This window comes from Camarhynchus parvulus, chromosome 24 (assembly GCF_901933205.1).
Source record: "Camarhynchus parvulus chromosome 24, STF_HiC, whole genome shotgun sequence".
Lineage (NCBI taxonomy): Eukaryota > Metazoa > Chordata > Aves > Passeriformes > Thraupidae > Camarhynchus > Camarhynchus parvulus.
This window is the reverse complement of record NC_044594.1, coordinates 5,280,924-6,413,701: the sequence shown is the minus strand read 5'-3', so window position 1 is coordinate 6,413,701 and position 1,132,778 is coordinate 5,280,924. Positions and strand designations below refer to the sequence as shown.

The 1,132,778-nt window shown below is 49.9% G+C and overlaps 33 protein-coding genes across 59 annotated transcripts; 16 read left to right on the top strand and 17 right to left on the bottom strand.

Annotated features, from left to right (window-relative positions):
• Positions 1 to 85,707: 85,707 nt before the first annotated feature.
• Positions 85,708 to 100,328, bottom strand: ADAMTS15 (ADAM metallopeptidase with thrombospondin type 1 motif 15). The gene is made up of 8 exons (XM_030965038.1): positions 99,435 to 100,328; positions 94,765 to 94,897; positions 93,659 to 93,826; positions 92,974 to 93,257; positions 91,098 to 91,275; positions 90,821 to 91,002; positions 90,078 to 90,253; positions 85,708 to 88,683 (listed from the first exon to the last, which is right to left on the bottom strand). Exons 1-8 carry the CDS (start codon positions 100,326 to 100,328, stop codon positions 87,903 to 87,905), a joined length of 2,796 nt encoding a protein of 931 aa, XP_030820898.1. The 3' UTR covers positions 85,708 to 87,902.
• A 10,545-nt stretch (positions 100,329 to 110,873) lies between these two features.
• Positions 110,874 to 131,852, top strand: ADAMTS8 (ADAM metallopeptidase with thrombospondin type 1 motif 8). Its single transcript, XM_030965039.1, is given in 11 exon segments — positions 110,874 to 111,078; positions 111,081 to 111,352; positions 111,355 to 111,477; positions 118,910 to 119,149; positions 120,047 to 120,179; positions 121,024 to 121,191; positions 122,196 to 122,494; positions 124,963 to 125,146; positions 125,495 to 125,667; positions 125,954 to 126,129; positions 128,178 to 131,852. Coding segments are annotated over 11 exon segments (2,706 nt in total). The 3' UTR covers positions 128,911 to 131,852.
• A 9,498-nt stretch (positions 131,853 to 141,350) lies between these two features.
• ZBTB44 (zinc finger and BTB domain containing 44) lies at positions 141,351 to 179,880 on the top strand. 2 transcript variants are annotated; one of them, XM_030965040.1, is made up of 6 exons: positions 141,351 to 141,465; positions 158,857 to 159,926; positions 163,880 to 163,964; positions 168,800 to 168,963; positions 172,326 to 172,626; positions 174,656 to 179,880. In XM_030965040.1, exons 2-6 carry the CDS (start codon positions 158,909 to 158,911, stop codon positions 174,936 to 174,938), a joined length of 1,851 nt encoding a protein of 616 aa, XP_030820900.1. In that variant the 5' UTR covers positions 141,351 to 141,465; positions 158,857 to 158,908; the 3' UTR covers positions 174,939 to 179,880. The 2 variants fall into 2 exon arrangements, with proteins under 2 accessions (XP_030820900.1, XP_030820901.1); XM_030965041.1 differs by having other exon boundaries at positions 172,326 to 172,409; positions 174,656 to 174,794.
• Positions 179,881 to 231,231: 51,351 nt separating this feature from the next.
• On the top strand, positions 231,232 to 246,697 carry FEZ1 (fasciculation and elongation protein zeta 1). The gene is made up of 10 exons (XM_030965059.1): positions 231,232 to 231,297; positions 235,471 to 235,784; positions 238,906 to 239,002; positions 239,862 to 239,963; positions 240,831 to 241,047; positions 242,428 to 242,699; positions 243,433 to 243,513; positions 243,901 to 243,976; positions 244,474 to 244,539; positions 246,535 to 246,697. The coding sequence occupies exons 2-10, from the start codon at positions 235,510 to 235,512 to the stop codon at positions 246,549 to 246,551; spliced, it is 1,203 nt and encodes a 400-aa protein (XP_030820919.1). The 5' UTR covers positions 231,232 to 231,297; positions 235,471 to 235,509; the 3' UTR covers positions 246,552 to 246,697.
• Positions 246,698 to 247,768: 1,071 nt separating this feature from the next.
• On the bottom strand, positions 247,769 to 345,693 carry PKNOX2 (PBX/knotted 1 homeobox 2). 5 transcript variants are annotated; one of them, XM_030964955.1, is made up of 15 exons: positions 345,603 to 345,693; positions 297,040 to 297,105; positions 295,587 to 295,671; positions 287,305 to 287,456; positions 286,916 to 286,991; positions 276,498 to 276,606; positions 270,352 to 270,491; positions 265,677 to 265,848; positions 262,318 to 262,506; positions 255,544 to 255,676; positions 255,371 to 255,468; positions 253,374 to 253,493; positions 251,556 to 251,632; positions 250,103 to 250,281; positions 247,769 to 249,317 (listed from the first exon to the last, which is right to left on the bottom strand). In XM_030964955.1, the coding sequence occupies exons 6-15, from the start codon at positions 276,579 to 276,581 to the stop codon at positions 249,070 to 249,072; spliced, it is 1,440 nt and encodes a 479-aa protein (XP_030820815.1). In that variant the 5' UTR covers positions 276,582 to 276,606; positions 286,916 to 286,991; positions 287,305 to 287,456; positions 295,587 to 295,671; positions 297,040 to 297,105; positions 345,603 to 345,693; the 3' UTR covers positions 247,769 to 249,069. The 5 variants fall into 5 exon arrangements, with proteins under 5 accessions (XP_030820815.1, XP_030820813.1, XP_030820814.1 ...); XM_030964953.1 differs by lacking the exon at positions 295,587 to 295,671; XM_030964954.1 differs by lacking the exons at positions 295,587 to 295,671; positions 345,603 to 345,693 and adding an exon at positions 307,033 to 307,127.
• Positions 345,694 to 359,138: 13,445 nt separating this feature from the next.
• On the top strand, positions 359,139 to 362,564 carry TMEM218 (transmembrane protein 218). The gene is made up of 3 exons (XM_030964950.1): positions 359,139 to 359,242; positions 359,733 to 359,835; positions 362,042 to 362,564. Exons 1-3 carry the CDS (start codon positions 359,139 to 359,141, stop codon positions 362,174 to 362,176), a joined length of 342 nt encoding a protein of 113 aa, XP_030820810.1. The 3' UTR covers positions 362,177 to 362,564.
• Positions 362,565 to 368,617: 6,053 nt separating this feature from the next.
• On the bottom strand, positions 368,618 to 379,593 carry SLC37A2 (solute carrier family 37 member 2). 2 transcript variants are annotated; one of them, XM_030964895.1, is made up of 18 exons: positions 379,497 to 379,593; positions 377,264 to 377,345; positions 377,068 to 377,155; positions 376,628 to 376,706; positions 376,300 to 376,435; positions 375,186 to 375,262; positions 374,925 to 375,091; positions 374,505 to 374,542; positions 374,116 to 374,295; positions 373,903 to 373,993; positions 373,763 to 373,825; positions 373,170 to 373,255; positions 372,323 to 372,371; positions 371,962 to 372,035; positions 371,413 to 371,491; positions 371,236 to 371,333; positions 370,180 to 370,244; positions 368,618 to 368,852 (listed from the first exon to the last, which is right to left on the bottom strand). In XM_030964895.1, the coding sequence occupies exons 1-18, from the start codon at positions 379,553 to 379,555 to the stop codon at positions 368,837 to 368,839; spliced, it is 1,527 nt and encodes a 508-aa protein (XP_030820755.1). In that variant the 5' UTR covers positions 379,556 to 379,593; the 3' UTR covers positions 368,618 to 368,836. The 2 variants fall into 2 exon arrangements, with proteins under 2 accessions (XP_030820755.1, XP_030820754.1); XM_030964894.1 differs by lacking the exon at positions 368,618 to 368,852 and having other exon boundaries at positions 369,832 to 370,244.
• Positions 379,594 to 380,968: 1,375 nt separating this feature from the next.
• CCDC15 (coiled-coil domain containing 15) lies at positions 380,969 to 395,597 on the bottom strand. The gene is made up of 11 exons (XM_030964941.1): positions 395,553 to 395,597; positions 394,956 to 395,111; positions 392,641 to 392,790; positions 391,677 to 391,838; positions 390,856 to 390,942; positions 387,530 to 387,691; positions 386,361 to 386,471; positions 384,219 to 384,322; positions 382,194 to 382,364; positions 381,975 to 382,123; positions 380,969 to 381,321 (listed from the first exon to the last, which is right to left on the bottom strand). The coding sequence occupies exons 2-11, from the start codon at positions 395,085 to 395,087 to the stop codon at positions 381,215 to 381,217; spliced, it is 1,335 nt and encodes a 444-aa protein (XP_030820801.1). The 5' UTR covers positions 395,088 to 395,111; positions 395,553 to 395,597; the 3' UTR covers positions 380,969 to 381,214.
• Positions 395,598 to 396,904: 1,307 nt separating this feature from the next.
• Positions 396,905 to 403,313, top strand: HEPACAM (hepatic and glial cell adhesion molecule). The gene is made up of 7 exons (XM_030964939.1): positions 396,905 to 397,030; positions 399,596 to 399,937; positions 400,519 to 400,800; positions 400,907 to 401,000; positions 401,302 to 401,375; positions 401,460 to 401,530; positions 401,641 to 403,313. The coding sequence occupies exons 1-7, from the start codon at positions 396,946 to 396,948 to the stop codon at positions 401,926 to 401,928; spliced, it is 1,236 nt and encodes a 411-aa protein (XP_030820799.1). The 5' UTR covers positions 396,905 to 396,945; the 3' UTR covers positions 401,929 to 403,313.
• Positions 403,314 to 403,795: 482 nt separating this feature from the next.
• On the top strand, positions 403,796 to 412,207 carry ROBO4 (roundabout guidance receptor 4). Its single transcript, XM_030964887.1, is given in 22 exon segments — positions 403,796 to 403,879; positions 403,999 to 404,043; positions 404,133 to 404,219; positions 404,222 to 404,410; positions 404,488 to 404,626; positions 404,701 to 404,828; positions 405,531 to 405,643; positions 405,732 to 405,951; positions 406,039 to 406,160; positions 406,708 to 406,879; positions 406,959 to 407,109; positions 407,192 to 407,322; positions 407,712 to 407,888; positions 407,969 to 408,260; positions 408,345 to 408,869; positions 408,960 to 409,109; positions 409,188 to 409,340; positions 409,431 to 409,550; positions 409,631 to 409,971; positions 410,676 to 410,813; positions 410,901 to 411,012; positions 411,014 to 412,207. Coding segments are annotated over 22 exon segments (3,600 nt in total). The 5' UTR covers positions 403,796 to 403,815; the 3' UTR covers positions 411,045 to 412,207.
• Positions 412,208 to 414,360: 2,153 nt separating this feature from the next.
• On the bottom strand, positions 414,361 to 425,893 carry ROBO3 (roundabout guidance receptor 3). The gene is made up of 22 exons (XM_030964879.1): positions 425,033 to 425,893; positions 421,548 to 421,874; positions 420,696 to 420,853; positions 419,977 to 420,097; positions 419,764 to 419,902; positions 418,995 to 419,122; positions 418,790 to 418,914; positions 418,185 to 418,356; positions 417,883 to 418,094; positions 417,453 to 417,534; positions 417,201 to 417,369; positions 416,948 to 417,114; positions 416,594 to 416,715; positions 416,294 to 416,513; positions 416,101 to 416,213; positions 415,789 to 415,960; positions 415,488 to 415,673; positions 415,282 to 415,408; positions 415,101 to 415,204; positions 414,897 to 415,023; positions 414,568 to 414,724; positions 414,361 to 414,499 (listed from the first exon to the last, which is right to left on the bottom strand). Exons 1-21 carry the CDS (start codon positions 425,181 to 425,183, stop codon positions 414,640 to 414,642), a joined length of 3,207 nt encoding a protein of 1,068 aa, XP_030820739.1. The 5' UTR covers positions 425,184 to 425,893; the 3' UTR covers positions 414,361 to 414,499; positions 414,568 to 414,639.
• An 8,175-nt stretch (positions 425,894 to 434,068) lies between these two features.
• Positions 434,069 to 456,872, top strand: MSANTD2 (Myb/SANT DNA binding domain containing 2). 3 transcript variants are annotated; one of them, XM_030965084.1, is made up of 5 exons: positions 445,194 to 445,222; positions 445,852 to 445,894; positions 446,480 to 446,738; positions 448,766 to 448,826; positions 455,414 to 456,872. In XM_030965084.1, exons 2-5 carry the CDS (start codon positions 445,883 to 445,885, stop codon positions 456,264 to 456,266), a joined length of 1,185 nt encoding a protein of 394 aa, XP_030820944.1. In that variant the 5' UTR covers positions 445,194 to 445,222; positions 445,852 to 445,882; the 3' UTR covers positions 456,267 to 456,872. The 3 variants fall into 3 exon arrangements, with proteins under 3 accessions (XP_030820943.1, XP_030820944.1, XP_030820945.1); XM_030965083.1 differs by lacking the exons at positions 445,194 to 445,222; positions 445,852 to 445,894 and adding an exon at positions 434,069 to 434,562; XM_030965085.1 differs by lacking the exon at positions 445,194 to 445,222 and having other exon boundaries at positions 445,470 to 445,894.
• A 1,678-nt stretch (positions 456,873 to 458,550) lies between these two features.
• On the top strand, positions 458,551 to 467,055 carry LOC115913078 (endothelial cell-selective adhesion molecule-like). The gene is given in 8 exon segments (XM_030964949.1): positions 458,551 to 458,605; positions 463,849 to 464,003; positions 465,230 to 465,443; positions 465,520 to 465,675; positions 465,835 to 465,957; positions 466,055 to 466,193; positions 466,568 to 466,823; positions 466,825 to 467,055. Coding segments are annotated over 8 exon segments (1,185 nt in total). The 5' UTR covers positions 458,551 to 458,559; the 3' UTR covers positions 466,921 to 467,055.
• A 1,335-nt stretch (positions 467,056 to 468,390) lies between these two features.
• Positions 468,391 to 474,099, bottom strand: NRGN (neurogranin). Its single transcript, XM_030964854.1, has 3 exons — positions 473,988 to 474,099; positions 471,423 to 471,629; positions 468,391 to 468,592 (listed from the first exon to the last, which is right to left on the bottom strand). The coding sequence occupies exons 1-2, from the start codon at positions 474,000 to 474,002 to the stop codon at positions 471,423 to 471,425; spliced, it is 222 nt and encodes a 73-aa protein (XP_030820714.1). The 5' UTR covers positions 474,003 to 474,099; the 3' UTR covers positions 468,391 to 468,592.
• Positions 474,100 to 477,121: 3,022 nt separating this feature from the next.
• Positions 477,122 to 478,369, bottom strand: SPA17 (sperm autoantigenic protein 17). Its single transcript, XM_030964853.1, has 3 exons — positions 478,072 to 478,369; positions 477,560 to 477,630; positions 477,122 to 477,453 (listed from the first exon to the last, which is right to left on the bottom strand). Exons 1-3 carry the CDS (start codon positions 478,223 to 478,225, stop codon positions 477,421 to 477,423), a joined length of 258 nt encoding a protein of 85 aa, XP_030820713.1. The 5' UTR covers positions 478,226 to 478,369; the 3' UTR covers positions 477,122 to 477,420.
• A 323-nt stretch (positions 478,370 to 478,692) lies between these two features.
• On the top strand, positions 478,693 to 484,298 carry SIAE (sialic acid acetylesterase). Of its 2 annotated transcripts, XM_030964843.1 has the most exons (10): positions 478,693 to 478,848; positions 480,388 to 480,552; positions 481,587 to 481,750; positions 481,834 to 481,972; positions 482,058 to 482,241; positions 482,529 to 482,638; positions 482,721 to 482,854; positions 483,015 to 483,169; positions 483,248 to 483,443; positions 483,519 to 484,298. In XM_030964843.1, exons 1-10 carry the CDS (start codon positions 478,797 to 478,799, stop codon positions 483,798 to 483,800), a joined length of 1,581 nt encoding a protein of 526 aa, XP_030820703.1. In that variant the 5' UTR covers positions 478,693 to 478,796; the 3' UTR covers positions 483,801 to 484,298. The 2 variants fall into 2 exon arrangements, with proteins under 2 accessions (XP_030820703.1, XP_030820702.1); XM_030964842.1 differs by having other exon boundaries at positions 483,248 to 484,298.
• A 315-nt stretch (positions 484,299 to 484,613) lies between these two features.
• On the bottom strand, positions 484,614 to 487,610 carry PANX3 (pannexin 3). Its single transcript, XM_030964849.1, has 5 exons — positions 487,430 to 487,610; positions 486,623 to 486,765; positions 486,308 to 486,522; positions 485,517 to 486,181; positions 484,614 to 484,693 (listed from the first exon to the last, which is right to left on the bottom strand). Exons 1-5 carry the CDS (start codon positions 487,608 to 487,610, stop codon positions 484,632 to 484,634), a joined length of 1,266 nt encoding a protein of 421 aa, XP_030820709.1. The 3' UTR covers positions 484,614 to 484,631.
• A 1,098-nt stretch (positions 487,611 to 488,708) lies between these two features.
• RPUSD4 (RNA pseudouridine synthase D4) lies at positions 488,709 to 492,620 on the bottom strand. 2 transcript variants are annotated; one of them, XM_030964850.1, is made up of 7 exons: positions 492,299 to 492,620; positions 491,149 to 491,314; positions 490,741 to 490,942; positions 490,443 to 490,536; positions 490,200 to 490,350; positions 489,314 to 489,411; positions 488,709 to 489,170 (listed from the first exon to the last, which is right to left on the bottom strand). In XM_030964850.1, exons 1-7 carry the CDS (start codon positions 492,455 to 492,457, stop codon positions 488,985 to 488,987), a joined length of 1,056 nt encoding a protein of 351 aa, XP_030820710.1. In that variant the 5' UTR covers positions 492,458 to 492,620; the 3' UTR covers positions 488,709 to 488,984. The 2 variants fall into 2 exon arrangements, with proteins under 2 accessions (XP_030820710.1, XP_030820711.1); XM_030964851.1 differs by having other exon boundaries at positions 490,200 to 490,333.
• On the top strand, positions 492,597 to 497,942 carry HYLS1 (HYLS1 centriolar and ciliogenesis associated). Its single transcript, XM_030964852.1, has 2 exons — positions 492,597 to 492,657; positions 497,013 to 497,942. Exon 2 carries the CDS (start codon positions 497,037 to 497,039, stop codon positions 497,814 to 497,816), a length of 780 nt encoding a protein of 259 aa, XP_030820712.1. The 5' UTR covers positions 492,597 to 492,657; positions 497,013 to 497,036; the 3' UTR covers positions 497,817 to 497,942.
• Positions 492,767 to 499,177, bottom strand: PUS3 (pseudouridine synthase 3). Of its 3 annotated transcripts, XM_030964846.1 has the most exons (6): positions 499,033 to 499,177; positions 495,658 to 496,091; positions 494,580 to 494,615; positions 494,065 to 494,549; positions 493,554 to 493,744; positions 492,767 to 493,185 (listed from the first exon to the last, which is right to left on the bottom strand). In XM_030964846.1, the coding sequence occupies exons 2-6, from the start codon at positions 496,042 to 496,044 to the stop codon at positions 492,902 to 492,904; spliced, it is 1,383 nt and encodes a 460-aa protein (XP_030820706.1). In that variant the 5' UTR covers positions 496,045 to 496,091; positions 499,033 to 499,177; the 3' UTR covers positions 492,767 to 492,901. The 3 variants fall into 3 exon arrangements, with proteins under 3 accessions (XP_030820706.1, XP_030820705.1, XP_030820704.1); XM_030964844.1 differs by having other exon boundaries at positions 492,902 to 493,185; positions 494,065 to 494,615; XM_030964845.1 differs by lacking the exon at positions 499,033 to 499,177 and having other exon boundaries at positions 494,065 to 494,615; positions 495,658 to 496,044.
• A 166-nt stretch (positions 499,178 to 499,343) lies between these two features.
• DDX25 (DEAD-box helicase 25) lies at positions 499,344 to 505,330 on the top strand. 2 transcript variants are annotated; one of them, XR_004061369.1, is made up of 11 exons: positions 499,344 to 499,447; positions 499,977 to 500,112; positions 500,196 to 500,288; positions 500,376 to 500,478; positions 501,081 to 501,195; positions 501,552 to 501,729; positions 502,364 to 502,601; positions 502,822 to 502,984; positions 503,114 to 503,302; positions 503,808 to 504,306; positions 504,666 to 505,330. XR_004061369.1 is itself a non-coding variant. In XM_030964848.1 (10 exons), exons 2-10 carry the CDS (start codon positions 500,000 to 500,002, stop codon positions 504,728 to 504,730), a joined length of 1,257 nt encoding a protein of 418 aa, XP_030820708.1. In that variant the 5' UTR covers positions 499,344 to 499,447; positions 499,977 to 499,999; the 3' UTR covers positions 504,731 to 505,323. The 2 variants fall into 2 exon arrangements, 1 of the variants encoding a protein (XP_030820708.1); XM_030964848.1 differs by lacking the exon at positions 503,808 to 504,306 and having other exon boundaries at positions 504,666 to 505,323.
• A 739-nt stretch (positions 505,331 to 506,069) lies between these two features.
• Positions 506,070 to 511,063, top strand: VSIG10L2 (V-set and immunoglobulin domain containing 10 like 2). Its single transcript, XM_030964792.1, has 12 exons — positions 506,070 to 506,142; positions 506,218 to 506,571; positions 507,351 to 507,635; positions 508,143 to 508,418; positions 508,553 to 508,834; positions 509,121 to 509,381; positions 509,469 to 509,762; positions 509,854 to 510,156; positions 510,354 to 510,476; positions 510,550 to 510,574; positions 510,659 to 510,831; positions 510,990 to 511,063. The coding sequence occupies exons 1-12, from the start codon at positions 506,070 to 506,072 to the stop codon at positions 511,061 to 511,063; spliced, it is 2,523 nt and encodes an 840-aa protein (XP_030820652.1).
• Positions 511,064 to 512,430: 1,367 nt separating this feature from the next.
• CDON (cell adhesion associated, oncogene regulated) lies at positions 512,431 to 571,256 on the bottom strand. 3 transcript variants are annotated; one of them, XM_030964810.1, is made up of 20 exons: positions 571,194 to 571,256; positions 550,669 to 550,802; positions 548,369 to 548,641; positions 546,742 to 546,888; positions 546,309 to 546,452; positions 545,293 to 545,580; positions 544,204 to 544,473; positions 542,942 to 543,280; positions 538,197 to 538,489; positions 534,606 to 534,783; positions 532,281 to 532,412; positions 530,778 to 530,984; positions 529,964 to 530,145; positions 528,052 to 528,157; positions 524,789 to 524,911; positions 523,131 to 523,358; positions 521,807 to 522,081; positions 519,422 to 519,501; positions 514,745 to 515,004; positions 512,431 to 513,844 (listed from the first exon to the last, which is right to left on the bottom strand). In XM_030964810.1, exons 2-20 carry the CDS (start codon positions 550,739 to 550,741, stop codon positions 513,678 to 513,680), a joined length of 3,765 nt encoding a protein of 1,254 aa, XP_030820670.1. In that variant the 5' UTR covers positions 550,742 to 550,802; positions 571,194 to 571,256; the 3' UTR covers positions 512,431 to 513,677. The 3 variants fall into 3 exon arrangements, with proteins under 3 accessions (XP_030820670.1, XP_030820669.1, XP_030820671.1); XM_030964809.1 differs by lacking the exon at positions 571,194 to 571,256 and adding an exon at positions 570,311 to 570,493; XM_030964811.1 differs by lacking the exon at positions 571,194 to 571,256 and adding an exon at positions 569,213 to 570,219.
• Positions 571,257 to 585,227: 13,971 nt separating this feature from the next.
• CHEK1 (checkpoint kinase 1) lies at positions 585,228 to 592,268 on the bottom strand. Its single transcript, XM_030964935.1, has 12 exons — positions 592,119 to 592,268; positions 591,304 to 591,527; positions 591,135 to 591,199; positions 590,753 to 590,822; positions 589,957 to 590,145; positions 588,585 to 588,689; positions 588,371 to 588,466; positions 588,191 to 588,299; positions 587,814 to 587,991; positions 585,820 to 585,951; positions 585,632 to 585,733; positions 585,228 to 585,472 (listed from the first exon to the last, which is right to left on the bottom strand). The coding sequence occupies exons 1-12, from the start codon at positions 592,181 to 592,183 to the stop codon at positions 585,377 to 585,379; spliced, it is 1,431 nt and encodes a 476-aa protein (XP_030820795.1). The 5' UTR covers positions 592,184 to 592,268; the 3' UTR covers positions 585,228 to 585,376.
• Positions 592,269 to 592,463: 195 nt separating this feature from the next.
• Positions 592,464 to 601,528, bottom strand: STT3A (STT3 oligosaccharyltransferase complex catalytic subunit A). 8 transcript variants are annotated; one of them, XM_030964988.1, is made up of 19 exons: positions 601,395 to 601,511; positions 600,296 to 600,476; positions 600,044 to 600,169; positions 599,886 to 599,946; positions 599,276 to 599,397; positions 598,961 to 599,106; positions 598,630 to 598,720; positions 597,544 to 597,650; positions 597,012 to 597,176; positions 596,287 to 596,467; positions 595,667 to 595,822; positions 595,429 to 595,520; positions 594,648 to 594,803; positions 594,354 to 594,542; positions 593,776 to 593,892; positions 593,592 to 593,694; positions 593,094 to 593,282; positions 592,866 to 592,981; positions 592,464 to 592,778 (listed from the first exon to the last, which is right to left on the bottom strand). In XM_030964988.1, exons 3-19 carry the CDS (start codon positions 600,129 to 600,131, stop codon positions 592,740 to 592,742), a joined length of 2,118 nt encoding a protein of 705 aa, XP_030820848.1. In that variant the 5' UTR covers positions 600,132 to 600,169; positions 600,296 to 600,476; positions 601,395 to 601,511; the 3' UTR covers positions 592,464 to 592,739. The 8 variants fall into 8 exon arrangements, with proteins under 8 accessions (XP_030820848.1, XP_030820853.1, XP_030820849.1 ...); XM_030964993.1 differs by having other exon boundaries at positions 592,740 to 592,778; positions 600,044 to 600,196; positions 600,296 to 600,393; positions 601,474 to 601,528; XM_030964989.1 differs by having other exon boundaries at positions 592,740 to 592,778; positions 600,296 to 600,393; positions 601,474 to 601,528.
• A 341-nt stretch (positions 601,529 to 601,869) lies between these two features.
• EI24 (EI24 autophagy associated transmembrane protein) lies at positions 601,870 to 610,350 on the bottom strand. Its single transcript, XM_030964857.1, has 11 exons — positions 610,291 to 610,350; positions 608,941 to 609,087; positions 607,195 to 607,340; positions 605,942 to 606,002; positions 604,841 to 604,907; positions 604,314 to 604,438; positions 603,963 to 604,082; positions 603,773 to 603,884; positions 602,902 to 603,013; positions 602,725 to 602,799; positions 601,870 to 602,597 (listed from the first exon to the last, which is right to left on the bottom strand). Exons 2-11 carry the CDS (start codon positions 608,980 to 608,982, stop codon positions 602,426 to 602,428), a joined length of 1,032 nt encoding a protein of 343 aa, XP_030820717.1. The 5' UTR covers positions 608,983 to 609,087; positions 610,291 to 610,350; the 3' UTR covers positions 601,870 to 602,425.
• Positions 610,351 to 611,361: 1,011 nt separating this feature from the next.
• FOXRED1 (FAD dependent oxidoreductase domain containing 1) lies at positions 611,362 to 615,829 on the bottom strand. The gene is given in 11 exon segments (XM_030964936.1): positions 611,362 to 612,137; positions 612,140 to 612,374; positions 612,450 to 612,579; positions 613,286 to 613,434; positions 613,515 to 613,582; positions 613,660 to 613,761; positions 613,930 to 614,024; positions 614,111 to 614,229; positions 614,306 to 614,416; positions 614,499 to 614,740; positions 615,705 to 615,829. Coding segments are annotated over 10 exon segments (1,350 nt in total). The 5' UTR covers positions 614,718 to 614,740; positions 615,705 to 615,829; the 3' UTR covers positions 611,362 to 612,015.
• Positions 615,830 to 615,962: 133 nt separating this feature from the next.
• On the top strand, positions 615,963 to 622,192 carry SRPRA (SRP receptor subunit alpha). The gene is made up of 14 exons (XM_030964975.1): positions 615,963 to 616,147; positions 616,840 to 616,923; positions 617,726 to 617,889; positions 617,986 to 618,146; positions 618,267 to 618,420; positions 618,870 to 619,020; positions 619,183 to 619,289; positions 619,480 to 619,598; positions 619,884 to 619,970; positions 620,061 to 620,233; positions 620,313 to 620,526; positions 620,603 to 620,766; positions 620,892 to 620,990; positions 621,190 to 622,192. Exons 1-14 carry the CDS (start codon positions 616,028 to 616,030, stop codon positions 621,316 to 621,318), a joined length of 1,926 nt encoding a protein of 641 aa, XP_030820835.1. The 5' UTR covers positions 615,963 to 616,027; the 3' UTR covers positions 621,319 to 622,192.
• Positions 622,193 to 622,309: 117 nt separating this feature from the next.
• On the bottom strand, positions 622,310 to 633,063 carry FAM118B (family with sequence similarity 118 member B). Of its 4 annotated transcripts, none has more exons than XM_030964977.1 (9): positions 633,017 to 633,063; positions 632,638 to 632,724; positions 628,810 to 628,887; positions 626,613 to 626,865; positions 625,592 to 625,819; positions 624,301 to 624,429; positions 623,367 to 623,652; positions 622,825 to 622,884; positions 622,310 to 622,736 (listed from the first exon to the last, which is right to left on the bottom strand). In XM_030964977.1, the coding sequence occupies exons 3-9, from the start codon at positions 628,878 to 628,880 to the stop codon at positions 622,723 to 622,725; spliced, it is 1,041 nt and encodes a 346-aa protein (XP_030820837.1). In that variant the 5' UTR covers positions 628,881 to 628,887; positions 632,638 to 632,724; positions 633,017 to 633,063; the 3' UTR covers positions 622,310 to 622,722. The 4 variants fall into 4 exon arrangements, with proteins under 4 accessions (XP_030820837.1, XP_030820838.1, XP_030820839.1 ...); XM_030964978.1 differs by having other exon boundaries at positions 632,638 to 632,669; positions 633,017 to 633,049; XM_030964979.1 differs by lacking the exon at positions 632,638 to 632,724 and having other exon boundaries at positions 633,017 to 633,043.
• A 109-nt stretch (positions 633,064 to 633,172) lies between these two features.
• On the top strand, positions 633,173 to 638,424 carry TIRAP (TIR domain containing adaptor protein). Its single transcript, XM_030964985.1, is given in 7 exon segments — positions 633,173 to 633,413; positions 636,390 to 636,473; positions 636,946 to 637,046; positions 637,211 to 637,265; positions 637,538 to 637,723; positions 637,726 to 638,145; positions 638,286 to 638,424. Coding segments are annotated over 4 exon segments (657 nt in total). The 5' UTR covers positions 633,173 to 633,413; positions 636,390 to 636,473; positions 636,946 to 637,046; positions 637,211 to 637,258; the 3' UTR covers positions 638,330 to 638,424.
• Positions 638,425 to 638,846: 422 nt separating this feature from the next.
• DCPS (decapping enzyme, scavenger) lies at positions 638,847 to 658,993 on the top strand. The gene is made up of 6 exons (XM_030964984.1): positions 638,847 to 639,078; positions 641,706 to 641,874; positions 650,642 to 650,787; positions 653,308 to 653,421; positions 657,628 to 657,738; positions 658,547 to 658,993. The coding sequence occupies exons 1-6, from the start codon at positions 638,854 to 638,856 to the stop codon at positions 658,811 to 658,813; spliced, it is 1,032 nt and encodes a 343-aa protein (XP_030820844.1). The 5' UTR covers positions 638,847 to 638,853; the 3' UTR covers positions 658,814 to 658,993.
• Positions 658,994 to 663,479: 4,486 nt separating this feature from the next.
• ST3GAL4 (ST3 beta-galactoside alpha-2,3-sialyltransferase 4) lies at positions 663,480 to 682,412 on the top strand. Of its 2 annotated transcripts, none has more exons than XM_030964889.1 (13): positions 663,480 to 663,521; positions 671,841 to 671,910; positions 677,447 to 677,576; positions 678,004 to 678,076; positions 678,577 to 678,646; positions 679,180 to 679,263; positions 679,369 to 679,466; positions 679,825 to 679,885; positions 680,128 to 680,223; positions 680,296 to 680,485; positions 680,583 to 680,726; positions 680,823 to 680,966; positions 681,386 to 682,412. In XM_030964889.1, the coding sequence occupies exons 3-13, from the start codon at positions 677,544 to 677,546 to the stop codon at positions 681,470 to 681,472; spliced, it is 1,080 nt and encodes a 359-aa protein (XP_030820749.1). In that variant the 5' UTR covers positions 663,480 to 663,521; positions 671,841 to 671,910; positions 677,447 to 677,543; the 3' UTR covers positions 681,473 to 682,412. The 2 variants fall into 2 exon arrangements, with proteins under 2 accessions (XP_030820749.1, XP_030820748.1); XM_030964888.1 differs by having other exon boundaries at positions 678,577 to 678,658.
• A 317-nt stretch (positions 682,413 to 682,729) lies between these two features.
• Positions 682,730 to 1,088,972, bottom strand: KIRREL3 (kirre like nephrin family adhesion molecule 3). Its single transcript, XM_030964890.1, has 17 exons — positions 1,088,797 to 1,088,972; positions 827,124 to 827,201; positions 796,322 to 796,471; positions 791,879 to 792,028; positions 746,845 to 747,002; positions 741,326 to 741,476; positions 734,635 to 734,740; positions 711,014 to 711,162; positions 710,710 to 710,837; positions 706,517 to 706,643; positions 700,225 to 700,325; positions 699,949 to 700,147; positions 698,645 to 698,680; positions 697,037 to 697,131; positions 691,254 to 691,478; positions 684,549 to 684,635; positions 682,730 to 683,635 (listed from the first exon to the last, which is right to left on the bottom strand). The coding sequence occupies exons 1-17, from the start codon at positions 1,088,855 to 1,088,857 to the stop codon at positions 683,192 to 683,194; spliced, it is 2,445 nt and encodes an 814-aa protein (XP_030820750.1). The 5' UTR covers positions 1,088,858 to 1,088,972; the 3' UTR covers positions 682,730 to 683,191.
• Positions 1,088,973 to 1,132,778: the final 43,806 nt, after the last annotated feature.

Here is a 1,132,778-nt window from a genome sequence, read left to right as displayed (position 1 = left end):
TTATAGTTGTTTGGTTGGGGTTTTGTTGGTTTTTTTAATGCTTGGTGTGATGCCTGAGACTGCACCTTCCACCCTGTGCTTCCTCTGCCTCTGGCATCTGCAGAGTGTGTATTTTAGAAGGTAATGAAATTGGAAGTATTTTCTGTCATGCCTCTAAAATAGACTTCAAATCTCCACTTAGGTTTAGACTTCTCAAATTTGGGAGTAAGGAGTTGAAGGAATCAGAACTACACCTCTTGGGTTTGGTACAAAATCCCAGTTTTCTTGTTTTTCAACAGCAGATGTGCTTTGAGGTTTGGTTTGCTGAAGGGAAAGTATTTTCCATTTTTAAAACATCTTTGTGCTTTCTTTTCCACATAGAGGAAATCAGGAGAAAGCAGGAGGAAAAAACAGTTTAAACTTGTGGACAGGACTATTTCTGTAGGGGAGAAAAAAACCACAGGCTTGTGCCCAAAGGGAGAATTCCCTTCAGAAACCTCCACCATGGCAGTGGTGCCACTCTGCCCAGGTGGCAGCTCCTGTGTCATCTCTCTGATCCTTTCTTTGCCAACATCTGGTCCACAGCCTCTGAAGTCAGCAGGAATTTTGCCCTTCATTCCCCAGGCTTTCAGATAATGTTTTGTACTCATGCAAACGAACGTGAGCATTAAATATCCTCTTAAGTCTGCTTGGCTTTTTCCATCAAACGTGTCATTTAAATAACCTAATTAAATGAAGTCCTTCCATTTTAGATGATGTTTAGATGATGCATATAATTGCCCTGAGAGTGCAGCCAACCAGTTGGCAGGGAGGTTATAGAAGATGTAAAACATTTTAATAAAAACAAGACCCTCCTTGGGTTTGGGCTCTGTAAAGCTGATGCCTCAGCTTTAGCTTTTTATTTTTCATATTCTGTGCGGCTTTAGTGTGTGGGTCTGGGTTCACATGAGGGGATGGTGAGCTCTGTGCACAGAGCAGGGAGACAAAACAATTCCTGCTCCAGCTGGGCACCAAGGACAAATGATCCAAATCTCAGCCCAAGAGCCAAACACCGTGGGCTGGAGAGAGAAAAACAAGCAGGATGGGGCTGCATGGGCTAAAGCTGGAATGGGACAATGAACTGCAAGATGCAAATGGAGCAGAACTGATCAAAGTGAGAGACCTCGTGAGTGGCATTTTGTGACCAGTTTGGTTCATTTGTGACCATTTTGGTTCATCTTGGGTGCAGCCCTGGCTGGGCTCTTGTGCTGCCCAAGGTGCATCCATGGAGGCCTTTTAATAAATCCCTGCTTTATTCTTTAGCTCTGTCCAGCCTCTGTTCTAGGTCAGCATTCCCAAGGCATCAAAGGGATGGAAGGTTCATGCATTGCAAGGCTTTGAAAACAGCGCCAGGCACCAGGGAGCTGTCAGGGCTCTGAGTGCAGAAATCATCTCACCTTTCCTGTCTTGAATGTTACCTTGAATTCGTGGGATGTTCATGGAGTCAGAATATCCTGAGTTGGGAAAGACCACAGGGATCATCCAGCCCAGCTCCTGGCCCTGCACAGACACCCCAACAATCCCACCCTGTCCCTGAGAGTGTTATCCAAAGGCTACTAGAGCTCTGGCAACCTCCAGGCCATGCCCATTCTCTGGGGAGCCTTCAGTGCCCAGCACCCAACCTTTCCCTGCTCTCCAACCTCACCCTCTCCTGATTCCTGAAAGTTAAGGGATTTTACCTCTTGTTTGGCACCTCAGTGCAGCCCAGCTTGGGAAGGGATGTCCTTTTACACCTCGTGCCTAAAGGATGGTGGAGGTGAAGTCTAAAAGGTCTTATGAGGTGTCTTTGTACCAAATTGTGTGAGAAACTTCTGGTTTTTTTGCCTTTTTAAGCAGACAAAGAATGAATTAGTTACTCCGTCAAGAGGGCACATTCATACCAGGCCCAGCCCTGTGCTCCTGGGCTCCTGCTGCCATTCCCTGTGCTCTTCCTGCCCAGGAGGTGACAGATCCCTGACTTGCTTGGATTACATTATAAATGGATAATGAGATGATTTGCGCTCACAATTAAAAGATAACTACTGTGTGAATATTAAGAAAAGCTTTAGTGATGTACAGTTATGTTATTGTGGTTTAGATGTCCTCTGTTCTCCCCACAGTTCCCTTTCCCCCTGTATTGTTGCCATCACACAGCCTGGGCTGTCCAGGACAGGTACAAAGGAGCTGCACAGGTGTCCCTTGCATGGGGCAGGTGGGAATGGAAAAGCTTGGGGGTGCTCAGGGGGTGGGCATGGCAATGCCTGAGCTCCAATGCAGTCACAAGAAAGCAGTCTGCACTGATAAATGGCAAAGAAGAGCTGCCTGACAGACTTTGGGAAGGGCCAGGGCTGGTGATGCAACCCCCAGGGGTATAAAAGTCTGAGCATCCACCTTGAAGAGGAACCAGCCACGTGGTGTGCACGAGGGGCAGTTCCCAGTGCTGCAGCTTCTTCCTTGTGTGGTCCTTTGTTGTGTTTTTGTTAAGGTTTACTAAACCTTTTTAAATTTTCAAAGTGAGCAGTTGTCTCTCACAGATCAGCTGGAGTTCCTTCTCCCAGGCATGCAGAGAACGCACATCTGCTCAGCAGGGACACGCTTTTCCAGGAGCCTCTTTCCTGCACTGTGATCCCATCCCAGCCAGAGCTGGGAATCCTCTGAGCCTCGCTGCGCTGACACATCCATCCTCACCACAACAGAGCAAACCCTGCTCGCTGGGGCCTTTTAATCCTGCTCCAAGCTACAAAGTGCTCAGGGTTTCCCTTTCCAAAGGATTTGGGCCACATCAGGTTCTGCAGGGACAGGGGGTTTGCATTCCAAGGGCCTTGGGGAGGGCTGCTAGCAGGATGGGCTCCTTCTCAGCTGAAATAAGTGAGATCCCACCCAGTTAACTCTGTGCTTCCATGACGAAGCATCTCCCACCTCGCATGGGACTCCCCTTTCCTGCTCCCTCCCAGGATCAGAAGTGCCCACCAAGGCTTGCTCCGTGTGTAGACCTCAACCTTGTCAGCTCAAGCAATAGCTGAACCTCCACAGCCCACAAATTTCAGGAAAACAATCCCAGCACAACCTCTCCATGCTGTCACTTCCACTTGCAGACCGTGGGGGTGATGTTGCTGGGGTGATTTTTAGCCACACTGTGGTCTGGGGCACCTGGCTCTGGAGGAGGAACCTTTCTCCATCCACAAAATCCTGCTGGAGCCCTCCAGGAAAGGACAGCCAAGGCAATGCTGATGCTTCCCCGCTGCCTCTTTGCAGCCTGGGTTGTTTTATTTTTCCTCTTGCCCCCTCTCTCCTGCAGCACAAAAGGACATTCTTGTACCCAAGTATTTTTTTTCTGCATATTTGCAGCATGAGCAAAGCAGGAGGGGTGAGGGCAAGGAAGGGGATTGAAAGGTTTGGGGAAAAAAAAATCTCACACAGGGCTTAGTTTACAAGGGACAGCTGAGTGTATAAACCCTGTCTCCAAAGAGGGTTGTTAGGAGCTTTTCTGGCAGGGTTTCCCCTCCTGCCCCCAGCTTCTGGCTAAGCTGCTCGGAGGGAAAACAAGGAATGAGAAGGAGGGGGAGAGTTTTTGAATGTTCCAAAAGTCAGAGCTAAAAAATCCCCCTCTGTAAGACCCAGAGAGACTCCTGAAGCTGAGCAAACAAACCTGGGCGAGTGGCTTGGGTGGGTCAAGTGCTGCAGGTGGGGGCTGATGGTTTGTGCATCTGAACCATCATTTGATAGTGGAAATGATCCCAAAGAGGGACAAGCATCCCTGTCACACAATGAACTGGTGACTGGGGTGAGGGGGATCCCAAAGCATCCCAGGCACAGAGTGCTCTGTAAATTCCCTGTGGATCCCCATCCCAGACAGTTCTCTTGGGGGCTGATTTCCCTGTGATGGCTCAGGACACAGCAGAGGGGGGTGCAGGGTAAGATGCCTTTCCTGACAGATCCCTGGTAACCCTGTCTTCCCTCTTCTTCTCCCTGCACTTCAGTCTTAGGTTGGAAGATGTGTTCAGGGTGTGTGTTCTATCACCATCTTTTAACACCTGGGCAGGGTAATTGAGCTCTGGGCATGTTTGCAAGGGGAGCTGGGTTAGTGAATTAACTCTTGCAGCAGCTCAGGGTCACCTCTTCTCTTTTCCTAAAGGTCACATTTCCCATGGCCTTTCCAGATTTCCAAGAAATATTCCTGCTCCAGGGCCTGTAATGGATCTTTTCCTGTGCCATGGGGTGACCCTGGCTCCAGGGGATTGTCTGAAGTTACAAGATGTGCCTGGGCTGTGTGTTCTATCCCCATCTGTCAGAGCTGGGGCAGTTATCCTCTGTTCATGGGGCAGTTTTCTTTATCTCTCCCACAGCCAATCCTCCCTCCAGCAGATCTCTGCTGTCCATGGGCCATTAAGTATTAATTATCTTCTGTCCATGGCCAGTGAGTGTCCCTGCATGGCTGATCCAATTCCAGCATCCCATGGGGAGATGCTCCGCCCAGGGGAGGAGCCAAGCATTCCTACCTGGATCCAATCTGAGCTTTGGGACACCCCAGCAGCCTTTGCCCACTGCATTGCCAGAGGAGCAGCTTTCTGCTGCCCTGCATTGCCAGAGGGAGCCCAGGCCCATCTGCAGCAGCCCTGGAGCTGCAGAGGAAAACTCCCCCCTTGTGCAGGATCCCTGCTCCAGCAGCAGCACAGCTGGCACTGCAGGAGGGCTGAGCCCCCATGGGATGGGGCTGTGCCACCCCCTGACACACAGGGGGGCAGCTCAGGTTCTGACTCTGGCAGGGTTGTTTTGTATTACTGCATTTGTATTTTATTATTTTTTCCTAATAGAGAACTGTTATTCCTGCTGCCATATCTTTGCTTGAGAGCCTCTTAATTTCAAAATTACAATAATTCAGAGGGAGGGGGTTCACATTTTCCATTTCAGGGAGGCTCCTGCCTTCCTTAGCAGACACCTGGCTTTCAAACCAAGACAACTTCCTTATCTGCAGTGTGACTAAGACTCTTGATATTTCAATTGTTGGGATCACAGCACCCCAATCAGGGGGCTCCAGTCCATAGACATGGAACTGAAAATGCAGTTTCTGGGATGCAGAAAGCTCAAGTCCTGTTCATAAAACTGAGCCATGCCAGCTTGCCTCACACCAATATAAGATTATTTCTTATGAGAAGCAAAAAGCCTGATGCTTGCACAGGGCTTTTTTTCTGGTATTGAAATTATCTCTGGATCTCAGCAAGTCTGTCAGCCTCATGAGAAAATTAATTTTCAGGCCTGTGGTTCCAGTGTTTGATCTGGGGGTAATGCTGGGCAGCAGGGAGAATGCAGGAGGGTCTGGATGCTGCCCACCACCCCCACTAAATATCTTTAAAACTGTTACAAATGAATATAATCCTGATTTTTTTGCTGTTGTTAGGTGTTGCACTATAATATGTTTTCATCCTGTCCCAAAGCAATGCTAATGCTGTGAAAACCCAGCTCCTAAATCTGCATTTCATTTGCATCTGGTGTGGGTGCACCCACAGGTATGTGCACAGCACCTCAGCTGAGACAAGTGCTTATTAGGAACACATTTGCTGGGAATTCCCAGCCCTGTCCACATGGATCCCTCATTAAACACCCGGGCTGGAGGCAGGGAGGGAGGGAGGGATTACTGCCTCGGGCTCTCTGCGAGATCTCTCAGCACCACATGCAATAAATATGGTTTTAATAAGCAGTCATTAATGAGTGGACAATAACAGCTTTATTAAGCTTAAATTAAAGGCATGCTTGGGAACCTTAGGCTGAGATTATATGGTGTAATGGAATATACTGGAATTTGGCATTTTTAAGGCTCCTTGCAAGCCAGTGGGGGTGGGGGGAAGATGCATTCCCGAAGGCTGCTCCTGCCCTGGGATCTGTTGTGTCTGGAGCTGATTTCGGTGCTGGAGCACCCTGGGGAGGAGGGAGGCAGTGGGAGCACAGGAGGTGCGTGGTGCAGGGAGACAAAACTGCCTCAGGGTGCTGCAGTGTTGCACAATGGCTTGCAGCAGGAGCTTGGGAGGAGGGAGAGGTTTCAGCCCTGCTGTCCTGCCCATGGAGGGGAGCAGTGCCTGATCCCCTCAGCCCCCCAGGAAGGGAGGGTCCTTCCCTCCTCCAGCCTGGCAGTGTTGGGTCCCGAGCTCGATGTGTCTCTGTGGGTGGGCGCTGCCTTTTCCTGGTGGGAGCTGCAGCCCCTCGAGTGCTCAGATAAACCACTGTCCTTGGTGTGTCTGCAGCTGCTTAACCCCTGCCTCCCAAAACCATGGGAGTGGATTCCATGCCCAGGGCTGAGTGTGTGTGGAATTGAGTTAGAAGGCTGGGATCAGGTGCCTCTGGTGTTGTCCTTGCATTTAGAGAGCAGTGAGTCTGGAAAACAATCTAAGGGCCAGGCATTGCTTTGGGACCCAAATCAGCAGGCAGGAGTGAGGGATGCCAAAAAGGAATCCCACTCTCTATTAGATGATGAAAAAACCATGGTAAAATAACAATAACACCTAGGCACAAATATCCAGAGTACATTAAGCACAGGGGTTTGGCTGGAAAAATCACGGGATAACCTACAACAAACTCCCAAGCCATTGGAAAGCAATTTACTGCATCTGTCCCACTGCAGGTTAACCAGCCCTGCATCCTTCCAGCCACCCAGTGACTGCTCAGCTCTGCAGTCTGCTTTCTTAGGTGGGTTACTTCCCATTTTGTGCTGCCTTCCTGGCACAGCTTGCTCTTGCAAAGTGGTTTTCAAGTCTGTAACCATCAGACCCAGGAATAGGGGGAGAGTCCTCCCCAGGAATATCCAGCCCCAGGTGAATGCACCTCCCTGGCTGGGCACAGTGTTTGGGTTGTGTCTCTTCGGGCACAGGTCAGTGCAGGTGAACTCAGGCTCCTCCTGGGTGCAGGCTGTGCCCAGTGTCCCTGCACAGGAAGGCAGGCCAGCACTGCTTCAGCCTGCTCTCCCAAACCCTCAGGGTAACCTGGGACATGACCCAGCCTTGGTGTGAATCAGACCTTCCCCAAGCCCAGAGCCTGGGGCTTGCATCAGCTCTGTTCCCTTAAATCCACTCAGTGTCCCTCTGACCTGGACTCCCTGAACTCCCTCTGCTCCTGTCCTGTCCCAGCTGTATCCCTGGCCAGCCCTGCTGCCCTCTTCCAGCCTCCCTTACCATCTGCACTTTGTTGCTTCATTTACTCTCCCGCTATTTTTTTTTTCCACTTTCTTTTGAGAATTCACATCATTCCCAGTTCCCTCCGCTTACTATAATTGGATGACTGTGCGTCCCCAGTGTTTTAAATACAAACTGTACTTAGGAACAGGATTGTTAAGTTGAGCTGAGCCAGCCCAACATGTGTCACACACACGTGTCCCCACTCAGGTCTGACTCTGATCCCTCTGCCAGCTCAGAGGACACTCTGAAATGCTGTGAGATGAGTTTTGGGCAGTGAGGGGGCTCTGTCTGTTCCTTCTGACATCTGTCAGGACAAAATGAACCACATTCCTCCCTGAATTTGTCACCTCCTTGCCAGGGATGAACAATCCAGCAATAAGGATTTGTTGAATTGGTTCCCTGAATATTCCACTTTATGGAGAAACTGGTTGTGTATGTTTTAGTACCAAGTGTTGCTCTGAATTGGCTGGAATAGATAAGATTTTTCTGCACAATATTTCAGTGTTTGATGGGAAGGACAAGGAGTAATGAGTTCAAACTGAAAGAGGGAATATTTAGGTTAAATATCAGGAAGAAATTCTTCTCTGCGAGGGTGGTAAAACAGTGGCACAGCCTGCCCAGAGAAGCTTAGGTTGTCCCATCCCTGGAAATGTTCAGGTTGGACAGGGCTTGGAGCAACCTGTGTCCCTGGCTTTGTTTATGTGGGTTCCTATGCTTGACATTGGGCTGTTTTCCTGCACTCTAAAATGTGGTGGATCTCTATGTTTTTACCTTTTCAGTGCCAGCTAAAATGTGTGTGTTAAATCCAGCACCACCTGCTTCTTCTTGTGGACTTCCCTGCACACAAAACAGGCAAGAGGCACTTACTTCAGAACCTATTCAGCAAGAAAAACTACCTCCTAAACAGGCAAAAGGTACTTTATTTCAGAGCCTATTCAGCAAGAAAAACTACCTCCCACCTCTGCATTTTACAAGTTTCTTACTCCAGATATGATAAATATTTGGCTCCAGAGAAAAGCCTGAGTAGGGAATGACATCCCCAAAGAGCTTTGCCATGTAGACATGACATTAGGCTGAGCTTTGGAGCCATCCACAAAAGCAAGGAGATAACAAAATCAATTTTATCTACAAAAACCTCCTAGTGGCTGGGGCTTTCCCCCTTCTGATTGTATTCTGGATCAATGGGAGCTCAGTGAGGCTCTGAAGCAGCAGCTGGAGGCTTCAAAGACATCAAAGCCCTGCCAGGGTGCTGTGCAAATACCACAAAATCCTTCTTGATCTGAGAGGGAGCAGGTAGGAGAAAAGGGGATTTACAGCCACTTTCTTGTTTCACCCTGAGCCTGGAACCCTGGTTTGGTGTCAGGAGGTGACTGGGTCTGTAGGAAGAGTTGTGCTGCCCTGCTGATAGGCTTGAAAGGGTGCCAGGGCAGGGGCTGGCTGTGTGAGCAAGTCTTACAGTGAGAAAACACTCCCAGAGTGGCACCTGAGGTGTCCCCAAGAGGAATGAAGGGAAGGGAGGATGCCTGGTTCATGAGTGGCTCTTTCTGAGCATTCTCATGCCTTCAGGGCCATGCTAACTGCAGGAAGAGCTGCTCCAGCCTTCTGCATTCCCTTGGAATTTGTTAGCACAGCTGTGAGCAGGATTTCATTCCCAGCCCAGAAAGGGCAGGGCATGTCCAAGGGTTTCCTGGCACAGTGGGCTTCACTGAGTAAGGCTGAGCTGGAGAAGTTACTCAAAGTCCTTCCTCATGCAGTCACTTTGCCCTGACAGCTTCCAGAAGCGTTCTCCTCAGCATTAATCACTCCATTTCTCCTGGTGGTGTTGTGCAAGCCCCTGGGTCAGCACATGGAGCAAGGGACACAGGGATCAGGACCTGCAGAAATGTTCAATCAGCACCTCCTCCCCTGCAAACATCCTGCAGCACTTTGCAGAATCCAGACCTGTGGCATTCACATTCTCTGAAAAATCCCTTTGCCCAGGGTTTTCCTCCTGGGAAGCTGAGAAGCCTCAGAGAAAAAGGAAAACAATTCTTATCTCATTTGCTTCTCCTGTGCTTTGCTGATGTGGAATGTGTTTGGAGATTGTTTACCCACAGGTGATTGTTCCGTTGGATTCTGCTGTGAGTTGTTTTTACTCTTTGGCCAATCAGGGCCAAGCTGTGTCAGGACTCTGAAGAGAGTCACGAGTTTTCATTATTATCTGTTTAGCATTCTTTTCTGTATTCTGTATTTAGTATCCTTTCTGTATTCTTTAGTATAGTATAGTTTAGTATTCTTTAATATAATACAGTATCATAAAATAATAAATTAGCCTTCCGAGAACATGGAGTCAGATTCATCATTCCTTCCTTCATCCAGCAAATCCAATCCAGACCTGGAGAATAAGGCTGAGCATAGGATGGAGGTTGTGGACCTCAAAAGGTGTAGGAAAACATAATTTAGGGCCAGGCTGCAGTTTTCTGCCTCTCTGATCCCTCTGAGGAAACATGTCCCCAGAACAGAGCTGGGGTTTAAATCTCTGCTCTGGAGGGAACTTCCTAAAGCAAAACAACCTTGTGAATGCTGGTGGGACTCAAACCTTTGGCTCCAGTGTGTCTAGGGACTGGAAAGCTGATGATTAGATAACTGTAAACCATCCCTATTTTACAGCTCAGGCTGGCTTTGCTCACAGAGGGAATGAAGCACAGCAGGCTCCTGGAGTGGAGGGCAGAAAGGGGGTCGTGGTTAAATGAAGCCTCACATTATTGAAGCTGAAGCACCTGAACTTGCTGCAGGGTTTGGGCAAGTCTGACTCCCTCAGTGCCTCAGTTTCCCCAGTGCCTCCCACTGCAGAGCTGCTTCCCAGCCCAGGAAGGAGCTGGAGCTGCTGCAGAGAGTCCAGAGGAGGCTCCAGGATGAGCAGAGGGATGGAGCAGCTCTGCTGGGAGGAAAGGCTGGGAGAATTTGGATTATTCAGACTGGAGAGCAGAAGCTTCAGAGTGATCAAACTGCGGCCTTCCAGTGCCTGAAGGAGCCAACAAGGAACAGAGAGATGATTTACCAGGGGCTAGAGTGAAAGGGCAAGGAGGAATGGAACCAAGTTTAGAGAGAGTGGGTTAGGGGGATATTAGGAAGAAATTCCTCCCTGTGAGGGTGAGGAGGTCCTGGCATGGACTGACCAGAGCAGCTGTGGTTGCCCCATCCCTGGAAGTGTTCAAGGCCAGGTTGGACAGGGCTTGGAGCACCCTGGGACAGTGGAAGGTGTCCCTGCCATGGCAGGGGTGGAACTGGGTGAGCTTTCATTCCCTTCCATCCCAAACCACTCCAGGATTCTATGGGAGTGTAACTTGAGCATCTCATTCACACCTTGCTCTGGGGGGAGGCAGCAGGGACTGGGGCATCATCAGGTGTGCCAGGTGGGTTTTGGAGCTGATGGGTCTCTCACTGGTGAAATGTGATGGTCCTGCACCTGCAGACCCTGCTCCAGCCCCCAGCTCCAGCACAGCTTCGTGCACAAACCAGACACTACCACAGCAACCCTCCCCACATTTCTCTGGGGCTGTTTTTCCTTTGGAATAGGGGAAAGAAAGGGACAATAAAAATCTTTAGTTGCTTTTCTATCAATACCCCGGGCCAGTGATCAGAATTTTCTGCATGTTGACTCTCAACTGAAAAATTTCTTCAAATTGAGGCTTTTTTCTGCTCATGCTGCCCTTGAAATACATTGACTGAAGGTGTTAGTCTTACCCTGCAGCAGGCAAGCCCAGTGAGGGGAAAGAGGGGATAAACAAAAGGAAGAAGAAGGAAAAAAATACGAATGAAAGAGAAAAATAGGGTTTAACCAAGTCTGATGAGGCTTGTCAGGGTGGGAGTGAAATCCCAAAGCACTGCAGCCCCAGCCCCCTGCCAGCCTCTGATCTCTCCTGGTGCTGATGTCCTTATCTCTAGGAAAGATATTCCTGTTTCCTGCCTTGTTAAGTACTTGGAAAGTCCACCCCAGTCTGAAGTGGTCTCCAGCTTGGGCTGCTGTGTTTTGCCTGGTTGCTAAGCTTGTCTCATGCATGGTTAATGCCTGATGAGATCATGGTGCCATTTAGCATTTCATGGATAATTCAGGATTATTCATTAGAAAAATCAAGAACAAGCAGGTGTATTCATAGCCTGCCCTCATGGAAAAAAAGAAAAACAACAATCTTGGGAAAGGCCATGAATTATTCAGTGGAGACCAAAGGGCTGCTTGAGTTGGGGGAGCATGGGGAGATGGAAATTGCTTTTCAGAACAGCTAAATCTAAAGCTTTTTAGACCATTAACCCTGCAAATGTGGGTGGTGGAGTCAATCTTAGTGAAGAGAGGCTCCTGTCTCCCAAGAGAAGCTAGGAAAGGATTTGGAGAAAGGTTTTGTGTTTATGTTCTGTGATGGGTGAGTGGAGGTGACAGCAAAGGAGCTGGAGGCACTGAGGTCTTGTCCTGCCTCCTTTGCAGGGAACTGAGCTGGATCTGTCCAATCTGCAGGCAGAAGGTGTGGGATAAACCCAGGGAAGATGGAAAGAAGCTGTAAAGAGCTGCCTGCCCTGCAGGATGTCAACCCTCTCTCACTGCCTCCAACTTCTGGAATGTTCCATGGGGACAAACTGAACCTGGGACACTCTGGTGGTCTCATGGACACAAGAACTGCTCAAGAACTGCACTTGGATCCTTGGCCAGGCAGGTGGAAAACACAATTTTGAGGGTCTCTGCTTTTACAGAAATGCCTGAATGTTGGACCTTGGTTATTGAGAATTTCAGACTTTCTGTGCTGACAGGCACTGACCCCCAGGAGAACACTGCATTGACCTGAGGCCCTGGAGAAGCTTCCAACATGGAATGACAGAACTGGGATTGTGGGTGTGGGGTATGGATAGAAGTGTGTGATATCACAGGGTGGGAAACTTAGAGTTTAAGGGTTTGGAATATGGTCATATATATAAAGCAAGATGGAGGCTTTAGGGCTGAGGCCGGTTCTTCTTCTCCACCTTCTTCTCCTTCTCCTCCTCCTTCTTCTCCTCCTTCTTCTTCTTCACCTTCTTCTTCTTCTCCTCCTTCTCCTCCTCCTTTTACTCCATGGGTTTGGGTGGTTTTGTGTAGTTGGATACAAAAGTCCCCATTGCAGGCCATGGCTGGTTGGTTATTGGGTTAAAAGTGAAAATAATTGAGGTGTCATTTCTAATTAGACAGTTTATCCTTAAAAGGCCTTGTAGAGGGAGAGACAGGGCTCCATTTTTAGTTTGTCAAAGTGAAGTGCTGTAGAACTCAGGGTTTGTGAGACTGTAACAGAGATAAGAACTAATGAACATCTGAGTCCCAGCAAGAAATTACCATCTCACACATTTAATCCTAACCTCAGCAAAAAAAGAAGCAAAGAATCCACACCTGAATGCAAAGTGAAAGTGCTGCTTGTCCAGGAAAAATATTCATTTGTGGTGTGTCCAGGGAAGAAAGGGAAGCGTTAACACTTGTTGGGTAATAAAAATAAAGGATTTGTGACCAAAACTTTATTATCATTCACTGCTCCAAGTGGTATTTCTCAATTTTCAGGTTTTGGATCATTTTATTTCCCAATAAAAGAAGTGAAACACTTTCAAGGAAATCAGATGCTTTTTGGTGCGCTTTTTCCAGTTAAATGAGAGCACAATCTTCCCTTGGAAAAATGCAAAATGGACATTTTTCAAGCTATTCAGCAGGGATTTTTGCAGTTCAGTAGGGAGGAAGTGCAAAAGGGAGGAAGTTCTGTAGGACCATGGACCAAAGCAGGGAACTCCAGAGGCAGGAACTCCAACTCTTGCATTTAATGGTGAATTGTCCCAGTGTTGTTTTGTTCTGGAGTGCTCAGACTGTAAATCCCAGGGGCAAATCCCAGCCTGGGGAGCTGGAGCTTTGCCCTGTCTGCAGGGTGGGTTGTTCCTGGGGGATGAGGGGGAGCACAGGAATGATGTGGGGTGGGTGGATGGGTGCACAGGGAATGGGGAGGGAGCAGGAAGGGCCATTTTCCACGGGATGTGGGGCTGCAGCTCTCCCTGCACAGCAGCATGGGCTGATCTCATCCTCTGCAGCTGCCCAGAGCCATTTGGAGATGACAAGCATAAAAACTTGGCCTTTATCAATTCTAGAAACTGGAGATACTTAAATTTTCCACGCTGATAGCTGGGCCTTAGTTGTTGTTGTTTTCATCACTATTTTTTCCTCTTTCGGAAGCAAAAGCTTCAGGAATCCCCTTTGGCTGCAGTGGGAGGGACCAAGGTGTGGTGCTTGGCCTCTCACCTAGAAGAACTTGTCATTTATTTCTTTAATTTAAATATGTTTACTTTTTGTGAGAAATGCTACTCACTTCCAAAAATTGAAGAGGTTTATGAAAACCTTATCAAAAATACAGCAGAAGACTGAATAGAGAAAATATTACAGTGCCAGGAGCAGAGGATTTTCCCCACCATGTGCTCACCCACACAATGGAGGTTTCATCTTTTAACCCTTTAGCTCCTCCCAAAGGTCTGTCCATCTTCTTCTCTGTCCAGTGGCGGAGATCACTGCCTTAAATCATGATTGGAGGTCAGCTGTTGCCATGGTAACAATCCCACCCTCCCAAATATCCCAAATCCAGGGCACCCCCTGATAACAGCACAAGGGGGTAAAACATAACTATAAATCTATATAAATATATCTAGTTATAATTATATATATAATCTATATCGTTATTATATATAATAGTTGTAATATATATAGTTATAATATATAACAGTTATAATATATATAGTTATAATATATATAGTCTAGTTATATAAATAATCCATATAACTATATAGCTATAAACCTATAAAACTTCTCTTAACATATATCCATGATATTTGCCTTTTAATTGTGAGAGTCAAGCATGGCATTCCTCATCTATCACCTTTCTTTAATTTACATAATTGGAAAGTTTCATCGCAGAATCCCAGACTGGTTGGGGTTGGAAGGGAACTGAAAGATCATCTCCTCCCAAGTCCATGGGAGGGGACTTCCCACTAAATCCAATTTCACCTTGGACACTTCCAAGGATGGGGCAACCCCATCTTCTCTGTGCTGAAATCTTGAAAAGCATTTGCAGGAGGAGAAGGCTTCCCTAAAACAGAACAGCCTTTTGGGGCAGTGTAAAAGAGAAGAGGAAAAACATGGATGAAGATCCTGCTCATGCTTGGATCAGAGATGCCAGCACTTCCAGTGGTTTTTCTCCTGAACAATCCCACTCACTGTGCCACTGCTCTGAATTTTAAATAAACCTAAAAGCCTATTTGGTGAAATATATTACTTAAATTACTTTTCTCCACGGGCTGGCTTGCAGCTCCCCAGGTCTTGAGGGGGAAATATGTGTGGGAAGGGAGAAGGGGGGTGACTGTGTCTGGATTTTATCTGTGTGCCTCTATTTTACACCCAATTTGTGCAGGGACAGATGCTGAAATAAATGCACAGTAAATGGAAGATCTTTCCAGTCCCTTTCTTTCTTCATGAGTTTGTTTATGTGAACCCAACATATACGTGCTCTCATTAGAGTAAGGTTTAACTTCTCTTTTTTCTTTCTGACAAATAGTAAATTCACTAAAAAATGTGGTGGAGAAATGACTCACAAATTCCAGTCTCATTTGGCAAGTACATTTTAGCCAGAAAGAGGTTTGGGGTTTGGGGTTTTTGGTTTTTTTCCTTTTTGATGTAGAAATGTTTTGCTTTGACATTTTTCAAAATAAACCCTTTTGACCCTTCTTTTTGTATGGAGGATTTTCATGAAGTGTCCAAATTAAGAGAATAAAATGTTCTACTAAATTAAAAGAATAAACTACCAAATGAAAAGAATGAATCAAAGTGAAACAGAATGTTGTTTTAAATCAGTGAAAATATTAAGTTGACCCAGTTTTATTTATATTTGGATTTTTTTCCTGAAAACTCTCCCAAGAGCCAATTACTTTTGACCCAAACTCCAAGCTTCTCCTGCTTTATTTTTTTTTCCTTCCTCTGCTTACAACCACCAAGGTCACAAACCTATTATGTTCAGCAAAAAAGCTCCTCTCAAATTATAGTCATGAACTCTTTGCTTTCTGAGCTCTCCAAGGGAAGCCAGCTTGCTCACACCTACGTATTTTAACTTCTTTTCTGACTGACTTTGAAGGCAATAATGATTAAAAAAATGATAATAATTAAAAATTATTCCTGGTGAGTGGTGCTGCCTTTAAATTAGTGGAGTTCTGGATGTTTCTGGAATATTTTGGATGAGGCTTGCAGCAGCCTGATGGAGTGGAAGGTGTCCCACTGGTGACAGGAGGTTGGACTAGAAAGGTCTTTTCTACCCCAAACCCTCCAGAGATTCAAAGATTTTTCTCCCTGGCTCCCTGCTTGCCCCAGGGCTGCTTTGGAGGCTGTTACAGCATCTCCCCCCCAACCTCCAGTGTGGAATTTTGGGCAGGTTTCCTCCAGGCTGGAGCCCCCAAAATTCCCCCCAAGCCCACCCAACCCCACACCTGCTTTAAATCCGCCCAGCCCATGGAAGGGGGGTGATGCCAGCCCTGCAGAGCCTCCTGTCACCCCAGATTTCCCCTCTAAACCTGATGCCTTTTGGGCTACCTAAAAACAGAGGCCAGACAAAATTAAGAGAATAAAAAACAGTTCTATTTATCGGAAGGCCTTCAGGTACATTTAGGGCAGACAAAGCCCCCCAAGGGCAATGCACAAAAATGGACAATGGGTTTTTACACTTTTATAAGTTTGGTCCATTTGCATATTGGGGGTGAATCTTCCAATTACAGCTTCAGCTAATGAAGTCATGTACCCCAAGTTTGCTCCCCCCAAGTCCCTTTTGTTTCCATCTCTGGGGCCTTAGGCAATGACGTGTCCTTGATTGCCAGGCCTGGAGAGGAATTGTTGTGTCTGCCCCAAATGGCTAAAGGGTTAAAAGGCCAAACCTCCATCGTGTGGGTGAGCACATGGTGGGGAAAATGCTCTGCTCCCAGCACTGTAATATTTTCTCTATTCAGTCTGCTGTTGTATTTTTGATAATAGACCTTCTTAAAATTTTGGAAGTGAGCTGCATTTCTCACAACCCTTCAGCCCCTCCCAAAATTCTGTCCATTGACTCCTTCTTCAGTGTCCAAGGGTGGACATCACTGCCTTAAACCTTGAATGGAGGTCAGGGGCTGCCATGGTAACAACCCCACCCTCCCAAATGTCCCAAACCCTGAGCACCCCCTGATAACAACACAAGGGGAGTAAAACATGACTATAAACCAATATAACTAGTTATAGTTATATAAATAATCTATATTTATCTATATCTATATAGGGAGAGATATATAGATATATAGATATATAGATATAGAAAAATATAGATTATATTTATATAGAGATATATAGATATAGATAGATATAGAAATATATAAATATAGATTATTTCTATAACTATAACTAGTTATACAGGTTTAGAGTTATGTTTTACTCCCTTGTGTTGTTATCAGGGGGTGCCCAGGGTTTGGGACATTTGGGAGGGTGGGGTTGTTACCATGGCAAACAACAACAAAAATATATCTCTATATATCTATATGTATAGATATATATAGATATATTTTATAGATATATAATATATACAATTTTTATATAATATAGATTATATATATTACATATATTATATATGATAATATAATATATTATAACTATAATATATATAGTTATAAATATATTATATATATTTTAACTATATATTATAACTATATATATTATAGCTATAACATATATAATATATATCATGTAGATATTATAGTTATAATATATATAGTTATAATAGTTATAAAATATATAGACTAGTTATATACATAACTATATAACTATAAATCCATAAATCTTCTCTTAACATATCCATAATATCTGCCTTTTAATTGTGAGATCCAACCATCTCATTACTCATCTATCACACAAACCTTACATGAAAACAGCTCAAAGTATGCTCCATAACCTGGAGCTGCTGCTGTCATCTCATGAAACATCAACCCCTGCTCAGAGCCAGCTCCAGGCCAACCCCCCCAGCATCTGCAGCTCTTTGAGGGAGGTTTAAGCTCTTTCCCCAAGTGCAAGGGCCCATCAGAAAACCTGGGCTTGCCATAATTTCCAGGAAGTCTTAAATTCTGCCCTCTGCAGAGGTTTCCCAGGTCAGCTACACAAAGCCTGACCTGTGTGAATAGTGGTTTCTGTGGTTTACAAGCAGCTCCTAAAAGTTTAATAATTAAGAAAGTGCTTGTGGCTCAGTCCAAATAATTCTGTTGATTTTTCTCAGCTAGTAAAAAATCTGAAGTGTTTCTTATCAAATCAAGACTTGTTTTGGTCTGTAGGGAATTTTTTTTTCCGTTTCTATTCCCATTCTTTCAACTAAATTTAAAAGGCAAAAATTTAGAAGTGGCAATCAACTTGGAACTGGAAAATCATAGGCATGGGAGGAACCAGCCCAGTGCCTAGGTTGGTGAAAAAGTTCAAGGGGCCTATTTTTACTCTCTCAAAATCGTTTCCTTTTGGAACAATTTGCAAAACCAGCCTGAACTTGTGCTATTTATGAATCTTCCAGAATGTTTCAGGGAAAAATGGCTTGTAGGTCTAGGCAAGGTAAGTCCAGGTTGCCTTTATTTCTCTTTTCAGTCTCTAGGTTTCAGCAAACCCAGTGTGGAACGGTGTCTGTCACTGCTGTGACACCCATTTTTTGGGTGAATTTTCTGGCCTTTCCTGTTTGTCTGGCTAGGTTGGCAGGAGAAGAGCCTTCTGCTGGGGCTGGGAAGATGAAAACAAGGGAAACTTTTACTGGTGGCTCGAGGCATCCAAAAAAAATCATTTGTGTCGTGATTTGGAGCCCGGAGGTGCGTTTAATAACAGGCAGCTCAAAGGGTGCATTCATCTGGGAGCCCAAAGCCCTGGGCAGGGGAGGATTCTGGCACTCTCACAGGGAGGTGGAGGTGGCACAGTCAAGGAAGTGCCCTGGTCTCACTCCTGCTTTGGGGTGAGAGCAGGGCACTTAATAATATTACTTAAATTACTTTTCTCTGAGTTTAAGGTCCCTTGGAGCAGCCTGGGAGGAGGGAAATTGAGCCCGACCCTGCCAGGTACCCAGGGAGAGAGCACAGGAATCCCTGGGCTGTGCAAGGAAAGCAAATTAGGGTTAAATCTGGGTTAAATCTAAAAATAGATTAAATCTAAATCTAAATATAAATCTATATTTATAATACTTATAATTTATAAATCTAAAAATGAAAATCTGGGTTAAATCCAGATCAGCTGTGAACCAGAGGAGCTGTTTTACCTCTCTGCTTGTGTGGAGATGTGCCAGGCTGCCTTGTGCCATCCACAGGCATTGCTGCAGGTTGGAAATGTACAGGAAAAGTGGGCAGCCACATGGACATTTGGTCATCTTTCCTGAAAATTCATGTTTGTAACTCTTGCTGTAGGGTTCCTTTTGCAAGGGGTGGAGGGACAGGACACAGGGAATGGCTCCCACTGCCAGAGGGCAGGGCTGGATGGGATATTGGGAATTAGGAATTGTTCCCTGTGAGGGTGGGCAGGCCCTGGCACAGGGTGCCCAGAGCAGCTGTGGCTGCCCCTGGATCCCTGGCAGTGCCCAAGGCCAGGCTGGATGGGGCTTGGTCTTGTATTTGCTGAGACCTTTGGATGAGGGAAGGAATGATGAATCTGACTCCATGGTCTCAGAAGGCTAATTTATTCTTTTATGATACTATATTATATTAAAGAATGCTATACTAAACTATACAAAGGAATACAGAAAGGATCCTTACAGAAGGATAAAAGATATTAATGAAAACTCCTGGCTCTTTCCAGAGTCTGACACAGCTTGGCCCTCATAGGCCAAAGAGTGAAAACAATTCACAGAAAACCAGTAAAACAATCACCTGTGGATAAACAATTCCAAACACATTCCAAAGGAGCAAAACACAGGAGAAGCAAATGACATAATTATTGTTTTCCTTTTTCTCTCAGGCTTCTCATCTTCCCAGGAGAAAAATCCTGGGCAAAGGGATTTTTCCAGAAAATATGACCTGCCACAGCTTGGAGCACCCTGGGACAGTGGAAGGTGTCCCTGCCATGGCAGGGGGGTGGGATGAGTTTAAGGTCCCTCCAACCCAAACCAGTCCGTGATAATAAGGGCAGGATTTGAATTTGAGCTCCATAGGACACTAGAGATGGAACACCTGGTTGTTAGGAGCCAGCTGGAGAGAAGTCCTGCACAGAGCAGCCTCCAGGTGAGATTATCTGCGAGGCAGTCTTCCCCCTGGAGTCAGGTGAAGGGAGAGCTGGATCCCTCCAACCACCTGAGAGGAGCACTGGCTTCATTTCAGCTGAATTTAAGCTGAATTATCATCAGCCCCGTGTTAACCTCACTCAGAACATGTTCTGTCTGTTCTGACCCTACCCTAGAATGTGCCAGCTTTGATTTATAATCTGTCTTTTTACCAGCCTACAAATAAAAGAGGGAGGTGACCTGGGGAAGCACCAGGTGCCTTTGGCACTGAAGGGAACCATGGAAGATTTGCAGTGGGATTTTCCTTTAGACCCACTGGGTTCTGCAGCTCAGCTAAAGCTGCAGCTGCAGGCATGAAGGGATTCATCTGGAGATGGGAACAATTTGCCATTCAAGCATTCAAGGGAGGGGGAAGACAAGATGAGAGGGATCCTGAGGGGAGAGGGGGGGAGAAATTATTTTCAAATGGAAGTTTTCTGTTAGAAATGTCCAAACTGGATATTTCTCCTCTTGCAAGGTTCTGGCATATCCTTTTCAAAAAGAAACATGAAACCTTTTAAAGAGAAATATCAAAGGAAACACTTCTTTTCTTTCAGTGACATTTTTCACAAAACTGAAATATATTCCTTGACAGACCACAGAGCGATCCAGATCCTCCATCCAAATGCAAATGGACGTTTAGGAGCACTTACCAACATATCAAAGAGCTCCAGGCCAGGCCTTTCTTTTTACTTCCACTGCAGCTGCTGCCATTCCTGTCAGGAAATGTGAAAATAGAGCAGGGAAAATGACTCCTGGAGTGGTTTTTTTGGTGCTAATGCTTTGGAAGAGCTGCTCTACCTTCCCTTTTCTGAGTTTATTTGCTAGCTAAAATAGCTGGCCTCAAGAAAGGCTCTGGCTTTTTCTTTTGGGAAATTTTCCCTGAGGGTGTTGAGGAGGATGGGGTGGGAAGCCCTGTTGGGTTCACATTGCACCACTGCCAATCCCATATCCCAGTGAGAGGAACACTGGATTTGTCTTTACAATACAAGCTGTGGATCTGCTGATAGATAAAACCAGCACTGAGAGATAAAAGAAACAATGGGAAGGATTCCACTGATTGATGAATGCAAAAAAAGAGATTTGCTTTTACAAATAAACTGTAGGTTGGCTGATAGATGAAATTGGATATTGAAAGATGAAAGAAACAGTGGGGGAGAAAAACCCTTAAATTCCATAAGAATTAAAAATTAAAAGGGAGGGTTATACATTAGAGGGGAATCTTTGGTGTCAGGTGTTCCGGGAAGTCTGAACCTCTCAAGTACCTCAGAAATGGGGGAAGAGAGAGAGAAATTGGGATAAAAAGGAGGCTGCATCCTCCAAAAATTGGAGATACCCCAGGGGAATGCCCCATGGTCTCTCCCTTTATTGGAATAAAGTAAAAGGACTGCTCTGTCTCCTTTTTGGACATAAACCTCTGGTGTTTGTGGATTAATTTTCCTAACACCAGCAAAACCAAGACCACAGCAGGATGGAGAAGGACAAGCAAAGTGACAGCAGAATGTCCCAATGGTGCCAAATTTCTGGAAGGGGGTTCAGGAATGCTGTCCTGGAGGAGGAGATGGAGGAGACCCACCCAGGCTGCCAGTGCCATCCACAGGCATTGCTGCAGGTTGGAAATGTGCAGGAAAAATGGGCAGCAACGTGAATATTTGGTCATCTTTCCTGAAAATTCATGGAGATGCTGTGCTCTTGGATAATTTTTCCCCACTTAACTCCCAGTATTTGTCAGAGGGATACTGGGACTTGGAAATAAATGAAGCAGGAGCTTAAAGAGTTTATTCTGAGCGACTCCAAGTGCACCTGAGGCTGTAACAGGGAAGGTTTGTGCTGAACTGGAATGGGAGCAGCCTAAATCCTCTCTCAGCACACCTGTAGGGAAACATCATCAATAAAATATCCTTTTTTCCTTCCCAGGGATTGTCTTCTGCAACTCCTTATCAGCCACATTTGTCCCATTCTGAGCTCAAGCTGATGCTGAATTATCTTTGCTGTGTTTGATAAGGATTAAGCAGAGGTTGTCCTGAAAATCATAGAGATTGTCATTCCAGAGCACCCATTTCTTGCTATTTTACCTTTTCACACAAATGAGATTAGAAAGACCAGAAAATGGTACTCTTTTAGGGGAGAAAAATCCAGCCAGGAATTTGTGTCAAGTCTTATTTGCTATAATTTCCCTGACCTTGTGCCTGATGTTTTTATCAAGTCCCAGAAGGGGAGCTGGGTTTACTGAGGACTTTTTCCAGAGTGTGGAATCTCCTTTGTTTCATGTTTCTGTGTCCATATATAAATATATATGTGTGTGTTTGTATATATATATTTTATATTATTGAGTGTGTTGCAGGACATCAAACCCACATCACTTTTCCCCCTCCTAATGCCATAACTCTGGAGTCCTGATTTTTTGAGCTATTCCAAGAATGCTGTTGATGTCTGTGCTGTGGATGGATGGAAAACTCCTGTCAATGGCCTTTGCAGCTCCTTGGTGGTGGCTGTAACATTTATATATGTTTATATATAATAATTTTATATATATACACGCATGAAAATATCACATATAAATACATAAAATATATACATAACATATTACAAATCTAAATATATATGTATATACATACATATGTAATATATATATGTATATATACATAAATATATTACATACATATATTTATATATATACATACATAAATATGTAAATACACATAAAAATATATATACATAAAAATATTACATATATAAAATACTTTTATGCATATATACATAAAAATATTATCTATTATTTTATATATAAATAAATATGTTTACACAATAATATTATATATTTTAGATATGATATATAATACATAAATGCATATTTATAAATATATAAAAATATATTTTATATATTTAATTTACTGCTATGTATAGATATATTATAAATGTATTTTATATGTTTATAAATATATTTAATATATATATAAACATATAACTATATTATATATTTATATTTTTCAATATATATTATATAGAGAGTATATTTTATATATATTTATATCATATATGTTTATATGTAATATTTATATAATATGAGCCCTTAGCAGCTGACATCAAAGAAGGTTGGGAGCATCCAAGGAAAGACCCAATCCTCACCTGGGTGTGTCCACGTAGAATAATTCTTGCAGGAGAGGAGAAGGAGATGCTGGGCTGTAGTCCTTAAATCCACACCAGCTCCCAAAGCCTTGCTCAATATGTGAGAATCATTCCTGGGACAAGTTTCCAAATTGTTTAAGAATCTAAGCCCTAAATCCCGTCAGGATTAAAGGCTCTGAGGCATTTGGGAAAATGTTCCCCTTTGGGAGCCAAAAGGAGCCATGATTTCAGGCTGCATCCTCCACCCTTAACAAAGGATTCCCTCTGCCATCACTGCAGCCAAATGGCTGCTCTGAGCACTGAAATCCTTTGCCTTTTCCATTCCTCTCTATCTAAAGTTTTATTTCCCCAGCAATGATCCATTACGTGGGAATTCTTTTCCCAGGAGGGGTTCTGATGCCAGAAAACAGAATATTTCTGCCTTTTCTCTGTTCACTTTTTCAACAAAGGTCTGAAAAACTTGACAGAAGGGGGGAAAATGTTAAACTTTGCCACGGGACATAATTTCCTGGGTGGGCTGGGGGTGTTGGATGGATCCAGAGCCAGGGTTAACCTTTCCCACTTTTCCAGGGGTTTGGGACTCAGGGCACTGCCTGTACACATGAGAAACCTGGGATGGTGGAAGGTGTCCCTGCCTGGGGCAGGGCTGGGTGCTGGAGGATCTGTAAGATCCCTTCCAGAACCCCAAAACATTCTCAGGTCCTGGGACTTTGGGATTCTGGGGTTCTGTACTCTGAGATTTGGGGTTCTGGGACTCTGGGATTCTGGGACACAGATTCTGGGATTCTGGGATTCTGGGGTTGTCAGATTCTGGAACTCTGGGGTTCTGGGACTCTGGGATTCTTGGACTCTGGGGTTCTGGGACACAGATTCGGGGTTCTGGGATTCTGGGACACAGATTTGGGGTTCTGGGACTCTGGGATTCTGAGATTCTGGGGTTCTGGAACACAGATTCTGAGATTCTGAGACTGAGGTTCTGGGATTCTGGAGTTCTGGGGTTCTGGGATTCTGGAGTTCTGGGGTTCTGGGATTCTGGGACTCAGATTCTGGGACTCTGGTATTCTGGAACTCTGGGATTGTAGGATTCTGGAACTCTGGGGTTCTGGAACTTGGGTTTTGGAATTCTGGGACTCTGGGTTTCTGGGACTGGGACTCTGGGACTCGGATTCTGGTACTCTGGGATTTTGGGATTCTGGGACTCTGTGGAATTATTTTGATGTGAAGATCAGGTCATCACAGCTGCTTGGTTCTCAGGTTTTGGGTTGGGACAGCAGGAGCAGCTCATATGCCCCAGAGAGCCACCCAGGACATCCCAACCCCTGATGTCCCCTCATGGAAGGGCCAGGAGATGCTCCTGCCCCAAAAACCCACCCAGGAGATACTGGGACATGACCAGAAGCCTGGAAAGCCTCTTTTCCCAGCTCCACCAAGCTCTGATGGTAAAGAGGATCAGCTTTTATCTCTGGGGGTATTAACACCACTATAAACTCCCTAACCCTGGAGTTCCCATAAAAACTGAGAGGTGGGACTCCCAAGAAATGGACACTTCCCAGCTCTGGAAAGAGTGCAGAGGGGGTTTTGTAACAGCTACAACTGTAATTTAAAGAGAGAAAGAGTGGTATTCCAACTATTTTGTCTTTAAAAGGAAATAGTGAATAACTTATGGATAAGACATTAACCCAGGCCTCGACCACGGCTTGTTAAAGAGCCCTCGGCACTGTTTGCAAGAGGGAAGGTGGAGGGTGTTAGTCTTGGATTCCTGCCTAAATTCCAGCTTAAGGAAATGCATCCCAACTACCTAAAGTCCCACCTGCATTTTTACTGGGTCTATATTCCCAACCACTGATCAATAGGTCTGAATTTCTCTGCCCTTCACCAGTGAGAAGATAGCTAAAGCTGCAGCATGAGGCTGGCTCAGCAGGGAATCTGGCATTCCTCCTGCAAAACGCTTGCTTTTGGGGCAGGATTTATGGTTTTTGTCCCAAACCTTTATCTTTAGACTTGTTCACAGGTGGAACAGGTCTGGTGGTGGAAACCTGGGATGATTAATTACAAGAAATAGAGGGGGGAAGGGACCAGCAGGGCTGGGAGGATTCAGCATCCCCACTCCATCACATCCCAAGAATGGTTCCTCATGCAGAAAATTCTCTTGGACCTTCACATCTAGACAAGACTGGCCTTGCTGCCAAATCAGTTTTTAATTCTCCTTCCAGAGGTTGTTATCACTAACATCTCGCCATTTTAATGGGATAAATATCCATCCTGCTGCAGGACCCAGCGTGGCACAGCCACTGCTGCATTCCAGCCCAAAGGTGGCCACACTGCACCCACAGAATAAAGTGATCCTCGTAAAACAAGTCTAAAACAGTCCTTCTGGATGGAAAATGGGGATATTTGAAGACATTTATTTTATCTTTCTTTGGTTTTAAAGATCACATGTTACCAGCGTGTGAAAAGGCATCATTTTTCTTCCCTGGAGTTATTTATGATCCTAATCCTGCTCCACCCTGCATGTTACAGATTGTGACGCTTTTCAGTGAAACCATTATTGCTTTAAAAAGCAGATCAAATCCCATTTTCCCACCCTTTTTTTCCACCTCATCTTCTCTGCACCAGGGCACGGGCACATTTTAATGGCAGGAATCAGTTTACCTTCACAGCCATTCCCACAAATACAGCTCAGGTTCCAGAGCGTGCAGGGAACTGTAAATTCGAGGGACACTTTGTATTTGGATATAAATATTTTTCACACCTTGGCAAAGCGTGTTTCACCTTGTTTTTGTGAGTAATGACGTGCTGTCCTTTGCTATCCCAGTTTTGCATTTCAAAGCCACTCCCCATGTTCCCAAATGCTCAGGGGGGTGGTGCTGCTGCTCTCCTGGCTTTGCAAATGGCAATCCCAATGTGAAATGTGGTTAGGATGGAGCTGGTTATGCCCCTGGCACAGGGAACAGTGGGGTTAACAGGAATATTTGTTATTTGATGGGGAAAATTAACTGAAATATTTAGATATTTCAGTTATATAACTGAAATATGTCATGTATATTCGGTTATATAACTGGAATATTTATTATTTGATGGGGCAAATTAACTGAAATATTTATATATATTATATATATTATATATATATATATTTATATATTATATATATATTATATATATTATATATTATATATATATATATAATATATATATAATAAATAATATTAACTGAAATATTTATATATTTCAGTTATATATAACTGAAATATATAATGTATATTCAGTTATATAACTGGAATATTTAGTATTTGATGGGGCAAATTAACTGAAATATTTATATATTTCAGTTATATAACTGAAATATGTAATATATATTCAGTTATATAACTGGAATATCTATTATTTGATGGGGCAAATTAACTGAAATATTTATATATTTCAGTTATATAACTGAAATATAACTGAAATATATAATATATATTCAGTTATATAACTGGAATATCTATTATTTGATGGGGCAAATTAACCTCAGCGTGCTGAGGCCCTCATACAGGGTGCCCAGAGGAGCTGTGGCTGCCCCATCCCTGAAAGTGTCCAAGGTCAGGTTGGATGGAGCTTGGAGCAACCTGGGATAGTGGAAGGTGTTCCATGGGATGATCTTTAAGGTTCCTCCAGCCCAAACCATTCTGAGAATCTCTGAAATATCAGAGGAGGGACTTTATTGAATCAAATGCTGGTGGGACTGGAAGCAAGGGGCGTTTTCTTGGCTGTTCAGACCTGTGGCATAGCCTGTGCTGCTTTTGAGAAAGCTGTAATTTAGTTTTAAGGTTTTTATGGCATCTCAGGCAAAGGACTTGGTGGCTGAGCTGAAGGAATGGCTCCCCAAGAGCCTCCAGTCTTGGTTTGTGCTCAGCTGTAGTAGGGTAGGCAGGAAATTTAATTCTTGTTGCTCCATCATGGGGGCAGCCCCCGAACCCATGTCCCTGACCTGTCCAGCTTCCACCTCAGCTTCAGTGGGAAGGTGTTTCCCATCCTCCCGAAGCCCTGCAGAAGGATATCCCCAGCTCATGAGCTGTTTACAGCTGGACACCACCAGGTAGTGGACACTGCACTGAATTCCTGCTGGATTAGTGCTGTTCAGCTGGAAAATAAAAGAAATAGGACCCATGGACCCAGGCCTGGCTGGCAGGCTGGGGAAGGCTGTAAATGTCTGGAGAGAAGCCACTTGTATCCGTGACACACACAAGTGCCCCTTTCCTCCTGGTGTTTTCCTTGTTTTGGAGCCATCCTGTTATTTGTAAGTTGTCCGTGTTTCAGTCAATCAGGACTCCTGCCCACTGAGGGGACACGTGGAGCAGATGGTGTGGGAGTGATGGGATGGTCAGGATGGACAGAGATGAGAGATCTCTGAAGCCAGGGCTTGGAATTTGTGGTTTATTGCAAAGGGCCTGGGTGGAGCTGCCAGCCACAGCTCGGAGCAGCCCCAAAGGAGCCCCAGAGAGGTGGGAAGTTCCCCTTACAATACAATAAATCTTCTGAGCTGAATATTGTGAGAGACAACTGCTCACTTTGAAAATTTAAAGTGGTTTATTAAACCTTAACAAAAATACAACAAAGGACCACACAAGGAAGAAGCTGCAGCACTGGGAACTGCCCCTCGTGCACACCACGTGGCTGGTTCATCTTCAAGGTGGATGCTCAGACTTTTATACCCCTGGGGTTGCATCACCAGCCCTGGCCCTTCCCAGAGTCTGTCAGGCAGCTCTTCTTTGCCATTTATCGGTGCAGACTGCTTTCTTGTGACTGCATTGGAGCTCAGGTGTTGCCATGCCCACCCCCTGAGCACCCCCAAGCTTTTCCATTCCCACCTGCCCCAAGCAAGGGACACCTGTGCAGCTCCTTTGTACCTGTCCTGGACAGCCCAGGCTGTGTGATGGCAACAATACAGGGGGAAAGGGAACTGTGGGGAGAACAGAGGACATCTAAACCACAATAACATAACTGTACATCACTAAAGCTTTTCTTAATATTCACACAGTAGTTATCTTTTAATTGTGAGAGCCAATCATCTCATTATCCATCTAGAACAATATTCCAATTCTCACTAAGCAATCTAGTCCAGGATACAAATCCTATAGCATTTACATACAGCCTATAAGAATCATTACATTACCATCCTGTGTTACATTTTAAACCCTAAAAACTCCTCTTTGGGCCCCTTCTGCCAAGCTGTAAGGTCTGCTCTGACCCTTGGAGCTGCCTGCAAGCAGAGGGTGTTGTTCCATCAAAAGGGGATTACCTTCAGCCAGCCACACCATTGTTTTCCAGTTGTTCAGTAACTGAGGGATCTCAAAGCTTGCTTTCATTTCAATCTCACCTATAGTTTCCATATTCTCAAAATCTTTTGCCAGACAATCATATTGATAAGGCTTTCCTGTTTCATCTTCCCCAACAGGTGGGAAATGTCCGAGTTCAGGAGTTCTGTGACAGCCACAGCTCACAGCAAAGCTCGTAGGGCAGCACAGACTGTGCTGGGCTGAACTGGGACAGTTGTGTTTTACATCCTGTCCTTTTGCAGCCATGGCATCACAGGGAGTCTGTGCAACCCTGGGGACCAGGCAGGTCCTACAGGTGTGGGGTTGGAGAGGGGAAAACGCTGCTGATGCAGATGGAACTCCCAGGATCAGGATTAATGGCACAGGGAGACAGGGGAATAACCCAGAGAGGGGCTGTGCAGGCAGGGGTGCTGCTGCTGGAGATCTGGGCACATCCCTGTGCTACTGCAGGGCAGCCTCGTCCCAGCTGTGTGCAGAGGGCTCCAGGGGCTGAAAGGGCTCCAGGGGCTGGAAAGGGCACAAGGGGTGCCAGGGCACCAGGGCTGCAAAGGGCTCCAGGGCTGAAAGTGCATCAGGGATGAAAGGGTACCAGGGCTGAAAGATGTCAGGGGCTACAAAGGACTCCAGGGGCTGCCAAGGGCTCCAGGGCTGCAAATGGCTCCAGAGGCTGCAAAGGGCACCAGGGGCTGCAAAGGCACCAGGGATGAAAGGTACCAGGAGCTGCAAAGGGCACCAGGGGCTGCCAAGGGCATCAGGGGCTGCAAAGGGCACCAGGGGTTGAAAGGGCTCCAGGGGCTGTAAAGGGCACCTCAGAGTGTAAAGAGCACCAGGGGCTGCAAAGGGATCCAGGGATGAAAGAGCACCAAGGGCTGAAAGGGTTCCAGGGCTGGAAAGGGCACCAGGGCTGGAAAGGGCACCAGGGCTGGAAAGGGCTCCAGGGATGAAAGGGCTCCAGGGCTGCGCAGGGTGATTCTCCACAGAGCAGCAGGAATTCTGAGCAGCATTCAATGATGGTATGACACCCCACACAATGGAGATTCTCTACTTGGAGGTCCTGGTGTCCTGCTCCTTATTTTTCATGCACACAGCAGCCCTGGGATGCAGGAACTTTCCAAAGACCACAGATGGCACCTGTGGATGGTATCCCTGCCCGTCTGAGGGAAGTTCTGGCCCAGACTAGAGTGGAAGCATGTTTACTTCTTAAACTGGACCTCACACCTGACCCTGGGCTCCTGGAGGATGGAGGAATCAGACAGTTGGTGTGTTCAAGACAGAAAACACCTTTGGACAAAGCACATTTTTGGTGAAACTGCAAGTCTTGAGCATCCCATGGGTTGACAGACCTGGTACTATGAGAGGAGGGGGATTTATCTGCACCTGGGAGCTGGAGGTGGCATGTTTAAGGGCAGGCTGAGCTGTGAGTGTGTCTGGCACAAGCTGACATAGCTCTCAGACTAGAATAGGTTTCCATTTTCCACCTTCCAGGCAATCACAGAGGAAAGAGATTGTCTCATTTTCTCGTGTACATATATCTGGTCTCCCAGTTGCCGAGGCAACACTGTATATGTTTGCAGCCTGGAAGGATCTGGGGATGGAAAATGAAGCCAGGGAGTGGACTGAGGAGAGAAGTCCAGCAGGAATTTTCCCCATGACTTTTGTGGCCGATTGGCTAGCACTAATTTAAACCTCTCTCCGGGGATTAGTCATCAAACCTGAGATTTTCATTTTTATGATTTTAAATCAACCGCAGTGGCTCCTGGGAGGCTGTTTTTTCACGTTGAAATGAACCTCGTGGAGATGGAGGGGCTGCAGGATGGGAGCCAGCAGGGAGGGGAATTCCATAGAAACACAAACAAGGTACAACATCCTTGCTCCAGCCTGTGGAAAGCTGAGCCCCCGGGGAGCAGCAGCTGCCTGGCAGTGCAGCCTGCTGGATACCTGCATTTTCCCCTGCAGGATGGACACTGCATTTCAGTGCATCATTGTGGTGTGTCTGCAGCCCCAGGGCTTGGTTTTTAGGATGCCTCAGGCACAGGGAGAAGCTGCTGGAAAAACCCTGCACGTAGCTCCTCGTGCCAAGGAAACTCCTGGTGGCACCTTTGAGAGTCTTGTGGCACAACTGAAGGTTCTTAGGAGTTTCTTTTTCTCCCAGGTCTGGGGTCATCCTTTCCTGACAGATCTTGCTGCCTTGAGTTTCCACTCAAGGTGGGCACTGCCCCAGATTTGGAGCATCCCTTGGGCAGGGAAAGGGAGTGAACTCTGGGGGGTGTGGGAGCAGTTTTGTGGATGCCTTGAACAGCTGAAGAAGGACATTGTTGAGAATAATTAGTTTATTTATGTTCAGTCCTGCTGCACTGCTCAAAAAGTCACAGAAGGTTCCTGCCTGCTCCAGAGAGGTTTTTGGGGATTGTGCCTTTTAAATTCTTACTGACTTGAAGGTTTATTTGTATTTCTGTATTTCTGTGAGGGTGCTGAGGCCCTGGCACAGGGTGCCCAGAGCAGCTGTGGCTGCCCCATCTCTGGAAGTGTCCAAGGCCGGTCTGGACAGGACTTGGAGCAACCTGGGATAGTGGAAGGTGTTTGTGCCATAGGGGGTGGGACTGGATGGGCTTTAAAGTCCCTTCAAACCCAAATTAATGCCAAAATACCTCAGGGTTTTCTAATTTTCAGATCCTGTGCAGCTTTATTCTGCAGGTCTGGGCTTCACATCATGGCATGGTGAGCTCTGTGCACAGAGCAGGGAGACAAAACAATTCCTGCTCCAGCTGGGCACCAAGGACAAATGATCCAAATCTCAGCCCAAGAGCACAAACACCGTGGGCTGGAGAGAGAAAAACAAGCAGGGTGGGACTGCAGGGGCTAAAGCTGGAATGGGACAATGAACTGCAAGGTGCAAATGGAGCAGAACTGATCAAAGGGAGAGACCCCGGGAGCGCTCGTGCATTTTGGGGCCATTTTGGTTCATCTTGGGTGCAGCCCTGGCTGGGCTGTTGTGCTGCCCAAGATGCATCCATGGAGGCCTTTTAATAAATCTCCAGTTTATTCTGTAACTCTGTCCAGCCTCTGATCTAGATCAGCCTTCACAAGGCATCAATCTGGGATTCTACCCTGCAGCCTGAATTGCCCTGGCAGGGCCAGAACCAGACCCACACAGGCACCTCCATCCTTCCCATCACTCTTTCCCCCATTCTACCTGGCACTTTGACCCTCCATGGATTGTGTGTGTGATGAAAAAGCCCCTTCAGCTCTTCAAAGCATTTTGGGGGTTTCCTGCAGCAGAAGTGACCTTTTCTCTACCTCTACCTCTGCCTGTAAATGGTGATTTGTGCTGCGACTTCAAAACTCCTGGCACAAGGTTGGTGTTTCTGCTGGGCAGCTTCCCCTGGCTTTTTTCATCTCAAGCAAATAAATAAGGCAAGAACTTCACAAGGAAAAGGGAAGCAGAGGAGGTGGCAGTGCCATTCCTGTTGGAAAGCTGGCATTCCGCACCTCTGCTAAATGAGGTTCAGAGAGGACATTTGGGATGTGGATTTTTGATCTCATCCTTTGATTTCACTGCATTAGGGCTGGTTTTTGCATTCTTTTTTGTTAATCACTTGAGAACAGACTTATAAATAGACAAATTGCCCAGGAACTGGTGTTCAAAAATCCTCCTTGCATGCAATGTAGGATTCAGTAAGTGTGGGGGTAGAGAGATGCTGGTGCTGAAGTTGATGCCTTGTGCAGGCTGGCCGAGAACAGAGGCTGGACAGAGTTACAGAATAAAGCAGGGATTTGTTAAAAGGCCTCCATGGATGCACCTTGGGCAGCACAAGAGCCCAGCCAGGGCTGCACCCAAGATGAACAAAAATGGTCACAAAATGAACCCAAGATGAACCAAACTGGTTACAAAATGAACCCAAGATGAACCAAAATGGTCCCAAAATGCACGACCGCTCCCGGGGTCTCTCCCTGGGATCAGTTCTGCTCCATTTGCACCTTGCAGTTCATTGTCCCATTCCAGCTTTAGCCCATCCAGTCCTATCCTGCTTGTTTTTCTCTCTCCAGCCCACGGTGTTTGTGCTCTTGGGCTGAGATTTGGATCATTTGTCCTTGGTGCCCAGCTGGAGCAGGAATTGTTTTGTCTCCCTGCTCTGTGCACAGAGCTCACCATCCCCTGATGTGAAGCCCAGACCCACACACTAAAGCAGCACAGAACCTGAAAAATAGAAAAACTAAACCTGAGGCATCGAAGTCCCCCTGGGATATTTCTCCAACCTCTCCCCTCCACTCTCTGGTCTCTGGGCCCTTCCCTGCAGGTGACACTTGGCCTTGGGGCAGCTGCAAGGGGCACAGAGGGGTCTGTCTGTCTGTCTGTCCTTAGGGAGACCAGGCTGAGCGGGGTGTGGATGTCTTGGAGCAGCATATGGAGGGTGCTTACAGCCAGAGTGTTTTCAGCTGTTGGGAAAAGGGCTGTAAAACGTGATTCCCACCATTCCAGACCTCTGGGTTCGGACTACATCAAATTGGGTATTTTGCCTCTGGCACAAACCAAAACCTGATGTGCCAGAGGATGGTAAAACCCTCACTTAATCCCTTTAATTGCTTAATACCACAGCCAGCAAGGAAATGTGTTCTGATCCCGTTAATCTTTGCTGTGAAAGAAAAGCTTTTGTAATTGTATCCGTAGCTCAAAACCCCCTGTTCCACCCAGAGCCCAAAATCACACCCTTCCCTCTCCATCACCAGCAGCAGCACCTTCAGCAGGGTAATGGGAGAGGCAGAAAATGCTGGTTTCACTCTTAAAACTCTTAAAAAATAAAAAAGAGGTGAAGCACAAGGTCCAGCTGAGCAGGATGGGCAAGGCAAAGGGGCTCCCCCAATTCAGGGGATGCTTCAGGGAGCTGCCTGGATCCCTGCCAAGGTTTATAGCCCCTCCAGTTTCCAAAGCAGCACACTTCATCCAAAGAGGAAGAGAGGAAAAGCTGGGAGGGAGGAAGGGAGGGTGTTTTTGGTATTGAGCAGCAGTGCAGGGCTATTTCTCTCAGCAGCTGACAGTGTAAATGCATTTCCTGGCAGGCAGCTCGCTCTGTATTAAAATTCTTGATGAAGATTATTAAAGTGTGTTTATGAAAAGCCTGCGAGCGCTTGTTGGACTGCGAGCTGCCTTTTCACAATGACATGTTTGGGTGAGTGCTCAGAGGTTATTAAAACCAGGCTGGCCAAACCCACCCCATCCACTGGCTCCAGGTGGGATCTGCAGCAAACTGGACGGTCCCAGTTGGGTCAGAAGGGAATCAGTGTGGGGTGACTGTGGCTGCTGCAACCCCTGAACGATTCCCCAAAGCCCTCAGTGTGTTCCATGATTGTGGGATGGATGGATTGGATGGATGGATGGATGGATGGATGGATGGATGGATGGATGGATGGATGGATGGATGGATGGATGGATGGATGGATGGATGGATGGATGGATGGATGGATGGATGGATGGATGGATGGATGGATGATGGATGGATGGATGGATGATGGATGGATGATGGATGGATGGATGGATGGATGGATGCATGATGGAGGGATGGATGGATGGATGGATGGATGATGGATGGATGGATGGATGGATGGATGGATGATGGATGGATGGATGATGGATGGATGGATGGATGATGGATGGATGATGGATGGATGGATGGATGGATGGATGGATGGATGGATGGATGGATGGATGGATGGATGGATGGATGGATGGATGGATGGATGGATGGATGGATGGATGGATGCATGATGGAGGGATGGATGATGGATGACCCCCAGGTGGGTCAGGGCTGCAGTGAGGTGCCCAGGGATGCTGAGGAGCCACGGGGCTGTGGTCACTCCATGTTCTCCCCTGACAGGGCCTATGGGGGCAGCTGCAGTCACCACCCCTGCGCTGGTGCCAGCAAAGCTTTTGGGAGATGTTCCCTGCTGGAGACAGCCATCAAATTCTAGACACAGACAAATGTCCCTGTGGCAATGCCACCTCCTCTGCTGGCACCTGGAGGTGCTGTCACCCTGTCATCCTGGGCTGCAACTCCCTTTTCTCTATGCTCTTCCCTTCCCAGCCTGATGTAGGGTTTTTTTAATGTGAGAGATCAGGTTGTATATCTAAATATATGTCCTTACAAAAAAAAAAGTTTCCAAGAACAATGGTGGAAAGAGCCCAAAAATGTGCTAAGAAGGATGAATGCATTAGGCTTGGAGTCCAAGGAAAATATCAGAAGGGTGAATCAGAGAGAAAGAGAGGAAGAGGAAAGAAATAGAAACGTATGGAGTTCTTAAAAAGCCATTTTTTCCTTTTAATGTTCATGGCAGCTTTTCAATTTGAGCTTTGAGTGCTGGAGAAATGTGTCCACTGCTGCTGCCCGGAGCTGTGCTCTGAGGGGATGCAAAGGCATTGTAGCAGTGACACGTTCAATCTGGTTTCAATCCAGCCCCATTCAGAAATACAGAACAGTTTGGTCAGAAGGGACCTTTGGAGATCACATTCTTAGAGGAACATGCCTTAATTCTTTGGGGTCTTTCTCTGGGGTTTCCCTCCTGGCTCCTGGTGCCTCTGGTTCGTCTCTGTAAAACTTCACGTGTGCTGCAGAGTACCCAGCACATCCTCCTAACCCTGGGGGGGTCAGAGACAGCGTGTCCTGGGCAAACCTGGGACTGTTCTCCTCCTCCAGCAAGTCTAAAGCTCTTCCCCTTGAAATGTGAATCCCATGTGATGCCAGTGATTTTTGTAATTGTATCCCTAGCTCAAAACCCTCTGTTCTTCCCAGAGCCCAAAATCACACCTTCCCTCACCATCACCACCAGCAGCACCTTCAGCACAGTAATGGGAGAGGTAGAAAATGCTGGTTTCAGTCTTAAACCTCCCAAAAAAACCAAAAAAGGGGTGAATCACAAGGTCCAGCTGAGCAGGAGGTGGGAGCAGGATGGCACTGGGCCATGGCAGGATGGTCCTGGTGCCAGCCAGGCCATCCCAGGGGTGCCAGGACAAGGGGGAATGGGTTAAAATTGCCACAGAACAGGGTTAGGAGGGATATTGGGAATATATTCTTCCCTGTGAGGGTGAGCAGGCCCTGGCACAGGGTGCCCAGAGCAGCTGTGGCTGCCCCTGGATCCCTGGCAGTGCCCAAGGCCAGGCTGGACATTGGGGCTGGGAGCAGCCTGGGACAGTGGAAGGTGTCCCTGCCATGGCAGGGGTGGCACTGGATGAGCTTTAATTCCCTTCCCAACCATTCTGGGATTCTGAGTGCTCATTGAGCAGCCCAGCAGGATGAAATCTGTGGGGGATGCTGAAGGTGTGGGACCTGGAGCAGGGCCAGCCCTGTGTCCTCTGCAGGTGGCACCACCCTGGGCTTAGGCTGGTTCTCTGGGTCTGCTGGTGGTGTCTGCAAACCCAAGCATCAGCCTGGGTGTCCTGGCAGATCTCTGTCCCTTTTTGTGCTTTGGGTAGGCTAAACCCAAGTTGTCCCTCATCTCCCCCTTTTATTGCTGGATCTGTCCCTTCACTCCTCCTGCAGCTCAGACCCCTTCCCACACTATCAGAGGTCCCGGCCTCAGGAGTGCTGATTGCTGAGGGCAGATGAAGGGGCCAGAAAACAAATATTGTGATAAAATCTTGATTTTGGTAGCATGAAACAGGAAGAATGAGGGTCAGCGAGGATGGAGTGGTGGCTGCAGGCAGAGGTGGGAGCAGAGGTGGGACACCAAGCCCAAATTCATACCCTGGTGACTGTGACATCCATCAGGGTTAAAGACAATCTGTGTCTCATTAATCATCTGATATAAACAGAGGGAGACTCACTGGAACAGAGTGGTGTCACTGGATGAATGGCCTGCAGTTGGAAAATAAACATTTCAAGCTCTGTCTCTGCGTTTATTTTTGCTAAATGCCTTCTCTGCACCCGGGTGTTCTGCCCACAGTGGGGAACCACTGCCCCAAATCCATCCCCAGGAGCAATGCTGGAGCAGGGACCTGGGCTGCTGGGGGAGAGATGCACCAAACAGAGTGCAGGAAAAATCCTGGAGCAGCCACAGTGGGAAACCACTGCCCAAATCCATCCCCAGGCTGTGGGGAGCATCCCCAGGCTGCCGTGTGGAGCAGCCAGAGCAGGCTGCCCTGTTGGGGAAGATGAAACAGGAAATCTTTATCAATATGATTGTCTGGCAAAAGATTTTGAGACTATAGAAACCATAAGCGAGATTGAAATGAAAGCAAGCTTTGAGATCCCTCAGTTACTGAACAACTGGAAAACAATGGTGTGGCTGGCTGAAGGTGATCCCCTTTTGATGGAACAACACCCTCTGCTTGCAGACAGGTCCAAGGCTCAGAGCAGACCCTACAGCTTGGCAGAAGGGCCCAAAGAGGAGTTTTTAGGGTTTAAAATGTAACACAGTATGGTAATGTAATGATTCTTATAGGCTGTATGTAAATACTATAGGATTTGTATATTGTACTAGATTGGTCAGTGAGAATTAGAATATTCAACGCAGAAGAAGATTTATTGTATTGTAACGGGAACCTCGCTCTCTTACACTCTTACCCTTTTACGCTCTTACCCTCTCATCCTCTCTCCCCCTCTCTTCTCTCAGGCCTGCTCTGAGCTGTGGCTGGCAGCTCCCAGCAGGGCCCTGCACCCAGACCCTTTGCAATAACCCACAAGTTCCAGACCTGGCTGCAGAGATCTCTCGTCTCTGTCTGTCCCTACCATCCCACCCCCCTGATGCTCCTGCACTGCCCTGGGTGGTTTCATGCTTTAGCTGTGAGCTAGAGGGTTTTTCTCTTGGTATCCCCTGGGTTTTAGCAGGTGGGAGGTGCAGCATGGTTGGGCTTGGGCAGGGTGGCATCCCTGGAATCCCAGCCTGTGGTCAGCTCTGACCCAGGGAAGTGGCACTTGTGTCTCCACAGGTGCTCTCCACATCCACTGCTGCATTTCCATAAACCACAGTTGTTTTTTCTTCAAACCTCTCATTGCTGTTGGGGTTTTTTCCCTACCCACTTCCCATTGCACAAACCCACCAGGTGCAGTCTGGAATTACCCCAATATGTCTTCATTCTGATTTATTAACCTGGTTATTGTGTAGATGATTAGAGACATGTTTGGGGAGATTTTACCACCTCAGAGCAGACATGTAGCTGTTACAGGGCAGTTAATCTTTTACAAATATGGTTTTAATCATGCCACATTTCACACACAAGAACTGTCCTATTCCCTGTAATGGATAGCTGGCAACCTCAGTATAAAGAATTTAATTTCAAGCTACTTTTCTTCCCACAGGCTCATTAACTTCTGCTGCTCAGGAGATATTAACAAAACCACAAGTACACAGCTCAGCTCCAATATCCAACCATTCCACATCCCACCAGGATCCCAGCTGGTGCATTTGCTGTACAAGGACCTCCACAGGGAGAGGGATTTGCTGAGCCCTGAGCAGGTGAGTGGATTTTGCTGCATCAATGGACCTGTTACCTGATTATTATTTTTACCACATCTCAGTGCACCTTGTTCCACCTTTGCTGTGCTGCCTGTTGGGGTTGCAAGAAGCTGGAAATACAACATATCCCCCACTGCTGTGACATCAGGAATAATAAATTCCATTAGAAATAGCATTTTGGGCTTTAGGTTTCCGCTGGTGAGAAGAAAGCTACACTTGTTAGGAAAATAAATGACATAAACTCTTGCTTTTCCTGTGCCTGCTGACTTGCCATGCCATCCTGCCTGGTTCCCATCCAGCCACTCCCCAGGATGGGCCAGTTACAGGAGAAGACAGGTTGAGAAAAGAAAGAATTTCCACTGAATTAAATTATTCGAGCTGGAAAAATAAACTCTTGGCACAGCCTGAAGCCAGTGCCTGCCTGCTGCCCCCCCAGCTCAGCAGGAGATGCTGCCATGCAGCAGCAGGAGAGCTCCCTGCCACCCCAGCTGAGCCAGGGAAATGCAGATGTGGGGGAGCCCCCAGTGTCACCGGCCAGGGGGTTCTGTACAGACCATGAACGGGACAGGGCTGCTGTGGAACGTGCCTTGAGCTGTTTTATTTTCCAGCATCAGTCTCATTCCATGGTTATGACAATGGGAAGATGCCAGCAGCTCACATCCCAGGCAGCAGACACAGAACTTCATGTTACAACTCACTTTATAAGCTTCTTGACCAATCACACAAAGCAAAAGCACATTGACAGTAGTTCTATCCAACCACTATAAGCACAAGCACCTTTAGTTAAAATAAAGCTTGCTTATTTTGAATACAATACCTGCTTGTAACCCTTAAAACACAATGCACAGAGCTCCATTATTAAGCTTTAACCTTCCTAATATCTCGCTAGATAAACTTTCTGTAGCTTAGAGAGCTATTCAGACAAGCGTTAATACACAGACTATTGTTCTATTTGTCTTTGCTTTTCTACAGTTTAAATAATTTTTCTGCTGACCTATCTCATGGCTGCTGCTTAGCTCTAATCACAGTTCTGCTGTCTCTGAGGCCTGCCTTCTGCAGCTTTCCCAAAACCCTCTGATTTTGTGGATTCCCACACCCAGCACCCCTTGGCCCTGTCCCCAGAGTGCCACTGCCTCCAGTGTCCCAGGGCTGGCTGGCAGGGAGGGGACAGCAGCCCCCTTTGCCCTGGCACGGAGCAGGGACCCCAGCACTGCTGGGAGCCCTGGCTGCCCCCCTGTGTGGCTCTGTTGTGTCTGGGGCTCCACACTGGGGGGTTTTGTCCCCAGCACTGCCCTGCCCTGCTGCCCCAGCCCCCAGGCAGGGAGGACAAGGGGACATTCTTTGGAGAACAGTGGGGGATCTCACAGCAGGGCAGGCAGCCCACGCTGCCCTCCACACCTGGGTCACGCTGGGCACTGGCATTTTTGGGGACTGTCTGGGCACCACAATGAGCTGAGGAGGGTGAGGAGATGAGGTTAGGGCTCGGGACAGCCAGGGAGAAGGGACATCCCACAGACCCTGCAAGCCTGGAGCAGCCCAGGCAGTGAAGGCTGAGGGCCTGAGCCATTCCCTGCTGGCTTTGCAGTGTCCCCCTGGCACCCCATGTCGGTGGGAGCCCCCCAGCCCTATGTGCTGTTTGGTTTGGAATGAGGGAGGCTCTGTCTGCAGAGTTTTCCACAGTTCACCTCCTAAACTTCCCCATTTCTGGCCTTCAGCACACCCAGCAGCTCCCAGCAGGTCAAATATTCTGGTGGCCAGGTGCTGCTTCCATGCCTGGAAGGGTGCTGGTGGGTGGGTGGGTGGGATGCTGGGTGAGATCTCCCTTTCCTGCCCCTCTGCCCAGGATCCCTTCCAGCATGGCTGTTTCCTCTCTCCCTTTCCATGAGATCCTGCCCTGCCTTGCTTCCTGCACCTTCTGCAGGAGATGAGCTCTGAAAGGCTCCCAGTGGCCATGGCACGGGGTGTGGAGGGCACCAGGAGCCCGGGGAGGATGCAGGGGGCTGCAGGGTGAGTGAGGATGCCCAGGAGTTGCTGTGGAAATGGGGAAAGAAAAGGGGCAAAAAGCCACTAAGCCCAGCCAAGGATGGAGTGCTCTCCATCCACGCAGACCTTTCCTTCTTGAGGTGACACCTTTGCTGGTAAAAAGGTAAAATGTGCATTTTGCACAGCTCAAATCCCAGCAAGAACAAGGTCTGGGGAAGGGGGGGAATCTCAGTGAAGCAGAGCTGGGTGGGTTGATGTCCCCCTGGCTGCCTGGGGCTATCAAACCCTGGCTTTGGGCGAGGGCTGGGCTCTGTGTAGGGCAGAGGGTGAGACCCCATCTGTGGCAGGACCAAGACCTGACCTGGGTCGGGCTCAGGAGAGCCAAGAGCAGCCACTGTGCAAAACCTCAGGGATTTTTTCCCTTTTTTCCTGTTACAAAAACCTAATCTCGGGAGTTTTTCCCACCAGCCTTCCTCGGCACAAGCAGGAACTTCCCTGAGGGTGGCTGAATTTCCACCACGGTTTTCCAGGGGATTCCTCCCCCTTTCCTCCTCAGCTCTCTCCCTGCCTGTGCAGCTGTGGAGCAGGGATGGTGCAGGGCCAGCTCTCCCCGGGGATTTGCAATAAAGCTGTCGGCAGCGGCGGGGCCGGGCGGGCTGGGGCTGGGGATGCGATTTGGGAGGCAGAGCTTCCCCTCCATCCCTCCATCACCGCCTGCCGGGGGCCAGGGACAGAGCTGGCACTGCTCCCACCTGAGGAGCGGCCAGAGCGAGCCAAGATGTCTGGTGAGGAGGAAGAGGCTGTCTGTGAGCACAGAGGGGAGCCCTCCACAGACCCTCACCGCTCCATCCAGCTTCCCAAAGGCATTCCCAAAGCCAGGAGTGGGCAGACACGTGTCTGGATCTCCATCAGAAAGACAAACCCTAACCGTAACCTTAATCATAATACAAAACCTGACCTTAACCCTAAACCAAAGCCTAACCCTAACCATAAACCTAATCCCACAGCTAGAAGCATGCAGAAAATTCTCTGGACCTCCATCAGAAAGGGAAATCCTAATCCTAAACCTACACCTAACACTTCTAATAATGCTAATCCTAACCCTAACTCTAATCATAAACCTAAACCTAAAGCTAGTACAAACCCTAAACAGAAACCTAATCCTAAATTAACCCCTAACCGTCATCCTAACAAAAACCCTAATCCTATCCTAACAAAACCCCTGATCCTAATCCTAACTCTAACCACAACCCTAAACCAAATCCTCACCCCTAACCCTAACCCTAACCCTAACCCTAACCCCTAACCCTCCATCACCGCCTGCCGGGGGCCAGGGACAGAGCTGGCGCTGCTCCCACCTGAGGAGCGGCCAGAGCGAGCCAAGATGTCTGGTGAGGAGGAAGAGGCTGTCTGTGAGCACCGAGGAGAGCCCTCCACAGACCCTCACCGCTCCATCCAGCTTCCCAAAGGCATTCCCAAAGCCAGGAGCAGGCAGAGAGGTGTCTGGATCGGCAGAAAAAGAGAAACCCTAACCCAAAATTTAGCCATAATCCTAATCCTGACCATAAACCTAACCTAAAGCCTAACCCTAACCCTAGCACTAAACCTAATCCCACAGCTAGGAGAATGTAGAAAATTCTCTGGACCACCATTAGAAAGAGAAATCCTAATCCTAAACCTACGCTGAACCTTACTCATAATCCTAATATACAACCTAACCCTAACCCTAATCTTAACCCTAAAACTTAAATTAGGACTAACCCTAACTCTAAGCATAATTCTAAACCTAATCCTAATCCTAACTCAAACCACAAACCTAAACAAAATCCTAAATGTAAACCTAAACATAATCCTAATCCTAAAACTAATCCTAAACCTCACCCTAACCCTAAACCTACCCTAACCCTAACCCTAACCTTAAACCTATACCTAATCCTGACCCTAATCCTCATGCTAAATTTAACACCAATCCCAATCCTAATCCTGAGCCTAACCCTAACCCTAACTACAACCCTAACGTAAACCTATACCTAATCCTGACCCAAATCCTAATGCTAACCTAACACTAATCCTAATGCTAACTCTAACCCTAATACTAATCTTAATCCTGACCTCAACCCAAACTCCAACCCAAATCCTAACCCCAATCCTAATCCTGACCCAAACCCTAATCCTAACCCTAACCCTAACCCTAACCCTAAGGACCATCAGCCCTGCACGTGCCAGGGACATTTTTGCCCCTTCCCAACGTATCCTTGCACTGTGCATGGGGAAACTGAGGCAGAGGGGATGCTCTACAACCCCTCAATCTCAGCAGCAGAACCCCTCAGTCCCACAGAAGGTGCTAAAGAAATAAGGAATTTCCATCCTGCCAAAAATTCAAACATTTCAGACTGTGTGTGTGTCATCTTTAAGTAGAGAAGTTTGGAATTTCACCTACAGAGGAGAATTTCCTCTTGTCTTTACAAGTCAGGCTGAATGCAGGAGAGGAATAAGGCACAGCACAAGGGCTGACCCTCCCCAAACACAACACTCTCAGAACCCTGCAGAAGTGTTCTCTGAAGAGGTTTTCATCAAACCCAAATGTGCCTGCAAAATGCTGTCTGCTAAAACTCTGTTCAGCTGGAAAAACACCGTCTAGCTTTTCCCCTTGAAGTTATCTCCCTAGACCTCATACAAAGTCTTATTTTTTCACTCCTTTCTGAGATGGGCTCCACTTCTCCATCTCAAGGTGCCCACAAATCATTATTTTCTTCTCTTTTTTTAAATTTCCTAAATTTCCTTCCTTTACAAAAAAAAACTTTAATTTCCTTCACTTTTAAATTTCATTTCAATTGCCTCTGTTCCTGCTGTGGGTTTGATTCACTCTCAGGTGTCTCAGTGAGTTTCAGAAGCAGCAATGTGTTTTCAGAAATGTGTTTTCAGAAATGTGTTTTCAGAAATGTGTTTTCAGAAATGTGTTTTCTTATTTGGCACTGCAGATGCTGCTGAAATTATTCAGCACGTGAAATAAAGCAGCCATCAGGTATCTCTGAAAATTCAAAGAGAGGGAAAACTGGGATGATGGGATGGGATGGATGGGATGGGATGGGATGGGATGGGATGGGATGGGATGGGATGGGATGGGAATGTGTGGAGATTTCAGTCATTGGTTTTTCTGGGTCTGGATTGAAGGCATTTGAGAGAGTAATTCATGTTTGGACTCAGGTGTTTATTGTTTCTTACCAGTAAAACAGTCTCACAACCATGAGATCTGCAGCCTTTCATTAGAAGGCACAGAATGGCCAACAATCTCTTGTTACAGGATCTTTTAAGACTAAACTATCCAATTAGGAACTGACACCTGGATTATTTTCCCTCTTAACCCAATAACTGATCCCACAGACCCCACAATGGGACTTTTCTGCCCAATTACAAAATGCCACCCAAACCCAAGAAGAAGAAGGAGGAAGAAGAAGAAACCCAGGGCAACACCCTGTGCCCTTCATCCTGCTTCCATCCACAACATACTAAAAACCCCAAAACCTCAATTTCTCACCAAGTGATACACCTACACTGCTCTCTACAATCTATTTCACACTTTTGTGGATTCCAGTCTATCTTGAAGTCTGGGAAACTTTCTCCATGAATGAGGGTCAAAGTCAGTGCTCTCCTGGGGGTCAGGGCACCCCAGAGCAGACACAGAAATATTCCCAGCCCCCTGGGTTCTACGGGACGGGACGGGACGGGACGGGACGGGACGGGACGGGATGGGATGGGATGGGATGGTTGGTGATGTTCTCAGCCCACAGCACTCCTGGGAAGCTGTAAAGGCCTGAAGACAGTTGTGTGCATGGAAGCAGCTCCTGCCTCATGTCCTGACATGTCCTGGGACATTAGGGTGTTAATTTGGACCTTTCTGCTTCTTGTCTCTCAGGCACATGGTGGGATTTTTGGAGTTGTCCTGTGCAGGGCCAGGGTTTGAGCTGGATGATCCTTGTGGGTCCCTCCCAGCTGAGCATATTCTGCAGTTCTAATCTGTGTTTCCTGTGTTATTTCTGTTCATCCTGGCACCCAGGGAATGCTGGGGTCAGGAGGAGCTCTGGCCCTTTCCAGGGGCCTTGGCGAGGGATGGAGAGGTATTTCTGTATCAGCTGGGGTCACTGGGAGCTCCAGGCTGACTTTCTCATGGGAAGAGCAGCCTTGGTCAGTCTGAGTGACCCCTCCTGTGTGGATTTGTGCATTTGGGGCTGGGTGGGCTCCTATTTCCTTGGTGCATTCACCTCTCTCCCTCTTTCACAAATGTAAATCCTGTGTGAGACCCAGCAGTGGATGTTTTATCAAAGCAAGAAGAAGAGCCACCAAAAGAACAAAAATTAATAGTTAAAGGGATGAGGATGGGGTCCAAATCATCATTTTGGTGATCCTGACATCTCTGCCCCCATGGCAAACACTGGCCCTGGGGAGGAAGGGAAGGGGAAGGAAAGGAAAGGGGAGGGAAAGGGAAAGATCTGGTGATTTCACATTTTCCCTGGAGGCTCAGGATGCTCATAGGGCTGACGAGCCCAGTGAATCCCAGAGCCCCCAGTGCAGCTGATGGCTCGGCTGGGAACAGACACAGCCCCATCCTGCCCTGGTGTTGTTGTTGGCAGGCAGGCCTGGAGGCCTCCAGGTTGCATTTGTCAAGAGCACAAGCTCAGGAAAATTGTTCTCATCTGAACAAACAGCATCAGTTGCTGCCAGCTGTTCCAGTGCCCCAGCAGAGGGTTCACAGGGCTGGGCCTCTTCCTGGGCTACTGGTTTGACTGGCAGGCCAGGAGGACTTGTCTCAGTCTAGGGGATGTTTTCAGGGGGTGTTTTGTTGCTCATCCCTCTCCAGCTTCCATCCAGGTGAAGGAATGGTGTCAGTGTGGACACCTGTTGGAACCCAGGAAATTCCTCTGGCTGCCCTGGAGGGCTCGAGGCCCTGCCCAGGGGGCACAGAGACCTTGGCACAGAGCCCCAGACCCCTGTGCCTTTGATTTAGCCCTTGGAAAAAACAATTACCAACTTTATATGAAGAATTACAAGCCACGAAAGTTTAAATAGAATGATAGTGAATTTATCACAGGGTGAAAAATAGATTTTTGGGGTTTTTAGAATGGGGGTTCAGGAGGCAAGATGGAGGGAACTGGGCATGTCCAGCCTTTCTCTTTCTTCTTCTTCTTGGCCTCCAACTCCTGCTGTGATGGTGGCACTTTTGGATTGGTTTAGAGTAGAAGCTCACTGTCTAACATAGGTGATAGGTATTGGGAAGTAATTGTAAACATTGTACACGTAGTTTTTAGTATAAAGACATAACACTGCCCTGGGGCAGGCAGAGTGTCTGGAACTGTCCTGCTGGATGGACCTCAGCAGGGCAGGAGGAAGAATTTTATAGATAAGATACAATAAACAACTTTGAGAACAAGAAATGGAGAGTTCTGACTCCTTCTTCAGCTGCTGGGCTGGGAAAAGAGACTTGTACTCATCTTGGGGCCACTCAACATTAGAAGTCCCAAAAGACACCCTGGGCACTGCCCTTCTGCCCTGCTCCCCTGGAACACACAGGGAAGGGTTCTGTGGCTGGGCTGCACTGCCCAGAGGGTGGGAGGATGGCAGGAGGGTTGGAGTGAAAGCTCTGCAATCAGCACCAGCTTTGCCTCATGGATGCATTTGTTTGTGCTGGTTTCACACAGGAATGATCAGTGTGTGTGTGCAGGCTCATGTGTGACTGCTAAGGGGCAGAGCCACACCAGGGAATGCCCTCTGACATCTGCCTCTCTCCAAACACACTCACTTTTAGCCCTTCTCTAGGTTTTTTCCCCCAAAATCCAGCTCCTGTCCTGCCTTTGGGACCTGCCCTGCAGAGTGTCAGGCGGGGGTGGCAGCACAGCTCGTGTCACTTTCACAGCTGCACGAAAGCACCAGGGAAAGTCTCTCACACAGACAAACCCATGGGTTCCTGCCCTCCCTCATGTTGTGTTGTGATTTCATGGTTCATCCCAGAACCCTGGGTCCCTCCCCTGAAGATTCCTTCCCAGGTGTGTCAGTCCCCTCTCCTTTCCCCTCCCTGACCCCTCCTCAGTCCTGGCATTCCAGAAGGGCACTGAGTGATTGGCAGATCCAAAGGATGCCCTCTACCCCTGGGGGGCATTGGGCCATCCAGGTGTCCTTTGTCCCTTTGTCCCTCCCTCCTGTCCCTGGCTGGTGGCTCCGACCCCTTCCCTGCCCCTCTCCCTGGGGTTCAAAGGAGCAGCAGCCACGGGCTCAGGGAGTTCTGTTGGAGCTGGTGCTGCATTCAGAGGCCTGTGGGCCCGAATAAAGCTCTGGATCCAAACCCTCCATCAGAACCGACTCCTTTCCTTCACCATCGCCTTAAAGCTTCTCCACAGAGGGAAACCTGAGGAGCAGCCCCTGTTATGGGGGAAGCTCCATCCCAGCACCACCAGAGCTCCTGCAGGCCTGGACTTGTCCCCACGGGCCCAGCTGCAGCACCCAGCCAGCCCAAAGTGTCTGTGGGGTAAAACCACACCAGCCCAAAGTGTCTGTGGGGTGAAACACCACACACCAGCCAGCCCAAAGGTCTGGGGGTGAAACACCACACACCACCAGCCAAAAGTGTCTGTGGGGTGAAACACCACACACCAGCCAGCCAAAAGTGTCTGTGGGGTGAAACACCACAGTGCTGCTGTTTGGTTCAGCAGCAGGGCCAGACAAGCTCAGGCACACCCTGTCTGCAATATTGGTGATATTCCAATACCCTCAGCCCTCTCCCTGCAAGGAGGACATGGTTTCCCAGGGCTCAGAGCGTGGCTGTGCTGTGAGCAGGGCCATGCTGGCAGATGTGCTGTCCCCGTGTCCCCCAGCCAACCCAAACAGCACCGAGTGACCCAGTAACATATTTTATATTGCATTAAAATGTCATCTGCTCTTCAAAGTGCTGCCTGCTGGGTGTGTGCTGCACAGGAATTTCTGTGCCCTGAGAAGAGGGTGCCTCTGGGCCCCAGGAGATCTGAAAATTTCTTCTCTGTGTCTTGGCCAGCTCACAGAGCAGAGCTGTGCTGATTGGTGTGCAGTGGGAACATCACCAGTGTGCGATGGGATGCCTCCATCTCTGTTCTCTGGTCAGGTTTGTTGCATGCTGGGTGTTTTAATGGGAAACCTTCCCCAAAAACCCCTCCTGGCTGCAGCTCAACCCAGCCCTTACTCCCTGCTCTCGTATAGCTTCGATCTGTTCCTAATTGCCAGAAAAAAAAGCCAAACCCCACCTGCTTCCTACCACCCACAGGCAGCCCACCAGGCCCACTCTCCAGGTTTAAACACACCTCTTATTGCTGCTACTCTCTCTGTAAGACATTTCCAAAGTGTCTGACAAAAATAAAATACTCAAAAACTCCCTGAAGAGGAAACCTGCAGTTCTCAGGACATGGAGGATGTCCATGGCTTCAGAGCATCTCTACCTCTCTGGGTACCTCCTGGCACTATGGCATGGAGGGGGCAAGAAAGGCCCCAGAATGACTTAAAATGTGAGTAATTTTTCCTCCTTTAAACCCCACCGTGGGTCTCTCATCAGTGCAAGGAAATGCATCTGCGTTCCTCTTTTATTTGGTGATTAAAAAATGGGGCAGCTGGGGCCACTCAGTCCTGACCTGGAGGGAAGCAGGAGGCTTATAAAAACCCTGAGTACTGCAAGAATTATGAGGTAATTAAAAAAAAATCAGGCCAGAGCTGGGACCACGTCAATAAAAGCAGGAGGAACTGATGTCAGCCCCATGCAGGATGTGGGGACTGAGGCTCTGCTCTCTGCTCCTGGTGCTGAGCTCCTCCTGGTTCCCCTGACAGAGATTTGGGAATTCAGGTCACAGAACAGATTCTGGGGCTGGGTGGGCTCTTATTTCTTTGGTGCATTCACCTCTCTCCCTCTCTCACAAATGTAAATCCTGTGTGACACCCAGCTGTGGATGTTTTATCAAAGCAAGATGAAGACCCACCAAAAAAGCAAAAATGAATAGTTAAAGGGATGAGGATGGGTTCCAAATCACCATTTTGGGGTTAAGAGGCCTGGTTTTAAGGGGCAAGCATATTTTGCTGGCCACAGATTAAACCAGGGAGAAAAATGGAAGGTATAGGTTGGATATTGGGAAAAAATTTTTACTGAAAGAATAATAAAGCACTGGAATGCTCTTCCCAGGGAGGTGGTGGAATCACCATCTCTGGATGTGTTTAAAAAAAGACTGGACGTGGCACTTGGTGCTATAATATGGTTGAGGTGTTAGGGCATAGGTTGGACTCGATGATCTTAGAGGTCTCTTCCAACCTCGTGATTCTGTGATATGGGTTCTGTTTCTCTAGAATTTATCTAACCCAATTTGACCCAAGACTCAGCTTGCCTCCTCCAGGAGCAGCACATGGGAGGTTTTTGGGAGCAGCCTCCTGCCACCCACAGCTGTCCCCACCCTCTCAGTCCTGCAGGACACAGATTTTGGGTGTTCAGTGCCAGCAGTGCTCAGCTGTTCTCCCAGTGTGGCCCTGGCAGGAATTAAAGCCCTGTCTCTTCCACCAGGCAGCACTGACAGAACCAGAGGACACAGTCTCAAACTACGTCAGGGAAGGAATAGGTTGGATATTAGGAAAAAAATTTTCACTGAAAGAATAAAAAAGTACTGGGATGCTCTTCCCAGGGAGGTGGCAGAATCACCATCTCTGGATGTGTTTAAAAAAGACTGGACATGGCACTTGGTGCTACAGTCTGGTTGAGGTGTTGGGGCATAGGTTGGACTGGATGATCTTAGAGGTCTCTTCCAACCTCGTGATTCTGTGATATGGGTTCTGTTTCTCTAGAATTTATCTAACCCAATTTGACCCAAGACTCAGCTTGCCTCCTCAAGGAGCAGCACATGGGAGGTTTTTGGGAGCCACCCACAGCTGTCCCCACCCTCAGTCCTGCAGGACACAGATTTTGGGCGTTCAGTGCCAGCAGTGCTCAGCTGCTTTCCCAGTGTGGCCCTGGCAGGAATTAAATCCCTGCCTTTAACACCTCCCAAACACATTCCCATCCCCACAGAACACTCACTTGTCCCTCCAAGCCCTGCCCAGCAAAACCCTTCTGGGGCAGTCAAGGGAAGGTTTCCCCTGTCAACTCTCCCCTAATAATTTCTATCTTCATTAATACATTTTCCCTGTTTGGGACCCAAGCTGTGACTTCACCCTTGAGAGAATCTCAGGTTTTTGCCTCTTTTCAAGGTCTTTATTCAAATATAAGGCCTTAATGAGAATGATATGGGGAAGAAATCCAGCCTCACTGCTTTGTTTCCTGAATATTTCCATCCCAGCTGATGGTATCAGGTTGGTGGGTGTGGGTTTTTTCCCCTTTTATGAATGAACATAATAGTTTTGCAGAAAGGGAGGTGTGAGCTTGGATGTTTTCATCCTTGGATTTTAGTGATCATTAATAAAGCCTGCAGTGCTTTCTGTAAGCACGAGCCAAATATTTGGGATGTTACAGCTTCCTAGTGGAAAAAGGGATTTTTTTCCAAACTATCAGGTTTTGCAAAGATGACACCTTGATCCTGATAAATTCTTTTCACTTTATTTCCAGCTTTCTGTCTTCCTCATGTAAAAAAAACTTGCCAGGTATATATTTAGATGTATATTTATCATAGAGATGCCTGCTTTAAACAAATTGTTAATTAATTAAATGAAATGTTTCTGCCTGGTTAAGAGAGAAAAAGTGCAGCTATTTGTCACTGAAAGGGATTTTGCTGTGAGCTCCTCTTGAAGCCAGGCTGTGCCCAAATCAGGTGAGCACATGAGATTCGCCACATCCCCCTGGTCACCCCAGCCTGGGCAGGGCAGGGGATGGGGGCACCCAGGGAGGGGGCAGGAGGCAGATCCTTGTGATGAATCCCAGCTGAGTTTCCAGCCTGAGCTGTCCAGCTACTCCTGTTGGATTATAAACTGGAACTTTTACAGGCTGACTGTGGGGTTTGTGGCTTCCTTTCCCTCTCTCTGTCTCCAAAGTCCATGATTCTTAATAAATCATCCTCTAGCCTGAGCTGAGTCTTGCTGTTTTAAGTTTAACTAGATTATTTTTTTGCTGATAAGCCAGACTTTGAATTCTACCCAAGATCACGGGTTGGGGCCCATAATATCATGGAGGAGAGACTGTTCTGGTGATCCATCACATGCAGGGGGAGCAGCAGCAAGCTCTCAGCTTTCCCTTAGATCAGCACTTAAAGGCAGAGCACTGATGGAGCTGGTGGGAGGGAAGAGTCAGGGCTCCCACCAGATCCGTGGAAAATGGACTGGGATGACAGGAAAATGTTGTGTTATACATCTATTTATTGCGCTGCATCAGTGCCAACAACTTCCTGAGGCTTTGATCCTGACTTCACTCCAAATGCCTCCTCTTCCGTCCAAACAGACCCAAATCCTCCCAAGGGTGGGATTGACGTGGAGCAAAGCATTGAGAGAACCTGCTACACCCTCTTGTTGTTTCCCTCATTCTTCTTTGCCACCACCCTAACACCACAAAAATTTATTTTCCTGGACAGCTCCAGGCAGATGTGTCACGTTTTCAGATCCATCATGATCCCATCCTTGTTCTCCCAGCCAGTGCCTGAGCTCCTCTCCCAGTTCTGCTGTTGACTTTGGCCTCCTCCTCCTCAGAGCTCAGCCCGGCTCCCATCACATCCCACAGAGGTGTCCAAGTCTGTTCCTGTAGAATGAACCCTGTAGGATGAACCCTGTGGGATTAACCCTGTAGGATGAGCCCTGTAGGATTGGCATAGGTCACCCTTGTGACTGTGACCAAGCAAAGAAGAATGAGGGAATGGGCCTTCTAATGAAAGGCTGAAGATCTCATGGTTGTGAGACTGTTTTACTGATAAGAAATAACAAACACCTGAGTCTGAACATGAACCACTGCCTCAAGTGCCTTCAATCCACACCCAGAGAAACCAATGGCTCCCCAGCCTGACTCATTCTCCCAGTTTAGCTACACAAACCCCATCCCTGCAGTCCCAGCACCTCCCTGGATGGGGATGGCACATTTTTTATCTCACTTGGCCCAGCAGGCCACACATTCCTGCAGTGCAGGGGTCGGGAGGCAGCTCCCAGTGTCACACACATCAGTCAGATTGCTGTGTTGGGAAATCTGTGCTGCTGCCCAGCTGGGGGCTGGAGACCAGCCAGGGGCTCTGTGGGAAGGCAAGATGGAAGACACGGTGAAGCTCTGTCTTCATGGGAATTTGTCTTGCTTTTTTTTTTTTTTGGGGGGGGGGGAAGTTTTCATGCACCACGATGCCATTTTTGGTTTTGTGCAGCTCAGGGAGGTCAGGGGCTGTGAGCTGAAGGCATCTGTGCTGTCCATGCTGCCTTCCTGATGCAGCACCAGCCCCTTCCCCTTGGAGAGTTCTGCAGGAGATCAGTTTGGCTGGGCCCAGCTCAGGTGTGGGCTGTGCTCCTCTCCTTTGAATCACCTTGCAGGGACACTGACAGATCCCCTGTGGGATCTGGGGGGTCCTGGATCCCCTCCCAGCTCTCCTCACTGCAGCCATCACTCTGTGCTTGAATTCCCAAGGTGAATCCCTCAAGGAGGGGGAGAGCTGCACCACGTATCTGCTGATGGATGTGTGTTTTCCTTGGCCTCCTCTGCCTCGTGGCTGCTGGATAGTTATCTGAGTGATGAATTCATCTGCACAGGGACCCCTGAATCGTGGGGCAGAGGGAAAGCATCTGTTAGAGCAGCCTGGCGTGAGGGAGAAGGAATAACAGAGAGGAGAGGGGTGGTGGTTGCACATTAAAGCCATGTCTCTGTTTTCCAAGCCCATATTTCTCCTAGCCTATCTCCTGGATTCCATCTGGCTGTGCTGAAAGCAGGCACAAGCCAGGGGTCTGGTGTGTTCCAGGCAGAGCTTTTGAATTCCAGCTCTGCTGGGCATGCAGCTTTCCTCATTGCCTGCCCTGCCAGGGGTGGTTTCTCCATGGCAATGCTGCAGCTCCAAGGCGCTGCCACAGGGAGATGTGACAGGAAATTCCTCTGACTGCCCTGGAGGCTCAGAGACCTTGACACAGAGTCAAAGACACCTGTGCCTTCGATTTTAACCCATAGAAACAATTACCAACTTTGTGTGAAGAGTTACAAGCCACAAGAGTTTGAATAGAACGATAGTGAATTTATCACCAGGTGAAAATGTAGAATTTTGGTGTTTTTAGAATGGGGGTTCAGGAGGCAAGATGGAGGAATCTGGGCATGTTCTGTCCTTCCTCCTGCTTCTTCTTGTCCTCCATCTTCTGCTGGGATGGTGGCACTTTTGGATTGGTTTAGAGTAGAGACAGACTGTCTAACATAGGTGATAGGTATTGGAAAGTAATTGTAAATAAAGTACACATAGTTTTTAGTATAAAAAGCTAATACCATCCTGAGGGTGGTCAGTGTGCCATGAACCGACCTGCTGGACAGATCTCAGCAGGTTGGAGAAAGAATTTTACAGGTAAGAGAAAATAACCAACCTTGAGAATGAGAGCCAAGGAACTCTGTCTTCTTCTTCAGTCTTGAGGCTGGGAAAAAGAGATTTTCCAACCCCTCTGGGTCATCTCGACACCAGAGACCCTGTCAGGAGGGACATTGGTGTCCCAGCTTGGGTCACACACAGAGCCCTGCTGTGGAACCCCAGGCTGCTCCTTTAGAGCCAGCAGCTTGCTGAGCTCAGATTCCAGCAGCAGGAGAGACCTGAGCCCTGAGCCCCCATCCCTGGCCCTCCTGTGCCTGTGCATGCAGAGGTGTGGGGTGCTCTTGCACAGGTGAGGATCCTTCTTCCCCTGAAGCACCTGGGACACGCTGCCTGCTTGGATCTGGAGCCTGAGTGGCCCAGCAGGAGCCTGAAGTTCACAGAGTGGGACCATGGGCTTGACATCCCCTTTAAGGAGATGCAGGCAGGGATCTCTGTGACTGCTGAAACCCAAATGCCCCTCAGGAACAGCAGGATGGCTTGGACTTGGATTTAAAAGGGAAAATAATCCAATTATAATCCAATGGAAAATAATCCAATTATCAGGAAATTGATAACATGTCTCTGATGGAGAGAGGGATGGAACAAATCCAGGACAGGGATGCAGAGCCAAGCACTCCTGGGATGTGAGAAAGGTCCAGGTAGGTATGGAGAGTTGTCTGGAAAGAGATCTGGACCCTGTTTCTGTGCTGCACTGCCCTGAAAACAAACCCCTTTCTTTTCTTCCCAAATCCAGGGCCTGAAAGTGAAACCACCATCCCAAGTGGTCTGACAGGAGCTGTGGGGAGCAGCCTTGGTCTCTCTGAGCTGTGTCCCAGGGCAGGCTGTGTGACAGCCAGGCCTATCAGAGACAGCAAACCCTCATCACCTCACCCTTTGGGCTGCCAGCAGAAAGCTCAGCAGATCCCCCTGGACCTCCTGGAGGTCATCTGGGTGGCACAGCAGTAGGGAAAAAGCAGGCAAATGGGTTAAATTTCCTCTTCCCCGCAATCTCCAAGCATTCACGACGGGACCTTTTGCCAGCATTGTGCAATGCTGGCTCACGTTTTGCTTGAACTTTAGTCCTGCTTTAATGCATGCCACAGTAACCTCCAGGGAAAGGAATGTTGCTGATTCCTGACTTAAACTGTGATCAAAACCTTTCAGCTCCCTCCCAGGCCATTGTTGTGTGTCCTGTCAGCAGTGTCCCCAGGGCAAGGGCAGCTGTGTACCTGGATCAGGAGTGTTCCTCCAGCCCTGGAAAGTGATCCTGCAGATGCCTTGGAAAATCAGCATTGTCCCCGTGGCTTCCAGTGCCCCAGAACAACAGTGAAGTCTCAGATGTTTGTTTGTTTGCTTGTTTTGGCAAGAGGAAAAAGGGCCAAATGGAAGTTTAGGGAAGTGCATCATGCATCCTTCATCTGGCGCTGCGGCTCTGGGAATGCCGCTCCCCACTTCCTTCCCTTATCAATTAATGAGGTGGTTAATGAGGGAAAGGACAGCAAAAAGCACCAGCCACGGATCAGGCATTACTGCTGCAGCTCTTCAGAGCCTGATTCCGGGGCCAGCCAGCTCCAGGAACCCTGAGTTTTAGGAGGATCTGTTGGGGAAGATGAAACAGGAAAGCTTTATAAATATGATCGTCTATCGCTCCTACAAGGATCCCTGTACTGACCCAGCTCATCCAGGTGGGAGGTGCAAGGGCTGGTTTGGGGGATTCTTCCAGATAATTTGGTCCCTGACTCCATTCCCTTGAGGCAGGAGCTGGAGGACAGTGTGAGCCCACAGGCACCAGAACAGGCAGGGTTGGAAGCTTTCTGCTTTGTTTGGAAGACTGGGAGCAGGAGAGGAGGAAGCCAAGGGGCTCACACAGGCAAGGAGGGTGCACATGTGCTGCCCAGATTTCAGCCATCCAGATCCCCTTTCCAGGACAGGCCAGCCCTCCCCCAGCCTTCCAAGGACACTTGTAGCTGGCAGTGATGACAAACTGCATGTGACAATCTCAGCTGGCTCTCTCCTGGAAGAGGCCTTTGCTGTCCCGCCCTCCCACCACTCCAGAACATTCTCCAAGGACATCTCCAGCCCTGCCAGTTCTCCCAGGGCCTCTCAAGATCATCTGTTTCTCATGAGCCCAGTTCCCTGCAGTCCAGTGTCCATCCCAGCTGGAGATGGAGAATTTGGCAGGGGGGAAAGCGATGCCAGGGGTTGGAATTGGGCTCTGCTTGGAGTTTTTTTCTCCCTTAGTCATTTGGGGGTCTTGTTCAAATCCAGTTTATGAATATCACAGGGTCAAGCCAATCTCCATGTGCTCATGGGCAGCAAAGTTGGGTTTGCAAGGGGATGAGGAAGACAAATGCTGTATTAAGGACCTTAATTTAACTGCCAGAATAGCTCTGGGTGTGGATCCAGGATCCCTGCTCCAAACCCTAAGGGGTGAAAACATTTATATCTTCATCTCCAAACTCACCATTTTTAAGCCCTTTTAAGGCTTTTGCAGGTGAGGCAAAGTAATTTAAATTATGTAGATTATCTAAATACCCTTCCTAAACTTTTCTGCAGTTGGAGAAACCATTATTTATATGGTCTTGGATCCTACAGGTGTCCTTCAAAAAACAGAAAGAAGAGAGGAGAGGAGAGGAGAGGAGAGGAGAGGAGAGGAGAGGAGAGGAGAGGAGAGGAGGGAGGAGAGGAGAGGAGGAGGAGAGGAGAGGAGAGGAGGAGAGGAGAGGAGAGGAGAGGAGAGGAGAGGAGAGGAGAGGAGAGGAGAGGAGAGGAGAGGAGAGGAGAGGAGAGGAGAGGAGAGGAGAGGAGAGGAGAGGAGAGGAGAGGAGAGGAGAGGAGAGGAGAGGAGAGGAGAGGAGAGGAGAGGAGAGGAGGAGGAGAGGAGAGGAGAGAGAGGAGAGGAGAGGAGAGGAGGAATTTGCTCTAATAAATCCCCAAAGACTGAGTTTTGGTGGATTTACTCGTTCAAATCCTGCGTTTGTGTGCTGCAGGTTAAACCAGGGTGTCCATGTTCTGCAGAGTTGCAGAAAAGTGGGAATTCAGCCTGGAGGAAAGAACCAACACAAATAAAAGCAGCAAACACCCAGTTCCTACAACCCCTCTGTATATATCTGAATTGAGGCGTGCATCCCCTTCCTCCCTGGCCCAGGAAGGACCACACTGTGTCCCTTGTTTGTCACCCTCCAGAGCGTGGCACCACCGTCCTGCCCGAGGCTGGGCATGGCCATTGTGATCCACACAATGGGGATGGAGAATGAATGGAAAATGATCTCCTGTGTTGAGCTGACAACCAGCTCTCTGTTCCCCAGGCAAGCTCCCAGCTCCTGGGTGAAGGGAGCTTTCCCACCCCAGGAAATCCCTGCTTTGATCTTCCTAGAGCTGCATTGCTGCTTCTTACAGCTCCTGGATAATTCAGGACTTTAAAATATAGAGAGGAGAAGGAAAATATTCTTTTACAGCATTATTTACTGGTGGTTCTTGAGGAGTCTCCCACAAAATCTACTTGTAGGAGCATGGCAAGGGAACAGAGAGGAGGGAGAGCCTTCTGGAACAGCCAGGCTGTTGGATGATACTCACAGGAGCTTTGTCTTTTCCTTAAAGCATCTCAGCCACTTCTTAGAATGGTGAGGGCACAAATCCACCCAGGATTTTTGGAGGGCACAAATCCATCCAGGACACTGTAGAGGACACTGGGGTTTAGCATTTTCCATGCCACATTTTGCACATTCCAGAATCAAAGAACCCCAGAATGATTTGGGTTGGAAAGAACCTCAACACTCATCCCATTCCTACCAAGGGCAGGGACACCTTTTCCTAGACCAGTGTCCTGGTTTGAACAGACAGGTGGCTGCTAAGGAAGGCAGGAGCCTCCCTGAAATGGAAAATGTAAACCCCCTCCCTCCAAGTTATTACAATTTTGAAATTAAGGGGTGCTCCGGGAAAGATATGGGAGCAGGAATAACAGTTCTTTATTAGGAAAAGAATTGAAAAAATAAAGATAAAAATAAGAATGCAGTAATACAAACCAACCCTGCCATAGTCAGACCATGCCCTGCCCCCTGTGTGTCAGGGGGTGGCACAGCCCCATCCCATGGGGGCTCAGCCCTCCTGCAGTGCCAGCTGTGCTGCTGCTGGAGCAGGGATCCTGCACAAGGGGGGAGTTTTCCTCTGCAGCTCAGGGCTGCTGCAGATGGGCCTGGGCTCCCTCTGGCAATGCAGGGCAGCAGAAAGCTGCTCCTCTGGCAATGCAGTGGGCAAAGGCTGCTGGGGTGTCCCAGGCTCAGATTGGATCCAGGTAGGAATGCTTGGCTCCTCCCCTGGGCAGAGCATCTCCCCATGGGATGATGGAATTGGATCAGCCATGCAGGGACACTCAGTGGCCATGGACAGAAGAAAATTAATAATTAATGGACCATGAACAGAAGATAATTAATAATTAATGGCCCGTGAACAGCAGAGATCTCCGGAGGGAGGATTGGCTGTGGGAGAGATAAAGAAAACTGCCCAATGAACAGCAGAGAACTGCCCCAGCTCTGACAGATGGGGACAGAACGCACACCCCAGACACATCTTCCAACCTAAGACAACCAGGTGGCTCCAAGCCCTGTCCAACCTGGCCTTGAACACTCCAGGAAATGGGATAGTAGCTGAGTAATAAAAGGGATCTGGGGACTGTGTATGACCATGGGATGAGGTTTTTCCTTGCTGATGCTATCCCAGAATTGTTACAGATTCCATCCCCTCCCTGCCCAGCCTGCAAACCCTGTCTGCCTGTGATGCATCCCATGGTAACATGGAACAGGGAGCAACTATGGGAAAGGAGCTGTAAAGAAAATAATCTGGCCTGTTTCTCTGCAGAAGTGCCAGGAGGAAGGGGCTGGGATGAAGGAGATCTGAGTCCTCTTCCACCCAGCCCCTCCAAGGGTTTCATGGCCTCTCCAACCAAATTCCAATTTGCACACTGGTCCAGTCTGACTGACTGGGGGTGGCTCTGGTTTGGGGAAAGTGAAGGCAGGACAGGATTTTTGCACAACAACTTTATGTCAACTGCCAAGCCCATTTTCTCAAGTTTTCTATTTATTTTTTAACGTACTTTTGAGGGATGGCCAAACTTAAAAAACTTTAGCCCAAAAGGAATTGCATCCAAAGAATTTATGAGCAACTTAAAAAGAGAAGGCAGTGAGAAGAAACTGAAAGCCAGATGTAACTGCAGTTTTAGATGGCTTTTAGTTTAGTTTCAGATTTTTTAGGGGCTCTGACAGGGAACTGTTGGATTTTTGCAACGGGTCTGTAATCGGGTATTGAGGCAACTGTGAACTTTTGATCACTTATTTCTTGGTCTTCTGCCCACATCCAAAAGGGAGTATCTGACCATCTCGTTGACCTCTTGCTTTTAGATGCTGAGATGAGGAAGAGAACAGCAGGAATCAGCAGAAATGCTGTGAAGACAAGGATTCAGGAGCTGTGAGACACCCCGAGCAGCACAGAGACCTGCTCTGCTTGGATGCACATCCCGGGGAAGGAGCTGCAGAGAAAGCAATTATTCCAATTAAACAGTCAGCAAGGCCTGGTGTGTTATTTACCTCATTGCACTCACACCCTGAATGAAGTGGTCTGGGAGCTGCAGCAAAGCTTGGCTCTGCTGAGGGAGGAGCAGCAGAGGGGTGAGCTGAGGAGGGAAGGTCCCCTGCTCACAAAAGGGACAAGTGGCTTTGGATGGGGACAAAGCAACCCCCAGGAACTGGAGTGAGCTCCTGCAACACCAGCAACTGCTCCTTCAGCAAGGACATCTTGGTTGAACCCCTGTGCACCAGGGTGGGGAAAGGGATGAGGCTGAGAGATGCTCAAGGCTCAGGATGTCCCCGTTACAAAGAGGGGCTCGGATCTTCTTAAACTGGCACCATTTTTCAGGGAGAAATCAGTAACAGCACCACAACAGGGTCCAAGGATTAAATAGAAAATCTCAACTAAACCAGGAGAGAGGAGACTTGCACAGCTTCCATGGAAAATGATAAGGGATAATTAGGATTGGGCAAGGACATCAGCATCCTCTGCTGCTCCTTTTCCTCTTCTTTGAAGACAGAATTACAGAATCACAGGATGGTTTGATTTAAAAAGGACCTCAAACTCACCCAGCCCCTGCCGTGGCAGGGACTCCTTCCACTGTCCCAGGCTGCTCCAAGCCCCATCCAGCCTGGCCTTGAGCACTGCCAGGGATCCAGGGGCAGCCACAGCTGCTCTGGGCACCCTGTGCCAGGGCCTGCTCACCCTCACAGCCAAGAATTCCTTCCCAATATCCCATCTAACCCTGCCCTCTGGCAAAACCCATCAGTCCATGCTGACCTGACACTTTGGCAGCACCACGGGCTAATGTGGAGGTGTTGGTGCCTAAGCTGGGCAGAGCAACCTCCTCCTCCCTCCTCCTCCTCCCTCCCCTGCCCTGTGCCCTGTCAGCAGCAGGGCCTGGTGCTCTCCAGTGTGTTCAGCTCCACGCTGTGTTCTGCCAGAGGCTGTTATTAAGAAATGAGGCTCTGCCTTTTCATCATTCCTGCGAGCGTCTGTCTGATGTCATTCTGTCTGGCAACCAAGCCATCAAAAAAAGGCTCTCCTGGGAGAAATTTCTCAAACAAACAGCCAGCAAGGAAAAAAATAATAACCCATTAAACATCATAAAATGCAAAACCCCACAGCATCTTCCTGATAGACATGAAGGCAGCGTAGCCCTGACTCCAAGCACAGAAAGGTGCCCAGGGCAGGGAGGTGCTCTGTGCTTACCTGGCTGATTATCCTTAATTGAATTGAATATCCTTAATTGAATTGAATATCCTTAATTGAAGCTGTTGCAGAGGCTGAGATCATGAGGTTCAAGCCCAGGAACAAATTTGGGCCAGCAACACCTGCTGCCATCAGTCCCACCTGCAGAGCCTTCCTGTGTTCCACCAGCACAAGGGGACCTGCAGATCGAGCAGATTTGGCTCTTCATGGTTTTTAGCAGTTGAGTTGGGTTTTTTTTTCCATTGTATGAGGCATTTGTGTGCCTGCAGAGCAAATCTTGGCTCTGCTCCTCATATCCATTAATTCCTGCAGGTTGCAGGGTGACAAACACCCAGCTGTGAGCCCCTGGGATGTGTGTAGACTTCTAGTTTTGGCAGCTCTGACCTTGATCCAGAGACCTGATCTCTGAAATAGGTAAGACTGAAGGAAGTTCATGCAACCCCATGCAAAACTTCAGCCTCCAAACTGGGGAAGGAGTCCCCAGTGAAAAATAAATGCCTTATTTTCAAAATAAAACCAACTAAACAGTGATTGATTCTGAATTTGGATAAAAAAGTTAGGAAGAATGGAGTTTAATCATAGAATCGTGGAATCACAGAAGGGTGTGGGTTGGAAGGGATCTCAAAGACCATCAAGTGCAGCCTCTGCCATGGGCAGGGACACCTCAATCCATGGGAGCAGGGTTGGAAGAGGGGCTGCCATGGAAGGGAGTGTGTTGCACTGATGAAAAGCCGCCCATTTGAGCTGGATCCCAGCTGGATAATCTTGGATCCATTCCTCACACATCTGTAGCTGTGATTCTCCTTTCCAAGCTGCTTCTCCTCAGAGCACTTCACAGAGGTCATTCCTCTTTGCAAGCCTCGTTCCCTCTTGCCTTGCAAACGTCTCTGCCATTTTCTTCCCTCCTGCTGGGAGGTTTCAGGGCCTTCAGCAGAGCCCCTCTTCATTGTTCTGGGGGAAACCACCTGCTCCTCACTCAGCTTTCCTGGGAAACTTCCCACCAGCAGCTCCCTTGTATAAAACAGGTCCATTTTCATCACCAGGACTCAGAGCTGAGAGTGGAATTTGCTCCTGCTGACAGCCCAAGGCTGGGACGAGCAGCCCACAGCCCCCAAATGAGGTGTTGGTGGTTTCTTTGTGGTTTCACAGGGTCAGTGCTGCAAGGCTGAAATGAAATCCAGTGCTGGAGCTTCCCAAGGAGCAGGTCCAACAAATCTGGGAGAGGGTGTTGAGAAGTTCATCCACCCTGATGAAATGCAGCAGGATTGTACCCTGCTCCCTGCAGGATCTCACCCTGGGGCTGCTGGGGTCTCATGGGTTTGGGTAGAGCACAATCCCAGTGCTCACATTCACTGCTTCCAGTTCTTCCCAGGGTGGGGAAACTTTTGGAAATTCCTAGGAAATGTCTCTTTTCTCCTGCTGCTTGAGGCCAGTCTCCTTCCTTGCAGACTGCAATAAAAGCGGCAATGTGCCAGTTAGAGCAGCACAGCCTCCCCAGCTCTCCCAGCTGCTCCCCTCCTTCCCAGGGCAGTGCCCTGTGTTCCCTGACACCATCTCCTTCCTTTGCAGCAAGAGGGGAAACTGAGGCACAAATCTGCCCTTCTCCAAACCTCTGCGTGGTCTGAAGAGATGGGGCAAACACCCCTGTTTGCCAGGCAGGGATTTGCCTGCACTTCCATGCTTCAGCTTCCCCTTGAATAGAGATTTTCTCTACTCTGGGATCCTACACAAATCTCCCTTTCCAGTTTGTGGTATTTTCTGGGGTCTTCATCGTTGGAAGGAATGATGAATCTGACTCCATGTTCTTAGAAGGCTAATTTATTATTTTATGATATGATATTATATTATATTAAAGAATGTTATACTAAAAGTATACTATAGAATAGAGAAAGGATAATTACAGAGGGCTAAAAAGATAATAATGAAAACTTGTGATTCCTTCAAGTCCCAACACAGCCTGACTGTGATTGGTCATTAAGTTAAAACAATTCACATGAAACCAATCAAACACCCACCTGTTGGGTAAACAATCCCCAAACCACATTCCAAAGCAGCAAAACACAGGAGAAGCAAATGAGATAATATTGTTTTCCTTTTTTTCTCTGAGGCTTCTCAGCTTCCCAGGAGAAGAATCCTGGGCAAGGGGATTTTTCAGAAAATATGATGGTTACACCAGCTCTCTTAGGTCTGATCCTCACTCTCAAGCCCCCCAAAACCCCCATAAAACCCCTTTTTTGGATTTCAGAGGGGCTGCTATCTCTCACACTTGGCTCAGGGGAGCTGTAAGGATTTCCAATCATCTCAACAATAGGAAAGCAACTTTTGTTCCCTCTCTGCCTCTTGGCAGGGAAGGTGGAACGTGGGTCATGGAGAGGTGCAGCCACCTCAGGCCAGCAGCTTTTGGGACTGGGTTGGATAAAGGTGCACGATTTCCAGCCAGCCCCAGCCATCCCAGCCAGGGGATTCACTGGAGCAGGGCTGCAGGGAATGGCTCACCTGGATAACCCTGGATTCATTCTGGGATGGATGATGGATGGATGGATGGATGGATGGATGGATGGATGGATGGATGGATGGATGGATGGATGGATGGATGGATGGATGGATGGATGGATGGATGGATGGATGGATGGATAAATAGATGGATGGAGGATGGATGGATGGATGGATGGATGGATGGATGGATGGATGGATGGATGGATGGATGGATGGATGGATGGATGGATGGATGGATGGATGGATGGATGGATGGACGGATGGATGGATGGATGGATGGGGGATGGACAGACTGTGCTTCCTACCAGGACCTCCTCCAAGTGACTCTCCAGCCATAAGCCATGTCACTGGAGCACCTCTGCCACCATCAAGGTCTTCCTGCTTACTGGGAAGACAACATCACACATTGAGAGAACCCGTGGGAAGTTTGGATTTCTTCTTCCTCTCACTCCCTCCTCCCTCCAGCCACTCCTTTCCTGCTTCTCCACCCAGAGCAGTGGGAAAGGAAAGCACACTCTGAATTTCCATCTGAGCGCACCACAAGGCAGCCCCGGGAGTGGCCCAGCACCCTCTGATCTCTCACTCTCCAAAATCAAAGCAAGACAAAAGCTCTGTCTCCTTTTTCCCTCTTGCCAAAGGCTAGAAATCCCATCAAGATCCAAAGCATATCATTCCAGTGGGAGATTTAGACTGGGGGAAGGGGCAGAAGTGGTTATTTGATGATTGTGTTGGGGTTGTTTTTAAAGTCCTTAATATCTCCCTTCCTTATTTCACTGTAGAGCACAAATCCCCTTTCCAACACATGCACAAGAGCAGAGCAGAGCCGTTCACACAGAAAACAGGTGATAAATCACAGGGCCATTGATTCAAACCATTCCAGGGAATGGGAAACACATGGACGGCCTTTCTAATTAACTGTTTGATATGGCTGCGGTGAGTTTGGGTGTAGTTTCCAATGTTTTGCCTTTGGCTTGCCTCAGCCCTCTCCATGGTAACTGCAGTTTACCAAAAAGTGAGAAAATCCTGTGTTTGAGGGGGCTGAAGTGACTTGGTACAGCTCAGCTCAGTCACATGAGAAAAGCAACACAAAAATAATTAAATACCATGTTCAGTCCATGGGAATGTTCCCTTCTCTTTCTCTTTCCAGATGGAAAAACAAAACAAACTGAACGGTTTCCTTTAGTTCCCTTCTTTATCTGTAAATCTGCCCTTTCTGGGGGTTGTGGAGCACTCAGACCATCCCCTCTCACACAGGTGAGGAGCCTGACCCACCCTCCACGGCCCCCTGCCAGCTCTCCCACCCCCACAGGCACCCAAACACCCCCTGTATCTGCCCTTCCACCCAAACCGCTCACCAAAAACCCCAAGAAGTGTCAGGATGTGGGTGTGCCAAGACCCCTTTCCACCCACAGAGCTCAGCAGATCTGTCTGTCTGTCTGCCTCGGGCAGCACACATTTATGGGTTTGTTTTTATTGCCAGGGTGGCTCCTGGCTCTGGGTGTCACTGTTTGCATCTGGGGTGCTGCCCCAGCAGGGTGGAAGGGCTCTCCTAAGAGGGGAGAAACCAGGAATGGCAGGATTTAACCCTCATTTATACTGCCAAAGTAACCAAATCTCTTAATTAACAGATAATTAGCAGTGATAAACTCTGCTGAGGACTCCAAATGCTCCAAGAGGTTTTTTGGAAGGGGAGCAAGCCAGGCCTTTCAAGATGTGTTTCTCCAATGGGAAACAGGAGCTGAGCATGGGGCAAAGGAGCTGCTCCTGTGACCCCTCAGCTCTGAAACTGGGGTGGAGGTGACCCAGAGCAGCCAGAGGTGATGCAGACACGAGGATGGGGTTGGAAATAACAGCAGGATGGGGGAGGGTGGGCTGGGGGCACAGAGATCCACCCAAGTCACACAGAATCACAGAATGACCAGCTTGGAAGAGACCTCCAAGATCATCGAGTCCAACCCAGCCCCAACACCTCAACTCAACCCTGGCACCCAGTGCCACATCCAGGCTTTGTTAAACACACCCAGGGATGGGGACTCCACCACCTCCCTGGGCAGAACATTCCAGAACGTTATTACCCTTTCTGTGAAAAGCTTTTTCCTGATATCTAAGTCACCAAGATTGGGTTCAGCAGGTTCCCTGGGGACACTCACCCCAAACCTGCTCAGGCCCAGCCAGTCCCACCAACACCTCCAGAGTAGCCAGTGCATTAAAATGTAATTTAAAAGGGAATAAAGGTTTAATCCATCTGGTTTAAGAACAGCCTTTTCCCATATCCTGCTTTTGGCACGTCCTCCCAGCTGGGCCATTGCAGCTCGCTCTGTGACATGGGCACAGCTGCTGGAGGCACTGAGCAGCAAACGAGCTGGGGATGTTAATATTTTATTTTTATTAGATTTTTTTTTCCCTTTCCCCTCCATTTTCCCCTTTCTTCACCACATCTCCCATGGGGCCCCAGTGGAACACCTGGCCAAGCCACTTCTGGTTCCATTTATTGGCAGGTAATTTATCTGGGGATCAGCAGGGAAAAGTGACCCAACAATTTACTGGATGTCTATCAGCTGACCCTTTGGTGATGTTTGAACATGCGTTCATTTGGTGTTTGGGGCCTGATCCACACTTCCAAGGGAGTCAGATCTCTCCTTAGATGTCAGTTCAAAAACACTGGGGGAAATTAGCCAAATAAATACTCTGGGAATATAATTACATATTATTCACTCTCTGGGAATATTTGAAAGCATTATTCACTCCTTGTGCATATTATTAGAGCAGCTCCCACTCAAAGAAGGATATTAAATTGTAAAAATCAGTGGGTTTCTTGATCCTTTTATCTTTTATACTTTTTTTTCCTGCCATTGCTTTCTTCCAACCTTTATTTTTTGATAAGGATAAGGGAGAAGCACCCCAGATCCCAGAAAAAAAAACTTGCCTGCCATCCTCCCCAGTGGGTTTTGGTGTTGTAACAGGAAGTTCAGCTCATTGCATCAGAAAGGTGTCAACAGGCTAATGCTCCCTTGTCAGCAGACTCTTCCAAGCCCTCTAAAGCCCTTCCCATGGCCATGGACCCTGTTCAGATTCTGTTCCCCATGTTTAGCTAAAATTATCCACCTTTCAAAGATATAAATTATTTTTTTAATTTTTTTTTTACTTGCACAATCAAAAGCGTGGGCTTATTTTCCCTTTGAATGAAAACACGGAGGTGTTTTCCAAGGAGACATTTTGGGAAAAAAAAAAAAAAGAATGAAAATTCTGCAAATTTTGCAGCCAAAAGCAATTGACCCTTCACCCCAGGGAAGGGTTTCATTTACTTCTGGCATTGCCACACATACCAGTGCTCAACCCCGTCATGCACAGGGCTGATCACAGCAAGAAAAATGAAACAGGATTCTGTGCGTGGGCTTTTGGGAATGGCCAGAGGCTGGGCTGTGCAGGGAACATGTCAGGGAACCACCAGCAACAAATCCTGCTGCTTTCCTCCTGCCCCTAGAGCAGCAAGACCCAGGAGCTGGCAGATGATCCCATCCTGTTGGCTGAGAAATTTCCAAAACGCTGTAAAAAAAAGCAGTTTTCCTGTTCCTGGGTAGCACCTGGGGACAGATGTGTGTTTTTACAGACTCTGCCTGTGTGCCAGCCCCCCCTGTACCTATTTAACAGTTTTGTTGGACTGTTAACACCCTTCCCTGCCCTCAGGAATGGTTACTGCAGGAGCAAGAGCAGCATCCTCTGCTGAATCTGTGATGGAAATGCTTTTTCCAAACAGACCCCATGCAGGTGGGACTGTGGTAGGGACACAAATCTCCTCCCAGGAGCACATTCATGGCCTAAAGAAACAGTCTTGGTTTGAACAGCCAGGTGGCTGCTAAGGAAGGCAGGAGCCTCCCTGAAATGGAAAATGCAAACCCCCTCCCTCTGAATTGTTATAATTTTGAAATTAAGGGGTGCTCTGGGAAAGATATGGGGGTAGGAAGAACAGTTCTTTACTAGGAAAACTAAAAAATAAAAATGTACTAGTACAAAAAATTAAAAAGCCAACCCTGCCAGAGCCAGACCATGCCCTGCCCCCCTGTGTGTCAGGGGGTGGCACAGCCCCATCCCATGGGGGCTCAGCCCTCCTGCAGTGCCAGCTGTGCTGCTGCTGGAGCAGGGATCCTGCACAAGGGGGGAGTTTTCCTCTGCAGCTCCAGGGCTGCTGCAGATGGGCCTGGGCTCCCTCTGGCAATGCAGGGCAGCAGAAAGCTGCTCCTCTGGCAATGCAGGGGCAAAGGCTGCTGGGCTGTCCCAAAGCTCAGATTGGATCCAGGTAGGAATGCTTGGCTCCTCCCCTGGGCGGAGCATCTCCCCATGGGATGCTGGAATTTGATCAGCCATGCAGGGACACTCACTGGCCATGGACAGAAGATAATTAATAATTAACGGCCCATGAACAGCAGAGATCTCCTGGAGGGAGGATTGGCTGTGGGAGAGATAAAGAAAAGTGCCCCATGAACAGCAGAGAACTGCCCCAGCTCTGACAGATGGGAATAACACACAGAGCCCCATTTCCAGCCTAAGACAAACACACAGATGGATTCAATGCACCTGCATAGGTGGGAAGGACTTTGGTTGTGCCAGGAGTGCTGGAGGTCAGCAGGAACTGCCCAGCATTTGAGGCTCCTGCAGGAGATTTCCTTTCCACCTGCCTGCCATCAGATCTCACAGTGGATTTTCAGCTGTAACAAAAGCAGCTTTTCCTGCTTATGACCAAATCCAAACAACTGGGAAAAAAAAAAAAAAAAAGAGAGAGGAAAAGAAGAAATCCAAGCCAGCAATGAAATCACCTCAGACTCTCATATCTTGGTAGGGCTGCAGGGTGGGTTTCAACCCTGCTGTCCTTTGCCTTTTATTTCCAACTGGGGAGGATGCAGTGGGGCTGTGGGCTGAGGAGACTGTTTATAGAAACAAACTTACCCATCAGACATCTCCTCCTCCTGATGGATATTTGTTTGGAAAGACAGTGAGCTCTCGTGATGGTGGATGTTCACTTCTGCAATTCCTTCAAACTTTCTGGTTTACTGACCCTGTTAAGGGCTTATCCACTGATGGTGAAACAGTTGGGAACTTCAAGAGGAGAGTCCCCTCTAATCCCAAGGGGTGAGTGGTGCTGCTCTCCTCTCCAGCAGGGACCTGCTCTCTGCCCCTGGCTGTGTCCCATGTCTCCTCTGTGTCCCTGTGGTGCTCATGGATGTGCTGCCCAGCCTGGGGAAAACCAAGGATTGGTGTTTTTAAGACAGTAGCTGCAGGGATGTTTTTGTCACAGGCTGTCTCTGTGTTCCTGCGTTTCTAAATCCTGAGCCTTTTCAGTTTCTTGGGAAAGCATCTGGTTTCCAGCACTGGGTCTCTCCAATCTGTCATTTCACATAAATATACAAACATCCCTTTTTTGGATGATGGATTGGGGCTGCGCTCTGGCTTGGATCACACAGCCCAGACTGCAAGAGGGGCTTTGAAGCATGAAAATTTCACATTCTCCTACTGCCAGCAGAACAGTGCACAGGAGAGACATCCTTGCTGGGAATCACAACACTGGCTCATTTACACTGCTCCAGCATCACCCCCTGTAACATCACACTTAATCCACCTAAGAGGCATCACTGCCCTCTGTTTCCTCTACAACAAGAGGGAGCAAGCTGGGTCTCACGTGGATTTGCACAGGAGAAGGAGCTCCTGGCTTTGATGGAGCCATTGAGCCCCCACTCCCACAGACCCCAGCAGCAGAGTGCTGCAGTGGCAGCTCAGGGCAGGCACAAGCTGCCTTCCCAGCAGTCAGATCCCTTTCCCAGTATCTCCATCTCTCCACAGCACAGGGATTTGGGTTGGACGCTCCTTGGCAGGGGGAGCAGGGCCTGCAGGACTCAGCACTGAGAAAAGCCTGTAGTCTGTCTCCCAAGATAAGCACGAGGGCTGCTGTGCTGGGCCCCAGGACCTTTCACCTTCCCTGTGAGAAGGCTCCACTTGGACAAATATCAGCCCCCATGGTGATGATTTTTCTGCTGATTTCCTCACTGAAGCCGTAAATCAGCATTGCCAGGGGCTGGAGCTACCTGGCTGTTCCAGGGGCTGATGGAGCCAGCTGCCAGCAGGAATTACCAAGAAGCAAGCTAGAGTCTGAAATCATTGCTCTGAGCAAGCTCAAATATTCGGGTGATTTATACAGGAGGAAGAGCTTTATGTCCTTTGCACTGGAGTCCTGAACACTACCAACAGACCTGCAAACCCTCCTGCTTTCAGTCTCATGCTCACTAAGAACAGCACCAATGTCATGAATTTATGTTCTGAATTCACCTTTTGGTCAGGTTTATGGATGAACTCCTGCCCTCAGTGGCAGATTTTGCCTAAATCTCCTACAGAGCAACTTTTTACCCGCCATGTGCTGCCCATCCTTTTTTAATCCCAGTTTTAACATTTATTTTAGATATGGTCTATCGCTAGCTAAGGTCTCTGTACAAATCACAAACAGGACAGGACTGCTGGGAACGTGCCTTGAGCTGTTTTATTTTCCAGCATCAGTCTCATTACATGATTATGACAATGGGAAGATGCCAGCAGCTCACATCCCAGGCAGCAGACCAAGAACTCAATGTTACAACCTACTTTAAAATTTTTTTGACCAATCACACAAAGCAAAAGCACGTTGACAGTAATTCCATCCAACCACTATAAGCACACACACCTTTGGTTAAAACAATGCTTGCTTATTTTGATTAAAAGACCTGCTTCTAAGCCTTAAAACACAATGTACAGAGCTCCATTATTAAGCTTAGAACTCCCTAATATCTTGCTAGATAAACTTTTCTGCAGCTTAGGGAGTTAGTCTAGGCAAGTGTTAATACATAGACCATTGTTCTATTTGTCCTTACTTTTCTACTTTTTAAATAATTTTTCTGCTGACCTATGTCATGGCTGCTGCTTAGCTCCAATCACAGTTCTGCTGCCTCTGAGGCCTGCTTTCTGCAGCTTTCCCAAAACCCTCTGATTTTGTGGATTCCCACAATGGTTCTTGTGTAACACCCACAGAAATCCTCCCCAGACCATGGATGAGGAGCAAGACCAGATGGAGAGGGCTTGTTTGGCTGTTCAGCAAAGCAGAACTGGCTCCATTAGCAAAAGGACATCGCGTGTCGCATGCAAATAAACAGAGTTCATAAATCAGGTGCCAGCAGATGGTGCTCAATAATTTGCAGCATCCTGGCTGGGATGAGCTGGTCCATTCCCAGCAAAAGGAGGATTAAAAAGCATTTGTTGCACCAAAAGAGCCACAGCAAGCTGAGGCACAGTTTATTGCTTCGTGCTGACTTTATTTCAAACACATTTTGGTATTAACCAGAAAAGCACCTTTTTATTGACCCCACTTCTTGTTTGCATCCCCAAGGTTTTGTTTGGTCAGAAAACATTTGGAGGAGGAAAAATAACATGAAGAAAGGACATTGCAGCTCAGTTGCAAAAGAACCCCTCAGTGGCCTGGGGAGATAAAACTCCCAGTGGTGCCATTGGCTTTATCTGCCCTGGATGTGCCACTTCCAGCTGCTGCAGAGGAGGCTTTGGCTTTTCTCATGAGCAAATGGAAAAGGATGAAGCACAATGGTTCAGATGAGCGAGTGGCCTTGAGGCAGGAGGGGAAGGTTTTCCTTGCTTCTCTTTCCATGGCTTACAAGCTGGTGCTTTCCTTTTCAAGGCCAGCTTGGATGTTCTTGGAGCAACAAGTCTAGTGGAAGGTGTGGGGGGCTAGAATGAGATGAGTGATAAGATCCCTTCCAGCCCAAACTATTCTGGGATTCCTGGATATCCCATTGTCTGGGACACCTGCATGCCTGCCCTGTCCCTGCTCCCATGACCTCCTCCTGGAATGCCCAAGGTCACACAGGAGGTGCCTGTCTTGTTCTTCTCTGTTCCAGACTCAGATATTGCAGGGAGAGAATGTCACTAACAAATCCTCCTCCTAAATATCCCAAACTTCCCCTGGGATGGTTCTGGGCACAGGGATCAGGTAGTGGCAGGGTGGGCACCCATTCCTCCAAAGGATGCTCCAGCCTGCAGAGCCCCACAGGATAAAAAGCTGCAAACAGCTTGGAGCAGAAATTCACTTTTTGGACACGGCTGGTGCCCCACCTGCCAGGAAAAACAGTGTTATCCCAGGGGAGCAGTGCCATGAGCTCATTTCCCATCAGCACAAGGAGCAGCCAGTCGCAGTGCCGGTGAGCTCAGGCAGCTTGGGGCACCCTGTGGGCACCCCATCCCCTGCAGGGCCCAGCACCCTGGCTGGAGGCACTGCACGGGCAGCAGGTGCAGGCGTGGAGGCAGGAAATGTTTATAAGGCTTAGGAAAAGCTGAGGTTTCTGGCAGGTTCCCGAGACAGTCAGCTTGGCCCAGAGCTCTCTGCTGTATAAATTGTGGAATTAGAGTCAAATATGAAACTGGAGCAACAGGCCAAAGGCAGAGCTGGCAGCTGGGAGGTCGGGTTGAGCTTCATGTGAGCGTGATCCAGCCAGGCTTTCCAAGGAGAGAAAGGTGGGGAGGGGAAAAACAAAAGAGGGGGAAAGTGCAGGGAACTGGGGCTGGAAAAACCCCCAAAGGGAGAGGGACAGGGAAGCAAGGGAACAGAGAATTTGGTTCACAGACTGGGAAGTGGCAAAAGCAAAAGCTTTGCCTGCAAAGCAAAGCGAAAGGGAGATGGGGAAGGCAACACCTTGCAGGGAACTGTGTCCCAGCTGCGGGCCACCAGAGCCAGCCCTGCTCCTTGGCAACACTGGGAGCACTGGGGGCACTGGGGGCACTGAATGGCACTGGGTGACACTGGGTGACACTGGGTGGCACTGGGGGCACTGGGTGACACTGGGTGGCACTGGGGGCACTAGGGGCACTGGATGGCACAGGGTGGCACTGGGGGCTCCCTGGCTCTGCTGCCCTGCCAAGGGGAGGCTGTTTCTCCATCCCTGTCCTGTCCCTGGCTTTGCTCAAGATGCAGCTCTGCTTTTCAGGATCAGGACCGTGCACTGGGTTGACCCCCAGCGTTTCCCTGACGTGTGGTTTGGATTAGCTGACTCGTTGTTTATGGCCAGGCTTCAGGGCTGCTTGGTGGGGCCAAGATGCACAAAAAATATCATTTGTGTTGGGCACAGAGGGTGATTTTGTCTGCAGAGCATCTGTGCAGTGTGAGATAGGCAGGAGAGCAGGTTTTTCGTGGGAGTCTTGAAGAAACCTGTGATTTTTCATAGAAAATGTCTTAGATGCTGCAGGTAACCCCTGGGAGCAGGGAGATGAACAGATTTCCAGCATCAGAAACCTTCTCTCCATCCTCCCAACTCTTGTTTCATCTTTCCAGCCATCCAGACGTGCTGGGTATAGAAGTCAGATGTGGTCTGAGTAGACACAAGGAATTCAAGTGGGGAAAACTGCACCAGGTGGATGAAGTGGGGATCTGGGAACAAAGACATTGATGGTCTCTTCTCCTCATCAGCAGTAACTACTGAGGAGCCCCTCATCAGAAACCAAGTGAGCTCAGCTGTGAGGGCCCAGGGGGGTCTCATCAACCTCAGCAAGCCAGGATTTCTCCTTTTGGAGGCCACACAGAGCACCAAGTAATTTTTCTTCTTGGTGGGACGTGCCAGCAGCTGTGCCACAGCAGCAGATGCTGTCCTGGTGCCACTGATTCCAGGCAGGGATTTGCTGAACAAACTCACTCCTGTCTGCAGCATCAAAGGATGTTTGGGGCCTGTTCCTCGTGGAATATGTGACCTCAGAGGCAGCTCAGGGCTGTGGAAGGAGTCAGGGCCAGGTGTCCATGGGGCCTGTGGGTGTTTGGATTGCAGATTCCTTCCGGCCCCAGCCCTGTTCCCATTGGAACTCTCAGGAGGTTTCTGTTGACTTCACCATGATCCAAACACTAAAAATTCAACAAATGCAGCTGCTGTCACTGATTATCCCCAAACCTGCTGGTACAAGGCTCCTACATAGCCAGGGGACTGTCACCCCTGGAACTGCCGTACCCTGAGCAGGGCCCTGCCCTCACTGCTCTCCTTGATGCACACAGGCATCGCCAACCCCAAGCATGGCTAGTGAGCAAATGCTGATGGCCTCAGGCCTAATTTGGGTTCAGCCCATAACTGAAACAAAGGCAAAGTCACAAAATTTGGATCAGACCATATTTGGGCTCAGAACTCCAATGCAGGGCTGTTGCCAGTATTTTGCCTTCCTGCAGACCATCCCTGAGCCCTGGTGCAGGGCCTGGCAGTGCTCCCAGAGCCCTTGAGCACCACGCTGTGTGTCTCATCCTGCTTCTCCTTCCCTGATGGAGCAGCAGTGGGAGCTCCCTGTGGCCCTGCTGCCACTGGCCATCCCAGAGAGATCCAGTCCTGCTCCGGAAGGTTCCTCCTGTACCCTGAGCTCCTTGTTTGGTCTTGTCAGGCTTTAACATGGAATATTGGTGCTCAAATCTACGAGGTGTGCTGGAATGGGAGCAAGACTGAGCATTAAAAAGCTGTCTCAGGTGGGAAGGTGTAGCTGGGGTGTTTGTTCTATTCCTATCTGTCAGAGCTGGGGCAGTTCTCTGCTGTTCATTGGGTCAGTTTTCTTTATCTCTCCCACAGCCAATCCTCCCTGCAGGGGATCTCTGCTGTTCATGGGCCATTAATTATTAATTATCTTCTGTTAACGGGCTATTAATTATTCATTATCTTCTGTCCATGGCCACTGAGTGTCCCTGCAGGGGCTGATCCAATTCCAGCATCCCATGGGAGATGCTGTGCCCAGGGGAGGAGCCAAGCATTCCTACCTGGATCCAATCTGAGCTTTGGGACACCACAGCAGCCTTTGCCCCCTGCATTGCCAGAGGAGCAGCTTTCTGCTGCCCTGCATTGCCAGAGGGAGCCCAGGCCCATCTGCAGCAGCCCTGGAGCTGCAGAGGAAAACTCCCCCCTTGTGCAGGATCCCTGCTCCAGCAGCAGCACAGCTGGCACTGCAGGAGGGCTGAGCCCCCATGGGATGGGGCTGTGCCACCCCCTGACACACAACTCCTGTTCTCACTCTGACAGTGGTTTTTTTGTACAATTGCATTTGTATTTTTTATTTTCCTAATAAAGAACTGTTATTCCTGCTCCCATATCTTTGCCTGAAAGCCCCTTAATTTCAAAATTGTAATAATTCAGAAGGTTGGGGTTTACATTTTCCATTCCAAGGGGGGCTCCTGCCTTCCTTAGCAGCCACCTGTCTGTTCAAACCAAGACAAAGCACAAGTGAAAGACTTTGCTGTCGACTTTATGCCCTTGACTCCTGTGCCACCACTGCTCCATGCCACCCAGAGCTCCTGCAGACAATGCCCCATTGACTCCAGGCAGTGGAGAGGGCTGTGTGACCTTCTGCAGTGCCCCAGGGCCCCGAGCCACCCTTGGAAATGGCTCACACAATGCTCAGCCTGTGCCCCAGTGCCCCGGCACACGCGGGGCCAGCAGCACACAAAAAGGGGTTTATGGTGCTGGGGCACAGCCCTCCCTTTCTCAGCATGGTGGACGTCACCAGCTCCTCACTGGAAAAAAATGCCCTTTAAAAATAACCCCCAAGAGCTGAACTGGCCGTGCTGGGGCCTGGATGCTGCCTGTCCCCCCTGGCGTGGCCTTTCCAGGGGCTGCCCTGCCCCAGCTGATAACCCCAGCTCACGCCCTGGGGAGAAGGGAATTAGCACTTCATATTTCTAACGTGCCAGGAGGGAGCAGAGGCCCTGACACACTGCATCCAGGCTGCCAAAATTCCTCCTGCTCCTCACCAGCAGCCCCAGTTGGGTTTTGTCTGAGCCCTTTTTCAGCATCACCCTCAAATCTCCCTCCTCCTGGGACTGCTGGTAGCAGAATTTGAGAGGTTGGGGCCAGGTAAAATGCTGAGGAAACCTCACATTAAGCATAAACCCTCCTGGCCATGAAATTTGGGCAAAGTTTCCAAAGGACTGGGCTCCTGCTGGGGTCTTCACCCCCCAGTATCATCCTCGGGGTCATGTAGGGGCCTTGTCCTGGGCTCTTGTTTGGTTGTGCTTGTTTTTTTGTTCTTTAATACCACATTATTTTTATAGAAGCCTCTTTCCCAAACATGCCCTATAAAATCTTCAAGCAATGTCCCCTCTCCCTGCCCCTTCTTCCCCAAGTAAATATTTTTAGCTCTCATAAACACAAGCCATTAAGCACTCAAGAGAGAAAAGCAGAGTTCTGGGGAGGCACCACTGTAGGGTCCCCTTGTTAAAGCACAAACCAAAACCCCCTTTTTGAGGGGGTCCCTGCACTTCCAGGGGTTCCACACCTCCAGAGGTTCAGCACTTCTGCCTGGATCCCCTGGGGTGTGTTTAGGAGCCACCAAATTCTCAACCCAATTCCTGCTCCCCTTTTTTGGGAGATAGGAGGAAGCCAAGCAGGTGCTAAACTGGGATTTATTCAAAGGAAAACAAAAAGGATGAGGCAGACAGAGCTTAGGGGGTTGCAGTGATCCCCAAAATGTCAGAGAGCTTGGAAAATTCTCATTCCTAGCTTAAATTCTCCCAAGACTTTGCTGGACACCATGCAGGAGATGCTGTTTGCAAAGATGCTTTGCTGTCTCTTGATCCTGGATTGCGTGATTTGATCACAGAATATCTGTGAGATCAATTCCAATAAATTTCCTAAATTTAATGGAGTATTCACCCTTCTTTTCCACCTCCTGAAATCAAAATGTTGAAATTTGGGGAAATCCGAGCAGCCTCGTAATTTCTGAGTGTTCTGATGGAGGCCAGCACCCCTGACTTCATAAAAATTGCACAAGGGACCACAAAGGGGATGAATAAATTCCCTGCAAGGATCACTCAGAGCAATGCAGAGAGAAATTCTGTCCAGGTCTTGGCATTGAACCCGGGTTGTGCAATGAGCAGGAGGGCTGGGATTGCACTGATGAGTGCAAGATGTCCCCAGGGAAGGGACATCCAGAAAAGGCTGGAGCAAGGCAGCAGTGCCAGGAAAGGGCAGTGGGAAAGCTTTTGATGGCAGCAGAGGTGACTCTGATGGGTGCAAGAAGAAGGAAAGGGGTGAGGATGTGGGTTTGGGACAAAAGTGGATGTTTGGGGTCTGGAGTGTGGGGCTCAGGAGCTGGACCCACCAAGGCAAGGTTTAGGGACAAGGGCTGGGAAGGGTTTAGTGGCATGGCTTAAACTGAGCAGGATCAGAGCTGGGCTCCCATCCAAGGTTCAGGGCAAGGCACAACTCTGAAGTTTCCCAAGCTGCCCAAGCCTCCTGGGTCTGCAGCTTTGCAGCCTCCCAAGATCAGATTCCCATGATGGATTCTTAGTGGCAGGAACACAAAGCTTCCCCAAAGGGCCCAAATCCCATCTGCTGTGCAGCCTCCTCGGGCTATTTGTGATATTTAGATTTCTGAAGAAATCGGCGAACAAGGAGGAATTTCTCCCTGCTTTGATGCTCCTGCTTCCCTCCTCCCTGGGGAATGTCCCCTCCCCTGCTCCCATGGAAGTCCAAGGTCAACCCATCCAAGTTCCCACAACCCATTGCCCAAAAAAGCCTCCTGCTGGGAAACCATCCTGCTGCCATCAGGTGCAGTCAGACCTGCTTTCCTTCTCCGTCAGGCATTTATGGGATTTGTTAAAATGGGATTTCCACAATTTAGGAAAATAAGGGGTTTTTGAGCTCTCCTAATCTCTGAGCAGGAGCATCCCAGTTTTTGCAAGTCTAGAAAGTTTTGATAATTGTTCCTTTTCCTTCTGCTTCTTTCTCACACCTTCACTGCCACCTTTATGGGGGAATTGCGTCGTTGCTGAGCTTTTGTGGGCTTTGCTTTCCAAAGGGAAAGGATGCTGAGCACCTTTTCTAACCCAACAGCCAAGCCCTCAAGCATCATTTTCCATCTCATGCAGCCCTGAAACGGGAGAGGTCTCATCACCAATTGGTGTAAAAGGGGATGAAATTGACTGGGAATGATCTTCCTTTCCCTCTTTCACACTAAAACCCATCCATCCTGCTGCACTGCTCCTTTTCCTCTCACCTCTCCCTGTTTCCTGAGCCATGGATCCAAACCCAAACTGTGGATTGGGTTTGCTGTTCCTGCACCAAGGCAGCGTTGAGCTCAGGATAGGGGGAATGTCAGCTTGTCCTGAGTCACGAAAAAAACACACACATCCATTTTCCTGTCAAGTGGGCTTTAAACAAGCCCAATGTGAGTAAACAAGGGAGCACAGAGTGCTGAGGCTGTACAAACACTGCTGCACACCAGGTTATCCTGCAGATGTGAGTGGTCAGAGGCAGGGATGGGCCTGGGGGTAAAGGGAGAGGTGCTGGGGCCTCTGGGGCTGCTCCTTCCCCATGGGTGGGGTGCAGGAGGCAGCAGCTCAGAGTGATGTCTGTTTGGGCTGAGACAAAATTAAGAGAATGAAAAGCAATTATGTTTATTGAAGGGCCTTCAGGTACATTTAGGGCAGACAAAACTCACCCAAAAATGGACAATGGGTCACGGGTTTCACACTTTTATAAGTTTGGTCCATTTGCATTTTGGGGGTGAATCTTCCAATTACAGCTTCAGCTAATGAAGTCATTGACCCCAAGTTTGCTGCCCCCAACTCCCTTTTGTTTCCATCTCTGGGGCCTGAGGCAGTGAGGTGTCCTTGATTGCCAGGCCTGGAGAGGAATTGTTGTGTCTGCCCAGAATGGGGAAGCAGCAGCTCCCACTGCATGTGGAGTTTGGAGTTCTACGCTAAAGAACAGCAGGGTTACAAATAGATGGAAAATAAAAAGCTTTATTTATACACTGAAGAACTGCAGGATTACAATTTCATAATTGTTCCTTTCCCTTCTCCTTCTGTCTCACACATTCCCTTCCACCTTCATGGGGGAATTGTGTCATTGCTGAGGCTTTGTGGGCTTTGCTTCCCAGAGGGAAAGGGATGGTGAGCGCCTTTTCTAACCCAACAGCCAAGCCCTCAAACACTATTTTCCATCTTATGCAGCCCTGAAACATATGAAAAATAGAAAAGCTAAAATCCTAAGGCATCAAGAGCATCCCCAAACCCACTCCCATGTGCCTCATTTGGCTCTGACTCAGCCCAGATCCCCCAGGGGGTAGAGATCACCTTGGTGGGGCAGGCTCTGGGCAGGCTTCGCTGGTTGTGGGTGTTTATTATCCACAGGGGCTGGGCAGAGGCACGTGCAGGAGAGCAACCACCATCCTGGAATAATGTTATCTTAGCAAATGGCTTTGTTACGGTTGTCGGCCTCCTCAAGGAGCCTTTCTTAATCTGGAAAAGCAGTGGGCCCAATGCAGAGGGAAGTTTTTCATTATCGGCTCCGAGGAGTTCAGAGATGAGAGATTAAGGGGAAAGGCACAAATCTGCTGTTCCAGGAAAGAAAAATACAGGATTGCTCTCTGCAAGATGTGAAAATGCCTTGGAAGTACTGGCTGCACCCAGAGCAAGATATTGGCTCTATTGGATTGTATTGTTATATATTATTACGTATTGTATATGCTATGCATTGTATATTGCAAATATAATATAATATAATATAATATAATATAATATAATATAATATAATATAATATAATATAATATAATATAATATAATATAATATAATATAATATAATATAATATAATATAATATAATATAATATAATATAATATAATATAATATAATATAATATAATATAATATAATATAATATTTGTTATTATTATTATAGCAAACAGGAGTTGAACTCGATGATCCTTGTGGGTCATCATTTCCAACTCAGAAAATTCTTTACTTCTGTGATCATTCTGTGTTGCATTATTAGAGATGATGATGATGATGATGATGATGATGATGATGATGATGATGATGATGATGATGTATCTATAATGTTGCATTTCCAGCCTGCACACCACAGGCACACCCAGGACCTGCAGCCTGGCTGGGAATCAGGAATTTCTCAACATCACGGGACTGCACCCACCAACTTGATATTTTTTTCCCATTTGGGAAAAATAACTGGGGATGGGGAATTTGGGGTTTTTGTGGGGTTTTTTTGGGTTGTTTTTTTTGTTTGTTTGGGGTTTTTTTTTGTGCTGCAAGACCTCTTTTTTTTTAAGAGGCACCTGCAGAAACTGAAGGTGATGGGTCAAGAGAGGAGTTTTGTTCATCCCCTGCAGCTGGATGGCCTCTGATCCAGCAAAGCAATGTGATTCTTGTAAATACAAGTTTTTCTAGTGAAAAAATCCTTATATGTCTTTTGCTCATCGTCCAAACTTGAGCCCTAGCACAACTGCAATGGGTTTGGAATCTGTCCAGCAGGAGCAGCCATGTCTTGAGCAGGGATTGAGCCTCTGCAGCCTGGATTTGAGCAGGAGCTCAGGTTTAAATGTGCCTTCAGAGGTTGTTTGGCCCAACACCGTACAGTCAGGGGAGAAGAGGTGTATATCTATATAAACAGATAAATTAGATATAAATATAGATTGTATAGATATAGATATCGATATAGATATACAGATAGATATCGATATAGATATAGATATAGATAGATATATAGTATAATATAGATATGTAGAGATGATAGAGATAGAGATAGAGATAGAGATAGAGATAGAGATAGAGATAGAGATAGAGATAGAGATAGAGATAGATAGAGATGATAGAGATAGATCTAGATAGATAGATATAGATATAGATATAGATATAGATATAGATATAGATATAGATATAGATATAGATATAGATATAGATATATAATATAGATATGTAGATAGAGATAGAGATAGAGATAGAGATAGAGATGATAGAGATAGATCTAGATAGATAGATAGATAGATAGATATGGATATAGTTATAGATATATATATATACAGATAGATAGATATAGAGATAGAGATATAGATTATATAGATTAGATATAGATATAGATAGATAATATAGATATGTAGAGATAGAGATAGAGATAGAGATAGAGATAGAGATAGAGATAGAGATAGAGATAGAGATAGAGATAGATAGATAGATATAGAGATATATATAGATAGGTATAGATAGATATAGATAAGATATAGATTGGATATAGAGATAGATAGCTATAAATATATACATAGACATAGGTATACAGATATAGATATAGATATAGATGATATAGATATAGATATAGATATAGATACAGATACAGATATAGATATAGATGATATAGATATGAACCAATTTCGGGGACAAAAAGTACCACGAGGAACACTAAAAGGAGAGTGAAAGGGTTGGAAACAGCAGCACACAGGATGCAGAATGTCCCATCCCAAGTGGGTTTCACCTTAATACAAGCAAATCTCACTGCTGCTCCAGGAAGGATTTATCCCCAAATGTTTGGGCTCAGAAAAGGAGGATTTAAGGCCTTTTCCCAGACATCTGGGCTCGTATCTCTCCCAGCACACTGCTGGCATCCATCAGGGGAGCTCCACGTCCCCTCCCGTCTGTCCCACATTTTCAGCCTCTCCACACCACAAGGGGAATGTTGTCAGGATTTTTTATTTAATCTCCTTCCCGCTGCAGTTTGATCAATTTGTTATTTATTTGGGTTTATTGCCTTCCTTGTCATTTTGTTGTTCCGTTTACTCAGTCCCCCAGGCTGCTGAAAGAGGCAGCTAAAAAGAAAATATAGGACAAATAATTATTATTTGCATGTTCTCTGGAACAAGCCAAGATTCTCTGGGGAGAGGGTGGGATTTGCCTCTGTTTGTTTCCTCAGAGGCAATATTAAATGGAAAAACGTGGCTGGAAGAGTTAACCCTTCCCAGAGCCACGTCTCTGCACCATGGAGAGGGGCTGAGATCCTCCAGCAGCAGGATGGAGACAGAGCAGGAACCAGAAACAGCTTCCCTGGTGCTCTTGGCTTCCCACCAAGCAGAAACAATGGAAAAAACAAAAGGCAAGAGGAATCCTTGGCAGGGAGCAGAACAAAGCCCTGCGGTCTGGGCAGAGCCAAGGGCAGGGTTATTCCTTTCCCATATAAACACACACTTCCCCATCCCAAAGAAAATAAATATTTACACCCCCAAAGGCATTGCTAGGAGTGAATCCCAGCTGGATGTGGGGAGGGATTGGCAGCCCTGGCTGGGGAGGTGGTGGCACGTGCCAGGCGGAGTGCCCAGCTCTGCTCAGCACCCCCCAGGGACCAGGACCAACACAGGGGAATATTTGGATTTTCCTCACTTTGTACCCTCACTTTGCAGGGCTTTGATTTTTCTTTACTAGGAGGAAGCAAACCATTGATGCCTCCGGCTCGTGTGATGCACTAATTCTGGGAAATTTGGGGTTTTCAGACCCAAATAGGACCTGAAACATCAGCCAGGATTGGAAAAACAACACTTCAGCAATCCTTTGGATGCATTAAAAATGGGAAAGGGAAGGGAAGGGAAGGGAAGGGAAGGGAAGGGAAGGGAAGGGAAGGGAAGGGAAGGGAAGGGAAGGGAAGGGAAGGGAAGGGGAAGGGAAGGGAAGGGAAGGGAAGGGAAGGGAAGGGAAGGGAAGGGAAGGGAAGGGAAGGGAAGGGAAGGAAGGGAAGGGAAGGGAAGGGAAGGGAAGGGAAGGGAAGGGAAGGGAAGGGAAGGGAAGGGAAGGGAAGGGAAGGGAAGGGAAGGAAAGGAAAGGAAAAGAAAGGAAAAGAAAGGAAAAGAAAGGAAAAGAAAGGAAAAGAAAGGAAAAGAAAGGAAAAGAAAGGAAAAGAAAGGAATTGTGGAGACTTGCTTATGCTGGAGACCTAATTTCTATAATAAAGAGCAGATTAATTGCTTTAAAATTCTGTGCTTCCCATTTTCTTCAAGATGCCAGGTCCTTGCTCCTGAGGACATGGTCTAAGGACTGAAAGGAGATGCACCATCAGATGTGTCATCACTTTTCACTTCCCTTCTCTTCCTCAAAAGCAGAAAAAAATTGAAATGAAAAATTAAATTAAATTAAAAATAAAATTTTAATTAAATTAAAAATAAATTTTTATCTTAAATTAAAAATATTTTTTAATTTATTCCTTTTCAAAAACCTACACACACTTCAGTCAGTTTGATGCGCCCAGAAAAGCTCACTGTGAACAGCAGAACAGGGATTTTCCTTTCTTCTCCCATCTCCTGTCAGCCCCTCCAGGGATGGAACAGAGCAGGCACCAACTCCCAGAGGGGCTCTGGCTGCCCTGGGCTGCTCCAGGGGTTGGAGCAGCCAAACCCACCAGGATTCAGGTGGGATAGCATCTGCTTTGCATTAGCATCTCCCTCTTGAGGTTTCTCGTGTTTTTATTCTTTCTCCTCATTTCCTTTTCTCTCTGCTCACTCCTTTTCTCTTTCCTTTGGTAGAAAGCAGCTCAGCCCAGGTTCTCCCTGTCTTTCAGTGTCCCTTTTTCCCCGTGTTTGTTTTTCCAGCTAATATATCCTCACCTCCACAGGAAGCCCAGGGGTTAATGGGCAGCTTGGGACAGCTGTGATCAAGGCCATTCCTTGCCTTGGTGACCCTGCATGACCCCAAGTACAACCCCAAACCCCAGACCTCACCTCCTGAATCCTGGGGGTGTCTGAAGATGGATGGAGAAGTGGCCTTTCATCTCCCGAATTTCACAAAACATCCAGCACTGGGATGTTGGGGTTTTATGCCCAAATTCCCTGAGATTCCTTTAAGATGCCCAGATAGGCCATGCTTTGATAGACTCAGCCTGCTCCTCCCCATCCTGCTGCTTCTATCCCTCCATCCCTGGGCCAGATGTCCTTCCCTGCATCTCCTGCCTGGCTTTCCACAGCTGGGGCAGCACTTGGAGAGCACAGAGATCCTTAATCAGCTCTGTCAGGATGATTCTCTGCAGTGAGCACCATTTGGGGATGTGTTTATACTCTCCAGAGCCTGGGTGCTGCCCTTTGGAAACATTCTCAGTGACAGAGCTGCAGAAAAGGCCCCCAGCTCACAATTTGTGTGCTGGGAGGGACATATTTTGGGTTATTTTCTCCTCTCTGAACACCCCAAAGGCTTTGGTTCAGCCTCAGTGGAAGCTTCCAGCTTTGCTTGGAGGCTGTATTGAGCAGGGAGATGCTGAGGTCCCTGCTCAACATTAAGACTGTGCTTAAGTACTGAAAAAATGTGCAGTTTTTAAAGTGAAAATAGCAATTAAATACTGAAATGTGGCCCTGAGTGCCTCAGCAGCTTGGGGACAGTGTGTTTAGCCAGCTCTGACTGTGCCCAATGCTTCAGTCACCTGAAAATGTCTCAGATGCTCTGACAAATCCCTGTGGTCTCTATTTTTTAATTTAGAGCAAAATGCAGCTGTTACTGCAAATAATTACCTTTACATCTTGGTTGCACACAGTGTTGTTCCCTTCACAACTCCAAAACATTGTTCCTTGAGGACTTATATTTCCAGGGCTGTCAATCCAACACCTTTCACCAGCACTAAATTCATTTACAAGTGGGGGGAAAATAAAGAAACCTTTAAAAAATAATCATAGCGCATTAAAAAACCATTTGGGAGCCCATCCACCTCCCAGGATTGCTTGGCTGAACTTGATATTAATTAGGCTAAATCCAAAGGCAGCACCTTCCCCAGGAGTTGGCTGGAAAGCTCTCACCACTCACCCCATGGCTGCAATTTCCAAGGGTTTTTACCTAGTTAGGGATTATAATCTTTAACAGCTGCCTGATTTACTCAGCTCATTCCCTCAGAGATGCTGACGCCGTCTCGCTCCTCCTGCCATCACTTCTCTGAGAATTCTGCATTTATAGCAGTGAAAGTATGTGATGGAGACCTCCAAAAAGATAAAATCCTCTGGTCAATGAGAGGTGGGGGTTTGCTTGCCATAAACCCACGAGCTCTGCCTGCCAGATTAGTGTTGGACAGACAAACTTGGCGCTGACCGTGTTGGATAATTAGAAAAAAAAATATTAAAAAAAAAAAGAAAAGAAGTAAACCCAAAGCAGCAGAAATGCTTGTGGGAACGTGTCAGTTTGCTGGCTGGGAGGAGAGCAGGGGAAGTTTAGTCTGCTGCAAGGGCCGGGGGGTCGGCACTGCCGGGGCTTTGGCATCCCTTCCAGCTGGTCCCACCCGAGCTGGGGCTCGTCTCCATCCCAGGCACAGCAGCTCTCCAGGCTTCCTCTGCCTGCCTGACCAGCATTCAGACCATTCTCAGAGGTTCCACAGCGGGGAGAAGCCTTTCCTGCCTGAGGAGCAGCGTTTGTGCCAGGCTCAGGAGGAACCAGCCATGGCTGTGTTATTACCGAGGAGTCGGTGCTGGGGGAGCTCATGGAGGGAATGCTGGGGTCCCACATCCTGGCCCCACTCAGCATTCTGCTTCACATCCCCGAGCTCAAGTGAACATTCCCCTTTTCCCAGGCACAGCAGAGCCCTTCCCAGTTTCTCTCTTCTCCCAGGAGACGCTTTCTGCAGGACATGTGTTATCAATTAGCTCCGTTCGTTCAACGTACGTCTGGTTTTGCTTTTGTCTCCTGGCAAAGCCCAGTAATTATAATTATTATTAATAGTGATGGCAGTGATATATATTTATGTGTGTGTGTGTGTGTGTATGTGGGGATGTAAAAATAGCAAGGCAGCATCCCAGCCCCAGGGAGCTGATCCACAGCCACGTTGAAGCCCTGGACAAAACACCAGAGGAGGCAGGAGCATTTCCCTCCCCCTCTGTAGTTTCTCTCTCTTACACTCCAGGTAATTCCTTTTTTAAAAAATTTTTAAGCTTTTTGGGTTTCAGCATAGGACAAATGTAAACCAGCAGATTTGCAGGCAGTCCCAGAGGCAGGAGTGAGTTTTACCTCCCTAAAGGCATTTGGGGTGCTCTGCCCAAGCCATCTTCAGCTCTGCAGCTCAGCCAGGGATGGATTTGGACCAAAGTGGGGATTCCTGGACAGGATTCCTTGGCCTGAGGGGATGGGTCTCATGCCTCTTGCTCTGTCAGATCATCCTGACCTTGCCTTCCCTGCAGGTGAAGGCACAGCAGTGTCCCCTGAAGGGAAAAGCAGCCAGGTCAGTCTTTTACTGGATACTGGAGAATCCAAACACCACAAATTCACAGTGAAGGGAAGAAACAATAAAACCTCTTAGTGCTGGAAAATGAGGAATCCAGAGAAACATCGAATGCAGCGTCTCATGACAGTGGGAAAAGCCAGCCCTTCTTCTCAGACAGAAAATCTGATGCTCCACATCATTCCTCCTGCAGCAGGAGCCTGTTCTTGTGCCTTGAGGCTTGATAAAGATGCAGGACATCACCTGGGTCACCCACTAAGACAGCACCAGCTTTCCCTGCCTAAACACCCCCCTTCCCTTCCACAGGGTGATTCTGGCCTTGATGGGTTTATTTCTTCCTCACCAGCTAAATATATATATATATATATATGTATGTATGTATGTATATGTATGTATGTATATGTATATATGTATATATATTATTTATTTATTTTATAATAGAAATTCATAAATAAATATTATGTATTCAAATATATATTCTATATTCTATATTCTACATTCTACATTAAAATATATTAATAATACTATATTATTAGTTATTATTAATGATATAGTATTCTTTATATATTATATATTTATATGTATTTATATATGTATAATTTTATATATACATATATATATAGATATATATTTACCTGGTACATATATATATATACACACCAAGTATATATATATACACACACCAGGTAAATTTATTTATTTATTTATTTATTTATTTATATGTATGTATGTTAAATACTTGGGGATTGTGTGGGGTTTTTGCCTCCCCTGATGATCTTTAAGGGCACCTGGGTAAAAGTGTGCAGCTGTCCCCTGGAGGAGCAAGGTGATAGTTTTAACTTAATTTTCTGCTCCTGAACAGATACTTGAGGCAAAAGTTATGGCTGTAACAGGTGGGAATTTCCCTCCTTGCTCCCAATAAAGCCATTTGCAGCTGTTGCCTTTGCAGTGTGGGATTTATTTGGGGTGAAAGTGAACTTTATTGTGAAGGGAGGCTCCCTGTAGGTGCTGCTGAGGGGGAAGGTTTTCAGCTGTGTCTCTTTCTTTAGGATTAAACATTAGGGAGAAATTGTTCCCTGTGAGGGTGGGAAGGGCCTGGCACAGAGCAGCTGTGGCTGTCCCATCCCTGGAAGTGCCCAAGGCCAGGCTTGGAGCACCCTGGGACAGTGGAAGGTCCCTGTTTGTGGCAGAAGGGGATGGAAGGAGATGATCTCCATGGTCTCTTCCAACGCTGACTGTTCTGGGATTCTGTGATGATGAAAAGCAAACTGAGCTTTCCCCCAGTAAAACACATGAAGTTTGCCAAATCATTACAACATAATGGGAGAATAAATTGCATTTGCTGGGGGAAAATAAAATCCTCGGCAGCCTGCTGAGAGCTGGGGGTGACATCAGGCATCCCTGAGCTGACACGGCCCAGGAGCAGGAAGGGCTTTATCTCAGCATTGGCCCCAGCACAACAGGGCAGAGGGAGGGCTCTGACTCAGGGAGGGTGTGCTGAGAATTTTAGGAGGAGCACACAGACAGGGTTGTTCAGGATGTGAGAGTGCTGTTCCAGTTTACATCAATCATTTCAACTCTATATTCCTGTCAGCCTGACAAAAGAACATCCTGAGTCAAGCCTAAGGCAAACCAGCCTCCTTCACTGAGCATCCCCAGTTCCCCTGGAGCTCACAGGAACTGATTCACCACAGGGCTCCTTCAGCTTGGGTTTCCTTTTTACCAGTAACCAGTCCTGTAGCAGAACCAAATCAGAATAAACCTGTTGGGCTTATAAAGCTGTTGGCTTTGATGCCTTAGGATTTTAGCTTTTCTATTTTTCATACGTTTCAGGGCTGCATGAGATGGAAAATGATGCTTGAGGGCTTGGCTGTTGGGTTAGATAAGGTGCTCACCATCCCTTTCCCTCTGGGAAGCAAAGCCCTCAAAGCCTCAGCAATGACACAATTCCCCCGTAAAGGTGGCAGTGAAGGTGTAAGAAAGAAGCAGAAGGAAAAGGAACAATTATGAAATTGTAATCCTGCAGTTCTTCAGTGTATAAATAAAGCTTTTATGTTTTTCATCAATTTGTAACCCTGCTGTTCTTTAGTGTAGAACTCTAAACTCCACACTCAGTGGGAGCTGCTGCTTCCCCATTTTGGGCAGACACTATTCCTCTCCAGGCCTGGCAATCAAGGACACCTCACTGCCTCAGGCCCCAGAGATGGAAACAAAAGGGAGTTGGGGGCAGCAAACTTGGGGTCAATGACTTCATTAGCTGAAGCTGTAACTGGCAGATTCATCCCCAAAATGCAGATGGACCAAACTTATAAACGTGTGAAACCCGTGAGTCCATTTTTGGGTGAGTTTTGTCTGCCCTAAATGTACCAGAAGGCCCTTCAATAAACATAACTGCTTTTTATTCCCTTAATTTTGTCTGGCCTCTGTTTTTAGGAAAGCCCCAAAAGGATCAGTTTTGTTCTTTAGGTGATGAGCTGACACTGTAAAGGGGTCAGGCTCACAATAACACAAAGAATACCCCGCAGCCACCAACAAAACAACCCTTGCAGGAGCGTGTCCCCCCAGGGGTAACTTTAAATACAGATTTATTTCAGGTTTGCTACTGACGCACAAACAGCAGAGATCGATGTTCAGTATACATGGTATACACAAAGCAGCCAGAACCGTCGGCATCTCCGTCCTCCTGCTGCACCCTCAGCAGAAGAACCACACACGAGCAATCCCTCCCCTCCTCAGCAACCAGGCTGACAATTTCTCGGTGGCTTAGAAAGCAGCTGTGGGATGGCAGGACACCAAAGGGCAGCTCCTCGGAGCTCTGTCCCCAGAGGGAAGCGCAGCGGGCTCAGATATGCAGGAAAACCCCCAGAAAATGGGTGGTATGTTCATGGGGATGGAGACCTGGAAGGGATTTCCTAAGAACATTAACTCCCATTCCCTGCTCTGCAGAGCAACCACAACATCTGCTCCTGGCTCTGTGGAGCAGCGTGGAGACCTAAAACATGATTGTGTTGAAAGAGGCATTAGATGGATCCTCTAGGAGGATCCCCAGGGAGGATGAGCCCACAAATATTGTCACAAGGAGTTTGTGAGCTGCTGCAAAGATCTAAGAAGGGAACTCTCGTGCCACCTGTCCCATTTCTTGTCATTCTCACCTGTCCCATTTCTTGTCATTCTCACCTTGCCCACAGCTGGGGACCTTCTGGAGCCACCCAAGGGGCAACGGAGTTTCCTTGTTGGACCTCCAACAAGCACAGCAGGCTCCAAGCCTTTATTTGCTGAGATGGCATCTTCTATCCACCCAAAATCTGTGTCTCACCCCTACAATACCTTTCTGCTGATCCCAGTAACTGCACAGCTTGACCCAGAAGCTTTGGTTTGCTCACAGTCACAGCTCGTTAAGAGGCACCTGCATCAGTGACAAAGCAAAAAATTCAATGGTGCCTTGATGATTTATCTGAGCAAGAGACCTCAATGATAAATGGGGTTTGGGAGAGGTAAAACAGCCTCTGACCACAGTGGGCACGATGCTACAAAACCATCAGAGGCGCAGAAAAACCCCAGAGGCACAGAACAAGCCCAGAATAACCAGAAGGGGAATCTGGTTATAGATGCTTTGCAGCAGCAAGAGGGTTGACAGTCCCTCATTCCCTGCATGCCTGAACCCCGCTGAGCCCCTTTTTCCTCAAGAAAGCCAAAGACCCAAATTAATCTCCCTCTCCCTCAGCTCCAAAGGGATGCCAGGGAAGTGACCCCAGCTCTGATAGAGCTCAGGATATCTCAGGGAGGCTTTACACAGAGGAAAAATACCCCAGCCTGGTTAAAGGCTGGAGGCTATGGGAAGTCTGGGCATGACATCCTGGTTCCATTGAGCATTGAGCACCATTTCCAGAGCAAAGTCTCAGTGGCTGGGGGGGCTGTGTCTGACCCTGTGGAACTACAGCACAGCTGCTTGCTGCTTTTTTGGAATGACAGCTCAAATCTCAGGTCCACTGTGATCCCTTTTAGCCCTGAAAAGCTTCAGGTGGACCAGGGTGTAAAGGAGCATCCAGATGTTCACACAGCCCCATCCCAAAGCACCATAGGAAACCTCAGGCTGGTGAGATCCCCTGGGAATAACACCAGCCCTGCTATGCAAGGTTTACATCCATCAGGAGGGGAGGAAGGAGGTTAAAAAAAATACAGAGTTAAGCACCATAAAATTTACACTGGTCAGGTCATAAACACGAGGAGAGAATGAAAATAAAGCCACCACCTTCCAGCCTGGCCCAGGGATGCTGCTGGGACAACAAAGTCCCCACCAGCAAGCCCTGGAGGCATCAGTCCCAGTGCCTCATCGCACCGGTGGTCGTTGCATTGGTAAATCCTTTTGGTCCTGTTTAGCATGAGTGTTGGGGGAGTCCAGGGAGAAGGGAGGTAGGGTTGGTCCTGGGAAGGTGGGGGGAGGCTTCATCTGTGCAATTTAGGGGCATCTCCCTGCCTGAACCACCGATCCATCACAGGCAGGGATGATCCTCCTCGCTTCCATCTGTCCCCCCAGTTCCCAGCCTCCACCGGTGGTTTCCGTGTCGTCCAGTGGCTTCGAGGTAGATGTTCATTCCCGCTCTGTCTCCAAGCGACCTGGTTGGTAAAAGCCCTCTCTCCCAGGTGCATGGGGCTGTCCCCACACCGAGGTCCCTTTTTATTCCCACTTTTTTCTTATTTTTACCCCCTTTTGCTATGTGCTATGGACATCTCCCCCACTCCCAACCTCTGGCACACACCCTTCCTCGCAGGCATCCCTTGACCTGCTCAGCACGGCCTCAAGGTGCAGAAATCCAGCTCCTGCGGCTTCCTCCGAAAATTGCAACTCTCCCGGGGCAGCAGGCGCCCGCTGGGCACCACGCACTTCAACGCCCGTCTCTTGAAACCCCGACCACAGCTCTTGGAGCAGGAAGACCAAGGCCCGGCTTCCCATGCCGGGCAGGGCTCCCCACAGAGCCGGACGTCGGCGGGGCGCTGCGCGGCGTCGCACTCAGCGGCCGGCTGGCCGTAGGAGTCGCGGCAAGCCACGGAGCGCTTCTGCAAGCCATCGCCACATGTGACGGAGCACGCCTCCCAGCCACCCACCGCCCACTTGTATGAGGGCCGCTTGTAGCTCGGCCTCCCACCATCCAGGCGGTTGGACAGGCTGAGCACGCTGTTGTTGAGGTCCGGCGGGGTCTTGCCCTCCTTCTTGTAGGAGGACTTGTCCTCCTTGCTCTCCTTGGGGAGGTAGAAGGAGTAGCGCACGCGGGGAGGCGTCATCTTTCCCACGGAGAGCACCTCCAGGGTCAGGGGCTCCTGGATGGGCTTGAAGGCCTGGAGGCTCTCGACGGCGGTGCCGGTGCCGCTGTAGCGCAGGACGCTGCCCTTGACCATCAGGTCCCTCTCGACGGCCGAGACGATGAAGTGGCCGTTGAGCAGGTACTTGCCCTGCGCGTTCTTCAGCGCCAGGTAGTTGTCGTCGCTGACGAGGCCTTTGTAGCCCCGCTGCCGGATGTCGATGTTGGAGGCGCCCGCGGGGATGACCACCACGAAGTTGTAGCCATGCCTGAAAGAGAAGAGTGGGCAGGGCAGTGTAGCAGGCCCCATAGAATTGTCTAAGACCCTGTGGAGGGCTGAGACATAACAGAAGGAATTGCTGAGTCATGATGAGGTAGCAAAATAAGCTCCTGTCTTCCGCCGCTCAGACCCCAGTTTATCTCTGTAACCCCACAGGTCACTTTCCCCTAACCCCTACTATTGGATAAGTTTGGATCCCTCTGTACCCTGTAAAAAGGGGCTGTTTTAGCCCATTCGGGAGAAGAAGAGCCGTCACTGAAACCCTTCACAGACCCCTCAATAAACCCATCGCTCTGGAACCACCAGGACCTCTCCTTCTCCTCTCTCTCCTCTGCTTCTCCCCCTAGCCCTCCGGTGCCTTAGCAAGCAAGCAAAGAGCTGAAATCATAAGAGAGCTGATAATCACTAAAGAGCTGAAATCCACTAAGTTTGCTTAAGGTAGCCACAGCTAAGAGCAGCCTGGGTATTCGGACACTCTGTCTCCAAGAGGGATTGAGCTATCCAGATAGGACTGCCTTGCTCGGGGCTAAGCCTGCTCTGCGGGCTGGGGCAGGGGGGAGACTTTAGGGCAGGACATCAGGCACAGGACACAATGCACAGACCATGCTCCAGATGCAGAAGATATGGACACATAAAAGAAAAACTGTCCAGAACCAGCAAAAAGTGAGAAAGCGCCAAACTTTTGCTCAAGATGCAAGAAAAAGAAAAAGCTATGCAAATCAATGTTATTCCAAATACGATATAGATAGAAATCTTCTGTTGTGAAAAATGCTTCCCAGGGAGGGAAACCACCATGCAAAGAAACCACCACACTATGCAAATATGTGGTGGTTTCTATGGTTTGGCACTATGTTATTCCAAATACGATATAGATAGAAATCTTCTATTGTGAAAAATGCTTCCCAGGGAGGGAAACTGCCATGTAAAGATAAAAGCATTAGTAATTATTCAATTACCCAAAATGTCTCTGAAGACAGAACATTTGGGAAATGTCAGTCAGATCCTATCTGTGACATGGCGCATGGTGCATTACTTCAGCCCTGAGATCCTCCCACCCCTACATTTGTCTTCTTCCTGTGAAGATTATTTTGCATTTCCTCGCTGCATTGAGTTTTGTCTAGGCTGACGTCACCCAGTTACAGGAAGATGCTTCAGCCCCTCTGGCTCAACAGCACTCCATCAGCAGAAGTCAACAGGACATTAAATGTGTCCTGCTGCTCCTTCAGAGCCAGCCCAGGTGTCTGTGCAGTGATGTGCACGAGCACCAGCAGATTTGGCTCTGGATGGATTTATCCCGTCACCATCTCCACAACCTCCCTGCTTCCCCCACACCAAAACACAGAGCTGGAGTAAGAGAAGCACATATGATAACCAAACACTCACATGGGTTTGGTGAACAAGCCTGAGACCTTCTTGCAGCTCTTGTTGTCTCCTCCGCAGACGCTGCATTTGTCAAACTTCTTCTTGGAGCCCAGCTTCCCATCACAGCCTGCCTTGATGCATTTGCCCTGGACACAGATCGAGGTGGAGTCCGGAGAGCAAGGGGTGCCATCCACAACCTAAACCAGGTGAGAAAAACAAGCTGCTGCATTTCCCTCTGACATCTCCCAAGGCATCCCAGCAGTGTCCATCCCAACCCAATCCATCTGATGGGTCCTGAGGAGATGCCAGCAGGCACCATGTCGCTCTTTGCTCACGTTCTGCTTTGCAGACAGGATTTTGGGGTCTCTGAGAAGAGATAGATGGGACTACATCCCTCTTCTCCCATCCACAGAATTTCCTGCCCTTTCCATTGCAGGGAACAAGCTGCACAGGGGACACTGCTAACACCATCCCACTCAGTCCCATGTCTGGATGTCCACCCTGCCCTGCCCGTTGCTTCCCCAGTACCCAAACTATCATTCTCTATCCCAGGATCACAGGAATATGCCAGAGGCACCTTTACAAGAGGAAAAAATTACATCTTCCACAGGAAGACCCTCCACGGACCAGCTCCAGCCCCAAGCTGATTCATCTCACACTCATCTAACACCATCCACCCACCAGACAAGGGAAATCTATTCATCTCCAGGGGCACTGGAGCCATCCCACAGTCCAAGCACTGACCCTGGGGGTCTCTCACCAACCTTGGGTGCCAGCACATAGAAGTAGCCGGTGCCATTGGCCCGGCAGATGAGCTTGCACTTATCCCGGGGCGACACACCGGAGTATTTGGGAACCCAGGAGACGGAGGCAGTCAGGCGGTTCGTGCTGTGACTGTAGCCATTGAAAGCCTCGCACTGCTCCTCACGGAAGCTCTTCCCTGGCACTGGAAACAATAGGGGGGTGGTGTTGGGCACCAGCCTGCACCTCCAGCTTTGGTTTTCTGGGGTGGTTACAGCTGAGCCAAGCCCCAGCCCTTACCTGCAGCAGCGCAGGGCTCCAGGTTGCAGGAGCGGTACTTGATGCGGATGCCCTCGCAGTAGGAGCCCCCGTTGGCCGGCACGGGGTCGCTGCACTCCCGCCTGGCCAGCTGCACCCCGCCACCACAGCTCCGGGAGCACGGCCCGTACGGCGCCCACCTGGCCCAGCCGCCGTCCACCTGCAGGGAGGGACAGCCTGAGGGGCTGCACAGCCATCATCCCCACACCTGGAGCCATCCCTTCTCAAGGAAAACCTCCAATTGCTGCACAGCCATCATCCCCACACGTGAGCCATTTTAAAAAAAAAAATGCACAGCATCATCCCCACACGTGAGCCATTCCTTCTCAAGGAAAACCTCCAATTGCTGCACAGCCATCATCCCCACACATGAGCCATTCCTTCTCAAGGAAAACCTCCAATTGCTGCACAGCCATCATCCCCACACGTGAGCCATCCCTTCTCAAGGAAAACCTCCAATCGCTGCATACCCATCACCCCATCATCCCCACACCTGGAGTCATCCCTTCTGAAGGAAAACCTCCAATTGCTGCACACCCATCATCCCCACATCTGGAGCCATCCCTTCTGAAGGAAAACCTCCAACCACTGCACACCCATCATACCTCGACCCATTCCTTCTCAAGGAAAACCTCCAACTACCCACAAACAGAATCACAGAATAATGAGGTTGGAAGAGACCTCTAAAATCATCAAGTCCGACCTATGCCCTAACACCTCAACTAGAGCATAACACCAAATGCCATGTCCAGTCTTTTTTAAACACATCCAGAGATGGTGATTCTACCACCTCCCTGGCAAGAGCATTCCAGTACTTTATTATTCTTTTGGTGAAAATTTTTTTCCTAATATCCAACCTATTCCTTCCCTGACGTAGCTTGAGACTGTGTCCTCTGGTTCTGTCAGAGCTGCTCTGTCAGAGTAGTGGAAGAGACCAACCCCACCTGTCTACAACCTCCCTTCAGGAAGGTGTAGAGAGATAAGGTCACCTTCTTGGTGAGGAGACCTTCCTGGTGAGGGGATCTAAGGGGTGCATGCTGATCTCTTCTCTGTGGTGAGTGAGAGGACCCAAGGGAGTGGTCTGAAGTCATGTCAGGGGAGGGTTAGGCTGGATATCAGGAAAAGGTTCTTCCCCCAGAGGGTGCTGGGGCACCGAACAGGCTCCCAGGGAAGTGGTCACAGCCCCAAGCCTGACAGAGCTCAAGAAGCATTTGGACAATCCTCTCAGGTGTGTGGTGTGACTCCTGGGAATGGTTCTGAGCAGGGCCAGTAGTTGGACTCAGTGATCCTTGTGGGTCCCTTCCAACACAGCAAATTCTGTGAGACTTGCCCAGGGCTGGGTGGAGCAGAGCAGCAGCCTCACTCCCTGAGAAATGCATGATCCCCAAGGGATCTCCTGCTCTTTCCACATCAGTGTCCCCATGCCGGGTCTCCACCAGCAGGAGATGGGGGATATGTCTGCCAGCACCTGCTCAAAGTGACTCTGTGGGGTGTTTTGGGGGGCTCCCAGCACAGGTACCCATCCTGTACTCACTGAGTGACCCTGTGGGGTGTTTTTCCGGTTCCCAGTACAGGCACTCAACCCAGTACACCCTGAGTGACCCTGATTTTGGGGTTCCCAGCACCCAGTACCCATCCTGTACTCACTGAGTGGCCTGTTTTGGGGTGTTTTTGGGTTCCCAGCACAGGCACTCACCCTGCACTCACTGAGTGACCTGGTTTTGGGGTGTTTGGGGGTTCCCAGCAGAGGCACTCACCCTGTACACACTGAATGACCCTGGTTTTGGGGTTCCCAGCCCAGGTACCCATCCTGTACTCCCTGAGTGACCTGTTTTTCATTCCCAGCATTGGCACTCACCCTGTACTTGCTGACGTTGTGCCTCTCCACGCAGGCTCCCTTGAGGCAGAAGCGCCCGTCGCCGCAGGCGGTGCCGTCGGCCCAGGGGAAGTGCCGGGTCTGGCACACAATCTGCCCCCGGGCCTTGCCCGTGCACCACAGCTTGGCACAGTACTGCATGTAGGGGCAGGGCTTGGAGCCCACCCCGAAGGCCAGCTCGCACTGCTGGTTCAGGCTGTAGCTGGTGCCCGGCAGGTCCTCGGGCAGAGGGATGGCTTTGGCAGGCTGGTCCAGCAGGCAGTCCCCTGCAGGAGTGGGAGAGGGTCTGTCAGCTCCTGGGGGTTGTAGGGAGCAGGGTGGGGAGGGAAAGCACTGCTGCAGGGACATGAGGGAGAGATTGGGCCAAAGCTAGCCCAGGGATGCCCTCAATCTTGGCTGTATCTCAGACACTGATGATTCCATCTCCTGGTGATGCCTTGAGCTGTGCCAGCAGCCTGAGTGCAGATGTCACTGCTGGGGACACCCAGGAGGTCTGGACACTACAGAAATGCTGCCAACCTCCCATTTCCTTCTAATTTGTTCACAGAGCCAGGAGAGGAAGAGCTCTACAGCCAACCATCTTTTCCCAGTAAGGACCAGCAGGGCTGGACCCAGTTCCCAGGGGACAGGGACATGGGCAGGGGGTGAGGGGCACAGCAGGGCTCACCGTGGCCACTGTCCAGGAAGTCAGTGATGATGGCAGCGCTGCAGGCTGACCAGGGGTTGGCACGGTCAATCTGGATGAGGGTGGGGGACATCATGTGGTTGGTCTTCAGCCGGCCAAAGACCTCCTCACAGGCCTTCACGTTGTCGTGGGGCATGTTGAACACGTGGCCTGAGGGTGGGATGAGGGAGGCAGCGTGAATAACCCAGCACAGCAGGAGAGCAGGAACCCCCCCAACTTCTTTCAGGGGAGACTGAGACATGGAGTGGGGCAGACCCACAAGGACTGCAGCTGTGGACAGCCCAGAAGAGTCAGCAAACACTCCAGCTCTCTCCCAGATACCTCATGCATGTGGAAAGCACACAGAAAAGGAAGGACAAGGGAAATTGTGAAGAGAAGGTGACGGGTGACTTCAGCACTTGCCCCGCTGTCTCCTCCATCCCAGAGGTAGGTGTGCCCTCTGCCTGTTATTTCAGAACTCCTGAATCCTGGAAACCCAGCTGTGGGAGCAACCATGGGAGCAAAGCTCCCTCAGCTCCCTCAGCAGCCCTTTCCCACCTGGCTCAGGGAGAAAGGCAGAGTTTCCCTATCACCAATGTTTTGTGGAGATCAACAAAACTCCACAACTTTTGTGGAAGTTGTAAAGCTGGTGTGTTTATCACAGCGCTGGATGCATGTGGGAATCGTTTTCTTAAAATAACATGGTACTTCTGGGAACTTCAGGTCTCTTTTCAAATACATTACATATTCATTTTTACAAATTTTGCATGACATTTGCTGCTAGTTCTTCTTTATCAGAAAGAATTTCTAGCTCAAGTTGACTTGCTTTCACAGCAGTCTCTGTCTCTATCACTCTCTGTCTCTTTCCCTTTTATCTGTCTTTCACTGAAGCAGTTTCATTGAGCCTAAGCTTTTGCAGTCAGACCACACAGCAAGCTACATACTTAAAGATGTACATTCTACTTAAATCAAAATAGATTTCTACTCTAGAAAATTTCTACTCTGCCTCACCAGACACCACCTGTTGTCTCATCTCCCAGAGGCCGAAACCAGGGCAGTTCTGAACCCTGGCACTGCTGCCGAGAGGAAGAGGAGGGCTGGAGCCTTACCCAGCTCGTGGGCGGTGGTGAAGGCCGAGGGCAGCCCGTCGTCCTCGATGACGGAGCAGCTGCGCTTGGGGTCACACATGGTGCCCACATCTGCCATCCCCAGCGTGTCACAGGTGGTGGCACCACACAGGTCCTGCCAGGCACAGAGGGAAGGGGTTAGTCCTGGGGACAGCACGGGTGTCACCATTCCCCTTTCCCACCTCATCCCTGGCCCCCCACGGGGAGCTCCTGATGGGAAGAAAGCCCAAAGGGGTGGGAACCACACTGGGACAGGAGGCAGGAAACCTCAGTCCTGACCCAGCCCAGGCTGCAGCCCTGTGTTTGCACTTAACCCCAGCACCAGGGATGTGTGTAGATCCTGCCCTGCCTTCAGCAACAGCTTTCCTACCCAAACAGCTCCTCTGGCCAGGGTGGAGCTGGTTTTGTCACAGACGAGCCAGTCTGGTTCTCTTCATCTTAAGAGTGAGCTCAAGGTGGGTGGATGGTGACACAGGTGGGTGGATGGGAATACATCTGGCCTTGGACTCAGGGCTGAGCCACTTCTCAATCTCATTTCTCAGCTTCTTCCGAGGAAAAAGAAAGCCCTGGACCAGGTCCAGAGGTTTCCAAGGCTAAAGAAAGTGCTTCTGCCTCTCTAAGACACTCTGCAGCCATCCTTCTAGGAGCAACCAAGCCCAGCTGATCAAAGGAGGAACCAGCCCAGGAATGGGATGCTGGGGTTGGAACAGGATTGTGTGGGATTGAATGGGATGCTGAGGATGGGACAGGATGGAATAAAGGGTGGGGTGGGGTGGGATGGGATGGGATGGGATGGGATGGGATGGGATGGGATGGGATGGGATGGGATGGGATGGGATGGGATGGGATGGGATGGGATGGGATGGGGTGAGGTGAGATAGGATGGGATAAGGGGTGGGATGGGACAGGATGGGATGGGAGTGGAATGAGGTGGGATGGGGGAGTGGGACAGGATAGGATTGGGGTGTTGGAGGAACCAGCCCAGGCTTCCACCCCCAGATTGAAGACAGCCACATCCTACATAGATGTTGCCAGGAGAGAGGCTGGGAAGGATCTCATCATGGGCAGATCTGCCCTTCCCCAGGTGCTCTTGCTAAAAAAGTCCATTTAAGAGACGCCAGTGCTGCAGCCTGGCAGTAACCTTGTCCCAGGTGCTCCCTTCCCCTGCTGGGTGTGGTTTGGGTTTGGGAGGGCTGGAGCATCCTCCCCTCCCTTGGTGCTGCCCCAGAGCTGCCAGGGAGGCCATGCAGCGGGCACGGAGCTGCTTTCCACATGAAAAGAAAAGTAAGGGACTCTCTGGGCGCTCCCATGCTATAAATAAGTGTGATTCATGCTCAGCACTCGCCCAGCCAAAGCGCCTGGGTTGCTCAGAATCCTGCAGGAGCTGCTCTGCCAATATTTCCAGCAAGGTTTCCAAGCTGCAGGCATTCCCGCACAGGCAGGTTCAGCCGTGGGTAAATCACAGCCCTGATGACTTCAGAGAGCCCCAGCCAGGGCTGAGATGGCTTTAACAGGAGACCTGGGGCCATGAGTGTGGAGGCACAGGCAGGACCGGCACCTCCAGAGAGGTGACGTGAAGAAACGTCTGGGTCTGCTCTGGTGGTGGAAAACCCCAGCACACAGCTGAGTTCAGCGCTTTGCTCTGCAATTTTCCTGCCCAGCTGGGGCCCTGCTGCATCCTTGATCCCAGGAGAAGAGGTGGCAGCCCCAGGTTGCACTGGCAGTGCCACCACTGATATGGGCACAGGTTGGTTAATGGTGCTGGCAAGCCCAGGGGCAGAGGCCCAGTCCCAAAACAGCACCGAGACCCAGTGGCATCACCACCCTGAGCCAACCCAGGGGTGCAGCTTGCCCAGGAGCCTCTGCCAGCTCTGATTTTGAATGGTGTCCCTGCTGCTGAGGGGAGTTCCTCACCTGTCCCTAATCCAAAAACATCTGGGCAGGGATAGTGGAAGGAGAAAATGCAAAATGCTCTGGCCAGCACTGGGGGTTTGGGGGCGAGGATGGGGCATGGGGAGGAATGTCCCAGCCTCACAGCTCACAGCTCCCTGCTCAGTGCTCTTTGAAGAGCTCTCAGTGCTCTTTGAGGAGTTCTTTCCTCGCCAGCACAGCGAGCTTTGGCTCCCAGCCCAACACCTGCACTGACACACTGACCCACTTCTCACTCTGAGCCTTGCTGGGATTCACCACCAGCAGCTCTCTGGGGGCTTTTCCCTTTCCCTCTCCTCACCACGGCCTCCTCAGGACAGCCTGGCCGTGCCAGGCAGCATCTCTGAGCTTTAATGACAGGTCCTGATCCCCCACCTGAACACCTCCTTCAGCCTGGCCAGCGTTGAGGCTGCTCAGGAGGGGAGCACAGAGAAATGGAAGAGGTTTAGGGTGGGAAAGCACCGTGCAAGGAGCCAGCTCTGCCTTTGCTCTCTGTCACTGGTGTCCCCCCTGCTGGCACAGGTACAGGGAGGATGCTTGGTCCCCCAAGGGCTGCAGGCAACCTGCTCAGTGCATCAGCACTCTCTGCCAGCCTGACCTTCCTGCATGGCACCTCCCAAGGCTTCTCATCATCCCTTGTGAGCTTCTCAAGACGTTCTGCAGGTCAGTCAGGGGGATCCTTGTGCATTTATTCACCTACTCAGAGTCATAAGCACTGTCCCTGCCACAGAGGCTTCCTGTGTGCATCCAAAGCAGCTCCAAAAAGCTGAGGCTGAAGCTGCAGTTTCCAAATTCCCCCACGTGCTAGGCTGCAGCCAGATCTTCCTTCATGCAACTTCCCTTTGGTTTTACAGCAAAGCAAAGATGTGCAGCCAGTGTGAGGTCCAGGAGGGGTGGGAAGGATGGACAAGCCCCTCGCCATGGTGTGCAGGGATATTTCCAGGAGGGCAGCTGAAGGCTGGATGCTCTGCAGGACCCTCCAACAAGCAGTGGCTCAGGTAGGAAGGGAATCTGCACCCACCAGCTGATCAGGACTGAGCTTCCCAAAGGCAAATCCATCATTCAGTGTTGGAAGGGAGCAAATCCAAGCAGTAAAAGAGAGCCCCATTCGTCAGCAGCTCATCAGCACAGTGAAAACTGCCTATCAACCAGCCTGGAGGTGAAATTTAAGTCGGGGGCTTATGTAACAGCTTTTTGGCAGGAAGATAAGCTTCGGGATGTCAGGGGACCACAGATGGATGCACTCAAGGAAGGCAGATGTCTCCCTGACCGTGTGCCTTTGCATTGAGCTTGCTTTGGGATTTCAGGAATGGATGGTTTAGCAATGTGTAAAAAATGCAGCCCAGACGTGATCCACATCTTTTGAATGGCTGGGACCGACCCTGTCCCACGTGCAGCTCCAGTGACCTCACGGGGCTTCCACCAGAGGTGGAGCTGCCTCGTCCCTGCAGAGGTGTCAGCAGTGTCCTCCTCTGTGAGCTGCTCCAGCAGCCTGGCCTTCCACCCTGTCTGTGCTCCCAGAGGATTTACAGCTGGCCCGGGGTGGGGAGGACAAGAAAACACACAGGACAAGATTCTACACGTCCTGCACAGCTCAGTCCTGCTCCAGCCCTTACTGAGCCCAGGCTAGGGACAGCTGAACTGAGCCAGATGCTATATCCTTCCCACCCACCACAAGTGCTTGACCTGGAAAAATATTTTGGGAATGGTCTCCCTGCTGCTGAGGGGAGTTCCTCACCTGTCCCTAATCCAAAAACATCTGGGCAGGGATAGTGGAAGGAGAAAATGCAAGGAGCCTTTTCTGCCAAAGCCTGCTGCAGCCAAGATAAGACGTGACTGACTCCTCCAAGCTGGGCTCATCCTCCTCCCATGCCATCAGGGATTTTGGGATGCAGGCACTGGACTGATGTCCACACTGAGACAGGACTACAGGGAGGGAGGAACAATGGGGAGAGGCTGTGGGAGCTTCGGTGTCATCCAGTTTGTGGGGGTGGGAGGATGCAGAGCTTGTCCCACACGCCACATCACCACGGAGCCACGCCAAAGGCAGCTCCAAGCCTCTCTCCCACCACAGGGATGCAGCCAGCCCTCAGCAGTGGGGGCAGTGGCTCTCTGCTCTCCCCCACTCGAGGGCTGTAGTGCTGGCTGAGCTCTGCTGCTTCACTTCCAGCCCTGAACCAGGTCCATGCAGCGCAGCCAGTGCTGAGGAGAGGTCCAGGTTCTCAGGAGAACCTCAGGCATGAGTCAGAGGAAGCAGGGAGAGGTTTTTTCTTGGCAGGTGGCACTGTGAGCTCTTCCCAGCTGGGGAGGGGGAACAGGACCATGCTCCTCCTCTTCTGGGCTCAGACCTCTCATTTCAGGGCGCACTCAGAGCCGCAGGGCACTCGCTGCCAAGCTCCTGCATGGAGGCAGGAGATAGAGCAGCAGGTTTGTGCCCGTGGGGCACCCTGCCTGTGGACACCTCCCGGGCTCACTCACCCCATGGCAGGGATTTTTCCAGGCTGCTAGCCAAAACCTGCCCAGGGGACAGCAAGGGCTGGCCCAAGTCTGCTTGCTCCATGCCTCTGGTCCCCCCCTCCAGCGTCTGAGAGTGGAGTTCCCTGGGACAGAGGGACAGGCTCAGGCACAACCTCCCCCATCACGCACACAGGTGCAGAACACCTCAGCCCAGTGCAGGGCTCCGTGCCAGGGGGACCAGCTCCTCGGGCCCCCCCTGCACCCACCTGCTTGGTGAAGAGGATGGCGGTGTCCCAGTACTCGGGGTGCTTGTCGCTGACCTTGTTCCACTTCTTCTGCCAGGCGCAGAAGTTGCGGAGGGTGAGGGCGGCGTTGCTGGTGACTTTGGGCCCCTTGTCATCCTGCCCGATGAGCAGGAACTTGACCACGGAGATCTGGATGGGGTTACGGATGCTGGGGTGCTTGTAGAGGCGGGCGGCCGTGGCCATCAGCGTGAGCAGGTAGTGCTGCAGGTCATCCCCGTGGAACTTCACCATCGACTCGTCGGCCACCACCAAGGTCTCCACGTAGCGCGGGACCGAGGCGAAGCGCTTGGCGCGGCCGCCTTTCCCCCCCGCACGCCCCCGGTACTTGTCGAGCGCCTGCAGCACGCCGGGGGTGAGCCCGGAGCCCACGGCGCACCGGGATGCTCCGGCCCCGACGGGGCGGCCGGGGCTGCGGCGCTGCAGGCGGTGCAGCCCCCCGGGCGCGCCCCCGGGCACCGGGCTGATCAGGTACTCGGCTCCCCGGTAGCCGAAAGCCCCCCGGAGCCCCCCGCACAGGCTGAGGGCGGCGAAGGACTCGCGGTCGGCGTTGACATCCCCCGAGTAGAAGCAGTGGCGGAGAGCGGGCAGCGGGCGGGCGGCCGCCCCCAGGTAGTGCGCGGCGAAGGCGGGCGCAATGAAGCGGGCGTCGGGGGAGAGGTGGAGGTAGAAATCCTCCCCGAAAGCCGAGAGCTGGATCACCACCGCCTGCCCCCCGCGCGGGGGCTCGGCAGGGCCCCCCCTGAAGTAAGCGGGCCCGTTGATGTCGGGGTCCAGGCGCAGCGGGGTGACCAGCGCCGAGTCGGGCTCCGGGGCAGCCCCCGCGCTCAGCAGCAGCAGCGGCAGCAGCGCCAGCATCGTCCCGGCTGCTCAGGCCGGCCGCATCGGGGTTCGGGGGAGGCGCGGGGGGGAGAAAGCAGCACCCGGCCCCCCCCTTCCTCCCTCCTCCTCCTCCTCCCTCCTCCTGGACCCGCGGAGGCTGGAGGAGCGGAGCGGCCCCGCCGGTACCTGCTTTGCGGGGCGCACCGCGCTCTTATAGCGGCGGAGCGGGGCGCGGCTTGGCCCCGCCGCAGCCACTCCGGGGCGGGGGCCGGGGCCGAGCGGGGCCGGCGGAGGAGCCGAGCGGAGCCGGGAGAGAACCGCGCTCCGCCCGGGGCTGCCGCCGCCTCCCCGGGGCGGAGCGGGGCGGGGGCGCGGCACCGGAGGGAGGACGGGGAGGGCATGGAACGGTGGGGTGGGATGGGGTGGGATGGAGTGAGATGTGGGTTTGAGATGGGGTGGGATGCGTGGGATGGAGTGGGATGAGGGTTTGAGATAGGGTGGTATAGAGGGTGGGATGAGATGCGGTGAGATGGACGGCATTTAGGAGTGCGATAGGATTGTGTGAGATGGAATGGGATGCTGGGGTTGGAACAGGATCGTGTGGGGTGGAATGGGATGCTGGGGTTGGAACAGGATTGCGTGGGGTGGAATGGGATGCTGGGGTTGGAACAGAATCGTGTGGGGTGGAATGGGATGCTGGGGTTGGAACAGGATTGTGTGGGGTGGAATGGGATGCTGGGGTTGGGACAGGATGGAATAAATGGTGGGGTGGAATGGGACAGAGTGAGGTGAGATGGGATGGGATAACGGGTGGGACAGGACAGGATGGGATGGAATGGAATGAGGTGGGATGGAGGGTGGGACAGGATAAGATTGGGATGTTGGATGGGATGGAGTGGGAGGAGACCCTCTTCACTTTTATTCCAGCAGCAAAGAGGGAAACTCTGCAGCCCCCAGGGATGCTCCCACCTGCCAAGCTCCCTCCTGCCACTCTCCAGTTTTTCTGGACCCTGCTCTAAGTGAAGGGATGGAGCTCTGTGACCCCACAGGGATGGGGCCTCTGGCTACAGCAGGGCTGTGCAGGGAAGATAAAAGGTCATAGAATCATTGAGTCATGGAACAGTTTGGGTTGGAAAGGACCTTTAAAGGTCAGCTATTCCAGCCCTCCATCCTCTGCTCTGTGCTGGTATTTGGGACAGTTCAGTGGAGTAGGGAACCTGCTATTTGACAGCTGAGGGCTTCGTTCCCAGATTTATTAGGAAGATAAAAGTTTTCCACAGCCCAGAGGTGTCTAGCACTGAGATCTGGGCTGTGTCCCTCTGTGCACCTCCAGGCCTGCCCCCCCAATTGTCACATTGCCCCAACAATTCCTGCATTCACACCCAGGGATCCCTTCCAGGGCACCCCTCTCCACCCACCCCACCCTCATCCAGCTGGGGGGCAAAGGCGATTTCACTTCTGAGCTCAGCCTCCCTTCATCCCTGAGCACCCAGGCGCACTCCATAAGTGTTAACATCTGCAATACCCCCTCCTCTGAGACTGCAGGACGGCCTGTGTGGGGTATATGGGATTGCCCACACCCACCAAGTGCAGGGGTCAGCAGAACAGTGTGTGCTGGGGCAGTTAATGCTCCTGGGAGGTGGGAAAATTTCGCTGTGGATGGGATTTTTGGAGAGCAGAGGAGAGTCCTCAGCAACAACCTGTAGCTGACAGACAGATTTATCAGCACCATAAGCACCACAGTTTGGTTTAGTGATGAAATTAAAGCCTCTCCTGGACAAACTGGCTTTGATGTGATTTCAGCAAAGGCTGAAACCCTTTGAAATGCAAGCACAGCTGAAGAATGTGTGCATGTATGAAACAGAATCCAAAGTTATTGCCTAAGCCACAGGGCCCAGAGCCCACAGCCCACAGCCCACAGCCCAGCTCGTTTTGCTGTCAGTGCATCCTCGTGCTGTGGTTTGCTCAGTCGTGTGCCTTGCAGCTGAACTTGTGACACAAAAAAGCCATCTGACTGCGCTGGGCTGAGGCAATCAGGGATTTTGTCTGCTGGCCAAAGTGCAAATGTGCCCAGGGGTGTTGGTAATGGGCAGCCCAGGGAGGGGAGGAGCAAGGGAAGAGGGGCAGAGTCTTGAGCATCTTGAGGTGCCAGGAGGGAATTTCTCCTTCCCACAGCCTTGCTCTGCTCAGCAGGATGGTTTCTCCGAAGACCACAGCAGCATCCACAATGGCACAGGCTCCCAGAGCTGCCACCAGACTAGAGGTGATCAGAGCTGCCTCTGAGCTCCAGCCCCACCATCTGGGAGCTCTCATCAGGAGGATGAGTCAAACCAAGCTGGCAGGAGCTTTATCTCCAGCCTGGAGAATATCTGATCGCCTCCTGATGGGGAAAGGCAGGCAGAAAATGTGAGTGGTTTGGCTGTGCCTGGGCTGAGACCTGCTGGAAGCTCCAGGCACAGAGCTGGCTGTGTCCTGTGATGCTGGGGGTGTGCCATGGGCTGGAACACAGGGCTGGATCAGCTGGAACTCCATCCCAGCCCCCCAGCCCTCACTCTGAGCAGCTGGGAATCACCGGCCCCAAGGCTTTGCAAACCAAACCATCACTTCCCTGCAGCAGCACTTCCCTAACCCAAACCCAAAACCAAACCCTAACCTTAACCCAGACGCAAAACAAAAACAGAAACCAAACTCAAACCCAGACCCAAATCCTAAACCTAACCCTAGCCCTAACCCTAACCTAACCCTAAACCAAATCCAAACCCTAACCCAGAATCAAACCCAAACCCAAACTCAAACACTAAACAAAACCCAAACCCAAACCCTAACCCTAAACCAAACCCAAACCCTAACCCAGACCCAATCCCAAACCCAGACCCAAACCCTAACCCAGACCCAAACCCTAACCCTACCCCTAACCCTACTCCTAACCCAAACCCTGACTCTAACCCAAACCATCACTTCCCTGCAGCAGCACTTGCCTAACCCTAAGCCTAAACCTAAACCTAAGCCTAAGCCTAACGCCTAACCCTAACCCTAACCCTAACCTACCCCAAACCCAAACCATCATTCCCTGCCCAGGTGAGCAGAGAAGCTGTGGAGCACAGGAGCACACACTGCTCAACCTTTCCAAACAGGAATGTTCCAGAGCACTCCATAAAAGAAGGAGGCACATTTTTATTTCAGTTTTCCTCTTGCTCAAGGACACGATGTGATTTGTGATTTTTCTCTCCAGGGACAAGCCTGAAGCCCACCCCTGAAGGCAGGAGCTGGTCCAGGTGACACCTTGGGGTCACTCCCTGCCTTTCCAGGCTGGCTGCTCCTCACCCCTGCAGTCCAGCTGGGCTGGATGGAAATGGGATGAATGTGTGTGCCTTGAAGGAGAGCACAGAGAAAGCAGGGAATGGAGGTGGAAGATGCCTTTGGAACATTGGAGGAGCTGCAGATAACAAAATCTATCAAGGGATGTAAGGTGGATTTCTGCTTCTACTTTGATTTTTGTCTAGAAACCACTTTAAGGTAAAGCCTATCTCACTCAGGCTTAAGCCATTGCTCACTCTGATCTTGAACAATCAGTGTGAGTTAGTCTGCAGTGTGGATTTTCTTCCTCCCACCTTCCTCTTCCTTCATCCCAACCATCTCCAGGAAGCACCAAGTTATTTTGTTTCATTAATCCATCACCCTGATGTAAATTTATTCATTTTAAAACACAAAAAGAGCAAAAAATAACCACCTTAAACCTCACACGTCTCTCGGATGTTCCAGTTCACCAAAGAAATTGCTTTAAATACAGCATCTGAGAATTTTAGGCCAAAGATAGAGCAGAAAGGTGGTTCAGGCAGGGCAAACTGCCACTCAAGCTGTCGATTTTGGCTGAAATCTTGGTATATCAGAGGCTTCTCACCCAAAAGTTCAGGCTGTGCTCTCCCAACTCCCCATCACCTGGGCAGGAAGGAAGATCCTCTCCAGGGCCTGAGGATGAATCAGAGTGCATTGTTAGTCAGCTTTCCAGGAAATAAAACTTAATAAAATTTTCTTGGAGAAAAAAACTAGCTGGGTCTAGGGTAGGGTCATTGAGGGTGAGATACGGAGAAACCTGAGCATGTGGAGGACTCAGTAACCTAAAACCTGCCCCACCCATGGAGCAGGGAGATGCTGGGTTTAATTAGGTTTATTCTGCGTGGCTGATAGGACAGGAGGTGGGCAGGGTGCTCCTCCTGGGATGCTGGGAGAAGAGGATCTGTGCTCTTCCAGCACCATCTCTGTGTCCCACAGCACAAACCAAATCAGCCTCCAGCTCCCCCTGAGCACAGGAGACACAGGAGAGGGATCCCTGAGCCTTGTTCACCCCTCTGCCCTCTCACAATGTCCTGACACAAAATGTCACCGCTGCAGTCTGGGAGGGTTCCCAATGGGGACATCATGGTACATTGGATATGTTGGAATAAAACCAATGTCATTCCTGATTTTAGGCAATTTCCAGCTGGTACTGCAGGTCCTGGGATTGCTGATAGTCTATTCCCTCTGAAAGCATCTAAAACCCCCGTTCTCCCCACTCCTCTTAGCATTTAAGGCTTTCTCCTGTTTGAGGCAGAGAGGCACAGGTTTTTCCACAGTGTTTTCAAACAGCACATGGGAATTCAGAAGAGGCAGATGCCAGTGCCACCCATCCCAAACCCAGCATCAGGAGTTCCTGCTCACCTGCAGAGATTGGTGGCCCAGGACTCAGCACTGCACTGTTCCCACCTGGGCAGCTCCATCCATCCATGGATTCTCCATCTGGAATGCTGTTCCCAGCTGGGCAGCTCCATCCTGAAGGGACTCCCCTCTCTGGGATGCTGTTCCCACCTGGGCAGCTCCATCCATCCATGGATTCCCTCTCTGGGATGCTGTTCCCACCTGGGCAGCTCCATCCTGTTCCCAGGATGGGATGGAGGAGGCTGTGTCCTCCAAAAATTTGAGAAACCCCAGGGAATGCCCCATGGCCTCTCCCTTTATTTGAATAAAGTTAAAAAGGACTCCTCTGTCTCCTTTTTGGACATTTTGGATTCCCTCTCTGGGATGCTGCTGTCAGGGACAGGGACACCAGAGGTGCACAAAGGCACTGAGCTGTCCAGGTGAGGCTGCAGGGCTGGGTAAGGCTGAGGGGTCACAAAAACGATCCACACCTGGAATAAACCTGGGGGGACAGAGATTCCACAAGGCAGCTCTCACTCAGCAAAACCATTACAAAGTTCAGCCACTTTCATCAACCCACGAACCATGTGAGACTGGAATAGAGAGGAGGGGATATTATATTATTTATTATTATTATTATTATTATTATTATTATTATTATTATTATTATTATTATTATTATTATTATTATTATTATTATTATTATTATTATTATAAAAGAGTATTTTCATTCTAACATGCCATATTTCTTTACAGAATTTATGGGCTGCTCCATAGGAAAAGCACCCCTACAGCAGGCTTGGAGGGTTTTAGAGGGTTTTGACCCCAGAGCAGACACAACTTTGGGGTCTCAGGAAGGACCAGACTGGGTTGCTTTGCTGTCACCTCCTTGCTTTTGTTCACATCCAAATTTGCAGCTCCAGGCTGAGTTTTAATTATTCCTTTTTACCCCCAGGACAGAGCAAACACCTGGGACAATTATTTGAGCTGCCAATGAAGCAGCTCCAATCCCCAAAAGGATTTTCTCACTGATCTTCTCACTGATGTGCTGCTCTCAGGACACCTTGGAAGCCCCAAGACCCAGACAGAAAATAGAGAAGCAGCTCCCCAGGGAGGAGGCTGCAATGCTGGAAACAGGATTTAACCCTTGATTTTGGAAAGCCATAAACCTGTTCCCTTACCTGGACACAACTGGAGCTCCAAACCCTCCCTGAGGCAAGGCTGACCTCTAGTGCCACATCCTTGCTCTGGAAATCCAAGTATGAAATGGAATGAAGGCAATGGATGATGGCATTGCAAATCAAAATGCAAATAAAAATAGAGAATAAATACGGAAAACAGAGAAAATTATATGGGGAAAAAAATCTAAAGATGGATTAGAAATTAGAAATTGAATTCGTCCAAATTGTATCAAATCACAGCCATGGCTCTTGATGTGCCCAATACCAAGGGCATCAAATCTCAGAGGCAGCAGCATCAGCTGATGAACCAAGGCCCATCCTGGATGTCCCTGCCCTTTCCTGACTCCTAAAAATCTTCTTTTCCCACATTTAGGGGATCCAGGAGAGTTAGCATTCGCCCAGCATCACTCTCACAGCAGCCAACCCTAATAAACCATTAGATGATAAATCATCTCCAGGGATGAGCTGCTGCATTCAAATACAGCTCCAAGGGGAAGGAAAACCCTTTTTCAATGGGGTATTCAGGGCTTTGAGGCACCAAACCCTAAATCTCCACCACTTTTAAGGCAGGAGGGCCCTCTCGTGGCTGTGGCCATGGTGGGAGGGGAAGGAGGCAGCGACCACAGATTCAGAGTGGCACATTTCACTTCTTCATTCACTCCCTGGCTCCAAATCAGCCCAAATCTCCCCTTTTTTCACAGGAACAACCATTTCCCCGACTCCCCTCACCAACCTCCACAGCCAGGATGTTTCACTGAAGGTGACTTGGCAGGACACTGGCCAGGACTCTGATTTAAAGCCCAGCTGCTTTTCTGGTAGACATTTCCACCCACCTGATTATTTTAAATAAAAACTATTGGAAATGTTATTTTCGCTGTGGGATGGGGTTTGAGCTGCAGGGCCCCTTCGCTCCCGCTTCCCCAGCAAATTCCCAGGGGTGGATTTAGGGTTGCTGCATTTAGGATTTCCCAACGCAGCGTAGGGCAGCACTGACATCTAGCGGCCTCAATTTTGGGCATTGGAGCTGCTTCATTAGCAGCTCAAATAATTATCCTAAGTGTTTTCTCTGCGCTGAGGGCAAAAAGGAATAACTAAAACCCAGCCTGGAGCTGCAAATTTGGATGTGAACTCGTTTGCAGAGCAAGAAGGGGACAGCAAAGCATCACAAACTCCCCCAAAAAGCCAAGAGGAATGAGAGATTTGCCTTTCCAAACAAGCTGTGGGTCTGCTGGTAGATAAAACCAGCACTTGGATACTCCTGTTCACCAAAGAAATTGCTTTAAATAGAGCATCTGAGAATTTTAGGCCAAAGATAGAGCAGAAAGGTGGTTCAGGCAGGGCAAACTGCCACTCAAGCTGTCGATTTTGGCTGAAATCTTGGCATATCAGAGGCTTCTCACCCAAAAGTTCAGGCTGTGCTCTCCCAACTCCCCATCACCTGGGCAGGAAGGAAGATCCTCTCCAGGGCCTGAGGATGAATCAGAGTGCATTGTTAGTCAGCTTTCCAGGAAATAAAATTAAATAAAATTTTCTTGGAGGAAGAAACCCAGCTGGGTCTAGGTAGGGTCACTGGAGATTGGGGTTGGAGGAGATAAAAGAAACAATGGGAAGGATTCCACTGATTGATGAACGGAAAAAGATATTTGCCTTTACAAATAAACTTTAGGTTTGCTGATAGATGAAATTGGATATTGAAAGATGAAAGAAACAATGAAGGGGAAAAAAAACCCTAAATTCTGTAAGAATTAAAAATTAAAAGGGAGGGTTATACATTAGAGGGGAATCTTTGGTATCAGGAGTTTTGGGAAGTCTGAACCTCTCAAATACCCCAGAAATGGGGAAAGAGAGAAAGGAAAATGCAGCTGGGAAATTGGGAAAAAAGGAGGCTGCATCCTCCAAAAACTGGAGAGATCCCAGGGGAATGCCCCATGGCCTCTCCCTTTATTGGAATAAAGTAAAAACACTGCTCTGTCTCCTTTTTGGGCATAAACCTCTGGTGTTTGTAAATTGATTTTCCTGACAGCGGCAATTTTGCTGCTGCAGAGCGGGAACAGCAAACGCAGCACGGGGCTCATCCTGGGAGCCAGAAACGCCTCCCAAAATCCTGGGAGCTGTGTGCTGGGCAGGAGCAGCCCCGGGAAGGGACAGGAGGGACCCTGCAGGGCTGGGGGGGAGTGGGGCAGAGCTTTCCAGGCTGTTTGATCAAAAGGGTCTCTAAATCCCAGAGGCTGAGCAGTTAATGGCTTTCACATGCCCGGGCAGCCCCTGGAAACGCGAGCGGAGGGCGAGCTTTGGTGAGGGGTTAAGAAGCAGGAACCCCAAAAAAGTCTTGAGGCTCCTCATGCTTTGCTAGGAAGAGATGCTATGGGCAGCCAGGTGAGGTTTTGCTCTTTCCCAGCTCTTTCTTTTTTTGGGCTGGTTCGTAAGGAGCCCGGCGAGGCTACAAGAAATTCCAGCTACTGTTTGCAGGGCGAGCCGCTAATGAAAAGCAGCGGTGCCTCGGAGCTAAGATGCAAGCGTGTCCTCCCAGATCAAAGATGCAGCTCCGGGAGCGGAAAGCCGGCAATAAATGACATCCTGTTGCCTGCAGCCTTACCTGCCCCAGTTCAGAGCAGGGGCAGAGCCTCCTCTCCCGCGGGAAGGGAGAGCCCTGGAGGTGTTGGCACCTTCCGTGGGGTTTGGGGGTGGAGGAGGCACAGCCAGGGCTCACTTTTGGCTTCTGGTCCTGGCTCTGCGCTTTCCTGCTGGTGTTAAAACACAAACTGTGCCCAGCTCGGTGAAGCTGGAGAGGGAGGAAAACCCACCCGAGTCAGTGGAAAGAAGCAGCTGCAGCTGCAGGCTGAGCTCCCTGCCAGGAGAGGAGGGGGCTGCTGAGACCAGCCAAGGCTCTGGCTTTGGAAGGAGCCCATTAGGTATGGAGACATGTCCCAGCCCAAACTCCACTGGACCCGGGCTTGCTTTCCTTCCTTCTTGCAGTTTTCGGGCCACCCAACATCTGCATTTTTAAGTGTTCCCTTCCACACCTGTGTCACTATCCACCACAAGCATCCAAAATTGGATTTAATTATTATTTCCCCCTCTGCTAGGCTCGCAAACCCCACGCTTTAAAAAGGAGTGAGCAGAGCCGTGGCCCCAGGGCAGCTGCTGTTTGAGCCAGGGCTCTGTGTTTACTAAAGGTAGGGATGTGGCTTTTAAGAGATAATAACAGAGAGGGGGATGTAAATACATCCTGGAGTAAAGGGAGAGCAGCCTTTAACCCCACTCCTCATTACTCAGCACAGGCCAGACTCTGGTTTCCCAGGAATCCTGAGGTGCCAAACGCTGCTTGGCTCTTTTGATTCTTTTTCAGATGAGGCAGAGGGGGGAAAAAAGCAAATGTGGAGGAGCTGATCCCTGGGCTGGCACACCCAGCAAGGCTGAAGGAGCACAGGATGATCCACCACCCCCAAACCGCTGCAAGGACGTCCCAGGATGTTCCAGTGCCGCACAAAGGGCTCTCCAGAGGCCAGGAATTTCATGAACTAATGGAGAAGGAGGGCTTAAGAGGAAAGAAGGAGTAATATATCCGTAGTGATTTCCCTTCCTCCGTGACAGCCGGTTGTTCCCTGTTTCTGAGTGGGTTCCCAGCCAGGGACAGAATGTTTCTGCCCATCTCCTGGTGCTTGCCACGCTGAGCACACAGCAGCTACCTGGATTTACAGCCTGAGACTTTTATATTGCTGCGGGGTTTTTCCTCGCTGCAAGCGAATCCGGTTGGGAATTCCAGCTCAGTCTGAAATGGGGTGAATGAAGGGTTTGTAAATGAAGTCACACAACACACACAGAGTGAAACAAACAAAGAGCAACAGGAGGAGCTGGCTGCATTGTATTATTCTCATAGGTATTTTCCACAAGTCTGATTTAGCCGGTTGTCTTATTCCAGCTGGAGGAAACCCCATGTGGATCCAGCTGTTGGTTCAGAGCATGGAAACTCCTTGTACGTGTGTCCTGTTGGAGTTTTCCCTGGGGCCCAAAGCCCTCTCTGTCCCTGGCTAAGGGAAGGACATGGGAACCTCCCGAGGCACCTTCTGAAACGAGATGCTCTCCAGCTGGCATGGGGCCGGTGCTTTCCAGCTGGGAGGGGATGCTGAGAATCAGCCCTCTGGAGTAAACCCTTCCGTGCTGGTGGAGGGGGAACTGTGCCAGCGCCTCCCCCGGGGGCTGCACCCCCAGAGCCTGGGCAGGATCAGACCCGTGCGGGCAGCGCTGGGGCTGAAGAAGGGGTTAATACTGGGAGAGCAACAGGCTGGAGTTGACACTTGCAGGCAGGCGGGGCTGCCGGCGCCTGATTGGCCTCAAATCGTATCCAAAAGTGGGTTGGGGTTGTTTTTTTTTTTTTTTTTTTCCCCTTTTTTTTTTTTTTTCCTTCTCTGCTTCTTCTTCTTTTTCTTTTTTTTTTTTTTTTTTTTTTTTTCTTTCCCTGGTTTGGGGGGATATTTTTGATTTTTTTATCCTTTTTTTTTTTTCGGTCGCGTTTTTTTTTTTTTCCTCTCTCTCTCTCTTTCACTTCTCCTCCTCCCCCAGGCTCCGGCTGGCAGGGGAGGGGAGTGGGGAGAACAGCGAGAGATCAAAAATAAACCTCTTATGTCAAAGCCGGGGGGAGAAAGTATAAATACAGCGGGCTCGGCGGCCGGCGCGGAGGCTGCGGGGGAAGAGCCCGGGGGGTGCGGGGCCGTGCCGTGCCGGGATGGGGCGGCGGGCGCTGCTGGCCGGCCGGGCCCCGCTCCACCTGCTGCTGCTGTGCCACGCCTGGGCGCTGCCGCCGCCGCCCCCGCGGGACACACAGCCCGTGCTGCCCGCCCGCCTGCCCGCGCCCCCGGGGCAGCTGGCCCTGCGCCTGGCCGCCTTCGGCCGCGCCGTGGTCCTGCGCCTCCGCCCCGACACCACGTTCCTGGCCCCCGCCTCCGCCTCCAGCGCCTGGGCGGCCGCCGCCCGCCAACGCCGCCGACGCCGCCGCGCCGCGGCTGCTTCTACGCGGGCGCCGTCGAGGGCAGCCCCGACGCGCCCGCCGTGCTCAGCAGCTGCGGCGGCGGCGGGCTGCGAGCCGCCTTCCTGCTGGACGGGGCGGCCTACGAGCTGCAGCCGCTGCGGCCGGCCGCGCCCGGGCCGCCCTGGGGCCGCCTGCACCGCCTGAGGCGCCGCGCGGCCCCGCCGGGAGCGCGCCCCGCCGGCCCGGGCCCGAGCCCGGGCCGCGCCGCAGGGCCCCGCGCTTCGTGTCGCAGGCCCGCTATGTGGAGACGCTGCTGGTGGCTGACGCGTCCATGGTGCGATTCTACGGCGAGGACGTGGAGGTAAGGGCTGGTGCCCGCCGTCCCCCTGCCCGCAGCCTTCTGTCCGCGCTTGTGCCGCTCCTGTCCCTCCACCCTCCCGTCCCGGCTGCCGCTCCGCCTCCTCCCAGCTGCGCTGCCTGTCTGTAGCCTTCATCCCTCCGTCCTCCCTACACACGCATCCCTTCATCCCGCTCTGCCCTGTCCCCATCCCCGCTGCCTCTCCTCCTCCTCCTCCAGCCCTTCTGCCTCCCCGTCCCCTCCTGTCCTGCCCGCTGCCGGGTCCCCCAGCCCCGGGACACCGGGGACAGCTTCGGCTGAGCGAGGAACCTCGGTCCCACCTTCCCTGGCTGTGTGGGGGCTGCCAATCCCCGGGGCAGAGCTGCGGTGCCGATCAGTGGGGCTCACTCAGTGTTTGGGAGCCTTTCCCAGCCCCATGAGCCTGGCTCTGCACACACCGGGCACTGATGTCCCTGCAGCCCGGTGCCTTTCCCAGCCCCATGAGCCTGGCTCTGCACACACCGGGCACTGATGTCCCTGCAGCCCCAAAGGTGTCCCCAAAGGTGCGGGACAGGGCGGGTCAGTGCCGTTCTGCTGCGAGGGAAGAGCCGCAGGAATGGCTTTAACTCCCTTCCGAGTGGAGCCGGGGCCGGTATTAAATGCAGCAGGGGCTGAGTAATGAACAATCCCGCTCCAGAGCCACCTGTTAGCGCTGAGCAGATGGATGAGCAGCCCTTTCCCTCTGCCACCAGCGACTCTCACTCTCCCCGAACACTCTCTGCAGAGAGCCTGCCCCGACCAGGCTTTTGGGGAGACCCCAGGAGCAGAGACCGAGGTGCCTCAGCCCTCCACACCATCTCCAGGTCTGTCCATGTTCATCCATTCAGGGCTGCCTCGTTCATCAGCGTTGGGTCATTTTTCAAAGCCAGCTCCCCACCCATGCCCTGCAGGGATGGATGGTTCAGCTCCAAATTCAGGTTTGCCCCATTGGAAATGCTCTGAGGTCTTTGCAAGGGATGATTGTGCATTGAAGTTGCTCCTTCTCGGGTTGTTTGGGCTGGGAGAAGAGTCCTTGAAGCTGCAGCTCAGCAGGGAGCGCTTGGGAAGCTGAAACCAGGGGCTGCACTTTGCATCCTGGCTTTGCCACTTCTACCGGCTTTATCCTTCCCCTAGGGGCTTCTCTGCTCCTAACAAAGCAGTGCTTTAATTCCAGCCCTGCTCAGGCCAGGCTGGACCTTGGCAAATGCTAAACCTTGGGGCTTCAGATGATTTCAGCTGCTCAGCATCACTCTGGTTTTGCCCTTTGCTTGGTTTTGCCGCCCAGCCAGGCTGGCAGGATCAGGTAGCAGAGGGTCAGTGAGTGACGAGTGATGCACTTGGAGGCACCCCGAGTGCTCACAGGGCTCAGAAAAGAGTTTGAAGTGGAGTAAGCTGAATTTTTAAGCAACAGACGTATAAATGGTGGTGGGAATTACTCTCCCCACAGTGTGAAGTAGGTCTCTGATTCCCCAAGAGGGCAGAAAAAATAATACAGGGAACCTTTTGCACCCAGCTGGGCACCTGATGGCTTGAAAGCAACACCCAAGGGTGTCTACATTGCTAGAAATAAAGTGATTTATTTGGACTGGGGGAAATCCTGATGATGGCCAGCTTGAGCTGGGGAAAAAGCAGCAGCCCCCTGGGTAAATCTGTGCAGGCAGCAGGAGGGGAAATGGCACCTACCCATGAGCAAGGGGCTGGAACTCGGGCACCCTGCCCTGGTTTGGCTGCCCCAGCCCTGGGCTGGGTGATGCTGCCTGCTTGGCTCCCATTTCACCATCATTTCCTCAGCCCCTAGAGCAACATCTTCACATCAGCTCTCAGGGAGGGGAAGGAAACCTTCAAAGATCTTGCTCTGGATGAATAGAGTAATAGCAAATTGAAATATTTGGGAGAAAACTTCCACCAGCTCTGGTGTAGCAGCTAAAAAAACAACAACCAAAGAACCACCTGCTGTGTTTCTGTGTCTTTTGTTCTCTGGAACAAGAATGCAGGGAGCAGCACAGCAATCTTGCTTCTGCCTAAATACCTTTCTTGTGGGGTGAAAAAAGCAGGGCAAGTGCTGGTGAGATCTAGGAGAGATGCCCAAGGAGTAGAATTGTTGAGTCAGAACAAACCATATTTATATAATGACTTTTCTTCCCGTAACCACACTTTAATTACCAAATATTTAGTAAAGGTCACCAGCATTGTTTGTATTCCCAGTTATTTTCTTGCATAAGTTGTAACAGCTCGAGCAGAAGAGTCACCCCAAGATGCACTCAAGCATCAAGAGTTATAATCAATGCCATGCTTGTGGTGGGAAAATGCTGTTCATGATTTATTTCCCATCAATTTCAGCTTTATAACTCAGCTGTTAACCTAATTTAGACAATAAGAGCTTATTCTACCTTCATCAGTGCTTTTATGTAAACCAGGAGGGAATGGTGAAGTGAGAGCAGAACTAGACCTGAAATTTGGGGTTTTAATCATTGTTTGGACTTGATGGTTGGGGTAATTGGGGGGGCATCAGCAGCAGTAAATCATGGAGGATGTGGCAGGGTTCAACCTGCAGGGACTGGGAAGAGCCCTCTGATGTAGGGATGTCCAGGCTGGACACTTCTGCATTTTTCTTGCAAAGTGCTTGAAAACAAAGGGAGTGTGAGCATCACTCACAGAGTGGAGTGGGGTTTTGAGCAGGGAAACTGAGGCAGGGCGCAGGGCTAACCCTGCCTGTGTGCAGGAGGGCTGAGCACCTGCAGCTGGGCTGCACTTGTGAGGCTGCTCTGCATGGCTGGGAACGTTTGCCAGGACACCTAAAGCACCAGGCAGCTCCAAAACCCAGCTGCAGCCTCCCCAGCCAGTTGGCAGCCAAAGGGGATTCCTGTGGTGGGATTTCTCCAGTCTCTCGGGTGCAGATGAGACACATTTCCAAGCTTTCCTCTGCAAGCACAATGGCTGTGATCCCCTTTGCCTCCTCCTCTCTGAGTGAGGAATCTGCCCTTCCTGACTCCCAGGGCTGGGAATCTGAGGACCACAGCAGAATCAGATCAGTTCTGGAAAAGCTGGGATTCCTTGCTGACTTGTGTGGTTTTTCCAGGCAGATTGATGAGGTTTTAGGAGTGCTCTTACAAACCCTTCCCTTTCAGACCGGACAGGAGTGCAGGGCATGGGGCATTGCCAGGGTCCTGCTGCCAGCTCTCCCCACACCCGCATGGATTGGGGGTAAATCCACAGCCAGGGCTCTCCCACATGGACTGGGGGTAAATCCAAAGCCAGGGCTCTTCCCACACCCTCATGGATTGGGGGTAAATCCACAGCCAGGGCTCTCCCCACACCCTCATGGATTGGGGGTAAATCCACAGCCAGGCGCTCTCCCACATGGACTGGGGGTAAATCCACAGCCAGGGCTCTCCCCGCTCCCTCATGGACTCAAGGTAAATCCAAAGCCACGGCTCTCCCCACTCCCTCATGGACTGGAGGTGAATCCAAATCCACCCTGGAGCCCCAGGTCCCCTCGTGTCTGGCTCTTAGCCTTGCTTTAGGGTATTTTGCAGTGTGAGTGGGTAAATTCACTTAATCCCTTGAGAAAAGAAGCCAGCTCCTCCTAAGCCCATCCCGAAGACAACTGGAGTGGGATTAAAGGGGATGCAGCTGATGCTGCCACCCAGCAGCTTTTCTTCTGAGATTTGTCCTCTGAGGGTGACCCAGAGGCTGCATCCTCTGTGGGGCAGGGGCTGGAGGAGCAGGCAGCCCCCCAAATTTCCTCTGGCTGGGGCACTCGCTTCACACCAGGATATTCAACAGCTGCTGCATTTCAGGGCTGCACAATGAAATGTGCTGGCTCCCACTGAAGCAGCTCCATGCTGGCTCCCAAAGTGGAGCACTCCTGCTCTGGGATGCTCTCAGGATGGGGTTTTACTCCATCTCTGCCTCTGTGGAGGTGAGGACAGTCTGGATGTGCCTCAGTTTCCCCTGCTTTGAACAGGGGTAATTGCTGCTTTTGTGGTACAGCCCCAAATATCCAGCAAAGAGGGGAAGAGACGGGGGGAAAATCATGTGGCAAACAGAGCAGGGATGGGCAGAGAGCTGGGCAGGCAGGAGGGCAGCCAGGCACAGCAGCGGGCTGGCAAGGAGTGCCCCTCTCCCCTGGCTTGCCCCCTTTTCCCTTGGGGGAAAATTCCCTTTTGTGAGGGAATTCTTGGCCCAGAGGAGGCTGCAGGGCAGCCAGCAGCCCCTGGGCACCCCAGCCAGGCAGGGAGCTCCCACATGGAGCCCTGGGGGAAAGGACAACCTGAGATGGTTTTACCAGCAGATTTTTAAAAGCTGGGCAGCCTTTCCATCCCTGGATTTGCTCCCTTCCGTCTGCCTGGGCTCCAGAATCTCAGCTTTTCTTTCTTCTGCAGAAGTGCTGGTTTTTAGGGAGAAAACAGCAAAAAAATCCAACCAACAGACAATCCTGCAGCCCCAGGCTGGGCTGAACACTGCTCCCCACACCTTGGGGGAGCCAGGTTGTGCTGGGCTGTTCTGTGGGTGCTCCCTGCTGTCCCTCTGTCCTGGGTGGGTCCAGCAGCATTAAATCATTCTGTGCATACCACAATAATAGTGTCTGTGTTAAGAGCAGTTTCACCCATCAAAATAATAATAATCATTAAAAATAAATGCCAGGCTTCAGCTTCTGAGTGGTTCCCATGAAAGGGAATGCAAGCAGAGACTTTGCAAGAGCCTGCATCAGAAAACTCAGTCCTTCAATGGGGGTAAATCAACCACTTCAGGTCCCCTTGCTCTGATTTGTAGTTTTTTTCTGTCCCTCTGTCTGTGCTGTTTGCTGCCGGAGGGCAGTGCCTGGCTCAGGGCAGAGCTCTCCCAGACACTGTGATGCTGTGGCAGGAGGATCTCAGAGCTACTGTGTGGCAGACCAAAGTCATCCCTCCTCATTTTCAGGGGGAATTGGATGTTGAGAGCAGAGGGAGCCCAGGATTGCAGCTGGGGCGAAGAGGGGTAAGAGGTTTGTGGGATTTCACCTGCACAGTGCCTTCAGTGGCAGTGAAGGGATGCTCCACAACCCTCTCTGGTTCACGCTGGTGTCCTCTCCCCCAGAGCAGTAAGAGGCTGATTTTCCAGCTGTGTTTAGCAGACATCCTGCCAGATCTCCCAGGATGCTGATTGGAAATGGCAGGGAAGCTCCTTGTGCCTGCAGGGCTGCAGTGCCTGGTAAGAAGGCACAAACCAGTGTGTTTGCAGCCCTGGGCTCTTCAAACCCAGCCCAAAACACTGCCCAGTGTGTTTGCAGCCCTGGACTCCTCAAACCCAGCCCAAAAACACTGCCCAGTGTGTTTGCAGCCCTGGACTCCTCAAACCCAGCCCAAAAACACTGCCCAGTGTGTTTGCAGCCCTGGGCTCCTCAAACCCAGCCCAAAACTCTGTCCAGTGTGTTTGCAGCCTTGGACTCCTCAAACCCAGCCCAAAACACTGCCCTGCACCTGATCCCAATCCCCACATCCTCAGCCTGGGTGCTGGGAAGGAAGCCCTGGAGAAGACAGCGTTCTCTCCTGAGTGGATGGTCGAGCCAGAGCTGGTTTGCAAAGGCAGAGGGAGGATGGGACCAGCAGTTCAGCCCTTCCCCAGCCTGTTTTTGGCCAAAAGCACTCAGCTGGCCTCTCCTGAGCCCTGAAGATCCATAATTTGCTTTTGGCCATGGCTTCAAGCCCTTGGCTAAGCCAAGGCAGTGCAGGTGGATTGCTGCTCTCCCCAGAGCAGTCAGGGTCCATCTGAAACCCAACCCATTCCTGCATGGGCCAGGGATGGGTATAAATAGACACCAGATGGTGGAACAAGTGGATTTGACCTTTTAATCTTCACTAAATAGCTGTTTGTTGGGTTTGCTTTCCATCTTCCCTTTCCAGACACAGGGAAGGTGGACAGATGTTTTCCAAGTCCCTCTGTTCCTGCTGCTGAAAGAGGTTTTTGGCTGGATGTAGCCCTGAGGATGTGAGGGCTGGTGTCCTGGGGGATTTGTGGTATGAACTGAGATCTCCCAGGTCAAATCTACTGCTATGGACAGAAACCTCTAATGGGTTAGAAAAGGACACAGATTTAGTCCCTTGGAAATGATGGATGATCCCAGGATGAGCAGCTCCAACACAGAGCATCCTTCTAGATCTTCAAGGGCCTAACCTAATTTTAAGAAGGCTTTGTGATATTTTTAGCAAAGTTCCCAATGGACTTACCCCACAGGGTGAACAATTCCCCCAAGTCTCGTGGAGCAGCCCCTTGTGGGGATGTCTCCTCAATTTCTTGCCTCTGCAGTGACTTCTCTGTGACATGAGTTGCATGGATGTGAGTCATGGCGTGGAGATCTGGCCAGTCTAAATAAACCAGTCTATTCCCTGTTCCCAGCAGCCTTGCTGGGGCCTGCCCTTGGATAATGAGCTGGGGAGGACTTGGGATATGTCTTGTTGAAACAAAACATCTGTTTACGTGGAGCTGCCAGTGGCGGGATAAAATGTGGCAGAATAATTTAAAATAGCCACAAGTGCCCTGGGCAAGTGGCTCTTGGTGCAGCAAATATGCTGTATCTTACTCAATATCTCCCTCATTTGCTAAGAAAACAGCATTTTGTGTCTGAGAAAATGGCATTGTCCTGGCAGTACCATGATGGATGAGCACACAGAGTCAGCTTTGCTGAGGAAATGCATTTTGGGTGAAACTTGGCTATCAGAGAGGGCTCCTGCCGAGTCCTTCCACTTTAATTAGGCTCTGAATTGAGACTGCAGGGTGTAATTTGTCTGGGGAGGAGAGAAGCCACTTTCTCTTTCCCAATACCATGTTGTGTAATAGCTGCATTTTTTACTCCTGACTCGGGGCTGTGAGTGGTGCCAAGCAGAGGAGGAATTTTGATGCTCTGATAAGATGTTTACATCAGCCTCAACATCGCTGGCGCTTTTGACATATTATGTAATCCCTGGTCATCACCAGGCAGGAGATGCTGCTGGGCAAAGTCTTGGCTGTCAAAGTGTTTTAGTCCCAGTTTGTTGCTGGGTTCAAACCCTGTGAGCAGCACAGGCAGAAGTGTTACTGGGTGGTTTTGCTCCAGCAAGGTGTGTGTGAGTTGGTCCCTGCCCTGGGGCAGCGAGGGCAGGGTTAATGCTTTGGGAGTATGCAGAGAACTCTCCAGAATGCTGAGGTTTTCCTCAAGGAATTTCTTCCGGAGGGATTTAGGTGCAAAGGGTTCATGGGAGAAGAGATGCATCGTTAGGAGGAGGGGATGCAGGGCTTGTCCACCAACACAAGGTGTAAAGCATCATATACGGGAAAGGCAGCACTGAGTCCATCAGCCCCTCCATAAATGAGGCTGATTCTTTCTTTTCAAACAAAAACAATTGCCCTGTAGCAGAGTTTTTACCCAGGCTCTGCCTGCCCATCTCTTCCCCCACAGAACCACATCCTGACCCTGATGTCCATGGCAGCTCACATCTACAAGCATCCCAGCCTGAGGAACTCCATCAGCCTGGTGGTGGTGAAGGTGCTGGTGGTGGAGGAGGCAGCAGCAGGGCCCGAGGTGTCTGACAATGGTGGGCTCACCCTGCGCAACTTCTGCAGCTGGCAGCAAAGGTTCAACCCCCCGAGCGACCGGCACCCGGAGCATTACGACACTGCCATCCTCCTCACCAGACAGGTCAGCAGCCCAGGGTGCTGCAGAAGGGCTCAAGGCATCCCTGGACGGGGGAGAAGGGGGTTGATCGTGGAGGTGGGTGCTCCACAGTGCAAAGAATGCAGCAGAGCAGTTGGGGTGGTGCCATTTGGGGTGCACACCTGTTGCAGGACGAGCTGAGTTGTACTGAACATTCATTCAGCTGTGGATAAGGAATCCAGCCCAGCTCCATAAACCAGCCTCTGGGCTGACTGACAGAGGTTTCACTCAATAACAACTCTCCTAAAATACAAGCATTTGACTGGTTCAGAGTGTAGGAGTGTGGAGATTAGACCAAAGGCTGTTTAGAGCCGGGAGCTTTGAATTGCCTATAAGAGCAAGCCCAAACAATAAATCAGGCTGTTGTTTGGCTGATGACCAGCTGAGGTCTGTCCTGTGTTCCATATCACAGACCTGTGACCGTGTTCGCAGGGGTCCCAGGATGAGGGAAGAGATGAGGATCTGACTCCATGTTTCAGAAGGCTTGATTGATTATTTTATGATATATATTATATTAAAACTATACTAAAAGAATAGAAGAAAGGATTTCATCAGAAAGCTAGCTGAGAATAAAAAAAGAAGGAATGATAACAAAGGCTTGTGGCTTGGACAGAGTCCGAGCCAGCTGACTGTGATTGGCCATTAATTAGAAACAACTAACATGGGCAATCACAGATGCACCTGTTGCATTCCACAGCAGCAGATAATCATTGTTTACATTTTGTTCCTGAGGCCTCTCAGCTTCTCAGGAGAAAAAATCCTAAAGAAAAGATTTTTCATAAAAGATGTCTGGGACACAGACCAGCAGTGGGTTCCTCACAGAGATGTTGAACATGGGGCTCCCTTCCCCTGCTGACCTCTCCCCCTGCCTGGCACTAACAGGATTTCTGTGGCCACCAAAGCTGTGACACGCTGGGCGTGGCGGACATCGGCACCATGTGCGACCGCAACAAGAGCTGCTCCGTGATCGAGGACGAGGGCCTGCAGGCAGCCTACACCCTGGCTCATGAACTGGGTAACACTGGGTCCCTTCCCAAGGGAGGTCTGCTTCTTCCTGTCCTGCTGCTGGGAGGGGTCGTGGCACAGCCCAGCACCAGCATCTCCTGGCTGGAGATCACCCACTGAGCCTTGGGGGCCTTCTGGCACTGACAAAAGGTGGTTTGCACCAGCAGAAATGCTAGGAAGTGCCAAAATTGATGCAAATTGGTGCATTTGCACCAGTTCAGGAAGCATTTCTTCACTAGAAGGGTTGTTGAGCATTGCAAGGGGCTGCCCAGGGAGGTGGTGGAGTCCCCATCCCTGGAGTTGTTCAAGAAATGCTTGGACCTGGCACTCAGTGCTCTGGGCTGAGTGACAAGGTGGGGATCAGTCACAGGTTGGACTTGAGGATCCTGGAGTTTTTTTCCAACCCCAGTGATTGTATGATTTACCTGTTGTGATGAGCTCAGGCATGAGATCAAGCACGTCTCTGCCTTGGTTTGCCATTCCTGCACTGACTAATTTTTGCCCAGAGAAGCTGTGGCTGCCCCATCCCTGGGAACATTCAAAGTCAGGTTGGACGAGGCATGGAGCAGCCTGGTCTAGTGGAAGGTGTCCCTGTAAATGACGGGATGAAATGAGCTGAGCCTTAATTCCTTCCATCCCAAACCATTCTGAGTTTCTAAAAATTTGGGCTGCTTTGCCCTGCACACCTGTACCACTGAGATAGACCAAGCAGGTTTTTATTCCTTCTGATTTATGGAAGCAAATAGCTTTGGCAGACGCGGGAGCTGCTTGATACCTTACAGATGGTCCCCCACACCATCTGCTGGGGAGCAGGGGCTGGGGAGCTCAGCCGTGCCATGCCCTCTGCTCCGCAGGCCACGTGCTCAGCATGCCCCACGACGACTCCAAGAACTGCGAGCGGCTCTTCGGGCCCCTGGGCGAGCACCACGTGATGGCCCCGCTCTTCATCCACCTGAACAAGAGCCAGCCCTGGTCCCCGTGCAGTGCCATGTACCTCACTGAGTTCCTGGATGGGGGGCATGGTAAGGCTCCAGTCCGTTGTGTTTGTGGGGTTCTCAGATGAAGGAAGGAATGATGAATCTCACTCCATGTTCTTAGAAGGCTAATTTATTATTTTATGATACTGTATTATATTAAAGAATAAATATTAAAGAATTTCTACACCATACAGGGGTAGCTTCTGGCACTATACTATACTTCTACGCTATACTGAAGAATACAGAAAGGATACTTACAGAAGGCTAAAAGATAATAATGAAAAGATAATAATGAAATAATAATATTATTATTAATAATAATAATAATACAGGGGTAGCTTCTGGCATTATACTATACTTCTACGCTATACTAAAGAATATAGAAAGAATACTTACAGAAGGCTAAAAGATATTAATGAAAACTTGTGACTCTTTCCAGAGTCCCAACACAGCTTGGTTGTAATTGGCCAAAGAGTGAAAACATTCACAGCAGGAACTAATGAAACAATCACCTGTGGGTAAACAATCTCCAAACCACATTCCAAAACAGCAAAACACAGGAGAAGCAAATGAGATGATATTGTTTTCCTTTTTCTCTGAGGCTTCTCAGCTTCCCAGGAGAAGAATCCTGGGCAAAGGGATTTTTCCAGAAAATATGACTGTGACGCTAGTCAGCTACAGCATCTCTCCAAACAGCCTTTTCTTGGCTCAGGTTCTTTCAATAACAACTCTCCTGAAATACAAGTATTTGACTAGTTCAGAGGCTAGGGGGTGTAGAGATTAGACCAATGGCTGTTTAAAACTGGGAGCTTTGAATTGCCTAAAAGAGCAAGCCCCAGATAATAAACCCGGCTGTTTGGCTGATGAGCAGCCAAGGTGTGCCCTATGTTATGTCTCAGACACGTGAACATCACAGACCTGGGGGGGCGTGGGGTGAAGGGGGAGTCAAACCACGCCATGGACAGAGGTGTGGGGTGCCCTGCTTGGTGCAGTCAGTGGCACCAAGCCCTGGGAGCTCCATCTCCAGCCTAACTCTGAGCCTTGCCCAGGTGACTGCCTGCTGGATGCCCCGGCCGAGCCCGTGTCCCTGCCTGCCGAGCTGCCTGGCCAGAGAGCCCTGTACAGCCTGGACCAGCAATGCCAGCAGATCTTTGGCAAGGACTTCCAGCACTGCCCCAACACCACGGAGGAGGACATTTGTGCGCAGCTGTGGTGCAGGACGGGCAGTGGGGAGCCCCTGTGCCACACCAAGAACGGCAGCTTGCCGTGGGCTGATGGAACCCCCTGCAAAGCCGAGGGGCTGTGCTGGGATGGGCGCTGTGTGCAGCAGGATGCCGTGAAACCCCAGGTACGGGGACACCGGGGAATGGTGGTGTCCAGGTGCACTCCAGGCACCCACCAAATCCTCCCTCTCACTCCCCTCCACAGCTGGACAGGGAAGGTTCGTGAGTTGAGATAAAGACTGTGAGAAATTACTCACCAATCACCATCACAGGCAAAACAGGCTCAAGTTAGAGATCTGAATTGAATTTATTAGTAGCAAAATGATCACAATGAGAAGTAAAATAAGACCTTTAGACTTTTCTCCCTTAATTCCCAGTTCTTCCTTCTCTCTCCAGTGGTGCAGGGAGGCAGGGAATGGGGGTTGTGGTCAGCTCATCCACAGGGGTTGTTCTTGCTGCTGCTCAGGGAGAGGAGTCAGAGTCCTTCCCCTGCTCCAGCATGGGGTCCCTCCCATGGGAGACAATTTTCCATTAATTTATCCAGGAGTCCTTCCCATGGACACATTCTCCACAAACTGCTGCAACGTGGGTCACTCTTCCACAGGGTCAATCCTTCAGGACACAGAAGGAGCAGTCCTTCCTGCTCCACTCTGGGTCTTCCACAGGCTCCCAAGTCCTTCCAGCATAGGTTCCTCTCTCCACAGGTCCTGCACCAGCTCAGGTTTCCCACAGGGTCACAGCCTCTTTCAGGCATCCCCCTGCTCAGGCCTGGGTTCCTCCATGGGCTGAGTTGGATCTCTGCACCCCCATGCCCTCCATGAGCTGCAGGGGCAAAACTGCCTCACCGTGGTCTTCCTCACAGAATTTTGGGGGAAACTCAGCTCCAGTACCTGGAGGAATCCTTGCCTTTCCTCCTGCACAGCTCTGGGTGTCTGCAGAGCTGTTCCTCTTACATTCTCACTCCTCTCTTCTCTGCCTAATTACATTTGCCTAATAACATTATTTTCTTCTTCTTAAATACATTATCCCCAAGGTCAACACCACATCTGCTGGGCTCAGCCTTGGCCAGTGGTGGGTCCATCCTGGAGATGGCATTGGCTCTGCTGGACACGAGGGGAGCTTCTGGCAGCTGCTCACAGAAGCCACCCCTGTATCCCCCTCCACAAACTCCATACAGCTGGGCTGGGGCTTGACCCTTTGGGATTTCCAAATCTCTGACCCCACCCCTGCTGTCTCTTTGACTGGTTTAGGATTGAGCTGATTTATTTCTGGATGTCTCTCCTTCGTTAGTATTTATTACTGGCGAGTCCAGCTCATGGACAAAAGTCTGCTACTGAGCCATGGGCTGGTCTGAACCAAAACAAGCAGTGTGGATCTGCAATTAAATCATGCCTTTTTGCCCTGCTGGGGAAATTAGCAGCAGTTTCAGAGTCAGTCAGCAAAGAACTCAAAGCCCAGCTTAACTTGAAGCATGTGAACAGACCAGTGGAAGTCAGTACTGACTTTGTGTGATGTACGTGCCAAAGCGCTTTTCTGGATCGGGGCTGGGGGAGATTTTAGCATTGCTCCAGCCCTGAGCTCACCCTGGGAGGGAGCAGCTGGGCATGGACAGGCTCAGGGCTGGGCTCACAGCTTCTTCTGTATTGGAATAATACCAGTATAGCCAGACAGGATGTGCTTGGGCTTGTCTGGCTCTTGCTGCTTGACCAAAAGGCAGCACTGTGGTGTTTCACCCCACAGACACTTTTGGCTGGCTGGTGTGTGGTGTTTCACCCCCCAGACACTTTTGGCTGGCTGGGTGTGTGGTGTTTCACCCCACAGACACTTTTGGCCGGCTGGGTGTGTGGTGTTTCACCCCACAGACACTTTGGGCCGGCTGGTGTGTGGTGTTTCACCCCACAGACACTTTGGGCTGGCTGGTGTGTGGTGTTTCACCCCACAGACACTTTGGGCTGGCTGGGTGTGTGGTGTTTCACCCCACAGACACTTTTGGCTGGCTGGTGTGTGGTGTTTCACCCCACAGACACTTTTGGCTGGTTGGGTGCTGCAGCTGGGCCCGTGGGGACAAGTCCAGGCCTGCAGGAGCTCTGGTGGTGCTGGGATGGAGCTTCCCCCATGGAGGGGCCGCTCCTCAGGTTTCCCTCTACTGGAGAAGCTTTAAGGCGATGGTGAAGAAAAAGGAGTCGGTTCTGATGGAGGGTTTGGATCCAGAGCTTCATTCTGGCCCACAGGCCTCTGAATGCAGCACCAGCTCCAACAGAACTCCCTGAGCCCGTGGCTGCTGCTCCTTTGAACCCCGGGGAGAGGGGCAGGGAAGGGGTCGGGAGCCACCAACCAGGTACAGGAGAGGAGGGACAAAGGGACAAAGGACACCTGGATGGCCCAATGCCCCCCGGGGGTAGAGGCATCCTTTGGATCTGCCAATCACTCAGTGCCCTTCTGGAATGCCAGGACTGACAGACAGTGCTGGGAGGGGTCAGGGTGGGGGAAAGGAGACGTGGCTGACTCACCTGGGGATGAAATCTTCCGGGAGAAACCCGAGGTACCTGAGGCAAACCATGGCATCTCACCACAACACTGGTGCCTCTTGCAGGCGGCGCTGGACGGCGGCTGGGGCCCCTGGAGCGCATGGGGCGCGTGCTCGAGGAGCTGCGGGGGAGGGATCCAGTTCTCCCACCGCCACTGCGACAGCCCCCGGCCCCGGCACGGCGGCAGCTACTGCCAGGGCCAGCGAGCCAAGTACCAGTCCTGCCACACCCAGGAGTGCCCGCCCGATGGTAAGGATGGCCATGCCCCAGTGCTCCCACCCCTGCTGCTCCAGAGTGCCTTACAGGGATTGCTCTGCTCTCCCTTGGATATTCATATCTGGGGGAGCAACAGCTTCCTGCTGGGGGCTGTGACCTTCTGTGAATGATGGAAGGAGTGTGGGATCCCTCCTTCCTGACATTCCTCCTTCCTGACATTCCTCCTCTGCTTTCCTCCTTCGTGACATTCCTCCTCTGCTTACACCCTCACTGCGTGCTCTCCCTATCCTTAGCTCACTCCCACATCTCTGTGATGGCCAGGGACAGGAGTTCCTGCCAGCTTCCCATGGATTTTGGGCCATGTTTCACCTTTCCTTTCAGGGAAAAGCTTTCGGGAGCAGCAGTGTGAGAAGTACAACAGCTACAACTTCACTGACCTGGAAGGGAATCACTTGGAGTGGGTTCCTAAGTACGCCGGAGTGTCCCCCCGAGACAGATGCAAACTCTTCTGCCGAGCCCGAGGGAGGAGCGAATTCAAAGTCTTTGAGGCCAAAGTAAGATTCCTGGAGATGGGAATCTCCAAAGTAAGATTCTTGGAGATGGGAATCTCCAAAGATAGATTCCTGGTGATGGGAATCTGCAAAGATTCCTGGTGATGAGAATCACCAAAGTAAGATTGCGTGAGATGGGAATCTCCAGAGATGGATTCCTGGAGACTGGAATCTCCAAAGACTCCTGGTTATGGGAATCTCCAAAGATAGATTCCTGGAGATGGGAATCACTCCTGTTCCCCATGTTGGAGCTCATGCCCTGGTTCCTCCTCTGCATCCCATTTTCCAGGTGATCGATGGGACGCTGTGTGGCCCAGAGACCCTCTCCATCTGTGTCCACGGGCAGTGCATCAAGGCTGGCTGTGACCACGTCATTGGCTCCTCCAAGAAGCTGGACAAGTGTGGGGTGTGCGGTGGCAATGGCTCCACGTGCAGGAAAATATCCGGCTCGCTCAACAGATCCAGGTGAGGCACCAGGAAGAGGGTTCTGCAGGGATGGGCTGTGGGAGAAACACTAGCATCCTCTCTCATTCCCCTTTTTCTATCACTAAACTTATAGGCTAGGAATATATTAGGATCCAAGCCAGCATCCTCAGCTGGTTGGCATTGCAAGAGCCTGGGCTCCTCCCCGGACTCCGGGACTTAAGCTCAGTTTATTTTGGGGCAGAATTATTCAAGACAAGTAGAGCTTATTTCCTAAAATAATACCTGATGTGATGAGCTCAGTACACCACTGCAAATAAATCTGCTGCCCCAACGAGTTTACAAAACACATTTCACACCAGTGCACTGAGTTGGACACATATTCAAGGGCTGATTGTGATATAAATGTTCAATAACCTTTTCCTGGGCTTGGGGTGAATTTGAATCCTGGGACAAGGACACTGGGGCAGTCACTTCCCTCACCCAACAGATTTGGGAATTCTGCTTTGCCAGAGAGCAGAATTTAAGGGTTTTGTTGGAAAACCATAACAAAAGCCCAACCGTCCAGTTCCATGCAGCGAGGTGACTCACACAGTCAAATTAGATTTCCTAAATGGTTTCCTTCCAGGGAACAGCTGAAACGGGGCTTCCACTCTCCTGTGAGTTGTTTGTGGTTGACTAAATGGAGATTAGCACAGGAGCTACAGCCAAGAAGAGATCCCATTAAGATCAGGGTGAGGGAGGCCAGGGTGACGGAGAGCAGAGTTTGACTCAAAGGCTTTTTTCCAAAATACTCTGAACCTAATTACTGACCGCAGCATCCACCATGGGGATCCGTGGAAAATGATCCTGTGCTGGCCCCACAGTGTGAGTCACAGTGCTGAGGGCTCAATGAAACCTTCCACGTGCTGTCCTGGGAGCCGTGGTGCTCCGGGGATGGGCTTTGGCTGGCTCTGCAGGAAAATGTTTCCCTGGCATGGGAATGTCCTCTGTATCCTTCAGTGGGATTGCTTCTGCACTGTAGTGGTGGCTGCAAAACCCTTCAAAAAGTGAACTGAGAGTGCAGAAACTCCCTCCTATTGTGTTGTTCTACATCTATATCTGTATCTGTACCTACATCTATATTATCTCTGTCAATAGGTGATGTCACCCTTCAGCATCACCAGTGACAGGCTTTCAGTCCCAAACACTTCACCATTTCCAAATATAGGGAGCAAGGAGAATTTCCCATCTAGGCTGGTAATCACAGAGCTGTCCATTTGATTGCATCACTCATTTTCATACATAGTTCAGAGAAACCTTCCAGCTGAGCTCCCATCTAGAACATCTGCAATATTTCTAACTCTTGAGTGCTCGGGGTTACACAGGGATGGCTTCAGCTTCAGGATCCTGAGTGTTGGGGAAGATGAAACAGGAAAGCCATACAAATATGATAGTCTGGCAAAAGATTTTGAGAATATAGAAACTATAAGTGAGATTGAAATGAAAGCAAGCTTTGAGATACCTCAGTTACTGAACAACTGGAAAACAATGGTGTGGCTGGCTGAAGGTGATCCCCTTTTGATGGAACAACACCCTCTGCTTGCAGACAGCTCCAAGGGTCAGAGCAGACCCTACAGCTTGGCAGAGGGGGCCCAAAGAGGAGTTTTTAGGGTTTAAAATGTAACACAGGATGGTAATGTAATGATTCTTATAGGCTGTATGTAAATGCTATAGGATTTGTATCTTGTACTAGATTGGTTAGTGAAAATTAGAATATTCAACACAGAAGAAGATGTATTGTAACGAGAACCTCGCTCTCTTACCCTTTTTACACTCTTACCTTTTTTACTCCCTTATGCTCTTACCCTCTCATCCTCTCTCCCCCTCTCTTCTCTCAGTCCTGCTCTGAGCTGTGGCTGGCAGCGGCCCTGCACCCAGGCCCTTTGCAATAAACCCCAAATTCCAAGCTCTGGCTTCAGAGATCTCTCGTCTCCATCCATCCCCACCCTCCTACCTCCCACAACGCTCCTACACCTGAGTTCTGTTCCTTACATGAATGTGCTTTTAGTAAATCTTGCAGAATAACCGTGTCCCTTTGCCCCGTGCAGGTACGGCTACAATGACATTGTCACCATCCCCGCCGGAGCCACCAACATCGACATCAAACAGCGCAGCCACCGCGGGCTCCGGCACGACGGGAATTACCTGGCCCTGAAGACCCTTGAGGGCAAGTACCTGCTCAATGGAGACTTTGCCATCTCAGCCATGGAGCAGGACATCCTCATTAAGGGCACCATCCTGAAGTACAGCGGCTCCATGACCACTCTGGAGAGGCTGCAGAGCTTCCGACAGCTCCCAGAGCCCCTGACCGTGCAGCTGCTGACCATTGCCAGCGAGATCTTCCCACCTAAAGTCAAATACACCTTCTTCATCCCCAAGGACGTCCCTTTCAGCAAGCAGAAGGGCAAAGAGAAGAAGTCAGTCAACGTCATCCGACCGATGCTGACCTCTCAGTGGGTGCTGGGGGACTGGTCCGAGTGCTCCAAGACGTGTGGCTCCGGCTGGCAGCGGCGGACGGTGGACTGCCGGGATGTGGAGGGTCAAACCTCCTCTGCCTGCAACAGATCCCTCAAGCCTGAGGACATCAAGCCCTGTGGAGACGTGCCCTGTCCTCTCTGGCGCCTGGGTCCCTGGTCCCCCTGCTCCCAGACGTGCGGCGAGGGTGTGCGGACGCGCAGCGCCTCCTGCATCGACTACGCCGGGAAAATCACCGCCCCCGAGAAATGCAGCTCACCGGGACCGCCCCCGGCCACCGCCGCCTGCCTGCTGCGGCAGTGCTGAGCCACGGCGGGCTGCAGGAGCCCAGGGTGCCACACAGCACTGGGGCAGGACAGCCAGGGTGCCATGGGCTCCTCCACACTGGGGCAGGACAACTAGGGTGCCACACAGCACTGGAGCAGGACAGCCAGGGTGCCCCGGGCTCCACCACACTGGGGCAGGACAGCAAAGGGGCCACGGGCTCCTCCACACTGGGGCAGGACAGCCAGGGTGTCACGGGCTCCTCCACACTGGGGCAGGACAGCCAGGGTGCCCCGGGCTCCACCACACTGGGGCAGGACAGCCAGGGTGCCATGGGCTCGCTCTCCAGTGCTTCATCCCCACCACATCGATGTCTACCTCAGTGGAGAGAATAACAGCAGCAAAACAGGGAGGAATCACTTCTTTTCCTTTCTTTCTTTCTTTTCTTTTCCTTTCTTTCTTCCTTTTCTTTCTGGCTGGCTGCTCGCAGGCAAGTTGTAACTTAAAGGGAAAAATAAGCAGGTCTGTAGGGTGTTTCCAAAGAGCTGGATGTGGTTGCAAATTGCTTTTGTAAGGTTTGCTGGGGTTTGGCACTGGAGAAAATGGGGAGCCTGGTTTTGCTGTCACCCCATCCCAGCTGCAGGTCAAGGAGGTCCAGGGTGGATGTCTTTGCTGATAAAACTGGGATCTCTTCACAAAAGGCATGGAATGGGTTGCCGTCCCCTCCCTGCAGCAGTGTGGGTGTCCTGGAGCATGAGGAGTGTTTTATCAGCTGTGGGTTTCACTTGGGAGATAAATTGCTTGTGTGAATGGGAGAAGGAGTAAGCTGAGAGCCAGATCCTAGCATGAATCAGGCAGGAGGACAGGTGAGAGGTGGTTTCTGCTGGATTTATAATCTACAAGGTGACAAACCTCTGTCTCCAAATACCCCCAGCATCTCTGGTTATTCCTAGAGCTGTTACCCCACACCTCTGTTTCCCCAGCTATAAAACCAGGGCTTAATTACACCTGATCTGTCTTACAGGGCCACTGTTAGGATTAATTAATTCTTAATTCTGCAGTGCTCTGACTTTGAAATGCCTATTGTGATGCCCTCTGGAGCAGGCACTCTGGTGTGCCAGCGTTTCCTTTCCCACCCTTGTCCTTCAGTCCCCTGTGGGCTCATTTTTTCAGCTCTGCTGTAATTTTGGAGATAATTCACTAGCCTGGTTTGCAGCAGGGATGAGCCCAGGATCTGTAGATGGTGCCAGAGGTGACCAGTGCTGCTCTTCACCTCTGCTTTCCTGGGATATCTGAGAATGCTCAGATCTGGTGCCAGCTCCAGCCTTGCTTGAGCAGTTCTCGGTGCAGAGCCAAGCCTGGCAAGGCTGGAGCTGCTCTTTCCCAGTGGGAAGCAGCCCCAGCCCTCTCCCCAGCCCAGCTGCTGCCTGGCCCCAGCACAGATGGCTGTTCAGACCCTGAACTTTGCCCTTTCCACAGCAATCACTGGCCATGTGCTGGCAGCAGCCTGTGCCTGGGGAGCAGGGATGGAACTTGGAAAGATTTTGCTATTGCTGGATGAGCAATTCAGTATCTCCAGGCTCCTCTCATACCCTGCCTTGGCTTCCTTTTTGGCAGCAAAATGTTGAATTTCCAGTGGGATCTGCCTTTTTCTCATAGGAAGGGGAGGAGGGCTGGAATTTTTGATGTGTCAGATTCCCCATTCACATTTATGGAGCAAATCCTTTTCCTTGTCCCTTTTGCCTGAGCGAGCCAAGCTCGTGTGAGACCCTTTCCAGGCTGTCCAGACAGGTTTGGAATGGGATGGTGGGATGAGCTCTGAAGACAGAAACCTCACTATTCACCTCAAAACATGAAATATTCCTGTTTTATCTTCCATACATCATGATTTCTATCAAAACCACAGGAGCTACAGCCCAGGACTGAGGGTTTGAGTGCTTGATTCCTTTGGTTTTTTTAGGAAAGGAAGAAAAACCTGAAGGCCAGCTGCAGAGTTTGGATGCAGAGCTGTTTGTGCTGTGGTACAGACCTACCTTTGGGCAGTGTTCTACATCTGCTAATTAATCTCCAGGAATTTAAGTTCTAACAAATAGCTGGATGCTAAAGTCATGTAGCCTTGCAGGGTTATTTTCTTTTTTTCCCCTCTGAGTCTGCAAGGGTTTTAAACTCAAAGCCAGCATGTGTTTCCTCTCCAGTGTCAGCACCAGCATTTAGGATGGGTCAGGAACATCAATCTGAGGCAGTGCCAAGGAAAATGTCTGTATTTATCACCCAGGATAATGTGTGCATGCCAAGGGGCTTTTCCAGGTTTTTATAATCACTGCGTGGCTGCTTCACTGGATGTAAAAATTCCTTGTTTAGGGCAAATCCTGCTGCTTTTCCAGCGAGGGGGAAGGTGGGGATCCCCCAGGAGGGGGGACCAGAGGCAGTGATGCTCTGCTGAGGTGTGGGTGATGCTAAGTGGAATTCCTGCCCCAGGTTTCTGTAAAAACAAGTAGCCTTTACTCTGATTTAAGTCAAAGAGGTTTTATATATTAGGCTATATATATATATATATATATATATATGTTTCCCTTCAGTGAAGGATTGTAGCAATGTACTGAGCCTCTTGTGTTAGGTATTTATTACAAATTTCTGTTTGGTTTTGTACAGTAGCTGTCTGGAAAGGAGAAAAAAAAAGAAGAAGGAAAAAAGAGATTTAAAAGACTGTGTTTTAACATGCTGCTCCCACATCCCCTCTCTGGAAGCTGCAGGGAGCTCAGAGAAGGGATGTCTTTGCTCATTGTTTATCCACTCTGGTATCTGACTGGTGTTTCCCTCCTCCCTGGTGTACCCACCAAGCTGTGTAAGCATAACAAACCCAACCAAAATTAAGCTTTGGAATTCATTTTAAGGAGAGGGGGGAAAATACAATTTTCTGATTTTTATCCTATTGTCTGTATTTGTTTTAAATTTTGAAAACAGTCTGTTTGTGGCTCTGCCTTTACCCCTCAATAAAGGACTTCCTGCCTTTTATCTCTTTGCATTTGTCTTTATTTGCACTTTTCTCAGGACTGTTATTATCTCCATCCCAGAGAGATTTTAAATCTTTCTTTTCCACATCTTATTGATAATAAATGGTTCATTCAGTTTTAAGATGCTGAACCAAAATATTACATGAGAGAATAGACAAAACCCATGGAGCCAGATTTATTCTGCAGAAATTTGGAAGCAATTCTGTTTTGCAGATGCCTTATGAGCACCTACGTCTTTTCTATAGATATACAGTATATCTTTCTGTATATACTACATAATATATTATTATATATAATATAATATAATATAATATAATATAATATAATATAATATAATATAATATAATATAATATAATATAATATAATATAATATAATATAATATAATATAATATAATATAATATAATATAATATAATATAATATTAGATTATATATTATACTATACTATATTTTACATAGTATACTATATTATACTATAGTATAGAAAATATACAATATTATATCATATAGTATAGATAATATACTATATATTACTATGATAATACAAAGCCATATAATATGAACCATATATAATATATATAATATATATAAACCGTTATAGAACCATATAATATATTGTGTATATGATATATATACATAATATATATTATATATGCATAATATACATATTAGACACATAGTATCACAGAACTCTATTATGTATCTGTATATACATCATCTATTAGATATATACATGTTATATATCTACATAGAATTCTGTTATATATATTAATATATTCTATCTATATATTCGACATAGAATCCTATTAACCCATTATATTTATTATATTATATATATATGTCATATGTTACATTATACATTATGTCACATATATTATATATACATCTATACATAATATATACATACATACTATAATCGAATTTTATAACTATTGCAATATGTAATAGATAATTATAATTAATAATTCTATTCTAGATAATATATATTTATATACATGATGGGTAGATATTATATATACATAATATATATTGTATACACACAATATAGACATAATACAGACACAATATATCTATACATAGATAAAGAATATAAATCTGTTCCTGTATGTAGATAATTCTGCTCTTTACTAGGACAGACAGCCTGAACAGGACTTAACCAGAGGGGATTCTGACTCCACTTAACTGTGGGATAACCACAGGCAGTGGAATTTGCTGCTCTCTGGATGTGTAGCTCTCTGAAACACTGCAGGGCTACATTTGGTTTATGCTAATGGGAATTTTGGAGCCACCTCATTGGAATAAGGCTGGACTCATTGCAGGGGAATCTTGGATACCTGCCAGCTGTCCTGGGTGAAAGCCCACCCTGATGTCTGCTTTATTTATATTATATTAATTATATTATATTATATTATATTATATTATATTATATTATATTATATTATATTATATTATATTATATTATATTATATTATATTATATTATATTATATTATATTATATTATATTATATTATATTATATTATTATCGTATAGTATATTATAGTATATTTATATTATATTATTATATCATTTATATTTTATATTTATATTATATTCACAATTACTATTATTTCTATTATAACCATTATATTATACCATTATTATAATATGCAATACATATACATTACACATTATTACAATATATTATACATTATATAATATACATTCTAATATATTATACATCATATAATATATATTATATATAATTTTACATTGTTAAAATATACAATATATATACAAAATTTTACATACATATATACATATATATACATATACATTTATATATATTTATTTATATTTATATATTTTTTTATATATATATATATATATATATATATATATATATAATTTATTATTCTAACATTCCACATTGTATTATTATTGTCTATATACTGGGGCTTTCCCTGCACTGCTGCAGCCAGAAAATGCTGCTGCAGAGGCTGCCTGTGTTCACCCCACCACGGGTTAAGCCAGCACAGGACATGTCCCCACGTTCATGGGCACTGCCCCTGCTGCCACCCTGTTTACAGCCAGGTGTGACTTTCATTCCAGGCGACTTCCCTGGCCCAGGGACAGGCCCTGCCCTGCAGCTCATTAAAGTGACAGCAGCTCATTAAGGTGACAGCCTGCCCTGGCTTTTCCCCACGTTTTTACGTCCTTGTTTTGTTGCCATTGCTGGGTTTGAGTTGAATAATTTCAAACAATGCCAAGGCATTGGGATATTGGATAATATCCCAAGGCTTTGAGATATTACCAGGTAGGGGAAAAGTCCTTAATTAAGGATATCAGTGTAACCATCATAATTAACTTTTTTAAAAAATAGTGGGATAAGGAAATGAACCATGGGGTAAGAAATGAACCTTAGGGAACATTTCTTACACTGTTTCCACAATGGTACCATAGAGACAATGGGGACCAGCAGGCACAGATGGATCTCTGCAGTCCCACCAGGGGAAATCATTGGGGTCAACCCATGGCTGAACCTCCCCAGCCTCTGCTGCCCATAATGCTGCTCCTCCATCAGGGGAATTATGTTTTATGGGCATATTTCTTCTTGAAAGGCACTTCCAGAGGATGTAGATGCCACAGGCTTCTCTCCTGGGCATGAACATTACCAGCTCTGTGTTGAAATGGTGCTTTGCTCCTTGATCCCAAGAGCTTCTCCCTCCAAGGACTGGGCTCTCCTGATCTCCAACCCCAGCCACTGCTGGATAGTTGCTCCTCCTTATCCTTGTGCTAAAACTTCTTTATTTCAATGATTTTCCTCTCTCCTGGGTCCATCTCTCCCTCCCCATGTCTGTGGACAGCAGTCAGACCTCTTCCAGCCTTGCTTTGCTAAACTCTGCAAGGCTTACATCATAAATCACCCTCCTCAGCTCTGGGCTGAATTTATTGTCCCTGGACAGAAGGATCACAGTGTCCCAGCAAGGTCACACCAGCACCTGCTGCTTCAGCCACAAATCCATCCTTATTCCTGATGGAATCCATCCTTCCTGCCTGTCCTAGAACTGTAACATCCCTTTTCTGTCCTTATCCCCTGCTCAGTTCATCTATCTTGCTCTTACAACCCCTCTGCTCTGCTAGATCCCTCCTTCCCCACACAGATACCTGATAAATCCATCCTCAGATGCCCAGGAACTTTCTGGTTCCTTGGCAATGGCATTTCTGAGGGGCTGTTACAATTCAGAGCTTTTTAGAAAGGTTTCTCTCCTGAATTCCTGCTTCAGCCTCCTCTCCTGCCAATTAGGATGCTTTAACCCCCAGCACCACACACTTGCCTAGGAAAAGGAAAAGCAATTCCAGGTCTGGGGAGGACACAGACCCCAAATCCTCCCCATGTCAGGAGAAAATCAGGAGCTTCCAAAGAGAGAAGTCAGCAGGATGGAGTTAAAGCAGATTAAGTGAGCCCTGGAGACCACAACAGGCAGGAGGGTGGAGAGGAAACAGCTCCTGCACCCCCATGGTAAATTCAGGAGTAGGCAACAAGTCCCTGAGGGTGGGAGCAAAGCTGTTTTTCCTTCAGGAGCTGCTGGGTCAGGGAGGGGAGAGCAAGGCTGTGCAGGGAAGGTGTCACTTGCCGTGGCTGTTAATGAGGAATCCTGCCAGGAGCAGGCTGCTGGCAGTGCAGTGTCTGCTCCAAGAGCTGCTGAAGCACAGGAAAACACATCCCACAGGCTGCAAAACGAGGGTGAAGCAGCTTCCAGACAGAAATGGCACATTCTGGGCGCTTGAATTAGGGAAGCAAGGGAGAGATTCAAGGATTAAAGAAAGGGGCAGATCCCAGGGATGGATGGGAGACACACCTGGGTGTTTTCTGAATGTATGGGAAAACAGAATTTCTGTTTAGATGGACAAAGGAGGCTTTAAGGGCCTGACACAACCTCCAGGCACACCCCTCATGCTGCAGACAGGAATCTCATGGAAAGCTGTTTTATACCCATCAAATTCCAGGAGGTTCAGCCCAGGAACTCCTGAGATCCCTCTATGTCCCTATAAGAGAGCAGAAGATGCACAGAGCAGTTTTACCACGGAATCACTCAGGGTTTATGTTGGTGCTGCTCCATCTACGTCCACAAATCAATCCCAGAATATTGTAAAATGCATGCAAGAGCAAATCCCATCACTGGGCAAATACCAGGAATCAGGATTTGGCATTTCTCAGCCTCTCACTGGGAAACTACTACTCGGTGGAAAAAGTTGGGACCAAGGACATCCCTCTGGCTGCCCTGGATGGCTCCAGCCCCTGCCAGGGGGCTCACAGACCCTGGCACAGAGCCCAAGCCCCCTGTGCCTTTGATTTCGACCCATGGAAAAAATTACCAACCTTATATGAAGATCTGCAAGCCCTGAAAGTTTAAGTAGAATGATAGTTAAGTTTGTCACAGGGTGAAAAGTAAAATTTTGGGGTTTTTAGAATGGGGGCTTGGGGTCCCAAGATGGAGGAATTTGGGTGTGCCTTGTCCTTTTTCCTTCTTCTTGGCCTCCATCTTCTGGGTGATGCTGGCACTTTTAGATTGGTTTAGAGTAGAAGCTCACTGTCTAACACAGGTGATAGGTATTGGGAAGTGATTGTAAATGAAGTACACATAGTTTTTAGTATAAAAAGGCAACACCACGCTGAAGGTGGTCAGTGCCACTGACTGACCTGCTGAATGGGCCTCAGCAGGCCAGGGAAAGAATGTTAGAGATAACAGAAAAATAAACAACCTTGAAAACCAGAGCAGAGGAATCCTGACTCCTTCTTCGCTTGCCGGGCTGGGAAAAGAGACTCTGACACATCTCGGGGTCAGCCAGGACCACAGAGAGCCCCGAGAAAGCAGAGTAATGAAGGACAACCCAGTCACTGAGGAAACCTGAGCAGGTGTGATGAACACAGCTCCTCCTCTGGTTTTTCACCTCCCTGGCTCTGGGAATCACTGGAGATCCTCTGCAGGTATCCAGGGCTGATAAAATGTTGTTGATGAGGGGGAAGAAGCTGAGGGCTGAGGCAGTGCACAGTGATGATGTGTGCAGGGCTCTTTTCTTTTTCAGTCAAGTCAGATCATCTTGTATACACAGCACCTGAGACTGAAATCCCCAAATTTCATAGTGCTTTTATAAAAGCTATCAATAAAAGGACTGAAGCAGTTCTCTTCCTACCTATATCACTTTTACCAGGTTTTAAGATGGCATAAAGGAGAGAGTCTTTTATAAACACGGTGTTCTGGAAACTGGTACTGTCTCAGAAAAACTATTTGGTTTATTTTCCAGTAGCATCCTCAGATCCCCAAGTTTATGTGCAACATGTAGGAGAGGTTTCATGAATAAAACTTACCAGTTGAATGCTATTAGTGTCTATTCTTAGCTTCCTGCACACAGGAATGACTAGTTAATTACTGAATTAGTTCTTTCAAAAGAAAGTCAAGGCAGTTCTTTATTTTGGAATTTTATGGCTTATTTCCAGGTCACATGGAGCAGGTTTAAAGACTGTTGGTTTTGACAGTGAGGACACAGACCATGCTTAATTTTACTTTTACTTAATTTTACTTAATTTTATTTTAATTTTACTGTCTTCCTGCCACAAATTTGTGCAGTTTAGACCCATTTCCCATCCTGTGCAAAGCCCATCCCCTGTTCAGAGCAAGTTTCAAGCTGGATACGAGCACATGTGACAACTCACAGCACTGAGAGTCTCTGCTGGGCTCACCTGACTCTTTATTCGTGAAATTGTTGCAAATCAGCATTTTAAGGCAATTTTAAAGTTGCAACAACACATCTAGGGAAGTCAGCAAGGAAAGGCACATCAGATGCTGCATCTGCAGGAAACAGCACTGGCTCTTAGTTGACTAAAATCACTCATTCTACAATTTCACCATCAAAAAGCCCCTGATAGAGACTTTTCAGAGCTTTTTGAAGCTAAGGGATGGCAGCCTGAGGTTTTTTCCATAATCCTCTGTGATTGAGGAGTTACCATGGGTAGCCAGCAGCAGATTTCCTTGCAAGTCGTCTCATTAAAGTGGAAACAGCACCTGCAGACATGTAATGAGCTGAAATTGGTGCTACTTTACTCCTGCTTTACACAGGAGTAGATTGCAAGGGGAGGCTGCATGTGTCAGGATTGCAAGAGAGATCCCTGGGAGCACAAAACCAATGTAAGGGGAAGAGAAATGAGAATTAAGCAGAGTCCAAATCTCTGCTCTGGTTCTCCCCCCAGCTGTGTAAGGAAGCCTCTAAAAGGATCCCTGAGTTTTCACAACAGCACAAGGGGAGTTTGGCCCCTTCTCTTTTTGCTGATGGAGCAGCGTGGCTTTTCCAGGGATAGGTTTTAAATTTTTTACTGCTGATTAACACTTTTGGACTGTGGCCTTCAATCTGTTTCCTGCTTCAATTTACTGAGTCTCATCACCAAAAACAAACCCAAACCAACAAAAAGCCATGCCATAAAACAATCCACAGAGGAAATGGTTCTGTTCATCCTGTTTTAAAGATGTGTTTACCCGAATTAGTGCAGATTCAGACCAAATTATCAGGGTGGATTAATTAGAGACTCATTAAAATTGATTGGCTGCAAACTGGTGGGTGGTTTGTGAGGCTTTGGGAGCTGGGTACCCCATGTCTGGGGAGGGCAGAATGCTCTGACATCCCGTGGCTGGAGGATGCAGGAGCAGAGCATCCCAGTGCCCCGGTGCTGGGGAAGATGAAACAGGAAAGCCTTATCAATATGATTGTCTGGCAAAAGATTTTGAGAATATGGAAACTATAAGTGAGATTGAAATGAAAGCAAGCTTTGAGATACCTCAGTTACTGAACAACTGGAAAACAATGGTGTGGCCACTGAAGGTAATCCCCTTTTGATGGAACAACACCCTCTGCTTGCAGACAGCTCCAAGGGTCAGAGCAGACCCTGCAGCTTGGCAGAAGGGGCCCAAAGAGGAGTTTTTAGGGTTTAAAATGTAACACAGTATGGTAATGTAATGATTCTTATAGGCTGTATGTAAATGCTGTAGGATTTGTATACTGGACTAGATTGGTCAGTGAGAATTAGAATATTCAGCACAGAAAAAGATTTATTGTATTGTAACGAGAACCTCGCTCTCTTACCCCTTTTGCTCTCTTACCCTCTCATCCTCTCTCCCCCTCTCTTCTCTCAGGCCTGCTCTGAGCTGTGCCTGGCAGCTCCCAGCAGGGCCCTGCACCCAGGCCCTTTGCAATAAACCCCAAATTCCAGACCTGGCTGCAGAGATCTCTCATCTCCATCCATCCCCACCGTCCTACCCCTGACACTCCTACACCCCGGGGGATTCACGGCTGGAGCATCCCGGTGCCCGGGGGATGGTGTGAAAAACACATTAACCCTCTTGTGAAAGTGTAAAAAGTTTAATAAAGGATATCAGGAGGCAAGGACTATAGTGTAAAGGTAATTACAGATGGGTGCATCTTGGCACTCAGCTAAGACTGCACTATCACTTTTGGGGATACTCTTTAAATATTTTTTTGCTTTATATCAGCCTGTTGCATATTCATAGACCTTATGCATAGTAAACTTTTTCCTCAAACTAGTTTACATATTCTAAGAACTGTTTAGCATGGCTCCTCCTTGGGTTCACCTTTTTAGAGCATGCATATTCCTTGGCTGTGGTTTTCAGTCCTTTTTATTACTTCTAGTTTTTGGGTTTTGGTCCATACTGTCTCCACATGGTGAGTGCTGATAGTTGGCAGATCTGTAGTAGGTGTCTTCTCCCTGTTGTGGTGCAGCAGAACCCCGTTTCCCCCTGTTGGGATACAGCAGGACCCCACTGGGGTTCACTGGGACTCCATTTCTCCCTGTTGGGGCTCACTAGAACCCAGTTTGTCCCCATTGGGGTTCACCAGAACCCCATTTCCCTGTGCTGGGTGCAGCAGGACCCTGTTTTCCCCCGCTGGGGTTCACTAGGATCCTGTTTCTCCCCATTGCAGTGCACCAGAAACAACCGTGTTTCCCCCCATTGGCATACAGCAGGACCCCAATGGGGTTCAGCAGGACCCCATTTCTCCCTGTTGGGGTACAGCAGGACCCCGTTTGTCCCTGCTGGGGTTCACTAGGACCCCGTTTCCCTGCGCTGGGTGCAGCAGGACCCTGTTTCCCCCTGCTGGGATGGAGCAAGACCCCGTTGGGGCTCACTAAGACCCGTTCCCCTCACTGGGATACAGCAGGACCCCACTGGGCTTCACCAGGGCCCGTCTCCCTGCACTGGGTTCACTAGGACCCTGTTTCTCCCCATTGCAGTGCAGCAGAACCCCGTTTCCTCCCACTGGGTGCAGCAGGACCCCGTTGGGGCTCACTAGGACTCCGTTTCCCTGTGATGGGTGCAGCAGGACCCCGTTCCCCCTCGTTGGGACGCAGCAGAACCCCACTGGGATGCATAAAGACCCCGTTTCCCCACTCCGGGGTTCACCAGGGCCCCGTTTCCCGGTGCTGGGCTTCCCTGTTTCCCGGTTCCCGGTTCCCCTGCTCCCAGTGCGCTCTCTCCCCGCTGGGTTTCCCCATTCCCCGTTTACCCCTTCCCCGTTCCCCCGCTGGTTCCCCGTCCCGTTCTCTTCTTCTCTCCCCCGTTGTTTCCCTCTCTCTCTCTCCCCCGTTCCGTTTCCTCCTCTCTCCCGCTGGTTCCCCGTTCCCCGTTGTTTCCCCGTTCCCGTTTCTCTCTCTTTCCCCGTTGTTTCCCCGTTTCTCTCTCTTTCCCCGCTGGTTCCCCGTTTCTCTCCCCCCGCTGTTTCCCCGTTTCTCTCTCTTTCCCCGCTGTTTCCCCGTTTCTCTCTCTCTCCCCCTGGTCCTGGTTCCCCGTTCCCGTTCCTTCTCTCTCTTTCCCCGTTGTTTCCCCGTTCCCCGTTTCTCTCTCTTTCCCCGCTGGTTCCCCGTTCCCCGTTTTTTCCCCGTTGTTTCCCGTTTCTCTCTCTTTCCCCGCTGGTTCCCCGTTCCCCGTTGTTTCCCCCCGTTTCTCTCTCTTTCCCCGTTGGTTCCCCGTTTCCCGCTCTTTCCCCGCTGTTTCTCTCTTTCCCCGCTGTTTCCCCGTTTCTCTCTCTTTCCCCGCTGGTTCCCCGTTTCTCTCTCTCTCCCCGCTGGTTCCCCGTTCCCCGTTGTTTCCCCGTTCCCGTTCCTCTCTCTCTCTCTCCCCGCGGGGTGCCGGCTCCGCCGTTGCCGCCGCCGGGCTCTCAGTGCGCAGGCGCGGGGCCCCGCCCCCGCCGCCGCTCGCGGTGCATTGTGGGACACAAACAAAGTGCCCGGGCGGCGCGCGCGGGAGCTCGGACGGAGGCGCGCGCGCTGCCCCCTCCCCCCCCGCGCCCCCCCCTTCCCCCGCGTGCACGCGCAGGCGCGCGCCCCTCACGCCCCCTCGCGCGGGGGTCGCGCGCCCCCGCTCTTCCCCCCGCCCCCCTCCCCGGGTTTCCCGCGCGCCGCCTGAGGGGAGGCGGCGGCCTCCCGCCCCCCGACAACATCCCGCTCGTCCCGGTCATCCCGCTCGTCCCGCCGCCTCCCGGCCCCGCCGTCATGGCCCCCAGATAGCGGCCCGGCCTCACCGACCGCCCGCAGGTAACCGGGGAGCGCGGCCGGGCCTGGAGCGGGAGGGGGTCGGTCGGTGGCGCGGCGGCCGCTGGTGCCCCTTGGGGGCGGGGGGCGGGAGGGATCCGGCTCCGGCCCCTCTCCCTCCCTTTCAGACCCTTCCCGGCCCGTCCCTTCCCCCGTGTTTGCCGTGCGTGCCCCGGGGCTGCGCTCACCCCCCCGGGGGATCCCATTGCGCGGTGCACAGCCGCTGTGTCCCCCTCCCGCGGGGCCGTGTCAGCCCCGCGCCTCACCGAGGGTTCCCGGCCGGGGGTGTCTCCCGTGCCGCTGTTTGACGGTGTCACCTTTCTCCGGGGGTGTCCCCTGTCCCTTGTGCCGGTGCTTGGGGGTGCCACCTCCCCCTGGGATGCCCCTGCCCCGCGTTCCGTTGTTCGGGGGTGTCCCGTGCCTCGTGTCCCGGTGTCCGGGGTGTCCGTGTGCCGAGCTCTCCCCTCCGGGGGTGTCCCCGGCCCCGGGGAGCCGCAGTGGCTGCCGGAGCCTGCGGGTGCACGCGCGAACCTGGACTTCCGAGGGCTGGGGGGGGAACTTGTGTTGTTTCCTGCATCCCAACGGGATACCTGCTGCCTCCAGTGCCGGCTTACGGGAGGAAATAGAGGGATTCCCACTAGCTGTGAGGCAGAGCTGCTGTCCCTTTGTTGTTGTTTGTTTTTTCCCTACAACAGCCCCTTCTGCACATTCCTCAGTGTCCATCTGCCAGGGTCTGCTGCTCTGCCTCTGTGTCCACGCACCGTGAGGGTGTCACAGTGCTCATCTGCCAGGAACTGCTTCGTGTTTTTCTGCTCTCCTTCCATCTCTCCAGAGTCATTTTCCTATATAAACACAATCAGCAAATTCTGGGAGGTTATCATCTGTTTCTTGCTTGCCAAAAGCCTGTTGTCTCCTTTAACACACCCAGGGTACTGGTGCCTCCCAAACTCTGCTGTTCCCGTTTCCATGGGGTCAAGCACAGCCTGTTAAATCCCACACCTCAGGGGGCTCCTGCCTGGCTGCAGAAGCTGCTGAGGTTTTTCCCACCCACAAAGACACATCCTCCTCCAGAGCCTGAGGGATGAGTCCTCCAGCCCATTTCATGCTGTGGAGCCTGTTGTGCCCACTGCTGAGGGCTGTGTGTCCCCTCCTCCACACTCACCACTGATTTCCTGCCAAGGGCCTGCATCCTGTCCTGGCTGTGTGTGCACCCCCAGGGCAGGTGCAGGCCTTGCTGCAGGGCAGGTGCAGCCTTGCTGCAGGCAGCCATTCCTCATGCATGTGGAAATTTCCACCCTGAGTCCTCTCACATCTTGGATGTTCCCACAGATGCCTAGTGCCAGCTGTTCCCATGCTTGCTCCCATCACCTCCTGCACGTGCCAGAGAGGTCAGTCCTGTTCCCATCTCTGCTCTCTTCTTGGCTGCCTGTTACATCTTCCATGGCTGCAGCTTCTCCCTTTTCCTTCCTGGGCCCTGCTGATCCTGCAGTGGGAGACTCTCAGCTTAAGCCTGGTTTTTGCTTTGACTTTGGGCTTTCCTTTGCTGAGCAGTCCAGCAGAGTAAAATCAAGTAGTGTGTGTACTTCCTAGGTATCAGCACATCCCATCACTCTAAAATACCATCACTTTCTCTTTTTCTGGTCATATAAATAATTTGTCCACTCCAAGCCCTTCCAGTGCCTGAAGAGTTTCCAGGCAAGCAGGAGAGTGACTTTTGACAAGGCCATGGAGTGCCAGGACCAGGGGGAATGGCTTCAAATGACAGAGGGCAGGGTTAGATGGGATATTGGGAGGGAATTGTTCCCTGTGATGGTGGGCAGGCCCTGCACAGGATGCCCATGGAAGCTGTGGCTCCTCCATCCCTGGGACCATTCTGGGCCAGGTTGGACGGGGCTTGGAGCAGCCTGGGACAGTGGAAGGTGTCCCTGCCCATGGCAGGGGAGTTGGATGTGATCTTTAAGGTCTCTTCCAACCCAAACCATTTTGTGATGTTTCTAGAATCATTGTTGTCCCCACCTGATACTCTGGGTTTGCCATACCCCCGGGGGGAGTTTCTCAGTTTTCCTAGTCACACGTTTCCCCCTGATTTCTTTCTGTGCTTCTGCCTGATAGGAAGCTTTTCCTTTCTCTTTTTAAAATTTTTATTTTATTTATTCTTGGGGTGTACCCACCAGGTATCCACATGGCAGCTCTTGCTGAGGTAGAGGTCACCCAGTTCACCCCTGAGCTGGTCCCTGGCTCTGAGCTGGACGTTTCCATAGATGAGGTGGTGGTTGTTTGTCACACGTGGCACTGCTCTGTGGACCCTGCAGGGTGATGCTGAGTGGCAATGAGTCCTGTCACAGACCAGCACCCAGGAGTCTCTCAGGGAATTGGGAGTGCAATGTGCTTCTCTTCTGCCCTCGAGTCTCCTGCTGCAGCTTGGTGTCTGCACGTGGTGCAGATCCAAGGTGTGACGAGCCTGGAGACCTTGCCTGGGTTTAGTGCAGCTGTTCAGGGAGGTGGAGCTGAGCCTGGGAGCTCAGACACAGCTCTCTCAGTGTAAATGCCTCCATTGATGTCCAGCTGTTTACTCCAGGAACCAGTTACAATGCTCTAAGTGCCTCTCCCTTGGGACTACTTCTATTTAAACAGCTGGTTTTAATCCAAAGCTTTAATTGGTGCTGACACTCCAAGCAGTCTCTTTCCATGGGAAGGGAATTTCCAGCCCCTCTTCAGTCTCCCCAGGTGGATGCTGCATGGATGCTGAGGGAGGATCGTGCTTGGGAGGTTTTGCCCTGGTTTTGTTTACAGGGAGAGGGAATTCCTGCCTCTCTGGCTGTAAAGTTTGGAGGGGAGACACTGTCCTTACATATTCCTTCTGCAGTACGTAAGAGGAGTAGTCAGAGGGTGAAACTGAATCCTTGCCATGTTTGTTGCAACAGGAGGTTAATCATAAACTCTGGAACTTTCCAAAGGGGTGCTCTCATTCTGCAGTGTTGGTGGAGAATTGTGCTGCTCCGAGGGTCTGCTCAGCTGTTTGCCAAGAGGATCTAAAGCAAAACAGCTTCCCCTGTCTGAGGCTGAGCAACCACCCAGATGTTGGGTTTGGTTGTATCCCACCACTTGCTGGAAGGAGATTTTGTGTCTTTATGTCCTTTCTGTGGGTGGATGTGTGGTGCTTGTGCCTGGTGAGAGGGGTTTGTGTGGCCAGCAGCAAGTCTTGGATCCTTCACACTTGAGTGGGGTATTTCACATCAGTGTTTCACTGGCCTCACCCATTCTATCTGCTAAACTTGTTTTTCAGTGAGCTTTGAGAACATCTGAGTGTATTCCTAGGAGAACATCTGGTGATATATGTAGCTTCACTCCTTTTAGGGATTGTAATCCACTAGTTTAAAAAAAAAAATCAACCTGTGACAAGGCAGTGGTGCTTTTGTTGGCATGTGACGAGGAAGGAGATGTCCCCTGACGTAGAAGGGATTGTCTGTTGACATTCTTCTCCCTCTCCCAGTTATAAGTAGGTTATCCCTGCTCAAATTATGCAACTGTGCAGACAGCCAGACTTCAGGAATTCCAAATACTTCAATGTGTCAAGTGCTGACTTCTAAATTAAATGCCACGGTTGCAGAGCGTGTTCACAGTCTGTCGCTTGAAATACGACATCAATCTTGGAATCGCGTGTGGCTGAGAAGGGGCAGCAACTTAATTGCTTGTTTCTTCCAAGAAGTGTTGTGTGAGGGTGCAGGAGCCAAACTGGGTGGGAGATCTGCCTCTACCTGCGACACTGTTTCCATATGGAAGTCAGCAGTTACAAGCAGGAAAAAAACCTCCTGAAAACATTGATTTTTGTAACAAATTGAAATGCTTCATTCTCGGGCCGTGGTGTTGCCTCAAAGATGCAGTTTTCAGCCTCTAGATCTAATTAAAGTGTTGTGTGCTTATTGCTAAGTAAACATAGGAGTCTATCACTTGCCTTGCAGAGCAAATTGATTCTTCTAATGGTTTCACTGGATGAAAGCAGGTGTCTAGGACTGCTTTGTGCAAGGTGCTGAAATGAAATGGTGGTGGTAGGAAATGAGCTGCAAACCTGATAAAATGGGGTGACAGGAAATGTAAACGCTCAGCATTTCATTCAGTTCTTACATTCCATTTAATCAAGTGAAGGAAGTGACTTAAACTGTGCATTATTTGTAAATAGCATGTTCTTAATGCCTTCCACTTCAGAGCTGGGGAAATCATTATTTCACATGAGCACATTTAGCAGAGGATGTGAACAATGGGATAATAAGTGCTGCAGAAAGTGTGTTGGGCTCAGCATGTGGTCTGTGACAGTGGCCAGGAGGAAATCATTAGGGGAGAGTGGAGCAGCAGCCCCAGGCAGCTCAGGCATCAGCCCCAGCTCCAGGTTTTGAGGTGGCCTGAGCCCGGGGTGTGAGCTGGCACTGCCTGTTGGACCTGTCCTTGAGGCAATTGCCTAAACATTTCCAACAGTTTGTACCTGGAGCTTCCCCAGAATAGCCTGTGAATACCCTCAACTTGGACAAAAATAATACCTGGCTTCTGAGGGTTTTTTGCTTCTTTTTAAACTGTAATCTCATTTAATCCCTCGTACTTTTTGTAATCTTTTTTACATCAGCACCTCATTTGTACTTTTACAGGTCTCAGTGTTCTCAGCTTTCTCTCTTTGGGTTCTTTTCCTTTTCCAAGCTGCATTGTCCCAGTCTGTTTAGTACAGAGGCAGCTCTTCATCACTTGAGGTTTTTTTTTCTCTGCTGTTGTTTTGAGGTGATTTGGCCACAACATTTGTTTGCTCGCTTTACTCAAGAAGACTGAATTAAGAGAGATGTGCTTTCTAATAAAGGGATACTTTGTAGCTCCTCTGTGATAATATTATAAACATTTACTATGTGTAATGTTTTATATTCCAAGTGCAAATGAACACAGTAATCATAGTGAGAGATATTGTAGTGGAAATACAGATAGTGAAGAGGATCTTGGTTTATAAATACAGTACAGATGGCCGTTGATAAGGCATTTTGTATTTGGATATTACCAAGAGAGCAGTATGGAAAAAACTACAGTTGTGGTGGATACTTGCCAGAGTTAAGTTGGAAGGCACTGGAAGCATGAAGATGCCATGTCCTGTGGAGATCTAAGAGTCCCAGAGATTTCTCATGGGTTTGGGGATAACTGGTGGGTTAAGGGACGCACTGCTCCTTTATTAGGGACAGGTATTGACAGTGTTGAAGCTCTGTGGTTTGACAGTTCCTGCAGTTTTCTTTCAATGTCTTGTTTTGGTTTTTTTAAGTGGATAAATACCCCTGTTTTGAAATCCCTACTGTGAGAAGTTTCTGTAAATGTTAGTAAAGATGCTGGAGATTAAAAAAAACCCCACAAAACTCTCCTTATGCCCAGCACAAACCATGGATATGGTTCTGCCAGGCCAGCTTTGGCCATACAAGGGCAGACAGCTCCAGCCTGTGGAGTTGCTGCTCACCTGATAAGGTGATTTGTGGATAAATACAAGCACTTTTAGGTTTTGGAGCCAAGAAGAACTCCTTTTAGGCATTTATCTGCATAAATGAGTCATTAGGAAAATAAAGGTACACGTAGTGCTGAAAGGGTGATGACACAACCACATTCCTGCCTTGCTTGAACTTGTTGAGGATTCTTTTCTAGCTGCTTCCGTTGGAAGGTGGCTGTTGTTGATGTGTCTGTGACACCCTGCTGCTGGCAGCAGGCCATGCTGGCTGGGTCAGCAGTGCCTGTTCTCCTCCTTGGATCACACAGCATCTGAGACTTTGCCTTGATCTCTCCCTTCTGCTCTTTACTGAGCTTTTTCTTCAGTGTTGCTTCCAGCACTGGGGGTGTTTATGGGGCTGCTGTGCTTCAGGGAGAGTTCAGATATGCATTGCCTTTCAGAAAAAAAATCATTTATTATAGTTAATGTGGATTTCATTAGGGTGTAATGCTTCCTGGAATAAAAGTGAGAGAGAAAAGCTGTCATTTTGTGTAATAAACCTGAATATTTCAAACAACCAGTCAGTTGACAGGTAAGCTTTGTGCTCAACTAGTAAAAACTAGCACTTAGCCAAATTTGGTTGTGACAAACCTGCTGTTTGTGCTGTGCCCTCCAGTCTCTTATTTCTGTCAGATGAGGAGACAAGGGAGTGGTTTCCAGGGACAGGAGGGAGAACAGTGAGTGGGAGACATGATTTGGGGGGTAGTGGAGAGGAGGCACTCTGCACTGTGGCTGCTTTTGTGTAATGCACCCTGATTTTGCCTTGGAGGGAAGGAAAAATAATGTGTGGGGACCAACAGATGGGAGAGTTTTGTTATTTTTGTCTTTTTGACTCTTTCAGGGATCCAGAGGAGTAGTGCTACCAAAACAATCTTGAGCCATGCTGCTTTGCTGTGCCATTTTTCCTGATATTTCTTCCACATGCCATAACCAGAAAGGGCTGGGAGATTCTTGTTTTTGTGACTAATTTGGGAGGCTGGCTTGAGTAGTCTTCTTCATGTATGTTTTTCCTGACTTCTTGTTGATATGCTTGCAGAGCTTCTGAAAATGAAGGCTCAAATGCTGTGGGTAGCCATGGTAAAACAAGAAAAAATAGCTTCTGGAATTAGTTTAAATTAGCAGGTTGCTGCAGTTGCTGCCACGTGCAAATGAAAGTAATATATGGACATTTTTTGGCAATTTGCAGTACTTAGAAAATTTAATATTCAGTTGGGGGTTTTGTACTGTTGTTAAAAACCAAGGACTATAAAACTGCAGCCTTGCTTTTTATTACACGGAGTGGGAAATGGTCATCTTACAGCTTCTCTACACTAAGAAATTTGGGAAAAACTTAACCTGAATTTGCATGGAGCAAAAGGATAAAAAAGTTACTGAGATCCCATAAAAATTATGCATGAACAGTGCCATGGAAAGCGTGGTTAAATTTGAATGTGTGCCTTAGGGCTGTAACACATCAGCCCATTCACTGTAAGCTGATTTCATTCTGAGGCACTTCCCTGCATAAGGATATGATGAGGACTCAATTCACTTGTTGCTTTTATGCTACAAAAAAAACCCCAAAAAACAAAAAAGTAGAGGTTTGTTTCATATGTTGATAGCACATTTAGTAGTTTGATCATGTGATTTTTGGGGAATTGATGAAAATCAAAAGTATAGGGTAGTAAATATACTGTGAGATATCCCAAAACACTCTGTCTAGTGAAGTTCACACATTAATTTTTATGATGAGAATGAAGGTAATTCAGTGTGGAACAAGACCTTTTCACAGTTCCTGCTCATGTTGTTAAACAAGCCTCAGTTTTAAGTGCTGTCAGAAAATTGCTTTTATGTGCTGTAAGGAATGCTAACGTGAGATTCCTACAATGCAGATTTGAAAGCACCAGAGGCTGGGGAAGGTGGCATTTGTCTGGTTTGCTTATTCAACCATGTGAAAGCTATATTAGGCACATAAACTTTCTGCACTACACTGCAGCTTCAAAAAAGCAACAAGTTAAATCTGGGTCCTTTGAAGTAGTGAATAGTAACATTCTGTTCTCCAGAAGTGATGACTTCAAATGATCACACCAAAACTCAAAAAGCTGTCATGGCTGAGGAAAACAAGACAATTCTCCCCAGATAAATCTTATTTCAATGTATCACTGTTGCATGAAACGTGGGTTTTGTTGGAGCCAGCAAACTTCAGTTATGTAGAAAGGCAGAGAGTCTTAAAAAAGGACATAGATCTTCTTTGTCTATCTGGAAATGATCTCAGGAAACATCTTACTGTTGCAGAAAAGCAGTCTGTGGTGTCAGATCAGTTTCCATGCAGCAGGAACTACTGTCCTGCCCTGATTATTGTAATCTCTGTTTTTAATTAGATGCTGAGATAAGAGCTGTTGTGCTGCTCAGTGCCCTCGATGTGTTCCCTGTCAGTTCTGCCTGCCCCAGTGTCCTGGTAAAGGAAGATGCTCTGAGAAGATCTAAGCACAGTTTGCTTTGCAGACGCGTTAAGGGACAACTGCAGAGAAGAAAAATACACCAAAACCCCTTCTTGAGACTCTTTCAGGGGGTTAAAATAGATATTGACAAATACCTGGCAAGAAATCAGGCATTGCAGCAGGCTGCTGTTCTGTGTGCCTTTTACTTAGCTGTTAATTTAATGTAACAGTATGGAGATCTTACTCCAAAGTCACTTTTAACTCATTAGCTTCCAGTTCACAGCTCCCTAATGTATCATGTCAAATATTAAATTCATTCTGTTGGATTTCCCATTAATTTCATTCTGTTCCTGGGAGACTGCAGTTCTCAGTCATTTGTTTTTGTGTGTTGTGCTGATGATACACCGTAACCTTTTGACCAGCAGTTTCTGAGCCAGTGTCTTGGAGATCTTTGCTGAAATGAGTTCTTATGGCACTCCATAGGTGAATTCTTCAATCTGTTATCCAGGTACATGAATTTCTTTCAGCTGGCTCTTTACCTTCAGTTTGTCTGTTCATCTGTGTGTTTGCACTAACAGCTCTATTTGTCATGTTAGTCAAACATTTAATGAAGTTCTCATCATAGCTGTTGTTTCCTCTTTCTCTGAAAAATACATTTTCAATTCAGCTTGAGACACTTTAACTTCAGTGAACACAGGTGGTATCCCAATTTCTGTTTGTTTTCTTATTCTTCATTCTTTTTTTCTTCAGTTTGTTTTCATTTGGCTGGATTTGTGCCCTTGTATACAAACACCTGCAATCATGTATCTTTGAGAGACGAAAACATCTCTATATTTTTTAATAATCAGACCTTGTACACTAAATATTTGAGAGATGAAATTACCATAGTGCTAATGTTGCCAAGCTTATTTGCAGGTGTGCACCACAAAATGAGACAGTCTTTGAACAGTCCTGCCTCTTCTCCTGCTACACTGACACCTTTTCCCTGGGAAATAAAGTATCACTGGTTAATCACAGCACTGTCTGATGGAAACACTTTTAGACTGGCTTCTAATGAAAGGAGTGCTAACATGTTTTACACACCTACAACATGACATTTAATCTGCAGGTTTTATCTGTGCCAGGAGTTGTAGCTATGCTTTAATCTTGCTGCATTAATCCAGCACACTCAGTGCCTGCTTTCAGAGCTCCAGGTCGGCTCTCAGGGATTCCCAAGCGTTTGCATTACAAACTGTTGCCAGCTCCCAGCTTTTCCCATCAGTCAGGAGGGTCTGTGCTCAGCCATGGCCATTTTCAGAGCTGTGCAGATAAATTTCCATTGCCCTGAAGCCAACAGGAGCATTTAGCAGTTGAAACTTCACTGTGGACAACTTAACTTCCAGCCCTGTGACATTTCTGTGACGGTTCATAATGTCCCCATTTATCTGTGTATTGGTTTGCACTCAGGACCTGCTTCATGGCAGCTGTGAGTCCATCAGCTGCAGAGACCACAACTCTCATTTGCCTGTGACATAACTGATGTGCAATTCCTGCCATAAAAATTAAAAAGAGAGAATTGAAGTAGAATTGAACTCTCCTGCCAATTTGAGATCAGACAGGAGAAAGTCTTGCAGGCCCCTTGCTGTAGGCCATACATAAGGGTTGATAAGGGACAAGAATAAATGTGGAAGTGTCACTTTCATGAGGAAATGACAAGCCAGAGCTGCATGAGAATCTGCTGCAAGTATGTGGCTGCTGGTGAAGTTAATGAATGTGGCCTTGGAATCTGTAATTATTATAGTCAGGCAGATGAGTGCTTAATTCTGCCAGATGGGAGAGCTCCACTCTGAGTTCCAGGACATGCCCGGGGGTTTCAAACAGATACACTCTGCAGAAACACTCTGGGAGCTGCATCAACCCAGATAGGTAAGTTCTGTTCTTGTTCTGTTCCATCACTGGGAAGTTTCTGGAGGTTTGTGGATCCCTTTGACCAGCAGGTTTGGCTTGCTTTGCATGCACACATCCCCATCCTGGGCTCTCCTCTGCAGGCTGGAATTCTGCTCCTATCAGCCCACACAGGCTCTCTTCAATATCTCCTCTCACACTGTCAGAGCACAACTGCTGAATTTTTACATCCAACTTCTTAATTCCCATGCAAATGACTGGTCAGGAAAACAAACAAAAATCCCTAGGACACCTTGTGCTTCACCTTAAATGTAGAAACAGCAACTTCTGAAAAATGGTGATGCTTTAACTAATGGTTTTCAGCTTTTTCTTTGCTGTGACCTCACAGTACAGGAGTAACAGCTCTGTGATATGTTTGTGTTGGTTTTAATATTCTAAAATAAAAGTAGTAGACACATATATACCTCTTTTTATCACAATAGATGTTTTGGGGTTTTTTTTGACTTTCACATGCTCAGGCAGTCTGGTGACATGAGGAAGACTTTGGTCATCTCGCCTTGGAAACTGCAAGCCTTTTCTTGGAGGTCTATAGTTTTGAATGAGGACAACTGAGATATTTGGAATTAAGCAAATATTTCTGATTTGTTCTTAGTCCATATTGCTTTAACAGCAGCCATTGTGCTTAATATCCACGGTGTAAAAATAAAAAAAAATCTGCAAAATCATAGAGGAACAGGAAGTACACCTTACACAAGTAAGGTGTTGGTTGTCCATCTTTTGGCAAGGGAAGTTAAAATCAAGTGCCAGGAAGGTGTAGAAGTGGATTAAAAGGATGGTGCAGTGTCTGACCATACCTCACCCCTTGCTGCTGGTAAGAATTAAAACAGAATGCCAAAGCAGAAGGTTTTTTTGCTCTCTCTTTTATGGGAATATACATAGAGAAGTTAATTAGATCAACTTTTTTTTTCAAAAAGCTAACAGTGATTAAGGCATTGTTGCCAAAAGCAGAGGCTGGTTTTGAGTGATAAATTGCAGGGGTGATAAGTGGCTTGGCACCTCCAAGAGGAGGGGTGTCAGCTCCTGGATCCAACACCCAGCTAAAGTTCCACTCATGCAAACCAGCCTAAGATAATCTGTGCTCCTCTGCTTGGGGAAAGTCTGTTGGTACTGTTCCCTTAAAATGTGTATGTAAATGTTTTCTAATTTTATCCTTTCAGAAGTGTTCTGTTGCAGCTGACATCCCATCTCCACTTTACAATAAAACCATTTTGTAGAGCAAATTGATGGGTTTGGCACCCCACTACTTGTCTCAATGCCTTCACCAGCCCTGAGAATTAAAATGCACCTCCTAGATTTGCATCATGCAAATGCTTTTTTCCATGATCTGAGTCAGTTTTTTCCTATCCCCATGAAAGATTAATGTTTTTGATAGCAGTGACAGTGTGAGTCAGAGCTGGAGCTGTGAGCTGGGGCTTTGCCATGGCTGCACACATCTGCTTTCTCCTTGTGCCATGGTACAGTCAAAGCTTTTGTTTTCTGTTATTGCAGGGTTTAATTTGGGGGAAACTGCAGAGATCTGTTAGGAATACAAGACATGTATTTCATGGACACTCTGGGCCTGCCTTTTTCCTGAGTAATTATTTTGGAGGAGGAGCTGTTGGATGCTTTTCACCTTGTCCTTTGCAGATAAACACTGTTCCTGGTCTGTTGGAGGACTTAGAGTAAAGAAATATTGCATGCTTTTGCCCTTACCTCTTTCCTGCCCTGAAGAGGTTTACCTTGGTTGCTGCCAAAAATGATGGTGGACCCTGTCACAGCTCAGGATTTCCAGATGTGCAAATCTTCTCAGCAATTTTTCGTGAAGAGTTGCAGCCTTGCTGTGTTGACTTTGTAAAGCTCAGCTCTTAAAGCACTCAGGAGAAACTTACCTAAATGTTTACAAATCCATTTAAAATTGGGGAATGAGAATAGCTTATTGTCAGTTTCTGGGAGTGATAAACATTCAGAGCCTCTGATAATTGTGTAGGTTATTTACATTGACCTGGATGAGTTTGAACCGTGGCTGCTTCCTGGTAGTGTTTTAGTCTCCCTCCATGGAGCTGGTTCTGGAGTAGTGCCTGCCACCCTTCAGTAGCAGCTTCTGCTGGGTTATACCTAAAATTTAGGAAGATCTAAATCCTAGAATTTGGAAAGCCTCTTTGCAAGGAGTTTTTCAGAGGAAGAGGTGGCTGCTTATGGACCAATTTGCCACCTTGGAAAGTAAAAATAAAAAAAAATTAAGTGTGGAACAAAGGAAGAGGCTGGGGGCTGAGTACAGAGCACCCAACAAATGTTCACTGTGAGCAACACTAATGGTCATGAAGTCAGTGGCCTCAACAGCTCTGGCACATGAACTTGTCAACAGTGGTGTGCCAAATCCCCAATCTTTTCAAAATGTGTGGGCTTGTGAGGTGCAGTATTTTTGGAGTACATTGGGAAAGCACAACACACTCTTGATACGCCTTCTGCTGTGAAGGGGAGTATTAGCTGCTCACAATAAATAGGTGGGTGGTAGTATTTCAGCTTTCATTTGTTAGGTGAAATTGCTCTTCCATTCCAGCTCCCAGGTGGAGTTCTCTGAGTTCCTTACCTGTCATCAGCCACTCTTGGTGGGCAGACAGAGATCCTCCCAGGGAGGTGAGTGTTCAATGTGCAGCTCAAGCCCTGGCCAAGAACAAAACACCTCCAAACTCTTTAAAATAGAAAGTGCCTGAACATTCTTCTGAGAAGCTGGGAGGAGAGGGACACAGGGGCCGTGTCAGTGTCCTGGGATATTTCAGTGAAATGGTTGGGACAGTCAGAGTCTCAGAGAGCAAGGACTGAGCCAGGCCCAGCACTGAGTGCTCCCTCCCAGTTGTTTGCAGGCTGTGGCATCACCTCACCCTAGTTCAGGCTGGAGCTTGGCATCTCTCTCAGGTTGAACACAACGGGGTTTATGCAGCAGCTCCTGAACACTGGCTCCTTTGTGCACTCACAGTTTGGAATCTGCTGTCCTGGAGGAAATTGAACTTCTCAAGCCCAGCATACTTCCCAGAATGGGTCATTTCCCTGGTCCACTCATCCTCTGCAGCCAAAGGTTACAGGTTTGCATTCCAGGGATTCCAGAGCTCCAAAGTGAATGCTCCACACTGATGTCATTCTGAGCACAGAAACCTCTGTTTGCCTCTTTTACATGAATTCTGTCAGGTTTGGCAGTGCTGGCTTGAGGTCAAACTAGGTTCACTAACCTGAGTTAAAACATGATTTAAAATAAAGTTTAGAAAGTGCTGTTGATTGATTTGAAACTAGGATGGTGTGGTAGCTCTGGCCTGCAGTTTTGTGAAGTGAAGCAGGACAAGATTTATAATGGTGATAGTACCTTTTATTAGGCCAGCTGCTGTTGGGGAAACAGATGTGTGTTTAGATAGAGATAGAACTAGAAATAGCAGACTCGTAGTTCATTCTGATTGAAGCAGTTGTTCTGACTCAATTATGAACTTAATTATACTTAATTATACTAACCAGTTAATTTGAGGGAGTGAGGGGTGCTGGTACCTGTGTACTGCAGTGAGATGACAGAGATAAAATGCTCCAGGTCACATGTTTATCCCCGTGGAAGATTTATCTGTGTCTGGACTGCTGCTGCTGATGGAATGCTGCTCTAACCAGTGCCCAAGGAGTGATCAGCATTAAAAATAAATAATAATATAAAAACCAACCAATGATCTGATTTACACCATGGGCTCACATCACAGTTTGATGAATGTATCTGAGGGCTTGGTGAGCACCAGGGTGGGAATTTCCTAATCGTTTTGAGGACTTATGTGGCTATAAAGTGATATAAAGTCTGTTGGTTTCTGTGTTCAGAAAAAGCTGGTGTTTTCATGCTGTGAATTGCCACAGATCAGGATGGGGAGATTAAAGGTAGGGTGGTGGTTTTGTGGTGCTAAAGATTACTTTTGTTTTGAAATGATGTGACTAAGTGAGAAACTGAATGCAAACAGCTCCCTGAGTTTGATTCACTCTTTTGAGTTTGACTCTTCTGAAATATTATTGTAGATACCATGTTTCAAACCCAATCACATTAGGCAGCAGGTGAATAAGGAGCAAAATTCTGTGTACATGGAAGTAAATAGGTCGCATAAGTAATATTTTTGAATTCCAATATAGTTTCTTTTACATTCACAGTTTCATTACATTATAACATTACACTAACAGTGTACAGTTTCATCTTTACTGTTTCTAAGCTCGGAAACTTGACACCTGCTGAATCCCAGAACAGTTGCTAAAACTTGCATTTCAGTAGCCTTGAAACAGTGAGAATAAGCTGAGTTACTCCAAACTACTTAAAGGTCAGGTCTTCATCTGTGCCCCTAGGTGTTAAAAAAAAAAACAACTAATTTTCAAATGAATTGTACAAAACATTTGGTACAGTAGCACTTCAATTCAGTCTGCTTTTGGCTAATAGTGGACAAAATTGTCCTTGCTCTGGAAGCTCTGAAGTGCTCACATTTGAATTCTCACCTTGTTAAGGGATGAATGCTGTGATGGTGATTCCTCACATGTTTCCAGGGCAGCAATGCTGGAAAAACCATTCTCTCCAACTGTAAATGTCTGTGTCAAAGTTAAATATGGACTGAAGTGTCCCACTGTGAATATTTTTAAAACCTGTGAAAGTGCCTTGAATTTTGCTGTGTTTCTCTGGAGGTTTGAAATGTGTTGTGGGCCAGGGTGTGAGTGTGTGCCTGGGGAGTGGGAGGAGGAGCCCCACTCTGTGATACCATCCCTGGTCGCTGCCTAGAGAATGGTTTGTGGCTCCAAAATTAACAGCTTTTCCAGCTCCAGCCCACTTACCACTTAGTTGAGGTGTGCACCTTGCTGTCCCCACCCCAGCACTCCCAAGGGCGTGGGTATATTTAGTTCTTGGATGTGGCATCCAAGAGCTGCTGTCAGGGACTCAGACTGGGAAATAAGACCTGCCAAAGTGCTATTTTGAAATGGTGATAATACACAGATGATGGACTTGGGCTGAAGCTGTAATGTTGCAGCCCTTTACCCTCTCAGGTCACTGGGAATTGAGTGCAGCTATAAAAGTGCCTTGTGCCACTGAAAGATTGGAAAGAGGTTGAACCATTGGATAACCTGGCTGTGCTTTAGCACGCTCATCTTTTCATGTGGAAAATGCTTTTATACTGTTTAAATTACCTTCTAAAAATATTTGATGTTTTTACTACATCATTAACTGTAAGGAACTGATATCTTCCCCCCTCCCTCAACCTGGCCCTTTGGATTTTTCTGAAAATAGCATTTTTGCATGCTCCTTGTTCACACTGAGGCCTGGGTGGGAGCCACTTGTTTGAATGGAGGTGTCAGTGCAGTTAGGGTGAAAGTCATTTTACAGAAGTGATTTAACAGAGCAATATCCCACATTCGTGGCAGGAACACTACTCCTGTAATAAATTTAAATCAATTTATTGCACATCACTGACTTCTGCTATTTTATTTTAAATTCTGTAACCAGATCAAGGTCAAGGAAGCAAAAGATGAAAGGAGAAGGGGAAAGGAAGCCAGAAGAGGGGAGGGGCAGCAGGACAAGGAATGGTTTGGAGCAGGGCAGCAGAATCGAGCTCTGACTTTGGGGCTGGAGGGCTGAGGATTCCCTGTTCAGAAGAACAGAGAGGAAAATGGCCTTGTCTTTTGGGCCTGCAGGGACTGGGAGGGTTGCTCTGAGATCTTTCTCCTTGTTTATAATGATATATTGGTACTATTTCTAAATACCAAAATATTCCATGGCTAGTCCTTGTGAATGTGTTGTTCTTGTACTTCTGCTGAACAGAAGTACTTGTGAACTTCTGATGTGCCAAGGAACAGCTGCAGCAACCAGGATTTCAGAAGGAAGGGGATCCAAAGGCCATTTCTGAATATGCTGTTACAAGATTTTGCTGTAGTGTGTTGGTCTGAGATCAATGAAATATGTTTTTCATTTGATTCATGCTGGAGAACAAAGAGTCTGGGTGTTCAGATGCCTCTTGAGGTCGATCTGTTTTCTTTCAGTGAAGGGAATGTTTTGCTTGTGCTTAACTTCTTCCTCTGCACCAGTGTGAAATTTCATTTTAAACCCAAATGGCCCTTAGAGTTTCCACCAGACTTTATATATATTATCAGGTGTTAGTTAATCTGTTCTCTTGAACAGTTAGGGTTCCTCTGTCTGCAAGGGTTTGAGTATCAAAAGTGAAAACCCGGGAACAAGAAGCAGCCAAATGTCAATGTCTGTAGAACCAGGTGGGCTGTGACAGCTGCTGTTTCCATGTGTCACATTTGGGGTAAGTTGTTCCACACTTGCAGTTGCTCTGTGAAGCTCCACGTGAGCCATTTGCAAGCATGGAATGTTTTTTTTTTTCATGTGGAAGGGAAAGAAGGATGATGTGCAGAAGCTGGCTGACTCCAGGAATGAATCAAACACAATAATGCTGTTGATGTTTAACCAGTGAGATAATTCTGTCTCGTGTTAATTGTATGAGGCATGTGCAACACAGAGAGCTTCCATGGAGGCTTGGAAGGGGTTTAGGCAGGTGAAACACTGTGGTTTATGTTCCCTTCACAGTGAAATGTTTCTGACATTTTTGGGGAAATCCAGGGGTCAAGCATTCTCATCAAGACCATGCACAAAACACGTGCATTTGCTGCCACATGGAGAGAACTGGTCCCCAAGAAGGCAGGTTTGTGTTTTTCAGGAGAAAGAAGTTGCCCTCCTTGTTTTATTTATCACATACATAAAATCAGTTTATGTCTATTTGATTTAACCTTAAACTTCCCTTTGAGGTTTATATTGCATTGTGTTTGTGAAGGAATTTTCAATAACTTCTGATCCTAGTTTAAAACTATTAAAAGCAGCTTTAGGTAATCAATACCTGCACTACAGCAGGAAATCAGACCTATTGGCAACTGTTGTTTTATGTTTACTAGTTTGAACTCTGGCCTCTGAAAATTCATGCTGTAGTTTCTCTGAAGCTTTTCTGGTATTAAATACCTTCCCTGGGAGATTTGCTTACCCCTGCACCCTTGTTGTTGACTCAGCCTGACTTTTCTGTTTAAAAGAAACCTTCAATAGTCTGTCAGTTTAACAACTATGCACAATGGTTTTCTGGGCCCAGAAAACAAAAATACAGGTTTCTACATAGTTTTTAAAATGCTTTGCTTTTAGTATTACAAACATTTTTTGAACTGTGTTGGGAATTTGGGTTTGAGTGGGCATGGCAGGAATGTGGAGAGAGAGAGGGAGAAATACCCCTCTAGGTATAGGGAGATATAGATACATAGATGTATGGAAGATGGTAGGGAGAGGTTGCAGATAATTTGATCTGTGATTATGAAAATTACAAGTAATTGCATTTCTGTAGAGTTAGTCCCTTGCACAGTCTGGATCCTAGAGGAGGAACCTAGGATCCAGAGGATCTAAGAGGAATCCTTAGAGGATTCAGATTAATTTTCTTTGTACAGAGTCTTATAATCACGAATCCACTTGGCTTTGGCTTTCAAAGATGGAAATGACAGTTTTCCTCTTTATTTCAGGATACCTTTGATCTGTCATATGTGGGAAGAACGCTAAGAGAGCCATCTAAAAATGGGTGTTAAAACATTCACTCATAACTCCCCTGCTCACAGTCAGGAGATGCTGGGGAAGCTGAACATGCTCCGGAACGACGGCCACTTCTGCGACATCACCATCCGCGTCCAGGACAAGATCTTCAGGGCACACAAGGTGGTTCTGGCAGCCTGCAGCGACTTCTTCCGCTCCAAACTTGTTGGCCAAGCAGAGGACGAGAGCAAGAGCGTGTTGGACCTGCACCACGTGACGGTGACGGGCTTCATCCCCCTGCTGGAGTACGCGTACACGGCCACGCTGTCCATCAACACCGAGAACATCATCGACGTGCTGGCCGCCGCCAGCTACATGCAGATGTTCAGCGTGGCCAGCACCTGCTCGGAATTCATGAAATCCAGCATTTTATGGAATACACCCAACAGCCAGCAGGAGAAGGTGCTGGATGCAGGACAGGAGAGCGGTGCAAACTGCAATTTCACCTCCCGGGACGGCAGCCTGTCTCCGGTGTCCTCCGAGTGCAGCGTGGTGGAAAGAACCATCCCCGTTTGCCGGGAGTCCCGGAGGAAGCGCAAAAGCTACATCGTCATGTCTCCTGAGAGCCCCCTCAAGTGTAACACACAAACCAGCTCCCCCCAAGTGCTCAATCCTTCCACTTCCTACCCAGAGTCCAGAAATCAGCCCGTGGACTCGTCCTTAGCCTTTCCCTGGACTTTTCCTTTTGGAATTGATCGAAGACTTCAGTCAGAAAAGGTGAAGCAGGCGGAGAACTCTAGGACTTTGGAAATGCCTGGGCCCTCCGAGTCCAGCAGGAGGATGGCAGATTATGTGACTTGTGAGAGCACCAAGGGCAGCTCTCCCCTGGTGATCGAGGAGGACGTGCGAGTCAAGGTGGAAAGGCTGAGTGATGAGGAGGTTCACGAGGAGGTGTCGCAGCCCGTGAGCGCATCCCAGAGCTCCCTGAGCGACCAGCAGACGGTCCCAGGGAGCGAGCAAGTGCAGGAAGATCTCCTGATCAGCCCTCAGTCTTCATCTATAGGTATGGCCATTTCTGCAGTTACATATCCCACCTGGCACCTGAGCACTGGGGATTTCATTGAAGGAAATCTGCCTTGTGGGTGTTCATGCCACTCCCTTTTTTCTCCCTGATTTTTGAAATATTACACATAAACTTGGAGTTCTTTGCAGGAGGCAGCCCTCAGTATTCATCTATAGGTATGACCATTTTCTGCAGTTACATATCCCACCTGAGCACTGGGGATTTCATTGGAGGAAATCTGCCTCATGGGTTTTCATGCTTTAATTTGGTGAAACTCCCTTTTTTCTCCCTGATTTTTGAAATGTTACACATAAATTTGGAGTTCTTTAAATAATTTTGCAGAAGGCAGCCCTTAGTCTTCATCTATAGGTATGGCCATTTCTGCAGTTAATATCCCACCTGGCACCTGAGCACTGGGGATTTCTTTGGAGGAAATCTGCCTTTGTGAAACTCCCTTTTTTTCCTCTGGTTTTTGAAATGTTACACATAAACTTGGAGTTCTTTAAATAACTTTGCAGAAGGCACCTGAGAATGGTGAGCCTGTGGTAACCCTCTTTATTCAGCAAGAGGTTGATAACTCCTTTTTACCTCTAGTTGCCTGACTGGGGAAACTTAATTCTGCTTTCATTAGTGCCAAAAGCCACGATCTCAGCTGAGCTGCAGCATCAGATTTGAAAAGCTTCTGCCTGCAGCCACAAAGGGTTAGAATAGTGCTTTGCATCAGACATCAAATCTCATATAATCGTGACAGAGAGCCTTTGTAAGAGGATTTGCAAAATAAGTGGTGAAACACTGTCATCTTAATGCCCCAGACAAAAATAAAACCACACAGTCATAATATTGAGAATCTTTCCAGTTCTGTGGGATTTGATTCTCAAGTTGCTACTTCAAATGCTGCTGGTTGCTGAGAGAAATCTTTTTTCCATGAAAGACAATTTGAAACCAGTTTTGGGATCTTATAGCAGGCTGTTCTTTATTAAGTACTAATACTTAAAGATTACTGGAACAATCCCTTTTTTCCTCTGCACAGAATGTATTGAATGGCTTTTAGTAAATCAGAAGATAGAGCTTTTGCAATATTTCTAATTTAATTATCAAAATCTTGCCCAAGTCAGCTCTTTTACTCTCAAATGGCTTGAGCTGCGCTCAGCAGAGTTTGTTTACTGAAAGATTTTTAATAACTCCTCTTCTGTTTGAAGACTGCAAGAATGGCAAATGCACTGCTCTGCTTCATTCAAATAATGTGTATGTGAAAGGCTGCCCCCATTAAGGGATTAAATAAACTACAACACAGTAAAGATTTGTAGCCTTGTAATCTGCATTATTTGTTTGCTTTGGTCAATGCAACACTGTGACATCCCTGGAGAAAGTGAGATCAGGCTGACCCTCCAGAACTGCAACACACATTCATTGCCAAACTATTCACTAAAAAGAAATTAAAATATTTCCCATCTATGCCATCCCTTGCTGTTGGATTGTTCTCCAGTTTGGATAGCTCACATGTTGATATTTTAGATTGTAATGCTTTTTCCAAATGAAAATGTTTTCTTTATTGGAGACAAGGATGTTTACCTTTGCTGAGGAACAGACTTAATGTCTTCTAGTTTAACTCTAAATCTTTAAATGTAGTTTGCCAAAATATTGCACAAATTAAAAACTAAAAGAAGCTATTTGTTTGCTGGGGAGTCACCAGGAATAGAGGTCCTTGTTCAAAACCAGGTTTTGTTTGATTCAGTTTTAACTCATTGCAGTCAGAACTGAAAGACTTTGCCAGGACCATGTGATAAGACATGCAAATTATTTCATCAAAGTAATTATATCATCACAGACAAATAGAACAAGAAGCAGTAATGATTAGGGAATGTTAAAAATAGCATATCAAGTGATATATATCATAAATATATAAATGAATATCACACCAAGGCAGCTTAAAGAACAAACTGGGTGTAAACTCCAGGCCCCAGATGAGTTTTGTGTGCATGAGGTAGAAAATCTCAGGCTTTAGTGATTATAATTTTTAAACTCAGATATCTGTCATTGCTGTTAGTACAGTATGTCCTGCCTTAAAACAGCTGCAGAGAGAAGAAAAATGTTCCAGGGCAAAATCTTTAAAGTACAAATCTGCTCTTTGTCTTTGAATATGTTTGAATTAATATTTAGTGGTTTTGGCATAACAACCATCCTCAGAATGGTTTTTACTCATGTTTTGCTATAAAGGGAAACAGTGTTCTTGCTTTTTAGCCCAGTTATGATACAGCACACTTTGTAGCTAGAAAGCACTTTTATACCTCCCAAAAATGCATTACTTTATGCAGTAATGTAAGAATAGCAAATGGAGGCAGCAAGATATGTTAAAGTACAGCTTTTTCTCCCCTGAACATATTTTCCTCATATAATTGCATATATTTATCTCAGTGTTTTATAGTGCATTTACAAAAGCATTCTTGCTTCTCTCTGATATTGCAAAAAGCTCTTATTCACTCTTTGGGAAATTTAAGAATTGTTCATTTGCAATTTATTACATTTGGAAGCACTTTATAATACGGAAGGAGACGTGGAGCAGGGACTTGATAAATAAATCATTATGGTTACAAAACAGCTGTGTCTGAGAAGATACTCTCATAACTCATTAGCACTTCTGGCATTTGAGAGGTGAAGGCATGAAATTAAACCTAAGAGCAGTTGGGCTTATTTTTCAGTGGGCTGTCACTTAAGTATTTCATGAGAAAGAAAGATAAATCAAAATGGGATTAACTTTTGTACTTTATAGATTGCTTAGCTGATGAATTTCCCAAGTGGAGCTTGTCACCTCTTAACAAAATCAAAAATTTTTATTTTACTAATTGTGAAGCTGCCAGAGATGCAATTTTCCTCTTGTCACTGGCCTCATAACATGGCATCACATTAAGACAAAAATCTCTCACTTCAGGAAAGATCTCTCATTCTTTTTGACAGAATATGCACATTTTCTGCTTCACCTTTCCCATCTTTGTTCGTTCTCTTTGCTTTTCCATTTTCTCTGACATTTGCCAGTGTACACCTAATTCTGCTTGATTTTCCTGGTGACCTTTATGGTCCCCAAGTTCAGGTTGCTCCTGTAGCCCTCTCTTAGAAAGCAGAATTATTATCCCAGCAGCAAGAGGAGCTTGTAGCACTGTCCTGCATTTTGCTTCTCCTCGAGGTGGAGATGTAGGGAGAGAAATCTCCTTCCCCACCTCATGTCCCATGGATTTAGTGGGGACATCCAGGGGCTGCTTGACCAAACTCTGGAGCTTATGAGAGATGAGCAGCAGCCCCATCAGTGAATGAAGGTGTGGATTTGCTTTAGTGCTCCATGTCCTTGCATTCTGTTCCTCAAGCTCCTTGAGCTACATTTGCCCCAGTGCTGGTGAACTGAGCAGAGCTCTGGAGTGGTTTTGTTTGTTTGTACATTTCTCTAACAAGCAGATGCTTGATCTCTTTTGTGTTGTATTTCTGATTTCCCAGAGGGCTCTTCCTGCTGCTTATCAATAAATGAAGACATTATCAGTTAATATATTTATGGAAGATTTGGACCACAAAAGCCATTTAGAACTCCTTATTGCTCAGGAAATCTTGAAAAATTGACAAAATAGTCCCTTTAGGTGAATGTAACATTTCTGCTTTTCAGTGCTAGTACTGGATGTGTTTTGAAAACTGGCTGTATTTAACATTTCCATTTTCTAGGTGTACCAAATATGTGCCCTTATTGAATTGTCAATTTACTGGGTAATCTGTGCAGAGAGAAGCTGATTTGGAACAGGTTGCTTCTGGGTGTTCTAAATGGCTTTCCCAAGGCACTTCTATTATCTTATCACCCAGGTATCAGTGTCTGTCAGAGATTTGAGAAAGCAAGCTTGATGTGTATTTATCTGCCCCCCCCAACCCTTTTTGAACAGTTATTTGCATTAAATTGCCCTTTTTTCTTTGCCTAGGCTCAATAGATGAGGGGGTTACAGAGGGACTGCCCACACTCCAGAGCACCTCTGGCACTAACGCGCACGCGGACGATGATGATCGGTATGTACCAACCTGGTGTGCAAAGTGTTCTGCACCAAGTGTGTGCTGTAATTAACCTCCCCAGCCTTAATCCCACAATGTTTAGTTGTTCCTACATCAATTTCTCTGTGTTGATCAAAGTACAATCAGTGCCTGGAGGGGCAGATGCTTTAGAAGCATGTAGGTGATGAAAGTCACAATCTGCTTACTCGTTGCTTTTTGTTTCCTATTTATTTCCAGGCAGCAGTGGTGAAGAAAGATAGTTCTGTTCTTGCTGTTTCTTCATCATTGCTCTGTATTAATAAATTTTAATTAAACCTCTATGTGAAACAACTGAAAACAAGGCCTAGCCCTGACTTCAACAGACCTCAATACTGCAAGCCACAGGAGAGGCAGAGCAGCCTTAAATCTCTTCCCCCAAACTTTCTGCCTGTAGTTCTTACCAAGATGCTGCGTGGCACTTGCTGTAAATATTTAGCAGGCTTTTGCTGTGCTGAGCTAAGTGATTTATTAAGGGAATCCCTTATAAGGGAAAGTTGGCAGAGAAAACCAAACTAAACTGGGTCTGTTTGGTCAAAGAGACATCATGGTTCTGTTAGAGCCAAGTGAGGTACCCACCATGGCACACAGGGCTGCTCTCAGCTCCTCTGACTTCCAGTTCTGAGCTCTCCCCTCTCTCAGCACATTTTTCCAAACTGGTTTTTGCAGGGGTTTGTAAGACAAGTGGGTCTAAGGAAGAAGTGTGAACCTTTGGAAGTTGTTGTAGAAATTGTGTCAAGAGAAGCTCCCTATAGGGATAATAACCAAAAGCTGCATTTTCATAGCTCATAAAATCTTTCCTGTCATTTCCATCTAAAATCTGTCCCACTTCCCTTAAAAAGGGAAAATAACTGCTTAGATAAGACTTTTTGGATGACATGGAAGATTTTATCTATCTGCTAACAAACCTGAGTATAAAAATAACACCCAGCACTTAAGGGTTGAATTAATAGTAGGAGCACATGTTGCACTTGAACTAATCCAGGCTTTGAAACCTGTAATTCTGAAGTCAAGTGGCATATATATTTTCAGCAGTGGATTATTTCAGAAATTTCCTATAAAACTGCAGAGCTCCAGCACAAATTGCGTAGAAAATTCAAAAGATAAAAAATTCTTTAAACACACTGAAAATTCCCACTAAAAGATCTCCTACCTTAGTTTATGCCCCAGTTTGAAAATAATTAGTCTCAAAGTGACAGAAGTATCAGGAAAATGAACTTGAATTTGCTCCTTGTTTCAATAGCTACAAGTGAACTGAGAGTCATGGGGATTTTAGACTGCAGAACTACCAACTGATTTATTTTATAAATTCAAATGAAAGTGTCAAGAATGTTCTGATTCCAAGAACTAGTTAAATGTTTAAAATGGTGCTTCCAAGATCTGAGCAGTTTCCTTTCAGGGATTTGTATTTGTCTTGTCAGTGCTTTCAAATACACTGGGACAGCCCTTCAAGCATGGCTTAAATTCCCATTTCAAGCATGGGATGAACACAGCAGCCAATAAATATAGATTGTTGTGCAGCAATTTGGGCACACAGTTTTGGGTGCATAAGAATTCTGAATAAAGTAAAACATGTTTCTCTAGCTGAATCAGAAAAAAAAACAATCAATACATTGTACAGATGGAGAAAATTTCCTTCCCAAACTGTTTGAATGTTTCATACACCTTTAACTCCATTTGTACATTTCTTTATCACTAAAAATTCTCAAAATGTCAAAATCAGTTGTGTGTGCCCAGTGCAAATTAATATTGAAAAATGTATATTGTAATAAGCATTTACTATATGTATAAATGTAATATATTACATTTCTATTTCTAAAACAAAGCAAAAGACCAGTCCCTCTAAAGGTCTCTCAATATTTCATCCATGTCACTGTGGAAGAATCATAAACATTTCAAAAACTAAGATGTCTTATCTCTTGAGTTTCTGTCTTAAATAATTAACACCATTAATTTGGCCTCCTGCATAATCAGTGTTTCATAAACAGTAGGTCACATGTAATTGTTGTCAGCTTAATAGGCACTCAGGAGTCTGTTAAGTATTAAAATTACTGTTCCAGTGAAGTCTGATCTATCCCTTCTCTGGTATTTCACTTTTGGATTGTTACACACTTTCTAACTTTGCCTGTTTAACAGTTGGTCTCTGTATCAGTTTGTGGCTGCACTTTAAAAGGAATTGCTCAGTTATAAAGTTATAAAAGGTCTCTCTCATCCAATAGAATGAGAACCTCCACTTCTCTAAAATAATAGTTTTTTGCAAATGAACATTTGATATATAATATAATGAACATTTCCAGGTTCACTAGCATTTTGGAATTCATGTTTGTCAGAGTTTAGTTCTGCATAGTTAAATATGTAAATAATCTCAGGGTGAAAAGAAGAAAAAGTGCAAGTAGGATATTTCAGTGACAACATTTGAAACCTCTGTCTCTATGTAGCTGGTACAGAAGTTCTTGGAGATGTCAGACAAATCTCAGCTGTTAAATGCCATATTGATCGCAAATTGCAAGTCGTGAAAAATTAAGTAAATGTGGGGGGGAAAGGAAGCAGGGGAGAGAAAATCTAATAATGTTTCAAATATAATCTCTTCATGGTGCTAAGTTATGTCACCAAATAGGTATTTCACCCTGCTGGCAGTGTGAGCATGGGAAAAGACAAGCCAGGCACTGATAGCTGGGGAGCCTCTGATTCCCCCTGGATCTGCTTTAATCAGCCCTCCTCACCATGAAAGATGGATGAATTAAAAAACCAGCCTTTATTTTCAATTTCTTCTGTGGAGCTGTGCCCATAGCACTTCTCCAGTGCAGGAGGTGGCACCAGCACAGGCTTGGAGGGTGAGTGAGCCCAAGAGAGCTGGAAACAAAAGGAGAGCTCTGGCTCCTGAGCTGGAAACAAAAGGAGAGCTCTGCTGCCCTACTTTGGGTGTCTCCTGAGAAAGCTCCAGCAGCACAACATGCCTGTGCCTCCTCACAGTCCCCTAACACAGCAGTGAGGGAGGCAGCACCTAAGGAACTTGTCAGAAGATGAAATTCTTTGTTGTCACAAAACCCAAATGTTATTCTTATTTGAGCACACGACATGTATAAAAAAGGAAGTGGAGTGCCAGGGTTGGTCAGGAATTTGGTTAGAAAAATCAGAACCTATGTTTAAAATGCTCTCACTTATTTCAAAAAGCCTCAGTGGATGTTTTTTAGACCCCAAAATGGCAAAGAACTCCATTCTGCCAGGCCCAGGACAGGAGCTAGTGACTTTGCTCTTGCAAATATTCCCTTTATCACAGATCAACAAGTCTGTCACATCTCTGTTTTCCACAGCTCTGGGACCCTACTGTGTATAAAAAGTCAAGGACAAGAAAATGTCTTCTTTAGTGCAAATCTTCCTCCAGTGCCATGTGAGGTCAGAAATCCTTAGGGTTTTACAGACTGAGTGATACTAAACTCTACAGGAAACCCTTTAATCTTGTGTGTATCAAGAGATACCTGGTGCTCTCTCTCCAGATAAATTTTACAACTGGAACTTTGGCTGCTGAGAATTCTGTGCTCAGAATTCAGATACCCCCTGTCCTCACAGTTGTAGTGCCATCCTTTTCCAGAGTAAAGACAGTTTAAGTGTTGATTTTAAAGAGATGATTCTGGTTCTTCTCCTCCTGTGCTGAACTGCTTTGTGAATTTTTGTATGATGCCTAGGAAAATGTCTTTGTGCAAAGTGCATGTTTCATTTGTGTGAGTGCTAGAAATCCAGCATTACCCTGATGCCAGGCCTCTGGGCTTGAGGGGGAGGCAGAGCAGCAGAAGGATTTCCTCAGTTAGGAAAACTTTCTGACTGTGAGGAGACACCATTGCATCTTTTCTCAGGACATTTCAGACCTTTCAGTTTAGTAAAGCTGAAGTTGCAATGTGTGCAATGTGCTGGCCATGGAATGAACAGTCAGGCTCAGAGCAGTTCCCTGCTGCCAGTGATGGCTGATCTTTCAGCAGGCTGGGAGCAGCTGAAATGGCAATTTCACCAAAAATACAGACCTTAGTGCTCAGGGAAGGGAACCCCCAGTGTAAGTACAAACGCTGTTTGTACCAGCAGATTTGTTCCTGTTTCACTGTGCCCTTTAGCAAGTTCCTTGCCAGAGGACTTGGATTAGAGCACTATAGTTCCCTTAAACAGTTTGCAGCTGGAGGCTATGGGGGAGCAGTTAGTCAGTTTTAAATAAATTACTTTGAAAGTTAAATTGTTCCTCATTGCAGTTCATACGCTGTTCTTTAAACACAGCACTGGAGCTATTTGAATCAGACAAGGAGCAAGTATTGCTTCATTAGATTAATATTTTAAACTTAGAAATACGCAATTGTAGATACTAGTGTTTGTTGATGGAGCTTGGATTGAGATGAAAAATTAATTGGCTTTAATTTCATTTGTAAATATCACTGAAGCTGCAAAATACTCCTTTGCTTTTCATTTGCTCAGCTCTATAAACGCTTCCTCAGGGACTGTTTAGTGATTGCAAGTCATCAATGTGCTGGAGAAAATGCCCACGCCTGGAAAATAACATTCAGTTCTGTTTGCAGTTGTGCTCAGGCCCAAAGAAACAGAATTCTGAGCTTATTCCCTGGGTGTGCTCAGATGTGCAGAGTCAGTGACTGTAAGATTTCAGGTGCAGATCAGACACATTGCTACAGACCCAGAGATTGCCAGAATAAATGAGATTTCAGCAGAAATGTGACGTGCCAATCTCTTCCTTCTCACACAAAAGCCCTCAAGTTTCAGATTGTTGCAGAGGAGGCTTCTTGGCTTGTTGTGTAAATGAGTGCCTTTTTTCTTTGTAGTCTGGAGAACGTTCAGTATCCCTACCAACTCTACATTGCTCCTTCCACCAGCAGCACAGAGAGGCCCAGCCCCAACGGTCCCGACAGACCCTTCCAGTGTCCCACGTGCGGGGTGCGCTTCACCCGCATCCAGAACCTGAAACAACACATGCTCATCCACTCAGGTGAGAAACAGCCCTGCTCCCCCAATTCCTGACTCACAGCCTTGTAATAATGCAGCTTTTCCACTCACCTGCCAAGTGCTTGAGAGTTGATTTCAGAAAGATTGGGTAGAGGTTTGTCATTGAATGCTTGTTTTGATCCCTGGAGTCTGACTGATAGTTGTGCTCGTGGATAATCAGCATTTGTGTGGACTGAAAAAAAAAACCTGATTGCCTGCAACTCATCAGAATAAGTAATTTTCCTGAAAAAGATCTGAGATGAAATAGAGTATACTTGGCCCTTTTATTGCACTAAAGAAGTAGATTGAAACTCTCCCTCTGCCATATTGCAGTTCTCTGCTGTGTTTCAGAGGAGACTTGCAGCCATAAGGAAATATTATCTATTTGTGTCCTTGCATTTTAGGAGATTGTATGCCTTTGGATCTCAGACTTTTTGGAAGGATTGCAGGACAAATGAATTGGTTTGATTATCAATTTAGCTCTTGCAGGTAACACAGGCAGCCAAAGGTTTATGGGAAGGCCTCCTCTGGGCCTTGGTCCCCAAATTCATTTTGATTTCTAACCAAGCATGGACTCCCCAATGTCTTTGCTATTGGTGTTTTCAAGACTTGTCAGCATTATGTGGCAACAACATTGACATTTGAGGGAATAAGGGGAATATTGAAGGGTTATTGCACTTGGGCACTAAGTCTCATGGTTTAGCATCTCCTGGTTTGAGTCTGACTCTTGCTGGCACACAGAGGCTGAACCATTCAGGGACAGGGCAGCCACAACTGACAAGGTGTAATTTTTTTCCCTGGTCAACAATTATTTGTGAAATCCTTTTAAGCAAAATAGCCAGATATGTGTTTAATACTCAAAAAAGCAAGTTCTGTGGGCATATCAGGTGCAAAATTATCCCAAGCCTGTTGTTAAAATCTGACAGCAAAGCATCTCTGGTCCACCTGACAACCCCTGGGTAAAGTTGGGAGACTTTGAATAGCTAGAATAATTAACATGCAAAAGAACTCTCAAAGCTTGTAAATGTTGAAAGTGTTTTCACATGAGTAAAATGGCTAAAGAGATTTCCTTCAAACTACCAGAGGAAATAGGTGCCCTTGGACACTAGGAAAGCATGAAAAGTTTGAGCTCCACCAGACCATATTCCAGTTTATTAACTTGTTTTCACATGCTTAACAGGCCATTTCAGTGTAACCTTAACTACAGCTTTCTCTGTCTAAAAGCCCTCAATTAAAAGTTCACCTCCTGCTTTGAAAGTAAGGAAAGCAGAGTGAAAGACTGGGGGAATTAACAGCCTGGGCTGATGCACATTCAGCCTTTTGAGAAAATCTTTTTTTATTCCTTGACAGCCCTATTATGAATAGAGCTCCATATTGCAGATTCTTAACCTCATGTTTGGATTTTCCCACTTTCTGCAGTTCACACTTTTTATTAAATCCTAAGGTTTTGGTGACTCAGACTTTTATCTTGTAATAGTTCTGTTTGTGTGATTACACACTCAGGCACTCCAACATGTTGCAGAGCTCGCATGTTTTAGTGTAAGAAATGAAAAATGAGCTAGGAACTGAATTTCTAGAATTAATACAAGAAAAAAATTCTAAATTAATACAAGAAAAAAGTGAGAGGCATGAAGCTCAACTGTCTTAGAGAGCTGTCTGTCATGCAAAGTTGCCGAAACTTCTTGTGCAGCAAGGTTCCCACGCAATATAAAGGCTCCTACTGCCCCTTTTATCACCATTCCTGCTGCATTACAGGGGCGTCCCTGTGCACAGTCCCCTTGCCAGAACACTTCTCTGAGGCCAAAGGCAGCCAGAAAAAAACATTGCAATTAAGGGTAGGCTGATAATTGCATTGTTGGGAACCAGTCTGGCACAAGAATCTGCCGAGATCAAAGGAGTTCAAAGGCACAGGAGATGGCTGCAGCATCAGGGCCTTGTGGCTGTGCCTGGGTGTTGCTGGTTGGGGGCTCTGTACAAATCACAAATGGGACAGGACTGGTGAGGAACTTGCTCTGAGCTGTTTTATTTTTTAGCATCAGTCTCATTACATGGTTATGACAATGGGAAGATGCTATCAGCTCTAATCTCAGTTCTGCTGTCTCTGAAGCCTGCCTTTTGCACCTTTCCCAAAACCCTCTGATTTTATCAATTCCCACCCCTGAGGATCTTTAATCCTTGGGGGCTTGAGCTCATTTAAACTGTGAGGAAGGAGCCTCAGGACAGGTCACAGCTATGAGTGTTGGGAAGGATGAAAGTTTGACAAGAAAGTCTCACAGATATGTGTGCTTAGCAGAAAGATTTTTAAATGTAGAGTCTGATGAAGGAATAGAGATAGAAGCAATTTTGATATAAAAGAAAAGAATTGCTGAGCCAGTCTCACTGGATAACCAAGGAGGCAAAGGGTGTGTTAGTTAGAAGGGGTTTTTATGGCTTAGAGCAAAGGATAAACCCACCCCAAACAAGAAGATGTTTTTATCAAGCAGGAAGAGAGCACAGGCAAACAAGGCAGCCAATGTGGCAAGTACAAGAAAGGTCTCAGAATTTTCCACTGCAAGAAAACTAAAAAACAACTTGTAGCTTAAACTGTAATGTACTGACTTTTAGTGATTGGAGAACAGTAACATGAATATGGTAATTATAGCAGTTATGATAGGTTATAGGTAAAAGTTAAGGTATAGATTGGTTCTACTGTATTAAGATGCTCAGCAAAGTATATAATGTAATGTAACCAAAAGAAAAGTATTTAATGCATTGTAACCAAAACCAAAGGGCTCCAGGCCTGCCAGCAGCTGGAGCTGACAGCTGTAGGCACAGCTCTGTCACCCACCACCCTGGACTGCTGTAATGTCTTGGATGGAATAAACTGCATTTTGGACACAATAAACTGTATTTTGAATACAATAAGCTGCATTTTGAATGCAATAAACTGCATTTTGGAGAGCCCCTGGAATCCCACATCCCTCATTTCGGCTGTTAGAGTGGCACCCAACGCGCAGTGCCATTAGTAAGAGCCTGAATGAGGGATGTAGGTTTCCAGGCCTGCCTGCAGCTGGAGCTGACAGCTGTAGGCACAGGCTCTGTCACCCACCACCCTGGACTGCTGTAATGTCTTGGATGGAATAAACTGCATTTTGGATACAATAAACTGCATTTTGGAGAACCCCTGCAGTCCCACATCCCTCATTTTGGCTCTTACACATGAGATTTCCTGGAGGTTGTTCCTGAGGGAGTGCAGCTCTGCTGTAATTGTTAACAGAGAATCTCTTCCTCAAGCAGGGCTTTGCTGTGAGCACCTGGAGCTGCTGTCTGTGGGGAGGGTTCTGCCCTGTGTTCCGCAGGTGAACGTGTTTGTGCTCTCTCCCACAGGCATTAAACCCTTTCAGTGTGACCGCTGTGGGAAAAAGTTCACCCGAGCTTACTCGCTCAAGATGCATCGCCTGAAGCACGAAGGTAAACGCTGTTTCCGGTGCCAGATATGTAGTGCCACTTTCACTTCCTTCGGGGAATATAAACACCACATGCGGGTTTCCCGGCACATTATCCGCAAGCCTCGGATTTACGAGTGCAAAACATGCGGCGCCATGTTCACCAACTCTGGAAATTTAATCGTTCACCTGAGGAGCTTGAACCATGAAGCGTCAGAGCTAGCAAACTACTTCCAGAGCAGGTGAGGTGCACAGCAAAAACCTAACAGGGAAACTTGCTTTTTTCTTTTTTTTTTTTTTTTTTTTTTTTTTTTTTCCTTAGATCATCATTTCCTGCTTTCAGGGCAGCCTGCTGTGCCTCTCATCAGGTTGCCAGCTAATTCCAGTCAGATTGATTCCTGCTCCACTCTCTGTTGTATCTGATCTGTCTTACAGCATGGGAGCTATATAGGAGGCTACTGAAGAATCCAGTGATATGCAGAGGCTGGTTCTGGGTTATTTAATTTCTCTTTTCAGTAGTACCTATGGCCAGGCCAATGGTGTGAAGCCACAGTGTTCTGTCCTACAGTATCTGTGATTTTATATTGATTTGCTTTTCAAAATCTTGTACATAGTCTGTTCACTTTCATAGGGCACAGACTTCCAACTTCATTCTAAGTGCTTGCTTAACACTGTGGAAAGATTGCATGACTGCAGACCTTCTCCTTTCTCATTTTCTAGATAACATTACTAAATGATTAGACTAATAGGTTTGGAAATAGTAAGGGCCACTTGGACATTTTTATCAGGGCACAAAAGACTTGGCATATCTCACAAATGCACTGCTAAAGACTATTAAAAGAGTTCTGAGGTATCAGACAAGCACTGTGTTCTCTCATTGATATAAATGTAATTGTTGGAATTTGAGATAGAAAATACAAAAGTTGGATGAGAGAAATTGAAGACAGGAAGATCTTCCAGCTCTTAAATCTTAGAGAGAGTGCAGCTTGGTGTGTGTAAGTCATCTGCCTTCAGCAATGCAAAAAATGCAGTGTTCTGAATGTTACAGCATCACAATCCCACCCCTCCTGATTTCCAGACATTATTCTTCTTCCCATAAAAAACATTTGAGTATTTTGTTCTATTTGATTAACTCAGAAGTGACGTAGGACGAAAAAGATTGAAAAACAAAGCAGGAAAGCCAGTTGCTGTTCTTTCAGCAGAATATTGTTTAAAAGTACAAGTGCTTCATATCTGCGGGCTTACACAGTTCTTGTTCTTGGCTCTTGTGCCAAAACTGGAGCAAACACTCTGCAGGGTGATGCCCTGGTTGTGGTAAGCACTGCATTGTTGTCAGCAAATTAAAGTCATATTAAAGAGTGTGATTTTAGTTGCCTGTAGCCCTTCCTTCAGTCTGATTTGAGGTTTAGCAGAGCTGGCTTTGAGTTTGGGTTGGAGCAGTGAATGCTTCTGTCATTTAAGGATTTCTTTTAACTGAGGCATTGCCAGGTGAACCAAAGCATACAAACGTGCGTATATGTGATACATGTATATACTTGTCTCAAGTACAAACTTCATGTCTGGTGCTGAAAACTTGCAAAGGAATTTATTTCCATTATGTCCTCATGCTCTGAAAGTACAACTGGAGCATCTGTAGGTTTTCTTTGGATCCACTCAGCCCTCAGCTGTTAAGAGTGCATAGCACAAGAGTTGTCCAGGAAGGATTAAAAGGGGAAGGAAATGCAATTCCATACTTTTATCAGGAGCGTGATACATGTCAGGATCACACCCCCAGTGCAGCTGGCAGCTCCCTCTGCCTTCAGCTGCCTCACCTGTGCCCCTGGTTCCAGCCTGCCCACTCAGAGGGAAGTCCTGCTGCTGCTCTGGGGGATGCCGTACCTCAGACATGCAAAGGGCCACATTTTGCCAGTGCTGAACTCATTTTTGTTTCTATTTTTAAAGCCTGAGTGCTCCCTTTTTTTCAATGAGGTTTTCAGTGCCAAATGTGTTCCAGACATTAACTTTCATTCTCATCAAGGTGATACAATCTAATAATAAGAAGGTGCTGTGTAGGAAATACGGATGTGAAATAGATGCCATTGAATAAATTCTGTGCGTGTGGAAATGAGAAGCAGGTTATGGTGCTTAGTGGAGTATGTCAGTGCCATGGTCTTGGCCAATGTGAAATGAGTGCCTTTGTTCTCTGTCAATGCAGTGTTTAGCTTGTGTGATGGAGCTGATATCATGGTGTGAGAAATGACATTTCTCTTCTGTCCTTTACCCCTCTTCCAGTGACTTCCTAGTACCGGACTACTTAAACCAGGAACAAGAGGAGACCCTCGGGCAGTATGAGCTAGGGGAGCATGGCTTTGAAAGCAACTCTTCTGTCCAAATGCCTGTCATTTCACAGGTGTCGTCTACTCAGAATTGTGAAAGCACTTTCCCCTTGGGGTCTCTGGGTGGGTTGGCAGAGAAGGAAGAAGATGTGCCAGAGCAGCCAAAGACTAACACCACTGCTGAGGCAGCCGCGGGTGACCCTCCCAAACCGGAGCTGTCATCTATTACTATCGAATAATTCATGGTTTGGTTTCATTTTTGTTCTTTGGAAAGTGCCTGTGTTTGGTCCTGTACATTTTAATTTAATTTTTTTAAACGAAAAGTGGGGAGATTTTCCCCTTTTTACTTTGTAAGCTACGCTTTAAACTGAAAACTGCGACAGATGTTACATTATTTTTCATGACTGAATGATCACTTCTGTGAAAATATTTAAGACTGATTGCACAAAAAAAGATCTTGTCAGAACATCATGGAAGCTGTGATATACTTCTAAAGAAGAACAACTGATTCAAATCACTTTAACTATTCCTTCTTCCACAGTTAGAGCAGCTCATTAAGTGTCTCTTGCTTCTGCAGGCCCTCTGGTTAAGGGAAAGAAATCAGAGGAAACCTTTTTCAAATGATAAACAAAAGGATGCATTGGAAACCATGATTGAACAGTTTTGACTAGTTTTGAGTGGATGCTTTAATCTTCGGCATAAAGAAGTGACACTTCCTATATGTGCCTGCTGTTTTTCAAAGCCCTTACTGTGCCCTGTGCTTGGAAATGGTGAGTGGTTTTGAAAGGAACAGTCACACACTTCTTCAAAACACACCATCCCTGTCCAGCCCAGATGAATGCCAGGTATTCCTACTTCTTCTGTTCCAATTCTTTTAGAAACTGCTTGATCAAATAGCCTAAACAGATCAGCCTAACTGAGGCTAGGCATGGAAAGTCTAAAGGTGCACCAGGAATTGGGAACGATGGAGAGGTGTTCAGCCATGCAAGCCTGACAAATATCTCCTGACTGTACCTGTCTGTAGGTGGGGAACCACAAAGGAAAATGAAGGTTTTCCCAAACTGAAATTCTTAAACCATGGCCAGATTATTTGCTGTTCTGATCATTTTGCCCCCTCACATACACACTGTGTTTTTACTAATCTGAGATTTAGCTAGAGGGAGTTTACAGATTGGAAAAAATAAGCTCTTTTGTGCATGGTTGCACTTTTTTTTTTTTGTTTATACATATGTATGTATAGTTTCAGAGATTTTTACTAGCCTGTTTTGGATAAAACAAGCAATTTATTCTCTCTAAGGACAACTTTCTAACCAACAGGGGGTTGTTTACAAAAAGCCTATAGAGCAATGATGAATTGTTCCTGTTTCAAAACACTTTAAATCCTTGCCAACTTGGTTTATTAAAGGCCATTACTCCAGCTACACACACAGCTCAAGCAAGCAATAAACTGAAATATTTGCAATTTCATTTTTCCATATTTAGAAAAAGCTACAAATGGAGGGTGTGGGATTTTCAGAGCAGAGAGTCTTGTTTGGTCGAGGCTGTTTGGCTCGAGTACTGCTTTGAAACCTAAATTAGGAAGTACATTAGGAGATTTGTGATTTTTCTTACAGCTTCTGAAGTTAACTCAGTGTTTGATGCCAAATGCCCACGGCCTACAGATGATGTGCTGAGTGAGTAGGTATTGCTTGATCTCAGTATTCCAAAGGCATGATTTACTCCCTTAGTTTTCAGTCTTGTTTTTGTAAATTGCTATTTTCTGTTATTTTCCGGATTTGTTTTATGCAAACATGAGGAGGAAATGAAACCAATAGAGAAAGGTTGCTCCTGAAGAAACAGAAGACACAAAAGTCGTATTATATTGCACATCAATTTGTATTCAGTCAGCCTAGGCAGCTCTGATACTCTCTGAGACTGAATTCTTTCTATTAATAGCCAGCTTTTGTAAGGAAAAAAGTTTATTGACCTTTGGAAAGTGTTTAAAGGGTTTCAGTGACTTCAACAATTTTTCTCTTTTTCAGTTAAACCCACATATTTTAGTTAAATAGAGTGAAAACAGTTGGGATTTAAGTACTTTCCAGGTTGCTGGAATGAGGTTTCTCCACCAGATCCAAAGGGTGTTTTAGAAACATGCTGCAAAGAACTTCTGTGCTGCAATTCAGTCTTGATTATATCTACCTTTGTGAGGCTTCTTAAAAGGGCTTGAAGGAGAAATGCTTTTTCTGGGCTGCTGTACTGTGCAATATCCCAGTGCCTGCTGATGAGCTGAATTTAGAGACCATTTCCCTTCCACTTGTGATTTCTCTGAGAAGCCAGTGAGACAAGACAATGCCTTTTGCTGAGCTTTATTCTGACCTAGAGGGCTACAACACTGAGCTCAAATCCAGCGTTTTGTCTTTTTCCGGACATGTTCCACAGGTAAATGAGAGTCCTTTGTGAGTCATGTTCTGAACAGCGCTTCACCCAAACTGCATTTCCTGACTGCAGAGATGTAATAATCAAAGGTGGTCAGGTATGAGGTGGAGGACATAATCTGATCATTAAAGTTTGATCATTTTCATCCCTGAAGTATTTTACTAAAGAGTTCATTGGTGAGAAGGTACAAATACGCCACAGACATACCTGGATATTGGATTTTTAAGACTTAAAATTTTGAGTCAGAAGGCAAATTGCTTTCAGAATACCAAAGAGAAAGGGGAAAGTTACAAAGACTTTATAGCTCTGATCTGTTCTTCCTTGAAAAGAAATAAGGATCGTTAACACCGAGGTACAAGGCAAGGCCTGGGGGTCATTATTCATTGCACTGTGTGTTACACATTATCTTTTCAGCCTCCTAATCTCTGGGTAACATCTTCATTTAGTTCTCACTTTTCAATCTGGTTCAACTGGAGGAAGGATAGAGTTCTTGGAGGATTTTGTTTGGTTGGTTTAGGGTTGGGTTTACTTGTTAATTTTCCTGTCTGTAATTGTTTCTTGTTAATATCTCTTTTCTCCATAGAAATGAATACAGTTTAAATGCAAACACCTTTTTATTTCACCTCTCTAACTTGTTGGAAGTGTCCAGTTCTTTGAAATGCTGGTGTTCTTCACAAGAGAGATGTAGAAACACAGGACATCTTAAATCAATTTATGTTGCTCATGTGCTTGGATTCCAAACAGAGCAAGAGAGATAACTAAAATAGAAAAAAACTTGCCTTAAACTACACTTGGGATTAAACCTAAAACATCAATTTCTTTCAGTACATTATCAGAGGGTTTTGAATTCTGGGATGCATTTTCTTATTTCTTCTTAGCTTTTTTTCCCCTCCCTCCCCAAAAAAAATCCATTATTTAGTATGCATTTCTATGTCTGCTAGACAAGGGTCAGGGTTGATGTGGTTCAGCCCTCCTGCTGCAAGCAGAGTGAGCCCAAGTGCTGTTCCCACAGCTGGAGTTCAGTTGTCAGGCTCGCAGAGACCACGGCCAAGTCTCTCATACTGAGAGATCAGTAGACTCGGGTATTGAAAATGGTTCTGGGTTCACATGGATTCTGAGTCTCAAAGATGTGAATTTAAACTTTTTAAAAAAGTAATAGCTGCCAATGCAGTCAGATATATTTTATAAGACTATGATCCCTATATGTCCCCTGTGGGATGGAGTTTTATTGTTTTTAAGCTATGGTTTAAGGTTTTTTATGAGGGCTTCAGGCACTTCTTGGTCGCTGGTTCCACCCTGCAGCCCCGGGTTGGGAGGGCTGAGGTGAGTGCTGGTCTCTCTCAGAGACAAACCAGGAAGCATTTTATATGCAAATCCAGCAGGAGCTTTGTGCACCCTGCAGGGATGAGAGAATTCAGATGGAGGAGCACCTGCTGCTCCTACATCCATTGCAACTTCCACACCATCAGAATATGGAAAATAGCTGATTTTCATTCAGGCCGCTCACGTTCCAGTTTTGCTCACAAGGTGAAATCCTGTTTTGGAGGGTTCTCATCTGCAACTGTAGACATAATAAATCCCATAGCATCGTGATGATGGCAGGTAAGAGGGTTCAAGACAGTACCTCACCACATCAGAGGTACCTGGTAAATAGAGTGGGTTCCAAGTATTTGAGGAAATGTACCATAAAAGAAACAAATGTGAATTTTTTTAGTGCAACAGTACTTACTGCTCTGGATTTTTGTTCACTCCGTGTGCTAGCACAGTAACTCCGTGCCCCACAGCTCTCAGCTACAAATCTGGTTGCACTAAAAAAAATAGTGGAATCTGGTGCTGCCAGCCTGTGTGGCAACTGTACCTACAGTCTTCCTGAGGGTTGCTGAAGTCCCCAGAAGAGTGATTTTGTTTCACCATTCGTTTAGCTGATGCATGCTTTTGATATTCTGACCTGTAACCCTGGCTACACCGAGTCCTTGGACAGCTTCCTTGCTCTGTTCTGCAGTGCCTTCACTCGAGGTGCTGCCCCATGGTGAAACCCCAAAGAGGGAAAAGTGGAAGCTGGAGGGAAAAAAAAATGTGAATTAAATTATTGTTGGGCTTCTTTGTGCATTTTAGTAACAGTGAAACCCCCTTAACTGTGCCAGTCTCCAGTCACCAGCCGTATATCCAGTCATCATCTCATCCACAGTACAGCTTCTCTTGTTGATGCTGGCCACAGCTAGATTACTTGGCATGTTTATTGACCTAACAGAATTGGTTTTGGGTTTTGGTTTTGTTTTTTAATGTATACGATGTTTAAATACACTTCACATTTTATATAATACTATCTGGCTATTAGTATTTTTCAGGAACCATAGTTCTTGGTGGCTATATATATTTTTGTGACTTTTTTTGTAAACTAAGTGCCGTTTCAACGTTACAATCATTTTTAGAGTTATTGTAATCAATGTGAATATCATGTTTTTTCAAATCTGTTCTGAGCCTGTAGTGTTTGCTTTGTGATCATATGTGTAATGTATATATTCTGTATAGTTACATTGTATTGAAATACTAGCTTGTTTGATATAAGAAAAGTATGTATTGGGTACCTTTTTGCTAGCCTGGTTGTTTAATCTTTAAAAAAAAAGTTCCAAAATACAAAAAAAATCTCCAAACTGGTCCCATTATAGGTCAAAATTAAGGGGGGAGAAAAACTAGTTTTGAGTGTCTTTGGATAGAAATATGAAGCTAAGATTTTTCATTAAAATATTAATGTTTTATGGAGTATATCTTTGCTTTGTGTGGTTATTTAACTCTGGCAGTGTTTGCCTTGCAGCACAACTGAGTAACCTGGACCTTCAGTGAGAAGGTGCAGCCCTGTCCCTTGAGCTGCATTCTCTCATAGCTTAGTTTTTAACCAGTCCCAAAAGAGCTGATATGAGGAGAACTCACTGGTGCTGAAGCTGTCACTGGGACAAAGGTAGTTTAAAACAAAATTAACATTAATAGATGGTTGGAGAAGCTACATGAGTAAAGAGTATTAAGAATAAAGTACACATTTCTGTTTCATTTTCCTTGGTATACTAGATTGCCTTCTGTTCATGTTCTCTGTAGACCTCATTCTGCAGAAGTGCTGGGGCCAACTTTCCATGGGGTGATGTTGATGGAAGGCCAAGGGGGAGCCTCATCAAATTAGCCAGAGCAGAAGGTGTTTAAAAGTACAGTAGGCAGTCACTGTAGTGGCAGCTGTGAGCTTCAGAGGAGTCCTGAACAGCCCAGAGTGTGGGACTTAAAATCCATCTCTGCTGTTTCTACAACCCCTGCAATTAGAATCACTTTCCTCCTACAGCCCCACCTGTGTGAGTGAGCTGCAATCCTGGATCAACACATAACTTGGCAAAATGGCAGGTTGGGAAGTGCTTGCCTGAAGAGCTAACTCTGCCCTACAGCAGCTCAGTACAAGCAGGCTGGGGTGATTTATACACCAGCTGCCAAACTGCTCAGTGTCTGACACAGGAGTGAGACACAAAATGGAAAAGCTCTCCCTGGTGCAGAGCAGCTGGAGCCACGATGAACATGGGTAGGGCTGCAGAGTTTTAAATCCCAAGTTCTCCTTTGACTGAGGAACATGAATAGGGACAGGTCTCTGAACCAGAGCATAACTGGAAAAGGGAGTTCATCTGGCGAGGGCCCTGGACAGGATGCAGTGTGACACACAGAGGCTTGAGTCTCCCATGAAAGAAAAAAATTTATTTCGTTGAAGCCAGGTCCCATTTGGAGTCTGCAGTAAATTCTGGCTGACTGCAAAGGCACACACAGCACCCAGAGCTGGGCAGGACCCCTGGGTGGATGGTGGAGGTGTAAATTCACACAGCACCCAGAGCTGGGCAGGACCCCTGGGTGGATGGTGGAGGTGTAAATTCACACAGCACCCAGAGCTGGGCAGGACCCCTGGGTGGATGGCAAGGCCTGGGCTGGTGACTGGAGCAGGTTTTTCCAAAGCACCACCACATGTTTTGTGTGAAACATCTTTTAGGCACCCTTAACAAAGCAAGTGCACACTAGTGAAGCTTTTTGTGTGGCTTCCTTGGAGCATTCAGCACTTTATTCCTGACAGTAATGAAGGATTATTTCTTTTGCTTAGAGGAGAGTGTCTGAGCTAAGACCAAACTCAGCTACTGAGAATGTGGCAGAGCAGGGACAGGAGTTCTCCCAGGGCTCATTGCACCATTCCTACCCAGTGATATCCCCAGGAAAATGAAGCTGCTGAGAGAAACCTGGCTTGGGTTATGCATGAATACAGTTTAAATGCAAACACCTTTTTATTTCTCCTCTCTAACTCGTTGGAAGTGTCCAGTTCTTTGAAATGCTGGTGTTCTTCACAAGAGAGATGTAAAAACACAGGACATCTTAAAACAATTTATGTTGCTCATGTGCTTGGATTCCAAACAGAGCAAGAGATAACTAAAATAGAAGAACTTGCCTTAAACTACTCTTGGGATTAAACTTAAAACATCAATTTCTTTCAGTACATTATCAGAGGGTTTTGAATTCTGGGATGCATTTTCTTATTTCTTCTTAGCTTTCCACAAGCTGCATCTCCACAGTAGTGAGATAACATCACCCCTGTGAGAGTTGAAGTTGCTCTGAGACTCTGAGCATGCAAAGCAGGGGAGGTGTGTCCATGGCAGAGCCTTTCTTACAGCCCCGAGCTTGCGGTGCAGTCCTGGTGGAGTTTGGGGTCTGTTGGCAGCTTTTCAGAGCACACAAACATGCTGGGATAGCAGAGTCACTGCCACGAGCCTTGATTTCCTTTGCTGCCTTTCAGAAATCCTTGAGAAATAGGCCACAAACACCCAGAGCGAGATCTGTGTGTTTGAAAACCACTCTAAGGGCTTGAGTTAATTGCCTTTGAGCATGAGCTGCCTTTGTCTCAGTCACAAGGTCTCAGGTGAAGATAAGGGAGCAACTCACAGGGCATCTATTTGTGTATCTCACTTGAACCTTTACCTCCCTGTTGAAGTTTGATCTCTTCTCTCCAAATTATGAAATTAATGAATTAAATGTGTGTTGAGTGGCTGTGCCCTGGCTTTGACACACACCCCTCTCATTTCAAACACCACTGGATTCCTGTGGGAGTGTCTTTAGGAATGCATGCACTGCATCTGGCTAAACTGCATTCCCAGGCTCCTCATGCCTCCCTAGGTGCTTCAAATCTGTGGTTTGCCAAGCTCCCAGCACTCAGAAGGTGACAGTTTTTTCTCACAGAGTGCTGCCTGCTGCCCTGAAGGTGCACACACAATCCAGAAGGAATTTTGAACAATGACCATGTGAAAACATCAGTTGACCAACTCCTTCCTTGCTGCTTCCCCTCGGGAGCAGCTGCTACTGATGTCTCCTGGGAAATGATGAAATAAATGGGTTACAAGCCCAGATCACCAGCACAAACCTTGTTTTGCTCTGGTTTAGCCCTTACAAGCTTCTCTTGATTTTGGAGTGGAAATGAGAGATGTGGTTTCCTGCCATCCCATGCCCATCTCTAGACAAGCTTCTCCTCCCCAGAGATGCAGGACTTACTGACAAGACACTGTAAGAAGCAGATATATTTTCTGGTCTTGAAGGGTTTTTTTCTTTTTTTGAAGAGGCAGTGAGCATTGATACTTCATTATATTGGTACTTCAGTATATTTTTCTCTTTCATTTTTCCCCTTGCAGAATCTGACATTGTCTAGACTATTTTAAAGAAAAAAACAATGTCAGCTACAAACAGATTGCTTCTAAGTATGAAGGAACATAACTGGAGTAAATATTGGGTACAATTACTGATGTCAAAATAATGTCCTTCATTATTTGTTGGCTTGAAGCATTTCTGTTTGCAGTGCTGAATGCCTTTCAGAATACCTTGGGCACAAGGAGATCTGTGAGCATGGCCCTGGCATTTGTGCCTCCAGCAGGACAGAAAATGAGTGGTAAAATGGATCATTCAAATTCTCTGGGGGCAGGAGAAGCCTCCCTGCTAGGTGAGCACACCCCTGCGTCAAAGGGGATGATCAGGAGTGCTCAGGAGGAGCAAGGACACCAAGAGGAGTTTGAAGGAGCTGACTCTCAATTCCAGGAGCAATTCTGTGTGTTTGGGTGAAGAGACACAAGGAGAAAGGATCCCATGGGGCCTGATACTCCATCATTGCATGGAAACAGCCCACTGGTTCTGGAAGAACAAGGTAAATCACAATTCCAGCCACTGGAGCATTTAAATAGTCTGCCTTGCCAGAACTTGAAATTGCTCCTTAAGAGCAAACCCATTTTGTGAACTTTACTTTTGCCAGTAGCTTCTCTGACTCAGCAGAGTTTATTTTATAGCCTGTGTATTAGTGGGGTGCACAGAACTTTTTGGAGAGTTTCTGTGCATAAACAGACCCTTGCACTGTGTAAAACAAAACTGGAGAGAAAAGACACCAAAGCACAAGACTAATAGACAACAGAGCTTAGAAAACCAAAACACCTCTCCAGGGTAGGACTTCATCTTCCCACAATTTAAACGAGAAAAATAACAAAAATCTTAACAACACCTTTTATATAACTTCAGTGTTGCAGTGATCAGTTTCAGGGTTGATGTGACAGCAATTACAAACAACAGTTATGCAACTGCCTCGTTGATGGAATTGAAATTAATACAGAGTCAGACAAAAAGAAATGGCTTTGGGTTGGATTGTTGTGCTTGAAAGAAATAAAAAAATGCCCTGGTCAGCCTCTTTTGAAAAAGTGAGCATAAGCCCAGGCTGGAAAAGCTCCTTGAAGAACAGAGTGAATTGCTCTTAAAAATTCTCTTTGTGTTAGAAGCAAAATTGTGTTTCTCTTCTAAGGTTTACAGCTTGTGGTTTTTTAATCTGACTAGTTCAGTATTTTTATTTTGCTCACGTTCCTTTAAGTGTCCTTTTTTAAAAGCATTTAGCAGAGCATCACTGGCTGTTGTGATTGTGGCTGATTCACAGCAGCGGAGGAGAAGCCCACGCTCACGTGTGCACCCACATCATCCCCTCCACTCTCCATCTGCATCTTGGAGTGGAGCTAGAGGCAGCATTTGGCATCCCAGGCAGGAATGAATCCTGTGGGTGAATACTGTTTGAGAGGGCTTGGATTCATGGAAAGAAAATCTGGGAAAATCCTGAGTCTAACTGGAAAATCCTGAGTCAGAGCCCGGCCTGCATTGACAGGAGCTGTTCCTGGCTCATTCCCTGAGATGTCTCTGGGGAGGCAGGGTGCAGTTACTGCTCATACAGCAATGGTTTGTGCAGATGTCTTGGTTTGAAAAGCCAGGTGTCTGCTGAGGAAGGCAGGAGCCTCCCCTGAAATGGAAAATGCAAACCCCCAACCCCCCCGCCTTTTTCTGAATTGCTATAAATATGGGAGCAGGGAATATCAGTTCTTTAATAGGGAAGAAAATAAAAAGATAAACAATGCAGTGAACTAAAACACTGCCAGAGTCAGAACACAACTGACACCCTGTGGGTCAGGGTGCTGGCAGCAGTCCCATTGGAATTGTGGCTCAGCCCTCCTGCAGTGTCAGGGGTGGTTCTGCTGGAGCAGGGATCCTGGAGAAAGGTGCAGTCTCTGCCTCTGAAGATCCAGGGGAAGTGGCAGCTGCTGTTCCTCTGGGAAATCCAGTGCAGAAGCCGTGATGGTGTTCCAGAATCTCCAAATTATATCCAGGTAGGAATGCTTGGCTGGTGTTCCAGAATCTCCAGATTATATCCAGGTAGGAATGCTTGGCTGGTGTTCCAGAATCTCCAGATTATATCCAGGCAGGAATGCTTGGCTCCTCCCTCTGGGCTCACATCTCCCAATGGGATGCTGTACTTCTTATCAGCCATGAAGTGACATTCAATGGCTGTTATCAGCAGATGTCTCCCCAGCTGTGGAGGAGATAAGGAAAGCTGCCCCCTGAACAGAAGACAATTGCCCTACAGATGGTAAATAGAATACAATTTGCTTGACAACCCAGGACAGCAGACATGAGCCAAACCCCTGGAATTCATTTGCCATTCAGAGCAGGTGTATCAAGCCATGCCAGGGTGGGTCTCTTATTGAAGAAACATTGTGGATTTTCTGTTTCTCTAGAACTGGTCCAGGGCAAGGTTTCCTGCCCAGGGCAGGGTGTTGGAACCAGATGATCTCAAAGGTCTCTTCCAACCCAAGCACTCTGTGATTCTCTGAATTTTTCCTGTTGATTCAGGGAATAAAGCACCAAAGGAAACACAGGGAATAGGAATTAAACCTGTCGTTTCTTTGCTCCTCCTCGCCTTTTTCACCCCAAGTAGCAGGAAGCAGAAGATTCCTCAGCTTTTTGCTTCCAGAGGGAGAGGAGGAGCAGATTTTGGAGGACGCTACAGGAGATGGGTTTGCTGCACATCCACTGCCATGTGCTGGTTAGTGTGAGTCACCCTGGGAATTCACAGGGTTCAGTCAGGATGAAAACACTGCAGGATGGAAAACACTGACTATCCATCCATCCATCCATGCCAGGAGCTTTTGTGCTGATTCCCCACCAGCCCTGCCACAGGTAGGTGTTGGACATGTGGCTTCAGCCCCAGCAGCCTCCTGGCTCAGGAGAAAAGCTGATCTCCAGGAAAGCCTTGGCTGCTGAGTTCCCAAAGGCCACTTGTTCACACCTGTGTTTGTGTGTGGGCCAGGAACTGAGCATTGCATGTGGCCTTGGCTCCTCAGTGGCATCAAATGTCCAGTTTCTGTTGTTCTCCTGTTGGAACCCCTGAGAATTTTAAACTTTCTGTGCTGAAAGGTACAGACCCACAAGAGAATACTGCATTTGACCTTAGGCTGTGGGGAAGGCTTCCAAAATTGATTGATAGCACTGGGATTATGGGTGTGGAGTTGGTTAGAGGTGTGTAATATCACAGAGTGGAAAACCTAGAGTTTGGGATATTAGAAATAAATATGAAGCAAGATGGAGGTTTTATGATGGAGGCTGGTTGTTCTTCTTTACCTTCTTCTTCCTTCTTTACCTTCTTCCTTCTTCTCCATGGGTTTGGGTGGCATTTTGTAATTGGGCAGAAAAGTCCACGTTGGGACTCTGTGGGATCAGTTATTGGGTTAAAAGGGAAAATAATCCAGGTGTCATTTCTTAATTGGATAGTTAAGTCTTAAAAGACCTTGTAACAAGAGATTGTTAGCCATTTTGTGCCTTCTAATGAAAGGCTGATGAAAGAACTCATGGTTGTGAGGCTTTTACTGATAAGAAATAACAAACACCTAAGTCTGAACATGAACTACTGCCTCAAGTGCCTTCAGTCCAGACCCAAAGAAACCAATATTCTCCCTTGCCTTTCCTGCTTTCCTCCTCCTGCCTGTTGCTGTGGGTTCTAAGGGAACAACGAAAAAGTGAAAGCTTGCATGGCCTTTGACATCCTCCAGCCAGAAATAAAGCCCTGGAGGTTACATCTGATGATTTTCCTGCCCTTCCCCTCTGGGACATGGCAAGGTTAGAGGAGTTTGATCTATGGTGTGGCTGGGCAGCTGTGATGGGTGCTTTGTCACAGTCCAGAGCAATCAGGCTAACACAAACCAGAGCCTTCCCTGGAGCTTTATGGAACCCTTTAAAAAGTGATGGATGCTCTGCAGCAGGAGAGGAAGGGGAATCAGTAGGTTAGGTCAAACTGCAGAACACGATAACCAGGGCAATTAATACCACTTAATGGGAAACTGCAAGCTCTTGGCTCCTCAGATGTTTGAGTTTATAATCCAGGCCAGATTGCCTTTCAAGTATGGCTCTCATCAAGGGAGGCTGGGGAGCCTTGCTGCAATAAAACCATTCCATGGAGATGATCCTTGTCCCTGTCTGCCATGGCTTCAGCAGCTTTTGGCCACTGGTTTTGGCCCCTTTGCCTCAGCACTGTGGCAGCTTTGGGGAGGGAATGGGATCCCTTTCCCTGGAGAGCTGAGCTCAGTGGGGCCTTTCCCCGTGAGCTGCTGCTTATGCAAATTCCCTGAATCAGCTGCAGAGTGTAACTGGGCACGAAGGGGTTTTGTCTTTGTTGCTGAGATGGTGGCAGAGCCTGCAGCCTGAATTCCCACCCCAGAGTGGCTTTGCAGGACCCTGTTCTGAGAAAGTCTCCCTCTGTGTGCTGCCAGCACAGAGCTCTGAGGTGGATGTTGGGAGGGACAAAGGCTGCAGCAGCACTCACCAGGGCACATCTTCCTCTCCTGCAGCACCTTGGATGCTTTGATCCCTTAATTAACCTGAGACATTCCATTTTCTAGGCACTGCTGGTAGCTCAGGCAGCTGCTGTTCTTCTTGCCTAAAGCCAGGGAGGGAGGAATGAAACCTCTGCAGGAAGAGGGAAGAATCAAACCACAGCAGGAGAAACCCAGGAGAAAGAGGCAATTCCTGCTGAACAAGAATCACTGGGATATAAACCCAGCCTCCTCCTGTCCTTGCCCTCTAGATGTGTGCAGGGCCGTGGGTTTAAATCTGGGTTTCCTCACCTTCTTGCCTTGTGCTGTTCTGGTTTTCTCTGACAGAGTGCAGCCGCACCATTCCAGGGTTTCCTGTGTTCTGAAATTGGCACACAGGAGGAGGAACTCGGGTCCTCGTGCCCCTGATATTTTTATACAGCTGCATAAAATTCATTACTGTGTTGGTTTTGGTTTCTTTTATCAGGGGTGTCAAGCACAATCACTTTGCTCATTAAAACTAAATTCCTGAAGGGAGACAGAGGGAAGGAAGAAGTGGAGTTTTCGTTTTCTGAAAGTGTCTTGGAAAAGAAATTACTGGATTGTTGTAATTATCCCCAAAGCAAGAATATGCAAAATTGGAAACTAATTTTCACTGCAACTTTTTTAATTTAGAAAGTGGCTTTCATTCAGGTTCATTCTGAAAAGATGGAGGTGGTGGTTGTGTACAAAAGTGATTTTGAGCAGGAAAATGTCTCTCTTTTATTTTTTTAACATGATATATCTTGTTCTGAAAGGTACAGCCTCTGAAAGGTTTTCTTCTTGACTTGGAAGACAATTTCAGATCATTGAAATCTCTCACAAAGAGGACTCTGGCTTGGCCTTTGGGCAGGCTCAGGAGGGCAACTCTGCCCTTCTTGCATTCAAGTCATGTTTGGTAGTTTGGCTTTGGGACAGAGGTGCTTTTGTCACGGTTTTGAGGACTGAGAAACAAACCCTTAATTACCCTTGAGAAAACCAAAAGGACTGTACTGAGAGTCACCAAAGGTTCATGGAAAAGGGCAGGTATTGGCAGCCCTCTTTCAGCTCAGCCATGTGTAGTTCCCAGCAATAACCATGGAGCAAAAAGCCTATTTATAGAAAACAAATAGAATGGCACTAGGGCAGGAGAGAGGCTGGACTCAGAAAATTGCATTAGCATATTGGCAGAGTGGGTTCCTGGCCTGGAAGAGTGTCCACAACACAACAGGCTGCTTAATCACCCCGAGGTCCAGCAGCCCTGAGTGACAAAAAGCAGATTTTGCAAAGCAAACTCAGCCCTGCTCTTACCTCCCCATGCTCAAACAAAGCAGTTCCATCTCTGCATAACCTTGTGGTGAATGAACCCCAAGTCTCTGCAGCCAAGTCTGAATTTAGCTGGTGGTTTTTTATCTCCAGAGGTGTTTCATTAGCTCAATTACAAGTGACATGTTCCACTATGTGCTGCTGACTGAAAAAACTCAGCCAACCTAAATCCCTCTCCAAATATAATCCAATTAACCTCTTACTCCCCCTTCCTTTAATCCCCTGTGCCTCATGACTCATTCACAGCCACACCTTTTAAAGAAGACCAAATGAACTCCCTGAGATCACTATGAAGGGCTGAGCTGTTTGTTGGGTTTGTTTGTGTATTGCAATGCTCTGATGGCCCCGACAAGGGGAGAGAATGCTGAGGATGACTCCAGTGATCTCAGAAGGCTAATTAATTACTTTATCATACTCTATTATTCTGTACATCTAAAACTGAATCTGCCAAGCACTCAGCTGCACACCACTGCCCTGAATCTGTGACTGTCACCCAACAGTCCTGACACACACACACACACACCTGGCCCTGACAGGCCAAGGAAACAAAACCCCATCACTTTGGGTAAACAATCTCTATATTGCATTCTACTTTGGCACAAACACGGGCACAGCAAGTGATAAGAATTGTGTTTTCTTTCTCCGAGGTTCAGAGAACGGGAATCTCAGTCCTGGGTGCTGCTGCGAGCCCATCCAGGTGCTGGGAGTTGCTGTGAACAGTTTGAGGTGTTGGGTGTTGCTGTGAGAAGTTTGAGGTCCTGGGTGTTGCTCCAGCTGCCAGCTCAGGGCTGGGGCTGCCCCAGGCCCATGAATGTCCTGGCAGCAGAGCTGCCCCACAGCTCTCAGGGCAGTTGGATGCTGAAGTCATCAGTGAGGTTCAGAACCCAGAATGGAGGGTTTGGGTCAGTGCCCTGCTCCACCAGATGAGCCTTGCACAAGCCTGACTGTTCTAGATGGATAATGAGCTGATTGGCTCTCACAATTAAAAGATAACTACTGTGTGAATATTAAGAAAAGCTTTAGTGATGTACAGTTATGTTATTGTGGTTTAGATGTCCTCTGTTCTCCCCACAGTTCCCTTTCCCCCTGTATTGTTGCCATCACACAGCCTGGGCTGTCCAGGACAGGTACAAAGGAGCTGCACAGGTGTCCCTTGCTTGGGGCAGGTGGGAATGGAAAAGCTTGGGGGTGCTCAGGGGGTGGGCATGGCAACACCTGAGCTCCAATGCAGTCACAAGAAAGCAGTCTGCACTGATAAATGGCAAAGAAGAGCTGCCTGACAGACTCTGGGAAGGGCCAGGGCTGGTGATGCAACCCCAGGGGTATAAAAGCCTGAGCATCCACCTTGAAGATGAACCAGCCACGTGGTGTGCATGAGGGGCAGTTCCCAGTGCTGCAGCTTCTTCCTTGTGTGGTCCTTTGTTGTGTTTTTGTTAAGGTTTAATAAACCTCTTTACATTTTCAAAGTGAGCAGTTGTCTCTCACACTGACCTTCTGCCCAGGACCCACCCTGAGCCCTCAGCAGCACAGGCCATGGCAGAGCATCCCCTGCTCTGGTCTGTGCTGGAGCCCTGAGGCAGCCACTCTGTCAGCTGGGGCCAGGGCTGGGATTTGGAAACCCTGAGTGCTCAATTTGGCCACAGCCTCGCTTTGCAAATACACACAAACATCTCATTTTCTCCTTTTTTTTTTGCCATCATATCCATGGTCTGTGTCCTGGTGAACTTGTACCCCTGTGGTAGGATTATTACTGGAATTTTGTCTGCTTGCAGGCTAAGAAGCTCTTGATTTGAGACTGAGGCTGTTGCAGTTGTTGTGTTTGGTTTTGTTAGCAGACAGTTATTTTTTAAAATAGTTTTTGTCTTGTATTTTCCTCCAAATATAACTACAACAAATAAGCAGTAAAACTCAGAGTGGCAAAAGTGTGCTGTTGGGGAGGAACAGGCCCTTGGGAGTGCTCAGAACACGTTACAGCAGAGCTGTGGGGTTACAAGCACAGGAATACAGCATAAGACATACAGGAAAACTCCATCTCTTCCAATACTGATGTTCTGTGTGTCTCATGGACCCTGGATCAGCACAACCCAGCTCTCTGTTTTCCAGCCAAAGCTACAAACAGCACCATAAAGTTCCATATCTGTGTTGGGTTTCACTTTTAATTCTGGTAGGTTTGAATGTCCTGACAAGGATGTTTTAAAAAAAAATTAAAAAAATAAAATTGTGTTGTGTGAGCTGAGCCCAGGAGTGCTGCAGTGCTGTCCAAATGAGTCCGTGTGCTCTGGGGTAGCAGAGCCTGTCTGGGGAAGGCTGATGGTTGGGATCTGTGTGACACAGAGAGAATCCCAGATTGGTCTGGGTGAAAGGGACCTCAAAGCCCCTCCAGTGCCACCCCTGCCATGGCAGGGACACCTTCCCCTGTCCCAGGGTGCTCCCAGCCCTGCCCAGCCTGGCCTTGGGCACTGCCAGGGATTCAGGGGCAGCCCCAGCTGCTCTGGGCACCCTGTGCCAGGGCCTGCCCACCCTGCCAGGGAACAATTCCATCTCTGCATGACCCTGTGGGTGTTGGTGGGCAGGGTCCCCCCGATGTGAGCCCGGGAGGGTCCCAGTTCTGTGGGGCTGTCCTGGGCTGCAGGGCCAGCACAGACAGAACCGGCCTGCCCAGCCTCTCCTCAGACAATTATCTATTGATTCTCTTCGGATGACATCCCTCTAAATCCTTTGCTGGATTTTCTGCTTTTAATTCTCCTTTTCCTCCCCGAAGCAGAACATCCATCCTTCCTGTCTTCTGCTGGCTGCAGCCCATCCTCCTCCTCCTCCTCCTCCTCCTCCTGCTGCTCCCGCTGCTCCTGCCCGGCCCCGGGCAGCTCAGGACTGGCTGCCAGCCGATTTCTGTGCTCTGAGCCCGGCTCACCCGGCCGGGTTTAACCGCGGGCTGATCTCAGCCTGCCCAGAACCGCTTTCCCCATTCCCCACCAGGCTGGGATGTTCTCAGGTGCCTCATCCCGAGGGGCTCGGGGCTCTCTGAAAGAGAGCTCATTTACTGCTTATTTACTCTCTTTACTGCTTATTTGTTGTAGTTATATTTGGAGGAAAATGTAAGATTTGCTGTGGCTTTGGCCTTGTGATAGATGAGGAATGCCGTGGCTGAGTCTCACAATTAAAAGGCAAATATTATCTATATGTGCTAAGAGAAGTTTTATAGGTTTATAGTCATGTTTTACCCCCTTGTGTTGTTATCAGGGTTTGGGACATTTGGGAGGGTGGGATTGTTACCATGGCAGCACCTGACCTCCAATCAAGGTGTCAGGCAGTGATCTCCACCCCTGGACAGACAAGAAGGAGTTGATGGACAGAACTTTGGGAGGAGCTAAAGGGTTAAAAGGCCAAACCTCCATTATCTGGGTGAGCACATGGTGGGGAAAAAAAAAAATCCTTGCTCCCAGCGCTGTAATATTTTCTCTGTTCAGTCTTCTGCTGCATTTTGGATAAGATTTTAATAAACCTTTTAGAGTTTTTGAAAGTGAGCAGCATTTCTCACAGCCTTTCTTGGTCTGCTGCTCTCTGTTCTTGGAGATGTTTTGTTTGTGCCCTTCCCCTTAAGGGGTCAAGTGCTTCCACGGGAGGTTGGCCTGTAGTTTTCCATGGATCCACACAGCTCCAGGCAGGAGTGGATTTGTTCTGTGATAATACAGCCGAGCAGGCAAAACCGCAAGTAAATCAGCCTGGGGTTTTTTCCCCCTTTTAATAACAGTTTACTATTCTGTAAGTGCATGTAAAGCACATGCCCTGTTCTCCCAGCCAAGGAGCTCGACAGCTTGTCAGCAAGAACTACCACAGGTCTGGAGTGACTGATTTACACAAGTAAAAGCACGTGCCAAGACCTGGCAACAGCCTCCTCCTTTTTCTTTTTTTTTTTCTTTTATTGCAATGACTTGGCAACCCTCTGTCTTCTCCTTCATCCAAACTTTTGCCTTTTATAGTCTTTGAATAACACCTTTTTTTAAAATATGTGTAGCAGCTTCCCTCCCTTCTCTTTCAGCCACTTGCTCTCCTTATCTGAATTGGCCATGGGACAGGAGATCTTGGCTTCGCAGCGAGCAGCTCCTGACTGAGCAGGCACAACCCCAAACCAGACTGCACGTGGACCTGTGTTTTTGTGGGCTGGGATGGGTGTGCTAAGGATTTTTGACACTTTTTTACCTGTGTTCTGACATCTCCAGGCTCATATGTTCTATCTGTTTGTGCTACAACTCACCTCCCTTCATAGAAATGTGCACATATCTGAGCCCACACTGGTGCTGGGACTGGGATGGGGATGTGTTACACGATTTTGTGGACTGGGATGGGTGTGTTAAGGATTTTTGACGCTTTTTTACCTGTGTTCTGATATCTCCAGGCTCACATGTTGTCCCTGTCTGTACTAAAACTCACCTCCCTTCATAAAGAGGTGCACATATCTGAGCTCACACTGGTGCTGGGACTGGGATGGGGATTTGCTACATGATTTTGTGGACTGGGATGGGTGTGCCAGGGATGTGTTACACTTTTTTACCTGTGTAAAAAGTGCAACAAATCCTTACACTGACATCTGCAGGCTCATATGTTGTACCTGTTTGTGCTAAAACTCCCCTCCCTTCATAGAGAGGTGCACATATCTGAGCCCACACTGGTGCAATCAGTGTTTATTAGCATTATTCTGATGCCTTCAGTGTAATCAAGTGTTTATTAGCATTATTCTGATGCCTTCAGTGCGGGATGGAGAGGAACTCATCTAAGGAATCACACAAATTCCTTTGTATCCACGCAGGAACTCTCACATTCATTCACACACACAGAGAAGCCACCTTGTGTAATCAGCTGGCCTCCAAGAGAGCTCCAGGCTGGATTATGCCAGGGTTCCTGCCTTTGCTGTGCTCAGGTGCAGGCTCACACACAGCTGTGCAGACACCAGCATTCCCAGGCACAGACAGTCTCTCACACATAAGCTTATAGATTTATGGTTTGTTGTGAGAGTGGAAAACAGCTGCTGCAGGCTAATCAAATACAGCAGAAGATTTAATGCAAAATATTGAAAAACACTGTCTGGTAGGAGGGTGAAACTCTGAAAAACATGCTGGTCTCATGGCGCTGGGCCAGTGCAAGAAGATTTGCACCTGGCCATGATAAACGTCAGCAGCGGGGCTGGAGGAGGTGCCTCACCCTCCCAGGCTGCCAGACACAGGCTGGAATCACGTTGGGTTTGGCCTGGGAGCAGCTCCATCAGGCTGGGGCTGTGGTTTTCCAGGGCCATGCTCAGGGGGAGCAGCTGGGAGGAGGAGCAGCCCAAGCCTCCCTGGCAGAGCAGGCTGAGGCTGCTGCTGCTGCCTCCCTCCTGCCCATCCCTCCTTCTTCAGGGCTGTCAGCTCAGCACCTTTCCCCAGTTCTGCTCAGGCTGCAAAGGCTTGGAAATCATTAACTGCAAATGAAAGAATTTCATCTCAGGGCTCTTCTGCCTGACGACACAGGCGATTTATGATGCCATGAGAGCTCAGGCTGGGATTATTTCTGTGTAACGCCCAAGGCTGCTGCTTGGCAGCTCATTGGTTGTTGGAAGGGACAGAACTAGATTAATGCCTTGTGGATTTCATCTATAAACTTTCATGGGTTGGGAGTTAGAGGGCTCAGCTTAGCTGAGCACAGACTAAAGCTGTGGCACTTTGCAACATCCTCATCTCCCTTTCCTGGTGCTGTAGGTGGGACTTGTCAGCACAGCTCTTCCCTTTCTCACCTGGCAGGTATGATCTCACTCATCCAGCTCCAAGAGTCAGACCATGAAAGGCTGGGCTGTGAAAATAGCACAGGATCTGTCTTCAAAGTGTCCTTCCCACAGAGCTCGGCTTGGCAGCCTCAGAGTGCCAGAGCAGAGGCAGCTGCTCCTGCTTCCCTGGGTGCTCAGCAGAGACACAGGATCCCTGATCCAGGCACGCCCAGGCTGAGGCTGAAGCACGGGTGTCTTCTGTTCCCGTCCATCCCTGGTCTGCCACAGGACACAAGAGGCTTCTGCTTCAGCAGGGGCTGCTAAAAGGGGTTGATGGTGGTGGGCTCAGTCCCTGTTACCCACCTGCAAAAGGAGTCAGGTTTCCTGGCTGGAAACTCCCCAGGCTGAGCCAGCAGGTCAGTTCTGCTGCACACCTGCCCTGGGCTGGGACAAGGTTTTCTGAGAGGAGCCCTGGGGCACTCGGGCTGAGCTCTCTGATTGTGCAGTGCCCGAGTGCCCCGTCCTCACCTGTGCCCTCAGCCTCCTCCAGTGCCAGGGATAACAGGATGGAGCCTCCCAGCTCTCCAGCAGGGAGAAGGGTTGGCAGGAGTCAGTGCAGAGTGAATTCACAACCCAGCCTTGTCTGTGCCCAGCAAACGCCTTCCCCCAGCAAGGGCAGGGCTGCAGCATCCTTGGTTTGTGGCTCAGCATCTCCTGAGCTGAGGACAACTGGGCTGGAACCCCCTGTACCAAACTCAGCACTGAGCCCAGACTCCCACTGCATCTCTCACCTCCAGGACTCTGCTGTCCTGCCCATCTCCCCCATGCCCTACTCCCAGTAATTCCTGGTCTCTCCTACCCACACGTGCCATGAGCACCTCCCTGTCTGTCTGTGTGCTGTGGGACCCTCAGCTGCCTGGGGCTCTCAGTGTGCTCTGTGCAGTGAGGCACCAGCTGCACCAGCGGCTCTGACTCACAGCTCTGCTGTGCCAAGGAGCCCAGATTCCCCCTCTCCAGGGGCAGACAGCCCCGGGTGCCATCGAGTCCACGCCGAATTGCACCATCCAGGGATATGAGAAGCATCTGTTCCCTGCAGATGTTCAGCCATCTCATTGTTTGTTAGGTTTCAGGACAGGAGCCCTCCTCAGTTCTGTGAGACACTCACTGTTCTCAGATGTCTGGGAGAGGCTGTGGGGTGGGGGAGAAATGTCTCTGTGTGACGCCAGCAAGGAGCAGAGACAGAGCTTTCGTGCTCGCTGGAAAACACTTGAAAGGCCTTTGAGCTCTGGCTAATCTCCATTATCCTGTGTTTTCCAGCAGCAGGCTGAGGGAGGAAGAGCAGGGCTGAGAAGTACAACTGGACATCATTCCCGGGCTCAGGAGAGCTTGGCAGAGCCCATTGTGGCAAATGGAGCTGGATGCAGCAGAATCCAGGCTTAAGCTTGGCTCAGATCTTAGGCCCAGCAGAGCCTCCTCAGATCTGCAGGAGCTGTGTCAGTAGCTGAAGGCATTTCAGCCTCACTGAACCCGACACAAGTGCAGCTGTTGGATTCCCTGGGCACAGGGCAGAGGGGAGGTTGCCCCACATTTGAGGCCTTTTTGTCCACAGGCATTTTATGTCTTTCTTTATGTGTTTTTTCTACAGATTTATTTTCTTCTTTCTCTGTAGATCAGCTTTTAGGATGCCTGATGCACTGCAGGCTGTGACCCATTAGTGCAGGACACCTGAGGCACAGAGCTGCACAGCAGCACCTGCAGTGATGCCAGGGAGGGTTTAGCAGAGCTGTGATGTACCTGAATTCCAGGTTAGACCTCGGATCCCCTCCTCTCCCAGCTCGGTGCATTTCTGCCATTTGCAGGGTGACTTTTGGTCTGAGTTACTGTGCCCAAGCTGACAGGTGGGTTTGAGCTACAGGGTCCCCCCGGTTCCATTTCTGATGGAGACATTTCTAAACCAGACAGGATTTGAGGAACAGAGGCAGAGTGGCTCTCCATTTTCCTGTATGGGTTCAACCAGGTACAGACAGAGCAAGGCCAGAGTAGAAACCTGACACTGATGGAAGCGATGCCAGGAAGAAATGTCCCTTCAGTGTATCCCTCCCACTTCTCACAGAAGGAAAACTCCATGCAGCCCCCAAACTTTCCCAACCAACACTTGTTCCCTTTCCTCTGCACCAGCAGAAAAGCTTTGTTAAAAAGAATCATTTCGGGATTTTGAATGTTTTGTTCCTGCCAGTGAGTCAATGGTTTTTCCAGTCCCTCCCCCACAATAAGTGAGTGGAGGCTGAGTGTGGTCCAGAGGAAAATGTGAGTTACACGTGTCCTGGCCACATGCTGCTCTGATACCAATGATAACCAGATGGAGCCTTCCAGATCCAGCCTCCAGCAAGGAGAAGTGTTAGCAGAGTGAATACATAACCCAGCCTTGTCTGTGCCCAGCTAACACCTTCCCCCAGCAGGGGCAGGGCTGCAGGACCTTGGTTTGTGGCTCAGCATCTCCTGAGCTGAGGAGGACTGGGCTGGAACCCCCTGTACCAAACTCAGCGCTGAGCCCGTGTGACTGCGTCCACAGGGGTCCGAGGATGAGGGAAGGGACGAGGATCTGACTCCATGTTTCAGAAGGCTTGATTTATTATTTTATGATATATATTATATTAAAACTATACTAAAAGAATAGAAGAAAGGATTTCATCAGAAGGCTCGCTAAGAATAGAAATAGAAGGAATGATAACAAAGGCTTGTGGCTCAGGCAGGGAGTCCGAGCCAGCTGACTGTGATTGGCCATTAATTAGAAACAACCACATGAGACCAATCACAGATGCACCTGTTGCATTCCACAGCAGCAGATAACCATTGTTTACATTTTGTTCCTGAGGCCTCTCAGCTTCTCAGGAGAAAAAATCCTAAGGAAAGGATTTTCCATAAAAGATGTCTGGGACAAGCCCAGACTCCCACTGCACCTCTCACCTCCAGGACTTTGCTGTGCTGCTCATCTCATCTCCACTGTTCATCTCTACTCCTCTGCTCATCTCCACTCCTCTGCATGCCCAGTCCTCACCCCTGCCTTCACCCTCTCCAGTACCAGTGATAACAGGATGGAGGTTTCCAGATCCCAGCTCTCCAGCAAGGAGAAGGGTTGGCAGGAGTCAGTGCAGAGCAGATATATAACCCAGCCTTGTCTGTGCCCAGCAAACACCTTCCCACCTTCTCCACTCCTCTGCTCATCTCCACTTCTCTTTCATTTTCTCTTCTGGGAGAGGGAATTAGAGGGACTGGACAACAGCAGAAACAGGCCTTGGGATAATTCTGAGGTTTCAAATGCAGCTGGTACCTTATCCTTTTGGCATCTTACCCATGTAGGATGCAAATACTGCCAGCCATCTGTAGCTGGAACAGCCCATCCATTGCTTGGCAGATCTGAGGACAGTCACAGAAGGAACTCTGTCCCAAAGGCAGTGCAGGAACCACAGTGTGCAGCAGGCCCTGGTGCATGTCAGACCCCTTTGCCCTTGCATGGTGCTGCTTGCACACAAAAAAAATGCCTGCAGAGCTCTCAGCTCCTCCAAAGTTATCACCATCACCATCACCATCACCATCATCATCATTTCCTGCAGAGTGATAGGAAAGCCAAAGCCCAGGTATCCAGAAGATGATATTCCTGTAACAACCTCAATACCTGGGAAGACTGGGACATGGAAGAAAGCCCTCTCACTCTGAGGTTGGTGTCACAGTTTCTCTTTCTCTGCCTGCCCTGGTCTTTGCTCCCACAGGGGTGAGATTTCCCATTCCTCTGTGGAAACAGCGAGTTCCTGCACAACCAGACCTCACCTCCCTCTGTTCTACTTCCTATTCTGAGCCACTAAGGGAGGGAACAGGAAGAAATCCATTGATGGTTTTTAGGGTAAATCTCAGGTAGGTTACCTTTAATAAAGATAAGCTAAGTACACAGAAAACATAAGCTTTACTCAGGCAGCAGTTCACAGGAACTTGGCAGAGGCCTGCCTGCATTTCAGAATCCTTCTCCTTTTTCTAGATGAAAGCCCTGCAGAAGGATTTGTTTTTCAGACAGAAGGCAAGCCAAGTTGGTGATTTCATCCTAAGGCAGGCTGTGTCAAGCTGGTCCTATTCAAACATGCAGGAAATCAACCCTGGAGCTCGTTCAGAAATGAGGATGGAGAGTGGGGGGAGAGAGAGGGGCCCTGAGGAGGACAAGAGCCTGGATTCTGAAAGCAGGCTCAGGACAAGCACAGGAGGTACCTGCGGTCAGAACCCATCCCTCACCCCTGGGGGGATTCACTGGCACAGTTTCAAGGAACATTTCTTAATTTCCAGCTCTTCCAAGCAGCTCTCCCATCTCTGTCCTCACACATGGCTGAGAGGGACACCCAGGGCAGTGCTCTGGTAAGGGCCAGGTGGTACCAGAGGGCAAGGACATCCCCAGAGCTCCTCATGGCAGCCTGCTTTTGTGTGGTGAAAATAATGACAGGAGAGGAGAGGAGAGGAGAGGAGAGGAGAGGAGAGGAGAGGAGAGGAGAGGAGAGGAGGAGAGGAGGAGGAGAGGAGAGGAGAGGAGAGGAGAGGAGAGGAGAGGAGAGGAGAGAGGAGAGGAGAGGAGAGGAGAGGAGAGGAGAGGGGAGGAGGAGAGGAGAGGAGAGGAGAGGAGAGGAGAGGAGAGGAGAGGAGAGGAGAGGAGAGGAGAGGAGAGGAGAGGAGAGGAGAGGAGAGGAGAGGAGATTGCTCTGGACATGGGAGCAGGGAAAAGGGAGAGGGGAATGGAAAAGGGACTGTGAAGATGTTCTTTACAAACTGTCACAATGCTCTCCACTTAAACATTTGTAGAGCAGCTATGGAACACCAGTGATAGAGGGGAGGCAACAGATGGTGGAATTCAGAACATTTGTTCTTGGGTCTGCTTCAAAATCTCTGAGCTCTTTGGACAGTCCATTCCCAAGCAGCAAGGGAAGGACTGTGGAGAAAAAAAAACCGCCCTAATTTTCTCTTCTGCATTTTTGCAGCTGCCAGCTTGCCTGTTGTTTAGTGAAGACATCACTCCAAGGAGCTCCATGGCCCTGCAGCAGGCTGGGCCAGCACATCACAAGGGAAAGCCATGAGAAAAACCTGCTTGGGATCTGTGTGTGAGTGTGTATAATCCTTCATCCTAAAGAACATCTGCAGGGGCTTCTGAGCAAGGCAGGCAGCGTTTGCTGTCACTGCTGGACAAAGCTCAGACCTGCCCCTTTGCACTCCCTCTGTCTGCAGAAAATCTGCAAGGGCTCCACTCCTTCCTTTCTAGCAACTGCTTTCACGAATCCAGATTTTAGTGGTTTGGGGTTTATTTAAATCAAGCACTTTCTGATGTGAATAATACCAGCAAAACTTTTGTAACTTGGCCTGGAAGATGGGAAAAATGCAGACACCAAAAGCCAAGGCAGGCTCTTAAATGTCAATACTCATTAGGCCCTTTGTAACATTAGTGCCTGGTGCTGGAATCTGCCCATGCAGGCTGGAGGATGAGGAAATATTATTTGAACACATCTGCTCCAAGAGATACTGTCAGACTTGGGGAGCATCTTGTGGTAATTAGGGGAACTCATTTCATTATTTACTCCAGCAGCATTTTGGGGTTTTTTCCTTAACTTTTTCCCCCTTTGTTTTTTCCTTTTTCTTTTCTTTTTTATGGGAGGATCCATTAAAATTTTATTTTCTGCATCTTTTATCAACTGGAAAGCTCCCTGGCAATATTAAGACCCTGTGTTCTCATAGCACCTCCCCCCTTGCTGCAGAGCACCTGGGTAAGAAGCATTTTGGAAGGCAAGGAAGAGAACCTCGCAACCAAATACTGTATTTTGAATTTTTTTGGCTGGAAAGAAAAAGCAGCTGTAGACCAAATTTGCTTTTCCCCTTTCCTCTGCCATATCTTCTCCCTCCTCATTTCCCAATCCACACATGTGCATCTCTCTCCAGACAGAGCCCCCACGAGCCCCCTGTGCTGTGGTTGAAGCAAACCTTTGACTCTCTGTCCAAAGCACTGCCCCGAGCCCTCCCAGTCACTGCTTTGGAGTGTTCCATCCTTAGTGTGAAAGGAAGGGGTTGAACTGGATCATCCAGATTATGTCCCAGCCAGAAACATCTTCTTCTTCTCTTTGCAGCTGCTCTTGCCAAAGGCAGGGTGGTACCTGTGCTCCCCAAATCAAAACTCTTCCTTCTGCAACTTCCATCTCCTGAGAAGAACCACTTTAAAATCTATTAAAGAAAATAACAGCTTTAAGCCCTTCCTTTTTTTTTATTTTTTCCTTTTTTTTTTTTCCCCTGGAAAAGGGGCCTCTAATATTGTTTAATTAAAAGCTCACTCTGCAGGGCTCATTTGATGTCAGCTTTGAACTCCTGTGCTTTTTGTTTCCATTCTCCTTCCTTTTTGTGTGTTGAATCCAGCACATTTCCAACCAGGGTTTCTGTGTGCTCCCTCCTTGAAGCTCAGTGCTTTGTGTGGCACTGAGCAGTGACAGAGTTATGTCAACCTCTCTGCTTCACTGGGCACATTTGTTCTCTCAAAATCAACACAGCAGCTGGAGACACTGACATCTGAAACACTCCTGGCTCCCTTTGCAGCACAGAGCTCCTCTCTGGGCTGCGTGGAGTGCACAGAGCACCTTGCACTGAACTCAGGCCAGAAAAGCAGGTGCTCAAGGATAATGAAACCTAAATGAATGATAATTAAGCCAAAAAATTAAAATAAAATCCTTGGCAAGGAAAATGCAGGTCCATGGGCTGGCTTTGTGACTCCCAGTTTGGCTCCATGGGGTTGTTTTATTGGCATGGAGCAGCTCTGTGGGGTGGATGCTGATTGGGGTGGGTTTGCTTAAGGTCAGACTTGGGTTGGGGCCAGCTCGACCCAAATCTTACAGTTAAGATAAAAAAACCACAAAAAAACCCACAAAAAACGACCAAAAACCCACAAAAAATGCAAGGAAGTGGCTGAGCTTTAATCCTGCCCCTGGAGCTTCTCCAGCCCTTCCTGGGAAGGTGAAATGTTGGAGGAAAGGCAAGGATCTTATACAGGGGAATTTGATGGAAAAGTTAAAGGTTTTATCCTGGAAAATGTGAAGGAAAAGGCAAAGATCTTATACTGGGGAATTTGATGGAAAAGGCCAAGATCTGACTGGGGAATGTGATGGAAAAGGCAAAGATCTTATACTGGAAAAGTGATGGAAAAAGTAAATATCTTATACTGGAGAAGTGATGGAAAAGATAAGGAAATTATACTGGAAAATGCAAAGGAAAAGACAAAGATCTTAGTGGGGAATGTGATGGAAAAGGCAGAGATCTTATACTGGAAAGGTGATGGGAAAGGTAAAGATCTTATACTGGAAAATGCAAAGGAAAAAGCGAAGATCTTATACTGGGGAATGTGATGGAAAAGGCAAAGATACTGGAAAGACCTTATACTAGAGAATGTGAAGGAAAAGGCAAGGATCTTACTGGGGAATGCAAAGGAAAAGGCAAAGACCTTATACTGGAAAATGTGGTTTTGAAGAGATGGATGCTGGAGAGCTCGACCAAAAATCCTTCTCAGGAGATTCAGGAGCCTGAGCTGGGCAGCTGTGAGGATGCAGCACGCTGGAAAAGCAAGGTGGGGTGTAAGAGGTACAACATAAAGCTTGAGCAGAAATGCTGTGTGAGTTGGGGTGGGGGTAGAACTGCAGTGATTGCATTTCTGTCTGATCTCTCTCTGGGGAGTGGAGAGCTTGGCAATGCTGCTGGGAGAGTAGGCAAGGTGTTTCAGCTTTTTTTAAAAACTCATTGAGACAGCAAAGGTTATCCAGAAAAAAACCAAAACATTGATACCAAGCTCTAAGAAACTTGCAAAAGTAATGCAGGGTCTCACCCTCCTCCTCCTCAGTTTCCATTTTCAGCACACCTGGCTGCTAGATCCCATCCTGGGGTGGCCAGGGATCTAGAAGCCTGTTTCTCACCCACAGCAGGGGCAGAAAACAACCACAAATGTCTGTCTGGAAGAACTAAAACTTTTATGGGAGCAGCTCTGTTCTGTGCCTGGATGGGCACTTTGAGAGGACAACACGACCAGAAGGTCCTCAAAGTGCTGGGAAGATGCAGAGGAAGGCAGTGAATGGTGGGATCTCGGGGTCTCTGCTGCTCACAGTGACCCTGAGATGTGTCAGAAAGTCTCTTTTCCCAGCCCAGGGGTCGAAGAAGGAGTCAGAGCTCTTCAGTTCTCGGTCTCAAGGTTGTTTATTGTTTCTTATCTATAAAATTCTTTCTCCTGTCCAGCCAAGGTCTGTTCAGCAGGACAGTTCGAGGCACTCTGCCTGCCCCAGGGCAGTGTTATGTCTTTATACTAAAAACTACATGTACAATGTTTACAATTACTTCCCAATACCTATCACCTCTGTCAGACAGTGAGCTTCTACTCTAAACCAATCCCTAAGTGCCAACATCACAGCAGAAGATGGAGGCCAAGAAGAAGAAGAAGAAGGAGAAAGGCTGGACACGCCCAAATTCCTCCATCTTGTCCCCTGAACCCCCATTCTAAAAACCCCAAAAAATCTATTTTTCACCCTGTGATAAATTCAGTATCATTCTACTTAAACTGTCGTGGCTTGTAATTCTTCATATAAGGTTGGTAATTTTTTTTCCAAGGGCTAAATCAAAGGCACAGGGGTCTTGGGGCTCTGTGCCAGGGTCTCTGAGCCCCCTGACAGGGTCACAAGGAATTTCCTGGGTTCCAACAGTGGGAGGCAGAACTGGTGTGTGGGTCCCTTCCAACCCAGAATGTTCTGGGATTCTGTTCAGATTCAGGGAGGTGGGCTGGCAGGGTGAGGGGGCCGCTCAGCTCAGTGCCTTTTGCCTGAAGCATTAACGTGCTAAGCTCTGAACCATTTAAATTTTACTCCTGGCTTTATGTGTGTGCACAGCTCATAAAATCAGTGATGTGGGTGCCCAGTGGAGATGAAAGCTTCCCACCTGATGTGTACAGTGAATAACAATGATAATAGTGCACTTGCACATTTTAGAATTGTTCTGCTGTTCTAGAAAGATGAAGCTCTGCCATGAAATGGTGGATTTCCTTCAGCTTTGCCTGTTTCTTAGCACCCATGGTAATTTTCATACGGCTTTTCCATTTGTTTTTCTCAGATTTTTGGAAGCAAAGTGCTTGGAGGTGCCTGCCTGGCCTCTCTCTCAGTGGTGAAACAGTGAAGATTGGGACCTAGGAGTAGGAAATTGGGCAGGTTTCCCGTGCCTGTGCTGAGCAGAGGAGTGAAATGGGGATCTCTGAATTAGGGGGAGCCTGTGGTACATTCCCAGGGTCCTTCTGTCCTCCCAGCCAGGTGGAAGCAGAGGTGTGGCCATGGGGCCTGTGGCTCCAGGAGTCATTTTTGTCTGATTCTAAGAAATGAGTGGTTGTCATGGTTACCTGCCTCCCTTTCCTGATCTTGCCAGATGTCTCCTCTGGAGCCTTGGGCTTGGAGCAGGATTCAGCATTTCCCTCCTGTTGAGATCACGCTCTGCTCCCAGCACCTTCCATTTCAGATGTGCTGCTCGGTCACACTGGGTGACATTTGTGTGCTTGGGCATCTTGGGAGCCCTTGGTGCTGCTGTCTCCTTGCTGATCCCTCAGGACAGGAAAGGAGTGATTGAAATGAAGGTTTCTGTGGGCTCATTTAGGGCTGCAGCCCCTGAGTTTGCAGTGCTGGGGGGTGTCTGGGTGGGGTCTCTCTTCACCAGGCCACTGTACTCCCATAGAAAATCCCCCAGCTCTATCTTTCCCCTCAGTCTTGTTTTTCAATATCAAACTGGTGTGACAAGTCATGGAGGTCAGTCTCCACAAACCTTTTGGACTGAATCTTTTTCCCTCCTTTAAGTGCCTTTTCTCCTTTGCCAGAAGAGGAAGTTTGAGTGAGAGGGGAGCAGGTTAACACAGAGTCTCTTTAGGGCTTTTTTTTGTGCTGCCTCTGGTTGGCATTGCTTTGGAGAGGAAACTGAGCTCTGAAAAGATCTCACGCAAGAGTCCCACGCAGCAAGGGGATGGCAGGGAATGCAGCAGTCATGCTGCAGGAATTCTTGGAGGAGGAAGGTGAAGAGTCTCAAAGGAAGCAAAAGGTCATTTCCCTTTTTACAGAGCACATTTCAGAGATGCTTTAACAATTGATCAGTATCTAAATGTGCAGTAGGGCTGGGTGATGGGTTATTTTACAGACTAACAACTGGGAGCCACGTTAGCAGGCTGAACCCCTGAGCTGCAGGGAAGGTGACTGTCCCATGGGGAAGGAGAACTTGCTCCTCCAGGGCTCTTTTGAAATGAGGTCAATTATATTCACCATTTAAGGAAGATAAATCCAATTAAAATTGTGAGGGTGCAAGGAATCCACTGTTGCCTTCTTTCTGTTCAACTTTTATAGTAATAATCACTACCAAAACCCCAGGAATGAGGGGCAGGGGAATCTCTGTGCATGGACAGCCAAGTGTTACAACACAGCTCTGGCTCGGGCTGCTGAGGCTCCGTGGAGCCTGGGCTGGAACATCTGCTCCATCTCCTGCTGCAAGGTCAGCCTGAGCAGCCAGGCACAGGAATCTGGTCCTGAGGGCTGCACGAGTGTAAGAGCCGAAATGAGGGACACAGGACTCCAGGGGCTCTCCAAAATGCAGTTTATTGTATCCAAAATGCAGTTTATTGTGTCCAAAATGCAGTTTATTGTATCCAAAATGCAGTTTATTGCATCCAAGACACTACAGCAGTCCAGGGTGGTGGGTGACAGAGCTGTGCCTACAGCTGTCAGCTCCAGCTGCAGGCAGGCCTGGAGACCCTTTGGTTTTGGTTACAATGCATTATAGACTTTTCTTTTGGTCACAATGCATTATTTACTTTTCTTTGCTGAGCATCTTAATACAGTAGAACCAATCTATACCTTAACTTTTATCTACAGCCTATCATAACTATTGTAATTACCATATTCATGTTACTGTTCTCCAATCACTAAAAGTCAGTACATTACAGTTTAAGCTACAAGTTGTTTTTCAGTGGAAAATTCTGAGACTTTTTTCTACTTGCCACATTTGCTGCCTTGTTTGCCTGTGCTCTCTTTCTGCTTGGTAAAAACATCTTCTTGTTTGGGGTGGGTTTATCCTTTGCTCTAAGCCATAAAAACCCCTTCTAACTAACACACCCTTTGCCTCCTTGGTTATCCAGTGAGACTGGCTCAGCAATTCTTTTCTTCTATATCAAAACTTGCTTCCATCTCTGTTCCTTCATCAGACTCTACATTTAAAAATCTTTCTGCCGAGCACACATGTCTGTGAGACTTTCTTGTCAAACTTTCATCCTTCCCAACACACGAGGGCCTGGGCTCTGGGGCTGGGCAGCTGTGTCTGGAGCTGGGTCTGGGTGTTTGAGGTGCTCCTGAGGAAACAGATCAGCCTGTGAGGTCGTGCAGGCAGGGATCCAGGCTGCTCCATTCCCTTCTGGCTCCTGCATGGCTGCAGTGGCTCCCAGCAGAGTACTGGGCTTCCCCAGGCTCCCAGCAGGGTCCTGGTGAGGTGTTCTTGGCAGGATGGGAGGGGAAGGAGGTGTTGTGTCAGGGCAGCAATCCCTTCCTGCTTCATTGGCTCTGTGCTGGGAAGTGTCCAGGACCTGCAGCTCTGCCCTGCTTGCCTGGGAAAACCAGGATTAACTAACCTGCCCAGCATTTTCCAGGAGCACATCAGGTTTGCACACACCCCTTCAATCTCCTGAAATCCACTTCTCCAACACCTCTCTGGGATCTTATCTGGAGCAGTGGGCAGTGAGCAGCTCTGGCTGTCCCATGAAGTGACCTGGGCCCCTGGAGATGGGGAGGGAATTGGTGCTCTGGGCCTTGGGGTGACCAGTGCCACAGGAGTGGGAAGGCATTCATCTTTTAATTAGCATTAATAGGGCAAGTATTATCTTAATGAAAAGACTGGTAGTGACACTGAAGTTGTATTTGAGGTTTAACTGCTGCAGGACCCTGACTGAACTGTGTGTTTGTTAATCCTCAGTGAGGGAGTTCTATTTCACTGAGTGATGTTTATTTAACATACAATAAGTGTCTTAATGAATCTCTATTAAAGGCATATGTGGAAACCTTAATTTGAAGCATTACAGAAGAGAGTGAGATCTTCAATTCATAAAATCCTTTTTAAATACTGTGAGCTCCAAAATCTGGCCAGTGCCAAAGCAAACTGTATCCTGCAAACTCTGCCAGATGTCTCATGTGGGGTGTGCTTAAGGCCCAAAGAAAATAAGGTCTGAAGGGAACAGCTTGGCCACTGACTCCCTAATCCAGCCTGTATAAAGGAGTTCCCATTCCATTCAGGAAATAACCTCTCCTGGATGGATCCTGTTCAAAATGTGTCTGCTGAACAATCCTCAGCAGCGCCTACCCCTGTGAGCAGCAAGAGGATCTCGTGGGAAGCTTTGGGAAGAATCTGGAACCTCTTGAATTTGAGAAGGAAGAGGCAGTAAACAGGTTAGAGGTGTCTCTGGGTGTTTGGTGATGCACTGAGCACTGCCTGGCCTGATGCTGAGTACAGAGAATATTCTGATATTTCTGGGTGTGATGTGAGATGGAACTTCAGCCAATCTGAGTCTCTTGTGTGAAACTTGCTACTGTCCCATGTTCTGCTCTGGGCAGGGCACTCCAGGATATTGGGAGCCAATAACTCCAAACTTAACGTTTAGGATTAAACATAACCATAACCCTATCCCTAAAACTAATCCTAACCCTAAACATTAGGTCAACCCCAGCACAAATTCTAATGCTAACTATAACCAAACTCTAACCCTGAAGGTAACCTAACCCTAAATGCTAATTTAACCAAAAAACCTAAATACTAACACTAACACTAGGTACTTCTAAAGGCCACGAGCCCTAACCCTAAAACAATAAACCCCAGATATAAACCCCACCCCTAAGCACCATTAACAGCCACCAGCCCTAACGCTAACATCACCCCTACCGCCACAGCCAAAATCTAAGCATTAAGGTTTAGATTTACTTAAGGTTTACTAAACCTGAACCTTAACCTAACCTTTACAAAACCCTGCCTCGAACCCTAATTCTAATTAACCCTAACTCCTAGCCCTAAGTTTAACCCTAACCCTACCACCCAAAGCCTAACTCTAAATATAACCCTTACCTTGCCCTAACCATAACCTCTTAATCCCAAACCTTAACCCTTGCCTTGCCTTGCCTGTTCCTCTGACCTGCCCTGCCCTGCCAGCCCAGCCTTGCATTGCCTTACAGACACATCTGTGTCCCTCCCCTGCCCTTCCTGCCCCTCCCTTGCCTTGCACTGCCTCTCATACCCATCCCCTGCCTTGACCTGCCAATTCTTTCTCCCCAGTCCTTCCCTTCCTCTCCTTTGCCCTGCCTTGCCTGTCCAACCCCTCTGTGTTCTTGCCTGGCATTGCCTTGTTTAACTGCCACAGACGTATTTTATGAAAAATCTTTTCCTTAGGATTTTTTCTCCTGAGAAGCTGAGAGGCCTCAGGAGCAAAATGTAAACAATGGTTATCTGCTGCTGTGGAATGCAACAGGTGCATCTGTGATTGGTCTCATGTGGTTGTTTCTAATTAATGGCCAATCACAGTCCAGCTGTCTTGGACTCTGGTCAGTCACAAGATTTTATCATTTCCATTCCTTTCTATTTCTTGCTAGCCTTCTGATGAAATCCTTTCTTTTACTCTTTTAGTATAGTTTTAATATATCTTTTTCTTTTAATATAATATATATAATAAAATAATAAATCAGCCTTCTGAAACATGGGAGTCAAGATTCTCATCTCTTCCCTCATGCTGGGACCCCTGTGAACACCACCTCAGGGTGGCAATGCTTTTCCAAGGGAAGGAAAACACATAGCCCCAGTGTTTGAGGTGCAGATAAGAAGATGCCTAGTGGAGGTTGAGGGCAGCAGCAACTTTCTGTCCTGGCATATTTGGTGTGGGAGCATTCCCCCAGCTTGTACAGTTATGGGGTTGGTATCCATATTTTGAAGGTGGTGTCACGAAAGATTCAGTTTGGCAAATCATTTCCACCTTTCAGAGGTGGTGATCTGAAATTCCTGGCAGTGCCTTTATTTTCAGCAAGGTAAGCAGCTCAGACTTGGGTGAAGCTGGTACAGTGCCCAGGGCGGGTAACAGCCAGCAACAGCTCTGGCATTTTTATGGGATCAGTCCCTGGATGCTTGCTGGCTTGGAGGAGGGGATCCCATCTCTTCTGAGATGGGGTCATAGTTCCTCTCTTTGGCGAAGAAACCAGTCTTGGATTCACACACTGGGTGGTTTTAGTGAATTTAATTGCTCTTTCTAGTATACATTTCTGTCTGTTAGAGCTGTTGAACTGTTACAGGGGAATGCAGAAGCCAGGCTGGTGAGAATTTTGTCCTTTAGCATGTGGGCAGTCGCTGCTGCTGCTCAGTTTGGTCCCTGACTCTGCCAGGCACAAGGATAACGATGGTGCCCAGAGCTGAGAGGGAAGGTGCAGACACCAGGGGGTGTGGTGCAGTTCAGGTTATGGGCAGCAACAGTTTTCTCAGCTGGCACTTTTGTGAGCTCTGCTTTCACTGGGTGTTTTTGGGGTTGTAGCTGAACTCTTTGATAGTGACAAAAGTTATTAGCACAAATGATTTCCTATTGCCGTTTGAGTGTGGTGCAAACAAGATTTTGTACTGGGAAGGAGAAGGTGCGTGAAGGTCCTGACAGAGTCTGTCTGAGAGCAGTGACGTTTTCAGCTCGGATCTGCCCTTTGGTGGTTTGGAGACAGGCAAGGACCATCGGCTTCTTTTGCAAGTCCACAGCGCCATTGTGTGGCGGTTTTATGAGCGCTGACCTTCGCCAGGTGAAAGCCAAAAGAGGTTTTGTACCCTGGCAGTGTCGGTGTGGGAACAGTGAGGGTCATGTCGGGGTTCTCTGTGGGTCCTGGCTCTTGGAGACTCACAGAGTGTGATGCTGCACATTCCCGGGAAGGAAGATGAATTCTCTCATCTTTGTGCAGTTTATTGGCTGCAAAAGAAAAGTGAATTCCAGCACTGCCTCTTTCTTCCAGAACCTTTTCTGTGCTGAATGTTTTCAGCTCCTGAATGTCCTTAGCTTTGGAACCGGACCCTGTGAAGGTCCCTGAGGGTCCATTGAGCCGAGCACACAGAGCTGGGTGTGCTGCTCTTTGGAAGATGCAAGGGGAAAGGGAAGGCCAGCCCTTACTTTGTGTTCTAGGATCTCTAGTGTGGGAGCAGTTGCTGGACATACTAAGTTCTGCAGCTGGGCTCTGCAAGAGTGGAAGAATGGACCAACAGCTGAACAGGGAAGTGCCAAACTCCAGAACGTGTGTTGCTTCTCCCAGGATGCAAGTTAAATGTGGAGACAGCAACAGCTTGCTGAGCTGGAACCTTTTGTCACCAATATTTACATTTGATACAGTTAGTTTAGTTTCAGCAGCTCTGCAAGGTTGAAAGAATGTGATAGGACATTGGGTTTGAAAGGGAAGCTCATAGCCTTGGTTTGTTGCTATCCTTTGAAGTCAATGTGAAACCCAGCAATTGTTTCCCCCTCTTTTGTTTCCAGATTAAAATTCTGGAGCTGGATTCAGTGAGAGAGCACAAATGTAAAGGTGCACACAGCACCTGGCCTAAGCACCACCATTTTGGTGTTATCTCCAACTTGCTGAGGGTGCCCTCTGCCCCAGCTTCCAGAGCATTAGTTAAGGAAAATGTTAAACAGGAGAGGTCCCAGTGCTGATTCCTGGGAGACACTGCTTGTTCCTGGCTCCATACTAGACTTGGTGCTGCTGAGCAGCAACCCTGGGGCCCAGCCCTTTTCAGTCCTGGTCACTGTTGGCTCATGCAGCCCATGTGCCTTTGAGTGACTTGAGCTTCATATTTAAAAAAATGAAATTGCCAGGTGGGCACACGCAAGCTTTCAAAATCCCATCACACCCACATCCCTCACTGCGTGTTCCCACCAATTGCCCCAAAACCTAAACAAAGGAAACACCCTGTAAAATATTCATGAAAGGCCAAGTACGGGGTTTTAATTATTAGCTTTGGCTCTTATGCTTGTAGGTTCCAAATGAGTGTTTCCTCCTTTTACTTTCTGACGGGTGGTACTCCCTGAGCTTCACAAACCGTCTGCTGAACTCGTAGCCCTGCTGTGAGGTTCTGCTCTGCCGTCTCTCTCTTGGCGGGGGTTGTTCCCCAGTAGCCCTGTGTTCTGGAGAAGGCTGGAAGCTCCTCTTGGAGGGCCCTGGAGCTGTGGCATCCTTGTCAGTGTTGTCATGATCTGGAGGACTCGTTCTCTTCCTCCTCCTCACTGCTGAGTTGTTGTGGCTGGTGGTGTTCATGAAACTTTTGCGGCGCTCGTTGCCGCACTGTGGGGATCTGCTCCTGGCACTGTTCCTCGGGCAGTTTGTCACCCTAATCTTACAAGGCACAGCCTGTGGTCCTGCAGAACCTGCCTGGCTGCTGGTCTCCCCCTGACTGAGGACGGAAGGGAACGATGAAGAAGAAGATGCCATTTCCTCCATTTGTGAATTGGAGCACCTGAAGAACAAAAGAGGGATCTCTGTTTAGGGCATTTCTTGCAGATTTATCTGGGATTCAGTCATTTTTTTGGAGTGGTTTCTATGACAGAGAACCAAGGTCACCAATGGGAAATTCAGACAGCTGGGGCCCTCTTACAGGTCTGTCCCTGTCCTAGGAAGTCCTTGTCTTTATAGCCCCTACAGCCTGCATTTCACAGAATCACAGGGTTGGCTTGGAAGGGACCTTAAAGCTCATCCCATTCCAACCCCCCTGCCATGCACAGGGACACCTTCCACTGTCCCAGGTTGCTCCAAGCCCCATCCAACCTCACCTTGGACACTTCCAGGGATCCAGGGGCAGCCACAGCTGCTCTGGGCAACCTGAGCCACGGCCTCACCACCCTCCCTTTCTTTCTTGTATCTAATCTAAATCTTTCCTCTTTCACTTTGAAATTGTTACCCCTTGTCCTGTCACAACAGTCCCTGATGAAGAGCCCTCCCCATCTTTCCTGGAGGCCCTTTTGAGTCCTCTTCTCTGCATTAGCCAGCTTCAGAGAGCAGACAAGGAGCAGTTTACACAGGACAGCAGCCTAAAGCCCAGCACGGGAAGAGAAGAACTGGTGTGGGACAGTTCAGAACTGACAGCACTGAAGGATGCAGGGAGGAATTGTGGCAGAAACACTCGGGAGGATGAGACACAAACAGCAAAGCCAGGAGAAGGAAACAAATAGTGAACAGGTCACCTGGTATTACCTGGCATAGAACAGCAAATAGGCTTGCTGGCCCAGAACTGTGTGGATGGCACAGCTATCCACGGACACATCGTTCATCTTGTACCACTGCCCATTGCTGGCCTGCAAAGGAAGACATCCATCTCTGCAGGGGAAGGGCAGTGTTCCTGCCCAGAAAACTGCCACACCAAGAGCACACCAGAACAAGTCCAATCCAGCCCCAAAGCAGGAACTCCCCCAAAGCCTTGGCTGCCGGTAACACTGCCAGGATAGTCTGACTTCCCAGCACACATTCTTCCCTGCCAGGAGGGAAGGCACTCTTCACCTTTGTGTAGCAGAAGAAGTGTCCACCCAGACAGGTGTGACCAGTGTGCACCACAACAGCATATAAGGAGTAGAGGATGGGTTCTCCAGCTGGGTCAGATGTGAATGGCCGAAGATCCAAGTACTCAGGATACTCCACAACCTATGGAGAAACCCAGATGGCTCAGGAATGTTCCTGAGCTACCACATGAAACAGCCTTTGAGGTGCAATGGTTGGGTGGGAGGAAACTGTTCTCTGCCACAGCAGAGTCCAGGCTGGGCTTCCCACAGGAAGTCTCCTCTCCCTGGGAGGGAACATGAAAAGGCCAACATGAGAAGCTTGTGACAGAGCCTTGGGGAATCTTCTCTCCAAAGAGGAAGCTGCTCTGGTGGGATACAGACCTGGCTGAGCTTCCTGCTGCTCCGATGATCAGCCCTTCCCAGGCACACCGTGAGGACCCTGGGTGCGTGATGGACTGTGACCACCTTGGAGGCTGCAACCTTCTTCTTGCACCTTGAACCCAAGCACAGAGCTGAGTGCTGAAATGAAGCCAGCCTTACCTCAAGAGTGCCAGACAACCTTTCCTTTCTCACACCTTGGCACTAACTTTAAGGCTATTCCAGGCTGTGAGGCCATAATAAAAAAAGCTGCATCCCATTATTCTACATTAAACCTGAGAAACTGATTCTGCTTAATTTCACACAGCCCCCCCTGCAGAATCTGATGTTAATGCATTGTAGGAAATCAGCTTACTTGCTACATTTGAAGTACTTTTTCCCATCCACCTCCTTGGGTTTCACAAAGTCCTCCAGAGCTGTGGTGAGGGATGAAGCTCCCTGGAGGAGTGAGAAAGGAGCTGCTGAGCTGTGGGAAATGCCCTCACCCAAACATTTCCTCAGAGCTGACAGGAAGGCCCAGGCAGCTGATGCTGAGGAGACCCACCATGACCCTGCAGGCAGTGTTTGTAAGGAGACAGAAAGAGGGTGTGATACTGAACATTTCCCTGTGTTCCAGGGGTTCCTGGGGCCACCTAGAGCTCCCTCTCTGTGCCACTGCTCAGTTCAGCTACTGATGGCGTGCAGGGGCATCAGAGTTGAAAACTGATCCAACCCATCAGCCTGCTCCTTGTATGCCTGCCTCTTTTCCCAAGCATTCTTTGTTTTTGGCAGCAGCTACAAGCACCAACAAAACACTTCTGACAGCTGAAGGTGCTTTTGGGTAACATCTGGGGTTTTTAAATCATTTTATTGAGCTATAAATATTTCCTTCCCCAACAGTGATCTTTCTGGAGGAGGTCCTGATATCCTTTGTCAGACGGTGTTGAGGGAGGGCAGGGGAAGAGGGAGGAGGGTACATCAAGGTGCAGAGGGGATAATGCTACTTAAACCATAGAGAGACCAGTGCCACAGCCTCTGCAGGAGGACACTGGCCATTCCACTTCCCACACACCACCAAGACCCCTTGTGCTCACAAAAGAGGTTTTTTAGACAAATGCTTTGGTTCTGGAAAGGGGCCTTGGGACCTCTTGAAGCACAGTGGCAAACCTCTTACCTTGATTTTCAGAAGGACATCCAGGAAGACCTTGAAGAAATCAAAAACTGTTTTGCAGCTCAGGCATGTGACTGGAAGGAAAATCAAAATGCTGAGGGAAGTTAATTGATGTCAGTTTATGCTCACAGGTACTCCTAGGCCAGTCCTCACAGGACCAGCTGCATGTCACAGGCACATAAGGGCACAGAAAATGCCAAGAAGGGCAGTAGCTGTGGAAGCATACCTCTGGATCTCAGAAAGCCCCCAAATATTTCATGGATGATGGAAGTTTCTTGGGAAGAGCTGTCCAAGCTGGAAATAAATGGCAAGGCAGAGAGTTACCTCCTCCAAGAGTTTAGCATTGAAAGCCCTGGGTGTAGGTTTTCCTTGATGGGAGCACTCCAAGGAGTCCAACAGATTCAGGAACATTAAAAGGGAATTTTCCTGTGCTTACTCGTTGCTTCCACTCAGACAAGCTGTGTGCATGGCATTGAGAGTACAGCGTAAGAACTCGTAGGCGTCTCCCGGGATGTCAGGCTTAAATTCTCCTATGACTAAGAAAGAAGTTAGTAGTTCTCCCTTCACAGAAGGAAAGAAAACCAGTTGAAGCACCTGAAATTGCTTACATTTGAGGTCCCTGATGACAGCCCTCGGCCGGATGGCAGTGGCTGAGGAATACAGGACCTTCCGAACATGATCTTCCATGATGCACATCATGCAGAAACCCTGCTGACTACCTGAGGGAGGAGAGAAGCTTCTCAGCTTAGCAAAACAATCCCCAGGTGGAAAACCTAATGGAGATCTTGAAGTTGTAAAGACTCTCTACTCCTCTTCTCCCAAGGTGTCAATGTCCTGACAAACCTGGGACATTTTAGTGCATAAAAAATGTTCTTCATAGAGAGGCTAAACTGGCAGAAGTTTTCTGTGCAATAAGCCAAGAGAGTTCAACTCCAAGGGACAGAGACCCAGGGCTAGGAAGAGATGAAGATGAATGCACCTTGACAGGACAAGTGGCTTTTAGTTTGGGTGTTTGAGGAACATAAGCTCCCAGGGCTAACAAAGAAGGGCTGCTGTTCTCCTAAACCCACCTGCAGCTTCTGGGAATCCTTGGGATGAGCCCAAAAGATTTAAAAGGAGGTATTTCTGAAAGTACTCACAGAACCGGCTGTGCTGACGAGAGAGCAGGTAATTAGCCAGAGGGGGAGTGTATGTCAGGCACTGCAGGATGACGTTGAGGTAGCAAGTACTACCAAGGTTATAAAGTCCTGCCCCAGGTCTCCGTTTTTGCCGCCAGTCCATGGAAATCTTCTCCGGGGGAAAAAGGGTCTTTTGTGGTGGAGTCATTCCCTTGCCAGTGACTGTGGGCAAGCAACATTTGAAAAGAGATCAGACAATAGGTGAGGGGGACACTGAGCTGGGGTCAGGGGCAGCAGGGGAAAATGGGGGATAGTGGGGGACAATGGGGGAGAGGTGCACTTTTCCCTGGGTAATGGCCAGGCAGGGCCCAGAGAGTGCTGGTGAATGGTGCTGCACCCAGCTGGAATCTGGGCACTAGGAGTGTCCCCCAGGGATTAGTGCTGGGCCCAGCTCCTGGTAATTATCTTTACTGATGATTTGGATGAGTTGATCAAGTGTAGCCTCAGTACATTCACAGATCACACCAATTTGGTGTGTTGATTTGCTGGAGGGCAGGAAGGCTCTGCAGAGGGCTCTGGGCAGGCTGGATCGATGGAACAAGACCAGCAGTACAAGGTTCAACAAGACCCAGTGCCAGGTTCTACACTTCAGTCACCCCACAGAGCACTCCAGGCTGGGGCAGAGTGCTTGGAAATGGCCCAGGAGAGAAGGACCCTGGGGTGCTGGTCAGCAGTGGCTGGACATGAGCCAGCGGTGTGCCCCGGTGGCCAACAAGGCCCAAGGCATCCTGGCTTGCATCAGGAATGGTGTGGGCAGCAGGAGTAAGGAAGTGATTGTCCCTCTGTACTCAGCACTGCTGAGGCCACACCTCGAGTGCTGTGTCCAGGGTTCCTCAGCTCAGGAAAGACATCGATGTGCTGGAGCATGTCCAGAGAAGGGCAATGAAGCTGGGGAAGGGTCTGGAGGGTAAATCCTATGAGCAACAGCTGAGGGAACTGGGACATTTTATCCTGAAGAAAAGGAGGCTCGGGAGTGACTTTATGACTTTCTGTGACTACCTGAAAGGAGGTTGTAGCCACGTTGGTCTCTTTTCCCAGGCAACAACCAAGAGGACAAGAGGATACAGAGTATGAGCTCTCCCAGGGGAGGTTCAGCTTGGACACCAGGAGGAATTTCTTCACAGAAAGAGTGATTAGATATTGGAATGGGCTGCCCAGGGAGGTGATGGAGTCACCATCCCTGAGGTATTTAAGAAAAGACTGACATGGAGCTTAGTCCTACGGTCTGGTTGACACAGCGGTGTTTGGTCAGAGGTTGGACTCAATGCCTTAGAGGTCTTTTCCAACCTAATTGACTCTGTGATTCTGTATGTGAATATTTAAATGCTGAGTTCACTCTATGACACCAAGGAGGACAGCTCTAACCCCCAACCCAAAAACATCCAGGGAAGCCTAACACCCTACTGACATCCACTGATAGGGAAGCACTTCTGGCAAACAGGCTTTTCTCCTGCCTAATCTGCCAAAAATCCAACAAATCCTCACTGATTTCTGGGCCTCAGGCTGCCTTCCTTTCCCTCTAGGGCCTCCAATTATCAGATTGTCACTTTTTCTGGTTGTAATGTGATGAAAACAAGCAACACCTGCTCTCAGGGAATGCCCCAGAATTCACTCCAGGCTGTCAGCACATCAACACTTAGGGATGCAGCAGTGGCCATGTCCGTGGTCTGTGGGCATTCAGGAAGTCCAAACCACCTGGTGAAAATGTTACTCAAAGAAGTCATTCCCTGTTGTAGCCATTGCTCCTCTCAGGTACAGAGTGAAAAACTATGGATGACAAAGGATATCAGGACCTCCTCCAGAAAGATCACCTGTTGGGAAAGGAAATATTTATAGCTCAATAAACTGACTTTTAAAACCCCAGATGTTACCCAAAAAGCACCTTCAGCTGTCAGAAGCGTTTTGTTGGTGCTTGTGGCTGCTGCCAAAGTCAAAGAATACTTGGGAAAAGGCAGACATACAAATAGCAGGGGAAAGAGCCAAGTTATCCCAATGGCCAGCGCAGTGCAAAAGGGCTTTTGCTAGCCCACTCCTCAGGATACCAAGCATTGGACAGGTGAGCTCACAATCACCAGTCACAGGTTCCACATCTCTGACACTTTTGTGACACAGAGCAGCACACATTGCTGGCCCTGTGGCCACCTCATCCTGACAGCTGGAAGTCCCTGGAGCACCCAGGGGCTGATGCTGAAGGGCTGATCACGGGCCAGCAGAGCTCCTGCTGCTGCCAGGACCTGCAGCAGCCAGAGCAGTCAAAGCCTGCTAAGGGCTGTGATTGACCTTTGAATGAAAGCTTCAAGCAGTAAAAGATGGCTTTGGGCCCTCCAAAGGAAGACTTGGGTCTTAAACCTTGTGTCTGCCAGCTCTCAACTCTCCAAGCCCCCTGGACTGTGGGTCATTGGCAGGTGTGTCCTTGCTGTCCCCAGCCCTGGATGGACACACCCAGATACGGCTGCAGTGCTGAGTCCTGGCCCCTCCACGCTGCCCTGGTGGGTCCTGGCTACATTCCTGTGGTATCTGTGCCTGCCTGCATATCCTGGGGTGGTGCTGGGCATCAGGAAGGTGGGATCCATCCTGTTCCAGAAGTCTTGGCTTGCCTCACGCTGGTGGGTTGCCCCTCACTGGCTACAGCTGCGACAGCCTGCCCTGCTTCTGGCCAGGACGGGATAATTTTTGTTGTATGCAGAGGTTATCTGGGTTTGTTAACCCAGAGGTTATTTATTGCACTTTTCCCTGGGCAATGGCCAGGCAGGGCCCAGAGAGTGCTGGTGAATGGTGCTGCACCCAGCTGGCATCTGGGCACTAGGAGTGTCCCCCAGGGATCAGTGCTGGGCCCAGTTCCTGGTAATTATCTTTACTGATGATTTGGATGAGTTGATCAAGTGTAGCCTCAGTACATTCATAGACCACACCAATTTGGTGTGTTGATTTGCTGGAGGGCAGGAAGGCTCTGCAGAAGGCTCTGGGCAGGCTGGATCGATGGAACAAGACCAGCAGTACAAGGTTCAACAAGACCCAGTGCCAGGTCCTACACTTCAGTCACCCCACAGAGCACTCCAGGCTGGGGCAGAGTGCTTGGAAATGGCCCAGGAGAGAAGGACCCTGGGGTGCTGGTCAGCAGTGGCTGGACATCACTGCTGGGGCAGGGATGAAGGGAATCTCTTCCAGGGACAAGGGGTTCCTTCTGGTCAGGAAAAAATATTGGGGTAGCTGGTATTGATTACTGTGACAGGCTTTCCATGCAAATCCTTCTTTTCTCATACCTTTTGCTATTAATAGTGTTGCTGTTACTGTTAGTTTTGTTATCTCATTGCTGTTTCCAGTGAATTGTTCTTTTCTCAACCCATGATCTTTGCCTTTTGTGCCTCCAGCTGGAGGTAGAGGAGGAAGGGAAGCGGCACGTGGTTTTGGCAGAAATATTAAATTGGAGAACCCTAAACCATGATGCAGCTGTGCTGCAGAACATTAAAACCTGCAGCTCTGTGTCTCAAGGCTCCCAGCTGGGAGGTGGAAATACATCAGTTCACCCTAAAAGCTGTTGAAGTGGAGCCACAGAGCTGGACTGATGGGGCTGCTGTGCTTCCCAGTGTAACACAGGAACCTGTGATGCCATTTTAGGTTTTGCCTTTTTTTCTTTTCTATGTTCTCTGTATTCTTCGCATATTTGGAGCTCTGTCACCTAGCCAGTTTTCCCAGTACTTTTCCATGGCCTTTCCCTAGGCACAAAGACAAAATCCAGAGCTCCAAACCCCAGGGGTACAAGGCCCCTGTGCTATCTTGGTTCTTCCAGACTACCAAAGTTGAGAACAACTCTTTGAGATGCATTTCATGGACAGTGCAAGGGGGAGACTCCAAAGGAAAAACTTCCCTGTGGGGGAACTTCATCACCACTTGTCCTCCTAACTGGTGTGTTTTACCGATTATGCTAATTTCCTAAAGCCTTTAAAAATGTCCTCACCCCCATGGGGACGGGCTTTTGTGGACATCTTTCTATGACTGCCCCTGAAGGCCTTCAAATAAAGATCCACTTCTATATTACCTCCTTACTAAAATGACCCTGAGTTGCATTTCCAGGTTAAAAGAAAAGCAACACCCACAACATCAGAGAGGAGGAAGGATGAGCACTCTCACTCTCACCATAGCATACTGGGACCTTCTTGTGATGAAATGATGGGGAATGGAGAGATTTTGGTGGTGGTGAATGGAGAGATTTTGGTTCTCTAGAAGCCATCTATTCCTGCTGCTGCTGAAAATACAAGAGCCATCCACGTGCCATGGATCAGGGACATGCCATGCTTGAGCTCTGGTGTTTGCACAGAGCAGAGCTGTCTGTTTGTGAGCTCAACCTCTGATCCCAAGCCAGACTGTGCTTGTCTGTCCCTCTCAGTGCCATTGGCTGCTCTTCCATGTCCATTTCTGTGACAACACCATAAATAACTTCTGTGGAGCAGAGAGAACTGTTCTGGAGGGGTCTGTGACACTTGGTTCACAAAGAAATGCATCCCTGTGGGCATCACCTCAGTGTGGCCTCAATTCTGTAAAAATAAATGCTTCAAAACAAGTCAATGAACTCAGCAAGAAAGAATTTGTGCTGGATTTCTTGATATCTCTAGTGTTGGTCCCTTGTGCTGAGTGTGAGCTCTGGCAGCAGAGATGAATGCCCACAGTGCCAGCTGCCAGCTGCCATCAGCTGGGCAAGGACAACGGAGGGAATGACCTCTCCAGGAGCAGATGGCAGCGGGATTGAGATGGGCTGATGAGCAAAAGGGGGTTAAATTGTTCATTTTTCTTCCCCAGCCTTTCTTCTCCTATCCATGCCCCCATCCCACTTCTGGTCCCTGAGATGCCCACAGAGGGCAAAGCTGAAGAGGGGCTGGCAGAGCTCTAAATTAAAGGACGGGTTCTGCCTTTATTTCACTTCAAAGTTTACAGCCATAGGCTTCTATAAAAAATCCCCATTTCCACCCCCACCGCCCCAAGGGCTTTAACAGAGCCCAGGGAGGGACCTACCCCCTGCCCAAGGGGGCTGAGAGCAGGCAGGGAGGCTAAGGGCTGGGGAGGAAGGTCGAGGAACAGCACAGAGCTGGAGCAGCCCCAGGCAGGCTGTGGAGGGAGATCTTTGTCCCTGGAGATGCCCAGGGGCTGGGAAAGGTGAGAGCTCCCATGTCCTGGAGCTGGGTGTATCAGCAGGGCTGGGCTGGGGAGATCTCCCCTGCTCCAGGGCAGAGGCTCAGCAGAGCCCAGCAGTGCTGGAGTGAAACAAGAAGGCAAAAGAGGTTTGTTCTCCGTTTCTTTTTCCTTTTAATATTTTCTTTTTCTTTCTCTTTTTCCTTTTTTGTAATTTCCCTACAACCTTTGCATGAGAAAGTTAAAACTGCACAAGTAATTCCATAGTTCTTCAACATCATTCCCAAAACAGCAAAATGGAACAAAAGCAACAAGTAGAAAGAAACATCATCAATATAAACATCTACACTGACGCCCCTTTGCTTTTCTTCCCCTTCCATTTTTCCTGCTTCCTGCTCCCTTCCTCATCCCCATTTCCCTTTTGTTCTACCCATTCCCTTTTCTCCCTCCTTTTATTGTTTTTTTCTGCCTTTCCCTTCCCATGTTCAGAACTGTGGAATATCCCAAATCTACCTGGGGTTACCTCAGATAGGTTGAGATGGGCCCAAATCCTTCAAATCAATGGCATCAAAGACTGCAAATAAATCTGGGGACAAGAATCGGGGCAGGATTTGTTCAAAACACTCCAGCAGGCTCAAAATTTCTGAATATTTATTGCAATTAATTAATTAAACAAAACTGTAATGCATTATATGTATATGAAGCATGTATTTATATGTATGGATATGGATTTAATGGTGGTAATTAATCAGCTGCACTAAGGTGGTTTCTCCAAGGATGTTTCCCTGTGGATCCCAGTGTGTTTCCCACTGCTCCAGTGACCAGGTTTTAGTTTAACAAGGTGTGAAGTTTATCAATCAGTGGAATCCTTCCCATTGTTTCTTTTATCTCCCAGTGCTGGTTTTATCTACCAGCAGACCCACAGTTTGCTTGTAAAGAGAAATCTGTCATTCCTCTCAACCTGATCCAAAATATTCTTTGGGTTAGAAGGGGGTGAGAAAGCCATTTGAGGCAGCATTTCATCACTCCATGGGGTGGTGTTGTTGTCTTTTGGTTTCCACAGAATCACAGAATGACCAGCTTGGAAGAGACCTTCAAGATCATCGGGTCCAACCCAGCCCCAACACCTCAGCTAAACCCTGGCACCCAGTGCCACATCCAGGCTTTGTTAAACACACCCAGGGATGGGGACTCCACCACCTCCCCGGGCAGAACATTCCAGAACTTTATCACCCTTTCTGTGAAAAACTTCTTCCTGATATCCAATCTCTATTTCCCTTGGTGCAGCTCAAGGCTGTGTGTTCTGGTTATGTCAGCACTGCCTGGAGAAAGAGCCCAGCCCCAGCTGAGCACAGGCACCTTTCAGGAGCTGTAGAGAGTGATAAGGTCACACCTGAGTTTCCTTTTCTCCAGGCTAAAAGGAGACTGTTTTGCTCTGCCTTGACAACATGGAAAACACATCAAATCTCTTATTCTTCCACTTCTGATTGACTCTGAAGCTGTTTTATTGGCAATTCCCCTGCTCACAGCTGGGGCACACAGCATCACTGCTGCTCCTCGCCCATGGCAACGGAACCTGGTCCCCAAACGTGACGGAGTGGCCACAAGGGAACGTTGACCTCAGCCCTGGGATGGTTGCCAACCACAGAACGTGGCCCTCAGACCTGCTGATGCAGCCCTATGACATAACCAGGTGGCCCTTGGAAATGACCACGTAGCCAGCGAGGGAATTTTGCCCTCAGCCATGGCCAGGTGCCGCCCATGGAGTTTCCTTTTTTCCCTGAACCCCCCAGATCAAAGTAAGCACTTTGATTTAAGGAATACCAGGTATTTATATTTACAGGGAGAACTCTGACCCCTGCAAGGGCTTATTTAATGGTTATTTTCAAGGTTATTTTGAGGCCCTGGTGTTCACTCCTGCACCTTAATTCATGAGAACTGTGCTCCTTTGGAATCAGTGAAAATAATAGGGAATATCTGGGGTCTAATTTAAGGGTATTTCGCCCTCATGCTGCCCAAAGTGATTTCTGAGCCCCCATGGAGCAGCCCTGAGGTCAGAGGCTGCCATCCCTCATGGCTGTGATCACTGGCTTTAATTCACTCAACTCCTTTCACAGAGATCGAGGTAGCTGCAAAACACTTTAATGCACATATCCCCCGCACTGGGGAATGACAAGGGAGGAAATCTTCATAAATATCATTTTGGGGGATGATAGCAGTTATCTGTAGAGTTTATTGTTGCAATGGATGTTTGCTTTCTTGTTTTCTGCAATTTTTATTAGCAGTTTCATATTGCTCCACTTCCAAATTCAGCTCAGATATGAGGAAAAGAGAGAAAACCTCAAAACCAGAGTTTCTCAGATCAGCTCATCAAAAGGGGTTTAGGAGGAGATGGCCTGGTGCTGATTCCAGGTTATCATCAGAAAATCCTCAAATCCTTCCAAATCCATTTTGCCACAGTTGAATTTTAGGGATAAAGGTGCATACATTTAGTGATATTAAAGGTGAGTTTTTCCCAGCATCCAGCTCCAGGTGCTCCCAGTGTTTAGGATCCCAAGACCATCCCATACCAGGCACAGCCAGCAAGGCACCAGAGCCCTTTGGCGAGCTGAAAATGAGCCAAAAACCTGCTGGTTTGGGTTTCAGAGTGAAATGTGAACTCCTGCTGGGAGAACTCAGAGTGAAATCAGTGGACAGATGAGGAATCACCCTGGAACTTCTCCAGGTTCCTGGTTGTGGGTTGATGCCCTTGGGAGTAGTGGAGCCTCCTCTTGATGTGTCTGCTGGTCTGGTCACCATCATCATCACCACCACCAGCCCCCTGCTCTCCTGACACACATTCTCTCTCTGTTCTTTGCAGTTGACAGAGGTGCCAACGACAGCTGGGGCGTGCCAGATGTATTTTAGTAAGTCCCGCAAGTTTGGGGTGGGAAAGGGGATTCCACCACCCTCATCTCCATCAGGGCTTCCCTCCTGCTCGGCTGGGTCTCCCAGAACCAAAACCCCCCTGAGATGTCCTCCAAAAGGGCTGAAAAGTCCTGAAATGGGTGGAAAACATCCTCCAAAGGCCTGGAAACACCCCAATAGTACAGCCAATAATGATGGGATGGGAATAAACCCTATTTTTCAGTTCTTTTACCCAAAGCTATAGCATTTAGGGTTCTATTTGCTGCCCAAACAATATTTTGACAAATGGTTAATTTCTTGTTCTGATCTTGAAACTATCAATAGCTGTTGATTTATACCATTAGGGAGGAAAGGGAAAAAAGGTGTAAGTGATACAGGAAGCAAAAACTGGCCTCTGAGAACCCACTTGATCATTTAAATTGGTCATAAAACATAATTCTTGGACCATAAATGTGTGTCCATCATTAGTAGTAGCATTTATTGACATTAACTTTTAAATTACATAATGGCACTGCCTCCTTAAACCCTTTTCTGTTTTTTCAGCGATCCTCAGGCCTTGGTGGATTTTTTGCCTGGGTCCAGAAAGGTGAGTGACAACTCAGCTCCCTCCCCAAACCCACACAACTTTCGTAACACAAGCATTTTCTTTAAAGAAAAACTGGATTTTTATATCAAACTTCCCAAAAGGTCATGATTTTTTTAGGTCTCAGTTCCTGCTGCTGCTTTTTTTTTTTCCATGAAAAGGGAATGAAATTCCCTTGGTTTGTTTTTCCTCAATTTCCTCACATTTTGTCCTCAGTTCCCTCGGTGTGTTTTTCCTCAAGTTTTGTCCTCAATTCCCTTGGTGTGTTTTCCTTCAATTTCCTCAGTTTTTGGCCTCAGTTCCCTCGGTGTATTTTTCTTCAGTTTTTCTCAATTCCCTTGCTGTGTTTTTCCTCAATTTTTGTCCTCAATTCTTGTCCTCTATTCCCTCGGTGTGCTTTTCCTCAATTCCCTTGGTGTCTTTTTCCTCAGTTTTTCTCCTCATCTCCCTCAGTGTGTTTTTCCTCAATTTCCTCAATGTTTCTCCTCAGTTCCCTTGCTGTGTTTTTCCTCAGTTTTTGTCCTCAGTTTCCTCTGTGTGTTTTTCCTCAGTCCCCTCGCTGCCTTTTTCCTCAATTTCCTCAATGTTTCTCCTCAGTTCCCTCGCTGTGTTTTTCCTCAATTTCCTCATTTTTTCTCCTCAACTCCCTCAGTGTGTTTTTCCTCAATTTCCTCAATGATTCTCCTCAGTCCCCTCGCTGTGTTTCCCTCAATTTCCTCAATGTTTTTCCTCATTTCCCTCGATGTGTTTTCCCTCAATTTCCTCAATATTTCCCCTCAGTCCCCTCCCTGTGTTTCCCTCAATGTTTCCCCTCAGTCCCCTCGCTGTGTTTCCCTCGATGTTTCCCCTCAATCGCCTCGCTGTTTCCCGCAATGTTTCCCCTCAGTCCCCTCGCTGTGTTTCCCTCAATTTCCTCAATGTTTTCCCTCAGTTCCCTCGATGTGTTTTCCCTCAATTTCCTCAATATTTCCCCTCAGTCCCCTCGCTGTGTTTCCCTCAATGTCTCCCCTCATTTCCCTCGATGTGTTTTCCCTCAATTTCCTCAATATTTCCCCTCAGTCCCCTCCCTGTGTTTCCCTCAATGTTTTCCCTCAGTCCCCTCGCTGTGTTTCCCTCAATGTCTCCCCTCATTTCCCTCGCAGTTTCCCTCAATGTTTCCCCTCAGCCCCCTCGCTGTTTCCCGCAATGTTTCCCCTCAATCGCCTCGCTGTTTCCCGCCATGTTTCCCCTCAGTCCCCTCGCAGTTTCCCTCAATGTTTCCCCTCAGTCCCCTCACAGTGTTTCCCGCCATGTTTCCCCTCAGCCCCCTCGCTGTTTCCCGCAATGTTTCCCCTCAGTCCCCTCGCTGTTTCCCTCCGTTTCCCAGGTCCGGGAGCCCTCCCCACGCTCGGAGCTGGCCGGGCGGGCGGCGCGGGTGCCTGAGGGGCCGGCCGGGCTGCCCGCGGGGCGGCGGGGCTGCGGCGGCGGGCGCGGCGCGGGACCTGCTGCAGCAGTGCCTGTGGGCCGCGGGCATCACCGAGCAGCTGCTGGAGGCCGAGGCCATGCGGGACCCGGGCAGCTTCCAGCCCGCAGTGCCTTCCCTCAGCGCCCCGCAGATCGGCCCCAGCGGCGCCCAGCCGGCCCTGGGCCCGCAGCCGCTCCTGCAGCCCTTCGTGCAGCACCTCGGGCCCTTCCCCGGCCTGCAGCTGGGGCTGGCGCCCGCTCAGCCGCGGGGACGGCAGGTGACGGCCACGGCCCTGCCAGCGCCGCAGGTCGTGCTCCTGCAGCAGGCAAGTGCAGCCCCTCGGTGTGACCCGCACCAGGGCCACTTCCATCCCCTCCGGGGCCACTTCCATCCTCTCCAAAGCCACTTCCATCCTCTCTGAGACCACTTCCATCCTCTCTAAGGCCACTTCACCCTCTCCAGGGCCACTTCCATCCACTCCGGGGTCACTTCCACTCTCTCCCAGGCCACTTCCATCCTCTCCAAAGCCACTTCCACCCTCTCCGAGGCCATTTCCATCCTGTCCAAGGCCACTTCCATATTTTCCAAATCCACTTCCATCTCCTCCTAGACCACTTCCACCCTCTTCAAGGCTACTTCACCCTCTTCAAGGCCAATTCCATCCTCTCCAAGGCCACTTCCACCCTCTCCAGGGTCTCTTCCATCCTCTCCCAACACACTTTTGTACTTCTGTGGTTTGAAGTTCTGGTTTACAGGGGTTTTTTTTAGTTCGTTTAGTACCGTTTCCGTTTTTTTTTTAATTCCTCTGAATTTTAATTTTGCTAATTCTTTTAATCTCATATCTTTTATTCTTATTTCTTTTAGTCCTATTATTTTAGTCCTGTTTCTTTAGCTCTTTCTTCTGGGAAGGGGGAAGAAGAATGGGGACAAAGATCCCAATACTTGAGCTTTTATTTGGCTCAATCTTCACTTTCCTCCATAGATCCCCAGTTTGTGGGTTTGGGGATCTGTGGAGGAAACCATTGCTGGGATTCAGACCCTTAGAGGGGCAGCTCTGCAGCACATTCTTCAGATCCTGAAATCCTTAAGTTTGGAAAACCCTCGAAGATCCTCAAATCTGACCCTTCTCGTCCTTCCTCGTGCCGTCTGGTGGGAGGGACAGAAGAATCCCTTTCTCCTCATGCAGTCACACCAACCTCAAGCAGTTTGTGGGTTAAAAAGCACCAAATTTAGGGTGTTTCTTTTTTTTTTTGTGTGTGTGTTATTTTTCCTCTCTAGGTGCCGCAGAGGATCATCCTGCAGGTGAAGCAGCCGGGCCCCACCACACTGGCCCTGCTGCCCAGCCCAGCCTCCTGTGTCCTGGGGAGCGGCCAGGGGCCAGGGCCACCAGCCCACAGAGCCCCTGGCCCCCCGCACTGTGCCACCCTGTCACCCTATGGGCACCAGCTCCCTGCAGCAGCAGCACCCCAGCACAGCAGCATCCCCACGCCCAAGGCTGTGGGAATTGAGCTGTGGCACGGGGAAAGCTTCTGGGGGCTGCAGCCAAAATGCGGGAAACTGGACTCCTTTGTTTCCTATTTTTAATAAAACCCCTGATGGAAAGTGCCATGAGAATCCACAGTGAGATTATTTAGTGTCACTCTAGGACATGAAACAGAAAGATGCAGACACTGGATTTTCCAAGGCAAAGAAAGAGAGCTTTTAATTTCTGACTCCAACATTTATAGATTTCCAAACTGACAGTGGATTGGAGGGTGACAGTGCCACCTCTCCAATGACATTGGACAAACCAACAGTCCATCAAACTTCTCCTCCTCCAGAAAAGAATGCAAAACAATGAGTGATTTACAGAAAGTGTGTGAGAAAATTCGATACAAGAATGTAAATATCAGAAGGCTTAGAAAAACTTAAAAACTCAGGGCGACAATTTAGTGTTAAGGCTTGAGTTTAAACACATCCTTGAGTTTAAAAACATCCAAAACTTGTTTCATGTTTGCAAGATATCATCACCCTGCTCCCTGAGGAGAGGAAAACCTTCTCCAGAGTTTCTGGCCCCATTTCTGCTGGGAAGCTGGGGGTCCTCATGCCATCCAGCAGCCCCTGCAGGTGAGGAGCTAGCTTTCCTGGCAATGTTCTTTGTTTCCAAGTTTTTCCACTTTCTTCCCAAGGTTTTCTACTTTATTTTCCCTATGAAGTTTGTTGTCCAGTTTTCTCCTCCTTCCCAGTTTTGTACTTCATTTTCCATTTTTTTCTCCTCTAATTCCCATTTCCCCCTTTATTTCCAAATTTTACACCTTCTTCCCCAGCTTTATCCCTTATTTTCTAGTGTTCTACTTTCTTAGCTTTCCCCTTTTTATTTCCAAGTCCTCCACTTTATTTCCAACATCTCCCACTTTTGTCTCCAAGTTTCCTTTCATTTCCATTTTTTCTCTTTCAAGTTTTCCCCTTCATTTCCACATTTCTCCACTTTGTCTCTAACTTTTCTGCCCCCTTTCCAAGATTTTCCCTTTTATTTCCACAAATTTTCAAGTTTTTTTCCACATGAAAGCCCAGGAGAGGCACTGGGACTTCTCTTTGCACAGGCAACGGTTACAGGTGCTGGAGCAGAGGAGGAGGAATTTAAAGAGAGAGAGAGGATACAGGATAAAGATGGTGAAAGAAATACCCTTGTGGCATGCTACAGGTCCAGAAGGAACAGCTGGATCAACAGTGACAAGATACCAGAAAGAGAGACAGCAGAAATACCACGGGGCTACAGGGAAGAATGCAAAAATGGTATCTGAGAACTGGACAGAAAAACAGAGAGCTGGCAAATGAGAAAATAGCCACGGGCAGAGACGGAGGGGACCGAAAAGATGGGGACAAGGTCAGGGCGAAATGGAAAAAGCAGGTACAGGGGAGAAAAATGAAAATGCAGTGATGGGGAAAGGGGATGGAAAAGGCAGCAGCGCCCCGCGGGCCTGTCACTGCCCGCAGCTCTCGGTTTCGGCGCTTAACGAGTCCAGGCGCTCCCTTCTCCCGGCGCTCGGCGGTCCCGGTGCCCCGAGCACACGCGGGTGTCCCACGGGGGGCGGACAAAGCCTCCCGGGCACGGAGCGCGGCCAGGACAGCCCAGGGGAGCTCTGGCGAGATGGGGAAGCGCTCACCGCCAGCCCCGGGGAGTGTCCGCCTCCCCCAGCCCCGCCTGGGCCGGGAGCCACGGCGGGTGGGCTGCGGCTGCGGCCCCGCGGACACCCCGCACCGCCGAGGGGCCGCTCCTCTCACCGGCACCGCGACCCGCAGCCGCCGGGACCGCCGCCGCATGGAGCTCCCGGAGCTCCGCCAGGCTGTTCCCGGTTCTTGGCCAGGCTGTTCATGGTGCTCGGCCGGGGTGTCCCGGGTACTCCGCCGGGCCGGTCCCGGGGCTCGGCCGGGGTGTCCCGGGTACTCCGCCGGGCCGGTCCCGGGGCTCGGCCGCTGCTGCCGGCGCCGCCGGCGGGAGCACCGCGGGAGCACCGAGCTGCAGTTCCGCGCTTTGGCCGCTCGGTGGCAGCCGCGAGCGTGGGAACTGCCCGGAGCTCGGGGGAAGGGCGGGGACGCAACGGGGACATGGGGGGGACACAGAGGGGATATAGCGGGGATACAGCGGGGACACGGGGGATACACAGCGGGGACACGGGTGGGGGACAGACAGACACAGGAGGAACACGGGGGATACAGAGGGGACACGGGGGGGATATAGCGGGGACACAGAGGGGATACAGCAGGGACACAGAGGGGATACAGTGGGGACACAACGGGGACACGGGGGGGACACAGCGGGGAAACAGGGGAACACAGAGTGACACGAGGGGCAGGAGCATTCCTTGCCAGCTGCAGGAGCAGGTGAGTCTCGGGGGAGCATTCCCCCCAGGGGCTCAGTGAGCTGCTGCTGGGCACATTCCCCAGCTGACTGGGGCCATCCAGCCCCCTTGGCACGTTCACTTGGCTGTATCCATCCCATTTGGAGCAGATCCTTTGTGCCCTTCCTGCTGTGAATGAGTGTCAGATTAAGCCCTTTGCTGACCTAGAGATGGGGCAACTGGGAGGTGTTTTAAAAACTTTACTTCTGTTTTCACTCTCATGAGAAGGCTGAGACAATACCGATGCTATAATTCACACCATCACAATCAGAAGCCAACCATCTCCTAATTACAATACACTATCAGCATTTCTTGGCCCATCAGCTTTAGCCACAATTTTCTACCGATCCATTTCCCACACTGGAGCAGAGTGAGCGGGGCAGAGGCACAGGCAGTGCACCCCAGCTGTGGCTGTGTGTGACACTGGGGTGCAGCTGTGGCAGCTCCCCCAGGGCTGGGACAAGCTCCAGGAGCTCCCTGGTGCCCAGGCAGGCAGTGGGCAAGGTGGAGAGGCGGCTGCTGGGGAGGAGCTGGGCAGGGAGATGAGTTGCAGAATCCTCCCAAAGCCCCAGCTGCAGCATTGGCTGAGTTTGAGAGTGATACAGGGCAGAGACTCCAAAATGAGCTACATCCCCTTCAGTTTTATCCATTCCACTTCCACCAATAAGGAGAGATGAACGTGAGAATATAAGTGAAAAATAACAGAACAGGTGTGAGTGGTGCTGTGTGCCCCTGCAGGTGGGGTGCTTGGTCCTAGAGAGCAGCAAGTTAAACAGCTGGTGCTTAATTATTCTTCTGACATGAGTTCCACACTGGGAATCCTCTTCTCTTCTTTCTCTTCTCTTCTCTTCTCTTCTCTTCTCTTCTCTTCTCTTCTCTTCTCTTCTCTTCTCTTCTCTTCTCTTCTCTTCTCTTCTCTTCTCTTCTCTTCTCTTCTCTTCTCTTCTCTTCTCTTCTCTTCTCTTTCTCTTCTCTTCTCTTCTCTTCTCTTCTCTTCTCTTCTCTTCTTCTCTTCTCTTCTCTCTCCTCTCCTCTCTTCTCTTCTCTTTCTTTTTTTTCTCTCCTCTCCTCCTCCTCTCCTCTCCTCTCCTCTCCTCTCCTCTCCTCTCCTCTCCTCTCCTCTCCTCTCTCCTCCTCTCCTCCTCTCCTCTCCTCTCCTCTCCTCTCCTCTCCTCTCCTCTCCTCTCCTCTCCTCTCCTCTTTCCCCCTCTTTCCCTTCTTTTTCCTTTTCCTCTTCTTCTGTACCAGCTGGCCCCATTTTCCATCCTCCCAATCATCAGGTACCCAAAAATGCACCCTCCTGCCTTGGTCCTTGCCATGTTGAGTCAGGAATGTGAATACTGGGCAGTGTCATTCATTGTTTGCCCAAGCATTTCCTCCTCTGGTCCCCTGAGCAGGATTTTGTCATTATTTCATCCCCTGAGCAGAACTTTGTCGTTATTTTGTCAGTCTGTAGTTTCAGGTGTGAGAAGGACTGATCCTGCCTCTTTGGCTAACATGACATGCACCCCCCAAGGGACCTGGGACAAGGGCCTGGAGGGACAGGACCAAGGGAATGACAGGGCAGGGCTGGATGGGATTTTGGGAAGAATTCCACCCTGTGAGGGTGGGCAGGCCTGGCACCTGTATCCCACAGAAGCTTCTCCATCCCTTGAAGTGTTCAGGGCCAGGTTTGATGGCGCTTGGAGCAACTTGGTCCAAGCCTGAGAACAAAATGAGCTTTAGGGTCCTTCCCAGCCCAAACCTCTCCGGCATTCGAGGATTTCTTCGGCACCGAGCCAAAGCACGCGGTGCTCCAGCCAGGGCTTGGCAAAATGTCATTAAACTTAACAACAACCATTCCACAGACTCTTTTCAGGTTTTTTTCCTTAATATTAATAACTTGAAGCCACGTGCCAGAGGAGAAACCTTTCTCCTGTCCTGCTGCATGGAAAACCAGCATGGAGAGGGAGCAGGCAGCTGCAGGCAGCAGAGATCTGGGAAACTGAGCTTAAAGTCAGATATTCCACTTGGCTGTGAACTAAACCCGGCTTGAAAAACAAAACAAAACAAAACCAAAAACAAAAACAAAACAAAATAACCCCCCCGCAAAAAAAAACAAAAAACGGCAGCAAAACAACAAAACCCCTCCAGCATACATGACAACATTCATCTAAAGCACTTTTTCAAATGGGTAATAAATTTTAAAAATTAAAGCTGAATATAATTTTTTTATAAAAAGCTGCTTATTTCTTGTGATTGCTATTTCATTTTTTGAGAGGAAAAATACTTTTTTCTTTTCTAATTCCCTTTATTTTTTATTTTATAATTTTTAATTGTTTTATTTGAGAAAAGATCTTCGGATATATGACTCGACCTTTATGTAATCTTTTTTTTATATTTCCTATCTATAAATTCCCATTGTCATTTCCATGGTTTCAAGGATTTTTTTCCCTGTTTCTCTCGGTGTTACGGACCCGCGCAGACCCGCGTGTACAAATGGACGGATGGGCAGGGCGGGGGTTCAAAGGGATTTTTGGGGCTCGGTGAAAGGACGGAGCCCCCCCGGGATGAGCGATGACGTCACGGCTCCCTTGACCACCATCCGCATCCCCCTTCGCGGTGACGTCACCGGTCCTCCCCCGCGCCTGCGCAGTGCGGGCGCAGCACCCCCCGGCACGGCGCGGAGGATGCGGGGCTGCAGGTGGGTGCGGGGCCGGGGGGCCCGGGGGGGCTGTGCGGGATCCAGGGGGGCTGTGGGGGCTGCATATGGGTGTGGGGCTGTGGGGGCTGGGAACACCGCGGGGCGGCGAGGGGTGCGGGGCTGCCGGTGGGTGCGGGGCTGGGGGGGCGATGAAGGGTGCGGGGTTCGGGGGGAGCAGGGGCGATGCTGTTCTTGCTGGGGGCGATGCTGTCCTTGCGGGGGGGCGATGCTATCTTTGCCGGGGGGTGATGCTGTCCTTGCGGGGGTCGCACGGGGGTGCGGGTGTTGCGGGGGTGCCGGGTTGGGGGCGCACCGCGGGCTGACGCTGCGGGCAGGGCCGGGGGGCAGCGGGGCCGTGCGGGGCCGTGCGGGGAGCGGGGTGCGCTCGCACACTGCGGGGGCGGCCTGGGGGTCCGGGGGACGCGGGGGGTGCGCCTGCGGGGCGGCGCAGGGAGGGGCGGCGAGCGCAGCGAGGGCGGGTCTGTGTGCGTGTGCTCGTGTGCGTGTGCGCGCAGCGCTCAGCGAGCGTGCGAGGGGTGTGTGTGCGTGCAAGGGATGTGCGTGTGCGTGTCCAGATGTGTGCGTGAGGGATGTGTATGCGTGCAAGGGCTGAGCGTGTGTGCGAGGGATGTGCGTGTCCAGATGTGTGTGCAAGGGGTGTGTGCGTGTGCAAGTGCAGATGTGTGTGCAGGGCTGCGTGTCTGTGCAGATGTGTGTGTGTGCATATCCAGGTGTGGGTGCAGGGCTGCACGTGTGTGCAGATGTGTGTGCATGCAGGGGGGTGTGTGCATGTGAAGGTGTGCGTGTGCAGCTGCAGGGGCACACGTGCAGGCACGTGGATGTGCAGGTGTGTGTGCAGGTGTGTGTGCACGCAGTGTGGTGCAGGTGTGTGGGGCCTGGAGCTGGCTGCTTTGGGGTCTGTGGTGCATCTGTGGGAATGCACAAGTGCACAGCAGTGCATAATGCATGTGAGGGGATGCAGGCATGCACTGGGGTGCACAGCATTGCACGTGGGGATGCATGAGTGCATGGTGTGCATGCTGGCACATGCGGGGGTGTGAGTGCATGATGTGCATGCGCACATGTGGGGATGCATGAATGCAAAGACTTGCATGGGACAGAGTGTGCATGCGCTGGGGCACGTGGGGGTGAATGTGTGTGCAGCCCAGCGCATGTGCACTGCTGCAGCATGCATGCACCTGTCTGCAGACACTGTGCATACATGCAGTGCTCTGTGTGTGTGCTTTGCATCTCTCTGTGCATGGCGTGCATGTTCACAGGGAGCGCTGGGCCCTGTTGTGTGTGTCTGTCTGTGTGTCTGTGTGTCTGTGTGTGTGTCTGTGTGTGTCTGTGTGTGTCTGTGTGTGTCTGTGTGTCTGTCTGTGTGTCTGTGTGTCTGTGTGTGTGTCTGTGTGTGTCTGTGTGTGTCTGTGTGTCTGTCTGTGTGTCTGTGTGTCTGTGTGTGTGTCTGTGTGTGTCTGTGTGTGTCTGTGTGTGTCTGTGTGTCTGTGTGTCTGTGTGTGCTGCAGGTGTGTGCAGGGCTGGGCTCGCTGCAGGTGCACACGTGCAGTGTGTGCATGCACAGGCCCTGTGCTGCAGGGCTCGGGGCACCAGTGGGGCACACGTGCATGGGGTGGTGTGACTGAAAACCCTTTCAGGGCAGTTTTTGCCCAAAGCTGTGATGTTTGTGCTGCCCTCCCCAGGGAAGCATGGCCAGGGCTGGGCAGTGAGCTGGGGTGCTGACGCCTGTACTGGGCTGCTCCTGGCTTACTACTGAGTTACTGATTGCTTGCTCTGGGGCTACTGTGAGGATGCTACTGGGATATTCTCAGTAATCTCCTGAGGGAGTAGTGAAATACTACCAAGGCACAGCTGAGATGCCTCAGGGTGCTGCTGGGATGCCCTGAGTTTATGAGGATGTGGACAGGCTGCTCTGCACACAGCAGTAAGGCACTTGCAGAGTGGCACTAAGCTACTCTCAGGATACTCTGTGGATGCTACTGGGATGCTGTAAAAGCTCCACTATCAGGCTGCTACTAAGATACTGAGGTACTCGTATGAAGGTACCACTGGAGCAGCTCACACAAGGTTCCTCTCAAGATACGTTCAGGTTGCTTCAGGGCAGTAGGAAAATACCTGGATAACAGCACAGTGCCAGCTGGATCCCATTACACTACTACTAGGATCCTATCAGCACACTCCTTATCTACTACTGTGATACTATCAAGGCACCAGGGTGCTCTTGGGATGCTCCTGACAGAATCAGGATATTTCTGCCTGTGCTAGTACAACATCAGGATAATGCTGAGCTACTCAATGCTGAGCTGCTACTAGGATACTCTCAGTGTAGCACAAAGGTACTACCAGGATGTTGCTAAGAGGTTATCAGGATAACACTCCGAAGTATCCCTTGGCTAATTGTAAATGTATTGCTAATGCTAATGAGTGTTACTAATGAGGCACTACTAAGATACTACAGGGTCATTTCTAGAATACAACATTTCTGCTACTACTCTGATAGTACCAGGATATTATCACAGAGCTCCCGAGGTGCTGTCAGGACAGGGCTCAGTTTGCAGTGGGATGCTCCAGGACAGGGCTCTGTTTGCAGTGGGATGCTCCAGGATGGGTCAGTTTGGAGTAGGATGCTCCAGGAGGGGTCAGTTTGCAGTGGGATGCTCTCAGGAAGGGCTCAGTTTGCAGTAGGATGCTCTCAGGATGGGTCAGTTTGGAGTAGGATGCTCCAGGATGGGTCAGTTTGCAGTGGGATGCTCCCAGGATGGGTCAGTTTGCAGTAGGATGCTCCAGGATGGGTCAGTTTGCAGTAGGATGCTATGGTATTTTGTGCTCAGATGGGTGTTTGCAGTAGGATGCTCTCAGGACAGGGCTCAGTTTGGAGTAGGATGCTCTCAGGATGGGTCAGTTTGCAGTGGGATGCTCCAGGATGGGTCAGTTTGCAGTGGGATGCTCCCAGGATGGGTCAGTTTGCAGTGGGATGCTCCAGGATGGGTCAGTTTGCAGTAGGATGCTCTCAGGAGGGGTCAGTTTGGAGTAGGATGCTCTCAGGATTACAGTGCAGTTATCTGTAGGATACTCCCAAGATGCTACAAGGGCACTAGGAAAGGTTGTGGTAAGATAACTCTGGGATGCCATCAGGGCAGCGCTCACATTTTTGGGGTACTGGCAGCACACTGCTGATACTTTCAGGCCACTTGCTTAGCAGTGATAAAGTGTCAGATTAAAGTCTTTTCTGCCTCAGAGATGGGGCAACAGAGGTGGTTAAAGCTGATAGGCCAAGAAACTCTTGTTATCTTTTGTAATTAGGAAATTATTGTAATTAGTTGGCTTCTGATTGTGGTGGTGTGAATTATAACGTCTGTATTGTCTCACCCTTCACCTGAGACTGAAAATGGAATAAAAGTTTTTAAAACACCTCTCAGTTACCCCATCTCTGGGTCAGAAAAGGCCATATTCTGATAATATAGTATAAGGATACAACTAGGATACTCCCACTCCAGGGAAATGGATAGTGGCATGAGATTTTTTACAAACTATCAGGGTAGCACTAAGCTGCTTGGAACGCTATCAGCACTTTGGTACAACTAGTAAATTACCTCTAGGATAGTGCCACAGTGTAAGAATATTTCTTCTGAAGGTAATACATCCTCTTAGGATACTACCAGGATACTACAGAGATACTGTTGGTTGTGTAGCAGCCCTGGCAGCACAAAGGGAATGGGGAGCTGGGTGTTGTAACCTGTTAGTAGCCTGGTGAGGGAACAGGGAGCTGGGCGTTGTAACCTGTTAGTAGCCACGTGAGGGAACGGGCTGGATGTTGTAGCTGTTAGTAGCCTGGTGAGGGAATGGGGGGCTGGGTGTTGTAACTTGAGAGAATGGATTGCTGGGTGCTGTAAGCTGTTAGAAGCCTGGTGAGGGAATGGGTTACTGGGTGTTGTAAGCTGTTAGTAGCCTGGTTCCTGATAGGCAGCTGGGTGTTGTAAGCTCTTAGTAGCCTGGTTCCGGACGGGTTGCTGGGTGTTGTAAGCTGTTAGTAGCCTGGTGCCTGACAGGTAGCTGGGTGTTGTGACCTGTTAGTAGCCTGGTTCCTGACGGGTTGCTGGGTGTTGTAACCTGTTAGTAGCCTGGTTCCTGACGGGTGCCGTGTCCCTGCAGCTAAGGCAGCAGCAGCAGCAGCAGCAGCCGTGTTGAGGGATGGAGGCGCCGCTGGTCAGCCTGGAGGAGGAGTTCGAGGAGGGGCCCGGGGACGATGGGGGGTCCCCGCCGCGCCCCACAGACCCCGCGCTGGCCGAGCTGGAGAGCTTCTCTGCCGAGATGATGAGCTTCAAGTCCATGGAGGACCTGGTGCAGGAGTTTGACGAGAAGCTCACCGTGTGCTTCCGCAACTACGACGCCGCCACCGAGGGCCTGGCGCCCGTGCGGGGCCGGCTGCAGGCGCAGGAGGAGGAGGAGTGCCTGCAGGACGAGGAGTGAGTAAAGCCCCTGCTCCTGGGGCCTCTTCGCACCCTGAACCCCCCCACAGGGCAGGCTCCCTCCCAGCACTGCAGCACGGCCGTGCTCCGCGCCATACTCCCTGTAGTATCCTGTGAGTAAGGGTCTGCGTGCCGCCTTGCAAGGTACAGCCCACGTGCAGCTCGGCCCCTTGCATCACAGCACAGTCGTGCAGCAGCGTGGAATAGCTGTGTAGCATCTTTTGAGTAGATGTGTAGTATCCTGTAAGTAGCTGTATAGTATCCTATAAGTAGCTGTAGTAAGCTGTAGTATCCTATAAGTAGGCCACCCTCGAGCCTGCATGCATCCTGTCACGGTCATGAAACACTCCCCTTTCCCAGAGCATGCACACAGCCTGGCTGTGAAGCACTTCAGAGTAGTGGTGTAGTATCTTATGAGTAACACCTCCCCACGGCCTGTTGGACCTCCTTGTGCTCTTCTATGAGCCCATCACATGCAAATCAGCCCCTGGCCTGTGCTGTGATCATACAGCACCTTGGAGTAGCTGTGTAGGATCCTTGGAGTAGCTGTGTGAGGTCCCTGGAGTAGCAGCCTATGAGGAGGAGGAGCAGCGTGTCCCATGCCGCATTGCTGGGGGCCACAGCTCTGCCTGTGCAAGGAAAGCCCCAGGGGTTGAGCATAAACCTTGAGTAAGGTGTGAGTAGACCCCCTCTGCACCATGCTAGGGGATGGCCAAGTTCCCTTGGGTGAAATTCCCCCCCAGGCGCCCCAATTATTCTTGTGCCTTTTGTGTTCAATCCTACAGTTTCATTAAAAACCTTGTTTTGTTACAAAATGCCATTTTTTCCTGCAAATCCTTGGCCTTTTTCCTCCTGATGATTCACACTATCACATTTTTAGCGGATTTTTTGCCTGTTTAATTGGGATTATTCCAAAACCACTAACCCTCATTCTCACTGAGCAAAGGGGTTACATTCAACCCAAAAAGCCCCAAATCTGTTGGTTTGTGTTTGGGTTTTTCCCCCCCAAACCCACTGATGCTGCAATGATTTTTGCAATTGTTTGAATTCGTGGTTTTTGAGAGCAAAATGCAGCTTGGCTGCGTGCCGGGGCTGCCGCGCTGTCACCGCTTTGTGCCACTTATTGTGTCTTTTTTGGGTCACTTTGGGCAAAACAGGGCTTTTTTTTTTAGTCTTCTTTCAATGAGCCCTGTGTGCAGGCTGGGGGAGGAGCCATGGCCTCACAGGCACTGCATTTCCAGAGTTTTTAACCATTTCTTGCCATAATTAACTCAGAAATCACTGCTGGTCTTGGCCTGCCTCTGTGGGGCGCTGGCCCTTTAAGAGCAGAGAAAAAAAAAAAGGAAAAAAAAGCAAATTTGGGGAGATAATTACTAATTTGCTGCGCTTTGTTTAAAAAAATAAGTATTTAAGATTTGACATTTGCATTTTTTGTATGTTAATTTGTGAAATCTGTAATTCCAAGGGGAATTCAGCCCTGGTGAGAAGGGAAATATAAAAAATCCCCAAAATGAGCAGTTTGGGGGCTGGAAAAGGGCAAATGGTTTTGGGGTGACTTTCAGGATTAGGATGTGGCACCAACTGGACTGAACCCCCCATTTCTGGTGGGAAAATGGGGGGGCTTGCCTGAGATGGGGAGAGAATTTCTAATCTCTTCCTGTGCCTTTCCCCCCATTTTTGGCCTTTTCTCCCATTTTTGGCCTTTCTCTCAATGTTGCCACTTTTCAGCTATTTTTTATTTTCTGTCTTTCTCCTCCATTTCTTCCCTTTCTCTACTTTCCCTGCCCTTTTCTCCATTTTCCCCCGTCATTCTCCCTTTTTTCTTACATTTTCTCCTTTCCCCCATTTCCCTTTTCGCCTGATTTTTCCTTTTCCCCTCTTTTGGCCCTTTTCCTCATTCTCCTATTCCCTATTATCTCCTCTTTCCCTTTCTTCCCTTTTGTTCCTCTTTCTCCATTACCCACCATTTTTCTTCTTTTCCCTCCTTCTCATTTTTCTTCCATTTCTCCCCTTTTACCCAGATTTTCCTTCCTCCACTTCTTCTTTCCCCATTTTTTGCCTTTTTTTCCATCTTCTCCTTTACCCCTTTTTTTCCTCTTATCTCCTGTTTCCCCCCTTTCCTTTTTTCCCTCTTTTCCTTCTCTATTTTCTCCTCTTTTGGTCACTATTTCAGGAAAACATTTTAGGGTATTTCTAGGTGTTGAAAAGTGCCATTTTGGGATTTCTGGGGTATTTCAGTGAGGGGGTTGGAACATGACAGGGTGGCATTTTGGGGGTGTTTCAGAAGAGCATTTGGGGACAGTCTGGAATATTCCAGGGCAGCATTTTGAGGTGTTTTGGGGCCTTTCAGAGAATCCTGGGGCTTTGGGGCTGCTTTGAGATAATGTTTTGTGCCACTTCAGGGCATCGTGGTGATTTTTGAGTGGCATTTGGGGACATTTAGAGACATTTTGGGACATTGCTGTGGCCTTTGGGAGTGTTTTGATAGCAGCATTTCAAAAGGACATTTAGGGGGTATCTCAGGTGCTGGGGCAGCATTTTTGGGTACTTTGGGGTATTTCAAGGCAGGATTTCGTGATGCTGTTTTGAGAGGCTTTGGGGTCTTCTAGGACAGCATTTGGGGTTTTCTAGGATATCATTTGGGGTGTTTTGGGATGTTTCAGGCATCTCAGTGGTGTTTGGGGATTTTTGGAGGTCATTTTGGGATGTTTCTAAGCTGTATTTTGGGATGTTCCTGGGCTCCATTTTGGGATGTTTCTGGGCTGTATTTTGGGAAATTTCTGGGCTGAATTTTGGGATATTTCTGGGCTGCATTTCAGGATGTTTCTGGGCTGCATTTTGGGATATTTCTGGGCTGCATTTTGGGGTGTTTCTGAGCTGCATTTTGGGAAATTTCTGGGCTGTATTTTGGGATGTTTCTGGGCTGTATTTTGGGATGTTTCTGGGCTGCATTTTGGGACATTTCTGGGCTGCATTTCAGGATGTTTCTGGGCTGCATTTTGGGATGTTTCTGGGCTGCATTTCGGGATGTTTTGCAGCATCTTGGCGTGCCATTTCTGGGCTGTGTGTCTGAGATGCAGCATTTTGGGCTCAGCACTGACCACCCACCTCCCTGCAGGGTCTGGGATGCTCTGACCGATGGCTTTGCCCCCCGGGGCTCCCCCCGGCCGTGGCAGCTCCCTGGGACCGAGGCCCTCGATGGCACCGACCCCCAGGTACGGCTGTGACATCCCCGCAGGGTCCCCTGGGTGTGATTGACAGCTGTCAGTCAGCCCCGAGGCTCAGCAGCCATCATGGCACTGTAAACCACCCACGAAGGGTTGGTTTAGCACCTGGCCTGTGCCAGTTTGCCCCCATGCCACATTGGGGTGGGTGGTTTTGGGGTAGAAAATGGGTTTTCATTTGTAGTGAGTATGTGCTGTCAATGGCTGCTTTTTGGGGTTGTACAAATGTCCCAATATCCATGGAATTGAACCCATTTGGATGTGTTGCTGAAGGGGGAAGAGAAGATAACTTCCTTGGGTTGTTTTCTGCTCAAAAGGTGAAAAAAGATGGTGAAGGTGGGGAAAAAGAAGATGTCCCCTCACCCAACATCTCCATCAATCTGTTCCCTGGTGGTGTCCCCTCTGCCATGTCCCCACCTGGTGTCCCCACCCTGTGTCTCCATCAGACCTCTCCCATTCAGCCCCACCAGCCCTCATCTCCAGCATCCCCTGTGTCTCCACCGAGCGTGTCCAACCCCACTCTCCATCCAGCACCTCTGGACTTCTCCCTGACTTCTTCCTACTCCCTGGCTCCATTCTGCAATCTCCATCCAGCACTCCCTGTCCAACATCTCCATCCATCTCCTGCAGCACCTCCACCTCCAGTGCTGTCCAGTGTCCCTGCCCAAAGCCCCATCCAACATCCCCATCCAGCATCTCCATGCAATACCCTCAATCCAGCATGTCCCATTCGATGTCCCCATGCCACCCGCCATGTCCCCATGCCACGGCTCTGTCCCTGCTGGGGCCATGCCCACACCAGGCTGGGCCTGTGGTGCCACCCAGGCTGCCCAGCCTGTGTCTCCTGCAGCTCGGTGGGAAGGAGGAGGAGGAGGAAGAGGAGGAGGAGCTGACTGAGAGGAGTGAGCAGGACTCTGGGATCAACGAGGAGCCGCTGCTGACAGCTGAGCAGGTACCCAGGGGCACCTGGAGCCCTGCATGGCCTCCAAAAGCCAGGCTTGGCCACCTCAGCCCATGGCCACGAGCTGAAAGCACAAGAAAAAGGCAAATCCCAACATTTATGGGGTGGGGCATGCAGGACCTGGAATGTGGATGTAGGCAGAAGTGTGGGCTGTGGGGCTGGTGGGGGATTTGGGTGCACGTGGGAAGGTGGGCTGTGGGTGCTGCTGTACAAAATGGGGGGAGAAGGATAAAACTGTGGGGGGCAGAGGTGGGAGGCAGCTGCAGGTGCTGGTGTGGAGACAGGATGCAGATGTGGGCTGCAGGATGCAGGTGCCAAATGCAGGGTGCAGATGTGGGGTGCAGATGTGGGCTGCAGGATGTGCAGGGTGCAGGGTCCATATGTGGGGTGCCAGATGCAGGGTACAGATGTGGGGAGGGGGATGTGAAGGCAGCAGCAGGGTGTGGATGCAGGATAGAGAATGTAGATGCAGGTGCAAGTACAGGAGATGCAGGAGGAGGAGGTGGGTGCAGAGAGCAGGATGCAGCCAGGTGCAGGATGCAGATTTAGATGTGGGTGCAGGTCCTCAGTGTCCATGGAATGTGGGATTTGGATGGAGGCGGGAGTGTGGGATGCAGATGCAAGAGCCAGGGTACAGATGGGTGTAAATGCAGGAGCAGAATGCAGATGCAAGATGAAGGGGAGGATGCAGAATGCTGATAAGGATGGGGGATGGAGGGAGCAGGCTGCAGATGGAGGATGGAGGTGGAGGATGCAGGTGCAGGATGAAGGGAGCAGTTGCAGGTGTGGGTGCAGGATGTTTGGGGTGCAGGGTGCAGGTTGGATGCAGGTGCACAGGGAGGTCACTGATGCCCACAGGTCATCGAGGAGCTGGAGGAGCTCATGCAGAGTTCACCTGACCCCGAGGCTGACCCCGAGGGTGAAGAGGAAGAGGAGGAGGAGGAGGATGAGGAGGAGGAGGAAGAAACCAAGGCTGATGCTGAAGGCAAAGGTGGTGGTGGGGGCACGGAGCCCATCCTGCTGCGGGAGCTGCATGCTTTCTCCCCTGCCTTCAACAACAACTGCTCCCACGAAGGTACGGCCAGCAAAGCCCAGGCCAGTCACTTTTTGGGGACAATTCCAACCAATTTGGACAACTGAGTCTCTCCGGGCCTCAGTGCTGGCTTGTTCTGGGACTTGGCCAGAAGGGCTCTTGGCAAAAACTGTGAAGAGCACAGGGATGTGGCTTCTGGTGTGGAAAGGCACGTGGGGGTCACCAGGAGCCTTTGTGTTCTGCATGGGGCGTTCCACGCACGTGAGATTTGTCACTGCTGGCCAGGGCTGTGTCACCAGCAAGCCCAGGCACTTCACTCATTGCTCTGCTCTTTATCTCACTGTGCAGGTTACCAATCCCACCATGCCACTAATTGCACTGTGCATGTCACTAATTGCACCATGCATGTCCATGATCACACCGTACGTGTCACCAGTTGCACGATGCATGTCAATAATTGCACCATACATGTCACTAATTGCACCATACGTGTCACTAATTGCACCACACATGTCACTAATCACAGCCTGCCTGTCACTAATTGCACTGTGAATATCACTGAGTGCACCTTGCATGTCACTAATGGTGCCAGAAGTCCCTTAATTGCTCTGGGCACATCGTTTATGGCTCTGAGCATATCAGTGATTGCACTGTGGGTTTATCTTCTGCTGTCTCAGAAAATGCAGAGCCCATCTCGCTCAGCACGAGATGCATTTTAATGGCTGCAGTGTGTGTTTCACTGACTGCACTGGGGTGTTCCTGACTGCACCAGGCATTTCCTCCTTTCCCCATGCATGGCACTGCCTGCAGCGAGTCCAGAGGAGGCCACGGAGATGCCCCAAAGGCTGCAGCACCTCTGCTGGGGTGACAGGCTGGGAGAGCTGGGGAAGAGAAGGCTCTGGGGAGAGCTCAGAGCCCTTCCAGGGCCTGAAGGGGCTCCAGGAGAGCTGGAGAGGGACTGGGGACAAGGGATGGAGGGACAGGACACAGGGAATGGCTCCCACTGCCAGAGGGCAGGGATGGATGGGATATTGGGAAGAAACTTCCCTATGGGGGCAGTGAGACCCAGGCACAGGATGCCCAGAGCAGCTGTGGCTGCCCCTGGATCCCTGGCAGTGCCCAAGGCCAGGCTGGATGGGGCTTGAAGCAGCCTGGGACAGTGGAAGGTGTCCCTGGAAGGTGGAACGAGGCGGGCTGTAAGTCCATCCAGCCCCTCTTGGGGATGTCCCGGGACACCAGGGGTCTGTGCCCGGGCAGGGCTGGGGCGGATGTTGGGGATGTCCCGGGACAGCAGGGGTCTGTGCCCGGGCAGGGCTGGGGCGGCTGTTGGCGATGTCCCGGGACACCAGGGGTCTGTGCCCGGGCAGGGCTGGGGCGGCTGTTGGGGATGTCCCGGGACACCAGGGGTCTGTGCCCGGGCAGGGCTGGGGCGGCTGTCGGCGCGGGAGCTGCTGGCGGCCGCGGGCCGGGCGGAGGCGGCGAGCCGGGCGCTCTCGGCGGAGCTGGTGGCGCAGCTGGCGCGGCGGGACGAGCTGGCCTTCGAGAAGGAGGTGAAGACGGCGTTCATCGGGGCGCTGCTGGCCGTGCAGGGCGAGCAGCGGGAGCAGCGAGAGGCCGCCCGGCGCCGCCGCAGGGACAAGGGGCTGAGCCTGCAAGGGGCGCGCTCCGAGCGCGGCGGCAGCATGCCCCGAAAGGTGGGCACCGGGTGGGCACCGACAGGAATGGGGGGACACGGGGACCAGGGGGGACGTGGGGACAGGGTGAGGCAAGGGGGTGAGGGCTGGGATGGGGTGGGATAATGGGATAGGATGGGATAATGGGATGGGAATAGTGACAGGGTGGGGCAGGGGGATATGGGGGTAAGACAATGGGATGGGATGGGATGGGATGGGATGGGATGGGATGGGATGGGATGGGATGGGATGGGATGGGATGGGATGGGATGGGATGGAAGGGGATGGAAGGGGATGGAAGGGGATGGAAGGGGATGGGATAATGGGATGGGAATAGTGACAGGGTGGGGCAGAGGGACATGAGGGTGAGGCGATGAGGGATGGGATGGGATGGGATGGGATGGGATGGGATGGGATGGGATGGGATGGGATGGGATGGGATGGGATGGGATGGGATGGGACGGGATGGGATAATGGGATAATGGGATAATGGGATAATGGGATAATGGGAATAGCAACAGTATGGGGCAGAGTGGCATGGGAAGGACACAGGAGAGGGGGAATGCAGGGACAGGGGCACTTGGAGCAGGGACACAAAGGCATATGGGATGGGGTATGGAGCAGGGTGCAGGGATCTGGGCAGGGTGTGGATGTGGGAGGCAGGGCGTTGTGGGGATGCTGGTGGCAGGGGAGGTGCCACGGGTGATGTCGCTGTCCTGGGAGGTGACAGGGTGACACCTGGTTGTCCCCCCAGCGCTTCAGCATGGAGGGCATCTCCAGCATCCTGCACTCCGGCCTGCGCCAGACCTTTGGCCCTACCACCAACGAGAAGCAGGTGCCCTTCCCCCCCACCAAAAATTGCCCAAATCTGTTTGTTTTCACTCCTCCTCCCTGCATTCCCCATTCCCCTGCATCCCCCAACCCCCTGTTAAAACCTTTCTTCATTTTACAACACTGCCCCATCCCCTACACCCTGCTAATCCCTCTTGAAAAAAATTACCTGTTTTCACCCCAAAAAGTCCTCCCTGAGGAGGGATGGATTTGAGTGGAGTTTGCAGCACCCAGTTAGTTCAGCACTCCCCAAAATACCTGCAAATTAAATGCAATTGCAGGAATTTTGCAGAAATACTCTATTTTTGCACAAATTTGTCTCAAGAGGATGCAAAACCCGGGTAGTTTTGTGCCATTGGGGTGTTTTTTGGGGTGGCTTTTGTTTTTGCAGTACCTGAACACGGTGATTCCCTATGAGAAGAAGGGCTCACCACCCTCCGTTGAGGACCTGCAGATGCTCACCAACAGTGAGTATTCATTCAAGCTGCTGGTTTGGGTCACCATCACATGTTTTGGGGACACAAAGGCACATTTTTCTTTGCTTCAGTGGCTGCAATTTGGGCTATCATTGCAGCACAACCAGTTTGGGGGATTTTTTGCAGCATTGCAGCCTGGGCAGTTTAAGGTGCTACCACCCAGGCTGCATCGTTATTGCAACAAATCCACTTGGTGGGGAAAACCTCTGGTTTGCATCACTACAGCACAGCTGGTTGGCAGCCAACACCTCCTCCAGTTTCTTCTCCCTATACCAGTGTTAGTTTGGGGTAAATCACCCATTCTGCACTGCCACAGATTGGCTAATTGGGGGTGGAAGTCCTTTTTGGGCCTTTTTGTGTGGGTGTTCCCAGACCTGATGCATAAACTGTATGGGGAAATTGTATGGCAACTGTGGGGCTGGTTTGGGGGGGAAAGGGGCATTTGGGGGGCAGCAGGGCCAGGCTCACAGCTTTGTTCTCCCCCACAGTCCTGTTTGCCATGAAGGAGGGGAATGAGAAGGTGCCCACTCTGCTCACGGATTACATCCTCAAAGGTACCTGCTCCTGCCCCAGGCAGCCTCGTGCATCCTTCACTCAGCTCCTCTGCAGCTCTGTGCCTCCACCACAGATCCCTTCTGCATCCTCCTGCCTCCCACTGCATCCCTTGCCCGTCCCTCTTGCAACCTCATTTGTCCCTTTTGCATCTTCCATGCATCCTTGGAGAATCCCAGATAAATCCTGTGCCATTCTTCCTGCATCCCTCCTGCATCTCTGCTGCATCCTCCACACATCCTTCAGGGATCCTGAGTGCATCTCCTGCACATCCCTCAGGCATTCTTTGTACAGCTCTCCTGTCCTCAGACAGCTGTCTGTCTCTGGAGGTGCCTGTGCAGCTTCCTGCCCCATCCTGGGCCCATCTGCTTCATCCACACAGCCTCATCACCCTCTGTGCACCCTCCCTCACCCCCACCACCCCATCAGGCACCCTCCTCTGCCTCCCTTGGGCATCCCCATCCATCTTCCTGCATCTCCTGGGCATCCTTGTGCATCCCTGTGCATCTCCCACATGCCTCTTGTGCATCTCTTGTTCATCCTCCTGAGTCCTCGTGTGTCCTTCATGTTCCTGCTGTGCACTGCTGTGTGTGTGCATCGCTTGTGCATCCCTCTCATGTTCCTCCTGCATCCCATGTGCAGCCTCCTGCAGCATTTCTGCATCCTCATGTGCCCAAGTGCCTCGTTCACACTTGTGCAGCCTTTCTGCTCCTGACCCCCTGTGCATGTGGGGCACACTCGTGTGTCCCTGTGCCCTCCTGCCTGTCCCTGTGTGTGTCCCTGTGCCCTCCTGCCTGTCCCTGTGTGTGTCCCTGTGCTCACTCCTCTGTCCTCGTGCAACCCCTGGCACCCTTGGGCACCACTGTCCATGCACGTGCAGCCCAGTGCAGCCCTGTGTGTCACTGTGCACCCTCGTGCAGCATTGCCCTGTGCATTCTTGTGCATCCCCCTGCACACCTGTGCATCCTCCTGCATCCTTCTACATGCCTGTGCATCCTCCTGGATCACAGTGCATCCTCCTGCATTCCAATGCATCCTCCTGCATCCTTGTGCATCCTCCTGCATCTTTGTGCATGCCTGTGCTTGCTCATGGATCACAGCACCTTCTCATGCAGCCCTGTGCATCCTCCTGCATTCCAATGCATCCTCCTGCACCCCTGTGCATCCTCCTGCATTCCAATGTATCCCCATGCACACTTCTGTATTCTCCTGCATCCTTGTGCATCCCTGTGCATCCTCCTGCATTCCAGTGCATCCTCATGGATCCCTGTGCATCCTCCTGCATCCTCCTGCATTCCAGTGCATCCTCCTGCATCCTTGTGCATCTCTGTGCATCCTCCTGCATTCCAGTGCATCCTCATGGATCCCTGTGCATCCTCCTGCATTCCAGTGCATCCTCCTGCATTCCAATGCCTCGTCCTGCATCCCTGTGCATTCCTGTGCTTGCTTATGCATTCCAGTGCATCCTCCTGCATCCCTGTGCATCCTCTTGCATCCCTGTGCACACTTGTGTATCCTCCTGCATCTCTGTGCATCCTCCTCCATCCCAATGCATCCTCCTTAATTCCAATGCATCCCTGTGCATCCTTGTGCATTCCAATGCATCATCCCGCATTCCAGTGCATCCTCCTGCATCCTTGGGCATCCCTGTGCATCCTCCTGCATCCCTGTGCATCCTCCTGCATTCCAATGCCTCGTCCTGCATCCCTGTGCATTCCTGTGCTTGCTTATGCATTCCAGTGCATCCTCCTGCATCCCTGTGCATCCTCTTGCATTCCAATGCACCTCCATGCTTCCCCCCCCCCCTCCATGCACCCCATGCCTTGTCCTCACCTTCCCCTGTGCATCCTCCCTGTGCATCCTCCTGCATTCCAGTGCATCCTCCTGCATCCTTGTGCATCCCTGTGCATCCTCCTGCCTCACTGCACCCTCGGTGCCCCCGTGCAGTGCCCCAGCCCCCCAGCCCTCTCTCTCTCTCTCTCTCTCTCTCTCTGCAGTGCTCTGCCCGACCTGACGCGGTGCTGCCCCCACACTCCCACCCCGGCGCCTCCAAAACGGGGCCAAACCCCAGGAAAAAGGGTCACCCCCCCGTGGCTGCCCCACCCTGCACTTCCCCCTTTGCACAGCTGGGAATAAAGAATTCCTTACATTAATTGGGCAGCTGGTGTCCGGTGTCTGTGTCTCCCCTTGCTCCTGGCGCTGCTTTGCAACTTTTGGATAGGAAAATGATGGTTTTAAGCAAAAAAAAAAAAAATCCCAACATAGACTTTGCTCACGAATATTCTGGAATCTCTAAAAAACACACAAACTTCTGGCTAACGAGCTGCTGGGTGCAGCTGCCACCATTGGAGGGGCAAAATTCAGATTAAATTCCATTCTTGGGGATTTTTCACATTTTTTTCATAGTTCTGTGGCCCAATTTTCTGCTAAAAATTGTGCAAACATCACCCAGAAAATCAATTCATTATTAAGGAATGGCTCATTAAGGGACAGGGAGGCTTCCATCGCTTCCATTTGGGGAAGATTTGCTCTGTTTTGGGGTTTGTCACTCATTCTGGGGAAGAGTGCCTAATTTGGGGGTTGTTGTTCGTTTTTGGAGGGTTGTCCATTTTGGGGCAAATTCAGTCATTTTGGGGGAAGTCACTCATTTCCAGAAGGACCAGTTTGGGACAGCATCCTCTGGGGCCATGTCACTCATTTTGAGGGAGAATTTTTTGAGAATACAACTCCTTTTGGAGTGAGCACCATTTTGGGGGAGAATCACTCATTTCAGAGAGACATTAGCCCCTTTTGGGTCATCATTTGATTCTGAGGAGCATCCCTCATTTTTGGAGACCGTCACTCATTTTGGGGTTGTCTGGAACACTTTGGGGGAGCTTCTGGGGGAGAATCACTCATTTTTGGAGAGAACAGCTCATTTTGGGGTGTGCATCATTCACTAGTGGGCAAAATTTCATTGGAGCTAATTTGAGGGGGAAAATTTTCATTTTTGGTTTTTGACCATCAGTTTTGGAAGTATAAATCTAATTTTCTCTATATCACTCAATTACCAATTTGGGTCCATCCACCCATTTTGGGGATAAATTAGTTTTATGAGGGGAGTTTTGCGCATTTTGGGGGGTTATTCCTGCATTTTGGGTCTTCTCCACTCAAAGGAAGAAGCTGCCAAGAAAATACAGGTGCGACCCCTCATCTTGTAGCACTTTATAATAAATGGCCAGGAATTAATACTAAATTACAATGAAATCCTTTATGAAATTACAGATTACATTCACGCCAGATCAGTATCCAAAAATAGGCATTTCTGCCCATTGCATCACTTGTTTTTTTAATCCCAGCTCTTGTTCAGGTTCTTTTGTCAACTCTTCAAGAGCCAGGAAAAAAAAAGGACAATATGGGCAAAAAGCCTCCAAGAAAATGATCCTTCTCCTAGAATCTCACATTTAGAGCAGGAACCTGCAGAAGACAATTCCTTTATTTTTGCCCTGGTTTGCTTTTGCATTTCCTCCCATGCCACATTTTAAGGTGAATCCACCCTTTTGCTAGCATTCAAAATTAAAAAACCCAAAATACAGGGTTTTTGGCAGTTGCCCTCCCCCACGGGGCTAAAGCTCCACCATTTTGCCATGTGGAGGGACAATACCAGGGAGAAATCATCTTTTAAGCAACATTACTTAGTTTCCTTCCACCCAGGCGAGTCTCGTGCATCGCCATTCAATTTTGGGTGAAATCTTGAGTTTTTTTAAACCAATTTTTTCCCCATTTTTAACTAGCTCTGTGCCAAAATGCCTTTGGAAAAGTTTTACTTCCGGCAGCCTTTGCCCCAACTCTGCCTCCAATCTCGGCCCTTAAGGACAAGAATGAGGTGAGTTCGATTTTCCCAGATTCAGCAGAGGTTTTAGCACATAAATTAAAGGATTTGGAGGAATTTCCTCCCTTTTCCAAAAGTTGTGTCCAGAGTCACCAAGCAGCCTCAGCACTGGGGCCAAAGTTGGGAGGTTTGGGCAATCCCATGAGTCGAGCACCAAACCCTCCTTGGATATAGCAGAATTTGCACTCGCTGATTATTTTTTTCCCCCTCCATGCCAGTATTTATGCCTGTGAATGACTTTTCTGGGGGAAAAATCCAAAAAGCATCAAGTCCTGGGGTTGGTTTGGCTTTTCTTTGCACCAAGAAATCCAAGGGATGGACGCAGTGGCCCACCCACCACTGCCCAACAGCATCCGAGCGTCACGTGGGGAAAACAACTTTCCCTAAAAATGCTTTTGCTTACCAAAAAATGAAGGGAAAAAGGAAAACAAAACCTGAAATAAAAGATTAATCTGGCCACAATATGTGCCTTGTAAACGTGTGTCCACTGCCGTGCGCTGCCATGGTGGTCCCTGTGCTCCTGGGGCAGCCAGGGCCTCTGCCAGCGCTGCCAGTTTGCTTTTTTCTCACTAATTTCTTCTTCTTGCCTTTATTTTTTTTTGCATTTTGGGGGGAGTTTTGTATCTGGTGCTGTCAATGATTTGGGAGGGTGCAGGAGGAGCTATTCCAGTGAGTCACTGTGGTCCAAACCAAGGTCAGCACCAGGTGCTGCTGGGAGGCCACCAGGCTCTTCCTCCAGCTCTTCCTCCTCTTCCTCCTCCTCCTCCATCTCGTCCTCGTCCTCCTCATCCTCCTCCTCCTCTTCAGTGCCATCCAGGGAGTCGTCGTGGGCTGCCAGCATTGCCTGCTGCATGGCCATGGTGGCAGTGGCTGATGAGAGGGGCTGGAGGTTGTCCATGCTGAGTGAGCCTGGAATTAAAAGCACAGAAATAAGGACTCCCCAGCTAACACAGAAAGGACAAAAGAAGTGCAAAAAACAGGAGTAACTCAAGTGAAAAGCTTGGAAAGTTTCACCCATAGGGTGTCCCACCTACCCCTGTCACTCCCTAAGGTCCAATCCTTAATTTTTTTAACTAATGGATCATTAAATAACACGAATCCTTAGTTCTGAGCAAGTAGATGCCCAAATTGGTTGGGCAGATCTTCTCTTCATCTTCTCTCTAGTCCTAGCTTTCCTTCTCTTCATCTCGTCTGGTGTACGTTCATTTCTGCTCTCTTCACCTTCTCCTCATCTTCTCCCTTCATTTTCCTCATCTGTTCTTGGTTCATTATCTCTCTTCATCATCATCACCTTCTCTATTCTTCTTTTCCTTTTCATCATCTGTTTTCTCTTCATCTTCTCTCTTCATTTTCCTCATCTGTTCTTGGTTCATCATCTCTCTTCATCATCATCATCACCTCTATTCTTCTCTTCATTTTCATCTATTTTCTCTTCATCTTCTCCCCATTTTGTCTCAATCTGTCTTCTCATCTCCACCTTTTCACGTCTCCCCTCCCTCCCTTCCCCAGCTCCTCAGGAGATGACCCAGGCCATGCCCCTCAGTGGGTGATCATCATCCTGGTGGCCAGCTGGAAGGACCTTCTTGTAAGAACCTCTTGTGTTTCCCCACAGCTCAATAAAGACCCTCTAGAAATTACCAATTAATAATTAATGCATGGCCTAGAAGGGCAGGGGCACTGGGGCTTGTCCTTACCATCAGGGTTTGTCCCTGCGTTGCCCCCCTGCTGCTGCAGGACGCCGGCAGCGATGGAGTTGGGCCAGAACCTCTGCGTGGGCCGGTGCTGGGATTTGATTTTCTTGGCTTTGGGGGCTGGGTCCGGGTTGCTGGCGTCCAGCATGGGCTGCAAGATGCGCCGCCGGGCGTTTATGAACCTTCCGTGGGAAAGAGAGAGCGCTGCAGTGAGTGAGAGCTGTTACACCAACACCGAGTCAAAACAACGCTATGGCAAATCAATGGGTTGCAATACAATAATAATAATAATAATAATAATAATAATAATAATAATAATAATAATAATAATAATAATAATAATAATAATAATTTTAAAAAACAGCTTCATGGTTCAAAAAGCTGGGGGTTTGTTTATTTGCCTGTGCCACTGTCCCAGATTGCAAGGCAAGATGTATTCCATCACCATCTGTATGGCGCTTGTCTTTTGTCAAGTGGGCAGTTTTCCTTATCTCTTCCACACCCAATCCTTCCCCTCCTTCCACATCCACACCCACTCCAAATGTCTCTTCCACATCCAGGGAGACATCTGCTGATAACAGCCATTGAATGTCACTGCATGGCTGATAAGAACTACAGCATCCCATTGGGACACATGAGCCCAGAGGGAGGAGCCAAGCATTCCTACCTGGATATAATCTGAGATTCTGGAACACCAGCCTGGCTTCTCCACTGGATTTCCCAGAGGAACAGCAACTGCCTCTTCTTCCCCTGGATCTTCAGAGGCAGAGACTGCACCTTTCTCCAGGATCCCTGCTCCAGCAGAACCACCCCTGACACTGCAGGAGGGCTGAGCCACAATTCCAATGGGACTGCTGCCCGCACCCTGACCCACAGGGTGTCAGCTTGGGTTCTGACTCTGGCAGTGTTGGTTTAGTTACTGCATTGTTTATTTTATCCTTTTATTTTCTTCCCTATTAAAGAACTGTTATTTCCCGCTCCCATATTTTTTGCTTGACAGCCCCTTAATTTCAATTTTATAGAAATTCAGAGGAGTGGGGAGGGTTTACATTCTCCATTTCAGGGGAGGCTCCTGCCTTCCTTAGCAGACTCCTGTCTTTCCAAACCAAGACAGCTACATTATAGCTCTGCATTAATTTTTCCTGCTGAGCTGGGAGAATGCTGCACGTTGGATTTGCCAGGAGAGGGCACTGAGACCTTGCAAACCAGTGCTGGCACTAAACACCACTGAGCTCATCTCCCAGAAATCCCAGAGTCACAAAATCACAGAATAGGCTGAGTTGGAAGGACTCATCAGGATCATTGAGTCCAGCTCCTGGCCCCGTGCAGGACACCCCAAGAATCAGCCTTAACCATCCAAGTTACTCCACAAAAAAACATCATACAGCACCAAAACAGGGTGGAAAAGGTCCTAAAGCCAGCAAAATGACTGAGTGGGACACCAGTATCTGCTCACCAGTTGTTGACTTGCAAGAGGGTCAGGTTGGTTTGGGCAGCAATTTGCCTCTTCTCATCCTCTGTGGGGTAGGGGTGCTGGAAAAAAAAGGGAGATGGGGCAGCAAGATTGCATCCCTGCATGCAAAATGTCATCCCTGAGTGAAAAATAATGAAAACCTGCTTTTCCCACCTCCCCCCACAAATTTGGTGGCTTCTTGCATTTGCTGAATTCAAGATTGAAGAGTGGCATTCAAGAGCATCAAGATTTCCTTAGGGCTTAGGGCACTTAGGGTTTTTCCAAGGCTCTCCATCAAATGCTTTCCTTGAAGGAAAATGTTCTTGGGGTTTTTTTACTCTAGCAATTTTCCAGTGATGGTTGTTGGTAAACATTAGATTTGTGCTTCAAAAGCAGTTTTTTGCTCTTTTTGCTGCTTTATTGTCAGAGACATCAATGAAACACCCTGAAAATCTGCACTGGGAGGCAGCAGTACTGAAAGCTTCAGCAACCTCCTTCCAGCTGTGCTAAAATGCTCTTTCCCAGCCCCAGAAATTAAATTATCATCAAAGCAGCCCCTCATGCCATGTTTTGGAGCCCCAAAACAGTGACAATTACCATGACTTGTTTTTCAGCTGTTAGCCCCAAAATTGTGATTTCCTTGACACCACCCAAAGTCAATGCACACTGAAGATTCACTTCCCGCTGGGGCCTCAGTGGTTAAAGAATCACAATTTTTGGGCAGAAAGATCCCTTTTTTGGTGTATTATTTCCAGCATTCTTTCCTCCTGCTGGTGCTCCAAAACTTCCAGTAAGATGATGAGAATTTTTGGTTAAAAACCACATAATCTCTGACATCAGATGGAGAAATCTCATGGGGAAGCCCAAATTTCTTCTGACCACAAGGACTGGGCTGTTAGCAAAGATCCAACCATCCAGCAGAAGAATTTTTTTCAGTTATTCAATTCCCTTTTGTAAATCTTAAACTATGGGGTTCTCCTAGCACTTGGCAGAAAATTGCTCTGCAGTTTCTGATCTTTAAAGTCCTTTTTGTGCCTGCAAATCTGCAGTTCTGCCCTCCAGAAATACAGGAGATGCACAAGACAGCAACATTCTTGTCCTCATTGCAATAAATCCAGAATTTTCCATTAAAAAAAAAGGCTGGGAAGTTCCCAACCTGCTGCTGCTTCATGTCCTGGCTGATTTTTCCACAAGTTGCTCCTTGGAGCTGTTGCCTTCTGCATTACTGGTGCCTTGGGGATCTCCCACCACTCTCTTTCCAGTGAGCCAGTCTTTGCAACCAGTTTCAGTTTCCAAGTGATTTCTTGGCTGAATTATGCAGGAAGAAATATGGGATTTTTGGCTTTTTGCCCTTCTCCCAGCCCTGCTGATGAGAGAGAACTCTTCATGCACAAAAATATCCAGTTTGCGTCTAAGCTCCCTCCATCTTCCATCTCCAATCCCCCAAATCAGGGTGACTTTGCAATTCTGTGTTTTGACTGGCGGCTGATGTGCTAAACCCTACCTGAGAGCAGCTCTCACATTCCAGCTTGCTAGAAATGGATATTATGGAGCTGTTCACTGCAAAAAACTGCTCAATTATCCATCTTCAAAAAGTCCCAGGAGTCCCCTTCTAGATTTGTGTGCTTCTTCTTGCCTTAAGGGAATATTTTTTTCCCACCTGCATTGACAATGGTAATTCCCAAAATACTCCCAAAATACAAACCACTTTGCACCTCCAAACACAAATTCAGACAAACCACCACCTGCGTTTGAGAATTTCTGGACGTTTTGTCCTTTTTTCCCCACGTTTCAGGGTGTTTTGGTGGCTGAGGTGCTCACCATGAGATGCTGGAAGAGCCATGAGCGCATGATGTTGGTGGCGTGTTTGGGCAGGACCCCCCGCTTGTTCTTGGACTTCTTGTCCTCACCATCAAGGAGGGAGGTGAGATCCAGGTTCACCTGTCAGGGCAAAAGGAATGGGGAGAGAATTGCTTGAACATGGTGATGGGCAACCCAAAAAAATGAGCAAAATGGGAATGGGATGAGTGATAAAAACCTGGCACTCATAGGAGCATCCAAAACCCTTTTCCTGCTCCACCAAATCTGCATAAATGCAGATTTTCTCCCAGGATCTGTATTTTTTATCTTTTTTTTTTTTTTGTCAAGGGTTTGCAAGGGGTAATGGCACTGTTGGGGAGTGTACTGATGACACCATGGCCAATTTCAATGTGTGCTTTAGGAGGAAAACACTTTTACCTGAAAAAATATATTAAGAATACCCCAAAACTCACAAAAATATTATTTTCTCAAATGAAAGTCAAAAAAAGCCCTGCCACTCACTAACCCCTTGCAAACCCATGTTCCTCACCCAGCTGATTTCCACCACAAGGAGAGACATGCCCATTGAGCCAAAATTTGCTTTTTTTGCCCCCCAGAAATGAAAAAGAAGCTCTTGCTGCAAGAGGAGTTTTAATGAGGATTCAGGAACCAAACTGAAATCTAAGCACTTGAGTTAAAAAGGGATTTTTTTTCCCCAAGTCTTCATCAAAACACTTCTCCTGGATGAATTAAACATCAGGCCAGCAGGTCCCTGTGATTCCCCTGGGCTGCAGCTGAATAAATCATGCCAGTGGCACAGGAAGAGCATCCAAAGGTGCTTGTCCAGGCTCTCTCCCTGCCCCAATATTCCCTGTGCACATGTTTTTCCCACCACAGAGGGTTTTGCTGCAAGATTTAAACCTGCAATGGAGAGATATTATAGAAAGAGAATTTTAAAGCATTGCACAGGCAAAAAAAAAAACCTGCCAGGGAGGTGCCACCTCTTTTCAAAATGCTGTTTATTGATTGTTTGATAAGAGGCTCCTGCAATTAAAATGGGGCATTTCAGGAATAATGGGGGTGAATTTCTGCTGCTCTGCCCCCAGGAAGCAGTGTTACAGAAATTGAAGTTTTTTTTTTTCCAAATTCCTGGGGTTGGGAAGAGCTCATGGACAAGCTGTGCTAATAATTTCAGCTCTGCTCCAAATCATTGTCTCACTGCAAGAATGCAGGGATCATTGCATAACTCATTGCAATGTCAGGGAAAAAAAAAAAGGAATAAAATCAGAGCAAATGGCTGAAAAATATCCCCAAATTCAGAAAGAAAGACTTAAAAATGGGCTTTTCCCACAAGTGCCATGATTGCTGTGCTGGACAGGCAATGCCAGTGGTCCCAGTGTATAATATATCAGCAATAATATCTATTTTTATATATATCTATATATCTATATATTTATATAGAGATATAGATATATAGATATATGGATAGATATCAGCAATAATATCAGCAATATCAGCCATAATATCTATCTATCTATCTATCTATCTATCTATCTATCTATCTATCTATCTATCTATCTATCTATCTATCATCTATCTTATCCCATATTTAATTATTAATATAGAGTATAGAATATGCAATATGTACAATGCACAGTATATAATAAAGCATACAGAATAAAATACCATGTTCTATCACACATTACAAGTAACAGATATTGTTACATATATATATGTATATAAATGTATATTGTACATATATTGTTATATATTGCACTAAACAATATTATGTACATTATTATTATATGCTGTAATATTTTATAACAATAATATAAGCACTATTATAACTTCTTAGGTCATTGCTATAATTTGTTACGCACCCCAAAGGCACCAGGCAGATGGGTTTAATCAACGTTTCTTGCTAATTAAAAATTTAAGACACTCCAAGGATGGAATTAATGGAGAAATGGGGGGGTTCTGCCTGCTGCAGTGCCAGACTGGAGCTGGCAAGGCCTTACCTGGGCATTGGGGATCTGCAGGGCACCAGGGGTGATGGCCTGGGCGAGCACCTGGCCCTGCGACGTCACCATCGTCACGGGCTGGTACAAGGCTCCACCTATGGCAAAAAACACGTGTGGGGGTACCCAAACCCCCAGGGTGCCCCTGCCCACACCTCCCCTGTTCTGCCTACCTGGCACGGCGGGCGAGCTGCTGCCAGTGCCCATGGCCAGGTTGCCAGGGGGCAGAGAGGCCGCGGGCACCACGATGCCCGCAGGGGGGTTGGAGGCCGGCGGCAGCGCTGCTGGAGAGCTCTGCAGCATCTCCTGCACAAAACAAAACACCAAACACGTCCATTGCAGCATGAAAGTTTTAGTTTTTGTCCCTCCCTAATTTTTTTTTTATTTATTTTGGTGGTTCAATGGGAAAAATGGCAGAAAAGTGTTTTCTGCAGCATCTCCTGCACAAAGCAAAACACCAAACACGTCAATTGCAGTATGAAAGTTTCATTTTTTGTCCTACCTTAATTTTTTTTTAATTTATTTTGGTGGTTCGATGGGGAAAAATGGGAGGAAATGGGATTTTTCAGTTTGTTGCAAGTACAAAATAAAACATGGAAAAATAAGGGTTTATGCTCTGCAAAGCCCCCAGTTAGCATCTTCACCAAGCTTTTGTGTAGTTACTCTTTTTCTTTGTGCAGTTTTCTTTGTGCACTCTTTTCCACAAAAAAAAATATGAAAGGAAAAAAACAGATCACGAGGGACCAAAAGGAATTTATTTTATCTTTTTCTTTCCAAACATTTCTCTTTTTTTGGTGCTTTAACTAGGACTGGATGATGCAACCTTTGCTAAAATTCAGGGTGAGCACCGCAGTCTACCTTAGAGTAAAATAATAAAGTAAATAATAATAGAACCCCATTGATATCACTCCTTGAAACTTTAAGCTAATTTCTTGCAAAAATGGGCAAGTTTTTGAGCCAAAAGCTGTAATTTTACTTTAAGGCCCATCTCTGGAGCAACACCAAAAGACCCCAAATGGGATGATTATTTATTTATTTTAATATTTAAATGACTATTTGAGTATTTAATGTGACATTTGGGAAGGGAGGAGTCCCACAATTGAGGCTGCAGAGGGAATATGGGGCAATGTACTCCAAGCTTCCACATGGGCAGGATTTTGCAAATAATATTGGTAATATTGATAAAATGATCATTTTAAAATAAACCAAAGATAACTACATCTCTCTAACTCACCCAACTGGAATAGAAATAAAACAGCACTTTTTTTTTTGTCCCTTTTCCACTGACTTTCCCATTCTGCACCACTTCCCTGGTGTCCAGCTGGTTCTCAAGTGTTGAACATAATGTCAACAAAGGGGATTTTTTCCACCTTTTAATTAAATTTTCCTATGTTTTGATGCATTTCTTCAAGAACCCTATCATTTGGGTTAAGGAAAGAGAACCTCTCTGGATTAGTGATGTGCAATGACACTGGAAAAGCCAACTAAGGAAATGTGATCAGGGTGGGGAAAGCTGCATCTCCCTTTCTCCAGGTGATGGAACTCCAGAGATGGACTCTGAATGCACCAATGTCACATCAGACCTGGCTGTGCTGTCCCCTGGGGAGCTGGGGTGCTCTTTGTCCCCTTCAATGCATTTCCCATTGCTGGGGGGGAAAACCTGAGATCTGTTTCTTTTCTCCCCTTCTCCCCATCACATTCATGTAACTTTTCCCCTACCAATCACCACTGCTTTGCCTGTGCCATCCTTCTCAATAAATGTCAGGCTTTTGCTTTTAAAACCCCCTCATGGCACTTTCCCCTCCTGTGATGCCAATTCCAAAATGTTGGACCCAATGCCTCTGCCACAAGTTACTTCTCTTATTTTCCTTATCTGGAATTTTTGCTGCAATTGCTGTGAATTTTTCATTCGATTCCCAGACATTCCTTTCCACTGCTGAATTAATTTTAAAAATGCAAATATGACTGTCAAATACTTGTACTTTTTTTTAGTATTCCTTCTCCACCTCCAGTCTTCTGGGGGATGTAGTTTCCAGTTTGAGAAATTAATATCTCTCAGGATATAGAGAACAAAATTCAGTCTCTTCTGCATACTCTTGGATTTGGCCCTGGTAAAGGATTCAGCGGATAAACACGGTGCAAATATTCATAAAAAGCCAAATGTGGCCCAGGAGAACAGCAGAAAGCAGCTGGATATGGCCAGGTGCAACCAGAAGTTTGGAGCAGCTTGAAGACCTCTAGCTTTCCTCCCCTGCCTTGTTTTTCCACGATTTTTCCTAAAGAAGGGCACCCAGAACATCATTTTTGGAACTGCATTGGGAAGAAGCAATTTGGAATACCAGAAAATGGGAACAAGAAACTGCTGTTTCCAGATACAGTGGTCAAAGCCATTTTCAACTGTATTTTGTGATGAAAAAAATGGCCTTTGTTTTTGTGGTGTAGAGGAAAATTCTCCCAAAACACCATCTCACTGGTGTCCAAAAAGGCAGAATATTGGTAATTATTAGAAAGAGCTATTAAAGGAATTAATGGTCTTTCTGCAACAAAACTTTGGTGAAACCAAAGTGACTCAATGGAAGTGGAGGCTCCACCTTCAAATAAATATAGATATCTCCAAGAAGATCTTAAATATATATATTTTGCATACCAATTGCCTCAGATTGCAAATGTCAGCCAAATTCTGTTAGGCTGTTCTGTTCTGCAGTGGAAAATATTTTATATATTTTATATTTTGAGACTCAAGGAAATTCACAGAATCACAGAATGGTTTGGGTTGGAAGGGACCTTAAAGCTCATCTTGTTCCACCCCCTGCCATGGCAGGGATACCTTCCACTGTCCCAGGGTGCTCCAAGCCCTGCCCAGCCTGGCCTTGGACATTCCAGGGATCCAGGGGCAGCCCCAGCTGCTCTGGGCACCCTGTGCTGGTGCTGCACCACCCTCAAGCTGAAATGCTTTTGGCAATTTTGAAATCTGAGTGTGGAAACAAATGCATCACTAGGTGTCTCTGCAGACCCACATCTCAGCACTGATCAACAGCAAAACAAGATTTCTCCCAATTAAAAGTCACTTCAATGAAGAAAAAGATCTGGGACATGACACCAAAAAAAGCCCTTTTCTTACAATAAGGAAAATGTCCAAGTGCCAAATTGTAAGAAAGTGCTAAAATTCAGAGCTACTTGAGCTGCTGTCCTTGCCCTTGTGCTTTGTGACACAGACATTCAGTTTTGGGTGGTACAGCACATGTAAAATCTCTGTCTCATCCTAACTCTGAAAATTACTTGTGCTGGGGGAAATTGGGATTAGTTGGAGGAAAAAAAAAGAAACCCATGGGTTTGCCAAGAAAGAGCTGGCCAAACTCAAAGCCATGTAGGATAATTCATAAAGCTCCTTTGTGAATGGATGGGTGCATGGAGATGAGGGAAAGGTTGGCTTGAAATAAAGAGAAATGCAGGGCTGCTCACAGGGCAAACTTGGATAAATTAAGTTTATAAAGAGAAGAACTGCACTGAGTCCCACCAAACCAACTGTCCACCAGCAGCTTGGGCCAGTGGAAGGTGTTCCTGCCCTTGGCAGGGTGTTGGAACAAGGTGGGTGTTAAGGTCCCTTCCAACCCACACCATTCTGTGATTCTGTGGAGAACTAATCTGAGAAGAAGAAATGCTGTCCTGGAAATGCCCATTCAGACACTGCCAATCTGAAACAAGAGCTGAAAAAACCAAAATTTGATTCCATTTAAATGTCCCTGGCAGCACTGTGCTTCCCAATGTGATTGGTTCTGCACACGTTTTTTTCTTGCAAGTGGAGAACAATGAGGACCCCTTTGATGTCAAAGGAAAGTTGAAATTAAACATTGATTTAAATTGGTTTCCTCCCTCTTCCATGAAAGAAGGACGTCCCCTCTCCCATCCTGTTCAGAAACAGCTCAAAAATGCTCTTTAAATAAAGGGAAGGGGCTAAAAAGGGCCCAATGAGGACTTGAGGTAGAAGGATGAAGCCAAGTGAAAAGCAACCAACAAAAATAGAAGAGGAATTGATTGCTTGGTGGACTTGCAGGACAAAGAGTGTCTTGGTTTAGAGCAAAATTTTGGGAGATAAAAAATTTGGGGATAAAAGCATAATATAGTCAACCCAGGACATTGAGGAAACAACTCAATCACAAGACAAAGCAAGGCACAAAATGAGGAAGCAATGGAGAAAAGAGGGAACAAAAATCTTTGGTAATGAAAGTTCAGGGAAGACTCATCACATGGGAAAGCCCCAGACTTGTCACCCAAACTTGGCCAACACCAGGGATCATCTCTGGATGTGGCAACGTGAGATTTCAGCAACAGTCAAAACACCTTGTCTGGGTGTTCTCTCATCTTCCCATCATCTCAGACATTTTGCATCTCAAAAAATTCTTGCATTTTCCATCTTAGAAAGCAGAAATAGCAGCAAGAGAAGGACCATCCTTTTTGGATACACCAGGGAAATCCAACAGATTGTCCTGAGATAACATTTTGACAGGTCCAGATATTGTTTTCCCAGTTTTGGTTGATATCCTTGTTATTGTGTGTCCGTAATTTTTTTAACATGTCCTGTGGTAAAAAAACTTAACCAAAACCTAAAATATTTCACTTTCATTACAAACTTGGTGTATCTCAACACAAAATGATTGATGCTCTTTCCAAACCCTAAGAAAACCTATTTGCTGAGGCACCTCCTTCATTGATACTAATTATATTTCATTATTTAGATTTTTTTAAATCCTGAATTAATGGTCTATGCATGTCCCCTCAGCATGAAACCAACAGGCTGAAAATTAGAGAAATGATCCCACTTGCTATTTTTTAAACACCAATCCCATGACTTTTCAGCTCTCTGGAGCATCCTTAGCCTCTAAAACTCAACTAATGGATATGGAGCATTTCCACTCTTTTTTATCCATGCAAACTCAAGTAGACTCAATGAGTTTAAGCACTCAAGCACTTGGCATGGTGTAGTTGGAAAATATTTGCCTTTGTGTTGTCACTGGTCTGTCATCCTTATCCATGACCAGATGAGATGGTGACTCTTTTGTGAACCATCTCTGTGAATATTTCAGCTCCACCTGCTGAAAATCCCTCAGGGGCTGAGCCAACATTTCCCTTCCAGTTGGGTCTTTCCTGGGTGTGTTCCCATTTATTTCACAGCTGCCTCCAAATCCTCACTTGAATTCCTCAACTTTCAAGTCTGGCCCAGAAGGGAAATGGCAGCAGCTCTGGGTTTCCAGGAATCAGAAGCTCTTGGTACCTCTCCATGGGCCTGATTATTTTCCAAAGACTTGTGCTAATTTTCTGATATGATCCCCACCTCTTTGTGAGACACTAAATCCTCATTACTTTTCCTGACCGATGCATTCTAATTAGATCAACACTTTGGAAAAAAAAAAAAAAAGGAAGAAGGGGGGAAAAATTCACAATAGCCACAGGACGGCTTTCCATCTCATTAACTCCCTCACTTATTATTTTCATGAAAATTACTGATAAAAAACGTGCATCTCCATTTGCTGGGACCGGGAGCTTTGTCGGCTCATATCTAACATCTCTCTCATCACCCGGGATGTGAGCTGTTGCCATGGCAATGCACAATAATAGAAACTAATAAATTACAAACGAGATGCTCGTTGAGCAATTATTGTTCTCTTTTATGCAAGTGTCTTGCTAATTTTGATCATAAGGAATGCTTCCATAAAGCAGCGAAGGGATAATAAGTCTATTTCTAGAGATTATTAGAATATAGAGTGAGGATGGGGTTTCTTAGATCAATGATTAAGTGGTTTGGTGCTTTCAGGGAACCTAAATAAGAAACTGAACTTTTCTGGGGGGCTTTTCCCTCATCGTGTTGGGAGCTTCAAACTCTGCAGCACCTGGAGCTGAGCTGCTAAAAATGATATGTTCTTCCTTTCCACCACCTTAAAAGTGCCCCAAAATCCTGGAGAAGGCCCCAGCACCTGCCTCCTTTTTAGAGAGAGCTCCAGGAGCTGCCTAGGTTATTTTGGGTTCACTGCAGTTATTTCTGGTGGGATTGTGCAACCCTAAATTCTATTTTTCTACCCCAAAAACCAAGCGCCTGAGAGAGGGAAATGCCCTAGGAAAACACAATCTAGCATCAAGTTTTTTGGGATGCAAGCAGCCAAGATTTATTCCCTGCACTGCAGATGCACATGAAAACCCCAACCCATGGGCAGCTTCTTTTCTGAATATTGAGTTACAGTCCCTTATTTTGGCCCAAAAGCCACCAAGGTTCAACTTCTTTTGGCTGCTTCAGGTGATATTTCTGCAGTTCTCAGGCATTTCCTTGTACTCTTCCACTATCCTTGAGACACCAATTGTATTTTTCTCCCAGCTAAAATCCAAATTGTGCAAAAGAAGAAGCAATGGGAGTGTTGATCATGCTGGGGGAGAACTGCAAGATCAGCTGAGACACAAAAAGGAGCAGTGAAGCCAGAAAGGGTAACCTGAGACCCAAAAATCCTTTGAGCTGCCTTAAAACAAAAAGTGAGAGAGAAAGAGTAGAGAAAATCCTGATGTTTCTCTCCTTCCTGCCAACAACTAGCATTTTTTTCATTAAAAAATGCAACTGTCTTGTTTATATTCCCACACACTTGCACAGCTCCCTTGCTCTCACATTTAATTGCTGCAACATTAGAGTTTAGGAGCCTCTTGCAGAGCCACAAACACTGGGGCTGCAGCTCTGCCAACACATGCAAAAAAGGACTTTAAAAATTAAAAAAAAGGAAAAGTCACCACACAATCATTTATTGCATTCTATGAGCAAGGCACAGGATATTTTTTAATTCTTGGGGATGGACTGATGACTTTTCAAGAGGCCACAGCTCTTGTAGAGCAAGCCTGAAACCTTGTTGGCAACTCCCCGTGGGCCAAAGTGCAACAATGGTTACTGGAGAGGAATTTTAAGGCATTACCTGGGGGTGGAGGCTGATGGAGGAGGGGCTGGGGGAGTAGGGCCCCCCCAGGTCGTTCCTGAGTAGGTTGTCACTGTGCATCTTGGTTTTGAGGCAGGTGATGTAACGGTTGCAGAAGTCCTTGCACAACTCATTGACCTTCTCCAGCTCCAGGAGGTGGATGCGCAGCACCTGGATGGCCTTCACCATCTGCACAAGGGCACAGAGTTAAAATCAATATTCTCCCCCAAAATCTAAGGTAGAACTGATCCCCTACAGCAGAATGAAATTCATTTCCTTTCTCAACACACACAAGAAATGAATATTCTTGCCCAAAACCCATCCCAGAGCCCATCCCTCTGCATATCTGCACTCCTTTTCCTTGCCCATCAATCAGATGAGATCCAAGAGGAAAAAATTCACCAAATTCACCACTGCCTTCATGGGAATTGCTCCCCATGCCCCAGAAAAAGAGTACAAGCCAATCTCCTCGTTGTTGAAAAGTGTTTGGTTATTCTCTGGAGGCCACTTCTTCTAACAAGATTACGGGGCTGCAGCTCAGCCGTGAGCTGTTGCTGGTGCAAAGCCTGGGCCTCATTAAAACGTACCCCATAAACCTTAAAAAATTTACACATAAAACATTCCTCTCGCCGAGCTGAAACCTTAAGTTTTACAGCCGCTGTTTGAAATCTTGCATAATATATAAAATTTCAGCTATTCACTCCGGGGCAATAAATCCGGTTTTATGTAACAAAGCGTCTTTGCATTTCAAAGAGTGTTTTTAACTTGCAAATTTTAGTGGTCATCTTTACAAACTGCAAGTTGCCATGGTTGGGAAACACCCTGAAAAATCCAGGGCCAAACTCCAGTGGCAGCTCCACAACGGGGAAAGTGAATTTTTGGTTGGTGGGGATGATAGGTTGAGGCTGGAAAAATCTTTTATTTAGCTTCCTTTTTTGCTTTTTTTTTTTTTTTTTTTTTTTTTTTTTTTTCCCTCCTCAGCAGTTGACACAGGCACAGCACAAGGTGGAGGTGTCGTGCCCAGGATTTCCGCATCCTCCCAGGGCTCGCCAGCCATGAAAGTCAATATTCAAGGGCAAAGGCAAGAAGACCTGACACATATATGTAAAAAAATAAATCTCTCAATTATCTCAGCTCATTTGCTTAGGGTCTCATTTTATGTCCCTGCTCCGCTGCGTCGTATATCTGTCCGGATAAAGAGTTACAGTCCGACGGCGTACGTGCGCGGGGTTGTAAAAAATACAGATGCTGAATTAATTGACTGTGTGGCACTCGGCAGCTGATTGAGTTGATAATGGTGAGATCTGACCTTTTTCTAATTTCTAATTATGTGCATCTTGGCAGCGAGGAATACATGACTCTTATTCTAATGATAGCTAATGCCACTGGCCTTTTCAGCCCTGCTGTGCCATCACCAGTTTCTGGCAAATGGGTGGCGTTAAAAAAAAAAGGAAAAACAATGCCCAAAAAATAACAACAACCAAAACAAGGACAATGTAAATAGAGGAAAAGTGTCAGCTCAAGAGCAGGTTGTAATGTTGAGTTTTGAGCACTGCAAGTCTTTTTAACCCAAAATTCCCTCCCACCAACAGGAATGTGCTTCTCCAGCACCACATCAACCATGTCCTGTCTTGATGCAGATTACCCACACTGAGGTGCATGGCTCCTCCTTTTTTGGTGGAGTTCTGGGCATTGGATAGAAAATATACACCCAGCTATGTACTAGAACCAGGGCAAACCCAGATAAACAGAGATAGAGATATATAGAAAGACATAGCAACAGATATAGAAATACATGAATATGAATGTATCAAGTGCTGTAAGGTCGTACATGGGATCAGTGGGATCAATCCAACTGCCCATGGCCTTGGCACCCAGAGTTGCTTCAGAATATGCCTAAAAACCATGACTGGTGTGATGTGGGGGTTTTTTGAGAAACCACACAAAACCCGAAAATAGCCAGTGTGGATACATTTCCTGCACTATTTGCTGGTGATGTTTCATCTTTATATGTACAGAAATAGGTTTTACTTTCCCAAAATTTTAGATTCTTTTTCCTTCATCTGGCTCCATTTCTCTCCCCTGATGGACCCTTACACCCATTTTTATGCAATTTAATGCAATGGGGGTTTGTTGGTGCACCTCAGCATTTGTTTAGTCCAAAAACTGAAATAATCCCAAACATTGTTTAGGTTATCAGTTACTGGGTTCTTGTGAGTTTGGTTTTTTTTTTGATTGCTTGTCCCAGAGCAATATGCAAAAGGGGGGCTTAGCCTGGACTGCAAGTTTTTTGGAGGGCATTCACAGACTTTTAGTTTAGGGATGTTAAAAAACTCTTCTCCGTAAGTTGAATTGTGTACAAACATGTGGGACTTTACTTCATCTTGAAATCCTCTCTTGCTTAAAAAAAAAAAACAGTTCTTGCACCTAGATGAGTTTTGCTAGTTCTTCCCTTTGTGATATGTGATCATGCAAAATCACCTCCTTGATACCTGCAATACTTGGAAAAAGGAGCCTGTGAATTGCCTGATTTTGCTTCTTTTTTGGGATGGAAATCCCTCTGCTACAAGTCCATGGGGACACATAACCCCTCAGGGGAGGTGTTTTGCTGTTTGCATCATCAGAGGTGTGCAGAATTCCCTCTCAGACCTTGAAAACCTGCTTGTGGAGCATCAGGATGGTGCCACAAACTTGTCTAGCCACATGTTTGCCATGGAGACCATGTGTGGATGCTTTTCTGGACAAAATAACAGGATTTGGGGATATTTCCTGAGGTCCACACAAGAGAAATCCAAAGCAGAGTCTTCTGAGGCACCATCCTGCAGCAATGGATGCAGCAGGAAATTTGAGTTGATGCAGCAGGGAATCCACCAGAACAGGTCCAAGCATTCCAAACCATTGTGATCCATGGCCTTTTCCACAACTTTTTCAGTAAAGTTATCATTCTGCCCTGCTCCTAGGACATGAGCTGGCCATGACACTTCAAACCAGACGGTGCCAGACGAGCATGCTGACACTTCTGCACGTGGCACTGAGGAGCAGTAATTCCTACAGAGACTGCAAGTTTTGGGGCACAAACCAACCAGCAACCTCAGCTGTTTTCAGGAAGCTCGTTGACCCCATGGAGGTTGTGCAGGACAATGAGCCAAAAGGGGCAGGGGGTTGTTCTTACAGGGGATCTTCTGGAAAATATCTCAGAGAAGGTCCTGGAGAAGGTCTCAAAACGTCTGCGGAAAACTGTGCCAAGATGACCAGCACTACAGAGCCCAGAGACATGGTGGTAGATCTTCATTTGTTCCTCACCCCCTACCTTTTCAACACCCCCCAGAAATCATCAGCCAAGACCCAGCTGCCTATACCAGGTTGTCCAGCTCGGGGTCGTCGCTGAAGAAGGGCTTGTGTTCCTGCTCCTGCTGGTGGACAAAGTTCTCAATGTCGACATCGAAGCTGGCTGAGGTGATGCACTCCGAGCCCTGCGTGGCCTGCTCACACTTCTCAAAGAGCAGCGTCAGCAGCGGGAACAGAGGGTGCCTGCAGAGGACAAAGGAGAGCACCCATAACTCCCACTGTTTTGGGTCCCATGTCCATCTTTACCCATCCATCCATCCATCCATCCATCCATCCATCCATCCATCCATCCATCCATCCATCCATCCCTCCATCCATCCATCCATCCATCCATCCATCCATCCATCCATCCATCCATCCATCCATCCATCCATCCATCCATCCATCCATCCATCCATCCATCCATCCATCCATCCATCCATCCATCCATCCATCCATCCATCCATCCATCATCCATCCATCCATCCATCCATCCATCCATCCATCCATCCATCCATCCATCCATCATCCATCCATCCATCCATCCATCCATCCATTCCCTCCCAGTCTGTAAGAACCTGGTGGTGCAAACCTCACTCCCAAGTCACAATGGAAGTGGTCCCTCTAGATCTCTTTCAACAACAACAAAAAAAAAGCTTAAAAATTGTAAAATTCACTATCTCCTCCATCAGGTTTGTTCCAATGTCTTCCATCATTGCACCAAAGACATCATTTCCTAAATAGGTAAAAAGGCTGTCTTGGACATAACCAAGATGTCCTAGAGCCATCTGCTGTCCAAGTGGCTTTTCCTTTCAAGGGTGGACATCAGCACCTGCTCATGGATGGTAATATTTCACCTCAAAATGTCTCTTTTGGTTGGAGATGATGGATGGGGAATTTTATCTGCCTGCAGCATCCTATGGACCAACCTTGTTATGGGTTGCTCCTCCACCAAGAGGTCTCTTTGCACCTCTGACAAGTCCACAAAGATGGGTCAAATACCACTTTTTTCTTACCATGAGATGATCTTGAAAAAAAGATTTATAGTTCTTGAAATCCAAATCTCTCCAATGATGATGCAATATAAAATGCAAATACACAAACAGCACCAAAGCACGTGGACGATACAGGGGTGAAGACCATGGCTCAGGACAAGCCTCTGAGCCCCTCCAGCTGTGCAAATTCAAATCAAAAATGTTTTATGGAGTCTTTCCAGGCAGAAATGCAAAGTGCTCCTGCAGGAATGGCCTCCCACAGCACTCCAGTTATCCGAGCACAATGGGATTGGCTCCACCATTTTATCTCCCAAAGATGGCCCAAAAGATGATTATGAATCACCTCCTGACAGCCTCTTTGAGCCGGAGTCAGGCGAAGGGGTTAAACCCCTTGGCTAAGTCTTCATTTGCAGCCACTAATACCACAGCATATTATAGTTTAATCTGTCCTGATCCTGGTTTAATACAAGATTCACCGAGGCTGGAGCAGAGAGTGGCGAGGGGGGGAAATCATTTCATAATTTCAGTCGCCCCGCTGGAGCTTAGCCAAGGGATATGAAAGGCAAATTCCAGGCGGAAAGTTGAATTATTGGGACTTATGAACGGTGGCACCGCAGCAGGTGCCTGCTGCCATTTCCAGAGCTGCTCCAACAATTAGGAGCAGAGGTGTGGAATTACCCCAAGGATGGGGGTGTGGGGAGGGGAAAAGGGGGTTGCAGCCCCTGAGCAATTTGAGCCCCTTTTCTTTGAGGGGTTGCATTAAGGCCAGCATCACCCCGTGCTCCTCAGTATTGACAATGGGGGCAGTGCTGCTCTGGGCCCCCAGGAAGGTTTGGGGCTGGCCAAAAGGAGGGAGTAGGAGGAGGAAGGAACATGGCTGAGAGGAGAATGGTTTGCTTTTCAGCTGAAAATAAAATGGAATAAAAAATTTAAAACCTAAGATAAAATAAAAATGAAAAAACCAAAGTGGAATCCAATCCTATCAAATCCATCAATAAATAAAAGCGAAATTAAATGAAACAAAGCAATAAAATAAACAACAAAAAAAATAAAATAACATTTAAAAATTAAAAATTAAAATATTTATATTTAAAAAAACCAAAAACAAACACAAGGGGAAATCAGGGGGCCAAGACCCCTAGGGATGGGTTAAAGGAGGGCACCAAGGAGGGCAGTCTTGAGGAGTGCTGGAATCTGGGGGTTTGCCATGAACTTTATGCCAAAATATTGTGGAATTTGGGTGGGGTTTTTTTTCATTTTTGCAGGGGAAAAAACCAACCCAAACCATGCTTTCTCCATTTCCAGCCTTTCCATGCTCACACCATGCAAAGGAAAGGACAGCCTACCACGTCAGATGGAGGTTGTGGCATAAAAATTGAGAGCTGGAGCCCCTCTTTGCCATGAAATTTGCAGTGGGGGGAATAGATGGATATCCAGGATGCACAGAGGAATCAGGAGGATTTTGCCCAGTGTGAGTGTTACAGAGTTGGAAAACCACCCCTATGGCACAAAGGAGAATTTTGGGGTAGAAAAATCTGCTTTTGCTGATTTCAGTTTTGAAAAAAAAAAAATAGTTTGTTTAGTTGGGGTTTTTTTTCTGCCAGGGAATCCTCCAAATGAAAGGGCTGAACCAGCCCTGACATTTTCCTGCAGGAGAGAGGTCGTTTGCAGCCACTAATAAAAAGGATTCGACACGGGCTAATAAAGAGGAATGAATTCCTCTAATGGCCTAATTTCCCACCTTCAGCCGAGCCAGCAGCACAGCGGGCACGTCACAACAGGAATTTTATTTTTTTCATCCCTTTTCCCCTAAAAAAACCTCAAACAACCCAAAACAAAACAACAAAAAAAAAACCCCAAACTACAAAAAATAACCCCACAAAAAGCTCCCCATCAAAATTAATGCAAAGAAATCCACTTGGAAAAATCCAATTTGTGGTGCTCGGGTGATTTAAGCATCATTTCCCTTCAGGAGCACCATCTTCTGTGGTCCAAAATCCATTGGGAAGTCCCAGCCCCATTGTTGCATAAAGTCAAGAAAACACTTTAGCTGGGAGAAAATTGCAGCTGAGAAGTGGCACTGCTGGACCAGTCCCTGCCAAGCTGCTCCCACACCAACAAGGGTTGGGAAGGATTTATTTTTTCCTCTTTTTTCTATTTTTTTTAACAGGTGATAAAGCTCCTGCTAGGGCATAAAACCCGGCAGGGTGACTTGTCCATGGGTTTTTATATTTCCCATCACATTTTCCCAGCAATTTCCCTCCAGCTTGATCGACTGATGCTCACAGCCAATGCCTTCTGCCTTGGTGCAATTATTGAAAATTAACAAAAATCCATTGTTTTGGGTGGAGGGAAATGGACCTAGGAGAGATAAGAAAAATCCTTGTGTGCTTTTGATATCTAATGACATACACACCATCCATTTGAACCAGTGGATAGGGAGACATTCAGCAAAAAAAGGTTAATTTTATGTGTATATACATAATATTTTGCATAAATATATAGTAGGATATATTTGTTTTATATAAAAATATAACTGTGGGATTGTTTTGGCTAGTAGCCAAAATCAAGCGTCCAGGTTTGGGCAATAAGCGCACACGTGGAACTGGACAACAACTTCCCCCCAGTTTTCTGGGGGCAATATCTCCCACAAGGTGTTTTTTCCATGTCTTTGACCTTCCAATTAAGGCTGTGAAAACTCCAGGGTGGGTTGGGGTTTGTTTTCTTCCCTTTATCCCACAAATGCTCCAGAACTCCACAAGGAAGGGCAAAAAAAAGTATTTTTGTCCTCAAATGGCTTCTTTTGCTTTGAGGAAATTATTTCCATCACTGGAAGACCTGCAGTGAATAATCCTTGGTGTTTTCCTGGGAAAGAGTGAGTTTGTTCCACACTTTCATCCGCTTTTTCAGACCTTTCAGCCTTGCAATATTTGATATTTGTAGGACAAATATTTTATTTCCTTCAAGTCTAACCTGCAATTTTTTGGTTCACAAGCCCCCACAGCCCTGGTCATTGATAGGTTAATCCTAAACCTTAACCTTTAATCCTAATTTTATTAGAATATTGTTACTCTTGCATCATTGCTCTGTGATTTGTAAATTATCACATATCACCTGTATAATTAAATCTTACTTATATAATTATACTATTTACATAATTAAAACATTACTTATAGTAGTTATACTATAAGCATATAAGCACATATAAGAATATTATATATTATTATGGCCAAATTGACCAAAAAATGGACTGGAGGAGCCCCCCATCCCTTGCCCATTACTGCCCACATCCTGTACAGATGCAGGAATAGCACATTTCAGGTTAATGTGTGATTCACTCCTTGTTCAGCCTTAAGTCACATGGCTTTGTCCCCAAAAAGGTAAATTTAGGGGTTTTTTAAATATTTTGAAGGGGCAGAGATGCTGCAGAACAATATCCACGAAGGAGCTCCATCACCACACGTTACAATCAATGGTTATTATTGCTAAAAAGGAGCTAATTGCTAATTCCCCCTTCCCATGTGTTAATTAATGCATTAGAAGAACAGCAGATTAATAAGGCATAATAATAACGAACGCATCAACCAACCAATGCATTAATTAATGCATCACCGAACTGATGCAACAACCCACAATAATGGAATAATTGATGCATTACAGCAACGAAACCATTAATTAAAAGGCATTAATGAATGCAATTAGCTTGCCTCACCTGTAGACAGCCCTCTTGTCGGCCTCCAGCTGTGCCTGGGGGTCGCCGCCCGCGGTCGGCACCGGAGCGTTGGCGGCCGCCGCCGGCGTGGTGAGGTGCACGGGCTGGGCTTTGGTGGGCTGCTGGGCTGTGGCTGTCATCTGGGGAGGGCAGGGGATAAAGGAGAGAGGGGAAAAACAATGTGAAATAAAATATAATAAAATGGAAACAGGGCTTGTTGTGCTTTCCTGACGGGTTTCGCGGCGTTCTGCGCGGGATTTGGGGAGTTCGGGATGCAGCGCTCTAGGCTTTGCTGGGCTGCGGCTGTCATCTGGGGAGGGCAGGGAGTAAAGAGGGGAGGGGGAAAATAATGTGAAATAAAATAAAATAAAATAAAATAAAATAAAATAAAATAATAAAAAAAGGGTTTGTTGTGCTTTCCTGATGGGTTTTATGGTGCTCTGCATGGGATTTTGGGAGTTGGGGATGCAGCACTCTAGGCTTTGTTGGGCTGTGGCTGTCATCTGGGGAGGGCAGGGAGTAAAGGGGAGAGGGGGAAAAGAATGAGAAATAAAATAAAATAAAATTAAATTAAATTAAATTAAATAATAAAATAAAATAAAAACAGGGTTTGTTGTGCTTTCCTGACGGGTTTCGCGGCGTTCTGCGCGGGATTTGGGGAGTTCAGGATGCAGTGCTCTAGGCTTTGCTGGGCTGTGGCTGTCATCTGAGGAGGGCAGGGAGTAAAGGGGAGAGGGGAAAAAGAATGTGAAATAAAAAAAATACAATAAAATAAAAAAAACCCAGGGTTTGTTGTGCTTTCCTGACGGGTTTCGCGGCATTCTGTGCGGGATTTTGGGAATTTGGGATGTAGTGCTCTTGTGGGGCAGGTAAAACATACCCAGGCATTCTGTGTGCCTGGAAAGAGAAGGTTTAGATTTTTACACATTTTCCCCCACTTTTCCCACTTTTCACTGGGGGAAATACAGGAAAACACTCCCACCATCTCTATTGTGCGGGGTAATTTAGGCAGGGATGTTTCACACAAGTCCCAGATTAAATCAGCTGCAGCACCGTGGCTTGCCAAGAGCTCTTTCAAAGCAGGTATTACTGTCTAGACAGAGTCATTTTCAATTTTATCCCAAAATTAGGTGAGCCTCTTCCAGCTCGCCAAGCCCAGCAATGAGTCACCTCAGAGCTGTGAGAAGACAGCCAAAAAAACTCAATTTTTTTGGTGCCCATGCCCAAATCACCCAACTTTAGCCCCAGTGCTGCCATCATGGGAATGTGAAATAAATCGCTCTGACTACAAATATTGTGCTTATTTTAAAAACAGCAATGATTTCAGGTAAATATGAATCTTTAAGATGGGAGATGTGCTTGTGCCTGTGCTCCTGTGAATCCCTGAGCATCCTTCCAACATCCAACACCTTCTGGAACAGGGCAACACCTATTTAGGGGCAGTTTTTGCTTAAAACTTGAAAAAAATCTGAATTACTCATTGTCAGACTTCAGATAGGTCCAACCTAGCCTTTGCATTACCATCAAAAGATTCCTTTAAAAAAAACTTCTGGGAGAATTTGAAATAACTGAGGCTCAAATGCATCAGCAGCACCCCAAATCCAGAGGTTTCAGCCTAAAATCCCAGGGAAAAACTGTTACAAAGTGGTTGGTTTGCCTGCCTCTCTGCTGAAATTTGTGCAAAAATTAGTATTTGCCTATTTTTACCTGTAAATGTTCAGCCTTCCCTTGAGGCACGGAGCAAAAGGGAGCTCTGGTTCTTGCTAAACATTTTACATATAATTTTAATTTATACATCATTTTATATCTATAAAAATTATATATAATTTTATATTTTATATATAATTTTAATATATAGTTTATTTATTATATATCATTGCTAAACATTATATATATAGTGCATTTATTTGTCTAATACATTTATTTCTTCCTGTCTGTGTTTTGATATAAATAATATATATTATTTATTTGTCTGATACATTTATAAATTTATTTCTGTATTTATACAGAAATGGACTTATATGTACTTTTTATTTATTTGTCTAATATACCTTTAAATTTATTTGTGATTGTTGATATATAAAAATGTTCATATACATAAATTATCACGTCATTAATTAGTGTAAATGCAATACGTATCTTTATACAAAAATATGTAAAACTTTATAAACCCAAGCTGGACCAAAATCATGACACCTTCTGCTTTTAAAATGTTTGCCTTTAATATCTCCTGCCTGACCTTTTGCTGTCGCTTTTTTTCCATTTGTTTTTTTTTTTCCTTTTCAATCTCTTTTATTGTTCATAACTCCAAAGTTGGGCTCCAGCACCTGCAAATTCACTTGGCTCTATTTAATTTCCAACTCTCCCAACAGGTTCAATTTCTGTCCCTCTTCCCCTCCCTGGTGCTAAAGAAATGAGTGAAGTTTGGGCTTCACTTCCCCTCCTGATCCCAGCAGTTGGGATTTCTCTTTTTTCCCCCCCATTTTCCATTTAAAACCAGAATGCAGAAGATTTTGGGATAATCCAGCCACATCACTGAATATCTCTTCATCTTTTTTCCCTTTTCCCTTTTTTTCCCCCCCCACCACCATCACACTTATTTACCAGGATTCCAAAGCCCTTTTTGCATCCTGCCAAGTTGAATATTTCCAGCCAAGTCTGCAACTAATTGAGCTATTACCCAAAAAAAAAAAAAAAAGCTTCCTTTGGGGCTGCTCTGAAGCCATTACCTCACCTTGGACTAAAGAAAAGAACAAAAAATAAGTAAAAAAATAATTCCAAAAAGAAGGGAGAGGATGCTGAGATGGGGGAGGATTTGCAGCTGAATTAGGGAGGAGGGAAAAAAATGGAGCCCAAACTGGAATTTGGGGGAGCAGGTGGGGAGGGAAAAGGCAGCAGATTCTTGGTAGCAGGAAAATGGGAAATAGGAGGAAATATTTGGGTGTAAAAGTTGTAAATTTTGATTAAAAAAAACACAGGTGCGTTTTGGTTTGGTTTCTTTTTCCCATGGAAAATGGCCAAAAATAGTTGGAGGAGGAGGGGAAAAAAGGTAAATGGAAAAGGAAAATAAAAAGCACAAAAAGTTATGTTTGAAAAGCAGCAAAAAAGTGAAGAAAAAATTATAATGGTGACAATAATTATGTAAACTGTTAAAAATTTATTAAAATATGTTTCAAATATGTTCAAAATGTGTTTACAAATATATTGGAAAAGCAAAGCTTTAAAATGTTACAAATATGTTCAGAGATGTGAAAACCAAAAAATGTTTTATAAATATGTTAAAAATTTATTTTAAATGCAGAAAAATGTATAAAATACATTTGTAAAAATCCAAAATGCTTTAAAATGTAGAAAATACAAAAAGAGATGCTAAAATGTTGAAAAAAAATTTAAATTATGTTCAAAATATCCTTAAAAATACATTTTACATATAGAAAATATAAAATTTAAATAAATAAATTAAATACATTTAAATATATATGTCCCTGTTATAATCACCAAAAAAGCACTTTTTATGGGGAGGAGGGGAGGAGGAAAGATACTTTTACCACTTTCTGTGTTGAAAATGATGAAAAATCAACTTCTCCATCTGATTTTTAAATTTTTTTTCAAAATATATTTCTAGACTAAGTTATTTATTTATTTATTTGTTGGTCATTTTTGTCCCTGTTGTAACCACTTGGGGGGAAGATGCTTTTTATCACTTTCTGTGCTGAACTTTATGAAAAATTAACCCAATTTTTAACAACACTTTTTCTTAAATATATTTTTAGAATAAATGAATTGATAAATAAAGAAATCCCCCTTCTTCCCTTTTTTTGTCCCTCTTGTGACCACCTAAGGAGCATTTTTTTTGGTAGGGCAAAGCTGCTTTCACCACTTTTGATGCTAAAAATACCAATTAAAAAAAAAAAACCTTTTGGCATTGAAGTGGCTGAAGATTCTTCCTCAGCTTTTGGTTGCCATTCATTACAGAAAACTGATTTTAATACAGATTTTAATTTTCAACAGGTAGAGGACTCAATCAGACCATGCTTGGTGTAAAAGATGCTCCATGTTCCACTCCTTTAACAGATTCCAGGGATTAATGAAGCATTTTTTCCTTCCAAAAGGAAGCTTTTCCCATCATTTCTGCTTCGTTTTTGCTGTTTCTGACAGTGAGGGTGACAGCTTGCACAGCCTCTGCTGTAAAACATGAATGCAAAGTTCCCCAAATCCCTTTTTTTAGCACTTTTCTCCCCAAAGTGCTTCCCTTGATGAGGAGGAGCTCTGATAATCAATAATTTTTCCATTTATCCACTCCTCCCCGTTTCTTCCCCACTTCTGGAGAGAAGAAATTTGTGTAATTTGCTTTTCCAATCCCTAGAAATCCCAAATTTTCAGGTGAAAAGTTCACAGCACTCGCAGACGAGTCAAAAAAAATATACAATCAATTCTTTGGCTGCAGCTTTTCCTTCCAAACCCACTAAACGCTTGAGCAACCTCCTTGATGAGGTAAAAAAGGAAGGATTTGGTCAGCAAAGCTCTTGAGGGTCCCCAAAATTCGATGTGTTCAAACAGGGGGCAGAGAAGGGACAGGGAGGGAGAAGGGAGAGGGGACGTCTCCAAAGGATGCCAGGGAAAATGTCGCTATTTTAAAAGTCCCTTAAATTGCCCATTAGGACTCAAACGGTGCCGTGGCTCCCCGCTGTGTAAGCGAGAAAGGGAAAAAAAAAAATTTGGAAAAAAAAAACCCCAGCCCTACTCAAGGCAGAGCAGCGAAGCGAGCAAATGATGACACAGAAGTTGGAGGAGCCATAAAACCCCACCGAGGTGTCGTTTGCGAGAAGTGACCTTTTCCCACCAAAGGAAATGAGGAGAAAGGAGACACGGGTGGCTCCAAGGGGGGGTGTAAAAGTCAATTTATTTATTTTAGCTTGCAGAGGACAGGCTTGGGGGGGTGAGTTTTTTGGTGGGTTTTTCGTTTTCTTTTTTGTTTTTTTTTTTTTCTTTATTTTTCTTTCTTTTTTTTTTTTTTTTTGTTTGTTTGTTTGGGGTTTTTTGTTTTGGTTTTTTTGTCGGATTTTTTGGTTTTTTTTTTTGGGAGGGGAGATTTTTCTGCTTTTGCAGATGAGAAACGCAGCAAATAAGGAAAAGCTTGAAATCTCCCACACGAACACAAAAAAAAAAGCTGCTTTGAACATGGAGCTGCCTCAGTGCACAATACAGATCACCTCTGCTCAGTCTTTGTAGCCGGGAAAGCAGAAATGCGATATAAATTTATCCCTAAAAAATTCTCAGCATTTTTTAGGGGTAAATTTAGGCTTCAAGGTGCAGGACCATCTCCAAAATCCATTTTTTAGGCTTCAAGATGCAGAACCATCCCCAAAATCCATCCTCAACTCCCAAGTCCAGCCCTCTGGGGTGCTCCAGAAGAGTTTCTCTTGGACAAACTCCTCTTCTTATAATAACTTGACTCCATAACGATGCTTGAAAAAGTTACTTGACTGCTTAGAGCACCACTGGAGATGAAATCTTTTTTTCTCCCCTGCCACAGGTTATTAAAAAATGCCATTGAAATAAATCAAAGGCCATTCCTATGACTAGGCCTGTCCTGGTTTAGCCAAATGTTCCAAATGTTCCCAGCTATTTAACCTGCTGGTTGCAATCATGCCACCATGTCAGCTTTCCAAGAAGACCCAAAGACCCCAAAAATCACAGAATCACAGAATTTACAAAATTCACAGAATCACCAGGTTGGAAAAGACCTTCAAGATCATCAAGTCCAACCCATCCCCAAGACCTCAACTCAACCCTGGAACCCAGTGCCACATCCAGGCTTTGTTAAACACACCCAGGGATGGTGACTCCACCACCTCCCTGGGCAGAACATTCCAGAACTTTATCACTCTTTCAGTAAAAAACCATTTTTCTAACATCCAACCTAAATTTCCCTAGGCACAGCTTAAGACATAAGAGAAAAAGGGGGAAAAGCCCATAGTTTTACCCAAAATCTTTCCATCTTGCAGACTGACAGAAGAGGTTTTAATTCTGGCAGTCTCTGAGATGAATGCTCTGGGGTGAAATATTGTGCAATGGGCATTATTTGGGAAATCAAGGCAATGAATGCAGGAGCTGGGGGTCCTGGGGGTCTGGAGGACACTCACCTGTGGGCTGTCCTGGTAGGGAGGAGGAGGCACTGTCTGGGTGGCCATCATGGTCAGAGCTGGTGCAGGGGAGACATGGTGCATCCTGCTTGGGACTCACATCGAGAACCTGTGGGCAGGAGAACAGAGCTCTGGAGTACCAGGGATCTCCCCACCCCTGAAAAATCCCACAGAAAGGGAAGGGAAAACGAAAGGCAGAGAGGAGAGGTGACATTCCTCACACTGCCTTCTGCCACACAGTCCCTGGAAGAAACTCGAGGCGGTTTGATGAGCCTTATCGTGATTTGATGATTTTTTTGAGATTTGTGATTTTGGATAAGGAATGCATTGGGGGGAAGAGAAGCAGGGAGATCTTCACTTGGAGATGAAAGTGCCATCAGTAAAACCTATGATATTTTCTCCCCTGTGAACCCTGGCACACCCAGGGTATTTTCTTCCCACCCCTCATGCCTAACCACACTGCCTAAATGGGGATTTCCATCCCCTTTCCAGCTATTCCTCTTTTCTGGAAGCAGAAGGACAAACCATAAATACAAAACTTGCCATTTTTTAAATTATACACTAAACCCTCTCAAAATGATGTGTCTCTTTGCCTTTGGTCACCACAGAATCACATCCTCAGAAGGGACATTGAGAATCCAATGTGGAGATTCACCAACATATTTAATATATTTATTTATTATTTTATTTAACATATTCCTATGCTGTGCACTCCAACCCAGCTGTCTCCTGTGCTGAGGTGACTGACCCCAAGATGATTGAATGCACAGAAATGTGGAAACTCTTGTTTGATTTGAGCCAGGGAGCAAACCTGGATTTTGCACACCCCATAAACTGAGGAGATGGTCCTTACACTGCCTCCAACCTCTCTGGACACTGCTGCTTTCCCTAAAATGCAGTTATCTGGGAGAAAAGCAGACTAATTTTTTTTTGTATCTTCAGGTCCAAAGGAGATGGAGAAAAAGAGGGGCACCAGGAAGGGAGCGCTTGGTTGGGAGAAGTCCCCAACAAACAGGCCTGGTGGTAGATGTGACCCAAAAGCAATTCTTGGCCCTGAAAATACCTCCTCCCCACTACACTGCAGCTGTGTGGCTGCTTCAGAAAGAAAAGCCAATAATCTTGCCTGAATTCTTAACAAACTCTGCCCTGTCCTCTCTGTGGCTCGGAGCTCTGGTTTGGGCCAACTCACAAAGTTACCCAAAAAATCTTCTTGGGAGCCCCTTTCTTCTTGCAATGCCTCCTTTCTGTAAGAGATGACACCTCCCCATGGATGTCCCCACTGTGATGCACTGGCTTCTTATCTGGGGAAAAGCCATGGCAGCACCCCATGAGGAAATGCAGAAAGTTATGGAAGTCCCCAGATACTGTCAGGGAATAGAACACAAAACCAGTGTAAGCACTGCTTTCACCAGGAAACGGTGACAGGCAGGAAGGTGCAAGGAAGAGGAGAAAAGGCATTGATGAGCTCAGTCAAAACTGAGGCACATTTGGGAATCTTTGTGAAAAATGTAATCCTCTCTATGACATTGTTTTGGGGGAAGAGGTGCAATATTCTGATTTTCTCGAGGCTTCAGGCTTTGCCAGGCACTAAGTTCACAAATGCACACATCCAAATGGAAAGCCAAGTACTGTGTGCATGGGATGAACATCAGCAACTCTTCTTTATTTTGCATGAATAAATGAGGTTATTCTTTCTTATACTTTGCACAAATATGGATAGCCCACGAATCGAATACTAAGAAATCACACCCAAAATCCTGTGCATTGTGAAGGTAGATCAGGGTTCTTGCCTGACACAGACCTCTAGCAGTGAGGATATTGCATTTATGGGATTAAAATGATGCTCTTCATCTTTTTCCTCCCAACAGCAAAATAGCAGGAGGCAAAATTATCTGCTCCTGAGTGAACTCACAGCTTAAAACCTTTGATGTCCAATGTCAAACTCAGCTCACAGCTGCAGGCACACAAATATCCCTGTCCTCGGGGGGCAACACCCAGGGAAAAACCTCCCCACCAGAAAGAGTTTCAGCTGGGGAAAAGCAGAATTAAGCACTGTGACAGTCTGGACATCTGTGTGGGAAGCTAAAAAAAAAAAAAAGACATTGCTATTTTGGGAAAAATACCCTGCTTGGCATCTATTGTTCCTGCCAAGAGAGATCCTACAGCCAGCACGTGGCGGTTTGCTGGGGGGTGTGAGCTTTTTGGGTGAGTCTATTCCCAGAAGGTGGCAGCCCAGAGCCCAATTTAATTGCTGAATAATATCTAAGCTGCTCAAATCAAGCTGTTCATTGAGGTTTATGGGTGATGATTTGTTTGGAGAATAGAACTGACAGATAAATGTGGGGGGAAAAAAAAGGGATAAAGCGGGAGAGTGGGAGACAGCTGTTGCCAATAGCAATATATTTATTTATCTTGGGGGAAACAAATGCACTCAGGCACTGTAAATACCCAGGAAATGTCTGGTGGCCACAGGAAAAGCTGGACAGGTGTTTCACGTGGGAGCCCCAGCCATGAATCTCAGGATAACAGGGCAGAGCTGTCAGCCCCATGGATTTATCAGCAGCCAGCACAGGGAAGGGTTGAAAGCTGCCATTATGTGCATTAACCCTTTCTTATTTTTTGTATTTTTGTTTTATACATTAATCCCCTCTCTTTTCTTTCTTTCCCCCACTTAAATTAATTTTTGACTTTGACTATGGGCATCCAGGTATTGGCAGGAGCACAGCATCACCAAACCCCTGCCAACTCCTTCCAGCCCACCTCAGGGAAATGTTCAAATCGTGGGTGAAGAGAGAATTCTGGGGAGCAGGGAGGGCAGGAATTGCAGCCAGCTCCTGGGGGATTTGCACAGACGAAAGAAATGGTGAGCAATAAAAACCCATAAAGGCTCTTTCATTTCCGGAAGCAGCAGTACTTCACATTTTGGCAGTGACTTGAGATCAAAGTATCCTAAATTTCCTTATGAAATAAAATTATTTCAGCTATCACTGAAATGTTGCCATTACTTTGGAAATGTATTTCCCAAAGAGCTTGCCTATCTAAAAGACTCTCAGATTTATAGGCTGGGGTTTTTTACCAGCAATATATTACATCCTTTTTCAAGTAAAAATAATTAAAGACTAAGTTGAAAAGTTGGGGTTTTTTTCCATGATGCCTTAAAACATTTAAAATACCAAAGTATTGCCAGTCACCCTCCAGGTGAATATGACCTCCTTGATTAATAAAACAGCCATAAACCCATCTTAGAATGGTTAGGGCTGGTCAGAATTGGGGCTGAATAAAAAAAAATTTAAAATCCTTTTATGGACTCTACATCAGTGTTTTCAAAGCAAAATGTTAATCTGTAAAGCACAACTCTTGTTTCTGAGCCAATGGGAAAACAAAGATCACTTTTTCCAGCTTATTGAGAGGCTTCTGCCCCACAGCAACACATGCGACTGATAATGGAGGATTCTACACAAAAAATCAGAAAATCAACTTCTCAGCCTTATCTTCTCCACCTGAAGCATCAAAATAATTAGAGATACTTAAGGATTTTTTTTTTACCAGCCATGGAAGGTATTTTCCTGTATGAAGGGAAGTTTGCCTTTTCTGGAGGGGATTTTTTGAAGAGGAGAAGCTGTGAGATTCTCAGCGACGCCGTGTCAGTCACGCCCTCTCCACAGCAGGCTGAGAGTTTTTTATGTCACCATCTTCACAGAGGGCTTGTGCAGGCTGCAGTTTATGATATATGCACTCAGCTAAGTTAAAATGAAGAAATACAGCAGAGGAGGGATGGAGAGGGTCCTCCAGAGGACAATACATCTCACCCAGAGCCACCAGGACAGGCTCGCCCTCCAGGGGTGATGCCAACTCCTGATTGCCCATAAAGTGAATTAAGAGTGACCCTCTCCTCTTGAATGTCTCATTTCTATCAACAAATCTCCACCTTTTTTTGCCTCTTTTTACCAAAATTACCCTGAAAGATGAATAGCAGGTTTTCATGTCATTACAGGAAGTCCTTTATGCGACCTCAAGCTTGCTAAAATTAAACAAAGTGCTATTAAATGGTCAAAAGCAGAAAATAATCCAATTTTTCAAGACATTACCCATTCTTGGCCATTCCTCCATGTTCAAGGTTGCTTCCAAACATGTTGCTCATGTAACATCTCATCTGGGGAGATCAGGAATGCTTGTGCCATCAAATAGCTTTAATTTTTTTAAGAATATATCACGGCCAAATTTCCTCAATCCAGTTTCAGGAGGTCTTTTTTGCACTGGGAGCATCTAAATGCTGACCTCCCTGCCCCCCCCAGTATCCTGTTATTAGTTATTGCCTGGTAAAAAAAAAAAAAAGGAGGAATTGAGTCTGTGTTTCTGCTACAAGGATGGGTTAAAGCAGATACTGACTTGATATATCTGTAGAACAAAGTCTAGACCAGACTTTTCTGGTTTTCTCCTTAAAAAAACAGTTGGTCAACACATAAGCACTGGGATAAAAGGGAGAGGGAAATACCATGTTGGACAATGCCAAAAAAACTCATGCCAAACCCTGGTTTGGAATGTCAGTGGATGGGCTCCTGAGAACCAGGAAAAGAGCATTTATTTATTTAATATTTTCACCTAGGTATTTCATATTTTCTTCTTTTTGTTTAAGATTTACATGTATTTATTTATTATTTGTATTTATTTAATTAATATGTCCCAATCCTCCTCCCAGCTTCAGCTCCACAGAAAGGATGGAGCTGCTTCAGTGGATTTCTGATGAGAACAACAATTACTGCTAAATATTTCTCTCCTCTCCAAAGATACCCATCTCTGAAAGGCTCCAGGGATATCTCTGCAACATAAACATGAGAATAAAACCTGCAAGAGCCAGTCAGAGCTTTAGCAGACAAGGTTAATGTACCTTGAACAGCAGCATTAAACAACTTTGCTCATTTTTTTAAGTGGAGAGCTGAGATACCTACATACATTTTAAAGTGTTATTTTTATAGGGGAAGACCATTAAGGCACCTTCCAAAACAAACTGGCACAGGGAAACATCAAAGAAGCTTCTTCAAAGTAACCTGAGAATACTTGAATTTTGTGCAACCCAGCCCTCTGCCCAAGAAAAGTTCCCAAAAGAGCAAGTTGTGATATTTTTTCAGCAAATCAAAAAGCTTTGAAGTGAAGTGTAGCTGGGGAACCCCAAAAATGTAGAAACCTCCTCTTGCTGGGCATGAAATGTCTAAAAAACATTTCTGGTTGCCTTATAAAAAATAGGGAGCAGATGAATGTTTTAACAGTTCTTCTCTGAGAACAATTAATGGCCAAAGTCTAAAGTCTTGCCCTATGCTTTCAAACCTTGGCTTGTGCTCTTCGTTCTCCATCTCATGGAGAGTGATGAGTCAGGAATCAGTCGCTGAGCTCCCACATTTCCATCCTGCAAACACCAAATCCCAAACCCACAGTGGCCATGAGAAGTGACAGAATCACAGAATGATCTGAGCTGGAGAGGACCCACAAGGATCCTCGAGACCAGCTCCTGGCCCTGCTCAGGACCATCCCCAAGAGTCACACCACACACCTGAGAGTATTGTCCAAATGCTTCTTGAGCTCTGCTCACCTTGAGCCATGCCCAGTGCCCTGGGAGCCTGTTCCTGTGCCCAGGCACCCTCTGGGTGAAGAACCTTCTCTCTAATACCCAACCTAAACCTGCCCTGACACAACTTCAGGCTGCTCCTTTGGGTTGTGCCACCGGGCACCACAGAGCAGCAGTCAGGGTTTGCCCTTCCTCTCCCCCTCACAATATTTGCAATATTTATGAATTCTACAAACTTCTGTCCCAAGACCAAAGGTGACATCAGCGCTGTTGCTTGAGTAGCTGAGAAGAAACACACTCAAAAACAGTCTTGGTCTGCAAAAATTAAACCATTATTCAAGTTTTTCCATTCCAAACCGACACCAGCAGTCCTTCACCAGTGTCCTGGTTTCAACCGGGACAGAGTGAATTTTTACAATTGCTTGGAGGGGGGCTTGACCAGACCCTATTATTATTATTATTATTATTATTATTATTATTATTATTTATTATTATTATTATTATTATTATTGTGGTGGTGGTGATGTTGTTTTGTTGTTGTTGTTGTTGTGTTGTTGCTGTTGTCGTTCTTCTTCTTCTTCTTCTTAATTTATTATTAATTTATTATTATAATTATTTAATTCTATTTATTTGTTTGTTTGTTTGTTTCTTTATTTGATAGCACTGCCAGGGGCAGGGGAAAGGGACTCTCTCTTCTGAGAAGAAGGGAAATCATTCTCCTGGAGCAGGCATGGAGGATAGATCAATGTGGTAATGCTGGTCCTGACCCAAGGGAGCTCTTTGGGGGCATTGCTGGGGTCAGGTTAAGCTCTGTGTTCTCTTTCATGCATTTTTGGTTTTTGTATTGCTGCTGTTACAAGTTCCTTTTCTTATCTCATTGCTGTTTCCAGTAGATTGTTCTTATCCCAACCCATCTTTGCCTCCAATCTTTTCTCTACAGGCAGGAGAAGGGAAGCAAGTGAGCTGCATGGAGTTTTGGAGACTTGGGGAGGGGGCACTAACTTGGGGAATACTGTTATTGAATAACAACCACCAATTTCTCTGTCCCTGCAAATATCACAAAGTGCAAACAGACCAATGCCAGTGCAAGACCCACCTGCAACCTCAACACTGCCAACAATTCTGGCACAGATCCCACCACAAACCAAGGACTGTTTGTAAATGTTGCTGCAGTCCATGAACACCCCATAATCAATACTGCAATTTTCCATATTTTTAGATACAGTTTCAACTTAACGCCTTCCTGGGGTGTTTGTTTTGCAACTCAAATCTCACAGGTTTTATGCAAATCTCCCAAAACCTCCATGAGTAAACATGGACATACACCTGATTTTTGGTGGACTTGCTGCAAACAGCAGAGTGAACCCAACTGCAGAAACACAGGTGAGGTGTGTGAGTGCAAAGACTTTCCTGACTGGGAAAGTCAGGAAAGCAGCAATGCCACAGTACACCAAATAAAATCCTCCCTTAAATCTGCCTCATTTCTTGCTGTATCCTGCTATCACACTTGGAAATTTTCCCCTTGGGATGGGGAAAAACTCCCTCTGGAGCCCCATAAGGCAGATAAACCAGAGTTCTTGACTCACTGAGTTTTCATTTCACATCCCTCACTTGCAGCTCTCTGGCTCCTCCTTGTCTTGCCTTCCCCCTGAATTTTCTATGTAAAATGTAAAGTTCCTATGAAAAATGCCTCTGCTGAACAGAAAACAAAAATAAGGTTTCCCTTGAGGCATGTCAGGCTTTCTGGCACCTACAGGGAGCTGTCCCTACCCAAACCGTGAGCCAAGGCACTGAAGATTGAGATGGGAACACCTTGATTAATCACCACAATTGAAACATTTTTCATTTGCCCATTTGAAAGCAATTTTGGGCCATATTTCCAGCCTCAATGATGAAAGAGAAGTTTGAAATATGACATGGTGATTTATAGGGAGCTACAAATTCCTTTAGTAATGCTTAATAAGACTGCCTTCTCCATTTACTCCAAATGGGAGTAAATCTCAGCCTGATCTGAACTCAACAGGATGAGGGAATTTGGATCAAAAAAGGACTGGAAAGTGTTCATGGTGTGAGACAGATATGCTAATTTTTTTTCACAACTTTTTTTTGCACAATGACAAAAGGTATGGCCTGGCCTCAGAGGTGCATCTTGTGGTCATAGGGGCTTCAGGAGGAGGAAAGCTGAAATAGTTTTGTGCCTGGAAACTGAGGGCTCTAACACACAGTGGAGAAAGCCAAGGGAAACCAAGTTGTTCCTCAGAAGCCTTCAGGTAATTTCTATCATTAACCCCTTAGAGTGATGCCAGCCCAGTGTTCTAGAAGGTCATTAAATGGACACCCACCACCATCACATCGTCCTGTGCCTTTCAAGGAAGGTGTCTGCACCCTGTTGGCACAATTTGCTGAGCAGTTCTGATTTGGTCTCTTTGCTGGAGAAGTTTCCAGCACTTTATGTCCTCCACAGACACAGCTCCTCCAAAAAGAGCAACCCAACCCACACAAAACACATGGCAGGGCACAGAGTACTTTTGATGCCTTGAGATCTTAGTCTTTATAATATTCTCCAAATCCTGTGCTGCATTAGTGCATAACTCTAACTCCATATGAAGTGTCAGCTCCTGTCTTCACATCTTGGTCAGACAAAACAATTCCTCTGGGCCTGGAACCCAAGGACACCCAACAGCCTCAGGACCAGAAAAGTACAAATAAAAGTGAATTGGGGAGGAGCAAACTGGGGGAATGTGGCTTCATTAGCTGAAGCTGTAACTGGAGAATTAACCCCTGATATGTAAATGGATGTTCCAGCTTGCAAGGCAAGATGTATTCCATTACCATCTGTATGGCAGATTATCTTTTGTCAAGTGGGCAGTTTGCCTTATCTCTCTCTGAGTGATCACAATCACTCCTCCCTCTGGGGGGACACCTGCTGCTAACAGTTATTGAATGTCCCTGCATGGCTGATAAGAACTATAGCATCCCATTGGGAGATGTGAGCCCAGAGGGAGGAGCCAAGCATTCCTACCACTGAAAAAAAGCATTCCTGCCTGGATATAATCTGAGATTCTGGAACACCAGCCAAGCATTCCTACCTGGATATAATCTGAGATTCTGGAACACCAGCACGGCTTCTCCACTGGATTTCCCAGAGGAACAGCAGCTGCCTCTTCCCCTGGATCTTCAGAGGCAGAGACTGCACCTTTCTCCAGGATCCCTGCTCCAGCAGAACCACCCCTGACACTGCAGGAGGGCTGAGCCACAATTCCAATGGGACTGCTGCCAACACCCTGACCCACAGGGTGTCAGGTTGGGTTCTGACTCTGGCAGTGTTGTTTTGGTTTACTGCATTGTTTATTTTATCCTTTTATTTTCTTCTCTATTAAAGAACTGTTATTTCCTGCTCCCGTATTTTTTGCTTGAGAGCCCCTTAATTTAAAATTCATAGCAATTCAGAGGGGTGGGGAGGGTTCACATTCTCCATTTCAGGGGAGGTTCCTGACTTCCTTAGTAGACTCCTGTCTTTCCAAACCCAGACAATTAACCAAACTTAAATCTGCCTGAAAAACTCATGACCCCTGTCCATGCTGGGTGCAGCCTCTGGGAGGCTCTGACTGCCCAAGGTGTGTCTGTTAAAGGCCTTTCATAAATTCCCACTTTATTCTCTTAACTCTGTCTTAGCCTCTGTTCTAGGCAGCCACTCCAAGGCATCACTTTCACTCACTTTGAAATACAGATGGGAAGGAAGGCACCAAGCAGGGAGGATCCCCCTCAAAAAGTGTCATTGTGGTGACCCCAATCCCCCCCACACTCACCAGAAAAGTAATTTCAACATGAACCCAACCTGTACCTTTATCAGACAGGGGTAAAATCAAGCTGAGATTTTCATCACTTCCTTCATCGTGTGTTTTTTGGTTTGGCTGAAGCAGGGTCACCATAAGAATCAAAGGGCAGCCTAGGGGAAATAATCCTGCCCCTGCTGGTTGCTTCTTACTAAAAGGGGAGAGGACTTCTTACTTTACTTTTTACTTTTTACTTCCTTTACTTCTTACTTTACTTTCAGAGGAGGCAAGACTCAAAAAAAAGACTCAAGGAAAAGATGCTCTGCTGGGCCATGGACCAAATGAAGGGTTTGGGTTTTTCCCTGAGAAGCCCCCACCTAAATATAACCGGTTTAAATTGAAAACAGGCACTTTTGCAGAATATTTACCCAAACTGAAGGGGCCACTCCCATTTTCATGGACCAAAGATTTCTCTTTGCTGCTACAGGAGGGAAGTTGTAGCTAGCAGGGTTTATTTTCTGTGTCACCTGCTGGTGCCCTGGTTTTGGCATGGATCAAGCACATTTGTCACTCTGTCAAGCCCTAATTTTAGTGATCAGGGTTGACTAAAGGACTGTGAAACCCTTGGTTTCATGTACATCTTATTTTAAGCTCTGCATTTCATTTATTTTTAGTTGGTGGCCATTTCTTTGCACCCTACTGCCGGCTGTGCCAAAATTTTGCAGTGATAACAACCTATATTTCAGAGTATTTGCACAAAAATATATCTGTGTTTTCCTCCAGGCTGCTTATGCCTTGTAGGGCTCTTAACAATATGTTATCTACACTTGAGCTTTAAAACAAGACTCCCTGCACAGTCTGATTTATTTTTAAAAAAATAAGTGTTTCTGCTCTGAAATCCTGACTGCATTTAGGGAAGGGTTGATACAATTTAAATTATATCAACAGAAAACAGCAGAAATTCCTCCAAATGAAGCCACACCAGGGTCATGACTCACCACATCCTGCTCAATTAATACACATAATTGCACAATTAATACATATAATTGCTTAAATAATATAAAGCAAAGCAGCCTTACTGTTAGGGGGTGCTCAGGGAGCCACTGGCCTGGAAGTGTCCTCCCACTGTCCCGAAAAATGGGTAGGGATCACAACCTGGGAAAGCAAAAATGAAATATTTTAATATTGAGAGAAATTATAAAATAAGAAAGTGAAATATTAAGCAAAGGATAAAGGTCTGCACTAGGAAAGTGCAGCGGCAGTGGAGCCATGGATGGCAAGTCTCTCTTAATGGTTTTTTTTGGGGAAGATGATGGGTAAAATAGGAGAAATCAAGGAAAACATAGGTGGGAATATCCCCTGGAGATGAAAGCAAGACTGATGTCTGAGCTAGGTCAGGGGTTTTCCCCAGCAGGTTTGAACATCTCCAGAAAAGGACAAAAACAAATCAGATTTTTAGAGATCGAACCGAGATGTGTCCAGCAAACGAAGGTGTGCTCCTCGCTGGTCTGTGCACAGGGGATGGAGGCCAACGTGGTCCTGTCCCCTCCTCTTCCACTCCTGGTGGGTGCTGAAAGCTCCTCACGGGATCACAATGAGGGTTACTGCTGCAATCCAGGTCTGAAAAGGAGAAAAAAGGAAAAAAAGGAATGAAACAGCACTGATGGCTGGCTGTGTCCCCATTTCATGCTGGTAGTTGGCATTTCCCTGGTAAATTATAATATTATCATTTTATTTCCCTGGTTAATGGTAATAAAATTATCATGTTTAATTATTATAAATGATAATATAATTATTTATTATAAAATATAATATATAACATTTATATTATATTTTATATATACTATTATTGTATATATATTATATAATATAATATTTGGCATTTCCCTGGTTAATTATAATATTTTTATAATATTAAAAACACCTTTTATAATAAAGGTGTTTTTATACTTGGGCTCAGACTGAGTGAACTGGGGAACAGCCACTACCTCCAAAATGGGGGAGCTCCCATTAATTAATAAGGAAAAGTCCATCCATATGCTAAAGGTGATTTTGCAGCTGCCAAGAATCTGCCCTTTATGGGACTGGGATTTCTGGGCCCATCTCAGCAGTTCCAGTGGAAAAACAAAGATGGGCTGAGTAAGGACCTGCACAGCCACCCACACTGGGGTGTTTTGTGTTTGACTGCACCAAAAAATGGAATACAAGTGTGACAGTGGTCACAAGGGTTCTTGATTTGGGGAAGAGATGAGAATGTTGATTCCATGTTCAGAAGGCTTGATTTATTATTTTATGATATATATATATATATATATTACATTATAACTATACTAAAAAGCAATAGAAGGAAAGGTTTCCAGAAGCTAGCTAAGCTAAGAATAGAAAAGAAAGAATGATAACAAAGGCAGCTCTCTGAGACTCTGTCCGAGAGAGCTCGGCTCTTGATTGGCCATTAATTATAAACATCCAAGATGGGCCAATCCAGACGGACCTGTTGCATTCCACAGCAGCAGATAACCATTGTTTACATCTCGTTGTTGAAACTTCTCAGCTTCAGCAGGAAAAATCCTAAGAAAGGATTTTTCATAAAAAGGATGTCTGCGACATACACGAGATAAAATTCACCAGATCTCTCCATATATCACACCTCTAGTGAGCCCCTCAGACCTTCAACATCCTTCAATTGAATGTCCCTCAATGTACATCACCCCCAGATATTACCTCTGTGTCTATAAACATCACCTGAGATCTCCAGTCTATGTCTGATGCATCTACTCTGATATATATCTCCTGGTAAAGAGCTCCTCAGATCTCCAGTATAAATCTCTTATATTATAGATGTATATAGTCCAATAAATGTCCCTTGATGCACAAAACCTCTGCCAAGCTGCTCTCAGCCCAGCCCTGATGTATCACCTTGGTACCAACCCACCCTGGAGAGCTCCTCACCAATGCACAGCTGGCAGGGACACCTCTGACCAACAGCACCTGGCTGGAGCTCCTCAAATCTCTGCTTCACACCCAGCACATCCAGCATGGCACACAGCACCTACAGGGAGCTCCTCAGATCTCTGTTTCACACCCAGCACATCCAGCATGGCACACAGCACCTTCAGGGAGCTCCTCAGAGCTCTGACAGATGTGTCACCTCCAGAGAGCCCCTCAGATTTCAATATGCATCCCAAACCCCCCACCCTGGTACACAAAACCCGTTCAGAGCTCCTCAGATTGCTGATAAATGTCTAGCACAGGCAGATGTATGCACACCTCCAAGTTCTGAACTGCTGATTTGGATGTACATCTGATATATGCCACCACACCCCCTCCAAAGAGCTCCTCAGCTGCCCAAAGTACACCTGAGATACCTGCACAGAACCTCCTAAGAGCTTCTCAGATACAATACACACCTGAGATACCTCCCAACCTGCACAGAACCTCTGGAGAGCTCCTCAGATGCCCAAAATACATCTGAGTTGCTTCCCAATATGCACAGAACCTCCAAAGAGCTCCTCAGATGCCCAGTACACACCTGAGATACCTGCACAGAACGTCCAAGGAGCTCCTCAGCTGCCCAATATACACCTGAGATACCTCACAACCTGCACAGAACTTCTGGAGAGCTCCTGAGATACAATATACACCTGAGATACCTGCATAGAACCTCCAAAGAGCTCCTCAGATGCCCAGTATACATCTGAGATAACTTCCAACCTGCACAGAACCACTGGAGAGCTCCTCAGATACAATATACACGTGAGATACCTGCACAGAACCTCTAAGGAGCTCCTCAGCTGCCCCATATACACCTGAGATACCTGCACAGAACCTCCAAAGAGCTCCTCAGCTGCCCAGTACACACCTGAGATACCTCACAATCTGCACAGAACCTCTGGAGAGCTCCTCAGGTCCCCAGCACACATCTCAGGGATGTATCTCTGCTACACATCACCAGCAGAGAGCCGTGTCTGGTGGGGTGAGGCCAGACAGGAGATCCATGAGAACTGTTTCCCCTGGTTTTAACTCCATCCCAAACCCCTGGCAAGAACCACAGGTGCAGTTTTGTGCCTTCAGGGCAGGTGTCCATCCTCTCCCCCAGGAACATGGGTCCAAAGGAGTTACAGGGGGAAGCTTGCATTCCTGGAAACCTGAAGGAGAGATCTGGAAACAACTGGAACATTTCAGGGCAAAACACAGCAGAAACCTCCAAATGTGGAAAACTTGATGAAAGAGACAAAATATCAAGGTGCCTCTTGACTTCTCAGGCCAGTGTAGGTCCAGCCAAGAGATGTAGAGACCTGATCTGCTCAGAAGGGCCTGAGTCCAAAACTCTTCCACCACAACAGCAGGTGAAATATTAAGGTTATTTAGGGTAAAGAATTAATGTTCATGCCTTGGAGGAGCATGAATGGGCTGATGCCAAATACATATCACGAATTTGGACTTGATTTTCATTGGATTTGTCCTGACATCATGATGGAAGAGCTCATGTTTTGCACCTTCATTCTATAAAGACTTTTTTCTACCCTACAGGAAAGACTTTTGCCATCTGGGCTTGCTGTGCAAACAAAACACGAGGGCTGGAGGAAAAGGAGCAGAAATAAGGCTCTGTCAGTGTTAAAAGAGCTCTGACAGACTGATTTTCATCCTTGGAGGTGGCCAGGCCTGAGGCCTTGGGTGCTGCATGCATTTAGGACAAAACCATTGTGCACCTTCTGCAGAAACAACGCCGGTTTTGTCCCCATCATGGGGAACACAGAGAGCCAACCCCACCAGGGACATCTCCCTGAACACCCTTGCAGAGAGAGAGAAGTCTTTTTGAGCACTTTTAGCAACTTCAAAAGGCATCCTTTGAAGTTTAGCAAAGGCCTTTGAAGTCCTCCCAGTGCGAAGGGGAACGGAGGAGACGCCTCCTCCAAGATGCTCCACCACAGGCAACGCAAGGCTGCAAGATCCATGGTGTCCCATGGCTGCTCGTGCTTGCACTCAGCAGCTGCCCCGGGGTCATAAATGAGACACCATTTCTGACAAGTCATCAATCCCCACAAATGCCCTAAATCCTGATTTGCTGGCCTGAACAGCATCCAAAGCAGATTTGGGAGCCCAGTATCCTGGGACAGCAGCCTCTACCCCCTTGCAAAAAGCCAAGGGCATCCCTGTTAACAAGTTTTAATGAAGTGTAAGGGAATGCTAATAAAGCTGACATTTAGCAAAAGAAAATTCAGGATTTTTTGTAAAAAGTATAGGATTTTAAAGCAGGAAGGCTTTTCCCAGCATGTCACTTTGTTTCTTCCAATGTGAGCAGGCCATGGTGCTTCCAGCCTCATCATGTCAATGCTGTTGAATTGTGACTATCATGTTTTAATAAATTTAATGCCAACTCCTCTGACTTAGAAGGAAACCACAAACTGTAAAATCCCCCGTAATGTTGGGTTTTGTTGAATTATTTTTATACCCCACACTATGCCCAGCAGCAAGCTCTACTGGCCCCCAAACTCCACACCCCTGGGGACAACCAAAGAAACCCTGTAGGTGTGAAAATCAGTACAGACGCAGAAATCAAAGCTCAAGTTTCAGTTAACCCTTTAAAGAGCTCCAAGGGATGATCACGACTCTCCAAATAACCTTGGCAACACCTGCTGCCATCTGCCAGGACTTCTGTGATAAAAACCTTTGGTGTGTTGGGCTTTTCCCCACACAGTGCAATTTCTCTCCAGCCTCTGGAAAAGGGCTGGGGCCAGGTGTTGGGGATGCTGGGGCAAAGAAGAATATAATATTTTCATTTCAGAAGTTAAATTTGATGCACAAACCCCACCCTTTCTCAGAGAGAGTGAAAGATTTGAGACATGCCCATACACCCAGATATTTTTGTATTTCTGCAAAAGCAAAACTGCTTTGAGGCTAAACACAGTTGGGAGAGACGTGTCTGTTGGCAGAGCCCTGCTGTAGGGGGCTCACCAAATGGGGCAAGCAGAGAAATATTGGACATCCCCACCCCAGACATGTGCATGTGAACACATCTGGATCCAGGGAACAAAAGCAGCCTCTCTCCACTGTGCTGATAAATAATGGAGAGGCAAAGTGCCCTGCAGAAGCAGCACCATACTGTTCAGCCTCGGGCCAGACGGAGGAAAATTCGGTGCCCATGAGGTCTGGAACAGTGGGATTAATAACACATCAATTTTAATGCAGGGTGGCTTGTGAGGTTTTTTTCCATTTTTTTTTTTTCCTGCTTCGCAAACAGCAAAGTGAATGTTTGAGCATCTCAGTGGGGGGTTAATGAGGACTCTGATTAGTTATTCAGATTTGCCGATGCTGCCTACATCCATCCTCGGATGGGGGAGTAGCAGGAAAGGGTTTGCAGAAAAAGCTCTTAAAGATGACCTGCTTGGCTTTCACAGCTCAGGGGGATGGAGGTTTTGGGGGGCTCACATTACAGGGGTCCCCAATCCCAAAATCCTAGTGCCAAATTTGAGATGGAAAAGTTTATTTTCCCATCATTTGTAGTGGATGCTAAAAGCTGCTGCACGTTCAGCCATGCCAATTCCTGTAAAGTTTCTGAGGAAAACATTTGGATTTGTGGGATTTTTTTCACTTGAGGAGAAAAAAAAATCTTGTGTGCCCTTAACAAAATTTGTGTGCAGTTCTGGTCAGAAGTATAAGACCAAGAATGATGGATGGACAGATGCAAGGATGCATGGATTCAGGGATGCAAGGCAGCACAGATGCATGGATGAACACACATGGAGAAAAGACACATGGATACATGGAGGCAAGGGTGGAAGAAAGGATGGATCACCCCTTAAGCCACCACTGGGCTGCAAAAATGCAACAACTGCTGCAGCATTTCCTACAGCTTCCCATAAAAGTCTAACAGTGGTTTATGTCCTTGCAAAAAAGCAATGAGCTCACCTCCTGGCTCCTTGACCCAGAGATATTTTAAGCAATTGAGCTCACATCAGTATTTTAAGAAGGTTGAACTCCTGTATTTTGGGGGTTTCTTTCCAGATTTAGGCTTTTGCTCTTCACCTGCATCCAAAATCAAAAGGGAACCTTAGGAAATAAATGGCAGGTGTCCAGAAACGCCACAAAAGGCCTGAAGGAGGGAGCCAAGGAGGTGCTCCATGGCATTGCAAAGGGGTCAATAAAAAAATTCAGGCATTATTTTAGGATTCACTCTAGGATTCATTATTTCTTCATCAAGAAGAAATATTTGAAGGATGAGCAGGAGCGTGAAGGCACTGTCTCTGTGATAAACTCATCCCAACAATTAATGTCAACACTGGATTTCTTTTGGGTCTAGAGACCCAGCTGGGTCTTGCTTTGAGCATCCAACCGGGGTTCTGAGGGCCCAAACTCTGGTATTTGTGTCATTCCCCACAACACCTGCCAGGATCTAAGGGGAAAGCCAAACTGGAGTTATCCTTCGATTTCCCATTGAGCCACTCCATCCCAAAGAGGATCTTTTCCCAAGGACTGCCTCCATATGCTTTGTCTGGGTTTTAAACGGTGTGTTAATTGTTCTGAATTAACAGCTCCAGCTGGAGAAGCAAACAAGCAATTTGCAACTTAAGATAACACCCAACTTATCTCAAGTGATTTAAGTTGGGATTTTTTTTGTTTTTTGGGGGGTTGGGTTTGGGGTTTTTTGAGGGGATATAATGCTTTTCTGGCTGTGAATGCACTGTCCAGAGCCTGGCTAAAATCCCTTAGTGCACCCAATCCATCAGGAGTGGCCACTGGCACACGGTCACAGGAGGAGGTGGGATGGTAGGACAAAGAGAAAAGATGAAAAATCTCTGCATTCATTTTGCTTTAGAGACAGGAAAAATCCAATATATCCTCATCACTTCTGGGCAAACCACTGACTGCAGAAGAGTTAAGGATTATTTTCTCCCCAACACCTTTTATTTTCTATTACACAGAATCAGGGAATCCCAGAATGGTTTGGGTTGGAAGGGACCTTAAAACTCCTCTTCTTCCAACTCCCTGCCACAGGCAGGGACACCTTCCACTATCCCAGGCTGGTCTAAATCCCCATCCAGCCTGGCCTTGGACATTTCCAGGGATGGGGAAACCTGTGCCAGGGCCTGACCATACTCACAGGGAAGAATTTCCATTTACAGCTTGTTTCAAAATATTCAAGCTCTCAAAAAAACTGAACAGCAAACTCTTTCAAGCTTTATCCCTTTGCCCTCTTCCATCTTTTTCCCTTTTTTTTTTTTTTTTTCATTTGCTGCTATATAGAGGAAGAGAGAAGGAAAGACCATGATGATTATTTGTTTACAAGACTGGATCTTGAGTTCATTTTTTTTAATTGTCATTTCAGCAATTTAAATCCTTTCTAATCTCACTTAGGGTGTGGGATTCAAGGAGGAAAGTCCACCCCTATCTCCCCATCCTTCGTGCCTGGTTTTAAGAGGAGCCAATGGTGCTGGCAGCAAAACAGACTCCACAAGAAAAATTTCTATGATTATGACCAAGTGTCTGTTGCCAGATTGAGTGGAAACTCCTCTTGCTACCTGTCCGGGCTCCAGCCAGGAGAGGGTTAATTTCTGCAGCAGCTGGAGGGGGCATGGCCAGGACCTGGTTATTCTATACCACTTCACATCGGTTTTTGGGGGGAGGGGCAGGAAAGGGAATCCCTTCCCAGCCGGAGCAGCTCCAGCTCAAGGTGAGCATTTTTGTATGTGAATCACTCTTTTTTTGGTACCCTTTTGTTATTAATTTTGTTGCTGTTGCTGTTTGTTTCCTCATTCCGGCTTCCAGTAAATTGTTCTCATTTCAACCCATCTTTTTGATGATGATTTTTGCTTTTCATGCCTCTAATTCTCTTCTCCAGGAGGAGAAGGGGAGGAGAAAGGGGATCCAGGGAGTGGCAGCGTGGTTTGCAAAGTCTCAGTAGAAGCACTAAATTGGGGAGACCATTCCTAAACCATGACTCTACCCCAGCCAAGACTGAGTTGGGGGTCGACATCCATCAACCCCCAAAAGCTTTCCAAGATTGGGTCCTATCAGATGACTGGGGTCATGGATGGGATCATGGTCCTCCAACATGGCCTTCTGCTGAAGTTGGGACACTTTGTCTCCATTTTGTCTCCTTTTCCCAGAGGGAAAAAGGTCTAACCGTGCCCCGAAGACATGAAGAAGGGACATTAAGATGCAAGGATGCATTCTTCTCCAACAATGGGAGGAACCTCCAAAATACAGACCCAGCTCTGTGGGACTCCGGCAGCCTCGGGTGCCCAGATCCCCAGTGCCAAGCTGTGCTACCTGACGACCTCCTGGCACAAGGATAAAGTAACAGGAGAAGCGATAAATCACTTTGGCACCTTCCCTGGGCATGGCAGCCCTTGATAAAAACCCAAAACTCAGGGGAGGGAGTGTGACACCACACCATTCCCTGCGCAGATTAATCCTTCTTGATGGAGAATTACAATTAGGGCTTCGTCTTAAGGAGATATCAGCAATCAGATATCTTATCAAATGCCACCTCAATTATTCAAATAATCCCTGGCTCTTAGATTTGGGGGCTGTTTAGGGAAAGCAGTTCGATTAATGTGCTGACACTTCCCCATCACGTCCGACATCCTCAACTCCATGTCTGATTACGGAATTTGCATTCAATTTAATTTTTTCCATCTGGAGTAAATGAATAATCCGAGTACCTACCCCAGCCTTAATTACATTTGTTAAATTAAAAACCTGGGATGTGAGAAATTTAAATGCGTGTAGCTCCATGGCCAGACAAACCTGCATGTTCAACCTGCCGCAGCCCTGCCAGCTCCTGCTCCAATTTCTCTTCCTTCCCCACAGCCAGGCATCAAGGAAATTACAACTAGAAAACAAAAATTCTTTCTAAACGATGAAACAATAGATGATCTTTTGACATTTCCAGCGCTGTTTGCAAGGGAATGAGATAAAATGTAATAAATTCATATACTTCTGTGTGTTTCTTGGCTCCAGCAGCTAAAATTTCCATCTCTTTATGCAGGAGTCCTGGGGAGCAGAAATCCTTGATAATGCCAAACAATTCCACACTTTATTTTCTCTTTACTCCACACCATGCAAAACACAGGCTTCAAGCTGCCAGCTGCTGGGAGTGAAACCAGATGCCACATCCCTTTTCCATATGGAAACAGAAATCTCCCCGTCTGGGGGGGCCGTGTGCTCCCCTCAGTCCCAGCCCTCCCTGACCCCAGGGCTGCTACTGGCACACAGCAAAGGCTCCTTCCAACAGCAAAAAACCCCCACTATTTCAATGGTGTAATTGTCATTTTCTACACTCAGCCTGGCTCAGGCTGGATTCTGGTACCATCAGACTCAGAGGACATTAAAAAATATTCTCCCCCAAGCTACCACCACATTTCCTAATTTTAAAATAAAGAAGTAAACAGAGAGGTGTGAGTAAAACTACTGAACTTGATAAATTTTTCAAAATAAACTTCTGAGTTTCCCTTCTTTTGGAGATGATGAAATTTAAAAGGATGGAATTAATAGGTGGACATGAAGTGGTGATAAGAAAAGTGTCCAAATAATTAAAGAATAATTAAACATTAAATGGAAGATAAAGCATTACCAGCTCAGACCATTTTAGGAGGAATATTTCACAGGTTAATTGGAAATGGGAAATGTCAAATAAATAAATTTGGGTGTTGATCTAGATGTCAGCAGCAATGAAAACGTTGAGGAAAGCCTCTTCTCAACACTCACAAAGACTGAATTAAATAACTTACATGTGAGTGAGTGCAATGACAGCAACCCCTCAGTCTGAGGCTTGTGAGACCAGTAATAAAATATGGTTAAAAATATTCAGGGAAAGCCACAAGCAGGGAAAGTGAGACAGGTGAGAGCAGAATCAAAAATAGTTTTTCCTTTCCTCCCAGCATGTTTGCAGCTCAGACAACACTTCTGCACTCCCAGGAAGCTGAATTTGACTCCCCAGCCCAAAAAAATCCCTTCAGAGGGGTGTGACAGAGCATCCCCCAGGCACAGTGGCCATCAGGTCTGGCCATTCAGATGCAGTCTAATGGACCTGTGGTTCCTCACCCTTCCTGACTTTCTTCTGCTTTGTTTGGAGTTAACAGTTATGGTTCCGGAGAAGAAAACATCATGTTTTAGCAATGAGGTCCCCAGCGAGGCTGTTTAAAAATTAATTAGTGCCATGCAACGTATTAGCCATGAACAGTAATTTTAGCTTTTGTACCTTCTTCATTGCCTTCTACACGGTTGTTATTCCAGCTTTTCCATGGTCCTCCCAGCCAACCAGGACCTACACAGAGCACACCAAGGAAATTATTGGCTGTGTCTCCTGGAAATACCCAATTCAACAGCAAACACACACCCCAACGTGATCTCTCTGAAGCTTTTAAATAAATTAGGGTCATATTTGCTGAGCTGGCTGGAAGGTTGGGAGCCTGCTCTGCTCACAGAGGTGCCCATCACCCCAAACCAGCAGCTGCATGTCCAAGGGTAGTCCCTGAGCAAGGTGGGTGCTGTGGTGCGGAGGAGGCTGTGGGTTGTGGCTTCAGCCAGGATGGAGGACAGAGGTCCTCCCTCCATGGACAGACTCAGGTGGAGATCATCCAAACCTGAAGATGGAGAACCTTCCAGGATGGAGGTCTGCCAACTCCAGATGTATCTGCCAGCCCCAAAGTTGAAGATTTTCCCCCAAACCCAAGGAAGAAGATCCTCATATCCCAAAAATGGAGATATGCTCCCAACTCAGAAGGTGAAGATGCTCAGGGATGGAGCTCCACAAAACACAAGGAAGAATCCACCGAACCCCAAAGCTGGGAATTCCCCCAACCCCAAGGAAAGGGATCTCCCAACCCTGCAGATGGAGATCTCCAAAACCCAAGGACTGAGACCCACAAACTTCAAGGATCGAGCTCCTAACCCCGAGTATGGAGATCCACCAACCCTAACAATGCAGAGCCTCAAAACCCAAGGACCCTCACAACTCTGAGGACAGAGATTCTGCAGACCCTGAGGATGGGGATCCCCCACCCAAGAGGGGAGAGAGAAATCCCCTCCAGGACAAAGACCCCCAAACCTAAGGATGCAAACCCCATTTCCCCCAGTCCCATGGAGGGCAATCACCCCCTGAGACATCAGTGGCTGAAATCTTCACCCCACACTGCACGGAGCAGAACCTGGGGTCACCACCCTGGTCTGGTAATGGCAACCCCCAAAAGTGCAACCCCAAATGAGCCCTCACTGTGCTCCTTTGGCAGTGAGAGAGGCAGCAGGGACCAAGGAACCTCGCTGCGTGCACTGCCTTCAGGTGGATTGTGGAGCTGAGGGAAATTCGCTGAGACATCTGGAATATATTCATTTTATGGCATGTTTCATATCACAGACAGGTACTTTGAAGCACTTAAGTAGTAGCAGGGCAGCACGTCCCCATGGGTGGGCTGTGGTTTGTGCTTTCAGCCCGAGCTGCACCAGCATGACAAAGGGGCTGGGGAGACAGAGCTGACGTTTTCCAAACACAGCTTTGTGCCTCTGGGGGCAAATCCAGCAAGAAATTAAAACCCAAAAGGCCAAAAAAAAAAAAGAATAAAAAGAAAAAAGAAAGAAAACAACCCCCACGTCTAAGTGATGTTGATCCCCACATCAGGCTATTAACAGGCCCATCACAAATTGTAAATGACTCAGATAAATTAAATGGCTTAGCAACTGTGAGGAAAGGCCCTTCTGAAGATTCATTTGTTTTGCGGAAAACAAATTATTGGGGAATTTTAAATCTTTTCCAGCAGCTTGACACAGGCACCCTGTCAAGCCCACATATTGCTGCTCATGCAGCCCTGGGAGCCAGTCAGCTCTGAAAGAAGTGAGAGAATCAGAGAATCCCAGAATGGTTTGAGGTGGAAGGGATCTTAAAGATTCTTCCAATTCCCTGTGATTGACAAAGACACCTTCCACTGTCCCAGGGGACTCCAAGCTCTGTCCAACCTGGCCTTAGACACTTCCTGGGATCCAGGGGCAGCCACAGCTGCTCTGTGCCAGGACCTCAGCACCCTCACAGGGAACAATTCCTTTCTGATATCTAAACCTCCTCTTTCAGTTCAGTGCCACTGAAGTGCTCTGTGAGCCTCCAAGCAGGGGGATCCAGGAATGCTCCTGCTGGGGAGCACCAAAGAGGCTGCACCTCCTCTTAGAAAAACTATTCAAAGCCTTGGCCAGTGAGGAGGTCTGAAAATGGGATGATTTGACCCAAAACATCTCCATGAAGAGGGAAAGCTGGCAACTGAGCTGAAATTGAAAAAGAAATGGGAGACAGTAACACAGGGCAAGTGTTAGGGTTGCAACCCTGAGTGCAGGGAGGTGCAGTGATGCCAAAACCTGCAGTGATCCCTGAGGCCCAGTGAGCTGCAGTGATTTACCCCCCAATCAGGGAGCCACTGCTTCCCTCCCCTGCTAATTCATGAAATTCATGCATTAAACCTACCTGACTTCAGAGGCAAAGCCCAACTCCCCATCCACAGCCCTTTTAGCTCATGCAAAATTCAGGGGTTGTTCACCTTCAGACGCTATTTCGCCAGCAGCAGCAACTCAAAACCCCTTTTACTGGAAGTTCAGAGGTATAAAAGATGCAAAACACCCCTAAATTATTCACATGGTGTTTCAATCAAAGCCACACTATGGGGTAAAGGAAGAATCTGGTGACCCTGGGGATGTCTCCCCATCTCTGTCTGGATGGGAAAACCCTTCTTGTATTTATTGGGGAGAAGTGAATGGGGGAGACAAAAAAATAAAAGGGTTTTCTGTGTCCAGAAAGGGCTGGAGAGTGAGGAATGCAAGGAGTATCCATTTTTCAGGTGCATCCAACCAGAGAATCCTGGCTGCATTTGCCCTTTGGCAACACTGAAGCTTTTCCAAACTTTTATAGCACCAGAGGAGTAAAATTCAAGTGGGGCATGGGAAGAGAAAGTGTAAACCAAGAAATCCAGCAAGAAAGGACAGAAACAAAACTCAAAAAAAAAATTATTTTGCATCTCAAATACAGGAGGTTTTCAGAAAAGGAAAAGCCTTGGAAGATACTTTTTCTTCCATTTTTTCCTCCCTGTTTTGCTTCTTTCTCTTTCATTGAGCATCCAGGTGCTTCTGAGTTGGCATTTCCATTTCCAACATTTTTGGATTTTTCTTGGGGCAAAACCCCAACAGCCCAATACAAAAAAACCCAAGCCCAATCCCAAAAGTAGGACACGGAGCCCTGCTCAATCCAGCCTCAGCTTGAGGCTCACTAATTACCCAGTAATAGTATTTATATGCTGCCGGCACACGCGGAAATGCAGCTCCTGATAACCGAGGTCGGCATCAATATTAATGTCCTGCCTTGACTCTCCATACTCAGGGACCAACGAGAGACAAAAAAAACATCACAGCAAAGTGAAAAGAGGAGCAGAAAATGAATTTTAGAAGTATTGTCCTGTGTTTGGGCAGGAAGGGAGTGCTTGAGATTAAGTAAGGGGAGCAGCAATAAGAGCAAATGTAAGTTCTCATCTCTGAGGCATAAATCTTCCAGCAGTGCAAAATTTTTCACCATCCAAACTTTGAATTTCCCCACAGGTAGGAACAGGCCAGAAAAACCTTTCTGTTCCTGTGATGGGAATAGATTTCTAAAACTCAGGGTCTTCTCCTGACCAGAGTTACTCTGAGACATTCAGATTCAAATATTCACCCCTGCAAAATTCAGTCCTCTTTTGGCTGCCCATGCAAAACCCCAGGCTTTGGGTTGGCTCAGCTGGAAACAACCTCCTGAGAAGCTCTTCTTTTCCAGGGATAGCTTGGGAGCATATCCCCCCAGATCCAATATTCTATTGCATGCAAATGTACACAGAATATTCGCAGAAATTTGGCTACTCAGGGCACCGTGTGGGTTGCATGCATGTCCCAGCACTACTTCATAATTCGATTAAAAACCATCTTTTCTTAATAATTTCTACGCAGAGCCACTTGTCACACCAGGAGCATTAAGGCAGAGTTTAAATGGAGTTAATAAAGTATTAATAGCCTGCAGTAAGGCTGTGATGGATTTGAGCTGCATGTGATCAGTACCCCTTGGTACAAGTGGTTACTGCCAATGTCCGTGCTCGGAGCACAACGAGAAAATCAGAGATGTTCCATGAAAAATGCAGTTCCAGGAAATCAGGCATTTCTCTTTCCATTTCTCCATCTCCATTCTCTTGCCATTTCTCCGTTTTTCATGGAAAGACGCATGTTTGGGGGATTTTTCCCATCAAAATGAAAGCTGGCAGCTGAAGAGAAAGCATGGATGTGGCATTTACATCATGTATCAACCCACAGCACTGACACATTAATTCATGTTAATTAATACTAAAAGAAAACAAATGGAAGCCATAATGTTCATGCCCAAGAACTCAACATTAAGACATTCCTGGGCCATCATTTTGCAATACTTTCTTCCCAATGCAATTTGAGAATTTCCTTATTTTTAGTCAAATTCCAAGCAAGAAAAGGGCAAATTGCAGAAAGAATTTGAAAATAGATGCTCTACCTCCCCCAGAAACTGTGGCTATGAAGCCCTTACTGACACATTTTGAGCTGTTATTAAACAACATCAACAGCAACATTGACCCTTCAGAGAAGACCCAGCCCTGTATTGATGAGGACAACAGCAGCAGGTAACACATCAATTCACCCTTCAAAGACCAGCCTTGAGTTAATGACTACAAAGCAATGAGTAAACTGTTGATCCTACAAAGAAGACCCAGCCCTGCATTGATGACCTTGCTGTGCAGAAGCAGGACTCAAGCCAACTGCCTAAAGGCTGCCATAAAAATCAAATGCTACTATTAAGTGATTTCAGATATTGAAAGAAATCTCCACAGACTAATTATAACCTCGTTTGGCAATTTGGGTGGAAAGCACACTCTGCAGTTGTAGCCTTGGCCATCAATTCTGGTCAAACCTGAGATCTTTCTAAAGAGCCATTGTGTGACCCAGTGGAAATGGCAATTTTTCATATGGAATTTTTCCCAAAGCTTAAATCGCCTCTTTATTCAACATTTCTCAGTTCCAACTTGTTCAAAGAGGCTGCGAGGTCTATTCCAGGAGGAGCAGTCTGTGAGAAAATGTCAGAGGGTAAGAACATCTCAGGGAGGAAAAGTGAGGATTTCCACGGGAGGGGCTGAGTGGCACCACCAGAGGACCCAAACCTAAACCAGGAGGGGTTTGTTTGGTTTGTTTTTCTTTGTTGGGGCGATGAAAGAAGAACCATGAGAAGGAGTAACACCTTCTTCCATGAGAAGGTCACCACCTTTTGGGCATTCAGAAATGCCGTTTCTCCAACCAAAACCCTCACTAGAAGATCTTCCCCACCACTTCCAAGCCAGAGGAGTGAAAGGAGAGCCCCTTCCTCCAACCTTCCCATCAGCATCACAGGAAACACCAAAATCACCACACCCTGCAAATCCCTCCCTGCTTTCCCCAGAGGATCCTCCAAAAGATGTCCAAAACCTTCTCAAAATCATGACCTGCCAAACAAGCAACTGAAATCAAACAAGAAACTGAGTTAATTAATAAATTGGGAGCTGCTGAAGCCACACAATCCACTCGCCATACCAGACACAGTGCTCTAAGTCTGCCCCCATTGCTTTCCCATGGAATGGGAGCTGCAAGAACTGAGAGAAATAAAAGTGATTTTGAGGCTTGCTGCAGCTTTTCAGCTCTCTGAGGAGATATTATTGGCTGATCTCCTACACAGCTGCTCCCTGCTGAATAGGAAAATCCCACCTCCAATGCCATTGGCCATCAACCAATGTGGGAATAAATGCAAGTTTTGGGGTTTTTCTTTCAGTCAATGTGAATTTTTTTTTTTTTGGCTAAGGAATACGTGATAATTTATCCAAAACTGCATTTAGATGGAAAAATCCCCTCTTTGCTGTCTCATCCCTACCTAAGTGGGCAGTTGAGGGTGGCCCAGTGCAGTGACCACCATCCTACAGCCAAGTGGGTCAGGACTATTTAATACCAAAAACTGGGGAGAAATATTTTATTTCTTCAGCAATAAATGCTCCTTTTCCCAAAGTGCTAGTTCAGAATGGAGAAAAACATTCCGTTTTGAAATGCCTCAATGAAATTTAATTTTTGGTTTGAATCAACAGCTTCACTCGGTGCCATTTTAATGCTATTTTATGCTGAAATGTCAATTGGAAACTAACATTTTAAAATGTCAAAACATTTCACGTCTGCAGACGGTGCCGATAGTTTTTTGCTTCCATGTGTCCAAACAGAAAATGCTTTTGGAATTTTACCATGGAAGGGAAAAAAAATTAAAAAATATATATACATATATATAAATCAATATTTTGACTTCTTGGAATGAAAACAAAGTTAAAATACAATATTTGCTCTAGGATGCAAACAATATTTTCTGACAAGCTGTAATCACCAAAAAGCAATCTGAGCCAAATATTTGCTACCACAGTCTGTTATAGCTTGATGGCAAGAGAAGAGAAAGAGATTTTTGATATTGCAGCTTCTCTGAACCCTTTTTTTGCCAATTATTTCCAGGGTGCAGGAAGCTCCTTCCACCACACAGAACCATTTCCAGTGCACTGATTTTCCTTAATAGTGGGGAAAATAGCCTGAAAAAGTGATGGTTTTTCTGCTCTAAAAAAGGAGAATTTGGGAGGGATTTGAATTTTGGGGGGGATTTGAATTTTGGGGGGGATTTGAATTTTGGGGGGATTTTCCCTGTATTTTGCACTGATGACACCAGTCTGAGGGAACTGGGGATGAAATGGGACTGGGAGGTTTTTACCACACTGCAGAGAACACGTGCACAGGGTATGGGGGGTTTATCCAATGTAAATGCAATTATCCAGTGATCTAACCTTTTAAATTCCTGCCTTGCCTGTGCATTACCAAAAAAACAAATGGAATAAAAATAGGAAAAGAAAGCAAATAGAAGACAAACAATCCAGGGCAGTCACAGTAAAAAAAAAATAAAATAGAATTTTGCTTATTTTTCTGGTTCCAGGGGCAGGGTGCAGACATACAGAGTTGGAAAATGGGATGAAAACGAGTAGTTTTGGTAGTTTTTATCAGCCAAGTTTCTCGTTCCAAATCTCACAGCTCCATCATCCTTGATGGTGCAGCTCAGCCACTCTCCATCACCTTTACGTCTCCTCCAAATTTCTCTTTTTCTCTTTTTTTTTTCCAGCCCAGGCTCCAGCCCCGCGCAGGGAATAAGCGCAATTATCTCGTCTCGCCACATTTTTCCAGCTCTGCCTGAGGTTTAATTAAAGCCAAGAGAAAAACACAGAGGAGCAGCACTGGGTTCTGATATCGCCCCACCACATGTGGCAGGGAGAGGGGGAAAAATGGGGGGGAAAAAACACATAGAGAAAAAAAAAATAGGAAAAAAAACCCCATCCCCTTCATCATCGACTTTTTAATTTAGCAAAGCTTCCTGGATATTGCTCCCTTATCACATTTCATTTTTAAAAAATTATATATATAAATATATATATATGTAGCTATGCAGGTGTCCATGAATATATGGACAGTGGGATATGCACACACCTTATATCTATAAAAAATATATAAATATAAGTGCAGCCTAATCCCCTGTAATCTCCTTGAATTACACCTCAACCACCCTCCTCACAGGTGACCTTTCCACAAAAGGCTGTTTCTATGCCAACAGCATTGTTTGAGTCAGGCAAGAGAAAAAATACAGCACAATAATCTGTAATTTTTCCTTAATTCAGCGTTTTCACCCACGGCTAGGAGCCAGTTGATGCTAGGAACACCCTGGTCACAGGAAAAAAAATTGCATTAAAAATTAATTAATATCTAGGATTTGAATATGAAGGGAAGAGGGGAGTAACCTTGGCCCAGTCTAGACTTTGACTAAATTTCTGGAATTGTTTTTTCAGGGTAATTCCCCTCATTTGGGAGTTTAGGAGCAAAATCCTACAGTTTTAAGGTCCTTTGCATCTTGAAATCTGCATTTCTCTCTCCTGCTCCATTTCATCTTGCCAACACAATCCACAGGTATCAGTTCCTACCAACAAGTCCATTTATGGAAAAGTCACAAAATCTCTATTTTTTTCCATTTTTACTGTTTTTTGAAGAATTCCACCAAGTAGTTCATCTCCAGTGGGGAAAAAGAAATAAAATTACTATGCATAACAGATCTGAAAAGCTTGAGAAATTGTTATAACATGAAGCAAGCCAGCAAACAATGTCAGGTAATAAGTGTTTATGAGATTTGACTGAGCAAAAGCAGCTCAATATAAATAATTTCCAAGAGAAAAAGACTCTTTTGGGTCTAGATAATGTTACTGCATTTAAAATTTGGGATATTTTCCCTCACTTTTTTCAGTTCCTGGAGTTCCAACTCAGCCCATAAAGCTCATCCCAAAGCAGAGAATCTAACAACGATACAGAGAAAGGAAAATGAGATTTTTCCAGCCCAAGTTTTGGTGTATTTTGGAGAGTGGCACAAGGACCCATTGACTGTTGGGTTGAAGCATCCCCAAAATTGTCTTTTTCTGGTGTGTTGAGAAAGGGACAACCTCCAGAATCCTGCATATTCTTCTTATTGGCTGGTGAGGATTTATTTCTGTTTCTTCTGACCCAACCCCAACATCTTCATGGGTCCCAGAGGGAAAACATTTCCCAACAGATCCATCTCACAAGCGCTGAACCAAGAGGATAAAAATACCGGTTGCCATGGGAACATAAACTCTGGAGTTTGAAAATACCAGAATTAAACCTTACACTAATTTTGATCCTTAAATCCCCGGTTTTGCATCTGTGTTTTGGTGGGTTTGAGGGTTTTGGAGCAAAAAAACACTAAATTTCAATACCTCTGCCAGGGTTTAACATCCTTACAGATATTTTCCCCACAGCTGGATGCATCTCCAAGCCAGGAATACATTTGTTAATTTTAAAATTTAAATGCAGAGGTAATTTTAAAACAGAAATTATTTTCTAATTTAATAACAATTTTATAATTTAATAAGATAAATTATTCTTTAATTCAATAATCTAAGTGACTTTTAAATTAAAAACAAGGATTAATCCTGGCTTGTAGAATCACCTCTCACCATCCAGCCTTGGAATCTGCCCCATGGATAATTCCTGGAATCAGGGCAAGGAGTTGATCTCCCAGGGCCAATTGATACAAAATTCATGTCTGCATCTTTCTTTTTTTTTAAAGCTTCTTAGATTAATTTTACTTGCTCAAAATACACTGCAATCTGGTAATATTTAATAATAATAAAATAAAATAAAATAAAAAAAAATAATAATAATAATAATAATAATAATAATAATAATAATAATAATAATAATAATAATAATGCCCCAGAGCTAATGATGCTCAGGCAGAGAATCCCCAGTTCAGTGGCAGCAAGAGCTTCAAAAAGGTTTAATGCAACTTTTGGAGTTGGTGTTGAGTGAAATTGCTCAGCCCAAATAGGGAAAAGCCACACTCAGAGGAAAATAAACAATGTTTTACTCATTAATAAGGAGTAAATTTGGGGTCACCAGCACAGGGAATGTTCAGCTAGGCAAAGCTGAGTGATAATAAAAGGATCATGAGTGAGAAGGGGACATCAATATTCCTCATCACAAAGGAAGATTCCAATCATTAAACTTGAGTTTCCAAAGGAAAAATGGAGGAGGGAATCCCCTTCCAACATCAGAAAAATAGAGTTTTTCTGCAACTAATCAGAGTCAACTATCAGAGTTACTGCAACTAATTAGTTGGCAACAACAATAAAATTACTTTTTGCCAGCATCAGAGGAGTGCTGAGGGCTGGAAGGGTTTCCATGGGGGACTGTGGCTTTGTTGGATGTTTTTCCAACACCATCCCAAGCGTCCGAAGCTTTGGAAGAGCTGAATCAGTTCAACCTCAACCTGTTTAACAAGGGTTAATTTTCCTTAAAACACAATTCAGGCTGATGCTTTGGACTCCGCCCAGTCCCAGCTGCAAAACTTCAGGTGACAGAGACAACGTGGCACCCTGGTGTTGCCACAAATAACAATTTCCACTGTCTTTTCTCCCAAAACAGCGGGGATGCTGCATATTTTCATTTCTCCAGAGGACCAAGCCACAATCCTGCTGCATTTTGAGGAAAATCTCAGTTTTGGGGCGTTGTGGATGTTAGTGGGACACTCCGTGGGGTGGAGAAGGAACCGCGGGGATTTACTTACCCAGGTGACGCTTTCCTGTGGCAGCAATATCCCCCCAAACCCCAAAAACTGGGGGAAAAACAAGCCTGTGGGCCCAAAAAGGGAGTTTTTCACCTCGAATTCCTAGCTGGGAGAGAAGGCCTGGCTGCTTGCGTGCCTCCACATTAAAAAAAAATAAATAAAAAAAGCTAAAAAAGCATGAAAAAGCGAAAAGGAAAGAAAAGCAAGGAAAAGCGGAGGAAAAGCAAAACAACAAAAAAGCGAGGGAAAGGTGTGGGGGCAGAGCAAGGAAAAGCAAGGAATGGTGGAAAAAAAAGCAAGCAAAAGGCAAGCTGGTTGGTGCAGTTTGGGAAAAAGAGCAGCTTTCCCATCGCCCCACAATCCCTCGCTGGCCCCCAGTGGGCTTGTGCAAACACCATCGGAGCGGCCGCGCTGGCCACGCTCCTGGGGCTGGGATTTTAAATAAATACAAGAAACAGCAGCAGCCAGGGCAGGGGGAGAGGCTGGACCCCCGTCCCAGCAGGGAATCTGCCTTTGGAGGATGCTCAGAGGTGGATTTGGGGGGATCTGTTTCTCCCACATGTGTGAAAATATTCTTTTCCAGGTAGCGCTGGAAGGGTAAACTTGATTTTCAAAGGCAAAGGGAGTGAAGGGATTGTGTATGGTATACATGTGTATATTCAGAATTAATTTGGGGGGTTTTGTGCCAAATTAGGCAGAAATTCAAGGTATGATTATGGCAGAGGGAGAGGGGGGAGGCCACCACATCACCTAATGCCACTGTGTATCTTATATATTTTATATCACATTATATATGTTTTATGTTATAGATTACATTTATAGAAGTTTAGATGTTCTCTAGCATTACATATTATAAATGTTATATATATGTTATATATATGTTATAAATGTTATATGTTATATATAACATAATATGTTGGAGTAATATGTATTACTTATATTCCAATAATAGATTATATATTAATCTATTTTATATCATACAATACTTAATGCTATATATATGTTATAAATGTTATATATATTACATAATATATTGGAGTAATGTATTACTTATAGTCCAATAATAGATTATACATTAATCTATTTTATATCATATGATACTTAATGTTATATATATGTTATATACAATATACATGTTATATTTGTTATATATATGTTTGTTGTATTTGTGATATATATATGTTATAAATGTTATATATTATATATATTACATAATATATTGGAGTAATATGTATTATTTATATTCCAATAATAGATTACACATTATTTTATATCATGACACTTAATGTTATATATATGTTATATATAATATACATGTTATATTTGTTATATGTATATTTGTTATATTTGTTATATATATAAATGTTATATGTTATATATATTACACCATATATTGGAGTAATATGTGTTAGTTACATTCCAATAATAGATTATCCATTAATCTATTTTATATCATACAAAACTTATTATAAAATATGGGAACAACGAATTATTTCATCTCTATTATTTCCTTACATGGTTACATATCTATGATATATAGGTATCCTTTCCTTATGGTTATATATCTATGATGTGATGGGAATAACATATATTATGTATTATTCTAATGTCTATTATCTATCACTGCCATATTTTATTTGTCTGATATGAGATGCATCAAATAGATGGATTTATAGATGTGTGAGCTTCAGGATTTTCTTGGGTATTTAGTGGGGAAAAGATCTTTTCCCAGAGGTACCTGCTGGGCCTGGGACCACTGGAAAATCACTGCAGAGCACAGATTTGGGTGGGGATGCGGCCCTTGCACACCTGGCAAGGGAAGATGCTGACAGTTGTTTGCAACCCCTGGCACTGAACCCACCTCTCTCCCCCTGCAAAACTCCAGTGCATCATTTCAGGGATGCTTTCAGTCCCAAAAAAAACCAAAAAAACCAAAAAACCCAAACAAAAAAAAAAATTTGGTGCCTCTCCCCATCCCAAATTCTTACCTGGACCTGGTTTTCAGCCCATCCCAGCTAAAAAAGAAGTCAATAAAAGGAAGATCAAAAGCTATTTATTAGGATTGATAACAATCATTAAAACTGGCTGGGTAGGAAAGCACGATTCTGCTCCAGAGAAGGAAGAGAGGAAAATGCAAATTCTGCATGAAAAGAAGATATTTCCCTAATCGCCCCAATCAAACGCTGGTGCAATTATCTGTGGCTAACCCAATGGGTTAAAATTATCCTCTTCATCTCCGGACACAGTGAGGAGCCGAAAAAATGTTTCATTTTAATAAAAATGAAATCTGGACCCTGCAGAAAGCAGCTTCGCTAATGACGTGTTTACACAGAAAAAGACAATTTCTATTTAATGGTGATTACTAGAGAGAAGAAATTAAACTTCCCAGAGTCTATGGGTTAGGGATAATGGGAAGAAAGTTATTGAGGGTGTGTAAATCAGGGCAGCTGGATGTGGGAATGGCCACGCGTGTGGACAGCTCAGTGCACACAGCTCTGCTTCCCCGGGTCTTGGTGGGCAAAAATGGATGTTTTGCTATGCAGATTTATGTGCCTGTGTGTGTTTGCATATATGCAAATTTATTGCATTGCAAACATGCAACGGCAGGGGGAAAACTGGGAGGTGTGCGCGGTGTGAGAACGTGCACCTGGAAATGCACGTGGAAATGGGCACACAGCCGTGCAGACACAGCCTGGGGGCCCAGGCACAGCTGGGAGCAGCCCAATGCATGTGGCAGCACGCACAGAAATGCAACAACACCCCAGGAACATGCACAGGAAAATGCAAACATGCATGGGACACACATGCGCAAACACACATGCAGATCTGCAAATGCACACAGACCCACCAACAGCCACAGGGCAAAATGCATCCCTGCTGTAACCCCAGCTGTGCAGGCCCTGGCTGCACCCCTGGGATCCCACTCTGAGTTTAAAAAGTGCAAAATAGGGCTTGATCATAAAGCCATGGCAAAATTTCAGGTTTTGGCTCCCCAGGTGAGCGGTACAGATCCTTCCTATTCACTCTACTTATTTAATTAATTTTTAATTATGACTCTCCTTTGAAATTATTTTTCAGGAGAAAAAAATTAGGAATTTCTTTCCGAAGAAGCCAAGACAAGATCTTTTCACACCCATCTCCCACTTAGGATGAATTAAGTTTTGGGGTTCCTCTCTGTGCCAAAGCCATCTCCATCCCGCGCCGACCTGTGCAAACCCATCCCGGGGCAAAATCGCTCCAACGTCAGCCTTTAATGTCTGCTCCTTCCTAGAGCAGAGCAAACATCTGCAGAACAAGCCCAGATGTGAGTGGTGTTCCCCCCCCTCCTTGAGGAATTTCAGCTCCAAGGCACATAATAAGGCAACGTCTGGGATGGTTTAATAATAGTAAAATGAGAATGGCTCCCGAAGCAGAGTGAAGGGCACACTCGCGAGGAGCTTTGCAAAACAAAAACCAGCCCCGAGCTGGAGTCTCTGGGGAACACTTGGATCAGAGGAACAGTAAACAACACACAGAAATGCAACTTAATTATCTTTACAACCCGAGTATGCACCCGGCTGCCGCAGCTTCGCACGGAGGTGGGAGCAGAGAGGTGCCGGCATCCCCACACTGAAGCTGCAGCATCCCCAAAAAGCCAGGAAAAAAGGCTCCTTCTGCAAAGTTTTGCTTGAATTTCCAGTCAAGAGATGAAAACAACAGGGTTGATGTGGGATTGGGGATGCTCAGCCTGAATTCTTACTCAGCTCCATAAAACACAGCTCGTTGGTAATTTTGGCTCATTTTTTTAAGGAAAACAAATTCTTGGCTTGACCTTGTCAGGTCTCACTGCACGCACGACCACCGTGCCCCCTGCATTAACAGCAGCTGGGGAACTGCTACCCCTCTCTCACCAGGATGCTCTTCCATGAAAAACTGCTGCAAAAAATGGGAATTGGCAGGAAAAAATGCCCATATATATATACATATATGTGTACATTTATAACCTGGAAATTGTGTTAATTTAAACCGAGGATGCTGATGAGAAGTGATGTTCGAAATCAAAGTGTGGCAATGGTATCAAGCCAGGCATGCTGGAAAGGACCAAACCAAGGATGCTGGGCAGGATAAACTCAAGGATACTAGAATCAATCCATGGATGTTGGGTCTTATGAAACTAAAACTTCCAGCTAAATACAAAATGAGGATGCCCACAAGGGCCAAAGCTAAGACCACGCCTGCAGATCAGGTTCAAGAACATCCAAGAACATTCAATGCATCCATTATGCAATCTGAAGGTGCATAAGTCCGTGGAACCTGGTAAGATGCACCCACTGGATGCATTTCCTGAGGGCAATGGCAGAGAAAGTGGTCGAGCCACTGTGCATCATATTTGAGAAGTGGCAGTCTGCACTGAATGGAAAAACAACCAGAGGAGAAAGGGAAATAGAACCAGAGAAGCCCTTGGGGTGCAGGTGGGGGAGAGCCGGACAGGCCCTGGCCCAGAACCCCCCTGTGCTGGGCTGATCCCCAGCCTGGGCAGCAGGGCAGGGGGGATTCTGCCCCTCTGCCCCCCAGGTGAGACCCCACCTGCAGAGCTGCCTCCAGCTCGGGGGTCCCAGCACAGGAAGGAGCTGGAGCTGCTGGAGGAGCCCAGAGGAGGCCACGGAGCTGCTCCAAGGGCTGGAGCCCCTCTGCTCTGGAGCCAGGCTGGGAGAGCTGGGGGTGTTTATCTGGAGAAGGCTCCAGGGAGAGCTCAGAGCCCTGGCAGTGCCTGAAGGGGGCTCCAGGAGAGCTGGAGAGGGACTGGGGACAAGGGATGGAGGGACAGGACACAGGGAATGGCTCCCAGTGCCAGAGGGCAGGGATGGATGGGATATTGGGCAGGAATTGTTCCCTGTGAGGGTGGGCAGGCCCTGGCACAGGGTGCCCAGAGCAGCTGGGGCTGCCCCTGGATCCCTGGCAGTGCCCAAGGCCAGGCTGGGCAGGGCTGGGAGCAGCCTGGGACAGGGGAAGGTGTCCCTGCCATGGCAGGGGTGGAACTGGATGATCTTCAAGGTCCTTTCCAACCCAAACCATTCCGGAATTCTGTGGTAGTTAAAATTAAACCAAAATCCTGTCTGGGCCCAAAGGAGGGATGTCAGCTGGGATCAGTCCAGGGATGCTGGAACCAGCCAAGGCCACTAGCAGAGCAAACTGGAGATGTGGCCAGGACCAAAGCAAAGACACTGGCCTAAAGCAGAGCTCAGCAACTCTCCATTTTCATCCAACTTTTTAAAAAATGCTCATCTTGATGTCTCCCAGGCTGCCAACAGCCTGGCAAGGTCCTGCACCCCTCCACAGCCCCTCCAGCAAGGCAGCAATGGGTATTTTAATAACCTGACTGAACGAGCTGGGAAGAACCGAGACATTTTCTGGCACAGTTTGGATGACAAAGGTCCAGCTCACTCCTGGCTGCAGGGCTGAGGGCAGCCTGGGGCTGTCTGAAGGTGCAGCCGTGCCTGGAAGTCAGCTCAGCTCCCCAAAACCCAGGGGCTGTTTCTACCCATGGTGAGTTTTGTTCTGCAAAAATCACCTGTTGCTGCTATTTAACTCACGACACAGCTTGAGTACATAAATTCGGTGGTATTTTGCTCAAAAAGTGGTTTTTTCAAAAATTTCTTGCAGAACACACTGCTAGTAACTCCTGCACCCAGCACAGGGTTTGGTTGTTAAATGGTGATGCTTTTTTCCAAGGGATATTCAGCTTTCAACTAAGGTTTCCAGCAACCCCAAACCAACCCAAACCTTCCCAAAACTCTGCATTTACTTCTTGAGCTCATCAGAAAACCTCAAGATTTGGGTGGTTTTGGGGGCTTGGGGTTTTTTTTGACACCTTCTCTATTGACAAATGAGATGTCTGTAGTGGAGAGTAATCCAGTCTTTACCCAGCTTCAAAAATAAAATTGTTTAAAAGCCTCATGCTCTGAAATTCAGTTCACTGCTTTTTTTATTCTTTCATATTTTAAAAACTAGGATTTTTCCTGAAAACATACAATTTTTCACCACTCCCTTGGCACACCTGAGCTAGATTCAAGCCTCAGAAGTAACATTAGGAAAGAGAAAGCTGCAAAAAATTGTGGATTTCCTGCAAACCCAACAGCAATGCAGCAGCTGCAGGAAAAACCCAGTCCCCAACCACCCACCCCAATTACACCCAGTGTCCAAACTGGACAGCAAATAATTCCTCTGTTCAGCTTTCAACACAAGGAAGCCACATTACAATATTTTTCTGCTCTGAGATGAAGATAAATTAAGACCTAAGTGTTGCTAAAGCCCCATTTGATGCTGCATCCTAAAAAAGAATTAATTTCCAAATGGTTTTCTAATGACTTTAACAAGGCTGCAGCTCTGACAGGGTGAGATGTGATGCTCTGCAACCCCTGCAGCCTCTTTTTCCACACATTTAAGTGCTGTAATGTCACAGTCCAGCACTGGAGAAGTTTGGGCCACAGTTCTACGAGCTTTGTGCTTAATGAGGGCAACTAATTAAAGTTGGGAAGTGATGACTTCGTCAGGAGACCCTGCATCAAGTCTGTCCTAGGGTTTGTTGGGAAGTGAGCATCCCTGGCCGTCTGGTCACTCATCCCAGCAAGGTCACACCTGCAGTAATTAAAGATTTTGGCTCGTGGGGTTGCACCAGCCTGGCACCATCAAGGCTTTCCACTGAAATCATCCCAAATAATATCCTGAATTATTCTGATTATTAAAATAGTGTGGCGTTCCCAGAGAAAAGAAGGCACAAGCAAAGATAGGGATGCTCTTAAAATCTTCAGAAACACGGTTGAAAGCTTGGAGGGATACAAACCCCAAACCCAGCTGTTCTATCAAATACAACGAGGATGAGGATGCTACAAAAACAAGGATGAAGGCAATGGTGCAGATCCACCCTGGCTGGCTGCCAGGTGAGGAGGAGCCCCAAAAGGACAGGGTGGAAATTAGCAGGAGCAATCAAGGCACGGAATGGAGACCTGGTGGCACCCGGCGCTGGGGTAATGGAGCTCTGCAGCAGCAGCTGGCAGCACTTGGGTGAAAAATCCACATTTTTACCCCAAAATCAGACGCTGAAACACCAGGAGCAACCCCAAAAATGCTGGGAGTAATCCCAAGCCCTGACCAGCATCACCCCAAATATAAAATACTCGCCAAAATCATAAAATACAGCCCCAAATTGATAAAGTATCCCCCCCAATGATAAAAATATGCAAAATATATTCAAACACCTCCAAATCAATGAAAAAATTAAAATTAAAAAATGCGCCGAATAAATGATGGAATATAGAAAAAATAAAATGCTTCAAAAAAATAGCAAAGTACCCCGAAAATATTAGATTCCCAAAATCACAGAATGCTCAAAATAAGTAACAAAATATCCCAAAATAGAAAAAAAAGCACCTCCAAATAAATAAAAAAATTTAAATCTAGAAAAAATTATGGAATAAAGAAACAATAAAATGCTTAAAAAAAATACTCCCAAAGTATTAGATTCCCAAAATCACAGAATGCTCAAAATAAGTAACAAAATATCCCAAAATAGAATAAAACACCTCCAAATAAATAAAAAAATTAAAATATAGAAAAAATTAAGAAATTCCCCCAAATAAATTATGGAATAAAGAAACAATAAAATGCTTCCAAAAAAATACTCCCAAAGTATTACATTCCCAAAATAACAGAATGCTCAAAATAAGTAATAAAATACCCCCAAAAATAATAGAATGCTCAAAAAAAGTAACAAAATGCTCCCAAAATAATAAAATAGCCAAAGTAAGCGATAAAATAACCCTAAGCAAATAACAAAAACCCCAAATAAACAATAAACTACATCTCAAAAATAATAAATTAAATATTATAAAAGTATCTATTTGTGATGATATTAATATTTTTTGTGGTTTAATTGTAACTTGAGGTAAGAGTGCATAAATGTTGTGTTAAGAGTTTCTATTATAAACTTTTATAGAGGATTATATGTATAGGATTTCTTGATTTACAATTTAAAGCTTGTGAGGGATAAGGTTAAGAGGTACACTAATAAGGGATGTAGAAAATGGATTTTTAGGATTGGGGATTGATAAATATAGTGAATTTTGATGGGTGAACTATTTATCCACAACCAGGAAAAGGCCAGGAAAAATAAATACACACACACACTGTGCTGGAAGGTGAGGCTTGGAGGTCAGGGAGGGTCTTAAAAATAAATATTTTGCAGTTTTTAAATGAATTTTCTCTCCTTTTATCTCTTAGGGGAGTAAAGATGAGCAGCTCATGGGTGAGAATTTCCCATGGCTGCTGGAAGGACCTGTAGTTCAATATTTCCATTACAATAAAGAAAACAATATATTTACATTGACACACCCTTGTTCCTATGCCCAAATTTATTATTTTATTTTTTTTATTTTTTTTTTCTCATGGGGCACAGGCAGTTTTTGGGGGAGGCACTGGATGTGTGCAAGGCAGAGCTGTAGGAAACTTGGGATACAATGATCAGCGAAGGACGCAGTGCCAGTCAAGAGGCGTTCAGAGGCATTTTTAAATTTAAAAAAAAAAGGGCTTTTCCTGAGATAATACAAGATCTGCTCCCCTGCTTTGGTGGGCAAATCCATATTTCAGTGGTTTAACACCCAGAAGAGTTGGAGTTGTAGCATGATGAATATGCAAAGAGCAGCGTCCAAGATAAAGATAATTGGATCATTTTTATATTATATATATATTTATATTACATGTTTTATATAAATATATTTATAATTCTATATTCTATCTATTTATGTAATTATAAATTTATATCTTTCTATTTTTATATATATACTATATACATTCTATTTTTATATATATATACATTAAAAGAACATTTATATACTCATCCCATACATATTGAGAGGATATTGGGAGGGAAAGGAAACAGAAAGAGGATAGATAGAAAAAAAGATAAGTTTATATTGGATTAATATATTGGATATATTATACCTTATATTTCCAATGGATATAATATTGAATTTATGTAATAGTAGGGCTATAAGGATATAATACATGCAGTGCATTCATGTAATATTTCCAGTGGGGTATAATGTAATATATCCAATCTATTCAATGTATATTCAATATATTAAATTTATTTTCAATATATTCAATGTATATATATAAATATTGTGTGTGTATATATATAAAATTCAAAATAATCATCCAACGCAATCCAACAGATGGATATAATGTAATATATCCAATCTATTCAGTGTATATTATATATCTGTATCTATTTCTATATCTATCTCCCATATATATATTATATCCTCTATATATCTCTCCCATATATATATATATATATATATATCTCCCATGTGCCATGTGTGTGCATGTGTGTGTGTATGTATATATATATAAAATGTGTATATATATATATATATAAAATTCAAAATAATCTTCCAACATAATCCAATAGACGGATATAATGTAATATATCCAATCTATTCACTGTATATTATATATCTGTATCTATATCTATATCTATCTCCCATATATATTATATCCTATATATATATCTCCCATATATATATATATCCCATGTGTGTGAATGTGTGTGTGTATATATATATATAAAATTCAAAATAATCTTCCAACATAATCCAATAGATGGATATAATGTAATATATCCAACCTATTCAATGTATATTATATATCTGTATCTATATCTATCTCCCAATATATATATATATATCTCCCATGTGTGTGCATGCGTGTGTGTATGTATATATATTAAAAATGTGTATATATATATATAATTCAAAATAATCTTCCAACATAATCCAATAGATGGATATAATGTAATCTATCCAATCTATTCACTGTATATTATATATCTGTATCTATATCTATATCTATCTCCCATATATATATTATATCCTATATATATCTCTCCCATATATATATATATATATCTCCCATGTGTGTGCATGTGTGTGTGTATGTATATATATAAAAAATGTATATATATATATATATATATAAAATAAAATTTTTTTTTTTTATTATTATGTGTGTGTGTATGATATATATATATATATATATATAAAATTCAAAATAATCTTCCAACATAATCCAATAGATGGATATAATGTAATATATCCAATCTATTCACTGCATATTATATATCTATATCTATATCTATCTCCCATATATATATTATATCCTATATATATCTCTCCCATATATATATATATCCCATGTGTGTGCATGTGTGTGTGTATATATATATATATATATATAAAATTCAAAATAATCTTCCAACATAATCCAATAGATGGATATAATGTAATCTATCCAATCTATTCAATGTATATTATATATCTGTATCTATATCTATATCTATCTCCCATATATATATTATATCCTATATATATATCTCCCATATATATATATATCTCCCATGTGTGTGCATGTGTGTGTGTATATATATATATATATAAAATTCAAAATAATCTTCCAACATAATCCAATAGATGGATATAATGTAATCTATCCAACACACTCAATGTGTATCCAACATATATATATTTTTATATAATATCCAATATAACGGATCCAATGGCTGGATACAATGGAATAGAGGCTCTATAAACTGTATATTTTATATACATATTTATTTATTTATTTATTTATTTATTTATTTAACCCCTTCTGCTGCTGCTTTTCATTTATTTGTCAAACTTCCACCAAAAAAAACCAACTTTCCTCAAGTTTCTAGCTCTCTCTCCTCGCACACACGGGTGAAAATCAGCATTTTCCATGATGAGCAATCCCCACACTAAAGCATTTCCCCTCCATTTCGGGGTGCACCACGCTGCCAAAAACAACTGTTTCTGGAAATGCAGCAGGTGGGACACTGCAGAAAACAAACTGGCCATTCTACCCTGCTTCTCCAAATTTTCTCCATCTACACAAGCACCTGCTAATTGTGGGGGTGGCTCTGGCTCTGAGTGTTTCACTCCACTGTGAATTTTGCTTTTTTTGACGGGTTTTCCTTGGGTCACCAGCTGAATTTCCCTTTGCCATGAAGCCCCACTCCCACATCTGTGCCAGGATGCTTCATACCTGAGCACCATCCTATGGCCAGGGGTTTGAATTTGCTTTTCAAAATAAAAAATCCCCAAAACCCCAAAAATAAAGGTCTTGGGGGAATTGATTTTTGTTTAATATTTTAAAAAATAACTTCCCTAAGCTGTGACACTCCACATGGTACCATGATGGATCCCAGGTCCATCCCAGCACCTGAAACACATTTACATCCCACAAAAGAAGGGGAAAGGAAGAGAAAGGATCAGGAAAAATGGGAGAAATTTCAAAACCAAAAGGTTTTTAGAAATAAAATAACACTGAAATGGTATCTGCTTGAGGAGCAAAATTAATACCCAGTGAGACTCCAAAATTCAACCAAAACCCCTAAAAGCTTTGTCTCTACCCCTGCCTGTGGGGCCAGTTTCTGGTAGCAGAAATGGATATTTTATAGCAATAAATAGATGATATTGAGAAATATCTATAGTTAGATCTATAGCATTTCTAATTAATGCTATTATAAATAATAGATAGCAAGATAATAATTCCTTATTATATCAAGCATTATCTAGCAATCTAATACATATTCTATAATCAGTATATCACTATATATCAAGCATTATAAATAAATATATCAATGTGAATAGATCCTAATCAACTCCTGTGATACAGGATTATGCCATGGAGTTATTTAATTATTTATACATATTTGTGTATTGTATTCACTCATTACAGGTTATATATCAACATTACGTAGCAAACATTTCTATAACAATATTTATGGCAATAAATAGAATTTATCAGTATATACACAGCAAAAAAAGAAGAAAAAGAAGAAGGCTTTTTGCAAATTAGCAGCAATTTAGAGAAATAACCATTTTTAAAAATCCCACAAAATATTTTGGGGAAAAACCCATTTAACACCCAAGCAACGCCGCGAACACCCAGCACCAAAATCAAACCACAGCACACCGGGGCAAATCACCCCAATAAGATAAAAGAAGTTGGTTAAATCTCTTCTTTTTTAATCTTTTTTTTCTATTTTTTTTTTTTTTTGCCCACAGAGCTGGAGCTGGGAATCCATTAGCCTTTAATGAAGTGAAACCCTCATCTTGCCGGAGCCACCTCATTTAGCGCAATTGTTTCGCAGCCATTACGGAAAGACAATTACAAGGAAGCGGCGAGAGTAATTGGAAATGCTGGCAGGAGTTGGGCGAAATGATAATAAATAAAAATATTCCCCCTAATAAGCTTGCCAGGAGGGGGGTGGGCTGGAGAAAATCAACATAATTAGAACTGAACCTCGGTGAGGAAAAACAGACAGCGGGGTGGCGAGCGCTCGGCGTGGAGGAGTGGGGGGAAAGTGGAGAAAACTTTGGGTTTTTACTCAAAAACCAGCAGGGAAAAGATTTCCCCCACCTGTACGAAGCTATCAGGAGGGAAAAAATGGTTGGAATGGGAGATGATGTCCACAGGGATGCTTGTGGTGCTCCTCCATCACCTGGTCCAGGCTGGCATTAAAGCCAAAATAAAACTTCAAAGTGAAAAGGTTTTTTGCTCACAGGATGTCATCGAGGAGCATCACTGGGTAACAGAAATTTCTCCTCATCAGATGAGGGGGAAATACAATTACTTTTGCAAAATGTCATTATTTTTCCAAAATAAATATTATTTTTGCAAAATACAATTACTTGTGCAAAACCTGCATTATTTACATTAAGACCAGAAAGCATTAGGGACGTGGATTTGGGGGAAAAGGGATAAATTGTACTCAAAACCCAACACAAGTAGCTGGAATTAAAGCCAAAAAAAGCTTAAAAGCCAAATTAAAGGCAATTAAAGCCAAAAAAAAGCTTCAAAGTGAAATGGTTTTTTGCTCACAGGATGCCATCAAGGAGCATCATTGGGTAAAAGGAATTTCTCCTCATCAGATGGGGGAAAATACCAATATTTTTGCAAAATACAATTATTTTTGCAAAACCTGCATTATTTACATTAAGACCGGAAGGCATTAAGGACCTGGATTTGGGGGGAAAGTGATAAATCACTCTCAAAACCCAACAGAAGCAGCTGTTGGTGGATTCCTTCTCTGCTCCTAAAATCTTTTCACTTTCCACCAAATAATCCCTGTCCCCTGCAAAACCATCCACACTCTGTTCCCATTCTTATCCCAACCCAATATTGCTTTAGCAGCTCCTCCAAAATAGAAATAAAAAGCCATTAAATTGGGGGTTTGCACCCAAAAAAGCCATTGATGCAAAGGTTTGCAGAAAAAAGGTTCTCCAAAAGTCCTTAAAATAGGGCCTTGCACCCAAAAATGTGCTTTTAGCAGTTCTCAGCAAAAGAAGACGTCCTTAAAGCAGAGCTTTGCAGAAATAAAGTCCTTCACACAGGGGTTTGAACTAAAGGTTGTCCATCCAAAATGGGTTTGTACCCCCAAAAAAACTGCCACAAAAAAGGGTTTGCACCAGAAAAGCACCCTTAAAATAAAGGCTTTGAATCCAAACCAGTCCTTGCATCATAAAATGTCCTTTCAATGGGTGTCTGCACCAAAAAAGTCCCTCAAACTTTGCACCAAAAACCACTTTAAATAGACAAACAGGACTTTCTGCCAGGTGTTTGCAGCTAAAAAAGGCCTCAGACCAGGTGGTTTATACAAAAAACTTCCCCAGGACCTCTCCCCTCTGTAATATTTGCTACAAAATCCAGCTCCTGGCACAGGAATAGATCCCTATCCCAGCAGAGCAAGAGTTTTCCCAAATCTAGAAAAATTCTGCAATGGGAATTCTATTTCTCCTTAGAAATTTTGTTCTGCTCAGAGTAGAAAGGCTGGGGCAGGTGGGCAAAGCCAAAAATGCTGGGAGCAATCCCAAACCCTGACCAGGATCACCCCAAATACAAAATACCCAGCAAAATAATAAAATAGGCTCCCAAATTCATAAAATATCCATCCCAATGATAAAAATATCCCGAAATAGAATAAAACACCTCCAAATCAATTTAAAAAATTAAAATTTGAATTTTAAAAGACCCCAAATAAATTATGGAATACAGAAAACTAAAATGCTTCCAAAAAAAACGAAAATACCCCCAAAATAATAAAATGCTCAAAAGAAGTAACAAAATATCCCCAAAATAATAAAACACCCCAAATAAATAACAAAATAACCCCAAAATAATAAAATACTCCAAATAAATAACAAAATAGCCCCAAAATAATAAATAGTCCAAATAAATAACAAAACACACTGAAAATAATAAAACAGCCAAAGTAAACAATAAAATAACCCTAAGTAAATAACAAAAACCCCAAATAAACAACAAGCTACATCTCAAAAATATTAAAACACTCCCCCAAATAACAAAATATATTGAATAATTATTAAAATATCCCCCCAAATGGTCAAACAATCCAAATCTCTGCCCCAGCCCTCTGGAGCAAAGCCAACTTTCATTTAAAAACCACACACGTTTTTTTCCTTGCCAGTTCCCAACTCTGTTAAGATCATTATCACAGAATGGGAGCAGAGATAAAACATTTTTATTTTCTTTTCTTTTCCTTCTAGTGGGATTGTTGAGCAGAGCATCCCCCACTCCCAGCTCCCATGGAAGTCAGCTCATGTTGGGAGTTAATGTTTCGTTAATACACAGGGTTTTTTGTTAATTTATTTTACTTTATTTTACTTTTCCATATTTCTCCTCAGTCACCAATTATTTTGCTCCCAAAGGGATTATTACAATTCTCCCTGTGACTTTTTTAGCCTTGGTGCCTTCCATAAGCCACAGGTGATGCTCACGCCACAATAACGTGTTATTAAATAATATTAAATTATTTTAAATGATGTAAAATTATTTCAAATACATTAAATGTTATTGGATAGTATAAAATATTACCAGATCTTATTAAATATTCTGCAAAGCCATGTGCACAAATATTCAGGAGCTGTGAAATGCCTCCACAACCAACTGGGATGCTCCAGTGGGTACCGGCAGGATGAGTCCAGCTGGGAAGACAGTGGGCAAAGCTCTGGAAAATTGGGGGGAAATTGGACTATTCTGGGGCTTTTTAGACAAAAAAAAAAAAAAACTCCTGTTGGAGGAGTAGTGGAGTGTGGTGAGAATGTGTGTGGGAGGAAAAGAGGGAGATGGAGATGTGGGAGAAGTGTGCAAGGAGTGAGCACAGAACGATGTCTCAAGTTTTTGCTTTTGTGTTTTTCAGATCCTGAACTGGACAATTCCTAACTCTGAACTCCTTACAGAGTGTCAGTCAGCTCTCTTCTCAGTCTGCTCAGCCAAAATAATCCTGCCAGGCCTGAGAACCAAGGACACCCAACAGCCTCAGGTCCCGAAAATTATAAATAAAAGTGAATTGGGGAGGAGCAAACTGGGGGAATGGGACTTCATTAGCTGCAGCTGTAATTGGAGAATTAATCCCTGATATGTAAATGCACCAGACTTAAATCTGCCTGAAAAACTCGTGACCCCTGTCCATGCTGGGTGCAGCCTCTGGGAGGCTCTGAGTGCCCAAGGTGTGTCTGGTAAAGGCCTTTCAGAAATTCCCACTTCATTCTCTAACTCTGTCTGGCCTCTGTTCCAGGCAGCCACTCCAAGGCATCACCAGAGTGAGCAGGGAGTGAGTAAGGAGTGAGCAGGGAGTGAGTAAGGAGTGAGCAGGGAGTGTGCAAGAATTGTGCATGGGCGCTGGGAGCATGCCCCACCTTCCCGCTCCTTAAAATCCCATTTGATTTCCTGAAATTCACTTTTTCTCTCAATTAAAAAAAACTAAATTATGTCTTATATTTAAATATACAGCTATAAATATTACATATATATGACCGTGCATTTATAACATATTGTATATATTATATCCATTATATATTACCTATATGTTTAACTATATATTAAAATAGTATATAGTACTTTATATATTATTTTATATATCATATAGTATTACATTATATATATTATTATATATAATTATATTATTTTATCATATAGTATTGTATTATACATTCAATATTATATATATTATTTTATTATTGTATATTATTTAATTTTATCGATTTATTTTTACATATACACACACTGTCTATAATATATAGACACACTAAATAATTTTTATCTATATTATTTATTATAAAAAACAAATACAGAGATAACATAGCTGATCCTATATCTAATAATACAGTATTACATATAATAGAGGTATCTATATTCTATATAGTCTATATTATATTTTATCTTTTATACTCCATATTATCTATTACTGTCATTCTCATACATATTAATTATATTCCAAAGATATATTAGATATTTTATATCTCTTATAATCTACAATATCTCATATACTTATGATATCATAGATATTTTAAACTACATTGCATATCGTATCATATAATTATATAAATACATGCATGATGTGTAATTTATGGAAAACCCATGGTTCAGCCCCTATTTTATATAAAATATATGTATTTTAAATCCCAACCCACAGTTCAGCCCCTACAGACACGCTGTAAAAAAAATCCCAAACCTGAAGGATCACTTCCCATCGGAGAGAAATGTGGAATATAACAGCTGGGATGGAATATAACACCTGGGATGGAATATAACAGCTGGGATGGAATATAACAGCTGGGATCGCACACATCTCCTTTCTGGATCTCAGATGAGATCTACTGAGAAACAGCAGGATTTGAGGTATTTGGGAATATCTCGTTTACAAGGATCCATTCCAGTCCATCCCATTCTAGTTAATGCAAAGTGAGTTTGCTCAGAGGTTCCCATGGAGGGTGGCAGAAATAGGAATCCTTAGGAGAAAAACCAACACCTTGACATAGACACCCACAACCTGGGAGTGAATGGAACTTTCCAGAACCGGCAAGAATTTCCTACCTGAACTTCCTGAATTCATTTTCCTGATTCTCCTGATTCTGCAGGATTCTGCTATCCTGGCATTGCGGCTCTTTGCAGAAAATCCAATTTATTCTCCAACAAATCCACTTTTACTGCAACACCACAAGACACCAATGATGATTTTGGGGCCGCTTTAGATCCTCAAAACCCTTTTGCTAATAAACCATCCCAGGTAAGCCAAAACCCTCTGGAATTTGGTATCTGCACCAGAAATCCATCTACTTTTTGATGCACAATGTGTGACCACAAAGGGGTTGTAGGTAGCAACTCCTCTAAATTTTTTTTGGGGGGGAATGGAAAATCATATTCAGGGTTGCAAGAATGAATTAATTTGCCAAAGCAGCGTTTGCATCCCGCATTCCCAGCGGGAATTTTGCAGTAGCCAAGTGGAAAGGTTTATTTAGCCGGGAGCGGCGCTGCCTTCACAAACATTTCCCCTTATCCAGCAGGGAGAACCTCACCAACCGAAAGGAGATTTAATTAGTGAAAATCTCGTTAGGCAAACGAAATTATCCGTAAGACAATCCCGCTCTGGACAGGGGGGTGATTAACCAGCGCCATTAATCGGGAGCGCTGCTCCAACAGGCAGCGCTGCTCCGGGCTGGGGGGGCTGCGAGGGCACCACGGCCCCACCCCCTCCGTGCCTGCCGAAAAGCCCTTGAGCATCTCATCAGCTCACCTTGATTGCATCATGCAAATTGCAATTAGCTTTTCCTTTCATCACCCCAGAAAACAGGGGGAAAAAAAAAAAAAGGTATTTTGGGGGTGAGGGCGCAGCAACCCCCAAAATTCGGGAGTGGTACCCACGGGATGCTGTGCCTGCATCCCAGCACGGAGCACTGAGTGAGGCAAATGCCATTTTTAAAGTTATTCTGAGAGATTTTGTGATGGTTTCCAGCTCTTACAGAAGGGTTTTTTACCCTAAAGATGTGGGTGTTTTCTCACTGGTCCCTGGGGGCCACCAAACCCTTCTGGGGGCTTCGAAATCCTGCCAGGGCCACCAAACCCTCCTGTGGGCCACCAAACCCTCCTGGGGGACACCAAACACTCCTGGGGGCCACCAAACCCTCCTGGGGGCCACCAAACCCTCCTGGGGGACACCAAACACTCCTGGGGGACACCAAATCCTTCTGGGGGCTTCTAAATCCTACCAGAGCCACCAAACCCTGCCAGGGCCACCAAAACCATCCTGGGGCCCACAAACCCCTGCCAGGGCCACCAAAACCTCCTGGGGCCCACAAACCCATGCCAGGGCCACCAGACCTTCCTGGGGGCCACAAACCCATGCCAGGGCCACCAGACCTTGCCAGGGCCACCAAACCCCCACGTGCAGAACAGCAAGGGCATTGTGGAGGCAGCTCAGAAGTGCAGGAAAAGCTGCAAGAGCTGAGAGCACAGACTGGGCTGCTCCAGAATTGACCTTGGAGGTGGTGACACGGCCACTGCTCTTTAACCTCCCACTTTAGCAGGATGTCACAGAGCCACCTGTAAAAATCAACAAGTCAGGGCAAGAGAAGCCTTCCCTTTGCCAGGAAGTCCTGCAGGATGCCTTTAAAAATGAGGGGGAAAAGCCAAAACCTCGTAAAATGTGTGCCCAGCAAACACTCATGGGTTTTATATCTATAATTACATCTATATAGCTCTTGTTCATGAGGAGTCCCTAGGGACCTCACCCCATGCAGCTCCAAGTTTGAGCATCCCTAAAATGATGATTCCCACCCCCATCAGCTCCCAAGTCTGGAGGAAGAACACAATATTGCCCTCATCACCTAAAAAACTGGGAAATGTGGGAGTTTTTAGATGCAGGGTGAAGATGAGCTCACTAAAAACCACCCAGGGATGCATCAGGTTCCAGGTGGAGTGAGGAGATGGAGCAGGGGGAGGATGGATGCTGAAGGAATGACCCACCTGATGTCACACAGGTAATTGAGAAACACCAATTAAATCCCAGCTGGCAAGGCCCAGTATATTAATTCCCCATATATTACATTCCCAAATATGTTCTTCCACTGTATTCTCCAATATATCATATTTATATACATATAATGTCTAAAACATTGTATTTCCCAATATATATACAGGGAATAAGATCTCATTTTCTTCAATACATTCAATATTTCCCAATATTTTCTACTCCCTAATATATTCCCCAACATCATACATTTTATATTCCCCAATAAATAAATAAATAAACATATATATATGTTATATATAATATATACATGCATACAAATATATATATTTTTAAATAGATAGATAGAAAGATAGATAGACAGATAGATAGATAGATAGATAGATAGATAGATAGATAGATAGATAGATGGATGGAATATTATTTGCACTGCCCTTAATTAAAATTGATTCAGAGGCTGCAATTAACACAATTCTTTGAATATTTTTGCAATATCTATCAATTGTTTTCTACATCTTGGGCTCAATTTACTGCTGTCCAACTTCTGCCACAAATTCGTGGAGTTTTGAGCAAAACCCACTTGATTTTTGTCAGGAAAAAGGAGTTTATCCTTTAAAGATCTTTACTAGATCCCACTCTCAGGACAGCAAAAAAAAACCCTGGAAAATGTGGTTTTATTTAAAATCTGGTTTCATCTGAAGGTCAGATTTTACTGAAAAGTTGTTTTTAAAGATAACTATTGATGGGCAGCAGGTTTGGATGGGAAAAACTTGGGCATCAGATGTGCTAAAATCCATTCTGGGATGAGATGGGAGTGACCAGCCTGGCAGCACAGGATGTTTGACATTTGTGGGGTTTTGGGGAATTTACTTCTGGGTGAGTTTTGGGGAATTTCCATCCAAAAGTGACAATGGGTCTGGAATTTGCAAAGCTCTGCACAGACCTTTGGTGTGTGGGAGGCTTTAATGGAGGTGCCCTGTGAGCAGCTTTGCTAATTGGGGTGCTCCATCAGGACCTTGGCTGATTGGGGTACCCCAAAAGCCCCTTTGCTAATTAGGGGGCCTGGCTGGAATCTTTAATTTGGGTGCCCTGCAAGCATCCTTGATGATTGGGGTACCAACTCAGTCTTTGCTAATTAGGGTGCCACATCAGGGTCTTTGCTAATTAGGGTGCTCTGTGAGGAGCTTTGCTAATTTGGGCACTCTGATGAGGTCATTAATTTGGGAACCCTGCAAGGAACCTCAGCTCATGCGCACACCCTGAGAGCTCCGTGGCTAATTCAGGTCCCATGCCACCATCTCTGCCATGCAGGTGCCACACCAGGCTCTCTGCTGACTAGAAGGCCCTGCCATGACCTTCCCTGATTTGGGTGCCTGGTTGGCATCTTTATTTTTTGTGCCCCACGAGCATCTGTGCTAATTAGGGTGCCCTGTAAGGGTCTGTGCCAAGCAGGTGCCACCCCATGGCCATGCCACCCTTGGTGCCCTGAAGGGGTCTCAGGTGCCTCGGGCACTGAGCACTGAGTGATGCAAATGCCATTTTTGAAGCTATTTTAAGACATTTTGTTATTATTTCCAGCTCTTACAGGAGGTTTTTATACCCTAAAGCTGTGAGTGGTTTCACACTTGGCCCTCCAGGTCATGAGCAGCAGATGACACAAGGCAGGACAGAGGTGACACCGCTCCTGCCTCGCTCTGGGATGCTCTGTGGGCAACCCAGCCTGGGCAGGACGTGGCTGCATCCATCCCTCAGCTACAGGAATGGCTTTACATCCCAATATCCTGCCAGGAACAGGCTCAGGACGTGGGTGCATCCATCCCTCAGCTACAGGAATGGCTTTACATCCCAATATCCTGCCAGGAACAGGCTCAGGACGTGGGTGCATCCATCCCTCAGCTACAGGAATGGCTTTACATCCCAATATCCTGCCAGGAACAGGCTCAGGACGTGGTCCTATCCATCCCTCAGCCACAAGAATCACTCTGCATCCCAAAGTCCTGGCAGGAGCAGGTTCAGGACATGGCTGCATCCACCTCTGAGGTACAGGAATGGCTTTACATCCCAAAATCCTGCCAGAAACAGATTCAGGACACGGCTGCATTCACCCCTCACCTTCAGGAACAGCTTTAGATCCCAAAATCCTGCCAGGAACAGGTTCAGGACACGGCTGCATTCACCCTCAGGTACAGGAATGGCTCTGCATCCCAAAATCCTGCCAGAAACGGGTTCAGGAGGTGGGTGCATCCGTCCCTCACCTACAGGAATAGCTTTAGATCCCAAAATCCTGCCCGGGGCAGGTTCAGGACATGGCCTCATCAATCCCTGAGCCACAGGAATGGCTTTGCATCCCAAAATCCTGCCAGGAGCAGGCTCAGGACATGGCTTCATTCACCCTCAGCTCAGCTACGTCCCAAAATCCTGACAGGAACAGGTTCAAGACGTGGCCTCAACCATCCCTGAGGTACAGGAATGATTCTGCTTCCCAAAATCCTGCCAGGAGCAGCCTCAGGATGTGGCTGCATCCATCACTCAGCTTCAGGAACAGCTTTCCATCCCAAAATCCTGCCAGGAGCTGGTTCAGGACATGGCTGCATTCACCCTCAGGTACAGGAATGGCTCTGCATCCCAAAATCCTGCCAGGAGCAGGTTCAGGATGTCGCCCTATCCATCCCTCACCTTCAGGAACAGCTTTAGATCCCAAAATCCTGCCAGGAGCAGGCTCAGGACATGGCTGCACCAGGTACAGGAATGGCTTTACATCCCAAAATCCTGCCAGGAGTGGGTTCAGGACATGGCTGCATCCACCCCTGAGGTACAGGAATTACTTTCCATCCCAAAATCCTGCCAGGACTGGGTACAGGACGTGGCTGCATCCATCCCTCACCTACAGGAATGGCTTTAGATCCCAAAATCCCACCAGAAATGAGTTCAGGACATGGTTGCATCTGTCCCTCAGTTATAGGAATGGCTTTACATCCCAAAATCCTCCGGGAACAGGGTCAGGATGTGGCCTCATCCATCCCTCACCTACAGGAATGGCTTTAGATCCCAAAATCCTGCCAGAAACGGGTTCAAGACATGGCCCTACCCATGCCACAGCTACAGGAATGGCTCTGCACCCCAAAATCCTCCCAGGAGCAGGTTCAGGACATGGCTGCATTCACCCTCAGTTATAGGAACGGCTTTACATCCCAAAATCCTGCCAGGAATGGGTTCAGGACACAGCTGCATCCACCCCTCACCTTCAGGAACAGCTTTGCATCCCAAAATCCTGGCAGGAGCAGGTGATGCCCATCCCTGCAGGGTATGGGGCAGCTCCTGGGATGCCTCACTGCCATCAGAGCATCCCAAAATGCCATCTGCAGCCCCCACGCCGCATTAATGGCTCCTGTTTTGCTAATTGTACAAACCTAATGGGGGAAGGAGCTGGCAGGGGGAAAAAAAAGGGTAATGGCCATCAGGCCAGCAATAAAGCAAAATTAATGGGCTGTGGGAAGAAATCGTGTCCACTTAATCCCAGCTTTGGAACTCGACTCGGGCCCGGAACGCCAGGGGGGGTTGCTGTGTGCCGAGGTCACTCCCGGACTGCAGGGCAGGGTGGGAGGGGACAGCAAAGAGCAGCAGCATCCTCCAGGGCTGGAGGGCTGCAGGCAGCAGGAGAGGGGACAACTCCCGCGGCACAGGGCAGAGATGGACAGGAATGCTGCTGAAAAACACCTTCAGCTGGGGATAGCTGCTTTTTATCTCCTTTTAATTTATTTTTTTCCAATTTTCCTTCTTTCTTTTTTCTTCTTTCCAATTTTCTCTTCTAACATTTTTCTATTTTGGTTTTTTCCAGTTTGATTTTCTTTTACCAATTTTCCTTTTTATTTCCTTTTTCTATTATTTTTCCCCATTTTCCCTTTTACTTTTAATCCATTTTTTCTTTTTTCCATTTTTGCTTTATTGCTTCTAACTAACCATTTCTTTTCATTTCCCCTTTTCTTTTTATTGTTTCCTTTTTTTCCCCACTATTTTTTTACCAAGTTTCTTTTTCTTTTTACTTCTGTTTTCTTTTTTTCCCCCATTTTTTCATTTTTCATTACCATTTTTCCTTCTTTATTTCCTTTTTTTAACCAACTCTCTTTCTATTTCCCATAGAAAAAGGAAAACAATTTCCCCACCACAAAGCAGAAAAAATTCACTCAAACCTCTAACCCAGCAGACAGGGATGCTGGTGTAGGACACCACCCAAGGATTCCCAATCCCTATTTTCACTCTCACCCATCCAACTTTTTCCCCAGCCCTGCTTCATCCCAATAAAAATTTAATTATGTTGTGATTTTTGCTTGCCCTGGAACAAAAATCCAGTGCACAAATATCCCTGTTCCTAAAGGGATGGAGATAAGACTCATCCCAAACTTTCCCTTTGGACTAAAAAATACTAAACAAAACAAAACAAAACAAAAAGACCAAAAAAACTACGAACACCACAAAAAACTTTAGCCCATAAATTTGGGTAGGAGTAAAGCTCTTCATTGTAGGAAAATTAGAATTAGAAGTGGATGTGGAACATTTCTGTGAAGTTGTACAAATACAGATGTGAGTGGACATCACCAACGTTTGGAAAAATTCAAATTATCTGCATTTTCCAATCAAACTGTCCTGCCCAGGAGCCAAAAACAATCCAGTAAAATCCCAGTAAACCCCAGTGGTTTGTATTAATGCCCCAAATCATACTGAGAGTGAGAGTCCAGCTGCTCTGCCAGCATCCCCCAGCCAGGCCCCACTCCCAGCTCCTGTCTGGGATGGCTCCCTCCAACCACCCCAAACCCCACTGGAGGTTGGGGAGCTTCTTCCCATGGGAAAAATCCTGATTTTTTTTTTCCTGAAAATACCCAGGGGGGATAATTTTTCTTTTTTTAAATGCTCCTATTGTTGAGGAGCCACTTAGGGCTGGGGAAGATGGGAATGATGGATTATCCCACGCTGGAGCAGGGATGCTCCAGCTCCCTGTGAGCAGGGATACAGGATCATCCTGGGCTGGAGCAGGGATGCTCCAGCTCCCTGTGAGAAAGGACACAGGGATCAGGGATCATCCTGGGCTGGACCAAGGATGAAGCTCCCTATGCACACAGTGAGCAAGGATACAGGGATCAGGGATCATCCTGGGCTGGAGCAGGGATGCTCCAGCTCCCTGTGACAAAGGATACAGGGATTATTCCAGGCTGGAGCAGGGATGCTCCAGCTCCCTGTGCACAGGGCAAGGATATAGGGATCACCCTGGCTGGAGCAGGGATGCTCAGGGATGCTCCAGCCCCCTGTGAGGAAGAATACAGGGATCAGGGATCATCCAAGGCTGGAGCAGGGATGCTCCAGCCCCCTGTGCACAGGGCACCAAGCAAGGATACAGGGATTATCCAAGGCTGGAGCAGGGATGCTCAGGGATACTCCAGCTCTCTGTGCACACAGTGAGCAAGGATACAAGCATCACCCAAGGCTGGAGCAGGGATGCTCCAGCACTCTGTGAACAAGGATACAGGGACCAGGGATCATCCCAGGCTGGACCAGGGATGCTCAAGGATGCTCCAGCTCCCTCTGCATACAATGAGCAAGGATACAGGGACCCTCCCACACTGGACCAGGGATGCTCCAGGCCCCTGTGTACAGGGATACAGGGATCAGGGATTATCCCAGACTGGACCAGGGATGCTCCAGCTCCCTATGAGCAAGGATACAGGGACCATTCCAGGCCAGACCAGGGACACTCAGGGATGCCCCAGCTCCCTGTGCTTGGGGCACCAAGCAAGGATACAGGGATTATCCCAGATTGGACCAAGGATGCTCCAGCTCCCTGTGAACAAGGATACAAAGATCATCTCAGGCTGGACCAGGGATGCTCAGGGATGCTCCAGCTCCCTGGCACACAGTGAGCAAGGATACAGGGATCATCCCAGGCTGGAGCAGGAATGCTGAGGGATGTTCCAGCTCCTGTGAGCAAGGATACAGGATCATCCTGGGCTGGATCAGGGATGTTCAGGGATGCTCCAGCTCCCTGTGCCTGGGGCACCAAGCAAGGATACAGGGATCATTCCAGACTGGACTAGGGATGCTCCAGCTCTCTGTGAGCACCCTGGCTGGACCAAGGTTGCTCAGGGGTGCTCCAGCTCCCTGTGCACACAGTGAGCAAAGATACAGGGATCAGGGATCACCCTGGCTGGAGCAGGGATGCTCCAGACCCCTGTGAGAAAGGATAAAGGATTATCCCAGGCCAGATCAGGGATGCTCAGGGATGCTTCAGCTCCCTGTGCACACAGTGAGCAAGGATACAGGGACCATCCTGGGCTGGACCAGGGATGCTCCAGCTCCCTGTAAGGAAGGATACAAGGATCATCCCAGGCTGGAGCAGAGATGCTCAAGGATGCTTCAGCTCCCTGTGAGAAAGGATACAGTGATCATCCTGGCTGGACCAGGGATGCTCAGGGATACCCCAGCTCCCTGTGAACAAGGATAAAGGGATGAGGGATCATCCTAGGCTGGACCAGGGATGCTCCAGGATGCTCCAGCTCCCTGTGGGCAAGGATACAGAGATCATTCCAGGCCAGACCAGGGATGCTCAGAGATACTACAGCTCCCTGTGCACAGGGCACCAAGCAAGGATACAGGATCATCATGGGCTGGAGCAGGGATGCTCAGGGATGCTCCAGCTCCCTGTGCACACAGTGAGCAAGGATACAGGGATTATCCCAGACAGGACCAGGGATGCTCGAGCTCCCTGTGAGCACGGAGGATCATTCCAGACTGGAGCAGGGATTCTCCAGCTCCCTGTGAGCATCCTGGCTGGACCAGGGTTGCTCAGGGATGCTTCAGCTCCCTGTGCACACAGTGAGCAAGGATACAGGGACTACCCCAGGCTGGACTGAGGATGCTCCAGCTCCCTGTGCACAGGGCAAGGATACAGGGACTACCCCAGGCTGGAGCAGGGATGCTCCAGCTCCCTGTGAGCAAGGATACAGGATTGTCCCAGGCTGGAGCACGGATGCTTCAGCTCCCTGTGCACAGGGAGCAAATCAGGCACCCAATACAGATTTACTCAATTCCCAGACGTTTCCCACAAGGATTCAAGCTGTTCACGTGGAAAACTAAACCAGGGCTGCAGGCACGAGCTGTTTTGATGGCCTGACAGCAGAAGGAGGAGCGAGCTCATGTAAATAAAGGCGGGATGGCACCGAGGGAGGCGCTGGGCCGGCCGTGCCCCGAGGCTGCCGGGGCTCAGGTTGCAGGATCCAGCGGGGGATTGTGGGGCACGCAGCTATTTTGGGATTGGGGATATCATTTCACCAACAATTCCCCTCAGTTTCATGTGACACGGACCCAGCATCCCTAAAATAAACGGGGACTACACCCCGTCTTAAAGGGAATGGAAACAGAAATGTTAAATGGAGTAACAGCATCCAAATTGGTGTTAAGGATTTGCCTTATCTTATTTCTAGCAAGGAGAATAAATGCACACCAGGGGCAAAATGCACTTTGGATTTCAGCAAATATTTGGAAATCTTGTTAATTAATGGTACAGTGGACACAAAGATGCAGCTGAGATCCAGAGCTTGGGATCACAGAGGGATTTGGTGGATGTTTATATTGCATTTGGGGAGTTTTCCCATGCACATGAAAAATAAACAAATAAGAACTTTGCACTTGGTCCCTGCCAGTGACATGCTCAGGGTTCCTTACCCAGAGCAGCAGAAAGATGTGATGCTCCATGTGCCAAAATAGCAAAATAATTTGGAAGAAAATTGTTATTCACTGATTTTTCCCCTACTGTGCAGTGAGTTCAATGGGGATTTTTGCTGTTTGGGGCCAAAAATCTCAGATTTAGGATTATCCCCACTCGTGCAGCCATGTTACTGCTTAATTTTATTGTACATTAAAAGAACTTTATATTAGACATATTTCTATTAATTGTATTGATTGTATTTATTATTATTAATGCTATATAATATATATTATATTATATTATATATATATTATATACAAAATATATAAAATACATTATATAAAAATATATAATATATACAATATTAAATATATAGTAAATATTATACTATTATATATTGTATATATTGTGTATATATATAATATATATTATACTATACTACCTAATAAAATTCACTAATATATCCTAATCTATTCATGGAAAACTTTCATTTATCAGCTGGAAAAATCATCTCCATCTCCTAGGGAAGATCAACATCACTTTTAGCAGCTAAAACTCACTCAGCAGCAAGTCTCAAATTTCTTTTAGACCCCATTGCTGCAGCTTTATTCCGTGTTTTTCCCCTTCCTCGCTTGCAAATGAAATGTAAAGTTTGAAATTCAGGTTGTGACCAAAAAAAAACAGCACAGGGAGAAGGAATTTTCCAGGAAACTGAAAATCCACCAAGCTCATGCACTCGGGCACTGGCAGGGGGAGCACCAGGAGGGTGTGCACGTGAATCCAGCTGGGTTTTTTCCCTGGAAATCACCACTGGGATGTTCAGTTTGCACCAGAAAAGTTCTTTTCCTTCAGGAATGCATGAACAGGTTGATCACCAGCTGCACTTTGCTATGGGGGACAAGATTTTCCTCCTCCAAAACTGCCCAGCACTCACACTGCTCTCCTGCATAATAATTGCCTCTTATCAACCAACTGATTGATAATTTCCTATTATAAATCAACCACTATTTTTATTATAAATCAATAATTTTCTGTTACAACCTGATCCTTTACTTTCTATTATAAAATCCTTTGCTTTCTATATATTTCCATTATAAATCCATCAATAATTTCCTAGTATAAATCAATCCATATTTTTTTCCTATTAATCAACCCACTATTTTCTATTACCAATCAATCCACAAATTTCCCACTATAAATCAATCAACCCACAATTTTCCACCTCAAATCAGCCAATAAATTTTTATTAGGAGCAAACCAACTCCTGACTTTCTCTTCCAAATTGATCCATTGATCATTTTCTATTAGAACCCAATCAACCTTTGGCTTTCGAGTATCAATCAATCAATCAATCGGGTTGCACTCTGAGTCAATTAATTGGAATGAATTTGATGCTGGTTGAGTTGCTGCTGGGCTGACAGCCCCCCAGACCCCCCCAGCAGGTATTTACAGCCTCTGTGGCTCATCCCCACTGCCCTCAGCCCCAGCCATTAATTAAATTAGCACAAAGAGGGGCTTGTTGAGCGCTCCAGCCTCCAGAACCAGCAGCAAACAAAGGGGGGGATTCTGTCTGCCCAGCTCAGGGGGGCTGCAGGGGGCTTGGGGAGCCCCCCCCGCCCGCCCCACCCCAGGGCAGACAGGGGGGGAGCACGCACACTGGGTGAATGCTAATTAAATTCTTATTCAGTTGGGATTTAGCCATCACTGATCAATTTACACCAAATTTAACAGAATTTACAAGATTTACAGATTTTACCAGAAGAGGCTGGAGCACAGTTCAGCCACTTCCCAATCTTGGGCACCCCCCAGGGCAGGACTGGGTGTGGGCCGCCCGGGAGCAGCTGGGGATGGCAATCCTGCTATGGGAATTAAATCTCTTATTGCAGTTGGGATTTAGCCCATCACTGCCCAGATTTACCAGAATTTAAACCAAATTTATCAGAATTTACACCAGATTTACCAGATTTTACCAGAAGAGGCTGGAGCACCAGTTCAGCCACTTCCCAATCCTTGAGCAGCCCCCAGGGCAGGACTGGGTGTGGGAGCACGGCTGGAGCAGCTGGGGATGGCAATCCTGCTATGGGAATTAAATCCCATATTGCAGTTGGGATTTAGCCCATCATTTCCTAGATTTACACCAGATTTACACCAAATTTATCAGAATTTACACCAGATTTACACCAGATTTACCAGATTTTACAACAGATTTACACTAGATTTACCAGAAGAGGTTGGAGCACCAATTCAGCCACTTCCCAATCCTTGAGCATCCCCACTTTTTCACAGCCCTGCTGCACTGAGCAGCCCCCAGGGCAGGACTGGGGTGTGGGAGCACGGCTGGAGCAGCTGGGGATGGAAATCCTGCTATGGGAATTAAATCCCATATTACAGTTGGGATTTAGCCCATCACTGCCCAGATTTACACCAGATTTACCAGAATTTACACCAGATTTACACCAAATTTACACCAAATTTACCAGAATTAACACCAAATTTAACAGAATTTACACCAGATTTACCAGATTTTACCAGAATTTACACCAGATTTACCAGATTTTACACCAGATCTATCCAAATTTACCAGAATTTACACCAGATTTATACCAAATTTATGAGAATTTACATCAGATTTACCAGTTTTTACACCAGATTTACACCAAATTTATGAGGACTTACACCAAATTTACCCGATTTTACACCAGATTTACACCAAATTTATGAGAACTTACACCAGATTTACCCGATTTTACACTACATTTACAAGATTTTACACCAGATTTACACCAGATTTACCAAGTTTTACCAGAAGAGGCTGGAGCACCAATTCAGCCACTTCCCAATCCTTGAGCATTCCCAGTTTATCACAGCCCTGCTGCACTGAGCCCCTCTCCAAGCACAACTAAGTCCGGGTGAAAATGCTCCCAGTGATTCCTGCAGGGATAACAGCGCTGGGAATTTCTCTGGCTTTCCCCCTGTTGAGCCAAATCCCTCTCTAAACGGTTGCAGAGAAAAGAACCCCCCTGATGTCTCTACCTTGAGATAACCCTGGCCACTTGCCAGGTACTCAGCTATTAAAGATGCTACTAAATCGCTTTATTTCGTGGTTTTAGCATAAATATTCTCACCAGGACCTTCAGCTGCACTGTTTGGGGTGTTAAATTTAAAAGGGAAAGAAGAGGGAAATAAAAATTTTAAAAATCATTTTGGAGGTTGTTTAGGCAAGGAGGAATGATTTAGCATGGTACAGGGTGGGATTAAGGTGGCAAAGGTCACGTTGAAAAGAAGGAAAAGCTCCTGGTGTAAGGAGAAAACATGAAATGCTCAAAAAGAGTGAAAAAAAAACTTGATAAAAAGTGATGGTTGACACAGTGGGATTGGGGGGGGGGGCAGATTTGTATGAGGAAAAATAGTGGGAATAGGGAATAAACCCATGGGGGTTCCTGGTCTGGGGGAGTCACAGCCAGAAGCTGGAGGAGCATCACTAGAAATGGACAAATGTTGGTAAAAATGCATCAGAATCCCTGGAATTGCACCAGCAGCCTCAAACTGGGATAAGCACCCACAAAATTGTAGCAGCATTGCTAAAATCAGATGAGAGACACTTAAAAATGCACCAGCACCCCTAAAAGTGCATCAATACCCCAAAAGTTGGACCAGCATCCCTAAAACTGCACCAGCAGCCCTAAAACTGCATCAGTATCCCTAAAAATGCAACAGTATCCCTAAAATTGGACCAGCATCCCTAAAGTTGGACCAGCATCACTAAACTCACACCAGCATCCCTAAAACTGCACCAGAATCCCTAAAAATGCACCAGAATCCCTAAAATTGCAACAGCAGCCCTGAAACTGCAGCAGCGTCCCTAAAAATGAATCAGCATCACTAAACTCACAGCAGCAGCCCTAAAAATGCACCAGCAGCCCCAAAATTGCACCAGCAGCCCTAAAACTGCATCAGTACCCCTAAAGTTGGACCAGCATCACTAAACTCACACCAGCACCCCTAAAACTGCACCAGCATCCCTAAAATTGTACCAGCATCCCTAAAGTTGGACCACCATCCCTAAAGTCACACCAGCATCCCTAAAACTGCACCAGAATCCCTAAAATTGCAGCAGCAGCCCTGAAACTGCAGCAGCATCCCTAAAAGTGAATCAGCATCACTAAACTCACAGCAGCAGCCCTAAAACTGCACCAGCATCCCTAAAATTGCAGCAGCAGCCCTAGAAATGCACCTGTAGTCCTAAAATTGCAGCAGGATCTCTAAAATTTCACCAGGAATTTCAAATTAGATCAGCATCACTGAAGGCAGATGAGCATCCCTGAAGTTGCACCATCATTCCGAAAACTGAAGGAGCATCACTAAAACTGCATGGATGAAAATTGCCCTGGCATTCCTAAAACTGGCACCAGCACCCCTGAAGTTGGAGAGGGATCTAAAAAAAAAATCTAAATCTGAAAATCACATCAGCATCACCTTACAGGAAAACAACCCTTTGGTAGCATTTAGTATTTAATTCGTTATTATCTTTAATTATTTACTTTTTATTGGTTGTTGAGTATGTATTACTATTTCTTTTTTATTGTTCATTTTTTTATGATAGTTAAGTTTGTTCTTTACCATCCCACTGACAAAGTGCTCCCACTTCATTCTTTTTTTTGTTTTAGAGCAATTAATTAATTGCAGGAGTTACAAGACCTTGGAGCTGGCAGCAAGATATAAAGAAACCAATTTCTGCCCATAAATGCATTAAAAGACCTTTGCAGGCATTTTATATAAATGGGATTTTCTTGGGATTGAGATCAAAACTAATAAGAATTTATTTCTTTTTTATTTCTTTTTTTTTTTAACTCCTCCAGCAAAGTTCAGCTCCTCAGAATTCAGATTTTGGGGGGGTTTTTTGAATAATTCTACCTAAATTGGGTGAGTCAGAGCAAGGTCAGAATGAGAGGTGGGATGGAGAGCATGGGATGCAGGATGGTCTGGAAGGGAGACCTCCACCCACCAAGCCTGAGCCAATTATTTATAATTATTTATTATGAGCTGATGAAGGGAATAATAAAATACAAGACTTGGAGAGGGCTCAGCTCATCAGAAAAATGAGAAAAATCAAGCAGGGAAAGGAGGAAAACCAAGCAGGGAAAAGAACAAAAATCAAGCAGGGAAAGGAGAAAAATCAAGCAGGGAAAAGAGGAAAATCAAGCAGGCAGGAAAAGGAGAAAAATCAAGCAGGGAAAAGGAGAAAAATCAAGCAGGGAAAAGGAGGAAAATCAAGAGGGAAAAGGAGGAAAATCAAGCAGGAAAAAGGAGAAAAATCAAGCGTGGAAAGGAGGAAAATCAAGAGGGAAAGGAGGAAAAAAAGCAGGAAGAAAAATCAAGAGGGAAAAGGAAGAAAATCAAGCAGGAAAAGGGAGAAAAATCAAGCAGAAAAAGGAGAAAAATCAAGCAGGGAAAAGGAGGAAAACCAAGATCGAAAGGCAGGAAAAGGAGGAAAATCAAGCAGGGAAAAGGAGGAAAATCAAGAAAAAGGAGGAAAATCAAGCAGGGAAAAGGAGGAAAATCAAGCAGGGAAAAGGAGAAAAATCAAGCAGGGAAAAGGAGAAAATCAAGCAGGGAAAAGGAGGAAAAATCAAGCAGGGAAAGAAGAAAAATCAAGCAGAGAAAAGACTTTTTTTGGGGGGATAGCATCAAAATCTCCATCCAGGCTCCCAGCTCGGCAACAGGCAGCATTGGGATGGAGAAATTAGCAGCTTGGAACAATAAATTCCCTTTTAAATTTATTGCTCAGGAGCATTAAAAATGTCTAAAGTGGTTTCCATCCAGCAGCACCGTGGGAATTCATTCGCCCAGGGATCCAGGAGCTGGTAATTGCTATTCTCCAACTTGCCTTGGAAGCTTCAAGTAGTGTTTAAAAAAAAAAACATTTAAAGGGCTTTATAAAGCCATGAAGTGCCCTCCATGTACCTGGGAGTGATGGAGCTGGGAGAGGCTTCACCAAAAATTCCTGGGAATAACACACTGCTGATCTGGTAATGGAAAGGAAACTGTTACAATTCAATATTGGAATTTTTTTTTCATTATTTGGCCAAGTTTTGCCTTGCTGGTGGCAATATCAGAGAGTCTGGGATGGAAAATGTTGGGTTTGCTGCTTGGGTAGTGCTGGGCTGCCAAAAATGAGGGGAGAAAAGGAGGAACAAAGAGAGAAAAAAGGCAAAATAGTAAAGGAAAAAATAGAAGTTAAAAAGGGAAAGAGAAAAGGCAAAAAAAGAAAATTTAAAAGGGCAGAAAAGGGAAAAATAGGAGTGAGAAATACAGAGGGGGAAAGGGAAAAAACATTAAATATTACCCCTTTTTTAGGGGGGGAAAAAAGGAAAGAAAAGAAAGGAAATCAAAGCAAAAAGGGGAAGAGAAAAGATTTTTAAAAGGAAAATAAGGACAATCAAGGGAAAAACAAAACAGAAAAATGAAATTATTTTAAAAGAAGGAAAAAAAAGGAGAAACGAAAAAGGTAATACTGAAAAAGGGAAAAGGGGAAAAAAGAAAAGACAGGAAAAAAGAAGACAAAGGAAAATAGTAAAAAAAATAAAGGAGAAAAGGTGAAAAATGGGGGAAAAAAGAAGAAAAGGGGGGGAGGAAGGGGAAAAAGGAGGAAAATTTGGGTAAAGAGTGGGGGGAATAGGAAAAGAAAATCAGTTTTGCTTTTTTCCTGACATGGAAAAAATTCCAAGGGGGTGAAGCTCTGGGCCAAGGCTGAAGGAGCTCCGGGGTCCGGGGGAGGCTGAGGCTGCTCCTGCTCCCTCCGGGATTTCCCCTCCAAACCCCACTCCCAAACACATCCTCAGACAAACATGAAACGGGGCAAGAAATAAAACAGAAGCTTCCCATGGCTGGGCCAAAATTGGGATTATTTTTAATTGGCTTTCTGAGATTTCTGGCAGGGCTCCAGGCAGCCAGCACAGTCAGGGAAGGGAAAACCTGGCCAAAAACTCTGGGTTCAGTAATAACATTTTTCATAGTTTCTGTAACACCTTGTTAAAGCCAAAAGCTCCGGATTGAACATCAGTGGGGAACTTTTTTCCCCTCAAAACAAGCTGGGTTTCACTCTCTCTCCTCCACCTGCACCAAATAATTTGATTTTTGGGGAGCATCAGCAGTGCTGCACACCTAAAGCTGAGGGTTTGGTGAGGCTACCTGGATATTTGGGTTTTTGCTTTGTATGGGAGGGATGGCACAGGTGGCACAGGATGCTGAAAGGTGGGGGAAGCATGGCCTGGAAAATGAAAGTCAAAGTAAAAAAAATCAAATAGTGATAAAGCAGAAAAAATGAAATAAAAGTTAAAAAAAAATTAAGATCAAAAATAAAACAATAACAAAAACTGAGCAATAGTAGACAATAATAAAACAGTAATAAAATAAAATAAAATAAAATAAAATAAAATAAAATAAAATAAAATAAAATAAAATAAAATAAAAAAAATAAAATAAAATAAAATAAAATAAAATAAAATAAAATAAAATAAAATAAAATAAAATAAAATAAAACAATACAATAATAAAATAAAACAATAATAAGCACCCCGAGCTCACCAGGCGCTTATTAACTAAACCAGTTAATCTAAAATGAAAAGAACACAAACCAAAAAATTAAATAAGATGAAATAATCAAAAGAAAACAAACCAAAAAATGAAATAAGATGAAATTAAAATTAAACTAAACTAAAATAATAAGTAAATAATTCTTAAAAATTGTGGACATGGTGCTTTGGGAAGTGGTTTAGTGGTGGATTTCAAGGTCTTTTGCAACTCAACTATTTAACAAACACCAAATAACCAGAGTTGGGACTACCCAGGGTTTGTGTTCCTCCTTGGAAGAGGAAAAGCCAAAAAAATAGGATATAATCAAGCAGTTGGGAAGCACTGAGGCCAAATTCCCTTCTTATTTATACAGCTGCAAATCACAGCTGGGCAAAGGCAACCTCATCCTGCTGGGACCACGGCTCCATCCCACCAGCATCAGCAACAGGATTTGCCCATCCCATCAGGATTTGCCCAAGGGCATCACCTGCAGCACCCCCTCAGTCCTTTCAGGGCTGGAGGCAGAGATAAACCCGAGTTTAAATTTAATTGAGGATTAATTCCCATCCTTCCGGATTATTATTTGGAGCCGGCATCTTAATGATCTGACTAATGATGCTGGGAATTAATTTATTTTGGGGCTAATTAGAGGGCATTTGTTAACACCCTCTTTGGTGGTGGCAAAAATTATTTGGGAATCGAGTATTTGATTCAAGTGCATGGGATGTTAAATGGAACTGGGAATTGTCTGGATCCAGTAAATTATCCCACTACCACCCCAAAAAATCAGATTTTTACGTGCTGCAGTGAAGTGAGGATGGGGAATAAGTGGGGACAGGATGCTGGGATGCATCAGCCTAAAACAAAGATGATCCTGATGCTTGATCTGGCTTTCCACCAGGACTGCAGAAGCCAAATCTCCCTTAGTTTATCCCTAGCTGTGGCCAAAGTTTCCTCCTGGCTTTAGGAAGTGTGGGCTGTGCTCCTTGCACCCCTCTCAGCCCATCACCTTCCCTCATTTCACTGATTCCTCCAAGCCACAGCAGCTCCCAGCAAAATCAATTGCGCCAAACTGGGGTGTCCCAGCACCCCAGGGTCATTTTCTCCATATCTTCAGGAAATATCCCAAGAATCCATCCCACAAACCCAACCAGGATGCAGATGGTACCCAGAGGTGCAGTCCTGCACCCCTGAGGATGAGGAGGGATGGATGAAGGATCACTTCCCAGCAGGACCAAACCAATACTTAAGTTTTGTGGGAGGACAAAAAAACCTTGTTATCACTCAGAGATTTATAGGTGCTGTCCATCAACTTGGAAAAAAGACAAGAAATAATTCAGAAGTTCCCTGGAAAAGTCAAAATCACCCAAAATCCACAGCTGCCCCATGAGGGTCTTGCTTTATCCTTGAGTTGGAAAAAGATTTATTCCTGATGTGCCAGAGGGGTAAAACACTCTTCTCCCAATACAACTTCATGCATTTAATCCAAAAGAGGAGATTTCCTTTAAAAAATAAAAAAAATCTTACGAAAAAATATGAGATTTCCTTAAAAAAGGTGACTTCCTTCAAAAAAACCACTTTTCCCTAAAAAAAAAAATAGGTTTCCCTTAAAAAAGGCGTAACTTTTTAAAAAAGGCAATGTTCTCAAAGAAAGGGAGATTTCCATAAAAAACAATATTTCCTTTATTTCCCTCTCCCAAAAATGATGGAGGGAAAATGGAATCTGGTCCTGCAAGCGCAGTGGATAAACTCAGCATCGCTTTTCTCCCTGTTTTTTCCCTCACCCCACGATATCAGGGAGTGTTTAATGTTATTTATAAATAAATATCTAATATTATAAAGATCTCAGGTTAAAGTGAAAGGGCTTATGGGCTGGCTTTGGGAGGGCAAGGGCTGCAAAATGCCTTAAAAAGCCCAATTTTGGGATGCTAAGGAGCAGAGCATCTCCTTCTCTTCCTGACACTGCCAGCTCCCCTATTAACCTCTCCTGTAATTAGCCTCAAGCAATTAACTTTTGCTCCTAACGAAGGAATCTCAGTGCAGGGAGTTAAATAAAATAGGAGGGAGGAGGGGAAAAAAAAATAAGGGGGAATCCTGATCCCATCATCCGCCTGCTCCATACAGCTTAAACCCAAAACAAGGCGCTGCTTTTTCACCCAAATCTCCCAAAATCCAATGGATTCACCCAAACCCCTCTCCCCATTCACATGAGGCTGGAAAGAGCCCCCCAAACATCAGATCCCAAAGGTTTTGGGGTGGTTTTTATTCAGGGAGCACCCACTTTTCCGCAAGGGGATGATGCCAGGCACACCGAGTCAGCAGTTTTGGAGGCAGGATGTCCGAAAGTTTCATGAAATCCAGGTCCTCTGAGCCACACTCTGCTTTTCCCCACTCCAACCCCAAAACCTTTCAGGATTTAAAAGCAAAATAAGTTGAAAAAAGCCAAATTAAGCCATTTCCTCTTCTATTTTCTGCTTCTCCCCGGCAGACAGCTGTCCCGCATCCCAGCCAAAAATAATCCATCCCCCCCCTTTCCTCCATCTAATCTCCCCGGCTGGGAGTTTGAAAATATCCTGCCGGGTTTAGGGTTTCCCGTTACCCGGTGGGCGGCGAGATAGTGGGAAAAAAGATCCTTGGGAGCGAGAAAAACCGGGAAGAGCCCAAACAAAGAGCCCGAGCCCAAGTTGAGCTTGGACACCTGGCGAGGGCTGGGATGAAGTGGAGGGACACCCCAAGCCCCGGCAAAACTTCCCGAGCTGCACAATGCCACCGGCGGAGCCACCCTCCCGCAGACGGAAATGCAACAAAAAATTGCTGGATAAATTTCAAATAATAATTATTATTATGATGATGATGATTATGATGATGAAGAAGCCCTCCCTGCATTGCTGCAGAGCCACTAAAAGGGATTTCTGGAGTATTCATCCAACCCTGTGGGATGGGCTGGAGCTGCCAAGGGGTCCCGTGGAGGGTTCCAGGGGGAAGGGGGTGCCCTGGGGGAATTGGGGTGCGCCAGGAGAAGGCGGCACCCGGGGGCTCTCGGGGTGCACGGGGGGTTTGTCCCGGGAGAGCCGGCGGGATGCGGCATTCCTGCCAGGGCCACGCTCGGGCACTGGCGGCGAGCCCGCATGAGGCCCTGCGGGGCGGCACCGCTGGCCCCCGGCCCGGCGGCTGCCCCGGGGGGCACCCCGAGCTCCCCGGGTGCTTTGCACGGCCGGGATGCTGCAGATAAACGAAACGCCCCCAGCACCGCCCGCTGCAGCCCCCCAGCCACCCTGCACGGGGGGAACTTTCCGGGCACGGAACGGCCCGAGCCGGGGGCTCCAGCCCTCTGAGGGGCAGCCGTGACCGGCTGAGGGGGCTCCAGCCCTCTCCGGGGCCGTGACCGGCTGAGGGGGCTCCAGCCCTCTGAGGGGGAGCCGTGACCGGCTGAGGGGGCTCCAGCCCTCTGAGGGGCCGTGACCGGCTGAGGGGGCTCCCGCCTTCCCCGGGGCCGTGACCGGCTGAGGGGCTCCAGCCCTCCCCGGGGCCGTGACCGGCTGAGGGGGCTCCAGCCCCCTGAGGGGGAGCCGTGACCGGCTGAGGGGGCTCCAGCCGTCCCAGGGGAGCTGTGGGGAGCTGAGGGGGGCTGGCATCCCCGGGAGAAGGTTGCGAGCAGCCGGGGGGGATGGCATGGGGCCGGGGCGCTGCAGCCCCCAGGGAGGGCTCAGCGAGCGGCCCGAGGGCCGGGGCAGCCCCGCCGGGAGCGCTCCCCGCGCTCGGGGCTCCGCGGCCGGCCCCGCTCACGGCAGCGAGCACGGGGGGTGCGACCCCCGGGGAGGCGCTGCAAGGGAAAGGGAGGGGAAGGGGGGGTCTGCAGGCGGCCGGGGGTCGCAGCCCCGCTACAAGCACGGCAGACGGGAGGAGGCTGCAGCCGGCCGTGGGGTACGGCCCCCCGAAAAGCCCCGCCAGCCTCCCGGGCTCTGCGAGCGGCAGCTGCAACTTGTATGGGGGGGCTGCAACCTTCGGGCTGGGGGTGCGCGACCCGCAGGCACCGGACACCCTCGGATGGCCGCAGCCGGCCGGGGAATGGGGAGCAGGGGGTGCAGCCCGCCCCGATCGCTGCGTGCCCCCAAAATCGCCGCGCCCGGCCGAGGGGGGCACGGCGGAGAACCGCAGCGGCACGGCCGGCCGGAGGGCAGCCCGCAGGGGGAACCGGACACCGCGCACGGACAGCCGCGCTGCCCCGGCCCCGCACGGCCGGGGAGGCGGCGGGAACGGCAAGTTACTTCCCACACCGGAGGGATGGGGGGTTGGGGGTGTCCCCGCCGCCGCCGCCGCACGTGCCCCGCCGCCCGCGCCGCTTTGTCCGCCGGGCTCCGCGGCTCCGCCCGCCCCGCGCGGCGGCCCCGCCGTGAGTGACAGCCCTACCTGCCCGCCAATCTTCATCACACCGACACCGGCCTGACAGCGCGGCCGCCGCTCGCCGCCCGCCCGCCCGCCCGCCCGGCCCCGCCGCGCCGCCGCCGACAGGCCCCGCCCACCGCCCGCAGCGACACGCCCCCCACGCCGAGCCACGCCCCCTACGAGCCCTCCCCGCCGCTTGGTCACGCCCCTGACCACGCCCCCTCGCTGCCCCCTTAGCGCCCCTGCTGGCCGGCGCTGCTGCGCCCCCGCCCCAAACGGAGCCACCTCCCCCACCCCCGGACCCCCGAACCCCCCGGGACAGCGCTCGGACCCTGCCCCGGCCAGCCCTGCCCCTGCTGCCCTCAGCCCGATTCCCCGCACCACACCTGCCTCCTCAGCAGCATCCCTCCCCCGGTTTATCTCCCAAATATACTGCCCCGCACCCCCCACCTATTGCCCTAACACATATTGCCCCCCAACACATATTGCCCCCTCCACAGCATCTGCTCCCCTCCATATTTCCGCCTCCCTCCCCCCGAATGCTTGTGCCACCCCGGACAGATTCAGAGCCTCAGTGGCCTTGGTGACCCCAACTCCCACCCCGGACACCCCTGGAGTCCCCCCTCCATCAAGCCCCCCATGGGGGTACCAAACCCGTCCATCCCCCAGCACCACCTTGACCTTTAGGGTACCCAGTGAAATCGCAGCCCAAACCCCTCCTGGGTTATCCCCCAGGCAAAACACTCTTATTTTGGAAATATCTGTTAATTTGGGGGGCCTCCTATCTGAGCATCCTCAACCCAAATTTTGGTCTGCATGAGACATCAGCTGCCCATCTCTCTCCCAAAGACCTGAAGATGAGGTTTCCCTGGAATCATTGGGAGCACTGGGTCCTACAGCCAAATTTTCCCCCATTTTATTGCAAAAGCCACAGGGACAGATTTTTCTGGATCAGTCTGGCCATAGTTTTTTTCTCCCAATTTTCCATCCCCTTCTCTAATGAAAAATGCCATCAAGAACGGATTTAATGAGAGGTGCTGAATTTCTGCCCATTTCCTAAAGATATTGGGTGGGGGTCAGAGTCACTTAAAAGAGCCTCAGAATTCCTTTGGAATAGGTTAATAGGATAAGGAATAACTTAAAACTGGCTCCAAAGAGTTACAGAGGGCTGCCAGCCAGGGGCACTAAATGGTGTGTAAGGGATGGCCATGGGGTCAGGGATGCAAGGGGAAAGGTGAACAAACAAATTAAATTTAAGGCTAGGAACCCAAAACAATTTAATTTTTTTTTCTACAGTTTTCCAGAACAAACGGCCTCTTGAAAATAATCAGCATTCCTAAATCCCTCCTTCTAGTTTATCCCAAAAATAAGTCAATCCAGAAAATATTTGCTCCGCTCTTTGTATTTCCTACTTGGGAGCAGGCTGTAAGACACACTGATGTCCTTTGGGTTGGCCAATGAAGAGCAAGGGAAAATAGATGGCTCCCACTTGGAATCCATCAATAAAATCACAGAGAGATGCAGTGGCTGGTTGGGATGAATCTCACCCACTCCCCTCCAAAAAGAAATAAAAAAAAATCACTGCATTGCATCACTGAGAAAACCAGCAGGAACTCAGAGCATCCCCCCAGTCCTTGGGAGATGTTGGAATGATTTATAGGAATTTCTTGCCTTGTAAATCAGCCAGCAGGACGTTTTTCCCCTCCCTTATTACTATTCCACAGAAGCGAGCAAAGATGAGGAGCCATAAAGCTGTCGCCGGTTGTTTCAACCAGCTGGGGATGCCAGACAGAAAATATTTTGGGTTTTGCAGAAGCTGGAGAAGTGGAAAGGAAGAGAGAAAGGGAGGCAGATGGAAAAGCCATCACTGTGATATCAAAGGACCACTGGATCATCCACACTTGGCATCTCATCTTCCTCACGTCTCATCTTGGAAAACAGGGATGTAAAAGAGCAGGCACATGTGGGGCATATTTTAAGCTACATCATTGCCAAAAATATCCAAGAGCTCAAAATTTTAGGGTTCTCTTGGTGCAGGGATATTTCTTCTGAAGCCAGCAGCAACAAGCTCCTCACATTCATTCCTCAAGCATCCCAAGTTCATTCCTCAAGGATCCCACATCTGATCCTTGAACATCCCACATTTGGTCCTTGAATTTCCCACATCTGATCCTTGAATTTCCCACATCTGATCCTTGAATTTCCCACTTTTGGTCCTTGAATTTTCCACATTTGATCCTTGAATGTCCCAAATTTGGTCCTTGAACATCCCATATTTGATCCTTGAATTTCCCACCTTTGATCCTTGAATATCCCACATTTGATCCTTGAATATCCCACATTCACTCCTTGAGCATCCCTCATTTATCTTCCCCAATCTGCTGCCCAATTGCCAAAGTAATTCCTCCACTGGTTTTGGAATCTCACTTTAAAACTCCAGGGGAAATATCCAGGCCCAGATTTTTCCTTCACAAAGGCAAAAGCTGCTTCTTCCCTGGAGACTTTTTTCCAGAGGTTAATTATCATCAATTATTATGCCTGGTTAAAAAAATACATTTCCCATTTGGATTGGCCACTTCATCACCCAGCTGTGGGAGCTTGTTGGAATTTTTTTGGTGATAAATTAAAATTCTCTCACACTCGATCTAGTAGCTCTTTTCCCCAGGAGGGAAAAAAAAAAAGGAAAAAGAAAAAGAAAAAAAAAAGGCATTTTTCTGCTGCAACAGGTCATTGCTGAGTGATTTTTTTTTATCAGGTCTCATCCCACAAACCCTGAGCCTCCAGATCTCCAGGACCAGGGGTGCCTGGCTGCATCCCTACTGAGAAGAGTTTGGGTACCAGCTAACTTCTTCCACCCTGGGCTGCAGCTGGAGGGATGTCCAGACCCCAAAACCAGGAAAATCTTTCCTTCAGACACCTTTTCCCATCCCTACCCCAATCCAGATTGCTGGAAAACCTCCCTGAAATTAAACCCCCTCTAAAAATTCCCCCAAATTCTGGGGGTTGTGCCATGTCCATGCCCCAGACTGGAGCATGGGCACCTCAGGGAGAATTTTTGCTCGTGAGAAGTCAGTGTTGTAAATATATAATTGCCACAAACTCACTGGAACTTATTCCAGAGGACATGGACGGGTCCTTTCCAAAAGAGACGAGTACTGGGAGCAGGTTTGATAAAATATTAAACACCTGGCAAGAGCAGCGACACATATAACCAACAATATTTACATTTTTACATAACAGGCTTCAGGAGAAAACAAATTACATAAAATATAGAGGTTTAGTCTCCATCATTTCACTGCTCCTCCATAAATAATTCAATTCTCTTTCCAAGATTGTATTATTGCTCGTGTCGGATTTCTCTAAGAAAAACTGTGATGGGATTCTCTGCAAGATGCATAAGAGCAAAAAACTGAGTAAATTATTCAAACATGGATGTTCAAAACAAGGCAGGGTTTTGGGACATTTCCTTGAGGCTGAGCCTGGCTTAAGCACTTGGCTCAGCCTCAAGGAAATTGGGGCAGGTTGGAGGGGGGCAATGTCCCTTCCAAATTACAGGGAGGGTGTCCAACCCCTCAGGAGTTAAAAGATGCTGCAAAGAAATCCCTAAAGACAATTTAGGATTTTTTCAGGCTGGGTGTTTCTCCAAAGTGTCCCAGTTGTACCCACCAGCCCTTCATCCCTGTGGCTCAGGCACCACGCTTGGATCTGGCCATGATGGGCAAAGCAAATCACTCATTAAAATTTTGGATTTTTAGGAGATATTTAAGGATATGAATATTTTCCTACACCTTTCCAAACCCTCTCCAGCAGTAAGTTTCAAGGAGTGAGAAGAAAATTCAGCATCAAGCAATGCAGCCTTAAAAGCCACCTAGGGACCATCCCCACAGACAGTTGTCTGTCCAAACCCAACAATGCTTGGGCCAAAACTGGGATGAAATTAAAGGATTCCCCACATTTTAACTATTCAGCTCATGGAAAATTCTTATATAACTTGATTTTCCCTCCATTTTTGGTACTTCACTCACAGGACAACTCCTCCTTTTACCTGTGCACGTGATTTTCCTGGGAATAATAAGATTTACAACACCAAGACAACAATGTTATTTTTGAAGCCACTGTGCATTTTAAACAATCTCAGACACACAAACAAGCATGCAATTTCACAAGAACTAATAGATAAATACATGGGAGAATATAATTAAGGGGTTTATCAATAATCCATAGGGACAAGGAGGATATATTAAGAATCAGTGATCAGTGCCAGCATGGCTCTATATTCCCAGAGGCTTCCCTATGCAAGATTAAATAAGATTAAGTTTATTTCTTGTGAGAGATTGATGGATTGATAAAAAAGAAAGCTAAAGCCAAAACAAAGGATTTTTCCCCATCTAGGGGGGAAAATCCACCAAGCAGCCTGGATTGAGTGGGAAAACATCTAAAAAAGGGGATTTTTCCCCTCCCCACACTGGCTGAGTGGGGGTTGGTGATGGTTTGTTGAGCCAGGAAAGCATTTTGGGGTCCTTCCAGAGGGCAAGTGGTGGATAAATGGCAGGTTATATATATTTTGATTAGAAAATCCCTGCTGCCAACTTACTTCTCTTAAATGTTTAATTTCAAGGCATAATAAGTCCTCAGCTGGTTTCTGCTGCTCCTTCAGGCTCTCCTGTGCAAAGTTACCGAAAGCATCTGACTGACTGATCCTTTCCCAAGCATTTCCAGGATAAATATAAAAAGAGAAGGCTCTGGATGTTTAAAGTGACTTACCTCCAGCACTTGGGCAAGCTTTGGAGTCTATTTTCCAGAGGCAATATCAGCTGGTTGAGATAGAGATCGGCTGGAGGGATACCCATGGGGGGAATCAAAAATTAGAAATAATTGTAATCATTGTAAAAATTGCAAAAAATATCAACATTATAACAATTATAACAATACTAAAATTATAAAATGAATTTAAATTATTAAAAATATAAAAATATAAAAATATAAAAATAAGACTTAAAATATAGACATGTAAAAATATAAAAATATAATTTTTTACAATTTAAATATTAATAGTATAGACATATTAAAAATATAAAATAGTAACATTATAAAAATATTTAAATTATAAATATTCTTTTAAACTATAAAGATTATAAAATTATAAATAACTTTAAAATTAAACCCTGTGCAAACTGCAAAAACCAAACCAGGGCTGGTCACTAGGCTGAGCCCCCCTGCAATTTATGTTCCCATTGGATACCTGCAATACCTGACAATTGGCAAACACAACGTGGAGGTGCTGATCCTGCCCTTTTAAAATTTTGACTCCACCTGAGATGTTTCTTGCCTTGGCTGGGCTCTGGTGCTCGTTCCCCATCCTCTTTTGGGTCCAGCCCACGATGGCAGTTCCACCTTCACCTGCATCTCCTCACTGAGCCATGGCAGCCCCAGCCTGGCTTCCCAGGAGCTGCTGGAGGGAGAAGCACAGAGATGGTCACAACTCTTTAAAGATGCAAATTGAGAAGCAGCCATCATAACAAGAGAGCTCTGCTAATTCTCTTACAAGTATGCAGATTTCGATGCTGACTTTTCCTAGGCTTATTTGTTTTATTTAGCAATAAATTTAATACCAGCTCCCTGAAGCAAAGAGACAGATGGACTATAAACTTTGAATTTTGAGTAGTTTTACTTTCTTAGGTTCATGTAATCTTTGATGTCTTCTGAAATTACATCTTGGAAAGTTCTCAGGGATTGAATTCTGCTTTTTTACAGCCCTCGAAGCCATTTGATTAGCCGCCTTTTAATTTTTTTTCTTGTACAGGTTACCTGAAGGATCTTAAATACCATCTCAGTGATTCATATCCTTGGCTGCCAGAGCTGTCTCAGGGAGTTGCCAGTGGACCTGAGAAAACCAAAGCACTGCATAATATCTTCTCTGCAGGCAAAGGAAAGCAAAATAAGCTTTATGCACCCTTTGGGATGGAAAACTTCTGAGATCTGAGACCAAAACCCCTGGGCTGAATTAAAATGGTGTCCCTGCAGAACTCAGGGCAACTGGGGTGGGGTTTTGGGAGGACCACGAAGTCACAATGCAGCAGGAAGGATTCATCTCCTTTTTTTTTTTTTTTCTTTTTTTTTTTTTTTTTTTTTTTTTTTTTTTTTGCCGTCCACCAGCAATGAAAAAATTCGGTTGGAAATGAGGAGAAATGAGAGGTTGGTGCAGCCTGGCTGGGGAAGGCCCTGGGAGGAGGGTGGGCTCCATCCTTCAGTGGTGCACACAGGTGGTTGGATGAAGCCATGAGTTGATGAGCGCCATGAAGGTCAGGTACACAAGAACATCCTTTATGCCAACAGCCCTGAGGTGAGTGGAAATTTAAAATTTAATCTGGAGGTATAAAAAAATATCCCATGTGCTCAGGAGTCAGGGAGAGGTGAAGTTAAGGGTAACACTGCGACTTTTGGAGTTGACTGCTTCAGCCCAGCAGAGCTCAGCCCAGCCAGGCCCCATCACAACTCATTTCCCTACCACCACACACAAATAGGGAAAGAAACTAAATGAAAAAAAAAAAAACAACAACAACAAAGCTCACATGATTTCCAAGCTGCAGCCCAGGAAACAGCAGGAAAAAAATCGATATGTGTCAAATGAAAAAGGACAAGAACAAAGGTGTTGCAAGGAGCCAAGAATAAAACCCGAATGAAAACTGCAAACAGTCTTGGCTGCCAAAAAATCCACCTGCCTGAAAGTCCTGGGGATCTCAGCAATAAATTTGGGCCATTTCAGGAGTTGTTGGTCACTTTCAGTCACCCCACATCCCACCCTGGTCAGACAATGCCACTGCTCAACCCTTTCCAGCTCTGAGACATTACTGACTGCTCAATCGCAATGGAATTAAAATGGATGATTATTATGGGCACATGAAAGGCTCATGAGTGGCCAGTGATTAATGCCATTGCGAAGAAAACCCAAAGAACTAATGATGATGAGCCACTTAAAATGAAGTGTTGTGGGTTTCGTTATCAATGATGGCTCCTTAGTTTCCAACCTGGAACTCTTGGGTGGGAAGGAAGAGGGAGCTGACACAGGTAAAGGAGCAAGGATTCCAAAGAGATGATGCAAGGAGCGCCCACATGGATACTCTTTAAAGGTAAGATTGGTGGGAAAGAGCATTTCTTGGGAAAAAGGGTGAGAAATAGAAGTTTGTCAGAAAAACATTTCACTGTGGGCTTTAGAGCCTTTGGGAATGCCATTAGAAAAGCAAATTTTAATTGTTATCATCTCCCCAGAGCCTGTTCTTTTCTTTCTTTTTCCCCTCTATTTTCTTATTTTCCATGGACTCTTTACCTCCTTCCTTTAGCTTTGCCACTTCTCCATCCCTTGCAGGACCCACAGAGATCTCCACAGCCAAATTCCAGTCTCTCAACAAGTTTCTCTCCTCTTTCCTCTCGTGTTGGGAACAGATTTTGCCACAATATCATCCCATGCTGACTCCATGGGGACATGCCATCCCCTGTGGGCACAATGACAATAAAACATCCCCAGGAGACAACTACAGGAACTTTCTTTTTGTAAGGTTTTTAGGGAAATTGCAGCAGTTGCTTGAACTTTGCAGAACCAAGTATCAAAAACCTTATTTGCACCCATCTATAAATTTACTAGACTGAAATAAAGTTGTATTTACTATACCAAGTCAGCAAACCCAAATAATTACCAACTTCCTCCCACTTGGGAGTGATGTGAACCATAAGAGCTGTGAGGACAGAGACACCTTCTCTTCCTCCATCCACCTTCTCCAAGTGCTTCTGGACTGAGGTCAGCCTTGTCCCCCCGTGGGAAATATTTTCTCTCCTCCCACCACCCAGGGCCTTTTAGAGGCATTTCCACTTGCTGGCATGAGATTTTTTTTTTTCCTTTTGAAAAGTGACTTCATATTCCATTTTATTATTTTTTTAATGTTGCAGGATTTATTCTGTTTGAAGTCTTACATCCTCATTTCCTGTCAGGATGATTAAAATTGATTTCCGCCATCAGCTAGAAAAAGATAATCTGAAATGGGTTCCTGTGAGAGAGAGCTCTATCCCCACTGGAGACATTACTAACCCTCTCCTATTATTTTAACTTTCTTTTTTGGGGGATGTCTCTTTGGAAAAGGACAACTCATTGCTTCTCAGCTGTGTGTGTCCTCCAGGTAAGTTGGGAAGAATAATTTACCCTCATTTTCCCCACCACAGAAAGTGGACTGTGGGATTTAAATAGCTCTTGTTTACCACTGCCACCCTCCTGGCAGTATTTTTAGAGAAGTAATTGGATCCTCCTGATGCCTTTGCTTTGCTTTCTCAAGCTCCACATCCTCTGACCCCACACCTGCACCTGTCCCAGTTTGTATCTGGGCAAGCTGAAGTGGGATGGGTTTTTCCCCAGCATTAAGCTGGGTGGTTCCTGGTGCACTCAGAGACTTTGCAGGAGGAGGAAAGAGGGATTTGGGCTGGAAAACCAGCCCCAGTTTGGGTTGGCAAGCTGCAAAACATCTGGCCAACAAAGAAAACGTGGAAAAAATGAGTCCAGAGGGCAAGTGGCACTCAGGGATACAGCGGTTCCAACATTTACCCATCTCTTAAATCAACTAAACCTGGAATATTCTAAATAAAAAATCAATTCAAATTTTTTTTTCAAAATCAATTCAAGGCATTTTTACAATTTATTAAGTAAATTTTAAAATTAACAGAATCAACTAAATGTGCTGGATGTCCTGAATAACCTCCAAAATATCCCTAAAATATAAACATCTTTCCAGGCTGAAGGATCTTGGGGCCTCATGACCACGCTGATTTGCAGCAAAACCCCATAAGCAAATTTATGCAAATGAGAGGGGACTGGTGGTTCCTATCACACCAAGCACAAAATGACGTGCATGTACTGAGAGCCTTTTCCCCAACCACATCTCCAGGCTCCCAAACCACGAGGAATCCCCCCAAAAAAGGGGTCCCCACCATCCCACAGCTCCCCATGACAAGGCTTAAACACCCTCACAAGAGAGTAATTTAACGCCATTCCCAGCTTAAGCTCCATATCTGCCGGGCGTGAAATTAGTTCCAGCAAGCTGCAAATTTGCCACTAATAAAAATATTTAGCAATTCGCTAGTCTTTAAATCAGGAGCAGAATATTTTCTTTCCTGCATCAACGCCTGTTTCTTTTTAATTCTAATATTGGAGCTCCAGCCGTAAAACTGGAAGTCTCACAACTGCGCGAGCGGTTTTAAATCAGCTCCCTCAGCGCTTCCAACTCCACCACCAAGACTTTGATCATTTATTATCATTTGGTACTAGGCCACGTTGGTTCTTTTGGCCACCAGGATGAGCTGGCCATGGTGGTTTTGCAGGTTTTAAGCCAAAAGAGGCCATTTTGACCCAAAGCCGCTCTGTTTTGCTCCTCTCACAGAAGAGCTTTGATCCATGCGATCCTATCTTGCAGGCCTTGGAGGAAGGTGACCTCCCCATCCTCCTGTGCCAAGAGTTTAATTAGCCTCAGCGCTAATTGTGTCTCTCTGCCAAGCCCATTTCATCCAATGCCAGCCTCAGGATCTTTATCACACCTTTGCCAAGAAATGCCACAATTCCCTCGTGGCATTCATATTTTTTTGAAAAATCTCTTTGCCCAGGATTTTTCTCCTGGGAAGCTGAGAAGCCTTAGAGAAAAAGGAAAACAATAATTATCTGACTTGCTTCTCCTGTGTTTTACTCCTTTACAATGTGTTTAGACATTGTTTATCCAACAGGTGATTGTTTCATCAGTTTCTGCTGTGAATTATTTTGACTTATTGGCCAATCAGTGCCAAGCTGTGTCAGGGCTCTGGAAGGAATCACGAGTTTTCCTTATTATCTTTTTAGCCTTCTGTAAATATATCCTTTCTGTATTCTTTAGTATAGTTTAGTTTAATATTCTTTAATATAATATAGTATCATAAAATAATAAATTAGCCTTCTGAGAACGTGGAGTCAGTTTCATCATTCCTTCCTGCCTTGAGAGTCCCTGCAAATACAATATTCCCTGATCTCTTTCTTGGGAAAAACTCTCTGCAGTGATGACATAGCCTTCAAATTATTCCTTCTCCTTGGCAGGACAGCAGCACCCATCCAGTGGAGAACACTGAATTATTTGTGCCCAGATAAATCCTTTGAATTTGTTTTTTTGGGCCACGAGCATCCAACCTCATCTCCGTTTCTCCTTATTTAAAGCAGATTATTCCTTGAAAGCCTTGCCAGGAAAGGCTTTATGATACCTATATTATGGATATCAAACACACTGGAGCTGGAATTAATTATCACCCCATCATTTGTCATCACTTTGACGTGTCCTGTCCCCAGCACAAGGGTTTGGGTGCAAATGCCACATGGTGCAAATCAGCAGCCTTAGAGAAAACCTGAATGTGTGACACCGGCAAACATCCCTACATCGACAGCTATCCTGGAAAAAAACACCACAAATATGAAGCTTCTCCCAGAGTCATGCAAACAACACTAAAATCCTCAATATTTGCTCCTCTCCCATGTTTTTTATTTCACCTTTTATACCCAGCATTGCCTCTCTTCCACTTCCTTTTACTTCTTTTTTCCAGCTGCAATGCAACTCTGACACAAGCAATAAATGGGACCAAATCCCAGCAGGTAAAATCTGGAAGGAAAAGTTATTTTAAGCCAGCAATAAATGATTCTTTGGCAATAAAATCAGATCTTTGCATTCAGCTGATGGGCTCATGGAGCAGTTTGCAAGGCAAATCCCCAGCAAGGCATTTCTGATGCTGGGAGGAGGCTGGGATGCAGGAGAGGGATGGGTTTAGGATGCTGAGCTTTGTTGCAGATGGGCTGAAGGAATTTCTGGTGAAGGTTGTGCTTGGAAATACCACACCAGTGGGGTTGGTTTTCCCAGTTTTCCTTATCTGTGGGTTTACCATTTGCCTTCATGGTGCTCAGAGAAACCTGTAGCCTTGCTGTGATACCATGTGGGCTGGGCAAATAAATATCATTAAACATTATGTATTATATGTAATATATAATATGTAATAATAATATAATATGTAATCTATAAGATATTATGTAAGATATATGATATTATATATTATATTATATTATATTATATTATATTATATTATATTATATTATATTATATTATATTATATTATATTATATTATATTATATATTATATCTATTATATATTATGTAATACGTAATACATAGTATATAATAAATATTATAGAATATAGACTATAGAATACATAATATAATTATATGATATGATATGGTATTACAATATATGATATTATATGGTATTACAATATATGATACTATATTATATGACATGTATTCTCTATTATATGTTATATCTGTAATATATTATATATTGTATTGTATATTACAGATTATGGATTATAATATTATAGATATTGTATATTTTATATTATATCTATTATTAAATATTGAATGCATTTAATATTCAAGGGATAAAATATATAAATATTTTGGAGGGTGTTGGGCTGCTGGGCCCATTTCAGCTCCAAATCTTTTGCTGGAGTTACCATCAGCCCTATTGCAATAGTGGGGTTAAAACCAACAAGCAGCAAGGCTCAGAGCTGGCCATTGGATGTGCTTGCTGGGCTGTAAATTGCATTTATTCCTCAACGTCTGGCCAGATATCTGGGGTGTGGTGTGGTCCACCAGCAGGACCAACAGCTGGATGATTCAAGCTCTCTGCTTCAATCTCTTGAACTGGCTTAACGTTGCTGTTGCTGGCATCAAGAAACTACCAGGCAGCACCAAGACGTGGAGATGAGAAATAAAACCCCAATCAATATGGGAAGAGGTTAATGAGGCTGTTGGGAAAGCTGTGGATAAGAGGTACCAGAGAAAAATAAGCCAAGGAAAAGCATTATTGACTGTTGAATAAAATATATCACCTCCAGATGAAAAGCCAAAGGATGCAAAAGAATGGCAGAAGGAGAACGCTCCAGCTGAAAACAGGGTTGTGAAGAAGAAATTTGGGGGTTTGGAAAGTACAGAAATGAAAATAAACTGGAAAACAGAGAAAAGCAAAGGGAGAATCCCAAGCAACAGGAGCAAACGTTTAATTTCTCATGGGCAGCAGGAGCAGGAAGCAGAGGGAACAGAAGAGGAGGAGTGGGAAGAGAACGGCAGAGATGGACACAGCAAGGCAGGGACTGCAGAGGGGAAAGCCCGGCCTGGTGGGGTTACACACGGAGCAGAGCAGGAAAGGAAGGAGTTTGCAATCAAACACACGTTTTTAATGTGCTGGCAGCCAGCTCCTGCTCCATGCCAAGCACAGGCAGGTGTCACAGACAGTTTGTGCTCTGCTTGCTGAAGCATTTGGTGTCATGCTGGCGACTCTGATTTCATCACAGGGAAAGGAAGGCAGGTCGGTGCAGCACAGAGTAATTAACTGCTGGTTTATTCCTCCCCCTGAAAGAAGCGACAGAAAACGCCCACTCAGGTGACATTTTATGCAGCCAAAGTATTGCAGACTTCAAGCAGTGGGGACAGAAAAGATCAATGTTTAGGGTTTTTGGGTTAACTGAGCCCGGAGTGCCTGGGGTTGGAACAGGATCATCTTTAAAGTCCTTTCCAACACAAACCATGATGTAATTCTGAGATTCTATGATAAAGTCACTCATCAAACCACACTGGCCTCAGTCTGATATGGGCAAGATGTGGTGGTGGAGAGACAGGATTTATAAACAGACTGAAATATTTATTTTAAATGGAAATTCCTCTTGTCTTGATATTAGAAGATGCTTATAGTATTGACAAACCTCCCTAGCTTGGCTTGGCTGTCCCAGACCCCCAGCACGGCTGTTCCAAAACCCGTGTCAGCATTACTGTGTTAACGAAATCTGACTGATTTTGGCCCTAAATATAATTGAGGGCGTGGACAGCTCAATTTTTAGGGTTGTGGGGTGAAAGTGCGTTCAGAGCTGGGTGGCGCCGGCCAAGGCGAGGTAATAAAGCACCGATCCGCCCGCACCGGGAGGGAGCGAAGGGAAATTCCCGTTCCACCGGGAGCAGCCGCGAGCGCCGGGACGGGGTCCAAGGCCGCGGGACGGGGAGAGGCTGGAGCGGGGTCCGGGGGATCCCATGGGACCAGGAGGGCCGGGGTTCAATAGGGACCGGGTCAGGAGGGCCGGGGTTCAATAGGGACTGGGTCAGTAGGGCAGCAAAGGGCCGGGGTTCAATAGGACCGGGGCCAGGATGGGAGCCGGGATTGGGATCAGGACCGGGACCCGGACCGAGATCGGGGTCAGGATCAGGATTCGGATCGGGATCGGGATCGGGCACTTGCCCCTCCCCCAGGCGCGCCCCTGCCTCCGGCGGCGCGCGGAAAACCCCGCCCACCCCTCCACCGTCAGCCAATGGGAAGCGTGGAGATAGATACGGGCGGGGCGGGGAAAGTGGAGTCCGCGCCCCTCCCTCCGCCCCTTAGCCAATAGACAGCGCGGGCGGCGCTGATGGCAGCGCTGATTGGCCGGGGCGGCGCGGTTGCTAGGCAGAAGCGGCGGCGCGGGGCGGCATGGCGGGCGCGCTGGGCGTGGGGCCGGGGGTGCTGGCGCTGCTGCTGCTCTGGGCCATGGCGCTGCTGCTCGTGATGGCGCTGGGCCGCGCCGGCCGCGCCCGGTGAGCGCGGGGACCGGGCGGGAGCGGGCCCGGTGAGCGCGGGGACGGGTGGGACCGGCCCGGTGAGCCGGGGAGACAGGGATGGGACGGGACGGGACGGGGGGTGGGTGCGGGACCGGCCCGATGAACGCGGGGATTGGGCGGGACCGGCTCGGTGAGAGCGGTGATGGAGACGGGACGGGACGGGTGCGGTGAGCCGTGGGGACGGGCACAGGGCGGGACCGGGCCTCGTGAGCGAGCGCGGGGAGACAGGAACGGGGCGGGTGCGGGACCGGCGCGGTGAGACTGGGGGGACGGGGATGGGACCGGCCCGGTGAGCGGGGTTCGGGTGGGACCGGCCCGGTGAGCCGGGGAGACAGGGACGGAACGGGATGGGGTGGGTGCGGGACCGGCCCGGTGATTGTGGGGATGGAACGGGACCGGCCCGGTGAGCGCGGGGTTCGGGCCGCCGGAGCTGAGCTCGGCCCGCCGCTCTCCTCTCCCGCCGCAGGGTCGGCGCGGTGCCGGTGCTGCTCGGAGCCGCCGCGCTCACGGCCGCACTGCTGCTGTTCCCCCGGGAGGGCGAGAGCCCGGCCCCCGCCGGCGCTGAGGAGGTGAGACCGGGCGGCACCCCGGCCGGGCCCCGGGATCCCGGGATTGTACCGGCTCCTGTCCCGAAGCCCCGGGGCTCGGCCCTTTCCGTGGGCACGGCCCCAGATGGGTCACTGAGCCAGGGACGGCCCTGCGGCCATCCTGGAGCTCTGGGAATGGATCCTCATCCCGGGATGGGCTGCAGGATGCCCTGGGAATGGTTCCTTACCCGGGGATGGGCTGCAGGATGCCCTGGGAATGTCCTCACCCCGGGGATGGGCTGCAGGATGCTCTGGGAATGTCCTTACCCCGGGGATGGGCTGCAGCATGCCCTGGGAATGGATCCTTACCCCGGGGATGGGCTGCAGGATGCCCTGGGAATGGTTCCTCACCCGGGGATGGGCTGCAGGATGCTCTGGGAATGTCCTTACCCCGGGGATGGGCTGCAGCATGCCCTGAGGCCCCGGGAATTGCTTTTAGCTCAGAGACAGCCCCGGTACCACCCCCGTGCCCCGAGACTGCCCCGTGCTGCCTCTGTGCTCTCCCTCCGGCACAGGCTGTGTCACTGGTGGAGCTGGGAGCTGTTAATTTCTGTGACTAAATTGCTGATTTACTCACTGGTCCAGCTGACCCGTGGGGTTTGGCTCCCTCCTCCCGTCCCCAGGGACTCTGTGCAGGGATTGCCCTCCTGCTTTGGTCCCTCCTGCTTTGGTCCCTCCCAGCTCCAGCAGCCTCTGCTCCCTCTCTGCCATTCCCTTATCAGCTTTTTTTCCTTATCAACTTTTCCCTCAGCTCTGGTTTCTGGTTAAAGCCCAGTTACAGCTCTTCAGCTCTCTTGTGGGTTCCTGCCATGCTTGAGCACGAAGCCACCTGCCTTGTCAGGCCCAGGGATCTCCCCAGTTTTTCATCACGCTGTCTGAGCTGCCACCTTGAGCTCTCCCAGAGCTCTCTGGGCTTTGAATACACAAAACTTTTGTGCCCTTTCAGGTGCTGTTTCCTCCGTTCTATTATTAATGCGTGTTAATCATTGCTTTTCTGGTTCTTGTTCTGTGTAAATCCCTACTAAAAGAGACTTGTAATGTTCTTTTCTTCTCTCTGTGTCACATCTGACCTGCTCCTGTGAAGGTTAGGAGCGAGATGAAGAGCAGCCCAGTGCGTGTTTGTTGCCTGGGAGGCAAATGGAATTGGAAAGCTTTATTTTTTCACGGATCTTCAATTGGACTGGACCTGCCCTGCCTATCAATAATACATGACCTGGGCTTTCTGCACCAAAACTCTGCTAATTGGCTAATTAAAAAGTGAAACGTGCAGAAGGAGCCAGCCCTGGGCTCACCAGAGACTCTCAGCAGGAGCACCAGGGCTGAGCTAATGCGATGGATAAAGCTGAGCTGGGGCTGAGCAGAGCTCTGGGGGGTCTGGGGAGCAGAGAGGGGGTTTCATAAACAGCTCCTCGCCGTGGGCCTCTCTTTGTCTTGCCTAGCTACCACAGCTTTATTTTTAATTGTTATTTTTTCTCTTTTCTCGCCGTCTCCCTTCTAAAAGGGAGTCAGGGCTGGAGGTTTGTGGCTGGGGAGAACTGCTGCAGGGCTTGACTGCTGCCTCTTCCCTGTGCTCAGAGCTCTGCTGCTCCACATTAACATTCCCAGCAGCTTTTTGCAGGGATTCTCGTTCTCATTTGTCACACACTGCTCATCCAGGGATGAAAAGCAAGGAGAGGAGTCTGGGGGAGCCCCAGAGGTTCTTTTTTGCAGGATGTGGTGTGTTGACGGTTGGTCACAAGATTTTCGGGGTGAAGGAAGAGACGAGATGGGCTCCATGATCAGAAGGCTTGATTTATTATGTTATGATATATACATCTATTATACTATACTAAAAAGAAAAGAAAAGGAGAGTTTCCAGAAGCTGCTAACTACCTAAGAATAGAAAGTAAAGAATGATCAACAAACCTTGCTCTCTCGGACTGTGTCCGAGAGAGCTCAGTTCTGGATTGGCCATTATTTCCAAACACTCAATCTGGGCCAATCCAGAACTGACCTGTTGCATTCCACAGAAGCAGATAACCTATTGTTTACCTTTTGTTTCTGGGGCCTCAGCTTCCCAGAAGGAAAAAATCCTAAAGAAAGGATTTTTCTGAAAAGGATGTCTGTGACAGTGGTGTGCTCCCTCCCGGCTCCTGGAGCAGGCTGGGGCTGTGACCTGCTGGGATCTTTGTGTTTCTCTCCCCTGCAGGTTGTGGACACCTTCCTCATCGGGCGCTTCATCCTCCTGGCTGTGATGAGCCTGGTGTTCCTCGGCTGCCTCTTCCTGTTCCTGATTTACCACCTCATGGAGCCTGTGTATGCCAAGCCACTCCACAGCAGATAGAGACAGCAGTCTCTGCAAAGAGGAGATCCTGATACATGGGAATAAACCAGGAGACACCAGGAGGCTGCTCTGGAGGTGACCCTGATGTTCTTCCTGAGCTCAGAAAGAGCCAGTGAAGCAAGTGAAGCCTTTGCTCCATCTTAAAAAGCAAAGTTTGGTCTGAGCATGAGCTCCTTCCTCCCCAGGGGTTCAAGCCTCTGCACCTGCAAAGGTGTGTGAACCTCTGAATGCTGCTCTCGTTCACAGAGAGCTGAGATCCAGCACTTGGTGCTGCCCCTGATTCCGTGCACTGAACCGAGATGGTTTGTTGTTGTTACCCACAAGAGATGGGTGGAGCAAACAAACAAACACGTAACAAACGAGAGCAGTTTGTTACCGCTCCTTTTTCACTGTGGTTTAATAAAACTCTTTGAGAAATCCCTGACTCAGGCTTGATTTATTCCACGGGGATGTCACATTTGGCCACACTGTGGTGACAGTGCCCATGAGAGCTGCCTTTTATCTGGGTTTGAGAAAAAAAACCCAAACAAACATCAGTGTGTGGCTGTGGATTGTTTGGGATGGTGCCTTGGACTGGAAATCAGAGGCTTTGGAGTGGGGAGTGAATGCAAAGTGATCCAGACCAGCAATGGGAAAGCTGCCCCCCCAGGAGTGAGCAAAAAGCTGTGTCTGCCCTCCCTGGTGCTGAGCAGTGCTGCCAGCCATGGAAAGTGCTGGTACCTGGCTGTTCCCTGCCTGTGAAGGCCCTGAGGTGCCACCTGGGTGCTGCCAAAGGCTCACAGTTGCTGCCACCCTAAAACTTCAAACCTTTGCTCAATTCTAGCACAGATCCTGCTGGAGCTGCTGCTCACCCTGTCCCTCTTTTCCCCTCCTGGGGGAGAAAACACTCCCTGTGTTCTGCAGGAGCAGCAATGGAGTCGAATGCCATTTTTGTCCCTGTTTTTGGGGGAAAGCCAGGGGAGCAGTGCTGCTGAAGCAGAGCCTGTGCTGAGATGAAGCTGAGGGCAGCAGTGGCACGAGCTGTCTGCAGAGCCACTGCTGCTCTGTGCCCTCCGTGGCAGCAGCTTGTTTTCCTGCAGGAAATCTCAAAAGAGATTTTAAATTGCAGGAGAAAAGCATTTCTGGTGGCCTGGAGCATCCTGTGCCTGTTTTGTAGCAGGGAAGAAGCCTTTTTACCCTCCCTGCACACTGGGGAGAGGCTCCCACAGGGAAGGGGTGGGGTGGTGTTCACAGGGGTCCGAGGATGAGGGAAGAGACGAGGATCTGACTCCATGTTTCGGAAGGCTTGATTTATTATTTTATTATATGTATTACATTAAAACTATACTAAAAGAATAGAAGAAAGGATTTCATCAGAAGGCTAGCTAAGAATAGAATAGGAAAGAATGATAACAAAGGTTTGTGGCTCAGACAGAGAGTCTGAGCCAGCTGGGTTGTTGATTGGCCATTAATTAGAAACAACCACATGAGCCAATCACAGATGCACCTGTTGCATTCCACAGCAGCAGATAACCATTGCTTACATTTTGTTCCTGAGGCTTCTCAGCTTCTCAGAAGGAAAAATCCTAAGGAAAGGATTTTCCATGAAAGATGTCTGGGACACAGGGGTGAGGTGGGCTCTGTTATTGTTCATGTTCTCCAGCCCCACAGGGATGGGGCTGCTCAGCCTTGAGCAGGCAGCAAGTGAGATCAAGTGAGACAGCTCTGCAGCGAGGGCAAAGCCAGTGAGCAGTGGTCAAGGTCAATACAGCCAAAAACTTCAGGGCAGAAACTCAGATTTTTTCCCCCATTTTAAAGATTTTTTTTCTTTTTTTTATTTTTTTTTTATTTTGAGCTGACGACAGTAAATTAAAGAACTCACTGTCATTTTCCAGCCCTGTCCTGACAGCTGTCAGTCACCAAGCAGAGCTTTCAGGACATGAAAGATTGATAAGGCAGAGCCAGTGGGTGTGGAGGTGATGCTTCCCTGGCAGAAAATGCCCCAGCACCCCAGAGCACTGACTCAGTCAGCTAAAAAATGTAAGTATAGTCCCAAAAAAAGCAGAGAAGAGGCATCTCTGCTTTCCAAACTGCAGCCATGCTCAATCCCTTCCTGTCCTGAAGCCCATGACGAGGGAGTGTGTTGAGGAAATGCTGAGCATTTATGCAGCACAAGCACATTGAGGTCTCCTGGTGATTTTGATGTTACACCTGAAACAAAATTCATATTTAATTCATTGTGCTAATAACATTAACGAACATAGAGTGTCACAGCTCTGTGCCTGCTGTGCTGTTATCCCTGTGTTTGTGGGGTGATTTGGGAGCCTCAGTGAGGCCACAGTTTCACCAGGGCTTCAGTCCAGCAAATGGGAGGGAAACCACAGCAAAAGCAGCTGGGGTACTAAAAACCCAACCCTAACAGCAGGAATGCGAAATTTCTCCCCATTTTGTGCTGTAATTAAACCCAAATAAGGGCTTTTTCTGTCCTCTCAACTGTTTGTGACTAAAATGAGTTGAAAGGCTGATAGAGCAGCAGTTATTCTGGGGGGAGCAGAAAGCCATGCTGCAAGAGAGACACAGCAGCTCCTGCTCAAGGAGGTCATTGCAGCATTTTCTCAAAAACCCCATTAACTGGAACCCCTCACATGCCCTCACCCCCACTGAGACATTCTGAGCTTCATCCTCATCCTTCACAGCCCCTGGCAGTGGGGAGCCACCAGCTGGATGAACTCAGCCCAGGCTCTCTGTGTATTTATTTATTCTGGGGAGTTCTGCTCCTCCCCACACAGGGGCTTTCCAAACGGTTCCTGTTTATTTTTGGAACAGGAAAGACCACGTCAAGGAATTGGTATGAGCCAGAGCTGCTTCCCAACCAGCCCCAAACGGTGACTTTTTGCTTCCATCCACATCCCAAAACCCCAGCTCCTGGAGGATAATCCCTTCTAGCACATCTGCCTCCATCTAGCAGCCTGAGCCTTTCTTTTGGAATTAACGTGCCACAGGAGGGCAGGTTTGCCTTACACCCCAACCTCTCAGTGACAGGTGAGGATTTTGGGACCTCAGAGGATGTTAAAGCCAAGGAGCCCTGCTCCAGCCCAAACTGACCCAGCCTTCCTCCTGCAGGACCAGAGCTGCCATGTCCCCGGTGCACGCAGAAAATCAGGCTGAATCTCAGCTCAAGAAAGCTGCTGTGTGCCAGGATGAGGGCAGGCTGGCTGCTTTCAGGCCAGGGGGAAGAGCAGCCCTTTTATCTCCCTAAATTCTGTGCCTGGTTCCTTAGAAATGAGCAGGGATGCCCCTGCACCAGGATGCCCCGGGAGTGCCAGGCTCACCAGCCTGAGGGCAGCTGCTCCCTCCTCCCCGGGGAGGGCAGGGAGCAGCGCCAAAGCAGAGATGGAAGGAGCAGGAGTGTCTGCAGGGGAAACTCCTCTCCTTGATTTAAGCTCCTTGAATGACGGCAATTCCTCATGTCTCACGCTGCTCTCTGCTGGCACTTAATTACCCTCGCTGGAAAAACTGCCCTCAGATTTCCACCTTGACTTTGCTGACTTCAGCTTCCCTGCTGCTGGATCCTGATTTGCCTTTGGCTGCTAATTAAAAAGCCCTTCAGCCTTTGCCAGCTGCTCCTTGCATAGGTAATTAGAGAGCGTGCCCCAGCCACCTCTTCACCTTCCCTGCAGACCAGCAGCATTCCTCCAAAATCTGAGCAGCCTCTTGCCCGTCTGCCTCCTCCTGGGGGAAGGCATTGCTGGGCCGGGGGACTGTGGGGTCACCCACACAAAAACCCAAACACTGCATTTAGCACACCCAAAGAGCCCGTCTGGGGTGGGATTGTCCCATCACAGGACAGAGGTGGACACTGTCCATGCTCTCAGGGCAGGGCCAAAGGGGTCATGGCACAGGAAAAGCAGCAGCCCCTTAGCCAGCAGGGGAGGAACAAGGTGAGTTGTCCTCCAGATCCCTCCCAGAGGAGCTCAGCTCCATTTAAACAGGTTTTTTTATGGCTAAGCCAAACCCAGGGGATCCCCTCTCTGCCTTCCCACTCACCCTTCAATCCCAAAGCTCAGAGAGATCTGGAGTTTTCTTTGGCTCCTTTCATTTTAAGTTTGAAACTGCCATGGGCTGTGTGCCCTTTCTCCTCACTCCTGGCAGCAGAGCCAAGGCTGCTCAGACTTTCCAAACATAAGTGGGACACGGCCCAGGCCTAAATTTGTCCCAGAAAAATTGTAAGCAGCTGAAAGAACAAGCAGGAGGGGGGAAAAAAAAAAAAAAAAAAAAAAGGGAAGAAAGGGGGGAAAAATCCCCCAAACCAACTTGCTGTTGCAATGAGCCCCCATGTGTGACAGGACTTAGAGGATTTTCTGTTTGAAGGGGTATTTGGAGGCCCTCCCTCCCCAGGAGGATGCCGTCAGGTCACTCGGCAGTGTGAGAGCTCCATCACACGGGCACTGACAGGGCCTTCTCACCCAGCTCAGGGATCCCTGCCAGCAGCAAGGTCCCTGTGCCCACAGAGGCCACGAGTGCCACGGGCCTGGGGACACTGCAGGGTCACCCCGAGGCTGTGCTGGGGACAGAGCCTGCAGTGACACCTCTCCCTGGGACCAAAGTTTTCCTGGGAAAAAGGGCAGTTGGGGATTTTGTTTTTCTCTGCCTGCTCCATCATTTTCCCTGCTTTTTTCCCCAAGGCACATTGAGCACCACCAGCCACAGTGGAGGGGATTGAAGGCCGTCGTTTGGGCACCTCAAACCTGCAGCTGCCACTCTCCAGGCTGCCTGACCCCTGTGCCACTCCATCATCCCCACAGGTTTACAGGGAGCTGCTCCAACTGGCTGCAAGTTTCCTCCTTTCCCCACCCCACCCTTTTTTTCCCCTTTGCTGATGAAATCAGCACTTAATAAAATCACATCAGGCCCAGATGTTTTCTCCTCGGGTCAAGATCCAAGGAGGTGAAGTCAATTAGAGCTGCAATTTATCCCAGGCACACACAGAGCCCCTGGCCCCGCTGGGCAGAGCCCCGGAGCCAGGCACAATCCTCGATCCTCGGGTGGTGAGAGGATGCAAACACACCCCAGGGGATGGAATCACACCCCAGGGACTGCAAACACATGCCAGGGGATGGAATCACATCTCATGGCACTGCAAACACCCCAGGGGATGCAGTCACATCTCAGGGGATGCAGTCACATCCTAGGGCATTGCAAACACATCCCAGGGGACTGCAAAGATCCCAGGGGATGCAGTCACATCCCAGGGAATGGAATCACACCCCAGGGGATGGAATCACATCCCAGGGCACTGCAATCACATCCCAGGGCACTGCAATCACATCCCAGGGGATGCAGTCACATCCCAGGGCGCTGCAAACACACCTCAGGACACTGCAAACATCCCAGGGGATGTATTCCCCCAGCACATGCCAGGGGACTACAAAGACCCAAGGGGATGCAAAAAAACAACACAGAGGATGCAATCACACCCCAGGGCACTGCAATCACACCCCAGGGGATGCAGTCACACCCCAGGGGATGCAATCACACCCCAGGGCACTGCAATCACATCCCAGAGGATGCAGTCACATCCCAGGGCACTGCAATCACACCCCAGGGGATGCAATCACACCCCAGGGGATGCAGTCACATCCCAGGGGATGCAGTCACATCCCAGGGCACTGCAATCACATCCCAGGGGATGCAGTCACATCCCAGGGCACTGCAATCACATCCCAGGGGATGCAATCACACCCCAGGGGATGCAGTCACATCCCAGGGGATGCAGTCACATCCCAGGGCACTGCAATCACATCCCAGGGCACTGCAATCACATCCCAGGGCACTGCAATCACACCCCGCGGCTTCCCAGCGCCCCGGCTCCGCGCACACCAAAGTCATCCCCTCCCCGAGCGCACAGCTGGCTGCACAGCTGGCCTGGCTTCAGTCACTCACACCGTGGGGGCTTCCGAGCCCCGTGGCTGCCCGGGGAGCCGGCAGGGCTGGCAGCGAGCGGCACCGCCGCCTCCTGGGGCCGCTCCTGATCGAGGGCGATCAGCTGCCCGCACCGACCGAGAGCAGCCAGAGCGTGTGAACAGTTCGGCGTGCTGTGGGGGCTGACGCATGGGGTTCTTCTTTTGGAGCTAAATTGTATGATTTTGGATTAATAATCAGGGAAAACATTAGGTTTAGTCTTTTGGGTTTTTTGCAGTGGGATGAGTCAAGGAGTAAACCTGGCTTAATTTGGGCTCAGCCCAGGGATGTTGCCTGTGTAGAATAAGCAGCGCTTTGTTGGTGAGGCGGTGCCTAAAGTGACTTGGCAACATCCTCCTGATCCAGACCCTGGAATACCAAGCAGGGTCTGGATGGGTCAGGCTCACAAACAAGAGAAAAGCAAGGAGAGGGGTGTGATCACTGCCCCGGGTATTCACAGCCTTGGCCGAGCCTCTCAGGACACGGCATGGAGCGGCCACACAGATTTTACACGTTTTTATTCATAAAACGGCCGATGGTGCAGAATTGACCCAGAAAAGCGTTTGGCCAGGGCCCTTTGACCACTCCTCGCCCCTTCCTCCGGTGGGATCAAACCCACGTTGGCAGCGCCCGCGGGGCCGTGCCCAGGCCGGGCTGGGCCGTGCCCGGCTCCCTCCCGGTGCCCCGGCTCCGTCCTCGCTCCGGGCTCGCAGGGGCGCGTCAGAACTCCTTAAACCTGCGGGAGAGAAGCGACGGCTCAGGGCGGGGACAGGCGCTGGGATGGATGTGGACACTGCGGAGATGCAAAGGGAAAACAGCGCTGCCGGGAAAGCGCAGCCCCGTCCGCAGCACCAGGAGGAGAAGCAGGCGCCAGCAGGAGATCCAGCCACTGTTTTGTCTCCGCCCAAAGCTGAAACGTCCCCAAAAATCCTACAGTTTGTGCCTCTTCTCTGCAAGAGAAACTCCCCAAAGCCCTCAAGACACTGCCACAACCTGAGCCAGCTGCTTCCCCCAGCAGAAACCAGGCAGTGTTTGGTGCAGACACGGATGCTGTCAACCCTTAGGGCAGCTGTCACCCTAACCAGCCCCGGCAGGAGAGAGCAGAGCCTGGCAGCCCTCCACCGGCAGGCGGAGAAGGGGATTTGGGCTGCACTTACCGCAGCACGAGGCCCAGACTATTGGTCTGTCACCTGCAAACACAAGACATAAGGGACAAAATGTTCGCAGGGCGTCGGGGTGTGGCAGCCCCACTGCCAGGACTGGCTGTGGCCCCTTCCTTGAGGTGTCACACGGGGATGGTGGTGGCAATCAGAGCCAGGGCAGTGCTGATTTGGGGATTATTGATACACTCGCTGCAGCGATTGGCCTGCAGGTCTGATTAGCCAGCCCTGGCTGTGTGTAATCAAGCTCAGTTGCACAGGTGGGCAAAGCTTATAAATTCAGTTGTTTCAAGTGCATTAATCAATGCCAATCGATTGGGCATCTGGGCCAGTATCTGCTAAATCAGCCAGAGACAAGGATGCACTACCCAGCCACATCTCCCTCCACCCCCTTCCACCCAGTCCCCCACCCTCCCACACTCTTCCCTGGCCATTGCAATTTGATCTTTTGATTCTCAAGTCTTGATCTCGGCCCTAAATGATTGGAGCAGCAGCTATTGCTAGGCTGAGCCTGCAAAGTGAAACTCAGAATCAGAATGGATCAGGCTTGTGTTTGCATTTAATCCTCAGGCTCAAGTGAAGATACTTACACCGAGCTACCTCCCATCCATCACTGACTCTGTTAGCTGCACACTAGAGCTACAAAGACACAAGGACACTGTGTTTAGCACCCCAAGTGTTTTCTGAGGTGCAGGTGGCTAAAATCCCCCCGGTGCTGCCTTGGCTTGAGGTGGAAATGTCTCAGTGGCCCCAGGAGCGGGACGTGGGGCAGGCGGCCTCGCGATGCCCGCGCGGAGATGCAGCAGCGACAGCAAGGGGTAACAAACATCCTTCTGCAGCAGCACTGACAGCCTGCCCGGGCACCCTGGCACCAGGGGCCACGCCGGGGGGGCAGCTACGTACCCTCTCTGCCTCGCCATGGGGCCACACCAGCCACGGGCCTCCTTCACCACCACACGAGCAAGGAGCTGCAAGAGGAAGGAAGGGTGGAGGATGGCTGCAAGGCTGGGGCACTGCAGCCTCCAGCCTTGCAGCAGCATTCCCACCACCCCAGCACATCAATCCTACAGCTGGACAGGGGCACTGCAGCCTCCAGCCTTGCAGCAGCATTCCCACCCCAGCACATCAATCCTACAGCTGGATGGGGGCACTGCAGCCTCCAGCCTTGGCAGGAGCGTTCCCACCCCAGCACATCAATCCTACAGCTCTTCCCAGCAAAGGTCATGTGAACTAAACCTGAGTGAGGAGGAGGTTGCTGGGAAAAGCCAAGTGAGAGCAGAGGTTTGGAGTCTGTGGGGAATAGATTTGTAAAGAATTCTCAAAGCTTAATAGAAAGCTTGTATATTTGTATGTAAATACTGAGATAAGGTGTGTTGACTTAGGAAGGTTATGGAATAGAGATGACATTGTTGAGAGAGAGATTGAACTAGAAATAAGTTTTAATAAGTTTCAAAACACGGTTTTGTAGAAGGATTCAATATTTTAGAGAATTAGAATTGTGAAAGATGTATTGTAGTAGGACTATGTGGGGAGAAAATATAGGTGGTTAGTGTTAAAAGTAATAGTAATATTGGGTATAGGTTGAAAAACATTTATAAGGTATTGTAACTGGGAAATAGGTTCGTTTCTGGAATGGTGGTGAGTTTTTTGTGTCTCACTATTTATTGAGACTGAGAATAAAATCTTTTAAAATATTTCTCAGTTGCCCCATCTCTGTAAAAGTTGAGAAAACAAAATGGTGCCTGGTGAGAGGAAGCAATAACTCAACTATCTGTTTGAAACACCTCTCAGTTACCCCACGTCTGTAAAAGCTGAGAAAACCAAGAGCCAATAGAGGCTTTTGCAGTTTGCCCTGGATGTCTTCAGAGAACCATCTGTGCCCTCCAGCAGTGAGCAGGCAGCTAAAAGGGAGCTGTGACACCCAGGGCAGAGAAAGGAGTCCTGCAAGGAGACACCTACCAGACAAGCCAGGACATCAGCTGCTATCAGCATGTAAAACACGTTATTCCAGCCCGTGGGAGAGATCAGCCCTGCCAGCAGCGGCCCCAGGGCAGCACCTGTGGGGGGGCACAGGAGCCAGGTGAGCCCTGTCCCCACCTGAGAGAGGACAGGACCCCCAGACCCCCCAGGACACACCGACAGATCCCGTGCCGTCGATGATGGCCGTGACGGTCGAAAGGGCTTTGGCATTTCCTTTGAGAGATTCATGGGTGCCCTGTAAGGATGGAAGCATAAGCACAAGGATCAGAAGCAGCTTTGGGGTGCTGGCTGGCATTTCCCAGTGAGGCTGATGTCCCAGGCAGCAATTTCCATGTGTCAGACCCAGCCACAGATGGGAAGACCAAACTCAAACGCTGCCTGCAGCCAAACCATGGATCCCCAACAGCAGGCAGAAATTCCCAGGGGATCTGCCACCAAGTATTTCCACTCTGCTTGTGCTCAGAGGGAAATGCAGCAAAGCTGAAACACAGTCATGTGGCCAAGGTGAAAAAGCAAGAGGAAAAACCCCTGTGTTTAAGGGAGGGTGCGGAGCACAGCACCAGTGACAGCTCTGCCCTTCTCCACTGGGCTTTGCAGACGTTGGAAAATAAAGTGAAAAAAACCCAGCAAAATCCCTCTGGGAAAGAGAGAACAGCCTCTGGGTGTGCAGGGGCAGCATGGAGGGGTCTGAGGGGCTCCTCTTACCAAATCTGCCGACACCGCTGTCGTGATGAGCGCGTAGGGCCCGTTGACCAGAGCTCCACAGATGATCAGCATCGCTGCAGGGTACCCGGGAAGAGATTAAATCTTTAGGGACTGGGAGCAGCAGGACATTGGATCCATCATCCCCAGCCCATGTGTGGACTGCTGTCCATCCATCTCCTGTGCATCTCCATTTTCCCATGAAGACCCCACCCAGCAGGCAGTGAACACCCACCCAACACCACCCTCCCCCAGATGCAGCCTGGGAGCCTGGCCCAAGAGGAGGAATAAAGGCAGGTGAATCCTCAGTGTCTTCCATCACCACTTCAGTGACAGCACCAAGCTGCACCATGGAGCTCCTTACCTACTGATATGCCAATGCCATTCTGACCCACATGGTTATACAGGAACAGCTGGAAAAGAGACACAAGGTGAACCAGTTATGGCTACTCCAGCTGTTTTACCAACAGTTTTCCTTGCAGCAGTACTCTGGGAATGGGATGGAGAATGTGGGGACCTGAATTACTGCTTGTGCCAAGCACCAGCTGGGCTGGGGGGCTGAGTGCACCCCTGACCTCTGCATCCCACTGGCATGATGAAATACCTGGCAGCTGGCAAACAGGGGGGTTGCCACAATTTATGGCCAGGGAGGCTCTGCCACGTCCCACAGCTGCAGCCAGACATAATTTGCCCCAACGGTGCTCTCAAGGCCGTGGACATGACGCAGCCCCTCTGCTTCCCAGCACGTGCCAGCTCCTTCAGGAGAGGCTCCCACCCCAGAGCCAGCCAGGACTGGATTACAGCTAATTAGCCAGATGAGCTCTGTGCAGGTGCCTGGGAAGAATGTCCAGGCCAAGTTCCAGTGGAGCATCAGGCCATTGGCTCAGGGGCTTTTGGGATGAAAATCAAAGAGACAAAAAAAGCTGGATGGGCTCGGTGGGACCCCCAAGGTTTTGAGCAGAGTTATGGCAGGATGGAAAAACCTACAGGGTATTTTTAGTTGTCAAGGTCTCTGTAATCCCTCCCCAGCCCCTAGAGCTGGACATCCCTCCCAGGAACATCTGGGCACGTGAATGAATCCCAGCTCTGATCCCAGCCGGGCGCGTGACCAGCTCATCCCGGAGCTTGGGAGGAGGAAGGCAGCTGTGACTCAAAGGAGCCGGAGCGGAGGAAAGCCTCGTGACGGGTTTGGAGCCCGTGTGACAGCTCACCATGGGAGCAGCCACCACCAGCATCACGCAGCACGTGGTGGCTCTGCCGCCAGTGTAGTCAGAGATGAGGCCAGCGAAGATCCCCCCTGCAAGGAAGAGTCACAGGTGTCACTCACACCGCCCCAAAGGCAGAGATTTGTTCTAACTCAGCCCAAAATCAACATGATGCTCTTTCATCCCCCATCTTCTGACCAGTATGCCCCCAAGGTTAAACATAATAACATCAGAGTGAAGAGTTTTGATTTATCCCTTCCACTTCCTCCCTGCAGATGGTTTCTCAGCATTTCCATGCCGCACTGGTCTCTTCCACGCTTGCAAACTGTAGGAAAAGGAGTGCCTGAGCAAGCGAGACCTGAGGAAAGAGGCTGTGATGGCAATGATGGAAAGAGGCTGTGATGGCCGGCAAAACAAATGGATGCCAAAATAAAATGGAGAGGCATTTGCTGCCTGCTGAGTGCTGTGAACACTGAATAAATCTCCTGGGGGAAAGAGATGGTGTTGCCTGTAGAGGGGACCAGCCAAGGCTGGTCAAGGCCAGGATTGTCCCTAAATCATCCCTGATCCACCCCCTCCATCCCAGTATGTTGACGAACCTAAAATACCCCCGACATCAAAGAGGGTCGACAGGTCCCCGGCTTCCTTGGCACCGAAATGAGCTGTGGGAGAGAGCAGAGGGGTGAGGAGATGCTTCCCTCGCAAGGCTCACTCCCACCTCGCTGTCCCCAAAACTCACCAACATTGACAATGTAGAGTGGCAGCCAGTACAGGAAGGTGTAGCTCACCAGCTTGGCAAAGAGCAGGCACAGGGAGAACTCCACCACGCCCTGGGAGGAGAGGAGGGGACATCACAGGAGCCCAGTCACCTCTGGATGGTGGGGCTTTCCTGTGTCCCTGGGGATGCTCTGAGCTGCTCTGGCTTTGCTCTTTCCTCCATCCCAGCACTCACAGGTATCCGAAGTGCCCCAAAGAAGCTGATGGCTTCAGGCTCCTCAGCTGGCTCCTTGGGGCTCTTGGAGTGATCCACACTGCTCTGGCCTGACAGGCTGAGTGGGCCCTCATTGGAGATCACTGCTTCAGGATCCTTCTCACTGGTGGTCACTCCTCCAGGATTCTCATCAGCAGCCATCTAAAATCAAGCCAAAAGCAGGAGATGTGGCTCTCGTGGCTGGAGGAGGCTGAAACATTGAGGGGCATGACCCAGAGGATGCTCCCAGTGGAAGAGCAACAGCCATCCCCTGTGACAACTGAACATGGCTCTAATTCCTGCTGTTATGACCTGATGACCCAGTTGTGTCACCCAGCCCAGGACAGGCCCCTTGGGAATCGGCCACTCACGTGATGCAGAGGTGGATTGCAGTCAACATCCTCAGGATCTGCAGGGAGAAAGAACACCCTGTGAGGAGAGCCTGGAGCAGCCCCACTCCTCCTGGTCTCCCTCCAGCATCTCACAGGGGCTGGGAACCCCCAGGTCTAGGCTGCATCTCTGGGTACTCTCGTCCCCAGTAAAAACCCAAAAGACTCCCCTGATATTTCCTAGAAAGACAGGCCCAGAGGAATGACTGGTATGGGGGATGAGCCTGCCTGGACAACCCCAAAGATGCTGAGCATTCCCATGGTGGTCAGATCCACATCCCTGCCAGCCACAGGTTGGAAATAAGTATTTGGGATTGCCAAAAATGCTTAGAGATGGGCAAGGTGGAAAATTGAAAATACACTACACTGTTTGTCTGCTGTGCCCCAGATGACAACACTCACACTCCACGAGGAAGAAGAAGCAGATGATGCCCACGACGGCGATGATGATGCCAGGCACAACAAAGGACAGGCCCCAGGCAGAGGAGACCCAGGCACCGGCGATGAGCGACCCTAAGATGTTGCCAACAGAGGTGTGCGAGTTCCAGATGCCCATGATCAAACCTCTCCTGGTGGGGACACAGCCGGGTCAGTGGCACTGGGGTGGCTGCCAGGGTCAACAGGGACCAGGACTGGCATGGGACACAGAGGAGAAAAACTCACTTTCCTTTGCCAAACCAGTTTCCAACGCATGCCACGACAGCAGGCCAGCCTGTGGTCTGCACCAGCCCATTGCAGACCTGCAAGAGACGGGAGCATCACCCAGCAAGCACCGGGCACAGCCACGGAGCCCTGCACTGCTTTGGGCAACCGGGCTCAAAAACAGCCACCCCTATCCAAAGGTGTTGAGAAAACACTTGGTTTGTTTGGTGTTTTTCCCTGCTGGGGCAATCCTGGGGCCGTTTGCATCGCTGCCATGGCTGAACTGGGAGTGGCTGGTGTTGCCAAACCAGCTGCCCGCGCCGATCAGAGCCGGGCACGCCCGGAGGTTTCGACGCCCACGCCACGCACAGCCAGGTTTTGTGGGGACAGCAAATGCTCAGGGCTGCCCTGCTCAGAAACTGGGCCACCCCAAGCCCCTGAACGCTACTGAAAATCTGGGATGAGGCCACGGAGGCAAAGCCTGGGCATCTGTCGGAACTCAGCACATCCCTCTGGGTGTCCAGAGTTGCCAGGACCCCGCCGGGGGGCTCAGAGACCCTGGCACAGCCCAGAGCACCTGGGGATTTGATTGTGACCCCTGGAGCAAGTTACCAGCTTTGTATGAGGACCTGAAAGTCACAGAAGTTCAAATAGTATAATAATAAAATTATCACAGGGTGAAAATGTAGATTTTAGGATTTTTGGTATGGGGGTTTTGGGGACAAGATGGAGGAACTTGGGCATCTCTAGCCTTTCTCCTTCTTCTTCTTCTTCTTCTTGGTCTCCATCTTCTGCTGTGATGCTGGCACTTTGGGATTGGTTTAGAATAGAAGCTCACTGTCTAACACAGGTGATAGGTATTGGAAAGTAAGTGTTATGTTTTAGGTAGTTTGTAGTATAAAAGGACAACACCGCCCTGAGGGTGGTCAGAGTGCCTGTGGCTGCCCTGCTGAGCAGAACTCGGCTGGGCAGAAAGAAAATTTTATCGATAAGAATTAATAAACAACCTCAAGACCGAAAACTGAAGAGCTTTGACTCGTTCTTCAGCCGCACGGGCCGAAGCAGAGACATCCTGCACATCTCAGGGCAGCAATGAACAACCAAAACCCGAGAGGCACCATCCCGCACAACACACCTGCACGATGATGAAGTACCAGAGGACGTGGATGTCCCAGAAGTAGCCGAGGCCGAAGAGGGCGGTGAAGAGCCCGCTCAGCACCATCCCCCCCGAGAGGTAATAGCGCAGGGGGAGGCGCTCCCCAAAAATGCCGCTGCAGAGAGAGGGGAGAGCACAACAGAAGCTGTCACGGGTGGTGCCAGCAATGGGCACATCACCCAGAGCCAGCTCCCGAATCCTGAGCGGATCCCTGGCTGCTTCCCTGTTAGCACGAGCCCATCCCCATGGAAACCAGCTTCCACCAGACTGGTGCAAACTGGTGAGTGGGGGGGAAGGCCCTGGGTACCTGATAAACATCCCGATGGCGTAGGCCACCAGGAAGGCATTATCCAGCGCCCCAAAAAGTTGCTTGTAGTTGTCCCCATCTGGAAAACAAATATTAGGGCCACCTCAGCCTGGCCTCCATTTTGTGTCCCCTCCCCGTTGGCTGCTGGCTTGGTCTTGTCCCCCATTCCCAAAAGCCTGGTCCCCACGGGGGCTTCTGGGGGCATGGCCAGGTGCCATCAGCACTGGGACCTGGTCCTGTCCTGGACTTCACCACCTGCTGCTGCCCTTTGTCCCAGGGGCATGGGACAGATCTTCATCACTTAATTACCTCCAGGTGCCTAATGAGCAGCTGGCTCCCTGCCAAACCCTGGCCACGACCTGGTGCTAGGGAATGGGGGGGGAGCCCAACTCAGCTGCCACAAGTGTGGGTTTTGGGTGCCTGGGGGGACTCAGCCTTACCAAAGGGGGCCCAGCTGCACCATGTGGTGCTGTTGGAGTCATTGTGGGGGTTCGGGCCCAAGGCTGAGCAGTTGAGGTGCAGCTGGCTCTGCAGGGAGAGAGAGAGGGGGTGAAATCAAAGTGCTGCCAGCACCCCCCTCCCCATGTGCCCTCTGCAGGCTCCCTGTCCCACAGCAGGGGCCAGGCTGGAGCTCACCTTGACGATGCTGATGGGTTTTCGGGAGAGGTGGTAGCTGGTGTAGGAGAGGAAGGTCAGCACCAGAGTCAGTCCCCGATAGCTGAGGGAGGAAGGAAGCAGAGAGCTCAGGGTCTGTGGGACAGGGGACTCTTCTATTGGATAGCTGACCTGAACCAGCACAGCTGAGCTGGTCAGGAAGTGAGCAGACCCCCCAAAAAAAGCCCAGGATGTGGCTGAAAAAGATCAGCTGAGTTTTGTGGGGAACATCAAGCAGTGTTTCCAGCTCCTCGAGCAGTTACATCCCACCGAAACACAGGGTGAGCAAGTGCCTTCCTGGTGTCACGAGTGGAAACTGTGCTGATTCATCATCACTCCCAGGGTTAATCAAAGATAAGCTGGAAAAAAAAGCAGGGGGCAATACCAGCTCCCCTTCCTCCACCAAAATGCCATTTCATTCCCTTTGCTTGGATTAAATACAGGGAAAGGGGGAGTCTGGACTCAGGAAACTGGGACGCTGCACCCATCAAAGCTAACAGATAAAGCCTGGGGAATCCCAGGTAGGATCTAGCACTCTCTGGAGCACGATGAGTGTCTCTGAAGGAGCTGTCCTGCCTTCAGGAAGGGTTTTATGGCAGCACAGAGGATGCAAAGAGTCAGGGGCAGCTGCAGCACACAGACATGTCACGGGGTTGCTCCAAGTTTAGAAAAAAAACAACCTTTCCTTTGGTGGTTTTGACCCATCCTGCTCCTCTCTGCAGTTTCACTTCTCCCTGGAGCTGCAGCAGTGACGGGAGTCCTGCAAATCCAGGGCAACTCCCTGTGCCGGGGTGCCAGCCCCAAGGCTGCACTGTGGCTGAGAAACTGCTGCTTCCCACCCCAAAAAATGAATAAACCACCCAAAATCTCTGCTAGTGACTGCAGGGCTGATCCAAGAGGAGCAGAGAGGCCACGGTAGGGAAGGGGAAGATAAAGTTCACACGCAGCGCCACCCCGGGCCAGACACTTGGGTGTCGGGTTTTTTCTTTTTACCCTTCGTGTTCTGGCAGGGAAAATTCCAGCAGATGGAAAAGCAGGGCGGGTGTCTGGCAATGGGCTTCCAAAAAATCCAACTATTGCTTGAAATTTAATGGGCAGCAGTCCCATCACCGTGTCAAAAGAGAAGGCAGCAGGCGAGGTCTCCGTCTTGGCCACATCCCACTGAATTTTGAGTGAGAGGGCCTGAGACATCTGGAGGCTGGCAGGTCCTGCTGCCCTTCTCGAGGTTCTCCCTCCCCAGGCCGAGTCCCTGCGCTGCAGTCGGTGTGGGCTGATCCCAGCTGGGCCCAGTGCCTGGGGATGATGCTGGGCCCTGGGGGGTGACCTCTCAGCCCTGTCCCCAGCCCAGGTCTCATCCCTGTCCCGTGTCAGTCCCCAGACAAGCGGTCTCCAGTCCGGTGCTGGTCCCAGGGCTGGCCCCATGCTGGTGCCAGTCTGCTGGTCCGGGTCAGTCACCATCCCAGTGCCAGTCCCTGTGCCCAGTGCCACGCTCCATCCCAGTGCCAGTCCCTGTGCCCAGTGCCACGCTCCATCCCAGTGCCAGTCCCTGTGCCCAGGGCCACGCTCCATCCCAGTGCCAGTCCCTGTGCCCAGGGCCAGGCTCCATCCCAGTTCCACTTCCAGCGGGTGCTAGTCCCGGGTGGAATGACACCCCCTCCTCCCTATCCCGGGGCTGATCCCTGTGCCGGTTCTGGTCCCCATGCTGGTGTCGGCTCCAATGTCCAGGGCCAGTCGCTATTCCAGTGCTGGTCCACAGAAGAGTGAGCCCCGTTCCAGAGACCGTCCCTGTCCCGGTGCCGACACCCTCCCTGCCCAATGTCAGTCCCCATCCCAGTTCACCTCGATCCCGGTGACAGTCCCGACCCCAGTGCTGGTCCCTATGTCCAGGACCAGTCCCGATCCTGATCCCAGTCCCTATATCCAGAGCCAGTCCCGCTCCCAGTCCCTACATCCAGAGCCAGTCCTGGTGCCGGTCCCTACACCCAGAAGCGGATATATCCAGGGCCAGTCCCGATCCCGGTGCCGGTCCCTATATCCAGAGCCAGCCCGCTCCCGTGCTAGTCCCTATATCCCGAGCCAGCCCCGCTCCCCGGTGCCGGTCCCTCTGTCCCGAGCCAGCCCCGCTCCCGGTGCCGGTCCCTCTGTCCCGAGCCAGCCCCGCTCCCCGTGCCGGTCCCTCTATTCCGAGCCAGCCCCGTCCCCCGTTCCCGCTCACCGGCTGTCCCGGGGCAGGGCGCGGAGCAGGCGGACCCCGGGGGCGAGCGCTGCCCTCATGGCGGGCGGCGGCGGCGCTCGGGCACCCCCGGCTCCTTTTCACCGCCCCCGGGGCCGCCGCTCCCGCCCCGCCGGCCCCGGTCCCGCCCCGGCCCTGTCCGGGCACGGCCCCGATTCCTCGGCCGCGAGGGGTGAAGCGGGCTGTGCTCGTTGTCCCTAAAACAAACATCGCCTTCAAAGCGGGCTGGGAGGAGGGAACGGCCGCGCCGGGCCGTGGGAGGCGGCACAGCCCCGAAGGGACCGAGCAGCCCCTTTCGTACGGCCCGGGGCTCTCTGAGCTGCCCCAGATGCTTTGTTTTCCAGGAGAAAAAAACTGGATTTAACTTTTCCACTCCCATCCCTGCAGCCCCCGAACAGGCTTCACTGCCCTGAGGGTGACTGAGCTACCCCAGACATGGTTCGGGGTTATTGCCAGGGATGTCGGGAGTCCTTCTCTCCCACCCCCTCTCAAAGTATCCCATTTATCTTGGTAGGGGCAGATTGAGGATGAGGAGCAGCAACAGCTGTATTTATTCCTTTAACTGAGCCCTGAATCAGCGCACAGCCCCCTTGGGGATCACTCCAGAGAGGTACGAACAGGGGTACCCAGGGTCTGAGCAAGTTCCTTGGGGAACCTGCAGTTCCAAGGTCTCATCTCAGCAGTTCCAAGGAACTGCCTGTCCTTAGCTGCCCTAGAGCTGAAATCAGCTACAAGAAGCCCTTTGCTTCCTTGCCCCCTCACGGGGCACATCCTGCCCTTTCCAAACCCATTCCAACACCCTGAATTAGGGCTGCAGTGCTGACGCAAGCAGCTGTTAATAAACAGCATTAGCCACGACAGATCCCTCAGTGAATGATTCTCCAGGGGGAACCGAGGAGCACTCCCTGGCTCTGTGCCACCTCTGGACCGGAGGTGGGTTTGCTTTGTGCCCAATGGGATGGGAACAGGGACAAGAAATGATCCGGCACGCTCGGCCACCCATCCTTCCTGCTGTGGTTAATATTGGAAAGGGAGGGCAGCAAGGAGTAAATATTAATGACAGGGTATGGAGTAACCTCTGCCCAGCACCACGTTACCTCAGCACAGGCAGTTCTGGGAAAACCCATCTTGCTCCAGTCACTCCTGCAAAGGCATGAAAATTTTTTTACTAGGAAAATGCTCCTTCCTTTCAGGAGCAAAGTAGAGGCTATGGGAGCATGGGACAGGTACAAAGCTGCATGGGTATTACTGGAAGAGAGATCCTCACACAGAAAAGAAGGAGGGAACAATATATACCTGGCTCTGGAAAGTGATCCAAGTGGCAAGGGCTGGCAGAAGCCCTAGGAAAAGCAGGGAGAGGTTAGAAATTCTCCCCTAGGAGACACTGATCCCTGTCACCTCTTTTCTCCTCCTTTCACACTTCAAATGAGACAAACAATCTTTGAAAGCAGTTTATTCCACAATAATGATTAGTCAATAAGGATATGTAGTCAATAGTCAGCTACTGGAATGCAAGTGCCTGCCATAAACCAACCGCACAGAGCAATTGCTTCCTTCACCTCGACCATCGCCCCGGCCAGCTGCACCCCTGGGGCACAGTGGGAGAGGCACAGCACAGCCTGGGAGAGCAAAGGTGACACCGTCCTGGCAGCTGGCGTGGAGGGCAGGCAGGCCAGGCACAGCCCCATGGAGCTCCTCGGTCACAGACGCTTCCCCGAGCGAGCACAGAGAGCAGCCAGGTCCTGCAGAGAGCGTGTGGCTGCAGGGGCACAGGAGGAGATCACCGAGTGCAGCACCTGGCTGTAGGCTGAGCAGGATGGGGACACAAACACTATCAGGGCATGAGAGTTGCACTTATGGCCTGAAACTGGGCTTGGCTCTAGCCTTTCACCAGAGCAGAGAGATTGGGGTTTAAGGTAAATCAACATGCCTGTAGTTTTCCACACACCCATTTGCACACTCTGCACACTCCTGAACATAAATCAGTACACAAACCAAAGATTACTTTATGAACGCAAATGTCTCTATTTTCCCTCCCAGATAACTCCCAGTTGCCCAGGCAGGTATTTTCCCAAGCTGTGCTCAAGGTCAAAGCACTCCATCACCTAAGGGAGGCCATTTCCAGACCTTTGTGCATCCTCCTGGCAGACAATTCAGCATTTAAGGCAGAGGGCTCTGTGTCCCTAATGAGATGCTTTGCAGCACTTTCCTCATGGCTGTGTTCACAGCTGTGTAATTTAACACATTGTAGGGGCTGGTGCCTTGCTGAGGATACCACTACACTCCCTAAGGGACAGAGGTTGGGTCAAGCAGCAAAGCCCCTGACTTGCCCTCTCCAGAGCATATTTGGAGGAGCATCTCTGCACAGCAGCCCAGGAGCATGGAAACACCTATCCTGGTTTGGTTTCTCCCCGTACAATCAGGCCCAGGTGCCTCCTCTCTGAAAGCAGGAGCTCCTACCTTTGTGATTTTTGTAGAAGACGCAGTTATTGGCACAGGTATCCGGGTGGGAATCCCAGAAATCAGACCCACAGGAACACAGTGGGGGCAAGTCAATGTTACAGAGTTTGACTTTCTCCTTCATCTGGGCTCTCAGAGCTTCAACATACCTGCAAGGGATCAAACATTACCTCTGGCAGCGACACCTGGCTCTGCACGAGGAGCACAGACTGCCTGTACCTCACGTGCTCCTTATCCCGCTGCTGTCTGTCCCTCACTCTCCTCTCCTGCAGCTGGAGCTGGGCCAGGGCTGCCCAGGTTCCCTCTCCTGGGGAGGGCTCTCTCTGCTCAGCCACGTCTCTCATCCTCTGCTCCTCTGCCCGCCGCTGATTCTCCTTCTGCCTCTTAATCCTGCAGGAACACAGGAGAAGGAGCTCAGAGAAGGAGTTTCCCACCCCTACCTTCATTCCTGGCTGTGAGGTCAGGGCACAGCAATCTGGGTGATGCTGCTGCTTTCAAAGGCAAAAGTAATTTTGCACTAATTACAGCATTAAATATAAATAAATATAAACAAACATGTTGGCTTTAAACATGGAATGGTCAAAAAAGCTTCCTGAGCCTCCATTCTTCCCCCCATATGGCAACACCAGCCTGTGAATGCTCTCCTGCCCTCAAACTCTTCCTGCCCGCCTGTTTTCTCACCATCCTGGACTTCCTCTTCCAGCTCCCTCCTGCATCACATCCACACATGCTCCTGCCACACACAGTTCCCCAAAGCTGCACTTCTGTCCTTAAACAAAGCTGGGCTCTTTAATACCCCCCAGAAAGGACCAACACCTTGGCTTCCCAGCTTCCCCACTTCCCATTGTTCCTGATAATGAGGCAGCTTGGGTCCTTCTGTAAGCACCTTCCCGGTCAGGGAAGTGTGACAAGGCTGGGGACAGCAGAGACATTCCAAGGATCCCACCTTTACTCCAAAACAGGCTTTAAGATGTACTTTTAACTAAGTTTCCCTCTATTTCCTCAGTCTCCCTTGCACCTACACGGCTTTAGTGGGACCTTGGTTGTGTAATTTCCACCAAACACAACACACATTCCCCTGACAAGCAGCAATTGCAAAGCAAAAAGGCTTTACACCAAAGTGTCTGACATTTTATTCCCAAATGCAGCAATGTGTCCCAGGCCACTCCTTGCCAGGGGGCATCAAAACAAAAGTCAAGGCTGGGAAGAAGGCAGGACAAGACATTTCAGACCTTACTTCATGCAGGGGGTCAAATCTTTACATCCAGAAACAAAGTGCTTAAGTTGACCTTCTCTGGTTGAGTTATAAAATTGGAAATGTTTTTAAAATTAAATGTAGAACCTTAAGTACAGCACAATAAATCCACTCTAGGCCAAGGCCAGCTCGGGGCTTTATACCCTGTAATTACAAACCCAGTTCCCCTCTGCACACACTTCAAGAGAAAAAATCATAATAAAAAGGTAGTGCCCTAACTAGGAATCCCTGGGACCTTGCCAGCATTCACAGCATAGGACAAGCTCTCCCAAGCTGACTGGAATGTCAGGATGTGGCTCAAGGAGCACTGCTTTAGACTGGCAGGTTTTCCCAAAAAATGCCCATGAAATCCTGCCCTGTGGTGCCTGTCCCACTCCTCCAAAGCCTGATCACAGAAGAGCCAGGATGGTCAGATTTAGGTCAGTTCATTCAAAAGAAAGCCAGAGAAAAACCAAAAATTACAGGATCTTTCTTATTTTGCTGTGAATTTGCAGAGCTTCTCCTTAGTGAACCCCTTCACAGGAGAAGCTGAGAAAACTCCACCACAACCGATACTTTAACACAGATACCAAGTGTTCAACTCTGGAACAAATGCCTGTAAAATATTTTATTACACTGTATAAGTTTTTATAGCTGCGAGGGTGAAGGGTCTGATATTAAAAATGCCAGGGATGGTCACAGCTTAGCACAACAACATAACCTCACCCCAAAGTTTCTAAACACTGGCTTAGGTTCCCAGAGTCATGGCTTGGGAAGTTGCACCTCTCCCAGCCCCATGATTTGGCTCCCAGCTCCTAACAAGCTGCACAGGGTCTTCAAAATTAGATAGAGAAGTGCTAAAGGACTCAACATGGCCCAAGGGTGTGTGAATCCCACCCAGGGCGGTTAGACATCAGTGCTTGGTTTACACCAGACAAACTCACAAGACTTTTCCAAGCCTCTGAAGGACCCTGATGGAGGAGGTGACCCCACCACGTGCACAGACTCACTGGGACACTCTCTGCTGCCTGTCCTGCTGCCGCTGGCGCTGCCGCACGCGCTCCCGCTCCAGGGCCATGCACAGGCGCCGGCACCGCAGGAACTCGCTCTGCCGCTGCAAGAACAAGACAAGGACGTTTGGGAATAAATACCCAGTGATACCAGTGCTCAGCTTGACTGCTGGAAGATGGAACCTTGCTCTTTCCCCAAAAGACCCTCAATATCTCTGAGAGCACATGACCCAGCACTGGGAAGCTGCAGAGACGGCACCAAGATAGGGAAGACCAAGTGATCTCAAAGCATTGGAGAGCTCTGTACCAGCATCCCTCCACTTTATGACCATGGTTTGTATTTTGGATCCACTTTATCCCTTTATGACCATGGTTTGTATTTTGGATCCACTTTATCCCTTTATGATCATGGTTTGTATTTTGGATCCACTTTATCCCTTTATGACCATGGTTTGTATTTTGGATCCACTTTATCCCTTTATGATCATGGTTTGTATTTTGGATCCACTTTATCCCTTTATGATCATGGTTTGTATTTTTGCTTGTTTTTTTTTTTTTGGGGGGGTGGGGTTAGTTCTGGGGTTAATTCTATGTCTGTTTGGGGGTGGTTGTGGAGTGATGATGATAGTTGGTTATTGTTTTTGATACTAGGAAATATAGAGGAAGGTTAATTGAAAGTGTATTGATGACAAATGATTTGGATAACCATTGGACACTGCCTACGGATGGCAGCTCTGCCACCTGGCAAATTCCTAAATTCTCACTTTGCTGAGGGGAAAAGAGCCAATTCCAACTTCAGCCTGCTTGAATTTGGAGCCACATGGACACTGGTGCTCCCCTGCAGTGGAACCCTGTATCTCCTCCAAAAGATGGAAGAATGACACCAAGCTGGATTCTCTACATGCAGAAGAACCACCAAGGTGGCAAAACCATTGCTGTGACAAATCCAGGGGCCCTGCAGGGAAGAACTCCCATATGGATACTGAGGGTTTAGTGTCTGGGCTTTGGGTGATCCCACTGATGCAGCAAGGGCAGGGAAACCTCCTGGCCAAAGCTCCCAACAAAAGCTCTCCTGCTGTGGGGTACAGAGATAGTTGGAACTCCACGACTCCCAAAAGTTTAATGCACAGATTTCTCCTCATGAATGCCAAAACCTTTGGGCTGAGATTGTCCCACCTCACTCAGTGGAGAGAGCCCAGCACAGCTGGAGATAAAGGAGGAGGAGAAGAGATCAGCAGGCTGCCAGTGAAGAAAACCGGATGGAAAAACCCCAGGCAGAGGAGAGTGCAGCAAAACCAGTTATCTTGGATGGATCAGAGCCAAGGAGATTAAAAGCAAGAGAGAAGGGAACAGCAGGGTTAGGAGGAGCAGACTGAGAAGCCCCAGCTGTTGTCACACTGGTGAGAAACCACAACCATATTTGGGATCAGTTGGTTGGAAAACACTTGTGAAAAACAAAAACCATGCAAATTGTTCATAATTTTACACTGCAAACTGCAAGAAAGGTGACAAAAGGAGAGAGAAATGTTCCTCCTCGTGGCAGGAGGAAGCAGGAAAATAAAAGTCACTGGCTTTAGGCATCCAAGAGAAACATCATCATTCTGTATCACTGAGATTAGCATGAGCCAAACTGTCCAAACTGTCCAGGACACAGGCTGTAAACCCTCTCTGTGAAATCATTCACTTGGCCTGCAGGCTGAGCTTGAGGCTATTCCCAAAGGCAAAGAAACCTTTATATTCCAGCCTTGTATTTAAACAAGATAAAGTTAGCTTTGTTCTTTCTTTCTTTTTTTTTTTTCTTTTTAAGCATTTTTGGCAGCTTCTTGAGCTCCTTGCAACTACAGCAAGCACCCCATGGTTTTGCCAGGCAGAATGAAAGCAGCCTGTTTCTCCTTCAAATTTCTGGTGTTACTGAGATCCCAGATTTTGTAGGAGGAGTAGGTAACAATTCCACTTAGAACAGATTTTAAAAAATAACCTGGTAGCTTTGCCCAAGTCTGAGACCAAAAGCTGACAAACTAAACCCAGTAGGGGTTTCATACATCAAAGCTCCTCTGAGGTTTCTTATTAGAGCCAGCAGCATTCTTAACACCCAATATCTTTCAAACAAAACCACAAGGGGCTTGGCTCCCCTGGACAGACCTGCTTCCTGGTTTCCTCTTGGTCAACACCAGCCCAGAGTTTGAGGGGAGGCTGGCATTCACTGTGTGGCTTCCCAGGAGGGCTCGAGTCCTTCACTGTCCCACCACAGACCTGAGAGATAATGGAAGGGAGCAGCATCAGCATCACCACAGCTCTTTGTCATCTTCCCCCAGCAAAATGCTCTTCACTGGAGCCAGGGCCTCTGTGTGATCCCTCCAGACCTCAATAACCCACCTTGGAATGGGCTTTATCTGGGGTCCAGGTTGGCCATGAACAGGAGAGATGTGCCACATCTCAATATAGGAGTCTGAGCACCAAAGCTTTGTGAAAACACCTCTAAAGATACCCTTGGAGGAGGGCTTTGCTTTACTTTAAATATGGATGCACATCTCCCCCATCCCAAACTTCTATTATGAATTACTTGAAGTGTGAAAAAAAACCTCAGTGTAAGGGGAATTCCACATCTCCCAAAACCTCAGTAAAACCTCAGCATAAACTTCTGCTGTGTCCCTATCTGCCCAGCCAGCATTTCTGCCCAAGCTGGACTAATCCCCAGCCAAGGCTGGGCACACACTGCCACAGCCATAAAGCCTTTGCCAACCACCCCAGGCAATCAGGATGAACCATTTTCACCCCCAGATGCTCAAAAACAGCTGCTTGAAAACAAAAGAGGAAGGGTAAGTACATCAAGCCCTCCTAGGGCAGGGCCTGCCACCTCCAGGCACCAGGATAGCCACAGCCATCTCCTTCACCTGATACAAAGCTTTGGCACTTTTTATTTTTGGTTTTTTGGGGTTTTTTTCCTCCTCTTTTCAAGGTTTCTGACTGATTTGATCTCTTTTGATCTCTTCCACCCTCAGGTCTTTAGGCAGGAGGTGTGAGCATGGCTCTGGGTATGATGTGACAGCACGCCCTGGTTTCAGCTTTCACCTGGGCAGCTGCCAAGTGGCATCACAAGCAGGCAGGAATCCAAGGCCATGAAAGCAGGGAATGGCAGTGCCGACCTCACTGAGCTCCAGTTGTGCTCCTGAGACTGCTTTGAGGATGTTTGGCTTGAGAGTTAAGCAGGCCTGAGGGAGCAACTGCTCTATTCCAAGAGCAACCTCTTCCAGACACCAAAATAAATCTCTGATCCAAACCACTTAAGACCAACTTTGCATGAGTCTTACTTTTTTAAAGTCAATTTTGAGGTAGAAGCCATCATCCTGCCCAGTGCCATGTGCAGCTGTGCCCTGCTCCAGCAGCTCAGCAGGCAGATCGTGGTGTCCTGCCAGCAGCAGCTCCTCACTCTCCTCCATGGGCACTGCAGCTGCTGGGCAAGGGTCTGGTTCCTGGAGAAGGGAGGACATGGGTGTAAACATGGAATTGAAACCTGGCTGTTTGGTGCCAAGGGAAAACTGAACACCCTTGGAGCAGCTTTAGCACGCAGGAGGCTGTGTGTGCTGTCACTTGGATGGGATCTGGCAGCACCATGTGTTCAGCAGCACCATGGGCCACCAGAGCTGGGCAACAGGAATGTAGCAGGGTGACTGTGCCCTCCCCAACTGCAGAAGCAGTGGGACAGACGTGGGGTGAAGGGAAGGCAAGGCAGAAACCTCTCCAGGCACAATTTCACAGTGGCAAGGAGCTGGAATCTCTGAGAGACACTGAGTACAGAGTACACTCCTTCAGATGGGAAGTGGGCAGGCTCCCCAGTGGCAATCCACAATATTTTGAGAGGCAGCAGATTGTTTCCTACAAAATAAAGAATTAAAATGCCAGAAGCAAGCTTGAAGCCAGGATAATTTTTTTTCCCTTGCTTTCTTTTTTTCCTTCAGCATGGTGGGAGGAGAAGTGCAGGACTGCTGAGAAGGAAAGGATGGATCAGCAGGAGAAGAGGTGATGCCAAGAATTCCTTGATATGGCTCTGCTGCTGTTTGGGAAGGACAGAGAATAGCCTGGAATTATCTGATAGGCACAATAGGAATTACTCCATCAACCCCATTATGACAGAGCCATGTCAGAATAGCTGCTTTGTTAAGGATAAGGGAATAGAGGGAAGGGTTATTGCTCTGGGTGTTTCTCTGGAGCACTGAAGGCAGAAAGACATGACACTGTTGAAAAACAACACCAACTGGGTGGAATGAGACACTGGACAAAAGAATTTGGGCGCTGCCATGCTGGGGAGCTACAGCTGTCCATCAGAGCCTGGAGGCAAAGACTCAGTAACAGGATGAGCTGGAACACTGGACAGGTCATTTCCAGGCAATTACCACTCCAGTATCTGCTTGGGAAAGAGGCAATTAACTCCTTGGATGCTTTTAACCTGAACAGAAATCTTAGGGGGGAGAGAAAGAGCAGCAATCTTAGGAACATGGATTATTACCACAGGGAATGCAATACTTGACAGGGAGAAAGGAAAAAGATGAAGAAAAATGCAGAAAACAGGACTGATGGGGAAAAAAACATTACAGTCAAAGACTTGCTTGGAGTTAGCAGCAGCAGGGAGAAAAATGCTGGGACTATTATTGGGAAGAAAAAGTCAGGTTATTCCTAAAGCTGAGGTTTTTAAGGAGGATGGACCTCCCCTGGGCCAGAACAGCAGCTAAGGTGCAAACAGCTCCCTGAAATCTATGGAGATCCAGATTATCAGCAAAGGACACAAGGAGTGTCTTTATTTAAAGGGGAGGAAAAGGAAATACCAAATAGAAGATTTTAGCCTCAAGACTTTAACTGTGACTTTCGAAAAACAAGAGGAAATCACCTTGCAAACTATCTGTAAACCACAAGAAAACAAGATAAGCAGCAACCAGCATAAATTTGTCAAGAGTCACGCCAGGATAAGCTGTGTGTCTCTTACAACAGAAAGAAGAGGCCTCAGGCAAAGAGCAGCAGAAGACTCTGGGGTTCGTGGCCTAATTCAACACTGGGGTAAAGCAAAACCTGTTAGATGGAAGTCTGATGTGGGATGCACAAAACTGATTAAAAACATGGCCCAGATTTGGTCTCAGGAGTTTACTGCACAGAAATAGGGTAAGAACGAGGTGGGCTCTGCTCTTTGATTTCATTATCAGCATGGATGAAGGAAGAAAGAAGCATCTTGATTAAGTTACTGACCCCACTTGCCTTGTAGAAGTATTGGGTGAAAAACCCTTGGGATAAAACCAAAGAAATGGGCTGGAATACAAAGCACAAGGAGATCCAAGGAGCACAAAAGCAGAGGCAGCACTACCAAGGGGGTCAGGTCCATGGTTATGTCTGTGGCAGTCTTTTCCCCTGAAGGGAAAGGAAGATGCAATATGCCTGCCAGGCTGGGAACATGCCAAACCTTCATACAGAGAGAGATTTAGATTAACATGGGAGCTTTTTTCTCCTCATATATCATGGAGTAATAAAACAGAGCAATGCAATAAATCAATATATTCCTCCCAGAATAAATCAGGGAAGCTGTTAAACTTCCTTATGCAGATTAACTGTAGGTGCAGTGAGGCTGGGATGGGAGGATGGTCCCAAACCCCTCCCAGTGTTTCTCACTGCTGTGGATGACTTGCTCAGGACTCCCACGGATCTCCTGTAACCCTCTGGCTCACCTGGGCAGTGGCTTTGTTATTTATGTGAGGTCATAAATCAACCTATCTCACTGAATGCATTAGAAGCTCAAACAAGAAGGATGTTTGCTGTTGGAAACAGGTAACAAGGTTTTTGAGACCATAATTATTGTGTTTCTCTGAGTCCTATTTGCAGAGCTGACAGACTTCATCAGAAATCCAAGAGTACAAAGAAGAGGCAGAGCAGCCCTTCTATAAAGGGTAGTTTCTAGATAATCAGCAAAGATCTACTTCACCTTTGGTGAACCTGAAAAAGAGAAGGGAATGAAGATTTACAGGATGGGCAGGAAACTGGCTCCAGAGGCAATAAGTCCAAACACCAGGCTGGGTTGCTCCTGGTGTTCTCCAAAGTACATCAGTTCAAGAAAGGCCTTGGCATAGAGACCGGGAAAATAGCTACAACACAGAAGTGGTCTTGAGAACTGAAGGAGCAAAAGCAGGATGAAATTCAGCAGAACAAAAGGTGGGACTGACCTCTTTCCATGCACTGCTTTGAGGAAAGCAGCTGCATGCCAACCATTCTCTACCAGAAGCCAGCCCCGGGTGAGGAAAAACCCTCCAGATCTTTGCCACCCACACAAAACAAGCAATTGATGCAATGGAAAGAGGTGCTGAGGTTTGAAGAAATAAAGGCACCTGAAGGGAAGGCTGGTCATCACATTCCTCCCAGATACCCAGATCACAATCTCAACCTTTAAAAGTCTACTTTGCATTCTTGAGTTCATCTCAGAGATGTTTTCACACACTATCCTGCTGCCTTCTCTGAAATGGGTTAGCCACAAGGTGTGACAGGAAAGCACAGTTCATTTCATTCCTGCTGGAGAAACTTCCTGAATTATGTTTTGAATTTGCTGATTAGAGCCAAACCTTCAGAGCAGTTTGCAAGGTGATTTCTCTGCCCTCCTCACCTCCTGCCTCCAGGCGCCGTGGGACACGTGGGACAGGATCCTGCGGGAGGCCAGCCTGTGCCGCACCTGCTGCACAGCCCTGCTGAGCTGAGCCCAGAGGGGAGGCAAAGAAAACACAGCACAAGTTCAGCTGCAAGGAGACATCTCCCAGTCAGTCTGCTCCAGCCAAGGAGCTCCATCAAGGCAGCACGACCCAACACACAATCAGGGTCTTTCAGAGCTGCCCCCAGGTACCGAAATTCTGATCCAGGCAACTCAGCTGCTCCCAAAACATGTTGCTGAGATGCCAGATCCCAAATTTGCTTGCTTGGTATCCAGCCAGAAGTGATTTTCTACCCCAAGGTACTTGAATGCATCCCATGGTGCTCCAACTGGAATAACTCCAGCTCCGAGGCGAGCACACAGGCTTTCTAAACCACCAAATGCACCATAAACATCACCATTAAAAAAAAAAAAAAAAAGCTTAAACAGTCCTGAAGGCAGGTTTTCCCAGATTTCGGGCTGCACAAGACAAGCTGCAATGAGGTGGCACCACCTAGTGCCACGTCTGCGCCAGGACACGGCTGGGAAAGCACCGAGCCTGCCAGCAGCCAGACCAGCTCAGCCACAGCATGTGGGATGAGACACAGAGCTGGATGCTCTGAGGAGCACCACAGCGTTCAGGGTGACAGTGTGAGCTGACGTTTCATTCAATAGCTAAACGCAAATAACAGGGATGTGCTGTAGAAGACAAAAAGAAAACATGGCCCATTCCCTATTTCAAACCCCGAGGATCCAAAATGCCAAAGCAGCGATGGAAGCGCAGGAGGGGCAGGGCTCACCTCGGCAGCTTGCTGCTGGAATGGCTCCCCGTGCTCCTCTTCTGGCTGGGCTGGGCCAGAGCCACTGGGTGCACAGATGATGGGAGCAGGGAGGCTCTGGAACAGGCACGTGTTCTTCCAGGGGCTCAAGTACTGCACAGCAGCACAGTTCTCCCTCTCCACCTGCCAGGAAAAAGCCACAGGGATCTCCAACCGTGACCCAGCAAGATGTCAACTGTGGGGACATTTCACCACCCTTGGGAGGGAGGTTTTGGCTCTCCATGCTGAGAATACAAAGAAGCATCAGGTTCTTTGGGGCTGAGGGCATTTGCGGCCTTCCCGCTTGGAGCTGGCAGAGTTACATGAGGACATCCCCAGCCAGCCATGGAAACAGCCCAAACACCCCAAGGGCAGCCAAAGCTGGTGACATGTCAGTGCATTCTCTTTTCTGCCACAGTCAGATCCTGGCAAGCCTCCCCAGCACTTGTTTGAGCATAGAAAGAATTAAATATATTCACAGGATAATCCAAAACAAGCCCATGGGGGGAAAGGGAATGTGGAGGCAGAGGGAAAGTGTTGTTTGAAAATTACTTGGCTGCTCTGGAAAAGGGATCGGAGAAGAAACAGCAGAAAAACTGCTTTGTTTCAAAGGCAGCCAGGACACATCCACATCATTCCCAACTCCTGCCTGGATGTTTTTTAACTCCAGGCAATTCCACAGAGAGCTTCAGAACTCTGTTGTGCCGTTGCCTGAGGGAGCCAGTAACCTTTCCCTGGGGAGGCTTCAAAGCATCTCCAGCACCAACCAAAGTGTCACGCTGACCCAGCCTGGACACTGTTTGCCACCACAGGGTCTGAAACCTCAGATTTTCTCATTTTTTCTCATTAACACCTTGACTTAGGTGTTGACCTAAGCCCCAGGGTTTGGGTTTTTCCCAATTTATGCTGTGTCTGGAAGAGTTTCTCCTGACAGAGCCTCACTTACTGCTTCGTAGGCCTTCTGCAGCTCCAGCCTGCGGCGCAGCCTGGCCTGCCGGTTCACGCGCTGCCTCACCTCGCCCTGGAACCTCCTCAGGCTGGCTGCCTTCTTCAGCTGCTGCTCCTTCAGCTCCTCCTCCACCCGGGATGCTGAAGCCTGGGTGAGGTGGAAGCAGATTTCACCAGGGTTTTCAAGCTAAACTGGAGCACTAGAGCAGCCTGGGTCCCTGGATTCCCTTTTCCCCCACCCAGAATGACCAGGCAGACAAGCAGCACTCAGAGCAAACTTCATTTTTTGTTTAAAAATATGTGGAATAACAGCTTGGACAATATCTACTAGGTTATTATGGGTTGGATTGAGTCTGACTAGAGATACAGAGCATGCACATCTCTGCCTTTGCCTCCCTGCAACACACAGGGAAGGAAAGAAAAAGGAAACCCTTGGAGCAGCTCCCAGCTCCTATTAAAAGATGCTCAAATATCCAAAGCCTGGATCCACAAGGAACAGGCCAGCCCCTCACCCTGGTGATGTTCTGCAAGGCTGGAAGCACATCAGGGGTGCAGTTCATAGAGCACAGCACTGCTTCAGAATGTCTGTATCATCTGAAGTGAAAGATTAAGAGCAATGACCTGAGAAACCCAAAAATCCCATTTTGTTTTCTTTGCAATTCTGCCAAGCAACAGCACTATGGCTTAAATTAAAACAGCACTGCTCTCCTGGCTGCCAACACAGCAAGAGAAACCAGAGACTGAAGGGATGTAGGAAAGGGGTGAGGCCCAAGATGGACTTGGAGCAGCAGGGTCAGCACAGCCCAACAAAACTTCAAGATGGGGAGAAATCCACCCTGTTAGGGATGAAACCAAGAGAGTGCTCCAGGGAACAGCCCAGTGCCTGCTCACCCACTGCCCACCTCAGCAGCAACTCTGATGCATAAGGCATTACTATGGATTAATTAAGTGTATTAAATAAGCTCAGATAACCCTGGGCAGCTTCATTCACCTCTGGAAGGCTCACATGGGGAGCCCCAGGAGCATCCAGGCCCCCTGAAGCTGTCAGGAAAAGATCAGCTCCCCCAGAAGTTCCATAGTGCCAAGATGGAAGTCCTGTGGAATATGGAGATGATTGATTTCCATAAATTATCTCAGCCTTTCAGGATTTAAATTACAATATAGAAATAAATCATCTCAGAAGGGCAGGAGCTTCTATAATGTTCAGACATTAATTACAGGGGACTGAACTCATAATCCAATATTTAATGCACTTTTAGTCCTCTTAGAACAACCCTCAAAACAGAAATCCCTGAGATAAGCATCCATGAAGATTTCCTTATGTGTTTCTAATAGGGTACAGCAGAGATGGGCTCCAGACCCTGAAACACTCAGCTTAATTTTTTAATTTTTTTTTCTAATCAGCAACACAGAATAAAATCTCAACTCCCTGACATCCTTAAGAGATGAATGGAAAAACAAGAAGCAGCACTGGCTGGGTTCCCCACCCTGACTAATATTTAAAATTGATGCATTTCTCCTCAAAAAACACAGTTTATTGGAGTGGGATCAACCCAGAGAGATGTTGAGGTGAGACTAAGTAGAAATTCTCCAGAGGAGAAATCCATTTTGATTTAAGTGAAATGTACATCTTTGAGTTAAGTCTGTAGTTTGAAAACATAACTATTTAGCCTGACTGCAAAAAAGCCTAAACTCAGAGAAACTGCTTCAGTGAAAGACAGAGATAAAGAGAAAAAAGACAGAAAGTGATAAAGAGAAACAGAGACTACTGTGAGAGCAGGTCAGCCTGACCTAAGAATTCTTTCTGATAAAGAAGAACTAGTAGCAAATGTCACGTGAAATTTGTAAAAATGAATATGTATGAACCTATTGTGCATATGTATTTGAGAAGAAAATAAAATTAATTGTATGCATACGTATTTGAGAAGAAAATAAAAAAGACCTGAAGTCCCCAAGAGTACGCATGTCTTTTAAAGAGAGTAACCTCCACATGCGTCCATCGCTGTAATAAACAGACCTGTAACAAATACACTGTAATAAACAGGCCGGCTTTACAACTGTCACAAAGTTGCAGAGTTTTGTTTATCTCTGCAAAACACAGGGCTCGTGCAAAGGGGAGGCCAGACTACATGGACATCACAGCAGCTTCTGACCCCGCTAAATCACATTAAAACAAATTATTATTTTGAGGAGCCATGCTCCTGGCTGCCCTCAGGCTGAGAAAAAGATCCCCTTTGGCTCTGGCCCCGCTGGGTGTTCCACCGGCCCACGGAAGGGTGCAAGCCCCGGCAGAGGCGCCCTCGGTGCACTCACAAAGGCCGGGCTCTGCTGCCCGGGCGCGCTCTCCACCCAGGCGCCCACGGCTGCCACGCTCGGGTTCCTCTCGGCCAGCGCCCGCCACCGCCGCGCCGGGGGCTGCCCCGGCCCCTTCGAGGGCAGCACCATCCCGGCACCGCCGCGGGCCCGGCCCTGGGGACGGGAGCAGAGCTCAGGGTGAGTTCCCGCACCCCGACCGGCACCTGCCCCAGCTCCTGCAGCCCAGCGCCCTCCCGCCTCTCCCCCCGCTGCTCTCCCTCAGCTCCGAGCGGGGACCCCCAGCCCCGGGCGGCTGAGAGCCCCTCTGCCCCATCGCTGCACCCCTTCTCTCCCCAGTGCCCCCACAGTTACTCAGCCCCAGTTACCCCATCTCCAGCTCCCCCTTGCCCCGAGGTTCGCCTCCGATCTCCCGGTACCCGCACCCCACCGCCCCCCATCCCGACCAGCCCCTCCTCACCCCTCACCCCCTGTGTACCCTCACCCGCCCCTGGGCACTGCCCCACGGGCTCGGGCCCATCCTCTCGTATCCCCCAAACGCCTCCGGAGGCCTCTGCACCTTCATTTCTCCGTAATGCCCCCCGCAATCCCCCTCACCGAGCCCCGAGCCCACCGGAGCCCCTCAGGCCGCACCAACCGCCACTTCCGCCGCTACCGCAGCTTTGAATCCTGGCGCCACTTCCGCCGCACGGCCACGCCTTGGCCACGCCCCAGAGAGTCCCGGTCACGCCCCGGCCACGCCCTGGGTGCCTCGGCCCCGCCCCGATCGCATCCTGGTCACGCCCCCAGAAGTCCCGGCCACGCCCCGATGTCGCCTCGGTCACGCCCCCGGGAGTCCCGGTCACGCCCTCAGGTCTCCCGGCCACGCCCATCCCCCGCCTAGCCGCAAGCCCCGCCTCCCGCCACAGCCAACCGCAGGCCGCCCCCAGCCCCAGCCCCTCACGGTTCTGAGGTCACCGGTTCGAGTCCCGCCTTCGGTGGAAAGGAGGGGGAGGAACCGTGTCTGCCTCAGAGCATCCCCGAAACTGCCCCCTGAGCATCCTTGGAACACCCCACACAGAGCATCTCCTTGCGAATCGCTCCCAAATATCCCTACAGCATCCCTGACTCCGTCTGAGTATCCCCTTAGAACATCTCCACACAGCATCCCCCTAGAGGCCCCCAAAGCACCTCCCCATAGCGTGACCCCAAAGCATCTGCCTCACGAGCCTGCTTCCCTTAATGTCTCCTCAAAACTCCCTCAAAGTCTCTTTCTGTACCATCCCCCATCTCTCCCTCCCTCTGGGACAGGATGCTCGGAGGCATCGACCCTTTTTGGGGGCCAGGAGACCCCCGAGGGGGTGGGCGGTGGCTCTCTGGGGCGATGAGCCTGGCAGGGCTCGGGAAGGGGGTGGGAAATGGCTCCGGGCATCCTGCCTCACATCCCGCTGCCCTATTCAGCGGTGCCCGGGGAACTGGCGCTAATTGGCATGGAGTTGGAATGAAGCCTGGATGCCACCGGGCTTCGCTTTAGAGCCTGGGAAAAGGGGAAAGAAAAAAAAAAAGCGGGGAGGGAGCTTTTTTGGGGTGGGGGTTCAGCTTTGCAAAACACCCCATGTAAAGAAAACCCCAGCTTAGCTGAATGGGGTGTTCAGAGCCCAAAATCTCTTTGGATTGTCCAGGGAGGGGATGGCAAACCTCGGCTGGGCTCGATGGGGTGATGCCCCCATAGCCCAAGTGTAGAAAACATGGAACTGGGGGTCTGTAAGTGGGGAAAAAAAATTGCAAATCTGAGTGGTTTTTTCCTCAAATAAATGTCAGCTCCAGGCCTCCGAGGAGGCGAAAGCCACCAGGACACAGGGCTCTATTGAGAAAGGAAAAAACAAAAAAAAAAAAAAAAAAAAAAGAAGGGAAAAAAATAAATTAGCCGGGCGAAGCGCCAAGCCGGGAGCTCCGAGGGACGTGCCCGGAGTGGGGAAGCGGAGCAATTCGGGGGGCGAGCCTGCCCGAAATGTGGGGAGCGCCGGCTGCCCCGCGGGGCCACCCCGCTCCCCCCTGCCTGCTGCCGCTGACCTGGCTGCTGGCGCTGCACGCAGGTACGGAGATTTCCCTTCTTTCCCACCGTTTTCCCGTTTTTTCCGTGGTTTTTGGGGATATCCAGATGGAGGGTGAGGGCCGGGGGGGTGATGAGGGTGGTGATGCCCTATGGGGGGGGTTGGAGGGAGGGTTGTTGTGCTGTCGAGCGTACCCACTGCTTGGGAGCTGGGAAAAAAGGGGGTAAAATACAATGAAAACTGGGGAAAACACTTTTCTGGAGCCAAGCAGGTCCTGATGTAGGGGAGGATTTGGCACTGCCCCCATCCTGATCTTCTCCCCAGGTTTTTTCCTTCCCCAAACTCCATTTTTCCCCAAATTTTAGCATCTCCAAATATTTTCTCTTACTCATTCTTCAGCTTCCTGTAAAAAGTCATTTTTCACCCCATTTCTAGGCTTGCCTCATCCCACTGCAACTCTTTTCTCCATCATTTTCTCCATCATTTTTTCTCAAAATTCTCACTTTTTGGAATTCAATGAGCCCCAAATCACCCCATCCCAGGTCTGGCAGCACAGAAAATCACCTTCAAGAATTTTGTTCTGCTTTACCAAAGTTTGCACCCAAAAGCAGCTCTGGGGAGGCCCCATTTACCTTCAGATGGGGAGGATGGATGAAAAACAAAACCAGCTGGGTTCTTTGCTGGCTTTGATTTAGACCCTAAAACCAGCCAGGGCTGCAGAGAGGGAACCCCAAAAAATACTGCAGGGCTTTAAAAAATATAAATAGGGATTTGTGCCACAAAACAGTGTGAAAATGAGGATTTTTGGTGGGCTTTTCCAACAAAAGCCATTGAAAAGGCCTGGGAGGTCTCCATCCCTAAGTCAAGGATGCTGTAGGAAAATTGAACATTTCCCGATTTATTAATGAACTCCAAAATTTTTGTTTATCCATAGTGGGGAAAAAACTAGGAATAGGGTTAAAAAAGGGGGAAGAAACAGTTAAAGAGCAGCGCACGGGGAGGGGGCAGGGATGCACGGAAGGCCACATCCCCATCCCATGCCTTGGCCTTCCCTGTGGGGCGAGGGCTCCCCTAAATTTGGCGAGTCGGGGCCTGTTTGTGGCGCTGCCGGGGAGGACGGACGGACGGACGCTGCATACCAATAGGTCCCATGACTTTTCGGGCTTGTTTAAGGCCTTTCTTGCTCCTGCTTCTCCCAGCCCAGCTGGTTTTCCCACTCTCCCCTCCTCTTCAATATGGGGTTTGTTCGCTGTCGATGACGGTGTCCGTGTGGGGGGCTCACGGATGGCACCTCTGGGATGTCAGGACGGGGATGCTCAGGTATTTTGGGGAGGGAGAACATTTTGAGGAGTCCCCTCCCCCAGAAAATCATGTTTTTACACTTTTTCCCTGCCTTTTTTTGGCTTAAAACCAGCGATGAGGAGCAATGCACGTGCATAGACTCTCGTGATGCAGTTTTCTCTCTGAGGGGGCTTTGTCTGGAGAGGAGCATCCAATGGGGGTGGAGGTGGGATACAAAATCCTTCCCCCACACCATTTTTGGGGGAATTAAGGTATCTTTGCAAAGCATTGCACTGGCATCTCTCACTCCCCAGGCAGTTTCTGCAGGGCAATGATAAAAATTTGCCAAGGGTTGCCTCGACCTGCCTCCCACCCCCTGCATTCTTGTGAGTGATGTGTGCATTTTTGCAAAGGGTTGCATCAACCTGGCTGCAGGAGCACTCCCCCTGCATTTTTGGGGTGATAGATGAATTTCTGCAAAGGGTTGCATTGACCCAGCGGCAGGAGAGCTCCTGCCCAAGCCCTGCACATTTTGGGGGCACCACATGCATTTTTGCAGAGCCTAGCAACAGGAGGTGTGCCATCCTTGCATTTTTGGAGTGATTCATGCATTTTTGCAAAGGGTTGGTTGCATTGACCTGGCTGCAGGAGCACCCCCACCCCCAATGCAGCTTTGGGGGTGATAATGCATCTTCACAGGGGGTTGCATTGACCCACTGTGACCGTGTTCACAGGGGTCTCAGGATGAGGGAAGAGATGAGGATCTGACTCCATGTTTCAGAAGGCTTGATTTATTATTTTATGATATATATTATATTAAAACTATACTAAAAGAATAGAAGAAAGGATTTCATCAGAAGGCTAGCTAAAAATAGAATAGGAAAGAATGATAACAAAGGTTTGTGGCTCAGACTTTCTGTCTGAGCCAGCTGGGCTGTGATTGGCCATTAATTAGAAACAATCAACATGGGCTGATCAAAGATCCACCTGTTGCATTCCACAGCAGCAGATAACCATTGTTTCCATTTTGTTCCTGAGGCCTCTCAGCTTCTCAAGAGGAAAAATCCTAATGAAAGGCTTTTTCATAAAAGATGTCTGTGACAACCCACCTCCCATGCCCAAGGCAATTTTGCGGCTGATTCCTTGATTTTTCTCGTGTTGCATTGATCTGAGTGCAGCAGGGCTCCCACCCCTATGCACTTTTGGGGTCACACGTGCATCTTTGCAAATGTTACGGAACCGAGCTGGGCACCTTGGGGGTGCTCACTTGGTGTTTCCCTGTTTCCTCCATGCTGGGCACCCCACTGTCTCTCCCCACACCCCAAGGTCTGCTGGCAGGAGTGAACATCACCAGCCCCACGCCGCTGGTGCGGGGCACGGCGGGCAAGGCGGCGCTGCTGTCGGTGCGCTACGCCAGCGCCAGCACCGACAAGCCCGTGGTCAAGTGGCAGCTGAAGAGGGACAAACCCGTCACCGTGGTCCAGTCCATTGGCACCGAGATCATCGGCAACCTGCGGCCCGACTACCGCGACCGCATCCGCGTGCTGGAGAACGGCTCGCTGCTCATCAGCCCCCTGCAGCTGGCTGATGAGGGCGCCTACGAGGTGGAGGTGTCCATCACCGACGACACCTTCACCGGCGAGAAGACCATCAACCTCACCGTGGACAGTAAGGGCAAGGAGGACATGCAGGGGTGTGACGGTGCTCACAGGGGTCTGAGGATGAGGGAAGAGACGAGGATCTGACTCCATGTTTCAGAAGGCTTGATTTATTATTTTATGATATATATTATATTAAAACCATACTAAAAGAATAGAAGAAAGGATTTCATCAGTAGGCTCTCTAAGAATAGAAAAAGAAAGAATGAAAAACAAAAGCTTGTGTCTGGGACAGAATCTGAGCCAGCTGACTGTGATTGGCCATTAATTAGCAACAACCAACATGGGCCAATCACAGATCCACCTGTTGCATTCCACAGCAGCAGATAACCATTGTTTACATTTTGTTCCTGAGGCTTCTCAGCTTCTTAAGAGGAAAAATCCTAAGGAGAGGATTTTTCAGAAAATATCATAGCTACACAGGGGAGATTGGGTTATCCATGGTGTCTTCCCTGAGCACATACTGGGAGAGCTTTCTCCAGCTGGGAGGTGGTTTTGGGGGTTTCAGCCCCCTCAAGTTGGTGGGGTTCTGATGTCTCCCTCCTGTCCCCTGAAACATGGCATCACTGTGGTTCCTCTACTTGCCCACAGTTCCCATCTCAAAGCCACAAGTGCTGGTGGCCTCCTCAACGGTGCTGGAGCTCAGTGAGTTCTTCACGCTCAACTGCTCACACGAGAATGGCACCAAGCCCACTTACACCTGGCTGAAGGACGGGCGGCCGCTGAGCAACGACTCGCGCCTGCTCCTGTCCCCCGACCAGAAGATCCTCACCATCACCCGTGTCCTCATGGCTGACGATGATGTCTACAGTTGCCTGGTGGAGAACCCCATCAGCCATGGCCGCAGTGTCCCCGTGAAGCTCACTGTCTACCGTAAGCCACCCCTTCTCCCCTCCTGCACTCCCAGGTTTGGCCATCCCTTGCAGATGCTTTCAGCTAAAATTTTGGGGGGTTGTCCCCCCTCACTCCTCTCCTGCAGGCCGGAGCTCTCTCTACATCATCCTGTCCACGGGCGGCATCTTCCTTCTTGTCACCCTGGTGACAGTTTGTGCCTGCTGGAAACCCTCCAAGAAGTACGTGTGGGGATAATGTGGGAGACAAAGGGGGTTGCCATCCCATCTTGTCCCATCCTGTTTTTTCCTATTTCATCTCTTTCCATCCCATTTTGTCCTTACCATCCTATCTCATCTCATCTTGACACATCGTATCCCATGCCATGCTGTCTTGTCCCATCCCATCCCATCCCATCCCATCCCACCCCACCCCATCCCATCCCTGCAGTACTTGGCCCCCCCGGATGAGCCACAGGCAGTTCCCCCCCGTTCCTCCAGCACGATGCCAGTGTTGCCCCATCCATCCCCTGCCCCTTTCCAGGGAGAAGCGACAAGCAGAGACACAGCCAACCTCTGACTACGCCGAGCAGGACGAGGAGCGCCTGAAGCACGAGGGTGAGTGCCGGCCTGGCGTGGCAGTGGTGGGCTGGGGGACACCAGTGCCCCTGGCATGGTGAGCAGCACCTTCCTTCCACACAGCCGAGGGCATCCCACGGAGCGGCGAGCACGAGCGCAAGAACCCGGTGGCCTTGTACATCCTTAAAGATAAGGTGAGAGCCGGTAGTACCAGCAGCACCAGCAGCACCAGTAGCACGCTGGCAGCGTCCCAGCACAGGGTCTCGCACATGTCCCACGTTTTTCACCTCTCGTGTTTCGGCAGGACTCGCCGGAGGCAGAGGAGGATTCCCTGCCCGAGCCCCGCGGCACGGTGGAGCCCGGCTACACCAGCTCGCCAGTGCCAGCAGCCGGCCGCTCGCCGGGCCCCGTGGGGCGCTCCACTCGCCGCTACCATCGCTCGCCAGCCCGCTCGCCCGCCTCGACGCGGACCCACCGGTCACCGCCGGGCTCTCCGGCGCGGTCCCGCGGCGCCCCGCGGCTGCTGCGGACTGCCGGCGTGCACGTTATCCGGGAGCAGGAGGAGGCCAACGCCGTGGAGATCAGTGCCTGAGCACCGGGACTGTGCGCGCTTTGGTGGCAGCGTGCAAGGGGCAGGGACACCAGCACGGCCACGCTGCCGCCACCGAGCGAGCGGGGACACCGGCACAGCCCTGCTCCGCCACTGGACGTCATTCTGCTCGGCGTAAAGTCACTAATTTCCTATTGATCCCACCCAGAGCTCCCCTCTTCCGTCCCCCATCTTCCTGGGGCATCGCTTTAATGGCTTTCTCGCCGGGACGAGTGTGCACACACGTGTGCAGAGAGAACATGCAGTCAGTGCACGGAGAGTGTGCCAGAGGGTGCATGGAGCATGCAGAGGGAGCGTTGGAGCCCTGCACACGTGCATGGGGCGTGCAGGAGGGCACACGGACTGTGCACACGGGGGCAGGCACGAGGGTGTGCAGCAAGTGTGCACACAGTGTGCGAAGAGGATGCACAGAGCATGCAAGAGAACACGTGGAGAGAACACACGGAGCGTGCAGCTAAGGCTGCAGAGTGTGCACAGAGCGTGTATGGAGTGTGCAGTGTCCCCTGAGCCTGCATGGCCGTTGTGAGCGTGCCAGCCCTGCGTGTGTGTTCCAAGCGTGCACAGAGTCCACGCAGAGAGCGCCCGTGCACAGTGTGCAGGAGCGTGGGAGGGAAGATGCACACAGCATTTGCACGGGACATGCACACAGCACGTGGTGAGTGTGCAAAGAGGGTGAGCAGAGAGGGTGTGTGCAGTGCTTGCACAAAGCACACACAGAGCATGCATGGTGTGTGTGGAAAGAGTGCGCACAAAGCGAGCAGCTGAGTGTGCTCAGAGCATGCACAAGAGTGAACCTGCAGGCTGGCACAGGGCATGCGTGGAGCCTGCAGTGAGTGTGCAAAGTGCGTGCTGTGCTTGCACAGGGTGTGTGTGGAGAGAGCGAGCACACAGCAGCTGAGCATGCTTGGAGTGGGCACACGCACACGGGCAGCACACACACTGCACACCCAGCGACCCTGCGTGCACACGTGTGTGCAAGAGCACAGTGCCTGCCGTGGCACAGCCCCCATGCATGCAGCAGGACATGCACTGGCACATAAGCTCGCCCAAGGGCACAACATGCACCAGGTGATCTAAACAGGGGGCTCCCTCCTGCTCCCCAGCTCCCCAGCTGCAATGTCCCCTAAACGTGGGCTGGGAGCCCTGGTCCAAGCATTGCCCCTTTGCCACGGTAGGATTTTCTGTGAAAATCCCCCGGTTCTGGGGCACACGGCGCTGTCTCTCCCCAAGCCTTCATGGGAAATAGGTTTAGGATGAAAAGCAGAGTGGCCGGCCGAGCGAGCCGGGCCTGGGGCACCCGGGGTGGGTGCCGGGGTACCCCGGAGTGCTCGGGGTGCGCTACTAACCAATAAACTAAACGTACTACCCGAATGGTGGTGGCACCCTTGGGTGTCTTTGTGGGACAGGGGTCCCCCAGGGTGGGGGGACACATGAGAAGTGGCTGACAGGTAAGACCACACAAACCCAATGCACCTGGCTGGCACTCAAACTGGCACTTTAATGCATGGGAGACCTTGGGCTCTTCCCTCTGGTACCGACTGATGGCATCCTCAGCTGAGAGCCCGTTTCTTCTTAATTTGTCTTCCTCTGAACATGGCGAAGGAAAAGGGGAATTTATTCTGACTAATTAAATGCATTAACCGCTGGTGTCCCCCACTCTGCTGTCTCCGGGTGCTGCCAGTGGCCGGGCACTCCCACAGCCCCAGGATGGCTGAGATGTTTGTGTTCACCGCCACCTTCCCCCCCTCGGCATTTCCCGGCCCCCGCATCCGGCTATTGTACCCCCCCATCCGGAGCCGGATCCAGCCCCGGTGCGGGCGGGAGGAACCGGGATTTCGGGAGGAAACGGGAAGGCTGGCCAGGGCCGGCATGGCGGGCGGCTGGGAGACAGCGCTGGGCCTGGGGCTCTGCCTCGCCGCCCTGCACCGCGGAGGTGAGTGCAGCCCTCGGGGGCCAAAATCCACTTAACCCTGCCCTGCCCCACCCTGGATCTGAGACCATGCCCACCTGGGGCACCTACTGGCATTCTCCCACCTCCTTGTCACCCGACAGGCTGCCACCTCCCCAGCGTGGCCACGGCACCCCAAACTCCAGCTGGTAAGGACACCTGGTGGGTGGGAGATGCAGGTGGGGAGACACTAGAAAATCCTGTTCCCCCCACCCACAGTGTGCCCTCCCCACCGCAGTGCTGCGGGACAATTTCCGCCTGCAGCCGGGCGATTTGGTGACCACAGCGGGACAAGCATTGGAGCTGGATTGTGTCCCCCCTTGGGGTACCCCGAGCCCCACATTACCTGGAAGAAGGACGGGGTGACCTTGGACTTGGTAGGTGGCAGGTACACGGTCACCAAGGGGAAGTTGCAGGTGGCATCAGCTCAACGGAGTGACTCCGGTCTCTACATCTGCGTGGCGGCCAATGCGGCAGGCAGGAGGGAGAGCCGGGGTGCCCGCGTCTCTGTGCTGGGTAAGCCAAGGGTCTCCCACAGCTGGTGGGCACCTCACACCCAGCCATGGTGCCATGTCCTTGATGTCCCCCTGCAGAGAAGCCAACCATCGTGCGGCACCCGAGCGATGCCATGGCGGTGCCTGGCAGCACCGTGGAGCTGGGCTGCAGCGCCCGAGGCGACCCAGCGCCACAGGTGCAGTGGCACAAGGAGCACGGAGACCTGCCCTGGGGCAGGTAGGTGGTGGCAGGGGGGAGAGGTCCCGTGCCTGGCGTGGGGACAAGGCTGATGGAGAGCTGGTGACCCGCAGGCACGAGGTGGACCGGGAGCACACCCTGCGCCTCTATGCTGTGACGCCCGCCGACGCCGGCGCGTACGTGTGCACAGCGCAGAGCCAGCTGGGCACCGCTGCCGCCACCACCTTCCTGCACGTGCAGGGTCAGTGCTGGCACCTCCACCTCCACGGGCACCCGGGGACATCTTGGGGTTCATGCGAGGGGATCCATCTGACAGGGTCCATCTAATGGGGTTCATCCAAGGGCAGTCTGTCCATGGGGGTCCATCCAAGGCCATCCATCATCCATCATCCATCATCCATCAAACAAAGTCCATCCAGCTGAGTCATTTGAGGGGATCCACCAAAAGGAGAACTTCCAAAGGTATGTCCACCTAAACACATCCATCCAAGAAGGTCCATGTAAGTGAAGCCATCTAAGGGAATGCGTTGAGGTGGGAGTTCCATCCAAGGCGATTCATTCAAGATGACCCACCTAAAGGGGATCCAGCCAACCTGGTTCCTCCAAGGGGATTCATTCTAGGGGATCTATGGAAAGTGGAAGTACATTAAAGGGGGATAGAACTAGAAATATCCATCCAAAGGGTCCATCTCAGAGAGACATATCACAGGGATGTATCATGGGATCCCATCCCATGTCCCCAGGGGCAACACATCAAAGGGGGCCTCTCCAAGAGGGGTCCATTCAAGGCAAACCCATCAAAGGGTGTCTGTCCAAAAGGGTTCATCTGACTGAGTCCATCCAGGTAGCCATCAGGATCTCCATATGCAGGTATCTGAGGGGGTGTCTGGGCAGGTGCCTTGGTCCTACCTGGTGCTGCCATTCGCCTTGTTCTGCCTCACAGACCGGCTGGCCACGGGCCAGCAGGACACAGCCCCGCGGGAGCTGCTGGCCGTGCGGCTGCACCTGGACAACGGCACTGCCCTGCCCACTGCTGCTGTCCAGCTCCGCTGGCAGGTCGGTGTGATGCCACTCCCAGGGGAGGAGGGGATGGGACACATCCCCGTGTCCCACCTTGACTTGGGATGCATCCCATCTCCTCCAGATGCTGATGCCGGTGCCGGTGCCCGTGGGCTACGTGGTGCTGTACCGCAGCCTGCTCCCGGTCGCCACCTCCTGGGTCCAGCACGATGCAGGCAGGGAGCTCAGCGCCACCATCCCCGCCCTCCGCAGGGGCTACAAGTACGAGTTCAAGGTCCGACCCTACACCGGAGGGACCCAGGGCTCAGACAGCAACAGCAGGCACCTCTGGATACCCGAGGAAGGTGCGTCCCCCGTCCCCCGGGATGTCTGGGTGGTGGTGGGGAGGTTGGTTGGGGGTCCCAGGGGTCTCAGCATCCCTGTCCCGGCAGTGCCAAGTGCAGCGCCCCAGCGTGTCACCGTCAGCCAGGCTGAGGCAGGGAACAGCACCGTGGTCGTGAGCTGGGAGCCGCCTCCTCCTGAAGCACACAACGGCGTCATCCGGGGCTACCAGGTTTGGGGCAGTGGGGCGAGGGGGCATGGCTGGTGTCTTCTGAGCAGGGAGGGTCAATCCAAGGGCATCCATCCAAAAAGGGAGCCTGTCAAAGGTGGGGGTCTATCCGAGGTGGGGGAAACATCCAAGGAGTCTGTCCAGGAGGGGGTTCATCCAAAAGGGCCAGCCAGGGTGGAGGTCCGTCCCAGGGCATCTGTCTAGTGGCATCCAAGAGAGTTCATGCAAAGGACTCCAGCCTAGGGGATTCAGCCAAGGGGGTCCATCCAAAGGGGGTTCCATCAATGGGGGTCCATCCAAGAAGTTTTCACCCAGGGAGGTCCATCTTAGGGGCATGCAAGGGAGACCATCCAAACGGGTTCTTCCAAGAGGAGTCCATCAAGGAGATTCATCTAAGGGGACCCATCCAAGTGAATCTGTCCATGGGGGATCCATCAATGGGAGTCTGTCAAGGGATGTTCATCTGAAGGAGTCCACCCAAGGAGGTCCATCCACGGGGGGCCATCAAGGCTAACCATCTAAGGGGACACACCCTCTTGGTGCCTACCAGGTCTGGTCAATGGGTGAGGGCTGGCAGCATCCCACCAACAGGACAGTGGATGGAGCCACCCGCCGCCTGGAAGCCCTCCTCCCACACCCTGGGGCCGAATTCTGTGTCCAGGTGGCCGCTTTCAACAGCGCAGGGCTGGGGGTTCCCAGCAATGCCACCTGTGGAGTCCTGGGTAGGAGATGGAGACCAAGGTGGGGTGCGGGTGGGGGTCAAGGTGGTGACATGAAGTGACGCTGCTGGGACCCTTGCAGGGCTGGCAGCAGGGAGCAGCAGGGTGGTGCAGGCGCTGCGGCAGCCTGCTGTCATCGCAGCCGCTGGTTCCATGCTCTGGTTGGCCTTACTCGCCCTCCTCCTCCTCCTCTGCCAGCGCCGTGCCAGCCAGGACGCTGCAGCTCGCCACAGGTGAGAGGCCATGGGCTGGGGGACACGGCAGATCCCTGCTGTGCGGGGTGTTGATGCACTGACAGCACCACTTGACCTGCAGGCTGGTGGCTGGTGACTCTCCGTGGCTTGGTGGTCCCTGGAAACCCAGCTGTGCCCCCCGAAACCTCAGCAGCAGCAGCAGCCTCAGCAGCCGGCTCCTGGGCAGTGATGGCAGGGACCCCCACCCCTCCAGTGAGCCCCCTGGGGACTGGTGTCCCCACCCACTGCCATGGGACCCCAACCCCTCCACTGAACATTGGGGTTGGGACCCCCACCTATTTCCATTGAGCCCCCACTCTCTGCCATGGGATCCCCAACCAGTTCCATGGAACCCTGACCTGCTGCAACAGGGCCCCCAACCCAGGCCTAGGACCCCCACAGAGTGCCATGGGACCAGCAAAGTGTACCCAAGACCCCCACCCTATGCTGGGGACCCCCAGTGCCATGGGGTTCCCCATTGGTGTTCCCCATTGGTGTTCCCCATTGTGTGTCTGCAGGCAGAGAGGACACACAGACCCAAGGACAGAGGGGACAGGGGACACGTGGCCTCATGGGTGCCCTGACCTCTCTTACTCTTCCAGCCCTCTCCTTGGAGCCGTCAAGCCTTGGCCCCCCCACGCCCCCCATCCACAGCAGCCTCCATGGGGGACACCCACCCCCCCTCGGGGACATGGGGTGCTGCGGGGGGGGGCACCCCGGGGTGCATTCCTCGCCCAGCACCCCAAACCCAGCGCCCTGGGAGCGTGTTCGCAAGAGAGGTGGGTGTGGGGGCACATGGGGGGACAGGGGGGACACCAGGGTGATGGCCCATGGCCAATGTCCCCCACTCCCCTCGCAGAGCTGCACCAAGTGCACAGCACCCCGCTGCTCGTAGCTGGCCCCAGCCACATCCCTGTCACTGGGACTGGAGGCGAGTGGGGGACAGATGTGGGGCTGGCAGCCAGGCAGCCTCAGCAAAGGGGACACGAGGGTGACACCGCCGCTGCCGGGATGGACAGCAGGGACCCACGGCTCCCGGCCTTCAGCACTCCAAAACCACACCGGGGCAGCACCCCGCTGGCCTCTGGTGTAACCACGTCACCAGTGACACCCCCGAGACCACTCCATGCCTGGCACCCACCAGTGACACGGTGAGTCTGGGTGTCCCCATCTGGGTGGGTGCCCTGCAGCCCAACCCTTTGCTGCAAACTCCAGCATGTCCCTTGCACCTGCAGGTCCCCGACCTTCGTGTGCCCCAGGGACACATCTCTGGCCACCAGGCATCTCAAGGATGTGTCCCCAGTCCCTGGCATCCCCAGGGACAGGTCCCCAGTCACGGAGAGCCCCAGGGGTGTGTCACCAGCCACCAGGAGCCCTAGGGACATGTCCTTGGTCACTGAGCACCCCAAGGACATGTTCCTGGACAGCAGGCATCCTAAGGATGTGTCCTTAGCCACCAGGACCCCCAGGAACATGTCGCCAGCCACCAGGCACCACAAGGATCCATCACCAGCAACCAAGCACCAGAGAGAAACAGTCTTGGCCACCAGGCACCCTGAGGACACCTCCCTGGCCACCAGGTGCCCCAGAGACCCATTACCAGTAGCCAAGTGCCAGAGGGACATCTCACTGTCCACCAGGCACCCCAAGGACACGTCCCCAGCCAGCAGGCACCCAAAGGACACATCCCCAGGCACAAGGATCCCCAAGGAGATGTCACCAGGCACAAGGCACTGCAGGGACAAGTTCCTGGCCTCCAGGTATGCCAAGGACATGTCCCCAGCCAACAAGCACCCCAGAGAACCATCACTGGTGACCATGCACACAAAGGACATGTCTCTGTGCAGCAGGTCCCCTGAAAACATGTCACCAGCCTTGAGGCATCCCAATGACACATTGCCAGCCATTGGGCACCTCAGGGACACATCCCCACTGACCAGGCACCCTGAGGAGATGTCCCCAGTCCCCGAGCACCACAGGGACAAGTTCTTGGACACCAGGTACTCTGAGGACATGTCTCAGGCCACCAGGGACCCATCACTGGTGACCATGCACACAAGGGACATGTCCCTGTGCAGCAGGTACCCTGAAAGCATGTCACCAGCAATAAGGCACCCCAGGGACACATCTCCAGCCACCAGGAACCCCAGGGACCCATCTCCAGCCACCAGGCGTCCCGAAGAGGTGTCTCCAGTCACTGGTCACCAGAAGGACGTGTTCTTGGACACCAGGTATCCCAAGGACATGTCCCCAGGCACCAGCCACACCTGGAACATGTCACTGGAGGCCAGGCACTCAAGGGACATGTTCCTGGCTACCAGGTACGCCAAGGACATGTCCCTGGCCAGCGGGCGCCTCTCGCCAGCATTCAGCGACGGGGTCCTCACACAACAGCAGGTGGCTGAGGTGCTGGAGATGGGCCAGGACACAACCTGCTGCAGGTATTCCCCATCCCCCTGGGACACTCCCATGATTGCAGCATTCCCCGGTGCCAGCAGTACCCCAACTGTGTTCCCCACAGACCCCCGGCACCGACCACACCACGGTCCTTCTCACCACCGCACACCTACGGCTACATCTATGGGCCACCAGCCTCTGAACTAGGTGAGGAGGAGGAGGAGGAAGACGAGGAGGAGGAAGAGGACGAGGAGGAAGAGCACACAGCAACGAGGGGCTCGCCAGGAGGGTCGCTGCTGAACGGCTGGGGGTCTGTCTCAGAGGACAACTTTGCCAGCACCCGCTGCAGCCTGGTGAGCTCCTGCGACGGCTCCTTCCTCCTGGACGCCAGCTTTGCCCGGGCACTGGCCGTGGCTGTTGATGGCCTCTGCTACAGCCTAGAGGACACTGACGGGGCCTACGGGGGTGAGTGAAGGTCCCTGGACCCCCTCTCTGACCCTGGGCATTGTCACCTTCTGAAGTGTGGAAACCCAGGGCACTGGGAATATTTCTGTGTCTGCTCTGGCGTGCCCTGACCCCCAGGAGAGCACTGACTTTGACCCTCATTCATGGAGAAAGTTTCCCAGACTTCAAGATAGACTGGAATCCACAAAAGTGTGAAATAGATTATAAAGAGTAGTGCAGGTGTATCACTTGGTGAGAAATTGAGGTTTTGGGGTTTTTAGTATGTTGTGGATGGAAGCAAGATGGAGGGCACAGGGTGTCATCCTGGGTTTCTTCTTCGTGCTTCTTCTTCCTCCTTCTCCTTGGGTTTGGGTGGCATTTTGTAATTGGGCAGAAAAGTCCACACTGGGGGCTCTGTGGGATCAGTTATTGGGTTAAAAGGGAAAATAATCCAGGTGTCAGTTCTTAATTGGAGAGTTTAGTCTTAAAAGGCCTTGTAACAAGAGATTGTTGTGCCTTCTAATGAAAAGCTGCCGAACTCATGGTTGTGAGACTGTTTTACTGATAAGAAACAATAAACACTTGAGTCCAAACATGAAGTACTGTCCCAAGTGCCTTCAATCCAGACCCAGAGAAAGCCACAACCCATCTTCCCCACACTCAAGGAAGATGGCTCCATTGGGACACCATGGTGATGCCACCATCTCTTGCCTTCTTCCCTGCAGGTCCCTCACCACCACCATCGCCCTTGGAGCAGGTCTTCCCACCCGGAGTCCACTCTGCCACCTGGGACTGGTGGAAAGTGCTGGAGGTCCCACAGAGAGCCAGGACAGAGGCAGCCATGAACAGCAGCTCACAGAATGGTGCGCAGTGCACCAGTGCCAGGGTGGTGGGCACTGGGGGTGGTGAGGTGTTACAGGGTGTTGGAAAATGTTTTCTTTGCTTTCCAGGTGGCCAAGGGTCAGGGGTTGGCAGCCCCTGGGCCAGGGAAGGTGGTGAACTGCGGACAGGAGGGACAGGAGCGTGGCAGTCCCCAGGGCGCAGGACACAGCAAGGCCAGACCCCTTGGCTCAGCTAAAATCCAGCTTTATTAGGCAGTTCCCCAAACAGGGGCTCTTTACTAGGAAAAGCCACCCACAAAGGGTGGGTGGCACCTAGGTGGGTGGGTGTCCCTCCTTATTCAGCATTCTTGTCCTTCCCAAGTGTCCTCCTTCTTCCACAGTGTCCCCATCCCTCCTCAGCATCCCCACCCCTTCCCAAATTCCTCATTTCTCCCCAGCATCCTCATCTTCCCCAAGACTCTGCATCCCTCTAAGTGTCCTTGTCCTTCCTCAGTGTCCTGCTCCTTTGCCAGCATCCTCATCCCCCCTAACTGTCCTTCTCCAGCCCAAGCACTGCTGTCCACCCTGTGTCCTCGTCTTTCCCTAGGGTTATTGACCCCCTGACCATCCCCATTCCCACTGACTATTCCCATTCCTTACAACTGTCCTTGTGATCTCTGACAGTTCATGTCCTCAGCATCCTTGTCCCACCTTTTCTATCCTTGTCTCTCCCACATGTTCTCATCCTTCCCAAACCACCTAAGTGGCCTTGTGCTCCCTCTACATGTCCTTGTCCCTCCTAATCATCCTCATTCCCAGGTTTCTCAGCCTTCCTGAGTGTCCTCACCCTTCATCAGTTGTTTTGTCCCTCATGCCAAGTGTCCCCACTGTCCTCATCCCCCTACAGCCTTGTCCCTCCCAAGCAATCTTGTTTTTCCTCTTCCTCCCAGCAATCCTCAATCCCCCTAGAAATCCTTGTCCTTCCTCCATGTCCTCTTCCCTCCAGGCATCTTTGTCCCCCAGCCTTCCTTGTCCCTCACCAGCACCCTCATCCATCTGCTGTGTCCTTGTCCCCCCCCATGTAATCTTGTCCCCTACCAACTGTCCCCTTCCCTTTCAATCACCTCATCCCTCTCAGACGTCCTTGTCCTTTCCCAGCATCCTTGTTACTCCAAGCTGTCCTTCTCTCCAGGATCCCTGCCCCACTTAAACATCTTCCTCATCCCTCCTCATTGCCCACATCCCTCTTCTGCTCATCTGTCCCAGCTGTTTCTGTCCCCAGGGTTCATGTCCTTTCTTGAGCAGCATCCTTGTCCCTCCCCAGGATCCTCATTCCTTGTGAAATCCTTGCCCCACCCCAAGACTCTCTGTCCCCCCTGACGCCCGCTGGCCGCGACCTCTGTGCAACCCTATTTCCGCGGAGCCACTCAGAAATTAAAGAGCATCCCTCCGTGTCCCCTGTGTCCCATCCCCATGTCCCCAGCTCTGTCACCGACTCGCCCTCCCTTTTATCGCTTCTCCTGCGGCGGGAACGGTGCCCCGGGGCGGCGGCCGTGCCCGGTGCCCTCGCCGCGGTCCCCGGGGTCCGGCTGCGCCCGAGCCGTGCCCGCGGGAGCTGCCGGAGCCGCGGGACGAGACGCTGCCGGTGGTGGAGCAGCTGCCGGACACCTGACCCGCGGGGCAGGCACGAGGCTTTGCTGTAGGGGGTGACCTCATCTGCAGGGGAGGGACAGGGTTGGGGCTCGGCAGGGACACCGCAGCCCTCTGTGGTGGCGCGGCGGTGGCGCTGCTCTTACCGCGGGCCGGGCGCTGCGGGACCCTGCGCCAGCCCGCCTCTGCGGCTCCGCCCCCCGCACGGGGCCCGGGGGTCTCGCCGGGCGGCGGCAGCGGCGGCGGCGGCAGCTCTGCGGCAGAGAGGGAGGCCAGGGCTCAGCTCCCCTGAGCCCCCTGAACTCCCGGGTTTTCCCTCCCACTCACCTCCCGTCTGCTTTTCCCGGCGGTAGCGGCTTTTGGGCTTCAGGCGACTTTTGGAGATCACCCCGCGGGTTTTCCCTGGGGAGGTGGGGATGGCAGCGTCAGCCCCCCCATAGCCAGTGAGGCCCCCACCCACCAAACGGGCCCCTGGGGGCTCACCTGTGCCAGGAGGGCAGAGGGCTCGGGGTGGGCGGCCCTCGCTGGCATCCGGGGTCACCGAGGGACTGGGGGCCTGTGGGGGGGTGCTGACACCATGCGGGGGTCTCCTGGCAAAGAGGGGATGGAGTGAAGCCAGGGTCGGGGGGGTGGCATGGGGGCTCAGGGGCCACCACAGGGCTGGCACAACCCTCTAGAGCTGTGCCAGAGCCAGAAGAAGCCACGTGGTACTGCCACAGCTGGATGGCAGTGGTGTAGGTGGGTGAAGCATCACAGCTGGGTAGAAGTGCCACAGCTGGATCACAGCTGGGGTGGCAAAGGGGAGCTGGATGAGTGCAGTGGCGCAGCTGGGGTGGAGGACCACAGCCTGGCAAGGCTGTGATAGCAGGGCTGGCCTGCAGTGGCACATCTGGAGCACAGCTGGACAGAGGCTGCTCAGCCAGATTACAGCCACACAGCTGGACTCCAGTGGCACAGCTGGATCACCACACATCTGGATTGCAAGCACACTGGCTGATTGCAGCTGCACAGCTAAATCATGACACACCTAGATCGTAGCACAACTGAATTGCAACCATGCAGCTTGGTTGCAGCTGCACAGCTGGAGTACAGTGACAGGCCAGCATTGTGGTGGCACAGGTGGACCATGGCAGAGCTGGGGCACAGCAGCACAGCTGGGTGATGATGGCCCACCTGTCCCGTGATGGTGCAGCTGTATCGCAATGCCCCAGTCACCCACAGTGTCATGGACGTGTGATGGCAGCATGGCCAGAGCTCAGTTGGAGAGCAGGGGTGGATGGTGGCACCACGGATGGATCACAAAGAGATGCCTGGACCATGGTAGGACATCCAGACTCCATTGGGGCATCCAAACCCCAATGGCAAGGTTAGACCATGGTGGCACAGCAGGACCAGATCATGATAGCATGGCTGGATTGTGATGGGACACCCAGGCCATGGTGAGACATCCAGAGCCTGATCCAGAGTCCAGTGGCAAGGCCAGACTATGGTGGAACAGTGGAACTGGATCATGTAAACATGACTGGGCACAACATCCTAGAGCTCAATGGGACACCCGGACGTCAGATGACATATCTGGACCTCAGCAGCATGGCTGGACTATGACAGCATGGCAGAGCCAAATGGTGACAAAATGGCTGGGTTGTGATGGAACATCTGGACCATGATGAGGCATCTTGACCCCAACAGAACATCTGAACCCCAATGAGACACCTGGACCCTAATGACACAGTTGGACCATGATGGCATGGCAGGGCTGGGTACGACAACATGGCTGGATCGCGATGGAACACCCAGGCCATGATGGGACATCTGGACCATGATGGGACATCTGGACCCCAGTGGGACATCCAGACCCCAGTGGGACATCCAGACCCCAGTGGCACGCCCAAGCAAGGCCCATCCCCTACCAGGGCAGGAGGGAGCTATCGAAGTCGCGGAGGCGGGGGATGTCCTCCGTGGTGCGAGGCGAGGGTGTCAGCGTGGCGGTGGAGCGGCATCCGGAGGAGGTGGTGGGTGAGGATGCAGCAGTGGCACAGGGGATGTCCTCACCAGGGTACCACACCTCCATCCCCAACCTGCAGGGCGGAGACCACAGGGTAGCTGCTGAGGGCAGCGTGCCCAGCCCTCAAGCCCCCACACTCACCCTCTGGCTGCCTCTTCCTCTTCATCCTCCTCTTCCTCCTCCTTCTCCTCCTCCTGGGCACACTGACTGAGCTCACTGGCTGAGGGTGGTGGGGGCAGCAGCTCTGTCCAGCTCACCGCCGGTGGTTTCACTGCTTGCCCCAGCTTTGCTCTGGCCCCTGTGCCAAGGAGGGATGCTGGGGAGGCTGTGGGGAGGGCATCGCACCACGAGCACCCGCGTGTGCCCCCACCCATCCGACCACCCTACCGTGCTCAGCCCGGCCACGGGGCACCTGGGAGGCTGCAGCATCCATTGGCTGGGAACCCCCCCCAGGGTAGGAGGTCCCATACTGTGAGAAGGGACGGGGGAACGTGCAGAGGTCCTCACTGTCAACCTCGATGGTGCTGTAAACCGGCCCCTCGGCAGCCCCCGCTCCAAACTGCTCCGTCTGGGCGATGTAACGGGTGATGCCAGCATCTGCAGAGGGTGACCAGCATCATCAGGGCTGATCATGACCCCCTCAAGAGCCACCCAGCCCCATGCTGACCCCTCACCATTGTAGTATCTCTCAGTGGACCCCAAACATCCAGCAGAACTGGCTGTGCTGCCACCACGCCACGTGTCCGCCAGCCATGGGTAACCACCGCTGGCAGCTGCCCTGCAGGGGCATGGGGTGAAGGAATGCTGGTGGTCAGCCCTGGGGCGGGGGGCAGGGCAGGGGGGCCAGAGGGTTACCTGGGGTTGCTGCGCACTGGAGCTGGGAAGGCGACTGTGGAAAGAGATGGGGGTGAGGGCAGCGAGAGGCCGTACTGGGACCCCGCAGCACTCATGGGCTTACCGGTGGGTGTGTAGGCAAAGGATGCTGTAAAGAGAGGGACGGTGGGTGGCTGATGGGTGAGGGGTGAAGGGGGAGGGGTCCCAGGGGTAGCACCCCCCTGTACCAGTGAAGTGGCTGAGCTCCTTCTTCCTCCGGCGGCGGCTGTAGAGCCAAGCAGCAAAGGCAGCGAGGACGACCCAGCAAGCGCCACCAACGCCGGCAATGAAGGCTGGCTGCCTGGCTACCTCTGCTAAATGCTCAGTCAAGCTGCTCCCAGCTGCTGGCCCCGCATCTCGCTCCACCAGGGGGGCTGCAAGTGACACGGGACGCACCGGCAGGGTGCCAAGGAGCCATCCCCAGCACTGCAGTGGGTGACCCCATCGTGCCCCACCCATGGGGGACAGTTGTGACAATGAGAGACTCACCGATGTGGATGGGAACAGGGGCACTGCGGGCACCCACACCAGCACTGGTGGCAGCAGCAACCTCAGCATGGTAAGGGACCCCGGGGACAAGTCCCTGCAACACTGTGGCCAGCACCGTCCCCTCCACGCTCTGGTTGATGTGGAAGCGGCTCTCATTGCCCAAGCACCAAATCTGGTGGGGACCAGGAGGAAAAGATGGGTAACACCCATATGGACGCCATGACATGGTGTCATGAGAGGACAGAGTGGAGCTCATGGTGTCATGAGTGGACACAATGGAGCTGCCACACCCCTGCTGCTGTCCACGCTTACCCGATAATCACGGATGACCCCGTTCTGCTCTGCCACAGGTGGTGGCTGCCATGAGATGCGGACACTGGTACCATTCCCAGCCACACTGACACCTCGTGGTGGGGCACTGGGGGCTGCCGGTGGAGGACACATGGGGTATCACCTCCAGTTTGTCCCCAGGGACCCGCACTCTGCCCTCCATCCCTGCACTCACCCGCTTCAGGGGTGCGCAGAGCCCGCACAGCACTGTCGGGACCATGGAGGTGATGGAAATAGGGTCGGACCTTGACCTCGTAGTCCTGGCCCCGGCGCAGCTCGGTGAGCAGGGCCCCCCGCTCCCCTGGAGCCCACACCGTCCGGGCCTCCTCCCAGCGCCCGCCGCGCTGCCGGTACAGCACCCGGTAGCCCTGAAGGAAGGGTGCCTGGTGCTCCACCTGAGGAGCCAAGGGAAGGGTGGGATGGGGGCACGATCGACACTGGGAGCCCTGTACCGGTAGGGAGGCTCAGCACTCACAGTCCAGGAGAGGTGGACGGTGCCCAGTGGCAGCACCACAGGTTCCTTCAGGTGCACAGCCACTTGTGCCAGCTCCTGCTGCACACGCTCAGGATCCAGCCCTTGCTGCATGGGGTTGGTGTCTGCTGGAAACATGAGAGGGTGGAGGATCCATGCATATCTCCACTGGTGTCACCAAGGGAAGGAGCCATGGTGACAGCACATACCCATGAGAAACTCCATTGGCATCACTGGACAAGGATGGACCCTAAGATTTTGGGTGCACGGGCACCTCCATTGGTGTCACCAAGTGGAGATGGACCCAAGGGTGGGGGGTTTGTGGAAACCTCCACTGATGTCCCTGCTGGGTCTCACCTTGGGTGCGCACAGGCTCCGAGATGCCACTGGGGTCACTGAGCCCGTAGGCGTTGACCGCCCGCACCAAGAACAGGTAGACAGTGTCAGGGACAAGTCCGGTCACTGTGTGGGTCTCACTCTCCACATCAGCTGCCACTGTCTGCCACGGGCCACCCAGTGCCTGGCTGCCAGGGGACAGGGGTGACTCGTGACAGGGTGGTATCAGGCCACCACATCATCTCTGCAGCCAGACAAGAGGCTTGTGTGATACCTGAAAGCCTCCACTATGTAAGAGGTGACATCAGTGGCACCACCGTCCTCGTTCCCTTTCCAGCTCAGGGTGACACTGCTCTTGGTAACATTGGTGACCACAGGGGTGGAGGGTGGCCCAGGGAGGAGATCGGGTGCAGGGGAAGGCAGGGACAGGTTGGATTCATCACCTGCAGGGAGATGCATGGAGGTCTGGGTGGCTTTGTTCCTGGTGCCACGGTGTCCCCGCTGCGGTGAGATCTCCATGACCCACCTTGTACCTCCAAGGAGATGCCCCAGCTTGTCTCACCCGCTGAGCTGGTGGTCACACACTTGTAGAGCCCGGAGTCTCTCACCTGCAGGGGGAAAAGCTCCTGCCCCATCACCCTGAGCACCCATCACCTCAGCACCCACCACCCTGAGCACCCACCACGCTTTGTACCCACCACCCTGTGCACCCACCATGCTTTGTACCCACCACCCTGAGCACCCACTATGCTTTGTACCCACCACCCTGAGCCCCCACTATGCTTTGTACCCACCCCCCTGAGCACCCACCATGATTTGTACCCACCCCCCTGAGCCCCAGCACTGCTTGCACCCACTATGATGAGCATCCATGTCCCTTTGCTCCACCCCTGGCAGCCACTGCCCCCTCCCTCCCTGCAGTACCCCCTCGGGTGCCCCTGCCGGGGCCGGCTCACCCGGAGGCTGGTGATCTGCAGGGTGCCGTTCTCCAGCAGGCTGGCACGGGGCTGGACACCTACCAGGGCACTGCCATCCTTCAGCCACCCCACGCTGCCTGCAGGGCCATGGGCCCCCACCCCACAAGGCAGCCGCACTGTGGCCCCCACAGGCAGCACTGTCCGGTTAGTGGGAAGCAGGCTGAGCACCGGTGGGTGGAGTTCAATGGGTGCTGCAGGGAGAAAATTGGGAATTGCTGAGTGGTGGGGTGGGTGTCACTCATATGCTGGATGTGCCAGCTCTGCACTGGCACTGGACTTACCCCCTGTCACCTCCAGGCCTGCCCTGGCCAGGACACTGCCGGCCACGCTGATGGCCTGGCACAGGTAGTGGCCGGCATCGCTGGGCTGGACATTGACGATGGTCAAAGCACCGCTGGGGCTCACCCAGACACGGCCAGAAGGGACTGGGGGCTGGCCCGGGAACAGCAGGGTCTGAGAGGGAGTGGGAATAGGGGGGGTTAGGGGGTGAGAAGCAGGGAATGAGATGAGGACAGGGTTAGGGGTGGGAATGGGGCTGGGGATAGGGATGGGATGGGATGGGATGGGATGGGATGGGATGGGATGGGATGGGATGGGATGGGATGGGATGGGATGGGATGAAGTGGAATTAAGTATGATGGGTACTGTGATGGGAATGGAATGGGGACAGGGATGTAATAGGGACTGTGATTGGATGGTGATGAGGACAGGTAGGGATGATGATTGGTAGTGGTGGGAGGTTGAGATGGGATGAGATTGGGATGGAGATGAGATGGGGATTGGGAATTAGGATGGGGATTAAGATGGAATGGAAATGGTGATGGGATTGGGATGAGGACGGGGCTATGACTGGGTGTGGGGTCAAGGAGGAGGGAAGGTGACAGACCTGGCTCCCCTCCTTCTGCCAGAAGACAGCGGGTGGTGGGTTGCCCTTGCTCTGGCACTGGAAAGTCACGCTCTGGCCATGGGTGACAGCTTGGTCGTGGGGCCCAGTGACAAGCTGGGGGGGCACTGCAGCAATGCATGGAGAGACAAGGGCTTGTCTGGGCACTCCACCAGCACCCAAGGGTGCTCCCCAGGGCCCCCCTTACCGTGCACAGTGAGGGTGCCCGATGCCTCTGACCTGCCCACGCTGTTGTCAGCCACGCAGGTGTAGGTGCCCTCATCCTCCACCTGCAGCCGGCTGATCCGCAGGGTGTTGTCTGGCAGCACCTCCCACCTGGGGGAATCCACAAGGCTGGGGCACCAGCAGCGTGCTGGGGCACCAGGAGGGAGTAAGGTGCCATGGGGTGGGGATGTAGTGTAGGATGTGATGGGAATGTGGGATGTGATGGGTACAGGGGAAATCTGGGATGCAGGAAAATGTGAGATGTGACAGGGATGTGGAATGTGGTGATGTGGAATGTGATGGGGATGTGAGATTGTGGTGGAGATGTGGGATGAAACAGGGATGTGGGATGCAATGGGGATGTAGGATGTGATGGGGATGTGGGATGTGATGGGGATGTGGGATGAAACAGGGATGTGGGTTGCGGTGAGGATATGGGATGGGATTGGGATTTGGGATGCGGTAAGAGTGTGGGATGCAAAGATGTGGGATGCAACGAGGATTTGAGATGCAAAGGGGGATGTGGAATGGGATGGAGGTGTGACACAATGGGAATGTGGAATGCAGTAGGGAACACGGCATGTGCTGAGAATGGAGGATGCACCAGGTCATGGGGTGCAATTACTTGATGCCATGAGGATGCCAGGTACTCCAAGCACACCAGGCTGGCACACACTGATGCCACCCAGCTGCACCACAGAACCCTGGGTGGTCTTGGTGTCCCTGAGCCACCCCCCTCGCCCCCTACTCACCTTCCCAGTGGCATTTCACCCTCCTCCTTGCGCCAGCGCGCCGCCGGCTGCGGATCCCCCATCACCTCGCAGGCAAACTCTGCCATCCCCTCCACCAGCACCACCTGGTTCTGGGGCCTCTTGCCAAATGCTGGGCGCTCTGTGGGGTGGCTGTCAGTCCCAGCAGGATAGCACCCACCTCCCTGACACCCCAAACATTGAATCCCCACGCACCAAAGACAACCAGCTCGGCTGGCTCGCTGTTCCTCTCCCCCACCACGTTGGTGGCCACGCACACATAGACGCCAGCATCGCTCTTGTGAGCACTGGCCACCATCAGCTTCCCACCACGGATCTGCAGGAAGAACAGCTCATCCCACGTCCCCATCACATCCCACATCCCCATCACATCCCACATCCACACTGTATCCCACATCCTCATCATATCCCACATCCCCACTGCATCCTACCCCCCACCGCATCCCATATCTCCATGACATCCCACATCGTCATTGCATACACACACACATCTCCCATCCCTATCAAATTCTGCATCCTCGTTGCATCCTGCATCTCCATTGCATCCCACATCCCCACCACATCCCAAATCCTCATTGCATCTCTCATCCTGACTGCATTCTGCATCCCCACCACATCCTGTATCCTCATTGCATCTCACATTTGCACCCACACTGTCATCACACCCCATGCTTCCATTGCATCCCAAATCTCTGAGGCATCCCATATCCCTATCCCATCCTACATCCCCATCTCATCCCATATCCATCCCATCACACAACTCTCTGCTGCATCCCACATCCCCACCACATTCCAGATCCTCACTGCATCCCTCATCCTCACTGCACCCCATCCATGTCACCCCACATCCCCATCACACCCTGTGTCCCTATAACGTTCCCATCCCCCCTTCAGCCTAGCTCTGCCCCCCTCACCGTCAGGCGCTCGTCCTTGTCGCTGACCCGGACTCCGTTTTTCCTCCAGGACACGCTGGGCTCGGGGTGCCCGCGGGGCGGGACGCACTCCAGCACGGCCGGTTCTCCCGCCGCCACCACCACGTCCCCTGGGGGCTGTCGGAAATCGTCCCGCAGCACTGCGGGGACACCGCGGCCTCAGCTGCCAGCCCTGCGCCCCCGGGCTGGGGGCAGCACCAGGGCTCTGAATGGGCTTTAACAGATTTTCATTTATCTTCATTGATTTTACTTGATTTTCAAATGCTTTCAAATATTTTCATTTGTTCTCATTTATTTTCATGTATTTCCAATTATATTAATTTCTCTTAATTTCTTTTACCATGTTTTCATTTATTTTCACTCCTTTGCAGTAATTTTCATTTATTTTCATTTATTTCCAATTATTTTCAGTTTTTTCATTATTTCTCTTCACTAATTTGTACTTATTTTTTCATTTATTTTCACTTACTTTCCATTATTTCCACTTTCTTTAATTTCTCTTTTACGTGTTTTAATTTAGTTTCTGTTATTTACATTCATTTTCACTTCCTTTTAGTTTCATTAATTTTCACTTGTTCTCTTTTTTCATTTGTTTTCACTTAGTATCATTTATTTCCAATATTCCTCACTTCTTTGAATTCCTTTTCATTTATTTTCGCTTTATTTATTTTAATTTTTTTTCCTCTTATTTTCAATTCTTTTCCCCTCTTCACTTGGCAACAGAGGCCTGAGAATGTGAAAGCCCCTGGTCCCACAGCTACAGGAGCAGGCTGGGCTTAGGGGCGATAGCAGAACCCCAAATTTCCCTGCCTCAAATCCTCCCCCAGGACTCACCGGCCACCTCCAGGGAAGCATTCCGGCTGGTGGCCTCCCCCAGGTAGTTCCTGGCCACGCAGACATAAACGCCCTCGTCGGGCTTTCCCCTCCTCCCGTGCAGGATCCGGAGGAAGAAGAGGGACCCGCCCGGGAGGAGGGTGCGGTGGGAGCGGGGATCCTCCCGGTCCGTCTCCACCCGCTCCCCGTCCTTGTACCACTCCACCTCCGGGGCCGGGCGCCCCTCGGCCTTGCAGCTCAGCGTGGCCGGGTCCCCCTTGGAGACCAGGACATCCGTGGGGTGCTCCACGATGCGGGGAGCCGTGTCCTCCAGCTGGGCGTGGGATCCTGCAGGAGAATCGGGAGGGGTAGGGATGGGTTTGGGGGCTGAGCATCCTTGGCTTGTGTGGTGCTCCCCTGGCCCCAGACCCTGCTTTGCTTGGAAGGCAGGAGGTGAGAGATGGAGTGTGGCCAGGTCCCAACCCAGCATATCCCAGGGTGGGAGGGAGCAGGACCACAGAATCACAGAATCACAGAATCCACAGGATCACAGAATCACAGAATGACCAGGTTGGAAGAGACCTTCAAGATCATCGAGTCCAACCCAGCCCCAACACCTCAGCTAAACCCTGGCACCCAGTGCCACATCCAGGCTTTGTTAAACACACCCAGGGATGGGGACTCCACCACCTCCCTGGGCAGAACATTCCAGAACTTTATCACTCTTTCTGTCAAAAACTTTTTCGTAATTTTCCAACCTCTATTTCCCTTGGTGCAGCTTAAGATCAGATGGGGAGGGTGTCAGGCAAAGCCAGTGGGACAAAGCAGCTTTGCTGCCAGTAATGGCCTTTTCCACCCAGCTTCCACCCTGAAGAAACAGGGTTGGGACTAAATTCTCCCCAAAAAGGGATTTTTCCATCAGCTGCAAGTGCTGACTGTCTGTAGCAGAGCTGGTCATTCTGGGCTGCAGAAAATGCTTAATTTTAAGTTTTAAAAAGCCTCATATTGGACTTGTGGGGCTGTTCCAGAAAAAAATAAAACAGCCCTGCTAGGGCACAGGAATTAATAGATGGTCATTAATGTCAGCATAATTAATGTTCATTAATGCTGGGGCCAGCTGGGCTGAACCACGTGTGTCCCCAGCACCGCCTGCGGTGTCTTGGCAGTTTGGTCCCCAAGTGTCACTGCTGGCCCAGTGGCACAGGCACTCAGCCCTGCATGCCCAGCCACACGTGTGCACACAGCGGTGGGGCTGCACAAACACATGTGCAGCCGTGCACTGCATGTGGTTACACACAGGTGCATGCATGCACAGGCAGGCAGCCATGCAGGGGTGCACACACAAACACACAGAGGCACTCACAGGTATCTGTGCACACAGACATAGGTGCACATGTGCATTATACGCACATGCACATGTGCCCATGGGCATTACAAGTGCCGGTGCATGTGTGCACACGTGCATTGCACACATAGGCGCATGTACATGCACGGGCAGTCATGCAGGGGTATGCACACGCACACATAGATGCAACCACACACGTGTGCTTGTACACACACATACACACATGTGCATTCAGGCAGGGGTGTGCATGCCCCTGACATGCACAGATGCATGTATGAGTGTGTGCATTCGTGCAGGGTGTGCATGCACACACACACGTCTGCACGAATGCATGTATGGGGGGAGGGGGTGTCCTTACACACACCTGTGTGTTCGGGCATGCAGAGGTGCACACACACATGCAAATTCACACAGGGGTGTGCATGCACACACAGGCTGCACACGCAGGTGCACATGCACAGGGGCACACACAGGGGCATGCAGATCCATGCACATCCACACACACTCAGGTGAGGCCATGAGCCTATGTTTACCTACATTGTTGCATGCACACACATACACACTGCACACACATGCACACACATGCACACTGTACAGACACGCAAATATCTGCACAATGTACAGACATGCACACACATGCACACTGCACATAAATGCACACATGCATGCACACTGTACATGCATGCACACAGCACATAAATGGGCAGATGCACACACCTGCACACTGTATAGACATGCAAACACCATCACAATGTACATACATGCACACTGCATGCACATGTGCACACTGCACATGCATGCAGACATGCACACTGCCCATAAATGCACACATGCACACTCGTGCATGCACATGTACACACCTGCACACTGCCCATAAATGCACACATGCACACTGCACATGCATGCAGACATGCACACTGCCCATAAATGCACACACGCACACTCGTGCATGCACATGCACACACCCCACACACGTCTCCCACTCGCACACGCCCTCCCCTGCTCCCCCCCACCCCGGGGCTGCAGTTTGGGGTGCCCAGGGGTTGCCATGGGGATGGGATGTGGCTGCCATGGGGACGGAAGCGATGCTGCAGGGCACTGGGTACCCCGGGGGGCACAGCAGGGACTGAGGGGGCCGCAGCTGGGCCCGGTGACTAATTGGGACAAGCAGGGGGTCAGGGCAGGCCCCTTCCTGTGCCCGGCTGGCTGTGCAGGGGCGGGGGCTCCCAGGAGGTTTGGGAACACCCCTGCCCCCTCCCCAGCCACCAAGGGCCAGCTGGAGGGGCACAGACTAAAAAAGAGGGGAGAAGCTAAAAAATTTAGTCAAAATTCAGTCAGACACCCTCTCCCTCACCCCTCCTTCACCCCCATTCTGCTCATTGGGGTTATGGGGCTGGTTTGGGGACATGGGGAGGATTAGGGCACACGGAGCTGGTTGGAGGACACTGGGATGGTTTAGGAATGTAGAGATAGTTTGGGAACACAGAGCCAGTTCCAGTCAGTAGTCTGGGGATTGGCTTGGGGACACAGGACTGGTTTGGAGACATGGAGTCTCTCCTAGTTTTGTCTGGGAGTTGGTTTGGGCACACTGGGACAGTTTTGGGACATAGGGTTTGGAGACTGGGGATGGATGTGGGGACATGAAGGCTGTTTGAGGACACTGAGTTGCCCCTGGTTTGGCGTCTGGGGACTGGTCTGGGGACATAGGGACAATTTGGGGTCTGCCCCAGCTCACAGTCCGGCAGTTAATGAGGAGCACAGGGCAGTTTGGGAACAGGGAGCTGTTTGCAGTTCAGGATTTGGGAACACAGGACTGGTTTGGGAACACCAGGACAGTCCTGACTTGGGGAGAGTGGGCTGGTCTCGGTTTGGAGTCGTGTAGATGATCTAAGGACACCACATCAGTCCCGGGAGTTGGTCTGGGGACAGGGATTTGGTCCCAGAATGGGGACACGGGGCCGGTGTGGGGACACTAGGTCAGTTCCGGAGCTGTGACATGGGGCAGGTCGCGGTTTGGGGACAAGGGGACAGGATGGGAATCCACTGTCGGTGCTGGTGGGGTCCCAGCTGGGGCTGGGGTCTGCGGGTTCTTCCAGCATCCCTGCTGGAGCAGGAGCAGGAACTCCGGGACGGGGGAGCAGAAGGACCGGGGAGCACGTACCGTTACCGGGGGTGAGATCGGGCAGGTGGAGCGCGGCGATGGAGCGGTTGATGCCGAGCAGCAGCGAGGAGGAGGAGTTAGAGCCTTCAGCTCCCAGCGAGTCGGCGAACAGGTTCATCTGCAGCAGCGTTTTCAGCAGGTACCGCAGCATCCTGTCCCGGCTCCGCTCGGCTCGGCTGAGATCGGCTGGGCTCGGGTCGGCTCTGCACGACACTACCCGGCACGGCAAAGACTGGCTCGGCTCAGCCCAGTCCGGCTCAGTTCAGCCCGATCCGGCTCAGCCCGATCCGGCTCAGCCCGATCTGGCTCAGCTCAGTTCGGCTGGGCTCGGGTCAGTTCAGCCCGATCCGGCTCAGCCCGGTCCGGCTCAGCCCGATCCGGCGCAGTCAGGTCCGGCTCAGCTAAGTTCGGCTAAACTCGGCTGGGCTAGGCTCAGTTCAGCCCAATCCGACTCAGTTCAACCCGATCCGGCTCAGTCCGATCCGGCTCAGCTCAGTTCGGCTGGGCTCGGCCTGATCCGGCTCAGTCCGATCCGGCTCAGCTCAGTTCGGCTGGGCTCGTTTGGGCTCCGCGCAGTTCAGCCCGATCCGGCTCAGCTCGGTCCGGTTCAGCCCGGTCCGGCTCAGCTCAGTTCGGCTGGGCTCGTTTGGGCTCCGCGCAGTTCAGCCCGATCCGGCTCAGCTCGGTCCGGTTCAGCCCGGTCCGGCTCAGCTCAGTTCCTCTCTGCTCGGCTGCGCTCGGCTCAGTTCAGCCCAGTCCCGCTCAGTTCAGCCCAGTCCGGCTCAGCCCGGCTCGACTCGGCTCAGTCCAGCGCGGCTCAGCGCAGCCCGACTCAGTCCGGCTCAGCACAGTCCAGCTCGGCTCGGCTCGGCTCGGCTCGGCCTGCGGCACCGCCCCCGGGTAGGGGCCGGGCCGGGGCGGCGCTGGGGCGGGGTGATGGGGCTGTCCCTGTGCGCCCTCCCCGGCCCTGAGAAGCGGGATGGGGACCAAGGCGGGGGATGTCCCGTGTGGGGTGGGGGCTTCGTGGTGCAGTGGAACTGGGGTGAGTTTTGAGGGGGCAGAGGAAAAGGGGGGTCCTAGGGCTGGAGGGAGGAGCAGGAGGAGACGCAGCAGCTCCCTGGCTTCACCCCAAATTACGTGACACCACATGGGGCTGCTGTCACCCCCCAGTCGGGACCCCCCTTCAGTGAACCCTGAAAGGCAGCACCACCCCGCAGCCCACGGGGAAATGCGGCTGTTGGAGTGAGTAACACACTGAGGGACACTTTGGGGGTGCTGGGACCACCAGTGGCCTTGAATCTGTGGGGTCAGGGGGGAAACATGAAGGAATCAGCACCATTGAATCCGTAAGTAGCAATTGGCCGTTTAATTACTGTGTTGGGGCTGATGTGGGAAGCAATGAGCCTCCTTCAGCGAGCACCGCGGGGGTTGGGGGAATTCATTACGGAGGTTCATTATGGGGGAGGGGGCTCCTGGGGGGAGCTTGTTACGGGATTGTTTTTCAGTGGCGCTTGGAATAGGGTAAAAGTGGGGAAAAGGGAAGTCGGGATTGTGGGGAAGCTGGGGGGGGGGGCTCAGGGAAAAAGAGGAGGTGGGGAATGGGCAGTGGGGGAGGACCAGGGGGACTGGGTATGCACATCTGGGGTACTGGGAGGGAGAAGGGCCTCACATCTGCATGCACAGAGCCGTGGAAGAGTGCGCACATGTGTTTGCACATCTGGGTCCCCAAGGGCGTGCACATCTGGAGGACACTTGGGGCACAGCTGGGGAGGGGGGAGGCTTCTCCACACACATCTGGGGCACCAAGGATCTCCAGGATGCTCACATCTGGGAGGGCTGGGTGGTGTGGGGGATGCAGCTGCCTTCAGACCAACAGCTGGAGAGGTCACAGCTGGGCACACAGCTGAAGGCACAGGCATGCTCAGGCACATCTGGAGAACCAGGTGGTTTCCATTTGTGCACATCTGGAGGCACAAGGTGAGGGCACATCTGGAGTTTGCACGTCTGGAGAGCTCACCCAGGCTGCTTTTCCACAGCCAGAGCTGTGCTGAGGCTGCAGAGAGGTGCACATCTGACCCACTCAGCCTCAGCAGCATCCTCTGGGCTCTCCATATCCCACCGAATCTGCCAGGTGTCCGGTGGGCAATGCATTATTCATCTGTCCCTTGGAGCCAGGCACAGAGAAAGTAAATAAATATTAATTTAGTAGGAGCACAAAGCTTTTCCTCTTCTCCTGCTGGCAATGTGGCAGCACAGGGATTTCTCAGTAGGATCAGAAAAAAAAAAAGTATCCATGAAAGAAGAGGTTTATCCAACTATTACCTGAATAATTCTATGGGATGGTAATTGATGGCAATGCTGAAATATCTAAACATTGTATGCTGCTATGTTCCCCTACCTTCTCCTTTTGGGTCCCTCTGAAAAGCTGACCAGAGGAATGGGACATCTCCAGCACGGAACTACAGGATGAAAAAGGGTGTTAATCCGTGCAAAACCCTTGGGCCCCTTTTCATGGAGTCCTTGGAAAATGTGAGAATTTTTAATGGGAATCCTGGAGGTTTTGGGAGCCTCAGGGATTAAAGCACCTCTGTATTAATCCCAGTCCGAGGCCTGAGGCTGCAGCGATGGGCTCCCAGGGGTGACACACGCACATCCAGTGCCTCCTCTGAGAGAGCTTGTGATGGGGAATGGAGACAAAGGAGCCGCCTCATCCCGATGGATAATCCCCCTCAGATCCATCCCGTTAATCAGCTGGGCAAACAGCGAGTGCGGGGGCATCGCCTCCTCGTTAGCAGATTTATTCTCACTGCCACGGCATTTAATTGCTGCTTGATTTAGCGATTAGCGCCTGTTTGCCCAGGCTTTGCCCAAATCACCCTCCTCAAAGTTTTTACATGGGGGGAGGCTTCCTCCATACTTTGTTATCCTCATTATTCTACATTGGTTTTGCTGCTTTCTTATTCCTCCTGTTTTTTCCCAACCAACCCTCGCTGAGCGGCACTGGGGAGCTGGGCAGGGGGAAACTGAGGCACGAAGTTCGGCCATAATGAGGAGCGACAAGATATTTGTCTGGGCAAATGAGCGGCTGGGTCCCCCCTCCCCGCTGCCGGGGGGATTCCCTGGCAGCCCCGTAATTAACATTCCCCCCGGGAGCCCCCCACCCCGAGCCAGGCGTTTGGCCGGGAAATGCGGCTTTTTGAATATTTATAGAGGTTGTGGCAGCACTTGGGGTGGGGAGGAGGGAAAGGGGAGCACAGGAGCTGCTGCGGGGGTGGGGAAAGCAATGTTGAGGACTGGGGGTAGTGGGGATGGAGGGGATGGAGCTGGAATCCTTTAGGGATGACACTGGGATGCTGTAGGGGATGACAGTGGGATGGTGTAGGGGATAATGCTGGGATGCTGTAGGGGATGACACTGGGATGCTGTAGGGGATGACACTGGGATGCTGTAGGGGATGACACTGGGATGCTGTAGGGGATGACACTGGGATGCTGTAGGGGATGACACTGGGATGGTGTGGGGAATGACACTGGGATGCATTAAGGGATGGCATTAGGAAGCTGTCAGGAATAACTCTGGGATACTGTAGGGGATGAGGGTGGCTTGCTTGAGAGGACAGTGCTGGGGTGCTTTAAGGAATGATGCTGAGAAGTTTCAGGAGAATGTAGTGAGTGTTCTAGAGGATAAAAATAGGATCCTTTGGGAATGATGATGGATACTTCAGGGAGTGACAAGACTGGGATTGTTTGAGGGATAACTGATGCTTTAAGGAAAGATGCTGAGAAGTTTTAGGGGAGCATATGGGAATGACTGGGATGCTTTAGGGGATGATACTGTGTTGATTTAGTGGATGATGTTTGGATGCTTTAACAAATAATGGTAGGATGTTTTAGGGCGTGGAGCTGGAGTGTTTTGGGGAGCACATTGTGATTGTGTAGGGAATGACACTGGAATGGTGTGGGGGATGATGCTGGGATGCTGTAGGGGATGACACTGGGATGGAGTGGGGGATGACACTGGGATAGTTTGGAGAATGATGCAGGGATGCCATAGGGGATGACACTGGGATAGTTTGGAGAATGATGTAGGGATGCTGTAGGGGATGACACTGGGACAGTGTGGGGGACGACACTGGGATGCTGTAAGGGATAATGCTGGGATGCTGTAGGGGATGACACCGGGATGCTGTAGGGGATGACACCGGGATGCTGTAGGGGATGGCGCTGGGATGCTGTAGGAGATGACACCGGGATGCTGTAGGAGATGACACCGGGATGCTGTAGGGGATGACACGGGGATGCTGTAGGGAATGACACGGGGATGCTGTAGGGGATGACACGGGGATGCTGTAGGGGATGACACCAGGATGCTGTAGGGGATGACACTGGGATGCTGTAGGGGATGACACCAGGATGCTGTAGGGGATGGTGTCAGGATGCACTCATGGATAGCACTCTCTAAGGGGAGTGCACTGGGATGTTTTAGGGGATGATGCTGACACGCCCTAAGGATTGACACTGGGATTTTTTCAGAGAACAAACTAGACTGTTTTAGGGGATGATGGTGGTATGAATTAAGGAGAGACGCCAGCATATTTTAGGGGACCTTATGGGACTTCAGGGTGTGATGCTGGGATGCTGTAGCCAAGCAAACTATCATGCTTTAGAAAATGTCACTGGGATGCTTTAGGGGATGAGTCTGGGATGCACGAAGGGATGCCAGGATGTATTAGGGAAAGATGGTAAGATACTGTGTTGTAGTACACTGGAATGCTGCAAGGAATAATGCTGGAATGCTTTCGGGAAATGATCCTGGGAAACTTTAGGGAAGCACACTGGAATGATTTAGAGGATGACAGTGAGAGGCTTTAGGGGACGATGCCAGGGTGTGTGATGGAATAACCTTGGGATGTTTCAGATGAACATGCTGGCATGATCTAGGGGATGACACTGGGATGCTGTAGGGGTTGATGCCAGAATATTTTAGGGGATGGTGCCAGAATCTTTTAGTGGATGCTTTAGGAGAGCTTAGTGAGAGGCTTTAGGGGATGACTGAGAAGATTTAGGGGAACACACTGAAGTGCTTTAGGGGATGATGCCAGGGTGTGCAAGGGATAAAGCTGGGATATTCCAGGGAAGTGCGCTGGCATGCTTTAGGGGATGCTGCTGGGATGCTTTCAGTGAGCAGATTGAGATGCTTTAGGGGATGACCCATGGAGCCTCTGTGGAACGGTGTGAGGATGCCTCAGAGGACGGGTGTCAGTCTGTCTGTCCTCCACACCTGGCAGGCGCAGGAGGCCGGTGCGTCGAGATCTCCTCGCGGGCATCCCAGCCCGCCTCATTACCAGCATCCTTGGAAAGCTGGAGCCCATGTGTTCTCGAGACGAGCGGCTTGGGGTATATTAACATCCCATTTCCACCTCTTTAATATAGAGTTTGTCGAGATCATTTATCAGCCGAGCCTCCCTTCAGGGCCGGGGGAAGCCGGGCAGAGCTCGGCAGCTGGGTCATGGCGAGAGGCGAGGGATGCTCGTCCCCGAAGGAAGCCGACGCCGGGTTTAACAGGTAGTGGCTCATGTGCGAATCGCTAGTTTGGGACCGCCACATCATTGGGAAAGGCTTTATCAAAGCTGGGCTTAATTGGGTGGAAGGCTTGTTTGCATGGCCGCTAATGGGGGATCAGAGGGCCGGGGACCCAGCGCTGACGGCCTCACAAAGGCAAGCAATTACTTGCTTGTCTGCATTATGTATTAACCCATCTGGGGTCGGGATATTGGCTGTGAAAGGGAGACAAAGAGGGGGGCGTGCCGGTTGCCCCCGCGCCGAATTAGCCCGCCTGGGTCCCCTTTGTGCAGCGGGCAGGGCAGCTGGATCGGGATGCAGGCGCTCAGGATGCTGATGGGCAACGGCGTGCGGCAGCAGGGCGCTGCCTCGCTCGGCATCCCCGCGTACTTCCCGATATTGCATCGAGCGCCTTTTCTCCCCTTTCATCAGTTTCCTGCCTGCGGCCACATCTCGGGATAATTACAGCTTTCGCTTTAATTAGCCACCGTCGCCACTAATAAGTTTATACTTCTTTTCAGCAGCGTATTTTGGCGGCAGGAGGTTAATTACAAGCAGGTCAGTAAATTGCAGAACACACTGCTGTGGGTCTAATGACTTGTCCGCTCGGCTTTTTGGCGGACTTTTAATTATGCCTATTGAATGGGAAGGCTAACTGGAACGAGGCGGAGTGTTGGGACCAGGGGGGTGTTTCCTCACTGCTGCCCCAAGCTGCTCGTCCAGCCGTCCGTACATCCCCAGGAGCTGAGAACGCACAGCTCATTGCACGGGTGAGCCCTGGCTGAGAACGGGCACAGCTCATTGAATAGGTGAGCCCTGGCTGAGAACGGGCACAGCTCATTGCATGGGTGAGCCCTGGCTGAGAACGGGCACAGCTCATTGCAAGGTGAGCCCTGGCTGAGAACGGGCACAGCTCACTGAATAGGTGAGCCCTGGCTGAGAACGGGCACAGCTCATTGGGTAGCGTGAGCGGGCAACCCATTAGGAGCCCGGGAAAAGAGAAAAATTTTAAAAGTTGGGATGATCCCTGGCTGAGAACACCCAAAAATCCTTACACAGCTCAGTCTGCGCTGAAAACACACACAGTTCTCTGCACGGATAAGCCTTGTCTGAGAAGAGTCACAAGTCTTTGCACGGGTAAGTCTCATTTGAGAGTGGCCACAGCTCATTGCGTGGGTGATCCTGGCTGAGGACACCCGGAGCCCGTTTCACAGGTGAGCCCAGCTGAGAACATCCAGAACATCCAGAACATCGGGTGATCTTTGCTGAGAGCTGCCACAGCTCACGGCAGGGCTGAGGCGGGCACGGTCCCGGTTCACGGCAGGGCTGAGCGCGGACCCTGCTCGTTCCAGGAATGCCTGCGGAGGTGCCGTGGGTGAGCCGGGCTGGGGGGACCCCCCTGTCCCCCTCCCCCCAACCCTCGCCCCCCACCCCCTCGTCATTAGCGCGCGGTCAAATGGCGCTGCCGGGACTCGGAGCTGCATCGCAATCAGCTGCTCTCGGCCGTAATGAGTGTTCAGGCCCTAATTAACCGCCACCCTCATTTGCATCCGGCCCGCCCCCCCCCACTTCCTCCCCGGGCATCTTATCGTGGTCTGGCCAACTCCGGGGGACTTGGGGATGGGGGTCTACAGCTGCGGGCACACCGACAGCTGGTGTGGCCATCTGAGGGGACACCAGCAGTGGGGATACCCCTCTGGAGACACCACATGGGATTGGTGCAGCCCTGTGGGGACACACAGCAGCGCTGGCTGTGGAGACATCCCTCTGGGGACACGCCTCAGGAGTGGCAATGGGGACACATCAGCGGGGGCACCCCTTTGAGCACACTCCAGGGAAGAGGGTGCATACCTCTGGGGACATGGTGGCAGCAGAGACATCCCCTTGTGGTCACAGCAGCAGTGGGGACTTCTGTTTTGGGACATGGGGGTGGCAGACACATATTTTTGGGGACATGATGTGGAGATGACATTGGGGACACGCTTTTGGGGAGATGCTGGCAGTGGGAACATCCCTCTGGGACACACCAGCTGTGTGTCCGTTTGAGGACATGTCACAGTGGTGACAGTGGGTGGACGTGCTGGCAGCAGGGACACCCCCTTGGGGGTGTGGTGGCACCGAGGACATGCCAGGGGCAGATACATCCCTTTGGGGACATGCCACAGGACTGCCACTGGGACATCCCTCTGGGGGCACGCTGCCTCATTACCCCCTCGGGGATGTGGCGGCAGCAGGGACATCCCTTTGGGGACACAGCAGCGGTGGGGACATCCCTTTGGGGACAGGTAGGCATTGGGGACGTCCCTTGTGCACACTCCCTGGGGACAGCAGTGACAAAGAGCCCGGTCGGGGTGGGGGATGGAGTGTGGGATCCGCAGCCTCGCGCCGCCGCTAGCCCCTAATCCCGCTAATTAGAGGGGTATAATTACACTGCTGATCGCTTCGCGCCGTGCTGCGGGCAGGAACGGCAGGGACAGACAGAGGCAGGGGGGATGTCCCCTTCCATCCCTCTCTCCCGCCCCCCCGCCATTTGTTTAACCAACACGGCCCTAATTAAAGCGTTTAATTAACCAACCCGGGCGGGGGTCCCATAGGACCTCTCTAACCACCCCCCTTGGATGGGGGGGTTCAGGGGGTCTGGAGAGGTGGAATCTCCCCGATGCTCGTTAGTCTTGGCTTAACGAAGAGTTGGGGCGCAGCTGGGGTGTCCCCCCAACCCCCGAGCTGCGCCCTGCCTCATCAATCACGGTCACCCTTAATTGGGGTCCCGGGGTTTCGGAGGCACCGGGGCCGGGGACAGCGAGCGGCGGGAAAAAAGAGAGATGGGAAAAGAGAGATCCCCGTCCCTCGGACTCAGCCTCAGTCCTTGGGGGATGCTCAGTGACGACGTGCGGAGCTCTGGCAGCCCAGGGGTGCTCCACACCAGGGACAGGGGGTGCCCAGCCCGGGGACGTGCTCGGCCCGGAGGGGCGAGCTCAGCTCCAGTACGACGGGAATGCTCCTCTCCAAGGTTGGGGGGCTAAACCTGACCTTTGGGATGCTCGGCCGCACATTTGGGGTCCTCGGGCCAGGGCAAATCCCGGCCGATGGGAGGGAGGGGTTGGAGGGTCCCGGCCCTGAGGGGTCTGAGGGGACCCTGCCCCGCCCACGCAGTGCCACGCCCACTTCGGGTGGTGCCGAGGCGGAGCCACGCCCACTCATAGACCACGCCCACTCACTACACAAACGGGGTGCCCGCCCATTTTATAACCGCGCCCACTACCCCATGCCCCGCCCCATTGCCGTCTTTGACCACGCCCCTTTCCACGGAACCACGCCCCCACCCCGCCAGACATGCTCTCCTTGCCATGACCACGCCCTCAGCCACGCCCTTTGCCCTCACGGTCCCGCCTCCTCTGGCACCGCCCCCAGTGCGCACCGCCCCCGCGCTGCCGGAAGTTCCTCCCCCAACCGCGCGTCACTTCCGCCCGCTCGGTGCGCACCCCCATCATGGCGGCGCCCTGCGGCTCCTCGCAGCTCCCACCGGCCGAGCCACCGCTCCGCGTCCCCAAGATGGAGGTGCTGTCGCCGGGCTCACCGGGCGCGCTCAGCGACGGCAACCCCAGCCTGTCCGACCCCTCCACGCCCAGCGGCGCCTCCCCGCTGGGCGCGGGGCCGGCGGCCGGCGGGGCCGCGCTGGGCGCCCGCGGCGGGGCCTCGCCCTCCGTCTCCTTCTCGCCCGGCGGCGCCGCCGCCGCCGCTGCGGCCGCCGCCTGCCGCGGGATGTCCTGGACGCCGGCGGAGACCAACGCGCTGATCGCCGTGTGGGGCAATGAGCGGCTGGTGGAGGCGCGGTACCAGCAGCTGGAGGGAGCGGGCACCGTGTTCGGCAGCAAAGCGCCCGGGCCCGCCATGTACGAGCGCGTCTCCCGCGCCCTGGCCGAGCTGGGCTACGAGCGCACCCCGTCCCAGTGCCGGGAGCGCATCAAGGTACCCTGGGGGGCGGCGGCGCGGCCCGGGACGGGAGGGGAGGGTGGGCCGGGGGTCCCCGTGCCCGCCCCAGGCTGGGTGAGCTGCCGGGGGTCGCTTCCCCGCAGAGCTGCTCTCCTGAGCGTTCTCTGCTCTGGGGCTGGGGCACCGCGTCCCGGGAGTTCAGTCCCTCGGGGTCTGTCCTGAGCATCCTCTGGCGCTGGCTCTGGGTGTCAGCCTGTCCTTTGGCCCTGGCTTTGGGAGCACCGTGTCCCCAGGGCTGGGCCTTTCGGGGTGTCCATGCTGCGGTTTTCTGGAGGTTCTCTGGCCGTGGCACGGTTGTCCCCAGCGCTGAGCCCAGCCCTTGCCCTGGCTGCAGGGTGTCCCATTGCCTGGCTCCCCTGGTTCCATTGGTGTCTCTTGGCTGCCACCTCCTCTGGATCCCTGCCTTGTCCCTGTGGCCTCCAGCAGCACCTTTGGGACACGGGCGCTGCTTCCCAGGGGCTCAGTTCCTCTCGTGTGGGTGGGCTGTGGCAGCATCCCATGGTGCTGGGTGGGGAGGGACACAGCATCCCAGTTGTTTGTGTCCCCTCATGGGGACAGCCCAGCAGGATCTTTCCCCTGGGTGTCCTCCTTTGGCCCCAAGTGCTGTGGGTGCTGTGCTTGGCTCTGTCCCCTCCTGTGTCCCCCAGCAGCCTCTGGCCATGAGGAGCTGGCTCTGGCTGCTCCCTGTACCCCCCTTGGGAAAACAGAGCTCCCAGTTCCCCCAGTAACAAGGGGTGGCTCTGGTTGCTCTTGCACTCCTGGCTCTGTCCTTTGCTGTGGAGTTGTTTTGTAGAGTCTGATGGCTCAACAGGAGCGTTCTGTGGCTTCACAGACCTCTTGAGTAATTGATAAACAGCCCCATGGGCTGTATTCTCCAGAGGGGCCTTTCCAGTTCCATCATTCCCTGGGAGAAAAGGGCTGGGTCTGGTTCCTGCTTTGTGCATCCTGCTTTTACAGAGAGGAGACGCCTGGATGATGTGGAAATGGCTGTGGGGTTTGAGTTTGTAAATGTGGATGATGTTTGGGAGGATGATTTACACACTCTGATCTCCCTCTGGCTCTGATTTCTCCTTTCCTGACCCATTAGGCTCCTGCAGCCAATTCAAATGCTGTTGGAGTGAGAAATAAATGTGTTGTTATTGCTGGGGCTCAGTGCACTGGTTGTTGCTCCCTTCCTCTTCCCATCCCTTAAAAACCCCTGCTGGGGCTGTTCAGGTGTGTACACCTGGGCTGCCTTTAATTTGCAAAATACATGGAATTAGGGATGCTGCAGCATCAGGAATGTCTGAGAGTGAGAGATTTCCACTTTGATCCCTGTTGATTAGAGCAGCCTGTCCTGGAAATAGATACTCAAAGCAAACCCACTTTCTACAGAAGTTTTGGGTTCTTGATGTATTTCCCTCATGTCTGTGTATTTGCTGCTCAGGGACCTTTTTCCCTTGAACACACCCAAATATTTTTGGAGAGGAAAGTTGCTGCCCTGCAAAGCCTCTTGGAGTCCCTCATTCACCAGGCAGCACTGACACAACCAGAGCACACAGCCTTGAGCCGTGGCAGGGGAAATACAGGTTGGATATCAGGAAAATGTTTTTCATAGAAAGAGTGATAAAGTTCTGGAATGTTCTGCCCAGGGAGGTGGTGGAGTCCCCATCCCTGGGTGTGTTTAGCAAAGCCTGGATGTGGCACTGGGTGCCAGGGTTTAGCTGAGGTGTTGGGGCTGGGTTGGACTCGATGGTCTTGAAGGTCTCTTCCAACCTGGTCATTCTGTGAATTTTCCTGGTGGGTCTCAAGTTGCTTGTTGCTTGAATCAGCTGTGAGCTTTGCCAGAGGCAGTTGTATGATGCAAAAGTTCTTTGAGGTGCTCTGGCTTTGTCCAATGGTTTTGGGCTGTGATGGAGTCAGTGCTGTCGAGGCTCCCAGCCCCAGTTTTGGGGTGTGCTGGCAGCTTGTGAGGTGTCATCTCACTGTCAGAGCAGCCCAGAACTCTTTGGGTTTGGATGGTGCTGTGGGATGGAGCTGATTTTGGGAGCATTTTGGTGACTCCCAGCAATCTGAGCTCCTTGCAGCTCTCCCACTTTCCCTTCAGAAGTGAGGCTTGAACACATCTTTGCCCCTGAAATGTTCAAGCTTGGAAGAAACCCATCAAACAGCAGAAAAAGAGCTCAAGGCTGATATTTATCACCAAGAGCAGCTCCTGACAGACCTGTTAGATGTTTCTAGATTGCAGAACATTGGGGTGGGCTCTCCTTCAACACTGTAATGCCCAGCTGGAAGGGAATTACCTGTGTTCCATCCATGAGTGCTCCTGTGCGCAGCCTGGCCTCTCATCAGGCCATGTGCAGGGGAAGAGCAGCTGCTGGAATGCTGCTGCCTCTGGCACCATCCACCCAAACTTTGCATATCCTGGATCCCCACAGTGAGAGCCTTCCTCAGCACAGTCCTCTGCAGCAGCGAAATGTGGCTTTTCCAAAGCCTTTGTGCTCTCAGTGGGTTTTGGCCTGGAATTGCTGGGAAATGAGCCCTTGTTGAGAGCTGTGAGCTCTCCTGGGTGTCAAGAATTTCCCGTGTTACAGGGATTATTGAGACAGTTGTGGTAGCTGTTACCAACCCTAAAGTCCCAGTTTTTGTAAGATTCCAGGCAGGATTGGCTGCTTGACATACCCATGGTCCACCACAAACAAAAGTTACTCCTGGATGTGGAGGGGTCATGCATGGATTCTTCTGAGATGGAGCAGGAGGAGTGTCATGTGCTGCAGGAACAAGAGGAGGGCACAGGCACTTGGGAATCCTCCACACTGAAAACAGGACTGGGGAGATGGGGATGAAGGAGCTGCATTGTTCCATTTATTACCCAAAATGTTCTGTGTTTCCATGATTTTGTAGGATACTTAATGCCCATCAGGGGACAGAAACTTGAGACTTTGCTGCTGGATAATAAATGGTGCTGCAAACATTCCAGGTTCAGGTGGTTTTTAAATGAATTTTAGATAAGGATGCCATACTGCTTTCCTTGGGAACTCCTGCATTCCCTGGACACAGCCAAATCTTGAGTCTCAACACCCAGTTGAGCTGGAAAGGAACAAGTCAGTTTGTAAGCAGAGTTTTCCAGTTGTATGGCATGGGTGCATTCTCTCTTAATTCAAACAGGGTGTGCAGAAAGGTCCCAGTGCAGATTTTTGTCCGTCTCTCACCATCTGCATGTGCTTTTCTGCACATCAGCAGCTGGAACAAGGCTGCTGTCAGGTTGGAGCTGCTCTGGAAGGGTCTGTTTCAAATTTAGGGACAATTTTGACATTTCAAATTTAGGGATTCACATGTAACTGCTCCAGCAGCTTTTGCTTTGGAAAGAGACCTTGAGTCTGACTTGGTGGCTCTGAGATTTGTGGCTTGGGTAGCTCTGCAGCTGGGAGCTGCAGGAAGAATGGAACATCTTGATTTCTGCCTGTTGCATTGCCAGAAGAGCTGTCTTGTGTGCCATAGCATCCTCATCCCTTCAAATCGTGTTCTGTCCTTAACCCTTGCTTGTTCAGTGACACTCTGTGTTCTTTCCATCCAGCCCCTTCCTATTCCCTGTGTTCCTGAGCAAGGATTTAGCCTGGTTTTCTATCCTGACACTCATCACCTTCCCACAGCAGCACATGCAGAGCTGTTTGTTTTCAGGTTTGACTTTAGAGCTGGGATTTTAAGGCAGGTGATGGAGTATTTGGCCAAACCTTGCTGGGATCCTGTGCCCTGCACTGGGTGATGCTGTTTTGACCAGGCAGCAGGAGGTTTGCTGGGACTTAAAGCACGGGAAAATGAGCCCTTGCCTTGAGCTGTGAAGCTGTTGTGTGAAGGCCACACAGCTTGGAGGTCACAGTCCATGTTCCATCAGTGTGCTGGAACTCCATCAATTCATCCTCTTCCAGCCACCCCAGGTGGCTGCAGGCATGGGATGCTCTGGGAGGGCACAGGTGAGCTCAGGTGCTGCAGTCAGAGCTGTATGAGGCAAGGGGTGTTTTCAGGCAGTAAAGGCTTGTTTTGTTTTAAAAGAATGCTCTTGAAATAATGGGCTCCAGTTGTTCTTCAATACCAGATTTTAAGCCTTTTTTTAAACCCATGGAAGATTTTCTGCTTCTCTTGCTTGCATCTGTATGGAAGGTGGATCAAAGATTTGTCCTCCTGATGGCACATTGCTCACTTGGGCTGAGAGAGCATTTCAGGGTAGAAATCCTCTGGCTGGAGAGCCTTTCCCCAGCAGAGACAAATCCCTTCTCAGAAGCTGCTGTTAAAACTAATTTCAGGGCATTTTTAAAGTGTCATTTCTTCAGCTCCTGCAGAAATGTGAGTTCTGCTTTTATTTTGCCTTTCCCAGAGTCAATGCCAACCCATTGATTCCAAGAGAAGCAGTTCCAACATCTTAACTCCTGACTGCAGGAATTCCCAAGTATCACTGCCAACCCAGTTCTGCTGTTGTTGGGGTTTTTTTTGTGTGTAGCAACTTCCTCCTCCCCCCAGATGGAGGTTTTGGTTGGGTTGTGGTTATCCACAAAAGTAATTTGTTTTTCAAAAGGAAAAGAAATACCTTGAAGATGCTGGTTGAGTGCTTCAGAAAGAACAAATCATGGATGGGAGTGCCACAAACCCACATGAAATGGGAAGGGATGGAAAATCACACCTGACTATCAGCTGTTGGTATTTCTTGCTTTAGGCAACACAAACGTGATGATGGTGAGGCTTGTTTGTAAGGGGGCTGTGGTTTTAGCTGCTCTGTGATGTAAACAATCTGTAAACCTTTCATGGAGTTGTTTTTTAAGGCAGGAAAAGCTGCTCCAGCTAAGCTGTTTCGGAAGCAATGCTTGCTGTGATCTAGTGTGAGCTGCTGGACGTGAGAGGATTTCAGCCAGAATTCCCTCCTTGGCTCCAGTGAGTGGAGGGGCTGTCTTTGTGATTCTGAAATGTCAAATGATGGAGCCTTGGTGCATTTCATGGCAACCTGCCAAGCATCCACCTTCAGAGCAACTTTGCCTTTGATCTGAGCTGACAAGGAGGATGGAGAGGGACTTTGTGCAAGGGCCTGGGGTGGCAGAGCGAGTGGGAATGTCTTCCCAGGGACAGGGCAGGGCTAGATGGGATATTAGGAAACAATTCTTCCCTGTGAGGCTGCTGAGGCCCTGGCATGGACTGTCCAGAGCAGCTGTGGCTGCCCCATCCCTGGAAGTGTCCAAGGTCAGGCTGGACAGGGCTTGGAGCAACCTGGGACAGTGGAAGGAGTTCCTGCCATGGCAGGAGGGTTGGAACAAGATGAGCTTTAAGGTCACTTCCAACCCAATTCTATAATTCTGGGTTTCTATTTCTTTTGAATGTGTTGTCTTTATCTTGAGTTTATCTCAGTCCCAGCTCCCCATCCCATTAACTCCCTGGGCTGTGATGTGTGGAGGGGTTCAGGTTACCTCCCCTTCTTCCCTTGGCTTAAATAGATTCAGATGTGCTGGGTTTTCCAGGCTGGGCTGTTTCTTGCCATTCCTTGAATCCCTCCCAGCAGCCCAGCTTCTCACTGGAGGATCTCATGTGCTCTGGTAGGTGGGAGCAACTTTTTGGTGACATTTACAGCAGGAAAAAATAAACCCTTCAGTGACAAAGAGCAGATTTAATTGTTTCAGTCCTTTGTGGGGTGGATTTGCTCTCAGCTGGGGTATTTGCAGAGTGCTGTTGTGCTGGTAAGAATCTGGCTTGAATTGCACATGCAGGACTGGTGTCTTTACAATCCAATGGCTTCTGCAGCTGTGTTGTGTGTCTATAATACTCTGGTCTGATCATTCTGGTGTACCTGGGCCACCCACTGCTCATTCCATGGGTGCACAATGATTCCCAGAGGGAGCTGGGAGGTTGTCCTGTTGAGACAGAAACAGTTGATGGTCAGGAGCTCATTGCAGGAGGACAGATTGGCAAAATTTGAGCATTAAATCTCATTTAGGGAGATTTGTGAACATTAAATCCTAGATGGGGCGCGCACAATTTTTTCCTGTAGTGCTCTCTGACCATGGAGGACTTGGGAAGATGTTAAAAAATCCTCCTGATTGTTGCACTGTGCTTCAAGCGCTGTCACGGGGCAGATTCCTGCTCACCTCCCTTTGCTGAGTGTGTAAATTTGGGGGCCAAGCAGACAAAGCTTTCTGGGCTGCTGTGGTCTCACCTGTTACTAAACCTTTCACCACTGGTGGTGAAAATTGGAGTTTGAGTCACTTTTGGTGTTTCAGTCCCAGCTTTTCCCATGGACTTAGGGATTGATCTCCTTGGTAACATTTTCACAGCACAGTTCAGGTGGTGTGCACATTCCTCTAGAGACCTGAGGATCACACACAGCTGGGACACTGTTGGATGTCAAGTGTTTTAGGGCTCTGAATGACACAAGCCATTTCCCTTGTGGTGCTGCCCATGTTGATGCTTTCTGCACTTCAGTGAAGCTCATTTTGGAGAGGTGTGATTTCCCTCCCACCTGTGGAATGATTTGTGCTGCTCTTCCTCTGCTGGATGGGCTTGTGGTCTCCCTCCACTCACTTGAGAGTGAGGACCAGCAGGGATTTGAGTCTGTGATCTCTCGAGGCTTGCACAGACGTGACTTCTTGAGTACATCTCAGACCTCTTTTCATCCAGGCTGCTGCAGTTTGGATTTTCCTTAAAAGTTTGGTTTTCTGAGTGATGTAATGATGTTTGTCCTGATCACAAGTAGATGCATGCAACTTCAAGTTTGATTTTTGGAATGAGCTTGTTGCCAAAGGCAAGGTGACCTCAGGTGTGGTTTTCGTTGCTCCAAAGTAAGTAATGTTTGAACAGGTCATGTCAGGAGCAGGTTGAAGCTCACTCAGGCATCTCATCCATTTAGGCTGGATATCAGGAAAAGGTTCTTTCCCCGGAGGGTGGTTGGGTACCTACACAGGCTTCCCAGGGAATGGTCATGGCACTGATCCTGCAAGAGCTCCAGGAGCATTTGGGCAACACCCTGAGACACAGGGTGGGATTGTTGGGGTATCTGGGCAGGGCAAGAGTTGGACTGGATGATCCTTGTGGGTCCCTTCCAGCTCAGGATATTCTGTGATTCAGTGATCTCTGCAAGATGAGCTCTGTCTGGAGGACCACCCACTGCATCCAAACTCTGTACAAAGTCCTTGGCTTGGTGAGGAGGAGGGTGGTGCTTCTCTGCCTTCTCAAGCTCTAACAAGTTCATTCCTATTGTTTTCATCCAGTTCTGATTTAAGAAAACCAGGAGCATCGAGAGACAGAGGTGCCCAGCTGCCAGCCTTTCTGCAGGCAGTGCTGGAGTCTCCTCTCTGGGGTCTGGCTCAATGAGCAGCAAATCCCTGCTGAGGGTCTGAGTTCCCTCAGCATGCTGATAGCAGCAAGCAGTGGAGCATCTTCCCAGGTTGTTGACTTGAGCCCACAGCACTGTGGGCTCTGTTGTCACAGCACCACATGTCACTGGTTTCCTCACCCTGATGGGACACAGCCTGTTAAACCCCAGCTTCACTCACTCTTGGCAAAGTCCTGTCTCATGGGGGCTGACCTCTGCAATTGGCTGTGGAGCTTCTGTAAATAATTCCTGTCCAGGCAAGAGGGGTTTACTTTGTATTATATTTAATTGTGATTTAGAAACTGGCAGTGGTGGCTGTGAGTTTTCGTTCGGTTCCAGCTCTCCTTAACAAAAACCTGAGTCTGCCCTTCCTCAACTGATATCCCCCTCCCTGTGTCTGCCAGGGTGACTTGGCTTCTTCATGCTCCAAAGAGAGCTTTGCTCTTACCTCAATCAAGACAATCAGCTTGTCTATACTTACCCCCAACCCTTCTCCCCTCTTGTGAGGGCATTCCCATCACTTTTCCTCTGTACCAGAGCCAAATCCTTCAGGAAGTCCTTGTGTGTTTGGGTAAATCGGGACACAACCAAGGCCTTGCTGTTTGATACAGAGAGAGATTCACTGTGACAGCCATCGTGTCCCCAGTGCTGTGCTTGGGGGCAGTGCAGATGTGCAGCCAGCTGTGGGGCTGGAGCCTTTGCAGACTGGGCTGCAGCAGCTCCTGGGACTGACCCTGAGCTCTTGGGCACCTGTTTGAGTGCTGGGCTCTCACGTTCTGCAGAGGGATATTCCTGTTTGGGGCCTCGTGCTGGAGATGCATTGATGTCATCAGCTGCCTTCCTGCAGTGCTGTGTGGCTCTCCCAAGAGTTTGAGGTGCTGCTCTTCTCAGTTTATTTTTGATAAACCGCAGAAATGGGGCTTGTTGAGGCAATACCCCATGTAAGTCTTGTGTTCTCCTGCCTTGCACATAGTTTTTAACCTAAAAGTTCATGAGCTGAAGTTATTGCACAGATTTGTTACCTTCTGCTCCCAGGAACTTAAAAATGGAGGCTTCAAGACCTTTCACTGTCCCCTACACCACTCCAGGCTTCAAAAGCTGTTTATTGTGTGCCAGTGTAGTTTCATCTTGTGTTTCCTGTGAGTATCCTGGCACGATGAGGGAGGGAGCTGTTTGGCACTGCTGTTCTTTATTCGGGATATAAAGCTGAGAACTCCTGTGCATTAAGTAAAAGAGCCTCTTTGAAGCTGAGTGTGGTGCTAGGTGGTGCTCTGGACCCCTTTAGGCTGCTATAAATGAATCAATTTAAAATGTGGACACAGCCACAGGCCACCAAACTGCTCTGCAGAGCCTATAGCTTCTCCCTGAGTAAGAGCCTGTCTCAGATCAGGGATCTGGAATTCCATGTTGGACGACCTCAGGTTTTATATAAAAAGCTTGCTGTGGTCTGGTCCTCCCTCATCTTATTTTTTTGCTGGGAGGAGGACCATGTCTGCAGCCTTCCTAAAGGTTTTTCTCATCCTCATCCTGCAGTTCCTGCAGAGCTCCAGGTTCTTCGGTGGCTTCACTTGTAGAGATGAGGACTCGTGAGTTAGAAATGGTGAGAAAATCCACAATGAGCTTTGTGACTGTCTCCTCCTTTGGTTTTCCTTATTATAAATTAAGTGGGGATAATGTGTGTTCGTGTTGCAGGCAGTGTTGCAGAACAATAAGCAAAAGCCTCGGTCTCTTCCAGTCTGAGCAGTCACTGGGCAGTGATCAGGTCTGTTTTCAGTTACTTGTCCTAAATTTCCTGCTTTCTGTATCTGTATCAATCTGTGTATGTGCACTTCAGGAACCACGGAGCAGGAGTTGAGCTGGACACCGGGAGGAGTAGAGGAGGTGCGTAAGAAAAAACAGATCTTAGATCTTGGAGAGCAGAGTAAAATGGTGAGAGAAAGGCTGAGGATTATAAAATGTCCAGGTTTCCTGAGGTCTGGAGCAATTATTTAGGTCTTACCAAGCTCTCTGAAGAAGAGAAGCCTGTGGACTTACATGAAGCAAAGCTGACCTGTGGTGTTTGGAGGGAACATCAGGAGAATTTGTAGGGGCTGCCTGTTGGAGAGACTGGGGAGAGCCTCCAAGAAGAAAGAGCTAGCAGGAATCTTGGTTCTCCAGCACACCAGACCAAGGAGCCACCAGCTGCTTAGCCACAGGCCCTTTGGTGCTTTGGAAATCCCTATATTTGAGATTATTTCCCTCAAATTTTAGGTTATTTGCTTGCAGAAGCAGAGGTAACACAGCAAGGTGAGCATCTGGGCAGTACCCCCAAAAGTATCTTCACCTTTAAGAGTAATGAGCAGTCACACTATTGCTCATTTATTTTCATCCCCCTTCCTGTGTTGCTCCCTTTAGTTTTTCTACTTGTGTGCATTGACTTGCTGCTCAATTATTTTGATAGTAAAATAAGCCAGATTGCAGCCTGACTGAAATAATTAATTACTACTAGGCTACAACCTACTGTGGGATCCTCCATAACCCCATTGGTGGGGAGAGATGTTTGAAGCACATGCTGAAAATAGGGTGTGAAAATAGAGTGGCTGAGGGTGTGGGGCATTCCCAGAGGGCTTGGCCAAGCGTAGGGATGCTTTGGAAACAGTTTCTTTCACTTGAAGGCTGCTAATAAATTCAGCTGGAGGCTCTAAATCCATGTTTAACTCCTAGGGATAAGCTGGCACAGGTACAAGAACTGGGGCCTGGGAAATAAATTTTAAAAAATCTAACTTGGGTGGGTTTTAGAGTATGGGAGTGAAATGACTTTGCCCTTACTGGTCAGTGAGATTTGAGCTAAAATGAGAGAAACTGGAGTGAGAAAGCTGAGTTCTAACAGCCAAATGTATCTATACCCCAGCCTGAGGGAGCCCTCTTTGCACCAGCAAATACCAACAGGTTTCTAGGCTGGGTTTTGGTGCTAGGTTACCACAGCAGGTTGTTTTCCACCCTGCTCACAGACAGAAAGTTAAAATGTGCTGGTCTCCATCCAAAGAGGCTCTGCCTGTTTATCCTGAGGTAGTCATGGCAAAAGTGGGAAGGGTTCCACCTTAAACCGTGGAATAACTCATGCCTGTTGTTGCCTGTGTGTTTATATGGGTTATTTTTTATTTTGTCTTGTTTTCGTGTGTTTTTGTTTAAAACAGCAGGGTAATACTGACTTGCTGCTTAGCGGTTTTGCTTCTGCCCCCAGGGCTCTGAATCTCAGGAGGAAACTGGTTAGAAATGTATCCCTTTGCTGCTGATGCTGTTAAACCAGTGTATGAGGAGCATTAGGTAGGTTCCAGCTTTCTGGAGTTTTAAAAGTTCCTTTCTTTGGGGGGAAAAAAACCAAATAGTTTTTGTAATGATGTGTCCATTACAGTCCTCCTGCAGAAAGCAAGGGAGCAGGACTAGTCCTTCCCAAATTAATGCCTCTCTTGATTTCTGGAGACAGCTTTACCATTCAAGTTAGAACCTCAGAAATCTGATAAATTAAATTTTTTAAAAAGTTAATGTTCTCTAGCAGTTTACCAATCTGAAAAAATACCAAAGACCCAGAAAACCTGGGGCATATAATTGTCTTTCAAAATCACAGCAGTGGTAGAATTAAAACCACACTGAGGGTTGTATAGAAAGTTTTAGTTTTTTTAGTTGTTGTCTTTTGCTCCAGATTAGAGGGAAAACATGGATGGAACCATAGGCTTATCCAGGAGCAGTGAAGTGGCTCAGCCCTTGATGTGGGATGTCAAAGGGATCACCAGAACTGGGTGAGGCTTTGGCACCTGTGTGGGAGGTTCTGCCCCAGCTCTGTTTGAGAGACTGCTCTTACCAAGCCACCTCAGTGCTGTTACTTACTTGATGCTTGATATCAAAGTCTGGGAACTGGGAGCATTATTGATTTGACCTCTTTTAAATTTCAGCAGCTTCACAAGAGACAGAGTGAGTTAGTAAGGAATGCAAAAATATGTAAGTAATAAATATTTTCCTAGCTGAATAGCTTAGGCATATCCATTTTGTACCTTGTGTCTTCTTACCAGAGTAAGGAAGGTTGGACTGTCTTTGCTTTTGGGGGAAATCTTTCTGTTTTCCTTTCTCTCTCCTCCCTGCTTTCCCCTCTCCACGTTGTGGGCACAACACCAGCTCTGCTTTCTCCTCCTTGTAGTAGGTGTGCATTTTCCTGGCTGATTGGTGTCTCTGACTGGGGGGCTCTTGGTATTTTTATTTTATTTTTTCCCTGCATCCATAGGAGATCCAGGGATTTTTTTTTTAAGTGAGAAAGAGAATAAATTACCCAAGTTAAATCTGAGGAATCTGTAGCTGCTACACAACTTGTCCTGTGTCATGGATGTTTACGCTAAGCGGGAATGTTGGATGTATATGATGCTTCCTGGTGGGTGTAGATTAATTTGGGAGCATTGCTTATGAACGTGGGGCAAATATGACCAACAGAAATAACCCCCAAAGCCCTCAACTCTGCCTGTGTGACTGTGTGTGAGTGCCTGTGTGCTCGTCCAGCCCCACAGCCCTGACTGAGCTGCTTCTCTCTCTCAGACCCTCCGCAGGTGCTACAGCCGCGTCAAGGAGCACGGCGTTGGCAAGAGGAAAAGCAGCTACACCTTTGAACAGCTGGAGCAGGTGTTTGGGCAGGGAGGATGGGACTCCCAGCCCTGCCAGCCTGTCCTCATCAACAGCAGTGGTCTGTACCAGGAGCTGGAGTCGGACGGCAGCACCATGGAGGAATACTCGCAGGAGGACTGGGGAAACCACAGTCAGGATCTTCACTGCTACCAGACCGGCGAGCAGGAGCTGGGTAAGAAGTCCCATCTTGGCACATCTCCCTTCCTGGGCCTCACCTGTGCTCCTGGGGATGTGGCACACACACATCTCTGTACCAGCTTTCACCTCTGGGACAGAATGTGCTCATGGTGTGTGACAGTGATTGCAGGGGTCTCAGGATGAGAGAAGAGACGAGGATCTGACTCCATGTTTCAGAAGGCTTGATTTATTATTTTATGATATATATTATATTAAAACTATACTAAAAGAATAGAAGAAAGGATTTCATCAGAAGGCTAGCTAAGAAGAGAAAAAGAATGATAACAGAGGCTTGTGACTGACTGAGACAGTCCAGACAGCTGGACTGTGATTGGCCATTAATTAGAAACAACCAACATGGACCAATCACAGATGCACCTGTTGCATTCCACAGCAGCAGATAACCATTGTTTACATTTTGTTTCTGAGGCCTCTCAGCTTCTCAGGAGAAAAAATCCTAAGGAAAGGATTTTTCATAACAGATGTCTGTGACACACAGTGCCAAACATGTCCTTGGGGAGAAAAGGGACAGAAATTCCTCACTTAATCAAAAGCAAACCATGGATCAGGACTGGAGGAAAGAAGGGCTGTTAGCCCAGAAACAGCAGGGGTGACACCTTCTCTGCCTGTCCTTTCACTCCCAGTTTTACTTTCCCTCTTGGGATTCAGGAGATATTTTCCCTCCCAGTGGGACCTGGGTGTTACCATTCAAACATCATTTGCTTAAATTGTGAACAGGGCTTCAGCCTGCTGCTGGTAACACCAACAACTGTAAAAAATGTTGCTCTTTCTTATTTACCTTGATATACTGGTATTAAACATGTCCATATATCTATATCCAGAGGTGTGGCCTCTTTTAAATGAAAAAATAACAAGCAAGCTCACGCTTGTTGTTTGAGACCTAAACCAAACTCGTCCATGTGCTTTTCTCGCCTGATTTTTTGCTGTCTCTGCCTAAAAGTCAATTTTTAAATTAACTTGGAGGTTTAATTGTTGCTCATGGCTTTTTGAACTTTGTTAAACAGATCAGGGTACCACATCCCTGATAGAAAGCACACTCCAATCTGAGCAGTTCTGGGAAGAAGTGGGTTTCTTGAGGCACATTTCTCTCAAGTTACTCCTCTTATGGGTGTGTGTTCCTCCCTTGCCTGAGCGGGGTTTCTTTCACAGCAGGAGCTTTAAGGTGATCAGATCCACTGAGGATGCAGGTGAAGGAGGTGAATTGTATAAAGGCTTTTTTTCCCCATTTATGGGATGAAAGAGGGAGAGGAGATGCAGTTGGGTATCTGTACACATCTGTGTTTGGGGGACTGGTGAGTCAGGATGCTTTGGAAGAGCCTGAGATCGCAGTTTAATGTTAAAATTTGCAAGTTGGCTGTTAACCACATTCCAGTTCCTCAGACTCCTTCCCTGGGGGATTTAAAAGTCAGAAACATGTGGGAGAGAAACAGTGGGGAGAAGAAAACGTTACAAAACGTATGTAAATGATGGCTAATTCTGTCTGGTGTGGCTTGTTGTGGTGAGTCAAGCTGGGATCTCCTGGTTTGTCACCAGTTTCGGGGACATTTGCGTGAGCTCGGGCTGACGGTGCCCTTCACGCTCAGAAGTTGTGAGCAAAGCACTTGGCACACAAGGTCTGAATTGAACACAGATGCAGTTCTGCTGCTGCTTCCTCTTGAAATGTGCCATTAGAAGCAGAATTGCTTTTACTTATTTTTTTCCTTGAAACAATGTAGTTTGCAATTCTGTCAATGTGTGATTTAATAGATGGGACTGGAGCCTTGTCCATGAAGGGTTTTGAGAGAGATTCAGATCTTAAATGACCATATCTCTTCCAAGTTAAAGAAAAACTCAATCAATTACAGAGGGTGTAGGAACTGGAGCTGTCTCATGCAGAACTCCAGCAGACTGCCTGGCTTAGGAACTCAGATTTATTTTTTATTTAATTTCAAGCTCTTAAAAAAAAAAAGCCCTAAGAACATTATTTAAAATCTAATTATGTCTTGGAATTTTACCTTTCAGATGAAATGCCTACCACGAAAAGAACATTAAAGATAAAACAGGAATCTTCAGAAGACACGCAGTAAGTAATTTATGAATGTTTTACCCTGGAATGTATTTCCCTGGGGATAATGTGCAGGAGGGGAGGATATTTGAAACTTCTGTTTATAATTATAAATACATTGTGAAAGACTATTCATTCAGTTGAATCTGCTTTATGCATTATTCCCATTACCTCAGAACAGCTGAAAAGCTTCACAACTCTGTTTCTCCTCGGCTTTGCCATTCAGCAAACAAAACGAGACTTACTACATGGATGTGAGGACTGAAACCATGGATAGAATCCACAAGAAGAGCTCCCTTCTGTGGTGGGAAAGCATGCCAAAGCTTGGGAGTCTCTGACTTTCATTTTTATAACTTTCCAGACCTTACTGGTAACCTTTTGGCTGGGTTTAATCTAGCAGACACTGGAGCCTTTTGAATGCTTTGAGCATGCGACTCTCCCTTGCCTCTCCAACAATAACACAGAGCATTCCCAAAAATGAAAGGAATTGTGCTGTATTTACTCTGTCCAGGGCAGCTTTCTGCCAGCCTTTAGGGGTGGTTGTGGGTCTGTCTGCACTGGGAGTGAGCGCAGGCTCACTGATCCTTTGGGGTTCCCCACAGGAACTCCCACACCAGTGGGTTTTAGTGTTACTGGGATTTTCCATGGTAGAAAATCAGCTGCTGTAGGGTAGGAGGTCACCAGCACTGGGAACAGCAACACAACATCCCTAGTGAGCCATATAGAACAGAGGCTTTGTACTGTAACTCAGTGAAAAAAAAAGTCTCTAAAAAATGTAACATAAATATAAATAAGTAAAAAGAAATAAATGTAAAATAAAATAACTTAAGGAAAGAAAAATAATTTTAAAAGAAAAATAATTAACAAGAAGCTTCCATGGCAGTGGTGTGGCTTCATCAGACCCCTCACTTCAGGTGGATATTTACATAGCCAAAGGTGACTTTTTTTCCTTCACATGGAGCAAATTCATTTTAACAACTCAGGGACAACCTGGAGAAAAATAGCTTTTCTCAGTAAAAACTTTGTTACTGCCACTTTGAACAGTTTCTTCATGCTGTTCTGGAATAATTTTACCTTTAAGGAACTCTGTAGCAAATAATCCTGAATTTTCTGAGGTGAAGGCTTGGACCACATGAATCTTCTCTTCCAAGTTTTAATGTGTGCATGAACAGCTGAATTAGATTTTGGTAAATGAGACCTTTTAAAGTTTTATGTTCATTTTTCCCCACGAATTCCCTCTAAAATGCAGTGGAGTCTCTGAACTCTGGGGCATTTTGTGAAGCCAGTGATAAACTCATCCTACGTGCAGAGTGGAAGCACAGAGCATTTTCCAATGCACAGATTTGCTAAAAGCTGCTTTTCCCCTTGTCTGTGAGGAGAAGGAACTTGTAAACTCTGACTCAGTAGGTTAAAAGCAGTCAGAAGATGCACAGCTGATACAAAGATAAGCTGGGTATTTATTTATTATCTTAAAAAAATAAAATTTCATCTAAAAGCCGGGGTAGATAAATAGTTGTCAAACTCTTCCACCTCCTTGCACGGCATTTTGAAATGCAGATAGCCTACTTCAAAGTTGGGTTCATCTGCCTTCTTGGTCAAGGGCAGATTTTCAGCAGAAATTGTTTCCAGAAATCATTCCAATCCTGGTGAAACTTGTGGTGTGCTTTTGGACATAGAGAAACAGAATTCTAGATTGGTTTGAGTTGGAACAAACCTTAAAGCTCATCTCATTCCAACCCTCTGCCATGGCAGGGATGCCTTCCACCATCCCAGGCTGCTCCAAGCCCCATCCAGCCTGGCCTTGGGCACTGCCAGGGATCCAGGGGCAGCCCCAGCTGCTCTGGGCACCCTGTGCCAGGGCCTGCCCACCCTCACAGGGAACAATTCCCAATTCCCAATATCCCATCCATCCCTGCCCTCTGGCACTGGGAAGGCACACCCCTTGTCCTGTCACTCCATCCACTGTCCCGAGTCCCTCCCCAGCTCTCCCTGGAGCCTTCTCCAGATAAACACCCCCATCTCTCCCAGCCTGGCTCCAGAGCAGAGGGGCTCCAGCCCTTGGAGCAGCTCCATGGCCTCCTCTGGGCTCCTCCAGCAGCTCCAGCTCCTTCCTGTGCTGGGACCCTCGAGCTGGAGGCAGCTCTGCAGGTGGGGTCTCACCTGGGGGGCAGAGGGGCAGAATCCCCCCTGCCCTGCTGCCCAGGCTGGGGATCAGCCCAGCACAGGGGGGTTCTGGGCCAGGGCCTGTCCAGCTCTCCCCCACCTGCACCCCAAGGGCTTCTCCCAGAGCTGCTCTCCATCCCTTCATCCCCAGCCTGGATTGAGCCTGGGGGTTGCCCTGGCCCAGGTGCAGCACCTGCCCTTGGCCTCGTTGAACCTCATGAGATTCCCCAAGGCCACTGACTGAGCTTGTCCCAATCGCTCTGGATCCCAGGCTGTCCCTCAGTCATGGAGCAGGAGCTCAGGGAAGGCGAGCACGTTGCTGCAGGTGCCAGTGCAGGTCTGTGTGAGAGCCAAGAGCTGTTTCAAACCCCACCAGTGGTGTCTCGTTCTCTCCTCAGATCCCCAAGGACCCAGCCCAGCAATGGCTGTGGGAACTCCCTGCCCTGGGCAGTGCTGGGTTCATGTTGGTGCAGTTTGCTTGTGCTCATAACAGGAAGTTTTTGCCATCAGCCCATGTAGCCAAGTGCTGTGGGCACGGGAATGGATGTGAGCAAAGGAGAAAGCAAGGGATAGGGAATGTCTGGACCAGGTTCCCCAAGTACCAATTAATAAATATGGTTGGGTGAAGGAGGGCTGGATGAAGATAAGGTGTAACAGAGCCCCAAAACACTGAAAGAGTTGGGGAAAAGCGAGTTATACATCTGGGAGGAAAAAAGGCCAATTGTAGCTTTAGGGATTTAGTGGGCATCCTATGGATAGCTTTTAGTTACAGCACGTGTACAACCTGCCTGGGTGTCAGAGGGCAGATATCCCATCTCCTCTGACCTTCCCAACAATGTGGGACAGCACAGCTGTCCCCACTCAGGCACTGTGCCCCCAAGTGACACAGAGAGAGCCATGGGCTCCTCTAGGGGGACATGGTAAAGGTGCTGCAAAGACCAGAGCCCCTGTGCTCTGGAGCCAGGCTGGGAAAGCTGTGAGTGTTTACCTGGAGGAGAGAGGGCTCCAGGGAGAGCTCAGAGCCCCTGCCAGGGCCTAAAGGGGCTCCAGGAGAGCTGGAGAGAGACTGGGGACAAGGGATGGACGGACAGGAGCCAGGGAATGGCTTCCACTGCCGGAGGGTTAGATGGGATATTGGGAAAGAATTCCTCCCTCTGAGGGTGGGGAGGCCCTGGATCCCTGGAAGTGTCCAAGGCCAGGCTGGACAGGGCTTGGATCAACCTGGGATGGTGGAAGGTGTCCCTGTCTGTGGCAGGGATGGGAATGAGATGAGCTTTTTTAGGTCCCTTGCAGGCCAAAGTGTTCTGAGTCTGTGACACACAGGGGCTTCCCACGTTTCAGTTTGTTTTTGACAGTGTGGGAAGCAAAGGGCAGTAGGTAACCTGTGTCCATGTCCCATCCTCCATCAGGATGCTCCTTCCCCATGTCAGCTCTGCTGTTGCCTGCCCTTGGCTGTTGTCTCCAAATCAACTGTTTTGAAAAGTGCAATACTACTTAGAGACTTTGAGAAGTGGTTTGATTCTCTGCTGGTTTTGGGAAGATGAACTAGAGAAAGCTTGTGGATCTTCACTGCAAGCAGCTGTTCTGGGCCCTTTGAAGTCTGCCTTAGAACAAATTTGCGCCTACTCTTGTCTCAAGTCTTTCCTCATTTGAATTGCAAAAGCTTCCAAGGAGGAAGAAATGCAGGTCCCAGACTCCAGCAGGGAGGTGATGGTTTGATGATGAGGGAAAATCCAGCTCTAGGGCACCTTCTGCAGCTGAAAAGTGAGATTGTCCTGAGACCCACAACAGGTTAAACCCTCTGCTCAGCTCTCACTGTCCTCCTGAAAAATGAATCATATTAACAATAAAAATAAAGCAAATACAAAAGTCCATGTTTAATAAATAATTTTAAATTGTTGAATGAATGAAAATTACATTTGAAATTAATAAGTAATGAAATAATAGTAATTTTACTGCTGATGGTACCTTTGCTTGGCTAAGTTGTCAAGATCCTGGATACAGCCTGGGAATGCAAAGCTCAGCCAAGTCGGGTCCTGCCAAAAGCGAGAAGATGCTAAACCTGAGTAGCAGAACTCCTTAAAATTCATTTTTCCCCTGTTCTCCTCTGTGCTGGAAGCAGTAGGTTCCTTGTGGAAAGCCCTTCTCAGTCTGCTGCTGAAGCTCTGCTCCCATGCAGTGATTCCCATTCGTGCAGGAGCAGTTGCAGTGACTAATGCAGCCCAGCTCGGGTCTGGGTTGTGCCGAGCTAAACCAAGCAGAATATTTATAGTGCACTTAATAAAGGTGGGGGCTTTGCTTTCATTCCTCACTCTGCTCCTCAGCTGTTGAATGAAAACCTGCCCACGCTGTGCTCTCCTGTCTTTGCCTTGGGAAGGGAATAACTGGAGCTCAGCTGCTGTCAGGAGTGGAGTGTGTGTGCCGGTGCTGAGACACCGAGGTGTGCTCCAGCACTGCCCTGTCCCCTTGGCTGTCCTACCCCCTTGTGCCCAGAAGGTAAACTTGCACTTCCAAAAGCCTCAAAAAGATATTTTCCAAGCAGGGCAAAGCATCAGGGAAGCTTTAAATGAGTTTTGCCACAGTGTTTGAGTAAATGGAAATGGATTTGGGGTAAACACGCATTCTTCTTGTCTGAGATTTCTCTCTGTCGCTGCTGGGTAGTGGAACTGACTCAGGAATAACTTGCAGTAAGAAACAGAACTTCAGTGCTGATGGAATCAATCTTTTTAAGAACCCCTGGCACAGACAGGACTCTGCTTGTCCAGCCTGTTCCTCCTCAGTGCTTTAGAAACTCAGTTGCACTTCAGTTGTGGTGGAAATGTACTTCCCAAAATGCCTTTGAAGGTCTTTTCAGGGAACTTCTGACATGGTTGGTGCTACAAGGCAGGTGAGGTTGATGAGGTGGTGATGGATGTGGTGCTGGTGTCACTGTGAGGAGGGAGCTGTCCCAACCTGGATGCTCAGAAATGCTCAGGGGGGCTTGGACAGCACAGGTGAGGTTTGCAGGTGGTGTGCACCAACCATCAGATGTCAAACCAGAGCTCTGTGTCCTGAGCCCAGAGGCCTCCATCACCTGCAGGACACCCAGCAGTTGGAGAACCTTGCCAGAATCATGTGCCTTGTAGTTAGACCAGTAAAAGGTATTTTGGGATGAAAAGCTCTAAAGTGGGGCCTCTCCAGCCCCACAGGATAGCTCTGCAGCTCCCAGTCCAGTTTTCTTTGAACCCTTACACACATTATGATGGAAAAAGACCATAGGGATTTATTGGGCAGGAATGCATCTGCCACAGTCAGCCTTGGTTGTGGGGTGTTGTATCTGCTCTTAGAGGCTTCATGTCCCTCACCAGTCTGATGCTGGACTCCATTGGGAAGCTGTTGGGAAGGGCTGGTTTTAGGGAGTTCAAGTGATCTTGAGGAACCTGCAGGAGCAGGGAAATTGTGTGTGCCCTGCACAAGACCTGTGTCACCTGGTACAGTATATCCTCCTGGTGGGATGTGGAAGGGAAAAAAATCCTCCTGGAAGTGCAGTGGCCTCCACAGTTCAGCTTTCCAGATGTGGCACAATGAATAAAGGAAGGAGAGTTGCATGGAAAGATCTTTTACATCCCATTTGTTGGAGCAAAGAGGTTTCTCTGTTAGCAAACGAGTTGCATTATCTTCTACAGCTTTGATTATAGGACAATAACTTCCCAAATTAGGAGTTCTCCCTACCAGCTAATTACACCCTAATGGTCTCATTTATCCTGGAGGAAGCTGTTCCAGCTCGCTGCAGGTGCACACAGATGTTCTCTCCTGATGTAAACCCTTCTCTGAAACCTTGCTGCTGGGAGTGAAAACACATTTTTGGGGATTTCTTAATTGGCTGTCTGGAGGGATTGCCACTGTCCATCCCACAGCATCTGGGGTGTATGTGGAAGCCTCTTCTGCTCCAGGGGTTTGGTCCCTTGGGCTGTGCTTCTACCCCAGTACTGAGACAGAGCCCTTGGGAGTGGCTTCATGCTCCCATTGGGGTTTTTACAATTACAGTCCCATTTGCTGGCATTAATTTGAGGATAACAACGAGGCAGAAGTGTTTTGAGTGGCAGTTGTGAGTTTGGGATGCAGCTCATGAACCATGTGCCGACAGAAGCGCAGGATTGTAAGGCATGACCCAGTAGTTAAGTGTGTGTTTATTCAGCAGTGCCAGATAGATGCTTTCTTGGAGATGCTTTGATATCAGGAGGAGTTGGGGTTGGGTTTGTTTTTGTTTTGTCAAGATTAATTTAAAATTCCCCCATCAGGACAATGTTTACAACCTATAAACTGCCCCAGAAATGTAGTAGTAAGAAAAGTCAGGCAAGAAAGCTGATGGGGATTAATATTTTCTGAATGTTGGTGCATTCCCTGGGAAAGCTTTCAGCTCTGATGCCTTTATCCTTCTTTCCCTGTTTCTTAATTTCCAGGAAGCGTGACGTCATGCAGAACATTATGCAAATCTTGGAGTCGGTCCAGTTGAAGTGGGAGCTGTTTCAGAGCTGGACGGACTTCTCCAGGCTCCACCTTTCTAACAAACTGGCCATTTTTGGCATTGGGTACAACACCCGCTGGAAGGAGGATATCCGTTACCACTACGCAGAGATCAGCTCCCAGGTGCCCCTGGGCAAGCGGCTCCGGGAATATTTCAACTCGGAAAAACCAGAGGGTCGGGTGATCATGACCCGAGTACAGAAAATGAACTGGAAAAATGTTTATTACAAATTCCTGGAGATCACCATCAGCGAAGCCAGATGCTTGGAGCTGCACATGGAGATCGACTGGATTCCCATCGCTCACTCCAAGCCCACTGGAGGGAACGTGGTGCAGTATTTATTACCAGGAGGGATCCCAAAAAGCCCTGGCCTGTACGCCATTGGGTATGAGGAGTGCCACGAGAAGCTCCCCTCCCCTCTGGCTGAGCACCGGGCACCCGACCCCGGCAATGAGACTCCAGGGGAGCTCGAGGTGCCCTCCCCACAGGCCTCCCTCCGGGTGGATATGGAATCTGCCCGGATTATCTATTGTTACCTCGGCATCGCTGAGGTCCGGACTCTCCAGCAGTGCCTGTTTTTACACTTCCAGGCAAACACCAAAACCTTCAGCAAAGATTGGGTCGGGATCAACGCCTTTTTATCTCAGAACTGCGTCGTAGAGCCCGGTGTCTCACCCAAATCCATCTACATCAAATTTGTGGAAGTGGAGAGGGATTTTCTGTCTGCTGGCTCTTTGGTAGAGTGCCTGGAAAAAGCCATCGGGTACCCCTTAAAATTCAACAACTGAGTCTCGTCCTTCATAAGGATCAGGGCTTTGCGCCCCGTTTTCCATCTCACTCGGATCCTGTCCGTTCCCACCGGGGCACGAGGACTTTTCCGCCTGGCAGCGCCATGGGGCCGCGGGCGCTCCCCTCCCGCCGGGCCCGGCTGCGGGGCCGGGAGCAGCGCCCGGCCCGCGGGACGGCCCTCGGTACATTCCACATGGGACAGTGCGCACGGCGTTTTCATACCGCAACTGAGGGGTTGGTCTTTCCTTTATTCCACAGTGTCTCATTTGGATGCATCCGTCTCTAAGTGTTACTCTGGATCTGACTCAGTAAGCAATAGATAACGGCGAGGGAAACCCCAACTCCCGGCCCGGGGACTGTTTTTCAAAGCCACCCTTAGATATCTTGTATATAATTTAGAACTTCACTTTTTTCACCATCGAGTGTTCTCCTCTCTCCAAACAGTGTTGCCTGCGAAGACTTTGGGTTCCGTGACGTATTCCACATCCTTAGTAGCGTTGCCATATCTGCTTTTATTTTATTTTATTTTATTTTATTTTATTTTTATAACATTAAAATAATTCCTGGCTTTTTTATTTTTTCTTTATTTTTTTTCCTCATCAATTTTTCCCTATTTTTCTCTTTACTGTCTTTTTTTAATCACTCTTTTTTCTCTTATTTTTCTCCTTTTTCTCTTCTTTTTCTTTTTTCTCTATTCCTCTTTTTTCTTTTTTATCTTCTTTTTATCTTGCCATTTTTGTTTGTTTTTTTAAATTTAATTTCTTTATCACTTTCCTTTTTTTTTCTTCTTTTGCTTCTTTTAATTTTTTTTTTTTATTATTTCTATTTTCACTTTTTACCCTTTTTTTGTCTTTTCTTCTTCTCCTTTCCGTTTCCTTTTTTTTTTTTTTTTTTTTTCTTTCAATCGAGTTCCAAAACTCTCTGTGAGAACAACTTGGCAGCTGGGAAAAAACAATGATTATTTTTATTTGTTTTGTTGTTGACCCATTGCTTATGGATACAATCAAAGCTGTGAGAAGGGGAAGGTGGGGAGGGGGAGGGAGTGGGAGGGGGGTGGGGGAGGACGCATTTATGCCTTTTCAGCGTGTTCCTGCTCCAGCCCCGCGCCGCCGCCGGGGCCGGTGGGTTTTATTTCCTGGAGCTCATCCATCGGTGACGTTGTGACATACGATGAATGTGTCGGTCCTAATAAAATCAAACAAACACGTACAGAGCCTTCCACACATCCTTCTCCTTCTCTGGGGCAGTCTGGGGAGGTGCTGAGCTCTTCCCTGAGGATTTTCCCATCAGGGCTTTGCTCCTGGGCTCGTTGTTGGAGGAGTTGCTGATTTTTTTAATCAGGGGTGAGCACGGCCAGAGCCGGTTTGCTTTCCCTGCAGAGGTTCCCGGAATCCTTGAAAGAAGTGAGGATCGGTGCCCATCTGGAAGTTGGCATCACCTTTGAGCCCTGAGATGTGGAGTGAGGAAGGGGAGCAGGTCACCAGTGGGTCACCAACGCTCCCTCCCCGCTCCCAGCCTTCAGCTAGAGGGAGAACGAGGTGAGTTGCCCCAAAGCTGCTGCCTCTTGGAAGCCTCAGGTGTAGCAGAGGGTGAGGATGCTGTCAGGGAGAGCTGGGGTCCTGGTGGGATCAAGCCAGGTCGATCCCCCAAAGCCTCCTTGCTCCCGGGATCCTGCAGTGCTGGAGGCCAGGCTGGATTTACGGGGGGGCGGCGAGGGCGAGGAGGGATTAATTCTGCCCCCACCGCCTCCTCCTCCTCCAGTGTCTAATCTCTGCTGGGGCTTCGAGGTCTGACCCTGCTCTGATCGAGGACCGGGATAACCCTGGCTGAGCCGGGCAGGATCCACCCGAGGCTCCCGAGAACCAGGTACTCAGAATTGCCCTTTTTTTGGATATTGTTTATTTTTCAGGATCGATGCGTTTATCTGAAGGGCGGGGGGGGTGTTGGATGAGTGTGAGGGATGCAGAACGGGATGTTCCACCCTACTGGCGTGGGAGGGATGAGAATGGGGCGGGTTTGGGGTCCCTGTGCTCCCCCTGGGGGGATGACATTTGACATTGCGGTGCCGCACTGAACCCCCCCCTTAACCCTAATATAACTAATAATAACCCACGTAACTAATTAATAACTGCGCACTGTGGGGCGGGGGAGGGCCGGACCCCTGGGGGAGGGTCCGTGCGGGGCCGGGACACCCCCACGGGGTGTGGTGGGCTCGGGCCCGCCCCCACCTGCGCGGGTCCCGCCCCCGCTGCCCCGGCCCCCCCGGCACCTGCTGCGGCGGCGGCTCCGGCCATGGGCGCGCTGCGGCGGGCGGCGCTGGCGCTGGCGGCGCTGCTGGGTGAGCGAGCCCCGGGGACACGGGGGGACCGGGGGATGCCGGGCAGGACGCGGGGGAGCTGTGGGGATGCAGCGGGCGAGGTCCGGCGGTGCTGGCGGGGCACGCGAGGCAGCGCGGCGGGTACGGGGCAGGACGCGGTGGTACCGGCGGTGCGCCCGGCGGGACACGGGAAAAGCGGGATGAAGCGGGCAGCACGAGAGAGAGCGTTTGGGAGGGCATCGGGCAGGACCCGGAGATACCCAGGGCACGGTGTGGGAGCAGCCGGAGGCGCCGGGCAAGACGCCCGGGAGCCCGGCACCGGCGGGCAGGAGCTGGGAAGCTTTAGGGTGGCACCGGGAAGGACCACCCTAAATCCATGGAGCATGGGGTACCAGGGGCGGGGGTCACAGCACCCACCTGTCTCTGTGCCCCCAGTCCCCCACCCCAGCAGGCAGGTTCGGGGGGAAAGGGGGGAGGGATCCACCCCCCTCCCCTTTTAGGAGTGCCCGGAGTGGAGAAAATCTGAATCTTTCTGGGAAAAGCCATTTGTACCTTGGAGCTGCCAAACAGCCACTTCCAGCACCCTCAAACCCGATGTACCCCATTATGGGGACACACCAGGGACTCCAAAGTGAGAGTCCACAGTTCACCTCCCCGTGTGGCGCTGGGTAGGAAAAAATCCGCTTGTTTTCCCTTGTTTACTGGTGCTGCACAGCCATCCCAGCTGGTTTTGAGGTGAGGGATCTCAATGCTTCTCTGTCCATGGGTTTTTCCCTTCTTCCACCCCTAATTTCCCACCCTATTTGAGTCTTTTTGGAACTTGCCACAGTTGCTCCAAAAGAAAACATCCTTTGGCGTTCCCAGCGAAGGAGAGGCCTTTGGAGAAAGGAAACGGCCCCAAAAACAATGGCAGCAGCATTTCCTTCCAGCAGAACACTGGGTGGGGGTCCTGGAGCCGCCACTTGTTCCTCCTTGAAGGTTTTCTTCCTTGATAAAAGTTAATTAAAGCATGTTTGTATGAGGCATGGGGGTCACTCAGCCCCTAAATCCCACCAGGGCGCTCCTTTGCCGCATCCCGATGGCGTTTTTTGCATGGAATCTTGACGGATTCCCACCAAAAAAATCGCGCTTGAGCTCTGGGATGTGACATCACGGGCACTGATAGCTCAAAAATGCAGCAAAAAGACCCTTTTGAACCCCAAATGTGTGTTTTTCCTTTAGTTTTGCTTTCAAGCAATCCTTCCTCATCCCGTGGGATCCTCAAGAGATTGTGATGGGGAAAAGCAAAATTAGAGATGTTTGCCATCCCTGTTTTCTTCCCAGTCCCTCTCCCATCCCATCCCCAATCTCAACCCAATCCTTTCCTCAATCCCATCCCAACCTCATCCCCTGCCCATCCCATCCCATCCCATCTCCGCCTCTCCCTCCCGCACCAGGGGTGAAGCACGTTTCCATCTATAGCAAAGTCACATATGATTATTGCATTATTTAATTTTTTTTCCCCAAATTTGGTCTCTCTGGAGGATAGGGCACTTTCTGCCCCCCTCCTGCCCCCGGGGTCGTGAGAAATGCTGCTGTGGATTTTCCCAAGGGACACTGCTGCACAGCCCGGCATCTCCTATCTGCCCGTTTATAAATAGTCAAAGTTAAGGGAAGAAAAGGAAAAAAAATTCCCCAAAAATAATTTTTTAAAAAGGGAAGGCTGCGTTGCAGTGCTGAGATGCTCCTTGACCTTTTTCCAAGCTTTTTCAAGGGTCCCTTTTCCGGCCAGATTCCCGCTGTGTATTTTAAATCCCAAGCTTGGTCTTTTGGGATTTAATTTGGGTCTGGGTTTCACATGACTCCAGCGCCTTAATCCTATCAACTGGGGTCATCAAACCCCAACCGCCTCCGGGATTTAATTCCCCTGCAGTTCATGGGTTAGAGACTTGGGGAGGGGGCTGCAGGGGGAGTTTGCTTTTTTGGGGGTTCAGGCTGTGCCAGAACCAGGAAACAGCTTTTATTTGGGGGTGAAAGAATGCAATTTTAGATGAGGATAGGGTGATTGATATCAGCAGGGATTAATGTTAAGATTGCAGGGATTTAAAGGTGATTTTTTTTTCCATAGGGAATAAATTCAAAGGGAAATTTAAAGCTGTTTTAAAATTTTTTGTCACGGGAAAATTTTAAGTATTTTAGAATGCTAAACTGTAAGACATTTATTCCATAGGAAAAAAAAAATTATAGCTATTTTTAAAGGTAAATTTAAGTCTATTCTGTTCTTCCATATGCAAAAAAAAATCCCAGCAGATGGGCTGGGGCGGGGGGAAAACACCCGGGCAGGTGTTTAGCTCAGGGCAGATGGATAAAAATCCAGGTTTTGAGCCCAAAGAGCAGGCGGGAGGGGCTGAGGGCCCCAGGCCCCCCTGGATGAGTATGAGCACCACGAGCAGCTTAATTTTTTCGATCTGGTTAAAGCATTAGAGGATTTGGAGCGTCGAGGTGGCCAAAGCCAGAGCTGTGCCAGGGGGTTCGTCCCGTGCCTGCAGCTCCAACCCAGCCCCACCAGCCTTTTTTAGGGTCACATCTGTCTGAGATGGGGAATTTGGGCGAATTCTGCAAGAAAAAGGGGATTCTGGGGAGCGAGCAGCCTTCAGATCTGGATCCATCTCCCTCTCCCCGATACGCTGGAGGGGAGATGATGGAGCTGGGATCTCCTGCTGCCACAGGAGTTTTGAGGATGACAGAGCAGAGCTGCAGCCCCAGAGCACAATTACCATAATTAACGTGCTCCTCATTAGGTTTCAGGGTTAACACCCCCTGGTTTGCAGCCGGGAGCAGCTTTGAGGCGCACGGGGCTGTGTTAATGCCTTGGGGTGCAATGGGAATCCTCTGGCTGGTGCCAGAACGTTTTTCCCTCTCTGGAGCCTGGATTTCCCCAGGAACCCTTTGGCCCAGCACGTTTTTGGTGCCCAAAAAGCCATGCTGATGGAGGATGTGGAATGAAACCCCTGGATTTTCCCAGCTGTTGGGATGCACAGGGGTGTAGAAGCTGTGGAGTCGTTTATCGATGCCATCTGCATAATTAATGAGCTATATTATTAATATTTTTATTATTATCAATATCATCATTATACTTATCACTCTTTTATTACTAATATCATTATAATCACTGTTATAATTGTTTTTGTAACTATTATAACTGTTAGAATTGTTTTTATTAAATTACAATTGTAATTCTTCAACCAGGTCTATTACCTGTTATCTATAATATTTCTAATAGAAATTACAATACAATTATTGAATATAATCTATTTTCTTCTAGATCATCCCAATTTAACACACTTTTATAATTATGGAGGATCTAGGCCAAAAACATCTTGATTTCCCCAGTTGTTGGGAATGCAGGGAGGTTTAGGGGCTGTGCCATCTGCATAATTAATGAACTGTATAAATTTATTATTATTATTATTATTTTTATTATTATTATTATTATATTTCTATTATTATTTCTATTATTATTTCTATTATTATCAGTATTACAATTATTATGACTGTCATCATTATTGTATTGCAATCATTGTTATAATTATTATAATCACCATTATTATTATCATTATTAATATAACTTTCATCATTATTATTCCCACTTTTATAATTATTATTCTCACTTTGATCATTACTCTCATTATTCTGAGCACTATTATCACTTTCACATCCCTGCTATTATCCCTATTCTTACAAAAATATACCTGTATTTATAACTGTTATAAATTATATGTTCTCAATGATCTATTTTGTTCTGGAAATTCCAATTTAATGAGTCGCCATGCCGTATTTCTTTCCACTTTCTCTAAATTTAATACAATTATCTGTATAATTATATATAAATACACTATAATTACCATTATTTTTCCATACTCTCTATTGGATCTGATACCACAGCTTTATATAATTAATAAATAATATTATCAATGATTTGGGACCTGCAGGCGCCTCCAGCATCTCCCCCCAGACCCTCCAGGATTTAAAGGTTTATGTTCTTAGCCCGGGTGAGCTATTTTTACGCATCCTCACCAGACTGGGCCTTATTTCTCCCAGTTTTTCACCAGAGAAAGGAAATGTAATTATTTTTTTTTAATTCCTGAGGAGACTTATCAGCCGGAGCAGAGTTTCCTGCCTGGAGCTGGAAGGCTCCGTCCGGAAATGGCACCCATGCCTTGCCAGGAGGGGGGATGAACGGATGCGGGAGGAGGCTAAAAATACCCCCCAGCTCCTTGTTTTCCACTTCCCACCCTGGAAAAATCCAATTAAAACCCCTGAGCTCTTAGGGAAAAGTGCGAGGTTATTGAAAGCTCCCGAAATCCTTCAAACCCAGGGGTTTTTCCCCCCAAACTGAGGGTTTGGGATGACGGGGCAGCATCATCCTTTCCCCCCTGCATCCCGATGTGAGGCATCCCTGGGGCGCTGGCAGGGCAGGGCCAGCCGGGGTCACGGATCGATGCTGGATGCAGGGATGGAGCTGCTGGGATGCAGGGCCTGGTGATGTTCCCCTGGGAAAAACAAACCAGCCCCAGCACTAACTCAGCCTTGCCTGGGCTGATTAATTTTCTGGCTGAGCCTTACGGGCAAAGCTGGGGAATGATCTTCCCTCAGGAGCTGAGCATCCCTCTCCGGTCTGTGGTACCACCCTTACCCCATCAATCCCTCCCAGTGGGGCTTGGGGGGATGCTGGGATGCAGGGGACACGGTGACAGGGGGTTGGGATGGGATATTTGGGGTCAAATGAGATGGGGCACCAGAGGAAGCCACTCGTGGATTATCCCAGTTTAGTGCTGGCAGCAAAAATGGGGGATACTGGGATGCTGGGAAAGGCTTGGGGTGTGCACATGGAGGAGCCCTACAAATAAATCCCATGGGATCTGGTGCAGCATCCTGGGAGGCTGGGAGAACCCCAATACTGAGCTAAGGGGGGTGCCTGCCTGCTGGAGTTGGCTGTCTCCTGGGAAGGGTGACTTGTGCCTTAGGAATTCCCAACTGAGTGTGGGGCGGAAGCTGGGGTGGGAGGGAGCAGCAATGTCCTGCATCCTCCGGAGCGGGCGGAAAGCCCTTCCTGTGGCAGGGAAGGAGGCAAAATGTTCTCTTGGCTCAGCTTCCTGGTGATAACCTGGGATTGTTGTTTTTGTCTTGGGAATGGGGGTTTTTCTCACAGTCAGTGAGGTTTTGTGGAGAAGTAGCACCTGGGGTTGAGTCATTTCCCGGTTTCTTCCCTCTCCCATGGGCAGGTGTCTCCTTGGCCGTGCTGGAGGTGCATGTGGGGACGAGCCTGGTGTTCTCCGTGGAGGGGCAGCAGGCAGTGCTGCCTGTCTGGTACACCAGCCACTCCCACCAAGAGCCCTACATCACCTGGATGCTGAACAAGAAACCTGCTCCCTTCCAGGTGAGAAGAGGGCAGGGGCTGCAGGACTGGAGATGGAGGGGACCAAGCTGGTCAGTGACCATGGACGGGGTGCTGGTGGTGCCCATGATGGGGGAAAGGTTATGGTGCCCACCATGGAGTAGTGGCCACAGTGCCCATGGTGGAAGGATGCCCATGATGATGAGGTGGCCATGATGGAAGGAAGCTCATGGTGCCCACCATGATGCTCACAATGGGATGGCACTCATGGTGCCCATGCAGGGAAGATGCCCACAATGGGTGAATGCCCATGAGGGGGGGAACATCATGGTGGCCCACAATGGATATGTGTCCATGGTAAGGACATGGTGCCCATGATGGGCATATGCCCACAAATGGGAGATGCTCATGGTGGTGACATGCCCATGGGGAGATGTGTGGGGTTCCCACAGTGGGGGCATGCTTGTGGTGCCCATGGTGGAGAGTTGGCCCATGATGGGGTGAAGTTCATGGCACCCACCATGGGGAGATGACCACGGAGGACATGCTCATGGTGCCCATGGTGGGGACATACCCATGGTGCCATCCCCATACCCACAGGGAGCTGCTTGTAGTGCCTGTGATGGGGTGGTGTCTATGATGGGGGAATCTCATGGTGCCCACCATGGGGGGGTACCCTTGATGGGGGGTGCTCATGGTGATGTGTAGATGCCCACAATGAGGTCATGCCCACAGTGCCTGCAGTAGGGGGGTGCTTGTAGCGCCCACAGCGGGGAGAGATCCAAGACGGGGAAGTGGGGACAGATCCAAGATGGGGAGATGCCTGTACAGGAGGTGTTTGTGGTGTCCATGGTGGGAAATGCTTACACTGGCGAGATGACTGTGATCCTCATGGTCGGGAGATGCCTATGATGGGGAGGTGCCCACACTGGGGTCATGCCCAGGGTGCCTGCAGTAGGAAGGTGGGAGATACCCATGGCAGGGAGATGTCCTTGGAAAATGCCCATGGTGCCTACAATGGGAAAATGTCGACAATGGGGGCACCACTTTTGGTGCTCCTGATGGGGAGATGCTCATGATGGGACAGTTGCTCATAGTGCCCATGCCAGGGGTATTTGTGCCTGTGGTGTGGAGCTGCCTGCAGCAGAGGTAAGGCTGGAGGGGGCTTATGCAGCAACCACTGCTCTACAAAATTTGGGATTTTGGGGCGCTTTTCTCTCCAGCAGCACAACCTGGAAGCAAAAGCATGTGGTTTTTCCCCTATGCAGATCCTGTCAGTCATAGGCGGGGTGGTGAAGGTGGAGGAGACAGATCTGAAGTCCCGCGTGGGGTTCCTGTACCCCATCGAGACCCACAACATCTCGCTGTTCATCAACGCCACCCAGGAGCAAGACTCGGGTCAGTACATGTGCACTGTCAACGTGGTGGATGACATCATCAGGATACACAAGAACGTCGGCCTCATCAACCTCACCGTGCTGGGTAAGGCTCCCCCAGTCCCCCCGGCTCCCTTGGAGCTCCCCATGGTGTCCCTCAGGACTAACATCTGTGCCCACAGTGCCACCAGCCACCCCCACCTGCCAGCTGCACGGCAGCCCCGTCGTGGGGGCCAACGTGACCTTGAGCTGCTCCTCCAAGAAGGGGAAGCCCTCGCCCACGTACCAGTGGCAGCGCGAGCCGCCCACCCTGCAGGTCTTCTTTCCCCCTGCCCAGGGTAAGGTGGCACCAGTGTGGGGCTGGGGAGTGGGATGGAATATCCTGAGAAGATTCAGCTTAGGGATTCTTTGGCTTCATCCCCTTGACCACTTCCTGCACGAGGAGGTGGAGGGTGTAGGAGTGGCTGTGAGGCAGCACCCAAATTTCTCACCTGCAGACCGGGCCAAGGGCACCCTCAAGCTGACCAACCTCTCCCTGGAAATGTCGGGGGTCTACGTCTGCAGGGCTGAAAACCAAGCAGGTTCTAAGAACTGCAGCATTGTCCTGGAGGTACAATCAAGTGAGTACGTGTCCACAGGGTCGGGGAGGGGCACACAGTCCCCATGAGGTCCTTGTGGGAATAAAGCAATAAGGGAATCTCTGTCTCTCTCTGGCAGCAAGCACCAAAGCAGTCATTGCCGGCGCCGTGCTGGGCTCCCTGGGGGCCCTTGCCACCATCATCTTCTTTGCCCAGAAGTTTGTTGGCTACAGGAGGAACAAACGTGACAGCCAGGAGGAGGGAGCCAACGAGATCAAGTGAGGCACTCTTCCTGTGGAGGGGGTTCAAATCATCATTAGGTTTCAGATTAACGGGGGAGGAGGGTGTGTCCACCTCTGGCCCACACTCTGAACTTCTCAGGTTCAGAGCTAATAGTGGGGAAGAGTTCTTCATCTCTGGCCAGTCATCAATATGCTCCAGAGGCAACAATCAGGAAGAAAGTTTCCACCTCTGGCCAGTTGTCATGAGGTTTCAGAGTTAACGAGGGCATCTTCCACCTCTGTTCTCCCCTTTCCCTTTTGTCCCTCTGTTTGGGGGTCCAGGATGTCTGCACACCCTTGCTGCTCAGGGAGAGTATGCTGTGGGGGGGGATCCCAGAGCTGATCTCTGTGCTGCTCTCCCCTCTTGGCAGGGAAGACGCCGTGGCACCCAAAACCCCGTCATGGGCGAGGAGGCCAGCCTCAGACACCATGTCCAAAACCAGCACGCTGTCCTCCATCGCGGGCACGCGGCAAGGCTACGGAGCCAGAGCCCCCTCGGACACCGCCTCCATCCTCACCACCACCGGCAGCTACCGGGGCCCCCCGCCCCGGGCAGGGGCACGACCCCCCAGCCTGTCGCCCCCCGCCGTTAACGGGACCCCCCGGCGCCGCCCGGACCCCGGTGCGCGCTCCCGTGGGCTCGCTGCCCCCCTCCAGCCTGGCACGGGCCGGTGCCGTCCCAGTCATGGTGCCAGCGCAGAGCCGAGCGGGCTCCTTGGTGTGAGCACCCCCAAAAACAGCGGTGCCCACAGCCAGCCCATCCCACTCCCCGTTTCCTGGGGTGGTTTTGTCCCTTTTTTGGGTTTCCTTTTCTTTTTAACAGATGCCTCGAGCAGCTGGACTCATCGTGGGTGTGTTTAATGGGTGCAGGGGCTCTCTGCGTTTGGAGGGACCGAGTCTCCCCATAAATACCACCCCCAAACCAGCCCCAGCCCTGCCTCAGGGGCGTCCCCTTCTTATGATTTTTTTTTTTTCTATATCTATATATCAGGTGAAATGAGGGATTTTTTCACAAAAGGAAGTAGGGGTGGGGGGAGGGGGGTGATGGGGACACACACAAACACACACACACACTTTTTTTAAGGGGTTTTGTGATTAAAAGCTGCTGCGCTGCCCAGCACCGGCGCTTTGGGTGAGTTTGTGCGGATTTCGAGGCGGGAAGGGATGTCCCACAACCTTCTGGGTGATGTCATAGGGCAGGATGATGTCACAGTGCACCAGCCAAGCTCCTCAGGGTGAGGTGACATCACAATGCACATGTTGTCACACCCATGACTGTGATGTCACTCCCTGTGTCAGGAGGTACGATGCCACAATGAGTGTGTGACATCACAGCACCTGACTGATGCCTGGATGATGCCATACAGGCATGTCACATGTCCCTCAGGGATGTCACACTTGCCATCACACAGCAGCGATGTGACACGTGCCTGTATGATGTCACACCCACAATCACGCCTGGTGGTGACATCACACACACTTGTATGGTGTCACACACCCAGCAGTGATGTCACACACACCTGTATGGTGTCACACACACCTGTGTGGTGTCACACACCCAGCAGTGATGTCACACACACCTGTATGGTGTCAAACACACCTGTGTGGTGTCACACACCCAGCAGTGATGTCACACACACCTGTGTGGCACACACACCTGTATGGTGTCACACACCCAGCAGTGACGTCACACACACCTGTATGGTGTCACACACACCTGTATGGTGTCACACACCCAGCAGTGATGTCACACACCCAGCAGTGATGTCACACACACCTGTATGGTGTCACACACCCAGCAGTGACGTCACACACACCTGTATGGTGTCACACACACCTGTATGGTGTCACACACCCAGCAGTGACGTCACACACACCTGTATGGTGTCACACACACCTGTATGGTGTCACACACACCTGTATGGTGTCACAGCAGCTGTCACTTGTCCAGTAGTGACATCACCACCCATCTCATGCCAGCACCTCACAAGTCATCTCCCACCCACGAGTGATGTCACAGCACACCCTGATGTCACGTCCCACGCCTGGCAGTGATGTCACACGTGCCTGCAGCGTGTTGTACACACACATGGGAGATCCCTGCTGGCACCCCTGCCCCACAGCCCTCCCACCCCTGCCCGCTGTGACCTCACCGCTCTGCCGGTGACATCAGAAGGCACCGAGGACAGGCCGGGGCTCTGGCAGGGGCGTTTATTGGGGCGGGGGGTGTCTGGGGTGGGGGGGGGCAGCCAGGGACAGGGGCAGGGCCTGGCTGTGGGGGGACCCCGGGGGATGCATGCGGGGGGCACGGGGTGAAGCGGGGGCTCCTGGGCCTCGGCGGGCAGCGCTGGGAGGGAGTCGGTGGCGAGGGGTTTCCGGTCAGCAGCTGGTGGCCCCTGCAAGCAAGGAGAGAGCGAGTGGTCAGCCTGGGCCGTGCCCTGCCTGCACCCTGCACCCTGAGCCTTGCCTGTACCCTGTGCCCTGCCTGTACCCTTCACCCTGTACCATGAATCCTGAGCCTTGCCTGCACCTTTAGTGCTCTCTGCAGCCTGTGCTCTGCCTGCACCGTGCCCTGCCTGTACCCTGCACCCTGAGCCTTGCCTGTACCCTGCAGCCTGCCTGCACCTTTAGTGCTCTCTGCACCCTGTGCCCTCCCTGCACCCTGCACCATGCTCTACCTGTACCCTGCACCCTGAGCCTTGTTTGTACCCTGTGCCTGCCTGCTCCCCGTGCCCTGTCTGCACCCTGCAGCCTTCACCCTGCCTGTACCCTGTGCCCTGACTGCACCCTGCCCACAGCCTGCACCCTGCTCACGTGCTGCTCCTGCAGCCTGCACCCTCTCCATGCCCTCCCCCTGCCCACACCCTGCCCGTGCTCTACTTGCAGCCCACCCACACCCTGCCTGCACCCTTGTCCTGCCTCCACTGCTGCCCACACTCTGCCCTCACCCAGCCCAGGAACCTGGGGGTGACCCCTGCATGCACCCCCCTAGGCAGAGCACTGTGCCAGAAGGAGGGAAACCCGGCTCCCCTGCTGCCAGCCTGCTCAGCCCCCCCAACAAGGCATCCCAAAGGAACCTCTGGGCCCTAAGAAGCTGCACAGCACCTACACACTTGGCAGCTGCTTCCTCACTGCAGCCCTCTGACATCGTCACTGCAGCCCCAGTGCAGCCCCAGTGCAGCCCCAGTGCATCCCTGCTCAATCCTCACTGCAGTCCCATTGAATCCCCATCTCCAGTTCATTCCTATTGCATCCTCACTGAATCTCTGCTGCTTCCCCACTGCATCCTCAGCTCATCCCCACACATCCTCGCTGCATCCTCTTTGCAGCCCCACTGCAGCCTCGCTGTGTTTCCACATTGTCCTGACTGGATTTTCACAAAATCCCCACTGCATCCTCAGTTCATTCTCATCCCAGCCCCACTGAATTCCCTCTCCATCCTCAGTGCATGCTCACTGCATTTTCACTGACTCTCCAGTGCATTCTCACTGCATCCCCCTTGCTTCCCCACCACATCTCAGTTCTGTTCCCACTGTACCCTCAGTTCATCCCCACTGTGTCCCAGCTGAGCTCCAGCTCCATCTCCACTGCATCCTCAGTTCCTTCCCACTGCAGCCTTGGTGAAGCTCCACTGCATCTTCACTGCATCCTTCTCTTCCTCCTCACTGCATCCCCGCTGCATCTTCAGTTCATCCCCACTGTATCTGCACTGAATCCTACTCCATCCCCTCTGCACCCCAATCTCATCCCAGCTGCACCCCGGCTCCATCCCCTCTGCATCCCAGTCCCATCCCAGCTGCCCCCCAATCTCATCCCAGCTGCACTCCAGCTCCATCCCCTGTGCATCCCAGTCCCATCCCAGCTGCACCCCAGTCCCATCCCAGCTGCACCCCGGCTCCATTCCCTCTGCATCCCAGTCCCATCCCAGCTGCCCCCCAGTCTCATCCCAGCTGCACTCCAGCTCCATCCCTCTGCATCCCAGTCCCATCCCAGCTGCACCCCAGTCCCATCCCAGCTGCACCCAGCTCCATCCCAGCTGCACCCGGCTCCATCCCAGCTGCACCCGGCTCCATCCCAGCTGCATCTCCCCCAGCCCCGCCACACTCACGTGGCCGAGCCGGCAGCGCGCCCTCCCCGCCGCTAACCCCGAGCCGGCCCCGCCGCTCTCCGGGGCCATCCCGCGCTCACGGCGCGGGGCACGGCCCGGGCACGGCGCAGCCACCGCCGGGGCTCCAATGCCACGCGGCCTCGGCACCGTGGGCGCTTTTTAAATTTACCTTTTCCTGCCAGGAGACTGTGACACAGGCTTTTAAAAATAGCATGTGCTGAGGCGAGGCGCTCGGGGTGGTGTTGCTAAGGGAGAGATTCAATCCAAATCTAGGGCTGCGCCTTCCCATCCTACTTCCCATCCTTCCCAACTACTACGGCGCGCACCCAAATTTAGGGCAAGGCAGGGGCTGCCTGCCTGTGTGTTTCCATCTCCTGGGAGGAAAAACCCCTTCTCCACCCTGACCCAGTGTGGGGAAGGTTGCTCCATCCCAAATCTGTGCAGGGAAGAATGCTCCATCCCATATCTGCACAGGGAAGGTTGCTCCATCCCATATCTGCACAGGGAAGGATGCTCCATCCCAAATCTGCACAGGGAAGGTTGTTCCATCCCAAATCTGCACAGGGAAGAATGCTCCATCCCATATCTGCACAGGGAAGGATGCTCCATCCCAAATCTGCACAGGGAAGGTTGTTCCATCCCAAATCTGCACAGGGAAGAATGCTCCATCCCAAATATGCACGGGGAAGAATGTTTCATCCCAAATCTGCACAGGGAAGGTTGCTCCATCCCAAATCTGCACAGGGAAGGTTGTTCCATCCCAAATTTGCACAGGGAAGAATGTTTCATCCCAAATCTGCACAGGGAAGGATGCTCCATCCCATATCTGTGCAGAGCAGAATGCTCCATCCCATATCTGCACAGGGAAGAATGCTCCATCCCAAATCTGCACAGGGAAGGTTGCTCCATCCCAAATATGCACAGGGAAGAATGTATCATCCCAAATCTGCACAGGGAAGGATGCTCCATCCCATATCTGTGCAGAGCAGAATGCTCCATCCCAAGTCTCTGCAGGGAAGGAGGCTCCATCCCAAATCAACAGAGCAAAGGACACTCAGAGCAGCATCCTTACAGAAATGACCCAGTTTTGGGGGGAAGAAGCGGGATTTGGGGGGTACCTAGTCGCCGTTGCGGAGGTCGCCGCCGCGGGTGCTGTTGGCGCACTCGGCGTCCTTGGTTTTCCGATCAATCTCGCCCCCTTTGATCTTCTTGCGGGTCATATGGCCACGGAAACTAGCCTGGATCTTGGCAGCTGCCGCGTTGGCATCGGGATCGTCCAAAGGGATGTCCAGGATGTCCTCGTCCAGCTTTGTGCAGGCTCCCTCCTGGCGGTGGCAATGGCAGGGTTACAGCTGGTGGCACCTCAAACAGCTCAGCCCCCTCCCCAAATGAATCCGCTCAAGAAGGTCTTAAATGAGCCCCTGTTCTAAAAATTGGGTTTACTCATTAAAAAATTGGGCTCCTTTGCTGAAAATGAGAGGTTTTGCTAAAAATCAGGGTTGCTTGCAGGTGTCTTGGGGAAATGGCAACCCTGGACCACAGGGCTGCAGGAAGCCAGACTCCAGCCAGGGTTATGATGCAGGGAGAGGAAAATCCATGGGAGCAGAGGATGGGTTCTGGGGGGTATTTCTGGCAGGGGGATGAGGGCCATCCTGCATAAAATGAGCTGGTCATGCCTCAGTTTCCCCTTTCCTCATAGCCTGTTGCATCCTCCTGCATCCCTCCTCAGGGTTTTGGTTGGAAACACCAAGAAATTTGGGAAAGCAGTGATGCCAGAAGGGAGGAAAAAGCCCCACCAAGGACAAATCACTGTAACCCATTCCCCTCCTGCCACATCCCACCAGAGCAGTTGGACTCAGCACCAAGTTCAATGGGGAGAAAAGAAAAACATGGGAAAATGAAATGAGGTGGAAATGAGCTGGCATTGGATGATCCAGTGCCAGCAGCTGTGGGGGTGAAGCCTTTGTGTTACCCCACGAGCACTTAAAGGACTTAAAGGAGTTTTGAGGGGCTTATTTGGAAGCTGTAGATTCAGGGGGGAGGAAGCTCATCCCATTGGAGCTCCACCAAGTTGCTCAGGTTGTTTTACCATTGTGAAAGGTGAGGATGGGTCCAAGGTGGAAATGATACGTCCAAGGTGGAAATGATATGTCCAAGGTGGAAATGATACGTCCAAGGTGGAAATGTTATAGCCAGGGCTGGAAATCCTATAGCCAGGGGAGAAATCCTATAGCCAGGGGAAGGAAATCCTATATCTAGGAAAGAAATCCTATATTCAGGAGAGATATCCTATATATGCAGAGGTGGGGGAGAACAACCTATATCCAGGGGAGAAATCCTATATACAGGTGGGAGAAACCTACATCTAGGGGAGAAATACTATATCTGGAGAAGGAAATCCTATAGTCAGGGGAGAAAACCTGTACATGGAGGGGCATATCCTATATCCAGGAGAGAAATCCTATATCCAAGAGAGAAATCCTATATTAGGAGAGAGGAAATCCTATATTCAGGGGAGAAATACCATTTACAGGTGGAGGAAATCTATATATGCGGGGGTATTTCCTATATCCAGGGGAGAAATCCTATATCCAGGGGAGAAATCCTATATCCAGGGGAGAAATCCTACATACAGGTGACAGAAACCTATATCCAAGTTGAGAAATCCTGTATATAGGTAGGAAAAACATATATTCAAGAGAAAAAAATCCTATATCCAGGGGAGACATCCTATATTCAGGGGAGAAAATCCATAAACCCATAAACAGGGGGCCATATCCTATATTCGCAGGAGAAATCCTATATCCAGTGGAAAAACACCATATCCATGGGGTGAAAACCTCTATGCAGCAGATGAAAACTTGTATCTAGGGGAGAAATCCTATATTCAGGGGGAGAAATCCTATATTCAGAAGGAGAAATCCTACATATGAGGGGGAAAAGTCCTATACATAGGGGAGAAATCCTATATCCAAGCAAGAAAAATCCTATATCCAGGCAGGAAAAATCCTATATCCAGGGTGGGCTTTGCCTCTCTGGATGTGCCCAGGAGGAGAGATGGAGGCTTTTCCCTGTGCTGCTGTCTTAGCAGGAGGAGGAAAATGGGGGGGAAAGTGGGGAAAGGGGAAAAAAAAGGGGGGAAAGGGGGAGGAAAAGGGGGAAAGGGGCAGGAAAAGTCAGGGGGTCAGGGAGAAAGGGGAAAAGGATGTGGATTTCTCCCCAAGCCGGCTGGTGGCCGGGAGGCAGGAGAGCTCACCCTCGGGTGAGGAGAGAGGGGTGCAACCCCAATCGAGCCCTTTATCCACATGCAACCCCCGATCCCACCTGTAGAGCAGTTGTGGGGTGGGGGGAACAAAAAGCTCAATAAAAGCTGGATTCGAGGACGGGGGGCTTTTCCTCAGTGGGCTGTGGGGCGCAGGCTGCTGGCCGTGCCCTGGCCCCGGTGGGATGGACTCCGAACTGGTGTGAGCAGGAGTGGGGATCTGGGGGGCTGGGGGAGGAGAGCCTGGGGGCTGCGGCAGCGCTGGGGGTCGCGGACTTGTTTGAGCTCTTGGTGGGCGCAGCACCCACCGCACCCCCCGCCCCCACCGCCCCAAACCCCCCCACAGCCCCCAGCCCGGAGCAGCGATAAGGGATGTGATCAGGGAGTAAAGGCAGGGGCCGGGGGAAGGAAGGGGACCTACATTGCAGCAGTCCATGGCGGAGGGCGGGTGGGCGGCCAGCGGCGGGCGAGGGGCTCCGGCAGGATCTCGCTTCCCCGGCAGCTCTCCCGGCGCAGGTGGCAAGTTGAGCGGAGCCGCTTGCCTACGTAATGCGCTTTCCTCCGGGCGAGCCTATCAGCCCGACACCCCTGCCAGGCTTTTGGGGGGGAAGGAGGGGTGCCTTATTTTTTTTTTTTCCTCCCTTTCTCCTTTTTTTTTTTTTTATTTTTTTTTCCCTCCTCCAATTTTATTTTGCAGCCTCCAACTCCCTCCTAACACTTAAAGGAGCCGGCAGCTCGCTTTGGAGTTTCGTGGAACACAACATCACATGCAGAGGATGCGAGCCAAGATGTGATGAGCCTTGCCTTTGGCATGGAGGGTTTTTTGGGGGACAAAGCTATAGCAAATGGGGGTAATGGGTTCATTTTTGGGGGGTACACGACCCACGGTGATGCTGGAGGCAGGTTTTGCCCCCCGGATTGGTTTGCATGGGGGGAAAAACCTTCTTGACCTACTTAGGACTTGGTCCTGAAGGAGGATGAGGATGAGGACGGCAAGGATGAAGATGGTGAGGAAGGGTGGGCATGGTGGGACACAGCATCTCACCGAGCACCCGCAGAACCCCGGGGCTGCTGTGCCCAGCTGCAGGCTCCAAGCAGAGGAGTGGGCTCCACTTTGGGGGTCTGAGGGTCCCTTCCCCACTCACAGGAGCATCTGTTCCCCCCCACATTTGGGGTGTTCTCCTACCAGACCTGCAGTCCCAGCCACTTTCCCACCCTCGGTGCTCCCTGCAGACCCTGCTGCCACCCCAGACCACGTCGAGGTGCTGGGGCTGGCAGGGTGAGCTGGGGCACCCCGGGGAACAGGAGGGACCCCCAGGGCAATGCGGGGGGCTGCAGCCCACAGCCCCCCCACCGCCTGCCTCGCTCGCCTCTAATCCGGGTTTGGGAGTTGCTAAGCAACTGCACAAGTCGCCCGTGGGCTCCGCGCCGAGGCTGCTCCAGCCAGCCCCCAAAACACAGCCTGGCCCCCCCAAGGCGGGCACAGCACCCCCGGCCCACCCGCACAGCCCGGCCCCACTGGCTCTCCCTGGCCAAGTTTGCTCACAGGGGTCATCCTGCTTGGGGCCTGGTGGCACTGACCTTCCTCTTTGCCACCACCATCATCTTCATCATCATCCCCATTAGCATCCCTGTCCCACTGACATCACTGTTTCTGGCACTGGAATGGGCACTGTCCCCTCCGCTGCCACCAGCCCTGTGCCCATCCTTGACCTCATCCCCATCACCTCCACCACCTTCTCCATCCCTACCATCATCCCTGTCCCCATCTCCATCACCATCTCTGTCATGATCCCCATATCACTTCTTGTCCCCATCCTCTTCATAATGCCATTCCCTGCTCCCATTCCCAGCTTCAGCCCCATCATCCCTGTCCCTCTCCCTGTGCCCATCCCCATCATCACCCTCATGCCTGTCTCTGTCCCCTGCCATATCACCATCCTTGTTCCCATTCCCATCCCATCTCCATCTCTTTCTCCAGGGCCACTCCTGCTGGGTGCAGGTGGTGTCACCTCTTGTCCTCTGACACCCCAGCTCCTGGGACACCCTGCTCCCCATCCCACTCCACCCCATCCCAGGCACATCCCACCGCTGCCACCTCCCTCAGCTGCTTCACCCACACTTGGATGTTGATGGGGGTCACCCCTGCTCCAGCACATGCCAGGCACCCAAATTCCCCCTTGGGAAATGCTCCCAAGCATCCCTCAAATTCCCCTGCGAGCCACTCAGCTCTCCCACTGGAGCCACTTTTCCACCATCACTTCTTTCCACCAGCACACCAGGGTGGGTGGGGGTGGGAATAGCTCTGCTCCAGAAAACCCTGCTGCAGCTTCCAGGAGAAGCCTTGGCAGCTCTGCTGGGATTTTTGATGGGAAGAGATCCTTCCCTGGATTTTAGACCCTCCAGATCCATCACTGCCTGCTCCAATGACAAAAGACCGGGTGTTTGTTAAGTGGGAAGGGTTTTTGGGGTGATTGATCTGAGTCAATCATTTGGGGTCATGGATCTGAGAAGTTAGCCCCAAAGTCAGGATTAGCCCCTCAATTAGCCCCCAGAATCTGCTCCCTCCGTGGCAGCCGGGTCCTGGCAGAGCCGCCGAGCGCCGCCGTCTCCCGCAGGCTGCGGCTGCGGAGGAGGGACGCAAAATGCCAGAACATTTCTAATCATTAATGGCGGTTTTGAGCCTGTTCCAGGCTCTGCATTTTTCCTCCTTGGACCCCTTAATCTGAAGGATGCTTTTTCAGGTGCTCCAGCACCTCCAAAATTTGAATTCCAAGGCAACAACTCAGATTTTGGAAGGGGAGAACGGGAAGTGCAGCTGGCGAGACCTGCTGAGAACATCCCGCCGTCGTGGTTTGAGATGGTGGCACCGAGGTGTTAAAAAATCCTTTAAAAACAGGGGAAAAAATCCTTAAAAGCAAAGGGAATTGGATGCTGGAATGCTGCCCTGGGCGGGCAGTGTTGCCGGCTGCCGAAGCAGGAGCCGGCAGCCGGCGAGGCGGTGCTGGAGGGGGGGTCAAGGCGTAGCTGGTTGGCATCAGCCCCGGCACGGGGTCCCCGCCAGCTTTTTTTCCCCATCCCTCCTTCCTGTTTTTCCCGGGGGAGCCGCTGTCATGCCCCGTGCCGTGGGCGAGCACCACATATGGCGATGGAAAACAGGAAAGAGGGGGTAAAAACGGGGTGAGCATGGATGGGGGGGTTCAGTCCTCTCCAAAAATAGAGCAGCCGGCTTCGGCGCAAACCCCACTTTTTGGGGGGGATTTTGAAACCACATTGTATTGGAAAATATGAATTTCACAAGCAGAAATAGGACTGGGGGGCTCTTGCATGCCCCCCAGAATTCCATGGAGGTATCTCAGCTTATGGAGGGGGGTAGGAGAGGAGCAATGTCACATCATTCCTTCACGCTGGGATGTTATGAAGTTTCTTCCATCCCCCAGGGATGCAGGGGCCTAAATATAGAGGCTAAAAATATCATCCCGTACTCAGCTCAGCCCCAAACCCAGGATTTTTCGGGGAGAAATCTCAGGTGATCGACATTAATAACAGCGGGGACCTCGTTAATAAAATTCCTCATTAAAACAGCACTGCAGGGGCAGGATGGGAGTGGAGCACCCACCCACGGGAAAAGGGCAGGAGCCAGGGGAGCACCAAGGGGTTTTTTTTAGTTTTGGGGTTGGACAGTGGCAAATGGGGGATTTGGGGCAAGTGCTGCGGTTGCATCTCTGGAGAGGTGTCCCAGTTCATGAGGGTTATGGGGACATGCTCCCCTTTGGCTCCTCTCCACTCATTTTGGGGCGGAATCACAGTGATCCAGAGCTGTGCGTGCTGCCTGCCCCTGCTGGTGCTGCCTGCTACCCCTCCGTGTCCTTGGCCTCTTTCAGGTCCTGGAGGAAAGAAGAAAATTTAGATGATGTGGCACAAGGGGGGCAGGGACAGGGTGGGACCAGGGAGCAAGTGTGGCTCTTGGCACCTGGATGGAGGGCAGCCTACCTCGGAAGGAGGCCAGGTGAGACGGTCGTCCTCCAGCATGGCTCCCCACGCCACCGGGTCAATGCCACTAGCTGGGGAAGGAGGAGGCTTGATGCCACATGCAGTGGGCACCTGGTACCACGGGTGATGGGCACATGGGACAGGCACAACATCCTGGGTGACGGCACAAATGGAAGGCCTGATAGCCATTGGTGGTGGACACTTGGGACAGGCACAAGGCCATGGGCAGGTTTGGGCACACAGGAGAGGCCTGATGGCCATCAGTGGTGGGCATTTGGGACAGGCACAAGGCCATGGGCAAGGGGCACAAGGGCAGGTTTGATGCCCTGGTGATGGGCACACAGGAGAGCCCTGATGCTGTGGGCACGGGGGCAGGACTGACACCCTGGGCAAGGGACATGTGGGGCAGGCCTGACGCCCTGGGGATGGGCAGATGGGGCAGGCTGGGCAGGCAATGCAGTGTGGGGCAGGGGATGGCAGTGCGGGGGTGGCTGCTGGGCAAGGCCACTCACCCTCTCTGCTCTCCAGCAGCTTTTGGAAGTACTGCGCTGCAAAGGCCACCACGTCGGTGGGCTGCTCCCGCAGCACTTCCCGCGCCAGCCCCTCCAGCAGGTTCCGGAAGCCGGCGGGCACCCTCATGCTGGTATTGGAGGCAGCAATGGACATGGTCGCTTCTCCTGGACCCTCTGCAGCGGCACAGCCCGGGATTCACCACAGCCCACAGCGCCCGGTGCCACCGGGCAACGCCGGGACTCGAACCCTCGGGCCAACGTCTGAGGGAGCCAGAACCGCCGCTAGGGGGAGACACGCTCCTTGCCCGCCGCGCACGCGCGCAGCCGCCTCTCTCTACGCGCGCGCGGCCGCGGTCTGGGCGGGGTGAGCGGGCGCGGGGGGGGGCCGCGGTTCCCGTTCCCCGCTGTGCCCCGGCTCCTCTCCCCCGGTGTGCCCCGACTCCCCCCGCAACCCTCGGTCCCGCGCTCCCGGCCTTTCCTCTCGGCCTCTCCCGTTAGTGCCGGATGGGGCAGCGCCGCCACCTCAGGCCGTGCTGCGGACGCCGTCGCTTGGCAACCGCCCCCCGTCATGGGCGGGGCGTGCCCAGGCCACGCCCCCGCTCGCCGGGCCCGGCTGAGGGGCGGGCCGGGGGCACCGGAGGGTACCGGGCGGTACCGGCCCGTACCGGCCCGTACCGGGGGGTACCGCGGGTCCCGGCGCCCTCGCAGTCCGTTGTGCCCCCAGGATGGCGGCGTGGGCGCTGCTGGCGCTGCTGGCTCTGGCTCCGGCGGCCGCAGGTAAAGGGCTGGTGAGGGTCACCCTCCGACCCCCCAGCCCCGCGGGCATCCTCTGCAGCCGGGCCCTGGAGCGAGCCTCCCCTGAGACCCTCCCCGAGACCCGCTTCGGGGCACTTGGCACCGTCAGAACCCTTGGCACCACAGCAGCCCGGCTCCGATGCCCAGGGAATTCCCTGAGCCCTCCCAAGCCCTGATTTGGTGCCCTTTGCGCGCTCCGAGCCTCGTATGCGCATTTCCCCAGCCCCGCTTTTCGGGTGCCCCTCTTGGCACCTCCTGTAAATCCTCCCAGCCCCACTTTGATACCCTTCGAACCCCCGGCCCCTCTTTGATAACGTTGGCACTACTCTGAGCCCCACTTTGGGGCCCTTGGCATCCCCTTTAGCCCAGTTTTGATGCCCACCCATCTTTCACACTCTTTGCACCCCCAAGCTCTGCTTCTATGCCCCCTGCACTCCCAGAGCTCCAGTTTGACACCCTCTGCCCACCCTGAGTCCCACTTTGACAAGCTTGGCATCCCCCCAAGCCTCAGTTCAATGCCCTTTGCATCCCCTGAGTCCCACTTTGATGCCCTCCACAGCCCCAGCCCCTCCCCAGCGCCCTTGGCCCAGCTCTGCTGCCGTGGGACGATGCTTTACGTAAGGTGGGAGCCGCATGCGGCTCCTTGGTGGTGTCTCGTGGGCTCTCCTCCCTTCCCTCCTCCCTTCTTCTTCCCTTCCCTCCTCCCAGCTGCTTTTTATAGCTTCCACTCTTCCCTGGCGTCTCAGTTTTAGGTTTTTTTTTCTCCTCCGACTTGTTTTTTATATAACTCCCGGAGCCTTGTGGTATGAGGCAGCGGGACCAGCGATGCAGCTGACTCCTGAGGGGCCGAGGACATAGTTCCTTTCCTTTACCTTTTCCTTTTCCTTTTCCTTTCCCTTTCCCTTTCCCTTTCCCTTTCCCTTTCCCTTTCCTTTCCTTCCTCAAACCCAGCCTAGGATGAGCTGCAGAGGAGATGAGGCTCCATGAGCTCTGCTTTGGTCACCAGAGTTCTCTGCCCAGATCACCCCTCACACATTACTCCTGACCCCCTTTTCAGATATGATTTTCTTTTCACACTGCAAAAATGGGGCTTTTGGGGGTGCCAGGGCTGAGCTTTCTCCTTCCATCCCCACTGAAGGTGCCTTTGCTGATGCTGCACACCCGATGTTTTCCATCCCACCCCTTGACAAACCTTTTTCCAAGGGAAAAGTACATCAGAATATTCATTAGCAAGGCTGGGCTGGGAGAGACACTCCCATGCTGTTATTAGAGGAATTTTTACCAAAATCTGTACCCAAATGCATGTAATACAAGATGTAACATGCTCCCTATATTTTAGGAGGTAAATTCCTTCTTCTGGAATTTAAATTCTGCCTCTTCCTCAGCTCTGTGGTGGTTTTAACCACCTTAAAGCTGACCAGGAATCTGTAAATTAGCTGGGATCTCAAATAATCTGTATTTAAGAGGGGGTCAGGGTGTTTTTCTCTCGGAGCTGATGTTTGCACTGTTTGCTGATTCCAGGGGGAATGCTCAGCTTTGCCTCCTACTATGGTGACCACATGGTGCTGCAGCAGAAGCCATCAGGGGCTGTGGTGTGGGGCCACGGGGAGCTCGGGGCTGTGGTGACCCTGACTCTCTCAGGTGCCAGTGGCCTCGTCATCATGGAGAAAACTGCGCAGGTTAAAGGTCAGTCCCAGACTTTGACTAGAAACCGATGGTTTTGGTGGCCAGAGAACTTGTCTGAGCCCAAATCAGAGCCAATGGTGGGGTGGGTGAGACAGGGTTTGGCACCACCCCTGTGTTTGTCACACTGCTGCCTTGGGGCTGCAGAGGTGCTGGTGACATCTCCAGCTCGTGCTTTTCCCTCTCCAGGAGACCTGGGGGGCTCAGCCATCCCCCTCCCCAGCAGTGCAGCCTTTGCTCACTTTGGTTGCCAGCAGTGGCTCCCGTGGGCGCCCAGCAGGAGCCGAGCTGCTGCTGGAGTGGGTGGCACCGCACAGGCTGAGCCGAGGAGAGAGGTTGTGGAGGGGACAAGGGGAATTTACCTTCTCTCCCTGGCTAAACCAGGTCTGGGGAACCTCCAGAGCACTTCCAGGTTCTCTTTTGATCTCTGCCCTGTGAAATCTCTAAGCCCCAAAGGATGTTGCCTGTGCAAGCAGAAACTTCTTGGAGCTGAGAGGGCTCAGGGGCACCTCAAATCCCAGCTACATCCCTGCCTGAAGAGTTGGGAGGGAGCTCATCACCTTTGGAGGGTAAAAGTGCTGCCCAAGGGCACCTCCCTAAGATGAAGAGCCTGGAGGTGTCTTGTGGGAGAGCAGCAATCCAGGAGATCTGCAGGATCCAGCCAGAAAATCCATACTAAGCTCCAGCAGAATATCTTTACGCTTCGATTTGGCGCCTCTAAAATTAGCTGGAGACATCTCAGTGTCACACACACCAAGCTGCTCCTGTAATCCCAGTTCCTCCCAGCAGCTTCTGCTCTGACACACATTTGTTTTCCAGGTTTTCTTTTTTAACCCCTAAATTCCTGCAGGAGAAAGGTCCCTCTGATGCCAGAGGGCTTCTGAAATCCATTTCCTCAACCTGTCTCTGTGGTGGAGAAGCTTTTCCCTGTTGCCTGTCCTTCACTACTGGTTGATGGCTGCTCATCCAACATCCTGGTGAAGGTCTTGAGGCCTTCATAAGGGTGGTGGAAGACAAGCACCATCCTGTTCCTCCAGGACCTTCTGGGACTTGGACAACTGTCCTGGAGCCAATGGACCGGGGCGGTCCCTATGCACTGACAGCCGAGCAGGGCTTGGAGAACGTGACACTGCGGGACATCTACTTTGGAGACGTGTGGCTTTGCAGTGGGCAGAGCAACATGGCAATGACAGTCCTGCAGGTAAGGCCCCTCAGCACAGATCAGGCAGGAGCAGGTAGGGATCAGGCAGGGAATTGCCTTGCATGCTCCTGGCCCTTCTTCAGGTGGCCAATGCCAGCCAGGAGCTCGCCGCCGCCGCTCGCTATCCCCACGTCCGTGTCTTTGCTGCGGCGCCTGCCCGCTCCAGCGTGGAGCTGGAGGACCTGGAGCAGATTGATTTGCCATGGTCCATTCCAACAGCTGGTGAGTGCAATGTGCCTCCAAAAGAGAGCGTGGAAATGGGTTTTTTCCCACTGTTTCCCTTTGCAGCCTGCTGTTTCTTGAGCAGAAAACCTGGGCCACGGGAATTTCACCTACTTCTCGGCCGTGTGCTGGCTGTTGGGGCGCTCCCTGTATGAGGCTCTGGGGACCCCCATCGGGCTGGTGGAGGTGGCCTGGGGAGGGACCCCCATCGAGGCCTGGTCCTCCCGCCGGGTTCTGAAGGCGTGTGGGCTCCCAGAGGACACGGGGAGGTGAGAGAAGGTGCTGTGGAAACATCTCCTGCTGTGTACCACGCTGCTTTTGGGGAGTATCCTCATCCCTTCCCACCCCACCTCCTCTCCCAGAGCCTCACAGCCCCCTCTATGCATCATTATAATCCCTCTGGATAAAAACTCCCCCCATGCCAAGAGCATAAGGCACATCTGGGTGGATAAAGGGAGAAGAGAGGGACCCCACATCTCCCTTTGCATGGTGCTTGCTTTAACCTAAAGGCTGCCTTGTACTTTGCACCCCCCTTAAACCTAGCTTTGTCTTCCAGCACCTCCCCATATCAGCATCTCTCTGGCCCACAAACACCCTCGGTGCTCTGGAATGCCATGATCCACCCACTGCTCAACATGACCCTGCGGGGTGTCGCTTGGTACCAGGGTGAGCCCCCATTTCTACCCCTGGGGTGGAGCAGCCCCCACTGTCCCACCAAGCTCTCACCAGCCCTTCTTTCTGGGGACAGGTGAGGCCAATACCCTCCTGAACACAGACCAGTACAACTGCACCTTCCCTGCACTCATTGCTGACTGGCGCTGGGCGTTCCACACCGGATCAGCCGGACAGACAGAGCCACATCTCCCCTTTGGCTTTGTGCAGGTGTGGGGGGTGAGAGGGGTGACATCTCCCCGGGGGATGCCCAGGGAGAGGATGCTGTAAACACACATGCATCCTGCCAAGTGCTGAAAATCCCAGGCAGGGGCCACAGTGGCCAGTTTTGGGATCTGAGCCACTCCCCCATTTCCCCTGTGCCTCACAGCTGTCCACCTACCGCCATGAGAGTGCAGATGACAGCTTTGCCCGGCTCCGCTGGCACCAAACAGCCGACCTGGGGGTTGTTCCCAATGCCAGGATGCCCAGCACCTTCATGGCTGTAGCCATGGATCTGGGTGATGAGCACTCTCCCTATGGCAGGTGAGTCCTGGGCTGGGGTGAGGGTGTGGGGATGGAGGTTTTGGATTCCAGCTCCATCTTCCTCCTCTTCCTGGGCAGTATCCACCCCCGGGACAAGCAGAATGTCGCTCACCGACTGCTGCTGGGTGCCATGGCTGTGGCCTATGGGGACAAGGACCTCGTGTTCCAGGGACCATTTCCCACCCGGGCTGTCCTGGAGGTGACCAGGGGGCTGCTGAATGTCACCTACAGCCAGGAGCTCATGTGGCGGCAGAGGGATGCACAGGCATTTGAGGTGAGGAGTGGGGTATCCTCTCCAAAGAGCTGCAGAAGGGAAGGCAGCACTGATGGGAGTTTCTCCCCTCCCCAGGTGTGCTGCTCCAGCCAGACCTCCCCGTGCCAGTGGCTGGTGGCACCCGTGGTGGCAGTAGGGTCCCACACGGTGACGCTGGCCCTGAGTGGCTGCAGGACACTGGTGCTGGGCCTGCGCTATGCCTGGGCTGAGTGGCCCTGTGAGTACCTGGCCTGCCCCCTCTACAACTCCCAGGGGCTGCCTGCACCCCCCTTCCTGCTGGACACCCTCCCTGCAGGGAACACTGCCGAAGGGAGGGAGCTGCTGCTCCTCCCCAGCTCTGGGTTGCCCCTAAATTAGGGAGATGAGTGAGCTCAGACCTCTGGCAAAGCACTCATGGCTCCTGGCACTGTCCCTTCCCAAGCCAGGGAATCAGAGACTTCATTACTACCTTGTTAATTAAACAAGTTTTCAGCTCCTCTGTGGACTCAAGCCAAGGCTACAGGGTGGGGGGAAGGGGGAAAAGCCAATTTACAATTAAATATATGAAAAATTATGTAAGGAGAAGCAGCAGGACACACCAATGGGAGCTGAACCCCTCACTGCTGCTCCCTTGCCCATGGAGCTGGTCCTGCCCCCCAGACACCCCATTTCTCTGGGCATGGACTGCTGATCCCCAGGGTAGGGTGCTCACAGGATCCAGGGATCAGCTTCCAGCTGCAGGGTGGAGAAGGGAAGAGAGGAGCTCTGCCAAAAAACCACAGCCAAATACTAAGGCTGGGCTGGGACAGGGAGCTGTGGAGGACTGTGAGTGCCTTCCACCTCCCTCTCTTAATAAAAAGTTAATAAACCAACTCATTTTATTCCTGGATCTCTCATTTTATTCCTAGATCTTTCTTTTTCCCTTCAGATGAGCATTCCTAATCCTCCATGCCCCACTTCTTGCCAAAAAAGCAGGGAAATTTGTGTGGAAGAGGCACAGTGTGGCACCCAGTGCTTAGAATAAGAGTCCCAAGAGGTTCTGCACAAAACATAGATTGTTTAACCCTTTTTTGCTGGACAAATGTACATAAGAAGGGAAAGGCCAGGTGCAGGAAGCGCAGGTGGGTTCAGCCTGGCTGCTGCAGTAGAGCTGTGTCAGGAAAGTGGATCCTGGGATCACAGGATCCCTGCCTGCTGCCTCCTCCTGGGTCAGGCAGAGCCGAGTGAGTCCCGTGAGGCTTTTCCCATCCTTTCCACTCCAGGCTTTGGTTCTAGACAAGGAGGGAAGAGCAGGCAGTTAATTAGCTGGGCAATGGTAGACTAGGATCTGGGCTTTTTCCAGCACCGAGTAACTGGCCCAGGAGCCAGCTGTGCTGGCCCTGGGTTGCCATAGTAACAAGGATGCAGAACAGAATCCAGCTCAGTCTGTGGATTTTTTAAACCATAATTCAGACTGTGTTCAGGGCCAGGAGTGAAGCCCAGGCCTCTCAGCTCCTGCCTGTGGGGCTGGGCTGTCTCACACAGCCTGCAAACCACTTGCCATGGGCACCGGGGGTCCCTGTGAGACCCCAGAGGAGGCATCCAGCTCCCCAAAACCCAAAGCACGTGGGAGAGGGAGCAGTGCAGGTCCTGGGAATGCAGTTTTATCTTGGAACCCATCTCCATCCCCACACACAGCACCACTGTGCCCACCAGTGCCATACGAACAGGAGAAGGGGGCAGGCATGGCACCCTTGGCATCAGCCCCCCAGGATTTGAAACTCCCAACCCCACTCCCAGCAGGATGAGCTGCCAAAACCAGGGACCCTCCCAGCCCCGCAGTTTGCCCAGAGCTTGGATTTAAGCAGCAATCTCTTGGCTTGCTGTTCCTATAGCAACCCCTGCCCACACTTTGGATCGCAGTAGCATCACACTCTGCATGCCAGAACCCCTTCCAGGATTTGTCAGCCCTCACAGTGACCCCCAGCTATGCCCCAAACCCCTTAAGGTCTTGGCAAAGGATTGAGGGTGGTCCAGCCACATATAGAGGGTGGGATCTTATGGTGTGGGAGCCAAGAGAAGAGGGAAGAAGTTGTCTCTACCCAAAAAGCCTACCTAGGGCTGCACCATTGGAGAGGGCTGTGCTGCCTTCGGCCTCGGGGGTGTAGGATTGGTGTTTGGGCTTTGTGGCCTCCAGCCCAGCCAGCAGCGTCATGAAGTCGATGACAGTATCGATGTCCTCCTTGTTGGCAGTGGCTTCCCTCAGGGCGCTGACGGCATTGAGGCGGCTGAAGGAGGTCAGCTCGGAGATGTTGGCACGCAGGAAGAGGAGGATGATGTTGAGGTCGTTGAGGGGGCAGGTGAGCATCCTGCGACTGAGCAGGTCGAAGGCAGGCAACATCTCATAGACAGAGAGCAGCCCCTTGTCCCACTGGCAGAGCTGCAGGGCGTTGTAGATGACAACGGGGATGAGGAGGACATAGACACTGCCAACTGAGAGGCTGATGAGCTGGAACACGGAGAAGAAGACCAGCTTGCAAGGGATGAGCGACGGGATGTGCGGCTCTGCCTCGAGCAACCCCGTTTTGATAGAGCAGCTGAACTCATCCTGGAAGAAGATGTTAAGGTGGAGAAAGACCAGGTAGAGGCAAGTGGCAGCCAAGAAGAGGAGCAGCAGCAGGTTCCTCAGGATGTAGATGAACACCAGGGCGTGGGCGTGCTGCTTGCAGGTCAGGTACCGCTCCAGCAACGGGAACTCGAAATACCTCTCCCGGCGGGCCCTGGGGGTGGAGGGACACGGGGAATGAGAGCCACCCCCCATTTCACCCAGGTCCATCCTGGGTGCAGCCACAAAGCCATGTGGAAGGACTCCCTCCAAGGGCCACAGTGACCTGGCCCGGCCTCACCTCTCGTACTCCTCCCAGAATTGCTCTGGCTCAGCACTGGCCTGCTGGACCTTCTTCATGTGCTGCACCAGGCGCACGGAGCGGTTGTAGGATTTATCCAGCTCGTCGATGATGAAGAGGAGGTCACAGTGCAGGGCAGGGGCAGCAGCGTAGCGCCACAGCAGGTACGGCAGGTACATCAGCACCGCCACCACCAGCAGCGAGTAGGGGAAGGCCTGGGCAAAGAATACGAACAGTCACGGAGGATGTGGAGTCACTCTTGCTGTGGACATCCAGATGGGATGCAGGGGCACCCAGAGGTGACTTTGACCCTACCTTGAGAGCCCAGAGGGACTTGGTGATGGCACGTCCCTCGGCGTCGAAGCCATGGTGGATGAGGGAGTCCCAGCAAGCCGTGTCAGTGTAGGCGGACTGCTTCCCCGTGAAGTTGGTGGGAGAGAAGCAGCTGATCTGGGAGCCTGGGGTGAGGAGGAGGAGAGCAAATCTCAGCCATGGAGGGTGGAGGAACACTCCAAAGCCACGAGCAAATGCCTTACAGGAGGGTAATTACATCTCAGGCATTGCTTTGAATCAAAAAAAGCCTTTTTCGTGGTCATTTTGGAGCTGCTGTGTTTCTAGCCAGGACTTTTCCATCTCTTCCCAAACACAAACCCTTTGTGTGTAGCGGTGTGTACACAGTGTAGGGAATTATAGACTAACCAGCCTGAAACTGGAGTAAAACCAAGTCCTCAGGGAGAGCAGTTAGATGCTGGCCAAGGCCAGATTTAGCCTGAGGTCACAATGCATCTCTCCATGCTGCTGCCACCCTCCTCCTCCTCTTCCTCCTCCTTGGAAACAAGCCCATGGCACCCAAAGGTGCTGGGCACGAGGAGCTGAGGCTGGGCATTGCCTCAGTGCTGCTCCTGGGGTTAGCACAGCTGTTCCCACGCTGTCCCAGTGAATTATGATCCATTAAAAACAATCAGTAAACACCCATGAGGCAGAACTGCTCCTAAAACTGTTCCAGGCTGTTCTGCTTTGGATCATGACGCCATCAAGAATAAAGGGGTTTGCCACAACAACCAAACCCCCACTGGTGATTGCCCACGACCTGAAGAACACATTGGAAAAGCCACAACTCACCAGCAGAGAACTCCCGGGCAAAAGCCAGCGAGACGAGGAAGAGGGGCAGCCCCACGGTGACAAACTTCAGCAGGCGATCGCTCGGCAGCTCCAGCCGCAAGCCCTTGGCTCGGGAACTGCTGGGATCCGGGAGCAGAGCATCAGAGAGCATGTACTCGGCAGCCGTGTGCGAGAGGGACATTTTGAAGTGAGGAAGAGACACTGATGAAGGCTTCCTGAGGTGTGACTGGCTCAAGGAGCGACTTTGCCGGGCTGAGGAGCCCCTGCCGAGAGCCTGCTGAGTGCTGTGTCCCTGTGTCCAGCAGCTGTGAATGACAGCTCAGGCAGGGCGTTAAATCACCTCGTAATTACAGGGGAAGCCTTTTCACAAACAGAAATAGAAGAACCCATCCCAGCAGCCGCAGCAGCAGCGACGGGGAAGGCAGCAGGCTGGGAAGGCAGCTTTGCTCCCTGACAACATTCCTGCAGGGCAGCGTTCCTGCCCAGCCACAGACGCTCCTGGCTCCCCGTGGTTTTACCTCCCTCTCTCATCAGCCAACAGATTTCTGGCGCTGTGGCCCAAGGGCATGGGGGTCCCCAGCTATTTTCAGCAGGGAGCCAGGGGACTGGGCCCTCCCACAGCAAAAAGCCCCAGCCAGATACACAGTGGCCCTGTGGGGTATAAAATCCCCTTTGCAGCATCCAAACCAGCCAGAGGGGCCAAGAACATCCTGCTGCCCAGCCCCAAGCTCCTCAGACAGGTCAGGAGACACCAAATGAGGTAATTTTGAGGCAGAACATTGGCTGCAATTCCCCAGATCATCAATCCCTCCTCTTGCCTCCCTCTCAGGGCACAGGGGGAAGAATCTGGCTCCAAGGAAAGCTCCCAAGGGCAGGGGACCCCAATAAGAGGTTCTAAAAATAAGGACAAGGTAACTGAAGGAGCAGTTACAGAACAGTTTCCCAGCAGCACAGTGCTGAGAAACCCACACCAATGCTGCTGGCAGCACAGAGCAGGGGCAGTGTCAAAGCTGCTCAGCCCAGCCCAGCCCAGCCCAGCCAAGCCAAGGAACTCCCTGTGCAGTCTCTCAACACAGCAAAAAATACCAGAGCCAGTGCCAAATTGCACTTTCGATGGATTTTCCAGTGAAGGGACTCTCCAAAGCTGAGCTAAGCAACTCTGGAGAGACAAGTGACAGTTCCAAAATGTGGGAGGGGCTGCAACCAGGTCTGCTCAAACCTACGCAAAGACTGAGTCCCACCCAGCCAGAGCACAGAGACACACACACATCACCTTCCCTCAAGGGAACTGCAGGTTTTATTGCCCAGAAAGTTCAAAACACAAATCAGGCAAAGCCCAACTTTCACCCAGCCTTGCTCGTCTCTACTAGAGGTTCCTCAGTATGTCCAGCTGCTTTCCTGGGCCAGAAGCACATGTAGGCACCCACTCTGAATCCAGCATCAGCACCAGCACAGAGACTGCAGGCTTCACCCCACCACCAGCTCCAAGGTGGGCACGGCTGCTGCCACATGCTGGAGATGTGGAGATACATGGCACCATTCCAGTCCTGCCTCGTCAGTCCTTAGGGATGTCCAGCTCTAGCTTCCTCAGGGTTTTTTGGAAGAAGAGGGGCAGCTTGCAAACAAAGTCCAAGGGCTGGCCCAGGGGCAGGCAGAGGCGGTGGGCGTGCAGGTGCAGGGGCAGGTGCCGAGCCTTGCTCTGCTCCAACTTCAGCCTCCTCAGGGTGAGCTCAGGAAGCTTCTGCAGTAAGGACAGAAAATATTCCCTTCGAAACTGCAGCTTTTCAGCTGGGACTTGAAATCCCCAGCCCACGAACAGCTGGGGGACACAAGGGGCTGTATGCAGCTCCAGCCACTCCCCAGTGCAACACCTGGCACCCTTACCTGGGGCGCCAGTTTGCTCCAGTGTGAGTATTTGTGATCCCCCAGGATGGGGCATCCCAAGCCATAGGCCAGGTGAACCCGGATCTGGTGCTTCACTCCTGAGGAGACAAGGGGAAGAAGAGAAAGCTGACATCCAGCTGGGCCAGGCCTCACCCTCAGTGCTGGACAAAGCCGTGCCGAAATCACTGGCAGCCAGCACCCAGAGCTTTGTCCTAGAAACGGGACAAAGTCTTGTCTGATGACAAGTTCCCTCTTCCAGAGCTCCTGCTGACTGCATAGTGACGCCAGCCGGGGGTCTCTGTACAAATCACAAATGGGACAGGACTGCTGTGGAACGTGCCTTGAGCTGTTTTATTTTTCAGCATCAGTCTCATTCCATGATTACGACAATGGGAAGATGCCAGCAGCTCACATCTCAGGCAGCAGACCAAGAATTTAATGTTACAAGTTTATAAGTTTTTTGAGCAATCACACAAAGCAAAAGCACATTGACAGTAGTTCTGTCTAACCACTATAAGCACACGTACCTTTGGTTAAAACAATGCTTGCTTATTTTGAATCCAATACCTACTTGTAAGCCTTAAGATACAATGCACAGAGCTCCATTATAAGCTTCAACCTTCCTAATATCTTGCTAGATAAACTTTTCTGTAGCTTAGAGAGTTATTCTAGACAAGCGTTAATACACAGACCATTGTTCTATTTGTCTTTGGTCAGCAGAAAAATTATTTAAACTGTAGAAAAGCAATCTCATGGCTGCTGCTTAACTCTAATCACAGTTCTACTGCCTCTGAAGCCTGCCTTTTGCAGCTTTCCCAAAACCCTCTGAGTTTATAGATTCCCACACACAGGGAGCAGATGCAGCCCCGGGGCAGGCCGCACTCACCGGTGATGGGCTGGAGCTGCAGCAGCGAGCAGGCAGAGGCAGCAGCCAGCCGGCGGTAGCGCGTCACCGCGCGCTCGGCGTGCCGATCCCCGCAGGCCTTCACCACCCTGCCATCCTCCGGACACACGCGGTACCTGGGAGCCAGCGTCATCTGAAGGGTGGTGAGAGGGGGAGTTGGGGCAGACCGGAGGGGATGCTGGAGCTGCCTGGCCAGAATGGCAGCTGAGGGAACACAGGACTCACCTTGTAGTGCGACTGGTGGCTCTTCACCTCCTTCTCCACAATGGGGATCTCCACCACGCCCTCAACAGGGTCTGGGTCCCCCAGGACAATTGCCCTGGAAAGGGAAAGCAGAGGTCTGTGGGGTACTACTCTCACAGGAGGGGAACCCTCCCCTCAGCCCCTCTCCCACGACCCAGTCCCATAAAATGGTGCTGAAAGGGAGAAATAAGCAACACCCTTCTACAAAATCCCCACACCCCAGGGATTTTCCCCTCGCCCTTTTTTTTAACAGCCCCATCTTCACTCACGCCTTTCCTACCAGTAGATCTTCTCCACCTGACGGGTTTTGAAGAGCAGACGGATCTTCTCTGCTGCCTCCTTGCTCCGTGCCAGCACCATCACACCCGTGGTCTCCTTGTCCAACCGGTGGCAGAGGTGGAGGGGCTCAGCTCTCATGTTCTCCAGCATCTTGGCCAAAATGGGCAGCACATCAGCGATGCAGTTCTTGATGCCGGGGCCGCCTGTGTGACCCAGGGCAGCAAGGAGTCTCACCTCTTGTACTCCCCATGCACCCTAAATCACCCCAAAATGCCAGGAAAGGCCGAGATCTGACAGTGACCAAGCCCATGGAACCCTCCCTGGGAAGGGAAACCTCAGCACAGGAAGGGCAGAGACAGAGGATCCCATAAGCACCATGGAGCCATTTCCATTCCCCACTTGCCCTCACCATGCACAGGGAGCCCGTAGGGTTTGTCTATCACCACAATCTCCTCATTCTGGTATAGAGTTCTCTGCTTAAGGATCTTGGCCAGGACATTGGGGTGAACCTGCTGCAGCTGCTGGCTCATTGCAGCGAGTTCCCGGAGCCATCGCTGCGTCGGGTCCTTGGGGATCTGAGGAGAGAACGAGACACCAGTGGTGGGGTTTAAACAGCTCTTGGCTCTCACACAGACCTGCACTGGCACCTGCAGCAACGTGCTCGCCTTCCCTGAGCTCCTGCTCCATGACTGAGGGACAGCCTGGGATCCAGAGGGATCGGGACAAGCTCAGTCAGTGGCCTTGGGGAATCTCATGAGGTTCAACGAGGCCAAGGGCAGGTGCTGCACCTGGGCCAGGGCAACCCCCAGGCTCAATCCAGGCTGGGGATGAAGGGATGGAGAGCAGCTCTGGGAGAAGCCCTTGGGGTGCAGGTGGGGGAGAGCTGGACAGGCCCTGGCCCAGAACCCCCCTGTGCTGGGCTGATCCCCAGCCTGGGCAGCAGGGCAGGGGGGATTCTGCCCCTCTGCCCCCCAGGTGAGACCCCACCTGCAGAGCTGCCTCCAGCTCGGGGGTCCCAGCACAGGAAGGAGCTGGAGCTGCTGGAGGAGCCCAGAGGAGGCCACGGAGCTGCTCCAAGGGCTGGAGCCCCTCTGCTCTGCAGCCAGGCTGGGAGAGATGGGGGTGTTTATCTGCAGAAGGCTCCAGGGAGAGCTCAGAGCCCTTGCAGTGCCTAAGGGGGGCTCCAGGAGAGCTGGAGAGGGACTATGGACAAGGGCCCGGAGTGACAGGATAAGAGGGAATAGCTTCACACCGACAAAACACGGAGTTAGAGAGGATACTGGGAAGAAATTTTCCATGTGAGGGTGGTGAGGCCCTGGCACAAGGTGCCCAGAGCACTGCCCCATCCCGGAGTGCCCAAGGCCAGGTTTGGCAGGAGCTGGGAGCACCCTAGTCTACGGGAAGGTGTCCCTGCCCCTGGCAGTGGTGGAACTGGATGGGGTTTCTCCCATTCCACCCGATCCCTCACCGCGAGTCCCGCTCCCCGTGCCCGCCCGCGCTGTGCACGCCGGGACTTGTAGTCCGGACACCCCAGGCCCAGCAGCCCGCACTCCGCTCACCTCTCGCTGTTGCTCCTCGCTCTTCCGCAGCCGCTCCGCCAGCTCCTCCGCCCGCAGAGCCGCCGTCGCCCGTCCGCTCCCGCAGATGCCACGCACCGCCCGGGCCAGCCCCGCGCCACTCCGCCAACAGCGCCTCGCCGCGCCGCCGGCCGCCGCCATCTTCTGCCTCCTTCTCCGCCTCCCTCTGCCGGCCAATGGCGGCGCCGCGGGTGCAGCACCGCGGAGCGCCTGTCCAATGGGAAGGTGTCGCCTGCTGAGCGACAGCCGCGCTATCCAATGGCGGCGCGCGGGGGTGTTTAAACCGCGGCGGCAGTTGCGGGGCACAACGGAGCAGCGGGAGCGGCGCGGCCGGGCCGCAGGTACCGGGGAGCGAGAGGGGTGGGGGGTCCCATCCCGTACAGCCTCGGCCGTCCCCTCAGCGCTGCCTCACTGCGCTGGGGGCGCTGAGCCCCCTCCCATTGCCCCCAAACCAGAACACAACTCCGCTACGCTGGTTTTCTTGAGATTTATAAAAAATAGCACTAAAAAACCACTTTTTTTTTCAACTGCAGTAATTTAAAAAAAGGGGCGAAGCGTCTGCTGCCCCCGTGCCGACGTGCCCCGTCACTCGGTGTCCATACAGATCCTCTTGGGCAGCTGCTCGGGGGCTCCGCTGCTGCCCCGCTTGCCCTCGGGGGGCTCCCCGGCCCCCGGCAGCCCCGGCCCCTGGGGCGGCTCGATGCGGCCCCTCCGCACGAAGTGCTCGATCCGGGCCTCCAGCCCCTCGCATCGGGGCCGGGCCAGCAGGGGCTTGTAGGTGCGGGCTTGGACCCCTTCCACGAAGCCGCTGATCTGGCTGTGGAGTGGGGGCTGCAGCTCACCCCAGGGCACCAGGCTGCTCTCTGGAGCTGTGACGTCATGGAAAAACAACATTTAATTATCCCGTCTTTTCTTTTTTTGATTTTTTTTTTTTAAAGCAGCTAATCCTCTGTAATTCCCAGAATCCCCTAATGGTTGTGTTGGAATGGACCTTAAAGCTTATCTCGTTCCACCCCCTGACATGGGCAGGGACACCTTCCACTGTCCCAGGCTGCTCCAAGCCCTGCCCAGCCTGGCTTTCAACACTGCCAGGGATCCAGGGGCAGCCACAGCTTCTCTGGGCACCCTGTGCCAGGGCCTCCCCAACCTCCCCAGGAAGAATTTCTTCCCAATATCCCATCTAACCCTGCTGTCTGTCAGCATGCATTCAAAGTTATTCCCCCCAGACTCCCTTTACCATTTCTGGTGGCCACGGGAGCAGCATCCAGGCCTGCCAACATGTCCCGGAGCACGTGGGTTTTGACGGCGTGGCTGGCCCAGAGCTGCTGCAAGTGTGTCACATTGAAGCCTTGCACCTCTGGGTCGTAGAGCCACTGCAGGTCTGGGAACTCGCAGTCATACAGGACCAGGGGGAACTCAACTGCCATGCTGGGGACAAGGACAGGAGGAGGAACCACAGAAAGGCTCAAGAACAATGGATCTGCCAAAACCAGCCCTAACCTTCACAGAACTTCCTTTCTGAGTAAAAAGTAACTTAATTTTCACCAAATACCAAAGACTACAGCTGTCAAAACTTTGCTCAAGAGCAAGAAAACAGAGATCCTTGCGGATACGTTCCAGTGAGGCCACTGGCAGTCTGTTTCCATGCATGAGACTGCTTCCTGTGCTGGCATGGCTTGCCAGCAGCACTGCAGGCACAGCTGTTGCTCTGAAGAGCAGCCCATTGGGTTTTCCAGACCGATCCCTACCTGTACTGTGGTTTCCGGGGGTTCTTCTCCACGTTCAGCAGCTCATCAATGACATCCGGGCTCTCCATGCCCTGGCCAATGAGGAAGAGCACGGCCATCATGCAGCGCACTTGGTGGTACAGGAACGCCTGTCCTGTCACCTCGAACTGGCACAGCCGGAAGGGATCCCGTGGCCTGGCTTCTCCTCCCCTGTCCACCCAGGTCACTCTGGCACTGAGGATCGTCCTCTGGAAGTTGAGCACCCCGTTGGCCACGTCCATCTTGCAGAGGTTGCGGAAGTCGTGGGTGCCCACATAGCGCTGGGCCGCGGTGTCCATGAGCGCCACGTCCAGCTGGGCGCAGGGGAAGAAGTAGCGGTACGTGCGGCTCAGGCAGCTGAAACGGGCGCTGAACTCTGGCCCCACGGGGGCCCAGGCCAGCACCCGGATGTCGGGTGGCAGCACCCTGTTGAGGATGTGGGTGTAGCGGAGTTCCTCCTGCTGCCCCTCAGCCTCGTGGCCGTTGAGCTGCTGCCCCTCTGGCAGGCTGGAGCGGAGATCCAGGGAGATCACCTGCAGAAATGAGGAGAGCCAGGATTAGAGCGCGGATGGATGGGCGCAGCGGCATGTGGAGCCAAGTCTTCCCACACCTCTGGGAAATAAATCCAGGATCTCCTACAGATGAAGGTGGCTTCAGTCAGGCAGTCCTGCCGTGGCAGAGCTGCGAGTGCCTCTGAGGACCCGAGCAGATGCCACGGATTCCATTAATAAAACAGGGAAAGTTGCAGGCTGCCTACGTAGCACGGTCTCGGAACGGCTTCATCTTTAGTCACGGGGTTGTAATGTGCTTTTTTTTTTTTTCTCAAGCTGGAGGTGATGACTTGAAGGCAGTAACAGCCTGGCTGGCCGGGAAGCCTGGTGTGGGAACAAGTTCATTCCCACCGTGGGTGCTGTGTGCTGAAGTGGTGCAAGAGAAGGCACCAAATGCCCTGATTTCATGTAGCTCATCCTGTGAAGGAGAGCAGAGCAGCCATTTGAAGTTAAACCTACGCCAGCTTTGCTTTCTGTGCTGGGAGGGAAGAAAGGAGGACCAGCCCTATGGTGAAGCCACCAAGGTTGCTCTCTCCCCAGCATGTCAGCCAGCCTGGTGGCTCCATGCCCACCAAGCAGGCCAGCTTGCTTCCCTCCCTCCAGCTCCCACTCCCACGCTCCCTTCTGCTGGCTGCAGCTCCCCTCAGACCCTTCTGTGCAGGAATTCAGCTGCCTGATGCTGCAGGAAGTGAGCTGGTTCCTGGAGATTTTGGGTTTTTGTAGGGTTGGCAAGTTAAATCAGCTGAAAGGGCCCTGCTGAGGGCAGGGCATCACCAAGCTATTGGGGAATCTGCAGCCTAAAACATGTTTTATCCTCCTAAAACAGGACCCTGGGAAACAACTATATAGGGGGGAAATGGCACTAAAACAGCTTCAGAGGCCTGAAATCATCATTGCACATGCAGGAAGCCATTGCCAGGTTCAGAGCTGATGGCTTTTAAAGAACAAATCCAAGCAGTAATCGCATCAGAACTCCGTCCCCCCCAGGAAAACCGACAGGAACCCCCACTCAGGAGATGCTGACCTGCCCAAAGGCACTGACACCCTTGTCCGTGCGCCCGCAGCGGTGGTAGTTGGACGTCTGTCTGTCGTCCACCAGCCGGGTCTTCTTCAGGGCTTCAAAGAGTTTCTCCTCGATGGTGTTGGGGGTGTTCTCCTGGCTGGCAAAGCCCTGGTAGCCCCAGCCCAGGTAGGCGATGCGCAGTGCCACGTGTCTGCGGCTGTGGGCACCGAAATCAAAGGGCCGTTGTTGGCGTTTCCTGGCTTTCCCAGAGGCTGGAGGAGCCTCTCTCCTCCCAGAACCCTCCTTGTCCTCCTGGAGCTTCTCCTGCAGCCGCTTCACCTCCACTTCCAGCTCCTGCACCCTCCTCAGGAGCTGCTCATGGTCAGTAGCTGTGCTCTCCTCAGCCATAGCCAGCACCTTGGAGTGTCAGTTTGTTGCTGATGGATCCTTGGGGTCTGCAGGGAAAGAAAAAAAATGGTGGATTTGCATTTTTATGTAGTTTTTATTAGATCTCTAGGCTTTTCCTGCAAAATAACTGCTACCAACAGAGTCAGTCTTTATTGTCTGAACCCCTTGGTGTTCCCAGGGGAGCACAGGCAGGGCAGGCCCACTGGTGCTTAGCTCGGGCAGCTTCATTTCACTCAAATCTCTTTTTTTGGGCTCTTCAATCACTCCTCTTCCCCCAGCTGATGGGATCTGCTCTGTCAGCAGCAGCACGTTCCCGGCGAGCCGTCACGGAGCCCTTGTCACTTTCACACCTGCATCCCCGCTGCAGACAGCGTGCTGACGGCTGCCACTCAGCCCGCCCCGCCATCTGCTCCCACTGTTCCCAGCGGCACCAGCAACACTTGCGGCTTTTCAAACTGCCTTAAAGAGATCCCAAACCTGTGCTGAGAGTGGAATCTGTGTCTGGATCCCTTTTTGTCACAGGGCTGGAGGTTTACTATCACCAGACTCATAAATGAGCATCTAAACACACTGCACTGAGCCCTTCCCTCCTCTGGAAGTAAAACAACCTCTTGGATGTCTCTTGATTAAATTATGACTAAATGTTGTGGGTTTAGAAGCAGAGGTACAAGGAAAGACCATTAATCTCTCACCCAGTGCATGGAACCTACCCCTGTTTTTCCATGAGTACTTCATTTATCACATAATTAATTTTAGTGTAGTTTTCTAGCAGGAATTTAGGGGTTGTGTTTGAATTACTGTAGGGAAGAGCCTTCTGCTGGCAGCAGGAGGTTTAGCAGTGCACTGAGGACACCCCCAACCTAAATCAACACCCCTGAACCCAAAAACTTGAGGATCAGAACCCCTTTGACATCTTTAGCCAACCTGAATGTACTGCAGTAAATTAACCCTGGTTTCTTTTTCTGCAGAATCCACCCAGTTTGGTGGGAACCATGGAGAAGGTGCTAAGAGCAGAGTACCAGGAGCAGCTGGCAGCTGATCTGAGCCCACAGAGCTCCTGGCAGGGATACAGCGACGTGCCATCGTCTTTCCAGGATGATCCCTATGCTGACTCATCCATCATTTCTGGCATACAGTCAGACGTGCCCATGGATCAGAGGGAAGCCAGGAGGTTGGTGATGAAGAGGAAGGTGCTGAGGCACAGACCCGATGGAAGGGTGGAGGTCTCCGATGAGTCACCGAGCATCAAGTCAGATATAAACACCTATCCATGGGACCTGGGGCATTCCAGGACTTACACGGATGACGCCATCTCCGAAGGGGGAACAGAGACCACCAGTGGCACCTTGGAGGACTTCCTGCACTATGAGGATGATGACTGGTTCCTTGAGGACAAGCCCTACTCTCTCCTCGGGGATTTTGGGAGCGACACTATATCCAAGCGCTCCGTGCCACGCGGGCGATCGCCCACGGTGCCCGCTTACATTGCTCCACAGGCTGAGAGAGTGAAGAGAACTGACCCGGTGGCCAGACTCAATGCATACAGGCAAGACTGGGAAAGATTCCGCTTTCCCGGGCAGGATTCCCACCAGGGCTTGCGCTGGGCCACGCGGACGCAGATGCTGCAGTCAGGGCTGCCGCGCCGGGCACAGAAGCGCCTCGTCCCCAACACGTACGAGGTGCCCACGACGAAGAAGCGCGACTCGCTGCGCTTCGGCGTGCGCTGGGACCTGGCCCACTGCAACATGCCCCGCCGGAACACCACCTCCTAGAGCCACAGCCCTGCTGCTTTCTTCTCCTCAACATCCTCCATAGTCTGGAAAATTCCCTGGTGAACTTCAGGCAGCTTAAGTTGTGGTGTGGAGGAGGTTTTCTTTGCAATGTCTCGGCAGTATCTTTCTCAATAAAGCATTTGCAAAGACTCCTTATTGTTCTGTCGTTTCATTAGAAACACTACAGGCAACATCCATTATTCCAGACTTATCTCTGCATCACCTAACTCTGCTGCCTTTGCCTTATTTTACCTCATCTTTAAAATAAAGGAGCTTTAGGATGGGAACAAAGTATTATTAGCACTACTAGTAGTGTTTATTACTATTCCTAGTGTTAATTTTTTTCCAAGATATGGGAATGGACTGAAAAGGTGGCAGTTCTGGTGCAGGAAAGGGTCCCCAAAAGCTCAGTGGGATGGCTGGAAAAGGGAGCAGGATGATGGGAAGCATGTGACAGCTGCAGCCTGGAATTCTGTGTCCAGCCTCCCCTGAACCTCCCTGGGAGGTGATCCCAGATGGGGGACAAAGAAGCTTGAGGACCTGGCTGTCACCCCACAGTGAAGGGGTTCTGGCATCTTGGGGAACCTTCCAGGTTGGAGGTCCCTGACTCTCCAGCACCCTGTGGATCCTCATCCATCTGTGAAGGGGTCTTTGTGCCCCAGAACCCTTGAAACCCTCCCCAAACTCTTATGGGGGACAGCACCCCAACCCTACAGCCTCCCTGTTCCTTCAGCACCCAAGGGCCCCTTCCCTCGCCTCTCAGAGCCTGTGAGGACCCTGACTGCAGCAGGGCACCCTTCCTGCTCTACAGGGTTCCTGTCATCCAACTCCCCAGGGACCCCCCCATGCCCACTATAAGTCAGTCTCTATTCCCCAGAGATACCCAAAGCCTTATGGGGACCAGTGCTGGCCACATGTAGGATCCCTCTGTGCAATCGGGGACCCTCGCTGCCCTCTGGGGTCCCTGTTCCCCCGCATCCCAGGGACCCGCCAAAACTCCATGGGATCCCTGCATCTCCATCACCTTGGGGACACCTCCTTCCCTCTTGGTGTCCCAGGACTCAGCATCCTGCGGGGAGGGGGACACAGCCCCCACACCCTGCGGGAGACGGGACCCTCCCTCCTCGATGCTCCCTGTCCCCGACTGCGCAGGGCTTCCCAGCACCCAGCACGCTGTGCGACAGGCTCTGCGCCCCAGGAGCCCCCCAAACCTTACAGGGACGCGTGCTGGCACCGTACGGAGTCCCCGTGTGCAGCAGGGGACCCTCCCCGCCCTGCGAGGTGCCGCTGCCCAGTACTCCAAGCGGGGTCCCGCTCGGCGCGGCCGCCCCGCGCTGCCCGGGCCGTACGCGCTGCCGCCGCTCCGGTGCCGGATGTTCCCGCCCCATCCGGCGCCCCGGCACTGTGGGACTGCGCCATGGCGGGGGCGGAGCGCGGGCTCCGCGGGCTCGGCCCGGCGGGCGGCGGCCCCGGCCCGGGCTGCCCGTGGCACGGGGCGGCTCCGCGCCGCTCTGGCTCCCGCTGGCCCGGGCTGCGCTGGCCCGAGCGGCCCGCCCGGGGCACGGCCCGCGGGCTCGGCCTGCTCCCCGCGCCGCCCGCGCTCCGGGCCGAGCCGGAGGACGAGGAGAGAGGTGGGTCCGGAGGGGATCGCGGTACAGCCGCGCTCCGAGCCCCGCCGAGGGTCCCGAGGGAGGGGCGGCCCACGGCACTTAGCCGTAATTGAATCAAGAGGAGGGAAGGGCTCAGTGCAGTGTGTTTAGGTGCTCATTTATGAGTATGGTGATAGTAAGTCTGGAATAATGGATGTTGCCTGCAGTGTTTCTAATGAACCCACAGAACAATAAGAAATCCTCTGGGGAGAGAAGAGGGTTCTCATTACAAGCCCTTTGTTGTAAACTAAAACACAAGAAGTTCCACCTCAGCATGAGGAAGAACTTCTTGACATGGAGAGCGGCAGAGCGCTGGGACAGACTGCCCAGAGAGGTCCTGGATTCTCCCTCCTTAGAGACATTCCAGACCTACAGGAACACGTTCCTGTGTCACCTCCATTTGACCCTTCCTTGGAAGCAGTTTGGACTGGATAATTTCCTGAGATTCCTTCCAACCCTAATGATTCTGTGATTCCGTTTGTTTTATTTACGGAGTTGCTGCCTTTCCCAGTGCCGCTGGCTGAGCTGTCACTGATGAACAAGTTGATCCACACGTCCCTGGTGGAGTCCCAGCAGCACGTGGAGATCCTGCAGCGAGACCCCAGCTCCCCACTCTTTTCCATCAAGACCTTTGAGGAGCTGCCCCTGTGAGTTGCCACAGCCCCCGCCCCACCACGCTCCAGCACACCAGCCTCCTTCACATGGGCCCTTGGCTGCTTTGTTTCCACAGGAAGAAGGAGCTCCTGCAGGGCGTTTATATGATGGGCTTCAACAGACCATCCAAAATCCAGGAGCAGGCTCTGCCCCTCATGCTGGCATACCCGTGAGTAGGAACACGGCTGAGCCCCGGCTCCTCACAGCATCCCAGCACCCGACCCCTGCGTTGCACTAAGCTGCTTTTGCCTTGCAGGCCCCAAAATCTGATTGCCCAGAGCCAGTCAGGGACAGGGAAAACAGCAGCTTTTGTCTTGGCCATGTTGAGCAGAGCCAGTGCCAGCGAGAAATATCCGCAGGTAACGCAGGACAGGGAGAGCTGCTGCAGGAGGGGTTGGCCCAGGCGCCCAGGACACTGCCAGGGGCAGAGCTCTGGGCTTTGTCCCTGTTCCTGTGTGACTTTACCCACTGGAGTGGGGTGATAAACCACCAGGGCACAGTGGCAGGTAGGACTAAAGGCACAGTGCCCACCTCAGGATTGGCAGAGTGGATCAATCCAGGCTTCAGTTACCCTGGAATTTGAGTTTTGAGGAGCAGCTGCAGACAGCGCTGGTTTCTGGTGGTCAGATACTCCCAGCGCCCTCTCTGGGTGCAGAGCCAGCTTTGCCAGCAGTTTCCAGCCTTGTAAGATCTCCTTTTGTAAGTGTGGACAGTGTGACTGAGCTAGGGCACAGGAACAAGCTGCACCACGCTTCTGAGAGATGCATTTCCTCCTCCAAAAGAGCAGCGGCAGCTTCTTTCTGCCCCCTTGGCTGGAGCTGGGGACGCAGCCCAGCTCCTGAGCCCCCAGCCGTGCTGTGCTGCCCCATGCCCTGTGCCTCAGTGCTATGGCATGCTGCTGAGCTCCTCTGCCCCTGTGCCCATCCTGGGCCTGACAGCTCCTTCTCTGCTCTCCTGCCAGTGCCTGTGCCTGGCTCCCACCTACGAGCTGGCCCTGCAGATCGGGCAGGTGGTGCGCGCCATTGGGAAGTTCTGCACGGACATCAAGGTGAACTACGCTGTCCGGGGAAACCGAGGTGAGTCCAGCCCAGCACAGCTCCCAGCACTGCTGCAGAAACAGGGAGGGAGCACAGGGATCCTCTCTTGGAGCCTGGAGCTACCAGGGACTGCCCAGACATCCATGAAGGGCAATAATGTAGTGTCTGTCCCCTCTCCTGCTGAGGAGGCTGTTCCATTGTCACTGGCTGCTTGCAGACTCCCTTTTCCTACATGGGGGTGGTTCCCATGCCCCAAGGCTGTAGGGAAGTGTCATGATGACCCCTGGAAGGCATCACTGAGCAGCCAGAGTCTGAGCAAGCCAAGGGAAAACACAGAGCAGCAGAGAGCTCCATGCCTGGAGGCGGCCAAATAAATGCCTTTTGCCCCCTTGCAGTTCTGAAGGGCACAGTGCTGGAGGAGCAGATCATCATTGGAACACCAGGCACCACCCTGGACTGGTGCTTCAAGCAACGCATCCTGGACCTGACAAAGATCTCCTTGTTCGTGCTGGATGAGGCTGACATCATGATCGACACGCAGGGCCTCTCCTGTCAGAGCATCCGCATCCACAGGTGAGGATTGCTGAGAGCTGCTGCCCTGCTTTCCCTTCTCTCCTGTAGTTTTAAAGGAGTCTGTTACCAAAGGGCTGTGAGAGTGTGCCCATGGTGCCAAAGAGGCTTGTCCACAGGTCTGTCTGTCTGTATGCACTGGACACACAGGAAGACACTTCACCTTGTTTAGCTTTCCTTTGAGCTGTTACAGGCCTTGGATTCACTCACAGAACCATACAATGGCCTCAATTGGAAGGGACCCTAAAGCCCATCTTGTTCCCACCCTTTCCCACTGGCAGGGACACCTTCCATTAGACCAGGTTGCTCAGAGCTCCAGCCAGCTTGGCCTTGAGCACTTCCAGGGATGGGGCAGCCACAGCTGCTCCGGGCAACCTATGCCAGGGCATCACCATCCTCACAGGGAAGAACTTCCTCCTAACATGTAAACCTGTTTTCTTTCAGTGTGAAGCCATTCCCCTATTTTCCTGTCACTATAGACTCTTGTAAAAAGTCTCTTTCCATCTTTCCTGTCAGCCATCTTTGCCTCCCTTTCCATTGAAGGCAACACAAAATCAGTTTAAATTAGGGTTTCTGTCCTTCTCCTGGGCAGCAGCAGCTGCTCTCCAGGGCTGACAGAGCTTTTTCCCTGCCCCAGGGCTCTTCCCAAGAGCTGCCAAGTGCTGCTGTTCTCAGCCACTTACAAGGAGCCCGTGCGGGCCTTTGCGGAGAGGATCATCCCCGACCCCATCGTGATCAAGCTGCGTGAGGAGGAGCTCACCCTGAGCAACATCAGGCAGTACTTCATGGTGTGCCAGAGCTCAGATGAGCAGTACAGGGCCCTCTGCAACCTCTATGGCAGCTTCACCATCGGTCAGGTCATGATCTTCTGCCAGGTAAGGGGCCTGGCTGGGAGAGCCCTGCACTGCCCCTCTCCCATTGGGAATAGCAGGAATGGGTCATTTGACAGTGTGGGCACGGTGGGCTCCTCCCAAAACCCCCAAAACAAAGGAGCAGACCCCTGGGGAGTGTTGAAAACTGCCATGAGCTCCCTCAAAAGGGGCAGGGCACTCTGGAGAGGGAGCTCTTGGCCTCAGCCTCTCCCCGTGTGCGCAGACCCGGAGGCTGGCAGACTGGCTGTCGGCGAAGATGAGCCGGGACGGGCACCAAGTGGCCATCCTGACAGCAGAGCTGACGGTGGTGCAGCGGGCCAGCGTCATCCAGCGCTTCCGTGAGGGCAAGGAGAAGGTCCTGATCGCCACCAACGTCTGTGCCAGAGGTCTCCTGGCAAACCCAGCGCCCCTCTGATGGCCCAAAACGCACCGGGCCTGCTGTTCTTCCACGTGGGCTTGAGCAGCAGGTCCTGTGGGACGAGGTATCCCAAGAGGATCCTCTCCCTCTGTTCCAGGCATTGATGTGCAGCAGGTGACCACGGTGGTGAACTTTGGGCTGCCCATGGATCAGGACGGCGAGCCGGATTTTGAGACCTACCTGCACCGCATTGGGAGGGCAGGGCGCTTCGGGCACCGCGGCATCGCCTTCAGCGTGGTGCAGAGAGAGACCGTGCGCCTCGTGCACAAGATTGAGGAGTATTTCCGTGAGTATCCACATGGATCTGCTGCTCCCAGAGGCAGGGCTGGGACTGTGATCCCCTCCAGCAAATTGCTGTACAGCTGCATGCACTGGACACACAGGAAGACACTTCACCTTGTTTAGCTTTCCTTTGAGCTGTTACAGGCCTTGGATTCACTCACAGAACCATACAATGGCCTCAATTGGAAGGGACCTTAAAGCCCGTCTTGTTCCCACCCTTTCCCATTGGCAGGGACACCTTCCATTAGACCAGGTTGCTCAGAGCTCCAGCCTGCTTGGCCCTGAACACTTCCAGGGATTATTTCCTGTTGGCAAGTAGTCCATGTTGGGCTGCTCCTCTCCCCAGGGCTCATCTCACCAGGAACGGGGACCGATACAGCTTTTAGGGTGATTTTTGCTCCCCAGCTGGCAAATTTCCCAAGAAGCAGCCCTGGAGGTTGTGTGCAACTTGCAAGGGATGTTACCAGTACCCAGGATGCCTCAACACCTTCTTTTTTTCCCTCTTTCAGGCATTTTTTCTGCCTTTCCTTGCAAGCGCTTGTCCCAGGGGACCTGGTGCCCCAGCTCAGCTCAGCCCTGGCTGTGGGAGAGGAGGTGGCAGCTGTGGAAATCTTTCCTGAGTGGAAATTGATTGTCACTTGCTAACATCAAGAGGATTTTCATGGGATTTGCCAGATGCCAGGGCTGCACTGATGGTTTTTTGAATCCCAGTGACTGTTTTTCCTGTGATTTTTTAGAGGAAAGAAGGTTATAGAAGCCTTCTGATGGGCAGTAAACTGTGTCCATTCCACATCTACAGCCTCAGAGCCGCTCAGCCCTCTTGGTTCCTTCAAATACCCACCTGTCCTTGGAACCTGGAGTGAGCCTGAGGCAGACACCAGGCAGAGGAGACACGAGCCCCACATTCTGGCAGAGGTTGCTGCTGTGGAGTAGAAGCAATGAGCAGCTGGAACAACTGGCATGGGGATGAGATGAGCCCAACCACAGCCATGGGCAGAAGGAGCCAGTGTGAGGATGAACCCCCAGCTTGTGCTTTTCATGTTGTGGTGTTGCAGTTGGAGGGTACAGACCCTCCCTGTCCTCGTGGCTGTGGAGGTGGGAACAGGGAGTGGGGCACATCAGAGGCTGAGCTCTGTGCTGCTGCTGCTGCTGCTGCTGCTGCCCTGATCCAGCTCCCCTCCTGCTTTGTGCCAGCTGATTTCCCTGCTGACCCCATTTCCCCTGCACTTCCTCCCAGCTGATTTCCCTGCTGCAGTGAGCACTCCAGGAGCTTCCCAGCTGGTGTGGGGCACTCAGGTGGTGCAGACAGTGCTCAGGGGAGCGAGCTCTGCACTCACATACCAACAATTGCTCTTTCCTTCCTACAGAGACCACGATCAAGCAGCTGGATCCGTACGACATGGACGAGCTGGAGAAGCTTGCAGCTGAGTGAGGAGCAGGGATTCGTTCTCCCAAATCCAAGTTGTAGTTCTAAACAGGAGGAAAAGTTACAGGGGAAGACTTCCCGGTTCTCTTGTATCCTGAAGCTGTTGAGTTCTGTTGTGTTGTCTGAGGAGAGGCTGGAGCGAACCTTGTCTCGCTAGGTGGCAGCAGGAATCCACTGCTGCCATCCCAGATCCCGGGGCAAAATCCAAGTGTTCAGGGTCCCGGCAGTGCAGGAGAGAGCTTGGACCCCCGGGGCTTCCAAAATCCAAGTGTTCAGGATCCCATCAGTGAGGGAGAGAGGTTGGACCCCAGGGGTCTGAAACCCAAATGTTTGGGGTCCCAGCAGTGTGAGGACAGAAGTTGGACTCAGGGACAGGGCTGGTTTTGTGCCTTTGTTAATCTTTAATAAATAAAATTGTTTGTAATCACCAGGATGGCTCCTTCTTTACCAAAATTCTCTGAAATATATCAACCCTTGCAGATGAGGTTCGATTAGGTCAGTGTTGACAATGATGTCATTTATTGGGTTGGCTACTGTCCCCTGCTTTCCTCATCCAGATTTCTATCCAAACCCAACCTGAAAGGGCACAAAAAGTGACCAAAATGTGATGGAGTGCAGCCAGAGGCTTGTGGCAGTAGAAGCAGGACCTGGTGGTAGCAGGAGGAGGCCTGGCCCTGGCTCTGCAGTTCCTTGCCACCAGCTTTAACCCTCTGGGGCATTTCAAGCCTCCCTGTGGAGAGTACACACATTTAGTATTAACAGTGTGGTTTTGGTAATTCTAGTTAAAGGATCAGTGAAGGAGATGGGAGATGGAAGGTAGTTTTGCAGTCTCTGCTGGGTGTTCCCTGATCCCCCTCACCACGTGCACCCCCAAATCCCCCCTGGCTTGCTGCAGCCCCTTGGCATTGCCTTACGGCCCAGCCGCCCCTATGAATGTTTGATGGTCTGGGGCGTTGCAGACAGTGGGAGATGAAATATCAAACCTTGCTCCTTGCCTGGCTTCCCCAGCTCCAAACCCCCCAGCTTTGATCACAGGGGAGTGGCAGTTTATTTTCCCCTCCTTTAGCCAAAAAAATAGTGTGTGTGGAGGAGAGAACACTCGGATTAAATTCTCACGTGGGGGGAATGCAAGGATGCTGCCATTGCCACGGCAAGTGCACCACTCCTCAGCCCTGAGATTGCAGGGGCCCTGGCGGCAGTGGCATCGGGTTCCCCCTGTGCTGGCAGGTTGATAAATAATTAACAGATAATCAGGGCTGGGCTTAATTACCCGGGGGTAACCGGAGAGCAGGTCGTGCCGGAGAGCGCAGCCCTGCTTCGGCGTGCAGGTGCTGGACATGGCGCCATGGAGCGTGGCCGGGCTCCGCCGCCGTGGAGGGGGCCCTGGATCCTGGTGCTGCTGCCGGCGCTGGCGGGGGGTGAGCACCGACCTGTCCCCGCGTGTCCCGGGTGGGGGGCGAGCAGAGGCCTGACGGAGGCGCTGCCCCGGGCAGGGCAGCCGCTGGCGGCCGGCGAGGCGGCCTACGAGGAATGGCGGGCGACGGGCGTGCGAGGCCGGGCGGTGGAGCTGAGCTGTGGGCCCGCGGCCGCAGCCCCGCCGGCCGTGGTCTTCTGGAGCTTCACGCCACAGGGAGAGGGGCTCCCGCGGGCCGTGGCCGTGGGCTCGGGCAGGGACGTGGCCATGGCCCCTGGCACGGGGATGCTGGGCCGGGTGACGCTGCGCAACGGGACGCTGGAGCTGCGGGAGCTGCGCGTGGCCGCCCAGGGCCGCTTCCTCTGCCAGGGGCTCTTCCCAGAGCGGGGCCGGCTCCGTGTGGGCTATGCCGCCATCCTCCTGCGTGTCCTGGGTAAGTCCCTGGCTGTGGCCAACCTGGGGGGACCTGCTGGCCAGCAGCAGCTAGCATTACACTCTCCTAGATCATGGTCAAGCCCAGCCCCTTGCCCAGTAGCCAACAGAGCCATCCACTGGCCAACAAAACACCTCCCTAGCCAACAAAGGGCTCCACAAGTCAATAAAGAGTAGTGCAAGCCAGCAAAGTGCCCCACGAGGCAATGCAGAGTCCCACCAGCCAGCATAGTGGTTCGCTAGCAACTGTAGTACCCCATTCACCAACCAGGCACCCCACTAGTTAGCAGAGTACCCTACTTGCCAACGTAGTCTCCCACTAGCCCGCAAAGCATCCTTATAGCCAACGTAACACACCGCTAGCCAATATAGCATCCCATCAGCCAAGGCAGCTCAACACAAGCCAACATAGCACTCATCAGCCATCCCAGAGCTGCACTAGCCAGCACAGGACACCATCAGCCAGCAAACCTCCCTTGCCTTCTGGTATAGCCCCCTACGAGCCAACATAGCAGCCCACTAAGCCACCCTCATTTCCTTGCCCTGGCTACCCAAGCATCCCACCACCCCAAACTGGTCGCAGTAGCTCCCCCAGCTAACACCCATGCCCACAGCCAGGGCGCCCCTCACAAGCCTGCACGTGTCCTCACTGGCCATTCTACTGGCTGCTGTGGCACTTCACTGGCCAAACAATCCATCTGGGTGGGGGGCATGGGGGGGCATGGGTGTGCCCCGGGGCGTTCTGATGTCTGTGGGGCCGCTCACACTCGGTGCCCCCAGTGCCCATCTCCAAGCCCTTCGTGCGGCCGACGGCGGCGGCGGCAGCGGAGGGGGCGGCCGTGGCCCTGACGTGCACCGTGCGGGAGGGGACGGAGCCGCTGAGCTTCTCCTGGCAGCACCAGGAGCCCCGGGGGGGTCCCTCAGTGACCCCTGTGGGGCTGGGGGGCTCCAGGGCAGAGCTGCAGCTGACACCTGCCAACCGCAGCCACACGGGCTGGTACATCTGCACCGTGAGCAACGAGGTCAACAACCGCAGCAGCGACCCCGTCTACCTGGACATTGTCTGTGAGTGCCCTGGGTGCCACCCACCTCGGGGGGCCCTCAGCCACCAGCTGGGGGGGCATCTTCAGGGCTGGTGCCATCCATGGCATGTCTGTGGCCACCATAATGCTCCGTGGTTTGTCCATGGCCACTGAGCACGCTGCCACCATGGTATGTCCATAGCTATCATGGAACACCCATGGACATCATGTATCCTGCCACTGTGATGCCTCTGTGGCCACCACTATGTCTCTATGGCCACTAGGGTATGGCTTCTCGTTGCTTTGATGTATTCATGGCCATCATACACCCCACTGGCATAATGCCTCTCTAGCCACCATGGCCACCATGTGTGCTGCCACCACGATGCATCCGCGGCCACTGTGTGTCTTGGTGCGCTCACAGCCCTCACGGTGCACCCTTTCTAAGGGAGCTTTGCTGCCCTGCTTCCCACCAGTGGGAGGAAGCCCAGGGAGGGCTGTGTCCCCTCGGTGGGGCTGTCCCTGCCTAAAGGGCCCCGTGTCCCCGCAGATGGCCCCGATGAGCCGGCCATCCGTGTGGAGCCCTTCTCCCCAGAACAGGGGGGCTTCTCGGCGGGTGAACGGGAGGACGTGGTGCTGAGCTGCCTGGCTCCCTCCAATCCCCCCAGCCGCTATGTCTGGCTGCACAACGGCTCCCAGGTGCACGTCGGCCAGACCTACGTGATCACTGCCATCGCCCGTGCCCAGGCGGGCACTTACACCTGCCTGGCCGAGAACAGCCACCTGCAGACCCGCACCCAGGCCACCATCGTCCTCACTGTCTACTGTGAGTAACCCCGCGGGGGCCCTGGGTCCCCACAGGGCGAGACGGACCAGCGCAGCTCCCTGGTGAGGATGTGGGAGGGAGGGTGGGGCTGGGGGGAACGCACGCTCTCGCCCAGTGCCGATGGTCTCCTGCAGATCCACCAGCAGGGAGCCCCAGCTGCTCCGCCCTGGCCTCCGATGATCAGCGGGATGTGGCCCTGCGGTGCCGCTGGCTGGGGGGCTTCCCCCTGGCCCGGCTGCGCTGGGTGGGCCCCCAGGAGGAGGAGGAGGAGGAGGAGGAAGAGGGCTTGACGGGCACCAGCTTTTCCATGGCCACCAGGATCCAGTCAGGGGCACACACCAGGAACGGCAGCTCCTTCTCCTGCCTGGCCTCCCACCCCGCACTGCCACTGGGGGCTGCCTGTGGGACCACCCTGTGTGAGTGACAAGGGGCCCAGCTGCCCCCCAGCCCCCTTTGTGACCCCCTGGTGTCACAGCAGAGCTGCAGTGACCCCGCGCCGTGGCCAAACCACGGATGGGCGCTCCAGGGTGCTGCTGCCTTTCCTGGGACCTTCAGCACTTCCAGCTTGCTCCAAAACGGGGACGCTGTGGCACGGCCGGGATTGCCGAACCCCCGTCACCCTGGGAGGGGAATGTGTCTCCTTTTTGGGGTGCTTTGGCACAGCGTGGCAGTGCCCCGCTCCGACACCGCTCCGTCCCACAGGGGTCCCGTGGGGCGGCCCCAGCTGCGCGGCGGCGGCCACCAAGGGTGACGAGTACGTGATGCTGCGGTGCCGCTGGGAGGGGGGCACGCCGCTCGTCACCCTGCGCTGGCGGGACAGTGCGGGCCGCACCCTGGGCGACCCCGCGCCCTCCACGGCCGTGCTGGTGCTGAGCACCGACGGCAGCCTGGGCGGCCGCGAGTTCGTCTGCGAGGCCGCGCACCCGCTGCGGGCCGCTGCCGCCGAGTGCCGCCTGCGGCTGGGTAAGCCCGACCCGTCCCCACCACGCCACCGTGCCACGGAGCGGTGGCACCTCCCGGCCGATCGTGTCCCCCCTTGTCGCCGAGCAGAGGTCCCCGAGCTGCAGGCGGAGAGCGAAGTGGCGGTGCTGGAGGGCGGCGAGGCGCAGCTGGCGTGCCGGCAACGTGGCAGCGGTGCCGGTCTCGGTGCCACAGTGGCTTGGTACGACCCAAAGGAGCGGGAGGTGACACCGGGGCTGGCCAAGTACCAGCTGGAGCAGGGAGAAGAGTGGGTCAACCTCACGGTGCGGGATGCCGAGTGGCCGGGGGACAGTGGGATCTACCGCTGCACCGCCACCAATGCCGTGGGCACCGCCAGCCTCCCCGTCCGCCTCCGCGTGGACCGTGAGTCCTGGGAAGGGCAGGGGTGGGCTGGGGGTATAAAGGGTGGGCTGGGGGCATCAAGCCCCTCCTGCCGGGTGCCATCTCGCCGCAGGGTACCCAGCGCCGCCCAATGTCACCATCAGTAAGCTGCGGTACACGCGGGCGCGCACCGAGGTGCGGCTGGAGTGGCGGACGCAGGGCGCCGGCAACCTCACCGGCTTCGTGGTGCAGCGGCGCCGAACCAAGAAGCCCCTCCGGGAGACCCCCAGCCCCTGGGAAACGGCCGCCGGCGACATCGAGCCGCACTCCCGCGACCGGCGCCTGGGGGGGCTGGACCCCGCGGTGCTCTATGCTTTCCGCGTCCTGGCCGTCAACCACCGCACGGCCGGGCACCCCTCCGAGGTGCAGACGCCAGGTGAAGCGGGCAGGGGCTGCTCCGTGGGGGCAGAGCGAGGGTTGAGTGGAGAAGGGCAGCGTTTCCATCCCGGTGGAGCTGAGGAGCCGAGTGCGAGCAGCCGTCAGCAGGTTTCAGGCACAGGCTCGCACCTTGCCGGGCCTTTCTGGGCTCTGCCCGTCCCTGCTGCCTGCCATGTTCCCTCTGCTCTCTTCCAGCCGAGCCTCCCTTCGAGGCCTACCCGGCGGTGACGGGGGCGGCGGTGGCAGGGATGCTGGTGGCCAGCGCAGCATCGCTGCTGGCCGTGCACTGCATCGCCCGCCACAGGGACACCCTCCCGCGTGAGTGCGGGGGCGCCTCGGGGGCCACAGCCCGAGCCACGACCCCTCACCTCACACCCATGTCCCTCCGCAGGGCTGCACGACCTGCTGTTCCGCACGTGAGTGCCCAAACCCCTCTGTGCCACCTCCCGTGCCCGGGCAGCAGCGAGCCCCCCGCGAGAGAGCCCCCCGTGTCCCCGCAGGGCCGGGCCCGGCGCGCAGGAGCCCGTGGGCACAGCGGAGGATGCTGAGGCAGCCGCAGGCGGCGAGGAGGAAGCAGGGCCAGCCCAGGGAGACTCGTGTGCCCCCGGTGCAGCTACGGGTGCCGAGGCAGCACCAGCACAGGGAGACCCGTGTGCCCCGGGCACGGCAGCAGGTACCGGGGCGGCCGAGGGCAGAGCCACCTGCCCCGCTGAGCCAGCACCCAATGCCCTTCTGAACCAGCACCCACCTGCCCCCACCAGCTCCCGCTGAACCAGCACCCACCTGCCCCGCTGAGCCAGCACCCACCCGTGGCTCCTCCACCCCTTGCAGAGCCGCTCTCGGCAGCACCAGGCAGCAGCGATGACCCAGTTAATGTCACCATCACCGTGACAGCGACACCGTGACCACCCCGGCTTTTCCCTCTCCTGCTCTCTCCCGCACCACGGGACGGCAGCACCCACCTGTGCGTGTCGGGCTGGCTCTAAACGCCGCACCCGGTGAAAGCCCCTCCGGCTCAGCCCCGGGCCTGCAGTTACTGCTGGAGCTAAAATAAATATTTAGGCTACAGTAAATAGTTTCTCACCGATGGCAGGGAAAAAGCTCGAGGGCCAAAGCGCTGCTCTCAGCCCCAGGGCTGGCATTGACTGGGGATGCTGCCTGGGGACTGTGCTGAGGTTTCTGTGGTACAAGAACAGCCACAAAGCTTTTTGTGGGAAGGGGCCTCATCCTCACCCCCAGACTCCCCAGTTTCAGGCCAAACCACAGGTTAAAAATAGTGACTGAAGATGGTTTTTCCCTGCATTGGTGCAAGCATGAAGGGAAGCAGGGTCCAAGGAAAGTGTCAGGCAGTTCCCAGCTTTGCTGAGTCCTCATCTTCTGCTGTGTGTGGAGACGAGAGCACCTTGGGCCATTTTCTCCTGTATTTGGTTAATGATAACCCATTGGGAAGTATCAAGCCACGCAAACCAACCTTGATCAGTGCCCACAGAGTATCAATCCCCACACCAGCCATAAAGCAGCATTGATCCCTTTATCAAACCACCCCCAGAAATACAAACCCCCTGCAAAACCATCACTTCCAGACACAGAACATTCCAAAGGGATATTACAGCTTCTCTGGAAAACAGAGCATCTTTATCTGACACACCCACAATACAGGGGAGATTTAAGCAAGGTTGTTTAAAACCATGGTTCAATTTCAGTGTTTGGGGAGAACGAAGCAGCCACAGTTAAATCCCAACAACTCGTGGGCCAATCTCTGTTGGAAAAGGGGAAAGCCTTGCAGCAGATCCTGCAAAAGGAAAATCCAGGCAGTGAGGATGAGATAAACAAAAAGGGAGGAGGGAGATCTGTGGTTGCTCTGGGGTACGTGGCAGCCAAAGCCCACGGGTGTGAAGTCCATGGTGTGCAAAGAACTTTGGAATAAGGCAGCTCTAGCTGGGAGGAGGCACAACCCCAAAAAAAAGGCAAAAGAATAAATATAACCACAAATAATGCAATAGAGAAGGCTTTGGGAAGAGCTCATTGTGGCCTTCAATTACCTGAAGCAGGAGGGAGATGGATTTCTTATACAAGCAGATAGTTACAGGACACGGGAGAATGGTTTCCCACAGCCAGAGAGCAGGTTTAGATGGGATACTGGGAATAAATTCTTCCCTGTGAGGGTGGTGAGGCCCTGACACAGGGTACCCAGAGAAGCTGTGGCTGTCCCAGTCTTGGAAGTGCCCAAGGCCAGGTTGGATGGAGCCTGGAGCAGCCTGGGATGGTGGAAGGTCCCTGCCCATGGCAGGGGTGGAATGGGATGAGCTTTAAGGTCTCTCTCAAATCAAACTATTCTGGGATTCTATGGAACATAAAAAATCCCATTCCAACACACAGAGCAGCTCATGGAGCTGCTATCAGAGCAGATCTCAAGGGCTTCCTCCTCACACAGACACCACTCCCCAAACCCTGTGGCTGCTGGAGCTGCAGCAGCAGCCCTGAGCTCCCCAGGGCTTTGGAGCAGCTGCAGCCAGGCGGGCACAGCTCCCTCCCTTCCCAGACTGGCCAGGGACACGCTGCTCTGGGCTGTAGGTGTCACCTTGGGGTGGCCATCTCTGTAAATTGTGCTTCATTTCTGGGGCTTTGCACTGTGACTCGTGTGGGGGGAGGGAGTGCTTTGCAAGCACTGGTTTGGTTTATTTACTGGGATTAAATTTGGAAAGGAAAAAGCACCCACCCAAGCCCTGCAGTTAAGGTTGCAGCACCTCCATCGTGCTGTGTCCAGGATGGGCAGGTTCCTGACAGTGCCCAGGGGTGCTGGCAGCTGTTTCACCATGACTGGTTTAATTTCAGATCTAGCCAAGCTGTTAGTAATCCCTCAAACCAAGAGCTGAACTGGATTTTGTCTTCTGTGAGTGGGAAAGTGAGAGAGGCTGGATTTCCACCTGCACTTCTGCAGAAGGGTTACTGAGCACCTGAAGACACAGTCACTGACTCAAGTTCTGCTTCAAGCTGCACAGGACAAACTCAACTGAGGCTCATTTTCCTTACTGATCTTCTTATTTCTTCATCAGGATCTTCCCAGAGAAACCAAGAGAGGCCAGGAGGTGTTCATGGAAAGGAGGGTTCAAGTGCCATGTCACTGAGCTGCCAGGGAGGTGGCAGCTGTTGGTCATTTCAGACCTGCTTAAATCCCTCTCTTGGGCTCCTTGGAAGTTACTTGTCCCACTGGTAAATTGCCATGGAAACACACTCCACATTTCCCATCCTCATTCTTTATATTATTACAATTCTTTTTTATACACATAACCAGGCTAGTTTTGTGGTGTGTGGGGGAAGAAAAAAAAAAAAACAACAAAAAAAGGGATTTCAAGGCATAAATAATATAAAAAGGCAACCATTTTGAAACCAAGATACATTCATATGACACTACTACAAAAAATAAATAGTGACTCTCTCTGTTATAATTAACATCCCCCCGTGACTCCCTTTCAGCGGTGCAGTTCCTGGCCTTAAGTGGGGACAACGGTCACTGCCTCAGGTTTCCTGCAGCTGGAGCTGACAAAGGTCCCCAGAACCATTTAGACTGACTCCGGATGAACTCCATCCTGGTTTTTCCTTACAGTCCTTGGAAAGAGGCTGAAGAATGAGGGGACTCCAACTCAAAATGTGGTTCGATGTTTCTGAGTGCAGGAAGCTGCCGCCTGCAAAGCAAGAGCAGGGCGCGTGGTTGGGTCGGGTTTTTCAGGAGATTTTCTGTCAGCTCAACAGAACCACACCCCCCAAAAACTCTTTAATTGCAGTGGGTGATGCTCTTTGTGCTCAGGCTCATTCCCACCATAGCAGGCACAAGCACAGGGCACAGGCTCTATCCCAGCACAGCACCTGTATGGAACAGCTCAGAGGAGGTCGGCCCAGCACTGGAATAATAAAACCTGCTCTGAGATGGCTGCTGCTGAAAACAGCTATGAAATGCTGAACCTTTAGGATTCATTAGCACGTGGTCACAATTCACAAAACTGCTGCATTCACCCCAAATCAGCAACAGCTCCAGGCATTTGGTGGAAATGGGTCACTAAGGAGTTTGTGGCACCAAGGCCACACTGCTGATGTGGCACACACTGCCAGAGGCGTGCCCACCTGAACCCCCCTTCCCCTGCTGCCACGGGGTGGGTGCAGAGGGAGCTGCCTGATTTCAGCACACAAGGAGCAATGATTCCAGGGTGGGATGAGGAACAGGTTCTCTTTCCACCAACACAGACCAGGTCCCTCCCTGTGCCAGCTCCTGCCTCCAGGATGGCTCTGGAATGCTTGTGTCCTGTGTCAGGGCCGCTGGGTGTGCTGTGAGTGCAGCATCCATCAGTCACAGCCTCCTTATGTGTCAATGAGCCCTTTTTAGAGGCATCAATCACAAGGGCATGACAGGACCAGGCACTGGAGCAGCACAACTCCCACTTTCCATGATGGGAAAGGCGGGACGCTTCACCTTCCTCCAAGCCTGCTCTTACAAGGGTTTAATTACTGGCTTCCCTGCAATAAATTAAGCTCCCTGCAGAACAGTCCCAGCTTCCCAGCCAGGTGCTATCCTCTGAGGGATGCCTCACCGTCCATGCAATCCACGGAGAGCTGGCTGATGCCCTCCCGACAGCAGGGGAGCTGCACCGGGGGCTGCTCCGCGCTCTCGCCGCCCTCCTCCTCCTCCAGCCGGGCGCTGCACTCGGGGCTGGCCGGGGCCAGGCACATGGCCACCATCACATGGGGGCTCAGGGGCTTCATCTCCACACTGTCCTGCTGGAAAGGGGCTCCCAGGGGCACCACGGGCAGCGCGCTGCTGCCGAAAGTGCCGTTGGTTTTGGTGAAACACCTGCGGGAGGGACAGAGGCCAAAGTTACTCAGAGCGGCTTCTTCCCCCCTTTCCTTCCTCCCCCCCAGCTTTTAAATGTTTTACCGTATCAACAATCAGAGCATTTGTCAAATCAGTTTTAAATATATTTGTGGAGCGATTCTGACATTAAGAAAAGGATTGAGTGGGTTTTTTTCTCCCAGCAGACAGCTGAAAACATTCAAAACACGCTCAGCTCCTTCCCCCATCAACTGAGACCCAATGACCTGACTTGTGAGTCCATTTCTCCATCAAAGCAACTCCATAAAACATGTTCTCACTGCCAAGATAAAGAGCTCAAATTTGAAACCCAAGCAGCACACTTAGGTACCTCAAAAAATAAATACTAAGTGTTATTGGAGTGAATGCAAATTAGAAAAATAGATGCAATATAACAAATTTAACTCCCCTGTTCTGCTGTGTAAGTCAGACTGTGGTCCTGTAATACCTGTGTAAAGCTGTGGAACTGAAGTTCAAGTGCTGAATCAATTGTTACAGCTGAGGTATTTAAGCTTTAAACAAAAAGGAGCAGGACTTTGACACATATACCCTTGGAGCATGAGGGAAAACACCTCAGTGTTTGCAGCCCCATGAACAATGTGGCTTCAGGGAACATTTATATAAGTATTTCCTGCATAAGAAAGCCATAACTACCCAAAAAAGAAAAGGTTCACTTGTGCTGCTACCACAAATTTTGAGAAACTACATGTCAAGATGCTCCTTGTTCTGTGGTGCAGGGCAGAGATGGATCTGCAGATAAACACATGGAAATAAGGAAGGAAAGTGTTCACTCCCTCCAGTGACACCCCAAAATGCTCCTGTGAAAGCTGAGCAAGCTCCAGGTCTCTATGTGCCAGTGCAGATACAACTCTGAGCACCCTGCTTCTCTTTTTTTCTGACCAGATGTAAACCCACCCCTCACCTGCTTTGCTCACAGGGATCAGCCCAGTGCACTTGCTGTCTGTCATCCCTGGGGCTGTCTAAGACTGCATTTGGAAATACAAAAATGGATCCCTGGGACCTGCCTGCTCAGCTGCTGGCTCAGCAAGGAGCACTGTGTGCTGCTCCAGACTGATTCTGGTCCAAACCCGAGCAGAGCAGATGAAAAATTGCTGAAAATGAGGACAGATGGACTGGGACAGCAGCAGTGGCAGGGCAGCAGCCAGCAGAGCTGACCTCGACAGCAGCCCAGCACTGAGCTCAGAAGGGTTTCAAACCAGGACATGCTAAGCTTGGCAGTCTCAGTTAAGTCCTGCCCAAGTCCCAGAAACCACTTTTATGCCATTAAAAAAGTCATGGCAATAAGGAAAACCATCACACTGGAGACACCTGTCCTACAGCCCTGCCTAGAGCCTCAGCTCATATCTGAAACCTGATCAAAACCTGGGATCAATACTGCCAGAACTGAAAGAGCAACAAAACACCCAACAACACAAATAAACTTGTCAGAGGAGCTGTAGTGGGCTTCCCCTCAGGCAGATGCTCCACCTGCAAAGCCAGAACAGGACAAATGGGTTCCCTCTGGAGCCTGCTCCCCTCCCAAAAGCTGTGAGGATGGAGCAGCACTAAGCTTCAACCTTCTCTCTCCTATTTTGTCCTCCCACTCCTGTAACTGCCTCCAAAATCATTATTCCAAGTACCAAAATACCACAGAAGCCACTGGAGAATCCACATGAAACACATCTGGTCCTCAAACAAATCCATTTATTAGTTTGCCTTTCTCTCCGCAGAGGTTTTGACTGCACTCACTTATTATTTAGGAAAAAAAAAGCTCAGAGAAATCCATCTAAATGTTTGGGTTTGCGTGTTTTGGGGGTTTCTTCTTAAAGATACAGGGGTCAGTGAAGTTCTCTGTATTATTGTAAGAGCTTGAAGGATGTTTCAACACAGCAGTTCAGCCTTCTAAGCTTCAATAACCACATTTTGATGGAAACTAGCCATGGGGATAACCAGAGCAGAGTGTGGAGGAGGAGTGATGTAAAATCCCTGCTGGGAAAACACATCTTCTGTCAATCCTTAATTCTGAAACCCTACTAAATGATAATCTAAAAAAAATCTTAATTTAGATGAAAAGGCTGGAAAAACAAACTGATGTTCCTACATTTGATTTGTGTATTTCAGATTTCTGATCAAAATAGAGCGAATTTGCAAAGGAGAGAGATCTGCAAAAGTGTAAATTCCTCTGCAAACATCAGGTATCTTGAGAGCTTTAGCACAAAGGCACAAGAGAAGAAAAAAGATCAGTTCTCAATCCTGTCAACCACAGGCTTTGTCCACAATAGCAAAGTGGGTCTCCAGTTTTCAGCAGCTTCTCCCTCTGGCAAGGCTCCACGAGAAGTTATGAGGGATAAAGTGCTAATTTAAACAGAAGACCCAGGGATTTCAGCACTGAAATAATAAAACCTGCTCTGAGATGGCTGTTGCTGAAAACAGCTATGAAATGCTGAACCTTTAGGATTCATTTGCACGTGGTTACAATTCACAAAACTGCTGCATTCACCCCAAATCAGCAACAGCTCCAGGCATTTGGTGGAAATGGGCTGGTGAGGAATTCATGGCACCAAGGCCACACTGCTGATGTGGCACACCCTGCCAGAGGTGTGTCCACCTGAACCCCCCTCCCCTCCTGCCTGGGGGAGCTGCCTGATTTCAGCAGTGACTCCAGGGTGGGATGAGGACAGGGGGACAGCCCTCACCTGTGCAGTGAGGTTGAACAAAATGAGGAAAACACTCCAGCCTCAAATTCCCACTTGCCAAAACCTACTGGGCTGACTGCACTAACCCTCCTCGTTCTCCTCTTCCTCCTCCTCCCCCTGGGCACACGCCCAGCTCCCTGGTGGAAAGCCGAGGCACGTCCTGGTCCCCTCCTCTCCCCTCTCCCATGTCCTCTCTGCATTCCCCCAGCGGCAGGACAGGAACAGAGCGGTCCCTGCTGCGCAGCTCTCTGCCAAACCGAGGTTAATGATCCCCTCCGGGGCAAGGCAGCTCCAAGGGACAACTTGTTTCTCTATCAAACAGTCAAATATAGAATGGGGCTGTGAAAACTCAGAGTTCAGGCCCTGCTGATGACCCGTCTGGGAGGAGCAGTGCAGTTGCAGAGGATGGAACTCTTTCCCTCGCTTTCTTAGGGAAAAAAAAAGAGCAAATAAAGAATTAAATGTGTTTAACGCTGGAAGCAAGCTCTTAATTACAGTGTAACACATATGGCACGTTCTAAATTACCACGAGGCTCAGACATCCTGGTGAGAGCTGCTGCACAGCCTGCTTGAAATCACAGCACTGGGGTGTGAGGGAATGTCCTGGGCTTTCCTGAGACCTGCCAGGGACACTGGGCCAGGCAAGGCATGCCCAGCTCCCCCTGCCAGCAGCAGCTTGTCAGCATTACACTGTCATGCCCATATTTATGGAAGGAAGAAGGATTCAAAGCTCATTATAAGCAGTATTTTAAAAAGTAAAACTATGAAAATAAAGTGAATGTGTTTTCTGCCTTCAACAACAGCTTTACTGTTCAACAGGGGATGGACGATGATGCTTGTGAGCCCAACTCAGAATATTCAATAATTCAATTAATAATTTCAACTCAGCTTAGCCAGATGCACACCTAAAGGCAGCTGAAGATTTAAAAATACTGAAAAATCAAAGTATGATTGAAAAAAAAGCCCAGAACCTACCAGTCAGAGCAGCCCAGCTTGTCTGACTTTCAGTCCTGTTTCTAATCATTAAAAATAACCAGAGATTGAGTCAGAAGCCTAAGGAGGATAATAATTCCAAAAGTGAAAACTTAGTAATTTTTATTAGGTTTCTGACTCCCAGCTACAATGCAGAAGACAGATTTTCCCTAATTCTACACAAGAATACTTTTTCTCATGAAAAACAATGTATCTCACTCTGACAATGGTTGGTCATCTCCTCCTGAAGGCCTCAAAAACTTCAAATCCCATGTTTTACAAAGAACAGCATTGTCAAGGCAAAGGAGTGAGTTGGTTAGTGTTCTTAAGGGAATGTCAGGAAGCATAAAGTATAGAAGACCAATTAAATCCGATTTGACAAGCTCCATATGGAATGATTTTGTTATCTCAGAACTGAAGGAAAACACAGGAAATACAGAATTTTTTTTTAAATCCAGTGCCCAACCTGCCTCACATCCTAGAGGGCATCAGAGGAGCATGTTGAGCAAAGTGAGCTCTGGAATTTTAACAACTTGTTTTATTCTGTCCTATGGAAAATCCTCAGCTGCTCTCCAGGTCATCCATGGAGCTTCTTCAGGCTAGCCAGGACTCCAGCGCTCAGCTTTTGTCAGCCCCAGCTCCACCCCAGCACACAGAGGGAGGGCTGTTCTCTGGGCAGGTCATTTCTCACCTGTTATTATCATTTCTCACCTGTGATTGTCATTCCTCACCTGTTATTGTTCCGACAATTCCGGCAGCTGAGGCACTCCGAGGGGTCAGCCTGTGGCACTGTCGTGTACATCCCACCACCCTGCAGCAGGAAAGATTAATAATTAATAGTTAGAAATCAGATCACTGCTGGGACACCCAAGAGCTCTTGGACTCAGTTTCCCCACTCTGATCACGTTATCAATGCCCTGCTCCAGGCTGTACGTGGCACAGCAACACTGAGCGATTGTCCAAAGGCCAGGGGAGGTCTTTGCCAGTGTGTGTGTCAGGGAAAAGTAAATAACTGCAGCTTAGACAAGTATGTGGTCATTTCCCTGGTCTGTTTTCAGCTTAATATGCTGAGGTTTAATTTAATAAACACACTGTAAATATATTTATTTTTAACGCTGATGACAGACGCGAAAGCGAATTGCTGTTCATTAGCACGCAAGGCTTGTTTAGGGAAACAGAGGATTAAATTTGCAGGGCTGATGTCACATACAAACCCATCCCACTTTCCTGTAATTACTCCGATTAGATCAGTTTACTTCACTACACTGATTTTTGAACCGTTTCGTATTTGTACAGATGGGGTAATTCCTCAGCCAGCAATGACTCCGGGTGAGAGGGATTTTGTGTTGTTGGTTTTGGCTAACGGGGCCATTACAAGCCAGTTGAAATGCCCAGATTAACACATACCTCATTGTTAGGGACCAGGCAGACAGTGATGTGGGAGCCACTCCAAGGGGGCTGCAGAGCCAGGCTCCTGCACTGGGCTCCAGGAGGGAGCCAGGCTGGGAAGGCTCACCTGGCTTTTGGCAGCTCAAGTGCTAGGCAACTTCTAGCAATCCCTATTTTTGCAAGAACAGAGCTTATCCTGAAGTTTTTGAGGGATAGGGAGCACTGAGGAAATGCCTAATTAGTCTTGATTGCCATCCTGGCCAGTTTCTCCCTTCCTCATTTAACCCAATCATTGAAACAATAAAGAGCAACCTAACAGGATCAGAACATCCTGTTGCTCTGCCTCGCCCACGTGCCACCCCCAGCCCTTCTCCATGGCAGAGATCCTGTGACTCAAACTTTCTGCAACAGGGAATGGGGAAAGAAAAGCTCAACACCATCACCTGTTCCCAGAAGGACAGCAGCACTGGGTGGACACCTCAAGGCACAGAGGAGCTCCAGGCACCAAGACCTGTGTCATCACACATGTATTTCATTTTTCCCCCCAAGAAAATAAAAATGGGAGGTTCAAAACATAATGCAAACTCCCAGTCTTTCTCCCGGGCGAGATTTTGAGCATTGCAGATCCTCCCTCCCTGAGGGCTTGGAGCTTTTTGGAGAGTTTCACCCACTGGGAGGTTGGACAGGTCAAAAAAACCCCGTTTGGGCCTTGGTTGCTCTTGAAAACAACCAAAAGTGAGCACTTCTTGCTCCATGGGTAGGCCAAGCGCAGAATGGGGTAAAGAATTGACTGGTCTGGGCTCAGACTGGAGGGAAGTGAAGTGGCAACTACTGTGCAAGTGCTAATTTGTTGTTCAATAAAATGAAGTGCTTGTGCTCAATTACCAACACAAACAATAGACCCGTTTTTTTCCTCCAGAAACAGCATGGGTTATTCAGACTTTTGAACTTTTTCTTTCAGTTTTCCTGGGCAATGTTCACAGTTTTGAGTAAGTTTAGTAAGTTTGAATGCAAGCCATCTGTTTCCATAGACAATAATGAAATCATTATTCTCTCTTGGAAACAGGACACGTTTCAGCAAATGAAGTATTTTTCCACAGCATACAAAGGCTGGGTCGCAGACTGAAATTAGTTTTTAATTTTATTTTCAATTTCAAAACAAAAAATGAGCCTGACTCAACAGTCACAAACAGGGGACTGAAAAAAAAAAAGGAAAAAAGCAGCGTTATTGCTCTGCTGCAGCTCAAGATGTATGGGGCACTTCATTCCATGGAACCTCCTGCGCCATTCGTGCTTTGCCATAATTAATAGCATTGCTCAGAGTTACAGATCTGAAACAGGTGGGAGAAAAACGGGTGATCCATAAAGCTGCAGAATAAGCAGCTATAATTAAATGTATTTAACTTGGAGATTGAGAAATACCATATGTACAAGTATCTCAGCCCAGTGCTGAGGCATTCTCAGAGCTTACATGCTGTTAGGAGGAGGGTAGAGGCAGATTTCCCAGAGTAAGTGGAATTCTTGCTGTCATCTGATATCCTCAAATGAAAACCATGATGTTTGTATCACAAATATCAGCCCAGTTGCTTCCTCTGGGATAAGGAATTTAGTGGAACTGGCTGTTATCAGTGGATGAGTATTCCCCCACCCAAACTAAGCCTGCTTCCACAGCCCCTGAATGAACCCCACGGTCTGGGCTGAGCCTCCCACCCAGTGTAGGACCTTACGTTCACAAGGTGATGGGGATGTTCATAGTCCACGTGTGTTCTGGACAGCGAGTTGGTGTGCCCTGGGTACAGTCCTGCTCCTCCTGCACTCATGATCCCATTGACACCATTGGTGACTTTGTGGTGGAGGTGGGGACAGCCGTTGCTGAGGCCGTTGCTGAGGAAGCTCCCATGGATGCTGCCGTTGACCCGGCTGGTCCCGGGCAGGGTCGTGTACTCAATCATCTGCCCGTTGATATCTGCCCCTTGGTACAGGTAGCCTGGAGGGTCGTATTCTGCAAAAGACATTTTTACTGAAAGCACTTCTACTGATAAATGAGAAGCTGAATGAGGAACCCTAAAAAATAAAGAAACTTATTTTTTCTTTCTCCAGCTTTTGTGAGCTAACTCTGCTATCCAACTGCTTAGCATACGCATGTAGACATGGAAAACAGCCACATCCTGGAGAGCAGGCCAGAAATGGTGGTCTGGAAGGACCTGGCTGGTGTCAATAACTACAAGAGCATCTTAAAACCAGGCCTTTTTTGTATCACCAACAGCCCTTCTGCTGTATCTGCTATAAGCTGCTTCCAGAACATCTCTCTGGGCTGCAGCTGAAGACACTATCTTCATTATCTCCTACATTTCTCTCTGTAGGAGAGTAAGAGCATTTAAAAATAACCACAGGCCATGGCAAGAGTCTTGTGATTTATGCACAAGGAGCAGAAAAGGCCATGGCAGAGATTCTGCTGGCTCTGGGTTGCTGGTGGGTGCAGAGCACCTTGAAAAGCTCCTGCTCCAGGCTCCTGCTCACTAATGAACAGGTTTTCCTTATTAACACCTCTCTGGAAGACTTGGCCATTGAATGCCATCTCATTGTGCAGGGACTAAGAGGTAACAAGGGACTTGTCCTAGAGCTGCAAGTTCTCTTTCTTTCCAGATGCACTCAAGACAAGGAGAGATCCAGGGTTTAACTCTCCACAGTTTTAATAAGAGATTACAATTATACATATTCTGCCTCTGCAACCATTAGAGACCTATGCAGGGGCTTTAAAGTTAAACACAAACTGGAGAGACTTTGCCCAGGCCTTTCCCACACCATTCCCTGGGCAAAACTGCATCAGTCCTCCAGGGACCCAGCAGGACAGGGAGCATCAGTGTGAAGAAATGGAGACACTGCTCTTAAAAACCCAAGCTGCACCTAAGGCCCACTTGGAAGTCCAAGTCCCTACAGAAATGCAAGCTGGCTCCTAACAGGAAACTGCTTCCCATCCATAAAACGCAGCATGGACATTCCTAATTTTACCCTGGTAATATTCTCCCCATGAAACCAACCCCCACTCACTCTGCATGGCGTTCTGCTGCCGGTTCTTCCAGAGGCACATGGCGATGAAGACGATGAGGATGAGGACCATGACGCCCAGGACACAGCCCACGATCAGGTAGAGCATGTCCCCACTGCGCACGGGGCCGCTGGCAGCCACGGCCCCACTGCCCCCAGCCCGCTCAGGGGGACTGGGGGGCGTGCTCAGGTCTCTCACTGGATACTCAGATGCTCCTGGCGTGCGTTTCACTGGATGAGTAGAGACAAGCACATGTACATCCACTAAATGCATTTTCTAAATGTGTTCTTTTATCATGAAATGAAAATAATTACTGCCGAGTCTGAGTCCTGATGCCTCGCAAAGAAAGCTTCCAAGTCAACGTGAAATCCTGCAATGAGAATGCCAGCTCCTATTGGGTAATAACTGTTTGCCTTGGAAAATGGTGATTATCCCCTGCTCACCCGCTCCTTGAGGTCACTGGAACTTTAACGAGCCGCTCGAGGTACTGTGGCTGCAACTGCTCTAACTCTCAACTTGAAAGAGCACAAATCTTTCCACTTCTGAGGTCAGGTAAAACCACAACACTCATTTCTCTCGCCCAGACTCTGCCAGATGACCTACCCTTATCTGATGTGAACCCTGCTAACCCCCTTTCCAAACCACACAGTTGAAGATCAACCAAGAGATGAACAGAAAATCACTGAAAATGAGATGCTGGTTTAACCCAGGAACTGCATTTACATTAGTTTCCAGTACACCACAGTTCAGATTTATTTCATTTGACACTAAAACCCTAAAAGAGGTGCCTGGCTTAGGAGTGAAGCTGGTCAGAGAGAGACAAGCACCTCCATGCAGGTATGCTGGATAAGCTGGATCACCCTTATAAGCCTGGGGGAGATAAATTTTAAGGAAGAGGCAGTGTGAATGACAGATTACATCTTGCCCATTTTAAAATTAGAGAAGAAAATTATATTCCTTGCAGGAGGGAGACCAACTGTGTGCACAGCCTTGAAGCCCTGCAGCTCCTACTCCTTCCTTCAAAGGTTTCACTACTCACTTCACTGAATTTTGATGCTTCCGCTCCCAGAGGGCTTTTTTCTTTTTTTTCTCAAACATTTTTTCGTAGCACTGCATTTGAAGTTTACTGTCTGCATTTTCCCTTTACAGCCTTACTTGGTTTTAGAGATTAAAGGAGACAGGAATTCTTCGCAAAATAAATGTGACTGCCATATCTGACACTTCCCGAGAACAGTACAAACTTTGTGCCAGAGGCATGCAGGATTAGGGATGGAGGCAGCCAACACAGCCATCAATTGCTGTGGTCTGCACTTATACAACGTGTCACAGAGCCCTGAAGACATAAAACAGATGTACAAATCAATTCTGTCATCTTCAGGCGCATGGTTGTCTCCTAAGGAGAGGCCATCAGCAGAGCAGAGGCAGCAGCACTATCTCTGAGGGCAGGCAAAGCTGCAGAGCTCTGCTCAGAGCCTCAGGAGTGCAAAGGATCACTTTCCATATGTTCAAAACAATCCCAGCTTCGGAAGACAAAACAATCCTCCGAAACGTTCCAGAAAATTATGGTCATCATCGCAGCTGACTTTTGTGCTGCACAAAAATTCCCCCAGTGGATCTTTCCCGTCCCAAAGGCCACCTCAGCCCAGCCCCACAGCCTCACCTTTGGTCTCGCAGATCATCACGTTGCTGTACTCACTCTCCCCTCCCTCGTTGTAGCACTGCATCTTAATGTCATAAGAAGTTTCAGGCTGCAGGTGATTTATCAGGTGCCACTGCTTTGTACCTGTGGGGAGGACAAAAAGTAAATTGCAGTTCATTTACCCACAGGAGCCAGAATTATGGTTGAGTGCATCGCAGGGACCTTTTCTACCAAATGCAGGGGCACTGCAGCTTGTCTTGTTAGCACAAAAATCTTCAGTACTAGTTTATGGACTTAGCTGAAACCACGGTCCATGAGTGGCATCCTGCTCATGACAGAGGGCTGGAACGAGATGATCCTGAAGGTCCCTTTCAACCCAAATCATTCCATGATTCTCTAAGACTTGTGTTATCTTTTGAAATTGATTATTAGAAGGACCTTCTGATGAATTAAAGTGAGTGTTTTTTCAGTATTTTCTTTTAAAGAAAGTCATTCTCTATAAAAGCCAAAACTCACAACCCAGACATCCAAGTGCCCACACACGTGCATTTAAGTTCAACAGCAGCCCTGTGCACCCTAAACATGGAACTGTCAGAGGGATGGGTTTAGGGTGGATTATGCTGACTCTTTACAGTACACTGGGCAAATAACAGGGAAAACTGGCACAGAGAGCTTGGGACAAGGAAGAACTTGGCTGTGAGCAGATTTTCCAGAGGTGCAAGGTATCACTGCAGTCATCGGTGTCACACAGAAAGGACACATCTGGGTTGCTCAATTTGGCCAAAACCTCAAATAATTGAAGGTGCATTTTATGAACCATCCTGGGACTGTCCTGGTGCCACTGCCCCTGCAGAGCCCAAGCCCCAGCCCCAGCCAAGCAATCTTCTCTAATAGGATGGTTTTGTCATCTCTGGCCCCCAGCCAGCTTTTCATTTAGACACCCTCCTGAAGCACTGAGCACTTCAGGATAAATCACTCCCAGTTTTTACTTTCACGGGCTTGTGACAAATTTTACTAAACAGCGACCTTTTTTTTTTTTTTTTTTTTTTTTATTTTTTTTTTTTTTTTTTAGGGAGTTTAATTAACTGTTTGAGTGCTCTTAATCCCTCTTGGAAAATACCACCTTGAACTGTTTCCACTGTTTCTAAGGAACTGTCTACCACCTACTGATTTAAGCATTAATAAAAAGGCTGGGGCGTGCTCGGCAGGCAGGGGCTGTCACCGTGATGCTGCTCAAGCTCCTCCAGGACCCCAGCCCAGGTCCGGACCCTCTGCCCGGCCCCAGCAGGGCCCCTCTGCACCAGGGGCTGCCCAGCACGGTCCGTGTCCATATCCCAAGCCCTGGCTGAGGCTGGAGCTGCCTTTCCCTAAATCGCACGTTTTTCCCAAGATTCAGGCTCGGTTTTCCCGGCGCCCCCACCCCCAAGCATTCCTTTCGGTAATTACTACACCAGGTTTTAGGTTTCCGCTTCAAACCATTAGTGGAACTGGATTCAGTACAGGCACTTTAACTGTCCTCTTCGTGCACCATTAGCAAGGGAAAACATTTAAACAACTGACATCAGACTGCATTTACATTTAAAATTCAATCTCCAGGATTCTCGAAACGGAGAAATTCAGACCAGAAACGGAGAAATGCAGACCATCGCTGCAGGACAGGGGTGATTTTTTTGCCTTTGCCTAAAGCAGCTGAGAGATACCAAGGAGCCATCAGAGCTTTTTGCTTGTTTTTTCCTTCAAATAAAATCTGATTTTGCCTGCAGCGGCATTTATAAGAAAAAAAAAAAGGTTTCTACAGAGTTTTGAATGTCTCGAAAGACAAGACTTAACAGGAAGCGGTGAGGAAAGCCTGCGGCAAGCACTTAGCTAGCACAGGCATCACAACACTTTTTCCACAACTCATGCAGTCATTTCAAGATAAAATTCCCTGTCATAAAGCAGATTAATTCAAAGGTAACAGAGGGGGGGAAAAAAGCAAAGAACAAGTGATTTATGGCAAAAATACCTTAAGTCACGTGTTCCTCTACATATTTCACATCAAGTGCTTCCAATCACAACTTAATTGAAAATAGTTCTCTCTCTCTCTTTTTTTTTTTTTTCCTCCTGAAAAGCTAATTTAGGGGAGCACAGTAAAGAGAAGTTGAAGTTTAAATCTTTCCACCGAGTGATTTCTGTTGCAGGCTCTGGCAGAGCGGAGCAGCTGCTAATGGTTTCAGACTGCCACAAAGAGTTCAATACACACACGCTCGGAAAAAAACCCCGAAACAAGCTAATTTCACAGCACAGTGGAGCCCACTTAAACAACTAACTGCTCAGTGTATAAGATTTATAAACACACAAGTTCTGTCTAGCAAAGGCTAAAATACATTTGCAGATGAAGGTGAAGCCTGCATAAGGTTCTTTAAAGCCTCTGAGCTCAAACTCTGGACCTTTAATAGCTTTATAGTGTGCAAAAGCTTATGTCATGCATCAAAGTACTATGTGCAGTATTGTCTGGCAGGGGAAAATTTTCAAAATAAAGGTCCATTCCTCTTGTAACTGAATAAATGAGGGGGAAAAAAATAATTAACGTCATTGGGACAGAATGAGATCACTGCGTTTGCTCAGGCCGAGCAATAAGGACATTAAATAAAATATTTTTTAAAGGGTTTTCCACTTCTGGACTAATATAGACATTATCTAATAACTTCTTCCAGGAAAATGATGATCTAATATGCACAGGGGAAAAAAATAACTTGATTAAAAGGCAAAATGAAGCACAAACATAGCTGCATTTGCAGAGTGCTACAGCACTTGAGGCTAAAAGCAACTTCCTTATAGTAGGAGAAGTGATTAGGCGAGGTAAGAGGAGAGAAGGGCAATTACACATAAGATACTACCAGCTCAGAAAGTCCAAGCTGGGGTAAATAATTTTAAAAGCCAACTAGTTGTTAGTACAGTCTGTAACCCAGATGTTTTTATCCTGGGTTAAACCTCATTTACACTGCTTTCTCTTTATACAACTTGAAGCTACACCAGTTCAAATAGACCTTCATTAAGGCTTTGCAGCTGTATAACAAGCCAAACTTAAACCCAGCATTTAGCCCTCAAGCTTCCATGTCAAAGAGGCTTCAGAAGGAAGAAACCAGCTCACGTGTGGGCAAAACCCGACGTTAGGGAGTTGAGATAGCTCCTCCTGTGAGATATATTATAAAGACTGCTTGGGAAAAGCAGTTTAGATTTCATATAAACACAGCCAACATGGCTACAGGGTGTCCTTCCCCTTCTCCAAGCAGGCACCGTACCGTCCACGATATCGCGCTTGTAGTCGCTGTCGTTGTCGCTGTCCGTGGGCCGGTAATAGATGTAAAATCCCTGGATGGGTGTGTTGTTGTTGCTCGATGTGATGTACTGCAAAAGAATTTTAAGAGACTGCATGAGAGAAGAAAAGTTTTAACTGAGTCCTGCTGCGTTGTTGTCACAGAGTAGCTCATGCTCTGCAAATATGAGTATTTTTAACAAGGTTGTGTAAGTAAAAGTGACTGAACTCCCATGAGTAGCCAGAGAGTAGGATGGGTACAAGAGACTGAGTCTGGGTCGACTCTTTCCTCCCATATCACTTCCCAAACCCTCAGTTAGGGTTTGACCATGCACAGCCTGAAAATCGGCATGATTAATGGAAATGGAAAAGTTAAAACCATAAAACTCTTCAGAAAGAGTTAAGGTCACTCTAAAAATCAGCCCAAGAATCTTTAAGTTATGCAGCCTCCTGAGGAACCAGAGGTTATTTTAAGTTTATTATCCTTAACATCTCTTAAGGCTGAGCTAGCAGAGCAAACTAACACTGGGAACTCTACACATTAAATCCTCCAAAGTATACCAGGGGGTTAGATTTCAAAACAAGAGCAAAGAATTTCTGTGGGTTTCAATAAGGACTTTAAAGTACTTGTTTACAATAGGCGAGGTAACAGGGGAAAGGAAAATGTTTCTCTAACATGAAACCTCCACTGGATGTGAGGGAAGACGGCGGGTTTGAAACACTCTCCCAGCCACCCCAGCCTGGATTGACAAAAGCAGCAGGAACTGCAGGAAACGGAGCCAACTCACTCACAACTCATGGCATGAAGAGGGCTTGGGACAGAGTTAAGCCCACTGGTGCCTCTGAGATGTCTGTGCCAGAGCAGGTGGACTGGGGCGGCTGCAGCCTCTCACTGGAGCTGCCAGTTGGGCACATCTGGCGTAACCCGAGGAGGGTGTGCGGGCTCCCTGGGGAGCTGGAAGGGGAGTGGGGCGGAGGGAAGCTGGGAGATGGTGCAAAAGGCAACAGACAACTGACAGGGCTGCCTCTGAGCGGGAAAAAGTGTCTGGAAATGGGGGCAAAGGGCTTGAGAGGCACAAATCCCATTAAGTGCCCCAGTTCCACCATACAGCCATGAAGTGCTTCAGCCCCAGGAACACGATCATCTCCAGGTCTTGTGGGGAGGAAAACCACTCCACAAACAGCATTCATTAATCCTTGACTTTGAGGTACAAACTGTGGTATGTGTTGGGAAAGATGAAACAGGAAAACCTTATAAATATGATTGTCTGGCAAAAGATTTTGAGAATATAGAAACTATAAGCGAGATTGAAATGAAAACAAGCTTTGAGATCCCTTAGTTACTGAACAACTGGAAAACAATGGTATGGCCTTCTGAAGATAATCCCCTTTTGATGAAACAACACCCTCTGCTTGCAGACATGTCCAAGGGTCAGAGCAGACCCTGCTAGCTTGGCAGAAAGGGTCCAAAGAGGAGGTTTAAAATGTAACACAGTGTGGTAATGTAATGATTCTTACAGGCTGTATGTAAATGCTGTAGGATTTGTATATTGTACTAGATTGGTTAGTGAGAATTAGAATATTCAACACAGAAGAAGATTTATTGTATTGTAACGGGAACCTTGTTCTCTCACCCTTTACGCTCTTACGCTTTTGCTCTCTTACCCTTTTACTCTCTTATGCTTTTACTCTCTTACCCTCTCATCCTCTCTACCCCTCTCTTCTCTCAGGCCTGCTCTGAGCTGTGGCTGGCAGCTCCCAGCAGGGCCCTGCACCCAGGCCCTTTGCAATAAACCCCAAGTTCCAAGCCCTGGCTTCAGAGATCTCTCGTCTCCATCCGTTCCCACCGTCCTACCCCCCAACGCTCCTACAGTAAGAAGAGGCAGAGCTGCACGCACCGTCCACTTCAGCATGATCTGGGTGTCGCTGATGGCCTCGGTGTAGGCGATGTGCGGGCCGGCGATGGGCCGGCTGGAGAAGCGGCCGCTGAAGCCGGCCACCTGGTATGGGCGCGACGCCGCGCTGCGCGGGCTCTCCCCGTACGTGTTCACCGCGATCACGCGGAACCGGTACATTTCTCCTTTTAAGGGAAAGAGGGAAAAGAAAGAAGCCCTTGTAGCAAAACAAGTGCTGGGAAGAGGATTCAAGGAGAGACTAAACAGATTAGGAAGTACTTTTTGCACAGCATGCAGTTAGAAAAGGAGAGGAATCCTCGCCACAGGCTGATGTGGAGATATAAACAGCTTCTAGAAGTCACTCAAGGAAAGTCCAAAGGCTATTGGAGATACCTCTATCAGCCCAAGAAATCCCTAAACTGGTGGGCACTGAGAAGATGCTTCAAAGAATCCCTATCACCATCCACTTCATCTTCTCTTGTGTTTTTTGCCTGATTTTTCAGGGCTAGACACTGGAAGAAGTCAGGACAGACATTTTTCCATTATTGCATTTTTCTCTACATTCTGAGTGTTCACTAGAAGGACAATTAAGTTAAAAATAGCAGTGATACACAACCCTCCTCTCCACATGAACAAGTATTAAATTATGGTGGGTTTTTTTCCACTTGGAAAGCCAGAAATCAACTTGAATTCATGTAACGAGCTCCTAGGCCATACACAAAACCCAAACCTAATGGAGCAGAAACGGGGTAATCCAAGCAGAAGTTAAAACGAGAAAACCCGAAGAGCTGCGGTAATGAAAGATCATTTCTGCTACCTGGCTCCAAGTTCCTAACTTCCACAGACAGCTTGGAGGGAGAGATGTTGCCAGCTGCGACGAGCCAGTCGCTGTTGCGCCCCAGACGTTTGTACTCCACCTTGAAGGCAGTGATGGGGGAGCCCCCGTTGGCACGGGGGATCCACGTGACGTAGACGGACGATTCCGAGGCCGTGGATATCGTGGGTCGGTCCGGAGCTTCTGGAACTGAACGGGGAAATTCGGGTACAAGAGGGTTAGAGTCAGCTGAAACGTCATTTTCACTAATAACTGATTAGGCTTGTTGCTGATGATTGTGTTGTATTTCACATGTTAACAAGGAGAATCTCAAATCCTCCTGAAATCACCACTGCCCTTACTCTGCTGAAAAGGATGGATGATGAGCAAACAATTCAAGAGGAATTGATTATCTTACCAATATTATATTAAAAAATGATATGGTTTTGCACTATTCCAACCATTTCTACATGAAAACAGACACATACACTAAGTGAACAAGAAAAACATGGTTATTATTTTCAAGTCCCCAAAATACCCCCAGACCCAATGAGACTTCAACCCATCTGCACTAACGAGTGCTGGAGAAATGAGAAGGAAGAGAGAACAAAGCATGCACCAGGATGTACTTACGGAACTCACTGAAGTTACAGGCAGCAGTGGGACAGAGAAAAGGGAAAGAGGGGTGTTAGTAAATCAGGTTTTAAGAGCTGTGAGGCTTTACTAAATCAGCCTGGATTCTTGAACATGGAGCTGGTGCTGAGGAGTGGAGCAAGGAGCAGCAGGCTGGCAGCTCTGGGGCATGAAGCAGCTGAGCATTTGCAGCCAGGCACAAGGAAGGCCCTTGTGAGGCTCCTCTGACATTCAGTGCTGCCACAAGCTCAGCTCCTTGCCTGTGTTATTAAACCTCTCCACTCACCTTTGGCTTTACCCCAAATTTTAGATACCTTTGAGATCTCAGCCCCTGACTAAATCTGCCTGAACCAGGCCAAGGAGTTCAAAGGCTGGGGGAATGGGGGATGAGAAAAAGGACTATAAACGTGCTCTTTTCACTGGAAACCAGGCCAAACATCACATCTAGTGGGAAGTGCTTATATCTCCTCACCATCAGAAATAAGCCTGTCCCTGGGAAGCCACAGGAAAACATTCAGAACAGATATCACACACTTTGAGAACTTAAAGCTCTGACACAGCCATTTCCCATTTCCTCTTCCTCTGGCTCTTTCTCAGTGGAAGGAAAGAGAAAACCAGAGTATTTAGCAAAAAGATACCACAGGTTTAAAAATGAGCAGTAAGAATGTGGGTTGTAAGTGAAAATTCTCTTGTTTTTTGAGAGCTACACATGCAGGCAGCAGCATCCTAGGAAATATCCTATATAACAGAATAAACAGGAAATAGAGGAGGCAATACAAGCACCTGGAGCAGTAATAAACACAGGTTAACTCAGACACAGCTCTTTGCAACACAACTTTTAGTGCCCAAATCACAAACCATCCACACTCCTACCTCCACTGTGGCGAGACAGGTCCGGAAGGATGACACCAAAGTTATTATTTGTGCCTTCATGAACAATGGGATGTTTGGGGATTCCTACGGGTGGAGATGGAGCCTGCGTGTTTTTCGAGGATGATGTTCTTTCTAAGAGGATTTGACAGACAGTACATCAGTGTAGGGCCTGCATAAGGAAATGCTCTTTGTCAATGCTCACTCTACAAGGTCACTTGCTACCGTGCTGCCCTGGCTTCACATCCCAAGCTGGAGAGTCAGGAGACCAATCAGGGAGTTTCTCTGGGAGAGCAAGAGAGATTTCCCACCCAGGCTGTGGGTGGGTGACTGTCCATGTGCAGTACTGACATCCACAGTGCTTAGTGGTGATGCTGCCAGCTCCTGCCTGTGCTGCCAAGCCCACTCATCACAACATCAGATGGGGAAAATTACACACTGCAATCCGTGCCTAGAGAAGGTGTAAAAATGCTGTGGAAGCAGCTGGAGCCAGTACACCAGGCTGAGAGGGCTTTTGGCCTGTGGCAGAAGGGGTGGCAGGATAGTGTGGAGCAGGGTGGGGTGGCAGCACTGACTCCCCCGAGTTTGCCAGGGATTTAGCACAGGACAGTGAAGAGGAAGCATCATCTGGGTTTAATATGATGGGCTGTGACAAGTGGCTTTGGTGGTGTGAAGCTTTCTGAGCCCCCCAGTAAGCTGGGAGGGTTTGGAGGAGGAGGAGGAATGTGAGCATGAACACCAGGATGTCTCTTACAGAAAAGTATGGGTGGAATGGGATTTTGCCACACTTTGGTACAATACCCTGGGGGTTGTTTGACACGTGGAGGAAGGTGGGGCGGAGGAATGTGCACCTGTGATGATAAAGGGAGGAGGTGTAGCACAAAAAATCAGGTGAGTGTGGGGTGTTCTACAGAGAATCCTCCTCAGACTTATCCTCTGAGGGTCTGTGCAGGGGAGGGGATGGCTGAGAAGAGGCTGGGGATGGATGACTGTGGCCTCTCAAAATGGTGTTTGGCCTCATGGTAGCACACAGCCCATGAAGAGGGAGCAGGAGAAGGACTCCTGTGTTACAGGTTTCTTTGTGTAAGTAGGAGCCACAGAATCCTCATCTAGCATGCTGACAGATGCAGATGAAGAATGAGGCTCCCTTTGGAGCACGTGAGGGACCAATCAGCCATACTGAACATTTCTGTGTGTCTGGCCAAGGCTGGTGCAGGCTGGGGCTGTGTCTGCTGGGCCATGGAGGGTGAGTGGTAGGTCAGCCAGGATTGGAGTTGTTGGGCAGGTGCCTGGGAGGGACCCAAAGTTTCCTGAGGCAGAGATGTTCTGGGGGGTGGGTAGGTCACAATTAGGGAGCTGTTGACTTTTTTTAGCAGGGGAGAGATTTTCAGAGGTTAAGGGCCATCAGTTTTGTATCTGTTCATTGATAGAATGATGAGAAGGATGGATAGGGCAAAGGATCTATGTATGTTTCACAAATTTCATTAAGACCTTAAATCCTTTAAACAATTTTAAGCTATCCTGTCCATCATAGAATTCCAGAAGGGTTTGAGTCAGAAGGAACCTTTAAGCTTATCTTGGTCCACACCCTCCCCTGGGCAGGGACACCTTCCACTGCCCCAGGTGGCTTCAATCCCTGTCCAGCCTGGCCTTGGACACTTCCAGGGATGGGGCAGCCACAGCTTCTCTGGGCACCCTGTGCCAGGGCCTCACCACCCTCCCAGGGAGGAGTTTATTCCAAATATCCCATGTAATCCTGCCCTCTGTTACTTAAAAGCCATTCTTGGACAGTAGTATAAAAAATATCTACTTGTTTGTGTGCTAAAGAGCACAGGCAGCAGCGTCCAAGCTTGAAAGAAAAAATCCTCTGATTAGGAATGTTGTGCTTGTTGCTGTCTGCACACAACTATCAGAACAGCTGGCTCGTGGTCAGCAGAGATTGTCACTGAGGTGTCTGCAAAGCAAACCAGGAACAGCTTTGTTGACACATGAAAACTCAATGGTGCAGAGTTTCTTCTGCGATTAAAAACCTCAACAAGGACAGACTACTCCTGACTTTGCTCCTTAAAGCAAGAGAAACCTCACAGCACAAATCTTAACAATCACCCCAAAAATAATATTATCAAGCTTTTAATAGCTTCTACTTACCAACAGCCTCACACTCAAGGAAGTTTGCCCTCCAGCAATTTTAGCTATTAGAGGCTGTTCTTTAGCAAATAAATTGCAGAATATTTCACATATGGCTTAGCAGATGCCATTAAATGACTGATGTCATTAAATAAATGTCTCTGGAAGGCCAGGACACAGGGCACATTGTGCTGCACCTACCCTTGCTGGTGCGGAACGTCAGCATGGCCGGCTGGCCCTCGCCCGCGGCGCTCCTGGCCACCATCAGCACCTCGTACAGGCTGGAGGGCTCCAGCTCAGTGAGGCGCAGCTCGTTCTCACTGCCGGGCACACGCACCGATGTGTGCCAGCCGCCCGCCGCGCTCACGCCGTCCTCCAGCTGCACACAGGGGAGAAACTGTCACGGCATGCTTGGAAATGGGGATTGCTCACACCCCCAATCACACCCCAAAGCGCCTCTGCTTCTCCTGCTGTTCTACATTTACCTATGGTTTGTCTCCAGCTGCACACAAGGGAGAAACTGTCACGGCATGCTCGGAACTGGGGCTTGCTCACACCCCCAGTCGCACCCCAAAGCACCTCTGCTCCTCCTGCTGTTCTACATTTACCTATGGCTTGTCTCCAGCTGCACACAAGAGAAGCTGTCAGCACGGTGTGCTCGGAACTGGGGACTGCTCACACTCTGCATCGCACCCCAAAGCACCTCTGCTCCTCCTGCTGTTCTCCTACATTTACCTGTGGTTTATCTCCAGCTGCTCACTAGGGAGAAAACTGTCATGGCATGCGCAGAACTGGGGGCTGCTCACACCCCGAATCACACCCCGAACACCTCTGCTCCTTACCAAAACTGCTTTCCTACATTCACCTACGCTTTGTCTCCAGCTGCACACGAGGGACACTGTCAGCATGGTGTGCTTGGAACTAGGGGCTGCTCACACCCTGCATCACACCCCAAAACACCTCTGCCCCTTGCCAAAACTCCTGCTATTCTACATTTGCCTATGGTTTGTCTCCAGCTGCACACAGGGGAGAAACTGTCATGGCATGCTTGGAATTGGGGACTGCTCACACCCCGAATGGCACCCCAAAACACCTCTACCCCTCACCAAAACTCCTGCTATTTTACATTTACCTATGGTTTGTCTCCAGCTGCACACAAGGGACACTGTCAGCACGGTGTGCTCAGAACTGGGGACTGCTCACACTCTGCATCGCATCCCAAAGTGCCTTTGCCCCTTGCCAAAACTCCTGCTGTTCTACATTCACCTATGGTTTGTCTCCAGCTGCTCACAAGGGAGAAACCATCAGTACAGCATGCTTGGAACTGGGCACTGCTCACACCCTGCATTGCACCCCAAACACCTCTGCTCCTCTCCAAAACTGCTTTCCTACATTCACCTATGGTTTGTCTCCAAGTGCTTCCACTACAAATCAACAGCTTTGCACCCCTTTCACTCCTTGGAATAAGCAACACAGCACTCCTTGGATAAACTATTTCCCCTCTCCACACACACACACACACAGAGTTGGTTTTGACTGCGTTTTTTTTTTCATTTTCACTTGTGGCTAAAACTACAAGAGCCCAAATGATTTTCAAGCCTTCAGTCAGCCTTCAGCTGTGTGCTACTGAAGGGCTGGACCTAATACCCCCTGCACTTGCCCAGCTTCCCCTGTACTTCAGCATTTAAAAATATTTACTGGCTAAAATGGGCAACAAAAAGTATGTCTTAGTTAAGGATGGCAAAAAAGTTAGCAGGGAGATCAAAGATTTGGATTTACCAATGCATGTTTCTTTTTTTTAAAAAACAGAAACACTTTTTAACTTAGCAGTGAAATCAGCTCCGTTAAAGAAAAGAAAGACATTCTGGGTAGTCTCTTAATGCTTGACCTTTGCAGGAAAACATTACCCCAAATCCCAAAGGAAAAGACAAAGATTCCATCAAAAATAAACTACTAAACAATATAAGACTTTAATAAAACATTGGAGGCAGATCTAAACGCTGTGGATTATCAAAGGTTATGCCAGAGGTCTTTGTTCAACTATTTTCTTCTATAGCAGCCTCTCCAGGGCTTTTATTCCCCCAACTGTTTTTTTCCTCTATTAAAAGAGGGAAATCAATAAAATAATTTAATGACACAAAGACAGCACCACCCTAAAAACCAGGATAAATTCAGTGCCGAGAAATGCATGAGTGAGCACATTTAATGTGGAAAGGCTTGGTGTGAGAGAAGGGAGAGCGTCAAAAAGGTCAAAAAAGCATTCAGAGCTTCCAGGGCTTATGTGAACCAACCGCCTTTGGATGAGAAATTATCACCAACAAACTCTGGCACTTGGTTTTCAGGAACCAACAGGTCAAAAATCTAAGCATTCCCTCCAGGCTAAGACAAGATCAGGATGTAGAGGATTAAAAAGCTTATGAAAAATAAATCAAACAGCTTTGCCATGCAGAAAACTGGTTTGCTTGGAAGAACAGATGCAGGCATTGCTTGGTTGTGATTTTAGAATCACAGAACCTCCTGAGTTCAAAGTGGCCCACAGGGATCATGGAGTGCAACTCCTGGCTCTGCACAAGAGACCCCAGGAATCCCACCATGTGATGTTAAGCAAAAGAGCTTGGTGCTGTCACACCATTTTTAATGCCACAGTAGGCACTGCCCCGCAAATTTCAGTTCACTTTCATATTTGATAACTTTGGTTTAATTGAGTCCCTCTAGGACCCAGAGCAGCAAACTCAGTGATGCACTGCGGTGAAATCCAGCTTCCCTTCTGCTCTCACACACAGATTCAAGCTGGCTCACATTTAAATGCACTTTTAACCTCACTGATTCTGCACACAACATGCCCTGGAGTCCCATTCTCTATAATGACACTTTAAAGGACAGAAAAGCCTGGATAAATCTCACTTAAAACTAGACAGAGCAGTGTATTGGCGACAATGTCAGCCATCCCTCAAGCTGTGTGGGCACAGGAACATTGTGCTTCAGCTGTGTGTGTGACATTGTGCTTCAGACACTGTGTTCTGCCTGGCCTGAGCCCATGTCCTGGTTCACACCAGGGTGGAGATAGCTAAGCATGCCAAACCTCTCCCTTGGAGAGATGTCCCTTGAGTGGGCTGTGATAAGATCATCTCAACCCTCCTGGATTGAGGAACCCTCCGTGGTCATGGCGAGTTCCCAGCATGCTTTGGGCTCCCATGTAGATTTTGTGTAACCCATTGGTTTTTCCCCCTTTGTACCACCCCACTTTTCCCCATAAAACCCCCAGCTTCTGCCCTCTTTGGGAGGGAGCTGTCCTCCTGGCTTCCTTCGTAGTGTTCCTGCAATAAAGGAACTCTGTGGAACTGCTTACATGGTGCTCCTGTCTCTTTATCCCTGTGTTGGCCTGGGGACACCTCGCAAGGCAGAGCTGAAATCACTGAGAGCTGAAATCACTGCAGAGCTGAAATCCCTGCTAAGAGCTAAAATCACTGCTAAGAGGTGAAATCACTCAGAGCTGAAATCACAGCTAAAACGTGAAATCCCTGCTAAGAGCTGAAATCACTGCTAAGAGGTGAAATCACTGCTGAGAGCTGAGGTGCCTGCCCCTTGCTGAGGTTACCCAGTGGCTGAAGGACTACCTGAGACCCCCAGAAGCTGTCTCCTGTGGGAGCTCTCTCTGGGAAGGTTGCAGTGTCCGGGTTGAGCCATCACACCCCTGACTGGCCATCACAACCCACCAGCCCTGCTGTTCCTTGTGAAACCCACAGAATCGCGGTGCATCCCCGCGGGGCTGGGCAGGGCTGGGGACGGTACCTTGCGGTATTTGACAAAGTAGGCGTTGATGGGCAGGCCCCCAGCACGGCCTGGCCGCCACACCAGGCTGTACGAGTCCGGCTTGGGCGTCTGCGGGGGGCTCAGGATGATGGGAGCCTCGGGCCGCGCGGCGGCGCTTGACGCCTTCTCCATCCCGGCCGCGTCCAGAGGAGATTTTGTCGGAGGAGAGCTTGAAAATGCCATTGCTGCACCAAAATCGCCGCCGCTCTCGTCGCTCTGGGCAAGCTCCAGAGGAGCTGTTTCTCCTGCTCTCGTGCCAGCTGCTGAAGGAACTGCAAAGGGAGGGTCTGGTTACATCCCCACCATGACGTACGTTCGCCCCGCGCCGAGGGGACACTAAATCATTTCAGAGTGACATTTCCAAACAAGCCCTGCTGCAAAACGCCAGGTCCAGAGGTGCCCACACAGATCTCAGCCTGGTGCCAAGCTGCGGCCTGGGTGTTTTTTCAGGGCACAGCAGTGGGGTTCGGTTTGTTTGGTTTGGTTTGGTGTTTTTTTCACAGTAGCAAAGAGAGAAAACCTGAAACTCGAGGTCTACAGGCACAGTTTGACCGTATCTCCACTAAATTAAGTCATGGCAATGCATGTTAAAAGAAATAAGTAAGTATATAGCTAAATTTGTGAGACAAACCGAGTAATTTGTACGTCGTTGTACAAGGAACTTTTCATGGCCTCCACTGGCATGCACACAAGAGGACATTCTCCTACCCCAGTTTCTGAGGTTTTAGCTGTAATTTAGAGAAGCTTTGAAAGCTGTACAACTCAACTACTTCATTTGAAAATTTATGCTGAGAATAAACTCAGTTTACAGGAAGATCTACATGCAATTTAATACCAACGCATTTCAAGAAATCCTTCTCCAGCCTCCTCCATCCTATTTACTTTTGCTGGTATGAAAAAGAAATCTATACAGTATCAGTACTCTAAAAGAGGCCACAAGACAAAAAAAAAGCCCTGTTTGGCTGATACAGGGCTCGTCAGAATTCCAGGCAGGAAAAGGGTGGCAGGTTGGACATGTGAGATTATCCAGGACAAGAAAACATCAGTACTTAAAGCAAGAAGGTTTGGGAAGCAGCACAGCTCCTTGAGGCTGCACACGGCAGCAGTGGGACAGCCAGATGTTCGGAGCCCCGTCCGTCCTTTCAGATTTGTGTAGGTTTATGTTACGTGCCGGGGTCTGGAAGGGGAAGGGAATGAAGGGAACTTGGTTTACAAAACAAACAAATTCCTTGGTAATGTAAAGCCTAGGCAGTGTTAGCCTGGCTGACTCAGATTCCTTCAAACCTCCATTAAAATACCAGCAGCAAGTGTGGCTGCTATTTTTGGCCACTTTTTAAAAAGCTGGGAAGGAAAGTTCTCTTTTCAAATTGAAGACATGCTCTCGGCAAGCATTCCTTGTTTGTTTCTTCTCATTTATTTAGCAATGCCACAAAATTCTGAGACAGGAAGAAGGCAACAACGTGGGGAGGATGTCCCCAAAGCCCAGATGGTCCTAAAATGCCAGACACTCCCAGAACAATCCCTGAGTGGAAGGGTATCTCTGCTGTCAGTGGAGCAGCGGGAAGGGCGTGACATTGGAAACAAATGGGAGGAGGTGGAAGGCCCTCAGCTCTGTGGTGGACCCCGAGGATGTGGGTGGGCATGGTTTGGTGCCTGCTGGCACTGGGGAATGGACTCTTGGAGTGGAGGATGAGTTGTGGTTTCAGCTGGTGACAGCAGACCCACAGCCAGCGCTGTGTTTATTGCTGCAGGAGGGGAGTCGTCAACAACTGCTCGGCTGTTGTATTTTTGCTTTGGAAAACAAGCCCCGGGTAACAATTCCCATTGAGTAATTCAGATCAAAGCTCATTCTGCAAACTTTCTGGTATAATTACTACCCATATAACCCAGCACATCAGCCTTCTCTCTGCTGCTGTGTCATTATGCAACTTTTTCTGGCTGTTGCTCTCAGTGCCATCTCTTTCCCCTTAGCCATGGAGATTTTTTCTTCCTCAGCTTCCCAACCCACTGGAAACACCAGCAGCACTGAGCTGAGTCAGGCCAAAGGCTGCATGCACCCAAAATCTTGACCCCACCAGCAACCAGAGAAGGACTGAATGACCCAAATTTGGGCACTAAAAGAACGTATTCATAGAATCTTAGAATGATTCGGGTTGGAACGGACCTTAAAGGCCATTCAGTTCCACCCCACTGCCATGGGCAGTGACACCTTCCACTATCCCAAGTTGCTCCAAGCCCTGTCCGGCCTGGCCTTGGGCATTCCCAGGGATGGGGCAGCCACAGCTGCTCTGTGGCCTCACCACCCTCACAGGGAGGAATTTCTTCCCAATATCCCATCCAACCCTGCCCTCTGGCAGTGTGAAGCCATTCCCCCTTGTCCTGTCACTCCAGGCCCTTGTACAAAAACCCTCTCCAGCTCTCTTAGGCATGGGAAGGGGGTCTGAGATCTCCCCAGATCCTTCTCTTCTCCAGGATGAACCATTCCAACTCTCCCAGCCTGGCTCCAACTCACACATTCCATAATACCCAGTACTCGACTGCCTGCTCTTGTTTCTCCCCTTCAGCCTCATTTTGAAGGGGAAGAGCCCTCAAGTTTTCAGCCCCTCCTCCCGCAGAAATCTTTCCCCACAAAGATGTTTCACAGCACCTTTGCTTGTTGTCCTGCTCCCCTGCTGACCAGGGTACAGCCACAGGCAGAGCCAGCAGCTCTGGGTTTTATCTCTGCTGTGCAAACAGGTCACATTCCCAGGCACTTCCTCCCTGCTCCTTTCACAGCCAGAGGATCCTCCCTCTTTCCAAGCTCTCCAAATACCTCAGCACAGGCTGGGGAAGCCCTCTGAAAACCTGAACACAGCACATCAGTGAGGTCACCCACACCTGGCACGTGTTTCAAATCACATTAGGACTTCTCAGAGCTTCTCTAAGGTTTCTGTAGGAGCAATTCAGCCTGTTTGACCCTGAAACACCCATCTGCATAGACTAAATGCTCCTTCTGTTTTTCACTCCCTCTCCTGCTACTCAGACTGCCGGCAGTGTATTTTTCTCCTTCAATTCCATTAGATGAAGTTATTTTTGAGATTTAACCTTGTGTTCAGTAGCTCTGGGAAGCTCCTGCAACTGTCTAAAAAAGACCCAAAAAAGGGAGGGCCATGGCTGCAGGATCCTGAGGCATCATTTTACATTTTGGTGGTTTCTCACTATGATGGCAGCTGAAGCTGTCCTGCCCACTGTTAAGACCATGCAATGAATCACAGGCTGGAACAGATCCAGCAGAAGGAAAAAAAATATATATATTTTTCAGCCAAATGGGCTCTCTTACTGTGTGCTGGGACAAGGCAAATTACAGGACCAGGTACTGAAGCTGAGAAGTGTTTAAACTGAACCTTCTGCTGAAGAAATGGAATCCCAGCTGAAGTCATTCAGGTGCTTCGGAAGTGTTACCTGGCAGGAATTCTTCATTAAACAGCTGAGTGTCTGAGCATGTCTTTGGCATGGCTGGGAGCTGTTCTAAACCCCTAACAGCTCCCAGAAAGTCCTCAGAGACTTTTATATCAAAACCAAATGCCTTAACCACCCTCTGCACCATAATCAGCAGCCAGTACAACGTATTAGAAACCGATAAAAGTTAATAAACAAAGCATTAAAATTGAACTCACTGCCATAAAATTCTGAGGCAAAGCACTGGGATTTTTCTCTTTAACACAGGCTGAATTCTGGGATGATATTTAGTTTCATTTTTCCACTCAGCAAGGTCCAAAAATAACTGATTTATAAAACTACATGATGGGATCACTTTCTTGAGGTTTCTTCTTTCTTTTTTTCCCCTAAGTGAACCTTTAAGCATCTTTTTATGTTATTTACAGGAGTTTTAAACTCTAACCAAAGAACTTTAAATACGGGGCCACATATTAAATCCCACTAACCTGAAATCTCCCTGGCATTCAGCTAAATTAACTGAGGCAAGGCGCTGAAAGAGCTGAGAAACTTAAGTAACTTCATGTAACTAAAAATCTGTATCTGGGTTCTTGTGAAGGGAACTTGGGGGAGTTCAAACCTGTTATTAATGTCACAAAATATTCCAATGTGAGGAAAGGCTCTTTCCCATTTTGCTTTAGTGTAAGTACTGTCTTTTCCTAGTAGCAATTTCAAGAAATAAATAAAAAATACCACCCTTGTGGGAAATAGATTTGTAGAAAATTCTCAAAACCTGACAGAAGGTCACATAGTATGTATTTGTATGTAAACATTGAGACAAGAAATGTTGACTTAGAAATGCTATGGAATGGGACAGATATTGCTGAGAGAGAAATGGAAATAGAAACAAATTTTAAAGGATGGTTTTGTAAAAAAGACTAGATACTTTGGAGAAATAGAGCTATAAAAGATGTATTGTATTAGGACCTATGAGGGGTAAGTGTAGATGATTGGCTTTAAGGCATGAAAGGCATTTCGTCCCCTCAGCTGCCCCATCTCTGAGTCAGAAAAGGGCTTAGACTAACACACCCTCAGACAGATTTTTTCACACAGAAGATGCTAACCCCATGCAATGCACACAGCATTCCTCCTTTGCCTAAGGTGCAATGGAGGATCTGCTCCATGAAGACAAGTAAGACTCCTCTGCTTCCTTCCCCTGAGACTCCACCCGCCTGCCAGGCATTTCTTATCCTGAGGCATTTCTCACCTAACTCAGGGAGCCAAGAGGGAAGGCAGGGGCTGTAACTCACCGACAGTGAGGAAGGCAGTGGCCAGGGCAGAGCCGTGCTCGTTGCTGGCCTCGCAGCGGAACTGCCCGGCGCGCTCGGGGCTGACGTTCCGCAGGCGCAGGGAGCCCCAGCCCGCCCGGGCCACCGAGGGGCACCGGGGCTCTGGCCCTGCTGGGGGAGGGCTCTGAGCTCTGGGGGGATGCCCCTGCCTGGGGGGGCTGACCACGAGGCCTCTGCTGTCGTACCAGCGGATCAGAGGAGCGGGCAGGCCCGTGGCATTGCAGGACAGCGTCACATCCCCACCGGCCACCACGGTGGTGTTGGCTGGGGAAGAGATGATGATGGGGACAGAGTCTTTGCCTGGGGGGAAACACAACAAAAGAATGAATTCAACTAAGGGATATGATATTTAATGCCAGAACAAGTCAATACAATTTACAACATCATATGTGGTTCTTTCTAACCATTTAAATAATTATTTCTTCTCTACACAGCATCTCTAGACTTCCCTTCCAGACTGAAGAGATCAGCACACATTCCACCTTAGAGAAGGCTGATAAAAATATACATTCAAACTGTGCTTTAAATTCTCTAAATGACAAAGACTTGACTGTCAGTGAGGAACACAGGGGAGGCAAGACTGGCTTAGTGCACTCCACACACACAGAGGCCACAAAATCTCTGCTCAGCCAGGCTCTGCACAGCTCACACCAACCATAACTGGTCCAGAGAAGGTTCAAAGCTTCAGCTATACATGACAGAGAGAGAATGGGGACAGCAGCAGTCTTGCCAGCATCCTTGTGCCAGCAGAAATCAACTTCTCTAGGTATTAGAAGGTATCTTAGAGAGAAAAGAGATGAAAAAGACTACTGGTACCTGATCCTGCCAATCTGATAGAGGGGAAGTGTGCATTAACCCCAAACCTGATGATTGTTGGGTAAACTTGATTATGGAACAGGCTTAACTACTCAGCAGCCAATACTGCTAAGAGTACCAGCTCACCCAGCACAACAGGATCCTGATTCCACTTAAGAATAAATCGCATCAAGTCCAATCATAAGCTGATTTGATTGCAGCTGATAATCCAGGTTTTAAGTATCAGTAGCCACACTACCCCAGAAATCCCTGCATCTCTTAAAATCCAGCTGAAAGCACCTTCTTTGTAAGATTAGTGGTCAGAAACAAATTAATACATAATCTAGGGGGAAAAAAAAACCACAACAGAATAAAGCTTAAAGTATAAATGCTTAATGTGAGCTCTCGAGGGCTGCAAGTGCTCCTACCTGGCTGGACACGGAGTCTCCCCGTGGACTGCACAAAGCCAATTCCATTGCTTCCCACACACTGGTACAAGCCAGAGTCCCCCAGGGTGACCCCACAGATGCGCAGGTGGTTTCCTGTGAGGAGATGCCGTGGGGAGGGCCGCAGAGGAGCCGCGTTGTGGAGCCAGGTGAGGGTGGGAGCGGGGCTGCCGCCGGCCTCGCACCAGAAATGGACGCTCGCGCCCGCGGCCACGGTCTCGTCCTGCAGTCCCCTGGAGAGTGAGGCAGGTTCTGCAAAGGGAAACGATTCTACATAAACGACTTAGGCTAAGTCCTGAAAAAACTGCTGTGAAACATTACACAGGCTTATCACATCCAAAGGTTGAACAAGTACCACAGCCCAAAGCTGGTTTTCCCACACACGGGCTTATTTGAATGGGTTCTCCCTTTTATTTCAACAGCCACATGTTTGCAGTAATCTTGTAAATAAAAGACTTCTATTTTCAAAACAATTAATTAGTGACATCCCCCAAGAAGAGGTGTGTTGTGCGTCCACACCCTGTTTTCTGAGCAACTCAAACACACACATTTTAAAACCCAAACAAAATCACGAAAGCAGAAAAACTCAAATACCAGGAAAATCTGCTACAATGGAAAGGGGAGGTGAGGAACAACTAGCAGCCAAACAAAAGAGGCCAAATATATGATTATGCTTCTTTTGTTTTTGTTGATGTTCTCATCCAAACATATCGCCTTTCCTCACCAGTTTTTGTTCACATACAACCTCAAAAGAAGCAAATCTGGTCCCTGGCACATTACTGACACAGGCACTCTGTAGGAAAATAAATGGATCAGTTCTTCCCTTGGAGTTTGTTATCCTTCACTGTTTCATTATTTCAGACTGCAAATGGTTTGAAGAGATAAATAATTACAGATTTGAACTTGGGAGAAATGATGGGATATGGTCATTATAAACAGATCTGTATTCTTTATTTTAATATGCTTAAGGTTGAGCAAGAATGTGAGGCTGTTTGGAAGCAGATGCCAAAACTAGCAGGTATATGAAGGGTATGTTTGTTGCCTGGATGTGAAAATGTCTTTAATTCTTACCAAGTACAGTAAGCGAATAGTTAACATATTTCACTGCTCCAGAGTCACTTCCCACCACGCAGGAGTAATTCCCAGCATCTGATGGCTCCAGCCTGTCGGTGACCAGGTGGGAGTGCAGCAGCCTCCACCTGCCTCTCCTCAGCGCGTCCCGGCCGTCCTTCATCCAGCGGATGGGGGCTGGAGCTGCCCCACTGACCACACACTCCAGGGTCAGGGCACTGTGCTGGGGCACTGCCAGGCTCTGGGGAGCCAGCGGGTGAAGGATGTGGGAGCCACCTGAAGAAGGGCCTGCAGGAAAAGAGATGAATCGTGGAATAGAATCACAGAATGGTTTGGGCTTCTGGTCACCTTCCACTCGACTGGGTTGTTCCAAGCCCTGTCCATCCTGGCCTTGAACACTTCCAGGGATGGGACAGCCATAGCTTCTCTTGGCAGAGACTCACAGGGTCTCACCACCCTCACAGGCACCCAAGATCTAATCTAAACCTACTACCAGTGCCATTCCCCCTGTCCATGTCACTCCAAGCCCTCTCTCTCCATTCTTCTTGTAGGCTCCCTTCAGGTACTGGAAGGTCATAATTAGGTCACCCCTAAACCTCCTATTTTACAGGCTGAACTATCCCAATTCTCTTAGCTTTTCCATGCAGGAGAAACCAACCAAGCTTTTAAACCACACCCTCCCATCCCATTCTCTGTCCCACTCCATGTCTTTCAAACACTGCACTTGGGACTGAGCATGATGTTGCAACATTGCCTCCCAGAAGTCCTGCTCCAAAAGAGATTTGGGGACAGAAGTATTGGCAGTATTCCCTTTCCAAAGGTGACTGCCTGGGATTTGAAAAGCAGTCATGCTGCTCCTCCACAGTGAGGGGAAATAAGAACTAAATGTGCAAAGAATGCAGGAGAGATCTTGCAGACCATGGTGTTGGAGGCACTGATAGGCCCTTGCTAAAATAGGGATGTTATTTATTCTGTTTGAGCTGTATTAATTCTGGAAAGCTGAACTGAATACTCACGTGTGACTGTGAGCTTCCGCGCAGTGAGTTCTACTCTGAGGTCGTGAGTAACTGGGTTGTATGCTGCACACTTGTAGGACCCTTTGTCTTCTAAAGATACATTCAAAATTTGCAGGTTTCCAGATGGAAGAATTAGGTAGTTGTCTAAACAAGTGGAGAAGTTGAAAAGAGGATTAAATTTAATTTTGTTTCCAAATATGCCTTCCTTTTTTGTAATTTTTAAAATTAATGTGTCAGCCAAACCTATTTATTCTAAATATAGAACCAAAAAGAAATCACAATGCAAAGGAGACTAATTTCCAAGGGTAGGTTTAGATAAAGTAATTTGCACAGGAAGTCCTGCAACTTTCCAGAGGCGTTTTTTCCTTTAGGTTCAAATAAAAAACTCCAGGCAAGCTTTTGTTGGATACTTATATTGCACAAAACCCCTCACCTGTTGATTGTTCCAGCCACTTCCCCCGCACTTGGAAGCGAACCTGTGCTTTGGGGTGACTTTCTGGCACCTTGCACCTGATGAGAGCTGTGCCTCCTTCCTCTGCTGTAACAGCAGCCGTCCCCAAGGCATCAAAGTCACCTAAACCTGGAGAGAGTTGGAACAGGGTAAGAGAGTACGGCATGGGAGAGGGGAAGGGCAGTAAGCTCAGTGTTTGTGTTCACAATACAGTTGGTTTCATGCTGATTATCTTCTCTGCTGCAGCTTTAGGACATTCACATCAACAGGCCTGGTCTATCCTGCAGCCTGTAACACCATAAACCCTCCTTATCCACTTCTTACTACAAAAAGCTTTTACCTGGGAACAGTGAGGAGAAAAAATACTTCCTACATCCCCCTCAACTGCTCCCAGAAAAGCCAGCAGAGACACTGGAAAGGCTGCAGGACTCCTCACACACTCAGCGGGCACTACAGAAGACAATTCACACTGACAAGCAGGAAACCTGTCCATAAAAACATGGAATTGTCTTTCTGGGTTGATAATGAGGCAGGCAGCGAGCTCCCAGCACCTTCCTGTGTGCTGCCAAAACCTCCAAGGCAGGAGGGAAGTGTGAAAGCTGCTCTTCTACTCCCTCCATGTTCAAACTTCTTTGAGGCTGTGAAGTTTTCTTATGTTGGCCACCCTTGGAGCTCTCTTGAGAGGGACTGGCCATGGGTCAGTACTTTACCAAAACACTTATAAGAGATTTTCCTCCCTAGGGGATTTTGGACATGCTCCATAGATGAGGTACCCTTCCAGAGAAATCACTCAAACACTGCTTGACAAAGACCTGATTCAGACTGCCCACAGATCCCAAGCAGACAAACCAAGCTCATGCAGGAATATTGTACTCCCATTCTCAGCACTGCACTGTCCTTTCCATGTGGAAGACATTGTCCTTCCTCTTCCAAATCCCTGGAGGTCACACAATTTACAGATCGAGCATCAAGGCAAAGACTGATCAGAAGAACCAGTGCAACTCAGAGAAGGGAAGCTGCTCCTAACAAGTGAGAAGACTGTCCCCACCTGAAGAACATCAACACTGGTTTGATCAAATTAAATGAAAATGAAAATCTGCAGCTCCCACTTATTTCCCAGGTAACAATTCCCACAGATTTCTCCTCAACTCTCAAGCATGCTTCTACAATGGTGTGGCAGCTCAGCTGCTCTTTCAACATCCTTTGTGAAGGGAAGCATTTGGGAATCTTGTATTTTCAGGCCAATTCATGGAAATTAATATTATTTCATTGAATAACATTTGTGTTTGCTGAAGGAGACCCTTGAGGTCCTTCAACTCGAAATGAGGCTGACACCACCACTAAATCCATCAGGTATGGTTTGGTGTAGCTGAGGCTTTAAAAGCCTCCAAGGATGGGGATCCACAAGCTTTCTGGGGAATCTGCTCCAGGGCTGCATCACCTGACAGGTCTCAGATGACATAATTAAAAAAAAAGGCAAGAAGTGTACAATCCATCATATTGTCTCAGAACATTTTGATCTGGGCATTTTCTAAAAGTCAAAGAACAAACCATACAAGGCAGCTGAGGATTGGCAAGGAGTAAAGAACAGGAATGCAGATGAACTTACTGCCCATGGACACGGTGGCCGGCCGGCTCAGCACGGCGCCCACGCCGCTGCTCGCCACGCACTGATAGCGCCCGCACGCCGCCGGGCTCAGGGACACGATTGTCAAAGATCCTGCCTGCATCTCCACCTCTCCCACCCTGCTCTTCAGAGGCTCCCCATTAAACAGCCAGGAAATGCGAGCTGTGGAGGGCTCGGCAGAGCAGCGGAGCTGGACGGGCTCACCAGACTTCTGGACAGTAGATGAGGGCTCAGAAATAAAACGGGGAGTTATATCTAAAAGGAAAAATATACATATATTGAGTTAGACACCAGAATTTTGCATGGACACAGGTGATCATGTTAACAATGTGTTGACTGGAAGGAAAGACTCACCATATAAAGGGACTCTAAACTCTGAGCGATACTCAAGCAAGTGTTGCCTTTTCCTTGTCAAGAGGAACTCAGGAGAGATTCCTGCTCGCTCTCAAACGCTTGGAAAACTTCAAGATTCAAACCTCACAAAGAGGGTAACAACAATTAAATGGAGGTAGGTGCAGTAAGGGGGAGGTACATCCCCAAGTGTGCACAAGGCACTGGCATCACGCTTGCCAGGGCCAGCAAAAATTGCAATCCCACTGGATTTATCCAGAGGAAAACAGCAGCCGTCACCTGAAGAGATGGAGCACAGGAACACGCAGCTGTAGCTGATCTGTCCCATATGAAGCAGGCCCGGACGTGACTTGTAAAATGCTAGAAATGGCAGGAGCCTGCCAGGTATTTACACAGAACCGTCTCCGAGTCTGCAGAACTAATTAAAAATAGCCGGATAAAAAAAAGCTGGACGAACAGCAAAGGCTCTTGCTAATTCCAAATACATGGACTTCATCAGGACAAGGATGATGAATTGGGCATCCATTATCTTTACTGAGTAAAGATGAACAGAAACAGGAAGAGCTGCTAATAAATAAAAGGTTCAATTCCACAGAACTTGGTTATGAGAATCCATTTATTTGCCAAAAGAAAATTCCTGCTTGTTGGAAGAGATTTTTTCCTATTCTGGCCAATGAAACACTGGGAAGTATTTCCATTTGTTTTCTATTGAATTCTCCACTAAAGATTTTGCATGAAGGAAGCAAGCAAAAGGCAATTAACACCAGTAATATTTAATTGGTTAGTAATATAAATTAGGAGAAAAAACTAAATTAAAAATAGACACATTGGCAGGGAAAAACAACTTCTATTTCGTAAAGGATCTAAGGAATTCCAGATAGTACGGGTCAAGATGATATTAAATGACATCCAAGTCAGAGACAGTTTTCTTATAGGTGGGGCCCTGGGTTCATGCTTTTCTTCTCAAGTCAGTCCATCCCAGCTCTGGTTATGAGTTTCAGATGAGAGACTGCACATTTTTAACTGAACCATAAACTATCTGCATAAACATAAAATAAAACTGGAAATTAAAGTGTGGCTTCACTTAACAAAAAAAGATGAAATCCATAAAAATGGTATCCAAGCATTTCGCAGGACTCCAGATGTCCATTTTTAGCTTTTAATTAGAAAACTGTTTTTCCTATTAGTTCAGTTTGAATTTCCAGGGATAAGAGGGAAGCACTGACCTTTCAGTTTGCTTGCCACCAATTGCTATGAAATCATACTGCTACTTTCATCTTCGCCCCTGCCCTCACTTCTGACACCAACACTGCACTGCGCGTAAAAGGCAAAATTGGTAGCAGTGACCCTGCAGCTGGAATTTATCTCCTATGACTGCTTGAAAAATAAAATTTATCCCATTTGCTCATAACGATTGGCTATGAAGTGCTAAAAGTAGTAAAAGCTTCTTTTTTGTGTGGTTACGTTAAGACAAGCTGACTACACAGAGCAGATGTGTCAATTAAAACCATGCCTCTTCTTTTTTTTAACACCAGAGCTGTTCCAACTGCAGCCACGCATCAGCTTTTGGATTTCAAAGGGCTGATTCCCCTCTCCCCCTGAAAATCCAAACCCCTCCCAACCCCTGGGAACACAAGATGCAGTGCATGCAGCAGAACCGGCGTCCAGCTGAATCCATGGAGATCCCAAGGAACAAACCCACGTATCCCAGAGTCTTGCATGTTCTGGCGCTTGTCCTGAGCCAAGTTTTCACAGCAAAGTCAAATTGAGTGTAAGGCTGTGTTTCAGTGCTCCATGCTTCCTTAAAAGCAGCTTATTGACAATATCCAGTAAAGCTGGCCACTTTGAAATGCACTCCCCAAGCGTTGTTTGTTCCAAAGTTTGAGCTCAACCCCAAAACCTCTAAGTCCCCAGCTTGGGCGAGGCCTTACCTGTGCTGGTGACAGTGACAAGGCTGGTGGCAATGAGGAGCAGTGCCTGGAAGCACCCAGGGGCTGGATGCATAGCGCCAGATTATCCAAATTGAAAGCCCAAAGCTCCAGACTAAGATGAGGCACGGAAACAGCTACAAAACAAACAGGCACATGTCTACTGTGAGTTTCAGGAGTTTGTCTTTTAACTCTCTTACAACAAAGTGTTTGGGGTTTTAAAGAAAAAAAAAAAGTACAACCAGGAAACAGCTAATATTCTTTGCAATATAGAAACCATCTGTAAAAGTGAGTTAGAGCCGAACTTCACTGTGGTTCCAAGTACTATTCTTAATGTAAGAGTTTTTCCACAGCTGGGGCAGGAGGCATCCGCATTGAACCGCTCTGCCTTGATAAATTAGACTCCGTTCCACCCAGAGGAGCTGGAGTCCAAAGTAAACAGCTTATCTATTGGAGATAATATTGTTTGCAAACAATAATCATTTGACCATCTATCATCAGGCCACACTTGTTTTACAAGTTTCTATGAATCTACTGCCGCGATGCCGCTACTGCTCTCAATTGCTCTAAACCTGCTCACTGAGACCTGTCATCTGCTGGCTCCTTCTGCTGGGCTTTACAGGCAAACCATAGCAATGAAAAAACACCAATATTAGTCTTGTTCTCATTTATATTCCCAAAAAATTGGTGCTTTCTCCTATATCCTTTTGTGGCATGAATTATATCCACTTTTATCACCATAGCTGCTTCTAGAGAGAGCAGTCTTTTCCTCGGCCAGATCACACTCAACCATTCAGCTATGTGAGATCTCACTTTCATCATCAAAAATAAAAACTACATCATTAAACTAGCAAAACACAAACTAAATATGATCCCAGAGGTAGTTTCCAACCTAAATGACTCTACAATAAATTGTTAAACCAGCAAGATACAAACTAAATCATGGAACCAGCAACAGAACTGGCCTGAGGTGAGTCTCAGGAACGGTGTTTCTGACACTCTGAGTCTCAATCAAACACTGGTTTCTCCAGGAAAACAATAAATCCACAGCTGTCATTCATGTAAATGTCCAACTAGCCTTGCATAATGCCATGATGGATAAGATCTGAGCTCATTTAGCACAGTTACTTCATTTATCAGCCCGGCCATACAATTCCACTGCTGATAACGCTCAACATAGACTTTAAACATCTCATCTATCAGCTGTGTATATAAACATGTATCCAGCACACACACAATAACTGGGAGTTTTACTTCAGCACAGAAACAAGTGCAGCAATACACATGCTTGGTAGGAATAAGTCCCAGTTTATTGAGTGTTCATAGAGCCAGTTGCTTTCCAAGCTGGATCCCGATATCAACAAAATTATTCCTGTGGTTTATTTTAAAATAACCATATTTTATCATCACAGCATGACTGTAAAGTATATATGCAAATGAAGCATCAGGAAAAGCCTCCAATCATAATTAAATAATCACTCTGGATTTTATGGAGCTGTTTGCCCACAAACTGCACTCTGGGTTACACTGACAGCTTGAGAGGGCAGCAAGAAACGCTGTCGAGTTCTGCTCCCGTTTCTGGGCAATTTTATCTGATCCACCAAGTTTATTTCAGCTGTTGGGAAGACCCAGCGATCCCGTGGCCCAGGCTGGCTCCCAAGGCGAGCCGGGGCTGTTCTGGGAAGCCACAGATGGCAGAAGAGCCCAGCTGTGCCGAAGGGGTTGGTTTATTTGAATTCTCCCTCGGTTCAAGGGCAGGAGCGCCGCTCCACCAGCGCATGCAGAGGACAAAGTAAACACCCAGAGAACTTGTTAACATCAAACACTTTGCTGAAGAGGGCTGGGGGCAATGTTGCTTTTTGCCAAATCTTCCCTCCACTATTTATTTATCAAAAGCAATGAAACGTATATTCTGGGTCAACTTTAACCCCAGCACATGGAGCTACTGGGTTATTTTGCAGCTGTCTTTTTAAACAAGGCCAGCTCATTATCTTTAACTAAACTTTATCTTTGGAGATCTACTTTATCCAGGCTCTGATTTCCCTCTGTTTATCTTTCTCCTTACATGTTCCTCGCTGCCAGTGTCAACAGCTACTCCTCTTTTGACCTACCAGTTTGGCTTTTGCAGGCTTGTGGAGTGGTAAGATCAACTGCAAAGCAGTGAGTACACAGAGCAAGCCACAAAGACCAAAGTTCTCTGACTGGGGGAAGAAAAGGAAAAATATTGTCTTTAACTGGAGCAGGATTGTTCAGCAACAACACTTGGGCATTGAATGAAGCTTTTCAACTTCTGCTTCTGAAGGGATGGCAGAAACATCTTGCTCACTGGTAGATCTGGGAACACACGGGAAGATAAGACCCAGCAACACAACATAACCCAAAAATGCTTCTTTCTTTTTCTTCTGCAGATGGTGACACTACAGAAGCCCCTTGTTAAATACAGAGAAGAGGGCAAGACCACAGCTCATAGCTTCTGGTCTTTAGAAATCCCATGCAGAAACTCTGCCTCTTTAATACTGTATTTAAAAAGCCCTAGGGATGGAAAAACATGACTCTTCCCCTTTGCCATCTTTTCAATAACCCTGAGGGGTTATTTTTGACAGCAAATTTGGGACATTTTTACAGTAGATACCAGTCACTGGGGTCCTTTTGGGATCTGAAAGAGGAGCATCTTGGTTAGGTGTGACTCCATTTTAGTGTCCTAGACTCCAAAATGAGCTCTGCTCAGAACTCTGCCCACTGTTCACTGTTCCTAGATCGGAAGGATGTACCTCCATCACTTGTGGATCAAATAATCCAAATTATTTTGAAGTAAGAGGTGTCATTGTCTGAGCATTTTAAACTAAAAGAGGAGTTATTAATATAAATAATATTCAAGGTTAAATAGAGACAGACATGGGTTTCATGGAAAATGTACATTTCACTTTCACTGGCCATTTCTCCAGCCCAGCAGAAAGACACAGCATGGCAAAGGCCACATTTCTCCTACTTCCACCCAGACCTCTTCACCTAAAGTCATCCTCCAGTTATCTTAATGCAGCACTTGACCTCCTTGTCAGCTCTAAAGTATGTTATTGCTCATGGATCAAGGGAAACAAGGAAGATAACAGACCTGTGTCAGGGGGAGGGTTCATCCTGACCATTCCAATGGATGCCTGCCCCTGGGAAGCATCCTGCACACACAGGGGCACCAAGAAACATGTGCCTGCTACTTCTGGACATAATTAGTGAGATGAAGCATTTCTGCACATGACACAACTCTAGCTGTGTGCCTCGTTTGTCACAGACCCTTTATGAAAGGAACCCCTCAGCACAGAGCTGTGGGCACAGGCGTCCAGCAGCTCCCAGTTTCAGCCCCACAACCTCTGGAATGTTGTGCACAGGCAGGAAAATAAACCATCACCTCTAACTGCAAACAGAGGGGAGGGCACAGTTCAACAGTGGTTTCCCAGCACGGGAGCAGGGCTGTCCCCAACACCAGAATGGCACATCAGCCTGGCACACAGGGTGCTGCAGGGCAGCTGGCACACAGCTGGCACGGCCTGGAGACCTCACCAGGATGGACACGGGTCATACTGGACCAGAGCAGCCTGTGGGCTCACTGAAGCACCCTACTGAGCCAGGATGGGGGGAGACAGGCACCAGAGCAGCCAGGATTTCTGCAGCCCTGGCAGTGACCCTCCTGTTCCCTCCCAAAGCTTCATGTTTGTCACTGTTTCTCCAGAAACCAGTGGTCTTCAATGTACAGCGCACAGGTCTGGTCCTGGCACCATAACTTAACCTCCAAATTAACTCACTCCTACCCAAGTTTGCCCCCAAATAAGGTTTCACACTCTAAAAGATGACAAAATGCTGTTTGCCATGCATTCCCATGGTGCCAAGCTCCCATGTCCTTCCAAACACAGCTGAGATGCTGCCCCACTTATTTACTGGACCGTGAACTTCTCCTCTCCACCCTTGCAGCTGAGGGCAGAGTCACTATGAAAAGAGCATTATCTCATCCCCATTTTGGTTTAGCTCCCTGAATCATCTTCCTGCCATCTCAGACCAACTGGCAGGACACCACCAGGACCTCCCTTCCCAAGAGGCACCACCCCACCTCGATGTGTCGATGCACTCCTGCTCCAACACTCTCCCAACCTTCAGTGAGCTGTTCCACGAAGAACAGCTAAACGAGGAAGGTTTCTGCGCTACCCAAACGCTCCAGGTCCTATAAATGTTGGGTAGAGCAGAAGGAGGAGGAGGAGGAGGAAGGAAACAGCACGGTCGGGAACAGAGGGAGTTATTCAGGTTGCCCACTCCGCCTCCAGGAGCCGACAGCCTTTGCTAAGAAGCCCAAGGAAAAAGTGACTGAGCCTCAGGGACAGCACTGCCCACCAGCTGCACTGTGACAGCCCTCTGCAGCGTACCAGCTCTGGATACACAGATTTCCCATTTTTCCTAAACAGCATCAACTCAAAATTGATTTATCCCACCTCACTTTATAATGTCATATGCAATTTAACACCCAAAGCTCAGCAAATTGGGTTTTTTTTTTCCCTAGGTCATTTATTAGAATTACCAAGAAAAATTTCATTTTAACTTGCTATCAGTACAACAAACCCCACGAATTTTCAAACCACCTAAATTTAGAGCAAATGAATCCCCTTGAATTAAGTAAAATACTCTGGCTTCAGCGTGAGCAAGCTGAGTTAGATCATTAAATCTCACACCAAGACACCTTAAAAAAAAAAAAAAAAAAAAAAAAAAAGAAAAAAGGAGGTATTGAAGCCTGTGGCATTCCAAGAGAAAGCAATCAGACATTCCTGCCGCTCGGCTCCTCAGTGATCTCCAGAGCCTTTGATCACTGACTGTCTTCATGCTGTCCTCCTGGGGTCTGGCAAAATGAGTGTAACAGCTGGCACATAGACTTCATTAGCTTTCGGGGCTGGGAGGAGCGGGCTCCAGCCCGGCAGCCACCGGCAGCCTGCCCGCGGCTTCACGGGCCAACCGGCCCGGGTAATTCCCGGCGCTGCGGGGCCGGGACAGCCGGTGGCACTGCACAGGTGACCGGGATGGGACAACCCGGGGGGGGCTGCAGAGGTGACGGGGCTGGGACAGCCCGGTGGTGTCACAAAGGTGACAGGGATGGGACAGCCGGTGGTGCCGCACAGGTGACAGGGCTGGGACAGCCCGGGGGGGCTGCAGAGGTGACAGGGATGGGATAGCCCGGTGGTACCGCACAGGTGACAGGGATGGGACAGCCCGGTGGTGCCGCAGAGGTGACGGGGCTGGGACAGCCTGGCGGGGCCACAAAGGTGACAGCGGAGCGCTCCGGAGGTGGGACAGCCCGGCGGCACCGCGCAGGTGACGGGGCCGGGACAGCTTGGTGGTGCCGTACAGGTGACAGCGCAGGTGACAGCGGAGCGCTCCGGGGACGGGACACCCCGGCGGTACCGCGCAGGTGACAGCGCAGGTGACAGCGGAGCGCTCCGGGGACGGGACACCCCGGCGGTACCGCGCAGGTGACAGCGCAGGTGACAGCGGAGCGCTCCGGGGATGGGACACCCCGGCGGTACCGCGCAGGTGACAGCGCAGGTGACAGCGGAGCGCTCCGCACCCATCGCGCCGCTCCCCAACCACCGCCGCCCGCGGGATGCGACAGACGCGCCCCTGATGCCAACCCGCGCGGCTCGGAGTGCCAAAAGGCAACGGAGCCCGGCGAAGCCTCATTTTTATGAATGCCTAATGATCACTCAATCATTAACATCAACCTTTAAAAAGCAAATGCAGCACCTACAGTGTTCATTACCCTCCCCCTCCCCCCCTTTCAGGGTCTCAATCGAGTCAGTCAAGCGTGCAAACCGATCCTGTCGCCAGCAAAAGCATTTCCTTTCACTGTGGTCAGCCAAAAGCAGGGGAAAAAAATGGAAGTGACTTGGAGTTATGGCACCAAAAAGGCCAGACAAGCAAGGAAATAATCAACTCCACATGAGCCACTTCGAGCCCATCACAATGAAAAGGGCCTACGACTAACCCCAGGAAAGGTCAGCGGGACTATGGGGGTCAGAAGCTGAAAAAGGCAATAGCGAGCAGCTGCCAGCTGCAATAAGAATCAATGTGTTCCTAATTACACTCCGAAGAGAAGGCTCGAGCGCCGGGAAACGCCGGGCTGTAATCACAGCTTGGGCAGAAAACATTCAAGTGCTCCCGTTTTACCCTTCTCCACCTCGAGCACTGGAGCTGCAGTTTGTGTGCTACTAAATCACAGGAAGCCGAGTGCCTGAGATAAGGAGCCAGGCAGCTACAGAAGGGTTGGGGATTTTGTAAAAAATACCGTAATTAAGCATTTGTGTTGGAATTATGGCATCACCAAAGAGAGGATTTTGTGAGTGTAAGCAATAAAATTACATTCTTCAAAGGGATTTTCCATGTGCTTTTAGGAAACACACAGAACTCTGCCAAACAGTCCCATACGCCTGGGATTTTCTTAATGCCCCCAAAAAAAAAAAACATGTGAAAGGGAAAACCCCAGAAAAATCAGTTTGCTGACAGTAACCCTATAAACCAAGCATGAGAGACACAAACGGGTCACACACAATGAAACGGACGCCAAGGGATCCACAGAAACACTGAGAGGAAAAGCACTCAAAAATTACAAGAAAAAGCATCCTTTGATGTTCTGTTCATATTTATTTATTGCATTTTAAACAAATGAAAGTGCACCCTCCAGATCCTTATCAGAAGGATAAGGATCTCCTGAATAAAGGAGAGAAATTACAGTTGCTCAAACTTTGCAATCCTCAGCCTGGATTTCAGTAATGCCTCCACATTTCTGCCCATACCCATGGCTGGCACCCACACCCACCAGGGCTAAGCCAGATCCAAGTGCTTCCTATGCCAATTCCCACCTAAGGATTCAATTGGTATTTTTACCTCTTTTTAGGTAACATATATTTTTATAAGCAGCCTTGCATGGAGCTTTTTTCTTGCTTCACACCATTTAACCCGCCATGAATCAGTGATGAATCCAAAGAACAATTCTGGAGCTAAAGTCCCTTATCAATTGTGCAGGAATTTCTAGTGGCACATCGCTGTTCATAGAATGGCTTGAATTGGAAGGGACCTTAAAGACCTGAAAGTTGATATTTTTGTCAAAATACAGAGCAAGTGTTTGCTCGGGTGGCAGATGGCAGGAAAAACAAACAGTGCTGAGCAAACGAGACAGTGACTGAGCCCCGGAGAGCACAGGGATCTCACATCCTCATGGTCTTTCTCAATAATCAGGCAGATGTGTTTCCTACCAAGCTATAAAACACCCTAAATAATGTCATTAATTTACTGAAACTGCCTTAGGTAAGGTCCAGTGACACAGGACAAAGGTGACACAAGAAAAGGTTAAACAAAACTGAGGAAGAATAGCAGTATGAGCCCAAACCATGGCCAAGAGGCTGTGTGCCTGAAAGATGCAGAAGGAGGTATTTTTTATTGGATTTTTCTATTTTGATTTCAGGCCTGGAAAGTCTCATGGTTGGTATCAGCTGCTGGACTTGGATCAAAGTTTAGCCTTCCATTAATCTTTTGAGTTATATGTGAGGCTGATAGAGAATTTTTTTTTTAGAAGACAGTTAAGATTACTCAGATACTTAATTTGCACTCCAATATTTCAAAAACACCTTGACTTTAGAACCTTGGTCCTGGCGTACATATGGTCTTGATAGAAGAACGCATGCTTTGGCATGGACTGGAGGAATGGATCTGGGAGCTGAGGGAAGGAAATTTAACAGTTTGTGTACTGTGCCTCAGCACACACAGATGAAAACACTCCCAAGTCACGACTCTGCTCCCGAGACACATCTGTGCTCCCAGGGGGGAGAGCTGGGGCTCCCATCCTGCCATTCCAACACCGGTCACAGCAAGACAGGCATCAGGAGAAAAATAAATAAATCATCCCAGAAGCCACACTTTCTTCTCCACAAACAGGCATAACAATTAGTTTAATTTTATTATTAACTTCAGCAAAGGAGCTGAGACAGTCCCCCTGCTGCCACACTAATGAAGTGGGAATGGCTCCTGCCTCCTCTGGCCTGGGGGAAGCCAGAGAACAGAGCATTAGCCTGATACATAGTTCTGCTGGGCTGCAATTATGCTTAAATGCCTAAATCAGGGCTTTCAGGCCCCAAGGGAGCTAAGGGTATCATTAGTTTAACAGTTCCATCACAGTGGGCCAAATACATACAAAATTCTCACCCTTTGCTCTTCGAGCCCCCCCGATCTCCCCTATCTTTATCTCTCCTGCTTCGGCACTACTTTGCCTCATATTTTCCATTTTCTTCCCCACATTTAGCTCAACACCTGTGCCATTCCACGGAAGGGACACCTGTGCCAGCTCTGCTGCCTTCAGTCATGTCTCTCCAAGGGTCCTTGGGCCAACGCCCCCTCCCCTCCCTTCCTCAGGCTGGCCTCAGCCTCGGAGAGAGGCGCCTGCTTTACTTCTCCAGCTCTGGCTTTTAGCAAGAATGAGATTTCGCAACCAGTTTTTCAGCCAATTTAAAGATGGGCTGCTGCCGAGGAGGGCAGCAACACCTTCCTTCAGGACCTGGCTTGCATTCCCCTATCTGCACCAGGGATCCTGCGGCCAGCAAGTGAGTCAGATCTGCTGGCAGATCCAGCCGAAAACTCAGCCAGAGAAAAAATGAGGTTCAGTTTTCACCTGGATGAGGGAGCAGTTTCAGCTCCCCATGCAGTCCTGGAGCACCAGCCCAAAGGAGGGGCTGGGAATGGACATCCAAGAACAGGAACTTAGCACGTGAACAGCGTGAGGCCTCAGCTCAACTCATGAAGCACCACCCTGGTATGCTGAATAAACCCTGGACTGTAAGAATGTGTGCAAAAATTAAGAAAAATATACAAAACCAAACTCCAAGTGAGCCATGCCCCTTTTCTCAAGGGAGCTAGGGAACTCACCATCCTAATTATCTGAGCTACAGGTGCACACACCACAGCAAGCTGGAGTAACTGCCTCAGGGCATGGATTTTTCCCTCCAGAAAGTTTGCATCGTGCATGTCAAGGACCATCACCCATGATTATAATTTGTCTATGGTTTCTAAAACCAGAATCCAGCATGAATAAAAAATAAAAAGTACTAGAAGAACCACAGTCTTGTACTGGTCATCAGAAAAAGCTGTGATACTCTCAGACAAAGGTGCTTGTGCCCACACAGGCTGCCTAAAGGTCCCCTTCCAGTGGCACTCTCTCAGCTGGGTGGTTTAGCCCTGAGAGAACATTGATGGAAAGAATTGGAACCATGGCTGAGCTCTGCAAGAGGACAGCGAGCTCATTCCCCAGGCAATTCCAGATGAACACTGACACCTCGTCCTTTGGTAGCCTCCAGCAAGCAAGAGCTCTAAAACACGCAGACAAATGGGTTCTTTTAGCTGTGCTAGCCCCAGTCCAACTCACTCTGTTGTAACTTGCAGGGATCCATGCTATCCGTGAGCCCTTAAAGGGAAGCACAGCCATTAAATCCACACCTGCAGCCAGAATTTATAGCAACCTCATCTACTGCTGTCTTACATCATAGGCAATTAGGAGCCTGTGAACTCATGGCTGCAGGATATGGGAGGTGCACTGGAAGCAGAGAGCCAAGCCTGTGTTACAGCACAGTCGTTAGGCACCTCAGAATTCACCGTGCTGGAACTGTGCTCAGACTGGAGCAACAGACCCATCTGGGTCTGCTTTCTAAACAAAAGTGCTGCCCTGCACTCCAAGTCACTGCTTCCCCCCTTGTTACAGCTGTCCACACGCTGTCACAGGCAATGCCAACACTCCCTGCTGCTGGACCCAGGCTCCAGGCAGAACAATGCTTATTAAAAAGCAAACCAGCTAACCAGGGACAGCTGAGGGAGAGAGCAGGAAAGACCCCGGCCTTTCCTCCCCCGATTAAAACAAGCCTTCACACAATCCATCCTCCAGCCTTACAGTAATTCAGTTTTACTGCTCTCCTCCCCTCCCTTCCCCCATGCTCAAAAGACCAAACCTGGTTTCAAAATTGAAGTCCGAGCTGTCTGGCAAACGCACACTTCTGCACTTCTTCACCTCGAGGGAAGGAATCCTGACACAACTGACAATATTGCTTAGAAAAGGAGCCCCTTTGCCTCAGGCCCAGATAAAAGCAGCAGCCCGGCAGAAAAAGAAATGAAAAAATTGTGTTGGTCAGACCAGGTTTGCTACAACAAACCAACCTGGCTCCCAGGCAAGGAGAGGGGTGGTGGAACATGGGGGAAAGAGAGGGAGGCTTTGGGCTGGCTTTGCTCAGTGGTGTTGCACAACCCAGCACCGGTGTAGCTTCCCGCCTCCTTCCTCATGCCAGCAGAGCAAAGGAGAGCCTTGATCCAGGGGAGGGAGGCAGCAGTCATCACGAAGCTCTGGCCTGAGGGTTTGGCTCCTCCAGCCCCCCAGCTCCACTCACTGCAGCCAAGCCCAGGCTGCCAGCTCAGCCCTGCCAGCAGCAGGGACCCCTGCCCAGGGCTGGGGGCATGCGGGGCAGCACCCTCACAGTGGCAGGTCGTGAGTCAGAGCCCAAACCTCCTCCTGCAAACCGGGGCCATGGCAGCTGTTCCCAGCAGAACCAGTTCAAACACGAGTGACTGATAGGAAAGGAGTTAAGTTTCATCACAGGGACCAGGGAGAAATTTCCGCCAGGTTCACCTGACTGTGCCCTGTTCTCACTCGCTCAGACATATCCCGCTCTGCCGAACAGGATTTCTGTTGGGATGTCCAACAGCAGGCTGGCAATTCCTGGAGACACCTTCCCAAAGGAAGATGGATGCCACAGCCACAGCTTCACCACATAGGAAGAAATTTCCAGACTCTTCGTAGCAAATCAACTCCCCCACGAGACTTTAATGCCGAGCTCAGCAACATGGGGGCCCTGCAAAGATAACCGGCTGCCGGGATTGATTCCATCCCACGTTAGCGTCCATCAGATAGCAAGAAAAACAAGATTAAGCAGCACCACGGCATTAGTCTTCATTTAAACTTGGCAAAGAAAGCAAATGTTTCTTTTTTGTTGGCTTCTCTCTGTGTGTTTTTTAAAGCAGTCCCAGGCTCAGCCAGGGAAAGGTGCCTGGACTGTTTAATGTTGGGGGATTAGAAGGGACAACACTCGTACACTCGCCAGAGCCCAGATAAGCAGAGAGTGCTTGGGTTAAGCAGGCGAGCATCTGCCTCCTGCAATATATACATTGTCCCAGTGAAAATAAACAGCTTCACACCTTTGGCTCAGAGAAGAACTTGAGCTTCTTCTGCATCCTCAACCTGCAGCCTCTCCACTCAAGGCTGAAGGGTCACAAGGGTGAAGGTTACTCACAGTTCCCTTATTCCAAGTCTAAGGCTGGAAACTTTCTGTCTCCTCTTGAACTGGGTAGAGTCTTTGCTGCTGCACATCAGACCTGGTGTGCTTTCTTGTGTTCACTGTGCTCAGAGCTGTTTCAGACAAACTGAAAACGTACACTTTCTACATGTGCTGGTTACGTACAAGCCACAGCAAACACACTAATTAGGAAAAATGCTAACTTGGAAACTGGACCCTTTTTTAAGTGCTCAGCCACAAAGTCCTTAATCTAGAAAATCACACCTCAATTTAATGCTGCCACCCCAGTCACTGGAAATCACAGGGCTGAAGACTCCAGCCATACCACTGCAGTACCCACCACCTACAGTCTGCTCCAAACTCCTCTCTGGTCCATCTTGATGCACAATTTGGAAGTGCAATCTGCACCCCAAAACCATGCCTCAGTCTGAATAGCTGAATTTAAAATTATATCATTAAGTTTGAAATTTCAACATACTTAGAGAGTTTTGATAATAACATTTTTGATTACATCCGTTGCCAGCTTCCTTCTACACCCTGACAGAGATTTAAAGTATACATTCCTATTTCATTCTGCAACAGAGATTAGTGGCAGGAACAGAAAACATCTTCTGTTCCAAAAAACCCTCGGGGTTTTCCTCCTTCTCTTGCATTTTATTAGAGGAGTCTCAAATCTCCATCAAGCTGCAATACATTGTCACTGCAAAGCATTTAAGGCAGCAAGTATCCAAGTGCTGTACTAAAACACACCTTCAGAAAAAGCTCCTGAGAAACAAAGAGATTTCCAAAGCCATCCCAAAGGAGAAAGTGCTCCCCAGCAGTAACAGCCCTCAGCAAGCTTTATGAAAATTTGAGCCTACGCTTGAGCGTATGGCACGCAGAGCTCTAATTCAAGAACTTTTGTGAACTCTTATTGTGGGGAAGGGGGGGGGAACAAAGGAAAACCACATGCTATTGTTTATTTTGACTCCGCAATACATTTAATCTACATGGAGTTGGAACATTACACAGCAAAACTCCTCAGCTCCCAGAAATTATGCACAGCCAACAGCAGCAGAGCCAGTTCTCCAGAGGGAGAATGCCATTTTAAACATGTTATCTTCACCCCACAGAGCACAGAAACTCTCCAAAACGCAGCTGAAAGCTGCCACCAATGCTTCCAATCCCACACCCCAAGAGCATGGGATCAAGGCAAGGCTACTGGCACTCATGACACAAGGAAAGATTGTGGGGAAAAGCAAGGAAAGCTTTGGGGAAAAGTGCCCAAAGCTGGGGACTTCCACCAACTTGACCTTGAGCTATCAAAGCTTTTCTCAGTAAGACTGTGACTGCCTGGGGGGTCCCTGAGCAGGAGGAGCCCTAGGCATCTCACACCTTCTTTGAGCCTATCAACAGGAGCAGACCATGCTCCTGATGCATTCCAAGATGTTAAAGCAACAAGACCCAGCATATGAGCTGCCAAAGAATTATTCCAGTGCATCCACAGGGATGATAACAGATCTCACTACATGAATTCCACTGCTGTAGCTGCACAACTCCCTTCCAGCCTTGTCTCCTATACTGGAGGTGTGCTAACAAGGACTGTCCATCTGTCACTGAAGCCTTCAGTGCCCAGCTCCAGGACTGCCCCAAGCAGCTCCAGAAGCCATGGCTCTGCTGATGAGTTACAGAAGAACTATCTTCCTAAATATCTTATTTCTGTTCGAAGCCACCCACTGCCATCCCCTTGTGCCCAGTGAGTTCACTCCCCCAGTGCCAATATTCCAGCTCCTTTACACAACTTCTCCTGGATGCAGAGCCTGCTGCCTCACGCTGGGGACAGTCACTGCCAGGGAGGGACCAGAGCTGTGCAAGCTCACCCCAGGCAGGTGCCAGCACCAACACTCCCACCTACAGCAGGAACGTGCAGACAGGTGATGTCATGGCCAGAGCAGACAGGTGACATCACAGCCCCAGCAGCCCACAGGCACCTTCTCTCCATCCTGGTTTATCTTCTCCTGCACCTGGGAGCAGAGGCCTTTGGCACAGCCCCATCCTGGCCCAGGCTGGGGGCTGGTGCAGACACAGGTTGCTGTGAGGTTTCAACAGGCTGAATGAAACGGCGAAGAAAGATGCTTTTCAGAGGGGGAGGGGAGGCACACACGTACTGAACAAATCATCTGTTTGGAGCGCTGGCTCCTACTTGTTCTCAGTTATATTATTCACTCAAGGGTGGATTAATCCATCACTGCAAAGGAATCTCCTGATCTCAGAGATAAAGGCAACAAGTCATGCACTGACTGTCTGTGGATCCTCCTGGAAATGGCCAGCCTTGCTCATGGCCTTATTTGGGCCGATCTATCAGCTCTCCACTAACAACAAGCAAGGAAAAAAAAAGAAAAAAGAAATTAAAAACTGAAAACATACCACCTGTCTGCAGCAACTTCAAGTGGATTGGTCTGGAAGCAAGCAGGACATTTCTACTCCAAACAATCACTGTTTGTTTCAGAAGGGGCCACATGAACTGTTCCTTTCCCTTCTTTTTGTTCCCCAGGAGAAGAACAGTCACCTGGGTCCTTACCATCCAAACTGGCATGGAAAAAAAGATTAATTTATTGCAAGATTCTTTAGAGTGAGGCCTTTTACGCAGAAAGAAACCATAAATGGTTTCTTTAACTCACTGGGGACTGGGAAACAAAACCCCCTGGTGCCATCCCATCCCCCTGCAGGAGCATCTCCAGCTAGAGCAGGCTGCACTTGGGCAGAAGGTGTCTACAGGGAATGTAACAGCAATTCCAGGAGGCTGGACATCACCAGCATGTCTATACTTTGGTGCTTCTGCCACACGGCAATTGCAGAGACATTCAGGATCTGGCTGTTCTACATCTAAGTTTAAGGGGGGCCAAGAAGCTCCCCACAGCTCGCCTCTGGCTGGAGCTGGCAGCCCACAATGCCCAGGGCTCACCAGCACACAGAAGGAGAGCTGGCATGGAATACTTGACAGGCAGCACAACCTTCATACACCTTTGCAGAGACAAAACACCCTCAAACTCCTCCAAATATGTGAATTTGTGGTGCTCAGCCTCTTTGCCAAGACCATTTCAATGGCAAGCTGCTCACAACTCAAGCCTTTTAGTCCTTGTCTTGGCATTTTATAGGTTTACTGCAAAGAAAACCACGGGCTGCAAGGCAGAGCCTCCACAGACTGCAAGGAAGGAAGCATTAAACTGCTCTTTGAATTAAGCAAATAAGACTCAACCACTTGGTTCATTATCAGATCCAATGGTTGGAGTCTGGGGAAAGCTAAACAGCAGAACCCAGGGTATAAATCACAGACATGATCAGAGAGACAGGTGAGGCCAAGGGTGTGGTTTCACCTCTCAGCTGAGCCATGCCAAAGGGATGGTCTCAGTCTCCTTCTCCTTCCCTGGCATGCTCAGCTCCCCTGCCCCAGCTCCCTCCTGCTGCCAAGCTGATGGCAACATCCCAGCCAAGCTGGTCTTGCTCACTCTGAGCTTTAGGGAATTATTTCATCCTTTTCCCATGCTGTTTCTGTGAGCTGGACTGGTTCAACTGGGCATTTCCAGAGGCAGGAGATGCAGGGAGATGGCCAGATCCCCTCCCTCCCTGCAAGGCACCCACCCTTGGCTGAGCAGCAGAGCGAGCACACAGGATCAGGAGACAGCAAAGCCAATTTGGAAGCCAGTGCTGCCAAAAGGGGCCATCCCCTCACCAGCCCCTCAGGGCCTTCCCAGCCATCCAAGTGGAAGATTTAGCAACTCTAACTGCGGGGCAAGATCCAGGAAAGTTTGGGGCTTGGGTACTTTTCTTTTTTTGTTGAAGGGTTAGCTGGAGTCACTCCCCTGCGGCTGCTCCAGCGCTGGATTCCCGCAGCAGTGAAGAGGCAGGAATGTACCTGCCACCTCCTGCAGCAGCGAGTCCTCAGAGGGAGCTGTAACGTGAAACTGCGCCCAAGGAGCTGGGGAGAGGGAAAAAAGGGGGGAAAAAGAAAAAAAAAAATAGAGTCCCACCTGGCTAGAAGAGCTCCAAGACATCTCATAGGTATGGAAAATGGGAAAACAACCCACCTTACATGATTGTTTTCCCTCCTGTTGAAAGACAGCAGATATTTCTCACACAGAAAGAATGAGTTTGGGCTTAATGGAAATGGCAGGTGGTCTGGATGTACGAGGCTCAATCCCTTACTACGCTGAACAAGCTTTTCCCCTAAAGTGGTGGCTGTCACAGAAGAATCATCATCCCCAGCAGAAAGGGAGAAGCGAGCTAGGGAACACAAGTGGAAAACTCTGACACACTCAGCCCTGGAAGTTGTACTGAGCCATCTACCAAGGAAATTACTGGAAGAACACTCAACTGAAAAAAGTGAACATATACACACACACAGAGGAAACTATCTAGTCTAGAAATTCTTGGGCCAGCATAGTTGGAGACCTCTCACTAGCCAAAGTAACACAGCAAAAAGGTTTTTGCTGACTTTGCCAAAGACAAACACCATCCCAGAGCAAATGATGCAGGACAAGGGGACACACAATAGCAGGGTTTGCTCAGGGAGGCCTCCAGGAGAGCAGAAAGTGAGTAGGAAAACACCTGGAGAACCATCCAAGTGCCAGCCCAAAAAACAAAATAGGTCCAAATTAACAAAATATGTCAAAATAGCAAAATAGTGCACAGAGAACACAGTTTGGTGCCCAAGTACCAGCTTGAGTCAGGACTGCAAGGCAAGCTGCAAATTCCCATTTAAGGAGGAAATTTCCAGGAAATGGACCAGTTCCACTTGAAATAAGGTTTTTAGCTCAGTCTCACCCCAGCTGCAGATAGCAAGTGGCTCTGAAGCTCCCCAGCCCACTGAAACACCAAAAGCCAGAGAACTGACAGCAGACAACTGCAGTGAGGAGGCAGGGGCAGGACCCAGCTCAAGGGAGCCACTCACTAGTCAGCAGCTCGTAAGCAAGGCAGGAGACAAAAACCTGACTCTATGTACAAAGGGCAAGCTTACAGTATCAATTAATTTATACTAACGAGATGTTGCCTAACAAAAGATGTTCAATTTCCGAGTCGCCAATTAAAGTGATTCCATAAAAACCATTACCTGAGATACCCAATCCCAGCAGGTTTGTGGGTCAAAACCCACTCAGTCTCAGGGCTTCTGGTACTAAACCAAAAGTTTTGAAGCCTCGTGGAAGCTCACCAACAGGTTCACCACATCCCCATGTCATTTTGCATAGGACTGTGTGCTAAGACCACAGCACTGCAATGAAACCCCTCCAGAGTCACATCTGTGGACATGGGAAGGAGGAAGATGCAGAGCAGGAGGTTCCACCACAGCCTCAAAGACTGGCAGAAACAGAGGAGGTAAAGGAGCTCTTGGAGAAGGTGTGAAGAGTGAGTTTGGTGGGTGATATGGGAAGTCCAGGTGAAGCTCAATGCCTTTTTACACACAGAACTAGAAACAGCTCACCTGACCTGCAGGGAACCTTCTCAATACAGCTCCTTCCATGTGCACATACAAACACCCAGAGATCAGCCCCTGACCCACAGCTCCTCACACCCAGCCCTGCAAACAACCTGAAATCACAGCAGCCGGTCCTGTACACACCCAGTCACACCAACACCCACACAGGAGAAAGTGCTGTGACTGTACCATCGCAACAGAAAACAGCTTTATTCACAAAATTATTTAATCATCATGTTTCCCCGTTAGTTTTCTGGCACTGAGACTTTGTTGGTCTTACAGTTCATGGCAGTGCCTCATCTTGAGCACCCACCAATTAAAGCCCTGGTCATGGTACACCTGAGACCTCGTCAGGCAGAGCAGTTCTGCTGTTGGACAGGCAGAGGGGGATTTATGAGATGCTGGACCCTGACGTGGCTGTGCACTCACAATCCACTGCTTTGCTTCCCCATTTCCACATCTGCAGAAGCAGTCTTTAAACAAGCCAGGGTATTTTTAAGCTCTGACAGTTAAAATCCTCAAGTGACATCACCTGAAGTCAGAGCACAGCTGCCTTATTCCTCTGGCACACCAGCAAGCCAAAGTAAGCAGGAGCCTCGTTTATGGGCTTACAGCACACCTTGAGATAATGAAAGCACTGGTGGGACTTGCCCTGCAGTCAGGCCTCTCCTTGTAAGGCTTTTTTCCACCCCCTCCTCAGTTTTTGGGGTAAAACCCAAAAATTTTAGCAGCAGAGCAGCCCAGTGATCCAGCAGAGAGGGCACACAGGGGGGCCAACCCAAACCCCACAGCCACTATGCCAGGGTGGCAAAGAACACAGAGTTTGGGGGCAACAAGGATGAAAACTAGAGAAAAAGGATGAGAAATCCTAGAGAAAAAAGATGAAAAATCACTATGATTACACGAAGGATGGCAAAAACCAGCCCCTCAAGGTACTTCCCATGGTGTACCCGAGCTTGCCCGCCCACACTTCACCTTGCACACACGGGCATGGCTGTTTATGAGCACTTGGAGCAGCTTAAGGGTGTAAATCACATTAATCCAGGCGACAAAGCCACATCCCGCTCATCCTCGGGTGAGTTACTAATCCCTCCACACCGCAGCAGTTCCCATCTCACTTCCTACCCCTTGAGCAGGAAGAAAAAACCACCTTTTAACATGATAGGTAACTCAGTGGATCCCACCTTCTATCTGAGTCCAGCTTTCAACAGCTCTGAGCAACAGTCATGGGTCTCCCCACAAGCCTGAGGATTTTCCGGGATGGAAACCAAGTCAGTCAGACGCTTCCCTCTTCTTATGGAAAGGGGAATACAGGTCAAAAATATTTATTTCTTTTTAATCACTCCATTACAAAGTCCTTCTCACAAGATAGGCTTGCAGCTGCTCTGAAAAAGCAGAGTTTGGTTTCAATGTGTTTGACTCATGCTCTCGACACCTACTTTAATTTGGTGGAACAAAAGCATGCTGGCTGCAATTAAGGCAAATAATATCAAGTTCAACAGAAAATCGTTAAGAAATTGTGCCGGGAAACGTTCGCTGTGAATTTTTGGAATATAGAAGGAGCTGGCCGTCGCCCGCAGCAACCGCTACCACAAAAGCACTTTTTCTCCTTAAAGCAGCTCCGGGCGGGCTGTACATCCCATAAATCGCAACTGTCAAAACACCCGGGTCGGGGAGGATGAGGAGAAAAGCAAACGGGCTCCACACAGCCTGGCTGGGAGCGCCAGCACCCCAGAATTACCTGCTTTGTTCAAGGAAAACGCCGGGCCACGAAGGATAAAACCCCAGAGAAGCAAAGGTTCCACGCTGCTGCCCGTAACCTCGGTGACCGGGGCTGGTGTTTGGGTTGGTAAATTGTATTTCTGGTGCATGTGTGAAAGATACAGCTCACTGAGTAAACAGCCCTTCAGAGCTGACAGCTTTACAGCCACAGGCTCGGCGCGACCGCTCCTTCCCAGAGGCAGCAAGGCAGTTGGGGAAAGCAGTAAAATAATAATTAAAAAGAAAAAGCTACATAAAGCCATCACATTTACCCTTTCACCAACCCTTTACACAGTTACGAGGCGGGAGCAAAATAAACATTGCCTGTTTTCTGCCCGACAGTGTGTCACGGCTGAAACACACATCCCTCTTGGTTTAAAAAACATCAGCACTGGAAGCATGGGACAGACGGCTGGAAAGTTCTTCCATTAGAAGTCAGGAACTATATAATTTATATTTGTTTTTGGCAAAGAGACAGATAAAGCAAGGGAAAGTAATTTAAAATTCAAGAATCGCGTGGCTTTAAGAAGGTAGGCAGCTTAATGCAATAAAAATAATAATAACAGAGATAAGATGTCAGGATGCTTTACAGCCAGAGACCTCAGGCATCACACACCACCTCCTGCCTTAGGGACTGACTTTCCACCGCTCTAATTGCAGAGAAAAGTGACCTTACAGGTTAAAAACATTGAGATTAACCATTTTAAAGCGGTTAAGAGGCTGGACGCGACCCCAAACCCATCCCCTACGGCACCTCCTTCAAGCGGAGCAGCGTTTAAATGACAAATAGAGAGGAGTGGAGGCGCGTTCCCTGCGAAATGAGACCATAAATCAGAGCCGGGCAGCGCGGAGGGCTCGTCCCGCTCCCCGGAGCGCCGTGCACCGGCTCAGCCCCGCGCACCGAGGGCACACAGCGCACTCGGACGGCGCGGGCGAGCCCTGCGGGGTGACAGCAGCCGCCACCTGCGGCCGCCCCGGGCCCGCTCGCCCCTCCCGGAGGAGCCGCGCTCGCCCCTCCCGGCGCGCGCCCGCCCGCGCCCCCTCAGCGCGCGCCGGCGGCGGGAAGCGCTCGCGTTACCTCTCCGCCGCGCCCCCTCCCTGGTCCCGGTCCTGGTGCCGGTGCCGCTCGGCGGCGGCTCGCCAGGACATTCCAGGCTGGGGCGGGCGTCCCGGCGGGCGGGAGCCTCCATCCAGCGCCGCCCGGCCGCTCGGCGCCGCTTATCTCCCCCGCGCTCCGCTCCCCGCCCCGCTCCCACCGGCGCCCCGTGTCGGGGGAGGTGCCGCGGCCCCGCCCCGCCCCGTGGAGCGAACCAACGCCGGCCGGGGGAGCACGGGTGCCCCGCGGGCGGACCCACCGCCCGAGGAGGGAGGGAGCGGGCGGCGGTGAGCGCGGCCCGACCGCGCGGCGAGCGGGGCGCTGCGGGCCCTTTAAGGGGCACGGGAGGGGTGGAGGGGATGCACGTGCGCGCGGGGAGCCGTGGGGTCCGTGCGCCGCCGGGCTGAGCACGGCCGAGAGAGCGCGCCCCGAACCGGCGGGACCCGCGGCACCGCGCCGCGAGCCGGGCATCCGTGTGAGCCGGGGCACCGGGCGGCGCGAGGTGTGTACTGAACGGGGGATGGGCATCCGTGTGAGCCGGGACCCACGGCACCGAGCCCCGGACCGCCGGGACCCGCGGGAAGCGGCCCCGAGCAGCAGGTGCACTGGGCACCCACGGGACGGGGAAGGCGGGACCGGGCACCCACCCGGCCGGAGTGCCCTCGTGTGCGTGACCGGGCACCGTGACCGCGCCCCCGCTGCCTGCGCTCCCGCGGACCGGCCGCTTGTGCTGCCCTGGGCGGCCGCGCACCCGCGCTCCGTGCGCTCCCGCACCCACACGGCCCTGCCACCTGTCTGTCAGCTGTGACAGTCACGCACCGAGCCGGCAGCCTGTGCCCCCTCCGGGCCCCGCACCGCCGCTCACCTGCGCGGCCTCCCGCAGCCTCCGCCCCTGCGGGTGCAGAGGGCATCCCGCGCCCGCCCGCTCGCCCCCACACCGGAGAGCCCTCGGCTCCCACTCTGCGAGCTGCTGTGTGCTCAAGAGTGTCGCTGGAGTGAGGGAGTGGCTCTGGCTTTTTCCAGAGGGCTGGGAAATGCCCCCACACATGCCCCATGCATCATCCTTCTCCAGATGACGCCACCAAGAACCCCGTGCTCGGGCTAAAAATAGCAAAAAGGGGCTTTATCAAGGGCTCGTACTGTGCCCAATCCATTGACCCCTTCCAAAAGAACCCAAATATGCCCAACATGCCTTGTTTTTTGGGAATTTGCTGTGTTTCGGTCACGTCCACAAGTGGTAGCTGGAAAGGGATTTATCCCAAAGAGAGTTCCACCAGGAAAGGCTTCAGCACCACATGGACTGCAAAGAAACACAGTTGCTATGTTTAAAAATAAAGAAAAAAATAAGCTTAAAACCTCCCTAAAAAACTAGAGTTGAAATAAAATCTCATGGTTTTCAGACAAACCTGTGAGACCAAAACGCTGCACTACCCTGTGTTTACCAGTCCTAATTTTATCCCTCAGGAGGTTTCCTGTAGGACGTCATTATTTCCACAAGTGTGAAAGGGGAAAAAAAAGTAAGAAAATGAAGAGTAGAAAAATCCTCAACAGATTAAAAATCCCATAATCTGAAGGAAACACCCCAAAATAAAACAAAATCGGGGTTGGCACAGCTGAGTAGTTAAATGACTTGATTTATGGCAGCCACTGGAAAAGATGAGGGCTTCAGGATTGTTCTCAGCACAGAAGAGAGCCAAGTCTGGTTTTTTGGGATAAAAATACTCAAAATGAGAATTATAATGAAGGTGTTTTGCAGACCAGGGGCGTTGCCAAATTGCAATTTCTCCGTGTACAATTTTTGGGGCGATGTTTTCCCCTCCTTGAGCGCATTTGCATGAGAATACCCTCTTGGGCAGGAGAATTGCTGCTTAATTAGCGAACAGCAATCACTTTAATTAGCATGTCTCCATGCTCCCTGCTATTTTGCATAGATTCAAATGAGATGCTCATTAGGGAGCAGGCGCCCGGACAAGCTACGCCCTTTAGCCGCTCACTAACCCAATTAACTTCAGCCAAACCGTGCCGGGCCCTGTGCCAGGAGGGACCGGGCTGCTCCCAGAAGGAAGGTGCAGAACCTCTCCTTCAACCTGCTCACTTCCTCCAAACCTGCGAGGTTTCCTTCCTTGGGAGGTTTTTCTCCTTCAAGGTTTTCCTTCTTGCAAGATTTCCATCCTTGGGAGGTTTTTCTCCTTCAAGGTTTTCCTTGTTGCAAGATTTCCTTCCTTGCCAAAGGTTTTCCTTCTTGTAAAATTTTCCTCCCTACAAGGATTTTCCTGCATTGAAAGTTTTTCCTTCCTTGAAATGATTTCCTCCTTCGAGTATTTCCTTCCTTGCAAGATCTCCTTCCTTGCCTAAGGGTTTCCTCATTGCAAGGTTTTATTTCCTTGTGAGATTCTCCTTCTTTGTGATATTTTCCCCCACCCATGTAAAGTTTATCCTCCATGTAAAGTTTTCCCCCTTGCAAGGTTTTCTTCCTTGGAGGTTTCCTTCCTTTCAAGGCTTTACCTCCTTACAAGTTTTCCTCCTTGAGAAGTTTCCTTCCTCACAAGCTTTCCCTCCATGCAAGGTTTCCCCTCCTCATAAGGTTTGCTTCCTTGCAAGTTTTTCCTTCTTTTCCTTGCTTGCTCAGTGCTGGGATTTGGGAGCAGAAATGGGGGGGACGCCCCCAAAAACCACCCTCGCTCCTCGGGGATCCTCAAGCCCTCTCCGTGCCCCTTCCCCCCGCCCAGGTGGGGCCATCATTCCTGGCAGGAGCACGAGGGAATCTGAGGGTCCCCTTTGTTTTTCCGCCCAGCCAGCGTGGTCCCAGCGAGGTTGGGTTTTATTTTATTTCATTTCTCCTGCCCCGTAATCCCATCGTCTTGTCACGGTTCCCCGGGAAGCGGGGCTGCTCCGAACAAAGCCCCTGGAGCATCCCGGGCTCCCGGAGGGGGTTTTGCAGCTGCGCCTCGGAGCGTGACCGATCGGGAATGAGCCTTCGCAGCGCGTCTAATGCCGTTTGGACAGGGAGCCTTTCATCCGCTCGTGGGAGTGAGGCCCCGGCTCCGAGCGCCCGCTGCCCGCGCTCGGCGCTGCCGGCCCCGCGGAGCCGATCGGCAGCGGGAGCCACGCCGAGCCCCCGTGCTGGCCTGCATTGCTGAGGGCTCGGGGGGAGCCACGCCGAGCCCCCGTGCTGGCCTGCATTGCTGAGGGCTGGGGGGGAGCCACGCCGAGCCCCCCGTGCTCGCCTGCATTGCTGAGGGCTGGGGGGAGCCACGCCGAGCCCCCCGTGTTTGCCTGCATTGCTGAGGGCTCGGGGGGAGCCACGCCGAGCCCCCCGTGTTGGCCTGCATTGCTGAGGGCTTGGGGGGAGCCACGCCGAGCCCCCGTGCTGGCCTGCATTGCTGAGGGCTCGGGGGAACCACGCCGAGCCCCGGTGCTGGCCTGCATTGCTGAGGGCTTGGGGGAGCCACGCCGAGCCCCCGTGCTGGCCTGCATTGCTGAGGGCTCGGGGGAGCCACGCCGAGCCCCCCGTGCTGCCCTGCATTGCTGAGGGCTCGGGGGGGAACCCCCGTGGCCATGCTGAGGGCCCCGCGCCCCCGTGCTCCCCTGCATTGCTGAGGGCTTGGGGGAGCCACGCCGAGCCCCCCGTGCTGGCCTGCATTGCTGAGGGGCTCGGGGGAGCCACGCCGAGCCCCCGTGCTCCCCTGCATTCCTGAGGGGCTCGGGGGGAGCCACGCCGAGCCCCCGTGCTCCCCTGCATTGCTGAGGGCTCGGGGGGAGCCACGCCGAGCCCCCGTGCTCCCCTGCATTGCTGAGGGCTCGGGGGAGCCACGCTGGCCCCCGTGTTTGCCTGCATTGCTGAGGGCTCGGGGGGAGCCACGCCGAGCCCCCCGTGCTCGCCTGCATTGCTGAGGGGCTGGGGGAGCCACGCGAGCCCCCGTGTTTCCTGCATTGCTGAGGGCTTCTGGGGGCCACGCGAGCCCCCGTGCTTGCCTGCATTGCTGAGGGCTCGGGGGGAGCCACGCCGAGCCCCCCGTGCTTGCCTGCATTCCTGAGGGCTCGGTGCAGAGCTCGGGGCCAGGGTGGAGGGGCTGAGGCTGGGAGACGCTCCCCAAGGCCATGGGCTGGTCGCTGTTGCCCCATGCTGGGCTCTGCTGAGTTCCTTCTTGTGGTCCCCTGGCTTCTGTCCCTGGCAGTACCTGATCCCTGCTCCCACATCCTCAGCAGCTTCCTTGTCCTGGTTCTCATCATCATGGCAAGCACCCTCTTCCTGTTCCCACTCTCCTGACCCCAGCAAGTACCTTGTCCAAGTCCCATCATCCCAGCCTTGTCCCCTGGGATCACTCATCCCAGTCCCCATCATCTGTCCCTGTCCCCATCATTACATCCCGGTTCCCATCACCTTGTCCTTGTCCCATCACCCTGGCCCAGATCCCAGCAGGTGCCTTGTGCCAGTCCCATGGCCCTTGTGCCAGTCCCATGTCCCTTGCCCTAGTACCGTGTCCCTTGTCCCAGTCCCATGTCCCCATGTCCCTCTGTCTCTTCACAGGGTCAGCCCAACCCCCCGATGCCCTTTGGCATCCAGTGATCTCCACTGAGGGAAGGTTTGGGTCCTTTTTGGGCAGGGGACAGCTGGTGTCAGCCTGGTGCCCCCCAGCCTTGGCAGTGCAGGTGGCACTGGGTGGCATCAGCTGCTGAATGTGCCCTGCAGACTGGCAGGCAATGTGTGTGAGTGGGGAATCCCGGGATTTCTACTCCAAGGGAATGGATCAGGAACAAGGCACAAAGGCTGGAGCGGTGTTGGGATGGAGCACACATGGAAACAATCACCTGGGAAGAGAAGATGAGGAGAGACAAGATGAAAATGATGAGAACAGAAGAAACAAGATGCGACAACAGGAAAGGGAAAGAGGAGAAGGACTAAAGGATGAGGACTGGAAGGAGAAGAGAAGGAGAGAGAGGAGGAGAGATGTTGCCTCTAAAGAAGCTGTATGTCCCTGTGAGATTTGCCAGCCCATCACTTCATGCATTGGTCAGGGGGGTTTTGTTGGTTTATTTTTCCCCAGTGAAAAGTCAGTGAAAAGTGGCTTTTTGACCCAAACACACGTTTTCATAGCAAAGGTTTTTTTTTTTTTGCTGAAAGGCTTTTTATTCCTTATTAAAAAGAAAATTGGGGAGGTTGGTGGGAAGGGTCACTTCTGTAAAACCTCTATTTTTCTTTAAAAAAGCCTCAACTAATCTATTTTGGCTTTTTTTTTTCATCAGAAATACCTCTGCGGGAGGCTTTGGGAGTGAATCATTCCCAAAATCCCCTGTCCCATGCTGTGCCTGGTCCTACCCAGCTTTATCATCTCCCCTGCAGCAAACACCCACTGGCAACAAAGGAAAATTAGAATTATTAGGATTTTTTTTTTAATTTTTTTTCCCCAGCAGACTAGAGGGTGATTTTGCCTCGTTTTCCTGTATTTTGGTCATTTAACTCCATGGAGCTGCTTTGGCACCAAAAATTGCCTCAGTCTTTAGGAAGGAGCAAAGAACCTCCCCATGCAGTGACTGTTGGGTTTCCCAGGGCACTGGGGTTATCTCTGAGAAGAACCCAGACTGCTGGGGTGGGACCGAGCTCCCTGCAGCCCTCCAGAGGGTTCTGAGGGTGATAAAAGGTTCTGTGGCCCGTGACCTCTCCAGCACCTGCTTGCACCAGGCCAAGCTGGAATGAGTTGTGCTAGATCTCTCTAGCTAGATGAGATGGTCTCCTGGGCAGACCTTGGGTCCACATTTCAGGCAGTTTGTCCTCAACCTTCCCTCTGGATGGAGCTCAGTGTTGCAGGGAGATTGTCTCCATCCTTATCTTCCTGGTGGATCCCAGATCAGCGTTGTGGGTCTCCTGTCTCCATCCTTGTCTCCTGAAGGATCCCAGGTCACTGCTGCTGGTGTCTTCTCTTCATCCTTGTCTCCTGAAGGATCCCAGGTGGGTGCTGTAGATACCTTCATTCTATCCCTGTCTCCTGAAGGATGTCAGGGGTTGCTGCTGGTGCCTTCTCTCCATCCCTGTCTCCTGACGGATCTCAGAGGGTGCTGTAGGTACCTTCACTCCATCCCTGTCTCCTGAAGGATCTCAGGGGGTGCTGTAGGTACCTTCTCTCCATCCCTGTCTCCTGAAGGATCTCAGGGGGTGCTGCAGGTACCTTCACTCCATCCCTGTCTCCTGAAGAATCTCAGGTCACTGCTGCAGCCAATCTCCACCTTCTCTGAACTCCCCAAAACCCAACCCACCACCTCACCTTGCTGATGGTGCCCATTCCCCACCCCAGCTGGACCCAGCTCTTGGTGGATGCCTCTGGAGGGGCCAAGGCCGTGGTGGAGGGAGAACTGGAGCCGGGTGGAGGGGATGGAGCTCCTTCCAAATTGACACCATATGGCTGCTCCTTATCCCCGGGCCCAGTAAATGGGTCTTTCATGCTGGGCCGGTTGCCATAGGAGCAAACACGCAGGAAATATCCCAGATAACTGGAATAGTGGTGAAAACATATGTTTTGGATAAAACCCGGCAGAAAATCGCCCCGTTTAACCCCTCCCAGGCAGTTTTAACCCCTCTGCCACACCTCAGTGCATGCATGCAGTGGGGAAACTGAGGCACGCCGGGTCTGGGCCCCTCCTCAGCTGGCAGTGGGAAATCTGGCAGGGTTTTTGCCATGAAGCAGGATTGCTGTCAGGTTCCCAGTGTCAGCTTGCCTCCTTCTCCTCCACCTCCTCCTCCTTCTCCTCCTCCTCCCCAGAGCCCCTTATCAAGACGGACGGCTGGATGCAAGGCCGTGCGCAAGCATTTTGCTTTGATTTGCCAAGGAATTTGCTTTGCTTTTGCTTTTTTTATTTTTCCTTTTTTATTTTTTTTTACCCCCCTCTCTTCTTTTTGTCTCTTTTTTCTAGCCTGGGCCAAACCTTTCCTTATCACATCTGGCGAGCAGCAGCCCCAGCACTGCCCTGGCTGCTGGCCAAGCACAGAGCTGACAGCCAGGCAGGCACAGCACGGCCCGTGGGGCTGAGCCCGGGCACACCAACAGCCCTGCTCCCAGCAAGGGGAAACTGAGGCATGGAAAGCTGCTGCAGGTGTTCCTGTAAAGTGGCTCCATGCATCCCTCCATGCTGCAAGTATCACAGTGTGCCACAAATATCCCAGTGCACAGCCAGTGTGCTGCTGGCATCCCACACACCCTGCACGTTCCTGTGTGCTGCAGCATCCCTGCACACTGCTGCAAACAGCCCTGGATGCTGCAAACATCCCTGGGCATGGCCAGCATCCCTGTGTGCTCCTGCAATCCCATAAACATCCCTGTGCTGCTGCATCCCATAAACATCCCTGGGTATTGCCAGCATCCCTGTGTGCTGTTGCATCCCTGCATCCCATAAACATCCCCATGCATTGCCAGCATTCCTGTGTGCTGCTGCATCCCTGCATCCCATAAATATCCCTGTGTGCTGCTGCATCCCATAAACATCCCTGTGCGTTATCAGCATCCCTGTGAGCTGCATCCCTGCATCCCATAAACATCCCTGTGTGCTGCATCCACAAACATCCCTGGGCATTGCCAGCACCCCTGTGTGTTACTTTATCCCTGCATCCCATAAACATCCCTGGGCATTGCCACATGCCTGTGTGCTGCATCCCTGCATCCCACAAACCTCTCTACACCCTGCAACACTTCCCAGGCCTTTTCCCAGGAGAGGACATCGCTGCTGGGTGATCCCAGCACTGCCTGAAGTTGGAGCAGCCCCGTGGAGTCCACCCCAAGCCCTGCACCTGAGGGCAGCCTGGCAGCAGCCCTGTCCCTAGAAAAGGCTGAAGGGGAAGCTCTGGGTGCTGGGATGGGGAAAATCTTGGGAGGGGCTGCTCTGGAATGTCATGAGCAGCACTTTAGCACAGGAGGGATTGCAGCTATGGGGTGCAGGGAGCACAGAGCAAAGGGATCAGGGAGGAAGCCCCGAGATTAAGGAGCAAGGGGCTGTGGGGCTGCAGCACCGGGGCCAGACCCATGAGGAGATCCAGCCGACCTGGGATTGCTCCTGGTGCTGATGGGAGGAATGTGCAAGCAAGGAAAATCCCCTTCCACGCCAGAGCATCGCCTCACAGCCTCCCTCCCAGGGGGATCAGAGCCCTCCTGATGCTTCTTATCCTCCCAATTCTCCTGGGGAATTTTTTCCCCATCTTGATTTTGGTGGGATGCACATCCGCAGCAAGGTGCAGCATCCCTGCCACCCACACATCCCTGCCAGTGCCACATCCCTGCCACCCACTGCCACATCCCTGCCCTGCTGCGATCCCAAACTCATTTCCCCACTTCAGCTCCTGTTTTTTGCTTTGCCCCTATTTTTTAATAACCTTTCCCTGCATCTCCTGCCTCCTCCTCCTCCCTCCAAGTTCTGGTTTGGGTTTTGGTGAGGTTTAGCAAAACAAACACGGTCAAACCACCCCCTCCTAATGTGTAAAATCCCTGGAAAAGCCACAACAGCTCCGCAGGGCGGCCGAGGACTCGCACAAGGCACTGGCAGCCCCTGAGCTTCTCAGGCAGCCCTGAGAGCAGAGCACAGCAGATGAAATCCATTTAATTTTCCCCCTCCTTTTTGATGTATTTTCCAGCAGGATATGCCTCGCACGCAGGTCCCTTTGCCCCAGGGGGTGTTGCTGGGTGCTGAGCCTGCCGAGATGATGCTAAATCAAGGAGGGATTGAAGTGATGATAAAACTCTGCAGGACAATGGGAAAAATGGCATTTTCCCTACCAGACCCCCTCCCTTTCCTCCTCTCCACATCCCAAAAATCCCAGCAGTGGCCAAATGATGCTCAAAAGCCACTTTAAAGATTCAGATCTCTGCTCCCAGGGGGGATTTTCCCCTCCTCCATGAGCTGTTTTCACACCTCTCCACCCCAATACTCATTTACTCCACACCTAGAGATTCCAAATAAGCAATCTGGGGGTTGGGGAACTGATTTGGGGAGTTTTAGGACGTTTGGGGTTTTTTTCCTGGGGCGTTTGGGGGTTTGAGGGTTCTGCTTTCAATGGTGAGAGCAGCACTTTCTCCCCACCCTGCCCAAGAATGTTTCTGCTGATATTAAACCCGACCCGGAGGCATTTGGAAGGAGCCGACTTCCTCGCCAAGAAAATGACCTCAGCCTTCTGCTTTGGAGCTTTTTTTTTTTTACCTTTTTAAAGCATTTTTCTCCCTCTCCTGCCTGCCAGGCAAGAGGCACTGCTGGGGCCTCACCCGTGTCCCTGGCACCACTGCCAGGCTGCATCCACAGCGCCAGTCCTCAATTCAGGGTGATTGTTGTAGGTTTTAACCTGAAAATTCCAATTGTAAGCTGCAAATTCCAGCTTTTTCCCCACAAACCCCCTCTCTGATACTGATAGGAGGATCTGGGGGCCAAACCTGCTGCAAAAATCCACCTTGCACCATCCTCTGGGCACCTGATGACTTCCAAACTCATTTTCCCAATGAAATGAAACAGGGGAAAAAAGCTCAGACCAAGAGCTAATGTTGTCCATGATGTTTCTGGAAGGGATTTTTGCAGGAGTTTCCTTAACAGACTCCTCTGCATTTTTGCTTTTATTAATGTGGCGGCATTCCCGAGGCTGCTGCGATGATTTTGCAAGAGCTAAAACATCTCCTGAGTTAAAAACCCAACAAATGCAGCCCCTCAGGCACCTTCACAGTGGGAAACGCTAAGGAGAGAGGAGGGAAATGCTGGATTTGGGTGTCTTCAGATGGAATTGCTCCAGCTTTAGGAGTTTTTGCTCTAAATAAATGTTTCTGTCCTGGAGACACCGAGCTGATGGGGGCAGTTCAGAAAATAAAAATCTTCTGGAATCCTATTGGATTTCCAGTCCCCAAAAAGCTGATGTTATTGGGAAATTCTTTCATTTGCCCCTAATAATCAGATGGGAAATGCTTCCACCATTCTTCTCTGCTTGAGGTGGTGCATCACCATCCTGGAGTTTCACTGGTACCCCACATCTCCATCCTGAATCCAGCATCTACATCCTGCACCCTGGATTCTGCATTCCATTCCTTCTATCCTAGAGCTGCACCCTCCAACTGCATCCTGCTTTTGCATCCCACACCCATTCCCTGGATCAGCATCCTGTGGCTGCCTCCTGCATCCCAAATCCTTCATCTGCACCCTCAGCCCTGCACTCCATGTCCTGCATCTGCACTCTTCACCCTGCACCATGCATCCCACTTCTCACACCCTGCAGCTGCATCCTGCATCCCAAATCCTGCATCTGTACCCTGTGCCCTGCATTCCACACCCTGCACCCAAACCTCTCACCCCACATCCTGCCCTATGCATCCCACTTCTTGCATCCTGCACTCTGCATCCCAATCCTCGCATGCCAGATCTACATCCCAGATCCTGCATCTGCACCGTGTCCTGCATGTGCAGCCTCCATCCCACATCTTCCATCTGCACCTGCATCCAGCTCCCCCTACACCTGCACCTTGTCCTGCACTTACACCCCAGACTCTGTGTTTGCATTCCATACATTCCCACTCTCTGCATCCCACATCTCAATCCCACATCTCCATCATCCCCATCCTGCTGCCTGGATCCCAAGGGCACCAACAACCCCTGTAGGTCCAGTTGGCCTCACCAGGAGCTCCCACCCCACCCAGGGCCCTGGGTAAGTTCAGCCCAGGGTCCTTACTGGGGCACACTGGGCCATACTGGGCCGTGGCCCTATAGCTGCACCCTGGCTGTGTCTCATTGCCACCTCCCCCAGGCACAGGATAAAAGCTGAATTGAATGAAAGCCGTTTGTGAGGCTGGATTGGTCCCATCCTTCCTTCCCACTGCTCCTGGTCCCATGCAGGCGTTTCTCCAGAGCAGGTGTGATATGGTAGAGCTGCATTCCCAACCTGGCCTGCCCACAGGGAGTGGGGAGCTTTCCCATCCTCAGGGGCTCTGTTCCCCTCCCCAGCACATCTGGCAGGCAGATGTGGCCAAAGGCCAGGATCTGCCTCCCAGATGGGGGACGAGCTGCAGAATGTCTGAACAGGCTTGGAAAGCGATAATTTTTTCCTTGGAAGTCTGCATTTCCCGGCTCCTTGCACGCATCTCCAGGGGTGCTGCAAAGTCCCTGTGCAGAGCTGGGGCTGAGCTGTGGTGCTCTGTGCTGGAGCCCATGTCCTGCACCTCCATGCCATATCTGCACCCTAAATCCCACTCCTGCATCCCATGTCCTGCATCCACATCCCATCTGTGTCCTGTATCCCACCTCTGCATCCCAAATCCCTCCTCTGCATCCTGTACATCCTTCATCTGTATTTTATATTCCATGTCCCTCACCACCTGTCCTGTATCCCACCTCTGCATCCCAGATTCTACTTCTGTACCCCACGTTCTGTACCTGCATCCCATATTCTGCTTCTGCCCTTTCATCCCATGTCCCGTGTCCTGCATCCCACATCTGCAGCCCCTCTCCTGTGTCCTGCATCCATGTCACATGTTCTGTGCCTGGAAAGCTGCATCTGCCTCCTAAATCCTCCATCCTGCATCTGGGAACCTGTGTCTACATCCTAAATTCTCTATCTGTTTCCTAAATTCCTGTCTGCATCCTGAATCCTGCATCCCACATCCTAAAGGCTCCCACATTCTCTCTTCTGTGCCCTACATCTGGCACCCTGTATCTGCATCCCAAGTCCTGTGTGTCCCATCTGCATCCTGAATCCTCCATCCTGTGTTCTGCATCTACATCCTAAATCCTGATCCCCCATCCTGCATCTATGTCCTGGATCTTATGTCCTACACCTGCATCCTAAATCCTTCATCCTGTGTTTATATCCTAAATCCCTTGTCCCCATTTACATTCCAAATATTCCACTCCAGACATGCATCCTGGCTTCTCCATTCTGTGTCCCCCACCTGCATCCTCAATCCTCTATCCTGCATTTACACCCCCAGTTCTGTCCCACATCTGCATTCTAAGTTCTCCATCCTGCATGCTGCACCTACATTGTGAAACCTCCATCCACCATCCTAGATCCTATATCCCACATCTCTATTTTAAGTCCTGCATCCTAAATCCTACATCTCAAATCCTCTTTCCCACTTTTGCATCCCAAGTTCTCTGTCCTGCATCCTGCACCTACATCCTAAATCCTGTGTCCCCATCTAAATCGAAATCATCCACCCACCATCCTGCATCTATGTCCTAAATCCCGTGTTCCATATCTGCATCCTAAATCTTCCATCCTGTATCTACATCTGAAATCCCAAGTCTCCACATACCTCCTAAAAGCTCTATCCCACATCTACAACCTGTCTTCTATCCCATAATTGCATCCTGGATCCTCTATCCTGTGTCTTGCATCTTCATCCTAAATCCTATGTCCCATATCTGCATCCCAAGTTCTCTTGGGATCTGTCCTAGATCCTGTATCTATGTCCCAAATCCTATGTCCCACATCTACATCCTAAATCTTGTGTTCCATATCTGCATCCCGAAACCTGCACCCGTGTCCTAAATCCTATGACACCATCTACATCCTAAATCCTCTGCTGCATCCATGTTTAAATCCCAAATACTCTATCCTGCATCCTGAATCTACATCCTAAATTCTGCATCCACAGCCTAAATCCTGAGTCCCATACCTGCATCACAAATTCCATTTAACATCCTGCATCTACATCCCAAAACCCTCTATCCTGTGTCTACCTCCCAAATCCTACATTGCACATTTGCATCCTAAGTTCTGTCCCACAACCAACACCTAGATCCTAAATCCTCCAACCCCCATTTTCCATCTGTGTCCCAAATCCTGAATCCCACATCTAAATCCTAAATACTCTATCCTGCATCCTGAATCTACATCCTAAACCCTGCATCCACAGCCTAAACCCTGAGTCCCATATCTGCATCACAAATTCTGTTTCCCATCCTGCACCTATATCCTAAACCCTCCATCCTGTGTCTACATCCCAAATCCTACGCGCCCCACATTTGCATCCCAAATTCTGTCCCACAACCAACACCTAGATCCTAAATCTTCCATCCCCCATTCTCCATCTGTGCCCTAAATCGTCTATCCTGAATCCTGAATCAACATCCTAAACCCTGCATCCACAGCCTAAGTCCCATATCTGCATCATAAATTCTGTTTCACATCCTGCATCTACACCCTAAACCTCCATCCCAAATCCTACATCCCACATTTGAATCCCAAATTGCGTCCCACAACCAACACCTAGATCCTAAATCCTCCATCCTCCATCTGTGTCCTAAATCCTGCACACCCTGTCTAAATCCTAAATACTCTACCCTGCATCCTGAATCTACATCCTAAATCCTGCATCCACAGCCTAAATCCTAAGTCCCATATCTGCATCATAAATTCCGTTTCACATCCTGCATCTACACCCTAAACCTCCATCCCAAATCCTATGTCCCACATTTGGATCCCAAATTGTGTCCCACAACCAACACCTAGATCCTAAATCCTCTGTGTCCTAAATCCTCCATCCCTGAACCCTGAGCCCTCCATCCTGCATCCAGCACCGCATCCCCAACTCCGCATCCCAAACTCTGCTCCCAGGATGCTGCCAGGAGCCGGGGGCTGGCAGAACCCCCTGTGCCCGCTGGAGAGCCATGAATTTGGGATGAGGTGGGGGCAGCAGCCCCCAGCCCGCCCCGGCCGTGCTGTTGGTTTTGGGATTTGTCACGCTCTGGTGCCTCCGAGCGCGCCGGGTCCCCGGCGGGGCCGCACAAAGGGCGCTTTCAGCACAGCCCCCCCCGCCCGGCCACAGAGCAACACAAACCTTTCATCCCCCTCGAGTTTCCCCCACAGACCCCGAAAGAGGAAAATAATCCTCTCCACGGAGTTAAAAAACCAAAAGGACCCTAAAAATTAGGGTTGAAAATGATTCCCATGGGAATGGAGCTTGGTTAACGCACGAGATTGTGGTGGAGCAGAGGCAGTGTCCAGCCTCCCCTGAAGCAACCTGGGGAGGAGGGGACGTGTCCATGACCCCCCAAAATATCCCATTTACAGCAGGTAGCAGGTGAAAAAATTGTTTTGACAGCAAGACCCACTCATGCAACGAGTTGTGTCCATCCTCATATCCCTCCACAACCCTCCCTTCCCGAGGCATTCCCAAAGATTTTCTTTTTCATGCCCTTAGAAATATAAATTCCTGGGGGGAATGAACCAGAAAACCCTGTATTCAGCCTAATTATCCCCCCTGGCCGCAATCTGTGATCTCTGGAACAATTAAAAGTGCTTAATCCCAGCTGAAAAGCAAACAAGGTCGGAGCGCGGCGTCTTCCTGCCTTCCCCTCGCCCGCTGCCGGGGTCTCGCTCCCCAGCTGCAATATAAATATGCAATTAAAAAATCGCCGCTAATTGCTTCACCCAAGGGGGGTTCCCACCAGGGAAACAAAAAGGCTGGGGAAAGGGATATTAAAAAAATAATAATTTAAGAAGGGGTAAACAAGTAAAAAAGGCCTTTTTTTTTTAGCCCAATAATTAAACTCTGATGCAGCTTTAGGGAGGAATTGTGGTGATATCTCAGGGTTTGCACCCTGGGGTGGGGTTTTTTTGGGGGATGCTCTTTTTTGGGGGGGATGGGGTTAATCCCTGGCTCTCCTCTCTCGCTCCAGCGCTAACAACCCCTGGCAGCTCTCGGGCTCGTTAGTCCTTCCGAAAAGCAATTAGAGAGGTTGGAAAATGAGGGCAGCCACTGCCCTGAGACAGGGCAGGAATGGGGGGCGGGGGGTCAGCCCCCAGCCCTTGGGGCGGGTTTAGGGCTCGGCAGAGATCCCGCAGTGCGATTTACCCTGGCCGAGCAAAGCTGCGCCATCAGCAGGTTTCAGAGTGAACAACCCCGTGCAACTCCCCCTTGCAGCAGCCAGCCTCACCTCGTGTCCCCCAGGGCTTTATTGAACCTTCAAAACCTAAAACAGGTGGCCAGACACCTTCACAGTATTTGGGTGCTGCTGCCAGAGCGCAGCCAGGAGGAAGAGGAGGAGGAGGTGGAGGAAGAGAAGGAAGAGGCAGAGAAGGGGTGTGAGGGCTCAGGTGCCAGGCAGCCAGACCTTCTGGGTGCTGACAATGTCGCTGAGCTTGGCCTTGATCTTCAGGAAATGCCTCTTGAACTCCAGGCCATCGCCCTGCGTGGGGACAGACAGGGGCTGACATCCCCCTGCACCCCTCCCTCCCCTGGCACCCACCTCCCCTGGTCACCCCCACCCTGCACCCCTTTCACAAGGTCCTTCCCCACCCTGCACCTGCCATACAGCCCCCACCACCCACCCTGACCCCACACACACCTTGGAGAGGCGAAAATCCACCAAAATCTTGCTCTCCATCTCCACCAGGTTCACCTTGAAGATGAGTTTGTTGTTCCTCCTGTCTGTGGTCGAGATGGTGACCTGCAAAGGGGGGAGAATGCCTCGAATTATTCCCTGATGACCCAGCACAGGGGGTGCCAGCCCCAGTTCCATCCCCTGACCCCCACCTGGTTGGTGCAGCTCATCTTCCAGCCGTAGCCCATCTTCTCACACACCTCCTTCAGCGCGCGGTAGGAGCCGTCGGCGTCCAGCTTGGTGAAGAACCGCGTCATCCGCTTCACCAGCCGCTGCCACGGGCTCTGCCGCCCCAAAAAAACATTCCAGGGGTCAGCAACCCCGCCACAAGGTCCCAAATCCCACCAGGTTCCAGCCCCAGCTCTGACACATCCTGGCTTTCGGTGAGGAAATGTTGGAAAGCTGCACCCCCTGATGGCACAAGCCAACAACCGCATCCCAAAGAGCAGAAACGCTGCACAGCCACATCCCAAAGAGCAGAAATGATGCACAGCCACGTCCCAAAGAGCAGAAATGCTGCACAGCCACATCCCAAACAGTGCAAAGTCAGCCCCTGGTATCATAAAAATGCTCTTTAAATCACACATAGGATGCAAAGTTGTGCCCCAATGGTATAAATAGTGCAATGATGGATCCTGAGATTGTAAATTGGATGTGAAGTTGCCTTCCAAATGCTGCAGAGCTATACCCTGGAACTGGAAAGTTGCGTTTTATTACTCAAAATGCTGCAAAATTGTGCCCCAAATACCACCAGGCTGCACCCCAGGAGGACAAACCTTGCCCAGCAGCACCCCAGTGCTGCCAAGCTGCTCCCTGACACTGTAAATCAGATGCAAAGTTGCTCCCCAAACACCACAGAGCACAAAGTGCACTCTGATGCCATAAATGATGCACATTTGCACCCCAAATCTTGGGAGGTGGCACCCCGAGATGATAAATCTCACAGCTGCATCCCAGCCTTGTCAAGCTGCTCCCTGACATTTCATATACAGCAAAGTTGCTCTTTAATGTGGTATTTATGGTGCAAAGTTGCATCCCAATATTTTACACAGCACAATGTTGCACCCCAGTGCTGTAAATCAGATGTGAAACTGCCCCTCAAGTCCCTGGCAAAGTGACAAAGTGACACTAAAAGTACTGCAAATTTGCACCCCAAACCCTTCACCAGACACCCTCAGGTGGTAAACATTCAACAGCCACAGCCCCAACAGTTGTTCCCTGATATTATAAATACAACAAAAGTTGCTTCTTAATCTTACATATCTAAGGCAAAGCTGCACCCCAGTAGTCTAAAGGTGCAGCACTGGATCCTGATGATGTAAACTGGATGAGACTCTGTCCCCCAATGCTGCAGAGTTGCACCCCAAGATGATGAACCTCCCCCAGCCACACCTCACACATTGCCAGGCTGCTCCCTGATGTTATAAACATGGCAAAGCTGCTCCTCATTGCCATATACAGGATGCAAAGTTGCACCCCAGTTTATGCAATGCAACGTTGGACCCCAGTGTTGTAAATTGGACATGAAGCTGTCCCCAAACACCTCAAGGCCATGGCAAAGTGTCACCCTGATACTGAAAACACTGAAAAGCTGCGCCCCAAATCCTGCAAACTTGCACCTCAAGGCCATGCTGAAAAGCTGTGCCCCAAATCCTGCAAACTTGCGCCCCAAAGCCATGGCAAAGTATCACCCTGATATTGAAAATACTGAAAAGCTGCGCCCCAAATCCTGCAGACTCGCATCTCAAGGCCATGGCAAAGTATCACCCTGATATTGAAAATGCTGAAAAAGCTGCGCCCCAAATCCTGCAGACTCGCATCTCAAGGCCATGGCAAAGTGTCACCCTGATACTGAAAACACTGAAAAGCTGCGCCCCACATCCTGCAGACTCGCACCTGAGGTGATAAGTAACAAAAAGTTACAGCTCCAATATTCCCCAGCAGGCAAAGCTGCACCCCAAGCAGCAGAGAGCAGCCCCCAACCATTGCAAGATGCACCCTGACACCGTCGCTGATGCCGAGCTGCGCCCCAAACGCCGCGAGGTGAAATCCCAAGAGGATCAACCTCGCCCAGCCGCATCCCAAGCACTGCGAGGCAGCACCGCGATGCTCCAGGTGGTGCCAGGTGCCCCCCGCAGCCCCTGACCTGGGAGGAGCCTGGGGTGCCCAGGAGTTGGCTGTTGACCAGCATGTGCTCGGGGCAGGCGGGCTGCGAGAAGCTGAAGCCCTGCACCAGCTGGTCGATGCTTCCCGTGCCACTCTCCCAGGGCATCCCGCCCGTGCCGGGCTCCGGCTGTGACGTGGAATAGCTTGCCTTGTCCTCACTGCAAGGCAAGGGGGGACACAAGGGTTAGGAGAGCTGGAGAGAGCCCAATGTGGGAACTGCACGGGATTTTGCAGGATCTGGGACGATCACAGGGGTTGTGCGGGGTTTCCACCCGACCACCTCCTGGAGAAAACGCCAGGAAAGCCCCGAGGCGTGCAAGGAATTGCAAACCCGTGTGGAGGGAAGCAGAGGCTCACCCCAGCGCTCCCTTCACGGGTGAGAAGTCTGTATCGGATCGGATGTGCTTGGAGAAGCCTCCAGGGGAGTCGGTGACTCCCCCCGAGGAGAGACGAGCCCTCTTGACATCTGCAAAGGGACAGGACACCAAGTAACCCCCAAATCCAGGGGCAGCAGCGCGCTCCCCCGCAGCCCCTTACCCTTTTTGAGGGGTCTGCTGTACCACCGGTCCTTCTGGATGTCAGGAATGGTGATCCTGGCTGTCGGGCTCTCCGTGAGGATCTTGTGCAGCAGCGCTGGGGAAGACGAGGGGGTGGAACACAATATGGTGTGTGTGATATGTATGTATTTGTGTGTATATATAGTTATATATTTATATATATGTATGTATTCAGGGAGCTGCTGGGTGCTTACCCAAGGGAGCGGAATCAATCTTCTTCCAAGGTGGGAGGTAGGTTTTCTTCTCCTTCCAGTCACTGTATTCCTGGCAGCTGTCGCTGGGCTGGTCCCAAGGCAGCTCTGCCAGGAGATCCCACTGCTGTCACCCATGGTGCCACAACCCCCCGGGCACACGTGTGGCACTGTGGGGACGTGGTGTGCCAGGTGACCCTGCCCTGCCACGGATCCTGTGTGCTCCCCATGCATCCCAAACCTCCCTGTGCATCCCATGGTTTCTCACACACATCCCATACCTCTCTATGCATCCCAAGCTCCTCCTATGCTTCCCATACCTCTCCACTGCTCTTCATATATCCCCTTACATATCACATCACATCGCATCGCATCGCATCACTGCCCCCTTCTGCAGCCCTCTATTCCTTCCACACAACCCTATGGATACTCCAGACATCCCCCTCCAAGCATTTCCCATCTCCCTTATGGATCCCACACATTCCATCTCATGTGCACCCCTTCCCCATCCCATACATCCCTGGTGCACTCCAGGCACTTCCCCTCACACATTTCACCTGTGCACCCCTTCTGCATTCCACACATACATCCCTGCACATTCCACAAACACTCCCCCATGTCCTCTGCACCACTCCTGCATTTCCCCCACACCACCTGAACACGTCACAGGCATTCCATCCATTCCTAGAGGCATTCCAGTGTTCCCACCTCCACTGGTGATTTATCACCTCCTGTGAATTCCATCCATCCCAACATTCCCACCTCTGGCCATCAGCACATCACCCTCTGTGAATTCTGTACATCCCAACATTCCCACCTCCATCCAGCATGGCCATCAGCACCAAGTCACTCCTGTGAATTCCATCCCAACATTCCCACCTCCATCCAGCATGGCCATGAGCACATCCCCCCCTGTGAATTCCATCCATTCCCACCTCCAGCCAGCACGGCTGTCAGCACATCACCTTCTGTGAATTCCATCCATCCATCCCAGCATTCCCACCTCCATCCAGCACAGCCATCAGCGCATCACCCTCTGCGAATTCCATCCATCCATCCATCCATCCATCCATCCATCCATCCATCCATCCATCCATCCATCCATCCATCCCCACCTCCGGCCAGCATGGCCATCAGCATATCACCCTCTGTGAATTCCATCCATCCATCCCAACATTCCCACCTCTGGCCAGCATGGCCACCAGCACCAGGTCACCCTCTGCGAATTCCACCCCAGCATTCCCACCTCCATCCAGCATGGCTGTCAGCACCAGGTCACTCTGTGTGAATTCCATCCACCCATCCCAACATTCCCACCTCCGGCCAGCATGGCCATCAGCACCAGGTCACCCCTGTGAATTCTGCCCATCCCCACCTCCGGCCAGCATGGCTGTCAGCACCACGCCGCAGGCCCAGACGTCGACGGGCTCTGCGCGGAACTCGGGGCGCCGCAGCAGCTCGGGGGCCACGTAGGGCAGGGTCCCGCACATCTTGTTCAGCAGCCGCTCCCGCCCGTTGTGCCGGAACACCGTGGCCAGCCCGAAATCCGAGATCTTCAGGTTGTCTGGGCCCAAACAGAAGCAAAGCCAAGTTAAAACTTCAAATCGATACTCAAAATTAACCCAATCCCCCCAAAAAATTAATTCAAAATGTAAGTTCAAATTGAAATAGAAATCAAAATGTAACCAAAAATTTTAATTATAAATTCAAACTTAAAAATTGTTTGAAAATTTGAATTGATAATAAGCCTAAAATAAAAATTCAAGTTAAGATTTTAAAGTTCTATGTTTAAAAGTTGACTTAAAATACCAATAAAATCAAAAGAAATTCAAACTAAAATTTAAACTTAAGATTCTAAAGTTCTAGGTTTGAAAGCTGAACTAAATATTTGAATTAAAATACAAAGAAAATTAAAACAAGGAATTCAAATCAAAATGCGAATGTAAATAAAAGCTTAAACTAAGAAATTAAACTAAAAAAATGTAAAAATTTTAAATTAAAAATGTAAAGTAAAATTTAAATTCAGGAAAAAATGAGACCCTTACATTAAAAATTCAAATGCAAAATATAAGCATACAAATTAAAGCTTTAAATTAAACACTCAAATGAAAAACCACAAATTAAGAAATGAAAACTTAATGGAGGCTGGAGAGGGACACGCCTGCCCCCACCTCGCTCGTCCAGCAGCAGGTTCTCCGGCTTCAGGTCCCGGTGGGTGATGCCAATGCTGTGCAGGTACACCTGAGGAGGAGGGGAGGGGTCAGTGCTGAGGGGAATCATGGCAAGGGTCAGGGGTCAGCAAGGTGTGGGAATCATGGCAAGGGTTAGAGGGTCAGCACAGTGTGGGAATCATGGCAAAGGTCATTGCCATGTGGGAATCATGGCAAGGGTGAGCACTGTGTACGAACCACGGCAAAGGTCATTGCCATGTGGGAATCATGGCAAGGGTCAGAGGAATCAGCACCGTGCAGGAATCACGGCAGGGGTCAGAGGATCAGCACCGCGCAGGAATCGCCACTGGCACCCGCGGCATTGCTGCCGCTGAGCACTCACCACGCCGGCAATCAGCTGCTGGAAGAACCGCTGTGCCTCCGGCTCTGGCATCCCGACATCTGGCTCTGCACGTGGGGAAGAAGAAGGAGAAGAGCAGTTCTCAGCCGTGTGGAGATGACAATTTAGGATGCCCCGCTGCCCCTACATCCCCGGGGAGCCCGTGCCGCACCGATGCGGTCGAAGAGCTCCCCGCCGCGGCAGTACTCCAGGAACAGGTACTGCGTGGCCCCCTCCCGCCGGTGTCCGTAGAACCGGACGACGTTCTCGTGGCTCAGCATCTTGTTGATGCAGATTTCCTTCTTGATGTTCTCCGGGCACTCGGCCGCGCGCTTCATGTCCACGATTTTCACGGCTACGGCCTCCTCGGTGCGGCGGTTCACGGCCAGCTGCACCCTGCGGTGGGCATGGAACAGGGAACGGGTGTGGGAATGGGCATGGCAATGCTTCCCCCAGAGACAGGCAGCAGGCAGGGAAGGGGGAGAAAATTCTGCCTCTGAAGACGGCAGCAGGCAGGGAATATTGCCACTGGAGGCAAGGAAGGGGCAGGGAATGGGCAGCAAATGGTGCCCCTGGAGCCAGGGAGCGGGCAGGAACAGGCAGGGAGTGCAGGCACGGGGAGGTGCACGATGGGCACACGGGGGTGCAAGGGGGTGTGATGGGCGAGCAGTGGGCACACAGAGGACGCGCCACGACCGGAGCGGGCAAACAGTGGGCCTGTGGTGGGCGAGCAGCGCGGACTGGGCGAGCTGCGGGCACACACACGGCGTGTGATGGCCAAGAGGCGAGCAAACAGCGGGCACGCAACGGCCTCGCAGAACCACGCAGGGACAAACAGGAGGTGCGCAAGTGGCACACGGGGGAGAGGGGACAGCGGCCGCGCAGGGGCAGGGCAGGGCCCGGGCCGCGCAAGGGGCAGGGCAGGGGCGTGCAAGGGGCGGACCCGGCCGGCAGCAACCCCGCGCCCCCCGGCCCCGCCGCACTCACTCCCCGTAGGCGCCTTCACCCAGCGTCTGCACCAGGTCCCAGTCCTCCACAAAGGGCACCGCCATGCCCGGCCCCTGGCCCGCTCGGGCCGCGATCCCGGTCCCGGTCCCGGCAGCGGCCCGGCCACGCCGCCCTTTCCCGCCACCGCCGCGAGCCCCGCCCCGCCCTGCGCGCGCACGGCCCGAGCCACGCCCACAAACCCCAGGCCCCGCCCTCACCTGGAATCCCGCTCCCATTACAGGCCACGCCCCCCACCCCGCCCCCCGCCTCTATTTACATTCAAATCGGTTAAAAGCGGCTGAGCGGCCCCAACGCCCCTGTGACAGAATTCAGGGAGAAACCCTCCAAATTGATTTTTATTTATTTGTATTCTTTACAATCCCTGGTCAATCAGCCCCGATGAGAGCCGCAATTCCTGATTTGGCGACGGCTCCGTGTGTATATAAAAATCACTCCCGGCAGGACGGGGTGGGCAGGGTCCTCCCGCCGCTGCCTGCGCTTACAAACGGTATAAAACAAACCCAAAAGAGCCCCCCTCGAACCCCCAGCAAACCCCCGAATCTCTGTTGCACAGGCAAGGCTGGGTCAGTGCGGTGTCTGGCGCGGCTGGCGCCGGCTCCTCTACGTCCTCGACAACCCGCGGTTGTCCAAATCTTTCACCTGGGCAGTAAAAGAAGGTTCATTAGGTAGAATTCCATGGGTTTTTTTCCCAAACTGGGTGGGTCTGGGCTCGCCCTGGTGCCATACCTTGTATATTCGGACCAGCCAGTGCTCTGTGGTGTACGCCTCCTCCAGCACGTCCAGCTCAAAGTCCTTGTTGCCGATTTCAGCGTTCCTCACCCGGTCGTAGCCTGGCGGTCGCTCTAGGAGAGAGGAAAGCACAGGCAGTGCTGCTGCATCGCACCCAGAGATGTCAGGGCGCAGTGGGGCCCCCCAGAAGCAGTGCCATGCCCCAGGGGTTACTCAGGGACTCACTGGCCTCAGTGTAGACCTGGCCGAAGCGGTAGTAGCACATCTTGTACATGAGGCAGTTGAGCAGCACCGGGGAGCCCTCGCGGTCCACCCGGAACTCCCCGGTGGGGGTGTAATAGTCGTGCTCCTTGATGTGCCTCCCCGTGTCCGTGCTGCCCCCGATCCGCACCATCCACAGGAACTTGTTGATGTCTGCAAGGCAGAGAGTTGGGGTCAAAGAATGAGGGTTTGAGCTGATTTGTGGGCCCAAAGGAAAGGGTTAAATTGGGGTGGAAGAACAAGAGGTTGGGATGAGGTAAAAGAATGAGGAGCCAAGTTGAGCTGGGGAGCCAGGAGGGAGGGTTGAGGTGATGTGGGGGGGCCAAAAGCAAGGTTGAGTTGAGGGAGAGCTCCAAAAAGGAGCATTTTGGCCCCGTTGTCACTCCACAGCCCCAGCTGGAGGTGGGATTCTGCCATCAGCACCCGTGGCTGGGCCTGACCGGGCTCAGAGCAGGATCTTACCGTCCGATGAGTACCCAGTGAGGCCGCCAAAGATCACCAGCACGTAGCTGACGTCCAGCTCCCTCATGATCTCGTAGGCTTTCTCCTCTGTCGATGCCATGGCCTGGGGCAGATGTGGTGTCAGCCAGTGCTGACGTGGTGCCCAGAAAGGCTGGCTAAGGCAGCAGGGGAGGGAGGGACCCACCTGGCCGACGCGGGAGATGTGCGTGTTGTTCCAGGTGTTGTTGTCCACCAGGATGGTCCGGTTGGCCATGGCAGTGATCTGGTACCCGTAGTCCCACCAGGACATCACCTTGGCATCCTGCACCAAACATGGCCTGGCATCAGCACCTCAGTGGGCAATGTGGGGTGCCCAAGGCCCCAACATCTCATACTGTCACAGACACATTTTCTGAAAAATCCTTTCCTTAGGATTTTTTCTCCTGAGAAGCTGAGAGGCCTCAGGAACAAAATGTAAACAATGGTTATCTGCTGCTGTGGAATGCAACAGGTGCATCTGTGATTGGCCCATGTTGGTTGTTTCTAATTAATGGCCAATCACAGTCAGCTGGCTCGGACTCCCTGTCTGAGACACAAGCTTTTCTTATCATTCCTTCTTTTTCTATTCTTAGCTAGCCTTCTGATGAAATCCTTTCTTCTATTCTTTTAGTATAGTTTTAATGTAACATATATCATAAAATAATAAATCAAGTCTTCTGAAACATGGAGTCAGATCCTCGTCCCTTCCCTCACCCTAAGAGCCCTGTGAACACCGTCACGCACCTCTGGCGTGTTGTGCCGCAGCCAGTAATAAGCTTCTCGGAAGTCATCGAAGATGATCCTGCTGCCATCGCCACCGCGGGCAGAGAGAACGATGGAGGGGGAGGAATAGGCCTCGCTGGTCACCCAGGTGGAGTGGAAGGTGTATGTGATCAGGAAGAACGCCATGACCAGGATCATGCCACTGGCAACCTGAGGGAACAACGCAGGGTCTCAGCACTGGAGGGATGGGGCCATCAATCTCCTGCTCTCAGCCCATCAGGACCAGGTGTCTATCTGAGCCAGCCTGGTGCTCACCTCATTTTTAATGGGGTAGGTGGAGTCCTGCTGCTTTTTGCTCTTCTTGTCTGGCCGGCTGATATCCAGGTTCTTCATGTAGGTGGACAACACCTGAGAGACCCCGATGCCAGACAGGATGCACATCACCGGAGCCAGCACCAGCATGAGACGTACCTGTGGCAACAGCAGAACTGTTGGAGAAGGAAACCACCAGAAATCCAAGGGAAGAGGGAAATGGATGCCATTCCTAACCCAGCACCTCAAATTCAGTGGATATATCAGCCTTGGGATAAACCTGTGGCTGTTTTTTTTAGTGGGGAGCTGCCACCATTCCAGGCACCCCTGAGGGAAATTCCCTGAAGTGCTCAAAATTGGCCCACATGGGAAACTGAGGTCACTTCAGCAATCTTAGGTGGAAACAAGGACTGGTAGCTGCCTCCACACCAGAACTCAACCACATTTAGTGTTCAGGGTGCCACAGGAAGAGTGCAAATGGGCTCATCAGTGATTGTTTGTCAGCAGTCCCTGCCTGAAAACCCAGAGAATTTGTTTGAGATTGCACTGGGTGCTCTGGGAGATCAGGAACACTGATCAGGCGGCGCTGGCCCCAGGGACACAAGTCACACCCAAACCACTGAGTTTTGCAACTTCACCTTCCCTCACTGCAGAGGAGCAAAACAAAACCACATTTATGGAAGGGAGAAAAGCCCTCAGGGTAAAAGAATCATCACTAAGTTCAGAAAAACAAATGAAATTGTTATGAGCACTCGGAGGCAGCGCTGGTGCCCGCAGCCCTCACCATGACAGCTGAGAAGTACATGCTGGTCACGCCATACATGATGATGAAGATACGGGCATCCGAGAGGTTGCTGAAGCAGTAGTAGAGACCAACTGTGAGGGGGGAGAAAAAGGGGTCAGGTTCAGCTCAGAGATGAAATTAAACCAGGCACTGAGGGACACAGGGGGACACAGAAGGTTTGGCACAGCCAAGAGGCAGGCAAGCCCTCTGGTGACTAACTCAGGGTCAGGCAACTCACCTGGGAACATGAAAACAAGGAGCTGCAGGTCGAAGTAGTAGGAGGACCAAGTGGTGGGCTGGTGCTCAGAGACAGAGGCGATGATGGGGATGTTGTTCTTGGCATAGGAAGGGTCCAGCAGGGAATAGAAACGCCCCGTCCATGGGGAGATTTTCCCTAGGAAAGAGGAGAAAACAAATCCTCTTTGGATCCAGCAGAGTAATGGACAATGCTGACACATACTCTCCCAGGGAACCACATGTGAGGCTGAATGAGTGATTCCAGACCTCATTTAGAACCTCTACTACTCAAACATGCCATTTTAGAAAGGAAATACAATTGCAATTTCGCTCTAAAATCCCCTCCCTGCTCAACCTCTACCTTTAGCATCTCTTTGCTACTACAGAGCAACAACCAGTATCTGCAGCACCAGCCTGGTGTCCCCAGAGTCTCTGTCTTACAGCTGCTGCTTAAATATTCCTTGTTAATGCACGAATTCGAGCAGATCCCAACCTTCCCCTTTGAGGGGACTCAGAGGCACTGGCACCACAGTAACACAGAGTTAGGATGGACAAATTCCATGCCTGGGAAGCAAGGAAAGAGGGTGAAACACCCTTGTAATGGCCACAGCCTCAGGCTACCTGTGAGCATCAGCACAGCCCCGACGGAGAGGAGGACGAAGCCAACCAGGGAAATGACACTCCTGAAGAGGATTTCAAACTGCTGTGGGTTCAGCTTGCTCCTGAGGTAGTCCACAAAGGCATGGATCTGGCACAGGCCGAAGACTCCAAGGGCAGCCATGTGCTCTGAGGAGAGGACAGGCTGGGAGGGGGGCAGAGTGTGGTCAGACACAGAGATGAACAGGAGCCATTACTGGCTTTTTCCACAAATCACTGCTTGGCACAATCTCTGCCAGCCACAGGAAAACGTTCAAATATTCCCTCCCTGTGACTGGCACAGCTGGCATGAGCTCTTTTCCTACATCCACTTTGATTCTGATAAGAATCCATGTGGAAAATTAACCAGATTCTCTTGAAAACATGAGCTGGGCAGGCCTGCTTCCTGCCATACCAAGATACACATGGCACGAATGTTTCCTTCACCAAAACCAAAGATATTTTTGACAAATGGTGCTGGGAAGGTTATTAGGTGCTTTGAAGGTTATTAGGAACTTTGAAAGTCATCCAGCACAGCCAAAAGCTCATTTCGGCAAAGGTGGCAAGGAATCAGCACAATGGAAGCTGGAACAAGGAGTCAGCACCCACTCATAATCTCAGTGATGAAGGCAAGAAGTAAAACCAGGTGTCAGCACGCTGCTGTTCTGTTAGAAGCCATCCCTGAGTCTGCAAACCCTGCTGGTGCCCACCTGGAAGCCAACAAAGGAGATCTGCATGGAGAGGATGGTTCCCAAGCAGTAGACTGTGCAATAGGCTACGTAGATCCTGTGGGAGAAGCGCCCGGTGAGCATCAGCACCAGGACGTGCAAGGGGATGAGGTTGATGAGGAAGACGTAGCCACCCCACGAGGAGACCTGCCAGGACACAAAGCAGACACACACCCTCAAGTTCCAGGGCTGAACAGCTGCAGAGCTGAGGTGAAACACAGAGGTTTAGCTTTCCTGGGATCACAGGCAGGGTTTTCACACAGTAGCAATATCAGCTGGGATCTGCTCTACCTTAGAGCATCCTCCAAAACTGACAGAAACATGGATTTTTCAACACTACTAAGAACACGTCACACAAAACCCACTAGTTTTGCAAGAAAGGACCCATTCCCTTTCCACCTCCATAGAGGTTCTAGCTCTCTGGGCACACTGACACAGGAACAGCACACCATGGCTCCCTGGTGAGTGCACACAGAGTCAGGGTTACCCCAGAGCTGGGAGAAGGGACACTCACCATGTAGAAATAGGCGAGGGCACACATGGCTGCCCAATAGATGGAGCCAGTTTTGACAGCCTTGATCCACATGTAGTAGGTCAAGAGCATGCAGAATATGGCGATACCTGCGGAAGGAGCCGGAGCCATTAATGCCATCCCTGGGGCACGGCAGAGAACTCAAACCATTAAAAACAGATCTGTAAATGCTTTTGCTGCTCCATCACACAAAGAGCCAGGCCTGGGAAAAGCATTTGATATCTGGTTTCTAGACCAAAACACTGTGGTGCTTGTGTCTAACAACTCACGTGGCTTCTTCCAGCCACACCAGCTGGAAGAACTTCTACAGAGCCCCCAAAAGCCCAGCTCCAGCAAAGGAGCCACGATCCTCCTCTGCCCCAGGCTGTGGCAGTGAGATTGCTCCCTTTGCCAGTCCCAATGTCACTGCTGGAACAGAGATAAAAGCACAGAGGAACCACACAGTAGCTCCAGTTCCAGGCAGAGTTTGGGGAGGTGACAAAATCCTTTCTGACTGGCAAGCAAGGATACTGGAGTAAACTCGCTGCCAGAGCTGGGAGACACTCCCTCTACTCGACAGCATGGCCAAAAACCATCTCTGATCTCTGATGGGTCAGGCTTGTACAGCACAAACCCAGCAGGGATCACCAGGAAAGGACAGAGCCTCTGTTGTGCTCTGCAGCATCTTCCAGCACCACTTTCCAGCACCCAATCCACTTCTTCCTAGCAGCCATCCTATTCCTCCTATTCGACCTAGAAATTGCCCTACTCCTCCCACTACCATGAGCCACCCAACTACAATCTCCCACTGCCACCCTAACCTGAACCTCCTTACTCATCTTCCTCCTTACACTAGGGCTAGTATACAAATGAATCCAAGGTGGGTTAGAATGAGCAGAATAACAGAAAGTTCTAACTAACACAGTTGATTTTGACTCAACAAATGATAGCTTCCACCCTATAACTTTCTTTATGTCCTGCCTCCATCTAAGCTTCTACTCAGCCTTCACCCCAAGCAGCCTAGGTTTAGCCTTCCACCAAACTCACCTGATCTCAGCTTAAAGGTTTCCCCGAGGATCACAAACTCACCTTCATTATCATAGGAGCCAGCAACAGACCGAGAGATGTATCCAGGCACAACAGCGATCATGGCAGCAGCAAGGAGTCCTGCCCCTGCATCCTGGGAAAAACAGCCAGGGAAAAGACATCTGGGTTTAGGGATTTTATTACTCAATGAAATAAAAACTGCATGTGGAAACAAAGTCTTCAAACAGATCTGCCACTTCCCAGAAGGCTGGGGTTTTGAGGAGTGTGGCGGTCACCTCCAAACCTCTGACCCAGCTGCTCTCCCAAATGGCAAACAGCTCCCACTCCTCTGGAAAGCCAAAGCCTGTGGGGCACACCCTGCTGGCCCCTGTACCTTGAGCTCTTTGGTGAGGTGGTAAGTCACGATGGTGGTGAAGGAGGAGAAGAGGGGAGCCAGGAACACGCAGACGTTGCGGATGTCGATGGTGATGTGGAAGAAGTGCAGCACGTGGTAAATCGCTGCTGATGTGATCATCAGGCCTGGGGATGGAAATGACACTGTTATCAGGGTGCTCCAGAGTCACCAGGAGGGAGCTGCTGCCAAGGATGCATTCCCAAGCTGCCCTCTGTTCCAGCTGGCACTCATGGAGCAGTCCCCATCCCGATTTTCCCGTCGCACCAGGTGCATTTCAGCTTGGCAAAGCTTTACCTGGGTAAATGGTTCCCCCGATGATCCTGCCCAGGGGGTACCACGCTCGGTCATCAAACCAGTTGTGGAATTTGTAGAAGCCCTCCTCAGCCAGGAAGCGGGTGGTGCGGTAGTTGAAATACCTGTAAGGGTGACAGGGTGTGACAGCACTGTGGGGGCTGCTCCATGTGTTCCCTGCACAGAGAACTGGCCCAGTTTCCCTCAGTTGTCCCAAACCTCAGCTGCAAAGGTTCATTCCTCCTCCCAGGGGGACTAATACTGTGTTTACAAAGGTGACAGTGGCCCTTGGGACTGATTCAACCAGCAACAAGCTTGGGACAGACACAAATCGTGCCAGGAGCTCTCTCCTGCTGTGCCCAGGTCAGGAGTAACCACATCCCAGGAGAAAAGCAACAGCAGGTGATTCTTGGATCTGGGCTGCAGGAAGAGCCCTGGGTACCAAGCGAATTTGGGTGTGGAAGAGAAAAACCAAGCTGTACTGAAACATGACCTCCAAATCCCACATGCTCAATGGGGATTTACTTGAGCCTGGCACCATCACCTGAATTCTGTGTGCTCCAGAACAGGAAAAGCCCAACAGGCCCCCAGGAAATGAGGAAATGACACTTACGGGTCAAACTCATGGATGACGCTTTCAAATCTTAAGACGGAGAAAAGCCTTGTGGAGAAAGCTGCAAACACAGAGAAGGGGCAGAGTGAACACACAGAGCTCATGAGTCACCCTCGGTTTCCCTGCACCAGGAGCCATCCCTGAGGGCACAGACTTACACAGGACAGCTGCCATGGACAGGATGAGGAGCTTGAGCAGCGTGTCCTGCTTCTCATAGGAGAGCCGGAGGAACCCCAGCTTGGTCATTTTCACATCAAATGCAGGGCCTGAGGATCCCTGAATGCCTGGACACAATCAGGAAGATCAAAAGCCTTTAAAGCCTTCATGAGCCTTTGGACTTTAAATCTCCCCCCTCTGGCCCAGCCTTCACCCCTGCCGGGTGCTTGTGCCTCCCCCCACAAAGCTCTCACCTCCTGTCCTGATCTGAGATCTCACCCCAAATCCTGGCTGGTTCTTCTTCCTTTACAGAGCCCAGAACTTCTCTGGGGCAGAGGATGTGCCTGTTTCTCTGTGCACAGAACAAAACCACAGTGTAAACTTGAGCAAAACCTCTGCCCTCCCTCTGGATGCTCTCTGAAGTTTAACCATCACCTGCAAGCAAGGCACAAAAATGCAAGAAATGGGTGCTCTTTCTCACACACTGGAGATCTGAATGGCTCCTGGTTACTCCCAGTTTGGTCACTTATGTCAAATATATATATATATATATATATATATATATATATATATATATATATATATATATATATATATATATATATATATATATCCCAGTAGTTTGCTAATGCAGTAAATTGGTTTTGCTCACACCAGACAATGTGGCTGTTTAATTCAACCTCCCTGAGGGGAGGAAAAGCCACAGAAACCCTGGGGTTGCAAACCAAGGAAGTGACACTCTTACTGAAGAATCACAGCTTTAACATCTTTCTACCTTGAAAACACTCAGATTTCCTCAAATCATTTCTTGCCCAATCAGTCAGGAAAACCCCTCCCAGTGCTCCAGACGGGCTCGGTCCCAGCACGGGTGGGTAAATGTGCAGCTCAGGTCTCTGAGCTACAACACCAGGCAGGACGCAGTGGGACAGGCTGAGATTTAAAACCCCAACAACCCGGGCCTGGAAAAGCCTTGCTGTGCCCAGAAGTGATTCCGGCTGGCGCACCTGGGCACTGCCCGCTGCAGAAACACCGGCGGTGGTTATTTCCCGATCCCCTGCGATAACGGAGCGCAGTGCAGGCGCCTGCGGGCACCAGTGGCTCTGTCCCGGGGTGCCCCGATGTCCTCGGGGGGACCCCTCATCCCCCAAGAACTCCCCTGGCACGGAGCACTCCCGACCGCCGCGCTGCCCCGCCAGGCCCCAGCCCCTGAGCAGCCCCAGGGTCCCACCCCTCACGCCTGAGGACCCCTCAACCCCCGCGCTCCCTCTCCCCACACGCCGGGCGCCCTCCAGGGCTCGGGCACCCCGTGACCCCTCAAGCCCCACACACCCCGCAGCCCGGACAGCCCTGCACCTGCAGGCCCCAGGAGCCGCAGCTCCCCCGGCCCCGCTCGGCTCCCGGTGCCGCTCCCGGCGCCGGTCCCGTCCCTCACCGCGGCCCCGCCGCCCCGTCCATCCGCCCCGCGCAGCCGCCCTGCTGCCGCCGCCGCCAGCCCGCGCCCCGCCCCCGCCCGCTTCCCATTGGCCGTCGCGCACGCCACTCCAAGCGTGGCCGCGCTCATTGGCCGAAGCGCCGAAAACTCATCGGGCGCGGGGCGGCGCGTGAGGAGCATGGCGCCTTCCCATTGGCGGAGCGGGAGGCGGGCGGTGCCGGCGGGGAACGAGCCGTGACGTGTCCGTCCGGGTTGGCCGGGCCGCGCGGGTCACGTGGGCGGAAGCGGAAGCGCGCGGCCCTGGCCACGTGGGCGGCGGAACCACCGCGGGTGCGGGGGGAGCCCGGCCCGGGAACCCCGCCCGGAGTAACGAGAGCGGCACAACCGAAGGGCTGAGAATCGTGGTCTCTCCGTTTAATGTTTCAGTGTGAAAATACTAGAGAAAAGTTGATAAACCGGCCCGAAATATCCAAAGGGGTCTGAACGTCACCGGTTCCTTCCCCGACCCGACAGAAACGGTACATGCACGGCAGGGGGACGCTGTGCTCGACGGCAGCGGGAGCTCCCGGAAATGCCCGCCCCCCTCCCACGACCTGAGTTAGGGGAGATGGAGGGAGCGGGAAGGGGGACGAGGGGCACGGGGACACGGGGGAGACACGGGAGGGACACAACGGCAACACGGGTGACGGGCTTGCGACCCACGGCCCGAGCGGGGGGACATGGCACGGGAAAGGCGTACAAAAGAGTCCACTATAAAACAAGCGCAGGGCACAACCCGGCTCCTGGAAACTCACAAAGGTGTTAAAAACCCAGACTTTTCCCCCAAAAAAATTTCCAGGGGGAGACACAGAACTGACAGTGACACCTCGTCAGGCTGGGTCCTGCCTGTCCCTGGAGATCGGGGGCGCAGAGAAGCCCGTGGGGTCCCCCCTCCCCGGGCTCTGGGGGCAGCTCAGTGCCCCGGAGCAGCCGCGTGTTTGGCAGGAGAGGGCGAGGAGGAGGAGGAGGAGGAGGAGGAGGGGGAGGAGGAAGCACCGCTCAGGGCGGACTGAAGGTAAACGGTCTTGTGGAAGAGTCTGTTGCTGAGGAAAACCACCAAGGAGAAGAGACGGAGCTGGAAGTGGCTGAAAGGGAAGAGAGTCCATCAGCTCTGGATGCCAGGAGCACCCCTGGAGGGTTTTGGGGAGCACCGGGGGAGGCTGGGGGTGCTGGACAGGGGTCAGTGGGTGGGTGGCACTGAAGGATACTCACTAGGTTTTGCCGGGGGTCCTGGCTTCATTGGCGCTGATGATGAAGAGAGGGAAAAGGATGGAGAAGAGGCAACCGCTGCAAGGGAAAAAACAAAACAAAATAAAACAAAACAAAACAAAAGAAGGGGCCCTCGGTGGGTGTCAGGAGGAGGAGGAGGGGCCAGAGTGGCTTTCTCACCTGATGATGTAGGAGGACTGCATGGCTGTGAGAAATGCCAGGGGCAAGCCAAAGCCGAAGTAGTAGGGCCAGTTCCTCTCGATGTTGGACAACCGTTGGTGCATTTCAATTCCTGCCAAGAGGAGAATCCCGTGGAAATGAACCCTTGGGGAGGAGACACCCTCACTGCAGAATCACAGAACCATTTAGGCTGGAGAAGACCTCCAGTCATCTCCTTTGACCAATCCTCACCTTGTCCACATACCAGAGCACTGAATGCCACATCCAGTCACCTCCTGAACAACTCCAGGGATGGGGACTACACCACCTCCCTGGGCAGCCCCTTCCAATGCCTGACCACCCTTTCAGTGAAGAAATTCACCCTGATGTCCAGCCTGAACCTCCCCAGCACAGCCTGAAGCCATGTCCTCTCATCCTGTCACCTTTTCTGTGGGAGCAGAGCCCAACCCCTCCGGCTGCTCCCTCCTGTCAGGGAGTTGTGCAGAGCCAGAGTAACCCCACTGAGCCTCCTTTTCTCCAGGCTGAGCTCCCCCAGCTGCTCCAGACTCTTCCCCAGCTCTGGACATGCTCCAGCCCCTCAATGTCCTTCTTGTCCTGAGGGGCCCAGAACTGGACACAGCACTCGAGGCCTCATCAGTGCCCAGCACAGGGCACAGGCAATGCCCTGGGGCTGTGCCCACACTGGGGCTGGTACAGGCCAGGTACCACTGGCCTTCTTACCACATGAGCACTCTGCTGGCCCACATTTACCCTTCATCCCATGTAAAAACTGATAGAAGATCAGCCTCTGACACCCGAATTGGATGCTCCTTCAGTAGAGAAATGCTCAATCCAGGCAAACTCCCCCTTTCCATGCAGGAGCCTCCCTCACCTTTGTTGAACCAGCGGTACTCGAAGCAGTAGAGCGAGTAGAGCAGTGACATGTGCAGGAGGCTGATCAGCTGCCCAATGAGGTCGATGGGGAACAGGCTCACGATCATTCCCTGGCACAGAAAAGGAGAGAGGGATGCTCAGATTTGGGGGAGGGCAGCACTTGACCTGTGGGGTGGTTGCTGTCTCACCTGGATGAGGAAAAGTGCCTGCAGCAGGAGGTTGAACAACATGTCAGCGATGATTTTGCTGACGCTGGGGAAGGGGTGAGGCTTCCTGCCCGACACTTCGAACGCCAGGTCTGCAATGTCCTGCCAGCACAGACAGGGGCTTCAGGCAAATGAACTCCAGAGCAATGGGGGTTTCAGGGAAACTAAACCCAGGGTGATGCTCCTCAGCTGCTTTTGCCCACTATGAATATGCCCAGAGCCTGTTTTGGGGCAAGATTTCATCCTGTGCTCCCACACCACCTGATCAAGCCCCACCCAGTGGGGAAACGCCCCCTGTTTGCTCAAGGCAGGGCCCAGGTTCCTGCCACTCACCTGAAACCAGATGGCATTGACCACCTTACTGAGCACAAAGAGGGGCAGGACCCAGAGAGCGCTGAAAATGGAGGTGAGGATGAACTCCAGCCAGGACCAGACGTCTCCATGTAAGGAAGGGTCACCTTTGGAAGGGAGACAGAGAGACACGTGTGAGGAACTGGTGTAGGAACCTCCAAATGCTTCCTGGCACAGCCATCAGGGAGTTTCTCCTGACTCTAGTTCTCTGATGTCTTTAAAAGCACATTTCCACCCACTTGATTTTTATTGAAATACAAAACCACACAGACAAAGGTGTTTGAAATGGCAAGACCCCTGGGCTGGATCCCTGACGTGCACAGGAGGGTGATCCACCCCTGATTTTCCACTGGACAATTAATGATGGGATTGGTGGGTACTGGGAAGAAGAGGAAAACAACACAAGGAGACAGAGGTGTGAGGAACAGCTCAATGGGACAAAGACCCTGAACTCATCCATCCCATGGACTGCAGAGCAGCCTGGGACCCCCAAAGGGAAAGGCACCCACCGATGATCTGCGCCGTGACCGACTGAAGGACGGGGATGAACACTCGGTAGAACAAGAAGAGACTAAGCTGCAGGGAAAAACAAACAAGGGCCCTCAGTGAGGCACTGCACAGGCACTTTGTGCTCCTGTGGTGGCTACAAATCCAAAGGCACATGTGCCTCTCCTCCCCCAGCAATCCACAAATAGAGAGGAGCAAGGATTTCTGTTTAAATACAGCCACAATCTACAGCTGAACACTTTAACATTTCCATGCCCATCCCTATAGCCATGATATTTTCTGAAAAATCCTTTCCTTAGGATTTTTTCTCCTGAGAAGCTGAGAGGCTTCCGGAACAAAATGTAAACAATGGTTATCTGCTGCTGTGGAATGCAACAGGTGGATCTGTGATTGATCTCATGTGGTTGTTTCTAATTAATGGCCAATCACAGCCCAGCTGTCCAGACTGTCTCGGTCTGTCACAAGCCTCTGTTATCATTCTTCTTCTATTCTTAGCCAGCCTTCTGATGAAATCCTTTCTTCTATTCTTTTAGTATAGTTTTAATATAATATATATCATAAACTAATAAATCAAGCCTTCTGAAACATGGAGTCAGATCCTCGTCTCTTCCCTCATCCTGGGACCCCTGCGAACACCATCACACATCCCTCACACTCTGCACCAGTGTAATGAAAAAATGAAGCCATTTATTTGGTTATTTGATTTATGAAGTGTTGGCTCCATTAAGGATCAGCCCTATGAACCAGGCATAGCAAGTCAGAGCTGAGGAAATGTCTTTAAGATGTCAATATCCAATTGGCAAAACAGTATCCTAGGCTGCAGCAAAGCAGGAATTGAATGCTCAGGAGGAGGGTAGTCTCAAAGACTTGGAAAAGCAGCTTGGGTTTCATGTGTGGGTCTCTTGAATAAGTCTGTGGTCCTGTGTCCCATAGTGAATCCCTTAAAACACAGCACAGGGATGGGAATATGGTGGTTTCCCAGCAATTCCTGCTGCCATGCCCATGGCTCACTACCCACAGCCTATGAGGGCTGGAGCAGTACATGGGTTTTCACAGGAGTTTTAAAATAAAAACTGTAATAAATAAGAAAAATCTCCACATACCCAGAAGACACCTCCATTCCAGGCACAGCACTGAAATATGCGGCTCACTATCCGGGGTTCACTGTGGGAGAGAGGAATGTTAATGTCCCAGCACCTGGACAAATGCTCCCTCTCAAGTGCCAACTGCTTCTACCCCACGGTTTGGACACCTGGGAAAAGTCACCAAGAACCAGCTCCACACCAATTGTGCCCCTGATTTTATCCAAACCCAGAAATCCTGGAAGGAATCCCTGCACAGATTCACACCATGTCTCAGCCAGGGCAGTCTCTACAAGACTTACATCAGGGAGACTCTTTCAACCTTTATTAATTCCCAAAATCTGCACTGAAACAGCAGAAAAGCAAAGCTTTCTTCCAGATTTTTAAGCCCATATTGTAGATCTCAAGCTTTGCTCTCCCCAAACTCTTGCCACAATAAAACTGGGAAATTTTGGGCATTTTTTGGTCTCAGAAGAGGCTGTTTCAGCTCAGGATGGTTTTGGTGTCTCTATTTGGACATGCAAGAGCAGCTCTGTGGGACTCTGCAGCACTTTCCCAGTCAGCTCTTGACACCAGAATGATTTTGCTATAAAGAAAACCACCAAAATTCAGCTATTTATATCAACAACAACAAAAAAGTCATATTTTTCCTCAGAGGCAGCCCAGATGTGAAGCTGCAGAGACCCCTGAGGAGTACTGGGATCATGGGAGACTTTTCTTTCACTTTTCAGCCATGATAATTGGTAAATATGTCTCAGAATGTGCATTACTGCCCAAAACCACTGTGTGAGGTGCCAGCCCAGTGCCATCAGGGCAGCAGAGACATCCTGGCATGGTCAGGGAGTCAGACATGGGAACTGATGCTGTTTGCTCCTGCATGGGGATAATTCTGGCATTTCCAGAGCCACTGAGGTTCTGCAGCTCCAAACTCCACAAAACGCAGCAGGGCCGAGGAAAAGAGACACTCATGTGACACTGGATCCAAGCTGCTGTTTCTTCCCTGATCCCACAATTACCAGCAGCAACAATGGATCTGAGATAGCAGGAGGATTCAGGAGGAAAAGAAACCCATAAATCCACGTTCTTTCAGTGGTAATTCAAACTGATTATCAAACAACATAAAAGGTCTGACTCCTTATCTCCTGGTAACAGCTCCAGCTCCATGACACAGTGCAAAAAGGGAGTTTCATACCACGTGTTTCCCATTTATTGGCTCTGCTTACCAGAGGAGAAGGGAATTACCCCATTTCTGAGCAGCCACACCCCATACTCACTTCTCTTGCTTCTTCTCTTCCATGTGAAACCTCCTCTGGGCGAGTGCACTGTTGGCTCTCCTCCGCCTCTGCTCTTCCCTTTTCTGCTGGATCCGGGCATCCAGCTTGGAGATGGTGCAGATGCCCCAGATGGAGTCCTTAATTCCCTGTGGACACGAGGAGAGAGGAGCAATGGCATGTGGCTGAGCCAGGCCATCCAAACCCTCCTGGTGCCACGGCTGGCCTCACTCCCTGGCTGCCTGGGCCCAGCTGGAGCAGCAACACCACCTCTGTTCCATGGCCCCGTGACCCAAATCACTGCACGTTCCAGCATCTCTGTGACCACCAGTAATTTTGTCTGTAAAGGTGCAATTCTCTTCCAACCTGCACTATTTAAAACCCTGGCAAAAAATCAGAGTCCAATGTCTCCCAGCCTTGGCTGGCAGGAAGCCCCTCATCCCCTGCCAGCTTTCTGAGGCCAATAAAATGGAATTACACTCATCTTTGGGATGTGTGAACTCTCAGTGTACGCTATGAGTTTGATGCTTATACCTTCACAAATAAAAGCATCTGTCCTCACCCCAGAAACTTCCTCCCACCAGCCACATCCATGCCTGTTAATAAGAGTGCCCAGGAGTTTTCCCTTACTCCATGTTTGGAAGATTTGCAGAGCTGTCTCCTAGGACTTGGCTTGTCCAGAGAGGCTGTGGCTGTCCCATCCCTGGGAGTGCCCAAGGCCAGGCTGGATGGGGCTGGGAGCACCCTGGGATAGCGGAAGGTGCCCCTGCCCTTAAAGGTCCCTTCCAACCCAAACCACTCTGGGATCCTGTCCAATTATTCCCAGCTCCAGGTGATCCCATATCCATGGTCATCACCATTTCCCTTTAAAATAAAGATCCTAAGGATGAGCCAGGATGGTGTCACCACCCTGGTTGGGTTCACGGAGTTCTTGCCAAAGAGGATAAATTCCACTCCCAAATTCATGTCTGAAACAGCAGAGCTGGGCCCTGGCCCAGGCAGCTCTTCCAGCTGATGGTGTAGGAGCCCTGGGAAATGACACAACTCCTGCTTTTAGGTCCTGGCCACAGGGCTTTGATCAAACCTTTGTCTGTTTTCCAAACAGAGTTATTTCTGAGCACAGAGTTATGGCTCAGTGACACAGCAAGAGAGCTTTTAGCCTGTATTTAACCCTGGATGATGGAAGACAGGGTGGGAGCAGTGAGGTGACACAGACCTTATTGCTGGGACAGAGCTGCTGTGGTCACAGACATTCATTTATTATTGTTGTTGTTATTAGTATCAAATTATACACAATATTACACATTCTATATTAAAATATATTATAAACTTTGTATGTTATTATATATTGGTTTTGATAATTAATATTATTAAGATTTTTCATTAATTTGTGCCCAAAGGAAATCTGTCAGAGGTTCAGCAGCAAACACTGAGCCCTCTGCAATAGACACACCACCACTCAACAGGGTTGAAATACACCTGGAGGCCCTTTTCCCTCCTTGGAAAAGTCACCAAGAACCAGCTCAACACCAATTGTGCCCCTGATTTTATCCAAACCCAGAAATCCTGGAAGGAATCCCTGCACAGATTCACACCATGTCTCAGCCAGGGCAGTCTCTACAAGACTTACATCAGGGAGACTCTTTCAACCTTTATTAATTCCCAAATTCTGCACTGAAAGAGCAGAAAAGCAATGCCATGGGAAGGAGCGTGCTCCCAAAGTGGCAGCAGCAGCCCCAGGAGCCTCACCCTGACGAGGTCATGAAGGAAGATTCTCACGCTGTCAGCCATCTCGACTCCAGCATCACCTCTGCTTCCCAAACTATCAACTACAGGGAGAGGGGGAGAGCCGGGCCCAGGCCTCTCTCATCCTGGAGAGAAGGGAAACGGAGGAGCCTGCGGAGAGAACACACAGGGCACAGCTGGGACCAGCGGGCTGGCCGGGAATGCCAGGGTCAGGCACACCCCGCTGACTCCCAACAGCATTCCCGGCCCTCACTGGGCACAGCCACCCTCCAACAGGCCAGGGAATGGACCCAGCGAGCCCAGGGTTGGAGGAACAGCTCTTGGAAACCACGAGAGAAAGAAAGCCAGCCTCTGAAACAAGGCAAAAATAAACCGGCAGCTACCAAAACTCGTGCTTGCCCAGCAGGATGCAAACCTCGCGTTCCTCCCAGCAGAGCTCCCGGCAGCTCTGGAGCAGGCTGAAGTCACCAACCCCGGCATGGCAGCGCTGCTGCTGCAGCCGCGGGACGCAAACAGTTTAAAACCATTTTAAAAACGCGTTTGTTTTGGTTATTGAGTCAAACCCTGCCGGGATCTAAGCTGCGGAACCAGAACTGACCTCCAGATTTATTACCCAGTTAATCACGGGCAGCTTCCTCCTAAAACCCGAGTCATGGAACACCCTGCCGAGGAGGGCACCCACAGGAATGGCCCCTGCTGGGGGGGGTGACCTGAGGGTCTGCACCCCTCACAGCTGAGGGGTGACCTGGGGGTCTGCACCCCTCACAGCTGAGGGGTGACCTGGGGGTCCGCACCCTCACAGCTGAGGGGTGACCTGGGGGTCTGCGCCCCTCACAGCTGAGGGGTGACCTGGGGGTCTGCGCCCCTCACAGCTGAGGGGTGACCTGGGGGTCCGCACCGCTGAGGGGTGACCTGGGGGTCTGCACCCCTGACAGCTGAGGGGTGACCTGGGGGTCTGCACCCCTGACAGCTGAGGGGTGACCTGGGGGTCCGCACCGCTGAGGGGTGACCTGGGGGTCTGCACCCCTCACAGCTGAGGGGTGACCTGGGGGTCTGCGCCCCTGACAGCTGAGGGGTGACCCTCAGGCACCCGGGGCGGGCAGACCCCGCCGTGGCTGCCGGGGCTCCCCGTGCCCCCCACAGTTCGGGCCCCGCGCTTTACCCCGGGCTGTTCCCACAGCCTCCCGCACGGTGCTCGAAGGGGACGGCTCCCAAATGCCCTCAGGGCCGCCCCCGCAGTCCCCCGAGCCCCCCGGGGGTTTGGTCCGGCACGGGAAGGCCGCGGTTCCCGGCGGTGCCCCCCGAGCGTGTCTCCGTGCGCCGCCCCCGGCCCCCCGGTCCCCCCGCACTCACCGGGGCCGGCCGGGGGCGCACGGCGGGACGGGCCCGGCTCACACGGCCCGGCCGCGCCCACCGCGCATGCGCCGCGCGCACAGCGCACACGCACTGCCGCGGCCCCGCCCACTAACGGGACACGCCCATAGCGGGGCACCACCCACCAACCTCCGGTACCGCCCACCGCCCCAACTGCGCATGCGCCAAAGACCAGTGCGGACGCCTCTGCCTCGAATGCAGTTGCGCGTGCGCGCTGCTGCCGCCCACCGCCAGAGGGCGCCACATGCACGGGGAAGGGAATTGGGAATACTGGGGGGATACTGGGAATACTGGGGGATACCGGGGGGAATGGGAGTACTGGGAACACTGGGGGGATACCGGGGGGAATGGGAGTACTGGGAACACTGGGGAGATACTGGGAACACTGGAGGGATACCAGGGTAATGGGCATATTGGGGCTGGGGCACTGTGGAGATACTGAGAATACTGGGGGGATACTGGGGATATCGGGCAGAATGGGTGTACTGGGGCCAGGGACACTGGGAACACTCGGGGGATACTGGGGGGAATAGGAGTACTGGGGCTGGGGCACTGTGGGGATACTGGGGACACCAAGGAGAATGGGAGTACTGGGGCTGGGGCACTGTGGGGATACTGGGAACACTGTGGGGATACTGGGGCTGGGGGCACTGGGGAGATAATGGGCCTAATGCAGCTGGGGACACTGGGGCAGATAATGAGGGGATACTGGGGATAATGGGGGCACTGGAGATGGGCCCTCTGCAGGACTGTAGTGGGAATGCTGAGGATACTGGGGCTGGAGGCACTGGGGAATATTGAGGGCACTGGATCATGATGGAAGGACTGGGGGTGTCGATGCAGGCATCCCCAGCTGGGGAATAATGTGCTCTGACTCCAAGATTCAGAAGGCTGATGACAAACTCTATTAGGCTATATTACATAGTATACTATACTCTGTACTAAATTACACTAAACTGAAGAAAAACCTGTGACCCTTTCCAGACACACAGCTTAGACCCAACTGGTGAATCAGTCCAAACAACCATCACCAGTCCAATTAATAAATCCCTTTCAGTAAACAATCTCGGTAACACATTCCACATATGCCAAACAGGAGCAGCAAGTAGAGAGAATTGTTTTCCTTCTTCTCTCTCACTGCCTTCCACAAGAAAACTCCTGGGAGAGAGAATTATGAATCTCACTGTTCAGAGAATGTGAATGCCACCACACTGGGGAAAATGGGGGTTAGAGGGGACACTATGGGGACAGTGAGGGACACTGGGGGAATAACATGGACACTGGATCTGGAGGATAGGAACGTAATGGGGGTACTGGGGCTGGAGGCGATTGGAGCAGCGGATAACGGGAGCACTGGGGGAATGGGTGACCGTGGGGATACTGGGATTAGGGGGAACTGGGGAGATAATAGGTAACACTGTGAGACCCTGGGGACTGCAGGTATGGGAACATAATGGGGACACTGGGAGGGAATGGAGTGTAGCAGGGACACTGAAGTTGTGGAAGGTGTCAATGGGGACATTAGAACTGAGGATACTGGGAGGATACTGGTAGCACTGGTGGAGGGAGCATGGCAGGCGTGGACCCCATTGATTCTCTGGCACACTCATCATCCACACATCCATTTTATTCCTACAGGATGCCCCCTCTGGCCTGGGGAGGGGGTCCAGGGCTGTGCCTCAGTTTCCCCCCTCCCGGCCCCCATCAAACCACGCCATGCTCCTGCAGTGGCTCCCCATCCAGCAGCCTGTCCCAGCCCAGCCTGCGCAGGTCCAGGGTCTCATAGCGGCCCATGAGCACCAGCTCGGCCAGGGCCCTGCCAGCGGCGGCGCGTGCTGCAGCCCGTGGCCACTGAACCCTGCAGCTGAGAACAGGTTCTCCAGCCGGGGGTGTGGGCCCAGCACCCCGTTCTGGTCGAAGGTGTTGTAGTCGTAGTACCCTGCCCAAGAGCCCCTGACCCGCAGGGATTCGAAGGCTGGGACCCGCCGAGCCAGCCGGGGCCAGATCTGCTCCTGGAAATAATCGTGATCCACCGAGAGGTCGCTGGCATCCGGCTCTTCCTCCTGGAAAAGGATAAGCTGGGGATGTCTGATAAGGAATAGGGGGGTGAGGGATCTGAGGGGACCCCGTGGGCTCACCTCAGGGGGGCTCATCCCGCCCAGGTAGTTCCCAGCAGCGCCGTCCGGACGGAAATAAGCACCAGAGGTGTCGATGAGGAAGGGGCAGGAGAGGTCAGGGCCATTGGGGCAATGCCAGGTGAACACATACCTGGGGAACCCCCAAACAAAGTGTGAGAGGTGCTCCTCTTGCCCCCCAGTATGGTGTGGTGGGGCTGGGATGTGGAGATGTTTGTCCCTCCCAAAAAAATAAAATTGAGTAGGTCATGTCACTCCTAGGCACATTGGAGGGGCTGTGGGCACTGGGGGGATAATTGAAGTACTGTGGGGGTAATGGGGGTAATAGGGCTGGGGGCACTAGGGGAATAATGGGGTTACTGGGAATACTGGGAGAATACTGTGGATACTGGGGCTGGGGGGCAATAGGTGACACTGAGGGGGATAATGGGGACACTGGGATTGGGAGTATGGGGACATAATGGGGACAATGAGGCTGGGGGCAGTTGAGGAATAATGGGAGCTCCAGGATGCAAGACCCCACTTCCAAATAACAAACTGAGGAAGCTCACCATCCCTCCCAGAAGCTGGAGGGTGGTGGGTGCTGGGATGTGTGTCCCATTCTGACCCCCAAAATAGCACCTAAGGGTTCATGTCACCCCCTCATAGACAGAGGGGGCCAGGATGACACCTCCCCAAAATACAAGTGCTGAGGTGCTCCCCCATGACACAGTGCTAAAGTACCCCCCAGAACAGCACCAAGGGCATCATCCCCCTGAAAAAGCAGTTTCTGGGGTGTGCCCCCACCCTGAGCCCAGGAGCTGCCCCCACCAGAGGGGTGCTGCTGTGAGCCCCAGTACCTCTTCCTGGGCTGGATGGGCAGGGGGGGCTGGCACAGCCCCCGGGGCAGCCCCTCTGCCTCCAGCAGCTTCCCCGCCCAGGCGCCCGCGGCATTGACCACGATGGCACAGGCCACGGGCTGGTACTCCAGGCTGTCTGGCATGTGCACCTGGAGGGCACAGACCGGGGGTCACGGCTGCAGGGGCTCAGGGGCACTCTGGGGAGCCGGGGGGGCACACACACACTCACGTGGACGTATTTGATGCGCGCAGAGGGCGGTGCTGACGACATCATGTAGTTGGTCGAGGTGACAAAAGCTGGAGGGTTTTGGGGTCAGGTGGGGGCTCCTGGGGGTGGCAGGGGGGAAGCCTTGCTGTGCACCCCCATCCCTCACCTCGCACCTCCCCGGAGCAGCTCTGGACTCCCAGGGATGTGGCTTTGCGCCGGAAAGCGTTGAGGAGGGTCCAGGGGTCGAACCAGCCTTCATCCTCCAGACCTGGGCAGGGAAACACGGGGGGAAACTACTGTGTGACCCCCCCAATACATGCACTGTGGGGGGCTGGACCTCCCCTTCCATAAACAAAGCCAGGATGAAGGATGCATCAGGAGGATGAGGAAGGATGCTGAGGGGGGTCTCCGTGCCCTCCCCCATCCTCCCACATACCATAGGACGCCACAGCCACATCCTCCGTGTTCATCCAGGGGAATTTCTCCTTCAGCTGGGTGGGGGACAGCAAGGTCACCTGTGCCCCTTCATCCCTGGGGATGGCCAGCATGTAGAGGAGGGTCAGGATGACCCCCAGTCCCTGAAACCCCCCTGGGAGGGTCCCATGTGTTTCTCCCACCTCTGCAGTTGGACGGTGGCCTCCAGGGCAGCAGCGTTCTGGGGGGATGCAAGGAACAGGTACCCCCCAGGCCGGAACTGGATGTCAATGGGGGGCTCATTTGGCACCCCAAGGTACTCCTGTAAGGGGACAGGGGGCCACAGTGAGTGGGGCTGGACTCCCCAAATTACCCCCAGCCCATGTAACCCCACATACATTGATGTTGCGGAGGAAGCTGGCAGAGAATCGGGACATTTGGATATTTTCCCGGAGGGAAAACTGCTGCCGGATCCCCCCCGCCGACAGCACTGTGGAGGCTCTGGAATACTGAAGGAGAGGACCCCCCAGAATAGAGGGGGTTCAGGGGGGTCCCCAGGGCCACAGCCTGCCCTGGGCGGGGGTGTCTCACCATGGGGTCCCGCTCCACCACGAGCACCCTCATTCCGTGCCGCCGCCGGCCCTCCAGCACCTTCAGCCAGTAGGCCACGGACCAGCCCACCACGCCGCCGCCCACCACCACCACGTCGGCCTCGTCGGGGGGCCGGGGGTCGGGGTGGGTGCCCGGGGGGATCCAGCCGCGCCCGGCGCTCCCCGCGGCCGGCAGCTGATCCCGCAGGGTCCGTGCCATGCTCTCCAGCGTCTGCCCCAGCTCTGCGGCGGAGCGGGGGCTGCCGAGCCTGGGGGGCACGGCCGGCAGCCCCGGTACCTCTGCACCCCTCGGAACTCCTCTGGGACATTCCCAGGATACCCCTCAGACTCTGCCCAGGTCCCCGTGGGTCACCGGGAAAACGCCCCCGACCCCTCCGTGAGCCACCCGAACCATTTCCCAGTAACCTGGAATGACACCAGTCCCTCCCGCTGGGAGTCCAGAGTCCGCTCTGGGAATCACCCGAGACCTCCCCCTTGAGAGCCCCTCCCGTGTCCCCGGGGCCTGGCGGAACCCCCCAGTCCCCTCTGAGACCCCCGGCCGCCCAACTCTGCCCGGCCCCTGCAGTGCCCCTGCCATCCCCGCAGCCCCCAGGGATCACCCCAGGCCGCTCCGGCACGCTCCCATACGGACCGGAACCACCCCAGCGCCCCCATTCCCAGCGCCCCCCATTCCCAGGGACCCCCATTCCCAGGGACCCCATTCCCAGGGACCCCCATTCCCAGCTCTCCCCCGTTCCCAGGGCACCCCCATTCCTCGCGTGTCCCATTCCCAGCAGTTCCCCGTTCCCAGTTCCCCATTCCCAGCTCCCCCCCGTTCCCAGCGCCCCTCGTTCACAGCTCCCCCCATTCCCAACTCCCCCCCATTCCCAGCAGTTCCCCGTTCCCAGTTCCCCATTCCCAGCTCCCCCCCGTTCCCAGTGCCCCCCGTTCCCAGCTCCCCCCCATTCCCAGGCCCCCCCTCGTTCCCAGCTCCCCCCATTCCCAACTCCCCCCCATTCCCAGCAATCCCGACCCGGCCGTACATCCTCATGCACCCCAGCAGCCCCTCCGTTCCCTGGGACACCCCAATTTATCTGACCCCCTCCCCATTCCCCGCTATCCACACCCCGACCCCCTTCCATTCTTCCCTCTCCCCTCGTGTCCCCCAAATCCCCGGTGCGGTGCCGGGGACCCCTCGGGGTCTCACCGCGGAAGAAGTCGGAGCTGAGCGGAGCCGCGGTGCGCAGGGGGCGGCCCCGGATCGATACCGGGGTCCATACCGGGGTCCATACCGGGACCCCCGTTCCGGGGTGCCCCCCCCAAACCCCCACGCTCCCCGCGCGCGCAGAGCGCGCCCCCACCGCAGCATGGCCCCGCCCCCTTCCTGTGACCCCGCCCCTTGGGCCGGACTCTCGCCCTGCCCCCGCCCCCCGCCGTCCTGCCAATGGCGCGGGGGGGCGGGGCTTCCGGCGGAAGCGCGGGGCAGAGCGACGTGTGCGCCCCGCCGGGCCCGGCGCCGCCGCCGCCGCCATGCTCGACTTCTTCACCATCTTCAGCAAGGGCGGCCTCGTCCTCTGGTGCTTCCAGGGCGTGCGCGGGCCCGCCGCCACCGCCCCCGTCAACGCCCTCATCCGCTCCGTCCTCCTGCAGGTCGGGCGGGGCCGGCTGCCGGGGAAGCAGGGTTGGGTGGGGGTCACATACCTGGCGAGGGGGGAGAGGGAGCGCCCAGCTGCCGTGAGGGAGGGGGGCGGTGGGACCCGGCTGGCTGGGGACGAGAGAGCGGAGGCCACCGACATGGCGGGGAGGCGGGATGGGACCGCCTGCCTGGGAAGGGACATCATCTGAGCCCACGGAGCTGGCGGGGGGATGGGGAGCGGGACCACCTGCGTGGGGCGGGGGAACCACGGGCACGAACAGCTCTGGGGGAATTGGATCGGCCCGGTGTGGGTGGGAAGGGAGACCCAGGAGTGGGACCTTGTACCTGGGATGGGGAGGAGAGGGGTGGCACACAGGTGGGACCACCTGTTGGAGGGGACACACAGGCACGGCCAGCTCTGGGAGCGGGGACGGATGTGGGGTCACCCATTTGGGGGGGTGGATGGGACCATCGCCTTGAGGAGACTTGGATGGGATCACCTGCCTGGGACGGGGCACAGGGGGCACGACCACTCCGGGGTGGGTGGGGACCACCTGCCCAGGGCGTCTGGGGTCATGTATGAGGAATGATGGAGCGCTCTGGGAAAGGGGGGTGACAGGAATGATGGTGGGGAGAGGGGGATGACTGGAGTGAGGGGATGGTGGGTGCTGCTGGCACCCCCATTCTGACAGCTCCTCTCCCCCAGGAGAGAGGTGGCAACAACTCCTTCACCCATGAAGCCCTCACGCTTAAGTACAAACTGGACAACCAGTTTGAGCTGGTGTTTGTGGTAAGTGACCCCCTCCAGGCACCGCTGTGGTGGCAGGAGGGTCCCTCCAGCCCCCCACACGCCCCCAAACCCGAAGGAAGGGGATTTCCCCAGAAAAGAGGGGAACAGTTCCCGCTGTGCTGAGGTTTGAGCAAGCAGCTGTTTGCACTGCCTAGGGCTGGACCTCAGCTCCCAGACTGGTTTGGCTCCTCTGTCTCTGGGATTTTGGGGGGTGAGGGGCTGTGATGAGCAATTGAGGGGGATGTTGAGCAGTGACCCCAGTGTAGCCAGGCTCCTCCCAGAGGGGGAACATGGGTGTCTGTCAGCTGAATGCCACTGCAGTAGCAGCTTATTTTAATCATTTGCAACAGGATTAAAACTAATCAAACCTCAAATAGAAGCTGCAGCCTTGTAAAACGTCACTTTGGCCAGAGCTATTGAAAAAAAGCCAGAAGTGTATTGTTCCCTTCACTTTATGGAGCATTTAAGACTCTCTTTTTTAGTCTCCTGGCACCTTATCTCCGTAAATCCACACTACCTTTCCTGTTGACCCACAGATAAGCTAAAGGTTTTCTCCCCTTGCCCTACGTGTCCCAGTTGCCATGAGACAGACTCTGTGTGTTAGAATCACCTGTTGAAGTGAAGCTCTGGGCTGTTTTTCACCTTTTTGGGGCATTTTAAAAGCCTGGGAAGGTGGGGCAGAAAGTGCAGGCTGAAGCTTGCCTAAGTTCAAGAACTCTGAATTAAACAGAGAGGTTTTTGCTTGCTTGCTGCTGTTGAGTGAACTGGAAGTGCAGTGTCAGTTGGCCATGCTCCTTGGCAGGTGGGCTTCCAGAAGATCCTGACTCTAACCTACGTGGACAAGTTGATAGACGACGTCCACAAGGAGTTCAGGGACAAGTACCGCAACGAGTTCCAGCAGAAAGGAGCCCTGGGCCTCCTAAATGGCACCTTTGATTTTAAAGATGACTTCATGCGCCTCCTCCGGTACAGAGCTTGGGTTTTGTCTTAAATTTCTGTTTTGAGCAGAGATGGGAGCGGGGGAAGAGCTGAAATCCAGGCTAATGGGTCACCTCCCTGCAGGGATGCAGAGGAGAGCAGCAAAGTCCGAGCTCCCACGGTAATGAAGACGTTTGAGCAGTCTCTGAAATCCCAGAAGACTGTCAAGTGTATGATTGAAACCCGAGGGGAGAAACCAAAGGAGAAGGTCAAGAACAAGAAGAACAAAGGTTCCAAAAAGGATGGTGAGTTGATGGGGAAGATAAATGAGAGGGAAATAAATATCCATAGCAATGTGTTGCAGGCTGTGCTTTCCCAATCCATTTGGAGCTGTACTGAGCTTGTGTTGGGGCTCTTCCTGTCAGGAACTGAAGCTGTGGCAGCACCCACTAAAGCATCTGCGGGTGACAAGCAGCTCTCAGCAGCAGGGGAAAAGGAGGAACTGACCAAGGATGAAATCCTGCAGAAGAACCGGGAGGAATTCTTCAGGAGACACATGAAAGCTGGGGAGAAGTCCAGGTGGGTGATGAGGGCATGGTCAGTCTGTCTATGCTTTGAACTAGGCCATGGCTGAATCTCTTCTCCTTTTGGTGACCCCTGGAAACAGACCTGACTTTCCTGGACCTTATTTCCCTGATTTCCCTCCTTGCTGAAAAAATTGAGAGAAGACACCCGGGTGTCCTGGAGGGGTAATAGAACTTGATTTTCTTTGCTGGGAGATGCAGAAACCCTGAGAGAGGTGCAGACCTGTCTTTAGTGAGCAGACAGCAGTAGAGCATTATACCTGGCTTGAGAGGAAGTGGTGCCATATGGGGTTAAAGTTCAGATAAATAAACCCTGGAGATCAAATTGGTCAATTTCTGCCTTTTTGGGTAATCCAGGCTTTTATTTTTCACGTCTCCTAAGGAGGTGATGGCTGCTGCTTCCCTGCACTGAACACAGTGTGTTTCTGGTCTTTGTTCCACCAGATCTCCGAAGCCCGACGCACAGAAGGAGAAGGGGAAGAAGCCCCGGGTGTGGGATCTGGGGAACTCTAATGCCAAAGTACTTGATTACAGTAATTCGGCTACCAACGGCAGCACGGAGGCTTGTCCTGTGGAGGAGTTTGACCCTGACATGGTAAGGAAAAGTCAGGCTCTGTTTGCTCTTGTGCATTCTCTGGGATCAGCTGGGCATTATGAACCCAGCCCAGTCTCTGTGCCTGGATGAGGAGGGATCATGAAGAAACATGAAACAAGGATTGTGGCACTCAGGTCATAAAGCTGCTCGTTCTCTTCGCAGGCCCTGGGGGACAAAAATCGGGAGCCTGGCCGCCTCTATGACCTGGAATATGAGAGTGATGATGAAGCTGAAGAAGAGAAAGTTGTCCAGAACCCTTCAAAATCCAGGTAGAGGCTCCCACAGCCCTTGCTTGCCACATGGTTCTTGATTTCTCTTCCGTAACTCCTGTTCCAGTCTAACCAGTAACGCAGGAAGCACAAACTGGTGTGTTTGTCCTCTCAGGGCAAGCTCTTCTGCATCTGACCTTTGCAGATGATAATTTTCAAACCTCAATGTAACTCTTCTGCTTCTCCACAGTGTGAAGAAGGGTGGCCTGGGGGGCATGTTTGGCATGCTGAAGGGCCTGGTGGGTTCCAAGAGCTTGACCAGAGGGGACATGGACCCTGTGCTGGAGAAGATGAAGGATCACTTGATTGGTACGTCTGGATCCCTCGTGTGAGGGATTAGTGGCAGTTGCCTGTGCTCTGTTGGGTGGGCCCTGGTGTGGGTAGTGCCCGTGGTTTGGGATATTCTTGCCCACAGGAGCTGTGGTGGGCTCCTCCTGTCTGACCCCTGAGAAGACCTTGAGAGTGTAGCAAAAGGGAGGCAGCAGTCAGGTCTGGTGGGAATCCTGCACACTGACTCCATCCTTCCCTTGATACCAATGTGGTACTTAGATAACCTTCTCAGCAGCACTGACTCCCTGTTCTGTCTTTCTCAAGCTAAAAATGTGGCAGCTGAGATTGCAGTGCAGCTCTGTGAATCAGTGGCCAAGAAACTGGAAGGGAAGGTGATGGGGACGTTCACCAGTAAGTGTCTGTGTGGCATCCAGTGTGTGGTTTGGAGCTCAGGAGTGTTCCCCATGTGTGACACGTCCTCTTTGCACCCCCTTTTCGCAGCGGTAACCTCGACGGTGAAGCAGGCGCTGCAGGAGGCCCTGGTGCAGATCCTGCAGCCCCAGCGCCGTGTGGACGTCCTCCGCGATGTCATGGATGCCCAGCGCCATCGCCGGCCCTACGTCATAACCTTCTGTGGTGTCAATGGTGTCGGGAAGTCCACCAACCTGGCCAAGGTAGGACAGGGCCCTGGATCACAGGACTGAGGTGATGGGGTCAGGCTATGTAGCTACTGTTCTGATCTGCTGCCTCCAGATCTCGTTCTGGCTCATCGAGAACGGCTTCAGCGTCCTGATTGCCGCGTGTGACACGTTCCGCGCGGGAGCGGTGGAGCAGCTGCGCACCCACACACGCCGCCTCAACGCGCTGCACCCTCCGGAGAGCCACGGCGGGCGCACCATGGTGCAGCTCTATGAGAAGGGATACGGCAAGGACGCGGCGGGCATCGCCATGGAGGCCATCTCCTATGGTATGTGTGGAGCCGGGGGCGGGGGGTGCTGTCCTGGGGCAGTGCCGTCCTTCACGCTGCCTCCCTGCCGCCCCAGCTCGCAACCAGGGCTTTGACGTGGTGCTGGTGGACACGGCGGGACGCATGCAGGACAACGCACCACTGATGACTGCGCTGGCCAAACTCATCGCTGTCAACGCTCCCGACCTGGTCCTGTTTGTTGGGGAAGCACTGGTGGGAAACGAGGCTGTAGATCAGCTGGTGAGTGTGGAGGCTTTGTTCTTGAGAGACAAAGAGGGAAAAGAACCTGTTTCTGTAGGTTTTACCAGAGAATTGGATGGTGGCAGCACCACAAACACATTTCTTGGGTCTTTTTTCTCCCTCAGGTCAAGTTCAACAAGGCCCTGGCTGATCACTCCATGGCCCAGGCACCGCGGCTCATCGATGGGATCGTCCTCACCAAGTTCGATACCATCGATGACAAGGTAAGGAGGCTGCTGAGGTGACTCTGCACAGAGTCCTGACAGTGACTGGAGGGGAGAGATGGGAACTGTCAAACACAGGGCACTCCTGCACGTTCTCCTTGTGTTTAAGCCATTGAACCCAAATTTAGAAATCTGGTTTCCACTCATGGGGGATGAATGAATGACGAGTGGATTTCACGGTGCTGCTTGTCCCCGGCAGGTGGGTGCTGCCATCTCCATGACCTACATCACGAGCAAGCCCATCGTTTTCGTTGGTACCGGACAAACCTACTGTGATCTGCGAAGCCTTAACGCCAAGGCCGTGGTCGCAGCGCTCATGAAGGCCTAAACACCAAATCGCTGTGTGCAGATGTCCCAGAAGAACCTGCTTTACCCTGTCACCAACTAGTCTTTCCCGTGTAGTGCAGAACAGAATGGAGGAATGGCAGCATGAGGAGTACTTTTTTTGGATAAACCGCCTTTTATCCAGAAAAAGCCCTTCCCTGGGTTCCTCCATTCTGTGTCCAGTGACGCGGGCTCCCTTGCGGGGAGGCCGAATCCAGAGCTTTGTATTGTTCGTGCTGCACGGGGGGGTGGGCGGTGCCAGGATCTGCTGTGCTTTTTGGTGGGTTTGAAGGCTTTTTATTGAGCTGCTTTTGATTTTTAGACCAGCTTAGGGAGGAGGCAGGAGGGACTTGGGCTTAGGGGCAGCGTTAGATCTGGCTGTTAATGTTGCTGCTCATGGCAGCTCCACCGAAGCTGATAAACCAAAAAAAGTTGACGGCCTGTGCTGGGCTGGAGGGGACATGCTAAATTGCCTTAAAGTCCCCCATATCTGTCCTCACCCGGACTCTGAAGCAGGGTCCCCAGACACCCTGTATTTGGGCAGGAGCTGGAGAGCTGCAGCAGCCAGGTCCAGAGGAGGAAGGCGGTGTGCCCTGCCTGGCTCCTGCCCGCTGGTCTTGGCGTTATTTGCTAGTAAAAAGGAAAAAAAAAAAACCAAACAACATTAATACTGGAAGAGAATGGTGGCTGCTTGCTGCTTTCCTGCACCCTTTCTCCCCGCTCCGAGTGCCTCTTGATCCCGGTCGAAGTGCTACACTGAGTAATACAAACCTCTGACGATGTCTTGTAGCTCTGTATTGCAGATGTGCTATAGTGCAATAAATTGAATGCTGTCTGCTAAGAGACATAATTTATATAAAATAAACTTCATAATTTGTTCTCTGTGTATAAATAACTTGCCTCCAGCCAGGACCTGTTTCCTACTGGGTTTGGGGGAGAGGAACTCCCACCAGTGTGAGGTGTGAAAGGGCCTTTAAATGACACAGCAGCCAAAGTTCAGTGAGCAGGCCTTTAATACAACTTCAACATACAAAATACTGTACAGTAAAAAGACAGGACTAGAAAACTAGAGCTTCCAGTAAAAAAAAAAAAAGCTCAAGTTTCATTTTTAAATTGAAATACAGAATATAAAAGCACTAGGTGTGAAGTTAGAGGAGGCTGCAGCTCCCTCGGGGATACCGCGCTCCGCAGGCACACGCAGCCCCAGTAAAACCACAATTACTGTGTTAGACCAGCTGTTCATCCGTGGTGGCTCTGTCCTGGCCTCGTCCCTGCCGGAAGGGTCCTGGCTCGGTGCTGAACAGCAGTGGGACAGTGCTGGGCTCCGGCCTCCCTGAGGGCTGCTGGCCTGGCCTGGGCCTGTCCCAGGAGCCCCTGCCACAGCTCAGGGCCTGGGCACGGCTCAGGCTCAGGGGCTGCATCCTGTGTGGAAGCAAAGGCTGAAAATCTGCCTGGGACTCCGGGGAGCAACACAGGGTGAAGCCCCTTGGCTCCAGAGAGCCTGCCTTACCTTCTACCTCAGCGTGGGCAGCGGCAGAGCCGTTCAGCTGCTGCCCCTCCTTGGGCACACCTGGGGCAGAGCAGAGACCAGTCTCAGGTGGAGAGCCAGCTGCCCATGTGCTGGTTTCATACAGGCTTTCCTGGCTGGGTTAACCCTCAGAATGCCTGCCAGCAGGGCTCTGGCCAGTGAACTCACTTCCCCCCATTTTTATGATTTATTAGCAATACCTCTTTTATAAAAGCATTGGCTCAGGCTGAACAACACGAGGGTCAGTGATGCTAAATGCCCCTTCACTAAAAAGGGAACAAACAGCTGCACATGAAAAACAAAGTTTGCAGGCGTGGGAGGCAGCACAGCTGTCTAAACTGTTAAAACATAACAGTGTTTTCAGAAAAGTAACCCACAGATCCAGCTACACTTAGAGACACGTTTGCTTTTTAAAAAAAAAAGATTTCAGGAATCTCTAGATAGCATGGAGAACAGGGGCTACTACCCCTGTCTACTGTGCATGGTGCCAGCCAAGGGTCCCCCAGCCCAGCCCCTGGCCCTACCTGCTCGGCCCCGCATGGCAATCTCGCTTGTCAGCCGCTCAAAGTACTCAGGCAAGTCAGCGTAGTCGTCTCCGTAGGAAATCACTTTGATCCCTTTGTCCAGCATGTTCTCACGGAGCTTCTTGAACTCATCCACATCCCCCCTCCGCACCAGCATGAAGTGCTCCAAGTCTGACTTGTGCTTGACAGCCTCTAAAAACAGGGCCTGAAACGTGGTGTCATCAACTGTCCAACCACAGCCCAAGAAGAGGAAGGACTTATTTTCATACAGCTTCTGAATCTCTCGCTTTAAGAAAGGGAAAGATGTTGGTCAAGGTGAGCTTCATCCTCCCAAGAGACAGCACCTGCCCTATCCCTGGGGAGGATCTGCAGCAATGCCATCCTTCAGCAAGTGTGGGAGTGTGACTGTTTACAGGGGTCTTAGGATGAGGGAAGAGACGAGGATCTGACTTTATGTTTTAGAAGGCTTGATTTATTATTTTATGATATATATTATATTAAAACTATACTAAAAGAATAGAAAAAAAGGATTTCATCAGAAGGCTAGCTAAGAATAGAAAAAGAATGATAACAAAGGCTTGTGGCTCAGACAGAAAGTCTGAGCTAGCTGACTGTGATTGGCTATTAATTAGAAACAACTAACATGGGCCAATCAAAGATCTACCTGTTGCATTTCACAGCAGCAGATAATCATTGTTTATATTTTGTTCTTGAGGCTTCTCAGCTTCTCAGGAGGAAAAATCCTAAGGAAAGGATTTTTCATAAAAGATGTTTGTGCCATGGGAGGTGTTCCAGCACCTCAGCAGGCCAGGAATTCACCCTCCTATTTCCCATACCTAATGAATTCTCCCCCATCCTCTGAGCTCAGTCTAAGCCCAGCTGAGCTGTGCCCGGTGGCAGCTGCAGCTGCCCAGGCTGGCCCAGCGTGGCTCACCATGACCTCGGTGTTGCGCAGCACGTTCTGGTAGCCGGCCGGGTGCAGGACGATGCCGCTGGGGTTGGTGTAGACGCCGTGGATGTGCAGGACGCTGAGCTTCCTCTTCTCCTGCGCCCACTCCAGCACCTGCACAGCACAAACCCGCAGCAACGTCCGTCAGTGCATCACGTTGGCTACCACAGCACTGCTAAATGCAACATTTTGGGGAAGCATTCCAAAGAGGCTGCTTCTTCCTCATCTTCTCTCCTCCATCAGCCTCCACACCATGGCCTGCAGCCACAGCCTGGGGTGCTCGTTTGGGTCAACACTTCAGCTGACTGGTGAACGTAATGAGCAGACTGAATCAAAATGCGAGATTGACCAGAAAAAGGGGAAAAAACGACAAATTCTCTGTCAGCATGTTTCTCAAACCTACCAAGTTTTATTTTGTGGCCCCTACTGGCTCTGAGGGAGTTACCAGCTGAGCTGACCTCTATTTCAGACAGCTGCTTCTGAGGCTCTCGGTTTACTCCTGCAGACCTCAGCTCGTTTAAGCTTGCAATAATTAGAATGCTTACTTGTAACACTGTAAGTACTTCCAGCCATGTAGATTAAGAGGTCACGCAGGAAACGTGAAGCACAGAAATGAGAATGAAAAGAGAGCAAGGACTGCACAGAACACAGACATTGAGGGTGTTTAACATGCAAACAGAAGGATGAGATGCTCCCCACCAGAAAAACCTATGATGGAGAGATGAGGTGAGCAGGTGCAGAGTTCAGGGTTTCACAGCCTGACTGGGGCAGGAGGAGGGATTTTTGCATAAAGAGAGTAGCTCTGAGAGTGCAGCAGGAGGAGCCATTCCAGCCATTGCAGGAAGAGGACATGGGGCAAGAAGGGAGCCTCAAAGGCTGTAGCCCTGAACGCCCATCACAAAAAGCACTGAGCAGCACCTTATAAAAATAAAAAGTTCAGCTTTGCATCTTGCATGGAGTTTCTCATATGGGTTAGAAACACCAACCCGAGCCTTATGTGGAAGCAAGGCCAAGCCAGAAGTTTCAAGGACAGGGATCAAAGGAATAGCAGGCTTAAGGACTCCTCCTGAGCACTGGATGGCAGCCAGCAAACCAGCGTTCCAGAAAGGAGCATTCCTCCTCATTCCTCTGCTTGCTGCCCTGGGCAGTCAGAGCCTCTGCCTGGAGCTTGTCTGCCACCAGTTAAACCACTACAATCAGAAGGATGCCCTCAGGCACCATGAGAGCACATTCTGCACCACCACAGTCCCTGACAAAAGAAATAATCATCCTTTACCTTCTTTTCATCAGTCAGGTCAAGAGACTCAAGGTGCTTCCCCTGGTGTGCTGCATACAGCTCCAGCAGGTTATCAAAGTTTGTGGTTAACACAAGGGCCCCATTTTCCATCAAGTGAAGCACAGACTGAAGCAGCTGCTTCCCAGAATCTTCCATTTTGGATTCCAGGTCATCAAACACCTCGTATAAACAGTCCTTGAAAAAGGTTGAGCGAACGTTGCTTGTGCGCTGAGAAGGGGAGAAGATTGAGATCAGAGCCAGCCCTGTAACACCTCACACCAAATGACCCCATGAAAAACTGTCCACGTTTCCCCAACACCCTGCACAGCTCTGGGTCCTTGTGGGGCAAACACAGAGCCTTGGCTGCACCAGGGTGAGTGCTCTCCTTCAGTGTAGTTGTAGGATCACAGAATCCCAGACTGGTTTAGGTTGGGAAAGACCTTAAAGCCCACTCTGCCATCTCATCCCACTCTGTGCCATGGGCAGGGACACCTTTCACTATCCCAGGTTGCTCCAAACCCCTCCAGCCTGGCCTGGAACACTCTCAGGGATGGGGCAGACACAGCTCCTCTGGACAATCTCACCACCTTCACAAGGAAGAATTTCTTCCCAATATCCATCTAGCCCTGCCCTCTGGCTGTGTGAAGCCATTCCCCCTTGTCCTGTCACTCCAGGCCCTTGTCCACAGGCTTTCTCCATCTTTCTTGTCAGCTCCCTTCAGGTACTGCAAGGCCACAGTTAGGTCACCACTGAAGCCTTCTTCTCCAGGTTTAACAATCCCACTTCTCTCAGCCTTTCCTCATAGGAAGGTGCTCCATCCCTTTAATCATCTTGGTCCAAGTGAAATACCCAAAACCCACATCCACAGCAGGGTTATGTCTCAGGCACCTGGCACAGTAAGTGCACCTGTGGTTCCTTGTACACAGAGGAATTGTTGGGATGGGGCACCATTGCTGGAGAACCAATCTGGCTATTTCCAAAGGCCAAATCCTATGCTCAGGGCAGGTACAAGCACACTGACCGGAGACAGCTTCTGAATAAGGTCGTGGGCAACATGGACCAGGTTCTTGTCTTCATGAAGACACTTCTGGAACCGTTTGCTCTCCTCATCTTCCAGGAGATCAAAGTCAATAGCAGCATCCAGGAGGGCCTGAATCAGCCCCTTCCAGGACTTCAGCGCTGGGACCTGGGGAGCAACTGCAGCACTAATTCCTGTCCCAATCACCAAAACAAGTTCCCGAGGCTTCTTGGTTTTGAGACTTGGCAACAGCTTCCTGCAAAAGGAGAAAGGAGCACAGCTGGTACCACCATGAGGGGAAGGGTGTCTGGGGTAGTGGCACACGCAGACTGAGGGAGAGGGAGGTACCCTGTGCCTAAATTTTGAATTAAATATCCATTGGGGCTCTCTGATAAACAGAGCATGAGAGGAGCAGCTTGGTGTCCTTAAAGGACAGCAGGCAGCTGCATGGATCAGCAGCACAAATGCTCCCAATACAAGGTCCGTAATTACAACATTTTGGGAATCAAATCTGTTACCAGGATGGTTACTGGGGAAGTCAATGATGCCCTGGGGTGCTTCTGCAGCAAAGCTAATCCACTAAAATCTGGAATAAGGCAAGTCTATTAATAAAAGTTACATGGAGGGCTGGAGGGCATGGGAAAGGGGTGGTGAGCACGAGAGAATGAGACATACACACGCTCTGTGTCCTGAGATAAAACATGTGCAGGTCAGAAATGCGACCTGGTTTAAACAAGGTGCAGAACAGGGGCCTTGAGACAACAGCTCCACTTATCCCAGCACAGACAAAAGCAAGGAAGGCTTCCTCCTAGCTCTGCCCTGGAGTGGCCCAGCACCAGTTTGCTGAGGAACCCCCGCAGTTGACCAGCAATCCCTTCCCTGTGGTGCCTGCAATGTCAACAAGATGCTCAAGGCCAATTTTTTAGAATATCCCAGACGATACAGAGTCACATGAAAGGGCTGCAGGGCTGTGTTCTCCTTATTCCTCCTCCCCTCCTTCCTATTTTCCTGACTTTACACCTGCACAGAGCTTTTAAATGTGACCTTTATCATTTATTAAGCAGATGTGTTGCTCCTTGCCTTGCCTTGCCTGATGTCCAGCTGCTTTCTGCAGCGGGGACCTGCAGCAGCTTCCCAGGATTGGAGCAGCAGCCTGGGAAAGCAACTTGTATGGAAGAAATGGGCTTTATCAGCAAACACGTGATATTTAGCGAGCAGGGGAGAGGAAACCAACACCACACAGATGGAGCTGTGCATTCCCTCAGCCCCTGCCTATGAAAACAGACTTGTTAACCCTTTCCTCGAAGAGGGCTTCACTGTTACTGCTGATAAACAAGGTTTAATTTTAGGACTGCAAGCCTTTTGTGAGGAATAAATTAGTATTCAGGCTAATGAGCTAGTATAAAAACACTATTGGAAATACAGGGACTGAAATCCAAAATAATAACAAATACCCAAGTCTTAATGTCCTGCATGCCTGCCCTGCTGATAAATGTACTTATTCCTACCTTGATATCCTGAGCAAGGAAAAAATTACCTCCCAACGTCTCTTCTGCACATTCAAGGGTCACAGATCAACCTCGAGACCACACAGTACTATCCTGCAGCCCTCCAGAACTTGCAAATAAATCAAGCTAGTGGGAGACAATCCCCCCAGCTGAATTATCTACTTGTTCACAAGAACTTTTGAGCCTGCAGCAGCCAGTCTCAGTCTCTGACAGACAGAATTATCCACCAGTCAGATTACACTCACAGAACCGTAAGACCACCTACTTCTAAGTACAGGGAGCCTCAGAGTGAATTATTTAGCCTTTACATGCAGCTCAACCATACTAATTTGAGTAATTCTGTCCTCCTGGAAACCATCATCCAACTCAAGCAAAGAAGCACAACCACCATGTCTGACCTGACACTGTGAGTGAACAGGACCATGGAGGCAGGACAGCAAAATACAGCTTTGAGAGCAACCCCATCCCCTAGCTGAGGGTTAAAACCCCCAAAAAAGTACATTCTGGGTGTGAAGGTGTTTGTTCCACAAACAGCAGGAAAGCCCAGGGCACGGCCAGAAGCCAGCACACAGCTCTTGGATCAGGAAACAAAACAGCCGCGGTCGCCAGGGGTCACAATCTTTAAAGAACAATGCGAGGCAAAGGAAAAGGCTCTTGTTAGAACAAATTCACTGGAGCATAAGGAAACTTACCTGGGCTTTTTTGCAGGTGGCATTCCATCTTCCAACAATGTTTCCTTGCCCAGGCTCACCGTAGAAGCCATCCAGTTTCTGTAGCAGACAAATCACCAAAGCGCAGTCACTGCACATGGACACCACCACGACAACGAGGTTTTACAGATCCAGCTTTGCACAGGTGGATAAATCTCAGGTTTGTTATCGTTCCAAGATCACCTCTGGGCTGAGAATTGCATGTTTTTGTCTCTGAACTTTGTCCCACAGTCTCATCCTCTTCCTTAACCTTTTTACCATAAAATCCTTGGCTGTTTTTCCCAGGTGTGATTGCCTCAGCAAAACACACTTTGCCAGACCCTTTGCTCCACCTCAGCTGCTCGTTTTTCCCCGAGAGCCTGGATCTTGGAGCAGCACTCCCCCCTTCCCGACAAGGCCCGTCAGCAAACTTGCTGCTTGGGAAACAGTGGGAGGGAAGAGAAGACAAAGAGATTTTTGTTGGCTCCAAAAAGCCACGGAGAGCATTTCATTCCCTGGTGATGAGAGAAGGGTTTCCCAGCCCGCCATGAGTCTGCAAGCACTGGGAAATGACCTTAAAGCCCACGGGAAGGAAGTGTGGTTTGAGAACTCTTTCAACAGCCCGTCACATAAAACACAAAAGCTCTGCCAGCACGCAGTCCTCTCCCACTCTGCTTCTCCCAAATAAGTCTATGAAAAGGGAATGAAAAAGAACAGAACTGTGCACCCTCCTCTGCTTTTTCCTTGCCAATTGTAATGAAGAGACCATCAAAAACTCTGTCAGACAAGGGCTTTCGGCCAGAGGAAATGCTGAGGAAGGGCTGCTGACCCAAAATCACAGAGTTTTTGCAGGTTTTGCTATCTCAGAGAGATCTGAGGGTTTGTTCTAGAGATGACATGCTGTGATTGCTCCCTGGCAGCCCAGCAGGTGACAATGGCAGGTCTCTCCAGGTAAGACCTGCAGGTGTTGGCAAGGATCATGTGAGAAATCAGCCAGTATTCTAGGAAAGTACCACCTTTCAGTGCTGGATGATGAGAACAGGGCAAAGTGACACTGTCAGGTGCTCAGACACACTGTGTGTGGAGCCTTTACCCTCTGACCCCTTCAGAAAACTTCATACAATGGCATTATGGATTGGATTGGTTTGGGCTGGACAGGTCCTTAGAGCTCGTGTCGTTCCACCCCTCTGCCACGGGCAGGGACACTTTCCACCACCCTACCTTGCTCAATGATAAATCATTGTACCAACAGCAGAACACCTCAAAGAGCTCATTTTCACTACCTACCTCCTGAAACATTACTGAATATGTGCTGCTCATCACTCCAAATAATCACCTTTTTATCTTACTGGGCCTTACTGGAAGGCCCAGATTTTGTTTAAGTGTCAAAGGCCCTTAGCAAGTGAGAAATCTCCTGGTTTTCCCCCCTCTGTGCATGCCAGGCAGGGCTTCTCCATCACACACTCTTGTGAACATTGCACCCTGTATTTTTTCCAAGCCACACTCAGCCCAGGAGCTCAGTGCTGCTCTGACAATGAACCTCTTCAGCCTCATAACCTCTGAACACCTGCAACCTGTCAGGTGAAATATTTTGGGGGGGTTACATCTCCAAAGACCAAAGCAGTGACTCTCGGGAAGACAGGAGGACCTGCTGGACACAGATCTGTCAGATTCACCTCAAATCCCTGCTGAGTGAATGCAGCCAAGCACAACCAGGATTAAGGGGAAAAAAGCCCCTCTATTTCCTTCCCAGGAGGGTCCCATCTCTCCTTTTGGATTAGCTGATTTTTCTAGAAGGACAGGCTGCTTCCACAAAGCCAGCCAGATTTTATTTAGTGGTGCAAAGATGCTTTAGATAAGGCAGGGACTAACAAGAGATAACTGGAGTGTTTCAGAGGGAAATGTGAGCTGCTGCTGGTGCCAGGTCTGCCTCAGCCCCTGTGCAGAAGCAGAGCCACAGCCGAAGGTAAATCCTTCCTTGCTCTCTAAATTGGATATAATTTAAGCTTATAATTATCTTTGCATTGTGAATCATCAGCTGAGCCTCGAATATCAAGGTTGTTTGTAAACTCCCACCTAGAGCTCCCCTGTTTGCTTCCACCTGTCTCAGCACTGCTCCCATCTCGCTCACCCTGCACATTCCCATGCTATTAACAGCAGGAATGGAGCCATCAAATCAATTTTAAGTGCCTCTAAATGACATTTCAAAAGCAATTTTAAACTTAGGAAAAAACACCTTTTGGAATTATATTCACCTTGTAAGGTTTTCTGATATAATGACCTTCAACCTTCAAGTCTATTATTCAGTGCAGAGAGCCATAAAGGAACAAAAACCCCATTATAAATACAGCCTAGTTCCAAAAAAGTTATTACAGGTCTTAAAAAGAATTCATGGGGATTCAGCCAAGAAATAGAAACCTTCAGTTTTCAGTCCTGGGGAGAAACTCTGCTTGTTAGAGGGATGGATGGTGCTGGCACAGCTGAGGTAGCCAAAATGAAATGGAATTACCTCAGAGCATGACACTGCCATGGGAACAAACCACACCAAGTACTGCAGGCTCCCCTGGGAACACAGGTGCCATGGAGGAGAGGGAGCCACAGGCACTCAGAAGATAAGAAGTGTCTCTCCAGCCTTCTTCAGACATTGGGAACTTTCCAGCTATTTAGACTACAGGGAGCTGAAGACTGTAAACACAACTCCATGGATTCCTGGCTCAGCTGCCCCATTCCCCTGTCCCAGCCTTGTCCCCACCACTTTTAGCAGGGTTAAAAGAGACTCCCTGTGTGGGTTTGCTGCGTTCTCGTTCTCCCTCAACACCACAGAAATCCCTTAATTTATCCTAAAGCCTTCCAGACTTGAGCTTTAAACTGTGCCCAAGTCACCAAAACCAGAGAAACCCAACCACAGCATCTCCCTGTGTGACACAGACACATCCAGCTGCAGAAATGTTGGAAATGTGAAGGGGTATCCCGGGTAAAAGCAAACACCTGAACACCACGTGTGTCAAACGCAGGCCGAGGTTCACACAGGGTGTATATTTACAAAAACCTCTCTGCAGCTCTGCAAAACACAGCCACACCACACAGGCAACACCAGAGCCCAACCTGCAGAACCGAAATGGGGAATTAATGGAACATTTTCTCCCCCACCTCAAGGTGAAGCTGCTGCTGACACCATCTCCATGCTCAGCACCCAACACACAACTCAAGCTGTACGTGGATGTTTCAAATTGAAGCCAAGTGATCCAGCACCACGCTGGAAGATGGGTTCTTCCAGAAGAGCCCCCACAAATTCCCAAAAGAAACAAGTACAAACCTAGTGCTCATCCATTATTTTCAGCTTCTTTAAGTGCTGAGAACTGCCACCAGTGAAGATGTCATTCCCAGCTTCTCTTTCAATTCAGCACTCTAAGGTGTTGGGATAAGATAGTGTAAAAGCCACTTTGTTTCAGCTGAAAGTTGAGCTGTCCCTGGCCAATTCCCAAGCCTACCCCTCCACGTGGGAGCTGCACTGGAGCTGGATCAAAACCACCCTAGAAAAACACAGGCTCCAGAGACAATGGCACCGAGGACAAGCCCTGCTCCTGTCCAAGCCACAAAACCACAGGATTCAGCCTCCTTGGACGCGAGTCAAAACACACCAGAGGTTTTTATTCAACGCTGTGATTCTCCACGTGCTTCCCAATGGCTCCGTGAGCAAGGAGAGGCAGTGACACAGCAAAGCCTGCCGGAGCTCTGTATCCCACAGACCCCCAGTGGCTTTCCAGAACTGACTCTGCCAAGGGAAGCGGGGAGGGGGGGTCACACCTTCGGCTCTGCTCGAACCCTTACCTGTGCTCTCCGTTGTGCCCTCCTCGCTAAAGCTGCGGGAAAAGCAACAACACGGGCATTCAGCAGGCGGGGAGAACGCCGAGGCTCCTTTCCCACGGGGACACATCAATAAGAACGAGCTTTTATAGAGGGCGACGGCGGGGCCGAGTCTCGGCCGGGCCGCCCGCGGCTGCCGGAGGTCTCCCGGTCCCCCGGCGCGCCCCCGGCCCCGCCGGTGCCTGCGCTCCCCTCAGGCCGCTCCGTCCCCTCAGGCCGGCGGCCATGGGACCCCCCCCCCCGCTATGGCGGCCGCCGTCGCTATGGCAACCGCTCCCCCCCCGCTGTCTCCATGGCAACCGCGCCCTGCCCGCCCCCCGCCGCTGCCGCGCCCCGCACGCACCTGGCGCCGCGCGCGCCGCCCCATTGAGGAGACGCCGCCCCGCCCCGCGCCCGGCCACGCCCCGCCCCGCGGGACGACATTGCCCCGCCCCTTCCACTGCCACCGGCCGGCAGCGGAAGGGGCGGGGCCAGGCGTGGGAACGCGGCGACGCTCTCGCGGCGCTTTGCGAGCCTATAAAAAGCGCGGGCGCATGTGCGGCGCAGTGCTGGGCCGGAGGCGGCGCCGAGCCGGTTCGTCTATCCGTCTGTCAGTCCGTCCGTCCGTCCGTCCGTCCGTCCGGGCCGGGGCAGCGCCGTGCCGTGCCTGGTGGTATCCCCCTACCCCTCAGCGTCTTCTCCTCCGCCAGCTGCCGTTGCCTGGGTTCCTGTATGTGCGACCGCGTCTCCAGCCCTATGAGGTACACGCGGTGCCTGGGCCTGGACGGCCGCTATGATGCCTTCAGGCATACGTGTGGCGGAATTTGGGTATACTTAGAGCTTTTCAGGAGAAAAACTATTCTGTTTTCTGGGTAGCTGCGCAGTTTTGTATTGGCACTGTAAATGCAACGTTCATGGTGGTTTTATGGACAAAATTAGCCTTGTTTTCTCCCTTATTTTCTTATTTGACCCTGCTTTGCAGCACCTGGCCTTTGCTGTTTGTTAATTCCACAGGCAGTCCTGTAAACCACAGGCTCCGGAACTCCTGCTGCAGGGATTTCAGCGTGGTGCTGCTGCTGGGTCAAGGCACGCTGTGAATAGAGCTGTACCTGCTTAATTATTCCTTTTATAATGATTCTGTTATCGCTGAGGTGGAGTTTGGTGCAGATGGTGCTGCCTCGTGGGGTTTAGGGTTTGTGGGTTCCCCCTCACTCAGGTTCCCTCTCTGGGGTTTCCAGGTGGGGTGACTCACACAGGCAGGTGACTTGCCCTCCTCTGGGTCCTGTCCTCGGGTGAGCAGTTGTTTTTTGGGGTGGTGGCAGCAGTGCTGGGGCAGGGACTAATGGGAAATGGGTGCCAGTGGGATGAGTGGTGCTGGGCCCGTGGCTGGTGGTAGCCTGTGGGTCCCTGTGGGGCTCAGTGCCACTTGGCCTTGGGCTTTTTCCTTTGGGATTTGGTCACCAAGGGGCCAGCTGTGTCCCCTGCTTGGTGGAGAGAAAGGTAGCTGAGGTCTGGTCGAACCCAGTGTCTCTCAGGGAATTCATTGCATTTTTGGGCACAGGCTGCCCAGGTTCCTCTGGCTCTCAGCACCGTGTTTGAGGGTGGGCTGGGGCCCTGCAGGAGGATCCTGCCTGCTCCTGCACCCCAAGCTGCCTCCCAGGGCTCAGAGATGGCCTGGCTTGGGAAATCCTTGGGGATGGAGAAGTGTTTATGGCAAGGGGTCAAAGCCATCAGGGAGCCCCCCCATTTCACAAGGTTTTGTGTTTTGTGCTACTTTGTCCTGGTCTGTTTTGCTGGAGGTGGTGGGTGAGTAGACATGGAAACATCTGGAAGCCACAGCCAGGTGGTGGCATGGAGGAACATTGTGTCCAACAGGAGCTCTTTAAAGACCTGTGGGACACAGTGGTGGGGTGGGCATGGGGTCTCCAAAAGCCTGACAGGTGCTGGTGGGTTTTGGGGGAATCTCCTGACCTTCAGCTCTGCTTCCCAGGAGACTCCAAGGTTCCTGAGGGCGAGGAAGCAAACAGTAGTGTGCTGAGCAGGAGGTGGATTCAGTCCTGGGGCACAGCTGGCTCATGGTGGCATTGATAAAGGGGAGTCTTGACTGGCCCAGGGGTGTTGAGGTTAAATGGGGTGGGAGGATATTTTTGGGGGTCAGAGGACATAGGACTTTCCCTGAGGGGAATACTTCCCTTCAGGCATGGAGGTGTAGGGGTTGATGTCCCAGTCAGCTTGCAGGCAGATGGGGGGCACTGGGGTGTGTTTTGGGGGCAGGTGCAGTAGTCCTGAAACTGGGGTGATGGGCACAGGGCATCTCCATGAACACACTGAGATAGGTGAGCATGGCCATCTGCCAAGGCCAGGCCTTTAAAGGCCAGTGCTTGGAGCAACCTGGACTGCTGGAAGGGACTTGGAACAAGATGATCTTTAAGGTGCCTTCCAACCCAAATTCTTCTGGCATTCTGCAATTCTCCCTGCTGGGGTAGAGGAGAGGACCCACGTCGGTGGGTCCTGGCCCAGCTCCTGCAGGTTGGGGACCCCACAGCTGGAGCTGTGGTACTGTGCACGGTGGGCTGTGATGGCCACCACTCTGCTTCAGGGTTAACAGTGAGGGAGATGCTGACCCAGCTTTGTGCTCTGGTCCACCCTGGGTTCACTCTGGAGATGCTCCTGTGTCTGTGCCAGGGCCAGCTTCTCTGGGGATCTTTGCTGTTATCCAGGGTGAGGACTCACATGGGAGAGGGAGGGACACATTCAGTGCTGGGCTGGACCCCCAGGGCCCCTCTTCCTGGTGTCCCATTGGGTGTGGGACACCTCCTGGATCACCTTCACACTGAGCTGGGTCACCAACTTGGCCACAGTGACACTGCAGCAGCAGGTGGAAGGTTTGGTGTCTGCATCAGAGGTCCAGGCATTGTCCCCTGGGGAGGGAAGAAATGGGGAAATCTCCTGTGCCAGGAACAGCTTGTCAGGGAGCTGGATGGATATATGGACCCCAGAGACCTCCCAGATTCTTGGGGGATGGAACCAGGACTCACCTGGAGCTCATCTCTCACAGGACATTGAGGAGGACTGGTGGTTCCTCCTCAATACCCTGTGAGAGATGAGCTCCAGGTGAGTCCTGGTTCTGTCTCCCAAGGAGGAGGGGTTTGGAGGGGTTGAGGATGATGAGGAGATGAAGGCAGTGTCAGTTGTTGGCCACCACCAGCAGCATCAGGGGAACGAGACCTGGGGAAAGAGAAATACAGGGGGGATTTTGGGGTGAACAAAAATGACTTGTTAGGTAAATTTAACTCATAAAGTAAGTGTGAGTGGCAAAGGTGGACCTGTCTGTATTTAGTCAGGAAAGCAGGGAGGAGAACAGATCAGGGTGCTGGTGAGGGCTGGGCACTCTGACACCCATCAGTGACGGCATGGGGCGGATGTGGGAGGGAGGCCCCTGCCGGGGCTTGGCTTCCCCTCCCTGCAGTCCCAGCCCATTTACCCTGCCTGTGCTTTCACATTCCCCAGCAGAGGCTGGAGCTGCTGGCAGCTGGGGGCACCTGGGTGTTCAGGGAGCTGCTCCACTCTGTCCCTGGGGAAGCAGGTGGGTGCCCCTGCCCTCATTTCCACCCCAGGGTGGCTTCACTGGGAACCGCTCCTGGATGTGGCAGCTGCAAGGATGGATCAGCCTCACCATTCACTGCAGACCCCGTCAGACTGCAGAGTGAATATCCTACCTGTCCTTTCCCACCCAGGTAATCCCAGAAGATCTTTCTTTGCCAAACCCAGGGGCTGATGCATCCCCTTCCCTGCTCCGGTGCCGGACTCCTGCATTCCAGGTAAGATTCCTCCAACTTCCCCCACTGCTCACTGTCCATGCTCATTGTTCCTCACACTTGGGTTGTTGGTTGTCACGGAGTGGTGACTCTTGGGTACTGTGGTTTCCGTGGGTGTGCTGGGGTTTTGTGGGCATTTCCTGCAGTCCTGTGCTGTTTTTGGAGTAGGGGAAAGGCTTCAGCATGACGTGGGGTGTTTCATTTCGGAAGGGATGATGCCAGCAGTGGAAAACAGCAGCTGTTTGCCACATTGCTGTTCCTGGGTGTCTGCAGGGAGTGTCTGGGCTCCCTAAACCGTGCTGGCAGCACAGCGCACAGCTCAGGATGCTGTGAGCTGACAGGGAACAGACAGGAATGCCAGGGCAGGCAGCACCAAGGATGCACAGCTCTGGGCATCACCCACACTTCCTTTGGTTTGCCAGCAGCCAGTCCATCCCTGGTGATCCCAGCTGATTTCCCCTTCTCCTCTCCACAGGATCCTGTTCCCACTGATGGGAATGAGGGTTTCTCCTCCCCATTCTCTCTTAGCCTCGCTTGCTGCAGGTGTGTATCTCCAGTGGAGAGAGCCAGTAACAGGTAAATGTTCCTTCCCAGCACATTCTGGGGAGGCAGATGTGCTGGGGGTGATTTTGGGGCTGTAAGAGCACCCCAGAGGTGCAGATGCCTGGAACAGACCAGGCTAAGACCTGCCATGAATTAGTTCTTGCTCTCAGTTTTTTATTCCTCTTTTCTGCTCTCAGGAGAGGTGTCCTGCTGGCAATCAGTGGCTGAGCAGCGTGCTGCCCACTATGGCTGGTGAGTCTGGGAACAAAGCTGGCTCTGTCCCCTCCCTCACAGCATCCCTTCCCCAGCAGAACACCAGGGTGCCCATGGGCTGCTCCTCACGATGCCAACGCATTCAGGTGTTGGTGGCAGCTCAGTTTCAGGGACCAGGATGGTTTTGGGGTCAAGGTGAGATCTTACCCACCCCTTTCCATCTGGGGGCATCCTACAGATTGAATGATGCTGTGCTTGGGAAGTCCAGGGGGTGCTGAGCCCCCAAAACTGACTGTGACCTCGCTCTGCAGGTTGGTTTAGGAGGCTTCTGCACAAACCCAAGTCCAGCTCAGTGGAAAACCTCAAGTCCAGCCACTCTGCTTCACCCTCACCTTCCTCCTCCTCCTCATCCTCTGCCAAGAGCTCCAGCTCCTCTCCTGGCACGAGCCTGGCCACCAGCTCCATCTCCCTGTCGCCCGTGTCAGCAGTGGACATCAGCGCTCGGACAGTCCCCGGTGGGACAAGAGCTACGACGTCTGCATCTGCCACAGCGAGGGGGACGTGGAGCTGGTGTCGGAGCTGGTGTCCTACCTGGAGGGGCAGCCCGAGAGCTTCCGGTGCTTCCTGCAGCTGCGGGACGCGGTGGCGGGGGGCGCGGTGGTGACAGAGCTGTGCGACGCCGTGCAGAACAGCCACTGCTGGGTCATGCTCATAACCCCCGGCTTCCTGCAGGACCCCTGGTGCAGGTACCAGATGCACCAGGCCTTGGCCGAGGCTCCCATGGCCAACGGACGCACCATCCCAGTGCTGAAGGACGTGGATCGCAAGGATTATCCCAGGGAGCTGCGGAACATCTACTACATCTACATGGCCCTGAAGGAGAAGAGCTTCAGGCAGATCAGAGACACTGTCATGCGCTGTGAGTATCCTCTGGGATGCTGGTGAAATGTCAGTCCATTGGGGTGAGGACCATGGGAATGGACCAGATGCCATACATTTATTTAAAGTTGATGTTTAGAATAATTGTTTGCTAATGGAGCTCATCTGCTGTCCCTGCAGACCTCCAGGAACTGTGCCAGAGCTCCACAAAAAGCATGGAGTAGTGCTGGGAGCAGGCAGATGCATTCCCATGGGCATCATGGAGCTGTCGCCGTTGGATCTGGATGTTGGCATGTCCCATTGGACCTTGAGGTCAAACCTGAGCTGCTCAGACCTGACCTGGGACCCAAGATAGGGAGTTCTCCACATCCATGAGGGACAGCAGACTGGAGCCCACCACGTCCTGATGGCCAAAATCTCCTCAGCGGGGACAGGGACATCCATCACACAAACACTAACCTCTGCTATCAGGTGGTTCTCAGGGTCATGAGAGCTCTTTACTGTGCTGCCATTCTCTGTCCTGAGGGCTCCAGGACCCTTACTAAGCTGACAAGGTGCCTGCTGGGCGCCTGTGGGCAGGACAAGATATGAGGCAGGCAGTGACGCTGCACGGAATCGTTGCGACTACGAAAATGCAGAAGTTTTACATTTTGATGGTGTTCGGTATTTTTGTCTCAATCCCCGGTTCGGGTGCTTGTGGGAGGAGGAGCCGCGGGGGTGCGCGACCTCCGAACCGCCAGGGGGCGCCATGTCCCAGCGCTCCCCGAGGCGCCGCGCCTGCGCAGTGCGGGGGCGGGCGCGAGCCATGGCGGAGGGCCCGCAGCCGAAGAGGAAGCGGGAGGAGGAGGAGGAGAAAAATGGCGGGGCCGCCACTCAAGGCGGGACCGCCGCCGCTTTCACGCTGTCGGACCTGCGGGTGCGGCGCGTCCTGCGGGAGTCGGCGCGGGACAAGATCGTGTTCCTGCACGCGGAGGTACCGGGGAGTGGGGGGGGGCTGTCGCGCCCGCCGCCATCTTCCCCGCTGAGGGCCCGGCCCCGCCCCCGGCGGCGCGCTCGGGCAGGCCCCGCCCCCTGCAGCTCGTGCCGCGAGCTCCCGGGCACCCCCGGGCATGCCAGCCCGGCCCGGCCCGTGCCCGGCCCCGGCCCGCTTTTCCAGCCTGGCCCGGCCCGGCCCGGCCCGCTTTTCCAGCCTAGCCTGGCCCGGCCCGGCCCGGCCCGCTTTTCCAGCCTAGCCTGGCCCGGCCCGAACCCGGCCCGCTTTTCCAGCCTAGCCTGGCCCGGCCCGAACCCGGCCCGCTTTTCCAGCCTGGCCCGGCCCGGCCCGGCCCGGCCCGCTTTTCCAGCCTGGCCCGGCCCGGCCCGGCCCGCTTTTCCAGCCTGGCCCGGCCCGAACCCGGCCCGCTTTTCCAGCCCGGCCCGGCCCGGCCCGAACCAGGCGGAGCTGGCGGCCGGGGAGGTGGCTACAGACCTTATTGCAATCCTCTTTCTTGTTGGTATGATTTGGTGCCTTTGGGTTCCAGCACGTTGTTCGTGCTTGGTAGATAAAGCGGCGTTGGATTGCAAGCAGCTCTTATTTATAAGAAGCTTGACTAGGCCAATATTCAAGCAGCAATTAATTTATTAATTAATGTGGTAAAGTATGAGCAATACAGCGCTGGGTACAGTGGGGGAAGTTTTCCCTTCAACTGCACACCAATAGTTGAGGCTCACAGGTATTTATAAGGGTATTCATAAACTTTCTCAGCAGTTTCTATTCCAATTTTTACTCATCAGAAGTTTCCATTCCCAATTTTTTATTACCTCACAGTTCTATACACGATTGTGATTTAGTTTTTCTCAGGATGTATCCCAAAAGGAGTATCCCAGGTGGTGGTGGTCTGGTTTCCGAAAGAAGAAAGATGAATCCCATCTGGTGGAGTCCAGCTCCCCAGATGTGGGTCCACCTTTTAATTGCAAGGACTATAAATCTCACAACAGTGATGTCTAGCTTGCCTTGGTCAAAATATAAATCCTTGAGTTGATGTTCATCTTCCTTTCTCAAGTTGTTTTTCTCTGCTTTATTAAGGCATGAGATAAGCATATTTCCTTTATGTATATTCCAAAGCTATAGTTTCAAGGATACAAGCAATATTCTAAAATTATACTTCAAAAGGTTATTATTGCAGAACTCTTTAAGGCTTAACTGCATGGAAAAAGCAACATCCTTAATGCTTTAACGCCAATGCTCCTAAATCAACTAAGGTTAATTGCAAACAAAAGACAGGTTCAAAGGCCTTCTTCCATGCTTTACTTTCCTCAGTTATTATTAGAATTTGCAGCTATCCCATTGTTGGTCTCCACACATATCACAATCACAAATACACACATTGCCTGTATGTACCTGACACGAAACACAGCTTTGTATTTCACACAGTGTGCTGATTCTGGGACTGTAAATAGTACAGCCATTCCGGGAAAATGTGCAGTAATTCTTGGGGTTGTGCACGGCGAGGGAACCATGCAGCTGCCTCAGCCCCTCTCCTGAAATGTTCAGCCAAGCAGGAGATGTGGACAGGGAGGTTCCAGGCTGCTGCTTTGGTCTCGAGTCGGTGGGTTCCTGCAGTAACAACTGGGCACACAGCTGCTCTGCCCTGTGAGCGTGTCAGGAAAATCCACAAACGCCAGAGGTTTATGTTTAGAAGGAGATAGAGGCGTCCTTCAGCTTTATTCCAGTGCAGGGAGAGAGTCCACGGGGCCACATGGTGGCAGGGTTTGCTCTCTCGAGGTTTGGAGGGTGCAGCCTCCCTTTTATCCTAACTCCCGGCCACGTTTTCTTCTTCCATTCCCCATTGACTGAGCTACTAGGGAGGTACAGCCTTCCCAAAACACCTACCCCATATCCCCCATTACACCTGTAATTTTCCCCCAAAGTTCAGAAGTTCAGGCTTGTGCAGACCCCTATCTGATTCGGGAACTAAACTGCCCAAAGTCAATAGAGACATTAAGAGCCATTTCAAAGTCATTAACACCCATCAAACTGTTTGTAAAGGCATTAGCACACATCTTCCTTCTCAAGCTGACAGGGTTCTCTCCCTAGCTGGTGTGGTGAGGCCTCACCTGGGTTTTGTACAGACAGGAGTGAGGCTAGGGGATGTTCCACACCCAGCACCTCCCAAAACCAGCGCGCTGAGGCCTCTGGATCAGGGGCAGTGGTTCCTTGGAGCAGGGCAGCAGTAGGTGCCCCCTGCCCCAGAACTTGCTCCCTGACAATGATGTAAATCCCCACACCTGCCTTTGCCCTCTTCCTGGGAAGTGTCAGAGATGAAATTGGTGCTGTGGGTCAACAGGAAACCTGGGAGCATCCGGGGAGGTGCAGATGGGCTGAGTCATTGTCCACATCCCCAGCTACCCCAAAAACCACCTGTGTTCCCTGGTGGGGAGCAAATTCCTGCTGAGCTTCCAGGCAAATGTGCTGTTTGTTTTTGAATGGGTGTCTGTCCTACAGGGGGTTTTGGGCACAAGGGCTGGGGGCTGTGAGGTGTCTGCTGTGATCCCTGACCTCAGACTGTCTACGCAGCGCTGGATCTGTGTTGCTGATGACTTTATCCATTTGTATTCCAGAGGATTGGCCTCTCTGGAGAGGGCACAGATGCTGTTGTCATCCTGGAAAAGACTCCATTCCAGGAGGAGAAGATCCCAGACCTGCTGAAGAAGCCCATGCACGCAGAGCTGCAGATGCACAATGACATTTACTGCACCTTCTACCTGAGCCCTCCCCCAGAGCTGAGTGGTGAGTGCCCTCAGCCCTGCCCAGGGATCCTGGGAGGGCAGCTGGGATGCCAGGGTATGATTCCTGCCCATTCCAGAGGGTAGGATGCAGTGAGATGGGCAGGTGCCACTGCTGGACCTGGCTGTGTCACTCTGGTTTGGTGACAGCAGCACACCTGGCCCAGGTGGGGATTGTCACTATAGGACACCAAAGAACACAAGCACGCACTGCTGCTCTCAAGGTGAAGAAAAAAGGGATGTTTATTTTCTGACTCCAACATTTATAGTTTTCTAAAAGTGACAGTGGATTGGAGGGTGACAGTGCCACCTCTCCAATGACGCTGGACAAACCAACAGTCCATCAAATTTCTCCTTCTCCACAAAAGAATGCAAAACATTGAGTTATTTACAGAAGGTGTGTGAGAAAGTTTGTTACAAGAATGTCAACATCAGAAGGCTCAGAAAAACTTAAAAAATCAAAGCGACAGGGGAGGTCAGTGGGTTGTTGCCACGCTGAAGGCAATGTCAGGCATTGTCTCATCCTGAGGCTTTGAATGCTGCCCTGTTTCATCCTGTTTTTCCCATGCCATGGACAGGTGGCTCAGCTGATGAGGCGCTGAATGGCCATCGCTTGGTGACCTTGTACAGGAAGGTGCAGAAAGGCTCAGGGGTGTGACTGATTGTCAGTGCTCTCAGTGCTCTTACTTGGGTGAGAAAGAGTTGTCTCCTTCCAGAATGTTTCTCTTGAAACAGTCTGCAGGGCACATGCAGCTGCTTCTCATCCCATGGTGGCATCTCATGGGCTTTTTTGTCACCTGGTAAGAACAGGCACTTTGTATTTGAGGGAGGATTTAAGGGCTGGTAACCTTGAGTGCTGGGGCAGATAAGCCCTATCCCCCTTAGGATTTCACACATCTGTGTGTTATAAAACTCTGCTGATAACCAAGTATGACAAGGACTGATGGGCAGGTTGGGGGGCTGCAGTGCAAGGCTCTCACCCTGTGGAGGGGACTCTGGTCCCAGTGGGAAGGTGTCCTGATGTGGTGATGATTTCCAGCTGCTGCTGGAAAGCTGGGCTGGTCTTTGGGCACTTCAGTTTAATCACAGAATTCCAGACTGTTTTGGGTTGGAAGGGACCTTAAAGCTTGTCTTGTTCCAACCCTCTCCCATGGCAGGGACACCTTCCCCTGTCCCAGGCTGCTCCCAGCCCTGCCCAGCCTGGCCTTGGGCACTGCCAGGGATGCAGGGGCAGCCCCAGCTGCTCTGGGCACCCTGTGCCAGGGCCTGCCCACCCTCACAGGGAACAATTCCTCATTCCCAATATCCCATCCAGCCCTGCCCTCTGGCAGTGGGAGCCATTCCCTGGGTCCTGTCCCTCCATCCCTTGTCCCCAGTCCCTCTCCAGCTCTCCTGGAGCCCCTTCAGGCCCTGCCAGGGGCTCTGAGCTCTCCCTGGAGCCCTCGCCTCTCCAGGCTGAGCACTCCCAACTCTCCCAGCCTGGCTCCAGAGCAGAGCTGTTCCAATCAGAGCATCTCCATGGCCTCCTCTGGACTTGCTCCAGTGGCTCCGTGTTCTTCCTGTACTGAGGACCCCAGAGCTGGGGGCAGCCCTGCAGGTGGGGTCTCACCTGAGCAGAGCTGAATCACCTTCCACAATTAATTCCATCTGAATGCTGGTATAGATTTAAATTCCAGAAATGCAGTAATCAATTCCATGCCAATGCTTTCATAAACAGTAACACCCAAACAGGTTTAACAGTCAAAATTAATCTGAGTCCCTTAAGTAAGATGTTGTTGCAGGGCCAAGTTAAATTTTCAGGATGTTTGTGCCTTTCCAAAAATGCTCTTGTTTTAGCTCTGTTCCCATGGTGTAGGAGGGAGCACTGTCTGGATCTGTCAGCCTGAATTGTGCAAAACTCCTTGTCTCCTGTGAAGGACTCAACATTAAAGATTTTGTTGTTGCAATGAGTTTCAGTCTGAGGAAAACACCATAATACCAAGGGTGTTTTTGGAAGAGGAGTTAAATCCCCTCTTTTTTAGCTGGGAAAGCTCCTGCTTGGATGCCTGCTGTGTTCCAGCCCAGCAGGAGTTGCAGTGATTCCCACGAGGTGGCATTGCAAGACTGAGATCCCCTGGGCTGCCTCCAGCTCAGCCCTGCTCTCCTTGCCTTCCTCACAGCACTTGGCTGCAGTGCTGTGTAACTCCACATTGCTCTGATAACAGAATTCCTTATTTTCTTTAAGGCTTATGCCAGGTGCAAAGCCCCTTCTGCATGTTTGAATGGGGAAGAAGCCTCTGGCTTTCTTCTGCTGAGCTTTTATCTTTTTAATGACTTTTAAATCTGTCTTTAAAAGGTAATTTTTTTGCAATATTTGTAATATTACCCAGTGGTGCATCTTTGCTTCCCACCCCTGTCCTTGGCACCTCTCAAGTCGTTCTGGATGCTGAGCAGCCCCAAGCAGGGGATCAGGAGGGGGCTGTAGACCCTGGAGCTGCTGTCCAGCTCCCAAAGTCAGAGTGGAGAGCAAGGAGGCTTTTTTGAAGCAATTAGCAGCAAATAGCTGTTTGTTGGGCACATTGCATGAGCTGCTGGTGAACAGCTGGGCTTGCATCGGGCAAACTGCCCTGTGTGTCAGGAGGAGAAGGAATTTACCCTTTGGAGCTGAGTCAGCCCAAGAACACAGTGTACAGTTGACATGAGGAATGTGGCTTAAAAACCTAAACAGAAGCAATTGCCTGTAAGGCTGCAGTCAGGGTTTGGCTGACCTGGGATGTCCAGTGATAATGTGGAGACCCAGGGAGCCTTTGCTCAAGGTCTGTTGGCTCCTTAGATGCAGGGTTGGAGTTACAGGGGTTTGTGATGATGGTCACAAGGGTGTTTGGGTGAAGGAAGAGACGAGATGGGCTCCATGATCAGAAGGCTTGATTTATTATTTTATGATATATACATATATTATACTAAAAAGAAAAAGAAAAGAGAGTTTCTAGAAGCTGCTAAGCTAAGAAAAGAGAAGTAAAGAATGAATAACAAACCAGCTCTCTTGGACTGTGTCCGAGAGATCTCAGTTCTGGATTGGCCATTAACTATAAACATGCAAGTTGGGCCAATCCAGACAGACCTGTTGCATTCTACAGCAGAAGATAACCTGTTGTTTATGTCTTGTTGCTGAACTTCTTAGCTCCAGCAGGAAAATCCTAAGAGAGGATTTTTCATAAAAGAAATGTCTGTGACAGGGGTTTATCTCCTGGTCCTTGCAAGTTTACACTTGGGTACAGGATACAGTAAAATCTTTTGTAGAAAAGGCCAGACATTGGCATTAAGCAGTTTCTTGGAACAGTCCTGTGTTGTGTGATGAAGGAATTTACCTGGGGGATTTCATAGCACCCTGGGCAACTGAACCCTGCCACACTCAGCCTCTTGCCTGTGAGGTAAGAGAGACCTCAAGGCAGAGGAAGTGGTGACCAAGTGACTCGTGCTGATGCCATGAGGAGCTGCCTCCAGAGCCTGTTTCTCAGTGCTGCCTTTGTGCTCCCAGGTACCTGGGGCTCTTCATTCAGCTGGAGACTTCCTTCACTCTTTCCCCACCTCCATGTTGGCCAGCAGGAGCAGGGAGATCATTCTTCCTCTGTAGTTGGCACTGGTGAGGCCTCACTTTGAGTGCTGTGTCCAGTTCTGGGCCCTCAGGTTGGGAAGGACATGGAGGGGCTGGAGCACATCCAGAGAAGGGCAATGAGGCTGGAGAGGGGCTGGGAACACAAACCCTGTGAGGAACCCCTGAGGGAGCTGGGGGTGCTCAGCCTGGACAAAAGGAGACTGACTCAGGGGTGACCTTATCACTCTCTACAAGAGAGATAGGCCTCCTTTCCTTCCTGAAACGTGCCTGTGCTCAGCTGGGGCTGGGCTCTTTCTCCAGGCAGCACTGACAGAACCAGAGCACACAGCCTTGAGCTGCAGCAAGGGAAATACAGGTTGGATATCAGGAAAAAGTTTTTTACAGACAGAGTGATGAAGTTCTGGAATGGCTGCCCAGGGAGGTGGTGCAGTCCCCATCCCTGGGTGTGTTTAACAAAGCCTGGATGTGGCACTGGGTGCCAGGGTTTAGTTGAGATGTTGGGGCTGGGTTGGGCTCGATGATCTTGGTCTCTTCCAACCTGGTCATTCTGTGAAGAGAGTTGGGTGCTGCTCCCTCTGTGCATTCAAACCAGCACAGACCCCAATCAATGATGACTTGTTTGGATGGTGACACAGGGAAAGGGAGGCCAAAGCATGTTACTTGAGCAAATGACTCCCCTCTGACCTCAGAAGGGACATTTCACTCGGGGAAGAGGAATTTCACTCTGATGAGATTTTTAGGTCTGGGAGCACACTGGTGTGAAGGCAGCACCAGATGAGTCTTGCTCATCTCATTGATTTTACTGCACGTGTCAAGGCTAAGATGGGAAATAACATTTGCAGACAAGCCAGTAATGGTCAGAGTTTGTCTGAAGGGCAACCCAAACCCGTGGGGTGTGGAGAGGGGACTTAGTGAATTTGTGGGGAGTAGTGTATCAGAGCTGATGTGACTGTGCTGCTACCAAAGGCAGGCATGTGCATCTAAAATAACATGCCTTCAAATAAAGGCCACTTTTTGGATGTTGCTGTGATTTAAAAGGCAGTTTAAGCCTAGATGTGAGAGGAACCCCAGCCTTGGCTTTCCCCTGCAGGGAGAGCAAGGGCTGATCTCACAGGAAGGGAAAAATTTTCCACTACCAAAGTTTGGATTGTAAAAGCCAGATGGTTCAATATGCATGTTGCCTGATAACATCTAATTCCTCACACCCATTTGCCAAGGAAAGCTTGATGTTTGTGGCAAAAAGTGGCCTCCTCGTGCCTGGCTGCTGTGGGACTGTGTTTCTCCAAAGCTGTGCTGGTGTGATTTAAGGGCTCTTGTCAGTCCTCTAAAGAGTCTTTGCTCCCTGGCTGCAGGCCAAAGCTTCTTATCTTTTTATCTTAAGATAAAAACATCTTAAAACAAGCACAAGAGGAGAAGCTCTGGCTCCCTTGCTCCAGCATGGGGTGGAGAAATTGTGGGAAAAATGGGAGAGTGTGGAAGGAAAGTTTTCAGTCATTCAGGAAGTAATCCATATCCCAAAAAGAATCTGGTTTCGGGCAGTGAGGAGCTGGAGAAACTTGCAGGAGCTGCAGTGGGAAGGCTGGTTCTTCTCCCTCAGTCTCCATACTTTGCCTGCCTCTGGGGTTTGCCCAGCCAAAGAAACTTCTTGCATTTACACTTAAAATAAAAAGCTCGAGCCTGAAGCTGTGGGAGCATGTGGGGTGGTTTGGAGGATGCTGGGGGGTGTCATTGTGCTTTGCTCTGTGTTTTGCAGGGGTGGTAAGCTGCAACTTTCCTTTTTGCCGTGCCTGTTACAGCTAAAGTCCCCTGAGCACCCCAAGTCCTGGCACGAGCCCCAGGGCCCAGGCAGCCTTAGCTGAGTCCCTGGCAGCATTCTTGGCTTGCCCTGGCATGTGCTGGCCTTGGAAACTGTGAGCTCTTGCAAGCTTTATCCTTCGCAGCTTTAATTCATTCACTTAAGAGTGTCCCAGCTGTCTGGGACAAAGCCATGGGCACACCTGGCTGGGGCTGGGTTGGAATCCACTGTTCCTGTGTGACTCCTCTGCAGTTGTGACCATAAAACCAAACAGAGGCTGTTCATGCAGAGGGGGAGGTTGTGTGTTAGATATTTACTTAGGGCACTGTGTATTTAGTTAGGGCTGCCTGCAAAGTTCTGTCTTCCCAACTGATGAGAAGACAGCTCAGAGCTGGGTGCAGCAGGAAAGATGAAAAAAAACCTGCAAGAGCTCAAATGTCGACTTGCCTGTTGTTCCCTGGCCTTGGCACCTTCCTGCATATGATGGTGAGGTTGATTAGGGAGCTTATAAACGAAAACTCTGCTTCCTGCTAGCAAAGAGAGGAAAAAGCACCCCTGCCCAAAAGGAGAAATGGCTTGTGCCTGCCCTGTGTGCTTCTCCTGGCTCCCTGGCAGGGTTACATCTGTCTGAAGCAGTCTGGCAGTAGGTGCTAATGCTGCAGTGGGGTGGGAGAAGAGAGTGTGAGGCCTCTCCTCACTGATGTGCTGAGCTGGAGTGGGATTTTGGCAGAGCCTGGGGACAGTGTGGCACAGAAGGGGATGAGGCATTGTTAGTGAGCTCGGTGTGCCCTTTCCTACCTGCACGAGCTCTCTCTGCTCATGTTTCATCCTCTCCTTCTGATAGCAGCTGCCTCCAGCCCTTTTTCCCTTAAGTTCCCCAAATGGTGTTCTGATTTTCCTTTTGTCTTGGGTTGTGTTTTCCTCTCTTGTTTTTAGCAGGAGAGGGGAGAAGTGTGTGCCTGGTCAATCTGAGCCTCCTTTTCTCCTGGGCAGTTTCATAGCACTGTGGTGATTCCTCTCAAGTGCCTGTCGTAGAGTTACCAGCCTGGGCAGTTGTTCTCTGCCTCCTGCTCATCCAGGTTCCTTCAATTAAACCTCCTGGCTTTTTATAACCTCCAGTTAGTTGATGGTCAGTCCTGTCTTCCAGAATAAACCACAGCTGCTCTGTGGTGGCCCCGGGCCGGCGTTCAGGAACAGGCTGGCTGATGAGAGTCAGATGTGAGCAGAGACAATCCCTGACGCTTCAGCCAGCTTAGGAACCCACATCACATGTCCAGCAGTTCCCTACCCCCGTTTCCAGGCTGGGGCAGGCTTTGGGTGCCCCACGGTGTACGTGCTGCTCCGGTGCACGTGGAGCCTGCCAGGAGCAGGCTTGGAAACCGGAGTGTGGCCGTGTGCCAGCACTGGAAAGGTTTTGGGGCGAGCCTGGTCTTGCTGTGGATGTTTCCTGCAGCCGAGCCCGGGCTCAGCTGTGACTTGGCATCCTGTGTGCAGCTCCTAAGGACTGTCAGGCTCTGAGCAGGTATCAAACAGCCTCTCTGGCTGCAGTGATTGATGCTAATTAGCATCGCTGGGGCATTTTGGGGTTGATGAGACCTTTAGAAGAGAAATAATCATAAGTGAACCACAGCTTTCCCCCTGCCTTCTCTTCCAAACATCTGCTCAGCTGCAGCTGCACATTAAGGAGTCCTATGATCTCTCATTTAAAGCACCCTGAGCTCTCTCCTCACCATGAGCAGCCACCCCCTAGTTGGGGAGGTGCCAGGGAAGCCATTATGGGTCTCCTGCACCCCCACGCACTGTGGTTATCACCACCCAGCACTGAGGGGCTCTTGCTGCAGTTCTTGCTCTATTTTTGGGATATGAAATCAAATTGTGAAAGTTTCAGCCTGAGGCTGGCTGTGGTATTTTATCTTTTGCCTTTTTTGTTTTCTCCCCAGTGCTTTGCTGATCTTTTTAAGCGAGGAGAGCTACAGCCTTGTCTTTTTTTCTTTGGTATTACATCATCCTGCTAGAAGTGCTAATTGAGTCCTGGAAAACAACCTTGTTTGAACATGTGTATGGTGGGAATCAGACCAGACTGCCCTTGTGGTTTGCATTTTCATATTTCATGTTACCAGCATTTTCCTGTGGATTTCATTAAGCTGGGTTTGGCATGGAATGAAAAGGCAGAGTCTCTCAGATTGTGCAGCGCTGCCCTTAAAAAAACAGAAAGCAGAAAACTAAAAAAGACTCAAACCATCCTAAATCCTGGCTCTGGGAACAAATAGGTGTTTATATTCAGTGTCTAGCTAGCCTGTATACGTACTTAAGGCATGAAGCACAGCTTTGGTGCCCTGCTGTGTGTGCAGCCCCTGATTTTCTGTGTCAGACCCTGGGCACAGACTGCAGTGTTCACAGTGCCCCAGTCACTTGCCTCAGTCTGGTCTGCCTGGGGTTTGCTCAGGCTCATGGGGCTTTCCTCCTTCATGCACTGAAGTTTATAGCAGCTTTGTCAGCTGGGAAGGCAGAGACACTCCTGTGCCCTTGGAGCACCTTGTGGCAGGCTCTGTATCACACATCCAATCCTGGCCAAAGACGGATGTGTTTCCGTGTGTTTTGGCCCTGTGGGTAGGATGTGCTGCTGCTGACATCACAGCTGCCAGGTTGACAAGGTGAGCACTTGCATCCTGTTCAATGCCACAAAAATTACCCAGCAAAGTCCCAGTCTTGAGGCAAACAGAAAATGTTTTCTTTTTGCCAGGGTAAATACTGAAATGCTTATTTTGGGCAGAGGGTCACTCAACCTTCTTCCCTTGGCTCATCCGGGGCTGTGTTGACCTATCAGCTCACGTTGCTTGCTCTCGATCTGTCCCTGTGCCTTTGACTTCTCTGCCTCCTGTACTTGGGGCTTGAGGCCAAGCACTCTGACTGAGCTCTGGGAAGAAGCTACTCCTTGGAATTCATCTGGGTTTGTGTCTGAATGAAGTTGCTGGGTGCGTCCTGTGAGCTTTGAATTTAAGTATGAAGAAGATGTGTCTCTGTCCCCAGGGTGGTGTTTCTGTCCTGGTTGTTGACTGCACATAAACGCTGCCCTGGGAGCCCCACCTCTGCCCCAGTGTTGCTAATAGGCACGAAAGAGCGAGTGTGGAAAAACTCAGACACCAAACTCCTCCACCTGAACTGGAAAGACAGGCCCTGGCTGTGCCCTTGGCTTTTTCTTCCTCCAGAAAAGCAGCAGCAGTGCAGGAGGTTAAAGCACTTGTTTGCTTTCCATGTCCATTCTCCCTCACCCTCTCTTCAAAATGTCATAGTGTGGCATTTTTTGGAAGGGAAAACAGATTTGTTGGGGACTGAAGGAAGCAGCGTGGTTGGTAACTCAGTCACTGTGTTTGTTCCTAGAGATCAAAGCCACAGTAGTGTACCCTGCCACGGAGAAACACATCCAGAAATATCTCCGTCAGGAAGTGCACCTCATCCGTGAGACCTGGGAGGATTACAAGAACATAACTCTGCCCTTCATCCAGTCCCAGAGCTTCAGCATCCAGGTATGGGTACCACGCCCTCTCCTGCAGACACAGATGTCTTTGGTCTCCTCTGTCAAAATGCTGCTGTCAGAAGGCTTCTCTGAAGCCCAGGCTGGAGAGCTGGGAGTGTTCTGCCCCATCTCCCTGTTGGTTGTGTTGTCAGCTCTGTGGTGCTGTCCCCTCTTACTTGGTTGGCTGGGACATCCTTTTCCATCTTTGCAGAAATTGTTTGCTTTGGAGCCAGACTTGAGGTTGCCTTTCCCAAGGTTTCTGGAGGAACTCTGAGGTTTGTTTCTCCTTTCCAAGGTTGGCTTCCTGGGCATTGGTGCTGTTCACTGGGCTTCTTAGGAGTCTCTGGGTTGTTGTGGAAATGGAAAGGCACAGAATGTGCTTGGATTTCTGCATCACAACTCACTCCTCCTGCCATTCAGCCCCTCAGTCCATATTCCATGTGGTGAAAATGTTACTTTTAGTGTGCTACTTGCCCCAGGCAGCCCCAGCTTTTTCCTTGGCTTTATCCTTTTAAACTGTTCATCTCTCTGTCCTTCTCCTTTAGTGACCAAAGGAATACAAGTCTGTAGGGATCAATTCATGTCAGCCTTTGCAGAAGGGAGAATAAACCAAATCCTGGGGCTGCTGAGGCTCTCTATTAAAAATAACTCCCCAAAACTAACCCAGAGCCTTGGATGCTCCCCTGCCTTCCCCCATCTTTCCTGCTGCCTTAAACTGCAGCATTTATTAGCTGGAGAAAGGCAAGTGTGTGTTTCTACCAGGTCACCGCCTTCATGGAATATTTTCTCTGTGCTTTTGCTCCCAAATTTTTTTATGTTTCCTAGTGTAGCAGCTGCCTTCAGGAATTGCTTGAGCTCTCACTCTGCCTCTTGCTCAAAATGCTTGTGAGCTGGTTTCAGTACATGGAAACATGTTCCTGGTGACCATCAGGAGCATCTGCTGAGAAATCAGGGTCAGTCCTTGACCTCTGGGATTTAATAATGCTGTTCCTTGTCTTTATCCAACTGGTTTTGCCAAGTGGAACAGGAAATGTGAGGGGTGACAAATACCAGGGGACTACAGAGGCGTCTGTGTTTCCTGCTGGAAGATACAAAGTGTGGATGCTTTCAGGATAATGGTTTTATTGTGGTGCCAGTCCCTGGACATGTGTTCTGCTTGTGCTGGGAGTAGTCAGCCAAGGACCTGCCCATCACGAGGCAGCCTTGGGTTTAAAATTCAGCTCATCTGATCTGTGAACTTATTTAGGGCATTGATAGCTTGGCACTTGTGATCAGAGCAGGCTTAAAAATCCCAACAAAAGGCAAATGTCAATTTTCTGCTGAGCTTCCCTCTGAACTTCCCTCCCAGGGTTATGGAACAGAGGGAGCTTGTGCAATGCTTTTGAGAATCTCTTGAAGAATCTAATCTCTTAAGATGATGCTAAGGAGAAAAGATAGCAATTTAAGCCAAAAATCCCAGATCAAAGGACGAGAAGTAGTTTTTTCCCTCCAGATGTATTAAGGTCAGTTTGCAGCAATCCTAAGTGTTTATTGAAACTCTTGATGGATTTCCCCCAAAGTATCTGAGAGGGATTCCAGCCCAGCTCATTTGGTGTACTTATGAAACTGGCTGCACCTTCCCTACCCACCTGGGGCAGCCAGAATATTTCAGACCTATATTTGGTGAGGAAAATGATGTTTCCAAACATTTTCAGCTTCCAAACTTTAGCAATTTCCTGCTGCCTTGTATTACCACCTTGCAAGGACCCGGCTGAGGACTCTCTTGCCAGTCCAGTACTTAAGCTAGGCTTAAGCTAGAGCATAACATGCATTTTGGAAGTGTAAAGAAGGATGCTGGAGCTGAGATTGGAAGCCAGGGAGAGCAAAGATACTTTTCTCTGGTCTTACTCTGTCACTTATCCCTGGTATCTTCCATTGCCATAACTCTTCTCTGAATGGTGCTTTGCCTTGCAGGAGGAGCACGGGGGGATAACCAGAGCAGGGATTACAGGCAGGCTGGAGGCTGGAACCTTAAGTATGGAAGAAGAAGAGTGGTGAGCTGTTTTCTAATCAGCCAGGGAGCCAAGAGACATGCATTGCCCAAAAAAACACAGGCCTTTGGTATCCCTGCAGAGAGCTGCCAGCAGCCAGAGCCACATCCAACTCTGCTCCTTCCTCTTTGAATAAGGAACAAAATCAGCCAAGTTCCCTTCCCAGACCTGATTGTAAAGATTTTGCTGCAGCTTGGGGGGTAAAAAAGATGTAAACAGCCCCATGGTGCTACAAGAGGTGTGTGCTGAGCCCCACAAGAGCTGGGTTCCACTGCTTTTTACTGAAGTGCTTATAATATTCTGGAGTTTATTGGTTGATGAAGTGTTTTATGGCTAATTAATTACAAATTATTTGGTCATTTAAAATAAAATTGGCAGGTTTTTTCTATAAATTCTAGTTGCAGAGAATGTGCAGTAATCCATGAGCTAGGGTAAATGCTCCTGAGGTGTTGATTTTTTTAATTCTTGGCTGACTTCTAAATCACATCTTTCTCTTTCAGTGGGTGTATAATATCCTGGAGAAGAAAGCTGAGGCTGATCGTATCGTCCATGAAAACCCAGATCCTTCCAATGGCTTTGTTCTGGTTCCAGATTTAAAGTGGAATCAAAACCAGGTTGGTTTGCTCCTCTAATGCTGCCTATCTGAAGGTAATCCAGAGGAAATGTCCACTTTCAGACTACTAAGAGCGCCCTGAGAGAGTCTGAGTGGGTTTCTGTGCACACTGTTGTTAGTGATGATGTTGCCAGGGCCTTTTAGCCCAAGCTGATTAGGAATGCTGCAGACCCAGGCTGAGATCTATTTATTAGGTTTACTTTCACTTGTCCATATCAACCCAAATGTTGTCAGGATGTGTTCAACCCAAAACCCTGTGTATTTCTTCTGCTGAACTCGTCTGATTTTTTGGGTTTTTTTTTTTTTTTTGCAAACCTTGACTTGAGGTGCAAACCAGGCAGCTGTGTTGTCCTTTGCTGCAATTAACTCTCCTCCACAGTGTTAAACAGACGGTTCTTGGCTCATGAGCAGCTGCTTTACCCCTTGTGGGAGTAGCCACTTGGTGAAAGCGATTTCTAAGACCAGGCTGTAATCCTAAATTGAGAATTATTTCTTGGGTTCTGGCTCCCTTTTGTGCTTTAAATTTGGGGAGGTAAAACTCCATACACACACCCCTCCCTTGAAGTTGGTGGCATCAAAAAAAGTTCCCATCATGTTTCTGATCCTCATATGCTTCTGCAGGGGGCATGTGGGGAGAGTTGTTGTATGATTAAGACTTAGAAATGGAAATTAAAACTCAAAAAATGGGAACAGAAGGCTGGTGGTGGGCAGCTCCATCCTGTGTGTGTGTGCAGGGAGCAGCTGTTTGTGGTGCAGAGCTGAGCTGTCTCGGGGAGTTCCTGCAGGGCAGTGTCTGCTCCCTGTGAATTCCTTGCACATCACTTACTCCAGAAATCCCCTGTCAAGAGATGATGGGAAAGCTGAGCTCGAATTTCCAGTTGGTCACCAGAGGCACAGCCTTCTTCCTGATGAGATTTTGCAGCACGGGGGGATACATGTCCAGCTTGTAGGATGTGCCCTGTTCAGTGCCCTCCCAGTGGAGCAGTATTTAAAAACATGCAGCCTGTTGTCCCTTTCCTTGCTGTGAGCAAAGCCCTGGTGTATATCCTTGTGTGCTGCAACCAAGCTTTGCAACTCACATCAGGATTGGGCTAAAATCATAGATGGGCTAAGATTTGTGCTTTGGGTTTCTCTAAACACCTGCTGCATCCACATCTCCCAGCTGGCGTGGTCAGGGAGTGCCTCACTGGTAGGATTTGTCCGTAGGAGAGGTTTCCCCATGTTCCTGTTGCCTTTTGGAGTGCTGAACAGGATCTTCTGGACTTCTCCACCACTGCTGGGCTGCTGTCTGCACCCCAGTCATCCCTGGAGCTATCTGGGCTCCTTTGCACTGCTGGTCTCCTTCCCAGACAGGCAGACAGCATCCAGGTTGCCTTTGAGCCAAGGAATTTCTTCTTGGCTGTGGGTGGCACTGAGCCAGAGCTGATCCTGTCAGCCCCGGGGCTGCCAGGGAACACAGGTTCCTTCTGCCACATCCCACCCGACAGGCAAGGCTGCTGAATGAAATCAGGGAGGTGAGATGGTGAGATGCAGCTCCCAGCAGGCCTCTCCCTCAGAAGTCCTTCCAGCAGTGTGGCCTCACTCCTTTAGTCCCTGGCCCACAGATCTATGAATTCACCTGCAGTTATTTCAGACTACTGGGATGGGGGGGGAAATTCCCTTTAGCACTGTGAGATCTGCTGGTCTCAGCCTTCTGAGTGCTGCTGCCCAACCTTGATAATGGTTTGAATTGGTTTTTTGGGCTGGTGGGGTTTTTTTGGGGGGTGGGTTTGTTTGGTTTTTTTGTTTTTTTTTTCTTTCACAACTTTTGCGTTGGTCTCAAATCTGCAGGAGCCCTGAGGCGTTGCCTGAAGCGATGCCTGGCATGACATCATTCCAGGCCTTTTTAGCAACAGGCTTATTTGTTTCAAACAGCAACATGCAGATGTTGTTCTGAGGAGAAGAGCTGTTTGCTTTTCCTCTCATCAGGCAGCCTGGAGCCAAAGAGCACAAGCTGATACACTGTCTTTTTCTGGAGCTGTGCATGGGAATCAAATGGAACCCTGAGCATGGCTGTGCTGGCTGGGTGCAGGAACAGCTCTGTGCTTCAAGAGCTTTGTGAAGGGTTCTGAGAGCATCCTCTGAGACCAGTATCTATTTCCAAGAGCTGCATTGGGTTTCTCACAGCCCTGAAGAGATCTGCTGGATCTCGAATATCCAAACCCTTTACTTTCCACTGTTTATATTATAAAGCCACTAACTGAGCTGGAGGAGATTGAGATTTTTATTTTTTTAAAGTGTAGTGATCCACAACTTTGTGTCGTGTTAAACACGGAATGTGCTGAGCGCTTCAGGGGGTGCCAGAGGTTTGTCTGAGAGCTGCTCAAGGGACATATTTTAGCTGCCCTGGGTTTGTACAGTGACCAGTTAGGCCTTGAAAATTGTTATTTATAGAACTGATGTGATTCAAAAGTGGCCAGCTGTTTGCACAGTGGAAAAGTAGTGAGCTTATCACTGGGGAAGGTTTCAGTTTCAGTTTTTAGCCGCTCTGGTTTGTTGTGGTCCATGGTGGTGGACACAACCTTTCCTGAGACCAACAGGCAGGAGCCACAAGAACACCATCACACTCAACACTCACACTCACTCACTCTCTCACACACACACACAGACACAGCAGCTCAGCTGGGAAGGCACGGGAGGGTCCAGGCATGGAGCTCTAACATGCTGAAGGGGTGCAGGGGACAAAGACAAAGGAAGGATCCAGGGTATAAATCCAGGGAAAGAGGGGGCAGAGGAGAGCCTCAGGGATCCAATGGTCTGAGGGCTCAGGGGTGGTACACAGGGGATGCCGGGGTGGATGGACAGGGTTACACAAACCAATGGGGTAATGGGGAAGGGAGAACTTACCAGGGCATGAACATAAAAGGGTAAAAAGGTTAGGGAAGGCCAACGGGGAGGACAGAACTGGGACAAATTAACATAGTGCTGCAGAGCACCATGGGGGAAGCTTCTTTGCTCACCCTGAGGTGTGAGGAATGCCCAGAGCCTAAGGTGCACCTCTCCAGAGCATCACTATTGTCATTTCCCCAGTAGGCTCGTGGCTCTCCACAGTGGTTCACTGTAAATGCTCATCTGAGTGTGCTGCAGGTCAGCTGTCACTGAGGAGGCTGTGGGCTGTGCATGGGGGTGCTGGCAGGGGCTTAGTGACCCTACATGTCTGGGTGGGTCCCTGCACCTGGTCTCCAGCCTCCAGTCATACAGAGAAAGCATTTTTGAGGTGCTCAGGAAGATGTGAAGGTGGGAAGGGCAGCACCAAGTGCAATGCTCACAGCATGAGAGGGCTGGTCGCTCCATCTGCCTCTAATGCTGAGAAAGTATTTGTGATCCCACTGTTTATGGCTTGGGATGAGGCTGTTCTCTTCTGGCCATTTCTGGACAAAACCCAGAAATGATGCTTTAAGGTGTAGTGGGATTGTGGGTGAGCTCATCCCATACTGGGACATTCAGCCCCATGTGGTTGTTGAAGACAAGTATCCCAGTATGACACAAGAACCCCTGTGTAACACAAATATCTCTGTATGACACAAGAATCCCTTTATGACACAAATATCCCTGTGTAACACAAATATCCCTGTATGACACAAGAATCCCTGTATGGCACAAATAACCCTGTGCAGCACAAATAACCCTGTGTAACACAAATATCCCTGCATGGCACAAATAATTCTGTGCAACACAAATAACCCTGTGCAGCACAAATAACTCTGTGTAGCACGAATAACCCTGCGTGGCACAAATATCCCTGCATGGCACAAATAACCCTGTGCAGCACAAATATTCCTGTGTAGCACAAATAACCCCGTGCAGCACAAATAATTCTATGTAACACAAATATCCCTGTGCAACACAAGTATCCCTGTATAGCACAAATAATTCTGTGCAGCACAAATATCCCTGCGTGGCACAAATAACCCTGTGCAGCACAAATAATTCTATGTAGCACAAATAACCCTGTGCAGCACAAATAACTGTGTAGCACAAATAACCCTGCGTGGCACAAATGTCCCTGTGTGGCACAAGCATTCCTGTGTGGCACAAATGTCCCCGTATGGCACCAGGATCCCTATATAACAGCCTGGGCAGCTGTGAATGGTGTGTCAGGCCCAAAGCAGTGCTGTCTCCATGTGCTGTTTGTGTGTCCCCTCCATGCCCTGCTGTGTCCCTGCAGCTGGATGACCTGTACCTGATCGCCCTCGTGCACCGCCGCGAGATCAAATCCCTGCGGGACCTCACGGCCGAGCACCTCCCGCTGCTGAGGAACGTCCTGCAGGAAGGGAAGGTGAGTGTGAGCCTGGTCCCACGCTGCTGCCCTGGCCAGGGAGAGCTCAGCTGCCTCTGCAAAGGCACGCCCTGGGTTTTCTGGCACAGCATCTGCTGGGGACTGCTCCTCAGGCGATAATGACTCATGAAACAGGGCTGTGTTGCCCTCTCTGCCTGGGCAGCCTGGCTCCTGCTCTCCATCAGCACCTTCCCCAGATCATACCACGTCCAGGTGCTGTAGGAATGCTCTATACTTCCTGTTAGCAGTGAACTCTTCATATTAACAACCCCATCCCAATCCCTTTGCCTGTTCTCACTGGCTGATGTGTTTTTCCACAGGGTGTGTTTGGGAGATGGATGTGCAGCAGCTTCTCTTTCTTTCACTGTGTTAGCATTTGGAAAGTAATTGCACTAGGGAAGGTGGGAGATTAATTAAGAGATTAGTCAGGGGATTGCAGCGAGCGGAGCCAGCGTGCTGGAGTTTGCTGTTGCTGTTCATAGCTTTAATTACACTGGCTGGTAAGGGATCCCTGTTACTTTTCCAGTGAGTTGGAGTGATAAGGGTGAAAGGGAAAATGATAGGGGTGGATAGCACATCCCATCATGGAGAGATAAAAGTGAGGCAGCCAGAGGTCTTGCTGTGTCCCCACAGAGGCTGAAATGGAGGGTGGGGAAGAGTTCTGTCCTTCCAAACTTCCCCCTTTCCCTTGCTGTGAGGGAACTGAACTCCCTTTTACCTTTCTCTACACCTTTCCTGCCATCCAGGGATGCTCTCCCCCATCCATTCCAAGGTTTTGCCAGTGCTGAGCTCTGTTTCCCCTCTGCAGGAGGCCATAGTGAAGCGCTTCGGCGTGCCCGGCTCCCAGCTGCGGATCTACCTGCACTACCAGCCCTCCTACTACCACCTGCACGTGCATTTCACTGCCCTGGGCTATGATGCACCAGGCAGCTCTGTGGAGAGAGCCCATCTCCTGGTTGATGTCATTGACAACCTAGCCATGGACTCCATGTACTACCAGAAACGGGCTCTGACCTTCCCCCTGCGGGCTGATGAACCCCTGTTTAAGAAGTTCCAGGAGGCAGGAAAAGTGTGAGGAGGCAGAGGTGTTTTTGTATAATTTTTTAAAAAACAAATACCCATTTTTGGGCTTTTTTTTAAGGTTGTGTTCCTTTTATGTTTTTAAACTCTGTTTTTGTACAAGGTGGGGCTGATGATCCTTTGCTATGGAAACGGTGTTGTCTGTTCAAGTCCATTAAAACAGTGATTGAATAAACCCCTTGGAGTGTGCTGGATTTTACCTCAGACTGGGCGCCTGTGAGATGCTGTGAGCAGAGGGGTTTGGGTGGGAGTGGCTTTGTGTATCCCTCTTTTCCACCTGTCCCCAGATGTCAGCCCAAATAGGGTAATAGGTAGATGGACAGGTCCAAAAAACCCTGCTATCCTCAGAAAGCTTCATGTGTTTCTTTTCTACAGATTTACCCCTGGGAGTGAGATTGTGTTTTCCTCAAGCAGGGAGGGGTGCCTTGCTCCAAAGAACTCCAGTGACTAACCAGAGTCCTCACCCTTCCTGTCTGGCTGTGTGGAGACAAATGCTGTGTGCTGCCTGATCCCCAGCCTGAGAGCCATCACCCCTCTGCTGCTCCTTACTCATCTGTGTCTGAAACTGCCTCGTGTGCAGGGACAGCCCTTTCTGACAGAGGCTGCTAAGGGTTTGCAAGGATTATGGGTTAAAACCCCCTAGAAATAAATAATAGTGCTCTTCCTTCTGCTGAGGTGGTGGCAGGACAGGAGAGTGCCAGGAGTTGGATTCAATGATCCCTTGTGGTGAAAGACCCAACTTCTCTGTGTGCAGGGAGCTTCCTTGGCCACCCAGCCACTGGTTCCCTGGCAGCTTCTCCACTGAGCACCAACCTCTGAAAACTTCATGAGTTCTTGGTGCCAAAAAGGGCTCTGGTTTCTGGTTGGTAACCAGGGATGTAATTGCAGGAATCATCTTGCTGCTACCCCAGTTCTTTGCTCCTTTCCACACCCTGAGCTCTAAGAGGGGTTTTGCTGATGGTGGAAAACCCAGATGGGATTTATTTTTTCCAGCTGCTGGCTGTGCTGGAGCAGAACCCAGAGCTGGCTGGAGCAAAGTGCCATCATTGGAGCTGCCCTGGGGCTCTGCTCAGCTCATCCCATTTATAAATATTGAGGTCAGGCAGCTCCCTGATGCCTTTTAGCAGCAGGGAGAGGCAGAGCAGCTGGATGCAGCCACCTTCCCTTATTTCTCTGCAGAAATTCCCATTTCCTGGGTGAACAGTTGGGGTTGGTGATCTTAGAGGTATTTTCCAAATTATTCTTGGAGTCTAGAAGTGCAATCCATAGTAAGAAAGCTGCAGTGATCTGCTGTGGGAGCCTTTCCCTCTTGCTTCAGCTCTACCCACCTCCTGAGCAGAGCAGGGCAGGGCAGTGGATTTGGGGAGCTGGGGAGCTTTAGGATGTGGACATGGTCAGTGGGGTTGCCTGTCCCATGGCTCTCCCCTTCCCTAGGTTTTAAATTGCTAAGGGACAGGGATGATTTTTTTTCCCATACCAAAGCATTTTCTCTGCCAAGGGGAGCTTGGTCTCCTTTGGTGAGGGAACATCCCAGTTTTATGTCTCCACCCAGGCCAGCCCAGGAATGGAGATGACTGAACAACACACAGGCCCATGCTGTTTCTAAGGAAGGCTCTCTGGTCCTTAGGTATTGAAAAAACACCCTCAGTCTTGAAAATAAACTCTCAGAGGGCTGTGACAGACAACCAAGCAGCACAGCTTCCACAAACCATCTGCCTGGCTCCTGCTGGATGCATCATTTTCCTGGGAGACTGCACTGGAGAGCAGGGGGTGCATGGAGCCCGGGATGGAGGCTGCCTCTGTTGTCCCAAAAGAAGGGGTCAGGGGGAGGCATTCTGACACATCTGCAGCCTTCAAGGGATTAACTGAGGTCCTGGGGCTGGGCCTGCAAAGCCAGATGGCATTCCCAGGCTGTGGCCTGAGGAAGGGTGAGCCTGAGGTGATCCAGGACAAAGCCGGCTTGTGCTGGGCATGAATCGCCACATTCTTGTCCCTCTGGAGCAGATGCTGCTGAGGGCATTCCCTTCCTCCTTTCTGAACAGATCCTGCTTGCCTGGCTCCTGCTTTGACCTCATCACCCTCTTGGGAGCATTTTGGCTGTGCTGTGATGGATGGCACAGCTTCTGCCCCGTGCCCTGGTGGGGCAGGACACCAGTTCTGTCCTGCACTGGTTCCTCAAACCCTTCTGTCGGTGTGAGTTCCAAAGGGTGATGGCAGAGCTCGCTACAAATTCACTTCTCAAACTGCCAGCAATTTTTCCCTCTCGTTTCTTCTCCAAATTACACAGCGTTCATCATGCTGAATTAATCCAAGTGGAAGTTTATCCTTTGTAAATTAAATATTAGGGCAGGGTGTAGTCATTCACAGTGACTAACAACCCAGCAAAGGCTCTTGGCACTCTGCTACGGCAGCAAGTATATTCCCATTTTCTGGTGGGCTTTGAACCCTGTTGTCTGCTGAGGCTGTGGTGGCCACAGGAAGCTCGTGGCTGGTTTTTGTGTCCACCCAAGGGAAGACAGGTACCTTGTGACTGCTGGTGTCCTGAGAGCCCTGTGGGATGGACCCAGTGGTGTCTATGGGATCACCATTGCTCCCCAAACCTTGGTGGTGCTTGAGCCACAGCACCGTGACCTCTTGGCACAGACATCCGGGCCATCCCTGATCCTGGATTTGCATCTCTGCAAGGGCTTTTATCCTGCTCCCAGTCCTGTTGATGTTGCCCTGGGCCATTATGGGATGCTGGTGATGGAGACCATCACCCCAAAACGAGCCCATCCACCATCACCAGCAGGACGCAGCTGCTGGGGACTGAGAAGATCTTGGGAAGAGAAGCTTTGCAGCCTCTTTTAATATTATTTCTGTCTTGGGGGCACAGCAAAAATAGACATTTGGGATGCATTATTATTGCTGGAGTTTCATTGAATGCTGTTTATTATTTTCAGTTGCAATAAACCAAGATGTGGAACCAATGAGACCAAAGGGTCAAAGTATCCTTCAAGCAAATCCCTGCCGAGCTGTGGCCCCACTAATTATCTCAGATTGTCTACAAGCCTGTGGCAATTAAAACCTAATTATGGCAAGTTCTCCTGTCACCACGGGTAAAACTGCCCCACTTGTTAATGGCAAGGAAACCCCAGCTTAAGAAGGATGAGGAATGAGGCAAAGATTCTCTTCAAATATGGACGTAGTTCCCTTGGCAAAATCAGATGTGTCAGCTCGACAGATATTTTATCAATTTATATTGGCACCGGACATGTTGTCTCAGGGATTGGCAAAACTCACCCCAGGCAGGAGGGATGAGTTTGAGGCTGCAGAAATAAAGTTTTGAGGGGAATAAAAAAAACTTCAAAAGTTGACTGCTAATTTTGTGTACTGTGGGGTGGGATGGAAATGGAATCCCATGGGACAGGAAGGTGGCCTGACACGGGGCATTCCAGCGGTGGGGAGTAATTTATTTTCAGGAAAAAGAAAAAATATTAGTTGATGATTTTAAGCAAAGCCATCCCCAGGGTGTTTGTGTGTCATCTCATGATGGTTTAGACCTTAATCTCACAGGGCTTCCAGCATCATCTCATGGGGGTTCAATGAGGGAACAGTGCAAACCCCCTGTCTCCATGTCAGTCTCTGGGGAAAATGACTCCTTTAATCCCATGGAAAATTGCCTCTCTTTGCGGCCACCCGCCCTGTCCGACAGGGCAGTGCCAAGCTCTAAATTGCAAACTTTGCTGCATTTCTCCAAAACTAAAGCTGCCAGCAGCTAGGACCCTGCAAGTCCTTAGAGCCCCAAGGCCACCATTCATATGATATCCAGACCCTGGTGAGAGGACTTCTTTTTTCCATGGAAAATGGGCTCCGTTTGAGGCCACTCGCTCTGGCCAATAGGGTGGTGCCAGGTTAGAAATTGGCAAACTTTGCTGGATTTCTCCAAAACTAAAGCTGCCAGCAGCTAGGAGCCTGCAAGGCCGCAGAGCCCCAAGGCCACCATTCATCTGATACCCAGACCCTGGGGAGAGGATTTCTTTTTTCCATGGAAAATGGGTTCCGTTTGAGGCCACTCGCTCTGGCCCACAGGGCGGTGCCAGGTTAGAAATTGGCAAACTTTGCTGCATTTCTCCAAAACTACAGCTGCCAGCAGCTAGGACCCTGCAAGGCCGCAGAGCCCTAAAGGCCACCTTTCATCTGATACCCAGACCGTGGTAAATGACTTCTTATTCCTACGGAAAGTGGGCTCTGTTTGCTGCCACAGGCCCTGCCCGACAGGGCAGTGCCAAGCGTGAAATTGGCAAACTTTGCTGGATTTCTCCAAAACTGAAGCTGCCAGCAACTAGGACCAGCATAAAGGATGAGTTTTGCCCATCCCCAAAATTTGCTGTGAGCCAATTCTGGCGGGTTTTACGGTCGGGGTTTGCCTTGGCAGGGCCTGCCCCCAGCCCCATGATTTCTGTGGGTTCGAAGGACACGGGGAAGGCGTTGTTGCCCTCCCCACCTTCTCCCGTGCCGGGCACGAGGGACCGCGCGCCTTCAGCTCCCGGGATGCTCTTCCCCTCCTTCCCTCCTTCCTCCTCCCTCCTCCTCCTCCCTCCGCCGCCCATCCCGCGCTGTGCGCAAGCGTGTCCGCCCCCCGCCCGCCCCGCGGGCCGGCCCCGCATCCCGCACCCGCCCCCCGCATCCCCGGCCGCCCCGGCCCCCCGCGCCGCCCCATGGTGAGTCCGCACCGGGGATCCCCCCCGGGTCCCCCCGGCCCGCGTGTCCGGAGCGGGGCTGCGAGCGGGGGGCGCTGAGCGCGAGCAGAGGGTGGGAAGCAAAGCCCCGCTGTTTTTGGGGGGCTGGAGGGGGCGCCCCGCGCTGGGAGGGCGCAGGGCAGGGCGGGAGCTTTGCCCGCCTGGCAGCTCCCGGGCAGGGCTGGCATGGGGGTGCAAATTGGGGGTACGGGGGGGCTCCCCGTTCACCCCAGCTCGGACCCCCCCCGAGCATCCCACGCCTTTGGCATCGATATCCTGGCGAGCGCGGCACATGGGAAAAGGAGAAAGTGGGTTTATTTCTACGATTTGTGGGTTTTTGAAAAATAATTATTCTGATTATTTTTCTAATTAGCGCGATTAATCAGCGCCTGAAGTGTGAGTGTGGGCAGCGGCGAGAGGAAAGCCCCCGCTCTGCCCGTGCCCTTCCATCTGCTGTCTCCCCATTCCTGGCCAAACAAACCCCCTCATCTCGCCGGGAAAAGACGGCCTTTGGCATCGCTCCTGCCCATGGCCACTCCCGGCAAGGAGATCCCACCCCGAGAGCCCCGGGGAGAGAGGGGCTGGCATCTCCCCATAGCGCGGGGGGCTCCTTGCGATGGCTCTGGGTGATGGGAATGCCCGGGAGCCGGGGCAGGGAAGGGAAAATCCCCCCGGAGGCCCTGGGAGGGGAGGACGTGCCCCGTGTGCAGCTCAGGACTCAGGACGGCATCGCTCCCTGCGGAACAACGGGCTGAGGAGGATTTGTGAAGTGGTCTGAGGGTTTTTCTCCCCATCCCTGAGCATCCTGACTGGTGGGTGCATGTGCTGCAGTAGCCTGATGATCCCAAAGCGGTAGGAGGGGCTCCCTGCTGGTCCCCCACCCAATGCTGGTGTGGACAGAGCTGCTGGCAGTGGGATCTGGGCATGTCCATGCAGGATGAACCCCGTCCTGTCCTGTCCCACTCCGTGTGCCTGGAGCCCTCTTCTCCCACGGGACAGGATTGCTTCCAGGGAGAGATGAGGGTGCTTGCCCTGAGACCAGCAGGAAAAGGACCAGCCGGACCTTTCCCCATTGATCTTTTCATGTCAGGTCTTTGCAGGGTGAGCCAGTGGTGTTTTATTGTTCTGGGGAATGGAGAACAAAGGAAAGTTCTTCCTCTGGGTGCTTTTTTTGTGTTCCTCAGCTCGGACACCATCTCTCCTGTTGGATCAGTAGGGTGATGCCTGGTGGGTTGATGCTGGCTGCTTGGCAAGTCTGATCTCCATCTTTTGGTGAGATGAGCTGAATAAAGAAGTCTTGTGGTGGAACTTTTAGAAAAGCTCTGCTGACTTTCCCCATCTTTTCTGCTGGGCTCTCCCTCTGGATGCTCCTGGAGGCAGGTGATGGATTGCCCAGGCTTTGCCAGCTGTTTCTGCCAAGGGTGTCCGTGGGACGGGCCCCCCAGGCAGGCCAGAACCTGGGATCAGTGGTAGAGCTGATGGTTTAGGTGTCCCCTTCCTACCCTGGCTCCTAACGATGTGTCCAGCGTTTAATGAGCTCCTTGTGTTGCTATAAGCTGTGGGATGGGATCAACATGCTCTGCTGGACTCTCCCTCACCCCTGTCCCTAACCTGTCTGCATCATTGGAGGGCTGCTTGCTCATCCAGCTTCAGGCAGGGAGTTAACAGCAGCTGCTCCAGCAAGGCCCCGAATTCTGGGAAATAATGCCTCTGCAAATGTAAATATAAAAGGAGGAGCTGCCTGTGGATGCTGATTTTAAGGGATGTCCACTGTGGAGATCTGCAAGGAGGGTGTGTTCCACATCTGGGATTGGAGCATCCTCCTGGAGGATCCACCCTGGAGGGAAAACATCCATTTGGAACTCTGGAGCAGCTGCACTCATGTCTACATCCCGTATTTTTATAGCTTGTGTCAGCCCCATTCTTGCAACCAGCATCAGGGGTGCATGCCGGGCTGCAGGATGTGGGAATGCTGAGACCAGTGCCCTCCCCATGCCTGTGTTCAGGGGTTTTCAGCTGGCAGCAATCCTCAGGTTGAATCCTGCTAATTAATTATTTGGCAATATCTCTAAATCCCATGTATTCTGTTGCTTATTCTCTTTGATAAAGTGATGGTCCCATTGCTTCAGCTTCGAATATTCCAGAGCTGATGCAGGCTGGCAGCATGGAATCTGCTTCTCCACAGCTTTCCCTATTGTGATTTTTTTTTTTTTAAGATTTATTTTATGTTATTTTTCCTCTTACATTTTTTTCCTCTGGATGTAGCATGATGGCTGTGTGAGGAGCAGGGATGTGGTCCTGTTCCTGCAGAGGTTGGCATCCTGGATTCACTGGGATCCCTCTGGGATCTCATCCTGCTTTACCCATTCCAGGCTGGGACCCCCCCATACTCTGCCCCCAGGGACACTTGCATGAATGGTTTTGGTTTTGTAGTGAGGAAAGGAAATTATTTGATGCTTTCATGCTGCTCGTTGCAACTTCTGGTTCTCTTTTTTTTTTTTTTGTCTGTTTCTTAAGTTTCTGTCACTTTGCTTTCACACTTCTCTGTCCTCCAGCTGTAATCCTCACATTTATTGAGCTTTTTCTAGGAAGACCCTGTGTCTTCTTGGGAGGGAAGAGGAAAAAAACCCCAGTACTTGCTAATCTCTTGCTTTTCCAGCTGCTGACCCCTTGCATGTGACTGGGGTTGGGCTGGAAAGCTTCCTTGGAGGAAGGAGAAAGGCGTTTGGCTGTCAGGGAACGGAAAAACCAAAGGAGCCGCTCTCCATCCTGGTTTTCCTTCGGGCTGGCGGATGCTCGCAGCGGTTCGGGGCTGGCTCAGCTGCGGCCGCTCTCCAGGATGCGCTCTGTGTCTGTCCCCGGAGCTGCAGCCGCTGCTCCCGGCCCGGGCTGGGCACGGCCCCGCTGGGGAGGTGCGTGGGAGCGGGGCAGGGCTGTGGCCAGCGCTGCTCGGGGCTCCTGGTGCGGGATGGGGCCGAAACAGCGATCGGGGGGAGCAGGGTGGGGCAGGAGCACTGCGGGGACCTGCCCGTCCCACGGGGATCTGCCCGTCCCACAGGGATCTGCCCGTCCCACAGGGATCTGCCCATCCCACGGGGATCTGAATTGCTCTGCTGGGGTGTCCGGCGGAGGTGGGTTTGACCAACTGCTGCTCCCTGTCCCTGGGAAGGGGCTGCGGACTCCCCACTGCATCGGCTCCTTGTGGAGGACTGCTTTGGTCAAAGCTAGGCTGGCCATCTCCATCGGCTCTTCCATGCCATCCTGAGGATGCTGGGTTGCTCTTGGACCATCCTGGGATGCAGCTTCTGCTGGCAAGGCATGCTCCGAGGTGGGATGCCCTGGTCCCAAGGAATGGATGGTGCAGTGCTGGTTGGTCAGTCTTCACTTCTGACACCACACCAGAAGTTAGATCCACAAATCCATGGAAGGATTTCTGCACCGTTTTGGAGTTTTGGTTTCTTTTTATTGCAAGTCAGAACAACCTTAAATCACCAAACCACGTTCGGATATGACCACGCAGGAAGCTGGTTTCCTTTCCCCTGTTCTTTGTAGGTTTAAAAACACATATCTGTGCTGAAGTTTGGTTCTTCTCTTTAATGCTGGGTCTGTGAAGGAGGCTTGAACCTGAGCTCACGCCGTTGGAATTCCCTGCTGCGCCAGGGAGAGGCTCCTTGCCTTCAATCGCTTCCAGATGCCATTCCCGTTCCGGCTCTTCCCCTTGCAAAATGTCTCCCCCAGCCCGCCGAAGTTTCCCCGGCTGGATTTGACATCCCCATATCCGGCCAGGCTGAGTAAGCTGAGCCTTAATTTTTTAACCAGAGCCTGATGCCAGTGGCGGGAGGTTGGAACTCACCCGCGGTGTTGCACAAGCCGGAGCCCCGGGGTGGATCCTCCGCCGGGGTTTGAGCTGCTTGCGACATCAGGTGGTTTTTAAATTTCTTTTAAAACGGAGGTAGATGAGCTGGGATGGAGTTTGGGGTTTGGGATCCTTGCTGCACCCTCTGCCCTCATTGCCAATGGGGCAGAGCTTCCCTCAGCCCCAAAATCACAGGAAACTGAGGCAGGAGAGTGCTGAGCAAGAGCTGAGGAGTCTTAAACACTGCTCTGGGGCTTTGCTGATGCTGTGTGCACCCAGCCAGCCCAGCATTCCCCCCCGGGTCATAAAACACATCTGGATGAGGATTGAACCCCCAGCACAGCAGCTCTGTGGCTGTTGGGCTCATCTGACCCCCCTGGCTGGTGGTCTGTGGGTGAGATTTTGTAGCATGAGGATGGATCAGACCTGTCTGTGTTGGGAATGGAGGAAAGCACTGAAGCATTGAGGGGAAAAATGAGGTGGAAAGTGAGAAGTGAGGGAGAAAAATGCAGAGAGGGGGGATGCAAGTGAACTTTGGGGATGCAGGACTGAACAGGCCTAGGGTGTGAAAGTGGGATGGTGTCAGAAATGAAGGGCAGTGAGGGACTTTAGGGGTTAAATGTGGTGCTGCCTTCGAACAAGGCACCAGGAGCAATGCCAAGGGCTGGGAATTCCTCGGGCCCATCCCTGTGCGATCACCAGTGCTGCTTCCAAACCAAAAAATAGACGGGGAAAAAAAAAAAAGAAATCACAAAGAAATGTCTGTTCGGGCATATTCGGGCTCAACAGGTTTTGCTCCTGGGCGGGGTCTGGTGTTTGGGGTGGGGGAACCGAGGGCGGCCAAGAGCCCAGCTGTCAGAGCAGGCTCTTTATGCAACAAAAAGATGTGATTTGTCCTCAGAAATCTTACCCCGGGCTCCTTTTCCAGAGCCTTTTTTCTCGTGGGGCGACGGCAGCCCTCGAGGGCTTGGGTGGTGCAGGCAGTGTGGGAAGGGATGGGCAGCTCCTGATGAAGGGCTGGGGGAGCTGGGGGGGATTTTCAGTTAAAATATGGATGAACACGAGGTTTTGGAGCTCTGACACCTCAGCACCTGCCCCAGGACCAGATCCCACTGCCAAAGCCCTGCATCCCCCACACATTCAGCTTCTTCAGCATCCTGGTGGTCCATTGGCACCTGCCCTGGAGCTGGGGTTTCCCCGGCCCCTTTGCTGCCTAATTAACAACGTTGCTGCATAATCCCCCTGCATTTACAAGTTAAATCGACAGATTATCTGTATTATGCAAACGCAGCTTTAAATCTTAATTATTTATTTGCATGGGGTGTCTGGAAATCGGCAGCACTAAGCGTGGGGATGCTGTTCTCTTGGAAGTGCAGACTTGTGCTAGGAAATGAACCCAAAGTAGGCTTTTTTTGGTGTGGTGGGTGATGCTCAACACCCCAGCTTGGGAATATGTCTATTTTTTCCTTTAATTTTTTTTGGGGTGGGGGGTGGTTATTGTGGGAGGCTCACCCTTAAATAGCAGTGGTTTATTTTTAGGTCGGTCGCTGCTTTGGATAATCCGGCTTGGCTGGGCAGCTTTGCTTTTCTTCCCATTCTCAGGGATTTGATAGAAACAGGTTTATTAAATTATTTTATTTTTTAATAAAATAGTTTAATAAATTTAATAAATTATTAATAGAATTAAAGAAACACAGGGTTGAAGGATGGGGGTTCTGCTGGTGGTTGCCCTTTTGTGCTGTCCTGGACAGGGAGCATCCCCTGGGATGACCATTAGTGAAACCTCTTCCCAAAGTGTAATTCCCACACTGGAATTACAACTTAGGCTCGGCCAAAGGATGGTTGGGAAGCGGCTGGATTATCTCCCATTAAATACTTGCTGAATGAATAAGCTGCTGGTCCTGGGGCCACAGTGACTGTGGTGACGTGAGGGATGTGCCGGGCTTGGAAACACCTTGCTCCTGCCAGCTGGAGACGTTTTCTCTGGAGGAGGATGAGCTCACCTGGATTTTATTCCCCTCCCAGCCTGGCTTTTGCTCGCTCCCCCCTCGGGAGGTAATTTTAACCGAGGGAGGCTGGCGCTGGCGATGGAGCACCGAGGGACGGACGGACGGACGGACGGCTGCCTCCCTGCAGGTCTGGAGGGAGACTCTTCTCCATCTCCCCCTCCCCTCTTTTAACAGCCCTGGGGAGATCTGGTTTCTGATGGGGAGGATGATGACAGGAGGAATTTGGAGGCTCATCCCTGCCCTGTGTGTGTCCCCTCCTGCCTCTGGAATATCCGTTCCTGCCGGGATGCTCCTGCACTGGGGCTGAGCCCCTCCAAGGGCCAGTTCAGCCTGGCTTTAGTCTTTGGCCCAGGAAGGGATGTGCCCGCTGGATTTTTGTTTTCTTTTGCTCAAAGCCACGAGCATCTCAGTGGGAGATGTTGGGGAGTGGGCAGAAGGCGCCTTTCCCCCCTCAAATTTGGAAATTATTATTTATATGATTAAACTGATAGGCAGGAGAGGAAACTCAGGCCAGCAACAGAGCTGGAGAAGGAAAAGAGCAAAATCCAGCTTGTTTGGGGCTTCTTGAGGCGTCTGGGATTTGCAATGTTCATTTCCTGCTGGGGTCAGCTGCCGGATGGGTTGAGCTGCCTGTGGCTCCTGACCTGGTGGACACTGGAACCGTGAGGGACCTTTCTGGACCTTGGGCTGGGAACAACCACGAGCATGGGCTCATGGCAGGGAAACCACTCGAGTGGCTGGAAAACAACCCCGGGAAGAGCGGCAGCAATCCAGCTCCTGGCTCCTCCAGTCGAGCTGGAAACACCAGCTTAGGGCAAGACCTCGGATCCACAGGATCCTGCCTGGCTGATCCTTTACAGTATCACTGTCTGCTGCTCACCCAGGGCTGCAGGATCCTCCTGGAGCCCCCAGGCAGCTCTGAACATCCTCATCCTCATTTCCACGGGCAGGGGCTGACGCTGTGCCATGAAGTGCTTTAGCAGGAGCTCCCCAGGGAGAGTTTAACCTTGTTAGTGGATCCTGTAATTCACAGCTCGGAATGAAAAGGTTCTGTGTCAGAGGCAGCAGTGTTGGATGCTCTGGTGGATTCAGGGCTTCTGGAAAGACCCTGGTGCCAAAGGTGAATTTTGTGGCCTCAAGTGCATTTGGTTTGGCTGCTGATTGCCCTGAACCCTTGGGATTAATTGCCCCCCAAGGCAAACAGTGATGGAAGGAGGAAGAAAAGGTTCTTTGGGTGGAGAGGGAAGGTGACACTGGGACGGAGCCATCCCTGTCATCCTGGGGCATGTGAAGAAAGCCTGATGCCTGGTGAGAAGAATCCATGAGAAACCTTCTCAGGCTCCTGGGTGGTTTCCATCCCCACCCCTCGGACAAGGATGTAGCCCTCTTTGTTAAATTAATGGGATATTAAGAGAGGAGTATGCTGTGGGGAAGGCTTGCACCTCTCTCAGCTCTGCTTTTTCTAGCTGGAGGAGATGGAGAGAGGTGAGGAAGCCTCTGGCCCTTCAGAGCTTTCCCTTGAAAGCACCTTCCCTGCCAGGGCTTAAGGAGCAGTTGACAGAGATGAGCTTGTGTTCCTCACCTGCATCACTGTTTCTTGCACTGAAATGAGCTGACATTCCCTCTTGTGTGTTTTTCTGGCGAGAGCCATGGCTCCCACCATGCCCTGTCCATCCCAGGGGCACAGGCAGAGGAGCAGAGCTGCTGCCCTGGGGTAACTGGGACAGCAGTGGGCTCGCTCCATCGGCTGCCTCGTTTTCCCCTGGCTTGGGATGCAGAGCAGGGAGGCTTTCTCTGAGAGGCAGCACGGCAGCAGCGTTTCTGTGAGTGGTGTGGTTTCTCGGCAGGGCTTTTCCTCCCCCAAACCATAAGGATATTACAGTGCTGGGCTAGGATGTGCAGTTTGGAAAGTTTTGGGGGAAAAGATGCCAGAGATGCGGGAGTAAGGAGCGTTCTCAATGCAGGAGGGCAGGAAAGCTGCATTCCCCTTTCCCTGGGCGAGGGCACCGCTCCATCTCGTGGGGTCTTCCTAAAAGTCCGAGTGAGTCACGGAAGGGGATTTCGGTGTGAAAGGCCAAGGGGTGCTGAAGTCTGCGCTCCGATCGGCCACACCTCCTGCTTAAAGAGCGGCGGGCGCCCGGCCCTGGGTGCCGCTGCCGGCCGAGGTGGGTGGGAGGTGGGAGGTGTGAGGCTTTCCGGAGGTGTGAGGCTTTCCGGAGGTGTGAGGCTTTCCGGAGGGCTCCCACCTCGCTGGCCCTGGGCCGGCTCGCCGCGGCCCCGCTGCCGTGCCCGGGGCCGGCTCCGCCCGGCGCTCCGGCCGCCCTGCCCGGGGATGCGCAGCGAGCCGTGCATCTTCCGCAGCGGAGCGCCCGCCTGCCCTGCCGCTCCCTGGGGCTGCCCGCAGCCCTAAGGATGCTCTCCCTTCTCCTCTCCTAGGGGAAGAGAGGACGGCCGCGTCGATCCCGCCGAGCTCCCGCCTGCTCCGCCTGGACCAAGAGGACGGGCCGTAAGTAGCCGTGACTTGCTGCCAGCTAATCCCCGCCCTGCTGGGACTGGTTTCAGCCTCTCCCGCCGCTGGGGATGCAGAAAAAGGTCTCCCTGCGATGGGAATCCTCCTCCCTGCGTGGGTTAACGGAGCACTGAGGCGATGCTGGGGGTGCGAAGTGATGGACCGGGTTATTTGCTGGGAATCTCCCTCTGTGCAGGAGAGAAGAGAGCAGAGAAGAACCCAGGGGATTTGGGGCTGGCCAAATCAGGCTGTGGGGTTGCTCTCGGGGTTCTGCTCCTCTGAATCTAGTGCAAAACAGGAAACAGAGGAGAAACCACCGGGCCACGGTTGCATATGAGTTTTTCAAGGGGGATGGTAACGGCAGACAGCTTCTGAGCCCCAAAAGGGAACCCCCAGAGACAAAAGCCATTGGGAGCAGGAGCTCCCTGCAGAGTAACTCAGCCCTGGACCTTGATATCCCTTAATTGCCCCCCCTTTTCTCAGAAGAGCTGGGGCATTGCTTGAGTTTGGGTTGGGGATGGGCTGGAGCATCTCCATGGTTTAGTTTTTACCTTCCAGAACTGTAAGGGAGTGGTGCTCCCAGTGGGTGTTCTGCCTGCTGCTCCCAGGAGAGCAGGGAAAGGCTGCCAGCACCCTGCCTGCACTCTGTCTGCACCCCCAGCTCACTGCCTCCCCCTTTCTGCTGCTTTTTGGGGGGATTTCACCCAAAACACGGGCTCAAAGCTGTGTTGCCAAAGCCGCTTTTGCTGTTGCTGCTGCTGCGTCCCCGGGTGATCCCTGAGGATGGAGATACCGGAGAGTAAACACGGCACCGAGGTGAGCGTGGCAGCAAAGGGGGCTGGATGGGGCAGGTAGGAGAAGGGTGTGCCTGGATCGATGTCAGGGGATCAGGGAGGAAATCCCACAGGATTATCACTGCCCTCATCTCCTTAGCAGGGGCTTGGCACCCCATGGGTGGCTCTGCTCTCTTCAGCAGCTCGGCCATAACCTCCAGGGTGTAGCGAGCTGCATACAGCAAGAAAAGATCTTTATTTTAGTGTTTAAATAGCAAAAGAGTGATTAAACCTAAATAATAAAAATAATAATATGTAAGCTCTAACATTGTAGCTCAACTGTAGCCCTGTATCTCTGTGATGGCCCAGGGTTACCCCAGAGCAGTGAGATAAACAGGTATACCCACACAGCTGGTGGTTTGGGGCTGTAGGAAGGGATTTGTGTCCCATCCCTTTGTTTTTTCTGCTGCAAGGATTGAAAAAAACATAGAGGGAGAGGAGAGGATGGAGCCAGGGCTGGTCTGAGTCGCTCTGGAGCACATTAAAACCAACAGTGCCATGGGAAGGCAGAAGCAGCTTGGATTAATCCTGAGGACCCGCCACTGTGAAAATACTTGTCGTACCTGGGCTTATTTGCTGTTGCCACCTTGAAAATTGCAGCCTGGTCATGGGTAAATGTTTTGTTAAGACTCACATGCCAGGGAGGGCTTGTTTCCCCTATCGTAAATCTTTGGCTGGGTTATTGTGTGCCTGGGATACCACGGTAAAGGAAACAGCCGAGTAAGAGGCAATTAAGATTCCTTTAAAGATTCCTTTAAAGTGACTCGCAGGGCTCTTAAAATAGGATAAATGTGGGTATCAGTGCACAGGCCAGGCTGGCTCCACACCCTCTGTGGGGTTGTGCCCAATGTCCAGTGGAGCAGATTTTTGCAGTACTGTGCCCTCACAACCCTCTTCATCCCCCCAGCCATGGCACTGCAGCTCTGGCTCTTGACATTGCTCTGCTCTGTGGTTTTTGGCATCCCAGGATCCCTGGTCCCCCCTTGGCATCCCTCTTTCCCTGCCATGCGGCATCTCTTGGAGGGGGCTCAGATCTGATCCCTGCTGCCTTTTGGCCTTGCAGTGGTGGTTGTTGTAATCCCACAAGGATTTTCTCCCCAGCTTGGAGAAAAAAACCTCCCTGAGCACCAGGAGCTCACAGCGGCCGGGGCGAGGAAGGTTTGGGATGCCAGGCTGGGGATTTGGGTGTCTTTGATGCTGTGCCAAGCCCAGGCAGTGCCTTTCCCTGGATGCTCTCCCTGCAGGATGGCCCCCGGCCGCCTCCCAGGTTGAGCTCAGGCTGCGGCAGGCGCGGGCTGTGCCGGGGCAGGGCGCGGCCTGCGGCGATCCCGGCCCTACCGCGCGCGGAACACCCGCGGGACGGGGACTTGGAACACCCCGGGGCTTAAACTGCTTCTGTGGGGCTCTGCGCTGTCCTCCAGGGAGCACAGGGTCTGCCCTGCTGGTTCCCAAAAGCTCCGTGTGCCTGGAGAGCTCGGGAGAGATGGTGTGGCTGGGCTGAAGGGGTCTGTGCTGGCCTGGCTGTCTGTCTGTCTCCCTTTGGTTCCCACTGCTGACAGTGAGTCCTTAGGGACTGCCAGTGCATCCCTTCCTCGGGTGCTATCCAACTCTCCTCCAGTTAAAAATAAAGACATGTTTTTTTTGGGATAAACTGTTGGAGATGCCTATTTTTCGGTGAGCATCCTTCTCACCCAGGGAAGCTGGACCAGGCAGTGGGTGGCTCCGTGTCCCGTGGGCATGTGGGATGGGACGGTGGGAGCACAGGAGAGGTGTCCTTGCTTCGTGTCGTGCTTTTCCCAATCCACAGGTTACCATGGGAACATAACAGTACCAAGCCTGCTGGTCCATGATGCTTTGCCAGGATGGCCTGGGATCACTATCCATCCATGCTGGGATGGTGTGGGGGAATTTATAACCACTCCCCACCTCCGTTCTTGTTCCATGCCTTTAAATTCCTTTTTTCTCTTTTTTTTTTGGCTGGGAGCAGCTTGGCACGTACTTTCTTCCACTTTGTGGATTGACATGACTTAAATCTGGAAATGCTGGAGCCACTGAGGCCATGGGGAGAGTTGGGAATGGGTGGATGGAGATACAGGGATGAACCTCACTGAGTTTCCCCCCTGGCAGGAGGCTCGGTCTGGATGGGTGTTGTTGGCATCTCCCAGGGGACATGGTGAAACAGGGAGGCAAAATTCTGCTCCAGGTCAGAGATAGACAGGGAAACTCCATGAGGCTTGGCCATGAGCTGCCTCTGCAGCATCCTGGGATGGGGCTTTCCCAGACCACGGGGTGGGGAAGGGAGTGGGAGATGGGGAACGGGCCATGGGACTTTTGGATCCTTTGTGCAGCGATAATTGCAGCCTGCGGTGCTGTGGGGGTGCATCCTCCAACATCAAAGAAGGGCTTTTGCACTCACTTCTTCCAGGTGTGGGGAGCTGAATCCAGCTGGGACTTTCCCCCCAGCTTCAGGGCTTGGTGGGGCAGGCAATGCCCTGGAACAACCCCGGGGGAGCGAGGGTTGATCCCAGCGGGTGCTGAGTCTCCCCTGTCAGACAGGGATGCTGCAGTGCAGGCTCCAGGCAGGATGTTGTGGTGAGGGGTCTGTGCTGGGGGGTCTGAGGGAGGCTGTGATGGGACAGGGATGCTGTGGGGGCACTGAGGATGCTGCAGTGGCTTTGAGGATGCTGTGGGAGCTCTGAGGATGCTGTGATGGGACAGGGATTCTCAGGGAGGCTCAGAGGATGCTGTGGGAGCTTGGAGGATCCTGTGATGGGATGAGGATGCCAGTAGGAGGGGACTCAGGACATTGTGGGGGACCAGGGATGCTGCAGGAACAGAGATATTGCAGGACTGGGGATGCTGTGAGACCAAGTTGCCCTGGAGTGCTCTGAGGGTACTGTGATGGGACAGGGATACTCAGGGAGGCACTGGGGATGCTGTGATGGGACAGGGATGTTGCAGGGGGCTCTGAGGGTTCTGGGATGGGATAGGGACACTCAGAGGTGTTCTGAGGGTGCTGTGATGGCACAGGGATGCTGCAGGCTCTGAGGATGCTGCAAGACTGGGGATGCTGTGGGGACCAGCAGGACCCTTCGGCATCGCTCACTCCAGCAACCCTACAAGGAGGACACAGGACCTGGCTCGGGGTGTGCAGACCTCCCTGCATTCAGCAGCTGCTCTGGTTTGGGCTGTGGATCTGGGAGGGCTGTGGGGAGCTTGAACTCATTCCAGAGGCACCAGGGAGTGCGGGGGCAGCCGGGTGTGCTCTGTTTTGCTCCGCATTCCCTGAGCGCTTCGCTAAACAAGGTTCCTTCTCCTCAGGGATTAAATGCCATGTTTGCCTTAGATAAATTTTGCATCAGCCCCAGCTTGTGCATACAAGCCTGGGAAAAGATCATAAAGCTTTCAAAAAATATTATTTTAAAAAAGCTGGTGTGTAAAGGCAAACATTGCGGGCAGAGCAGATTTTCCCAGTACTTTCACTGGTGGAAGGGGTGAAGTGTGCTTGGTTGGGTGTTTTGGCACCCAAAGATCCAAAGATGAAGCTGAGGGGTGAATTTGGTGCCAAAATCAGGTCCTGATGGCCAGCAATTTCCCAGCCCTGGGCAAACAGGGGTATTCAGCCCCCCACAGGAGCAAATCCAGCCTCCAGCTGAGGCAGTGGATTTCCCCTTGGGGCTTTTGTGGCCAGTTTTACTGAGAACAAAACTCCCCAGGAAGCAGAAGCTGCTTTTTACCTTCCCCTAATTTTACTTTTTCCAAGCAATTGTAATATGTAAAGGGGTGAGACCCCCCTGTGCCTTCTCCCACCTGTGAAGGCCCAGCTGTAGGTTTCATCTTCCCAAGCAGGAGGGGCTTGTTGGGCTGGAAATTCAGACACAGGATGAGAGCCAGTTGGGATGGGGGGCTGCTTCCCCTTTCTGGAGCCCCCAGGTAATGATGGGGCACAATTATCCATGTTTTATGAAGAAGTGGTTCAGAGGGAAGTGCTTTCCTAGGGGCCCTCCTCACCTGCCCCATCCCTCTGCTGTCAAATGGACACAATTTTCTTTTTCTAATGTCCTGTCCCGTTGCTTTTAGTGTGGTTTAATTGTCCTTAATTGCCTTTTAATTGCCCTTCCTGCCCTTTTTAATTAATTGCTCTCCTGCCCTTTTAACTTCAGAAGCCCATGACAGGAAGGGGAAGAGCCTGGCCCTTGTAGGACCATCCTTGGTCCCATTTCTCCTCATTCTTGATACATTTTTGCCCCCAAAGCCTGCGTTCTTGGCTGGTTGAGGCTGTGGCCCTGCCGGGTGTTTGGCAGGTGTCAGGTTTGTTAGTAGCACTTCCCTGGGCAGGGAGGGGATGAGGTGGGTGCCCTCCCTTGGCAGGTGACTAATCCTGGAGGATCTGATGGGCAGGCTCTGATTGAGAGACTGTTTGCATCGCCCAGCCCCAGTGCACCTTTCCCCTTGGCTGGCATTCAGCACACCGAGACGTGGCTGGTCAGAGGCAGGAGCAGCTCAGGTACGGGGGGCACAGCCCAGCCCAGCTCTGAGCCTGGCTTAGAGCAGGATTCACCCTGGGAGCAAAGCCTCCCCTGTACCCCAAAGCTTCTCCCTCCTGGTAAGTTCATTTTCCATCCTTGCCGTGTCCTGGTGGGATGGGATGAGCCCATCCTGGGATGGCTCCAACCACGGCTCTTTGCTCCTTGTTCCAGGAGCGAGAGGTTTCAGAGGAGCACAAAAGTGTCTCTGCTTCCCTGGGCAGTGTTTGTGTGGGCACTCAGCTCCAGCACCTCCTTTCCCCAGGCCGGGATGGGTGAATCCAAGGCATTGGAGGTTCCCCAAGTACGTGATGCTCTTTGGTTTGGCCCTGCTCGGCTGCTCCTGTCCTTTCTGGCTTTATGGTGGCACGTTGGACTTCGTACCTGCGGGTGCCAGGTGGATCCTTAAGCTGGGTTTTAAGTCTCCCCCATGGTATTTTGTGGTTGAAACTCCACTGGGGGCTTGCTTTTCCTCTCTAATTAATTTTTTTTTTCCTTTGGCCTCTAACCCGTAGGGCTGAAGCTCCTTGGGAAGTGCCGCTTGCTTGGCTTTGATAAACTCTCTAAACCAACCTTTTGGCAGCAAAGAAATGTGAATTTAAATAAATAAATCCTTGGGGAACCCTTGCACCTGCTTGTCTGCAGATGCAGATGGGCAAGCAGGGGGTGATGCCTCTTGGATGGGGTTTTAGGGTCAGCTCTGATGGGTTTTCCCTGTTTCCCTGCTGCAGGTGACCAGCCACAATGAGAGCTCCGGCCCCTGCCTGATCCCTTTCCTGCTGATAAAAATGATCAACAAGTCTCGTGAGTCCCCCAGGGATCCCCTCTGTGCAAGCAGGGATGGGGAGCCTGGGGAGTTTGCATTTGGAATTCTGGGGGTTGGATGCTACTTTGCTGTGGTTCCAGTTGAGTGATGGAGTGTTGGGGTGTCACAGGAGAAGGTCGCAGTGGGGAGGGTGGGTTTGGGCGCCTTGATCTCTGGGCTTGGGCACCTGGAACCCCTTGGACTTTGTTGTGCAGAAATGGGGTGGAGGCACACAGAAAAAGGGATATTTGCCTAGTCTTTGTTGAAAAGCAGGAAGGAGGAAACACAAAGGTCACAGTGGTTGTTAAACCTGAGATAAAACCACCTGACACATCTTAGAGCCGCTCCTCTCCGGGCCGTGGTGCCAGCCAAACCTGCTCCCTGAGGAGAAGGCTCTGCCATCCTGGCTCTAGCTAGGGATGCTGTGGGACCCCACAAGCAACCATCTAACCCCCATGGCTGACTGGTTTATGTCTCCCCCTCCCCTCTGGGCTTGCAGGAGGGAAGATACTCGGGGTGCTGGCACTGTTTCTGGTGATGGTTTGGTACTCGATCTACCGGGAAGACAGGTACACACAGCTGTGAGTGCTCCTTACTCAAGTTAAAGGCCCTCCTGCCCTTTCCTTCACTCCTGGGAGGCAGCAGCTTCGTGCCCATCCCTCACAGGGATGACATAGCATGGCACATTCCCTGGATCCGAGGGGACTGGGGAGGTGGCAGCATCCTTGGCTGCTGCTGGAGAATGGGGGACACAAACAAGGCTCCCCCTCGGTGGGTGGTGGTGGTTGGGCTCGGTGGGGTTTTTTGCAAATGCTGCTTTTCCCAGTGCTTTTCTGAGCCCGGGAGGATGGGAAAGCCCTGCTCTCTTCTCAGTGCCAGTGTGAGGTTCATGAGCAGAGCAAGAGAGACCTCTTCTGATGCAAGGCTGCAAGCCCAGCAGATAAATGCCCAGGCAGTGCTGGCCTTAAATCTGGCTGGAAATCTGTCTCTCGCAGCTTGAATCCCACAGTGGGGATGCCTGGGGGTGCCGGAGCCCCTTTTGCCAGGAGGGGGCTGCAGAGGAACAGGCATCATTTGATTTAATTAACCTCTTCCTTTACAGCTTTTATTTCCCTGTACAAGAAAACAACAAGACAATGTGTCCCCTTGGGGAGGTGGAAAAGAAAGCGGCGCAGCTCATCGGGAAGTGAGTTTTGGGGCTGGGAGCAGGGAGTGGGGGGATGCAGGGCCAGGACCCCCCTCCCTGTGCCATCCCTGATCCCAGTGTCACTGACCCTTTGCTCCTTGGCAGCTACACAAGGGACCACCCACTGTTCTTGCAGCTGAAGGACTATTTTTGGGTGAAGACGCCGTCGCTCTATGAGTTGCCCTACGGCACCAAGGGAAGTGGTAAGCCTGACAATGCTCTGTGGGGTCTGTCTGTCCGTCCTGCTGCTGCTCCTGGGGTTTCAACTTCCCTTTTCCTAAAGACATCTGCAGGTTGATTTTGCTGGGGACTATTCCCAAGCTATTTTCTTGGTTTTTAGACTCTGCAGTGAGTATCTCCTCACACATGGTGCCTTTAAAAGAGTTTAGAGTGGGCCAGGTTTTACTAAGCCCCAGAGACAGAATATCTGCTTGCAATTGGGATTAACAGTGGGATTAAATTTGGCATGGGTGGGGCAGCACTCAGAGTGTTGTGCCAGGCAGGAGCTGCCTTCCTCACCTTCCTCACCTTCCTTACCCTGTCCTTGCCCTTGCTTTGCAGAAGACATCCTGCTGCGCCTCCTGTCCATCACCCACTACTCCCTGCCCGAGAGCATCCAGAGGTAACACTGGGGTGGGTTTAGGGGCTTTTGTCTCTTTTTCTTCATCATTGCTCTCTTGGGGGTTGTTGCAATTTGTCTGCTGTGGGCCCAGGATTTGGCAAAATGAACCTCTACAACCCAGAGGTGTTGGGTGGAGCATGGGAAGGTGTGGAGACTGGACAACACCAGGTTGAACTCCCCAAGGGGTTAAAATCAGCCCAGTTTTGGAGCAGGTCTGGTTGAGCCAGGGTTTTCTCTCGCAGCCTCAAGTGCAGGAGGTGTGCTGTGGTGGGCAACGGCCACCGGCTCCGCAACAGCTCCATGGGGGACACCATCAACACCTACGACGTGGTGATCAGGTACAGCCCGGCCCCCGCTCCCTGCCCAGTGCAGGGACTGGCACTGGGGCTGACACCTGTGATGTCCCAAAGGCTGAACAACGCCCCAGTCCATGGGTACGAGCAGGACGTGGGCTCCAAGACCACCATGCGCCTCTTCTACCCCGAGTCAGCCCACTTCGACCCCCGGACCGAGAACAACCCCGACACGCTGCTGGTGCTCGTGCCCTTCAAGCCCATGGACTTCCAGTGGATGGAAACCATCCTTAACGACAAGAAGAGGGTGAGTGTGGTGGGGAACCGGGTCCAACCCCTCCCTGGCTGTTCCAGACTCCAGCTGTCATGCCACCCCACCCTTGGGGACATCTGGGCTCTTGCAGGTTCGGAAAGGGTTTTGGAAACAGCCCCCGTTGATCTGGGACGCCAACCCGGAGCAAGTGCGCGTCCTCAATCCCTACTACATGGAAGTAACTGCTGCTAAACTGCTCAACCTTCCCATGAAGCAACCACGGAAGGTCAAACAGGTAAGGGGTGGGGATGGCCAGTCACCCTGCACACCCTGAGGGTGGTCAGCCTGTCCCTGTGCAGCTCCCTGAAGGCTGTGGCTCTCTGTCCCCCAGAAGCCCACCACAGGGCTGCTGGCCATCACCTTGGCACTGCACTTCTGTGACCTGGTGCACATCGCGGGCTTTGGCTACCCCGATTCGGCCAACAAGAAGCAAACCATCCACTACTACGAACAGATCACACTCAAGTCCATGGCCGTAAGTGTTTGCCCCACAGTTTTGTCCCTGTTCCCCCCATTTTGCCCCCAGGAGAGGGAAAACATCTCCTGGGATGGCAGCCCAGGAGAGCAGTGCCAGGATGCTGAATGGCGTGGGAGGCTCTTCCCTCTCACCCCCTCCCATGATGAAGGTTGAAGTCCACCTTTGGATGGTCATCATCCAACTTCTCTTGGTAGCCGAATGTCTTTGGAGGCATGGAGAGTTGGGTCCATCCCCAGTTTATGTGTGAGGAGAAGAGCTTGTGGACAGGGGGATTGGGTGGGGAGGATTCCATCCCTGCTTTTGGGGGGCTGAAGTCCCTGCTGACGGTGTGGGCAAGGTGCAGGGTTGGAAGGGAGGACTGGAAGGAAAATGTGTGGCCCAGACTCTGGTGTCACCCCCTGCTCCCCATTCCGCAGGCGTCAGAGCACAACGTGTCACACGAGGCTGTGGCCATCAAGAGGATGCTGGAGCTGGGACTCGTCAGGAACCTCACCTACTTCTGAGGGCGGTGGAGCTGTGCAGGGACGCCGTCCCCAGGGTGAGGGGACACCGTCCCCCTTCAGCGAGGGGACACTGTGCTGGCATGGCTGGAGTGACCGAGGGCAGAGCATCGTTGTCACCGCTGCCACCACGGCCTGGGACTCCTGGAGCAGGGCTGGGGCTGGGGCCCGTGCTGGACCGCGGGTGCCCGGGGTGGGGCGGCTCTCGGGGCGCAGGGAGCCCGGCGGGGCCGTGGCCCTGAGCCTTTTCTACTGACACACTGAAGCTACCAAGGACTCAAGGGGGTTTTTGGGGTAGGGGGTCCTCCCTCCCAGCGGGCCTGAGGGGGTGAGCCAGGGCAGGAGCCCTTGCCCTGGACATTCTCTTTCCCTTAATTCCCTCATACACTGACGAGGGCCCTGCTGAGGGGCTGATTTTGGGGTCCTGGCCCCTTCCTGCCCAGGGAATGGGAGCCTTTGGAGGTTCATGTTGCCTCCTCGCTGCCCTGGACCTCCCCCCAAATATTTAATTCCCTCCCATTTTTTTAATTTCCTTTTTTACTTGGCGGCCCTGTCCTGTGCCTTAGCGCTGGCGTAGGGACTCGTCCCCACAGCCCCCCTGGGTGGGGGCACCCTGGGCTGCTTGGCTTCGGGGTCTGCCAGGGCCCTTTGGTGGTGCAGATTAATTTAATTAATTTAAATGCTTATTTATGGTGGAGCCTTCACCCAGGGCCTGCATGCCACTGGTGTCAGGGACAAGGGCCCTTGGGTGGGCTGGTGTGTGCTTGGCTCCAGGGGTGGGCATTTGGGATGTCCCCCACCATGGAGGGGTTGACCTGGTGCCTTCTCCCTGCTGGTGTAGGGTCCCCTTCTGCCCCTGTGGGGCTGCAGGTGTTGGGGGGACCCATGGATGGGGGTGTTTGGGCTCATGTTGGCACCCAATAAAGTCCTGGTGAGGCTGGGATGGGCTGGGTGCTCCTGGGGCATGGTGGGGAGGGGGTGTGAGGGAGTTTTGCGGCTGTGAGATGCAGGGAAGGTCGCCTTGTCCCCATGTCATTGTGTCCCCTTACCTGTTTGTGACGCCCCATCTCCTGGCTCCCACGCTGGGCTTGTGGGGTCCCAGCTGCCCCGTGCCTCAGTTTCCCTCCACCACCGGCCATTTCTGCCCCCACAGGGCCTGCCCCAGGAGGCCATGGCACAGCCAGGCTCCAGACCAGGAGTGTGCCGGGGCAGAGTGCCAGGGAAGCCGACGTCCCCGCGGGGTGGCCATCAGCCCAGGCGTGCCACGAGAAACACCTCTTGTATTGACCGCGGTGCCGCGATACAGCGGAGAGGCCCTTCCCGGGGAGTCCCTGTCCCACCGCCGTCCCCACCTCCCGTCCCCACGGCGGGACCCCCCGACCCCCGACACGGACTCTATAAGTATGGACACCGAACACCACGAAGGGAAGGGAGGAGCCGGGGGCAGGGGGCAGCGGGAAGCGAGCGGCTGTGGGGGCGCGTGGGGCGCGGTGGGGCCAGGGCCGTCCCCAGCCCCGCCGAGGGAGCGGCTCCCCGGGGCCCAGCGCGTCCTCGGCGGGGTTGTGCTTAGCGTGTGCCAGGGAGGGGGATGCTCGGCCGGTCCCCTGCCCCAGCCCTGCTCCAGGGGCCTGGATCCGGCCGCTCCCAGCGCCGCTGCTGGTGGGCGCCACTGTCCGAGCAGAGCACGGCGCCCACGGGAGGGTCCCGAGCGTCCCGAGGGGCTCAAACGTGCGTCTGCATCCGCCTCTGCAGGGGCCGGCTGGGGTCTGAGTTTTGGGAAGACGACTGGGAGTGGTGGGAGGAGGACGCGGAGGCCTTGCTGGCCTTGTCGAACTGCACGTAGCCGTCCTGCTTGCCGCTGCTGCTGATGCTGCTGTCGCACTGGGTGTCGAGGAAGGAGCTGCTGTCGCTCATGGAGCCGCGCTGGAACTCGCGCTCGCACAGCTCGATGGAGCTGCTGCCCATGCCCAGCACGAAGCGCTGGCTGTAGTCGTAGAGGCGGCTCTGCCCGCTCAGGGTGCTGTAGATGTTGGTGAAGGACATGCCCGTGGGCACCCGCTGCTTGCCCGGCGGGCGCAGGTCGGCCGGGCAGCCCGACAGCGAGATGGTGGGGGTGGAGTGGTGCTCCTTGAAGGTGTTCACGCTGTAGTAGCCGTTGGTGGGGTCCTGGGGAGTGGGAGAAGCGGGGCAGGTTGGTGGGGGCCTCTCTGGGTACCTCCCTGTGCACTTGGGGTGCCCACCCTGCCCATCCACCCGGGACATACAAGACTTATCAGAGTCTCTGAGCTGAAAGAGACCCACCAGGATCATCCAGCCCAACTCCTGGCCTTGGCACAGACCCCCCAGCAATCCCATCCTGTGCCTGAGAGCGGTGTCCAAACCCTCCTGGAGCTCTGGCAGCCTCAGGGCTGTGACCATTCCCTGGGGAGCCTGGGCAGTGCCCAGCACCCTCTGGGGGAAGAACCTTTTCTTATATCCAACCTAACCTCCCCTGGTACAGCTCCAGCTGTTTTCTCAGCTCCTGTTGCTGGTCACAGAGAGCAGAGGTTAGAGCTGTCCCTCAGGAAGAAGCTGCAGACTGATGAGTCTCCCCTTGGTCTCCAGGCTGAACAAGCCAAGTCACCTCAGTGACTCCTTGTATGAACCCTCCAGACCCTTCCCCATTTTCATACTCCCCTTTGGAGGACACATCAACCACCAAACCATCTGGCAATGCCCTCTTGTGCAACCAGTGAATTCCAATCTGCTCAGCCCCCTCCAGGCCAGGACACAAGTGTCCCTTGCACGCCACTGTCCTGGCACCACACCTTCGTGTTAGCCCTCAAAGCTGCTGGGGCCACAAAGCAGCGCCAGCATGCCAGAGCCTCTCTCCCTGCACAGGGACAGCCCTCTGGGACAGGCACCACCGGGGACAAGGACAGACAGCCTGGCAGCAGCAGTGCTGGGTGAGGCTCTGCCCGGTGATGGGCACGGGGAGGGTCCCCAGCACCCCGGGCTGCAGCCCCTGGGCCAGGAGTGACGGGGGGCTCTGACCCCATCTCTCACTGGGGACAGAGGCAGGCCCCAGGACCCAACCCACCTTCAGGTTTTGAAACTCCTTCTCCTCCTCCTTGAGCACCTCGAGCTGCTTCAGCACCGAGTCCTGCTGGAACTCCCCCCGGTCCATCTGGGAAAGGAGGCAGGGTCAGCATCCAGCACCGCCCGACCCCTGCTCCCCACCGCCCCCAGACCATGGGGGCGAGCCCCACATCCATCACCGGCCCCCGGGCACTGGGAAATTGCCACCAGCCGGATTCAAGGACGTGCCCAGCGGTGCCCCAGTGGTGTCCGAGGGCCCAAAAGCCACACAGTTCCCTGGGTTACAGATTGTTTTTCCCTGTTTAGGACAGAAAAAGGCAGGCTGATGCAGAAAACGAATTATTTCCTGAGATCAGGGCTGGGGCTGCACCCGCCTGCCCACAGCAACACCCCCGAAATCGCCTCTTTTTGTTTTGTTTTTTGTTTCCCTTCTTTTCATCCTTTCCTCCTCAGCTGAACTTGGCCGCCTCATTAGTTTTCCTTTGAAGGCTGGCTGTGATCGGGGGGAGGCGGAGAGGAGGGGCAAGGTGCACATTAATTACACCACAGCTTTAATTACCCTTCCTTCAGCACGCGGGGCTGTGCAGGAAGCAGGATAATTATCAACCAATTCCTCAGTTGCCTTTTTTTAGCTTCTGCCGTATTCACCCGACGCCTCCAGCCCGGCTTCTCTGGGATCACAGCCCCACATCAGCCCCAAAATCCCCTTTTATTGCCCAAATTCTCTCCTCTTTAAGATGGTAAGTGGCTGTGGAAATTCACCCCGCGGCACTTGCTGTTCATCTCCCGAAAGCCTTTGATGTGGCTGTTAAAGGCAATAAATTAAAGTACCTGAGTTTTCCTAGGGAAAAGAAAGCCTGTATCAGCCATTGATTTACCAGGATAAATACAAGTGTCGCCGAGGATTAAACGAGCGCAGCTAAAATGGGACGTGGAGGGTTTTTTTTTGCTCTGCCAACCCCGGCGATCCCCTCGATCCTCTGAAGCATCTCCGCAAAGGCAGACTGGGGCTGTTAACCCTGTCGGAAGGGTCTAACAGGTCCCAGCTCGGAATGAAAAGAGAAAAAAAGGAAAAAAAAATTCTCCTCCTTTTTTTTTTTTTTTTTTTTTTTTGTGTTGGCGTGGATGACGCAGGGCCAGATCCAGAGATGGAGAGGGCAGAAGGGAGGTGGGAACCAAAGGAACGATCCCACTGTGACCAAACCTCCCTGGAATTAATGATGTCGGGTTTGATGGGGTGTTTGAAGCCATTTTATTTAAGCCGTTTATTTTATTTAAGCCACTGAAGTGATGGTGGGAATGACCCAGGTACTGGGATGCTCCGTGGGGACCCTGGATGTCCCCTGTCCTCTCTGAATTCGGCTGCACCCCGTGGATTTGGGGACTGCAGGGAGTCTCCACATGAGGTCCACAAAGCGCCACCACATCACCGAACCTCCACTCCCCCATTACAGCCGGTCATTAACGTCAACTTTCTGAAAGTCTTACACCGTTAATTAGTGGGCGGTGGGATCCTCGTTAGTGTGATTTCCTCTTCGTCATCACTGAGTCCACACCGGGAAGGGACCGACCTTAACTCAAGTTCACTCCATCACCAGTATTAACGGGGATTATGAAGGGGGAGAGGGAAATAGATGGAAAAAGAGATGTCTGAGGGCCCTGGCATGGGATTCCCCAGTATCGTTCCTGGACGTTTTTCCAGAGCCATCCTTTCTCCAGCCAGGTGACAGCACCAATATGCTCAAGTTCACTCCATCACCAATATTAACGCAGATTATGAAGGAGGTGAGGGAAATAGATGGAAAAAGAGATGTCTGAGAGCCCTGGCATGGGATGCCCCAGTATCATTCCTGGACGTTTTTCCAGAGCCATCCTTTCTCCAGCCAGGTGACAGCACCAGTGTGCTCCGGGCCTGGCCGTGCAGATGGCTGGGGGTACACCCGGCTGTGAGTGCCACCGTTCCCCCTGCCAGGACCTCATCCTGCCTGGCACTGCCAGGCACCAGCAGCCCTCCCCTCCCCAGAACAGCGGGCACTGCAAAGCCCTGCCCGTGTCCGAACCCCGCCGGTGCTCCTGGGTCAGCAGGGATGTGACAAACTGCACCCCTGACTGTCACTGCCCCAGTTTCCCCCACTGCAGAAGGCAGGGACCCCCTCCAGGTGCTGAGGCATCCCCTCTGTACCCCAAAGTACAGAGATAAACAGATTCAGGGAAAATTTCAAACCACAATTTTCAAGCCTGAAGATCCCCTTTTGGCAGTGCTCATGGAGGGAAGCATAAAGAGAGGCTCAGAGCAGGACAGTCTGACAGCATGTAGCATGTTTTAGCAAATACACACCCAGCAAGGCAAAATGCAGCTGACAATAGGGCGAAAAACAGGGGGAAAACTGAGCCCTTGCATGAACAGATGAAATAATTGTGAGTGCACTTTCCCTGGATCAGTGCTCACAGCCACACAGAGCTCCAGGCTGGCAGTGAGTGGGAACATTTTGTGTTTGCAGCCTGTGGGATTAATTTTCAGAGATCTCCTGACCTTCAGATGGGCATGCTATTTGACCCAAGAAGTCTCCTAAAACCCACAGTGTTAACTTTTATTCAAGATGTTGTCCACTCCAGCTCATGGCTGGGGATTTTGGATTCTTCAAAGGATTCCTGTAATCAGTGAGTGACAGGGGCACTGTTCCTTCGTGACCTCAGGTCCCCAGTGACTGTGAAAGATAACTTTAACTGGCAGTGCCGAGCTATGCAGAGCTCTCCCGCGTTTCACGCCACCAAACGAAGCCTCTGAGATGGAGAACCCGACAGGATATTAAATTCTTGGCTTTCATTAGTGGACACAATATGTTTTTTAAAATGCCGCTTCAGGTTCCTGAGTATCCTCCAGACCCGGCGGGCTGGAAGTGCCTCTCCCCGCCTCGCTCCAGGTTTAATTACAATATTTCCGGCTGGTTGGGTAATTGGACGCCACCCGGCAGCACTTGTGCGGGCCAGACGTTACCAGGGTGAGGGATGTTGATGGCGATTCTCGAACAGCGACTTCCTCTGCTCCCAGGGAGGGAACAAGCCCATGAATAAAGAACCCCTCTGGGAATTCCCAGCTCGATGAAGCTTTATCACCTTCAAACACCGGCTGTGGCCTCGATGGGTTGGTGCCCACCACAGGAGAAGCTGCAGCGCCTTGTCCCACCTCTCCCCAAAATCCTGCTTTGGGATGGGCAGGTGCCGCTGGAGGGGCCGGCTGTGAGGGAGGGATGCTCCCCGAGCCTCCCGGGCGAGGCTGGATGTTGTGGAGACGCTGCTCTCTCCAGTTCAGACCCGCTCTGACAGCTCAGGGCTGCCCGTGCTTCCCAGGGTGGGCACATGGAACACGTGCAGAGAAAGGGGCAGACAAAGGGATGCTGTGCCCACTGGGCTGCAGGTAGGAAAGAAAATCACCCAGAATGGAAATTCAGATTCTTTGATTTTTCCTCTTCCACCTCTCTGGAAAAGGTGTCTGGTGCTGATCACCTGTGAAGGCTGTGAACAAACTGGGAACGGGCCTCGGAGCAGAGGGATGGGTTCAAGGAGATAGGAAAAGATAAACCTGTCACTGGATTGATTATTGTGACTGTTCCACTCCAAATATGAACCACAGGTGATGCCTGGGTCTGCCTGGCCACAGTGGGGCACGAATGATCCAGAAGGGAGGAATGATCCAGAGATGGGGATCTCTGTGATGCCCCTGCCTGTCCCTTCTGTCGCTTTGGGATCGTCTCTGACTGCTCATGGCAGTGGGGATGGCTCCTTTGGGATTATCGGCCCCATTTCACAGGTGGGGAGCCGGGAATAAACCCAGCCGTGCTAAGGGAGGAGGAGGCTGTGCCACGCTGGGGCTGACCATCCTCATCATCTTCCTCCTCACAGCTGCCGTGCCCGTGCGATGCGTCCCGCAGGAGGGAGAACGCGGCTGTCGCGGTTTATTTTCCCCAGGATCAAACCCTTTATCAGGATCCTTTGCCTGCAGCCCCTGGCGCTGGCAGCCTTTTCCCTGCCCGTGGGCACCGCCTGGCAGAACAGCTCTCGGAGCAGGGGGTGGGCACGCCGCTGAGGCAATGTGAACATATGCAAATCAGCCAGCGTGACGCGTATCCTAAGGTGTTAATGAGTTTATAGATGCATGAATAATTACTTGTGAAAAGCACGGTGAGCTGCCGAGGTCACAGATGGCTGGAGAATGACAAAACAGCGTTTGTGGGGCCGGAGAGTCCCGCTGGCACCCTGCGCCAGAGCGGGACACCGGGGAAACCGAGCACAAAGGCACAAACACGGCGCTGAGGAGCCTGAAATTCAGCAGGAGCAGCTCAGGCTGTGCTGGAGTCAGGGGCTGCGATGGGGTTAGCATGGAGAGCAGCGAGGGGCTGTTTGCCAGCGTGGCTGCCCCTCGTTAACATCCCCACTAATGATCCCGAGCCCGAGTGCGGCACCGACGCTCCCAGCTGTGATGAACACCGTGAGGGCGAGGTCATCTCACGGGATGGAGATCTCACAGGATGCTCGCAGAAGGGAAATGGGGAAGCAGAGGGAACAACGCTGGTGCTGGGAGGAGAGAGAGCTGGAAAATCCATCCCGGGGTGAGGGGAGGGAGGCGCTGGGCACTGCCCTTCTCCTTCTGCTAAAGAGGTTTCATTGCTCCCCATCAGCAAGGGGAAGTTTTCCACTTGATCCTTCATTTCACTGACAAAGTTGGGACGTTTTATCCGGAACTGTTTGGCATCCAAGGCTGGAGGAGGATGCCCACACCAGCTGTTGGACACACAAGGATGGGGATGAAGGACAGAGGGGGGGTCCCTGCAGACTCTGTGGAGAGAAGGAATTGGGGAGTGTTTCCTGGGAACGTGCTTGCTGAGGGCAGATGAGGCTCTGATCCAGGCAGGGGAGGGGGCTTTGATGCCTTCTCCCTGCAGGTAGGATGTCCCAGCTGTCCCAAACCCTGCCAGCACCAGGGTCAGAGATCATGGACCATCTCTTCCAGCTCCTGAACGGCGCTGATCCAATGATGTCATTTCCAACTGCTGCATTTTCAGGGAAAATGCCTGGATTTGGCCAGGAAAGGGGAAGAATTGTCCTCCTCCAGTCCAGCCAGGCTGTGAGTCTCTGTTGTGTCACATCTGAAAGTGCTCAGCTTTAAGTGTGAACCCTGCTCACACTTACACAGTTCCATTGTGCCGTGACCAAACCACCTCTCACCAGTCTGGCTGATTAACCAGAAGAGCTCCACAACCTCTCCCTCTAAGGCATTTTTTCCCAGCTCCCAAACAAATATTGTCATTTTTTCTGCACCATTTCCACCCTGTCTGAATCCTCATTGCAACGTGCCCAGCACAGCTCAGCTCCCAGCCTCACCAAGGCACAAGCTGATGTGAAATCACTCCCTGGCTCCTGCAAATAACCTAAGAAAGTGCCCGGGATGGCTTCCAAGATCCTGTGCTTGAGCTCCCACCACCATCCTCTTCCTTGATCACTCGGAGTGGTAAATGTTTCCTTCTGCTGAGGCTTCATGTGTGTTTCCAGTTACGGTCTGGAGTGGGATTTGGGATGATCCCAGATGCCCCTGTGGGAGCCAGACCTGGGCTTGGCACTGCTGATCACATAGATGATGTACAGGGTCCCATGGAGAGAAAACTTCTCATTTCCCTTCATCCCAGCAGATTATTCCAAGTCCAACCCCAGCCTCCTCTGTCCTTCCAGCCTTGCAAATCCCACCATGGACTTGCAGATTTCTCAGGGCAAAGCCCTACTGGGAACAAAGGGTCTTGCACAGGAACCCCAGTGGTGCTGGGAGAAGTTGCCAGATCTCCACCTCCTCCTGCCTCATTGTTTGGAGGCTCCCTGGCCGTCTAAATACTCTGGCAATCCTGACAATTTCAGCAAGCAATTCCACCCACTCTACGATGATCAGCCTTGCCTTCCCACCAGGCATTCATGGACCAGCTTTTGCAGGCAGGACATACAAGTGCTGCCCAAAAAATTGAGATTTAGAGCAGGAGAAAACCACCCAGCAGCCTAGAAAGCAACCACTGTCTTCTTCAATCCCTTCCCCCTTTCCCATCTGCTCTTTTATCTCCTTTTTTTTTTTTTTTTTCAGGATTCTTTGCCATTTTTCAGCTTGTATTTGTCAGCAGCAAGTGAAAGCCAAGGCAGAGACAATAGCACACAGAGTGGTGAGGATGCACAAGCTGCGTTTCCCGGATCTCAGCCATCCTCCTCTTGCCCTGCCCGCGTCCGTCGGTCCCCTCGGGTGAAGGCGGTGGCCTCGGGAGGGTGGCAGCTCCCCGGTGTTACAGACCCTGGGGCAGGCTGGCCTCACACCCAGCCCCGTGCTCACCCTGGGCACAGCCTCGCTGGGTGATGAGCTCGTTTTCACCCCGTGCCCGCCCCTCGGGTGTCTCCCTGCCCTCTGCAGCTTCCCAGGTGTGAGGTGGCAAATTTGCTTTGCAATTAGCCCTGCGGGCCGCTGCAATAAACCCCCAGCAGCTCTCCCTCCTCGTTAGCCAAGTTTCACTCGAGGAGTTTTTATGGCGAGAGAACGTGGATCTCGAGAAGAGCATTTTTTGGATGAGCATCTTTGCCTCGAGTGGTTATTAAGGGGCTGACCGACACGTGTCTGGGTTTGTTACCATCAAACCTTACCCGGAGCAATCGCCGGGGGAGGGAAGGAATTCCTTACCATCAGCTGCTTGATGGTCGGGTGCTCCTCCGCCTCCCTGCCCGAGGCCGGCTCCTTGTGCACGATCTCCACGCGGATGTCGTTCTTGGCAGACACCACACCCTTGAGATCTGCGAAAAGAGGGAGATGGACGGGGGGCTCAGTCCGAGCTTCTGCAGGGACATCACTGAGGAATCCCCGCAGCACCTGAGAAAATAAACCCGGCTCAGCGAGCCCAGTGGAGAGCTGGAGGAGCAATATTTGTGTTGCCAGAAGGTATTGGACAGCTCAGACTCTTACAGGAATTCCTTTTGGAGCTCACGGTTGTGAAAAATGCATGAATTTTATGATTGGCTTTTCGCAAATATTAAGATGAATATTGTATGTTTTGTGTTAGAAAGTAATGCTGTATTAACTCTCTTAAGTAGTGTGTTAAATATAGTTTTAGGTTATAAAAAATGTTAAAATAGAAACGATGCTATGTAGGATACTTTTTTAAAGAAAGGACTCGCAGCGAGATAGCAGCCACAGGACACCTGAATCTTCCAGAGAAAAAGAATTGATTGCTCCATTATCAGAAGAAATGAACTTCTTCCCACCTCGAAGGCGCTGTCAGGATTCAGAGGAAGAAGCTGATGATGACCAGACAGAATCCTGTGTTTGAATGGAATTTATGCATCATGGATGAGGTGTATGAATATGCAACAGGCTGTTGTTTTTAAGGGTTAATCCTCTGTTAACTTGAGTCCTTTTTCAGGCTCGTGCTGCCCAGAAAATGTACCTGGATGTCCATAACTCTTGGTCTCTATTGTCTCATATTGTCCTAATTCAAATTGTCCAAATTATTATTACTCTAATTGTATTACTATTTTTATAACCATTTTATTACTATTAAACTTTTAACATTTTAAAACCAAGCGATTGGCGTTTTTCACATGGTGCTGTTACCAGGGGCTGGGCTGTAGCAGAACTGCTCCCACAGGCTGTGAAATCACTGTCCAGCCTGCTGATCCATAGGAAATCCTGCTCCTGAGGGATGGACCAGCTCTGCCCAGGCTCTGGGAACCCCTGAGAAAAGCTTCCCCCAGTCCGGGGTGCGGACAACACATGGGAAAGGCCAAGCAATGAGCACAGACGTAGCCAGGGCCAGTTTTATCATCTCCAGGCAGCCTGGAAATGACAACGAGAGAAGAGAGGAACGTTCCTGGAGAGACTCCCTGCCTTCCCTGAAGGTGTCAGGCGTGCTTTGAACAAGTCACTCCAGCAGGAGGAAACCGCGGAGCAGCGGGAGCAGAGCGGCGGCGCAAAGCCCAGATGAAAAGCAGAGATGGAGGCAAATCTGAGCAGCGAGACCTCAACAGCTTTGAAGCTGTCCCCCGGCCACGGACCTGGCTCTCACCTCGCAGGATGGCTGTGCCAGCCCTCCCAGGCCCAAAAACTGCCTTGAACCACCGGTTTGTCAGATCTACCTCCAGCTGACGGATCCAGCAGCGCCCTGCCAAGCCAGGATTGTGGGGATCAGCCCAGAAAAGGCTGGCCCCCCGGGAGTTTTATCTCTAAACCAAACTGAATGATGCAACTGACACCAGCTCGAAGCTCTGTCCTTGAATTCATCTCTCCCAGCATCCCCTGTCCTCCACAGCCCCCAGACCTCGCCAAGTCTCAGGGCACAAGGCAAAGCCTTTCACTGGGAAGTTCCTGCAGCTTCTTTTTCTAATGTTGTCCTGCTGGGACCACGTTCCTGGTGCTGGAGCCTCTGTCTTTAATCGCAAGGAGATGCTAATCAGTGTCTTGCAGCTCCTCTCTCAGGAGTGTTCCCCCTCAAATAACTCTGGGCCGTTAAGTCACTGAAGATATAACAACAGATGCGCAGTAAATTTTTTTTCTTTTCCAGAGCCTCCAGGCTCGGTGTGTCTGCACCTGGTCCTTTTTTTTTTGCTGCATTTTCCCAAAACATGGTCAGGAATTGCTGTTAGTTGTGGTCAGTGGCTGGGGCAGGAGATTCCTTCTCCAGAGTTACTCTGGGTCACTGTGTCCCCCCGACACAACAGTGCCTGCAGCCTGCACCAGGCTGTTGTTATAAATGATGGCACAACGCTCCAGTATTTGTCTTGGGAGAGGAATCTGCAGTCATCCTGGCAGGAAATGAGTCCTTCTCCTGCTATCCAAGTGCTCTGTCAATCCCATCATTCCTGAGCTGATCTCTGTAATAACTCTGCGCATCGCACATCACTAACAGTGATGAAATTCCTTTCCTCACCTTTCAGCCTGGTGTTCCCACCCTCCTGCCACCAGAGACAGTGGGCACAGCATTCAGTTGGCATCAGCACCTCAAAACTGGGGTGAAAGTCCATCCACCTGGCACATCCAAGTCCTTCCCTGCAGGGTTCTGCACCCTGAGTGTCACTGGGCTCTGGTGCAGCTGCTGGTGCTCCCAATTCCCCCAAACCCAAGGAGAGATTGTTTTGGCAACTTCCAGTGGCTTTTGGAGCCAGGTGAAGGGGAACTGAGTGGCCCCATGCATGGAACTCAGGCTGGGGAATCCCACCTGCACTCTGGATTTGCTGCTGTCCCCAGCTGGGTCTGCCTCTTCCCTTCCCATAAGGTTTTGGGAAGGGAAGGGAGATCAGGGCAGGGATCTTCACTGATCTCTTGGGTGACCTTGTGATGGTGTTCACAGGGATCCCAGGAAGAGAGAAGAGATGAGGATCTTGACTCCATGTTTAGAAGGCTTGGTTTATTATTTTATGATATATATATATTATATTAAAACTATACTAAAAGAGTAGAAGAAAGGATTTCATCAGAAGGCTAGCAAGCAAGAATGGAATGATAACAAAATCCTGTGACTGAGACAGTCTGGACAGCTGGATGGTGATTGGCCATTAATTAGAAACAACTACATGAGACCAATCACAGATGCATCTGTTGCATTCCACAGCAGCAGATAACCATTGTTTACATTTTGTTCTTGAGGCCTCTCAGCTTCTCAGGAGAAAAATCCTAAGGAAAGGGATTTTTCAGAAAATGTCCTGGCTACATGATCTCTTACTTACTCTGATCCCAAAGTGAAGTGGCAAGGAAGCCTTGTAGGGAGCACAGGGACCCCTGCCCTGGCCTGGGGAGGCTGCTGAGCTCTCCCCAGGGAATCACACGGCCAGGGGAGCAGCAGAGCAGGGAACACTCCCCCACCCAGCAGCCTCTGGTGTATTGGAGACCCAAAAACATTTTCTAAACAGGGTAGCACCAGAAACACAGAGAAAAGGGACTTCTAACCCTGCCACCATGTCCTCAGTGCCTTCTTTCCACAACCTATCCTCCTAACCCAGGTGAGGAAAATGCTTCTTTTTCCTGATTTACCAATAGGATAAATAACACAAGGCATTTGGCTGGGATAGTCTTGTCCCCTCTTGGCTTTCCCCTTGAAGAGCATCCCATCCTTGCATGCCTCCAGCTTGTGAGGGTCTAAATCCTGGCGTTTCCACCAGATCTGGGATCTGTTGTCATGGCATTCCTGCGAAATTGTGCGTCCTGTAAAGAGCCCTGCACCATCTGGTTCCATCAAACAAGAGGGAAATAATGAACCACACGCTCTCAGTTCCTCTGAAGGATGTGGCATGGGGAAAAAACTGCTCATGGACACGGGAGCACAGCTTGGCCCTGCTTCCTTCAGGTGCTTGCATTGTCTCTTGCTGCCAAATGACATCAAACTGGCCTGGTCTTGGGTGCTGTCCATCAGCAATCCTTCCCCAAAAAGCAAGATAAATGACTTCCCCTGTTTAATTCATTAATTCTTGCTAATGGAGGCTGCAGGAGTTCAAAAAAAAAAAAAAAAAGGGATAAAACAGGGAGAGGCATCATTATCACACTGAAAATTAAACACATTTCTGCACTGGGGGGTCGTGTGTCCTTACTGAATCCAGGAGCAGCCTGGTATCTTTGATGGCTTTGTAAACCATCAAGGGGGGAAAAATAAAAGAACAACAACTGGGTTTTCTGGCACCCACGTGAGGAGTTTGGCATCCCGGAATCCGCACCACGCGTCTCGCGCGCCGGGAGCAGCGCCAAGGATCTCCTCCTCTCCCCAGAGGCTTGGAATGCTCCAGACAACCACACTCTTCTCCCTGCTGCTTTGGTGGCTTTTCACGGAGCCAACAATCCTCCTTTAATTTCCCGGTGTCTTTTTAATGAGGCCAGACAATGCTGCGCTGCTTCCCTCTCCTCCTGTACCTGTGTCTCTAATGTCACTTCAGCTTCTCTTCCCACTGCAGCCAGACTCCAGAATGCACAAGTCCCATGAAAACCCCTCTGCTGGCTGCCATTCCTACCAGGAATATGCATGTCAGGAAAATTGGAATTAAAACAGAAGCAGAACTGTGGAGGGCTTTTAAGCACCGATGTGGCATAGTAAGGATGCTTCTCCCTCTTATACCTCAGGATTCCTCCAAGGGAGAGATTAAGAGGTCCCCTGCACACCCCCTGAGCTGCTAACAGGGATCAGCAGTTACCCTGGCATGTCTTCCATACACCCTTCCCTTTTCCCACAGGGCGGCTGTTTGCAGCAAACACTTGGTAGACCGACAGGAGAATGAGCTTGTGCAGAGAAGTAAATTCAGTAAATTGTGTTGGTTAATTCAAGCTCTGATTTCTCCCTGCTCCACTCAATTCACCTTCTCCCCAGACTTCTCCCCCCAGCCCTTCCAAAGGGTGCAGCAAGGTGGGGGTGGCTGTTGCGTTGCGATTTCAGGGTTTACCCCAGAACCTCGGGTCCCTCCCCTGAAGATTCCCTCCCAGCTGTGTCAGTCCCCTCTCCTTTCCCCTCCCTGACCCCTCCCAGCACTGTCTGTCAGTCCTGGCATTCCAGAAGGGCACTGAGTGATTGGCAGATCCAAAGGATGCCCTCTACCCCTGGGGGGCATTGGGCCATCCAGGTGTCCTTTGTCCCTTTGTCCCTCCCCTCCTGTCCCTGCTTGGTGGCTCCCGACCCCTTCCCTGCCCCTCTCCCCGGGGTTCAAAGGAGCAGCAGCCACGGGCTCAGGGAGTTCTGTTGGAGCTGGTGCTGCATTCAGAGGCCTGTGGGCCAGAATAAAGCTCTGGATCCAAACCCTCCATCAGAACCGACTCCTTTCCTTCACCATCGCCTTAAAGCTTCTCTGGCAGAGGGAAACCTGAGGAGCAGCCCCTGTTATGGGGGAAGCTCCATCCCAGCACCACCAGAGCTCCTGCAGGCCTGGACTTGTCCCCATGGGCCCAGCTGCAGCACCCAGCCAGCCCAAAGTGTCTGTGGGGTGAAACACCACACACCCAGCCAGCCAAAAGTGTCTGTGGGGTGAAACACCACACACCCAGCCAGCCCAAAGTGTCTGTGGGGTGAAACACCACACACCAGCCAGCCCAAAGTGTCTGTGGGTGAAACACCACACACCAGCCAGCCAAAAGTGTCTGTGGGGTGAAACACCACACACCCATAGAGCCAAAAGTGTCTGTGGGTGAAACACCACACACCAGCCAGCCCAAAGTGTCTGTGGGGTGAAACACACACAGCCAGCCAAAAGTGGGTAAACACCACACACCAGCCCAAAGTGTCTGTGGGGTGAAACACCACACACCCACCAGCCAGCCAAAAGTGTCTGTGGGGTGAAACACCACACCACCAGCCAGCCCAAAGTGTCTGTGGGGTGAAACACACAACCAGCCGCTGTTTGGGTCACACAGAGCCAGAAAGCTCAGGCATCCCGTACACAATAGTGACATCAAGGGGAACACCGGAGAGGGGCGATACATCAAGGGGTGGCCCTTAGCACCTGGGAGCGGCAAGCAGCGATGGTGGCCATCAGCACCAGGAGCGCCACGCCGGCCCCCACGGCCACCCCGATGATCACCGCCATGGGCACCGACTCTGCAAGAGCAAGGAGAGCAAGCGTGAAGCGGGCTGAAGGTCACAGAGGGGCCTTTTCCCCCAGGGACCCACCCCTGGCTGCTGGCAGGAGGCTCAGAGATGAGCCCAGGGAAGGTTTTGGGGCCTCCTTCCCTGCTCCCCCATCCCTGCGCGGTGATGTCGGCACGGGCTGCCCGTGGGATGCTGCAGTTTGTACAACCCTCCTCGTTCTGTGCCTCAGTTTACCCTGGGAGGAGAGGGCGGAGCCAGAGGAGCAGATTAGCAACTGCTCTTGTTAGTGCCCTGCGGGTTAATGAATGAGCTTCTCTAAAGGATGAAGTGCAAAAGAAGACTGTGTGTTAGTATTATAAAGAAAGAGAAATGGCATCCGAGCAGGCTGATGGATGACTTAACCCAAGTCATCATTCACAGCCCCTCCCTATTTTATATCCCAATTCCCTGCGTTCTCCTGTGTCACATGTCACTCCAGCTGGGCCACTGGTGACACGACTCAAGTGGCACTGAACCAATCCATCACAAACCTCTGGGAGTGCCCAGCTGGGGAAAAGGCAAATCCCCTCAGTCCTCTGCAGGACAGGGGCTGCAGCTGGGTCCAGCTGCCCCAGGAAGCTCACCCTAAAATCAGCATCCTCCAACCCAGCAGCTGGGCCATGGCACAAAGAAATGAGGACTTTCTGAGGCCACCGGCTAGGCAGTGCTCCTGCCAACAGTGACAGCTCCTCATGGGATTTTTTTGTCTTCCAAGGGGAGAATGGAGCTGGAGAGACAGGAGCCTGGGGGCCCTGGGAGGGCTGGCTGGCTCTCAGCTCTGGGGAATGGGAGAGCTCAGAGAGAAGCAGGAGGTGATGGGGATGAAGAGGATGAAGAACTATGCAGGGAATAGGGTGGGGAAAATGTCCAGGGCTCTCCTGGGCTGGGATAAAGGTAACTACAAAGGGGCAATGACAGAATGGCGGGGATAGGAAACTCTCCTGTAGGGCTGGGTGAGCTGAGGGAGGGGCAGATTGCTGGCTCCCCCAGGAATTCTGCTCGGGGCACAGGATGAGAAACCACAAGGGCAGCACCTTCTGCAGATCTGCCCCAAGATCCATCCAAACCTGCTCTGGTGCTAATGGATGCTGCCCATCACTCTCCCACTATGCTGCACCAAGCTGATGTCTGCAGATGACCCTGGAAACGTGTACTTTCCCCTCTTTGTTTTTGTGCCAAAGTACCACTCTGTGGGACTTCTGCAACATTTTAAACACGGCTGAGTAACAGCATCCCCCTTCCAGTGCCTGGGGAGCTGGGGCAGAGAAAGTGCTGGTTTCCAGAGTGGGTCAGTGGCACAGGGGGCCTGGACCACTCCAGCTTCCCAGTCCTGCCCCTGTCACTGCCCTGCAGCTTCCCTGCAGCCCTTCCTGCCCTGCCTGCCCTGGGGAAAGCTGCCGGGCCAGGAGGAGGACGCTGGGCCCTCAGGTGTGGTGGTGGCTGGGGACAATTCACGTTCACCGTCAGCTCATGATTTCCATACCTGCTTGAATACCAGCTCCTGATTTCATTTCCGTACCTGTTTGAAAATAAAGCAAGTGTCCACAGCCTTGCACAGCCCACGCGCCCACCGCCGCCTTCCTGAGCGCTCAGCCCTCTGCTCTGCTCTGCCTGCTCTGGGGCTGGAGGGGACCCTGCAGTGTCCCCTGTGCCACCCTGCAGTGTCCCCTGACCTGGGCAGGGCTGTCCCCTGTGCCACCCTGCAGTGTCCCTTAATCTGGGCAGGGCTGTCCCCTGTGCCACTCTGGCCTGGTCTGTGCAGGGCTGTCCCCTGTGCCACCCTGCAGTGTCCCCTATGTCACCCTGCGGTGTCCCCTGTGTCACCCTGCGGTGTCCCCTGTGCCACCCTGCGGTGTCCCCTGCCCAGGGCAGGGCTGTCCCCTGTGCCACCCTGTCCCGAGCAGGGCTGTCCCCCCTGGTGGCCCTGCAGGGACGCTGGGTGTGAGCTCGGCTGCCCGGCCCCCTCCGCTGCCCAGCGCTGCCGCTGGCTGGCAGACGACCTGGAAAAACCACTGGCTCTGTTTGCATTGGAAGAAGCCCAAGGCTAATTTTAAGGGGTTCATTTAGCTCTGATTTAATCTGGACGCCAGCCTTGCCTATAAATCACAGCTTAATGAGAACAATCCACCTGCCTGCCCTGGCATTTAATAAAATAGAGGAGAACTGGAGTTCCTCCAGGAGCTAAGCATTCCTCACACAAGCCATCCCCTTCCCCTGCTGTGGAGAGCCCCGAGAGTGGAATTTCCCTGGCCATCCCCTGGGAATTGCTGGGTGTGCGAGCCCAGCCCTGTGGGACATGCTGGCATTGTGGCTGGTGGCCAGCATGGAGAGTTGCCACCAGTGCAAACCCTTTCCTCTGCTCACTCCCATCACTGCGGAGCAGGGGGGTCTGCTGGGAGCAGCCACTCCTGAGTCTCCAAGGCTGTAAATGATCCTCCAGCTTGGGCAGCGACATCCCCTTGTACTGTGGGACAGGGAGTAAGGGGTGCAGGATCAGCCCGTGCCCTCCAGCTTTAGCAGGACAGGTACAATCAGCAATACCTTACCAAGCAGAGACTTTACAGGCCATGTCCCTGCTCCTGCCCCTTTACCAAGATCATGTGCCCTAAGGATGCAATCCTGCAGCTAGCACAGCTGGAGCCTCGTCACTGTCCTTCCTAAATTCCTCTGGCATCCCAAGAGCTCTCTGAGCACCTCCTGCCTCTCACAGCATGTCCCCACTCTCAGAGCCCAGCCAGGTGCTAATGCCCGCTGCCCCCAGCCCCAGCAGCCCCCAGCAGTGCCCACCTTGCTCCTTGAGCCGGATGATCTCCGTGTCGGAGCCGAAGCTGTTCCAGGCCGTGCAGTTGTAGATGGTTTGGAAATCGGCACGGACGATGTTGCTGATGGTCAGCGTGGAGATCACCCCCTCATCTGTGCTCACCGTCTCCACCGTGTAGCGCCCTGAAGTCCCAGATTCCAGAACGTTCTCCTTCCAGGACCAAGCCTGCCAAGAGAGAGAGGGGTGAGCCTGGAGCAGCCCGAGGTGTTGCAGGCGCCCTCTGTGCCCAGGGTGATACTCACGATGCGGTCTGGTGGCGGAGTGCTGCGGATGAAGCACTTGATCTGTCCCTTCTGGCCGTGCAGGGCGTGCTGGGTCTGCGTGCTGGAGATGATGGGGGGCCCTGTGGGGACAGGAGAGGCTGCTGGCACCCCATGGGATTGCTGGGGATGGGGGGTGTTAGGGGAGCCCCGAACGGGTATTGGGGTCCATCTCTGAAGGGCAGGGATGGAGAAACAGCCCCATCTCCTCCTGTGGTGGAGAACACTGAGTGGGTTTTTGCAAAGCCCTCACAGAGCACCAGGGTCCCCGACCTCTGTACCCCCATCCCTGGTGTAAAGGGTCCTTCTCCCATCTCCTTGGGCAGCCTGGCCTCTGAGAAGGGCTGTTTGCTGCAGGAGCAAAGCAGGATCCCATCCCACCTGCTGTTCCTCTTCTGTGCCCTCACAGATTCATTAGCAACCATTAAACTAATTGCTCTCTAGTGTGACCGTGTTCACAGGGGTCTGAGGATGAGGGAAGAGACGAGGATCTGACTCCATGTTTCAGAAGGCTTGATTTATTATTTTATGATATATATTATATTAGAACTATACTAAAAGAATAGAAGAAAGGATTTCATCAGAAGGCTAGCTGAGAATAGAAAAAGAAGGAATGAATAGCAAAGGCTTGTGGCAAAGAGTCTGAGACATCTGGGCTGTGATTGGCCATTAATTAGAAACAACCACATGGACCAATCACAGATGCACCTGTTGCATTTCACAGCAGCAGATAACCATTGTTTACATTTTGTTCTTGAGGCCTCTCAGCTTCTCAGGAGGAAAAATCCTAAGGAAAGGATTTTTCATAAAAGATGTCTGTGACACTCCAGGGCATTAAGGAAGATGTGGTGGAAGAGTTTCTGCTGGAAAACTTTGACACCCATCAGCTGGGCTCTCCTGGGCCATGTGGGTCATGAAAGGAGCTGAGGAGAAAGGGTAGGAAAGGCTCTTCCTGAGCCAAACACCAGCTTGGGATGGGAGATGTCCTTGTCCTGCCTTGGAGAGCATCCTGTGCTTGGGAGAAAAGGGATGGGAGAGGAGAGCATGTGGTGTGTCCCTCACTCTTCTAACAGCCCTGGTGGCCCCAGGGGAGCAGCACAAGAGCTGGGATCCTAATTGCTGTTTATTAACCTCCTTAATTAAAGCAGATTTGTATTTCCATGAGTGGTTTGCTGCTGGCAGAAAAGAAAAACAACAGGAACAACTGGGCTGCAGGGCAGGGAGAGAGGGGTGGCAGGGGATGCCAGAACTCCCCCTGCTCCAGCTCTGGAACTTTGGGCGTTCACTTGGGGTTGCCACGCCTGGTTTGGAGTACGTCACTGGGTTTATCAGTAATGCAGCCTTGTGGATTTTTTCCCATTTTCCTCACCTCCCTGCCCTGCACTTGATGTGCTCCTTCAAAAAAAAGTCTCAGGGATTTGGGGTAAAGTGGGAAGAAAGATTTGCCTGGGTATTCCTGCCTGATTCTCATCCAAATCACCCACTTATAAATTTCATAAATGCACAAAAATGTGCCAAAATGCTAAATCCTTCACTCTCAGGCATTTGTACATACAGCTGCCTTTTGGAACTGTGCCAGTAACCCCTTCCTGCACCAAACTTGCACACTGCCCACACACTTCCCACTGAGGCACAGCCCTGTCCCTGCTTCCTTACACTGCTCCAAGGGGAGATGGATGGAAAACAAGCTCATTGAAGCACAATTCACTGACCAGTGACCACGGTTCTGGCAGCTCAGGAAATTACTACTGGAAGGGAGCCGCCATCAGCATCAGGAATAGCAGGAGCTGGGCATGAAGGTCAGGACTTGTTTTGCTGTAATGGACATAGCAGTGCGGCTGTGCCCTTTTTGATCGAAGAAGGCAAAAAAAAAAAAAAGACACTTTGTTGTGTTTTTCTCTCTAAATGCTCAAGATGTTGTTCTAGGCACGATCCCAAGGTGTGAGTTCTTGTTTATCCATTGCTGAAAGCTCAGCTTTCCCAAGGGTCTCAGTGGAGGTGACTCCTTGTTTGCCTGAGGAGCCTGCTGAGGCCATTGATGCTCCTGCCCACCTGATGATTCCAAAGCCAGCAGAGGCAAGAGCAGTGGTGGGATCTGCAGACCAGACCTAAACAGTAATAAAAAGAACCATCTCCTTTCCATTTTGATGGTTGTATGTTACTTATAAATTCTGGAAGTGCTCCAAGACTGGGTGATGCTAGAGAAAAATGGCTTAATAATCATTAAAAGGATCATTTTCCCCAAGGCGAGTGGATTTTAAATGGCACAAATGCCAATGGCTTTGGCTTTTATTATTGCTTCAGGAGTTCAGAGTTGAAGGCTTATCATCATGATAATAGTGGATGACTAAAGACTATTTGTGAGATGAACATGCCCAGAAATAATAGCACAAAGTTGCAGCCTCTTCGCATTCAGGGCTGGTGTTTGATTCTCCACCAGGCTCTGGCTCCTTATGAAAGCTGCCAATCTCCAGCTTGGCATTCAGCACCGAGTGTGAGACAGCCCACAGGCAGGGAAGAGGCTCTAAGCAATGTTGCTATGGATATAAATGATGGAGCTATTGGTGGAGGTTATTTTTAGCACCTCGGTGCCAATTTATTTGTGCGGTCCTGGCGGCTCACACAAAAGAGAAGTCTGAGGTGGAAGCCTTCAGGAATGAAAGGATAGGATGGCCTTGGCTTCTTCAGTCTGCTTGAGTCCATCTGAACTTTTCTCCCAGGCACTCAAAATGATTTGGCAGGAGAGTTTTGTTTAACTCCTTGCTTCCTGCAGAAGTCCTGGGCTGGCTGGTTCTGCCTGGGATTGATTACAAAGGAACACCACAGAATGATTTGGGTTGGGAAAGACTTTAAAGCCCATTTCATTCCAGATCCCCTAGCATGGGCAGAGACACCTCCCACCAGAGGAGGTTGTTCCAACCTCCCCCTGAGCACTTCCTGACACCCTGATGTGCTCCTGGCCAAGCGGGGTGGCAGGTCAGCCCCTGCCCTGCTCCCAGCTCTCAGGCATGCCCAAACTCCTTGTTGGGGTGAATCCCAGGCAAATGCCATCCTGAATTAGTCACCTGGAGCTGTCCAGCCCTTCCAACAAACTTCTCATGCAGAACAAGGCGGGCAGGGGTGCTGGTCCCTGCTCAGCAGCCCCTGCCAAGCCTGCATGGTGCAGTGACAGAGGGGACTGCTGCTGATCTGCCTGTGAAGGTGACCTTGGGATGCTTCTGCTGGGGTGGGAGCTGTGACCAGGCTGGGTGCAGTCAAGAGCATCGAGAAGCTTTGGCTGTAAATCCAGCTGCTGCTGATTTATGATGGCACCAAGTTCCTCCCTTCCCTCGAGCCTCTGCTGCTCTGGCTCTGCCAAATGCTGCTGCTTTGCATAATCCTCCTTCCCACTCACCAGACTCTGAATCCTATCTGCTTCCTTGCAGGCTGGTGGCCTTGGCTCTGGCACGGGGTTGGGCTGCTCTGCAACCACAGCCCTGTCTGAGGGAGCTGGGTGGGAAGGGCACAGGATGCTCTCCCACCCCAACATCATCAGGCCACGATTTCAGATAATTTTGGGAATGGATGGGCTGGTGGGACCACAGGTTCAGAGTGGGTTGGGTGATCCCTCAGTTGGGATCTCTGTTCTTGGTGAGATGGATCAGCCCCCTAAAATCCAGGTGCCCTGACCAGGGCAGTGCAGCCAGCCCAGAACACAACTTCTCAATGCCTGATTTTTCTGTGACAGAGGGAGGCATCTGGTAATAACAGACAATTGTATCACCCTCTGGATTTAAAATCACTTCAAAATATGAGGCATTCAACTTCCCCCTTGAATTCCATCAGAACAGGCTTCCAGCAGAATTCATTAGCTGGATTAGACACACCGTGCCATGCTCTGGAGCTGGAACGCTGCTCCCACTGCAGGACAGGCTGCCTCTTGCTCTTGGTGGATGTGGGATGTGGGGATGCTGCTCAGGGGCTCGGTTCTTCTCACTTGGAGGGCCAGGAGAGCATCCTGACCCGGAGGTGTGGGATTCTCCCTTGGTCCAACACCTGCAGTGACATGTCCCAACGTTGTCACCTTCGGGGTGCCCCTGGCAGCATTTCCCATGGGATGGGATGGGGTGTGCAGGCAGTCAGCTCCTGGCAGATGCTCAAGGCTGAGCAGTGAACCCCATGCATGGATTTCATTTGCTCCCCATCAGTTTCCCCAGGCAAAGCTGGGGGGAAAAACCAAAAGTTGCTGGAGAGAAACTTTTCCAGTCAGTGCTGCAAGCTCCAAATGCCCCAAGCTGTGGGGAGCTCTGCTCTGCTCTCAGGGCATCCCTGTGCCTGGTAGGTGTCAGGGAAGGAGCATGTTCTTTGTGCTAATTTGTTGCTTTGTTTTCCATGAGCTCATTTAATTGTAATTAAAACCCAGCAGCTGCTGGGGAAGGAGACTGAAGGTGCTGAGGAGCTGAGTCCAAGTCAGGGAGTGGCTGGTTTTCAGTGGCTGGTTTTCAGTGGCTAGTTTCCAATGGTTGGTTTTCAATGGCTGGCTTTCAGTGGCTGGTTGGTTTTCAGTGGCTGGTTTTCAGTGGCTGGTTTTCAATGGTCGGTTTTCAGTCCCTGCTGAGTTGCCCTCAGCTTCCTTTTCCAGGATTATAGAAACCTGGAATAGTTTGGGTGGGAAGCGACCTTTAAAGGTCATCCAGTCCAACCCCTTGCCATGACAGGGACATCTTCAGCTAGATCAGGTTGCTCAGAGCCCTGTCCTTGAATGTTTCCAGGGAACTGGGGCATCCACTGTGTGCATTATCTGTGCTTGAAATCAATGCTTGCCTGAGCTGCCTCCTGCTTATGTTCTTCTCTTGTGACAGTGAGTGGGGAGTGAAACCTGCCAGTTTGTCATGCAGGTGAGAGACAATGCAAAATTCATCCTCTGCTTACACCATTTGCAGCCTGCCTGGCTCTTTCCCTGCTGTATTTATGCTGAAATTTGTTACCAGCTGCTGTGAGGTCCTGGCCAGGGCATCATTAAACTCCAGAGATGTGGCTGTGAGTCCAGGGCACATCCTGACATGGTGCTGGATGAGCCCCAAGCAGCCATGGGGGTATCCTGACAGGAATCCTGGCAGGCAGAGTGTTCACAAGTATCCTCACAGGAATCTCACAGGTATCCTCATGTGGGTTGGAGAGTGTGATTAGGCTGCTGGTCTTGGATCCAGACTCAATTCCCAGCTCTCCAGGTGTACAATAGAGACAACAGCACTCTGCGATCTTGCGAGGGTTTTGCAAGATTAATCTATTAAAGATTTAAAGCTGCCAGCTCCCAACTACTCAATAAACCCCTGTTGATAATAGGGAACCGTGTGGGGCTGAGCAAATGTTGATTTTATTTTTGCTTTAATTTGTGCATTTCCAGGCAAAATAATGCAAAATCCACTTTACTCCAATTGCCTGGATCTCTGATTCAGCTGGGGGTGGGATTTGCTCCAAAAGGAATTATCTGAGGGGATAATTTGGGAACAGGAGCTGTCAGAGCAACAGGATCAAGGCAGGAAGGGAATGGAGGTAGGGAATGAATGGTGGTAGGGGAGTAGGAGGGAAGGAATGGTGGAAGGGAAGCAAGAAGGGATGTCAGAAGGGGAGCAGGAGGGAAGGAATGGCAGAAGGGAACCAGGAAGGAATGGCAGAAAGGGAGCAGAAGGGAAGGAATAGCAGAAGGAAAGCAGGGGGGAATGGCAGAAGGGGAGCAGGACGGAAGGAATGGCAGGAGGGAAGCAGGAATGAATGAATGAATGAATGGCATAAGAGGAGCAGGAAGGAATGTCAAAAGGGGAGCAGGAGGGAAGGAAAGGTGGAAGGGAAGAAGGAAGGAATGAATGTCAAAAGGGGAGCAGGAGGGAATGGCAGAAGGGGAGCAGGAGGGAAGGAATGGTGGAAGGGAAGCATGAATGAATGAATGGCAGGAGGGAAGGAATGGCAGAGGGGAGCAGGAGGGAATGTCAGAAGAGAGCAGAAGAGAAGGAATGTCAAAAGGGGAGCAGGAAGGAATGAATGGCAGAAGAGAAGCATGAATGAATGAATGTCAGAAGGGGAGCAGGAAGGAATGGCAGAGGGAAGCAGGAGGGAGGGAATGTCAGAAGGGAGCAGGAGGGAAGGAATGGTGGAAGGGAAGAAGGAAGGAATGAATGGCAGGAGAGAAGGAATGTCAGAAAGGAGCAGGAATGAATGAATGGCAGAAGAGGAGCAGGAAGGAATGGCAGAGGGAAGCAGGAGAGAAGGAATGTCAGAGGGGAGCAGGAGGTACCGTTGACGGTGAGCGTCACCTCCCGCTCCCCCGCGCCCACGCGCGGCACCACGGCTCTGCACACGTATTTCCCGGCGTCTTCCTGGCGCACTGACTTCAGGATCAGCTTGTTCTCATTGCTCAGGACCTGAAACAGAGGAGGGGGGCTTTCAGGTGGGCCATGAGAAGTTACACACAAAACAATGACCCGAGTCACCGGCTCCTGAGCATCCTTGGGAAAGCCAAGTGGATGAGCCCAAAGTCTGGCATTGCGTGGAAATATCACTTGCTGCTGTTGCCCAAAGAATAAAGAAACACCACAGGTGTTTCGGGGTGGAATTAGAAATCCTTTTCCTATTCATTTGAATTTTTACAAACTCCAGTTTTGTAAGAAGTTCAAGATGCAAGAGAAAAATTTTGGTGGCTGCAGTGGCACAGGCAGAAAAACCTCAGAGAGAACCACTCTCCACACTTGCACCTCCACATTCACAGGCACAGGGGAGGCTGCTGGGATTGACTTGGGGATTTTAAGCCCAGAAGTGGTGGCAGAGGTGGCAGACACCTTGGAACGGGGTCTGGATACCCAGGGAAATCTCAGCTGGCTCTGGCCAGCCCCCTGCTATGGACTGGCTGACTGTTGCTCCCCTGCCCTGCTGTGCAACGAGCAGCTTTATTAAACCTGGAAAAGCTGTGGGATCTGGCTGAGGCTGTCAGCAGGATCTTGGCACTGCTGGGTTTGAAAAAACATGGCAGATCTCAAACAGAGATTGGTTTCTGGAGCAAACTCGTCCAGCTGCCCTTGGCTTTCTCCCCCAGGGCTCTGCAGGTCACAGCCCATCACCTCTCCTCCTCCTCCTCAGCTGGGTGAGCCTCTGGCTCTGCTGGCTCTGCTCCCACGGCTCCTGAGAATCAGCAGATGCAGGGGTTGGATGTGGATCTGGGTCTCTCTGTAGCAAAGTGGGGGTCTCAGCCCTAACCTGGCACGAGGCAGAGGCACAGAGGGTCAGATCCCTTTTAAACCCACTGTGTTAGCATTGATTGCAGAGTTAGCCATAAAAACACCCGCGTTTACTTGGCCTGAACCTCTCTTTGGTCTCTTACTTGCTTCCTTTTTGTGAGAAAAGGGGGAAAGAAGGCAATCCTGAGGGACTTCAGCCTGGTTCTGAAAACAGAGGGGCTGGGGAAGAAGCAGCTGTGATCCCTGATCCCACGGGGATTGCTGAGTGCTGAGGGCTTTACAAAGCAGCATCCTCTGCCAGGATCCCTCTGGGGAGGTGGAGGTGGCTCTGGTGACCAGCACAACCATCTCTGTGGGGCTGCACCAGCTGGAGGGTCTGGCCTGAGCTCACAGAATCATGGAATTGTTTGGCTTGGAAGGGACCATGAATGCCTCGAACACATCTCATTCCAATCCCCTGCCATGGGCAAGGACCCTTTCCCCCTATCCCAGGGTGCTCCAAGCCCCATCCAACCCGGCCTTGGAGACTTCCCAGGATGGGGCAGCCACAGCTGCCCTGGGCACCCTATGCCAGGGCCTGCCCACCCTCACAGAGAAGAATTTCTCCCCAGTATCCCATCCATCCCGGCCCAAGGGAGCCATTCCCTGTGTCCTGTCCCTCCATCCCTTGTCCTCAGTCCCTCTCCAGCTCTCCTGGAGCCCCTTCAGGCCCTGCCAGGGGCTCTGAGCTCTCCCTGGAGCCTTCTCCTCTCCAGGGGAGCACCCCCAGCTCTCCCAGCCTGGCTCCAGCCCTGGAGCAGCTCCGTGGCCTCCTCAGGACTCACTCCAGCAGCTCCAGCTCCTTCTGAAGTTGGGAGCCCCAGAGCTGGACACAGCACTGCAGGTGGGGTCTCATGAGGGCACAGTGGAAGGGCAGAATCATCTCCTCCATTCTGCTCCAAGGAGTTCCAACGTGATGGAACTCAGCTGGAGAGAGGCAGATAAAGGGAGAAGGGGGCTGTGCCTGGGCACTGCTGGGGAGCAAAGCCAGCCCTGGCGGGGACTGGGCTGGAGCAGGGGGGTGAGGCAGCCCTTGCTCCCAGGTCCTGCAGCCACCTCGAGGCAGCAGAACAGCAATCTGTGTGTGACAGCCTGTGGTGATAACCCAGAGAAACCACCCAGGAATTACTGACCCACTGGGACTCCTTTGCTGATTCCAGCCATCAGCTCTCCCACGTCTATAATTCCTTCCCAGGAGATGACCTTCACCAGGGTCACTATGGTTGGAAAAAGCAGCCCAGCAGTTTATGCCTCAGTGTCCCTGGAGGAGGAGAAGACTCAGCCCCTCTGTGGGGGCCCAGCTCTCAATTACAGCCTTGAGCAGGAACAGAAGTGTTCCCCCATCCACAGATCTGCCCAGGTGGAGCTGGGAGATGCTTTTCAAACCCACACCTGTGCATGCCTCTGAATGAATTTCACATCCCAGCCCTCCTTTAGCTTTTCCCCGTGGCTTTGCTCAGCCCTCCTGTCTGTAAGGAGGGATCAGAGCATCTCCTGCTTCCCAGGCCTGATTGAGCTGAGATTACAACTGGCAAAGCTCCTTAGGATTTCCAGTACAAAAGAGACGTGGAGGAGTCTGCTGGGACAGATCCAAACTCCTCCCTGGAGCAGGCTCCAGCTGACAGCAGGGAGTGCTGGGGTGAACATGCAGGGTGTGAGATCCCAGGCCTGGGGGGCAGGAAGGACCATCCCAGGAAGGACCATGCCATGAAGGTCCATCCCAGGAAGGTCCATCCCAGAAGGGACCATCCCAGGAAGGTCCATGCCATGAAGGTCCATCCCAGGAAGGTCTATCCCATGAAGGTCTATCCCAGAAGGGACCATCCCAGGAAGGTCCATGCCATGAAGGTCCATCCCAGAAAGGTCTATCCCATGAAGGTCTATCCCAGAAAGGACCATCCCAGGACGGTCCATCCCACACATAACCATCCAGAAAGGACTATCCCACACAGGACCATCCCAGAAGGATCCACACGCAGGTGAACTGCAGAACTGCTCCCCATCAGTGAGGTGTTCAGTGATGCTCTGGTTCAACCCTTCTGTCCATCATCATTAAATAAATTCCCCCACTCTTAGGACCCTTTGGAGGAGCCAGCACTCGTGCAGCCAGGAGCTCCCAGAGCACCTGGTTGTGCTCCATGGGAAGAGTCCTGCAGTGTGGGAATTCAGGACATCCCTCTGGCTGTCCAGAACAGCCAGGACCCTGCCAGGGGGCTCAGAGACCCTGGCACAGAGCCGAAGACGCCTGTGGGTTTGATTATGACCCATGGAGCAAGTTACCAACCTTAGATGAGGATCTGCAAGCCACAGGAGTATAAGTAGAATAATAATTAGTTTGTCATAGGGTGAAAAATAGATTTTTGGAGTTTTTAGCATGGTGGTTCAGAGGGCAAGATGGAGGAATCTGGGTGTGTGCAGCCTTTCTCCTTCTTCTTCTTGAAGGCCTCCATCTTCTGCTGTGATGTTGGCACTTCTGGATTGGTTTAGAGTAGAAGCTCACTGTCTAACACAGGTGATGGGTATTGTGTGACCGTGTTCTCAGGGGTCTTAGGATGAGGGAAGAGACGAGGATCTGACTCCATGTTTCAGAAGGCTTGATTTATTATTTTATGATATATATTATATTAAAACTATACTAAAAGAGTAGAAGAAAGGATTTCATCAGAAGGCTAGCTAAGAATAGAAAAAGAAGGAATGATAACAAAGGTTTGTGGCTTGGACAGAGAGTCTGAGCCAGCTGACTGTGATTGGCCATTAATTAGAAACAACCACATGAGACCAATCACAGATGCACCTGTTGCATTCCACAGCAGCAGATAATCATTGTTTACATTTTGTTCCTGAGGCTTCTCAGCTTCTCAGGAGAAAAAATCCTAAAGAAAAGATTTTTCAGAAAATATCATAGCTACAGTATTGGAAAGTTATTGTAAATATTGTACACATAGTTTTTAGTATGAAAAGATAACACAGCCCTGGGGCAGGCAGAGTGCCTCTGTCTGTCCTGCTGAACAGACCTTGGCTGGACAGGAGAAAGAATTTTATAGATAAGAAACAATAAACAACCTTGAGACCGAGATATGAAGAGTTCTGACTCCTTCTTTGACTGCTGGGTTGGGAAAAGAGACTTTCTAACACATCTGGGGGTCACTGTGAGCAGCAGAGACCCCGAGACTGCAGCGCCCCTGCCCTGGCCGTGCCCTGCCCCAGGGGTTCTTACCACGCCCGAGCCTCGCTTCATCCAGACGATGGTGAGGGAGGGGTTCCCCGTCCAGGCACAGTTGAACACGGCGTCCGAGCCCAGGTCCACCAGCAGGGACTGCGGCTCCGTGGCCATCCTGGGCCCAACTGTGCAAAGGAAACTGGAATTACTGCCAGGGATGGGCTCTGCCAGCCAGGAACCCCACACCAAATAGGGAGTCCTGCCACCCTGGGCAAGTCAGACTGAGCTGTGTCTGCTGCCTGCTGAGTCTCAGCGGCTCTGCTGAGCCTGGAAGCCAGGCTGAAGCCATCAGGTTACTCACAGTAGACATCCACGGTCCTGCTGATGTTTGTGCTGCCCAGAGCATTGGTGACCTCGCAGGACACGGGCTCAAAGAAGAACGTGTGGTCCACGATGGTTTCGTAGAAGTCACCAGAGGCTTCCTTTATAACCTGGCCTTTCTTTGCCCACCTGTTGAAGAAAACAGAGCATTCTTGTGGTGCTGCTTTGTGTCTCTTGCCCTGTCCGTGTGTAGCTGGGGCAGTATGCCCAGAGTGCCCCTGACTTCAGAAGGGACATGAACTTGTTCTCAGCAGCGTCCCCTTCCCTGGGGGTTTAGGGACTACAGGCACAGAGAGGAGAGGAGCCATCAGAGAGATATGTACATGTACCCCTACAGAAACCTTTCCAAAAGAAACCAACGTGCTATTACCCTCTTTCACTGGGAATACACCTCATTTTGTAGGATTGAGAAGGACCTCAGTGATGGGAGGAATAGGACATGGGGGTCTCTACTTGATGGGGAATGACAGTCCCTTCCTGAAGGCTTGCCAACAACACTGCTGGTCCTTCCACATCAAAACCACTAAAAACATTTTCTGCTGCCCCCCGCTTTGGCCCTTTTTTTCTTTTTTTTTTTCTTTTCTTTCCCCTGTCAAAGAGAACTTCATCCCTTTAAGGCAGCTGAAATAACATTTCCCGAAAAGCCAAGCTGGCATTTGCAACACTGCAACTTGCAAATTGTCTTGGAGAACAAGCTGTCAACTCAGCACTTGAATTAAGCCCTGTTTGCCAAACAATGAGCAAATGTGACCTAATGGGGCACCATCTGGCAACCTGCCACTCGGGAGCGGGTGGGAAAGGCGGGAGATGCTGTCAGGCGGTCTGAAACCCCAGCCACTCTTTGGGGAAGGGAAAAAAAGCCTGGGAAAAAACATAATAATCCTCCCCAAACAGCTGACAGGTAAATTGCGGGGAAGAGGGTTTCCCTGAGGAGTCTCTGCCTTGTTGTTTTGGGGCTGCCCTTCTGGTTGTGCTGGATGGGTTGGGAAGGATGCAGGCACTGGGAGCTGGCTCTGGAGAGAGGAAGGAGCCGCGGAGGCTGAAGGAGAGAGAAGGAGCTGCAGAGCTGCTGAGCTGCAGAGGCTGCTCCCCACACGGGGTCGGTGCCGTGGTTGGGGAAAGCTGTCCCCTCAAGGCCAGCAGCATCTGCTCCTGCTCCTCCCAGCGGTCTCCTGCGTCCCTCTGCTTGTTCCTGTCACTCTGCCATGGCTCCCCACTGCTCCAGTGCTGCCCCAAAGGCAGCCAAGGACAACTGGAGTTGCAGGGAGCTCCTGCTGAAGGTCCATAGGCACTGACGTGCCTCAGTGGGGCTGGAGACAGAGCAGGATGCTGGTCCATGGCAGGCTGGAGAACAGCCTGAGTGCTGCCAGAGCCAATTCCCCGAGCACCTGCTACTGTGAACCTCAGTGCCTCCTGCCAGTGACCTGCCCAGCCTCCCCCGTGGTGACACAGCCTCTGAGAGGTGTTCCCCAGCGGATGGCAGTGATTTGTATGCACTGACCTGCCCTCGCCTTCCATTTATCTCTGCACTTCTAACAGATGCTGACTGGCCACTTCAGCTTCCCTCCCCTGCCTCCCTCGCTTCCCCTCCAATAATTAATCAGGAGGTGCTGGTTTTATTTCTCGGGCTGCTTTGTGTGTTAATGAGGGAGGTTCTGTATGGAAAACCCTGCCCAAACAGAGCCTTCCAGCTGCTGCTCCCCAGATCTGAACGGGCAGTGATGCTTTGGTGATGCTTTTCTCCTCCCAGAGGGAATTGCAGCCCAAGCCAAGCCTGCAAGGCTGAGCTCAGCTCCTGCTCCCCTGCCTCCCCATGGATCTGCCTTGCCCTGCCACAGGAACACTGCTGCCTGCTCTGGGGGGCACCTGCCAGTGCTGTGGCATTGGCTGTTCCTTGGGGATGGGGCAGCAGAGGGACGCTGGCATCTGCCACAGGTCTGGCACCTCCTGCCCAAAGCTTAGCACAGCCTGTGGGAGGGAGAGAGACACGGTCCTGATGCCTCCTGCTTGGTTTGCTGATCCAAAAGGCCGGAATTCCTATCAGGAACGGTAGAGGAATGAAAGGAAAGCGGGAGGGAGGGAGGGAGGGAGGGAGGGAGGAAGGAAGGAAGGAAGGAAGGAAGGAAGGAAGGAAGGAAGGAAGGAAGGAAGGAAGGAAGGAAGGAAGGAAGGAAGGAAGGAAGGAAGGAAGGAAGGAAGGAAGGTAAAAAGCTAAAGCGAAACTCCAGCTGGTGAATGGGGAAATGCCCCATGCTCTTTGTCAGGAATATTTCTGCTCCTTTTACAACTTTGTCCCTGTAGAGATTCCCAGCCATGGGCAGTTTTCCAGCCTCTGGAGGGTCTTGTTCTGCCCCTCAGGTGCTCAAGGGAGGCAGCAGGTAAATGAAGCCTTTTTTTCATCAGTCACTGGTTCCGGGTGTGGCACCAAACTTTTGGGACAATCCAGAGCTTTTCTTGTCCCAGACACTTCCCTGGTTATTTTGCACAAATGCACCCTCCCTGCTGTGCAAAGGGCAAGAAGGAGGCTTCAAGATGAGGATAAAAGTGACTTGTGGGGTCATGTCCCTGCACCTGCAGTTCATCCTCCCAACGTTCCTGGAGAGCCCTGGGAATTGGATCTGGGTTGAGAAGTGTCTGGAGGTGGGTTTGAGAGGGCAGAGCTCAGATGAAATCCTTCTGGATGTTGCAAAACAGAGAACAAGGTTTCCAAGAGCTGTTTGACATCGCAGCTGCTTGGGAAACACCTCCCAACAACCGTGGCACGGTGCTTTATGGATTTGTTCAAAACCCATCACTGCTGCAAAACTGGATTTCCTGATGTGTCACAAACAGCAATTTTTTGTGCTTCAGCAGAGATCAAGGTTCTTGCTCCAGTTTTCCAAGGCTTAACATGGCTAAATCAATGTGGCTGAACGAGCAGTATGGATCTTTTATAATGTCAAATTGGTTTTTAATAATGGCAGCTGATAACTCTCTTGTAAAGCTTCCTGTGATGAGCTCGTGGACAGCCAGAAGGGTTTTAACTGAGGGTTTTAACGAGCCCATAACGTGCCTTGCTCACCTATTAACCATGCAGTTGTTATCTATAAACAGAGCCTGAATAAAAAGGGGCAGAGAAGAGGGGAGGATGCTCCTGCAGCCCCATCCACCACCTCCACTGCTGTGGCTCTCTTTGATTTCTTCCTCCCGTCTCTGTGGCCTGCACCAAGCCTGGCTCCCAGCCAGCCTGGAGATCAGGGCTCCTTTCATTTATGTTGTTCCCTTGAAGGTATTTATAGATTGCAAATGTGCCACTCAGGGTCTTTTCCAGACTCTATAAATTCACCTGCTTTAGTCTCTCCCGGGATGACTCGGCCACTACCTCACCTGTCACTGCTTGTGCTGATTTCCACCCTTGGCCAGACTCCAGTGCAGGGGCAGGGCTGGGCAGGGGGCTCCCTGTGCCAGGAGAGGGCTGAGGGTCTGCCCACAGGACTGTGTGTGTGACTCCCTTGGGCTGAAGGGCAGCACAGGCAGAGGGGATGCTGTGGGGCCTATCCCAGCGCCCCTGAGCCCCTCGGGTGGTCCCCACTGGGTGACTGGGGGGTTCTTCATTTCCTGCCCTCTGCCACTGACAGGCACCTTTCGAGTACCCAGCTCCAAATTCACCCTGCTCCCACTGGGACCAATGCAGATCATAGAATCATAATCCCAGAAGGGTTTGGGTTGGATGTGACCTTAAAGCTCATCTTGTCCCATGGGCAGGGACACCTTCCCTGATTCCAGGTGGCTCCAAGCCCTGCCCAGCCTGGCCTTGGGCACTGCCAGGGATCCAGGGGCAGCCCCAGCTGCTCTGGGCACCCTGTGCCAGGGTCTCACAGGGAACAATTCCTAATTCCCAATATCCCATCCAGCCCTGCCCTCTGGCAGTGGGAGCCATTCCCTGTGTCCTGTCCCTCCATCCCTTGTCCCCAGTCCCTCTCCAGCTCTCCTGGAGCCCCTTCAGGCCCTGCCAGGGGCTCTGAGCTCTCCCTGGAGCCTTCTCCTCTCCAGGGGAACACCCCCAGCTCTCCCAGCCTGGCTCCAGGACAGAGACGTGCACATTTTCTCATCTTCATTTCTTTTCACTGAACACCACCTCAGTCTGTGTCCTCAGATGAGCATTTCTTCCCCTGTGGGCTGGGTTTCATTCTGTTGTTTCCTTTCTCATATTTCTAATGTGCTTTTGTTTTCCTCTGGCCTCTCTGGAGGGAGTACCAGGTGCCTCCCAATTCAGTATCTTCTGCAAATTGAATTTGCTCGGGTGATGGAAGAAAACAAATTTCAACCAGGAAAGAGATATTTTGATCCAAGTTTCAAAGGGGTTATTACAGTCAGCACTGAAAACCGGTGATTAAAGAATGAACAAAAAATAGAATACCTGCAGTGGGTCCTTTTAACACTGAAGAGGGAGGGAGGGAGGGAGGAACTTTTCTAAGAAGACATTCTTCAGGGAAATAGCATTTTTCTGACTCCATCGATTGCTTCCCAGCTAAGAGTGCACACAAGCAAATAAGAGAGGACAGTTTGGGATTTGTCAGCTCCTAAACAATGCCGGGGCTTTGTTTTGGTTTTCATGTCTTAGTGTTTTTTCTTCTTCTGCTCTGGTTTCTGAAGGAAACCTGCCAAGAGCTGGGATGACACACCTGAGCCTCTTCCTGGGCTCTCAGAGGGATGCTCAGCTGCGTCTCCTTCTGCACAGCAGTTCCATCCCTTTTTCCCATGAATTCTGTTTCTGGCTGGGCTGCCAGGCTGGTGAAGCCTCCACAGAGCTCCCCAGTGAGAGCACAGCAAACCCCACAGGGTGTCAGTCCATGGAGGAGCACTGCCAACATCCCTGCCCATGAATACTTCATCCCTGCCCACGCTCACCTGAACAAACACCTCCCTCTGTCTGCCCTACAAGGGCTTGTAATCCTCCAACACCCAGCCTGTGGGAGCAAACTACTGACTTCCCAGCCCTGGGAAAGCTGTAGGACTCAACAAAATCTTCTTTAGAAAGGTCTTCATCAGGCCACGGCTCCTCACAGCTGCACAGGGACTCCTGGGGGTTAACAGGGGCTGCTGGGGCTCTGAAATGCCCCATCAAGCACTGCACAAACCCACCCTGAGGGTTCTGAGGGAGGATTTTGGGGCTGCCAGCAGCTCTGAAGCAGCACTCCTGGCTGCTCTGGTGGCGAATAACCCGGGGAAGTGGAGTGTGTCGTCGGTTTTAATTAACAATGCAAAATAAAGTGGTTGCTTGCCATATAAATCGTGTTTACTAAGAATTACTTAAAATGGATAAATATTTTCTTGGACGCATTTTAATTGCTTAATAAAAGTACCAAGAACACCCACAAATACCTTAAATAAATGCATGGCTCAGGGAAAGAATTAATTAACATTTCATTCCTGGGAATGGCTATTAATTGCTACAAACTGCTCAGAGAATGGGTTTTGTTGCTTTATTGCCAGCAGTACCTTCAGTTCCTGGGTGTGATGTGACAGTCCCCTGCCCTCACCCTCACAGGAGAGCTGTCCCCAGTGGGATGCCCTGAGCACCACCCCAAACCCCCGAGGCCCCACAGCCTTGGCACCCTCCACAGGATGGATGTTTTGAGGCTGACATTCTGGCATCCTTTGGAGTTCCAAGGGGGACAGGAACAATGGATGGCTCCTGCTGGTGCCAGCCTTGTGAGAAATGATGGAGTGAGGTTCCCAGCCCGAGCGGTGTCGCGGTGCCCCCCGCGCGTGATGCATCGCACAAATTATTTCTTTATTACGGGTAAATTTTCATAATGGTGATGTATGGGGTTGTTCCTCTTCTCCCTGCCTAATGAAGACGTGTGGGGCTCATGTGGCTCCTCCACCTCCCCCTCGGAGTGTGGGTTCATTTATCAGCAGCAGGCCCTGGGTAACCTCTCTCCATCTGCGTCACCCGGCTGCGCCTCCCAGCCTGGGCTGCATCAGCTCAGAGCCCTGAGGATTCTGGCTGAGCCTGGGCTGGCCCTGCAGCACGGGGGCTGGGCTGTGCAATCACAGAGCCAGGGAATTGTTCCGGTTGGAAAGGAGCTCAGGGAGCATCAGTCCGACTGCTGACCAGCAGTGCCGAGGCTGCACTGACCCCAAGGTGTCCCCAAGCACCACAGGCACACAGTTTCTTTAACACCTCCAGGGATGGTGATGCCCTGGGCAGCCTGTGCCAATGCCTGACAACCCTTTCCATAAAATAATCTTCTCTAATATCCAACCTAAACCTGACCTAGGGCAACCTGAGGCCATTTCCTCCTGTCCGGTCCCTGTTCCCTGGGAGCAGAGCCTGCCCCCTCCTCCCCCGCCCCACCCTGGCTGTCCCCTCCTGGCAGGAGCTGTGCAGAGCCACAAGGTCCCCCCTGAGCCTCCTTTTCTCCAGGCTGAGCCCCTTCCCAGCTCCCTCAGCCTCTCCTGGGGCTCCAGCTCCTTCCCAGCTCTGTTCCCTTCTCTGCTCCAGCACCCCAATGTCTTTTTTTGTAGTAAGGGGCCCAAAATTGGACACAGGATTTGAGGTGTGGCCTCACCTGTGCTGAGCAGAGAGGAAGAAAGCACATGGAAAGGTATTTCCTTGTGTATTGTACCCATTGTACTCAAGGAAAGGTTTCCAAGCCTCCAGCTCCCATCCTGACAAACCTCCATGCACACACAGCTGCTGCAGTGATCCCCTCTTCCCAAACCTCTCTATCCCAATTTAGGGATCTTACTCCACCACAAAGTGAACCTTGAGTTCTAATGGTGGAAATGCCACAGCTCAGATGCAGAGAGGCCAACTTTGCTCATCTCCTCCTGCCTACTGTTTTCCCATATGTTTTTTTTTTTAATCAAATAAACAAGGAGAAAGATTGCAACCTTTCCCCAAATTTCAGACTTTTACCCCTGACAAGGACATGTTTGGTGTCTGATTGCGTTCACCACCATGCACCAGTTGCTGCTACTGGGGTTGGATTGTTTTTAAACACTCCAGGATTTTGATGATAATAATAACACCTCACTGCAGAGGAAAATTCTGGCTTGATTTTCCATCTCATCTCGGCTCCAGTGCTCCCACTCCTGCCAAGCCAGGAGGCTGGGATGAGCCTGATTGCTCATCAGCTGCAGGCTTCAAGGGCAGTGCCTGGGTTTTGCATCTCCTCCTCGCCATCAGCAGGTCCCGTGGGTGGGAAAAATCCATGAGGGGCTACTTAGAGCTGCCCAAATCACACTTGAAGATGCTCAATGAGAGTTCGGCTGGGGTACTGGAGGAGAGATTATCAGGGACACCCTGGGGTCAGCTCTGTGCTGCCCAAGGCACAGGCACCTGAAAGAAGTGGGGTGAGAAGGTTTCTCTCTCCCAGGTGACACAATCAAGGCCATGCCACCAGTCCATGCACCCACAATGGTTCATTTTGGGTGAGAAACCAATCAAAACAGCCTTTCTCTCAGCACAGTGATCAGAACAAATTGGCTGCAGAAGCGAAAGGGAGAAGTAAACAAAGCTGTTAACTTGTCAATGACTTGACTGATCAACCGTGGGGAATAGTTGGAGAGGGCTGATGAGCCGTGCAGGTAATCAATGGAGCAGCACGGCCGGGGCTGCAGCTGGGCTGCACAGAGCTCCAGAGACACCGAGGGGCCCCGGAGCCCAGGGGCAGGGCTTGGCCAGGGCACAGCGGGGAATAAACCCTGCCCAAAGGGGCACCAAGGGTGGGCAGAGCGGGGCAGACCCGCGAGGATTGGGGATGCTGGATTGAGCAGCACGGAGGGTGCCCTGGTTATAAGGCATGGTTTGGGGGATTGTATTTCCCATCTCTTAGAGGTGGGGCAGTTATCTGCTGTTCTTTGGGCAGTTTTCTTTATCTCTTCACAACCAATCCTCCCTCAGGAGATCTCGGCTGTTCATGGCCACTGAGTGTGGGCACTTCCCACAGCACTGAGGTGATGGCAGCTGCCAGCAGCACTGACAGACCCTGGCCATGGATCCTTGGCTGCCGTGCTATGGTCTGGCCCAGCCCATGGTAAATCATCACCTCTCAGGTGTTCACTGATGGGGGCCAGAGATCAAACCCTGGTGGAAATGGGGCTGTGTGTTCTATCCCCATCTGTCAGAGCTGGGGCAGTTATCCTCTGTTCATGGGGCAGTTTTCTTTATCTCTCCCACAGCCAATCCTCCCTCCAGCAGATCTCTGCTGTCCATGGGCCATTAATTATTAATTATCTTCTGTCCATGGCCAAGGAGTGTCCCTGCAGGGCTGATCCAATTCCAGCATCCCATGGGGAGATGCTGCGCCCAGGGGAGGAGCCAAGCATTCCTACCTGGGTACAATCTGAGCTTTGGGACAGCACAGCAGCCTTTGCCCCCTGCATTGCCAGAGGAGCAGCTTTCTGCTGCCCTGCATTGCCAGAGGGAGCCCAGGCCCATCTGCAGCAGCCCTGGAGCTGCAGAGGAAAACTCCCCCCTTGTGCAGGATCCCTGCTCCAGCAGCAGCACAGCTGGCACTGCAGGAGGGCTGAGCCCCCATGGGATGGGGCTGTGCCACCCCCTGACACACAGGGGGACAGGGCATGGTCTGACTTTGGCAGGGTTGGTTTGTATTACTGCATTCTTATTTTATTTTTATGTTCTTCCCTAATAAAGAACTGTTATTCCTCCTCCCATATCTTTGCCTGAGAGCCCCTTAATTTCAAAATTACAATAATTCAGAGGGAGGGGGTTTGCATTTTCCATTTCAAGGAAGGCTCCTGCTTTCCTTAGCAGACACCTGGCTTTTCAAACCAAGACAGAGGGGTGGCCAAAGCCCATCCCACCGTCCCCCCCTGGTCCTTCCCTGCACCAGGGGCTGGGAAGGACCCTCGTCTCTCCTCTGGAAGGAAACCAGAGAGGCTGTTACTGGAAAAAGCTGGAAAAGCTGTTACTGTTTCAAAGGGAAAAGCATCAAACTTCATGGACTGGATGATTCCTTCTGCAAATCGAGCTGTTTTCGTGACAGATCAAAACAAAATGCAGACGCTTTAGATGTGCTGTTTTAATCCTGCTGTTTAAAATCCCCCCTCCTCCTCCACGCCATCACATGACAGGGCTGGGCACCAAACCTGTCTCCATTAATCCTTGTTTGGCACTTCTCTTGCCACTGTGGATGTTTTTCTGCCCCTCCCCTTTCACAAATTCACCCTTTTTCACAAGAACTCCTTCTTTCTCTAAGCAGGGGACTTTAAATTTAAGAATCTTTGGCCCTAGAGTGATGGAATCATATGAAAATTGTACTTCTCCCCCCACATTAAATTATGAACATTAAATTCCTCATTTTAATGCATGCAGAGAAAGTTTAAACCCATTCAGACTATGACAGCCAGCTGCCAAAACTGCTTATCCTGGGGAAACACTGGGGCTGTGAGTCACCCCCCAGTCCTGGATGAGCTTGGAGGTGTCACCTCTCCTCGGGGAGTTTTCTGCCCCTTTGGCAGTGATGCTGCATTTCATTTTTCCTGCCTACATCATCTTGACTTACCCAGCCACACAATAGACATGACTAATAGCTTAACTATTATTTTGGGTAATCCAATTTCATCACGTGGTTTGTGTTTTCTCAAATCGTTTAACAGGATTAGTCCTTTCTGGGGTCTTCCTACCCCACTCCACCCCCGGAGCAGAATGTCTTCAGCCAGATTTATGGATGCTGGCATCTTGAAGAGCTAATTCTCTGCTGTGTTTATCCTCCTCCTTAGTGCAAAGAGAATCCTGGTGCTGTGAAGCTGCTGGAACTTGCCTTTCCCTCTATTCCAGTTCTTATTTTCCACCTGTGCTTGAGGCCTTTGCAACTTTACACCTCGATGTGAAATTCCTTTGAGATTGGCAGGAAAAAGAAAATGGTGAATGCAGATAAAAACTCAGGGGTCTTCATCAGCATAAGAAAGCTGCTCTTGGGGATCTTGAAAGTGGTGCTGGGCTGGGACCTCATGTTCCAGATCACTGGAGCTGCCAAATCCACACATTTCAGGGCAGAAATGATTGGCACAGCAGGCAGGAATGGCTTGTGCCTTTCTGCACATGGAACTCATGCAGCAGAGAGTTGCTGGGTGTCTGGGTCTTCTCCAAGGATTTTCTTTTTCTTGGCTGGCTCCTAAAGCTCCTCTGAGGCTTTGACCTGGTCCTGACTTTGGGATGTTTTCAAGGCCTTTGTGGTTTTATCTCTGCAGCATGAGAGGGTCTGCCCTCTGTCTGGCATGGCAAGAGCAGACAGACCTTGGGCCAAGTTTGTATTGACTCTTCAAGGATGGTGGCCAACCTTGGACATGTCAAACAGCCCAGGCAATGCTTGGGCCACCACAAATGGTGCCCACCAGCCTGAGCCAGCTCTGTCTGACTTTCCAGCCCCAGCGGTGCCCCTAAAGCCCCTCCTTCCCTATGACAGCCACTGTTCCCATCCCATCATTCAGGCTTGTTCCTTGTGCTCTGTGTGACTCCTGGCATGTCCTCAGGTTGGTGTGAGGCACAGCCCCTTCTCTGGCAGGTTCCCTGGCCTGCCCTGCCAGAACAGTTAATTATTCAGGGCTCCAATGTGTCTAGATCAGATGGTTCACATTAGCATTATCAACAGGATATCAGGTTCACGTCAGGATTATCAACAGAGGCAGCTGAGTCACCCGGGTGAGATGGGCTGAGCCCTTATTTTGTGGGAATCTCCTCACAGAAGATGCCAAGGGCAGAGATTTCTGTGTAAGGAACTTGGATTTCTGCTGGCTGGAGTGTGAGCAGCTTGGGGATCTGGCAAGTCATGAGCAGGAATAATAAATATCCAAAGTGTTCCCTTGTGCTAATGCAAACACACAGGCAGCTCATAGGGGAGTAGAATAAAGCTTGGAGTTCACAAAAAATCTGTTCATCTTTTCAGGATGAAGTTCATCCATGGAATCACAGAATTGCTCAGTTTGGAAAAGATCTCCAAGATCATCGAGTCTGGGCCTTACTTGGCACTGCCAAGGCCACCACTAACCTGTGTCCCCAAGTGCCACAGCTACACACCTTCCAAATCCCTCCAGGGATGGGGACTGGGGAAACTGTGCCAGGGCTGTTCAAGCTTTCTGGGGAAGACATTGTTCCCAACATCCAATATAAACTTTTGCTCGTGCAACGTGAGGCTGTTTGTTCTTATTCAATTACTCGTTACTTGAGACAAGAAACCAACCCTCACCTCACTACAACCTCCTTTCAGGCAGCTGTAGAGAGCAATAAGGTCTCTCCTGAGCCTCCTTTTTGTCAGCTGAAACAACCCCAGCTCCCTCAGCCGTCCATCCATCCATCCATCCATCCATCCATCCATCCATCCATCCATCCATCCATCCATCCATCCAGTTGTCCATCCATGCCCAAAATTATGGTCAAGTCCCTCTTCTCTCACAAACCTCTGGAGTGCCCTTGACACCCTGGCACAGTTCCACCCTTCTCAGCCATGTCATAGGAAAACAACCCCGTGTGGCTCTGTCCTGGTACAAGAGACTGATACAGAGGCTCTGTGATTATTTATCAACTTCTCCATAGAACAGCAAGAAACAGTATTTAAAAAAAAAAAAAAAAACAAAAAAACATTTCCCAAAGTAACAACCATGAAGTTCTTCACTTCGTCAGTAACGAAATGGAGCTAAACAATAAATGCTGGTTGATGCTTTGAAACAACTTTCTAACCCAGAGACACCATCCTGCCTTTTCTCTTTGCTTTAATATTTGCCAGCAGCATCTAGAGCGGAACAGAAAGCCAAGGGTATTTTGAGACCTGAAGTGAACAGGGTTACTCCCCACTCCCAGAACTCCTTTGGGGTCTCTCTGGGATGGGGTGTGCAAGGGTAGGTGCTGTGTACCCCAAAGAGTTGTGCCAAGATAACTCCAAGCCAAGTGGAGAGGATGCTCAAGGGTGCACAGCATGTCCTCGACACAGGTACCACTGTCACACAGGTTTGGGGAGGAAAGGCTCCCCTGCCCCAGCTCAGCCTTGGCCAGCTTGGCCCTCGCTTCTCCTCTTTTTGCTGTTTCCTGATGAACTCAGCCTGACCTGCCAGCTCCAGCTCAGCAGTGGATCCACGTTCCAGCAGCTGAGCCCTTTGCCAGTGTCCAGTCATGGTACTGGGGAGGCCACCAGGGCACGTGGCCCTGCAGGGCACCTGGGACCCACTGGCATTGTTGGGGACCCACTGGGTGTGTTGTGGGACCCACTGGGATTGTTGCGGCACACCAGCACCCACTGGGATTGTTGAGGACCCACTGGGATTGCTGGGGACCCACTGGGTTTCCCATTCTCCTGCCATGCCTGCTGGCCCACATTTTGCAGCTCTCCTGACTGCTCTGTTGGCAGAGACATCTCCAAGGGTGGCGCTTGGGGAAGGAGTCACATGAACAACAACTGATGCTGCTGCAGTCACCAAATCCCCACTGGTTTACTGGGCCAGAGACAGTGACAGAAGTAGATGCTCACAGATTTGTTCTCCATTTAAACACATCTCCAGCCCCCACAATCTGCAATAAAGGAGCAAAGAGGGAATGAAGGAGGGAAATCCCTTAGAACAGCACCTGCAGGGCTGTGGTGGGTGCCACCTCTGTCCCTATCCCACATCCCCCTTGCTCACTCTGCTTCATCCTTCATGCCTCGCTCGTCCCTGGTCACATTCCTCCCTTTCTGGCAGAAAAGCCTCAAACAGAGCCGAAGGCCTCTTAAATCAACGTCTTTCCTGACTCAGAAGCTGTAAGAGGATTCATTATTTATGTGGCAGAAACACAAAAGCTTAGCATATTTTAAGCTGTCTGAAACAACTTCAAGGCAACTCTTCCTCTGTCTTCTTTTTTTTAACAAAACACATTGAGATGTCTCTGAACCGAGCAGCAGGGGGAAACTGTTTTTTTTAATTCCAAAAGATAAAATAATATGTACAGACTGAAAGAGAGAATGAAAAAACCCCATGATCTAGCTTGGGATCACCAAGGAATGGCCATCAGGGGATGTTGCCTGTGAGGTGTTGGCATAATCCTTGGACAGACTCTACTGTGATGTGGCATTGATGTTATGGCAGTGGGGGAGGTCAAGAAGACAGCTCTCTCCTTCACAAGCACATGCAGCTGTAGCCTTCAGAGGCAGCAGCAGAGGAGGTGCTGGGTGTCTTTTTTTCCCCTCTTTCTCCCCATTTTTACATTTTCAATTTAGTCACAGCATCTCTAATTTCCTTAGATCTGAAGCCACCTCGTGAGACTGGAAGGGAACGATACAGAAGAAAGATGAGGGGGGAAAAAAACCACCAGTAATCTTGTAAAAGTCAGTTTTGAAAAATCAATTTTCTTGTGTGACAAGATTTGCTTAAGGCTTTTCGTTCTGTGAAATCAGCCCATCATCCTGCGGGAACGCATGAAGGAAGTGGCAAGTGTGGTTTGGAATAACTCAGATTAAAGACTGCTAAATTAGGCACAAAAAGCTGCCACTTCTTGCAAAGGGAGAGGAGATCTGGCCAGAGGAGGCAATGATGCTCCCTTCTGAATCACATTCCCAGCTCCAGGAGCAAGTCTGGAAGGAGGGGTGATGGACAAGGCTGGGAACACACAACCACAGCCCCAAGGTCTGCTGGAAATGAGATGGAGACAGGTTCACCCTAAGGCTTGGAAAGGGCTGGAGCAGAGTTTGGAAAACTCCCAATGCTGCCGACTCCTGGGATGCTGGTGGTCCTGGCTGGGATGGAGATGAGCACCACCATGGGGCACCCCATGTTTCTGTGAGCTCTCCTGGAACCCCCAACCCCCTCTGGCAGCCCCACCACGGCGGAGGCTCCATCCAGCCCCGGGCTGGCTGCTCCATCACTTGCTCTGGTGCCTTTCGTCATCTCTGTGTCAGGGATGGTGCTCACCAGTACAAAGCGTTTTCCTTCCCCCTGCCTTCCCCCCCTCCATCAGCCTCTCTCCCCTCTATTCTCTCTCCTAATTAGTTCAAGCTGCCTCTGAACATCTCCCACCTGCTTGTTCCCATTACCTTGACAAGCCAGGGAATGGGAAGACAAATCTCCCTGTCCTCACACCTCCACGAGTGAAGGCTCTTCCAGCCCTGGCTTCCCAGTCTCACCTGGAGCTCTGTGCTTTGGCAGAGCCCCCCCAGCAGCCCAGTCTCACTTCCCAGCTGCAGGGATAGTTGTGCCTTTTATTTTACTTTATTTCCCTTTTTCTAAAGCCTGTCTCTCCACCTGCCACCCAGCCACGCTCTGCTCTCTGTCACAGGGAGCTGGCAGATGGGGCTGATGCATCACGAAGGAGATCTGAAGAATTCATTTCCTGGTATTTTTTTTTTTCCCCAGCTTTCATTTTCACTTCAGAGCAAAGGTCCAGTTGTCTGGGAGGAAGCTACAAAGACAAACCCAGGCAGGAAAACAGAGATAGTCAGGAAAAATGTTACAGTGCCGATAACTTGAGACCTCGGTGCGCTTTGCATTTATTTCAACTCCTGCTTTAGCTGCATTTTGCTATGTCTATAAATTAGATTTATTCTGTTACTGCTGTGAAATGCCTGCGGGCCCCTTCCCCACTCCAGCTTCTCTTCCCTCCCCTGCCAGGTTTGGCTGGGGGAGGCAGCAGGAGAGGTGGCAGCCCTGCCCAGGGACAGCAGATGGGCTGCCAGCGTCCTGCGGCTGGACAGACGGCAGCCACGGCCACTGCAGGGGAGGGAGCAGATGGGAGAGGGGGAGCAGGGCAACAAAAACTGCACACTGGCAGAAATGAGAACTTTCCAAGCTGGACTGGAGGAGGGAGCTGGCTGGGGGGGAGAAGGTCCAAAGTGTGCCAAGAAATGGCAGCAAAACCAAAGTGACCGTTCCGTTTCAAGATGCTGAAATGCCTCTGGTCTGGACCAGATATTTGTTGAGCTGCGCCCCACCTCATCTCTCTGCAGCCTTCTGGGCACCCTGAGACTCTGCAGAAGCTCTTGTGGGGCTGCCCCAGACCATAGAATCCCAGAACAGTTTGGGTGGGAAAGGACCTTAACGCTCATCTCATTCCAACACCTTCCACCAGACCAAGCTGCTCCGAGGCCCATCCAAACCAGCCTTGAAAGGGTCCCTGTGCAGTCCCTGGAGGAGAAGTCTGGGTGATTTTCCTGTGAGTGGGACACTGAGTGCAATGAATGTGGAGCAAAGTGCCTGTGCACCCACAGACTTCACACCTTGTCTGCAGTCACCAGGGCCCCGCAGCATTTCAAACCCTTGACAGTCCCTTTTAAATATTAAGAGAGGCATGATTGTAATTTAATAAGAGTTAATACGGCAGATCCTCCTCCCTGGTTGTGGTCTTGGTGATCAGGAGCTCTGGGAATGCAAGGCACGAGGGGTTGGTCACTTTTATCCTGGGCCTTCCAGGAACAGGCAGAGGAAAGCAAGGAACACAAAAACGCCCCAGCTCCCAGGAGACAATTTTCAAAGCCACCAGAATTGCATATTAAAATATATCCAGGTTTTATAGTGCCAGAAGAGGGAAAACAGCCCCTGCTCTGGCTTGGCTGGAGGCAGTGCCCATTAAATGGATCATTTGCCACTTCTCTCTCAAAAGTTGCCAATGAAATCATTGCCCTGAATCTCTGATCAGCTTCCCATGATCCAATAATCCCTTCTGGCCTTTACAGCCTATGGATTTATTCCATACAGTGTGAATATATTCAGCTGACTGGAAGAGGTAGGGACAACTCTGAAAGGGTGTTAAACCCCAAAGAGGCCTTTCCTGGCCTTTCACCCAGGAACAGGGATCTGTGCACATCCAGAAGCTTGACTGGCCAAGCAAAGAAGCAATGGGGATCTAACTGGAACAGAGACATCTTGCTCCCACTGTCTGGGGTGATTTCTCCTTCTGCTCATCCAACCTGGCAGCAGGTTCCCATGGCTCCTCCTTCCCTAAGACCTGAATTCCTTGACTCTATTATAGATATTACAGATCCTCATGCTCGGATGGAACAGGGTGCACCCATTAATGAGCCCAGCTCTGCTCACTGCCTGGATGTGGGAGGCACTTTTATTTCACCTTCCCTTCTGTCCTGCTAAGGATGTATCCCTGGGGGCAGATCTCTGGCATGGGAACAGGTCTGATCTCTGGGAAGGGAGTGTGAGGAATTAGGGATGGGATTCCCTGGAATTCCATGTGAATCAGCGATGTGGGACAAGGGGAAACAGCCTCAAGTTTCATCGAGGGAGGTTTGGATTGGGTATTAGGCGACGTTTCTTGACTAAAATGTGGGTCAGACATTTGAACAGGACAGTGGTGGAGTTCCCATCCCTGGAGGGATTGAAAAGATGTGTGGATGTGGCCCTTGGGGACCTGGATTAGTGGTGGTCTTGGAAGTGCAGGGCTAAAAGTTGGACTCAGTTTCAGAGGGTTTTTCCAACCTAATTGATTCTGTGATTCTGTAGCTTGCTGACTTTCATTCTGGGCTTCCCCCTCTGCCATAGCCAACCACTCAGGGATGGCAGGGAATGTCTCTTGGCTCTTTCCTTGGGATTTGTTTTGGAGAAGCTGGGTCTGTGCGCTGAGCCCACGACTGACTGATGATGGAAGTGCTCCTGGCAGGGAGCTGGTCCATCCAGCCACATCCACTGGGGCAGGGAAAGTGCAGTGGTTCTGCCAAGCCAAGCAAGGGCTGAGCAGCTGCTCATTCCCTCCTCCATTCCTCATCCCTTTGATAAGGCTTTCCCAGACTTCTGCTGCTTTTCCTGCTCTTTGCGAGGCACCAAAGCAATGCTGAGCCACGAGGGAGCTGGTTCAAGTGTCTGAGCAAACTTCCAAGGCATTTCCAGCAGGACATGGGGCACGTGCTCTTGGAGAACTTGACTCCCCCATGGGAGCTGAGGCATGTCATGAATAAATCTGGTGAGGTGCCAGCAGGTCCCCAGATGGTGCAGACAAGGCTCAAAGGGTAAAGAGCAGCAAAGCTCTGTGGAGTTTGAATTTCTCCCCAGGTTTGTTCAAACAAACTGTGGGAATGTGTCTCCGTGGGAGGAATGTCTCCAAGCTGCACAGTGTAAGGCAGAGCACAGATGATGCACATTGTGATTTTCTCTTTCTCTCTCACAGCTCCTTGATATCAGGTGAAATCTTTCTGTATCTACCTGAACCCACAAAATTCTGCCACTTTTTTCCCCAAGGCCAGCAGCCAAAACACCCCAAACCTGTACCTGGGCACGTATGATCCTTGGAGATATGAAAGGCACTTGGGTTCTTCATCCACTTGTTTTCCTAAACCTGGGTGGGTTTCCTATTCTGTGGAGAAGGGTGGAGGAACCAGACCAGGGAGCTTTTCCCTGTTGTTGTCCCTTTGTTTTCCCTGGGCAAAGCCAGGGGGAAGCCAGGACTGCCTCCCACCAGGTGTGTTCCAGCCCCAATGCCTTCAAAGAAAACCTCGTTAAGAAGCAGTTGAGTTTGGATTAATATTTGATGAGCGACAGTGAGCTGCTGTTCAGAGATAAAACAGTATTTACTGAGCAAGGGCTTTCCTGCCTTACTGAGCCAACAAACAAACAGAGCTCAGGGGGAAGCACGTGGAGGTGGGGACAGGGCATGCTGTGGGATGGCTCTGAGCCTGGGATGGCTGTGGGATGGCTCTGAGCCTGGATGGCTGTGGGATGGCTCTGAGCCTGGGATGGCTGTGGGATGGCTCTGAGCCTGGATGGCTGTGGGATGGCTCTGAGCCTGGGATGGCTGTGGGATGGCTCTGAGCTTGGGATGGCTCTGAGCTTGGGAGGGCTGTGGGACGGCTCTGAGCCTGGGATGGCTGTGGGATGGCTCTGAGCTTGGGATGGCTCTGAGCTTGGGAGGGCTGTGGGACGGCTCTGAGCCTGGGATGGCTGTGGGATGGCTCTGAGCTTGGGATGGCTCTGAGCTTGGGAGGGCTGTGGGACGGCTCTGAGCCTGGCTCAGCAGGACCAGGGGGATGGTGGGGCTGCCACTCACAGAGCTGCATTCAGGCAGCAGCAGGGGTGGCTGGAACTTGCCTGGACTGCACTTGCTGTGATCCCTGTCTGGCTGTGGGATGGGAAGAAGGGGGGCAGCACAATCCCTTGGGTGGCTGACAAATAAATGTCCCCTGGCTCCTCCTGACCTCTGCAGCACCTGCTGGACCTTCTGTAACATCCCTCAGCTATGAAGAGCTAGCTGTGTGCTGATCACAGCTGCTGTGCTCAACACCATGCAGCAGCTGGGAGGGCTGTCTCCCTCTTCCCAGCTATGTCTGTGTGTCTGTCTGTCAGTCCCACACCTTCCTTTGGAAGTGCAGTGGTCCCCAGAGCTGCAGCTGGTGCTGGAGGGTGGCTGCACGTCTCCCTCTGCCACCAAAGATAACATTATTTGCAAAGGTCTCTGCCAGCCCTGGGGGTGAGAGCTCTGTGTGGATGCACAGAATGAGATTGGTATCACTGGCCTCCCTGCCTGCACCAGCTCCCCATCGCTCCACAAAAATAATCATCAGCTCAGGAGCCCGAAATGCTCAGGGACTTTGCCTCCTGCAATATTAAACCTTCCCATTTTCTTCTGCCACTTTAAAGATTCTCTTTCTTACTGCGAGTGATAAATAATAACAGCAAAAAAACACCCCACAGACACACAACAGACATCAAAAGCCACGAGAAGATTGGCAAATACAGAGATCTGAAGGGAGCAAAGAGGAGGCCTGGTTGGGAGTCGGTTCACGTTGCCCTGACTTCTGCTGCTTCCCATTAATTTCAGCCGCCACTGCAGGTACAGAACAACGGCGACAGCTAATTACTCCCCCTTTCCCCTTCCTGCCCGTTTGCTTGCAGCAAAAGAAAGCCTGTAAATTCCCAAACTCCCCCCTCTCCATCCCAGAGCTGCCCAGGAAGCTGCAGAGGTGCGTGGGAGAGGGTGTTGAGGTGGGATGTGCACCGGAGCCGTTTGCTGCTCCAGCCTGGCACCGGGATGCTCCCCCAGCAAACGGGCTGGCAGGGGCTGGCAGTGGCTCAGGGGAGGGGAGAGGAAAGGTTAATTTGGTCCCCTGCCACCCTTGGGACACCAGGGAGCCTCTTTGGGCTTCCAGTCCCATGTCCATGGTGCTAAAGCAGGTGGGGACACATCCATGGAAGTGCTGCCGAGGAGCCCACGTCCCCTTGAGCCTTTTCCAAACGGAGGATGCTGCGCTGGCAACACCCAAGGAGGTTTTTGGTGGGCTGAGCTGCTCTTCAGCTCCAAAGGGAACCTGACAGAGGTGCGATGAACCTGACAGAGGTGGGATAAACCCAGCCAGATGAGTTTATCCCACCTTAGGGTCTTATGGGTATAAGACCCTACAGAAGCTGTAGGATGTGTCTGTGCAAAGCTTGCTGTATATGGAAGGAGGGAAAACATCCAAAGAGCAAACCCCTGCTGCCAGAACCCCCTGCTCAGGATCACTGTGACACCTCACCAGCCTCTGCCCTCCCCTTGCTTTTGGTGACACTGGCCTGTCCCGTGTCCAAAAGTGAGTGACAGCCCGTGTGGCACCGTGGGCACACAAACCTCCCTGGGGAAATGCTGCTCCTCAGCAGGAAACTGCTGCCAGGGAGGGAGCAGGGCTGGCATTTCAGCTCCAGCCTCCTCAGCTGGGAAAGGAGAGAGGAGCTCTGCCTCCAGCCCTGCCCAGCCCTGCCTGCCTCCCAACATCATGAGATGCCAGCAGGTTTTAGAGAAGAGGGATTCTTGCTTGGAAAATGCCACTGAGGCCAAAGATTTTGTGAAAATCTGTCAGTTTTGAGAAAATGCCATTAACCCTCTGCCTACAGAAGAGAGATAAGGTGCAAGCTGTAACTTTCCACTCTGGCTCTGGGAGTGGATTGCTCCAAGGTCTCTTTTCCAACCAAGTTTTTCTTGCATTAAAATCGACCTGTGTGTGATTATATAAGCAGGCATGAAGAAAACTTCCTAAGGAAAAAGCAGCTCAATTTAATCAAAACTATGTTCTCTATAGGGTCAGAGGGGCCTTTTCATCTCTTGGGAAATTGTGTTGAATTTCGTTTCTTTTCTCTTGCCCTCCTAACTAAGAGAATAGGAGGGCTGAGCTTAAAATCTTGGGTCAGCAGGACCACAGAGGTGGTTTAGTGGCTTCATCCTATCAAAGAGCCCAGTTCATGGATGCTTCTCAAGGGAACATCTATGGGGGAGATACTGGACCTCCTGTGCTTTTCCTAGGAAGAAAACCCAGGATGCAAACCCAATGCAAAACCTTTGGCTCCTCAAAAACTCCAGCAAGGTGAAGCTTGCTGGAGTGTTGGTGGCAGGGATGGCCCTGCAAAGCTGGCTGTGGATTTATGGCCACAAAAGGGGATTTAGGTTTGTAAACATTCTTCCTTTATGTTTATGGACAAACATATCGGGGGGGATTAAAAATCAATATTATCTAAAGATCTGGGATCTCTGTCCAAGCATGAGGGAAGCCAAGGAGATATATCAGAGTGGTCCTTGCCCAAGGAGGGGAAAAAATAATCATGTTTCCTGTTGTTTTCTTTTTTTTAAGGCAGAATTAAGTTCATTTTCACCAGTGCTGGGCTCCTGAGTGACTCTGGGGATGGCACCAAGCTCATGTTCTGCCTTCTCAAACCTCCAGATGTCTCAGTCCTGGGGCTTTACAGTTCCCATCCTTCTCGCCTGGTCAGTGTCAAGGTGCAGGGGGCTCCCTGCTTGGATGACCCACTCCAGAGGGCTCCAAGCTTCAGCGCTAGAACATCTGCCACTTTTACATAGTGAAGAGCTTTGGGATCTTGTGGAAGGGAAACAAATCCCCCCTCCATCAATCAGAGCCTTTAAGCAGAAGGGAGCCCCAGTGAGCACTGCTGGGTCCTGTTTGCCTGGCACAGTGGTAGGGAAAAAGCCTTGTGTGAAGTTTACATGCTAAGGGAACTCGAGAAATGAAAAATCCAAAGTGATTGAATTTGTTATGCCTCTTTTTTCCTGCTCACAACCCTTCTTATGGGAAAGCATAGCCTGAAAAAGCATGCAATTAGTTTTAAGAGTAAAATCCATCATGAAATGAATCCCAAAGCCATTTGAAGCAAAGTAGAATCATGGAGGCTCAGGGGACAGGAAGGGTGACAAGACCTGCGGCCTCAGGATGGGTGAGAAGGGACGAAGAGGGCAGAGTGGGGCATTTGCAGCCAGAGGGGACAGCAAAAACCTGTGCTACCCAGATGGCAGCAAAGATGGGAGAGGAGTGTTGGATCCTCCTCTGCTTGGTGGAGAAAATCAACTCAGCTTGGGCATGGATCCCAAGGGCGGAAACAGCCATGAGAAATCAGAATGCCAAAATGGTTTGGGCTGGAAAGCACTCTAAAGCTCTTTTTGCTCCACCCCTGCCATGGCAGGGACACCTTCCCCTATCCCAGGTGTCTCCAAGCCCCATCCAGCCTGGCCTTGGGCACTGCCAGGGATCCAGGGGCAGCCCCAGCTGCTCTGGGCACCCTGTGCCAGGTCCTCACCACCCTCACAGAGAAGAATTTCTCCCCAATATCCCATCCATCCCTGCCCTCTGGCAGTGGGAGCCATTCTCCCTTGTCCAAAGTCCCTGTCCAAGGAAGAGGAAACCCTGGACTGGAGCCTTCCAGGCTGCTCCAGTGCACAAGGGATCAGCCCAGCTGGGATCAGGGGTGATGTGGAAGGTTCCTTTGTTGACAATCAGGCTGATGGAGCAGAAGTTTTGCCAGGATCTTGCCACTGTCTGGCTCCTTGACCAGGGATGGTTGTTTTGCCTTGGACTGTACCAGAATCAGTCCTGGGGTAAGACCCACGTGGGTCCTTCACCCAGCCTGCCATGCACTTTGTTTTCCTTCCAGCTGTAAATATGAAACCAGGGCTATTTGTATCTTTGACATTAATTGACTTCTTGAATTAATAACTCTTCTGTGTAACCAGGAACACAATTACTGCTTTGTTGTGCTGGTATCCAGCTGGAAGGGATAGTTCCTACCCAGAAACCTGATTGTACTAATTAAGCTGCACGAGCCTAACAGGAGGAGGGTCATGGTAACCTGTCCCCGGAGGTGCCTCCTCTGTTTTTATCCATGGATGGCTCTGCAGAGCCAGAATGGATGGTGAGCCTGTGTGTGCATGCTCAGGCCTTCCAGGCAGGAGGGGTGAGTGGCTGATGGATGAGGCAGGACAGGGCTGTACCTGTTACACAAAGCTCTTTTCTCCCAAAGTGTGCTGAGAGCCTGTCCTGCTTCCCAGACCCATATTTTGTCTGCTTAGACAAAAAAACCTGTGATAGGAGGGGTGTTTTCTAATCTAAGAAACCTCACACCCAAAGCCAAGGGCCCACAGCAGTGACTCTGCTCAGTGCAGAGAGCATCTGCTCTCCTGCCCATCAGAAGTGAGATAGAGCCTGGGTGTGCACTCACAGAATCACAGAATCTCCTGAGCTGGGATGCTCCCACAAGGGTCATCGAGTCCAGCACAGGCCCTGCCCAGACCCCCAACAACCCCACCCTGGGCATCCCTGGCAGCGCTGCCCAAACCCTCCTGGAGCTCTGGCAGCCTCGGGGCTGTGCCCATTCCCTGGGCAGCCTGGGCAGTGCCAGCACCCTCTGGGGGCAGAACATTGCCCTGAAATCCAACCTACACCTCCCCTGGCACAGCTCCAGCTGCTCCTTCAGATCCTTTCCCTGTTCACCAGAGAGAAGAGAGGACCCAGAGGGACTCAGGGCTGGCAGGGACCCCATGCACTGCCTGCACCCCAGACCTCCCTCACCAAAACCAGACACATTTCCTGCTGTTCCACATCTCCTCAAGCACCTGTGCCCTGCTCTGAGCTCACCATGGCCAGTGCAGGGGCACTGCAGATTGTGTCCCGCAGATGTGACCCCCCCCACCCAGGGAGAATGTCCCTCTCAAGGAGATCCCGTGGAGATCCCATCCCCTGTGTCCCCTCACATCCCTGGCACCTGCACATCTGCTCTGGCCCCTCCTGGGCTCAGCTGGGAGGGAGGGCACAGAGAGGCTTATGGTGGTTGCTTAAGGGTTACATGGAGATGGTGACAGAGCTGCTCTGTTCAAATGATAAAAGTGTGTGCAAAAAAGGAGAGGAATTCTCCCATAATAGACTTTTCACTCGGCATGCATTGCTCACGATGTCCCCAAACAGATGGTTCTGCCAGCTCAGTGCCAGGCCTCTTAATCCACTCCAGGTGCCCATGAATCCCTGACTGGGAAGCTGTAGAATGCAGCAGACACCTGGTGAATGGTACAAGAGGAGCCTCTCAATGTGCAACAGCACCATCGAGGCCAGAGAGGCACCAGGGAGCACAGAGTGGGGACAAGGACCTGCCACAGCAGGGACAGAGGCTGGCTCCAGCCATTGCTACAGGGGCAGCAGAGGCCGTGGGGATGAGCCACAATAACCCAAGCTATTATCTCATTTTATCTGCCCAGTTCTGTCAGCACCAAGAGGTGAGAAACACAGGAGGAGGAGGAAGGGCCACCAGACACCACAGCCAGAGGTGCTGAGCTCATTTGGGTCACCTGGAGGGGAAGGCAAGGTGCTCTCAGCAGAGGGCTGGACTGAGGTGCCAGGGGTGCCAGGGGTGCCAGGGGTGCCAGGAGTGCCAGCTCACCTGTACTGGGTGACAGCAGGGTTGGCCTTGGCAGAGCAGTGGAACTTCACAGTGTTGTCCTCCAGCACCGGCTGCGGCTCCACGGACAGGTTCACCAGGGGAGGGTCTGCAAAGAGAGAGGCCCATGAGACACCCAGGACAGCTGGGGCACCCCCTGCCCGCTGCCTGCCAGCTCCTCAGGCTGTCAGAAAGCCTGGCAAAAGCACTGAGACTCCCTGGAGCTGTGATATCACAGAATCCCAGAACGGCTTGGATTGGAAGGGACCTTAAAGATCACCCAGTTCCACCCCCTGCCATGGGCAGGGACACCTTCCACGAGACCAAGCTGCTTCAAGTCCTGCCCAACCTGGCCTTGAAACTTCCAGCTTCTCTGGAAAACCTTTTCCAGGGCCTCATCACCCTCCCAGGGGAGAATTGCTTCCTGAGATCTCATCTAACCCTGTCCTCTGGCAGTGGAAGCCATTTTTCAGTTTAAAGCCATATAAGGTTTGTCAGACAAGCTGATGCCACGAACGCTGCTCTTCTCTTGAAGGGCTTCAGCAAATAAGACAGGAAGAAGAGCCACAGACACCATTTGATGTAACATTTCACTTGGAAAATGTGACTGCTGGCTCTGATTCTCATTTAAGGACATAAACTCGCCTGCTTTGAGACACTCCAGTTTAATATCTTGCTGTATAACAATGATTTTTTGTCTATCCTCTAACTTTAAAGTGGCATTTCTGCTCTTTCATCAGCCTAATCATCTCTGCCAAGGCCTTACTGGTGTCACAGGCTGCTCCAGTCTTCCAGCTGCTCCTCAGTTTCTCTCCTCGTTTTCACATGAGAAGCATCTCAATGCTTGAGCAGCAAATAAAATTTAGGAAAGAACCGATAAAAGCAAGCAGGAAATGGGTGAAATGTTCAGATGCAGAATATCCAGAGTTGTTTTAATTTTTTGTGATGACTGAGGCCTTCAGCTTTAGGTTTTAAGCATGGGACCTTATTTGAGGGCAAAAAGCAGAAAGAAATGGCCTTGTGGAGGGTTTTTTTGGTGCCAGGAGAACCAGTGGTCCCATGGCTGAGGAACTTGGGGCTCATCGACCCAGCTGAGGGGCTCTCCTGCCCTTGAGGTGGGAGTCTGCTGCACACATGCAAAACCACATCCTACAACAGGACATGTTACATGTTCAGCTTTCCCTGCTGCTCCTCTCCTCTTCCAAGCGCTCCAGCAATGCCTTTCCCAGCTGGGAAACAGGGAAAGGCTGCAGGTGACAGGGCAGGGGGCAGAGAAGCTGGGTGGTACCCCCTGGTGCAGGGCACCTCCTGTCACAGACACATTTTATGCAAAATCCTTTCCTGAGGACTTTTCCTCCTGAGAAGCTGAGAGGCCTCAGGAACAAAATGTAAACATTGATTATCTGCTGCTGTGGAATGCAACAGGTGCATCTGTGATTGGCTCATGTGGTTGTTGCTAATTAATGGCCAATCACAGTCAGCTGGCTCAGACTCTGTCCAAGCCACAAGCCTTTGTTATCATTCCTTCTTTTTCTATTCTTACCTAGCCTTCTGATGAAATCCTTTCTTCTATTCTTTCAGTATAGTTTTAATGTAATATATATCATAAAATAATAAATCAGCCTTCTGAAACATGGAGTCAGATCCTCATCTCTTCCCTCATCCTGGGACCCCTGTGAACATGGTCACAACCTCCCTTGGCCTCAGGTGTGCTGGGGCATCCCAGAGCCCTGGGCTGGGTGTGGGGTCAGCACTGGACACTTGGAAGAGGAGAGAGGCAGCAGGGAAAGCTGAACATGTAACATGTCCTGTTGTAGGATGTGTTTTGCATGTGTGCAGCAGACTCCCACCTCAAGGGCAGGAGAGCCCCTCAGCTGGGTCGATGAGCCCCAAGTCCCTCTGCAATGGGACTGCTGGGTCTCCAGTCACCAAAAAAACCCTCCACAAGGCCATTTCTTTCTGCTTTTTGCCCTCAAATAAGGTCCCATGCTTAAAACCTAAAGCTGAAGGCCTCAGTCATCACAAAAAATTAAAACAACTCTGGATATTCTGCATCTGAACATTTCACCCATTTCCTGCTTGCTTTTGTTGGTTCTTTCCTAAATTTTGCTGTGGGGTCATGGCTCCAGCCAAGCCCAAGGGGTGTCCTGGTTTTCCAGGGATGGTTTTTCCCTGCTGGCCTCTCCCTCCAGCACCCCCAGGTCAGGTCCTGCTGGAGTCACCTGCTCGGTGCCTTTGCTGGAGGATGTGGGCTCCAACTGGGCAAACTGGTGTGGGAACTGCCTGCACAGCAAGGCTGGGTTATTCCAGCCCTGAGAGGTGCCGGGACAGCTCGGGGACAGCAGCAGAGGGTCGGAGGTGGCCTGGGCAGGGACCTTGGCTGGGTGGGAGGGGAGAGGGACAGGCGGAGTCCCGGCAGCGCTCCAGAGCCTCCTTCTTCTCCACCCCGTGGTATTTACCCAGCCGGAGCCTGGCTTTGTTGTGAGCAAAGCCACCTGCCTTCCTGATGGGAAATTATGACGGGGAAATTATAGGTATTTTCAATTTACCCTAATTTCATTTTAAAATGTGCAATTCAAATGACAATAAAGATGGGCGCAGTTGGGAATATAAATGAGCTTCCCTGACACAGCAGCCCAGAGATGTATAGAGGGCTCCTAATTCATTCCCAGGCATCCTGACACTTCCCTATTGTTAGACAACAACAGCTAATCACCTTCCTTTGTTAAGTATGAATCACACTTCTCTTTAGTAGCTTCCCCATTGTTTGATGGGTTAGGAGCTGTGCCTACGATTTACAGAGAGGAACCTCTTTGTATTAAAATGAGCCCGGCTCCCTCCTGCACTCAAAATAATAAAAAAAAAAATAAAATAAAAAGACAACAAAAAAAAGCAAAGGAAATGAATTAAAGTCTTTGATCTCGCCTTTCAGAAATGGGATTGGGCTTTTGAGTATTGTGGGTGCTGTGATAGCGTGGGTTGCCTGTGTCACTGTGTTTCAGGGCATTTTGAGGCGAAAAAAGACACAAATTGTAACTCATCAGGATGTAATTCCACTCAGTTACAATTATAATCCCTGCCTGGCTTCTTGAATTTGAATGATGGAGTGAGATAGAGCCAGCCCACAGGCAGCGGGAGGAGAGTGTGTGAGCGCTGGTGCAGGTGCTGTGGGGACAGGCACTGGGACAGGTACTGGGGCCAGCATCGCTCCTCAGCAGCCCTGCAGCCCGGGAGACACCTTGGCAAACCCCGCAGCTCCCACTGTTCCCTCTCAGCACCTCAGGAATGGCTGCAAGCTGAGCTCCATGGGCTGCAGGTGCTGTGCTGGCACTTGCCCTGCCAGGTGCAGATCCCTCTCCGTGCTCCTCTCCCCTCTGGACAAACCCTTCCCAACCTCCTCACTAAGACTGAGATGCCACTTCAGCCCTGGACTTTCCACTCCCCAGTGGGAAGCACGAAAGGGAATCAAACACTGCAAAGCTCCAAGGATAAACCCAGCAGGCACAGTGATGTGCCCCTCATCACCCTCCACTCTCCTTCTCCTCCTCCCACCTCCTCCAAAAACATACAGATGCAGCCAAATCTCTTCTTGCCATGACAAAAAAGGTGTAAAAATGAGCAACTGCACATGTGTGTGCAGAGGCTTGGAGCAATGGCTTTGGATAAGCAATAACCCTGCTCCTCCCATCCCAGCACGCTGGGTGAGCATTTCCATGGAGCCACTGGGCTCCTGCAGTATAAATAGTTTATGGCATATCAAACTATTAAACATGATTTTAATCCCACTTGTGATGTTCAATGCATAACTCACAGGAGGCTGACTTTGATGTGGCTGGTGGAACAGAAATCACATTGAACAGATGTTCCAGCTGGAGCTGCTTAGTGTTTCCATTACAGAGCCTGCACTGGGTTTTTTTTCAGCTCTTTCTGCCAACCCCCCCTTTTTATTTTATATTTGGGAGGGGAGGGTTTTATGACTCAGCTCTTTCATTGCTGCTATCATGGTCAGGCACGAGATTGATGGGACCCCAACTTCAATTTTCCATCAGCTGAAAGAGGATAATCTCTCCCACCACACACACACCCTTCCCGGGGATAACCCCCATCCTGGTGTTTCTCTGCTGCCCGTGAGCATTGCTGATGTTCTTTTGAGTTGCAGAAGAAAATGAAAGAAAGCTGTAGGACTGATTTACCAGGCTGCTGCTTCCTGGGAAGGATTATTTTTGGTTCCCTGGGATTATTTGCAAGGCCACCTCTCAAACCATGCAGCTGGGTGATGTTTGCTATGGTGTGAATTCAACCTGCACTGCTGGAGGTGGAGAGTGCAGGGTTCAGGGGGATGCTGCAGCTCATGCCAGGCTGGGAAGAGCCAACAACTGCTGCTTGCTTTTCCTTATTCCCCCAGAAACCACTTCCTCCTCTCCCTGAGGTGCTGCTTCTCTGCTAGATATTGGAAGAAGACCCATGAGCAGGACTTCCCAGAATAATTCCCTAGGGAAAAGTGAGTGGTCCAGATACTTTTTGCTTAGGAAAATCACCTTTAGGTCTTTGCAAAGTGAATGCAGCTGGTTGTCTACAAGGCTGGGAGTGAGACCTCGTGAGCTAAAGCTGGGTTAATGGTTGTACTTGATGATCTTAGAGGTCTTTTCCAACCTTAACAATTCCATGATTCTGTTACTAGATGCAGCCAGAGCAGGCTTTTGCATCCAGGTCAAAATCCACCCCACCTCAGCTTGGTTAATCCATCTTAGTATTTTTCTCTCCCATCACCCATCCAGCTTTGGAAAATTGATATCCTCATTAGCCACCATTAAGAACAACATACTTTTAATAGCTGGGTAGAATATTACTGTTATTATATTCACAGCATGGAGAATTTAATAGCTCAGAGTGGAAATTGGTGTTCTTTATTGGGTTTTTCTCTTTCCCAAGCAGATTCCATGTGGCTCGGGGATTCAGCTCACGTCTCCAGCCCACACTGTACTGCCCTGGTGTAATGATGTCTCTGCTCCACGTTGTTTGTGTGAGTGTGTCCCCAGCTATTGTAGCTGTTTGCTGGCTGTGAAATAACCCAAGTTATTATCTCATTTTATCTGCCCAGTTCTGTCAGGACATGCAGGCAGCAACCCAAGAGCCTGGTAATCTTCCGGCAGCAAAAGCTGGAAGTCTTAAATGGTGAATTTTCTGCTGTGCTCGAGTTTGTTCAGTTGAGTTTGCCAGTTTTAATTGGTCTCTGGAAAGCAGCTGGCATGCTAATATTGAGCATCCTGCTTTTGCAAGTCGTGGGTAAATACAGCTGCAGGAACTGGGTGCGTGAATGGAGCGTGGCTGGAAGGGGTTGGGAGGAGCCCAAGAGCAATGGCTGCTGCAGAGGAGGAGGGAAGAGGCCTGTGAAATGTGAATTTTGGAAGATGGCAGATTTTGCTCTGTGGATTTACAGTACAGGGTGAGTGGTACAGCTCTGACCATAGCCCTATCCTTTGAGGTGGTGACTGGTGCTGGCTTTGTGTTATGGGAGGGACACTGTCCCTATCAAGTCTCTCACAAAAGACATAACACTGAACTGCCAGTAAGCCTGGAAACTCGGGATTCTGCACCAGAAATCCTAATGGGACTTATCTCTGCTACTGGCCATGCCCAGAGGTGTTGCTTGCTCACCCAAAACCCTTTGGGATCCATCCCTGCTTCAAAGACGCCTGAGGGCACAGTGGGGCCACCCAGAGCATGGCAGCTGGTGCTGCTTTGCTCAGATCCATGGACACACTGGAAACAGGATATCTCTGTAGTGTGGGTGTTCCTCAGGGAGCTCGGGGGTCATGAAATCTCCTGGCTGTGACTTCACTCTGTGATACTCCAGTGTCCCAGACTGCAAGGCAGGATGTATTCTATTTGCCATCTGTAGGGCAGTTATCTTCTGTTACGTGGGCAGTTTTCCTTATCTCTTCCACACCCACTCCTCCCTCTGGGGGGACACCTGCTGCTAACAGCTATTGAATGTCATTGCATGGCTGATAAGAACTATAGCATCCCATCGGGAGATGTGAGCCCAGAGGGAGGAGCCAAGCATTCCTACCTGGATATAATCTGGAGATTCTGGAACACCAGCCAAGCATTCCTACCTGGATATAATCTGGAGATTCTGGAACACCTGCCTGGCTTCTCCACTGGATTGGATTTCCCAGAGGAACAGCAGCTGCCTCTTCTCCTGGATCTTCAGAGGCAGAGACTGCACCTTTCTCCAGGATCCCTGCTCCAACAGAACCACCCCTGACGGGCTGCAGCCACAATTCCAATGGGACTGCTGCCAGCACCCTGACCCACAGGCTGTCAGGTTGTGTTCTGATTCTGTCAGTGTTGTTTTAGTTACTGCATTGTTTATTTTATCCTCTTATTTTCCTCCCTATTAAAGAACTGTTATTTCCTGCTCCCGTATTTTTTGCCTGAGAGCCCCTTAATTTAAAATTCATAGCAATTCAGAGGGGTGGGGAGGGTTTACATTCTCCATTTCAGGGGAGGCTCCTGCCTTCCTTAGCAGACTCCTGTCTTTCCAAACCATGACATCCAGTATCCCAGTAAAGAGAAACCCCCAGTCGCAGCATGCTGCTCCTGCCTGGAGTCAGAGCCCTGGCTGGAGAGGGCAGAGAGGTTGGGGTGTCCCAGCAGCCAGAGGTGGCTCAGCCAGCTGTGTACTCACGCTGGATGTCAATGGTGACAGAAGTCTCCTTCCCACTGGGAATGGCTTTGTTGGTGGCTCGGCACACGATGCTCTCCCCGTTCTCGATGTCGGACGGCGCGATGAACAGCGTGCTCATGATGCTCTCCCTCTTGCCGTCACGGAGCAGTGTCTGCCAGGGGGAAACAGGGAGGAGGAAAGTGCTGGAAATGAATTTGTAGCAAACTCTCAAAGCCCGACAGAAGCCTCACCTCTGTATGCAAACCTTGAGATAAAAAATGTTGACTTAGAAATGCCATGGACTAGGACAGATATTGTTGAGAGAGAAATGGAACTAGAAACAAGTTTCAAAGGGCGGCCTTGCAAATTAAACTAGATACTTTGGAGAAATAGAACCATGAAAGATGCACTGTAATGGGACCCACGAGGGGTAATTTTAGATGATTTGCTTTGAGGCATTTACAGCATGGTGTGGTTAAAGCTGATAGGCCAAGAAACGCTTACAATGTTTTGTAATTGGGAAATAGTCGGCTTCTGATTGTGGTGGTGTGAATTATAACATCTGTATTGTTTCACCCTTCACATGAGACTGAAAATGGAATAAAAAGTTTTTAAAATGCCTCTCAGTTGCCCCATCTCTGGGTCAGAAAAGGGCCTAATCTGACAGAAAGGACTTTCCTGCTGGAGAGGGGCCCTTTCCCCATCCCCAGGCTCAATAAGACGTTCTCAGCCAAGTAGCTTCCTGCAATAACAATTCCTCTGGCTGGAATCTGCCAAAAGCCTCAGGGGGAATAACAAAGACAAATTTCAGTGCACTTCCCTGGGAATTGGGCACTTAACTCCCATCTGCTTCCCTGCAGCCCTGCTGTGCCTAGGCCAGGGAGGAAAGCTCCAGTGAGACACCTCACCCACCACCCAGCAAAGAGGGAGCCAGAGGCAAATGGCTTTGTGACCTGCTGTCATCTTCTGCCAGGTGAGTGCACAGAGCTGCCTGGGCACTTCTCACAGCACTGAGGTGATGGCAGCTGCCAGCAGCACTGACAGACCCTGGCCATGGATCCTTGGCTGCCGTGCTGTGGTCTGGCCCAGCCCATGGTAAATCATCACCTCTCAGGTGTTCACTGATGGGGGCCAGAGATCAAACCCTGGTGGAAATGGGGCTGTGTGTTCTATCCCCATCTGTCAGAGCTGGGGCAGTTATCCTCTGTTCATGGGGCAGTTTTCTTTATCTCTCTCACAGCCAATCCTCCCTCCAGCAGATCTCTGCTGTCCATGGGCCATTAATTATTAATTATCTTCTGTCCATGGCCAAGGAATGTCCCTGCAGGGCTGATCCAATTCCAGCATCCCATGGGGAGATGCTCCGCCCAGGGGAGGAGCCAAGCATTCCTACCTGGATACAATCTGAGCTTTGGGACACCACAGCAGCCTTTGCCCACTGCATTGCCAGAGGAGCAGCTTTCTGCTGCCCTGCATTGCCAGAGGGAGCCCAGGCCCATCTGCAGCAGCCCTGGAGCTGCAGAGGAAAACTCCCCCCTTGTGCAGGATCCCTGCTGCAGCAGCAGCACAGCTGGCACTGCAGGAGGGCTGAGCCCCCATGGCATGGGGCTGTGCCACCCCCTGACACACAGGGGGCAGGGCATGGTCTGACTTTGGCAGTGTTGGTTTTGTATTACTTCATTGTTTATTTTATTTTTATGTTCTTCCCTAATAAAGAACTGCTATTCCTCCTCTCATATCTTTGCCTGAGAGCCCCTTAATTTCCAAATTATAACAACTCAGATGTAGGAGGTTTACATTTTCCATTTCAGGGGAGGCTCCTGCCTTCCTTAGCAGACACCTGTCTGTTCAAACCAAGGCAAGTGGTTACCAGCCCTGCCTGCTCAGCCTTGGCACTGTGCTTCTTCCCTGGATTTATCTGACTTCAGCTGTGGTGCCCTGCTGTGCCTCTTTTGGGAGCACAGGAGCCTGGGAGAGCTTCCTCACCATCCCCTAATCCTCCTGCATGTTCTTACAGGAGGTCACATCACCCCGTAACCCTGACTTTGATCAGCTGAGCCCTCAGAGCTCTCAAGATGTTGTGTGGTTTTCAGCCTTTGAATCATTCTCTAACCTCTGACCTCTCTCTGGTTTATCCACAGTGGGTTTTGGACCCTGCCAGGCAGTTTTTCCTTCTAAGTATTTATCTTTCAAATTTGTTCCTCACAGTGTAAGACAGGGCTTTACTGGGAGATAACAGATGTCAGCAAGATGTATGCATGTGGCACTTGGGGACATGGATTAGTGGTGGCCTTGACAGTGCTGGAAGAATGGTTGGACTTGATTTTGGAGAGCTTTTCCGACCTTAATGATTCTTTGATTCCAAGACTAATGCTTTCCCAGGGCCATTGTGGCACAGCCTTCATGCACACAGGTTTGTGCCTCTCAAGCACATGAGACAAGGAAGGATGCTGAGAAACTGTCACCACAATCAGCCCAGAACCCCAGAGTCATGAGGGTGGGAAAAGCCCCCTGAGATCGAGTCCATCCACTTACCCAGCACTGACCCACCAAACCACATCCCTCTCCACCACATGCACAGCTTTTTGGAACACTTCCAGGGATGGCGAATCCACCACCATGCTGAGACTGTTCCAATGGCTGAATACCTTTCCAGTAAAGAAAATTTGTCATTATCCAATCTGAACATCCCCTGGCACAATTTGAGGCCATTTCCTCTCCTCCTGTGCCTGTTCCCTGGGAGCTGAGGCCAACTCCTCCCCTGGATCCTCCTCCTGTCAGGGAGCTATGGAGAGCAAGAAGGTTCCCCCTGAGCCTCTTTTTCTCCAGGCTGAGCCCCCACAGCTCCCTCAGACACTCCTGGTCCTCCAGCCCCTTCCCCAGCTCCATTCCCACCTCAGGACACAACTGCAGGATGCTGCCCTGTCCTTGCTTTATTGTCACCCCTTGTGCTCTTCCCTTGGGGAACAACTCCCCACTTTTGGTGCTGGGGTTGAGGTGAACCCTAAGTCTGTGTGAAATTTCCCCTATTTGAGGTTAACCTCCAAATCCTGCAGGGTCTTGTGTTCCCTGTCCCCTTCAATAGGGATCAGAGGGACTTCAGTCAGCTGTGGCTGTTCTGTGCTGCCTGGCTGGGATTGCAGGGGGCTGCATATGGATCATTTGGTGGACTGGAAATTCAGAGTAACAGAGAAATTATCACTCAGTGTGAATGGTTTCAGGCAGTCAGTAACCCAAACAGGACTTTTTTGGTTGGCTGGAATATCTGGATCAAAGGAAAGCTGGGTTGGGTTTCAGTTCTCCTGAAAAAGCAGAAAGAGTCAAATTGAGGAACTATTTTAAAGGGAGCTTCAAAAGGGAAACATTTCTGAGACCCTGAAAATCCAAACTTCCAACTCAAAAAAATGTCTAAAATTGTCTGCTAGTTTTTCTAAAGGCTGATTTTCTTTTTTAATGTGGAAGGGCCTCATGGAAACCTTCAGGAAGTCAGGAGAAAATGAGGTTCAGCCTCAGAAACAGAGGTTTTCCTGACTCCAGGGGGAGGGAAGGATGCCTCCCCCCATGCAGAACAGGGGTCCCCTCCCAGCCCATCCCTGCCAACTGCTTAAAATGCCATGGAGATCTCTGTGCTGTGGGAGATGGATCTGCAGCCTGGAAAACTCTGCTTTGGAAGGGTGTTTTGTTGGAAATATTTTAAAGATGGGCATTCCCCCTTCTCTGCTCCCCGCTGCTTGTGGGTCTGAAAGGGAGAGGGCTCAAAATTTGTCTCCTCGGGGCCTGCCAGGCCTGGAAGGGAAGGCTGGGGGTGAGGGGGACGAGCTGTGAACAACTGTATATCAATGGCTTGGATTTTAATTAATTCCACTCCATCTGAGAGAGAGAGAGGGTCAGTTCTCCCTGGCTCTAATTAGTGCTGCCTGTCCTCTGCATGGCAGGCAGGGAGATGGGGCAGGTTCCCCCTGCTCACCCCTGGCTGCAGGGAAGCAGCTCAGCTCCAGCAAGGAGGAGGAGGAGGAAAGGGAGGAGGCAGGGAGGCTGTTCTGCCTCCTCTGCTCTCCTCAGCAAATCAGGATGTTGCTGGAATGAGGCTGGATGGAGGCTGCACAGTGGCAGCCGGGGATGAAATGTTTATTAAAGATCTTTGGGAGCTTGAGGAATGGCTCTGACTGCCCACTTTGAAGTTTTGGCTGCAAACTGACCCATTTTAGGTTTTGAATTTTGCTGTTTAGAAATTTTCATTAAAACTGTCAAGTGTTACTGAATCTTTCACACTCAGCAGCCATCAGGAGCCCATAAACAGGAGAACATTTGGGGTCCCATTCCCAGAGTGCTGCTGATTGCTCTTTGATTATTTCCTTCATGACCCAATAAAGACTTTCTGTCTAAATTAAAAAATGCCAAGAACCCTGACAATTTTTCATGGAAAACTGCAGTTGGAGGAGGGGACACATGTCACTGCAACCACCCCTTTGATCCAGAGCTTCTGCTGCAGAACCAGAACCAGGGCTGGGTCAGTGCTGCTGTACACAGCATTAACACCACACCCAGGTGGGATTGACGGGGGAGAAGTGGCCACACCAGGTGATGACAAGCTGTGAGAAGGTACAAAAAGCCAAATTCAGAGCAAAGCCCATTTTGGTGACAGCTTGTGGCTCCTCACTTGCATCCTGCTGTTTTCCTCCCAGGCTCCCCAGTGGGAAGGGATGCAGGGTGAGAGTCTGAGCTTGCAGAGCTGAGGGATGTTGGGAAGGATGAAAGTTTGACAAGAAAGTCTCACAGATATGTGTGCTTAGCAGAAAGATTTTTAAATGTAGAGTCTGATGAAGGAATAGAGATGGAAGCAAGTTTTGATATAGAAGAAAAGAATTGCTGAGCCAGTCTCACTGGATAACCAGGGAGGCAAAGGGTGTGTTAGTTAGAAGGGGTTTTTATGGCTTAGAGCAAAGGATAAATCCACCCCAAACAAGAAGATATTTTTACCAAGCAGAAAGAGAGCACAGGCAAACAAGGCAGCAAATGTGGCAAGTAGAAAAAAAGTCTCAGAATTTTCCAGCGCAAGAAAACTGAAAAACAGCTTCTAGCTTCAACTGTAATGTACTGACTTCTAGTGATTGGAGAACAGTAACATGAATATGGTAATTATAGCAGTTATGATAGGCTATAGATAAAAGTTAAGGTATAGATTGGTTCTACTGTATTAAGATGCTCAGCAAAGAAAAGTATATAATGTAATGTAACCAATAGAAAAGTCTATAATGCAATGTAACCAAAACCAAAGGTCTCCAGGCCTGCCTGCAGCTGGAGCTGACAGCTGTAGGCACAGCTCTGTCACCCACCACCCTGGACTGCTGTAATGTCTTGGATGGAATAAACTGCATTTTGGATACAATAAACTGCATTTGGAGAGCCACCTGGAGTCCCACATCCCTCATTTTGGCTCTTACAAGGGTGCAGCCCCAAATGTTTGGGGTTGGGTGAAGTGTCAGGCCTGGTGCCCCTTTCACGAGCACAGGCCTTGTCGCAGCCCCATCCTGCCTCACCTTGGAATAGGTGGCTCCATTGATGACTTCTCCCCTCCTCATCCAGATGATGGAGGCTGCTGGCTTGGCGTTGTCTGCGTGGCAGGTCAGGTTCAGGGGGTCTCCTGCTCTCAGGCTGATGATGGGCCCCCCCAAAATGACAGGGTCATCTGGAGGAACTGCAATGAAACAGCACAGAGGAGACAATGTCATTAGAAGCATGAACCTCCAGGTTCCTTCCTGGAGTCACCTGTGGGGGCTGAGCTGCCAGGGCTGGCCTGTGACCTCTTGGACCCTGCAGATGGTTTGGGATGGCCATGGCAGGGCTACCCCTCATCCCCAGTTACAGCCACCTGCCTTTTGCGGCTCCTGTGCCTCAGATTTGACCTCCAGCAGCAGCAGCTTCTGAGGGGACTTGGGCCAGGTGGCTGCAAGCTTTGCAGGAATATGAAGGGTCAGGTCTGTGGCAGATAAATCCACCAAGGGCTACTAAATCCTCAACGCCCGGTGTCACCACATTTCCCTTCACAGAGGAAAGCAAGGCACCGTTCTTCCTAAGAATATTTCTGGGTTTCACATTCTCTGAACATCAGAGAAAGGAAAAACGATTCTTATCATTTGCTGTGCCTGTGTTTGTGCCAAAGTAGAATGCAACATGGAGATGTTTACCCAGAGTGATGGGGTTTTGTTTCCTTGGCCTATCAGGTGTGTGTGTGTCAGGACTGTTGGGTGACAGTCATGAGATTCTGGGCAGTGGAGTGTAGTGGAGTGCTTGGCAGATTCAGTTTAGATGTAATGCAATATAGTGTAATATAGTATAGAATAATATAGACTAATGAAGTAATTAATTAGCCCTCTGATAAGATGGAGTCAGATGCATCATTTCTCTCCCCCTCATTGGGGTTCATCCTGTTTTGATAGCCCTGGATGTCCCTGAGCTGCAAACTCTGTGGATGAGGAGTATTTAAAGCAATATCCCTGCTTGAAATAAATATCCCTGCTCCCTGTGCCTGCTCCTCTCCTCCTCCCTGGAGATCTCTTACTGGCTGCTGCTGGACGCAGATACGGGGCTTGGAGAGGACTGGGTGTGAGCCCTGCTCTGGCTGTGAAGTGGGAGGGAGGTGAGGCTGGTTTGGGGTAGAAGGGCAGGGAGGTTGGATTTGGACCTGCAGGACTCAGGGTGGAATAACCTCTGGGCACAGGAGTGTGACCTCCAGGCCTGCCTTTGAGGAGGGCTCCCGTGGCAGCCCTCTGTCCAGAGGGACCAGGGGAATGGGGGCACTCCCTGCTCTCTTTGATGTCCCTGTCACACCCACAAGCAGGTTGTGGTCACCTCCTGCCACAGGGAGGCTCCTCAGCACCTCCCTCTGCGAATGCAGATCTAGACAGGGGGAGCAGAGACATTTAAGTCTTCAGCCTTCCTTTGAAGGCACCTCAGAGCCCGAGGGAGGCTGCAGCTCCAGGCTCTGCTGGTATCTCACAGCCCTGGGCAGCTCTGCTGGAAATGAAGGCAGAGACAGGGACAGGTGCAAACAGGGAAGCACAGGCGGGGCACCTGAGCGTGGTGTCCTCTTTTGGGACCAGCTCTTGGACCTGGCACCCCAGAATGCCAAGAGATGGGAAATCCAGCTGGAGAGAGGGGCTGCTCTTTAATCCTGCAGGGAGGAGCTTTTATCTCTGCTACCCCGATGGGTCTGCTCCATCCAGGATCTGTGCTGGGGATGGAGCTTTGTGCAGCTCCTCATGGAATCAGAGCATTATCTAGGTTGGAAAAGACCTTTAAGATCAAGTCCAACCATTTCCCCATAGTGGTAGCAGGCCCTCAGCTGGGTGATAATTAGCACTGACTCCATGATCCAGAAGGCCTGAAAGACACTTTATTATTAGAAATCTACAGTTCTTATAGAAACAATGGTGGGTCTAAGACCTGATTGGTCTCAAAGTGAAAACCTCTCACACACTATTGGTGGCTATCAGTAACACACTCTAGAGAACCATATCTATAAACAATGGTTACAGAAAGAGAGATAATAATTGTTTGATTTCTTTTCCTCTAAGTTTCCCACAGCTTCTTCACAGCTTCCCAGGATTTTTCTGGGAAAGTCTGTGCCTGCTCTCTGTGGCCAGAGAGCTGCTGCCACACCCCATCACTGCCAAGCCCACCACTAAACCATGTCCCCAAATGCCACCTCCACATGGCTTTTAAATCCCCCCAGGGACAAGGACTCCAGCCTGTTCCGGAGGTGAACCATGAAGAGTTTGGCCATTGTTGGGTGTTTCATCAAGAGATAAAAAGTTCCTGACTAAGTAAGACAAATGCACTTTTATCTCTGCTCTGAGAGACCCGAGCTCAGCCCTCCCTCTCCCTGGCTCTTTAACAGCATCCCAAATCCCATGGATGCCTCACATAATTCCAGGGGAACAGCAGGGAACGTCCTTGTGGCTGAAAGCTGCTGGCAGCCCCCTCATTGAGAGCCCTTCCAGCCCAAAGCACCGCCCAAAGGCACTGAGCTCTTCCCAACCATCACCCTTGGGAAGCCAAATGCTGTTCTTGCCACAGACAGATGTGTTGGGGCACATCTGTCCTGGGGCCTGAGTGGGGCTGGGAGGCCAGCAGGAATGTGAAGGACACATGAAAGCCACTCTCAAGAAATGGGAAATTGTTCCTTCACACCCTGCTCAGAAGTGGGTGGCAGAACCCTCTGACCCTCATCATCCTTCAGAGGGGATGCAGTTGGGTGAAATCCGATGGTTTCTGCCCAAGTGGAGCTGGTTTTGTTCCAAGCCAGTGCTGCTCCCCTCAGTGTTGGAAGCCAGGACATCCCTCTGGCTGTCCTGGATGGCTCCAGGTCCTGCCAGGGGGCTCAGAGACCCTGGCACAGAGCCCAAGACACCTGTGACTTTGATTTTGACCCATGGAGAAAATCACAACCTTTATATGAAGAATTACAAGTCAATAGAGTTTAAGTAGAATAATAGTTAGTTTGTCATAAGGTGAAAAATAGATTTTTGGGGTTTTTAGAATGGGGGCTTAGGGGGCAAGATGGAGGAATCTGGGCATGTCCTGTCCTTCTCCTTCTTCTTCTTGGCCTCCATCTCCTGCTGTGATGTTGGCACTTTGGGATTGGTTTAAGGTAGAAGCTCACTGTCTAACACAGGTGATAGGTATTGGGAAGTTATGGTAAATAATGTACACGCAGTTTTTAGTATAAAAAGATAACACCAGTGTGCCTCAACCCAACCTGCCAGACAGACCTTGGCGGGTTGGAGAAAGAATTTTATAGATAAGAAACAATAAACAACCTTGAGAACGAGAACAGAAGAATCCTGACTCCTTCTTTGATGGCCGGGCTGGGAAAAAGCAGCTTGTACAGATCTCAGAGTCACTGTGACCAGCAGAGATTCTGAGACCTTGGAACCAAAGCCCCCTCTGAAATCCCCAAGCCTGGCTTTGCTCCTGAGCTGCCCCTGCCTCGTGGTTGGCTGAGGAGGATTTAAAATCTCCAGCGCCGGGCTGGGGTGGGAGCTGGGAAGGGATTATGGTTCCTGACAAGGCAGAGGTGGCTGCCTGCCCCAGGCTGGGATTTGCAGACGTGCTGTGGGCACTCCCTGCTGTGCACAGTGGCTGCCAAGCACTGGGAGTAATGGGATTTTTCAGCTCAGTGGGTGGAACCCAAGGACCGGGGAAAAGCTTTTCTACACGGATCCAAAATCAAAATGTACTTTTTTTTTTTTTTTTTTTTTTTTTTTTTTTTCCCCCTCAGGCTAAAAGAGTGGAACAAGAAAGTGAAAATCTGTGGTTTGGGTTAGTTGGCTCGCCTGTCACTGAGATGTGAAAATGGGAACAATTCTGCTCCATTCTGATGTTATTTAACTATAAAGAAAGTATGAATTTTAATTTTTAAGATTTATTTATTTTATTTCATTGGATGAGTTTATGCTGTTTACAACCAAATCTGGCATTTTTCAATAGTTTTTTTTTTCCCCTCACTGAATCCATTAATTGAATTTGACCTCTGCTTGTAAAAACATTGAAAATTCATCTTGTGGAGTGTGGAAAAAACCAACCCACAAATCTTTGTCTGAAGACCATCTTGGAATTTAATGAAGGAACTTTTATGGTGAGATGTTTGACATTCCTGACTTTTTTTCCTGGTATTCCTGCAGCAACATCTCCCCTGCAAAGCAATCCAGCGTGTCCACCAGGGGATATTATGGGACAGGGGAGAACATAATACAAACAAACATGGAATCACTTCGTTAGGCCCATGCCAGAAATCCTCAGTTTTTAGTTTTGCTCCTGTTTCTCCCTATGGGATCAGCAGCCAGCCTGGAGGAGCTGCTTATGGCAATGAGGAGAGGATGGGTTCTGGTGATCTCTTCCCAAGTAAACGGTTTTCATCACCCAGTCCTCCAGGAAGCTGTGAATTATTGATGTCTCCAGGCTCCCTAACAGGGAATTTGCTTGGGGTGGAGGGTTTGATGAAGAGGAATCAGTGATGTCTCTCTAACTCCTGCAGTATGAAGGATGGATGTATTCTTCCCCACCCCACCTCCAGCCTGGGAGAGAAGGCAGGGGAGGAGAAGAAGAATGAAAAGATGAAAAGGGGAGAAGAAGAAAGGAGGGGAAAGAAGAAGCCATGATCCATTATTCATCCACTGTGCTCCCAGGATTGGTTGTTATTATGAGGCACCACTACAGAATCTGGTCTCCTAATTTTTAATCACGTAGCTGTGGAATTTTTACCCTTCCTGATTAAACCAGGGATATAAATAGGAAGAGTTGTTTGGGGTTGCAGGGGGGGTTATTCCTGACAGCAAAGCAAATGAAGTTAACCCACTCATGGCCAGGAAGATTGAAATGATGGAGAAGGGATCCAGGACAGCTCCAGCCCACAGGAGCAGAAAGCTGGGTGGAAAGGGCCTCAAGGTGCACCAGGGAGATGTAGTTGGGATATTAGGGAAAAATCCTTCACTGAAAGGGTGGTCAGGTGGGAACAGGCTGCCCAAGGCAGTGGTGGAGTCCCCATCCCTGGATGTGGCACTTGGGGACGTGGTTAGTGGTGAACATGGGACTCCATGGGCTTACAGGGCTTTTCCAACCTGAATGGTTCCATGAGTCTGTGACATGCAGCTTGTTATGGGGTGGGAGTCCCCATAAATTATCCCCAAATGGACATGAGAGTGATGTGGAGGTGAATCACCCCAGCTGAAGGTCTCCTGTTCCTCACGTTGCCCTCAAGACCTCAGCTGGACACTTGTCCCTCTCTTCACTGCAGACAAAACTTTCCAAAGAAATGCTGACAAATTTCTCCCTGCCAATCCTCTCGTTTTCTGTCAAAATACAGGAATTGCTGAATATTTTAAAACCAGTCTTGGACAGGCTTCAGTCTGTTCTCCATAGCTCTGGGCTGCCTGGATGAGAGGGGACAGCTTGGGGTCTCTGTCCTTTGGAAAAGTGCACTGACAGCACATCATCATAAAGAAACACAATTAAATGATGGTGCTCTTGGTGCATTCATCAGCTTTTAAAATTACTTGTTAGAGGCTCTCCTGCACACTGTCCCACCCTGCACAACTTGGTTAATTAGTGACCCCCACAGAATTCTTCTGCTGGGCTGAGACCCCAGGCTAAGGCTGCCTTTAGCAACGACCTGGATGTCTTTAAATGCTCCCAGCAGCTGGACAAGGATGTGGCAAGCAAACAGAGCCTCAGTCATTAGCAAGAGTTGCTGAGATAACAGGATCCTGCAGCAGCCAGGTCCTGGAAGTGCAGGAAGCAAACAGCCCTGCAGCCAGCAGCACATTTCCCCTAATTAAGGCTCTTTTCCTGGGTTGTGCCTGGTACCTTACTGCTGCTGGGTTTGTGTAACCACCTCCTCTTCTTGGGGCCAGCCTCTTCTTCAGTGTTAATTGATTCAACCCCAACCTGCTGCTGGGCAGGGGCCACCCAGCTGCTGGGCTGGAGAGGCAGACACTGAGCAGCCCCCGAGGGCTGCCCTGAGCCAAATATCTGCAAGGAATGTTCAGCTGGTGTTGGACTCAGCACAAGAGTCCCCTGTGGAACCAGATCCCTTGGATAAGGCTGTCACAGACATGTTTTATGAAAAATCCTTTCCTTAGGATTTTTTCCTCCTGATAAGCTGAGAGGCCTCAGGAACAAAATGTAAACAATGGTTATCTGCTGCTGTGGAGTGCAACAGGTGCATCTGTGATTGGCCCATGTTGATTGTTTCTAATTAAGGGCCAATCACAGCCCAGCTGTCTGGACTGTCTCAGTCAGTCACAAAGCCATTGTTATAATTCCTTTTCTATTCTTAGCTGGCCTTCTGATGAAATCCTTTCTTCTATTCTTTTAGTATACTTTTAATATAATATATATAATAAAATAATAAATCAGCCTTCTGAAACATGGAGTCAGATCCTCGTCTCTTCCCTCATCCTGGGACCCCTGTGAACACCACCACAAAAGGGTTAATTGGCTGTGGTATCTTTTCTGTGCATCATTTGGGATCAGAGCATCCTCTTCTCTGCCTGAGAGCTGCAGGGAGCTGCCTCCTCTTCCCAGACAGTATCTGCTTTCCTCACCAGCCTTGGGGGCATTTTGGAGCTTTAGTGGTGTTGCTCTGCAGGATGCTTTTGAGATTCTGGGGTGTTTTGGCCACACTCATGGATGCAGAACGCCCTGGAGCTGATCAAAGGAAAAGAGCAGCTCCCCTACCAGGCAAAATCAGCAGAGGTTGGGTTGTTTAATTGGCAAAATGAAGGCTGGGAGGCTTCACTGGCATGAGTTACAGTGAAAGAACCAGAAGTAGGTTGGGAGGAGACAAAGGAAAAAGCAGGAAAATTTGGATGCTGGGGGAGAAAGAAGGTTCTCTGTTTCATCAAGTGTCTAGGAAAGCTTTCCACGGGGAGGAAAAGGGGCTAGAACACAAAACTGCTTTTAGGATGAAGCTTGCTACATGGGATAAGAGAATCCCCTTACAGGGATTGTGTTTCTGGCACAGTTTTCCAGCAGACTGCTCAGGGTCTCGCTGTATTATCAACCCTGAAGGCTGCAAATTGTGAGGGCCTAAACCACTGCAGAGCAGCTTACAGCTCCAGGAGTGCTCAGCTTTCCATTTATCAGGCCTTTACACATTTAGGATTCAGATTTCCAGCAGTTCTTCAGAGCTAGGAAGGATATAAACAGACTCTTAGGTTTTGTCCAACACTTGAAAGGCAGGGATTTTGCTGTCTGAGCATTGTCACGGGCTGGGCTTCTCAGGGCAGCACCAAGTGGGGACTTGGGGCAGGACTGTGGGGCTCAGTGACAAGATCTGGAGGAAACCTAGCCCTGGATGCCAACTTAATCCTCCACTGTCTTGATGAGCATCTGTTCTACCTCTCCCCTTCCTGATGCAATTAGGATTTCCATCCTTTTGTTTTGGCAGGTAAGGAAAAACAAACAACACAGAGTGAGTGGTCAGAGTTTAAATGGGGTGAGCACAGGGCTCAGAGTCCTTCCTGACTCCAGTGGGGAATATTCCCCCTTCAAGTCTGACTGAGCAGATCTGCCTTGGCATCCTTCATGTGAAACCTGGAGACCAATCCTGTCTGCAGCTGGAGGCTCCACTCTTCTCACCCTCACCTTCCCATGCTGGGCTCATCCCCAGCAGTGGGGGCAGCAGGGTGGGTGAGGGGATTCTGCCCTTCTGCTCTGCCCTTGTGAGCCCCCACCCACAGAGCTGAATCTGAACCCAGCTCTGGAGTCCTCAGCACAGGAAGGACCTGGAGCTGCTGGAATGAGAAGTGGAGATGCTCCAGGGCTGGAGCCCCTCTGCTCTGGAGGCTGGGAGAGCTGGGGGTGTTTATCTGGAGAAGGCTCCAGGGAGAGCTCAGAGCCCCTGGCAGGGCCTAAAGGGGCTCCAGGAGAGCTGGAGAGGGACTGGGGACAAGGGATGGAGGGGCAGGACACAGGGAATGGCTCCCAGTGCCAGAGGGCAGGGATGGATGGGATATTGGGAATTGGGAATTGTTCCTGTGAGGGTGGGCAGGCCCTGGCACAGGGTGCCCAGAGCAGCTGTGGCTGCCCCTGGATCCCTGGCAGTGCCCAAGGCCAGGCTGGGCAGGGCTGGGAGCAGCCTGGGACAGTGGGAGGTGTCCCTGCCATGGCAGGGGTGGCACTGGATGAGCTTTAAGTCCCTTCCAAGCTAAACCATTCCATGCCTCTGTGATTGTATAAAACAATCCCTGGAGCTGTCTGCACCTTCCCTACACACGACAGGCTGAAAACCACCCAGCCTGTGCTGTCCACAGTCAATTTACAGAGGCCACACTGGCTCTGGGCTGAGCTCTGGTGTTGCTTGTAAGCATCCATCCCCTCTGTGTGCTGCCAGCCTCTGGCCCTGCTGAGATGGCTATGGCATGGAAGGCTGGTGCTTTGCCTTCCTACATCCATCCCATGCCAGGCCCTGGCAGGGTTGCCCACCCTGGGCTGGGATTCTTGCTCTGTGCAGTACAGAGCTGTCCCCAGTCCTTGCTGCTCAGGGATGGATGGGAAAAGGAGGATGTTGTGTCTACAGGTTCCCTGTTGTCCCTGCTATGTCCTGGCCACATCTTTCCCAGGCTCTGCTGCCTCATTCCTCCCCCCTGCCCATGGGAGCTGAGCCTGGAGAGCCTGAAAAATGCTGGGCAGCTCCTGGTGCTCCAGAACTGCTGCCAGGAGAGGGAGAGGAAAGATGCAGGCAAACAGCACAGCCTGGGGAAAACACACTAAAAAATAAATCAAAAGAAACAAGGGGAGCCAGGGAGAAAAATAGCGATGAAAGTTTAAATAGTGCATCTCTCTCTCGGTTCTATTTGTCTTGTGGCACTCCAGTGTGTGTGTGTGTGTGTGTGAGCAGGAGGGGCTGGGGGGCTGCCAGGGCTGCTGCCTCCTCTCCACCCCAAGCACCTCTGCCCCTGTTTCCCTCCTGTCTCTGCAGCTGAGCCTCATTCATGGACCCTCCTCACATTAAGGAGCTCATGAGAAACAAACCACTAATATTCCCTAAAATTCTCCCTTTTTTTTTTTTGCTATTTTCTCCTAATGATTTGTCTCTTTTTTCATCCAGCCACTGAAAGTCTCACATCGTTCAATTTCTAGGGTCAGCAGGATGGATTTCTCCAGTGGAACAGTGTCTTGCTGGAGAATGCAGATCCCTAAAATTCAGAAATGATTCCTAGAGATGGTTTCATCTCGCTGCAGCAAAGCACAGCTCTGTTTTCCCACTCACTGCCCTGGAGGGGGTGATTTTCCTCCATCCAAGCCCTCTCCAGGTCATTTTGAGGAATATCACTGGAATACTCTTTGCTTTTTCATGCTGAGGTTTGCTCCCTGATTCTTGGCTAGAGAATGTTTTAAATATTCAGTTTTCACAATGGATTGGAATGAAATCAAATGTCAAAGTTCTGAAATCCTTTGTGAGAGCTGGCTCTGGGCAGGATCCATTTTGGAGAGCACACAGACAGATCTGACATGGGATAAGTGAGCATTTGTATTCCACTGAAAAGCCTTCTATGCAAGGAGAAAGAAGTTTTGGCAGCTCCTTTCCACACTTTAACAAAGATCCAGATGCTGTGCAGGCAGGTAGCTGGCCAGGTATGGATTGTGTGAAAAATGCATGTATTTTATGATTGGCTTTTTGCAAATATTCAAATGAATATTATATGTGTTGTGTTAGAAAGTGATGCTGTATTAATTCTCTTCAGTAGTGTGTTGAATATAGTTTTAGGTTATAAAAAATGTTAAAATAGAAACTATGCTGTGTAAGATACTTTTTTTAAAGAAAGGACTCACACCAGATAGCAGCCACAGGACACCTGAATCTTTCAGAGAAAAAGAATTGATTGCTCCATTATCAGGAGAAACGAACTTCTTCCCTCCTCGAAGGCGCTGTCAGGATTCAGAGGAAGAAGCTGACACTGCCCAGACAGAATCCTGTGTTTGAATGGAATTTATGCATCCTGTATGAGGTGTATGAATATGCAACAGGCTGCTGCTTTTAAGGGTTAATCCTCTGTTAACGTGGGTCCTTTTTCGGGCTCGTGCTGCCCAGAAAAAGGTATCCAGACTGTCCATAACTCTTGGTCTCTATTGTCTCATATTGTCCTAATTCAATTTGTCCAAATTGTTATTACTCTAATTGTATTACTATTTTTTTATAACCATTTTATTACTTTATTAAACTTTTAAAATTTTAAAAACAAGTGATTGGCGTTGTTCACAGATTGTTTATGTGGAATGTTCACCCTGCAAACAGTAAAAAACGTAAAATTTTCCTCTCCCAGCTGAAAGGGCAGCACAATGCCAAAGAATAGATTGCATTTGCCAGGTCCTTGTTCGATTCTCCCCACCAAGGCAGTGTTTTTGGATGGATCACGTCAGATGGAACAGCCACTGCCAAGCCCTACCTCAGGGCAGGTTTGGAGGGAGCTGTTTTGCTTTGCTGTGTCTGCCCTGCCTGCCTGGAAACTGAACATTGCTGCCCACAAGTGAGAGAGGTGGGCCCATGGTCCAGGATAACCAGGATTAATGGTTCCAATTCTGCCTGTCAGGATGGCGGAAAGTCAGGGTAAAGTTTCCCAGATGTGTCAGCAAGGATGGGAGAGAAGTGGAGGAAAAATTACCTGCCCACCTGGCCTTGTTACCACTGATGTAATCAAATCTACTGCTAAGAGCCCCTATCACACACAGGACCCCTGTGCTGGGGATGCCCCTCCAGTATAAAATCATGGAATCCTGGAACAGTTTGAGCTGGGAAGGACATTAAAGCTCATCTTGTTCCACCTCCTGCCATGGCAGGGAGACCTTCCACTATCCCAGAGTGCTCCAAGCCCTGTCCAACCTGGCCTTGGATACTGCCAGGGATCCAGGGACAGCCACAGCTGCTCTGGGCACAGGGGAAACTGAGGCACAGATAGACCAGGTGTTCTGAATCCCAGCTGGAATATCCCCTCATCGCTGCTCTTGTGCAGGCCTGTCCTGTGCAAAACCCCCCTGCACTGGAAGGACAGCAGGGGGCTGTGGTTTGGGTGTCCCGAATTTTTGGGATCTTCTGTGAGAAAACAAGGCTCAGGGAGGACAACTCCCTGACAGGAGAGGGGAACCAGGGGAAAGTCTGGCTCTGCTCCCAGGGGACAACAGACAGGACAAGAGGAATCAGCCTCAGGCTGCAGGAGGGGAGGGTCAGGTTGGGCATCAGGAGGAATTTCTCCATGGAAAGGGAGCTCAGGCCTTGGCAGGGGCTGCCCAGGGTGGTGTTGGGGTCCTCACCTCGGGAGGTGTTCAAGGAACAGCTGGATGTGGCACGCAGTGAGCTTGGTCACAGGTTGGACTGGATGGTCTGGGAGGTGTTTCCCAGCCAAAATAATTCTGGAACTCTCTAAATGAATCTGGGACTCCACAGAGGCTGCACTGGCTGATGGTTAGAGATGCTGAAACTAAAGAGCACAGCCCTGGGTCAACCTTCCTTGGAGGCAGCAGGGCCCTGGTGGATCCAGGGGCCCCTGGGAATCAGGAGATTGCAGAGATGCGCCAAGCACATCTCTCTTTGCTGTAGCTAAAAAACAGCCTCCCACAAAGAGAAATACAAAGCTGAAGGAAAAGGCTGAGCCATCCCCTGGCTCTCCTCAGCTGCAGGACATGCCTGAGCCTTCTCCTGGGAGGGGGATCAGCAGAAACATCATTATCTCCCCAATGTAGGCCAGCACCCCTGCCTCCTCCTCCCCCTGCACGCAGCTCCCGGGTGCAGACTGACAGATCAGAGAACGCAGGCGAAAAACCGAATTCATTATTTTTCCCATATGTCAGATAGTTTCAAATTGTTAAAAAAAAAAAAAAAAAGAGAAAAAAAAAAAAAGAAAAAAGAGGGGGATTATTACTGTTCATTAAAAAAAAAAAATAGGAAAAAAACAGGAGCAAAACCCTGAGCTGGTCCCCACCTTCTAGTGAGGGCTGCTCTTAGATCCCCTCTGTGGCAGGATGGGGGGAGAACTCCTGCCTGTCTCCTCCCAGGAGGTGCCATGGAAATTCAGTGATGCACAGTGGGGTGACATGGGAGACTGGGACCTGCTCGTTAAGGTTTGGGGCTTGATTATCTGGATCTGTTTTGAGGCTGCACGTGCCTTGAGCTCATTAGCCAACACCTCTTCTGTTAATTAGCTGTGGTATTTGCTATCCTAACAGCACCTTGCAGGCCTAGGAGCCTGAGCACAGCTGAATCCTGCATTTCCCTTGGGATGGGCCTGGCAGGGAGCTGGAAGGGTCCCAGAGCAAGGCAGGCACCACCTCCCCGTGCAGCAGCAGCAGATCTCCCTGTCTCAGCCTACATCCAGGGCAGGGTGGGTGGGGGATGCCAGGCATGGGCACAGCCCTTCCCAAGGCCCTGCAGGCTGAGGAGAGCAAGGGGAGGATTGTATTTGGAGCCTTGCTGCATCTCATCAGCCTCAGCCCCGGGCTCCTGTCTGGTGCTCAGGGACAAGGAGACAGAATGAGATGTGAGTTTCCAGCTCAGGAGCTCATTTTCACCCTGGTGGCCCCGGTGCTGATTCACTTGCCCAGTGCAGAGGCTTTGCCCTCCCCTCTCCCATGGCATTTCCCTGCCTGGCCCAGCTGGGATGGGCAGGTTCCTGGTCTGATCCAGCCATTCCAGACTCAGATGGCAGGGAAGTGCCTGCTCTCACCAATGCCAGGCACTCCAGCTCGGGATGGAGACATCCCAGGGGTGCTTTGTCATTCCCAGACTGCACTTTGAAGAGTGGAGGGATTCTACCTTAGGGGCTGGAAGGACTGATTTTATTTATTTGTTTTTAATGTGAAAGGCTGATTTTTGTTTTTTTCTCCTCTTTCCCTTGAAGGCCACAGCTTTGTCATGTGCTGTCCCTTAAGCCATTCCCTGCCCCAAAGCCATGGCTATTCCCAGCTGCAGCCCAGGGCTGGAGAAAACCCAGATCCAGCTGCTGGGATGGGTCACCGAGGAAACTGGGAGCAGGAAAGGGTGAGAAGAGACAACACTTTAGGCCAGGCTGGGAAAAACCTCCCTGGCCTAGGATTTGAAGTATGACTGCCATTTCCAGGAAGAAGGATGCCTTTTCATTTGTACAATCTCAGAATTGGTTTGGGTTGGAAGAGAACTTAAAGGGATCTCATTCCACCCTCTGCCATGGGCAGGGACACCTCCCACTGTCCCAGGGTGCTTCAAGCTCCATCCAGCCTGACCTTGGGCACTGCCAGGGATCCAGGGGCAGCCACAGCTGCTCTGCCAGGGCCTGCCCACCCTCCCAGGGGAGGATCTGTGCCTGTGGTTTCTCTGTCCCTGGCTGTTTGCACAGCAGGAGGATCAAACTGAGGGGAAGGATGAAGATTTTTCACACCTGTTCAATTTGGGTCACTAGGAAGGGTAGAGGTTCCCCAGGATTTTAGGCTCTTGCCTTGTGCTGCTCTCCATGGACATGCTGGGATGGACCCACCAGGGCTGGGAAAGCTCCTACCCCACTCTGCAGGAATGATGAGGCAATTTCTTGACCCAACCACCCTTCCTTGGGCATGGATCCTTGTTCCCAAGTGTTGAGCACCTGAAATCAGCACAGACTGAGTTTGGAGGGATGGAGAGGTTCCCAAGACCTCAGAGCATGGGCTCACATGGGACCAGAGGAGGATGGAGGGTGTTGCCTACAGCTCATGTCTGTGCTGTGGCTGTTGGAAACAAAGGACAACCATGACAGATCTGTCCCTTTCCAGTGTTGGAACCCAGGAAATTCCTCTGGCTGTCCTGGAGGACTCGAGACCCTGGCAGGGGACTCAGAGACCTTGGCATGGAGCCCAAGACCCCTGTGCCTTTGATTTAGCCCGTGGAAAAAACAATTACCAACCTTTACATGAAGAATTACAAGCCATGAAAGTTTGAATAGAATGACAGTGAATTTGTCACAGGGTGAAAATGTAGAATTTTGGCGCTTTTAGAATGGGGGTTCAGGAGGCAAGATGGAGGAATCTGGGCATGTTCTGTCTTTCTCCTTCTTCTTTTTAGCCTCCATCTCCTGCTGTGATGGTGGCACTTCTGGATTGGTTTAGAGTAGAGACAGACTGTCTAACATAGGTGATAGGTATTGGGAAGTTATGGTAAATAATGTACACGTAGTTTTTAGTATAAAAAGATAACACTGCCCTGAGGGTGGCCACCCGACCTGCCAGACAGACCTGCAGTGGGTCAGAGAAAGAATTTTATAGAAAAGAAATAATAAACAACCTTGAGAATGAGAACAAAAGAATCCTGGCTCCTTCGTTGACAGCCGGGCTGGGAAAAAGAGACTTTGCAACGTATGTCAGGGTCACTCTGACAGGCAGAGATTCTGAGATTCCAGCACCCTTTCCAGGCCATGATGGTGAAGCCCTGGCACAGGGTGCCCAGTGAAGCTGTGGCTGCCCCTGGATGCCTGGGAGTGTCCAAAGCCAGGTTGGATGGGGCTTGCAGCAACCTGGGGCAGTGGAAGGTGTCCCTGCTCATGGCAGAAGGGGATGGAATGAAATGAACTTTAAGGTCACTTCCATCTCCTTCCATTGTTGGATTCTGTGAATACTATCATTTGCAGGTCACCAATTGGAAGTTCTTGCATCCCTCCTTCCCTGGCAGGACCAGGCTGTGCACTGTGTTGAGTGATGCTCTTTCCAGCCCCCACCAGGAGACGCTCCCACTCAGATCCCTGGCTGTGCTGCTGCAGAGGAATCGAGGGCAGCTCACACCTGGGAGCCCCACAGGCACACGGAAATTCAGTGCTTTGCTCCTGTCTTGTGGTCGCACTGAGATGGACGAGGTGGGAAGGGCTGGGCTGGGAGCTAGGAGCTTTGATCTGGGTACCAGCCAAACCCTCCCAGGTGTAAGACACCACCAGAAATAATAAATTAAATACATAAATTAGACAAAGACTAATCCTATGTCCCAGATCTGTCAGTGGCTTGCTTCCCTCCCCTTCCCCAGCACCATGGGCCTGCAAACAGCTGGACTCACCCCCCCTGTGGCAGCTCCAGCCAGAGAAAAACACTCCCTGTTCAACACACCTGGGAGCAGATCACACACCTGGCCTGAGCCACCTCAGGCCTCACACCCCACATCCTCCCACTGCTCTGCTGGACAGGGTCTTAAACCCTCTCCCTCTTTCAGGACACAGTGTTAGGGAAGATGAAAGAGGAAGGCCTTATAAATATGATTGTCTGGCAAAAGATTTTGAGAATATAGAAACTATAAGCGAGATTGAAATGCAAGCAAGCTTTGAGATCCCTCAGTTACTGAACAACTGGAAAACAATGCTGTGGCTGGCTGAAGGTAATCCCCTTTTGATGGAACAACACCCTCTGCTTGCAGACAGCTCCAAGGGTCAGAGCAGACCCTACAGCTTGGCAGAAGGGGCCCAAAGAGGAGTTTTTAGGGTTTAAAATGTAACACAGGATGGTAATGTAATGATTCTTATAGGCTGTATGTAAATGCTATAGGATTTGTATCTTGTGCTAGATTGATTAGTGAGAATTAGAATATTCAGCTCAGAAGATGATTTATTGTGTTGTAACAGGAACCTCATCCTCTTTTACTCTTCCTCACTCTCTCATCCCCTTTACCACGCTCTTGCCTTCTCTCTCTTTACCTCTCTCTCCCTCTTTGGGCCTGCTCCAGCTGTGCCTGGCAGCTCCCAGCAGGGCCCTGCACCCAGGCCCTCTGCAATAAATCCCAAGTTCCAGACCTGGCTTCAGAGATCTCTCGTCCCTGTCCTTCTGTCCCGTCCTACCCCTGTCATTGCTACAACACAGGAATGCCAGGGAGGCCATGCTGAGCATCTCCTCAGGGAAAAGGGTGGCTGGAACTGGGCATCCAGCTCTGGCAAACAAGGAACATCCTCCCTGCTTTGAGCACCGTGCAGAGCATTTAAAGATCCAACAGCCCGAGGCACTGATGGTGCTGTGGCAGGTCCCTTGCTGGACACCAGGGATGTGTCCCTGAGCTGCAGAGGTCACAGGCTCTGCAGACCTTCAGCTGCTCTGCAGTGAGGGCTGAGCAAACCCCCGGGGATGAATCCAGCATCCATCAGGTGACTTTGATCAATGCAGTGCAATTCCTTATCTCCAACGTGGCTGGGCCACACATTCAGAGCAAACCAAACTCAGCCTGCCCAGGATGGAGCACGATCAATCCCAATGTCCCTGCATTGACACATGTCTGGGTTTGGTCTGAATCCCTTATCAGGCTGCAGTACAGCTCCATGGGGAAAAGGTTCAGCCTCACAGACACTTTAGTGCCCTTGTCTGCCCTCCAGTCTCGCAGCCTTTCCCAGGATAATTCATCCTGCACAGACCATTAGCATAGCCCCATTTTAAGATAAATTACCCAAATCTTTAAACCTCTGCTCAGAGGGAATCCCCTGGGGTGGCTGTTCACAGTCAAGTCCCTCTGTGAAGGCATCCCCATGGAGCCAGAGCCATTAATACAGCATTCCCAGAGAGCCTGCAAACTGCATAGTAGCAGGAAAATGGGGCTGGAAAAGCAGGAATCCTGCTTAAAGCCATGACACAAGGATCCTGGGGATACTGGCTTGGGGTTTGCTCTGCCTCCATGATTTACCAAAGGTTTTTCTTTGAGAGGAGCACAAAGATAAAGGTGTCACCCATCCTCAGGGACATGGTGCCTGTGCACAGGACCCTGCAGGGAAACAGGCAGGTTCCTTGGGCTTCATCCTCTAGAAATAGTGACAGCCCTGCCAGAAATGGTGGGATTTGTGGCAAAAGTCCAGAGGAAAGGATACCAGTGAAGAGGGACTGGAGAGCATGGGAAGGCAGAGCAAACAGAACTTGTTAGAGAAGGGAGTAGATATACTACCTGGGGCCGCTCCAAAATCTGCTCCCAAATGTGTTTTTTTTTTTTTTTTAATAGGATATTGATTTTGTTTCTTCCTTTTTTTATTTTTATTTTGACTGATGGAGTGTTTCACAGAAATGTCTGCTTTGGTGGAATTTTATTCTTTTTTAATTAAGGAATCAATAGCAAAAAGAAAAGGCAGCAACGTGTCAATAGGGGAAATGTTTTGGTCTCGTTCCTCTTGAAGGCTGATGGTGAATCTGAGCAGGTTTGGCCTGACCTGGGAAATGAGGCGAGGAAAGAGCAAGGGAGGGAGCATCAGGTGTCTGAGTGACGGCTCCCAGGAGCTTCTGCAGCAGAAATAGTTGTGTTTCCTTCTGACTTTTTTGCTTGATTTTTTTTATTGTTTTCTCTTTTCTGGCAGTTCTCATTATGGTTTTCTATTCAACACCTCTGAAATGTTATGGGCTGAGAAGCAGCAGCTCCCCTAGGGTTGTTTCCCTCCTTAGACTGAGACATGCACAAAGCAATTAGGACGGCACTAATGACATCCCAGCTCTGGTTCCTCTCAACAATTCCTGCTCCCACTGTACCAGGATCCTGCTCACCAATCCCACCACACCCAGGTCCTGCTCACCAGGTGTTTGGCTCTACCAGGCTGGAGCAGAAATGACCCTGCTCAGTCACAGCAAAGGAGCCTCCAAGGACACAGAGCAAGCTGGGAGGTGATGCTGCTGTTGGTAATGGAGTATCAGCTTTTCATTCCATGGGAAATCCCACTGTGAGGGGTTCTACCAGACCTTTTCCCATTATTCCCACTATCCAAGAGCTCTTTCTCAGTTTGACTCACAAATTGATCCCAAAGTTTATATATCATAAACCCATAAATGATAAATAAACACCATCATTGCACCCCTGGTCTGGAGCCCCAGGGTGCTCCCATTCTGGGGAGATGGATTTCCCTGGTGGGGAGCACACAGAGAGGGGCCACTGGCATTACCCAAAACATCCATCACCATCCCCCTCCTGCCTCCTGAGGGTTTCATCAGTCAGGTCCTGGCTGCCAAAATGAAGATAAAGGGAAGAGAGATGAGAAAGCCCAAAGCTGGCTGGCCCAAGGGGCAGGACAGAGCCCTGCTGTGTCACAGCTGAAGGGAGAAGGCAGGACAGAAACTGTGCTGGAATAGAAAGAAAATCCTACTCAGGAATTTAGGTTGTTTTTTTTTTTAAACAAGAAGTGCCGAGTTAGCACAAAAGGAGAGGTTTGGAAAATGGCAAAACACCGGATTTGGGTTTTTCCCTGCCTAGCCTTTCATTTTGGAAAGGCTCATGTGAAATTTTTGGCCTTTTTCAGGAACATAAAGCCCTCTGCTGCCCTGTCCCAGCTGGAATGCTTTCCCAGCTTTGACTCACACAACAAACAGTGAGTTTATCAGTAATGGAAAAGCAGTCACTCAGCTCTGGACCACTGGCTCCATCACTTTGTGAGCTCTCATTTTGAGACAAGCTGTGCCTGACCAGAGAGACAGGGCATGCAGGCCTGGAGGTGGTGGGTTAAATAGAATAGGCTGAGGAAGAGGAGGCAAAAAGCTGGGAGAAGGGGGATCCAAGTGGTGGTTGGTGGGAAACTGGCTGGAAAGGGGTGAGGTCCTGTCCGGACATGTGGGCTTGGAAGGCAGGGGAGGGATGCAAAGCTCCTTCCTGAGCTCCCCACTCACCCCTGTAGCCTATGGAGCCAGCTCCCAGCCCAGTCCCTGAACCCTCCCTGTCGGGGTCTCTAGCTTGTCAGAGTGACCCTGAGAATGTTAAAAGTCTCTTTTCCCAGCCTGGCACTTGAAGAAGGAGTCAGAGCTCTTCATATCTCAGTCTCAAGGTTGTTTATTGTTCCTTATCTATAAAATTCTTTCTCCTGCCCTGCCGAGGTCCATCCAGCAGGACAGTTCCAGGCACTCTGCCTGCCCCAGGGCAGTGTTATGTCTTTATACTAAAAACTACATGTACAATGTTTACAATTACTTCCCAATACCATCACCTATGTTAGACAGTGAGCTTCTACTCTAAACCAATCTGTAAGTGCCAACATCACAGCAGAAGATGGAGGTCAAGAAGAAGGAGGAGAAAGGCTGGACACACCCAGATCCCTCCATCTTGCCTCCTGAACCCCCACACCAAAACCCCCAAAATTTACTTTTCCACCCTGTGATATCTTCACTATCATTCTACCTAAACTGTTGTGGCTTGCTGATCTTCATCTAAGGCTGGTAATTTGCTCCACGGGTCATAATAAAATCCCCAAGTGTTTTGGGCTCTGTGCCAGGGTCTCTGAGCCCCCTGACAGGGTCTTGGCCGTCCTGGACAGCCAGAGGGATGTTCTGGTTTCCCACACCTCCCCATTATTCATGACAGCCTGATAGTGCCATTTAACAATAATAATTAGAAAATACCACGAGGTTCAAAAGCAGAGAGGCTGCTCAGGGGTCGATGAAGGAGGGAAGGGATGGCAGGATCCAAGTCCTACTGCAGCAGGAGGGGACAGCCAAGCCTGGCTTGTCCCTGTGTGACCAACCTCCTCTGGCAGCAGCAGATTTAGGGGCTCAGTCCAGGATGCAGCAGGGCCCTGTGTGAGGGCTGGAATGACTCTGAGTTCCCCTCAGCCCATCCCACTCCCACGGATCCGGCAGCATCTGCTGCCCCAAGCCGGCTCTCAGCAAAGTTCTCTCCTTCCCTTTCAAAGTGCACATGGGGGGAGCTCCCAGCCCCTGGTACTTGTCAGTTATCCCTGAGATGCTCCAGCTAATTATTTTTATCCTTCATGAGTTGTGTGGCATTCCGGAGGTGTGGAAAATAGGCCATTCTCAGCATCTCTGTCTCTCTGGCGTGGGCTAATGGTGCTGTAAATTGCTGCTCCGTGTCAGGGGATCACTGTTCCTAATCAGGCTGAGATTTCTGACGGGCTCCACACTGACCACACTCCCCTGCTTTGCTCTGGGGGAAATGCAGGATGTTTTTTCCAGTGACAGAAGATTTTCCTTCCCCTTGTGCCCGTCTCAGTCCATTATGGGCTTGCAGGACTCTGGCAGAAGGGAGGCAGGAGTCTCTGGGAAGGGATGTATGGACTGGGATGCCTGCATACCACCAAAACCATCCGAAAAGTGTCTCACAAGGAGGCAAAGCACTGCTTTGGCTCTGCAAGCACGTGGTTATCTCCTGTTCCCATGTGTTTTTGAGAAGTGGAAGGTGGTGAAGGCCGGAATGTGAATTTGTGCTTTCCCTGAGTCTGTTCCTCCTGTGCTGAAGAGCTTCGGCCCTGAGGGCTGGGAATGGTGCAGGGTTTTTCAGGGATGGGGGGCAGTGGGGGGGTGAGCTGGGGGTGCTCTCCATACACAGAAAGCCTCCTAGGCATGTTGTGACCACGGCATTGCACGTGTGAGGATGGTGGTCACAGACCTGGAGGTACCACAGTGACCAGGGAGCTCTGCCTGCACATGGGAATTCAGGGGGTGAACATACAAGGCAGAGGAGAAGGTGTTTGTTTTCCATCAAACAAACAAACAAACCAAGCAGATCTGCTTGTGACTATGTTCCAGCTGCTCCAGGCAGCGACAGAGGAGTTGGTTTGTTGTTTACCCACTCGGAGAGGAGATAAGGTCAGGAAATCATAGTTGGCTCCTACAATCCTAAGGGGCAGAGCAAAGCTTAATCTGGCAGATGAATCACTCACTATTGACTGCTCTTCTTCTCAATTATTTCTCCATTTCATGAGAAACCTCCAAAACACACAAATATTTCCACCCAGGCCACAGCGATGCTCAGTGCTCTCCCACAGATCCCACCTCTGCCTCACCAGGAGGTGCTGCAAGTCCTGCTGGACATTCTGGGTCAGGGCAGGTCCCAAGACAACCTCCTGGAGAGGATTTTTGGAAGTCAGTCACTGCCATGCCAGCCATGGGACAGGTAGGAGATCTGCAGGCAGGGATGTTGGGCCTCAGCACAGGTTGCCTTGTCACAGCTGGATGCAAACTACTATTTGCATTAGGTTAAAATCTTGAGTAAATTGAAATCACAGCAACATCTGCTGCATTTTCATTAAGCTTGTGTTGACACCGGGGGAGGGGGACCTTGGAAAGACAGATGGAAAGGAGGGGGAAAGGTGGATTGACTCAGCACAGCTCTTGAATTGCCTCTGGCAGGAGCCCTGGGCTGGTCCCAGGCTGGGCAAAGTGACCTGATACAAGAAGGTCCCTCCACCCTGAGCTTTGCTTTCCACCCCAGCGAGGCATCAGGGAATGCAGGGCACAGCTGTCCACCCAAGGAGTCACCCCCTTCCCAGAAATGGGGCCTATGGCACTGCCAAGAGAGCTCCCAGGGGGCTTGGATTGGCTGAGGCAGAGCCTTGCTCGGCTTCTGCAGAGCAGAAGGGATGGGGGTGAACATCTGCCAGCAAACTGAGCGTCACCAAATCCACAGCAGCTGTACCCTGCTTGTCACATCATCTCTCACTCTTCTCCCAGCCCAGATTCCAAAGCCACTGGAGGCGAGGAGGAGCTGAGCTTTTAATCACAAGAAAACCAACACATTGCTCGTCCTCAGCACTGCAAAGCTTCAGAAAACCAACACATTGCTCGTGTTCAGCACTGCAGAGCTTCAGAACATGACCCTGGCATGCTCCACCAATAAGAGAGGCAAAGCAGTTTTATTTTCACTAGAAATTCCCTCGCTCCTTCATGCAGTCTAAAGGCTTTGGGGAGCTGACATCTGAGTCTGGAGTGCCACTTGTGCAGCGCAGCTGTTCCTGAGCCTCATCCCAGGGCCTCACAGCAGCCTCTTCCCAAACAAACCAGCTGAGATAAAAAGGGCTATACATGTCTGCGAACAGCCACCCTTGTGCCAGAGCTTGTTTGGAGGACTGTTTGAGGAGAAAAAACCACTCTGAGGAGCTTTTGTTGGGCTGTCCAGCTCCAGTCACTGTAACCACTGACATGGGGCTGTTCCCACTGCATTCCAGGCTGGGAGAGCACCCACGGCCCACGCCCGTGTGACCGTGTTCACAGGGGTCCCAGGATGAGGGAAGAGACGAGGATCTGGCTCCCTGTTTCAGAAGGCTTGATTTATTATTTTATGATATATATTATATTAAAACTATACTAAAAGAATAGAAGAAAGGATTTCATCAGAAGGCTAGCTAAGAACAGAAAAAGAAGGAATGATAACAAAGGCTTGTATCTCAGAGAGTCCAAGCCAGCTGACTGTGATTGGCCATTAATTAGAAACAACCACATGAGCCAATCACAGATGCACCTGTTGCATTCCACAGCAGCAGATAACCATTATTTACATTTTGTTCCTGAGGCTTCTCAGCTTCTCAGGAGGAAAAATGCTAAGGAAAGGATTTTCCATAAAAGATGTCTGTGACATACCGGGGTCCTGGCTGTGGCACTGCCAGCACATTCACACCATCTGCAGCCATGGAAGGGAGGGAAAGCCTTATCTGTGTGGGAAATGATGGACAGGCACTGGTTTTTGGGGAGCTCTGTGGGATTCATGGGCAGGGACATGCTGTGGGTTCGGGTGGGTCCCCTGGGAACACAGATGTGATGGACTCACAGTCCCAGTCCCAAATATCAGCACACTGGGACTGTGCTGAGGACACAGGTGCCACTTGTACCTGCTGGAGAGAGACACCAGCAAGTGCCAGTGACCGTCCCAGCCCTGGTCACTGCACTCCAGGGCTGGAACCAGCGCTGTGCCAACTCTCAGTGCAAAACTAGGAGCATCCTCAGAGCCTGTGGCTTTGCTGCACACACAGAGCTGTCCCTGCAGGTCCCTCCCTCACACTGTGCCACCCACCAGCATCATTCCACGATTTCCCAGCCTGTGGCTCATCCTGGCCATGCCAAGTCCTGCCAGCTCCTGTTGGGGGCTCACAGGAGCTCATTAGGACTGTGGTTGACACTGGGATTTGCCACCTGAGGCGGTCATTGGTTTGTTATTTCTGTGGTGATTTTGTTCTCCAGCATCCCCAAAGAGAAAGGGATGACTGTTCCCATTTGTCCAAGAGGAGTGTCCAAGTGGCCATCAGGTGGCCTAGCAAAGCCAGGGATTAACACAGCAATTCCTCTGTCCTTGCTCTGCTCTTGTCCATGTTTGGGGCCCAAGCAGAGAGCAATTAGAGCTGACAATGAGCTGCAAAGATCATCTGGAGATCCTGACCAGGATGAGCAACACTGTGAGGTCAGGAGAGCAGGAATACTTGAGAAAAAATGACTCATTCCAGTTGAGAAAATGATGCTGCTGCTCCTGCCCTGGGCTCATTTTGTACCAGTTCAATTCACCGTTTGCTGTGCTGCACTAATGCAAAGGCAGCATGAGGAGCAGGGTGGGGAGAACACCTCACATGGGGGTTCAGCTCTGCCTGCCTGGAGCAGGGCTGGTTTCTCCTTTGTTGGATCCTCGAATAGGTTGAATAGATTTAGAAATTTGGCTTGAGGTGGGTGCCTGTTCCCCACAAACCCCGAGTGCTGTCTGCAAATAGAACACCCAACACACGCCAGATTTCAAAAGTGATTTGGATGAAGGAAGTGTCCCCAAAAGAAGTGCTGTTAATTTTCTCCTTCACTGCAGCAAGGCTGCTGGAGGAATGGGGTGGGGCTCCAGGCAGACGTGCCAGCCCTGCCCAGGTGGCACAGCTGGATAATTCACAGCTCTCGTGAATATTCAGGTCTGATGTGAATAAAGAACACCCACTTTCCTCCTCTGATTCCCCAGGGCACGACCTGCAGAGGGAAAATCCTCTAATACAGCCATTGCCGCCCCCAGGGGAAATGAGTGGGGTGCAGGAATGGGAGCAGCACGAACACCCTCAGAGGATTCTGCCCTTCCCACCTCCCTCTTGGTACCTGTCCCTCCACCCTGGCACCCATGGAGGAGTTCTCTGCTTTTAACCCCTTGTGTTCTCAGAGGTGTATCCATGCCTTCGGTGGCCACACCAGGTACCAATATTCAAATCTGAGCACTGATTGGTTTGACCACAACTTCCTGAAAAACTCACTTCCTTGTCAACCCAGGACACTCAGGTACCCCCAATGGGCACTGCCAGCACCAGCCCCTCCAGTCCTGTCACCCCACGAGCAGGGCAGGGGTCCCTGCTGACTGCCAGAGGAGCAGGCAAAACCCATCAGAACTCATCATGCCTGCATAGAACGAACAATAAACTCCAGCATTTCATTCTGGACAGACAAGATGGAATTTTTTCAGTTTTTCAGTGACAAAAAAAACTGAAAAATGAAGGTTATTCACCTAATTTAACTTAGTCATTTCTTTTCTTTCTTCCTCTCTGGACAAAAGAAATTGAGGAAAGAGGAGAACAAAGCTTAAAATCTTATCAATGACTTCACGTGAGTGTCTTCCTCTGAAACCAAGGAGGAAAAAAGAGCATCTTGGCCTGTTCAGCAATAAACTTTTCATCCCAACTGCTGCATCTTTCATCCCAGCTGCTGCATCTTCCCAAAGTGTCTCCCAAAGACCATGGGAAGCATGCCCTGTGTCCATCTCCCTCCCATGCTGATGGCACTGTCTGCATTAACAGCATCCTTGGCACTGCAGAGGTGCCACCACTCCCTCCTTGTGGCACTTCTAGAGGCCAACTTGGAATTCCAGTTCAAAGTGGAGCTGCCTGGATGGAGGCTCAGCCTGCAGGAACTGCTGATGGAAGGCTAAACCAGAACTGGGGTGGAGCTCCTGGATTAAGGGAAAAACCAGGAGTGGCTAAAGATGCAATAAAGGCCCCCATGTTCAGTGGGGCTTTGATCTGGGGATTAGGGATGAAGCAATCAGGTAAAGGTGGAGAAGCTGGTGAAACTGTAATAAGACACAATTTTCAAAGCCTGTCAGATTCATGGGTTTGAACTGGCAGGATGATTTATCCAAAGGCTTGGGTCAGAGACTCTGCTATTCATTCCCTCCAGCAGCCTCTGCTATACTATTCTTCAGGATGATTCAGCCTCCTACTCAGGAGAAGCAAAGCCAACAATCCATGTACCCACCCCACACTGCCACTGCCAAAAGTCTGATCATCCATTTTCTGGAGCCCGACAGAGAGAACTGGCCCTCCCAGAAACCACACTCTGCTCACCAGTAATTCCCTTCATGCTGAAAAAGAAATGAAAAACCCTCAAACCACCTGATGATTGTTTTGTTTGGCCCATTGCTACTAAAAAAATCTCCCAATTCCTCGTTGGATGATTGTTGGTAATGCTGAGCACCAGCCTTGGCTTTGGAGCTATTAAGCTGTGTGTTAAATGTGAGCAAGTGTTGGGTTTAGGGTTGCTGGGGGAAATCCACCCCATTTCTGCTATTGCTCTGAGCAAAGCCTTGCCCTGAGCAGGAAGTGTGGGATGAGCACTTTGGGATGCTCTAGGCATGGCAGAGACTCACAGGCAGAGCTCATTCACAGAATTCACAGAATCACAGGATCACCAGGTTGGAAGAGACCTTCAAGATCACTGAGTCCAACCCAGCCCCAACACCTCAACTAAACCCTGGCACCCAGTGCCACATCCAGGCTTTGTTAAACACACCCAGGGATGGGGACTCCACCACCTCCCCGGGCAAAACATTCCAGAACTTTATCACTCTTTCTGTAAAAAATTTCTTCCTAATAGCCAACCTAAATTTCCCTTGGTACAGCTTAAGACTGTGTCCTCTTGTTTGGTGAGTTGCTGCCTGGAGAAAGAGCCCAACCCCATCTGACTACAACCTCCTTTTATGAAGTTGTGGAGAGTGATAAGGTCACCTCTGAGTCTCCTTTTCTCCTGGCTAGACAACCCCAGCTCACTGAAGCTGGGAGAGCTGAAACACCAGAGGTTGGGTTCTGGCCCTGTAGTTTCACAGAATATCCTGAGTCAGAAGGGATCCACGAGGATCATGGAGTCCAGGTCCTGGCCCTGCACAGACACCCAACACCCCCAGCCTGTGCTTGGGAGCTCCTTGAGCTATGGCAGGCTTCAAGCCTGAGCTTTCGTGGAGTAGGAGGAGGTGGAAAAGAGAGGAGATGTGAATGCAGATTTCACTCTGAGGCAAACCAGAGAAATGAGTTGCTGCCACTTTCTGTGTTTTTTTTGCCCAGTCAAATACCACAATCAACACACAGAACATTATAACCAACCCAGAAGCAATTCTGTGGCAGAAAATAAAGGGAAGCAGATGAAAGAAACCCTCTTATTCTTAATTTACTCCAGTTAATTTTCGTCTAATTTGATCACAATGTTCTTCTGTAAATATCAGCCCTTCTTTAATAAGGCAGGGTTGGCCACAGAGGCTGTGACTGCGATGTAATCACCTGGTGTGTCGTAAACGACTTTCTCTGTTAATTGTTAAGAGGAACTGGAGCTATTCTGAGGCAGGTATGGGATTTCAAAGAGAGATAATTATAACCCGATCTAATTAGTAATTATAACAGACCTCTCCTAGAAATTGTTTTTTGCTTAAATATTCCCCCGGTCCTCCTAAACAGCTGTCTGTGCTGCTGTCAGGAGGTCCCCGGGTGACACTGGGGCCGGCACAGGGTGTGGGCACTGGGCTGCTGTGTCCCTGTCCCCATGGCCTCACCCCAGGATGTGACGGAGCCTCGGCCGTGGCATCTGCCAGGGGAGGAGCAGGGAGACAGGCAGGCAGAGCTGAGACAGGAGAGGGTGCTCTCGCTGCAGCAATGGGTTCCTGGAGGGACATAGGGTGCCTGGTGCCAGGGGCTCGCAGGGTGAGGGGTCCTGCTGCCTCGACCCACATCCCAGGAATGCTGCTCCTCCCGGAGCCTGCCACAGCAGCAGAAATCAGAAAGGGTTCAGGGGAGATGGGAAACAGGAGAGGCTGCGTTGAAAGCTGGGAGCTGGCTGGGAATGGCTCCGGTTTCATTTTTTCAGTTGTGTTAAAGGACACAATCCCTCCAAACCTTCCTGTGACACAGCTCCAACCCCAAGACAGAGCCCGGGACTCTCAGCCATCACAGCACATCATGGGAGGCATCCAGGTACAGGGAGTCCAAGGGTCACAGGCACACCCAGGGTGTGGCAGCTTTCCTGGGGTGGGATTGGATGAACTGGTTTTGTCCCTGGGGAGGTGTGCCCAAATCAATTGTTTTTCAGTTCAGTTCAGTAGCAGAATCCTTCATTCCAAAAGGGAAATTTTTCAAATCTCTGCAAGTTTCCTCTCCCACTCTTCTTGCTGCCTCTGCACCAGCCAAATACCTCCAAGTGCTGTCTGGAGAGCTGAGACAGAAACCAACAGTGCCAGGAAAGGGAGCAGCCCGACCTGAGGAGCCTCTGCATAGAAATCCTTGCTCCAGAATGTTTCCTGAACCTGTAGCCCCTTTTTCAGCTCTTCCAGAGGCACCACCAAGACTGGGTTCTCCCTTTCCTCCCCATCCCAACACCATCCTGCTGTGGATCCTTGTGATGCCCTGGGACCACCCAATATGCTTTGGAGGAGTTGCACAGCGTGGCCTCTGCAGCATGGACAGGCAGGACTTTGCTGCCAACCTGCCCAGATTGCCAAGAAATGGTGCAGCCTCAGGAATTAGGCAGAAAAGTATCAACAAGCAGGAAAGCTCAGGGATGGAGCAGGAGCTGTCCTGACATGGTTCTTTCTGTGAACACAGGGCTGGGAGATGCGAGGAGTAATTAAACACAGCTACTGAAAACTGGCCTTAAAGGATTTAATCTCTGAAATCCAGGCTCTAATTACAGGGCTGCACCAATTCTGACCCTGAACTGATGCGCTATTTTTTAATCGAGTTATTTCATCCAAGCAAAGCTGTCTCCAGGGGCTCGCCTGGGCAGCAGCATTAGCTCACAGCTGGGAATGGGCTAACTAGGCCAGCACTGCAGGAATTCTCTGGGATTGGTTTTTTCTGCACGTCTCAGTATCATTCCAGCAGGGAACACCCGCAAACAGGAACCTGTGGGCAGCACACGTGTGTGGGGTGGGAGGAACCACTGCAAGAGCAGCAGGAGGTGGCAGGTGAGGCATGGGGCTCATGATGCCACTGTGTCCACAGGGATGCTGCTGTGAGAGCAGGATAGCTCAGAGTGCCACTGTGTCCAGAGGGATGCTGCTGTGACAGTGGGATGGTTCACAGTGCCACTGTGTCCACAGGGATGCTGCTGGGACTGTGGGATGGCTCATGATGCCACTGTGTCCACAGGGATGCTGCTGTGAGAGCAAATACTCGACTGTGTCACTGGGATGCTGCTCTAAGAGTGGGATGGCCCACAGTGTCACTGTGTCCACAGGGATGCTGCTGGGACTGTGGGATGGCTCATGGTGCCACTGTGTCCACAGGAATGCTGCTGGGACTGTGGGATGGCTCACAGTGTCACTGTGTCCACAGGGATGCTGCTCTGACAGCAGGATGCTAAACCTGGAGCAGGACGTCACATGCTAAACTAAGTCTGGCATGCTAAACGAGGAGCGGGACATTAATTTGAGAGCATGATGCTAATCCAAGAGTTGGATGCTAATCTGAGAGTGGGAAGCTAATCTGGGAGTGGAAAGCTAATCTGAGAGTCTCATGCTAATCTAAATCTGGGATGCTAAACCAGGAGCAGGATGCTAATCTTAGAGCAGGATGTTAATTTTAGAGAGGGATACTAATCCAGGACCAGGGATGATAATCCAAGAGCAGGATGTTAATTTTAGAGTGGAATACCAATCTGAGATCAGGATGTTAATCTTAGAGCGGGATACTAATCTGAGAGTGGGATGTTCCATGGGGAGCAGGATGCCAGTCCCAAGAGCAGGATGTTAATCCAAGACTGGGATGCTAATCCAAGCACAGAGATGCCCATTTCTGAACCTGAAACATCCCTGAAACAAAAGAGATCCCCTTAAAGCACCTCACTGTGGTTCAGCTGCTGTTGCTGTGTGTGGATGGATAGACACCACCTCCACCTCCACCCCAAGCTGGCCTGGTGTGGGATGTGCTGTATCTCTCTGTGTTATCACCATGGCTCTACCTCTAATCAGAGCTTCTCGCTCCCCGACAGAGCTGCTGACCTTGATCCCTTCCAGTTCGAGGCCCCTCCATGGCAAAGAGATTCAATTAAGCCCTGGTTCACAGAGAGGGCTAAAAACAAGGAGGGAGGAAAAAAGAAGTGCCCAACAACAACAAAAATCCGCACTCCCGAGAACAATTTCCTTCTATGGATTTTTAAGACCAGCGGCTGGAGAATCACTTTCTCGTTTCTGTGCTGTCTCTCCAGTCAATAAATAAGAGGGAAATAAAGGATTTCAGAGAAAATAGAATGCAGTCAAAAGGTAAATTGTGGTCTTAAAAGCCCCTAAGAGACTGTCACTGACTTTGAAATGTTTCCTAGTTTGAGACCATTTCTTCCTGACTACATGGTTTCCGCTCCTTTATTTGCATCTCTGGGAGGTAATCTTTAAAACTGATTTTCCCCTGGTTGCATTTCATTGGCAAAGAAACTAAACAGGCTGCTGCATTACAGTAATAACATCAACACTGCAGCCACCTTCGCCTTAATTATTTCTCTGTCTTGCCAACAGAACCAGTTAAACAAGATTTATATTGGGGTGGGGAGGAGGGGGGTGAAGTGGCAAGTGTGTGGATGGGTGAGATAACCTGGAAAAACCGATTTCTCCCTTGTTATGTGTCACCAGCAGTAAAAAAAAAGGTAAAATAATAATAAAAAATACACGAGGTAAAAGGTTTGGGCCATTTAAGTAATAATAATGCCAGCATTTCACCTGTCTTGCTTAATTATTTCCTTCTCTCAGCTCTGCCACCTGAACCAGTTTAGATAAGATTTCAGTGTGGATAAAGAGGAAGAACCTGTATTCTCCACAGCAGATAAGCTGCTTTTTCCAGTCAAAAGGAAGAGAATACGTCACTAAAGCCTTCCTGCTGCCTACTCCAGATTTATCAACAGCCTCTTAGCAAAAGTCTTGCCACTAAAAGCTTGTGAAGTTTTGCAAAATACTACCAGATAAGAGAGAAGCACTTGTAAAGACAAGAAAGAGGCTGGATGTGCAAAGTAGCTTGTCACAATCCATGTCCAGCCAACACATGCTCAAGGTCACCCCAAAAAGCCCCAGGGAAGGGGAACCTGTGTTTAAGGAGAGTCCACAGGCTCTGTGAAGGTCTCCTTGCACATGCAGGATGTCCAAGCTGCCTTCTGAGCTGTGCTTGAAAGTCAACTCCTTCCAGACCTCCTGCTCTGTTGTTTTAGGTCTCCTTTCCAAGACACCCACACCCACCTTTGTCCATCAGCAAGGGGCTTTAGAACAGCGCTGACTTGCCAGGAAAAGAGCTTGATGGAACATAAACCCATAAAATCATGGAATCCCAGAATGGTTTGGGTTGGAAGGGACCTTAAAGATCACCTTGTTCCAACCCCCTGCCATGGGCAGGAACACCTTCTACTCGACCAGGTTGCTCCAAGCCTCAAGCTCCAGAAAATCCCATTGCTACCATCCGTCCCATCCACCTTCACCATAAATACAGCTTCAGTTTTCCACCTGGTTCTCTCTTTGTGACAGAGACTGACATCACAGAGATGACAGAATCTTCAGAATTCCAGACTGGTGTGGGTTTGGAAGAACCTTAAAACCCACCCCCTGCCATGGGCAGAGACACCTTCCACCAGACCAAGTTGCTCCAAGCCCCATCCAGCCAAGCCTTGAGCACTTCCAGGGATGGGGCAGCCACAGCTGCTCTGGGCAATTCTCACAAGGAAGAATTTCTTCCCAATATCAAACCCAAATCTCTCTCAGTTTAAAGCCCTTCCCCTGTGGAGCCCTGCATGTCCTTGCAGCCAGGGAGAGGAGTTGGGACCCTCCTGCTGCAGGATTGGTGATGTTTTGCCTGATCGGTGGGAGGAATGATGAGCAGGACTCCATGATATCAGAAGGCTAATTGTTGCCCTGATTTTTTAAGATTTTCTAAGCTTTCTGATGTTTACATTCTTGTAATGAACTTTCTTATACACTTTATGTAAATAACTTATTGTTTTACATTCTTTTATGGAAGAGGAGTAATTTAATAAACTGTTAGTTTGTCCAGTGTCATTGGAGAGGTGGCACTTTCCAATCCACTGTCACTTTTGGAAATCTATAAATGTTAGAGTCAGAAAAATAAAAGTCCCTTTTTTACCTTAAAAAGAGCAGCAAGTCTGCATCATGTTGTTTCGTGTCCTATAGTAACAGCTAATTAATTACTTTATTGTACCGTATTATTTTATAGTATATTACACAATATTAACTACATCTAAACTGAAACTGCACAAGCACTCAACTGCCCAGAATCTCGTGGCTGTCTGCTGACCCACAGACTGGACATGCGCTTGGCCCTGATGGGCCAAGGAAACAAAACCCCATCACTGTGGGTAAACCATCTCCATATTGCATTCTGCTTTGGCACAACACAGGAGCAGCCAATGAGATAAGAATTGTTTGGATCATTCCTTTCTCTGCTTCTCTCACTGCTTCTCTCAGGTTCAGAGAGAACCTTAAAAAGAGCAGCAAGTCTGCGTCATGTTGTTTCGTGTCCTATAGTAACAGCTAATTAATTATTTTATTGTACTGTATTATTCTATAGTATATTACACTACATCTAAAGTGAAATTGCACAAACACTCAACTGAACAAAATCTTGTGGCTGTCCGCTGACTGACAGTCTGGACACGCCTGGCCCTGATGGGCCAAGGAAACAAAACCCCATCACTTTGGGTAAACAATCTCCATATCACTTTCTACTTTGGCACAAACACAGGCACAGCAAATAAGAATTGTTTTGATCATTCTTTTCTCTGCTTCTCTCAAGTTCAGAGGATGTGAATCCCACACTGCAGGGCTGCGGGTCCGGCAGGCTGAGGCCCTGCGGGTTGGGATTCAGGGCTCTGGGTGCCTCTGCCCGCTGCTCCTGTGGTTCTTCAGCCAAACCCTGCCAAGCCACGTGTTCTGCTGCTGCTGAGGCACAGATGGGCCTCGAGGGCCTGTGTGCAAACATTCCCCCACACCTCGAGGTGCTTGTGAAGCCGTGGCAGGCGGCTGGAACCCGGCCATCCGCAGGAGAGGCGCAGCCGTGGGGAGGGCTGGGCTGCGCCGGAGCTGCTGCCGGCGCAGGATGAGATGCTCTTGGCTGCTCTGCACTGCACGACACCTCTGGTACTGCAGAGAAGCATTTTAAAAGGGAGAGAAGCAGCTCCCCAGTACAAAGCCAGGAGTTTTTCCTCTGCTTGTACTGCAGAGTTTACTTTTATTATACAATTTTCACCCTTCACGGCTCAGATGTTTTGCTTGCGTTTCATTGCTGACCCACAGGCCAATCCTCAAAGCAGTATTTGCTCAGGGTTTTGTGTGTGTGTGGCTTTAAAGTTCTTTTTTTTTTTAATAAATTCAGTGTGGGCAAAACTTTTTTTCTTGATTTATGACAGGCAGGGGAGTGATGATGGATTTTTCTGCTGGAAGGCAGGAGAGCAGGAGATGAGGAGGGCGAACCTGAGCAACCTGGGGTAGTGGAAGGTGTTCCGGCCCTGGCAGAAGGTTGGAATGAGGTGGCCTTTAAGGTGCTTTCCAACCCAAACCATTGTGGGATTCTGAGACTCTGTGGTGCTTTCTGGGCTGCGATGCGTGTGCAGGGTGGAGCAAAGCCCTCATTGCAGGAGGGGTGCTTGTCCCTGCTTTCAGCTGCTGACCCATGAGGGCTGAGAAACTTCCCTCACGAATCACCTCCCAGCTCTGTGTTTTCCTTACCACTCAAACCTGGAAGCTAATTGGCTGCTCCTGCTGGATCCAACAGTGGGGCTGGATTTGGCCCCATGGCTCTTCCCACAGAGCCACCCTGCTGCTGTTTTTGCTTCTGAGCTCCTCCAGCTTCCCTTCCCCAGCCTTGCCTTCCCACCCTGCCTCACGCCTGATTATATTGGGTCTGCATGTGTAAGTACAGCCTCCTGCCATCCTAATCATCCAAAGTGGCTATTTGAATAACAGTTGTTGGTGCCTGTAGCTTCCTGTAATTTTCCAAAGGAAACAAATCCATGCAGACTGCAATTTTGCGCCTATGAATTTTGAATGAATGTCTCTGAGAGCCTTGATTTCTCTCTGCCTTCCGTTCTCCCCTCCCCTCGCCTGCCTCCCAGGCCCAGCTGAGCCAGAGGCTGCCACCAAAGGGGCATTACTGAGTGGCTCCTTTCAGATTCAGGAGGACTTTGGGCTGGGAAGGCTCCATCCCTCCCAGGACAGGCACCAAAACACGGTGGCATGGGCAGAGCTCGCTGGGGGAAGGCTGAGTTGCACCCAGCCCATGGGAAAAGATTTGCTCCACAGCAGGACAAAGCAGAGAATGGAAGAAGAAGCATCATTTGAGCATCAGGTGTCAGGATTTTTCTTTGTGTTGTCACCTCCAAAGTAATTTTGAGAGGTCCCTGACTACCCAGCTCTGATGATACCCATGCTTTGGGGCTGTTCCTGCTGGTCAAGCTCTTCACCTTTTAACTCAGAGCAGCTGGAGGACATTTCTCCTCCAGGGCTGATCTTCCTGATGGCAACTGTCTCTATTTATTGTGGAATAATGGAATGGTTTGGGTTGGAAGGGGCCTTAAGGCTCATCTCATTGCACTCCCCTACCATGGGCAGGGACACCTTCCACTGTCCCATGCTGCTCCAAGCCCCGTCCAACCTGGCTTTGGACACTTCCAGGGGCTGGGCAGCTTCTCTGGGCAACCTGTCCCAAGGCTTCCTCACCCTCACAAGGAAGAATTTCTTCCCAATATGCAACCCAAACCTACTCTGTTTTATTTTAAAACTGTTATAACCTTCTCCCTCTCAAGTTTCCCCTCCTGTTCCTCTGCGTGCCGTTTTATGACACTGAGGGTTCTCCTTTTTTATGACATTGTTTTTAAAGTGTTTTTATCACCTGGTTTTATTACAAAATTACCGTAGAGCACCCCAAGTGCTGTAGGAGCGAGGAGGGAGAGCGGCTCTGGAAATGCAGCAACTCTTTCCTGAACAGCTTGCAGGCTTGCCAGGGAAGAGGCTGTGATTTGGTGATGGATGGAGTGCTTGTTATCCAGTATATTTTTATCCGTACATATATAAAGCACTTTGTGATCCCAGTGGATACAAGGCACCATATAAATGTAAATCATTATCATTATCATTAAATACCTTCTGTATCTTTTAAACCTACCGGTTGGAATCAGATACATACAGGGCAGCTGCTATCTGGGTTTTGTTGGGGAACCAAATGTGAGAGCTGTGATTTTTGTCTTCGTTAGCAATTAAATGGGATCTCATGAAAGACTCTTATTTTTCCATTGCAATTTTTTCATGCTGCCACTGATTTGAAAGTCACTTCTCACCCACTAGGAGAAATCTCTGCAGAATTCCCTAGCAACAACGTGAATAAGAAACAGGCACCTCAGGTATGAGGATGTTCCTGGGATTATCCAAACCCCACCGCAGGCTGTCCAGAGCTCATCGCCATGAGGACGGGGAGAGCATCCACGGGGAGGAGAGTTCAGCTCCTCCATGATTTATGACCCAGTGGAGATTATAGACACTTGTCTCCACAACTGTGACTCTGCAGTGTTTCTGCTTGGCCGCTGCCCAACCCTGGGGATGAGTGACTGCACCGAGCTCCTGGATGCCCTCCTGTCACAGCCGGAGCTGCAGTGAGCACAGGGACCAAACCCATGACCCAAAGGCTCCTGTTCCTGCCTCACCCTGCTCCTTTTTCCTGTTCTTTACAGGAGGGATTTGAGCCTGAGGGATCTGAAGGGTTGCACATGGAGGCTTTGGCACCACAGAAATGACCCCAGGCTATGTGTGTTTCCATTGAGGCCATAAATGACCCAATTCCCTTTCTGCCCACAGGGCAAGCCAAGCAAGCAGCACTCTGAGAGCCCCTTCCCCCATTTTCCTCCCCTATTTGGTTGCTGAAGCCTGTCTTCCTTCCTGCACTTCCAGCAAAGCCACCCAGTGGCAGCTACTGACAGCTTCTCCCTGTGGGAATTCATCTCCAGATGCATTATCCCAAATCCTGGAACGGTTTGGGTTGGAAGGGACCTTAGAGATCATCACATTCCACACCCCTGCCATGGGAAGGGACACATTCCACCAGACCAGGTTGCTTCAAGCCCTGTCCAACCTGGCCTTAAACCTCATGTTTGGGAGCCAGGAGCCTGCTCTAAGATAAAAGTGAACTTTTCAGTGCATTTATTTATCCTTCTGATGCTCCATTGGTATTTCCCAAAGGGAAATGACAAGATGCAGGGTCAGACTACACTCAGAACGTAGTGAAGGGCAGGTCCTGGCCCCAGACACAGGGGATGAGTTGTTCTGCGCCCCCAAGGGACCATCATCAACAGTATTTCATTTCCCCTTGTCATGACAACTAAGGGGATGGATTTAAAAATCTTGGATGTGTCAAGAGTCTGAGCCCTGGTCTTCAAACCCCACTAACCTGCAAGCAGTGGCTTGCAAAGGCTTTGCAATATTTGGTTAATGGAACAAGGTTTTTCCTCATTCTTTATTTTTTTCCCCATTTTTTTCATTCTATTTTCCCCAGCCTCTCAGGAACTGCAGCCTCCTGCTGCCCAGGGGAAATCTTCCATTTAGCTACATTTTCCTCTCTCATTTCATGCTGTAATGGGGATTCATCATAGGTGTTAAATCCATAATTTGCCATGAATCCCTTGTCTCTCTCTGTGGAGGTCAGAGTTGAGTTTAAAGGAACCCGATATTGTGGCTTTGTGGCTGTCCCTGTGGGAGAGCCCTGGCCCAATTCCCTGGAGCAGGAGGCTGGAGAGTGCTGGGGGGGTCATCCAATGCCATGTCCATGCTTTCCACCTCTCTTTGCCACTGAAGGGGGCAAATTTGAGCACATCAGGGACCTTTAATGCCAAAGAAAGAGTAATAGCTCCTTCCAGAGGGTCATTTGTCCATCTTGGCACGTGAAAAATATCCTGAGGCAGGAGAGGTTATTCTCCTGTTAATTACCAAGGGCACCCACAAGTCAGTCAGTAAGACACGACCATCCAGTTTTACAGCCCAGCTGAAGCCAGAAGGAATGGCACAGCTCCCAACCCATCCCAGTGCTCTGCAGGATGGGAGGCTGGCATCCATCACGCTGACAGGGGCACTGGGAATGCTCTGTATGGATGTGTAACAGAGAGATTCCTTAACCATGGGCTGGGAGATGCTGGCTGAGCTGGGAACTGAGCTGGAAGCCTGAACCATCCAATGATGACAGAGAAGCTCAGGCACAGTGGGGCGAGGCTGGACAACACTTCACGGAGCAGGGAAAGGCAAGACATGCAAAAAGGGCTGGCCAAGCTCTTGGAGCCAGGAAACAACATTCCTGCAGGCTGGGCACGGGCAGGGGGCTGGCATCCCTTCAGGCAGCCTCTCCCAGAGCCGCTCCGGCCCTGCCCTGCCCTGCCGAGCCGCCGCTTCATTTGTCACCCGGGCGATCGATGGCCGAGCGGGGGCTGTCGCTCAGGTGATGTCACGCTCCGAGAGCCTCGTTCTTCTCTGCCGGCTGACAAGGGAGAGGCAGTCAATACCTGTGTCAGGTCACCAACAACCCGCCGGGCTCCCGGCATCGCATCCGTGCGCGCAGCTGGGCGAGGCACAAAGGGGCTGCTGTGAGCACAGATGCAGAGGAGCACGGGCAGGATGCAGATGGGGGAGCTGGGTCTTGATTGGCAAGAGGGAGAATCGTGCGTAGGAGTGAAAGCAAAGCGAGGTTTGCTCGTGCAGAATGTGAGGTGTCAGCGGTTCAGCAGCGCGTGAAGCAAAATAATGCCCACTGTCCACGGGCATGCCAGGGAGCTGGAGAGGCTGGGTGGGGAAAGGGAAAGGCTGGTGGGGTGTGGAGGGAGCTGGAGATGCTGGGTGGGGAAAGGGAAAGGCTGGTGGGGTGTGGAGGGAGCTGCTGGCCCCCAGGTGGCTTGTGTAGATGAGGTGCAGAGGGGTCGTGCCCAGAGCAGGAGGGGCTGCAGGCACAGGAATGAGTGGTGAGCACAGCAGCACAGAGAGGTTCTGACACCAGCACCCCCACATCATTTCACAGCACCCTCATGGCCATCACAGCCAGAGTAACAGGGCCAGGGCAGTGGTAGAGCCTGCAGAAGAGGCTGGGAAGAGACAAAGACATGACTAAAGATCAGGAGGGGTTTTTTATCAGCCCTCTGTGCTTTGCATCCATCAGGTCAGCCCAGCCCAGCAGACTGCAGGGAAAAGCCAAATGCTTCGTGTTCGATAAAACCACGGGTCAGAGCCACGATGCCCTCTCTGCATCGAGACAAGGAATCACAGATTGGTGCAGGAACACGAACATTAATCATTTCTATCTGTGTCTCTTCCTATTTACTCTGTGGTACTTCAGTGTGCAGGTAGGAATGCTGGTGTGGCTCCGAGGGCTTAGGGAAGGGAAGCTTTGATGGGAGAGGTGGCATCAGTCAACCCCAGGGCATTTAGGAAATACAAAGTTGTAAGAACTGTGTGAGCCCATCTGGAGCAGGGTTTGAAGGACCAGAGGCAGCATCTGCTTAATGCTGGCCTGGCCCTGCTGAACTTCCCCCAGTGTGACTGAACACCAGCCCCTGCTCACACACAGCCCTGTCCTGTGGGGAGGGACATGGACCTGGCAGAGGGGCCCAGAGGAGGCCATGGAAGATGCTTCAAGGGCTGGAGCCAGGCTGGGAGAGCTGGGGGTACTCACCTGGAGAGAAGAAGGCTCCAGGGAGAGCTCAGAGCCCCTTCCACAGCCTAAAGGGGCTCCAGGAGAGCTGGAGAAGGAATTGTTCCCTGTGAGGTCGGTGAGGCCTTGGCACAAGGTGCCCAGAGCAGTTGTGGCTGCCCCTGGATCCCTGGGAGTATCCAAGGCCAGGTTGAAGGGGGGTTGGAGCAACCTGGGATAGTGGAAGAGCAAGGAAGCAGAGCTAAAGGATCTTTAATATTCCTTTCAATCCAAAGCATTCCATGGTTCTATTATATTTATAATTTTTAATGTCTGTAAGGTGAAATAAACCCTTTCCTTAGCTTTCTTCTTCCCATGTTTGTACAACTGCAATGTTGTTATTCCACTGCTATGACCCTGGCAGAGCCTGAGGTGGGTGGATCTGTCTCACAGAGAGTTTCATCCTGGCACCCAGCACCAGCCCAGATGTACTTACTGGGGATATAAAGATGTCATTTTGCTTGTCTCCTTTGAAGTAAGGGGAACAGAGCTCATGCGGATGCTGCCTTCCCTTCTCCTCCTCCTCACAGACAGGGTGCAAACCCCTCCAGAATGGGGGAAGCAGCACTTCCCAACACCCAGGTGAAATGTTGCAGTAAAGTAGAAAAGTTAGAAAAGAAAGGCCTCATAAAATCAGCCTGCTCTGTTAAATAGATGGCTGGCCTTGTCAAGCTAGCACTTTGCAAGTTCCCATGTGAAATCAATCCTGTTGTGAACCGTTCATTAACATAACAATCTATTCCTGGGTGAAAAACCACTAACACCTGCATAAACATTAAACCTATCCCATGAAAACCAGTGAAGAAAATATGTAAACAATTAAAGAGTATAGAGATTTGATAGACAAGTAAAATACTTTACTAACCAATAAAGTAATTGGCAAGAAGGCTACTAACCCACTGGAGTCATGCACGAGGTCTGTCAACTATATAAAAATGAGTTACATTAATAAAGTAGGGGCTTTTTCCACCATGAAGAAAATGGAGTTTTGTGTGATTTATTCCAATAGTGAAACCCACCTAGGGAGATCTCAAGACCCAATTTTTTAGCCCTCTCTGTGGTCTGTTTTCCAGCTCTAGACTGCTCGAGGCAGTGGCTGCCTTTCACCTCTGAGCCCCTGGGTTTTTCTGGAATGGTCAATCCCATGGAGATGCCTTTCCACCCCAGAGCCACACAGGGATGAGAGCAAGGAAACCTGGCCACCCTCTGCTATCAGAAGGAGTCGGCTCACAGAGCTGTAAACTTAAGCTGCTCAGACACGACATCAAATATTTAGGTTATTTGGGATTTGTGCTCGATTGTTTGATGTTTCTGTTTCGTTCCCAGTAGAGCCACTTGCTGTTTTGCCACTGAAAATATTCCCAGCAGAAAATGGAGCTTTGTGAAGACCTAAAGTTGTTCAAGGAGAAGAGACTGTCTGGAAGAAAATGATCACATTTTCATCACTTTCTTTTCTTTCTTTCTTTCTTTCTTTTTTTTTTTTTTTTTCTGAATTGACATCCCAGCTCTACATGATCTGAATTTTGCATTCAGATAACTGAATTCTATTAAAAAGTGTGGAAAAAGGGTTCCAAGCTGAACTGTTTCTGGATTTGAGACATCACCTGCTCACTTTTTTTTCTTGCAGCTCAGCATTACAAACAAATGTTGAGAAAGGGCATTTACCCAGGACATAACCTCGTTATTTCCTGATCAAACTCTACTAAAGAGCTTGAAAGCTGGGAAATGCAGATGTCTCAAGCTGCCAACCATCGTTTTGGTAATGGAAATGCTTACTCTGCTCTGCAGGGGAGAACTGGAAAGACTTGGCAAGAAAGAGGATTGGAATAAAATAAAAAAATAAAATAAAAAGAGGAAAATGGCTGTGATTGAATGTGGATGCACTTGACACCCCAATGACCCTCTCCTGTCCCTGCCTTGTGCCATTGTAAAGAGACAGGAGCTCTCACTTCAAATTAACTTAAGCTGTAGAGTTAAATAATTCATGTTGATTTAAGAAAGCTTTATTCCTAATGGGACACACGTGAAGACAGAGTTAATATTAGAAGAGGCCATGGAGGGGAGGAGAGAGGGAATTAGACTATAAAAGGTGAAGGTACAAGTTAATTGCCTATCAATTATTCACCTTAAGTCTCTGGAAGTAGCTCCCCTGCCTCCCTCCTCACACCCTCATATTGCCTTTCCTGCTTGTGGCCAATTTCCCACTGGCACCTCTGTGACCAGCCTTTCCCCTGTGCCAAGCAAGTGCTGCCTGGGAGCTTCCTGGGACAGCCTGAGGTACGTGGCTGGTGATGCCTCAGGTTTAGCTTTTATGTTTTTCAGATTCTGTGCTGCTTTAGTGTGTGGGTCTGGGCTTCACATCAGGGGATGCTGAGCTCTGTGCACAGAGCAGGGAGACAAAACAATTCCTGCTCCAGCTGGGGACGAAGGACAAATGATCCAAATCTCAGCCCAGGAGCACAAACAATGTGGGCTGGAGAGAGAAAAACAAGCAGGATGGGGCTGCATGGGCTAAAGCTGGAATTGGACAATGAACTGCAAGATGCAGAACTTATCAAAGTGACAGACCCCGTGACCGGTTGTCCATTTTTGTGACCATTTTGGTGCATCTTGGGCTCTTGTGCTGCCCAAGGTATGTCCATTGAGGCCTCCTAATAAATCCCTCCTTTATTCTTTAGCTCTGGCCAGTCTCTGTTCTAGGTCAGCCTTCACAAGGCATCACCAGGCTGGCGGTGCCGCATCTCCTGCTGGGGAGGACAGACCAGGACAGCCTTGGCATGCTCCTGCCAAGGTGCCATGAAGGAGAGGAGCATCAGTTTCCCAACACCTCATCATCCATCTGCTTCATTGTCCTGGTTGCTCCATCCTCTGGGCATGGTGGGTCCTGCCAGCCCTGGGCACCACAGGCCGAGGTGTCACCGCAGACCAGAGAATCAGGACTCCTGGACAACTAACCAATATGATTAAGCAGAAGCCCATTATTGTTTACATTATGCACTTATTTATACATTCTAACCCTCCTGCACACGCTGATCACACATCTCTTGATTGGTGCCTCAGGCTTGTCCACGTGTTCTGCACACACTTCTCAGAATATGTCACTGGTTACAGTCCAGGTGGTTCACCACCCTCCTTTATCAAGTTCTTGTGGTCTTGGAATTCTGTTTCTCAGCTTCTTCTTCCTTAATTTAGCACAATTTATGTCTTAGTAACCTTGATGAATTCCAGAGGGCTCTAATGATAACAACTACAAGTGGCATGGCTGGTGCACGATGTAGCCCAAGTTGTTCAGATACATTGCTACAACCACAGGCCGAGGTGTTACCGCAGGCCAAGGTGTCACCACAGGCTGAGATGTCACTGCAGACCGACATGTCACTGCAGGCTAAGGTGTCACTGCAGGCCCAGGTGTCACCATAGGCCGAGATGTCACCACAGGTCAAGGTGTCACTGTAGGCCTATATGTCACTGCAGGCCCAGATGTCACCACAGGCCCAGGTGTCACTGCAGACCAAAATGTCTCTGCAGGCCAAGGTGTCACCACTGGTCGAGGTGTCACTCTAGGCCAAGATGTCACCACAGGCCGAGGTGTCAGCACAGGCCCAGATGTCACCACAGGCTGAGGTGTCACTGCAGGCTGAAATGTCACCACACTGTGGCCACGTTGGCACCGCGAGCCAGGGCTCCCCTCTCCCTCCCTGCTCCCTCCCAGGGAAACCAAAGCTCTCTTCAAAGTTTCTCCTTGCTTGGCTGCCTCTGAGATCTGGGAACTCAACGTTAATTAACGTGTCTGCAAATCCCAGCTCGGCTGCCGGGGCCTCAAATTCCTTCACGGTCCCGCGAGTGCAGAAGGATCCACGAGCAAGCCCTCTGGCTCCTGAAGCTACACGGCTGGCAGATGCATATTTTAACAACACACATCTGTTGGCAATATAATCTCTTGTATTTGCCCTCCCTGCTCTGAGCTTTGATGGAAGACTGGAGGGAACTCTCCAGTGGTTACAGCCAAAGTGTTTGCTTTGCAATTTCGCTCGATTGCTGCCTGATTTTATTTTTAAATTTCTCCAAGTCCTAATCAGGCTCTTACTTTATTTAATTAATACCCTGGCTTAGTTAAATAGATCATAAATTAAGCAGCCTGCCATTAGAGATGTACCAGGTAGCAAATAGCCCTCCAGTGGCTTCCCAGAGCCTGCCTGGCTTGGGCTCCCCTGCCTTGACATCCTTTGCTTGCAGAAAATCTTGTATGCCTCCATATGTCCCAAATCCCATCAGATTTATCAACTTTCCCTGCTTGGGGCAGATATCCTGAGGAGATTGGGCAGGGACTCCTTCCTCAGAGAGTTTGGGCAATGGTAGGAGGGAAGGTGAGGGAGCCCTGGAGAAGGGGAGCCCTCCAGCTTTGGGATGCATTGACAACATTTCCCAGCAATATTTGTCCCCGGAACTCCACAAAGAAAAGACTTTCCCTGATGCTGATGACAGTAAAAAGCTCGTCTGTTTGAGTGTTTGGACTTCCAAGGCTATGGAATGATCTGTTCCACTACATTTAACCATGTAGATTTGAAAACAATGTGACAAAACCTTAAATATTTAATTAAAATATGGTGTAGCTCAGCATCTGAGCAGGGAGGTAGGAGGCATCAGCCCCATAAAGCTGTTGTCAGACATGAATGACAGCAGCTGGAGCCTGAATCTGGAGGCATTAGGGGATTTCTTGATACCAAGGAAGTGGAAAATCTGGCAAGGACAGACAAGGCAGCACCAACACTCACAAAAAACAGGCAGGGTCATTTTTCTAGAGACAAGGCTGGGGGTGATAGAGCAGGATAGAGTTCCCCAGAACTGCCTCTAACACCCAGCTGGCTGAAGAGCCACTGAGAAACCAAGCCCAGAGGCTGGGCTCCCAGCCACCAGAGCCCCCCAGCCACCAGAGCCTCTGAGCTCTGCCTCAGCTGTGATTGATCACTTCCTAGAGAGCTGCATGGTTTGCACCCAGCTCCAAGGATGCCTCAGGGATCCTCTCCTACCCAGGGGAAGTCTGCAGCCTCAGTGAAGCTGGACAGACTGGGATGAAGGAATGGCCCCCCAGGCATCTTCCCGTGAGCAGCTCAGGCAGCCTGGCACATCCCGTCCCAACCCAGGGAGATGAAATCTGGGAGATCCAGCTCCCTCCAGACACAGCTGCTTAGCTCACAACTACAGCAGGCTCACGCACTGCATGCTAAGAGCAGACATGTCTGCACAGCTGGTGGTGCTGCACATCTGGAAGCAGCAGAAATGTCTCTCTCCCTTCACAGACATGTGTTACCCCCTGTCATGCAGTGAGTTCAGCCTGACAGGCTGCACGTTGTTCCCAGCTGTCAGAAACATGGGGGCTTAAGGCTTCTACTCTTCATGTGCCACATCTGTCCCCTCCACTGGGGTGGCTGAAACACAGAGCACAGATCCCACAGCAGCCCCTGCCCTTGCTGCCAGCACAGGACACCCCATCCCAAAGGAGCAGTGTGAGCTGCTGATCACCAACCCCTTGCAAAGGTGGGATCATCACTCCTACCTCCCCAGTCAGCCTGAAATGTCATAGAATCACACAATTTCCTGAGATGGAAGGGACCCACAAGGTCATTGAGTCCAACCCCAGGCCCTGCGCAGACACCCCAACAATCCCACCCTGTCCATCCCTGAGAGCATTGTGCAAATGCTCCTGGAGCTCTGGCAGCCTTGGGGCTGTGATCACTTTCCCCCCCTCAGAACATCTGCATAAATACTCCTAAAGTTAAAGATGAGCTACCAGTCAGTTCCAAACCCACACTGGCTCATCGATTTGGCCTAAATTGAACATGGTGTAACTTTAATTTTCTTAAAAGGAAAACACTCTGCAAATATAAGTTGCTGAACATCTTAGGTAAATGTACCAATTAGCAACTACTATGTATATCCACATAAACATTAACTACCATCTATTCAACACATTCCATAACCCCAAAGATAATAACGATTTCCTTTTGATCCATAAAAACATCTCTCTGCTCAATCAACGCTTCGCAGCAGCTCTGACGTACGCCCTGGGACTAAATTAGTTTTGAAATCTTTAGCTCTAATTAAATAACATTATTTCTTTTGTCTGGCTCCCGCAATGTATTCTGCTTTCACAACAGAAGGAGGGAGCCCAGGCGAAGGAGGGGTTGTCGGTGAGCAAGACAACGTTCCGCTTTTCCTATTCATTTCCAGGATTATTTCATGTATGGGCACATGTCAGAGCTCTGAGCTGCTGCCAAGGATTGATTGAGAAGAAGGAGAAATCATAATTATCATCAGGGTCAGGGAAAGAAGGGATGGCAGCTGTGAAAGTTTGAGAGTAGGGAATGTTGTAGGGTTGTGGAGGGAGGAAAACAAATGCAGGGGAAATTGCAAACCAGGAATTGGAACTCATTTTCATAGTGCAGACTCCAGTGAGGTGCACCTTCAACCACAGCTGGTACCTTAATTCACTTCTTTTGGCTGCTTAAAACTAATCAGCGTTGATCTGACTAAAAGCATAGAAATTCTTGATTTGGATCTTTTTAAAATGTGAGGTTTTTTTCTCCCTAGAAACTAACCAGGAATAAAAACAACAAGGAAAAAAGAAATCAAATTTTGAATTTAAACAAACTTAAATATGCAAATGGTTTCACTTTGAGGGTTGAATAATCAGGATGAATCTGGGAGCAGCAATGCAGACTGGGTTTTGTCCAAGCTGCTTAAGAAAAATACCATTTTCATTAAGTTCTCTGAAGCCATGTCCATTCCGGGAAGCCTCGCTGATGTGCCTCCCTTTTCCCAGCACTCCTGTGGGGAGAGCCTCCCTCCTGCTCTGCCAGATGGCCAACAAAGCCCTCCAGCTCTGCCAGTGCTCCCCACCCACCTCCCACAAAAAAAAGTCCTCTACATGATTTTGGGATTCCAGGTAATATCCTCGTGTGCTGCTCATGGGAAAGATGAATTACTGAGAAACACAGGATGATAAAATATTAGTATGTAGATAGTTTAAAAATACTGCATAGTATGAAACCAGTCTTTCCTCAGGGGGTGGAGTTGTCCTGGTCCTGTAGGCAGGGTAATGCGTAATTGATGACACTGACACTCTTCATATCCTTAAATTTATGGGCAGACTCTCTGGAATTGGGGCATAAATCCATAAAGCTGAAGTGCCAAACACTTGCTGGCTGTGTTACTCCTAGAACTGTCATACTCCACCCCAGAGCTGCTTCACTCCCCAAGCAGCTTCCTTTGATCCTGTTCTCAGGACTGAGCTGCTCCCCCACTGCTCTCCCCATGGGTTCATTCCCAGCCCTCTTGATCCAGCAGCAAAACATTTTGTCAAAAGCTACTCAGTGTGACCATGAAGGCAGTGAAAGCCCAACAAACCAGGAGGGTGTGAGGAGCCAGGACTCACCGAGGACGGTCAGCCGGGCAGGTCGGGATCGGATGGCAGCTTGGATGGCCTGGCACTCATACACGGCGTCATCCTGCAGGTCAGCTCGCAGGATCTTCAGGTGGTGCTGACCTGACAGATGGTCTCCTACGACCAGATAGCGTGGGTAACCTGCCCAAGGCAAAGCACGGGTCAGGAGGCAGCTGGGGTAGGCACACAGTTTGTGGTGATTGGGATGGGGCTGAGCCTTATCCCACCATGGGTACAGCTGTGAGCAGCACTGACAGCAATGAGCCATGGAGTGCCCAGGTGTGCTGAGCAACCACCCAGGGAACAGAGGGCACACAGGTGTAAGGCATGAACCATGAGGGGTATAAAAATTTGGGCTAAAGAACAAGAAGGGCAGGCACTTGCAGCTTTTTGCAGTGATGTGCTGTTATTCTGTATAGATTGAAGCTTTCTGAAATTGTATGATGGTACTCTGTGTATCGTGGCTGTCTTAACTGCAGTATATGCTGCAACAAGCTGGAGCCACGAGCCCAGGGATGAGGAGGGCATCACCAGCACCCCACAGCAATTCCCAGGAACCAGGCAGCTTCCTCCTCTCCAGGGTACCCAACCCAAAGAGAGAGAAAGAGAACCTGCCAAATCCAGGAAAGAGACTGCATGTTTTGCTCTACAGGTTCAAAAAAGAAGTGCTGATGAAGGAGCATTAACTGAAATCCCAAGGAATCATGGGATCATAGAATGTTAAGTGTTGGAAGGTTTGGTTTTGACCTTAAAGATCATTGGGATCCAAGTTCCCCTGCCATGGACAGGGACACCTCCCACTAGATCAGGTTGTTCAAAGCCTTCTCCAGCCTGGCTTTGGACTCTTCCAGGGCTGGGGCATTCACAACCTCCCTGGGCAAGAAAAAGGGGTGAGCCCTTCCACCAGGAAACCCACTAGCTCCTGCTTCTCTGCAATCCATCATGGAATATCCTCAGCTCCTTGAGTCAGCTGAGGTGACACCCTGGAATCCAACCATGATTAGCTCTGTGTAAAGCTTGGGCAGGGGTCTGCGGGGTGTAAGAATCTGTGTCTGGACAGGCTGTTCAGGTCATAGGATACAAATCATGTAAACAGTGCAAATTACCAAACACCCAGTGCAAACAACTAAATAACTGTGTAGTGCAATACAACATGGGGGCACCTGCAGCCCTGGTCAGCCTGGCTGGACACAGAGGATGGACACACAGGAGGAAAGGTGCCACCCCCATGTCTTCCTGTGCCCAATGCCCTGTGTAACCCAGCGCTGGCACACACTTGTGCTTCTGTTGTTTCTCGAGTTATCAACAGCAGGATTTGCTCTCCTGAACCGCGAGGAGTACAAATGATGGGTTTGTTTGTATTGTGCTAATTAGACACTGGCTGAGCTGGTATCACGCGAGCTGGCAGCTCCTGTGGCTTCCAGCAGCCCTGGCTCTGTTAATTGTGGAAGTCATTCACATCAGCTCCCTACTTCACTGGAGCTCTTGTTACTCAATCGTGTTGCAAGGTCTTGCATGGGAAGCTCAGCTCCCTAATAGATGCAAAAGTTGTGGCTCACAGCTTTGAAAAACAGGCGAAGACGGGACTGCTCACTCGGGCACAGCTGTAAATAAGCAATTATATGTATTAATAAAAAATGGAGGGAAAAAAGAAGAGGCACTGCACTTTAGGGAAGAGCAGGGTCCCTGGAGACCAAAAAGCATGGAGCCTCCCCTGGTTTCTCAATGCTGCCTTGGGAAAACTCTCTCAGGTCACTGGGAGCCGAGCAGTGTCACACGTGCACAAACTCTGCAGAGCTGGGGGACACTGCAGCTCCTGAAGGGCTCCATGTTCTCCCAGGCTGTTTCCAGCAAACACTCTTCCTATTCTCATGAAATATTTCAGTTTCAAATTAGTGTTTCCCAGCGAAATATACAGAATAAACTCGAAACTTCCCCAGTATTGCACCTGCCTTCACCAGCTGCAATTAACCCTCAATCACAGTGAGGGTGTGGGATTAAGGAATGGGAATTCTGAACAATTCGGTCACCAAACTATAATTTGCCAAAACCAAAGCTTGCGGAAGCCACAAACACTTGTCCAAAGCAAACAGAGCCTTGTGGGTCCCTTCACACTCAGGGTATTCTGTGGTTCTTTTCATTTTTGAGAATATCAAAACAGGCACTTGCAATATGTATAAAACATTTCATCCCACATTTTGGAAAGGTGACGTTAATTTCCAAGGAAATCAAGCCGGGCATTTCCAAAGGGTCAGGGGACATCTGTGGGAGCCAACAGGTTTGTTTCAGGTCAGAGTGAAACAGATTTTAGTTTATTCCAAGCATCAATGCCTATGGTTGGATGGACTGGAAGGTGTTAAGAGTTGAAATGAAAACATCATTCCCCAAACAAATGTTGGGAGAGGAGAGCTCCTGCTTTTCTTCTTTATGGAGGATGGTTGTGGATTTTTTTTTTTGGTTAAAATTGGGATTAAATGTGTGAAATGGTATTTTTTGTTTGGATTTAGATGTTCATTAGTTTTTATTTATATTACAGTTTTATAAATTGTGAGTTTTATAGTATCTTATTTTAATATGTTAAAATTGGAGTTTTATTTATAAGTGTTTTTATGGATAAATTGTTTAATTAAGAAATGACACTGAAATTAGTTTTATTTTTATCAAAATAACTAATTAGTTGTGACTTGTTTTATTTTATTTATATTTACATTTATAATTATAAATTAATAATTTATTTAAATTAATTAATTTATTCTATTTAGATTTATTATTGTTATTTTTATTTATTTATATTATATTTATATTTATCTTATTATTAATTAATTTTAATAATTTATTTTAATTTTATTTATTTTTTCTTTTAATGATATAATCTTATTTAAACTTATGAAGAATTTGTTTTTGTTGAAAAACTTTTATTTTGTTATATATATTAAAATTATATTATATTATATTATATTATATTATATTATATTATATTATATTATATTATATTATATTATATTATATTATATTATATTATATTATATTATATTATATTATATTATATTATATTATATTATATTATATAATATTAAAATTAAAATTTAGTTTTTTATTAATATATTATAACTTTGTTTATAGTAAATAATTATAATTTTTTATATAGTTTTAAGTTTTTTTATTAGTTTAGTTAAATGTATTATATTCTTGGGGTTGTTTGTCAGTACAGAAAGTTAAAAATTCTTAGCAAATAGAGTTCTAACAGGTGGTGTCCTGACTTACTTTTTAGAAGGTTTTTTTTTACAGTTTTAGGTTAAATGTAGTGTTTTCTTGGGGGTGTGTTTGTCAGTACAGAAAGTTAAAAATTCTTAGTAATTAGAATATCACCAATATGTGTGTGGCGTGCCTTACTTTTTGAGGTCTTGTTTAACAGTATAGTTAAATGTGGTGTTTCACCCCAAAAACATTTTTGGGGTTGGTGTGTGGGTTTCACCGCACAGAAACTTTTGCTGGCTGGGTGTGTGGAATATCACCCCATATTCACTTTGGGATGTGCCTTGGGTGTGTGGTGTTTCACCCTACAGAACCAAACAGCTGGCAGTGTGGTGTTTCACCCCACAGACACTTTTGGCTGGCTGGTGTGTGGTGTTTCACCCCACAGACACTTTTGGCTGGTTGGGTGTGTGGTGTTTCACCCACAGACACTTTGGGCTGGCTGGTGTGTGGTGTTTCACCCCACAGACACTTTTGGCTGGCTGGTGTGTGGTGTTTCACCCCACAGACACTTTGGGCTGGCTGGGTGTGTGGTGTTTCACCCCACAGACACTTTGGGCTGGCTGGTGTGTGGTGTTTCACCCCACAGACACTTTTGGCTGGCTGGGTGCTGCAGCTGGGCCCGTGGGGACAAGTCCAGGCCTGCAGGAGCTCTGGTGGTGCTGGGATGGAGCTTCCCCCATAACAGGATTTGCTAACAGGTTTCCCTCTAGTGGAGAAGCTTTAAGGTGATGGTGAAGGAAAAGAGTCGGTTCTGATGGAGGGTTTGGATCCAGAGCTTCATTCTGGCCCACAGGCCTCTGAATGCAGCACCAGCTCCAACAGAACTCCCTGAGCCCGTGGCTGCTGCTCCTTTGAACCCCGGGAGAGGGGCAGGGAAGGGGTCGGGAGCCACCAAGCAGGGACAGGAGTGGAGGGACAAAGGGACAAAGGACACCTGGATGGCCCAATGCCCCCCGGGGGTAGAGGGCATCCTTTGGATCTGCCAATCACTCAGTGCCCTTCTGGAATGCCAGGACTGACAGACAGTGCTGGGAGGGGTCAGGGAGGGGAAAGGAGAGGTGAGTGACACAGCTGGGAGGGAATCTTCAGGGGAGGGACCCGAGGTTCTGGGGTAAACCCTGAAATCACAAGGCAACACCTCAGTACCCAGGGTTTTAATGGGGTGTCCCCACGTACTTGAGAGATCCCGTCCGACGCCGAGGGCCAGCCCGTCCTTGATCCAGAGCACGATGCCATTGTACTCGGGGATGGCGCAGAGCAGCGTCACCGGCTGCCCCGCGATCACCACCTGGTCCTGTGGCTGCTGCGTGAACGAGGATGCCTGGCCTGCACGGGGACAAAGAGAGAAACAGGACACTGTCAGCTCTGCAGTGCCTTCAAACAGCATGCACTTCCTTGGGATGCAGCGGGCCAGCATGCTCCTGGCACAGCACAAATGGGAGACTGAGCTCGGCAGCTCTTAATTATGTGTTTGTTTAATTACATGATTGCCCCATAGAATGATAGAATGGGTTGGGTTGGAAGGGACCTTAAAGCTCATCCTGTTCACAGGGAACAATTCCTTCCTAATATCCCATCCAGCCCTGCCCTCCGGCAGTGGAAGCCATTCCCTGTGTCCTGTCCCTCCATCCCTTGTCCCCAGTCCCTCTGCAGCTCTCCTGGAGCCCCTTCAGGCCCTGGCAGGGGCTCTGAGCTCTCCCTGGAGCCTTCGCCTCTCCAGGTGAGCACCCCCAGCTCTGCCAGCCTGGCTCCAGAGCAGAGGGGCTTCAGCCCTGCAGCATCTCTGCCACCTCCTCTGGGCTCCTTCAAGAAGCTCCACATATTTCCTGTGCTGAGGACCCAGAGGTGGACACAGCACTTTGTGACAGACATATATTTGCAATATTTTTGCTCCCTAGGGGGAAAAGAAAGCTCCAACCAAGAGGCACCAGCATTTCTTGTAACTGTTTTATTCCAAATTGTGGTGGTAGTGTTTCAGCCACAATGATCACAGAGAGAGAAGCAGCAGGATGTTCAGCAGCAGCAATATTTTATATTACACATAATAAAAGAGGATGTTGATCCTCTGCTTCTGAGCCTTGCTCCCACCTCGTGTGCTCTCTGAAATCAGGATGTGCAAGGAAACAACCTGCTATAAAACACTCAGGGAAACAACCAACTGCTGCTGTTCTGCTCCCTCCCCAGGTGTCACCTCCTGGCATTTGCTGGGAGCTTCCCACACATCTGGAGGGGAAGGGAAGGCCCAGCTCTGCCTCAGCACTGCCTTTCTCGAAGCTGCACTGTCAAACTCACAAATTTCTCCTCACCCTTCCCTACCTGCAATGCTGCAATAACAAATCCCAGCCCCGGGTCATCTCCTGCCATGGTGGGATGTCTCACACCCCAAGTGTGACATGGCACTTCTCATTTTCCATGGGAAGCACTCCAGCCACTCTAATCTCTCCCACAGCAGAGTTTACTCAGCATTAAGTTTTATTTTCACTCTTCCTTGGCTTTGCCATGATTGAAAATTATTCAGAGAATCCCAGAATGGTTTGGGTTGGGAGGGATCTGAAAAGCCCATCTCATTCCAACCCCTGCCATGGGTGGGGACACCTCCCACTATCCCAGGGTGCTCCAAGCCACATCCAACCTGGCCTTGGATGTTCCAGGGATTCAAAGTGTTAAATCCTGCTATTTTTTTTTTTCTTTCCATAATGAGTGCATGGGACAACCCCAAAATCCCCCTGCAGAGCCACAGTCTGAAGCTGGAAGATCCTAAATGTGGGGCCATTTCAAATCTGCTGATATCTGGGCTGCTGTGGGTACAGTTTTTTCTGTGGGTTGGTTGTAGAGCATCCCAATTGCTCTGCCTCCACTTAGTCTTGCTCTGATTCAGGATTCAGGAGATGATCTGGGAAAGAGGTGTTGGGGGGAAGGCAGAACCACTGAATTGCCCCTCACTGAGTTACCTGTGGGGTTTGTAGGACCAGGAGCCTCTCTGGGTAGGAATTATGGCCTTGCATAGGCAGCAATTCAGAGCCTGTGCCCTCCACTGAGTGTCTGCTCAGTCCATGGAAGGGGACTGGGCTGGAGGAAAAATTCCTCTTGAAAACCAATTTGTCAAGGCAGGACAGTCTCCATGTGATCCACCCCAAATCAATCCAATCCTAATTTACACCGACTCCATTTAATCATTGCCTGATGATTAATCCGGAACCAAGGTTAAGTGTGACACAAGTTCTTGCATTTGAACTTGTTTCCAGATGAGCTGCAGGGCCTTTCCTACAGGGCAGGGCTCCAAAGCTCCATCACTTTTCAGCTCATGCCATGGAACCAACGTGTGCCCCCACATGAGTGCTTATATTTCAATTTAATTGATTATAGCTTCAGCTCGCTCTTAGCCACCTAAAGGAGAACAGGGAAAAACAGAGCTGTCCTTTTGAAATTCCAGATGCTTTACATTACAGGAAGGTAAAAAGCCCAGCTGGAAGTTTTGCAGATCTCCAGGAGCACCTTGGGCACCTGGATATTTTGGAGATCCCAGGTGTCCCAGCACCCACAAATCTCCAAGGAACTCTGATTTTCACCCCAGATACTCCAAAAGACCACAGTGGTGGCTCTTGGCATGGTGCTGCCTGCACAACAGGGCAGGTTAATTCCAGAGGAGATTCCAGCTTTTCCTGCTGGGAGGCACTCACTGGAAGTCATGGTGGCCTCTGACACAAACCCTTGTGTGAGATTTAGATATTTGATTTCAAAGGGAATATGAGTCAGCTCTGTATTTTTTTTTTTTGGATTCATAAAGGACAAACACTCCTAGGATAGCAGGGAAAAATGGGATGAGAGAGAAAACTCAGAAGCAGAAAAAGTGGGTGTTTTGTTTTGTGGTTTTGTTGTTTTATTTTAATATATACTTTCCACCCACTAACCGGTTTTCACAGCTCACTCTGTAATCCTGACAATTCTCAAGGCAGAGCTGGGCGAGCAGGGACAGAGCAGGAAGGCAGCAATAACCCAAAAAGATTTGTTTTATCAGTGAGAATTATCAGGTTGTCAGCTGGGAGCTGCACGAGCTCTAATGAGAACGCAGAGGCACAAAGTGGTGTCTGTGCCCTCTGCAAATGCCCATTAAGCACAGGCTTCATTTGGTAATTGCTGCTGGAAATGAAGCTCTTTTTATGTTTTATTTTTCCTTTTTCTCTTATTTCTTGATTTTGTTTTAAAGACGAGCTGATGGCCATGGAAAATCAGAGCAGAAACATGGCATATGTCTCCTGTATTTTCTTTCCCTGTGTTTGTTCAGTGTGAAGAACTGTCACTTAAACCCATTTTTTATTCATCCAAGGCTCCATTTCAGCTACAAACAGCTCAGACTCAGTCACAGGAGAGGAAAGATGGGTGTAAGGACCTTAAGAGCATTACCTGGCCCAGTCCCTGCTCCACAGTAGGATCATCTCTCCCTAAATCTCAGATAAAATAAAAAGAAAAAAGTACTGAAGACAGAGCTCAACTCACTTTCAAATCAGCTTAAAGTCTGATTACTGGGTTTAACTGGGTTTGGAAGATCAGAGGCCTGTCCACGTTACAGCTTATGTCTTAATGTCAAAGGAACAAGTAATTTGCAGAAAAGTTTTAAGGGAGATAAGATACTTGACAGAAAATAACTGAAAATGAGGAAAGACTGGGAAACGGTGATTTACAAATGCAGGCTCAGTTTTTTCAGCTACAAGAAAATGGGCTGAAAGATGTCAGTTGGGTATTTTTCTAGGAATGTTTAAAATGGAATAACAAAATGATGCTTTGGTTTTAAAGCAGGAGGTTTGACTAACCTGTTGGGCAAGCAGGAGCTTCCCAGCTTCTCCCCTTCCACTATACAAAGTTTCAGCCCTAAATACTGGTTAATCCAAATCTCTGCAGAATAGGAGTTCATCAGAGAATCGTGGAATTGTTTGGGTAGGAAGGGAACTTAAAAGCCCATCCAGTTCCACCCCTGCCATGGCAGGGACACCTCCCACTGTCCCAGATTGCTCCAAGCCCTGTCCAGCCTGGCCTTGGGCACTGCCAGGGATCCAGGGGCAGCCCCAGCTGCTCTGGGCACCCTGTGCCAGGGCCTGCCCACCCTGCCAGGGAACAATTCCCAATTCCCAATATCCCATCCATCCCTGCCCTCTGGCAGTGGGTGCCATTCCCTGTGTCCTGTCCCTCCATCCCTTGTCCCCAGTCCTTCTCCAGCTCTCCTGGAGCCCCTTCAGGCCCTGCCAGGGGCTCTGAGCTCTCCCTGGAGCCTTCTCCTCTCCAGGTGAGCATCCCCCAGCTCTCCCAGCCTGGCTCCAGCCCTGGAGCATCTCCATGGGCTGCTCTGGACTGGCTCCAGCAGCTCCAGCTCCTTCCTGTGCTGGGACCCCAGAGGCAGATACAGCTCACCACATGAGCCCAACAAAAGTCCAGGCAGGGCACCCTCATCTCCTTGTCCCCTCCTGCTGCACACAGCATCCCCAAATGCATTTGGGAAGTGGTGCATAACAAAACAGGGAGATGCAACAACATGTCCATGTGCCCCCAACCCAAGTGTAGCCCTGTTTAATTTCCACATCCCATCTTCCCTCAAGTGTAGAGACTTGGAATATTTTCAAAGAAATGACTGAGTTGATGCCTGGCTTCTTGGGAATTTCACAGGGAGTCACTGGGCACTGACTCTACCCCTGAGAGCGTCCATTGAGGATCTGCCCATCCAGCACAGAGGTGTTCCAAGCAGAACCAAAACTCAGGGCTCTGAATTAGTTGCTGAATTTTTTTGTTTTGTTCTAAAAGCAAACAGTTATGGAAATGAGATGCTAATGATGCCACTTGGCCAGGGTCCAGCACCAGCCCAGTGTCCCACTGCACTCTGGAGCTGCCCTGCAGCTGGACGTGCGCTGTCACCACAGGTCACCTGCTGTCACCAGAGGAGCCCCTGATCCCAGAGCCTTCCCATCTCCTCCTGCTTGCTGCTTTGCCCCTCTCCCTGAGGAGCTGCCAGTGTCACAGACATCTTTTATGAACAATCCTTTCCTTAGGATTTTTTCTCCTGAGAAATTGAGGCGCCTCAGGAACAAAATGTAAACAATGGTTATCTGCTGCTGTGTAATGCAACAGGTGCATCTGTGATTGGCCCATGTTGGTTGTTTCTAATTAATGGCCAATCACAGTCAGCTGGCTCAGACAGAGAGTCCAAGACATAAGCCTTTGTTATCATTATTTCTTTTTCTATTCTTAGCTAGCCTTCTGATGAAATCCTTTCTTCTATTCTTTTAGTATAGTTTTAATGTAATATATATCATAAAATAATAAATCAAGCCTTCTGAAACAGGGAGTCAGATCCTCGTCTCTTCCCTCACCCTAAGACCCCTGTGAACACCATCACACTGCCAGGCACCAGCAGGACCCCCTTGCTGGCCCCCAAGCTCCTGCCTTCCTCAAGGAGCCTCTCTCATAGGGGACACTTCTGCAGCCACTGAAACCCCCAAGGGCAGGAACAAAAAGCGACAATAAAGGCACCATGGTGAAGAGCAAGCAGGCAAGCACACTAACCCTTGCTTTCAAAAACCCCAGGCTGGATCCTTGTGAAGTCACAAGCATGTCATAAAAGCTAAAGGAAGAAAAAAGGAGGAAAAAAGAGAGAACCACTTTAGAACTCTTTCTATTTCCTTAATAGATTTTGCACCTGTGGCTCCTGTTTCTCAGTGTTTCTCTGTAATGTCGCCTTGTTCTTTCAAACAAAGGCTGAAACTCTTCTCTGTTTGTGACTTCCAAGGGAAATAACACTGCCAGTGCCAGGGCATTGCTTTTCAGATGTCTCAACGCCCACGGATGGCGAGAAGGCCCAAAAATCCTGTTTAACAACCCAGAAAACAGAGGAAGGCACCTACACAATGACATTGCCACGGTCTGTGCTGCAGCAGGACCTTGAAGGCCCTTCCATCGCTGAAGCCAGAGTCTGTGACAGGCTTTTAAAGCTCTCTGAAGACTGAAATCTGTTTGCATGAGTTCCTGGCTGAATTATTTCAGCTTGCAGCCTCCTGTGCCCAAACCAGCAACCGGGAGCAGCAGAAAGTTAAATTTTCATTACCCAAGAGGAGTGAGTATTGTAGTAGGAAGCGAGGGACTCACCGAGGGAACAATGACTCATTAGAAATGGAGACATTGTGGCTGCTTTTATGTAAGTGAAGCTTTGAAAGTCCATTGTGCTCTGAAAAGAATTAGTCCTTTTTGTTGAGGAGAGCATAGAAGTGGAGAAGGAGGACTATGAGCTCCTTGTCAAAATATTACTGTTCTGCAATGAAAGGCCTGGTGATTAGGAGTGGTGGGACATTCTCCTTGTCCCTCAGTGGGAAGAGCTGATCCCTCCCTCAGCTTGGAGCCGTCACGAAGCGTGGTGGGAGGATGATCAAGGGGCTGCTGTGAGACATCCTAATCCTACACAACATTACAGGAGGGGCTGGCTTCAGACCAAGCAGGTCCCACCTGATGGAAATCAGGGCATTCCAGCCCAGGGGCTGAAATTACAGCTGATTTCAGGAAAATCAGCCCAGCTTGGGGCTGGTTTCTTGTGGCATGACACCTGGAGATGGAGCCGTCACTTGGCCATGGAGAGGACTGGGAGGAGATGTGTCCATGCTCACATCTCCCAGCAGAGCAGGGCCTGGCTCTGCACCACCCCACACAGCTCCTGCTGTGGCTCTGTGACAAACAGGCTCCTTTGGGTCCCCTCCCTGGAGCCAAGGACACCGACCCTGCACAGGGCCCATCGTGCTCCAGAACACGTGCCCACATTGATTTTCAGATGAGGAGGAAGAGCAAGCAGACAAAAGCTTTACATTATTTACAAAGCTCTCTGGAACTGTCAGTCACGGGGAAGCACAGGGAGGAGCTGCGCAGGCTGCAGAGCTGCTCATGACCTGCCTGCAGCCCAATTCCCTCCCTGGTGGGACACAACAGCCAGACCTGCACTGAGGTGGAGCCCAAGGCCTGGCCGGGTACAGAGCACAGGGAAGAGGGAGCCACAAGTTCCCAGGGGCAAGGATTTCTCCGGACAAGGACAGAGATGAGCTTTTCCTACAGCATCAGAGAAGCAAAGAGCTGTGGCTGCCCAGACAGGAGCAGAGGGATGGCACCAGTGATGCTGTCCTCAGTGAGGGGATGGGGATCAGCCCCTTGCTGGTGATGGCCACAGCCATGTCAGACACTGCCTTGGGCTTCACTGCACAAATAAGAGAGGTAGCTCGAGTTCAGCCCTTGCATAAGATTTCTGTTTTTTAAAATTTGGCTTCCTTGGGGAGAAAATAAAATCAAATCCGTTTGAACAAAAATGTCAGTTTGGCCTTTTTTGGAGAGACTGCGTAAGTCCGGCTCACGTGGCCTCAGTGCTGAATTATTCAACTTGAAAGAAACCAAAGCAGAGCACAAAGTCAAGGGATGACTCAGGTGTACGGCATGGGGCTGGTCACTGACCAGCTGGGTGACCTGGCAGAGGAGGGAAGCAGGAGCTGAGCTCGTGCCTTGCTCACCCACAAGCACACAGGGAGATGAGGCTTTCCCTGGAGGCACAGCCTGGGGGTCCCCACTGATTTCAGCCACCTCTGCAGATCTCAGGGGAAGGTGTGGGATGCACTGAGGTGAAACCAAGGCCAAAGGGATGCCCAGGAAAAGCAATGAAAAGTAGGGCAGTGAATCTGGGGAAGGGGCTGGAGCACCAGGACAGGCTGAGGGAGGCTGGAGGAAAGGAGGCTCAGGGGGGACCCTGTCCCTCTCCACAACTCCCTGACTGAAAGGGGCAGCCAGGTGGGGGCCAGACTCTGCTCCCAGGGAACAAGGGACAGGCGGGGAAATGGACTCAAGCCACAGCGGGGGAGGTTTAGGTTGGATATTTAGGAAAGTGTTCTTCACAGAAAGGGTTGCAAAGCATTGGAAGGTGTGGTGGTGTTCACAGGGGTCCCAGGATGAGGGAAGAGATGAGAATCTTGACTCCATATTTCAGAAGGCTGATTTATTATTTTATGGTATATATTATATTAAAACTATACTAAAAGAATAGAAGAAAGGATTTAATCAGAAGGCTAGCAAACAAAGGAAGTGGAATGATAACAAAAGCTTGTGACTCTCAGAGAGTCTGAGCCAGCTGACTGTGATTGGCCATTAATTAGAAACAACCAACATGGACCAATCAAAGATGCACCTGTTGCATTCCACAGAAGCAGACAACCATTGTTTTTCTTTTGCTCTGAGACTTCTCAGCTTCTCAGGAGAAAAATCCTGGCAAAGGGATTTTTCAGAAAATATCATGGATACAGGAAGGGGCTGTCCAGGGCAGTGGTGGGGTCCCTGTCCCTGGGGTGTTCACAAGAGGTGTGGATGTGGCACTTGGGGACATGGCTTAGTGATGAATATGTTGGAGGTACTGGGTTGAGGGTTGGACTTGATGATCTTAAGTCTTTTTTGAACTAAATGACCCTGTGGTCTTTCAAACCAAATGACCCTAATGCCAGCTGCCAGAGGGGAGTTTAAGGTGCAAAGCCAGTGCTCTGCTCTCCTGCCTGGCCTCTGGGAACGCGTGGTCTCCTGGCCATGACCAGCTCTCAGCAAGCCCATGTGCTGAGCTGAGCTCATCCCACAGTGATGTCAGATATTTTCTTGGCACTGCTTTGAGAGGAACCATCAACATCCCAGCGTGTCCACTAAGTAGCTTCAAACAGGAAACAGGGAAATTTTGAGTAAGATATTAAACCTTTCAGAGATCTTTTTGTCTATTAGTCACAGAGGCAAGAGATCTGAACTATTGAGTGTTCTGCTGGCTTTGATACCCACATGAAATCCCAGCACTGCTTTCAAAGTCACTGTGAGGAGTTTGATCAGCCATGCAGAAAGGGCTGAAATGTCATCAGCTGCTCTGTTATTAGCTGCTGATTGGGAAAGGTGTAAGAGTATCCTTACCGTGGGATATTTATTAGCAAACTCTTCCCAGCAGCAGCCTGGAGAGTTTCCTCTTGTGAGATTAAAGGCCTGCTCCTGGGAGCTGCACTGAGAGGAAACAAACTAATGCACTGCATCGAGGTGCCAAAGAGCAGCACTCAGGTGACCTTACAGACTGGATCACACTGAATATTCCAGCTGCATGCATGGCTCCAGGCTCCATGGATGGTTCCAGTCTTTGTGGATGGCTCCAGGCTCCACGGATGGCTCCAGGCTGGTTCCAGGCTCTGTGGATGGTTCCAGGCTCCATGGATGGTTCCAGGCTCCATGGATGGCTCCTGGTCTGTGAATGGCTCCAGACTCCACGGATGGCTCCAGGCTCTGTGGATCACTCTTGGCTCTGTGAATGGTTCCAGGCTCTATGGATGGCTCCAGGCTCCATAGATGGTTCCAGGCTCCATGGATAGCTCCAGGCTCTGTGGATGGCTCCCAGCTCCACAGATAGCTACAGGCTCCCTGGATGGCTCCTGGCTCCATGGATGGTTCCTGGTCTGTGAATGGCTCCAGGCTCCGTGGATGGCTCCAGGCTCCGTGGATGGCTCCAGGCTCCGTGGATGGCTCCAGGCTCCATGGATGGTTCCTGGTCTGTGAATGGCTCCAGGCTCCGTGGATGGCTCCAGGCTCCGTGGATGGCTCCAGGCTCCATGGATGGCTCCAGGCTCCATGGATGGTTCCTGGTCTGTGAATGGCTCCAGGCTCTGTGAATGGTTCCAGGCTGTATGGATGGTTCCAAGCTCTATGGATGGCTCCAGGCTCCATGGATGGCTCCAGGCTCTGTGGATGGTTTCAGGCTCCCTGGATGGCTCCAGGCTCCATAGATTGTTCCAGGGTCTGTGGATGGCTCCAGGCTGCTCCGCTCTCCCAGCCTTTCCTGCTGCCCAGACACACCGAGCTCTGAGCAGGCAGCATTATCTCCTAATACACAAACTGCCAGAGCTGGGATGTGTGCTTTGGGGCACACAGGACTTTTGCAGGGTTGGAGATAGAGGCAGCAAACTGGATTAGGCGATGTTTTACCCAGGGCCAGCACAGGAGAAGGGGGGAAAGCAGGCGAGGTCTTGCAGGGGGGTGGCAGAGGAGCTGAAGGATCAGCAAGAGGCAAAGCTGGTGCTGTCACTAAAGCTGGGGCAGAGAGGTGTGAGAGCTTCCCCACACCCTGGGCTGGGGCCAGCACCTCATCCCAGTGCCCAGGCTGCCGTGGCTCCCTCTCCAGGGGCAGCTGTAAGCTCTGGGCCTGTGCCAAAGCTGCTCAGGGCACAGGTGATGCCTGTCCTTGCTGGGAACAGGGACAGTGGCACCAGCAGCTGTTCCAGAGGCACTGGAAACCCTGAGCACCAATCCCTCATGGAGACAGGAGCAGAGGGGAATAGATTTCCTCCCATTGATCCACCTGCAGGCCTGGCTCCACTGAGCACTGCCAATGACTACAAGAAATATTTTGTTACCGGCGCTCCTGAGGAAGCTGTGGCACAGTAAGAAATCACCATTTGTTCTCCTGTCAAGGTGCAGTGTCCTGGCACAGCTCCCCAGGCCAGGCTGATGGGCTCATGGGGGAGAACAGAGCAGGGGATGCTCCTGCTCTGGTAATTCCAGCCAAGCAGCTCTGTCTGTGGCAACTCCAGCTGCTTTTTGGATGATAACTATTTGTAGCTCAGAAAGGACGTGGCAGGTCCCCAGCTGCACAGACCCTCCTGGGACATAAAACCTCCCACTTGAATCCACAGAGAAGAAAGAGGAACTTTTCCTTCTAAAAATAACAGCGGATGTGCAAAGCAGTGGGCAGCAGCCTGCCTGCACCAGGTCTCCAGATAAAATCCTTAAGGATTTTATCCCTTGTGACCTTCTGAAATCTCTCAGGTGATCCCCCTTTCCTGGATTACAGTAAATCCAAGTGCCTCCCCTTTGCCCACCCTTTTTTCCCAGATCAGGGCTGCTCTTTTGAAATAGAGTCCTTTAAATCTCAGCTCATCTTTGAGTTAGAGGGCACAGAGGACACTCGTCCGTAGGAAAACGAGAAGGATGAATAATCCATTTCACAAACGATTTGGAGATTTCAAAGTCTGGCTCTGCTCCCAGGAAGAGCTGCAACTGGAAGTTGTGCAGTTCACGGGGTGGAAAATTAGAGCAAAGAGCTTGCCTTGGGTCGCACCATGTTTCACTTCCATCCTCGTTTTTCAAAATCTGTTATCGCAAGCTATGAGGCATGGAGAGAAATCAGAATGAAGATGCAGCTCAGAACAGAAAATGCAGATAATGAATGTTACATTCTCTGCATATGGAAGTGGGGTTGGATGATCTTTAAGGTCCCCTCCAACCCAAAGTGCTCTGAGATTCTATAATATTAAAATGAGTGGAAAACTCTGCTCCTTCTCACAATAATTTTAACTAGTCTTGCTACAGATTGGTGAGACATTGTGTGGATTGGAGAATCCATCCAAGGAGGGGTTAAATGAGTCTCTCTACAGGATGTTTCCATCTCTGCAGGTGTTGGAAGTGATCATAGATTCCCCTACCAGATACTTCCCTGAACAAGAAACACCTTGGTGGCACCAAAGCTCACGGATGGAGGGAAGAGAAGGCAGGAATAAATCTTACTATTGCCCTGCAAGGCTGGGAAGCTGCTGTCTGCATGAAACATCACCTGGGTGGCTTTTGGGGGAGCTCCTGGCCAGAAGAGCTCTGGGATATTGCAGAGCAGGCCGTGGACTCGCTCCAGCTCCTGCTGTTTACCAGAGCAGGGCGGGATTGCTCGGGGTTGTGCTGTGTGAATTATCAGCTCTGAAGATGAAGTGGAGTGAGAATTAGCAGGTTTCTGCTATAATTATTGTTTGCTTGGATTTTTACAAGTGGAAGTGATTGTAAATATGTGCATTTTTTTTTTACACATGTAAGATTCATATTTAAAATGAAAACAAATTATTCTGAAAAACAGCCTAAAGTGAAGTATATGCAATACAAACACAAAAAAAAAAAGTGGCAGGGGGAGGCAGGAGGGGTTGGAGATGTGACATGAACAGACAGGGAGCAGATCATCTCTGAGGAGGGAATGTTTCACACACGTGCCCATCTTGTTATCCCAGGAAGGTGCTTAAAAATTCACTTACTTCTCTGTGTATATGTGGAAGCGAAATAAAAGCTCCCCTCCATGGAAATCTTGGCTACACTATCCCCAGAGCCAAGGAAATGCCTAGAAAGTTCATTTATCCATCGCAGAAGAGGCCAGTGACCTGCACCACTGCTGACAACAACCAGCTGGTGCTTTTCACCTGGGTTTTACCCAGTAAAGCAAAGAACCACGAAAAATGAGACCCAATCAATATTTACAGCCCTGCAAGTGCTTTGTCAGCCCAGGTGCAGCCCTGGAGAAGGCCCAGGGAAGGGGCTGTGCCCTGTCAGACAGACCCCGTGGCTTCTCCCCTTCCCTGCTGGAGGAGAAGGGACTCGGATTATTGAACACGGATTTTGCCGTTTGTTTTGTCACCAACTCCTTCTCACTGTTCCCCACTGCAGAGTCAATGGCTGCCTGGTGCAAATGCCCGGTCCAAGAGCAGATTAGCACATTCCTGCCTGCTGTGTTAATTAGCAGGTAATGAGAGATGCTGTCAATAAACTCAGCTGTGTCTGACCCCCCTCCTGGGCACTGCCTGCAGGACTCGGGGATGAGGAGCCCTGCTGGGGTCACTCAGGAGATGATGTGCTCTCACCCCAGAGCAGAGGCAGAGCTCTGGGAGAGTTCACACAACCAGCACAGCAACCAATGCCTTTCGCTCAGGTTCTTGGGGACAGCTGGGGGAAATGCTTTTCCACCCGGTTTGCTGGTAGAGGAGCCCTTGCTCAGGGTTCAGAGCTGGTACTGTAAAGCCAGGAGTCAAAATGAAAGGAACTTCATTATCATTAATCAGGAGTTGGACTCTGTGATCCTTGTAGATCCCTTCCAAGTCACTGTATTCTAGTATTGCATTATTCTCTAAGTATAGAATTATACTCCCCTGGAGGAAATCAGTGGAAATCTCTCCCCAAGGATTCCCCACTATTGAGAACTTATCTGCAGTGGGGATAAATACCCCCAAGGAAAAATAAACAAAAAAAACCCCCATAAATAAAGAAATAAGGCTCTTTTGCAGCTTAAATCAAAGCAAATTTCAAATGCAGGTCCCTTCTCAGGCTGAAATCCTGAGGAATGGTGAGAGGAAAGTCCCCAAACAGTAACAGTTGCCTGTGCCACGTCCATTTCTGACTTGAGGAAAAGCTCCCTGCCTTCAAGGTGGCAGGAACATAACCTGTTTGAGCCTTAGAGAGAGACACATAACCATCATCATCATCACTTTTAAGGAGCAATGTGCACCACAGTGCCTTACGGACACCTATAAATTACCCAGCACCCGCCTGCCAGCTCAGCCTAAGCTCGATATTGCCTGCAGTAATTATTTGGATCAAATGCAGTTTATCTGCTTCATATTTGTGTTTCTGTGCTCTCTGGTAACTTATAAATGTCATTGCAGTGTTTATTTGTTATAATGAAACTTAATGACGTTTGAAACCGATGGCTGTGGTTGCAGGCTGCAGGTTCGAAGTAATCTCTTCATCTTTGAAGCAGGAGGCCCAATGATAACATTAAATTATCCTACAGAAAAGGAAGATGTATGCAGACAGACATTCAGGCCTGTGTATTATTCATTGGAGAGATGACTAGCAATGAGCCACAATGCCTGAGGCGACGGACTCAAAGCATTGTCACCCAGCAAGGCAAATGCTCCTGTCCAAGGGGAGCCAGTTGTCAAGCCACGAGCCCAAGTGCATCTCAATCTGTTTTATTAAACCTTCGAAGGCATGCTGGGTGCCAGACGCCCGTGTGAGGTGGCTGGCAGGGAAGAAATGAGGTGGGGCTACTGTAAAACAGCAGAGCTGTGTCAGGAGGGGGAGCATCCAGCTTTGGGAGGCATCCGAGGGGTGGGTGCTGGAAACCAGGACATCCCTCTGGCTGCCCTGGATGGCTCCAGCCCTGCCAGGGGGCTCAGAGACCCTGGCACAGAGCCCAAGCCCCCTGTGCCTTTGATTTCGACCCATGGAAAAAATTACCAACCTTTATATCAGGAATTACAAGCCATGAAAATTTAAGTAGAATGATAGATAGTTTGTCACAGGGTGAAAAGCAGAATTTTGGGGTTTTTAGAATGGGGGCTTGGGGTCCCAAGATGGAAGAATTTGGGCATGCCTTGTCCTTCTTTCTCCTTCTTCCTAGCCTCCATCTTCTGCTGTGATGGTGGCATTTTTGGATTGGTTTAAGGAAGGAGCACACTGTCTAACATGGGTGATAGGTATTGGAAAATAATTGTAAATAAAGTACACGTAGTTTTTAGTATAAAAAGGCAACACCACGCTGAAGGTGGTCAGTGTGCCACTGACTGACCTGCTGAATGGGCCTCAGCAGGCCAGGGAAAGAATGTTATAGAGAACAGAAAAATAAACAACCTTGAAAACCAGAGCAGAGGAATCCTGACTCCTTCTTCGCTTGCCGGGCTGGGAAAAGAGACTGACACATCTTGGGGTCAGCCAGGACCACGGAGAGCCCCGAGAGCTGGGGAGCAGAGCAGGAGCTTGGCAGTGCTGGGACCCCACCCCAGGCAGCTGCTGGTTGTTCTCCCTCCATGCAAGACCCAGAATAAACTTTCCTTGCTTTGCTTCAGGCACAGCTCCTTGTCCTCCCTCCTTCTGAATAATTTCCTCCCTTGGTTTCTATTTCTGCGTGTATTTATAGACTCTGGTCGTGTCTCCCCTTGAGCCTCCTCCAGACTATATAAATTTACCTCCTCCAGTCTCTCCTCTTACAACCTGCTGTCGAGTCCCTGGGCCATTCCTGGCACTGCAGTCACAATTCTCCCTGGCTTTGCTCCGTGCTCCCCCCTGCAGGGCCCGTCCCACCGCAGCCCACTTGGAGCTGCACAATTACTGCTGCTGAGCACCTCGGGACCTGCTGAAGCAAAATGCCCGTGGCAACAGCCAGGAACATCTTTCCCTCAGCTCCCTCCGTGCTGTCAGGAGTGTGGAAGTACCCAGCACTCAAAGAGCTTTAACCCCTGCAGCACAGCTGAGCTGTGCAATTTGTGGTTTTTTGAGCTGCTTTCCTTCACATGGGCTGAGCTGGTGCTCCCATATCTCTTGCTCAGGCTGCTGCATCCCCCAGGAATATGGAAACAGCCTCACTAGACCCCTCCTCACAAGGGCAGTGAAACTTTAGGGTCTGCAGGAAAGTGGATCCCATTGAAGTTTGGCTTTTTGTCTTCACCTGCTCCTCCTGCACAGGCTCAGAAGGTCTGGAAATGCCCTGTGCTTCAGCATCTGCCCCCAGCAGCAAAGCTCCATCCTCTGCTCTGGCCCTGAGCAATGGGCCAGCGTGGCCAGGGGGTGAGGGAAGGGGCTCTGCCCTGCTCAGATGAGACCCCACCTGCAGAGCTGCCTCCAGCTGGGGGATCTTCATCATTGGAAGGACATGAACCAACTGGAGTGAGCCCAGAGGAGGTGGCAGAGATGCTCCAGGGCTGGAGCCCCTCTGCTCTGGAGCCAGGCTGGGAGAGCTCACCTGGAGAGGAGAAGGCTCCAGGGAGAGCTCAGAGCTCCTGGCAGGGCCTGAAGGGGCTCCAGGAGACCTGGAGAGGGACTGGGGACAAGGTCCTGGAGTGGCCAGACAAGGGGGGAATGCTTCCCACTGCCAGAGGGCAGGGATGGATGGGATATTGGGAATTGGGAATTGTTCCCTGTGAGGGTGGGCAGGCCCTGGCACAGGTGCCCAGAGCAGCTGTGGCTGCCCCTTGATCCCTGGCAGTGCCCAAGGCCAGGCTGGACAGGGCTTGGAGCACCCTGGGACAATGGAAGGTGTCCCTGTTCGTGGCAGGGGATTGGAACAAGATGCTCTTTAAGGCCCCTTCCAACCCAAACCATTCTATAATTCTTTGATTCTGTGACACCCATGAGTCTCTCATCTTTCCCAGGGCTGTTGTGTGAAGCCATTCCAAACCCCTGAACTACCCTGAGAGTGCCAGTGTTTAGAGCTTCAGTTTCATGTGATTGCAGGGCAAGATTGTTTCCCTCAAACCCTCCAAGGAGCAGCCCATGGGGCACATCCATCACTGGCATCTCTGTACCTGGCACCAGCTGAGGTCCCTGCCCTGGGCACATGCAGGGCAGAGAGGTGACCCTGCAGAGGGCAGCCCTACAAGCAAACCCTGGTCAGTGCTTTATTCAGTGAGCCCCAGGAGTGCAGGGAAGCCTGGGCAGCTCATTCACTTCACCCCCTGAGCACCTGGATGGGAACCAGAGACCTTTACTGGCAGACAGGCTACCTGATGACAACTGACGAGAGAAATTCATCTTCATTACTCACAATCCTTACACAGCCAGAGCTGCAGAACCCCCTGCAAGGATCCCACCACTGAGAGCCCATCCCAGCCCCCAGCTCTGATTTCCCTGTGAGCAGACCTCTTTTCCAGCTGGGAGAGCCTTGGATTAACTGACACAGCTGTCCCTGGGTCCTTGCAGCCCCCAGAGCCTGGGCAGGTCTCCCATCCACACTCCCACTGGATCTAACATTGCTTAAAACCTCGGTGACATCGATTAATGAGGAGGAGAGACCTGTGCAGGGCCACCTGCGATGCCCTTGATGGACACCCTTGAAAAGGGAGTTAATTCTGGACTCTGGCCGTGCTTGGCTCGGAGGGGATGCAAGCTCTGCCACCTCCCAAGCAGCTCTGGGAACAAACAAGTTGACAAATGAGGCTGCCTCTTAATGAAGCTGCAGCCAAAGTCAATACTCGGCCCTTCTATCAGGGCACAGATCAGACATGGTCTCAAGGGCAAACGACCTGGCAGGGGTGGGACAGCTGTCATTCACAGGAGGGAAGGGATGGCTCCAAATGGAAAGGAGCAGCCTCAGAAGCACAGGGAGACAAGGGCAAGTTGCAGAAGCAGAAAGGAAAAGGATTTAGAAGAGGAGACATGCAGAAGGTGGGGGAAGCCTTTCTTCCAGGCCTGGAGTGCTCTGTCTGCACTTAAATCCTGGTATTCTCTCTGTCTCCACCATCACTGCTGCACATCCAGAGCTACATTCTCACAAACCTGTACTTCAGCTATTCCTCTGCAGAAGTTTTCCTTCTCCTCCTCCCACCCAGCTGACAAAAGACTGAGATGGGGAAGGATTAAGGTTCCCCCATGTATTTACAAGTATCTTGAGGGGTTTAAAACTTCACCTCCAAGTTAGGTACACCTGGGGTGATTTTCTGGGGGCAGGGATGGGCAAGAAGGAAGGAAAACAGCACGACAGATAAGGAGACCCCTCCCACAACAACAAATCAGCTCCCCAGTTCCCCAGTACCTACAGCTGTTTGCAGCTTGGAGGAAGGATATTCTCACCAAGCAGTTGAGCTTTAGATCCATCAGTGTCCACTGCACCCTCCAAGCCAGCACTTCAGGCTGTCCCCTGTCCCACAGAGCAGCCTCACTGCAGGGAATGGCTGGGACAGGAGCCCTTGGGGGGATGGTGGGAGCTGGGACTCACCTGGGACAGGACAGGAACCCTTTGGTGGATGGTGGGAGCTGGGATTCACCTGGGACAGGCCACCCCTGATCCCAGCTTGGCTGGACAAACCCCTGGATGCAATTCCATACCTGGCTCTGGCTGGCTGGGAGCAGGCTCCTGGGGCAGGGGTCGTTCCCTCCTGTTTGGGAGGTGCCACAGCACCTGGTCCAGCCGGGACTTGACCCTCAGCTGAAGGTGAGCCCACCCAGTCGTTCCCTGTCTCCAGAAAAATCCACGGGCAGCTCGGCTCCCCCTTTGAAAGCTCCAGGATTGAACACTGGTCTGAGCTGATGGCAACAATGCCCCAGCACACTTATCTCCAGGTCAGCCTAAATATTTCATTTAGCTTCTAAAGGAGCCAATGCCTTTCTCTCTTTCTTCCTTTATTTTAAATCTCGGAATGCTACTGACTCTCATGAATATTGATGAGGATCATTAGTCACTGAACATTTCACTTCCCTTCTCTTTTCCCGTCTATATAAAAGCTTCATCTTTGTTAAAAGGGGAAAAAAAAATCTCAAGTTATATCTCTGGATATGCTTTAAGATTAGCTCCATTAATACATTTATAGAGGAGTAAATACCCATGGGAGCAAATAAAGGGTATAAAAGGGCAGGGAAATACTGACTCTGAGGCTGGTGCTGCACTGGAGGGAACTGGAAAGGTTTGTGGCTGATGTTCTTTGCCCTCTGAAGGCTCATTGTGGCAGCCTTGGGTGCTAAATAATCCTTGCATTGGCTGCCTGGCCTGGGGGATTCCTCTCCCCCTCACACATGATCTCTGCCTATCCTGCAGGTTTTTGACCATTCCCCCTCCTTCCACCTTCATCATCAGCCTCAGCCTGAAGGCTTCAATCACACTGGGTGAACACAGGTGGGAGGGTTTGGCCAGATACAGCAAATAACCTGGGGCAAACAAGAGAAGCAGGACTTGCAGCATTCAGCTGGATACTTCACAACCAGATTTCCCTATTTCCTTGTGATAAGAATTTTTAGAAGGGTTTAAAACCAAGTCAGCTCAAAGACATCTGTGTGCATTGCTGGGTGCTTGGCAGTGTCTTTCAGTCAAATCCTACACAGTCCCACTTCAGTGAGGAATGGAAGCAGGATCACTCTGCTGGCCTGAAACACACAGGAAATTTCATCCCATTTTGTCATTACAGCAGTGAAACAGAGCTGCCTCACACTGCTCCTGTAGGAGAGGAGCTTCATGCAGTGGGTTGGGACTGCAGGGATGGTGTTATGTGGCACACAGGGAAACCCTGGGGAAGGAGCTTCAAAATGAGTTGTTTAAGCCTTTTCCAAGCACAGCAAAGCCACCAGCTCCCCAGTGCCCAGAACACCAGAGGGTTTCATCTTCACACCAGTCTTAGCTCCCACCCACAGCCTGTTGGGCTGGAAGTGCTCCAGCACTCCAGTTTCTTCTCACAATTGCTCAGCAGATTTCCTTGTGCTGGTTCAAGAGCCATTTCAATGGCAGGCCTGGCTGTTTGTCAATCTGAGGGTGACTCAGGGTGGGACTTACAAGGCTGCAGTGGTTTTAATTGATATTCTAAGTAACAGGAGCTTGGTACTGCTTCATTGCTCCAGTCTGGGCATCAGCAAACCATCTCTGCCTGCAGGAAGCATGTGGCTGCTTCCAGGAGAGGGAGGTTGGGGGTCCAGAGCAGGCAGGAACATTCCTGCTGTCTCCTTGCAGCCATGCCTGTGCCACACAAGTGCCCTCCAAAATAGCAGAAATGCTCTCCCTTTCTCCAGCCTTGGGTAGAGATGTGCTATCACAATATCACCCCCTTTCTGACCAAAATCTGGATTGTTTTCTTGAAAGCAATGGCTTCCAGATACCTTGAGAGCTGGGGACTTCCACACAGCCAGGCTATTGTGTCCATGTCAGGAGGATTTACTGTGACAGTGTTCACAGGGGTCTTAGGATGAGGAAAGAGATGAAGATTTTGACTCCATGTTTCAGAAGGCTTGATTTATTATTTTATGATATATATTATATTAGAACTATACTAAAAGAATAGAAGAAAGGATTTCATCAGAAGGCTAGCAAAGAAATAGAAAGGAATGATAAAAGCTTGTGACTCTTAGAGAGTTTGAGCCAGCTGTGATTGGCCATTAATTAGAAACAACCAACATGGGCCAATCAAAGATGCACCTGTTGCATTCCACAGCAGCAGATACCCATTGCTTACATTTTGTTCCTGAGGCTTCTCAGGAAGAAAAAATCCTAAGGAAAGAATTTTTCATAAAAGATGTCTGTGACAATTTACAGCATTATCAGCATCTGACTCAATGGCAGAGCCAGCTCTGCCCATCCAGGCTCTGCTCTGGTGGTCACCACGTCCTTTAGTGGTGGCCTGGCAGGGCTGGGTTATTGGTTGGACTCAGATCTTTGAGGTCTTTTCCAATCTAAACAGTTCCATGATTGTGTGTCAGCTGTGTGACTGGGGTCACTGATCACACTGCTGCCAGCAGCCTCCCTGGCAGGGTCCCCACGAGGGAGGAAAGCCAAATGACAGACCCCAGGCTGCAGCAGCTGCTCTGCAGAGAGGGGAAAACTACAGCAGATACAGCTGCCAGGGAAACTCAGCCTGGAGCAGCGTGGAGGTGGGAAAGCCAGAGCTGCCATCTCCAGACAGAAGCCTTGGAGCTCATGTCATTCATGTCCCCCATCTCTTGAGTAAAAGCAAACTGGCCCAAAGCCCACAGCACCAATAGGTGGCCAGGCAGCTGCGGCAAGGTGAGGTCCACAACCTTATCTCTGCCTGCTTCCAGGTGAAGTTCACAGGAAAAGCTTTTACCAACAACTTGCCATGTTCCTCAGGTGCACAACCCATTTCAGTGCCAGAAAGGAGCTAAAGGGACATGGCAAGGACAATGGAATTCAAGGGACTGAAATAATCTACATCCCACCCTAGATATTGATCCATATATACAAATAATGGACTCCCAGAATGGTTTGGTTGGGAGGGACCTCAAAGCCCATCCTGTTCCACCCCCTGCCATGGCAGGGACACCTTCCACTATCCCAGGCTGCTCCAAATCCTGTCCAACCTGGCCTGGAACACTTCCAGGGATGGGGTAGCCACAGCTGCTCTGGGAAACCTGTGCCAGGGTCTCAGCACCCTCACAGGGAAGAATTTCCTCCCAATATCCCACCTAACCCTGTCCTCCTTCAGCTTTAGGCCATTTCCTCTTGTCCCACTGTTGGGGAAGATGAAACAGGAAAGCCTTATAAATATGATTGCTTGGCAAAAGATTTTGAGAATATGGAAACTATAAGTGAGATTGAAATGAAAGCAAGCTTTGAGATCCCTTAGTTACTGAACAACTGGAAAACAATGGTGTGGCTGGCTGAAGGTGATCCCCTTTTGATGGAACAACACCCTCTGCTTGCCGACAGGCCCAAGGGTCAGAGCAGACCTTACAGCTTGGCAGAAGGGGCCCAAAGAGGAGTTTTTAGGGTTTAAAATGTTACACAGTATGGTAATGTAATGATTCTTATAGGCTGTATGTAAATGCTATAGGATTTGTATCTTGTACTAGATTGGTCGGTGAGAATTAGAATATTCAGCACAGAAGAAGATTTATTGTATTGTAATGGGAACCTCACTCTCTTACCCTTTTACACTCTTACCTTTTTTACTCCCTTACGCTCTTACCCTCTTACTCTCTTACCCTCTCATCTCTCACTCTCTCATCCTCTCTCACCCTCTCTTCTCTCAGCCTGCTCTGAGCTGTGCCTGGCAGCTCCCAGCAGGGCCCTGCACCCAGGCCCTTTGCAATAAACCCCAAGTTCCACGACCTGGCTGCAGAGATCTCTCATCTCCGTCCGTCCTACCCCCGATGCTCCAACATCCCACCACTCCCTGCTCTTGTAAAGAGTCTCTCCAGCCTAAGACTCCTGGAATGTTTTTAGTGGGCTCCCCAGAGCAGTCCCTGCAAGGGAGCAGTGCACAGATCCCACAGGATCCAGGTTCTCCTGTGCACACCTGCAGGCTGAACAGTGAGAGAAGTAGCTGCTGAAATGTCTGATGCTGCTACTCAGGGAGTGAGGAAGGACCGTATTCATTTATTTAAGACCATGCAGCAATAGCTTTCCACAGGGGACTGCTGCTCAAATCAATAGATAAAATGATACCCTTCAGCCATTAACTGCTACAACAACACTGTTACCGTAAAGCTCCTGAGCTTTGATCAGATTTATGACCAGCAGAGTTGTTCAGCCGCTCCACAGCCGCTGTAGATAACTGGAACATCACGGATGGAGCTCTGCTCCCCCTCTCCAAAGGAGCAGAGGGCAGCAGGGAGTTGGGGAGAACAAACAGCAGGTAACACAGGAATGCATTCCCTTGGCAGCATCCCTGGGAACGTGCGTGCTGCACCAGCCAGGACTCAGCTCATGGCCACAGAGGTCCTGCCTTACCCAGTTTTCCAGCTCACCCAACCCAGGCAATTTCCCCCTGACACCAGACACTGGTTTTCCTCAGGTTTCACTTACATCCCTGCCTTGTTCAGCTCCCAGACACACAAAACATCACGGAAATATCAATGAGACCTCTGAGATAACAACGCATCCTTAACAACTCCTTAAGAACAGCTCTATCCACTCTCTCTTCCTTCCCAACGCCTTTGTCAGATAAAGAACAAAAGGCTCAGTGCAGCTCACCCAGAGCTGCCGGCCCTAATCAATTACTGAGTGACAATGCTGGGTGAGGGAGCACCCCCATCACAGAGCAGGTGACACCTTCACTGGGAGTGACAGCAGCGTGAGCAATGCCAAGTTCCCACTGCATCCCGTGTGTGGAGATCAGCTGATAACAGAGCCTCCATCCCTGGAGATCAGCTGATAACAGAACCTCCATCCCTGGAGATCAGCTGATAATGGAGCCCCCATCCCTGGAGATCAGTGTGGTGTTGTGAGGTCCCCAGGACGAGGGAAGAGATGAGAATTTGACTCCATGTTCTCAAAAGTCTGATTTATTATTATATATTATATTATATTATATTAGCTATACTAAATCTATACTATAGAAAGAGAAAGGGTACATCAGAAGGCTTAACAAGAATAAATAATAAAAACCCATGACTGACTCAGAGTCTGACACAGCTAGCTGTGATTGGCCATTAAGAAAAAACAATTCACATGTTTGGATAAACAATCTCCAGACCACATTCCAGAGCAGCAAACGCAGGAGAAGCTGAGGTTTCTCATCTTCCCAGGAGAAGAAATCCTGGCAAAGGGATTTGTCAGAAAATATGACAGTGGCAGATCAGCTGAAAACGGAGCCACCACTGCTGCACCCCTTTGTGCCAGGGTTCCTGCAGCTTGCAGCAAAGCCTGGCAGAAATCCCATTGCCAGGGTGCAGGCTATGCAAAGCCCAGAGGGCAAAGCTGTGGGAAGATGCTGGGGTGCTGTTGGAGCTGTCTCAGGGCTTTGCTGTATTGGCTGAGCAGAGCCAACAGTGTTTGAACTAAACCAAGTGACATGTCACAGGTCTGCTCCCAAAGGACAGACCCTTTCCACTGTCAGGCCAGAGAACCAAGAGCAGTTTGACCTTCTACAGCAGCACTGAGGTTGTTGGCATCTGCTAGAGGAGAAAGGTCACGTTTTACAGGGATAAGAGGACTAGCTCCTATTTATCCTTGAGGCTCAGGAAGATTCATGCTCAGCCTGTGCTGCTGCAGATGTAAAAGTCACTTGCAAGATCCAGATTAAGTGTTCCCATAAATCCAAGTAATTCTGAGGCAGCAACTGCCTTGCTGGGCTGTTAATGGGTGGCACAAATATGCCACTGTGCCTCAGTGCCACGCTCTAATCAGAGGTTTTCCTGGCAGGAAGGGTTCACTGAACCCAGTTTGAACTATGGCAGGGAGCAGAAGAGGCGGTCAAGCAGAGAGACATTTGGAGCAGAGGCACAGCCAGCCTCTCTGAACAAGCCATTTTTCCCCAAAAGAGCAGGGACTCCATCCCAGAGCCCAGCTGGTTTCTCTCCAGGCAGTAACACGGGGGCTGACAGAGACAGGAGCTGCAAATCAGACCATTGCAGAAAGGATGCTCAGGCTCCAGGAGGAAAAAATATTGTGAGTCCCTCTGTTCTCCACTAGAGAAATGGAGGGGTATGGTGGGATGGATGATGAGAGGTGGGACATCAGAGGGACCTGGAGCTGCTGGAATGAGTCCAGAGAGGTCATGGAGCTACTCCAGGGCTGGGGCCCTTCTGCTCTGGAGCCAGGCTGGTAGAGCTGGGGGTGCTCTCCTGGAGAGGAGAAGGCTCCAGGGAGAGCTCAGAGCCCTGGCAGGGCCTGAAGGGGCTCCAGGAGAGCTGGAGAGGGACTGGGGACAAGGGGTGGAGGGACAGGACACAGGGAATGGCTCCCACTGCCAGAGGGCAGGGCTGGATGGGATATTGGGAATGAGGAATTGTTCCCTGTGAGGGTGGGCAGGCCCTGGCACAGGGTGCCCAGAGCAGCTGTGGCTGCCCCTGGATCCCTGGCAGTGCCCAAGGCCAGGCTGGATGGAGCTGGAAGCACCCTGGGACAGTGGGAGGTGTCCCTGCCCACAGCAGGGGTGGAATGAGATGAGCATTAAGTCCCTTACAAGATAAACCATTCCATGACTCTGTGATTCTGTGACTGAGCTGGGCACACATCTGCCCACAGCCCTACAAGCAGCAATGACTCCACGCTCTGTGCCCGCCACATTATCCAGGATTTCAATATTTGTGACATGCTTTAAAACTTTAACCCAGTTTGGTGTTTACATCCATCTCCTTCACTCTTTGTCCTCCTTGGTGTTGTGTTTCCCCACCTCAGCACTGCTGCCCAGCTCCCCAGGGACCCCAGCTCTGCCCAGCAGCAGGGCTGCTGCAGAAAGAGCTGCAGAAGGAGCTGCAGAAGGAGCTCCTGCAGGAGCTGCAGATTGCCTCACAGAAGCTATTAAGAAGCAGTCAAATAGAGCAACCTTTCATTGACAAGGCACTCGGCCCTTTAAACGATTCCAAATAGTGTTTTCTTTTTATTGCTTTCTGCAGTTTAACAGCTTTGATTTCAAGTTACTTTGGCTTATGATAAACTCCAGATCTATAACACCTCTATTCTCTCCCTCTTTGGTCTCTCTTGCTCGCTTCTTCTTTATGTTTTTATTAAAAAAGATCCAGGAAAACAGATAGCAGATTAAAAGGGAAACAAATTGAAATGGGTCAAATGTATCTTGCTTAGATGACAGCCACCCCATTAGATACTTTTAAACAGGACAAATAATCCTTTTGGAAGCATAAGTGGGCTTTTACATTTATTCTAAATTACAAACCAAATGATTGCAGCCTCAAATGGAAGCACTGGCTAATTGCACTAATATCTCACTAATTCCAGCACCAAGGAATGGGGGAAAAAACGAACAATTTTCACCATTTTACCAATTATTCAATTTAGGCCAAGGTACATTATGCAAACCCTGGGCTGAGCTTCCTCTCCATTTTGTGATCTATGACAAGGACTGGAATTCCAGTTATTAATAATGGAGGAGCTATAATTATTCTAAGGATGGGTATGAGATAATTACAAGCCATAAACCCAGCTTTCATATGCACACAAAATTCTCTCCCCATTTCTGGCAGAACCAAAACCTTGCTGCAGACTGCAGACACCCTGAAGCTCAGGACAAGCCCCTCACATAGAGCTGCTCACAGGTCATGATGTGAAGCCAGAGCTGGGAACATGAGCAGGAACACAAACAAGAACAAGAGCAGCTGCCCAGCTCTGCAGGAAGGTAGGGGCTGGTCAGAATCAATCTTCCAGAGGCTGGAATTGGGTAATCCCGGAGGTTCCTTCCATCCCAAACCACTCTATGTCTCCATGGTTCTGTGATCCTAGAAGCTGCAGTCTGTGAGGGCTGCATGGATGCAGGAATCCCCCCAAACAGGGCAGGCTGGTGGCTCTCCTTGCATTTAGGCCACCACTGTCCCTGTCTCTCTGGGCCAACTCACCCCTGTCCCATATCTGAGGTGTGTGGATGAATTCCATCTTCCCCCCTTCCCCCAAGAACTTGCTGTTGGAGCAAGGCCAGAGGAGGCCATGACCTTGACAAGAGGATGGGAGCACCTTCCTGGAGAAGATTGGGTTGTGTGGAGACCTTACAGCACTTGCCAGTATCTGAAGGAGCCACAGGGAAGCTGGAGAGGGGCTCTGTCAGGAACTGTAGTGACAGGACAAGGTGGAATGGGTACAAATTAAGGAAATTTAGATCAGATATCAGGAAGAAATCCTTCACTGTGAGGGTAGAGAGATACTGGCACAGGTTGTCCGGGGAGGCTGTGGATGCCCCATCCCCAGAAGTGTCCAAGGCCAGGTTGGACAAGTCCTTGAGCACCCAAGTTTAGTGGGAAGTCTCCCTGAACATGGCAGGGCAAAGGTGGGACCAGATGATTTTTAAGGTCTCTTCCAACCCTTAACATTTTGGGATTCTATGAACAAAAGAACAGAGCTTTCCATTAGTCCCTTCTAATAAAATCCCAAACCTTCAGAACAGAAGAGTCAAGGTGAGATTGCAGCTCAGACTGCAAAACTTTTAAAGCCTCATTCTTCACCCTCCCGAAACTGAAGATTTGTTTTATGCTGCCCAACAGCCTCACATGGCTCTTAAAGAAAAGTTGTGCCCCCAGGATCTGGGCAGCCCTTCCCTCAGCTGATTTCTGCAGCCCTGACCAGCAGAGGTGACCTGCCAAGCTCTCCCTCTGGCACAGAAGGCAGAGCTCTTGTTGCTATGTGGAGCTGCAGCTCTGCAGCACAGGCTGCTGGTTCTGCTGTGCTTTGTGTGGTGAATGGAGACACCTTGAACGCACAATCCACCAATGGAGAGCGGCTGCTGCTGGAGATAACTGCGGCACAGCCTCCTCCTGGCACAGCAGGCAGGGTTTGCATCCCTCTGAAGAGCAGGGTTTGTCCTTCCCTCAGCACAGATCATTAACCACTCACTGCTCCAGGAGGAAGAGGCTGCACCAAATCCTTCTGTCCCTTTCCCTGCTCTGTGCTGGGCACAGGGATGGATCCCACCTCTCATACTCCAGGAGCTGTGTCCATCCCATGGAGATGCCACCTGTGAGGACACAAGAGCCAGCAAAGTGACTGGAAGGGGAGGTCAGAGGAGGGCAGGGAGCTGCCCTGCCCGCTGCCCTGCATGGGGGGACATTGTTGTAGGACCTTCCAGCAGCTGGTGGCTGGTGGGAACAGGTGGTGGAGGTGAAGGCTGACACCTCTCAGTGCTTAATCGTTCCCGTTAGTGGCTTTATGAATGGCAGCCAAAAAGTGCCATAATTGCTGCAGTGACGCTTGCTAATGACTCGAGTTAGATCTGGCAAGTAGTCAAAGGCAGGAGACAAGAAGTAAAATTGCAGGAGCTAGCATCTGAATTGCTGCCTTGGACCACTGCAGAGGAGAGCGGAGCAAGCCTGGCTTGGGACCTGCAGATATGGGTGGGGAGGGACCAAGCATGATGGGTGAGCAGAGAGAGATATTCCAGCACATCCCTGCCTCCCCTGGGGAGAGAACTGCATGAGAAAGGAGAAGTGGGAGTAGAAGAACAAGCCCACATTTTCAGAGTAGCTCAAAATCCTTTTTCTTGGGGGACAAAGGTGACCCATCTCCTAGAAAACATCTTCCTACTGCAAAATCACCTTGAATCGGGGTGGCACAAGCCCTGGGAGAAGCAGGGTAAGTCAGCTCACAGCATCACTTCCAGCCCCAGCAGCATCTCCCTCACCCTGCAGGTGCCTCGGGACATCCAGGCCACCCGCCGTGGCTCCCACTGCTCCACCCCCGTGGCTATGGGACAGCTGCTCCCAAGGAGCAATCCAGCCCCTCCTGAGCTAACAGCACGCTCCTCCTGATTATGTATCTGTTTCTGAATGTTAACAAACAGTTGGCAGCAGCTGATTGAGTGGGTTATTAGCAGAATGAAGACAGATGGTGGAGGATTAACTCCAGAGCGTCTTTATTGCACGGCCGTCGTTGCAGACAGCTCTCGCTCTCCCTCTCCCTCTGTCTGCAACTGTCACCAGCTCCACTCCACCCCACAGCTCCCAGTGCACACCAGAGCGTGGGCCCAGCACGAGAGGAGCCCATCATCAATCACATGAGCACAGAGCAGCCACGCTGGAGCTGTGCCTTGCTGCTCCCCAGCCAAATTCCATCCCCAAATCCAGACTTTTCCTGCTGAGGGCTTTACAAAGCGAGAAGTGGTCGCACCTGATACAGCACAGCAGGGCAAGGACAGTGCCCAAACTGCGTTTGCTGTGCTCATCACGTGGGGCCTGACAGCTGGGAGAGGCTCCAGCATTGCACCTGGGCCTGTCTGATCACTACACAGAGACTGAGATGAGGAGCTGATGGAGCTGACGTGGGCAGAGGCACATCCATGTGTAGGGGGATAGAATATAAGTAAATAAAAGTAGTACAGAAAGCAATCTTACCCCCTAAAGAGTTGCAGCTGGGTTAATTATTAAAGATTAGGAGCAGGCCTGATTTTAACAGGCCACAGCTGTAGCCAATAAGAAGAATGTTATAAAAGAGTAGATTGGTTGTCTGAGGGGGAACTGGAGTTGGTTGCCTGCTGTGAGGACAAGGAAGAGTCAGTGCCTAGAGGAGCTGCCTACAAGAAACATCAAGGAGGTACGAAACTCCAGCAGTGTGGAACCCTTGCAATGTACTGACAATAGAACTCTTGTAATACAATAACAACAAATGGTGATCCTGACATGATTTGGGGAAAAGGACTAGAACTTTTGCACTACAATGACAACATCCATGGACACTGATCTTGGTTCCTCATCCTGGGGCCAGCTCAGCTGGAAGAGCCACTTCTTCAGCCAGCCATGCTAATGGACATCATCCCTTGCCAGCTGCTCAGCAAAGAGCACAATGCCACCAAAGGCCCTTGCTGGGCACCTCTAACCCAGATCTATTTCACCCCACTGGGAGAGGTTGCCAAACTGATCTGTGAGCATCCAGATTGGATCTTCTCTGTGAGGACAGCCAAAACCACCACGTTCACAGAATCACAGAATATCCTCAGCTGGAGGGACCCACCAAGATCATTGAGTGCTGCCCCTGCCCAGACCCCCAACAATCCCACCCTGTCCATCCCTGGCAGTGCTGCCCAAACCCTCCTGGAGCTCTGGCAGCCTCGGGGCTGTGCCCATTCCCTGGGCAGCCTGGGCAGTGCCAGCACCCTCTGGGGAAGAACCTGTTCCTGAAATCCAACCTAGGAAATGATTTCCCATCAGAAAATTATTCTTCCACACTGTCAAGGCTTCCAACTCCTCTTGTGCTTATCTCCCTCCAAGCCATTGTAGATGTCTCCAGTAAATGACAGGAAGGTTCTAATGGTCCCTGCAATTACCTGTTTCCTGTGGGATGGAGAGCCCACACCTCATATTATCCCACTGCCCCACTACCTTCCTGTGCTTTCAGTTCCCTCAGCTCCCTTGTAATTATTAATAGGGCTGCTCTTCAGCCTCTTTTTAAAGGGAGAAAAAGCTCTCACCTGGCACAAATACAAAGGGGGAGCTGCTCTCTCTCCTCACCCTGGCAAGGAAACTGGCCCAAAGGCTCAGGCACCTTGGGCAGGAAATTCCTGTAGATGACCAGACACTGACCCCATCCCAGCTCACACACCATACAGTGTGGAGCTGTACTGCAATCCACCAAAACCCTGGGAAGCTGGATGTCTGCAATTGTCATCTGTAACTGCTTCTAATGAAAACACAAGTCCTAGGTGGTCTTTGTAGCCATGGAAATCCCCCTGACTTTTGTTTTTTGGCAGATTGTACCTTTAAACATAATGGCCCTGCAGCCTGCAGGGGCCAGAAACTGGCTGCATGTCAGGCAGGAACACTTTGTTCCCTTTCCCTCACAAAAGCTTTACTTTTGGCCTTTCATGTTTCTTTGTTCTCTCCACACAAAGCCACGCTCAGCCTGAAAAGGGGGCTCACTTTGGCTGACGCAGGCTCTGAATCCATCAGGGGACAGAGCAATCCCAAAGGACTGGCAGGATGCCCAGGGTCCTGCCAGCTCTCCAACACCCTGTGAGCATCCCCAGGGTCTGGGCACAGCCACAGACAGCCTGTCCAAGAGGCTGGAGGGACAGGAAGGTACCAAGAGAGAGGCTGCACCTTCTCACAGCACTCGTGTCCCATGGGGCAGTCCCTTCCCATTAAAAACATCCTCTAATCAATGTTTAAAGAGCGTGTGGTAATTAACAAGCATGAGGTGAAGCCTTGTGAAGTACTTTCCCCATGTTATCAGCTCAGTATCAGGGCTCCTGGGAATGTGAAGGAACCTTTGATCTTCTAACTGATATTTGAACCATAAATTTGCCTCTATGAGAGTTTTACTTCATGGAAACAAACTCACCTTTTACTGTCATGGAAAAAGTCTTCCTGCAGGAGCAGACACCCCCATGGCTAACTGCTGGCAAAACTCCATCCCATGCAGGGAAAAAGAACTATGCAGTAGTTTGGGTTAGAAGGGACCTTCAGGGTCACCCAACCCAAGCAGTGAGCAGGAACACCTTCCTCTAGACCAGGTTACTCAGAGCCCCATCCAGCCTGACCTTGGATGTTTCCAGAAAAGGAAGCGCAGCAGGGCAAGAGATCACACCCTTTGTCTGAATTATTTCTAATCAGAACCCCTAAAAAGGATTAAATCCACACTTGGGTCAAGTTTCCAATTCCCAGAGTGACCTCACAGAAGCCAAACTCCCTGTGACACATCCTGGAGACCCTCCCCTCTCACAGGGCTCTGGGCTTCCTTCTCTCATCCAACATTAATCAGAGGGAGCTGCACCAGGGCTGGCTCCAGGAAAAGAAGCTACCAGAAGCAAGGATGGCAGTTCTTCTGAACATAAATAGTTTTTGTTTAGTTATTATGCTTCATAATTATTTATGATATTTTTATGGATTAATCAATGCTCATAAAGTACTTGGGGAATGACTGGAATATAAAATAGGGAGATTTTAGCAGAAGTTTGAAGAGCAGTGTAATGGTGACTCTGTGAGGTTCAGAGGCACTGGAATCTGGGATTCTGGAAGTGGCATGGGGACCACTGCCACCCAACTAGAACAAGAAGAGTAGATGCAGCAATTGCTGCAAGAGCTTCCTGTGGGACAAATCCTTTCTGTAGGAAAAGACAGTGGGTTTTGGATGGATAGAACTACAAAGCTCCTGCTCTTCTTTTGCAGCTTCACACAGGGGGCTCCCCACGCGCCCTCTAAGATGTTCCAGATATCAAACGGGAAGCAGGATTTTCTCCTGGGTGGGAACAAGAGCCCAGCACACCCTCAGAGGTGAAGCCCCTCACAATGAGATTGCTGAAGAGGAAGAAGAAGAAGAGAAGGTGAGAGAACTGCTCACCTTCAGTCATCCTGCGGTACTTCTCCTTGTACATGAACCCCAGTACTAGGCAGCATCCTCTTCCTGGGAGCCCCAGTTCTGCAAGAGAAGAGAGCGTGGGGTTAGACTGGGCTGGGGACAGGAGCAGGCACCTGGGGCTGCTGCAGGGAGCAAATCCTGCTGGAGACAGACACCCTTCAGGAAAAGTGCCAGGAAGGAGGGCACCTAACTGAAGTCTTTGGTCAGACTCACAGAGCTGAGCTTGGCTGGGCCCTAAGACTGTGTCTAAAGACAGGAGGGTCAACATCCCATCCTGTGCCTGCTCTTAAGCTTTCCTCTATTCCAAGTGAGGCAATGAGCTGCAACTTCTTCCACAGCAGCATGTTGCAACAACAGGACTCTTTCATCCCTTTCTCCCTTGGTGGGCAGCAAAGTGAAACAGGAAATGGGCCTCAGTAGGGAAGAGAATTCTGGCCTGAGGAATCTTGCTCTTTAGAAGCAAGCAAGTGACCCTACGAGCAGGAGAGTGCCAGAGTCTGAGGAGGCACAAGCCTTTGATGCCTTGATTTGTTAATGGGGCTTTTTGACTCTTGGTAACAAACAGAGAGATCTGAGCGTGGTTTTTTCCAGAAGTAGGCTGCGAGCACAGGCGCTCTCCCCGTGCGCATCTCAGAGAGGCAGAGAGCTCTCATTCTTCAAACAAATTCTCCTGTGTCACAGTGCAGAAAATTAAGGTACCATGTCCCCATCGCTGCCTGCGGACCTGCAGAGCTCCTCAGGGGCTTCTGTGCTCTGCAGAGCCCCGCTGATCAAAGCCCCTTTGATGTTTACTTAATGTGGCTGTGGACTGTGCGGAGCCTCCTCTGTGGAGTTGTGCCGCTCGCTGGCTCGAGGAGGGGAAGGCAGTGGGACTGGAGCCTGGAGAACAGAGCAGGACCTGCCTGGCAAGCTCGGCTTTCAGTGCCATGAGGCAAATTTGGGGCTGAATTGCAGATCTGGATCGTGTTCAGAGGAAGAGGGAAGTGTGATGTGATGAGATGAGGGAAGATCCCCAGATCCACGTGGGTATAGACCCCTGTGGTGGTGCTCGCAGGGGTCCCAGCACGAGGGAAGAGATGAGAACCTTGACTCCATGTTTCAGAAGGCTGATTTATTATTTTATGATATGTATTATTTTAAAAGAAAATGATATATTAAAACTATACTAGAAGAATAGAAGAAAGGATTTAATCAGAAGACTAGCAAGGAATAGGAAGGAATGATAACAAAAGCTCGTGACTCTCAGAGAGTCTGAGCTGGCTGACTGTGATTGGCCATTAATTAGAAACAACCAACATGGACCTATCAAAGATGCACCTGTTGCATTCCACAGCAGCAGATAATTATTGTTTTTCTTTTCCTCTGAGGCTTCTCAGCTTCTCAGGAGAAAAATCCTGGCAAAGGGATTTTTCAGAAAATATCAGGGCGGTGGGACCGGAGCCTGGAGAGCGGAGCAGGACCTGCCTGGCAAGCTTGGCTTTCAGTGCCATGAGGCAAATTTGGGGCTGAATCGCAGATCTGAATCGTGTCCAGAGGAAGAGGGAAGTGTGATGAGATGAGGGAAGATCCCCAGATCCACGTGGGTATAGACCCCTGTGGTGGTGGTCGCAGGGGTCCCAGCACGAGGGAAGAGATGAGAACCTTGACTCCATGTTTCAGAAGGCTGATTTACTATTTTATGATATATATTATATTAAAAGAAAATGATATATTCAAACTATACTAAAAGAATAGAAGAAAGGATTTCATCAGAAGGCTAGCTAAGAATAGAAAGGAATGATAACAAAAGCTTATGACTCTCAGAGAGTCTGAGACAGCCAGATTGTGATTGGCCATTAATTAGAAACAACCAACATGGACCAATCAAAGATGCACCTGTTGCATTCCACAGCAGCAGATAATTATTGTTTTTCTTTTCCTCCGAGGCTTCTCAGCTCCTCAGGAGAAAAATCCTGGCAAAGGGATTTTTCAGAAAATATCATGGTGACAGACCCAGACACAGAGAATCCCTCCCTAGCAGTGCTCACTGCCACAGCATCCCAGCAGACTGGTTACATCCTCCTCTTGTGCACAGTATGAGGCAGAATTTGAGCCTAAAGCTAGGAAAAACCAGACTTCTTTTGATGCCACACACAAGCCCAGTTAAAGCACTTTCTCTAGCATTATACAGGGCTCCACCTTGCAGGAGGCTCCTGGTCCTGAGGCTCCCACCAGGGAGGAATCAGCATCTAACCAAAACAAATCACACATGCCAATCCACTGAGGCTTATGCTCAGACAAAAGCAAGTCTCTTGAAATAATTAGAGGAAGCTGAAATTTAATTGCTCCCCTAAATTCACCTTGTCCTGGATGGAATGCCCCAGAGAGAAACAGGCCTCTCCAGAATGTGACTCCACCTTTCATGGTGTCTTTGGGGGTGCTTGTAACTCCTTCATTGGCCATAAAAGGTGGTGACTAACTCAGGTGAAGATGTCTAAAGATCAGGGCAGATGACTCAACCACCAGAAGTCTCAGTGGTTTCTTGAATTAGCAGGAAGGAGTAGTGAGCAGCCATTGTTTAGGTCTGATGGTGGAAACCAGTTCTCCTGCTCTCCAGGACAGAGATAACGTGCTCCACCATGGTCTGCACCAAGTGCACAACCACAAACACACTCATAAAGGCATCGGCCTGCAGGTGTTGGGTGCCTCTGAGTGCAGGGACAGCCAGCTCAGGCTGCCTCCCTCAGCCCTGGCTGATAAGGAGGATCGATAAGACCTTGCTGCCCTTGGGGGAGGTTCCATCAGGATCCTGTGAGGACACACACTCCGTGTGCCTGGCAGAGCCTGCCTGAGCCCCCAGGGCCAGCAGCACGGAGCCAGCACAGCAGGTGAGAGCCTTCATGTCTTTATTGATAGGAAAACAAAACCACATCGATTGCTATTGAGCCTCCAACGAGCACCAAGGTATCAAAGTAATTAAAACAACACAATTAGATTAGTGTCAGACAAGGCAGCAGAGCCCACAGTGCAGCTGAGCAAGCCAGCTCTGCTTGCTCAGACGTGCACAGGGGCCTGTGAGTGGAGGCTGGATGGGTTTTCCTGGACACAGACCTGGGCTGAGGGGGCCTGCCACACACCATGAGCACAAACATCACCAAGATCATGGAGTGGTTTGGGTGGGAATGGGCCTTAAGGACCCTGCCATGGCAGGGACACCTCCCACTGTCCCAGGGTGCCCCAAGCCCTGCCCAACCTGGCCTTGGGCTGGGATCCAGGGGCAGCCACAGCTGCTCTGGGCACCCTGTGCCAGGGCCTGCCCACCTCACAGGGAACAATTTCTAATTCCCAATATCCCATCCAGCCCTGCCCTCTGGCAGTGGGAGCCATTCCCTGTGTCCTGTCCCTCCATGCCTTATCCAAGGTCCTTGTCAGCTCTCCTGGAGCCCCTTCAGGCCCTGCAAGGGGCTCTGAGCTCTCCTCAGAGCACTTTCCTCTCCAGCTCCCAACAGAGGGGCTCCAGCCCTTGGAGCATCTCCATGGTCTCTCTGGACTCACCCCAGCAGCTCCAGCTCCTGATGATGATGATGATGGTGGCCCCAGAGCACCCCAGGCCAGGGCAGTGCTGGGGGCAGCAGGAGCTGCAGTGTCCTGGGACGACCCCACCACTCAGGTGTCCAGCTCTCACCTGCCCCTTGCAGTGAGCAGAAAGCTCCCAAAAAGGGAGTTGTGGGTGGGGGCTCTGCCCCAGGCAATGGCTGTGCTGCCCCACAGGTCCCAGCCCAGCTGAGCCCTCAGAGAGGGCAGGAGGCTCAGGCTGGGCTGGATCCCAGTGAAATGTGGGTTCCTGCCTCTCTGGAGCCTGGCTCAGCTGGCTGCTGTGGGTGCCTGGCTCCCGTCTGCCTCCCCGAGGGGTGCTATAATTAACACTTATAAACCACTTTGATATCCCATGATGAAAGGAGCTGTACAAAAGCACTGCATTATAATAATTCATACCATAAATTTGTGAGAACATGCAAAAATCTTTATAGCTAAAGGCACCTTTAAATACTTGAGAGTGCCTTTAAAAGGTAAAATACTTCAAGATGATTCTGCTGCCTAAGGATGTCTCACCATTTTGGCTTTTAGTGGCAACCTAAAGCTAAAAGAGTTAAGCAGATATGCAGCATTTTAAATATTTTGGCTTTAGGAGGGCTGCTGAGACACACCAAAACCAGAATGTTTTAATCCTTGTGTGTCCCCATCTCCCCCAAATCAATCCCATCCATTTCCTTGTGACAATTGAATTTCTCAGCATTGCAAAAGTAGTTACAGCTGAAGTTGATCATCCCACGCACTGTGATGAAGTGGGAGCTCAGGTATCCTGGTTGGAAAACCCCCAGCAGAACCATGGTTTTGACATTCTCAGAAGTACCTGCATTAATTCACCCCCAAACTGGCAGAAGAGCCACTCACTGGGCAAAGCAGGAGCAACTTCAAATCACAAATTGCCAGTGACAATGTTGAAAATTGCAATGCAAGATGTTTTCCATTACCATCTGTATGGCAGATTACCTTTATCAAGTGGGCAGTTTGCCTTATCTCTCTCTTTGAGTGACCACATTCACACCTCCCCCTGGGAGGGGACATTGCTGATAACAGACTATTGAATGTCACTGCGTGGCTGATAAGAACTGTAACATCCCATTGTGAGATGCTCTGCCCAGAGGGAGGAGCCAAGCATTCCTACCCAGATATAATCCAGAGGTTTTTGAGACACCAGCATGGCTTTCTCCACGGGATTCCCCAGAGGAACAGCAGCTGCCTCTTCCTCCACTGGATCTCCAGAGGAAGAATACATCCTTCTCTACAGATGCCCCTTGCTCCAACAGAACCACCCCTGACACTGCAGGAGGGCTGCAGCCACATTTCCAATGGGACTGCTACCAACACCCTGACCCACAGGGTGTCAGGTTGGGTTCTGACTCTGGCAGTGTTGTTCTAGTGTACTGCAGTGTTTATTTTATTCTTCTTTTTTTCTTTTCCCTATTAAAGACCTGTTATTTCTTGCTCCCATATTTTTGCCTGAGAGCCCCTGAATTTAAAATTTATAGGAATTCAGAGGGGTGGGGAGGGTTTACATTCTCCATTTCAGGGGAGGCTCCTGCCTTCCTTAGCAGACTCCTGTCTTTCCAAACCAAGACAGACAATGAAGCAAAAGCCAATTAAAAGAAACAAGACCTTGAAGTCTTGGAGAAAGGGATCCTCAACTTGGGGAGTAGAGGGGAAAGATGCTTAGGAAGAAAGATCTCTCAGTGCTGGCCCAAACTACAGATTACTTCTGCTTTTACCTTAGTTCTTTCATTGTATGGCATTTGTTTTCTCAATTTCAAGGCAATTCCTTCCCTCACCACTCAGGAAGGGAAGGAAATATCAGATCACCGGTGCACTAAAGGCTAAAGCTGCAAAGCTGTAATAAGGGTTTATTAACATAATCATAATATGTACTATTGTGTAGCTGTATCCCACCAGGAATGATAATAAACATTTAATAGCCCAATAATACCTGTTTAATAATTTTTCAGCTCACCCTGTCTAATTGCAAGTTTATTAAAGAACGATAAACTTTATAATCGTTGTAAAGGCATAATTGCAATTCCATTGCTTATTTAATATTGAGCTAATGATATTACAACTAAGTTATATTTTCCCATACATATTAAATATCAATTAGCTGGTTTAAACTATTGATTTGTATTTAATTAACTATGCTATTATATACCAATTAAACTCTTATAAGAGAAGCAGAAACAGCTGGTCTCTAAAATTAAATTTTTAAAACTTTGTATTAACATAAATATCACGTTTCCATTTTGTCATGTTTTCCTTCTACAGTGATGGCAATTTGCTACCTGTAAATATTTTTTCTGGTTGTGTGTTATATCCATGAGTTGAACTCTACTTTCTGGGATGGGGAATGAGCAACCTCCATGGTAGATATCCTACTGTCAGTGACACCAAAATGTGGAAACTGGTCAAGGCAGAGGGCTGGAAAAGCCTTATCCCACCTGGAGAACGTAGAAGCAAAGAATGTGGCTGGGAGCTCTTCAAAGAGCATGAAATTCTCCAAGGAAAGGAGCTTGACACATTCCCATGTTGGCCAGCAAGGAGAAGATCCTACCTGACCAAACCTAAGAGATTTTGATGGATAATCCTCATCCTCCCACTCAGGAGTTTCCTGTCCTGGTGGATGCAGTTGCCTGCTGTACATGGGTGCCCTGATAAAGAAGCAATATGGACAGACAATCCTGATCTCCCAAGGTTTTCCATGCTCTTGGCTTCACTCTGTCTGGGGATGCTGCATCCCAGAAGTTTGAAGAAATAGGTGAAGGAGCATTTTCTTTGTTTTTCATCATTTTGATTTGCAGGCTCTGAACCATCCCAAACATCCCTGTAAACTCTTCTTCAGAGGATCCTTCCCCTGGGCAGCCATGGAGCACCTTCCCCCCAAGTTCTCTGCCATCAGTGCTGGGTTCAAGCTTCTCCCTTTGATGCTGTTTCCATCCATGAGCATTCCTGAGCCATCCAAACTCCTGCTGCCATTTGGCAGAGAGCAAACAGATCCTTTGGCACAGGATTCCTACATTACACTGTTAAGTCTGCAGAGCAATCCAAGATCTTCAGAGATTAAAAAAACCATACAAATTCATGTTATTATTAAATCTGTGCCTGGTTAATTTATAAAAATGTATTAAAAAACCTAAGAGGCTTCCCAGATGAGAAAATGGGCACATTACTGTTTGAAATATGAATGAAGCAGAGATCAGTGTTAAATGCTGGAGTGGTATTGTATTTTATTCTACAGTGCTCTGCAAAAAAGTTGCATTTATAAACCCATTTATTGTATTATGTACTCGCAAACCACCTTGTCATCCATTTATTGCACAAATAAAATCTTAAAAGCAGAGGATTAGTTGAGTGTGTCCCTGTGGGACCACAATCTGACTTTAAAGAATCCATCAATGAAAGAAAACAGATGGAGCAGAGATGTTTGTCAGCTCATTGCCCCGAGATGGAAAACACAACTGGCTATTCTCCCACAGACCTGGAAAGAGAGAAGGACATCCAGAGAGCTTGTGGGAAGCTGTCCCCATTCAGGAGCCAGTTCTGGATGAAGAATTTATCATTCCAGTCTCTTCTCCTATTGCTGTAAAGGTGAAGACCTTGGAGAGGACAGCTCAACTTTGCACGGTGAGAGAAAATGCCCCAAAACTGAAGCCCTGTGTAGAACCTCTTGGTAGACCTGTAAGACCTAAATTTGCCTTAAACAACACTGGAGAGGCACCTACCTGCATTTGGGGACAGCAACAGCACAAACCAGTGCCAGGGCTGTTGTCCCTACTGGGAATTTGAAGGGTGAAAGTCTGGAGGATCCTTAAAACTTCTCTCAAACCTTTCTTTTGGGTTAAAAACCATAATGGAAAAAGATGGGAAAGCTTGGATGTGCTGATTTTCACAATGCTTCTTTCAACCCAATAGAAAACCTGGGTCTCCCTAACCCAGGAGGGCATTTTTTGGGACAAACAACTTTGGACAGGTACATGCCTTGAATATTGGAATTCAGCTTTCCAGGTTGCTTGAAAGGCATGAGCACTGGAAGCTTCAAGAGGAAGAGCAGAGAAACACCCAGGAGGCAGCTCTTCCCAGGAACAAGCTCTGCCCTGGTGCCAGACAATTAAAAGTTGTTCTTAGCAGGAAACACAACTGGCAGGAGGGGAAAGAAAGAAGAGGGATTTGTGCTGCTGAGCAAAGAGAATGATATCCCTGTGTTCCCTGGCTAATGAAGGGAAAAGAGGCACCTCCAAGTTGTAACTCAGCACTGGAGTGTTTTGAAGAGGCTTTTTTCTCTAGTGGCAACACAGAGCCTTTGGTCCCTAAAGTTCAGAACTGAATCTGTCTGTATTCCCCACTCTCCTCCCCAGCCCTTCATGGCTGATGCACTTTTTCTGAACCACTCACAAACATGTCCAATTTGGGGAGCATCTGACAAGTGAAGAAAAATCCTCACAAACCTCAAATCCAGTCATTCTTTGGATTTATTTTTTTTTTCCTTTTCCTGAAGTTAAGAAATCTGATGGAGCTGCAGTAGGAAAAACTATTCACCCCAGAGTAAGGTGGCTGTTGGTACTTGAACCTTCCCACACAAACAGCTTTCACAGCTTTGTGTGCACAGGCATGTGTCTACACTGGTCAAATTGTCCAAAATGCTTTGTTAAGGCCTTGGGGCAGCAACTCCCACAGCTTAACTACACCTCATGTGCAGGAAAAAGTATTTTTGCTGTATTTCCTGCTGTAAAAGTTATAACTTCTACACAGGGTTTTATTTGAAAGAAAACCAAATAAAAAGGTTATGTAGAAACAATCTGTTTTTTTCACTACTGAGTATCAAACCCACTCCTGTTTGCTCTGCTGAGAGCTGGGTCAGGTACCCCACACAGTCAGAGAATCATGGCAAAAAACACAGCCAGGCATTGGAAAAGGCTGGTGGGGCTGCCCATGATCCCAAATTCAATTAGCAGTCCCATGGGAGTTTGGGGTGCACCTGCTCCCTCCTTACCCCACTTCTGAAGGCTCCACTCTTGTGGGGTTGGGGTTTCCTTCCACAATCTCACAGGATGCAGGGGTAGCTCCAGCATTTTCCCCCAGTTCACACCAGTTTTGGAGCATTTCTCAAGAGCTGCTCTGGCTCAGCCTGGCTCAGCCCCTCTGGTGCTCCTGGCCTGGCTACAGCCCTGGAGCTCAGATCCTCCTTGTGAGTTCCTGAGCTGTTCAACCAACTCCCCTGCTGGTGGCTGTGACCTGCACTCCAAGGGGATGAACCTGCTTCACTCCAGCCCCCTCCAGCTGCTCCAGCCAGCTCTTCAGATGCTCTGTTCCAGTGCAGTGAGCTGCAGGAAGGGCTGGGACAGGCCTTCCAGGGGAATTAAAGCAACAGGCAAGCACCTGCCCGTGCATTCCCCAGTCTCTCCTTGTGTTTGCCCAGGTCAGCCCCTAAAACCAGCACACATCACCATCCATGCTGTCCCACCAGGAGGAGATCTGAACTGACAGGATCTGCTGATTCTGGGGAGGTGGCAGGGCAGCCAGGGCCAGGGCAGGACAAAGAGGGACAGAGCAGAACAACCAGGGACAGGGCAGGACAACCAGGGGCACAGCAGGACAATCAGGTGTTGGGCACATCTGTCTTGGCCTCACGGCAGTGGCTGCTTTCACCAGCCCAAAGACATCCATGTGCTCCGTGCATCTCCTCTATGGCCGGGGCAGCAGAGGGGAACAGGCAGTGTCCCTCACCCTGTCTGGCTGCTCCACCTCCTCCAGGAATTCCTCTGCTCCAGCCAAGGGCTGGGATGGCCCTGGGCTGTCATTCCCCCCATGCTCCGTTGGCAGCTCAGCCCTGCACTTGCAGGGACTTGGGGCCCTGCCAAGGGCACCAGTGGCACACGTCTTCCTCCACCCACCTTCTTCCACCCCACCAAACCCAGGAGCTGCACATTCAGCTCCAGACAGCAGAAAAGTGACCCCACCCTCCATGTATGAAACCCATCCAGCTTTTTGCAGCACTGAAGGAAAGCTCTCCAGGGAAAGCAAATGCTTTAATGAAGAATTAAAGCCACGGCCCAGAGACTGGAAAGGCCCCAGAGTGTGCAGCACAAGGGGTCTGTGTGAGCTGGGGGGGCTGCAGGGGAAGGGGAGTTTGGGAGATGGGTTGAGCTGGTCTAAAGCTGTGTTGAGCCTTCCTGCTCCATCTCCAGAGATTGGATCAGGATGTGCTCCTGCAAACTGGGAGGGCTTTCAACGGCAGGGATTGTGAGATTGAGATGGTCTAAAACCAGCTGAGAACAAAACCGACAGGCAGAAAGACACAAAATCCACACATTTTGATTCCTTAAGAGTGCAGTGTTTTCTCCGAAGGCCTGATTTCACTGAGGCTTCTCATTTCACTGAAAGGCCCAGCACTGTTCCTTGCTCCTGCTGAAGGACCCCTGCATGTCCCACCCCAATCCAAGCGACATCAGCCACAGCCACAGCACATTATCCTGGGGCCTGGTGGGAGCATCTCATGGTGGAATAAATAACATTGTTTGTCACTCAGAGAGCCACTTTTACATGCAGGTCTAGAGCTCCTCACAGCAGCAGGAGTGTCCCTGACTCACTCCCCACCCAGAACACCTTGTGAAAAACAAACAGACAAACAAACAAACAAACAAAAACCAACCAAACAAAAGCCAAACAAACAAACGAACCCCCTAAGGTGAATATCCAACACAATAAAACAAGCTCAACTGGGAGGAGAACATGGCAATGGAAACACTTTGCAATAAACCCTGGAAGTCCCCACGCTGCTCTGACAGATTGTGGATAAGCTGGAGAGAAAAATAATAAAAATAAACCCACAGAACCGTAAAGGTCACATCTACAGCCGTGCTCTGGATCAACAATGGCTCCTCACACCTCCCACCTTGAATGTGTTTCTGCCTAAGCCATCCTTTTACAAGTCTGGAAGATGGACAGCAGCACTGGGAAGCACAAACCACTTCTGCCCTTGGAGATGGGCTGGGATCACAGCTTTCCTCTGCCTGACCTCAGCCACTGCCTGTGAGCCCATGTGCCCCAGATCCTGCTCCTGATCCAGAGAATCCCATTCATGCTGGCCACCTTGAGAAGAGCCCAGCTGGTCCAAGCTGGAGGAGCTGTGGCCATCCCTCCCCTGTGAGGCAGGGAAAGCTCTGCAGCACCATCCTGCTCTCTGTGAACACATGCACAGCCCAAACAGGGATCCCTGCTGTCCTCCTATTACTGGGAAATCACACTCCAGCCTCACAAGCTCCATTACTCCTGTGTTTTGTATAATTAAATTCTATTTGCTGGTTACCTCACAGCACGGCTGCAATTCTTCCGCACCTGAGGCATTTTAAAAATATTTCTGATCTTCAGCTTCTATTTCATTTTTCCTCTCCTTGGAAACTCTCAGCCATCTCTTTTAGCTGCCTTCCTGCCTGTGAGCTGGGAAGGGGCAGGAGACCTGCTGGGACCAGTCCTTGCTGTGCTGTCTCCTCTCCAAGATGAAAGAGATCAGTGACGTGAATGTGTAATTTAGGGCAGACCCATGGCACAGGTTAATCCAATTTCCTCCTCAGATATCCAAACTTGAATTACTTCCCAGGAATTTGAATGGGAGCTGAGGTTCCTAAACAGCCTGGGGAACCTTGTGGTGGTGTCACCAAACCATCACAGAAGAGTAAACTGGCCAAGGAAGAAGCAATTCCAGGTTAATCCCGCTTGGAGGTGCATTTGCTGCAGTCCCTGCTCCTCCCCTTCTGCTCCTTTCTGGAAGAGCTGTGGTGCTAAATGGAAGGGGCAGTGTGAGAACAGGTGCCAGCCGTCCACCAAGGAACAAGGCACCAATTACAGGGAGGGGGAGAAAGCCATAAGAATTAAGGGATTGTCTCATCACCACAGTCCCGTCCCTTTCTGCTTTGATTGAGGTATTGAGGTTCAAGGCAGGGAAGGCTTTGGCCACGCTCAGCAGGAGGAGGAAGGAAAGTGAGTGGGCAAAGCTCAGGCTGTGGGAGGCTGATTGCTGCCCTGCCCAGCCCCTGCTCCTTCCATGTCCGAGGAACAAATGCATCCCCCAGGCCATGCAGGTGTCCACAGCAGGGCTCTCAGGCTGGGGTGCTGCAGCTCCCCCTGCCCTGGCACTGCTCCCCCTGCCCAGCTCCAGAGAGGACACCAGAGACACTGAGCATCCACAACAGCTTCAGGCTGCAGCATTCAGCCTAAATCTTCTGTGATATTTGTGTCTCATGACCATCCCTCTCCCCTTTTTGAGCATTTTCAGTTTCCTAATTGACCTGAAAACTCACAATTTCTACAACTGGTCTCACTAGCTGGATCTCCATGCAAACACTTTGCTAGCCATGCTCAGCTGCCTCAGCTGAAATCATTGAAATCACACCAGTTAAACCCTGCTTCCCCCTCTGCAGGTGGAATTAGCACAGGTAAGGGGCAGGGAGGTAAACCAGGGAAGATGGGTATGAGGGAGGGACCAAAGCAGGCAAAAAGCAGAGATCTCTCCCACCCAGCAGCAGGGGTGTCCCACATGGAACAGCAGGGATCTCCCATGCCCAGCAATGAGATCTTCTACATTTAGCAATGGGATCTCCCTCACCCAGCAATGGGATCTCTCCCACACTCAGCAATGGAATCTCCCTCATCCAGCAATGGGATCTCTCTCACCCAGCAATGGGATCTCTCCCATCCAGCAATGGGATCTCTCCCATCCAGCAATGGGATCTCCCACACTCAGCAATGGGATCTCTCCCATCCAGCAATGGGATCTCCCTCATCCAGCAATGGGATCTCCCTCACCCAGCAATGGGATCTCTCTCACGCAGCAGTGGGATCTCCCTCACCCAGAAGCAGAGATCTCTCCCATCCAGCAGCAATGGGATCTCCCCCACCCAGCAATGGGATCTTTCTCACCCAGCAATGGGATCTCCCATGCCCAGCAATGGGATCTCTCCCATCCAACAATGGGTTCTCCCTCATCCAGCAATGGGATCTCTCCTATCCAGCAATGGGATCTCTCTCACCCAGCAATGGGATCTCTCCTATCCAGCAATGGGATCTCTCCCACATCCAGCAATGGGATCTCTCTCACCCAGCAGTGGGATCTCCCTCACCCAGAAGCAGAGATCTCTCCCATCCAGCAGCAATGGGATCTCCCCCACCCAGCAGTTCCCCTCCTTGTGACGTGCCCTGACCAAAATCAGCCCCACTCAGGGCTGACTCGTGGCACTGGTGCCTTTTTCACCTTCCCTGCTCCCTCCCTGCCAAGCCATGTCACTGCACACAGCTCCTGCTGCCAGGGGGGCGTTTTCCCAGCATTGGCCATAACTTGGATGATCTGTGGAAACAACTCCCCTGCTTCCCCCAGTGCTGCTCCCCGTGCACTCTCTCAATCCCATTAAAAGTAATGGGGTGAGATTGTCCAGCCCATTACTTTCAATGGCTTCGTTTCAGCCAGACAGCCTAAAGCTCCCATATCCTCCAAACAGCCAGCAGAGGAGCTCCAAAACTCCCCATTTCATTAGCACATCGTGCATTCCAGCTTGCCAGGGTTTAATTGGAAAGAGAGCCAAGGCTGCGTTAAGGTTTGCTAATTGCTGCAGGAGAGACACGAGCACTCCTTGCACCACTGATGATCATTTCCTTGCTCAGCAATTTTGGGTTCTCCAAGGTGTGAGGTTTTATGAAAATAGTCCAAGTTAAAAAAAAAAAAGAGAGACATAAGCAAACACAGCCACAGGAGAGGGACTTTATGGAATGGTTGTGTGCTCCAGGATTCTGCTGGGCTTGCTGGTGCTGGAGGGGAAATACAGTTACAGGAGGATCTGCCAGGAAGAAACATTGGTCTTGCAAAAAGCCAAGTGAAAATTGTATATTTAAGATGCATCAGAGGAGCTGCAGTTTGAGTCTTTCTGAACTGTAAGTCCAATAATCCACTGAGGGCAGAGACAGGCCAAAAATCAAACCACTTTACTTCCAAGACAGTTTGATATTACAAGATGCTCAGAAAGCTGCAGAGCCAAACACCTTTCTCTGGGAGCCAGAGAAATCCCATTTCTGGTCTGATTTCTGACCTCACCTTCTGCTCCAGGTTTACAAAAGCCTGTCAGAACCTGATCATGTAAAGCCACATGCCCTGTTACAGCCAGGGAAGGGACCTATCAGGCATGTACATAATGCTGTATCTGGGAGACTGGAATAATGACACCTCAACAGTGGCTAAAAAAGAGGGAAGAGCTGAGTAGTTAAATGATAGAATACCCTGAGTTGGAAGGGATCCAACAAGGATTGAGTTGAACTCTTGGGTCTGCACAGGACGCCCCAAGAATCCCACCAGGTGCCTGAGAGTGTTGACAAATGGTTGATAAAAACCTCCTCTGACCATGAAACACCAGGAAGCTGTTGGTGACACTCACAGCCAAGTGCTGGAAGCTTCCAGCCCAGCCTGGACTTTGCCTGTGAGCTGAGCCAAGAGCAGATTAGGCAGTGCAGCTCTCCTGCACCAGCCCCTGCAAGGTCTCTGGTGGCCCCAGGGGCTGGGGCTGTGCCCTGCTGTGATGTTGGGTCTCTCTGCTGCTGCTCCAAAGCTGTTAGCTGGGTGATGCTCCAGCCCTGTCCAGTCCAGGACAGATGGTAATAAATTTTTCAGTGACTGGAGCAGAGTGCAGCAAGTGTGTGATTAGCATCTTTTTCTCCACTGCACATTTCATCTGTAAACTAAGATTAAATACCTGGAGGAAAAAAGCTGCAGGAAGAGAGAACTTTAATATGTTTTCACTGCAGAGCTCCCACGAGTGAGTAAACAGCTCAGATCCAAGGCTGGGGCAGCTCGTGGTGGGCAGGGAGCTTTTCCCATGTGCAGAGTCAAGTTATCCACGTGTCATGAAGGTGCTCTGTTAGAACCATGAAAAGGATGGGTTGAAAGGGACCTTAAAGATCATCTCATTCCATCCTCAGGGACACCTTCCACTGGCTCAGGGTGCTCCAAGTCACTTCCAGCCTGGCCTTGGACACATCCAGGGATGCAGGGGCAGCCACAGCTGCTCTGGGCACCCTGTGCCAGGGCCTGCCCACCCTCACAGGGAAGGATTTCTTCACAATGATGCCTTGAGAAGGCTGAGCTAGAGCAGAGACTGAACAGAGTTACAGAATAAAGCAGGGATTTATTAAAAGACCTCAATGGATCCACCTTGGGCAGCACAAGAGCCCAGCCAGGGCTGCACCCAAGATGAACCAAAATGGCCCCAAAATGCACGAGCGGGCACGGGGTCTCTCACTGTGATCAGTTCTGCTCCATTTGCATCTTGCAGTTCATTGTCCCATTCCAGCTTTAGCCCAGGCAGTCCCTGCTTGTTTTTCTCTCTCCAGCCCACGGTGTTTGTGCTCCTGGGCTGAGATTTGGATCATTTGTCCTTGGTCCCCAGCTAGAGAAGGAACTGTTTTGTCTCCCTGCTCTGTGCACAGAGCTCAGCATCCCCTAAAATATGAAGCTCAGACCCACACACTAAAGCAGCACAGAACCTGAAAAATAGAAAAGCTAAACCTGAGGCATCACCAATATCCACCCTAACCCTGCCCCCATCAGTGTGAAGCCATTCCCCCTTGTCCTGCACTCCCTCTAACCCAGCTGCACCTCAGGATTCCCCTGACTGGAGCAGGTGCCTCTGAAGCAGCTCTGTGAGGAGCAGCGGGGTCTGCAATCCTCTCAAAGTGAACAAGGGGAGCAGAACCGCTCCATTACCTGCCTGGCTTTGAACTCTCAACTCATTTAAACCCAACAAAACCTATTTCAAATGCCTGTCAAGCCTCACCGACCTCACTCGCCTGCAACCTCAGCCAGAGATAAAACAAGGGAATGAATTTCATGAATCGCATGGGAGATGAGGAATGGTGCCTGCTGTTGAGGAGGAAGGAATCATCACCTACAATTTCAGCAACCATCAAAATATTGCTCTTCATCACTGTAACATGAGTGCCAGGGCAGTGATGCTGATAGGGCACCTCAGGTGGTGAGCACATCACCATTTTTAAAAAAAACAAACACAAAACCTAACAAAAAGTCATACACACAGAGAAAATACCACCACACTTTTTGTATTGGAGTGCATCCGACTGATAACCATATGAGTGGTGTCAGGGCTTGTGAGCCATCCTTCCCAATCCCAAAAAAGGACTCTGCACTCCCCAGGTGTTGTACCCAGCCTTCATTTTGCTCACATATAGATATGAGCAGGGCATCCTGCACATAACCCACTCCTTATGGGAGATATTGTCTGCTCTGAGAGGGAAGGACAATGAGATTTGAATGCTCTGGCTGCACCTGTAGGAAATTTTTGTTCAAGCACCTTCTTGCCTAAAGGAAATTTCCAACATGCCAGGGAAATATCATGGCAAAGTTTGGGTTGGAAGAAAACTTAAAGCCCATTCAGTGCCACCCCCTGCTATGGGCAGGGATATCTCCCAGTATCCCAGGCTGCTCCAAGCCCTGCCCAGCCTGGCCTTGGGCACTGCCAGGGATCCAGGGGCAGCCACAAGCTGCTCTGGGCACCCTGTGCCAGGGCGTCAGCACTGTCACTCTCAAAACTTCTTCCTTGTAGGCTGACATCTCCCTTTGCTGTTCTATCTGCCAACAGCTGTGAGCCACCTTTCCCCACTCCTGCCCATCCTCTCTCCCAGACAGCCAGGGCAGCCAGGCACACAGAGCTGAGCTGCCCTGAATTCCCAAGGAGCAGGAATGTGACGGTGTTCACAGGGGTCTGAGGATTAAGGGAGAGATGAGGATCTGACTCCATGTTTCAGAAGGTTTGATTTATTATTTTATGATATATATTATATTAAAACTATACTAAAAGAATAGAAGAAAGGATTTCATCAGAAGGCTAGCAAAGAATAGAAAAAGAATGAATAACAAAGGCTTGTGTCTTGCACAGAGAGTCTGAGCCAGCTGACTGTGATTGGCCATTAATTAGAAACAACTCAATGAGACCAATCACAGATCCACCTGTTGCATTCCACAGCAGCAGATAACCATTGTTTACATTTTGTTCCTGAGGCCTCTCAGCTTCTCAGGAGGAAAAATCCTAAGGAAAGGATTTTCCAGAAAAGATGTCTGTGACACAGGAGGATCCGCGTTCAGAGCGCTGATGGATGGGCAAGCACCACCTGCCTTTCAAAGGACATTACATGCCACTGCTGTAATCAATAATGTATTATTTCCTCTGTGTTTTATATCCTCGTGTTTATTATGTGTAAATAGGGATTTACAGTGATCTGAGCATGTTCATTTAATGCAGCTGACACCCTGCACGTGAGATCTGCCAGCCGCCCCTCGGGACCTGCGCGGAAACGAAACGAGGCTTCTCCCACAAAGAAATGGGGAAAGCAAGGAAGAAAAAAGGGAATAAAACAAGGCCAAGGTAGCGAGATCAGAGCCTGTGCATGCGGGATGGAACGCAGAATGAGTGCCAGTTCTGGGATTCAGAGTCATGCTGGCATCACTGTGAAAGGGACGTCAAACACTGCTCTCATCTCGAGTCCAAGGTGCTGCTTCCAGGAGGAAAAGGAAGGTTGGGGTGGGGGGAGAAACTTCCCCTTGAAAGGCATTGGCACACCTATGCAAAGTTCCTTCTTATTTGATCTCGGGCACAAAGAGCAGAACAGAAGCACATCATCCTTTGCAGCTAAAATGAAAAAATAAAGAGGACTTTTATCCCAGATCCATTTATCTCAGGTAATAAATTCTGCTCCTGCCTGCAGCCAGTCAGTATTTTCCAGGTGGGTAACTTTCTTGCTGGAAAAATGAACAAAGCAATCAAAATAATTTGCTAATTCATTTCATACTCTCACTTTTTTTTCTTTTTTTGGAAACCTAAACTGCAAGTTAAAACAAACCCGAATAGCCTGGTGTGTTGTGTCAGTGTTTTGTTCAACAAATATCAAAGCAACACTGAAATTCTTAATTGTCTCTTAAGAGATCTTAAGACACCTCCAGAAGTTTCACAGCACTTCCCAGCAGGAAGGTGGCACCACAGCTGGATTGAAGAGCCGCATGTGGTTCCTGTAGGATGGCAGCAGCCTATAAGTGCCACCAGTGCCACCCCTGCCATGGCAGGGACACCTCCCACTGTCCCAGGCTGCTCCAAGCCCTGTCCAGCCTGGTCTTGGGCACTGCCAGGGATCCAGGGGCAGCCCCAGCTGCTCTGGGCACCCTGTGCCAGGGCCTCGGCATTGTCACTGTCAAAACTTCCTCCTTGTAGGCTGGTACTGCCCTTTGGGAAGTGCCTTGTGGGCTGATATCACCTTTTGGGGAATAGCTTGTGGGCTGATATCACCTTTTGGGGAGTGCCTTGTGGGCTGATATCACCTTTTGGGAAGTGCCTTGAGGGCTGATATCACCTTTTGGGAAGTGCCTTGTGGGCTGATACCACCTTTTGAGGAGTACCTAGAGGGCTGATATCACCTTTGGGAATGGCTTGTGGGCTGATATCACCTTTGGGAAGTGCCTCTGCCTGTCTCCACACCAGCTGCAGCCCGTCCATCCTGGAACACCCTGGGATGTGAGGACATGATCCTGCTCCCACCTTCCCAGCAGAGCCACCAGATGAAATGAAGCAACCTGACCTGTCCCCAGCCTGTTCTCAATCCTGATCAGCAGAGCAGCTCAGCAGAACAGTGGAGCACACCACTGGGAAATGCAGGCTCTGAGCAGCTTTCCTGTGCCAAGTTATCCCTGTGTGCCTTTCCCAACATCTGTGCCCTGCCTCGTGTCCTCTCAAGCTCATCTTGGTGCATCCAGCCAAGGAAAAACACGGCTCTGCACCAGGAACAAGCCCCTTAGCATCAATCTTCCCTTCTGGCTGTGCCAAAGCCTCCTCGTGCAGCCCAGTCTGTTATTATTTACTCATCTGTGTTATTTACTCCCAGCTTAGCTACGAAACGCAAGTAATAAACGACACGACTATGAAAGTTTCTTTTTAGGTGAACAGAGAGGGGGAATTGTGGGGATCCACAAAATTAGAGGGTTTTGGGAAAGCTGCAAAAGGCAGGCTTCAGAGGCAGTAGAACTGTGATTAGAGCTAAGCAGCAGCCATGAGATAGGTCAGCAGAAAAATTATTTAAACTGTAGAAAAGCAATGACAAATAGAAGTCTGTGTATTAACGCTTGTCTAGAATAACTCTAAGCTACAGAAAAGTTTATCTAGCAAGATATTAGGAAAGTTGAAGCTTAACAATGGAGCTCTGTGCATTGTATCTTAAGGCTTACAAGTAGGTATTGTATTCAAAATAAGCAAGCATTGTTTTAACCAAAGGTACGTGTGCTTATAGTGGTTAGACAGAACTGCTGTCAATGTGCTTTTGCTTTGTGTGATTGGTCAAAAACTTATAAAGTTGTAACATTAAATTCTTAGTCTGCTGCCTGAGATGTGAGCTGCTGGCATCTTCCCATTGTCATAATCAGGTAATGAGACTGATGCTGGAAAATAAAACAGCTCGAGGCACGTTCCACAGCAGCCTGTCCCATTCACGATTTGTACATATACCCCTGCCAGCGTCAGGAAAGAGCAGCCACAACCTTTATTTTTGCTTCTGGGAGGATGTGGGACCACGTTTGTGTCACACAGGAGAATTTCTGCAGCACTACAGAGGAGAGGGGGGCTCTCCTCGCTCCCTGAGCTCATCTGCCTCTCCAGGCTCCTTCCTGCACCATTTAACAGCTGCCACGTTCCACCTCAGAACTTCTTGCAACTCAGCAGAAAAAAAAAAAAAAAAAAAAAGGGAAAAAAAAAGGAGGCCTAGCAGAAAAAAAAAAAGATAAGAACCATAAAACACTAGAGAAAACAGACAGGCCCCCATTGGTCAACAGCTGTGCACTGCTGTGGCATCGTCCTCACTAGAAGACACTGCATCAGGGGAAGCAATGATCATCATCATTAAATGCCTTGATGGAACTCAGGCATCTGGTTTGCAGCATTTAGCTGATGAAATAAATAAGGGTGCTTCTGGCAAACATGCAGGGAACAAACATGAGAGGATCACGGATGCTGGAGGGGTTCCAGCTTCCCTAATAGTGTCCTTCCCTTCTGCCAGCTCAGGGACTTCCCAGAGGAGAGTCCTGCAGCACATGAGGGCACTCACACCAGTGCCTGAAGGCTCTTTGGGCAGGCAGATCCCATCACCAAGGGCACTCAGGCCTCCTGGCGTGGGAAAAGAGACAACAATCTGCATTAAAGCCTGACAGACACACTGAGACTCCATGGCACAAGTGGAATACCTGCTGCCCCCACAGCCCTGAATGCTGAGGGATGGGTCCCCAGGGATGAGCAGAGTTCTGGTGACCCCCTGTCATCTGCCCAGATGAAATATCCTTGTTTGGGACTCTCTTGCTGTCTGAGGAAACTCCTCCTCATCCCTGGAAGTGCCCAAGGCCGGGTTGGATGGGGCTTGGGGGAACCTGGTCTGGTGGAAGGTGTCCCTGCCCATGGCAGGAGGTGGAATGGGATGGTCTGAGTTCCCTTCTAACCCAAACCATGCTGGGATCTCCAGTGCTGTGGGTATCCCACAGGGAATTGCACTGCCAGCCCTGCCTGCAGTGAGGAGAGAAGGAGCATCTCCATTCCACTTGGAGCAAGTCACTGCTCCACAGACCAATTGCTCCTTCTTCCATTCCCATCCCAGGGATGCATCTCTGGTCTGTGGGACTGGTTCGGATAACCCAGCAGTGCTGAGCACCTGGGCTCTCCTGTCATCACAAAGCTGCCCAGCCCCAAACACTCTTGTTTCCTGTATTTCTGTCTCTGGATGGGTTTTTACTTCTGGCTGAATGCAACTGCAGGACAATCTTGGTGACAGATTGGGCCCTGTGATGCAGTCCCTGCACGTTGAGATTAGAAATGATTATGACTTTCATGAAATAGCTGAACACAATTCTCATGGCCATCTATTTCCACCCCTCCTCTTTCAAAGGCAGCAAGTGGTGCAGAGCAAGTCTAGAGGGATAATAAAGATGCCAGGATCCAGTTCTTGCCCTGCACATTGTGTTAGGGCAGCTGAGGTGCAGGAATGCAGCTGGATTTACAGCAGATCAAGACAGTGCCTTTCACCCCAACATTCTGTAATCATCCTCTCAGGGAATGGCAGAAACATCTCCCTCCCTTCCACAGCCAAAGGAAGGAGTATTGGGCACAGAGGACAGCCCACAGAGATCCCAAAACCCCTTCTTGGGCAGAACAACACAGAAATAACTTTGGAAGGAGGAGACAGAGTTCCTTTGTAAAGGAGGGCTGGTAGATTCCATGGAGAAATGCTGGACCTCCCTCATCACAGCATCAGAGCAGAGCAGGGAAGGTTTTCCCTGGACTATCAGGCACAACACAGGGGCATCCTGAAAGCCTTAAAACAGATATTCCTTCAGCAAGCTTTAAATAGTCTGGGGAATAAACTGGTGACCACATTCCCTGGCATTCCATGGGCTGGAATATTCCATGTCTGCAAGCTGCTGAGACTGGTGAGAACGTGCTGGAGGGAATGGGACAGAGCTGGTGACCTTTCCCAAGGCTTATCCCAGTACTGCCAACCCTGGGGGGAGGATTTCATCCCTCAGAGCTACATGGGATGGAGTGAAGGAAGCCCATGCTCTTTTAAAGTTACATCAGGCATCACACCTTAGGGAAAGTCTTTGGAAAGAAGTTGATCCATCATCAGGAGGCAAAGGTGACATTTCAGGGAGACACAGGCAGTGTCACAGCCCTGCCAGGCCATGGAAGAGAGCAGGATTAATGAACTCTGAATGTCTGACCTCAGGGGGACCCCAACACCTTCCTGCTCTCAAAGCCACCAACAGAGCAAAGCACACGTCAGGAACTGCCTGCTGCAGAGTGTGACCCCAAAAATCCACCCCCAGCCCCTCCTCACAGAAAACACCTCCCAGAGCACTTGTGCTTCTCCCATCAGCTCCCACCCCCATCTCAGCATGTGACCAGCCCGAGGGGACAGCAAGGTCTTGGGTAAATTTAGGGCTGGATTATAGCCCAGCTGGCTGTGACTAACCTTCTGAAATGAAGGTCAGAGCTGCTACCTTGGGATGTGCTTTTCTTCCATTTATTTCGTGATGGGAAAGCGATGGAGAGTGTAATTACTGCACACAAGTTGTGAATGTCCTAGTCCAGGGAAAATGAAGATTTGGATACAAGTTCTGTGCCAAGAGGGGGAAAGAGGGTGTTAAACAGCCAGAAAGGGGATGTTAAACAGCCAGAACATGAGTGTTGTGGCATTCACATTATCTGAAAAATCCCTTCACCCAGGATTTTTCTTCTGGGAAGCTGAGAAGCCTCAGAGAAAAGGAAAACAATTCTTATCTCATTTGCTTCTCCTGTGTTGTGCTCATGTGGAATGTGTTTGGAGATTGTTTACCCACAGGTGATTGTTCCATTGGTTTCTGCTGTGAGTTGTTTCACTCTTTGGCCAATCAGGGCCACGCTGTGTCAGAACTCTGGAAAGAGTCAGGAGTTTTCATTATTATCTTCTGAGCATTGTGTAAGTATCCTTTCTGTATTCTTTAGTATAGTTAGTATTCTTTAATACAATATAGTATCATAAAATAATAAATTAGCCTTCTGAGAGCACGGAGTCAGATTCATCATTCCTGCCTGCCATGGGGATCACTGCAAATACAATAGGGTGTTAAAGAGTCAGAAAAGGGATGTTAAACAGTCAGAAAAGTGGTGTTAAGCAGTCCCTGCCAGCTCCCGCTGCTCTGAGGGAAAAGCCCCCAGGCTGTCCCATCACCCCATGTGTGGGAGATGCTGCACAGCAGCTGAAGTGCAGGGATATGGGAAGCAGCATCCATTGCCTGCTCTCAGCTGTGCACTCCTGAACCTGCAAAAACCTTTTAGAAACTCCCTGTGACCCAAGCAGCTGCAGCACCGCTCAGCAAGAGCTTTGGAGAGGTTACAGAGATGATCACAGCAAACCCTGGGCTCCTCCGAGGCTGGGAGCATCCCAATCCCACCTCTCTGCAGCTATGGGCACATCAAATCCAGGTGCTGTGGATGGCAAACTCCTCAGCAAGTCCTGCTGGGAGCTCAGGAAAAGCAGAGCAGCTACTCCAGAAGCAAAATAAAACCCAAAACCAACTGAAAGCCCACAATTAGTGCTTCAGCAACAAGGCAGGAAATAGATGTTTGGTTGAAGAAGTGGACTGAGACACCCCCTGTGCCCAAAGTCCTGAGGGAGGGCAGCCAGCAGACCCCACCACACCTTGGGGCTGCAGAGCCTGGGGGGTTTGGGAGCAAAGCCCACATCCACACCTTTCCTGCAGGGCCTTTGGAGGGAGGGCACTCTGTTTGGACAGGGTTCTCTCTCTGCGCTGGGGCCAGAGAGCAGTGGCACCCCCTGGGTGCCTGCCACAGCAGCCACTGGAGTCTCCTCACCAGGGCACCTGTCTCACCACCTCACCTCACCACAGCATCACCACATGTTGAAAATTGCAATGCAAGATGTTTTCAATTACCATCTTTTGTCAAGTGGGCAGTTTGCCTTATCTCTCTTTGAGTGACCACATTCACACCTCAGGAGGGAACATCTGCTGATAACAGCCATTGAATGTCCCTGCATGGCTGATAAGAGCTACAGCATCCCATTGGGAGGTGTGAACCCAGAGGGAGGAGCCAAGCATTCCTACCTGGATATAATCTGAGATTCTGGAACACCAGCCAAGCATTCCTGCCTGGATATAATCTGGAGATTCTGGAACACCAGCACGGCCTCTCCACTGGATTTCCCAGAGGAACAGCAGCTGCCTCTGCCCCTGGATCTTCAGAGGCAGAGACTGCACCTTTCTCCAGGATCCCTGCTCCAGCAGAACCACCCCTGACACTGCAGGAGGGCTGAGCCACAATTCCAATGGGACTGCTGCCAGCACCCTGACCCACAGGGTGTCAGGTTGGGTTCTGGCTCTGTCAGTGTTGTTCTAGTGTACTGCATTGTTTATTTTATCTTTTTTATTTTTTTCTTCCCTATTAAAGAACTGTTATTTCCCGCTGCCATATTTTTGCCTGAGAGCCCCTTAATTTAAAATTATACCAATTTGGAGGAGTGGTGAGGGTTTACATTCTCCATTTCAGGGGAGGTTCCTGCCTTCCTTAGCAGACTCCTGTCTTTCCAAACCATGACACCACAGCATCACCATGCCCTCACCACAGCATCACCCAAACATCACCATGGTATCACCACAGCATCACCCTGGTGTGGCCACCCCCAGCAGCAGAGCCAGGGCAGTGGAGGGAGGAGCTGCCCCCGGGCCCTGCTGAGCTGAACCCTGAGACTGAGGAGCCCCCATGCATGAGGCACCTGAGAAACAGGATTAGAAAATCACAGAATATCCTGAGCTGGAGGGACCCCCCAGGATCCAGCCCCTGTCCCTGCCCAGACCCCCAACAACCCCACCCTGTCCATCCCTGGCAGCGCTGCCCAAACCCTCCTGCAGCTCTGGCAGCCTCGGGGCTGTGCCCATTCCCTGGGCAGCCTGGGCAGTGCCAGCACCCTCTGGGGACAGAACCTTGCCCTGAGCTCAGCCTGCCCTGCCCTGGCCCAGCTCCAGCCGTGCCCGGGCTCCTGTCCCTGTCCCAGGGCAGAGATCAGAGCTGCCCTCAGGAGGAGCTGCAGCCCCTGAGCTCTGCCCTCATCTCCTCTGCTCCAGCTGAACAATCCCAGTGCCCTCAGCTGCTCCTCAGGGCCCCTCCAGATCCTTTCCCATCCTCACGGCCTCCTCTGGATGCTCTCTAATGGCTCCGTGTCTGTTCGATATCGTGGCACCCAAAGTGCCCCCAGCACGGGAGGTGAGGCTGCCCCAGCCCCAGCACAGCAGGACAGTCCCTCCCTGGCCCAGCTGATGTCCCCAGGGCACGGCGGCCTTTGGGCTGCCAGGGCACTGCTGGCTCATGCCCAACCTGCCCTCAACCAGAACCCTCAGGTCACTTCCCTCTGTTCTACTCTTCAGTTCCTCCTTCCCCTTCCAGCACCTTCCTCTTCTCTGGGGCAAAAATCATTGTGAATGATCCCAGCACAGAGACTCCTGAGGGGGAAATGAAATTAAACTCCACAAAGCCCCTTCCCCTCACTACAGGTGGCTGAGGGCTGAAGGCATCTTGCCTTGAACATCCCCCTGCATGCTGACAGGGACCCCAGGGAGGGTTTGTACACATGGTTTTGCTTCCCTTCACGCTTGTATAAAGAGAAAAGGACAAATAAATTGAGATTTATGGGATGCCAGAACAGCTGAATTTTTTAAAAAATAATTTTTCCCTCCCCCACCTTGAACTCAGTGTGTTATTTTCTCCCCTGCAGTGGCTGTTTGGAGGCTGCAGATGGAGCGGGGAGAGCAGCTGGGGATCCCCTTGAAGAGAGATCAGTGACAGCAGGATGGGCTGGGATGTGTGGTGTCCTCACAGCATCTCATTCACCTCCATGGTTCTACAATCTCACCATGGTTTCTACAATCTCTCCATGGTCCCTTCAGTCTCACTAAGGTCTCTCTGGTCTGTCTGGATGCACACACGTGCAGATGCACACCCTACAGGTGTTCCTGGGGTGCACACCTGTCCTGTGTCACACAGGTGCGTCCCAGAGGTGCAGCCCCTCCATGCACAGCCTTATCAGCACACACATGAGTGCTACAGCCACACACAGGAATGAGAATGTCTCACAGATACGTCCCTTTTCAGTGCCACGTTTCTTCTGTTACTGGGAACCACAAACTGGTATTGCATGGATGGGCTGGATTTTCCACCCTGCTTTTAACTGCTCCTGAATCTACACTCCTCTGGGTGTCCCACCCCCCAAACCAACTCTGTAGCTGCTCCTTTTCATGTCCCAGCTGGCTCCTCAGGGATGGGAGGCAATGGTTAACATTACATTTTCCATCCGAGCATGCAAATGCCCAGAGTGGAGCTGAAAACAAGTGACTTCTGACCAGAGTGATGTGATTAGCAAATGCAGATTTTCCCTCTCCCTCAAGTCCTGGTGGCTGGAGTCAGGCCTGTGTCACCTCTGCATGCTGGCTGTGTCAGGCAGCTGCCTTGGATGCATCCCTTAACGAAGCCCCAGTGATGGATTGCTCCCTGGCCTTACAGGGATGCTGCTGGCCCCGACCCCTCCTGCCAGCCAGAGGATTCTGGCAGAGGGCTGCCACACACATCTTTTATGAACAATCCTTTCCTTAGCATTTTTCCTCCTGAGAAGCTGAGAGGCCTCAGGAACAAAATGTAAACAATGATTATCTGCTGCTGTGGAATGCAACAGGTGGATCTGTGATTGGTCTCATGTGGTTGTTTCTAATGAATGGCCAATCACAGTCAGCTGGCTCAGACTCTCTGAGCCAAAAGCCTTTGTTATTATTCCTCTTTTTCTATTCTCAGCTAGCCTTCTGATGAAATCCTTTCTTCTATTCTTTTAGTATAGTTTTAATGTAATATATATAATAAAATAATAAATCAAGCCTTCTGAAACATGGAGTCAGATCCTCGTCTCTTCCCTCATCCTCGGACCCCTGTGAGCACTGTCACAGAGGGGCTCAGCCCACGCCAGCCCCGGGCCTGTCTCTCAGCTGAAATTTCCTCCCTTCCAGCACGGATGTGCAGCACGAGCACAGTGACAAGTTTGAGCTGCCGTCAGCAGAGGAGCCCATGGTCTCATCTGAATAGCGGTGCGCGAGTTTAGGTTTTAATTAAGCCCCTGTGGCTTCCTTGAAAGGTTGGAGATGACACAGCCTCCTCTGAAGCTGGCCCAGGGAGACATCCAGAGTCAGCACCAAAGCCTGCCTCCTCCTTCAAATGATGTGAAACTGGGACCCTGGAAAAAAGGATGAATTCTGAAGAGCAGCAAAAATGTTGTAGTTTTCTTTTTCCTGAGCCGAGGTCAGCTCTGGGAGGAAGGCAGGCTCCTGCCAGCTCAGCTCGTGTGCCTGGTGAGCCATCACTGTCCATCCGTGCCTGGCCATCCCTTCAGGCTCTCGCGGGGACGAGCGTGATCTTTCACCCCCAATTCTCCATGCAGATGCCAACAGGGAAAGGCTCTCCTGTAAGAGCTGAAATGAGGGATGTGGGACTCCAGGGGCTCTCCAAAATGCAGTTTATTGTATCCAAAATGCAGTTTATTGTATACAAAATGCAGTTTATTCCATCCAAGACATTACAGCAGTCCAGGGTGGTGGGTGACAGAGCTGTGCCTACAGCTGTCAGCTCCAGCTGCAGGCAGGCCTGGAGACCCTTTGGTTTTGGTTACAATGCATTATAGACTTTTCTTTTGGTCACAATGCATTATTTACTTTTCTTTGCTGAGCATCTTAATAGAGTAGAACCAATCTATACCTTAACTATTATCTCTAGCCTATCATAACTATTGTAATTACCATATTCATGTTACTGTTCTCCAATCACTAAAAGTCAGTACATTACAGTTGAAGCTAGAAGTTGTTTTCAGTTTTCTTGCAGTGGAAAATTCTGAGACCTTTCTTGTACTTGCCACATTGGCTGCCTTGTTTGCCTGTGCTCTCTTCCTGCTTGATAAAAACATCTTCTTGTTTGGGGTGGGTTTATCCTTTGCTCTAAGCCATAAAAACCCCTTCTAACTAACACACCCTTTGCCTCCTTGGTTATCCAGTGAGACTGGCTCAGCAATTCTTTTCTTCTATATCAAAACTTGCTTCCATCTCTATTCCTTCATCAGACTCTACATTTAAAAATCTTTCTGCTAAGCACACATGTCTGTGAGACTTTCTTGTCAAACTTTCATCCTTCCCAACACGCTCCCTTGCATTGGCGCTGCTGGACACACAGCCATCTAACACCCTCAGCCAGAGACCTCTGGTACTGCCCAGTCAGTCTTGGACCTGCCTGTGTCTGTGGAAATCCAAACATGCACCATTTGCTCCCTGGACAGATGAATGTGCATCTTCCCTCCCCTCCTGCTCCACAATGTTGTATTTTAGTACAGACTGGAAGATTCCTATCAAACGATATAAACACATTTGTCAAGACTGTTCACAGTGGCTGGGCTTCTCTGAGGAAATGATGGAAAAGGAGCAATGTTTAATTCCCAGGTCGGTGGGATTTGCAGTGCTGTGTTATTTGAGCTTTGTTTCCTCCACACTTCCTTCTCTGCTTTTTTTTCTTTTCAGGATGGAAAATCCCTCAAGCTAAAATATTTTTACCTGGCTTGCACTCATTTCTAACCCAAACAAAAACAACAACAAACCAACCAGCTTGGTAGTTTTGAATTGGCTTATGAAGAAAACAAAACAAACAACGATACAGAGCAATTTTTTGAGAAGGGCTTGCTTTTTTTCTGGTTCAAACAAGAACAAAAATGTTCATTTTCCCCACCAGTCCTCTGTGACCGTGTTCACAGGGGTCTGAGGATGAGGGGAGAGATGAGGATCTGACTCCGTGTTTCAGAAGGCTTGATTTATTATTTTATGATATATATTATATTAAAACTATACTAAAAGAATAGAAGAAAGGATTTCATCAGAAGGCTAGCTAAGAATAGAAAAAGAAAGAATGATAACAAAGGTTTGTGTCTTGGACAGAGAGTCTGAGCCAGCTGACTGTGATTGGCCATTAATTAGAAACAACTCAATGAGACCAATCACAGATCTACTTGTTGTATTCCACAGCAGCAGATAACCATTGTTTACCTTTTGTTCTTGAAGCTTCTTAGCTTCTCAAGAAGAAAAAATCCCAAAGAAAAAATTTTTCATAAAAGATGTCTGTGACAGTCCTCTGGCTATTTTAAACAGGAGGGTTAAGAAATGGGGAGAACAAAGAGAAACACATTTATAGCTGGGAAAATGAGATGGGAAAGCCCCAAGGGAGGAGACATCGTGGATTTGCACAGGGAAGGAGATGCCTCATCAAAGAGATCTGAATTTCACAGGGGCAGTTTGAGTGATGAACGTGGGGGAGGAGGAGAAGGAAAAGGAGAAGGATGAGGACAAGGGAAAGGAGAAGGAAAGCTTCTACTGACAGAAAGCAGATAAAGTGGAGCTTAAATGTCACATCCTCTCATGGCAGTGCCCTGTGTCCCCCGCTGTGACCTCCTGCCCCTCTGAACCCTGGCTTTGTCTGGAGGGGAAGTGGAGACGTCTCAGTGCTGATGTCACACAGTCACAGGTCTGCACTCCCGGGACTCTGTCTCACAAAACCACCCAGAACAGTCTCTGCAAACATCCTCTGGACAATGTGGAGTGAGAATTGACACTGAACACCCTGAACACCATTTCTAGAGCCACTTGTGCCATGAAGCTGAAGAGCTCTTCTGTGCTGTCTCCTGCTTTGAAGAGCTCTCGGTGTGACACAAGGGTTTAGGTCAAGCATTCTCACTTCCACCAGTTCCATCCACTCCTGGGAAACACATTTCTAGGAGGAGAGGATCTGTGCTCTTCCCTGTCACATCTTTAGGCAGCTTTTCATTCCCTAGTTCTTGTTTTCCTCGTTTCTAGCAGGTTAAGGAACAGCCCGGAAGTTGTACAAAAAGGCCCAAATCCTGTCATTATTTACACATCTCCACTCCCCAAAACCATTTCAAGCACTTAAAAAATGTGTGTGAGACCAAGGTGCTTTCAAAATAAAAAAAAAAAAGAAATGATGAAATTTTTCAGAAATAGAAATAAATAGCAAACGACTTCTATGTCCTTTTTATTTGCTCCCTGGCTCTGCAGAATGTAAAGGTTATGTTTTCCAAATTTTCCCTGCTGCTGTAAAGATCAAACAGTCAAAAGGCAAGGAAGGCTGAGCCCCTCATTTCATGTCATGACTTCAGGAGCTGGATCCTTTGGAAAAGCAATAAATATCCTGGGCCTGATGCTCTAGAGTATTGGTAAGATTTGTGAGTAAGAACAGAATTTTATGGGCCTTGACTGTCCTTAAGATCCTTCAGGGCGACTTTTGGTTATCCTAAATATAACTTGCTTCTTTTCCAAAGTCCTTTCTCACCTGGCTTGTGCTAAAAGCTGTGCATGGGATTGGGAGCTCTTCCACCCTGACAGCAGAGATTTCCCTCTCCGCTTTCCATGGCTGTACCTGGACCCATGGGATGCTGCCTTGGCTCATGGTGCCTCTGTGTGTATCTCACAGCCTCAGCAGCCTCTCTGAGACATCAGGGCCATTTCTTTTCCCTTTTTTCCTGCCACAGGCCAAGCACAGGGAAGGAGGGCTCTGGCCCCAGGGGATGCTGCTCTTGAGATGGTTCCAGCGGGAGCAGATGGTGATGGCACATGAGCATTTCAGGCATCACTACCACCGTGGATGGGCTCACCTTAAGGAAACAGAGAAACCCATTTGTCCTGCTATTCAAACCATGTCTCTATCCTTGGCTGACACAACTCAGCCTCGTCAGTGCACGCAGCCAGGCTGCTGAATTGAGCTCCCTGCAAGCCGGGGAGGGGAGCGGGAAGGATCCTGAGCACCTCCTGTTACTACGGTAACACAGCAGCCTGGCTCGGTACCACGCTGGTGACTGCAGCAATACTTTCCTCTAACAGTTTGCACTCCTTTCCACTCAATCCTGCCTGGGAAAGAGCTCAAGCCAAGGGGAGGGATACAAACAGCCCCCCCTCAGCTGAGAGGAAAGATCTCCCCACTGCCCACAGCCACCCCGACAGCCACCCCAACCTTTTATTAAGTGTCGAGCCATTCCCTCTGCCTGTCGCTCTGTTTTATTTCCATTACCTTTCAGCAGGGAAAGATTTAGGATCCATCTCCCTGTTTAGCAACATCCATTTGTAACAGCGGGACCGCTGGGGAGCAGTCAATAAGTGCTACACCAGTCCATCCCTGCAAACTGTGCAGCAGTTAGTGCAGAATATGAAATATATATGGCTGCCTTCACCTAATCTAAAACTGTATCAAATGGCTCTTAACCTTGCCCGAATGAATTCAATTTGGCTACCGGATGCGGATCCAATCCTTGGGCTAGAACAGAAAAATCACTTACTAAAGCGATGCTCCCGAGGGACGAGCTTCTGAAAGAAAACTCGGAAAGATTTCCAGTTCGCTAGTGCTGTGATAGTTCACGCAAGACAAATCTGGAATGATGAGGTCTTTTCGTCAAACACAAGCAAACCCCAGGAAACACGGGAATAGCATTACAAGTGCATTGGAGGGGGGATTGTTAGGGAAGCTCAGGGGAATGCTGGAGAATACAAGGATGGGCAGAAGATGAAGATGTGAACCAGAGGATCGTTGTGTATTTCTGGGGGTCTCATAAGAGAGGGGGCTTGTGAAGAAAAGCAGAGAGTGCTCAAAGCAAGGGGAACAAAAACATCTATCCCTGCCCTCTGGCAGTGGGAAGCCATTCCCCCTTGTCCTGTTCCTCCAGGCCCTTGTCACCAGTCCCTCTCCAGCTCTCCTGGAGCCCCTTTAGACACTGGAAGGGGCTCTAAGATCTCCCCAGAGCCTTTTCTCCAGGTGAACACCCCCATCTCTCCCAGCCTGGGCAGGGAGAGCAGAGGGGCTGCAGCTGTAGGGCATTTCCATGGCCTCTCTGGACTCACTCCAACAGATCTGTGTCCTTCCTGCACTGGGATCCCGGAGCTGGACACAGTGTTCCAGGTGAGCTCTCATGAGAGTGGAGTAGAGGGGCAGAATCCACATCTTCAAGCTACTGGCCACACTTGCCCATTCCTGGGCTCTATCCCTAGAGTTTCCACAGACAAGGCTGCCTGTTCCTGTGGGGGATGCTCTGGGGGATGCTTGTCTGTGCAGCATGGCTCTCTGCCCCATGGCAGCCCCTGGCCAGCAGGCAGCAGGATGATTTCCCCTGGCTCAGGAAGCACCGCGCTATTGACTCCCACTGCAGTTAATTGAATTGTCTTGTACTACACTTTGTTTAAGCCGATGAGTGATGGCTCTCACTCCAGCATTCAGCTCCCGGTGAAATGAGGACAGAGACAGGTCCTCGGTGCCAAACCCCCCTGGCCACCAACAGCATGCCCAAAAGCTGCTGCCCCTCCCTGGGGACCCTCTGTGCTGGGCATGGCTGGAGCTGATCTGGCTCTGCGCCCTTCTCGCGTTGTGCATCCTTTAAAGGATTGTGCTCTGGGGGAAATCGGGATGGCTGCCCCAGGGATGCCATGGGGCTGAGCAGGGAGGATGTGAGAAGGTGCAGCACAGGCCACGGCCAGCAGAGTGGGGAAGGGAGAAGGGTGTGAGGAGAAGGGAGGTGAGCAAGGCGAGCTCAACATCTTCATCTGGAGCCGGGGGCCGCCGGGCACAGCTGGGCTGCGGCGCAGCCGTGGCTAATGAGGCATCTGCTGGACTGACAGGCGGCAGCTGCTGCCGCTCCCTCCTCCTGCCGAGCTCCTGGCAGTGGGTTCAGCCTCCCACACAGCCAGGTGTGCCCACCTGTGCTGCTCCCACAGCCCTGGGCACAGCCAGGTGTGCCCGGGGCAGGGACAGCCCTGCGAGGGACGGGAGCCCCAGGGGAAGCCTCTCTGCAGGGAGGGAGCAGAACCTTTGCTCCAAAGCATAGCCATGCTCCCCTCTAATTGCTGGTATTAAGCCATAAAATTTTATGTTTGCCGTCTCTCCTTTTATGTCTGACTCCCTATTTACAATCACTTCGGCCAAGCTGCCAGGCCTGGCACTAAAATACCCTGTTCAGTTACTGTGGGAGCCCAGGGCAGCAGGGGCGGTGGGAGCAGGGCTGTGGGATGCACTTCCAGCCAGGAAATGGGAAACCTGACCAGGACTGGCTTTAACCGAGGTGGAACTTGGCAGCTCTGCCAGAGATGGCTCAAAAACAAACCCCAAAACTGGAGCAATGTGACGATGAGGAGAAAATCTGGATTTGGCCTCTCTCTAAACTAGAAGTGTTGGGGATGGGAAGGTTTTATTTTTCTCGGGAAAAGGGTCAGTTTAGAAGCAGAGGAACCTTTTGGCTTTGTTTAGGGGCTCTGTGGTGCAAGCCAACAAACAGAGGTTTGCCATTATTTTTTAAGCAGGAGCATCTGTTGGTGCTGCTGGAAACCTCTGTCCTCTTGTGAGTTGCAGGTGCCTCTTGCCCAGGGCAGATGAATTATCAAGGGTTCTCTCAAGATGAAATTCTTAATCAAAGTCTTGATCACTATTGGTCATCCCACACACCACATGGCTTTGCTAATCATGGATGAGGAAATCCACTATCTCAATCAAATCCTGGTTAATTAGATTCCCAGTTGAAACTCGATATTTTCACCATACTCCTTTCCTGGCCTGTTCAGCTACACTGTGGGAAACATATGGGAAACCTTTCCAAAGGTGTGGGTCTGTGCACGTGGTAGCTGTGAAATGCATCTGTGAAGCTCCTGACGCACTGAGAGATCCATCACAAGCGAGTGTGGAATGAGAGACATAAATCCAAAGGCAGTTTGAGCACCCCACCTGAATGGCAGTGCTCCTGCTTTGATTTTGCCATCTTTAAGGGAGAAATATGTGTATCAGGGAGACAGTGCATATCAATAAAAGTAACAGAGGGACCAGTGCCGAGATAACTGGGGCAGGCAAGTGGTGGGTATAAAGCCCAACCTGATTTTCATATGGGGAACACAAGGCACCTGGGTTTGCTCCATGCTCTGCTACAGAGGCTCTTGACCTTTGACAAGGAGCAGTTTACCTTGCTCTGCCTCACTTTCCCCAAATAAAAACTAGGAACAACCTTGCACAATTGACACTCCGTGGTCAGTGACGATGAAACCCTTTCACAGGCACTGAGAGGGGCTGAAAGGGAAGTTTGGCACCCCCTGAGCTCTCCTCAGCTGGGCAATCCTTGTTTAGTGTAGCACCTCCCACATATGAAATGAATGCAGTGCCCATGCAGAAAAAGGAGGAAAAATGGGTGATTTCCATGTCCAGCCCAGCCTCACCACCAGCTCTGCTGCACAGGGACTTTGCACCCTTCTGAGCCCCTCATCCACCTCCAGCATCACAGGTGAGGCCCTGCACAGAAGCTGACAGATCACATGGCCAGGCAGGGGAGGAAGCCTGGGTTTTGCTGCATTTTACTCCAGCCTGACTCTTCCTCTTTGCCAGGATCCCAACAGCATCTCCTCTTTGCCCAAGACCCATCTGGCTCCTGTCCTCCTGCCCTGCTGCAGCCCCATCCCCCTGGTCCTCCCTGGCTCTGCACCAGCTGCTGTTAACGGAGCTCGTGACTCTCGGAAACTGGGGCTGTCTTAAATCCGAGGCCCTCCCTGGATATTTCCATATTTCGGCAGTTTAATGCTTTGTATTTAATGTACTCAATTTGGAAGCCAGCAGGCAGCGCAATTTTCAGGTGCACACAATGTGAATAATGAAAGTCTCTGAGTCCCCAGTTCTCAATCCACCTGAGTCCCTGGAACTGGATTAGAGGAGGGAGAGAGGAGGGCTGGCCAAATGAAACTCAGCAGCTGAGAGATGAGAGACAGGAATGAGTCGAGGGCTGATGGATGGATTTTGGATGTCCCAGCCAAACTGGAGGACATGCTGTACCGAGCTCACGCTGGGCACGCCATCTCCAGGAGACATTTAACTGGCCTTAATAATGTCAGTGTCTCTTAATGAAAATAGTCTGCTCCACTTCATAAGCACAGTGCAGGCTGGAGCCATTAATCCACTGAACACGGGGTTTTCCAGCATGGGAAGTTGGTTAGTGCCACTGCAGCCTGGAGCTAAACCAGGAGACATCCTTTCCCTCAGCCATTTCCAGATTAATCCCAGCCTCTACAGAGTGGTCACCAAGCCCACCACCAGCGTGGTTACCGGTGTTAGTGATGTGTTGTTCCACTGGGAGGATGGGAGCTCTGCTGAGGCTGTGGGACACAGGGAGGCACCAAAGGCTGGATGGTGGAAAGCCCTGCACTGGCTGTGCTGCCTCGTTCACGTCCCATTAACTTCCAACCTGCTCTGAGGGTGAAGGCAAAGCCACTTCCCTCAGTTACCTCACCCTACACAAAATGAAGATTAATTTTAGGCAGGTGTTAAACCCACAGGGACTGTTAACTCCATTCAGTGGAGTGGAATAAACATCTCAAGGCACATTATCGGCACGGGAACGTCATCCTCTGGTCCTCTGGGGATGGGGCAAGAAGCAGAGGAAAATACTCCCCCTGGAACACGTGGGCTGAAGCAAGAGAGAAATTCTGGGATGCAGGATTAGCCGATGATAAGGGACCTGCAGCTGATGGAAGAGGAGTTCTATGGGAAATAGGCCCCCCAGCACAAAAGGCTCTCAGCCCATAATTGGGGCTGCCGGGCTCCAACTTAATAATGCCAGTTAACAACAATGTTAATAATGAATCCACTCATGCAGGATTTGCCTGCGCTGTGCCATCGGAGTCCTTCAGAAAGCAGCACTGAAGGGAAATTGAAACTACTGAGCAAAGTGATAGTCCAACCTCCCCCGTAACTTGCTCGGTTATCATGATGTAACTTAAAATCTGCTTTAGCAATTACATTCCTCACAAGATCTGAAGCGCTGGAAAGGAGAATTATAATGATAATATTAATATACAGCCTCTTCCTAGCGAGAGCAAGTCATTAGGCAGCACACGGGGAAGATGCTCAGGCAGAAACAGATGGGAAAAGCGCTACATCAAGAGTTTAAAGGCAGGCTTACAAAGGGGAAAAAAAGCTGCAAATTCTAAGTGGATTATGGAAGGCAGACTGCAAAGGGGAAGCGAGAATTGCTCTGTGCCATGCCGAAAAGGCTGTTCACACATGGCGTGTGAGAGGGGGATGGATGAGGGGAAAACGAGCACTGATGGCAGAATAAGTATTCCGGGGATGTGCTTTGCTCCCTGTAAGTCCAGGTGCTGAATGGGTTTTTGTCTCGCGGATTTGACCGGGCTGTTTCTCCTCAGCACAGACAGATCAGTACCTCTGCCAGGTGACACATCCTGCCTGTGACAGATGGGCAGCAAAATTTAGGTGGGATAAATCTCAGTGTGGTAGCAAAGTGCATGAGGCTGCACCAGGTTTGCTGGGGAGAGTCTAAAATCAGTGTTGTCAAACCCACAGTGCTCTGTGAGGTATTTTCATCCAGGACCAGTAAAAGCAGGAAATCAGAACTTTAAAAACACACAGGCTTTATCTCTCCTTCCCCCTAAAATGTCTTCCCAACTGCTTTGTGGCTATCAGCCCTGGGGTGGGTTCATTAAACACAACACTGTCCCCACTTTTGTCTTCATCCAGCTCTTTGCACCTCTGCCTGCTGAGGAGCCCAGGCAGCTGCTGGGTGGCTTCTCCTCCTGTTCCTGGCTAGAAGGAGCCTCGAGTTACACACACAGACGCACACACACACACACAGCAGCAGCCGCAATCCAGCGGCATGGAGCTGTCCCTGGTGCTTGTGATGCTCCCCTGAGCCCGCTGCACACGCAGGGGTGGCAGCAAAGGGATGAGACTCATCCCCCTCCCCGGGCTTTCAGAATGTCAGCAGGGACATCAAGCCATGAAAACAAACGCAGCGACCCCCATCAGTTTCCCAGGGATGAGGGGGGACAGCCCTGCAGCCCAGCTGGGGTGACCCCCTCACCTGCTGGGCTGTCAGGTGCCAATTGGATCTTTCCAGACCCGGGCACTGCCCAGGCTGCCCAGGGAATGGGCACGGCCCCAGAGCTCCAGGAGGGTTTGGACAGCACTGCCAGGGATGCCCAGGGTGGGGTTGTTGGGGTGACTGTGCAGGGTCAGGGGTTGGACCGGGTTATCCTTGTGGGACCCTTCCAGCTCAGGATATTCCATGATCTGTGATTGCTTCTCTACATGCCAGTGCATGTGATATTAATGATTTTGGGTCTCCATCCCAGCCATTCCCCCCTCCCTGGCTGTCCTAGAGGAGCTGCAAGCCCAGCAGTTTCCTCAGCTGGGGTTACACTGAGCCCAGCTGGGGACACTTCAGCAAAGAGCAATTGGTGCAATTATTCTCCATCTTTCACTCCTCACCAAAGCAGCAGAGACCCATCACACACAATATTCCTCCAGAACCTGCAGCCTGCACCTGCCCAGGCCCCTCAGCTCAGCCAAGGCCTCTCCAAGGGATGCTCTCACATCACCTGGTGACAGGAGACATCAGGGCACTCCCTGGCTCAGCATCCCCGGGAACTGCACAGCTCAAGGATGACAAAAACCCCTCAGACCACCCCGACTCCTCAGCAGATTTGGGACCATGTTGCCACATTTCTCTTCACAGAGAAAAGCAAGGCACAAAATTCTTCCCAAGGATTTCTGAGACTCACATTCTCCGAACCTCAGAGAAAGGGAAAACACAATTCTTATCACCTGCTGTGCCTGTGTTGTGCCAAAGTAGAATGCAACATGGAGATTGTTTATCCAAAGTGAGGATGTTTTGTTTCCTTGGCCTGTCAGGGCCGTGTGTGTGTGTGTGTGGACTGTGGGGTGACAGTCACAAGATTCTGTGCAGTGTGAGCAGAGTGAGTGCTTGGCAGATTCAGCTTAGATGAAATGTATATAGTATAGTATAATAAAATAATTAATTAGCCTTCTGATATCCATGGAGTCCTCATCATTCTCTCCCCTTTGTCAGAGTCACTTTGATTTACAATAGGACCACACGGGACAATTTGGGATGAAGATGAAGCTGCTGCCATCAGGAGAACTCACCAAGAGCTCCAGTGGCTTTGGAGGAGGAGAGACATCCAGCAGGAGGTGTGAGGGATGTTTCTGTAGTGGGAGTGAGAGGACAGAGGCTCCTCTGCCACACTGTCTTAATATTTCAGCCCGCTCTGCCATCAGCCAATTGAAATGCAATTATCTCCCAAACACTCAGCTATACATTACTCCCTTATTGTTATCTTACTGGATTTTTTAGGCTGTTCCATGCCAGATAACCTTAATTTTTCCCCATTTGTTCCAGCATATAACTATTTGTTTGCAATCATTGCCTATTAGATAGACAGATCCTGCAAAGAAGCCAACATTTTCCCCCCATAATGCAGTCCCAAAAACTTCTAATAGTTTATTTGATCAAATAATCATTGCCATATCAAAGCAAAACTATTTTCTCTTCAAAACTATGCATTTATTAAAATGTAAAGTAGTCTGATCATACTGGGAGCAAAAAATAAAAATAATATTATGGTCCTTTGCAGGAAAATATTGCATATTTATTTTGGATGACTTCCCTGGAATTTTAATTTAGGCCTTTATATATTTATTTCCATTGCCAGCCAGCTGGAGAGTAAACATAGAAGGTTTGATGTTCAATTTTTTTTTATAGAACTGTGTTCAGGACTTCAAATTTTATTTTTAAGAGTGGTTTTTGCCTTAGGGCTGAGACTTTTTTTTCAGACTAAGATCCATGCAGGAAACAGAATGTCCTGCTGCTGGAAATGGAGGCGCTGGCACTGAGAGGATTGTGCTGCTTGGAGAAATAAGGAAACTGGGAATTCAGCTGGGAGCTGGGCTCCAGGACCAGCTCTGTGCTAAATGTGAAGTCCATTTGAAGGGGCTTTACAAGCTCAGAGCATCCATTGCTCTGTGGCTCCAAGGAGAAAGAGTTGCATTTCCCAGCCCAAGCGTTCAAATAAAGCCATGATTTATGTCCCCACCTCATGGGACCAGCTTAAAAAAGAGAGGAAATCACAGGCATTTATAAAACAAGTAAATTTTAGTGGTTTCTTTCTATTTCCCTTCTGAGCCTCGAGCTTTTAAAGGGTTGTATTTTAAAGCCTTCTCTCTGCAACTGCATGAGACCAGAACTTTTTAAGGTGCTGTTTATCCCTCTTATTTACACAGCTCCAAGGATTTTCAGACATCGACACAAACAGGGTGATGGGGCTTTTCCTGATGGGGAAAGGAGGTTCCAGGGATGGGAAGATGCAGCTGGAGCCCATCCTTCTCCTGCAGGTGTGACCCTTGGGACAGATGGGCACAGTGGCACAAATCTGCACATGACGCAGATTACAGATGTGGCACAAGTGGGGTCACATGGAGAAGCCCAGAGGGTCCCTTTTCCCATCTCCAAGGCCACCCTGGGTCCCAGCACCCAGCAAGATTAACAGCTGCTTGCAGCAGGGTTAAAATTTAAGGAGGATGCTAAAACCATAAGGCCTGGCATTCATAAATCTCCCTTTATTATGCCACTTCCAGGCAAACAAATGTTCTTAACAACACAATCTCCACACCAAATGTGGGCCAGCTCTCTTTGGAGAGTGGACATTCCCTGCTGGAGCAGTTCTGGAGCAGGACAGGGTTCTGGTGCCTGTCCCCAGACTGGCCAAGCAGCAAGGGCTGCTACAGCTCAGCTCAACAGGAGGGAGAATCGAGGTGTGGAGACGCTCAAAGATTTTGTAATCCCACTTTAGCCTGACACAAATTTCCCTGGGGCCACATCAGAGCTGGGTCTGCTGCACACATATGTTGGGTCTTAAATTCAGCCTCCCCCTGCCGTGACCTTGGCAAAGCCCTGGCACAGTTGGGGACGTGTAGCTCCACACTTCATAATAAATCAAAAGGGATGTTTGTAGCAAAAAGCTGCTTGCTTTACAACAAATGTCGTTTTTGGGGTTGTCTTGTGCCAGTCCAGAAGTTGGACTCTATGATGCTTGTGGATCTCTTCCAGCTCAGGAGGTTCCATGATTCCATTAAGGAACCCCCCTGTTTGCTTTACAGTAAGACTTGGGGTGAGCTCCTGGCTGATTTCCAGCCTCCACTGCATGGATTCCCCCTCTGCAACTCCCATTCATTCTGGTGGAGCTGGTGTGCAGGTCCTGGGAGCACTGATGGATCCAGGAGGATTAAATCCATGCACAGCACAGGGATCAGCTCTCCAAGTGACACTGAATGAGCCAGAGGGGTGAACCAGTGCCTGGTTTCCTGATGAACCAGTGCCTGGTTTCCTGATGAACAGCACCCTCAGTTTCTCACCATGATGCTTCATACCAGTTTTCCTGCATTCATAGATTGCTTAGGAAATGTCATGGTGGGGCTTTGATCCCAGCTCTCCTGGCAAAGCCGTGAGTGCTGAGGAGATGTGAAGACTCCAGCATGAAGGTTTGGCCCCTGAAGGCATTGTCCTGCTGGAAGGGATGTGAGATTTTCAAAGGGAAAAGCCCCAGCCCAGGTACCCCCGGTGCCTCAGGGGTGGTGTCCCCTCTGCCAGGGAAGGGGCCACATCAGGGCCCCACGAGCTCATGGGACCATAAGGGACCCCTTCAGGATCACAGAATCAACAGAGCTGGAAAAGATCTCCAAGATCAAGTCCAATCTTTGACCAAACATCACCACGACCACTGAGCCACATCACCCAGTGCCACATCTGCCACCCCTCTGTTTTGGATGGTGGCCCCACCAGGTCCCTGTGCAGCCTCTGCCATCCTGGCTGCTGCCATGGACAGGCAGCTTTTGCTCAGGGTTGGAACCCGCTGGGCTGGTACTGATGATGGGGCAGGGGCAGGATTTGGGCACCTCCTCCCCCACCTCCTTAAAAATGAAACGGAGAGCTGGGTTTCATTCAGCTGCATGGGGGTGGTTGTGAAAAAAGGAAAGGATATTAAATTAAAGTATTTTCATTTTAACAGAATGCACCATAACTTGGGGGGGTGGAAGAACAGGGACTCTTTAGATCCCAGCTATTTAATAGGTAAAGAAAAAGCCACACAAAATGTGCTTCTATTTCCTAAAACACCCATATAATATCTTCAATTAGGGTCCAAGCACAGGAAAGATCATTATTAAAAATGAGACCCTCCAGGAGTTTCCCAAAGTGTTTGCTTTTTGCTGTGGTGGGGAAGATTGCTCGGAATAATATAATTTTGTGTGTTCAAAGACTCAAGAGTACGCTGAGTGGGGAACAGGAGAAAAACCCAGCTAATGGTAAATGATCTCTTAAAAGCAAGGGAGAGGTTGGAAAAGTGGATCCATGCAGAAAATAATACACTATTATTTAAAAAAGTGAATTGCTGAAATGACACTCTTCCCTGATTCTGTCTCCAGAAAAACATCTTGGCTGAATCCTTAATGTACAAGGGGTTGGGATTATTTTTTTTTTAGTGACAGTGTAAAACCTGCAGAAATATCTTAGTTATTTACCAAGTGATTAAATCCCAGTCATTTATTACAGTTTTACTAGAACATTTTTTTTCCTGGTTCTTCCAGGGTTTATTGCTTCCAATATAACACGCCTCCCCCTTTAATAATCCCCATTGCTTTGCCTCTATTGCCTTATATTTTTAGATTTCTTTTAGCGTTTTGCATAAAATTCCAACTCTAATGGGCTTTATAAAATGAGATGTATTGTCATGGATCCAAGCCCTTATGAAGATAATTATCTTGTCCATTTGTGTTTTCATTATGTTGAGAAATACTTTTTCTCTCTCCCCCCAACATTTTATTTCCCATCCCAAAACACAAGGGTCCTTTATTTTTTAATTTTCAATCCACTGGCAATGGAAGAAGGAAATCCAAGCAATCGCCATCCTCAGTTTTTGGCCGATGGAAATTCATGAACCCTGGAGCAGAGAGGAGGGGAATGGTGCTGTTTGTAGGATGTGAATGACACCATGGTGGGGCACAGGACAAGGTGAGGAGGAGGAGGGAGGAGAGAGGGGACACGGAGCCAGGTGTACTCCAAAATGGAATACAGAATACTCCGGTAGGTGATGGGAACACCCAAAGGTGGAAGCAGCCCAGGAGGGAAATACAGAAAGGACACGTGAGATCCAAAGCACCAAACACCCCTTTCTATTTTTGGAAGGAATTGAAGCAATCAGGGAGGTCCAAGGCCAACAAGGGGAAAGTGGAGCCCAGAGATGCCTGTGGCACCCAGGGTGGGGCACTGGGCCAAGAGGGATTGAGCCAAGGGTTCAGTGAGAAGGATGGGACAGGCTCTCAAGGAGAAACCTCCCCCTTGGAGCTTCCAAATTGGCTCCAACACACGATTCAGCCACTGGGAAAGCATCTCCAAACTGCCTGAGGCTGTGTTTTCTGCTAGGATCATTAATTCCCTAACACAGACCCTGTGTTTCCCTGTGGATATGCACAGATCCTGACCCAGTCATGGCACTGGTCTCTTCTGGGCTCTTTACTTCCATATAAACATGGATTATCATCTGAGAACTGAGTACACCTTCCAGGGCCTCCTGGCTCTGGAGAGCCAACACCAGACACAGAAGACAAGGCAAGGGAGCACCTTGCAGAGAGTCCTCCTGCAGAGGCTTCTCTGACAACTCTGAAAACCTTTTGTCTTTTCCCTGAGGGCTGTTGTACGGAAATGGGAATATGTGCCATTTGCTCAAGAAGAGCTCCCCTGGAGCCATGGAGAGCAATCACAACTGGTGCGTGGGGGAGGAGGCTCTGCCCTTGTATGGAGTTAGGCTGGGTATACATTTCCACATTCCCATAAAACTGGGGTTATTATTTCCACTTGAGATACATCCAGAGCTCCTTGTAGAGCAATGACAATTAGAGAGCAACAGCGACGTGCGAGCTGCACCATTCACCTGCCTAACAGGGCCCGTGTGCATAGTCCAGAGTGTGCAGGGAAATAACTTCCATTGATCCAGCAGCACAGCACTGCCAGGAGCCATGGAGACAGAGATTGCATCAGGACCAGGCCCAGGGCATCACAGCTGCACCAAGGAAGAGCCAGATCCTTCCCTGGTTTCTGTGGGTGTCGTTATGCAAAAAAATAAACACACTTCTGGTGTAAAGTCAGAAACAACCTGAAATCTGGAAAAGTGGCCCAAGCCCAGGGCTAAGGCAATGGCTTTCCCCAAAGATCAGCTGCTGGAGATATTACTTCAGTCACCCTTGAAGCTTTGCTGGTCCCATTAATGTCAATGAAGTTGTAACCAGGTGACCCACCCCAAGCACACATGGCACAGCAGCCCTGGCAGGTCTCACACCCCAGCCCTGCAGGACACTCATGGGTTCCTGGCATCCTCCCTGCCACGGGGGACATGACCCCAACATCCCAACAGGATCCAAAATGACCCCAACATTCCAACTGGGGTCATCCTGCACAGCCAGAGAGGAACTGAGGGCAGGAGCTGTGAGTAGATGCATTGTTGGAGCTACAACCCAGCTTTTCTCCCTGGGCACTGCCAGGTCAGTCAGGCTCCACCTCAGCACAAGGGAGAGCATCCCAGGACAGCCAGAATCACTGCCCACATGAAGGCAGAGGATGAGAGTGGGTTTAAGTCAAACCCTCCCACCTCAACAGTCCCTTCACCTAAATGAGGTACCCACATGTGAGTGATAGCACAGCCCCTTATCAGCTGGTGCCCCGGCTTTGCCCTTCCTTCAGGAAAGACAGAAAGCAGAAACTGCTGGCTGAGCTTGCTCCCAGGCAGTGCTGGTCCCTCTGGAGCAGCTCGAGGGCAGCAGGACAGTGGCCATAGACAGGCCAGGCCCTCTCTGGAGCGAGCAGGGTCCCTGTGCTGGCATGGCCACCTCGCTGTCAGCGCTGCCTCCCTCTAATGAGAGGTGGCACCGTGGCCACGCTGCCTGCCCTGAGTGACGCTGCCAGTTGTGCTGTGCTTTAGCAGTGTCGCATCCAGGAACATCACAAACATCACATCCCAATTAACTCATCCTGTCAGGTCCAGCAGTTGGCTGCGGAGCACGCTCCCAGCAGCTGTCGCTGGGACCCAGCTGAGGGACCAGGGCCACCTGGCTAGGTGGCAATTCATTGTAGTGAAGGTTTTATTTTAGGAGGAAAGGTCCTAAACACCCATAAGCAGAGGCAGCAGGACCAGTGGGTGACCCACTGGAATTTTCAGGGCGCAGGGGACCTGCATCCTTCCCTCCAAGCCTTTGAACAGAGCAGTGGCAGTGCAAGGCATCCCTTTGTGTACTCCAGAATCATCAAGGCTGGAAGAGATCTCACCTAATTCTCACCATCACCTAATCCCCAGCACCACCACAATCCCCCTAAACCACATCCCCAAGTGGCACATGCAGAACAATTCCAGAGATGGTGACTTCCCCTCCCTGGCCACCTTCCAACACCTAATGAGAAAAGCCAGCCTGCAGAGGAGCAGTGCTTTCCCTGGGCTTGTTTTGGGTGAGCCCTTCTCAGGTGGCTCACAGCTCAGAGTGATTTTCTGTTGGGATGCAGATGCCAGTGGGCATCCACGAGTGTGGGATTCACATCCTCTGAACCTGAGAGAAGCAGTGAGAGAAGCAGAGAAAGGAATGATCCAAACAATTCTTATCTCATTGGCTGCTCCTGTGTTGTGCCAAAGCAGAATGCAATATGGAGAAGGTTTACCCACAGTGATGGGGTTTTGTTTCCTTGGCCCATCAGGGCGTGTTCAGACTGTGGGTCAGCAGAGAGTCACGAGATTCTGGGCAGTTGAGTTGGGTGCTTGTGCAGATTCAGTTTAAATGTAATGTAATATAGTGTAATATAGTATAATAAAGTAATTAATTAGCCTTCTGATAAGATGGAGTCCTCCTCATCATTTTCTCCCTGCCACAGGGGTCACCCTGTGGCTGATAGTGAGGTGATGGTGGCTCTGACCCTGGTGGCAAGCTGGGCTTTTTGTCTGGGGGCTGTGTGGAAAGAAGGAAGGAAGTTTTCCCATCTCTTCCTCATCTTGTAACAGGACAAAAGCAGCATCCAGCATTCATTCATGCCTTGAAAATAGAAATGAGTTCAGGCTCCCCAGTGACCCTGCACAAGGGTTGGAGAAAGTGCCATCCATCTCCAGGATGGACAACCTTGCTCAAGGTCACTTGCCACATTGGATTCTCTGATTTTTCAGTCCCCAGCATCAGGCATGAAAGGGAAACAGACTTGACACATCCAGGGACTGAACTTGTGCACCCTGGCTCTGCTGCTCTGCTAATGATTAGGCAAGACAGCTTGGCACGGGTGAGTGCCAGGCCCAGGTGTCCCGGCCCCTCAGCTCTTCCCAAGGATTAAACATTTAACACTGCTGCACAGAGGGCTTGGACACAGCCTGGCTGTGACCCCACTCGAGCTGCCACATCCTCCTTCCAGCCCAGCACCACAGCCAGAGGCCTGAAAAAGCACCAGCAAGAGGGAAACAAAGGAAATGAGGGATTTTCTCAGGACCCAGGACATCCCTCTGGCTGTCCTGAGCAGCCCAGACCCTGCCAGGGGGCTCAGAGACCCTGGCACAGAGCCCAGAACACCTGTGGGTTTGATTATGACCCATGGAGCAAATTACCAACCTTAGATGAGGATCAGCAAGCCACAACAGTTTAGGCAGAATACTAGTGAAGTTATCACGGGGTGGAAAAGTAGATTTTGGGGTTTTTAGCATGGCGGTTCAGAGGGCAAGATGGAGGGAACTGGGCATGCCCAGCCTTTCTCCTTCTTCTTCTTGACCTCCATCTTCTGCTGTGATGGTGGCACTTACAGATTGGTTTAGAGTAGAAGCTCACTGTCTGACAGAGGTGATAGGTATTGGAAAGTAATTGCAAATATTGTACACGTAGTTTTTAGTATAAAGACATAACACTGCCCCGGGGGCAGGCAGAGTGCCTGGAACTGTCCTGCTGGACGGACCTCAGCAGGGCAGGAGAAAGAATTTTATAGATAAGGAACAATAAACACCCTTGAGACCGAGAACTGAAGAGCTCTGACTCCTTCTTCAAGTGCCAGGCTGGGAAAAGAGACTTTCTGACACTTCTCAGGGTCACTCTGAGCAGCAGAGACCCCATCAAGATTTTATAAGGGATTTTTTACCCACATTATAGGTTCTTTTTTAATTCTGGATCCTGAAGTGTGCCTGAGGGGTGAGGACAGTGTTCTTCAGCAGCCCAATTTGGAAGGGGTCATTCATGCTTTAATTGAAAATAACGCACAGATCAGTGGCTGTGAAAGGTCCTGTGGCACTTTGGACAAGAAGAGTTTTGGGGGCCATGGCACTGGCCAAACCCCACTCTGATGCAGCTTGCAGGGATCAGGAATGGAACTCCCCTCAATTCCAGGAGCACAGATAGGGATATTCATAGCAAGATGCTCAGCAAAATCTCTGCAGACCTAAAGTCCCTCTGGAAATACTCCTGCTGGGTCAGGCAAGGTGTGGTGGGAGCTGCAGATCCTAACAGGCCCTCCTGAGCCTCCAGCAGCCAAATTAGCTCTTTCCAGCACACCTGGCTTCTCCTTTAGCCTTGTGTGAGGTCATGAGCAGCCCCACACGGAGATGGCCTGGCTGGAGCAGTGAGACCAATGGAAGAGAATCCCTGGAGCCGGGATGCTTCTCCCTGAGACAACAATTTCTGCTCCTTCCCTCTGCTGCTGGCCCATCTGTACCCCATCAGCAATCCAACCCGCAGACAAAAAGGGCTTTTCCAAGCAAACACACATCCCAAGTCAGTGGAATTTGTACAGCTTTGATAACGAGCATTTAAAGGGTAAAGCCTAATGAAGGGATCCGGAAACATGCTGCAAACGAAGGCAGGATGCAGCTTTTTAATTAAAACTCTGATGCTTTTTTATCTCTTTCCCTCTCCCTTGCTCTTCCCTCTGCCGACGGAGGGGATTTCTCCATCTGAGGCCCGTTGCTGTACAAAAAGCTCAACTTTAATATTCTCTTTGATTAAATGAGATTTTTTTTCTTCCTCATCTTCTGGTGGTGCTGCTGTCGTGTTCCTTGGTGAGGATTTAAAGGAAGAAGGGCCCTGCCAGGAGCCAGGCAGCACCTGCAGAGGGGGAAGGAGACACAGACCCAGCCGTGCTCCAGAGAGGATCAAAGCCCTGGGGTGCCCACTTCCCTGTGGAGCCCCAAATGCTGCCCTGTCCCACAATGTGTCTCTGCAGCACCTTCCCTAACACCAACCAAAATGTGCTGGTACAAAGGGTTAAGCAGCAAGACAGAGGGAGAAGATCAGGCCCATTTGAGGGGATGATGAGACGCTCTAATTTGATTGATTTTCAGTGAATTCTTGGCACTTCTCATTTGCAATTCCCCTCCTTTTAATTAGCTGATGCTTGTAGCTATCACATTTGATTCTCATTACTTGATTAAATAGGGTCCTGCACCTTTAGGCAGTGCTGGGAGGTAGAGGAAGGAACCAGCTGGAGGGAGGGTTGGACAGGAACAGGAGCATCCTCCAGTATTGCTCTGTGCTGGCTGTGAAAGCAGCACAGACCTCAGCATTGTCTTGGACAGCCCAAGCTCCTGCCCTGGCTGCATCCAGCTGGGCAGTAAAACATCCCTAGACTGAAAGGGAACACAGCCTGAGCTCTCCTTTCAGCCCCTGGAGGGTTTCCATCACTCCAGGTGATCTGTGTTCAGGAGCTGCTTGAGAATTGTGCTGGCACCAGTGGGATTTAGATCACAACTGGGTGGGCAAAGATGTCTTTGCCACTCTGATGCTCAGCTAAAGAGGCATCAGAAGCTGTTCTGGTCCCCAGCCCACTGCAGCAGTTTATCTCTGCAGGAAAAGCTACTAAAAAAGACATGCAATTTAAAATCCACCAAAAAAAAAAAATTACAGCAAACTGCCTGTAAACTGCAATGTTAATTGGTGCCACAGTGAAATCCAGACCTCTGGAATGCTGACAGCATTTGGCTGAGTGGGATGTGTGTGGCAGGGATGGCGCTGGCACTGGGACCTTGTTGTGTCTCCTTGGTGGGAGGTAACTGGGACAGATGTGCTGGCAGTCACACCTGCTGTATTTCTCCTTCTCTGCTGTCATTTCCCTGCCCTGTGCTCCTCTGTTTTATCTGTCCAGCTTCTGGCATGGTTGTGCTTGTGTTTTTACGCCAGCCCAGCTGAAACGTGCAGCCTGTATAAAGGGTTTACCTCTGATGCAGCAGGTCTGACTGATTTTGGGTGCTTGCAGCACAAAGAAACTCCTCTCTGTGCACAGGAATGGTGCTCCAGAGATTAATTGCTCCAAAGTCACATGCAAGTGCCCCCGTTCTACAGACCTGCAGCTCTTTAATGGCACATCCTGGAAACCCTCCTCAAAAGACCCCAGAGCAGCATGGCCAGGCACCTGGGCAGCTTTAGCCCGTGTCCATGGCTGTGTTGGCACCTAAAGCATCCTCTCACTTCAATTCCAACCTATTTGCACCAATAGAATGATTTATTAAGATTTGTCTGAACTCAGTACATCCCTCTGGGTGTCCAGAGTGGCCAGGACCCCACCGGGGGGCTCAGAGACCCTGGCACACAGCCCAGAACACCTGGGGATTTGATTATGACCCCTGGAGCAAGTTACCAGCTTGGTATGAGGACCTGAAAGTCACACAGGTTTGAATAGTGTAATAATAAAATTATCACAGGGTGAAAATGTAGATTTTAAGATTTTTGGTATGGGGGTTATGGGGACAAGATGGAGGAACTTGGGTGTCTCTAGCCTTTCTCCTTCTTCTTCTTGGTCTCCATTTTCTGCACTTTATTGGCAGATGTTGGCACTTTGGGATTGGTTTAGAGTAGAAGTGCACTGTCTAACACAGGTGATAGGTATTGGGAATTAAGTGTAAATATGCTATACGTAGTTTGTAGTATAAAAAGACAACACCACCTCATGGGCAGAGTGCCTGTGGCTGCCCTGCTGAGCAGACCTCGGCTGGGCAGAAAGAAAATTTTATAGATAAGAATTAATAAACAACTTCAAGACCAAAAAGTGAAGAGTCCAGACTCGTTCTTCAGCCGCACAGGCCGAAGCAGAGACATCCTGCACATCTCGGGGCAGCAATTAACAACCAAAACCAGAGAAAGAATTATCCATGTTCCCACACTCCATGGGTTTGGGGTGCTGATGGTGCTCAGATGAAGGGACACCCCTCAAATTACAGTTCCTTTGATTTGTGACAAAGGCAAAGGTTGTGATAGTGACATCCTGGCTTGGTGAGGATTTCTGTGGGTCTTGGTTAATTGTCTCAAAAGCACTTTGAGATCTGGGGAGTGGATGGGTGACTGAAGCACACTGAGTTATTATTATTATTATTATTATTATTATTATTATTATTATTATTATTATTATTATTATTATTATTATTATTGATTTCCATTTGGGCCTTCCCTGTTGGAGCATAACATATTCCATCAATTCTGGGAGAGCAGCACGGGGCTGAGCAGCACCCCCATAACGAAGGGCTCCTTCATTTCCCCTGCTCATGCACAGACCAGTTCAGAGGCTGGGAAATGAAGGTCTCCCCCCTCCACCGATGGCATTTGAGAATTCTTTCAACAGAATAATTTTATGGTTCTTGACTCAGGAAGTCAGTTTGAACTTTGGTTTTAGAGATAAAAGGACTGACAAAGCATCCCCACAGGACAAAGCCCGGACTCGTTTGCATTCGTAAATGTGGAGCCAGCACCAGAGCCCTCTTCCACACGCCAGGAATTACCTTCGCTCAAAGGTTTTTCTGTATTCACTTATCATCTAATGAGCAGTGCAAGAAACTTCATTTTAAGGAGGAGAGAAGGGGAAGGAGGATTAAAAAAGAAATCCTCTCTTGGTGGATGCTTTTAAATGGAATTCGGTTTCTGTGGCTTTTTCATATCCTGCCAGCGAGGGAGACAAGGCAAAAGAATGAAGAGTTAAAGAGATGCAGAGATGAAAGGAGCACAAGTCCTTTTAGGTGGGGACAGGCTGGCAGTAATGGCAAACACTGCGGAGCATGAGAGAGCTGGGAGAGGGCAGGACAGGCAGGAGGGACCCATCCTGGGGTCCCTGCCGAGCTGGGGAGGAGCAGGAGGGTAGGGGAAGGAAAATACCACTGGCAAATAGATGGGTAATTGTTCCCTGGAAAGGCAGCTCCATGATGTGCTCCATCCCTGCTGGAGAAGTGCAAATCTGGGACAGCTCTAACAATGCCTGACAGCTCGTGCCTGTTGTCCCAGGGCCATCCCAACCCTGGCCTGCAGGCAGGACACCCAGAGGGAGGAGAAATGGGACAACAGCGACACAGACACCACCCCACACATGAATCCAAGGCCCTGTGTCAGCTGAAGGCTGGTGATGAAGGAGCTGGTGAAGGAATAAAGCAGCTCCTGCCCACTGGCAGCCGCCACAGCAGAGATGCTGCTCAGCAAAGCTACGGGCTGAGGGGCCACAATGAGGTGTCTGAGGGTGGGGACAGACAGACACAGCTCAGAGGGACACTGCTCATGGCTCAGTGAGGTGTCTGAGGGTGGGGACAGACAGACACAGCTCAGAGGGACACTGCTCATGGCTCAGTGAGGTGTCTGAGGGTGGGGACAGACACACACAGCTCAGAGGGACACTGCTCATGGCTTGGGAATGCCAGCCAGGCACTTGGCAAGGGAGAGGAGAGGTGCAACAGGCTGGGGAAGAGAGGAAGCTCCATCCCCCCATTCCTGTGTCCCTGCCTGGCCTCCCTGCTGCTCCAGCGGGTCTTGGGCAGGACAGCACAGGGAAACAAGGGGTTTCCAAACAACATAAAGCCCAGGGAAATGTCACATTGTCTGTGGCATCTCCACACCTCCTCATAGTGGCTGTCTGGTGCCCTTTGCTGCTTTATCAAGGGAGCCAGGCTGGAGCCCTGACCTTCCCCTGCATCCTGGGCTCTGAGCTTGTCAGCTGGTAAAGCAAGGAATGGCAGGGATCTCACAGAGCCTTCAAACTTTAACACTCCCACACAGCACACCATTAATCTAATGAGCCAGAAAATACCCAGGGAAAAGGCTCCTGACGCTGCTCCTCAAGGTGAGGAATCACCAGCACTTAATCTTGGTCTTGCAACAAAGCAGCTAAACCATGATTTTGTCTGAGATGTCTCTGCACCAAAAGTGGGTAAATGTGGATTTTCCTGTTTATCCACCCTACCATTGCCATTGCCCTTTTCCAGCCCCCAGGGAGCAGAAAGCTTTGCTTTTGTTGCCCCACCTTGATTTCCCAGAGCTTTCTTTTCCCAAGCCTGGTGGTGAGGGTGGCAGCCCCTGAGAACCTGGGGACCAGAGGTTTGGCCAACACAGGTTGGAAGCAGCTCCAGTACCAAGACACAGTTCCATGTCCTTCTACTGAAAAGGAGCTCGGTGGTAACCCTGGGATTTGTCTCTCTGCCATTTAAGCACATGGCCCAGCAAAAGACTGCCCAGGACAAAGCTGCTCTTCTGCACAAGTCTGTGTGAACCTCTTGAGCAGGCAGGCCCCACTGCTTCCAGCCTTCCAGCCTGAGCTTAACTTCCCAGTCCTGCCTCCGGCCTGATTTAGCACAGTCCTCACCTGTTCCTGATGTTTTGAGGCAAATAAGGTCAAGATCAGCCCAATGACTCGTGAGCTCAAATGTGTGTGCTGAAATACTGGGCAGCATCAAGACCTGAAGAGAGAAACCATGGCTCAACACAAATAAAACACCACAGATCAGGCTGTGGGAATCCTTAAAATCAGAGGGTTTTGGGATAGTTGCAAAAGGCAGGCCTCAGAAACAGCAAAACTGCAATTAGAGCTAAGCGGTAGCCATAAGATTTGTCAGCAGAAAAGTTATATGAGAAGTAGAAAAGTAAAGACAAACAGAACAATGGTTTGTGTATTAGTGCTTGGCTAGAATAACTCCCTAAGCTACAGAAAAGTTTATCTAGAGAGATATTAGGAATTTCTAAGCTTAATAATGGAGCTCTGTGCATTGTATCTTTAGGCTTACAAGCAGGTATTGTATCCAAAATAAGCAAGCATTGTTTTAACTGAAGGTACGTGTGCTTATAGTGGTTAGACAGAACTACTGTCAATGTGCTTTTGCTTTGTGTGATTGGTCACAAAACTTATAAAGTTGTAACATTAAGTTCTTGGTCTGCTGCCTGGGATGTGAGCTGCTGGCATTTTCCCATTGTCATCACCATGGAATGAGACCGATGCTGGAAAATAAAACAGCTTGAGAAGTATTCCACAGCAATCCTGTCCAGTTTATGATTTGCACATAAACCTGTGGCCAGCATTACAGGCAGCTCCTGATCCCTCACTGCTTCCGAGGCAGGAGAAAGCAGAAGCCCAAGGCGATGGTTGGGGCACCATCCACTTACCCCGAGTGTGTTTGAGCAGCAGCTCTGAGCTGCTGAAGGTGTCAGATCAGTATTCTGGGCCAGGCTGATTGCGTTCAGATATATTGCTGACATCAATCACCTCTTCCCAAACTCATCTGTCTGGATCAGTCAATTACAAACTTATTTTCAAGCTGCGGGTACTCATCTGAGATAGACCCAGGGAAGGAGCTAAACTCATTTAGGGGGCTGACCTCTCTGCCTGGCTGATCAGTGGCATGGTTTAATAACTCCTCTGCTCCATCCACTCCAGTCTGGGCTCAGACCAGCCCCCAATGGCCACCCTGGGGCAGCACAGGTGTTGCCCACACTGATGGCAGAAAAGTGCCACGATGGCCCCGTGAATACTAAATAAATTCATTATGATCTTTGCTAAGGCCACGGATACAAAGTGAATTCATAATTATAAGACAATTAACCTGCTACCTTTCTCAGCCTTTTGGATGGCTTGCAGCATCTTTTATTAGCTCTGCCGTGCAAATTGCAAGTACAAAGGATGGTTTTTTCTCCATAAAATTGTTCCCATCCTTCTCCCATCGCATTCCCCCAAGTTAAAAGCTGCAATCAGTGAGACTGGCCTTGATTCGTCCGCTTTTTCTTAGTAAGAGGTACATAAATAAAATAATAACAGATGATTAATAACCCTGAGAGCTTTCCAAATATTAATGAATTGATCTTGTTGCTCGAGAAGAATGGGAGAGTTTTAGATTTAAAGCTTTGATAGATTTTCTCCTGAGAAGGCGCGGTGATAAATACTGCGTTAAAATGCTATTTGTATCTGTGTTGCTAATATTAAGTTCGTGTGTTCATAGATTTGAAAGCACAGAAGGAGAATTATGTCACCTGCTCTGACTCGTAATGAAGGCCATCGACTTTCCCCCGGCGAAATGAGTAGAATTGAGTAAAACTGAAAAGATATATTTCCAGGGAAGTTCTCTTTGAGGACCCTCCTGAGCTTTTCCTTGGGGGCCACCTGCCAACCACCCTTTGTTCAGACTGCTGGAGCAGGGATGGGGCAGGTTGGATCATGAAATCCATCTCCAAACCCACATTTCTCGCCTCACAACCACCCCTGGTCTCATCTATCCTCAATTAGAGACAGCACCACAAATCATTCTGGCTGCTCCTAAGAGAAGAAAAAGCCCAACAGCTTTCCTGTGCAAATCACAGAATCTCCTGAGCTGGGAGAGACCCACCAGGATCATCCAGGGCAGCTCCTGGCCCTGCCCAGACCCCCCAACAACCCCGTCCTGGGCATCCCAAACCCTCCTGGAGCTCTGGCAGCCTCGGGGCTGTGCCCATTCCCTGGGCAGCCTGGGCAGTGCCAGCACCCTCTGGGGACAGAACCTTTCCCTAAATCCAGCCTGACCCTGCCCTGGCCCAGCCCCAGCCATGCCCTGGCTCCTGTCCCTGGTCACAGAGAGAAGAGATTGGCACCTGCCCCTCAGGAGAAAGCTGCAGATGGTGGTGTCTCCCCTGAACAAACCAAATCCTCACTGATCTGTGGGATTTTGGGAGAACCAGCTCTGCCTCTGCAGTTGTTTTGTGCAATAACTGAGAACCCATCCCGGGTGAAAGTACCCAAAGGCACCCCCAAAATCCGATCAGTTAATGAATATTTGAAAGCTCTCAGAGTTATTAATGAGGCAGAAAGTACCACAGTCCCTCAATTCCACAGAACCCAGAGCAAACTTCTGGGTGAAAAACAACTAAAAGACAATCTAGAGACAAAGAAGATCCTGGCTCTAACCCTGTCAAAGACTTTTTTGTGTCCTTCCCAGGCAGAGAGACGATGCAAAGCAGGGTCCTGGCTGCATGAACTTGGCCCTTTCGTGGTGGTGCTAATGCTCGTGCACACAGTAATTAAGGCTGGATGGATGAAGGCTGAATATTGAACTCTGAAGTCTGTGAAGGTCAGGGATGTGCTACCAGAGAGGCAATTTATCCCCAGTCTGTAATAAGGTCTCACATCTGACCTATTAACTGAATGTTACATGATATTAATAATCTCCCTACAGATCGGGGAGAGACAAACAAAAGTCGAGTTTGGAGGTTGATTTGCTGGAGTTAATCCATCAAACACTCTCAAAATCTACAGTCAAACTGATTATTTTTAACTGAATCTGCCTTTCTTTGATGAGGCTGTGTGTGCATCACACTCCACACATACCTTTCGATGTAATAAAGATCGATGAATTATTCATGCCAACATTATTAGTCCTCTATATAGGACACTCTCCTACAGATGGGTGAGCTCCTTCCAATCAGAAACCTCATTTGCTGAAAACTGAAGAGTCAGATAATGTCCCAAAATCGTTGACAACCAGCTTGAAACGCTTCTAATTGGAAATACTCTTCTTCTATGGGAAAATTGGGAAGTTTTTATCTCTGCTTTCTCAAAGCACAGCACTAGGATTTTTTTTCTTCTTTGAAATGATGGTTTGTTTTAAGATTTACCTAAATTTAATGTAAAGTTTTTTTTTAGAAGAACCACAAGGCAGTCCTAAAAATCCAAGTACTTCAGTGCAGCTCCAGCAATATAATTCATTTTAGCCAAACCCCAAACGTTTTGTTTTCGTGCTATCAAAGGGCTTTGATTTGCTTTTATTGTTTCAACTTTATAATCATATGATCCCATAAACCAGAAAGGAAACACGCAGACCTCATCAAAGCAATGGCTTGCTAGCAGGTTATGTTGATACAGCAGGAAAAGAATGGGGGGGGTGTTTTTTTGGGTTTTTTTATGTTCTTCTAGAAAACATTTGATTTTATAAGAAATTCCTTTTTTTGTTGTGCTTCAGGTGAACTGTGCTGTGTTGGAGTCTCCTATGGAAAGAGAAATGGTAGAATCACAGAATCATGAGAAACTCTGGGTTGGAAGGGATCCACAAGGATCATTGAGATCAAATCCTGGCCCTGCACAGACACCCCAGCAATGGCACCCTGTCCCTGAGAGAGCTGTTTAAACATTCCTGGAGCTCTGGCAGCCCTGGGGCTGTGCCCATTCCCTGGGGGGCTGTTCCAGTGTCCCAGCACCCTCTGGGGGAAGAATCTTTCCATAATATCCAACCTGGACCTGACACAGCCTCTTGCCATTCTCTCGGGGTGCCAGCTGCCATCCTTAGCTGTGGGAACAAGATGAGTGGTTTATTGGAAGGAGTTGTGGCATCTCAGCAGCAGGGACAGGCAATGGGCTGGTCCCAACCAACCAGTAAGGCTGGAGAAAAACCTGGTGAATCCAGAACGGTTTGGGTTGGAAGTGATCCTAAAGCCCATCCCAGTCCCACACCCTGCCATGGGCAGGGGCACTTCCCACTGTCCCAGGGTGCTCCAAGCCCCATCCAACCCGGCCTTGGACACTTGCAGGGATCCAGGGGCAGCCACAGCTGCTCTGAACAATGCCAGGGGAGGGTTGCACCCTGCTGGCACCATCCATCCTCCAATGGGGAAAGAAACCTTGGGGGACCACCAGGGTTTGTCAGCTGAGAGACTTTGGGAGCCAAGTGCCAGCCCTGCGGGGTCATGCCAGGCTGAGCTGAGCCTCTTTGTGTCAGGGTGGGATGGAGGAGCTCACAACTGGCCCTGTCTGCTGGCAGGAGGCCACCTGGGGACCTGTGAGTGCCAGCCCTGCCCAAACCTGCCCCGTGTGACACCGAGCAGAACCAGCCCAGGTGCCACACAGTGACGGGTACAGCTCAGCAAACGTCCCCGAGCTGCTCCCGCCTCTGCTTCAGCACTCCTGCAAAGCCCCTGCTGGGATCTCCACCCCTCCCTGCAATTACTGCAATGCAGATCTGTGCTTCATTAGCCAAAAATGCCATAAACTCACCCAACCCCTTCCTGGCTGCTGTGCTGTGGAAATGTGCACGGGCAGGGCAGGGACGTCCCTTCACTCCTGTTTGTGTCCCTAATTCCAGCAATGCTTGTGCAGGAGGATGAGTGACAAAGCCACAGCTCAGATCCACGGCAGCTGGAGCTGAACAAAGTTTTTCCAAGCTATTTGATTCTCCCAAGAACCTGCCCCCAAAGATCTTCAGAACAGGGAAGAAACAACCCAAACCACCCAACTTGCAGCTGGAAGTGGAGAGAGGAGCTCAGCGCCTTGTAAAACATGTTGGGCTCTCCACAGCCACAGCATAGAATGAACACCCTTCAAAAAACCCCCAAAATGATGATGCTTTTAAGAAAAGGGAAAAATCAGAGCTCTTGGGGACCATTCTGCTTGGGGAAAAGGGGACAAAGCACCGGGCAGGCAGGCAGAGGGAAAACACTCCTGTGCACTGCAGATGGCCACTGCCACTTCTCACTCCATTTCTCCAGCTGCCAATCTTCAGCTTCTACAGGAAAATGGAGTTTTCCACAAAATGCCAGAGTTTCTCAGTCAAATAACAGTCCTTTCCCTGAAACATCACTAAAATTATTTTACAGAAGCTGGAGAGGTCATCTGCTCCCTACCAAGGTCACAGAGGGAGATTTTCCATACTCTCCCGGGCTCCTGCGGTGTGATGAGTGTGAGGAGTGTGCTTCAGTCCCTGTACCTGGGGTCTGGCTGGACCCCAGAACCTTTCAGTGCAGGGGTTTCCAAACTCAGAGCCCACCACCACATCCATGCACACCCAGCCCATCTCCTGCCTCTGTCCACTGAATCCCTGGACAACTCCCAACCATGGGATAGAGGAGCTCTGCACTGCAGAGGCTGGAAGGGCTCCCAGCTCACATCACCTGCTTTGAACAATCCCTGTGCAGACAGAAGGGCAGAGTCTAGGAGGGCAATTTACAAAATAAATGGGGTGATCTCATGTGCTCGTGAGAAATGGAATGTTCATCTTGTCACTGCACCAGCACAAGGTACTGGAACCCCCTGTGTGAGAGCTGCAGGAGGATTTTCATGGGACAAGGCAAACCCCCTCTCCCAGTCACTCTGCTCCCTATCCTTGTCTTCAGGGGACACCACTGAGGTGCTCCAAGGGCTGGAGCCCCTCTGCTCTGGAGCCAGGCTGGCAGAGCTGGGGGTGTTCACCTGGAGAGGAGAGGGCTCCAGGGAGAGCCTCCAGTGCCTGAAGGGGCTCCAGGAGAGCTGGAGAGGGACTTGGGACAAGGGATGGAGGGACAGGACAAGGGGCAGTAGGTTTTGACTGGCTATTTGGAAGAAATTCTTAGTTGTGAGGGTGGTGAGGCTCTGGCATGGGGTGCCCAGAGAAGCTGTGGCTGCCCCATCCCTGGCAGTGTCCCAAGCCAGTTTGGATGGAGCTTGGAGCAGCCTGGGACAGCTGAAGGTGTCCCTGCCCATGGCAGGAGGATTGGAACAAGATGAGGTTTAAATCCCTTTCAATCTAAACCATTCCACAGTTCCATGACTGTCTGATTCCTCATTGTGAGAGTCCTTTGAGCACAGGATGAGAGATCTCATCCCACCTGCACCAGAGAGCAACATTTGCACCCCAGGTGCCCCATGCCCTCCCTGCTGGCCCTTCCAAACTGGGCTGTGCTCTGTGGAGGAGGGGGTTTGGCTGTATGAAATCCTGTGGGGGCCTGGTGGGGGAGTTGTGTGCCTGAGCTGGATTTTGGAAAAGGGAAAAAAAAATTGCAGAGAGAGGTTAGCCACACACAGCGAGACAGCTGCAGCGGTGCACGCACGTCAATAGCGCCACTTTCCCAGAAAATGAGGTTTTGATTCCTTTTCAATTTTGTTAAAAAATGACAAATAAATGTCTTAATATTAATAAAGAAAAAAATAGATCCTCCGTCGGTGTGAATATATAATGTGATTTGACACACAGAATGGAATTAAATTAGCGAAATACAATGGGCTGGAAAGAAGAGCTGCTTTCCCTTAGAAGATTGGCATCGGTGTGGAACCAAAGCCCAGCATTTCACACTGGCTGCAGCTCCTGCTCCTCACAAATCTCAGCTGGCTGGACGCAGCAGCCAAATCCTCAGATGGTGGAATTTGGCACAATCCACCCCAAAACTGCCATGGCGATGCCAGACTCTGCCAGGTGAGGATCTGGCTGGAGGAACATTCATCGTGCACATTTCCCATGGGATGTGTGTGAGGGGACAGTGCTGTCCTGCTTGTCCTCCTGTCTCATGTGGAGAGGGATATTAGGAGCTTCAGGGGCTGGAATCTCTGGGTGCTTGGATGGCCTTGAGAAGAGGCGCTTCCTTATTGTGACTGGAGGACATCAGGGATGCAGAACAGACCTCAAGGCTTAATACAAAGGAACACCAAGAAAAAACAAGACTTTTCCCCTTGTCTGGAAGGCCACCTGAGGCAGGGGACAAAGAGAGAGCTCCAAAGACCCTGTGAGCATTTTGATGGTGAAGGCTGGCATTACATCATCCCGGGCAGTTTTGCAGGGACACACCATGGCTGAGCTGCTGCTCTAGGGAGGGTTTTACACATGTACTTGCAGGTGGCAGCTCCTTGCTGCTCTCAGAGCTGTGCCTACCTCCCTCATTTTGCTCATTTCCAGAAAGTTCAATTTAAATGTCAAATTTAAATGTCAAAGTGCTGAAAACTTGTGAATCAAAAAAAAAACCAAACACATGAAGGGATCAGAGAAAGCACCTAACGTTCCTTCCTTCTAGAACTCCAACGCCCTGGAATTTAGTCAGGCACTGGCACTGGCACTGGCTGCCCTGGCAATGGTGGAATCACCATCCCTTGAGGTGTTCAAAAGCTGTAGATGTGACACTTGGGGACAGCTGTGGCCTTGGCAGTGCTCGAGGAACAGCTGGACTCAATGATCTCACAGAGGTTTTCCAGCCTCAATGATTCTGTGTTTCTACCTCTGCTCCCACGGGTACCCTTGAATGCTAACGATGCTTCCCAGACATGCCAACCCCAGGGACCTGCCAGGCCCTGGCACTGCTGGTTCCCACCACTCCTGAGTATCCATTTCCTACCAGCTCCCAGGCAGGTCGCACTGTTGCATTGTGTAATAACATATTGATTAGCCAATCACTCCAAATTTTAGTACTGTGCCTACAAGATAATTTAATTATCTGCCTTTGTTTAAATTGTAATTTTATTTACTCTTGATCCTACTCTATAAAATTCACAGGCTTACGGTGTGTTACGTGTCTTATTAGCTCTTAACTCCGGCGCTAATTTTCAATACTCCATCACCACAAGTATTAAATAATTGCTACTGTTTATTCTTGGTGATTGCACCGCGCTCGGATCCGCGCGCGGCATCGCAAGAGCCGGCGGGGCTGAGCGGGGCCGGCCCTCCTGGTGGATCCAGGTGCCCTCAGCGTGCATGGAATGTGATTGGAATGCGATTTCCCACTTTGTCTTCCTTCTCTTAGGTAAGGAAAGATCCGATTGTCACGCACGTGCTCGGAGAAGCAGAACCAAAGCTCCCAATTTATGCAGCCTGCTCCCTGGGTTTTGTTAGGGATGGGATGCTGGGGGTGCAGAGCTCTGTCCATCTGTTAGGGGATGGGAATCATTGAACTCCTACAGGCACAGACCCAGAGCAGGGCAAATCCATCCTCTCCCACTGCTGCAGGGCCAGGGACAGGCACAGACCCAGAGCAGGGCAAATCCATCCTCTCCCACTGCTGCAGGGCCAGGCACAGACCCAGAGCAGGGCAAATCCATCCTCTCCCACTGCTGCAGGGCCAGGCACAGACCCAGAGCAGGGCAAATCCATCCTCTCCCACTGCTGCAGGGACAGGCACAGACCCAGAGCAGGGCAAATCCATCCTCTCCCACTGCTGCAGGGCCAGGGACAGGCACAGACCCAGAGCAGGGCAAATCCATCCTCTCCCACTGCTGCAGGGCCAGGCACAGACCCAGAGCAGGGCAAATCCATCCTCTCCCACTGCTGCAGGGCCAGGGACAGGCACAGACCCAGAGGAGGGCAAATCCATCCTCTCCCACTGCTGCAGGGCCAGGGGCAGGCACAGACCCAGAGGAGGGCAAATCCATCCTCTCCCACTGCTGCAGGGCCAGGGGCAGCTCAGGTGCACTGCAGGAAGGCGCGCAGGTGGAGACATCAAAGATGATTCCCCAGGTGCATTCCTGGCTCTGAAGGCCACCAAGGCTCTCAGCAGCAGCGGTTCCTCCAAAAGGGAAGATTAAGGCATGGAAAAGTGCTGCTGCCAGGCCTTCCCACCCCGGTTTTCTGGAGAAGGTGTAGGAAGAAATGGTATTCAAGACATTCTGCTGGCCCTGGGGTGAGTGCAGGAATGATACAGCTGCCTCTGGGATGAATGCAGAAGAGATTTTAGTGGGTTTAGATTGGTGTGACATGAATTATTTTTCATAATTAACGAGACTGTTGATTTTACATGGTAGGTGTTCAGGTACTCTGGTGATCCGTGGCTGTTAAACACCCAAAGGTAATTCTAAATGCTGTTGATCTATGTCTGTTCTCAAGGGATGACTAATCTACATTTCTCTTCTCCCTCTACAATTAATCCCTGGATAATCTTATCTGCAAACACAAATTTGGTACCTGGAGGCAGATGAGTCACAGATCTGCAGCGGAGGTTCCGTTCAGATGGAAGATCTCTGGCACAGAGGGAGCTGTGGGTGCTTCCCCCACCCGGCCCCAGCTGCCACCCTGCCCCTCCTCGGGGGTGCCTCACCATCAGACCAAGCCCAACCCAGCTGCCACAGAGCTCTTCTGACTGTTCTCTAATCCACAGTGTCACCTCAGCCTCAGGATCCTGCTCCTCTCCCCACCAAGCCTTCCTCCATCATCCTCCTCCTCCCAAGGGCTCAAGGCTCCCCTGAGCCTTCCTCCCTGGGCACCACAGTCCTTTCCTCTGACCTTTGCAATGCAAACTCTCCTGCTCCTGTCCTGCCTGAATCCCAGCTCAAAGATCACCCTCATTGTGCTCTGCCCTCCTTGTGACACAGCCACCCCTCCCATCCTTTATTCCAGCTGATTCCACCTTCCCACCACACTCCTGTCACACCCTTGGTGCTTTCTTCCACCCCTCCCAGCCCCTGTGACTCTCAGCAGGGGCTCCCCAGCCCTTCCTTTTGCCTCAGCCCCTCCAAAACTCTGGGACTGTGTCCCCACATCACCTCTGTTTCCCTGAGTGCCTGATCCCCTCTCCAGGGCTGGGCCAGGGGTCTGGATCAGCCCCACATTCCATGGGATGCTGGACAAGGGAGGTGCTGCACTGCATGAGCCATAATGATAAGAGAAAAAGTCAATAATTGCAAGGATTGCTAATGCATCAGCTGCCAAGGAGTGAAAAATGAGCTGGTTCCAAGGGCAGCAACGGCACTGTGAATTCCAGGAAAGGGGACATGGACACCTCCCAGTGGGAGCTGCTGGGCTGGAAGCGTGGACACCCTCCCACCTCATCTCTGGAGCACAGCCACGATTCCCAGAGGGTCTCACTGAGTCACCCTGGCAGGTCTCACAGGGAACACAGCAGAGCTTCCCTGTGCCTTGGAGACTGTAATTGAGTCCTTAGGATAGAGCCAAGCAGTTTGGTCTCACTTTAAAATAAGTGTTAGTGGTTCATGGCTAATTACTCCTGAATTAGCTAGGTGATTCATCAGGTCTGATTATGAATGCATAATGAATTTACCAAATCCACATGTATTAGTGAGATATTAATTCCATACGAAATCCCACAATTCATTCATGTGCCATTTGTTTTCATTCCCTTCTTTTAATAAGCTAATTAGTTCAAATTATTTGTACTTCACTAAAGGCTTGAAACACATATAAGGAATGATTAGCTTAAAACTCAGCAAATGGACAAGTATGGAGCTCACATTAATTGTGACGGGATGTTCATAAAGAATTATTATCTCTCAGCCATCTCTGTTTGCAGCAATAATAATAATGTCTAATCATGACAAGTGGATAAAACATGTGAAGCCCTGAACTAATGCAGCTGTACATGAATTTCTAAAATGAATATCTCCAGGCTCGGCACTTGCCTTTGAAGTCGAGCTCAGCAGAAAGTTTTGTCTCTCTCCGACAGAAAACAAGACCACAGCTTTGGGGTGGATCCAGCCTTTTCCTTTGCTCCCTTCCTTCCCCAGCATGTAAAGAGCGAAGAGAAAGGGATGTGGAATTAACCCCCCCATGCCCACACCGTTCAGCTGTTCCCCTGCTGGGGCAGGGTTGTGGCATTCCAGGCGCGCCCTGCCCACCTCACAGCAGTGCAGGACATCTGGGGTTTGCCTGCACCCAGACTTCTCCCCACAGCAAATGCCCCAGACCCCCAGAACTCTCCAGGATTTGAGGGAAGAAGGAAGAGAAGAACACCTGCATTTTTTCTATGTGCAGGAGGAATGGAGACACAACAACAATGACAGAGCCAGGTGCAACATCTCCCTTTGGAGCAGTGCTGGGATGAGGATGTTTTTAGATAGAAGAGGGGGGAAAAAAGACAGGATTTGTCCCGTTAAAGCAAATATTCTTTCCCAGTGTCAAAATTCTCACCCAAGCACTGTTGCCTCTTTCTTCTGTTTTTATTTTCCTTCTCCCATTTATTTCTGTTCAAAGAGGGGGAAAAGTCTCCTGCTGGCTCCTGCTCTCCAAAGTGGGTCATGCCAAGGCTTCCAAAGGAGGCCTGCCAAGGAGCTAAATGCCTCCCTTCACTGGAGGCTCAGGGTCTGGAAAGGGCTTTGTTTGTTTTCCTGCAGACTTTGACTGGCTGAGAAATGCCATCCTTCCACCCCTCTCAACACCCCACGCATTCCCTCCCCTTCTTTCCCAAGCCAGACATTCCTGGCCCCTTCCCTCCTCCTCTCCCTGCTGCTTTCTCCACTTGGCTTTTAGCAAGGAGCTGAAGATCATGGGATTTTTTAGGTTGGAAAAAGTCTCTGAGATCACTGAGTGCAACCATCAGTGCAGTTGGATGCAAAGGATCCAAAAGGGCTTGCAAAGGATCACATTTGAGCCTGGAGCTCTGGATCCCCCTCAGGAAGGAGGCTGGCAGGGACACACAGGGCTTTGTGCAGGCAGGGGATGTGATATTTGGGAGTCTGTGTAAATCTCCACAGGGAATTCTGTGTGACTGGGACAACACACAAACTCCTTTACATTAAAACTGCATCATTGACATCCTCCAGTAGCCTGTTGGGGCCTCTAGCTGGTTGGAGTGACCCCCGAGAAATGTTAGAAAGTCTCTTTTCCCAGCCTGGCACTGGAAGAAGGAGTCAGAGCTCTTCATTTCTCAGTCTCAATGTTGTTTATTGTATCTTATCTATAAAATTCTTTCTCCTGCCCTGCCGAGGTCCATCCAGCAGGACAGTTCCAGGCACTCTGCCTGCCCCAGGGCAGTGTTATGTCTTTATACTAAAAACTACATGTACAATGTTTACAATTACTTTCCAATACCATCACCTATGTTAGACAGTGAGCTTCTACTCTAAACCAATCCCAAAGTGCCACCATCACAGCAGAAGAGGGAGGCCGAGAAGAAGAAGGAGAAAGGCTGGACATGCCCAGATCCCTCCATCTTGCCCTCTGAACCGCCATGCTAAAAACTCCAAAATCTACTTTTCCACCCCATGATAACTTCACTAGTATTCTGCCTAAACTGTTGTGGCCTGCTGATCTTCATGCAAAGTTGGTAATTTGCTCCATGGGTCATAATCAAACCCACAGGTGCTCTGGGCTCTGTGCCAGGGTCTCTGAGCCCCCTGGCGGGGTCTGGGCTGCTCAGGACAGCCAGAAGGATGTCCTGGGTCCTGACAGTAGCCAACACCCTCCCTCAGTGAAAGCACATCTTCTCCCTGTGCCACCTCTTCCCCCAAACCCAAAGGCCCTCGGTGTTTTGGGGAGAATAATTATTTTTATGGTATCTCTGACCTTTGGGGGTGATCTCACCCCTTTGCTTTGCAAAATTGCAAGGAACACGTGGCCCCTGTCCTGCTTCCCTTCATTATTATTCCCTTCAGTATTACATATTTTGCAGCCAAATGTACATATTTTATCATTCACACGCTCAAATTTAAATCCAGTGCCTTGGAGGAGAAGAAAATGGAAGGGAAAAGGTGCTGGGAAATGCAAATAATTGATGGATTGACTTTCCAGGGGTTTGTTCTGGAGCCCTGGAGGTGAATCTCCCTTTGCCTCTCAGGTTCAACACCATCAATCACCTCTTAAACCTCATTCTCTGCACACACAGCACAGGTAGGGATTGATTAAAGATGCCCAAGTGCTGTGATCAAAGAGCTCTCCTGTCCACCTCACCCCAAACAAGTGCCTGGCACTGTGGGATCAGGAGGAAAGTTTCCCATAGGACCCTGTCCTGTGTGGCACAGAGGAGGCAGTGAGCCTCACACGTGTTCCGCACACACGAGGGATGTAGCAGCTCCTGGGTCAAAGTGGATCCTGTGTTTACTCTTTTGTGGAGCCAGAATTACTATCAAATCACAAAAAAGGGGGTTTGGAGCCTATTTCCAACCCAGGAGCTCTGTTACTGTCACCTCTTCCTTAGATCCCCTGATACAGGACAGCAGAACAAGACTCCAGAGACAGCAAGAAAGTTTTGGGGAGCCCTGACTTCTCATACCCTGGAGGTCATGGCACCCAAACCAGCAGGTGAACCCTGTGACAAACTGGGTTAAACACAGTGAAACACATGCAAACAGAAGCACAGATGCACACCCTGTGTCCTATAAACATCAGGCACAGGCAGCAAGAGCAGCAATCAGATCCAGAACAGGCAGTTTGCAAGGAGAGAGCTCTCAGAGAAGGGGACCATGGAATTTCAGGTGGTGATGGGGTGACTTTGGGCAGAGAGGGGCAAAGCATCCTGTGGCAGCACCCAGCACATCCAACCCAGTGGGTGAACCTGCAGGATCTGTGCTCCAAGATGTTCTGCAGGTGCCACTTTGGGTGCAGGTGTGTGAGCCAGGGCAGGAGGTGGGCATGGCCAGGGCTGGGGACACTCAGCACAGCCCCAGGCCAGCCGGCAGCAGAATCCAAGGGTGGCCTTGTTTCCTCAGTGGGTTTTCCAGGCCTGACTCGATTGTTTGGGGTGACCCCAACCAGCTCCTGCAGCCCTGGAAGCTGCTCCTCACAGAGCTGCTCTTTCCAAGCACCTGGAATTCCCTCTGTGCCTGCTCCCCTGCAGCCCCGTGTGCCTACATGAGGAGACCCCAGTTTGGAAGTGTTTTCTCAGGGCCTTTTCCCCTCTTCTGAAAGAGCAATAAAAACCTGAGCAGGCAGGAAGGATCAAGGGCTTTGAGGAGTGTTCCCTGAGGCAAACCCACAATGACACAAACTCCATCATCAAATACAGGTCCTGCCACCTCGCCCCAAACTGTCCCCATGGCAGTGCCAAGCACAAGTGTTTGTGCAGTGACCCCACAGCTCTGGGTGGGGAAAACTGCAAGAGAACAGTGGATAAGATAATCTAGCTTGTCATAGAATCCCAGAATGATTTGGGTTGGAAGGAACCTCAAAGCTCCTCTCATCCCAGCCTCCCACTGTCCCAGGCTGCTCCAAGCTCTGTCCAGCCTGGCCTTGGACACTGCCAGGGTGGGGCAGCCCCAGCTGCTCTGGGAACCCTGCATCTTCTCTTACCTATTCCAACAAAACCAACATGTGGAGCAAAACCCAGCAGTGCTGTCTGATTCCTCAATTTGGGGCTGATTTAAGTCCCTGAAACCCCCGGCAGAGAATGCATCCAGCGCTGATGTATATAAAATATTCCAAGCAAATCAAATATACAATAGGTTAGGAGGAATAAAAGCAATCAGCCAGTCTGCTACTAATGAATTCAATAGCAGCAAAGCCCATTTCCTTCTGTTGGTTTTCTATAAACAATTTACAGAATAAATGTATTTTTGAGGTGTACAAATTGGTCGGTATTAAGATGCTTGATAAACAGTTTCTGGGGAAAGACAGGCTGTGGAAGCCTTCAAGTACTTCCTGAAATGCTAATTTATTTGCTCGCACCCTCACTTTTAACGGAGATGAAGCGTTTGTGCCGGGAGTGAGTTAAAATCCTGCGGAAGAGAATGATGGCGGAGCTGGAATGAAACCCAAAGGACTGTGTATAATTAGATGGAGACACACAGTGCCAGCTGCTTCAACAGCACCTCGGATTTGCAACACATCCATGTTTTATTATGCGTAAGAGAAGACATCAATAATAAACCAGTGGGATATCCAGGTGAGAAGTTTTCGCAGCGCAACCTGGCAAGGCTGCAGTGATTTTGTTGCAGTTTTCCCCAGTTATGAATGGTGAAACACCCCAGTTCACCATCATTTTAACCCCAAAATCCCATTGAAACTACACATTATGCTGTTACAACTTCAAAAAGCCCCTAAATTGTGTTTTTGGCTCTTTGGTGCCTGTCACCCTTGCAGGTGACTTAATAGGGGATTTTTAATGCTTTTCAAGGTTTTTTGGAAGATGGTTTTGCAGCAGCCAGCAGTAAAGATGCTCCTAAAAAAAGAATAAGTATCTAGCACAAGAAGTCCATAGCTAAGACTTTCTAAGGCAGTGATTCCAAGGGATTTAATAAGAATGTAATTTGTATAATTAACCATTCATCACCGTCAATTTCATTAAATGAATGCCAGAAATATTACTGGGGTAAAAGGTAAAAGGTCTTTGACTGGTGGGTTTGTGCCTCAGCATGGCAGCCCATGGGCCATGGATGTGCAGGATGCTCCCAGTGCCACACCAGCACTGAGAGCACATCCAGGGTGGAACAGGAATTCTCTGGCTGAAGAGCTCTGGAGAAAGAGTGAGAGGTGAAATCCAGCTCTCAGTCAATAGGATTTTACCCTGCAATGTCTGAGAGGCAAGAAAAATTACCTATCATATAGGAACGGCTCGGTCTGATGTTCTTCCTGTCCCTTAGAGAGGTTTTGAGAAGTCTATAAAGCAGAAAGCAGTGAGGAAAGCAGCCCAGGAAGATAATGAAATTCTAATATGTGAGCCATCGTGGTGGGAAGAGCAAAGGATGCTGTTTAATGCAAGAAACATGCACTGAGCTGGCAAAATTCCAGCTGCCACCATCTCCTGGGGTGGCTGGTGGGGCAGGGAATGAGCTACTGGCACCAGGAACATTTAGCAGGGCATGGAGAAGGAGGGTACCGAGGCACCTTTGGCAACCTTTAATTCCCAAATCCATCAGTTCTTGAAAATAAGAGAGAGACTCCTCATGTTTTGATAACTCCACAAGAGCCTGTAGACATTATGCAAATGCTCGGGGAGCGCTGTGAAGAATAAGGCCAGGACACCCAAGGCAGGGAGTTTATAATTGCTTTTTAATATATTTTCTAAATTCATTGTGCATGCGCTATCTGTCCCAGGGGCTGAGCTGGCAGAGGGGACAGTGTCAGGTGGAATAAATAGGATCTCATAACTTTAGTCATTCTGTATTAAATAGCATCGAGCAGCACAATAAACAGAGGGACTGGGAAGCACATGCAATAACGAAATAATTCAAGCACTGTGCATGCAAATCTTTCTCTCTCAGATCACCCTCATTAATCACCTTGTGCTCATTTATACACTTAAAGAAGCCATAAACAAAGGCAGAGATGGTTCCTCTCATTATTAGTTTTTTTATTGAGTTAACTTCCAGAATATTTTATAATAATAGTCATGGCTGGTGATGGAGTTGCCTGCTCTAACCAGCTCATAAAGTTCCCCCTGCTCCTCCTGTCTTGGTGTGATATAGGTGGTTATACAGACATTATGAAGCTTATTGAGTCAGAAGAGGGAGATGTGATGGCAGCTCCATCATTTCTCCTGCCTTTGGCTTATTCCAGGCTCCAGAAGGCACCAGGGGATCAGCACTTTGCTATGGAGACACAGATCCTGGGGGAAAGGGAGGAGGGAGACTGATGAAACCCCAAATCCAAATCAAAACAAGTTGTTCAATTGTGACAATTCCCTGCAACCTCTGTGTGTCTCCAGCCTCCCTAGAAAATTAGGCAGAAAATAAGGAAGAAAACAACACCCATTTTTCTCTGGGCTGAAAGAACCTGGGGAGAGCCCAGGACCAGAGAGCTGCTGAGAGCAGGTGGTGATGCTCCCGGTGGTAGTTTTTGGACCTGATGAACACTGTTCTGCAGCCTACATCATTAGAGGATTTTTGGTTTTTTGTGACATTCTGCTTGTGCCCAGCAACACTCCACGCTCTCCTCCCCCGTCAAAGAGGTCATGGCTTCTTCCTTAATTACTGACTGCTGCTGTTCTCTGCACAGAGCCAGGCAAAACCAGCCTGAAGTTTAGTTAAAGGATAAGGAGAGGCTGCAGGAGATGCTCTGTCCCTTTGGGATATCAGCAGAAATAAGGGGATGGGGAAATAAATACATCCTGCTCACCTTCAGAGCACTCCATCCACTTTGCACCCACCTCTACCCCCCAGCACAGCTCCCCCCTTCAGAGTCCCTAAATCCTGGCCAATATATCCTGAGTGCTCATACATAACTCTGTCAAGTAAGAAGATTAAGTGATGTTAACTGAAGTCTAATATGAGGCTGGGTAATAAATTTCCCCGGGAGCTGCGGGAAGTGGGCGCCGTGGCGGAGCGTCAGGTGCCTGGCAGCACTAACACACGTCTTAGGGAACTTATCATCTAATTAGAAGGGATAAAGCTGATTTTTGCAGTGTGGTTACATGTGGTAATGAAGCATGCAGAAAGCCACACAAGATAGATGGCCACTCTCACTGCTGAAGCTGAAAACTTGCTTAACTTAACAGTCTGTTTATTACATTTACTCCCGAGCATCCCTGCTTAATAATGCCAGCTCATCCTGTGCCCTGCAATTAAAACCACTCTGTGTGTTTGGAGGGCTTGGGAGGGGGATGTAACACCCTGGGAATAAGCAGAGGTTAAAGGTTGGTGCCTTCCCTTCCTAAAAATGCTTCTTGGGAAATCAGGGATGTCCATGGCTGGTTTTGTCCACCTTACAGAGGTGAGAGGAGTTTGGTGCTACTGCCCTGGAAGTGCTCAAAAGCCGTGTGGATGTGGCACTTGGGGACAAGGCAGGGCTGGGTTAATGGTTGGACTCGATGACCTCAGAGGGCTTTTCCAAAATGATCCCATGATTCCACAATTCTTTATCACCAGCCCACAGTTCCCAGGGCATTGTATCCCCACCCAGTGACTGATCCGGTGGGACACGCTGGCATCCTGCTGCTCTCCACCCCAAACTGAGAAATTGCACTGCCAACTTGGGGGGAAAATTCTGCCAAAAACCAGTCTGAATGCAAATTTTGCATCCAGCCCTGTTTATCCACTCTTAATCCATTTGTCACAACAATTGTCAGAAAACTTTTCTCTCCAGCGCCTCCAGAGCCCAGAGCGAGGGATGAAGAGTAAACTCATGCAAGGACAGGGGTTTAAGCATCCCATTAAGATTAACTTATCTGCAGTAATTGACTTAACTAGGGGATTTTTAATGCTTTTCAAGGTTTTTTGGAAGATGGTTTTGCAGCAGCCAGCAGTAAAGACGCTCCTAAAAAAAAAAAAAGTATCTAGCACAAGAAGTCCATAGCTAAGACTTTCTAAGGCAGTGATTCCAGGGGATTTAATAAGAATGTAATTTGTATAATTAACCATTCATCACTGTCAATTTCATTAAATGAATGCCAGAAATATTACCTTCACCAGCACGACCTAACAGGATTGGAATATATTATGTGAGAAATGAACGCTTAGTGGGGTTTTTTTTTCCTCTCTCTCCCTTTCCGTGCCTGGGCTCTGGCTGTCAAGAGGAGCTGTGAAATAATTTAAAACAGTAGTAAATGAAAACGACTAAAGAAAATGTGTGGATTTGGGTAACCAACCCTCATCATTATGTATGAAAGTTCAAGTCAAAATGTTTTCCCTTGTTCAAAGAGGAACGGAGTGGAGGAGCTCCTGTCGGAAGGCTGCGGTGATGGCAGCCATCTGCTGAGGTCCTCAAGGATCTCCTGCAGGGTGGAGGCAGCCAAGAAAGGGCTTGTGGGGGAAGAAATGCTGTCCTAAACTTCTAATTTTGTTTCTTTCTATTTTGAGGTAGATAGATGAGTGACAAGAGGTTTGGAGAGGCAACAAATGAGAGTTTCATGTGCATTTCCCACTCCTCTGTTGGGTACAGAGAAACCCCCAGACCCTTTATCTCCAAACTCCACCATTTCTCACAAGAAAAGAAAGGAGGATTTCTTGGGCAGGGTTCCTAAAATTCCTGTTGATCAGCCATTAGAGGGCAACATCACACAAATTCATCATGACAGCACAAAAGCCCATCCAAAGTGTACCAGAAGAGGCTGAGGGGAAGAGAACACCCAAGGAAAACCATTTCCATTGGAGGCACGTAGGGAAGAGTTGAGATTTTACCTTTAGACATGTTTAATAATCTCTTCAGATGTAAGAAATGAGGAGGAACCGAGAAAGCAAAGTTGGTTTTTGTCCTTTTTTTCTCCTTTCCTGTGGGTTTCTGTGCCTCTGCCTCGTTTGAAATGCAAACGAAGAATTTATGAAAATGTTCATTTCACAGGTCGTGGTGGCTGCGATCACAGGGAAGAGGAAGGAAGTGGTGGAGGAGCAGCTAGACAGACAGATGGGATGCTGGAGAGATGAAAGGATGTTTGCAGACCAAGAAACCAAACGTTTCTAGATGCTTTTTTGGGATAAATTCCCCACCAGGGCACAGAGGAGACTTCAGCTTTGTTAGAATTAAGAGTGAGCAATGAAAATAAATACCAGTGATATTTAAAGAAGGCAAAACCTCAACACAACAACAGTATCACCCTCCAACGGTGGTGGAGAAGAGCAGATGGAAAAATCGATTCTCGCTCTCTGAGCCTCACAGAAATTTCTGCCTTTCTCATGAAAACAGAAAACTGCCCTTTTTTTGCTTGTTTCAAATTAGATGCAAAGGTGGGTTGGTGTAGAAGCTGAGTGTGGCTCCTGTGTCCTTCCCTACAGAGCTCCCCAGGAGCCAAGTGTCCCCCTAACGTGTCCTGAGAGTTCGTGGCTATTTTTCACATATTCCTCCTTTTTTTCTCATTTACAATGACCATGTGCTGCTGTTCTCTGGCTTAAAAATCCGGAACAAATCAGCATTTCAAGTCAAAATGTCAATTCAAAATAAATGTTTTCATTTAATTTCCTGTTAAAATGTCATTGCTGCCAGGTTATTTTGGGTTGGGAAAGAAAGAGAAGGCTTTGGAAAACATGGACTCTAAATTAAAAAACCCACAAAATCAGTGCAGGTAAGGGGCCTGTTTCCTGTTGCAGTTCTATATGTGAGACAAACTGCTCATCCCTTTGGACTTCCAAGGGTAAGAGCAAAATCTTCCTGACAAAAGATATCCTGGGATTCAGGGTTTTCTGCTTGAGTTTCATTCTGAGGAAAATGCGGATTTTCCAGCAGGATTTTCTTTGCCTGCTAAGTAGTGGGATGGAGCCAATGGGACCTGTCCACTCTTGGTTCAGTGCAGAGCCTTTCCTTGTGGGAGCAAGAGGGATTGGAATGAAATGATCTTCCAGGTCCCTTCCAAGCCAAACTATTCTATAATTCCATGGACCAATTTCACCTTGTCCCACCTGAAAGCAGCAGTTTGGTCTTTATGGTTTCACCATGACAAGGACCCACGTGGAATGATTTTTTTTAATGCCTTACCTCCATTTTAAATCCAGGAGGGAAAGCACAGCCAAGCAGAGTTGGTCATGTCAGATCAAGCACCAAGGAGGGAAGGAAGAAAGAATGAAAATGAAATGTTTATGAGCTCTGTCCATTTGTGTGTGTTGGTTTGTAGCACCTGTGGTCACAGAGGAGGTGACAAAAACAATCATAAATATCTTAATTTGGGCCTGGATGTCCTCCCAGGACGCTGATTGCTGCTGGGGATGATGAGCTGTTCATGGCAGAGGTTCAAGAGAACCTTCTGGAGGTTCCAGGTGACTCAGTCCAGGCTTCCAGGAGCAGCAGCCCCAGCTCCCTGCCCTGCTGGGTGACAAAGGACCACACATTGCTCTGGCACTGAGTGTCCCTCCCAAGAAAACACGAGTGGAAGGATGGAGGGATCTTTGGGGTCCTCCCCCTGCTCAGAGCGGGGAGGGAAGCTGCAGTTTCATATCCAGAGGTGAAGGATGGAGCGAGAAATAAATACATAAGGGGACAGAAGAGAAGAATTTATGGCCTGCTAAAGGTGCAGAGCATTTAAATCCGAGAGATAAGTAATTTTATTTATGTTGATGCCAAAGTAAGGAAGATACACGACTTTCTTAAGAATAACTCGCGTCTCCTCAGGCTGGTCAATGCTGAAAGGCATGTAATGATTTTTTTTTTATTATTTTCATTTTTCCTCCACCCCTTTATACATGAAGATGGATGCTCACTAACAGCATTGTATTGTCAGGGCTGTAAATTAGGGAGCAGGGAGAGATCGTTCCCTATCCATCTCTCTGCCTTGGGGAATGCTTGGCAAACTTCTTTCAAATTTGGGCTGCGAGCTGCACTTTCTCAGAGAAAATCCCTCCTCCCATTTAAAGACGATCCCTAAATTCTCCTTTCCCTACTTCTAATGGGACATGGTGTGAAGTGTATTGACTGCTAAAGATTGGTACCAATCAGGTGGATTGAAAAAAGTAGGGAAAAAGGAGGACGGAGCAGAACCAGGGGCAAGGGAAGGGAAAACATACTCTGAAAAAAGAAAACAAAGACTCTCATGGATTTATCTGTCTGGAAGCAGCAATGTTGTGGGGATCTTCTTCCTGCTTGGGGGAGCTGGGGGAAATGACAATCGGCAAACCAGTGAGGGTGGAAAAAAAATAGAAAGGAAGAGGAAAGAAACAAAAATAGGGAAATAAGCTGTATATGATATGAACTGGATATGATCAGAGGGGTGAAGACATCCCTGAGTGTCTCTCCAGCCTTGTCGAGCAGCACCACTCATGCATCTAACCACAGTTAAATTGCAGGGAGAAGCTGTAATCCACCCCTGAAAGAAAGAGGAAAACTTGATGGGGGCTGAGCTCCATGGAGGCAGGGCAGGGACCATGGAAGAGATTCTGGGAAGCCGAGTCCCACTGTAGAAGGACAGGGACTATGGGAGAGGTTGTGGGAGGTGGAGAACAAATAGAGAGACATCAGTTTTTGGTACCCATGTGCAAACAGGCAGAGACACTCAGACCTCCAGAGCTCAAACACCTTCAAACAGCAAAACCACCCAAAAGCATATTTTGGTTCACAGCTCCATAGAGAAGGAACAAAAGAGACATGAGGGTCCCTTGCAGCAGCAGCAGCAGTTAAGGGCAAAGGGCAAAAGCTGCCCCTACCCTTCAAACACCAATTTAATCATAAATAATAAATTCCCTTCCCATTTCCCACTTCCCATATTTTGCTTGCAGCCATTTATTTTGATTCCAAATTATTCATTTTACTGAGTTCTTATTTTATCTCTGTGTTTCCCCGTGTATATCGATTTACAGGACACAAAGGAGTCCTCAGACTTCAGGTAGCCTCAAGGTCTGGCTGGAAGACTTTGAAGCAAAGGATTCTGACAGCGCTTTTAAGACATGGCAAGAGGGAAAATAAATGTATTACACACATATAAATACCCAGGTTTGTGTGTCAGAGTGGTTTCCATTCCAAAGGAGCTGCTGTCACCCCTTGATATGAGTTTGGTAGGAGACAGGGACAATGTGGGACATCAGGAAATAGTTACAGGTTCACCACAAACATCATCCCCAGTGTTATCATGGGAGCTGGGAGAAAGTTTGCACCCAATTTATCATCTTCTTTCCAAGAGAAAGAAAAGCTGACAAAGGACATTGTGAATCATCGAAGTATTCTCTTTTATTACTATTATTATTTTCCTGATTCAGAAAATTCAACAAATGGCCAGTGGCAATGTTTTCAAACCGAAGTGACCATAATGTGAAAAATAAACTGCGGAGAAATAACCCTTCAGTGCTGAAATCAAATGTCCTGACTTGGATTTAGAAAAAAATAAAGCAAAAAAAGATTGGTGAGCCACCCAAAATAATTCCTGTTTAACTCCTCAGCGCATCAAATACTGAAAATAAATATACAATTAACACAAAAATAGTGATTTGGGTTGAAAGGGGGCTGTAATTAGCTGCTGGCCTTGAGAGCTGCCTGCCCTCCCTGCTGCTTGCACACATGGAACCGTGGAATAGCTTTAAAAGGTCGCGTAGTCTAAACACGCTTGAAAATGTCCCTGGTGAGCTGGAGAAACCCAGAAATCACCAAACCTACCCCAAATCACCAAACCTACCCTTTCCCTGGGAAATCAGCCTCCTGAGGGTTGATTTCCCAGGGGAACATATTTATTTTTACAGGGTGGAAAGATGTGTGGGTGTGAGGGGACCATCATTCGTGGCTTCAGAGCCACGGGACTGGGAGTGCTTGAGGCCCTGAGGTTCAAGTGGTGATCATTCAGTCACCTCCCAAAGTGCATCCCATGGCATCCTCACCTGTGGTGGGGGCTCTGAACTCCCAGCAAAGCCTCTCCCAGAGCTCTGATGGCTCTCTCCCATCAGAGCCTTTCCCTCCTCCTGCAATCCGGGGATGCTCCAGCGGGGTTCGAAGGGACGCGGAACCGCGATTTGGGCAAACAGCACACGGCTGAGGACAGAAACAGCAAACTCCTCCCTGGAGCACAGATGGGAGGGAGAGGGTAATCTTCTGGAAAAGCCTCTAATTGTCTGCCCACACCAATAATTCCAGCGTGCTCGTCCCCCTCCCCGTGTGTAATTACAGCGCTCCATCTGTCTATCAGCAGGTTTGTACAGCTCCTGACGGCAGCTCAGCCCCGCAGCCACACCAGGGCTGGCTGGGCTCTTTCTGAAGATTTAAGGATGTTTCTGACACACATCCCAAAGGCAAGGCTCTGCGGACAGCAAATCCGTCTCGTGAGCTGGCGAAGGCGCCGTTAAAAATCCTGGGATAATGGCTACGAGCTGCATTCCAGCGCCAGAGCAGGAGGGGCCGAGGGGGCTGGTTTGTTTGCAGCACTTTGCTGTTGCTTTAGGGCTGGGTTTAATTTTTTTCTTTAAGAAACCCTCCTATTTTAATTCATAAGTAAGTCTGGCTGCTCTGCAGCAGCTCGGTGCCACTGGCTCTTGAGTGAGCCAAGATAAAAACCCAGCTGGGAGTGCTGGCGCTTTCTAGGTGTGAGAGAAAGCCCAGGAGGGTGGTTTTGGTGGTTTCACCCTCTTCTCCCATATCTTCCCAACAACAAGCAGGTGAGGATGCTTTGTCCAGGGAGGTTTGGCATTGTGGGGTTGCCTGCAGCCCCTTTTGATGGGAAATCCAGGTGAGGTGGGAAACTGGGGGCTCAACACAACTTTGTGACCCAGACATTTCAAATGAATCCAGCACAGAGGGTTGAGGTGCACCACAATTAGAGAGAAACCAAAGGCCATATTCATCCCAACAGAGCTTTGAAAGGGTGTAGTAGGGTGTGTCTTTGCAGAAAAAAACCCAAAAATATATAAAAAATAGAGATATAAATAAACCCTCACAGTACTGTTTGAACAAGGCGGCTCCAGCTAAATGATGTCCATGCACTTCCATCATTTCACAACATCAAGGCCCATTTTTCAATATCAAGGTCCTTTAGATGATAAATGAGTTGCAGGATTTGTGGTGGGGTGATTTTTCATTCTCCTTTCCAAGAGGAGTTTTGGGATCAGGCATGTCCAAAGCTACCCATCCACTACCCCAAACATCAGGCTATGGAATCCCAGAATGGTTTGGGTTTGGAGGGACCTTAAAGCTCATCTTGTTCAACTCCCTGACATGGGCAAGGACACCTTCCACTGTCCCAGGCTGCTCCAAGCCCTGTCCAGCCTGGCCTTGGACACTTCCAGGGATGGGGCAGCCACAGCTGCTCTGGGCAGCCAATTGCTCACCAAGCTCTGAAAGAGCTTTAACTTAAAGAACTTTTTATCACAGAATCCCAGAATGGTTCAGACTGGAAGGGACCTTAAGGATCATCACATTCCAGTTGGGTTTTTAATCCAAATCACGCTTTTTTGTGCCTTTTTTTCTTTCTTTTCTTTTTCATTCTTGGGACAGTAAACTTCAGAAGGGATTCCCTTAATCCTTAAACTAATTGGATGCAGCAGCTCTCACTGCCTATCGATGATAATCCAGGCACAGCCTTGTGATCTAATGATATTGTGATCTAATTCCTGCTGACACAAACACCCAGGAGCTCTCCAAGTTTCAGGAATGCTCAAGACTGCCCAGAGAGAACAAAGAGCTCTCCTTGGTTTGCTTGGTTTTATTGCTCTCCTGGGTTTGAAGGTGGGTTAAGCCCATTTCTCTCATTTTTTGGGTAAACTCAAAGATTCCTGTGTGTGGCTCTTGTTGCTGTCCAAGAAAGGCAAAATGGATGTTAAATGACCTGAGTGCTTCCAGCCTCCTGGAGAGGCCCCTGTGGAAAGGTCACACACGTTGCCTTGGCACACAGAGCTGGGCACAGGGAATGAAGTGTGATTCACACCAGGGAAGCAGGAGATATTTCCCCTGGGGCTGGATTGCAGCATTCCCTGCCCTAAGAGCAATCCTGCCCCACTCGCTCTGAGCCCAGCACTTCTGGCAATCCCAAAGTCATTAACACTGGAAAAGACCAGCAGGATCATCCAGTCCAACCCTCCCCAGCACTGCCAAGGCCACCACCAGCCATGTCCCTTGGCACCACATCCAGGTGTTTTCTGAGCCCTTCCAGGAGCAGTGACTGCCCTGGGCACCCTGTTCCAGGGCTTGGCCACTTAAATGCCTCAGAGCATGTCCTGACAATGCTGGAGCATCACAATTCCAAATCTCTCTGGAAATGGAGGAAAGTGTTCCTGCCTGCCACCATCTTCCCAGGCAATTTAAAATCTGGGAGGTGACTGAATGATCACCACTTGAACCTCAGGCCCTCTGGTGCTCCCTGTGTTGTGGCTCTGAAGCCATGAATGATGGTCCCCTCACACCCACACATCTCCCCAGCCTGTAAAAAGAAATATACTTATCCCCATGGTCGCCGGGTTATTTCCTTCCCCCCTTCTCAGTGTTTATCACATTTTCTCCTGGCAAATTGCAGCACTGCTTTGCTTTTGAAAGGAACTAAATGAGCCTGTGAAGTCAAGCATTGGAGAGTATCAAAATGTCTGAAATAAATAATATCAGAATAATGATCCTGTAATAGCACAGATTGTTTGTTGTTGTCGGGTACTTTTCCTTTCCCCCCCTGTTGTTATTTGTGCTACAAGAGCGCCCGGTTGGGATCCTTGTTTCCTTTTTAAAAGCCACGTTAAAAGGGGAAGTAATTAAATCTCAATTAAAGGCAGCAGTTGCTCCCCTGCCCACCTTCCCATCTCCTTCCAAGGCAAAAATGTTCTCAACAAGAACGTTTTAAATATCACTGCTGACCCTGAAGGAACCAAAGTGTCTGGATAATGGACTGGGGAGCCTTTCCCCTTCACATCAGCAACACAAAGCTCCAGCCAGAGTGAATTCTGGGGCTTTTTGTGCAGCTCATTCTTTCCCCCAGGGCACCATGGTCACTCAGATGCTTGGATGGAGTTTTATTTCCTCTCCTGTAGGTTTCCAGCACTGCACCAGCAACTTCTCCCACTGCTAAATGGGATTTCTAACAAATAACCAAGCAAAAGGCAAGGCTGGTAATTCCCTCCCTAAATCAGGGCAGGAGCAGAGCTGCCCCAGGATGGCACAGGCAGAGGCTCTCCCATGTCCCAGCTTTCCTAAGGAAAGGAGAAGGAGCCTTGGAAGCTCCTGTGAGCATGAGCTCAGGGAAATCATTCCATAAGTGCCACTCTCCGTGAGTAACCATCGCCTTTCACATTTATTCAGTCACAGACTCCTCCCTCAGCACCAGGAGTGAGGGTGGGGAACTCCCACAGCACCAGGGAAAGGTGGCAGGGAAAAAAAAAATAACCCCCATGTAATTAGGTGTCTCAAGTAAAGAGTTGATTTAGATTTAATAAGAATGTTATTCTAAGTCAAACAAATGCCAATTGGTTATTAAGAACCTCATTACTGCAGTGGAACACCTGCCACCAATGGGTTTTTTCCTTGTTTTCTGGCTGCAGACTTGTTAAATCTCAATAAATACTCTTTTAATAATTAATTAGCATTTAATTAATAGACAATAACAGTTGAGAAAGGTTGGTGTATCCTTCTGTATTGAGCAGGAGCTGCATGGGAGCTGAGACACGAAGCAGAGAGGGACACAAGGACTTGTGTGCATCCAGGCTTGGATGATGGACCTGCATCCAGCACTCCTGGCCTGCAATTTGCTGAGCACCCACCTTGGTCCAGAAATATGATCTGATCCCTTGGGATCCCACCCTGGACCTGAGACTGCCAGGTGGATGCAGCTCACACACAGACAACTCTGGAGATGCTGGAATGCCTCAGCAAAGCCTTGGCAAAGCTTCTGGGGCTTGAAGAGCTAAAACCACAGCAGTCAAAAAATAAACAAACAATTCCCCCAAGGAATTAGAGGGATTTGTTTTGACACTGGCAGAAAAAATAAGAGGGACATATTTTCCACCTTTAGTTTACTTTTAATTTCAAATTATTCCTCTCTCTTAGCAAAACCTGTACACAAACACTCGTTGCTAAGAGGGAACATTGCACCTGGGAGTTGAGCAAAGCTCTGCATTTGATCTCAACCTTTCTTTGTTTTTTCTATCACTGGTTTCCTGAAAATCACAAAGAATCTTCCTTAGGCTCAACCCAAGGCAAACCCTAACCCCACCCCACGCTGCTGCCCCAGCCCCTGGCAGCCTGCAAAGCTGAACAATTCCTGTTCCCTCTTCACCTCTGGAGCCAGGGGTTCATCACCTCTGCCCAAAATGTGGGGGCATCACCCCTGTCCTGCCTCCCTGGCAGATGTCAGGGGGTGTCCTTGTGGATCAAGGATATTTACAGGGACCAGCCAGATTTACAGATGCAGCTGGAGCTGCTGCAGCACTCAGATGGCCAATGCCAACCAAAAGTGGCATCAGCTCTCTGGCTGTCCCCCCGTGCTGGTTAGGCACAGGAGAAGGAGCCCTGGAAGCTGCTTTGAGCACTCTCTCATCCTTCAGAGGCTCAGGGGTGATGGGGGGAATCCATTCCCTCCTGGTGGGCAAAACTCCCTCTGCTCTGCTCTCCCAGGAGTGCAGGACCCTCACAGGATGGCTCATAGAGAGTCCTGGGGTTCACCCGTGAGTCAGGGGGCACCTCCGAGCCATGGGAATGCAGCAGCTTCTGAAGAGCTTAACATTTTTACAAGCAACACCAGGGAGGCCAAGAGGGTTGTGTGTGCAAAATGCAGCCCTGTGAGCAAGTGAGAGACCCCTTCTTTCTGAGGAAAAACACTGCCAAATCTTTGCATCACCACACACCAGCCCCCAGACCCCTGGGGGTGTCAGCTCTTTCCTGGGACTGATGGGTCTCCCCCTCCTTTCTGGGGTGAAGGTTCATTCCACTCAACCACGGTCTCACCTCCTCCCCGGGGTGGATAAAGAACCTTGGCATTGGGTAGAGACTGAAGAATTCTCAAGTGGTTTGGGTGGGAAGGGACCTTAGAGCTCATCCTGTTCTATCCCTTGCCATGGCAGGGACACCTCCCACTGTCCCAGGCTGCTCCAAGCCCTGTCCAGCCTGGCCTTGGGCACTGCCAGGGATCCAGGGGCAGCCACAGCTGCTCTGGGCACCCTGTGCCAGGGCCTGCCCACCCTCACAGGGAACAATTCCTAATTCCCAATATCCCATCCAGCCCTGCCCTCTGGCACTGGGAGCCATTCTCTGTGTCCTGCCCCTCCATCCCTTGTCCCCAGTCCCTCTCCAGCTCTCCTGGAGCCCCTTTTGGCACTGGAAGGGGCTCTAAGATCTCCTGGAGCCTTCTCCTCTCCAGGGGAGCACCCCCAGCTCTCCCAGCCTGAGGGGCTCCAGCCCTCAATGAGGTCCCCTTTGCACCCTCCCATTCCCCATCAGAGCCCATCCAAGAGGCACCCACATGGATCTGGCCAGCCAAGGGTTACCTTGTTACTTCCTTCCTGATTTATGTAAACTCCTGCACCGCGTCCTAATAAGAAATCAGTTCCTGTCATCATCTTTATTTCTTATTCCAAGCTGCAACACTAAAACACTCCACGGTGATTACAAATAGCAAAGTTATTTTTTGCCAAGTCCTCGCATCAAACTTAATAGCACGGTGTAATGCCACCCCGCGCTGATGTGTGGCATATTTAATATCCATCTTTCTTGGAAATAACAGTGCTCTGAAATTAGAAGGGACTTAAGCAGCGAAATAATTAACGTGGATAACCATCATAAATGCCACAAATGGAACAAATACAGATAGCAGCGAACCGTGATTGTTAATACTCTAACCTGGTGTGACAGAACTTTAAAAAATGAAACCCTTTTCCCCAGAGACTGGTGGGAAATTAGAGAAAAAGGGGATTTCTCTAATTGCGTCGTCCCTCCTCGTTAGCAGCCACCCATCCCGCAAGGCACATGTGGTACCTGCACTCCCAGCCTGCTGCACCCCATTAGCAGCAGGCTCTTATTAGGGCCAGGCTTATCAGTGCTAATTATTTGGGTTGCTATTAGAGGGAGCAGCAGAGGTGCAGCACAGAATGCTTCACATTCCAACTTCAGCACAGGAATGGCCAATCCAGCCAGGATTAACCTGAACCCACCCCATATATCCCTTTATTGTGGGGAGAAAAAGCCTCATGGTGCGCCCTCAGTGCCTCTTTTGGGTGAGCATCCCTTCTTTTGTCTGTTTGGTGGGTGCTCTTTGGGCCAGGCATCCTTTGGCTCTGGGCATGTGGTGCTTCCAACCTTGAATCAGAGAATGCCAGAATGGTTTGGATTGGAAGGACCTTGAAGATCATCTCTTCCCAAGCCCCCGCCATGGGCAGGGATGTCACCCACTAAATCAGGCTTCCCCATCCAAACTAGATCGAGTTTCCCCATCCAAACTGGCCTTGAACACTTCCCAGGGTGGATTAAATACACATTAAAAGAGGAGATTATAACAGAAATGAGAGGGAACAGCCCCTTTGTCCACAGGGAGCTGCAGCTGGTACTGTGGAGGGATATGAGGGCACACAGAGCCCATCTGGCACAAACAGGAGGGTCACAGACTGCAGGACATCTCATCCCAGCCCTGCTGAGTGTCAGCATTTTCACTCCTTCCCCTGAGACCTCCTTTCTTCCTTTCAATTATCTCCAAATCCAGTCTGAGGGAGTGGAAGGATTTCTCCTCACCAACCCCATGCTGTGCAGAAATGACACCGACTGTTCTGGGCTGGGGACAGAAGGGCAGCAGCTCATTCCCTCCTCACCCTGCACACCACAGACCAGGAGGGAGCCTGTGTGGTGTGTGAGGACATCACGGAGCCGTGAGTTCACAGCGTCTCTGAGGCTGAGGAGGTGAAGGCCGAGGTGTTTTCAGCACTGGACAAGACTCACGTCCCTGGAACAGGGTCACTGAACAGCACCTTGAACATCAGCAGCACCAGCAAAACCATGGAAACCATGGAACCACAGGACATTCTGGGTTGCAAGGGATACACAAGCGTCATCGAGTCCAACTCCTGACCCTGCACAGGACACCCCAAGAATCCTACCCTGTGCCTGAGAGCAACACTCAAGATGGAAGTAACAGACCATGGATTAAAAAAAAAAGACCTTGCAAAGTCCTCTTCACTCCAAACCACTGAGACCACGGCAGATTTCATGCCCCGGGGACATATCCCAACCTCATACTGAAGCATGCCCTAGACCAGGACTTCCACTGCTCTCTGTCTGGATCACAGCCATGACCTTGTTTCAATCCCAAGAGCATCAAGGCCTCAGCAGCCTGGAGCCTGCTCCACATTGCCAGATCCTACTCAATATTGGGCATTTCAAGAACCCCAACATCTGCTGGATGTGATGCTCTAAATTCCCAAAGGATTTTGGCTCTGGGCAAGGCGGGGGATTTTCACCCGTAGCCTCCCATGATGATCAGAGGGTTTCAGAGGGATCAGAGGGCTCTGAGTCAGCTGCAGCTGAATTTTGGTGCCTTTTGCAGGGCTGCAGCACCGGGGTTTGGCAGCATTTCACACATCTCCCAAAGCAGGGGCAGGTGTTTTTACACCCAGCCTGTCCTGCTAAAGGAGCCCAGTCTGCTCACGCAGCCCTTAGAAAACAAATCAGGAAGCAGAAAAGCCAAAGGAAAATCCGAAGCAGACAGTGATTTTCCTAACTGGCCTAGTGGAGGAGACGTGGAAGGAGCTGGCTGGCAGATGGGTCCCCTTGGGGTACGTGGCTTTGTCACTCCCTATAAGGCAGCGTGGAGCAGCCGCCGCGCTCGGTCCCTCCCTCTGCCTGGAGATGGATCAGGAATAACCCTCCCAAAATCCCAGCACCCTCCTCCCTGCGGGGACAAGGCAGGGCCATCCTCATGCCTGCTGTGGCCACAGGAGCATCCCTGCTCACCTCCAGAGAGGTCCTGCAGGACTCTGCACACACACACGGCCAAGGGTTATTTATGGTGCCTGCGTGAAGTCATTGAGGCAGAGGCGAGTGTGAAGCGTGACATCCTGTGATGTATGGGTTAGGACAGCTTGGTGCTGAGAATGCCATGAAGTATTAATCTCAAGGAGATGCTACTGAACTCAAGAGAGACTTAACATCAGCACAGAGAGATCAAAGATATGATATCTCTGGCAGAGTGCGCTATCAGAAGTGATCATAGGAAAAACAAAGGGGTCATTTTAGTGCCTTTGCATTAGCAGAGCGACTCGTAGCCTCCAGGCAGAGGAGAACAGCAATTTTTCCCCGATCCAAACCAACGTGCACATGGGATTTTCTGACATTTCTTTACATCTCATTGCGGGCTGCCAATAAATGGAGGCATAAGAACGTCAAATCGCTTTTCTCTCGGAACTCATGAGCTGCCCTCGGTATTTTTCCCTTTTGGAGCTTTCCAGACAGCCCACGACCCGAACTCTTAAGACCTCTAAATGCAAAACTTCAGCAGTAAATGAATGCTTAAGCATCTAGGTCACAACAACATCTGCATGCTGGGAAAATCCTGACAGGAGACTCAGCCACTCTCTGTGCAAGGGGAAAAAAGGGAAATCCTGTCCTGGCTAAACCTATGATGGCTTTGGGAAAGGGCTTTGTGTAGCGCTGGATGTTCACCAGGCACCAAAAAGCCCTGAATGTGTTTCGAGCTGCTCTTTCTCCAAACTAAGTTATGCTTTTCTGTACTGAGGGCCAAAGAGTTTGGCGAAGAAAGTGTTTGGTCCATGCAATGTTTGTCCTTGGAACATGGGACCAACCTCCTGGATGCATATAGCTCAGGAGTGTCTGGAATATTTTGAAGACAATCATGCCTGGAAATTGTTTGTGGTGTCCATCATGTGCTGGAGAGGGAGGGCTGCACTTGAGTGTCCTGGGAAGGAGCAGCAACACAGATATTTCATGGATAGAGCTGTCCTGAGGTTCATCCCAGCTGCCAGCACTGTTTCCTGCCTGCTCAGAGGGCAGCAGGATTCCCTTTGCAGTATGGAAACCCCAGGCATGGGCACTGTCCCCTTCAGACTTGCCCCCCCATGCCATGCCTCTGTTTTCCCAAATCACAGAATCAGAGAACCACAGATTATCCTGAGCTAGAAGGGACCTACAGGATCATCCAGTCCAACTCCACAGACCCCCCAACAATCCCACCCTGGGCATCCCTGGCAGTGCTGTCCAAACATTCCTCGAGCTGTGGCAGCCTCGGGGACGTGCCCATTCCCTGGGGAGCCTGGGCAGTGCCAGCAGCCTCTGGGGGAAGAACATTTCTCTGATATCCTGCTTAAACCTCTCCTGGCACAGCTCCGTGCTGTCAGTGGGAGTGGATGCTCTCCTTTGAACAGCAGCTTGGGAGCTGCAGCACAGAAGGATGTGAAGAGTTTTCTACTGCTCTAAGAAAACAGGAAAGCCTGGAGACTTCAACTGGTGGAAAATTGAACCCTATGGGAAGTCAAATCTTCGTGCAGTGCCCCAAGAACCTCCTAAGCTCAAAATATCAAAAAGACCTCATGAAAATACAGAGTCAAGCAAAAAACTAAACCACCTGAAATTTTCCAGTTCAGGCCCTCATGGCATCCCCTTCCTGAGCCCCCACTCGAGCCCCTCATCGCACTGTGGCACAGCATAGAGACACGTGCTCCTGCAGCTCCCTGCAGCCTCTTAATTCCCTTATTCCATCTGCAGCTGCCTGCACTTTCAGGGGGTCACTTCCCAATGCTTTTTAATTACTTCCATTAGGTAACACCGTGCCCTGAAGGCTCGTTGGGAAATCCTCCGTAAATCACGGTATTATCAGGACTAAGGAGAATTCAGGCTCCCCAAGGACAGAGCTATTGTAGTCCTTGTACAGGAGAGGGCAAAAGGCACGAGGAATAATTAAGAGATTTGCTCTATAGCCCAAAGGTACTCAGAGCTGGAGTCCAGACAAATCTGACACTGATTTCTGGCCCTTAATTCAAACGTGCTGGGGAGGGAAGGGGCTGCTCAGCTTGTCTTGCACGGCTTCGGGCCTGACCTGAGTGTTCCAATTATATTCTCTGCTATATTCAGGCCTCAGGTGTGGTGATTCCACATGCTCCAGGCTGGAATGGAGCAGGAGGCAACACCAGGAACAACTGGTGGCTGCAAGCAAAGTCAAGAAAGCAGCAACACATTGGAGGATCCTGATGAAGAACACACAGGAACCTGACCAGGAGTGTTTAAAACTAATTAGGACAAAGCCTGGGAAGCTGACAACACGATACAACATGGGACTGGATGTAGGGAACAAACCCACAGAAGCCCCTATCATGTAATTTTTAGGGATGCAGTTCACCCGTGGGGCTGAAGGAAGCCCTGCATGTCCCTGGCAAGAGAAGAGGCTCCATTCTTGCTCACTTCAGGATCTCTCACTCCCTGGAAAGAAACCTGCTCTTCTGGCAAGATCCAGGCTCTCATCAGCTTCCTTATGCCAACAGCCAGGCAGGAGTCTGGTGGCCTCCTGTATTGTCACATAACATAAAGTCTGAATCATTGCTGTTCTGCTTCCATCATCGTTAATATTCTTAAAAGGTTCCTGGAAACACATTTACACACGGCTACATGAGCTGTTTCTGCGTTGTCTTGAAATTTAAATGTGAGTTTTAGCCAGGCTTTTGATGTGCTGTTTACTTTAATTATTGTTCTCCCCCTGTCTGTGTCTTGCCACGATGTCATTTAATATTTTATACGTTTCCCGAAGTCCCCTTTCAGTCCCCAGCGTGCGCAACTCCGCGTCCTCCCCCGCCTCCTCCCCACCCCACAACTTGCACTTCTAACTTTTCAGGGGCCGGCTGTAAACAAGATGTGGCATGTCACCGAGATTATCCTCCCGTGGTGACTGCAGAGGGGATAAATAAACCAGGAAACAGATGCTTCCCAAGCTGGCACGGGGAGCCAACACCAGCTCTGTGCAGATGCGCGGCTCCTTGCCTGGCACAGGCAGGTACCCGGCAGCCACAGGGATGGGAGGATGCTAAAAAAAAAAAAAGCATCTGCATTCCATGCATCTTTCAAGGATACACTGGAAAATCTTGGAAATCCGCTTCTTTCCTTGGGCCTGGCACAGCTCTGTGTTACCAGATTGCTTCAGCCACACAGGAATGCGAGGAGTTCGCATTGCAGGTGCCAGAAGATGGCACTCCAGAATGCACAGCTCTGTGCCTGCCTTTGCCAGCCCAATAAAGCCGAGGATGTCTCCCTGTGGCTGCTTTTATACCAGCTCATTACGCTAGGAAAACTTTGGTGTGAGTTCTGCACGTTGTGAACATGAGGGCTGTTAATTTGATATTCCTTCTCTGGTCCCTAATGGCCAATCCAGGACATGTCTCCATGGCCAGGGCAGGGGATGGGGGATGGGAACTTGGCTCATCTCATTTGTGAGCTCCCAGATGTGAGCCAGACTGGCACCAGGAGCCAGGGACGGCCATTCAGAGCGCAGAGGAGTCTCCACATCCACCTGCATTCCTCCACTTGGGTGTCCTGAACAGCCACCCCTCTTGGCCAAAGCAGACCTGGAATATTTGGGCAAAGTCTTGAAGGCTGCACCAAGACAAGGAGCTAATGTCATGATATCTATGTGTCTATATAGATATCTATATGATGTCTATAATGTCTAATCTTATGATATCAAGAGCTTGTGACGCTAATATGGCTTTTCTTGCAGGGGTTGGGGGAGGAGTGATGGAGAGGGATGTGGAGAGCCATGGAGTGACACAAACACCCCCTCGCTGTTCAATATCCCCTTGGCAGGGAGGAACAAAGTGCCTCTGCCATTTCCCACCCTCTGCCTTCAGGAGCAGGAACCAAATGAGCTGAGGGAACCCCAGCCTTGGGGCAAGGAGGGACCTGCTCAGAGCTGTGAAATCACACAGCATTTACAGGTGCTGCAAATGTGCTGGGGAAGAGCGAGGCACAGAGCGAGGCACAGGAGGCAGCCAAAGAGCAACGCAGGAACGAGCTAAAAAAAGACGAATGGTGAAAGGAGGTTCTGAGCATCCTGCCCTGTTCTGGGCCTGCTGGGGCAGTGCTGTGTTCACACCTAATCCAGCTCCAGCCACGGCTGGGTGAGCAATCAATAACGCTGCGATGGCACGGGTGGCTAAAAAGTCTTGAGGGACAGAAATCCAATGCTGAACTCCAGGTAACGTGCTGCAGGGGGGTGGTGAGGCTCTGCCCAGGCAGCTGTCATGGCATGACAGCCTGAGGAGAAACTGAAATTACTCACTGCCAGACATCCTGGCTGGATGCTGCTCCCTCCTCCTCCTCCACTGCTTCGGGGAGAAAATGCTGCCGGGGAGCAGACTCCAGCTCAAGCTGTCACTGTTTCACTGGGCTGCCATGCCAGATGGGGCTCCCCCAGGTTTTGGAAGCACCAAATCTTTCTCCAGGCCCAGGTAAACATGCCCTTGGAGCAATGCCAAGGAATCTGGGATGCTCCAAGAGTTTGCCACAAGTGTTGGATAAAGAGGATGCAAACTCCAACCTCCCTTACCCTGGTGTGTGATGGGAAGAGCACCCAGCCCGAGCCATGGAGGGAAGGAAATCAGTGGCTGGGAAGGTCTGCTCAGCTCCATGGTTATGGCTGAACAGAGAGGATGGAGGGAACAGCAATACGAGGAGCAGGGATGATGTCTGACCCAGCCACCATCAGCAGCACAACAGCAGGAGGGTAAAGCATCATCTCCAAGTGCCACAGGAAAATAATGACCTTGATCCCACTGCTCTCATCCTGACCACTGGAACCTCCAGTGTTTTCCAGATCAGAGAATCCAGATGAGGAAACCCAGATCAGCATTTTGGGTTGTTCCTCTCACAGAAACCCCATTTCCTCTTTCTTTACTCCCTTTACCTTGCCCCCACATGTCCCACACCTGTGTGACCTGCTCTGCCCAGGCGAGGGGACACTGGGGTTCTGCAGTCCCTTCATCACATGTGCCCATGATCCTGCTCAGTAATTCTTGGAGCATCAAGCTAATTAATCTATCACTCAATGAAATTGCACTGAGCATTAATGAAGCCATTTAGTATTCACGCAGAAACTTCTCTCTCCATTTCCACGAGTGCTCCATTGTAGATCAGCATTTGTTGGGCAGTAATTAATGGTACTTAATCCTTAAATCCTTAAATTGTTTCTAATTTGGTAAGCAGCAGAGTTGCAGCAATCCATCTCTTTGCTGCATTTCTGTGGAGCTGTTTGAGACCCTCCCCTGGGTTATCCATAGGTTCACCAGGGGCTGTGCCAGGGAAGGAGGACTCTCTGACTTTCCCTCATTTCTGTCGGTGACTTTCTGAAAAATGACTTCATCTCTTTTACATCCGTGTGTCCATTTGTGTAACTAAGGAAAATGCTTATTTTCCCTCAGGAGGGTGAGTCAATAGCACAAAGAGCTCCTAAAGCAAAGGGATCGATGTGTAGGAGAGTGGAGACTTCTACCTTTTGATCTCCCATGCATGTCCAGGAGCTGGGGGACACTGAGGCATGAAGTGAGAGAACAGGAGCCTTTCACTCCTTGCTTTGCTCTTTGAAATTGCTGCTTGTTCACCAAGAGATGAAGCAGCACTTACTGCTCCTCACACATTTTATGGAAGTTCTGAGCACGTCCCCATGCAGCCACAGGAATAAATGAGTCCTCCCAGAGTGAGCAAACACCTCCCTGATGTGCAAACAGATGCAACAGATGTGTTCCTTTTCTGCCCAGTGGTTTTCTTTTGAAGACAACCAGAGTTTCATGTCAAAACAGCAGAACCAAAGGCAATGCAAGGTGCTGGAGAATTGGATTCTGAGAATTAAAGGGAATATTGGGTCACTCTCCATGCAGCTCCAGGGGCTGGATGAGAGCATGGAAACAACCACAGGTATTTGGAGGACCAACTCCTAATCAAGCTGCTGATGAAGGTGAGTCCACAACGCTCCACATTCCCTGTCCCATACCCCACCCTCCCAGCAGAAGTGGGGGTTTTATTCCTCTTTCAGCTTTCTTGATGAAACCAAGCTGGTTTCTCCTCTTCTCTTAACTACAAGACTGTTCAGTCTTAACCACAGTATCCACTTGATAACCATCCCTTATTTTGTACACAAAGCAACCCCAACCCTCTCAGCTTTTCCTCACTGACAGCTTTCCAAAAAATCTTTCTTTTCTGGACACACTTTGTATTTATCCCGCTGTGCAATACCACAGCTTCCCACCTCTCCAAATGTTTGGATACACTTTGTGTTTGCTTCCTCAAACAGTGACCAAATATTTGAGGTTTCTGGTTTGTTTGGTTTTCTTGTTCTCCAGTGAAAGTAAGCAGGGAAAGAAAAACATAAGGGGAGGGAAAACACCCATAAATCTCCCGGTGGTTACTCATCACGCTGAGCCAGGGAAGAAAAAATTCCCGTTCTCACCTCTTTTCAGGCCACCCCATCCTCCATTCCTGCCCTGCTGTTAGGCAGGGCTGTATTAGGACTGATTATGACCCTATGGGGAGACAAACCCCTAAAGCTGAGGGTATGTGCTGGCGTTCCACGTGCCAAATCCACAGTCCTTTGTAAGTCCCTGCTGTGGGAATGTGCTGGAGAAATGCAGACTCACTCCTTGCACAGACTCTTTCAGCAGAGGTAACCTCAGCCGCCTCCAGAAAGGGATTGAAAAGGTCTTTGGTTTGCAGCTGCTGAAGGGGTTGGATGAGAAGAAGAGCTTACAACATTTTTTGACACCACACTTTGATCAATTGGACAGATTTAATATTAGAGAAATATTTCATTTTTCAATGTGGATGGGAGAGAGAAAAAAAAATCTAATCATCCATCCAGAAGGCCTCTATATTTTTCATAATTCACTGGAAAGAAAAGTAAAAAATACAATCCCCAAACCTCTGATTTAAAATCCAACTTAACTCGAGGTAATTTCTATCATTAGTTCAAACTGTGCGATCTTCACTTTCTCCTTATTTTTCAAGCCATTGTTCTGTGTTTTTCCAAGGTATTATTTAACCAAAGCAGCCTCTAATTGTGTTTTCTCTTTGCATTCATTTTTAAGGAGGAAATGAATGGTGTGGGGGAAACAGCATGATGAATTCATGTCAGGGAAGGTGGATGGGGCTGAATCCCACACACGGATTCAAATCTGTTTTCACAAACACCAGGAGAAGGAAACAAGACACCTGGAGAACATCAGGGAAAGGTTTCCACCTGCCACCTCTGCAAGGTGACGCTGAGGAGGCACCGTCCCAATAACACAATTAAGGAATTAATGGGAGACTCCTCAATTCTTTGGGAGCTGAACTGGGTCGGGGACGCTTGAACAAAGTCGTCGCTAATGGACTTGGTGTGTTCATCAAGCAGGAGCTGTCCCAGAGCCTGGCTGAGCTTTACAACATTTATAGCACAAGTCACCTTCTCCTTTGAAGGAGAATCAGTCCAAAAGCCATCCTTCAGTATCCAAATCCTGTCCCAGGAATACTTCTTAAGGATGATGGACCTGCCAATGCCTTGGGATGGGCAGCTGCAACAGTGTAGGTCCTGCCTAGACTAGAGGTCTATGACCTCCTCCAAATTAAACCTCTTCCAAAGTCATCACTCTGCCCTTGATCTCTTTCTTCCCATCTCCCTCTGCCTCTCATTTCCTTGGATGTATAAAACAGATGATGATGGGGAAGAGCAGCATTATTACACCTTGAATCAGGGCAAGGTCTGGAGGAGGAGATTGACCAAGGACTGTCCAAGACACTCAGCAAAGTGTTTCTGTTTATCTGGTTTCCAGGCCCTCTTGAAAAAAAATTCCCCAAAAACCCATGGAAATAAACCCAGCCAAAGTATGCTGGAGAAATGAGGTCAACAGGAGAAACACCCAATTAGCGGTGTTTTGTGGCTGGATGTGGTGTGCCAGCTGGGATTCAGGGAGTTGCTGCGCCTCAGGAAAAAGAAGAGAAGCTTAAAATAATAACATCTAGTGCTCAGAGAGCATTTTGCATCTTCCCAGTGTGACATGAACTTTAATTAGTTTGTGAGTCGAGATGGTGCTGGGTGAGTGAGAGATACCTGTGCAACATGACCAGTGCCAGAGGCTGGTGTGGGGCTGTGGGGGCTGTGTCCAGTTTGGGAAGAGGGACAACTCCAATGCTTCCAGGTGGCACAGGGAGGAGGAAAACTCCTGGCAGAGGGATGGAGCTGTCTGAGCTTCAGAAGGGGCACTGCTGAGTTCAGCTCTGTGGCTGAGTTCCAAGAAAACCCTGCTTACATGGAGGTGAGGTCATGGTTAAAAAAATAACCCCCAAATGCTCTGGGCTCGAGCAGCAGCACCTGAAATGAGAACTGCAGGGTGAGGATGGAAAGTCTCCCACTTCCATCCTGCAGAGGTTTGGGATGCTGCAGGAGGCACACAGTGGGAAATGCTTGATCGAGACAGCTGGGATTGGACTTCAGTGTTTCTGCAGAGGATGTGTGGTCTGGAGAAGATTTCTGATATCAGAGACAGGGGAAAAGGGAGAATTGCTCATTTTCCCATCTGAAATGTTTCCCTCAAAGAGCTTGTTCATGCCAGGAAATGCTGTTTCTGGTGTGGTTCCTGACTGGCTGAAATGGCAGCCAAGAGAAATTAGATGGCTGGTCTGGGGGCCTCTAGCTGCTAGAGTGACCCCGAGATGTGTTAGAAAATCTCTTTTCCCAGCCCGGTGCTCGAAGAAGGAGTCAGAGCTCTTCATTTCTCATTCTCAAGGTTGTTTATTGTTCCTTATCTATAAAATTCTTTCTCCTGCCCTGCCGAGGTCCATCCAGCAGGACAGTTCCAGGCACTCTGCCTGCCCCAGGGCAGTGTTATGTCTTTATACTAAAAACTACATGTACAATGTTTACAATTACTTCCCAATACCTATCACCTCTGTCAGACAGTGAGCTTCTACTCTAAACCAATCCCAAAGTGCCACCATCACAGCAGAAGATGGAGGCCAAGAAGAAGAAGGAGAAAGGCTGGACATGCCCAGATTCCTCCATCTTGCCCCCTGAATCCCTGTTCTAAAAACTTCAAAAATCTATTTTTCACCCTGTGATAAATTCACTATCATTTTACTTAAACTGTCTTGGCTTGCAGATCTTCATCTAAGGTTGGTAACTTGCTCCACAGGTCATAATCAAAGTCACAGGTGTCTCAGGCTCTGTGCCAGGGTCTCTGAGCCCCTGACAGGGGTCTTGGCCGTCCTGGACAGCCAGAGGGATGTCCTGAGTTCCGACAGGCTGGAAGGTTGGTGAGGTCTCTCCTCATTAGCAACCCAATAACATGGGCAAAGACTTGCTTATTCTCTCCATCTGTGGCACCAGGGCATTTGTCCTGCTCCCTGCTGGTGGCGGGTGCTCAGGAGCTGTGAGGGCTCTCATTGATCCAAGATGACAAGAGACCTCCTGGAGCCTGCCAAGACATGGCCTGGGGTTTTAGCACTGATGGTCTGGGGTCACCACCACGCTGATTTAGGCCAGAGGTGCAGCTCTCTGGAGCTCCCTTTGGTGCAAAACCCAATTAGCAAACAAGTGAACAAACCCCTTGTGTTGGCCAAGCCACCGGCAGGGTGGGACTGGGAGCTGGAACATCCCACAGGGAATGAGCAGCTCCCACAGAGCAGGCATGAAGGGCTGCCATGGAGGCTCACACTGATCAAATGCAACCCCAAATTCAACCCTGCAATAATCAAGATGGTGGTGGTCTCTATTCAGGTCAAGTGGTGAGTGAGTGAGAATATATTTATCCCCTCCTGCTCCTACCCCAACATTCCCTGAAATAGCAGGGAGCAGGCTGGGAGATTTGCAGTGAGCACCCACACAGTGGCTGAAATGATAAAGAATAAAGCCCCTGAAAATATCCTTCAGTGATTAAGAAACCAGCTTGGTTGTGACCAAGCATCCCATAGACTGAACGTGGAATTGCCATTTAATGAAGAGTCAACATCTGGTTTTACCCTGAAATACTGAAACAATGGTATAAAAATGAACCAAAAAATAGAATTACTTGGTGAAGGGGCTACAGATCAGTGGGACACTCAAAGCAAGAGAAGAGAGAAAGGCACAAATGCTGTTCAGCTGTCACAGCTCCCGGGTCCTCGACTCTGCTCAGCTTTTGCCCTCCTCTGCTAATTTGCTTACTCCCCCAGCAGCAACCTGGTTTTCCTTTACTGGAGACAGCTTTAGCCTGGGGAAGCTATGGAAAGCAATAAAAAAAATAAACTGTTTCTGGGTCACCACCAGTTCCAGTCCCTGGGGGTTATTTAAACAATGATTTCTCCTTCGCCTCTGTCAGAGCTGAGACTCAGCCCCCAAGGTCCTTCCATCAATAACTCCTGAACCACCTTAAGGGCAGCAGCTCCCCCCAACAGGTTTTGAAGCCAGGGCCTCCTAGATCACAGGTTTTCTCTGCACTGATGTATTTAACACAAAGAGATGGTGCTCCCGAGGCCAGGGAGAGGTGTCACAGTCCAGGCAGGGCTGTGTGTGAGACTCTGGCCCCCAGAGCCACCTCTGAGGGCTTTGGGTCACCCAGAGGTGCTTGGGACAAACGCTCTGCATTCCTGGAGGCTTTTCCCTCTGCAGCCATTAACCTCTGTGGCACTCAGCTGGCTCTGGAGCAAAGCTGACACCCCAGTGACCCCCCAAACTCACCCCAATCCCCAGAGGGACAGTCTGGGATGAGAAGAAAGGCACCGTGGGCTGCTCAGGCCGTGGGGTCTGGCAGCAATGCCCTCACCTGAGCTGCCATTCCCCAGGGACACCAGGCACCTCCAGGAGCAGAGAGGCACCTCCCTGGGAAAGCCAGCCTATATCAGAGGTTGTCTGTCACTGACATGTTTTATGAAAAATCCTTTCCTTAGGATTTTTCCTCCTGAGAAGCTGAGAGGCCTCAGGAACAAAATGTAAACATTGATTATCTGCTGCTGTGGAATGCAACAGGTGGATCTGTGATTGGTCCCACGTGGTTGTTTCTAATTAATGGCCAGTCACAGTCCAGCTGGCTCAGACTGTGTGGTCAGTCACAAGCCTTTGTTATCATTCCTTTTCTATTCTTAGCTAGCCTTCTGATGAAGTCCTTTCTTCTATTCTTTTAGTATAGTTTTAATATAATATATATCATAAAATTATAAATCAGCCTTCTGAAACATGGAGTCAACATTCTCGTCTCTTCCCTCATCCTTTGGCCCCTGTGAACACCTTCACAATTTTTCGTAGGGATTTGCAGATAACAGCAACCTCCCCTTGCCCTGAGTGCAGCCAGCACCTCTGTATGGCCTTGAGAAACCCATTCTGCAGCTTGTGATTAAATTTCCCATTTATAGACACCCCAAACAGAGCCCCCTCAAGAGAACATTCCCATGGAGCCAGGCTGGTAGAGCTGGGGGTGCTCCCCTGGAGAGGAGAAGGCTCCAGGGAGAGCTCAGAGCCCCTGGCAGGGCCTGAAGGGGCTCCAGGAGAGCTGGAGAGGGACTGGGGACAAGGGATGGAGGGACAGGACACAGGGAATGGCTCCCACTGCCAGAGGGCAGGGATGGATGGGATATTGGGAATTGGGAATTGTTCCCTGTGAGGGTGGGCAGGCCCTGGCACAGGGTGCCCAGAGCAGCTGTGGCTGCCCCTGGATCCCTGGCAGTGCCCAAGGCCAGGCTGGACAGGGCTTGGAGCAGCCTGGGACAGTGGAAGGTGTCCCTGTCCATGGCAAGGGATAGAAGAGGATGAGCTCTAAGGCCCCTTCCCACCCAACCCATTCCATGGTTCCATGGTCAGCTCTCCCAAAATCCCTGCTCTGCCCATGCTGCCCTGGAGGGCTCCATGCTGGGGCTGCCTGTGGAGGCCCCTCAGGCACACGGGGAGAACAGAACTGCCCAAAGCAGAGCCAGGCTTGGGCAAACTCTCTCTGTGACTCTCTGGGCTGAGAGACAAAGGCTGCAGCAGAGAAAAATGAAACCATAAAAGCAGAGGTGTCACAGAGCACACGGTGCCCTGAGAAACTTCCTGAGGAGAGGTACCTGGATGGATTGCAGGATGAGCTGGGCTGCAGGGAACATCTGGCTGCAGTCTGCACTCTGTCATCTCCAGCACCTGAGCAGGCACTGGGCACAGCTGCTCCCAACCTGAGCTCTTGGACACAGAGCTCCCCCAGAAATCCCCTCCCAGTGCCTGACCCTGCAGACATGTCCTGTGGGACTACAGGAACTGGCAGCACTGATGCCTTAGGATTGTAGCTTTTATCATTTCTGTAATATGAATTACAAAATAATTTTGTACATCACAAAATAATTTTTGTAATATCAATTATTATTTATAGTTTTTGTACTATAAATAATATTGCAGAATTTGTAACCCTGCAGTTCTTTAGTGTAGAACTCTAAACTCCATACACAGTGGGAGCTGCTGCTTCCCCATTCTGGGCAGACACAACAATTCCTCTCCAGGCCTGGCAATCAAGGACACCTCAGTGCCTCAGGCCCCAGAGATGGAAACAAAAATGAGTTGGAGGAGCAAACCTGGGGTAAATGACTTCATTAGCTGAAACTGTAATTGGCAGATTCACCCCCAATATGCAAATGGACCAAACTTATAAAAGTGTGAAACCCGTGAGTCCATTTTTGGGTGTAGCCCCTGGGGGAGCTTTGACTGCCCTAAATGTACCTGAATGCCCTTCAATAAATAAAACTGCTTTTTATTCCCTTAACTGTGTCTGGCCTGTGTTTTTAGGTAGCCCAAAAGGCATCAGCACCACTAAAAGCAAAGGCTTCAATGAGAGGAGACCAAGCCAACGGAGGCAGCCGTGGCCTGGATGTTCCATTTCTCTCTGTCTGTGCTCAGGAGAGAATGTGCTCCCCCTGCCCAGGTGTGTTTGGGGGGTGGAGGGGTTTTGGGGAAGGGAAGGTGGATTGCAAGGTGAATCACCGAAATGAGAAGAGCAAAATCTCTGCTGGGATGGATTTGGTTTCTGCCTGAGGAGAAGCAGCACTGAGACACAATGGAACAATCACTGCTGGGGGTGCTCCATACCCAAATAAACCTGGGCCTAATTCACCTGGGCGGGGGAGAGGGGGCTTCCCTGATTACCCTGACTGTGCCCAAAGAGCCACTTCAGCTCTAGCAGGGCTTCCACACCAAAACCACTGGCAGCACACCATCAAACCAAAGCACTGGCACCTCCAAGGTGAAGAATTCCTGGCTGTCAGGGAGGCACCGAGGAGGAAAACATTGTCTAGTAGTAGTAATAATAATAATAATAATAATAATAATAATAATAATCATAATAATAATAATAATAATAATAATAATAATAACCATCAAAATAAAAATAAAATTAAATAAAAAATAAAAATAAAAAAAAAATAAAAACTATAAATATAAATATAAATTTAAAAAAAAATTGGAGGAGAAGGAGAGGAGGAGGAGGAAGAGCAATTTAAAAAGGAAAAATGATGGAAATCCCAACACTTGAAACCTTCAGCGTTCCAGTGCTTCCAGCCAGGGGGATGGGCTGGCCAAAGGGATGAGGGAGGGTCCTCTCTCACTTCAAGCCGTGCCCTGTAACTACAGCTTTATCCTCATCACACACATACAGCCATCCATGAGCCCTCCAGGGCATGCACTTGCTTCCCATCATGCCCAAAACTGGTCAGGGAATGGTCAGGGCTCAAAAAAACAAAAGCTTGGGGCATCAGCCTGGCTGTCAGGCTGAGATCAGCACCATGGGGGCACTGGAATCCAACGCTCCCCGGAGTGATTTGGGGCTACTCTGGAACAAATACTTGCAGGACTTGAAAAATAATGAGAAAAAACCCCCAAGTGGATGCACTTCTAAGGGCAAAAAAAAGAATGTTTTGACCAACCTTCCTTTGCTGATGGCAGATTGCTTAATGAAATGGGTTTGGACCAGCCCAAAAGACATGTCTGATAAGAAATATCACTCTGGGAGCCTTGTCCTGGGAGACTGTAAGCAAATAAATCGCCGGGGAGACAACAAGGCTATCTCTGACCCAAAGCCCAGCCTTCCCCACCACCAGGGATGCTGCATTTGTCATTTCTCTCCTGTGCATTCCATAGGAGCCTCAGCTCCATTCTCTTTAGATGATATTTATATTTTTCTAATCTACTGGCTGTGATGGATGGGAAGGAGATTTCTCCCTGCAAAACCATTTACAATGGAAAAAAGCCAGAAGCACAATATAGAACTTGTGTTGTGTGTGTGTGTGTGTGTGGTGCTTTAGACAAATAAACATTGCTCCTTTTTCTAAAACATCTCAACATCTTGTACAGGAAATATTAGATCTCAGTTGACTGGAAAATGAAACCAGCTTTATGTTCTCTTCCAAAGCCTCTTGTGATATTAGCAATATTTTTTTCCCCTGTCGAGAATAATGGCTTTTCTACAGGCCAGCAGATAGGAAAGTGCTTACAGAGATTTCCAGATGCAAAGACTTCCCTGAATTACCTTGTCTTAATGTACTTCAGAGTTTGGAGCAAGTTCCTTGATGACTCTGGATAATCAGAGCCTGTGGAGGAAAGCCATGTGGAATCAATCACCCACTGCACGAGCAGGATAAGATGGTGATAAAGGAATCCCATGGGAGTCCCCACAGGTCTTGGCAAGCTGCTTTAGGGCTGGCACAACATCAGTAATCCCATTCCAGGCAGGGCACACTAAAGGCACAACGAGCCAGGTTTGGGGTCTGGGTTGTTTTTAGGAAGTTCCTCTCTGCTGCTGAAGGATGAAAGGAAATGGAACCCCTCAAATTCAGCACAACCCCCTCGATTCTGCCCCAGGTGAAGCTGGATCTGGCTGGGAAGTGCAGAAATTTCCCCAACTTGCCCCTGATAAAAGAAACTCACTTCTGGCTGAAAAACTGAGAATCAGAGAATGGCCTGGATTAGAAGGGAGCCTGAAGTTCTTCTTGTTCCACCCCTGCCATGGCAGGGACACCTTCCCCTGTCCCAGGCTGCTCCAAACGCCGTCCAGCCTGGCCTTGGGCACTGCCAGGGATCCAGGGGCAGCCCCAGCTGCTCTGGGCACCCTGTGCCAGGGCCTGCCCACCCTCACAGGGAACAATTCCCAATCCCCAATATCCCATCCAGCCCTGCCCTCTGGCAGTGGGAGCCATCCCCCTTGTCCCATTCCTCCAGGCCCTTGTCTCAAGTCCCTAATCAGCTCTCTTTCAGGATCCCTTCAGGTCCTGGAAGACCACAATTAGGTCTCCCTGGAGGTTTCTCTTCTCCAGGCTGAGTAATCCCAAATTTCCCAGCTTCTCCTCACAGCAAAGGTGCTTCCTCCCTGTAATCATTTCCCTTTCCTCTGGGCTCCTCCAGCAGCTCCAGCTCCTTCCTGTGCTGGGACCCCTGAGCTGGAGGCAGCTCTGCAGGTGGGGTCTCACCTGAGAGGAGCAGAGTCAGCTCCCTCAAGGTGCTTCCCATGCTGCTTTTGAGCCCCCAAGAGTGTCCAAACCAATCCCAAACCAACAGAATAGGCCAGAAAAGCATTTCAGACCTTTTTCCTCACATCCTTCCTGCCCGTGCCGTAAAGCCTGGAAGATCAAAACCCCAATCCCAAACTGAGAGTTGCTATTTTTTCTTCTGTAAATTGAAACCAGGCAAGAGGTAGGAGTCCCACGAACCCAAAACCTTCTCAAAGCAAACACTTTATTGTTTTTCTAAGCCACATTTTGATGAAAATCTAATTTTCAGCCACAGTAAGGTTTCAGTGAAAATGCTGGAATAGCCCCACAGAGAAACCCCTGCATAAGGAGATGTTTCTGTTCCCTTTAGGATGGGAATTGCAAAACAAAGGGCGTGAAAAAACCCTACGTTGTCACTACTTATCATTCCCAGTTAACAATATAAGATATATGATAGGAGCAAAACAATTTGGTGGCAGAACATCATAAATGAAGTCTGTTTTCCCTGGAAACTGCATAACCATTTGAATTAATTTAATTTGAAATATCAAATTAAATTAAACTGTAGAATAATCCCCAAGGGGAAGCATATTTCATTTGCAATGTCTTCTGATAGAGTATTCTCTGCCAAAAGTTTTGCTATGCATCTGGCTTTGGATCTAAATTTATTACATTAGCTCTGGGAAGACTTTTAATAGAAAGTGAGATTAAAGGGGAAGAAAAAAAAAAGGAGGAACTTCTGACAGGGAAAAAAAAGACCCCAAAGTCGATAAAGAGCAAAAGAAGTGCTGAACACGGATGGATCTGGGCTGCTGCAGCTCACCTGGCTCTGCCTGTGCCAATCCCAGCTCCAATCCAAGGGGAATGAGATGTGTCATTAAGCAACTGGAGAGCTGCAGTGTGTGTATCCATATGCACAAATGGGATGTCTTCAAATGTACCTGACAGGCTCCGACACCTCCCGACTCTGCCAGCCAGTGTAATAGCAACCCACGGGGGGAAATCAAAGAGGGGCAGGAGAGGATCAGTGGAGGGAGATTACATGCTTTTAAATCATCTCTGAAGGATGGAGACAGCAAAGGAAGCACTTTCCTGGTCAGGTGGAGCCAGGCTGGGATTTTCATTTCCAAAGGAGAGTAAAGAGGAGAGGGGAAAAAAAAGCAAAAAAATCAAACCTCACCAGAACAGCACCGTCTTATTAGTAATAGCTACCTTGCTTTTTAAATAATCTCCGAGATAAATACAATCTAGGAGAGATCTCAGACACTCTTTGGTTCAACAGGTTGGGAGGAGGGAGGTGGTGACCCCATCAGTTTTCAAAATATAGGTCACACACAAAAGCAGCACTTACAAAATGAACGCTCTTGCTTTTCACGGCGAGAAATTGAAGAAAATTGCAGCCAGCAGATGCCTGTAGGTTGATGCAGTGGGAATAATCTATTTCTTTCTTTCTTTTTCTATTTTTTTTTTTATAGTTTCCCCTGCGAGCAAATACAGAGCAGCAGATGTTGGCATGGAAGAAGGGATTTGCTCTAAACAAACAACCCACTCCCTCCACAACAAGCTTTGTACCAGAACAAAATCAAGCACAACCCCCTCACCCCATCCCCTTCCCTCACCTGCCCCCCATAACCCAAATGCTCAAAGGTCTCTCAGTCAAAACAAAAAGCTTTAGGACTTGAACCACCAGCACTTTAGTAACCTCCCAGTTTGTTTTAAATCTTGATTGGGAGAATTATCCTGACAAGAAAATTAGCGGAAAGTCAATAAACCTGTAGCCCGGAGACAGAGCAGGAGGAACTGGTGGAACTCATTTGCTCACGCACACCAAGGCAATGTGGGGCTGCCTGGGCTGGCAAAGTTCATTACAATTTTGCCTGTGAAGCCATGAAGTGCAGGTAATCATATTTAAAGAGATAAGAAACACAAGGAGAGCAAGCCTGAGCTGCGACACAGAAATTCTCATTTATAGCAGTCACGGGTGGAAAATCAATACCCACTTTTGGATGCAAAAGGAATGTCAGACTTGACAAAGCTTCTTTGGATTTTTCTAGCCCCCTCCCTCCCCTCGCCTGCTCTGCTACTACTTCAAAACCAAAAAACACAAGGAGATTTGCATGCTCGCTGCATCCAAGGCTCCCCCCAACTTGGCTCACAATTCCTTGAGATTTTCTCTGGCAACAACCTCATTCCATCTATCCTTGTCAGAGTGCATCTTCCTCCCCGGTCCAAGCAAATTGTCTTCATGCCACTTGCTTGGATCCTTCTGCCTCCCTTCTGCGCTCACATCGGCAGATCCAGCTCCAGTGCCAGAGGGGGGTTTGTATTTACATGGGAATTGAGGAAGTCTGCTCCAAAAATGCATTTTGGGAACAGGACAGATTATTCTGCTGCTTCTTTTAATTCATTTTTTAAGGCGATAGGAGAATCGTGCATTTTTTCCCTTTGCCCTCTATAAAATAATGAATCATTGGCAGCAAATGGTTCAACAGGCCCTGGCATTTATGAACTTCCCGTGCTCAAGCCTCGTTATTTATGAGCTGATTCTTTCTGTAGCATTCCTGGAGAAATGGGGGATGCAAACATATTTCAGCCTTTGGGCTGCTGGGATGATTTACTGTGATGTCAATGAGGGTCCTGCCTGGGATCCATTGGGATCAGGGTGATCAAACACAAGCACTGTGTTAAAAGAAGGAGCTGCAGCAGCTGAGAGGAACTTCCATGCAGTTTGAGGACCAAAAAACCACCCCTGACCTCCACAACTCCTACTGCTTGGGCTAAGATAGGACAGGGAATTGCATCCTTGCAGCCCTGTAAATTGGCAGAGCTCCTTCTGCTCCCTACATGAGGGATTTTTACGTCCCCAAGGATCTTACCAAGGATACCATCCCTAAGGATTTTACATCCCCAAGGTGCGTTCCCAGCTGTGGTGACAGGAGCTGGACAGTGGGCACTGGTGATCCCGCCTGTTCTACACCAAGGTGACACACAGAGCTTCCTTCTCCTCAGAGCTTGTCCTGATCCTGCAAGCACAGGTGAGGAAAAGAGTTTCCATCACATCCCTGCCTAAAAAGGAACTATCTCCATGGCTTGCCCCACTAGAACATTGTTGGTTTTCCCAGCTTTTACAGAGATGGGGCAACTGAGAGGTGTTTTAAAAGATTTGATTCCATTATCAGTCTCCATGAAGGGTGAGACATAAGAGATGTAAAACTCAATGCCATTCTATCAGAAGCCAGCCTATTTCCTGGTTACAATACCTTATAAATGTTTTTCAGCCTATTAGCTGTTGCCACACAATGCTGCTATTACTTCTAACACAAATCACCTTTATTTTTACCCCACGTGGTCCTGCTACAATGCATCTTTCACAGTTCTAATTCTCTAAAATACCTGGTCTTTCTGCAAGGCCATATTTTGAAGCTTGTTGAAACTTGTTTCTAGGTCAATCTCTCTCTCAACAATGTCATCTCTATTCCATGGCCTTCCCAAGTCAGCACACCTTATCTCAGAGTTTGCATACAGATGTACAAGACTGTGTGAGCTTTCTGTCAGGTTTTGAAAATTCTTTACAAATCTATTTCTCACATGTCCTCTTCTTTCTTAACTGCAAAAACTTCTTTGATGGTCGTATTCATCATCTGCTGCACACAGTGAAGTGTACAAGGCACTGTTACTAACACTGCTACTGTAACAATCAGTAGTAGAGTACACACCCTACCTATTTACTATAGGGTAAATACATCAATCCTCACAAACACGGAGCAACCAGGAGCAAGGCCTTGGTACATGCCAAGGCCTGGATCTCACATGGATGGGCTGACTTGGGCCCACCTCAGAATTCACAGAATTCACAGAATTCACAGAATCGCAGAATGACCAGGTTGGAAGAGACCTTCAAGATCACTGAGTCCAACCCAGCCCCAGCACCTCAGCTAAACCCTGGCACCCAGTGCCACATCCAGGCTTTGTTAAACACACCCAGGGATGGGGACTCCACCACCTCCCTGGGCAGAACATTCCAGAACTTTATCACTCTTTCTGTAAAAAGCTTCTCCCTAATTTTCCAATCACTATTTGCCTTGGTGCAGCTTGAGGCTGTGACCTCTGTTTGTGTCAGTGCTGGTGGAGAAAGAGCCCAGCCCCACCTTGTGGGATTCCCATTCTCTGAACCTGAGAGAAGCAGTGAGAGAAGCAGAGAAAAGAATGATTAAAACAATTCTTATCTCATTTACTGCTCCTGTGTTTTTGGAACATGTGGAATGTGTTAGAAGATTATTTATCTGAAGGAATTTGCTTGATTAGTTTCTGGTGTGAGTGTTTCGTTTTCTTGACCAATCTCTGCAAACTGTGTAGTGACAGTTGGTCAGGAGACAGTCAGGAGATTTTGTTGGGTGCTTGTGCAGTTTCAGTTTAGATGTAGTACAGAATAATATAGTATGATGAAGTAATTAATTAGCCTTCTGATATCATAGAGCCCTCCTCATAATTTCTTCCCTGCATTGGGGCCCTGATTTTCCAATACCACCTGACCACATCCTCCTCTCAGGAGCTGTGCAGAGTGATAAGGTCACCCCTGAGTTTCCTTTTCTCCAGGCTGAGCACCCCCAGCTCCCTCAGTCATCCCTCACAGGGTTTGTGTTCCTCATTCTCATTGTCAGAGTTGGGAAGGGAGAGTTTGATCCAAGCATCCCTCTCAAGAAAAAAGAAATCAGGAGGAATTTCCTTGACTGAGTCCTGGAGCTGTAACAGGCCTAGATTGAACCGGGTGAGTTGGGGGATCTCATCAGGAGCTGCAGTGACAGGACAAGGGGGAATGGCTTCAAGCTGAAAGAGCAGGGATTTAGATTGGATATTGGAAAGAAATTCTTTTCTGTGAGGGTGGGGAGGCCCTGGCACAGGGTCCCCAGAGAAGTTTCCTCTATACCCTTGAAAATGTCCAGGGCCAGGCTGGAGGGGGCTTGGAGCAGCCTGGGACAGTGGAAGGTGTCTCTGCCCATGGCAGGGGTGACACTGGATGAGTTTTAAGGTCGTTTCCCACCCAAACCATTCCATAATCCATGAACTACAATTGGAGGAAGACTCTGGTGTTTGTACATCCCCCAGTGCACGTGCCATTCCCGACTCCTGTGCCTCCCTGAGCACCAGCAACCAACAGGAAAAGTTCTAGGGCAAGCTGTGAAATCTCCAAAATGAAAATCAATTCCATCTCCATTTCACAGGGCCTAATGTGGCATTTACAACATAAACAATCACTTCTGTTAGGGAGGGAAATTAAAAAGCTGTGCTACATAAAAGGGAGCAATGTTTAAAGTTCTGCTGGAAATGAGCAGTTGGGTTGGAGATAATTACAAAGGGGTGCCAGGCACGGAGGGAGCCACAGCTCCACTGCCTCAGGGACAGAGCAGGGGACTCAGAAACCAACAGCAAAGCTGGTGGGGGTGCTTTGAGGGAGGCAGAGCATGGAGCTGAGGTTCACAGGACAGCCAGGTCGCAGGAATAGCTCTGATCTCAAACAATCACCACCAAGCTCCTCCTTTCCAGCTGGAGAGGAGCTTCCCAGAGCCAGAGAGGAGCCCAAGCCAGAGCTCTGAGTTAATTTTACATCCCCATCTCTCAGCAGGGTCAAACAGCCCTAGGATGCAGAAGTCCTGGCATTAATTACCACAATGTCCTTCAGTTTCAGCATGCAGTGGGGCTTGTGAGCTGCCCCTATGGGTATGACCCTCTGGGCTGCCAGCTCAAGTTAATACCTAGATTTATATTTTCCTGAGATGGTCCTGTTGAAAGGGAAGGGAGAAAAAATTCCCATTTTGATTTGCATTCCCTAGGGGAATACTGGACTGATCCTGCCATGGGAATAAATTGCAGCTGGGAAATGTGAGAGTGTTTGAACTGTGACAAGGGTGAAGTGCTGGAAGAGCACCTGGAGAGCGCTGTCGGGTGATGCCAGCAAAGAATTGAAACAGCTGCAGCCCAAACTCTGGAACCTCTGCAAACTCAGCCCTGAGATGGGGATGCCTGCGAGAGGAGAGGGCTGGATGTGCCACGGAATCACAGGATCATGGAATGGTTTGGGGTGCAAGGGACCTTAAAACTCCTCCAGTGCCACCCCTGCCATGGCAGGGATACCTCCCACTGTCCCAGGTGCTCCCAGCCCTGTCCAGCCTGGCCTTGGGCACTGCCAGGGATCCACAGCTGCTCTGGGCACCCTGTGCCAGGGCCTGCCCACCCTCCCAGGGAACAATTCCTGCCCAAAATCCAACCTAACCTTGCCCCTGGCAGTGTAAAACCATTCCCTGTGTCCTGTCACTCCCTGTTCATTTAATGAGTCCCTCTTGGACTCCTCCTGGGGAATCTCACAACCATCTCCTGGGCATGGGATGCTTCCCAGCTCCAGCTGGAATAGATTCTGTGTATCTCCCCCTGCCATGAATACTTGGCTTTCCCTTTGCCCAAAGCCCAGCAGGAGCTGTAGGATACTCAGGGAATCCCTGCACTCTGCTCAGCTCCCACACAGCAGCAGCACCCATGGAAGGGATGAGGATCCAGGTGGCAGCAGGGACAGGAAAACACCCCAAAAAGGACCATGTGAGCCACCAGAAGCTGCACAAGGGATGACTGAGGAGAGCCACAGGAATAATCTTCCAACACAGAAACAACTGGTGGCAGGAGGGAGGAAAGCTCCTCTCCATGTCCACAGAAGATTGGATAAAAATAGTAAGCAAGGAATTAAATTGCAGCAAGGAAATGTTAAGAAAGACATTAGACATAGTTTCCTGAAAAAGAAATAAAATAAAAATATAGCTTTGCACAATCTCAGTTGCTGCAGGTTCTTAAGCACTGCTTAGACAAACTTAGTCCAGGTGTGGCAGAAGTGTAGAAGTCCTGTCAGCCAGGCTTGGTGATGCACTTGCTGTTCAGTCAAACCATCCCCATGCACAGCCATGGAAAACTTGGCCTAAAAGAGCACCCACTGGCAAGGAAACCGAACAGCACAGGCTCCCAAGCTCTTTGGTCCTGTTCCTCACCTGTGCTGGGAGTTCCTGAGCAAAGCTCCTCTGCCCAGGATTATGTTGGACCTGAACCTGGCAGAGGCATGAGCACCTTCCCCAAGGCTTTTCTCAGCCCTCTACATGCACTGACATCTCCTGATGCAAGAAGCTAGATCCTATTTTCCCTGTCTCAGGAAAAAAAGATTTTGCAGGAGAAAGATCTTTCCCTGGCAGAAATAGCACAAAACCCCAGCAAACAAAACCACAAGGTCTTCATTTTCCTTTGAAAGGGGAGTAGCTGTGGGGGAGGACTGGCTCCCAGATCATTCCAGGGGATGTCTTGATTTACCTTGATCAGAACAATTTAGCAGACATTTCTTTCCAAAGAGCACTAATCACTTTTTTCCTCCTTCCTGTGCATAAAATAAGATTGAAACACACTGCACAAATTGCTTACCACAGTCCCAAAAATGCTAATCAGCTGCAAACATCTAAATCACGGCTCCAGCCCCAGCTTGGTAAGGTAAGAAAACAGTGTCAGTGCATAGAGAACTATTATTTACTGGTGTCAGAAATAACTCTGGCATTTCCATAACTGTGAGCCTGCATGACAACTTCCTCCGGGAAACTGCTTCAGCTGCAGAAAAATCCATGACTTGAATGAATTGGGTAATTTTTTTATAAGGAGCAAGGAAATATGAACTAGGATGCAAGCTTAACCTTCCAAGGGCTCTGTCAGCTGGTGATCTGGGGAGAAATGTGCTTTTTAATAAACAAGCCAAGGAATTTTTCAGTGCTCTGCTTGGACATGCTAACTCCTGCCGTGTTGCTAAATCCAAATGTGGATGGCAGTGCTGGATAGCAGAGCTGGTCAGGGCTGTTGTGGGTTTTAGGACATCAGTGGTCACTGGGAGGACCATCCATGGAAGCCTTGGGTGTCAGTGGTCTTTTCCCCACCCTGCTCTGTGAGCTGCCCTCCAGCTCTCCTCCCAAGGCATCCTGCTCTTCCCTGCCACTTCAGCTGAGCCAGAATGGGAAATTATTACTGAAGAATGCCAAGCCAAAGACCTGCCAGGCTGGTGGATGCCTCTGCTCCATCACCATCCCACTCCAGGCTCCAGCATACCCTGGCAGAACTTCCCTCTGACAGCCACCACAGCCAGAGGTGTCCTCCTACTCCACATCCGTGTCCCAGGGGCAGATTCCTGCATGAAGAGCCCATGTAAGCCTCCCTCCTGTGGTTAAAGCAGCATTTGAACAGGCTCCAGCCAGCCTCAGCAGCAGTAGGTGCAGCTGCACACCCCGGCTCCAGCAGAGCCTTATCACCACTGCCAGCTGTTTCCCCCCTCCAACCTCATCTTCTCCTATCTTTTGGGGAGCACTCCCAGTTAACAGGGCACGTCAGAACCATTTTCCCTGATTTTGTCACCCTCTAGGCTGGCAGCTCAAGTTAATACTTAGATTTATATTTTCCTGAGATAGCCCTGTTGAAATGAAAAGGGGGAACATTTCCCATCTTGATTTGCATTCCCTAGGGGAATACTGGCCAAGTTCATACAGATTTATGAGGGTGGGGGTAGATATTGACTCAGTCTGTCCAAGGGCTCTGTGGAGGAAGGGACACAGAGGACTCTTATCTTGCTCACACTCTTATAAAGCCTGGGTTGACTCCACTGAAGCTGACTGAGGATTTACACCACTACAACCAAGATTAAAATCTGGCCCAGACTCCAGTCAAACGAAGTGAGCTACTGAGGATTAGGGCGCTGCTAATAACTAATTCTCACTGCAGCCGCCGAACAGATAAATGGAGTAATGAAAGCGTGGTGGATGGGGAAATGCTCCTGGGCTGTCTCCAGATCAGGGAAAGGCAGGAGTGCTACACATCCCCAGCAAAGGGAACAGAGGGAAATGATCAGCTCTGGCCACGGGAAGCAGCTCCTCTGGCAGGAAGGAGGAGCAGGGCTTTGTGAGGAGGATGCTCAGGGAGGGACCCCGGTCTCCCTTTCCTCCCAGCACACAAAGCAACAAAGCCTTAGCAGGAACTTGAATGAAAGGCTTTTACACAAAGGTAAGGCAAGGGTGAGACAAACCTCGCTTTTCTCTCTCAGAAAGAAGCCCCCTTAAACCTTCAGCTGAGCTTTCCTTGCAGTTCCACTGCTGGAGCCAGAGCTGCCCTCTGCAGAGCCCCTGCTCACCCACCTCAGCCCATCCACAGCCCTGGAGGAAGGGATGGCTTTTCCCAGGCTTTGCCCAGCCCGGTGAGAGGCTGGGTGAGGCTGAGAGCACCAGCACTGCTGCCCACTGCATGGCACAGCCTCTCCTTGCCCAGCCTCCCCCATCTCCTGCAAGGCCCTTTCTGCCTTTACCCTTTCCCAGGGAACAGCCGAGGTAAGGCTGTGCATATGCTCACTGATATTTCAAATCCTCCAATTAACAGGAAGATAATTCATGCATTTGAGCATTAAAAAGGTACTTAAATCAGAATAAATTCCGCTTCATTGTCTTCCAAGATTCACCAGCTCCCACAGCTGAAGGAAATTGAAGAGGCAAACACAGCCTGCTCCTCGGTCCAGCTCTTCTGGCCACCACATCCACCATCACCCTGTGCTTGCCCACTAATGAATTGCTTTGTCAAACCAGGTAATATTAATCAGTTCAGTGTATTCCAACCCGAGGGTGCAGCCAGGGAAGGTTATTTTAAGCTAATTGTCTGGGAATATCCCTCCACAGATCGAGCATCCCTCTGTGTGAATTCCATGTGACACTACAGAGGGGAGAGTTAAAAGCATCAGGAAGAAAGAAACAATCCTGCGTGCATCACCTTGAAACAAAACAAACTCTTATTTCAAAGGCTAGCTGCTTTAATCTTCCTTATAATGGGTTTCCATGTTCCTACAGTTTAACAGGTTTGTGGCTTCTGCATTTAGCACTGGAATAAACAATGCTCCAGTAATTGCCAGGTCACTGGTATTTACTTCTGTCTTTTTAAAAACCCTCCCAGCACAGCTGCCTTGAGTAGGACAGACTGTAATTTTCTTTACTGTCTCCCACTAATGAAGGCAAGAGGGCAGGAGGACCAAGTCAGATGGTGGAAAATGAAGCCAAACAGCCTGGTTGACTTTCAACATGATATTAAAATAAACTCCCACCTGTAACAGATTAATTGGCCTGGTCTTTGGCAGCCTGACGGGAAATAAAGACCACTGCTCGAAACCCAGTGCATCATTGTTTTTAATTATAGCTATTTTTCTCAGCTGGCCTGGTGAAAGGATTATTTTCCCACATGAATGTTTCCTGTGCAATTCAGGATGAGCAGATAACGGGGATGGGGCCAGTGCAAAGCATGGGGAGGGGACAGCAAACCAGGAGTGCTCCAGCACGCTCCCAGAGCTGGGATTTATTGCTTCCTTCAGTGGAACGGGTCTCTGGGCTCCACATGCCACCTCCCAAAAAACAGAGGGCACTTTTAACTCCTTGCTCTCCTTTTATCTCCCTGCTGCTCTCATGGTGCAACAGCCAGAGGCAGAAGCAGGGACAGCTCCCAACCTGTGGGGACATGGGCAGGGCTGGGACTGAGGCTGGCACGGGTGAGACATCACATCCCTGACCAAACAGAGCGGAGCTTGGTGAGTCCACAAGCACTTCCCAGTGTGGTGATGTTGGGGAAGATGAAACAGGAAAGCCTTATAAATATGATTGCCTGGCAAAAGATTTGAGAATATGGAAACTATAAGTGAGATTGAAATGAAAGCAAGCTTTGAGATACCTCAGTTACTGAACAACTGGAAAACAATGGTATGGCCAGCTGAAGGTGATCCCCTTTTGATGAAACAACACCCTCTGCTTGCAGACAGGCCCAAGGGTCAGAGCAGACCCTACAGCTTGGCAGAAGGGGCCCAAAGAGGAGTTTTTAGGGTTTAAAATATAACACAGTATGGTAATGTAATGATTCTTATAGGCTGTATGTAAATGCTATAGGATTTGTATATTGTATTAGATTGGTTAGTGAGAATTAGAATATTCAGCACAGAAGAAGATTTATTGTATTGTAACGGGAACCTCATCCTCTTTTACTCTTTACCTCTCTCTGTCTCATCCTCTTTACCAGGCTCTTGCCTTCTCTTTCTTTACCGCTCTCTTTACCTCTCTCTCCCTCTTTGGGCCCTGCTCTGAGCTGTGGCTGGCAGCTCCCAGCAGGGCCCTGCACCCAGGCCCTTTCAATAAACCCCAAATTCCAAGCCCTGGCTTCAGAGATCTCTGGTCTCCATCCATCCCCACCGTCCCACCCCCTGACGCTCCTACATGGCCCCTTCCCAGCCCTTAGGAAAACCAGTTCATTTTCCCAACAGAATAACACAAAATCTGTCTGTATCCCTTCATCCCCTCACCCTCCTCACTTCCACCCTGAAATCACATCAACACATTCCCTGCTCCTTTTAAAGTCCCCATACTCCTTGAATCTGGATGGAATTCCTTGCCATTTTCTGGCTGTGAGTTGGCACAAATGCTCATCTGCATCCTGAAGGAAAGCCAAGCTGTACGCACAGGTCACCCAGAAAACACAGGGAGAAGTCCCTGCTCCAGGCAGAGCATCGCAAGAGTTTGCAGCTCTAAATTTAAGCTCTTTCTGCAGGTTGAGCTATTAATTACAGCTCTGGAGTGTTTCATGACAGTGCCTATTCACTGCCTGTGCTCTGCCACGAGGCGCTGGAGTAGCACCAGATAATTCATGGAGGGGAACAGGAATGGAGGTTTACAGCTCATTGGGAAACTCACTCCCATGAGGAAGTGCAGCAGAACACAAGGAGGCACTGAGGATTTCACCACATCTCCTCTTTATGCTCCAAGCTGGTGGATCTGAAAAGCAAGGAATGCTTGGTCAAAAACGAGCCATCAAATTTTGGCCAAAATTAGCTATATGTTCTTTCTTTGCTATGCTCAAATGTTTGATGGAAAACAGACAGCTCCTGCTGAAAAGCCCATGCTAAAAAAAACCCAACTTATTTTCTGTGGGAGAGGGAAAAAAAAGAGAGCACAATCTGCTATCAGCTCAACCATTATTAAAGGGAGAAATCCTAATCCCATATGCTGCCACTTACTCAACGATCTCCACCGCATGTACACAGTGTCCTTACAGAGGAGAGATGAGAAAAGAAACTCCAGAAAGACAAAACTGGCTCCCCTCTAAACTGGTTTTGGTAACAGAAACTGAGCAGAGCAGAGCAGATCCTCCAACCTTGTCCTGACCTGGACAGACTCATGAGGTTCAACGAGGCCAAGGGCAGGTGCTGCACCTGGGCCAGGGCAACCCCCAGGCTCAATCCAGGCTGGGGATGAAGGGATGGAGAGCAGCTCTGGGAGAAGCCCTTGGGGTGCAGGTGGGGGAGAGCTGGACAGGCCCTGGCCCAGAACCCCCCTGTGCTGGGCTGATCCCCAGCCTGGGCAGCAGGGCAGGGGGGATTCTGCCCCTCTGCCCCCCAGGTGAGACCCCACCTGCAGAGCTGCCTCCAGCTCGGGGGTCCCAGCACAGGAAGGAGCTGGAGCTGCTGGAGGAGCCCAGAGGAGGCCACGGAGCTGCTCCAAGGGCTGGAGCCCCTCTGCTCTGGAGCCAGGCTGGGAGAGATGGGGGTGTTTATCTGGAGAGGAGAAGCTTTGGGGTGAGTGAACTGTGGCCTTCCAGAGCCTGAAGGGAATGACAAGAAAGATGGAGAGACACTGTGGACAAAGAATGGAGTGACAGGACAAGGGGGAATGGCTTCCACCTTGGATGGCAGGGTTAAATGGGATATTGGGAAGGAATTGTTCCCTGTGAGGGCAGGAGGGCCTTGTCACAAGTTTCCCAGAAAAGCTGTGGCTGCCCCTGGATCTCTGGATATGTCCAAGGCCAGGTTGGATGGGACTTGGGGCAACCTAGTCCAGTGGAAGGTGTCCCTGCCCATGGCAGGGGATGGGACTGGATGAGCTTTAAGTTCCCTTCCAAGCCAAATTAATCCAGGAGTCAATGATTCTATGAATTCTTCTCCTCACTGTATTTCTGGGCATTTTTGCTTGGCCCTTTCTTTGTCTGCTGTACCACCAGGGTTCAAAAAGTCCGCAGAAAAAAATGATAAATAGGAAAATCTCTCCATGGCATCTGAGATGTGATGCTTCTGGCAGTAAGATCCTTTATGTTCTCTTCAAGTTTTAAAAAATCTGAGCAGAAGCTGAATCCTGAGAGAAGAAATCAAAAAGGTCTAAAAAGCCCCAAAGCTGCTGTGGGGTAACTCCAGAAAAGGGAGAGAAGCCTCCCACGATGTGTTCCTTGCAGGTAACAAGGGGATGCTTCATTACAGGCGGTTTCACAGAACTTGATGTCTTAAATTTTTTACAGCAGCCATGGGCATGGCAGGATCTGGTGATTTGCCACCTGCGCTGAATTCATTACCTGCAATGATGGCACCTTCCTAGGAGCAAAGGAAGAGAGGGAAAACGAAAAGCAAGAGAAGTTCCTCCAGCAGGGGCACACCGTGTGGTCTCCTGTGTGAGCAGCAGGCCCAGCAGGCGGTGCTGGATGAATTAATGCTTCATTAAGGACCTTTCCCAGCTCCGGTGCTCCGGCGTGGTGCTGAGCACGCTGAGCTGGGGCAGCGCCGTTCCTGATGAGCTACAACCCAGTGCCTTCAACATTTGGGTTATTAGAGTCGGGAGAGCAACTCCAAGGTTATTGCCTCGCTCCAAACCAGCTCTGCATATTTTGTGAGTGACTGAAGACTCTGCTGCTTTTCCTCTGCCTCTCTCTCACAGCCACTGGGCCCCGCCGAGCCCCGGAGTGGCTGCGTGTGGCGGTGACAAAAAGCTCACAGTTTAGCTCCAGTTGCTTCCGTCTCATCATAAACTTTACAGGCTGCTGGAGGGCCCTTTTCCCATGAAGAACGAGCGTGGGAGCACGGGCTGCACACAGCAGTAAGGCTGAGAACACAAACTCCAGTTGAGATTTGCAAGAGATGATGGGGAATTTTGCCTTGCAACTCCCATTAATTTCCGTCGCAGCCGGGTGATGTTGAGCACATGATTTATCGGGAGTCTCGTGCTGGTTTGTGTTGCTTTCCACAGTAAAATATTACCTTCCCTTTAGATAAGAACAATCCCCCCTCCCAAAGTCCTGGCTCTGCCAGTGGCACATCAGGAGCATGAATAAAAGTGAGTGGAGCGTTAATAAATTAGCAGGTACCTCACAAACTTCAGCACAGAATCCCAGAATGGTTTGGGTTGGAAGGAACCTTAAAGAACATCTCATTCCACAATCCTGCCATGGCAGGGACACCTCCCACTATCCCAGGTGGCTCCAACCCCCTCCAACCTGGCCTTGGGCACTTCCAGGGATGGGGCAGCCACTGTGCTCTGGGCACCCTGTGCCAGGATCTCACCACTCTGACAGGGAAGCATTTCTTCCCCAAATCCCATCTCTCTTTCATCTTAAAGCCATTCCCTCTTGTCCTGTCACTCCATGGCCCTTTATGTCAAAGGTAATGGGGAACTGCAGGGTTGTTGTAGATTTTTACCTGATTAGGGCAATAAAAACCAAAAATCAGCTTTGGGAGCCCAAATTTCCGCACAGGCTTTGCACCCAACACCCACATATCTGGTTATGGGGAATATTCTTCCAGCAAGAATAAAGGAAAGCAGAGAGAATCAGACATCAAAATTACAATTTCCATTAAATCCAGGCAAATAGGGTGTATATGGACCTGTTCCTCCTGCAGGTACCTCTCAGCAGAGGTAAGGAAATGGAATAACCAGATATGTGGCATTAGAACAGCCCAGTCCAATCCCAGGCTGTGCTGCCACTGAGGAGGAAGAAAGGAAGTCTTGGGGAATTTCTGAAATAATTTTACTAATGAAGCCAAACCTCAGGTGAAAGCTTTTCAATAGCACTCACTATCCACACCTTGGGCACTTGGAAAGAGCTCGTGCATCCCACTGTCCTGCTTGCATTTATAGAACTTCCCCACACTCAGAAGGGTCCCAAAGTGATTAGAATTGACTGGCTACAGGATTCATTTCCCTGGGCCTGAACTGCATCGATTCTGGTGTAGAGCACAGCAGCTCTTTAACGATGAGCAGTAACAAACCATGAGAATTCGAGGCAGGCGGTCAAGAACGACTCAGCCATCCAAAACCACCCAGAAAAAAAAAAAGAGATTGAGGGAAAAGCACTGTAGTTAAAATAATCTAAAATTTGAGCAGAGCACATGGCCAGCACCTTCAAGCTTCTGGAAATTTCCTTCAAGCCATATGCGGGCAGGTGATTACTTTCTCAATTTTGTTTGAAAAAGCCCAACGTGGATGTATAAAAACTCCCATTATTTGCTGGGTACAACAGAGGGAATTACCAGCCTTATTTGACAGCATCTTGAGCTTTCTGATTGATTTCCCAGCTAAGCTGTTGACCAGGGATGACCCAGCAGGGATGGCAGCCCCGGCTCGTGCAGCTCCCTCCAATCTGCCTGCAGAGCGAGTGATCTCCATGCACCAGGAGTGACCCCGCAGGCAGAACAGTTTCTTGGCACCTTTATTAGAAAACAGTAACAATATGAGAGCAAAGACCCCTGGTTTTATTTGAAGGTGCACTAAATAATTTATTTTCCAGTGAGACTTTCAGCTGGTCTGTCTGCCTTGCTGTGGGAATCACAGAATCCCAGAACAGGAATCACAGAATCCCAGAACAGTTAGGGTTGGAAGGGATCTCTGGACATTGTCCAGCCCTACCTCCTGGCTGAGGCAGAGTCACAGAGAGCGCGTGACACAGGAACACATCCAGGTGTGTTTTAAATATCTCCAGAGACAGAGACTCCACAACCCCCCTGGGCACAGGAGATGCAGCCAACAGGAGACACTAACCTGGATTTCTGCGTGTCAGACCCTAATTCTTGCAGCAGGGACCAACAGAGAAAGACCTTTAATACTAAAACCCTTCACACTGGCCATGACTTCCAAACATCCTGGGTCTCTCCATAGTTCCTACAACTCGACAAGAGCACAGCACACCTTGGGCTTCCCTTCTGGCTGGGGCTGTGCATGAGATGTGCCACCTCCTCCCAGCCAGGCTCGCCTCCCTCCCCTCCCAGACACACATTCCCAGGAATGCCTTGCAAAAACCTTTCATGCTGCTGGAAGGACCACGGGGAGAGAGGACAAAGGCTGTGCCAAGCCTGCCATTAGCACAAACCCTGCAGATCCAAAACCACGGAGCCAGAATTACAAGGCTAGACCTCTCTGCACCAAAGGATTTAGTTTGCAGTTTGCACACACCAACTGTGGAGCAGGGTCCCTTTCCAACCTCCACCAGCATCCCCCTTCCTGGCTGTACAGCTCTTTCTGAGCCTTGGCTTCACAAACACCTAAAACCCTACAAAAGGTTTGAAAGGACAGCGTCTCCTCTCTGCACCCTGGCTGTGCTGCTTTCCCAGGTTCCTGGGAAGCCTTTTGTGACACGTGATGTTTCCGTGTCTGAGACATAACACACGACAGACCTTGGTTGTTCATCAGCCAAACAGCCTGTTTTATTGCTCAGGGCTTGCTTTTATAGGCAATTCAGAGCTCCCGGCTCTTAAACAGCCATTGGTCTAATCCCTATGCCTCCCAGACTCTGAACCAGTCAATGCCTGTATTTTAGGAGAGCTGTTATTGGTTGAGACCTCTGTCAGTCAGCCCAGAGGCTGGTTTATAGAGATGGGGTGGGGTTTTTATTCATCATGGATTGATGTTCAGTATTGTGGGAATCTACAAAATCAGAGGGTTTTGGGAAAGCTGCAGAAGGCAGGCCTCAGAGGCAGCAGAACTGTGATTGGAGCAGCCATGAGATAGGTCAGCAGAAAAATTATTTAAAAAGTAGAAAAGCAAGGACAAATGGAACAATGGTCTGAGTATAAACGCTTGTCTAGAATAACTCTCTAAGCTACAGAAAAGTTTATCTAGCAAGGTATTAGGAAGTTTGAAGCTTATAATGGAGCTCTGTGCGTTGTGTTTTAAGGCTTACAAGTAGGTATTGGATTCGAAATAAGCAAGCATTGTTTAACCAAAGGTACGTGTGCTTATAGTGGTTAGACAGAACTGCTGTCAATGTGCTTTTGCTTTGTGTGATTGGTCAAAAAACTTTTAAAGTAGGTTGTAACATTAAATTCTTGGTCTGCTGCCTGGGATGTGAGCTGGTGGCATCTTCCCATTGTCATAATCAGGTAATGAGACTGATGCTGGAAAATAAAACAGCTCAAGGCACGTTCCACAGCAGTCCTGTCCCATTTGTGATTTGTACAGAGACCCCTGGCCAGTGATGAGTACAAGTCAGCCTGTGCTGTAACAGTTTCCCCTGTCCCTGGCCAGGCAGGGCTGTGCAGACGGGAGGTGAAGCGCGGTCATTGCTGGAGGTGAGGGCTGGAATGTCCTCTGGTTCCCAAATGGATGAAGGGAGGGAGAGGTGGCTTCCACGGCACACAGCTTTCCTAAAAGAGCCAAAACATCTGCTGGAAACATCTGTAGCCAGCTAGGCCTGGAGAAGGCTGGCTACAGGGTGGATGAGTGCCTCAAGGGACCCAAAACTTCCAAAAACTGTAACACTGCCTGAGTGGGTCTGTCCCAATGACACCGAAGGTCTTTCTTAGCCAGTTCAGAGCTGCTGAGCCCTGGGGATGAAGATTCTGCTCTGAAGGTAATAAATCAGAGATGACAGAGGGAAAACTGATGGGGAATGCACGAGGCAAAGAGCATGGAAGTTGGCTAAGAGATCCCAGAGACCGCATGGGAGAGAGTTCATTACTTTTCTCAAGTCAGTGCTGTTAATTACATTCAGGGCTCAAAATAAAAGTCATCTCTAGGTGAGGGAGCCTGACAGGGCTTCGTTGTATTTTGTGTTTGCTGAGTTACCTTTCCTGCGTCGCTCACCTGGTGGGGAAGATTTGCTCGGACCGTGGTGACAGCAGATAAATCACTGGCTTTGCTGCCATCTTTGAAAAATGAATTTCGGGCCCCCACATTTCTCATCAGTGCATCTCCCTTCCTGCTGCCTCCTCACTGGCACAGGAGGGCTGGAGGCTATTTTAAATGGAAAGCCAGGACAAATCTTGTTGGAAGTCAGTGCATCCCTCTGGGTGTCCAGAGTTGCCGGGGCCCCTGGCGGGGGGCTCAGAGACCCTGGCACAGCCCAGAGCACCTGGGGGTTTGATTATGACCCCTGGAGCAAATTACCAGCTTTGTATGAGGACCTGAAAGTCACAGAAGTTTAAATAGTGTAATAAAATTGTCACTGGGTGAAAAGGTAGATTTTAGGATTTTTGGAATGGGGGTTTTGGGGACAAGATGGAGGGAACAGGGCGTGTCCAGCCTTTTTCCTTCTTCTTCTTGGCCTCCATCTTCTGCTGTGATGTTGGCACTTACAGATTGGTTTAGAGTAGAAGTTCACTGTCTAACACAGGTGATAGGGAAGTAATTGTAAACATTGTACATGTAGTTTTTAGTATAAAGACATAACACTGCCCTGGGGCAGGCAGAGTGCCTGGAACTGTCCTGCTGGACGGACCTTGGCAGGACAGGAGAAAATTTTTTATAGATAAGATGCAATAAACAACCTTGAGACTGAGAAATTAAGAGCTCTGACTCCTTCTTCAAGTGCCAGGCTGGGAAAAGAGACTTTTGAACTTTTCTCGGGGTCACTGTGACAAGCGAGAGATCCTGACGAAATCTCTGGTTGAGTTCCTCTGGGCAGCCCTTGAGGTGAAGTCAGAGCTCCTGTCCTGGGGGCTGCTGCAAACACAACCTGGTGGGTGCCCACCAGCGGGCACTGAGCCCCTACCTGGGCTGGGATCACTACAAATCAGGGTCTGGGTGTATTTTTAGGAGTGGATGGGCAGCCAGGTGCCCTCACCTGAGCTTGAAGGTTCGTGCCAGAGGCTGAGCAGTCACCACTGCCCAGCACCCACTGTGGGCACACTGGGGGCTCAGGAAAGGCTCTCGGGGGCTCCCCACAAGTGAAATGCTGGGGGCTGCTCTGCAAGGCTCATCCAGGCCACCAGGCTGAGCTTTTCCAGGAGGAGCCGGCCTCCCCCACCAAGTGAATCCAGCCGCTGTGAAAGAGCCGGATCCGCCGGCGATGCCGCTACCAGGTGTTTGAAACAAAGGCATGGGAAGAGCAAAATTAGGTCAAATCTGCTGATGAGAGATGAGTAAATAACAGTTGCTATTCCAGGGAGCTTTTGTTCTTGCTAAAAGGAGAGCAGGCAGCTTTGCAGATCTGTCTCCTCTCATTCCTGCTGAAGCAGGGGTTTAGGCATCCTCAAAGTTTCATGGGAGCATAAAAGGAGGCTGCGGGGAGGGAGGGGGTTTAAACTGTGCACGCTCATGGAAATGTGTAGCTGAGGCTGTGAAAAGTGATTAATAGAGCCAATCAACAAACAATAGTGAGAATATTATTGAAAGACTTTCTTTGCGAGTGTCTGAGCACGATGGACTGACAATACAGAGGAGTGCGCTGCTTCATAACTGGAATTTTTTCTTTGCAAGTATAATAAGAAAGTGGCTAATAATAGGATGGAGAATATTTTCAAGGTGTGTTTTATTATCCACTTATCTCTGACGCTTGCCAAAAGAGGCCCGAATATTCCTCAGTACATTGGAGACTTTCTGGCAGGGGAGAAAGACTGATGAGTGCTATAAAATAGGGAGTTAATGAAAGCAACTACATCTAAATGCAATACTGGGTCCCATGGCTGAGATTTCCTGCGGACCGACACCGTATCCCTCTGTGGCTCGGGCTCTGCAGCCAAGTGAAATGATGTTCTCTGCCACAGGAGGTGGGGGAAGCTGAGAGTCATTGCCAGCATTTAATGACACAAAAGTAAGATCGTAGAACCGTAGAATGGGCTGGGCTGGGACCTTAAAGATCATCAAGATAATTGCCATTATCTAATTTGCTGATAAAAAGGAGTTCCACAAGCCCCCGCTTCCCAGAGGGATGCAGGCAGAGAAGCTGGCAGTCTCCAGGCAAAGTAATTCAAGAAAAAAGCCCACAGTGCTTTTTTTCTCATAGAGAGGGAAATAAGGGGCATAAATGCTCAGTTACACATATTCCCTACCAAAGCACCTGGGACTACCTGAAATCCCAGAGCTACCAGCAGCACCCCAGAGCCATTCAAAGAGCAGGACCCCCCAGGTGTCCCCTGCTGAGGGGAAATGTTGGAGTTTGGCTCATTTGTCCTCTCATTCCTGCGATGTGATCCCAGCCAAGCTGAACATGCAGGAGCTGGAGATGTGCTTTATGCTCTTTGTAATACCAGCTGACAGTAGATATATATATATTTATATAAATAAAAAAAAAACCCTCTGTACACAAAAATCTATCTATATTTGAAGCATCTAAAAGAATTACTTCGCTGAAAAACATGGGAGATGTTGATGGCAGTAGAAGCTGTCAGAGAGGTGCAGAGATTTAACACTGCTGGGCTTTAAGAAATGCTGTTTTTGTGGATGCTCCTCATGTGCTGCAGCTTCCCCAGCTCAGCTCCATCACCTCCCCTCATCTCCACAGCCACCAGCCCTGGCATCCCTCACCTCATTCAAATTCCAGAGGTTCCTCTCTAACGTGCTGAGTAAAAGCTTCCCACCTCTTATCCCAAGCTTTCAATCTCGTGAGAAATGTTAAAACGAAAACATGAAAATTACAGGAAAAGTATCCAAAGGATCATAACCTGCCACAGTAATGAAAAATCCAATTGGGCTTGGAGTGGAGCTGGGCTGATGTAAAATAAAGAGGAAAATGAGGGATGTTTAGTCCCGCCTGTGGGAAGTGCTGCTGTGTGGGGCAAGAAAGAGAATGCAAAATAAAACCATAGATGGAACATTTCTTGGGAATTAAAGAATTATGGAATATCCTGAGTGAGAAAGGGACCAACAGGATCATCCAGTCCAACCCCTGGCCCTGCACAGACACCCCAAAGTCCCACCCTGGGCATCCCTGGCAGCACTGTCCAAAGGCTCCTGGAGCATTTTGGAGCAGCCTTGGGGCTGTGCCCATTCCCTGGGGAGCCTGGGCAGTGCCAGCACCCTCTGGGGGCAGAACCTTTTCCTGAAATCCAGCCAAACCTCCCAGCACAGCTCCAGCCATTCCCTCCGTTTCTGGATGCACCAGGCACTGCAGAGGGACGATGATGGGTTCAGTTATCCTTGGGAAATCAGCACGACCTTTGGAAAATGGCAGGAGTAGCTGGTAGAGAAGGAAAAGGGGGTGTTGGAGTGCCTGTGCCAGTAGCAGTGCCCTGCTAACACCCATGCCAGGCTGTGTCCTGATGGACCATCCCTGCATGGAGCCCGAAGTTCTGCCGACAGCCCCATCCCAGATTGGCTGCACCACCCTTTGTGTCTCAGTTTCCCTCTCACCAAACCCACTGCAGCGTTTTGGATTCCCCTTTTCCAACCCCACTCCCCCCAGGTCCCACCTCTTAGCCTGAGTTAAACCAACAAACCCCACTCCCAACCCCCACAGCTCCCTTTGCCAGGCATGGAAAAGCGACTTCCCTGCCAAGCTGTGCAGCTCCAGCCCTCCATCTCACCCAGCACTGCAATATCCACGGAGCCACTCAGACACAGGCAGGGTCTATTAGTGCTAATGAAACTGGGGAGCCCAATTCCCCACGCAAATGAACCTGCAGGAAGGGGATTACATCTCCTCACATGCACGAGGTTCAGATCTGGCATTCGTGGCTCTCTTTAAAAGTCTGACCTCATTCCTGCCTTGTAAACACCCTTCCAAGTATGAATAATAATAAAACCCCCTCACTTTTCTTGCAGAATCATTACATTGTTTTATTATTTTCCTATTCATGCTGTCAATAATAAATCACATTACCCAAGATGTTCACATTTATTAGACTATTTAGAGCTCAGCATCGCTGGCGTGGGCTTGTGTTCGTGCTGTTACCAGAGCTCAGGGTTTGTTAATAACTTCAGGTCCCCAGCACACACCTTTCATTAAACAATGCAAGAAGGGACAATAGTCCTGAATTAGCAACACCATCCAAACATCCCAGTGCCATGGGAGTGTCAGGAGAGGGGCTTTGGGCTTCAGGGCCAGGCTGGACAGGGCTTGGAGCAGCCTGGGACAGTGGAAGGTGTCCCTGCCCATGGCAAGGTGTGGGATTGGATGAGTTTAAAGTTTCCTTCCAACTCAACCCGTTCTGGGATTCTACAGAGCTCCTGCAGACATTGGCAAAGGGGAAGGAAAGACTGAAGTGGGGGTAAGAGATCCAAAGAAACAAACAGAGCTTAAAGGCAATGTTCACTCCCTTCTCCAACACCAAACTAATCCAAGAAACAGCAGGGAAAGCTGAATTCCTACAAATTATTTCTCTGCTCAACTAAATTGCCCCTTTACTTCCTCACCTGCCAACCTGAACATGGAATTTTTGGCCCATTTCCAGGTGTGACCCTGGGCACATTGAACGAGCTGGAGAAGGCCACACAGGGCCCTGGGAAATGAATTTCTACCAAGTCTGCAGCCCCTTTCCCGGGCCCTTTGGGCCACAGAGAGTTTTAATGGTGACACACATAGTGTGTGAGCTTGCAAAGCTTCGGATCACCAAGAGAAGCACGTGGGCTTTGTGAGGAGCTCAGTGTAGAGTCAGAAGGCCTCAACCAGGGTGTGCTGGGAGAGAAATTGAGGGACAAGAAGAGGAAGAATTTATTCAGCAGATACACACAACACTGGCATAGCAAATCCAGGGTCTTTACTCTTGACTTCACTGCTGAAGCCAGAGAATCTCCATCCCTTGGCGCCAGAGCAGCGGGATTTGGGGATGCACCTTCCCTGCCAGCCTCCTTGAATAAAGTGCAATTTAGCACTTGAGGTTTGTTTGTGCAGGCTCAGCCTGGGGCTGCTGCACAGCGAGGGCGGGCACAGCTCCCAGGGCAGCAGTGAGAAAACAAACCCGGCCCTGGCTGGTGCATGTGAGCAAAAGGGAATCATATGGTTGAAGAGAAGAGTAATTGTAGTGGAAATTCAAAATCACTTCACTGAGCCAATTTCATGCTGTCCTTGTTGATCCTGTAAATCAGCAGCGGCAATTTATTCCTAAACAACAACAATCCTGAATGGGGAAGAAAATGAAATAATTGTGTTTTGACCAGCTTGAGACAATTCCTCCATATTTATAAACACAGGTGTCGAGTGTAAAAGCCCTGTCATGCTCATCAGGCAGCGCCAGGCTGGGCTGTGCAGCATGGCCAGGGCAGGAGGCTCCTCCTGCAAAACTTGGCCAAGGGTTTGGGATTCCCATCTGGCCTCCCAGAAACCAAAAAAATTCATCAGTGTTTCAGGGAAAAGCAAAGCCAAAACAGCCAGAGCAAAACACCCCCAGGACTGTCCTGCTTCTGGCATCTTCCTGTGCCAGCCCCTCCAGCCCATCTCACTCCCACACATGTTCACCTGAGCTCTGCTGCTTCACCTCTGTCCTTGCTCATGAGAGTCCTCACTTCCCAGCCCTTGGGACACGCACAAATCACAGAATCCCAGAGTGGTTTGGGTGGGAAGGGACCTTAAAGACCACTGAGTTCCAGCTCAGGGACACCTTCCATTATCCCAGGTGGCTCCAAGCCCTGTCCAGCCTGGCCTTGGGCACTGCCAGGGATCCAGGGGCAGCCACAGCTGCTCTGGGAAATCTGTGCCAGGGTTCCCCATCCTGACAGGGAACAAGTCTTTCCCAGTATCCCATCCATCCCTGCCCTCTGGCAGTGGGAGCCATTCCCTGTGTCCTGTCCCTCCATCCCTTGCCCCCAGTCCCTCTCCAGCTCTCCTGGAGCCCTTTTCCCGGAATCAGCTCTGAGCTCTCCCTGGATTCTTCCCCAGGTGAGCCCCCCCAGCTCTGCCAGCCTGGCTCCAGCCCTCAGAGCATCTCCATGGCTCTCTGGCCTCGCTCCAGCAGCTCCCCACCTTTTCACAAGCAGAGAAAACATTCTGGTTCCTGTTAAGCAGTGCAAGGCACGCAGAGCCCTTTGCTGCCCTCGGAGCAGGGGATGCTGAGCCAGCCAAGGAAGGGATTGGCTGGAGGGGGCACAGCTCACACCCCCTGCAGCCTCCCCAAACCTCAGATCCATCCCGTGCAGGGGCTGCAACAACCTGCATTGCCTTTGGCTATCTCAGAGCCCTTCATCCTAGATCAGAAGATAATCAATTGGCAGAAAAAGAATCTGACATCCAACCACTTCTGCTTTTAACCATCCTCAGGATTGTACCTGTCAGTCTCCCACACTACTCCATGAATCCCTGGGGCATTTGGGACTCCCTCAGCCTCTGTGTCACCTTCCTAAGAGCTCTGACAGCCCCTGCATCACAGAAAAGAGGTGCCAGCAGCCAAGACCCATTTGCAGAGGAAACCAAGGTATAACAGCTCTCCAGGTACATCAATCAAAGTGTCTTCTAGGGGAATATACTGCCTTTTTTCCCTAAAAAATGTATTTGGCAGATGATGAAAACAATGTCAGACTTTGTCTGCCTCACAGCTCTCAGCAGAAGACCTCTCAGCTCATTTTCTACAGTCACTACTCCAGGTGCCAGATCCTTTATGATCCCCACTGGATCTAGCAGCTGGAAAACCTTCCAGCCTCTCTCCTTATCCATTTCATTAATTATTATCTTTAGTTTCACCCTCGTTTCCTTAAGCTATTTTGACAGCCTTGTTGGTCCATCAATCAAGTGTCTTGTAAGTACTTTTGAAATTCTTGGTGAATCTCAACCAAACTTGACAAGGGATGATGAGACTTCACTGTTAAAGGGGAAAAGGAATATGAGAAGACCTAAAATAACAGCAACAAAAAAGCAAAATGTAAAAAGGGGCTGGGTAAAGGGAAATGCCCCCTCTCTCTGGAGGTAGAGAATATAAAACATAAAATAGAAAACTTCTTCCCTCCTCAGCACAAGTTCCTTATTCCTGTGCCCTGGGGAGGGGGAAGGCAATGCTCTCCTCCCAAAAATCCCAGCACAGGCCACGAGACAGTGCCCAGGAAAGTTTAACTGCAATAAGTGGAAAACTTTCCTCAGGATGTTTGTTTGAAATCTCTATCCCAGACAGGGAGATGTGCCAGGGGGAACAAACATCATCTCCATTAAGATTCCGCTGCAGGAGGGTCAGGAAATGCCTCCTGTGAGAAGTTTGCCCTCTGAGCCTGCCGTGCCTGGAATCTCTAGAGACAGAGACAAAAGACAATTCCAAGACATTTTATTCCTTCTTTTCTCCCTTAAGCCCCAAACACCCCCATGGCACTTTGACCTTCCAGTTTCACTCTCGCTGTAATGAGCCCCAGGCATCCCTTTAGCAGAAGCCTTGCTGTGACACTCCTTGCTCCGGCTGAGGACAAGGACATTTCCTCAGTGTTTTTCTGGGATCATTCACAAATCTCCCCTTTCCAGCCCAAATTCAGCTGCACGGATCTGCTCGTGCTCAAGTTTATTGATGCCACGGGCTCCAAGGAGCAGGGAGATAATTTTATGGAGTTGTGGCTGATGGATTGATGGAGGAAGGAAGGGGCCATCCCACAGCTTGCCAGTGCACGCTGCAGGAAATGTACTTTGGCTGTCATTTGGGCTGAGATGGACAGATGGAATCAGGGCATCGCCGCAAGGAAAATTATGGAAATAGGAGGTAATGCCAGTTTGTGCTTCATCAGGCTCAAGTAGATGGTGTAGGATGAGAAGAAAGCTCAGGGAAGGGCTGGGGGGATGCAAAGCAGCTTTAAGAGCAGGGAGATGTAGCAGAGGTGGATTGCTGCACCACTGGCAGTTTCTCCTGTCCAATTAATGTGCTGACACAAGGGCTCCTGTCAAATCCGAGCTCTTGCCACTGCCCTCGTGACTTGGTCCCTGGTCAGAGTCTGGCTTTGAGCACCCTCATCACTTGTGAGAACTCAGCACATCACTCCGATGTCCAGAGTCACCGAAGACCCCCTTGGGGGGTTCAGAGATCCTGGCATGGTGCCTGGAACACCTGGTGGCTTCTCTTCGATCCTTCTAGCGAATTGCCAACTCGGTATGGGGATTTGAGAGTTACACGAGTTTGAATGATGTATCTATAGGGTGCACACTGGGGTGAAAATGTAGATTTTAGGATTTTTGGTATAGGGGTTATGGGGACAAGATGGAGGGAACAGGGCATGTCTCGTCCTTCTTTATTCTTCTTGTTCTCCATTTTCTGCTGTGATGTTGGCGCTTTGGGATTGGTTTAGAGTAGAAGTGCACTGTCTAACACAGGTGATAGGTATTGGGAATTAAAGGTAAATATGATGTACGTAGTTTGTAGTATAAAAAACGACAACACCGCCTCCGGGGCGGTCAGAGTGCTTTGGCTGCCTTGCTGAACAGACCTCTGCTCAGCAGGGAGAACATTTTATAGATAAGAAATAATAAACAACCCGAAGACCGAACATTGAAGAGTCCTGTCTCGTTCTTCAGAGTGCGGGGTCACTCCAAGACCACCCGACTTATCTCGGGGCAGAGAACAGCCAGCCAACCCGAGAATCACTCTTCTGTCCTTGCCTTCAGCCCTCAGGGAGGTTTTAGCCTCTTCTCCAAGGAGTCCAACTCCAGGCACTTGGCACCTCACAGGGATTTCTGGACTTTGTTTGGAGGCTGATGCCCACAGTCCAAGCCACAATTACCTGAGATGGTTTTGCTTCACACAGTGCTAACAAAACCTCTCTCTGGTGTCCTGCTGCTGCCCCAGACTGATCCCTGATAAAGGTGAGAATACCTCAGACACACACAGAGCTGCATTTCCCATTACTGCTGTTGCTACTGAAGTTATTAAGATAATTGCTGTGCCAGCCTGGCCGCAGCAGCGCTGTTAGGAGCTGGTAATGCTGCCTGCCTGCTTTACACTTGTGGGGATGGATAAGTGGGGGAGATTTACACCCAGGCTGACAGTCAGCTGCATTCCCACACCTGATAATTTGCACTCAGAGCCCCAGAAAGGCCAGTGCCTCTTTTCCAACCTGTTTGTTTTAGTTTCCCTTTGGTTTTGCTATCAACTAAGTGCACTCAAGGGTAAAGACTCCTCAGGGACCTGTGAAATGGTGCTGCTGCAAAGACAACATCTGTATTTGTTGCCACGGCGATGGTTAATAACATTAAAATGGAACGTGGGCTCTTTTTGCAGTGGGACACGTGGGCTGGTGCCCCTGCAGAGTGGGGCAGATGGAGGTGTGCTAGATGGATAATGAGATGATTGGCTCTCACAATTAAAAGATAACTACTGTGTGAATATTAAGAAAAGCTTTAGTGATGTACAGTTATGTTATTGTGGTTTAGATGTCCTCTGTTCTCCCCACAGTTCCCTTTCCCCCTGTATTGTTGCCATCACACAGCCTGGGCTGTCCAGGACAGGTACAAAGGAGCTGCACAGGTGTCCCTTGCTTGGGGCAGGTGGGAATGGAAAAGCTTGGGGGTGCTCAGGGGGTGGGCATGGCAACACCTGAGCTCCAATGCAGTCACAAGAAAGCAGTCTGCACTGATAAATGGCAAAGAAGAGCTGCCTGACAGACTTTGGGAAGGGCCAGGGCTGGTGATGCAACCCCAGGGGTATAAAAGCCTGAGCATCCACCCTGAAGATGAACCAGCCACGTGGTGTGCATGAGGGGCAGTTCCCAGTGCTGCAGCTTCTTCCTTGTGTGGTCCTTTGTTGTATTTTTGTTAAGGTTTAATAAACCTCTTTAAATTTTCAAGGTGAGCAGTTGTCTCTCACAGAGGCAAGGGGGGGACACAGAGCTCGGCGCCTCTGCCTCACACACACTGGGGGGCTCCTGTGCCCATAAGGAGACACCAAGGACAGCTTTGCATCCCAGCCAGGATGGAGAGGATGGAGAAACCTGGAAAACGTGAGAGGGGTGGTGCTGAGGCCTTTATAGCTGGAGAAAATGCCACCTTGGGGCCACACCATGTCCCTCCGGCCACCAGCACCGAGTTCTGCAGTGCAGGAGTCTCCAGGATGACCTTTCCTAGACAGACACTAGAAAGCCATTACTGAGCACAAGCCAATTTGCTTTGCAAGTCTAAGTGGCAATTTTCCTTCTTAAATACATTACAGTTGAAGGTAAATGGCTATAAACAGAAAGTTACTCCTCACTCCCTCCACAGAGACCTCTCCCTGTGGTTATGAGCCATGATCTTAAAAAATACTGTAGTGAGGCACTGGCAGCACAGGACACGGTTGTTTTCAGCAAGTGACTTTTGAGCCAGGCTTTTATTAAGAAGGAAAAAAAAGATTAAGTGATAATATCCGCAGGGGGCAATGACTTCTTCAAATATCCTTATGCAGCAATTTTACCAGGGAGTGAAAAATTAAGAGCAAGGTTTAAGGTCTCTTGGATTTTATTCCGAGTAGGTGCACTGGCTGAAGAACTGCAGCTTGCCAAGGAGCTCATGAAAATTCAGCAGGACGAGGTCATAAGCTGTGGTTAGGTGAGGAATTTCAGTACCAGGAGGAGGAGGAAACACAGGGACTGCAAAGACTTTCCCCCCAGTCCCACTGCAGCCTCCAGAGAGCTCCCACTGATGAGGGAGGCCATGGTGATAAAAAGGGGAGGTGGTGTGTAGAGCAAGGGAGACCTGCCCTGCATTCTCACCACCCACAGGTCTCACCTGAGCCCTGGGAGACTGTCCTGCCCATCTGCACCTGCAGGTCTCCAGGAGAGCCTGTCCTGTCCATCTCCACCTGCAGGTCTCACCTGAGCCCTGGGAGAGCCTGTCCTGCCCATCTGCACCTGAGCCCCAGGAGAGCCTGTCCTGCCCATCTGCACCTGAGCCGCAGGAGAGCCTGTCCTGCCCATCTCCACCTGCAGGTCTGGTGGCCAAACAAAGGCATTTCCCCTCCCAGCCCCTCCTCGTGCCTCTCAGCAAACAACCTGAGATTAAACTCTTTAATTAGCAGCTCTCAGAAGCATTGTGGGATTCCCTTCTTTTTGATCAACTCCTTGGTCTTTCCCGTCCAATACCTGCCTGCAGCTGCAGCGCAGTGGCTCCAGACAGCCTCACACAAAGGCAGGGTAATCACACCACCCACCTTGGAGAATTTAATCCTTCTCATCTCTTATTTTGGCCTGACATTTCTGTTCATTAGGAGCACGCTGTGTACAACACTGTACATCTTCATTGGGAACCCACCGCTTCTATTAAATGTAATTATTTCTCCCTGCGGCTTGCATGCTAAAGACGGGCACGGAAAAGCAAGAGGCTGCTGCAGGAAGGGATCACAAAAATCTTTTATAATCCATGTAAAAGACATGCAGCAGCCTTCATGGACTGCCTGAGCCTGGATCCACAGGTTTTGGAGGCATGCAGGACCATTGGGATGGGTTATTTGGGGTATTTCCTCCTCCGGGCTCAGCAGGAATGGTTTGGGGTGGAAGGGACCTGAGCAAACCCCAAACCACGAGGGCTGCCCTGCCCTGGCTGAGCTACAACACCTGGGCGTGAGCAGAACATCTGCTTTGCCCTGAAACCCCTCCAGGAACGAGAGACCCATGGTAACCCCTGGCACTCTGTGCCAGCAGCTAATCAGGCTCCTGTTGGAGGTGTTGCTTATTTTCCAGCCTGAATTTGTTTGCAGGGTTTATCATCCAGCTCCTGGGTTTTAGTGCCTCGCTGACCAAGCCACCCTCCTAATGCTCCCCTGGGACCAGGTTATCCCTGTCTCTCGCCTCTCTGTACATTTTCCAAACCCAGACGAGAGAGAAAAATTAGGGGTAGACTAAGCCCTAAACTTTTCCTTTTTTCCCCTCGAGCATTTTCCCACCTTGTAACATTATTTTGTCTGAAACATTTTTTTTATTATTTTCCAAAGTGTTTTCAGCTTGACCAAACCAAAAAGCCATTTACAAAGTCATTTTCAAAGCAGTGGCACATCTTATTTTGGCAATTTGGTATCAGGCCTGTGCTCTTTTGAAAAGAAATGGTATTTTAGACGTATTACAAAAGTAAGTAACAGTCTTTCCGAGTACTTAATTTGAAATTAAATGCTATTTCAAAAGTAAGCAAGAACCATCAGAGCACAGTCTGCTTATGTTGAATGAAAGAATGAATCCTTTGCAGGAAGGGGTTTGCCTGGGTGGGATTTGGGGTTTTTTATTTGTTTTTAAATGATGTTTTTACAATGTTTCAAAATGCTGTCATTTTGTCACATTTTAAGCTTAAATTGCCATTTTTGACTGAAGAGGGGAGCCCAGCTAAAACCTTAGGGCAGGAGTTTCAGCTGGCCAGAGCCAGAGGGGATAAATTCCACCCTTGATTCCAAATGATGGCCAAGCACACAGAAAAACAACCTCCATTAGCAGCTCCCTGGCACCGGGACCTGTGTGAGCCTTTTCAATTCCCAGAGTCTCAGAACTTGAAAAAGCCATTCCGCACTTATTTAGTGGAATATCTTTATTCAACCCTAAATGTAGGCAATCAGCATTAGGTTGATGTATTCCAGCCAGCAGCGACTTGGGGGATCCACTTGAACAGGAGACTTCATGAATATTCTACAGACTGACCTTTGTTTGCAGTATTTGAATATTTCCTAATAACCAGGGGAAAAAAAATGCGTTCCAGGAGGCCAAGCTCATGAATGCTTTATAAAGTCAGGTCTCCCCTGAAATATCATAAATGGCAAACATTGCTCACTACATATGCAAAAAGCACTGGGCATTTCCAGCACCTGAGCTCCACTGGGAGCTCCCCTTTCCAGGCTGGGGCTGGTGGGCAGCAGGTCCCAGCTCCAGGTCTTGTCCATGGGATGGAGGGGAGGAGGTTCCCATCCCTGCCTGACACTCCCGACATCCCCAAAGGTTGTTTTTTTCATGGGAGCAGAAAATAGGTGCCTCACAGTTGGCAGAATCACACAATCACAATCAGAGAGCTTTGGGTTGGAAAGAATTTTAAAGATGCTCCATTTCCAGTCCCCCGCTGTGGGCAGGGATGGCACTCCATGGCTGGAGAAATCCCTTCTTTTCAGGGAACTCTTATCAAGGATTATTAGTATTTTTTATGAGCCTCAGTCCTGCAGCAGCACTGCAGGAGTGTTTTATTTTTTACTGCTGTATCTTTTCTCGTTCACATCATAAACTTCAACCCCTCAAAATATAACTTTCAATCTATGCCACCCCCAGTACTTGAGCACAAGGCAAAAACCACACTCGAGGTAACTGCAGCCATTAAGGATGTGAACAGTTATTTCCTCCAGCTCCTCCTCGGTGACCCTTATTTAAAGCATTCCAAAATCCAGCCTTTTTCCAACCTTGGCCTGTGCTTGTTGAGGGCAAGTGAAATGGATTTTCATTTGCTACACAGTTCTCTCCAACCATTCAATCTTTCTGCCCTTATTTATCCTTTTACAAAGTCAATGGGTCCCTATCTAATATTAATATTTCTTTGTCTTGAAGAAGTACAAGGATTACTCATAAAGTCTCTGCTTCTGCATATTTTGAAGAGTAAATAAGGGGATTTTGAAAGCCTATTTGGCATCGGCCTAAATCTGCCTTTCAAAGCTCCTTTGTGACCAAACCAGTTGTCCAACACACTCCTCATTGTCTCAACAGCTTCATAATTCTGACAGCACTGTCTCACTCCAAACAGATTGCTTCCAGCTCCAGGATTAGTCCAGTGACGTGCAGCCAAAGTCAGGGAATTCAATTCCTCCTAAAACGCTCAGAAAGCACCAGAAAGCTTCGGTGTTGTTTGGAACAAGCAGGCAGATAGCTGGAGTCAGACAATGAGGGATGAATCCATCACCTGAGATTTCTCTTACAGCCAAAAGGGAGGGATGAGCACTTTGAGCAGGCAGGGCTCCTCAAATGCCCATTTGCAGCTGAGACAAATCATCCCTGAGGTTGTCTCTTCCCATTGATTAAAATCCCAGGAATCTGGGAGCACCAGGCTCAAGGCTCATGCTTGGAGACTCCACCTGGAACATGAATCCATCCTCAGAAACACCAGCCTGACACAAAATCCTAACAAACCACAGGGGCTGCCTTCCAGCCCAGCTTCATTTCAGCCTCTTCCCTGCATGCAAGAGATTCCTCAATCCAATCAAGTGCTTATTAACTGCCCTGAGCTCTTATCAGCAGAAATGTGCTGCTGCTGCCAAATTAATGCAACAAGGATGAAATCACCCCTGGAATGTTTTATCCCACAAAACCTGTGTGTACATCCCGGTAAGGATGTCCTGATGGAGTCCAGGTCATGCTCCTGCAGAGCCAGTGGAGGTCCTGGTCCCATTCTGGGTCTGGTATTTCCACCATCAGCCATCTGGTAATGTTTCACTAATTAAAGGCTCTCCCTGAAAACTCAATTTGGCGAAGATCCTCCGGCTCTGCAGTAGATTTGACCTAGGTGACCCCAACTATTGTGTTCTGCAGGTTGACAAGGTGCTGAATAAACAGGTAAGCACAGATTTTGTCTCTTTTACTAATAAATCAATTTTAATTACGGCGACAACATCAATGACAGAATCGAGTCAAACTGCTGGGGCCATTCTTCTCCTCAGCTAACTATCCCAAATTAAAGGGTGAATTGCTCTGTGCTCGGGGTATTGTCATGCAGACGAGGGAAAACAACTCGCTTTCCAATTTCCTCATGCAAATGCAGGCGGAATTGTTGAGACACAGAATATATTTTGCCATCTCAGTGGTTCTTTAGAAGATAAGAGGAGCCGCTGAAGTTTTGCAATTTGTAAGCTGGAAGCTTATTAAATAAATAAATAAGAACCCCCGCCCTGCAAACCCAAATGTTTAAATAACATTACAAGTAAACTGTCAAGGTCAGCAAATAATACGTTTAAACAATCTTGTATTCTTTTTGCCTTTTCTGCAAAGACTATGCTATAATTTATGGGTTTATTTCCTTTTCAAAAGAAGTTTCTTGATACAGTCTCAAACTCTAGCGGAATATTAAAAAAATAATAGCAAAATATTCCAGCCTGAAGGCTCTTGCAGGGTGCTCTGCATTCCCGAGCTGGTGCCTCCCTAGCACGAGGCAGGCGGCACTGCAACACCAATTTCTGTCAAGTTACACCCGACCCAATAATTGCAGGAAGCCAGAGAAAGCTCCAGACCACACCTGGTGTGCAACACCCACCAAGAAGAAATAAACTTGTGTGGATATTCAGAAGAGCCAAAGCAAAGGAAAAAAAGGCAACTCAGTCACAACCAAGTAGGACCTGATGTTATTTTTTACCTTTTCAGGACCAAATGAAAGCTCAAGAGCAGTTATGTGAGTCTGAGCTCTCCTCCCAGGCTCCTTATGTCACTCCTTCCCTTTTATCCCACATCTGAGAGGATCCCTGCTCCCACAGAAATGCTCTCCATGCCCTTGGGGTTTGTGTAAAGGCTGGACCATGTGCCCTGCTGCAGGACACCCTGTGATGGGGACATTTCCAGGGTGTCACCCACAGCTGTGGCCAGTGACACCACTAAACACCACCTGTACCCACACTCCCCCAGCTCATGTAGGGTCAGAGTTTGGTGATTTCCATGCTGAAGTCACCCCCAGCACCATTAAACTCAAATCTCCAGCGCCAGGGACAGCAACAGGAGCCAAAGCCCAGGAAGTGAGACCTGATAGATCTGGCAAGGAGAGGAGATCACAGAATTATTGAGTCATTAGGGTTGGTAAAGACCTCCAAAATCATCAAGTCCAATCTTTGACCAAGTTAAATTCCAGGCCCACTAAACCATACCTTGAAATGACACAATCACTTGTTTTTCTGAGTACTTCTAGAGGGGCTGACTCCTCCACTTCCCTGCTCCAATGCTTAACCACTCTCCCTACAAAGAAATGTTTCCTAATAACTAACCTGAACCTCCCTTGGTGCAACCTGAGGCCGTTTCCTCTCCTCCTGTCCCTGTTCCCTGGAAGCAGAACCTGACCTCCCCCTGGCCGTTCCATCTTGTCAGGGAGCTGTGGAAAAACAGAAGATCCCCCCCTTATCGGAACTCAGCACATCCCTCTGGGTGTCCAGAGTTGCCAGGACCCCGCCGGGGGGCTCAGAGACCCTGGCACACAGCCCAGAACACCTGTGGGTTTGATTATGACTCCTGGAGCAAGTTACCAGCTTTGTATGAGGACCTGAAAGTCACACAGGTTTGAATATGTAATAAAATTATCACAGGGTGGAAATGTAGATTTTAGGGTTTTTGGTGTGAGGGTTTTGGGGACAAGATGGAGGAACTTGGGCGTGTCCAGCCTTTCTCCTTCTTCTTCTTGGTCTCCATTTTCTGCTGTGATGTTGGAACTTTGGGATTGGTTTAGAGTAGAAGTGCACTGTCTAACACAGGTGATAGGTATTGGGAATTAAGTGTAAATATGTTATACGTAGTTTGTAGTATAAAAGGACAGCACCACCTCAGGGGCAGAGTGCCTGTGGCTGCCCTGCTGAGCAGACCTCAGCTGGGCAGAAAGAAAATTTTATAGATAAGAATTAATAAACAACCTCAAGACCAAAAACTGAAGAGTCCAGATTCGTTCTTCAGCTGTGTGGGCTGAAACAGAGACATCCTGCACATCTCGGGGCAGCAATTAACAACCAGATACCTGAGACTCCCTGAGCCTCCTTTTTTCCAGTCTGAAGAACCCCAGTCCCCTCAGCCACTCCTCCTGGCACTGATTTCCAGATGTCCCACCCCAAGACTTGCCCTTGCCTGAGCCTCCTCCCCTGCTCCAAACCCAACCATCCCAGCCAGTGTAACACAGGGATCAGCAAAAGGTGCTTCCCTCTTCTCTGTGAGTCCATCTCAGCTGCTCTGGCATGCTCTGAATTAGAAATAAATGGATATAATCCTTAAAAACAGCCTGATGGGGCTGGGAGGAGGGAGCTGATGCTGAGCACTGACCATGTGCACTGAGCATGGAGACGGAAGGGAAGCAGGACTGGGAAGAGGCTCCAGCCGAGCAGCTGTCAGCCCACCGTGGCTCTTTGTGGGACTAAAAGCGTGTAATTCCCAACTCCTGCATGCTGCACAAGTTATCATTTGGAAGTTGTTGCTCTGCAGTGACTTGACAGTCTAACAATGCAAAATAAATCTATTCACGCTGCTTTGGCGAGCCCAAATCCCGGGAATGTGCCGCAACAGCAGAGAGCAGTGATAAGTTCTTGTAACTTACAGCAACTCAGGGCTGTCCTCATTACCATAAATTATCTTCCTGCACACACAGGAAACCTTTCCAACAGACTCCAGCTTTTATTCCCTGCTCTGTGTTAAAGCTGGGGGCGCTTTGTGGGAGCCCAGAGCCCTCCTGATAGCGCCGGGTTTGAAGCGCCTGAAGCTGCAGCGCTTCTCTGACCAGAGCATTGGTGTTAGCAGCGCTTTCTGAAGGCTTCTGAAGAGGATTCACAGCTGGATTTTGTGCTCTGCAATGCACAGGGACTTTGCACATCATCTCTCTGTGCAGCCTGGGTAGGGCTTTGTAGCAGAATGTGGTTAAAAGGATGGGGAGAAACTTCTGCCTCAGGGGCAAGAGCAGAACCAAGACAAATTCACAGAGCCCAGGAATGAGGCACCGAATTAATCAAAGTGGACAGGAGAGGGAACAGGGCTCTGCCTATCAGTGGGATGCATCAGCGCTGATGAGAAAGGGCAGTGAGACATCTCAATTTCACCTGGTCCCTCATCGAGCTGGCCAGGACACATGCCACAGCCAGGACTGGGGAGCACAGATCCCCACAGAGATGCTCCCAGTCTGGTATCAATCCCTTGCCTCATCTCCTGCACCCTGTGCACACAGGAAGGACCTGTCCATGCCCACCGCTCCACCCAGGATCTGCTGGCCAGCACACCTGCAGGGCTACAACAACTGGAGATCCCCAGGTCCTGCCCAGCACCAGGCAGAGACACACAGGGCCTTGACTGAAATAAAAGTGGTGGTTTTTCATAGCTTTGTCTGGATTTGCAGCACAGGAAAGTTGCTCTATGAGGATGTTTTGGGCCCCAGCCTGAAAGGAAACATTTGTTCAGGATGAGACAGCTGGAACTGGAACAGGCTGGGAGAGCTGGGGGTGCTCAGCCTAGAGAAGAAAAGGCTCCAGGGAGAGCTCAGAGCCCCTGGCAGGGCCTGAAGGGGCTCCAGGAGAGCTGGGGAGGGACTGGGGACAAGGGATGGAGGGACAGGACATAGGGAATGGCTCCCACTGCCAGATGGCAGGGATGGATGGGATATTGGGAATTGGGAATTGTTCCCTGGCAGGGTGGGCAGGCCCTGGCACAGGGTGCCCAGAGCAGCTGTGGCTGCCCCTGGATCCCTGGCAGTGCCCAAGGCCAGGCTGGATGGGGCTTGGAGCAGCCTGGGACAGGGGAAGGTGTCCCTGCCCATGGCCAGAGATGATCTTTAAGGTCCCTTCCAACCCAGACCATTGCTGGATTCGGATTTCACAATCCACTGTGGTGGGTTGACCTTGGCTGGACACCAGGTGCTCACAGAACTGCTCCATCTTTCCAGCTGGACAGTGGAGATAAAACAAGATGGAAAACAACTCACAGGCTGAGATAAGGCAGTTTACTAAAGCAAAGAGAAAGAAAAGGTTTATTCTCTCCTTCCTGTCAGCCAGGGATGCTCAGTCACTTCCAGGGGAGCTTCAGCACATGGAGTGGCTGCTCTGAGAGACAAATACAAATAACGAGTGCCGCTCATTCCTGGTCCCTTCCTTCTCTCTTTGCTCTGAGCTGGGGCTCTGGGATGTCCCTTTGGTCAGGGTGGGTCAGCTGGCCTGGCTGTGTCCCCTCTTGGGATCTTGCTCATCACCTGGATGTGGGGAATGTTTAGAGACTGTGCTGAGGTGTGCCAGCTGTGCCCAAACACACATGGGTGTGTTGTAAACACCTCTCCAGCTCCCACTGGGAGCACAGCACTGGGATGGCTCCTGTGGGAAATGAACTCGAGCTCAGCAGACCCAACACATCCCCTCCCACCCTAAAAATGCATCTGAGCTGGCAGAGGAGCAGCATCCACCCTCCCCGTACAGCCCAGCAGAGATGGCAGAGTGGGAAGGGTGTTGTATTTGCAGGGACTCTGTGGCAGGGAGGAATGATGAATCTGACTCCATGCTCTCAGAAGGCTAATTTATTATTTTATGATACTATATTATATTAAAGAATACTAAACTAAACTATACTAAAGAAAGGATACTTACTGAAGGCTAAAAATCTAATAATGAAAACTCGTGACTCTTTTCAGAGTCCTGACACAGCTTGGCCCTGATTGGCCAAAGAGTGAAAACAACTCACAGCAGAATCCAATGAAACAATCACCTGTGGGTAAACAATCTCCAAACACATTCTGCATGAGCACAACACAGGAGAAGCAAATGAGATAAGAATTGTTTTCCCTTTCTCTGAGGCTTCTCAGCTTCCCAGGAGAAAAATCCTGGGCGAAAGGATTTTTCAGATAATGTGAATGCCACAGAAGGGCATGAGGGACTTCCTTCCTCAACAGAAGATGCAGCTACAGAAGGCTCCAAGCACCAGAGTCAGCAGCCTGACAAAGCATATCCTGAATATCCTGGTTCTTCCCCTCCAGGTGGATTTTGGGGCCACAAGTTCACATTAGCAAATTGCCAAGCAGCAATTTACCTCCAAAAGCTCTTCCTGGGGAAAGGCTTTTGGAGGTTTTCTGTTTGGGATTTAGGGCTTTCTCCCAGTTTTTCCTTAAAACAAAGACTGCTTGCACTGGTGCAGGCAGAAGTGACTGCCGTGTGCAGGGGATGGGGGAGCAGATTTAGGGAATGGGAGGCACAATCCCAATGGCTAGTTCAGGTGTCACACACCTGCATGAGCCATGTGCTGCATATTGCACACCTCTCTCCATGGGGAACTGAGGACTTCCAGCTTATTCCCTTGAAATCCCACCCCTTGAAATCACCTGGCACCAGCAGGAAGCAATTTAGATGTTGAAACATTTTTTTCCAAATCACAGGGGTCAAATTAAGTTCGTTTTTCCTCTCTATTCCAGCCAGGCTAAAAACCACACTGCCAAAATCCACAGTGCCACAAAATGAGGGAATCTCCCCCAAATCCTCTCCTCTCCAAAGCCAGGCTGGGAGATGCGCTCCTCTCCAGGCTCCACACCAGGAAACATTTGCAGCTCTCCATCCCCAAGGTCCCTGAGCTCTGGTCCCACACAGTCCCAGCCTGGTGTTTGGCTGGGTTTTCACTGAGTGCTGCCTCCTGTCCCTTTGTTGGGGATCAGCTCTCGGGGAGCTGTTCCCAATTTATTCCTCAAGCTGGATGCTCCTAAGCAGGCAACAGCCCAAAGTGTTTCTTGACAGCAGCTTGGAAATATAATGTGCCGCAGGTTGTGTTTCCTTCCTCTTAATAGGATGCAAAGCTCCGTTTTCAAAAGGATATGCTAACATTTTAAGCTCTTTTTGTTCGTATAAATGATAATGTAGTCAACACAAGGGCCTCATCTCTCCTTGAAGTGAATTTTATTCCTATTCACCTTAACATATGAGCACCAGGCTCAAGGGTAAACCTTTGCCAAGCTCCCCCTGAGTGGGCTTATCCAAGGCTTTGCTGGTAGAGGAGAAGCAAATCTGGCCACTGCCAGAAAGCCAAAGGATGGAGTTGAGGCCTCCTTCAATTGTACAAGCTCCTCCTTTAGTGCTGTGCAAAAGATCTCCCAGCCCCAGAGGAATGATTTCCCGGAGGAAGGATGCAATAAATAATTTGCCTGAAATAGAGAGGTCAGGGCATTGTCCAAGACATGAGGAGATCTTTGCTGTGGGCAAACTACAGAGAAAGTGTGGAGTGAAGTCATAAAAGACAAAAAACCTCAGTTTTTAGGAGCACTGACTTCTCTAAGCCCCTTTATCATCCTTCCAGTGCCTGAAGGAGCTGATAAGGAAGATGGAGAGAGACTCTTTACAAGGGCCTGGAATGGCAGGAACAGGGAATGGCTCCCACTGCCAGAGGGCAGGGATGGATGGGATATTGGGAATTGGGAATTGTTCCCTGGGAGGGTGGGCAGGCCCTGGCACAGGGTGCCCAGAGCAGCTGTGGCTGCCCCTGGATCCCTGGCAGTGCCCAAGGCCAGGCTGGGCAGGGCTGGGAGCAGCCTGGGACAGGGGAAGGTGTCCCTGCCCATGGCAGGGGTGGCACTGGATGAGCTTTGAGGTCCCTTCAGCCCAAACCATCCCATGACTCTGCCACTGTGACTACTCAGGCTCACGCTGCTTTTCCAGGCTTAAGGAGCAGGATCCCCTCCACATGGCAGCCCCTCTCTGAACAAATCCACCCTGCTGTCTCCAAAAGACATTGCTGGCAAAGCACACGAGCAGCACTCAGATTCAGGCAGGGGGGAGTTGGAACCCTTCAGGTTTCCCTGCTTGTGAGGTTTTGGAAGATGCTGTTCTCCTTGTTTTCAGCGCCCGGGCTCCTCATCACACCTGTCTTACACACAACCCCTGACAGGTTCACAGACAGACCTGTCTGCCTGCTCCCACATTACAAAGGAAGGATCAATTCCAGCCTGTCAATCCCTCCGTTTCATTAGCAACTGATTGGGAGGCATCACATCCTGTCTTCCAAGAGTCAAACCCGTAAACAAGACAACATTGTTAAAAAATGAAAAAAAACCCCAAACCACTGAAAAAACAGCTAATAAAAAGCTCTGACTGCCAGATGCCAGGGATTGCTACAAGACTGCAGCAGGAATAACAATTTGGGAGATAACTGAGCTATTCCTGTTGGCCATGAAACCACAGCTCTGGTGGGACAGGCGAAAAAGGTTTCCCAAAGTTACTGGACACTTTGGAAAATGCTTTTCCTTTTGGGATGAGCAGGAAAAGAAGGTGCCATAAGGAGAGAAGGGGAATTGTTCAGAAAACCATCCCTCTCTCCCTAGATTTTCAATACAACCTCGCCATTTCCAAAGCTGGGGAGGTGCTGGCTGGGTTCCTCAGGAAGGACTAAACCCATCCATGTTTTTTCCTAAAGCACCAACTGTCACGACTGTCAATTCAGCTCCTTTCATGGAGATTAGAATTCATTTGCAAAAGGAAAAAGAAAATGGGGAAAAAAGGTAAAAAAAAAAAAAAACAAAGAAGGAAAAGGAAAGAAAAGGTATTTAATTGGCAACTGAATTCTTCATGAAACAAAGAGATGGATTCATGCAAAGAAGAATAGGGAGAGCTGTTTTGATATCTGAATTTTAATGACTCCATGGCATCCCTATTTGTTATGTATCTGCTTTTGAAATGTCACGGCTGGCTCTAGTGGTAATTACTGAATTTCAACATTTATAGAAAAGCAGCACATACAGTATGGAGATAATTGCCCAGTTGGAGAGTTATGAAGGATCCAGTTCCCCCCCCGCCCTCCTCCCTCCTTCTGTGACTACAGATTTTTGGTAATTATCACTAGGGCCACTTGTTAAAAAATCAGAAAGCAGGTAAACAACAAACACCAGTGTAGTTTATTCATTAAAATTCAAAAAACACATCGTCATATTGATCTGGAAATTACAAACTGCTGCAGCTTGCAAAAAGCAGGGCCCTCCTGCTACCCTGGTGTTTAGTGTTGCTGTAAATCATACACCAAGACACTTTCCTGATAGGAATTGTTATGTAATAAACACTATTGTGGGACACTTACAGGTAAAATAAATTGATTTATCCAGGTTATAACATCAGCCATGATCATCCCACAAATCCTGGGGCTTGGGGTGGATCTGGTGTCAGCACAAAGCAGGGAGCACCCACACTCCAAGGGGAAATGCACTCCAAAGTAGTTGGGAATTTGATGTTCATATTTTGGCTTAAACTCCACGTGCCTTTTGGCTCTGGTCTGTCCCAAGATGCTCCTGCACCCACAAAAACCCCAAAGGAAAAGGCAGCTGAGCTCTGCCTCTGCCCTGCTTCCACCCACACGACTCCTGCTCTTGGTAGGAAACACTCTCCCCATGTCACAGACAGGAAAATCCAGACACAGCTGTGCATCCCCTCTGGGTTTCTCTCAGCTCATCCCTGGGGGGCTCTGTGATGTCCCCACCCCAGGAGTCACAGCAGTGCCACAGCAGAACCAGCAGTGCTGGCCCCACGCAGAATTCCAACAGCCCCAGGTGCTGAGTTTCCAGAACAAGGGATTCTGTGACGTTCCCATCTTTAATCAAAGTCAGGTACAAAGAAAACTCGCCTGCTTAGAAGTGGGGATGTGTTAGAAGCAGGGCCATGGGTTGGGGAAGGTAAACACACAGGGATATAATTAAAGGAGAAACGACAGTTAACGATGAGAATCTCTCGGCTTTTACAAAAACACAGAAGGAAAAGACCATTATGCAGACACAGAGATAAGTGGATCCAACACAGATAAGACTGACAGAGGGAAATTGGAGGCAGAAGAGGATAAGGAGCTGACACCGACACTTACAATATTTACTTTTCCATCTGTGTTCACAAATGAAGAGGATGAGGATTTGCCTAAGTCAGGGATCAGAACCCTGGGGAGAGGAGAAGAGGAATTAGGGAGTGTGCAGATAACACAAGAAATGGTCAATAAGAGCTTAGGGGAACTTAAACTGACACAAAGCATTAGGGACCAGATGGCAACATGTGTACAAGGGATTTACCAAGCAGGGGAAGCAATGGCAGGGCAGGACTTCAGCCCCATGGATTCCCTGGAAACGGGGAGGGCAGGGAACAGAGAGCTCCAGCAGCAGGTGGACATTTGCACCAGAACCATCAGTGATCTCTCAAAGTCCCCATTACTCTGACAACTCTCTCCTGGCGATGCTACAGACAGCAGGGTGGATTATCCCAGCTGCCTAAAGTAATATTTTTTGGACAAAAAAGTCACTAATTTCATTGCTCTGACAGCTCCTCTTGAACGGTTCTTCCCACCTTTATTTTTACTATTCAAGGCTTAGCCTGTCCAGGAGAGAATTAAAATTTGGGTGTTTTCTGAGGGCTTACAGCTAAATCTTAGGTAGAAATATCAGGGCTGAGCCAGCTTTCTCAAACTACCGCTCTGTGAGACACTTAATTGTAATTAAATCCATCTTTATTTAAGACCAAATATAAGATTTGCTTAACTTAAGCCTCCCTCCAAAACCAACACACATGACCAGCACAAAGCCAGAGGGGTGCCTCATTCAATACAAACCTTAATGCTGGGGGAGTGCAGAGGGAATCAGCTGCCCATCGACTGGAAAAAGAGTATTTACTTGGAAGCTCATTTTTAAGGGGAAGAAAGGCTTAAAAATGCCCAGGTTCATTAAGAACAGCCAAGATGATCTGATGAGAAGCAGATCAATCCTTATTAACTTGTTAGGAGCTTTCAAAGAGGTTTGTGGAGTCTGTGGGCATGGGAGCTGTGACTGGCACCTCTCGCTGGCCAGGGAGTTAGGAATGGTGGCCCCTTGGGACTCAGGATAATGGGAGCCACTGGGAGAGTCTGGGGAGGGAAAGGAGCCCCACAAGGACACCCCACAGTGTCGGGGCTACCCTGAGATCCTGCACGAGGCTCCCCAGGGAGGTGAGGAGCAGTTTTACAGCCCCCTCTGCCCAGCCTGCAGGGTAATTTAATGAATTTATCTTCTCGACACACATCTGTAGTTCAACCCGCAGCTTTGCCTATTTTATTGCACCTCCCATCTCCTCTGCCTAGCCCACAACTCAGCTCTATGACTCTCTGGCAGATCTGAGCACCCTTCTCCTATTAAAGGTTCTCCTAGAGCCAAGGAAACAGGAATCTGACCAGAAACACCAATGGAAAGGCTGAAATGGAAATATTACGCACACCAGCACAGGCTGAATTGGAAATATTAGGCACACCAGGAAAGGCTGAATTTGGGATATTGGACACACCAGGAAAGGCTGAATTGGAAATATCAACACATACCAGGAAAGGCTGAATTGGAAATATTGGACACACCAGGAAAGGCTGATTTGGAAATATTAACACACACCAGGAAAGGCTGATTTGGAAATATTAACACACACCAGGCAGGACATCCTCCTGGATATCCTTCACCCTCAGCTTGTACCCATCAGTCCAGACTGAGCAAGCCATGATGTCTTAGAAATATTCCCCAATATTTTTATTCCCCAAATATTGCCGTTTCAGAGGGAACCAGGGCTGGATTGGTAATAATCAAATAACTCTCCAGAATATGAATATCCCTCCGCCATCATTAGGGATGAATGTTATGGAGATGAAGCAGTGGAACGGGATAATGAGGTGTGCAGTGGAGGAGGCTGGGAGCCTGCCAGACAGGGAGGATGCCACTTCCTAGCATTATTCATTGGGAAAATTGATAGCTTGTGCCACCAGCCTCTCCCCCAGCTCCACACTCATCCCAATTAAGGAATCACAACTGATCTCAAGGAACGAAAGTGTCAGTGTTCAGCTGGGGAGGAGCAACTTTGCCTCTCAACTCCCACAGCTGCTGGACAAGAAGCTCCTAGCACACCTGATGTCCTGTTTCTTCCACACAACAAGAAAAGAACGTTTCTCATGACCCTGGAATGTTTTCTTGTTCTTGGCTTGGTGAGAAGATGAGCTCACACCTTTCCCTCTCCTCTGCGTCCACCTGTGCAGAACAAGGTCTGCATTCCACAGGGAGGATGATGCCCCACCACAACCCCTCTAGACAGCTGCCAAAACCCCAGGCAGTGTCTGGAGTAGGGTTTCCTGTGTGGGTGGTGACACACCGCCACTGACAGGTGCCAGATGGGATAAAGCAAACTTGGGACCTCATGCATGGAACTCATTCAGTTGACTTTGTAAGGAACACCCCGAAAACTTGGTCTGTGCCAAGGGAAATTTAGGTTGGATGTTGGGAAAAAGTTTTTTACAGAAAGGGTGATAAAGTTCTGGAATGGGGAGGTGGTGGAGTGTCGGAAGCCAGGACATCCCTCTGTCTGCCCTGGATGGCTCCAGCCCCTGCCTGGGGGACCCAGAGACCTTGGCACAGAGCCCAGGACACCTGACTTTGATTTTGAACCATGGAAAAAATTACCACCTTTCTATAAAGAATTACAAGTCAAAAGAGTTTAAGTAGAATAACAGTTAGTTTGTCACGGGGTGAAAAATAGATTTTTGGGGTTTTTAGAATGGGGACTCGGGGTCCCAAGGTGGAGGAATTTGGGTATGCCCTGTCCTTTCTCCTTCTTCTTCCTAGCCTCCATGTTCTGGGTGATGGTGGCACTTTTGGATTGGTTTAAGGTAGGAACACACTGTCTAACACAGGTGATGGGTATTGGGAAGTTATGGTAAATAATGTACACGCAGTTTTTAGTATAAAAAGATAACACCAGTGTGCCTCAACCCGACCTGCCAGACAGACCTCAGTGGGTTGGATGGAGAAAGAATAAGAAACAATAAACAACCTTGAGAATGAAAAGAAAGGAGTTCTGACTCCTTCTTTGACTGCTGGGCTGGGAAAAGAGACTTTCTAACTCATCTCAGGGTCACTCTGAGCAGCAGAGATTCTGAGAGTGGAGTCCCCATCCCTGGGTGTGTTTAACAAAGCCTGGATGCGGCACTGGGTGCCAGGGTTTAGGTGAGGTGTTGGGGCTGGGTTGGACTCAATGATCTTGAAGGTCTCTTCCAACCCAGTGATTCTGTGAATTCTGTGAATTCTGTGATAACAACCCTCAGAGAGGCGCTGCAAACCCAGATCTTACGAGGCAGCAGAGCCTCCCTCTCTCACACCTGACTAAGTCCCCTAATCACAGGCAAAACTTCAATCAGCGCTTACAACAATCCCACAACACAAATCCATCCGACGCTCCATTAATGCTCGCAGTGTGACTTGTTATCCACAAAGGAAACACTGCTGGGTGATAATGAAGGCGTTCGATTGGGATTTCGAGATGAGCAACAAGAAGTGCCTGGTTACCAGAGCGTGACACTCCAAGCTGGGATAAATAAGCTCTTGATTGCTGCGCTCAGCCCAAGTCACCTGTGGCTCCACTGAAGAGCCTCTACCTGCCCACCACTGCTGTTGACTGGCTGGGATGACCACAAAACCATGGCTCTGCTGCCTCTTTGCTGTTTCCCAGCCAAGCCTGGCCTTTCCTGGCACAGGATTCACACGTTTGTATCACCACCAATGCCATGAAACCCAGCGAGGTCACGGGAGGTAGCAGAGCAGAAGTGGCTCATTGTGAGTGGAGCATTATCTGCATTAATTGAGGCTGGCTAAGAGCTATACAGGACAGTTTTCACCCATCATTCTCTCATAAGGACCAGCTCACCTCTCTGGGCCCTGAGCCATTAACGTGGGGCTTTTTATGCCCTGCTCAGGATCCTTCATTACACCAGCCTGGCATTTCTGCCAGCCCAGGTCACAATTGCACTGCACAGCCTCATTGTCTGCACCAGAGCAGCACGAGCTCTGCAGCAAAGGAGAGGACAATCACAGAAAGGTGTTGTTTTTCCTGACACGAGGCTCAGGGAGGGGCTGGCACCACTGAGGACTTGCCTTCTTCACTGCTGGCTGCAGCTGCCCTGGGAAAGGCAGCCCTGCCCTGCACCACTGAGCACCAGTGTCTCATGTCACCTGCCTGGCTTGGGATGCAAAAAAGCCCTTCCTGAGCCTAGGCTGCAAAAGTCTAATAATTCTCCTGGCAGCCGGAGTCCAGACTGGAAGTCTTATTTTATTGCTTTCCTGCTACTTTTTTGCTCAGAAGGCAAGGAAAATGTCAGAGAAGTCTAAAACCCCTCCTATTTTCATATTTGTTGGCATAGAAAGCAGTGAACTTTCATCTTCCCTCAGCATTGATTTAGGGCAACTTTGCTGGGACAATTCAGAACACAATAATAATGATGATGATAAAAAATATAAATATATAATGGTCTCACATATGTGCACATGACCATCATTAGCAGGGAAGAAACTTGGACTGAGTGAAAGCAGAAGAAAGCAGAACTTCTCCAGGCGATGCTGTGCCACCCACGGGTTTGCATTCCTTTTTCTCACAGATGAAAATCATTTCAAAAACCTGAGGGACACATCTGGGGACAGTCCCCACTCACTGCCTGTAAGAAGGGATGTGTCTCCCCCCGACACCAGCTCACTTCTCTTGGTGTGAGTGGCAGCAGGAGCCTGACCCTGGTGGGTTTGGAGGAACCAAACGTTGGTTTGGGTGCTGAGGGTGAGCGAGGGCAGCTGATGCTGAAGGGGAGCAGCAGTTTGGGACAGACAATAAACACCTCAGGCTCCAGGCCCTGAAGCAGTTTCTGGCAATTAAGAGTTGGGGCAGCACCCGCCTAGGAGTGGAGGAAAGGGTCCCTCACTTCTGCTGCAGCATTTTATCCAGTCATCCTTAGAAATCCCTGGTGCTGCTCCCAGGCAGTGACAGGACATGGCTCACTGGAATTGTCCTCGCTGGCAGCTGTGGGGACTGTCACCAACCCCAGTCCCAGGCACTGACAGGGTGAAACAGCTCTCCCAGGGATTCCCTTTGCCCCTACACCACACTGTCCATTGCACAAAATGTTCCCCCCACTCCCAAATACAGCAAAATGCAGGATATTGGTAAGCCAATAGATAAGTGTGGCTACACACAGGAAAATATTTCACCTGTGGCCCCACCCACCCTGTAAAATTTCCTATAATCAACTCTAAAAAGCTTTGAGTTGGTCAGGAAGGAGCAGCTGAGCAGCTGATGGGGGCTCTGCCCTATTTACCTGTAGGTGCTTTACTCGCCCCCCCTCCCTTTTATTTTTAATATCATCACTGCTCTAAAAATAAAATCAACTTGACACTGATGGAAGCTGAAAAACCCCACCAGACCAGTTTCTCCATGTGCCTGACTCCAGGGCCCCTTGATCAAATTGTTTTCCTTCTCCCTGCTGATCCCCACGAACTCTTCAGCTCTGCCCAGGGGGGACAGGGCTGGAAATGGAAGCCCAGGTTTCCCTTTGGCACTGATCTGTCAGAGACAGCTCCGTGAGCATCATCAGCTCTGTGGCTGATCCTCGGGAGCGAGGCACGGCTCTGGAAATGGAAATGAAACATTTCTTTCCCATTCTCTTTTCCCTGCCAAGCCTGTAACAAGCTGGAGATGGGAAGTGCCAGGAATGGATGAAAATAGAAGGCAAATAGCTGATAGTATTTCAGTAAACCAGCCCCAGGGTGAGGCAGGGAGCATCTCCTAAGGAACCCCTGACCTCCCAGTGAAGCCCTGAAAACAGGAAGGTTATTTCTCCCACGGGGAACAGCCCTGCCTCAATTAGCAATGTTTTCAGCCCAGATGGAGCAGGGTGATTATCTACCATAACTATTACTGCTGCTTCACCTGCAAAAAGCCCTGCCTGGCTCCTCAGCCCTTCCCTCTCCGCCCAAAGCACGTCCCAGCTTTCAGGCTTCACCAGCTCCTTCTCCTTTCAAGGCTGATCAACCTTGGCTTGTAAACGAGCTGAGAGGCTGCAGCGCTGGCTCCTTTACGAGCTCAGTCCTGCAGCATCTTTAGGAGGTTGGGGAGGGTGAGAGAGGAGAAATAACACATTCTGCTGCCACTGGAAACCAAATTATTCCCCAGCCAACATGAAAAACCCACTCATGAACTGATCATGGCTTGCTCATTGCTCCCACTTGATATTTATCACCAAATGAATCCTGTCACCAGCCTTTGCAGGCAGTTGCCAACTCTCAGGAGCAGCTGCAAATCTTCATTAATAAAATTTCAGGATGTGCTTTGTTTGGGCTGAAGACTGCCACTTTCCATCCTGCCACCCTGCAAGTGTGAGGTGGCACCAAAAGTTGTGTGCAAGAAAGACCTGTGAATTTGAAATGAAAACAGAGGCTGGGAAATGCCATCATCCAATGCTCCAGGAAACAACATCAACATTTCCCAGAGATGGGCCCTGAATCTGGATGCTGCAGGGGATGTGTTCACAGTTAATGAATGGGGTCCTTCCACGGGTGGCGGGACAATGGGGTCACATCTGCTGCCACTGGGGTGGCTGTGGAGGTACCTGGGTGTGAGGGCTGGGTCTGAGAGGTGCCACAGGCAGCACCTGGCTCTCCTCATGCCACGAGCTCTGCAGTCCCACAGAGTCAGACTGGTCCTGCAAATCCCAAAGTTTGCTGTTGCCTTCATGCAGAGACACAGAGCACTGAGCAGAGGATAAACAGAGCTTTCCCAGACAGCTCAGATGGAGACAGGAAAAAGCTAAACCAGCACAGAACATTCTCCCTTTGCCATTCCCAAAACCAGGTGTGAGGGGCAGGTGAGATGGAGCCAGGCTGCTGCTGTCCTGCCAGGGTGGCTTTGTACTTCTGAGAACACACATTCATGATACTCAAAGGGCAGGAGGGAGCCAAAGCAGCATTTCCAGGCAACCAGGAGGGTTCACAGAACCTGCTGAGCTGGAGGGACCCACAGGATAATCCAGTCCCACCCCTGTCCTTGCCCAGACCCCCAACAATCCAACCCTGGACATCCCCAAACCCTCCTGGAGCTCTGGCAGCCTCGGGGCTGTGCCCATTCCCTGGGCAGCCTGGGCAGTGCCAGCACCCTCTGGGGACAGAACCTTTCCCTAAATCCAGCCTGACCCTGCCCTGGCCCAGCCCCAGCCGTGCCCTGGCTCCTGTCCCTGTCCCAGAGCAGAGATCAGAGCTGCCCTCGGGAGGAGCTGCAGCCCTGGTGATGTCTGACTTCAGTATCGCCCAGCTGAACAAGCCAAGTTTCCTCAGCCACTCCTCATGTAGCCCCTTGAGACCCTTCAGCTCCTCAGACTTGACTCAGCTTGGATCTGGGTAAAGCCCTGGCACCTGCTGCTCCTGGGTGCTGGGCAGGGTGATGCACCCCCAGCATGAGCCCAGGGCCCAGGTGCCTCTGCCACATCCCAGAATCTGGGTGAAGGTTCCAGTCTGGAACACTTGGCAAGCCATGCCCAGTCACCTGCGCAGGAAGCTTTGCTGCTCACTGCAGGAGTGTCCCCGTGCTGGAGATCAGCTCGCCCCTGCTGCACTGGCTAGCTATATACAGACATGAACGGGATGGAACTGCTTTGGAACGTGTCTAGAGCCGTTTATTCCTCAGCATCAGCCTCATACATGATTTTTTACATGTAGGATGTGAGCAGCTCTCACTCCAGCCAGCAAGCCAAAGAAATTTGCTGTTACAATCTACCAAATACCCGTTTTAGCCAATTACACAGAGCAAAAGCATATTGACAGAGACTTTAACCAATCAACATAAACACACGTAGATTGAGTTAAAACAATGCTTGCTTTTTCATTTATAAGAATACAATACATAAAGCCTTATTCATGGAATGCAACCTTGCTTCTAGAAACTTTTTGCAACTTAGAAAACTATTCCGAAACACTAGACACAAGTCTATTGTTCTATTCCTCACGTCTTCCTGCAGCTAACAAGATGCATCAGCAATATTAATAATTCTGTCATAACTGAGGCCTGTCTGTTTTCCCACAAGCCTGAAACCCTCTAACTTTATAAATTCCTACACCCTGCCAGGGCAGCTCTCTGCTCCCTGAGGGCACTCAGGGTGGCACTCAGGGTGTCCCTGCTCTCCATGGCTGCTGCCTTTACACCTTGCTGTGCTCACAGCACTTGGAAACCTCACTGTGAGTGATGGCCATGGCCTCCAGCAGCACACACAGCTCCTGGTCAGGTCTGAATCAAACCCAGAGAATTCCATTTAAAGCCACAAACTCCCTTAAATCAAGGTAATGCCAGCTCGTACAGCCAGGAGCTGTCTCTCCTCACCACAGTCACCATGATAATAGGATCATTCAAGTCTTCCTATTGTTATAGATATTATAATATTGGCTTTTCACAAATATTAAAATGGATTTTATGTGTGCGGTGTTAAAGTAACTTTGTTATAAAGATACAGTTTTTATTTCTGTTGTTAATTAAGCTTAGGGAAATAGCTGATATCAGTGTGCTGTGTTAAAATGCCTGCTGGGATGGGATAACACCCCATGCACACAGGATGAGCACACCTGTACAGATCTGCCAACCATCAGCACTCAATGTTTGGAAACAATCTGGACCAAGACCCAAAACTGGAGGTGATAAAAAAGGGCTAAAACCACAGCCAAGGAATAAGAATGCTCTAAAAGGGTGGAACTGAATATATAAACCAGTTTGGGGAAAAAGTAAAGTTTTGAATATGGAATCTTGGAATATGTGAACTAGTTTGGGGAAAAGTTTACTATGCATAATCGTTTATGAATAAGTAACAGGCTGATGCAGTAGAAATGGTGTACAAAGGGTGCTTCCAAACTAGCAGCTGTGCTCTTGGCTGAGTGGCTGTAACATCTTTGCTCTATGGGTATTGTCTTCTATGGTCCTTTATTGAACTTTTTAAATTTTCACAGGAGACTGAAGGTGTTTTTCACACTATCAAGGCTCCTGGATGCTTTGTTCCCCCCACATGGGAGCTATTGGTCACCCTGCCCTGCAGAGCTTCACCCCTTCCCTTCCCCACCTGCTTTAAGGATGAGTCAGTGTGACATTCACATCCTCTGAAAAATCCCTTCAGCCAGGATTTTTCTCCTGGGAAGCTGAGAAGCCTCAGAGAAAAAGGAAAACAATTCTTATCTCATTGGCTTCTCCTGTGTTGTGCTCATGTGGAATGTGTTTGGAGATTGTTTACCCACAGGTGATTGTTCCACTGGATTCTGCTGTGAGTGTTTTGACTCTTTGACTCCCACCCCAATCAGGGCCAAGCTGTGTCAGGACTCTGGTAAGAGTCACGAGTTTTCATTATTATATTTTTAGCATTCAATAAGTATCCTTTCTGCATTCTTTAGTATAGTATTTTTATTGTATATATTATATTTTTATATATTATTTTTTATATATTACATTTTTATGTATTTAATTATATATATTAATTTTTGTTATATATATTATATTTTTTGCATTCAGTAAGTATCCTTTCTGTATTCTTTTCGTATAGTATAATATAGTATTTTTTAATATAATATAGTATAATAAAGTAATAAATTGGCCTTCTGAGAACATGGAGTCAAATGCATCATTCCTGCCTTAGTCAGAGTTTCCCTACAAACACAATCAGTCAGACCAGACCTGTGGATGTGAAATCTCAGCAGAAGAGGCACAAACCATGGGGACAGCCGGGTCCAGGCAATCCCTGCAATCCCACCCTGAGCGCGGCTCCAGCAGCCTCCCCGCAGCTCCTTCCCCTCTCACTGCCTGTCAACCACCAGCAGCTTCTGCTCTTCCTGCTTGCAAGTCAAAAATCTTGGAAATTAAGGAACAGAGGAAAAATATTTGCTCGTTATCCAACCAATTAGTTGGTGGTAAAGACAGCAAACAGAAGCGAAGTCTCCGAAGCACCACATTTTTCTTTTAAGTGCTGTAAGCAGCTAATGACTCTGCAGAGCTCTGGGAAAACAGACTGGAAGCTCCAGCTTTTTAGAAAATGTGAAAATAATCTGGAGCTCGCTGTGTTGTTTAGGTCTGAAAAGAAAAGCTTTGGGAAGGACAGCCCAAAAGATTTCTTCTTTCTTCCCCCCACAGACCTTGGTAACCTTGAGCAGCCCCTGCAGGTACCACAGGCACCTTCTGAGGTGTTAAATAAAGGGAGCAGGGACAGCATCATCAGTGTCCCCAAGGATAAGGAAAGGGTCCTCCTGCTCCCCAAGATCCACCTCGCAGAGGAAGGTAAATGAAAATACACTTCAAACTCACCAAACTCCTGATAGCATGACAGCCAGAAGGGCTGAAAAATACCATGAGCGCACTGCAGCACCTAACTCCCAGGAGAAAATTTGCTGTGGGTTCATTATTAGTTATTCAATGTGGAAAAACACTTCATAACCAGATCCAGATTTGATACCACAAACCCCCACACTTTCCCCCAGGTTCTGACCAAAATGCACACCCAGCACAAACACTCCTGTAATCCTGATGGCTTTGAGTCGTGGGTGTCACACAGAAATCAAATTATTTATTTTACCATCCCCACATCCCTCCCAAGCTGCTTCTGTCCCAAAATTGCCTCTTACATTTTCTGTATACAGATAGTAATAACTAAAATAACCATGTGGATGGATATCACGAACCTGGAAGGTAATAAGAGGCAATGACTCCAGTGACTGAAATGAAGGAGAAAGACAGTTAATGAAATAGAGATGCCTTCCAACAGCTTTTAAATCAATTCACAGAGGCAATTTAAACAGCCCATCCTGTCATGATGTTTAAAATATGTCAATTCTGCTACTTTTTCCTCATTTCCCTTTTTGGCTGAGTTTCTTTCAGTTTTCCCTTTTGGTTAAAAAAAAAAAGGGGGGGGGGAGATGTAGAAAAACTGACCTCCTTGGCTTCACAGCTTGAGCTTGCAGAAAGACAAAAATCTACTTGAACAGAAGTGAAGTAACTCCAATGACAGAGTGCCCTGGTTAGAAAATTCCTAATAAATCACCAAAACCAATTGCTGCTCCAATGCCACGTTTGACAAATTGAAAATAAATTGCATCAATTGCATGGGAGCCAGGAGAGCCCAGTTCAATATTTTCTCCCTAATACATCTACAGGTGGTGTTGGGGGGGACATTTCTATTATTTATTTATTTCTTACTCCGATCGATGCCGTGTTCTGTTCTGATACACCCCGCCCGGAGCTGGTCAGTAAATATTCATCTCTTTCCTTAATTAATGTGTGTTCAGGAATAGCCAAACACTGCATCTCCCCCTTCTGCACAGGGCAGACACTGAGGAGGTCAAGCTCACACAATTATGAGCTTTTTTAGTGCAATGATTTGAAACGTGAAGTTTTTGCTCAGACAATCTTCATCCCACTCCTAAACACAAACTCCCTCATCTCAGCTCCCTCCAACATCGTGGGGAAGGCCAACATCTTCCCAAGCACAGGTTGTTGAAGACTGTTTTTCTTCATCTGTATGGCATTGATAAAAACTAAAATTACTACAAGCTGAAATAAACTAGAAGAGCAAAAATTTAAATACTAGGAAGGAATTGTTCCCTGTGAGGGTGCGCAGGCCCTGGCACAGGGTGCCCAGAGCAGCTGTGGCTGCCCCTGGATCCCTGGCAGTGCCCAAGGCCAGGGTGGATGGGGCCTGGAGCACCCCAGGATAGTGGGAGGTGTCCCTGCCATGGCAGGGGTGGCACTGGGTGGGTTTAGGGTCCCTTCCCACCCAAAATGTTCTGGGATTCAATGGTTCCCACCAGCCTGGCACCACATGCAGAATTCTGCTGCATTTCTACAGCTCCAACAGGTCCCAACCAAGTCAGAATTTGGAGTCTGCCCACTTCATCATGAAATTCTCACTTTAAAGCACAGCCTATGCAGGAATTCCAGCCAAGGCCAGGTGAAGAAAGGACAAAATGGGGATTGTGGCCATATAAAACACCTCTGATCCTCCTGTGAACCCTCTCTGCAGACAGGTATGCAGCAATTGGATGATTATGGTCAGATAACCCCATTTCTGACTAAATTAAGCATTGCCAGGTGAAGGCCACTAAAACATTGCGCCACCTCCTCTCAGGATCTCCAGCCCACACAACAGGCAGAGCTCCTTTCATCAGCAAATGTTTAATACCAACATTCCTCCTTAGGTCTTATTTTGCTTCACATTACTCTGAAACAGGTTTTTTTCCTGGAGCTCACCACAACCAGCTCAGCTCCTTGGGTGAGTTCTGTCCACCCAGTGAGGGCATGACCTGCTGGAAATCCAAATACGCTGTGACTGTGTAATTAAGCCTCTGTAATTAATTTCTCTTATAAAGCAAATGCAGCAGAGCCACGTCGTTCTCCTCACTGCATGACCCAGCAGGACCATGGCAATGAGGCTGGGCCTGCTCTGGTTTGCCTGGCAGCCTTGAGGACAAATGACACAGGGGACAGTGCCACCACAAACTGCTCTCTGGGGCATTCCCCAGCAGTTTCTACCCTCTCTATCCACCTGCACACTCAAGGTTGCTCCCAATGCCAGGAAGAGATTATTTTTCCCGAGGTGCAGTGGCTTTTCCAAGATTAAAATAAGGCATTTTCATGATCCACCAAAAATCCTGTCCCTGTCCTGAAGCACTCAGGCTCTGGAGATACTCATTAGTGATTTTTGCAGCAGGCAAACCCAGGGAAAATGTATTTTCTCCACTGAACTCAGTCTTGGAAACGATAGAAAACGTTGGCTCTGATTTCAGCTAGGAAAAAGCAAAAGCACCAACCAGCCCTGCTGTCCCCCATCCCTCCTCGTCCATCCCTGCAGAACAAACAAACAAAGCCTGTGAGCCCCAGAGGACATCTGGCCCTGGGAACTCCAGCCCAAACAGTTCCAGCCTGGCACAGACGAGGCAAGGGAAAGCAGAGTCTGGTGGGAGGTGTCACAGAGCCTTAATTACAGGCTGTGGGTAGCACAGCCCTGCGCAGCAGGACCTGCCCAATATTCCCGTCTTTGAGAGATCTCCTGCAGGCTTCACAGACACAAACCCTATATTCCATATACAGCTGCAAAGATCTCATTCCTGACCAGAATTGCTCCTGTTAGGAACAATTTCTAACAGTGCTGAGAGCAGTGATGCTGCTAAGGCAGTGCCTGTTGCCCAGCTGCCAAACACAGAGCCCAAAAATCCCTGCAGCACCTCCAGCCTCAGCCCTTGTGCTGCTGTCCATGGCACAGGGGGATGGAGATTTGGGAGGAAGCCCAGCCTGCTTTCCCCAGCCTAGCACATTGTGTGGTTGCTAATTTGTGCAATTATTAACTGGAAACAAGTAGAAAATGGGATATTTAAGGACTGTTTTTCTTCACCTGCATGGCATTGATAAAAACTAAAATTGCTACAAGCTGAAACAAAAGAGAAGAGGAAAAATTTAAATATTGGGAAAGAATTGTTGAAGGAAATGAGGAAGTTGTGGGCCATTTGTTGCTCTGCCCTGAGGAAAGCAACAAGTGACCATATCACCCTGAGGGGTGCAGGGATTAATTAGGAACAAGGGGCTCCACTGGTGACTCAAACAAGGTTTATCACAGGAAAAGCAGATCCCATACTGCCAGAGGATGGTGTGTGTGAAAAATGCGTATTTTATGATTGGCTTTTCGCAAATATTCAAATGAATATTATATGTGTTGTGTTAGAAAGTAACGCTGTATTAATTCTCTTAAGTAGTGTGTTAAATATAGTTTTAGGTTATAAAAAATGTTAAAATAGAAACGATGCTATGTAGGATACTTTTTAAAAGAAAGGACTTGCAGTAAGATAGCAGCAACAGGACACCTGAATCTGTCAGAGAAAAAGAATTTATTGCTCCATTATCAGGAGAAACGAACTTCTTCCCGCCTTGAAGGCGCTGTCAGGATTCAGAGGAAGAATTTGATGATGACCAGACAGAATCCTGTGTTTGAATGGAATTTATGCATCATGTATGAAGTGTATGAATATGCAACAGGCTGTTGTTTTTAAGAGTTAATCCTTTGTTAACGTGGGTCCTTTTTTGGGCTCGTGCTGCCCAGAAAAGGTACCCGGATGTCTGCAACTCTGTGTATTTATTGTCTCATATTGTCCTAATTAAATTTGTCCAAATTATTATTACTCTAATTGTATTATTACTATTTTTTAAATAACCATTTTATTACTATTAAACTTTTAAAATTTTCAAAACAAGTGATTGGCGTTTTTCACAGTGTGGAACAGGGACATCTGCTCCCTCCATCACCCTCAGACACTGGAGAGACAACTAGAGATTGCCCTGCTAGACACAACTAGAAATTGCCCTGCTAGAAATTCTAGAAATTCTGCTGGAAATTCTAACCCCATCCCACGGTAACAAAGAGGAACTTCGAGATTTCACACCAACCCAAATTGAGTCCCCGGAGAGAGGACTGAAAAAAAAAAAAAAAAATCCAGCAAAGGGCTTTGGCATTACCACGGTTCACAGTCCAAGAAAAGTGGGCTTTGCCACGGCCCTGCTCTAAAGCTGTGCCTCTTGCATTAAGGGAAGCATAATTCAGTCGCCAAATCCCAGGCAACAAGCCCAGGCAATTGTGTTTGTGTCTCTACTCAGGGTAAGAAATTAGTTATCTGCCTAAAACAAGCAGGCAGTTTCCAATGCTGTATTTGTGTAATTTGCATGCCTCAATAATGTTTTATGTATTACGCTACTTATAAGCTAAAATGTACATGCACGCTCCTGCAAATTTAGGTAAATTATGAATAAATTAAATCTTATCTAAATAAACAAGTGTCTTTTTGAACAGAAATGCGAGCTGTCATGAATATTTAAGTGGACAAGGATAAATCCTCTTCATACAGTGTTACTTCAAAGAGGATTTTAGAGCTTCCTGATTTTTAGTTAGGGGAAAGTAAAGAAAAGAAAAGAGGAGGGGAAGGAAACCTCGAGCCCAGCTATTCTCCAGAGAAATCACTATTGAGGAATCTGGCCCTGTGGGGAGAGGCAGCAAAAGCTTTTTTTTGGTGGCCTGTGAAGGGTTTTGTTGTTATTTTTGAGCAAAGGAAGACTTGGAGGTTGGGTTTGCAGGGAGGAAACTCAAGCAGAGCCAAGGCTGGAGCCCATGGAGAGCCAGCACTGGGAAAGGAGAAAAGGGAGACTTAGAGGACAAAGTCAGCATCGTGCACCACTGACAAATCTCTGCATCCAGCTCGTTTTGGGGCTGCAAAAGGGAATCCACACATTTTCAGTCCGGTGCAGCACCTTATGAGAACTTTGGGCAGGCAATGCAACCTCCGAGTTCACTGTTCTCAACTGCACAGGGAAGATAAACATGCAAATAAGACAGCAAAGACGAGGCAGGAGATCATGAGCCTTATCTGCCCGCCCGAGCCGATCCCTCCTAATTGCAGCTCCTCGCCCGGGTCTCACCCGAGGCTCCGGGGGGCAACGTGAGCCTTAATTAACTGAGTCTGTGAAGAGCTCCGAGATCCTCAGATAAAAGGTGTTATGGAAGGGCGGAGTGTTATCAGCTGGAAATAAACCCTGGATAATCTTCTCTCATCCAGAACTGGATGTCTCTCAATAATAACCCCGCGGCGCTCCCGATTAAGCCCCATCTGGTGCTCCAGCAGGAGCCACGCGGGAATCAGGAGGGCTGGGCAGCAGCTTCCCTTTGGAACATCCACTGGCATGTCCATGTTCCCTCACTGTCCCTGTCCTGAAGTCCCAACTCCTGCTGACAACCCATGAATTCCCCACAGGGCGCCAAGGATGGAGAAGGGCACGCAGAGGATGTGGGAGGAGAACCACCACTGGCACAGGGAAATGGAGAATGTTGTTTTACACATTCTCAGGGAGGAATGCTCCAGGTTTTTACCTGGTAAATTGGAGAAAGTTGTCAGGACCCAGGACATCCCTGTGGCTGGCCTGAGCAGCCCAGACCCCTGCCAGGGGGCTCAGAGACCCTGGCACAGAGCCCAAAATGCACCTGTGGGTTCGATTATGGCCCATGGAGCAAGTCACCAACCTTAGCTGAGGATCTGCAAGCCATGACAAGTTAAGTAGAATAATAGTGAATTTATCATGGCGTGAAAAAGTAGATTTGGGGGTTTTTGGTATGGGGGTTCAGGAGGCAAGATGGAGGGGACTGGGAGTGTCCAGCCTTTCTCCTTCTTCTTCTTCTTGGCCTCCAACTCCTGCTGTGATGGTGGCACTTTGGGATTGGTTTACAGTAGAAGCTCACTGTCTAATATAGGTGATAGGTATTGGGAAGTAATTGTAAACATTGTACATGTAGTTTTTAGTATAAAGACATAACACTACCCTGGGGGCAGGCAGAGTGCCTGGAACTGTCCTGCTGGACGGACCTCAGCAGGGCAGGAGAAAGAATTTTATAGATAAGGAACAATAAACAACCTTGAGACCGAGATATGAAGAGCCCTGACTCCTTCTTCGAGTGCTAGGCTGGGAAAAGAGACTTTTGAACTTTTCTCGGGGTCACTGACAAGTGAGAGATCCCGACAAAAGTGTAGATGTTTTTACTCAGAGGAAGAAAAAGAAAAAAACCAAAAGGAATAAGTACCTGGTTAGGTGGATTCTGCTGTAGGACATGGAGGTTTTCCTGCATTCAGGCTGGGTCTAAAGCAATGAAGGGCTGAAGCTGTTTGCCCTCAGGCCATGGGAAATACTACGTGAGATTTCAGCTCTGCTCCCTCCTAGAACATGGCACTGAACAGGATGAGCCTGGCAGGGAGCTCCTCATGGGCCCAAAGGTGGCACAACCAACCCAGCTGCTGATGCCAAGGGCTCCATCCCCCAGTGCCAAGGTTGGGACATGTCAGTGGAATTCCCTGGGTGCTTTCCCACCAACTCCATGGACCCTGAGGGGGTTTGGCTCTGATCTGCTGCCCCATCTCAGGGGAGACCCTTCCCTTCACACCTGGCAGCCAATTCCTCTCCCTGATGGCAAACCCAGCTCCCCAAGAGCAGGGACCCTCCTGGCATGAGAGCCTCAGGCACTTTTTTGTCCATGACGTTCCCACCTGCCTGTCAGCAGGGCAGCTTAAGAAACAACAGTCAGTAGGGACAAACCAAAAATGCCCCAATGAGCCTCTTCAGAGCACACTGGGGCTGGATTTGTTGAGTGAGCAGCAGCGTTATCATTTCAGGGTGCAAATGAACAAGCTGGCTTCAAAATGAATGTGTTTGTTATTGGGAGATAATGGCAGTGTCACTGCAACAGGCAAAGCCACTAAGGCCATTTCAGGCTGAGAAACAGCAGCAGGAGACACTTAATGAACTGCAAAGACATTGCTGGGAGCACACCCCGGCTGAGAGGGGCCTCCTGCAGCCAACCATCACATCAAATCACCACGGAGACGTCACTTGTCCTTCCAAAACTGTGGCTCCAAACCCTGCTCTGTCCTCTCCTGGCACTCCTCTTCTTCACCCCCTCTATCTTTCCCCCATGGGATCACTCAGCCCAGGCCTTGATCTTGCTGTGAGAGGGACCGGAGGATGATGCAGCCTGGGGAAACCAAGTCCCTGTGTGACCCACATGTCCCCAGCCAGCAGTGGAGGGGCAGCAGGAAGCACTTCCTGAAGGAATTGCTGCCCCCCTCCCCATACAGATGGTCCTACACAGATTTTATCATCTTTCAGGTTTTGAAGGAGTCAGGGAGGAAAAGAGGAGGGGAAAGAAAAGATCTTTAAGGTCTCTTGGCTTGTCAGATCTTAACCTTTAAATCAAAAGCAATTTTTGGAGTCATACAAGAGTAAAAAGGCTTTTGAAATCAGTGCAATATTTTTTTTCTTATCAGTGCGTTCTGCATTTCCCAAGTCAGACGGATCAGTTTTGGTCTGAGACCAAAGCCTTGGATAACAAAAGCAGAGGTCGCTGCCTCATCCCAGCATCCTGGGGAGGTTGTTGAGTTTTGCCCTTCCTGAAGGATCTGCAAGACTCATTTACAAAGGCACTTGGTGGCCTCCCACCTGCGCTGTTGCAATTCCACGCTAATGAGTCAGTCCCAGCGCTCCTGCAGCCCCTGGGGAAACAATCTCATCCTCGTTCCAGCTCAGCTCTTTATGAAAGCATAATTACAGTTCTAGCTGAGGATTTTAGCCCAGGATACTCATCTTCAGTCCCATTTGCCTGTTCCCAGGAGAAGATCCCAGCACGTGCCTGGTAACAGCAGCTCAGAGCTCACTGCAAATCCCTGCCCTTGGCGGCCAAGGGGCTCCTGAGCCACCCTTGGAGAGACTCCAGCACTGGGATTTGGGCTCAGCCAGGCAGCACAGGGCCATCCCCCAAAGGGAAAACAAACTGTTGCGGTGAGAGGAGACACCAGAGTGCCTCTGAACTTCCCTGAGCTCTCCTCATCAGCCAGGCAAGGCTTCCCATTCCCACTCCCATTCCCACTCCCATTCCCATGAACTCCCTGCAACCTCACCAGGAGGGACCAGGGCTGGCAGTGCTGGGTTTGCTCAGCCCCTGCTCCCTTCAGAGAGACTGAGGGCTCCCTCATCCACCCTTCCATGCAGCCCTGGCAATTCCATCCCTAAGGCCCAGGGAAGAGCAGTGTGACAGTAAAAATGCTGACACAGCCATAGTAAGAGAGCAGCACGTGCTGTGCTCTCTCTGGAAAGGTGTTCTATGGCTCCCTTGCCCACTTTTGTCCCCCTGTGACATTTAATCCATCAAGCTAAGTTGGAAGCAAGCTTGGGGAGGGGGGAACAAAAAAAAACCCAACCCAAACCCTCTAAGATGTGTCCCATTTAGCATCCTCATAGCTCCCAACAACAACAAGTTTACAGCGGAGAGAGGGAGGGCGAGGGAAGATGAATGAAATCGCCTAAGAGAGGGAAATGAGCAAACCCAAAAAAGCAATGCCTTTATTTAAAAATATATAGTTGAGAAGTCTAATCACAGAGCATTCAGCTGTGAGGTCTATCCATTATCAAGAGACTGACAACACACACCAGTAGCCAGTCGGGGAACGTTACTTAATAAATCAAAGCTGACAAGCGCTCCCAAACTGATATAAAAATGCTCTTTAATGTCTGTGACCTGCATAAGTTTTATTCATTTTACTTTCTAAAATAATAGATGAATAGCAATCGAAAACAATCTATTCTGCTCAAGTAGGCATCATACATCTTTATTTTTCAAGTGGTTATGGGAAAGAAAGAGAAGTCCCTGGGTGTGGAGGCGCAGGGCAGGGCCGTGTGTGCCATGGGCACCTCTGAGGTAAATTATTCCTCCAGCTGTTTCTCTGCCTCTCCGTTCCTGAGCAGTCAGCAGCCAGTTGATGTGAGTGTTATTGACATGTTGGAGGGGCTGAAGGATGCTCAGCTGGGCTGAGACAGGCCCCACATGCCAAGGGCACACCTGACACCTGCTCAGCTCGGCACAGAACCCCCTGGAAATCTCCAGGCTCAGCATTCCGAGTCCTCACCCATCCTGCAGCCCCTGATTCCACAGTGCTCCTGTGAGCCTGCATCCCCGACAGGAGATTTTATATCCTACATTCCAGTGGATACAAAGGTTTTAGGAAGCAAGGAGCATCCATGAGAGCCCTGGTGACCATCATGCCTCCAAAAGGCAGAAGCTGTCTTGGGAAGATGCCCTGACAGCCAGAAATGTTTCTTCCAAAAATTAGCTATAGCTGCTTTGGAATTAGCCCAGACTCCCTGTAACTCACACTATCAGCCTCCCTGCAGGGTTGTTGTTTGAAAAGTAAAATAAAACAAAAGGAAGCAGTTTCTCCATTGCTCTCAGTTTCCATTAAATGATGATCTTTCAGGAAAAAGAAGATTGAAATTGCTGTGTGTGTGTTGCCTCCGCCACCCCACCTCTCAGCTTTCAGAAGAAATAAGGTTTGATCTTTTCAAATGGAAATTAAGCAATTTGCAAAATATGTATTTTGGCATTTCGGCAACTTGGCTTTCAAAACAAACTGGGGGTTTATTGATTCCATGAGGCACCACCAGAGTTATCTGCAGACCATAATTTTCAGCTTTAATGAGAAGAGCAGCTTTTTATTTGGAATAACAAGTGCCCTGCTCTTGTGTTTTGGCCCGTGCCCTCCTCTCCCATCAGTGCCTGGCAGCCAGGGACGGGGTGGAGCACAGGCAGGGATGGATGCTCCTGACATCCCAATCCAAAAACCCAGGGTGAGGCAGAAGGGAACCTTCCCTCGACTTTAATCAGCCTTAATTCACACTGTGCTACAAAGTGGTTGGGAGGACTGGTCATGCATAAATCACCATCCTTCCCTGCAAAGTTTAATCAACTTCCAACTGAACCAAGCACCCTTCTGGTGATGGAAAGGACCATAAAGCCATGGAGAGAGATATCCTGAGTGTTATTGCTTCCATGGCCTTAGGTCTGGGAGCAGCAGTGCCATAACCCTGACAGGAGCATCTTCCCTCATCTCAGCACTGGTAAACATTCATCTTACACAGGGGAAGGGATTTGCAGGCAGCTTCCTGTGACGGTGTTCACAGGGGTCCGAGGATGAGGGAAGAGATGAGGATCTGACTCCATGTTTCAGAAGGCTTGATTTATTATTTTATGATATATATTACATTAAAACTATACTAAAAGAATAGAAGAAAGGATTTCATCAGAAGGCTAGCTAAGAATAGAAAAGGAATGATAACAAAGGTTTGTGGCGCGGACAGAAAGTCCGAGCCAACTGACTGTGAGTGGCCATTAATTAGAAACAAGCACATGAGACCAATCACAGATGCACCTGTTGCATTCCACAGCAGCAGATAATCATTGTTTCCATTTTGTTCCTGAGGCCTCTCAGCTTCTCAGGAGGAAAAATCCTAAGGAAAGGATTTTTCATAAAAGATGTCTGTGACAGCTTTCCATCTTCTGGGCGCCCCTCCAGGTGTGTCCCAAAGAGGGAACACCCAGCCCTTTCCCAGGCATTGCTGCAGGAAGCACAGCTTTAGTGGGAGGTTTGGGAAGGCCGGCTGGCAGGAGACATCACCAGGGAAAATGTTCTGTACCTGTAAAATGAGAGGAGTGATTCTGCTTTTACACGCCAGGAACAACAAGGATAAGCTTCTCAGCACCTGTAAAATGCCCAGTGCTTCATTAAAACAATGTCCCAGCAGACAGAAGGATCAGGCTGGATGCAGGAGAGCAGGGAATGTACTGAGCTTAAAATAACATCCAAAAGGAGCAGTTCGTGGTTCAGCAAGGAGACTGGGGTCTGGCTCAGCATTTGGGATGTTACATCCTGCCCTTCCTCAAATCCTGCTGTGATCAAACATATGAACAGGCATGGGAACAGCAAAAAAGAACAAAAAAAAAAAAAGAGACAAAACTCAAAAAAATGGGAATTATGCGTGGCAGACCTCTGAGATGTGCTAACAGGGCTCCAGCAGTCGGCTGCTCCGTGCTGAGGCACAGCCCAGGAAATGAGGCTGCACCAGACAGCTGAGAGGCAGAACATGGAACAGGAGATGTTTCACCTCCGCACTCCCCTGCCCCAATTACAGAGCTGTGGCAGGTTTGCTCCTGTCTGCCTCTCCCCCAGGGAGGCTCCTGCTCCATGCCCTGCTCAGGTGAGACAGGAAGGTTCCAGCAAAGCCAGGGCAAAGCCAGGGTGGACCCTGGCAGCCTTGAGAGCATTGTTATGGCACTGCTGCTCCCAGACCTAAGGCCATGGAAGCAATAACAGGATATCTCTCTCCATGGCTTTATGGTCCTTTTCATCACCAGAAAGGTGCTTGGTTCAGTTGGAAGTTGATTAAATTTGCAGGGGATGAGCACCAGGCAGTCTCCCAGGTTGGACAGGGCTTGGAGCAACCTGGGGTAGTGGAAGGTGTCCCTGCCCATGACAGGGGGTGGAATGAGAGCTTTAAGGTCTTTTCCAATGCAAAGCATTCTAGGATACTGTGATTCTGCAAAATCCCATTTCCAGTGAGCCCCAAAAGCTGGAACCATGCTGGGAATTTCTTGGTTTGGGAACACTCCCTGTGGAGCTGTAGTGCTCAGCCTGGTTCCTGGCTACAAAACCGGGCAGGATGTAGGAAATGTATGGAATAAAGAGTTTCAGAGAAACAGAAAATATTTGTGAATGTCACCAATGCCAAACTGCTAATGGAGTTTGCTTTGTTTTTTAAAAGCCAAACGTTTTACCGTCAGCACTTCTGAAATAAAGTAATTTGACATTTTGGAAATAAATTCCTTTTGATAGAGCATTTTAAATTCAAATTACTCTAAAAACAGAATGCTAAAGCAAACATGAGGGTTAAATAGTCCCAAATCCCACAGACGAACATTTTGCATAGTTTTACAACAATCTGCTTTAAATTTTCCTTTGTGAAAAAAAAAAGCCAGCGAGAACTCCAGCGCTGCTGGCATGGTTTGACCTGAGTTATTAGTTTTTTCCTCCAAAGCTTTTGGCTCAGGCACAGCACTGATCCAGGCTCTATTTAGAGACACTGACACAGGCAAACCTCCCGTGGTCAGTGCATCCCCTTTGCCCAGGCATAAAAGAACCTATTTTCAGCCTGGCCCCATTAACAGGGCACGGCTCCCCCGCTCCACCTCCCACCCCAGACTTCTTCAATAGGAACATGAATATCAATAAAGCATTAATGAGCAATTTTCCCAGCTTCACCGGCTCTTACTGGAAATAAACCCTGACATCTCTTATGTCATTGACTACCTCTCATCTCCCTGCCTGCCCTGACAGATCCCCAATGGAGCCTGGCCTTCCCTCGCCTCTCAGAATAGCAGCTTTGCTCCACGGGCCATGTCTGGGTTTCAGCCCCCTTTCAGATGGTCTGAAGCCATGCCAAGGAATATTCCTTTCTTCTGAAGTTACTGCTGAAGGGTTGGTGGTGCTGCCCTGGCACCAGCCAGCCCTGGAGGGTGGGAGATGCAGGTTCCAGCTGTGGCTGCCCCATCCCTGAAGTGTCCAAGACCAGGTTGAACACGTGTTGAAGATTGCATATAAGATGTTTTCCATTACCATCTGTATGGCAGATTACCTTGTCAAGTGGGCAGTTTGCTTTATCTCTCTCTTTGAGTGACCACATTCACACCTCCCTCGGGAGGGGACATTGCTGATAACAGACTATTGAATATCAGCGCACGACTGATAAGAACTATAACATCCCATTGTGAGATGCTCCGCCCAGAGGGAGGAGCCAAGCACTGCTACCCCGATATACTCTGAGATTCTGGAACACCAGTACGGCTTTTCTCCACGAGATTCCCCAGAGGAACAGCAGCTGCCTCTTCCTCCACTGGATCTCCAGAGGAAGAACACATCCTTCTCTACAGATCCCCCTTGCTCCAGCAGAACCACCCCTGACACTGCAGGAGGGCTGCAGCCACAATTCCAATGGGACTGCCACCAACACCCTGACCCACAGGGTGGCAGGTTGGGTTCTGACTCTGTCAGTGTTGTTCCAGTGGACTGTATTGTTTATTTTATTCCTTTTTTCCTTCCCTATTAAAGAACTGTTATTTCCTGCTCCCATATTTTTGCCTGAGAGCCCCTGAATTTAAAATTATAGCAATTCGGAGGGCTGGGGAGGGTTTACATTCTCCATTTCAGGGGAGGCTCCTGCCTTCCTTAGCAGACTCCTGTCTTTCCAAACCAAGACAACAAGGCTTACAGCACCCTGGGATAATGGAAGGGCACCCTTTCACCAGCCTCCCAAATGGGCATCTCCACCTGCCTCCACAACCAAATCCGCCTTCCAATAAAATAATCCCTAATCCTGGATAAAGCCAGCACTGCCTAACCCAGGACTTGGAGGAAGATGGATGAGTTATGTGATCCCTTCAGGTCCTCTCAAGCCATTCTTATTCTGCATTTCTCCAATACCAGGAGGAGCTGTGCCTCCAATGAAAACAGCTCATGTGTGTCTGAGCTGCCTCAAACACCTCCAGGGTTCTCTCTCCTCACAGAGAAAAGGATTTTCCAGGTGCTCAAGCTAAATGTCCCCACTGGAACTTAAATATGGGATTATGACCCTTTCCCCGTGGTCAGCCATGGTTCTCCTCTGTTTTGCAGCAGTTTTTGGCATGGCCAAGGCTGTTTGTGCTGCTCTCCCACTCTCTGTGCTCAGCTGCTTCCAGACCACCCCAGAAAGGCACAAGGGAAGGAGTTACAGGCATGGGAACTGTGTGGCCTTGCCAAATACAAAAACCAAGCACAAAAAAACCCCAAACACCCCAATCCACCCAAAACAAATGAAGAAAAATCCCAAAACACCAGAGGGGAAATGGAATTGGCTTTGAAACCTCTCTAAAACTCAGCAGCAGGGAAAATGGGGGGTGAAACCATGGTAGTGTATGAAAAGTGTGGCTGACCCAAGCACTGGCTGGGGAGGCCCAGGAGTATTTTGTGAGGATGGTTTGCAGGGAAATAAGATATTAAAAAAACCCTTAAGATGGAAATAAAAACAAAGGGGATTATTTTTCACCCCTTTAGAGCAGAAGGTTTTCCTGCTCCATCATTACAGGAAACCTCTGCCATGAATTGCCCCCAACACAGAAGATTTCCCTGCATGAAGAAGGGATCATTTCTGCCTTTTCCCCTTCCACACATAATTTAAAACATTCTGCAGCGATTTACTAACATCAGCTGCACACCCTGGCACGAAAGCCAGGAGAGGAGCAGCTACAGAAGTGTTTGTGCTCCGTTTTTCATCTCCCAACCTGCCCTGAGCTATTCCCTGACCCTGCCCCATTGGGGCACAGGGAGCAGCTCCCCTGGCTCAGCCCTCAGGCCAAGGATGGAGGTTTGGAGAGCTCTGCCCACCTCTTAAACCTGAGCCCTGCTGCAGTGCTCTCAGAGCCCCCTGAGCCATGGAATGTGGCTGAATTAACACACTGGGATCTGCTGCCCCCAGCACGGCACACTGAAGGCAGGGAGCACATCAATCAATGGAAAAATAACAGAAAAAGCCCAGCCCTGCCCGGCTCTAAGTGGTTCCTTCAGTGGGACTGGGTGAGTGAACTCTAAACCCACACTCAGGCACATCCCAGGGCTGCTCTTGGGGTGAAAATCAGAGTGTTGGGGTTGAGACCAACTGTTTGCTCAGATGCTGTTTTTATCTTCATGTTAACAGCCACATGGTGAGATAAAACACAATGAGGGGAAAAGTTGCTGTTTCCAAGGCTGACCCAGACAACAGCAAGTTGGGGGAGCTTCTGACTCCCTCCAGTCAGAAAGGCAACACTTGACTCCGTGCATTTTCAGAGGCAAAAAGCTCCTTTACTGCAATCTCACATGATATTTATCAATATTGCACAATATTTATAACCAACATCATTCACCCAGAACCTAATTGGTTCTTAACACCCCTCACGTGACTGGCTAATTAAGGAGATACCCTTTGGTAAACATCTTAAGGGAAAACAACTGTTCAAAACACCAGCTGCAAGATTGTGTTAATTATTTCTCTCTCAGCCTTCTCAAAACTCCCCAGAACAATTCCTGGGGAAGTTTATCTGGTTCCTCTCTCTGACCAGGCTGTCAGTATCCACATCCTACAGGTCCCTGGAAGTTGTGGCCAGGTAACACCTACAGGATAAGGGAAACAGCCTCAGGCTGCACTGGGGATGTTCAGGTTGGATATTAGGACAATTCCTGCCCTGAAAGAGTGGAAGGGATTGTCCAGGGCAGTGGTGCAGTCCCCATCCCTGGAGGTGCTCAAACACAAGCAGATGTGGCACTGCATGACATGGCTTGGTGGGGGTGTCCCATCAAAGGATGGACTGATGATTTTGGAGGTCTTTTCCAACCTCAAGGTTTCTGTGATCAGACATCTCTACTTTTCCAGAGCCCAGTGGAAGAGAAGAGACATTCCCTGGGTTCTGTGTCCTGGGCCACCACAGGAAATACTTGGCTTGCTCAACTGCTTTGGAAATTTGCCTCTAAACAAGCAGCCAAGCCAACACACAATGAAGATTTGTATATATTTATATAAAATCATGGAATCCCAGAATGGTTTGGGTTGGAAAGGACCTTAAAGCCCATCCTGTTTCACACATGGGTAGGGACACCTTCCACTACCCCAGGCTGCTCCAAGCCCTGCCCAGCCTGGCCTTGGACACTTCCAGGGATGGGAAATGTATATTTATGCGCAGCCAGGGATGCAGAACCATCCAGTTGCCCAGCCAAGACTTCCTCCAGTGCTTCTCCACTCTGGCTGGATCCTCTTAGGATCCCACCCCAGTCACTCTTGGGGCCAGCCTGGGCCCACGGATGAACACAATATCTTCTCACAGGAAAAAATCCATAAAAGTCAAATTTTCTCTGAGCAAAAAAAAAAAAAACAAAAAAGAGGGAAAAAAGTCAGTTTTGACAGGACTTTCATTTAAAGAACTTCTTTCCCTTTTACAAAGGAAGAGTGCTTTAAAAATGTCAAAACATTGGATTTATTTATTTATTTATTTGGAGCAAAATGACATTTCACTTGGAAATGTCAGTTAATTTTTAGCTTTGAAAGTTTTACAAGATGAAGCAGTCAAACTGATTTTTCTGACAATACCAAGACAATTTCAATGAACTTGACTGGAACATGTTTTGGGAGGGAAGTGCAGGGCTTGAAGAGGGTAAAAAAAAATTAAAAAAAAAAGAAAAAGAAAGGAAAAAAAATCAGTGCTCTTCTAAAACCTTTAGAACAACAATAGGGAATGAAAAATATCATTTGAATCCTCAGAAAGCAGTGAAGAAAATTGCCAGCTCAAGTGCTTTGTGCCCTGTTGGAATTTACAAGTTTTACTTGAAGCAATTAAACTTCCTGAGTGGATTTTGGTGATTGCTCAGAATAGAAAGTCTAATGCTGCTCCTCCAGCTCTCCTCGCCCCCTTAATCCTAGGAGAGGCGGGAGGAGAGCAGTCACTGGAGAAGGAGGTTCATGGAACAAACACTCCTGGCTCACTGCACCTCCAGCCCCGGCTCTCTTGGAGCTGTTGGCACCCAATGGGGACAGGGGATGTTCCACAGAATTCAATTCACAGAATGACCAGATTGGAAGAGACCTTCAAGATCACTGAGTCCAGCCCAGCCCCAACAGCTCAACTAAACCCTGGCACCCAGTGCCACATCCAGGCTTTGTTAAACACACCCAGGGATGGGGACTCCACCACCTCCCTGGGCAGCCATTCTAGAACTTTATCACTCTTTCTGTAAAAAACTTTTTCCTGATATCCAATCTGTATTTCCCTTGGTGCAGCTTGAGGCTGTGTGCTCTGGTTGTGTCAGTGCTGCTGGAGAAAGAGCCCAGCCCCAGCTGAGCACAGGCACCTTTCAGGGAGCTGTGCAGAGTGATGAGAGCACCCCTGAGTGTCCTTTTCTCCAGGCTAAGCAACCTCCCCTTGGTGCCACTTCAGCTGAGAGCTCCCATCTCATCAGGGGAGAAGTTGAGGCAATTTAATGAGCGTGGGAGCAGTTGTTGATCAGTTGTTTCTTGCTGTTAAATAGGAGGGAGAATGACCAGGGGAGCCCAAAGAGCTGCTGCTGCCAGCCCTTGTGAGAACCCAGGACATCCCTCTGGCTGTCCAGAACAGCCAGGACCCTGCCAGGGGGCTCAGAGACCCTGGCACAGAGCCCAGAACACCTGTGGTTTTGATTATGACCCATGGAGCAAATTACCAACCTTAGATGAGGATCAGCAAGCCACAACAGTTTAGGCAGAATACTAGTGAAGTTATCATGGGGTGGAAAAGCAGATTTTGGGGTTTTTAGAATGGGGGTTCAGAGGGCAAGATGGAGTGAACTGGGCATGTCCAGCCTTTCTTCTTCTTCTTCTTGGCCTCCATCTTCTGCTGTGATGGTGGCACTTTGGGATTGGTTTAGAGTAGAAGCTCACTGTCTAACATAGGTGATGGTATTGGGAAGTAATTGTAAACATTGTACACGTAGTTTTTAGTATAAAGACATAACACTGCCCTGGGGCAGGCAGAGTGCCTGGAACTGTCCTGCTGGATGGACCTCGGCAGGGCAGGAGAAAGAATTTTATAGATAAGGAACAATAAACAACCTTGAGACCGAGAACTGAAGAGCTCTGACTCCTTCTTCAAGCACCAGGCTGGGAAAAGAGACTTTAACCCTCTTGGGGTCGCAGCGACCCAGAAAGGCCCCGAGAGCCCTGAGCCTTGAACCAGCATGGATTTGGGGAAGAGTTTGCAAAGGAAGGATGGGAAGGACTTTCACCTCTCCATGTCACTGGCCCAGCTGTTTGCACACCTTAGGCTGGGCATCAGGGAGAATTTCCTCATGGAAAGAGTTGTCAGGCACTGGAAAGGGCTGCCCAGGGTGGAGTCACCATCCCTGGAAGTGTCCAGTTAAGGCTGTGGTCTGGGTGACAAGGTGGTGTTTGGTCACATGCTGGACTTAAAATCTTGGAGGTCTTTTCACATCTTAACAAATATTTGCTGGAACAGCAGAGCCATGGAATGGTTTGGGTTGGAAGGGACCTTACAGATCATCTTGTTCCACCCCCACTGCCAGAGCCAAGTGAAGCTCTCCCACATCCATGGGCTGATTTACTGGAGAATGGAATTCAGGATGAGCACCTGGCTTCCCTTGCACCAAAACCATTCACCAAGAGTTTGGAGTAATGTTCAACCCCCTGCACTAGGACACCCTGAACTGATGAAGATTGACCACCAACCTCTTTTTTGGGTGATAACCCCCAAAGCCCAGGAGGGGCACAGGCTGTGCCTGTGCTCGTGGGAATGAGCAACTCCATGGGCAGCCCTGTGGCCCCTCCTGATGTTCTTGACACACCCAAAGACAGCTCCAGCCAACGGGACAGAAACCCCCTCTACTCTGCTCTTCTGTTGAAAAAATCCAGAGAGGCCATGGAGATGCTCCAGGGCTGGAGCCCTCTGTGCTGGAGCCAGGCTGGGAGAGATTGGGTTGCTCAGCCTGAAGAAGAGAGGGAGATCTCAAAGCTCCTTCCAGTGAGACCTCAAAGCTCCTTCCAGTGCCTGAAGGGGCTGACAAGAAAGATGGAGAGAGATTTTTTACAAGGGCCTGGAATGACAGGATGAGGGCAGGGCTGGATGGGATATTGGGAATTAGGAATTGTTCCCTGGCAGGGTGGGCAGGCCCTGGCACAGGGTGCCCAGAGAAGCTGGGGCTGCCCCTGGATCCCTGGCAGTGCCCAAGGCCAGGCTGGACAGGGCTTGGGGCAACCTGGGACAGTGGGAGGTGTCCCTGCCCATGGAACAAGATGAGCTTTAAGGTCCCTTCCAATCCAGAGCATTCTGGAATTCTCTGATTTCTGTGAGCAAAACACCTCCTGCAAACAGGGTTTGTGCTGCAGCCAAGAACTTCCCTTGCACCCTCTGAACTCCCATTGCTCTCCAGCACGGCAGAGTTTTGTGGAAGGACCCACTGAAGATTTCTTTGCCAGGGCAGCTCCTTCAGAGCATTGGGCATGTCCTGTAGGGGATCACACTGTGGCCACTGGCACAGGGATGGGCAATGCTGCAAACTCTGACCCTGGATAAAAGCCAGCAAAGGCTCCAGCCCTCTGTACCTCCAGCTCTCTCCAGCTGCAATCCCAACACCTCCAAAGCCACGGAAGTGCTGCACACAGGAATCGCCCGCTGGAAATTTAAAGCCAGCAAGCTTTGTCAATGAATAAGTGTTCCAAAACAGTAAATTAATAAATTCCCCCGAATCCATAATAGATACATCTTTGTTCAGCCACAAAGCTTTGATATAAATTGTAGCTTTTTAGGGCTGCATTGTCAGAAGCGTAATATATCACCCGAGAGTGGATCCGAGTTCAAAAGTACATATAATAATATAATTAAGATAGCTTGACAAGAATGTATTTTAAAAGTATAAAATACCTGCAGGTATAATGGCTTCATAAAGTCTGTCAGATTTACTTCTGCTGTGAAGAAATTTAAAATGTTTTACTCTAATGCAATGCAAATTAAGCCAAGGATATTCATATAACAACATCCTGAAGAAAAATAAAAAGAGGTGGAGAGAGAGAAGAATCAGAAGTCAAGAGCAGAGCAAACAAGGTACTGAGCTTTCCAGGCAACTGGGCTGCTCAGTGGAACGACCAGGAGGCAGCAGAGCAGAATTTGGTGCATCCCTTTGCTGAGTTTCCTTCCAGGTTGGTGTTATCATCCCAGATTCCTCACCTCGCACTGCAGCACTGATCTGCTTTATAGAATCATTTGCAAGTGGAAAGTGATTTTCTTCTTTTCTTCCATTCTCTTCCCTTGCTGCACTGAAAGCTTAAAATAACAGAGGTGTTCAAGGGGGAAGGAGTGCACGAGGGTGGAAACCCAATCCAACCTTGCCAAAGTTGCTGTATTTTCTTCACTGGGCATTTCCCCTCCAGGGGCAGCTTGGGACTCAGCCTAGGACACCTTCATGGCAGCCCTGCCAGCCCTGCCCCACTGCCAGCCCCTGCCCCAAAATCATCATAAAGCACCTTCCAAGCACAGTAAATATTTGCCCGTTTCCAGGAAGAAAAGCCATTAAGAAATCAATAGAGAATGTTAATAAAATACTTTTCGCTTCTCAGTTTCCTTGGCTCCAATGGTTGTGATTGGATTTAACTCTGACAGCTCTGCTGAGCCACACAAATCCTCCTGACAGCACAGGCAGGGAGGGGCTTTTCCCCTCCCTCACTTCACATCTGGATTTTCTTTTCAGGCATTATGAATTAATCTTTCTAACAGGAAGACACCACATTCAAAGGCCACTGTGTGCAGCAGGTGAGACTTGGCTTCTCTCTGCCTCCATCAGCTTGGCTTTGTGCCTCAGTTTCCCCACCCAAACCACAGAGGCTGCTCTCCTTGAAGCCCCTTAGCAGGATCTATTCAAAGAAAGACTCTTTTGGGGTCGTCCTTCCCACGCAACAAAACTTCTTTGCTGGGGCTTTCATTCATTTTCCCATCTCAAAGGGAAAGAAATCATCTCTTTAAGCTTTAATATAGTGCCTGAGGGCATTTGGGATTTTTTTTCCCCTTCTGTTCCCTACTGAAAGCAGCTTGAACGTTCAGTAACCAGTTCCAAGAGGTGGGCTCCAGGAACCCAGGACATGAAATATTAAGAAGTTTGCAAGCAACACCAACACCTACAAGGGTGGAACAGCCCCAGTTTTAGCAATATTTGGGACAAAGCTGAGCCTAAATATGTTTTAAAGCTGGGGAGAAAGAGAGGAGAGTGGAAATGAACCAGACAGCCAGGATAGAAAACAACAGTCCCAGCACTGGACAAGCTCTCTTCCTCATGCTGTTGTATGTCTATCCTACCTTGCCTTGCTCCCCCCCAAAAAAAGAGGAGTAAAAAAATCAGAAAGCAAAGCAGTGACAGCCAGGGAGGGAGCGGGCTCGTCCCTGTGACAGGTGGCAGAGTGCTGGGCTGCAATTGCTGCTGTTGAGTCACAAGAAAACAAAGATGTCAAGAGTCCATGGGGAGAGCTGGGAGGATGCAAATCAAGATCCATTTCCCCGTGTCTGTGCCAGGTGGAAAAGGGAAGTGTGAGCTGATTAAATCTGTGCTGGTGTCAGATGGGGAGAGGGCTCCTTCCATCTGTTGGCTCCTGAGCCATTCCCAGGGCTGGCAGCTCCGAGAGAGCTCAGCAGCCACAGGTGAGCAGAGCCCGGCCTGGAGCTGCCTGTCCCTGTGCAAAGCTTAAAATAACTGCTCCTGGTGGGAATCTGGGCATGGATGGGCACAGGAGCTCTGCCTGTCCCTGTGCAAACTGATCCTGATGGGAATCTGGGCATGGATGGGCGCAGGAGCTCTGCCTGTCCCTGTGCAAACTGATCCTGATGGGAATCCGAGCATGCAGGGACACAGCAGCTCTGCTCCTCCTCACCTGCTGATCCCTGCATCCCTTCTGCTCCAGCTGGCTGCTCCCCACACACACCCAGCAGGTTCTTTAATGAGTACAGTGGGAGTTCCCATTTCTGTCTGCACAGCAGGAACAGGGATGCTCCCCACACTGCAGGGCAGTTCAATACAGGGCTGCTGGCCCCCTGAAATAGGAAAATCCTGCATTGGTTTGGGTTGCAGAGGACATTAATTCAATTCCCATTCCATTCCCATTCCACCCCCTGCCATGGCAGGGACACCTTCCCCTGTCCCAGGCTGCTCCCAGCCCTGCCCAGCCTGGCCTTGGGCACCGCCAGGGATCCAGGGGCAGCCACAGCTGCTCTGGGCACCCTGTGCCAGGGCCTGCCCACCCTCACAGGGAACAATTCCGAATTCCCAATATCCCATCCATCCCTGCCCTCTGGCAGTGTGAAGCCATTCCCCCTTGTCCTGCCATTCCAGGCCCTTGTAAAGAGTCTCTCTCCATCTTTCTTGTCAGCTCCTTCAGGCACTGGAAGGATGATGAAGGGGCTTGGAGAAGTCAGCACTCCTAAAAACTGACGGTTTTTGTCTTTTCTGACTTCACACTTTCTCTGTAGTTTGCCCACAGCAACGATCTCCTCATGTCTTGGACAATGCCCTGACCTCTCTATTTCAGGCAAATTATTAATTGCATCCTTCCTCCAGGAAATCATTCCTCTGGCGCTGCAGGATCACCTGTCCCTCCAAGCTTTGCTATCCAGCCCCTCACCAACCCCACTGAATTCATCCTCTGCCTTCACCAGACACACCTGCAAACTCAGGAGTTTCTCCAAAAGGATTCCCAGGTTTTTGGGAGTGATCCAGCTCCACCTCTGCAGTGCACACTTCACACTTCACTTCATCCTTTTGTTGATTTTCTCACTTGTGCAGCCACCTGAGGTAGTTTATTTTTAATCAAATAACCACAGCACTCCGGAAGCCAATGCTCCATCAACAGACTAAAAAGACTCTTTGCATCGTGGCTCTTTTCTGCTGCATGCTCAGTCTGACAACACTTCCTATGAGGGCTGATGCTAAAAAAAAAATAATAATAATAAAATGCTTTCCTCTATTTCAGCTTTTATTGGCAATCCATTCTCATTAAGCCAAACACATTTGTCTTCATAACGTGTACTTCACAATTACAATATCAAAGGGTTTGTATCTACATAATAAAAATGATCTATAGAATAATACAAGGGGAAAACATCGGAACATAATGTTGTTATTAATGAATCCAATGGGACGTAGGAAGGAGATATTCCCATGGGGCACCTCCATGGCCTCCACTGCCAGATGCTGTGGAGTGAGCTTGGGTCTGGGACCAGCACTGCGAGGGGAGAGAGGGCAGATGGAATGAAATGGAATTAAAGGACAGTTCCCAGTGGCAGAGGGAAGGCAGCTCCAGGGCTGTGTGAGCACATCTCAAACACCTGCAGGGTGTGATCCAGCCCCAGCCCCAGCCTCCTCTGCCCCTCCTGGGCACCAGCTGGGCACAGACCCCCAGAGTCACAGATCACAGAGCCTCCTCAGCTGGGAGGGACCCACCAGGACCATCCAGTGCTGTCCCTGTCCCTGCCCAGACCCCCAGCAACCCCAGCCTGTCCATCCCTGGCAGTGCCCAAAGGCTCCTGGAGCTCTGGCAGCCTCGGGGCTGTGCCCATTCCCTGGGCAGCCTGGGCAGTGCCAGCACCCTCTGGGGGCAGAACCTTGCCCTGAGCTCAGCCTGCCCTGCCCTGGCCCAGCCCCAGCTGTGCCCTGGCTCCTGTCCCTGTCCCAGGGCAGAGATCAGAGCTGCCCTCGGGAGGAGCTGCAGCCCCTGAGCTCTGCCCTCATCTCCTCTGCTCCAGCTGAACAATCCCAGTGCCCTCAGCTGCTCCTCAGGGCCCCTCCAGATCCTTTCCCATCCTCAGGGCCTCCTCTGGATGCTCTCTAATGGCTCCGTGTCTGTTTGATATCGTGGCACCCAAAGTGCCCCCAGCACAGGAGGTGAGGCTGCCCCAGCCCCAGCACAGCAGGACAGTCCCTCCCTGGCCCAGCTGATGTCCCCAGGGCACGGCGGCCTTTGGGCTGCCAGGGCACTGCTGGCTCACACCCAGCCTGCCCTCACAGAGCTCCCAGGTCCCTTTCTGCTTCCTTGAAATACCCCTGGGTGCTCTGCAGGAGCTGGGGCTCAGGCAGCCTCCTGAGGGAACATTTCAGTCTGAAATCGGAAATGGAGGAGGGGGCTGGCAGAGCCCCGTGCCCAGGTGGGAGCTGATCCCTGGCACAGCTCCATGCCCAGGTAGGAGCTGATCCCTGGCACAGCCCTGCACAAGGAGCTCTCCTGGAGGCAACTCAGACACTGGAAAAAGCTTTTCAACACTCAACCTCTTTAATTCCTTTGTGTCTCCCAGACAGGATTCAGCAGAGCACCAGTGGGTTGATTAAGCTACATTGTAGGAGATTACAAAGAAGGAGGATAAATAGAAGGGGGAGGTTCCCGCAGTCGGCAAAGACGTTTTGGTCCAGAAAAGTGGGGGAGGAGGAAATAACCCCGAGCGAGAAGGCAGAGCTCATCTGCAGCATACAGGGAGAGACTCAGAGCAAGGGGGAGGACATTCCAGAGGCACCCAGCAAGCAAAAATCGTCATAAATAGACATAATAATAGCAATGTTGTTATTTAAAATAATTAACACTTTTAATAATAGCAGCAGTATGAAAAAAAGGGGAAGGGGAAGGTGGAACATGAGGTTTAATTCAAAATTTGTGTTATTTGCCCAAAGCTCTTCATTTCCAAGTGTCCAAGGTGGGAGGACAAGAGCACTCCCTTGTCTGACCCCAGCTCAATATTCTCAGAGCCAAACACATAAAAAAAGGAGCTGAGGCTCTGAGCCAAACTTTGTCATTTAGGAGATGTGCTCCCCTTTGTGCTCCACCAAAGTGAGAAGGCAGATTTTGTATAAAAGGGCACATTATTGACTATCATTGGCAGCTGCTGGCCAGCTCCAGGAGTTTAACCAAGATACATGGCTGGCCTCAGCAAAAAGCAGCTACACACGGGGCCTGGGATGGTTTTTTCTGAGGCAGCCAAAATAATGATGCTCTCAAATGCAAAAAACCCACCCAATACTATCAACATTTCACAAACAGTCCCCAGTTGGAAAAAAAAAGCCCTGGGAGATTAGGCAGGCAAGGCAGTGACAGCAATTCTTCTCAATAACTTTGACGTGCTGCTTGTCGTGCTGTTTTTTCCTCCCTTTCCTTCTTCAAACAGACCAACACAAACAGCATTTGAAAACAGCCCTTTCAAACAGGAGCTGGAATTTTGGACATCAGTGATGTCAAACCACAGCAATCCAGTGCTTACAAATAACTTCTTGCCTCTTGACAAGAGAAAACTGATTTTTGCCTACAAGGTGCTGGTTCAGGGAAGCGCTCGGTGGCTGCAGCTCCCTCCTCTCCAGCTCTCACACGGGGGCAGAGTGTGGATATCAGGGAATATCCTTCAGATATCAAGGGAAATGTGGGAACCCAGAACATCCCTCTGGCTGTCCAGAACAGCCAGGACCCCTGCCAGGGGGCTCAGAGACCCTGGCACAGAGCCCAAAGCACCTGTGGGTTTGATTATGACCCATGGAGCAAATTACCAACCTTAGATGAAGATCAGCAAGCCACAACAGTTTAGGCAGAATAATAGTGGAGTTATCATGGGGTGGAAAAGTAGATTTTGGGGTTTTTGGTATGGGGGTTCATGAGGCAAGATGGAGAGAACTGGGCATGTCCAGCCTTTCTCCTTCTTCTTCTTGGCCTCCATCTTCTGCTGTGATGTTGGCACTTACAGATTGGTTTAGAGTAGAAGCTCACTGTCTAACATAGGTGATGGTATTGGAAAGTAATTGTAAACATTGTACATGTAGTTTTTAGTATAAAGACATAACACTGCCCTGGGGCAGGCAGAGTGCCTGGAACTGTCCTGCTGGATGGATCTCGGCAGGGCAGGAGAAAATTTTTTATAGGTAAGAAACAATAAACAACCTTGAGACCAAGAACTGAAGAGCCCTGACTCCTTCTTCAAGCGCCGGGCTGGGAAAAGAGACTTTTGACACATCTTGGGGTCACTCTGAGCAGCAGAGATCCTGACAGGGAAAGGTTCTGCCCCCAGAGGGTGCTGGCACTGCCCAGGCTGCCCAGGGAATGGGCACAGCCCCGAGGCTGCCAGAGCTCCAGGAGGGTTTGGGCAGCACTGCCAGGGATGGACAGGGTGGGGTTGTTGGGGGTCTGGGCAGGAGCAGGGACAGCACTGGGTGATCCTGGGGGGTCCCTCCCAGCTCAGGATATTCTGTTCCACACCCCTGCCATGGGCAAAAGCAAATCCCACCAGACCAGGCTCCTCAAGCTGGCCTTGAGCACTTCCAGGGATGCACAGTCCACAACCACCCTGGGCACTGCTTCTCACCACCCCTAGAGTAACAAATTTCTGCCTAATATCTCATCTAAACCTACACCTCCAGCTTTCCTGTCTTTTCATTGTCTTAGCTCCAATTAAAAAAATCACTTTTTTTTTTCTATCATAAGGAAAAACCAAGACTGGAATGCTTTTATTACTGATGAGGTACACCACCTGGATATGCAACTCTCCCTCACACTCAGCACCATGCCAGGTGTGCAAGCACATGCTGGAGGGAGAGCCAGGCACCTCCTCAGAGCTCAAGCAGCAGGATAAGCATGGAAATGAAGTGCATTGCCCATCACCAGCAGCCCAGGCAAGGCACAAACTCAGGATCAGAACTCTCTGCTTGGGAACACAGCTCTGGAGCTGCCCGCTTTTCACCATATTAATTTTATTGAAAAGGGAAATTTATATAAATAGCCCTCCCTCCCAAATTCTGTTTGTAATCTCAGTGAATAACTATTGCTTTAGGAGGGTGGAATTGCTGACTCCTTTATTTCTGAAAAATGTATTAGAAAACCTTCTCTTTATAAGAAAAAATGAGAAAAACAAAATCAATAGAGTATGAAGGAGCATGAAAAATGCATTTTAGAGTCTGTCTCTTTTTTTTTTTTTGGTCCAACGTTGCTTTCCTGTAAAGCTTCTGCAGAAACACACATTTAAATGTAAATGTTCTCAAAGTAAATGGGTAAGGATGGAAAAGATGAAGAGGAATCGTGAGCCTCCTGCAGCAGCTCCTTGGGACAAGTAATGCAATAAGCAGTGACAGGCCAGCATGGCACATGGGACTTCCCTGGCTCTTCCTGTGTCAGTGGGGATGTGCTCCTGCTGGAAGAGAGCAGGCTCTGCTGTTGCCCAAATCCCAGAATCAGACACTGGCTTAGGTTGGGAAGAGACCTTAAAGATCAGCCAGTCTCACCCCTGCCATGGCTGGGACACCTCCCACTGTCCCAGATTGCTCCCAGCCCTGCCCAGCCTGACCTTGGGCACTGCCAGGGATCCAGGGGCAGCCACAGCTGCTCTGGGCACCCTGTGCCAGGGCCTGCCCACCCTCACAGGGAACAATTCCCAATTCCCAATATCCCATCCATCCCTGCCCTCTGGCAGTGGGAGCCATTCCCTGTGTCCTGTCCCTCCATCCCTTGTCCCCAGTCCCTCTGCAGCTCTCCTGGAGCCCCTTCAGGCCCTGCCAGGGGCTCTGAGCTCTCCCTGGAGCCTTCTCCTCTCCAGGGGAGCACCCCCAGCTCTCCCAGCCTGGCTCCAGCCCTGCAGCAGCTCCGTGGCCTCTCTGGACTGGCTCCAGCAGCTCCAGCTCCTTCCTGTAACAGGAGCCCAGAGCTGGGGGCAGCTCTGCAGGTGGGGTCTCACCTGAGAGAATGAAATCCCTCAGCTCCTCATGGCTACAAAGCTGAGAGTTGAGGGCACCACACTTTGAAGCTTTTGGGCAAAGCAGAATCTCACAACTCATCAGGATGGAAAAGAATAAAATCCAGGGAGTTGTCCCTCACCATAGACAAGAAAGCCTGTGGTCAAATACAGCAACAAAAAGATCCCCCCTCGGCTGTAATTCATAGATTTCCATACTTTTCCCTGAGTTGGAAAGGGACCTACAAAGATCATTGGGTCCAATATTTGGGCCTGCACAGGAGAATCCCAAAAATCCCACCCTATGTCTGAGAGCTTTCCTGTCACTGTCATATTTTCTGGAAAAATCCCTTGGCCAGGGTTTCTTCTCCTGGGAAGCTGGAAGCCTCAGAATAAAAGGAAAGTAATATGTCATTGCTTCTCTTGTTTTACTGCTTTGGGATGTGGTCTGGAGATTGTTTATCCAACAGGTGGTTGTTTGATTGCTTTCATGTGAATTGTTTTGACTTAATGACCAATCACAGTTAGGCTGTGTCAGGACTCTGGAAGCAGTCATGACTTTTCATCATCATTCTTTGTAACCTTCTGTCTGTATCCTTTCTCTATTCTTTAGTATAGTTTTAGTATAGTATTCTTTTATATAATATAATGTAATATAATGTAATATAATGTAATATAATGTAATATAAGTTAGTATATAATGTAATATAATGTGATATAATGTAATATAATGTAATATAATATAATATAATATAATATAATATAATATAATATAATATAATATAATATAATATAATATAATATAATATAATATAATATAATATAATATAATATAATATAATATAATATAATATAATGTAATAGCTTTCTGAGAGCATGGAGTCAGATTCTCAATTCATCCTTTGTCCTGGGCACCCCTGAAAATACCACACTTTCCAAACACTTCTGGCTGACCTTTGCCTGCCCAGACAGTTTTTGTCCTTCAGCAGAGCAGGTCAGAGCCAATCCAGTGCATGCCCAGCCCTGGCAACACACCATCCCATGGCATGGCCCAGGGTCCCTCCTCCAGCCCTTGCAGCCCTCATTAGCAGGCAGGAGAGGGAATTAACCCCCCCCAGCTGCTTGGGCGGTATAATACCAGATCTAATTTCATAGACACCGTATCTAGGCCACAAGCCTATAATCAGAATAATACAGATGTGAGATGCAGATGTTCCCAGCGCCAGGCTGGGTGCATCCTGTTAGAGAGTGACTCAGTCTGGTGCTAAAGCTGAGCTAATACCGAGCTCCTGAGAGGATTAACAGACATTAACAGGGCATTATCCAACCATTAAACACACTTGGGATCGTGCTAGGCCGGCCCTAATGCTCCCCATGGTCATTCCCAGCAAGGTCAGGGATTCTGAGGGGTGCTGAGCTCCCTGGCTGCTCCTGAGCACAACCACACTCCATCCTTGCTAGCTGTCACTGTGGTTTTTTCTGAAAAATCCCTTCACCGGGACTTTTCTTCTGAGAAGCTGGGAAGCCTCAGAAAAGAAATGTAAACAATAATTATCTGATTGCTTGGAATGTGGTCTAGAGGTTGCTGACCAACAGGTGCATCTTTGGTTCCATGTGAATTGTTTTTAATTAATGACCAATCCCTGTCCAGCTGTGTCAGGACTCTGGTCAGTCATGAGTTTTTATTATTCATTCTTTTCTAGAATTCTTCTGATGTCTCCTTTCTCTTTATTTAGTATAGTTTTAGAATATAATTTATATTATGTAATAATATAATATAATATAATATAATATAATATAATATAATATAATATAATATAATATAATATAATATAATATAATATAATATAATATAATATAATATAATATAATATAATACATCTTTGATTGGTTCCATGTGAATTGTTTTTAATTAATGACCAATCCTAGCCCAGCTGTGTCGGGACTCTGGTCAGTCATGAGTTTTTATTATTCATACTTTTCTAGAATTCTTCTGATGTCTCCTTTCTCTTTCTTTAGTATAGTTTTAGTATATAATATAATAGATTAGAATAGAATAGAATAGAATAGAATAGAATAGAATAGAATAGAATAGAATAGAATAGAATAGAATAGAATATATATCAGCCTTCTGAGAACTTGGAGTCAATTCTCATCTCTCACCTCGTCCTGGGACCCACAACACCACAACAACTGGTGACCACATGAGCATGTCCTGGAGAAAGGACATCCCCAGAGGGCAGGGATTTGGGGGATCCCAGCCCCAGGAGTGCTGCCTTGCTCCTGTAATGCCAGACACCTCTGCCAGAGCTGGCACCCAGCCCAGGGAGGAAGGAAAATTGGTTTTTTGGATAAGCCAATATGCTCAGGTGGTGGCAGCTCTAAGGCTGGCACAATTCCTGTCCCACCTGGCAGAGACAGGCTCACACTGAGAGGATGAGAGGAAATGGCTGCAGGTCATGCCAGGGGAGGTTTAGATTAGAAAAAAATTATATTAGGAAAATTTTCTTCATGGAAAGAATTGTCAAGCTTTGTAACACTGCACAGGGATGTGGTGGAGTTACCATGGATGGAAGTGTTCAGCAAACACGTGGATGTGGCACCAGGCGACATGGGTTAGTGGTGAACATGGTGGGGCTTGGTTAATGGTTGGCCTTGATGATCTTAAAGGTCTTTTCCAATCTTAGTGATTCTGTGATTCCCTGATCAGCTTGGATGAAAAGAATCAGACATTATTTCCTGGCATCTCCAGAAGAAAGTGGAGAAAATGTGTTCCTGCAGAAGCAAGGAGGAGAAAACATGTTCCTGCAGAAGCAGGGGGAATATTTTCCTTTGGAACCAGAAGCAGACAAAGGCAGAGGACAGAAGATGGGAAGCAGTGACTGTTAAGGCCATTCCTCACTCATTTCCCTCATTACCACAGGAAGGGAGAAGAGGCTTCCCAAAGGATTTGCTCATAAGGCTCCTCTCATGAACAGTCTAAAGAATTACTCCCCACTACAGACTAATTTTGCAGTGCACAAGCCTCCACATTTCTCCAGTAACCATAGACCACGAAGAAACCTTGTAATGTGAGAACTGAACCACCCAGACCAAATACTCAGCCCTTCACCTGCTGGTAGGAAATATCAGGGTTCAGTCCCATCAGAACTGGGGGCACAATACGAAACTTGTAATTCCAGAGCCCAAACAAGCACTGCTTTAGCAAAAGGGATAAAATCCCATCAGGCAGCAGTGGGAACAGGCTGGTATTATCCTGGTTTCCCAGGCAGGAAGGATGTGCCTCAGCCAGCACAGAGCACCCTAAAGAAAAGAATCTGAAACCCTCCCTGGCCAGCAATTGTTGCATTGACCACTTCACCTGGTTTATCATCATACACTGCTTTTTCCTTCTACCTTTATTCAGGTCTTTCAGCACCTATCTCACAAGATTTATTGACTGAACATCTATGAGGTTTTCTCTTCCTTACTTGGCTCTGAAGGAAGGGGGGAAAAAAAACCTCTCTTGAAATTATTTGTATTCTTCCATATAATACCTCTTTCAGAGACCCATCAGAAAAGCCCTTTACAAGCGAGGAAATAGCCAATATTTCAGAATCTGCAGCGAGGCGCTTCAGCTAAGCTCACTTTATTGTAAAATTAGATGTCATTGTGAGATGTACCCATATAAATACAAGTGCAAAGGGCCCTTGTGCTAATGCAGGAGCCAGGGTAACAATGTGCTATTTCTACCTGTCTGCAAAAAACTTCCCTTGATAGCTTTGCCCATATAATACACAGCATATTTACATCCAGCATTAAATAAATATTATGCAAAGAGTACCGCGCTCTAATATCCAAGTGTATTTATGAAAAGCTAAATTATATTGCTGAGTTTATTTTAGCCCTAGAAAGCCCCGTGGGGAAAAGATATTGTGCATCTTAAAAGGTAAATGTAAGCTCTTCAAGAGAAAGGAGCCTTTACTGGAAGCAGCACATTGTACCTGGGTAAATCTTGGAGCAATTACACAGCAAAGTTTTCTTTGATGAGGCAGAGATGTGATGACATGTAATTACTTTTTCAATGCTGCACTGTGTGTTTATCAAAATGTTAATGCAAGCATAATAACAGGCTGTATGTTTGTGCCGAGAATGTCAGAGCCTCCAGATGTCAATCACATCTGAAAATAAAATTGCAAATAAGTAGGAAGGCTTGATGGCACAAGTGACAGCCCGGTCCTCGGGCGGCTGACAGGCACCAGCTCCCTCTCCCCGGGTGCTTTGTCACTGTAATGCACCTAATGGAACAGAGATTCCTTCTATTAACCCAAATGGAACAGCCTGGCTCCAAAGTGAGCTAAGCCATGCATGGCCACGGACACGGGGAGGCTGCTAATGAGCACTTCTGTAGGCCAAGTTTGATGGGTTTCTCATTTCTGCCATCCCCCTCATTCTGTGCAGACCAGCACAGGCATTCCTGGGCTCCTGCTGCACAAAAACAACCTGGAGCAGCTGCACTCCCAGGCGAGGACGGAGGGCTGGAGCCTGCCAGGTGAGCCCACAGCACCCTGAGGGCCAGCAGCCATCCCACAGCATCCACAGAGCACTGCAGGCAGCAGCCCCATGACACTGATGATGCCTTTTGGGCTACCCAAAACCAGAGGCCAGACAAAATTAAGGGAATAAAAAGTAGTTATGTTTATTGAAGGGTCTTCAGGTTCATTTAGGGCAGATGAAGCCCCCCAGGGGCTGCACCCAAAAATGGACAATGGGTCACAGATTTTCACACTTTTATAAGTTTGGACTTTTTTAAGTTTGGTCCATTTGCATACTGGGGTTAATCTTCCAATTACAGCTTCAGGTAATGAAGTCATTTACCCCAATTTACCCCATTTGCTCCTCCCAACTCACTTTTGTTTACATTTTTGGGGGCTTGAAGCAGTGAGGTGTTCTTGATTCCAGGCCTGGAGAGGAATTATTGTGTCTGCCCAAAATGGGGAAGCAGCAGCTCCTACTGGGTGTGGAGTGTAGAGTTCTACACTAAAGAGCTGCAGGATTACAAATAGATGAAAAATACAAAAGCTAAAATCCTGAGGCATCAATACAATCACAGAATCATGGAATGCTTGGCTGGGAAGGGACCTTCAAGCCCACCTCGTTCTACCCCCTGCCATGGGCAAGAGCAAATCCCACCAGACCAGGCTGCTCAAGCTGGCCTTGAGCACTTCCAGGGATGCACAGTCCACAACCACTCTGGGCACTGATTCTCACCACACTTGTAGTAACAAATTTCTGCCTAATATCTCATCTAAATCTACACCTCCAGCTTTCCTGTCTTTTAATTGTCTTAGCTCCAATAAAAAATTCACTTTTTTTTCATAGTAAACAAAAACCAAGACTGGAATGCTTTTACTGGTGATGAGGTGCAGCACCTGGATGTGCAACTCTCTCTCACACTCAGCACCATGCCAGGTGTGCAAGCACATGCTGGAGGAAGAGCCAGGCACCACCTCAGAGCTCAACCAGCAGGATAACCAATGGGATGAGTGGGCAGAGAGCTTTGGGAGAACATGCTAATAGAGCCAGAGAAGATGATGTCAGGATGGGAATAATGCTCCCTGGCCTTCCCAAAGCTACCTGCCCCGGGAAAACAGCAACCATGGAGAGTGGAGCAGCAGCATTTGGGTCCAAACATCTTGAAGGCGGCCTGAGCATCTTGGAAATACAGCTGACAGTTGCTTGGCAACCGCGGTTACAGAAAGATTTTCCAAGTAAGCAGCAGGCAGAGGGAAGTTTAGCATCACAGGCAGTCGATAATCCCAGTTTGCAGTGGGCGAGAGGAGTGCGAGGGGAATTTCTAACAACCCCCTCCCCAAAATAGAGCAGACACCTCGTGGGGATGCACGTGAGGCCATTGGATCAGGAGCAAGGGGAGAGGTAGAAGGCAGTGACAGAGAAGTTGTGTCTCCTTCCAAGTGGGTGACAAAAGAACTTGGAGTCAGGATGGGACACGAAACAGGAGGAACCAGGATGGGACTCCAAAGACAGGAGTCAGCACAGGGCTCCAACGAGGAGGAGTCAGGACGGGATTCCAAAAAGGAGGAGTGAGGATGGGACTCCAAAGAGGAGGAGTCAGGATGGGACTCCAAAGAGGAACCTCTTTGCTCTGCAGACCCCCTCCCCTACCCACCTCTAGCGCAGTACAGTCAAGAATTTTGGATTTCAAGTCTTTGTATATCACAACCATAAGCACAAGCAGTGTTTTGAGAGCAGGGGGCTCCTGCCTTTCAGGAGGGATGGAATAGTCAGCTGTCAGCAGGAAAGCATCCACCCAACTCTCTAACAAATGGAGACAGCACTACTGACACCATCAAAACAGCCAACGAGTCTCACTTGAGCAAATACACTGAAAAAAGGGGGAGGAAATAGCAAAGTTCATGAATTTGCCATGGTAAGCAGCTTAATCCTCAACAAAAGAAAATAGGGAATAACCACTTGTTGAGGGAAGATGTGCCATGTGCTGATTCCAGGCTGGACAAAGCACTGAAACATTGGTTTCATTTATCCTTCCAGCACGGTGACAAAACTGCTTAGCAGAAAATTATTGCCTTCAGAGGGCTGCTGGCGACGGCTGACTGAGCTGATGATATGAAAATCACACCTCAGATCAGTATGCAAAAAACCCCAACAGAATGGAATAATAATAATGAAAAACCCCAAACCAGCTTTTCCTCTCCCCTCCCTTGTTTCTCCTCCCCATTCCAAGAGTGCTTGGCCACAGCCCTTTGGTGGATCCCCGCACTAATGCCTGGGATCCTTAACCTTTGCATTTGCCACTCAGCAGCTGAAAAATGAACCCTCTTTTTTCCCCCTCTGTTTTTAGAGTAGCTTTGGGAGCTGCCAGCAAACTGAGTGTCATTTGGACACTGACATGAGACTCAGAGTGCTGTAAGAATTCACCGGGGCCTTTCGAAGGAGGTCATTGTCATCATCCTCATCATCATCATCCTCATCATCATCATCATCATCATCATCATCATCATCATCATCATCATCATCATCATCATCCTCAACGCCACCTTGGGAGCATCCGAGTTAATGTTTGGAGTCCTGCTTAATTGGCTTCTTGCAAGTTGAGCCTGCAACATGACAGCCTCACTACCCTGCCTAAAAATAAAGGATAAATTCCAGCGAGGCGCCTCTGGGAAGCTGCAGCCAGCGTGAGGGATCTGAGATGTGTCTGACAAGGCAAGATCTCGCCTTCCTCAAAGCAAGGGCCTTACAATGCAAAATGTATTTATATTTTGGTGCTGCTTTCCAAAGCAGGTGTTAGATAATTCAGTAATTAGTATGCACATCTAACTTCATTGCAGCCTCTGTTGATCTCTCAATTAGAGTTAGCTGGGTCCTCTGAAGTTTGCAGTAGTTAATTAGAGCATTATTGAACAGCCAGGCTCGGCGGGAGAGCTCTGCCAGCAGCTGCCGGCTCCAGCTCACACAGTCCTGACCCCCTCATGCCCATGGAGGGGTGGGGATTCTGACCCACACTGCTGTGGGCACCCCCTGCCACACCAGTGGGTTGGGAATAGATCATCCTACAGGTTTCTTCCAACCCAAACCAGTCAGGGGTTCTATAAGATAGCCCCGTGAAGCTCTGCATGCTGCCATTAATAACTGGGGGAAAATGGGGTACAACAAACAATCTAATCCAGCACTAGTGAGATCAACAGGGAATAAAAAACCCCATCCCTACAGGTTTCAGTGTAGAACTCAGACCCAACAAGGCAGGGAGCACAGAGAGGGGGAGTTTAACAGTGGAATGCAACGCAAAAAGGAAGCAACACATGCTGGAACACATACTGGAAATGCTTTCATAGATTGATGGGATCACAGACTGGTTTGGGCTGGAAGGAGCCTCAAAAGACCCTCTTGTTCCACTGCCTGCCATGGGCAGGGACACCTTCCACTGTCCCAGGCTTCTCCAAATCCCATCCAACCTAGCCCTGGACACTGCCAGGGATCCAGGGGCAGCCACAGCTGCTCTGGGTAACCTGTGACAGGGTCTCCCCACCCCCTCATAAGGAAGAATTTCTTCCCAATATCCCATCTAACCCTGCTGTCTGACAGTGGGAGCCATTCCCTGTGTCCTGTCCCTCCATCCCTTGTCCCCAGTCCCTCTCTGGCTCTCCTGGAGCCCCTTTAGGCCCTGCAAAGGGCTCCAAGGTGTCCCTGGATCCTTCTCCAGTTTGTGAGCCTCTGAATACCTGAGCAAACCACAGCCAGTAGTTTGAAACCCAGCACCCAGTAAATAATTGAAGGTGTCATGTCAGCTCCTGAAACCTGTTTTTGAGAAGCTCCTGATAATCACTGAAGTGCAGCTTAGCATTTATCCTATAAATATTAGAGGAGGCGTGTGTGTACATCATTTCACATTCCAAAGCGAGCCTGTGAGCTGAACTTTAGGGAAATCCATGGGAAGAAAACATGAAGCACGGAGAGGCACGCCATACGACATGATCAAAACCAGGAGGTTTTTCAAACACTTGTCTCAAACACAGCTGATGATTTTTACAAGAGCTTCCTGCAGAAACGCCGGTCTTTGGGGACTTGGCAGAATGTATTGTCCAGGTCCAAGGTAAATAAACACCCTAAAAGGCAGCGCCCATGGGAATCTCTTGGAGACTCCAGAAATTTCCTTCTGGGGGATTACAGACTTTGATATGGATGCAGAACAGATGTGGGGCCATGGCAACGCTGCTGAGCCAGACCCAGAAACCCAGAAAGCAGCAAAACGCAGAGCTTTGAGGCAGCAAAACTCCTGCAAGCCTTGAGAAAAGAACCCACGTTTGATGCACATCCCCAGCCAAGCTCCAGGGCTGCCTCCCAAATTCCCAGAATCACCAGAGGATGCCACCTGTTGAGAAGCCCCATTAGCAGGGACAAAAGGCCCACGTGGCACATTAGGAGCTCCAACACCTGCTATCAGGAGCAAGTTCCTTTCCAGGTGGCTTTATCACTGACCTCCAGATGGAGGTGAGCTCCACGGAAGGCTCTGAGCAGGGCTCGGGGAGAGGCATAAACAAAAAAGCCATGTTTTGAAAAATTAAGGAAGCAATTTAGAAGTGGATAATTAGATCTCCTTTTCGTGCTGCACTGGGAAAATTAAATTACTTTTTTATGAAGGTGTGTGTATCAGCTCTGAGAGCATTGTAGGGAAAGATTATTTTTCTAATATTCCTTCTCCCTCCCCCTGTCCCAATTCTCCAGCTCTCTGCTCCTCACGCATCCAAGGAAGTGGCACTTGTAGCCTTCAGCTGTGGCAGGCGTTCATCTCCAATAATTGCGTTTGCTGCATAAATTGCCAGTGACACGGAGAATAAAATTAGTTTAAAATGAACCCAAATGGCAAATCTCAAACAAGTATCAGATGGAAGAACTCATTAATCCTCATTTCAAAACAGGCAGAGTGTTGGGGTGGCTGAGCTGGCCCCAAGCCTGGTGGGAGGGTGGGTTCTCTTTGGAGATGGTGATGGAGCTCAGTGAGGTGGACCAGACTTTAACAGAGGTTCTGGTCAATGTGGAACTGCTGCCTGTCGAGGCACTGATTTCACTCTGCTCAGAAAACCCTCCCCACAACCCCACCATGAAGAAGGAGCAGGTGGGCAGCTCCACCTTGCACAGCCCAACTCTTCTCAGGAGAAAAGAAACTCATCCAAGCCCCTCAGCTGGCCATGAACCACATCCCACCAGGCTCCTTCTGCCTGGCAGCAGCTACTTGAGGGGAATGTTACAGCCTCACTGGGATGGGCACTCACAGAATCACAGAATTGTTAAGGTAAAAAAAGAATGTTCAGATCATCAAATGCAACCATCAACTCAACACCAGCACCATGTTCACTCCCAGACCATGTCCTCATGTGCCACATTCACACATTATCTGAACACTGCCAGGGAGGCAGGCTCTGCCTAGGCAACCCTTAGGGTGAAGAGACTTTTCCCAATATCCAATCTAAACCCCCCTGGTGCAGCTTGAGGTGGTTTCCTCGCATCCTATCATTTGTTCCCTGGGAGCAGAGCCTGACGCCCCCGGCTGTCCCCTCCTGGCAGAAGTTGTACAGAGCCACAAGGTCCCTCCTGAGCCTCCTTTTCTCCAGGCTGAGCCCCTTCCCAGCTCCCTCAGCCTCTCCTGGGGCTCCAGACCCTTCCCTGGACAAGCTCCAGACCCTCAATGTCCTTCCTGTGGTGAGGGCCCAGAACTGGACACAGGTTCAGAGGTCCCTCAGCAGTGCTCAGTGTCAAGGGACAGTCACTGCCATGGTCCAGTGCCCACACTGGAGCTGACACAGCCTAGGAGCCATTGGCACTTGCCCACCTGGCTCATGTCCAGCCACTGCTGACCATCACTGCCAGGCCCTTTCCCACTTCCCAGCCCCTCCACCCCAGCCTGGAGCTCTGCAGAGGGCTGGTGTGACCAAGGGCAGGACTTGGCACTTCACTCTGGACTCACACACACTTTGCCCTCGCACTCAGAGACTTTGGCCCTGCCTGGCCCTGGACAGAGATCCTGGATCATGTCCCCACTGTGTCCATTCCCAATGCTGGGTTGCTGAGCTGCTTTTGCTGACTTTCTTTAATGAGGTTTATTGTTTGCACTGCATAATTTTCAAAGGCATGTCACCCACTTGGAGATGGCCCTCAGATCTCCAGCTCGGGGAGGGGGAGGGTCCTTTGAAGCCGCAGTCATTAATTCAGGAGCTGGTTTCTGCAGTTAAGAGCACACGTGTTTGAAGCACACAGAAGCCACCGTGGAGACATGAGAGAGGTGTCCCATGATACTGCACATTAGACAGAGCGATTATAAAACTGCCAGGCCTGCCGTCCTTCCCTGCTTTGTAACTTCCCTCCAGATATCAAAAAAAATTTGTCTAGAATATCAAAATATCACTGTCTGGCTCTGATGATGATCTTAGTACTAAAGACCACATGGAACAAAGATTTCACTTTAATTATCAGCAGATCCATTTCTCCTAACCCCGTTGTTGAAAATGAAAGAAAACCAAAACAAATCACAAGCAAACAAAAAAAAAAAACCTCTCAAAATTTCATGCAGACAGCTGGGAAACTGAAGTGTTGTGAAGCTGAGAAGTGAATGTGTTCATAAGCCAGGAATGCAGACAGGCACAGTTTTGTTTTTAACATTCTCAGTGGCTTTCCACCCCTTTACTTGTAGTTCCAGTAGAAAGAAAACTGTCCTGGTCACACCATGGCTGTTCCTGATGCTGTCACCCTTGGTTTCCTCCTGAACTCCAAGCCTGCCTTCCTGTACATGTGGACTCATCAGTGAGGCAGGATGAAGACAAAATTATTCTCTTTATTAAGAGAGTAATTTATCACCTGTGTACATGAAAATAGCCAGAGCACAGCCTCCTGCAGAGATTATTCCTTGGTCAACCTGTCTCTTATTCTTGGCTTATCCAAAGAGACTGATGTTCCAAAAGTTTTAGCTTTGGGGAGAGGACTCGCAGGTGCTTGGGGATAAAAGCCTCAGCATTTCTCTTTATTTTCCCTTTATTTCTTCCCTTTATGTTCTTTTTATGAGTTGCATCAGGAAGGTTTAGATTAGGGAACATTTCTCTGTGGAAAGAGTTGTCAAGCACTGGCACCGACTGTCCAAGGCAGTGGTGGAGTCACCAAACCTGGAAGTCTTCAAAGAACAGGTGGAGGTGGCACTTGAGGCCATGGTTTAGTGGTGAACAGAGAATTACAGAATTATTGAGGTTGGAAAAGACCTCCAGGATCATCGAGTCCAACCTATGCCCATTGCCCACCTTGTCACCAGCCCGGAGCACTGAGTGCCACCTCCAGGCCCTCCTTGGACACCTCCAGGGGTGAGGACTCCACATCTCTCTGGGCAGCCTCTTCCAGTGCCTGAACACCTTTTCCCATGGAGAAATTCCTCCTGATGTCCAACCTGAACCTCCCTTGGTGCACCCTGAGGCTGTTTTCTCTCATTCTGTGCTTGTCCCCTGGGAGCAGAGGTCTCTCCCATGGTGCTGGCACTGGACTGATTGTTGGACTTGTCTTGGAATATTTTCCAACCCAAACAATTCCAAGGTTGTTGGCAGCACAGGTGAAGGCTCTGACCCCAAATCCATGACTGCAGCCTCATGCAGGAATTCCTTTTTGGCAGAGCCACCGCTGGCTGGAGGAGCTCCCCTGAGGTTTCACCCAGACTCCAGCAGCGGGACCCCACCTCACAAAGGACACTGGAGAACCCAACAGGCACAATCCCCACTCAAAAGCCCTCTTTACATTCAGCAGACAACAAGAGCCACATTAACAAGCTGCCAGTGAAGGAAACCAAGCTGCTGCTGCTCATTATGGCAGGAAACTTCTCCCCCTGCTCCAACACGGGCGCAGCCTCGGCATTGCTGGCCCCGTATCACTCAGGCATTTATTTTTATATACCTCAGCAATATGTAGCAATTAGCAGAGGTAACACTAATTAGATGTTACATTGTAATGCAAGTCCCTCTAAACTTAAGTCATAACATACCTCTCTCCTAATGACTGCAAGGTCATTTTGGTATTCCGCATAATTGCTTGGATGCTAATGAATCGTTTGCTATGCATGGGAACATCCCGGCTTTTCCCTGGGTGGTTTTCACCATTTACCAGTGGACACTTGCTGTAAATTGCTGCCGAGCCTAATGTGGTCTTGAAGAAGCCACCTAAGCACCCCGATTAATTGCAGCATTTGGTGGCTCCCAGGAAAGCAAGACCCCATGGCAAACGTGCTCCAAGGGCAGGGAAACGCTTGTTTGAAGGGATTACTTTGAGATTACAATGGCATGAGACTCCAGGAAGCAGAAAACCTGAATTTCCTTTGTGCCTCGTAATGGAAAAAGCTGGAAGACAACAGGCTTACAGGCAGCTTAGTGCTGTTGCTGTGTCTTTTCCATCATCTATGTCCTAATCCCCTTAGGACCCAGCATGGCACCACGCCATATCAGGATCCCACACTTTGACTCCTTCAGTTTCCCAATCTGCTGCCACCATCCAGAGCTGAAAAAAAAAATGGCAATGGCAGCATTGAGCAAAAGTAAATTCATTTAAAAATTTGAAAACAACATTCATGGGCTTAATAATTAGCTTTTTAATTAATTTCCTATTCTCCTCTAATTAGTCTGCTTGCAAAGAAAAATTATAAGAGCTGTAATTGTTTTACTAAAAGCAACTGGATTATTCCAAGACTGAAACCATGCATGCCATAGGCAGTGGGAATAATGGGAGCCCCAGGCTCAGACCTGTTGATTTGGGGAAGGCACCATGGTCCCTGCACAGCTGGGCTCTGATGGGATCTCATGGTTTGGAGCACAGAGCATTGCTGCTGGAATTCACCCAGGTAAAGGCACTGCCCAGCCTGCAAAATGTGCAACAACTCAGTCCAGGACTGACCTCACTTCCAGGGACTTTCCTGAAGCAAAACCCAAAAGAAAATCTGTGTCCTGTCTTCAGCACAGAATGGGAACAGAATCCCAGAATGGTTTGGGTGGGAAGGGACCTCAAAGCTCATCCCATTCCAGTGCCCCGCCACGGGCAGGGACACCTTCCACCATCCCAGGCTGCTCCAAGCCCTGTCCAACCTTGCCAGGAATGGAGCAGCCACAGGGGCTGCCCACCCTCCCAGGGAACAATTCCCCATTCCCAATATCCCATCCATCCCTGCCCTCTGGCAGTGGGAGCCATTCCCTGGGTCCTGTCCCTTCATCCCTTGTCCCCAGTCCCTCTCCAGCTCTCCTGGAGCCCCTTTAGGCCCTGCCAGGGCTCTGAGCTCTCCCTGGAGCCTTCTCCTCTCCACTCTGAACAGCCCAGCTCTCCCAGAATTTCCATGATGGGAAACTGCATCAAATCAGGAGGGAGGGAAGAGTGTAAAGAAGTTTTGAACCTCTGGCTGGAGGCTGGGTATGACAGACAATAAAATCAGATTGAACAAATGACTCACGATTTATCTCCTGAACTTTGATCACTTACTAAAAATCCTAGGAGAAGCCATGCTGGGATGCATTTTCCAGGGCCCCAGAATCAATGCCTGCAGTAACTAAAGCACTTTAACATTAGCTGGAAAGAGCTGCTGCCATTCCAGGCTCTGCAGTGCTCAGTCTTTAAGCTTTGAGCCTTCCTTTCTGCTGGAGTGGCTGGATGGATCCAGCCTGGCTGTTGCCACAGGGTCACAAAGTCCAGCAGAAGCTGGAAGCATCTCCTTGCATAAATCAAGGGGCTTGAACTTGCCGAGAGAAATTTGCCAACAGAGGAAAACACACTGAAAGCAGATGGAAGAAATCCTCTGACCCCGACTACAAGTCCCTGGAGCAGAGGCTTTGTGATTTTAAAAGCAATTTAGGCAGATTTCCCTGCCTGTTTGGATAGGAAGGCAGGGGCAGGTAGGCAGCTAAATCCCTCAGACCACTTCCTGCATCCCAACCCGCGTCTTTAGCGTGACTTAAGCCAAGACTGTGCACTCTGCAAACGCCAAAATCATCACGGCAGCAGGATTTTGAAATTCAAAAGAGCCCTCTTTGCAACCCGCCGAGCTGAGGGAGTTGAGAGGCGGCTCTGTTGCTGCGCTGGGTCTGAGTGCCGAGGAGAGGGTGCTGCAGTGGATTTGTTGGTTGAGAGAACAGTCTATTCTCATGCTCAGATAATGCAGAAATAAAGTGCATTTGTAACAGACAACAAAAGGATTATCCCCCATTCATTTCAAAGCACCTTTCATTCCACTCAGGGATTACATTTTCCTTTACTTATCTTGCAAATGGTTTTTCATAAGAGAGCGTGGCTTATGGCAAATACCAAACTGTGGTTGGGACAATGGGATGTGTTCTGCAGAAGAGAGATCCCGCTCCCAGCACAGCTCCCTGCTGTAATCTACTGCCTCACAAGGACCACTCTTCTCAAGAGCAGAGGCAGATCAGCTCAGAAACCTTGGCACACTTCAGATTTGGGGGAAGTTTCTTACAAGTGCAGCTTCAGCACTCAAATCTTGTCGCTGGAGAAGAACAACAGAGCTTCGCGCTTCTGTCGGGTCCATCTGCCCAGAATCTCAAAGCACTTCTGCAAACACAAATCCCATCCAGTAAACAAAATCTAACCCTGCATGGCTTCTTGGCTTGCTGGAAAGCAATTGCTTCTGCAGTTCTCTGTGTCTGGGAAACTGGTGCACCACAAAAAATTCAACTCACACACAGGAGAATCCAGGGCAGAGACTCACCAGAGCCTGGTGCTATCACCACACATCCCCTTTTCCAGTGAAAATCCAAGAGGATTGAGAAGATGACTTGTGACCATGTTCACAGGGCTCTTAGGATGAAGGAAGAGATGAGGATCTGACTCCATGTTTCAGAAGGCTTGATTTATTATATTATGATATATATTACATTAAAACTATACTAAAAGAATAGAAGAAAGGATTTCATCAGAAGGCTAGCTAAGAATAGAATAGGAAAGAAGGATAACAAAAGCTTGTGTCTCAGACTCTCTGTCTGAGCCAGCTGACTGTGATTGGCCATTAATTAGAAACAACCAACATGGGCCAATCACAGATGCACCTGTCGCATTCCACAGCAGCAGATAACCATTGTTTGCATTTTGTTCCTGAGGCCTCTCAGCTTCTCAGGAGGAAAAATCCTAAGGAAAGGATTGTTCATAAAAGATGTCTGTGACAATGACTCTGCTCCAAAAAAGACTCAACACTTCAACCATCAACACCAAACTACTGGCACTGGCAAGAGCTGGTTCCACCCAAATCAGCAATTCCCATCTCATCCACTCAAAGACTTAAGATTTTACAGACTGTGAGAGAAGTTTGCTTGGTCTCAGCCCAGATGTGAGCAGTGAGTTGGGAATACCAGAGTTGGGCTCTGCAAGCCAGAGAAGCAGGTTAAGGGAGGTGCAACTCACTGGTTACAACTGTCATGCCTCTTTCTGCCTCCCACTAACACAGAATACAGAGTTTCTCAAAAAGAGAAACCAAAAAAACACACAAAAAAACCCAGCCAAACAAAAAACAATGTGGGGATGCAGCGAGCAGGTGCTGTCTGTAAATCAATGACTCTTGGAGAGTTATGATTGATTGGAGCTGGGGAGGGGACACCTTTCCATGCCTGAAAGACAGATAGTCCCTGCTTGCTCCATCTTAGCTTTCCAAATAAAAATTGAGAAGAACACAATGCTTGCCATTACGGTGTCACTCAGCCAAAAAATAACCCCCCATGTTTGTCAGCCCCCAGCCTAACAGAAAGCATTCAGTTATCTCTCCTGTCCTGCTGTTGCTGATAAAGGAAATTACAGCATCATCGAGGAGCTGGAGGAGCAGCCCTGCTCTCCACTGCTGCTCCCTCGTGATTTATTCCTCGTGGCTGCCCTCAGAACCCCCAAAATGCTGGTGTGTATTTCTCTGTCCCCAGAGAGATAACAGTGCCACAGGAGCATAAACACCACTGCTGGCAGCATTGGGTTTTCCCACTGACCTGTGAGCTGCTCCTTTCCAAAGCCAAAGGCAGAGTCATATAGGGGACATGGAATTAGGGGAAAAGTGGGAAAACATCCCATGAGTGTGGAGAGCTGGTCCCCACAGTCATGCATTGATTCCAGCAAGCCCAGAGTCCCCAGTGCAAACTGTAGCTGCAGGCAGGAGCTGATCACAATTGGCCCCGTTTGCCTTCTCATTGATCAGCCACTTTCAGCTCTGTGTTTATGGAACTATTTGGTCTCGTATAAGACCTATGGGGCTCCCCCTCTTCCTCCCCCTTCCTTCTAATGGATTGAAATTTTTAAAGGAAAGAAGAAATCCAGACAATACGACCACACTGCAAATCAATGCATCTTGTGGATAATAATACCTGAGATTTATGTAACGCTTAATGTTTGCAAAGTGTGCTGGAAAAAATAAATTAACCTGCAGAACTGCATTGCAATAGGGACATGTCATCATCCAGCTGTGTCTTGGGGAGGAGCAGAATCACAGGGATTCAAACAAGGAGAGTTTGAACTGATGCTGTTTTAACCACCGGCCTGGGCTGTCCTGAGGACCCTGCATTGATCTCTGCAAGTTGCACAAATGAAGAGATTGTGCTACAGATGCCCAGCAGCACTTGCTTGAGTCAGGAGACCAAGGTTTAAATCTTGCTAAAGACCAAACCCATGAGAAAATACCCAGAGTACTGGAACCCTTGGATGATTCAACAGATCCTTGGGTCATGGCCAAAGTCAGGACCTCGTTTAAAACCATCCAGGCCTGGAACAAACAAAATGCCAAAGGTGGCTTGGCTTCAACCCTGAAGCTGGGGAAAAATGTGAAGTTGGGGAAAGGTCTGGAGGGTTAGTCCTATGAAAAGGAGCTGGTGAGGGAGCTGGAAAGGGGCTCAGCCTGGATCAAAGGAGGCTCAGGGGGCCCTTGTGGCTCTGCACAGCTCCTGCCAGGAGGGCACAGCTGGGGGTCGGGCTGTGCTCCAGGGGACAGGGACAGGAGCAGAGGGAACGGCCTCAGGCTGGGCCAGGGAAAGTTCAGGCTTCAGATCAGAAGGAATTTCTTCACTCAAGGAGTTGTGATGCACTGGCAGGGGCTGCCCAGGGAGGTTTGGAGTGCCCATCCCTGGAGGTGTCCAAGCGCTCTGGGCTGTGTGACAAAGTTGGGATCGGGCACAGGTTAGATCCAATGACCTGGGAGGTCTTTTCCAACCCAGGTCAATGATTCTGGGATTCTCTGAAGGAACAACAGACAAACACCAGCACAAAAGGTGCTCAAACTATCCAGGCTGGTTCCTGGGCTCACGAGGCAGTGGTGCAGCAGAAAATCCCTTTTGCACCTTTGCCAAAAGCTGGTAACTCCATCCAGACACACCTGTACCTACGGGAGCAGCTGGAGCATCCATGGGTGTCCAGGTAGATGTTCCACACTGCTTCATGGCAAAGTCCTGACCTCCTGGATGGAGGCTGAGCCTGGGCCCTGGGAGGGGCTCCAAGCTCTCCCCAGAGCCTTCACTTCCCCAGGCTCTCCCAGCATTTCCATGATGAGAAACTGCCTCAAAGCAGGAAGGAGGGAAGAGTGTAAAGAGTTTAACAACCTTGCTGCCTTCTTGGCTTGGGAACTGTGCCTCAGTGCTGACGTGCATATCCCAGGCATGGAAAAGCACCACATCCCTCCCTCCTGCCTGCAGAGCTCCCTGTCCCAGGAGAGGCAGCAGGAGAGCCCTCCCATCTGTAAACACGGGATCAATGTGCTTGCCAGAAGATGGATTATTTGTGCAGATGTTGGTGCTCTTCAGAGTAGTTTCCATGTGAAGGTGAACAGAAGCACAGCACACTTCAGCAAAAGCTCATTTAATTCTCATCATTACCAGGTCCCTAATGCATAATTGATCCTTAAGCCCGTCGGATAACTCCAGCTCCAGCAGCTGCAGCTCCCAGGGATGGAGTCCTGCCTGCACCCAGGAGGGCCCCTGACTTAGCCTGGAAATGGGGCTGTGTGTTCTATTCACCATCTGTCAGAGCTGGGGCAGTTATCCTCTGTTCATGGGGCAGTTTTCTTTATCTCTCCCACAGCCAATCCTCCCTCCAGGAGATCTCTGCTGTCCATGGGCCATTAATTATTAATTATCTTCTGTTCATGGCCAGTGAGTGTCTCTGCAGGGCTGATCCAATTCCATCATCCCATGGGGAGATGCTGCGCCCAGGGGAGGAGCCAAGCATTCCTACCTGGGTACAATCTGAGGTTTGGGACACCCCAGCAGCCTTTGCCCCCTGCATTGCCAGAGGAGCAGCTTTCTGCTGCCCTGCATTGCCAGAGGGAGCCCAGGCCCATCTGCAGCAGCCCTGGAGCTGCAGAGGAAAACTCCCCCCTTGTGCAGGATCCCTGCTCCAGCAGCAGCACAGCTGGCACTGCAGGAGGGCTGAGCCCCCATGGGATGGGGCTGTGCCACCCCCTGACACACAGGGGGCCAGGGCCTGTCTGACTTTGGCAGTGATGTCTTGCATTACTGCGTTTTTATTTTATTTTTTATTTTCTTCCCTAATAAAGAACTGTTATTCCTGCTCCCATATCTTTGCCTGAGAGCCTCTTAATTTCAAATTTACAACAATTCAGAGGGAGGGGGTTTACATTTTCCATTTCAGGGGAGGCTCCTGCCTTCCTTAGCAGACACCTGGCTTTTCAAACCAAGACACTCCCAGAGAGCACAAACAGTTCCAGTGAGAGGGGAAAGCCACAGCTCAAGTGCAGGACAGCTGGAATCGATACAGCTCCCACAGCCCTGGGGCAAAGCCTCTGCTCTTCCCTGCTCTAGCCCCACACACATTCCAAGTTCAGAGCTCTGGTGAGAATGGAAGCTCCCAGCTCCACACTCCAGGGAGCTGCATTTGGCTCTGAATTGGAAAATTTGGAATTGAACCTTTCCCAGGGTTTCGCTCCCCAGTTTTGCTGGAAGAATACTTCTGCTGAAAGCTATTTGGGTTTTGATTAGTTTGGGTTCTGTTTCTGGCCTAATCTAAGAGTTCTGTGTGCTGTAACCCAAGGCTAAACCTATCCTCAGGTGGAATTAAACCCAAGGCCAAGGCTTTTTGCTCAGTTTTGATGATGAGCACAATGCTGGCTTGGGATGCACCAAAAATGTCAAGGTTGGCTGAGCACTAATAACAGAAGGTTCGTAGGCTCCCTCTGCTCTGATGGTATTGATGGAAATCAAATCCTTCAGAAGCCAAGAGCTGCTCCCATCAGTGTCTGTACATAAAACACCTCCATGGACTTACTCCTGGTCTGTTCTCTGGCATAGCTAATGAGAGCTCTGCAAAGGAGGGTCTGTCTGTCTGTCACAAACTCTTTCAGAGGAAGGTTCCCAGCCTGCAGCTGTTGACCAGCACTGAGAAATCCCAAGTTTTCTGCCTGTCCTTAGTCAAGGCTCACCCACAGCACTGCATTACAGGAATGACTCTGCTTTTCTCATGGAAAATGAACCCATAACTCCCTAATCCTGGAGCAAAGCAGGTCAAGAGAAGGGTGAATTCAAAAATACCCCAAGCCTGGTGTTGTTTGTGGAGCAACAGGAACCCTGATGCCAAAACACCGTGGGCTGCCACCTCCCCCCAAGCTCGCCTCCCTCCAAAGGATGAAAAGAGCAAGTAATTAAACAATGGGTTTGCCATAAGTGCTGGACTTCAGAGGCTGCTTTCCCCTTTCTTCTTTTTTGTACGAGGAGGAAAAGGGGAAAAAAAGATTTAAGATAATGGCCTTTTTTCTCTTCAGAATAAATTAAGCTCAAAGATAGAGAATCCCATTACTAATGCCTTTTAGCAAAGCCCAGACATTCTTTTAAAGTCAAACTTTAAAGTCTAACGTGCAGTGATCTCGGTGAAATCTTTCCTGTAATGATATTTAAGTGATGGCCAAGTATATCAGTGGGTTCAGGAGAAGTGCTGATTGCATATCTTCAAGGGAATGAGGCACTGCAGAGCTGTGGCAAAGGAACCCATGCTGCTGATATAAAAGTTGCCTTTAAAACTACACACACACAGTTGCTAGTAACTAATTATTCCAGGAGTCACGACAGAAGAAAAGAAAAAGGTAAAGAAATCAAGGCAAAGGATCCGCCTCGAGGAGGGGAATGTGGGACATGCGGCTCTGATGTGCGATAGGAAAACTTCTTCCCATCCCTTCTGTGCACCCTTCCTGAATTTAATATTCTTTTCAAATTCTTCTTTCCCTTTTTTGGAGCAGGAGGAAAGCTGACAAAAGCACGATCTTCACATCTGCTCAGGGAAAATAAAATATAAAAGGGGGTGATGGGGGAGGATTGAGATGCTCCTTGAAAGAAGGCTGCCCCTTAGGAGAGCCAGTGGCCAAATTGGGCAGGGGTCTCACAGCACCTGTCTGGATTTGGGGCCCAAATAGCCTCTTTTCTGGCCCTTCTCCAGCCCGTTTGGGGCCTGGTTGCAAAACCCAGAGCTCCAGAGCCAGGCTTTTGCTTGGAGACAGAGAAAGGCCGGGCCCAGGGTGCCAGAAGGAGCTGCTCCCTGTTCCCTGTGTGGCACCGAGCTCCCGGGGCACAGGGAATTTATAGCAGTGCCTCCAGCACCAGGGCAGCCTCTCCATCTGCTGCAGCCTCTGCAGCTGAAGCACTGCCCCGGGCGGGACAGGAGGCAGAGCAGGGTCACAGCAGAGGGGGGAACTCCCTCTGTCTGCTCTGCAAACCCCTTCTCCAGCCAGGCCCCCAGGGCTCTGCTCAGCACAACTTCCCAAGCAGGGAAAGGCAGCAGATACTGGGGAGAAGAGCTGAAAAGCACAAGGGAAGCAGCAGATCTGGCCAGGCAGGGATGGCTGCACTCCCTGAGTGCTCCCCAAGCACCACTCCAGAGGGATGCAGCTTTGACCTACACGTGCACCTCATCCTTCAGCCTCTCTAAACCACGGGCTCAAAAGTTATGGCCAGAAGCTTTCAGGCTAATCCCACCTTTTGGAAACAAAAAGGCAGCAGTGCTTTAGTCCCGTCTCATACATAAACATCCCCACACCAGCTGCAAATCCGTTCTCCCTCAGTGCTCTCTGTAAAGAAGCTGTTCTTGTTTTAGGCAGTGTGGTAGGAGAGGTGAGAATAATTCCTGTATGGACACGGGGGTGAGGTGGCATCACCTGAGCTCCTGCAGCCAGGTTTGAGCTCTTCCAGAGCTGCTGAGGTCCTGGCTCACCCATTTCAAAGCTGTTTGCTGCCAAAGCAATAAAATTATGTAATGTACAAAAATCCCTCCAGCCATACCACATCCCCTCATTTCTTTCCCTAAATAGTTTTGCTACTATAGTAGCAAAATATTTTACACGAATAGTTTTGTGTTTGGGTGGACCACCCAAACACAGAGCCCAAAATGGAACAGGAATCCAAACAGCACCAAAATCTTTAAGCCACTCAAGACAAGAGAAGATTTCAGTGCAGTCAGGAATCAGCACCTGCTCCAGCATCCTTTGGTCCCCATGAGAGGCTGCAGAGAGCTGGAAATGAGTGACAGCACCTCCAGCTCTGGCCTCTCCTCCAGGTGGATTCATCACCACACTTACAGAGGCCTCCCTCCCTTTTCAAAACAAGCTTTTGGTTCGATGAATTACAATTTAAAGGATATTGAACATTAATGGTCATCGACTGCGCATTTAAGGGGTAAAACAGAGCAAGTCCCTCTGGCAATTACCACTCTCCAAGAACTTGGGGCTCTCATGTCTCTGCTAACAGCGCAGAGATCAGACTTACACATTTATTAAGAAGAGGCCACTTATGTTCAGCTTGGCACAAACATGCTGTCAGCCGTGGTGTTTAATTAGGGATTACAGCCACGGAACTGGATAATCAAGCCTGCTAATGAATCAGGAAGCTCAGTAAAGTGCAGAGATAAAGATTTTGGCTGCTTTCCTTTACCTACCCGTGCTCCTCCTTCGCCATATCCCGCTCCTTCCACCTAGAATTGCAGCTTTGGAGATGTCAGAGCAGGAAGACAAAGCTTTATCTTCCAGTGCAGCCCAGGTGAATGCAAAAAGCCTCCACAACATCAGTGAATATTCACAGTTTGCTCTGAGATCCCTAAATAAACAAACAAACCCCATCATTATTGCCTTGCTTCCAGGGGGCCCCGACCAAGAGAGAGAAGCTTCCCTTCTGCAGCACTGCCAGCAGGAAGGTGCAATATTTAAGGCAATTTTTATTGGTTGGACACTGAACATGGGGTGATACATTTCAAGCCTCATTTGGCACAAAATTGAAATGGTTTGAGTCAACATTCAAGGTAAACATCTGCATTTTTATGGCCAAAGGCCTCAAGTTATTATTATTTGCTTCTCTGCTGGTTAAATTCAGCTTTGGTATATTTACTGCATCATCCTAAACTCCAATCAGACTGATTGCTGGTAGGGATATTATGGCTGGGAAAAAAGGTCTTTTGCTGAGGCAGTGAGAGGGTAACAGACTCCTTTTGCAAAGTCCTTCATAAATAAGAGGTCATATCTAATAATGTTTGCTTAAAACTTCTTAGCAGAGCTTCTGTTCTCAGACACTGCTTGACTTTTTAGTTTCAGCTTTAAATAACTACATGAGGATGGATTTGCTGGTGAGAGCAGAAATAATCCCCCTCAGCTGTTCTACCCCTGCATGTGCACAGGCAATGGGGACGTCGGGAGAATAATGAGGAAAGGAGAAAGAAAGTTTATTCTAGAAGGGAAAGGAGGAAAAGTTCATCACCCAAAGCCTCACAGAGCTCACTACCCATCCTCAGCTACAAATCCCTCCAGGCTGGGGATGAAGGGATGGAGAGCAGCTCTGGGAGAAGCCCTTGGGGTGCAGGTGGGGGAGAGCTGGACAGGCCCTGGCCCAGAACCCCCCTGTGCTGGGCTGATCCCCAGCCTGGGCAGCAGGGCAGGGGGGATTCTGCCCCTCTGCCCCCCAGGTGAGACCCCACCTGCAGAGCTGCCTCCAGCTCGGGGGTCCCAGCACAGGAAGGAGCTGGAGCTGCTGGAGGAGCCCAGAGGAGGCCATGGAGCTGCTCCAAGGGCTGGAGGCCCTCTGCTCTGCAGCCAGGCTGGGAGAGCTGGGGGTGTTTATCTGGAGAGGAGAAGCTTTGGGGTGAGCGAACTGTGGCCTTCCAGAGCCTGAAGGGACCAAAAACAAAGATGGAGAGAGATATGGACAAGGGCTTGGAGTGACAGGACATCAAGGGACCACCACTCCCTTCCATAGCCCTGGTCTGGCTGCAGTGACCATGCCAAGGCTGAGGGATGACTGTGGTCTGCAGGAGGTGACTTTGTGAAATCACTGAGCCCCTGCACTCAACAGTGACATCAGTCCTTGATCCAGCAAGCCCCTCTGCAAGGGCTGGGACACTTGCAGGGGGTAATACAGGAAATTTTTAGGATATTCACTCTACAAGTACATGACTGTGACGGTGTTCACAGGGGTCTTAGGATGAAGGAAGAGATGAGGATCTGACTCCATGTTTCAGAAGGTTTGATTTATTATTTTATGATATATATTATATTAAAACTATACTGAAAGAATAGAAGAAAGGATTTCATCAGAAGGCTAGCTAAGAATAGAAAAGGAAGGAATGATAACAAAGGTTTGTGGCTCAGACTCTCTGTCCGAGCCAGCTGGGCTGTGATTGGCCATTAATTAGAAACAACCAAATGAGACCAATCACAGATGCACCTGTTGCATTCCACAGCAGCAGATATCAATGTTTACATTTTGTTCCTGAGGTCTCTCAGCTTCTCAGGAGGAAAAATCCTAAGGAAAGGATTGTTCATAAAAGATGTCTGTGACACATGACCATGGAGCCCAATCAAAAGCAGGAAGCTGAGAGGGTACCTTGGACATAGAAGCACACATGTGACAAACTGAAATGGAGGCAGAGCACAAGGGCCAGCACCCAGAGCTTTGTCATCCAGAAGAATTTGCCATTAGAATGACATGCCTGAATTAGTCTCTGGCACCAGGATGAGGATGGAGCTAACTTGACTGCTGACAAGCTCCTGAGCATGGAAATGTCGAGGAAAGACCCTGCTCAAAGCTTCAGCCTGAACCCAGCAACCAAGGCACTGCCTGAGCAGGGAACTGCCACAGAAACAAAGGCCCAGGGTTGGCAAAGCCCTGGCACAGAGGGCCTGGGGGAGAACTCGTGCAGCAAGGCAGGAACACGAGGGTGGACAGGGAGCAGCTCCTGGGGAGGGCAGGGGAAGGGGCACTGAAGCATTTTCCTGATGCACACACACAAATGTCAGTAAGCAGCACGGACATGAACCAGCCCTGACAGATGGAGCCATCCTGGTTTTTGTTCGTCTCCAAAGTTGTCAGTTCAGGTCTCCAGGTCAGAAATCATTTTATCTGTTAAACCATATGCTTTGTGGAACAAAACGCCTGGCAGACTTCAAGGCATATGTATTTTAAGGAGCACAGTAACACGATGAACATCACCAGACACTTGCTTCCCAGTTGTTATTGCTGTGCTACAGGCGAGGCTTTTCTCCTCTTGCCCCGTCTGTGGCCTGCAAATCACTGAGGAAAAGAAAAATACAACTTCACTCCACTCCAACTTAACCATTTTTGAGTATCCTGGTCTAGAAATCCAGTAAAGAATCATAAAAAGGCTTGTGCAGGAAGGGACTTTAAAAATCATCTTTTTCCAGTCCCTGCCATGGACAGGGACACCTTCCACTATCCAGGGGTGCTCCAAGCCCTGCCCAGCCTGGCCTTGGGCACTGCCAGGGATGGAGATCCAGGAGGCCAGGGCCTCACTGTCACCATGAAATTTTCTGAAAAATCCCTTTGCCAGGATTTTTCTCCTGAGAAGCTGAGAAGCCTCAGAAATGTAAACATTAATCATCTGTTTGCTTGGAGTGTGGTCTGGAGGTTGCTGACCAACAGGAGCATCTTTGATTGGTTCCATGTGAATTGTTTTTAATTAATGACCAATCCCAGCCCAGCTGTGTCAGACTCTCTGAGTCTCTCACAGGTTTTTATTATCATTCCTTTCTAGCTTCTGATGTATTCCTTTATCTTTCTTTAGTATAGTTTTAGTATATAATATCATATCATATCATATCATATCATATCATATCATATCATATCTAATATAACATAATATGTAATATAATATGTAATATAATATAATATGTAATATAATGTAATAATAATCAGCCTTCTGAGAACTTGGAGTCAATTCTCATCTCTCACCTCGTCCTGGGGACCCTCACAACACCACAACACCTCCCCTCCCTCACAGGGAACAATTCCTTTCCAGTATCCAACCTCAGCCTACCCCAGTGTTTATATGAACAGCAGCATAAATCCCATCCCAGCCCACCCTCCCGCTGCAGGACCTTCAGTTATCAGAGCTGAGGGTTCTCTGCCTGCAGCAGGAGGTTGGTTTCACTGCAGATGAAACAACAACATCTAAACCTCAGGTAAGAGGAGTTTTCCAAGCCTCAGCTCTCAGGGGATGATCACTTGGGCTTTGTCTCTGCAGAATCTGCAGAATCTTTCTCCAGAAGCCCCACTCAAACAGATGAAATTTCCTGCTTTGCATGAGCCCCATTAACACCCAGCAGTGCTTGGGCTGGGACAGGAAAGCCCCCTCCCCTTATTGCTTTTCATCATGCCCCCCTTTGTGCCAAACACCCCCTGGTCTATTTGAGGCTGCAAAAGCCAGATGCTGTTTTCTGCCACTGCCCACAGCTCTTTGACAGAGCCCAAGCAACAAATTCCCCTCTCTAAATGGAAATAAATAAAAATAAATGATGGACAGTCTATCAAACCAATTAAGCCAGGCTCAGAGAAAGCATCCCCAGCAGTCAGGTTCAGGGCCATCGTCTTGAGCACTCAGAATAAATGTCCAGGAGACATCTCCAAGCAGTAACTCACTGCCTCGGGGTCAGGGGTTCAACTCACACACAGCATTTGGGGCAGGACAGCAGCTGCTGTTGCATATTCCTTGCTGAAATCATGTTAAACCATCCTTATTTTTCTCCAGCCAATAATGCAAAGTCTTTAATCCCAGCTTGTGGGCAGCCTAATTAAGCAGTGAGCAGAGAAGGTTGGATTCTTATCTGACAAATAATTAGAGTTTCCCAGCCCACCCAGCCCAAAGCCAATCCCCTCTGGCAGCAGAGAGCTCTGAGCAGCACCAGGTTATTGCAGCTGGACATGGGGCATTTATCAGCCTTTGTCCAGAGCCATGGATCACGCTGGGTGTGGATGTGCCTGCCTGGAGCCCACAGACCCTGCTGGGGCTGAGCAAGGGCAGCTGCTGCTTCTCCTGTGCTCCAGCCGTGGTGACAGGAGCTGCAGAGGCAGGTTTTCCATTGGGATGATCAATATCCAGCCATTTCCTACTGAAAACCTGGCTTTGACTGAAAAGCTGCCTTTTCACTAAAGAAAAGATTGGCTTTTTCCACCAAAGAAAAGACTGGCTTTTCCTACAAAACCCCAGAATCATCAGAGGGAAACCAGTGACTAGCTGGACTTTCTTTTGTCAAAGAGGCAGCAAAATCCTGAACTAATATCAGGAAGGATAAACTGCTCTGTTCTATCCCCAGGACTCCTAAAAGCTTTAACTCCCATCCACTGCCTCTTACCTTTAGACACCTATTGTGTCTTTGCAGTGAAAATAAAGGCAGGAAAAAGGCTCAGAGAACTGGGGTGCTGAATATTGCAGTAAGAGGGGGAAAAAGCACCACGAGGGCTCAGACTGGCTGCCCATGCTGGGACTGCCTGCGGGGCCAGAGCATCCCTCAGGACTGATTTCTGAGCAAGGAAAGGAGACTTTGGAGGCCAGAAAAAACCAAAGACTGCTCAGGAAATGGTCCATGTGGGATAGGGCTTGGTGTCACAATAGGACACGAAAGAACACAAGCGCACACTGCTGCTCTCAAGGTGAAGAACAAAGGGAAGTTTATTTTTCTGACTCCAACGTTTATAGTTTTCTAAGAGTGACAGTGGATTGGAGGGTGACAGTGCCACCTCTCCAATGACACTGGACAAACCAACAGTCCATCAAATTTCTCCTCCTCCATAAAAAAAAGCAAAACAATGAGTTAGTTACAGAAAGTGTGTGAGAAAGTTCATTACAAGAATGTAAACACCAGAAGGCTTAGAAAATCTTAAAAAACCAGGGTGACAGCTTGGAGCAGCCTGGGCTGGTGAAAGGTGCTCCTGTCCATGGCAGGGGGGGGTGAGATGAGCTTCAAGGTCCCTCCCAACCCAAACCAGCCTGGGGTTCTGTACTCCAAACCCCTGCGATGCTCCCAGAGACACACAGAGGTGCCTGAGAACAGCAACTCTTGGGCCTTTGGCAGAGGATTTCAGTGCCTCTCTTTATTTAACATTCAAACTCCTGCAGAGCAGAAAAACAATGTGTTCCCCCCTCCTTGTTCCATTAGTTGCAAACAGACCCTGCATGCAGAAACATCTTTTTCCCCTGCCTGTCCTTACCTTGGGCTCTCACTGCTCGCCCGTGTCCATTCCCAATCCTCACTGCCAGCCCCTGTGCTCTGCCAAGGCTCCTCTTGCTTTTCCCTAACACAGCACTGATTTTTAGTACAAAAAATGCCCAAATGGAAAAGCTTCCTCTCGTGGAAAGTATCCATGGCAGGGGGTGGAACGAGATGTTTTCATGGTCTCTTATAACCCAAACCATTCTGGAAGTAAAGTTGAGGCCATTTTACATGTGCTGGTGGATGTGAGATACATCTTTCCTCAAAATGACTCCTCAGCAGCTCCCCAGGCACAGCCAGCCCTGCTGAGGAGCAGCAGGACCACCACAGGAGGCTCTGTGGGCACCCAGCCCCAGGAATACAACAGAGCCAACATGAAAGGTGCAAAAGCCCTCTCAGATCACCAGATCCAGCCATTCCCCCAGCACTGCCAAGGCCACCACCAAACCATGTCCCCAAATCACAGAATCACAGAATCACAGAATCACAGAATAATAAGATTGGAAGAGACCTCTAAGATCATCAAGTCCAACTTATCCCCTAACACCTCACCTAGAATATAGCACCAATTTCCACGTCCAGTCTGTTTTTAAACACATCCAGAGATGGTGATTCTGCCACCTTCCTGGGAAGAGCATTCCAGTGCTTTATTATTCTTCCAGGGAAAAAATTTTTCCTAATATCCAACCTATACCTTCTCTGACATAGCTGGAGACTGTGTCCTCTGGTTCTGTCAGAGACCAACCCCATGTGTCTGCAACCTCCCTTCAGGAAGCTGTAGAGAGCAATTATGGGAATCTACAAAATCAGAGGGTTTTGGGAAAGCTGCAAAAGACAAGCTTCAGAGGTAGTAGAACTGTGAATAGAGCTAAGCAGCAGCCATGAGATAGGTCAGCAGAAAAATTATTTAAACTGTAGAAAAGCAAGGACAAATAGAACAATGGTCTGTGTATTAACACTTGTCTAGAATAACTCTCTAAGCTACAGAAAAGTTTATCTAGCAAGATATTAGGAAAGTTGAAGCTTATAATGGAGCTCTGTGCGTTGTGTTTTAAGGCTTACAAGCAGGTTTTGTATTTGAAATAAGCAAGCATTGTTTAACCAAAGGTACGTGTGCTTATAGTGGTTAGACAGAACTACTGTCAATGTGCTTTTGCTTTGTGTGATTGCTCAAAAAACTTATAAAGTAAGTTGTAACATTAAATTCTTGGTCTGCTGCCTGGGATGTGAGCTGGTGGCATCTTCCCATTGTCATAATCAGGTAATGAGACCGATGCTGGAAAATCAAACAGCTCAAGGCACGTTCCACAGCAGTCCTGTCCCATCTGTGATTTGTACACAGACCCCAGCTGGTGACAAGCAATAAGGCCAAAGGCCACACCTAAGTGTTTTCGAACATTTCCAGACATGCTGACCCCACCACTGCCCTGGGCAGCCTTTCCCAGAGCTTGAGCACTCTTTCCATGAGGAAATTTTCCATCATATCCAATCTAAACCTCATCAATGCCATCATTTTATGCTTGCAGAGGCAAGCCAAGCCTATTAAGTGCCACCAGAAATGCCAGTGGTATTTAGGCACAGGCCAGCCAATGGCTCCCTGGAGATGCTGGCCCTTGGGAGCTCTGCCAGGGCACTCCTGCATCCCATGGCAATTCCTGGATGGGCTGGGCAGCAGCCCTGCCAGCTGGGAGGGTCACAATTAAGAGAACACTGAACCAATCCAAGCACTAAAAGGGCCAGGACTGAGCTCCAGGCAGCCAGTGAGAGCCTTTGCCAGCGATTTGGCAGAAATCTGTGAGAGCAGATCCATCCAAGAGGCACCAGATTTCCCTGGCATATGGGGCAAGCAATTTCTGTACTGCTGTGCCTGATCCCAGCAAGCTGAGGCTGTTTTTAGGAGGATGTTTTCCCTCTCCTTGCAGGCTCTGATGTGCTGAGGTAACCTGAATGAATCACCAATGTGCCTTTCCCAGGGCACGGTGGGAGCCTGGGAATGGACAGGGATCACTGGAATCGCACAGCACAATCCATCTGTGCCCCCCATGCTGCAGCTGCCCCTTGGGGAGCCTCTGCCAGGGTGTGGAGCTGCATTTCATGGCACATTTCATCCTGAGGACACCCACAGAATCACAGAATCACTGGGTTGGAAGAGACCTTCAAGATCATCGAGTCCAGCCCAGCCCCAACACCTCAGCTAAATCCTGGCACCCAGTGCCACATCCAGGCTTTGTTAAACACACCCAGGGATGGGGACTGCACCACCTCCCTGGGCAGAACATTCCAGAACTTTATCACTCTTTCTGTAAAAAACTTCTTCCTGCTATCCAACCTGTATTTCCCTTGGCACAGCTCGAGGCTGTGTGCTCTGGTTGTGTCAGTGCTGCTGGAGAAAGAGCCCAGCCCCAGCTGAGCACAGGCACCTTTCAGGAGCTGCAGAGAGTGATGAGGGCAGCCCTGAGCCTCCTTTTCTCCAGGCTGAGCACCCCCAGCTCCCTCAGGGGTTCCTCACAGGGTTTGTGTTCCCAGCCCCTCTGGATGTGCTCAGTGTCCCAAGGCCCTTCCCAAGCTGAGGGCCCAGAGCTGGGCACAGCACTCAGGGTGTGCCCCCACCAGTGCCCAGGGCAGGGCACAGTGACCTCCCTGCTCCTGCTGGCCACACCATTCCTGACCCAGGCCAGGAGCCCTTGGCCACCAGGGCACTCTGCTGGCTCATGTCCAGCTGCTGTCAGGAGCTCCTCCTGATGAGTTTTGGGGTGCCAAAGCACAGAACATCCATTTTTCCAGGAGCAGAGATGCTGCCCCTGGCCACAGACCCTGCAGCACCTGGGAATAAGTGCCAGGTGAAGGTTTCAGTTCCATCTCAAACCTTCCACCAAAAGCACCTTACACTCCCAACCCCACATTGTGGCTCTGATCCCAAATCAGTTTAATTCTCAGGGCAGAGGTGTGGGGTTGTGGTTAAAAGCCAAGGCCTGGACTGAGGTCCCACCTGAGCCATGGATTCACTCCATGACCTCAGACAAATTCTCTTCCATTATCAAAATGTGGTTGTGGTACCTTGAACCAAGGGAATGAGGAGACAGTGGGAGCCACGGGCAGAGCACAGTGATAAAGATCCTGACAGACACTTTCACAGCCAATTTGGAATTTTCTCCAGCCCAAAATTCAAAGAGTGCTTCCCCAAACTGACATTTTCAGAGAGTTCAGGTTTTTGAGGGGGAGTGACAAGTAAAAAAAGTCAGAGAGTGAAGTAATTTTACAAATCTGAGCTACATTCAGAGAACACCTTCAGCTCATGAAATGAAAGTATTTTCAACCCCAGCATTCATTATTGCAAGGAAAAAAATATTATCTACCTTTTTTAGTCACTTTGAGATTTAAAAAGAAACATTTTGTTTGCAGTATACACCTGACAGATCAACAGGAAACTTCACTTTGGTCAATATAAACCACCTGTATTTAATATCCAACCAGAACAGACCCCCCCAGCCCGCTGGGACCCTCAACCAGGTACCAAACCTGAAAAAGCTGGAAGTTCAAAGTGCTGTGTATTTTACCTCAACAAAGCTTTGCCACTTAGAGGGCTCTAGGAAAAACTACCAGTGGGATACAGAGGCAGCCCTGGCCCCTCCTCCTGCAAAGGAAAGCAGAAAAGAGGAAAAAAAAGAGAATTTTGCCACTCTCCTCGATCCCTAAAACCCCAGGCTGCAGTGTGGGCACACCTGGAAGCAGCACAGGCACTTTGCTGCAGCCTCTGAGCACAGATTAACACCAGGGACCACCAAATCCATTTGAAGCTGAAGATTGATGAGCAAAAACCTGTGTGTGAGTGGACATCAATGCCTGTGCTCCCAGGACACTGAGGAAAGGCACACTCGCAAACCAGGGGTGATTTCCAGCTGAGGAAAGGGAGCACCTGTTGTTATAAGTAAAAAATCTGCCAGTTTTTTTGGGGGAGGGAAAAAGGGTTGCAGAACCACTTAAACCTGTTGCTGCCAAGGTGAAGTTCTACCTGTTTGTTATTGTAATCACCGGTCGTTTTCACTAATTGCTCCTTTTGTATCGGTATGGCCCTGCCTGGGGCTAAGTTGATGGTCCTTTTCTCCGGACAGTGAGAGGAGGGGACATTGGGGGAGGGGCATCAGAGAGGATGCAAAATAACCTCGAGACCAGCACGCCATGGGAAGCTACCCCACCAAACTTACCGAAAAGACCCCGAAAACAACGAGCCAATACAGAAATAAGAGATCAGAGTGATGTCTGGACGTGAGGAACAAAGTACCGAGCCTGCAGAGATGCTGAAAACCTTTGTTGCCCCTCGCGCTGAGCAAAGACCTCAGCTGGAACCAGGACCCGAGCCTAGAAAACTCTAAAGTCGGTACTTGGGGGTCTGCCTATTGCTCCCGTGAGGACGGGACCCCCAGCTTTGCCCTTTAGTGGACAAAGCTGCACATTCCTCCTTCTCTGAGTCAGTCTGGGAGAGGTGAGGGAGACCGTGGACCCGTTGAGCCTCCCAACTGTCACAGACATTTCTTTTATGAAAAATCCTCTTTCAGGATTTTTCCTGCTGAAGCTGAGAGTTTCAGCAACAAGACATAAACAATAGGTTATCTGCTGCTGTGGAATGTAACAGGTCAGTCGGGATTGGCCCAACTTGCATGTTTATAATTAATGGCCAATCCAGAACTGAGATCTCTCAGACACAGTCCGAGAGAGCTGGTTTGTTTTTCATTCTTTACTCTTCTTAGCTTAGCTAGCAGCTTCTAGAAACTCTCCTTTCTTTTTCTTTTTAGTATATTTTAAATAGATGTATATATCATAACATAATAAATCAAGCCTTCTGATCATGGAGCCCATCTCGTCTCTTCCTTCACCCCAAAAACCCTTGTGACCACCGTCAACACCCAACCTTGAGCTGATCATTTTTAATAAAGGCGTTATAAGGAGAAAAAGTCTCCTGCTCTGTTTATTTCGCCTGTGATGCTCCTGCCCCACCCTGGAATCCCCCTTATCTGGAGGGGAAACTTGCTGTTTTCATGTCTCCTTCATCCTCCTAAGCCATCAATCAGTGAGTCAATAATTGGCAAACATGCTCCAACTTTCAACTCTGGCTCCCTTGGAGGAACAGATTCACCAGCAGCTACTTCAAAATCCACTGGGCACCTCCCTCCCCGTTTCACATGTTTATCACTGTCAGAGAGCAGCTTCTAAAGCATTTTTGCTGTGCCTTGAATTCAGTTGCTCCAAATTGTCTCTCAAGTATTGCATGTACGAGTTCAAAGCCCCGAGATGTTAACAGCAGCAACACATCCTGGCATCTTTATCTGCAGTCTTACTGAGGAATTTTATTCCAAAGAACAGAAACTCTATTTCTTAACAAGTTTTGCTTTTCTCCTGACGTGCAGCTTTATGCTCTGTGTCTCCTGGCTGGGCTGGATCACCGGTCAAGGAATCAAAGCCTGGCTCAGGCTCTTCCAAGCCCTCACTCTGCTGACACCACCAAGCAGCACAAATTGAGCTCTGGGGAAGGGGAAATGCTTTGGAGCTGTCAGCAGCCCCACAAACCACGAGCACTTTGCAGAAAGCCAAAGCTGCCAACCAGGCTGTGCAAGGAGCCCCAGACAAAACTGGGTCCCACAAAAGGGGAACCCACAGCAAAGCAAAGCTTCCCACAGCCCTGCAGAGCTGCACAGGGGGACACACCAGAGCCACAACCACCTGGGAACACACACCTGGCGCTTCCAGGAGGGGACAGTGAGGCCCAGCATCCTCAGCCTGGTGAGGAGGGGATGCTCCTGCTCTGCTCTGGGCTGGGGCAGCCTCACCTCCAGCCCTGGGGCAGCTTTGGGCACCTCAGCATGAGATGAAAAAGTGTTAAAGAGCATCCAAAGGAGGGACATGAGGATGGGGAAGGATTTGGAGGGGAATAGAGCCACAGGAGGAGCAGCTGAGGGCACTGGGACTGTTCAACTGGAGGAGATGAGGGCAGAGCTCAGGGGCTGCAGCTCCTCCCGAGGGCAGCTCTGATCTCTGCCCTGGGACAGGGACAGGAGCCAGGGCACAGCTGGGGCTGGGCCAGGGCAGGGCAGGCTGAGCTCAGGGCAATGTTCTGTCCCCAGAGGGTGCTGGCACTGCCCAGGCTGCCCAGGGAATGGGCACAGCCCCGAGGCTGCCAGAGCTCCAGGAGGGTTTGGGCAGCGCTGCCAGGGATGGACAGGGTGGGGTTGTTGGGGGTCTGGGCAGGGCCAGGAGTGGGACTGGATGTGAACCTGTGGGTCCCTCCAAGCCCTCCAGTGGGACTGGATGTGAACCAAGTTGGTCTCTCCAATCACCAGCCAAGGAGGTTCTGTGATTCTGTCTCAGGACCTGCAAATTCACAGCTTGGAATGGTCAGGGCCCTCTGCCCCAGAGCTCTTTGCTGTTACAGAGTAAGACTGAGCTCATCCTCGGGGGCTGGAGTGGGGCACAGCCCAGCCTGGATGAGCAAAGTGTTATTTCCACCCCATCACAGAACTGCAGAGAGGATTCTTACCTCACCAGTGCAGAAATGCACTCGTGGATAACCAGGAGTCCCCCACCTGCATTTCCCTGTTTTCTGCTGCATTCCTGATGAAATGACTCAGAATAACTAAAACCCTGTGAAGTTCCCAGGTAATTTTCATTTCGCTGTGATCCAACCGTCTCCTCAGAGCAATGAGACCTCTCAGTGCCAAAATTTAACAACTGCAACAATTCTCCTTAACACCTCCTGCCAGCGATATTGTTCATCGCTGAATTGCTTCATTAATTCCAAGTCGATACAAGCAGCTTCCTTTTGTCAATCTCGCTATATTAACATATAATTTCAATGTTTGGGGCCGTTTTCAGGCTTGGAAATGAGATTAGCGTCAAGTGATTAAAATAAGTTCTCAAGACTGGGCAAATTCACCAGCTCACAAAGGCTATAGATTGATCTTTGCAATGGAGAATGTAACAACCATTCCCAAATTATAAGTTTACCATTACACCACTCAATTTTTGAAAGCTGTTTTTGCTTTCAATATCTTGTTTTCGTTTTCCCAGGAAATCAACATGGGCAGACTTCATCAGAATAACTTATAAGTTTATATTATAAGTATATTATATTATATTATATTATATTATATTATATTATATTATATTATATTATATTATATTATATTATATTATATTATATTATATTATATTATATTATATTATATTATATTATATTATATTATATTATATTATATTATATTATATTATATTATATATTGATGTTATAAGTTTACTGTTACACCACTCAATTTTTGAAAGCTGTTTTTGCTTTCAATATCTTGTTTTTGTTTTCCTGGGAAATCAACATGGGCAGACTTCATCAGAATTGCAGCCCTGATTCCAGAGGGTTGCAAAGGCTTTGCTGGAGGAGCCTGGGTGCATTTCCCTGCTAATGGGATGTCAGGCCTGGCTGTGCTGAAGGACATGAAGTGCAGGGAAGTTGGGAAATCCTCCACCCCCTGTTCACGTCCCCTTCGCCATTCCAATTGCATGTGACATCATCAACCACAATTAATGAATTAGACTTGTCACAGGAGATATTTCCCTGCAGTAGGACTGGTAAGTGACGCTCCCAACGGAGCCAGCTCCAGCTCAGGAGCAGGATTTGGCTCTGGGAGATTGATGGTCTTACCCTTTCCTTGGTGCTCAGGAGGCTCCCAGCAGGGCAGGCTGGACATGGGCAGTAAAACACGAGTGACCCGTGGCCCACTGTGCCCTGGCTGTGACATCAGGCTGGACCTGCCTGCTCTGAGAAGGGCCCAGATCCAAAGGGATCCATTCATCATCCCTGGCCAGGCAACTAAAGCAAGCACAGGCTGTCCTTGAGCACACACCAGGATTTCTCCTCTTGCACATTCAAACTTCACCTCTGGTGCACACTTGGGGTCAGGGTTTGTTCACTGCTCTCATGGTACAAATCCTCCTTTGTATCTCCTCCCTTCACCACAGGGGAGAGGTCATTACACTGAGAGGGAAGAAGAACTGACGAGGTCTCTGGTGCTGAGATGACCCTGAGGTGTTGGAAAGTCTCTTTTTCCCCGCCCTGAGACCAAAGAAGAAGACAGAGTTCCTTGGCTCTCGTTCCCAAGGTTGTTTATTTGCTCTTATCCAATGCATTGTCTCTCTCTGACCTGCTGAGATCTGTCCAGCAGGTCAGTTCATGGCACACTGACCACCCTCAGGGCAGTGTTAGCTTTTATACTAAAAACTACCTGTACTTTATTTACAATAATTTTCCAATACCTATCACCTGTGTTAGACAGTCTGTCTCTACTCTAAACCAATCCAAAAGTGCCACCATCACAGCAGAAGATGGAGGCCAAGAAGAAGAAGGAGAAAGACAGAACATGCCCAGATTCCTCCATCTTGCCTCCTGAACCCCCATTCTAAATACCCCAAAATTCTACATTTTCACCTGGTGATAAATTCACTATCATTCTATTCAAACCCTTGTGGCTTGTAACTCCTCACACAAAGTTGGTGATTGTTTCCATGGGCTAAAATCAAAGGCACCAGTTAGACCAGTTTCTGAGGACTAGTGTCTTTACCTGGGATGCCATGCAAGCCATATTGAGAATTTTGTTTACTACTGAGGAAAGAGAGATGATAAGACAAGCTGGCATATGGGAACACTGGAATCCCCAAGATTTGACTGGGGAACAGAAATGGCCAAATCAAAGACCTGGGTGGAATGCTCAAACAGAGGAGGGTCAGTGACACCTGGTTGATTTAAGAAACATTATCATACAAGGGATTCAAGAGGCTGTACCCCGAGGGCAGAACATTAGCAAAGTGTTTGGAGAATGCCAAGGGAAAGACAAAACTCCTACCGAATGGTTAGAGACATTGAGAAAAGGTTTGCAAATGTATTCAGGAGTTGATCCAAATTCACCCGTAGGGGAGGCATTATTAAAAACACAATTTGTAGTGAAATCTTGGGGAGATATATGGAAGAAACTTGAGAAACTAGAAAACTGGCAGGGGAGGGGTGTGACGGTGTTCACAGGGGTTTTTGGATTGGGGAAGAGACAAGGATCTGACTCCACGTTTCAGAAGGCTTGATTTATTATTTTATCATATATATTATATTAAAACTATACTAAAAGAATAGAAGAAAAGGTTTCATCAGAAGGCTAGCAAAGAATAGAATAGGAAGGAATGATAACAAAGGCTTGTGTCTCAGAGAGTCCGAGCCAGCTGACTGTGATTGGCCATTAATTAGAAACAACCACATGAGACCAATCACAGATGCACCTGTTGCATTCCACAGCAGCAGATAACCATTATTTACATTTTGTTCCTGAGGCCTCTCAGCTTCTCAGGAGGAAAATTCCTAAGGAAAGGATTTTCAATAAAAGATGTCTGTGACAGAGGGGATTGCAGGAATTATTGAGAGAAGCTGTTTTTGACTCCATGCCAAGGTCTCTGAGCCCCCTGCCAGGTCTCGAGTCCTCCAGGGCAGCCAGCAATGTCCTGGGTTCTCACAAAGAACCTCCCCAGAAGGCCAGAAGTGAGGCTGAGTTGATATTCCCCTCAGCCAGGCACGTCTGGAAACCTCCTTCAGCCCTCACTGCTGCCTGAGGCTGTTACGGCTCCGAGTCTTGGGCTTTCATGTTGGAATGAAAATATCATGATGTACAAATTATTACTTTGTAATTAATTATGCAGAATAACTAAAGTGAACATGACTTCAGCATTATGACAGCTTTGAAATTTACCACTTTGTAAATTAATAAGTAATGAATATGGCTTGCTGGGTATATGTTTAATATAAGAGAAGGTTACCTAAACAAAAGGGAAGGCTTCAGCTGATTTAGCCATAGGAGAGCAAGAAAGAGCCTCAATTTTGTTGGCAAGGAGGAGAGAGGAAAATGCACTTTTGGTATCCTTTTCAAGTGAGACACACTGGCAGGGCTGTGATAATGCCATTCCACACAGCTCCTGCACCCAAAACTGACTCAGATTTCCCCAGACTTGGCAGAACCTGTGGAGCCAGAGCAGGGAAGGAGAGATGAGGAAATGTCTGCAAACAAGCTTTGTTTAAAGCTGAATTCAGGGAAGATTCTGAATTTTGCCCTGCCCTGAAGAATGCCAGTGCTCCTCTGTTCCACAGGCAGCTCTGGGCAGCAGGCTGAGCGCCATGGTGCCTTCCCAGCCTGCTCGCCCGGCCAGAGCTGCTCACTCACCACTTCCCCACCCACAGTCCAGGCCCTGACACTGCCACCTCAGTCCTGAGTGATGTTTTGGGCTCATGAGGTGCCAGGTTCCAGAGCAAACACCCATCCTTGTGTGAGCTTTGCTGCTCAGCTCCAGCCACCCACCTCAGGTCTGTCCTTTGGCCCAAGGCTGGGAACCCAGCCAGGGCTGTTGGTGCTCCTGAGCTGTTCCTGCTCTCACTGCCTGGCTCTGCATGGGCTGGGGCAGGGCACAGGACCCCAAGGGCCAGCTGAGCATGGCCAGCCTCAGCTCTAAAGGCTCTTTCACTCCTCTGTTCCTTCCCAAGAAAGGGAAGGCACCAAAGGGGCATCATCACTCCAGCGTCAGTTCCTTCCTTCCTTCCTTCCTTCCTTCCTTCCTTCCTTCCTTCCTTCCTTCCTTCCTTCCTTCCTTCCTTCCTTCCTTCCTTCCTTCCTTCCTTCCTTCCTTCCTTCCTTCCTTCCTTCCTTTCCTTCTTCCTTCCTTCCTTCCTTCCTTCCTTCCTTCCTTCCTTCCTTCCTTCCTTCCTTCCTTCCTTCCTTCCTTCCTTCCTTCCTTCCTTCCTTCCTTCCTTCCTTCCTTCCTTCCTTCCTTCCTTCCTTCCTTCCTTTCTCCCCCTCCTTCTGCCACTTCCTTCCGCCACTTCCTCAGTTTCCCTCCCAGAGAGAGCACAGACATTTTTCTTCAGCACGGGGACACGTTTCCAGGAGTCAGGAAAGGTTTGAGGCCTCCTGCATGGTATTTTTCGAACCACTTCTTTTGTGTCAAAAATCAGCTAATTTTGGGAGGACAGAGGGGGAGAAAAATCTTAGGGAAAAATCACACCCGAGAGAGAGCTGGCTGCAGTGTAAAAATAGCTGCTGAGCTATTCCCTAATAGCCCCTGTGGTTGGGCACGAGGCTTCAGCCACTGACGAGGTGCTAAAGAGATGACAGGTGGCATCTCGGCACTTTTTCCATGCCAACAGGTTTCAATGCAGACAGCTGAGCTTTTCCCCTCCTCTTAAAGGACCTCGCATTTCCTTGAGAAAAGGGACTGGGATTTTATGTGTGCGAGTCCATCCCTGAGCTCTGCTGCACCAGCCTGTGGTTTGTTTGGGGGCCCCAGGTACTGTCTGAAGGACCTACAGCCTGGCACATGAGCTTTGGGAAACAAAAGTGCTTTAAACTTTAAAATAACACAAATGCGCTCGTTGGGGTGGGCCCAGCCCTGCAGCAGGCACGGATATGCCTCTCCTGCAGGGAATGTCCCTCTGTATCCCAGAAACCTGCATTGCTCCCCTGTCCAGCCCAGTGCAGGAGGTGAGCCAAGCCCCCAGCATCCCCCTGGGATGTCCCTGTGTGTCACTGCCATATTTTCTGGAAAAAATCCATTCACCAGGATTTCTTCTCCTGGGAAGCTGAGAAGCCTCAGAGAAAAAGAAAATGATAATATGATCTCATTTTCTTCTCCTGTGTTTGCTGCTTTGGAATGTGGTTTGGAGACTGTTTATCCAACACGTAAATATCTATATCTATATCTAATATCTAATCTAATCTAATCTAATCGATATACCTATATAAAATATATGCACATATTATATATATTATATATATACAATATGTAATAAATATATATTTTATATTATATATAAAATATTATATATAATGATATATAAATAATATATAATATATATAATATATAAAGATAATGTATATCATAGATAGAGATCTAATATCTAATCTGTCTCTATCTAATATCTATATCTTTAACTATCCAACATGTGAATTGTTTTTACTTAATGACCAATCACTGTCCAGCTGTGTTGGGACTCTGGAAGAGGTCATGAGTTTTCTCATTATTATCTTAAGTCTTCTGTAAGGATCCTTTCTTTCTCTATTCTTTAGTATAGTTTTTGTATAGCATTCATTAATATAATATAGTATCATAAAATAATAAATTCGCCTTCTAAGAAGATGGAGTCAGATTCTCAATTCCTCCTTCATCCCGGGGACCCAGCAAACACCACACTTGTGCAGAAGGACCAAGGCTGCCTGCAAATCCCTGGTGTCCACTGAAAGCCTGGATTTGGAGAGGCTGGCATTTCCCAGAGGAGAAACTGCTCTGCCACTGAAAGGGGCACATCAGCAACAGCCACGCCGTTATTGAGAAGGCAAAGAGGAAGGGGTGTAAGTCTGGTCTAGACCTGAAGAGCTGCACAGGTGAAGCCCCAGCAGAGTGTTTGGAGCACCAGCCCCACAGGGAAAAGGTTTCCCAATATTTTGACTGATATATTTTGTGGGTCGCAGAGGAACAGAGTCAGCAGGCTTGGGGTTGCCTGCTCCCTACCTAGAACCAGCTGAACCCTCTGTCTCAGGACCCACTGGGAGCTGTTCCTCATTTTCTTCCCTTTCCAACTGTGTGAAACACTGGCAGGGATGTGACAATCCCACGCATCTCCTGTCCCCAAAACTGACTCAGATTTCCCCAGACTTGGCTGCTCCCAGCTGAGCCTCCTGCCAAGATGACTTTGTGCTTCTGAACACACATTTAAGGTGCTCACAGGGCAGGGGCAGGCACAGCAGCACTCCCAGGTTGTCCCTGTGTTCTGACTGATATGTTTCATGGTTCCAGAGGGAGGCCAGAGGAACACAGTCAGCAGGCTGGATTTGTGTGTTCTCATACACATTATAATATTGGCTTTTTGCAAATATTAAAATGGATTTTCTATGTTTATATGTGTGATGTTAAAGTGACTTTGCTATAAAGATATAATTTTTATTTCTGTTGTTAAGCTTAGGGAAATAGCTGATATCAGTGTGCTTGTATTAAACTGCCTGCTGGGATGGGATAACACCCAATGCACACAGGATGAGCACACCTGTGCAGATCTGCCAACCATCAGCACTCACTGTCTGAAGGCAGTGAGGACCAGGGCCCAAAACTGGAGGGGATAAAAAAGGACTAAAACCACAATCAAGGAAACCACAATCAAGGAATACACACGTTCTAAAAAGGCAGATCCAAGGAAGAGCCATGCTAAACAATTCTTGGAACATGTAAACTAGTTTGGGGAAAAGTTTACTCTGCATAAGGGTCTATGAACATGCAACAGGCTGATGTAATGAAAAGGTATTTAAGGGGAATCTCTGAAGATAACAAGGTGATCTTGGCTGAACACCAAGATGTGCCCTAATAACCTTTGCTCTATGGCCCTTGGCTCCTATTGTTCTTTATTAAACTTTTTACATTTTCGCTGTTGAGTGAAGGTGTTTTTCACACGTGGGCTCGCTGCTCCCTACCCCAAACCCAGCTGAACCCGCTGCCTCAGGACCCGCTGGGAGCTGTTCCTCACAGCTGCTGCTGCTTGTTTGATTAATTCCTGTCCCCGCCTCTCTCAGCCAGGTGGGCAAAGTCAGCAGTGTCTGACAACAAGGGCAGTGTCTCGTTTGGGCTTCTCCTGCCCGGCAGCTGCTCCCTGAGCACGGGCAGATTGCAGGGATGGATGTCGGGGCAGGGGCTGCACAGATCGCTGGGATTTAGGGATTAGGGGAGCAGATTGGCAGATTCGAGGAGGGATCAGTGTGAAGACTGAGTGTGAGAGCAGATGTTGGTGACTCCCCCGCCCCCCTCCCTGCTCATCCTTTCCCCAGTGCTGTCCCCTCCAAGCATTATCCACTCTCAGCATCAGAGATCTCCTGTCATCCCTTTTTTCATTTGCCAGCCTGGCTCTAAAGGAGCCAGCTGCCTTCCCCAAATCCACAGGCAAAAAGACTCAGTTAATATAAAAGATTAAAGGTGTCTATCTGGCTGTCTTCCCTTGTTTCTTTTGCTCTTTCTCCATGGCACAAGCTCCCTCCATCACTCCTAAGGACACGTCTTTATCCCCACGGTGTGAGCACTCAGAGCCCCTCACCTGCTCAGTCATCGCCCTCTTTGCCCAGGAACAGCAGGTCCTCAATACAGAGGAATCTCCTCTTTTCCTGCTTTTCACCTTTCCTGCCCCAAACCCTGCAAGTTCCCCGTGACCACCAATCCTTCTGCTCCTGCAGCAGGCACAGCAGACCCTGCCTGTGTACCTGTTTACGCGGAACAACAGATCCGCAGCCAACTCACCCCTGCACCACTGGCAGCACATAATGAGTCCCCAAGGCCTCTCCTCTAAGAGGCTCCAGCAGTTCCCTAAGAAAGCCCCACTTGAGCAGCTTTCACAGCTTGACCTGTGTCCCTCCTTGCTGGTGCAGCCGTGGTTAATGAGCCAGCCCTGTGGCACGGCTGGGCTGGAAGCATTCCACTGCCACCCACCGAGGGGACATTCCTCATTAGCCCAGGTACCCCCAAGGCTGGGACAAAAAAAGACTCAGAAATTGGGAAAGGGCACCAAAATGCCTGCCCTGAGCAGCAGCAGTGTGAGAAGGAGAGATTCAGTGCCCTGACAGTGCAGGATGAGCACAAAATGGAGAGGGCGGAGGTCAAGGGGAACAATTCCCAACCAGTCAGCTCCCTTCTGTGAAAAATGTGTATTTTATGATTGGCTTTTGGCAAATATTCAAATGAATATTATATGTGTTGTGTTAGAAAGTGATGCTGTATTAATTCTCTTAAGTAGTGTGTTAAATATAGTTTTAGGTTATAACAAAATGTTAAAATAGAAACTATGCTATGTAGGATACTTTTTTAAAGAAAGGACTTGCAGCGAGATAGCAGCCACAGGACACCTGAATCTTTCAGAAAAAAAGAATTGATTGCTCTTATCAGAAGAAACGAACTTCTTCCTGCCTCACTCAGGCTTAAGGACACTGTCAGGATTCAGAGGAAGAAGTTGATGATGACCAGACAGAATCCTGTGTTTGAATGGAATTTATGCATCATGTATGAGGTGTATGAATATGCAACAAGCTATTGCTTTTAAGGGTTAATCCTCTGTTAACGTGAGTCCTTTTATGGGCTTATGCTGCCCAGAAAAAGTACCCAGATAACTGTAACTCTTTGCTTTTATTGTCTCATATTGTCCTAATTCAAACTGTCCAAAATTTTTATTACTCTAATTATATTGCTATTTTTATAACCATCTTATTACTATTAAACTTTTAACATTTTAAAAACAAGTGATTGGCGTTTTTCACACTTCCAAAAAAATCCTGCGCATCAAAAGCTTCAGACAGCAGTGGAATATCTGCTGCTTCCTAGAGCCACTTCCCAAAGGAGCTGAGAGGGAGCCAGGACTCACCTCACACCCATAACAGCAGGGAGGGAGGAATCACCGGTGCTAGGTGAGGACAGGCCCTCGAGCTAAGTCACAGCAGCACATAAAGCAACCAGACACAACTTACCGGTGTCACAGAGCGGGGAAAAAACGGAATAAAAATAAAATAAAACCAGCTAGGATGGCTACCACCAGATCCCCTGGCTGAGCAGGTCCCCCCTGCTCAAGGATGACAATTTACAGGGGGAGGAAGGCCAGAAAAATAAGTAAATAACTCTGTGCCTGCATTGCTTATACAGGAGAGGAGATTTAATAGACACAGAGAACGGAGCCTTATCAGCACAACTCACGCTCAGTGGTGCAAGGGAGGGCATCATACATTAGCTTGCTTTGACCTGCAGGGCCCTCAGTGGGAATTTTCTCCACCACACTGACATGATGTTGTTTAGATGCAATGCACATCTCACCTGCATGGAAACATGCTGACACTTTAGAGGCTTTTGAATGCGGAGAAGGAGCGGAGAAAAAAAAAGATGTCTGGGTCAAAATGTTTCTCTAATGGTTATAGATTTAATTCCATGGTCTGGAGGGAAGGGTGGGAGAAGAGATTTTTTTTTTTTACCTCCCTCTTTCCTTTTCAGAACATGAAAAAGGAATCCAAAAGCATATTACTGTCCTGCTCTGCTTTGCTTTTCTTCAATTCTCTGCTTTGGCTTTGGCTTTCTCTTTCCCTCCCACCTCCATCACTACATACAAGTCCCAGGGAAGGTCTGGCCAAAACTGCTGAGAATTTAGCTTGGATAAAACATTCTTGGGTTCCTCTAAAAAGGAACAAATTAACATCAGATTTCTCAACACACAAGGCAAAATAAACAGGGAAAATATTTGCCCAGCCATGCTGGTACTTTAAATTCTCTCAAAGAACTGGGTTGTATCCAGAGAGAGAGAGAATATGACACATTCTTTCAGCTGAAGGTGCTGTAGCCCCTCAGATTTCCCACTTAGCAGCTGTGTTTGATCTCAGACACAACTCGGAGGACACCAGCACCCAAATCCAGGAGGGGAGCAAGACCAGGGGTAGCAGCAGGAGGCTCTTGGGCTTGGCTTTGGCTCTGAAGATTAAAGTGGTCACAGTGGGGCACCAGGGCACAGTGAGGAGGATTTACAGAGACCACGGAATCGCTGAGGTTGGAAAAGACCTTTGAGATCAGAGAATCCAGCCTGTGAGCCACCACCACATCAGCCAGACCATGGTGTAAGTGCCTTGTGCAGTCTTTGCTCAAACACCTCCAGGGACAGGGATTCCCCACCTCTCTGGGCAGCCCATTCCAGTGTCTGATCACCCTTTCTCCAGAGAAATCCCTCTTGGTGCCCAACCTACACTTGCCCTGCTGCACTTCAAAATGATGTCCTCTCACCCTCTCATCAGGTCAGAGCAGAGCCTGATCCCCACCTGGCTGTGCCCTCCTGCCAGGGAGCTGTGGAGAGTGAGAAGGGCCCCCCTGAGCTTCCACTCCCCCCAGGCTGAGCCCCTTTCCCCCAGGCTGAGCCCCTTCCCAGCTCCCTCACCAGATTTGTGATGCCAGGGACCTCTCCCATCCCATTCCCCGAGCAGGGGTTGCCAGGGCCGGCACAGCCACCCCGGCTCTGCAGACACAGGAGGCAGAGGGTGCCTGGCAGTGCCAGGGTTTGCAGCAGCCCAGAACTGCAGAACCAGCCACCTGGGAGCAGGAGAGCAGTGCCAGCTTTGCTGGGCACGAGGCAGCCTCGTTTGTCTCCATCAGGTGCAAATGGGCTGTTCAACCTTTAAGCGCTTAATTAGTTTCCTTTTTGTTTTTAAAAGCAGCGCTTGGGTGCCGCGTTCCCCGGCAGGGGAGCAGGGAGTGATGGATGGGCTGGGCACAAGAGCCCGGTCCTTCAGCTCCCAGCCCAGCTCCCAGGGAGGAGCTGCAGCCATCCCAAAGCTCTACTCCGGTAAATGCCCAAAGAATGGCTCAGCCCTGCTGCTTCCCTGAGAAAAACCAGTACCACCCATCCCCAGCATCTCAGGGAAAATCCTGGTGCCACTCATCCCCAGCATCCCAGAGAAAAAACAGTGCCATCCATCCCCAGCATCCCAGAGAAAAAACAGTGCCACACATCCCCAGCATCCCAGAGAAAAGCCATCCCCAGCATCACAGAGAAAAGCCAGTGACAGCCATCCCAGTGTCACCCATCCCCAGCATCTCAGAGAAAAGCCAGTACCATCCATCCCCAGCACCCCAGAGAAAAAACAGTGCCACACATCCCCAGCATCCCAGAGAAAAGCCAGTGCCACACATCCCCAGCATCCCAGAGAAAAGCCAGTGCCACCCATCCCCAGCATCTCAGGGAAAATCCTGGTGTCATCCATTCCCAGCATCCCAGAGAAAAACCACTGCCACCCATCCCCACCATCCCAGAGAAAAGCCTTCCCCAGCATCCCAGAGAGAAACAGTGGCAGCCATCCCCAGCATCCCAGAAAAAGCCAGTGCCACCCATCCCCAGCATGCCCCTGCTCTGGGACACCCACCCAGGCACAGGTGGCACCTCCCAGCCAGGGCACATCCCACGGAGGTGTCTGTGCATCCCCAGAGGTGTCTCTGCATCCCCAGGTGCACAAAGCACCAGCAGATCCCTCCCTCCCTCCAGCTTGGCTTCCTGCTCCAGCTCCAAAAGAGAAATCTGCCCGTGCCAGCAAGGTGGACAGGAGCTAAGGAGAAACAAATCTGCTTCAGCTGGGGTCAGGGTAGGTCAAAGAGATAAAAAAAATACACGTTGGGAAAGGCGCTGACTGGCTGGAGGATTGATCTGCTGTGCTGGCTCCCGGGGAAGCCGGGCTGGGAATGCTCCATGCCTGGATTGATTGGGAAATGCTCAGAGGAGCCCCCAGTACCTGCATTGCTGCCCCCAGCCCCAGCAGTCACAGTTGTTTTCTTTCCTCTTTAATTCCTCATAACTCATGCCCAAGACATCCCCCTCCCTCCTTTCCCCATGCTTTTCCTCCTAGATAAAAACAATATGTGGTGCTTTTTTTTTATTCCTGCGGGGTTCCAGCTAATAAAAAGATTTATAATTAAGCCAGTAGATTTCCTTTTGCTATGCTGTCCTGGATTATGAGAAAGTATATTTATATGCAATTATGAAATGAACAGTATTTCTTACCCAAGTGAAGCTTTAAAAGTCATTATGAATCCATTAACTCAGCAGACCTTACAAAAGGCCTTCTCTGCTCTGGATTTATTTTAATTTAAAGCAGATAGGAAACTTTTCCCCTCCTTATTTTTTAAACCCAGCTTTTCTGCAGTAGGAGTGTGTGAAAATGAACAACATGCATCAAATTCAGCAGGAAGGCCAAACTCTGGTGGACTCAGCACCACTTTGAGTCCTTCCAGAGCCTCTGCCCTGTATCTGAGTGCTCTGTGATCCAACCTAGCAGAGAATCATGGAATGGTTTGGCTTGGGAGGGACCTTAAAGCTCATCCAGTGCCACCCCTGCCATGGCAGGGACACCTCCCACTGTCCCAGGCTGCTCCAAGCCCTGCCCAGCTTGGCCTTGGGCACTGCCAGGGATCCAGGGGCAGCCACAGCTGCTCTGGGCAATGGGACACCTTATACTGAGACCTGGAAAATGCAGAATTTCAGTGTCCCTTGGCTGCCCCTTCCTTGACTGCCCTGCAGCTCTGGGAGCTCCTCTCCATGGAATTACAGGGAAGGGTTGAGGTGCTGCTCACAGGAGCCTCCTGTTTCTCTTTTGCTTCCCTGCACATCCTCACCTGGGGGTTCCCATGGAGCATGATGTGCTCAGTGGGCTGTGATGCTTCAAGCACAGGCTGGAAGATCCAGCAGACAAGAAATTGTTGGGAAGGATGAAAGTTTGACAAGAAAGTCTCACAGATATGTGTGCTTGGCAGAAAGATTTTTAAATGTAGAGTCTGATGAAGGAATAGAGATGGAAGCAAGTTTTGATATAGAAGAAAAGAATTGCTGAGCCAGTCTCACTGGATAACCAGGGAGGCAAAGGGTGTGTTAGTTAGAAGGGGTTTTTATGGCTCAGAGCAAAGGATAAACCCACCCCAAACAAGAAGATGTTTTTACCAAGCAGAAAGAGAGCACAGGCAAACAAGCCTGCTGATGTGGCAAGTAGAAAAAAGGTCTCAGAATTTTCCACTGCAAGAAAACTGAAAACCAACTTCTAGCTTCAACTGTAATGTACTGACTTTTAGTGATTGGAGAACAGTAACATGAATATGGTAATTATAGCAGTTATGATAGGCTGTAGGTAAAAGTTAAAGTATAGATTGGTTCTACTGTATGAAGATGCTCAGCAAAGAAAAGTCTATAATGCATTGTAACCAAAACCAAAGGGTCTCCAGGCCTGCCTGCAGCTGGAGCTGACAGCTGTAGGCACAGCTCTGTCACCCACCACCCTGGACTGCTGTGATGTCTTGGATACAATAAACTGCATTTTGGATACAATAAACTGCATTTTGGATACAATAAACTGCATTTTGGAGAGTTGCCTGGAGTCCCGCATCTCTCATTTAAGCTCTTACAAGAAATGAAGATGGGAAAAGTCAGAGAGGAAAACCTGCAACCAGCCCTGCTCAGAAAGCTGCTGCAGCACCGAAATCCAGGTAGGAAGAGGCACAAAAGCTTTGATCAGGATGTGAGGACCCTGCTGTGGCTCTGGAGCTGGTGTGGGTGGCAGCAGCCCAGTGCTCCCAGCTCCATGCTGGGACAGGCTGGCACCTCCCTGCACCTCTGGGGAGGGGAGCAGCAGCCTGCCCTCCCTGCTGCTGCTCCCAGCCCTCCTCAGCTCCCAGAGCAGCTCTGCCTGCCCAGGGGGACATGTTCCTGGGGCTGGGGCATCCCCAGGACACCTTCTGGATCCCCAAGAGCTCTGGGGGTTTCTCCTCCCAAGTTCTGGTGAGATCCTCAGTGCCCTGGAGAAGGCTCCAGGGAGAGCTCAGAGCCTCTTCCAGTGATGCTCCAGGAGAGCTGGAGAGGGACTGGGGACAAGGGATGGAGGGACAGGACACAGGGAATGGCTCCCACTGCCAGAGGGCAGGGATGGATGGGATATTGGGAATTAGGAATTGGTCCCTGGGAGGGTGGGCAGGCCCTGGCACAGGGTGCCCAGAGCAGCTGGGGCTGCCCCTGGATCCCTGGCAGTGCCCAAGGCCAGGCTGGACACTGGGGCTTGGAGCAGCCTGGGACAGTGGAAGGTGTCCCTGCCATGGCAGGGGTGGCACTGGATGGGCTTTAAAGTCCCTTCCAATTACTCAAAAAGCCCCACCTGCCCCATCCATAGCTCTGCCTGACAAGAAGGGACAATCTGCAGGATTTTAAACAACTCATCAGGCAGAAGGATGGCCTCCACCCAGCAAAATATGCTCCAGTCCCAACCATCCCTCAGCATTCCTTATCTCCAGGCGGGCTGAGGATGGCTCATTTTGCTCGCCTTAAGAGGAAATCCATCTCCAAGTCACCAAAGGAGCCTCAGCTGCAATGGCCTTTTCATTAATGTGGTGGCAATAAAGCACAGCAGCATCCCCTGGCTGTCATGGGCAAGGGAGCTGGCAGGAATATTAAAAGGGAATTTGCTGCCAGGTGGGTGCAGGGAGGAAGGCAAAGCCTGTGGTCGGGCACAGCTCTGCCCTCCACCACCAAAATCCACCTGGAGAGGGCCACCAGTCCCCAAGTGCCACCAACCAACCTTCCCCCAACTCCTGCTGAGGTCAAGACAAGATCTGAGTGTTCATTTGGAGCCCTCCCAACAGGCGTGAGGCTCTCTGGGTGGCACAGCCATTCCCTGGCCCCTTGGGCACCAGCCAGTGCTTGGAGGGGCTGCAGCAGCTCCTCCTGAGCTGGGCACTTCCCTGGGCACCTCCAGCCTGCAGGGGCACCTGCCTGTCCCTGCTCCCTGTCCCTGCTGAGGCACTGCCGGTCCCTGCTCTCCTCCTGGCCCTGCACAGGCACCTGTCTGTCCCTGTGGTATTTTCAGGGTCCCCAGATGAGTGAAGGAAATGATGAATCTGACTCCATGTTCTTAGAAGGCTAATTTATTATTTTATGATCTATATTATATTAAAGAATGCTATACTAAAGAATACAGAAAGGATACTTACACAAGGCTTAACAAGATACTAATTAAAAATTCGTGACTCTCTCCTCAGAGTCCCAACACAGCTTGACCAGTGATTGGTCATTAAGTCAAAACAATTCACATGAAACCAATCAAACAATCATCTGTTGGATAAACAATCTCCAAACCACATTCCAAAGCAGCAAAACACAGGAGAAGCAAATGACATAATTATTGTTTTCCTTTGTCTCTGCGGTATCTCAGCTTCCCAGGAGAGAAATCCTGGCGAAGGGATTTTTCCAGAAAATAGGATGGTGACATGTCCCTGCTCTCCTGTCCAACCCTGCAGGGCTGGGAGTGTTCTCAGCCCTCAGATGAGTTAAACCTCCCTGACAGGCTCGATCTGCCTCTGGTTGCCCGTGATGTTTTCACTTCCAGTTGGCTCTGGCAGCGACAAACCTGCTCTGACACCTTGGCTGTGGCTCAGTCTCATTCTCCCCGTGTGATCTGCTTCTCCCTGTCTCTTTGCCGTGCTCGGTGTGAGCTTTGCACTGACAAACCCATTTTGATCTCTTCCCCCTGTGCCCCCCCCTCTCAGCAACTCCATCTCTGCAATTCTTCCAGATACAGCATGACTGCTTTATTTAATAAGAATAAAGGAGTACTTGTGCCCGGGGAGTTCTCTGCAAACCAAATGCTCTGGATCTAATCTGGGCAACGCGGTCACACTTGGTTTCATTACACTTGCCCCCTTGGCCCATGACACTTGCTTTCTTAGCCATGGATTTTTCAATTCCACTGGAGCAGAATTCCCTGTGTGTCTTGCACCACGAGGAGCGGGGCTCTGAGCTCCTGCTCCCGGTTTAATCCCTGTTTGCAATTTACAGAAGCTTTGGCTAAGGGTGAAAGGTTCTGTGTTTCATTACAAAGCCTCACAGGGACCTCTGCTAACCTGCACTGTGCAGCACTTCTTGTCACAGCACAGCAGCTGCACTGAAAAAAACAATAAAAATAAAAATCCAGTGTCTGGATCCAGCTGGGATCCATCCCCAGCTCCAGCAGCCTGGAACAGCAATGAGTCCATGAAGAACTCCAAAGAGCAGCCCTGCTCACAGGTGTTCTGCCCACAGGCACGCCCAGTGTGCCCCACAACCAGCTCTGCTTTGCATCCCCCTTGAAGTATTTCCAGACACACCAAATAATGATCCACTGGAAGAGATTCTTGCACCTACTGCGGGTTTTTTTTACCTCCCGAAGCTCTCGGAGCACTTCAAAGGGAAAGAAGCTCTGCTATGCTCGTGCTGCAAAAGGGGAAAGCTCCATCCACGAGGCAAAGATGGAAAAGCAGGGGCCCCAGGCCGGTGGGTGGGAACCAGCCCTCACTGCCTGCAGCAATCGATGTGTCTTTGCTCTTAACGCCCACCTAAGGAAAATCTTTTCATCCCTTTCTCTGTGTCTGTGCCTCCAGAAGCACAGACCCTTCCTCTGATCAGAAATACATCAGCTCTGAGCACACGTCTGTGGTTAATGAAACAGCCTTCCTTTAGAAATTCACCGTGTTCTACTGAAGTCCATCTCCTCAGAGATGCCTTTGTCACTGTGAAACAGCAGCAGCCAGCACCACTGGGACCCAAATTCCCTTTGGGAGGGATCTGTGGTGCAGGCAATGCTCCCTTGAATCCCACTCCTTTGCAGCTGGCCACTAACAAAACACAAGCACAGCCTGTTCAAAAATCAAAGCTGGAGGTCACGCAGCTAAAAGCTCCAAATTTGACACTTCCTATCCCATTCATGGGATTTCAAAAGAGAACACCAGCTTGGAATTACGCTGTTAGCAACAGCTCCTGGCTCCCAGCTCTGGAGCTTCCCTTGTCACACTGTCAGGGAGCAGAGCCCAGTCCCCTTGCTAGCTGTGGGTCATTAAATGGTTCAAGCCCCACGTGGAAGGTGCTGGGGATGTGGGAGCAGCAGGAAGGGCTTTGGGAGCAGCTGCTGTTCCACACCACTGGCTGCTGCTCTTTGCTCTCTCAGGTCATGGGTGGGAACCAGACCCTAAAGCTCCAATGTCACAGACATCTTTTATGGAAAATCCTTTCCTTAGGATTTTTCCTCCTGAGAAGCTGAGAGGCCTCAGGAACAAAATGCAAACAATGGTTATCCGCTGCTGTGGAATGCAACAGGTGCATCTGTGATTGGTCTCATGTGGTTGTTTCTAATTAATGGCCAATCACAGTCAGCTGGCTCAGACTCTCTATCCAAGACAAAGGCTTTTTTATTAATTCTTTATTTTCTATTCTTAGCTAGCCTTCTGATGAAATCCTTTCTTCTATTCTTTTAGTATAGTTTTAATATAATATATATCATAAAATAATAAATCAAGCCTTCTGAAACATGGAGTCAGATCCTCGTCTCTTCCCTCATCCTCGGACCCCTGTGAACACCGTCACACTCCAAGTCTGGGGCACTGAGGAGGATGTCAGTACAGGGCATGGGGCACTGAGGAGGATGTCACTACAGGACATAAAACAACATGATGCTGCTGCTCCTTCCAAGGTAAAAAAGGGACCTTTATTTTTCTGACTCCAACATTTATAGATTTCTAAAAGTGACAGTGGATTGGAGGGTGACAGTGCCACCTCTCCAATGACACTGGACAAACCAACAATCTATCAAATTTTTCCTCCTCAATAAAAGAATGCCAAACAATGAGTTATTTACAGAAAGTGTGTGAGAAAGTTCGATACAAGAATGGAAACATCAGAAGGCTTAGAAAATCTTAAAAAATCAGGGTGACAGGGAGAGGGAGCTGCTCCCAAACCCTCCAAGTCCTCCAAGAGCTCCAAGTTCACAGACTCAGAGAACCCCCAGATTGTGTGGCCTGGAAGGGACATTAAAGCCCATCCAATTCAATCCCCCTGCCTTGGACACCTTCCACTAGGCCAGGTTGCTGCAAGCCCTGTCCAACTTGGCCTTGGACATTCCAGGGATCAGGAATCCACAAGCTCTCTGGGCAGAGCCTCACCATCCTCACAGAGTAAAGGATTCCATCCTTACATCAGATCCTGGAACACTGAGCCTTTGCCAAACTGGCCACAGCCTCTCCCAGCTCCAGGGTTCCTCAGTTAATACCTCAAACAGCTTTGTTACCTCAGATTGCTGAGTGATTCCCTGATTCCATGATCTTGGTGCCCACCTCTCTTCCGGCTTATGCACACAAAGCAAAGGAATTCAGATCTCTCAGCCTAAAGCTTGAGCTTAAAATGCAGTTGGCACTTGGGTGGACACTTGCAGAGGGATTTCAAAGCCTTGGTGTGTGTTCCTGAGCACTCCCTGTGAACCCTGGGAGATTTGCTCCGGCAGATCTTCCAACAGCGAGAGCACAGGAGGCGGAAAACACATCTTTACATTTTCCCCAAGCTGTCTCCTGGACAGACAATCCCATTAAGTGAAGCAGAGGGACCTGGAGCTGTGTAAAAGCAACAAGGTGAATCTCCTTAGCGCAGAAGCCTGACAGATGAGAGCAAAACACCGGATTTAACTCCAGTGTAACACAACAGAGCACATCGTGTCACCGGAGGGTGAAATGCAACCCGCTCTGCAACCGCTGCACACAACCAGGTGAGCTCCCAGCTGCCAGCAGAGATTTCATTTAGGCTTCTCTCTCCAAATGGAGGGACTTCATTTGGAGATAAGACAGTAAAATGAGACAGCTTTGAAGCAATATGCTCAAGGTCACCGAAGGAATTAATTGCAGAGCAAGAAGCAAACTCGAATCCAACCACGATGCACACTTAGCCCCAAAGCCACTCGTTATAAGACATGCCATTTATCAACATCTATCAAATTAGGCAAGTACCATAAACCCAGGCTTGTGGAGCATTTTTTAAAATGGCAGGAGAGGAAATGCAGTTTCCCAGTTCTTAAGAGTGTCTCATGGAGAAAAATACTGGTATAATAAAAGTATTTTAAAAGGCACCTCATGTACTATTTATCTACTACTCAACAGTGTCCCTAAATCTGAGTGCAACACGTTGGTAATGGGTACCTCAGACACATAATTTAAAATGTTACTGAAATTTCTTCCATGCAGAAGATCAGTTGCTGAGATCAAAGACTGACGCATCCAGTGACTCTGTCTGTGACAAAAGAGAGAGATTTCTAACAGTGAATTACAGTGTTAAACAAATCGAGCTCGTCTCCCCCAAGAACGCTTCCCTTGGCACTCAAGAGTACAAAGTTTGTGTTAGATAGGCCACTTGGAGAGAAATAACAGCCTGTCTGGGAGGGAGTGACTCATGGAAGGAAACCACGGTGCTGGAGGCTGGGGAGGGGAGAAATGCACCCAGAAATCAACCACTAAACCAGAAATTAGGGAGAATATAACGTTCTGGTAAACATAAGTTAGAACAGGCTACTCAGGGAATGGGCATGGCCCTGGTGTAGCCCCACATTTCTCTTCACAGAGGAAAGCAAGGCACATTAATGAGCCTTCTGATATCAATGGAGTTCTCCTCGTCATTCCTCCTTCACAGGGGCCCTCAGCACAGCTATACCCCGAGCTGCCAGAGCTCCAGGGGCCTTTGGACAATGCTCTCAGGGACAATGTGGGATTGTTGGGGTCTCTCAGCAGGGCCAGGGGTTGGACTGGGTGATCCTGGTGGGTCCCTTCCAGCTCAGGATATCCCATGGCTCCATGTCCAGGCCCCAGAGAAAACCGTATAAACCATCTCTGCTCTGCCTCCCTAAAGCAGCCCTGTGACGGGAGTCACAAGGGTTTTTGGGATGAAGGAAGAGACGAGATCCTTGACTCCATTACAGAAAGCTTGATTTATTATTTTATGATATATACATATACTATACTATACTAAAAAGACAGGGAGAGTTTCCAGAAGCTGCTAAGCTAAGCCAAGAAAGGTCAAGAATGATAACAAACCAACTCCCTCGGACTGTGTCCGAGAGATCTCAGTTCTGGATTGGCCATTAACTATAAACATGCAAGTTGGGCCAATCCAGACAGACCTGTTGCATTCCACAGCAGCAGATAACCTATTGTTTACATCTTGTTGCTGAACTTCTCAGCTCCAGCAGGAAAATCCTAAGAGAGGATTTTTCATAAAAGAAATGTCTGTGACACAGCCCCTGCCCAGGAGCAAACAGCTGTCCTCACACCCAAGGGCAGATCAACATATCCCTCAAGGAACACCCTGAAAACTTGGGAAAATAAAGGCAGGAGACTGCTGCACCATTTGGGAAGCAGTGGGAATGCCCCATCTTCAGGCATGTTGTAATTCAGCCACCTGAGAGGACATCAGAGTGTTCCAGTCCCAAGCACCCTTCACCATTCCCCATGGGAGGAACCACATCCCTGTAATCCTTTTAGAACTACCACCAGGTGGGTGATTTGAAAAGGAAGCTCCCCAGTGAGGGCCAGGCTGAGCAGCCTCCCTGTCCCTCCACACTGGGCACGGAGGCACGCTGGAACTCACCTTTCCTGGCTGTTCATAAATAAATAAAAATGGCCTTTTCCCAAGCTCACAGCTGGGGATGGCGAGGAGGGCTGTGCAGGAGGTTCTCTCCAGTGGAGCTGAGTGTCCTGGCTCACTCCTGACTCACTCCCTGGAGCTGGCTCTTTGTTCCCTGCCCACAGAGGGGATTCCTCTCCAGCCCAGGCTCTTCAAACACCAGGAGCTGCATTTTTGTTGCAGGCTGCACAGAGTTTGGGAATTGCTTTTTTTCTCCCCTCCCAGCTCCAAGTGTTTCATTTGTTCAGTTTTGCTGAACGACAGGCATGTTTGCACTAACCATATAAAGAATTCTTTGCTGGGTTTTCCCCACCTGAATATCAAATACTCAGGGCTGTGCATCCACGCCTGCCACCTACATGGATGCTTGGATTCCTCCCATCAATGGGAGCAGGGAAGGCTTCCTTTCATTTGTTTTCTTTACAGGATCACAAAGCAATTTCAGAGGTGCTCTCTGCAGGGAAAAAACACCTTCAAAACATGATAAGCAGCCAGCAAAACAGCTCTGTCTTTCGTTTTTAGGGAGGTTCCATGCAAACAGCAGGAGGCAGAGGGAATCCTGCAGTGGGCACACACCAGGCTTGCCTTTCTCCACCCCCCAGATGCTCCCAGGGCTCTTTTCCCACATTCACCTGGCACAGGTGGAGGCTGGAACTGGCTAACATCTTTCTCACAGCCTTGTGGGAGGACACTCAGCTAGAAAAGATTCCCAGACAAGCTCCTGGCATGGCAAAGGGTGGAGGAAGGGAAATAAAACCTCCTGCTGCTGGTCTGAGACCTAAACACACCCAAACTGATGGCAAGGCAGGGTCACTGCCTGCCCTGCACTGCTGTGAACACAATGCTCGTGTCCTCCAACCCCAGTGGTGCTTTCCACTCCATTTGCAGCTGGAAATTGCTCTGGTTTTCCCTGTCAGTCCAGGTCCCCAGCCCGCTGCCCTTCCCCGGGCTGGATCTTTCTCCCCCGGTTACCGTGGCTAATGTCAGAATCATTCCATCTGACAAAGTCTCTGCTCCGCCGTGTCTCCCCTGTCTCCTTGCATCTCTGTCAAGGCCCTTTCCACATGTCTGAGCATTTTAATGACATATGGTGCTGGGACAGGGGGAGGGAGCAGCGGGAGGGAGATGGAAACCCAACACCCTGCACAGGGAGCACAAGGAGACCTGGCAGAGAGCTGGAGGTGCAGGAGGCACCTGAGGAGGATCTCCTTGGAGAAAGTTGCTCCAGAACAGGGTTCAGCTCTTCTCTCACCTCTTCCACAGATGGTTACCCAGAGGAAAAGGCACTTTTTGAGGGTCCTGTTGTCGAGAATGGCTGATCCTGCTTTGCACCTCTCTCTGGACCCCTACATTGTGGCCACCAGAGCCTGTGGGGCCAGCAGCCACACACAAAGGCACAGCCCGACTCTTCCTTAGCCCAGGAGGTGTTTTATTCTCCCCTGGATTTGACTCACACCCCCAGACTGGGTCAGAGTCGGGCAGGCCACACACACCCCACAGCTTGGCAGCATTTCAGTGGTGGAGGAACCCACCAAAGGCTGCAGCACAGCCACTCATACTGCCCCAAATGTGGGGTCTGAACCCCCACTGCCCCAAACGTGGAGATCTGAACCCACACTGCCCCAAATGTGGGGTCTGAACCCCACTGCCTCAAATGTGGGGTCTGAACCCCCACTGCCCCAAATGTGGGGTCTGAGCCCCACTGCCCCAAATGTGGGAATCTGAACCCCACTGCCCCAAATATGGGGTCTGAACCCCCACTGCCCCAAATGTGGAGATCTGAACCCACACTGCCCCAAATGTGGGGTCTGAGCCCCACTGCCCCAAATGTGGGGTCTGAACCCCCACTGCCCCAAATGTGGGAATCTGAACCCCACTGCCCCAAATGTGGGGTCTGAGCCCCACTGCCCCAAATGTGGGGTCTGAACCCCACTGCCCCAAATGTGGGGTCTGAACCCCCACTACCCCAAATGTGGGGTCTGAACCCCAACTGCCCCAAATATGGGGTCTGAACCCCCACTACCCCAAATGTGGGGTCTGAACACCACTGCCCCAAATCTGGAGTCTGAACCTCACTGCCCCAAATGTGGAGATCTGAACTCTCACTGCCCCAAATATGGGGGTCTGAACCCCACTGCCCCAAATATGGGGGTCTGAACCTCTTCTCAAAACCCAGAACGACCCCAACATCACCTCCAGCCCAGCAACCTTTCCCCCCCAGTGCTACAGACTTAAGGCTACTTTTCTCAAAGCTCAGTCTTAGCAGATCCCAAAGCTTCCAGACAGCTAAGAAGCCCCAAAAGTCCTTATAAGACAGGATATTCAACAGAATCCTAGTGGATTTCTCCCTAAGTAATTACATTTTAGCTTCTTATAATCCTCCTGGTATTTAATTCTTCTTCACCTGTTGTAAACCGGTGGGAGATAGCAGATGATGACACTGGCTGGTGCTCCAGGCAAGAAAACAAAGTGATCTTGTCTTAAACAAACACTCAGCCACCAAAGCCTAAAAAGAAAATGGACCAAGATCCAAATTACTCCAGCACCCCCAGCCTGGCAGCCCCAGGACAGAGCAACACCCACATTTGAAACTCCTGATCTCTTCAGGAGCTCCAATCCCATTGCAAGGCAGCTGAACTTCAGCTCAAGGATTCTGGCAAATCCCATCTCTGGCAGACTAAGGAGAAAGCCAGCAGGGGCACAAATCCTTCACAGCACCAAGAACTTGTGCAGAGCCCTCGAGGCTTGGAACAACCTGGGCTGCTGGAAGGTGGCAGGGATGAGATGAGCTTTGAGGTCCTTTCCAGTCCAAACCAGTCTGGGATTTTAGGATTCTCTAAGACCAGCAGGCTGCAGAGGGAACAAAGCATAGCTGGGATGAATCTGGCACATATGGGTGGATTATGCTTTTTCAGCTTTATTCAGTGGCACTGCAGCATCTGGTGTTTATTCTCCATCCCTCACATATTCCTGGGGTTTGGGGAAGCTTCACAAGACTCTCCAAGTACAACAGCTCTGAGCACACTCCCAGCCTGGCTCTCACATAAAACACTGTAACAGAGGGAAGCAAAGACAAGCAGGTGCACAGCCAGTGTCCCAAAATGTGGCTCTGGGGACCAAAAGGTGACTGGTGAGAGAAACAAGCGGACTTCTCTTCTCAAAGTTGTATTTTATAATCTGCAACAAAGCCTTGAATGAAAATGAGGAACCACAAAAAAAGCACCTCTGTTCCCAAATGAAAAACGAGCCCCTAAAGCTACAAGCAAGAGGCTTGTGCTGCCTGGGCTCTTTGCTCTCTGCATTGTATTAAAAACAAATAAGTCAATAAGGGATGCCAGACAAAACAGTCATTTGTCAGCTGACATGAGGGAAGGATGAGGATACACTTCAGGAATTTATCAAGGAAATCTGTTGAGCTGTGCAACTTTTTTTTTTAAGAAGGATGCTGAAGAGAAAGCAGCTTCCCAGCTGAACCTGTAAGCTGCTCAATGAATTATAAAGCAGAAATACCCCCTTAACACCCAGCATTACCTGGCAGCCTATTTACCATTCCTGCCAAGGCTGGAAAGCTGGTGGATCATGGCCAGTGCCTTCTGTCCTCCCCATTTCCAGTCAGCCTGGAAATGGCTGGAGCCTCTGAGTTGTACAGAGACTCTTCTAACACAAATATCTGCCTGCCTTCCTCTGGGGGTGGGGGAGAGGGGAATATTTCCAGAGTGTGCTCAGTGCTGAACAAAGTTTGTTTGAACTGGGCTTAGCTGCAACAAGAGCAGCATTAAGCCAACCTCAAGCACTTGTGAAAACACTCTGCTTTAAATAGTGCCTCTTCAAGCTTTAACGTCATGTAAAGCTCAAGAAGATTTTATGGGCCACCGAGAGCATCTAAAGCCTTGGCATCCCATCTGCAATCCCAGCAGCTCTGCAGCAGCAGCACAAAGGAGCTTTGAAGGGTGGCTGTGAGCCCCAGGCAGGCCCAGCGCCAATCCACACACCTTCCTACTGGAATATTCCCAATACAGCCCAATGGGATGTGCCTGAGCTTCTCTGGCCCTTGGTGCTGAACCAAACAGCGGCACTGTGGTGTTTCACCCACAGACACTTTTGGCTGGCTGATGTGTGGTGTTTCACCCCACAGACACTTTGGGCTGGCTGGGTGTGTGGTGTTTCACCCCACAGACACTTTGGGCTGGCTGGGTGTGTGGTGTTTCACCCCACAGACACTTTGGGCTGGTTGGGTGTGTGGTGTTTCACCCCACAGACACTTTGGGCTGCTGGTTTTTTTACCCACGACACTTTGGGTGTGTGGGTGTTTCACCCCACAGACACTTTGGGCTGGCTGGGTGTGTGGTGTTTCACCCCCACAGACACTTTGGCGGCTGGCTGGTGTGTGGTGTTTCACCCCACAGACACTTTGGGCTGGCTGGGTGCTGCTCTGGTCACTGCAGACAAGTCCAGGCCTGCAGGAGCTCTGGTGGTGCTGGGATGGAGCTTCCCCCATAACAGGGGCTGCTCCTCAGGTTTGCCTCTGTGGAGAAGCTTTAAGGCGATGGTGAAGGAAAGGAGTCGGTTCTGATGGAGGGTTTGGATCCAGAGCTTTATTCTGGCCCACAGGCCTCTGAATGCAGCACCAGCTCCAACAGAACTCCCTGAGCCCGTGGTTGCTGCTCCTTTGAACCCCGGGGAGAGGGGCAGGGAAGGGGTCGGGAGCCACCAAGCAGGGACAGGAGGGGAGGGACAAAGGGACAAAGGACACCTGGATGGCCCAATGCCCCCCAGGGGTAGAGGGCATCCTTTGGATCTGCCAATCACTCAGTGCCCTTCTGGAATGCCAGGACTGACAGACAGTGCTGGGAGGGGTCAGGGAGGGGAAAGGAGAGGTGAGTGACACACCTGGGAGGGAATCTTCAGGGGAGGTACCCGAGGTTCTGCGGTAAACCCTGAAATCACAACGGAACATCTTCCCACCAAACCAAGCTGGGAGCCAGCCCTGTGCCCTCAACCCTGCACTTCTGCAGGGTTCCAGCCATAAGGGAACTTCCAAGCAGAGTGCTCAGTGACTCCTTCAGGAAATGATTCCTCAGCAGCCTCCTGGATGCTGTTCATTCCTGTCACCAGGGTCAAAAGCTGCTCTGTTGGGCCAGGCAGGCACTTTGCATGCTCAAAATTCATTAAAGTCAAATACTGCTAAGACTTTCTACACATGAGAAAGCAGATGAAGGTGAGACAGAGCGGGGCTGAGCAGTACAGGCAGTTTTATTTAATGAAGGTATATTTACTCAGAAGAGCTGAAGGGCTGCTTCTTCACAGCAGGTCAGGGGCTGCTATGCAAATACTAATAAATATTTTGCACTTTTCAAGAATGCTTTACCCAAGTGCTCTGCAAGCGTGAACTGCACTAAACCTCCCAGGATCTGGAAGGAGCAGGGAGAGAACAGGAACAGACACTTTGTCCACGACAGAAAGACAGAAGACTCTTGGGCTGAAAGCAGAGACATTTGACAGCACCAACAGCTTTCCCAGCTTCCCCACGGAAGCTCTTTTCCATGGCTAACCTCACACTTCTGTGGCTGGCAGCTTTCTACAAACAGCAGCTCAGAAAACATAGTCATCTGTGGTTCATTACTCCCAACAGATTTCGTCAGGGATCCTGCCTGGTGCCTCAGCTGCTCCTAAGCCAGCTCAGCCTGCAGGATCTGGGGTGCTGCAGAACAGCAAAGCTTCTTATGAAACACCTCACACAGCACAAAAGCCACCACAGGGATGGGTTCATCAAGCCTGGAGAGATTTGTGCTTTATTAACTGCAGTTCCAGGAGGTCTCCTTGGGCTGGGGGACAAAATGTGCAGAGGAGTTTGCTTGTTGCAGACATCTTTTATGGAAAATCCTTTCCTTAGGATTTTTCCTCCTGAGAAGCTGAGAGGCCTCAGGAACAAAATGTAAACAATGGTTATCTGCTGCTGTGGAATGCAGCAGGTGCATCTGTGATTGGTCTCATGTGGTTGTTTCTAATTAATGGCCAATCACAGTCAGCTGGCTCGGACAGAGAGTCCGAGACACAAGCCTTTGTTATCATTCTTTCCTATTCTATTCTTAGCTAGCCTTCTGATGAAATCCTTTCTTCTATTCTTTTAGTATAGTTTTAATATAATAGATATAATAAAATAATAAATCAAGCCTTCTGAAACATGGAGTCAGATCCTCATCTCTTCCCCAATCCAAAAGCCCCTGAGAACACGGTCACACTTGCTGGTCAATTCAAGAGCTCTGAAAACCAGAGGCAGCTGAGAACAATCCCATGGAGAGGAGCAGCTTCTGCCCTGCAAGACATTGGGGGAAAAAGAAATAACTGAGGATGGCTCCAGGCAGAGGGCTGTTACAGAAAGAGTCAGGAGAAGGTGGCACTGAGGTCTCAGGTTCCCAAAAACCTCCCCTGGGGAGCTGTGACATGCCATGAAAGATTTATGGAAGCCCAAAGGAGCAGTTTTCCCTCCCTGAGCCTGCAGTTTGCACCCAGCAGCCTCTGAGGGGCTGGGAACCATCCCGAGGGACAGAGGAGATCCACAGCCCTGGGAGCTGAGGCTGTGCAGAGCTGGGATCACACCCCAGCACTGCAGGGTTTTACTCCTGACACAACAAACCCAGGCTGCTCCCTTCAGCTGAAATTCCATCTCTGGAGAGGTTTGAGCTACAGACACCAAATCCTGCTGCTGGGGGGAAAGGGGCAGCCCACAGATAAAACCTGGAGAGCAGCAATGGGGAATTCCCACAGCAGCAGAGCCCGAGCTGCCCGGAGCCAGCATGGCTGCACTTCCAAGATACCAACTTATTTTGAAATCAATACTGAGATTATTGATCCAGGAAGGAAATACAGACTGGTGAGGAAGCCTGGTCAATAGCAACCCCAGTGGGTAATAAGTTTTAATGGAGACCAGGGAAAATTCCAATTTGAATTTTGTGCTGGGGTGAAACTCTGCATACGCTGATTATCTCAGCCCTGGAGCAAGACAAGGCTCCTCACTGATATCTGCTGATATTGCCAGTGACCGGCTCAGGTGCCAAGGTCTGGGAATGCACATCACTGCTGAGGGAATGAAAAGAGAAACCCCATTAGCTGCTCCCAGCGATCTGTCTGGCAGGAGACGAGCTGCTAATGCCGACTGCCTTGAAAATCAGAGCAAGAAATTCAACCTGCACAGTCAAGGCCAGAGTCAGGCATGTAACTCAGGGATGGCAGCAGTTCAAGCACTTAAACTGTCTTTTGAAACCACAGTAAAATCCTGCTGTCCCATCCCTCTTGGAAATGGACTCTACTGAATGTCAAGGCCCTGAAAGGCAAGAACACAACAGCAACAAAAAAACCACCCCAAACCAGCTCTGCTTGACTGGGAGGACTGCAGCAATTTCCCTTCATGTGTCAGCAAAATCTCATTGGCCACATAAAAATACAAAAAGGGTTTCAGTTGCCAGGAGGGCATCCTCAGGACTGGGGCAAGGGTGATTCCACACCACAATTCTGACAGGGAGAAGATAAAGCCTTAACTCAACTATTTTGGAAGCAGTAAAATCCCACCTTCAGGGAGGCATTTCTGGGGTGCTGCAGATCCACACAAACTGCAGGAGCAGCGTCCTGCAGGTCCAGGGGATGAAGAACCTGTTCTGCACTTCACAGACAACAACAGCTCTGACCTCTATGCACAGGTTTCTAAGCAGCCATTGCCTAAACTCCCCCTCTATTCCCCAGTCAATACCTGCAAAACAGCTTTAGAAGAACAAACAGCTCCTTCTGGCCCTTTGAAAAGACTCAGGCAGGCCAATACTGCCTTGGGATAGCTGAGGTAAGCCCAAGGCATGAGGAGCTGCAGAGAGAGGAGGAAGGGAGGTTTGGAGAGCAGGATTCTCCTCGGGGCAATGCTGGCATGGAGGCTAAAGGCTGCCAGCACCCAGGGAAGCAACTGGCACAGTCTGACAGCCCTGCAGGAGGATAATTGAGCAGACAGTGCTGTGCAGACGAACTAAAGTGTTTACTGGCTTTAATATTTAATTGTGTCAAATGAAGAGAGAGGAGCTGGGGGATTGGAGCTGCAGCGAGAGGCACGTGTGTGCCGGGGGCTCTGCTCCTCCCGTGCCAAATGGCACCCAAATGAGCCATGCACCAACCCAGCAGCACCCTTGGGACGTGCCCAGGGGCTCCCCCTGCCCTCTCCCTGGCACAGGAAGGAGTGCTCCAGTTTGGGAGAGCACTGCAGGCAGAGCAGGGAAAGGCAGAGGCAGCACATGCAGCAGCTGTGAAAACAAACATGGGAAATCCATCTCCATGGGCTGCACCCAGCCCTGTGTATCGGTGATGTTCAGGACCCTTGATGCAGGGAAGAACTGACTCCATGCTATCAGAAGGCTTATAATTACTTTATTATATTATATTATTCTATAGTATATTATGCTACATCTAAACTGAATCTGCACAAGCACCCAACTCAACTGCCCAGAATCTCGTGACTCTCTGCTGACCCACAGTCTGGACACGCCCTGATGGGCCAAGGAAACAAAACCCCATAACTGTGGGCAAACCATCTCCATATTGCATTCTGCTTTGGCACAACACAGGAGCAGCCAATGAGATAAGAATTGTTTGGATCATTCCTTTCTCTGCTTCTCTCACTGCTTCTCTCAGGTTCAGAGGATGTGAATCCCACACTTGTGGATGCCCATTGGCATCTGCATCCCAACAGAAAATCACTCCGAGGTGTGAGCCACCTGAGAAGGGCTCACCCAAAACAAGCCCAGGGAAAGCACTGCTCCTCTGCAGGCTGGCTTTCCTCATTAGGTGTTGGAAGGTGGCCAGGGAGGAGAAGTCACCATCCCTGGAAGCGTTCTGCATGTGCCACTTGGGGATGTGGTTTAGGGGGATTGTGGTGGTGCTGGGGATTAGGTGATGGTGAGAATTAGGTGAGATCTCTTCCAGCCTCGATGATTCTGGAGTACACAAAGGGATGCCTTGCACTGCCACTGCTCTGTTCAAAGGCTTGGAGGGAAGGATGCAGGTCCCCTGCACCCTGAAAATTCCAGCAGGTCACTCACTGGTCCTGCTGCCTCTGCTTATGGGTGTTCACCTGTCTGCAAGAAAGGGCTTTGCACCATGATTTCCCTTGGGATGGAGGCTGGGAGAGCACAATTGCTGTCAGACACACTCAGCCCTTCCTATTCCTTTCCCAAAGATACCAAATCAGCTCCAAACAGGCCTCTGGAAAGCCCTACATCCCAGCAAGGGCAAAGCCTGGACTACTGTGTTTCTAAAGCCACTGTTTGTGTTTTCTCTCTGCCTTTGGCCAAAGCCAGCCTGGAAATTCAAAGGAAGGCTGGCTCCATAAATATTGCAGTGTGAACAACACAGGGCCTTTGCTGGATTATCACTGCTAAAAGGAGCTGCAAAGCATCCAACTGCAGGAATGAAAGATGCTAATGGAGCGTTCCCAGCGGACAGCAGGGCTGTAGATTATGGGGAGCTGCTTTCACATCCTGCAAAATGTGCAGATTTAAATAACGCTCCCCTTTCACACGGAATAAATCTCAGCCTTGGCCACAAGCACACACAGCTCAGACCCTGGCTGGCCCATTTCAGGGGGCAGGTGGCTTGTGGGAGATACAGGTGATGGATGGAACACCTGGAATTCGTGTCCACTGGTCCCAAACACTCTCTGAGATGAAGGCTGTGCCACGCCTGCATGTGCATCTCTCTACCCACAGCACGCTTCAAACACACAAAAAAAGGGTTAAGATGAATTTTTCTCTCCAACCTTTTAATTAAGCCATTAGTCTCTTCCCCCTTAACCCAGGAATGAGAGGCCTGTCTTCACAGGAGCAAATGATTTCCCCAGAGTAATGAAGATGCATTATCATACAGAAAAAAATCATTAGTTGCTATGTCCAGAACAATGCGATTGCTCAATTACTGCACTAAAGCAGATCACAGCCTTCCCAGCGCTCCACGTGCTAACCTGGAGGAGATGCATCCAAATGGATGTGCCCAGAAAAACAGCACTCATTCAGCAGGAGACCTGGACACTACAAAGGTCCCACCAGAATGATTTCCCAACCTTTGTTCGCTTCACATTTTAGACGCCACAGCAGCAGATCCCTTGGAGAGTTTTCTCCAAGTGCTTTACAGCAGTCTCAAGCTGCATCAAGGGAAATTCAGGTTGGATATTAGGAAAAAGTTTTTTACAGAAAGGGAGCTAAAGTTCTGTGACGATGTTCACAGGGGTCTTAGGATGAGTGAAGAGACGAGGATCCGACTCCATGTTTCAGAAGGCTGATGTATTATTTTGTGATATATAAATTATATTAAAACTATACTAAAAGAATAGAAGAAAGGATTTCATCTGAAGGCTAGCTAAGAATAGAATAGGAAAGAATGATAACAAAAGCTTGTGTCTCGGACTCTCTGTCTGAGCCAGCTGAATGTGATTGGCCATTAATTAGAAACAACCACATGAGACCAATCACAGATGCACCTGTTGCATTCCGCAGCAGCAGATAACCATTGTTTACATTTTGTTCCTGAGGCCTCTCAGCTTCTCAGGAGGAAAAATCCTAAGGAAGAGATTTTTCATAAAAGATGTCTGTGACAAAGTTCTGGAATGTTCTGCTCAGGGAGGTGGTGGAGTCCCCATCCATCCCTGGGTGTGTTTAACAAAGCCTGGATGTGGCACTGGCTGCCAGGGTTTAGTTGAGGTGTTGGGGCTGGGTTGGACTCGATGATCTTGAAGGTCTCTTCCAACCCAGTGATTCTGTGAATTCTGTGGATTCTGTGGATTCTGTGAACAAAGGAGTTGGGATGTTGGGAAGGGGAGTTTCCCTTCACACTGAGAAGGTCCCAATTACTTTGGTAAGGATTCAGTAGGAACACCCAACACTGAAGGAACTGCTGGTGAAATGCAGTGGCCAGCAGGGTTTGGGAACCCAGCACACCACCAGCCACAGCCTCACAGGGCCCCTTGTGATGAGGAAGGATCAACACCAGGGATTGTCAGCTGGGCTTGGTTCCCTCTCTTGGAAGGGACCACCAGTCATCAAATCCAACCCCTGGCCCTGCCCAGACATGCAACAATCCCACCCTGTCCTTGAGAGCATTGTCCAAAGGCTCCTGGAGCTCTGGCAGTGCCCATTCCCTGTTCAGTGCCTGACACCCTCTGGGATAAGAACCTTTTCCCTTCATCCCATCCCTCCATCCTTCATCCCCCTCCAGAGCTCTAGGCCAGCTGCAAAATACTGTTCCCCCAACTTATCTGATGAGGATGCTCCAAGCCCCAGTTTCCCCTCCTCACCACCCCCAGGATGATTAAGAGCAGGGTTTAGTCACCCAACCAGGGTCCCATTATTCCTTCAAATGGATAATTTCGGTCCTTCTCTCACACACTGAGATACCCATTAAAAAATGACTCATTAACTCTTCCCCCTGCGTCTTTGGCACAGTAATTCCAGCACAGATGTGGGTCAAGCAAAGATGCTCATGAATTCCCATCAAGCCCATTTGGCCTGCAAGGGGAGGAGTGGGTGTCAGAAGTGAGTGGTTTATTTAGACATTTTCTCCTCTACATGAAACATTTAGACATTCTCCCCCCCGCCCCGCCAAGGCACCTCTGAAGTTAATTTACTTTTAAAAAAAGGTTTTTAAAATCTGAACAAAATAACATATTGTATCTAATGAAATGTTTTATTTGACCTGAAAAAATTATTTTTGTTCATGTTTTTGGTTAACCCAATACAGCATGTTTTCTTCAGTTTTTCAGTTCAGATAGACAAGGGCAAAAAAGAAAAAAAATCAATTTCAGAGCTGCAAACAGCCCATTCTGTAACAGTTGTCACAGAGACTGCAGCTTATGTTAATATTAAAGTACTGCTTTAGCAATTTATGAACATTATCTGGAAAGTGAAGGCACAAATTAGCAGAGATGAAGGAAGTTACCCGAGTTAATGCATTTTTGGCACTAATATCCTTCTATTGTTCAACTCATCTGAAAGAGCTACAGGTCTGCAGTGACAAACCAGGGAGAGCTTGATGGTTAACACAGCTTGGAGACAATTCCAGGGGGGTTTCCACCCCTTGGAGGACAAGGCACACAGAATGCTGGGATGGTTTGGGTTGGAAGGCACCTTAAAGCTCATCCAGCTCCACCCCATGCCACAGGCAGGGGCACCTTCCACTGTCCCAGGCTGCTCCAAGCCCTGTCCAGCCTGGCCTTGGGCACTGCCAGCAATGGGGCAACCACAGCTGCTCTGGGAAATCCATTCCAGGGCCTCACCACCCTCACCAGGAGCAACTTCTTCCTAATATCTAAATTTACCCTCCCTCAGCTTAAGGCCATTTTCCCCTGTCCTGTCACTCCATTCCTTGTCCACAGTCTCTGCCCATCGCTCTTGTCATTCCCTTCAGGCTCTGGAAGGCCACAGTTCACTCACCCCAAAGCTTCTCCTCTCCAGATAAACACCCCCATCTCTCCCAGCCTGGCTGCAGAGCAGAGGGGCTCCAGCCCTTGGAGCAGCTCCGTGGCCTCCTCTGGGCTCCTCCAGCAGCTCCAGCTCCTTCCTGTGCTGGGACCCCCGAGCTGGAGGCAGCTCTGCAGGTGGGGTCTCACCTGGGGGGCAGAGGGGCAGAATCCCCCCTGCCCTGCTGCCCAGGCTGGGGATCAGCCCAGCACAGGGGGGTTCTGGGCCAGGGCCTGTCCAGCTCTCCCCCACCTGCACCCCAAGGGCTTCTCCCAGAGCTGCTCTCCATCCCTTCATCCCCAGCCTGGATTGAGCCTGGGGGTTGCAGCACCTGCCCTCAGTCTTATTAAACTTCCTACAGATCATTCCAAAAGAAGGTTTTCAGTACCCATGTCCTGGAGAAACCACAAGGAATTCAGCTCTGGGCTTGACTACCCTTCCAACCCAACCATTCCCTACACAAAGAACGTGACATTTGAGTATTTTGGAGGAGGCTGGGGCCCTCCAGGAGAACATGGTGTGGCTGCCAGGGGGGTTGGTTATTTCCAGCCAGGATTGGTGCTGAGCAGTTTGCAGGAGTGAGGATCCCGGTGCCGCATACGGTGCTTGCTTTAGTTAAATGCAAACCGGCAATCTCTGCCTTCACATGTGACAATTGCCATGCGATTTCTGTCTCATTAAGCTCTGAAATGTAAAACAAATGGGATTTATGCGGCTGCTGCTCGGTATTCTCACACGGAGTCAAGTCTTGCCTTTAGTGGCTCTTCAGTCTTATCACTGTCTTATCTCGGTACCTGGTGCTCCCCCACCTCGGGCTGGAACAGCAGAACAGACAGACCAGGGGCAGATGTAGCAAGCAAATCCTCCTGTTTCCCCCCAGGTTGTGACACCAACTCTCACGGATGTCACACGAGCCTGCCGTGCCTCAGTTCCCCCCACGTGCCACTGTCAGATCCACTCGGCTCATTCAGATTCCAGCCCACCAATCCAGCGTGTTTATTTACAGCACTGTGCATGGAATAACAAGCTCTGAAACGCAGCTCTTTGTAAGGCTGGCAGGAGAAATCGTACAGGCAGCATTTGGGAGGTATTTTGGAGAACATGGACCATCAGTGAAGTGCTTTTCCACGCACAAACCATGAAAATTTAAAGGCTGTTTACAGAGCATTTGATTCCAGCAATCATTCCCAGGGGTACAGGAGTACTGTAAACTCAGTATTTGGGGTGATTTCACTGGTGCCACTGGTACCAGGCTGGCCTGGCCAAAGCTCAGGACACGAAGCTTTATGACCACAGGGGTCCAGGGCCATGACTCTGATCCTTTTCTTCCAACTACAAAGATCAACCACCCCCCAGTGCTCCACAGACTGGCAGCACCAAACAAGGATGGTCTGAGATCCAGAGCACCTACAGCAGCACAACTGGTCACTGAGTGTCCTGCAGATGTCAGAGAATCATGGAATTGTTACGACTGGAAAGGTCTTTAAAGTCATCAAGTCCAACGGTCAAGTCAAGGGGATTCACTTAAACCACATCATTTGGGATGCCCCATCCCTGGAAGTGTTCAGGGCCAGCTTGGACAGGGCTCAGAGCAGCCTGGTCTACTGGAAGGTGTCCCTGCTTGTGGCAGGGAGTGGAACTGGGTGGGCTTTATGGTCTCTTCCAAATCAAACCCTTCTGGGGTTGCCTGGAAAACTGCTGGAGAGCACCAGCCTGCACTTTGGGCAGCCCAGCTTAATGCTGAATTTTGCTGAGAGCAGCCCAGTTTTGGGTGCCACCTTGAGAGGTGTGACCTTTACTCAAAGTACCCAGCAAGTGCCCAAACCACCAGGAATTAGGCATCCAGAGGCAGAACATCACCAAGCTCTGGCTGCTCTTGGCTCCTGCAGCCTTGCCCAAGGGTGCTCAAGGAGCCAGAAACGGGACAAGGATCCAACCCCAGCTCCACACAGCCTGCTGCCCCAAGGGCACCTCCCCAGCCCACAGAATATTGTCACCTCGGGCACGAAACACCCAGCCAGCAGCAGAGCCAGCGTGCCAGGAATTGTAAAGCCAGAGCACAAAGCGGCACAGGAGGAGACGGATTCTGGAGCGCCTGGAAAACCAGGGAGAAACACAACTGCAGGGAGGAGCTTTCTATGGGAAGCACAAAGCCAGGTGTTGTTCAGCAAAGCCCCGCTCTGCACGCTCAGGAGGAGAGCCTTGGACAAAAGCAAGAGCTCCCACTGATGCCATTGTCGAGCTCATAGAGACGAGATTTCTCTGGAAGAAAAGCAGCCCTGCGACAATTATTTATTGCCACAAAAACATCTTCCTCCTCAGCTTTTGTTGGTGCAACACAGACCACGTGTGGCACCAGCCAGGGAGAGAAAAGCTACCAACAGGATCAAGGAAGGCTGAGATTAATCTGGTTTAACATAGATAAAAAACCAACTCGAGCAATCGGTTTTAAAATTAATATTAAAGTTGTAAGTCACCTTTGACTATATTAAAATACAAACTGGAGCACACAATAAGCCCCAAATAAGCCCCACTGGCAGTCAGAACAGCTCCCTTATCAACCTCTAACATCCTCTATAAAATAATAACTGGAAGCCAGACTGCTCTGAGAGAAACTCCCTCTCCTGGGGCATGGTGATGTGACCCAATTCCTGCTGCCATTTCAGGAGCCCTGGCTTGGCCAGTGCTCCCTGTGCCAGCCAGGAGCTCAGCTGCAGCAGGAGTCACTGGGGAGGGAGAGCTGGCATGGAAAGGCTGGGCACTGAGCTGTGCTCTGCGTGTTTCTGTGGGGCACAAAGGGGCTCTGTGCTGCAACTCACAGGCTCTGGTGTCTTTCTCTCTCCCCCCAGTAATGCTGTGGAGTTTTGGGAACTGATTTTCTCCCAGCTCTTGGCTTCTCCTTCTCAACATTTCCAAACTTTCTTCGTTACATCTTTGCAAGAGGCTGGGAGGCTCCTGTTGAGGGAGCCCAGCATGGGTGGAGCAGGGCAGCACCAAGGGAAGCTGGGCATGGATGGGCAGCACAGCCCAAGGCCCATGCCAGGATGGGTGCCCAAGGCCACCAGCAATAACAGCCCCATAACAGAGAGGAGGAGCACAGGGAGCTGTGGGCAGCACCCCAAAGTCATGGAGAGAACAGGGACAGGCTCTGGTTGTTCTGCCCTGGACCTCTGCAGTCACCATCAAGTGCTCGTGCTGGCTGCACCCAAGCCTAGCACAGAAATATTTCATCCACACCCAGTGAGCACCAGGATGACCTAAAGAGGCATCTCTGGGTAGTTCAGGGGGCTGGAGCTGTTGATCTCCACACAGGGAGCCCACCAGAGCCCACCCGCCTCACCTGCTGACATACAGGGGGCAAATGGGTCTTGGGACACAACTGAGGCTCCTCGTGCTGCCACAGAGCTCTGTCACCAGGACAGCTGCATAAGCTGCTCCCCAACACACGGCTGCCTGCTTGAGAGGGCTCCAAATAAATAAATAAAGCCACTGCCTCATTAGCATGCAAATGTATTCAAGCCCTATTTCAATTTGAATTCTATGCATACGATCAGAGTGCAAAATGCAAATTATACAAATGCACCCATAGGAAGAAACAAGCAGGAACTCTGCACAAAGGGATTAGGGACAGGCTACTTCCCTCAGAAGATTCCAGCGCTGGGGGGGCTCTTGTTGGGGAGGATCCTTCAATGGGCACCAGTCACGCTGCACTGAGCTTTGTTACAAACACTTGGAAAAGCATCCTGACTCCAAACACTTGGAAAAGCATCCTGACCCTGGCTCCGGAGCAACTGCTGGCTGGAAACTGGCTCAGGGAGAGGAGGGGAGGGTGGACAAACAGACACCAAGAGGGGCTGTAGTCCCAGCACTCACAGCCAAGGGTTTCCCCAAGGGATCTGCACCCGTTCAGATTGGCCTGAGAGAGCAAAGGTGTCCCCAGCACTCCTCAGCAGCCCCCATAAGGCAGCATTAGCCAGGTCCACCCACCAAGCCAAGGAAATGGGTCAGGACAGCCAGAAAGGGGCAGCGAGGGGCGTCCCAAGCAGCAGAGACCATCAGGAAGAGGGTCACCACCCCTGTCCCCATCTCAGTGACAAGGGAGGTGATGCTCCTCCAGTCTACCCCACCTCTCCTTCCCATGGAGATTTGTCTGGGAAGGCTCTGCAAGGTGTGGGGGGAAAGACAGAAGCCCAGCTTGGAAGGTCCTCTGCAGACCAAGGTCAGCTCAAGAGACCCCAGTGAAACTGATTGCAGCTGAGTAAGGCTGAGCTCTGCTCCAGCCCAAGCCCCAGGCCCTTTGTCCAGGCTCCCAGGCCCAGCAGGCAGTGGTGTGGGAGATCCTGCTCCCAGGGACACTCCAAGCCCAGGCAGAGCAGATGGGAGGCTGTGCATGTTCATCTCTCCCTCCTACGTGTGTGAAATTCTCAACCCACCATTATCGTATTACATTTTCATTTTAAAGTAAATATCTGTTTTCAATTAGTACTTACCGTGAGGGGCATGCATCACTGAGAACACTTATTTCTCTTCCTTTCATTATTAGATTAGGAGTCGCTCAAGTTTAACCACATTTAGCAGCAGCAGACACCCAACTGCTCTGCAGACACTAATCCTCTTCCCATCTCCACCCCTACCAAGGTCCCAATCCAGCTGCTGCAGCCTCCCTGCCAAGGCTCCAAACCAAGGTGTGGCATGAGCCTGGTGCAGCCCTGGCCAACCTTCCTGAGCCCACCCACCAACTCGCTGCACATCCTCCCTCCAGGCTGTTACATTTCCATTGCTTTTCCTTCAGTCACAAAGTCTGACCCTCTGGCCATGCCATCTGTGTAGCAGCAAGGGCCACATGGACTCCCCCAGGGTTACAAGAAGTGAATAAAACCTGGAGCAGAGCTGCCCCAAACCTCACAAATACAACCAGAAGCAGGGGAGATCAACCATTTCTGGTGCTCCACCTGCTCATTCAGTCCTGGGTTAGCACTGGGCCACCCAATATCCTTCCCAAATCTCCTACTCCTCATCTTCCCCAGTAAGGAAAGCCCTTCCTCCCACTGGGATCACCCAATATCCTTCCCAAGTCTCCCATTCCTGATCCTCTCCCAGTAAGGAAAGCCTTTCCTCCCTGTGGGATCACCCAATATTCTTCCTACTCCTGATATTTCCCCAGTAAGGAAAGCCCTTCCTAGCAGTAGGATCACCCAGCATGCTTTCCAAGTCTTCCACTCCTCATCTTCCTCAAGGGAGGAAAGTTCTTCCTCCCAATGGGATCACCCAGTATCCTTCCCAAGTCTCCCACTCCTTATCCACCCCCAGAGAGGAAAGTTCTTCCTCCCAGTGGGATCACCCAACAGCCTTCCCACTCCTGATATTTCCCCAGTAAGAAAAACCCTTCCTCCCAGTGGGATGACCCAGCATTCTTTCCAAGTCTCCCACTCTTCATCTTCCCCAAGGGAGGAAACCCTTACTCCCAGTATGATCACCCAATAGCTTCCCAAGTCTCCCACTCCTGGTCCTTCCCCAGTAAGGAAAGCCCTTCCTCCCACTGGGACCACCCAGTATCCTTCCCAGGTTTCCCATTCCCGATCCTTCCCCAGGGAGGGAAGCCCTTCCTGCAGTGAGCTCATCCCAAGCTCTCCCTGCTTAGCCCTTGGTGAGAGCACTCTAAGCATAATAGTACTATTATACCTTGCTCATTATGCCTCGTTTTTATTACCTGGCCTCATTAAGTTAAGAAGCCTCTGTAATTTAACTGCATCTCTTGGTCTCCGCACGGGGGCTCCAGCTGTGCCTGTCGTCAATCACTTTATTAAAAACACAGGACAAAAATTACAATTATCCCCATTACTGCCCATCAATCTCTTCAATTGCCTCTTAGGTCCTTTCTTTACCTGCTCAATGCACCAGTGCCAGACTGATATCATTGGCACCCTCAGAGTCTTTCCATATTTCCAATAATTAGGGGCTGGTTTTAAGGTGCTTTCAGAGCTGTGCAAGTGAGGCAGATGCTGGCACACGATGGCCTCATGGTGGAGAGCAGAACAGGCAATAAAAGCACGCAAGCAGACCAAGAGAAATAAACTGTGTTAGACAATAAAACCTAATTTTATCAAACCCAACACAAGATGCTTTACAGACACAGAGATGAGATTAACACTGGTTTAGAATTCAATATACTGTGACAAATTGGGATGTTCAGAGAGCCACCACGGTGGCTCACTGGCCAGGCCAAAGGCAAGAAGAGACCTGAAATCCATTTCCAAGTCCCAGAGAAAAACCAGCAATCAGCAGACAAATGATTTTTACAACAGTTTCCCCTTCACCCACCACAGGGATAGTCAACATCCTTTGTGCAAAAAACCCTTCCTACACTCCATGTTAAAATTTCAGATATCAAAACGTGGTATTTTGCCAAGTCTACTTCCAAGTCTCTGATCCCTAACTCTTGGATGTTTCCTGCTCTACAAGTTTCAAAAGTTCAACTTTTCTTCCTGATTTTGAACAAGATGTTCCCACTGGGACAACAACTCCGATCTGCTCGAGTCAGCAGAAACTTGCAGGGGTTAAGAGCACTGCACAGATTTCTGTCTATCCTTGGGATAAAGCCAAACCACAGGGAGAAACCTCCCTGCTGCAGGAAAAAAATCACTGTGCTGGATGAAAGGTTTGCTACAACCTCCCCTGCAAAGACATCACCAAGGGATGTCAACCGCTTGGCACTTGCTCGTGGTGCTTTTCCTTGAGATGTTTCACTCCTCCCCACCACCCCTACTCCTCCCCAGGAAAAATCAGCCTTCCTTTAGCACTTCCCCTCCTGATTTGCTTCCAACACAGAGAGAGAGGGAACAGAGGCAATTTGGGGAGAGCAGAGGAAGCTGCACAGAGATGCTGCCCAGGTGTGACAGACACCACCCTGCTGCAGTCAGGAGGGGAGGAGAGTGAAGGGTGGCAGCTCTTTGAGGCACAGCATCCTTAGGAGCAGGTCAGCATGGAACTGTGACAATCTGAACAGCCTGGAATGCTCTGGCTCTGCCTTTCCAGCCAGCCCTCTTGATGAGAGAGAGCTTTGAGGATTTCAAAGGGCGCCGTGTTCCCCGGTTTATCACAAGTGTCTATCTTAAACCAACATTATCATTTTAAGCATGACCGGAGCAAGAGGAATCTTCAGCAGGCGCTGCTGCCTCGGGAGAGAGACACAGAGACAGAAAAGACCCCTCAGACTCACAACCCCGTGCAGACCCCGACACAGCCAGCCCAAGAGCTGTGCTGCTGCCATCAGCGCAGATCTGTCAGCAGGGACATGTACACTGCTCCAGGCTTGACAGAAAAGACATTTCTGCTCTGCCATGAAATTCCTCCTGCTGCCCTTTCCAGAGTGTTACAGCTCCACTTTGGTGCCACCCCAGTGAAGGGGAACGGATGTTTTCCAAGGGGTGGCAGGTGACAGAGACAGCCACCTCCTCCCAAAATGCTCCCTACAGCCACTGCCAGGCCAAACACACCTGGCAGGGAGGGAGAGAGCAGCCCTGGGGTGACACCCACCCCGACACCCAAACCATGAACACAAAGCCTGCATGCACCAAAAATGCCCAGAAAATCTTCCCCCTCACCAAAGCAAGAACAGATGACCATGGGGATGTGGGGCTGGAATCACCATGGCTGGGGCATGGGGCTGGACTGGGACAATTTAGAGGCTGAGCTGGGCTGCAGAGCTTGTCCAAGCTGCACATAGAACAGGGTTTGGGCACATAAAGGCAGAGGGACAGCAGGACTGAAGATGTTTCCCCTGGTCCCTGGTGGGGAAGCTCCCGAGCAGCCCAAACCAGCAGTGTTGTCTCCCAGGGACAGAGAGAAGACTCTGTCTTGTTCCCTGGCAATTCCCATTACTAGAAGGGCCAATAAAGGAAATCACAAGAAATCTACCATCAGTAAGTCAAGCTTCAGCTTAGACAGAAAGAGTTAATTTACAGCCACTCCAAGCTTTGATATCTTAAACCTTTTCAGTGTCTGGACAAGATGAGGAATAAGCACAGACAGTGTCAGACTCTGTGATCGGGAGGACAAAACGCTGCAAACAGCTGTGCCTAATTTTAGCATCTGTTGGTTCTGTTTCTCAGGCACTTGTGGAGGATGGGGGGTGGCCCCGTCACTCCTGGCTTATTAAAGACACAGCCAGAAGGAAAAGAGGCAAGTGTTGAATCACACTCCGGGGATTAGCTCAGGGGAGGGAGCAAGAGCAGACCAGGAGCAGCAGCCATTCCCTGCTGCAGAGTATCCCACAGGATCCACAGAGGGGTGGAGCTGCTCATGGAGGGGAGAGACCCCTTGGGTGCATTTATTGCTGTGGGGGGCTCAGAGTTGGGTCAGACAGCCCCAAGTCCCCTCCTGTGACGGTGTTCACAGGGGTCTGAGGATGAGGGAAGAGACGAGGATCTGACTCCATGTTTCAGAAGGCTTGATTTATTATTTTATGATATATATTACATTAAAACTATACTAAAAGAATAGAAGAAAGGATTTCATCAGAAGGCTAGCTAAGAATAGAAAAAGAAAGAATGAAAAACAAAGGCTTGTGTCTCAGACAGAGTCCAAGCCAGCTGACTGTGATTGGCCATTAATTAGAAACAACCACATGGACCAATCACAGATGCACCTGTTGCATTCCACAGCAGCAGATAATCAATGTTTCCATTTTGTTCCTGAGGCCTCTCAGCTTCTCAGGAGGAAAAATCCTAAGGAAAGGATTGTTCATAAAAGATGTCTGTGACACCCTCGCACCCCCGGGCCCTTCCTCCTGCGGAGCAGCCCACGGCACTCACACACGGTGTGCTCCAGGCAGGGTCACCTCAAGTGTCCAACCGCGCGCTGGGGTGGCACCTCCAGAGGGTCCCCAGCTCTCCTCCCAGCCCAGCACTCAACCAACCTCTCAATTTGAGGGCACGGCCCCAGCCGCTGAGCCCAGGCCAGGCTTGGTGCCCTCAGCACCCCCGGAGCCCCGCGGTCACCTTGGCCCTTAGCGAGGAGGTGACACGGGCAGGTGCGAGCGGAGCGCTCGGCTCCTCCATGCGAGCGCGGCTGCTGCCACCGCCAGGCTGAACGGCAACACTGAGGGTGAGACCTGCCCAGCTCCACCAGGTGACCGGGATCGGGGCACTCAGGCATTCCCACCAGGTGACCGGGATCAGGCAAGAACCCTCGGGCATTCCCACCAGGTGACCGGGATCGAGCCAGAACCCTCGGGCATTCCCTCCAGGTGACCGGGATCGGGGCACTTGGGCATTCCCGCCAGGTGATCGGGGCCACAACACTCGGGCACTCCCTCCCCGTGCACCCCCGGCGCTCTGGGGACGTCCCCGTGTCCTGCGCTGCTCCTCCAGCGCTGGACTGCGCGGGTGAGGAGGCGAAAATCCTCGGGAAAGCTGTGGCTGGGATCACCTGGAACTGGCACTAAACACACACACCACGGGGAACCAGTGCTCGCAGGGTGCAGGCAGCCGCAGACATGAGAGGAGCTGATAAGGCTCATGTGAGTGATAACGATTTTGTCTCCAGTTATTTTTGTGCAGCTGGGAACAAGTGGCTGCAGTCAGCGCCTTGCCAGCTGGGGAGAGAGCAGCGGTTCTGCATGGTTGGGATGGAAGCACAGCCAGCTCAGCCCCCACCATGCTCCCTGGGTTTTCTCCTCGCTGGCAGAACTTGTCACAACCTGACCGAGAGAGCACCGAGTGACACCTCGGGGTGACAGGTGAAGATGGCAAGTGAGGAATGGGAAAGAGCAGGGTTTTCCTGCAGACACAGCTTGAGGGAAAGATTCAAGCCTTGGCTGCTCAGCAACATCTCCATGTGCTGGCTAGGTTTAAATCCCTCTAGAGAAGCCAGAGGCCTTTTCCTGTTGACAGAGAGAAGCTCTCACCCAACACCTGAAGGCAGAGCAGCCTGAGGTGACCATCTCCCTGCAGCACCTGCAGGCCCCACAGCGCTGCCAGCACGGACCAGTGCCACCCTTTCCTCCTCTCTGTGGCTTTGGGAAGCCTTGAGCTGGAGGTGAATCAGGGCTCACAGTTTGTCACACAGCAGTGACAGCTGAGCCTCATCCTTGGCCTCACCAGCTGCAGCCAACAACTCCCAGTTAGCACTGGGAAAGGCAGAGGCAGATCCAGCCAAGCACTGGGCACCTGGGCAGATCTGCAGGAGCAGCCTTCTCCTCCTGGGCCAGCAGCCTCACCAGACCCAGCCAATATTGGCCAAACCACATTTTCATCTTTGGTTTGCAGCCAGCACCAAAGAAAGAGCAGGCCTGGTTGTCCAGAAGGAAGCTCCAGGCGTCTCTTTGCACTCCACACCATAGAATCAGAATGCGTTGGGTTGGAAGGGACCTTGAAATGCCTCTCATTCCACCCCCTGCCATGGCCAGGGATGACATTCACTATCCCAGGTTGCTCAGGCTCCCATCCACCCTGGCACTCCCAGGGACAGGGCACAGCTCCTCTGTGCCAGGGCCTCACCACCCTCACAGGGAAGGATTCCTTCCCATCATCAGCTACCCCTGCTCTAAGGAGCTTCTGCACCTGTCTCCACATCCCCTCCTGATCCAGGGGCTTCAGATCCATCCAAAGCAGCTCCTTCCTTCCCACTTTTTCCAGAGACTCAAAATCCCTGCTGTTGTTCCTGCCGTGCTGGCCATTATGCAAGTTCGGCTGTCTTAACTCGCTGCTGAGCATACAAGTGGGGCTGACATTTATTTAATCCTCATAGTAATGTTGACTGTGTACTTACTGAAACACCTCATGCTTATGGAAGACATTTGTTTCCAAGCAGCTTATGCTAAATTGCAGTGATATAAAGGAAACACTTATCCAATATTGACATTCACTGACTGGCAGCAGACTGCTTGAATACTCATTTATGCTGGGGGTGGGAGGGGGACGGGACAACAGGACCTGAGAGGGAATCAGGCCTTTCCTTTCTGACCTGTTAACGAGTTAGGTGATATTAATGACAACCTGCCCAAAATGCAAGATGGGACTCCAAACCCTGTAGCTTCTTCCACTCACTTCTATTCTCTGCTTATATAGGCCCACAGCACAAAGATTGATCCCTCATCTATGGGGAAGTTTGAGGAGCTCATTCCTTCCACCATTGGAATCAGGAGGATGGAGGAGTTCATCCCTTCCACCATCAGAATCAGGAGGATGGAGGAGTTCATCCCTTCCACCATCAGAATCAGGAGGATGGAGGAGTTCATCCCTCCCACCATCGGAATCAGGCCTTTCCTTTCTGACCTTTTAACGAGTTAGGTGATATAAGGTTAATGACAACCTGCCCAAAATGCAAGGTGGGACTCCAAACCCTGTCGCTTCCACTCACTTATATTCCGTGCTTATATGGGGCCCACAGCACAAAGATTGATCCCTCACCCATGGAGAAGTTTGAGGAGCTGATCCCTTCCACCATCAGTGCATATTTCATAATTGGCAGGGCTCCTCTCGCCTGCAGTGTGTGTCCTGTTGGGCACAGCTCCTTAGAAAAACCACATTATTGAACATTTTCTCCATTATTTCCCCTCCCACAACATTGGGGTTGCTCACCCAGAAAGCTCCAGAAACATTCAGGAGGTGCTGCTGCATCCTCCCAGACCCGGCCCAGCCAGGCAGGGCGGTCACCACTGCCTTTGCCTCATATTGAGCATGACAGCCCCAGAGCCCAGAACATAAATCCAGCAGCCCTTAGGAGGTGAATTAGCCACCACACGACCACACACATGTGAAACCTGCGAGGCAATTCCACCCAACGCAAAGTAATTGCAAACAAAAGACAGCATCTATTATCCGAGTTGAAAGTCTGACCGTGCCTGCATCAATGGTTAATGAGCAGCAGTTATGGCAAAGCCCTCAAAAACCAATTACATCCTGCTCCACCCCAAATGCAGCAGACCAAGAGCTGCTGTAGCTTTTGTTGCGAGTGGGGGCGTTGAATGAACACATTAAGACAAGATCTTATCCCCAAGTTAGCATCTGAATTTAACAATGTGAGTGTTCCACCTCCCACTTCCCCAGCATGTGACACTACCCGAGGCAGGACGCCCAGAGCCCATCGCTCACAGGCACTAAAAGCACATTTAGATTTTAAGCTGTTTAATGCAAGTCGGTAAAAGGAAGAGCCATGTAACAGCCAAGTGACCTGCAGCTCCTTTGCTCCACTTTGGAGGCTGCTGCTGCCACCAGGGAAAGGCAAACACTTGAGTGTGGGTCTTGCCAGCGAGGCAATGAATAAACAGGCTGGGCTACAATCAAAGGGCATATTGAACCAGGACATCTGTTAGGCCACCGTTTCCAAGAGCAAATCCCAGCATTTTCTCTCTCCTACCACAAGGCACAATTCAGAAATGGATACTTTCCTCTTCCCCCTTGAGCAGTCTGGAGTACAGATGTGCCATGAGGTGCAGTGGAGGAATGGAAACCCCTGAGATCTGAGCAGCAAGGGGGTCCTGCTGCTCAGCCTTTGCCTGGAAAGACGAGCACAGATTTTAAACTTTATTTCTTACCAGCCAAGAAACCCTGCACATCTCCTGGCAGGTTTGAAATGAATACTGGGTTCCCACATCCCTGCGAAAGTCAGGCCATGTGCCAGCCCTTAAGGCAGGGCAGACCGCCTCAAAAACTCACGGCTCCACCAAAGGCCTTAAATCTCAGCAAATAAGAGACTGATTTACAACCAATTTGTTTCACTACCTATTGATTTATACAATAAGCTTGTACATGGTCACTGTGGCTCCGTCGCTCTCTTTGGCCAGAGGTGGCTCTCAATGAAGCCAAAGGAAAGACTTGTATTGCTCCTGAACAGAAGATAAATTAGGGCCTTCAGCAATTGTTGGTATAAATTTGCTGGGTTTTAAAGTAAATAAATAAATAAATAGAAGCTGTTTAATCCTACTGGAAGGATTCTGGAAGTGATGTAAAGCCAATTCTCCAGCAGCATTTCCATAAAGCCCCCTGCACCCAGCGTGCTGAGGAGCTGAGAGCACTGTACAAACTCGCAAAGCCGATCATTAAATCAGAGCTTTGGAGCAGCCACACTCTCCATCACAGGCTGCTCACAGGAAGAAAACAGTTTATTCAAAGCCCTTGATCCTCAGCCAACTCACAACCTAAGGGGCACATTGGCCTCTCCCCCCTTTATTTACAGCGACAAAAGAAAGAAGAGCACGGAGCTTTTTTATCCTGACGTTTGCAGTCCGACTACAGAGTGGCTGGAGCCGGTGACACGCGGTGCTGGGAACCTGTCAGGGATTTCTAGGCACGTTCAGACTCCAGTTGGTGTCCCCTAAACCAACAGGAAAGCACAGAAATAATCGACATCAGCCCGAGATGTGCTGTGCATAAACTGCCTGGGCACCTCTGCTTAACCTTGGCAGGGGGAGGCTGGTGGGAATGTGGTGTTAGCTCTGAGGAGGAACATCTGAGGAGGAACATCTGCCCAGCTCCCCTCCCTCTGGCACAGGGCACCTGAGCAAAACCCCAGCTCCTCCCTCCTGTGCTTTTCTGAGAGCTGAAACCTTGCAAGAAAAGCTGATTTGAGCAAAGTCATCAGTGGTCCTCACGTGGCTCTCACTGCAGGAGGTGCAGATGGGAGATGGGAAACCTAAATTGTGTTAAAGCAGGTGTTGGAGGAGGCAATTCTGCACCATTCCTTTGGGACAGCACAGACTGGACCACACCAGTTTTATCTTGAGGCTTATTTCAGTTTCCTCCCCATGCAGCCCAGTTGTGAATGCATTGCCCCTGCCAAACCTGCACCTTTCCACCAGCAGCACCTCACAAAGCACTTTCCAAAGCACCTCTGTCTTCTACTCAGCCATTTCCAGTTCACAGAACCACAGAATATCCCGAGGTGTGACCTCTTGAGCTTCAGAAGCTCTTCCTCACCATCACTTTCAAAGCTCGCTGGGTGTTTCCACTCCTGGTCCGTCCTGAACAGCTCCCAGTGCTGACACTGCCCTGCTGGGCTTAGGGAACAGCCCAACACACTCCCTGGCAAAGCTGCCCTGCTCTCCACGTGGCAGGAGGAATTAACGTGGAACAGGGACCACAGCCACAGATTTCCAGGCTTTTCATTGACAGACTCGTGGCTGTCAGACTCAGAAACCCCCCAAGTGCCCCAGCTCTGGCACACACACACTCCCAGCACCCCAAACCTTGTATTTTTCCTCCCCATCACCCACTAACCACCCCCAAGATGTGAAAATCCTCATCTCCTGGTCCTAATCAGTGTTAGTGGGTGGAATTGGCCTGGTTTCTCTCATCAGCATAATTTCACCCTTCTCCACCTGGGGGCTGCTGCTGAGCCAGTGGGAAGTTGAGCCACTGCTGCTGCTAACGGGCCCCTTTGACAGAAGATTGTAAAGCATTTGCTTCCAGGGAGGAACCAACTGAACTGTGAAGGAGAAAAACATACCCTGCAACACCCAGAGAACTCGGTATTCATCACCCCGAGGGAAAGCAAACATGCCTTTGGAAAGAGAGCCCCAGACAGGCAGAAATCTTCCCATCCAAGGTAAATTTAAGATGCTGCCAAATCCACCTAGTGCAGGTCAGTGAGAGGAGGGGGTGGCTGTAGGTTCATCGTCAGTGCTGCTCTCCCCACAGCCCCAGCTCCCACACTGAGACACCTTCCCCAGTTGTCTCCAGCCTCCCCCAGTTGTTTCCAGCCTCCCCCAGTTTGGCTGGCGCTGCAGCAGGGGAGGGATGGGTGAGTTATCCCCCAGGCAGAAGCAAAGGCAGGCAGATTCATGGCAGCAGCAATTCCTTCCCACCAAGGGTCCCACACATTCCATCTCCACAGGAGGCCACTTGTGCTGGAACTTTCTCTCCCTCCCACCAAAGCCTGGCCCTGGCAGCCCGGAGGGGGTGGAAGAGTGAGTGGTACCAGGGCAAACCAGCCCTGCAGCACTGACCCATCAACTCTCAGAAACAGCCAGCACAGGCTGCTCCAGACCATTTGCAAGGGGCAAAGACAGAGGATGCTCCAGGGAAGGCAATTTGTTCTGCACAGGTCCCCTGGAGCAGTGAGCTGTGGGACAGATCCTCCTCCCTCCCAGGCTGAGCCATGCCCAGGGTGCCCAGGTGCAGCACAGCCCTAGACAGGAGCAAAAAGCAGCTTCCTCCTCCTGCCAGCTGCATTGGAAGCCCAAATTCCAGCCTGCACGGGCTGCAGGAACAGCAGGATGCCAGGATATCGCCGGGATGCCCATGAAATACAAACCCAAGGGCACAGGTGTACAAATCCCGTGATGGAAAATGTCCTTTTGGGGAGGTTTGGGAAAAGGAGACTTTTTCTAAGTATTGTCCAGACCAGACATCCCAAGTGGGGTTTTGAGCACAAGTGATCCTTCCAGCCCTGCTGCCCTTGGCTTGGGGGGATTTAATTATGGCAAATCCCTTCAAGCCACTTTGACAAGAAAACACAGCCCTGCCTGCCCCTTGCCCACAAAAAGGAGCTCCTGAAACTCCTGAAGGGTAGAGCCAAGTGATTTAGGTTGTCCCTTGAAGTGAGTTTTGGACCACGAGCTCCTCCTGGGCAAGGCAGGGCTGCCCCATGGGTGCCCACACAGCATCCCATCCCCCCTAAAACAGGTAAATGGGGTGTCCCATCCCCTTAGGGACACCTTTGTCACAGTCAGCCAGTGCCACCACATCTGGATGCTGCTTGAGGGGAGGCAAACACAACACCTGCTGGAAAATCAGCTTCAGCACCTGCACCCAGGCCTTTCCTGCCCCTCAGCACCGTGTGGCTGCAGGAACCCCGTGCATTAAATCCTGTTAGGGATCCCCTGCGTGGTTTCACCCACGGGAAGAGCCACGGCGCTGCTGACGGTGCCTTTGTCGCGCGCAGAGAGCGGCAACTCCACAGAAACGCTCCTGCCTCATCCTGTGGGAGAAAGCAGCCGAGAAAACGCTCTGCAAGGCACTCTCCGTGCCTCCTAACCCGGCATGAATAAGCAGGTACCAGCTGCACGATCCTGCAGGAGACAAACCAGCTGAGCTCAGGCAGCAGAGCCGAGGAGCCGCCGTGGCTTCCCAGCGCTATTAAAAAGTGCATTAACCCACATTAAAATCATGGCTGCAAAAGGAAGAGCGGGGGTAGAGCCCAACAAATCCCGGCTGGATCCCGCTCACAAACTTCTCCAGCCCCGCTAGCAAAGTGCCATTTGACCTGCAGGGACTGACGGGGTCCGTGTGAGCAGGGAGGGTGCGGGAAGGCCGGGAGCGGCTCCCAAATCGCTGCCGTGCCCGGCCCCGCCGCTGCCCTGCTGTACCAGGAGAGTTCAGGTTTGTTCAGCCAGAAACCCACACGGAGGACACAGTGGGTTTCTTTTGTACAGCAGCAAAGGCAAATGCAAACACAGCTCTCTCCCCGAAGGAATATTAGTACAAGCAGAGAGTGAGGGGAAGAGAAAAGGGGAAGGGAGGACAGTGTAGGAGCCCAGCATCACATCCGAGCCCAGGAAAAGAGGAGGGAAGGATAACCAGGAGCACAGACACCACAAACAAGGCGTCCCTGCTCGGGGAATAGGGTGAAACCCAGCGTATGGAGGGGGATGTTCAGCACTAATGTCTGGCTGAGCAAAAAACCAGCTGCCCGTGGAGAAGCACTACTCTCTCCAAAAGTTTTATCTTTCATTTAATCAACAGATGGACTGGCTGCGTGGGTTTGGGGTTTTTTTATCCCTTTTTCTTTTTTTTTCCCAAGCATCCCCAAGCCGTACCCTCACAAAAGCTGGCGTGGGGACCACGGCGGCGTGACACAGATGGGATTTGACACCGGCGTTGGGGGGGATGAGCAGCACAGAGGCGAAGCCGGGGTCTGGCTGCAGCTCAGCGTTCTCCACGGGTGACAGATAGTCCAGGGAGCAGGCACACAGCAGCGTGCCAGATACAGCTTCCCAAAACGCATCCCCTTCCCAAATCCTTCTTTTAAATTTTTTTTTTTAATTTTAATTTTTTTTTTTTTTTTTGCGTGGGAATCAAGCAGGTTGTAAAGTTGCGGGGTGAATTCCTGCGATTCCCACGCTGCTGCCCGCGCCGTGGGGAGGTGGCACGGGGCTGTGACACCCCCGCGGGGTGCCCACCTCCCCCGGGCTGCCCGCATTGGAACAACTCTCCTTCCTCGCACCCCCCGGCACAAATCGCTCCTCAGCCCGGCTGCACAGCCGCAGGCTCCGGTCCTCGGGCTGGAGCCGCTGCCGCCCGCCCGAGCGGCTCCTCCGCGGTACCGAAACTGAGCATCCATCGCCCTCCTGCACCGGGGGGAGCACCGGGCGGCGATGGGGGCGAGGGGGGGGCTGTTACTCAGCCAAGCCGTGTTTACACACAAACACGATCCAATTTACCGAGCTGGAACAGAAAGCGCTCATTTGCATACTAAAGATTTTTCGCTTATTTTTAAAGGAAAGAACGGTAAGCCGCCTCGGCGGGGATGCAGGAGGGGAAAACTCTGCAATCCTCCCTCTCTCTCCCCCGCACCCTTCTCCCCACAGCAGCCCCCGCACCCCACCCCGAGCCGGGGACCCCCCCGGGTCCGCCCCGCTCGCAAAGTGCGGGGTCCTACCGTGGCTGAGCAGGAGGCAGCCGAGCAGCAGCAGGAGGAGGTCAGCCTGGAGAGCGCTCATTCCTCAGGGTGGGCTCGGGCTCGGGCTCCGCTGCCGCTGCCGGCGGGGGCTTCAGGCCGCCGCCCGCCGGCTCCGCTCCATCGCCGCCCCCCCAGCTCCTCCCTCCCCCGGCAGCGCTGCCTTCACTGGCGGAGCCTCGGCGGCGCAGCCCGGCTTTTGGAGCGGGGGGGGGAAGGGAGGGGAGGGAGCCAAAGTGCCGGGGAAAGGGGGAGTAACTTGCGCGCAGCGGGGACGAACGATCGCGCATCGCCCCCTCCCCAGAGCGCCGCGCACCCAGGGGCTGAGGGTGCGCTGGGGATGCTCCCGCCTCAGGTGATGCTCGCCCCCCTCCAGGGGCTGCCGCCGCCCCAACGGGGCACCCGAAGCAGCAGCGCGAACACCTGCGGGCTCTGCCCGCCCCAGCTCAGTTTAAGGTGTGGGGGGGTCGGTGCCCATCAGTCACGGCAGCCCCGGAGCCCTCCGTGCCTTCCCGGGGGGCACCCAGAGCCTCATCCTGAAATACAGGATATTCCCAAAAATACTCCCAAAATCCCAGGAAAAGAGAGGGGGACATAATGTGTGTATGTCAATAATGTGTGTATGTCGTGTTCATTCCCCTGGAGATGAATTATATCCAACAACGTCCCACAAGTGCAGACAGAGCTGGAGATGGTGGGGGGAAAGTCCTCTGTGAGACCCCCAGAGCTCCCTCATTTCCTCCAGGAGGGGAGCAGCAGCTCTTCACACCTCCATAAAAACATACACTGGAGCTGGGAATGAAAAATAACAATACCCCTCCTACAGTCTGTGCCTTCCCGGGGGGGGGCACCCAGAGCCTCATCCTGAAATACAGGATACTCCCAAAAATACTCCCAAAATCCCGGGAAAAGAGAGGGGGACATAATGTGTGTATGTCATCCCCCTCCCCCCCCCCGAGATAAATTATATCCAACAACCTCCCACAAGCGCAGAGGGAGCTGGAGATGGGGGGGGAGTCCTCTGGGAGACCCCAAGAGCTGCACCCTCATTTCCTCCAGGAGGAGAGCAGCAGCTCTTCACACCTCCATAAAAACATACACTGGGGCTGGGAATGAAAAATAGAAACATACCTCTCGCCAATAAAGTTTTTTTTTTGTAACGTGTGGACCCTGTGCAAGCACCTCCCACTGTCACTTTGCAGGACTGGGCAAAGGGACAAAGGGGCCTTTTCTCTCCTTTAATTACCATTTTTATCCTGTTGGGTGGCTTTTTTTGTTGGTTTTTTTTTTTTTTTAACCTTCTTTAATTTCATTTTCACCCAGCAGGAGTTTGGGGGCAGAGCAGAAGTGCCCAAAAATCAAACCCAACCAATAAAATCATTGCTTACCACTACACTTTATATGCCTGCTGATGCCAGAGCCTCCCTCATCACCAGTCTGAGGGGCATGTGGGGATGGCTGAGGCAATTATTAAACCAAAATGAGAAAGTAATTACAGCTGTGAACTCTAATTACTGCAAGGTGAGTTTGAAAAAAAGGCTGCACAGCTCTTCCTGCTCTTCTGGGGCTTCCCGCTTACCTTGGTGGGACCATGGCTAAACCATGGTCAAACCATGACTACCAGTCCTGGGCTGGCTAAAAAAGGATAACTTTCTAAAATCCACTTGTGCTAACAAGCTAAACTGGTGCCAGGTGGTTAAACCTGGCTTAGGAGCAGCGTGGAGCTGAGTTTTATTGATTGAAACACAAGCACCGCACGCAGGCTCTGCTCTCAGTGCAGGGGGAGTCACCCTGCAAATAAAGAGCTTTTATTATTATTTTTAGCCTGCATCCCGAAGGAAATCAAGCTTATTTGGGTTTGTCCACGTGTGCTGGTTTGCCCATCCCTGCCTGCTCGTGTCCCTGGGAGAAAGAGGTGCAGAAGTGGGGCTGGCTGCTCAGAGCTGTCCAATTCCTGCATTTCTCCAAGGGATAGTGGCACTCCTGGAATGCATTTTCCACCAGGACATCACCTCCAGCCCTGGCAGGGATTCTGGCAGTGGCCACAGCTGCAGTGGTGTCCCCGTGCCTGGCAGGTTACAGGTGGTGCATTTTTTGGTGTATTTTTTTCTGGCAGCAGCACTGATTTAAATGTGCGTGGAATAAATTGCTCAGTGCCTGATTTCAGTGGGAATTAGATTTCTAAATAATTCCAAGCCTCTCCCTGTTGTGTTTCAGTTTATTCTGCAAAATGTTGTTTGCTTGCAGACGAGGGGTACTAATGTATATTAAGGCTGCTACACAAGTCAGGCTTTCCTGTGAAGCTTCAAAACACCATTAACATTTGCATGGCAATTTCTTCTTTCCCTTTCACAAAAAATATTATTCCTTGCCTGCATCCAAAACAGCAGAATTTTTAACTTCCAGGAATCATGAATATTTTTCTCTTCCTTTTTTTTTTTTTTCCTTCTTCTTTCTCCTTCCCAGTGAAAACATTCAGCTGGAAAATTCTCATCATTGCAATACTGACCTTTGCAAAGGGCTTTAAATCCTTGAGTGGAAGTAGCAGGTAAGTGCAAAGTTTTATTAACTGATTACCTCTGTGGTTTCGACTACATTGGTAGTCAAATTTGATTTAGAGGACCAGGCATGTAAAAAAAAAAAAAAAATCAGCTTTCTGACATAATTTTGGCTTGCTGCAGCCTGAGCAGCGTCCTGCAAGATCAGCTCCCCTCCACCTGATTCAGGAGAGCAAATCGAGTGCAAACTGATTATTAGCTGCTCCTCTCGGATATCTCATTTAAATCTGCTCTGTGTTGTGGAAGGAAATGAATCATTCCAATTAAAAAGCTGAGAAAATCAGGGAGCTGGGGGGAGCAGCCTTTGGGGAGGAATATTAAGCTGGTGCTGGCAGCTCTGCCCCGGTGCTGGCCCCAGGGTGCATTTGCAGCTGCAAAGCCCCCGTGGGGTCCCTCTGCACCCCCAGCTCCCCACCTGGGCGTGCTGGGGCCGTGTCCACGTCTCCCCATGGAATTTGGGGTCACACTCCTGCCCTGTGCACTATCTAAAGGCAAAGGGCAATTCTAGAAGCTGGAATGAGCAGGTGTTCAACCTCTCCCTTCCTCCTTTTATCCCCTTTATCAGTGGGGATAAAACAGGCAAATTCCTCTTTTCCCCCCAGCCCCCCATTTTTTTTTTATATTCCACATTGACAAGTGTAATAGATATGAAACACCACAACAATGAAAGCCCAGACTTCCTCGTGCCTTTGCCTCTCTTACTTCCAGGCTATTTACTGAGAAGTATTTACTGTGAAGTGCAAGAAACAAAATGTTCTGAAAATGCTGCAGCAAAATGGAGGGGGGAAAAAAAGAGAATAATATAAAACATGTAAGCAGCTTGATCAAAATGAAGCAATATTGACAGAAAATGGGGTTTTAAGCAGCAGGACAACAGCAACTCAGATGGATTTCATTCTTGTGGTATTACAACGCTAAGCCAAGCACCTGGAAGAGAGAGAGAGAGGAAAATAATCACGTTTCCCTGGTTTAGAAAATCTTTTCCTTGTCATTTAAAAATACACATGACAAGTGAAAGCTGTGCAGAGTCCTGCTGGAAAAGCATGGAGCTGGGACTTGGAGGTTTTCCCTGCTCCTGTTTCAGAGGCTGAAAGCCTTCCCAGGCTTTAAGGAAACGCATCCCTCGTGCCTCAGTTTCCCCTCTGCAGAGCACCACTCCCCTTTGTTGCCTGGTCACAGCACAAATGCTTCCAAGGAAGGTTGAGTCCTGACTGGAAAGCAAAAACATGGGATGAAGGAATGGAGGAAGGTGCAGCTGTCCCTCCAAACAACAGGAGAGAGGCACAGCCCTCGTCCCACCCTGCAGGACCTCGCTGCAGTTTTGGGGCTGAGAGGTTGTGGAGGTGCCAAGGATATCCCTGGGGATGGCAGGCTGGGGTTTTGGGGGGATATTTGGGGCTGTGTTTTTCCTACCAGCAAACCAGGGACACTGGGGCAGGAGGCTGATCTCCCAGGAGGTCACCCCATTGTGAGATGCTCTTGGAGGGGGCAAAAACAGGGAGAGAAAGGAAAACCTTTTCACTTGGCCCCAGGTAGACACTGCTTTTCCCTGCAAGAGTGAAGGCAGCTGCCCTCCCAAAATTCCCCAGTTCTGCTGCCCCTCTGCCCAGGCCGTGAGAGGAGTTTGAATGCTCCAGCTCTGGTGCTGCTTCGCTCTCCAGAGCAGCCCCAGCCAAAAATGCCAGTCCCTTTCCACAGCTCCCCCCGGATCCTCTTTGAAAACAGCCCAGGGAAGGCCAGGGAAGGAGATCAGGAGAGCCTGGGCTCTTTTCTCTCCTTGTCTCCTGTTGCTGCCGGCTGTGTGGAGAGCTGCCAAGGCCCCTCCGCCTGTGGCACTCCATAAAGCTCTTGTGCAGCGGGTCTGGAGCAATGTGGGCAGCCACAGGCAGGGCCTGGGAACAGCCAGGGGAGGGCAGCTGCCTTCACTCTTGCAGGGAAAAGCAGCGTCTACCTGGGGCCAAGTGAAAAGGTTTTCCTTTCTCTCCCTGTTTTCTGCCCCCTCCAAGAGCATCTCACAATGGGGTGACCTCCTGGGAGATCAGCCTCCTGCCCCAGTGTCCCTGGTTTGCTGGTAGGAAAAACACAGCCCCAAATATCCCCCCAAAACCCCAGCCTGCCATCCCCAGGGATATCCTTGGTACCTCCACAACCTCTCAGCCCCAAAACTGCAGCGAGGTCCTGCAGGGTGGGACGAGGGCTGTGCCTCTCTCCTGTTGTTTGGAGGGACAGCTGCACCTTCCTCCATTCCTTTATCCCATTTTTTTTGCTTTCCAATCAGGACTCAGCCTAACCCTTTGAGGGTTAAAAACAAGAAAGAAAAGAGCTCTGATGGCATGTTGGGTTCGGGTGGGGAGAGCTTCCTATGCCAGCGTGGCACCCCCTTTGTCTGAGGGCAAGGCTGGAGCTGGGATCAGGAGCAGGGCTGGAACTGGGACCTCTCCTGCTCCATCACTGCTGTGAGTGATGCCCTGGGGGCTTTCCCTGCTCTCCAGGCTGAGCCTGCCCTGGAGCAGCTCAGTGAACTCCCAGGGCCCTGCCAGATCCCCCTGGAGCACAGCTGGGTGCAGGGCCAGGCTGGGAATGAGGGGCTGGAGAGCAGCACCACGGGCAGGGACTGGGAGCTCTGTGAGGGCAGGTTGGGCATGAGCCAGCAGTGCCCTGGCAGCCCAAAGGCCACCGTGCCCTGGGGACATCAGCTGGGCCAGGGAGGGACTGTCCTGCTGTGCTGGGGCTGGGGCAGCCTCACCTCCCGTGCTGGGGGCACTTTGGGTGCCACGATATCAAACAGACATGGAGCCATTAGAGAGCATCCAGAGGAGGCCCTGAGGATGGGAAAGGATCTGGAGGGGCCCTGAGGAGCAGCTGAGGGCACTGGGATTGTTCAGCTGGAGCAGAGGAGATGAGGGCAGAGCTCAGGGGCTGCAGCTCCTCCCGAGGGCAGCTCTGATCTCTGCCCTGGGACCGGGACAGGAGCCAGGGCACAGCTGGGGCTGGGCCAGGGCAGGGCAGGCTGAGCTCAGGGCAAGGTTCTGTCCCAGAGGGTGCTGGCACTGCCCAGGCTGCCCAGGGAATGGGCACGGCCCCGAGGCTGCCAGAGCTCCAGGAGGGTTTGGGCAGCGCTGCCAGGGATGGACAGGGTGGGGTTGTTGGGGGTCTGGGCAGGGCCAGGGGCTGGGCTGGATGATCCTGTGGGTCCCTCCAGCTCAGGATATTCCATGAATTCCTGCCATGCCCCCCACAGCCACCCTGCTCCTCTCACAGCCTCGGGCCATCCCAACCAGCGCTGGGGACCCAGGGGGATCAAAGGCACAGAGGTTGCCAAACCCCATCCCTGACAGGGTTCTTGATAGGCCCTTCCTAACTTCACCCAGATCAGTGCCCAGGCCATTCCCTGGAGGCTTTTTGGCTGCCTTTCATGCAGGTCTTTTAATGCAAAGTTATTTTAATGCTGTGCTTTGCATTCTGCTGCTTCCCCTCTCTGTCAGCGGCCGCTGCCAGGCAAGGTTAAAGCAGCCGAGCTGGACCTGCTGGGCTGCTGAGCACGGATGGGCTGGATGTGCTGCTGGAAACTGGGATTTATGGGGCACCTCTGAGGAGGTGGTGGTGCAGAGGGATGGCTCTGGAAGCCCAGGGTGAAGCTCCACAAGGTGTTTCCTGGGATAAGAAGGAATTGCCACCGTGCCAGCGCTCCTTGCTGTGAACAGGCACAGGGAGCACCAGGCAGCCTTTCGGAATTCCCAGCTCCTGTTTCACTGCCCAGATGCGCCCAGATGTGGCTGGGGATTGTCGCAGTGTCCTGCTGGTTTTACAGGAGAACTGGGGCCAGATTTCAGCCTCCACCACCTGCCCGGGGGGGTTGGTGATATTCAGATCTGGGCAGATTGTCCCAATCCACTGCAAAGCTACTAAAACTCCGGGTCAGGCTGATGTTTGCCTGTCTGAACATGACAGACACTGCATTAGTGCTTGCTGACAATTGCCATCTGATCCTGGCTGTGAAAAACGCCAATCACTTGTTTTCAAAACTGTAAAAGTTGAATAGTAATAAAAATGGTTATAAAAATAGTAATACAATCAGAGTAATAATAATTTGGACAATCAGGATTTAAGACAATATGAGACAATAAAGACAAAGAGCACGGGCGTCCGGGTACCTTTTTCCAGGCAGCACGGCCCGGGAAAAAGGACACACCTCTAACAAAAGGAGTAATCCTTAAGAGCAATAGTCTGATGCATATTCATACACTTCATACATGATGCATAAATTCCATTCAAACACAGGATCCTGTCTGGTCAGTGTCAACTTTTTCACCTAATCCCCACAGCGCCAAAGAGACTGAACGGAGCCCATTTCTTCTTGTTAGGAAAGCAATAAATTCTTTTCTCTGAAAGATTTAGGTGTCCTGTAGTTGTTTATCTGGTAAGAGTGTCTCTTTCCTTTCTTAGAGGGAGAGAAAAGAAAAACAAACTACACTAAAACAGTTCTTATTTGTGACTAAAAAATTACCTTCTAATTACAAGACTACATTCACTATTAAAATGTTAATACAGCACTACTAATCAATACATCAAAATCCATTTGGTAAATATCTGCGTAGAGCTATATAATATGCATTTCTCACACTGGCGTTTTCCGGCTCCCGCGGAACTTTCCCAGCTGGGCAGGGGCGCTGGAGGGGAGGCGGGAGCTCGGCAGCTCCTCCGGCGGCTGCAGGAGGGGAGCTGGCAGCAGGGAAATGTGATGGCAAGGATGTGCTGGGCCTGCTGGACACTGTCCTCATCACCAGCTATGCTTTTTAATATAATTTTTGGCGATTTTTCATCCTCCAGATTCGCTCTGGAACCTGGCTTGGACATTTTTTTTGCTGAGGAGATAAAAACCAGTGCATTAGAAAATGATGAACGGGCTGCAAAGGGTTAAAGGGAGTATTTGTATTAAAACAATGAATCCCATTTTTGCTTGATTGGCACTTTAATTAGGCCCATGTCCTTTTGCTGCCACTGCAATCAGATTGGAGGAGAATGGGAAGCTTCCACACCGTTATATTTATCTCAAGATTACAAGATTTCCATTTTTTTTTCAATGCAAAGGGGAAAAAAAAAACGAAAAGAAAAAAAGAAAAAAAAAAAAAAACCCTGCTACTTTATAAACGTGGCAAGGGAATGATATTATTTAGGGCCCGGTGAAAGTGTGGCTTCCTGATTGCAGCACAAGAATTAATCTTATTATGTTAACAAGGGATTGTTATGCTAAGGAGGAGAGGGAAGAAAAGTTCTGTCTCTCAAGTCTGCCAGGGGCTGCGCAGGCTCCAGAGCCAGCCTTGAATTTAAGAGCTCCAGCGAGAAGGAGAAAGCCAAAAGTCCTTGTGGTTTTTACAAGGCAATTTCCTTCGTTTTTCTCTGCCTGTGTTTAGGGGGAGGTTGTAATGCCCGGGAGCCTCCTGGGACTGGCTCCAGATCAGCTGGGCTGGCAAAGAATGGCTCAGGTGTGATCTGAAATCACTTCAGAACCTGAGCCCAGCCTGGAATGCCAAAGGAGGCCGCCCCAAATGGGGCTGAGCAGGGTTTGACACCCACAGCTCTGGGTGCAAAACAACAAAGACAATAAAAGACCGCTCTGAGCCCCTCACAGCGGGGGAAATGGGACCCTGGAGATTTCCAGTTCCTCACCTTCGTGGGAAATGTCTCTGTGGGAAAGAAGGTCCCTTTATCCACAAAAATACAGAAAAAAACCTGTCCTGCACTACTTCTGGTGCTGCCAGGTGTAAAAAGGGAAAGCTCTGGGTGACCCTGATGCTCCTTCCCCATCTCCCAATCCCAAACTCCAACATCTGCAGTGCAGGGAATGAACATTCCCCAGCACACATCCTCCCCAAGCTGGTTGTGTTACAGGGAGATGAGCAAGAGCCTGGAGCCAATACCAGCCCCACTTTTCCCTCTCTTTTTTCCCAGGAAGCTTTCAGAGCCCGTGACGAGCATGAGCATCTCTGGAAGCAGAAGTTGGCTGCAGAATTCCAGCCTGTTCCTGGGCTTTGCTCAAATCCAGGCAAAGGGTTTGTTGTGCACTGGAATGGTTTATTCTTTGAGCAGAGATAGAAATGATGCTGTTTGATTGAGGTGGCTAATTACACAGCTTGGAAAGTAAATTACAGCTATCAAATACCCCAGTGAATATTCCCTTACAAATAGGCAGAGAAGAAAATGAAATTTTTTGGGTTTGCTGGCAATTTGGAAATAAAAACATTGTCTCTGGTGGCGAATTTAAAACCAATCCCTTTCAAATTCTTCTGCAACTGCTAAATTCAAATGATGCTTTGTTGCAGACCAACCAGACAGTTCATCCTGATAGCTCTAAGCTACTTTTATTTTTTTCTATTTGGAGGGTTTGTGTTTCTTTGTGACTTTTGGAAACCTTTGCCCTCTCTTTACCATCTAATCTTTTCAGTGAAAAATATTAATAGTAAGTTTAAAACCAGATAAAGCTGCCCAAGTGGAGTAAAAATCTTTGTCATATGGAGCAAATTGCTTGGCAGAAAAAGCTTAATAGGAAAAAACTCACCCTGAGCCATCCATCTTCTCAATTAGTAAATACACAAAAGTCTGAATTTCATTCCCACAGGCTGGAAAGATTTATAAGCAAGGATTAAAGAGAAGGGGAATGTGGGGAAGAGCCTGGATCGAGGCTGGGGGCTGAGCTGATCCATCTCCATCTCATCCCTGGGCCTCCCTGCCTGGATGAAATGGCTCTTTGGATGCTGTTTGCTTACCCAACTCCTCCCAGAAGATGCTGTTGCTTGTTTTTTTGGGACCACACCCCAAACCAACCCTGTATTTCACCTGCAGCCACGAGTGTGGATCTCCTCTTACTTATCAACTTTCTGGGGCCAGGATACCAAGCTGTGCTCCCCCAAAACCTCCCCTCTGCCCCGTGCTTTTGGGCTGGAGGACAGGAACCCAAACTTCCCATGCCTTGGTTTCCCCAGGGACACCACAGGTGCCTGGAAGGGGCAGTCAGGGAATGTTTTCCAGGCCTTTTTGCTGCAGAGCTCCTGCAGCAATGACTCCGATCTCCCCTGCTGAGCCTTCAGCCTCTCTCCCTGGGTAATGAAAGCCAAGCTTCTCTCTGGGTGTCTCTGCGTGCCTGTAAATTCCTGGGGCCTATTAGGACCTAAAAAGAAAGTCAATTTTCTTGTCTTATCCTCTTTCCCGGCCTTTAGGAACAAACCCAAAGCCCACAGCAATCCCCCCTTCCCAGCCCCCTCGTTACCAACACCCCCGTGCATCCCAAGGCTCGCTGGTGGCCTGGGCAAAGCAGCACTTCAGGGACACTTTGGCAGCTCCTAATTTGCCCCATGCCACCCTTTGTCCCCGGGGAGGAGGTGTTTTGTTGTGTGCGAGCAGCACACGAGGTGCTCAGGGGGGATTTGTTGTCCCATCCCCAGGGGTACCATGAGGGCTGGGGGTGGGTGTGTGGGATTTGCAGCCCCAGGGAGCCCAGGGCCCTTCGGGGTCTGTATGGGAGGAGAAACACGACAGCAAAACACTGAGATGTGTGCCAAGGGAATCCCATCTGAGCCCTGATCCTGGAGTGGCAGCAGCTGAAACTCCCTTGGAATCTGGATGAGGGCAAACACCCTGTGGAAGGTGCTGCTGCTCGCTTTGCTGGGCCCAAATGCAAAATGAAGCTTCTGTTTCATCATCGGCCACAATGACTTGTGTTTCCTCTTCAACACCCAGCTGTTGGGGCTAAAGGTTTGGTTCTGAGCATCCCAGAGCACATCCCTGGACATCAGAGCACCCCCAGGGCCTCTGCCACATTTCCCCCTCTGCTGCTGCCACCCCAGGGAAAACCCTGACTGCCCTCTGTGCACAAAGAGCCACCGGCTGCACTTGCAGAGCCTGTTCCCAGACACAGACAGGCATGGCACATCCTGGAGGGGGAATTTCTCCCTGCTGCATGACAGGTTTTGTCCTAGCACGGGTCAGAGAAAGCCCAGCCTTGATGGGTTTCATCTAATTTCAATTACGGTCGTTAAAGCTTTCGCTCACATGAGCCGAGCCTGTCCAAGAGGCCTGGACTGACAGGCCATTAGGGAGAGGTTATTTATAGCAGGCCATGTTAATTTTACAGGATCACAGAGCAGTGATTCAGTGCCTGGCCTGGCTGAGAGGAATCACTCACAGCAGTAAGTGGGAGCTGACATGGAAACACCTCAGTGCAGCCAGGAGCTCCTGGGTCAGGGCAGGAACAGCACAGGGAGGGTCACACCGAGGGGCTGAGGTTGGGGACCCACGTGGGGGATGCTGAATGATCAAATCATCCCTTTCAGGCCCAGTTTGGTGTGAACTGATGCGTTGAGACAGGGAGGAGGTGAAGGAAATCCAGGGAAATGGCTGATTTGAGATGCAGGAGAGTGGGCACGGTGCTGAGTGATGCAGAAGGGAAGGGGCTCCTTTCCTGCAGTACCCCCAGGATTTTCCAGCCCTGATTTGGGAGCTGTTAAGAGCCCACACTCTGGAACAGCTGCCTTTCCCTCCTCTCTGCTCCGTGGCTTTTTCTGGAACCACCAGGATGCCCAGTTTTGCAAAAGGGCTTTGCTCAGCCTTTATGTGCCCCAGCAAAGGGCCTGGAGACACCAAATGAAACATGCTGGAGATGAGGGAGGAGGAGGAACAGACAAAAAATTACAAAACCTCCCGCATTGTATTGAATTCCCTTGAATTTTAAAGTGCTTCACGCTTGAAGCTTTCTGGGTGGAAGAATAGAAGTGGGGAGAGGGAGAAAAGACAGGACAAAGGGAGCATTTTCCCAGGCATGGCAAAGGACAGCAGGAATTGCTCTGGCTCTGGGAAGGTGTGATCCAGGTGGCGCTGGGAGACTTCTCCCACAGGTTAGAGCAGGGCCCTGCTGAGGACAGCGAGTCCAAGGCTGGCTCTGGGCTCTGAGGTCCTCTCCCCTTCTAAGAGCCCACGGAAAGCTCATGGTCATCCCAAAATGAGGCCCAGCAGAGCTCTGGGGAGGCTGCAGGACAGGGCAGTGGCAGGATGGGGGTGGCATGGGAATGCTGAGGACACGGCCAGGGACATGGACCAGCTGGGACAGATGGACCAGCTGGCCATGGCTCTGCTCCCCGTGCCCAGGAACACCAGGGAGAGCCGGGACCATGTCCCAGTGTGGCTCTCCCAGGCCAGCCCCACTCTACCCCGGGGCTTTCTCTGTGTCCAGGAGTGATGGAGGCATCAGAGGCAATTTGTGGGGATTTTGGCCCAAAATGCTCAGCATCACACCCTCCAGAGCCCGCTAGGAAAGGGGGATTTTCCCCAGGAGAACTTTTCTGGAGATCTGGGCTGGTATTTTCCCTCCCAGGGGCAGAGAGGCTCCTCCTGCTCCTGCAGCTGGGCTGTGCAGAGCCACACACTGCAAACAGCACAGACAAGCCAGTGCTGAGGGGAAGGATGCTTTTCCTGGGATAAATATAATAAAGGGACCATAATTGCCCTGGAAGGTGACCCTGGAGTGCTCCAGGCCCCTGTCCCCGAGTCACCCACCCCATCTCCACTTGCAGGCAGTGCTCACACCCACATTTTCCTGCCAACCTCACCCTGTGGGTGATGTCGACCTCTGACAGAATTGGGCACAACCCAATTAAACCTGACCCCCTGCTCCCCTTCTCCTGGCCAGCCAGGGCGCCTCAGCCCTGCCTGCTTGTCTGCCTAGCTCCCTCATCACAATCCCCCTGCACATGGGGCTCCCCTTTTTTATGCACTCCCACAGCATCTCCTGCAGCCCTGACCTCTGCTGGGCCATGCAGGCCATGGAATAATCTGATAATCACAGCACTGATAGCAATAATCACCATAATAACCCTGCTCCTGGCCAGGGCACCTGTCACCTGGGCACAGAGGGGCACTGACAAGCAGCTATTACACACCTACTGCAATTAGAGCGATGCCAGGGCTGGGTGTGAGGAGGGGAGTGGGGGAAGCAGGAAAACAAACCCAGCTCTCCCACAGGGAAGCTTTACAGGAGCAGCAAGGCAAGGGTTTAACTGCCAGCCCGAAGAGCCATCCATGACAGAGGGGCACAATGGTTTGGGCTGGTTTGTTCCTCACCCAGGTGTTGGGTGGGTGAACAGATTCCCCACATTTGCTGGGGTTTTGCTTCCAGGGAATGGAATTAGTGAGTGGATGTCATCCTGGTTTTTTAGGATTTTCTAAGCCTTCTGATGTTTGCATTCTTGTAGTGAACTTTCTCACACATTTCTGTAAATAACTTATTGTTTTGCATTCCTTTATGGAGGAGGAGAAGTTTGATGGACTGTTGGTTTGTCCAGCGTCATTGGAGAGGTGGCACTGTCACCCTCCAATCCATTGTCACTTTTGGAAAACTATAAATGTTGGAGTCAGAAAATAAACTTCCCTTTTTCCTCCACCTTGAGAACAGTGGTGTGCACTTGTGTTCTTTGGTGTCCTATAGTGACAAGTGCAGATGGAAGAGGAGGGAATGTGTGACCCATTGCATCTGCCTGGGGACACCTGGGAAGTTTTGCTGCCCAAGAGTTTGGGGTAAAATGCCTATTAGCAAATCCACATTTACAGTTGCAAATCTGCATTTGTATTTGTAAGTCACAGAATCCCAGAAAGGTTTGGATTGGAAGGGACATCAAAACTCATCCCATTCCTCCCCTGCCATGGGCAGGGACACTTTCCACTGTCCCAGGGTGCTCCAAGGCCCATCCAACCTGGTCTTGGACACTTCCAGGGATGCAGCAGCCACAGCTGCTCTGGGCACCCTGTGCCAGAGCCTGCCCACCTCCCAGGGAACAATTCCTTCCCAATGTTGTTGCTCTGATTTTTGAGATTTTCTAGATTTTCTGATGTTTACATTTTTGTAACAACCTTTTCCACACATTTTATGTAAATAACTCATTGGTTTGCATTTTTTGTAGAAGAGGAGGAATTTGATAGACTGTTGGTTTGTCCAGTGTCATTGCAGAGGTGGCACTGTCACCCTCCAACCCACTGGCACTTTTGGGAATCTATAAATGTTGGAGTTAAAAAATAAAAAGTCCTCTTTTTACCTCGACAGAAGCAGTGTATCCACATCGTGTTATTTCATGTCCTATAGTGACACCAATATCTTTTCCATCTAAATTCCTTGGAGCCCCTGGCCCGTGGTGTTCCCTTGGATAACCCCAGCAGAACATTCCCTGCAGAGCCCAGCTCCCAGCCCTGCCCAGCCCTCCCTGGTGTTGCTGTCCCCTCTGTGGCACATTAAGCCACCGGAATAAGCCCATTGCACGGGCCACTTCACCTCTTCCCCTGTACCTGCCAGCAATCCCAGCTCCTGCTCTGCCTTTGATGCCTTCCCTTCAGCTGCTCGGAGCAGAAATGCTCGTATCAGCAAACAGATGGCGGCTGAGGCATGTAGCATAAAATATATTTATCAAGGCAAACAGCTGTAGCCCATTTCATTCTGAAGATTTCTATTAAAAGTTCTCTGGAGCTACAAGCTGCTCTGGCTCTGCAGTCAGAATAAAGCCGAGGGGACAAATGGCTTTTTTGCAGAGCCTTTCTTTCCCCTTCCTTGGCTCTTTTTTCACTGCCTGAAGGAAGCCCAGCCCAGCTCTACGGTTGTGGCACATTTGGGGGCATTTTTTAGATCACTGTGGTGCCCAGCCGTGTGCTCAGGGTGGGGCAAATTATCCAGGAGCTCCAAGACTTGGGGCAACACTGGGACATTGGATGTACAGGGTGGATCCCCTTCACTGCCAGGGATGTCTCTGCCCAAGGCCAAAGCATCCTGAGCCCCGATCCGGGATGGATGGCCTCCCATGGCCCTTTGGCAAGGTCTGGCTTGCTGTTTTCCTTGGTTTTACCCCAAAAAGGCATTGCCACCACATTTACAGTGAGTGAGAATGGCCAAGCTTGGAGGAAATGCAAAGTTTTGCTCAAGAGTAAATGAATTTTCTTGGCAGACGTTCCTTGCTCAGCGTTGGAAAATTCCCGGCTTTTACCGTGAATTTCATTGAAACGTTGACAAATATCACGAAATCCTCCATGCAAATGGGAATTTCCATATTTTGTATTAAATATACTCTCTCAGTCCTGCTGTAGTGACTCACTGAGAGGCTGCTCCAGTGTGGCCCCAGTTGGGCAAAGGCATCCCCAGAGGGGGACAGGCCATCCTCTGAGGTCACCTGCCACCAAGGCCAGGACTTTGGGGTTGCCCAAAGGCAGAAGATGTGACTTGGAGAGGAGATGGGCTGAACATGGAATGATCTAGAAAGGCAAAACCATGGAGCTGCCTCTGCTTCTTCCATATGGATGTGTCACCTCTTTACATCACCCACTGCTGTCCCAAATCCCCCTTTTCCCTTCATTTCTCTGCAAAGGAACAGCTTTTCCAAAATGAGACTCCCAAACCCCAATCATAAACAACATTTTCTCCTCTTTCTTTTTTATATAAAAAAGCCCTTTTTTTCTTGCTTTTCTGTCTTTTTTTTTTTTTGGGTGAAAAATATTCCTGGCAGCCCCTCCTTTGTAACCGCCTGCCGCTTCCCCAGCCAACAGCAACGCATTTCATCCCAAATTCAGCTTTCTATTTTCAGGCAAGCGAGCAGTGGGATGAGGAGTTTGCCCTGAAAATGTGCTCAGAGGAGTCAGGCTGCCATATGTGCCTGGAGATGTTCCTCGCCAGCCCCTTGAGCGGGGAATCCTGGCAGGGGCTGTGCCCTTACCCAGGAGCAGGGATTTGGCCAGCCCCTGGAAAAGACAAGAGGGAAGGGTCAGTGGAAGAGGGTCAGTAGGGTGGTGAGGAGGTTGCAGCTTGGTATCAAGACCCAAAAGAAGTGGGAGTTTATTCCAGCTCAGCTACCGGGTGTAATTCCTTCAATCTCCGTGCCTCAGTTTCTCCAGTGCTGTGCATTGCTCTGCAAATTCCATGTAGGGAAATAAGCAGGGAAAATGGCATGGGTGGTGTTAGGAACATGGAGAAGACACCAGGAGTTTCTTGTTTCATTCTGGTGGTGGAAAATGTGCCTCAATCCCAACACCAACTCTACACCTCCACTCCCTGGTTGGGAGATGCCCAACCAGGCCTTGGGATGCCCCTTGGACCAGGGCTGTGTGGAAGATGGTCATTTGGGTGGTGAGGAGGTTGCAGCTTGGGATCAAGGCCCAAAAGAATCGGGAGTTTATTCCAGCTCAGCTACCGGGTGTAATTCCTTCAATCTCCGTGCCTCAGTTTCCCCAGTGCTGTGCATTGCTCTGCAAATTCCATGTAGGGAAATGAGCAGGGGAAAATGGTGTGGATGGTGTTAGGAACATGGATAAGACATGTTAGGAACATGGATAAGACATGTTAGGAACATGAATAAGACACCAGGAGTTTCTTGTTTCATTCTGGTGGTGGAAAATGTGCCTCAATCCCAACACCAACTCTACACCTCCACTCCCTGGTTGGGAGATGCCCAACCAGGCCTTGGGATGCCCCTTGGACCAGGGCTGTGATGGATGTGAGGAAAATCTGCCAGAGGCACTTATCCACTTGCAGAGGAGCCTAAGTGATTCCTTGATTATCTCATTACTGCTCCAGTAAACAGCTCAGCTCCTTGCAGGGGGCACGGCTCCGCTGCTGGTGACACTCAGCTGTGCTGGGACCTGAGCAGATCCTGGGGCTTCTGGAGCATCCGAGCACCTGGATGGACCCCACACCCTCTGCTGACCTGGGCTGTGTTGGGGAGGCAAAGGGAATGGAACTGATGCCCCTTTCTGGAGAGTATTTATCAGTCGGTGCTCATTATCAACCCAGAATTATTGCAGCTCAATAATTATGGAACCCTAGAAGGGTTTGGGGTGAAAGGGACTTCAAAACTCATCTCATCCCACCCCTGCCATGGCAGGGACACCTTCCCCTGTCCCAGGCTGCTCCAAGCCCTGTCCAGCCTGGCCTTGGGCACTGCCAGGGATCCAGGGGCAGCCACAGCTGCTCTGGGCACCTGTGCCAGGGCCTGCCCACCCTCCCAGGGAACAATTCCCAATTCCCAATATCCCATCCAGTCCTGCCCTCTGTCTCTTATGTCTTCACTCTGGGCTCTGTGACCCCTTTACAAAGTGCTTGGAAGCAACTGTGTAAATAATGATGCCAAAAGATTTTGGGGATGGGTGAATGGATTCAGAGGGTGCTGAGGGGGGCAGGATGTGCTGAATATTTGGCCTTCCTGCTTCACTCATCCCAGAGATATTATGGCTTTCAAAGCCTTAGGGAGGATGGTCCAAACTGTCACACGTCTCATGGATTTGGAGACTGGGACGTGGCCACAGCAGGGGAAAAGGGAGCTGCATCTCACCTCCAAAGGAGAGACATGAAGGGAGAGGGAGAGGAGAGAGATCAAAACAAGCGAGGCAGCAGCAGGAGGCAGGAGAAGAAAGGCGGCAGGAGAACAAGACCGGTCCCAAAATATCCCTCGTGTTTCCTGCGCCGCAGACCAAAGCTCACACTGGGAAAGGCTTTTTGCGAGGGGAAGAGGCTCTAAGCTCTGCTCAAAGCTCTGCCTCGGGGTCCCTGGGGAGCCGTCCCTGCGCTGAGCTGGGAATCGGCTCCCGCTGCGCCCTGAGCGGTCCCTGCGGGGCTGCCTTTGATCGGAAACGCTCCAAATTCTTCCCGAGATGGAGCCTGAGAGGCAAAGCTCCACCTTGTCTCAGTTTTATTGGGGTTTTTTTTTCCTCCCCGACTGGTTTGGGTTAAATAGCAAATCCATTTTCAGGCGGAGAAACTGATTTTCTGGGTGAGGACTCACCTGCTTCATGTACTCCCAATGGATTGTGAGCACGGGAATGGGAAGGGGAGTGATAAACTCAAATTTCCTGAATGACATTCAAATATTGGCCACGTAGATAAACTATATGAATTTATTTGGTGTGGCCACAGGTCAAGCCCCTGATTTGAAGGGATCATGGCAATTTTGGGAGCATCTCTTATGTTCACCAGCATCGACTCACCCAGGTGAGGGGTGGAGTTGGGATGTTGGGCAGGTTCACTGCTCATTCCTGCTGCTGTGCTGCCATTTGGGGACAAAAGGGTGTAGGCAATAGCAAAACCCAGCTCTGCACACTGATTTCCCACCCTCTTCACCACCTTTCTTTAGGCTCTTGCTGGTTTCCACCTCTCTCAGCCACATCAGCAAAGACAACCTGCAGCCACCAACCTGCCCTGTCCTCCTGAGGATTAAAATGGCACCTGGATAATAATCAGGGCACTTTGTAGGGAATTTAAACTGGAAGTCATTGAGCAGAAATAGTAATGCACCTGCCACCCCTGCCCTGTGCCACTGTACCCCCAAAGTGCCCTGAAAGGGGCTCTGAGCATCCCAAGGCTGAGATCAAACACCCTCAGAGCTGAGGGGTGTTAATATAACAGAGCCTAGAAACTAGGCATGAGATTAAAGAAAACACTCTCAGGTGTGGAAGGGAAGAAAAATTAAAAAGCAAAATAAAAGTGGAAGTTTCCTTCATTTGTTGTTTGATGAGAGACATGATTTTATTGTGCTGCTGGACTGACAGCGGCCTTGGCGGGGTCTTTCATTTGGCCTCGACAATTAAATTCCCTTTTATTACTGCAAAAAAAAAGAAACCATTTGGCACCTGGCAATTCCTTAGTGTCTCACAGCCCTCTCCAAAGGCAGATGGGTCAGTCCTTTCCCAGGGCAGAGGGGAGCAATCATGTTTTATGGACTGGCAGGGTCTGCAGGTCCGACGGGAACGAGCCTGGCTCTCCCGCTCCTGTCCAGGGGGAGCTCTGGGCTCCACTAAAGCTCATCCTTCCAAAAGGCACCTGGGTTTTATCCACACGCATCAAGAGGTGGAGCATTTCCCATTTTGCTTGATAATTTATTCCCAGGGTTAATCATCCTCCCTGCTAAAAATTCAGCCTAATTTTGATCTGAATGTGTCTGGCACCAACGTCCTGCAGCAACTGCTCGCTTTCTTTCCCTGCCCAGCCTCTCCTCCCTCTGAAGCTCTTGGATGTCATTACAGCTCCCTTTTTTCTGGCCCCTCGAGTGATTTTCCTCCAGCATCTGCAATTTTGCCAGGCTCTTCTCTGCCCTCCTGGATTCCCATCGTGGGACCTGTCAGAGCCTCATCACACCTTAGGATAGATCTCAAAGCACCTAAATAATATCCGCACCCCCCCAGGGCCCTTCTGCAGGATTAATTTACCACTTCAAGATAGAAAAATGCTTTCCAGCTCCCCGTGTAAAATAAACAAGAGGCGCTGCTCCTTCCTCAAGCAGCTGCTTGGGGCTGATTTCCCTGGAACATTTTGGGATGCTGACAGCCCCATCAGTGCCTCCCTCCCTGCCTCCTCCCTCCCCTGACTGGTCTTGGCTCCCGTGGCACGGTGCGGGAGGAGATTAGCCCGGGGTCCGCGCCTCCAGCAGCGCCGCTTCCCTTTTATCTCTGGGAAGCAGGCGCTGGACGTGAGCCCTGCAGGGATTTATCGAGGTGCCCTGGATCTGCCTCTCCCTCCTGCCGCAGCTCCTCGGCACCAGCCCCAACAGGAGCGGTGGGAGGAGGGGGCAAAGGGCATTTTTGTTTCGCCAAGGGCAATCCCATGGAAATTTTGTGCTGAAATATCTCAGAGACAGCACCTTTGGAGTCATCTCCTCTGGCCTCTCCCGGACTCTGCTTTGGAGTTCCTGGGTGATGCTTTGGTTTTGTACAGACACAGAAGCGCTCTGGCCCATCCAGGTTGCACTGTGGTGATTTTGGGGGCTGCTCGTGGCTCTGAGCAAGGCAAAGGCCCCAGGAGTGGTGTGGGAGGAAAGGGAGGCTTGGAAAGGGCTGGGAATGTGGAAATGCCATTGGTCACTGTGAGGAGCTGGGCTGGGGGATGGAACACAAGGCTGCTGGGCTGGGTGTGGTGATGAGGAGAAGGTTCAGACCCCCAAGTTCTCCCAAGGGGGTTGGAATGTTTCCTTTGCCTCCCTGGCTTCCAGGGATGTGTGCTGTAGGTACGGTGGGGTACGGAGCATATTCCAATCATACCCAGGAACTTCTGTACCCCATTGTGAGAAATGATACTCCCTTTCAAAGAATGTAAAAGGTTTATTAAAACCTTATTTAAAAATACAACAGCAGACTGAATAAAGAAAGGAGTACAGCACTGGGAGCAAAGGATTCACTCACCATGTGCTCCTCTATCAAAAGGGAGGCCCCGCCTTTAACACTTCCAGCCCCTCCCAAAGTCGCGTCCATCGGCTCCTTCTTCGCTGTCCATGGTGGAGATCACTTTCTGATGCCTTGACTGGAGGTCAGATGTTGCCATAGTAACGAGCCAACCCTCCCATATGTCCCAAGCCCAGGCCAACCCCTGATAACAGGGCAAGGGGGAGGGGAAACATAACTATACATCTACTAAACTGCTCTTAGCATACACTTAATATTCACCCCTAACTTGTGAGAGTCAACCATCACATTACTCATCTGTAACACTCATGGATGGACCTGCAGATCACTTTCATCAGCCAATTCCTTATCCACTTCCATGGCACCCTTTTTCATGACACCCTTGGCTTTCTCCTGATTTTTGGTGCTCCCAGCACCTTCAGGGACGCTGTCCATATTTGCTGTCACAAATTGGGGTGGAACAGAGAAGGGGGGACTATGCAGAAAATCGCGTGGGAAAAGCCACAAGGGAGACAGAGGAGTCTTTCATCTTTATTGGAATAAAGGTAGAGAATCCACCAGGGCACACCCATGGGGTTTTCTCTCTCGAGGTTTTGGAGGCCGCAGCCTCCCTTTTATCCTGACTCCTGGCCTTTGTTTCCCTCTTCCTTTCCCCACTGGCTGAGCTATGGGGAGGTCCAGCCTTCCCAAACCACCTACCCCACATGCCCTGTCACAATAGGACACAAAATGAGTGACACTCACAAGCTGGGATGTCCAAGGCAAAAAAGGCGCATTTATTTCTGGATATTTATAGAATTCTAAAAGTGACCATGGATTGGAGGATGAAGTTGCTACTTCTCCAACCACACTGGTCAAACCAACAGTCCATCAATTCTCTCTTCTTCCAGAAAGGAATGCAAAACAATCATTATTTACATGAAAAGTGTGTGAGAAACTCCATTACAAAAATGTAAACATCAGAAGGCTTAGAAGAACTTTAGAAGAACAGGGCGACAATCCCCCCTTAAACCTGCCATTTCCCCCAAAGTTCAGGAGTTCAGGCTTGTGCAGACCCGTGTCTGATTCAGGAGCCAGGCTGTCAGGGCTCTGTAACAAACCTGCTGCTTGAAGTTGAAACATTCAGCCCCATTTCAAAGGCATTCAACCCTACCCTCACCCATGGGATTGTTTAAACACCAGCACACATCTTCCCTGTCAGGACCTCCTTCCCTTTCTGTGGGAGTTTCTGGGCTCCTGCCTGTTCTTGCAGTGGGTGCAGATTGTTCAGCAGTGGCTGTGGGAATATTTGGGAATGTGTCCAGGTAATCCCCCTTTCAAAGACAGGAAAGCTGAGAAAGGCAGAGATTAAAAGAGTGCAAGGCTTGTGGTTCTGGATGCTTGGCTGCATCCCGAGCCCTGTTTTCCAACGAGAACAGGCTGCTCTGAGCACTCAGTAAATCAGGGCCCTGTAAATGCTCTCAGAGAAGCACTTAAAAATCACTCGGTGTTTTAAAGATCGTGTCCAGTGCTCGAGTCTGAACTGCCTGGAAACGGCGGCCGTGCCCAGCATCCCCCGCAGCCACCTGCCGTGGGATCCTGGTCCTTCCCCAGGACATCCCCATGCTCTCCCCAAAGGAGAACCAACAATTAACACCAGTTTGCAAAGGGTGTTATAAATGATCAATCGTGAGCCAAATTATCAAAAATTTCGGAAAGATTTATTAATCTATCTGCGCGACCAAATTTCGGTCTCTGAGACCACCACAGCCAAAGAGACAGCGTCGAGCCCGGGGTCAGTGCTGGGTGAACCTGGACCCGACCCCTCAAGTGTCAGAGGCTCCCCCGTTCACGAGAGCCACTTCTTGCAGCGAGGTTTTATACAGTTTATTGTGCCCGAGGCAAAGGTGTCCAAATTTCGGGATACCAGTGATCGTTGCCCTGGAAGTTTCTATTCTTACATTAAGGCGTCGATTGTTATCTTAGCTTGTGTCCGGGAACTCGTTGTAATCTGAATAGACAGCTGCTCTCAGGCCGAAGTGGTCAGAGACATAGTTTTGGATTTCTACAATATTTTATACCATACATTAATAGCATGAATTATCCCTACCATATATTACAGGGGGAAACCGAGGCACGCTGTGGATTAGCCCTGAATTCCCACCAGTTGGCCTCATTTCCCTCCAGGTTGGGCTATGCTTGGAGATACAGCTCCAAGGGAGGGCTGGCTCCAGATACTTCCAGGTGGTTGAGCCATGACTCGGCTTGGCCAAGCTGGAACGTCCCAGTCCGGTGGCTAGTGCTGAGGAGGGACAGGTATTTTCTGCATGCATGAGTATTTTCTGGCTGGATAAGTATTTTCTGGCTGATTTGGAGGGTCTTCGGGGAAAAAACAATTCCATTTTGCTTCAGTTTCCCGTGAGCATCCCTCTGGTCCCGGGAGGATGGAGCAGTGCGGGCTCCCCAGACGAGCAGCCCTGCTCGTGCATATCAATCCCATTTTTATTTCATTCCCTGCCCCTTCCTTCCCCATCTCCACGCTCAGCAGACGCTCCCACCTCCTTGGCAGGGAGCGAGGAGGCTGCAGGTTTGCAGGGTGCGACACAGGTACAGTATTTCACAGCTGGTTGCTTTGTAATGGGATTCTTTTATTGGAAGTTGTTTCCCGGGATCTGGCTCTGATTAGCAGATGCAAATCCTGCCCTGCATGCTGATGGATTCGCTCTGCCCCCGGAGCCGCCGGGACCCGAGGGAGCCTCACAACAACGCGGGTGGAGCGGTGCAGCTCCACCCGGACACCTCGGGATGTGCTCGGCCCGACCCTCGGCTGCTCCAGCCCAGAAATCCCGGGAAAATCCCGCTTGGAGAGGAGAGAGACCCCCGGCTGCTCTAGTCCAGCATCCGGGAAAACTCCTGTTTGGAAAGAAGCTCCAGCCCAGCATCCCGGGAAACTTCCTGTTGGAGAGAGACCCCCGGCTGCTCCAGCCCAGAAATCCCGGGAAACTCCTGCTTGGAGAGGAGAGACATCCCGGGTTGCTCCAGCTCAGTCATCCCAGGAAATTCCCATGTGGCAAGAGACCCCCGGCTGTCCAGCCCAGCATCCCAGGAAAATCCCGTTCAAAGAGAGACCCCCGGCTGCTCCAGCCCAGTGTTAAAAATAGGTTAGAAACTGTTGTAAAATAGTTGATAGATGGTTAAGCATGTACTGTTAGTTTGGTTGTTATATTGCAAAAGGGGTTAAAGGGTAGTTGTAAGCAATCAGGTACTCAAGGTACCATTAACACACCTCAGTAAAGTGCACCATGAGCCAGCCTGGACAGAACTGTAATGGCCAATCAAACACCTTAAACCTTCATGCAAATGAAGGATCCAAACAGAAACCAATCCAGGGGGACAAAAAACAGGATAAAAAGGGGCATCTGACCCAGGGAAGCTGTGCTGCCCACCTGGGACATCGGGGCCATCGCTGCTGAGCGGCCCCAGCACCGGCGCTGCAGCATCCTCGGTGGGAACGCTCCTGCTCGGCCGGGCCCCTGCTTTAGGCCTTTCTTTTTCTTGTAATAAATGCTGAAATCACTTTAGTACAAGGAGCCTGCTCTCATTTTTACCAGCTTGGGGACCTGCCCGGGGGGAACCTGGGACCTCCCCCAAGTGAAACGAGCCAGCCTGGACAGAACTGTAATGGCCAATCAAGCGCCTTAAACCTTCATGCAAATGAAGGATCCAAACAGAAACCCATCCAGAGGGACAAAAAAACAGGATAGAAAGGGGCATCTGACCCAGGGAAGCTGTGGAACATCGGGAAAAATCGGGGCTATCGCTGCTGAGCAGCCCCAGAGCCGGCGCTGCAGCATCCCCGACAGGAACGCTCCTGCGCGGCCCGGCCCCCCTGCTCTAGGCCTTTCTTTTATTATAATAAATGCTGAAATCACTTTAGTACCGGGGGCCTGCTGTCGTTTTTATCACCAGCATCCCGGGAAACTCCCGTTTGGAGAGGAGAGAGACCCCCGGCTGCTCCAGGCCAGCACCCGGGAAACCCCTCTGGAGAGAGCAGGATGAGGGGCTGGCAGGTTGAGCTAGTGCTGGGAGAGCAGATGCACATTTAAACAAACCATCCGCTCTCGAGAAGAAAACAATGACTTAGTACTTCCTAATTACCATCCTAAAGTCAAGCAATTACTTCTTATTCACACGTGATTACCAAGAATAGCTTAAAATGAATAAACATTTGAAAAAAAAAAAGCCTCTTACTAAATTTTCATTAGCCACCACAGTGAGTAAGATATTTACACTCGGCACAGCCCCCATAAACACAGACAAAACATTACTCAGTAAATGAGTGAATTAGTATTGTGCTAATTGCTAGAAATTGTTATCAGGTTACTACACGTACTACGAATTCCCGGCAGGATCAACCCTTTTTTGTGAATTTTATTTTTTAAAAAGAGAAATCTTTGTGATGTGGTTGACGCAGTTATAAATAACTGGGGTGGGGGCAAAGGGATGTTCCTCAGTGGAACGAGGAGAGGAGAGGAGAGGAGAGGAGAGGAGAGGAGAGGAGAGGAGAGGAGAGGAGAGGAGAGGAGAGGAGAGGGAAATGGTTAAAGCCTACATGGCAGCTTGTACTTTATTTCTGAGACCGTGGGTCTGGGGTACGTCTGGGACAGGGCTGTGGGTGTTTTGGGTGGGAATTGGCAGGGGTGGCAGTGATGGAAGTGGAAAAACACACGAAAGCACAAGAACATGATTTCAGCCTTGTGCATCTGGCTCTTCATCATCCACAGCCGCCCAAACACCCACGGGGACACCTATGGGTGTCACTGCAGGAATGCCAGCCCACGAGCCTGCCCACTCCGAGTTCCCAGCCTCACCATCTCCTCACTGCCTTCCTTGCCTGGGGCTGCAGGACCCGAGCTGAGTTGTCCCTCTGTTCTCTGCCCATCAGCATCGCTTTCTGCGGGGTGGGTTCTACAAAAAGGGAGGAAGCAGAGAATAAATAATAAAAAAATAATGTGATACAGGAAAAATAATAAAAAATTTAAAAGAAAAAAAATAAGTAATATTATTAAATATATTTTTCAAAATAAATAATAAAAAATTGGGATACAGGGAAAAATGACAAAAGTCACATGGTGGAGATTTTTTTGGTCAGCCAGAGGTGCCAAAGAAGGATTTAGGCCGAATTGTGGACTTTGGCAGTGCTGGAGCTTGTAGACTTTTAAAAGGGGGCTGGTTTAGTTCACTGCACCTCCGGGGTTTGGGGAGGTGGAGCCAGCCTGGGCACGGTGTCGTGCAGACAACCTGGTCTGTGCACCTAAAACCTGTCTGCTCTCCCTGCTAGATCAGTTGGTCTAATAAAAGATTTTATCTGCCCCTATAAAGCGTCTCCTCTGCAGCCTCAGCCCCGGCACAGCTGTGGCTCTCCCAGAGCAGACAGCCGGGTACTGCACTTTGGGCAACACTTCTGCGAAATTGGGTGCTATAAATCCTCCTCGTTTCCCCTCGTGTGAAGCAGGGGATAATGAGCAGGACGTGTGAAGTCTTGATCAGCTGCTGCTGGTGCAGCACACCAGTGTTTTCAGATGAAAAGCAATGAGGGGAAAAAAAAGTGGTTATTAGAGCAGAAGCGCATTAGAAATAAAATCTGACTTTCCATTCTGCCCCTGGAGCAGACATCGCTGCGAGCCATGGTATTTCCATCAGGGCTCTGCTGTTATTTCTGTGGTTGAGTTTTGAATATCCCACCCCACAGCAGCTCAGATCCTGGGGTGTTCATCTGGAGATGGGGATCACTCACATTAACTGAGCTCTCGGGGGTGTCTCACCCCATGCAGGTCTGAGTGGGGTCTGAGTGGCCGTGTCAGGAGCTCATGGCTTTGGATGACTCTCCCCATCACTCAGGAAAAGACTTTTGCATAGGATTGGAGCCACCCTGCAGGTCTTAATTGATTTATATTAATAAATATAAGAGATAAAACAATATTACACAGGTTGGGGGGAGAAAACAGATCCCTGTTTTGAGCCTCTCGGGCTCACATGCACAGGCAGAGTGAGGGAGAGCATTTTCAGCATTTGCAGATGCGTTGGGTCACAGTGCTGCAGCTCCACAAGGACCCTCCTGCCCCCTCAAAGCGTGGACAGGGGCTGGAAATGCCTGTGGAAATTGAGTCTAAGCAGGCAAAGTTTTCAGTCTCCTCTTGAAAATAATGAGAGGGATTTAAAAGCAAAAGGGAAGACAGAAAAAGGCAGTGATTTGGGTTCTGCCCTCTGTGAACTCGGTGGCTCTGTGGTGCCAGCTTCTCACGCTGGTGCTTGGGACTGCACGGTGGAGAAAATGAGAGTTCCTATGGAAAGGGATCCAAGCCCCAGCTCCCTGTGCTCCCCCTCCCTGCCCTCAGCCTTCACCTTGCTGGACAAACAGCAGCCACAGTCCTGCTCCCCAGCCCTGGAAGCCTGCAGGACCTGCTGGCAACTGGAAATTCCTGGTGTGGTCTCAATCCAAAATGAGCTGGAGGGATGCTGAGCTCGGACACAACCAGGAGATGGGAAGGGAAAATGAAGGAGGTGCAGGTGAGGAAAGGCATTTGAAGAGCTTCCTGGGGTATCAGGGCTTAAATTCCTGCTGTCCATGGCTAAATCCTCCACCATGGGGGACTCTGCTGACCCTGCCCTGTTGGGAGAGCAGCTGGTGGCTCTGCAGGGAAAATCCTGGCTGGGCTGTGGATGCTGTACCCACGGACACACCTTTTGAAACACAAGGTTCACTCTCCTGGTAGAATTTAAAAGTTTAATAAAGGACAATAGGAGACAAACACAATAAAGCAAAGATGTTACAGCCACTCAGCCAAGAGCACATTGCTAGTTTGGAAACACCCTTTGTATACGATTTCTATTGTATCAGCCTGTTACATATTCATAAACAATTATGTATATGAAACTTTTCTCCAAACTAGTTTACATGTTTTAAGAATTGTTTAGCATGGTTCCTCCTCAGTTCTGCCTTTTTAAATCATGCTCATTCCTTGGCTGCAGTTTTAGTCCATTCTTGTTATCACCTGCAGTTTGGGCTTTGGTCCAGACAGTAGGTGCTGATGGCTGGCAGATCTTACAGGCGTCCTCATCCTGTGTTCATTGGGTGTTATCCCACCCAAGCAGGCATTTTAACACAAGCAGCTATTTCACTGCTATGTCTAAGCTTAGTTAACAACAGAAATAAAAACTATATCTTTATAGCAAAGTTACTTTAACATTATACACGTAGCATCCATTTTATTATTTGCAAAAGGCCAATATTATAATTGTTCTCGATTGCAAGGCAGGATGTATTCTATTACCATCTGTAGGGCAGCTGTCTTTTGTCAAGTGGGCAGTTTGCCTTATCTCTTCCACAATCACTTCTCCCTTGGGAGGGGACATCTGCTGATAACAGCTATTGAATGTTGCTGCATGGCTGATAAGAACTACAGCATCCCATTGGGAGATGTGAGCCCAGAGGGAGGAGCCAAGCATTCCTACCTGGATATAATCTGGAGATTCTGGAACACCAGCACGGCTTCTCCACTGGATTTCCCAGAGGAACAGCAGCTGCCTCTGCCACTGGATCTCCAGAGGCAGAGACTGCACCTTTCTCCAGGATCCCTGCTCCAGCAGAACCACCCCTGACACTGCAGGAGGGCTGAGCCACAATTCCAATGGGACTGCTGCCAGCACCCTGACCCACAGGGTGTCAGGTTGGGTTCTGGCTCTGTCAGTGTTGGTTTAGTTACTGCACTGTTTATTTTATCCTTTTATTTTCCTCCCTATTAAAGAACTGTTATTTCCTGCTCCCATATTTTTTGCCTGAGAGCCCCTTAATTGAAGATTTATAGCAAGGGGTGAAATTGAAAATTCAGAGGGGTGGGCAGGCTTTACATTGTCCATTTCAAGGGAGGCTCCTGCCTTGCTTACCAAACACCTGTCTTTCCAAAGGGAGACAATAATACATATCTGTAACACCTTCACCCCTCTGCGCTGCCCCCTTGCCCTACAGGGGCTGTGGCAGGGCTGGGGGCAGAGCAGGCAGGACGGGGTGAAGGAGCAGGGTCTGCCCCACTCCCCACATGAGTCAGCACATCTCTGCTCGGAGTCTCCTGCTCTCCAGAAGGAATTTGCATTTCACAGAGCTCTTGCTCCACTCCCCCCCTGCCAGTGTTTGGCTTTTGTTTCCAGCTCTTGCTCCACTCCCCCCCTGCCAGTGTTTGGCTTTTGTTTCCAGCCGGGCTCCTCCAGCGCTGCCGGAGAGACAAGAGGCAGGAGCTGCTGGGTTTGATCATCTCCTCCTTTGTCTCCCACAACCCTCCCTCGCCAAGAGGAGCCTCTGGCAAAACCCAAAAATCCTCTTCCAAAAAATAAAGGTGAAGGCTAAGCAGGGTGAGGCTGGGATGAGCTCACAGCAACCTCAGATCCCTGGGGATTCGTCCCCTGGGGTGGCACCTGCAGCAGCTCAGGTTGGGAATTGTCACCCCAAAGAGCTGCAGGAGCCCAGGTCTGAGCCCACTGGCACAGGGAGGAGCTGGAGCTGCTGGAGTGAGTCCAGAGAGGCCACGGAGCTGGTCCTGGGCTGGAGCCAGGCTGGCAGAGCTGGGGGTGCTCACCTGGAGAGGAGAAGGCTCCAGGGAGAGCTCAGAGCCCCTGGCAGGGCCTGAAGGGGCTGCAGGAGAGCTGGAGAGGGAGTGGGGACAAGGGATGGAGGGACAGGACACAGGGAATGGCTCCCACTGCCAGAGGGCAGGGATGGATGGGATATTGGGAATTGGGAATTGTTCCCTGGGAGGGTGGGCAGGCCCTGGCACAGGGTGCCCAGAGCAGCTGGGGCTGCCCCTGGATCCCTGGCAGTGCCCAAGGCCAGGCTGGACATGGCCTGGAGCAGCCTGGGACAGGGGAAGGTGTCCCTGCCATGGCAGGGGAGGAATGGGATGAGCTTTAAATTCCCTTCCAATCCAAACCTTTCTGGGATTCTGTGACTTACAAATACAAATGCAGATTTGCAAATGTAAATGTGGATTTGCTAATAGGCATTTTGCCCCAAACTCTTGGGCAGCAAAACTTCCCAGGTGTCCCCAGGCAGATGCAATGGGTCACACACTCCCTCCTCTTGGATTTCCACTCACTAATTCCATCCCCTGGAAGCAAAACCCCAGCAAATGTGGGGAATCTGTTCAGCCACCCAACACCTGGGTGAGGAACAAACCAGCAAGCTCAAAAGAAAAGTCCAGATTAGCTTGTACTTCCTTATTCATTTCCTTATTCGTTCTGAATTTTCTCCTTTTTTTGAAGGAGAAGAAGGAACGTGTGGAGTTATTTGAGTGTTTTGAAGCAATTCTATTTACTGGGAGCAAAGAGGATTGATTTAGGCAACACGGGGAATGCAGAGAGGGTGAAGGGGATCCTGGAGCAGAGCAGCAGTGTTTGATTTCAATGCTGCTTTGCTGTGAATTCTAATGCCAGGGAGCAACTTCAATCCATGGCCAGCTAAAAATGAAGGTCTTGGAATTGTTTTCCTGAAATTTGGATTAGGAGTGAGGGAAAAAAGAGCACCTTGTTGTCTGAAAGAGTTTTTACAACACTGTCTTGGTGAAAAATAATCAAGTTTTAGTTGCTTATGGGTTTGCTTCAAGGTTTTGGGGGGATTTTTTCTGTTATACCTTTATTTTTATGTCATTTCTTTTAGAAGCAATGGAGTAGAGGAAGAAAACATCAGAGACCCAAGTTTTTGTTTACAAGGAAGTATGAATCAAAGGAAAACCCAAACATTCAATTCATAAATTGTTCACTTAATATGGTAGAAAGTTGCAAACAAGCCAAAAATGCCATTTTGGGGGTTATTTGGCTTCACAGAACATATAGAGGGAATTTTATAGGAACAACACACACTTGAGAAGTTTCTTTTGGGGTCTCTTACCTCAAACTTCCCTTCCTGAGCTCTCAGGTTTATTCTCCCAATATATCAACAGAATTCCCCACATCAGCACCTCTCCAAGGGGAAACCTCACCCCAGTCCTGCACGTTGTACTGATTTGGAAATCCTTTCCAGCCTGAATTCTTGTCTTGCTGAAAGCCTGACCTGGTGTTTTGTGACCTTTGGGGTCACAAAGGAAAAGGCCAAACCTGCTGTCAGGGCAAGGCAAAGAGACACCCGGAGCCAGGGTTGGGGTCACAGTGCCATTATCTCCTGCAGGGGCTGATTTAGATTCCCAAGACCTCAGAACTTCCCAGATTTCCCCAAGTTCTCCATCAATCTTTACACAGCTGCAATATTTCAAATGAAAACCTCAGACTTCACTCTCCATGCCTTTATTCACCTATTTCTCATTCTCCTGTGGAAAAGCATTGCTTTCCAAGGAGAGGGGGGATTCAAGGGACATGGCAGGGATGTCACTCTGTGGTCCAGAGTGTCCCCTCTGTGATCCAGCTCCACGAGGACACCATGATAGGATTGTCCAAGCAGGAATCACAGGAGGGTTTGGGAGAACACACACACCCAGCTGGGAATGCTGGAGCAAATGGACAATTTGCAAACCATCTGGAGGCTGGAAGTTTTTGGCTCAAAAGTCCAAAATTTTGGAGTTTCAGTGCTTGGTGATTCATGAGCAGCTCCATGGAACTGGAGTCAGCTGGGCAACATTTTCTGGTTGGGAATGGAAGCAGTGGGCTTGGAGCAGTAAATAAGGAAAAATAAATCGATGGCAGCTCTGGGCATTTTCTGCTGGCTGAGGTAAAGGGGCAAGAAGGGAATAAAACCTCAAGTGCTGCAGTGGGGATGTCACACAGCCCCTGGCATGGCCACAGCCCTGCCAGGCAGACCTGGGAGTTCTGGGGTGCAGAGCATGAGGAGGCAGAGGGGTCCAGCCCAGAGATGCAGAGCATCCCACTGCCCAAAAGGGATTTGTGAGCCACACCTGGGCAGGGCCTCTGGGTTTGAGGATCTTCCAGAAGATGACAGTAGGATCACAAAATCCCAGAATGGTTTGGGCTGGATTGAACCTTAAAGCTCATCCTGTCCCCCCCCTGCCATGGCAGGGACACCTTCCACTGTCCCAGGCTGCTCCAAGCCCTGCCCAGCCTGGCCTTGGGCACTGCCAGGGATCCAGGGGCAGCCCCAGCTGCTCTGGGCACCCTGTGCCAGGGCCTGCCCACCCTCACAGGGAACAATTCCCAGTTCCCAATATCCCATCCATCCCTGCCCTCTGGCAGTGGGAGCCATTCCCTGTGTCCTGTCCCTCCATCCCTTGCCCCCAGTCCCTCTCCAGCTCTCCTGGAGCCCCTTCAGGCCCTGCCAGGGGCTCTGAGCTCTCCCTGGAGCCTTCTCCTCTCCAGGGGAGCACCCCCAGCTCTGCCAGCCTGGCTCCAGAGCAGAGGGGCTCCAGCCCTGGAGCATCTCCATGGCCTCCTTTGGACCCTCTCCAGCAGCTCCAGCTCCTCCTGACGTTGGTGGCTCTGGATTTGGATTCAGCTCTGTGGGTGGGGTCTCACCTGAGCGGGCACAGGGGCAGGGTTCCCCCTCCCCACACTGAGGGATGATCCCAGCACGGGTTTTTCTCTCTGGCTGCACTCTCAGACCTCACAGCATCCTCAGCTCAGCCCTGTCACCCCTGGGCTGCCACGATGACACAAATCCTCAGACACATCCCGGGGGGTTTGGCTCTAAGCTCAGCCTTGCTGGAGCAGCTGCTGCAGCTCAAGGACCTGTTGGAGTGGCTGAGCTGAGCCTCTGCTCTGCTGCCAAAGCAGCTCCCAGCCCCCAGGGCAGCCCTGGAGTGTCCCCAGCCTCCCTCACACACAAGGAGCTCAGCACCAGCCATGCCAGGCCCAACACTCAGGGTGATGGGAAAAGCATCACAGCATGAGAAAGAGCCAGGAAATAATTAGATTCACAAAAATCTGAAAGCTTTAACTGTGTGCTACTAATTACAATATATTATGGCAGGAGCAGGGGCAGGGAAGGCCTCGGGGTATTTATAAACCCAGTGAACCCTGGGATCCAGGTGCCACGTTTTGACTCCGTACCACCTTCTCCGCTGGATTTTGTTGCTGCCTGAGGATTATTTTGGAAAGAGTTATTATTATCCCTGATTTATTGCTCTGCACTAGGGGGAACTCTCACTTTTCGCCAAGACAATTACAGAACCCTCGCTGAGAGCCACTTCAAGGAATGGCAGCCTGTGCTCCAGCCCTGATTGCAGACAGACAGGGGGATGCTGATCTTCCAGGGCTTTGCCTGATTAGGCACCGAGCTCCTCTCCCCGTTACCTGCAGATGGGATTTTGTCTGTATTAAATAAACAGTTTAAAACCTCTTAATTATTACAACAGCAGCTTGCAGTTTGCTGGGGTGGAGATTTCTTTTTTAGCCTTTCTGGGAAGTTTTCATTTCCGTTTCCTGGTGCTGCTGTTCTGGGAAGCAGCCGTGCAGGCACACCAGGCGATGCATTTTGCTGCTCCTCTCTTTTGCTCTCCTCTGTGTTTTTCACATCCCTCACCACCACTTCCCACCCCACCTTCCCAGGCTGATACAGGCCTATCAAGCCTCTAATCAGAATCAAGTCAATTAAGGACAGGATTAGACTGAGGGGAGGTTAATAGGACTGTGACAACAGGGCATTTATTCACGGGGCTTTCCCTTCCACCCTTCACTGTCCAAGTCTATTTTCCCCAGCCCATCAAATCCAGTTAATGCTTCACCAAGCACACTGCGAGCTCTGTAAGGGAAAACTGGCTGGAAAATTAAAAAAAAAAAAAAACCCAAAAAGGGGCATCTGGACCAACAGACCCTCGTGATGACACTGCTCTCTCTGCCATGTGCCAGTTGGTGACACGCTGGGCAATCAGGGGTTCTGCTCCCTCAAAACCCATTTCAGCTCTTTCTTCTCCCTTCTTTTTGCATCCCCTTTCTGTCCTTCCTCTGCAAAAGACTTGGAGAAGAAGAGGAAAATCATCACTTTGAGGTCCAGCACACGTGGGCATGCAGCAGCCTCCTCTTTTGGTGCATCCTGAATGAACCGGCCAGGAATTTCACTCCTCTACCCCAACCAAGCAGGGTTTTATTTCTGAGTGATTTTTCCACACATTTCCTTGGAGATGACCATCCAAGTGCCCTCCAAGCCATCATGATTGCTCCATGGAGATGTCTCCTCCCTCAACAGCTCTTGATCCATCCCTGAGGGGTGAGCAGGACACACTGGTGGCTGCTGAGAGCACACATGGCTTCCTCTCCCTGGGTAAGGACAGAAATGCCAGCAAAAACCAGGGAGAATTTGTGGGTGAGTGTTGTAAAATCAGGGTGCCCTGATGAGGGGAGAGAATGATGCATCTGACTCCATGTTCTCAGAAGGCTAATTTATGACTTTATTTTACTATATTATATTAAAGAATACTATACTATACTATACTATACTATACTATACTATACTATACTATACTATACTATACTATACTATACTATAATATACTAAAGAATACAGAAAGGATACTTATTCAATGCTAAAAGGATAATAATGAAAACTCCTGACTCTTTCCAGAGTCCTGACACAGCTTGGCCCTGATTGGCCAAAGAGTGAAAACAACTCACAGCAGAATCCAATGGAACAATCACCTGTGGGTAAACAATCTCCAAACACATTCCACATGAGCACAACACGGGAGAAGCAAATGAGATAAGAATTGTTTTCCTTTTCTCTGAAGCCTCTCTCACTGCCTTTCAGCTTCCCAGGAGAAAAACCCTGGGAAAAGGAATTTTTTCAGGGAATGTGAATGCCACAGGTGAGAGCAGCTGAGGGTTTGTGGAGTTCTTGTTGGAGTCCTTGGTGTGGACAATGAGCCCACATGGAAGTGGGAATAACCCCTGATTTACGAGACAGCTTGAGAAGAGCTGGGAGTGGAGGGAAGGGGAATCTCTCCACAAATTCCAGCCTATTTTTGCTGTTGCCACTGTGATTTTCCCAGCTTGTTGTGCTGAGGACTGGCCTGGGTTCAGTGGTACCTCCTCCAGGTGGGAACACCTGTAAATCCCGTGGGAAAAGCTTTTTTTGGCTCTCTAGGTCAGTGTCCCGGCACTCAGGGCCAGCATAGTGGGCATGGTACAAGAAATGGGAATAAAAGGATGGTGTCCAAATCCCAAAGATTGTAAAGGATCAACACAACCAATGGGGAGCCTGGGAAATGTCCCAAACTTGTCAGGAAATACCTGTTTTGGGGGAGAGGGATGTTTGGACTATGACACACTTAACAATCCTGAATAACTTCAAATCACTGGGTCCTCCTCAAGCATTTATTGGCTTAATCATCCAAATCTTTTTTTTTTGGATCCTTGGACCTGCATGTCTATGTGTGCTGGTTCCTCATTCCCCTGGGGTTTTTCAGAGGGACAAGATCTGGTCTTAGTGATTGCAAACAATGATGGGAAAATTGATTAATGTACATACAAAACTATTCTGAATAAATTACTCCTATAAATAGTCCTAAATAAACACTCCCCTTGCCATGATTGCATCTGCAAGTTATACATAAATAATAATATAGTAACAACAACAACACTAATAATAATTAATAATAAAAATAATAGCTTATTCTGTGAATAAAAAATTGTGCATTTAATGCTGGAATGAATAATTTCCCCTGAGTTTGCCCAATCTTTCATTTTCAGTTCATCTATAATTTGGATTTCCAAAAAATATTTGGGAAATATGTTCCACAGTTTAATAACTATTTTCTTTAAACCTATCCCTTGCTAATTCTATCCAGTGTCAATTCCATTTTAAACGGAATCTTGCAGAAATGAAGATTATCATTTTGCCCTCTTTACCCCATCCCTGGTTTGTAAACTTCCATCAAACACTCCTTTGGCTGCTTTTTTTTTTTCTGAGGAAAGAAACCCAAGTTATTTAATCTCCTTTGGAATGAAACCTTTTGTGCCTTTGCTGGTTGTGCCCAGGAGGAATTGATTTCATTAAGCAGTAAAAGTTCGTTTGTCTGGTTTAGCTTAATTCACTTTCTGAGATGCAGGAAGGCACTCACCCAGGCGGGGTGAGAGCCACAGGAATTCCTGCTTGGTTACCTTGAATTCCCTCTTTTCCTACCAAAAGTCTGGAGTATAAGGTTGATATCCTGCACATGGAGGATTATGGGCTTAGGTTTTACAAAACTTCCCCAGATTTGATGATCCCACAAGTTTTTTCAGTGGACTGCTGCAGGTTCTGTGTTGAGCAGGATGGGAAGCAACACCCAATGCAATCCCAAGGTCTCCATGTGGTGCTGGATGTGGGGATTTTAACTGAACCCAGGAAAGCTTGGAAGGAGGGAAGGTGGAGGTGTGGAGGCTGGGGAGCCACTCTGCAAACATCCACCTTGTTCTGGTGCTGCAGTTGGAGAGTTCCTTCTCCTTTCTGTGCTCATGTTCATGGTTGGGAGAAAGCTCCCCATGGAGAGAAAATGCTGGAAAGAAACCAGAGCCTCTTTCCTGAGAGCTTTGGAGGACTTGGATTTTGGAAAAAATTATCTCGTTATTTTCCCATTTCTTCCAGCCTTTGCGTAGGTGTGCTCAAAACAACCTCAAAATGCTGCTGACCTTCACTGATTGTTAGGCATGGATTCCTACCCACTGCACGCTGGGAAAAGAGCAACAAAATGCACCAAAACCCACCTCAAACCTTCCCAGAGTCCCAATTCATTTATCCCCATCACCTTCCCAGGGGCTGCCGAGTCCTCCTGCAGCCCAGAGCCCGTGTCACCTCTTGGTGGAGAGCCTCACCCTCTCCCAGACCTTTTGTGGGAAGAGCCACCGTGATCCAATTTCCTCCTAATTGCACTAACAAGGATGAATTAGGACTTTCATCAACAGGGGCGAGCGATCGGTTCAGAGTCAGCCATGGGCGACGGAGCCAGAGATTAAACAAAACTATCATGTTAATGTCTAATAATACAACAGCAAGTGGAAATTAAGCACAAGACAAATCTGCTGCGCCGGCGACATTGGAGAGTTTGTTCTTTAAACACAACGTTATTTTAAAGGCAATGCTATTATTAGGGCCATCTAACTTAATTTCGGAGGCATAATAGAAAAGTAAATGTGCCGCAGTTGCACTTTATGTGCAATTTGGAAAACAAACCCAAAGTGAGGGAGAGCGTGGTGTGGGACTGAAATAGCCACTCCAGCTAAATTCCTCTTTGATATACGTTAATTATCTCCAGCAGGGAATGGACAATTTCATTTGGAGCAGTCGACTGGATGCTCCCCGCCACGGGAGCCAATCCCTTGACGTGCCATAAAAACAGTGGAAGCATCAACAGGGCCCCCCATCCCCTTGGAAAATCCACAGGGGTTTAACCCCTGTCTTGCCATCACCTTGGTGTGAGATGAGTGGGTCTGTCCCACATTCCTCATCTGAATAACCATTTTCCAGTTTATTCTTTTTCTTTTTATCCAGGACTGGAACTTCTTCCTGCTTTGACCAGTGAGAAAATATTTCCCTTTAGGTCCATGGGATTTGTCCCCTGTAAAATGCTTAAGCAAAGCTTTCCTTGAGCTTTCCTGCAGTGCTGAGAACTCCCCCTGTGCCTGTGCCATGTGATCTTGGGATTGATCCGAGGGTAAAGTGATGCAATCCAATTCCCCTGCACGCATTCTGTTTTTTCCAGCGGTGATATCATTTTTCCCTTTTATTAAGTTGCATAAAAATGGCATCTTAGTGCTTGAACATCTCATCCTGCACTTAAGGGAACGTTTTAGAAGAGCAGCAGCATTGAAAGCTTTCCTTCTTTATTAATCTGGGACATTGCCCTGTGCTTTATGGCAAAGAGGGAAGTGGAGCAGGTTGGAATGGTCATGTAGTGCTGCTCATATCTCCTCTTTAGGGGGATCTCCCTTTTGCTGGGTGTCACCTGCCCCAAACGCCAGGGATGGGGTCACAGTGGTGAAAATCTGGCACTGGGGGATTTTGGCTGCTGATGTTTAAGCAGGGGACGATTTGAGCCTCCTGAGCACCAGGCTAGCGGAGCATTGCACAAAAATCGCATTGGGAGCCATCTCCTGCCTGGCCCCTTCCTGAGCCTGATCTGAGGGTCTCAGGCTGAGCCTAAAATAGCTAAAAGGAGGAAGGCTTTAGAGTGCTTCCCAAGGCATCCTTTCTGTCTCATTGAAGCTGAAATTCCTTGCCCGCATATTCAGCGCAATATGAAATTCCTGCTCAGAACCCTCCAGAGAGGCTCCTATCGACTGTCCTTTAAATAGAATTAAAATTGACTCGAGACAGATCTGCAAACCTATTGAATTACTCAGTCCACCACCGAGCCCGGGCTGGCCCTGCAGGAAGAGATAAAACAGCCTGGAGCAGAAATGAGTGGACATGATGGACACGAGGACATTTCATTGGGGACCTCCTGAGATGGACTTGCAAAAACGCCTGACCTGGGCAGGAAGTAGAAAGCAGAGCCCTGGAGTGTGGCTGCAGGAGTTTTGGGGGGCAGGAAGAGGGGTGAGATGCCCCATGGCAAGGGAGTGACTTGAGGAAAAATGCAGAGCCTGTTCATCCCCAGGTTCTCTCTCCCCAGCACCAAAGAGCAGAATCAGAACGATTTGGGTTGGAAAGGAGATGACTTTCTCCTTACCCAGGTGTTGGGTGGCGGAACAGATTCCCCACATTTGCTGGAGTTTTGCTTCCAGTGGATGGAATTGGTGAGTGGAAATGGAAGAGGAGACAATGCGTGACCCATTGCATCTGCCTGGGGCTGTCAGGGAGGCTTTGCTGCCCAAGAGTTTGGGGTAAAAGGCTCATTTGCAAATCTGCATTTACATTTGCTAATCACAGAATCCCAGAATGGTTTGGGTTGGAAAGGACGTTAGAGATCATTCAATTCCAATCCCCTGCCATGGCAGGGACACCTCCCACTGTCCCAGGCGGCTCCAAGCCCTGCCCAGCCTGGCCTTGGGCCCTGCCAGGGATCCAGGGGCAGCCCCAGCTGCTCTGGGCACCCTGTGCCAGGGCCTGCCCACCCTCACAGGGAACAATTCCCAATTCCCAATATCCCATCCATCCCTGCCCTCTGGCAGTGGGAGCCATTCCCTGTGTCCTGTCCCTCCATCCCTTGTCCCCAGTCCCTCTCCAGCTCTCCTGGAGCCCCTTCAGGCCCTGCCAGGGGCTCTGAGCTCTCCCTGGAGCCTTCTCCTGTCCAGGTGAGCACCCCCAGCTCTCCCAGCCTGGTTCCATGGGAAAGCATCACACCTTGAGGTCCACACAAAAATAATCACAGAATTACAGAATTGTGGAATATGCTGATCTGGAAGAGACCCACAAGGATCATCCAGTACAACTCCTGACCCTGCCCAGGACACTCCAACGATCTCACCCTGTGCCTGGGAGTGATGTCCTGGAGCTCTGGCAGCCTCAGGGCTGTGCCCATTCCCTGGGGAGCCTGGGCAGTGCCAGCACCCTCTGGGGGCAGAACCTTTCCCTGAGATCCAAAATATCCTCCCCAAACACAACTCCAGGCCATTCCCTCAGGTCCTGTCCCTGAACACCAGAGGGAACAGATCAGTGTCTGCCCCTTCTCTTCCCCAGTGTGGCACAAAGAGAAAAAGGCAGAGCTGTTCACAAACCTTGCCTTTCCCTCAGCCATGCTGCAGGAGCTGGGAAGGGCCTGGGATTGCTCAGGAAAGCTTTGAGCTGTGCCTGGTGTGGATGCACACCGTGGCTCTGCATCCAGGGCCTGTCTGGGCCACCTAATGGGCTCCACTGGGAGCCTGGCCCATGGCCCACAAATCAGCAAACCTGGAAACTCATCAGTGCTCCAGGCACCAGTGACATTTTAAAGACCTATATCATGAGTAGAATTAACAGGATACATCCCTCTGGAACCTGTTAGCTATTTTATTCAGACCCCCAGTGACAAAATCCAAAATACTGTGCATTTATTTTGTTTGGAAATACATTCTCTTTAGGGCATTGGTGCTGTTCAAGGCTGTGGGGGCAACGGGAAACATTTCACTGACTTCCCTTGTCTCAGGATCTTTAGCTGGTCACCATGACCCCAAGAATTTTAAAAATCTCTTTTCCCAGCCTGGCACTTGAAGAAGGAGTCAGGGCTCTTCATTTCTCGGTCTCAAGGTTGTTCATTGTTTCTTATCTATAAAAGCTTTTCTCCTGCCCTGCCGAGATCCATCCAGCAGGACAGTTCCAGGCACTCTGCCTGCCCCAGGGCAGTGTTATGTCTTTATACTAAAAACTACATGTACAATGTTTACAATTACTTTCCAATACCTATCACCTGTGTTAGACAGTGAGCTTCTACTCTAAACCAATCCCAAAGTGCCACCATCACAGCAGAAGATGGAGGTCAAGAAGAAGAAGGAGAAAGGCTGGACATGCCCAGATCCCTCCATCTTGCCCCCTGAACCCCCATTCCAAAAACCCCAAAATCTACTTTTTCACCCCATGATAACTTCACTATTATTCTACCTAAACTGTTGTGGCTTGCTGATCCTCATCTAAGGCTGGTAATTTGCTCCAGGGGTCATAATCAAACCCACAGGTGTTCTGGGCTCTGTGCCAGGGTCTCTGAGCCCCCTGGCAGGGTCCTGGCTGTTCTGGACAGCCAGAGGGATGTCCTGGGTTCCAACACCCTTGCTGGTGGAGGATAAGATGTGTGGGTCACTTGCTGTTGGGTTTTGGTTTTTTGACCTAGGGATGGGGTAACTCAGAGGCATTTTAAAAACTTTTATTTTATTTTCAGTCTCATGAGAAGGGTGAGACAATACAGATGTTACAATTCACACCATCCCAATCAGAAGTCAACTATTTCTTAATTACAACACACTGTAAGTGTTTCTTGGCCTATCAGCTTTAGCCACACCATGCTGTAAATGCCTTAAAGCCAATCATGCCTTAAAGACACAGTTTAGTAGGGTGAAAATGAACAATTCCAAGCATGGACAACCTTATCTTCCCAGGCTATCCCTGCCCTGGGAAGCAACACCAGGTCTGTAGGAAGATGCCATGGATTTGGGGCTGGATGCTGGGGTATTTGAGAGAGTGTTTTGGTCACCTGGCTGTGATACCTCCTATTGATGCACAGGTTTGTCATTCTTGTGTCAAGAATGACACAGGAATAGGTGGGAGGTGGTATTGTAGAAAGAGCAAAAGAAGGTTTTATTTAAGAGAACTGTGTGGTTTTTATAGAGCGATATAAAAGATTTTATTTGATTGGTTAATTAATAAAAACACTTTCTTCATACACCGTCTTTAAGAAGAAATAGAAAAACATTACTTGTAGATTGTTTATATTTAACAAGTTATCACATCTTTACAACTTTTTAAAAATTCTCTCAAGCTGCTGTGAGAAACTGTTTCTCTCTCTCTGTCCCATGGCATCCACACAGGTTTGCTCAGGATCTGATCTCCTTGCTGCCCAAAGGTGAGGAAAGGCTGGCAGGGCTCGGGGCACCCCTGATTTATCCCTGCGTGCCAGCCCAGCTCACCCCAGCCCAGCCACGGCTATTATTAGCTGACAGATTTTAAAGAGAAGCTCTATAAATCTCCCCTTGTGCCATAAGTACATTCCTGCCTTGGGAGACCACAGAGAAGCTCATTATCCCACATCCTGAGAGAGAGGCATGTGTCATCCTCAGTGACACTCTGAGCATCCTCAGGTTACCTCTCCAGCCAGGCCTGGGGAGCTTCTGCTGCAGTTAAACAGAGCTGGATGCTCACTCAGGGCAGAGCAAGGGAAAATGTGCTTTTTTGGCAAGGCAGGAGCCCAGAAAATAAAACTCCTGGCTGTCATTCCCTTCTGCCTGGCCACAGCAGGGAAATACAAACAATAATTAGAGGGGAAAAGGTGTGGGGGGTTGGATTTGAGGGCTGCTGTGAGCTGATGTCAGGTGGGACTCTGGTCTGAAGGACAGTTTATTCCCAGGGCTTTCCTGCAATGAAAAAATAAGGAAAAAAAAAGAGAAAAAAAAGGGAGAGGTTTTTGTCTGAATATGGGTCTGGTGCAGGGTCTGATGATGCTCCATGGACCTGGGAACTTTATTCACCTCTGGTACAAGCACCTTTGGCTTTTTCTCATGGATGGGATCAGCTGGGTGAACAGGACTCCCTCAGCTCAGCAATTCCAAACCACCAAACCTGACATGGGTTTTCCAACTCAAACTGACCCCAGACCTCTGCAGAGTTTCCCAGGATGGTTTTTTGGGACCAAAGGCTTTCAGACCTTCTCCTCCAGGTGCCAGGCCCAGCTGTGGCTCTCCATTAAGATGTGCTGTGGAGCAGCAATCGCTGGAGTCCGAACCAGTTCTCCAGATTGAGAAGTTGCCAAGTGCTGGATAAGCTGTAATAGTCTCTTGTGAGAGCACCCCGCTGACACAGGCTCCGATCTGAAAGGAGCAGAATTCAATTCCTTTGGTTGAAATCTGTCCATTATTCTCAGGCATTGGATTGCAGGAGCAGGAACAGCCCCACTCTGGAAGCAATGAAGTGCTCACTGTGGAGAGCCCTGAAGTGAGCTGTGCTGGGCGTTTGGAGAAAACTCACGAGGCAGCTTCAAAACCACAGCAGCTCTGGCACCTGGGGCTTACAAGAGGGCTTTTTTCCCCAAGGAAAGACACAATCCTGGAAAAAGTGTGGGGGCTGGAGAGCAGGGAGGGAGCCCTGAATTGGATGCACGTTGCCTGAAGCCCTCCCAGTGCAGAGCCAGTCCTGCAGTGCTTGGCTCAGGGAAGTCACTTCAGGACACGTTTTTAATATAGTTGGAAGCCTAAAGGTTCAGCCAGGTGTCTCGTGGGATTTGCAATAGCATCTAAGAGCTGCAATTCCTTGAAATCCTGCAAAGTGCGTGAGGAATGAGCTGAAGTTGAGGGAGAGGGGCAGAGTGCAAGTGGAGCAGGGTGTTGTATGGCTTTTGCAGGGCAGAACCAGAGCAGCTGTGCTCCAAAATACCCTGCAGTTTCCACCTTTTCATATAAAAAAGATTGAAAAGGGGGTTTTCTGTCTAAAAGCATGGAGCTGCTCCAGGGCTGGAGCTCCTCTGCTCTGGAGCCAGGCTGGGGGAGCTGGGGGTGCTCACCTGGAGAGGAGAAGGCTCCAGGGAGAGCTCAGAGCCCCTGGCAGGGCCTGAAGGGGCTCCAGGAGAGCTGGAGAGGGACTGGGGACAAGGGATGGAGGGACAGGACACAGGGAATGGCTCCCACTGCCAGAGGGCAGGGATGGATGGGATATTGGGAATCAGGAATTGTTCCCTCTGGGAGGGTGGATTAGGATGATCTCTCAGATCCCTTCCAACCCAAACCATTCTGGGATTCCATGATTCTATTCTGTTCTCATCTTCCCATCCTGCCCAGCTGCCCATCAGCCCCTCTCCCATCCCTGCTGCCAAGGGAAGGCTCTCCCTTCTCCAGAGCTGCTGAATCCCTTTATTAAGATGCCTCTGCAATCGATGGCCTTTCCTGTCCTGCCCTGATCTTGGTGTCAGCTGCAGACTCTATCAGGGGTGATGGGATGTTTTCTTCCAGGTCATTGATAGAAATGTCAGCTGGAGCCAGCAGCCCTGGCACGCAGCAGGAGCACAGCGCTCTCTGTGATTCCCACTCCAAGAGGTGCCTTTTGGAAGTTGTCAACCAGGCAGTTTTTAATCCATCTAATTTCTGCCACGGTGATTTCCTGCCCTCCCAGTTTCTTAATCAAGATGACACCAGGACCCAACCTTGCCGGAGCTCGAGTTCGTTGTGCTGACAACGTCACCTTTATCAGCCCAAATTTATAACCTCATCAAAAAAAGATATCAACTTAGCTGGGCAAGATTTATTTTCCATAAATCCTTGTTGATTGTCATCTTTTATGTTATTCCTTTTAATTCCTTATTAAACAAGTCCCGTAGCCGACATCCCATTATTTCACCCAAAATCAATGTCAGGCTGACAGGGCTGTAATTACACAGGTCATCTTGTTTATCCTTCCCACATATTGGCACAACACTCGTTTTCTTTCGGCTTTCTGGATCTCTCCCAGTGCTCAAGGGTTTATTGGAGATCAGTATCACAGGCAGAGCTGTGTCTGACTGGGTGGCACGGGCAGGGATGGGATGATTCTGCATCCCGTATGGAGATCTCATGATTAATCAAAATTCTGAGATGTTTCAACTTGATCCTGATGGATTTTTCTCATTTTTCTGTGAAGACTTTTCTGCACTTTTTTTACAAGTACAGAAAATTATTCCCAGCCAGCTTGGATTGGTGTAGTGTCAGGTGTCCCTGCCCACAGCTGGAGGGCAGAACAAAATGAGATTTAAGGTCCCTTCCAATCAAAAGTGTTCTATTATTGAATGAAAATGGGCAGAAAACAGCTAAACCCAAAGCTCATGCTCAGGACAAAGCCCCCAAAACACATTGGTGCTCTGAAATCTCAGGGGTTTGATATAAATTATGCATTTATGGATGTGTGTAGGGATCACTCTCTAGATGTTTTTATTTTCTCCTCAGTCCTGGTTTTCTGGCCCAGGAATATTAAGTTTGTGCCCGGATGAGCAATTGCTACTTACACTGATGGGGCTCTCACGTTTCAATCTCTATTTCTCACTTGGGTTATAGACACTTCCCAGCACTGGCTGCCTCAGAACCTATAAATTAAAACTTCCACGTTCCCTCTCCTCACTCCCAGTTCAGCAGAGGACAGAATATCCATCTGGGCATGTTTTTCCTTGCCTCCACCCCGGGTGAGAGCCGTGCTATCAGCCTGGTTCCTCACACTGTTTGCACAGGAGCATCAAAGGCAAGGGAAGGCATTTTTCATCAAAGCTGCCGGATTTCTTGGCCAATTTTAAGTGGAAGGGGCTCAGCTGGGGCATCTTGTTCCAGCCCCACTCCTTTGCCCTGGGGAATTTCAAAGGAGCTCCAGCTCTGATGTGCACATGGAGCATCCCCTGCCCTCGGAGCAGCTCCTGCAGCAGCAGGATGGAGCTCAGCCCGTGGGGAGGGGAGTGATGGGGCAAAGGGAGAGGGAGGAAAGGCTTATAAAAAAATATCCTGCGAGCGAGGATTGGATCCAAGCTGGTGCTGCACCCATGGGACTGCAAAATAATTAGGAAGGAGGATTGCATTTCTGTATTTTTTGTCATTAGGATGTTTTTCCCCCAGGGCAGCATTACACCTGCCTCATGCTGGGAGGTTTCTTTGCTTTGTTTTTGTGTGTTGATGTTGGGATTTACCTCTCTTTTC

Excerpts from the sequence above, each read along its gene's own strand:
- PUS3 (XM_030964844.1), bottom strand. The coding sequence starts at position 496,044 with ATGGCTGAGGAGAGCACAGCTACTGACCATGAGCAGCTCCTGAGGAGG. Across the intron at positions 494,616-495,657 it reads GTGTCAGTGCCTTTGGGCAG|GTGATCTCCCTGGATCTCCG; the intron begins GTCAGCATCTCC and ends TCATTTCTGCAG. Across the intron at positions 493,186-493,553 it reads TCCCGTGGCCACCAGAAATG|CTCCAGAGAGCAGCCTGGTG; the intron begins GTAAAGGGAGTC and ends ATGACGTCACAG.
- ADAMTS15 (XM_030965038.1), bottom strand. The coding sequence starts at position 100,328 with ATGCTGGCGCTGCTGCCGCTGCTGCTGCTGAGCGCGGGGGCTGCCCCG. Across the intron at positions 91,276-92,973 it reads ACAACGTCAGCAAGTACAGG|GTGGACGGCGGCTGGGCCAG; the intron begins GTGAGTGCCAAT and ends CCCTCCCTGCAG. Across the intron at positions 90,254-90,820 it reads TCTATGTGCTGGCACCCAAG|GTTGTGGATGGCACCCCTTG; the intron begins GTTGGTGAGAGA and ends CACCTGGTTTAG.
- CHEK1 (XM_030964935.1), bottom strand. The coding sequence starts at position 592,183 with ATGGCGGTGCCCTTTGTGGAGGACTGGGACCTGGTGCAGACGCTGGGT. Across the intron at positions 590,823-591,134 it reads AGCAGCTGATTGCCGGCGTG|GTGTACCTGCACAGCATTGG; the intron begins GTGAGTGCTCAG and ends CCTCCTCCTCAG. Across the intron at positions 585,473-585,631 it reads TGGATTTTCGCCTCTCCAAG|GGCGATGGCCTGGAGTTCAA; the intron begins GTGTGTGTGGGG and ends GTCCCCACGCAG.
- SLC37A2 (XM_030964894.1), bottom strand. The coding sequence starts at position 379,555 with ATGAGGGCAGCGCTCGCCCCCGGGGTCCGCCTGCTCCGCGCCCTGCCC. Across the intron at positions 377,156-377,263 it reads AACCCATCAGCATCGTCAAG|AGCCAGCTGCACCTCAACTG; the intron begins GTGAGCTCCAGC and ends CTCTCCCTGCAG. Across the intron at positions 373,256-373,762 it reads TGATGTCGGGGGTATTTTAG|GGGGGATCTTCGCTGGCCTC; the intron begins GTTCGTCAACAT and ends TCTTCCTTGCAG.
- RPUSD4 (XM_030964850.1), bottom strand. The coding sequence starts at position 492,457 with ATGGCGGCGGCCGGCGGCGCGGCGAGGCGCTGTTGGCGGAGTGGCGCG. Across the intron at positions 490,351-490,442 it reads GCCACCAGTCGCACTACAAG|ATGACGCTGGCTCCCAGGTA; the intron begins GTGAGTCCTGTG and ends ACCACCCTTCAG. Across the intron at positions 489,412-490,199 it reads GCAGCTCCAGCCCATCACCG|GAGTGAAGCACCAGATCCGG; the intron begins GTGAGTGCGGCC and ends TTGTCTCCTCAG.
- EI24 (XM_030964857.1), bottom strand. The coding sequence starts at position 608,982 with ATGGCTGACAGCGTGAGAATCTTCCTTCATGACCTCGTCAGG. Across the intron at positions 604,083-604,313 it reads TCAATGCCATCTGGTTTCAG|GACATTGCAGACCTGGCGTT; the intron begins GTGAGTGGCAGG and ends CTGTGCTGGCAG. Across the intron at positions 603,885-603,962 it reads AGGCACTTTTCCTCATCCAG|GGAATGATCGTGAGCCTGTT; the intron begins GTGAGACAGCAA and ends TTTCTGTGCCAG.
- STT3A (XM_030964993.1), bottom strand. The coding sequence starts at position 600,131 with ATGACCAAGCTGGGGTTCCTCCGGCTCTCCTATGAGAAGCAGGACACG. Across the intron at positions 599,398-599,885 it reads GTCATCCATGAGTTTGACCC|GTATTTCAACTACCGCACCA; the intron begins GTAAGTGTCATT and ends TCACCCTTACAG. Across the intron at positions 595,823-596,286 it reads GGCTGTGCTGATGCTCACAG|GGAAAATCTCCCCATGGACG; the intron begins GTAGCCTGAGGC and ends CCTCTTTCCTAG.
- HEPACAM (XM_030964939.1), top strand. The coding sequence starts at position 396,946 with ATGTGGGGAGCGCCGGCTGCCCCGCGGGGCCACCCCGCTCCCCCCTGC. Across the intron at positions 399,938-400,518 it reads CATCAACCTCACCGTGGACA|TTCCCATCTCAAAGCCACAA; the intron begins GTAAGGGCAAGG and ends ACTTGCCCACAG. Across the intron at positions 401,001-401,301 it reads TGCTGGAAACCCTCCAAGAA|GGAGAAGCGACAAGCAGAGA; the intron begins GTACGTGTGGGG and ends GCCCCTTTCCAG.
- SIAE (XM_030964842.1), top strand. The coding sequence starts at position 478,797 with ATGGCGGCGTGGGCGCTGCTGGCGCTGCTGGCTCTGGCTCCGGCGGCC. Across the intron at positions 478,849-480,387 it reads TCTGGCTCCGGCGGCCGCAG|GGGGAATGCTCAGCTTTGCC; the intron begins GTAAAGGGCTGG and ends TGCTGATTCCAG. Across the intron at positions 481,751-481,833 it reads TGGCAATGACAGTCCTGCAG|GTGGCCAATGCCAGCCAGGA; the intron begins GTAAGGCCCCTC and ends GCCCTTCTTCAG.
- PANX3 (XM_030964849.1), bottom strand. The coding sequence starts at position 487,610 with ATGTCCCTCTCGCACACGGCTGCCGAGTACATGCTCTCTGATGCTCTG. Across the intron at positions 486,766-487,429 it reads TGCCCGGGAGTTCTCTGCTG|GCTCCCAGATCAGCTGCTTC; the intron begins GTGAGTTGTGGC and ends TCCTCACCCCAG. Across the intron at positions 484,694-485,516 it reads CTCCAATGGTGCAGCCCTAG|AACCAAAGCCTGGAGTGGAA; the intron begins GTAGGCTTTTTG and ends CTCCTTGTCTAG.
- SRPRA (XM_030964975.1), top strand. The coding sequence starts at position 616,028 with ATGCTCGACTTCTTCACCATCTTCAGCAAGGGCGGCCTCGTCCTCTGG. Across the intron at positions 619,971-620,060 it reads GGTGATGGGGACGTTCACCA|CGGTAACCTCGACGGTGAAG; the intron begins GTAAGTGTCTGT and ends CCCTTTTCGCAG. Across the intron at positions 620,991-621,189 it reads TCGATACCATCGATGACAAG|GTGGGTGCTGCCATCTCCAT; the intron begins GTAAGGAGGCTG and ends TGTCCCCGGCAG.
- TMEM218 (XM_030964950.1), top strand. The coding sequence starts at position 359,139 with ATGGCGGGCGCGCTGGGCGTGGGGCCGGGGGTGCTGGCGCTGCTGCTG. Across the intron at positions 359,243-359,732 it reads GGCCGCGCCGGCCGCGCCCG|GGTCGGCGCGGTGCCGGTGC; the intron begins GTGAGCGCGGGG and ends CTCCCGCCGCAG. Across the intron at positions 359,836-362,041 it reads CCCCCGCCGGCGCTGAGGAG|GTTGTGGACACCTTCCTCAT; the intron begins GTGAGACCGGGC and ends TCTCCCCTGCAG.
- FEZ1 (XM_030965059.1), top strand. The coding sequence starts at position 235,510 with ATGGAGGCGCCGCTGGTCAGCCTGGAGGAGGAGTTCGAGGAGGGGCCC. Across the intron at positions 235,785-238,905 it reads GAGTGCCTGCAGGACGAGGA|GGTCTGGGATGCTCTGACCG; the intron begins GTGAGTAAAGCC and ends ACCTCCCTGCAG. Across the intron at positions 239,964-240,830 it reads CGCTGCTGACAGCTGAGCAG|GTCATCGAGGAGCTGGAGGA; the intron begins GTACCCAGGGGC and ends TGATGCCCACAG.
- MSANTD2 (XM_030965083.1), top strand. The coding sequence starts at position 434,083 with ATGGCGGCGCCCTGCGGCTCCTCGCAGCTCCCACCGGCCGAGCCACCG. Across the intron at positions 434,563-446,479 it reads AGTGCCGGGAGCGCATCAAG|ACCCTCCGCAGGTGCTACAG; the intron begins GTACCCTGGGGG and ends TCTCTCTCTCAG. Across the intron at positions 448,827-455,413 it reads GAATCTTCAGAAGACACGCA|GAAGCGTGACGTCATGCAGA; the intron begins GTAAGTAATTTA and ends CTTAATTTCCAG.
- KIRREL3 (XM_030964890.1), bottom strand. The coding sequence starts at position 1,088,857 with ATGAGCGCTCTCCAGGCTGACCTCCTCCTGCTGCTGCTCGGCTGCCTC. Across the intron at positions 747,003-791,878 it reads TGCCCGGCTGACCGTCCTCG|TTCCTCCAGATGACCCTGTC; the intron begins GTGAGTCCTGGC and ends GTTTCATTGCAG. Across the intron at positions 683,636-684,548 it reads AGGAGTTTCAAAACCTGAAG|GACCCCACCAACGGCTACTA; the intron begins GTGGGTTGGGTC and ends CCCACTCCCCAG.
- VSIG10L2 (XM_030964792.1), top strand. The coding sequence starts at position 506,070 with ATGGAGCGTGGCCGGGCTCCGCCGCCGTGGAGGGGGCCCTGGATCCTG. Across the intron at positions 509,763-509,853 it reads CGTCCGCCTCCGCGTGGACC|GGTACCCAGCGCCGCCCAAT; the intron begins GTGAGTCCTGGG and ends ATCTCGCCGCAG. Across the intron at positions 510,157-510,353 it reads CTCCGAGGTGCAGACGCCAG|CCGAGCCTCCCTTCGAGGCC; the intron begins GTGAAGCGGGCA and ends GCTCTCTTCCAG.
- CDON (XM_030964810.1), bottom strand. The coding sequence starts at position 550,741 with ATGCATCCAGCCCCTGGGTGCTTCCAGGCACTGCTCCTCATTGCCACC. Across the intron at positions 524,912-528,051 it reads CAAGCGCGATATCGTGGACG|GTACAAAGCAGTGGCACCTG; the intron begins GTACGGTGCCTG and ends TCCTCCCCACAG. Across the intron at positions 523,359-524,788 it reads GATGATCTGCGAGACCAAAG|TGAAACGCACGCCAGGAGCA; the intron begins GTGAGGCTGTGG and ends CTACTCATCCAG.
- CCDC15 (XM_030964941.1), bottom strand. The coding sequence starts at position 395,087 with ATGGTGCTGCCCTCGAAGGGGCCGGGGCAGCCCCCGGCGCGGCGGTGG. Across the intron at positions 386,472-387,529 it reads TCAAAATTGACTTTAAAAAA|GTCTGTGGTGGGACAGTGAA; the intron begins GTAAGACTCATG and ends ATTATCTCTCAG. Across the intron at positions 384,323-386,360 it reads AAGAGGAAACCAGGAAGCAG|CGGCAGAGCGAGTTCCTGCG; the intron begins GTCTGTCCAGGG and ends TTGTTCTTGCAG.
- HYLS1 (XM_030964852.1), top strand. The coding sequence starts at position 497,037 with ATGGAGAAGGTGCTAAGAGCAGAGTACCAGGAGCAGCTGGCAGCTGAT.
- SPA17 (XM_030964853.1), bottom strand. The coding sequence starts at position 478,225 with ATGTCCATTGCTGCCTCCAATACCAGCATGAGGGTGCCCGCCGGCTTC. Across the intron at positions 477,631-478,071 it reads GCTGCTGGAGAGCAGAGAGG|CTAGTGGCATTGACCCGGTG; the intron begins GTGAGTGGCCTT and ends CTCCTTCCCCAG. Across the intron at positions 477,454-477,559 it reads TCACCTGGCCTCCTTCCGAG|GACCTGAAAGAGGCCAAGGA; the intron begins GTAGGCTGCCCT and ends TCTTTCCTCCAG.
- ZBTB44 (XM_030965040.1), top strand. The coding sequence starts at position 158,909 with ATGGGTGTTAAAACATTCACTCATAACTCCCCTGCTCACAGTCAGGAG. Across the intron at positions 163,965-168,799 it reads CACGCGGACGATGATGATCG|TCTGGAGAACGTTCAGTATC; the intron begins GTATGTACCAAC and ends TTTTCTTTGTAG. Across the intron at positions 168,964-172,325 it reads ACACATGCTCATCCACTCAG|GCATTAAACCCTTTCAGTGT; the intron begins GTGAGAAACAGC and ends TCTCTCCCACAG.
- DCPS (XM_030964984.1), top strand. The coding sequence starts at position 638,854 with ATGTCCCAGCGCTCCCCGAGGCGCCGCGCCTGCGCAGTGCGGGGGCGG. Across the intron at positions 639,079-641,705 it reads TCGTGTTCCTGCACGCGGAG|AGGATTGGCCTCTCTGGAGA; the intron begins GTACCGGGGAGT and ends TTTGTATTCCAG. Across the intron at positions 641,875-650,641 it reads CCCTCCCCCAGAGCTGAGTG|AGATCAAAGCCACAGTAGTG; the intron begins GTGAGTGCCCTC and ends GTTTGTTCCTAG.
- ROBO3 (XM_030964879.1), bottom strand. The coding sequence starts at position 425,183 with ATGCTGCGGTACCTGCTGAAAACGCTGCTGCAGATGAACCTGTTCGCC. Across the intron at positions 417,370-417,452 it reads CATCTCCTTGGAGGTACAAG|GTGATGAATCCAACCTGTCC; the intron begins GTGGGTCATGGA and ends ATCTCCCTGCAG. Across the intron at positions 415,961-416,100 it reads GGGTCATCCGTGATTATCGG|ATTTGGTGCTTGGGCAATGA; the intron begins GTAAGCGTGGAC and ends GGTCCCCACCAG.
- PKNOX2 (XM_030964955.1), bottom strand. The coding sequence starts at position 276,581 with ATGCACCATGTCTCCCCTGCACCAGCTCTGACCATGATGGCCACCCAG. Across the intron at positions 255,677-262,317 it reads CCATCAGCCTCCACCCCCAG|GAGATGCTGCAGAGCTCTCC; the intron begins GTAATGCCTTAA and ends TGTTTTGTGCAG. Across the intron at positions 251,633-253,373 it reads GGCTCTTCCAGCATCTCATG|CACCCCTACCCCACAGAGGA; the intron begins GTGAGCACCTCA and ends TTTTTTTTCCAG.
- FAM118B (XM_030964977.1), bottom strand. The coding sequence starts at position 628,880 with ATGGCTTCTACGGTGAGCCTGGGCAAGGAAACATTGTTGGAAGATGGA. Across the intron at positions 624,430-625,591 it reads ACCTGACTGATGAAAAGAAG|GTGCTGGAGTGGGCGCAGGA; the intron begins GTAAAGGATGAT and ends TGTGCTGTGCAG. Across the intron at positions 623,653-624,300 it reads TGCGCAACACCGAGGTCATG|CGAGAGATTCAGAAGCTGTA; the intron begins GTGAGCCACGCT and ends CCTTTCTTAAAG.
- DDX25 (XM_030964848.1), top strand. The coding sequence starts at position 500,000 with ATGAACAAGTTGATCCACACGTCCCTGGTGGAGTCCCAGCAGCACGTG. Across the intron at positions 500,289-500,375 it reads CCCCTCATGCTGGCATACCC|GCCCCAAAATCTGATTGCCC; the intron begins GTGAGTAGGAAC and ends TTTGCCTTGCAG. Across the intron at positions 500,479-501,080 it reads CCAGCGAGAAATATCCGCAG|TGCCTGTGCCTGGCTCCCAC; the intron begins GTAACGCAGGAC and ends CTCTCCTGCCAG.
- ST3GAL4 (XM_030964888.1), top strand. The coding sequence starts at position 677,544 with ATGGGTGAATCCAAGGCATTGGAGGTTCCCCAA. Across the intron at positions 678,077-678,576 it reads AAAAATGATCAACAAGTCTC|GAGGGAAGATACTCGGGGTG; the intron begins GTGAGTCCCCCA and ends CTGGGCTTGCAG. Across the intron at positions 680,727-680,822 it reads AACCACGGAAGGTCAAACAG|AAGCCCACCACAGGGCTGCT; the intron begins GTAAGGGGTGGG and ends TCTGTCCCCCAG.